Source organism: Odocoileus virginianus, chromosome 20 (assembly GCF_023699985.2).
Source record: "Odocoileus virginianus isolate 20LAN1187 ecotype Illinois chromosome 20, Ovbor_1.2, whole genome shotgun sequence".
Taxonomy (NCBI): Eukaryota; Metazoa; Chordata; class Mammalia; order Artiodactyla; family Cervidae; genus Odocoileus; species Odocoileus virginianus.
The window spans coordinates 24,049,136-24,966,915 of NC_069693.1; the positions used below are offsets into that span (position 1 = coordinate 24,049,136).

Genomic DNA, 917,780 nt, shown 5'->3' on the forward strand with positions numbered 1-917,780 from the left:
TTCCTAAAACCTGTCAACTTGCAGCCTCAGGCTGTTAATGCTCTGGCGCCATGGCAACTGCTCAGAGAAACCCAGGCCAAAGGTGGCCGGGAGGCAAATGAATGAGGGCTGAAGCCCCCGATCCTTGGATGAAGACTGGGCCGCCCATCAGAAGTGTGGCTGTCTTGGTTAATGACACACAATTCTCAAAACCAGCAAGGTCACAGCATTTCCACCCCTGTGTGGACCTGGAGGGTCTGTGGGGCCCAGAGACCTTTTGTCTGGAGGACAGTGACTTTGGACATATCCACGCCAACACCGCCCACAGCTGCTGATTGTTTATTGCACAAGAAACTGGCAATACCAAGGCAAGGGGGTGGGCATTACAAAACAATCTGGTGACCAACTCAGAGCTACCAAAGGGCATTCCGTACAGACACCTCAGTTATATACACGTATGTACACACACACCCACATGAACGCACTCGGCACGCCCATGAGCCTGAGGCTCCCAAACCCTGCATGGCGTGGTGGCTTGCGCCCCAATCCCCAACATGGTGAGACACCGCAGGGAAGCACAGCCAACGATCCAAGGGAAGAAGGAGGTTGGGCTGTGGTGAGCTGAGCCGCTCGAATCAGTACATACAACACAGAGCAGACATGGGCCAGGGTGGCAGGGGCAGGACGAGGACCTGAGGGCACGAGGCTAACTCAGACAACCCTGTGGGTGGTCTGAGGACCTGCAAGGGGACCCAGTGACAATCACTACTCCAGCATCCCAGAGGAGTGTGTTCGCCTGGAAGATCTGAACACACAGCGGGATGCCCACGGCAGAGGTCGGCAGGAGCTCCAGCAATCAAGTCAGACTGCGCACAGCAGCTCAGGGCCCTTCTGCTGGTTTCCAAGAGCATCATCTCTTTTGTGCAGGGAAAGCCACACTTCGAGGCAGAGTGAACACACTCTACAGCGGCGGGAACACACTTCATTCTCCACCCGGATGCATGGGCCGCCTGGAGGTCCAGGGTCTTAGCCCGTCAGCCCCACGCACCCCATCACTCCATCTAGCAAAGGGAGTTCTCCTTTATTGGAGGCAGCGAGGTTGGGGTGACACTCAGGACAATAATCCCCTTCCCCCTCTTCTCTATCAAAGGCTCGGGGACAAGGCTGTTGGGAAGTGGAGCCACTGGGTCAGGCCTGCCCGCGCCCACAGAACTGCAAAGCAGGCTCCCAGGAGGAGCAGCTGTTCGGGAAATTCTTAGACCAACAGTGCTGGGCGCCCCTGGGTCCCAGCCACGCCTGGCGCACCAGCTCCTTGACAGGAAGTGCCAGCAGCACGCCAGCCACAGAATACAAAGCAGTCCTACCCGCAAAATGCTTCAAGTTTATGCAAAAGGGAAAAGAAAATGTGAGGGGGTTTCTATCCCCCTGACATCCAAGCAGCTGGTAACGACCCTTCATCTGCTGGAGGGAACAGACTGGCCAGCACTGAGTGGAGGGCGGAGCCGTGCTGCTCAGCCTCCCTGGCTGGAGCTGGCTAGCCAGGGACAAGAGGTGACCTTGGTCCAGAGCTCCCCTCCCTCAGACCTTCATTTATATAGATCACTGGAAAAGTTCTATACAAAATAGAACCTCTTTTACTGGCAAAGACCCTGGGCTTCCTCAGCCCAGAACAGCTACCCCAAATGGCCAGTCTCCCTCTCACCTAACCAGCCTGTGAGGCCCAGGGCTTCAGCACAGGGCGCCCGCCCTTGCACATGCACACAAACCTAGGGTTGGTCTCAAGGGAGAAGGAGGATGAGCTTTGCAGAGAGGGTCAGCCCTCCAGACTTTGCAATGGCTGATGGGGCCAAGGGTGACACGGGGGCTTTATTCCAGACTGCCACCGGTCGGGAGGAGCGAAGAGCAGGGCAGGGCCTCTTGAGGTCAGGCCCTGCTGCCACCAGCCTGATGACAGTGCGGTCCCATGTGGGACTCCCATCCGCAGGGGCCTCCCGCGGGCTCCGTGGCCAGCGGCCTCTCAGGCAGGGAGGACTCAAGACTACACGTGTGCTGGGGTTTGGGGGTGGGGGACAGCCTCAGTTACTCCTGCCCAAAGCCCTCGGTCTCCTCAACAGCGTACAGCAGCTTCTCCTTCAGCTGTTCGTAGCTCTTGTATGGCGGCAGGTCCAGCCGGTTGAAACTGTCAAGAAAGGAGAACAGGGCAGTCAGCATGGGGCACGGGTCAGAGCTCTAGCAGCCACAGAGATCCCATACTGTGACTCAACCACGATGCCAGCTGGCCACACACCACAACAGGGTCCTCAAGGGCCCTGCTGTGTCCCTGGACCACAGCGGGGTTAGAGGAGGGGACAGGGCTACAGGGGAAATGCGGAACTGCAGAAGAAGACGGGGGACAGCAGCTCTTTGCCGACTGGAATAGGAGTGCCTCAGTACAGCAAGTTCCCTACATACGAAAGAGTTCCATTCCAACAGCATGTCTGTAAGTCCAATTTGTTCTTAAGTCCAATAAAGTTAGCCTAGGTACTCAGCTAACACAGTCAGCCATCCAGTTGTTGTTCTTCAGTCATTAGGTCAGGTCTGACTCTTTGCGAACCCGTGCATAAACTGTAGCATGCTAGCCTTCCCTGTCCTTCACTGTCTCCCAGAGTTTGCTCAAATTCATACTGTAATACGTTTATAATACTTTTCATACAAATAATACATAAAAAACAAAACAATTTTAATCTTACAATACAGAGCTTTGAAAAATATAGTACAATAGCTGGAATACAGAGGCTTGGCATCCAGTGAACAGGCAAGAAGAGTTACTGATTGGAGGAGGAAGACGGTAGAGCTAAAGGATTAGCAGCAATAGGAGACAGCGGGCAAGCTGCACTCCTGACATTGATGTCACAGGTTCTGGTTCCTTGCTGGATTCAACTCTGTCTACCCTCTTGAAAAAAAATGACCTAGTGATGTCTGGGTGGTAGCTCTTTTTTTCCTCATCATAGGTGACATGGCAGCACTGGATTACATTCTGAACGGCTGCTGCAACCTTCACATACCATTCTACATTTGGGTCCTATGCCTCAAAAACTAACGGTGCCTCCTCAGCTAAAGAAATCCCCTTGCCATTTCCTCCACTTGTAAAGGATGTATACACGTGACAATGTACGCCAGATAAGTGAGTGAAGTTACATGACCAGACACACGAACTCATGTTCGCATCTTTGAAAGTTCACAAGTTGAAGGTTCGTATGTAGGGGACTTACTGTATTTCATACCTAGTATGGCTATCAGGGCACACAGATACTGTCACAACTCCCAAAAGATCGGAGGCCCAGGCACACCTCAGCCCTACCTCCCCAAACCTAAGCACCACATAACTACACACAAGTTGCCAGGATCAAGGTGCTGAAGCCGCCTTGCCCACAGGGTTGCTCTTGGGGGCTCATCGGGTCTCGGGTTCCAACCACCTCCCCCAACAACCAGCACACTCACCAGGTGTGGCTCCTGGGCAGCCAGGTCTCCTTGCCAACCTTGTCAATGCAAAACTTCTGTGGGCCGTTGCTACCTGTTATCCAAAGGAACACATGTTGTCTATGACAAGTCAGCCCCTTCCTGAGGCAGGACCCTCCGATGCCACCAAAGACAGCTTCCCACTGACTTGCTTCCAGGAAGACATGAGGTCTTGTCCCTGCTTTGAGCTGTCCTCACCTCCACCCAACGGCACCAGCAGGACAGGGATAACGTACCGATGAGTTCGGTGAATCCCCCAACGGGCAGGCGGCAGGTCCCAGTGACAAACTGTAGCAGCCGGATCCTCTTCTCGTTGTCCATCTCCTTCACCACCTGGAGCCCCGAGAGCCCAGGCAGAGTCAGGGCCACTCGGACCAGCACTTTGCCCTGACCTGTAACTCTGCAATGAGCCAGGGCCCCTCTTTGGGACTGAGAACATGGAGACCCGGTGTGGTGTGTGGGGGTGGGTGACAGTTACTCCCTGGGAAACCCCAAAGCCGCTCTAAGAGGCTGTGTGTGTACATCATTCCCACCAGTCTATGTGACGTCTCTTGGTCTCAGGCCAGAAATTCTCCTCTTCATCCAAGTTCCATTCTTTAAAAAAATATGTATTTATTTAGCTACATCGGGTCTTGGTTGCCTCATGCAGGATCTCGCTGTGGCACGTGGGCTCTCCAGCTGTGGCCGGGGGGCTTAGTTGCCCGGCAGCACACAAGGTCTCAGCGCCCACACCAGGGGTGGAACCAGCGTCCCCCACACCGTAAGGTGGGCGCTCAACCACTGGACCACGAGGGAAGTCCCCCAAGTTCCACCTTTAAAAACATACTAAGGATGAGAGTGACTGCTTTAATAGGTGTGAGATTTCTTTTTGAGGGAAATGAAATGTGCTGGAATTCAACAGTGGTGATGGTGCGTACAACACTGTCAGAAGCCATTGTAAGAGCCACTCCAAACACTTAATATGGCGAATTTTATGGTATGTGAACATCACCTCCACAGAAAACCTACCTCTGCTCGTTCTTTTTTATGTATGCTATACTGCACAATGATAACGACAAGACCCGCACATACAAAGCAACTGATTCCTCATATGCAGGACAAGGAGCTCTTTCAGTCTCTCTGGAGCCGAGCCCACGCTTTCCGTCCCACCTGGCTGGAAGGAGACCACGTGACCTACAAGAACTTCCCTCCCTGCTCACGGCCCCCTCCTCACCAGTCCGCACACCAGCATCTGAGGCTGGCCCACTGCCAAAAACACCTCCTGTCGAATGCAGTGGCCGCAACCCAGCTCCTATCGTCCCAAGGCTGGGTTTCTCATATCCTTTTGGGAGTTGGGGGAAGCGAGGAGAGCGTCAAAGATGAGGAAGGTGATGACACAACAAGTGTCCCGGAGCTTGGGGTTCAATCTGGCCCGCTTCCTGGGGGTACCACCCAAACATGCCTGCCCAGAGCCCCTGCTCTTACTGCGGGGACCAGACCCAGGGCCCACCTGCCAGAACCACTGGATCTGCTTGCTGTTCTTGGTATAGTGCCGGTAGATGGTGTTCTTCTGCCAGTCACTCATGTCTATCTCCTGCATGCCGCACAGCATCAGCTACAGAGGAGAGAGAGGGTGTCAGGCACCCAGCACCAGCCCCGTCCCCATGGCACACAGGGCCGTCTGCTCCCTGGCAGGTGGAAGCACCCCACACATCTCTGTCGGCAGTTTTAACAGTATGGGAAGCAAAAGTCTTGCATGACGACCCCTTGCAAACAAGAGCCCAGGTAAGGGCAGATGCAAGACCCAAATTAACCATATTTGCCTGCTGCTACCCTCCTGGGAGAGCCTGGGGTTTCACTGGTAAGTCGCTGTGGGTGCTCAGCAAGGCTGTCAAAGGGCAGGACAGCCCCAGGGGCTGGGGCTCAGGATCCCCACACCTCAGCTCTCACCTCCAGCTCTTTCTCGTCAAAGTAGCGCAACCACTCCAGGGGGGCCACCTCATTGAAGCCGTCCAGGAAGGCTTTGGTCTGCTCTTCCACACCCCGTGTGAAACGCCAGTCGGTCAGCAGCCTGAAACCAAGACCGACCATCGGTGGAGCCCGAGACCCACTCCTCTGGAGCAGCTCAGGGTCAGCCGGGAGGTGGCCACTGTTGGCAGCAAGGAGGCAGCCGAGAGTCGACCTGGGCAGGCGGGACACCTGGGCAACTTCGGCCCCAGAGCACGGCCTTTAAAACCTCACAGTAACCCACAGACACTTGAATCTTCAAAATCTCCTCCTCCTGCTCCTCCCATCGCCGCTGACTGAAGCTCAGATGAGTGGGGGTTAAAAGACTAGCCCAACGGACCTGAAGTGAACGGGCATGTTCGTGTACAATCCCACGGGTGACAGTGGGTTTAAGCAGGCACAGACATAGATGCCCTTTCAGTTAGGAGAACAAAGAAGGAGTCGTCGAACTTATATGCCTCTTAAAAGAAATTCTGTCCTGCGGTCATGAATCTACAACTTGGGAACAAGGAGCACCCAAGAGGCTGCAACAGAGGGCCTCGGGCTCTGGCCACCCGGCTCTGCCAGCACATGACTGGCTACAGCAGCCATGGAAGGTCAGTGCAAAACGGAAGGCTCTTCCCATCGCTGGAGACCCACGGGCCCCACGAGGGGGCCTGGCTGAAGGCGGTACCCCGGGGTAAGAGGGTGAGCCTCTTTCTCTGCGGCCGGCTGTGTCTCTGCCCCCACTTCCAGGGCCCCCGGCTCCCTAGCGCTTTAGACTCACATGATGTACTCTTCCTTGTTCTCCTCCGTCACTCGGATGCTCTCTCCACCTTCCTTCAGCTCGTGGGTTGTCACTTTGCCCAGGATCTCCATGTCCTGGATGAAGTACAGTTCTAGGCCGCACTCCTCCAGGTTGTTCTCTCTAGGGCACAAGAGACCAACAGGGAAGGTGTCTGCCTTAGAAGCGTCTTCCCTCGGTCCTGCCCCATCACTCACTCTCAGTGTGCGTGGGACACAAGGACTCACAGGTGGCCTAGAGCCCAGAACGGGATCCCAGGACAGGGGGACCCAGAAGCTGGGCCTCTCCACCCGCCTACCACCCACCCAGAGACCCCTCCTCTCCCAGCACAGGGCAACAGAGGGGACCCACTTGATCCAGACGATAGAGTTGTAGAATTCAGGGTCAATGGATTCCAGGTCTTTCAGGGTCGGTCTCTTGTTTAGCATCCGCTTGTAGAAAGGGAGTGTGAAGCCTGTATCAATGAACTTTCCATGGTACAGGGCCTGGGGACAGAAGAGACACGGCAGAGAGGTCTGGTTTTCCTCGGATGCCCCATATCAGAGCCCGGCTACTGCTCCCTGCAGTCCTGAGCATCCAGCTCCCCCAGGGGCCTGAAGGCCAGGTCTGTAGGCCTCTTGGTCCCACCTGCAGACCACAAGGACCCACCCCTGGCCCACTGCGTGCCCACCAGCCCCCCGCTCTAGCAGAAGTCTGCCGCACGCACACAGAGGAGACTCGCTCAGCACAGCCCCAGGTGGCAGCCCTGACTCACTGCTGCTCAGAGCTGGGCAGCAGAGGCAGCCAAAAATAATGCAGACGCCCCTGCTGCTGCTGGCGGGCCAGCGGTGAGTAATAGTCTAGGGTTTTACTGGTCTGTCCTGTCAGCCACAGGCCCAGGCGGGTCTCTAGACCCGAGAAGAATGTGCCCACTTCCTGAGCCCAAGCACCTTGGCCAAGAACCTCCAGACAAAGGGAAGGGACATACTTAGTCATGGGCTCCTGGGTCCTCCTGAGAGGGGAGCAGGGCAGACACTCACTCAGGAAGTCAGGGGAAGAAGCAAAGGCAAATTAGCAGTGAAAGCTCTCCAATGACCAAATGTGGCAGAGGGACCGGGACTTCCATGGGCTCCCCTTTCTCCATCCCGGGTCTCGAGGTACTCAAAAGAATGCACATGAGGTGATGCCCTTTCCAAATTTACACTGTGCTCCCATTTCTACATAAATACAAACGCCCGGCTCCCCATTCCCTGCTCCTCCCTTCTCCTGCCAGATGACTCCAGCGTCTTGCACCAGTCAATCAACCTGAGAACTACCTGTTCTCAGCTAGTGTAGATTCCCCATCCCCTTCCAGAAGGCCCACGTCTCAGTCGGACACTCCCAGACACCGCCACCCAGCTCACAGCAACACCCAGAGATGGGCCCGTCACCCCCACCCTTGACAGCGCATGCAGTGCGTGTTAAGGGAAGACTTTGATCTGGGGACCCTGGGCTTTCTCTTGACAAGTCCTACACAATCAACGTGAAGACCTCCTCAGTGTCCTAGGGTGGGCCCTGAGACAGCTCTGGACTATTTCCAGAACTCTCATATTTTCTGCATCTTTAGTAAGGAGTTCTGTAAGGATGAGGGTAGAGCTCAGAGAGTGGGCACCCAGCCTTCAGAGCTGCTGGTGGTCTACAGGTCTGTGACCACACTCCCTGGAGGTCTGGTGACAGCGAATCTTACCATGGCGATGAATCGGCCGATAAAGCGGAAATAAGTGAGGTGGTCGGGGTTGATGGAGGAGGCAGGGTTGATCTGCAGGCAGTAGTTGTTCTTCCCGGCGTATTCAAATAAACAGTACATGGGGTTGAGCACCTCGTGGGACAGGAGGAAAAACCACTCTCTGTGAGAGAAGAGAGAGGAAAACAGGACTAATGGATCGCACCCTGCTCGCCTGCTCTGTAGGTACGAGTCTCTTCTGCCATCAAACAGTACATAGTCTGGAGACATGCATCCAGAGGGTGCATGGAGGCAGCATGCTGCTGGAGGCAGCCCCACTGGGATCAGCCCTGGGCTAACCTCTGTGAACAGCCGGTCAGTGAACAAGGCAGGGTCAGACCTAGGGTGAATCAGAACAACAACTGCACTTGACAACAGTGCTCAGGCAAACCCGTGTGCATGAGTGTTGGCTCCAGGTGCTGTATTCTGGGGCTTTCCATCTGATATCCGGAGCATCTAACAGCAAACGGGCTCCTTGCATTCTGGGCTGCCATGCACAGTTGTGTAGACTGTGCACTGCACAAGGACATGACGTTAAAATATGGATGTGTACATTTGTCACAACAAATTTCCTGCAAATAGCATCAAGCTGCCTTTTTTTCTTTTTCCTAATAAAACCAGTATATTGTGACCATTTTCCAACACAGAAGTATCTTGAGAAAGGACATTTTTTTCTAAATCTTCCAAAGGGGCTCTATGACCAGCAGTCACCCTTCTTCCACCCTGCCTAAGCAGTCTAATGTGAATACACAGTAATGTGTTGCCAATCCTTGACACAGGACATTTCTGTTCATCAGGCTGTGTCTACACCTCACTCCCACCAGCCCACCAGCCCTTCACCCCAGACCCACCACCATACCCTTCCCAATATGTCCACGAATTCATCTGAACCAACGCCCACACCTTAGCATCTCTTTGCGCCCTAGGTACAAGACTCAAGCCAGAATTCAGAGTCCTTTGAGGCTTGAGCTACACCAGCAGCGGGACGTCCCAATGGGGGCCAGTCCCTGGCTGCTGGGCTGTTTGTGGCCGGGCAGACGAGGAGGCTCTTCGATGCAGAGGGTGCCCCGGTATCCTGTCCGTGGTTCTACCCTGTGGTAGAACAGCATGATGTAACCTACCATAGGGTAAAACCACTGGCAGGACACAGAGAGACAGACACACACGGGGCGGGAGCCACACCACCAAGGAGCGCCTAGAGAGGAGGTCACCACGGGAAAAGAGAGCAGTCGACCCACGGGGGCCAGCAGAGAGGGCAACGCCACCAGCACACACAGGACCAGGAGCAAGTTATCCCAACACCAAGCGAGACGACGTCCCCACACCGAGAGGGGTCAGCAGGCTGAACGGCACTGCAGCCATTCGCTCCTCCTCTCTGCCGGGGCCCCTACGCCCCATCGTCCATGGCAACATTTTTGCCAGAGAATCTATTAACTTTTGTAGCAGGACTGGGGTGAGGGCAGGACAATGCTTTGAGTTCTTTTTAGGAGTATATCGTTTGTTTTCATTTTATTGTCAGTGTGCACATGACAAGCAGCTGACTATTGATCAATACCCTTTGGAATGGGATACAGCTTATATACACCAGATCTGCGCCAAGACCCCCAACTGAACCCGCCCCAGTTGCCCCCAGAGGAAGTGAAGCCCGGGGTTGATTCCAATGGACAACCACTTAATACCGATATCTAACTACTGTCCACTGGTGCAACTAGATGGGGTAAAGAAATAATGACAGGTTGGTTGGTAAAGAGCCACTGTTCTCAACAAGGACCTACTGTACAGCACAGGGAACTCTGCAAATGTTACGTGGCAGCCTGGACGGGAGGGGGGTTTGGGGGAAAATGGATACACGTATATGGACAGCTGAGTCCCTTTACTGTTCACCTAAAACTATCACAACAGTTTGTTAATTGACTATACCCCAATACAAAATTTAAAAATTGTTTTAAAAAAGAGCCATTATCCTGAACCCCTCCCCTAGAAACCACCCCCCGACCTAGCCTCCCCTTGACCCAGCAACTAGAGGGTTGATGCCTAGCCCAGAAGGGGACCCCAGGACCCAGTTCCGGCGCCCCTTCGGACCAGCCACACTCCTGCCCACTCCTGAAGGTGCAGGAGAGCTTTGGCAACTGTCTGAGCAAGAAGGAGGCAGCTTCCTGGCCAGGTGCCCTGCAGCCTGGGGAAGCGGGGTGCAGCACGGCATCCCGGGGCTCCCAGCTCACCTGGCGATGCCCCCATAGTCCAGGCCCTCCTCGCCACGCATGATGATGTAGAGCCGGCGGCGCAGGTCGTAGGGCTTCATATTCATGATCTGGGGAGACAGAGGGTCGTAGCCAGCCTGCCACTCTCCCTCCCATGGCAGGCTGGGGGCAGACGACCGGGGACTCCCAGGCCTGCTCTTTGGCTGATCCCCCATAACCAAGGCCCATGTCTTGAAAACCGTATCATGTGGGCTTAAAGGGCCACACCAGAGAAGACGGAGTGGTAGCAGAGGGCCCTCTCCCTGCCCCGGGTCTTAGACTCGATGATTATTCTCTAACCTGCTGGAAAGAATCCTCAAAAAGTGTCTGCCTGGAAACACTGATCTTCACATGGCTGGGGAGAGCATTTGACTGAAAAGAAAAGGAAAACAGAGACCTCAAATTGGTGCATTGGTGGTAACTATTCAATCTGACCACTTGTCTGTTGAATACGCTTCCCCTACCCCCCACCCCCAAGTTTGGGGGGGAGAACTTGGTCCCCTAGGAATGGAAGACAATGTCACAGTGAGACAAGTGACCTGCTCCCACCTAAGACACAGGCAATCCAATGCCTGCAACTAGGCTAGGAAATTGCTGAAATGACTCTGTAATCCCAATCTCCAGGGGGGAGGCCCCAGTACCAGAACTCACATGGCAGAGGAAACGGAATTGGTGATACTTCCACCGAAAACTTCGGTCGTAGGCGCCAGGGGAACCTTGCTTCGTCCTGGGAAAAGCAAAGATGTTCTGGAATCCACGAGATTTCTCAAAACTTGACAACATATTAGCCCTAAGGAAAGCTACTGCTCTGTTAATTTAGAGATGAGTAAAATGAAGCATAAAAGAAAGGAAGGGACTGCCACTAAGATCTTCTGCAGACTTGAAGGTTAAAAAGAAAATCTAGAAATAAAGCCAGACCTCTTGCTTTTAGGGAAAGACCACCAGTGTTAGTCTCAACAGAGAAGCCCCTTCCCTCCCCATCCCCACTGGCGTGGCATCAAAACTGGCCTATACTAGGCCTGTGCTAACAGTGACGTCACCTGCGCAAAGTCCACTGGTGCTCAGGCGCTCAGTCCTGTGACCCCATGGACTGCAGTCCGCCAGGCTCCTCTGTCCATGGGATTTTACAGGCAAGAATACTGGAGTGGGTTGCCATATCCTTCTCCAGGGGATCTTCCTGACCCAGGGATTGAACCCATGTCTCTTTCATCTCCTATGCTGGTAGACAGACTCTTTACCGCTAGCGCCACCTGGGAAGCCCTACATGCAAAGTCCTTACCCTGACTCAAACCCCGGGCGAGGATCCTTAAAGGTGGTGGTGCGGGTGTTGTGGTCCACGAAGTAGCGCACCCCCTCGCTGGTGTACTTCATTTCCCACCCTGGGGGCAGAGCCGGCTCCTGGATCATCCTGGAAACATGCCAAGAGAGGGGCTGCAGGCTGGCCTCATATCTCACCTTCTGGGCTTCCATGCTAAGGGGGCTGGGGTCCCCAGAAGGCTGGAGCTGCCTTCTCTCTGCTTTTACCCAGACCCCGCAGAGGCCTCAAGGAAATGTACTTGGCAGTACCCAAGGTCTGCAGCAGAGAGGTCATTTACTGTCCCAAGGCCAAAGAATCCCCGCCCTGGGTGGATGACCGTGGCCTGAGTGGCCACCAGCAATCCCAGGACATCAAGTGCCCCATCCCAGACTAGCTTCTGGGGGGTGGGTAGTGAAGGAGTGTCGGGGTCGGTGGGAGTTCTCACGTAACTCTTCTGAAATCACTTCATCAGCGGCTTGTACAACAGAGGCCAGCAACGCCGGCCAGTCAGGCCACGCAGCAGCCACAAGGAAGGCCAACATACAATGCTACCTTCAAGCTCTCACTCTGTCGTGAGGGTCTGGGGGCACTTGTGTGTGCTTAAAGGTCCCAGAACAGTGCGAGGCCACCAGGCCAACAGAGGTGCACAGGGCCCACCCAGAGCCCTCCCGGCCTAAGTCCTCACCCCTGGGTGCGAGGGTCTTCCCACTGGGTCGTGCGTGTGTTGTGGTTCACGTAATACACCCGTCCGTTGTCCTGTCTCTTCTCTGCCAGGGAGGAGAGAGAAAAGTGGACGCTCAGATCGAGACACCCTGAGCCCATGTCCTCTCCCCGCTGGCTCCCACCTCCTGGGTGCTGGTCTGCATCTTTGCCCCTGTCCCCACCCTGTTAGAGAAGTTTAACCAGCGCAAGCCTGGCTCACTCATGTCTGTCACTGGTGAAAAAAAGGACAAAAAGAATCTTTCCCTACTGGGGAGCAGGGGAGGGGTATACACGTTTTCAACTCAAGATGAAGCACCGTCTTCGGTTGGTTGGTCGGTTGGTTTGCTGGAGGGAAGGGGGCGGTGTGGCAACACGGAGGGGGAGCAGGCCAGCTGAAACCAGAGGCATAATTGCATCCAGCTGTGTGCAAAGTGGAGGCACAGCCCAGCCTCCCCTCGACCCTGGTGCCCACCCCAGTCCATCACGGCTGCTCTCCGGTCCTCTGTTCACTGGATGCGGCCAACCTAGGCATCCCTGTCCCACAGGCACGGTCGCTGAGGGGGGCGGGGGGGAGGCTGCCTTTTCCCTCATCCCTCTCTGCTCAGCACCACCGGGCCTCTGTACCTTCCTGCTTAAAGGCAAAGTTTGGTTCTCAAACACATCCCAGCAAAATCTCTATGCTGTGCATACATGCAGACAGACACCTGGGGCTGTGGGCGTCCTGGTATTATTCCTAAGTGTGTGCTTCAAGACGGGCAGTGTCTGGTGAGCTCAGACGTGCTCTCTCCCCTGGACAATATTTACTCTCCGGCCCTTTACCGCTGTACTAACGACGGCTCTGAGTTGCTTGAGGGAGAAAGCATGGACTGCAGGGGCAAGCTCAACTCTAGCTGGTGATTCTGAAAGGGACTGAAGGGGGCACCCACTGGCTCCAGATGGATGGCCGGCAAGATAACGCTCACCTTTTCCAACTTAAAAGTTTCTCGGCTTTCAACACTGTTTCTGTCCTGAAAACAAACAATGTGCATGGCCCTCCCTCTTTACTGATGACAGGGAGAAATTAAAGAAATAAAAATAATCAGTTCCAGAAGCTACAGGTAACCCAAAAGCTGAAAAAGATCCAGAACTAGGGAGCCCAGCCCCCTCCCCTTGAGCAGCAGCCTGCAACGTTCACAGTATCAACCAAGGGTCCTGGTCCCAGACTGCCTTACCTGGTATCCACTACTTGATGGCAATTTGAAAAAAAACAGACAACAGGAAAAGAAAGAAAAGAAGGTGCCTGGGATCATGACAGAGCTCCCATCACCCAGAACAGCCTGTGGGACCGTTCCACAGAGGACTGGCTTCCCGACAAGGTTGTGAAGGGATGGCGGAGCCACTCCCAGCCCAGAAGCTTCTGCTATGAAATAGACTGTCCACGTATTCTTGGTCAAGGACCAAAGCCAAGCCCGGGGATCTGTCCAGCCAGTCAATGCCACTGTCACTACTTGAGGGCCTCCCACGGCCCACGGGAAACACCTTGCTGCATACAACGTGGTAGTTTGAGGGCTGGGAAAGTTGTTAGGTAAAATCTAGCCCAACTTCATCTAGGAAGAAAGGGACTCAGGAGCATTCAGTCACACACAAGGGTCAGAGGAGCTGAGAAGACGTGGATCTAAACCTGAGGTGTCTGGAGCCCTGGGTTATTGCTTGGGGAGAACGTGGAGTCTCTGCTGAAGGAGCAGAAAGGGACCCAGGACTGAGCACTGCAGACTCAACAGCAGGCCTGCCCTAAACGCACCTCTCCTCTGGTGCTGCTATTCCTTCTGCTCACTCTTAACTCTCCCTGGGGAGATGGGCCCTGGGGAAGCCAACACAAAGCCCAGAGGACTCCATCAGGAAGGTTTCTGGGCCCTTGGCCAGATGCTCCTTTTCCTCTCAGTTTCACATCATCATGGGCTTGTGTGTTTTCCTGATCATTCGTAAAACAGCGCTGACTCCAGCCCTGGCTCCTATTCCCATCTCAGCTATTTCACACCTGGCATCTGGGAGCTGTTCGCAAGACCCCACTGCAGCTCCTACTTGGTGACCATCATTCAGCAGAACTGGTAAAGAAACAAACCACTTGACTCTAGAGATCCAGGAACAACTCTGGGATCCCCACTGTAGGTCACAGGGTCTGCCAGATAGCCTTACACAATTCTCATTTCATCTGATGAGTCCTTTCCTGCCCAACCAGGGAACCTATTTGACCTTCTCCTGTTTGACTGGCCGTCAATCTCTGAGACAATGATGAACTATGACCTTTCATCCTTTCAGGGAGTCAGGTGGATCACATGTGTGCCTAAGGGATCCCCGAGCTGAAAATCAAGAACTAAATGGGGGGACCTCACTAACAGATATATCCCACTAGAAGGACTAGAGGGTCTTTGCAGTGCCCTGGAATGCAGTGGTAATTGACTAAGTGATACCCTATGGGTCTATGGGAGTTGATGTAACTCCATAAATTACAACCAGGGAGTAGTTGCGTCTGCATCAACAGGATCCAGCTCACAAGCTGCACTTTTCCAGGTGATGCTCATCCTATCATTGTCAGCTCCTTCATCTTTGTTAGGAAGCACACCCCAGCCCAACTTCACACCATCTGTGAACATCACCAAACCAGCATCTACTGTCTCCTGCAGGCCTAACAAACAAATCAAACCCTACATATGCCAATCTTTGCAAAGTCCGCCCTCTTCAGCTTCCAGGGACTCTCGGCATACATATTGAACAAAACCCTGACCCAGATCAGAGCTGCAGAATGCGCTGAGTCCCACCGTCTCTCATGACTGCTTTTGGCACAGCCACTCCTTCCCAAAATAGTCATAAGGCCCGCCATCTCTCTCAGGTCACGGCTGTCCACCCCTCTAACTCATTACTGGCCAACAGCATGAAGGACTTGGGATTCTCCAGTGACAGGGAGAATCCAGCATGGCATTATAAACTAGCAATGGTACCCTTTCCTCATGTCAGCAGCCCACACTTAACTCTCTCATCTGCTTCCCTCTGGCCCCTTTCACAGCCATTTATCACAAGTAAAAAGACTGCTTCCATGATTCAAAATCGAGCTGAAGTCCTCCATCATCTCAACTGCAAAGAAAGGTGTCATAAGGTGTCTCAGTAGACAGACACAGACCTGACACAAATGCATCTAGGAATCAGCCAGTGTCACAATGCCTTCATCACATAGGATGGATTCTTGAGGAGGCACCCTGAAAGTTAGCACTACAACCCAACAGTCCCATGGCTGCTGGGAGACTTCTCGCATAGGGTCAGGCCCCTGCAGTGATGGCGGAGGAGGTGTTCCAGGGGTGCAGGAGAACTCGGCTATTTTCCCCACCTTCCAGACCCATAGCCTGCAACTGTTCCAGCTAGGCTTCCCTGGAGGGTGTGCTGGAAAGAGTCGAAACAGGGGAACAGAGGCAGGATAATGAGGAAGACGCATGGGGAAAGAGGACAGAGCGCCATGGAACCATCAGCTGACGCCCCGAGAGTCCAGAACAGAGAACTCAATACTTACCCCAGCCAGAAGGGAGCGGGCCCAGGGGGTCATGGTCAGTGGAAGCACTCGAAGACTAAACACAGAAACACAGCAAAACACAGGGGTTAAAAAAAAAGCCGCGGGATAAAAATAAACCAATCGATCAAAATAAAAACTGCCAAGGACTAGTTTCCACATGTCAGCACTTTGCAGAGCAGACAGTGGGGCCTTAGGTGGCATCTGCTCCTCTCCAAAGTCGTCTTCTTCTTCGAAGGAAAAAACCCAAAAAGAACCCCGCACACTGAGGGCCGGGACAGGGAGTGGAGAGGGTGCAGCGAGGGGGAGGGAGAGGAGCGCAGGTGAAGGTGGGCCAGGGCGTGAGGCCCGAGGCGGGAGCCGGCCCCAGGCGCGGCAAGAGGGCCTGCAGCGGGGCTGCCCGGCAAGCTCGGCCTGGTGCCTCCGCTCAGCTCCTGCTCAGGGCGGCCAAGGCGACTGAAATCACCACCACCACCTCCAACTTTCTCCAAGAACCACACACGGGAGGGGAAAAAATATCGCAGGCCTTTCCAATGAAATCATTCCCACAAGCCCTGCCCACGCCCAGAGCTTCCTGGCTGGGGGCTGGGCCCTCCTCCCTCCACCCCACTCCTGGGTGCGCAGGGAGAGGGAGCAGCCGCGTGTGGACCGACTGAGGGCACATTCAGGCCCCGGGCCCCTCACCTCCCCCAGGAGCGCTTGGCTTCCCTTCACAAAGCACCTTTATTCTCCTCCGGCCTGAACCTGAAGTTGCTCAGTGTTCTGTGGGCGCCTGTCTGGGGAGGTGGGGCTGGGGGCGAGGTGGCGAGAGAGAAGGGGAGACAGGAGAAAGAAAGAAAGAAGCAGGGGTTGGGGGGGCTGAGTCCAGGCATGAGGGTTACTGTTTACATTAGAGCCCCCCACCCCCTGCCTAATTCTGCTGTAGGGTCCCTGGGGCCAGGCTGCAGCGGCCCAAGAGTTCTCATATCCTGCGGGGAAGGGGCGGGGGTGGGGGGGTGGTCTGTCAAAGACTCTTCAGAGTGAAATAAAACAAGTATTGTTCCCTGCTTGCTTTCTCTCTTTCTGTTGTTGTTTTTTTCTTCTCTCTCTCTCTTTCTTGCCGAAGCATTTTTATTTCACTTACTAAAATTTAATCGCTATGTTAGGGGGATCAAGTTCTCAGTGCAGACTTCGGGCTGACTGGCTGGCCCTGTCTGGGGCCTATGGAGCCACACACGGGCAGGAGAATGAATGGAGCTCAGTCTCGGCTTGAGAAAACATTGGTAGAACTCAACGGCCAACGAAACCCCTTCCACCCCCAGCTGAAAGGACAGAGCAACTTTCTTTCCGAGGTGTTGGCGGCACAGGCAACTCTTCCAAATCAAGTCGCAACAAAGATGTTTAAGTCTGGAAACCACAGGTCCCTTGATGGGACGGAGTCACCTTTCAGCAGAGGCAGGGTGAGACTGCTCCACAGCGTGGGACGCTAGGCTGTCCTCGATCTGGGGCACGTTGCCCTCAACCTTACGCTTGTCACCACAATTCAGATTTGTCTGACGGTTACTGGGGGAAAAAAAAACACCTCCCAAAATCACAGAGGTTTTTTTTTTGGTGTGTACGTGTGGAGGTGGGGGGTTGAGGGGAGTCAGCATCTCATAAAAATCCAAGCTCCTCTGACTTTTTCGTAGCTATACTCGGGAAGGAAGGAAAGGAACCACCTTGTGAAACACACATGCGCTCCAGATAATGAAGCCAAACAGAAAGCAGTGAGTGAGCAATGAGCTGGAGCAATGAACATCCTTGCAAAAGGGAAGGACTACAGGAAAGATCATTTTAAGAAATTAAAAGCAGCAGCATTTGGTGCAATTTTTTTTGGTTTTTTTTTGTTTGTTTTGCTGATTTGGGTTTTCTGTGTTATTGTTATTGTTATTGTTTTGTTTTGTTTTCAGAGTAAACAAATGATATGCAAAGCATCCAGGAGCTCTGATGGGAAATTAGCTCCCAACTGCTACAAACCAGGCTTCAGTGGGTTTACAGTCATCTCCCTGTCTAACTCTACAAATCAACACACCAAATGGTCTTTCCTCACAGCCTCTGTGACCTGTACTGAACTAGAAATGAAAAATGTTTGGGGCTTCCCTGGTGGTCCGGTGGTTAAGACACCACAATTCCAACGCAGGGGGCATGGGTGTGATCCCCAGTCAGGAAACTAAGACCCTGCATACTGCACACTACAGCATAAATAAGTAAATAAAGTTTAAAAAAATATATTTACAGGCCCCTTTCTTAACCTTTGCCTTCTTTTAATGTCAGAAACGTTACACGATGTCAGCTCTCTCTCATTCAGGTGGTTTTTTTGAAAAATGCCTTTGGTATGCTCTCATTCTCATCCTATTAGATCACCCCCTCCCCAGGAGGGGGAGAGAGACAGAGAGAAAGGTAGAGAAGCCAGAGACTGATATTTGTGAGCAAATATATGAAACGGGTCAGTGGAAGCTGACACTCATGATTTTACCTCTTAACAGTTAAAGCAAAGCACTTGATTATTTCAGATATTTCTTCCCTAATGTATACAGTACAACTTGAAAAATGTTTAGAGGAGATGAAAGGATGCCAAGGAGACATTAAAAAAATTAAAATCTATATTTGCTGGCCAGCAAACCCAAATCCCCAAATCCCATGGCTGCAATAAGCCAATCATCTGCCCCTTCTCGCCTTCTACCACACCTTCCCCTGAAATGAGAGGTCGCAAGTGCTACCTGGGGCACAGAGAGAGGGGTGTGGGGAGACTGCTGGCAGAAGAGGGACCCTGGGGTATGCCGGCGACCCCAAAAGACCAAGACAGTTTCCTTTATTATCAGGAAAAGAAAGGAAGAATGCTGTTGAATGATTTTCCTGGTAACCGTCCCTGGGTGGGGAGAACTGGGGTGCACACAGCGAGCCAGAGGGCCCACGTGAGTTCAAGTCCCACAGGGACTAAGCGATAAGTTCCAGCAATATTTTAAGATACCAACTCAGAAATAAAGAATGTCTAGCAAATACAGCTGAAGGCAAGACAAACTCTGGAGAGGGCACAGAGGTTACACAGTATGGAAGGCAGGCTCCTTTCTTGTTTTTTTAAAGGATGCAACCAGTAGGCACAGAATAAATCCCAGGTGGCTTGAGAATTTGATCCAAGGGACTCTTTACGGAGTAAGAAACACTGTTTCTGGGTAGAGCACTTTGGCGTCCACACGTTAGCAGCCACAGAGTGACGTGCTTCTGTCTTGCAGACACTGGCTGTTCTCTGATTATTAGGGGATGACAGAGGTGGCAGAGGAGGAGTGGCCACAGAAATGGTAGCAGGCTGTGAGCAGGGTCCTTTTGCAATCAGAAGATGCACAGCAACAGGATGGGCTTGCTCTGCGGACGGCAGCAGGACCACGAAAACAGATGGCAAAGCAAGACAGCATGGGTCAAACACAAGTGTGCATGTGATGATCACAAGTAACAAAGGCACGCTGGGGCATCAGGAGAGGGAAACGTGTCAGAAATAAGGGACCGAGGGACTTCTCTGGTGGTCCAGTGGCTAAGACCCCATGCTCCAAAGGCAGGGGGCCCAGGTTCCATGCTTGATCGAGGAACTAGATCTCACATGCCACAACTAAAGAACCCACAAGCTACAACAAAGACTGAAGATCCCGCATGCTGCAACTGAGACCTGGTGCAGCCAAAATAAATAAATTTTTTTTTTAAAAAAAGAATGATCAGGACTTCCCTGGTGATCCAGTGGTTAAGACTCTGTGCTCTCAATGCAGGAGGCCCAGGTTCAACCCCTGGTCAGAGAACTATATCCCATATGCCACAACTAAGACCCAGTGCAGTCAAATAAAGAAATTTATTAAACAAAATTAATTAATTAATTTTTAAAAAGAACTAAAGGAACAATAAGAGAGAGATCAAAAAAGTGTTGAGGCTGGAAGGAATTGCAGCAGGCTGTCATCTGGGATTCCCTAGACTTCCCACGTCAAACTGTATAGTTCATGTTCTCTGCAGGGCAGCAAAGAAGAACTAGGTCTGGTTTTGGCCCAGCAGCAGCAGGGGCAGAGGAAGAGGACGAGGGGAAGCCGCTGCTATAGTATCAGCTCTTTAAGTCTTCCGAGTCAAACCCTGGCCCAAGGCCAAACCCCAAAATAACTCTATGAAAGCGACTCTTCTTACTTGTAACCAGGACATGGCACCACAGCAAACAAGAGGGGTAAACCAATTCCAAAGAGGAGGGAAGTCAACAGAGAGACATTGAGAGCTGAACCAAAAAGAGAGGCCTACCACGTTTTTCAACATGAGTCTTGTTTCAGGGAGAAAAGGGAATCATCACTCCATCTAGAACCCTCCTGGATCCCCAGCCATGCTGAGGAAACCGTATTAGAGGACTCAGAACGAACTTTTTTATTTTAAGCACTGAACTTTTACTTTCAGGGCACGCTCCAAGTCAAAGTTCTACCTCTGCAGGCCCGGAATGGTGTTGCTGAAATGAGAGAGGCAGGCGAAGGGGGATGAGGCCTCCAAAAGTACAAGCAGACATGAGCTCCAGAATCTTCCCTCTCACACACCAAACATCTGGGCCAACTGACAGAACCCACACAGTGTGTAGGAAGGGAAGGGGGAGACGGAGCTCTTCAATGGATTTTTCTTTTTCAATTTGAGAAGGTGGGTAAGCAGGGACACAAAACTATGCAAGGCTCCTAAAATGCGTCCTCGTCTCTAAGTCAAAGGACAAAGCTGCTCAGACCATCCCAGTTTTGCAGCCACGACCACCCAAGGAAACGGCAGGCAAAGTCCTTGGAGCCCAACTCAAGAGGAATAATTTCTGAAATGCAGGGAAGGGCCAGATTCCACCCAGTTTTGAAACATACCAGAATATGATACCCAGCATATATAGAGGGGCTGTGGAGTGGGCAGCCAGATGCCCAGCAGTATAGATGCTGAACTAGGTACACACCATGGGGCACGGATGTAGACAGACATCAAGCTGACCTTGGAGGCAACTCAATGTGACAAACTGCAGACTTTCTGCTCATTCATACTAAGGAAACACTATATGGTGAGCAGTCAGCCCCCACGAACAAAAGAAGTAACAAGCCAGCCAAGGGCAATGCCTTATGGTTGATGGGGTGGCTCATGCTTTGGGTGAACATAGAAAGAGGTGGAAATGATGGCAAAGCTGATGATGAATGCTATTCCATTAACTGGAATTACAGGTTTTCTGAGCACTTAGACATGAGTTGTGGGGTTAAAGTTCATTTCAAATAGAAATAACGTTTGTTAAACATGGTAGTATAATAGACCAGCTCAACAAGTTTCCAACTTCCAATATACCACACCTTGTGCAGGTTCTATACTGCAGATCCCAAGCTTCAAATTCAAGGGGCTCAGAGAAAACGCAGAGTTATAACTTGAGAATCCCACCTCTCTGTCAAAGAGGCTCCCCACCAAGCACTGGGTTTCTGGGAAGGGCTCCAGTGAGACGGAGACCCAGGAAGGAAGGTTCCTAAAGAGACACAGGACCACAAAACTCTGAATCTTGGACTAGAAAATTGAAATGTTATTCTGAAGGTAATGGCCACAGAAGGTTTTGAACCAGTGATCAATTCAGAGCAAAGCCCCCCCTCCCTTAAATCCTCTACATTGATTTTTTTTAAAGTGGCAAAATTAAAGCGATATTTAAAGATAGTTCTGCTCAAAACAGTACAGATCAGAGAAGAGAGAATGCCAGCAAAGAGACAATTCCAAGGCTGCCTTCACCTTAAAGGTGGCAGGAGAAGGAGAAAATCAGGAATCAGATAGAAGAAAGTTGATCTAGACCAGTGGGTCCATACAATTTTTCTGTAAAAGGCCATAAAAAAATAGTTTAGACTTTATGGGCCACCTGGTCTCTGTTGTGGCTACTCAGCTCTGTTACTGTAGCACGAAAGCAGCCACAGTCAAAACCTTGACTACCGAATGTACATGTGTTCCAATAAAACTTTAACTTACAAAACCAGATGGGGGCCAATTTGGACCAGAGGTCAGAGTTTGCCCATCCCAGATCCAGGTGAACATTAAAGTCCCTCCAGCTTTTAGAATCTGTCAGATAATAAAGATCTAAAGAAAACCAGTAGCAGCGATGGAAAGGGAAGGATTTGGGTGACTGCTTTGATTTGAAAGGGTGCGGTATGGGAGAGGTCACAGTGACCTTCAGGTCTCAAGGCAGGATAAATGGATGTGGATAGAAGGACTGGAAGAGAAATCCAGTCTCAGCAGGAAGATGGGAAATTCGGTTTCAGACACAGGTACTGAGTCCATAAACACAGAAGCAGACACGGAGTCACTAAGTTAGAAATGCCGGAGTTTTGAGAAATTTCGCTGTGATGAGTAAAATCTCCAGGGTCAGAGCATTGACATTTCTACCCACCATTTCCCCTACTCAACCGAACAGGTCCGAAGGAGAATGTGTGAGGCTGCCTGTTTCACAGCGCCACCTTGTGGCCGGCCCCCGCGTCTCACCTGGTAGAGGAACCTTTGGCTGAAGTGCTGCATGGCGCCCTGGAGCTGGTTGCGTTGGGACTGCCACTGCTCGTAGTTCCGCACGTACTCGGCCGTGGGGCGCTGCCACGTGGTGGTCCGGGTATTGTGGTCCACATAGTAGAACCTGCCTCGGGGGTCTGTGCGTTTCTCCCAGCTGAAAACATCAAGCTCCGAGTGAACACGGTGACCACCTTACCCCTATGCTCACAAAGAGAAATTTCGGGCAGGCTGGCAAGGAGGATGGCAAATAAAGGTCTGGTGTAGAGTCTGGCCCAGGAACTGGGCTGCTCCAGGGAGGCAGAGCCAGGTGGGGCCCAGTCTTGGAGGCTTTGGGGGCCATGATGATTCTAACAGAATCATCTGTTAGATGTTAGATGATGTTAGAATCATCTGTGGTTGCCCCTGCAGCAACCAATATCTTTTTTTTTTTTTTTACATTTAAAGATAATGTGAACTATTTTTAAAGTCTTTATTGAATTTGATACAAGACTGCTTCTATTGCTTATGTTCTGGGTTTTTGACCACGAGGCCTGTGGGATCTTAGCTTCCTGACCAGGAATCGAACCCACACGCCCTGCACTGGAAGATGAAGTCTTAACCACTGGACCACCAGGGAAGCCCCAACCAACCTCTTCTACCAGCAGCCCCTGAATTCCATTTCAGAGATCCAAGTGGTTGTGGGGCAGCTGACTATACTCCTGACTCTGGAGTTGAATGGCTGACTGGACCGGGAGTGGGCATGTGACCTATGTTGAACCAATCAGGGTGAATCTCATAATTTTTAGTACTTACAGTGGGAAAAATATAGTCTTCCTTGCCAGATGTAATTTAGAAAGCATGTAGTCCTGGGACTGGCTAACATCCTAGACCCAAACCCAATATGAAGTTGACCCAGTGGATGGCAGAGCAGAAAAAATGGGGGAAAAAAGCCAGTCCCCTGGGGATACTGTTTGAATCACTGGATCATGGTTCCCTTGAAACCAGGATCTATGTCTAGAATTCTCAGGATCATGAGGCAGTGAAATCTCTTCATTATTCAAGCCAATTTGGATCCCAATTTTTGTTCCTTGCAACTGAAATTGTCCTGACATAAGATGCCAGCAAAAATATATTGACTGGTCATAGGAAGAGTTGGTGTAAAAGACAGTAGGACTCTCCACATTATCTTTAGTGAGGAAGCGATCTTCCAAAGTTGGCCCTAAAATATCCACAGGCAAGGCAGGGCTAGAACAGGGAGTGAAAATTCTCAGCTGTGCTTGGTAGGTGTAGCTTGATTTCCACGTATATGGTGAAGAAGTGATCAAAAGAAAGTAAGAAAGGGAGTTCTGCAGGGTGACAGAAATGTTTTACATTTTGATGGAGTGTGCGTGACATGAATGTATGCATTTGTCAAAACTCAGTGAACTGCATAACAGAGGTCTGTTTATCTCACTGTGTGTAAATTATATTTCAATTTTTTTTTAATGAATTTGAATCTAATTAAGCCTCCACATCTAATGACCAGTTTGTCAGGAAAGATAAGGAATAAAGGAGCATGTAACACAACACCAGGAATCACAATCAGCCACATTCATTATGTGAGAATTTCTACATGACAGATGTCCAAGATCTTCAACAAACATATAGTCATTAAAAAAAAAAAAAAAAAAAGAAAAGGTTGAAGGAACTTACAGATTAAGAGAGACTTATGAGATTATCAGCCAAAAGCAATGTGCTGATCTTGAGTTTGGATCTGATTCAAACAAATCAAGTGTGAAAATGTTTTTAATACAATTGGGGAAAACGAAACACAGACTGCATGTGACATGCAGTAAGGAAGTCCTGCTAATTATGTTGGGATAATGGCATTCTGATTTTTTTTTTTTAATCTCATCTGTTAGAGACGTATGTGGTGTATTTATAGATCAAAGGATAGGATGACTGGGACTTGCTTGACAATTCATCAGTCGCCTCCCCTGAAGAGTGGGAGGTCAGATGAAACAAAATCTTACTAACTGTCAGAACCAGGCCATGGTTACAAGGGAGTCATTGTACTATTCTCTCAAATTTGGTATATGCCTGAATTTTCCATTATAAGTCTGAAACGAGAAGGGGGAGAAAAGGTGTTTCAAGAAGATAAGATGGAGATACTACTGAAGAAAACAGGATTCACCCCGTGCAAAAGGAACCCACAGTGGATTACACTGGATGATTCCAAAGTGTCAGAGGGTCTCTGTTCCCTGACTACCTTCTCACACCATCGCTGAATTCTGATCTTACTCACAAGACTATCATGCTTTGGGCTGACTGATACTTTCCTCAGCTTTCAGGGTTAGCCTCCTAGCTGACTTTTGCTGCCACCTCTTCAATGATTCTTTCAAACTGAAAACCTCCCCAAAAATGGCTTCTCTTCACCTCCCAAGGCCCGTTCCTGGATTGTGCATGGATTCCGCCTGCTGGACTGCCTTGCTCTCACGACCAGCCATCACCCTGGATTCACCTGAGCGCCATCCTCTCGCCCCACACCTGGATCGTCCACAGTCTTCCTCCCATCAGTCCTCCGCCCAGAAACGCAACCGCACCATCATTCCTGACTTTCCCTTTCCCTCTGATGTCAGTGAGCCGCTCAGCCCCAGGGCTTCTTTTTATTTCGTCTCCCTGTCCTTGACTTTCCATTTCCAAGTCCAAGTATCCTTGAATGAACCTTCCCATGCAATCCAGCCCATAAACTGCCATCAGGGTAACCCCAGCAGACTGACCCTTTATGAAATGCTGGAGTCAAAATGTCAAATTAATATTTAAGGCTCACAATAACCTGGAACCTTCCCACCTTTCTCATAAATACTCCAAACGGGTGATCTTTATCTATTTTTATTTGTTAGCAAAGAACTCATGTATCTATAGTTTGAAACAAACAGTACTATGGGAGAGACAATGAAAACCAGTGTCTCCTGCCCTCCTTCTCCCCACTGCTGAATTCTGCTCCCCGGGGGCACAATTACCTTCAACTCTTGATTGTATCTTCTAAACAAATGCTTACTCCATAATTTCTTGATTTCTGCCAAGTCAGAGATTACTATGGACTTGCCACTATCGAAGCTGAAGAATTAGTTCTTGTACCCTACCGGCTAACACACACAAAGCTCTCTCCTTTCCTGTCCTCCCAATTTAGAAAAGCATCATTAAATCAATATTTGGGGTTTTGATTATAACTTTGTAGAATACTATACATACACATCCTTACTTGTACAACTTTTTCTCTAGAGTTAAGAACTGCATGTTTTATTCGGCTTGGACTTCAAGGACCTGCCACTAATTCAGCCCCAGACTCTGACAGAGCAGGTGCCACCCAAGGTCACTTAACTCTTGGCCTCATCTGTCCAGCACCCTTTGTCTGAGGCAGACAGTTGTTCTCCAGGCCTGCTTTACTTTCCTGTCCTAAGTCATCCTCTTTCATCCTCCTTTTGGCCCCTGAGCTAAGTCAGTCTCCTGTGTCCTGCATCTCATGATTTCTTTCTCTGTTTCCTCTTGTCTGGTGGAAGAAAACAGCTAGGAGTTTCTGAGAGAGGATGGACCAAAGTTAACTTTTTTGAAACCCTGCATATCTGATGATGGCTTTGTATCAATCCTCACACCTGAGTGCTAAAACGTCTAAAAGTTGATTTCTGGATTTGCTCAGCTGTTTCACTAAAAGATCATCAAATATCATGATCTGCCGTTTTCTGCCCTTAGACTGGTCACTGAAAGTGAAAGGGAAAATCGCTCAGTTGTGTCCAACTCTTTGTGACCCCATGGGCTATACAGTCCATAGGATTCTCCAGGCCAGAATACTGGAGTGTGTAGCCGTTCCCCTCTCCAAGGGATCTTCCCAACCCAGGGATCGAACCCAGGTTTCCCTCACTGCAGGCAGATTCTTTACCAACTGAGCTACCTGTCACTACCCCAGCAAAAAAAAAAAAACCAACTTTCCAATCTTTTCCCTGAGGATAGCATTCTCAATCCCTGTTTCCTGAGTTCATCCCTGCCTTCAGCTATGACCATGCTTGCCACACTGGTTCTGTTCCACCAGGAACTTCTTACACTAGCAGCAGCCATGTGGCTGCATGAGTGTAAGTGTGCACACATGCGTGTGGCGGGGGGTTGGGAGTGACGGCTGACAACCTAGGAATCTAGCTGCTTCCTGCACAAGTGTTAAACTTCAGGTTTTTAGTCTCGTTACGCATAACACATTCACACACACATACCCTATATGTCCCTGACGGTTGAGGCTTTCTAGGGCTCCATGGTGCAAACTGGCTGCCTTTTGGGTGGAAACCCCACACTGGAAGCTTGCGTTTCAGTTTTCTCAGCTCGACCATTTATCCATCAGCAACTAAACTTTGATTACAATCTCCCATATGCTTTTTCTCCTCTTCCATGCCTTTATCATTATACTTTTTAAAATAACTTTTACTGCCATTTTAGTGGGTTTTCAAGAAGGAATGGAAATAAACATGTTTGATCCATATGTCCTCTGCACTGGTAAATTTCAGACTGTCAAACAGAATAATCACACCCTTGATAGCTGGTGAAATCTTACGCAGAATTACAATCGATAAAAACATAGCAGCAGTTTGAGGCCCTTTCGTGCTGTTCGATTCCAGGGGGCAACTGCACCAAACCCAAGGGCCTTACTAGACACACTTTGGTCATCTCTGTTTCAAACAAACCCTCCACTCCACCAAAATTGCCCCATGCATCATTCCCTAAATATACCTTTCACATTCACACTGTTCCCCTAACCTGGATCACCTTCCTCTTTTCACTGAAGTCCACCCCCAGCCTTTCCTAAAGACCAAGTTGGAGTCCTCTGTGACAGTGGTCCCCAACACCATGCTCTACAGTGCCTACTCCCCCTGCTCACCTCTGGTCTGAGAACCACCTAAAAGTGTCTGAAGAAAAACCATTGCACTCATCCTGAATTACCAGGTCCAACACTTTTTGCTCCTGGATAAAATGACTGGTTGCTTTTTTTTTTTTAACTGAGACCTAATTGACAGGTAACATTATAATAGGTTTAAGTTTTATCTTTACAACATAAAGATTCAATATTTGTATATATTGCAAAATAATCACTACAGTAAGTGTAGTTAACATTTGTCACTGCACATGGTTACAATTTTTTTTTTTCCTGTGAAGAGAACTTTTAAGATCTACTCTTAGCAACCTTCAAATATGTTATATGGTATTATTAAGTGGCAAGAGCTTTTGTAAGCTATGAACAAGTTAGAACAATATGCATTTCAACCTTTATTCTGACTAGAATGATGACTCTCAAAGTGAGGATAAAACATGTAAACAACTGGCCTTTATACAAGAGTCCCATCGGTGAGACGGGGACGGACAACAATGTGGATCTTCCGGCGCAGTCTTGCTCCTGGGTGACTAGGAGCTCTGACACGACGCAGTGGCTCCATCTGTAGTTTCAAGACTGGTCTCACCATGGTAACACTTCCCTCGAGCAGAACTTCTCCCAGTAATTAGCGATGAAAGCTTGCCCATTCTCTTCTTTCCAGGTTCCCTATCATATCGTAGAACTAAATGCCAGGAGTTCAAAGGGCCTAAAACTCAGGAAGAACTCATGGGCCACAGAGGGCACAGAGCTGAGCCGATAAAACATTACAGGGCTTTCCTGGTGGTCCAGTGGTTAAGAATGCACCTTGCAATGCAGGAGACTCCGATTCGATTCCTGTCTGGGAAGATCCCACGTGCCGCAGAGCAACTAAGCCTTCACATCACAAGCACGGAGCCTCATGCTGCAACTGCTCAAGCCCGAGCGCCCAGGGCCTGTGCCCCACAGCAAGAGCAGCCCACGCCCGTCACAACCAGGGAAAGCCCACACGCAGCAACAAAGACCCAGCACAGCCAAGAATAAATAAATGAATCTTTTTCTAAAAAAAAGTCATTATAACTATCTTGAAAATAAGAAAGCTGGCTCTAGTATCCCACCTCAACACTTAAACAAGAGTAAACCCTCAGCCATTCTTCGAAGACTCCATTAAATATCTTCATTTAGATTTCATCATATGTTCACCAGGTCAAGGCTCCCATAACTTAGAAACCAGAGAGGTTAAGAGGCAAGCAACCAACAGATTTAAAGAGTTATATGTGCTGTAAACACACAAAGTACAAGTGTGTAACACATCCTGTTAAAAGTTGATGATTAATTGATGAGACAACTGGAGAAATCTGACTACTACCCAGAAATCTGACTCGGTATTTGATGGTAGTAGGTAAACACTTAAAAATACAGTGGTTTTACTTTTAAAAGAGAACATCTTTTAGACATGTATACTGAAATTTGGATAAAATAATATGATGTCTGGGATTTGCTTCAGAATAATCTAAGATGGGGTGGGGGAGGGGTGAAAGAGGATGACAGAGCAGGAGTGAGCAAATGTCTTCTACAAAGGGTCCCAAAGTAAATATTTTAGTCTTTACTGGCTATGCAGTCTGTGTCATAATTACTCAGCTCTCCCAATGAGCACAAGAGCAGCCATGGACCACAAGTAAACAAATGAGAGGGGCTATGTCCCAATAAAACTTTATTTATGAAAACAGGTGGCAGGCAGATTTTGCCAACAGGTCCACAGTTTGCCAACTCCTGGTACAAATGAAACAAGGATGGCCTTGAGTTGATAATTATTGAAGCTAGGTGTTGAGAGTGTGGGGATTCTTTGTGCACATTTGAAAACTTCAATATGAACATTTCTAGAATTTCCATAATAAAATGTTTAATTCTTTTTCTAAGAAGTCAACGTTTAACTTTGATAAGTTCCTTGGACTTTAAATCAAAGGAGAAAACAGGGACTTCCCTGGTGGTCCAGTGGTTAAGAAGCCACCTTGCGATGCAAGGGATGCAGGCTTGATCCCTGATTGGGGAACTAAGATCTCACATGCCGTGGAACAACTGAGCCCGGCACTCCAAGTAGGGAGTCTGTGTGCTGCAACGGAAGATCCCGTGTGACACAACTAAGACCTGACACAACCATATAAATAAATATTAGAAAAAATAAAACAAATGAGGTTTCCTTCACTTAAGAAAAGAGAAGGGGGAGCCGTGAGAACTAAGGATGGTGGACCATGAGTGCGATTTCCAGGACAAGAAAGGAAAGGAAAACACAAGCATTCTACTAGGGAAACTGAAACTAGAAGCAGTCCATGCATGGAAACTTGTAGGACTGGGAAACGAGTTGGTTATTTGCCCAGCACATGCCTGACAGGTGAACAAAACGAAGCACAGGGTTCTCCCTGCCCACTCTGACATCCTCTCCCTCCACCAGCTTTGGAGGAGGAAGTCAGCATTCATGTTCTGCGTAGCAGGCCTTCAGGGCTGCTCTACTGGTGATTCTTTCCTGAGAGCAGAATACATTCCCTTTCGAAAGTTCTTAGGACTGGGAGACACATGTGGAAAGAACTTTCTGTCCCTGGCAGACAGGGAACCAAACCCCTTCTCCTTGAACTTGGACAGTCTTCCCTTACTTGGAAGCCTCACTTATCCTTGGGTTTTGGAGAACTTCGCTGCGTTCTCACAAAGCCCAGCCGAATGCAGCAGCACACTGTCTCCAGGGGCTGGCGGGAGGCAGGGCGCTGCGAAACTCATCAACACCCTATCTACGCTTCCTTGTGCACGCTATTCCCCCCATAGATGCTCTAAATATCCTATTATGTCCTAAGAAATGAGAACAGAATTAAAGTGGGTAGGAAAAGCAATTAAGGGACCCAGGATAAATGTCCCTATACTTTGCTATGTCTGCTGAAACTGAAAACTGCACCCTATAGGTTATTTCTGCAGGTGAGATGTCTGAAGCTACAGAGAGACCAAGAGCCTCAGAGGCCTCCCAAGCCTTCCTTCCTCCAGAACCCAACAGTCATGGGGCTCTGAAAATCACGTAAGAAAGCCCAGGGCCAGGGGACTACATTGGTGGTCCAGTTGCTAAGAGTCCATGCTCCCAATGCAGGGGGCCTGAGTTTGATCCCTGGGCATGGAACTAGATCCCACATGATGCACCTAAAAGATCCCACGTGTACCAGAAAGATCGAAGATCCTGCATGTCACAACAAAGACCCAGTGCAGTCAAATAAATAAATAAGAAAAAAAAGAACTCCCATGGCCAAGGCAACGAGTGGAGGGAGAAGGGAAAGTAGAATGAGAGAGCCGAGACCACAGAAGAGGAGGACTATGGGAGGAGGGGAAAAGAGAGAGAAAGGAGAGAGTGGGGGAAATAAAGAGATGATCGTGGCAGAGTGGTGGAGAAGCCAGTGGGGGACTCGGTGTCAGCTCTAGGGGCTCAATGGTCCAAGTCTTACCCTGGAGGAAGAGGCCGCTCCCAGGTGGTGGTCTTGGTGTTATGGTCAACATAATAGACACGCCCGTTGGGGAGCTCTCGCTGTTCCCATCTGCAAAATAAAGTCAAGGGAGGCATGAGACAGGCTGGTGAAAGGCCTAAGTCCTGGTTCAATGGGGTCCTTCACTACTGATGTGACTAATTTGACAGGACACATCAAAGACAACATGCAAGACCAACCTGCTGGTCAGACCAGCTCCACGCCGTCCCTGACAATGGGACCCACGCCTGCTTCTTGAGAAAACTATGAGAGCTCCCCTTTATGGACTCAAGGTTATTAGATATCCCACAGATAGTGCTAAATTCCCCTATATAACCCCTATGAATCTACATTCCCATGGATTTTTCCAAATCACTGTTTACTGGCCATTTTGGGATAAAAGATTCTTTTAGGGAGGTAATAAAAGCTGAAGACTCCTTGCCTGCAAAATGCACTTACCAACAAAAATATGTGCAGTTTTGGGGATTCACAGACGCCCACACCTAAAGTTCACCCGTGGACCCTCCAGCCTTTGTAACCTATTACCTCTCAAAGTCACAAATCATACAATTCCCCTTGTTCTCCTAGCATCATATATATTCAAGATCACATTTCTTTCTAAAATATAGGACTCCTTTACAGAGGGTCTTTAAAAGAGATCTGGATGAACTAAGAAACACAGTAAATTGCTATTTATTGGCTGTTCCACCCGTCTGTGTGTGTGAGTGCTAAGGGTGGCTCATCTGTGCCAGTGGCAGAAAGACAAGGTAGCAGATGATCCAAACAGTGGATCCAAAAGGCAAAATCACCACAAAATACAGACAAAGACCACCCATCCCCATACTCCTGTTATTCCCATATTCAACACAGTCTGACAGTAACTCCACTGACCTAGAATACAGTAACCTACATATAAGGGATGCAAAGACTTATTTTCATTTATAAAATGATTACCATTTTATAAAGGATGCGAATGGCCCCTTAGTCTTTATGTTTCACACTGATTTTATCTACTTCTACTTTTGGGTACTGCCAGGAGGAAGGTGGCACAGTCAGCTCTGCTGAAACGCCTATTTTGAAGACACAGGTCTATGCCAGTGTGATCTGATACTTATGGGAACAACGTGAGTATGATGTGAATTTTGTGCTTGCTGTGCATGTATTTGTCTTCTAAACATACTATATGAACACAGAAGACTTCCCTGGGCTGAACCCAGTAGTGTAGGAACACAAAAAACCACACACATCTACCGGCTACCTCACTTTGGGACACGCTATACATCGCACTCACCCACATCTGGTGTTACAACTCCCGTCTTCCTGTACCACAGCACGACAACACTCAGTAAGTTCTAATCCTCAGGTACCTGCTTCCACAAGCAAACTGCAGTTCTTCTCATGGAATCCTGCATCTTTACTGTGGTATTATGATCTCAACCATTTAACATGTGTAAAACTGTGCTACTATGCTATTACATTCTTGTTTGTGTGTGTGTCACTGACAAATTTTTGTCTGTTATGTCCTTAACCCATTTCTTCCCATAAACCCTGTTTTTTGCTGCATGATTTGGCATAGCATGGTGATTTCTAGGAACACATATGTTATAGCAGAGAGTTGACTGTATACTGAAATAAATGTCCTAACTTCTATCACTAAGCCTGGTGTGTCTACTCAAATAGATATGAGCTTTATTTAATACCGTTTCTCACATCTGATCAGTGGACAGCACTGATGAGCCCCTCTGAGGCTAATTCAGATAGAAATACATGCAAGGTTTTCAAGGCAAAAATGGGAAGGGGTAACCATCACCTGCTGAGCATCCACAATGAGTTGCAGGCTCGTGTTTTACCTCATTCAGTCCTGCCTCCATGCTTTAAGGTGGGACATGCCATCACCATCAAAGAAACCAAGGCTCAGAGGGGCTAAATAACTCAGCTCAGACTCTCTAGCCTATGAGTTTTACCATGGCCCCCTGAAAGGAAGAAAGGAAGGGCAAGTGGAACTTATAAGGAACCCACAACCCAGCAGACAAGGTGCCAGGTGCCTTTCTGCCACCCACCTCAACGTGAACAGTTCTCCCTAGCACAGGAGTCTAGGTAGGGGGCCCTGCAGGATCATGACGACTGGGGAGAAATTACAGTAAATCCACCTCACTCATTTCTAGGCTCCATTTATAATCACAAACCCCTGCTCAGATATCATCTATAGGAAGAGGCTACACACCCTGCACCACTAGGAGGCTTCCCCCAGGGAGCACTGAGGTCTGCTTGTTCCACATTCCCTCCTCTCAAAAGGGATCCACTACTGGTTTGAGGACCAAAGTGCTACAAACACCATTAAAATGTCCTCAAGGACACGTGTTCTCCTGGGTATTCCTGCTCCCTGGGGCTTCCCTGTAGCTCAGATGGTAAAGAATCTGCCTGCAAAGCAGGAGACCCAGGTTTGATCCCCAGGTCAGGAAGATCCCCTCGAGAAGGGAATGGTAACCCACTCCAGAGAAACCCATGGACAGAAGAGCCTGGCGAGCTACAGTCCACGGGGTCGAAAAGAGTTGGACACGACTGAGTGACTAACACTATATTACATGTTCCCACTCCAGCTTCTGGTTGAAGCACCTGTCCCAAGTGCCCTGGCTCCTTCCACTGCAAAAGGAAGATCTATGCACTTTAATTGGTATTTTATTAAAAGGGCATAACTAAAAGATCCCGCATGCCTTAACTATAGACCCCGAGTGCTGCTACTAAGACCTGGCATAGACAAATTTAAGAAAAAAAAAAAAAGGAGCAGGGGGGAGAATCTTCTGGCAAAAGTGATCAGATGAAAAGACACACAGGATGAAGTTAAAGTTCTTCTCCCTCTCGATGCCCTCTTGAATTAAAGATAAAAGAGTAACAGATATTGAAGTTCAAGAGGCTAGTGTCCCATCTCTAGGGATCAAGTAGGGAGTTTCAGCCACAAATGAGGCTAACATAGAGTGACTTCACACCACCTCTCCAAATTCCTCCTGTCTGCTTGGTAATCAAGCAGCAAATCTGATACTCTCTTTATTCATCTGAATTTGGAAATAAAGTAAGTCTTGGGAAAGATACTTGGCTTAAGGATAAGTACTGAAATACGGAAGCTCCTCAAGGCAAGGGTAGCAAACCACTCTTTCGTAACATTTGCTCCTAATAAAGATTTAAGGAGCCGAGAATTCCTCAGCATTTCCTAAGAAATTAGCTCTATCCTTCTGGTCCTTGGCAATTCCGTGGCACAAAAGCCCCAATAAAACAACTTTGCTCATTTTGCAGTCACTGTTTGGAAAACTGACCATAATAGGCGGGTGGGGCTGTCCCTTGAATAAAGACAAAATATGTGTTGTTGTAGTTGGAGAGAAAAGGTGCTAAGACACATTTTTCTTTATTCCAACAATTCTTTTGTTATAACTCTCATCTCATAAGTGGTCTCAACTTCTGGCTTCTTTTCTATTTCATTTGAGGCAAGGAGAGAACTTTGGTTTTATTATACTTTGACTACTATTTTCATTTGAAGAAGGGACAGTTCTTAAAATTCCATGAAGTAAATGCCTTTAGCTGACACAGTGGTCTCCCTGCACTGTCAGGAAGGAGATCGGCGTGAAGTCCTCTTTGCTCATATTCAAGAGTTATGGCGGCGCCTCCCAAGCCTAGACGAGACCTGTCTATCCTGTCTTTGATCCCAGTTGATCCTTAGAAATGAAAGACTCTCTTTTGGGCACTATTATTGTCCAGTGAATCTCAGTGTCCTTCTATGAACCCTCTCAATTGGCTTAGCTAGAAAAATAGTTACCAAGAGGAATAAGACCTTTCTTCCATTACTTTTCCTTTTTTTTTTTTTGATATCTACATTCTTCCTTTTAAAATTGGACTCCTGCTCGGATTAAATGTCCATATGGGCCCTCCCTGATCTGTGACCTGGCCTAGCTGCTTTTCCTAGAGAACTCTCAACTCCTCCCTACCTGCACGGCTCCTCAGAATTCATACAAATCCCTCCCCTCCATTCCTGTGGCAGAGTCGGTCGAATCTATCGTCAATCAAACGAGCCTCCCGATTCTCCTCTCCCCTCTGTAGCTGCTGACCCACATAGATTAAGCCTTCTGACTATCTTGGTTTGGTCTCCCCATGCCAAGAAAGTGATACTGGCAGCGACCTTTCATCAGCGCATCCCTGGCAGGGGTTAGGTTTCTGAACCTTACAAGCATCTTCTTCATGCTGAGATTAAAAGGCTTTTCAATGAAACTACCCATGGGTCTCGATACTGCATCCTGGTCACGTGGGTCACATCCTTTCCCACTGAATAGCTTTCTTTGATGCTCTCAGAAACAGTGTTCAAAAGCCCAAGCTCAATTCAGGTCCCTTCCCAACACATTGCTCCTTGGCCTTCAATGCGTAACATTCAGTTGGACCATGGACTACACAGGGTCTTTCTATTTGAAAGGACTTAAAAAACAGTCTCCAGTTTCAATTAATCTCTGTACTTTTTAAAAAAACCTAAATTCCCTTTGCTCCTATGGATTTTAACTGTCCTTTATTCAGTTTGTGATAGGGAAGAACACATCTGACTCCATACTAGACCTGTTTCTTTTAAACTTTGTGTGCTTAGTCATGTTGGCTCTGCACCTTTTGTAAAAGAATGATACCTGTAGTCTGAAATATACAGGGTAGCTCATTCTCAAGGTTCTAACATTTAAGAGTCCACTCACATAAAAAGGTTCAGAACAGAGAATAGTATTTGTCTTGTTGGAGGTTTATAGGAACATCATGACCTGACCTACGTGGACAGCTGCAAACACAAAGGGTTCCAACACCAAGAAGTCTGCAACAGCTAACCACGTCCTTTCCTCACCTTGCCTTCGAAAGTGCTTGGGGAGTTTGGGACTTTAGGGGGCACAAGTCACCCATCTTCTTGTATGGTTCTGCAATAAACCTTTCTCTGCCCTCCAAACCACAACATTTAGGTATTGTCTGGCCTCACTGTGCATCAAAAACACAACCTTGTGTTTGGTATTAATAACAAAACAAGTTGTATCTCTTCCATGCCCCAGTTCTCCCCCAAACCACCATCATTATTAAAAAGGTAAAGGCAGAAAATTTCAATTTCATTATTAGGATGGCATGCAATCATTTCTATGATTAGAATGTTACCTGAAAGGAAATTGTCTGGTCACCTGAACCACATTTTCTTGTGGAAAGTTTCCTAAAAGGTCTTTAGGAAATCAGTTCTCAGTTACTTGCTGTTACAGTGTATATTCAACCATCCTGATTAACACACATCTTGGTCAGATTCCCGTAAGTTTGGACAGAATCACAGTTTCACCAAGAGTCAAATTAAATTGAGAAGGAATTTAAATTCAACAGTCCAAGGATTTTGGTTTAGGATCAGAGATGAATAACAAATTCTTACTAAGAGCATTATTAATTGTATTATTTATAATTTGTTAATAAATTTTATTAACACAAGCACTGGGCATTAGTGAAGCTGACTCTCATTCAAAATACACTCTCTTCATCAGAAAACAAAGTCCTGCCAGAATACTTAGTTACCAGTAAACAAAAGATGCCTTGCTGGTTACTTAGACACAAACTAAACTTCAGAAAATACACTGAAAGTATTCAGGTATTCTTAAAGCTGCCTATGTAGAGATTCAACTTCCCTCAGGCAAACATTACAGGAAATTCATATTTTCTTACTTTATGATCCTATAATAAATTTTAACTCTGAACCAAATCCCATTTATTCCCCAAGCTCTGGCCACTTCCTGGGTGAACCATAAGATTTATTTCCTCTGTAGGGACATTGTCAGATTGTTTTATGAGTCAAAAATCTGTGTGCAATGGAACACATCTCCTCTTCACTGTTTTCATTGCTTCAGGAGGTCCTCTATAAACTGAGTAAGAAGTATGTTAAACTCAGACCTTCCCTAAGAACCCTTCTTGAAACACTGAGCTTTCCTTTAAATCCAAGCACACTAACCCCCTTTTTAAAACTATCAACAACCAGCACTTTATGCCCCCTAAGCATAGAGCGGCACAGTAGTAGCTACTGAGGATTCTGAATTAAGGTCTGTTTTTCCTTTCCTTTTTCAACCATCCCTTTTTTTTTTTTTTTTTGCCTTGGAAAAGTCCACAGAGCCCTTCAATGGAAGAGGGCAACATTAAAAGATATGCTTTCACAGAGATGCAAGACAAGTCCTAGAGATGGTGTCTACTAAAAAAATAAAAACATTTTTTAAAATCAAATTTGCAGATTTTAAAAATTGTAAATAAGTTTGGTAATGTAGGGAAATAGTCACTCTTAAAAAATAGTTGGAGAGGGCTTCCATGGTAGCTCAGTGGTAAAGAATCCACCTGCCAATGCAGGAGACAAGGGTTCAAGCCCCGATCCGGGAAGATCCCACTTGCCGTGGAGCAACTAAACCCATGTGTCACAACTATTGAGCCTGTGCTCCAAAGCCCAGGAGCCATAACTACTGAAGTCCCCATGCCCGAGAGCCTGTGTTCTGCATCAGGAGAAGCCACTGCAATGAGAAGCCCATGTACTGCAACTAGAAAGTAGCCCCTGTTCACCACAGCTAGAGAAAAGCCCAAACAGCAGTGAAGACCCAGTACAGACAAAAATAAATAAACAAAATTATTTCTAAAAAATAGTTGGAGTGCATAGGACAAATTGAGAAAGTAGCATTGACATATATACACTATTGTGTAAAACAGATAACCCAGTACAGACAAAAATAAATAAACAAAATTATTTCTAAAAAATAGTTGGAGCGCATAGGACAAATTGAGAAAGTAGCATTGACATATATACACTATTGTGTAAAACAGATAACTATCGGGAAGCTGCTATATAACACAGGAAGCCCAGCCTGGTGCTCTGTGATGACCTAGAGGGGTAGAATGGAGGGGGTTGGGGATAGGGAGACTCAAGAGAGAGGAGAGATATATATCATCATAACTGACTCGAGTTTATGTACAGCAGAGACCACCACAACAATGTAAAGCAATTATTCTCCAGTTAAAAAAAAAAAAAGTTGGTGGGGGACTTCCTGGTGGTCCAATGGTTAGGACTCCATGCTTCCAATGCAGGGGGGGCAGGTTCAATTCCTGGCTAAGGAACCAGGATCCTACAGGCTGCAGAGCATGGCCAAAAAAAATTAAATTAAAAAAATTTTTTTAAGTGTTTAAAAGACATAGTTGATAGGAGCAAAAATGGATATATATGCTCCCAAGGGCAATTTTGCAACTTGGTTAAAACTTCTCCTACATGAACATCCTTTAATTCAGCAATTCTACTTCAAAGACATATCCTAAGTAAATAATTATGTGTCAAAGATTTAGCTGTAAGTGTATATGTCACAGTATGTTGTAGCATGTTACAGAAAAACTGGAAAAAACCTAAATGCTTTAAAATGGAAAACTAGTAAATTATGTTAATTCTATAATGAATATTCAGCCATTTAAAATATTATTTACAATATGCTGAGTGGAAAAATAACATGCATAAGATAAACAAAATTTTGTTTAAAAATTATAAAAATACAGTATTGTTCATTAAATCTAAAATGCCACCAATTATAAGATTTTTAATATATCACCAAGAAAGAAAAAAAAAAACTCTGCCAATTAAACTATAACATTCTAATGACTATAAATCACATCTTGATTTTAAAGAAATTAAATGTGAAATAACATGTATATCAGAATCTACAAAACATGAGGATCAGGGGAGTCACATATGCATGTAAAATTTTTACATGATCAGAGTTAGGAAGTATTTCAGACAAGGCCCAAAATGCATGTGAAAAAGATGAACAAATTTGACTACTTAAAATTTGAACTCCTGTACAATAAAAAGCAACATAAAAAGGTTAAAAGAAAGGCCACAGACTAGGAGAAAATATTTGCAATGCACATAACTGAGAGGCAATTGGTACCCAGAACATATTAAGAAATTCTGCAGATTATAACAACAGATAGCCAAACAGAAAAATGGACAGAAATATATCAACAGTCAATTCACAAGAAAAGAAACTCAAAAACCAAATGTTTTTAAAATATAAAAAGCAGTTTAATCTCAAGGATAATGAAGAAAATTCAAAGTAAAACCAGCAAGAGACACCCCATTCACATCCGTCAAACTGGCCAAAGTGAAAATTATCTGACAATTTTGTTTTAGCAGGAATGCTTATGCATGCTCAAAGGAGTGTGAATTGCTGAACTGACTCAAAAGGCAATTTGATAGCATCTATTAAAAGTGAAAACCTTCACCCTCCTACAAAGAAGAAATTCCAGTTTGAGTACTTTGCCCTAAAGAAACAAACATGCACACAAAAAGGCATGCACAGAAAACACTTCATTGTAGCGCTGTTAATGAAGGCAAAGAGGGAATTATAAATACAAACATAAAATGCCATTTTTATATTTATATAGCTATCACATATATGGTAAATATAAATTTTAATTATAACAAATAAAATTTTACCTATTCATACAACAGAATACCACAGAGCAGTTTAAATGAATGTCCCCAGTCCCGTGTATCTCTGTATATAGGGAACGGGATCGAGGAGGCACTCACAGGGACTTTCAACTTCATTTAAAATGTCTTCTTCATCAAGAGGTTAAAAAACAAGGTAAGGAGGGGGAGGTTTATACTAAATGCAGCATAATGCTGAAGTTTGATAGGACTGAGTTGGGGAGCCCTCAGGTATTTCTTATATTACTTTCTATTCTTATTTGCATGCTTAAAACATTTTACAATTAAAAAAATAAAATTTTAAAGCACATGCCCTAAGATTATTAAATTTTGGTAGATGTGTGTTTAATGTTTACATGTACATGTCTGTACATGTGGTCTTGGAAAAACCACTTAAGGTTTCCTCATTTGCAAAATAAGGGTAAAAGCAGCGTAGTAGCTACTACAGAGTGCCATGAAGACTGAAATAACCCACCTATGAAACCTAGCACTCCCAGCACACTGGAAGCGTTTAACATGTGTTCACTATTACTAATGATCAGATGAAAACAGATACAAGGTGCATGAAAAGTGCCAATGGTTATATCTAGGTGGGTGTCTGTTACTGTTGTTGTTCTGTTTCTTCTATTTTTTTCCAACTCCCCCCCCCCCAAAAAAAAAACTATAAAAAATTGTAACAGCTATTGAGAATGAAAACACTTATCTAGTCATTCAACAACCACTTCTCACTCCATCTCTCTGGAAGCCAAGTACTATGCTAGGTGCTGGGAATACAAAGATGGAGGACACAGTAACACCAGCTCCTGAGGAGTTCTCAAGAAAGTGTAGTAAAATGAAAACTCCTATTTACACACGAAAACATACATAGAGCAGGGCAAGAACTTCTCATGAGCCAGCCCTGACACAGTAGAATCTTTGGAAACAAGGATTTCATTCTGAGATGAGGAGGAGGAAGCCAGTAACATGTACTATCTGGCATTACCCAAGCATGTAATAATCCTTGCAGAGTCAAGAACTAAACCATACTACTTAGCACAAAGGGACAGTCTCCCAGTATAATCCTTTAATCCTTTGCTACTCAAAGTATGGTCCATGGCTCACACTGTTACTGTTCAGTGACCAGAAAAGTTCAGAAGTTTGTAGGCTTTTAGAAACTTCTGTACCAATTTGACATTGCCACAACATCCAAATACATAATCTGTAGATCTGTTTCACTAAATAGAGGACCAAAGTAAGAGTTCATAAGAGACTGAAAAAAAAATTAAAACAAACAAAAACAGTAGGGGTAAAAAAGGACTAGTTTTTCACAGACAGTTTGAGAAGCACTGTTTTAAAACTCCTTAGGTAAGGATCTTTGGCTAGTGACAAAATTGAGTTTGGAATGAAATTCAATGGCAGTGGCTGGTTTATAACTTAGCAGAGAAGCTGCAAATTCCAACGTCTCTTAAAGTGTCTCTACGAAGAAAACATCAAAGAACTCTTACCAGGTTGTCATCCTTGATAATGTGTCAAGGACCACCTGGAGAAAGGACCTGTAGGTCTGCAGAATTGGACCTGGGGGTGGGGGGAGATGGCAAATCCAACAGATCCAGAGAACACCCTCCTCAATTAATTCTCCTCTGAGGCAGGAAACAGCCAGGGCAGCCAATGACTGCGGGAGGAGAGGGATGGTGTGAAATGGCAGCGCTGAGGTAAGCCGACAGAGTCCAAACACAACGGCCTCCCTTATGTAAGAAACCACAGCGCGGCGCGGGCTGCCAGGCTGGAATAATGCGCCTCTGTGCACAAGGGCCTGGGCGAGCAGCAGGGCCTGGGACGCGCTTGGAGTTTATCTAAGCCATGTACACACGGTCTGTTAATGAGCATTTGGTCCCCAAAGTGGGCTCCCTGCTGATAAAAACCAGATGCAGGGCCAGCTGATCAAAGCAGGCCTCCCTCCCCACTGCCCTTCGCCCAGGCCACTATCTCACCACGTCTCTCGAGTCTGGCTGGCACCCCTTCCCTTGACAGACGTTCGCAGGCTGAAAGCGCCACGCCCTTCCAATTGGCTTCTTTCTCACTAATTAATTAAAAGGTACAGAAGGCAGGAGGAGGGTTTGGAGGCCAGGAGAGAGGAAAGGGATAAAGGGTGTTCTGTTTGGATTGAGGCAGCCCAGGTTTCGGTGGCCTTCAGTCACTAAAACACAGGCGGATGTGACATCTTTATGACCAGTTGCATCTGCTGCGAGTTTCAGAAAGGCCATGTGGCAACTGGAAAAATAAGCCCTTGGCATCCCCAAGTGAACTGTGCTCGAATGCTCTGTGAACGAGATGAAGGAGTTGAGAAGGTAAGGCTGGAAAGAGACCGAGTCGGCTGGATGTCTCAAAAAAAGCAGTCTAGCGTGGCTCACAAAGGCCACGCAAAGGGGGAGACATGCTCCGCAGTGTTTCCCAGGCATGTAGACCCCTAGTGAGCAGAAAGGAGCAGCCCGACCCTGTGAGAGAGTCCTAACGTGAACCCAAAGCCAGACAACCTAGTGAGGGACCCATTAAGGGCTTGCTCTTAGGAAGAAAATGTAATTCCTGTCATAGGTCCTGTCTATTTGAGCCATCAAAGAAGCAGAAAACATTCATCCAGGTGGAGCGAAAAAAAAAAAAAAATATATATATATATATATATGGCATTTAAATTGAGACATTGCTGCTGCTCAGTCGTTCAGGCATGTCCAACTCTTTCGCAACCCCACAAACTGCAGCCTGCCAGGCTCCTCTGTCCATGGGATTTTCCAGGCAAGAATACTGAAGTGGGTTGTCACTGACTCCTCCAGAGGATCTCCCCAACCCAGAGATGGAACCCATGTCTTCTGTGTCTCTTGCATTGGCAGGCAGATTCTTTACCACCAAGCCATGTGGGAAACCCTCAAAAAACTGGTTCATTAATGCACTACAAGTATGTCTTGGGAGCTGACTTTGTGCCAGGCTCCTTGCCATCTTGGCATTTACAGCCCAACTGGGTAAGAGGGACGCAGAACACGCAATTATGCGTGTGAGAAGAGTTGCAATACACAGAGCGGTGTGACCTTGTCTACCAGGGACTGAGGAAGGATCCCCAGAGCAAGTGCTGATTAATCTGAGACTTGAAGATGGATAGAAATTAATGGAAAAAATGGTGAGGAAGGTTTCAGAGAGCGGTAACCAGCATGACAGACCGTCCCCAACCCAGAGAAAGGGTGCTATACTTGTCAAACTAAAGTAAGTCATTATGGGCAGAGCTTAGAGAGCAAAGCAAAGCATGTCTTCCACGGAAAGTTTGAGGGGTAGATGAGGCCCTGTCCTGCAGAGCTTTTTCAGGTCTTATTAAGCATTTGAGAATTGACTCCTAAAGACAAGAAGAAACCAGTGAGGCACTCTGGGTGATGAAATGTTATGTTCAGAATTTTATTTAAAAGGTTAAAAGTGGTTCCCCTGACTCCTGAATGTAAGATACCAAGAAGGTAGGGATGATCCATCTTGTCTGGATCTCCTAAACTTGTAAGTAAGCGGCTAGGGTGGAGACGGCAGGTCTGTGAATTGGAAGGCTTGGGGTGTAAAGTGTGCACTTTCTGGCTTGCCATCACAGAGCAGAGAACTGAAAGCCTGCCATCTTCACCGCCACGCACTCAGCACTGCCAGTGGCAATCACCAGGCCCCGAGACAGCCCACAAAATACCAGGACTCCCAGTGGGCACCCGGAAGCCCCCTGGGTGGTAAAACTGGGTCTCAATGCCCTTCTCCTGACCATCACTTGTGTTCAAGTGGGAAGCAGCCTCCTCAGACCTACCATCCCATGCTAAATGCTCCAGGGAGAAGATGTTGTTCAAACTCTACCCAAGAGAAGCAGTTCGGCCTCTGGTTGGGGTGGGTTGGGAGGCCAAGTAGGAAAACCAGCTTCTCTGAGCTGCTCTGACCGCCAGACTCAGAATAAAGAGTGTTTTCAGGACGAGCCTGGAGTTTTCCAGCTGCCTGGAAACAGGAAGGGCCCAATCCAGGAGAACAGTAACCCTCACACACGCCCTACATAAAGACGCCTTGAGCCAGTAGCCCTAATTGCGTGTGACTGACACACGGGAGGGAAGCCCGCCTTCCAGGCTTTGCTCAGCGGAAAGTAAACAAGCAGGCTCCTGAGGCACCCAGCCGGCCATCTCCTCTCCCTCTGCCAAAACGATCCCACTCTGCTCCTCCCAGATGATATACAGATTTCAAATTATAAACCAAACAAAGGTCTTTCGAGTATTCCTTACTACATACACAAGAGAAAAAGAAAAAAAAAAAAAAAAAACCTCTGTAGGAAGGAGTTGCACTCAAGCAAGCAGTTATAAATCTTTCCACAAAATGGAAAATTTCACAGAAGACTCTGAAGCCGCCTCTCAGTACCCCCTGATTCTCTATGGGTCTGAGGGATTAAAAACCATTTGTGATATTTTTCATGTGATCATTGCGTTTTGTTAAGAAATGTAAGTTGAGTTGTGTGCCAGATGCTAGGGATGCGAGATGTAAGTGGTAAAAATCCCAAATGCCTTCAGATTTAGGATTTTTTGTTTGTTTGGACGATGGGGTTTTCTAAAGTGGCTGAAGAACAGTATGGTGTGTTTTACATCAGTATACCATGCTTCCCTTTTATCACAAAGGCTTCCCTGGTTCCAAGCTGATAACCAGGATGGGCGGTGGGACCACATGGAATTGGCCCTGACAAGTGATTGGGAGCCCTGAGATAAGACTGTTTCCCAGTTCAGAACCATTCCCTTCTTTTATGATTCTTTCATAATCACTTCAAAAATATCATTCACCAGGTGTAACACTCACTATCGGGTGAGGGCTTCACATACAGTGTCTTATTGGAGCCCCTTAAAGAAATCAATCCTGACTATTCATTAGAAGGACTGATGCTGAAGCTGAAGCTCCAACACCGTGGCCATCTGACACAAAGAGCCAACTTATTGGAAAAGACCCTGATGAAGGGAAAAATTGAGGGCAGGAGGAGATGGGGGCGGCAGAGGATGAGATGGTTGGATAGCATCACTGACTCAACAGACATGAGTTTGAGAAAACTCCAGGAGATGGTGAAGGACAGGAAAGCCTGGCATGCTGCAGTTCACAGGGTCACAAAGAGTCAGACATGACTGCAACAAATTCCTCGGGAGTAGTTACGCATGATTATCACCTCTACCTTACCGAGATGGTAAGTCACTTGGGCAAGGTCATAAAGGGTCAAGTGAGGATTCAAATCCAGATCTATTTGATTCCCAGGTCCCTGAGCTTCATTTCCTCTCGCTTTTGGCCTACTGGGGCCATCTTCCTGTCACCCAAGGCCTTTAGCATCAGATTTCATTCTGAACCAAAAGGTGGCAAGAAAACTATAAGTCCACGTTAACATCAGCTCCAGTCATGGAAAAACATACAGTAATACTCAGGGTCTAAAGTCCTCCATGGACCATTGAGATAAAATGCAAGGGCGAAAGGCTGTTTTCTAGGCAGGATCTGGGCAAACCCAGTGATTTTGGAGGGCAAAATGAGCTCCTTGTTCCATAACAGCCACACTCTTTGAGTTGAGCTGCTCATTTCAAGTCACTGTATAAGGTAGCATTGATTCAGCCCCAGATGATTTAGGTTTTTTTTCAAGATTTATGTAGAACGAGCAGTCCTTCCACACCTTTCTCGCTCTGATGCATGGCAGCCTCCCCAGGGACTGCTAGCCACCAGGTAATAAATAACCACATTGTTTCTGGCCTGGTGAAGGAGCCCCAGTTGGTTTTTTCCTAGGGGGTCGGGGGGGTGCTGTGGTGGGACAGAAGGCTACTCACCCAGCAGGCAGAGCATCGGGGGCCTGGGCGGCTGCAGGGAACTGCTGCGTGCCCGAAGTGCTGGGCTCCTCCCCTTCGGCCGGCGTGGCCGTGGCAGGGGTAGTCGCGGTGGTAGGGTTCGGGGTCACACTGGACACTGCAACAGGTGGGGACGCCACACCAACAACAGAGGGTTCTTCGGGATCAGTGGTTGCAGTGGGTTCATCATTCACTAAAAATACAAAAATGGTATTTTAGAGATCAACTCAGCATTGCGTTCACATTTACCAGGTTTCTCATTTAGTGGTATAACACAGTACCTATGAGGATACCACAAATGTTACATGGTGACAGCAAAAGGTTTTACAGAACATAATACTGGAAAAGACAGCAAGTCAGTAAAAGCCTGCGAGAAAAAAAAAAAAAAAAGGAAGATGGATCTGAAATAGATTATTAAACATTATCTCCTTTATATAACTTTATTAAAATTTTCTAACATATTATGGTTACATTTATTGCAATAAAAGCAGCAGGAAAAGTAAGGCACCAGGGAAGTGTGTTAGTGATACATGGAGCACAGTCAAGGCCAAAGTCAAGTTTACAGGGTTTTTTTTAAACTTGTCACTTGTCTGCTAGGTACAAATAAATATCACCTTCTTTCAAAAAGCTCCATTCACACTAAGAGGTAGTAAACTTTGAGTAACATGCTTGTTCTTTCAAAGAGACATACTCAAAGTGGGGAGCAAAGATTAAGAGCCTACACAGAAAAGATGGCATTCAGAGATAAGGGACTTGTCTCCAAGGGAATAACAGACAAAGATAGAAGTGAAATGAGCTGATTCCTGAGTCTCCTCATTTCTCCATGTCTTTGATGATCACTCATGTTCACAAGGACCCCAAGGCACTGTAATATCCTCTCACTCAGAAAGGAACCAAACATGGTCTCAAACATTTAAAATCTTTGAAATTCTTTGAAAACGGATAAGCCATAAACATACAGAGAATTTTCCATATGTGCAATCTGGGCTTCCCTAGTGGCTCAGATAGTAAAGAATCCACCTGCCAATGCAGGGTTAGGAAGATCCCCTGGAGGTGGGAATGGCTATCCATTCCAATACTCTTGCCAGGAGAATCCCATGGACGAGAGAAGCCTGGCCGGCTACAGTCCATGAGGTCGCATTGAGTTGGACACGACTGAGCGACTAATGTGTACATTTACACAAGAATTCCGTAGGAAAACCCCCTTGGTTTAGCCTCCTCTTCATAATTCAGAAACTCTTTTTGGTGTTTCCTAATGGCCATCCAGATCCTTACTGAACATTTCTTCTAAGAAACAGCTGACTATAGAGCCATTCCATTGTTTTTTTAACTTTTTATTTGTATTGAGGTATAACTGATTAACAATGCTGTGATACGAACCTATGGTCACCTTATCTTCGACAAAGGAGGCAAAGATATACAATGGAAAAAAGATAACCTCTTTAACAAGTGGTGCTGGGAAAACTGGTCAACCACCTGTAAAAGAATGAAACTAGAACACTTTCTAACACCATACACAAAAATAAACTCAAAATGGATTAAAGATCTAAATGTAAGACCAGAAACTATCAAACTCCTAGAGGAGAACATAGGCAAAACACTCTCCGACATAAATCACAGCAGGATCCTCTATGACCCACATCCCAGAATTTTAGAAATAAAAGCAAAAATAAACAAATGGGACCTAATGAAACTTAAAAGCTTTTGCACAACAAAGGAAACTATAAGCAAGGTGAAAAGACAGCCCTCAGATTGGGAGAAAATAATAGCAAACGAAGCAACAGACAAAGGATTAATCTCAAAAATATACAAGCAACTCCTCCAGCTCAACTCCAGAAAAATAAATGACCCAATCAAAAAATGGGCCAAAGAACTCAACAGACATTTCTCCAAGGAAGACATACAGATGGCTAACAAATACATGAAAAGATGCTCAACATCACTCATTATCAGAGAAATGCAAATCAAAACCACAATGAGGTACCATTATACACCAGTCAGGATGGCTGCTATCCAAAAGTCTACAAGCAATAAATGCTGGAGAGGGTGTGGAGAAAAGGGAACCCTCTTACACTGTTGGTGGGAATGCAAACTAGTACAGCCACTATGGAAAACAGTGTGGAGATTTCTTAAAAAGCTGGAAATAGAACTGCCATATGACCCAGCAATCCCACTTCTGGGCATACACACCAAGGAAACCAGATCTGAAAGAGACACATGCACCCCAATGTTCATCGCAGCACTGTTTATAATAGCCAGGACATGGAAGCAATCCAGATGCCCATCAGCAGACGAATGGATGAGGAAGCTGTGGTACATATATACCATGGAATATTACTCAGCCATTAAAAAGAATTCATTTGAATCAGTTCTAATGAGATGGATGAAACTGGAGCCCATTATACAGAGTGAAGTAAGCCAGAAAGATAAAGACCATTACAGTATACTAACACATATATATGGACTTTAGAAAGATGGTAACGATAACCCTATATGCAAAACAGAAAAAGAGACTCAGATGTATAGAACAGACTTGTGGACTCTGGGAGAAGGCGAGGGTGGGATGTTTCAAGAGAACAGCATTGAAACATGTATATCATCTAGGGTGAAACAGATCACCAGCCCAGGTTGGATACATGAGACAAGTGCTCGGGCCTGGTGCACTGGGAAGACCCAGAGGGATCGGGTGGAGAGGGAGGTGGGAGGGGGGACCGGGATGGGGAATACATGTAAATCCATGGCTAATTCATTTCAATGTATGACAAAAACTACTGTAATGATGTAAAGTAATTAGCCTCCAACTAATAAAAATAAATGGAAAAAAAAAAAAAAAAACAATGCTGTGATAGTTTCAGGTATCCGATAGAACAGCAAAAGGACTCAGCCATACATATACATGTGTCCATTCTCCTGCAAACTCCCCTCTCATCCAAAGAGCCATTCCACTGTTGAACAGAAGTAGCTACCAGAAAGACTTTCCTTATGTTAAACTGAATTCCACTAGATGGTTTTAATCCCCATGCTCTCAAGCAATACAGAATGAATATCTAGCCACCCTGTTTCTCATTTACTCTCTCTGTTCCAGTAAAAGGCCTACTATTTCATTAATGTCTCTAGGTCACGCCCTATTCTAACGGCCTGGCTGCCCTTTTCTAGTTTTCTTCTATTGCCTTTATTTCTAAATAATGATATCGCAAACTGAACATAATAAATGAGATAATATCAGACCAGCAGAGTTAGATTTCCAATATAATTGATAACAGCAATGTTTAAAGAACACCAGTATGTACCAGACAAAGTGCAAAGCCTTTCAGATGATCTCATTTAAGCCTCATACACAACCTTATTTTACAGTTGAGGAAACTGAAGCTCAAAGAGGTTAAATAAACTTCCAAGGTCATAGGGCACCTAATTCACACCCCTGCTGTCTGCCTTCAGAGCCTGAACCACTCACTTGCTACATACTACTTTTCCCTCTCTGCACATCCTCTGATGTGACCCAGGATTATAATTACTCAGAAACAACCACATGATCCTGTCGGCTAACGTAAGATTGGATGTCAGCTGAAACTATAATTTCTTCACATGATATGATGCCAAGCTTGATCTTAACAAACAGCAAAGAGCCTAGGAACCACCTACGATTAATTTAAATAATCTGCTTTCTCTCCAATATATGAAATATTGTCTGACATGCAGAGTAAATTAGTTAATAAACAACTGTATTTTGTGCAACTGATGTTTCCCCAACATAAATGCAAGAATTTTTATTTATATTCCCAGTAACTTGGTTGAGTTAGTAAAACACAACAGATGGCAAGTCTCTTTACACATAATCTATAAATTTTACTCAATTCCAATTTAAAAAACCATGACTTTTTTGAGAACCAAATACATTTATTCAATAATTTATAAAGAAAACTAAATACAGAAGAATAGCCATAAACATTCTAGAGATGAAGAGTCTTATGTGTATGAGGAGGGGTAGGGTTATTCTCCAAAGTATTAGCTAACACATACTATAAAGTCACAACAACTAAAACAATGTGGCACTGATACATGAATAGGCAGATGTCGATTAAATAAACAAGAAAGTTCAGAAACAGAATTAAATACACATTGGAATTAAGTAATTCAGTATATGACAAAGCTGACATTTTAAATTGCTACAGAAAAGACAGACTATTCAGCAAACTGTACTATGACAAATGGGTAGTGTCCTAGACAAAAACTGAGTTACATCCCTATTTCACTCCTTACATCAAAATCAACTCCAGATAGATCAGAGATTTTGACATAAAAAGGAAACCATGAAGGAACTAAACAACAGAGAAGAGAATACTTTTATAATCTCAAAGCAGAAAAGATTGTTTAAGGTATCATACAAAATATATCAATAAAAGTCATACTCTGCGCTTCCACTGGTCAGGGAACTTAGATCCCACAAGCCATAATACATGGCCAAAAATAAATTAATTAACAAAATGACCCCCCAAAATCTAAAAGTCATAAAATATTGATGAATTCAACTATATTCATTTTTTAATTGAAATAGCAAAAAAAAAAAAAGCAAAAGCAAAATTAAAAGAGAAAACAACAAACTGGGAAAGATCATTATCAACTCATATTACAGACCATTGGCTAATTTCTTTGAAATGAAAAGAGCTTCTACAAATCAACAAGAAAAAAAAAACTAAAAATACACAGAGACACTTCACAGTGAAGGAAATACAAATTACCCCATACATATGAAATACTCCCATCAGGAGACACAGAATGTCTAGTGTCTCTCCTGTAATGTTAGCAGCCATTGATGATTATTGCCTGAATCCACTAATTGGTGAGGGGCTGCAAAACAGTAAGCATCTATCATGCCTCTAAAGAGGAATTTCCCCTATCAACTACTTGGCGGACTTCCCTGGTGGTTAAGAAATCCACCTTGCTATGTGGTGGACACCAGTTCGATCCCTGGTGATGCCACAGGGCAACAAACCTGCATTCTGCAACTACTGAAGCCTGCCCGCGCTAGAGGCCGTACTCGGCAACAAGAGAAGCCACCGCAATGAGAAGCCCATGCACCACAACGAGAGAGGAGACCCTGCTCTCTGCAGCTAGAGCAGTGAAGACCCAGCACAGCCAAAAATAAACCAATAAATGTATTTTTTAAAAAAACTATTTGGCTACCTCAAGGTTCAGTTTGTGAAGAAAAAGGAGAATAGTTAGTTGGAGTCTTTCCTTTTATTTACCAGTTTTCAGAAAATTGAGATGATACTCTCACATCCTCCCAAAAAAGTGAAATTTTATTCTGTTTAAAAATCATTATGAATTCTTGATTTTAAATATGTTTCAAGTATTTCATTCATGCTGGGAAAGGTTGAAGACAGGAGAAGAAGGGGATGACAGAGGATGAAATGGTTTGATGGTATCACTGACTCAATGGACATGAGTTTGAGCAAGCTCTGGGAGATGGCGATGGACAGGGAAGCCTGGCGTGCTGCAGTTCATGGGGTCACAAAGACTCAGACACAACTGAACAACAAAAAGTATTTCAATCTGCTGTGATTATTGTTCTTATTGGAACTAAAACTGTTTCCTTCTTTGACTGGGGTTAACAGGAGACAGAAGGGGCAAAGATTTTCAAGTCGGTTTCAAGTTTTTCAGAAAAAAATTCTAAGATGATTTAAGTGGGAAAGTGAAGAACAGCAGATATATTGTGCTAACATTTATGTGTAAATGTTCAAATAATATATATGGACATGCTTGTATATTCAAATTGGAAAGAATTATAAGAAACAGAACAGGGACTACCTCTGGGGAGGGAAGGGGAGATTGGAGGACGAGAACAGGAAAGAAACTTTCTTTACACTGTTTAAGCTTTTTTACTTTTGTATAAAGTGTTGACAACATGTATGTACTGCCTATTAAAAAATTATGATGAAATTGTCAACCAGGAAAAGAATAAAACCAGAGCCTTGTGGCATGCCAGTAGAAAAGACTGTCCAGTCAATACTATTTGGATTTGACCATTGATGCAGCTGCAAATCTAGTTACAAGGGTTCCCACCAGGACTGAGTCTGTGCACAGAGCTATCTGAGAGCCAGAACTGAGTCTGTGCACAGAGCTATCTGAGAGCCTGTGATTTACCAGAGTCATTCATCTGTTTAAGAATTTTGTGCTATCTCAAGTTTGGATTGGAGACAAAATAAGAAAGCCAGATATCCAAGCATTGAAACTTTATGCATCCATGCTTATACTCTCTGCTCTTAAAAAACTCTGTGTGTGTGTGTGGGGGGGGGGGTGTTCACAGAGTTGTTGCAGATGTGATTCCAGGCCACCACAATAAAGCAAATATCATGATAAAGCAAGTCACATAATTTTTCTGCTTGCCAAGGGCATATAAGTTATATTTACACTATACTATACTCTATGAAGCATACAATAGTATTATGTCTTAAAATATAATGTATACTTTATTGCTAAAATGCTAACCATCAACTCTTTTGCTGGTAGAGGGTTTGAAATATTGCAAGAATTATCAAAATATGACAGAGACACGATGTGAGCATATGCTGTTGGAAAAATGGTGCTGCAGATTTGCTTGAGGCAACGTTGCCACAAACCTTCAATTTGTTTAAAAAAAAAATTTTTTTTTAATTATCTGTGAAGTACAATGGGCTTCCCTGGTGGCTCAGTAGTAAAGAATCCACCTGCCAAGCAGGAGATGCAGGAGACATGGGTTCCATCCCTGGGTCAGGAAGATCCCCTAGAGAAGGAAATGGCAGCCCATTTCTACTATTCTTGCCTGGGAAATCCCACAGACACAGCCCGGCAGGCTACTGTCCATGGGGTCACACAGATTCGGACACAACTTAGCAACTAAACAACAAATGAAGCATAATGAAGCAAAGAGTGATAAGACAAGGTGTTCCTGTATATAAACACATGTTCTTAGAACATAAGGACTTGAAATTTCAGAAGTAAATCCTCCCCATCGCAGCTTATAGTCAGGAAAAACCAAAGTTCAGACAATTCAGTTACTGCCCCATGGTCACCCTGGTAAAATAGTGACAGAGCACGATCCTTGAGCCACGACTTAAAGTAGAGAGAAAAACTGGATTGTCAAAGACGAGGAGTTATAATTTCACCACCCCTTAGAGAAATGCTGTATGTTACTTTTAAGCTCTATTCAATATAGCCAGTGTTCTCTCTTAATCCTAATTATTTCATGTACACAACTTGTCTGTCCCAAAAGATGGTATCCTTCTTGAGAATGAGGGAAAATTTGTTTTCCTTTGTTTTTTGCTACTTTTACTCTCTAGCTCCTATGTCCTTGCCTCCATCCCTCTGCTACCTCAGCCCCCCTTCTCTACAGGCTCTTCCTACTGCTTCAGCCCCGACGGGTCCCTCAGCAGAGCCAACAAAACCCGTGGTCTCAGATACTCAACCGCACAGCCCCTGTGACATCTACTGCGTTAGCACTTGGCAGACTGTGTCTTTTCAGCTTCTTTCCCTAAAACAGATTATAGAGCAGAGGCTCATTTCATACTTCTTTACACTGTCATAGCACTTGGTAAAATGGCATTTGATAAACATTCATTGGACAAATACTTATTTAATAGGCCTAATAATCTAGCAAAAGATATCTGAAATAAATGTGCCTCACATTTGGATAACACTATCATTGCAAAAGCAGGTTCTTTTTAATTTTTTTAAATTTGAGAATAACTGCAAATTTATAGAAAAGTTGCAAACACAGTACAAAGATAACATGCCCTTCATCCATGCTATATAATATTACTACCTTGCTTAACTATGGCATATTTGTCAAACCTAAAAAAATAAATAATCTTAGAACATTCAGTTCAGTTCAGTCGCTCAGTCGTGTCCGACTCTTTGCGACCCCATGAACTGCAGCACGCCAGGCCTCCCTGTCCATCACCAACTACCAGAGTCTACCCAAAGTCATGTCCATTGAGTCGGTGATACCATCCAGCCATCTCATCCTCTGTCATCCCCTTCTCCTCCTTCCTTCAATCTTTTCCAACATCAGGGTCTTCCTTTCCAATGAGCCAGCTCTTCATATCAGGTGGCCAAAGTATTGGAGTTTCAGCTTCAACATCAGTCCTTCCAATGAACACCCAGGACTGATCTCCTTTAGGATGGACTGGTTGGATCTCCCTGTAGTCCAAGGGACTCTCAAGAGTCTTCTCCAAGACCATAGTTCAAAAGCATCAATTCTTCGGTGCTCGGCTTTCTTTATAGTCCAACTCTCACATCCATACGTGGCTACTGGAAAAACCATAGCCTTGACTAGATGGACCTTTGTTGAAAGTAATGTCTCTGCTTTTTAAAATACTGTATAGGTTGGTCATAACTTTCCTTCCAAGGAGTAAGTGTCTTTTAATTTCATGGCTGTAATCACCATCTGCAGTGATTTTGGAGCCCAGAAAAATAAAGTCAGCCACTGTTTCCACTGTCTCCCCATCAATTTCCCATGAAGAGATGGGACCGGATGCCATGATCTTAGTTTTCTGAATGTTGAGCTTTAAGCCCACTTTTTCACTCTCCTCTTTCACTTTCATCATGAAACTCTTTAGGGCTTCTTCACTTTCTGCCGTAAGGGTGGTGTCATCTGCATATCTGAGGTTATTGATATCTCTCCCGGCAACCTTGATTCCAGCTTGTGCTTCTTCCAGCCCAGCATTTCTCATGATGTACCCTGCATATAAGTTAAATAAGCAGGGTGACAATATACAGCCTTGACAGACTCCTTTTCCTGTTTGGAACCAGTCTGTTGTTCCATGTCCAGTTCTAACTGTTGCTTCCTGACCTGCATACAGGTTTCTCAAGAGGCAGGTCAGGTGGTCTGGTATTTCCATCTCCTTCAGAATTTTCCACAGTTTATTGTGATCCACACAGTCAAAGGCTTTGGCATAGTCAATAAAGCAGAATAGATATTTTTCTGAAACTCTCTTACTTTTTCGATGATCCAGTGGATGTTGGCAATTTGATCTCTGGTTCCTCTGCCTTTTCTAAAACCAGCTTGAACATCTGGAAGCCTGGCTTGGAGAAATTTGAGCATTACTTTACTAGCGTGTGAGATGAGTGCAATTGTGTGGTAGTTTGAACTTTCTTTGGCATTCCCTTTCTTAGGGATTGGAATGAAAACTGACCTTTTCCAGTCCTGTAGCCACTGCTTGAGTTTTCCAAATTTGCTGGCATATTGAGTGCAGCACTTTCACAGCATCATATTTTAGGATTTGAAACAGCTCAACTGGAATTCCATCACCTCCACTACTATTAATTATATCCCAGACTCTATCTGGGTTTCACCAGCTTTTCCACTAATGTCCTTTTACTATTCCAAGATCTAATCCAGGATCCCATGCTGCTTTTCACAAGTTCAGTCTCATAAGCTCACTTATCTTCCTAATAACCCCATAAGGAAAGTGGTATTATCCCCATTTTACTGAAGGTAAAACAGAGGCTCCCAAAAGTAACATTTAGTGATGTGGCAAGCAAGTAGCAGAATCAGCACTCAAATCCAGAAGACCACTAAACAAACACAATGGAAGGGGTTGGGGGAAAGAGAAACAGAGATGGCTTAGATGACGCTCATGTATCAGGAGAAAAGCTGGGTAGCAAGATGAAAGGGTAAATGGGGTAAGGAGGCAAAATGCCTGATTTCTGCAACTGTGGGTATTTCACAAAGTTCCCTCTGTAATGCTGGTTAAACACTGTAACTTTATGAATCAGATATTCATGGAGGGCTCAGACATACTCTAGTCACAGTTAGCCAAAAAGAGATCAGGAATTGGAAATTCTTCTGCTTAATCCTAGACACGCTGCCAGCTCACTGTGTGTTCCAAGATCCTTATGTGTGTGTGGTGCAGCACAGACTCTCACTGTACACACACGTCTTTTCAGCCCCCTCACTCGGGTGTGGAAAAGGTGCCTGCCAACAATGGAAGCTTTTTAAACAGAAGACCGGCTCATAACCTATGACACACGGTAAAGTAGTCAGTATCTCTCACTCATGAAACCCAAGCAATGCCTTCCAATGCAATTATCAACTCAGCTCTTCACGAGACCAACCAAAACTAGAAAAACAGTTCATAACTAGCATGACATGGCGGTGGGTGAGGATTATATAAAGAAAAGCAATTAAATTAGATGGAAAAAAGGAAAACTTGAAAATGGATAAAGTCATACTATGTCACCTGATGGGAAAGTTCCAACTTTCCTTGGTCAGTACATAGATTCAAACAATTTCCATTTACCTTCCACCAAGTTTCTAAAGGCTTCCCTGGCAGGCTACAGTCCCCACGGGGACTGCAAAAGAATCAGACATGACTGAGCGAGTTACACTTTCACTTTTTTTTTCAAGTTCCTAAGTCTGAAATTTGTTTTGAAAATATATAAGCTATCAAAGCATATCATGGAGAAAAAGCAGTAAGATGGGACTAGCCTTTCCAGGCATTAAAAAAACACGTCAATAATCGAAATCACACAAGACTGGTTTAAAACCAGAAATAAACGGGATAAGTAAAGAGTCCAGAAATGAATACTCACTGCATGTAAGAATATAAGAAAGTAAGAATATTAGAATATAGTAAGTGATAAACACAAAGTATCACCACAATTTAAAAAAAGCAACTAATGTTCATAGGATAATAGGATCTCGCTACAAGGAAAAATTAATTGAAACTCAGCCTTCATTATACATATAACATGAATGTATACATATATATATATATACATATACATATATGCTATAATTTCTGGTGGGATAGTTTAACATGAAAAAAAAAGTAAAACAGAAGAAAATATTTATTCCATCTAGAGACAAGAGACAGTCTTTTCACTATGGAAGCAAAAGTTGAAATTACAAACAGTAAAAAAATGCTCAGGCACAATTTTTTTAAGTTTTTAACTACTTTCTAGAAAAACCACAGAAAATGAGATAAAAGGCAAAACAAAAATATAATAAAAACTTATAATCATAAAAATAACCAGTAAAACTTGTGTACCTAGATATTTTATACACATTAGGATGACTAGTATTAAAAAGAAAAAAAACAAGTGTTCACAAAGATGTGGAAAAACTGGAACCCTCATTCATTGCCGGTGGGAAAAGAGTGCAGCTGCTGTGGAAAACAGTTTGAGGGTTCCTCAAAAGCTAAACATAGAATTACCATATGAACCATCAACTCTACTCCAAGGTATACAGCCAAAAGAACCAGAAGCACAGACACAGATACTCAGACATCCACACTTACCACAGCATTAGCACAATAGCCAAGAGGAGGATACAACCTAAATGTCTATCAGCAAATGAATGGATAAATTAAATGTGGTAAACACATACAATGGAATATTATTTAGCGTGGAAAAGGAACAAAACCCTGATGCTTGTTACAACATGGGTTAATCTTGAAAACATTAAGCAAGTGAAATAAGCCAGAGTCAAAAGGACAAATGATTCCACGTGAAACATGAAGCACCTAGAATAAGCAAATTCAGAGAGACACAAAGGAGAACACAGAGGACTTCTCTGGCGGTCCAGTGGTTAAGAATCCACCTGCCAATGCAGGTGGGCTCCATCCTTGATCTGGCAAGATTCCACATGCTGAGGGGAAGCTAAGCCCATGTGCTGCAACTACTGAAGCCCACACACTCAGAGCCTGCGCTCTGCAACAAGAGAAGCCACGGCACAGGAAGCCCACACACCGCACTAGCGTAGACCCTGCTCACAACTAGAGAGGTCCCTGCAGAGCAGCGCAGACCCAGGGCAGTCATCACGAGTAAGCAAAAATGATGTAGGACAGAGGCTGCCAGGGGATAGGGCTGGGGAACAGAAGGGAGGGACAATGCTTTTGTGTGAAGGGTACAGTTTCAGTTTAGGATGATGAAAAGTTCTGGAAAAGGACAGTGATAAAGCTGCACAACAGTAGGATTTCACTCAATGCTACTAAATTATTTACTTAGCAATGGCTTAAATGGTAACTTTTATGAGTATTTTACCACAATTCTACTAAAAAGACTATAATCTCTAAAGTTAACCTCTATAACTCCACAAGTCAAATAACTGAACATTATGAAAGAAGTCACATAAGAGAAAAGCAACTGATAACTGTAGAAACACATGAGCTTAAACGATGAGGTGGGACTCTATACCCGTTAGCAAAATGACAAACTTAGTATTTACAAGGTCAAGGAAAAAATAAGCCTCATATGCCATGAGGAAAATTTTACAATGCCTTGGCGTATATGATTATTATAACACCAGATTCAGGCAATCTGGTAACACACTTCAGATTTTAAAAAGTTCACATCCTTTGATTCAAGAACTTCATTCCAGAAGAAACCAAGTTGTGTGTAAAGATGTTTACATCAGGATTTAGTTTTATGTAAAAGAAATGCACAAGGACTGAGAAATGGTTATATGAGTTATGGCATATTAACTGATAAATAATATGAAACCACTAAAAAAAGGTAAACAGAAAGACCCTAAAACATGGACACGTATATCAAAAATAATGAAGTGAGGACCTCCCTGGAGGTTAAGACTTTGCTTTCCAACACCAAGGTGAGACTGAAGGGGTGAGAGTGAAGGGATACGGGTTCAATCCCTGGTCAGGGTGCTAAGATGCCACATGCCTCTCGGCCAAAAAATCAAAACATGAAACAGAAGCAAGAGTGTAACAAATTCAATAAAGACTTTAAAAATGGTTCACAACAAAAGCATCTTTAAAAAAAATAATGAAATGCAGAAAAGAACATGTATCCATGCTACATAATTATAACCATATGAAATTATTTGCCAAGCTAACTTTGAGAGCTTACTATGTACCTGGCACTGTGCTAGACATGAAATATGTCTTACATAATTTATTCCTTATAACAACCCTAGGAGATATAAACTCTTGTCCTGATTTTATTAATTAGAAAACTAAGGGCCATCAAGTCCCTGGGCATTATATACATGCTACACATGGGGATGTAGAATCTGACCACAGCCTGTGTGACTCCCGACCCTCTATGCATGGAAATCTCATTTAAGGGAGAATTGAGTGAGAGATGTAATTTTTTGAGGGGGATAAAGTTTTTAATAAAAAAAAATTAGAAAGTAAATCATTGCACACAAGTCTCAGTAAAGTGCTATGCCATTATCCTAGACTCTGAGCCCACCACTTCTAAAAACTTAGAAATATTATATTTATACAGACAGGCTGCCATTCACCTTCTTTTTATAAAAAATGGATACTTTACAGTTGTGACAACGTGAAAAAACCACCTGGAACTCGGCTCCCTTTTTGCCCCAGATGTCTTTTTCATGCACAGCTGCAGAACACAGCCAAAAACAGACTGGCTAAATAAATCTGTGGGTCTCTGGAAACCTTCCCTGGAGGCACGGCTCACTACCACCACCATTTTGGAACTGGTCCTCACAGTTCAAACAGAGACATATTGAGGGATGGAGGTGTCCTCAGTCAGAGCTACAACCCCCTTGTCGTTTTGCGCTGCCAAAGAGAGGGGGCTCCTGTCTGCTCCCCAAAGGAAAGCTGAGATCTTTCTGTAACCTTTGGATAGACATTAAAAAGCCTACCAGGTCCAGGCTGGCTGTGAGGCATGGTGAACCATCTTCAGAGCAGAAAATAGAGAGACGAGACAGGGGCCAAAGCCTTGGTGCTTGAACAGGCAGAAATCCCTAACGTGCAACGACTGTCCTTCACAGACGGGCTTGGGAGCGGTTTGGACATTCAGACACAGCACCATAAAACATCTCTAAGGCAGTTTGGGGTTACAGATACTTGGCTTTCAGAAGACGTGGCTGGCACCTGCCTCGTCTGCTGAAATACATAATGTTCCTGAAGATAAGGACAATATGCAAAGGTACCTAAAAATAAGCCAAGGGGAAACACAGACCTGTTTAAACATCCAAGGAGACTGACTCAAAGACCGTAACCATAGAAATGCAATTTACCCATAGTTAGTTTTTTTTAAATGTGGATTTTTTTAAATTATGGTACATTATTGCTTCTGTTTAATGGCTTGGTCTTCTGGCCACAAAGCATAGGTGATCTTAGCTCCCCTACAGGGGATCAAGCCCACACCCTGCAGGGTGCCCATAGCAGGGACCTACTCCTACCCATAGTAGGGAATTGTCTTTCTAAGACAAGTAGAGATGGCTGAGGGAGACCAGCATCACAAGTATGGAGGCCCCTGGGAGGACATAGGCTGGTATCATGGCCGTGGCATCGAGGCAACAACTGATTCCAAAAGCCAGTTCCCCTTGCCCATTTGTGAACACCAGCTCTCTTCTAAGGGTAACTTATTTTTCTAAAAGAAGCATGTTTACTGGTGCTCATGGTGCTCACAAGGTTTCCTCCAGCATGGCCCGTGGCCACCACCTTGCTGTCTCCACCACACAGATGGGAAGCCAGGTCACCCTTGGCTTCTGTGACTGGCAACGCCAGCGCCTGGACACGGTGGCTGGCACAGGAGCGCCAGGTGGGCCGAGACGGCAGCCCAGCCACTCGTCCTCCTCACCTCCAGTGTGGCCTCATCCTCAAGGCTCAGAGCCAGCTGGCCAACTCAGTTCCCGCAGACAGGTCCCAAACTCCAGAGAGAAAGTCAGGCCACCACACAGACAGTGAATCTCGCAGGACCCAGGCCACTCTGTCCTGCAACCCGCCACAGACAATGTCATGGCCAACACCCTAAGCTATCCCAGTGGCTCTGGAGCCCTCAGATGGTGCTGCTGGAGAACCGAAAGTCATTAGAAGGGAGTCCCAAACGATGCCTCCTGCTCAATAAGTTTGTTACGGAAAAGACAGTAACAATACCAGGGTAATGCTTGCATGAAGAAGCTATGCTGCTATGTTCAATCCAATGACACTTAATTTTTAATCTAATACTTCCAGTAAGTAAAAGAAATATTAAATAGTGAATTTGCTAAATAAATATTAGAAATTAAATGTTGTGTTGTAAACATAATAAAAAGAATAAAACAATTTAGTAATTATTAAAAAGAAGAAGTTATGCTGCTCCAAATTTCCTGTCCTTGCCACACTTCTGCTACTACAAGCATCTACAAAATTATTTCAGTGTCACTTTCTGATTTAAACACCTGCATTCCCCTACCTACAGTTTATCAAAGCAAACGGCCATGACCCTTCCCAACTGCCCCAAATTAAGACAAATCACCAAATGACCAGAAATCACAAAAGATTTGACAATCCTCAAGATGTTTAGAAGAATAAACTTTGGGGGGATGGCTTTCCCCTTCTAAATTCAGCACTGTCCCAATGAGATGGAAGGAAAGCGGGACAAAAATGAATTTGTTTTGAAATAGGTCCTTCTCTTCCCACTTATGGGGAAACAGGATCAAGTGCAGAGAAGTTCGGTGTGGATGTGGAAGGGCTCTCCTCTCTCAAATGGGACAAATACTCTCAATGGAACAGCCACAGGAGGCCCCCTGGTGGCACCAGGGCTTTGCCCAGGTTCAGCATCCCAACCCATTCAACAGCGCCACCATCTTCTCTAAGCCAGCTCTTAACAAGAATACTTAGCCTTCTTTCTCCTTAGTCTGATCATTTCATAAATTAGGGAAATGAAAAAAAAAAGTGTCACTTAAAAAAGATATCCCCCTCAAGAAATCCAAGGTTGATAAGAAATGAATTTAAAAATTAATGCTTTTTATTTCTGTGCCAAGGAAGGTTTGAGAAGAGTGCAGTCATGTGGAGAATGACCTTGGCTGTACAGACTACGCCAGAGAGAAAAGAAGATGGGTCATGGAAAGAATGATGAGTGCAAATTCCATCTCAGTTTGGGAGTCTTCTCTCACCCACCCTGCATTCTGACACGGCAGGCAGAGTCCTGGCTCCACGTGAGCACAGCTTTAGTCCGGGCTGGTGCTCTGCGCTGTCACTCACCTGTGCCATTGGCCAAGCCACTGTGGCTCGGGTTCTTGACGGGCTGGTGGTGCCGGCTGCTAGTACCGGGGCTCTGCTCGCCGGCTGCTGTGGCTGGTCTGGCTGAACCACTTGAATGTCTGTGCGTCCTGCAGGTTCAAAATATAAAACAGACATAAGTTACCATGAAGAAGAAAGAACTGTGCCCCCACCTAAGTCACCGTATTTCCTCTCTCACTATTTATGGGAAATAAGCCCTGTAATAGTCCTTCTGGTCTTTGACTTGACAGAAGCTGGCCCCAAACGGAGAAACTCAGGTAAGCTTCCTTCTTGGTAAAAAGTACAGAAGGTAACTTCGGGTAAATTTTTCTACTTGAAGTAAACAAATCCAGAGTGAATTGCCCCTACATCTGAAATAACTGGCAAAATATCCTGTGACCATCACATTATTTTTATTGGGCTTGACCGTAAGAAGTAAACAAGAAAATCACTGGACGGGCTACAGACAACATATTTCTCCCATTAGCCAAAAAAGCAGCCCCAAACTTATCCAAATCCATTTGCTCTATAGCTAGAAACATGCCTGCCTTGGGAATAAATGCTAGGGGCGTTAGACAACTTCAACCAATGTGCATGTTGCCATGTTTTACCTAGAAGAGGTGACTCAACAGTCTATGCAAGTAAATAAGGAACAAAGCAGAGAGGGATCTGTACAGGAAAAGTGGTGGAATTCAGCAACAGAGACTGTCTGACATCTTCAGAGAACACAAGGCAACAGGCAGTATGTGTTTCCACAGTCTTGTCATAGCTTGACTTCCTTCACCCAATGAAAATGACTGAGCTTCCCTGCCCTTCAGTTTCCGTTTTGTCAAAGGAGATTATTCTACTACTCCATCATTACATGCAACTTTTCAACAGTGAGAGGATTTCTATACTGCCCAGGGAAGAAAAGACCATCTCTGTCAAGGCAGAGAAACAGAGGTCCAGGGAACAATTTATAACCACGGGACAAGGGGCAGTGAGAATACCACTTACAAAAAGTGTGGAAGCAAGGATGATGCTGAAGCTGAAGCTCCAATACTTGGGCCACCTGATAGGAAGAACTGACTCATTGGAAAAGACGCTGATGCTGGGAAAGATTGAAGGCAGGAGGAGAAGGGGACGACAGAGGATGAGATGGTTGGATGGCATCACCGACTTGATGGACATGAGTTTGAGCAGGCTCCAGGAGCTGGTGATGGACAAGGAAACCTGGTGTGCTGCAGTTCATGGCGTTGCAAACAGTCGGAAACAACTGAACAACTGAACTGAACTGAAGGATGAAGGATGTATTTAATATGCACTGGGCTGGAATATCAGGTTCCAGGTACCTGTGGTATGCTGTACATTTTGCACACATTATCTCATTCAACATGGCAACCCCAGAGGTCGCCTACTATTATTATGTCCATTTTACAGGTGAGAAAAGAGACACCAAGAAAGTGAGCAATGGAGAAGAGGTTTGAATCTAGGTACTCTAAGATTGAGAACCCACACTCTCTGGTTGGAGGCTGGAGTGGGGGTGGGGGGAAGCCTGAACTTAAGTTGAATCCCTTTCGGGCTATTCATGGGTCACTCGCCCAATGGTGAGATGAAAACCTTGAACAGAAAGCTCACCCATGGGAAGGCTCCACACCCACCAGAACACCTCTGTTGGTGAGACATTCTGGCCCAGGATGTTGGGAAAAACTTGCAGTACAACAAACTCAGAGATTCCCAAGGGAAGGAAGTGGCCCCATGACTACCTTCTCCAACATGATGGGTACACACTCAAATGTTTACAATGATTGTCTTTGGACGCTGGGAATATGGATGTTTCCTTTTGTGCTTTCCTAGGTTTTTCTGATTTTCTTCATTAAACTTGCCTACTTTTGAGGGAGGAAGAAACACAATTATTTAAAAAGTTTTTCTTGGGCCAAAACTACAAAAAAAAAAAAAGAAGAAGAAAAAAGCAACCTAGCAAACCCTGCAGTCCTTGGTACCTAAGACTGCGTGGCAGTTAAAAATGGACAGGAGAGCACAACTGAGCTACGGAAATAAAGATTTAATTTGGACTGTTTTTCCATCTTATTTTTCCCTGAGCTAATTTCATAAATCAAAGCTGTCAGCCACACCTCAGTCAAGAAAAATATTTCAGAGTCCCTACTCCATGGGAAGGAATATTAGCATTGAGCATTTTACCACAAGTCCTCATCGAAAGCAGGAGTGCAGACTAGTTCCAGAGGGGAAGATGGTCGTTAGCTGCTGGTGAATGTGTGTGTATGTGTTGGGGGCTGAGAGCTTGAGAGAGATCAAATTGGTTAATAGAAGGTTTATTTCAGCCAAGAATCCCCTTAAAAGGACAAAAGAAAAAAGCCTCTGTGATTGGGTGCTCAGAGCCCACAGCAGAGGGCTGGACCCTCCAGGCGGGGCAGCCGCGTGGGGCAGCACAGAGAACAAGACACCGGCCGCGTCACACGCACGGCCGCTGGCAGGCCTGTGACTCCTTCCAGCCCCCTGGGCTCCTTGACCCTCTGCAGGGCAGCTGGGCATGACAGCAGGGCGGGTCCTGCTACTCTCCTGGCCCCTCCCTCCCTTCCCCGAAAGGGCGTGTGGTTGGAGTTGAGAGAGAACACTTTCAGAAATGTTCAACCACTAATGACAGCAGCACACCCTGAATGACAGGCTGGAGCAACGCTGGGATTAGCCATAAACCAGGGGCAGCTGGGACCACTTTGCCTGAATTGCTGCCTCCTTGCCCATGGCCCATGGCCACCCCGCTACCCGCCCACCACACACACACACACACATGCACACAAGGCCATCCCACTACCCGCCCACCACACACACATGCACGCATACACACAGACACACACACAGACACACACACACACACACAAGGCCATCCCACTACCCGCCCACCACACACACATGCACGCATACACACAGACACACACACAGACACAGACACACACACAAGGCCATCCCACTACCCGCCCACCATACACATACACACGCATACACACAGACACACACACATACCCTTCCCCCAAACACACACCCTTATACACACACACACACACACACTTCCCCCAGATTCTTCCCTTGCCCTAAGTCTGGAGCTTCCACTTTTCCCCTCTTGAATTATCTTTAAAATAAGACTCTTAGAAAGAAGAGAAGGCCTGAACATTTGAGGAAAATCTTCTCTTTAGCAGTTGCTTCTTTGGGAGGATTCAGTTCAGTTCAGTTCAGTTGCTCAGTCGTGTCTGACTCTTTGTGACCGCATGGACTGCAGCAAACCAGACTTCCCTGTCCATCAGCAACTCCCAGAGCCTGCTCAAACTCATGGGAGGACTCACCCAACCTTTAAAAGATGGGACTGTGTCGTGATTAAAAAGCTGGCCCAAATGCTGAAACCACACACCATAAGCCAAAATAGTACCAGGACGCACGTGGGGTGATGGGGTGGAAATGAGCTGGGCTCCACCACAGGCAGCCTGGCTTCGGCTCTGCCAATGACTTCAACCTTGGCCTGATCCCTCCGCCATTTTGGGGGCGGGAGGGAACAGCTATGCAGACCCTGGGGCAGTCAAAAGGCGGCAGAACAGCAAAACTCCACAAATGGTTTTGAGTCCTCTAGTTACCGAGATTCAGCTCTCACTACAGTATGTGCTTTCTCAGAATGCTGGTGTGAACTTACCTAAGTTCCTCTCTCAGGTCAGAAACTAAGGCCTCCCTAAGGAATACCAGTCAAGGTCCGGGTCGGAGGATTCTCTCTCCATGCTCCAGAAAACGATCTGATGCAAGTGAGGCCCCCAGGAACGGGCTCCTCGCTGTCCCTTGTCATTCAAGCTTTGACGTTCAGTGCTGGCCTCGGTCCTCAGCTAACCCTGAGAGCCACAGCCTCAAATGCTGTGAGATATTTGGCACTGTCCTTCATGAAAGCCAGTAACTTGAATTCAATCATTATTTTCTGACCTATTAGGCTGTGTTCTAGATCTACCAACAAAATTAAGAGTCCCTGACCTCAAGGACCTACATGTTAGGGGAAAGGCAGTGATCGATAATCCTGCTCAGACACAAACTTGCATCACTCTCTATGATGCTGGTGTGTGGGAGTCACTGGCCAGTGAGTGAGCCTGGCGGGTAACTTAGCACTGTCACCCAGGGCAGCTTTGTTGATCCTCATCACATATGCAATAGTTTATGTGGAGCAATTAAACAAAACTTTGTTTAAAAAAAAAAAAAGGCAGCCTTACTATTGGTAATGTAAATTAAAACAAAATGAAGAGTCAAAAGAAGTAACAGCTCACAAGACACAAAAACAAAAGTTTCTGCTAAATTAAAAAATGAAATTCAAAATTTGGTGGTGGCTCAGAACTTGGGATTGGTAAGTCTATCATATCCCTTATGAGGAAATGGATTTAAAAAGCACTCCATTAAAATTCAAAACTTCTGCCCTTCCAAAAACACTATCAGGAAAATGAAAAGCTAATCCCTAAACTGGGAAAAATTATTTCTAAAATATGTATCTGATAAAGGATTTCTATCTAGTATAAGAAAAAACTTTCAAAACTCAATAATAAAAAGAATAAACCAACAAAACTAACCAAAAAGCTTTAAAAGAGAAGATCTACAAACGGCAAATAAACACATGAGAAACGCTCAACATCAATAGTCATTAGGAAAATGCAAATTAAAACCACAGTGAGATACCATCACACAACTATACAAACAGAAAAAGTAAAAACAAAACAAAAAAGCCTCACACACACAAACAAAAACAAAACAAAAAAATCTGACAGTAAACAGTGTTAGTAAGAACACAAAGCAACCAGGTCTCTTAAATACTGCTGAAGGGAATGCAATGTGGTACTATCATTTTGGAAAAGTCTGGCAGTTTCTTATAAAGTTAAACATGCACTTAGTGTACCAACCAGCAATCCTACGCCTAGGTATTTATGCAAGAGAAAAGAAAACATGTTTATACAAAACTTGTAGGCAAACTATTTTGGGTGACGATTCATAATTTTCAAAACCATAAACAACCCAAATCGGTGAATGAACAGACTGAATGTGGTACATCAACACAGTGAAACACTACTCAGCAAACAAAAGGAATGAACTACTGATGATGAAACAACATAGATGAATCACAAATGAATTATTCGAAGCAGAAGGAGACAGACACAAAAGGTTACAGAGTGTATCATTCCATTTTTATGACACTTAAGAAAAGGTAAAACTGCAGGGACAGGAAACAATTAGTATCTGCCAGTATCTGGAGAAAGCAGCAGGGGCTGACTGCAAAGGGACAAGAGGGAACTTTTGGGGGAAATGAAACATTCTGTATCTTGATTTATGGTGGTGGTTACCAGACTCTATGGGCTTCCAGGTGGCAGAGTGGTAAAGAATCCACCTGCCACTGCAGGAGATGCAAGAGACATGGTTTCAATCCCTAGGTGAGGAAGATCTCCTGGAGAAGGAAATGGCAACCCACTCCAGTATTCTCGCGTGGAAAACCCCATGGAGAGAGGAGCCTAGAGGGCTACCGTCCACAGGGTAAGAAGAGTTTCAGGCACAGCTGAGTGACTGAGAACACACCAGACTCTATACTTCTGTCAAAACCCACAGAACTGTACATTGCATAGGGTGTGTGTTACTGTATGCAAATTATACCTCCACAGACCCATCTTCATTTTAAAAAGCAATCTGTGTGTTTCAGTCACTGAGAAAACAACCCATCACATGAGAAAAGTTTTTACAGTAATCGAATAGTTTTAAAAAAAAACTTAGGTATGGTATGAGGATATTTGTGTGTTAGTCACTCAGTCACATCCAACTCTTTGTGATCCCATGGACTATAGCCCGCCATGCTCCTCTGTCCATGGGATTTTCCATGTAAGAATACTGGAGAGAGTCATCATGTCATTTCCTTCTCTAGGGGATCTGCCCCACCCCAAAAAACACCCAGAAAACAAGAACCTTGAAAGGAATATGATTCAGGCAATACTCAGAACTCTACAAACACCCTGTATTAATAAATACGGGGATTCTTCAATGCCCGAGGACATATCTCTTCTAAATGTCAAGAATTCGTGGCAAACCAGATACTGGGTGCCAAGCATATTTTTCTATCTTGGTAAAAAAGGCCAAGAATACTACAGGGAAGTTCTTTGACCTCAGAATTCAAGCCCATTAGCTCAGCAAAAGAGAAGTTTCTGGGTAGAACCACTGATAGTGGGGTTTTTCCTCCCTTTATATTTATTAAAGGAAAAAAAAAAAACCAGACACAGAAGTTAAATTGCCTGAATAACTTAAAACTGTTCTCACATCCCAATCCAGGGAATTGATTTTTGCCTAGATGACTAGAAGCAAAAGGGTGGCCATCCTGCCCCTCTTCCAAGTCCTCTTAACTGGGCATTGTCTTTTAATAGCAGCATGGAAACAAAACTGAGTGAGGCCGGGCCGGTTTCCAGTAAAAGAATCAGCAAAAAAAAAAAAAAAAAAAAACAGTCACTTAAAATAGAATCATGGAGGGAAAAATGGGAAGCAGTGATGGGAAAAGAAATGGTTTCCATCATTCAGAGAGGCGTCACTAAGCGAACCTGCTCCCACCTACATGCAGCCTCCTCAATTCTTCCTGTTCGTTCAAATGTGGACAAGGGTGGGGGGGAATGGGAGGGGGATAAAAAGGGGAGGTGAAAAGGGAAAGGCGCAATTAAGAGTTAAAAATGGGACCACTGGAATCATTCTGAGGGTAATTTACGGCTCCATTCCACACCCTACCTCTGGCTGCCAGCCTCAGAAATGACAGGAAAGGTAAAAATAAAACAACTGCCAAGTCCATTCTACATGACAGAAAGACAAGTGATTTACTTCTGCCCAATCTGGAGAACAGAGAAACATTCTCAATAGTAGCAGCTTTCTGAGACTGAAAAATTCACTTTAAGAGAGATTATATACTACATTTTGACTCATCTCATTCCAGGCTGTATGTTGGGCTTCTAGCGGAAGCAGACAGTGTCTCATTCCATCCCACCCACTTGGGGCAGCAGGGAATGACCTGGGGTCCCCTGAACACAGAAGGCAGCCCCTCACTTATTTGTCCCATGTCCTGAGATGGTACAAGCGCACAGAACGCTCCAGCAGCTCAGCAGACATGCCCAGTGGGCCATCAACCTCCACTGACACACAGCAGGAAGCTGCAGGGAGCTGACCCTGAACACAGGGCTCCAGCTTCTGCTATAGGGGGGCCAGAAAAGGCTCTTCCACCTTCTTCCCCCTGGCATCACCTCTTGCTTGAACCTGGCCCATCCCAGAGCACCCCTGAGCTATAGCCACAGACCTGAAAGGACCACACGGTATCAGAATGACAATGCCCAGGGCGTTATTTCTAAGCATTCTGACACAACAAATCACAAAGGCAGGGATTCAGTAGGAGGGAGGTACACTCCTAAAAGAAAATGTTCATCAGATATTCCTCCAAACCTCCCTCTAAACTCCTCCCAAGGAAAATTTGGAGCTTTTGCTGATCGACGCCCTGGCATCCTCTTCTCTAGACTCTTTGCCCAGCTGGCTTCTCATTCAAATCCTGCTCTAAATGTCCCTCACCTCCCAGGCTGCACTAAACTCCCTGACTTCTCTGGCACAGCATTCTATCCTTTTCCTTAATGGCTTTTTTATTTTAACTTTTTATTTTGTATTGGGGTATAACCAACTAACAAGTTGTGATAGTTTCAGGTGAACAGCTGAAGGGACTCAGCCTTTCTATTTGTAATTTATGTTTATCTGTTTAACGTCTAACTTCAACAAGGCCCATGAAGGCAGAAGCCATGCCTGTTTAGGTGTAACTTTGTATAACCAGCACCTAACATATGCTTGGCCCCACAGCAGGCACAAAGAAACATTTGCTGAATGAATAAAGACACAAGCTCTCAAGTACAAAAGCATTCTTGGGCCTGTAACCTGTAATATTTCCCATGTTCCTGGCAATCCAGTCACTCCTCACCTCCCTGTCTCCAACCACCTCTTTAAAGAATGGAATCTGTGTCAAGAGATGGAATCCACAAGGTAGTAGGTATTGAGAAGTGTCACAGCTAGTGTCTTCCAAAACAGTTAGCTCTCAACATCATTTAAGAACATTTTCTAGTCTACAAACCAAGGTCTACAAATAAAAATCATTTCATTACACTTTTTTCAAGCCGCACATACTAAAATTGCAAGACAATCTCCACATCTAACCAAATTTTATTTATCATGGTTTCTTTGTTGTTGCTGTTCTAGCTATAATTTTCAAGCACTCTCCAACAGGTAAAGACTAGGCAAGGGATTGAGCTGTGGTACATATACACCATGGAATATTACTCAGCCATTAAAAAGAATTCATTTGAATCAGTTCTAATGAGATGGATGAAACTGGAGCCCATTATACAGAGTGAAGTAAGCCAGAAAGATAAACACCAGTATAGTATACTAACACACATATATGGAATTTAGAAAGATGGTAACGATAACCCTATATGCAAAACAGAAAAAGAGACTCAGATGTATAGAACAGACTTGTGGATTCTGTGGGAGAAGGCGAGGGTGGGATGTTTCAAGAGAACAGCATCGAAACATGTATATTATCTAGGGTAAAACAGATCACCAGCCCAGGTTGGATGCATGAGACAAGTGCTTGGGCCTGGTGCACTGGGAAGACCCAGAGGGATCGGGTGGAGAGGGAGGTGGGAGGGGGGACCGGGATGGGGAATACATGTAAATCCATGGCTAATTCATTTCAATGTATGACAAAAACCACTGCAATGTTGTAAAGTAATTAGCCTCCAACTAATAAAAATAAATGGGAAAAATAAATAAATAAATAAATAAATAAATAAAAAAGACTAGGCAAGGGATTGAACATGGGAATTAAGAGAGATACCTTGTGTGGCAGGAATATTTTCTAAAATGCCCCTCCTCCCAAAGACACCCCACCTCAAAGCATAAAACCAGGGAATATGATGACATATCACACAACCCAAATTCCTGCTGAGTACGTGGCCTCACTCAAGTTAGAGGGCTTTATAGAGAGATGGCAATGCCCTGTGGAATCAGTGCTCATCTCACAGGGATGCCATTTCTGTGATTCAAATATCTTTCATGAGACACACACTCCTGACATTCAACCATCATTTGGGGATATGAACAGTTATCTATATGTGGGCCATCACTGTTCTCAGAGGGTGAGTAAGTAACACTCTCTCCTGGTACAGTTCAGGAACATGGACGTTACTACACATGCTTTTTCCAAATAAGATGTATTTACGTGTCAGCTTATCTCTGATTCCAATGCTAACCATCGAAGTTGTAAGGACTTGAACAATCCAAGAAAAGGGTTCAAAGTGGAAGTATCAATCATGAAGAATAAATAAAACAGGAGGAGCAGAGACTTCCCTGGTGGTCCAGTGGTTGGGACTCCATGCTTCTACTGCAGGGTGCGTGGGTTGGATCACTGATTGGAGAACTAGGATCCAGCGAGCCTCGGCCAAAAAAAAAAACAAAACAGGGGAAACCCACCACACTCTTGGTGGTCTCGCTAAGCTTTAGAAAGACAAGGCTGTCCTGATAAAAAGTCTCCCCTGTACCCTGTGCCCCTGAAACCATCACTTCTCAGGGAGTTGAGGTGCCAAGGAATGTAAACCGGTAGCAAGACCCACCCTGAAGTCCTGGCAAGTGAGAAGCAGGAACACAAGACTCTTTCAACTCAACAAGGAGTCACTGAGCTGCTGCTACGTGCAGCAGAACACTATTCGGGGCCCTGGCGGGGACACAAAGATGCATGAGGCCCAGATGAGCTCGGCTGAGAGCTCCCCCGGTACCCCTCCCCACCTTCAAAATAAGAGCGCTGTAGATGGGAGAGAACATAAAACAACTCCTCAGGAGTCCCCATTTCATCACTCTTCTCTACATGTAAAGCGAAACTGTAGGGTGTGATTTCAAATAAAGATTTTGCTTACCTTTTTTGAAGGAAAAAATTTTAAAGAGAAAGAACAAAACCAACCATATCCTCATCTCCCCTTCTCTTTCACCAAACATCAGTGATTCACACCATCTCCTACTCTAGACTTTCACTAATCTCATGTTAAAAAGTGCTGTCAATTTCTCATTTGAAAGTTGTACCTTCAAAGGCCATTTATGAACACACAAAATAGACCCGACACATAGATGTGCCATGAAAGTCCAAGACACATCCCCGTCCAAACAGAAAATCTTCAGACAGGGAGCCAGGGAAGAAATTCTTCTCTCTATGCCGTTAGGTGCAGAATTTCACACTCCATTATCAAATCATCCATGAGCCAAAGATACCTTCAACTCATAAAGACAAAGAAAAGGCAGGCCAAACACTGGCTCAAAGTGGCAAGTTAGCTTAGCAAAGATAGACAAAGAAAGCAGAACAGACAGCACTTAAAAGGCAAGAGGATGAAAAGATATCATGAATCACAAGAAACAAATGGACCAACCATGACAGTTAAAAGATACAAGGTATTATATTGGTTGGGGTTTGTTTTTCAATCTTTTTTTTTTTAATTGAAGTATTGCTGACATACAAACTATATTAGTTTCAGGTATATTACATAGTCATCTGACATTTATATACAGTTTGAACTGATGTAGATAAAGTCTAGCAATCATCTGTCACCAAAGTGATCACAAAATTATTGACCATATTCCCCACGCTGTACATTATATTCTCATGATTTATTTATTCTATAACCAGAAGTCTGCATCTCTTAATCCCCTTCATCTAGTTCTTCCAATTTGCCATCCTCCTTGTATTGTTTGTTAAAAATCCAGTTCAATAATGTTTCGAGCAACACCATCTAATATATAAGCACCAAAAATGTGGAAACTAAATGGATGCAGAAAATATGACAAGAAAATACAAAACAAAAGGAAGCTGGGGAAGTTATGCTAACACCAAACTAAACAAACTTTTTAAATGATTTTTAAAATTCAGGCAGAATTTACCTATAGTAAAATTCACTCCCTTTCAAGGGTACAGTTAAATGAGTTTTACAAGCATATACAATCATGTTATCACCACCATGATCAAGATATAAAACACTTTCACCGCTGCCCAAAATTTCTTGGTGCCCTTGGTAGTCATTCTCTCCTCTCAATTCCCAATAATTGCTAACAGGATTTCTGTCTCAATCATTTTGCCTCTTCCAGAATGTTACATAAATGGAATCACATAAAATGCAGCCTTTTCTGTCTGGCTTTTTTTAATTTACCATATTAACCATTTTATTTTACTTATTTATTTACTTTTGACCCCACCGCCTGGCTTGCAGGATCTTAGTTCCCTGACCAGGAATTGAACCTGGCCCCAAAGGCAGTGAGGCTTCCCTGATAGCTCAGTTGGTAAAGAATTCACCTGCAATGCAGGAGACCCCAGTTAATTCCTGGGTCAGGACGATCCCCTGGAGAAGGGAAAGGCTATCCACTCCGGTATTCCGGGCTGGAGAACTCTGTGGACTGTATAGTCCATGGGGTTGCAAAGAGTCGGACATGACTGAGCAACTTTCACTTTCTCTTTCACTTTCCAGGAAGTGAAAGCATGGACTCCTAACCACTGGACTGCCAAGGAAGTCTTTTGTATATCTGGCTTCCTGCATTTAGCATAATTCTTTTTAGAGTCATCCATGCTGTTTAATGCTGTTCCTTTTTATTGTCCAGAACAAATAAAATTTTAAAGGTGCTAGAAAAAGAAAGGATCACAAGATAAAAATTTCAATTCACCCATAAGACATATTTCAAACTTGCACAGTGGGTCCAAGAATAAAACCTTTAAATACACAAAGCAGAAATTCTTGGATACAACCTAGTCCCACCTATTAACTGCCATCACCTCCTCCTATTTTCCCATCATCCCCTCCACACCAGCCAGACTGGCCTCCTCCAACTCCAAAGGCCCACTCCCAGCTGGGTTCCTTGGCAAAAGCCACTCCTCTGTCAAAAAGTCTTCCCTGACAACAGAGCCTCATGGAGAAATCCCTCACCTTCTTCAAGGCTTTGCTTACAGGTCACCTTCTTAACCATACCTCTCTCAACTGCATTATTTCATAGTGCATCCTGTTGCTATGTAATGAGTCCGCAAGATCAAACCTGCAGACAAGGTCAGCTGGGCCTTTGCGGCTGTAATTTTGGCAGAAATGGTAGGGAGCGGATGCTAGAATGAAGTGAACTAATACATAAATAGGAATAAGGATGGGAGACTCAGAATATTGAGACTAGTATTTTCGCTAGATTTTCAATACGGTTTGGGTGCATAACAACTTCAGGAAATCCTGTGATGTATTCTGTGCTTTAGTCCTGTGACTATTTTTACCTAATGCAAAGTGAAAAACCTAAATTAGAATTGTTCCAGTGTATAAAAAGTCATTCTATTTAGGTTATTGAGTATGCCATCATAAAGACAGTCGCTAAACTAAACCCTAAATCTCCACTTCCACAGACCTTCGCGCTTTTGAAAGGAGACAACCAGGGCCAACAGACTCCTAAAGGAAACGTCTAACCTCATCACACCAAACCACAGCCACAAACACCATGGCTTCGGCAGTCCTTTTCCCCGCCATCCACATCTGTTCAAAGCATTTGCAGTCAGTTCTGTTCCAATCTTCGATCATCACACACCCAAACTGCCCTAGTTCCCATGACTCAAGTCTTTTCTCTGAGATCCATACTCTTTACTGACTTCTCTCTAAACATTTTCCCTTTCGTTGTCTTTTTCTTTTTTTTTTTTAATTATTTATTTATCTGGGTACTCCAGGTCTTAGTTGCAGAATGCAGGTTCTAGTTCCCTGATCAGACTCCTACATCAGGAGTGTGGAGTCTTAGCCATAGGACTACCAGGGAAGTCCCAACTCGTGCCCTTTCAATTACAATTTTCTAGGACTGAGAAGTCCTAGAATCCAGATACAGGTCTCGTTAAAGTAGAAATTTCACCCCTGCCCCCTAAATCATGGAGACCCTTATACTGGTACCATTGTTCAATGTCAGGAATACACTTTGTTGTTCTCTGCATCTCCTCCTACGGATATACTTTGAGAGGAATGACTCTGCCCCAGAGTCACTCAGTACCACTGTTCCACAGGGCCTACTAAGCACCAGTCACGACCATTATGGGGGAAGTCAATTTAAAGTGACAGCTTCAGACTTCCCTGGTGGTCCAGTCACTAAGACTCCACACTCCCAATGCAGGGGCCCCAGGTTTGATCCCTAGTCTGGGAGCTAGATCCCATATGCTGCAACTAAGTGTTTGCATGCTGCAATGGAGCCACTACCTGCAGCCAGTCCTCCACTCCTCTCTCTCCAGTTCCCACATCAATCCTCTTGATCCCTAGGTCCTAGGGACCTGAATCTAGGAATCCTCTAGGTCCCTGAGTCTAACCTCGGCCTCCACTGTGTCAAGACATTCCTACCTTCTTCTGCCTTCTCCTGTGTCCCTTCTCTTACCCCCTCACTACAGGGGCCAGTAGACTCTCCAACAACAAGGTAGTTAGGTTCTGGAAGCAGTTTATTGTTTTAGTTGCTAAGTCATGTCCAACTCTTTTGCAACCCCATGGACGGTAGCCTTCCAGGCTCCTCTGTCCATGAGATTTCCCAGGCAGGAATACTGGAGTGGGTTGCTATTTCTTTCTCCAGGGGATCTTCCCAACCCAGGGACCGAACCTGTGTTTCCTGCATTAGCAGGCGGGTTCTTTACCACTAGTGTCACATGGGAAGCCCAAATGAATGAGTATGTGCTGTATGCAAATAAAATTTTATTTACAAAAAGAAGTGGTCAAGAGGATAAGAAGACAAGACTCAGACTGGAAGAAAATATTTGTAAAAACATATCCTGATAAAAGACTGTTATCCAAAATATACAAAGAATTCTTAAAACTCAACAACAAGAAAAGGAAAAATCTGATTTAAAAAATGGGCAAAAGGCCTGAACAGACACCTCACCAGAAAAGATATATAGATGGCAAACGAGTATATGAAAAGATGCTCTACACTGTATGTCATTAGAGAAATGCAAATAACATGACATGCCTGTTAGAAACACCAAAATCTAGAACACTGACAATACCAAATGCTGGTGAGGATGTGGAGCAACAGGAACTCTCATCCGTTGCTGGTGGGGATATAAAATGGTAGAGCCATTTTGGAAGACAACTTGGCAATTTGTTACAAAACTAAACGTGCTATTTTGCTCTTAACATACAACCTAGCAATTGCTCTCCTTTGTATTTATCCAAAGGAGTGGAAAACATGTCCACAGAAAAATTTGCACAAGGATGTTTACAGTAGCTTTGTTCAAAATTATCAAAACTCTGAAGCAACCAAGATGTCCCTCAGTAGGTGAATGGATAAATAAACTGTGGTATGTCCAGATGATGAAATATTATTTCAGTCAATTCAGTTCAGTCGCTCAGTTGTGTCCAACTCTTTGCGACCCCATGGACTGCAGCATGCCAGGCATCCCTGTCCACCACTAACTTCTGGAGTTTACTCAAACTCATATCCATTGAGTCAGTGATGCCATCCAATCATCTCATCCTCTGCTGTCCCCTTCTCCTCCCGCCTTCAATCTTTCCCAGCATCAGGATCTTTTCAAATGAGTCAGTTTCTCACATCAGGTGGCCAAAGTATTGGAGCTTCAGCTTCAGCATCAGTCCTTCCAATGAATATTTAGGACTGATTTCCTTTAGGAAGAACTGGTTGGATCTCTTTGCAAGAGTCCAAGGGACTCTCAAGAGTTTTCTCCAACACCACAGTTCAAAAGCATCAATTCTTCGGCACTCAGCTTTCTTTAGAGTCCAACTCTCACATCCATACATGACTACTGGAAAAACCAAAGCTTTAACTAGATGGACCTTTGCTGGCAATAATGTCTCTGCTTTTTAATATGCTATCTAGGTTGTTCATAACTTTTTTCCAAGGAGCAAGCATCTTTTAATTTCATGGCAGCAGTCACTATCTGCCATGATTTTGGAACCCCAAAACATAAAGTCTGTCACTGTTTCCACTGTTTCCCCATCTATTTGTCATGAAATGATGGGACCAGAAATATTATTTAGTTCTAAAAAACAAATGAGCTATCAAACCATGAAGGGACACAGAGGAACCTCAGATGCACTAAGTGAAGGGCTACAATCTGAGCTACAAATTTTATTATTTCAGTTAGATGACATTCTAGAAAAGGCAAAACTACATAGACAGTAAAAAAATCAATGGTTAACAGGGAGAGAGGGATGAACAGACAGAAAACAGGAGATCTTTAGAGCACTGAAACTATTTTGTATAATGCTATAATGGTGGATGCATGTCACTATAGTGATAGTGATAGTGATAGTGATAGTGATAGTGATAGTGATAATGATAGTGAAGTTGCTCAGTCGTGTCCGACTCTTTGTGACCCCATGGACTGGGGTCTACCAGGCTCCTCCGTCCACGGGATTCTCCAGGCAAGAATACTGGAGTGGGTTGCCATTTCCTTCTCCAGGGGATCTTCCCGACCCAGGGATCGAACCCAGGTCTCCCGCATTGGAAGCAGAAGCTTTTAACCTCTGAGCCACCAGGGAAGCATGTCACTATACCTGTGTCAAAATCATAAAGTACACAACACCAAGAGCGAACCCTAATATAATCTATGGACACTGGGAGATCAAGTCTCTCATTATCATTTGGGATGATGATGTGTCAGTGTAGGTTCAATGACTGCAGCAACACGAACCACTCTAATGTGGGGTGCTGACGGCATGCTCCCCGCTGTGGGAGGCTGTGTGTATGTGGTAGGCGGGAAATCTCTGTATTTGCTGCTCAGCGTTGCTGTGAACCAAACACTGCTCTAAACAAACAAACAAGTGGCAGCCTGGATTTGACCTGCAGACCATGGCTGCCTTCAGCTATCATCCTGAATATCTTGTGTCAACATTACCAAATGACTAATAAGTCCAAATGTGCCAAGTTCTCTTATTCTCAATTGCCTTTGCCCACACTGTTCCCTCAGCCTGAGCGACGTCCCTTTCCCCCACATCACTGGTCTGCAAACTCTTTAAAAGTACAGATCAAACGTGTGAGGTCTTCCCGTATTATCCCCTGGTGGATTTAGGTAAACTCTCCACTAGCTTTGCTCACCACCACCATGGGGTCCATCACACTGCCCTGGAACTGTCTCTTCTGTCTGTCTCCCACCAGATGCCAGTCCTCAATGTCAAGGGTCATGACTTTTTTATCTTTTTATCTACAACCCAGCTCACAGCCTGGCATTCATGTGTGTGGAACAAATACTGCCTCCAACAAAAACTACCTCCAATAAAAACTACCTCCAATAAAGATCAGTGAGATAATGGATCTGAATAAACAAACCTTCAATAGGGAATTCCCTGCTGGTCTAGTGGTTAAGACTCTGTGCTTCCACTGCCAGAAACCTGAGTTCAACCCTTGGTCAGGGAACTAAGATCCCACAAGCCACATGGCACAGCCAAAAAAAAACAAAAGCAAAACCCCAAAACAAAAAAAAGTACAATAATGCATAATGCATAGTTTTAATCAGTGCAGAATTAATAAATTAACATATAAATAAAAGTGTACTTCATCTCAATGATGACTTTTCAGTGTCTGGCTTTGAGAATGCAGGGTAGCTCTTGCCCACGGTCTCAATCCTATTCCTTATATGCCATCTACTCAGAAGAGAGCCCTGCAAGCCCCTTGTGTGCAGGAACCGGGTCTCAGTTATTACCATACGAGTAAACAGATTACTCTTCCCCAGCAACTGTAATGCGCCTACAGCTAGATTTTAAGTAGAAATTCTTGGGTGGGAGGCCTGAATGGAGACCATAAAGACATTTGGATCAGTGTCACACTGACAGGGTGACATCGCCACATCACTGCAGGTTGAAGGGAATTCCCTGGTGGTCAGTGGTTAGGAATCAGTGCTTTCACTGCTGGGGCCCCAGGTTCAGTCTCTGGTTGGGGAACTAAGGTCCTCAAGTGGCACAGCATGGCCAAAAATAACTAACTACAGTTCCGAATCAAGCACCTTTAGTCATCTCGGTGGAAGGACAGGTGGCAGTGGCCAACAATGACAGAGAGTGACCCAACGCCTGAAGGCTCAGTTCCCATCCACCTCTTGCTCCCATTAGCTTTGCTTCCCGGTCTTCACTGGCCACCCCCCCGCCAAGGACTTCCAGCAGTGTTCCCAGCAGCCTCACACTCGGTGAAGTTTATTTTTCTTTCCTTTCTGGGCTAGGCTGTCTGCAGACACAGCTGATGAGCTATTTAGAGCTCACCAGAGACCTTGGGCCTTTCCATGTCTCCAAGATTAGGGCTTTTAAATCTCCAGAGGTCATTAATGCCAAGGCAAGAGAGTCAATAAATCTGATACGCTTTCATCAAAGCAGGATAAAAAGGGAGAGAGAAAAGGAGGGTGGATGAGAAGTCTATCATAGGAGGGTATGAACTTTCACATGTCAAAAAACTGTGTGGGAGCCTGTTAAAATGCAGATTCTGACCAACACGGCCCAATACTGACGGCTGATGGGGAACGGAGGCCTCCAGCCCTTCACATCAAACACACACACAAACATGCTCATGCACACTCATGTACATTCACACATAATCTTAAAATAAATATATATATATAGTACATAATAAAGAAAAATTAATTACTTAAGCCCCTGTATCTTCTTAACCAAGATCTCTTTCACAGATTTTAGACCTATAAGTGAAAAACTTTATGAACCCAAAAGCAAATTCAATGCATTCTTCCATTTGCTCATACCATTTCCCTGTTTGACAATGGAAAATCTATAGGGATTCTAAACAGAGGAGCTAGTTATTCAAGTTGGAAGAAATCTTTTTTTCTCATCTTTTTTGTTTGTTTATTTTGTTTTGGGCTATAGCCAATTAAGAATTAACAATGTGGTGACAGTTTCAGATGAACAGTGAAGGGAGTCAGCCATACATACACATGTATCCATTCTTCCCCAAACTCCCCTCCCATCCAAGCTGCCACATAACATTCAACTGAGTTCCATGTGCCATCCTGTAGGTCCATCTTGGTTATCCATTTTAAATATAGCAGTATGTCCACACCCATCCCAAACTCCCTAACTGTCTCTTCCCTTCCACCATAAGTTCATTCTCTTTAAGTCTGAATCTCTTTCCGTTCTGTAAGTTTACTTGTATCATTTCTTTTTAGATTCTGCATATAAGAGATGTCAAAGGATATTTATTCTTTTCTGTCTGCAAGTCAGAAGAAATCTTAAGTCTGTGGTTGGAGCTACAGCATAGTTCACAGACAGTCCTATGATGGTTTCACCCATCAGTTGACACCACCTTAACGCCCTGATTTCATATAAGAGCCCAGGAGGAGGGGGTAAAATCACAGGTGATGAAGAATCAGCAAACCACAGAGGGATTCCAACGCCCTGGCTTTCCACCTTTAGTCTGGAATTTCCCAACCATTTCTCACCTGACGGTATCTCTGAAGAGGGCTGCCAGTACCATCGGGCCCCTAATGGGTTCTTTTTCCCTCCACGCTCACCCCACTGTTAGCTTCTCTAGTTACCGGCATTAGCCCCTAAGCCACTGGACTGAACCCCTGGACGGTGCACAAGTCTCTCTGCAAACGTCCACCCTCCCTCTCATCAGTGTCTTCCTCTCCACATACTCATCTCTTCTCTCTCAGCCTCCCATGGCATGAAACCTCACATACACTGCGTATGCCATGAGGACTGCATGTGGAAAGCAGACACCATGCTTCTGGCAAGCCTCGTGAAGGCAATGTGTGCACGACACTGGGCACACAGGAGATCTGCAAAACCTGAATTGACTTAGGCACAGTTCCCAAGTCAGCCCTCATTCCAGCAAAATAAAACAAACACTGGGGGATTACTGGAGGGTGTGGAAGGCCCTGCCCATGCCAACTAGCACACACTCTCCCAGGGGGCTCCGCAACACTGGACCAGGGAACTCGGGCTGAGGATGCAGCCCGGGACGGCACACTCGCAGACAGAGCCCTGGGTACTCCATGTGACAGTCCCCTCTCCAAGCACCAAACAGTACCAGACTGGCCCTCTCAGGCCACCAAGATTACTGCTATTCTGACACATGGTCTGGCAGTGGCCAGCTTTCATCTGGACCCTGTTCCCAAGGCCCAGATGACATTCTCCCACCTGAGATCTCTAAGTGGTGGAAGCGCGACTGACAAGACCAGCGTGGAGCACCGTCTTAGAATCACTAGCTCCACTGCTGTAAAGATGAACAGGGCAGAAGAGAAATGAGTGCTCGTCATCCAACCTGGAGAAACCCTGAAGTTCTGAAACCTGTCTGCCTCAACAGTAGACAACAATCTCTGCAACCGAACACCACCCCTATTCAGCTTACCAAGATTGGTAGATGATAGTTTCTGTATTGTGAAATATATCATGCAAATGAAAGCATATATTAAATATTCAGTTAAAGAAAAAAAACTCTGGGCTAAGAAATAGCATTCCCAGTACCCAGAAGCTTTCATTGTGTTTTTTCTTCATTAAACCCACCAGTGACAACCATTCTCCTGAATTTAGGTAGGGTTAATGATTCCCTTCTGTTTTTTACAGTTTTACCACCTACGAAGGTATCCATAAAAGATACATATATATATATATACATGGTTTCATTTTACATTTTTAAACTTTATATAAATGACATCATACTGTATATTTTTTCTGTCATCTGCAGCTCTTGTTCAACATTATGTTTCTGAGATTCCAACACACTGATATTAACTATCTATTCCCCATTTTTTTGCTACCAGACAGCATTTCATTGCAAGACTATACAACAGTGTGTGATATTAACTCTTTCTTTACTCAACCAGACCCACTGAGTGGATACTAATGTGGTTGGTCTGCTAATAACTTTATGCCATGGGTGGTGATACCATGCTGGCTTCCATGTGGCAGCCCAAATGGCAAAACAACTAGAGATGTTCCACCTGATGACCCATAACGAGTCGGAAAGATCCGACTAGGAGACAGAGCTATGAGGTCCTGTTCTGCAAGCACTTGGGAATGTTGCTGGATGAACTTGGGGAGATGAATCCTTAAGATACAGCTCTTACATGGTTCCAATTCTATAGCTTTATAAAGCAGGGGCAGGAGAGGAAAAGGCTGCTTTCACACTGCAATCTTCACCTTCACAGGCACATCAGAGCACCTTTGATCATGGAGAATAGCACCCAAATCCAAGAAAAACCTACCCTTTCAGACGGCGAAAGCTAAATATTTAGTCTGGGAGGCGGTGGGCCGAAGCCCGTCATTCTCTCTGCCACAGGAAACCAAGGACAGCGGAGGATTGTCCCTGAGTCCTGAAGGTTTGATTCATCACCCTCCTAACTACAGACTCCTGGACAGGAATGCCTCATTATGTGTTACGTCCCAGGTTTGGAGGTGGGGAAGTGGGGCGTGAAAGACAGTCTCCAGATGCAACTCCTGGCCACCTTTACTGTGTGATGCCTGTGTGCAAGGCCCTCAGATGGTATTGTGTGTTAGTCACTCAGTTGAGTCTGGCTCTTTCCGACCCCATGGACTGTAACTCACCAGGCTCCTCTGTCCATGGGATTCTCCAGCAAGAATGCTGAAGTGAGTAGACATTCCCTTCTCCAGGGGATCTTCCCAACCCAGAGATTGAACATGGGTCTCCTGCGTCACAGGCAGGTTCTTTACCATCTGAGCCACCTAACTCATCCCAGTTAATTCCTGCAGTGATCCCGTGAGGCAGGCAATAACCCCCATTTTACACCTGAAAAGACTGAGGCTGAGAAGTTTGATGACTTGCCCAATAATGTATAGCAAGTCAGTGACAGGCCAGGATTCAGTCTACAGCTGCTGCCAGAGCCTCGCACTCATCCAGTATACCACTCTGCCACCCCCTGTGTACACGGTGACTTCACAAAGGCCATACATGCCCAAGTGTCTGCCACCAAATGGCAGCGGATTCCACACCCACACACAATGAATACCTGGATGGCAGAGGCCTGTGAAAATTCACAGACCACACATGGAAAATGCAGCAGTAGCCAGGCAGATGGAGGAGGCTCCCACACGGCTTCAATCGCCTACAAGCACTCTGTCCGCTGACAGTTAACCAGCACTACATGTCCACTGTGTGTTGTGGGCAAAATTGTGACCGATTTTCTACTGAAGTCTGGCTACTGCTCTAACCATCAACAACCCTCAACACAAACAAGAGCACAAAGGGGGGCTAACCAGATATGTGAATTTCAAGGTCTACCCATCAGAGAACTGAAGAGAGCAACAAATAGCTCAAGAACTTAAGTCCGAAACTGTTAAGAGCTGAACGCTGCCTTCCAGCCCCAAATTGAGTGACATCAGCTGTGCTTGACACAAATTTTCCAAGTCAGCTCAAAGACCAAGATGGCAGTGCCGAGCACCAGGGCTCAGAGGCAGCGTTCTCACAGTGGACACCTGAAGTGTTCCTCTCCACCAGCTACTCGCCACTGAAGAGATTCCGTTTTTCTAGCTCTGGGTGCCAATGGTGCCTCTGTTGATACAAGATTTGCCGATTGCATTGTTGTTCCTTAACCTGTGAGACTACAGTAGTCATGTACGGACGTGAGAGTTGGACCATAAAGAAGGCTGAATGCTGAAGAATTGATGCTTTCAAATTGTGGTGCTGGAGAAGATTCTTGAGAGTCTCTTGGGCAGCAAGAACATCAAACCAGTCAATCGTAAAGGAAATCAGTCCTGAATATTCATTGGAAGGACTGATGCTGAAGCTGAAGCACCAATACTTTGGCCACCTGATGCAAAGAACTGACTCATTGGAAAAGACCCTGATGCTGGGAAAGATTGAAGGCAGGAGGAGAAGGGGACGACCGAGGATCAGATGGTTGGATGGCATCACCAACTCAATGGACATGAGTTTGAGCACAGTCTGGGAGATAGTGAAGGACAGGGAAGCCTGGTGTGCTGCAGTCCATGGGGTCACAAAGAGTCAGACACAACTGAGCAACTGAACAACAACAACCCTGTGAGGCTCAGCCACTTTTCCTAACTTAAAGTCTCTCTTCTCCATGATATACTAGGTGACCCATCTTCAGGATATGAGGCCAGAGCTCTGCAGAAGCTTGGAGAAAAGACAACAGGGAAACAGTACCTCTGCTACTAATGATGCTATAGACAGAAGATCCAAACGTCTAACCCTCTCTTATTCCTGATGCCTGCCGGCCATTGAGACCTCACAAACCCTCAAAACCACAAAATCCAGACAGGCTGATCGCTGTCCTCAGAGCAGTCTTCCCAGATGCTGTGGGTATATAGCAGCCCCAGCTCGCTATATACTCTGTTTCTTAAAGCACTATTCCCCCATGCCCCAGGACTTGTTTGGGAAGATTTTGCCAGTTATTCACCTGCTCTCTGGTTTACAAACTACATTCCATATGATTCTTTTCCTTAAAATTTCTTTAAAACATCTAGGAATTTTGTACAGTGTAACAAACAATGAAACAATAAGCAATATATAATAAAAACTCCTCCCCATCTAATATACTTAAAACTAATCCCCTGCCTGGGAATTTAGTGGCCATGGAGATGAATATGCACCATTAACACTGCTATAAGATGGGGATGTCAGTAAATAAAGTCTAATAATAACATTATTTGTGACATGTATACAACAAGTATAATACAGCTCAGACTCTGAGTGCAGAAGGTCTGAATCAGCACTCCAAAGGGAATCATGGATCATCCCCACAAACAAAAATGTACAGACAGAAAATGCCACATACACATACACTGCTCTGGGACCTCCCTGGTGGTCTGCTGGTTAGAAATCTTCCTGCTAATGCAGGTCGCAGGGGTTTGATCCCTGGTCCAGGAGGATCCCACAGGCCTTGGGGCAGCTAGGCCCGTGCACCACAACTACTGAAGCCTGTGTGCCCTAAGGCCCACGCTCTGCAACAAGAGAAACCACTGCAATGAGGCGCCTTCGCACCACAACTAGAGAGCAGCCCCAGATCACCATTAACTAGAGAAAACCTTTGCACAGCAAGCCTAAATAAAAAGGAAAAAAAAAAAGAACCACTGCTCTAAGTGCTCCTTTGTATTTCCTGGAAGGATAACTGTGGCCATGGTACCTGATCATCAAAAAGCAGTTAAGCTCTGCTCAGTAGTTCCTTTTGGCCAAATAAACAACTTGGTCCATCCCCATCTTTGTCAAGGAACCACTGACCCTTCTGAGAATCCTGAGCTGTGTATTCCCCTCTGGGCCATATTAACATACTTATAAGTCTTGCAAGTCAGTTACAACTTCTCTGGAAATTTCTGACAGTTTATAACATAAACTGTTCCTTGTCACTTTCCCACATGTTTTCAGGAGCTCTAAGCAATCCTGGCTCCCCCTCCTTCACAGGGCAGGAGGAGGATGTCTTACCGGGATCTCCCACCAAAGCAGTTTGTGCTCGGGGGCTGGTGGCGGTTCTCTGGAGCAACGGCTGTCCCGCTGGATTCTCTTGAAGGTGGCTGTGAACCTGGAAAAGGGATCCATCATAAGAAATAAACATTGAGAAGCTCACACCTCTGTTCGAGATGTGGGTACAGCAACACCGCTAACTGCGTGTTTCCACCCCTGAGCGAGTGTCCGCTCAGCTGCAGCTGCCAGCCCAACAAGGACAGGGAGGGCCAGGTGAGATCTGACTGGGGCCGAGGAACAGAGGGGCTCAAACCCGGAAACACCTCCTCTTCCTCGAGACCTTCAAGAACGTCTCAGGCACTTACAGGCATGTTGCCTTATACATTAAATGAAACCACACCATGTGAGACAAAGGCCAGATGCTGGCCATGCAAAGTGGGGGCAAGGAATTGGGGCATCTCTCCACATCACAATCAGTGAGCTTTTGAAAAGCTACATCAGGAACATCCCTGGCAGTTCAGGGGTTAAGAATCCACCTTCCAATGCAGGGGACATAGGTTCCAGCCCTGGTCAGGGAACTAAGATCCTACATGCCGCAGGACAAGTAAGCCCACAACTAGAGAGCCCGTGGGCCACAATGAAGACCTGATGCAGACAAAAAAATAAATAAATATTTTTAAAATAAAATAAAAAAACCTAATAAAGTCTGATCAGACCCAATCTAAACCAAATCATGACACTCTCCTGATTAAAAACCCTTCAACAGCTTTCTGCTTCTTACGCTGAGGTTCCAAATCCTTATCAAGGTCTTAGAGGCTATGTGATCCAACTGGCTTCATCTCCCACCACTCTACTTTTCCCACTCCTCACTATCCAACTGGCCATCCCTATGCCTAGAAAGGCCACATTCACTTCCATCTGAGAGCCTTTGTGCCTGAGACCCCTCTACCTCTTACTCAGCCACCCCAACACCTCACATCCCCACCTTGGCCTGTCTAAATTCATGTTCCAGCGGGTCTCAGCATCCTCAAAGAAAACCTTCTCTGGGTCCCTAGTTTAGATGAGATTCCCCCTAAAGTGGAGGAACCTCACACCACCCAGCACTCTTCCTTCATAGTTCAGGTCAGTTATGATTATATAATTATTTGTGCATTTACTCATTTGGTGTCTAACATCCCCTGCCCCCACCGAGTAGATTATAAGCTCTAGGGAGCAGAGACCATGTGAATTTTGCCCCTGCCATCTGACCAGGACCTGGTCCAGGAGCTAGTACACACCCAGTGCTCAATTATGGACATATATGCTGAATGAGTGAATGATGCATGTTCTCTAGATGCACAGAAAGTGCCCCAAGCACCAAGGAGCCCAGCTGAGGGAGGATTTGCAGCGGTCAAGGCCCATCCAGTCACTGAAACTCCGCCCAAATGCCCTTGAAACAGAACTCGAATCTCACCCCCTGCAGCTACGGAAAGCCTGGTTGGGGCCTGGAAAGCACCATAGTTACATCATATTTAATGAGAAAAAATTATGCAGAGAGCCAACCCATTTCAGACCTCAGATGTCATGAAATAATTTCCTGCTAGATCCAAAGGTGACTAATTTCAGCCTAGATGAAAAGAAACAAACCGCCCACATTCAGGACGAGGCAGGAACCACTCTCCGATTTCCCTGCTTCTTGCCTGTATGTTGCTGGTGTGAATCTCTGAGACACACGGTTCCCCTCTCCCAACCAAGACCATCCCATAAAAGACATTCTCAAGTTCCCCAGGGAGTTTAAGTGCATTGGGAAGAAGAAAAACAGGCCCAAGTAACATTTAATAAAGATGTTTTATTTTCCAAAGTCCATATAGGATGAAAGGATGTCTCTCTCTGTTCTCAAACTAAAACAACAACATACTCACAAAGACTTGACATTTATTTTGGTCCTTTATCAGAAAGCAGTCCTTGAAAAATCACGTCATGATTGGAATCCACGATGCTCAGAAGAGTCTGGGCTGGCTGAGCAGTACCTGAACCCAGATATCTGGTAGAGAACCAAGCTCTGGGCACCTCCACAGCTCTGCCCCGCCCCGCCCCACCCTGCCCTGTCCCGGCACAGGCCTTGGGGAGCAGGGCGGCACTCACCATCCGTCACGGCACTGCCATTAGGCACGCTTCCCAGATCAACAGTCGGCCCGTCCAGGAAAATTGTCAGCTCACCACCCGAGACAACACCGCCTTTGTTCTCTGTCTGCAGGTTCAGGGTCAGCTGTGTGTTCTCCACTGTTGGACACAAAAAGCAATGTGGATGGACAAACGCAAACGCACACCAAGATTAAGATTCTGTAAGTTATGAGCTCCCACTTCACCAACTCTGGCTTCCCTGGCAACGTTTTTCACTGCATCTTCAAACGTGTCTTGTGGCACGGAAAAAGGAACGCAGAGGAATATGCCTAACTGTTGTATCAGGCTGGTGGGAAAGGATGTGCTTGTTTTTTCTTCTTAACATTTTAGAGCGTTAGGTTTGCTAGGTAATTTCTATATTACTTATATGTTTGCTTATATCTGCAGGACTGAAAGAAAAGAGTAAGAGATACTGATGGTATGCAGAGGAAGAAAGCAGTTCCAAGCAACATCCCCCGACCAGTATAGAGTGGGAGCGAAAAGAGTCAAAACAGGTCAAGGGCACTAAGGAAAAGTCATCAGGAGTCATCTCTACATAAACAATTGTAGAGACTTATTATTTGGGCTAAAAAGTTGGGTTTTTCCATTAATTTTTTTTTTTTTTTTGACCATGCCTCAAGGCATTCGGGATCTAGTTCCCTGACCAGGGATTGAACCTGCACCCCCACCACCACCCTGCATTGGAAGCACAGAGTCTCAACCACTGGACCACCAGGGAAGCCCTAAAAAAGTTGTTTTTTAATTTTCAATCCTGGAAATGTTTTGCTTTGAAATAAGGGGTTAAAAAAAGTTTACAACAGAAGTTCAGTACGGGCAAGTTAGTCCTGTAGTTACAGGGTCCTGGCTGAGTTCCATAAAGAGAGACTAACGGACACCTGACTCCACGAGCTGAGGTGACAGGGCAGCCCAGGGTCACCCAGCCCCCAGAACACTAGGCAAGTTCAGCCCTAAGGGCAAAGAAGCAGCAGAACGAGCCGACACAAGGCACGGGCACCAAACCCCAGGGGAGCTGGAAACTCCTGCACACGCACACCCGACCCCACCACTGAGACCAGCCACACAGAATGGCCTCCATCCAGTTACTGCTCGGGACCCACAGCCTCCAGCTCAGGGCTGTGCAATAATTACCAAGAAAGGGCGGTGTTTATGAGAACTTCCAAAGAGTATGCAGTCCTTCCACGCCTCCCCACATCTTACAAAGCCAGACCAGGAAAATGCCACATATTCCAACCTCCCTCCTTGCCCACACTACCCATCAAACCACCACTTCATTTTATCTCTTAGTTGCTACTGTATTATTATAAGCTGGTTTTCTAGAACAAGGCAGGGTATGTATAAATAACTATCTCCATGAGCATTTCCTAGAGACAACTGCCCCCCACCAAAAAAAGTCTGCCCTGCATCTCTCTAAGAAACAGATACAGTCCTTTAAGAACTCAGACCCCCAAAAAAGTCTCAATCAATTCGAGGATTTAAGGTAGAAATTAGTTACCCTTCAGGTTTCCAAGCTCTCAAGGCATCTCCCCTCCCTTAACTTTCTTCCCCGTGATGCACTCTGAGTCCTTCTGCCTCTGTTCTCAGTCAGCTTCACTAAGGGGTGTGGTGAGCTCCAAATACTTCCGGAAAAGAACACCTGCAGCCTGAAGACCAGTTCCTTCAAAAGTCCAAGAGAGACTTCCCTGAGGTCCAGTGGCTAAGACTCCATGCTCCCAAAACAGGGGGTCAGCGTTTGATCTCTGGCCAGGGAACTAAATCCCCATGTTGCAACTAAGACCATGTGCCGCCAAATAAATACAGATATTTTTTAATATTTCTATAGGACCTCCCTGGTGGCACAGTGGGTAAGAATCAGCCTGCCGATGCAGGTGACCCCTGCTAAGGGAAGATTCCACATGCTGCAGAGCGAGTAAGCCTGTGTGCCACAACTACCGAAGTCAGAGGACCTAAAGCCTCTGCTCCACAGCAAGAGACGCCACCGCAGTGAGAAGCCCCTGCAATGCAATGAACAGTAGCTCCTGCTTGCTGAAACCAGAGAAAGCCCGCACACCACAATGAAGAGCCCACACACCAAAAATAAACTTTTTAAAATTTCTATAAAAGAACACTTGTAACCTGAAAACTAGTTCCTTCAAAAGTCCAAGAGAAGAGTGGAGATTCCTTCTAAAAAAACTAGGAATAGAACCATATGACCCAACAATTCCACTTACTGGGCATATACCCTGAGAAAACTATAATTGAAAGAGATGCATGTGCTCCAATGTCTGTTCCAGCACTATCTACAATAGCTAGCATATAGAAGCAACCTAGGTATCTATCGACGAATGGATAAAGAAGTTGTGGAGCACATATACAATGGAATATTACTCAGCCATGAAAAGAACACATTTGAGTCAGTCCTAATGAGGTGAACGAACCTAGAGACTATTACACAGAGTGCAGTAAGTCAGAAAGAGAAAAACAAATATATTAACACATGTATATACAGAATCTAGAAAGATGGTACTGATAAGCCTGTTCACAGGGCAGCAAATCGCTCAGCCGGTAAAGAATCTGCCTGCTATACAGGACCTGGGTCGGGAAGCTCCCCTGGAGAAGCGAATGGCTACCCACTCCAGTACTGTCGCCTGGAGAATACCAAGAACAGAGAAGTCTGGTGGGCTACAGTCCATGGGGTTGCAAAGAATCGGACATAATTGCGTGACTAACACTTTTAGTTTCATAATGGAGATGCAGACATAAACAACACATAGAGAGACTTGTGGACACAGTCAGGGAAGGAGAAGGTGCAACGAACTTAGAGAGTAGCATGGAAAACTATAAATTACCTTATGTAAAACAGATAGCCACTGAAAATGTGCTATATGACACAAGGAGCTCAAATCAGGTTCTCTATGACAACCTGAGGCGGGGTGGATGGGATGAGGTGGGAGGGAGCAAGAGGCAGGGGACATATATATATCTACGGCTGGATGGTGCTGATGTATGGCAGAAACCAACACAATGTTGTAAAGCAATTATCCTCCAGTTAAAAAACAAAGTCCAAGAGAGGGGAAAGAGCCGAGGCATTTGAACCAGCAGCATCATCTGCCAGCCATGCAAACGAGCCGCCTTGGAAATGGACCCTTCAGACTCGGTCTAGCTTTCAGATAACTGCAGCCCACCCAGTGTATTGAGTACAACTTCACGGAAGAGCCCAGGCCAGACTGCCCAGCTAAGCTGTTCCCAAAACCTGACCCACTGAAACTATGAGATAATAAATGTTTACTTGTTTTTTTCCATCAAGAAGCATCTCCGTATTCTTCATGCTGAGATCTAGGGCATAAGTCCCTAGCAGGCAATAGAGCTTGAAGTCTAAGACAAGTACCAGTTAGGCAGACTGGATTCAAACACAGTACCAGATGGGCAGACTGGATTACTTACCTTGAGCATTGGTCTCTCTACCTGCAAAACAGGAGGAGTAAGAACACACTTTCCAGAGAATATATGTTAAGAATTAAATAGCATCGAGTAGGTTCCTGGTAAGCTGTCATTTTTATTATGTCCCTGTTGTGTTGTTCCTTTAAAAAATTTTAATTTAGAGGAAAGTTTTTTTCTTTGGTCACATCATGCAGTATGTGGGATCTTAGTTCCCTGACCAGGGATCAAACTCGAGCCCTCTGGAGTGCATGCTTCCATGCACTGGAAGCACGGAGTCTTAACTACTGGACTGCCAGGGAAGTTCCTATTATCGCTCTGCTGATGCTCCTGTTTTTAGGCTGGAGAGCCCAAATTTCTCTTGATCTAACTCATTCATTGTATGTTCACTCTTCTCCTGACCTTTCTAAGCCTTTTTCAAGCTTCGGGAAAAGAGTCAACAAAAGTCTTCCAAGGTCAGTCACATACCCATTACAAGGACAAATGGTCTTCCATCTTATTTCTATGATACTTCCTAAAGATGTTCTGCATGCCACTGTCGGAAATGTGCCGGGATAAGCATTCTAGAAGGGTTCCTCAATTCCCTTCTTAGTATCTCAAAGGCCATCATTTTACAAAGAGAGTGCAGACACCATCCTCCCTCCTTCCTGGAGGGATGATAATATTTGACCGGAAACTAGAGGAGCCTAAGGCCTCTTGCTGCTAATTTCCACCTACTGACAGCCACCTCGCTGTGGTCTTCTGCCAAAGTCAGGGGCACAGACTGCATTTTCCTCTCCATTGGGCTCAAGTCAAGGTGCCAACTCAATTACCTGCTCACCTTGTCCAGCAGTGTCATTATACACACAGGTTCAGAGTTACAAGTCTTGGAGACACATTTGACTTTCACAAAGAGCCAGTGATGGGGGAGGTTTTTCTCTTTAGTATTAGTCGCTCGGTCGTGTCCAATTCTTTGCGACCCCATGGACTACAGCCCACTCAGCTCCTCTATCCATGGAATTCTCCAGACAAGAATTCAGGAGTGGGTAGCCATTCCCTTCTCCAGGGGAACTCCCCAACCCAGGGATCAAACCCGGGACTCTGGCACTGCAGGCAGATTCTCTAATGCTGAGCCCCCAGGGAAGATCCCTTTAAACTAAGAACGTAACCCCCTAGTGTTTTATTTACTAAAAGACAAACAGTTCAGAAACACCTCTGGCCATTACTGTCATAACCAAGTAATTGAATTTAGCATCACTAAGAGCAAGACAACCCAACACCCACATGCTTCCTGATGTATTACAGGATGAAGTACACAACAGCACTTTTAAAGTCTTCTTACAGGACTTCCCTGGTGGTCCAGTGGTTAAGAATTCACCTGCCAAAGCAGGGGACATGGGTTCAATCCCTGGTCCAGGAAGATTCCACATGCTGAGGGGCAACTGGAGAAAGTCCCTGGGCAGCAATGAAGACCCAACGCAGCCAAATAAATAAATAAATACAGTCTTCTTACAAAAGCATTTAACCTGAATCCAATCAGGCCACTAAACCTCCTTCCCAGATTACATGAAATAAGGGGATAGAGGAACAAATTCAGTGATACCACAAGACAGCAATCAGACTAACCCAGAATATGGGACATGTATAGGGATGGGAATACCAGACCACCTGACCTGCCTCTTGAGTAACCTGTATGCAGGTCAGGAGGCAACAGTTAGAACTGGACATGGAACAACAGACTGGTTCCAAATAGGAAAAGGAGTATGTCAAGGCTATATATTGTCACCTTGCTTATTTAACTTATATGCAGAGTACATCATGAGAAACGCTGGGCTGGAAGAACCACAAGCTGGAATCAAGGTTGACGGGAGAAATATCAATAACCTCAGATATGCAGATGACACCACCCTTATGGCAGAGAGTGAAGAGGAACTAAAAAGCCTCTTGATGAAAGTGAAAGAGGAGAGTGAAAAAGTTAGCTTAAATTCAACATTCAGAAAACTAACATCATGGCATCCGGTCCCATCACTTCATGGGAAATAGATGGGGAGACAGTGGAAACATTGAGAGACTTTATTTTTTTGGGCTCCAAAATCACTGCAGATGGTGACTGCAGCCATGAAATTAAAAGGTGCTTACTCCTTGGAAGGAAAGTTATGACCAACCTAGATAGCATATTAAAAAGCAGAGACACTACTTTGCCAACAAAGGTTGGTCTGGTCATGGCTATGGTTTTTCCAGTGTCATGTATCGATGTGAGAGTTGGACTGTGAAGAAAGCTGAGCGCCGAAAAATTGATGCTTTTGAACTGTGGTGTTGGAGAAGACTCTTGAGAGTCCCTTCGACTGTAAGGAGATCCAACCAGTCCATCCTAAAGGAGATCAGTCCTGGGTGTTCATTGGAAGGACTGATGCTGAAGCTGAAACTCCAGTACTTTGGCCACCTGAGACGAAGAATTGACTCATTGGAAAAGACCCTAATGCTGGGAGGGATTGAATGCAGGAGGAGAAGGGGACAACACAGGATGAGATGGCTGGATGGCATCACAGACTCGATGGGCATGAGTTTGAGTAAACTCCGGGAGTTGGTGATGGACAGGGAGGCCTGGCGTGCTGCGATTCATGGGGTCGCAAAAAGTCAGACACGACTGGGCGACTGAACTGAACTGAACTGAACTGATAGGGCAACTATCCCAGGCTCCTTGAAAAGCCAAAGTCATTAAAAACATTTAAAATGGGAGGTAGGACAGGCAGGAAGAAGACTCTTGGATTTAAAGGAACATAACTACCAAATGTCTTGGTAGTCTGACTAAGTCTTAGTTTGAAAAATACATTCTTGAGACGATTGGAGAAATTTGCATCCAGGTTGGATATTGAGTGATGTCTTTAATTACCATTTATTTTCTTAGGTTCAGTAATGGCACTATGTCTGTATTTAGGAATGGTTTCATTCTTGGGAGATCCAAGAGTAAATTAGGATGATATCTGCACTTACTCTCACGGTTTTGTAGGAGAATAGACTGAAGTTTTCTGGAGTGAAGTGTCATGATGTCTGCAGTTTACCTTCAAGTGGTTCAGGGAGAAAAAAAAAATGCACACACTCACAGGCTCACACACAGACATGAAATAAATGCAGCAAATTCTTAACAAGTATTGGCTCTTGGTGGAGGGCATTTGGGTGTTTATTGTGTTATTCTTTCAATTCTTTTGTATGTTGAAAAAAGTGCACGTTAAAAAGTTGGGAAAGGGTTGTTTGTTTTTTTTTAATTGGCAAGGCTATTACAAAATTAAAGCTCAGAGAACAGAACACTCTACTATTCTCTTAAAAAAAAAAAAAAAAAACACCTGAGCCAGGGGAGCCCTACAATGCATAATGGGACTAAAGAAACCATTAGCTAATTGAGTGACAGACTCGAGCATACAGGGGAGGCTGAAAGAAGTAAGTGTGGCTGGAAAACATATACTGGAATCTGGGCTATAAATAGCAGCCTTAGCCACCTCGCCTCTGGGGCCCTCAGGTTTCACTCCAGCCATGCCGTGTACTCCACAAAGGGCCTTTCTCTTGCACCAGGTCTTCCCCAGGCCTTTTCAGGCACTGCTCAAAAATCAAAAAGCTGATGAAAACATGGGTGTTAATAAGTCGAGTTCCAGAAATGGAACAGATTCAGCATCGGAGGCTCACCCGCCTCCCTCCATCTCGTGCGGCCCTGCTCCATCGGTGGTCGTGCCTTTCACACACGTGTAGCGAGCGAGCACTCACTCTTCCAGTCTCTGACATCCAACAGGTACAGAAGAGAGAAAATGCTGTGCCCCTGGGTGTTTATATCCTAGCTGAGGCAAACAGACACTATCCATTTTTTTTGTAGTATATCACATAATCCATTAGATTGCAGCAAATGCAGTAGGAAAAAAAAATGAAAGGAGGGAAAGAGATGGGGAGTGACACAGCCAGGAGGCGGCCCTGGGATGGTGAGAAAGTCTCACCAGGAAGGTGACTGTGAGGCAAAGACTTAAAGAAGAATGAGGCAAGGGAGCCATGTCTCTCTCTGGAGGAAGGATATTCCAGGCAGAGAGTGAGTGAGACACAGGAGCCCCAAACGGGGGCCACACCTGACTGGTCTGAGCAAGGGCACGGAGGCCACTGTGGCTGGAGTGGATGAGGAAAGAGAGAAGCAGGAGATGAGGGCGGTGGGAAACTGGAACTCACAAGGAAGGTCTTGGAGCCCTGGTGAAGAGTCTGGCGTTTACTCTGCGTGAGACTGGGAACCACCAGAGGGTTGTGAACAAGGCAGGGAGGTGGTACCTGTGGCAGCGCTGTCACACTGGTTGCAGGAGGAGCGAGAGAGGAAGCAAATGAGACCAGGGAGGAGGTCATGGCGGGCAGGCAGTCCAAGTGATGGCAGTGTCTCCTGGGTGTGGGGTGCCGAAGTGAAACACCCCTTTCCTCCTTGCCAGCATGTGTTAAGAAAGCCCCGTGGCTGACCACCTAGCACGCCAGCCAAGCTCCACTGGCCCACCAGACTCTTGGAATCAAAGCTCTGGGCACATCACTGGCAGGGGCTGCAAAAAGTGCCCACTTAGAGTATGGCTGGGAGAAGTCAGGTTCAATTACAATCAAGTGGAACACAAATCATGAAAAATTTTCACTGGCAAGAGACTTCAGTTCTTTCAAGAAAGCTAAGGCCTTGAGTGCATGTGAACTTTAGCAGGCCTATTTCTTCTTTTCTGTTCTACAAGAACCTTCTGGTTACCAATACCTTGTGATGCTACTTTCTGGAGGTCAAAGACAGCAGTAGGGTTAGATATTAGAAGCTAGGTGGAAAGAATTAGGAAAATCCTCAAGTACTGTGTCAGGAAATCTCTTTAAAAGCTGGCAAACTGGAAGAGACAAGAAGACATTAGGTACTTCCTAATGGAAGCACACACCACCTCAGCAAGCAGGGATTCATGGACTACTCTTGCCACTTTTGTGGATGCTTGACATTTTCCAGAATAGTTTTTTTTTTTTTTAACGTCAGCATAATAAAGAACAGAGATTGTAAACTAAAAAAAAAAAAAAAATTAACACAAATTTAACATTACCTACACATCTTGAAAACTGAAAAGGAGAAAAATATACAATCAAACTGCTTAAGGAGTAGCTCTTGACTCTTATTTTGAGAAATTGCAAAGCCTCAGATTTGCAAGTGGCTTCAGGTTAATAATTTCCTATTGGGAAGAGTTGTTACGTGCAACGAGGATGAGTAATATTTTTCTAAGAGTTACTTTTTCCCTTTTCTGACTTGGACTTTTTAATATGTTTTTTGCATATGGTACCAATAAGTATAGATAAACAAAGCATGGAAGCTACCTTCCTCATTCCCACAGAGGAAGAAAAAAGAAATTACATACACCAGAACTGCCAAACTATGCCCTTATAATGCAGTTCAGTTAAATCCAGAACCCCTACTTGGACAGTCTCACCACCAAATACAAAAGGACTTTCTACTTTAGAATCATCTTCTGTAATGACTGTCCCTCCCTCCCCTCACACCCCTAAAAATGCATGTGCACATATACACTTCTATCTTATAACAGGAAAAATATTTTCTTCCCTTTTTCTTGCTGACTCAGAATACAAATGGAAGGATCAACCTGGAAATTTGAGAAAAACCAAACAGGACACAAAGTAGAATACTTTTAGGGGAGACCAAGTCCTCTAGGGCCAAGAGTCTCAGAAGAAGCCTGATGAAGATGTGACTAAGTCGGCCTTAACAAAGCTGTTCAGAGGAGCAAACAAACCTCCTTCTTCCTGCCTCCTTCTGCCCTCGATCCCACAGGCCCATCAGAAGAAAGTGAAAATAAGCAGGGCATTCATTAACAGGTCAGTGTTCCTTCTGCACATAGCTGTGAAACACTGGTGCACAGAAGAAACGGAACTGCAGGAAATTCCAGAAGGGCAGAGAGTAAACAGACTCCTTTCCCTTCCCTGGTTCCCTGTTAACTCAGACACACACAGGCTGGAGACTACCCCAGGTTTAAAAAGAACACCCTTTCACGTTCCCTATGCAGTAAAGGAAGCCAAGGGGCTTCCAGGATTTACTGTTAATGATGTCTCTTTGGCTTCCAACCTCAGTTGGAGCCTAACAAGAGAAAGCCTTTTCTACCAAGCTAGCAGCAGGTCATAAACACTGGAATTCTTGCTGGGGTACCAATGTTGACTCTGCTTCACCCCACCTTCCCGCGGCCCCCGTCACTCATGCTCTCTTCCCAGAGCACAGGGTGTAAGAGTCCTACTGTGGCCTGGAAGTCTCTTCTGTAGGCTAATGCTGGGAATCCGTTCTTAATAATCATCTCTAAATTAAAGTCTTGGCTGACAGAGGGTTGCATTAACTCCTCCAGAAATGAGAAGAGCTTCGTTTCACAAAGTGTGTGAACTTTTGTTTTTTTCTTGTGCATTCATTCAAGAAGCATTTTCTGGGCATCCACTATTGACACTGTGCTAGAAGCTGTGTTATCATGAAGAATGGAAATAGACATGGTCTCTGCTTTTAGGAACCTCATCAAGTCAGTGATAAAAACAGAAGTCACTAAATAACCTCACAGAGAAATGTAAAGCTAGAGCTGTGAGACAGATTTCATGCAGGAGACCTTATGGTGACATGAGCGCTGGATACTTGGCCTGGTCAGAGCATCAGGAAAAGGTTCCTGAAGAACTGACAACTCAGCTGTGATCTGAAGTCTCAGGGAGAGAGCGAGCAGGTTTGGGGGGGGTGGGTGTGAAGCAGGCTGGATGGGCACATCTACGGGCAGGGAGATGCATCTGGGAAACTGAACAGAGATGAGTGTGTGTGGGTGGAATGGGATGTGATCTGAATGGCGCAGGAGAGCCAGGTGGTGACCAGATGTGGCAGTGGCTTGTGGGCCCTAGTGGTGAAGTCTTTCTCTATCCTAACAGCAGCAGCATGGTACTTAACAGTTTTTAATTAATCAAGGTGTGACAACATCAGCTTCATGATTTTAAAAATCATTCCACAGCATGGAAAACAGACTGGAGGGGAGTAAGAGTAGATGCAGGCAGAGCAGACAGGAGGCCAGAGGGAAGGACCAGACCAGTAGAGGTGGAGGTTTTAGAAGTGGGCAGACAAAACAGAAAAAGAGACTCAGTTGTATAGAACAGACTTGTGGACTCTGGGAGAAGGCGAGGGTGGGATGTTTCAAGAGAACAGCATTGAAACATGTATATTATCTAGGGTGAAACAGATAACCAGCCCAGGTTGGGTACATGAGACAAGTGCTAGGGCCTGGTGCGCTGGGAAGACCCAGAGGGATCGGGTGGAGAGGGAGGTGGGAGGGGGGACTGGGATGGGGAATACATGTAAATCCATGGCTAATTCATTTCAATGTATAACAAAAACTACTGTAATGATGTAAAGTAATTAGCCTCCAACTAATAAAAATAAATGGAAAAAAAAAAAAAAAAAGAAGTGGGCAGACTTGCAAAGGTAAAAACCAAGAGAACCAGTAAACAGACCAGCAAAGAAGGTGGACAAGAGGAGTGGATTGTAGCTCAGTTGGTAAAGAATCTGCCTGCCATGCAGGAGACCCGGGTTCAATTCCTGGGTCAGGAAGATCCCCTGGAGAAGGAAATGTCAATGCACTCCAGTATTCTTGCCTAAAGAATCCCATGGACAGAGAAGCCTGGTGGGTTACAGTCCATGGGGTTGCAAGAGTCAGACATGACTTAGTGACTAAACCATCAAGAGGAGTGGAGGGATCAAAGACAATTCCTGGATTTCTAACTTACTTAACTGGGCAAATGGAGGATCAATACATTGAAATATGAAACACTAGAAGAGGTCTAGGTCCAAGGAAGAGGGGATAAGTTCAGATTTGAACACATTGAATCTGAGGTGCTTCTGACGTATCCACAAAGAGACAGCAAGACAGTAGTCAGGCACTGGGTACAGAGCTCAGAGGGAAGGTCTAGGCTGGAGATTCAAACCTATGGGTCACCTGCACAGGGTAGTTATGCATAAAGAGGACAGGAATGTGAAAACAGAAGAAGGGGATAGAATGGTAGGAAACTCAGGCCATAGAAACAGATGAAGATGACCTTGCAAAGAAGACAGAGAAGAACAGTCAGAGAAGCAGCAGGAAAGTCAGAAAGGAGTCCTGAGAAGGCAAGAAAGGGTGGGCTCCAAAGCATGGACGGAGAGTCTGCCCTTCAGATGGGAGGAGGAGGGATAGCTCACCTGCAACCACAAGAACTGGCAGGAGGGGTGAGGCACACACACCCTCATTTCGGTTCATGACAGATTCATCAATCATGATTGCTCTAATTTTTTTTTTTTGGTAGCTTTAAACTCTTTATTTTGTACTGGGGTATAGCTGATTAACATTGTTTTATTAGATGCAGGTTCCCAGTGTTCTAAAGTCCAAGCCCCTACAGCTACAAATGTTTTTCTCTACTTGCAAAAAAAAAAAAAAAAAAAAAGCACCCACGTAAACACTCCAGAACCAGCTATTCCGCCAGAGTCATCTATCTAACAAGTACGTTATAGACAAAGAGTCTCTCTTGAATCAACAGAGTGTCCTCTTAACACAGGAAACAAACAAACAAAAAAAATGCCTCATCTGTCTTGGTGAATCTCACTGTTTGTCAAGCTATCGCCTATTTTTAAAGTGATTTAGAGGGAATAAATACAGATCTGGGAAAGGTATGTCTTTAGAATAAAATGTCAGTTTACATGAGTTATTGCTGCCTTGTCACCAGAAGTCCTCTTCCCCAAGCTGGGGAAGTCCTCATCACCCATTAATTCCTAGGATTCCTAGACCAGGCCTGTCTTAGCAGCTCATCCATTCTCTGTGCCTTCAGGGAACCTAGGCAACCACTTCAACCCTCTCCATTGCACAGAATCTAGGCCTTGTGTTTTAAATATAGTAGAGATTGGTTTTCAATGAACAAACCTCCTTTTCAACCGCATCTGAACAGCAAAATGTAGGAGTCCAGCTAAAAGAGAACTTCCATGGCTTAAGTTCTGCTTTTAAAAAAATCAGCAGAGTGAGAACTTCTTGGTGACCCAATGGCTAAGACTCCACCCTCCCAATGCAGGGGGCCCGGGTTTGATCCCTAGTTAGGGAACTAAATCCCACGTACAGTAAGAGTTTGCATGCCGCAACAAAGACTGAAGATCCTGCATGCAGCAACTAAGACCTGGAAAAGCCAAATAAATGAATAAAAAATTTTTTTTAATTAGCATAGAGGAGGAATTGGATGAAGGCAGTCAAAAAGTAACTACCTCTAGTTGTAAGATCAATAAAGACTGTGAGTGCGATGAATAGCATGGTGACTACAGTTGACACTGCTATATGGCCTACTGGAAAGATGCTAAGACAGAGACAGAGACCGCACCATCAGATGCAATGTTTCAGGGCTGTTTTGTTGTTGTTGTTGTTGTTGTTGTTTTCTGGCGAGGAGAAGGAAACAGCTCATATCCAGGCAACAGTCTTGCTTTTCTATCACCCATTCCAGGTTCTCTGCAACGCTACCATTTCACGCCTGAAACAGCAGTCAATTCAGAAGCGGATTGTAATGATCAGAGACAGCATGGGCCCTCTAGGAGACAGCTCAGCACCACAATGTGATAGGCTTCAGAGGACTGGCGGAAGTTTCTAGAACTGCACACACAGTACAAACTAGCAACCTGGTTTAGAAGAAAAGTCTCCCAAATCATCCTTGAGTAACTTAACCTCTAGACATGAGCAACATCCAATATGACAGCCATAAGCCACATGTGGTCACTGAGTGCTAGAAATGTGGCCGGTCCAGACTGAGGTGTGCTGGGGGTATAAACAACACACAGGGTTTCATATATCAAAATGGTAACACTTGGGATATACTGAACTGAAGAAAAGTGTTAGTTGCTCAGTCATATCTGACTCTTTGCAACACCATGGACTGTAGATCACCAGATTCCTATGTCCATGGAATTCTCCAGGCAAGAACACTGGAGTGGGTTGCCATTTCCTTCTCCTGGACTGAAGAAAACAGATCATTAAAACCGATTTGACCCTCTTGTTTCTGTTTTTACTCTCTTTAATGTGGCTACTAGAAAGCTTTCTGTAACATATGTGGCTCACTTCTCATTTCTAATGGACAGTGCTGCTCAGGTGCCCCCTTCCCGCCATTTTTTGGGCCATCATCATGAGTGGCTCTCTCACTGCCCAGGCCCAGTCGGCGTTCTCTGTGTGACCTGACTGAACCAAGTTCGTTCCTGCCTCAAAGCTTCCCTCAGCCTGGAATGCTTTTCTACTGTTGGCTTGGACAATCACTTCTCATTCTTCTACAGTCCTGGTGTCGCCTGCCCCGGGAAGCCTTCCTCAACAGCCCCTGTCCCCAGGCTGAGTTAAGTACCCTGTACTTTTCCTCCACTGTATCTGTCACAACTGCAACAGTCTGTGCTGGTTACCTGTCCAGTCTGTCCACTCTCCTTTCTATATCCTAAATTCCAAGATGTCTGCCTTAGTTCACTGCTGCATCTCCCGCATCCAAGCTGGTGCTCAAAGGGACTTACTGTGTGAACACTGATAAATAAAGAAGGGGGACTTCCCTGGTGATCCACTGGTTAAGACTCCGTGTCTCCCAATGCAGAAGGCGTGGGTTCAACCCCTGGTTGGGGAACTAGGATACCTCATGCCACATGGTACGGGCAAAAAATAAATAAAGAAAAGAAGAAGGAAATTTCCTGTCCCACAAAACTCTGATCCAACACTGACAAATTCGCAAGTCTAAGGAGGGAAAAAAAAGAAGAGAGGGGGAAACTATCTGACCACGTTAAAATGCAAAAGTTCTCAATACATCTCAAGAAAAAGAAAAAAGGGGACCGCCTTGGTAGGCATTCATGCTTCGAGGGGGTGGAATCACTCTTTGCTTAAATATACATTCCCATGAGGCTGACTGCCCTCCAAAGCCGATAAGTTTACAGAACACTCTGGAGGCCGCCTGAAACCCCAGGCTACACTGGGGCGGCCACGTACCACAGGAAAGGCTTTCCTGACAGAAAAAGCTTTTCTTCTTTTCTCAAGTGAAGCTTCACAAGGCAGCCTCTCAGTCAGTGACACAGAGAGCAGGTCTGTTCTCACATGCGTTGCTGGGGCCTGTGTGTTTACTCTTTGAGACTCCTGGCTAAAAGGACCTTTTCTTTCCACCAGCTCTCCACTGACACCGAAACCACGGATGGGCCCGGCTGCAACTCCGAGAAGCCAGTGGGGCGGGGGATGTGGGGGGGGCAGGGGCCTGCAGGAGGGGGAGGGGTGGCTTCTGGCTTCTTCGGGAATTCCTTGAGGTTCTGGCTTGGCCGTATCTGTCCTGAGGTGCACGATGATGGAAAGCAACACACAGGGAGCTTTTCAGAGACTGTTACAGACAGGTTTAAATCCTAGTGCCTGGCAGTTGGTGCCAATCAAGGAAAACAGTAGTCATTGCTGTAACTGTGACTGGAAGGAGGCAAAAATGAAACAAAGGCTTTTGCATTTGGAGGCTGGGGACGGACTCTGACCAACGGCTCCTGAGAGAGGGCACCCAGCACCACCCTGGTCCCACCTCTGCTTCAGCCACAACACAGGCCACAAAGCCTAAGTCACACAAAGAGATGTTCATCCTCACTTAATCTAATTAAGTGTGCCTATTATATATATATATATATATATAATATACTAATACTAAATATTATCAAATTACGTTATATTGTATTGTATTATATTAGTATCTTCTTTGTGCTTTAATGGCATGGGCTAGGGGATAGACAAGAGTTAACAAAAACCACCAGACTTTTCTGGTGGTCCAGTGGTTAAGACTCCACACTTCTACTGCAGGGGACATGGATTCGTATCCTGGGGAAGTTCTGCAAGTCGAAAAGTGTGGTCAAAAATAAAATAAACAAACGTGTTATATGAGGTAATCACTAAGATTTAAAAAAAAATGAAACATAAAAACCAAACAATGACTGCCCTCATGGAGCTAACATTCCAGTTATAGAGGATTGTAAGTCAGATAAATAAATAAAATATATATTATATGGCATGTGCGTGCTCACACACTCAGTCATGTCCAGCTCTTGTGACCCCATGAACTGTAGCCTGCCAGGATCCTCTGTCCATGGGATTTTCCAGACAAGAATACTAGAATGGTTTGCCATTTCCTCCTCCAGAAGATCTTCCTGACCCAGGGACTGAACCCATGTCTCCTACATTGGCAGGCGAATTCTTTACCACTGAGCCACCCAGGAAGTCCAGGAAAGCAGATAGCTCAGCTTTTACCACGTTAATTTGAGGATACTGATTAGACAGCTGGAAACACAGGGCTGCCCAGGGAAAGGCAAAGGGTACCAGTCACAGGTGTACAGACCAAATTTATAGCTATGAGCCTAGATAAGATCGTAAAAGAGGTATAACTTAACAAGTGGATGTAAGACTAGGTCACTTGGAGTATCCCAATGTTTTCAGGCTGGAGAGGAGGAAACTAGCCAAGGAGACTAGAAAAGAGTTACTGGAAAGATAGACAGAACACCATCCAGGCATGGTGTCCTAAAAACCAAGTAACAAGAGTAGGTCAGGGAGAAGTGATGGATTCCAACTCAAGAAATGAGAACTGAGCCACCCGGAGGTGACCGCAAACTTGGTACAATATTTGCAGCAGGGCAGCAAGAGTAAAAGCCTGCCTGAGAGTTCCTCAAGAAGGAAATGAGAGGAGAAAAGAAAAGAGATGCAAATTAAAATAATAAAGAGAAATCACTTGTTGTAGCCGAACAGACTGGCAGAGGTTAAAAGACTGGCACTGCCCATCACCACTGGGGGTAAGGAAAACGAGTACACATGCACACACACAGTGGGTAAATGAATGGGTCCAGTCTTTGCAGCAGACCCAGGCCATGGGTACCATGAAACTTGCAACTCGCCTGCCTTCTGACCCAGCAGCGAATGCCTAGGAATTTACTACCCTAAGAAAAAGGATAGGAGAACAAAGGTATCTTTACAAGAAGTTAGTGAAAAGTCATGCTTATAATAGTAAAGGAGCAGAAATGGCCAACAATAAAAGATCTGTTAAACTATGGTACATTCATAGCAAAAATATGCTATTGGAGCCATTAAAAGGATCTAGTTTCACTGAAGTAGAAAAACTGGGTGGAAAAAAGCAAGTTATAAGGCAATATGTATAGTCAGTTCCCAGTTTGGGAAAGAAGTTATATGTTCACACATACACATACATACATACATACATACATACATGATTGATATACCCAAAAAAGCTGAGTGGATATATAACAAAATATTAACCAGGTTAGCTCTGAATAAAAAAATGTCCATGTACCTTGTCAATTTTGCTGTGAACATAAAATTGCTCTAAAAAATTGTCTTTAAAATGATACTCCAAAGAAGACATATAGATGGCTAACAAACACATGAAAAGATGCTCAACAGTGTCACTCATTATCAGAGGAATGCAAATCAAAACCACAATGAGGTACCATTACACACTGGTCAGAATGGCTGCTATCAAAAAGCCTACAAACAATAAACACTGGAGAGGGTGTGGAGAAAATGGAACCTTTTTTCACTGTTGGTGGGAATGCAAACTAGTACAGCCACTATGGAGAACAGTGTGGAGATTCCTTAAAAAACTGGAAATAGAACTGCCATATGACCCAGCAATCCCACTGCTGAGCACACACACCAAGGAAACTGGAACTGAAAGAGACACTTGTACCCCAATGTTCACTGAAGCATTGTTTATAATAGACAGGACATGGAAGCAACCTAGATGCCCATCAGCAGATGAATGGATAAGAAAGCTGTGGTACATATACACAATGGAATAGTACTCAGCCATTTGAATCAGTTCTAATGAGGTGGATGAAACTGGAGCCTATTATACAGAGTGAAGTAAGTCAGAAAAAAACACCAATACAGTATACTACTAACGCATATATATGGAATTTAGAAAGATGGTAACAATAACCATATATGTGAGACAGCAAAATAAATACAGTAGTATAGAACAGTCTTTGGGACTCTGTGGGAGAAGGCAAGGGTAGAATGATTTGAAAGAATAGCATTGAAACATGTATATTATCATATGTGAAAACTAGATCGCCAGTCCAGGTTCGATGCATGAGACAGGGTGCTCAGGGCTGGTGCACTGGGATGACCCTGAGGGATGGGATGAGGAGGGAGTGGGAGGGGGATTCAGGATGGGGAACACATGTAAATCCATGGCTGATTCATGTCAAGGTATGGCAAAAACCACTACAATATTGTAAAGTAATTAGCCTCAATTAAAATAAATTTAAAAAATAAAATGATACAAATGAACTTACTTACAAAACAGAAAGAGACTCACAGACTTTGAGAATGAACTTACAGTTGCTAGGGGGAAGGATCTGGGGAGGGACAGGTAAAAGAGTTTGGGATGGACATGTACACACTGCTATATTTAAAACAGATAACCAATCAGAATCTACTGTATAGCACATGGAACTCTGTTCAATATTATGTGGCAGCCTGGATGGGAGGAGAGTTGGGGGAGAATGGATACATGTACATGTATGGCCAAGTCCCTTCACTGTTCCCCTGAAATTATCACAACACTATTTGTTAACTGGCTATAAAAAACAAAAATCTAAAAAACACAAACATCCACTGGAATTCATAACAACAGAGCATGATTTGCTAGCTTTGTAGGTAAAAAATAAAATTTCCAGTGATTTTTAACCTTCTCCTTTGGAAAGCTTCCCTGGTGGCTCAGATGGTAAAGAATCTGCCTGCAATGCAGGAGACCCAGGTTTGATCCCTGGGTCAGTCAAGATCCCCTGGAGAAGGAAATGGCAACCCACTCTGGTATTCTTGCTGGAGTATTCCATGCCTTGCAGGCTACAGTCCATGGGGTCACAGAGTCGGACACAACTGAGAGACTGACATTTTCACTTTCTTTGGAAGGCAGTAATTAACAGAGGTTGCAGACAAAGACTCAGAGACCAAAAGGCCCAGGTTAATTCCAGCTCTGCCACTACCTCCTATGTGATCTTGGGCAAGCTACATAATACCTGCCTATACCTACCTATCATCTAAGGGGATGGCAGTACAACCTACCTGATAGGTATACAGGAGGAGTAAATGGAAAGAATACATATAATATTATATTATATTATATTATATTATATTATACTATAGCATAGTATAGTATGTTGTATATGCAATCGTAAGAATTCAGAACAATACCTGGTACATACTTAGCACTCACAAAGTTTTTGTCTTTTTTTTTTCAGTAAGTATGAAAAAAAAAAAAAGTTCCCCATTCGCACATACAACCAAGTGTGGATCAAAAATATTCAGGGAAGGACTTCCTTGGGGTCCACCGGCTAAGTCTCTGCCTTCCCGATGCAGGGGGCCCAGGTCCGATCCCTGGTCAGGGAACTAGATCCCACATGCAGTAACTAAGAGTTCGCATGCCACAACGAAGATCAAAGATCCTGCAAGCTGCAACTAAGACCCAGCACAGCCAGATTAAATAAATAATTAATTAATTTGTAAATAAATATTCAGGGCAAAGAAATTCCAGCAGGTTCCCAGAAGTTAACCTGGAACCTGCTGAGCTCCAGCAACTGTCTACAAAGCTCTCAGGTTGTATTAGGGCTTCCCTGGTGGTTCAGGCGGTGAAGCATCTGCCTACAGTGTGGAAGACCCGGGTTCAGTCACTGGGTCAGGAAGATCCCCTGGAGAAGGAAATGGCATCCTGCCCAGTACTCTTGCCTAGAAAAGTCCATGGATGGAGGAGCCTGCTAGGCTATAGTCCATGGGGTCACAAAGAAAGAGTCAGACACAAGTGAGCGACTTCATTTTCTCTTTCTTTAGGTTGTATTAGGTGTTATAAGTAATCAAGAGATGATTTAAAGTATATGGGGATATGTACACAGGTTATATGCAAATACTATGCCATTTTATAGAAGAGAGCTGAGCATCTGAAGACTGGTGCTGGGGGAAGGGGGTCCCACAGATACCGAGGGACGATTATAATATTTTCAATTTTGGGAGCAAGACTGAATTTCTCAGAAGTCTTCTGTGAGCATCCCATAAGACTGAAATAACTAGGTCTTAGTGGTTTGCCAGGTTCAAAAAAGTAACTACTTGGCTATGCCAGGACTGGTTTGGCTATCTCTCCCATCAGGCCTAATCAAGGCACTGGAGCTTGTAGCCACGTTCTAAATAATAGCTCCCTACCAGTTTACAGGACTGTCACATCCTTCCTTTCACTTTTGTCTCTTGCGCGCCTCCTCCTCATCTGAAGAAATTGTGAATAATTTCTCAAACTTGAAACTGTTTTTAACTGAGGAGCAATTTTTTAAAATTTTCTCTCTTCTCTGACTCCGGTTCCAAGGATCAGTGATTTTATTTATCTTTCAGATGAAAAACTGGGAAAACAGTATGTTTACTTTAAAACAAATGCAAGCACTGTCTGTCAGGCCCACCTCCTTGAGATGCCCACCCACCAGAACACTTTATCCTCATAGAAGAGGGAGGGAGGCAGTGCAGCCCATGTGACTGGCCTATCTGTTCTCAGAACATAAAGTGCAGTAACAGCCCTCTGCTTAAAAGATTTTTAAATAAATAGGGAGCTGTTTGCTTTTTCTCTCTCATTTTTTTTTTTAATCTGGGAGACACACATAGGGTAAGAAAACAGACACACACTGAAAAGGAAGAGCATAAGCAAGGAGCTTTTCGCAGGCACTTCATTTGTCACAGAGGTTTGGGTTCAGCAATTCTCAAACTACCTCCTATGGATATAGAATTGAGGAAGTGAGTAAATACATGGATGATGGTAAGAGCCAGAGTTCTCTATGGAAAGGAGGAAAGTTAGAAAGAACCCTATGAGGTTGAATTACCAATTGCAGCATGAATTCATCATGTAGAATACTGGGTTGGCCAAAAAGTTCATTTGGGTTTTTCCATAAGATGTTACAGTGAAATCTGAAAGAACTTCCTGGCCAATCCAATATATGGGCACAGAAATAGGTGTGTGTGTGTACATAGTCTTTTAGGAAAACTGAAGGCTCAGAAGCCAAGAACATTCTGAAGGAAAAGAGCAGTGTGATGAATTATGTCCAGAGGTTTCCCTGGTGGTCCACTGCTTAGGAATCCGCCTTGCAATGCAGGAGACATGGGTCTGATCCCTGGTGGGGAAACTAAGATCTCACGTGCCGCACAGCAGCTAAGCCCATGCACCACAACTAGAGAGTCCGTGCGCTGCAACAAAAGATCCCACATGATGCAACTAAGACCCGAAGCAGCCAAATAAATGAATGAAGGGAGATGTCCAACCTGAGACTGACACTCCCTCCAGTGAAAAGAGTTTAACACTGTGTAAAACCCAGGGGGAAAAAGTACAACCAGATCCTCAGCTTACACCATCAGTTCAGTTCAGTCTATCAGTCGTGTCCGACTCTCTGCAACCCCATGAATCGCAGCAAACCAGGCCTCCCTATCCATCACCAACTCCCGGAGTCCACCCAAACTCATGTCCATTGAGTCGGTGATGCCATCCAACCATCTCATCCTCTGTAATCCCCTTCTCCTCCTGTTCTCAATCTTTCTCAGCATCAGGGTCATTTCCAATGGGTCAGCTCTTCACATCAGGTGGCCAAAGTACTGGAGCTTCAGCTTCAGCATCAGTCCTTCCAATGAACAAACACCCAGGACTGATGTCTTTTAGGATGGACTGGTTGGATCTCCTTGCAGTTCAAGGGACTCTCAAGAAAGAGGCTTCTCCAACACCAAGTAAACTCCAGATAGGTTAAAGAGTGAAATGTCTTAAAAACTAAATAAAGAAAACCATCACAAGTGTTACGTAAGGAAGGTATCTAAGGAAGGCACTTCTTCCCACCTGGTACCTCAGTGGTTCTCAGACTTGAGCAGGCTTCAAAATCCTCTGGAACGTTTGTTAAAACAGATCACTGGGCCTTGCCTGCAGCGTTTCTGATTCTGTAGGACTGGGATAAAGCTTGAGAATTTACATTTCTAATGTTTCCAGGTGACACTCAGGCAGGTGATCTGAAGACCACACTTTGAAGCCTCTGGGCTAGCTGATGGTCCCAACGCCATTTCTTCACCTTTCTTCACTGATTTTATTTATTTATTTTTGATGGTGTCACATGGCATGTGGGATCTCAGTTTCCCCACCAGGGATAGAACCTGCACCCCCTGCAGTAGAAGCATGTAGTCTCCAACCACTGGACTGCCAGGGAATTCCTTTACTGATTTTAAATGCCACTTTAATCACACAGTAAATTCTATGTATATTAGATGATGTTTGGAAAAGAAAATATGATGGGGACTTATCAAAAGGATACAGGAGCAAGCTTAAAGAAGTACCCACTGGCCAAACCAAGGATAACTTGAGCACCAAAATAATAAATTACAACACATGAATAAAAGAAGAATCCATGAGATAATAATACATACCTATATAATAATCCATGAGACTGATAATACATACCTACATAAAGGAAAAGGAAAAGTTCTTCCTTATAGCAGTATACCAAATACTAAATGTAGAAGGAATGACTAAATTGGAAAAAAAAAAAAGGTTCTGTAACCATCACGGTATTAACTGATTCAGACAAAAATTGTTCCCAAATGCAAAAATCAGTAGGTAAAGGTGCCATGAGGAACCCATATTTACATAGTGTCAAAGTATTGTATCTCCCCAGAAGTAACTTTTCAGTTATAAAGAGAAAAACAGGGCTTCCCTAGTGGTCCAATGGTAAAGAATTCACCTGAAAAAGCAAGGGACACGGGTTGCATCCCTGGTCCAAGATGATTCCACATGCTCAGAGCAACTAAGCCCACGCACCACAACTGCTGAAGCCCACACACCCTGGAGCTTGTGCTTCACAACAAGAGAAGCCACCACAATGAGAAGCCGGAGTACCACAGCTAGAGAGTAGCCCTCGCTCTCTGCAACTAGAGAAAGCCTGTGCACAGCAACAAAGACCAACACAGCCAAAAGTAAAATAATTTTTTTAATTTAAATAAATAAAGAGAAAATAGTCATTTTACAGTGGAGAACCTAGCACACTCCACCTTAGCCCGATGGACAAAGTTCACGTCATCAATAATGAAACAAGCTGAGCCGGGTGTCCTCTGGTCTGACACAGTAACAAGGATGCAACATCACTTCTAGTGTTCCTGCCAAAAATGTGGCCTCTGAATCCAAGCTGAGAGCATTCCACAAAAAGATGGCCTGAACTCCTCAAAAAGGACACTGCTCTCAAAGACAAAAACAGGCTGAGGAACTGACCCCAGATTTAAGGACAACCAAATCCAATGCATAATCTTGCATAGGATCCTGGATGGGGTGGGGGGCAGGGGAAATCATTTGAAGTTCATTTTTGCAACAACTGGAAAACATGAACTATATAACAACATTGTAAAAACGTCAGATTTTTTGATTTGATTAATTTCCTCCAGGGGATCTTCCCAACCCAGGAATCAAACCCGAGTCTCCTGCCCTGCAGGCAGGTTCTTTACCGACTGAGCCACCAGGTAAGCTCAAGAATACTGGAGTGGGTAGCCTACCCCTTTCTCCAGGGGATCTTCCTGACCCAGGAATCAAACCGGGGTCTCCTGCATTGCAGGTGGATTCTTTACCAGCTGAGCCACCGGGGAAGCCCCTCTTAGAAAACATACACTTAGATATTCAGGGATGAAAAAATATAAGGTTTATAATTTGAAGTGATTCAACAAATCATTACACACGTAGATACAGATATACAGATGATGTTTAAGGCAGATGCATCAAAATATTAGCACATGGATGAAGAGTCTAGGAAATTCTTTATCCAAGTCTTGTAACACTTCTCTGAATTTGAAATTACTTTAAAACAAAGAAGTTTGGGTGTTTTTTGTTTGTTTGCTTGTTTTTTTAATCTACTTCAAGCCATTTTCCCTCCTTGAAAGTGGGACAATCTGGTACTGCCAAGTTCTGCAATGCTGATGAGGCCAGGTGCCAGAGAGGTGAGCTACAAGAGAAAAGTGGGTCTCAGATCCTACCTGCTACCAAGCTAGAAAGAAATGAAGATCACCCAGTGGGCAGGTACAGATGAAACATATGCCGATGGTCACTGAAGCTGGGTGGATAGGGATTACGTTTGAAAATACCCCAAACAAAAAGGGTTTTAAAAATCAATATTCAACCTCAGAAGCTGGCTTCTGCACAGAGATGACTAGAACCGTCCTTAAGAGCCATACCAGGACTTTTGGTCAAGTCCTCTATGTGCAGCCGCAGCCAGGTCAACGTCCCCGCTGAGCTGGCCCAGGCTGACCATGACGTAACTGCCAGACTTGAGTAAAACCCCCCACTGTAGCACTGCTGGCCAGCGGGGACACACAGAACATGAGCTGGGTCTCTCAGTCTACCTCCAACCCCAGGGGAAACAAGGGAGAGAATGAAAGGATGAATTATGTCCCCTGGAGCAGAAAAACACCAGGTGAGGCAAGCGCCACCCTCATGCCCTTTCCCAGGAAAAGTGGTTCCAGGAAAACCCAGCCACAGTGAGAGGAGGGTCACCTCACCTACTGGGAGCCACTTCCCTACGAAACCTTAGATGCCACTCTGGAAGCATTTCTGGCCCAGCAGCTCCCAGAAGAGAACAGATGCCAAGACCACAGTCCTGAAACATCCTATGTTCATTCAGCGTTCATACTTGCAAAGACTGCATTTGTCTACCCTTTGCATTATCTCTTGGAACAACCTCAGGGCTGCCTTCCATTTAGGCAAGGAGGTCTCATATCAGCAAACTGGGTCTCTGCCTGTCCATCTCTGGGATGTGAACTTTCTAATCTTTGGAAAGGAAAGTATCAGAGGAGACAGAATAATATTAATAACTACCATTGCTACTATTAATATAGTACCAACATGTGTCAGGTGCTGTTGTTAGCTCACTGAACCTCAAAACAATATTTTACAGACAAGGAAACAGAAGCATGGAGAAGTGAAGTGACTGTCTGATGTACAAAGCTGGGGGAATCAGGAATCAAGCCCAAGGAGTCCGACTCCAGTGTCTACACATTCTTAACCACTTCTCTCTACACAACAGATTGCAATCACCAGAAGCAGCCTTGCTCTGAACAGAAGGCATTATGAAACAGGGCCGGAGTATTATCTGTTATCAGCTATGCCATTGCCAGCTTAGGTTTGTTTTCCTAAGAAAAAGCAGCCCAGTGCCCAAATTTTTCCATCAGATTCGGATCTGATGTGCCTCACAACTCAACCCAGCCACACGCTCCAAGCGCTAAGGCTGGTGTCAGCAAGAGCAGCAGAAGCTGCAGCCACTGCCATAAGCAACACAGCTCCTGGGAGCCACAGAAAACACCCTCCAGAATCGCTCTGGGCTCAAACAGAAAGTCGCAATAGCAATTACAAAAAAAGGAGCAGAACCGGCAAAACACAGGGGATGGCAAACAGTTCACCAGCAGATAGTCTCCACTAAAGCTAAACAGACACCCACCCTATGAACCAAGTCCACAAGCTAGAGACAGACAGGTAGACAGATTTAACAGTGCCTACGCACTCCAAAACACATGTATAAGAATGTCCACAGCAGAGGAATTCCCCGGTGGTCCAGCGGCTAAGACTCCAGACTCCCAATGCAGCGGGCTCGGGTTCAATTCCTGGTCAGAGAACTAGACCCCACATGCCACAATGAAGACTGAAGAGTCCTCGTGCTACAACTAAGACCATGTGCAGCCAAATAAATAAATAAAATTTAAAATAAAAAAAATGAATGTTCACGGCAGTATTGCTCATGATGGCTAAAAACTAGAAGTAACTCAAATGTCTACCAACAGGAGACAAGACAAATAAACTGTAGTATATTCATACAGTAGGTTACCACACCCCAGTAAAGAAAAAAACAATAACAACAACTCTCATTTCACACAAAAGCACAGATGAATTTCACAGATACAATGAAGAGCCAGGCACAAGAAAACATATTAGCTAATTGCAGTGATACCAAATTCAAGAACAGGCAAAACGATTCAATAATGATAAAATTCAGAATAGTGGTTATCTCAGGGCAGGGCAAGGAAGGTACATGGGGAGACTCCTGGAGTCCTAGGAAGGTTCTCTCTCTTGATCTGAGGGGTCATTACACAGATGTGGACATATGTAAATACTCATTGAGCTGTCTCACTTAAGATTCGTGCACGTTTAAAAGAAAAAAACAACTTGAATACCAAAGGAGAAAGAAAATCAAAAGCACGAATAGAGCAAGAATGTTTTCATTATTAAATAAGACAGGACAAAAGTAAAGAAACTAAGCTTTCAACTCAAACAGCTACAAATGATTAACTGAATAAATAAGGCAAATCTAGAGCAAAGGGTTGAATAAAGTTAACATTAAAAATGGAAATTAACATTAGAAAATACAATATAATTGATAAGGCCAAATACAATAGCAGTCTTGTGAAAAAATAAATCAAAAGCCAAAAATTAAAACAAAAATGTTTGTGTCAGGCAAGAGGAAAAAAAATTGAGAAAAAATACACAAATATCATAGCTCAGGTGGTAAAGAATCCGCCTGCAATGCGGGAGACCTGGGTTTGATCCCTGGGTTGGGAAGATTCCCTGGAGAAGGGAAAGGCTACCCAGTCCAGTATTCTGGCTGGAGAATTCCATGGACTGTATAGTCCACATGGGGTCACAAAGAGTCAGACAAAAATGAGCGACTTTCACACAAATATCAACATTTTTAAGTGAGAAAAATTAGAAACATTTTTAAAAATGAGAATGCTATCTAAAATCTTTATATTAATAATTTGAATATCTCATGAAATGGTTTTCTCAGAAAATATGAATTAACAAAATTGACACAAGATAAATCAGAAAAGCTGAACAAACCAATCATTATGGGGGAAAAAGACTGAAAAAGTCATCAAAGAATTATTTCAGAGAAAGTTGCCAGACCTAGTTGGTTTTATGGGTGAGCTCTTTCCTGCACTCATGGAACAGATAATTCCCATGTTATAGAGTCTATTCCCAAAGTTGGAAAGCACTTCAATTTACTTTATAAAATTAGCCTACCCTCAATTCCAAAGCTGACAAAAATAGTACAAAACTACAAACAAATGTCACTCATGAATATAGATAGAAAACTCCCAAATAAAATATGAAAAGGCAATTCTAACAAAATTTTCAAGGAATAATCTACCATGAGCAATTAGGTATATTCTAGAAATTCTAAGGTTGTTACTACATGGAAATTAACATAATACATCGAAAGGAGAAAAATCATGTAATTATCCCAATGGCCACTTAAAAACTATTTGCTAAAAACTATTTGCAAACCCCATCTAGATTTTTTTTTTAAAGACAACAATGATTAATAAACCAAGAAGACAAGTTACCAACTAATCCTCAACCTCATACCTGAAGAAGTCACTATGAGCTTGGTTATTAAACAGGAAAAGATACCTATTCCATCGCCACTAAAGCAGGAAGTTGTATGCAAAGCAATTGACAAGAAAAAGAAGTATAATTAACTCCTAGGAGGAGCAAAATTATCGATCTTAGAAACCATATAAACATCTACCAAAGGACTTCCCTCATGGCCCAGTGGTTAAGACTTTGCCTTCCAATGCAGTGGGTGTGGGTTGATCCCTGGTCAGGGAATTAAGATACCCTATGCTTCATGGCCAAAAAAAACAAAACACAGAAAAACAGAAGCAATATTGTAACAAATTCAATAAAGACTTTAAAAATGGCCCACATTAAAAAAAAAAAAATCTACCAAAAAAAATCCACAAGAAACTGTTGAAAGTCTATGCTAAGAAGTCAGCAACTTACTGACTATAAAAAATACAGACACTGATAGTCAATAGCAATAATAAACATTAAGTCAAAAGACAGTAGGAAATGATCCCACTGAAAATAATATCAAAGCTTCTTTAAAAATTAAAAGAATCTATCTCAAGATAACATCAAAATGATTTGAGTGAATTTAAAGACATTCCATGTTCCTGCATAGGAAGAATCAGTATTAAAATTCCCCATAAAGGAAACTTTACATAATGCAGGATTCCAACAAAATCTCAAGGGACTTGGGGTAGGAGAATAGAAAGAGGGGAGAACCCAATAAAATAAAGTTCATGTGATGGTATCATCCATGCAAAGAAAAAAGGCAGGAAGATTTTGAAAAGAAGAGAAACTTGAACTGTCAGTTATAATAGCTAAGACAAAGTGATTTAAAAAGGCCAATTAAAAAAACAAACAAGGACTTCCCTGGTGGTCCAGTGGCTAAGACTCCAAGCTCCCAGTGCAGGGGACTCGGGTTTGATCTCTGGTCAGGGAACTAGATCCCACGAGCCGAAATTAAAAGATTCCATGCACTGCCACTGAGATCAGAGCAAATACATAAATAGATATTTTAGAAACTAAACAACAAATGAAACATAAAGTCCCCATACAGGCCCAGATATACATATGTTTTTAAAATATGCTTAAGGTAGCAACTCAAGTCACTGGGGATATAGATTCAATAAGCAGTGCTAAAGTAATCAGTTAAATATTTGGAAAAATTAAATTAGATCCTTATCAAGAGGGTGAGGATATATGTATACAAATGGCTGATTCATGTTGTTGTACAGCAGAAATTAACACAACATTGTAAAGCAATTACATTCCAGTTTTTTTAAAAATAGAATAAAAATAAATTATATCCCTACTCACAGTGAACACAAAAATAAATTCATTTGGATGGAGAATTAAGTTAAAAAAACAAAATCACAGTAAACTAGAGGAAAATAGAGGTAATCATTTACCTGTTCTCAGAATAAGGGAAAGTCTTTCAAAACATAAAAGAAAGACTGAAAAGATAAAAGGTGACAGATTTGACTACAAAATGTTTAAAACATCTGTATGGAAAAAATTTTAAGAAAAAAGATTGCAAAATTAAAATGCAAATGATAAACTGGGAAAACAAAAATTATGAGACAAAGAATAACAGCCTTAATATATAAAGAGCTCTTTCGAAATCAAGACAGAAAAATGCAGTATAAATAAATTTAAAATGCAGTATAAATAAAATAAATGCAGTATAAGTAAATTTCAGTACAAAAATGAGCAAAGGACATTAATAAGGCAACAAACACACTTTTAAAAAACATTCTGTCTCCTGGAGTAAATCACAGCCTTAAAAAAGTGGAGTAGCGGCAGAGGGAGTCGGAAAACGTCACAGCCAAAACGAGTGAGGGGACCTTGCCCAAATCCGGTTCAGGGAAACCAACCGTAAAACAACACCTTGAGATAAACGGTGAAATCAAAGGTGCACTGGGTATTAGCTAATAATGAGGAATTTATGTAAATATTGCCAGATGTTGACAATGGTACTTTTGTAAAAAGAAAAAAAGTAATTATGTTTTTTAAAAAAAAAGTCCTTTTTTAATGAGATGCATGCTGAAGAATCTAGGATAAGAGCTTGAAACATCTGTAATTTACTTTAAAATACTGAAGCCAAGGCTAATTTGGTGGTCCAGTGTTTAAGATTCCACCTTGTAATGGAGGGGACATCAGTTCAATCCCTGGTCCAGGAAGATCCCACATGCCAAGGAGCAACTAAACCCGCGTTCCACAACTACTGAAGCCACAACAGAAGCCTCTGCCATGAGAAGCCCACACACTGCAACTAGAAAGTAGCCACTGCTCATCACAACTAGAGCCCCCTGCACAGCAACGAAGACCGAGCACAGCCAAAAATAAAATAAATAATAAACAAAATTATTTTTAAGTAATAAAAATAAAATAAATAAATAATAAAATACTGCAGCCAAAAATAAATAGATGAAGCAAATCTGGCATAATGTTAATTATCAAATACACACACACACACACACACACACACACATATTTTTTCTTCTTACAAACAAATCCAAGAAATGCCAAAGTACAATAGAAAGCAGCCATGTCGGCAACAACTGATGGCAGGATAAACAGGGAGAACTTCTCCGGAGAGTAATCTTGCAATATGTGTCCAAAGCCTTGAAAAATGTTTAAACCCAGCAAGTCAGTGTTCAGTAATTTAACACAAATTTTCAACAACTGGTACAAAACTCTGTAAACTCGTAAGAGTACCATCACAGCATTATCTGTGACTGTGAAAATTATCTGTGACCACTGAAAATTACTCAAGTGTTCAACCTTAAATTTTCACATAGTCATCTGACAGACGACTACCAGACAGACATCAAAAATTGACTTTTGAAAAAAAAAATTGACTTTTGAAGAACAGTTAAAGTTATGTTGATATATTTTATAATACAGCAGTGACAGAAAACAGTATGGTAGTTCCTCAAAAAATTAAGAGAATTACCACATGATCCCGCTATTCTACTTCTGAATATATTTCCAAAAGAACTAAAAGCATGGACTTGAAGAGATATTTGCACACCCATGTTCACAACAGCACTGTTCACTACAGGAAAAAAAGTAGTGGTTCAAGTGTCCTTTAATGGATGGATGGATCAACAAAATGTGGTGTATCCATACAATGGAATATTATTCAACATAAAAAACATGATTCCAGGGACATACCTGATGGTCCAGTGGTTAGGACTGTGCTTTCCTTGCTGAGGGCACAGGTTCAATGCCTGGTTGGGAAGCTAAGACCCTGAAAGCCACACAGCTTGACCAAGATAATTAAAATAAATTTTAAAAAAAGAGAGAAAAGGTGATTCTGATACACGCCACGTGAATAAGCCTTAAGGACATTATGCTGAGTGAAAGAAGAAAGACACAAAAAGGCATGATTCTACTTATAGGCAATGTCTAGATTCAAAGAGACAGAGAGTAGAATGGTGGAGGTTGAGGGAAGCGAGGAAGTTTCTGTTTAATGGGTACAGAGTTCGAGTCTGGCAAGATGAAAAAGCTCTGGAGATGGATGGAGATGATGGCTACAGAATCATGTGAATGAAATTAATGACACTCAACTCGACATTTTTAAATTGTTAAAAAGATGAGTTTTGTGTTATGTGTTTTTTATCACAATTAAAATAAAGATATACTAACACATTCTAATTTTTTTTTTTAATGGCCATACCATTCAGCATGAGGATCTTAGTTCCCCGGCCAGGGACTGAACCCATGCCTCCTACTTAAGACTTCCCTACAATGGAAGCAGAGAGTCTTAAGCACTGAACCATCAAGGAAGTCTCTATATTAATAAATTCTGAAGATAAAAAAAGGCATGTTGCAAAATAATATGATCATGTATGATCTCAATTTTGTTTCACTGACATCTTAAATATTAAGACACTATATACGGGAGAAGAAAAAAACCTCACAATGGTATATATCAAAAAGTTAACAATAATTATCACTAGGTACTGTGCTTCCAGTAGAATTTGTTTTCTTTGTGTGTCTGTGCTGTTGTGTAAGTCCCAATTTTTCTACAGTTACCTTTGCCATTGAAAGCAAAAGGACGCCGACTGGACACAAGAAAAAGAGAAAAAACACACGCATGTCGGCTGAGGATCCTAATGGGAGAATGCCCAGAAGTACATTTCCAAATGACACAGTAAACATAATTACCCTTGAGAATCAAATTATAAAAGGTAGACTAGCGTGTGGGAAAATAAAGAACAACTCAGAAGACAGAGCAGGGGTAGTTCCCTGTAGAATTAGAACAGAAGCAGGCCCTGATTTTAGACGCTTCCTGGACCCACAGTGGATGCACCACGTCACTGTGTGCCCAGCAGAAAGGGAGAGACTGGGGGAGCCTTGCCCAGCACTCAAGAGGCCCATCGGAAAGGACAGGCTCAAAAAGGGGAGACCCTTGAATCTCCACGCTCCCCTCCCCTACCTCTCTCTCAAGCTACATCCACATTCAGAAAATATTTGCTAGACAGCAGACATCAAGAGAAGAAGGAGCCTTTCTTTCTGTGGCATTCCCTCACCACATCTGGTGCTGCTCTGAATAGAGGCTTTATGAGGGAGGGTCCAGATGCCACAACCACGAGCTACTCCACTGACCACAAACAGCAATAAACAGACGTTAGGACTTAGATCTCTGTGTAGCAGAGACACGTTGAATAGTCATGATGGAGCTTCCATCACATTCCAATATCCAGGAAATGTTTATCAAATGCCTGCACAGGGCACCGTTTGTAACACCATCCCATGCAGACACACACGCACACGTGCACACATGCACACACACACAGACACACACACGCGCATGGAGATCCTTTGTTCTGTTTGAGGGATAAGACTGGGAAAATAATGATTTAGGCTGGAGGCATTCAACAGTCTGATTCTACACATCACACATTAGGAAAAGAGGGGCAGGGGCAGGGCAGGGGCAGGTACACACATCCCTGAGGAAAGATCAAGAGGGACGCGTCACTGCACCCCACCATGAAGGGCCCTGGACCAAGGGGACTGAGTCCCGCAGTAGAGGCAGAGGGTAGCCCTCAGCTTTCCGAGAACTCCAGGGAGTTCTAGGGAGCAGAGTCACTGCAGCCCCTGGTCCAGGAGGAAACGGTACCAACCATGTTTATCTGCCATGTGAGAAAGATCCCAGCCTTCATATCCCTTCCCCACACCCACAAATGAATCACGTCAGCCAACCCTGCATCATACATACTTTTGCCCCCATTGTTCTTCAGGACATTGGAGAGGTTGACGGAGGCGGTGCCTAGCAGTTCATTTCTCAAGGTGTGGCAGCTCCAGACCTTCAGGTCTAAATGACTCTGGGCTGTGACATTCCTGGAAAACAAATACTTGATTCATCACATCCAAGCAGACCAGTCATTCCTGTAACTTAGAAGAAGGCAGAGAAATTATACTGCTGTCATCTTAGAGACGAGGAGGGGACCTCAAAGAGGAAGACAGTCACAGATACCCTTCCCCACCCCACCACCACCCAAGCTGACCATGTAACCATCTAGCAAACAATGAATGCTCTGTGAGCTCGACGATGTAAAAACACCTGAAGAGAAGGTGACTTGGGTATCCAAGGCAGAGGACTAGAGGCTGATACACAAAACCTGGATCTCCCACAACCCCCATCTTGACCTTCCCCAGGGGGGGCTGCATTCGGAGAGAAGGGATTTTCTCTTACAAAATGATGATCTCGTTCCACAGAAGCTCGGAGCTCCCAATTCGCTTTCCAGTCTTCTTGGTCTCGCTGGGGAGTCCATCCACGGCCACTTCCACAAACGAGTTAATTCGAGGTTGACGACTATGCACCTTGGGCTTTGCTGACACCACTGGCCGGGAAAGACAGAAAAAGTCAAGGATGAGTCAGAGGGCTCCCAACTGCCCCCCTGTGGCACATGTTCTCCCTCTTTTTTGTTGTTTCCTTTAAAAAAAGAAATTTTGCTTTTTCTTCATTCTAAAAACTTTTTTAAAATGTGAGGATATAAAAATATATATAGCACAAGCAAAGAAGATAAGGAAAAAAAATCACTCCTAACCTGAAAACACTGGGATGATTATCATTAAGTGATATCAGACTTTTTCTGATATCTGGTAAATACAGACTTTTTCTGGATTTTCATCTCCTATGTCCCTAATTCCTTAAAAACTCCTCTCCTCCCAAAATTCATTTCAAAAGCTACAACCTAAGCCCGTTTATAAGGATATGCCATTAGTGAACTATTCTTCCATTTTTGAATAAATTGCCTCCAACTTTTGGCTCAGGGAAAACAACCACAAATGTATAAAGTATCTGCATGCATTTCTGAGTATTCTTCCAAAGGATACGAACATTTTTTAAAGTTCTTAAAACCACTCAATTCCTTTTTAAACCCACGTAGATACCCATCAGTACTATAGGAACACATCTATTTCACCAAACACTGCATAGCACTGAGCACTGTTTTTTTTTCACTCTTCGCAAATCAAAAAAAAATAGCATAAAGATAACAGCTAAGAGTTAATGAGCACTTATTACAGATACTATGCTGTGCACATGTTATCTCACCGAATCCTTACAGTGAGGCAGGAAATAACATCATCACTCCATTTCCCCCATGAGGAAACAGGCTTGGGGAAGCTAGGTCACTTCCCCAGGCTACACATCCAGGAGCTTCGAGCCAGGATGTGCCTCTGGCTGCCTGACTCCACACCATGCCGTAAGTCATGACCGGACTTTGCTTATTTGTTCTCAATTGTTTCTTCAGTCACTAGCCAGATTGATATTTTTCCCATGTACTTGTTAACCATCTGCATCTGTTCATTTCCTTGTGTGGCAGCATTTCTGATACTCACATGGTACTGGTTAGCCAGGGACTCAGTACCACCTAAGCAAGCATATGCCCAGGGCGGGATGCTAGACAAGCTCCTTTTATACTATGCATCAGTCACAGTGGAAACTGCAGGTCACTAGGACAAAACCCATTTACCTGGCTTCTACCCTATGCCCCAAATCAGAAGATATAACTGACGATCCTCACCACTGATGACAAGACTGCCTGAGCCTGAGCTCCCACCAAAAGTTAGCATACTTCTCCCTCCCAGATCCTTCTGAGGGGTGACAATCCTTTAAGGGTCCACAACCTGGGACAGGGCAAAGCCACCTCTGATTCTCTCCTAGCAATCCTTGTCTTCTCCAGGCCCCAGAAAACAGGAGAGAGAAGTCAAGGAACAACAGCAATGAAGCTGTGGTGGAGTTTCAGAAGCAACAACGGATGGTCCTAGGAAAAAAAGTTGTAGTACTGGGAACTGTGGCCCAGAGTAGGAACATGAGACACGCAGAGATCGAGGTTAACTGAGGCCACCTAGCGGGATGAGAGTAGCTCTGCATGCAGACCCTTAAGTCTAAAAAGAAAACAGGGACTACTTACAGAGACCTGTCATTTAGAGCAAGACTGTTTCTTTGAAATCGACAAGTTTAAGCCTTTTATTTAACAGTTGGGCCAACTAAGATCCAGAGAGGTAAGACAATGTAACCAAAATCAGAGAGCTAGTCAGAGCAGTGCTCAACCTTGAACCAAGTCTCCCAGCTCCTGGGCCAGTTCTGTGAACTCTGCCATCATGCTTCCTTTTGGCCCTTCTTTTTTGTTTGTTTAAATATTTATTTATTTGGCTGCTCTAGGTCTTAGGTGCGGCATGTGGGATCCAGTTCCCTGATCAGAGATGGAACCCAGGCTCCCAGCACTGGGAACACGGAGTCTTAGCCACCGGACCACCAGATAAGTTCTGGTCCTTGTTTTTTAGTATTTACTTAAAATATATATATATACATATATATATATATATATATATATAATGTGTGTATATACATATATATATATAATTTCAGATGTTGAGAAAAGTTGTGAGACTAATACAAAGAATTCTTATAAACCCTTCACCCACAATCAGCAAACATTAACTTTTCACTGTATCTGCTTTATCATTTTCTTTTTCTCCCTTGATTTTCTCTCATACACATACTCATTTTTAACTAAAACAACCAATCTATCCTAAAGGAGATCAGTCCTGGGTGTTCATTGGAAGGACTGATGCTGAAGCTGAAACTCCAATACTTTGGCCACCTCATGTGAAGAATTGACTCACTGGAAAAGACCCTGATGCTGCGATGGATTGGGGGCAGGAGAAGGGGACGACAGAGTATGAGATGGTTGGATGGCATCACCGACCCGATGGACATGGGTTTGAGTAAACTCCAGGAGTTGGTGATGGGAGGCCTGGCATGCTGCGACTCATGAGGTGGCAAAGAGTCAGACACGACTGAGCGACTGAACTGAACTGAACGGAAGAGTGAGTTGTAGACACTATGCCCCTTTAGTCCTAAATATCTCAGGCTGTCTTTTCTAATAACTATGACATTTTCTAACAGAACCATAGTACAATTATCAACATTGTACTATTATCTATTATCTAAGGTACAGACATTATTCAAATTTTGCCAATTATCTTATCGATGTCCATTATAGCAAAAGAGAAAAGGAAAGATTTTTTTCTAGTCCCAATGCAAGCTAAGATCACATAGTGTGCTGCTGCTGCTCCTGCTAGGTACCTTCAGTCGTGTCCGACTCTGTGCGACCCCATAGACGGGAGCCCATCAGGCTCCCCCATCCCTGGGATTCTCCAGGCAAGAACACTGGAGTGGGTTGCCGTTTCCTTCTCCAGTGCATGAAAGTGAAAAGTGAAAGGGAAGTCACTCAGTCGTTTTCTCAACTCTTCTCGACCCCATGGACTTCAGCCTACCAGGCTCCTCCATTCATGGGATTTTCCAGGCAAGAGTACTGGAGTGGGGTGCCATTGCCTTCTGCGTCACATACCGTAGTTAGTGTTTTTACCATGAAGTTTCCAATTTACAGAAAAATTGAAGAAAAATAATAGCATACTCTTCACCAATTGTTATTTTGCTACATTCACTTTTTTCCCCCCTCTCTGTGACTATCACCAATGTTACCCAGAGAACCTCTACAATAATGAAAATATCCGCTCCATCACTGTTCAATACACTGCTGCAATATACACATGGCTACAAGGCACTTAAACTATGCTAGTGAGACTGAGGATTTGAGCTTTAATAAATTTTATTTAATTTGAATTTTAATGTAAATAGTTATTTGCGGCTACACTTTCTAACCTGTTGGATAGCACAAGATACAGATGTAAGACATCTATGTCTATATGTGTATGTATATACATATATATCCACACATTTTAATTTTTTGGTAAACTATTTGAAAGTAAGTTGTAGACCTCATGACAGATCAGCCCAAATTACTTTCAGAAAGCAACTGCTAACAATAAGGACATTCTCCCACCCCACCTCTACCCACTGTTATCATACTTAAAAAAAAATGTACAGTCACTCCCTCCTTCATTTGATATCCATTCCATATTCAAATCTCCCCAATTATTCTAAATATATTTTTAAAGCTGTTTCTCCCCCAACCCAGGATCCAATCAAGATGCATAAATTATTTTCGGTTGCTGTCTCCTTAATCTTTTAACACCTAGAATGCACTCCCTTCTTCTTCCATGACAGTGATTTTTAAAGACTTCCACCAGATGTCTCATAGAACCCACTGAATCCTGCATTTTTCTGATTGTTCCCTCATGGTTAGATGCACATTGAACATTTTTGTCAAGAATACTAACCACGCAGGTTCCTGAATTTCCTGAATCCTGAATTAGCAAGTGAGTGAAGTCGCTCAGTCGTGTCCGACTCTGCGACCCCGTGGACTGTAGCCTACCAGGCTCCTCCCTCCATGGGATTCTCCAGGCATGAATACTGGAGTGGGTTGCCATTTACTTCTCCAGGGGATCTTCCCGACCCAGGGACCCAGGGATCGAACCCAGGTCTCCCACATTGCAGGCAAACGCTTTAACCTCTGAGCCACCAGGGAAGCCTTAACCACGCAGGTTAGGATGTAGATTTACTGTATACACCAGGCAATCCCCTTATTGGGGATGCTAATTTTGATCCTGTGGTTAATGTGGGCCCAGTTTACCAGGTCACTTCACTGTAAAGATACATTTCCTTTCAATAATTTATAATTAATTAATTTTGAATGCTTAAAATGGTATTTTGAATGTTTCTTGTTCTTAAAAGATAAGTCAAAATAAAGGTCTCACATTCATCTACAGTTTATTTATTCACTATTTGAGGAAACATAAAATGCCAGTTTCTTATACATGGAGTCAAATCTTCACATAGCATTTAAATTTTAAAGTTAACAAATAAGGTAAAAATCACATATTTCCAAAATGACATCCCTGAAGAGCTCCTAGGAAGGCAACAGAAGAGAGGGTGGCATATTATCCTTCAATAGATTCCAAACAGCTAGACTTTTGCTTTGCTGTGCTGTTTTTGGTGTTCCTTCAGCTAAATATCATAAAATAGTTGGCTTACATTTGAGGGCCTTGGTGTCTTTAAAATTAGATTTTAAAACTCTAGGACTAGGGAAAGGGTAAACTGGGAGACTGGGATTGACATATATACATACTACTATATATAAAAGAGATAACTAATAAGGACCTACTTATAGCACAAGGGATACTACTCAGTACACTCTGTAATGACCTATATAGGAAAACAATCTTTAAAAAGAATGGATAGTGCTCCCATTAGCAGCCCATATACTAAGATTAGCATGGCCCCTGCACAAGGCTGACACGCAAATTCATGAAGCATTCCATATTTTTTAAATCAAAGATGACACAAATAGATGGAGAAATATACCATGTTCATGGATTGGAAGAATCAGTATAGTGAAAATGTGTATACTACCCAAAGCAATCTACAGACTGAATACAATCCCTATCAAGCTACCAACAGTATTTTTCACAGAATTAGAATAAATAATTTCACAATTTGTATGGAAATACAAAAAACCTCGAATAGCCAAAGCGATCTTGAGAAGGAAGAATGGAACTGGAGGAATCAACCTGCCTGACTTCAGACTATACTACAAAGCCACAGTCATCAAGACAGTATGGTACTAGCACAAACACAGACATATAGATCAATGGAACAAAATAAAAAGCCCAGAGATAAATCCATGCACCTATGGACACCATATCTTTGACAAAGGAGGCAAAAAAATACAATGGCAAAAAGACAATCGCTTTAACAAGTGATGCTGGGAAAACTGGTCAACCACCTATAAAAGAATGAAACTAGAACACTTTCTAACACCATACACAAAAATAAACTCAAAATAGATTAAAGATCTAAATGTAAGACCAGAAACTACTATAAAACTCTTAGAGGAAAACATAGGCAGAACACTCTCTGACATAAATGATAGAAAGCTCCTCTATGACCCACCTTCCAGAGTAATGGAAATAAAAACAAAAATAAACAAATGGGACCTAATTAAACTTAAAAGCTTTTGCACAACAAAGGAAACTATAAGCAAGGTGAAAAGGCAGCCTTCAGAATGGGAGAAAATAACAGCAAATGAAACAACTGACAAAGAATTAATCTCCAAAATATATAAGCAGCTCATGCAACTCAATATCAGAAAAATAAATGACCCAATCAAAAAGTAGGCCAAAGAACTAAACAGACATTTCTCCAAAGAAGACACACAGATGGCTAAGAAACACATGAGTGATGTTGACATCATTCATTATCAGAGAAATGCAAATCAAAATCACAATGAGGCACCATCTCATGCTGGTGAGAATGGCTGCCACCAAAAAGTCTACAAACAATAAGTACTGGAGAGGGTATGGAAAAAAGCGAACCCTTTTACACTGCTGGTGGCAATGCAAACTAATACAGCCACTATGGAGAACAGTGTGGAGATTCCTTTAAAAATTGGAAACAGAACTGCCAAACGACCCAGCAATTCCACTGCTGGACATACACCCAAGGAAACCCGAGTTGTAGGAGACACGATGTACCCCAATGTTCACTGTAGCACTGTTTACAATAACTAGGGCATGGAAGCAACCTAGATGCCCATCGGCAGACGAATGGATAAGGAAGCTGTGGTACATATACACCATGGAATATTACTCAGCTATTAAAAAAAAGAATGCATTTGAGTCAGTTCCATTGAGGTGGATGAAACTGGAGCCTATCATACAAAGTAAGTCAGAAAGAGAAACACCAAACAGCATATTAACACATATATATGGAATTTAGAAAGACAGTAACAACGACCCTATATGCAACACAGCAAAAGAGACACAGGTGTAAAGACCAGACTTTTGAACTCTGTGAGAGAAGGCGAGGGTGAGATCATTTGAGAGAACAGCATTGAAGCGCGTGTATTACCATATGTAAAACAGGTGACCAGTGCCAGTTCGATGCATGAAGCAGGGCAGTCAAAGCCAGTGCTCGGGGACAATCCAGAGGGATGGGGTGGGGAGGGAGATGGGAGGGGGGTTCAGGATGGGAGACACATGAACACTTATGGCTGATTCATGTCGATGTATGACAAAAACCACCACAATATTGTAATTAGTCTCCAATTAAAGAAATTAAAAGAAAAAAAAGAGTAGATATATGTTTATGTGTAACTATTATGCTTATGTGTTGGTTTATGAAACCAACACAACATTGTAAATCAACTACACTCCAATAAAATTTCTTAAAAATCTCTAGGACTGCACAATGGAGAGGCACGGAGAATTAAGGCAGATAGAGGGAACAGCAGGCCACAGTTCCCTAATTATACCTGAGGCTCCATCCATGAAATACATGGGAGGAAAGAATCACTAACAATGTTTAAGTGGCTGTTTTTATCCTTCTCTCTTTCCCCCACCATTTTCCTGGTTGGAAATACATGGGAGGAAAGAACCACCGACAATGTTTAAGTGGCTGTTTTTATCCTTCTCTCTTTCCCCCACCATTTTCCTGGTTGGTATTACCAAGTTCCTATAGGTTAAGTGCATGTATGATGAGATGCACCTGTATTATCAAGTTAGTTCTCACCACACTAGTAAGAAAATACACACTGGGGAAAGGCAACAGAGAAACCTTTAGAAGTCAGTGTGTTGTGTTCCTGAATAACATGGCCAAAAGAGGGACCTCAGGATATCACAGGTTTCCATGGGCAGGCTTCCATTTTGACCTAATCCTGCTAATTACCAGATAAGGCAGTACAAGCTGTAATCTCAAATTCAAAACCCTGGCAGTTCACTCTAATCCTTCTCCCAAGTGCCTCAACTAAGACCCTGTGCAGCCAAATAAATGAATAATTGTAAAAAAAATAATAAAATATAGGTAGAATGTTAAATGCTACCAGGGGCTGAGAAGAAAAAGATAAAGTAGCAAAAAGAGGAGAGACATGAAGAAATCAAGGTAGGGGGTCTTCAGATGGGGGGGTCAGGGAAGGCCTAGTTGAACATGGTGACTTTGAGGTAAAGACCTGCAGAAAGTAAGGATGTAGACTAGGTAGATAACTGGGCCAAAATGGTTATTTCACTCAGAGAGGATAGCAAGTGCAAAGGCCTAGGGATGGCAGCATGCCTGGCAGGGGCAATGAATAGCAAGGGAGGTCCACATGGACCTGTGCGTCTAGCCAGAGCAGAGTGAAACGTGGAACAGGAAATGAGGAGTGGCAGGGGTTGTATTTTGTGGGATCTTCAACTTGTACACTGAATGAGGGAAACAGTCCTTGATATGTTTGAGCAGAGGAGTGACAGGAGCTGGCTTCCATTTTAAGGAGATCACGGGTTGTTGTGTGATCAACAGAATGAAGTGGGGCAAGGGGAAGAAGCAGAAAGCCGGGTTGGGAGGCTTCTGCCTTAATCTAAGGTGGAGGTGATGCCAGCTGGTGGGATGGTGGGGGTGGTGAGAAGTGGCTGAACATGGCCCCAGTTTTGAGGATAGACACAAGCAGATTTTCTGAAAACAGGATTTTGAGAAAAAAAAGAAATCAGGAGGTCAGTTCCAGGCATGTCACATTTTAGATGTTTACTAAGCATTCTGGTGGAGATGACAAATGGGCTACTGGATATACAAACCTGGAGGTCAGAAACAAGGCCAGGTTGGAGGTACAAATGTGGCAGTAATCTTATTATTGGTGACATCTTAAAGTGATACGGTTGGATGAACTCACCAAGGGGAAGAGCGTAGATAGAGAAGAGCCCTGGGGAGGGAAGGAACTGCCATTTTGTACAATTCTTCCGAAAATCTCCTTTTTTTCCTTCCTCTGCAAGAAGTCCAACTTTAGGGGACTTCCATGGTAATTCAGTCCTTGAGACTCCACACTTCCAACACAGGGGGTGCACATTCGATCCCTGGTCAGGGAACTAAGACCCTACATGCTGAATGGTACAGCCAAAAAAAATGTTTTAATTCTTAAAAAAATTAAGAATTCCAGCTACAATATGACAACCCTGTAAGAATGAATAGTTTTGCTCATAAGCCAAGATGTGGTATAATTCCACCTCTTTCCCAAAGATGGGGCTGGGCCTTAAATGATAAACTTCATACCGTGCCACTCACCTTTCAGGATAAGCTGAGACTTCTCAAAAGGCAGGGCCACCCCTGCCCAGCTGGAGCTGGCAGATGCCATGTCATCACCAGGACACTGAAAGACACAGCAGCAGATTAGAGGACATCTGATAAGAGACTGAGGAACTGAGCTCAATCTTAATATCTGAGTTTAAAGAGACAGAAGCAAGAAAATAGCAACATCCAAGCAACTGCAGCCATCAGCAGCCATGCTGCTTCCGGCCGAGAGATGTCTGTCTGCCTCCCTCGCAATGACTACTGAATCTGGTAGGATTTGGATGAGCTGAGGACACACTGCTACATCCGAGTCTTAAGGAGGGAGAGCCTAAAATAACATCTCTATAAATAAAGTCACAGTTCAACAATTAAAAAAAAAAGTAGGGGAACTAAGATCCCACATGCTGCAGGGCAACTAAGCCCACACGCCACAGCTACTGAGCCGGTGAGCTCTAGAGTCCGTGGTCCACAAGAAAAACCTGCCTGCCACAACTGGAGAAAGCCCATGACAGAGAAAGCCCACTTCACAACAAAGGCCCAGTGCAGCCAAAAATAAACAAATGGACAGAAGCTTTAATAAACATTTCTCTAAAGAAGATATACCAATAAGTGTGCTTATTGGACAAGGAAATGACAGGCCAGGATTCAATCTACGTCTTCTGATCCCAAAGGCCCACAGTTACTCAGTTGACTACCCTGTGATCACCTGCATGTGCACATGCACCAGGCCAATAAGCACATGAAATAACTCTTGATTGACAACATCAGCCATAAGGTACACCCATCACTCCATCTTGGCTAGAAGCAGAAGTCTATCTTGCCTTCTGAAAGGATCTTTTTACTCATATATAATTGCATAACATGGTCATTTGGAAAATATTGGTCCATTGAGGGCTGTAGATAGTCCAGATGCTGGCATGTTTCATCACATTCTGTCCAAAAAAACTCCATTTGTGAATGTCACCGCTGATCTCACCAGACAAGTTTTTGAGTGCTGGGAAGCTGTCAAGCTCTTTGTGGTAGATGTAAGGGCTCCAAAATTTCTAATTTTCACTTAAAACTCACATTTTATCATTGGCAACAAGTACTGTCAGTTGTTTTCCTTGAAGTGACAGGCTCACTTCATTCATCTTCAAGAAAATGTCTGCCAAACTCCCAAATCTATTAACATTAGTTTGTCTGTTGATTTTTTTATAAAGCAAAAATGGTATTTCATGAGAAAAGCAACTATATAATTCAGCTCTCGATTCAGTCATACAAGTGTTTTTTCTCAACACAGCCATTATACTGTGGTACACAGGAAAAGGTGTTTTAGGCATATTTTCCATTTTCATCACACAGAATATTAGTCATTTTACTGCTTCATCGAGCACATTTTCAAGTGAAACTGGCTTTTTCTTTCCTCTTTACTGAGTGGGTCGTGGTGAGGAACACAGTAGCAGTAGCCTGGGCCGGTCATACTGCCCTGATTCACACTATGGCACCAACATGTTCACTGACCTTTGCTTTCCCACCATGAGTGCCGATGTGTCACAGTGAAAGAAGGCAAAGTTATCAAGAGAACAGCTTTGACCTTGCAAAACCCTAAAAGTCATGAGGGGCCACCAGGGGCCTGAGGACCACACCCAAGAACAGCTACTGTAAAAACACTATGACCAGGGCTTCCCTGGTGGTCCACAAGGAAGAACAGCCCCTGCTCACTCTTGTGCAGCCCGTGTGCAGCAGTGAAGACCCAGTACAGCCAAAAATAAATAGATAAATCTTACTTAAAGACTAAAAATAAAAACGACCCAATTTCATTCCTTTTCCTGGCTGAGTAATATTCTATTTGTAGAGCCATGGATGGACCGAGAGACTGTCATATAGAGTGAAGCAGGGCTAAAAGAGAAAAACAAATACTGTATATTAACGCATATATATGGAATCTAGAAGAAATGGTACAGATGAACCTATTTGTAAGGCAGGAGTAGAGACAAGGACATACAGAACAGATGTGTGGACATGAGGTGGGGGGAGCGGATGAGCTGGGAGACTGGAATTGATACACTGCTACATGTACAACAGATAGCTAGTGGGAACCTGCTATACAGGGAGTTCATCTCAGTGCTCTGTGTTGGCCTACATGGGTGGGATCAGTTCAGTTGCTCAGTCGTGTCCGACTCTGCGACCCAATGTACCCGCACCATGCCAGGCTTCCCTGTCCATCACCAACTCCCGGAGCTTGCTCAAACCCATGTCTGTAGAGTTGGTGATGTCATCCAACCATCCCATCCTCTGTCGTCCCCTTCTCCATCTGCCCTCAATCTTTCCCAGCATCAAGGTCTTATTTTTCTAATGAGTCAGTGTTTTGCATCAGATGGCCAAAGTGCTGGGATAGAGGGGGTCTAAGAGGGAGAGGATATATGTACACATAAAGCTGGTTCACTTCGTTGTACAGCAGAAACTAATACAACATTGTAAAGCAATTATACCCCAGTTTAAAGAAAGAACACTACGAGATTCCTATTCCATTCAACATCATTTGTACTTTCTTTCATTCTATTTGTATCTGATCTCTCCTAACTCCCTCTCCTGAAGAGCTGTTTAGCCTTAAAACGTGGTTGAATGCACCATATTATTCTAAGAATGGAAGTCCTTTGTATGAGAATTAAATGTAGCTACAGCTAAGTCACATTGACTTTGACATTTTCCACAGATGAATTCTATGCTTCAAGATTTCAGCAAAAACAAAACCAAACCATTCGCCTTCTTTATGAGATATATCCAGTCCAAAAAAATTTTTAAGGGGCCAGTTGTTTCTCTAGGCTAGTCTGTAACAGGCATTTTTACTTCGATCTTAAATGTAAAGCAGCAGTGGAAACTTCTGGAATGTTATGGGTAACATACAGGAATACAATACTGCAACTATTCTTATCGAGACTTCTGGAGACCAGACATTCATGGTACTAAACCCAAGAGTGAATTCTCAATCCTTGTCTTAGACGACCTATTGGCAGCTTTGGACACAATGGATGGTTGACTCTTTCTTCCTTTAAATGCTTTCTCCTCTGGACACCACACCTGCTTGATTCTCTTCCTGCCTCTCAGGCTGCTTTTTCTCAGCCTCCTTCACTGGCTTCTTCTCCGCTCCTGAATCTTCAACCACCCGTGTGTCCCATAGCTTAGCCCTTGCATGTCTCCCCTTGGTTATCTCAGCACATCTCATGGTTTCACCTACCATCTCTTTGTGAATGATCCCAAATGGGTGTGTCCAGTATGAATCTCACCTGTGAACCTCAGGTCCTCTTGTCCATTGACAAAATTGAGCTTCTGACATTTGCCCTCAATCCTGTTCAGTGTCTCAGTTAATGACAACTCCTTCCATCTATACTTCTGGAAGCAATGAAAATTCGATGGTATCTGGCAACCTCTGATTGAGTTAAAGATGCATCCTGAATATTCACTGGAAGGACTGATGCTGAAGGTGAAGCTCCAATACTTTGGCCCCTGATGCAAAGAGCCAGTTTATTAGAAAAGACCCTGATGCTGGGAAAGATTGAAGGCAGGAGGAGAAGGGGACGACAGAGGGTGAGATGGATGGATGGCATCACTGACTCAATGGACATGAGTTTGAGCAAGCTCTGAGAGATGGTGAAGGACAGGGAAGCCAGGCATGCTGCAGTCCATGGGGTCGCAGAGAGTCAGACATGACTGAGCGACAACAATAACTGTACCTCCCAGGATTCCACCCCTAGGTATTTGCGGGGGGGGAAATCTTCCAACCAGTGCAGAAGAAACCATGTTTCAAATGTTCAACATGGCAATGTTCATAACAGCAAACATTTGTAAATAACCCAAATGCCCAACAATGAGAGGAACGAATAAATTGTGAAATAGTTATAAAATGTGATGCTATATACTTGCTGAAATGTAGGAATTCAGCCTTCACACACAAACACCAAACTATAATGCTAGAACTAAAAAGAAAAAAAAAAGTATCAGCATACCAATAGGACAATGCCATTGGTATACATTTGAACCTACACAAAACAAGTGTGTCTACTGTTGTGGACACACATAAATGGAATAAAAGTACAGAAGCATGGATGTGAAGGAACCACATCAAGCTGAGGACAGACGTTACCTCTGGGGGAGCAGAGTAGGGAGCAGGGGAACTGGCGCGAACAGAGAGAGACCAAAGGAACTTCAACTGTATCTGCCACATTTCATTCTTTAAAGGAAGAAGTATTGAAGCAAATATGGCAAAATGTTAATATTCATTAAATCCAGATGGTGGCTTTTATGACTGTTATCTTATTCTCTGAACCACTTCATATGTTTGATCTTTTTTCATAATTTAACAGTAATTTTAAAAAAGAAAAAAAAAGAGGATATCTTGAGTAATGAAGGAACGATTAATGATTGTAAACTAAGCCTCAGGGCTTTCAGTAACAGAGGTTCAAGCACTAAAAGTTGGAAATCCATTATTTGTAGACTTTAAAAAAAAAAGAATAATTTAAAAATCTTTACACCTACTGAGACTTGTTTTCTCCTAAAGCAACTCGACTGAGTGTAGTTTTTAAACTAGCTTGTTCTCCCTGAGCTTTAGCTGTTTTTAGCCTTTGGATGGAACTCGAGAGAATTCTGGAGGATGAAGCTCAAAAAGCCCTCTCATGTTCTGTTAAATGGGAGGAAGACCAAACCTCTTTATCTATACCTCATGGTCCGAAAACAAAATCAATCAGATAAATTCCAAAGGCAGCTCAGAGCAAAACCAACAGGGAAAGCAGTAGAAATAGAAAAAACCACCATGTTTTCTTTCTCTAATGCCTTTTATAATTACAGTCCACTGTTTACTAACAATAACTCATGTTATTTATGCAGGGCTTTGTCTGTCTCTCCAGATCCATTAGCAAGATACCACCCTGACACTACAAGGTAGGTCTCAAATTGAACCTTTCCAATCCATGTATAAACACAAACAACCATCACTATTGAAGGAAGTCAGATCCTACCCCAAAGTACCTGCAATTTCTGTCTCAGGGCCCCATGTTGGACATGGTTCCAGTGGGCATGAGGTCCAAACTCCTAACACCCACTTTAGGAAGCTTATGAAACCTGAAATCCAGATTTTACACTTTGCCTGTCTAAGCAACACAACTAAATGACTCTTTACATGCTCAAGTAAATTTTTCCCCTGCTAATAATGATGAAAGTATTTGCATTCAAGTCATTCCCAAGAAAACTGAGTTAGCATAAATGTGGGACAGGCAGAGGGAGGAGGGAGAACATGCTAAAATATGACCAAAGGTTATAAATGCACAAAGAATTTCATTATTCAAGGGAGTGATGGATTTACTGGGAGAAAAAGAGGGGAGCTGGAACTAAGTGTGGTAGATCTACCCACATTTCCTTAAAAAATAAAAAACATTGTCTTCTGAACTTCAGCTCTATGTAAATCTCAACAAGCAGTTTTTAAAATAAAATATAAAATAACAGAGTAGAAAATATAAAAGTATATCATACATAAAGGAAAGTGTTATTTCATAAAAACTGCATTTAGGGACTTCCCTGGGAGTCCAATGGCTTAGACTCCACATTCCCAATGCAGGTAGGTAGGCCTGGGTCCAAAGCCTGGTCAAGGAATTAGACCCCACATGCTGCAACTAAAAATCCTGAGTGCTGCAACTAAGATCAGACATAGCCAAATGAATGAATAATTAATTAATTAATTAAACACTTGTAAAGGTCACAGCCCAGGAACAGAGACCCATTAACAGACTCAGAGTTAAGGAATTCCCCAGTAGTCCAGTGGTTAGGACTCTGCACTCTCACTGCTGAGGGCCCAGGTCAGGGAAGTAAAATCCCACAAGTCATGCAGCCCAACACGAACAAAAAAACGAGATTCAACCATGAAATTATAAAATACTTTCTCTCCCCCACATTCTGCCACTATATCAAGGGTCCAAAATATTAATAGGAACAGTGGATTACAGTTGAAAGAGGTAAAAGGTATACACTCAATTTAAGAAAAAGTTCTTAAGGAGGATCAGAGACACAAGGGAAACAAAAACAAGGATACTAGCATAATACGAGCTTCAGGTATCTTCAATTACTTCAGTCATTAAATATAAGCCAACTCCAAGCCAGATTACACAAAATGCCCAACTAGATAAAAGCCTGTTCACTCACCCCAGGTCTTACTATCATCATGCCTGGCTTTCAACTAGAAATTATAAGCTATACTAAAAGGCAAGGAAAAATAGTGTGAAGAGACAAAGCAAGCATCATAATTAGACTCAGATATGACATAGATTTTTGAATGATCAGACAGGGAATTTAGGATAACTATTATTAATATCTTAAGAGCTCTAAGGGAAAAAGCAGACAACATTTAAAAACAGAGGAGTTAAAAAAAAAAAAGAAAGAAAAACAGAGGGGTAATAGTAAGCAGAGACATGGAAACTCTAAGAAAGAAAACTAAGAAAATGCAGAACACGGTAACAGAAATGAAGAAGGACTTGACAGGCCCATGAGTAGCCTGGACGTGACTGAGGAAAGAAACAGTAAGCTTGGAAAGAAATTAACAGAAACATTCCAAACTAAAATGCAAAGAGAAAAAAAAAAGAAAGAAAAAAGAAAAAACAGAAACTGCCAAGAACTGTGGGACAGTTTTAAAGGGTATAAAATACACATAACTAAAATACCAGAAGAGAGAAAGGGGCAAAAGAAATACCTGGAGTTACGTGGCCAATAACTTCCTAAAATTAATGACATACACCAAACCACAGATCCAGGAAGCTCATAAGAATCAAAAATACCAAAGTCAATTTGACTTTTTAAGACAAAAATCAAAAGATAAACTTAAAGAACAAGAAAGAAGAGAATGCAATGGGATATTTACAGTGTTAAAAGAAAAAAACCCACCAAACTAGAATTTTCCATCCAATGAAGTTACCATTCAAAGTGAAAGAGAAAAAGTGATACTCTCAAACAAAAACCTGCTCTGCAAAAACTGTTGAAAAGAAGTTCCTTAGAAAGAAGGAAAATTATATAGGTCAGAGACTTATATCTACACAGAGGGAAGGGCGTGCGTGCATGTGTGCATGTGTTCACGTGCGCACGGGTGAAATGCCCAGTCATGTCCAACTCTTTGTAACCCCATGGACTGTAGCCAGCCAGGCTCCTCTGTCCATGGAATTTTCCTGGCAAGAATACTGGAGTGGGTTGCCATTTCCTCCTCCAGGGGATCTTCCTGACCCAGAGATCAAACCAAGTCTCCTGTGTCTTCTTCACTGCAGACAGAGTTTTTACCACTGAGCTACCAGGAAAGAGCATGAGCAAAGGAATAAATGAAGCTCCACCCACTGGCTTCTTTATACAGTAAAAGATGGGTACTGAGGGAAATGGCATGTATGGCGAGGCGACGTCAAATAGGAAACAAACAAGAGAACTAGAGAAGGGACGAGAGGTATGGAGGAAAACGAAGCAGTGAAGGAACACAGGGATTTGGTGGTGGGAGCTGGAAATAAAATTTTAAAGGTTGCAGACAAGGCAAGTCTCATTGAGAAGGGGGTGTTCCCTTCCGAGCAAAGATCTGAAGAAGGGAACTGAGGATATCTGCCTTACAACATGCCAAGCAGACAGGGGCTTCCCTAGTGGCCCGGTGGTTAAGAAACTACCTTGTTATGCAGGGATCTCACATGCCATGGAGCAACTAAGCCAGAGTATCACAACTACTGAGCCCAAACACCACAACTAGAGAGTCTATGCGCAGCAACAGAAGATCCTGCATGATGCAACTAAGACCCAAAGCAACTACATAAATAACATCCTAGGCAGATAAAAGGGCAAGAACAAAAGCTCTTGAGATAGTACCCTGTCTTCAGAATGTAAGAAACAAAAGGGAGCCAGTACTGCTGGAGGGTGGAGAAAGAGGAGGATGATAGTGGTAAGAGATGTGAATGGAGAATTCCCTGGCAATCCAGAGGTTAGGACTCCGCACCTTCACTGCTGCGGGCACGGATTCAATTCCTGGTCGGGAAACTAAGATCTCACATGCCTCAAGGCAACTATTGAGCTCATGCTCCACAGCAACAGAAGACCAAGTGCCACACAGAAGAATCAGCACAATCAAAATAGAAAAAAAATTATTGACTTGACCTGGACAGAATACAGAAGTGAAAATGCATGGTTGACTCTTTGTTTTTGTTGAAATATGGTTCAGGTACCATAAGTTCATCCTTTTAAAGCGTACAATTTGGTGAGCTTTAGTATATTCAGAGAGTTGTACAACCATCACCACTATTGAATTCTGGAACATTTCCATCACCCCAAAAGAAACCAATAGTCACTGCTCACTCATCTTTGCCCCCCTGTTCCTATCCACTACCTCTTCTGTCTCTTTGGATCTGCCTATTCTGGATATTTCAAATAAATGAAATCAAACAATATGTAGTCTTTTGCATCTGGTTTCTTTCATTAGCATAATGTTTTCAAGGTTCCCCACACTGTAGCAGGTATCAGTATTTCATTCCTTTTTCTATCTGAGTAACATTCCATTTCTAAGAACAGACCATATTTTGTTCACCCATTCATCAGCCAACGGACAACTCAATGTTTGTGTTATTAGGATGGGTTGATTCTTATGTTGTTGCAGTTGGCTGGGCCACACGACTTGCAGGATCTCACTTCCCTGACCAGGGACTGAACGTGGACTACCACAGTGAAAGTGCCAGTCCTAATCACTGAAATTCCCAGGATAGGTTGATTCTTGAAGCATGGGTTCATAAAGAGTCGGATACAACTGAGAGACTGACACTTCTCACTTAGCACTGGCAGACTTTGGTATCTGCAGGGGCCATGGCAGGGGCTATAACTGTCAAGGGCACCTTCAGCAAGAGGGCATCTGGCCTTCTGACTGTACCTCTTCCAAACCCCTTTGATTCAACCCAACCAGTCCTGAGCCAGAGTCAGTTTTCAACAGATGTTCACAGACACCTGGTGAGCCCTGGGACTGTGCCAGACCCTGGAAATACAGGATGCCAAGAGGCCCCTGCCCTTTGGGACTCAGATATCTTGATCTAAGAGACCCCCATTAAATAAATCCTCAGAGAGCTTTTGGCAGGAGAAAGCAAACACACATCAGATTTAGCAAGTGACAGTTCTTGCAGTGTCTGAAGTACTTGATTATTCTTATCACCCAACTTCAGCAAGAACCTTTTAGACCAGTAAGTAAATCTTTTGGAAACAGACTACTTCATCAGTCACTAGCCACCAAGTGGCACTGAACAAGTTACTTATCCTCTCTAAATTTCAGTTTCCTAGTCTGTGATATGAACCTAATGATAGCATCTAATACTTACCTTGTAAGATGATCATAGGGAATAAACTAGTTCAGGTAAAGCAGCCAGCAAATACTACTAAGTGCTCTTTAAGGATTACTACAAGCTAAACGTGTTCTTGATGTTGAAATTCCAGCTCTGAGATTCCTGAAATTCTTGACCCAGTTTTGACTCAAGGAACCACTGAACACTGATCTTGAGACAGAAGAACCGAACAGCAGATGAGGTAGGGAAGAGCAAAGACAACTCACCAGCACTAAGATTTTATTTTTAATTAAAAAATAGGTAGAAGGGCTTCCCTGGTGCCTCAGTGGTAAAGAATCAGCCTGCCAGTACTGGAAACACAGGTTTGATCCCCCGTCTAGGAAGATGTCACATGCCACAGAGCAACTAAGCCCTTGCGCCACAACTAACTAGTCTGTGCTCCAGAGCCTGCAAGCTGAAGCTATTGAAGCCACACACTCTAGAGTGCATGCCCCACAACAAGAAAAGGCACCACAGTAAGAAGTCCATGCTCACCACAACTAGAGAGTAGCCCCCACTCACCACAACTGAAGAAAACCCCACGCAGCACTGAAGACCCAGCACAGCCAAAAACAAATAAATAAATATTTTTTTAAAAAACAGGTAGAAACAGGCAGAGTTTCTTATTCATAAGTAAAGATCCACTCTATATCCACTTCTTGAAAGATGTGGATGATAGGTCTGTTCAGAAGATTCCTCCTTTCCTCCACCCTCTCATGCTTTTCCAACATTAATGCTTCATTCTTGGCCTCTTTCTTCTGTCCAGCATTGAGTTCCCTTCCATCCTCCAAAGGCTCATCTTGAAAAGCAATCAAATGGGACTGAACTTGGCCAAAGGCCATCCGTACAAAGACCAAGCATATAAAAAGAGAGGGAGGGACAGGGGAGGTCATAGCATTGGAGGCACAGTGGAATTGTAAGTTAGTAATAAAAGAAACAGGGATATTCCCTGGTGGCCTAGTGGTTAGGATTCTAGGTGTTCACTGTTGTGACCCAAGTTCAAACCCTGGCTGGGGAATTGCAAGTTGCACAGCTGGCCAAAATAAAACAGAGAGAGGAGACTGGAAAGCAGTTCCAAGGACAAAACAGAAAGCAAAAGGCATGGGTGACATAGAAAGAGGACCTGCCCTAGGTCAGGACTGCCAAGTCTTGATATCTGGTATTTTCCTGGAAGGAGTGATTAACATGGGGACTGAAAGCACTAAATGTTTGTTTTCAAGCTGCTGGGGGAGAAGCAGGAGCAGGGGACTGCAACCTTCTCAAAAAGATTCAGTTGGTTCTTTTTAAGAGAAACAAGATTTTCCCTTTTGTCCCTACCTCTCAGAAATTCAAGAGTCTAAAATTGTCTAAAGCGACCCAGAGTCAATCAAAAGCAGTTCACTGACTTGATTCAGTGGAAGCTGATGTTCATGCATCCACTACCACAGGTCCTGCTGACAGAAGGGTTCAGAAGGCCAAGATTCAAACACATCTTAAGTTACACCACCTCATGCATGGATCACTTCATCACAGAGAGGTTCTGTTTGTTTTAAATCTATAAAACAGTGGGATGCTTGGCAACAACATGCATTCAATACCTCTTAGGTAGAACCAACATTTCCAACATTAAAAAGCCATTACCCATCCTTGCAGGTTGTCTGTCTCTTTCCCATCCTTCTTGGAGGTCTCTAAATTGGTTGCCAACCCAGAAAGCCCAACTAATTCCAAAAACTGGAACTCAAATTGATTTTCAGCGGCACTACAGAGACACGCGCTTGGAAGAGTAGCCTCCTTAGGAAGAAAAGAAACCCATTAGTTTGTGGTTTTTCAAAAGAGTCTTTAGATGAAAAGTGAAAAGGAGAGAAAACCAAGCTCCCCAAGACACTGCAATGCTTAAAATTACCTGCTAGCATAAACCAAGATTTTTGTTTCAAAATTTTAAGTTCTAGCACTCCTCTTGGCTATGTATCCACATTACACCATAAGTGACCTTGCCCAGTCTCTACCTCCTCACGCTAACCACTTCCACAGGTACATCCCCAGCCCAGCCTGACCCCAGACTTCCCTATTGAACTGCCCATGACACCATCACTGGGCATTTTACAATCAGTGTCAACAAAATTGAGCCCCAGCCTTGTTCCTCCTACAGTCTTCCTGTTTCAGTTAGTGGCAATTCCATCCTTCCAGGTGTTCACACCACGAATTGCATTGCCACGACTCCTTTCTTCCTTTCACATCCCCTCCACACCCCCTGTTGGCGTACTTCAAAGTAAACCCACACCAAACAGCTGCTGGCCACCTCCATCACTGCCACCCACCCATCCTTCACCTGGATCATGGCAGGAGCCTCTAAACTTGTCTACCTGCTTCTACCTCAGTCCTCTTTGCTTTCTCCACAAGGCACCCACAGTGAGTGTGTTAAAAGACAGGATGAAATGTGTCCAATCCACTGCACAAAATCCTCCAGTGGCCCCAACTCACTCTGAGTGAAAATGAACATCCTCACAGTGGTCTGCGAGGTTCTCACAAACTGCCCATCTCTCCCTCTACCCCCAACGCCTCTCTGACCTCATCCTCTTCATTCCTCCCCTTTACCCACCCACTCCAATCACACTGGTCTCCTGGCAAGTCCATCAGCCTGCCAGGGGTGGTCCATCCTTTGGGCTTTCGAGCTTGCTCTTCCCTCGGCCTGGACCACTGTGTCCCCATTTAGCCACTTGGCTCCTCTCACCTCCTTCAGATATTCACTCAACTGTTACCTTCTCAGGAAGACTTCCTAAGCATTCTCTTCAAAATTGCAATGCCAAGATTTTCCCTGGTGGTCCAGTGGCTAAGACTCTTGAGTTCCCAATGCAGCGGGCCCAGGTTCAATCCCTGGCCAGGGAACTATATCCACACGCCCCAACTGAGAGTTCAAATACCACAACTAAAGATCCCATGGGCTGCAACTAAAGATCCTAAGTGCCACAAATAAGACCTGGTACCGCTAATATTTATTACTTTATTAATAAATAAAATTTTAATGACAGGCAACAGTCCACATTCTGACTCCCTCCTTTATTACAATATAATGCGCATTTTACTTGGTTATTTTGTTCATGTGCCTTTCACCACTAAAATTAAAGATCCAAAAGGGCAGGGGTTTTTGCCTTCATTGTGTAACATAGTCCTGGTGCTCAGAATAGCACTGTGCACTATAATTTTTAATTTTTCAGGAAGCATTTTAAAAACTAAAAACAGAAGAAATTTCAACCCTATTGTATTTAACCCAATAAACTTTAAATGCTATCATTTGTAGCACATAGTCATATTATATTTACATTATCATGTATTATAATATTTCTAAAAGTCAATTAAATATTTTGCCTTTTTTCTTCATACTAAGACTTCAAAAATCTAGTGTGTATTTTATATTCATAGCCTAACTCCAGGGCTCAACACCGCAGAATGACCACCATACTGGACAATGTGACTCTAAAACAATGCCTGGCACAGAGTGGGCACTTATAAATATTCACTGAATGAAAAAATGTTTCCCCAGGAAGAGGCAGCTATGGTATAGCACAGGATTTTCTAAACTTCAGTTACACTCCATGTTCACAATTTTTGCTGTAACCTGTACTAGCTTTCCCTTAAAATGTCATCCTTTATACACTTGAAAAAATATTTTAAAATTTTATGTCACTTCTATAAATGGAAAAGAATGCGATTAAGGATAAAATGCCTGGGCCTGAGTCCCTACTCAGTTACTCACTACTTCCAGATTCTAAAGCAAGAACTTCACTAAGCCTCAGTTTCTTCATCTGCAGAATATGGACAATTCCAACCTTCACAGAATCACGATAAAGATCAAATGAGATGCTGTCATAAACTCTTTGCAACTGCGAAAGTAGTCATTAAATGAAGGAGACAGAAGCCAACTCAAGCCTTATCTCACACCCATCATTTTCACATGTACCAATAACAGAACATAGCAAGCACATCTGACAAGAGAAGACCGAGGACTCAGGTTCAAATCTTGTCCTCCACTTACAGGCCTGTGACCTTAAGAAACTCATTTATTTACCAAACACTTACCAAGTGCCCACAATGTGCCAGGAACTAGGTTAGTAAATAAGTCAAATAAGATATGAACTCTACCCCTGAGGAATTTGCAGTCTAGCAGGGAGAAAGAGATCAGTAGATAAGAAAAAGCAAAAAATTGTCCAAAAAAAATCAAGTCATCTCTCTCAGGTCTGTTTGTTCATTGTGAGATGGGAATAACACCTTCCCAGCCTAACTCACGGGGCTACCACAAAAATCAATTTTTAAATGTTTGTCAAGTACTCCAAAAACTTGAACTCATTATTCATTAGAAAAGTATTTTTTTTTCCTACTTGTAATCCAAAACGACTCTGGTTCCTGTTAATGTCCAGTTTACACATTCACTCCAATAATACCACATCTGTGAAATTCATTCCACTTTTGCAAATGTTAGTAAACACAAAGAAAAAGAGGACAAACAGCTTTAGCACAGGTGTTTAATTTCAAAATCATGATCCAGGTCACAGTTCAGTCTTGCTACCTAGTTACAGTCCGTGGAGATAAGCAGTCCCATGGTAAAGCAAACTGAATAATTTAAACTGCAGAAAGAGGAAAAGTCATAAAGTAGTGTAGGTAGACACTGTCCAAGATTACAGCATATCTATATTGGTGAGGTAATGCTGGGATTGGGTCCTGCTCAACACCGGAGGTTAAAAGCCATTTTAAGGCCAGAGCAAAGTGCCCACACTGTTTTTAAGTCTAGAAGTTGATCTGATCTGAGCAAATCTCTAAGAAAGATGATCTGAAGGACTAGGTTCCCAAGAAGTGGAAACCCTACCCAAGCAGGACTAAGTGAGTGTGACGAAAGCAAGATGGTCAAGATTCTGTGATCCCCCCTGAAGTTTAAAAACTGAATGGGAACAAAATCAAAGTCTGAAGTACCAATCATTTCCAAAGAGGAAGAAAGGAAAATACTCTCAGGTGAGGCTCACGCTGCATCTTCTTGCTAATCTCTCCTTTTTTCCCCACCATGTCACTCGCCCATTCTCAGGCGACCTACTGCAACTCAATGCCCCAAGTCGCCCCTTCCCCCTGCCCCGCTTCCTCCACAAAGGTCACTCCTCTTCATGCCTGGCACCTATAATGCTTTCCCTTTCCCGGTCGACTTGTTGGCCGCCGCACCCAGGACGGCCTTCGCACCCACAGCGGAGCAGCCCCCGCGCACGGCCAGCGGCGCGCCCACCCCGCTCGGGCGGGAGTCGGGACACCCCTCCTCGGAGGCCGGAACCGCCGCGCCAGGCCCCTCCCACAGGAAGCCGCCGCCCCCCGGCGCCGGGGCCGCGCCTCCCCCGGCCCACCCCGCGCCGCCCGTCTTCCCCGGAGTTCCCCGCGCCCCGACCCGCCCGCTGCGTCCCCAATACCCGCGCTGGCTACCTGCAGTGGCCACTGAAGCGGCGCCCAACTCCTCTCCCACTTCCGCTTTCCACAGACCGCACTCGGGCCAGGTCACGTGACCACGCGCGGTCACCTGACCCGGAAGAGGCTGGCCGGGCCTCAGGTGTGGGCAACCTAGGCCAGGCCCGAGAACCTCTGGCCAGAAGGCCTTCTTGTCCTTTGTATGTTTAAAAGTGGGAGGATTTTCACTTGCTAGATGGTCTCCCAGCAAACAAATTGAAGTCTCGCAGAGTGCCGGGCGCTTCGTTTACCCCTCCCATCAACAATGAGGGCGGGTCTATCTTAGACCCATTTTACAGGTGAGAGGAGGCGGTCAATCTACTAACTCAGCAGATATTTATTTAACTCCTTAGGGTTAACAGACAAGATAAAATACAGAATGCCGAGTTAAATTGTAATTTTAAACAGCCATTAATACGGAGGTGTGCCCCCAAATATTGTCTGGTACAGTGCATATTTATAGCAAAAAAAAAAAAAAGGAAAATTAAGTTGATACTCATATGTAATGGGCATCCTATGTTTTAATTTGCTATATCTGAGAACCCTAAGCCTACTATGTGCCAGGCAAGTTTCTAGGTTCTAGAAACACAAAAGCTTTTGTAGAGCATCTGTTCTTGTGACATAAAACACAGGTAGAGAAGCTCCGAAACCTTTGCTATTGTCCATAAGATGCCCCAGCACACCAAACTAACCCCATTTCGATAATATATAGACTAGATAGAACTTTATGAATTGGAAAAAAAAAAAAAAAACATTTTAAGTCAGTATTCTTTACCGATAGTCAAGAACTTCAGCTTTGACAAACTGGATGAAGGCTAGTTTTTCACTTTTAATCACCATTAACTAAGATTAGTATTAATCACCTAATTAAACAAGCACAGGGAGGCCTGGCGTGCTGTGGTTCATGAGGTCGCAAAGAGTCAGACACGACTGAGCGACTGAACTGAACTGTGCACTAATTACTCTGTTATTTTTAGGTCTTCCATTTGGAGGAATCAGATATGCATACAAATTAAACTGGTTGAGCATTTAGTCTCTACTTTTCCCATCCCAAATCCATCCAGGAGATGGCCTTTTAAGGAGCTACAGTCCTCTCTTAACATCTTAATTCTTAGAGTAATCCCATCTATAAAACTATTAAAATTTCTCTAGTAACATTCTCTAGATGGGAGTTGTACTAATTCTATTCTAGGGGAAGGCCTCTTTAATTTGGTGGCATTTGAGTAAGTGTTCACCAAAAGGAAAAAAAGGGATTAGGCAAGGCAGTCTCTCACTGTGGGTTAAAGGAGTAAAAGCTTAATATACATTCTGAGTAATGGCAGCCCACTCCGGAACTCTTGCCTGGAAAAATCCCATGGACAGAGGAGCCTAGTAGGCTATAGTCCATGTGGTCACAAAGAGTCGGACAAGACTGAACGACTTCACTTTTCTTTCATAAAGTCCCTACATGGTCCCTTCCACCCCTCACCTTTGTTTCTTTTATCTCATCTCCAACTGCACTTTTGCTCAGTACCCTGCTTCAGCCACTCTAGCCTGAGGGTCTGTGGACTTGCTTTTCCCTCTTCCGGGAAAGTTCTTTTCCTGGGTAGTCAGTTGACTCACCCCCTCATCTCTTTCATATGTTTGCTTAACTGTCCCTTGCAGTGAAGCCTTTCCTGGTCACACTATAAAATCACAACTCATCTCTTCCTTCCCCTCCTACCAGTCCTTTCCTTTGTTTTTTCTCTCCGTATTTCCTCAACTTAGCACTATCTGCCTTTCACATGAATGTGTATATGTATAATCTGTTACCCCCTACAAAAAATTATGAAGACAGGAGCTATAACCTAGCTTCCAAAGCAGTACCTGGCCGATAGGAGGCCTCTTTAAATAACCCATTGAATGAATAGACTTCATCAACTTTTACTGAGCACTGAACTGGCTGCTATAGGTCCTACAATATAGGAGCTATTTTAAGACACATAAAAAATCTGAACTATGTCATCATGAAAGCACCCCCAAAAAATTAAAAAGAAGTTGAAATGTTCATTTAAGGAAAAAGGCTCCTAAAACAGTCCATGACTTCCAACCTACTTAAAGAAGACAACCAAGTAACTGCAATGCAAAGCAGAAGTAATAACTGCTCATTGAGGGCGAGATTTGAAATGTCTTAAGTATGGTGGGAAATAAGGGTCCATATCTGTCCTTGGAGAAAACTCTGATTTGGGTAATCAGGACCAGTTTACAGAAGGAACAACAGAGTGGCTTCTTGGAAACTAAGTAAGTGGGGGTTGGCAAGAAGAATTTTCAGGCAGAAGAGAAAACAAGGTCAAAGGCAGAAACAAGAAAGTCCGGGACACTCCCAGGAAAGTCCAGAGGAATTCTAGATATACTTAACTGAATTCAAGTCATGTTTCTTCTGCATCAAGTTTTTCTCTCTCCTACCCAACTGTTAAGTATAAAGTTTTATATCCTGTAAATTTTCCAGTCCTGGAAGTGAAGTCAGATGTTCACTAGCACACAATCAAGACCTTTTCTCTTTCATAAAGGGTCCCACATGTTAAAGTTGTCATTATCTCCAAATGAGTTATACATGGAGTCCTTCTACATATGTTTGCTGCTGCTGCTAAGTTGCTTCAGTTGTGTCCAACTCTGTGTGACCCCATAGACGGCAGCCTACCAGGCTCCGCCGTCCCTGGGATTCTCTAGGCAAGAACACTGGAGTGGGTTGCCATTTCCTTCTCCAATGCAGGAAAGTGAAGTCGCTCAGTTGTGTCCAACTCTTCCCGATCCATGGACTGCAGCCTACCAGGCTCCTCTGTCCATGGGATTTTCCAGGAAAGAGTACTGGAGTGGTTTGCCATTGCCTTCTCCACTACATATGTTTGAAAGTGTTCATTTATTAAGGTAAACTGTTTCCAGTGACAATAATTTTCATAATAATGTTTGAGATTTCTTCACTTTCTTCATTTTTTAAAAAAACAAGGAGCTTCAAATGTGTTTCAGGGTTCACTTCACTTCTGGGTCCTCTGAGGTTTTTTGTTTTGGGGTTTTTTTTTTTTTGTATTTTGGCAGCATGTGGGATGGTGTCTCAACCAGGGACGAAACTGGGGTCTCCCAGTGAAAACTCCAAATCCTAACCACTAGGCCACCAGGGATTTTCTTCCCTTCACTTCTGAGAGAACCTGTCCCCAGACACCCTCTGCTACCAAAGACATTACCCTCAACTACCTGAACACTCCCTTTGGATTTTTAGACTTCATGAGTCTTTGCCCTCATCATCCTTCAAGATGTGGCTCCAAAGCTTATGCCTCTAAACTCAAACTTGCCCCTTGACACTACACAGGATATCAGTTTGTTTGTAGCTATTACATCACCAAAATTGTGGTGGTGTAAATTAGTTCTCAGTATGTATTTTTTTCACCAAATGACAGTCCCAAGGCTTCAGGGGACTTGGAGACTAACATTACAGGGAAAGAGAAAAGGGATTAAAGTATTACCGAAAAATGACAAAAGCTACAAAGTGTCAAGAAACCTATATTGAACAAGTATTTTTAATGTTTACTAGAAAAAGAATGGCTCAAAGCCTGATCTTTCTTTTCCTGACTATTCTCCTAAATCAGTGTTTCTCAAGTGCGACCCCAGGTCAGCAGCATCAGTGTCACCTGAAAAAGCAGCTTGTCCAGCTCTGCCCAGACCTACTGAATCAGAAACTGAGGACGAAGCCCAGCTATTTGTAGTTTTGCAATCTCTCCAGGTGATTCTGATTTACATTGAAGTTGGAGAACATTGATCTAGGTCATTCTTTTTCACCATAGTGTTCACAGAATTATTGCTAATTTCAATAAACCTCTTTTTATTGTGGGGTCTAGTTTCTATATAATCCCTCCCTTTTCAGGCAGCAGGAGCAGTCAATTAAGGAAGAAATTAGAGACAGGAATATTAGTGTTGAGTGGACTATATTTTCTAGGCATGAAATAAAAAGTTAGAGTAATGAGAATGAATGGAGAAGGGACCCAGGCACCTCAAACTGTTTCAGAAGTGATGTCAATAGGGTTGAGCAAGAGGAGTATGGGTTGAAATAAATATCACTCAGAGATTCTTACACTGAATGCCTTTTTTGGTAATGCCATTAGTGAAAATAGGAACTCAAACAGTGAAGAAATTTTAAGTGGGGGCAGGAGAGAGAATTACCGAGTTTTAACCCTCCTCCTGAGTAACAATACCAAAAATTTTCAGAAAGATGTGGCCAAAAGACTAGGTTAGGGAATAAATGGGGATTGGACCTATAGATTCCAGAGGTAGTCATATAATGTGATCATTGTGACCAGCTTTGAGGATAGATAGTACTGGTGAAGGAGAAAATTCAAGAGACATGGAGGCCAGGACAGTTCTGTGGATGGTGCCCTGTGTGCAAGGCAGAAAAGAGTGCACTAAAGGAGGCTGAAAAATCATCAGAGAGGCAGGGGGACCACAGTGATGCAGCACAAGAGTGAATACAGGAGAGACAGTCCAGAAAAAGGCAATGGTCAGCAATGTAAAATTCTGCAGAGGAACTGAGAATGACAGAAATAAGAACAACAGCAAAAAAAATTGATGATAGGGAATTCCCTGGTAGGTCAGTGGTTAAGACCCCCAGAGATATGAATGATTTTTTTGGAGGTACAAGGGCTAAATTATAATCAAGGGGTGAAAACTGGAGTGAAGACTAAAAAGACAGTTTAGAATTAACTCAATAACACTGAAGATAGATGATTGAAAACTTAAGACATTACTCAAAGTTCACCAGCATGAATTTCTAACAGACCAGATTTCATAATCACAGAATTTCAGCAAGGAATTATGAGCCTTGCTTTAGGTAAGTGGAGTAAGAATATTAAGTTAAAAAATTGAGAGATAGAGATCCCCACCCCAAATTGCTCAAAATGAAGTAGGGGTAAGAAAGCAGCGGTTGGCCTGGCATAAAGGTAAGCAAGTGGCTCTGAGTTGGTTTGTTTCAGTGTTAATCTTAATACACCATTTAGTCAATGTTAGCCTAACCTCCTTTTCTTGAGCAACCACACCTTGCCTATAAAATAGTATTTCATAGACTTGTTTATGACTTAAGTCATGTCCAACACTTTTGCTACCTCATGGGCTGTAACCTGCCAATCCCCTTCTGTCCATGGAATTTCCCAGGCAAGAATATTGGAGAGGATTGCCATTTCCTTCTCCAGGGGCTCTTCCCCACCCAGGTGTCCAACTGGAGTCTCCTGTCTTTAGCACTGAGCCACCAAGGAAGCCCAGTCTTTAAATTAGGTCATCTAAACCGACTGACTCGACAATAAAACCAAATACAGACTCTTTGAATTCAAGTGTACAGAAGATGCTGGGGCATCTCCGGGCAAGAATATGACCCCATGGGGTGCCTCCAGGCAAGAAAGTGCCTTTCTGCAGGGAATCTTCCAGACTCAGGGATCCGAACTTGGGTCTCCTGCATTACAGGCAGATACTTTAACGCTGAACCACTAGGGAAGCCCTAAGGGCCAATCAAAGTGTCTCTAGGGGTCAACGGGGTCGCAAAGAGTCGGACACGACTGAGTGACTGAACCGAACTGAACGGTCAATAGTTGATGGCAAAGCAAGTTTTCTCACGTGACCACCCCACGCCGGGCCCCGCCCAAAATTTGACCCCGCCCACACCTCCCAGGCAAGGAGAGCGGCCATACTGCGCATGCGCGCAGGTGGCCCAGAGCCGGGAAATGCCGGCGCGCCCGCCAGGAGTCGCCGCTTAGTTGCAGTTTCTCTTCTCGGTTCCCAGAGGTCCGGATTGATACGGAGGGACGGGCGGAAGCTCCGCGCGCATGCGCGGTCTGGCCTCGTTGGGCCAACATGGCGCCAGTGGAGCACGTTGTAGCGGATGCCGGGGCGTTTCTACTGGATGCGGCTCTGCAGGTACACGGTGCTCCTGTGGAGAGGAGCGGGGTCTGGGCTGGTGGCCCCTGAAGGAGTTTGGGAAGTCCGGCAGCACGTTGCGTGGTGCGGGCGGGTGTGAGCTGGGCTGGTCTCCCCGCAGGACATCGGGAAGAACATCTACACCATCCGGGATGTGGTCAGCGAGATTCGGGACAAGGCCACGCGCAGGCGGCTCGCCGTTCTGCCCTACGAGCTGCGTTTCAGGGAGCCCCTTCCTGAATACGTGCGACTGGGTGAGTACCTCTGCCCGATGTTGATGGTGAAGCTGGGTCCCAGGTTGCTGACTGAACCTGCTCTGGTGCTAGTTGGAGCCTGGTTACTTTATCAGAGTTGGTTTAGAAACCCCACGGTCAGGATCGTGGTGGGAGAGAGGCTTCCTGGGTCATGAGTCAACCAGGCCTTGCTGCTTACTAGCTATGTGCCCTTGGGTGTATCACTCAGACTCTCCAGGCGTCAGTTTCCTCATCTGTAAAATGGGATTAACAATAGTACCTATCCGCGGAGTTGCTGGGAGCATTAAAGGAAGAATAATGTCACTCAGCACAGTGTCCAGCGTTTTGTAAATATTAAATTTGTTTGGATTAAAAATAGAAGTCCTGCCCTGGAAAGAACCTAGGTGGTTGAAAGTGTTTTAGGGGTTTTAGAATTTAAAGGCTGATAATGGAGATGATGTTACCTACACTAATTGTGACTTCTTTAGCTTTCTCTCACATACTAGCTTTGTGATCTTTGACAAGGTACTTAATCTCTCTGAGGAAATACTAATAGTATTTACTTCACAAGATTTGGCTAAAGCAGTCCCACTCCTAGGGATATATTGGGACAAAGCTATAATAATTCAGAAAGATACATGCACCCCTATATTCATAGCAGCACTATTCACATTTGCCAAGACATGAAAACAACCCAAATGTCTATTGACAGATGAATGGATAAAGAAGATATGGTACAATATGATACAATAAAATACTACTCAGCCATAATAAAGAATAAAATATAATGTCATTTGCAGCAATGTGAATACTAGAGAATATTATACTGATACTATATACTTTATATATTTATAATATTTATAAATATATATTTATATGTAAATATATATAATGTTTATAATATTATATACTAAGATAATATATACTAAGATATACTAAGAAAGACAAATACCATATGATACTACTTATATGTGAAATCTAAAATATGACACAAATGACCTATCAGAAACAGAATCACAGACATAGAGAACAGACTCCTGGTTGTCAAGAGGGAAGGAGTTGGGGGAGGGAGGTTGGGGTTATTAGCAGATGTAAGCTTTTATATATAGACTGGATAAACAACAAGGTTCTACTGTATAGCACAGAGAACTATATTCAGTATCCTATAATAGACCATAATGGGAAAGAACATTTTTAAAAGGAATATAAATGTATAACTGAATCATTTTTTTATACAGTAGCAATGAACACAACATTGTGAATCAGCTCTATTTCAATTTAAAAAATTTTTGTAAAGATTTGACTGAAGGATAAGATGAAAATCTTTTAACATAGCACCTGGTACATAGTACCCAATAAGTTTTAGCTGCTCTTAATTAATAGCTGCATTTTTAGGAAATGTGAGCTGTATACTTATTGTTCCTGGTGTTAATGTAGCACACTAAGATTATGGCATCTGGTCCCATCACTTCATGGGAAATAGATGAGGAAACAGTAGCCAACTATATTTTGGGGGGCTCCAAAATCACTGCAGATGGTGACTGCAGCCATGAAATTAAAAGACGCTTACTCCTTGGAAGGAAAGTTATGACCAACCTAGACAGCGTATTAAAAAGCAGAGACATTACTTTGTCAACAAAGGTCCATCTAGTCAAAGCTTTGGTTTTTCCAGTAGTCATGTATGGATGTGAGAGTTGGACTATAAAGAAAGCTGAGCGCCGAAGAATTGATGCTTTTGAACTGTGGTGTTGGAGAAGACTCTTGAGAGTCCCTTGGACTGCAAGGAGATCCAACCAGTCCATCCTAAAGGAGATCAGTCCTGGGTGTTCATTGGAAGGACTGAAGTTGAAGCTGAAACTCCAGTACTTGGCCACCTGATGTGAAGAGGTGACTCATTAGAAAAGACCCTGATGCTGGGAAAGACTGAGGGCAGGAGGAGAAGGGGACGACAGGGGATGAGATGGTTGGATATCATCACCGACTCAATGCGCATGAGTTTGGGTAAACTCCGGGAGTTGGTGATGGACAGGCAGAAGACATCTTTCTGTTAATATGTCAAAATATTATTATATATGTTTATTATTGATGTCTCAGGAGAATAACAAGAGCTGGAGGGATGTGGGTTTTCTTGTTGGGGTGGGTTTACATACAAAAACTGTTCAATATTTGTTACCTAGTATTTTTGTCTCATTATAGACAATAATTATTGGTTGAATCACCTTTCCATCCCACTTTGAACTGTGATCATCCTTTCTATTAAAAAAGATTGTTAGAATCAGAGAACTTTTTTTACTGCTGAGGGAGAAGAGACTCTGTATTCTAATATAATACCAGAGCCTAGAAAAGGAACTCTCATCATTTGCAGATATTATGCTAACTTTCAATGATTTTCTGTTAACTTTTTTCTGTCCCTTCATCTGCACTCAGTAAGGACCTTACAGTAAACCTAACTGGCATAAATCTTGAGAGATACAAATGTCTCAGTTCTGAGTAGAAAAAGATCAGGAGATGAATGAATGAGGTGTTTTTGGGATACTGATCCAAAGTTCTTTTCATATTTTCATTACAGTTATCCAAAGTCATATGGCTCTTTGCTTTTAACTGAACTTTGGAATCTTTTGTTTACAGTGACTGAGTTTTCAAAGAAAACTGGAGATTATCCTAGCCTCTCTGCTACAGATATCCAAGTACTGGCACTTACTTACCAGCTGGAAGCAGAATTTGTTGGGGTGTCTCACCTAAAACAAGAACCAGAAAAGGTAAATCAGAAGGATTGTTGGTTTCATCCGTTTTTACTTTTTTCTTATGAGACCTCTCAGATGTACAGAAGTAGAGGGAATAGTATAATGGACCCAGTGTCCCCATCATTCTGCCTCCATGGTTATCAATTCATGATCTGTTTTCATCTCTACCCACCCTAGCCATGAGCATTTTTAATTCAGACATCTTATTTCACTGATAGATATTTCTTGGTGTGTCTCAAAAGAGATTAGGTATGTCTTTTTAAAAAATAACCACAAAACCAATATTATACCTAAACAAAATTAATAGTAATTTCCCTGGTATCATCAAATATCCAAATGTGTGTTTGTTCACATTTCTTAATTATTATATAAATTTTTTAATAGTTTATTTGTTTGAATCAGGATCCAGATAAGGTTCATACATTGTAGTTAGCAAATGTGTCTCAGTCTTGACCTCTAAGTTCTTGGTAAGATTGGTTAAATTTAAAAATGCCGAAAGAGGAACTTTCCTGGTGGTCCAGTGGCTAAGACACCAAGTTCCCAATGCAGGGGTCCCAGGATCAATCCTTGGTTAGGGAACTAGATCCCGCATGCTGCACCTAAGCAAGTTTGTATACTGTAACTAAAAGATCTTTCATGCCTCAACTAAGACCTAGCACAGCCAAGTAAATACTTTTTTTAAATTTTAAAAATGTTTAAAGAGAGTAAAAATCAACTATATTCTCACTGCTTTTGAAAAAATAGAATTCTTTTCCAGAAACAAGCAAGAAAGAACACCAAAAATGCTAACCATTTTTTTCAGCTCTTAACTAACCTTCAGAATTCTGGGTTCCTGTTGTGCTTTTACGGATTTGTCCAGCTCGGTTAAGTTGAAGAGATTAATGGTTTTGTGCCTGGGCCCCACTGACTGTTTCCAGGCCAGAGGATTTTGGAAGATAGGTAGTTTATACTGTAGTAAGTAATTTCAACTAGTGTTTACAAAGAAGTACTTGATCTCCACTGTCTAAAGTCATCAAAACTGTAGTGGACTGATGTTCCTGTTCTAGTTGGAACTGCCTTCACTTGTTCTCAGCCAGATTTAGAGTCCTCCAGTCCAAAAAGTCTAAAAGTAATGTCTAAAATACAGACTTCTGTGTGTCACCAGAATGTTTTGGGGGGATGGGAGTCAAGGGAATAGTTTCACATAAAGGCTGACTTTGTGGCTGAGCCGGGTTTCTGTTTTGGCATCTGTCAACTTGAGATTCCTTAAAACCACCCTTTTCTGCAGTCTTTTGGGCAGGAGTTAACCTGTTTTGTATCAGAATCTTTAAAACTGCCTGTCTCTTGATCCAGCAATTCCACTTTTAGGCATTTATCTTAAGGATGTAACCAAAGATACTTCTAGGTTTTATACATAATGATGTTCATTAAAGCTTTATGTCTAGGGCCAAAAAAGAAATGTCCTAAAATGGTTATTTGGTGGTAGTGGAATCCCTGAATAATTCTTCATATATATTTTTATGTTTCCCACTTTTTAAAAAACATTTAATAGATCTTTTAATTTCAGTAACCAGGGGGAAATATTTTGTTTTCTGGGTTTTTTTAATTACTCTTCTATGTTGAATTTTCAACCTGTATTTCTTTGCTTAGTGCTGTCTCTTGTTTCTTTTTCTTTTTAAAGGTTAAAATGAGTTCATCAATTCAGCACCCGGAAACTCCTCTGCACATTTCTGGTTTCCATCTGCCCTCAAAGGTAATTTCTGAGACAGGCCAGGCTCTTCATGCATTTTTCTGCTCCATGTCAGATCTCCAGAAATTGTCTGATTCCAGGGAACCAAATTTATCCTGAGAGATGCTGCAGTATGTCCAGCCCTGTCTGACTTGTACACTGTATATCATTTCATCTATAACTCTCAGTTTGCAGGTTTAAAAATTACTTTTCTTTTAATCTCAGCCTAAACCCCCACGAGGAACAGTAGAACACAGACACCCAGCCAGTGAGCCTGAGGACCTCGAGTTCAGTTCCTTCATGTTCTGGAGAAATCCTTTGCCTAACATTGATTGTGAACTGCAGGAGCTGCTGGTAAGGCCCTGCCTTATGATCTGATGACCACAGACTAGCATCTTCCAGCTGCACCCCTGGGCAGGGAGTTTGAATTCTATTAATGTTTCAGATGGACGGAGGTGAGGATGTTCCAAGTGAGGAGGAGGAGGAAGAGAATGGACTTGAAGAAAGAAAGGACCAAGACAGTGATGATGACGGGGGCGGGTGGATAACCCCCAGCAACATCAAGCAGATCCAGCAGGAGATGAAGCAGTGTGCTGTCCCCAAGGACGTGCGGGTCGGCTGTGTGACTACAGACTTCGCCATGCAGGTGGGTGGAGTGGGTATCTGTCGGCCTGGGTTCAGTGTCATACCTGTTACAGGCAATGGTCCCTCGGAGGTTGAGGATGGGTTTATATAATCCTTCTTTTCCTGGTTCTAGAAACTTTGCCTATGCTCTTTGTTAATTTGCCGTTTTGCTTGGAGGTTGGGGAATCATAATATATTGACAAAATATATGTATGATACATTACATTTCTAATGTCTAACATTCACAGTCTGTTGCTGCTTTTCTTTCAGTGTGTGTAATGTTCTGTGCTGTGTTCAGTATTTGGAGACTGTAGCGGTTTCCAATCCAGAAATAAATAGTTTTGCTCTGACACAGTGAACATCTCCGTTAAGAGAGATTGCTTTAAAAAACAGAGAGATTACTCACGGGAGGTCTTGGCTAATTAATGCTTACAGTCGGTGGCCCTTGACATCAGAAGACTCTGGGTCCTTGTCCTAGTGTACCTGTCTTGAGAGGCATCCTATGCTTGCTTTTCTTGAGCAGAAGCCCTTCATGAGCCAGACCAGGGTTTGTGAAGTTCTCTTAACTGTGATTATGCAGACGTTAAAGATAATGTCGGTTTTGCTCTGAGTTCGGTTCCCCATTAACGTGTTGGTTGCAGAACGTCCTGCTGCAGATGGGGCTGCACGTGCTGGCCGTGAACGGCATGCTGATCCGCGAGGCCCGGAGCTACATCCTGCGCTGCCATGGCTGCTTCAAGTACGTAGTCGGTAGTGTGGGCCCCGGCGCCCCTCTGTCGAGCACCCCTCTCTTCCTAAACCTTCAGTGGGCTTCTCGAAGGGGGCCCTTGCCTTCTGTGCAGGTGTTCCTTCCTCCTCAGATTAGCCCCAGTGACGGGATATTTTCTTGCACAGAATATTTCCTAGCCCCTGTTGAGAGGGCTCTGTTCACTTGCAGACTTCAGGTCAGGGGCCTGGCTTCTCTGGCAGTTGCACGCAGCTCTTGTCTCCTGCCCCTGGGAACTGAGGGAGAATTCCTCAAGGGTAGACACGGGCTCCTGCTTGGTCCTTGAGAGCAGCAGCTTCTCCTGTTCAGTCTACAATTGGGGCTTGAGAGGGTAGGAGAGTGGCAAGGCCTGGGGGTCGGCCTCAATGCCCACACCCATTCAACCATAACAGCTTCGCTAGTGCTTCCTGTATGATTCATTAATAAATTCTCAGCATCTCCAGAGCCACCTCCTGGCATCATGCCCAGTGACACGACATTTGGGGCCAAGGTATTCAGTAATAGTTGTAATAATGTAATAGCATGCCCCTGGAGAAGGGGGGGTGGTAAGAGCACTGACTCTGGAGCCATATTCCTTGGGCGTATGCCTGCCACTTACTGGCTCTGTGACCTTGAGCAGCTTGCTGCCTAGCCGCCATTTCCCCACCTGTGAGATGGAGATGCACCAACCTCATCGGGTTGTTTCCATGGTACCCTTGTAGCATAATGCCTGACAGAATTCGGTAAAGAGTTCACGGTCACTGTAACAACATTCAGCTCAGTTTTCTTACTTACCATCTATGTCGTTTCTTCCCTGGAACCGTGGGGCAGCACTGTGCGTACATCAGCCGCGCCATACAGCCGGGCAGCCCTGGTCCAGGATGGCAGTGCAGTTCAGCTTATCCGCTTCCACTCCTCGCGCCTCCTCCTCCTCCGAGGCCCAAGACTCACCTTGTGCCCCCGGGACTGGGTTCGCTGCCTGAGGCTCCAGTGCAGTGAGGCTCCTTTGTGTCTGTAGGACAACGTCTGACATGAGCCGAGTGTTCTGTGCACACTGTGGAAACAAGACGCTGAAGAAGGTGTCCGTGACCGTCAGTGATGACGGGACCCTGCACATGCACTTCTCCCGCAACCCGAAGGTGCTAAATCCTCGCGGCCTGAGGGTGAGTAGAATGGCTCCCACTCCCCTGACGGCAGGGCCCGGGCTTGGGGAAGCGAGATCTCTTAGCATCAGGAGCAAAATGATCAGAGAGAAGAACAAACCCTCATGGTTTCTACAAGATAGTGCGTGAAAACCTGTGATCCAGATGGGGAAGGCTCACAATTCAGCCTCCCCATGAGCTTTGTGAGGAGTTTGCAGTCTAAGAAGAAATCACTAGTAATTCCACACAGTAAATTACATGTGGGGTCACAGAGAGGTCGTTTGTAGGATGGTGGAGATTGGATGTGTGTGGGAGTTTGAGGATGGGCAGAATTTCCGGAAGCTCCAAGAACCACAAGGGAAGGGGTGTGAAGCGCTCAGCACAAGAGTTCTGACTGGACATGCAGCCGAGTGGATTTGTCTTGAGGAATCAGGAGAGGAGCGTTGAGAGACCAGCGGGTATACCTGTGGCCGGCCCAGCCTGGGTTCTCTAGGCAGATGCCACCAGCATGAGAAGGTTGTTCATTTTTAAACTTTCTGTTCTGAAATAATTTTATAGAAGAGTTGCCAAAAATAGTACAAATTCCCATTTTACCTTTCACTTAAATTTCCCAGTTTAACCGTTTACTACATTTGCTCTGTCATTTATATATATTTTTTCTTTTCCCCTAAAAACCATCTGAGAGTAAAGGCTACCTGATGCCCTTTGGCCTCTAGATACTTTGGTGTGTGTTTCCTGAAACAAGGACTTTATCTTTCATAGCCACTGTACAATTACTAAAATCAAGAAGTTAACATTACTTCAGTACAACTATCCTAGCTTCCCAGATGGCACTAGTGGTAAAGAATCTGTCTGCCAGTGCAGGAGATGTTAAGAGATGCCGGTTCGATCCCTGGGTCGGGAATATCCCCTGGAGTAGGAAGTAGCAACCCACTCCAGTATTCTTGCCTGGAGAATCGCATGGAGAGAGGAGCCTGGCTATAGTCCATGGGGTCGCAAAGAGTCAGACACAACTGAGCAACCTAGCATGCAGTACTACTGTCTATGGGTCATATTCAAACTTTGACACATTTATTTTACAGCAAAAGAAGAAAAGGGTTAGGATCACACATTGTGTTGGTCATGTCTCTTTAAAACTGAAGTAGTTTGTCAAGTCTGTTGTCTTTCACACCTTGACATTTTAAAATGGTTTTAAAGAGTTCAAAGCAGTTCCTTAACATCCCTTAGCTTGGGTTTGTCTGGTGTTCCCTCCCGCTTAGATTCGGGCTGTGCAGTGTTGGCAGGAACACCCAGAAGTGATGCTGAATCTTCCCAGTGCATCCTGTTAGGGGGTAAATGATAACTAGTTGTCCAGTTTACTGCTGATAATGACTTTGATCACTTAGTTAAGGCAGTTTCTTATGTAATGCGAATATAATTAACCAAAACCAAGATGATCAAATTTCCCGTAAGGTTATTATTTGTAATTAATAAGTAACTTAGAGAAAGATAGTCTGAAGTCTTTCTGTCTTTAGCTGAGAGTGTGTAGTCAGAATACCGCTTTGGGTTTTGCATCTGTGAGGTGAGGTGAGGCTCAAGTGGGAAGATGCGTGTCAGGGGCTTAGCGCACAGCAGGCAGTGGTGATAGACTCCACTGGTGTCGTCGGCCCGCGTGCAGAGTTGTCGGGTGAGCTTTACGTTAGCAGGATCTGGTGTGTATGGATGCAAATCCCCGTCCTTCTAACGGCCTTTCCCCTTCTTGTTTGCAGTACTCTCTCCCCACTCCCAAAGGGGGCAAGTACGCCATCAACCCCCACCTGACCGAGGACCAGCGCTTCCCTCAGCTGCGCCTCTCCCGAAAGGCCAGGCAGAAAACCGACGTGTTTGCCCCTGACTACATAGCTGGGGCGTCTCCCTTTGCAGAGAATGACATCTCTAGCCGTTCAGCCACCCTGCAGGTCCGAGACAGCACCCTGGGAGCCGGGAGGAGACGGTTAAACCCCAATGCTTCCAGGAAGAAGTTTGTGAAGAAAAGGTGAAGCAGCAGCTCCACAGGCAAGCTGGACGGCTGCCCAGGAGACCTGTGTCGGCCCCGGTGTGCCGGCCCGGCGGCCCCGGACTCAGGAGGGCCTGACCTCCTCAGCGCCACCTTGGGGCTTGCTGCGGTGCCTCAGGTTGGGTTTGTGGTGGAGCCTGGCTAACCCCTGACCTGTGCGCATCCAGAGAACCGAGTTCCTGCCATGTTGAGGGAGTTTGATGAAAACAGAGCAAACGGTGCCTGGAGCAGATCTTCAACCTTTAAAGACAGGAACTTCTAAGTGGTAATATTTTTCTAATAAATGTGATTATAAGCTTCTGCGCGTTTTGTTTTTTTCTTTAAGGTAATTTGAGAGAAACACTTAAGGTGTGCACTCAAGGATCAAGCATTTAGGTTTTCTTTTTGCCAGAAAGTATACTAGGTACTAATTTTATTATTAAAAAAAATTGTAGCTCTTAATTTTAACTCATTTTGAAAACGTTTCAGTCATCCAGGAAAATACCTAGACTCTCCCAATGTTAACATTTCTTACTTGCTTTTCCCTTTCTTCACATACAAACACACAGTGTCTCCTAGGACGGTGATGTTCTTTTACATAACCACAGCACAGTGATCAAATTCAGGAAATTTAACATGATACATTACTATTACCTAATACATAACACTTCAGATTTTACCAACTCGCCCCAATACTGTCCTTCATAACATGTTCCCCCAGATCTGAACAATCTCTCCACCTTTGTCTTTTGTGAAGTTGACCTTTTTAATAGTATGAGCCAGGTTTTCAACATGGCCCTCTATTTGGACTTGACAGGATGGAGGCGATCCATATGGGACAAGAAAGCTACATGCATGATCACTGGTTCTCAGTGCATCACCCTAAATGATGGTACCAGATTACTTGGTAAATAAACCTGCTGAGTAGAAGATTTCTTAAGTTCTCTACATTAACAGTGTATTCACAGAGTGCCAGCTTCAAAAGTTCCTTATATCAAGTTTTTCCCTGTATGGTTGTCTATTTAGTATAAAGCTAATTGCGGGGAGCTTAAATTCAGTTTAGATATTTCCTATGTATTTTTTAAATATGAAAACTCAGTTCCAAAAGGAAAAACCATATAAACTACACTGTATGAGGCGAGGTGTGTGCAGAACTAGATGGCCTTTCCCTTTCATACCCATTTCCGCTTTCCCCTGGCTAATCCATTTCATTTGTTTCTGACTTATCCTTGTGTTTTCTTTTGCAAAAAAAGTGTGTGGGTATGTGTTACATTTTGGAAGACACGAGGCAATAGTTGGTCCACTGCTCATATGCACACAGAACAGTACCTGGAACATGGTGGGTGCCCAATAAATACTTGTTGCATATATTTGGCATTTAATACTAGCTTTGTAAAAACTGATATATATATAACCAAACTCACCACCTGCTACTCAAAATGTTTTGACTAGCTGGTCATGCATCACAACTTTCTACCAACTGATTTAAGAGTTTCAGTTACAGTTGTTGAAGGCAGAGCCAGAATACTAGCTTGGTTGTGGAGGTCCTTTAGGGTTGTCTTTAAACTAAGTCATACAGTTCCACTCCTGGCCAACAGGAAGTAAAAGGGTTCATACTTACCCTCTCACCTGAAGCAACTTAAAAAAGAGCTAAAACACAGAAAATCACAGTATTCAGCTTCTGGAGGTCAAGCAGGTGATCCCCGAGTGAGGAGGACACAGGTGAGCTCCACAATTGCACCGGTTTGGTATCTAGAGAGAGAATTTCCAGAAGGAAGAGGTGGAGCAACAATGCTGGGAGTCCAGGAGGGCCCAAACAAAGGAAAGGAGCGACCATCACAGCGCTTGAGTGCACCCAAGCATTCCATGTCTGCAGTGGGGCCCCTGCGCATCCTCGGCGAAGTACTGATGAGCACTTACGTGAGGGGTTTCCTGAGGCTGGGAAAAGAAATAGCCCTCCCCACCAAAATGAGATAATCCTCAAAGCTCACCCGAAGCCAGAGACGCTTCAAACTCTCGCTATACAGAATGGAAAACTTCCTAATTCACAGGCATCAGGCAGGTACTCCAGATCAGGAAACAATTATTTCCAGACTAAAGGCTGCTCTAGTCTCACCCAACAAAGCCAACCTTGCAAGAATCCTACTCCTAGTTCGATGCCAGAACCAGTCTTGTGGCCCCACCCAATCCCACTGGAACAAGAAACAATCCTTGGGACTTCCCCACTGGTCTAGTGCACCTGCCAATGCAGAAGACATGGGTTCAATCCCTGGTTCGGGAACTAAGATCCCACAAGCTTTGCGGCAACTGACACTCCATGTCTCAACTAGAGAGCCCAGGCACCCCAACCCACTGAGCCTGCCTGCTGCAACTAAGACCGGACGTGGCCAAAAATAATTTTTTTTTAAGAGAAAGGTCAGTGTTCTCACGTTTTCAAAACACTCTCCGAAGGAAGCAGTATCATCCTAATTCATAGCCAAGCAGCAACAATCTGGGGGATCTAGAAGAATACCCCATATACATTATTAGCAATGACCCGAGTTTGATCCCTGAGTCAGGAAGATGACTTGGAGAAAGAAATAGCAACCAACTCCAGTATTTTTGCCTGGGAAATCTCATGGACAGAAGTACCTGGCAGGCTACAGTCCACGGGGTCACAAGAGTCGGACACAACTGAGCAACTAAACCTACCTATCTACCCCAGTATTTATGGACAGGAGGAAATCTGGAGTGGAAACATTCAACATGTCCACATCACTATGTTTTTGTGTTCATGTATTTGGAGGTAAATTCTTGTAAATGAAACCTTTTGTGTAAGTAAGACAATGATGAAACTGTAGTTCTGTGAAGCACAGTGACATTATGCACGTTTACTAACAGCTGCTTATACCTCTTCAGACATCGGGTGTTCTCTGTCTACACTGTTCACGAAGCCCAGTGCATGGATCTTGAATGATATTCAACAAATGCTTGTGGAGCTGAATGTGTGATTCAGACCACTTTGGAGAATATAATTCAAGAGGCAAGAAATACTTTTTCCAAACTTCTCTTTTAGTTTGCTCATGGAAATAACAAATGAGTTCCCCATCCTGAAGGTGTTTGTGCAAAAGCTGAAGAGTTACCAGTGATGTGAAAAGGATCAAGCATTGAAAACAGGTCCCCAGGACATCCCTGGCAGTCCAGTGGCTAAGACTGCACTCTCAGCGCAGGGGGCCCAGGTTCAAACCCTGGTTAGGGAACTAGCTCCCAGATGCCTCAACTAAGAGCTCACATGCCACAACTAAAGATCTCCCATGCTGCAAGGAAGATTAAAGATTTCATTTGCCGCACCTAAGACCCAGCACAGCAAAATAAACAATTTTTTTAAAAAGGAAAGAAAAAAAGGAAATGGGTGTCTTCTATGCTTTATGTTCTCTGATCTTGGACCAAAACTCAATTTGCTACATCAGATAAAATCTCTTCACAACACATGCATGCCATTGGAAGAGAAATTTCGCTTTAATCAGGGAAGGTCTAAGTCCAACAGGGGATGACCTACTTCACACAATATGTAACAGGTCAAAATTCCAGCAAGACACGCAGGAACAGGGTGTCCAACATAACAGTGTGTGTTCTGTGCAGCGGTGATTGTGTCTGAGACAGGAGGGCAAAAGGGGATGGGACTTAAAGTGGAAGAACAGCCTCTCTCCTAATACCGAGGACCTATTCCCTCCACGGATACTTGGCTGGTAGCCATGGAAACCACTGAGGACCAAGAGATGCCTGGGTCCCCAGACAGGCCCAAACATGGCTCTAAGCGACTGTGTTAAGTCCATCACCTGCAGCTGAAAAAAACCAAGGGGACTTTGGGGACTTCTGGATGCAGGGCCTTGGCAGGTGACTAATGAGGCTGTTTGTGTTCTTTCATCGAGAGGAGGATGGGGGACTCCTGAGGGTTCTGCCCATGCTTCTTATTTCTAGATAACAAAGATGATCAACAAAGCTTCTTACAGCTCCATGGTGCTGGCGTGCTCCCTGGGGAGGCAGGGAAGGCCCTGAGCACACTGTTTTCAGTTGATACACAGTGCCCAGTACATACCTACACCTGGGACAGAGGCCTGCTTGGAGAAGATCATGGGAATTGTACAATCTTAAACTGACAGCAAATTAAAGCTAGAGAGACCTTTAAGACAATGCAGTCCCAACATGTATTTTTACAGATAAGGCAAACAGGGCTCAGACAGACAAGCATTAGCAGCTGACCTGTAACTAGACTCAAGAATTTTGAATCTAACTCTGATAACAAGGAGATAGGAGCTGGCTCTGGAGACCAAGAGCCTGAGTTCAAATTCTGGACTATACCACTGACAAGCTATAGAGCCATGGACAAGCCGGTAATCACTTGGTATCTGTTTCCTCATCTGTAAAATGGGGGGTTTATTCCTGACCTCATGGTTTAGGAGTTTCTCAAATGTTAAACACAGAGTTATTAGTCATTCTACACCTATTCATGCATACTTACCCAAGAGAAATAAAAAACATATGTCCACACAAAGACTTGCGTACAAATGTTTATAGTAGCATTACTTGTAATAGCCAGACGTGGAAACAACACAAATATCCTTCAACTGAATGAAATAAACAATGTTAATGAATGAATAAACAAAATGTGGTTTATTCACACAATGGAGTATCATACAGTCATTAAAAGGAAGGCAGCGCTGACATGGATGTGTTAACAGAGAAAACAAACCTTCAGTATGACTCCACACTGAATCTACTTCTTTATCTCTGATCTTGTGCTCTGTCGCCTGTGCTTAGTCATGCTGGCTCTGCACCTTTATAAATGAATATTGCCTATGGCCTGACATTTATAGGACAGCCCATTCTCAAGGCTCTGACCTTTAACACTTTTCCATTCATATACAAAGAAAAAAAAAAAATCCCTGCAAAACAGAAAATTAAAAATTGCCTTATTGGATGTTTAAGGTCTGTGACCAGACCTCTGTGGACAGCTTCAAGAACAAAGGATTCCAGCACCAAAAGTTCTGCAATGATGAGCCACATCCCCTTCTCCTTTTAGTATAAAAGAAGCCTGAATTCTAACTAGGGTAAGATTGTTCTTTGGGACAGTATTCCACCATCTTCTGGGTCTGCTGGCTTTCTGAATAAAATCACTTTTCCTTGCCCCAACAACTTGTCTCTCAATTTATTGACCTGTTGTGCAGCGAGCAGTACAAACTTGGACTCAGTAGCAGATGAACCTTGAAAACATTATGCTAAGTGAAAGAAGCCAGTCTCAAAAGACCATATAATGTATGGTATCATTTATAAGACGCCTGGAATGGCAATCAGAAAGTAGATTACTGGTTGCCTAGGACCAAAGGTCAGGGACAGCCAGGGAAATGGGAGAGTGATTGCTGCTGTGTACAAGGCTTCTTTTGAAGGTGATAAAATGTTCTAAAATGAGATTAATATCCTCACAGCAAAACTCTAAAAATATACTAGTAGCCATTGTGTTAGCCACTTTAAATTGGCACGTTTTATGGCTTATGCATCTTAATAAAGCTGTTAAAAAATGAGTTATAATAACACTTCTCTCAAAGGGTTTTATTGGGAATTAACATGAGCTAATACATATATAACTATATCTAAAACAGTAAGTCTTCAATGATTGCATGATCATTATTTCCTACTCTACAGAGATGGAGGAATTAAATCTGTTGACTTTTCTTCCATGAAGGATAATGAAATTAGAAGAATTGCTCACTGATAAGCCTAGCATGGTATATTTTGATCATTTAGAAAAGCACAAATTAATACAATATGGTTTTCATAGTAATATATAAATATACATATTATATTTCATAGTAATATACAGAATAAGGGCATATGAGGGGGTTACCCCTATAATGTTCATTTTGGTAAAATTTCAGAACCCTGGGAATAAAAAGATCTCAGGTGCTTACAGAGAAAAATGTAAATGATCTACATCCAAATGATCAGGAAGCAAATTGTTTCAGATTTTCCACAACAACCATAGAATTCTACTCACAACCAAATAGTCTGATATCTAATGTCAGATATGCAATACATCAAAAAATTTACTTTCATTTATCCTTTCTGGGGAAACTACTGGAAAAAGTAATCCAGAGTGAGGTGGGGGAGAGTAAACAAACAAACAAAAAAAAAACAGTTGGGATCTAACACAAGATAGAGGTACAAAGAAGCCCAGTAAGACAGTTATGCAGCAAACCTCAGAGAGTGATCGGCCCAAAGTGGAAGATAGGACATCCAGCATACCCTTCTCCAACAACTAGAACTGACAAAAAATCTGATGAATTTCACCAAGTGAAAAAATCGCATCACGGTATGTACGCTATTTGTTTTTTTACACATTAGATGGCATGGTTGGGAACCATGAGTGTTTCCAGTAGAGAAAAATCATGAAAAAAGAGAGGCAGATATTATTCTAGAAAGAAACGAAGTTGTAGAAGAGAGGAAACATAATCATAATTCATTGCTTGGTCTGTTGTCATCAATAGCATGAACGCTAAGTATTGATTCAGTCAGAGTTTTTGATATCACCACACTGGAAAAATAGAAGGGAGGAGAGGTGGAGTTGGCGGATATTGTCCAAGTACTCATCCTCATCTTTCATAATAGCAAGCCAGTAAGTACTGTCTTAAAACAGGGGTTCCCCACCTCAGACACAGACTGCTCCCATCTGTGGTCTGTTAGGAGCAAAGCAGGTGGGATGCAGCAGGCGAGAGAGTGAAGCTTCATGTGCCTCTCCCCATCGCCAGCATCACTGAATCATCTCTGCCCTGGCCCGAGTCTGTGGAAAAACTGCCTTCCACAAAACCCAGCCCTGCTGCCAGAAACGTTGTGGACCGCCGTCCTAAAATGCAAAGCCACGCACGAGACGTCGCTTGAAAGCGCGGCACGCCGCAGGCAGCAAGAGTTCGGAAAAGGGTGTTCTTCACTGGCGGTCCAGCGGCTAAAACTCTGAGCTCTCAACGCAGAGGGCCTGGGTTCGATCCCTGGGCAGGAACTAGATCCCACCTGCTGCAAAGAAGATCGAAGATCCTGGCCTGTCCAAACTAAGACCCAGCACAGCTAAATAAAATGAACACTTCCTCAGCTGGACTGTCTCCATTTCAAGTGCTCAATAGCCACCTGGGGCATGTCGCTACCTTATTTGGGCAGCCCAGATACAGAAAATTCCACTGAACTGTGTGGTCTAGATCTTTAAAAAACAAAATCCTTTTAAAGCCAGTTTCACACCACTTTAAAAAAGCCCAGATGAAATCCTCATGTCTGCCCCCAAAACACTGAGTAGCAAACTCGCCATTAAACTCCCATACCCCTTAAAAGAGTTTTAATTCTTAACTATAACAAATAACCTTCTGTCACTTTTCATTCCTAGAAGAAATTCTCTGAAACACTGTGTTTAATGGTTCTGGTGGTTAACTCTGATAATGTACTCTATTTCTTGGTTTATCAACTTTAGACAGTATCAATATAAGTCATGCAGTATTTTAAGTTATTTTTATTTATTATTATTATTATTATTATTGGCTGTGCTATGTGGCTTGTGGGATTTTAATTCCCTGACCAAGGATCAAACCAAGGCCCTCAGCAGTGAGAGAGTGGAGTCCTAACATCAGACTGCTAGGGAATTCCCTACGTCATGCAATATTTTATTTACTTATTTATTCATTTATAGCCACACCATAAGGCATACAGGATCTTAGTTCCCTGACCACAGAATCAAACCTGCTCTCCCTCCGGTGGAAGCTCGGAGCCTTAACCACTGTACCATCAGGGAAGTCTCAATCATGCAATATTTAAAAAAAAAAAATCAAAGATAGTGAAGAAGAAAATCCAGGATGAAAAAAATTAATACATTGAATTGTTTAAAATATGACAATAGCTTTTGCTATGCCGCACATCACCAAACCACTGCAGTCTCAGCTCTCCCAGAAACAGCACATTATGGCAGTCAACAGGAATTGCCCGGTTAGCACAGTGAGATAAGCTGCACGGTAGACACGTGCCGTTTCCTGAAGGAAACAGCTAATGAGCATAATTATAATAACAAAAGAAATGGGAAGCAAGTCAAAGAAAGTTTCCAACTTGGAGTCAGAACTGGTTTTTCTCTGCAACAAAATCATTCCACACCAAACAACAGCCCCCATTTCTACCCTTGAAGGAGGCCCATGTGTGGATACCTCCCATGTTGATGGGACTCCAAGAGATTCTCTGGTCAACTTTACCAGTTATTTCTTAAATATCCAGTAGGAAACTAAAATAAAAATTAGTGAAAAACTAGGACTTCCCTGGTGGTCCAGTGGCTAAGACTCCATGTTCCTAATGAAGGGGGCCTGGGTTTGATCCCTGGTCAGGGAACTTGATCACACTCGCCCCAACTAAGAGTTGGCATGCCACAACTAAGACTCAGCACAGCAAAATAAATAAATATTTTAAAAAATCAAACTGTTCTTGTATTGCAAATTGAGTCTTTACAAGAACTGAAATGTACCTTGAGAAGCAATTGAAACCACACCTTTTCTTTCTTCCAATTCCCAAACCTCTCCTATCCATCTTTTTTTTTTTTAGTTCTACCACTTTATTGCTACCAACCCATTTCCCTCCACCCTCGTGCACACACGCTCAGTCATGTAATCCCATGGACTTCAGCCTGCCAGACTCCTCTGTCCATGGACTTTTCCAGGCAAGAATACTGGCGTGGGTTGCCATTTCCTTCTCCATCTCCTATCCATCTTAAAATGCTTGTAGATATTGTAAAACATCTGGACTTGGGGAACAAAATGCTTTCTTGGTGAAACTTAAATTCTTTTTCTGTGCCATGTGAGATGTAAATGTTCTACCTGGTCTCCTCTAAAAACAAAGGTAATTCTTATCAGAAGGAGTGTGGGGGAAGGTGATTTGGAAATTAGTGTGTTAGTTGCTCAGTTGTGTCCAACTTTTTGGAAGCCCATGGACTGTAGCCCACCAGACTCTTCTGTCTATGGGATTCTCCAGGGAAAAATACTCAAGTGGATTGCCATTCTCTTCTCCAGAGGATCTTCCCGACCCAGGGATTAAACCCTGGTTTTCTGCACTGCAGGCAGATTTGGAAATTGGGCCTGTGAAAAAATCTTAAAAATCTTCACCACAAATATTAGTGAAAAGCTTCAGTTACTGAAGAAGGAAAACTTAACTTTAGTCCATCTGCCAGAAATACAATTGGGATCTAACTGTTCTATTTTAAACTAGTGGATTTTGCATCATTGTACTTGTCCCAGATATAAAATTGAAAAACAAAAGCCATAAGATCCTCTTTGCATCTGTCTGCATGTTTATGTATGTCTACATGTTATAAATGAGTCATTCTTTTCTAACTCTAGAAGGTATTATTTATAAAGAGCTCTATTCATATTCATGTGATTGGAATAATCTTTGGTATATAAAAGCTAGTTTGTGTTTTGATGAAAACAGGCATGCCTTTACAGTTATCAAAATTAAATATAACACTTTTGTTCTACCTAAGTTTACTAAAAGTCAAGTTCATGTTAGGGCTTCCCAGGTGGCTCAGTGGTAAAGAATCCACCTGCCAATGCAGGAGACACAAGAGACACAGGTATGATCCCTGGGTCAGAAGATCGCCTGGAGCAGGACATAGCAACCCGCTCTAGTAACCCCACCTGGGAAATCCCAAGGACAGAGGAGCCGTCACGAAGAGTGGGACGTGACTGAGCACAGCACAAAAGAAGACCCCTACGTTCATCACAGCATTATTTAAACAGTCAAAGCTAGGAAACAACCCAGATGCCCATCAACAGATGAGTAGTTAGAGACGACGCAGGGGTCTTCCCGTCTTCCCTGGTGGCTCAGGGGTAAAGAATCTGCCTGCCAATGAAGGAGACCTGGGTTCAATCCCTCTTCTGGGAAGATCCCACGTGATGCAGAGCAACTAAGACTGCGCTCCAGAGCCCGGGAGCTGCAACGCCTGAGCCCACAAGCCACACCATGGGAGCCTGGGCGCCCTAAAGCCTCTGCTCCACAGCGGGCGAAGTCACCGCAGTGAGAAGCCTGCACACCACACCCAGGCAGCAGTCCTGGCTCCCTGCAACGAGAGAAAAGCCAGTGCAGCAATGCAGATGCGGCATAGCCAAAATAAATAAAAAAGATGTGTGTGTATATACACACTCACAATGGAATACTAATCAGCCATAAAAAAGAATGAAATGATGCCATTTGCAGCAATGATTCTTATAAGGAAGGAAGGAAGGAAGACAGCTAAAGACAAATATCACATGATAACACTTATGTAGAATCTAAAAAATCAGTAATACAAATGAACTTATTTACAAAACAGAAATAGACTCACAGATACAGAAAACAAACTTACAGTTACCAAAGAGGAAAAAGGGAAAAACTAGGAGTTTGGGGTTAGCAGATACAAATCACTATGTATAAAACAGATAACCAACCAGGTCATACTGTATAGCACAGGGAACTATATTCAATATCCTGTAATAAACCATAGTGGAAAAGAATTTGAAAAAGGATAGACTGTATACACAAATTACTGAATCACTCTTCTATACGCCAGAAACTAACACAACATTGTAAATCAAGTATGTTTCAATTAAAAAAATTCTAAGTGGAGTCTTTTTAAAAAAATATTTATTAAATAAATAAATAATATTTATTTACTTGGTTGTGCCAGGTCTTAGTTGCAGCATATGGGATCTAGCTCCCTGACCAGGGATCGAACCCAGGCCCCCTGCATTGGGAACAAAGAGTCTCAACCACTGGACCACCAAGGAAGTCCATAAGTGGAGTCTTTTAAGCTCAAACTTACTTTAAGGTTTTCCAAAAGGTCCCTGGAAAATTCAAAGGATTTGTCGTTCACCAGATAAGATGTTGAGCTAATTACATTTATTTGACTCGTTACATTACTTGGGAAGCATTACCAAAAAAAAAAAAAAAAAGAAGTGATGTTAAATCTTCTTAGATTATATTTGTATGATGCATGTTATTAATATAGGTGGTGTTTTAGAAATTCCTAGAAATTTGATATATCCTAGTATAATGTTATCAATCCTAACTCCAGTTTTGATCTTAAAATTTGTATATCACATAAATGACCAAATTTCCTTGTTAATTCCACTGTAAAAAAAACTCTCATCAAATCTTTAATCATGGGCATTTTAAAGTCTTTTGGCTACAGACTACTACTGTTTTATTCTGATGCTTTGCAAAGGTCAGATTCAAGAAAAGGGTGCCACTGATAACCCTGTCAAATTACAAGGTGTCGAACCTTGGGTGCATATTTCACAACTGAAGAAGACTACCTGACATCTGGTCCTGTGCAAGCACTGGAGACCTCAAAATCAAATTGACTAGGAAGAGAAGCAGCCAACTGCAAAGTGGACTGCTTCCTCCAAGATGTCGGATCAAGAATATTTCTACAACAAAAAACCAAATAACCCGATCAAAAAAATGGGCAGAAGTCCTAAATAGTCTGTGTGTGCTCACACTATCTGAAGCAACACAGATGCAATCAGAGATTATCATACTAAGTGAGGTAAGTAAGAAAGAAAGACAAGTACCTTTTGCTGAGCAAGGGGGTAACTGTGCTGTAAGTGGCCCATACCACTTCCTATATTTGGACTGACACGTCTGAGGAAGTTAAGACTCAGGTATGTAAGATCACCGGATAAGTCAGCTGACTTTGAAAAGAGACCCTCCTTCAACAGTCTTTCTTTGACGTACTTGATTCTGATTGGCTTGGGACTTGGGGACTATGGCTCTCAAGTGCACTCCAAACACTCCTCCTTATAAAAATCGTAGTTGTCTCCTTCATATGCTGTATTTTCTCAAAAGTTTTAAAAGCATATTTGCAACTGCTAACCACCAAACCAAGGATTTCCCAAAGAATCTCAGAAGAGAATCAAAGAAAAAACCCAACTTAAAGTGAACCTGACAGGAATTCCCTGGCAGTCCAGTGGTTAAGCCTCAGTGATTTCACTGGCCTCAATTCCCGGTCTGGGAACTAAGATCTCGCCGGGTCCACAGTGCAGCCAAAAAAAGTGAGTCTGATATTGTGAATACAACACAGAGACTCATCAAAAACAGAATTCCAGAGTTTTGCTGGGAGTAGCACTAAAACTTAATTTTTTTTTTTAAGTCACATCTCTCAGGCTGAGACTCTGATCAAAAGGAGGACACTGTTTAAAACAAAACAGGCCCAAAATGGAGTTGCCTAGGCTGTTTCAGGTCACTGCTACTGTTAAGTCACTTCAGTCGTGTCCGACTCTGTGAGATCCCATCCCTGGGACTCTCCAGGCAAGAACACTGGAGTGGGTTGTCATTTCCTTCTCCAGTGCATAAAAGTGAAAAGTCAAAGAGGAGTCGCTCAGTCATGTCTGACTGTCACTGAACCTCAACTTAATTAGTTTTGGTTCTCACAGAAATGGACTCTTAAATTTAGTCAACCTGGAATCTTGGGTAATCTGCCTGAGAGATTCCTGCCAGCCCTTAAAGGAAAGTAACCTTGCAATAATTAACCCACCTGTTGCCTCGTATAACTTCTTGTTCCTGCTTCTTTTCACCTAGAAAATTCTTCAATTTGGACAGCTCCTCAGAACTCCTTTCTGTCTGCTAAGTCTTGAATGCTGCTGGGTTCCTGAATTGTTGAATAAAGCTAGTAAGAGCTTTAAAACTTACTTGACTGAATGTTATTTTTAAACAAAACAATCCGTTTCAACTAACTCTTCCTTTTGCTTTAGGTGCAACATGGCTTGGCTTGGTAAAAGTACTAAGCCCATCTTTATTCAACATTTTAATTTTTCATCTTTTCAAGCTTTTTTCCTTCAAATGCATTTTTAATAAATTGCACTAAAAAGTTATCTTGATTACTTCTTGAGTTTCTCACCCCCTTAAATTTTGCTTCCTCCCCTAGTGCGCTTCCCATCTTTCTTCCCTCTGAGTCTTCTTAGTTTCACCTGTAAATTTTCCGACAGTTACACTTTTTTCTTTCCACCAGCATAGTGCTAACATGTGGGATCCAGTTCCCAGACCAGGGATCCAACCCGTGCATAACGCAATGGATGCAGAGAGTGATCCAACCACTGGATCACCAGGGAAGTCCCTCTGAAGGTTCTGTTAGGTAGTTAGAATAGGGAAAAGGAGTTCAGAATGGCGGTGGCTAAAAGGCCTGGAAGGGAAAAGCCTGTGAAAATAGAACAAAGGAGTGAGAACCTTAGGTAAAACAAACAACACTTCTGACTGGCCCAATTTACATAAGACAGGCCCAGGGACAGAGAAACATAAAAAGAGGAGCCAAAACCCGCTTCTCTCTCTCTTTCCCTTGCGATGGCGTGCTCTTCTCTTCGCGTCTTTGGGTGGACGTGCCCTCACACCTCGAAGATGGATTTTCCTGCTATTTTCTAAATAAATTGAGCTGTAACACTGATTTATTTAAGAGCTATAACACGGTCTGTCCTCCGAGAGCTGTGACCTGCCAAGGGGCTTTAATGTCCGTCACTCCAAATCTTTGTTGTGAAGAGACAAAGAACCGAGGAGCATACACTCGCCTGACATCTATGTTAGTATTTTAAAGTTCTATTTCTTTTTCCTTAGCCTCCTTCCTTCTGTAGGATGAAGACTTTACTGTAACTCTGAGAATCTTAGAAACTCAAAACTTTTGCTCTGTTTCGATCAATTGTCCAAAGTAGTACTTTGGGTACAAAGCACTCCATTTTTATCTGTCTTGGCTAGTCTTTAAAGGCTTCCCCTGACGATGATAACAAGCCTTGGACTAGCTCTTCAGGAAAAAAAGCCCTTCTTCAGATTATGAGAAGGGGTTTGCACCCGGGCAGTGCATTCTAGGGGACCCCCCCCCCCCCCCGCCCCTGGCCCCACCAACTGCAAAATGTGAACCTTGTAAAAGCACGAACAAATTCATTTCTCTAGAAGCAAGTCTCCCAGGTCATCTCAGCCCTCGAAACCTAAGTCTAGTCACAGTGACTCAGCGAATCTGAGTCTAAAGAACTGCACTCCTCTCTCTGACCGGCCCGTTCCAATTCAGAGCCAATTCCCGGAGTCAGGAGAGGCCTGGATAGCGCGCCCAACGGAACCCCGGACTCCATCGGACACTTCCTCCTTTTGTTCAGGTGGTTTCAGAACAGGGTCCAGGGGACATGCCTTCCACACCCACCCAGACCCATGGGTTCCTTACGCCCTATACCCTAGGAACCCTTCTTCCACATGGGTCCTTATACCTGCACTCAAACTGCCAGTTCTTCCTAGAACCTCAGCCAGGGCGTGCTCCGCCCTGCACCCCAGGGCCCGAGCGGCGGCTCCGCCTTTGCTGGCTAGTTTATGGGCCGGGCCGGCCAGACTGGGTATAAAGTAGCAGGCGCTAGGCGGCGGGCAGCACCAGTGACGCGTTCTAGGTGGCAGCTCGCTAAGCAGCCTGAGGACCTCGCCTCCCACCCCTCCCCAGCTTGAGTCACCCGGGCAACCAGCAGACCAGCCAATCGGCGCGCCGCCCGAGCCATGGCTGGTGAGTGTCCGCCCCCGCCCCCCACCCACTCCAGCAGCCGTGCGGTCCCCAGCCCTCGTTCCTCAGCAGGAGCTTGTGGTTTTCCTCCTCGACTCAAGACTGGAAACGGGGAGGCGTTAGGGTAGCTGGATGAGCCCTGGCAGATGCCGGGAGAGGAGGGGCTCCTGTTTCTACCCCGCCCCCAGAAACTACGGTGGGCCGTTAGGAGACAATTGACCTTGGAAGCAAAAGGTTCCTTCCCTCTGGGGTCAGAATCAGCCGTCAGAGACCAAACTGGCCCACTTGCACACCCTGTTTGACTTTAATAGTATTTAAAATCTTTTGGAATAAGTTGCTAACATTTAAAATACATATAGGCAATTTCACTTAAAAATGTGGGTTCCCAACTTTTTTTTTTTTTAGTTTAAATATTTGCTTGCGTGTATTTTGGCTTTTCTAAATAGACATTCACATCTGTAAACAATAGGATTTGGGCTTCAGCCCCAACCCCCAGTTCCTTACAAGTTTTTCTCATACATTGGCTAGAACTGCCATTTATTGTTGTTTAGTCACTAAGCCGTGTCCCGCCCTTTTGTACTCCATGGACCGTTGCACACCAGACTCCCCATGGGATTTCCCGAGCAAGGATACTGGAGTGGGTTGCCATTTCCTTCTCCAGGTTCCCAACTTCTGAAGGAAAATTGGAAGATCTGGCGATGGGGGTGCTTGAGCTAGGGAAGCTGCTCCCTTTTGTTTGATGGACATCAGACCCAGCTCCAGGCTGCTGGGCCAGGAGACTTTTCAGACTGTGACCCGTGGAGTGGGCAAACCTGATCTGGGTGCTCGTTGAGTGAGCCTCCCTTCTCCACCGTCAACCGTAGGGGGATCTTGGAGATCACCACACCTTGAATCTAATGTGTGGATGGCCTCTCATACATACTGGACCAGCTGCAACACCTGCTGGGTCTCGAATCCCTGTTTTCCAGACAGCCTTGCTCTGAGGTTGGGTGATGAACTAAAATCTAGATATCTATTTCCTTCCTAGAAGACAGAATTCTACCTTTTTGTAATTTCCTTCCCTATGAACCTAGTTCTACCTTCTGAAAACACACACACAAACACGCAACCTCATCTTTTTAAAAGTAAGTGGGTGAGGGAAGACATTGCTTTTGGAGTTGAGAGACTAGTTAGTTGCCCAAGAGAAAAGGGCTAAGCTGGGGACTGGAAGCCCACCCAAGGTTTCAGGGCCTAAGGGGTAGGGCTTGGCTGACAAGGCTTCCTGCATGCAGATTAGTGGCTGTTTCCCTCTAGGTTATTTGTTCCTCAGCTGTCTGGAGGACATCAATACCCCTCTTGAAATACTAGGACAAGAAATATTTCCCCATTCTCCAATCCTATAGAATGTTCTGTGTCTATGCGTAACTTAGACCAAAAAAAAAAAAAAAAAAAGGTTGGGGGAGCTAGTGAGGGAAAATGGGAAGATTTAGATCTTGTATAACTAGTATTAAGCTTCCTAGGTGGTGTAGTGCTAAAGAATCCGCCTGCCAATGCAGGAGATACAGCTTCAATCCCTGAGTAGGGAAGATCCTCTGGAGTAGGAAATGGCAAAAATTTGTTTTGTGTTGATATGCTGATGTATCCCAAATGCCTAGAGAGGTGCCAGGTGCATCCTAAGTGCTCAGTAAACCAAGGTGGGGAGGCTGGGTCAGTGAGAACATTAGCATTTCAAGGTGGGGAAAGAAGGCTGGCTGGTGTGAATGTAGAGTGGAAATAGAAGGTGTAGGATGGTGGGGACACAGAAATGAGGATGGACTGGGAGCATATTGCTTAGAGATTGAGACCTGAAAAGCAACTGGTGCAGGGAGAGAGAGGCATTAACAAGATGTGCTTAGCTGTGTTACATAGTCACTTCTAGCAGATGGGTTAATCATGTGCAGGACAAGCAAAACTGAATGGTAAATTAGAGGTACTGATAATAACCCCATTTGTCTTCCAAGACTCAGCTCAAATGCAGCTCTTTCTCAAGGCCTTTCCTGAGGGGCTGGCCCTGAAGTGAACAGTTTTCCTCTGTTAGTTACTTGTGTATGTGCCTTATGCCTTTCTTTGAGTAAATTCTGATAAAGTCAAGCTTGTGTAGCTAGTTAAATGGCAGGAAGGGAAACTGAGCCCTCTAAGTCCAAAAAAACTCAGATTTGGCCATGAAAAATGACCTGAAAATTAGAGAGGTGGGCTTATCTCTTGCTTTACCCTTACCTCCAGCAAATATGCACAACTGTTCTATTGATTGCCCATTTATACCCTCTGACCATTTTTCTACTGGATTGTTTTTAAGAATCTATATATTTTAGATTTTGAACTCTATTGGTTATATTTTTTGTGAATATATTCTTCCTGTTTGAATCTCGTCTTTTTTTTTTTTTAATTTTTGAAGGTAACAGTCATGGCTGTACTGTAGTTAGTAGATGTAAGCTCTTTGAAAGTAAGAGATAGGTGTCTTGACTTTCTCATTTCCTGGGAATCACCTTTATGTTTTACTACTTATAAAATGTTAATGTTGGTAAGAAGTGAAACTACATATATATAAATTTTAAAAATTAAAATATACATATGTAGGTAAGAAGTAAGCCAAGAGAATAAAAACTGACAAAACAGTATTTAGTAAACTGATATGCCTAATGCAAAGACAAATCACAAAGAAAACGCATGTTAGAGTTTAATATACTTACATTGCTCTCAGTAGTGTTCAGTCCATGAGTTGATAAGAAATCGGGTGGGAATTTGTTGAAGCAGCCTCAGGAATTCCTTTTCATTTTCCCGGGCTATATCAGAAGAAACTAAATCACTGCTGTAGCATTTAAATCCTCACCAAATTTATACCCCACGGAATCTGAGTTTATGGAGTCCAAAAGGCCAGGCCAAGCTTGGGAATCCTTCTTTTTTTTTTTTTTTTGACAAGGGGGAACCTAAAGCTTACACATGACTGAGTTTAAGCCAATGGGAGATGCCTATGCCAAGTGTGGTTAATACTGAAATCAGGGAGAGAACTAAAGGCTTACAGGTGCCTTAATTTTCTTCAAACAATACTATAAGAAGTTACAGGTGTACTCTCCTCAGTTCCACCCACAGTCACTGCTTTTAAAGAGTTAGGAAGGTATGAAATTGTAGCTCCAGTTTCGGGAGGATGGTGGTGGTAAACTTCCTTTCTCTGGTACTCTTCCGCATGCCCTGCGTGTTGTTGTGTGGATTTCTCTATATATATTTTCAAGTTATTCCAGCTTCACCATTTAAGAGGTAAATTTGGGTAACTTGCTTAAAGTTTCTGTGCCTCAGTCTTCCCATCCCTAATGATATTAATTCTGTTTACCTCACAGGGTTGCTGTGACAACTGAAAAAGCATACAGAGTACTTAGAACAATGCTCAGCATGTAATAAGCACCCTTTACATGCTCTTGTTGCAGAATAGGGATGTTCTAATGAGTTAATTAACACAAAGGATGTCCAAGAAAAAGCTCATCTTCCCCTCTGCATCTACCCCCTTGCCATCTCTTACTTGCCTAAAAAAACTGTTAACAGTGTCAGGTGATCATGCCACATCTTTTTCTCTTCAGAGCAATAGACTGCAAACTACCTACAAATATGGAGTTTCTTTTTTATAAAAGTAGATTCACATTCACATTATAAAGATTTTTTAAAATGTGGACCATTTTTTGAAGTCTTTATTGAGTTTGTTAGAATATTACTTGTTTTATGTTTTGGTTTTTTTGCCACAAGGCACATGGGATCTTAGCTCCCCCACCAGAGACTGAATCCACACTCCCTGAATTGGAAGGAGGTCTTAACCACTGGACTGCCAGGGAAGTCCCCATTTTATCATTTAATGATATATCCCGGATATCTTTCAGGGTGACAGTATATCAATACATGCAGCAAACTCATTCTTGTTAACAGCATAATATTCTATTCAGTTCAGTCGCTCAGTCGTGTCTGCCTCTTTGCGACCCCATGGACTGCAGCACGCCAGGCTTCCCTGTCCATCACCAGTTCCCGGAGCTTACTCAAACTCATGTCCATTGAGTTGGTGATGCCATCCAACCATCTTATCCTCTGTTGTCCTCTTTTCCTCCCACCTTCAATCTTTCCCAGCATCAGGGTCTTTTCAAATGAGTCAGTTTTCAACATCAGGTGACCAAAGTACTGGAGCTTCAGGATCAGTCCTTCCAACGAATATTCAGGACTCTTTTCCTTTAGGATGGACTGGTTGAATCTCCTTGCAGTCCAAGGGACTCTCAAGAGTCTTCTCCAACACCACAGTTCAAAAGCATCAATTCTTCGGCACTCAGCTTTCTTTATAGTCCAACTCTCATATCCATACATGACTACTGGAAAAACCAAAGCTTTTTTTTCTCCATTTATTTTTGTTAGTTGGAGGCTAATTACTTTACAATATTGTAGTGGTTTTTGCCATACATTGACATGAATCCGTCATGGATTTACATGTATTCCGCATCCCGATCCCCTCTCCTACCTCCCAAAACCAAAGCTTTAACTAGACGGACCTTTGTTGACAAAGTAATGTCTCTGTTTTTTAATATGCTGTCTAGGTTGGTCATAACTTTTCTTCCAAAGAGCAAGTGTCTTTTAATTTCATGGCTGCAGTCACCATCTGCAGTGATTTTGGAGTCCCAAAAAATAAAGTCTCTCACTGTTTCCATTGTTTCCCCATCTATTTGCCATAAAGTGATGGGACCAGATGCCATGATATTAGTTTTCTGAATGTTGAGTTTTAAGCCGACTTTTTCACTCTCCTCTTTCATCAAGAGGCTCCTTAGTTCTTTGCTTTCTGCCATAAGTGTGATGTCATCTGCATATCTGAGGTTATTGATATTTCTCCCAGCAATCTTGATTCCAGCTTGTGCTTCCTCCAGCCCAGCGTTTCTCATGATGTACTATGCATTATAAGTTAAATAAGCAAGGTGACAATATACAGCCTTGACGTACTCCTTTTCCTATTTGGAACCAGTACTGTTGTTCCATGTCCAGTTCTAACTGTTGCTTCTTGACCTGCATACAGATTTCTCAGGAGGCAGGAGGCATGGTCTGGTATTCCCATCTCTTTCAGAATTTTCCACACAGTTTGTGGAAAATTTGTCGTGATCCACACAGTCAAAGGCTTTGGCATAGTCAATAAAGCAGAAGTAGATGTTTTTCTGGAACTCTCTAGCTTTTTCAATGATCCAGTGGATGCTGGCAATTTGATCTCTGGTTCCTCTGCCTTTTCTAAATCCAGCTTGAACATCTGGAAATTCACAGTTCACATACTGTTGAGGCCTTGCTTGTTGAATTTTGAGCATTACTTTGCTAGCATGTGAGATGAGTGCAATTGTGCAGTAGTTTGAGCATTCTTTGGCATTGCCTTTCTCTGGGACTGGAATGAAAACTGACCTTTTCCAGTCCTGTGGTCACTGCTGAGTTTTCCAAATTTGCTAGTATATTGAGTGCAGCACTTTAACAGTATCATCTTTTAGGATTTGAAATAGCTCAACTGGAATTCCATCACCTCCACTAGCTTTGTTCATAGTGATGTTTCCTAAGGCCCACTTGACTTCTCATTCCAGTAGAATATATCATAAAATTTATTCAAATATGCTCCATAAACAGGCAATTGAGGCTATGTTTAATTTTTGCTAATGACTACAAGGGTCCAAGGGTTCAGTACATATCCTTGCTCATCTGTCCTGATGCTTACAGTCTGTAGGACAGATTCCCCAAAGTTGGACAACTAGATCAAAGATTTATGTGTCTTTTTTTTTTTTTGCCCCACCCCCCGATTTATGTGTCTTTAAAACGTCTAAAGATTCAGCTTGATTACTCTCACCAAAGGCTGAGGCAATGCATATTCCCACTGGCAATGTGCCAGTTTTCCTGCACTCTTAATAGCCCTTGATGTAATTTGTCTTAAGTTGTTTTGCCAATCGATCAGTAAATAATGATGTCTCATTTTAATCTGTTCTTCCTCACAGGCCTGCCAGGGCACCTTCTCATTTGTTTATTGTTTTTGCAATTTCCTTCTCTGAATCGTATCCTTACTGCATTGTCTTTTTCTAATTATTTGTAGGCATTTTGGGGGGATTTTAACTCTTTTTGGTAAGAAGAGTTTTGTGAACATCTCCTGGTTGTCAGAGTACCTGTCTGGTACTCTGTTTACGGAACCTTTCATTAAACACAATTTTTAATGTTTCTGGGGCTTTATCTGTCAAGCTTTTCCTTCATGGTTTCTGAAGCTGTACTTTTTTTTTTGTCACTCAGTCATGTCTGACTGTTTGTGACCCCATGGACTGTAGCCTACCAGGCTCCTCCATTCATGGGATTTTCCAGGCAAGAATACTAGGGTGGGTTGCCATTTCCTTCTCCAGGCTGTAGTCTTTCTTAAAAAGTAGCCTCTGTCCAGAGGTTATACAACTTCTCCCTTTCGTCCCATGCTTTTTAAGGTTTTAAAAATAACATTTCTTAAAAGTTAACATGTGCATAATAAGAAACCAAACAACACAAGAAGCAAAAAAAGAAAAAGTTATCCATAATCAGTTTACCTTTTGATGTGTCCTTTCTAAGTCCTATCTGCATATTTAAACAATTAAGCATCCTTTTTTTTATAATTAAGATCATACAGTTATGTGTCATGGTTTTTTCACAAATTGTGAATATTTACCATTTCAAAGTCCCAAAGCTATGAGTATTTTGATAACCAATGATACACTACACGAACTCAATCTAGAAGAGAAAAATGTAATCCTGCCTTTCTTGGCAACAAAAATTTCATAAAAGACACAAAGTGACAACAAGCATCTAGATAAAGGTATTGGCAGAGTTTATAATTTAAATACTGTAGTCCCTTGATGTTCAATTAAAAATGAGACTTAAAGCAACACAGTATATAGAGCATCCCATACTAGTCTGTTTCAGTTTTTAAAATTTAGATCTTTAATCTGCCAGTAAGTTGTTGCTGTATGTGATGTTAGTGGGAAACTTGTATTGAATATAATAGACACACTGGAAAGTGTACAAGTTCTAAGTGAATTTTCACCAACTGAACACATGCTTGTATAACCTGCATCCATTTCAAGAAATAGAACAGGGGACTTCCCTGGTGGTCCAGTGGCTAAGACTCTGTGCTCCCAATGAATGGGGTCCGGGTTCGATACCTGGTCAGGGAACTAGATCCCACAGGCCCCAACAATCCTCCAAGCTGTAATGAAGACCATAGATTCCCAAGTGCTGCAATTAAGACCCAGCGAAGCCATATAAATATTTAAAAAAACAGAACACAGACAGCACCCCAGGTGCTTTGTCTCCTTCCAGTCATTATTCCCTGATGGAGGATAACCACTGTACTGACCTCTAACACCTTAGATTTCTAAGGGGATGATTTTATTTTTATGCAGATGGTTGATTAAGTATGCCAACACCATTTATTAGATTAGCTACTGTTTTTCCAGTGAGTTAAAAATCACTCCTTTGATCAATGGTACTTATAAGGAGAAAATATATTTCTGGATTCAGTGGATGGGTTGCATAACCCAGTGTCTAACGAAATCACATCTTCCATTATGGAGCCCAGCTGGGCTCCCCTGCAGCCTGAGCTTTGCTGGGTGGTGACTGATTTTCTCCATGTGCCTTGTGTGTGTCTAAATAGTCAGAAAAGCACTGATCGTACTGGCCCACTCAGAGAGGACATCCTTCAACTATGCCATGAAGGAGGCCGCCATAGAGGCTTTGAAGAGGAAAGGATGGGAGGTCACTGTGTCGGACCTGTATGCCATGAACTTCAATCCAGTCATCTCCAGAAAGGACATCACAGGTGGGAGCGGCTCTCCCCTTTAATTAGGTCTTTGTGGAACCTCTCCCTTGTGGGCTTTCTGGCCCCGCCTTGGCCCTCTGGCGTCAGCTTCTCTTTTCCTCTCTGCAGGTAAACTGAAGGACCCCGGGAACTTTCAGTATCCTGCCGAGACTGTTTTAGCTTATAAAGAAGGCCGTCTGAGCCCAGATATTGTGGCCGAACAAAAGAAGCTGGAAGCTGCAGACCTTGTGATTTTTCAGGTGTGGTAAGACATCAGAAGGGGTGTTGAGACACTTGCGTTTTTTTGTCCCAGACCTGACACCTAATTAGCTATGTGCTCTTAGGAAAGTCACAGCCCCTTGACCATACTCTCCTTAAAGAAGGATAATTACTTCAAAGGTGCAGTATTACACAGATTTATAGATGTTATGAAGCTGGCTGTATATTCTTTGAAAGTATGACTGTGACTGCAGAGATGACATGTGAACCTTGAACTCTTTCCGAGAGTGTTTAGTCTTTTCTTCAATTAGTAATTTCTCATGGAATCACTCAAGTTTGCAGTTCTCACCCCATCTCCGTAAGCATCCTGAAGACAGTTTTGTAGAGCGAGGCACGAGAGCTTGACTTCTCTGCGATGGGAGCTCCCAGTGCAGTGTGCACTGCCCTGCTCAATGTGTTCTAGCAGCAAAACCATGGCCTTTCTCCTCCTGGAAGCTACCTCACCATTTAGCAGTCAGTACTGAAACTGGGTATGCTTCTTGTAAGTCACCTTTCCTGACAACGCTGGGCTGTACTCAGTGACTTTGCTGCTACCAATCCCAACCAGCTTTTTGGTATTAAACATGGAATGTATGCAACACTGGAAACTTCATAAGAAGTTTGATACTGGCTGTGATTTTTGCAGTTACGCAATCAGCTGCAAAGACTCTAACCTTTGAAGTCTCTTATTCTACCTGTTGCTGTGAATCAGAGCCACATAACATTTAGCCAGTGCCCCAAAGGATCCCTTTTTGGTCTACATTTTCTACTCTCTTATTGCAGTACAGCCAAGGCAGTGAGCAGTAGCAACTGTCAGTTCTGCTTCTAAGAATCACTATATTTTAGAATTGGAAAGGACGGCCTTTCAATTCAGCTTCTATCCAATGCATACATTTTCTTTACTACCAGTACAACTGTATAGGTTGCACACTGCAAAATAGCAACATAATGAAGGGCAATGTAAACTCCACAGATTTGCATATTTATTATATCAGTTTTGCAACAGATGACAGGAAGCGTCTTATTCCAGCAAAAGCAATATGCTAGAAATGATAGTCTGGCAACATTAAAATAAATGTCCTGAGGAAGGACTGCCTTCATTCCTACCAACGTGCCACATGGGCTAGGCCCTGCTCAGTTGTCTCACTTCTCCAAAAGGAACTTGAGAGAGTAAACTTTTAATATCAAGCAAGCCAATCAATTCTATTTTCAGCCCTCACTGTAGAGCATTCACAGGGGACCAGATCTACTTGCTTGAATAACCTACACATCCTAAAAGCAGCAGATATGGCCTGTCACAACCGGAGCATCTTAAATGTGAGAATATGAGAAGCTACTAGAGACCCCTCAAGCCCCTCTTTTTATGGATGAGAAAGGGGCTTGTGTGGCAGAGGTCATGCCTCACATTATTGGCAGATTCAGGGTAAGAATGCAGGTCTCATTCTCAATCATGTCCAAAACTTTACTTCCTTACTCTCTTTCCTATAGGTCTACCACTCTTCAAAGAGAAAACTACCAAGTCCTACAAATTTCTTCTCTGTCCTAGCTTTTTCTTTTAACCTCTGGGCATGTTCCTGTCATCATAGCCTTTAAGTGAGTCAAGAAGAAATACTGGTATGGCCTTGCTCGACTTTTACCAGGACAAGAGCCCAGTAGGTCTTTCTTGTGAGAATTCCCTGACGAACCTTGGTTACGCTGATCATTTGGTAGCATTTGTGAGTGGTTTTGTTTATTCTAAATGATAGGATTTTACATCCGTGAGCACAAGGTACAGGTTTCATATTTGTGATACCACACCCACTGAAGCAAGTTCTTAAGAAAATATTGATTTAGGTGTCACACACTGAGGCCAACTTTGCCTGCAATACTTGCTGTTTAGACTTTGCTGCCAAACGAGATTTCACAGAAACAAGTCTTTATTTCACGTGGCTCTCTTCACACCCACCCGGTATTTGTTATTTGTACGTAGGAACAGGAGTGTCTAGTTGACTGACTAAGGACAATGATTTTCTTTAAAATTTTCTTTTCTTGAATGTTCTACCTTCTCCAAGAGGAATGACAGGGCCTGAAGAAAGTTTGCCCCTCGGTGATGTCATGGACAGCAGCTAAGCACTGAATCTTCTGTGCTGGGGGTGTTCCCGATCTAACCTCTCTGTCCTCTGTCCCTCAGTTCCCCCTGCAGTGGTTTGGAGTCCCTGCCATCCTGAAAGGCTGGTTTGAGCGGGTGCTCATAGGGGAGTTTGCTTACACGTATGCTGCCATGTATGATAAGGGGCCTTTCCGGGTAGGTGGATAATTGTTTTGTTTTTTTTTTTCTAATGCCTGGATTTTAGGAAGATTCTGTCTTGAGACAGGGTTTTGAGTGCAGTTAGATACCACAGTCAGGCTCCAGGTACCGTTGGGAGAGATGTATGGAGATTAGATAAGCCTAGAATGGCAAAATACTGAGAGTTAAAGCAGGATGGTGGATATATCATTATACTGTTTTCTCTTTATGTATTGATATGTTTGAACTTGCCCATTAAAAAAAGGAGTCTGTCTTCATTTTCTAGACACCCAAAACTATACAAGAAGCATTTTTGAGACCTAGATCACAAGCTTGATCAATACACTAGATCAACACATGCCTAGTACTGTGAGGAGACAGATTTAAAACACTCCACCTAGGCACCAGCAGTCAGCACTGATTTTGCATTACCGTGACAGCCTTCACCTGACTTGCCACATGCAAGAGTGTGGAATCCTGGGCCTGCCCCTCTGCGTACCACTTTCCAGGCTGGTACTTTTGCAGAGTCATACTGCATGGCTCAGAAGAGCCAATGTATGAAGTAATACAAGGAGCCGATCTAGGCGGAGGTGGGGGTGGTGGTGGTACTTTTATATTCTTTTCCCTGAGGCTGATTCATTAACTTCTTGTCATCAAAGAGATGTGGATGCTAATGCCTTTTCTTTTACAGAATAAGAAGGCAGTGCTTTCCATCACCACCGGTGGCAGCGGCTCCATGTACTCTCTGCAGGGTATCCATGGGGACATGAACATCATTCTCTGGCCAATTCAGGTATCTAGTTTTCAGTGACCCTTCGGGGGATTAACTGAATTTTCTATTGGGTCCAGATCCTCCAGATAGCATTTCGAAACAGACCTGAGGTATGAAGATGAAAGAACTATAGAAGGGGCTTCCTCTTAGGACTGACCTGTCTTCCCAGGACCCCAGGCTTATAGAATAACTCATGTGTGTACACAATATCACTCTCTCCTGCTAGCCAGAGGATAGCGTGGATGACTCCCCCAGGTTTGCACAGCCACGTGACTGGCATCTCTCACCAATCTCCCTGTCTTCCTCCAAGTTGCTGCTGCAGTCTCACAGACTATCAGAGCCCAAGAAAAGTTAAGAAATTATTTAGTTCAGCTGATAAAACTGAAGTCTGAAGCAGGATTTTTGGTGGTCACTGGACCCTCAGGATAATCTCGTAAGGCTGGCAAGAAGAGCACGTGAGGTGGCCATCTACAGGATGAAGGAATCAATATTAATAATAACATTGGAGAACAAATGGCAAGAACAGTTTATGAAGACTCGTCTGGTAATGTGGAAAGGCAGAGAAACGCACCTCTGCAGGTCTTGGCAACAGTCAGCTGCTGAGAAGCTGAAACTCTCCTTGAGGTAACCGAACTTTCGGTGCTTTTGGCAGATAGTGCCAGGTTGGCACAGTTTCAGAGGCTTTATTCATTAAGAGAAGACTACAGCTGAATAAGCTAAAATAGGTAACAGCTAGGTACAGAGAGCACAAGGTGAGAGGAGGGAGCTATGAACTAACTCTCAAGGCCTTCACATCAGGGTGTCCTACTGGGAAGCCCAGATTAACTTTCGCTGTCTGTGGTACAAGGCGCGTGGCGTTTGACCTGTGACTCACCTCTGTGCTCTGTGTATCCCCAGAGTGGCACTCTGCACTTCTGTGGCTTCCAAGTCTTGGAACCTCAACTGACATACAGCATTGGGCACACTCCCGAGGATGCCCGAGTTCAGATCCTAGAAGGATGGAAGAAACGCCTGGAGAATATTTGGGATGAGATGCCGCTGTATTTTGCTCCAAGTAGCTTCTTTGACCTAAACTTCCAGGCAGGATTCTTAATGAAAAAGGAGGTGCAGGATGAGCAGAAAAGTAAGAAATCTGGCCTTTCTGTGGGCCATCACTTGGGCAAATCCATCCCAATGGACAACCAGATCAAAGCCATAAAATAAGATTCACAAGACTGGACTTCCTTCTAAAAATGTAACCAAATCTTGGTTTCTATTTTGAGCTTCCTTTATTTGCTTTAGTTTTTAAGATCTGTGCTTTTCTTTTTCCACGAGGAATGGATAGTAGAGAACAGACTAAATTCTTATGTTTTCGCATAGCTCTTTTAAACGATATAACCAATTCTTAGGATTGCTGTCATGGCAAAATCCGCTCAGGCTCGAAAGGGCTCTTAGGGTGTAGAGCAGACAGAAGTCAGAGACGCCAGACGGGATTCTTTAGGCCTCTACACAGTTCAATTCCTCTCTCTTTAGGGATGCATCGTTAGGAATAAATCTGGCTAGAGGGCATCCACACTCCTCAATGATCTATTTTTCTTTAATTACCTCCCTGTGGTTTATGGCAGAAGGGAATTGCTCAGAGGAAGAAACGACAGAATCTGTCTGACCTAAGGGACTTAATAATTGCTACTCTCTGCTTGTTTGTGATATATATTAGCTTTATTACTACACAATGACTACCATGCCTATATGAATGTCCTTCTTCCTTCAACTTTGTTGTTGGTTAATACAGATACCTTGAAATGAAAAGTTAATAAAAATCTTTTTCACTTCAATCTTCTGATTTGGTATCTGCAAATAAACCAATACATCTATAACTACATCTGCTATAGTGAATGAATTCACCTAAGGAAAGAGTACGCCTAATACCTAAAAACAGCCTCCCACAAATAGTACTTCATTTTTTGATCCATATAACTAACCTGGAATTTTCCCTGTATCATTTATAAACTGATGACTTTCCTTTCAAGGATGTGTTTTGGTTCCATGAATCTGGGGGCAAAATTGTAAGCCTAGAGTTTCACTAACTTTGGTAAATGATTTTGGCATTCATAGTCTAACTTCCTGTTTAAATGACTGAGGTGCATCTCTACTAAGTGTTGGTATAATCCAAGTTGAAAATGATGAAAGAATGCCCTCTTGTGGTCCAGAGAAAGAAAACACGAGAAACGATGCAAAACAAGGTTGCCTCTTACCTGCCAAGGAAATGATGGCATCAGGCAGGAGAACTTCATGTGCCAGATGCCAGCAAGCACTGGGTATTCTTTCCATAATATCCACAATGGCAGATGGCTGGATGCTTCAGTTTGAAAACATATGAAAATGTTTCCTGTTGCCTTTATCCTCACTGCAGTTTTATGTAAATTTCTAAAAGTTCCAAATGAAATAAAATCCATTTCTATAAAACAAACTCAAATTCACTGGTTTCAGGCAAAAGTGGAATCTACCGGGGAAGGGATCAGAGGATTCAGTGATAAACTGTGGCCAGAAGCCTAAACGGTCACCTGGCTTAAAAGCATGCCCAATAGGGCTGCTTCATTCTGAATGGTAATGGAACCAATTAAGATTCTCTCAGGGGATTTAAAGGACATTTAAGATCAAGGAAGTAGTGCTTAGTTGCTAAGTCATGTCTGACTCTTTGCAACCCCGTGGAATGTAGCTGGCCAGGCTCCTCCGTCAATGGGATTTCCCAGGGAAGAATACTGGAGTGGGTTACTATTTCCTTCTCTAGGAGTCTTCCCAACCCAGGGATCAGGAGAGTGGTATAGAAATCAAGAAAAACACAGAATGTAATAAATAAATGCCAAGGGGCAATATTTATTGTGACTTGCCTGAATTATCTTGATTAATCAATGGGGCAGGCATTCTTCTAGGCACTGGGAATACAGCAGACAAAATACCTATCCTCACAGAGGATTGCATTCCATGATAGAAGAACAAATGTCAGTCAGGTGATAAATGTTAGAAAGGAAGAGCAGGTGAGAAGGTTAGAGATGGGATCCGAGTTTTATACAGGGTGATCAAGAAAGATCTAATAAGGTTATATTTGAGTAAAGACTTTATAATGTTAAGAGACTGAGACATGTGGATCCCTGAAGGAAAGGCATACCGGGAGTGATGTGAGCACAAACCCATGACGTAGCAGCATGATCAGTCTGTTTTAGGGAGCGAAAGGAACTTAGTGTGATCAAAGCAGAGAAAGCAAGAGATGGATGGGTCAGACACACAGCCAGGACAGACCACAAAGGGCCTTACAAGCATTGTGAAATGTAGAAATAGGAAGTCAGTCACTGGATGGTTTTGAGCAAAGGTGTAACATGGGGCTTATGTTTAAATCTGGCTGGTGTGTGAAGACTCAAGTATGAGGAGCAAAGAGAGAAGTAGAATTGTTGGGAAACTGTTATGACAATCAAGGCAACAAATACTTTGGTTCAAAGTGACAGCAATTGCTGTATTGAGAAGTGGCTGGATTCTGGATATATTTCAAAGGTCAGAGTAACATGATGACAGATTGTTATCAAGGTCAAAAAATACAAACCCTCAGAGGTATTTTAGCTTAAATAACTGGAAGAATGGAGATTTCACTTTGCTTAGATGAGGAAGAATCTGGAAAGAGAACTGGGGGCAGAAGATGGGAATGGGAAGGGGAGGATCAAAATTTGACTTCAGACATGTTATGTCTGAGATACCTGTTGTGACTGTCAAGTAGACAGTTGGGTAATAGGAACTTGGAATAAAGTCAACATGTAGAAATATATAAAGCAATGTGACTGGATGGGATCAACTGGAAATTGAGTTACGATAGAGAAGAGATATAATGATTGACTTCTAGAGGTCTCCAACATTAGGTCAAGAAGATGAGAAGAGAAAAGGCCAATGAAGCAAGAGAGATGTGCGTGGTGTCCTGACAGCCGAGGGAAGAAAGTGTTTCAGATTGTCAAATACTGCTGATAAGCTGAGTGAAACAGGCATGGGAATTGACTTTTGAGAGGCCACTGGTGGTGCTGACAAGAGCTATTTCTGGAGAGTAGGGTGATAAACCCTGATTGGAATGGGTTTAAGAGGGAATGGAAGGAGAGGAAGTGGAAATTGTGAATATGTGGGATGTGTGGTCAAAGAAAATTGTTTTTTAAGAGATGAGGAACATTACGGAAAATTCATATTCTAGTGGGTATGAGAAAAGGTTTTGATGCTGGAGAAAGAGGGTAATTATATCTATAAAACTGAATCCCTTTGCTGTTTACCTGAAACTAACCCGACACTGTAAGTCAATTACAACAGAAAATAAAAATCAAAAATAAGAATTAAATTAAAATTTAAAATTAAATTACAAATAAAAAAAGAAAGAGGATAATTAAAGGACCATGTATTTGAAAAAGCAAAAGGATATGGATCCAGTTAACCAGAGGCAGAAGAACAAAGCAGTATCAGGACTAGTATGACTAATACAGGGTTAACACGAGGCACTTGGTTCATGTGTGCCAGGAACTAAGTAGTTTTATGCTGATTAACTTACATAATTTTTATAACAACCCTTAGGGGATCATTCTAGTTTTCTTTCCACTTTATAAAGAAACTGAGGAATGGAGAAGTTAAACATTTGGTATAGGAGCCAGAACTTCACCCAGGAAGCAAACTCAAGAGCCTATGCTTTTAAATGCTCCTGTGCCTCAGCACAGGCAGGGGCAATGACCACGAAACAGAGCGTAAGAGCGGTCATCAGCTGTCTTCCTGAAAGACCGTAAGTGCTGCTACTGAGAAACTATAGCTATTTTTTAATTGGAAGATAATTGTTTTACAATGTTGTGGTGGCTTCTGCCGTATAACATGAGTCAGCCATAAGAGAGTGTGTGTGTATGTGTGTGTGTCCCCTCTCTCTTGAGCCACCCTCTCCCTGTCCCCATGCCACCTAAGTTGTCACAGAGCACCAGGCCAGGCTCCTTGTGTTATATACAGCAGCTTCCCACTAGCCATCTAATTTACACATGGTAGTACGTATTTGTCAGTAGCTGCTTTTACACTTCTAAAGTCCCCCTGTGTCCCTAAGCAGGGATAAATGATGTTCAGTTCTCTGACAGGCCTAATTATATGGCTGCTGAGAACTGTTTGCTCCTTATGAGATGACAAAGCAGGACTCTTATCAGCTTGAAGTAGAGCAGGAAAACTGTCTCCCTTGTTCTGGACACTGTAACTTAGACTATGTAACCCAGGACCACATCAGCCTTTCTGGCAGCCATCTTCAGATTAAAAATACCCAAATATTTTTGATATTTATACTTACTAATTGCATTTGGTTATTACTCCTTTCCAATGCTGCTGAAGTCCATAAATGCTAAGAGACAACTTTTAAACATATTTAGAACAATGGCAGCAGTGCTATTACTTTAGACCCCTAAAGTGAAAACTCATTTAGATGGATTATATACATTTGGATGTTAAAAAATTCAGTCACTTTCACAGAATCAACAGATACCATCTATATGTGATAAGAAAGTATAAGAAATTGTTTAAAGCAGCACTACTGAAGCTTCAGTTATTTATACATCACATATACAATATTCATGTATCACCTTTATTAGTATTTATTTAGAATTTTGGCTTTGACTCACATTTCCCCATAGTCGAGTAAGGAGACACATTATATATTTTTCTAATGTACATCCAAACACACACACATATATGTTTAAAAATAATGTTTACCCATGTAAATCACCTAAAATCATTCTGAATGATTAACTTATAAAAAGAGACTTCCTCTGGATGTGGGACTGAGGGCTGGGGAGACTTTGTTTTCATCAAAAGCACCTCCATAATTCATAACTTGTCACCACATGTATGTATTATTTTACTAAACATGAAACACTTTAAGTAAAACAAATAAAAATTCTATCACACTAAGTCACTTTTGTACACTACCCGGTAAAACAGTAGGTACAATGTCACTATTAAAAATATTTCTGTATTTCATACCTTTTCCTAATGACTTTTTTTTAAGTTCAGTCACATACTCATGTTGTTCAAAATTGACATTCTTAGATATGACTTCATTTGCAAAGTCTGAGGAAAAAAGACAGTTAACCACTACAAAATGAAAACTTTCAATGTTTTATTTTTGACTGCAGCTGTTTACAGAAATATAGTTGCGAGTATACAAATGTTCCAATAGAAGCAAAATATCTTTTTAATATTTAACAAGTTATCACAGATAGCTAAAAACATAGATGCAAATTAAATTCCCCCAGAGAATAAACTGAAGTATCTGGTGTCAGTGCTCTGAAATACCAACTATGAAAGCCATATACACAAAAATGTAACCCTTATATCATTGCAGGACAATGGAAGAAGGCAGTTCAGTGGTTGATCAGTGTACTCAAGCAAATAAAATTAAATAAAAAACTTAAATGGCAGAATGGTAGCTAAACCACTTGAGAACAGGTTAATGAAATTACTGTAGTATACTGATTAAAAGACTAAGTAAAACAAATGAATGAACTCAGTAAAAAGTATCCCAAAAAAGTAATAAATACTTGGAGCTTATCAATTCAAAGTAAGGGAACAAGGTGAAGCAGATACATTCATCAGATCAAAAGAAATTAGCTTAATGTCACTGGAATCAGTTTATCACTGAAAGTCATAAACACTTCTGTGCAGGACAGTTCTTTAATCTGATTCCAAAGTCACTCTCAAACATCTGAGATGGCATGTGTGTGTGTGTGTGTGTGTGTGTGTGTGTGCGCGCGTGCGCATGCGCACGCGTGTACTGAGGCTCATTAGCTAAAATAATAATAGTTATACAAACTATCTCAAATTAGGCAAATTACTTCTGGGAAAAGAAAGCATGGTGATATGGTTAAACACAGAACTTTTAAAGAAAATATTACAAGTTGGAGTTGAATAATATTGTGGTATGGTAGAATGCCTTACATAATAAGAATATAATATGCCATAAGGTGGTAAAGATGGTAACAGGAACAAGAAAGCAGGAATGTAGCTAGAGCATCTCCCAACAGTTTGCCTATATATTTCCAGCACCAAAGTTTATAGAGTAAGCCACATACATTTCCACTGCTACTATTAAGCAAAGACAGCAGTGGTGATTTTTATTTTGAAATGTGCACTTTTCTTTCATGAATTTATTAACTGGTGATTTGTAAACACCAGCAATTATGGAGGTACTGAATTATAGAGGGAGATTAAAATGAATAAATAAAGCTATTTATCTTATGGTTAGTTGCAAATAATAGGAAAGGGAGAAATGCCTAAACTAAATAATACACTGTCTTGTTTAACATCTCATCTGAAGCATAAGTTCCAACCAAGGGTAGTTATATTTCCAGTGCATCAGTTTTCATATAAAGCAAGCTATTTTAAAAGAAGATTTATCTATTAAAAAAAACAAATCAAATAAGGTGCTTTGTTGACCTGGCTAGCCATGTTGTTTAACAGCTCAGATACAAATGTAAATATAAGGAATGACAAATAATTTTGTTCTGAGAGTTGGTCTAGCCAGGACAAAACTGTTGTCTGCTGGTAAGGTAGGAGGCAATGAAAATGAAGCTTGTATTATCACTGCCCACAATGTACCCATTTTATGGATAAACAGGAGACTTTAGCACCCGTCAATTATGTTAGCTACTTAAACGTCACCATAGTTAAAATAAAAATATAGACCATTGCACCTATATATTTAAATCAGTCATTTAATGTAAACTTTTTAGTATGTGGTAGGAATACACCAAACTAAGTTAACTGAATTATCGATAACTGGACTAATTGTGTATGTACATAAAATATATTTCTATAGGTAGTACTGAGAATAAATTATCATTACCAGTAAATGATTATGGATAACCAGGTTAAACTGATTTTACATTTAGAACAATGTATAACTGTCTGTGTGGGTGGGAAAAAAGCCCTTTCTATTAATACATTTTACTGTATACACTATAAACCAGTGGTTCTCAAACTTTGGCATGCATCAGAATCACCTTTAACAGAAGGCTTGCTAAAAACAGAGACTGCTGAGTCCCACTCCAGAGTTTCTGATTCACTGTGTCTGGAATAAGGCCCAAGATTTTGTATTTTTAACTAGTTTCCAGGTGATACAGACATTGGCTGGTGGGCTGAGGACCACATTTTGAGAACCACTGGTTTATACATATATGTAGAAAACTATATACTATGTTATTAATATGAAACAAAAAATATAGGAAGAAAGCTGGTTAATTAACTCTCAAACATAGAGATTAGCAAGCTGAACATTTTAATGTTTCTAAAATGATTTTCTGAAGTGTAATCATTTCCCCTTATAGTCAGTTATGTCTCAAAGCCTTAGTAAGTCCTACTATACAGTCATTTTAGAAAATATTCCCATAATATTCCAAGTTGGCTATCCAAAATAAAAAGGGACATAAATATTTGAAACAGTTAAAATGTATTCATCAAAAGGAATCATCACTATACAGCATTTTTTACTTCTTTGGAATGATTAAAGTGCATAATATCATTAGGGTATTGAGAATATTGCATAAAGATCTGCAGTCTTTAGAGTCACCAGCAGTCATGAAAATACTCACATAGGGAAAGCAGCTCTATCTCTAAGTCACTACTATCCTGACCTGTTTGCTGCTGATGGCCCTTTCTTTAGGCACCACCACTATGGTGAGGAGCTGGAACATAGGCAAAATTAACAACAACAACAAAAAAACCAGAGGGACACCCGATCCAACTGTATCTGGCTGCAAGGAATTATTTTAGTTCTGGAGGACTCAGATATAGCTTCATTTCTTTGGCAACTATTTTTCATGGGCAGATTACTAAGGTTCTGATGGGCAAGAGGCACAAAACAATGAACTATTTGACTCTCTATCCTACGAAAAATTGACATTACCAAGCTTTACCTAAACTATGTGTTATCGATTTTTCATCCATCTTATAATTAAGAGCAGAGCAGGTGCTTCAAACACTTCCTTTCTGAAAGTTAACCATACACATTTGAGCCATAGTCTCATATATACTAAAATTTTTGACAGCATTCAGATTAAGACTTACTATTGGTTGGTCAGGATGAAGACAAATTTAGCTAATTTATATAGAGTCTAAAAGAGGATCTTTCACTTATCCTCTTCCAAAGAAACGATCCTAGCTATATATCTTTTCTGTTCCTCTTCTGCCAATGGGTGTTAGGAAGGTTTGAAACTTTTCTATGGTGATCAAGAAATGGAGAAAAGAATTACTAAAAAGAAAAAATTAAAGCCGAGACTATTAAAGTCATTTGCCTATGTGTTTTTGGCAACAATGAAAAAAAAATTATAAGAAAGGGGCACTATCATGGTAAAAAGGCACTTTTCCATAAGCATTTAATCTAGATATAAAATATTAATTTAAAAAATTTCCTGAAAGTGGAGTAAAAATAGATTTATATTAATAAATGAGGCTAGAATGACACAAAAACAAAGGAGGATTAAAGAAGTAATTAGAATGCTGGGACAAGTCAAAAATGATATTCTAGGTATTATTCTGGTATTTACTACATTATGAACATCGTCTTCATTATTTAGCTCTAGTGACACAAATAAGCAGACAGGAAAACCTCTTTTTAATACATGTTATGAGATTATACTACCCCATTCACTGGGGTATACATATTCCAAGTCATTTTTCTAATAAAGCCACTGAACTATACACTCTCTCTTTTATTAAGTCCCTCCACAAAACAAAGGCATGCAGATATAATATAGCTGTCTTGCTAAGGGAAGAAGCCTGTGGTCATGAAACAGAATGGTCAGAAGCTAATAGGTTTAATATAATTTTCAATTAATTAGAAAATAATCAACTAGAAAACAAATACTAAAACAGAATTTCTCACCAGAAAGATGAAAAAATTCTCAAGTACTCCCAGTGAGTATTTATAAAACCATGTTGAGTTTTGAGGCTTTGATTAATTTTAATTTAAGCATTTAATTTCTGGTCTATAATTGCTGATACATCTAAAAAGGTTATACTTTTCCAAAATAAGCATCTATAATGGCTTATATGGTCAAAAGGAATTATTCTCTTAGATCTAAGGGGGACTTAGATATAGTCTCCTTCTCATTCCCTTTGACACAGTTTTTCCTAGGTGGATTAACTGAGGTTCTGATGGGCAAGAAATGCACTGTAATGAAATTCCCAACTACAGCATAAACAATATTACAAAAAAGAAAGGAAGGAAGGTCCCTCACTAATACTGCTTCTACGATAAACAAAGCCCTTTAAAAATCTGTTCTAGGGAGACTGGCGAAAACAGATTTGCATTGGTTAAATAACAACATGATACTCTAATTACAAAGGTAACAAGATAAAGCTAAGAATCAAAATACAACTTCTAATTGTTGTATATAACTTCTCCCATGTTGGTGTGGATATATAATGGAATGACAATAAGGAATAAAGGACAAACACACACATACACACACACACTCATGCAGACATACAGATAAGCTCCAAGCATTCATGTGAGTTCCTAAAGGCAAGAACAATTGAATGGAACAATATAAAGGAATAAAATGTGGTTTATAGTTCACTTAAATCCTTCTGCCATAAGTAAATTTAATAAATTGTTGTTTCCAAGAACTCTGCTGGCTCTTGGAATCTCTCCCATATATAGATGTAACTTGTAACAGTAATCTTGAATCTGTATTATGAGCACAAGTATCAACCACTGACTACTAAGCTTGCTCTTCAATTCGAAGACAAATACTTTTTGTAACCAAATAACGTTCTGAATGCTATACTTAACATTGACCTTTTAGCAGTAAGGAACATTTAACAATGTTAAAAAAAAAATCACTACTGAATTAAGAATATGGTATCTTAGCACAGCCCTTGTACAAATAACCACAAAATTTATGAAAATAAAAGTTGGGTTTTCTGCCTCCATCCAATCAAACCACTACAGTTCAGGTGTATGTTCTGTTCTAAACTGAGATATTACAAAACAGAAAATTGGTCCCTGGTGACTTGGCATTGGCAATCAGCATTTTACAATGATAAACTTCTTGCTAAATAACAGAAATCAGCACACAAGCCAGTCTTCTTGCCACCACTTCATCCATAGAGCAGTGTTAACAGTGGAACTTGATGAACAAATAGATTTTCCTGAGTCTCCTGTGTAATCTCTTGGGAAAAAAATTCAGAAAACTCAGAAATAAACTTACAGCATTTTATTTCTATTTATTTTTATACCACTGGATAAGCTTTCTAACATCAGTCAACCCTCTGTAACTAGTTATCCATTTTAAAACTGAAGCACTGGATTGTGTGGCTGGTCCTTCTCATAACCTGAACTATACTGGGTAATTTTTCCTGATGGGGTGGGGAGATATATATATATGTGTGTGTATATATATGTATATACACACACATACATATATATATATAGATAGGAAAATGCATTTGGTTTAGAGAATTTATAAAGTAGCTCTGGATATTACAAGATGGGGAAAATGTTATTAAAATTACAAACATTTTTTTAGTGTCTTTATAAATAAAAGGCATAGAATACAGAAAGCCAATTAATAATAACAATAACAACGATAATAAAATATTAAATATATAGTGAGCAAAGACTGGATGGCTCATTCTTGCGAAACACCATTTGACACAACTGCCTAGATGGGTTTCCTTACTTTAACATTTTGCTGAGTGTAAGATCCAGCAAACACACAGTAAGCTGACTTTAGCCCACTAATCACATCAAGGAACTGCCTGATGGAATGGCCACAGATGAACAGGTCATTTGTTTCAAAAGATACTTAAATACTCAACAAAGACATAACAAACCCCCCCCCCTCACTTTTATCAGACGCCACGTTGTGGTAGAACATCAGACAAACTCACAAATTTACCACAAAAATGTGTGGCAAAAAAAGAATAGTTTATATATATGTATATATATAAATTTCTATATTTATGCCAATGTACTCACTCAGTACAAATAGCAAAATAGTATACCATTTCCTAAATACAAAATATAGCTTTCCAAAAAAATGAAACACACATTAGATATAAACCATCCAAAACTTGAACGATTGAAAACTGTATTCAAAATTAAATGACCCAGAGTAGGTCTCTTTCTGAAAAGTTCCCTTCATATCGGCAAGAAGCCTGTACTACTGAAAACATAATTCAATGCCTCTCAATCAGAGAGAGAAAGAAAGAAAGGGTTGGGGGTGGAGGGAAGAGTAAATGAGACCAAAGAGAATAAAACAAATTAAAGAAGAGTACATTCAAAGAACCAAGGAAGACCATCACAAAAAGGGGGGAAATTCCGGCTGTATAAACAAAACCAACACCACAATTCCACAAAGTTCAACTAAGTGTATAGGATAGAAAAGACAAAAACAAAAACCAGAAATGTAGCCTTCTACAAACAATTAACAGGCTATTTTTTGTACATTTAAAAAAATAAATGAAACGGACAAGAATGCCAAAACATCTTATCTACATATAGAAGCCACACACAATTTGGCCTTAAACTGTATTAACAGCTTTCTACATGCCAAAAGGAGAATAAGACGTAAGCATATGTCCAGACAACAGGTTGTAGTGAGAAGCAGGCATCCCATGGGTGGTGAGAACACCCAAATCTGTATAACTAATACTACAACTGCAAGTTCTGGAGTGTGTTATTTTGCTCTCTATTGATGTAACACAAATGAATTCTTCACTTTAAGTCAATGATATGACCCTGTAAAGCCCAAGGCTTGTGGGAACCATCAGGTAAATGACCACTTCAAACTGTAAAGCACTGAGGTGACAAGTGAATTACACTCACTACAGCTCAGGGAGAAGTGATGTTTCAAGAAATTTTAGTTTGTCTCTCTGTGTTTAATTAACATTTACACTGCTTCCTGTAAGAGGGAAAAATTTGAAGACTTCAGAACAGCACCGTTCATGGGGGAAAATGCATTGTTTCTTATCTCTCAGGAGTCAGTTCCCCTCATTCCTGAAAGGGTAGCCCCCTGCCTGTGCTGCAGGAGTTGCTGGGTTACCCTAGATCAACATGGTCTTTTCATTTAAGTTACTGCAGGGTCACAAAGCTAGTAGCATATTACTAACTGTCTAAAATAAAGTGAAGAGGGGAAGAATAACATAGATGAACATAAAAAGGGAATACCAGTCCAAGACTGGGATAAGAAGAAAACAGACTCAAATTACTGTCAGCTTTAACTAATGTAGGAGACTATCAGAACATAATTTACCATACATCATCCTCTTCATTTTTTTAATAAAGCAAGATATTTCTTTTTCTATGCACAGTTATGGCTAAAACCCTTAACAGAAACAGAGAATTAATGACTCTCTGAAAAATAAAATCAATAGCATTCCAGCTGTTCCCTGGTTGTAAATGTGTTGTCTGTGATAAATAGAGGCCTCTTATCCATGCAGACCTCTTAATACAGCTTACTTGTCAGAATGTTATCCCTTTAGTTTCTCCATAAAAACTGAGAAAAGATTCCTTCACTATAGCCAATAGCTGTGCTTTTTATACTGAAAAATCACAGCCTTAGTTATTATTTGAACTCTTTTTCATAAGCCACTACTTGACTAAACAATGCAGAAAACACAAATGAACAAAAGTAAACATGAAACATGAATTATTTTCTAATAGCAATAATAACTGAGTGATCCAGCTTGTCAATTTAAACTGTACTTTTAAAGAAAGAGTGCCTACGAAAATAGTAATAATTAATTCTGTCAGCTGGAAACAAACAGATTCTCAGTCATCACTGTTATTAGGAACATAAAATATAAAGATGTTAACAAGGGTGGTTAATCACTGCAATAGGTAGCCAAGGTGTGCTCTTTTGCAGCCAGAGTAAAATCTATCCATTTGCTCAATCACAGTTTTTCATATTTTGTTTTCTTTTTAAAGTGACAGTTCAATAATCCTCATGGAATCACAAGATCTCAGGATATCTTGAAATCAGGATTTTCTTCATGGAATTTCTAAAAAAAGAAGACGTTTAACGTAACTCACTAGGGAGGAAAAGCATTTACAAAGTTCCTGTTGCCTGAATGATCCCAAAGCACATCACAGTACTATAAATGATGCTTGACCACACTTACACTGGCATACTTTTTCAGATTCAAGGTTTACTTAAGGAAGTGAAATATGAGATGTAATTATATCCAATATATAGTACATTCATCAGATGTTCTATCATTTCAAGGGCAAAGAAACTTAAGAACCAGAAGGAATGCCCAGTATTAACAATATGACTATAAGTTATCATTCAGAGCAATCAATTCAGGGTAAAAAAGGTACCATTTTGTGAGAAAGCCATATTTTTCTTTTTTTTGAGAAAGCCATATTTTAAAAGATCAGAGTCTAAACAGTGTTATTACTTAACCCAAATATGCTAAGAATAATAAAATTTATTGATGCTTTTCAATAAGAAAGAAGCCAAAATGCATTACTTACATATCCAGTTAAAAGGAGCCAGTTAAGTTGTTCCCTTGGTTTTGCAATGAAACAAGCAAATCAATCTTTTCAATGTTCTGGTTGGTGTTTATAGAGGATGCCATTGGAGAATTCTCTGGCATTTGCTGAGAAAGAAGTGTTGTCACAGGTGGTTGGCCCTCGTTTTGTGGCTGGCCTGGTGGACTTATGGCCATCAACTGATCTGGCAATGTACCTGGTCCAGAAGTTAAAAGCTGACTACAGTCTGCAGAGACATTGAAAACAGAGAAGCTACCTGATTAGTTATTTTCTGTTAAGATTCATAAGAAGGTATTTACTAGTGGCTGAGGTATATAAATGCATTATTTTGTTCACTCAATAGAGACTTAAAAGCGAGGAACCTGACAGCCTCCAAAAACGTTTTCATCAAACAGTGGTAGAATTCATCCTTGGTTTTCTCTAAGCAGTATAAAAATACAACATTGTTTAGTTATCAACGTAAGTCCTATATAATTTCCTTGGTACATAAACATTAAAGAAACATGGGTTTCTACCTCCTTGGAAACTACTTGCTTTAACTGGCTGAAAAATTTTCTGTCATTTGTACTTCATCTTCCTTTCTAGGTCATATCTCAAAATGGCAGACACATAACGTTTATATATATCACCACCTTTAATCCTCTCAATATCCTTGTCAAGTATGTAGTATTACCACCATTTTAGATGTGGAAATTGAGGCTCATGCATGTTAAATAACCTGTCCAAGGTCTCAGTCTATAAGTGGTACAGCTGGGACTTGAACTCAATTCTGTCCAACTACAATCTATGCTCTTAAAACCACTATGTTGTGCTTCCTTCTGGTAACAATAATGTTACCATTTCAACCAATAACATTTAAGAAATGGGAAATTAGAAAGAGTTTCTTACTATTTTGAATGCCAAATAAGAACATTCCAGATGTCTGTTGAGAAGATCCAGGAGAATTCTGTAGCTGGTTCATTGTACCTCCTGTAGTGTTGTGAAATAAAGTAGCCTGTGGTTGAGGTGAAGATGTGGCTCCCTGGATTCCAGGCATGTTGTTCTGAGGGGAATAAAGGGGAGACTGTTGCATGTCTTGTTGGTTTATACCGGTCTGCAATGCAGACATGGATGCTGGAGAGAGGAAGAGTGTTACTTGCTGCTCTTGAGAACTGGGTGATCCTTGGACCAACTGAATCTGAGGTGAGCTATGGAACAAGGAGGTCTGTGATGATTCGGACTGGGCAGGGCCTGGGTTCTGAAGTGAGGAAACTGTGGTCTGGTTCTGAAACTGCATGGGCTGTTGCTCTTGATTCATTGGTGCCATATTATTTTGTTGATGGAAAATTGATTGGTTCTGTTGCTCCTGATTAGCCACTGGATTTTGACTTGGATTGAATATCATGTTTGGTGGTGGCTGCTTTTGAGACGCCATCGGTGCCATGGCATTCTGGTTGCTGAATAAAATGCTCTGCTGCTGCTGCTGCTGCTGCTGCTGCTGCTGCTGCTGCTGCTCCTGGGATGGAGAGTTACTCTGGATGGCAACCATTGAGTGCTGTGACTGAAAGATTGTTCCTTGTTGGTTTTGAGGCATTGGGTTAGGAGGAAGGGAGCCCAGGGAAACCTGAGGCTGAAACAGACCTTGCTGGGAGGGTTGTGCCTGTTCCTGGGAAAGCATAGGGGTCTGAATGTGTGATATTGGAGCCTGCTGCTGGAAAGCAGCTTGCTGCTCAGTGTTTGATGTTGACTGAAGCGGAGAAATTGAATTCTGAGCTGCAAAAAATGAAATCTGTTCTTCTTGGGCCACTGTGTTGGTTTGAAGATTATTCATTGGACTTTGGGAAAGAAATATATTGGCTGACTGTTGGTCTTGAGGAACAGAAGAGCCCTGCAGCACAGCCATGGTATTCTGAGAGTGAAACATTGGAGGCTGCATTTGTTCAGAGGAGGCTGTAGAAGTCTGACTGTGGACAATAGGACTTGGACTGTGAAAAATAGAACCTTGAGTTTCCTGGGAAATGTTCTGGGCATCAGCAATAGGATTCTGAGGATGAAAAAGCTGAGCCTGTGAATGAGAAGACTGCTGCAAAAAATTCCCTGATTGAAGTGACATCATCTCATTACCTTGCTGGAATAAACCATTGCCTTGCTGCTGGGTACCACTATTTTGAACACTTATCATACTTTTTGTAGATGAAAAAAGGCCAACTTGAGGCTGAGTGTCCCCACTATGTTGCATTTGGACCATGGTCTGAAAGACACTGTTCTGAATCTGTTTTGCTTGTGCTCCAGTCTCTTCTCCATCTCCTGAATTTGATGTCTGAAACAGGGTAGTGCCAGAAGTTGCAACCTGCTGTGTGGTAGTTGTAGCAGTTTCATTTCCAGAAACTGCCGGAGGAGAAGAAAACAATTCACATTGCATTTGCATGTCCTCATTGGCTGATAATGCGCTCATCATATGAGAAGTCTGCTGGTAAACCGGAGACTGCTGAAGGTTTCCATTTGCTGAAGCAGATGAAGGAAACAGCTCTGACTGAATCTGGGCAGCTGCCTGGCAGATACTCTGTTGCATCTCTATCACCATTGCAGCTGAGGATTCCATCACTTGCTGTTGCTGCTGCTGCTGTTGCTGATTAGACAATGTGTTTTCATTCTGTGGGTGAACACTTTCAGCTCTTCCAGCTATTAAATTATCTGGTCTGGTATGGACTGCTGGTTCTGTTGAGGAAAACATTCCAGGGCTTACGCTATTTTGAATTTGACTGACTTGTTGAAAAATGTCTGCACTAAGCTGTTCTTGAACATTCTCATTACCATCTGGAGCAGAAAATAAAACTGAAGATAACTGTTGTTGTGCCTCTAAAACTTGTTGGACCAAGTCAACATTTCCATTGCTGCCGCTGGCAGTACTGCCTGTAAAACTCCCTGCCTGCAAGTGTTGTATTGTATTTTGTAGTTGCTGACTCACACTATTTGGTGATGGGAAAATATTCGATGAAATCTGCTGCTGTAAAGTCTGTGCTTGTTCTTGCAGTGGAGACTGCTGCTGTTGCTGTGATGTCTCAGTCAGGTGTGACAAGTTAACCACCGTACCATCTGACTGTAACACCTCTCTCGACTGAGTTTCTCTTGTTTGAAACTGTGTAGCCTGCTGTAGTAGTGCGTCGCTGCTGGGCAGCTGACTAGACACAGAAACCGCTGGAAAAGTACCAGGCTGTGAAATGTCCTGTGTTTGGATAGTTGTCAGGGTCTCTGGGTTGTATGCCTTGGGCTGAATCTGTTGTTGCTTTTCATTTTCAGAAGTTAAGTGGGAAGATGATGATGAAAAAGACCCATTTCCTGCTATGTGAGATATATTCTCTAATGTTTGTTGAGTTGATCCAACTGTCTTCGTAGTCTAAAAAATAAAAGCCAAATAATATGTATATGTATAAATGAGCTCATATGATTCTTCAAAAATTATTATTATAAAAACATATGCAGGACCAATTTCCCAGTCTATATTATTATTTGGAAAGCAAGTGTAAGACTATGATTACCAGTGATAACATTATGTCTTACTGTCATCAGGATTTTTAAAGAAGCATGTAAGCAAAGACAGTCAAACAATAGAAGTAGACATAGAAGAATAATCAGCTATGATATGCTTAGGACAGTAAGTACACATTAATTCTATGGTTCATGAATTACTAGCAAATTTTAAAATATCTTTTTTTTAAAGCTGTTTCCACAAACTTATACTACTTTTTAAATTTCATTAGTTCTTAATTTTGCAATCCAATCAGTATTCCATCTGATAATAGTACATTTTTAACTCAGTGTAAGTCATTCACATTTTAAAAATTCATCTCACAATTCCAGAATTTTTATGACCCATAATATATAAATTCTAAAAATTACATATGGAACATTACACTATAACATTACACTATAATTTTTGCCTTTTCTGAAAGTAAGATTAATAATTTGAGTTCTTTTCTACTTTATTTTATTTTTTTCCCCCCAATTATTTTTATTAGTTGGAGGCTAATTACTTTACAATATTGTAGTGGTTTTTGCCATATATTGACATGAATGAGCCATGGATTTACATGTGAAATATCTCCATTTGTGCATCACTTATAACATTATTGGGAGGGGGAAATAAGAGAAAAATGGAAAAGGAAAGAGAATCTTTCTTGGAAAAAGGAAAAAAGAAATAAGAGAAAAAGGAAAAAAGGAAAGAAGAAAAAGGAAATAAAATGTCTCTAGTTTTGAAAATGTTAAGCTTGTACTTTCATTATACCAAACATCACAAAGGTCCAGCTAATGCATTAATTCCTCTCTTGCCAAAAATGTATATTGGAAGTTCGCTGTAGGCTATTTTATTTGAGTATAACATCATTTATTCTACAGAGCAAAATTCATAAGTGCATCCAAAGAGAAACAGCTATAAAAGAAATAGAAAAAGTAAAAAGCATTATCAGGGAAAAGAAATCAAACTACTCAAAATATAACTATTTTTATATTTGAGGTTAACGTGACAGGGCACTAGTCAATGTAGCTCACCTTAAAAATAGAAGGCGATCTTTTCTCTGCTGTTACTTCCATTGGAGTAATGTCTTCACTTTTAATCATAGTGCTTGATATGAGCGGAGTGATCAGAGCATTAGGAAGCATATTTACCTTATCTAAGTTACATCCAGTAGTTTTCATTGCTGCACACACACCAAAAAAAAAAAAAGTTGAAAATCACTGAAATCAACTATTATCATTCTACTGTGAAATATCTTAGTCATGAATCAAAACATTAATTTTTTGATGCTCTGATAGTAGCATGAGATACAAAATGTGCCCAAAGTGTGTCCTCCCTCTTTTTAAGTAGTAGAACCTTGAGGACTCCTGGTAGTAGCCTGAGACTACGAGTTAAATATCAATAAGCTTGAGCACTCAGTTATCAAGTTATACCCCCCAGCACTCTTAAAAGGCCCTGAATTACAATGCTTAACATGACCATGCAGCTGGAAATCTCCAGGGGGCTAAAGCTACTCAGTTACAACTGTTACATTCTCCTTTTAGTATCTGACTGCCGGGAAATTACAAAGTCAAACTTTGGGGGGTTACAGGATTGCTTGAACATTTCTCTCCTCAACAAAACTCAAGCTTCTCATTAGAAGATGCCATCAACTGATCAAACAGATTCACTCTTCTAAATTAATGTCTTAGAAAACTTGAATTTACCAAGTTAACATATAAACACATTTCTCAAGACAGGACTTAATTTTTTTCTTTTCAGAAATTTAAGTACAACTGATATTTTAGGTTTACCAATTAAATTTCCAAAGCAAAACCAGCAAGTATTTTTCTACTTCCATCTACTTCCATTTTCAGAAGTAGTTACAGACTAGAAACCAAGGAGAGGCAATATGTAGCACATAGGTTAGGTTCTAGCACTTCATTCTATCTACTTTTCCCCCTTGACTCTCTTTCTTCTTTTTTGTCTATTTAAGCCTGCCACTGGCACTTAGTGGAGCATACTGATGAAGCATCACTGATGGCAGGCTTCTGAATTGAACACATAGCCAAATTCTGAGCTAAGGTTTACCACTACTTTGAGACCCTATGTAAAGAAATACAGATTCCTTAGAAAGCTTAGCTGTTAAACTTTTTTTTTAGTTGAAAAACTAACATAATATTATATTAGCTTCAGGTGTACAACAAGGTGATTCAATATTTGAATACATAGATTTCTTAATTTGATACTGGAAAAGAAATCCTGGCTACAAAGAGGGTTTTTAAATGGAATATGGTATATAAGCAGGATAGTTATTTTTCTAAATATTTTGACTTAAATCTTCTGGTCTTTATTCAGTCTTTCTCACAGCCAATTGACCAGAAACAATCACTATGGAAACTGATTATACTAGGGGAGGAAAAAGTGCCCACTTTTGATATTCTGCTTTCATTACTCTAAGAAATCAATCATTTACGCATGAGTTCTCTGGATCTATTTTCACCTAGATCCTATCAATACCAACACAATTCAACTTACAACTCAATTTTCTCTGAGTCAAAGCTTCAGATATAGGCAGGCATTTAAAGGTATTACAGGCCCACCTCACAGGATCATTTGAAAGACAATTAGTATTGTCTTATGTTGATCCTGTAACATCAGCTGCTATTCTTGCTTTTGGATTCTATTAGAATGTAAGTTTCATGAAGATAAGAGATCTTGTTTTGTTGTTTCTGGTGCATACTAGGGAATAAATAAATATCTGCTGAATGAATGAAGAAACGAATGCTTTCCATGTCTTGACATAATGTCACATGTGTGTATCAAGTTCTAAATCTTATTGTAATTGATGGCTATTTTAAAGGATGTTATATGGAGGATTATGCCACAACACAAATTTAAGTCATTTATGTTGCTAAGACTTCATCATTAAAGCATAACTAATTAAATCTCTCAGAAGGACACCTGGGTGTTATACTAAAGCTCTGATTTCAAGGAACCACAAAAATAAGCCATTGTCAAGGGAAATTCCTACTTGAAAGTGACTATCTTTTTTAAACTTATCAGGAATCTCCAATTAATGATGTTGTATTTAAAAATGACAAATGAAAAATTTAAACTGATAAAATAGTTTGAAAGTGAAAGTTGCTCAGTTGTGTCTGACTCTTTGTGACCCCATGGACTATACAGTCCATGGAATTCTCCAGGCCAGAATACTGGAGTGGGTAGCCTTTCCCTTCTCCAGGGAATGTTCCCAATCCAGGGATCGAACCCAGGTCTCCCACATTGCAGGTGGATTCTTTACCAACTGAGCTACCAGGGAAGCCTGATAACACAGTTTAATATTCAATTTAATTTTATATCTCCATAAAATTATTTTACATGATTTCAGCTGATAAAATTATCAAAATAAGATCTGAATTGTGAAAAAGAATAATATGTGTGTGTCTGTTTCTTATTCATTTTTTAATCTTGTAAGATTTTGATTAAATGACTATATCATTTTATTACCAAAAATTAAACATAGTGTTTAACACCTTTTAACCTTCAATCTGTAATCTTGTATGAGAAATTTCACACTGGATGAGGTTAGCGTCCCTGATACTCTAGAAAAAAAGCATTTAGGAGTTTTTGGAGAAAAGCATGAACCCATCAAAGTTGGCAAAGGAAAGACCAAACACTGTCCCTAACTTTAATGATTGATTAATTATGCTATTATTAACCTAATGAACATGGTTTGAATTATTATTGCTTAGATGTTACCTTACACACTACAACTTGATCTATCTTTTTAAATCCTAGCTAAATGACCTTCAGCAAATTATAGAACCTCTCTGCAATCTTGATTTCCTCATCTGTGAAATGAGAATCATAAACTACCTACCTCAGAGTTTGGCTAAATGAGATAATGCTGGTAAAGAGTGTGGCATGCTGACTAGCACTTAATATATGTTCAAGAAACATTAGCCATGGTTATCCATAGCAGAGACTTGTAAATTGTCCTGTAGTTAAATCAGATAATTATGCACTTAAGTTCAGTCGCTGAGTTGTGTCAGACTCTTTGCAACCCCATGAACAGCAGCATGCCAGGCCTCCCTGTCCATCACCAACTCCCAGAGTTTACCCAAACTCCTGCTCATTGAGTCGGTGATGCCATCCAACCATCTCATCCTCTGTCATCCCCTTCTCCTCCTGCATTCAATCTTTCCCAGCATCAGGGTCTTTTCAAATGAGTCAGTTCTTTGCATCAAGTGGCCAAAGTATTGGAGTTTCAGCTTCAACATCAGTCCTTCCAATGAACACCCAGGACTGATCTCCTTTAGGATGGACTGGTTGAATCTCCTTGCAGTCCAAGGGACTCTCAAGAGTCTTCTCCAACACCACAGTTCAAAAGCATCAATTCTTCAGCACTCAGCTTTCTTTATAGTCCAACTCTCATATCCATACATGACTACTGGAAAAACCATAGCTTTGACTAGACGGACCTTTGTTGACAAAGTAATGTCTCTGCTTCATAATATGCCATCTAGGTTGGTCATAACTTTCCTTCCAAGGAGTAAGCGTCTTTTAATTTCATGGCTGCAGTCACCATCTGCAGTGATTTTGGAGCCCCAAAATAAAGTCTCTCACTGTTTCCATTGCTTCCCCATCTATTTGCCATGAAGTGATGGGATCAGATGCCATGATCTTAGTTTTCTGAATGTTGAGCTTTAAACCAACTTTTTCACTCTCCTCTTTCACTTTCATCAAGAGGCTGCTTAGTTCCTCTTCACTTTCTGCCATAAGGGTGGTGTCATCTGCGTATCTGAGGTTATTGATATTTCTCCCAGCAATCTTGATTCCAGCTTGTGCTTCATCCAGCCCAGCGTTTCTCATGATGTACTCTGCATATAAGTTAAATAAGCAGGGTGACAATATAAAGCCTTGACACACTCCTTTTCCTATTTGGAACCAGTCTGTCGTTCCATGTCCCAGTTCTAACTGTTGCTTCCTGACCTGCATACAGATTTCTCAAGAGACAAGTCAAATGGTCTGGTATTCCCATCTCTTTCAGAATTTTCCACAGTTTGTTGTGATCCACACAGTCAGAGACATTGGCACAGTCAGTAAAACAGAAGTACATGTTTTTCTGGAAATCTGTCCCCTTTTCGATGATCCAGTAGATGTTGGGAATTGGATCTCTGGTTCCTCTCCCTTTTCTAAAACCAGCTTGAACATCTAGAAGTTCATGGTTCACGTATTGCTGAAGCCCAGCTTGGAGAATTTTGCGTATTACTTTGCTAGTGTGTGAGATGAGTGCAACTGTGCAGTAGTTTGAGCATTCTTTGGCTTTGCCTTTCTCTGGGATTGGAATGAAAACTGACCTTTTCCAGTCCTGTGGCCACTACTGAGTTTTCCTAATTTGCTGGCATATTGAATGCAGCACTTTCACAGAATCATCTTTTAGGATGTGAAATATCTCAACTTGAATTCTATCACCTCCACTAGCTTTGTTTGTAGTGATGCTTCCTAAGACCCACTTGACTTCACATTCCAGGATGTCTGGCTTTAGGTGAATGATCACACCATCGTGATTATCTTGGTCGTGAAGATCTTTTTTGTAGAGCTCTTCTGTGTATACTTGCCACCTCTTCTTAATATCTTTTGCTTCTGTTAGGTCCATACCATTTCTGTCCTTTATTGAGCCCATCTTTGCATGAAATGTTCCCTTGGTATTTCTAATTTTCTTGAAGAGATCTCTAGTCTTTCCCATTCTATTGTTTTCCTCTATTTCTTTGCACTGATCACTGAGGAAAGCTTTCTTATCTCTCCTTGCTATTCTTTGGAATTCTGCATTTAAATGGGTATATCTTTCCTTTTCTCCTTTGCTTTTCACTTCTCTGCTTTTCACACTAGTGCATAATTCCTAATTAATCTATTTCGGAAGTGTTGATGGTCAGAAATTATAATGGCAAGCCATACTGAACTGTATATGTGAATGCTGAATTTTACTATGACACAGGGGGAAATTCCATGGTATTTGATAAAATGTATTAAGGATATTATGCCCCTTAAAAATGTAAGTATATAAAATTTTAAAATTTGACTCATGAATTTAATGGCAAAAGTGTAAGAAAAAGATAGAATTATGGAATAAATCAATGACCATTATGTAATTGACATCTTAACATATAATGGCACAAAAGCATCACAATTGAGCAGCACAGATGTATTAGAAATCTGCTAAGAAAACCGTCTATTCTAACACATTATAACATCCTGAAGATATCGTCATTGTCTGCTTAGAAATAATGATATCAAAAGAAAGAATGGTACCTAAAGCAACTTTTTCAAATGCCAATAGTTCTTATTTTGGTGCTTCAGCCTCAATGTCAAGTCCTACTTACTGGCAGCAAGAAGCTTTATATAGCTATTTTGCATACCTTATCGTACTTTATACTTTTAAGATTTTTAGTATTAGGGAATAAAAAACAAAACAAAAACTCCTTAACTGTAACATGTTTTTTAAAAAGTTATTTATATGGCAAATGAAGGGAAATATCAAGTTAGGAAGCAAGTCTCTGCATTCAGTAAAGTTAAACAAGTATTTATTTTACAATATCAAAGATAATCTGCTAACTGTTTCAAGTATACAACAGTAAATAAAATAGTAAGGTTTGCTAGAGAAAATATATAGCATCACTGATTTACAATTTTTGAGCAGAATTAACTTGGTACCTTTCATGGCTTCTTCGAAAGAGCAAGGTCTTGCTGGACTAGATATTTCCTTCTTTACATTCACATTCAAAGCAACAGCTGCTGTTATTAAACAAAAAAGATTAATGTATTTATTTAGACTTATCCTGAAAAATGTATATCTTAAAATTCTTTAACAGGAGTATTTTCTCATAAAGCATTATTAAATTATTTGTTCAGCAGAAATTCTAGATTCGGATGAGTTTTTATAATCTATACTCACCAGTTTACCCTCTAAAATGCACCAGTCTCCAAGTGGGCAGAAGCATATGCTTATTATTAAAACAAAATAAAAATAACAGCAACTTTAAAAAATCTTTCTTGTAACAGTACAAATGAATAGAAGATTGACATGAGATCGTTAAAAACGTATCAATACCAAATATACTGTAACACTAGCATGAAAAAAATTCACCATTCACCTACGTAAATTATTTTAAAAAATGCTGATTCAGAAACATAATTGAGATAATTTTTTAAAAAAACTGCTGAATATACAAAATATATAGTATCATTACTTTTTAATAAAGCCTTAGAAATAATAATCTTTCCTATTATTAATGAAGAATTGCTACATTATTATATCTACACATATCAAGTACACCTACTATGAAAATTTTAAATTTAATGAGCATAAGAGTAGAGATCAGTTCTGAATGGTAAAGTTAAATTCCAAATAAAAAGGTTTTCTTAAAATGACTGTATAATAATATTTAAATAGATGCTAATTTTTATTTTTCAATGTATTTATATTCCCTAACTTATTCCAAATAAGATCTGAGTCAATTTATTATCAACTTATTCTTGACATCATAATGCAAAATGATGGTTACAGAGAATATAAAGATAATTAACTGTGAATAAAGAGACAAAATGTACATGTCTCCTAAGAATGAGGTTAAAAAATTTATCTAAGCATGCTGTATGTAAGGGCCAACAAATGATAATCTGAACGAACTGTTAATTGAATGAAATTATCAAACTGAATAGAATTGACTGGAAAATAAATTCTTAGGCAATTTTAAAGCATAACATTTATTCTAACAATTACAGAATGGAAACTAATCTTCGAAAAAATTTTAAATTTCTACTTTTAACACAAGTTTTAGTCATTTGTTTTTAAAGCAACAAAAAAATATGAATAAGTATTTTATCCTCCATTTCTTATAGCAATTACCACTGCAGAGTCACTGCAAAAAACAACTAATATGATTTCTGTGTCTTAAAAGAGGGAAGTAAAACAAGTCAATGGTCAAGCATGGTTCAGTGACTAGCAATGAAACAAAGGTTTTTTAAGTCTTCAAAGTAACAATCTAAAAGAATATACATGTGATGTGTTTTTGGCAGTACAGGCTCAGAAGGCTTTAGAGGGGCTTGTGTCTGGCAAAGCATGCAGAGCCAGTTTATGTTCACTTGAGCCCCTGTTCCAATCCTACTTTTAGACTATGTACCAAGTATATAAGATACCAAAATTTTCTGCACAACTACTCTATAGACTATGTGTGCCATCTTAAGCCTATAGGGTGAACAGAGCTTAGGGGCATCAGCTGGTGCATCAAGGCCCTCCAGGTGAAGGATGGCGCCAGGAGAGGGAAGTGGGTCTTGTTTTAGCTGTTATAATTACTATGTGCTAAGTCTCATCAGTTGTGTCCAACTCTGTGTGACCCCATGGACTGTAGCCCACCAGGCTCCTCTGTCCATGGAATTCTCCGGGCGAGAATCCTGGAGTGGATTGCCATTCTCTTCTCCAGGGTATCTTCCTGACCCAGGGATTGAACCCGCCATCTCTCACATCTCTTGCATTGGCAGGCAGGTTCTTTACCACTAGAGCCATCTGGGAAGCCCTATAATTATAATCACTATACGCCACTGAATATGCAAATCTTTAACCACAGTCCCCAGCTGAGTCAAAACAGCAACTAGTTTATCATAATGAGACAGTGCGAATTATCATAACCAAGTTTTCCTGAAATATTCTCTCATGTGCACACCTAAAAAGACATTCACAGTTTATAAAACAAAAAAAGTGAAATTATGGGAAGATTCTTTAATTAGCTATATCATAAAGGCAGAAACTGAAGCATTAGATCTCACTATAAAATTTGCACAAAATATATATTCAAATAAGAGTTTCTGAGAGCGACTGCTATCTAGTACATATAAAATACAAGGGGGAAAAACATAAAAGGATAAACATTATGTCAGTGATGGTCTAAATGTGGCCAAATATAGCCAATTAGTGTAGGCTTTATATTTGGCAATTTATCAAAGAAAAATTTTTAATAATGAGCATTCATCACTAAGAAATGAAGATTCATAGTGCTGATGCTAAGCACTTTTCAAAGTCCTGAAGTTCTTTATTACTGATCAATAAAAAGAAACAAAGACAACAAAATCTCAGTAAGTATTTTAAGGATGGTAAAACTTTAAAAGCTATTCACCCTCCCCCCCCACACACTTCCTTCTCCCCTTCCCATACGAATGTATTAACTACTGTATGCCATTTTTCTCCCTCTATGAGCAAGCTTCTCTTCACGTAAAATACTAAATATTCTAGCAATTACTAAAATGCTTTAACTACCATTAGTTTTAAATCAAATTTTCTTGGATTTTTGAGACTTTCATAGAAAGAAAACAATCAACTGTTTGATTTTTAAGTATAAACCAGTATCCTCTTTCCTAGTTTTGTTGAAGCCAGTATATTATTTCTAAACTTTGTCTTTTTCTGTCTAAAATCTCTACAGGTGATCTTTTATTCTGAGACAAACACTAAAAGAATTTCATAAGGGCTATATTATGGCACACTTTTGTAACAAACTGGTGGGAAATAACCAACGTTGTGAAAGTTGGACATGATTTACAAAAGAAAAAGGGAACAGATTAACATTAAGTGATAGAGAATAATTATCAAGACTAATTATAACTCTGTCCTAGCTACTGTGTTCATCACTTCTGTTACCAGGGCTTTCTTTCCTTCCTACCATTTTTCACTTTGCACTTCACTGATTTCTGAATAATTTGGGAAAAATGTTATCAGTAAACTTGGAGATACGGAAGAACTTCTAATTCTGGAGCAAGACTGAGATACGAACGGAGTAAATAAATGGCAGTGTGGCAGCAACCAAGTCTAGGTCAACAAAACATGTGAAGCGTTTCCATTTCCAAAATGTTTTCTCTACTTTTCCAGGAAAAGGCTTCTCCAGGCAACTAAATGGATGTAGGTAAAAATCTCATAAGATACTTCTTACCCAGAGATATAAAATTTTAAACAACTGCTCTAGTTTCTAAAGCACCTGTTTTACCTAAATGCTTAAAATTATTTTTAAAATACTTATTCACCAGAAGTCTGATATTTTTGACTACATAAATTAGAAAATGATACAGGCATATGACTCTATTTGTGATATTATCACTTATCTCTCTGAGATTATCTCTCACCTCTCCCAAAATGCATCCTGTAAGACAGCCAGACTGAAAACTACTAGCAGTTTTCCTAAAGTAGTACATAAGAGGTATTCAATAAATGGTAATTCTTACCTTATCATACAAGGAGTACTTGTATGATAACTCTGTAAGGCAGAAACGGTTCTCTTAACTAAGAGTAAAAGCAGAGTTTGGTGGCCATCTTATTGGGAAATAATGCCATCTCTAAAAAATACTGGTATCAATTTACCTTTGCACACTACTTCCTCTTTTAAGTTGGCTGGTCTTCATATTCTTCTGAAGAAGCAGAAATGGATTACTCCTTTTGATTCAGAACTTTTAATATTTTGACATACCTGGGTCTGGAGTGTAAGTGAATGGCTGAACATCATGAGATCTTCCAGCATTGGTTACTACATATATTCCCACTGCTACTGGCAAAGTTATATGTTGATCATGATATGGGGGAACCTTCACAATAAGATGATTCTAATTGAAAGAAAATTATAAGAGGCAGAAATAAAGCAATATATAAATTAAAAATTTGAAATAAAATATTATAATTAAGTACTTTCCTGTTAGCTGTAAAGTTTAAAAAGTTTGACTAGGTGGAAAAAAGTATTATTTAAAAGTTCGGGTCCATGGGCATCAAGACATTAATCTTAAAGTTGCTTTTAAGGTAAAGTACCAATGTTTTGCAATGGCATAAAAGGTCCCTGGTCCTGTCAACTTTATCTCATTCCCATTCTCCTCTAGCTTGTTACACTCCAGGTACACTGACCTTCTTACACTAACACACTAAATTCATTTTTACCTCAGAGCCTTTACAACTTGCTATTCTCTTTCACTGGAATACTCTTCTCCTTTATCTCTTTAAATATCCAGTTCCTTACCCATTTCCAGATCTCATTCAAATGTCATCTCCTCAGAGAAGCCTTCTCTGACCATCCTCTTTTGGCAGCCCTCTCCAATCTGATCACAGAATCCTGTTTATTTCTTATCACCACCTGAAATTACTGTGATTATCTGCTTATTTTTTGTCCCCTCTACAACCACAAGAATCCAAATTCCAAGAGAAGCTAGGATGTTCTGTTCATCCTATCTCCACTGTTAAGCACCTCACACAGAATATACTCAAATAGATTTGTTGAAAAAAAGAATGAATATATTTCCAAGAAAAAAAATTGCCCACCAAGCAATATCAGTTACTATATGTTTTGTAAACCTTAACAGTGAGATGTACTTTGCAGTGCAGTTCACTGTTTTCTAACCACTAACAACTAATTCTCATTTAGTCTATTTAAATTTAAAATGTTTCAATTTGTATTTAAAACTAGTAACTAATTCTCATTTAAAGTCAACAGAGTTCAGTTTACCCAAAACCCAGTAAATCACCGTCATTTTTGTGTGTGTGAAAATAGTGGTAGAAGCATCCTTTTAAGAGAAAAAGGAAGAGTTCCATAAATGCTTCAGCAGCACTTATTCAAGGGGACTACATCTTAGAAGATATCATGAACTGCATATGACTTATTCTCTTCTTCCCTGCTATGTTACACTATTGGAAAAGAACAGCAAAAGGTAGTGACTGTGCTTTTGTACTACTCGATATGCAGGAGGCCAATGGTGACAGCTGAGGATGAAATGAGTTTAATGTCATTTTTTACTTAGTCAGACTCTGGAAGCTGGCTGACTCAGTTGAACAGAACATGACAAATGAGGCCAAGATTTCAATTTTTGAGTACTTAATTTGTTTCTAAGCCATCTTAAAAGATGCTCCGAAATAGTCATATTGTAAATTTTAAAATAGCTTCTTATTTATGGTAATAGTAGAATGCTTTCTGAGTCCAGTTAGCTATCTCAAAAAAATCACACTTCTAATTCAGGTGGAAAAACATATAAATGTATACATCCACAGGAATTAGGGGGCAAAAATCTGAAAGCACATACTTAATTGTATATGAAGTCATCAAAAAATGTATCTGCATTGACTCAAATTCTTAGAATAAGAGTTTTAAAATCTTGCCCACCTTCATTTTTCCTCCTTTGTTTAAAAACTGCAACTACATCACAAAGCAGTTCTACCTACATTTAAGGAGATGGCTGAATGGATGGACTTCGAAGTATCTTCCCAGTCTTAAGATTATTTGACCAACTCAATAACTGAAATTATTTTTCCAAATAAAAATTTGTTCTTGGTAATTAGTAACAGAATTAGTATCTAAAAGTCAGAAGAATATATACACACACACATATATTTATTTATTTACATGTATATTTATCTTTATATATATATATGTATTTTAATCTTTTACTCCACTTGTTTTAGAGTGTAGTTAAACAAACCTAATTTGAAACTTCTTAAAAATCAAATGAACAAATTATTCACATGTCCTCAATCTGAAATCAAGAAATTCTACAAATGATTTGAATTAAAAACTAAGTAAACTGTGAGTACTGACAGTAAATTTTAAAAAAAACAACCTAATCTCAAAAATTAAGAGCAATTAACTACCACTGAACTAGGAGTACAATACACGCAAAACATACAAAGGGCTGGGAGACCTGTGGAGCAGGTAGAGTGTTTTCTGAGGTAAAAAGGGAAGAATATCTAAATTTTAATTTCTTAGAAAAATCTGGTTGGATTCAAAATAATGATCTTCTTTATCCCAGCAGATAATCTTTTTTCAGGGTTTATAAGCAATGGTGCTAGATATTTTTCACGTTCCTAAGGAATAATTTATCATTATCAAAACTGTCATTTTGCAGTTGGGGGTATATACATAAAAATAATGTATGGAGACACAAAACAAATTACTAATAAGACCAATTTGAAAACATGTAACCTCGAAACTCTCAAGTCTTTGTTTAGCCTAGTTGTTTCCCAAAATTCTGAGGATCTTCTGGGCATTTCTTCCGAGAATTTTCTTTACATAGTTCTACTAAAAATTCCATCTTCTTCAAAGCTCCATCTTATTGTTTTTTTTTTATTCTTACTCTCTAAAAAATACAATGTAAAGAACCCAGAAGACTAGAAGTTTATGAATTATAATCCATACATTTTTCTATTTTTAATAGGCTCATGTCTATTTCATGTTCTGTAAAACAAGTTATACTTATATCAAATTATAGACCTCTGATACAAATGAACTTATTCACAAAATATAAACAGATTCACAGACTTTGAAAATAAACTTATGCTTACCAAAGGGGAAAGGTGGGAGGGAGGGATAAATTAGAAGTTTGGGAACTTACATATAGGCATTACTATATATAAAACAGATAATCAATAAGAACCTACTGTACATCACAGGGAACTCTACTCAATACTCTATAATAACATGCTGCTGCTGCTAAGTCACTTCAGTCGTGTCCAACTCTGTGCGACCCCAAAGACGGCAGCCCACCAGGCTCCCCCATCCCTGGGATTCTTCAGGCAAGAACACTGGAGTGGGCTGCCATTTCCTTCTCCAATGCATGAAAGTGAAAAGTGAAAGTGAAGTCGCTCAGTCATGTCCGACTCTCAGCAACCCCATGGACTGTAGCCTATCAGGCTCCTCCGTCCATGGGATTTTCCAGGCAAGAGCACTGGAGTGGGGTGCCATTGTCTTCTCCCTATAATAACATATACCCATATAATTACCTATATGGGAAAAGAATCTGAAAAAAGAATGAATATATGTATAACTAAATCACTTTGCTGTACACTGGAAACTAACATAACATTGTAAATCAACTATACTTCAATATAAAGTAAATAATTAAATGAAAAAAACAAAAGAAGCTAAAAAAAAAGATAGAGCTCTCCGAGGCTCTAAAATACTTGCTTCTAATTTCCTTTTAAAATCACCTTCATACTCAAGCTGCTAAACTCTTCTTTCTTTTAAAACCAATTTATCTTCAAAAACAAATATATATATATATATATATATATATATATGTAGAGAGAGATCTGTTTTTAAGATATGTATCTTATATATACATTGAATAGGCAATTAAGGCCCTACAGAATTCATCTAAAGTTGTTAAAATGGGAGTAGATATAATAACCATGTGCCTATTGCTTTTGGTATACATGAGTATGAGATATGTTATGGCACTGACTGAAAGAGCCAAATATTTTTTTTTTTAGAAGAGCCAAATATTAACAAAGAATTATTTTCCCAGACTTTGTTAGCCTCAATTTTCAAGTAATAAAAAAGTTTAATACCTGATGAGTTGACTTTGGAGTTTCAAATGAATAGCTATCACAATTATATTTGCAATTTGCAAAGCCATTATTAAGTGGTCTTTTCTACTGTACCATCCTCTAGTTATTTTTTATTATTATAGAGGGCCTTTTAACTTTTCATTATAGGCCTGTTATTTTTTTATTGACCACACTCAAAGTCTCTTTACTTTTAATGTATTTTCTGATCATACTTTTTCTAAGTGTTTAATTTTTGTGTTTTTTTCTTTAATATAAGTATAATCTTTAGGATTTATTTTGTATATCTCAGCTCTGATTCCACTCTAACATACTTCCCAGAAAGCCCTTTAGAAAGAAAGAAAAAAAGAAAGTTTTCTCTGAAAAAGATCAAAAAATTTTTAATAAATAGCAGAATCACAGAATTAATGAAAGATCATATTATGATTTAGCCTGTTTACATACTTGCTTACAAAAACCCCAGGGTCTCTATATATAGCCACCAAATGAGGATATAATTCCTTTCCATTCCACCAAATTTTTATGATTATTCTGCATTAATCCACCGTATAACTTGTTTTACAGAACATGAAATAGACATTAGCCTATTAAAAACAGAAAATTCCATCTTCTTCAAAGCTCCACCTTATTTTTTTTTATTGTCTAAAAAATATAATATAAAGAACCCAGAAGACTAGAAGTTGAGAAATTATAATCTGATTTGTGTTCTTTTCTATAATAAAACTGAAATTGTTACGTACAGTGCTTTCCTGAGTTCTGTGAGTTCTACTATCAAATCTTTGGCGGAAGTGGAAACCCTTGAATTTGAAGCCAACTGTTCACAAGTAAGACCTGTTCAGGGGACCCCTGAACTTGCAGCTGGTGTCTGAAGTGAGGGCACTCTTAGGCAGCACTGTACGTTTAGTTTTGAGTTTGGCAATATATTGGATATAATATATTGGATATATAATGTTAAATTTCTTTATTTTTTTCAGAACACAAAGGGAATTTTAAAAAATTTTAAACCAAAAATGAATATACACCAAGGTCCTACAAATACAGACTCTAAGTGTAACAAGTAGTGCTTCTGAGTGCAAAAGGTAATGAACAAATATAAAACACCTGGCACATAGCAGGTACTCAATAAATACGTTTCTCTTATTAAAAAGTAGGTGAAGATAATCCAAAGATAATCCAAAGTAGGTAAAGATAGCAAATAAAAATTATGAAAGATATTTCATTTATTAATAATGGTGATTTTCTCATGCTCTTAACTTTTCAAATACAGAACTGTCATTTCCAGCATCAGTGGAATAAATCTATTTCAGTTAAACTCAAGAAACTTTAAATGATTTACATCAATTCCATATAAATAAGAAATTTAATCTGTTGATCTAGGAAAATCTTGGAGCAAAACTCAGTTTCTCAGAGAATAAACAATCAAACTATAAAAAGTTTAAATTATACCTGATGAAATAATTCCATATCGATTTCAGCTTCTGACTTCCAAGAGTTTTCATCTGATTGAAATAAAAAATATTGACTTACTAAAATTATGAAACATTTTTTACTTTGTTGCTACAACTGTATCTTTGTAACCAAGTGAAACATCTAACAATTTCTAAGGCAGTGTTATGCCTACTTACCAGAAACATTTTCTTGGAAAATAACTTTAGTTCCTTTCAGAAAGTTCTTGCCAATTAAAAATACTTCTTCCTCTCCTTTCACTGAACAGCTATGCAAGCTCTTCTTTAAGATTTCTGGCACTCCTGCCGGTTGAGCTGTAGGTATATATAAGCATCCCATAAGAAGAACCACCAACACATTTCTTATCTAAAATCAACTCTCAATTATTCAGTTCTATAAGTTGTCTTTGTTGACCCCTGAATTTGCCTTCTTTTATTCTACAATGCAGGAGACTCCAGTTCGATTCCTGGGTTGGGAAGATCCGCTGGAGAAGGGATAGCCTACCCACTCTAGTATTCTTGGGCCTTCCTGGTGGGTCAGAGGGTATAAGAAAACATCTGCAATGTGGGAGACCTGGGTTCAATTCCTGGGTAAAGATCCCCTGGAAAAGGAACGGCTACCCACTCCGATATTCTGGCCTGGAGAATTCCATGGACAGAGCAGCCTGGCAGGCTACACAGTTCTTGGGGTTGCAAAGAGTTGGACACCACTGAGCAACTTTCACTTTCATTCTGCAAATCAAAATTTACCATAACAGAAAGCAAAGTTACATGTCATCTTTGTTTTCTCATTACATGGGAAAAAAAAGGGGGTGTAAAAATGAACTTGGTCATGTTTTTGTCTTAACGTTAAAAAAAAAAATCAATTTAATAACAAATATCTCACAATCCTAACTAACCATAAAAATGTTATCTGTGCTACACCTTCACAAGACTTCTGAGGCAAAGTGAGCCTCTGGGCGGTATTAAGAGTATCTTTAAGGATCCAAATCTAGAATTTAGAGACTCTAAATGAAAAGAAACCTGAAAACAGACTGAATCCATTTCAGAATAATTCTTTCTACCAGAGGATCTCCCTGAATTAGGATACCTTGAGAATAAAAATAAAACACACTCATTTTTCAATTATAAAGACTAACTAACCACTAGTAAATTAACAAAGAGGTAGAGAAGTACTGAGGAGGAGCCGGATCTAATAAACTATAATTGGCTTACTAATCTTCCTGATTTTCTTAAGAAAATTTAATATGTACCGTTTAGTAAAATAGATTCCAAAATTTCCCCAAACATTTCACATTCTGATGTACACTATAAATATCCAAGAAATGGGTGTAGTACAGTTTTCTCAATATATCTGACCCCAGAAACATTCTTCCATATTGACACCTAAGGACTAGGTTTCCACCAGAATATTCCCTGGAATACTGGTTAATGCAAATACATACCTTTTAGGTACTCAGAAAACTGGTCCCTTAAGATTAAGCACTTTGAAAGAGATTACACCGTTTGCTGTTTTAGTAAATCCTAATAATATATATACTGAAAAAGTAATTTTAACATGGCTGTATAACTCATCAAATTCTAAATTTGAGATAGTCTAATACATGTTGAATGTTACAAATCTCTGTCCACAGTTCTTCAGGCATTCTGTCTACCAGATCTAATCCCTTGAATCTATTTGTCACCTCCACTGTATAATCATAAGGGATTTGATTTAGGTCATACCTGAATGGCCTAGTGGTTTTCCCTACTTTTTTCAATTTAAGCCTGAATTTTACAATAAGGAGCTCATGATCTGAGCCACAGTCAGCCCAAGGCAGGTCTTGTTTTTGCTCACTGTATAGAGCTTCTCCATCTTTGGCTGTAAGAATATAATCAAGGTGATTTCGGTTTTGATCATCTGGTGATGTCCACGTGTAGAGTCATCTCTTGAGTTGCAGAAGAGGGTGTTTGCTATGACAAAACTCTGTTAGCCTTTGCCCTGCTTCATTTTGTACTCCAAGGCCAAACCTGCCTGTTAGTCCGGGTATCTCGTGACTTCCTACTTTTGCATTACAATCCCCTATGATGAAAAGGAAATCTTTTTTAGGTGTTAGTTCTAGAAGTCTTGTAGGTCTACATAGAACTCGTCCACTCCAGCTTCTTTGGCATCAGTGGCTGGGGCACAGATTTGGATTACTGTGATGTTGAATGGTTTGCCTTGGAAACAAACTGAGATCATTCTTGTTTCTGAGATTGTACCCAAGTACTGTATTTTGGACTCTCTTGTTGATTATGAGGGCTATTCCACTTCTTGTAAGGGATTCTCGCCCACAATAATCGACATAATGGTCACCTGAATTAAATTCGCCCATTCCCATCAATTTTAGTTCACTGATTCTTAAAACACCAATGTTCACTCTTGCCATCTCCTGCTTGACCATATCCAATTTACCTTGATTCATGAACCTAACATTCCAGGTTCTTTTACAGAATCGGATTTTACTTTCACCACCAGACACATCTACAACTCAGCAATGTTACTGCTTTGGCCCAGCCTCTTCATTCTTTCTGGAGCTATTTTTCTTCTATTCCCCAGCAGCATGTCAGACAGCTACTGACCTGGGGGACTCATCTTCTGGTGTCATATCATCTTGCCTTTTCATACTGTTCATGAGGTTCTTGAGCAAGAATACTGGAGGGGTTTGCCATTTCCTTCTCCAGTGGACCACATTTTGTCAGAACTCTCCACCATGACCCATCCATCTTGAGTGGCCCTCCACAGCATAGCTCATAGCTTCATTGAGTTACACAAAGCTCTGATTCATGTGATCATTTTGGTTACCTTTCTGGGATTGTGGTTTTCATTCTGGAGGTTGTGGGACTGTAGTTCTTGCTTCTTCTGTTTGCCCTTTGATGGATGAGGCTAAGAGGCCAGTGTAAGCTTCCTGATGGGAGAGACTGGCTGTGGGGAAAGCTGGGTCTTACTTTGGTGGGCAGGGCCATGCTCAGTAAATCAAATCCCTTATGATTATACAGTAGAGGTGACAAATAGAGTCAAGGGATTAGGTCTGATAGACAGAGTGCCTGAAGAACTATGTATGGAGTTTTCTAACACTATAGAAAGCAGTGACTAAAACCATCTCAAAGAAAAAGAAATGCTAGAAGGCAAAGTGGTTGTCTGAGGAGGCCTTACAAGCTGAGAAAGAAAGAGAAGTTAAAGGTGAAAGGGAAAGATATAATCAACTAAATGCAAAGCTCCAGAGAATAGTGAGGAGAGATGAGAAAGCCTTCTTAAGTGAACAATGCAAAGAAATAGAGGAAAAACAACAGAATGTGAAAGACTAAAGACCTCTTCAAAAAAACTGGAGATACCAAGGGAACATTTCATGCAAAGATGGGCACAAAAAAGAACAGAAATGGCAAGGACCTAACAAAAGCAGAAGAGTTTAAGAAGAAGCGGCAAAAATACACCAAAGAGCTATACAAAAAAGGTCTTAATGATCCAGATAACCATGATGGTGTGGACACTCACCTAGAGCAGGACATTCTGCAGTGTGAAGTCAAGTCACCATTAGGAAGCATTACTATGAACAAAGCTAGTGGAGGTGATAGAATTCCAGCTGAGCTATTTAAAATTCTAAAAGATGATGCTGTTAAAGTGCTGTACTCAATATGTCAGCATATTTGGAACACTCAGCAGTGGTCACAGTACTGGAAAAGGTCAGTTTTCATCCAATCTCAAATAAAGGCAATGCCAAAGATAAAGTTCAAACTACTGTACAATTTCACAGGCTAGCAATACTCAAAATCCTTCAAGCTAGGCTTCAGTAGTATGTGAACTGAGAACTTCCAGATACACAAACTGGATTTAAAAAAGGCAGAAGAAGCAGAGATCAAATTGCCAACATCTGTTGGATAATCAAAAAAGCAAGAGAGTTCCAGAAAAACATCTACTTCTGCTTCACTGACTATATACTAAAGCCTTTGACTGTGTGGATTACAACTGTGGGAAGTTCTTAAAGAGATGGGAGTACCAGACTACTTTACTTTACCACCTTCTGAGAAACGTGCATGTGTGTTAAGAAGCAACAGTTAGAACCAGACATGGAACAATGGACTGGTTCAAAATTGGGAAAGGAGTACGACAAGGCTGTATGTTGTCACCCTGCTTATTTAACTTCTATGCAGAGTACATCATGCGAAATGCCAGGCTGGATGAATCACAAGCTGGAATCAAGAATGCCAGGAGAATTAAACAACAACTTCAGGTTTGCAGATGATTCTATTTTAATGGAAGAAAACAAGAGGAACTAAAGAGACTCTTGATGAGGGTAAAAGAAGAGAGTGAAAAAGCTGGCTTAAAACACAACATTCAAAAAACTAAGATCATAGCATCTGGTCCCACTGCTTCATGGCAAATAGAGGAGGAAAAGTGGAAACAGTGACAGATTGTATTTTCTTGGGCTCCAAAATCACTATGGACAGAGACTGAAGCCACAAAATTAAGACACTTGCTCCTTGGAAGAAAAGCTATGACAAACCTAGACAGCATATTAAAAAGAAGGGATATCACTTTGCCAGCAAAGATCTGTATAGTCAAAGCTATAGTTTTTCCAGTAGTCATGTACGGATTTAAGAGTTGGACCATAAAGAAGAATGAGCACCAAAGAATGAATGCTTTTGAAATGTTTTGCTGGAGAAGACTCCTGAGAGTTCCCTGGACAGCAAGCAGAGTGAATCAGTCAACCCTAAAGGAAATTAACCCTGAATACTCATTGGACAGCCTGAGGCTGAAGCTGAAGCTCCAATACTTTGGCCACCTGATGCAAAGAGCCGAGTCATTAGAAAAGACACTGATGCTGGGAAAGACTGAGGGAAGGAGGAGAAGGGGGCAAAAGAGGATGAGATGATTGGATGGCACCACTGACTAAATGGATAAGAGTTTGAGCAAACTTTGGGAGAAAGTTAAGGACAGAGAAGCCTGGCATGCTTCAGTCCACGGGATCACAAAAAGTCGGAAACAACTTAGCAACTGAACAACAATAACTAAACTTTAACCAAAGTTTTAAAGTTTTTTTCTCCTTAGGCACTTATATATTTGATAATCAATTTTATCTTTACAAGAAAGTAATGTGGCAAATTATTGTTGTCAAAGTATTATTGCCCCGTTTTCCCTAGGCCTGCCCTTTCTGTCAGAAGACTCTTGCTCCACACAAGGTCATTCCTGCCCCATTCATGTAAGGATTAGCCACGTGACTTGTTTAAATAATGAAATGTGAACTGAAGTCATGTGCCACTTCCAGGCTTTACCATATCCATGTGGTTCCACCATCTTTTTTTTCCTCCACTAAAAAATAGCAATATCCCAGAAAAAGGCAGCTTCTAAAGCCTGGTTCCCACAGTGAAGAAAATGGAGCTGCTCCTCAATTGCAGCCAATATTATCATAAAATGAGGGAGAAGTAAAACTGTGTTGTATAACCACTTAGATTTTTTTGGTTGTTTATTACTGTAGCATCATTTAGTTTCACTTATTGATACAAACAAGTATCTTATCCTAATTAAATGCCAAATAATATTTTCAGCAATGCCTAAGAGTTTCAAAAAATTGTGATTGTATATACATATATACTGTCTAGAACCTAGAACAGATGGAAACAGTTATCAGTCATACACTGGTAATCATACACCCTTTTAAAACAAAGAACCAACTGAACTAATTTATAACTTTTGGGAGTAACACTGGAACTAGATACTCATTTTTAAATGACATTCAAGAAGAATATGATAAATATTATTTTGATTAGAAAACAGTAAGAGGTACAAAATTATATGAATGTATTATAGTAACAAAATGAATGGAAAGTCTATAATATCACCCCCACCCACTTATAAAATACTATATGGAAACTCCACTTTGTTCATGATTATCAAAACTTTTCCCTATTTCCTTTTTCCTTTTTATGCATTAAAAGGCATAAGACAGCCAAATGAGGCCCCTCTGAAGGTACAATGTATATTTATCTTTTATATATTTATATTTACGTTACACAAAGAACTAGTCTGTTCAAGATAATTTAACTTTTGACCTTAAAAGGTCTTATCTGTTAAAAAGTTTGGTGGTTACCTAACAGGACATACTCTATACCAAATAGAACTGAAGTCAGGATTATTAAAGCATTAGCTGTTTTATTTTTACCATTAATTAGTAAGCTGCCCCTTGAAAGGGATCACATTGCTTTAAAAATTTATAACAGAAAAAAGCAGCTACTTTTCTGCTACTATAAAATACAATGTGCTTTTAGATGCTGTTCAAATAGGAGCCTCAAAAATAAAGCTGAAGAAAATGAACATCTGAATACTGAAAAATAACAAAGCAAATATTTCAACCTGTCAAAAGAATTAGAAAGCCTTTTTAATGTCTGTGAATAGAACAAAAGTTAACTGAATGGTATTACTCGTTACCTAAAGCTGTGGAAGAGCCATAAGTAAAGGAAGAACTTGTTAATTTCAGTAAGACTTAATACAGTAAGTATTAGTAAGATAAAGCCTAATATACATTATGTTGAAGAAAGCTATGATTAATTTTGCCACATTAATTTAGGGCAGATACTAAAAAAGTATGAAAATTGATATTTTTACTTTGATCTAGTATATATATATTTTCTGGAGAAATCTAAAGGTGTGAAAGGAGAGGATTCTTCTATCCCCTTAAAAATAAACGAACTAAAAGAAAATGGATCCAATGGCCACTGTTAAACCAACAAGAAGAAGCAGGATTGTTTTTCTAAGGTCACAAGGCACAGCATGAATTCTGGCATTAGGCCTTCTTTCCACTGAGTGCCTCTAGAGGGAAGATCAAGTATCTGTTTCCTCTCCTCCCTTCCACCTGTAGCACCTTTTGGCCCCTCTTCCTTTCTGCTTACCTCTCATCTTCCTGTTTCCTTCTACCTCCCACTCCAATTCTAACAAATTATTATAGCAAAGGTACCTCTTTCTTTAAAAGAAAGTATTGCTCAAGTTTATCTAATTCAATTTCACCAAGCAGATGGCAATATAAATGCCAAGCAGTCAACTAAAGGAGTAAAAATATATATCCTACACCTCCATAATAAATGACATTTACAAAAGGAAATGGAAAAGATAATATAGGTATTCAAGCAAAATCCCCTAATATAAATTGAGATCTACTTTCTAAATTCATAAAAAATCTAAGTTACATAACACAAATATCATAGGTAGAGGAAATAGTTTGTCTAACATAATTTCATACTGTAACTATAGTCCTAACCATCTGGACGCTATAGCTGGGATAAAATGAGTCGTTCAAATTTTGTTTTTAGCACTGCTAAATTTTAAGTGACTGTGGTGGCAACACAGCACAATGGCTAAAAAGGAGGCTTTTAATCCTGTCTTACTATTTACTAGCTACGTGACCTTGAGGAAGTTATTTAAGTCTCAGTTTCAACAACTGTAGAACAGAAACAACAAACGGCAATGGTGAGGGTAAATGACATAATGCTTATAAAATTGTTAATAAAATCTCTGGCATACTGTGAAGAGTTCAAAATATGGCAATTTTTATTATTAGCTCTACATGCCGCTGCTTCTTAGGACTATCAAATTCACCCAGACACAGCTTCTAAGGGAGATAACACTTTTTGCAACGTGAACATATTAATATGTTACCATTAATGGTGATGATTAACAAATGAAAATTATAACTATAGATGAAAAATTTATGAAAATCATGTTTTCTGTTTCTATTTTCTATCTTTGGCTGGATACATTTATACTTATATTTTAACAATACTTCAATTAAATAGGAAATAAAGAAATGAACTACTGAAAGAAGAAATAAACAATTATTAATAAAATAAAACTGAGGGGGGTTCAGGACAGGGGGAACACATATACACCCATGGCTGATTCATGTTGATGTATGGCAAAAACCACCATAGTGTTTATTGTAAAGTAATTAGCCTCCAATTAAAATAAATAAATGAATTAAAAAATAAAATAAGATAAAGTTGACAACCATCCCCCAGTTCCTGCTAAGGCAGTATGATCTGAATTATCTAGCATCTCCTGGATCTGGTCTTCAGAGAGTGGCTATGGTCATGCTCAAAGTATTAGATCACATAAAAGAAGAACTGCATGTACCCAACTAAAATTGAATTTCCACCCTTATAATATTCAAGTTGAGACATATTGTGATTTATAGTAAACTAGCACCCAAATTAGAAAAACTTTAGAATTCAATAAACCATCTACAGATTACTTATTCTGTCTCTATCTAAACACAACAGAATGGACGTGGAATCTACACAAACTTTAAAAGGAGTATATTTATAAGTGAACATTATCCAGAAATAGTCCAAGGAAACACTTAATACCATAACAAATTTTTCATAATAATGAAAAATAGAAGTCTACTGAGTTCTCTTGAGATCACAAATATATTTACTACTACCCTTTTAAAACAAGGGTGTTTGCCAAGCTAACGTATAGGTATTCACATCTGAAATGAATTAAAAGGAAGGGAAAAATAAGATTTACTAAGGGTGAATAAGTTGACAAAACTAAGCTACAATTAAATAAAAAAAGGCTTTGTAAGTGTATGGGGGTACCAAGGTCACAATACCCATAACCCATCCAATAGGAAATTCAAGTGAATGAAACTCAGTTTCTTCTGCTCTTTTGAATTCAGAAGCAAGGCCAAAGAAAATAATAATTAATGAAAATCTTCTTAAGGGATGTACAAAGGAAAAAATTTTCCTATGTATTACTTGTACTAATACTCATTACAGAGAAACCAGACTATATAGTAAGGCACATTGATAACATGACTGAATTTAAATACACACATATACACATCATTTATTTTCTATGCCAAGGTCAGCAAAGCAAGAATTTAATTTCCCATTATACTACAGCACTTTAATTTGTAATCTGAACTCTCACTGCTATTTATTTACAAAGTTCTGCTTACCTTTTTGTTTCCTTACGTTCTAACACAAAACACTTAGGATCACAGCAATTTACCACAAAATGAAGATGCTGTGAAAATCCTTCAGATTTGTAATTTACTTAGGCAAACTATTCAAATTACTTTTTAAATCAGTATAAGATTAACAGGAAACCACAAAATGCTATATAACTTCTGAGTCTTATTAGAAATTACCCACCTTTAGTTTAGTCTAGAAAACCTGACCAAAGCTTTTAAAATGTTGCAAAGTTTGCATGACTATAAATAAGCTTAAGCATGTAATACAACTGAAATTTAGAGATATCTGAATGCTAAACAGAAAATGGAAAAAAAAAGCACCTCTATATATTTAATATCTTCATATTTTCTTACTTACTACATAAAATTGGAGAAGAGGGTGTTTGCAGTGTCAAAGTGGAGCCATCTTTCCTTGTGATATTAACTCGAAAAACCAATCTGGCACGAGTGCTCTTTTTCTTGGAACCAGCAATTCCTATCCTGGCTTCAACATCAGCATTCCTCAATTTCAATATCCCTACGCAGTCAACCCTGATACAGAAAAAATATATTAATTGATATATAAATAGTAATATATTCTTAAACATTTTCTTTTTAAGAATAATTTGCTTATTTATTTACTTTTGAATATGTAATATATGGTTCCAAATTTTAAAAAATAGAGAAGTGCAAATTCTAAACATTCATAACTTCTCTGGTCAACTTTTTATTTATAATAATAATGGAAAAATAGTATAGAAATCACTATTTCAAAATCTGAACATAAGTTATGGTTTACAAGAGATACTTTTGCTTTAAAAAATTAAATTTATCCTCTTCCTTTTTGTACCTAATTCAGATACTAAAATAAGGGACAAATTTTACTTGGAAAAAAACTAGCAACTGTCTCCCTCCAAAATGGAACACTGTACAGCCACTAAGATGCATGCTTTAAATAATATGTGATGTTTATATGGGAAAATGCTCACAGTAAGTGAAGAGTAGGTTACAGAGCAGTGAGTACAGTATCATCTCATTTTATCAGAAAAAAGGATGGAAAAATAAATGTCAAAATAGTAATAAGTTCTATTAAGTTGGAAGTTGGCGTTTGAGGAGTATGTTTTTAGCTTTCTATTACTACTAATTTTTAGTAATTTAAAAAATTTATTGTTTTCAACTTATAAGGAGTAAGTACTATTTTTATAATCAGTAACTCTATCTTCCACCATATACATTTACTTTTATAATTTTGAAAGTTAAAAAAAAACCTTTATTAAATATGTTTCAAAATTTCTCTTTTCCAACTTATTTCCCTCTTACTTATTTAAAAAAAGCTTTAAAAAAAAAACAAAAAAAACCACCAAGTAAAGAAAAGTCTTCAGCTATCCAATACAAATAATTACAAAAATGTCTATCCCATATCAATATTTGCTGCTGTTAAGTTTATCTTTCTGATTAAAGGTCCTCAACAAAAGGGTTAAGGAAAAAAGAAATTTAATTTAAATCCTTAACACTTGTAATATATTTCAGGAAATGAAAATGCATAACATGAAAAATAGGTAATCCTGGGACATAATTTTTTTTTAACACAGGAAAGCAGAAATAGAAGGTAAATTTAGACTAACAATATGCCTTTTCATTCCAAGACTGGTTAAAGACACCATGAATGATGTCTGTCAGTTTCTACTGCAAACACTACAAAAGTGGAATTTAGGAAAGTAAATCAAATTGGTTGTAATTTTAGTTTTTAATGTTAATATTATAAAACTAACATATAAGTCTATATTATTTTCCAAAAGGCCAGCATTCCACCTTGCTTTTATATCCTTGCCTTTCACTATGGGAATTCTCTAGCAAAGGGCAAGAATTCATTTCCCCCATTACAATTCTGCCATAATCTATTCTTTTTATTTGCAATGCTTAAAACTTAAAATCTTTTATATTTACATGAGAAACTAAAAACTTTTCCTCCTATTGCAAAAGTGTAATGAACTAACAAAAAAATTTTAAGTAAGTACTCACGCCAGTGTCATATTGTTGCTTGGATCAAGGCCAACTTCTATAACAGTAGTGCCTTCGATATCCACTTCTTTGCAGGGAGTTGTATTTCGCCCAGTTACCCTGCAGGCCTGATAAAATCCATGTGGTTTCACTCGACCAGAGTCATTGCCCACAAACACCTGCAACACCACTGGCTCATTATGCCCTTCCAGCTGGAATGAGATAACATGGAGCATAAACACTAATTAGCATTTCAAATAATCGAACTGTAAAAATCAAACACTTAAGGTCAAGTCTTTTTTTTTTTTCCATTTATTTTTATTAGTTGGAGGCTAATTACTTTACATCATTGCAGTGGTTTTTGTCATACATTGGGATGAATTAGCCATGGATTTACATGTATTCCCCATCCCGGTCCCCCCTCCCACCTCCCTCTCCACCCGATCCCTCTGGGTCTTCCCAGTGCACCAGGCCCGATCACTTGTCTCATGCACCCAACCTGGGCTGGTGATCTGTTTCACCCTAGATGATATACATGTTTCAATGCTGTTCTCTTGAAACATCCCACCCTCTCCTTCTCCCAGAGTCCACAAGTCTGTTCTATACATCTGAGTCTCTTTTTCTGTTTTGCATATAGGGTTATCATTACCATCTTTTTAAATTCCATATATATGTGTTAGTATACTGTATTGGTCTTTATCTTTCTGGCTTACTTTGCTCTGTATAATGGGCTCCAGTTTCATCCATCTCATTAGAACTGATTCAAATGAATTCTTTTTAATGGCTGAGTAATATTCCATGGTGTATATGTACCACGGCTTCCTCATCCATTCGTCTGCTGATGGGCATCTAGGTTGCTTCCATGTCCTGGCTATTATAAACAGTGCTGCGATGAACACTGGGGTGCACGTGTCTCTTTCAGATCTGGTTTCCTTGGTGTGTATGCCCAGAAGTAGGATTGCTGGGTCATATGGCAGTTCTATTTCCAGCTTTTTAAGAAATCTCCACACTGTTTTCCATAGTGGCTGTACTAATTTGCATTCCCACCAACAGTGCAAGAGGGTTCCCTTTTCTCCACACCCTCTCCAGCATTTATTGCTTGTAGACTTTTGGATAGCAGCCATCCTGATTGGCATATAATGGTACCTCATTGTGGTTTTGATTTGCATTTCTCTGATAATGAGTGATGTTGAGCATCTTTTCATGTGTCTGTTAGCCATCTGTATGTCTTCCTTGGAGAAATGTCTGTTGAGTTCTTTGGCCCATTTTTTGATTGGGTCATTTATTTTTCTGGAGTTGAGCTGGAGGAGTTACTTGTATATTTTTGAGATTAATCCTTTGTCTGTTGCTTCACTTGCTATTATTTTCTCCCAATCTGAGGGCTGTCTTTTCACCTTGCTTATGAGTTTCCTTTGTTGTGCAAAAGCTTTTAAGTTTCATTAGGTCCCATTTGTTTATTTTTGCTTTTATTTCTAAAATTCTGGGATGTGGGTCATAGAGGATCCTGCTGTGATTTATGTCAGAGAGTGTTTTGCCTATGTTCTCCTCTAGGAGTTTTATAGTTTCTGGTCTTACATTTAGATCTTTAATCCATTTTGAGTTTATTTTTGTGTATGGTGTTAGAAAGTGTTCTAGTTTCATTCTTTTACAGGTGGTTGACCAGTTTTCCCAGCACCACTTGTTAAAGAGGTTGTCTTTTTTCCATTGTATATCCTTGCCTCCTTTGTTGAAGATAAGGTGACCATAGGTTCGTGGACTTATCTCTGGGCTTTCTATTCTGTTCCATTGATCTATATTTCTGTCTTTGTGCCAGTACCATGCTGTCTTGATGACTGTGGCTTTGTAGTAGTCTGAAGTCAGGCAGATTGATTCCTCCAGTTCCATTCTTCTTTCTCAGGATTACTTTGGCTATTCGAGGTTTTTTGTATTTCCATACAAATTGTGAAATTATTTGTTCTAGTTCTGTGAAAAATACCGTTGGTAGTTTGATAGGGATTGCATTGAATCTATAGATTGCTTTGGGTAGTATAGCCATTTAAAGCAGACAAAGATGCCACAAAAAAAGAAAACTACAGGCCAATATCACTGATGAACATAGATGCAAAAATCCTTAACAAAATTCTAGCAAACAGAATCCAACAACATATTAAAAAAATCATACATCATGACCAAGTGGGCTTTATCCCAGGAATGCAAGGATTCTTTAATATCCACAAATCAATCAATGTAATACACCACATTAACAAATTGAAAGATAAAAACCATAAGATTATCTCAATAGATGCAGAAAAGGCCTTTGACAAAATTCAACATCCATTTATGATTAAAACTCTCCATAAAGCAGGAACAGAAGGAACATACCTCAACATAATAAAAGCTATATATGACAAACCCACAGCAAGCATCACCCTCAATGGTGAAAAATTGAAAGCATTTTCCCTGAAATCAGGAACAAGACAAGGGTGCCTACTCTCATCACTACTATTCAACATAGTTTTGGAAGTTTTGGCCACAGCAATCAGGGCAGAAAAAGAAGTAAAAGGAATCCAGATAGGAAAAGAAGAAGTGAAACTCTCTCTGTTTGCAGATGACATGATCCTCTACATAGAAAACCCTAAAGACTCTACCAGAAAATTACTAGAGCTAATCAACGAATACAGTAAAGTTGCAGGATATAAAATTAACACACAGAAATCTCTTGCATTCCTATACACTAACAATGAGAAAACAGAAAGAGAAATTAAGGAAACAATACCATTCACCATTGCAACAAAAAGAATAAAATACTTAGAAGTATATCTACCTAAAGAAACAAAAGACCTATACATAGAAAACTATAAAACACTGGTGAAAGAAATCAAAGAGGACACAAACAGATGGAGAAATATACCGTGTTCATGGATTGGAAGAATCAATATTGTCAAAATGGCTATAAGGTCAAGTCTTATATTATTATATTTATAACTGGATTACAATAAAGAAATAAGTCCTCCAGAAAAACAGAGGAAAAATGTTTTCATAAAGGAGAATTAGCTAAATTTTTGAAGAAAACTTTAAGTTTTAGTTCGGCAACAATCACATTAATTAAAATTTTAGATGTGTAATGAAAAATTATCATCTGTAATTAATTTTTACAACCAGAGGAGAATGAATACACAATCCTTTGAGGTATTTATAAATTTATGGACTGCCAAAGCATGTGGGCTACTCAGGATTTACCACCACCACTAACGGAAAATTCACTAAACTGTATTAGTGACATCATCATCAAGTAAGAGTACATCTACTAAATTTTTATTCTGTGAAAGTTATTGGGTAGGAAAGCATTTGACCTTCAGCTATATAAATAATAGGGGAATGGGGCTCATTTTCATAGACTAGATGCATATATGCAACATCATAAAATCATGGGCCGGAACATTATGATCTGAAAAACTGCTGGTTCAAACCAGGACCTATGGGTCATTTACAGGTCTCTAACAAGCCTTCATAAATTAAATTACAGTTTGTATGCTGACAAACAAATAAATTGGGTTCTTGATTAGGTTTATAGTTAAACACTGAAGCTGCTAATATAGAACATAGAAAATCACACAATAACTTGTACAATGCACATCAAAGTGCTTAAAAATAACTCATAAATGTTTTTTATTCAAGAATAGCTATATCTTAGTATCTATGGTATCATAATGAGTCAAATAAGCAGGCAAATAAGCAGTCTACCCAAACTGTTAGTCAGCAGTACCACAGAACAGTGTCTGGCACATAGAAGGGTACCATATCTGTTGAATGAGTGAATAAATAAACTTTTAAGATCAGGCAATTCATCCCCTATTACAGGCAATTAATCTAACAATACTTCTATAGACAAGTACTTAGACAAAACTTAATTAAAGCCAGAGAAATTAGGTTAGAAAATTCAAACTATCAAAATGTCTGGTTAAACAAATATTTACACAAAGCATAACTTAAATGTCTCACTTGCCTGTTACTTGTCCTAAGTTCGGGGGACTAAAGGAGGACTGGTGTGGTGAGCAGTAGAGGGGTAGAAATGATATTGTACATGTAACTACTAACCAACCTTATAATGGTCATCAGTAAGTTTCTTGATTTCAAGTTTCTGCCATTATTTCTTTCATGTATAAAAAGAAAGGCAGTTCAATGAAATGATGTTCAACTAAAACATTTACACAAGCTGTATTTACAAGAATCTACCCTGTGACTAGCCAAAATTCCTCCCTGTTTAGTATTTTGCAAGGGGTAGGAACACTTGTTAAATATCCCCTACTCCACTTTTATTTTGGTTTGTCTTCAAAGAGAAAAAGTCTTTATAATAAGGTAGGCCAGGTGCTGAAATTTAACTGCTCCCTCTTTTTCTTTTTAGTCTAAGTTCTGAAATGCTAAAGACTCAACTGATATCCTGTTTCCTAAACTGAAGACTTCAGTTACCTATCAACCAACTCTTTTCAGAGTTGAGTAGACCTGATTGCTTTCGACACCTCAAAAACCTTATTTTCAAGTCCACGATAATTTCTACAATATTTCTTTGGATTCACTTTAAAACATTTTTAAAATATAGGTTTGGAAGGAATGTAAAAGAGTTGCTACCAATGTCAAACATAAAGGGAAGATAGTTTGTGATTGTCATATATTTTACTTGTTAGAACACATTCTGTTTCCATTTAAACTAAAATTCAAATGACATCCGAGTAACAATATTTGGCTTATGATTCAGTCAGACTTTTACCTTAATTTCTAATATATACAGTGATTAGCTTTATTTTAAACAGCTTTTATTGATTAAAAACAAAATAATAAACAAAAGTGGATAAAATTCTTCATTTACTGCTAAATAAAATCAGTACCTTCACTGTAGGAAAGCCTTGCTGTGTTCTGTCCTTTACTGAGCCACGGCTACCCTCAGTCAGGTACCGAGCTCTGTGCTGGGTCTCAGGTTGTACAACTATCTTCAGCTCCTTTCCCTCACTTTTAACAGGATACTGTCCACATAACATAGGGCTCTTCTTTACTCCAGTTCCTTTTTGGTTTTCCAATGTTCTGAGAAATCAAAGCACAAAGTGGAAAAAGTATCAAAAAGAGTTTTCTACAAAAGTCATCCAAGATAAAGGAAGAAAGAGAACAGGCAAAAACATTAAAAACAACTGATTACCTTACTGACAAAATAAATACAGCCTAAGGAATGATACATTCCATAAGCAAAGTATCTTTTAAAACTTTGTAATTAAAAAGAATGTGTGTGTGTGTGTACATATATATACACACACTAAGTCACTTTGCTGCACAGCAGAGATAGGCACAACATTATAAAGCAACTAAATACTTCAATTAAAAAAACTGAAAATTGAATTTTGTAATAAAGTTGGATAGGGAAGACAAAGAATGCATATGCGTGGCAAGAGGAAGGAAGACTGAATGCAATAAACCAAGCATAACAGGAAAGAGAATAGCTAATGTCACTGTAACCTTTCACATTGTACTTCAGTCAAAATAAAGTTTAAAAATTATATATATGTGTGAATGTTACATAAAGTTACAAGATTATCATTATCTTCTAATAGGTCTTGCAGTGCAAAAGTAGGGGTAGCAAAAAGAAAAACAAAAAAAACATAAAAGGCCTTACAAAAAAACCAAAGGTACAGGTGCATATTCTTTTGGATATCTTCCTCAGTATATCAAACTGAGAAAGTTATACTAAAAAAAAAAAGTGAGTTAATTTTTATTTGGAAATTAGCTTGATTCTAAATAATTTTTCCCAGAATTTTAATATTTCAGAGTATTTTCATTTGTGATTAAGTAAATAAAGCCTTTAGCATATAAAAAATGTATAATCTGGGCTTTAGAGATAGTCAATTTAACTTATTTAAGTTGGGTTTCCAGTGTTTACTGATGTATCATGCATTTGCTATGCAGAATGTATGTTTGAAGAAATATTTCAAGTGGTGGTTAGGACTTCAGGTCAACACATTTAATCTGAAGTACTGTAACTATGTGATAAAAATAAATAGAAAACAATACTATTAGTTTAAAATTTATCTATATTTAAAAACAGAGTCAGGGCCTATAATGCTTTTGGCATGATTTTCCCAGTCCTAAAGTTTACACTCATATTGAAGATACAGGATCCAAGAGGTGACTGTGGCCAAAATCCTGTCCAAAAGCAAACAGGTCCCAGGAGAAATATTATGAGTTCAAACAGAGGTGGCTAAGCAGCCGAAAACCTAGCTCCAATGTTTACCTCTCTCCATTTTCTTTCTTTTTTTTTAAATAAAGTTTGTTTTTTTTTTTTAATATGTGGACTATTTTAAAACTCTACTGAATTTACTACAATATTGGTTCTGTTTTATATTTTGGGTTTTTATTTTTTTGGCCTTGAGGCATGTGGGATCTTAGTTCCCTGACCAGGGATCAAATCTGCATCGCCTGCATTGGAAGGTGAAGTCTTAACCACTGGACTGTCAGGGAAGTCCCTACCTCTCCATTTCTAATCAAATTGTTGCCTCAGTAGTCAATAATAAAGAGGGAAAGGCTACATTCTCAATGGAATTTGGGACTGGGGTGAACACATGGCTAGGAAAGGGACAGAAGAATGGAGGGAAGAAGGGATGCAAAGGAATGAAGTCAGACTGACTTGAGAAAAAGGGTTCTGAGGGGGAAATAACATTGTTCAATTATCTTCATATTCCTTAAACCTTGCACAATTCCCAAAAGATGCTGAAAAAGTATTTGCTGATGAAGGCAAACTTGTTGATGAAGTCTGACATAATTAAGTCAAAGATTACCTGTGTAAGAAATTTAAAAGGCCTTGGAAGAAAAAATTCTATGAACCAAAGTATGGAGTCAAAGTCAAAACAAAAACAACAACAACAACAACAAAGTCAAAACAAAGGGCAATAAATTCTATTTTTTCATCATTCTGGGTAGAAACTCAAATCTTTGCAGTGAATACAGTATTTTTGCATATGAAATTCTATAGTGATACTGTTTTTTAATCATTTGAAAAATCGAAGCAGGGACTCCTCTTGAAGTCCAGTGGTTAAGACTGCTCCCAATGCAGGGAGTGAGGGTTTGATCCCTGGTTGAGGAACAAAGATCCCATATGCTGCACAATGTGGTCAAAAAAATTTTTTTAATTTAAAAATTAAAGCAAAAATATTCACTCAAACCATATAAAAACATCCCCAAATATGCACTGAAAGGGACTAGAAGAAAATACAACCAAATTCTAGTATTAGTTGTATCGATTTACTAGATTGTAGATTATTTCTTGTCTTCTATTTTTCTGCATTTTTCAAATGTTTGTAACTAATATCTATTAACTTTACAATGAAAAATGGAAGACTTTAGTCTGAAATATAAGAAAACTGTAGCACATCATTAATTTGGCAAGATATGGCTTTTGTATTCACTTATGCTAGCCAAAGCAATATTTATGAGAATAAATAAGATACTAAGCTTGATTATTTCAATAAAAAACATTTCATTTGGGATGAAAACTATTAAGTTAATGAAGTATACACATTATGGTTTAAAGAACACATGTAATCAGTTTCTGAAATGATACTTTTAAAAGCCCTTAAAACTAACTTTATTCTCTAGGTTTAAATGTAAAAATGGAAAACACACATATTTAGATCTCAAGCTGTGTAAAATAGAACATCAACTACTTATTAGAAAAGTATTCATTCAAATTACTAATTTTTAATGCATTATGGCTTAAGGAAAAAATAAAATAGCAGCCATTTGTATGGGATTTTACTTTCAAACTGACTAAAAAGAAAATCCACTATCTTGCCATATTCTATTCAGAAGCCTTAAAATGACACTTTAATTCCTTTGTGCTACACATCCTTCTGGTTGCCTGTCACAAAAATAATTTTTACCACAAAATGCCTATAACAGTTTAACATATATCATATCTTAATTTCTAGGAATATCTAGAAGAGACACTGGGCTACTGATTCTCAGGATATTTAGGTGAAGAATTTAAGAAAAATACATAATGCTTAAATAACTGAGTAGTTTTTTAAAAATTGTTTTGTTTTCTTAGCAATTCTTTCCTTTAACATTTTAATTATACAAAATGCTATTTCCATCTTGAAGATAAATAAAAACTGCTGTACCAAAATATTTGAGAGTTTATTTTCTATAATGTAGCTTTGTATAAATTGAAATTTTATGGCAAAATTTCTTTCATTTTCTAACATCTATGAATTTGTTTTTGAGATCCTCTTAACAATTGTTTCCAAAGACCTATTTTTTTTATATTTACATATGGTTTTATCCTTTCCTCAATAGAGTTCTTATAAATTCAAAGTTTAAATTTCTTCCATCATTTTCATAGGCTAGTGTCAAATGTTTTTCCATTACCTAAGAAGCTGGACATTTCTTCTGCTGCTTGATGAGTTTCTGTTCCATGAATTATTTCATGAGAGATTTTGTCTTGACAAAGTTATTATACTTTCCCTGGGTAACCTCAAATCATTTCTAAGATATATCTATCATACAAAAGCAGAAGCAGAAAAGATGTATGTCAAGATATCTTTTTAACAGCAACTGCAAATCATGTGTGTTGACTAACTGTTAAGTCAAAATTTTATTTGTTCTTCATCAGAACTTTAACATTTATTTCAGTATAAAAATGAAAATCTCTCTTATGGAACTTAAAAAAAAAAAAAACACTTTCTCCACAGAAGTCCAAATAAACACATACCTGTATTTAATGACAGACACATATGAACCTTTTATATCTATGCTACTATGTTTCAGAGCATTATTCTACAGGTAACAGTTCTACAAAATGTCCTACAATTGTTGACTCTGCTAACAGCAATACTTTTGGAAAGGGTATATAAATATCTTTTAGATAATTTCCTAACTTGGACTTTCTAAAAATGAAAAATATTTAAATGGGCATTTTTATTTAACTACATCACCCCAAAGGAGTAACAGGCATTTTTGATTAACTATATCACCCCAAAGGAATAATGGGCATTTTTTATTTAACTTCATCACCCCAAAGGAGTTTTAGATGAGAGTAGAGAAGAGAGTAGTATAGAATAATCTTTGCTTAAACGGTAGACATTACTTTTAAAATATACTGAGAAAATATTTAAGGACAAGTTTAAGAAACAATAAAGGTATTCTCTGTAACTCTCAATCAGATTTTTAACTAAAAATCCACCAATGATGTAACCAAATAATGAACCAATCAAAAGCATCTCGATCATATTCTGTGACAACCTAAAATTGTAGGAGATCCTGGTCAACTAAAGGACCATTCAAAAAAAGTAATCTCTCAAGATCCAGTAAGTTAAACTTTATCAAACTACGTTGAATATACTGTAGGAAAATGTAATCAGAAGTCTAGCAACTAAATGTTACAATGAAAGTATCAAAGGAATTAGAAAGTTAAGTCATGGTATTCTGTATTTTAGAAGTGAACGTTCTATATAACATAGCTACTGAAATATATTTAGTATGTGTTGTAAACTGGCAGAAATGAATGAAAACTCAAAATAGGTACCATGATTCTGTTCTATTATCCTTTATACATAACCCAGAATCACAGAAAAAAAAGGGATTATATTTATTTTTAAAGAAATCCTAAACTTGCAAAATATATTAAACAAAAAGCTTAAAATAAATACATGAGTCTAAATCGAGACTCAAACTATCAATTTAGTTTTTTGTTTTCATCAAATAAAAGGAAAATAAGGTCTTCACAAAAATGGAAATAAACTGAATCATATGGGGGAGACAATGTGAAAGAGAAAACAAATTAGCCCTCTGTAAAAGTCTGTTTTAGCTAGAGCCATTACATTACTATCTATCTCAATGAGTAAAAATATTTTAAAAATATTTTAAAGTATAAATTCATCTGAAATTTAAGTTATTTCTTAAACAGATTATTTTCATTTTATACTACTTAATCATACCCTAACTAAGATACCTACTGGCAAAATCTGCTGGTATTTTATTATCTTCTCTTGTGAAACCTGATCATTTTAAGTTAAAATTTTCTGTGATATCAATGATAAAATTAGTATCTTTGCTTTAGATGCAAACTTGAGCTGAGCAATTAAGAAAAATAAGGAATGACTTATTTTTTTGTTTTGCATAATGGTGAGAGAACTTTAAAAAAAATGTGAATACCAACCCATTTCCTGCTTTTGAGTTGCCTTTGTTGTCCGTGGTAAGCTGAGAAAGCACATAGTGAGGTGCTTTGGCACTGTCGGCATCAAATATATCCATATTAGATTCTTCACAATCTCGTCGTTTGACCCCCGGCCTCTGCTTTGGATTTCGTTTTCGTGATTTACGAGGTACCTCAGTGTTATCATTGTAGGAACTGGTGCTCATGTTACTGAAGTTGGAGGGGGAATCCTCCATCCACATACTGCAGCTCTGCTCAGATTCCAATCCACACCCCTCATCCTGGCAGGACATCCGACTGTTATCCAGCAAGTCCTCAGGTGGTGGTGAGATGTACAAGACTGTGTGCCTCTTCGGTGTTGATGGATGCTGCTGAACTGTGTTACTGGTTAACTGCTTTTCACTTACCCCTCGGTTACTTACCCCCAAGGCTGAGGAGCAGCTCTCGACTTGCATAGCCTTGCTGTCGGTGACTGAGGTAGAATAAATGGTAGGGCTGGAAGAGGTGGTAAAGGAGCTGCAAGCACCGCCCATGGAGGAAGAGGAGGGAGCTGAAGAAGCATCTGCAGTGTACAATTTAAGAGTAAATACACTATACATGTTTTCACCTATGCTGGCTAGCAGTCCCATTGAAAAGTGATTTGTGAACTGATTGTTTTTCCCCATAATGAATAGTTGGAATTTGGTTAAGTTTTAGAATATAAATGCTTCAAGCAATATAAGGCCTAAAAAAGCACAATTTTTAAAAAATGCCAAAATAGCATTATTTAACTTGTTATAATTGATAGATTTTTAAAAATCTAATTTAATGTTTTAAGCTGTAAAGCAAGAATAAAGCTTTTATTGCCTCAGCTGGATATTTCTATTGAATTTTAATCATTAAAAAAAAAAAACCCCAATATGAAATATATGCTTGTGGTCCACATTCAATGCCAATTAAATAATTCATTATAGAATTTGAAAAGTGGGACTGTGCTTAGCCACAAAATATTAAAATAAGTTTCTAACCTATGAAGCAGAGAACTACAGGTCATTTTTAATGCAGACACTCCCTGCTTCAGAGGCAAATCCTGGAATAAAAATATGAGAAAATAAATGAGAAAAGAGCTGCTGATTATTCCAGATATCAATTATAAAATGAGAAATAAATAGAAAAAATATATAATCAACTGAATTGGAGGCAAAATGGAACTGGTACCGTCACTATGATTATTTTAAAATCTAGAAGAATAAAAATGAAAAAGGCTTGATTTGGTACAGGGTGGGCTACAGAAGATAAGCAAGTTAACTACTGAGGGTTTCCAGAAGTTGGAAGTGGCAGTTCAAAACCATGATCTCTAGTAAATCCATCCTTTATGGCAGAATGAAAAACAGAGGAAGGACTTATTAATGGATGGATTTTTCTTGTAAAGTACTTGATGATACATTCAGCACTTGGTTACCACTGTCCATTTACTCTCTCTTTAAAAGGTCTATTTGATTTTAACTATTAAGGGAATTTCTTCAGGTGAGTAAACAGTAAATTTTATTGACTGAAGTCTAATGAAAAAGAGTTAACAGAAAAAAAAAATCTCTGGAGAGAATCAAATCTATCAATAGTTCTTATAAAAAGGTTTTTCATAAAATCACTTCCCTTGCCTATGCCTAACCGAAAAAGTCAAAAGTAGATCTTTTCAAAATGTGTGACCACTGACAGATCAGTTCATTGAAAAATACGACTACTAAACCCTTTAACAGCGTAATCTATGGAAGCACACTAATGTTACAGTTGGAAGTTATCAGTCCTACATAATTTTATCTTGTATAAGATACAGAGAGTTTATAATCATAAACATATACAAAAATGAAAATAGGCAACATGTGACAACTAAAAATATGTTTAAATTGAAATTAATTTTTATCTATAGCATGTATGCTACTGTTTTAAAGTGGCATGATAAAATTTAAAACTGTGATGTGCAGTTACTAGAACTGCAACATCCACATAATTATGTAAAGAGTGAAATGTAAGCAAGCCAATGTTTAGATAATCAAAAGCCAAGTGCCAAAGATCTATTTTTAAATTGAAAAAATGCACCAAAACACTCAAATCATTGAAAGAACTAAATTCACCCACAATTTTTCACTGTTGTCAAGGCTGAAGAATACTGTTATTAATATTAGCCATAAATAATGTAATCTACATAATGCCACGTGGAAAGATTTTTCTCAACTACCATGAGTTAAGGCACTTAATGCAATTAGATGATACCAGTTCCATTTTCCAGTTTGTATCCTTGTCAAATGCAGTAGTTGAAATTGGAAAAATTCAGTCACTTTAAACTGCATTCCAATTTAAAGAAAAATTTTATCAATTTTGTATCATGCATTAATGCAATGTTTTCTTAGTAAATAAATATTTTAAAAGATTTGTAAAAACTACAAAATTCTAAATACTAATGTCAGTGACAGTTTAGGAGCTGATTTGTAGCCACTTTGGGTTTAAATAACAAGGTTTTTCCTTATTTTTTTGAAAAATATGACAGAATTCATTTTAGAAAAGATGAAAAAGGTATTATGTCCAACATTCCTCCATCTGTTCCAACTATTGGAAAAAAAGAAACTACATGTGTATGAGCCTATGTTCATCATTTTCAGAGAAATACAAGTATGCAGCATGCAGTATTTGCGGTGGAACACACAAAGCATGCAACATGAATGCTGTGAACTTGTATTTCTAGAAGGACGTTTTCTCCCAACCACTCTTTGAATCTAGGTACCATGCACATGAGAATGCAGAATATGAACATCTCAGGGATCCCTGTCCATGAAAGACGGAAAGTCAGGTAAAATGTAATCAAGAACTCAAAAGTAAGTTATGTGATACTTATGAATTTAATATGCAAGATATAATCTAGAATTGCTCTTTAAAAGTATGCATGATTAAATCTTGCAAGTCCTATTTAAAAATCATGGTTATAAAACCCAATTGATATAATTGTACATAAATATCTGTTCTGGGACAGGTATGCCAAACTGTGATATCATACCCTACATAAGTTATTCTCTACATTTTCCATGGACATCTAACATACATTTTGAATATTATACCTGCAGTTTCCTGGATATATTTATTAAATGAAAAAGTTTATGAGCACAAAACTATTAAAGCTGAAAACATAAACTGTCAAAAGACAGTAGCAAGCATCTTTTTTTTAAAATTACTTTTTAAAGGTCACCTCAGTTCAATCCTAAATTACTAAAGTTCTACTTATTTTAAGAACATAATGAATATAAGACAATTTTTTGAACTATAAAACTCTTTACAATAGTATCATTGTTCCTCTGATGCTGATGAATATGGTGTATAAAACCCTTCACAAAAGCATGTTACATTTCGGTTAGGAAAACATCACCTAAGTGCATTAATAATGCCAGGTGAGGTGGTAAAGTAAGGGATAAGAACTATGGGCCCCTAGAAAGCACGGACAACATCTGTCTCATCTTAGACTCCCCAGACACGTAACATACTATGATTTTCATGTAGTGAAGATTCTACTTTTTAATTAAATTGATTTATGGGAAGGTCAGTATTTCCTATGTATGCTGAGTTACATTAAACTGGTAAATAAATGTACCGATGTGTTCATAATAGACACATATCAGGGTTTTTTTTTTAAAGATTTACTACTCAAAATGCTTAGACTATATCTTACTATAACAACATTATCTGCTACAGGGAAAGTTTGGAAGTAACTTAAAAGAGTTTAGAGGTAACTTACTTATTTCTACAAAAATGTGCTAAGAACCTTGTTTCTTAAAACTCAGATATAAGTCAAGTGACCTACTTGTGTGCATGCATGCTCAGTCGTGTATGACTCTTTGCAACCCTATGGACTGTAGCCTGTCAGGGTCTCTGTCTATGGGATTTCCCAGGCAAGAGTACTGGAGTGGGTTGCCATTTCCTCCTCCAGCGGCTCTTCCCAACCCAGGGATATCTCCTGCATTGGCAGGTGGATTCTTTACCACTGAGCCACCTGGGAAGCCCCGACATACTTGTATATTAATCCACAAATTTACTAAAAAATATAGAAAATTCTTAATATATTTATTAAAAATAAATGCATAAAATAATAGCAAGAACATTTTAGATTTCAAATCTTTGGATGAAGAGCCAAGGATACAGAACGCCAACTGTGAGGTAATACATGGATTTTTGACTGTGCTAAGAGACAGCACCCCTACCCACTCCACCCTCCATCGTTAAAGGGTCAACTGTATTATTAATTTGTGTGGAAAGATGAAATGGAGTTTTAAATGACACTACATAGAGAAACCCATGTATATTTTACACAGTTTGCTTAAATTACATTTTAAAATTAAGAACTATTAGTTCTAGATTTTTAAACAAGAAATTAAATTATCACATCATTTTAGTGCTTTAAAAACCATAAAAAAGAGATGATACTTTGTGGACCTAACTAAACTTTTTACAGAAAGCTATGAGATTAGAAATATTCTTTAAAGTCCTCAAAAGAAGCAAATACCTTTCACTGATTTTAAAAAATATAACAGAAATGACATTTAACTAAGCTTCCAAGATAAAAAATGTGGTCCCTAGTATTTAAATATGCACTTATATTTTATAACTTTTCAACATCAGTGCAAAATCAGTTGAGTTTTTTTTTTAAAACAAGCCATAAAAATTTACAAGTGTGCTAAGTGAACCAATAGTGGAACGGAGAAGGAGTAAACAAGACTGTTCAGAAAATAGTAATAAAAAACAACACAGGTGATCTGGAAACCATTTCTGGTCTAAAACACTTACTGTTCAGCCTAAGTTATTCTTTTTTAAGTATTTCATTTTTCTTACTGGCAACAATGACTTCAAATCTAAGCATTTTGTTTGATAAAAGTCACCAGATATAAGAACATATTTTCAGATCAAAGAAGAAAGATATTGACAGAAAAAATTTTATGAGGCCAACATTCATATTGCCAAGGGATTGAAAAATCTAGAACACACAAAGTGGCTGCAAACCTGCTTTGTCAACACCTTACATGCCAACCTTCGTTTTCTACTTTTCTTCTTCTTCTTCTTAAAATATTAACGTAAAGTTTAAAACTTTACATAAAGCTTTAGTTTCAATCAGTATCAATTCACTATTTAGAAACAAAAAAAGAAAGGAAGGAAGGAAGAAAGAAAGAAAGAAAAAAAGACTTATGAAGAAGTCTGAAAACGAGACCGACCTATACCCTGGGTGAGATTGGATGGGTTAAGTGTCTCTGGCACTATTTGTCTTCACTATTGACAGACACTGTCACACAACCCACCACACGATGCCTGTCTCTGAATGGCGAAGCTAGAATGCAAGTTAAGTGTATTAATAGAAAAAACAACTAGCATCCCAGCATATAAAATAAGCAATCCAGATTACTTTACCAAAAAACAAAAATAAAAACAAAACAGAAAAAAAAACCAAAACCCAAAAATTGTAGTGTATATCATTTAATTTACATGTTTAAAACAGTTTTAATTTCTCATTTGTACTTTTCCCACCCAACATAAGTTTATATGTTACAATAAGCAATGTTTTAAAACAAACTTTAAAAATTTAAATTAGTAACACCCAAATAAATGCATATGGGGAAATTTCTTATTCAAAATGTTTGTTAACTCATATTCACCAATTTGCTCTTTTGTTTACTAATGCAATCTAATCCATAAGCCAGAATGCTCTGTTTTTAAACTGTTCCCCTCACCCAAATTTCCTTAAAGAACAGAAAATGTTATGTTCTGACAAATACACAAAAGCAGAAAAAAAAAAATCTGCATTTTATAGCAAAAGAGTATTTTCATTTCTCAGGCCAGCTTCCAAACACTTCTTCATACCCCTCCCCCCAAAAGTTACTAATGTACACTTAAAAAAAACTTATTTTTAATTTTAAAAAAATTTTGCCCGTGCCACACAGCATGTGGAATCTTAGTTCCAAACTAGGGATCGAATCATGTCTCTGCATTGGAAGCTTGGCGTCTTACCACTGAACTGCCAGAGAAGTTCTAATTTACACTTTTAAATTAGATATGCTACTGTGCATAAAATGCTTGATCCCAGTGGCTCTATTTTGTAAAAAATTAGCTCTACTGATGAAACTGAAAGGTTTGTACTGATTTACTACAGACCACCCTTTTCTCCTCCAGTTCATCAAACTGCCAGTCAGAATTCTAATACTATATAATAACTACTCTCTCACTTTTAATCTAAAGTCTCCTAAAGTAATTATTTTTACCTTGTCTGAGTGCCATTAATAAATATATTCACAGAATATTTATTAAATAATGTTTACTGAAAAATAAAATGCTTACAACATTTGCAAGTGTCCTGACACTTAGAGCAATGTTTTTAAAATATGTATTTTGTCCTATTCAACCCTAAGTATATAAGCACAGGTTTAAAACAGGTACTACGTACACATTGTACAATTTGTTTTTTAAATCTTCTCGGAAGAGAAAGATGCCTTCTATCATTCAGGGATTTAAATACTACTAGGTAGCATCAGTTGTTGATATTATCCTCACCCTCAAATAACTTAAACACAATAGGGAATAACTACACTAGCTGACAACTGTATTTGTTGTTGTCAAAGATCCCAGGAAGAACGAGGTTTAAAAAAAATAGACAGCAATTATACTACCTGAAAAGTAATGTTTACTTGAAGACAAAAAGAGAGATTACCACCACATTAACTTAAGGACTGGTGAGAAAAAGCAGTTCTGAGGGATGCTATTTGAAGGTCACGTCAAAGCTTTATCATACAATACATTTTAAAAATAGTTTAGAGTAAATAATAAAGGCACCCCTGCCAACACCAGTCCAATGTCTTTACATTTCTTTTTCTAGACGTGACCAAAAAAAGGAAAAGAAAATAGTTTTTGTTATCACCAAAATCTTCTAATTTAATTATTCAGAATGGTTTTACAACTGGATCTGGATTAGAGTGTATATTAGATCCAACTGTAGATAAAATAAAACATCTAGACAAAAACCAAAAGCAATAAATTGCTCTACTAAAAAGTTTTGATAATCGATCATCCAACTTTATCATTTAATGTTGTAAAAAGTGGGAAGAGCATTCTAGGAAGAATACTTAGTCAAATTTGTGGAATCATCTCACTGGGAAATGTCTGTTCTCCCTATGATTCATCATCCTCCATCCATGTTTTTTTTTATTTACAAAGGTTCCCAGTGAGAGAGGTCAACATTAAAGACTAACTCAGAGAGGAAACCCCACGGCCCATGTGTTGTCTGATACACAAAACTTCAAAACAATGTAAAAAACAGAGTGAGACTGGAAAGAAAGAAGCAAAACAAAGCTTAAAAGCTTATTTTTATAAAAATAAGATCTATTTTTAAAAACCTTACTAACAAATGAAAGGAGAAATCCATGTGGGAGGGAGGTCAATGTTCATCTAAACATTATTAATCATCAAGCTATATTAAGTATCTATCTTCATAATAGCCTTAAGAAAGCTGTCATTACTGTCCAGTTACAGGGGTAATATGAAAAATTTACTGAATTTCCACAAGATTCTGTCTATATGATAGAAATGATAAGATAGCGATCAATTCATATTAGTTCTTTATGATTCCAAAAGCTCAAGCTAATTTTATTGTATTTCACATATAGGAAAAGAAAACCAATGTCTCAGAAACAGGTGGAGTCTCTTGTTATATCCTACCCGTATCAATCCCCTCACTCTAGGACAGCTGGAGTGTCTTCATATATAATTCGGCCCCCATTATCTATACAACTAATTATTACAAAACGGTTATGGTAATACCTTTTGCTTATTATCAATCTTATTGGTAACATAAAAAAGTAAGCCCACTTCTGTACATTAACTTATTAATGTGAAATTCTACAAAACACAGGGAAAAAAGAAACTGTGTCTATTTGATATACATATTTTGTCTATGAATGGTTGAGAATCTGTGTAGTTTCAGAATGCTATTCTAAAATTCGGGTGACACAAAAATGTGCTTATTCTATAAGAAAATGAATAAATCACAATGTATTTTATAAAAGTTGCTAAAAATTAAGAGGACAAAAAAGGTAAACATTTAGGGAATAAATTATTAATAGGCCATGTGTACTTTTTGTCAATGAAAATTTACAATATGGACAGTCTCCCAAATTGGTAATTGTTTCTGAATTAACCATTACGGTCCAAGACTGCTGATGCTTTTTTTCACTCTAATAATGCAGATGTTAGTAAACATCTATACATAGGTCCATACACACATATTTCTGTATGTATAAATGTATGTATTTATATATAATTTTATTTTTTTTTAATTTTATTTTTATATGTAATTTTAAAAGACAGAATGAGGGGTAGTTTTAAAACCTACTTGGTAACATGTTTGAAACTAACTTACTTTTGGAAGTGGTCCAGTTTTCTAGGAAAAGTAGGAATTTGATCATATGGAATAACCAAGATCAATTCACCTTTCAGTTTACAACAATATCTCAATAAAGCTGTTATTTAAGAAAAATATCTGCCATATCTCTTTAAAACCCCTAAGTTCTAATGTGACTGTTTTAATTCTTAGTAATTCTTACTAATATATTTTAGTGTCTTATAACCTACACTATATAGTATTAAAGAAACAACAAAAAGAATCCTTTCACAACTTGCATTTTTTATCTACTCCTTGAACAACTCTTTATTTTGCCAAAAAATATATTAAGTTCATGTGGATAACTTTATGTTAGAAAAATGGCCTCTATCTTAATTACCAAAAACCTACAATATTCTTCAGGAAGTCTGTACTTTAAAACTTTTATACATTCACATATTGAATCTCAAACTACTAAGAAACTTTCTAGTGGGATAAAAACAGATGTTTTTAAAAAATGATTTAAAACACAAATTCCAGACTGCTGACTTTCAACTACACCTTCAGACTGTGACAGCTGGCCCTCTGGAGAGGGGAGACATTGTGAAGAAGGAAGCCCTCTTTCCCCTACTGCCAATCCAGGGTCTTACAAGACTAAAGATATTATAAATGACAGTATTAAAAGTGTGTATAGTGTAGAGACAGGAAAGGAGGTTTAAGAGACATTCTTTTACCCAATATTCTGGATTGTGGATTAGCAGCATCATGTTTACTCAATCCTTCGGTAATAAGTAAAGGGGAAAAAAATAGATTGGCGAATCTGAGAAACACATTTTTAATAATTAAATAATTTAAAATGTACATAAATATCTATATGCCCAGTCTCTAAATTTTAAAATTTAAATTGATTCAGAATTTGTGAAACACAAACCTTTATGGCAGAACTAGAAGTCTGTTCCCACCAGGCCCTCATACCTGATAGCAGCCAATCCAGCTCCTTCAAAACTCTGAAGAATTAACTACATCAAGAGTCATCATTTTTATGCATTTCATATTAAAACAGCAAATGCTATAGATTAAAAAAAAAAATCACAAAAGTCTAAATTAATGTATCTTTCCCTAAATATCTAGTCTTTTGGCCAGGAAACACTGAGTAACTGGTAATTTACTCCAAAACTCTTTTTGACATTTATGTCACTAAGGATGTTAATATGCCAAATTTTAAAAAGGCAACTCTAAATATACATACTAACTGAACTCCCTACAATAATTATTCTGCAATTTAAACTCTTACCTATAATGTTATATGATGAAGGCTCTATCAATAAGACACTAGAATTCTAGAATAAGTCTATGTTGCTTAAAAGTAAATATGTAAAAAAAAATTACAAATGGGTTTTAGATCACAGAAACTTTCTGTGTGTGAATATATGAAAATTGTCAAGGTCACCTCCTTACTCTTTTCACAATCTTACAATGTCAATAACTGCTTGATCTAATAAAAGACCTCATTACTTCAGAATACTTCCTTTAGTTAATTCTTACTTTCATGATTTTTCAACTCAAAGCCTTCATTCTAATTTATCTGGAGAGGATTATGGAGGGAGGGAGGGAGAGGAAGGAAGAACCAACATTCCATCAGTGACTCAAATTAAAAAACTTTCAATATTTATATATAAAAACTTCTAAAACTGAGTTTGGTATTATTTAAAAGGAAGTGTTGTTCTTTTTCCAAACCTAGCTAACATTTTTCAGCTTTTAAAAGGAACTGGATCTACTGTCAACAGATGTTAAAAAGCACAGAAGAAACAGACTTTTAGTTCTATACAGATTCAACATGGCTTTAAAAAAAAAAAAATCTCAAAAGATACAAAAGAAATCAGTTAGTCAATTTCTACCTGTGGATTTAAAGTGAAATATTTCATTTAAAATTTTTTAAAAATATTTTATCTGATACTATTTTAAAACTAAATACTTAAATTCCAGGAAAAAAATATTCAGTGCATATAAAATAAAACCAGGTCATCTTTACAATTCAATTACTAAAAAGTTCACAATTAAATCCACAGAATCTGTTAGAAAATGTCTGGCAACACATGAACAGTGAGCAGGGCTGGTATGTTTCTTGGCCATGGTTAAAGTTTTCCTGCCCTCAACCAGGAAGGCTGCAGATTGCACTGTACGGCTCAGGCGAAATATTGGTACACAAAATTGATTGGACTTAAGTTAATACAAATAAGAAAAATACCCAAAGTTCTACTTGAGTACCAATATCCTCATTTAAACCACAACCTTCCACTTCACTGTTCTCTTTGAAACAAAAAAGAATTTACTGAAAACAATCCTCTGATGGATTTTTAAGTACCATTTTAAAAGATGAGAGGTATCATATTGGGCAAGAAACCTCTAATTAGTAAGAGACAGATAAAGCTTCAGAGTATATACATATAATTTTTTAACTTTTTTAAAAAAACCAAACACACTTAGTAATCTGTAAACCCAACTAAAAAAAGAATTACAGTTGGGCAATCTAGTATTATTGAAAGCATTCTTATTATTTATCATAATCAAGACATTTTCTTATTAGTTTATCTGTCAATTTTTTCTTTTAATTCAGTAAAAATTTGAACCAATTTTATATAATTATAAAGTGTATGATTTGAGAGCTGATTAAAAATAAACTTGATAAATTTCAAACATTTTCATACTTTTTCACTGATATAAAAAAAGTATCTTTATATGAACATTACATTCAGATCTTCCATTACTTTTGATTGAATTTGAAGTAAGTGTAAGGTCACACATGTTTTTAAACGTACAGAAAAGGTTATAGTAACACGCTACAAACAAAAAAAAAACTTGAGTGCTTGAGTCCTTTTTCAGATTACACGAAATAAAACATTTTCCCCTTTGAGCAAACTTTCAAAAATAACTGTTTTATAGACTCAAATGTAATTTTCTACCCACAGCTTGGTATTTAATAACTTTATTATGTGCAGTCAACCAAAGAGCTTTAAACTCACTCCCATAGTTGAAGATAAGATCCATTCTGGGAGATGGCACTAACAAATATGCCAATGTGAAATTTTAAGAAATAATAAATGTATAAGACCATTTTATAGAAAATTTTAAATGTTAAAAGTATGTATTTTAAAACCTCCTGAAACAAACCCTCAAATCACACTCTTTAATACAAATTTTGCCAGCACTGTTCATGTTGACCAGATAATGCTTTAGTTTTCTTTAAAAAATAAAATGATATGCATACCAGCAGCAACTACAGCTGGAGGAGGCGAGCCTGCCTCACCACCACTTGTCTGACTCATTGATGCTACAGATGTTTCTCTAGATGGAGGTAACTGTAACTCCTTTGGGAGAAGATCATAGACAGATTCTGTTGGGAGAAAGAGAAAAATTTTTATGAGCACAAAATTAATGTCTTTCCACTCACAAGAATTATATTATTCATACACACACACACTAAACTTCATGTAATTACTGTTGTAAAAATTATTAGCAGACATTTTTCTTTTATTATAATTTTAGTGAACTGCACAAAGGATTTTCCATTCATTCTGACTCCCATTTTATTCTTGGCTTTTCTTTTCATGCTGATGATATACTGAAAAAGTTACTAAAATTTTTAAACCATATAAAACTAGACAGTCAAGATGTCAAATAACCCAAGATGCTCCAACACCTTTCTTTGTATTAAAAAAATAAGTATTATATATTATCCTTAACATTTAAGAAGGCATATACTAGTGTATATCAGCTATAAATTGGCTTCTTCAAACAGACCACTAGTCTACTCCTGCTCTTTCATCCAGCACTTTCATCAAATATTTTAATTTGCTATCACATTGAATTTTTCCCTCCTAAAGAAGCTAAAAAGAGGAATGTTATGACTCAAGGAACTACTTCTTACTCTGAGGTATCTCCAACTCAAGAAAGGCACAAGCATAGAATTCTCTGAAATGAAAAAGCATAAATGCCTTTATTAGACTATGATTACTTTTGTATCCCAGATTAAAGAATACTGTATCTTTTAAATATATTTTATAATATTATAATTGTCCATAAATTTTATATCTACTATTCAAAATTTATTTTATAATTATTATTGCATGCATTTTGGACAGAAATAATAATAAAGATATCCTCTAAAGATAGTAGAATCAATGTTGGAAAAAACTTCAGAAGACCAATTAGAATCCTATGTTCATTTTCTAAAGAATCAAGGCACAGAGTTTAAGGGACTTGCCTAGTATTCCAAGAAAAGCAACATTTCAACAGTTAAGGAAGATTATTATTTGTACTAAGTGATTAAAAAAAAATAAAAGTGGCATTAGAAGACATTTTATCCTTGGTAGCAAACAATATTGCTAGTTAACTGTTTACTGAATTCAAAAATACTTTGATCCTCCCAGTTAAAATATGTATCCTGAATTTCATGCAGATAAGAATAAGAAAGAATATCATGAAGGAAAGCTAAAATTAGAAGTTGTAGTATTAAATGATCTTTGTTCACAATAAAGAGTCAACTCAAAATCTTCTTTTGAAAACTATTACCTAACACTTGAAATTTTCATCTTCAAAGCATTTGGCAAATCTTATATCTTTCTGAATGTAATAAAAATTTTCAGCTTGTTAAACCATTGCTAAAAGCCTTAAGTGTTAGTTCTACAAGGTCTTGTAGGTCTTCATAGAACCGTTCGACTTCAGCTTTTTCAGCATTACTGGTCGGGGCATAGTTTTGGATTACTATGATATTGAATGGTTTGCCTTGGCAATGAACAGAGATCATTCTGTCATTTTTGAGATCGTACCCAAGTACTGCATTTTGGACTCTTTTGTTGACTATGATGGCTACTCCACTTCTTCTAAGGGATTCTTGCCCACAGTAGTAGATATAATGGTCATCTGATGTCCAAAAAAGATGTCCTTTTCATTATAGGGGACTGGAATGCAAAAGTAGGAAATCAAGAAACACCTAGAGTAACAGGCAAATTTGGTCTTGACATACAGAATGAAGCAGAGCAAAAGCTAAAAGAGTTTTGCCAAGAGAACGCACTGGTCACAACAAACACCCTCTTCCAACAACACAAGAGAAGACTCTACACATGGACATCACCAGACGGTCAATACCGAAATCAGACTGATTATATTCTTTGCAGCCAAAGATGGAGAAGTTCTATACAGACAGCAAAAACAAAACCGGGAGCTGACTGTGGCTCAGATCATGAACTCCTTATTGCCAAATTTAGACTTAAATTGAAGAAAACAGGGAAAACCCCTAGACCATTCAGGTATGACCTAAATCAAATCCCTTATGATTATACGGTGGAAGTGACAAATAGATTCAAGGGATTAGATCTGACAGACAGAGTGCCTGAAGAATTATGGACGTAGGTTTGTGACACTGAACAGGAGGCAATGATCAAGACCATCCCCAAGAAAAAGAAATGCAAAAAGGCAAAATGGTTATCTGAGGAGGCCTTACAAATAGCTGAGAAAAGAAGAGAAGCAAACAGCAAAGGAGCAAAGGAAAGATATACCCGTTTGGCTGCAGAGTTCCAAAGAATAGCAAGGAGAGATAAGAAAGCCTTCCTCAGTGATCAATGCAAAGAAATAGAGGAAAACAATAGAATGGGAAAGACTAGAGATCTCTTCAAGAAAATCAGAAATACCAAAGGAACATTCCATGCAAAGATGGGCACAATAAAGGACAGAAATGATATGGACATAACAGAAGCAGAAAAGATTAAGAGGAGGTGGCAAGAATACACAGAAGAACTATACAAAAAAGATCTTCATGAGCTAGATAATCACAATGGTGTGATCACTCACCTAGAGCCATACATCCTGGAATGAGAAGTCAAGCGGGCCTTAGAAGGCATCACTATGAACAAAGCTAGTGGAGGTGATGGAATTCCAGTTGAGCTATATTTCAAATCCTAAAAGATGATGCTGTGAAAGGGCTGCACTCAATATGCCAGCAAATTAGGGAAACTCAGTAGTGGCCACAGGACTGGAAAAGGTCAGTTTTCATTCCAATCCCAGAGAAAGGCAAAGCCAAAGAATGCTCAAAGTACCGCACAATTGCACTCATCTCACACGCTAGTAAAGTAATGTGCAAAATTCTCCAGGCCAGGCTTCAGCAATACGTGAACCATGAACTTCCAGATGTTCAAGCTGGTTTTAGAAAAGGCAGAGGAACCAGAGATCAAATTGCCAACATCCACTGGATCACTGAAAAAGCGATAGAGTTCCAGAAAAACATCTACTTCTGGTTTACTGACTGTGCCAATGTCTCTGACTGTGTGGATCACAACAAACTGTGGAAAATTCTGAAAGAGATGGGAATACCAGACCACCTGACCTGCCTCTTGAGAAACCTGTATGCAGGTCAGGAAGCCAACAGTTAGAACTGGGACATGGAACAACAGTACTGGTTCCAAATAGGAAAAAGAGTACGTCAAGGTTGTATATTGTCACCCTGCTTATTTAACTTATATGAAGAGTACATCATGAGAAACGCTGGTCTGGAAGAAGCACAAGCTGGAATCAAGATTGCCGGGAGAAATATCAAAAACCTCAGGTATGTAGATGACACCACCCTTATGGCAGAAAGCGAAGAAGAACTAAGGAGCCTCTTGATGAAAGTGAAAGAGGAGAGTGAAAAAGTTGGCTTAAAGCTCAACATTCAGAAAACTAACATCATGGCATCTGGTGCCGTCACTTCATAGCTAATAGATGGGGAAGCAATGAAAACAGTGAAGACTTTATTTTTGGGGGCTTCAAAATCACTGCAGATGGTGACTGCAGCCATGAAATTAAAAGATGCTTGCTCCTTGGAAGAAAAGTTATGACCAACCTAGACAGCATATTAAAAAGCAGAGGCATTACTTTGCCAACAAAAGTCCATCTAGTCCAAGTTTGATTTTTCCAGTAGTCATGTATGGATGTGAGAGTTGGACTATAAAAAAAGCTAAGCTCCGAAGAATTGATGCTTTTGAACTGTGGTGTTGGAGAAGACTCTTAAGAGTCCCTTGGACTGCAAGGAGATCCTATCAGTCAATCCTACAGGAAATCAGTACTGAATATTCATTGGAAGAACTGATGCTGAAGGTGAAACTCCAATACTCTGGCCACCTGATGAGAAGAACTGACTCATTTGAAAAGACCCTGATACTGGGAAAGACTGAAGGTGGGAGGAGAAAGGAACGACAGAGGATGAGATGCTTGGATGGCATCACCAACTCAATGGACATGAGTTTGAGTAAACTCCAGGAGTTGGTGATGGACAGGTAGGCCTGGCATGCTGCAGTCCATGGGGTCGCAAAGTCGGACACAACTGAGTGATTGAACTGAACTGAACTGAGAAGGCTTAAGTAAATTATTTCCATCTTTCAAATAATATAAAGGGAAAGAGTAGGGAGAAACTAATTAAAACAGAAATGCCACATCATCAAACATTGATTTTAATACAATTATTTTTCTCAATCCATGCTGAAAACAAGCGTTTCTTATATATAAAATAAAAGCATACTCAAGACCTTTTTTGGGGGGAGGAGATAAACAGAAAGAAATATGAAAACATAATTCACTTAAAGAGAAAGGATCTACCAAAATGCATTTATGTCAAGGGAAAAAAAAAATACAACAAACCTTAGAAACAGCCCAGTCACCAACCACATTTCACTTTCGCAAAGAGGAATACAAAGTTGAGTCTAAATTAGAAGTATAAAAGCAGTGCTAGTAAAAATACACTGGAAAGTAACTAAATATAGAACTTCTTATATCTCAGTCTTCTCCACAGCCTACCCTCCAAATCAAATAAGTCAAGTAGAAGGTGTAGGACACATGGATTCATTCCTTCACCAAAGGTACTTTCTGATTAACTGACTCAAGTGTTTGAAAATTAGAGAATTCAGAAGTTTTATCCTATCTTTCCAAGGAAAACAGCAGTTAATAACAGTCCCTACCATCACAGGCTCTGACTTTAGACAGAACTCTGTTGGCTCCGCTACTTTAAGCAACTTAAATCCTCAATGAAACTTTTATTTTAGCCTATTACCTCAAAGAGATTCCCTCCAAGATAAAACTATACAACCTGACCACATACATTGGTCTTACTCTCAGGCCTGTGTGTGTGCTAAGGTGCTTCAGTTGTGTCCTACTCTTTGCAAACCTATGGACTCAGGCCAACCTGGTTCCTCTCTCCATGGGGATTCTCCAGGCAAGAATACTGGAGTGGGTTGGCATGCCCTCTTCCAGGGGCTCTTCCCAACCCAGGGATCGAACCCAGGTCTCCCACACTGCAGGCAGATTCTGTACTGTCTGAGTCACCAGGGGAGCCGGAAGCAGAGCACAGGTCCTTTAAGTACATGAAAACAACAAACAGTCCTGCCTCGTGTTAAGCAGCCATATCTGTTTTCCTTGCATTATCTGTTAAATCAGCTAAATAAATATGGGAGGAATGCCATTCTAGATTTATAAGCATAGGATATGAAGAAACAGAATGGGAAACCTATAATGGAAAAGCAGTTTGCCGAGAAAAGACTTCCTTAGAAAACAAAAGTATAATCTGTACTACATTTTTTTAAAAGAACCTACTAGATTTTAAAAGAATTTTCAAGATTTTTCTTTTAGAGAGAGAAAATTGTTACAAGGTTTTTTTGGGGGGTAGTAAGAATTCCAAAATTAGATTATGGTAATGGCTATACAATTCTATAAAATATACCAACCACCACTGATTCTGTACACTTTAAATGGGTGAATCTTATGATATGCAAATTATACATGGGTAAAAGCTATTTTTAAAAAAGAGAGAAACAGGAATAGAATAAAGATAACTGAGAACTGCACAGGAATGAGCTAGGTCTCTCAATGTTCCTAATAAACTTCATGGACAAAACACCTCTTCACATAGTTTCTGTTTGTAAAAAGTGAAACTGTGAAGGCTAAACTGCAAACTAATTTAATTTGCTTTTTAAGGCTCCTCTATGAGATCAGGAAAATTTGACAGCCATAGGTATCCTACTTTCAATAAAATAACCTGATGAAAATCTTTAAAAGTTCTTATGAATAAGATGAATTAATGTAGACTTCATAAAAGAGATGCCTCTAAGCAACAGCACTCAAAGATGTGTGGGCTCCCCGCCTTGAGGAGCGTGGTTAGTTGTTACATCAACAACCTGAAAAAAGATAAGGAATTGGCAAATGACACAGGCCTAAGAGGAATACATCATATGTCATAATTCATCACAGATAATGAAAAGCTGGAATATCTGCCCAAAAGAATAAAGTGAACTTTGATACAGATCAATGCAACAGCTGGTAAAAAAACTGCTCTTGTGCAGTGTACTCAAATGCACTCACTCTCTTTCTCATTCTTTTTTTCAAAATCTAGAAATGATTTTACTTCTGTTTTTTAAAGAATTCTTTCCTTGGTCTGTCAGAATTGGGGTGATCATATTTTTTCCATTAATGTGCTAATAATTTGTGCAATAATAATGTTAATTCATTTAATGGTTTATTATGAATTTTAGTTGACCAAAATTCCAATATAAGTGGGATTAAGTATCCATGTAACAGACTTAGATCAAGTACATTACAATAGTTACCATAAATTATTAACATAAGTGTACGAAAAAAAAGAAATTAGGCAGAAAAGGGAGCAACCTCAGAAGGTCAAGAATTTGTTTTACATTAGTGCAACAGTGCAGAGTCTAAAGCGATTAGAGGAATGAAACCATTTTCAGATATTAAAAGCAAACTAATGCTTCCCAATGTTTGGTGGGAAGGCAAACAATGTAAAACCTGGCTGACTGGTTGGTGTGTGTGTTCAGTCAGCCATTCAGTAAATTCTAATTGATCCTTTTATATCACTAGTTATTTCTGGGCAATTTGGTCTTTAACTCTGCAACACTGGCTATACGGGGAGTCCCATCACACTGCATCAGACTCAAGGAGACAGAAATCCTACCCTGAGGGCACAAGGCAGTGAAAGAGAAGAAAAAACTGGTAACTTAATAGTGAAGCAATTTTTTTACTCTTCTTAATCAGAAACTCCGTTTCCTAACCGCTGATCAACCAAATCCCATTGTACTATTTTATATGTTGCCCAGTTTCAAAAAGATGAAAGACTTCAAATCCTTATACTTCTCACTTTCCCACAGAAGAGTCCAGGGAGACAAAAACAAATGAAACAGCTGAGAAAAGACATGCTTTTCTAGTTTTTTCCCTTTGCAAAATAATGCAATTCTTGCAATTGCAATTACAGCTACCATTTATTGAGCACTTGGCTGTTGGCACAGACACTGTTCAAAGGTCTTTTATATACATACTCACTTAATTTCAAAATAGTTATGTGAGGTCAGTTTTACCAAAGAATGTGAAACTTGTTTAACAGTAAAAAAAAAAAAAAAAAAAGGAAAAGAGGAAACGAAAAATACATGTGATAAAACAACAAAAGAAGGTAATGATAAAGTTTAGGACAGCAATTTCCTTTGATGAGGAGACAAGAATATAGGACAAAGGAGTAGCAGAAATAAGTTGGTCTGCATAGCAGGTTCAAGAATGTTCTTTTTACTAAAATATATAATCTATTCAATAAATACAATAAAAATTAAAGCTATGCATGGACAGTGCATAGCCTTCAGAGTTGCTATAAGGCTTAACTAAGACGATCTGTTAAAAAGAACTCTGTAAATTATTCTTGGGGCTTCCCTGGTGGCTCAGTGGTTAAGAAGCCGCCTGCCAATGCAGGAAACAAGGGTTCAATCCCTGGGCTGGGAAGAGCTCCTGGAGAAGAAAATGGCAACTCACTGTAGTATTCTTGCTTGGTAATTCCCATGAATAGAGGAAACTGGCAGGCTACAGTTCATGGGGTCACAGAGTCAAACATGACTTAGGGACTAAACAACAACAACATCGCCATTTTGCCTTTGTTGACCCGATAGCTAGCATTCAATATTCAGCTGCTTCAGAGTCAGAAAGTAAAGATCAGAATTTTCAGAGTCCACCTACTCGTGAACTTTTCTGAAGACACTTATTAACTTTCAGGTAACCAAACAAATCATAGTTGTACACAACTAATACCAGAGACTTATCTTCATACAGAGATGAACAATATAAAAGGTGGTAGTGGTGGAGTAAATGAATGAATGTTTCTATTCCACTGTCAAGCAATCAGCTAAATGGAAGTATTTGTGGTAAAAAAAAAAATACTTTGTGTTGGAAATGCTTTTAAAAATTAATGAAAAGTAAATTAATGCTCAGCACAGATATTAGTTATTCAAATGAGTGCTCCCTGATACTAGATGCAAACACTCTAATAATACTGGAAATGTATTTATAAAAGTTTGTATCTTGTTTCTAAAATGGGATTTCACTTTGTTTTTTAACTCTATATACAAAGCTACTTTAGCATCAAGAAGAGTTGAAAAAGACTTAACAAAGAGTTCTTGTAAATGGTTTGGCAAACTAATTGCCTTACTCTTCCATGTCTTTATTAACTACCTCAATAAGCTGATGGTTTCACATCAGACATTCTAAAACAAAATGCCTGGCACCTCCACTGTGCCAACATACTTCTGCATTGAAGAGAGACAGCATTCACTCTGTTAAAAACACTTTGGGCTTGACAGTCATCACACTTGGCATCTCCACTGGAAAATGTACTGGCTGCAGGTCTACTGGATATTTGGTTTCTAAAAGATTATTAAGTCCAAGAATAACTTGTATGTGATCTCTGTTTTAATAAATTTTTCTCATTTAAATTTAAATCCATTTATTAGTTTGCTGTTACTTATTTAATTGTATCACCTCTTTTTGAATATATTTTATTACTGTTTTCCTCAAGCTAGTGGTCTACAATAATTTTAAACAATATGCAGCAGCACAGACTGCAACAATTTGGGAAATAAGAATAACTTCAGATCTATTTTTTCTAATAGGTATTATTTTTCACTTTAAAATTTCACAATTATTTTCTACATAACTTAGTAACACTTATGAGATACAGAATGGAGTATTCTATTTAACCATTTTTGTTATATATTATTCTTTCTTAATTTATTTATATTATTTTCAGAAGAAGCTATTTAAGTCTGTTCTAGAATAAACACTTTCAAAGTCCTACCTATGACCTGAGTATGACTGGGTTAAAAACCTTTATTGATTTATAAGTTCCAAACATCTTATAAGAATATTTTTTCAATACAGCTCTAAAGAACTGTAGAGTTCAGAGCTGAAGAAGGGTAAGGAGGACTTGGGCTGAGTGTCTGAAGTAAAGAATGAGGAGGGAACCCGTGGTGCGGGTGGGGGAGGTGGAGGACCAGCAGTGGTTTCAGAGCCCAAACAGGGTGAGGAAGCATTAACAGGGAGAGGGAGGGAGGGGGGAAGAGTACCAGGTGCAGAGTCCAAGCAACGTAAATAAAATATCTGCAGCCTAGTATGTGGTGTCAGAACCCAAGCATAATGAATAACTTATCTAGGGGTGGGGTAGGGAAACGTGGGAAAGAGTGGAAGGGTGGGATGGAACCCAAGAAAGCAGGATGAGAAGAGCAGATTTCACCTGACACACAGAAGGACAACCTATTGGGTTAGAGTCCAAGCAAAGTCAAAGTCTCCTGGGATGGGCAGCCCGAACAGAATGAGGACGCTATGTAGAGGAGGGAAGGCAGACAGTCTAGCATGGGTGTCGGAGTCAGAGCATGATGAGAAATGTACCTTTAAGGGGATGGCACAGGACATCACAGTTGAAGCCAGTGAGGTGACAGAGGATAGCCAACACCGGGGAACAAAGCTTGAGCAGGGTACAGGGTACTCATGCAAGGGCGGCCAGCTCTGGGTGTGAGAACACAGGCAGTAAGAAGGATGCCCATACAGTAGGGCTGCCTGGGCAGGGTATCAAAGATTAAGCAGGAAACAGAGTGTGCCCATGAGGGGAGTGTGGAAGACCAGCATGGGAATTAGAAATTTAAGCAGGGTGTCAAGGGCATTCATGTGAGGCCTTCAAGTCTGAGTGGGATGAAGAGGACATTCCCATGGATGGGCAGCCCAGCATAAGATGTTGGAGTCCCAGTGGGGTAAACAAGATATTCATGAGGTTGAGGGAGCAGGAGCATAGGGCATCTTTTAAGTAGAATATCAAAATCTTAGTAAGGTGAAGGCTATCTGCCTAGCTGGGCTGCCCAAAATCGGGAGTCAGAACCCAAGGAGGGTGAGGAGGGTGAGGAGGGTGTCAACAGATAGGCAAGAGGGCAGCTCTGGGTGTCACAGCATACATAGGACGAAGGAGGAAAGCAGTCACAGTCTAGAGGCAAGCTATGTATGTCCAAGTTGGATAATTAGGTATCAATGTGTAGGAAAGGGGGAAGCAAAGGCAAAAGAAGCTCAATTACACAGAGGGAGATTGCTCAAGTAAGTATATATATTAAAATTAAAGGGAATAAAGTTTTGCAGTGTTGAACAAAGGAGTTACAAACACAGGGAGAAAAACAAGAAGGAACCGTATAGTACTAAACTGCAACTGGAGGTATCAGCATGAACTTATAAGAGAAAGAAAAATAAAAATATAAATGTATACAGGTATATAAGGACTTGCCTCATAGCTCAGTCGATAAAGAATCTTTCTGCAATGCAGGAGACCCGGGTTCGATTCCTGGGTCGGGAAGATCCTTTTGAGAAGGAAATAGCAACCCATTCCAGTCTTCTCACCTGGAGAATCCCATGGACAGAGGAGCCTGGCAGGCTACAGTTCATGGGATCACAAGAGTTGGACATGACTTAGCAACTAAACCACCAGTGTTTGTAACTTCCTGAGTTGGGAGACAGATTGGTGGATGACCAATGACAAATATATGTATATAGTTCAGTTCAGTTCTCAGTCGTGTCTGACTCTTTGTGATCCCAGGGACTACAGCACATCAGGCCTACCTGTCCATCACCAACTTCCGGAGTTTACTCAAACTCATGTCTGTTGAGTCGGTGATGCCATCCAACCATCTCATCTTCTGTCATCCCCTTCTCTTCCCACCTTCAATCTTTCCCAGCATCAGGGTCTATAAGCATACCTATATTCCCTAGCTCTGTCTTCTGAAAGATTCTATAAGAAGCATGACCCCAAAAGTACCCCAAAAGCATACCCATGGAAAATAAGCATACCTAGTATCCAGATCCTGGTTTCTAAATACTCTTTTCTACTGAAAATAGTTAGGGCTTCTTTGAGAAATAGCTGTTATCAGGATTTAGATACAAAAAGTACAAGATTAGCCTGATAAATATATTGTTTTGCTAAAGTAAGGAAGTACTCAAAGAATTAAGGAGACATGTCAAAAGGATACAGAAACTATCTTGACCAGGCTGTCACTAACCAACATAAGCATGAAAACAAGCATGGAAGTTCCCTGGCAGTCCAATGGTTAGTACTCAGTGCTTTCACTGCCATGTCCTGGGTTCAGTTCCTGGTTGGGAAACTAATCCCGCAAGCCGTACAGCATGACCAAAAAAGAGAGTAATAACAGTAACAGATTAAAATTGAATGAAAATATAAAAGCTGATACTGACATAAAATAGTAATGAATAAACCGGAAGTATGATGAGGAATGAGATATTTATACAGTTTCAAAGTACTTTACAAAATATTTACTGATTACAAAGGAGAAATAGGGTAACTTTAGAGAAGACTGACAGATACCATCTTAATCAAGTGATCAAAGTGAGTAACATCAGTAATGATACAAATCAAAACTGTATGCCACCCTAGGATGCAGAAAGAATACATCATTATTTCTGTGGTATCTGTACCAAAGATGCATAATTTGAATGCAATCATCAGGAACATTCCACAAATAAGTGACCTGTAATCTTCTAAAGTATCAGAACTGTGAAAAGTCCAGGAAGGACCAAAGAAGTTGTTTGACACCTTATATTTCACACTCATTGGCTTAGTATTTTTAGCTATGCCATCTTCACTAACACCCTCAACCTGACAGAACAATGAAACATGCATTCATCATATATTTAGCTCCTGTACTGGACTAAGGACACAACGTAAGAGGAAATCACTCTTAAGAAATTCACAGTTGAAAGAAAATAAAGTTAGTCAAGTTTAAAATAATGCAATATGCTACAAATGGGAGAAAATATTTGCAAATGATGTGACAGTCAAGGGCTTACCCTCCAACATATATAAACAGCTCATACAACTTAACAACAAAAAAACAAACAACCCAACTGAAAAATGGGCAGAAGACTTTAACAGACATTTCTCCAAAGAAGATATACAGATGGCAATAGGCACATGAAAAGATGCTCAACGTCGCTAATTATTACATAAGTGTAAATCAAAACTACAATGAGGTACAACCTCACACTGGTCATAATGGCCATCATTAAAAAGTCTACAAATAACAAATGCTGGAGAAAGTGTGTAGAAAGGGGAACCCTCTGACACTGTTGGTGGGAATGTAAATTGGTATAGTGGCTATAGAAAACAGTATGGAGGTGTCTCAGAAAACGAAAATCAGAATTACCATATGATCTAGCAATTCTACTCCTCTGACAAAACTGTAATTCAGAAAGACAGATGCATTCCTATCTTCAGAGCAGCACTATTCACAATAGTCAAAACAGGGAAACAAACTAAATGTTCATCAACAAATGGATAAAAAAAAAGATGTAGCCCATACATACAATGGAATATTATTGAGTCATAAAAAAAGAATGGAATAATGCCATTTGCAGCAACATGAATGCAACTAGATATTATCATACTAAGTGAAGTCAAAATGAGAAAGTCAAATACCATACAGTATCACTTATATGTGGAATCTATCTAAAACATGCAACAAATGAAACTACCTATAAAACAGAAACAGACTTATAGAGAACAGATTTGTGTTTGCCAAGTTGGGGGTAGGGAGAGGAATGGACTGGGAGCTTGGGGTTGGTTGATGCAAAATTACATTCAGAATGGCTAAACAACAAGGCCCTAAAGCAAACTATATTCAGTAAGTATTAGTGTTGGTTGCTCAGTCGTGTCCAACTCTTTGCCACCCCATGAACTGTAGCCCTAAAGGTTTCTCTGTCTATGGAACTCTCCAAACAAGAATACTGGAGAGGATTGCCATTCCTTACTATATTCAATATCCTGTAATAAACCATAATGGAAAAGAATATACAAAATAATGTATATATGTGTATGACTGAGTCACTGCTACACAGTATAGGTTGGCACAACACTGTAAATCAATTATACTTCAATAAAAAATGCAATATGTGCTTTATTTTTTTTTAAACATTTATTTATTTATTTGGCTCTGCCAGGTCTTAACTGCGGCATGTGGAAACTATTCCCTGACCAGGGATCAAACCCAGGACTCCTGAACTGAGAGCATGGAGTCTTTGCCACTGGGCCACCAGGGAAATCCCGCAATATGGGCTTTAACAGAAATATGGACTGTTACGCAACTGGAGAAGAGGGAATCCTAAACACTGTCTGTAAAGGTCAGAGAAGGGTGCATGGGGTATGTGACACCTGAGGTCAACCTTGAACACTGAATTGGGTATTTGACAAATATATTTGTGAAGAAGGAGGAGAAACTGTAAAAAAAAATCTGAACAGGAGAGTGTTTACATTTTGCTTGTTTCAGGTTTTTGGGTTTTTTTTTTTTTTTTTTTTCAGTTTTCCAAGTTATTCAGTTAAATTAGAATACAGGAGTTACATGGAGAAGTAGCAAGAGATGAGTCTACTGAAGACATGGAGGGGTAAGATCATGAAAGGCCCTGTATAATCATTCTAAGCAATAAAGATTTTATCCCTCAGCACACAGGGAGCTTTTGAGTGTTTCAAGAAAAGACATGATAAGCTCAGATTTTTATTTGAGGATAGTCACCTGCCCAAGTATATGCAAAATAGACTACATCCTAGAGGTGGCAAAGAGTTAAGTTTTTTACAATCCTCTAAGTAAGAAATAATGAGGTCCTGAACCAAGGCAGTGAGAATGGCAAATAGAACACAAATTTAAACATTTTCAGGAAACTGATGAACTAATTGAATTGGATGACTGGAGAGGGAGAGACACAAATAGTTCCAGGCAGCACAGAGAAACTCTGGCACAAAAAATAATGTAAGGTGGTACAATGTCCCATGATAGAGAGTTTAGGAGTAAGAGTAAAATTGGAAAGGCAACAAATTTAGTTTTAAATGGTGAGGCTGAGTACCTAGTGAATGTATAAACAGAAGAGGAATCTACAATTGATAATATTGGGTATATGATCACTTCATTTTTCGCTTTAATACAAATCTTGTGCTAGAACTGGGGCAGAAAATGGTTAATTTAAAGTTTTTGCTTGCTTTTGAAAATACAGATGTGTATGAAAGTAAATTTGCCCATGAACTCACCATCCAAAACATAGTATATTTATGTTTTCTTTCCCTATTTTTCTATACATATTTTGTAAAAGTTGAATAATGTACATAAACTTAGTATCAAACTTTTCAATGAACATAACATTAATTTCTCATGTGTACTGCAACTGACACCCTCATATTGCTATGTATCATCCTTATGTCTACTTTCTCTCTCTCCAACTAGCTGAAAACTCTTTAAGGGCAGAAACTATGGTATATCTTCTTTGAATGACTAAAGTTTAGCGGTACTATACTCACAATGGGGGTTCAATGTTTGCTGATGAGGTTATCAAAATACTAAAGAAAGTTACTGGGTAATTAATAATTTTTAGTTATGAAATAAACTTCATGAAAATTTCTAATTTTCATATTATTTCAAAAACATTGCTAATATATAAAAGTAATAAATGACATATCAGCGGTGACAACATTGTACCTGCTATAGAATGAAGCACAGTTGAATAAATATTCTCATTCATTTACTCATTCACTCAACAAATATCTACTGAATGCCTAATGTAAGCCAAGCACTCTCTTGGTTCCTGGAGATACACCAGTTATAAACCAGACAATCTGTGTCACGAACCTTTCACTCAAGTTTAAATTTTGGTGATGGCTTGCTTGCTAAAAAGAGGAGGCTTCATTGTCCCGTAATTTTCTGTCCTTAATAAACTCACATGTAACTGTGTGTGAAAGTCACTCAGTTGTGCCCAACTCTTTGTGACCCCATGGACTATACAGTTCATGGAATTCTCCAGACCAGAATACTGGAGTGGGTAGCCTATTCCTTCTCCAGGGGATCTTCCCAACCCAGGAACTGAACCAGGGTCTTCTATACTGCAGGCAGATTCTTCACCAACTGAGCTACCAGGGAAGCAAAATAAGTTCATTTCTGGAATACAAGCAGTAGAAGCATCTCAACCAAGAGTCAGACAGGACTGAGTGACTAAACACAGTGCATAGAATATGTATACACACTTGCAATTTAGCTTACTGTTTCTAAACCAACACTGAATAGAAATCTGTTTCATTGCTTAACAGTCAACCATTTTAAATAGTCATATATTTAATAAACTAAAATAACCATGTACTTATCAATGTATATAATAATCAATGAAAATGAAATTTTTATGCATATTTGGTTTTGAAGTTGAAAAGACAGTTAATAAATGATAATCTGCTCATTCATTCATAAAGCACATTATTTTACTGTCCATTATGTGCTAGGCACAATAATAAAATAAATAAAATAGAGTTCTTAACTTCAATGTTATTTCTAATTGAATGGACTTTAGATTACAAGGTACCTCAGAAGATTATTTTCTAAAAGAAGAAAAACATAATTTTATCACCACTAATTTGTTTTGTGTATGTAAGTGTAGACACTAAAGTAACCTGTATCTGTTTTCAAACATTTACAGTCCAGTGAGGTAAACTGCATGGAATAGTTAGTAATTAAATCCATTCTGCTGTTAAATAATTAATGTTTATAGTTTTTACCTTTTACAAAAATAATGCCATAAACATTCTTATATGTGCATATATATATACTTCCATTGGATATATATATATATATATATATATATATATATGTTGAAAACGCTGAGTCAGAAGGTATGGTTTGTCAAGTCTTTAATCCATTTTTATATTTGGTTGCTGTTTTTTAAAAATATTAATTTGTAGGAGTTCACTATATATTATAGATGCAAACCCTATGTTAAATGTACATATTGTAAATATCTTCTCCCACATATGGTTTGCCTTTCCACCTCCATAAAGTTACCTTTAATAAATAAGAGTTCTTAATTTTAATCAAGTTTAGTATATGAATCTTTTCATTTATGATTAGTGACTTTTACATACTGTTTAAGAAACATTTGCATACCCCAAGAACATGAAGATATTCTGTTTTCCTCTGGAAGTCTTTGTGCTTTATCTTCCATATTTATGCCTATGATCCATCTGGAATTGGTTTTATTATATTATTGAACTCAAAGTTCATTGTTTTTCACGTTGATATTCAATTGATTCATCAAAGAACATTTGTTTATAATCCAGAAAGAAATGTCTTGGAGGCATTCATTTTCAGAAAGATGGAACAGACACACTTTTCACTATTCCTTCCAAAAAGTTCAGCTAAAAACCTTGAACACTACATACATTTAAAAGGAAAAAGAAACAAAACTAAGAAGATTGAAAGGTGAGATAAAAAGAAAGTAGGCCAGCCACGAATTTTCTTTCTGCCTCATATATAACAGACTGGGTACTGGGGAGGCTGATAATCTGATAATGCCAATGGGCACAGGCTAAAAAAGTCACAAGTTATTTTAAAATCAGTTTCAATTTATTGACATTTCTTGTTACATTTTATAATTTTCTGCCTCTTTCCATGACTGGTGGTTTTCGATAAAAATAAAACTTTTAGAATCATGGTAATGATTTTTGACTTGATGCCAAACATTGAGAATTTCACTTTGTGTCCTTATATTTTCATATTCCTATAAATATTCTTGAGCTTTATTTTGGGTTATAGTTAAGTTACTAGGGAACAGTTTGATCCTTTTAGTTCTTGCTCTTAAACCTTTGTTAGCTGTGATCAGAGCATGTTTGGTCCAGTATTACTACCGAGGCAAGATCCTTCTTAACACTGCTCATGTGTAAAAAAGGTATTCTATGGATTCCCTGCTTGTCTGGTGGTTAAGAATCTACCTGCCAACGCTGGAGACACAGGTTTGATCCCTGATCAGGAAAGATTCCAAACGCCAAGGGACAACTAAGCCCTTGCGCAGCAACTACTGAGCCTGCATGCTGCAACTAATGAGCCCACACTCTGCAATGAGAAGTGCCCGTGGACCACAACTAGAGAGAAGCCCCTGCCTGCTCCGACTAGGAAAAAACCCTCATGCAGCAATGAAGATCCAGTGCAGCCATAAATAAATAAATAAAACTTAAAGAAAGTATTCTACTCTTGCTGCTGCAAACAGGCATCATATCCAGCCCTTAGTGAGATCTGAGCACTGTTTCCTCTCATCTTTTTAGGCAGTTCTTTCCTCAGTTGTGGATGGTTTTCCACCTGCATGTAATGATCACCACTTAGCTAAACATTCAAAGGACACCCTCTGCAGATCTCTAGAATTCTCTGTCTCCATTTCCCTCCTTTCTAATATTCTGTCCCTGAGAACTCTAGCTATCTTGGCTTTCCCAGACTCCTAGTTCTACCTCCTCAACTCAGAGACTACTGGACTATTTGTACTTCCCCTTTCACACCAAAGCTTGGAACTTTCTCCAAGGAGTAAAGCACTTGCAGGGCTCTTCTTGTGTTTGTTTGTTTCTTCAAGGATCACTTTCCTTCACTGCCTGATGTTAAATGTGAAGAGAACCATTGTCTCATGTATTTATCTGGCTTTTTAGTTGCTTCAGGAAAGAGGGTAAGTAAGTAAATCTGGTCCCTGTGTTTAGCCTCATCTTGGCTAAACACAGAAGCCATTATAATTTTAACCCATATTAGTATGTTCTTTACTCAGAAAGAACTTAGAACTAATATCATCATGTTTTACTTGTGACAGTGAAGTGTAAGTGACAGTCGCTCAGTCGTGTCCGACTCTTTGCAACCCCATGGACTATACAGTCCATGGAATTCTCCAGGCCAGAATACTGGAGTGGGTAGCCTTTCCCTTCTCCAGGGGATCTTCCCAATCCAGGGATCAAACCCATGTCTCCCGCATTGCAGGCGGATTCTTTACCAGCTGAACCACCAGGGATTTAAAGAACTTTTTTAGGTTATTCAATTAAATATCTGATAAATACTATAATGTGCCACATGTAAAAAATACTGGGTTAAGTCTTTCAAGGTTTTTAAAAAATGAGAATCTTGTAAAATTACAAAAATACTCTGTACATAAAGACCCATACAAATGTACCCTTTGTGTTCTATGTACAAAGGAATATGTAAAAGAAAATAAAGACACAGTAGGCTCTGCCCCCCAAAAACTGAATATCTGAACTTCCCTGGTGGTCCAGTGGTTAAGAATCCACCTGCCAATGCAGGAGACATGGTTCAATCCCTGATTTGGGAAGATTCCACATGCCATGGGGCAACTAAGCTCGTGCACCACAACTACTGAGGTCCAAGCATCCTAGAGCCCATGCTCCACAAGAGAAGTCACTGCAATGAGAAGCCCAAGCACAACTAGAGAATAGGCCCCACTCACTGCAACTAGAGAAGGCCTGTGCATAGCAACTAAGACCCTGGTGAGGAGCCATAAACAGATCGTAGGCCAAGGTCTTGAATAATCAATAAAATAGACTTTCAAGTCAGATATAGTAAAATAGGCAACACAAACCTATCATAAGACCAGTCTATAGCAATAAGCAATTATCAGACTCAGGTATCTTCTAAAACCTAGTTGTGATTGTTCATAGCAGCAAGAGTGAAAACTAGGCTATTAAAATGTATAATTATGTGACACTATAACTATAAAATAATAGCACCGATACTTGCTGAATGAGTATTTATGAGTGTCTAATTTATGACCATGCACCCTTATCCCTTCTCCATTCTCTTTTCCTCCACACCCTCAAGATACAATGATTTTCAATACTTTAGCCAAGCACTCCCTTAATTTATTTCTTTGCAAATGCTATTGTTTCTCCCTGAAATACTGATTTTCCCATAGCCCCTTTCAACAGTTATTTCTTCCTCAAAAGCTTTTCCTAACCACTCTAGTCTTAGTTAGGCATCCTTTCTCTATATTTCCTCTACCAGAACACTTATCACCCACTGTTTCACAATTATCAGTTTACCTCTGTGTACTTCTTATTAAACTACATATGTCATGAGGACAGTGGACATGACCATCTCATTCATACTGTTTTCTCAGCAACAGCACAGTGCCTGGCACAAACAGGCATTTATTTGATGAATGAACAAGAAAACAGAAGCAGTGGGAATACATAAGAATGCTGATAAACCATATAATGAATGAAGAGGCAGAAGGGTCAGAGTGAGGGGGAAGAAAAGCTAGGAAAAAAACATATAGAAAGAGTCAGAGGATAGCTTGGAGAAAGTGTCAAAAAGAACAGTCTTGGAAGCAGATGCCCCAAAATGAAAGTGCCTCATTTAGTTCGAATAAGAAAAACTGGAAAGAATGTATTTATTTGATGTGGCAAAAGATATTTCTTGATACCTTTGCCAAGGAAGTATTAAGGAAGTGATGGGGATAGAAGCCAGAAGGAAAAGAGTTGACAACCAAATGGAAGTGAGGAAATAAATGCAGTGTAACCACAAATACAGATTACTATTTCACAAAGTCCTTGCAAGGAGATAAAAAAGAATACTTAAGGAGACAGGGCCAAATAATGGGTTTATGTTATTTTACTGTGTGGAAGAAGAAATATGTATGCTTGACAGTATAAGGAAAACAGCCAGTAACAAAGAAAAGTTTGAAGATCCAAGAGAGAACATACAGAAGAGATTTAATTAAAACACCACCACCATATCTGACAACTGTGAAGTCACAACTGAATTTCCAAAAGAATGCTTGCGTGCTAATACAGGGTTATGGGACAATTACATGGTAAAGTTGAAATTAGTGTTGCAATGAAGATAACAAAACAGTTTTCGAGGGCATTGTTATCGAATTATACTACTATAAGGAGTCTGCTTTCTAACTTTTTTAAAGTACAATTTCTTTCAGAATTGTATTATCATGTGCCACAGCAATTCCAGAGAAATTGCAGTTAAACAGTTTGACAACTGCTACTATGAAGAAACAAAAAACATAATAGAAAATAATGAAAAACAAGAGATTGCCATGCCCTCCTCCAGGGGACCTTCCCAACCCAGGGATCGAACCCAGGTCTCCCACATTGCAGGCGATCCTTCACCATCTCAGTCACCAGGGAAGCCCATGAATATTGGAGTGGGTAGCCTATCCCTTCTCCAGGGGATCTTCCCTATTCAGGAATCAAACCAGGGCCTCCTGCACTGCAGGCAGATTCTTTACCAGCTGAGTTACTAGGGAAGCCCATGAAGAAAAAAATCATAATAGTAAATAATGAAAAACAAGAGTTGAAAACTATTAAAGCAAAGTAGTATGTCAAAGAGTCAAGTCCAGGAGATTTGAGGGTGCCTTAGCATTTCTTCTACTAACATGAAAGAAAAAGAAAAGAGAAAAATAAGAAGACCCAAACAAATTTTTGAGATAAAGAAGCAAAAAGTTGCTTTTTCATGAAGATGACACTGAAAGTGAAGAAGGAAGCCTTTGCTCCTCCCTGCCAAAGCCAAAGCAAACATTTTGAAGGCAAAGAAAGCAATAGTGAAAGGCATCAACAGCCACACACACACACACACACACACAGATCCAGATGTCACCCACCTTCCAGCAACCCAAAACACTGTGGCTCAGGAGGCACCCCAAATATCCTCAGAAGAGCAACCCTAGGAGAAACAAACTTGACCACTAGGCTATCATCAAATTCCCTCTCCTCACTGAGTCAGCTATGAAGAAACAGAAGACAACACGAAGGTACTCATCGTGGATGTCAAGGCCAAAAAGCACCAAACCAAACAGGCTGTGATGAAGCTCTATGACACTGTTGTAGCAAAGGTCAACACCTTGATTAAGCTTGATGGAGAGAAGAAGGCCTATGTTTGAATGGCTCCTGACTATGATGCTTTGGGTGTTGCCAACAAAATTGAGATCATCTAAACTGAGTCCAGCTGGTTAATTCCAAATATAAAAGTTCTCACTATTTGCTATTTTTAAAAAAAAGAGAAAGATAAAAAGTGAGGGACTTTGGAGGGAGCACTTCAAAGTGCTCAAAGATAATTCAATTATTTCTTTTGGGCAGTGGCTGTGCTCTAGAAGTAGATGCTTAAGAGGCATGTAAGAAATCCTTCTATATGTATTAATGTTTAAAGGGCCAATTATATAGAGGAATTAGGGATTAAGACTCAGGGTACGAAACTTCTAATACTAGAGGTTGTCAATATTATTACTAAACAAAAATATATGAATTTTCATTTGACTTCAATCAGAAAGTCAGTATCAAGAGACACTATACATAGCAGATGGTTATTAGGTATTTCAAATATTATTGTAATCATTTTTGCATGAGGTGGGGTAGGGAGGAAGGAGAAAACCACAAGGTTACATAGAAATGTATAAAAGCAGTATGATCTTTGTGTCAGGATACCAATATTGTTTACAATAAATAAGAGGTAAGCAGCATGTCATAACGAAAGAGCAAAGGTAGTGAGAACTGGGCTTTCATTACAGCTCTATCTACTTTGACTTTAGCCAAGTTACTCATCATAGTAAGCCTTGACTGCCTCATTTATAATATGACACAGTAAGCTTATAATATGACATCTATTTATCTTGTAGAGTTCTGAGCACTAGCAATAATGTATACAACACACCTAAAACAAACTGTCCAGCATAATGTAGGCATACAATGATTATTAAGCTGACAAGTAATTAATTCAACCAGAAATAATTTACTGTGAGCCAAGGATACAAAAATTAAATAGGACAAAAAGCTCCCTGTCCGTAAGGAACTTTTCTGTAATGAGAGAAACAGGAAAACAAGAAATCATTTTTAACAATTCAAAGTGGGACAAATGCTATGAAGAAGACAAATAAGAAACTGTAATAAAGAACAAAGTGGAAACTACTATAAGAGAAGATAGTCAGGGAAGGCCTCTCTGAAAGGTTCCTGGGTATAAGTGAATCAGCAACTCAAAAAGAGCAAAAAGAGAAGTAAAATCATCTGAGGAAACAACATGTACAGAAGTCCACAGGCAGGAAAAGCCGTGGCTAGTTCGAGTAACCGAAAGGTGCACAGCAAAAGCAAAAGGTGCACAGCAAAAGCAGAGTAACCAAGAGAATGTGCTTCCTAGCAGGAGATAAGGTAGGGATGGTAGAGGGCAGCTCTTGCAGGACCTTGGCATCTTTGATAAGGTCAATATAGTGTTTACTAAATGGATGGATAAATGAACAGAAGTATGAAACAGACTTCAAACTTCAAACAAAGGACACAAGGCAGAAATACCTAATGATGTAGCCAGCACCTTTAAAAAAACAAAAATAAAAACAACGAAGTACTACTTATTCAAATCAGTTCATTTTTTAGGGAAGCGAAACAAAGTAAAAATACAGAAATAATTACTATCGTCCTAGTAAAGCTAAAAATACAAATGTGACGGTAAACAATAGCTAAACACACACTAACAACACAGTACTACAGCTCTTTCCTCAACCTAAAATCTCCCAACCTAAAATGTGCCAGAAGTTTACATGTGAACTGGTTATAAGCTATGGCTATCTCTACTATAAGTCTATAAACTCTGTTATAAAGGGAGCCACAGCTGCTAAAATTACATGCATTCACTGAGGGATTACCAGGAAACACTGAGTTATGGAGACATTAACTGGAGCTAATAACACAAATAAAAGTCACAATTTCTCCCCTCAAATGGGTATGCAACGAGGAGGTTGTTATGGATATGAGACATTCCCTCAAACACATACTATGATTTTCCATTGACTTCACAAGGCCGAGTATCAGACACAACATGAGATGGTTATAGTTTCAAATGATTATTGTATCATTGTTTCAATGAGTGGGTAGTACGGGAGAAAACCACACGGCTCCTTACTAGAAGTCACAAAGCGTATGTCTTCTTGAGTCCAATTTGTTTTACATATAAGAGGTTAAGCGTCATGTCTAAGAAGTCCAATAGTAGTGAGAACTGTATTAGGCTCTTTATCTTTGCTAGCATTACTTCATCTTATAAGCTCGTTACTCTCCATTTCATTATGAACATGATCTAAATATGAATCTTTTATCTTGTAGAGTATCTGAGCACTGCAATAATGTATACAACACACCTATCAAACTGTCAGCATAATGTAGGCATCTGGTTGTTCAGCTGACAATTAATTAACAGTTCAACAGATACATTGGTGCATGTGGCTCTGTTCAATCTGGATTCACTCCGTGTCCGAAGGAATTCTGGTAATGAGAAACAAATCAGACTTTTTAAAATTCACAATGGTACATGTGGAGCAAATAAACTTAATTAAAACAAAGGGGTATAAAGAAATAGAGGTAGGCCCTTTTCCTATATGATCACACCTCAAAGACAAATAGTAGTAAACATCTTGGAAACAGCAGCCATCCACTGGCGGTAAGAGCCATTGTGTTTGATTTAGCCAAGGTGCTCTGCAAAAGCATGTTGAGCAAAAGCATGAGTCAAGGAATGTTGTTAGCAGCGTAGGTATGTTGGAGTAAGGGGCTCGTTGTCAGGACCGCATTTTTTGATAATGGGTCATTTATTTTCTAAATGGATGATAATGACAGGAAGTATGACTTAGACTTCAAATATGGAGAGAAATCCTTTCGTTGTTGCCAGCATCCTTTCACAACGAGTAGCTACTTTTCAATCTTCATTTTTTAGGAGCAAAAAGTTATTAAGTTTACATCAGTCCCTATTTGTTTAATTTTGCGTATAGTTTACATTATTTCTTTCATTCCAAAGGCAATCCAGTGAATATTCATGACCATTTTAAAATGACTAATTTCACTTTGAAATGCACAGCTTTTCTTTTTGCAGGTCTTGCACTTTCTACAGCACATATCTGGAGGGCAAAAGTGTTCTGTCTGGCCTGCACAGTGTTCTAAAACATTCTGAATTAGTAGTCAACATTTAATAATGGGATTTTACATAATCCAGATTTCTGCCTTCTCTTGACAAATCACAAGACTTGGCAACATTAAGTATATATTCCCACAAGGAAAACTCTTTTAGTGTGATTTCCAGTTACTGAAAGTACCACCCAGCCAATTTCACTGTTTTACATTACACCGAGTCCTGTAGGCATCTGAGTTTTCAATCTCTACACTAGGAGTTTTATGACAGATTTTCTTGTGAAATGAGAGGAGGAAAAAACAAAAGATGAATCTTTCCTGAAGAAACTTTTCAAGAGCTTAAAGACTAAAACGGTGATCTCAACTTTCTTGATCATATGGATGATCTTCTTGATCATCTTGATTCCTCTCTCCAGAGGCAAATTTAATGAGAAGGAAACGGTATATGACAGTCAAGAGCTGGGAAGTACCTGATCTTCCAGAGTTAAAGATGCAATACCAAAACACTTCACATTTTTTTTTTAAAGGTATAGACTTTTACAGAACTTAATAATCTGACTTTCAGAGTTTATTTAGTCTACTTTCTTATTTTATAGATATAGAAACTATCTATATAGGTCATAGATACCTAAACATCATCTATATAGGGCCAAAGGTTAAGAATTTGCCCCAAATCAGAGAGCTGACAGCTAAATCAGAATTAGAAATCAGTCTCAAAACTTATAGTTCATTTTTAACATTTACCAAACATCTAATACTTATAAGGTTCCATGCAAGATAATAAAGGCATAAACATGTACAACAGTACTTTTTAATATATTGCTTTTCACTTTCTTTTTTGTTAATATTTTTATAGAATTTTAAATAACCCCTAAAGGCTACTTTTAAAAAAACAACAAAAAAAAACTATTTCCTATACCCTGAAGAATAGAAAACTGGTACTCAAACAAACATATGTATGTGCATTCATAGCATGTGACCACCAGCACTACTCACAAGAGATAAAAGGTAGAAACAACCTACATGTCCATCAGAAAATAAATGGATAGGACTTCCCTGATGGCTCAGTGCTAAAGAATCCACCTGCCAATTCAGGAGGAGACAAGGGCTCAATCCCTGATCCCGGAAGACCTCACATGCCTCAGAGGAACTAAGCCCATGAACCACTATTTGGAGTCTGTCCTCTAGAGCCCAGAAGCTGCAACTACTGAGCCTACATGCTGCAACTGCTGAAGTCCACCTGCACCAGAGCCCAGGCTCTGCAACGAGAAGCCACTGACGTCAGAAGCCCATGTACTGCCACTAGAGAGTAGCCCCTACTTGCCACAACTAGAGAAAAGTCTGCTCAGCAATGAAGACCCACCACAGCCAAAAATAAATAAATAAAAACAAAATTTTTTAAATATGTGAATGGACAAAATACATTGTGCTATCCATACAATGGAATAGTATTCATCCATAAAAAAGAATGAAGTACTAATAGATGCTACAAGGTGGATATATCTTGAAAACACTCTAAGTGAAAGAAATCATACACAAAAGGTCACATGTTATATGCTTCCACTTATGTAAAGTAACCAGAAGGATAAATCCATACAGAAAGAATCTAGACTGGTGGTTACCAGGGGATAGGGAGAGGGAGAGGTAGGGAACAACTGTTTAATATGAGTACAAGATTTCTTCTAGGGGTGGTAAAAATATTTTTGAGCTAGATACAGAGAGAGTGGTTGCATAATACTGTGAACTACTCACTTTAAAATGGTTAATTCAAAAAATAAAATGGTTAATTCATGTGAATTTCATATCAATAAAGACATTTTAAAGAACAATTCCTTATCTGACCACCTAATACAAAGTAATTGCTCTTCCTATTAGACAAAACAAAAACAAAACAAAAAGTCCCACATCCATGTAACCACCTATTAGGTACCCAAAGTTACTTTTAGTCTGTTTTCTGAACTGTAAAATAGATGAGTTACAATGTTACCTATACTTCACATGTTACCTATACTTCAGAGGGTCGTTCTAAGGATTAAATGAGATAATTCAAGAATTTAATGACCCAGCTTCTTTGAAAGAATTAATTTTAGCTATTGTTATTATATAATTAAATAATCATTAATATAGCTAATTTCATTAATTATATTAATATTATTGGAAATCTATAACTGGCAGGTCTCTCAATCACCAAAAACTGCTCGTATATAATAGTACTGACAAGTAAACTGTTCAAAACTCAAGTTCTTTGATTTAGAATGTATATGAAAGAAAAGACAATCCTGAAATTTTCCACATCACAGAAGCAGACCTTAATAGAGAAATAGGTTCTAAGCTCTGTATAAATGAAAAACATGAAGAGGACTTAGAGGGCTGAAATAAATGCAAACACTGAAAATTAAACTCTGTGAGGAAAAATTTAAAAGATGGTATCATAAAAGTTTCGTTTAGTTACAATGTTCTAATACATGAAGCTTCCTAACATTTTGTTAAATTATAAAAGTGACAAAAGATATATAAAAGATACATCATTATAGAAAACTGGGATTATTTTTTAAGTATGAAGGAGAAAATAAAGCCACTTCAAATCCCAGTTCTCAGAGATAACCATTCTAACATTTTAATCTATTTCCTACTAGACTTTCTTTAATAAAATTGGGATCGTAATTTTATATTTTCCTTAACATCCATCACGGACATTTTCTTTGATCAATAAGTATTCTTTGAATACATGATTTATAGTAATAGATTTCGTTTTATGCACATTTACTAGACAAAAGATAATGAAGATTTCTTTACCTTTCCTAACATAGAAAAGGAAATCTAACATTAAATTGCATCCTGAAGGATTTTAATTAGCTAAATTTAAAAAAAATAATTATTTCTTCTTAGTTATAAAATTTTCACAAGAAAAAAAGGTTTTATGCTTTAAATGTCTTTCATTCAACAAACTGGAAAGCTAAAGTTTAGAGTTCTACAACTACAGTTAGTAGCAGAACAAGGAATTGAATCCAAAGCCTAATAAGCATTTAACCAAAACATTATAGGATGACCTGGTGTGGTTTTATCTAATTACAAGTGGGCAGTCTCCTTTAGTTACTCCATTTTCAAGATAAAGCTAAAAGATGCACCTCTGAAGGAAACCCCTTGAAATTTAACAACAGAACAAATTTAAAAATAAAAGACAAATTAAGTGGGTAGACTAGAGCTCACCATAGAGAAAACACTACATAAGTATTAGCTATTATCACTCACAGAAGATAATCACACTAGTGCAAAAAAAAAATTGCATGGTGCGTTTAAAACAGTTAAAAAAAATAAAACATGGTGATGTTTGTAACAGTTAAAAAATAAAATAAAAGCGCATCAAAGATTAGTTGATTTAAGTATATTTTGTTATTACTTTATGGAATACAGTCAGCCCTCTGTATCACCAGGTTCTATATCCTTGAATTCAACCAACAGCTACAGGCTGGCAACTATTTACATAGCACTGACATTGTATTGGATATTATTAAGTAAACCTAGAGATGATTTCAAGTATATGGGAGGATGTGCATAGGTTATATGCAAATACTAGCCATTTTACACAAGGGCTCCAAATTTTGGTATCCCCGGAGGTCCAATCCAGGACTGAACCAATCCCTGGTGGATACTAAGGAACTACTGCACTTTGAAGCTATTTTAAGAGTTATAATAGATCAATACATAACAATATCAGGAAGCAGATAAGAAGACAGGATGTACTGCATCTCATTTATGCAGAAATGTACAATAAGAACAAATAATATAAAGTAGATGGGGCTTCCCTGGTAGCTCAGTGGTATTAAAGAATCCACCAGCCAATGCAGGAGATGCAGGTTCAATCCTTGGTTCAGGAAGATCCCCTGAAGAAGGAAAGGGCAACCCACTCTAGTATTCCTGCCTGAAATATCCCATGAAGAGAGGAGCCTGACAGGCTACAGTCCATGAGATCACGAAGAGTCAGGCATAACTTAGCAACTAAACAACAATACATACATAGAGTACAGACAGAGATGGCTGAAAGAATAATTAACATATTAATGGTGGTCATACAGAGATACAATAGACTTTCCTTTTAATTTGTTATTTTGTATCTTTCTACATTTAAAAAATTCAAGATAAATAAATATGTAAATATTCATTATATACATTAAATATAAGGCGGTATCAACAGGGAAAAGAAACAAAATGAAAAAGACCAATGGAGAATAACTTCAAGGAATAGATGGCTGTAGGTTATGTCTTGAGAATTTCTTTATCCAGCCCTTATTGCTTTTCTAACATATTCATTCTATTAATCTTGTACAATCCTCAATAACCCAAACCATTCATCTTCCTGAACCAAAAACAAACAGATTAGTACCACTATGAATTCATGATCTTCAAAGTAGCTCAGAAGTCTTTTTTGTTTGTTTTTTGTTTTATTTTTTGGCCAAGCCACATGACTTGCAGGATCTTAGTTCCCCAACCAGGGATCAAAGCTACACCCTTGGCAGTGAAAGCATGGAGTTCTAACCACTGGGCCACCAGAGTTCCCTCAGCTCTCCCATCCTAAAGCTCATATCTATCATTCTTGGTAAACGAGTGTTCGTTGCTCCACAAAGGAAACAGGCAGGCTATAAGACACGAATTCCCTGTTCTTCCTTTCCCAGATACAAATTATCCTTACCTTTGTCCCTTTAGGTCCAAGAGAAGAAGCAATCCTAGATCCCTTTTTCCTTCCTTACTCCTTCAAAAGCTTCTTCTATTAATAAATTCCTATTCTTTATCTTCGACTCCCTCATTCCACAAAATTCCTATTTCTATTTTATCTCTTTCTAGTTTCCAGCTTCCCTTCCCTCCACAACCACACTTAGTACAAAAGTGGTCTTCACTAGCTGCCTCCACTTCCTCTACTTATGTTTATTACTCAACCTACTACTACTTGGCTTCTGCTCCCACCAGTCCCTCAAAATTCCTGTCATCAATAAACTCCTAACTGACTTATTTCCAACTTCTGACTCTATTAGTGGTAATGCCTCTCTCCATCATCTTTTGTTTCTCTTCTTCCCTCTCTGATTCCTCTTTAGTCCACTACTTTTTCCATTCCTCTTAAATATTTTGAGTGCTTTGCCCTGGGAAATGAATTTTCAACCTTCTTCTTTATTATTTTCCTTTCTTGATTGTTAATTTCAACTTCAACCATAACTTTAATGATATTCATAAATTGATGACTATCAATGTTTGCCTCCAGTTCCAGATTGTTAGAGATAAATACTGACCAGTATCTTCATTTGGACACTTACATAGACATTTCATCTTCAGTATGTCTAAACCAAATCTCTTTATTTACCTCATCCTCCCATCAGTCTTTTACCATCTTGTTAGAAGAGAACTCCATTTCTGCAGTCTGCTCAGTTCAAAAAACATGGTCATCATCTTTCACTTATCTTCTCTCACACCCTACACCTAATCTTTAAGCAATTCCTGTCCACTTTTCCTACAAAATATTATCGAGAACTCTTACATTTCTGGCTACCTCCACTACTACCATAGTGGTCTTAATTGTCTCACCTGAACTGTTATCTACATTGTAGCCTGAATAATCCTTTTAAAACCTAATTCAAAGAAATAACTGGAAAATAAACACACACACAAAACCTAATTTACATCACTCCTTACCTCCCATGTCAAAGTAAAACCTAAAGTCCTTAGATGATCTCAGCACCCTAACATCTCTCTCACTTAATCTCCTACAACTCTTCTCCTTATCCACTCTGCTCCAGCACACTAGCCTCCTTACTAGTAGTTTCTTGAACATGCCAAGCACCTTCCCAATCTCAAATCCTCTGAACCTAACCATTCCTCCATCTGGAAAATTCTTTCCCTAGGTATTACCATAGCTTACTCCCTCGGTTCCTTCAGGTCCATGTACAAATGAAGCACAACTTCTTTGAGGCACTCCTACCACCTTATATAAAATAGCAGCCACTAGCACTTTATTATCTTTCGTAATGCTACTTAGTTTTTTCACTCCCCGTTATTTTTTAATCGATGTAATTTACGTAACAAAAGTGTTCCCTTTTAAACTGTGCAGTTCAGTGGTTTGAATTATATTCAGAAAGTTTTAAAGTCATCAGCTCAGTTTAGTTCAGTCGCTCAGTCATGTCCGACTCCTTGCGACCCCATGAATCGCAGCACGCCAGGCCTCCCTGTCCATCAACTCCCGGAGTTTACTCAAACTCATGTCCATTGAGTTGGTGATGCCATCCAGCCATCTCATCCTCTGTCGTCCCCTTCTCCCCCTGCCCCCAATCCCTCCCAGCATCAGGGTTTTTTCCAATGAGTCAACTCTTCGCATGAGGTGGCCAAAGTATTGGAGTTTCAGCTTCAGCATCAGTCCTTCCAATGAACACCAAGGACTGATCTCCTTTAGGATGGACTGGTTGGATCTCCTTGCAGTCCAAGGGACTCTCAAGAGTCTTCTCCAACACCACAGTTCAAAAGCATCAACTCTTTGGTGCTCAGCTTTCTTCATAGTCCAACTCTCACATCCATACATGACTACTGGAAAAACCATAGCCTTGACTAGATGGACCTTTGTTGGCAAAGTAATGTCTCTGCTTTTTAATATGCTGTCTAGGTTGGTCATAACTTTCCTTCCAAGGAGTAAGCGTCTTTTAATTTCATGGCTGCAATAACCATCTGCAGTGATTTTGGAGCCCAAAAAAATAAAGTCTGACACTGTTTCCACTGTCTCCCCATCTATTTCCCATGAAGTGATGGGACCAGATGTCATGATCTTAGTTTTCTGAATGTTGAGCTTTAAGCCAACTTTTTCACTCTCCTCTTTCACTTTCATCAAGAGGCTGCTTAGTTCCTCTTCACTTTCTGCCATAAGGGCATAAGGGTGGTGTCATCTGCATATCTGAGGTTATTGATATTTCTCCCAGCAATTCTGATTGCAGCTTGTGCTTCATCCAGCCCAGCGTTTCTCATGATGTACTCTGCATATTAGTTAAATAAGCAGGGTGACAATATACAGCCTTGACGTACTCCTTTTCCTATTTGGAACCAGTCTGTTGTTCCATGTCCCAGTTCTAACTGTTGCTTCCTGTCCTGCATACAGGTTTCTCAAGAGGCAGGTCAGGTGGTCTGGTATTCCCATCTCTTTCAGAATTTTCCACAGTTTATTGTGATCCACACAGTCGAAGGCTTTGGCATAGTCAATAAAGCAGAAATAGATGTTTTTCTGGAACTCTGTCACTTCTTCAATGATCAAGCGGATGTTGGCAATTTGATCTCTGGTTCCTCTGCCTTTTCTAAAACCAGCTTGAACATCTGGAAGTTCACAGTTAACGTATTGCTGAAGTCTGGCTTGGAGAATTTTGAACACTGCTTTACTAGCATGTGAGATGAGTGCAATTGTGCAGTAGTTTGAGCATTCTTTGGCATTGCCTTTCTTTGGGATTGAAATCAAAACTGATCTTTCCACTCCTGTGGCCACTGCTGAGTTTTCCAAATTTAAAGTCATCACCACTACCTAATTCCAAAACACTTTCATAACACAAAAAGAAATGCCATATCCATTAGCAAGTCATTCCCCACTCCCTCATGCCACAAATCTCTGGCAACCACTAATTTACTTTCTGTCTCTATGGATTTGTCTGATTTTACCCTCTAACATTTGATAATCATTTGTTCACTGTCTCTTTCCAACTACCAGCATATAAACTGGTGAGGGCAGGAACTTTGTTTTCTTTAATTCTGTGGCCCCAGCATCTAGATTAGTGCTTGGTATATAGGAGGTGCTCAATATCCCACAAGCATCTTAATTTCAACATACTCAAAATGAAACTCATCATCTTCTGCTTGGCTTTCCAGGTCATGCTAGTGGTAAAGAATTCACCCGCCAAAGCAGGAGATATAAGAGATCCCTGGGTTTGATCCTCGGGTCAGGAAGATCCCCTGGAGGAGGGCACGGCAACCCACTCCAGTATTCTCGCCTGAAGAATCCCATGGATAGAGAAGCCTGCCAGGCTACAGTCCACAGGGTCACAAAGAATCAGACACAACTGAAGTGACTTAGCCTTTCTTTTAGCATGAAATAATTATTTCAAAGCAGCGCTTACCAAACTACGCTAAAATTGTGTCTGCTCTATTATTAACAATGGTGAGTCTCTTTAAAGCACTGAGCACAAAATACATTAAATAAACGAATAAATGGCCACTTTCCTAAACACCTTAATATTCAGTGTATTAAAGACTAACATTTGCTTAAAAATTAATAACTAAATACCATTATGGCAACAAGTCATAATCTCCACCCCTCCATTCCTACTTTCTCCCTAACATCTCTCCAGACAACAGAGACTATTAATATCTATCAAGGGTAACGCTCATTTATTTATTCATCCTCAATTAACTTTGGGTCTAAAACCTAGTTTAGAACACACAAGAGGAAGATTAACCTACACATGCCAGAGTAGGGAAGCCAAAGTAGAAATGGCTGTAGCCAGAGCTATTCACCATGGTGAATAGTGCAGTTACCTGTTTTCAACTATCAGGATACTGTGACTTTTACTGTACAAAAAAACACAAGACATATGTAATACTGTATAAAACGTCACTAGTTGACTATGATACTTCTATCACATTTATTAAGCTTTCTATGATACTTGAGGGTCTCTTCACTTCATCTGTGCTGCACCAATTCAGGTTCTTAGCATATCCAGCCTTGGTTTACCACATCTTGCACTGTTATACCTTTTCTCTCACTTATTCGCCCCTTCCCCAATCTCTAGCTCTATGATCCAGCTGTACCGAATTTCGTTCAATTCTCCAACACACTCATCTCAATATTTTCCAATATGATATTCTCCCCTTTGCCTAAAACACACTTCCTCCAACAAAGTCCCTTCACCTTTACCTGATGAATTTTTATCATTTCAGAACTGAGTCTGGATTTCACCTTTTATCAAAAGCCCCTCTCTGATTCTCTGGCACCTTCTCATGTCCTACCTCATCAATCTGTATTTCCCTTTTCAGAGCACTTAAACATACTATTTTTAATGGATTATTTATTAGTCTGTTCCCCCAACCAGAAGGCAAGCTAAGTTAGGGTAGGAAACACATTTTTTCTTTTACTATTACATCCACAGTCAGTTGGTAAACACATGATATTAGCCAAGATTACAGGGGGAAAAAAAAGAACTGATCAGAAGTCAGAATATCTCTCAAAATCTAGCTCTTCTACTGATTAACAGTGCAAACTTAGGCAAGTCTCTCAATCACTTGGGGTTTTGCTTTTATTATCTATAAGATGTGGATGATAACTATACCTCCCAGGTGCAAAAAGATTAAATGAAGTAATGTATATCAAAGTGCTCTACAAAGCTGTGGGCAAAGTGTAATACGAGTGTAAGCTGTCTACTTGTCCACTCTCCAACAACAGAAATAATCCTACTTGTTTATCATTACATTTTACATTGGTCTATTAAAGTTAAAAGGAATTTTTCTTTAAAAGAAACCAGATTTGGAAGATATACTAGAAGCAGAATGGTTTCTATTCCATCTCTTAGCAGTTTCAACTAACAAGCAGTAGATTTTTCTGAACCTGTTAGTCAAGTGCTAATAGGTTAATGAACAACTAGGTAGAAAAGGATAAATTCAGCCCACTAACAGTTACAGCTGGGGGGGGAAGTTCTAATATAAAAACAGGTTAAAATACAAGTTTTTCTTTATTAAAAAATGCTGATAATCTTGTATTCTTACACTGTACCAAAAATGGCATAGTTTCACATAATAATAAACTCAATTCATTTCCTCCTGTTTCCTTTTTCTCATCCTATTCTACACACCTACCAGTTTTAGAATTACAACATTTATATCTGTATTCTCAAAATTACTTCGTTAAAAATGTAACTGTGCTGCAATATTAGAGGTGAATTAAAGTTATTCTGATGGCAAATGCCATTTCAGTCTCCTCCATAGATATTTCACTATAACATCTTCCAGAGACAAAGAGTAGCAACCCACTCCAGTACTCTTGCCTGGCAAATCCCATGGATGGAGGAGGCTGCAGTCCATGGGGTCACTAACAGTCGGACACAACTGAGTGACTTCACTTTCACTTTTCACTTTCATGCACTGGAGAAGGAAATGGCAACCCACTCCAGTGTTCTTGCCTGAAGAATTCCACAGACGGGGGAGCCTGGTGGGCTGCCGTCTATAGGGTCGCACAGAGTCAGACACGACTGAAGCGACTTAGCAGAAGCAGCAGCAGCAGCAGCAGCAGAGGCACAGAGAGATACAGAAACTTAGTAAAAAAAAAAAATTTTTTTTAACTTGACCAATTAAAATAAAATTCTGGCTATGATTTGTTGTTTAAGGACTTCCTTGGCGGTCCAGTGGTTAAGACTCCACACTTTTACTACAGGTGGCATGACTTGGATCCCTGGTGAGGGAACTGAGATACTGCACACTGCAGAAAGATTTGTTTAATGCATTTATTCATATTTAGTAAAGGTATACACATAATCTATAATATAACACATAATCTATAATAAAACACACTGGTAATCTAAACCTAGTTTATTCATTTTGGACACTAATATAAGTAAAAAATGTAGTTAAATCTGACATTTTCTCAACTCTCCACAAAAAAATAAAATAATTTTTAATTTTAAAAATGTCTGCTAAATGCCGATTTCAGTGTTCAAGACTGACATCTGGAGTCACATATCCTGTGCAGCCTTCACTGACCCTTTATAAACAGTGTTAAAGACTCCCTCTTCTCTACTTGCATAACACCCTTTATTTCTAGTAAAGCACATAGTGCATTATTTTAAAGTTTGCTGATTTTATTTTCTCTCAACTGTGAACTCTGTAAGAGTGGTTCCCTCTTATATTGTGTCCTTAGTCCAATACAAGAGCTATAGATGGCAAATATATGGGGAAAAAATGGAAATAGTGACAGACTTTATTTTCTTGGGCTCCAAAATCACTGCAGACGGTGACTGCAGCCATGAAATTAAAAGACACTTGCTCCTTGGAAGGAAAGCTATGACAAATATAGACAGAGTATTAAAAGGCAGAGACATCACCTTGCTGACAAAGGCCTGTATAGTAAAATACTGTATTTCCAGTAGTCATGTATGGATGTGAGAATTGGACCATAAAGAAGTCTGAGCGCCAAAGAACTGATACATTTGAATTGTGGTGCTAGACAAGACTCTTGAGAGTCCCTTGGCTTGCAAGGACATCAAAAGGAAATCCATCCAGTCCATCCTAAAGGAGATCAATCCTGAATATTCACTGGAAGCACTGATGGTGAAGCTGAAGCTCCAATTCTTTGGCCACCTGATTAGAAGAGCCAACTCTTTGGAAAAGACCTTGAAGCTGGGAAAGATTGATGGCAAAAGGAGAAAGAGGGCAACAGAGGATGAGATGGTTAGATAACATCACTGACTCAATGGACATAAATTTGAGCAAACTCCAGGAGATGGTGAAGGACAGGGGAGCATGCTACATACAGTCCATGAGGTCACAGAGAGTCAGATACAACTGAGCAGTTGAACAACAACTAAGGGGAGGAAAGGCTAGAAAAAGATAGAGAACACAACTTGAAATTTATAGAATATTAAACATAAAATATGACTGTCTAAACCACTTTAGAAGTTATTTTCCCCATATAACCTGAGACAAAGTAACTGTAAACAACAATTTTCTAATATTTACAAGCTGAAATTCAAGTGAGTTTTATTTTAATGATACAAAGAAGAAATAATACTGTTCTGAATTATCAAACACCTCTCCTGAAAAATTCTGAGTTTCAGCTAATATGGTTTTTGTTTTTAAATAAATGCTCAAACCTAAAAATTATCAGGAAACCATTGTTATATATCATTGCCAATCATCTAAAGCAAGATTTGTCAATTTATTGGTTCATTCAGAATTATTTATTAATACTTAATCAGTATTAAGTCAGTTGGTATTTCAGTTCAGTTCAGTTGCTCAGTCATGTTGGTATTTAGCACTCATTTAAATCTGTACTGAGAAGACTTACAAATGTCAAAGTGAGGAAGGCTCTTTAGATACCCAGGGTGTCAAAGAACCACCTATGATGATAGATAAAATATACGGAAAAAGAATAGTGAAAAATAAAGTAACAAAGTATCAAAAAAGAAAACTTCCTGATGAAGATAAGATAAGAAAGATCTGGAATTCAAGAGTCTTACCCTGAACATTCAAAGAAGTTATCTGAATCATCCTGAAGTTTCTATTCAATTGTAGTTGAATACTAAAATTAGAGATACTGCTTTTTACTGTCTATTCCTAGCTGCTGCTGCTGCTGCTGCTGCTGCTAAGTCACTTCAGTCGTGTCCGACTCTGTGTGACCCCATAGACGGCAGCCCACCAGGGCCCCCGTCCCTGGGATTCCCCAGGCAAGAACAGTGGAGTGGGTTGCCATTTCCTTCTCCAGTATTCCTAGCTATTTTAACTCAAAAAACTTCTTTACTCTCTTATTTTTACCAAATATTATCCTTTGAATTTTCACGTTGAAGTTTTATCTACATTTAAGGATTTTTAGCAATCCAAATGTGGATTTGCTTATCCATCCTAATACAGCACATCCACATCTGAACTGCTTAAATGGTACTTTTCTCACAGTATACCCCAACCGTCCCTTTATGAAGAGTTAAGTTTACTACAATCCACGGTCTCTTCCCTATGCAATTAACACACGAGTAGATGAACAATGTCCTGCTAAAGAGGAAGCAGGAAATCAAAGATGGAGCAGAGCATTACAAGGACGGTCCTTCCCAGAGTATTGAAGGATCCTCCCTGTAACTCTCTGCTCCATCTTTGGTTCCAGAACTAGACAGTGGTGAATATTCAAACAGTTCTTAATGGAAAGCCTAGAACCTTGCTTTCCACCAAAATCTAATTTGACCTATCTAACAAATGGTTTCTCTCTCCTGGGCAACATTATAGGTTCCAATTTACAGTGATTTTTTCCAAAAGATCTTACTTTTCACAGTTCACTTTTTCTGTTTTATTCATAAAGTTTTGCTAAATTTCACTTTTAAATCTATTTGACTTAGAAGATTCCAACATACAGTTTATTTCTATATTGGCTGATAATTGATGTTCTAAAAAGGCCTAACAGTTAGTTCAAGAAATACTAGTATAAATGTATAGGAGAACAAAGCACATCTAAATTTAAGAGAAAATGTACTTTGGATTTAGACATAAATAAGCAAGTATGATGAGAACACAATTACTCACTAGCTATCTTTCAGCTTTAAGTTACCTTTCTAATTTTAGAATTAGTGGCCATCTCCCTTCTGAAGTTTGCCACCTCAAGTAGCCCATCATAATTTCACCAAATGAGTAAAGCCAGGTCTGATTACAGACCTAATCTTACATATTCTTAGGAGTAGGTTGGTTTCTGTAATTAGGGGCAATATTAAGTTGGGGAATCTGTGATGAAATCAGTACTCAATAAAAGCACTAGTCATTCTACAAAAATTACTGTAAATTATTTACACCTAAAATATTATTTATTCATAAACCATACTTGTACACAGATTAACAAGCATTTACCAGTAAACTTACAAGTACTAGTCAAGATCAATTTAACTTCATTAAACTGAATCATATTTAAATTCTCTCATTTATTCTCAAACTTAAACTTGAGCTGTGGCAATAACTTAAGAGAACATCCTTTTAAATAGAGAACATTTTAGTAGTCTGAGGACCAAAAGAAAATAAATTAAGCACTTTAATGCTTACACAAAACAAATACTGAACTACCCAACAATGCATTTTACCCAGGTCCTCTGATGAATACAATTATACCTTTATTAATATACCAGTATTTGAAAAAGAATAGGTACATGTAAATGAATAACTGAGTCACTTTGCTGCACATCTGAAACTAACACATTGTTAATCAACTATACTCCAATATAAAAGTTAAAAAGTAATAAAAAGATAAAAGATATCATTAAGAAAATGAACAAAAACTAATAATCTAGCAGTACAGGGTCCTCATTATCCTCTACTAATGATCAATATAAATACAAAAAGAACACTTTTATAAGACTTAATAGGGTTTACAATTTCCATAAACAGTACAAAAAGGCCAGAAGATGAGGCCCCCGCACCCAGGCCAGAAGGTGTCCAGTATGCTACTGGGGAAGAGTAGAAGGTAATTACTAACAGATCCAGAATTACTAATAGCTCAAAGAATGAAGTGGCTGGGCCAAAGCGGAAACAACCCTCAGCTGTGGATGTGTCTGGTGGTTAAAATAAAGTTTGATGCTGTAAAGAACAATTTTGCATAGGAACCTGGAATGTTAGGTACATGAACCAAGATAGTGTAAAGTCAAGTGGGCCTTAGGAAGCATTACTACAAACAAAGCTAGTGGAGGTGACGGAATTCCAGCTGAGCTATTTCAAATCCTAAAAGATGATGCTACTAAAGTGCTGCATTCAATATGTCAACAAATTTGGAAAATTCAGCCGTGGCTGCAGGACTAGAAAAGGTCAGTTTTCACTCTAATTCTAAAGAAGGGTAGTGCCAAAGAAAGTTCAAACAACAGGACAGTTGTGCTCATTCTTCATGCTAGCAAGGTTATGCTCAAAATCCTTTAAACTAGTCTTCAGCAGTATGTGAACCAAGAACTTTCAGATGTACAAGCTGAGTTTAGAAAAGGCAGAGGAAACACATCAAATTGCTAACATTCATTCGTTGGATCACAGAGAAAGTAGGGAATTCCAGAAAAGCATCTAATCCTGCTTCATTGTCTATGTGAAAGACTTTGACTGTATGGATCACAACAAACTGTGGAAAATTCTTCAAGAGATGGGAATACCAGACCATCTTACCTGTCTCCTGAGAAACCTGAATGCGGGTCAAGAAGCAATAGTTAGAACCAGACATGGAACAACTGAATGACTCAAAACTGTGAAGCAGTACAACAGGCTGTATATTATCACCCTGCTTATTTAACTTATATGCAGAGTTTATCATGCAAAATGCTGGGATGGATGAATCACAAGCTGGAATCAAGGTTGCTGGGAGAAATATTAAAAAAAAAAAAAAAAAGGTTGCTGGGAGAAATATCAACAACCTCAGATATGCAGATGATACCACTCTAGTGGCAGAAAGTGAAGAGGAACTGAAGAGCCTTTTGAGGAGGGTGAAAGAGGAAAGTGAAAAAGCTGGCTTAAAACTCAATGTTCAGAAACTTATGATGATAGCATCTGGTCACATCACTTCATGACAAATACATGGGGAAAAAGTGGAAACAGTGACAGAAATAAACAGACTTTATTTTCTTGGGCTCCAAAATCACCGTTTGGCCACAAAATTAAAAGATACTTGCTCCTTGGAAGGAAAGCTATGACAAATCTAGACAGAGTATTAAAAAGCAGAGACATCACTTTGCTGACAAAGGCCTGTATAGTCAAAGCTATGGTATTTCCAGTAGTCATGTACAGATGTGAGAACTGGACCATAAAGAAGGCTGAGCACCAAAGAATTGAAGCATTTGAAATGTGGTGCTGGACAAGACTCTTGAGTCCCTTGGACTTCAAGAAGATCAAATCAATCCATCCTAAAGGAAATTAACCCCGAATATTCACTGGAAGGACTGATGCTGAAGCTCCAATACTTTGACCACCTGATGGGAAGAGCTGACTCTTTATTTTTTTGTAATATTTATTTATTTTTTCCCCATTTATTTTTATTTGTTGGAGGCTAATTACTTTACAATATTGCAGTGGTTTTTGCCATACACTGACATGAATCAGCCATAGATTTACATGTGTTTCCCATCCCAATCCCCCCTCCCGCCTCCCTCTCCATCCCATCCCTCTGGGTCTTCCCAGTGCACCAGCCCTGAGCACCCGTCTCATGCATCCAACCTGGGCTGGTGATCTGTTTCACCCTTGACAGTATACTTGTTTCAATGCTGTTCTCTCTGAACATCCCACCCTCGCCTTCTCCCACAGAGTCTAAAAGTCTGTTCTGTGCATCTGTGTCTCTTTTTCTATTTTGCATCTAGGGTTATCATTACCATCTTTTTAAATTCCATATATATGTGTTAGTATACTGTATTGGTCTTTATCTTTCTGGCTTACTTCACTTTGTATAATGGGCTCCAGTTTCATCCATCTCATTAGAACTGATTCAAATGAATTCTTTTTAATGGCTGAGTAATATTCCATAGTGTATATGTACCACAGCTTCCTTATCCATTCATTCTGCTGATGGGCATCTAGGTTGCTTCCATGTCCTGGCTATTATAAACAGTGCTGTGATGAACACTGGGGTGCACGTGTCTCTTTCAGATCTGGTTTCCTTGGTGTGTATGCCCAAAAGTGGGATTGCTGGGTCGTATGGCAGTTCTATTTCCAGTTTTTTAAGGAATCTCCACACTGTTCTCCATAGTGGCTATACTAGTTTGCATTCCCACCAACAGTGTAAGAGGGTTCCCTTTTCTCCACACCCTCTCCAGCATTTATTGCTTGTAGACTTTTGGATAGCAGCCATCCTGACTGGCGTGTAATGGTACCTCATTGAAGTTTTGATTTGCATTTCTCTAATAATGAGTGATGTTAAGCATCTTTTCATGTGTTTGTTAGCCATCTGTATGTCTTCTTTGGAGAAATGTCTGTTTAGATCTTTGGCCCATTTTTTGATTGGGTCATTTATTTTTCTGGAATTGAGCTGGAGGAGTTGCTTGTATATTTTTGAGATTAATCCTTTGTTTCTTCATTTGCTATTATTTTCTTCGATTCTGAAGGCTGTCTTTTCACCTTGCTTAGTTTCCTTTACTGTGCAAAAACTTTTAAGTTTAATTAGGTCCCATTTGTTTATTTTCGCTTTTATTTCCAATATTCTGGGATGTGGGTCATAGAGGATCCTGCTGTGATTTATGTTGGAGAGTGTTTTGCCTATGTTCTCCTCCAAGAGTTTTATAGTTTCTGGTCTTACATTTAGATCTTTAATCCATTTTGAGTTTATTTTTGTGTATGGTGTTAGAAAGTGTTCTAGTTTCATTCTTTTACAAGTGGTTGACCAGTTTTCCCAGCACCACTTGTTAAAGAGGTTGTCTTTTTTCTGTTGTATATCCTTGCCTCCTTTGTTGAAGATAAGGTGTCCGTAGGTACGTGGATTTCTCTGGGCTTTCTATTTTGTTCCATTGATCTATATTTCTGTCTTTGTGCCAGTACCATACTGTCCTGATGACTGTGAGCCGACTCTTTAGAAAAGACCTTGACATTGGGAAAGATTGACGGCAAAGAAGAGGGCAGCAGAGGATGAGATGGTTAGACAGCATCACTGGCTGAATGGACATGAGTTTAAGCAAACTCCAGGAGATGGTGAAGGACAGGGAAGTCTGGGGTGCTGCAGTCCATGGGGTCACAAAGAGTAGGACACACTTAGTGACTGAACAACAACCAAATAGCTTCCATAGTTATAGAAGCATATCTCACTTCATTTATGCAGTTTTTCTTCCTCCTAGCTCACTGTCACTATTGTGTGACATTTATTGGAAAACTGCAATCCTCATGCTACTATTAAATATAAACATTTGCTTTCGAGAAATTACCAAAATGATTCAACCATGCATATTAATAGTCAAAAAAATTTCCAATCTAAATGAGGTTAATCTACTTCATGAATTTTTCAACAATTCATCTGTAGTCTAATTGTGCTCATCAAAATTTTGTTTTTGATTATTGTAAAATGTAGCACACTCAGTATTATCCCATTTACATTTAAAGCACATTTAAATTATTCAGTCAGCTAATGTACACTGTGTTACATGGGAAAATGAAACAGTCTCCCTTCCATGTGCCACCACACAATTACCTGTTTCATTAACTTTACCAAAAAAAAAGTTACTATATCTCATTTTTTTTGTCTTAAGAAAAGAGATTTATTATTTACACCACTGAAACAGTCCCCCATAAGAACAATATATACCATGCTTATTTGAAAGAATCAGATTCCTTTCAAGTAGAAGAACTGTATAAAGCAATACTGTCAACACAAAACAGTGGTCACATTACATCTGCAGGCACAAGCATTGCAAATAAATTTTTTTTCATCTTATGGCTAGGTATTTTCACTGAAATACAGTGTCTGCACTTCTACAAGACAGAGCTGGAACTGAACAAAAACTTTTGTTCATGCTTTTCAGGGCTGAACCAGTGATATGTCCCATTTGAAAATGTACTGCTTTTAACTGCTTTTAAGACAGTGGTTTGAGGCAGGAGTGCTTCTACTTGGCCACCACAAAGAAACACACTCTAGTTCTGTACTTTCATTCCTCAATCTTATGTTTACTATTTGTCATATTATGACATATGTGTATCACAGCAGACACTTTCTAGTTTTACTCAAAGAACACTGACACACATACAGACCAAACTGAGACAGGTCAGAATTTAGAAATGTAAGTAGTGGAGTAAGAAGAGAAACTGTGTTTATGACAAAGGAATAAAAAAAAAATCTTGGTGATTTTAAACAAACCAAATTAGGTTTCTTACTAAAAACATTTCTTTTTTTGGTTTTAAAGAGAAAAACAGTAGTTTCAAGATGGGTTTGGGCTTAGACAACACATTGAGACAAAAACACAACACATACTTGTTTCCAAAGTCACAAAATGACATTGTTAAGTATACATTTCTGCCACTCTGTGTGGGGGGGGGTGGGGCGGGGGGGGGTGCTCACTACTCTATGCTGGAGAAAATATTTTTTAAGAGTTATAGTATATTCATATGGGGGGAGTTTTTTCTTCTTTTTTGGCATATTGCTATGATCTTCAAAAAATATAAAATTAAATTTACAAAAAAAAACTGGAAGACCAAGTATAAGCAGTCGGTATATGCTGCAGTGTCCAGCACCATCATAATGATCTTTAGCATAAAAGCGAGAAGTTGTTCCTGGATATCAAGTATCTTCAATAACTGCCAGTACAGTTTGTAACTACTGTCCTTCCTTCTTTGAGAGATACCTTTCCCAATATTTGTGATTCAGGTCCAAAACATCATCTAGTTTTGCTATTTCCTTGAGGTACTGGGTTAATTTTAAAAGCTCTTTGTCTTTATCTCGATTTAGGTGTGCTTTCATAAAAGGTCTTATCTTTAGTCCATTCTGTGGGTTCATTAGAAAATTTCTTCCTATGTCATCAAACATGATGGTGTTTTTCTTGCTGTAAAACTCCGAAAACTTTCCCCATATAACACCAAGAGGCTTTACATCTATTAATCCTCTCCTTCGAGTATGCACTGTTATCATAGCAGCACTGTCCAACATGAAGGTAATCTTGTAATTTGCATTTGTACTCACTCCCAGCTCTTTCATTTTAGCTTCAATCCACTTCATATTTGTTGCAGACCAAATAACAATGTCATAATCCTCATATGCAGATGTTAGGAATTCATGAAGATATGGCCGCATTAATTCTACCCGTCTCTGCACAAGACCTATGGTCAAATAACGTATAATCAACATCTAGTACCAAAAGTTTTTTCCCTTCCCTGGGAGGATTCAAAATTTCCACTTTGTACTCTTTTACTCTGAGGGAAATTTTCAGTAGGTTTTCCTCCCTATTTTCTACTTCAACTACTTCATCTTCAATATCAAAGTCGTTAACAACATCATCATTGTCAGGAGGTGGACCTAAGACATCTTCCAAGCTCTCCTCACGAGTTCCCATCATCATGATTTTAGTATTTGGTTTCAGTTTGAGAGCTCCAAGTTTAACATCATTTTCTGCAGGTTTGCCTTTAACTTTCAGCCCAAGTAACTTCTGGCGTTCTGGTAGCACTCCTGTAAGGGTCTTGAGAAACTGTTTGAGATCCAGCACAGTATCATCTTCCGAAAGTGTGGTCACTGAATATTCCTGTCCACCCCATTTTACAATGATAGGAAGAGCCATCCTTGAAACATATGATAAGGCGGTTTTCGTTCTGAAAAAGATACCTGGAATACAGCGGAACCGACAACAGCGGATGCAGGAACCGACCGCCTATATCTCAGTCTTAAAATTACTTTTTTAAACATTTCATGTGTGGGGTAAAATATACATAAAATGTACCTTTGTAACCATTTTTTAAGTCAACAATTCAATGGCATTAAGTTCATTCACAATGTTGTACAATAATCATCACTACTATTCATTTCTAGGACTTATCACCCCAAACATAAACTCTATATAAACCCATTAAAAAATAACTCATTGCCCTCTCCCCATAGTCCCTGGTGACCACTATCCTACCTTTTGTCTTTATTCTAGATACTCCAAGGAAACTTGACAATATTTGTCCTTCTGTGTCTGGCTTATATCACTTAGCATACGTTTTCAAGGTTAATCCATGTGTTAAGATGATATCAGAATTTCATTCCTTTGTAAGAATGAATAATATTCCACTGTTACATTTTAGTTATCCTTTCACCTGTTAATGGAAACTTAGCTTTCAGTACAGGGTTGTGCATCCATCATCACAATAAGTTTTAAAATATTTTTATCATTCTCCAAAGAAACTCCAAATGGTTTAACTATAATTCTCCATACCACTGTCCATCCCTAGGAGCTACTAATCTACTTTCTGCCTCTCAAGATTTGCTTAGTCTGTAGATTTTATATAAATGGAATCATACAGTATGTGGTCCTTCGTGACTGACTTCTTCCACTAAGCATATTTTCAAGACTCATCCATGTTGCAGCATGTATCAGTAATTGATTCCTTTGGCCAAATACTATTCTATTAAATTGACATACTACATTTTGTTTATCCGTCTATTCATTAGTTAATGGACATCTGGGTTGTTTCCATACTTTGTCTATTATGAACAATGCTGCTAAGAGCATATATATACAAGATTTTATGTGTACAGATGTTTTCATTTCTCTTGGGTATGTATCTAGAAATGAGATTGCTGGATATGGTAACTCTGTGTTTAACTTTTTGAGGAACTATCAGATTATTTTCCAAAGTGGCTATACTGTTTTATACTACACCAGCAATATGTGAGCTTATTTCTCTACACACTTATCAACACTAATTTTACCTGACTTTTTGATTACAGCCATCTTAGTAGATCTGAAGTGGTATCTTACCGTGGTTTTGTTCTGCATTTCTGTAATGACTAATGATGTTGAAAATCTTTTCATGTGCTTATCAATTTAATATATTTATTAAATCAGTGCCTTCATTTTAAAACACTTATGTTTATCAATACTCATGAAAAATATATTAAAGCCAATATGCTCTTAAATATAACTTAAATATGTTTAATAGCACGAGCAGTATTTTGCTATTAAACTAAATACACAGGAACAGTTAACCTAATCAATAAAATGAAGTACAGTTAGACTCTTCATACTGTGTTTCTTTATAGCCAATCACCTATGTATTTCTTTCATTTAACTAATATGTTTTTATTTAAATACCATCAATTCTTGTGTTCAAGAATGTCAGTCAGATGCAGCCACTAGGAAAACAGTACAAAGGTTCCCCCCAAAACTAAAAGTAGAATCATATGATCCAACAATCCACTTCTGAGTATTTACCTGAAGAAAACAAAACAACTATCTTGAAAAGGTATCTGCACCCTCATTTTCACTGCAGCGTTATTTACAACAGTCAAGACAAGGAAACAACCAAAGGGTCCATCGATAAATGAATGGATAAACAGGATGTGATATATATACACACATACACAGAGAAATGTTATTCAGCCGTAAAAGGAGGAAATCTTGCCATTTAACAACGTGAATGGACCTTGAGGGCATTATGCTAAGTGAAATAAGTCAGACAGAAAGACAAGTATTGTATGATCTCACTTATATGAGCAATCAGAATTTTTTCTTAAAGACTGAACTCAAAGATATAGACTGGTGGTTTTGGGGGTGGGGGAGGGTGGGTGTTGTAAATGAAATGGGTGAAGGTGGTCAAGCTTCAAGAGAACCTTCTTATTTGAGTATCCTGGATTTAGTGATCAAATCTACCTCCATTTTCATCTTAATTACCTAAACCTTTATCTTAACAGATTAAATAGCTCCAATTCTTTAAAGGCCTAGGCATCCTTTCACCTGTAATAATTTTAATTTAATTATTATTCCAATCAATGCTTTCTACATGGTTTATATAACTAGAGCACAATCCTCAGACTTCCAAGACCATTCCTTCCTTCTTTTTTGGATGTGGTATTCATTCATTCATTCATTCATTCAAGCACCTTTCAGATATAAGGCACTTGTACCACATAAGAGAATGAATGTGAAGTGTAGTCCTGTCCTTGAGAAACAAGGTATCAGTATAACTTCTTAAACAAAACTGGACTTTACTAAAAGCTCTTTATGGTTTATTGCAGCTTTAATTTCCATGGTTGGTTCTAATATTGTACAGTCAGTTACCTTATTGTGGTTTGGGTTTCATTTCCTGATCACATGCATAAACTATCACTTTAGTACTAAAGCTCTCCTATGTTTTGAGAGGTCTTCAAATTAGTTTCATAATTTTATTAAAAACAATGATTAAAAAGAATAAAATACTTAAAAATACATGTTTAAAAGATGTAAAATTTATATTCTGAAAACTACAAAACATTGTTGAAAGAAATGAAAGAAAACCTAAATAAAGGAAAACATATCCCATGTTCATAAAGACTGAAGACTATTAATATGGTAATGCTCCTCAAACTGGCCTACAGATTCAGTGCAACCCCTATTAATATCGCAGCTCACTTTTTTGCATAAATTGAGAAGTTGATTCTAAAATTCAAATGGAAATTCAAGGGACCCTGAATAGCCAAAATAATTTCATAAAAGAACAAAATTTGAAGACTCATTCTTCCTAATTTCAAAGCTACAGTAATCAAGACAGTGTGAGACTGACATAAGAATAAACATACAGATGAATAGAAAAGAACTGAGAATCCATATGCCTACAGTCAACTGATTTTCAACAAGGGTGCCAAGGCCATTCAATGGGAAACAGCAGCCTTTTCAACAAATAGTACTGGGGGCAACTGGATATCCACATGCAAAAGCATGAAGCTGGATCCTTACTTCACACCATAGACAAAAACTAACTCAAAATGGATTGAAGACCTAAAGGTAAGAGCCAAAACTACAAAACTCTCAGAAGAAAACATAGGTGTAAATCTTTCTGACCTTGTATTAGGCAACAGTTTCATAAATATGACACAAAGCATAAGCAACAACAACAAAAACAGATAAAGTAGATGTCAACAAAATTAAAAAGATTTGTGCATCAAAAGCCTAGCAAGAAAGTGAAAAGACAATTCACAGAACAGGAGAAAATTTTGGTAAATCGTTTATCCAATAAGGGACTTGTAAAAAGAATATAACAAGAGCTCCTACAATTAAATGACAAAAAGACAAATAGTTTAGTTTTAAATGAGCAAAGCCTTGAATCAATATTTCTCCAAAGATATTAATGGCAAATAAACACATGAAAAGATAGTCAACATCATTAGTCATCAGGTAAATATAAATCAAAACCCCAGGAGATTGCTTCCTACCCACCAGAGATAGCTATAATCAAAAAGACAACAGTAAGAATGACAACAATGTGGAGAAATCAGAACCCTCCTATACTGCTGCTGAAAATGTAAAAAGGTACAGCTATTGTAGAAAGCAGTTTGGCAGTTCCTCAAAAAGATAAAAGAATTACTATATGACCCGCCATTTGCACTCGCCTAACCCAAGAGAGAAGGAAATGGCAATCCACTCCAGTTTTCTTGCCTGGAGAATCCCAGGGAGGGGGGAGCCTGGTGGGCTGCCGTCTCTGGGGTCGCACAGAGTTAGACACGACTGAAGCGACTTAGTAGCAGCAGCAGCAGCAACCCAAGAGAAATGAAAGCATCCACACACACAAAAACTTATACATAAACATTCATAATAGCCAAAACAACCCAAATATCCATCAACTAATAAATGAATGGATAAACAAAAAGTATGTATCCATTTAATGGATATTATCCATCCATAAAAAGAAATGAATTACTGATACATGCTACAACATGAATGAACCTTGAAAACATTATAAGTGAAACAAGGAAGTCACAAAAGACCACATGATTTGTTTTATATGAAATGTCTAGAATAGGCAAATTCAGAGAGACAAAAAAGCAGATGAGTGGCTACCAGGGGCTGGGGGTGGGGAAGGGAATGGTGAATGACTGCTAAATGAGTAAGGGGTTTCTGCTTGGGTGATGAAAATGTTCTGGAATTATATAATGGTGCTGGTTGCACAACACTATGAATGGACTAAAACTCACTGAATTATACATTTAAAAACTATTAAAATGATAAACTTTATGCTCTATGAATTTCATCACAATTAAAACAAAAAGATAATCAGGAACCAGGGAGGTCTTTAAGAATTTGGATTCATCCTAAAGCCCATGGGCACCATTACAGGATTTTTTTAAGCAAACAATATGATTAAATTTATATTTTAGGAAGATAAATCCTGCAAGACATACTGCTGTCTGCTGTGCATATCTAAGCTTTAGCATATAAATTTAACAACATCTGATTGGGGTGTTCAGAAGCTTACGCATCATAATAAAACCCTGTTTCCTTATTGTATCTTGAGTAAGTATGTTTGCCAAATAACTTATCTCTACATATGAATTTTATTTAATAAATATTTATATAGTGCTTACTACATAGCAATCACTATTTCAAGCTCTTTAGAAATACTAACAAATATCCAATCCAATCCTCATAACAAATATATGAATCTACTAGCTCCACTTTATAGAAAAACTAACTAGAAAGGTTAAATAACTTGCCTAAAATTACACAGCTATTAAGTAATATGTTTTTGAAATTGTGTTTTTATTCACAATTCAGTTAAGTAAGTAGGACTTTGATTTACTTATTATCATCCCACCACTTTTAATTTATCATGAATTTATTAGAAAATCACTTCATATTCTTCAATTTCAACTTTTCTTTTTATTTGTTTTCAATTCAGGATGCAGTAATTTTTTTTTTTCCTATTTAGAATTTACAGTGTTATCCACTCTTGTGAAATTTGGGAAACATTCTAAAAAAAGTCACTTTTTAGTTTTTATTTACTATATTTTACACTATAAACATGTTATTTATGCTTACTATAACAGAGAAGTAATTTGATTAACTAATGTTCTTCAATAACTTCATTATCCAGGTTTTTTTTTTAAAGCAATAAAGTTTTTAAAGGAATTAAGTGGTGATTTTATCCAAGGCTTATTATTCAATTATTATATATAAATTTTCACTCTATACGCAACATCATAAGCAAAAGTAAACTAAGAAAACGAAAAGTTCTTCAAAAAGAATTATAAAATTATATTTCCCATTCAATGACTTTACATTACCTAAAGTCTAGACTAGAATATAACCTAGCAATAAAAATGAAAAAGAATATAGGAAATAGTTTTGGAGTTCACAATACAATTTTATAAAACCTTATTGAGGTAAACTTTTAATTTACAGTGTTTCTCAAGTACTTATAACTGCCCATCATCTAGGTACTTATAAATTGAGCATTTACACTTGTGAACATTCATTTATTATCATTAGTTACAATTTACAGGAGTATTTTTTTAAGTAGAAATCTTCCTTTCAGAATTTAAACCCAACAAGCAAGTTGTTACTTAAAAACTGGAAAAAAACAGTAACAAACTCTCTAAGACTTTAAACTACAAATCAACAGCGAAGGATAGCTGCTTGTTAAGACTATGTTTGGATTTTTTACTGCTATCAGACACTTTTAAATACAAGATTTTAATTGACTCCCCTAGAAAATTGTAATGAATACTTTATTTTTATTTTTAATTTATTTTTAATTGAAGGATAACTGCTTTACAGTATTGCTGTAATGAAAACTTTAATTCAAGCAAATAGTTAAGGTTAATCACACCTTCATCAACAAACATTTAATTGTTCTGTTACACTGTTTAACAAAATTATTTTAATGTCTAATGTTCAAACTAGTAGTATAATATGATTACTGGGCAAACATGAATTTTACTCAAAATTAGTATTTATAATACACAATCAAGCACAAGATAGTACTCACATGGGACAGAAAACTCAGTTTATGATCAGTATAAATAAGTACATACCCTCTACATATTCTTCAACTCTATAACCTTCTGAAGACTTAAATGGTTTCAAAAAGAAAGTTTAAAGTTTTAAACCTCAATTTACAGTTATTAAGTAGGGGGACAAATAACACTCAGATACTCTACACAAAAGCTTTTTCCTATTAACAAACAGGAACTTCATATTAACTTCATCCTCCACTCTAGATTGAATTATAAAACCCTTTAAAGCTCTGTGTTATCACTGTTTATTTACATAGAATCTGTTACTAAACTATAAGCAATATGTGGCCAGGATATATGGGAATAAATTCACTTTGAGTGAATGAATAATAATGATATTACTATAATAATATAACAATAATATGACTACATAACCTATAACCCTGCACCTAGGCATAAAAAAATTATCTCTAAAATAAACTACACTTGGCTACATTCAGAATACAGAAATAAAAAATGCCTTACTAACTTTATGTCCTTTAAAAAACTAGTTTCCTTTTTAGAAGGTTACGGCGGTCGAACAACAAAATTAAAGAGAAGAGGACACACTGTGTACTGTAAATAGAGGGTATACTGTATAAATCCATTCATACGAAATTGTAAAAAAGGCAAAACTAATCTATGGTAAGGAAAAAGAGATCAGTAGTTGCCTGAGGGGCTGGAGTGGGCAGAATCGACTGCAAAGAGTAGAGGTAGCTTTATGGGATGACTACAGCCTGTTAGGATGTTCTATAGCCTGTCTATAGTGGTTACACAATGTATATACTTGTTAAAAACTCAAGGAACACTTAAAATGGGTGTACCTGTGTATCTCTATAAAGATGGTCTGTTTTTGTTAAAAGAGAGGAAAGAAAGGATACAAACAGTAACAGCAGAACCAACAAGCAAAATGTAGAGAGAACCATGAGAAAATGGGGATATGGGTAAAATGGGAAGACTAGGGGGAAAGAGAGCAAGACAGTGGAAAGAAGAACCAAACTAAATTTAATAGGGCCTTTTGCAAAATATCACTATTTTTTTCAAAATCCTCTAACATTATTTCAGTTATTCTTCCTCACAACTCGTAGGTAAGCAAGTCTGATGATAATGTCCCTGCTGAAGAAAAGGACCACTTATATAATTTTCCACGTGGTCTAAAGGCTTCATCAAAATTAATATACAGATTTTCTACTGCCTAACAATTTTCAGCAAGCTCAGAAACTAACACCAACCACAGCAAGAAACAGAACTCCCTCCCAATACTCTATGAGTACCGCTTTTTCTATTGCTCATTTCTTCTTGGGTTTAGTTAGGCTCTGAAACATACCAGCAGAAATAGGGTGCAGGGACTTCTAAGCTTCTATAAAACTACTGCCAAAGAAATGCAGAGACCAATGGCATCCTCCATTTTTTTAAAGCAGTTCTCCTTAGGTGGTGGCTTGCTTACCCCTCCCCTTTCTTTTCACTTTTGAGCACCAAGAGTCAAAACAAAGGTTCAAACAGCAGTGTGCTTCAGATAAATCTTAGACACCCACCACAGTCACGCATTGATTTGCTAATTTTGAGTGTTAAAATATTCCTTAAAAGGGTCATCATCATAATCTTTACTGATTTTTATGTGTGGCTTATAGAATTTCTCCCATTATTTTATGGGAACTGTTAAGCTAAAGAAATCTACACAAAGTATTCTTTTTACACCACTTGAACAGTGGTATAATCTTATTAGGGCCTGAAGTATAAATGCCAATTACCAAATACTTGTACTGTTAAGAGAGTAAGTAAAAACTCAAAACTCTGGAGTAAAAATAGTCAAGTTTCAAATTCCAGCCTCCTCCACTAGCTAGCAATGTGACGTTAGAAAATCAGTGAATCCGTCTAACAGTTTCCTCATTGATGAAAAGGGATACTCTCAGGATTTTTCTGAGGATTAAATGTGGAAAATATCTGTAAAAGCTGATAAACACAAATTGCTCAAAAAATGTTTTCAATTATTACTAACATTGAATTTATTACTCTTTCTTCTCTTTACCAACATTGTTTCTTCTAACATGTCCTACAAAGATGGCTTTACGTAGATTTTTCTTAAACTAAAACTAAATTTGTAAAGAGTAATCAACAACTTGGCTCACTATTTATTAGTAACTTTTCTGTTCTTGTCTCATTTTAAAAACCAAGTACCAAATTTACTAAAGGACTAATAACATTTCTGAATGGGAAAGACAGGATAAGGATTCATGGCTGGCCTGCAGTAATAATCATTACCGACTTGAGCAACTAAACAACTTTTCAAGCAAATATTAAAAATAAAAGAGGAAAAAAATCTATTTTAGTAGTTATTAAGAATAAATATAAGTAACTGAAAAATCTCATGCATTGCATCTTTAGTTTAAACCAAAAATATAGATTCTTCATTACAACATCAGGTTTTATTTATACTTGGAAGCTGAAATCATTATCTATAGTTTATCCATAAAGATGATTTCTACCTTTTCATTCAAGTACATGTTTATAATTAGTGTATTATACTTCATTAGTTTTTTTAATCTTGATTTTTATTAAGACAACAGGAAATAAAAGACACATGAATCTCTTTCACGTAACTTGAAATAAAATCTTAATAACAAGAAAAGAGTATAATAAGCAACATTACTATTGAAGAACATCTTTTACCTCTCCTAAAGTTAACAGAATTATCCTCTATCACTATATAATCAGGCCCAATTGATGGCTCAGATTAATTTGATCTTTATTTTTTCTAATTACATGTTATCCTTAATAGAAAACAATCTAATGAGTCAACTTTTTCAAATAAAAAGTGGCTATTTATATAGTTATCGATCATGAAAAGAAATGTCTTTCTGTACTTTCATTTTCAAGTTTTAGGGGACTCCTGGAATAAATACAGTAGAGTCAAGAGTGAATTAAGAGCAGACCAAGAACCATCTGATTAAATATGTATTTCTATCCTTTCACTGTAATAAGCAACCGAATTCAAGTACTGAATAAAAATAAAAATTTAAAAAAATGAGAAACAAAATTTAGGTAGAGACAAAAAACAAATGAAAGGAAATCAGAGAGATGGATCCTAGAAACAAAAAGTTGGCATGAACTAGGTATAATTTTGTTATGTTTAAAATTCATTTCTATAATTATTTCCATAATAATATTTTTAGTTTGTTAGGTATAAAAAATAGAGATTAATAGATTCTAAACCAGAAAAGGATTCAATAGAGTACTTTCAACATTAAATATTTCCAAAAAGTCCTTTCCAGTAAGTTATCTTAATACATATCACCATGTATGGCCTAACTATCTTATGAACACAAGCCCTAGGAAAAAAATAAACCAGATTTAAAGGTAATTAAATATCCCAGTAATATTCCATTAAAATCTGTTTAAAAAAAAAAACCTGCTACTATTTTTAGGATTTTCAATTTTGAACTATAAAGTAAAATTACTGCATGGTACAATATCTAATAGATTTAGAGTAATGGTTTTTTTTTTAAGTAGTTTATTTTTCCCTAACTCATTACAATATTTCATCTTTTCTTTTAAAAATCTTCCAGTTTTAAATGTTTAAGTCGTATCAGGGTTACATCATATTGGTGTTTAGCTCTTATCTAACCAGTTCTTTAATCTGATTCATATGTAATTTCTTGACTCATACTTTTAAAAGTATTTTAATGTAATCTCTTAACTCTTACTTTTTGAAGAATTTTAAAATTTTAATCCCCTGTTTTTATTACTCTATTTTTTCTAATTTGCTTATATTATTTTCCCTGTTTTATCTGAGTTTCTACCATCTTATATTACATCTCTATAGGTATTTCTAGAATGACCTCTTATTGCTTATTTAACTTTGTATGTCAGTTTTTACATAGCAAACTATATATGCCAAAATCAACATTTTTTAACATAGAAAGTGTTAAGAAATGGTACCTTTTTTCGAACATTTTTTTCCAGGCACAACAGAGAAGAATCCTAGCCTTAAAGTCTGAATGCTGTTAAGTGTAAACCACTTTATTTTTTAAAAAATATATACAAACTACCTTCTTTAAAGAAGGTAGGGAAAATGCAAAAATAGAATCGAAAGGTAAAAATCTGCAGAATATACTTTTGTCCAGGACTTTTTTTATGCAAGCTACTTTTTATATAATTACAACAATGTCTTTTATTTACTTATTTTATTAAGAGTTTCACATGTAACTATGGGGTCATCAGAAACATTATTTTAATGGCTATGAATCATTATATTAACTAGCTAGACGGTTTTCCTACTGTTGGGTAACCACTACATTAAAACAGCAGTAGCAGAACTATGTTGGGTGACAGATGTTAACCAGACTTATGGCGATCACCTCCCAATATATATAAATATCAAATCTTTGTTGTCAACTTGAAACTAATATATGTCAACTATATCTCAAGTAAAAAAAGCAAAACCTAATTTCCTGTTCTTAAAAAGGAGGAGACAGAGTAGAAAGGTCCACCACTGATATGTAAGATAAATGCAAACCAACTGAATAGTAAAGAGATTTTGAAACTATTTTTAAAGCTAAAAACTCAACTGTAGGTTTTCCAACTTTTGTTTCAAATCCCCCACACCCCACAAAAAACTTTAATTTGTAAAACCTACGTTCTTTAAAAAGCTTAACAAATTGTATGATAACAACTAAATTCCCTAACTTTGGGCTGTGCATACATGTTTAGTTGCTAAGACATGTCAAGATTCTTGAGATCCAGTGGACTGTAGCCCACCAGGTTCCTCTATCCATGGGATTTTCCAGGCAAGAATGCTGGAGTGGTTGCCATCTTCTCCTCCAGGGGATCTTTCTGCATCTCCTACGTCTCCTGCACTGGCAAGCGGATTCTTTACCACTGAGCCACCTGGGAAACTCCACTCAGGACTGATTTTTTAGTTATCAAATGGAAATCTGGACTACTGACTTAAGCATACAATAAACATTACTAGACAATACTTCATATTATATATCATAGCAAGTCAGTACAGTACAGACTCTAAAGTGAGACTACTTGGTTTGGAATCCTGTCTCTACAACTTATCAGCTGTGTGACTCTCTATATAAGTTACTGAAACTCCCTATGCCTCCTTAGCTTCCTCATCTGTGAAATGGTGTAATAATAATGATCTCAAATAGTTGTTATGAGAATTGAGTTATTTGTAAAGTTCCTGGCACACAGTAAAAACTATGCAGATGACTTAAAATTTTTAAAATTTAAGTAACATTTACTGTGTTTACTATGTGCCAGGTTAAATGCTTTACATGAATTTGCCTCAAATAATCTTAACAACACCTATGAAGATACTGTTATTGTCCCCATTTAAAAAACAGAGAAAACTGAAGCACAGAAAGACTAAATGACTAGGCTGAGATCTACACAAATGTCGAACAAGGATCTGAACCTAAGTCTGACCACATAACCTACAAATCTAGCATAGATTTTCTTATACACTTGAAGCAGTAGCCTCCTGCTATATTATATCTTGTTGAAATAAATTAGATTATGTATTTCATGGAATAAAAGAGTATTTTAAAAAGTAATATAAGAAATATCACTCTAATACAGAGGTATTTATACATGAAATGATTATGATGGCTGATACTTTAATACAGCTTGAGGGAGGAGAGAGGATTAAGAAGAGTAGACATACTTTGATTAAGGTTAAAGTCTGGTCATGGGTCTATGTGGCTTCATCATTTTATTCTCTCTACTTTTGTACATTCTTTAAAACTTCCATAATAAAAGGTTGAAAATAGAATAGGGTGCATAGATTAAACTCTTTTATCACACAAGCAAACAACTTTCTTTTGATACTTTGTATCAAAGATATAAAAGGATATGACAAATTTGATACTTAACACATTTTACAATTTATATATAATTGGTAAAGGGTGATCTTACTTTAAATAAGTGAATATCCTCTCAACCAAAATGAAAAATCAGTAAAAGCATTTTGGTTAAACATATAAATATACATATTAAATTGCTGTTTGCATTTCAAAACATTTGCTTAAGTAATTAACACTTTTTTTTTCTTTTCTTTCTCCTGCCTGATATCTCCACAATTATAACATTCTAATTTGCTGCCCATATTTATACAGGCAAATGTGACTTCACAACATGGTCACAAATTGAACATTACAAATAAAAACAACAAATATGCTTCACTAAGAGACACTTCAGAAATTCCTTGCCTCAAATTGTAGTTGATTTTTATACTAATATATATCTATGGACTTTTTATAAGTATAAATAATAACTAATTCATTTGGGAACATCTTATATGTTTTAAATTAGTTAAGGCAATTTGGCTGATACCTAAGGAACAAATATACAACATTAAGCCAGACACTATATTAAGCACTTTCATACACATCAGCTCACTAAATTTAAGAGATTATATACATTTAATAAAGGAATATTAAGATTTAGAGAAATAAAATCACTTGCCCAAGGCCACAACGCTAATAAGTAGCTAAATGGTATTCAAATTGAAGCTTACATTCAAAACCCACTTTTCCCTTGCTATATATACCAGGCTACCATATGGGAGGCAAAAACCTACACTCAAGTCAAACTTAAATATTTAGGGCTTTTTTTAAGTGGACCATAACATGCTTAAGTTATGGGTTACATATATATTACAGTGGCAGCTTGGTTTTGGGTAAAAAGTACCAACTACAACACAAAAGCACTGTTTACTTTGCTACTGTATGACTCTCTCCCCTCCCCAAGTCTCTTAACTTCAACCTCAGGTTACTCATCATAAGGAAGTTAATGTCCTTGCAGTCCAATTCCCAGGATTATAAAATTCAAAAATGACATATGTGAAATCACTTCAAAAACTACAAAAACAAAACAAGTAGTCCTTTTTTTTGGTCTTAGAACACTGAAGGCAACACAGAACAAAGTTTTCTAAAGTAATTGTCAGCCATTTGTTCTACAGTCAATTAACATTTCCAGAACTTTCTAAAACCCTTTTTCCTAAGCATAACTCAATCATTATCTCTATTACTTGGCTTTTCTCATCCTTAAAAATGATGCAACAGTAATGACATCAATGCTTTTGTAATAAATAATATGCCATTCTGAAATGCTCAGCCTATAGAAGTTCTAAATTTTGACTTTTCAAACTAAACATGTGTTCGGTGTCACTCTTAGTTACATTCATTATCTTACTTAATGTTAGAGCCTTTTCACATTCAGTTTGCTTTGTAAAAAACTTGAATCAAGATACAGAATTCTAAAGTAGAACACCCAACACATAATTTTTAAGTTTTGTGGGTTTTTTCCCCAAAGCTTCTCAAAACAGATACAATAGCTAAGGACATCAAACACAGCAATAAAATTCACTAAAACATTAAGCTGCTCTAAAAGAAGGATCAGGCTCCTCAGGAGTAAACTACATTGTATGAGTTTGCAAAGTTTCTCATTTAAATTCCGTTTTAGAGAAAGCCTTTGCATACTCACACAATATGCTTTAAAATGGCACTTTGCTGACCTTCCAATAGTCCAGCTCTATGAAAATTCTGTGATGGGTGTAACTTCAGAGAATCTGAAAAACACAAAAAGCATTAAGTACTTTTTATGCTGAATGACTAAAAAAAAAAGCCAAGGACAGCATACATCTCTTATATAATTGTCACGTATTTTTAAGAGCTAAAGTCTGTATTTATGAATGTATTCTCTGCACAGGAAGGCTGGATTGTCTCTACACTGGTCTTCACGCTAAACTTAGATTATCATAAAGCATTTGTTTCATGGAAAATTATCTGATGATTACTGCACAAATGGTGTTAATGTCTTGACTATTTTTAACACCCAATTGTATCACATTAGCCCTCCTCTAAGGATCACCTCTAGATACCGTCTCTTATGACACTCAAAATTACAATATTTTCAAGCTACTTCAGGTAATGTTGCCCGAAAAACATCCTACAGGATGGTGATTGCCAACTAAAGTCATCAGAGCAACAAGACGACAATGGCTACAGTCACTCAGTAGGACTCCACAGCGTCAGTCTATAAAGCTCAGTACCTTTCAGAGTAAATCCTCGCACTCGGATTCACTTAAGCGATTTAGATACAAGAAGGTGAAGCTGAAGCCGCCCTTTTTGGAGGAGGTGGGATCAGCGGGTGGATACATCAAACCCAAAACTGAAGAAACCCTGAATTTCTCAGTGAAGAGGTCCACACTGGTAAACATTTTTTTTAAATACATCAAAATAAACAGCTAATAGCCCGATAATATCTTTTAGCTCTTCTCAATGTTTTTTAAAAGGGGTGAAGAGTGCAGTGAGAGAATTTTGGTTTGATGGCCCTTGTACAAGGAACCTGTTCTAACACATTCTTGTGTCCAGTATAGGAATTTAACCTCAGTAGAGATCAGCTCAAATGTTAATATTTTATATCCCGGGAATCCCCTCCAAGCCTTAGCCAACAGAGTTTTAAAACTGGAAACTCTGTCCAATGCCCCCTCCCTGCAACAAGCCTCAGAACGTTAACGAAAGAGAAAATTCTCAAAGGTCAGCGTCTGTGCCCTGAGCTGGTACCCCCTGGGACAGGAGAGGAATAAAACTAATGCAGAGAGAGCACCCATTTCTTTGTAAAACAGAGGGAGAAGTAAGTAATTAGAATGCCACAGAGGTGGAAAGGGAGAAGAAAAGAAAAGAAAATTCGGGCTCTTTCCAGCAATAAGATGACGAGGAAAGAAGGACGCCTGGGCGAGGGGGGCCGTCCCAACAAGGGGAGGGAGTGGACTAGGCCGGAGAGAGCGGGGGGAGAACCACGGCGCACAAACAACCTGGAGAGGGAGAAAAATGGTGATCCTGCACCCAGAACCAGCTCCAGGCTACACTCCCCCTTTGGGGGCAACTTTGCTGGGGAGGGTGGTCCTGCTAAGAAGAGCCACGGCGCCCGGATCGCGGCGGCTCCAGCGCGGGGCCCAGTCCTGGGTGATCCCCAAGCCGGGGAGGCCGGGGCCGCCCGCTCGGGGAGAGGGGAGAGGCCCGTCACCGAGGGGCGCTCAGAGCCACCGGGGGCCGCAGAGGCCCGGGGGCCAACGGCATTTGGGCCCCGGGCGGCGGGCGGCTCCGCGGGGGAGGGGCCGCCACTCCTCTCGGGCCCCTTCCACACCACCCCCAGCCCCTCGGCCTCCCCTCACCACGCACCCCAAGACAGGCCATCCCGGCGCAGACTCGGCCGCCCCCCGACCGGGCCCCCTTCGGCTCCCCCTGGGTCGGGCCTCCCCGCTCCCCCCGCACCCCAGCCCCCAGCCTGACTCACCTCGTGAGTAGAGGGACTTGGGCGACTCCAGGTCTAGATCCGCGCTGAGCAATGAGATGAAGTCCGAGGGCATCGCAACTCGACCCAGCCCGGCCCGAGGGCAGCGGGAGGGGGGGAGCGGCGGTGGCGGCGGCACCTCCTCCCCGGGACCGCGGGCACCGAACCGGGGGCGGCAGGCGAGGGCGGCTGCCGCTGCCTCCCCCTCGAGGGCAGTGACTTCCACCGAGCCGACAAACCGAGGAAACAGCGGCCGGGAGGAGGGGGCACTCCACGGGGACTAGTTCCCGGCGAGCCAGGAGAGGGGTTCAGGACCGGGGAAAGGGAGGGGGAGAGCCAACGGGTCCGCTTCGTGCTTCTCCTCAGCGAAAACTGACGGTCGCCGCCGCCGCTGCCGCCGCTGACAGGAATCTGAGCCCCGCCTCCCGCGAGGCACTGCGCAGGCGCGGAGGGGGCGCGCCCCAGAGCTGGGAATAGCCCAGGCGACTAGCGGAGGGCGGGTAGGCGCGCCACGGAACAGCATCAACAAGGGCTCCGCTTCCTGCTGCCGCGGCCCCGGGCTGCCGTTCCCGAGCTGGGAAACGGCCCCGCCTGGCGAGAGGGAGGGAGGCTGGGAGGTGTCCGCGCCTGGGGCCCCGGGGAGGGAAAAGGTATTTGCACCGACCTGGTGGCGGCAAGCCGGAGGCGGCTGGCCCAACTCCGAGCTGAGCGCAGAAGGACACAGACCTAGGGGAGCCGAGGTGTCTGCGGGAAGAGGGGAGAGACCCCCCTCCCCCAGAGCCGGGACATCCCGAGCGGGCAGGCGTGGGGTTTCAGAGGGGAATGGAGTTTCGTCCCTTGGAGTTACCACTCCTTTGGGGTTTTCATAGCAATGTCTGAATTGAGTTGGCCAAAGGACTATCAAACTCATTTCTTAATTAGGAAATGGCAGACCATATCCTGAAAACCTCGAGTTATTGGTTGTTTTTAAATTAAAGTACCTTCTCTGCCATCTTTACCCTTCCCCTTCTTTCTCCCCCCCCCACCCCCAACTTTTAGAGGCTGAAAAAAAAAAAAATTTAAGTCTCTCATTGTGCTGGGATGGCCGGATGTTTTCAGAGTGGGAGATAAAAGTCAATTTAAAAACTGAGTCCTATGAATCCACATGACTATTGTAGAGGGGAAAAAGCAAACTTAAAAACCATTCTTACAGTTTTTCTTTTTCTTTTTTTTAACCTGTGGACTAGACGAGAATGGAGGAAGGACACATTTAATTGAGTTTTTGCTGTTCTATTCATGAGACCAAAAGTTTCCGTTGCAAAAACTGAAAATTCTCACATACACCGCAGACCGTTTCCTGACTGTAATAGACTTCTGAGAAATTTTTAATCAAGTTATTAAAAATCAATCAAATCATATCAATTGGAGTGCAGGGTATGCTACATAGGAAATAATTTTACTCTTGTGTGTAATAGTAATGCCAGCAGCCACTGAGGCAATATTTTTAAGCTATTGGAGTTGGTTTAGTTTCTATTATTTACAAAGATAGTTACAAATCATTAAAAAATTGGCCTGTTATTTATATATGTGTATACACACATACACGCACACACGATTTGTAGAACCTTTCCTCTAAGAATTTGAGCAATTCGTCTGGACTTGGAGTCATGGGGATAAGGGAGAAGCCCTAAGGAGACCCCTGTGCAACTCTCTCTGGGGTAGGGCCCTCTGCAAAGCTTTACCTGCAGACCTGGAATTTAAATTTGTGTCACCAGAGTCTACCTATCTTTCCATCTTTACATCTGAGTCACGTTGCCCAATTCTCTTCACTGCCTTCTGTGTAGTAACCAACCCTGTGAACATTCTCTTCATGTCAGAGGTAGGAAAGCTTTTCAGAGCCACCCCAAGATGGCAAAGCAGAACCAGATATTATTCTCAAACGTACATCTCCGCTGTACGCTGTTGTAACAAGTCCCAGCGGAAGTCCCTTCAAAACGGGCCAAAGTCCCATTCATTTGCGAGAGGAAAGATTCAAACCCCACATTGCCCAACAGGCCAAGGCTTAGGCCAAAGCTTTTGAATCTAAGTGGGTGTGAACACCTGTTGGAGACCTCCCCACTCCATTAGTCCATACATAATGTTAATAAAGGAAATTGCAAGGTACCAGGCAGAACCCCAATACTAAAAAAAAAAGTTGAGTGAGTCACTCTGAGCTTATCCCTCTCCCCCAGACCTATGTAATCATTCAACAAACCTAGGGTAGAGGAAATCCCCATCGCTGTCCTGACCCTAATTAATAAGTCAAGAATTGGCAAGGCCTCTTCCTTCCCCTTTCCCTTAACACTTCTCTGCCCTTTTATGACTTTTTTCCTAGTACCGTGCTAAGCTTTGTTGTTTATGTTAATCAGATTTTCCCTAATTGAGTAAAAGCAAAGTGAATAAGTGTCCCCCAAAGAGTAACTTGACCTCAACTGAATTCCAGGGATTCTTTGGGCTCAGGATCCACTCCATCAAGCCCTGCATCAAACAGTGATTGTATCTAAACAAACATTTGAAAACTCAGTGGTTAACTCCACCTCCCGTCCTTTCACAGAGATACTTAAAAAAAAAAAAAAAACACTTAAATGGATAGTTTTCATGGTCATGCTTTGCAATACCATAGAGACACAGATTTTCAGTGACTAAAAATACAGATTCACTAGTAAACAGTGTTTGCTCTGCTCTGATCACAAAAATACAGTATGACCTTCCTAATATTCAGGGTAACCAAAAATAATTACCTGATCATTGTGTTTTTAGTAAATTACATGCACCATCAAGTTCCGATGGTATTTCCTTTTCTGGTCATTAATATCTCATTTGCTTTCCCTTTTATCTGATATTTGAAATAGTCTCATTTTATATTTTAAAAACCACTCTATTACTAGAACATAATAGTACCCCCTTGGTGGTTCAGACTATAAAGAATATGCCTGCAATGCAGGAGACCCGGCTTTGATCCCTGGGTCAGAAGATCCCCTGGAGAAGGAAATGGCGACCCACTCCAGTATTCTTGCCTGGAGAATTCCATGGACATCGGAGCCTGGTGGGCTACAGTCTATGGGGTCGCAAAGAGTTGGACACAACTGAGTGACTAAGACTTTCACCTGAACATACACCTTCATAAAACTTTTTCTATGCACAACATGAAGTAAAACTTTAAGTATATAAAATTTGGAAATTTCCTCTCACTGGAAATTACAATAGAATCATGGAACAAAACATAAAGAAGAATTAATAGTTTGTAGAATTTCTTTACATTACTTCCCAATTGTTATATCATATTCCCTAGTTATTTGATTAAGATGTTCCCAGAAGCCCAGATTCAACTACAAGGTTGTGTAGATTATGCAACAGAGTGGCAGTTCTTACACTGGCGGTGCGTTCTTTAACCCCTCCTGGACCTGTTTAGGCACCTTAGTGAATAGCTGGATCTGCTCTCACTGAAAGAGGTTCAAATATCAACCACTGAAAAGGAATTAAATAAACTCGTACAGAATAGAGGCATGTGTTGTTACAAGATCTTCAGAATTTTCGTCATTCTAATACAATTAAGGCTTTTAAAATAATTTTAGTCACACGTATATTGTAGTGAACCTGCTAAACAAACACAAAACCTGAATGGAAAATTTCCAGAGCAATTCAAGAAACAGACCAAAAAAAAAAGTTTAGACCGCAAATTATCTTTGCCCCACCTTGGGAGCACTCCTTCATACTAATGGAGAATTGATAGTGGTGGGAAAAAGCAGTGACAGTATTTGTGCAGAAACTGTAACTGAATTATTATTTGATGATTTTTATGCATCAATTTTCACCCCTAGAACATGTTCTAGCAAATATTTCTGAAGGCAAAATTTGTTTCGATAGTTTTGCCATGGAGTTTAGAACATTCTCACTTCTGACATCTTTCAAAGTGCACCTAAATCTGATAATCAGGCATCTCATTCACTTTGATGAAGTACTTTGGCATTTTATGAGTTGCTTGGTCTGGGTCAGAGTTTTCATTTGAAGACCCATGCAGACAAGTCTCTCAAGATTTAGAATGATTGCAAGTCCTGAGATACAGTGCAATCAGTTTGAATCCAGAGGATTTAGCAGTGAGGAAAGAGGTAAATGCCAGAGGAATTCAAAGGGTGGATAAGGGAGGAGTAACTTAAATGGGAAAAAAGAAATCCTTGAGCCCTTTAAACCAAGAAAGGAAGAAAGACATCTCTAAGTCATCCCATTCCAAGAGTAGGCAGGTTAGACTTAGGCAAACTGCTCAAGTCCTTATTCACACTGGCCTTGATACCACCGCCTATCTTTGCCATGGTACTCTTTCCACATCTAATTATAATATATATTGAGTCTAGTAGCCCCACCTTGGCTGTGATATTAGTTTGACCAAGAGTACAAATTAGAAGTGGTTTTACAATCTCCTATTACCCTCTCTCAATTCATTGAGTTTTAACCTGAAGTCCCTAGGTTTTCTTCAAGACATCTGTGATCTCCTTAAACTTGTATACAAATTTTTCTAAGTGTGTACCTACATATCTCTCTTTCTTTAGGATGAAAGTCTCTAAACTTTCTACTTTTTCAGAAAAAGAAATACACTTAACCTGGAAAAAAATGAAAAACCATTCCTCTGTATGAATGCTATCTATTCTTATGTCTTCCCACAAACGGGCTCTGGGAACTATGCTAGGTACAAGAAACATGAAGATTTTTACAAAGATGAATATGAGAAGTGTGTGTGTGTGTGTGTGTGTGTGTGTGTGTATGCACGCACGTGCGCACTTAGTGGCTCACTCATATCCGACTCTTTGCAACCCCATGGACTGTAGCCCACCAGACTCCTCTGTCCATGGGGATTCTCCAGGCAAGAATACTGGAGTGGGTTGCCCTCCTCCAGGGAATCTTCCCAATTTAGGGATCGAACCCAGGTCTCCCTCATTGCAGGTGGATTCTTTACTCTCTGAGCCACCAGGGAAACCCTATGAGAAATTTACTCTGTGTAATAGAGGAGCTGACCTGTAAACAAGCTCACACTGTGACAGGTGCTAAGCTAGAACTCTGTACAGGTATCTAGAAATGATTTATCATTTTGCTTTCTTAGCTGATAGAGGGGAAGAGGAAGGAATGCCACCTGTCACTCTTTCTCCTCCCCCTGCTATCCTCCATGGCTGATATCTCTTCACTACAACCCTAATTTTGTAAAGTGGTTAAAAGAGGCTAGATCATTGCTGAGCAAAGTCCTAACATACCAATGTTTATATTGTGATGCATCACAGCTATTTTGTGTTGATACAAGTATTCTAAGAAATACCTGGGTTTCACTGGACTTTGTCAGTAGATGGTCAAAGAAGCAGAGTGTCTTTTTCTCAGCTTTGCTGAGGATTATGGCTAAATACTTAGGTTAAGGATGCACTGACAAAATAGTTGAATTGGTCATCCACATCTAAGCTCCAGAATTGAAGGGCTAAGCTGAAGTTATAGGATAAACTAGACTGCTTTGGAAATAACATATTCCACCTGAGAAACATGTCTTTCAGCTGAATAAAGAAATGTGGACTGCTCCAGACATGGGGAAGTGACACAAAAGGATCTACCCACAGGTGTTAGGATCTAATTATAAAATATGAGGCTTAGAGAGAATATTCGTTTATTTATTCAGTTTCTCTCATTGCACAAATCCTACTTATCCTTCAAAGTCCAGCTCGGATATTAGTTCATCTGTGAATCCATCCTGAACCATTCCAACCAATATTAATTTTTCTCCCCTCTGGGTTCCCATAGCATTTTGTTCAAACTGTTAGTACAGAAGTTAACACAGTGAACTACATTTCATGGGTCTCTCTCTAGTATATTGTGAACACTGCTTGTACATTCTCTAAGAATATCAAAATAGATAAAACACACCCTTGCCTTAAGTAACTTATAATTGACTGCGAGTACATAATTTAGCACCAAGACAAAATGAAACAAACTCTCTAACAAGCCACTTACAGATATTTTAATAGGAATTTGATGCTGAGTACATAGATGGATAGAATGAAAGGAGAAACAAAAGGAGAAAGAAAAGGACAGAGGTGAAAGGCCTTAAACGTTATGCCAAACATTTTGTTCTTTATCCTATAGGTACTGGGGAACCACTGAAGGTTTTTTGATGAGGGAGATGACCTGCCCAGAGTTGTATTTTAAGAAAGTAATAGAGGCAGCAGTGTAGAGAGTAAATTGGCAGCTGAGAAGCTGGAAAGAGAACCCAGCCAAGATGAATAAGGCCTGAAAAAGAAGAGCCTGAAAAAATGGAAGGAAGGCTTTGTGTATGTAGTATGAAAAGTAGAATCAGAAGAACTCAAAAATACTTAAAGGATGAGTGAGGGAGACAGAAGAGTCTGAGGAAATTCAAGAAAAGAAGATAATGGGACAAAGGTTTGAAATATTCACCAACAGTTTCTTCATCATTGCAGCCCAAGAGCTTAAGGTATCAAAAAAATAATATTTAACGGAGATACAAACACCACTAAATATGAACTACCCTCAAGAGATTTTACACTTTGTTATCCGGAGTAGCAAAAATTCTAACTAGAAAAAAAAATTATCCTATATTTACTTCTTACCAATAGGAAATCCAAGTAAACACAATTTGCTGAAACTCAGTAAAGCAGTAAATTGGTAAGAAACAAATCTATATGAACTTGCATTCCCAATTTTCAGTCTAAATATACATCAGCCTTAACTGAAGCCTTTAAATGCTCACCTTCAGAGTAGCTATGTTTGAAAGAATTTCAAGAATCCTAGGGCTTCCCTGGTGGCTTAGTGGTAAAGAATCCACCTCCCAGTGTGGAAGATCCGGGTTCAGTCTCTGATCTGGGAGGATCCCACATGCTGTGGAGCAACTAAGCCCTTGTGCCACAGCTACTGAAGCCTGTGCTCCACAAGAGAAGCCACTGCAATGACAAGCTCTTGCACCAAAACTAGACAGCAGAGAAAAAGAAGACCCAGCGTGGTCATAAAGGAAGAAATAAAATTATTCCTTAAAAAAAGAATCCCAAAGGCCAACAATTTTGAGGGGAAAAAAAGGAAATAAACAAAAAGGCTTGTAGAAATAAAAAGCAGCCACGATGTTTTTAAAGATCAGTTTGCAAACATTCCATTCATGGAAGAGCTGGGTAATAATGGACTTAAGGTTTACTCTGTAAGGTCTGGACCAAGACAAAAGCATTTAAAAGTCAGGTACAAAAGAAGGTGTGGGAACTCTGAACTGAGCCCTGACTGCCTGAACTGGAGCCCTAAGGAACAAATAGATCGTCTGCCCTTCATAATTATCAAGTAAGTATCCTTTTGGGAGTGCAAGAGATAGGAAAAGTGGGGAAATTCAGGAAGAGAAAAACATGAAAGGAAAACGCATGGAGAGGTGATCCAGTAGATATCCCTCCAGAATGAAAAAGGAAGATGTAATTTTTACTACTCCTCTTGAGCAGATTCACCCTAAGGTCCAAATCTGACTTTGTCTTCAGAGCTGGGGGCAATCTTTAGAGTTCTAATTGCTTCTAGATAGACTTGGTATTTTCTCTTCAGGGTTCACAGATACATCAGTGGCCAAAAACTACCTAAGGAGCATGTGATCACATGATCCAACGGAATATGGGACAGATCTGTATTTCTCATGGATGTCACATATGCCTACGTAAGTCCAACAGAAGGTATTTGATGAAGTGGCAAGTAAACTGGATTGGAACCAGGGGTCCTCTAAGTTCTAGTTCTCAGCACATACTAAGCAGAGGATGTGCCCTTTTGGAATGCCTAGCAGGCAGTCACACTTCTCCTGAGTGGGGTGACTTCCCTCCATGGAGTTTTGGCTTGCCCTCTGGACTTCATCGTGGGTGGGGTCAGGCTGGAGCAGCTGGCATCACCTTGCCACACAGAGGAGAGAGCCTGTCTGAGATGGAGGGAACAGGGAAAGCATTGCCAGGAAGTGGAGAGAGAGGGAACGAAACACAACCCAAAAAACTCATCTGAGTTTCTGAAGGAAGCCATGTCTGACTTGAGTGATTTGAACTGATGAATCCATTTTTAAAATTTTTTTCCATGGTAGGTATGGCATTGGGTATTCAATCACTTCAAAGAGAGAAAGTCTTAACTTGATACACTCTGTCCAGGATTATGGAACTTTCTTGGGCCTTTGTCTCCCCTCTGTGAAATAAATGGGCCACATTATTTATCAGGCAGGCGTTGTGTTTAGATGCTAGAACCATGTTGTTGCAGGGCCACTCAAGACAGATGTGTCATGGTGGAGAGTTCTGACAAAACATGGTCCACTGGAGAAGGGAATGGCAAACCACTCCAGTATCCTTGCCTCCAAAATCCCATGAACAGTGTGAAGAGGCAAAAAGATAAGATACTGGAAGATGAGTCCCCCCAGGTCAATAAGTGTCCAATATGCTTCTGGGGAAGAGCAGAGAAATTGCTCCACAAAGAATGAAGAGATCAGGCCAAAGCGAAAACAACACTTAGTTGTGGATGTATCTGGCGGTGAAAGTAAAGTCAGATGCTGTAAAGAACAATATTGCAACAAAACAAAACAAAACAAAAGAACAATATTGCATAGGAACCTGGAATGTCAGGTCCATGAATCAAGGGAAATTGGACATGGTCAAGTAGGAGATGGCAAGAGTAAACATCAACCTCTTAGGAATTAATGAACTAAAATGGATAGGAACAGGAAAATTTAATTCAGATGACCATTATATCTACTGCTGTGGGCAAGGGTACCTTAGAAGAAATGGAGTAGCCCTTATAGTCAACAAAAGAGTCTAAAATGCCGTACCTGGATGCAATCTCAAAAACGACAGAATTATCTCAGTTCACTTCCAAGGCAAACCATTCAATATCACAGTAATCCAAATCTATGCCCCAAGCATTGATGCCAAAGAAGCTGAAGTTGAACAGTTCTATGAAGACCTACAAGACCTAGAACTAACACCCAAAAAAGATATCCTTTTCATCACAGGGGGCTGGAATGCAAAAGGAAGTCAAGAGATACCTGGAGTGACAGGCAAGTTTGGCCCTGGAGTATAAAAGGAAGCAGGGCAAAGGTAAACAGAGTTCTGCCAAGGGAACTCACTGATCATAGCAAACACTCTCTTCCAAAAACACAAGAGATGACTTCTACACGTGGACATCACAAAGTGTCAATTCTGAAATCAGACTGAATATACTCTTTGTAGCCAAAGATGGAGAAGTTCTACACAGTCAGCAAAAACAAGACCTGGAGCTGACTGTGGCTCAGATCATGAGCTCCTTATTGCAAAATTCAGACTTACACTGAAGAAAGTAGGGAAAACCACTAGGTCATTCAGGTATGACTTATATATCAAATCCCTTATGATTATACAGTGGAAGTGACAAATAGATTCAAGGGATCAGATCTGGTAGACAGAGTCCCTGAAGAACTATGGATGGAGGTTTGTAACACTGTACAAGAGGCAGTGACTAAAACCATCCCAAAGAAAAAGAAATGCAAGAAGGCAAAGTGGTTGTCTGAGGAGGCCTTACAAATAGCTGAGAAAAGAAGTGAAGTGAGAGGCAAAGGAGAAAAGGTAAGAGATATCCAACTGAACGCAGTGCCACAGAGAATAGCAAGGAGATAAGAAAGCCTTTTTAAGTGAAGAATGCAAAGAAAGAGAGGAAAACAATTGAATGGGAAAGTCTAAAGATCTCTTCAACAAAATTGGAGATACCAAGGGGACATTTCATGCAAAGATGGGCACAAAAAAGAACAAAAATATCAAGAACCTAACAGAAGCAGAAGAGATTAAAAAGAGGTGACAAGAGTACACAGAAGAACTATACAAAAAAGGCCTTAATGGCCCAGATAACCATGATGGTGTGGCCACTCACCTAGAACCAGACATGTTGGAGTGTGAAGTCAAGTGGGCCTTAGGAAGCATTACTACAAACAAAGTTAGTGGAGGTGATAGAATTCCAGTTGAGCTATTCCAAATCCTAAAAGATGATTCTGTTAAAGCACTGCACTCAATATGCCAGCAAATTTGGAAAACTCAGCAGTGGCCACAGAACTGGAAAAGGTCAGTTTCATTCCAATTCCAAAGAAAGGCAATGACAAAGAATGTTCACACTATCATACAATTGTGCTCATTTCACATGCTATCAAGGTAATGCTCAAAATCCTTCAAACTAGGCTTCAGTAGAACGTGAACCGAGAACTTCCAAATATAAAAGCTGAATTTAGAAAAGGCAGAGGAAACAGAGGTCAAATTGCCAACATTCATTGGATCATAGAGAAATCAAGGCCATTCCAGAAAAACATCTACTTCTGGTTCATTGACTACACAAAAGCCTTTGACTGTGTTTGGAAAATTCTTCAAGAGAATTTGGTTCTCCAAACCACCTTACCTTTCTCCTGAGAAACTGTATGCAGGTCAAGAAGCTAAAGGCAGAACTCGACATGGAACAATGGACTGGTTCAAAACTAGGAAAATGGTACATCAGGGCTGTATACTGTTACCCTGCTTATTTAACTTCTATGTAGAGTACATCATGCAAAATGCCAGGCTGGATGAATCACAAGCTGGAATCAAGATTGCCAGGAAAATATCAACAACCTCAGATATGCAGATGATACCATTCTAAGAGCCTCTTGAGGAGGGTGAAAGAGGAGGGTGAAAAAGCTGGCTTAAAACTCAGCATTCATTAAACAAAGATTATGGCAGCTGGTCCCATCACTTCATGGCAAATAGATGGGGAAAAGTAGAAACAGTGACAGATTTTTTCTTGGGCTCCAAAATCACTGCAGACAGTGACTGCAGCCATGAAATTAAAAGATGCTTGCTTCTTGGAAGAAAAGCTATGATAAACCTAGACAGCAGATTTAGCAAAGACCTGACTTTGCCAACAACTGTCCATATAGTCAAAGCTATGGTTTTTCCAGTAGTCATGTATGGATGTGAGAGTTGTACCATAAAGAAGGCTGAGCACCAAAGAACTGATGCTTTTGAATTGTGGTGCTGGAGAAGACTCTTGAGAGTCCTTTGGACAGCAAGGAGATCAAACCAATCAATCCTAATGGAAATACCATGCATATTCATTGGAAGGACTGATGCTGAAGCTGAAGCTCCAATACTTTGGTCACCTGATATGAAAAGCTGACTCGTTGGGAGAATCCCTGATGCTGGGAAAGATTGAAGTCAGGAGAAGAGGGCAACAGAGGATGAGATGATTGGATGGCATTACCAACTCAATGGACATGAGTTTGAGCTAACTCCAAGAGACAGTGAAGAACAGGGAAGCCTGGTGTGCTGCAGTCCATGGGGTTGCAAAGATTCAGACATGACTCAGTGACTGAACAACAACATACCCAGTGGCTTACAGACTTTATTTTTCCCATGCAATGAGTTTGGATTACGCAATCCAGGACGTCTTGAAGTCCTGCAATGCACATAGGCTTTCCCCTCTGCCAGAGTTTAAGATATGGGCCATCATTCATATGTTTGCAAGATGACTGTCACCTCTAGGCATCCTGTCTGCATTCTAGGTGAAAGGCAAATGGAAAGATGAAGGGTAAAAAGAGCAACTCTGATCCCTGGAACACCCACACAGTGGCTTCTACTTACATATCATTGGCCAGGATGGTGTCACATGATCATCTCAGCTCAAAGAAACCTGGGAACTGTGTAGGTACACTAGATGGCTACACTGATGCTCTGAATTCAACTGCGGGTCAGCTGGCAAGGAAGAGGGGGAGAACAGATGTTGGGTAGACAATTACAAATGACCACAGCACCTTCCACAGACTTTATAATAACAAAGGTAACCTCCTTCTCTGAAATTCTGTAATTCTAATCTTCTATTTCATTTTGCCTACTTCTTTCCTTTTTCTTTTCTGGCTGTGCCTCGAAGCGTGTGCAATCTTAGTTCCCATCAACCAGATATGGAACCCACAGGCTTGGCAGTGAACGTGCAGAGTTCTAACCATTGGACCACCAGGGGATCCCCCTAAGCTTTTCTTAATGAAAAAGAAGTAAATATTTTGTGGAAAGGGAGCACATTTTTAAAATCTCAAATTTTGGAGAAGTAGCAGTACATCTCATAAATGAAAAAACCCATAGGTCCATGTGAGCTATCAGATTATTAGTCAGAAACCCTTTGCGTTTACTTTCTCTTTTGTGAAACTTCCTTCAACTTTTTAATTTCAGTCTTTAGGAAGCCTGTTCCCACTCATCTCCACTATTTTGATGTCTCCTTTAATTGGACTAAGTTCTCTAGTTTTTCCTCCTAGTTTCCAGTATGTACTTCTCAAATGACTTAGAGCCTCATCTCTTATCTCTCCAACTAAATTGTAAACTTATAAAGAACAGAGCCCCACACTTAGCACAATGCAGGATGTGTAGAGAGCAATCGATAATAGCTGAGCAACGGCTGGATAAATGAATAATTGAAATCTGAATTTCTATTTCTTTTCTCTCCTCAGAACTCCTGTCGTCAATGCATGCTTGTTAACTGACTATATCTCAGAGTCATTACCAAGGCAATTTGTATCCTGAGAAGCCAGCTTTAGAAAGTCTTTGGTTTTCTACCTTTAGATGTCTCTGGCACTGTACATTCAGGTCAGCCCCAGGAGTCAGCAATCTGATCACCTCCCTTCACTTAAGTGTTTCACCTGTTTCTTTACCTTCGCCTCCTCCCACGACCCTTGCAACTTACAGGATCTTTGTTCCCTGACCAGGGATCAAATCTCGGCCCATGCAGTAAAAGCAGAGAGTCGTAATCACTACAGCACCAGGAAATTCCCTAGACTCTACCATTTTAACAGATTTGAAGGTCTTACCTTGAAGTAATCCTTATCTCTAAACTAAATTCTGTACATAGCCATCTCCTCCCCCTTTACTCTTAAAATTGAGAGAATGTAGCAGTAAATTACATGTTCACTAATGCCTTATAAAGGCCTGAGTAGGTGTTTTCTTTTTCATTTAAAAAAAGTTATGTGGAGGTTTTATACTGCAAAAATAGTATGTGTTCATTGTAAAAAAAAAATAGCAGAAAACATAAATAAGAAGATAATAATTAACAGTCAAAAACTAAACCACAACCTAGAGAAGATCAAATTTTTTCTGTATGTTTGCATTATATATACAAGAATTGGCTGCACCATGTATATTATTATCCTCCCTTCTTGACATAACTGTGGACATCAGTACACATCAATAAATATTGTTAATAATGTGTGATGGCAGAGAAGTACTTAACTGTAGAATCTATCTTAATTAACCAATCATCTACCTCAGTCATTTAGTTTACTTCCTTTTTTTGAAAACCTTTGTAAATATGGAACACTTATTCTATGAATTTTATTGTTATTGTTCAGTAAAAGTGTCTCTATACTATAATCTTAAGTGCAAAAAACAAGAGTATATGGACAAAGGCTGAAAGATAGTAGGCAACAATAAGGATGAACTGAGATGAACATCCTTGTAGCTAATCTGTGTTTATAGCCTTATCTTAACTATTTTCCTTGGATATATATCCCTCCATAAGCTTTACTTTGATGAGCAGTAAGGAAAAAAATGTATGAAATGAGAGAATGAAGCAAGTCCATAGTAGTTTTTCACCATTATTTGGGGACCTAAAATGCGTTTGGCTTGCAGGTTCCAGGGCTTACTCAGCATAACATAATGCAATGATTTTAAAATATTTTCCTGTGGCTCAACACCTGGAAATCTGAGCTCTCTGCAAAACACTGCAGAAATGCTGATGGGGAAACTTAAAATCACAAGACACATAACTTCATGCTACATCAGAAACCATCTACTCCAGCATCTTGTATAGACAAGCAAGAGGTATCCATTTAAGAAAAACACATAAGAGAAAAATTTATAACAGAAAGTTTGGCCCATTAATTAATTATTGTTCTACTCTAAACTGAAAAATGGCTGACATTATCTGATTTGGTGGAGCTCAAAAACTATTAGTGCAGATGGAAAAGCAGAATAGTTTGTTTTGAGTCTCTACTCTGCCACTTAGTAAATATATAAATCTCTTAATCACTCTGAAGCCTCAATCTTTTCTTCTGCAAAATGGGCTTATAATAGTACCTTTGCAATTCTCAGAGTTATTTTAGGGGAGAAAATGAGCTAAGTTGTGAGAAACTGCTTTGTGAAGTATAATACTGTAACACAAATGTTACTGGTAATGGTTATTACAATTAATGAAGTGTTGAAAAATTCAGACATTCTTAGAACTGAGTTTGTCACTTAAAAAACTGAGTTTGTCACATGATAGCATAAATACAATTAAATATAAGAATTTAATGATTTGAGAGTACTCTATATCAAAACTGTCATCAAATAAATATAGAAACAAATACTTAAATCAGCCTTTAAATGATGAGGTAAAAAAATTCCCTTCAGTTCTAAAAGTTCTTTTATTCTGTGACTCCAGTGGGAAGGAACATTTATTCTGTGAACTTTTATTGTTATTGTTCAGTAAAAGTGTCTCTATACTATAATCATAAGTGCAAAAAAACAAGAGTATATGGACAAGGGCTGGAAGATAGTAAGCAACAATAAGAATATTTGCACCTAGATGGCAGCTTTACAGATTTTTCTTTTTAAAATTCCCCTTGATCATATTACATAATTTCAAATAAAATTTTAAATGTATAAAGTCTTTCCTCTTTGTCTTACCTTTTCTTTTCTATTTCTTAAAGTTTATAATCACATGGGCAAGTTGATTTAAAGAAATGTATCTCAAGTTAACAGTTCTTAGAGTTCTATGTCCCTTAATTAGTTTATTCTTATCCAACTTACAAAATATTTATAATTAGGCAGAAAACATATTTCTAATCAATGTTCTAGAATAATAAAATCAGTTTTCCTACCCTGGTTTGAAACAAGTCACAAGATAAATAAATGTTATAGGTGAGATTGGAAAGAATATTTTAAAGGAGACAAACTTATGGTCATCTCAATCAATGTAGGAAAAAACAATGTGTAATATTTATTACTCAGTCATGATGCAAAAAAGAAAAAAGCAACAAACAATAACAATAAAAACTCCAAGCAAACTAGGAATAAAAAGGAATTTCTTTTATCCAATAAATGTTTAATTAAGATAAGTTTACCTGCAAATGACAAAACAAAATCAGTGGGTAAAACAAGAATTTATTTCTTACTCATGTGAATATGGGCAATTCTGGCTAGCATGACAGCTCCATGATCATCAAAAGATCAGCTGTCAAGAAGGTAAACCTGGGAATTCCCTGGTGGCCCAGTGTCTAAGACTCCGAGTTTCTACTGCGGAGGGTGTAGGTTTGACCCCTTGTTGGGGAGCTAAGATCTTGCATGCCTCACAGCCAAAAATTTAGTTACTTAATTTTAAAAGCTCGCATACTTTAAGAAAGAGGAAGAGGTAAAGCTGTCAACAGAAAGGAGGAGGAAAAGGAAAGGAGAGGATATTCCCCCTTCCCTATAAGAATATGGAACCACCTCGATCATACATTCTTGGCCGAAGCTTAGAGAGGACCATATCTTCTAACTGCAAGGGAGACTGAGTAATATAGTATGCATTTTGTGTAGCTATTTGATCAGCTAAAAATCTGGGGTCCTATCACTGTAGGAAGAATAAAACACACAATGAGAGATAACTATATACCAAAAATCTACAGCAAATTTACAGCAAACCCCATGGTTAGTGCTGAAAAATTACAAACATTTCATTAAAATAAGAAATAAGACAGGCTTTCCTCTCTGTGCTACTGTTCAACATTGTTCTAGAAGTCCTAACCAATGCAATAAGAAAAAAATAAATAAGAATAAAGATTCAAAAATAATACAGAAAAATCTTTGCTATTTGCAGTTGAAATGGTTGTCTATGTAGGAAGTCCAAGAAAAACATTCAAACAGTTCAGCAACTTGCTAGTAAAAACAACATCCAAGAATCAAAAACTTTGGTAATGACAAAAAAATACAATAAGAGCAACGAAAACTATGAGATATCCATGAAAAAACAAAAGATGGACAAGACCTTTAAGGAGAAATTTACAAAATATTATTGAAGGATATAAAAAATTACTTAGGCAAACAGAGACTATACTTCGTTAGTGAATAGAAGGGCTCAAAATTAGCCTGTAAATTCATTAGTTTATAATGTCAGTCTACAAATTCATCATAATAGTCAAAATTCCAAAAGGACATTTTATGGCTCTTGATAAACTGATCTTAAATTTCACATGAAAGAACATAATGCCCAAAATAGCCAAGATAATTTTGAAGGGAAAAAATATGGAGGAGGGAACTTGACTTAACAGATAAAAAAATTTTATCATAAAGCCATATTTTAAAAAAACAATTTGAGACTAGTTTAAGGATAGACAAACAGATTAAAGGGACAAAGGCCCAGAAACAGCTGAAATACATATGGAAACTTGGCATAAAATAGAAATCACATTATAAATCAGTGGTAAAAGATTAAAAACTCAATAAATTATGCTGGAACAATTAGCTACTTACACAAAAAACAAAATAAACTTGTTTCCTACCTTACACTAGATAAAAAGAAATTCCAAGGGAATTTAAAAGCTTTAAGGTAAAAAAGTAACTTGCAAAAATTTAGAAGAGAACAAGTAATATCTTTGTGACATCAAAATAGGGAAAGATTTTCTACACAAGACTCAAAAGTACAAAAATAAACAAAAGCATCTGATGCTATTAACATTTTAAATATCTGCCCAGACCATAATATACTATAGAAAGTATCAAAGGATGTTTACCAACTGAAGATATTTACAACTCAACACAACAAAAAATTAATAGATGACCCAATAAAAGATTAATACACTGAATACATATAAATTCCAACAAATCATTTAAAGAAAACAAATGTGTGTGTGTTACTCAGTGTCACACGCTCAGTCGTGTCCAACTCTTTGCAACCCCACCAACTGTAGCTCACCAGGGTTCTCTGTCCATGGAATAGCACATTTAAAAAAATAGCCAAAGGTTGTAAACAAGAAATTCATCAAAGAGAATCCTGGATAGTCAATAAATATATGAGAAGATGCTCAACCTTACCAGTAACTAGAGGAATGAAAATTAAAATAACAATTAAATACCTTTAGGAGTACAAAAAATTAATAGACAGTACATTCTGAAATGGCTTTAGATTTCCAGAAAATCTGAGAAAACAGTTTCCATGTTCCTCATGACCAGGTTCACTGTACGTTGATATATGTGCTACATTTGTTACAATTAATGACACATCATTATTCATTAAAGTCCCAGATTTCCTTAGCTTACCTAACACCCTTTTTGTATTCCAGGATCTCTTATCCAGGACCTTTACATGTGGTCCTCATGTCTCCTTAGAATTCTCTTGGCTGTGACATTTTCTCAGACTTTCCTTGTTTTTGATGACCTTGACAGTTTTGAGGAATGCTGCACAGATACAGTGTTGGATACTCCTTTATTCGAATTCGTCTGATATCATCCGTGTGGTTATATTGAAGCAATGAATTTCTTAAAGGAAGATCACAGAATTAAAATGCCACTTTCATCACATCATATCAAGCCTACATACAATCAACATGATTTATGATGTTGATCTTATATACCTGGCTAAAGAGTAGAAACATTTAGGGACCTTAAAATTCAAAATATAATCAGACAAAAAGTAAATGAGAACTTTCATACACTGTGGATCTTAGTGGAAATATAAACTGACAAAACAAAAAATAAATAAATGAACAAATTCCTAACTGTGCAGAAATTTGGCAACAATGTTTGGAAAGTAGGACATCTCTATACTCTTGACTTAGCAATTCCCCCTCTAGATCTGATAAACTTTCACTCATGTAGTAAGCAATAACATGCTTACTATAATATAATTTGTAATATTGAAAAAATGAGAAAGTGAGAATAGATGTCATCATTTAAGAGCCTGGATCCAGGCTGAAGCTTGAAGCCTGACCAGCTCTCCTGCAACCCAGAGTTCTTCACTTATGCAGCCAAACAAAAGTCCATCTTAAGCCTGTTTGAAGTGATTTTTCTGTCACTTGCAAGCTTGTTGAGACCTAACTGATACACCTAAATATTATTGTCAAGTACATCTAAATCCATGCCTAGTTTTTTTTTAAAAAAAGGAAAAAGGCAACAGCTATTAAGCCAAGCCTAAATGCCTAGACTTTAGACCCTAGGAGGATAATTAAACCACAATAACCAACATCTCTGGGGTTTACAGTGTATAAACTATTCCAGACAGGTCTTGCTCAAAGTGCACAATCAATAAATGAAAGACATGAAAAATGATACTTGAAATTGAAGAAAATATTTTTATGAAGTGATGTCTTACAAAGTTTGACATTCATGTAATCAAAGTGAAGTCTTTCCTTTTGTTTATTTTAAAATAGGAAATATTTCAAATGTGCAGGAAATAGATGCCCTATATCCATCACCCAGATTTAATAAATTCAACTTTTCCCTATATTTCTTCATAATATTTAGAAAGAAAGAAGACATTATATATAAAATGTAGCAGTCTTTCTCACCCTTTTTTACCTTTTTCTACCCTTACAGTAACCACTGTTCTAAAGTTGGAGTGTGTCATCCCGTGCTTGGTTACGTACTTTTACTACATATATTTATCTCATTGTTCGAATTTGTATTTTCTTATTATTAATGAGTTTGAGTATCTTTCCAGATATTTACTGACTAATAAATGTCCTCTTCTGTTTATTTCCTTTGTCACTTTTTTTTCATTCGGGTGGCATGCCTTTTATTAGAGTCTTCCGTATATTCTGGATACAAACTTGTTGGTTATGTGTGTTGCAGATATCTCCTCCTCCCTATCCACAGCTGGTCTTTGCCTTGGTTTATGGTGTCTCAAGAACATCTGAATGACCTCAGACTTGAAAGCCAAGTCTTGGGTAAGGTGGGTCTCCATCCGTTAGTGATTTGCTCCTAGGTCACAAAACTCTGTCCAATATCTGAATGGACAACTGCCTCTAAAATAACTAAAGAAAGCTCTTTGTTACAGGATCAATAATCTGTAAGGCTCTCAGAACTTTCTGAGAATCTGAGAATTAGTACATGGTTGTCAACACATATTCTAATTTATGCCAGTATTCTTTTATCACAGATTTTTTGGCGTAGTCAACTAAACTTCCTTGAGTGAATTAAGTTTTCTTGAGTGGACACAAAAAGAAGGTCCCCAGATCAGATGCTTCTATGTAATATGAGGGAGTCATATCTTAAACTAATACTCAAAGTGTGTTCCCCACAGGACATTACTTTTGGGGGATGTTTATAGATGTAAATGGAACAAGAGAGTTTTGTGATCAAATATGTGGGAAATGTTGGGTTAAAATTCTTTTTACTTTGGACTTTTTTTTTTAACTTCTTCACTTTTGATATCTTACTGTGCACTGTGAATCAAGGGCTAGTTAGAATAGACAGGGTTTCCCAAACTCAGCTGACCACAGAACATTTTTTCCATGGATTTATTTTCAGCCATTAAGATCGATTAAGCAGGATCAAGCTTTTGTTTTAAAGGATAAGGAGATAGCAATAATAATGACAGAATGAAGTAATGCCATTTGCAGCAACGTGGATGGACCTGGAGATTGTCATACTGAATGAACTAAACTCAGATAAAGACAAATATTGTATGATATTGCTTATATGTAGAATCTTTAAAAAAGGTACAAATGAACTTACATGCAAAAGAGAAACAGTTACGGCTATAGAAAACAAGCTTATGGTTACCACGGAGCAAGAAGGAAAGAGGGATAAACTGGAAGGTTGGAATTAATGTACACACTACAATGTATAAAACAGGTAGTTTTCTCACTAGTAAGTCAGAAACTACTATATAGCATAGGAAACTCTACTCAAATACTCCATAATGCTTATATGGGAAAAGAATCCAAAAAAGAGTGGATATCTGCATATGTATAACTGATTCACTATGCTGTACTTCTGAAACTAATGCAACATTGTAAATCAATCATATTCCAACTTTAAAACATTTTCATTTTAAAGGATCAAGAGATAATAATAATAACAACAGCTGTCAGTTCCTCAGTGTTTGCAACATTGGAGGTCCCACGCAAGGCACATTATTATCTCATGTCCTTGTCACAACAACCTAGAGATACATATTATTATGGTCTGTGTTACATGAGAAAAGTGAGGTTCAAAGGGGTCAGGTATGTGGCTGAAGGTCACACAGTAGTTGGAATGGAACCTCATTCAATAGCTGGAGGGCTCTCAGTGCTGCGGAAAAACGGCAGGGAGCACATGTGTCAGGCACAGGGTGAGTTTTTTATATTCCTATTATTGTTAACTCTCATCAGTCACCCACTCTGAGGCAGGTACAATTATTGTGTCCATTTTGCAGATGAGGGAACTAAGGTTTTAGTCTCCTATCCTGCTCAGGATTCCCACGCCTCAAGGTGGATGTTAAGATGCAGAACAATGGTTATAGTACCAGTACTGATACCTCAAAACAACACTGTGTCACCAGACAATTTTTATAACCTATAACTAGGAATACATTAAAAAAAAACTACTCAAAAGAATACCACATATTGTTCATATAAAATTTATGTATATATTTCCATATGTATACACACACATATTCAAAAATAAACTGGAAGGGAAAAATCCCAACCTCATGATATGAAATGGTGGTTACATCAGCCTTTAGCTTTATCTTCAGTGTTTCTTTTTTCTTTAAACAAACAAAACAAAGATTGGTAGCAAACATTAAAAAATGTTAATTTTTTTTCCTGAGTCAGTGGTGAGAACATAGGTCTGGCTTTTATTTTGTTACTCTGCATTTTTCCATATTTTTTAAACATCTCAAAATATAAAAGAATTTCTAAAGAAAAATGGGAAGGAACTACACCAAAATAGTAATAGTGATCATCTTTTCATTCTTCCTTCTGCTTTTCTATCATAATTTCCAAACTTTTGTAATAAGCACATCTATACTGGGAGGAAAATTACCACATCATTTTTGTCTTGTTCTAAAGTTTTGTTTCTAGCAGACATGATCCTAATATCTAGAGATAATTTCAGTATAAAATCAACACCAAGCTATCATCTTATGCATTTTTATATACATTCTTATTAATATAATCCCAAGGACTGAGTAGCTACAATTATACAGGAAAAGCCCATACTGTGTTAATACTATTCCTAACTCAGATCAGTAGGTGAAAGCCCTCTCGACGAGTTTGGAGTCATGAGGACATGAGTCATGGACATGATGTCAATGTCTATTGAATCTTTAATTTCTAAGGAATATAATATATATTTGCCTGCACATGTGGGTATTCTGATATCCTGAATTGTGGTTACTGCCCGGAGACAATGGACACATTCAAGATAAATAGAAGTGAGGTATTTATTGGAATTAGATAGGGTTCCCCTTACAAACTGTTTTATCATTCACTGCACTGATATTAACAGTTGGGTAACAAGAGGTGTAAGCGGGTAAAATGACCCTAAATCACAATCACGTGGCGGAAGTTAGGAAAACTTCATGGCATGGAAACCTTTTTACTTTTGTAACGATCTGAGCAAGCAGAGCTTGCGTTTCCAAGTCTACTGACAGATTTATTTTAATGTAATTGAATAATTGGAGTTTTCCACTGTCAGAAACTTTTATCCACTTCATTACTTAGAGGATTAAAAGAAAATCTGATCTGGTGTTTTATGGAGCTTTCACTTCCCAGGGACCTAGAGAGGGAACAACGGGGAGCACATGACCCTGGATATTATCTGTTTCCACTGCATCTGACTGAGCACAGTATATTATGAGAGCACTGCCAAGAATTTAAAGTCAGCCTCTCCCCTCTATTGTCTCAGGATGATTGTGTTTTACGAGCTGGCGGAAAGAAACCTTAGAAATCACTGAAACCCTCTCATTTTGCAGATGAAGAAATTAGGGCATAATTTTGGCAGGAACTAGTGAAATTAAACTTAGGTATTTTCCGTATCAGGCTTCCCTGGTGGCTCAGCGGTAAAGAATCTGCCTGCAATGCAGGAGATCTGGGTTCAACCCCTGGGTCGGGAAGATCCCAGGGAGGAGAGCAAAGCAACCCACTTCAGTATTCTTGCCTAGAGAACCCTATGGACAGAGGAGACTGGCGGGCTGCAGTCCATAGCGTAGCACAGAGTCGGCCATGACTGAAGTGACCAAGCAGCAGCATTAGCATTTTCTATACCCCAGCAATTCCACTCTCGAGAGCAACCAAGGAGATGTTGATTGCAGTATTGTTTGTGACAAAACGAAAATAAAAAGCTAGAAACAATTAAAATATTCATCAGTAGGAGAATGGCTGATAAAACATAAAATGGTCATACCATGAAGCATTATGCAGCAGATAAAAGGAGGGCACTAGATCTAAGTAGACAGATGTCAAAACCAGACTGAATCCAAGAGCTAAGTTGCAGAAAACTGTGGGAAATACACTTATATAAAAATTCATAAAACAAATGCTTTGAATGTACTTACCAGGGGCCTGACCTCATTTTTAAGAGTAGATGAGGAAAGCTTCCCTGATCATGTGACTATATGGCCTGGTCTTTTCACCAAACACGGACAGCACCTGTCTGCCATGGGCACAATTCTGAATAAATAAGTTCATGCCAGTGATCTGTGGTGAGGACATCAGATGTGACTTCTATTATCTAAAGCTTGCTGCACTGGCTTATCTTGGGCAGACTGCCATGAACCTAAGACTAAATCAGCTAGGGGACTTCCCTAGTAGTCCAGTGGTTAGGACTTCACGTTCCAATACATGGGGTGCAGGTTTGATCCCTGGTTGGGGAGCTAAGATCCCATAGGTTTCGTGGCCAGAAAACCAAAATGTAACACACAAGCAATATTGTAATAAATTCAATACAGACTTGAAAAATTGTCCACATCAAAAAAAAAAAAAAAACCACTTAAAAAAAAAAAAAAAGACTAAACCAGCTGGTAAAAAAAAAAAAAAAAAAAGAATGGAGCCCGGCTATAGGCACTGTCCTCCTCACAAGAGGTCTGGAGGTCATAAATAATAAAGCAAAAAGAGAATTCAGGATTTACCATGTTTTATATTTCTCTAAGAATTTGAACAGAATCTCTCTCTCCCTCAGAATGTGAACAACGCTCCCTCCATTAGAGCCTTGACAACAAAAGTACAACCGAGTGGAGAGAAATGGAAAAGACCTGTTAGATTACCAAATACCTCCATCCCCAGTGACTACAGGAGTCAGGAGTCCCTGGTCGGAAGACGTGATCAGATCTTTGTTCGTTTTCTTAATGAGGCCAAAAGGGACTTCTTGGAGCTGAGGCATCTATTTTAACATGTTGACAATTGTGTTTTCAAAGCACCTTTGCATCTCACTTAAACTTCCTAATTTTTTCCTCCCCTGAAAAAGAGTGGTACCTTGGACTTAAGAGAGGGAGCTTAGCGATCTTTTGCCCTACCCATTGATACTATACATGAGAAAACTAAGGCCCAGAGAAGGGAAGCATCTGACTCACAGTTGCACAGCTGTTTATGACAGAGGCATTCTTGATCCTCTTGATCTCTTCATGAGAAAACTAAGGCCCAGAGAAGGGAAGCATCTGACTCAGTTGCACAGCTGTTTATGACAGAGGCATTCTTGATCCTCTTGATCTCTTCTTTCACCTATATTTGGGTGAAATATATATATATTATATATACACAAGAGAATGTATGGAAATATATATATACATTCCCAAATATAGGGGAACAGATAGATACATAAATTCAAAAGTGACACAGTTAAATGCAATGTGGGTCTGAGAGATGCTGGAAAAGGAAAGGGACGCTAGAGGAGAACCAGTGAAGTCCAAATAAAGCCTGAAGATTAATAGTAGTAATTTACCAATATTGGTTTCTTGGTTTTGACAAATATTCCATGATTATATAAGATGTTTACAGTAGGGGAAAGCAGATAAGGAGGATAAAGAATCTCAGCACTATTTTTGCATGTTTTCTGTAAATCTTAAATAATTCCCCAATAATATTATTTTTAAAGGTGCATTAAAACAAGTTCAAACAAAACAGAAATGTTCAAATACAAACCAAAAGGAGACCTTGTAGAGTCTTCTATACTGTTGGTGGGAATGTTAAGTTGGTGTAGCCACTATGAAAAACAGTATGGAGTTTCCTCAGGGAAAAAATAGAATTACCATAGAATCTAGCAATCTCATTGTAGGAAAATACCCAGACAAAACCACCATTCAAAGATACATGCACTCCTCTGTTCATAGCAGCGCCATTCGCAATAGCCAAGACATGGAAATAACCTAAATGTCCTTTGACAGATGAATGGATTAAGAAGATGTGGTACATTTATACAAAGGAATACTACTCAGTCATAAAAAAGAATTAAATCATGCCATTTGCAGCAACATGGATGTAATTAGGTATTATATTAAATGAAGTCAGTCAGACAGAAAAAGACTAATACCATATGATATCACTTATATGGGGAATCCAAAATATAACACAAATGAATACTTGTGAAACAAATAATCATGAACATAGAGAACAGACTTGGGTTGCCAAGGGGGAGAGGTTTGGGGGAGGGATGGAGTGGGAAGTTGGGGTAAGCTTTTATATACAGAATGGATAAACAATAAGGTCCTACTGTACAGCACAGAGAACTATATTCAATATCCTATGATAAGCCATAATGGAAGAGAATATTTTTCAAAACAGACTGTGTGTGTGTGTGTATATATATATATATATATGTATAACTGAATCACTTTGCTATACAGTGGAAATTAACATTGTAGATCAACTATACTTCAATTAAATAAAAATAAAATATATACACGTACCAAAAGAGGCCTTGTAATTCTGCCCTAAATTCTAACCACTTTTAATAGCTCCTTGTGTCTCTTTCCAGGCATTTTCTTTTATGTTTATTCAAAGAGTCGGACATGACTAAGTGACTGAACTGAACTGAAACACACACAAACAGTATTTAAATAGTCTATCTCATTTAAGCCTTCAAACAATCGTATGAAATCACAATCAAATGAGGAAACTGAGGCTTAGAAGGTTAAGTAACTGCATCAGGGTCACAATCAGACAGTTCAGTTGCTCAGTCATGTCCAACTCTTTGTGATCCCATGGACTGCAGCACACTAGGCTTCCGTGTCCATCACCAACTCCTGGGGCTTGCTCAAACCCATGTCCCTTGAGTCAGTGATGCCATTCAACCATCTCATTCTTTGCCACCCCTTTCTCCAACCTTCAATATTTCCCAGCATCAGGGTCTTTTCCAATCAAGTCAGTTCCTTGCATCAGGTGGCCAAAGAATTGGAGCTTCCGCATCAGCCCTTCCAATGAATATTCAGGACTGATTTCCTCTAGGATTGACTAGTCTGATCTCCTCACAGTCCAAGGGGCTCTCAAGAGTCTTCTCAAACAGCTAGTAAATATCTGGGACTAGATTCAAAGCAGATTCTACCTAAATCCAAACCCATGCTGTTCCCAGGGTCCACGAGGCTGTGCACTGCATAAGGGGAGCCCCACTATATGCTCCGTCAGTCACGCACTCTGCCAAGGGCTGTATCTGCCTGTGGGGCGGAGGCCTCGTTTCCTTGACATGAAGGCTTATCTTCCTCTCTCCTATGCCAAGAGGATAGTGATGCTGGCCATGGCCATGATTTTTATAGAAAATAATGAGTGTAACTTTCAGTGTGTTTTGCGTTGCCAGTGGTGAAGTGTACAGAGAGGGGCGTATCCTGTAAATATCAGGAAACACAGGGGCATGGCATTTCATAACAGGTTAATAGCCAGCCCATATTCTGCCCATCATGGGCTCACGTTTTGGGTCCTCCGATGTTAACCAATAGCAAAAGATTCAAAACACAAAATAGGTTCAGCTCTCTTCTCCAAAGCAGTGTGCTCTGCCTGCCAGGAATGGAATTTTCACACATTTAAGGTCAAAGTGAAATTTCTGGGAGGGATCTCAGTGAATCATAAAGCTAGTCACCACGTGGAGGGCCTCTGAATAGGAGGAAATCGGAACAACAATATGCTGAGTTTTTCAACACTCGCCTGAGCCCTGTGTGACCTTCCCAACAGCAAAATCACCTTTGGTTACATTATCAGAGTAGCATTCTGTAAAATTCACTGCTAAAACAATGTATAAATGTTGACCCTTAGAACAGAAGAAACTACACTGGTATTAACCTTCACTCTGTGCTGAGTCCAGCATCACACAGTTTTATGTGCTCTTATTTCATCCTCCCGTCTCTCTGTGATGAATATACTATTATCATCTCCATTTCACAGGGGAGGAAACTGAGACATAAGGAGGAGAGGTGACTCCACTAAATGTCATACAACTACTAAGCAACTTAAAAAGGACTGCAATTCAAATGCGTTCGACTGGGAAGCAGGTATTTTTTCTAAATGTTTTAAAGTAACTTTGCAAACAAACTATATATATATATATATTTTTTTTAATCTCCTAAATTAAAAAAAAAAACTAAACCATTTCTACAGCATATGCTATTCCCACACTATGGTTTATATTCTGAGACCAGATGGTAAAATAACCAACAGTCCTTTCCAGTACTCACACAAGCTCTGCTCACACTTTTCTACTCAAGGAAGATCTAAATACATTGGGTATGATACCCAAGGAACAGATTACACATTTCAAATTTGGCATAACGTGCTTATCTTGTGCCTGACTTCTTCTAAGATTTGCCCCACTCTCTTTTTAGTAAACAATCCTGTGATCAACTAATATTAATCTACGAAGTTGTCCCTTCTCAATATTTTACTATGAAAACTTTCAAACACATAGACAAGTTGAAATCATTATTAATATATAGGGAACATATATATCCACCACCTAGATTCTACTATTAACATTTTAATACTTAACATATTAAAAACTGGTTTCAATAGGTGCCAAGAACTTTGCACACCTCACCTCAGCTACGCCATGAAGTTGTTACTATTACTCCCACTTAATGGATGAGGACGCTGAAGCTCAAAGAATCGGAGTGACAGACAATGAGGTTGTCTCCAAAGCCATGACTCTAGTTATATCATAAAAGGGAAGCCAACTTGAGCTGAATTTAATGGAATCTTACTAGTTCAGTTCATTTTGGAGGTTTGTTTCCTGAATCGGGGAAGGAGTTTCCAGGTATAAAATTCAGCAAAGGAGACTATATGTTGAGCAGAAAGAGGTTTGTTCTTTTGAATTCTTTATTTTAAAAGTGTACAGCAGAGATATATACACAAATATGTTCACTGCAGTGTTATTTAAAACAGGAAAAAATCCGAAGCAATCTAAATACCCTGAATTAGAAAAACAGTTGATCACAGTATGCTCAAAAGATGGCAGATGATGCAAATGCTAAAATTCATCTTTCCTTTGCCTCATAGAAATATTTGTCAGTCTAGCATAGGACATACGTGCACAGTCCAAACGTAATGTGATAGTCAGAAATGTAAATGCTAAGACTGCATATTATTCTCTTTGGCATAGGAAAATAACAGATTGAGTATCAGAATCTGAAAGGCATAGAACTCCAGGAGAAATGGATCTGTAAAAAGGACTGTCACCGAGGACATGTATTGGGTGCATTTAGTTCAATCTTGAAAAACCTAATATAAAGTACAACAACAAGAACAAATCACCAGCATCTTTCATTGTGCACACATTTATCAAGTGCTTACTAGATGCAGATACTGGAGACTCACTAGCGTAGGAAAAAGGTTCCTATCTTAGTGAGGACAACAGTCTTTATAGGAAGTAATCGTCCTACCTCATCTCAGGGCCACATCAAATGACTTGGTTAGCAAAGACTCCTCCATCTAATAATACTTAGAGCAGTGGTTCTCAATCAGAGGCAGTATTTCCCCTGCTCCCTCACCCCAACGGCATCTGGAAGAAGTGGTTTGTCACAGTTTGGAGGGAAGTGCCACTGGCGTCCAGTGGGCAGAGGTCAGGGATGCCCTAAACAACACAAAATGCACAGGACAGCTGCACATTTCCCTCCCTCCCTCAGCGAAGAATTATCTGACCCGAATGTCAACAGTGATGAGGTTGAGAAACTCTGACTTAGAGAGACTCTTAGGATTCTTACTTGAAAGCCATAGAGGAGGAGAAACATGGAAGCCGAAGTGTATCCCACAAGTAGATGACAGCCCAGGGAGGCGGGGGTGGGGGGGAGTGCGGGGGGACAGAGATGATTTACCTGGGTGATTTCAGAGGTCATTAGGCAAACCCAAGGGTAGAGACAGCTCCAATTTGTTGAGAATCCTACTGCAAAAGTTAATTTGTAAATATTTCTTTGGCATATCTTGGATCCCCTGCCTGCCTCCCTACAGAAGACCATATGGTCCAAATGAAAGGTCCAAATAAAATCAGATGATCTGGGTGGAATCCCAACTTTGCAGTAATGAAAATCACTTTTGAGAAATGGGAATGCAAGTGATCCCCCTCCCACTGAGGAGATGAGCACAGGTGTTTGAACTTGCCTGGCTCTCTTCAGAGGCTCAAAGGTGACACTGTCATCATTATTGTTTGTATGTTCCCAATATATCCTTGAGTGAAAAGAACAGTTATAAAATAGAACATATCATATGTGTCCAATTTCTGCTCAATATGACTACCTAGGAGAAAAGAGTCTGGAGATAATTGTATCAAATGGCTAACACACATTGTGTCTGAGTGAAGAGAAACAAAGCAAAAACAAAATAAAAAGCAAGCTATTGCAAATATACTTTGCTTAAAGTCTTAAAAGTTTTCTTTTCCTTCAAAAAGATATTTTATGATATGAAGAAACACTTAGGATACAATTTAAGCAATAACCAGGACAAGATAGAAATTGTATAGAGCTGGGCTGATCAACAGCGCTGCCACTAGCCCCTTGTGTCCACTGAATGCTTGAAACCTGGCTAGCCTGAATTGAGATGTGCTATAGTGTAGGAGAAAAATAAAGGTTTCTTTTTTTTTGCCATGCCACTCAGCATGCAGAAACTTCCCCAACCAGAGATTGAATCCATGTTCCCTGCAGTAGAAGTGCTGAGTCCTAACCACTGGACTGCTGAGGAATTCCCCCAAAAAAGATTCCAAAGAGTTAAAAAGAATATAAAATCTTTCATTAAGAATTTAATGAAATTATTAAATTTTTCAGAATTTATATATTGATTTTATATTGCAAAGGTAGATCTGCTGGGTTAATTATTAAAATTAATTTTACCTGTTTATTCACATTTTTCTTTAATGAGGTTACCAAAACAGTCACATATCTTTTGAATAGTGCTGTCTCAAATATAAACAGCATAAACTTGACTGTAGAATCTGAGAAAAAAAAATTGAATGGAAAAATACCAAATTCACCATCATGACTGGATCTAAATGATAGGACTATGGGTGCTTTTTTTTTTTTTTTTTCAGCTTCTTTACACTCTTCTGAGCTTTCCAAGTATCTGCAGGGTGCAGATACCCCTGTGATAATCTAGAAACGGGCACAAAGAATTGAGAATCTCTCACACATTCCAACACAAAAACTGTCCTTTCTTCAAATGATTGCATCATGTGGGGACTATTGCTTTGCGGACTGGAAAATGACCTGGTAGCTAGCTAGCTGACCTCTCCCCTGGTCCTGGTTATGACATAGAAGGTCCAGTACTCTGTTCCTGCTCTCCAGAGCCAGGCAGGACGATCCTCCCGGGGTCTTCCCCACAAAAAGGGAACAGAGGGTGTGAGGATGAGAGGAGCAGCTCGGTAGAGGCTCACATCATCCCTGGGCAAGGAAATGAGTCAGCCAGTGAGTCAGCCCCACAGCTCGGCTTTCATTCTTGGTATTGTTCCACCTCACTGCTCCTGTCTGTCTGTCACCCTTTCCCCCTAAACCACACGCGCGGCCTCGGGGCGGCCCAGGCAGAGCTGGCTGAGAAGGGCATCTGGGTGAGGGCACCTAAGGTGCCTCCTTCGTCCCTTCCTTCATCCTTCACCTGTGGTCCCCACTTCATCTCGCCCCCATGGCTACCCCTTCGACAAAGGTGTTGTTAGCATTCTTACCTCAAAAATGAGGAAACTGAAGGACACAGATCCTGAGTCAAGGGCTCACCCACAGGAAGAGGCCAAAGTGAGATTCAAAGTCAGACCTGACTCCAACCCAAGCCAAACATGACAGACCCCATGGCTTGGCCCTTCCTAGAACTCTCAGCCAGGTCTACCCCTCTCCACCCCCGAAACGACTGAGAAGCAATCAACGTGTGTCTTTCCATTGCCCTGTATTTCAGGTGTCCTGAAATGGCCCAGGCACCTGAAATATAGGTGGTCTGCTTGCTCTCTCCCAAAATATGTCTTTGGGAAAGCATCTAAGAGTCTGATACCAGACATGTAGGCGAAAGCATGACTTCAGGCCTATAATTTACTCCTTCAGGGAGAATCTGTGAGGTGAAGTTCTACTGCAGTTGTGGGGTGAGAGAGAAAAAAAGAGATTTCTGCCATTGGGAGACATGTGGGAGAGAGGCCTGAGGGAGAACAAGGGTGTTCTCAGTTCTATCCCCTCTTGAGAACCCCATCGACCCAAGGAGCCAAGGCCCATCTTCAGTCTATTAGCAGGGTGGGCGGGGCAGAGGCCGAGGAAGCAGATGCTCATGTGATGTGACTGCCACAGAATGCCACCCCCTCACAGATTCCACTGGGGGAGAGTCATGCCTGGGGATTAATGACTTCCCCTTCCTTTAAACATTTTTATTTTTCTGTAATTTAATGTTTATATGGGTAATACTTCCACATAATTCAAAAACTACATACCATTTATATAAATGCATACAAAATGACATACTTTTTTTTTTTGGTGTCATTATTTTACATTTACAAAAAAATCTCTTTACTGTCTAGTTTAATAGAAGATAACTTGATTATAATATATGATTTTCTAGTCAATCTTTTGCAATATGGTGGTTTTTTTTTTTTATCTGTTAATTTTTTTTTTTTTTTTTTTGGAGGCTAATTACTTTACATCATTACAGTAGTTTTTGTTATACATTGAAATGAATTAGCCATGGATTTACATGTATTCCCCATCCCAGTCCCCCCTCCCCCCTCCCTCTCCACCTCATCCCTCTGGGTCTTCCCAGTGCACCAGGCCCGAGCACTTGTCTCATGTACCCAACCTGGGCTGGTTATCTGTTTCACCCTAGATAATATACATGTTTCAATGCTGTTCTCTTGAAACATCCCACCCTCGCCTTCTCCCAGAGTCCACAAGTCTGTTCTATACATCTGAGTCTCTTTTTCTGTTTACTCTGTATAATGGGCTCCAGTTTCATCCATCTCATTAGAACTGATTCAAATGAATTCTTTTTAATGGCTGAGTAATATTCCATGGTGTATATGTACCACAGCTTCCTCATCCATTCGTCTGCTGATGGGCATCTGGGTTGCTTCCATGTCCTGGCTATTATAAACAGTGCTGCGATGAACATTGGGGTGCACGTAAAATGACATACATTTTTAACCATGTGAATGTCTTACACACACACGCACACACAGTTACACTTAAAAGTCTTTCTCCTATTGGGTCCCCTACCTACCCAGTTCCTATCTCACTCCCAAGGTCACCTCACTGCTGTTACTAGTTTCTTATATATCTTTTCACACATACAAATAAATATAAATACACATGCACAGACTGCCACCTTTTTTTTTTTTCTACAAAAGTTGCAGGCTCTTTTTACAAAAGTAAAAATGCTGGAGAGAAGAACGCATTGTTACTAACACTTTTGTGCAAAGGAGTCTGTAGCTATTTTCTTCCTGGGGAGCATTGAGCCAGGCCCTCTTCCTTTGTTTGGACATTTTTTTTTTTTTTCTTTCAAAGTCTTTATTGAATTTGTTACAGTATTGCCTCTGTTTTATGTTTTGGTTTTTTGGTGAGGAGACTCTAGGATCTTAGCTTCCTAAGGAGGATCCAACCCACACCCCCTGAATTGGAAGGACTGCTAGGGAAGTCCCTGTTTTGCCATTTCAAAAGTCGGGTCTAAGGAGGCATCACTTACAGGAGAATTTGCCCGTTTCAGTGGACAGTCCTGTGAGCTTTGACTGTCAATGTATATGGTCATGTAACCACTACTGCCATCAGGCTATTTAAAAATTTTATCACCACCCCCCTTCAAAAATTCTTGCCCGACCCTTTGTAGTCACTCACTACCCACCCTCTCTGCCACTCGATTTACTCTCCCATCTCTGGCCCGGGAGCCACAATGGGCTTTCCCTGTGGCTCAGCAGGTAAAGAATCCACCTGCCATGCGGGAGACCTGGGTTTGACTCCTGGGTTGGGAAGATTCCCTGGAGAAGGGGAAGGCTACCCAGTCCAGTATTCTGGCCTGGAGAATTCCATGGACTGTACAGTCCCTGGGGATCATGGTGTCGCAAAGAGCTGGACACGACTGAATGATTTTCACTTCTCCAGCCCCTAGCAACCACTCATATGTTTTTTGTCCTTATAGTTGTTCCTTATCCAGAATGTCATATAAATGGAATAATCCAATACTGTAACCATTTATATCTGCTTTTTGCACTTAGAATACATTTAAGATTCATCCCCACTATTATTGTATATGTTGTGTGTATCAATACATTTGACTCTTGAACAACACAGGGGTCAGAGGCACCAACTCTCTGCTCACCTGAAAATTCATGTATAACTTACAGTTCACCCCATGTGTTTGAGTTTCTTCTGTATCCATGATTCTACACCCTCAGATTCAACCAATGGCAGACCGTGTAATACTGTATTTATTAATGGAAAAAACTGGCATGCAAGTAAACCAGTACAGTTCAAACCCATGCTGATCAAGGGCCCATTGTAGTTTATTCCTTGTTTTCAGGGAGTTCTGTCCCATTGTATGGATGTACCAGCTTGCTTATGCATTCATCAATTGAAGGACATTTGGGTTGTTTGCAGCTTGGGGCAGTTATGAATAAAACTGCTCTAAACATTCAAATACAATTGTGTGTATATGTGTGTGTGTGAGAGAGAGAGAGCATGTGGGAACATGCATTATCATTTTCTCTTGGGTGAATATATAGGAATGGGATGTCTGGGTTATATGGAAAGTGTGTATCATCTTGTTTTAATCCTTCCGATAGCCCCACGTTCTGGTCTTGTTAATCCTCATTCTCAGAGGGGAAATCTGAGGGCCAGAAAGGTTTAGCAGCCTGTGACCCACATCACCCATCAGGTTAGGTGAAAGAGCTGCAACTTGAACTCAGATCTGACAGAAAAAACCTCCTCTGGTATCTGTGATATAGTACAGTTGCTCCTCTTGTTAAAAGAGGTCAGAGACACATATAAGATATAAGGGCTCCAGGTATTAATGAGACATAAACTGTAATTTCGGCTCCTTTACAAGAATTCAGACTTCCAGCTAAGAGGAAATCCTAATGGGGGCCCCCCCCGCTTGGCTGGTATACGCTCTGTTGCCTCAAGAACACCAGCTTTCCCGAAGGGAATGATTCCTAATGCTTATGAGTGGGCCTGGAATGTTCTTTAAAGGTTATAGGTCACTTAACATGCATCATCTCATCAGAGAACAATTTCATGACGAGTGGATCTGTCTCTCCCTGTAACCGACCCGGAGCCACCGACAGCTGGTGAGCCTTGTGCAGAGGGATGCTCCTTTCACCCTAATTTCACTCTACCCTGAGTTGCACATCCCTCCCTTTGTGCAGTGACAACCTGGCAATCCCAAACACTCTCCCCGCACACCTGGATTGGCAGCCTGGTGGCCTGGAAAGGGTGCGGGTCTGGGACTCCAGTTCTTCTCTCAGGAATCTGTTGGGAATTAGGAGGGCTAATATGGGTACCCAGCATGGGACCTGGCACCCAGAAGACTGTCAGCAAATGCTGGCCTCCTTCCCTTTCCCTTATAGAGAAGATAGGCACTGAGCCAGCAAATAAGACACTCAGGGTTAATTTCTGCCACCAACATACTGTTCGGTTCGAGCAAGGCACCTCCCAATCCTGCGCCTTCAGTCTCCACATTCATACAAGTGGACCACGTCCAAGTTCACTATATAGAATGTAATTATAAATGGAACCTTTCTTTAAACCTAAAGAAGAGGGATTAAGGAGAAAACTCCTTAATCTCCTGGCTGCCCAGAGGCCCTGTCCTCTCCAAGCTGAGAGGAGATTTTAGAGCCATGGAGGGAAAGGTGTAGGGAGCAGCCTTAATCTTACTGATCACACATTACTTCACTAGATCGTTTTGGGGTGAAATGAGACCATTTCATTTCACACTATGAAATGTGAGCCAGAGGCCCCACAAGAGTTCTGTGGGGCCTGCACGTAAGGTAACCAACCTGTCCCAGTTCACATGCAACTTCCACACCCCAGGAAATCCCTGAGTCCTAGCAAACTGGGATAGTTGGTCATTCTACCTACACACTCACTTTTTAAAGTTGAACTCACAGCCAAATTCAAAATTTAGAAGCTCACATTAAACATCCCAGATGTTCAGAATCTCTTAAAAACTAGAGGCTCTGTCAACTCTTTGCCCATATTTATACATGGAAACAATGGGCTGGGGCCGAGTGGTAGCAGCTTTTTTAAGACAGACCAAGCACTCACCACTTTGCCACAGTCCCCATGACTCCCTTGTGCCTTTTACCATCCGTGCACCTCACTTACTGACACTACCTGCCTGGCTCCTGTAGCACTAAGGTTTGCAATCCTTGGTGTAAATTCACTCTAACTTCAGAAGAACTCAAAAACTTAATAGATAGAACTTGTAAACGTTGCCCTTAGGTTGCTCCTTTTCAAATGGTCCAAGATAGTATTACACCCAAATCCCAACATTTTGGTGGCTACAAATCACCATCGATTTTTTTCACTAGTGTTCTTTACTTAAAAACAAAGTAATATAAACTGTAATAACCTATATTGTTTTGCCATGAAACTTAATATATTGTCATTTTCTAATGTAGAAGAAAATGCAAACTCAAATGTTCTCCTGAACTGACCCTCAAGCACAAATTCTAGTTGCAAGTAACAGAAATGTAATCTCAAACAGTTTAAGAAGGAAAAGAGAATGGATGAGCAGAGAGCAAGAAAGCAAAATAAGGCAGGAAAGATAGATGATTAATTTAATGGCTACTGTAATCAGACTGCAGACAAGTGGGACTAGGGGTTTGGATCTAGGGTCAATAGGATTCAGAAACTTGGGCTCTGCCCAGCTAGGAGACTCTGGCCTAGGTGCTCTCTGCAAATCAGCTTTAGTCTTTCAGGCCAGCTTCTGTACACAAAGGAGGAAAGGAAGAAATGGCGCTCTGGGCTCACATCTTTACGGTTAAGAAGGGAAAGGGGGAGTGGTGAAGTATGATGATATTTGCTTTTCTATCATTGAAAGATCCAACTGGAAAAATCCTAGGGAAGAATTCTGATCGGTCTTGCTTGGTTGCTATGGCTGTTCCTGGACCAATCATTCATCTAGCCCAGAAAAAAAGAGGGATGAGTACTATACCCAAATCACAGCCAGCAACAGGTTTCTCTCTGCGGGTTTACATGATCTCCGGAGCCCTCCAGCTTGGGACGCTCTTCTCTGCAGTCTAGTTTTTTGGTAGCAATTATGGTGATGATGATTGTGCCAGGTACTGACTTAACTGCTTTGCCTATATTCTCTCATTTAGTCTCCTCATTGACCTTCATTAAGGATTTAATCATTCCTGGTTTTACAAACAGGAGAAACTGAGATGCCAAGCAGTTAAGCAACCTGTTCGAGTGTGCTGTGAACCTGGGGAGTCAGGCCAGAAATCACATGACCTGCTTGTATCGCAGCCACCTATCTGGAAAGCTCTACCTGCTAGACTTTAAAATTTTTGTCACAAATGCCCATGTGTTGGCAGTGTTCAAAGGTGTGACCACTAATGGGGTGGCTTTCCATCTGTGAGCACGGGTGGGGGTCTGGGTGAGAGGTCCGGATTCCTGCCACGCTTACTGCCTGTGCTAGGAAAGCCAGCTTTGATCTGCCTCCGAGCCATTGGGCACAGGCTATCTGTTCATCTAGCCCTCTGCCAGGCACCTTGGCCCAGACTTTCCTTCTGCTGCATTTTTGTTCCTCATCAAGTCTTTCTCCAGTGACCCAAGCCCTGAATCAGGAGTCAGAAAAATCGTATTTTGATTTTTGTTTTGCGTTCCTGGTCCTGGCTTTGACTCAAACAGAATACAAATAACAATGTGTTCCTTGTTTGGGTTTTAGGGGAGTTCGATTCAGTCCAACAAATGCGTAGTTTCTTACCCTGAGCCTAACTATGAGGCCAGGGTTAGAGCAATGAAATGAGAAGCAGACTCTGCCCTTAAAAAATTTTTCAGGCTACATTTTTGTTTTTTAATCCCCATTCCTAAATGGCTCCATTCTGGACTAGGCAAAAGCTTTCTTGACTCTCTGGGTCCCTTCAGTTTCTTGATTTTTGGAAAAGTCCTATGGACCACAGCCAGGCTAAATGCTTTAAAATGCTGCTTTCATCCACAACTGGGGTGTTATTTTTTCCCCAACACTCAGTCAGACCTTTAACTCAGGCCTTGCTTAGAAGTGTGATAGCCTTCTCTCTTTTCCACTCCTACCAAGTGAATTGATTTGCTCCCACAAAGATACCACAAATAGGTATCTTTAACCTATTATTGTCTCCTGGTTCACACTTCTTTGGAATTCACCTTCAACTGCAGGTCTTAGTAGGCTTGTTTGAATCCCGAGCTTTGCCTCCTGACTGCAGCTGATTGGTTCTGAGGGGTCACCCGACCCAGGGTACCCATCTGGAGGCTGAGCTGAGCCAATCGCTTTTCTTCCCTTGATGGTCTGACCTAAAAGGCGGATGGGGATGGCTGGTCCTGGAGCAGGAGGGTATTGTGGTGTTAAGGTGTGAAGCTTGCACCGAGTAAAATCCTAGCAAGAGAATCAGAGGAAGGAGCTGCGTGTGAAGGAAGTGGTAGAGGTCAGAGACAATCCAGGAGGCGTTGCAAGGGGAAAGAGAGGGAGAAGAACCAGCCCGATGTACCAGATCGAGCCTTCTGTTTTCCCTTTTGAAAGAACTCTATTTTCTAGCCTTGGATATCTGGTACACTTCCCACAGACTCAAAACTAATTGAGCAAGTTGGACATGACCTCAGTTCCTTGCATCCAAACAAACTGTGATTAGAGCCTCAAAAGGTTTCTTCCCTACTATCATGTGCAAAATTATTACAATAAAGTGCAGCCGTTCTGTCCATCCCCAGCAAATGCTGATGCCTTTTAATTCATCTTTAGATCTCTACCACTTTCTTTGGCCTCAGCACCTGGCAAATGGTCCGCGTTCAATAAAAGCTTGATGGAGGAAGGTTGATGGCCTCTACATTTTTTTTGCCTGGCTTTCCAGCCTCCCCCTGTCTGGCCCCATATCTAACCTCATTCCCCACTACTCCTCACTACACACCCTTCACTGTGGTTAAACCAGTCTCACCAAGACATCCGACTCATTTCTCAGGGCCTTTCCTCATGCTGGAATGCCCTCCTCCCTCTTCCTCACCTATTTATCCTCCTAATATCAGCCCCCTCCTTCTACATTCCTTCCTTTAATATTTACTGAATCCCCACTCTGTATCAGGCATTACACTAAGTATCAGACCACAGCAGGGAACAGAAGACAGAGGCTTTCTGTCACCATGGTGCATCTGGCCTCTCTCTGAAGCCTCCTCCTACCTTCTCCCTCTTCTCATACTTCCTGTAAGATTAATTCTTAGTACCTCGAAACTGCTGTCAGTTCAGTTTCTTGGAGTCAGTTTTGCCCACCACGCCTCCTCCCGCTCACTGGATTTTATGTGCCTTGAGGGCTGGAGCCTAAATTCTGTACTTTTTCTATTTATATTTACGAGGCTCAGCGTTGGGGACACCGCGGGCACCTCGAAAATAATTCTTCACTGCCTGGCTGCTTGATTGAAAGTGTCTCCTGCCCTCTTGGCCTGGAAAATGGAAGGACAGAGAGGCATCTGTCTCTGCAATCCCAGGAATAAACACCAGCCTGGGTTTTGGTTGATCCCCATAACCCTGGCCATAAAGCACCATCTAAATCCAGGGGCGAGAGGAACAAATAGAGGTTTCATTTGTTCTGTTTAGTGCCAGGTCCTCTGGGGAGGGCTTCACCGACCTCCTTACCACAAACCCACGCTGACAAACAAGAAGCCACTTCTCTCTGGCAGCCTCCTGAACGGGCACCCTTTTTACCTACGAGTCAACTCTCTAGTCTCCAGGTTTTCTGAAAGACATCTTTCAGCTCTGCATGTCTACAGGGTGGGAGGGGAAAAGGAAAAAAAAAAAAAAAAAACCAACCAGGGGCACTAGATTTCATTCTCTCCCCAGACATAAGCAAAAGTGGTTCATCCCCAAACCAAGCCCAGCAAGCCCTCACCACAGAATTTCTCTGTATAAAGAAAGTACCTTTTGGAAACACAAAGTTACTCTTTCAACTCAGGAAGGGGGGAAAAAATTAATCCTCTGAGCAACCCCTAAACCTGCACTTGGCTGGAATCCTGAGGTTTACGGCGGGATCGAAGTGAATCATTTCTCTCCGCTCTGACTGCATCAGCGACAGAGCGACAGGCAGACGTGTCTGGGAGCTGTTCGGACCCCAGCAGAGACCTCACACCACACTTGGGCCTCACCCTGATTGCCTTTTTGTTTGGAAGCAGGGCCGTCTTAGCCAACGCAGGACAGGAGTTAGGCTCAACCCAACCAGCTGAGGCCAGGGACTGAGAGTTCGGAGGAAGAATCTGTTGTGTGCTCATGAGGGATTACTCAAAAGTCAAGCCCAACTAGCTCCATCCTCTGTTCCCTTTGAGCACTCATCAGTGCCTGCAACAGGTATCTCTTCACAATAACAGTAACTACAAATTTTGGAGCCAAGTCTTCCTAAGTACCCTGCCCTTGCTAAATATTGTGTGTATGCCATTTCATTAGTTCCTAAAAACAAAAACAAGCAAAAAAACACACCCATTAAAACATCAACAACAAACCTATGAGGTCAGTGCTATGGTTATCTCCGTTTTATAGACATGCAAACTTGAGATCCAGAGAATTGAGGTGGCTTGTCCACATCTAGTAACTGACCAAGGCAGGATTTGAGCCCACAGCAGCCGACTCCACAAGGTCTTACTCACTATGCTAAAAGTTCTCTTTCACCTCACTTTTCCAAGGACTCCCCATTCTCAAAGACTGAAGAAAATTCCATCCCCTCACAGGTAACTGTAGGCCCCTCTGGCCTTCTCCCATCTGACTGACTTCCTCTTACCTGTTAGCATCTCTCAGGCCCTTCTGAAGAAACCATTCACTCATGCAACAAAGACTGAGGGGAGCTTCCCTGATAGTCCAGTGGCTAAGACTCTGCACTCCCAATGCAGGGGCCCGGATTCCATTCCTGGTCAGGGAAAGATCCCACATGACACAGCAAGATTTCTGCAACCAAGAGTTAACATGCCACAACTTGGGTGGGGGGGTGGGGAAGGAAGGGGTACATTTCCCTGGTGGTCCCACCTTCCAACGCAGAGGGCATGGGTTCAATTCCTGGTAGGAGAACTAAGATCCCTCATGCCACAATGAAGTTTTGGCATGCAGCTAAATAAATAAATGAATAAATATTTCAACAAACAAAAACCCCCAAATACTGAACACTCACACATGACAAGCACTGTTCTAGAAGGCTTGGCAGTGAACCAAACATATAAAAATCCCTGCCTTTGTGGACTTGACATTCTAGTAGGGGGGAGATAGATTTTTAAAATATAAATACATGAAAATACACGTGGCTAAGATGGCAAGGCGTACCGCCAAGAGAAATGAGGCAGACAAAGGAGAGAGAGAAGACATAAGAAAATGTACAATTTTAGGCAGGGGGGGTAGGGCCTCACTGAGAAAGTGATACCAGGCTTAAGCTCTCATAGACAAGAGAAGAAATTGAGCCGTGGAGGGGGAAGGGCGTTTAAAACAGAGTGAAGGGGATGTGCAAAGGCACACAGAGGCGGGAGGGTGTCCAAGGAATGCCCAGTGCGGCTGCAGTAAGACCAGTGAGGACGGAGAAGCAAGGAGACGCGGCCAGGCCGTGCGGAGCCTAGCAGGCCATGGTAGGCATGCTGGCGTTCACTCTGAGTGAGTCAGGAGGCTGACGGAGTGTTTCAAGCAGACGTGCACTTTAACAGAATCACCCTGTGTTGAGATCAGGCTGCTGTGTTGAGATCGGGCTGAAGGGGGACGGGGTTGGGAGGCTGTTGATGGTGCAGGTGAGGAATGCTGGAGGCTCGAAAGGAACGAAGGTGGTGAGAGCAGTCAGAGACTGGGTGTCTTCTGCAATGAAGTCAGCAGGACTTCCTGACAGATTGGAGGTGGGAGGTGAGAGAAAGGGAGGAGTCGGGAATGACACCCAAGTTTCTGGCCCAAGCATCTGGAAGAACGGAGGTGCCATTTACTGAGCTCTCTGTGGGAGGAACAGGTTTGGAGGAGGGAACGCAGGAGCTCAGTTCTGGGTATGATAAATGTCAGATGCCTATTAGAGATCCAGGTGAACAGGCAGTTAAATAAACAGTTCTGGCATTCAGGGGAGCGATCTGGCGAGGCACACAAATGTGGAAGTCATTAGGGTGTGGATAGTATTTTTTTAAGCCACGAAATTGAGTGGAGTCACAGAGAGTGAAAGTAACTGAAGAGGTAGGGTGGAAGGACCATGCCCTGGGGTGCTCAAACATTTAGAGGTCAAAGAGATGAAGAAAGTTGGCAGGAGACCAAGAAGGAACAGACAGGGAGATAAGATGCCACCTGGAGGAGTCTTTCAAGGAAGAGGGAAAGATCAACTGGCAAAGCCTTCTGATCTGTCAAGTGATGAGAGAAATTCACCCATCCGAGCAAAAGAAGAAATGTTTAATTGAATAGTTTTCTTGTTTTGTTTAGATGTGCATTCATCTAGACTTCTCAACCAGTCACAAGGGTGAGAAGAGCAGAGTTGGATCCTCGCCCCACTGTGCTTCTGTCCCCTACTTTTCTCCCCATCTCCCTCTTCTCCTCCCCTCCCCCCTGTCATCCCTCAACCCCTTCCCCCCCACCTCTAACCTCACCTCCAACTTTTGGTGGGGGTTGACTTACCTAAGCCAGGGCAATCTTGGGCCTGAGCTGAAACTCCGGAACAGCCTCTGAGGCAAGTCACTGCTTTCACAGATTTGGTGAAAGGAGTCAGCTACTATCTCACTTTAAAAGGGCTTCCCAGATAGCACTAGCAGTGAAGAATCAGTCTGCCAATGCAGGAGGCATAAGAGACGTGAGCTTGATCCCTGATTTGGAAAGTTCCCCTGGAGGAGGGCATGGCAACCCACTCCAGTATTCTTACCTGGAGACTCCCATGGACAGAGGAGCCTGGTGGGCTACAGTCCAAAGGGTCACAAAGATTCCAACACGAATGAAGCGAAAGAAAGGGTGTGGGACTTCCTTGGAGGTCCAATGGTTAAGACTTTGCCTTCGAATGCAGGGGGTGTGGGTTTGATCCCTGGTTGGAGAGCTAAGATCCCACATGCCTTGTGGCCAAAAAATCAAAACACTAAAAAAAAAAAAAAGGAAGTAATATTGTAACAAATTCAAAAAAGACTTTAAAATGGTCCACATAAAAAAAGAAATCTCTAAAAATACAGGGGGCAGTAAGAGGGATAAACTGAAGGTGGCAGAAAGGGAAGACACAGACACCCACGTGAAGGGAAGACAATTTTGTTTTTAAAGAATGCCTGCAGCAATTTTGTTGTTGCCATCAGGAAGCAAAGGACTTTATCTTGGAGCTGCATAGCTCTTCAGTTTAGGTAAAGTCTTTAGTGAGCCTTTCCTAGCTGGCTCCATCCTGGAACCTAGAATAGGGTAGAGGTTGAGAACTAAATTCCTCTGCACTGAGTTTTCCCCTAGCAGGTGAGGGAGACAGGCGTGTCAGAGGCCGGGAACCGGGAGAAGAGAGACGGGAGAGAAATGGCTGGCAAAGAATTCCCAGGGGTGGGGTGGGGCTGAGGAACCTGTTTTAAGAGCAGTGAGGTCTAACATTATTTTTTTTTTTCTGGAACGCTTTTATTGAAGTAATAATAGATGTAGAGATATATGTCTACTAGTCGCTAACTTTTCACGCACACCCACGTAACCAGCACTCAAGTCAGGCAGTTTAGCAGCTGCCCTTCTGTTCTTCTCAGTCGTGACTCCACCCCAGGGCAGTCACTATCCTGACTTTGAACAGCATGGACTAGTTTTGCCTGTTTTTGTATATTATCAAGATGGGCATGCCCTTTAGTATCTGCCTTCTTTCACTTGACATTGTATTTGTGAGGTTCAACCATACTGGTGCATATAGTTACATATCTTTCATTTTTCATTGCTATAGACTGTTCCATTTTAATGATTATAATGCAATTGATTTATCCTCTCTATTGCTGATGGACAGAGATGTTATTTCCACTTGGGGGCCACTGCAAACACTGCTACTACAAATGTACTTGGACATTATCTAGTATTCACTTTCCCCCCCCAACTGTTTATTTTCAAATACTACAAACATAGGAAACTGCAATTATTATATAGTGAACATCTATATACATACGACTTTGGATGCATTTCAAAGCAAGTTGCACTTTCCCTAGCATTTCAGAATATGTATCATCGACAAAAGTTTATTTATGGGGTTTCCTTTGAGGGAAGACTTACATGAAGAGAAATGCATTCACAGTAACAGTATATAATTCATTGAGTTTGAGAAATGCTTTCACCCGTGTAATCAAAATCTCTAACAAAATCTAAAATGTTATTATCATCCAGAAATTTCCCTTGTGCCTCTTCCCAACTCCCCACTACAGTCATTGTATTCTCCTTTTTCTTCCATCAAAGATTAGTCTTGCCTGCTTTAGAACTTCATATAAATGAAACCATACAGTATGGACTCTTCTGTCTAAGGCTTCTTTCATTCGCATAATGTTTCTGAAATTCATTCATGGTATTTCATGAATAAGTAGTTTGTTCCTTTTCATCGCATGAATGTACCACAATTTGTTTATCCATGCTCCTGTTGATTGACATCTGGGATGCTTCCAGTTTGGGGCTTAATAAAGAAAAATGCTATTACCATTCTCATACTACTCTTTCTGTTGGACATATGCTTTTATTTCTCTTGAGTAAATAACCTAAAACCAAAATTGCTGGGTTGTAGGGGTATGTTTAGCTTCATGTGAAACTGCCATACCTTCATTTCAAAGTGGCTGTATGACTTTAAACTCCCAGCAACAAGACAGGAAAGTTAATACTGGTTCAGTACCTTTGCTAATATTTGATGGTTTTTGTCTTTTTCATTTAAGCTGTTATAGTGGGTGTGTAGTGATACCTCACTGTGGTGGTGTTTTTTTTTTTTCTTAAAGTTTTTTTTTTTTAATGTGGATAATTTTTAAAGTCTTTATTGAATTTGCTCCTGGACCAGGGATCAAACCTGAACCCCCTGCACTGGAAGGTGAAGTCTTAACCACTGGACCACCAGGAATTCCCCTCACTGTAGATTTAATTTGCATTTCTCTGATAACTAAGCCACCCTTGTTAGTATAGTGGTGATTATCCCCGCCTGTCATGCAGGAGACCGGGGTCTGATTCTCTGATGGGGAGGCAACACACCGTTTTAGGGCTTCCTAAATTCATGTTATCAAGTGCTTATTGGCCATTCATCTAGCATCCTTTGTGAAGTGTCTCTTCAAATTTTGCCATTTTTAGTGGGTTGTTTGTCTTCTGTACTCTTGACTTAGAGGAGTCCTTTCTAAATCCCAAATACCAATCCTTTGTTAGATAAATGCTTTCTTTACAAAGAATATCTCCTGGTCTATGGCCTACATTTTCCTGTCTAAAAAAAAAAAAAAATCTTTGCTTATCAACCAGTCATAAAGATATTCTCCTAGAGAAGTTTTATAGTTTTAGTTTCTACATATAGTTCTATGCTCCACCTCAAAATAATTTTTGTATATAAGCTAATGCTTGATTTTTTTAAAATTACACATATCTAGCTGTTCCAGCATATTTCAATGAAGAGTCTCCTTGCTCTGTTAGACTGCTTTAATACGTCTGTCAAAAATTAAATCATATTATATTTCTGAACTTCCTATTCTGTTCCATTAACCTATTTGTTGATCCTTATAATAGAATCTTGATATAGAGTCTTGACTACTATAACTTTACAGTAGGTCTTGAAATCAAGAAACATGAGTCCTTCTTATCTTGTCCTTCAGCTCCTTTTTCTTTCAGTTTGGGTATTCTATCAATAGGTCCTCCATATAAATTTTAGGTTGTCATTTTTAAAAAGTTGCTAAGATTATGAAAAAGACTTGCTGAATTTCAACATTTGTAGTGATATCTTTTATTTCTAATGTTGGTGTTTGTCTTCTCTTCTTGCAGGGGGTGGAGGGGGGAAGTAGTACAGCTGGGGGTTATTTCTGTTTATCTTTTCAAATAACCAATTTTGGCTTTGTTAAATTTGTTTATCTGCTCTTTCTTTTATAACTTCTGTCCTTCTCTTTCTTACTGCCTTCCCATCATTTACTTTAGGTTTATTTTGCTCTTCTTTTTCTAGCTTCTGAAAGTGAAACCTAAGTCTTTTTTCTGCCATTTGGTTTTAAAGCTGTAAATATATCTCTAAGAACTGTTTTGTCTGATCTCACAAAGCTTGTATATTTTATTTTTATAACCAATCAGTTAAAATACTTTCTAATATTTGCTGAGACTTTTTGTATTAATTATTTGTGTGCATGCTAAGTTACTTCAGTCATGCACGACTCTTTGTGCCCCTATGAACCTGCCCCTATGAGCCTGCCGGCTCCTCTGTCTATGGGGATTTTCCAAGCAAGAATACTCACTGGAGTGAGTTGAAATGCCCTCCTCCAGGGGATCTTTCTTTACCACTAGCGCCACATGGGAAGCCCACTAATTATTTAGATCTGTGCTATTTAAGTTCCAAGTATTTGGCATTTTTCTACATACATTGTTATTACTGACTCATGATTTCACTGTGGTCAGGTAACATTCTCTATATGATTTTAGCCACTTTATTTCATTTTATTTTTTATTTTGGCTGCACCACACAGTTTTCAGGATCTTAGTTCCCCCAGTAGGGTTGGAATCTGTGCCCCCTACAGTGGAAGCATTGTCTTAACCACTGAACCACCAGGGAGGTCCCAGTTTTAGCCACTTTAAATTTACTGGGAATCATTTTATGGCTTAGCATATGATCATCGGTGAATACATCAGGGGCACTTGAACATGAAGATGATGTGCATTTTGTTGAGTATCAATTAGATCAAGGTAGTTGATGTGTGTGTCTGTGTGTGTGTGCACATGCTCAGTTGTGTCCGACTCTTTGCAACCCCATGGACTGTAGCCCACCAGGCTCCTCTGTCCATGGGATTTTCCCGGCAAGAGTACTGGAGTGGGTTGCCATTTCCTTCTCCAGGCAATTCTTCTGACCCAAGGATTGAACTTGAGTCTTTTCCATCTCCTACATTGGCAGGAGAATTCTCTACCACTGCACCACCTGGGAAGACAGAGATAGTTGATGAAAAGTGAAAGTGAAGTCGCTCAGTCGTGTCCGACTCTTTGCAACCCCATGGACTATAGCCCACCAGGTTCCACCGTCCATGGGATTTTCCAGGCAAGAGTACTGGAGTGGGTTGCCATTTCCTTCTCCAGAGAATCTTCCCAACCCAGGGATCGAACCTGGGTCTCCTGAATTGTAGGCAGATGCTTTACAAGATAGTTGATAGTAGTGTTCAAATCTTCTATATCTTTTATGATTATTTTGTCTTGGCTGAAAAGGTGTTAAGATATCTAATTATGATAGCAGATTTCTGTATTTCTTTGAATTCTGTCACTCTGTTTTTCCTTCGTGAAAACTCTTTGAAACTCTGTTCTGTATGATTGCTATACCTTCCTGGTGATACTTATAACGCTTTTTATCTCTGATAGTCGTCACCGTCCTCGTGTGTCTTGTAGACAGGGTACAGTTGGAACAGGCATTTTTATCTGTTCTGACAATTTCCACTTTTAACTGAAGTGTTATAGACTATTAACTTTTAATGTAATTGTTGATTCAGTTGGAATAGGTCCACCATTTTATTATTTGTTTTTTCTTTGTCCTCTGGTACGTGTTTGCTTCTCTCTTCTTCCTATCTTGTCTTCTTTTGGATTAAATATTTCTTCAGAAATCTACTTTGTCTATCAGCTTTTTTGTTATGCTTCTTTGCACTTTCAAAGTGGTCACTGTACCCTTCTACACTGTTGGTGGGAATGTAAGTTGGTGTAGCCACTACGGATAACTCAAAAAAACTTTTATGGAGATTCTTTAAAAAACTTGAAAACAAACAAACTAAAAATAGAACTACCATATGATCCAGCATCCTACTTCTGGCATATATTCAGAGAAAGCCATGGTTTGAAAAGCTGCGCGTACCCCAGTGTTCACAGCAGCACTGCTTACAAGCTGAGACATGGAGACGACCTAAATGTTCATGGACAGAGGGATGGATGAAGAAGCTGCGGTACACAGACACAGTGAAATATCACCGCCATAAAAATAATGAAGTAATGTCATTCATAGCAACATGGATGGACCTAGACATGATCACACTAAGTGAAGTAAGTCAGATAAAGAAAAAGTCATATCATACGATATCACCTATCTGTGGAATCTAAAAAAAAAAAAGTTACAAATGAACTTATTTACAAAACAAAAACAGACTCGAAGACCTCAAAAACACATTTATGGTCACCAAAGAGGAAAGGTGTGTGGGGGGATAAGTTAGCAAGTTTGGGATTAACATATACACACCACAATATAAAAAAATAGACAATCAATAAGGATCTCCTGAATAAGCGCCGGGAACTCAATTCAATATTCTATGGCAATTTATATAGGAAAAAATCTGAAAAAAGAATAGATATATGTATATGTATAACTGAATCATTTTGCCATATAGCATTGCAGATCATCTATACTCCAATATAAGATAAAAATTAGATTAAAAATTTTAAAATGAGGTAGTCAATGTAGAAATTAAAATACATATCCTTGGGAATTCCCCAGTGGTCCAGTGGTAAGGACTTGGCACTATCACCCTAGCCCCTGTGTTCAATTCCTGGTCAGGAAACTAAGATCCTCAAAGCCATGTGGTGCAGCCAGAAAAAATACATACATATATTTCAGGATCTTAGTTTATATATATATATATATCATATATATATCCTTAGTTTATATACATATCCTTAGATATAGATTATATATATATCCTAACATTTCACGGTCTATTTAAAATATTGTGCCATTTAATGTAAAATACTTATTATTTCATAAGTATTTTAAAGAAATGAAGTATTTTCAAATGGTTCTTAATATTACTCTTTTTATTTTGCCCTTCATTCTTCCCAAAGATCAAGTTTCTATCAGAGACCATTTCATTTCACTCTGAGAAACACCCCTTTAGTGTTTCTTACAGTGCAAATTTGCTGGCAGTGAATGATCTTAGACTTTACTCATCCAAACATCTCTTTTTAAAAAATTTAAATAGTTTCCTGTCCTGAACTGTGCTGTAGTCTCTTTGTTCCCCACAAACCTTCAGGAAAAGTCTCTTACACAAAAAGCCTTGTTGCTGATACCTTGGGGACGTGGGGAAAAAAGTGTCTGCATGGAGCGAAAACCATTACCCAGAGAGGATCACAGCTGCATGGGGGAGAACTTTTTGAGTGTTAGAGAGTCAGGGTAGCAGAAACTGAAAGCAGGAGCAGACAGAGGCAGTACAAACCCTTCTCCCTTTCCCTTGGGAGCATCCCAAACTCTATGCAATGATGCCCAAGCCTCTTGTTTGATTGTTAGAGAAAAAATAACTTCAGATTTTGTTGTTATTCAGTCACTAAGTCACATTCCAACCCCATGAACTGCAGCATGCCAGGTTCCTCTGTCCTCCAATGTCAGAAACATGGAGCATTTGAGAGCATTCAGGTGACACCAAAGAGAAGCTGAATTCAATTTGACAGGTATTACTAAGTGTGTAATGTGTACCTTTGTGCCTCTGTTAGGACATTCAGAAGTTTTACTTTTCATCCAGGGAATGTGGAGACTCAGCAGGAAGACACCCTCCGTCACTGTCTGTCGGGTCAGCTGACCCCATGACATCACCTGGCAGCAGGACGTGCCCTGTGAACAGATAAATGTGTCCGAATGGAAAAAGTTGAAAAAAAGTTTTCTCCTGCCATCAGTGATGCCAGGGAGAGAAATTTCAGCTCACAAGTCAGGCACACACGGGGTGGGTGGTGTGGGAGCTTCTTGCCAGCTTTCCCTGGCAAAGATGTTCAGGGCTGGGGTGAGGCAAGAGAGATATTTGTCTCAACTGCAAGAAATTTAAGGGGGTGCCAAAAATTCAGCAATCAAGATAAATAATATTTTAGTGCAATGTTTTCTTTTCCAAAAAAGAAATATCCGTGATGAATATCAAAATTCTAAATAAGACAGAATCTGACTCTGCACTTGTAGAACTCACGTCATTCATCACTTTCTGATTCCAACCCTGCCGGGTCTTGCCTTTACTTAAAATACTAGCCTTTTGTTCATCATGGATTCTTCGATTCTTTGGATTAAAGAATCAAAATTCTTTAATTTTGATTTTAAGAAAATATACCATTACAATGGCATTTATCCTGATAGCTGTGGGTTTTGGCAAGCCCTTAAATTTTGCATCTGCCTCACCCTTGTACCAGCATTGTGAATCAGCGAGAACCTCTTTAAGATCCCTCCTTCTATACCCCCATACCCCCGAAAGAAACCCGCCAGCATATCATGAGGATAAGAAGGCACTGTTTTTCATATATAAAAATAAAACACTTACTGGTGACACTAATAACAGCCAAATGAGGAATTTGGGCAAGTTGTTGGCACAGTTCGTTTAGCAGTTTTATAACTGGGAACTCTAAAATACTTCTGGATCTCAGAGTAAAAACTCACAACTAAAATGATCCTAAATTTTCTCATTTCAACATAAAAGACTAAGAGTTGAGGCTGAGAAATTCAAGAAATTTGTTATATTTCATTACGTTTCTTACTGTGCACATTAGTGTATTTGTTATATATTCGGGAATGGCTTCAGCTGGATAGAAAAATTAAAACTCAGGTTAGATACTTGGTGGTTGAGAATGGTCATCATGAGTACCATTCATAAGATACTGAATCCCTTTTATTCAGTGCCACTGCATGTGGGTAGAGGTAACACAGAATAAAAGTAAAATTTGAGATTGAGAATCCCAAATGTATTTACCTGTATCAATTTGAGCAAGTCATTAAATGTTCCTTGGTCTCGCTTTCCTCATCTGTTAAAGACTGCTACAATTTACTTTAAATATCACTTAAAAAATATCACTGTAAAAGATTGCGACAATTTACTTTAAATGTCACTTAAAAACAACAACAACAAAAAGGAATTCCCTGGTGGTCCAGTGGTTAAGAATCCACCTGCCCATGTAGAGAACACGGGTCCCATCTCTGATCCAGGAAGACCCCACATGCCAAGGAGCAACTAAGCCCTGGAATCACAACTGCTGAATTCATGCACCGGATCTTGCACACTGCAATGAAGAGTAGACCTTGCTCGCTGCAACTAGAGAAAGTTCATGTGAAGCAACAAGGACCCAGTGCAGCCAAAAATAAACAGATAAATAAATAAATATTTTTTAAAAAGTGGACTTTGAGTTCATGGAGTTTATAAAACACACACACACAAAACATAATACAACAATGATACTTATCTATATGAGATGATGAACATTAATTTGTAATTATTTCACAAAATGTGCAAGTCAAATCGTTCTGCTGAACACTTTAAACTTATATAGTGCTGTATGTTAATTACATCTCAATAAACCAGAAAAAAATTATCATCTGAATGCTAATGGCATCTAAACAAAAAAAATCTCTACAAGAGTGTGAAAAAAGAAACTAACTGCCCTGTTCTTTAGTTATGCTAAATAACTACAGGCCATCTTAATTATGTTTGATCTCAAAAATTATAATTTCATAAAAATTATAAAAGAGATCTCAAAATTTTACAAAAATTCTAAAGCTCTGAAAAACAAAGAATTATTTCTAAAAGAACATTTTGAAAAAGGAAACAGGATTAAGCAGAGTCAGATATTGTTTTAAAAGTAAGAAGAAGGACTTCCCTGGTGGCTCAGTGGTAAAGAATTTGCCTGCCAATGCAGGAGACACAGGTTCCATCACTAGGTCAGGAAGATCCCACATGCTGTGGAGCAACTAAGCCCACGGGTCACAACTACTGAAGCCCGCATGCTCCAGAGCCCATGCTCTGCAACAAGAGAAGCCACCACAATAAGAAGCCCTCACACCACAGCTAGAGAGTAGCCCCTGTTTGCCACAGCTAGAGAAAAGCCTGCTCAGCAATGAAGATACAGTAAACCAAAAATAAATAAATAAAATCATAAAAAAATAAATGTAATGAGAGTTCCTTGGTGGTTCAGTGGCTAGGACTCTGCGTTCTCACTGCCAAGGGCCCAGGTTTAATCCCTGGTGGGGGAATTCAGATCCTGAAAGTCATGAGACATGGCCAAAAATAAACATATACAAATAAATAAAAGTAATAATTTCAATGGTTTTTCCAGCTATGGTTTTTCCAGTAGTCATACATGGATGTGAGAGTTGAACCACAAAGCTGAATGCCAAAGAATTGACGCTTTTGAACTGTGGTGTTGGAGAAGACTCTTGAGAGTCCCTTGGACTGCAAGGAGATCAAACCAGTCCATTCTAAAGGAGGTCAGTCCTGGATGTTCATTGGAAGGGCTGATGCTGAAGCTCCAATATTTTGGACACCTGATGTGAAGAACTGACTCACTGGAAAAGACGCTGATGCTGGGAAAGATTGAAGGCAGGAGAAGGGAACAACAGAGGATGAGATGACTGGATGACATCACTGACTTGATGGACATGAGTTTGAGCAAGCTCTAGGAGTTGGTGATGGATAGGGAAGCCTGGCGTGCTGCAGTCCATGGGGTCGCAAAGAGTTTGACACGATTGAGTGACTGAATAATTTCAAAACTTTTGGGGACCTAACATATTGGTCTGCATTTGCCAGATGCAAAGCAGAGATCACTATTTTTTTTTTTTGCCATGGGGCATGCGGGATCTTGGTTCCCAGACCAGGGATGGAACCTTTGTCCCCTACATTGGAAGCTCAGAGTCTTAACCACTGGACCCACCAGGGAAGTCCCATGACTACTTCTAATCTGAAACTTCAGAGAGTTGAGAGTAGACACTCTGGGCTAAAATATCAGTGATCTGATGTTTTTTAAAAAAAAAAAAATGGGATGGGCACTTAACATCTGGGCTAACGATCCAGCAGACAGAGTAAGAAAACTGCTCTTGACAGTGGCTGAGTGTCATAGAGGGTGGAAACCACAGTCTCAGCAGGACTTAATTAGGAACCCAGGTTCTATTATTAATTTCCTCCCCAAAGTCTAATCTTGTCAGGGTTACAGTTCATGATTCTGATTGTACAGCATTTGGTAGGTTAGATTTACTCTTCAACGATTTTAGCAGAATATATATCTGCTCCTTGCTTCCAATTCCAGCAGTTCTTTTCTACCATGTAGCCAGGTAAATCTCTTAGGACCTTTTCCATGCACCTGGGATGAGAGACATTAACACCGACATAGAAAAGAACAGGAACTAAACCCCTATGAGGTTTCTAGGATAACTTGTCTCTTTATAATTTTTTTTTTACAACAGCCTTATTGAGATGTAATTCACATATACAAGTAACCTTTTTGAAGTATACAATTCAATGGCTCTTCCTAAATTCATAGAGTTCTGCAACCATCACCACAATCAAATGTAGAACTCCAAAAAAAACCCTGTATCCACAGGGACTCACCACTCCTTCTCCCATGCCCCATAGCACTAGACAACCACTGGGCAACCACTAATCCACTTCCTGTCTCTATGGATTTGCCTGTTCTGGATGTGGCATATAAGTGAATCTTACAATATGTGGTCTTTCATGACTGGCTTCTTTCACTTTAGCCAAGGTTCATCCATGTTACAGTATGTGTCAGTACTTCATTCCATTTTATGGCCAAATAGTATTCCACAGAATAAATATACCACATTTCATGTATCTATCGATCAGTGAACATTTGGGTTGTTTCCACTTTTTTTTGGCTGTTGTAATACTGCAATGAACATGTTGGAATATGTTTCCAATTCTCTTGGGTATATATCTAGGAATGGAATTGCTGGATCGTGTGCTTCTCTATACTTTTCAATGGAATAATGTATCAATTATGTATTCCTGCACAGGAAATAACCCGCAAAGCTTCATGCATTAAAATAATAGTAATTTCTTGTCTCTCAGTTTATGCGAGTCTGGAATTTGGGAACACCTGGAATAGAGGTTTTGCCTCCAGGTCTCTCATAAGGTTGCAGTTAGATGCTGGTCAACGTGGCAGTCATCTGAAGGCTTGGCTGGAGCCAGAAGATCCACTGAGATGACACTCACGTAACTGGCAAGTTAGTGCTAGTTCTTGACTGGAGGAGGGGGAGGTGCTTAGTTCCTCTCTATCTGGGCTTCCCCACCAGGATGACTGAGTGTCCTCAAAATATTAATAGCTGGCTTCCTCTAAAACAAGCTAGCCAGGAGACCAAGGTAGAAGCTGCCCTATCTTTTACGACTTAGCCTATTAAGTTAGACTGTGTTGCTTTCACCATATTCTACATAGGCCAGCCCAAATCCATGTGGAAGGGGACTAGTTCCATAAAAGGGGATACCAGAGGAGGCAAGGTTGGAGACCGTCTTGGAAGTTGGCTACCATCTTGGACAGGATGACTTTGAAGATCTGTTCTCTGTTGCTCCTAAGAAGATGATCCAAATTTACAGACTCCAGGCAGGAGGTCAAAAAAGTACACATCAAAATCTGTAGGACCCTAACAGTTCTGCGGTTCACTCCTTCTATGTGATGCTTTAACCTTCAGTGGAACTTCCTGACTCCCCTGCAGGGGAATTTGAGGAGGAGAAACTTAGTATACCCAGTTCCTGGTGGAAATAAGATAAAGAACTCCAAGCCTGCTGCTGACCTTGGGTTTATGCCCAAGGTATTCACCTCTGGAAGTGCCAACACTTTGTCTCTCTATCCACACCAGCAAAACCTTCCTGGAATGTCATTTGGGTTATTTAATCCAGAAGTCAAATCCACTTTCTTTCCTGGCAAATCAACAAGTACTTATTAGCATCTATGGTGTACCCAAGAGCAAACTCCAGGATCATTTGAGACCAGTGTAGATGGAGAAGCCAAAAAAATGCCCAGGCATGACCAAAATAGATTGTTGTCAAACCCACCTGTCTTGAGGCTTCAGAGGCAAGGAATTGAAAAGGTCTTTCTTTTTTTTTTTTTTCTTTGAGTTAGCATTTAGAGAAGTCACAGTCATGAAAATACTTTTAGATTTAAATTTGCTTAGAAAACTCCCAAGGACATGAAAAAGAAAGAAAGATTAGGGAAGGATTCTAGAGTAAAGAAGTTAAAGACACCTATCTCCAAAATGAAGTGCTTATCCTGGATGAGATACCGGACAAAGGGAAAATAGCTATAATATACATAATCGGAAATCGGTGCAACTGGAAATCAAACTGGAGAGTAAATAACAGTGTTAGGTCAATGCTCTCTTTTCTGAATTTTATGATCATATTGTGGTTATGTAATAAAATACATTTGCCCTTAGGAAACACAAACTTAAGTATTAAGGGGCAAGTATGTCTACAATATACTTTCAAGTGGTTCTGAAAAAAAATTCTGTATACACACACATATACATACAAAAACACACACACATATAAGTCTCCCCTGATGTCTCAGAGGGTAAAGCATCTGCCTGCCAATGCAGGAGACCCACGTTTGATCCCTGGGGTGGAAAGATCCCCTGGAAAAGGAAATGACAACCCACTCCAGTATTCTTGTCTGGGTAATCCCATGGACAGAGGAGCCTGGTGGGCTACTGTCCATGGGGTCACAAAGAGTCAGACATGACTGAGCAGCTAACAGACATGGAAAGAGACAGAATATATGCAGCAAACAGACTGAAAGAGATGTAGGAATTCTTTGTAGTATGTTTGGAACTTTTTTCTAAGTTTGAAATTATTTCAAAATAAAAAGTTTTTTAAAAGGAAAGGAAGCTGCTGAGAGTCTTCTGTGAAGACCAGGATTACTGGGGTGCCCCTGCTTCTTCGAGGAATATACAAAGACAAATCGAGGTCGGATGGGTGTCAACTCCCCACATGACCCAGCCAACATTGTGGCTAGGGTGCTGGAGGTGACTTCTGTCTGAGTCGACATCTTCTGGCAGTTATTAGGAACCTGAGCATTACCACAACTTTGCACGGTGTTTGTGACCCCGTGGTTTCGGCTCACTCCATCCCTGACCTCTGGTCTGACAACCATCTGTATGGCTTCTCCATCATGTCCCAGGTTGGCCAGTAGCACCACCGGACCCCTTGCTCCCCAAGAATCAGTGTATTGAGCCCTGAGATGGAAGACAGAAATCTCTCCCATTCCCTCCAAATCAGAGGCAGCCTAGCCAGAAAGCCATAGTGCAGAATCCCCCAAGTTTCCAAAAACATCTCAGAGCCACAGAGTTAGCCAAACATCTCTGAACTGGCCCCAGAAATGCTCAGTCTCAGATGTAGGGCGCACACTCTGATTCCCATTCTACGAGGTGGGTAGGAGGCAGCCGGGAGCACCACTGACTTAGAAGAAACAGATTCAGTCAAGGTCCAGAGGATGCCCAAGTGAAACAGACTGGCCCTCTGGCCTGGCAAACTCACTAAATCCTAATGTTACCGAATACTCTCAATACCAGCCATATGCAAGTATCACCATCTACCTGCCAAAGCCAACCCACTGACTTCCAGTGAGCAGTGAGAGGAAGTAGAAAGCTCATCAGTCCCACAGGGTTTCAGAGAGGAGGTGGTCAGGGAGCTCCCTGACAAGACTCAGTCACAGCACCCACCATGTGGACAAGACAATATGGCATTTCCTAGGAAAGTGGCTACTAGGACTTCCCTGGCAGTCCAGTGGTCAAGTTTCCATGCTTCCAATGCAGGGGACTCAGGTTCAATCCTTGGTCAGGGAATTAAAATCCCACATGCTACACAGTGTGGCTAAAAAGAGGTTAAAAACTTAAAAAAAATTGTTTTAATTAAAAATAAAAGTGGTTACTAGACTGTGATGGTCCCCGGTGAGCCCACAGCCCAGTGGCCACCTGCTGGGGACAAAGACCTGTCACCTCCAGCTTGAATTCTCTGCTGTGTGTGTAGAAAAGATCAGCCTCTGTCTATTCACCAGTCTCCAGGATGTTCTCAGCCTTCCTGACCACCTGAGATGTGGCAAATGAATCATAGGTCCAACACACAATTTCTCAGCAATGGCAAACGCTGTCATAGCGCTTACCAAGTGCCACGCGCTGTCCAAGTAGCTTTACAGATAACACCTCGTGTAACCTCCCAGTAACCCTATGAACATGGTACTTTCCTATTACCCCCATTTGGCAGCTGTGGAAACTGAGGCACAGAGAGGTAAAGCAACATGCCCCAAGTCACTGACCTAGTAAATAATGAAGCCAAGATTTGAACTCAGGTGTCTGGCTTGCATATGTGCTTCTAGCCACTTTCTTACATGAGGCCTCCTGGCTTGTTCTGCAAGCTGTTTCTAAAGAACCCATAAGTGAGGAAATATACACTCATATTTCAAAAATCATATACAGACAGGAAGAGAGGGATAAGGGGTCTGCAAAGCAAGTTGACAGGTGATGGGAAAAGGGAATGGGTCTCACCATTCTCCAGTACATTCATTATCTGTACTGAACCATCCATCTGCCAATTCATTACTCACTTACCCCCTCATATTTAAGATTCAGGACCTACTAGATGTTAGGGTGGGAGGAAACAAGAGGAGTCCACTTTAGTTAATGTAATGAAACCTGAGCACACAAATAGTGAAATAATCAGGGAAGGAGGATTTGAGGCAGAGTGAGTGGTGCTGACGTCAGGAGCAGGGTGGGATTGGGAAAGGAAATTTGGGCCAATTGCAGGGGTACAAGTCTTGGAAGTGCTACCCTGACCACTACCACCGCCCCCACTGGTTGAGGGGGGCCCCTTCTTTAGTCCGTCCATCTGTATCCACCCACACTCAGTATCCTGATTTTAGCATTTCTCAAACTGAGTTGAAGTTGCCTATCTGCTTTCCAGCCCACTATTAATTTCTGTATCCCTTGTGCGAGGCTTGGGATTAGTTACCCGGTATTTGTTGAATGACTTTCTGAATGAAGGCTGCACAAACGTACTTGTGAGGGCGAAAAAGAGGGAAAATGAGCAAGCAGGCTCATCTGAGCAGGGTGGGTTCAAGCAGTGGTTCTCAACATGTGGGCACATGAGACTCACCTAGGGATCTTGTGAAAATGCAAATCCTGACTCAGCAGGTATGGGGGGGCAACCTGAGAGTCTTCCTTTCCTACAGTCTTGCTGGTGGTGTGGATAATCTGGATGCTGCTGGTCCCTGGGCCTCACTTTGAGTTATGGGGCCCTCGATGATCTCTGGCCCCTCCCAGCTCCAAGAGAGCCTCATTCCACCCTAGGACTCCTTTCCTCTGCCCTTGTGCTTCTCCTAAGGCCCTTCACACTGCCTCAGCCCCTCAGCCTGTGGTTTCCATTTGGTTTTGGCCAATGCGGTCACTGCTAGGAGACCTGAGAGCAAGAAAAGAACATGGAGGAACTTCCCTGATAATCCAGTGACTCCATGCTCCCAATGGAGGGGGCCGGGGTTCAATCCCTCGTGAGGGGACTGAGATCCTGCATGCCTCAAATGAAAACATCCCACGTGCTGCAACTAAGATCTCAGTTGCTCAGTCGTGTCTGACTATTGTTACTCCATGGACTGCAGCACACCAGGTCTCCCTGTCCATCATCAACTCCTGGAGCTTTCTCAAACTCATGTCCATCGAGTCGGTGATGCCATCCAACCATCTCATTCTCTGTCATCCCCTTCTCCTCCTAAGAGCTGGTGTAGTCAAAAAAAGAAATATTTTTTAAAAAGAGAGAGAGAAACATGGAGATAATTTCATCCTCACTGCAGACTCACACACCTGGGCAGTGTTGTATCTTTACAGCCTCATCCCCCTCAAGGCGACCCCTCCACAGTTCAGCTTTCACTGGGCTCCCTTCGGCTTCGCCACCCCAGGATGCTAACAGCTGTCTGCTGTCACAAGTCCCAAGGCACCTCGCCATTCCTATTGTTTATTTCTGTCCTCCCCACTTCACTGGATGGAGTCCTGTCACCAATTACCTTACTTGATTTTATTTTTCAGTTAAACCCTTTGAGTGAACTATCTGTTCCCTGCTAGGACAGAATGTTGCATTTTTTTATCAGGTACAAGGTCCTAACTTGGCTTAAGCCAAAGCAACAGAGTTCTGATCATGGAACCTGGGGCCAGAGGGAGTCCAGAGACAGAACGTGCTTTGTGACGGGGGAAGTGTGCTGGTGCATCTCAGTGGCCTTGAAATCCAACTACATCAAGACCCAAAAGTTGGCATCAAGATAATTTTATTCTCTTCCACTGCTGTGTTCCAGACACAGTCAGTGCTCAGGCTTGTGGGAGCCAAGGGCGATGGAGCCCAGGCCCTGCGTCCCAGAGCCTCACACTCGGAGCCAAGGCAGAATGAAAGCCCTGGAGTGGAATTGAATGTGACAGGCAGCCAAGCAGGGCAAAGCTGGCTGAGATAAGGACCTAATCAGAGTTCAGACAGAGAACAGTAGCGGAACAGCAGGCCGAGGCTTTGTTCCAAAGCTCAGGACCTGGGAGGACCTCACGGGGTGGAGGAGGAGGTCACACAGGACCTTGGAGGATCATGAAGCCAGCCAATCAGCTGCCTCAGTGCAGAAGCCAGATCAGGGCCCCTTTCTGCAGCCTCCTGGGGAAGACTTCTTGGACGCTCAGGCAGTTTCACTTGCTCTGAATTCTTCCCGCACATCTAAATACTTTCCTCCTGCAGCTCACACTGATGCAGGGCCTACTCTGTGCACAGAGCTGGGGCTTTGCACCCACACGTGCCCAGTCAATCCTCCAATCCCCACTTTCGGTGGATGCTATCTACCCCATTTTATGGCTAAGGAAACTGAGGCTCAGTCCAAGTGACAGGCCCACAGTTTTATGAACAGGCCCTGGAGGAACCAGGCTTTGAATCCAGACTGCCTGTACCAGAAATGCACTCTCTCTCAATCACTTTTATCTGCCTTGATTTCTAACTGGAGGCAGCGGTGGCGCTGAGCACTTTGTATCAAGTATCTCATTTGCTCCTCACAGTGCCCCCAAGAGGTAGGTCTGAGTATTGTAACCACTTTTCGGAAGCCGGAAACTGGCCTCCAAAAGGGCTCTTTCAAGGTCATAGTGGAGTCAAGGTTTGGACCCAGGAGATCAACTAGGAATTCATGCCCCCAGCCACTACATTCCTTGAGAGCACAGCCTAGGTTATTAACATTTTAATACATCTTGTTTTGTAGAATGGTTTTAGATATACAGAAAAACTATGAACATAATACAGAGTTTCCTAACTGTTCCTGCTAGGACTCTCCATACCATGTTGAATAAAAGTTGCAAGAGTGGGCATCCTTGTCTTGTTCCTGATCTTAGAGGAAAAATTTTCAGCTTTTCACCATTGAAGGCAAAGTTAGTGGTGGGCTTGTCATCTATGGCCTTATTAAGTTGAAGTACATTCCCTTTATAATTTTGTTATAAACTTTGTTGAGAGTTTTCATCCATAAATGGATGCTGAATTTTGTCAAATGTTTATCCTGCATCTATTGAGATGATCATATGGCTTTTATCCTTCATTTTGCATCCCTAGAATAAATCTCACTTGATCATGGTGTTCAATTCTTTTAATGTGTTGTTGAACTTGGTCTGTTAATATTCTGCTGAGGATTTCTGCATCTACGTTCAACAGGGATACTGACCTATATTACAATTATCAACATTCATTCCTTCTTGTTTCACCTGTATCTCTACCGACTTCTACTCTATTCATTGCTATTTTCTTACAGCCCACACCTCCCCTTTTTTTTTCATCCCCACTGTTCAGGCTTCTTTCACTGAGTATAGTGTCTCTGAGGTTTCCCCACACTGTTGTGTGTGTGTCGGAATTGTATCCCTTTCTGTTTCAGTGGCATTGCACTGAATGCATTTGCTGCAAATTGTTTATCTGTTCCCCTGTTAATGGGCATTTGGATGGTTAACAGCTTGGGCTACTGTGAATAAAGCTGCTGTGAACGTATTTCTACATTTTGGGGTGTATGTTCTCATTTCTCATGGATAAATATCTTTTTGTATGTTTCCGTAGCCACCAATGTTTATGAGCTAATCACTACTCGAAAAAAAAGTGTGATAAAACAAACTGAGTGGTGGAACCAAGAGCTGCTAGGTGGCAATAATCGTTTCATATAGTAAAGTGCATTCCATTAAATTCCAAAGTTGAGTACAAATGCCAACAGCAAAGTCTGGATAAAAAGAAAGGACATCTGAGGTAGGGACTGAGTGATTCAGTCAAGAATTTTGAAAAAGAACAGGCTGTGAAGAAGAGCCAATATGTAAAGACAACCAGAAGACTTCCTCCTGCAAGGGACAGAGACTCCTCTTCAAAACATAGGCTGGACTGGGAGACCAGCAGGGTGTCCCAAAGCAGGACAGTTTGGGTGGGGCAGACGCAGCTGGAGCAAAAATCAATGCCCAGAGTTTGTTAGTGAGGTTTTTCATGATGTTTTATTATGTCTTGTTGAAGATCATTGTTACCCTTTGTTTTTCCCTTTCTAAATCCACTCCTGAACTGTCACACTAAAACAGGAGACCATCCAGCAATCTTTCCTCCTTGGCGTGGGGAGATGTTTGTGTATAGTTGGGAAACCTGGGCTCCTGCCATTAACTAGCCATGTGTGCCTTTGTCTCCAAAGCTCCTTCCAGCTCTGAAATACTATGACCCGGTGACTATACTTCTTTTTTCAATCCATGCTGCTTCTTATTACAAAGGTACATGCACTCACCATAAATAGTTAGAAAATGTAAATAATGGAGTCAAAGAAAATATAAAATCACTCATTGGACTCCCCTGGTAATCCAGTGGTTAAGAATCCACCTGCCAGTGCAGGGGATGTGGGTTTGATCCCCGGTCCAGGAAGAGTCCATACGCCGTGGGGCAACTAGTTCTGTGAGCCACGACTACTGAGCTCACACTCTAGAGCCCATGCGCTGCAACAAGTGAAGCCACCGTAATGAGAAGCCCTCATACCACAGCTGCAGAGTAGCCCTGTTCTTCACAACTAGAGAAAACCTATGGGCAGCAACGAAGACCCAGCACAGCCAAAAATACATAAATAAATAAAAATAAAATCACTCATCATTTTGTCACCCAGTGCTAACCCTTATTAACCTCCACTCATGCATTAACACGTATTTACTGAGTGTTTGCCATGTACCGAGCAGCATATGAAATGTATCTTTCTAGGAGATTCATATTTTAATGAAATCGTCCTGCTTTGTAACCTGCCTTTCACTTAATAGACAGCTGTGAACATAGTCTCAACGTCAGTAAATATTTTCCTACAACGTTCCAGTTTCTCACATTAATGAACACTCTGAGAGCTAAGATTTTGAGCAAATTCATAGCCGTTACTTTAAGATAATTCCCACACGTAGAAATCCTAGATTAATTAGTAATCACCCTTATAAAGCCTCTGGCAGGAAAAGCCAAAACAGTCAGCCTTCCTAGCCTCTCTTCACATCCTTCCACTCAAACGTCTGCATTTAAAGGGTCTATGACCCCTGCTACCCATTACAGCAAACATTTGACACACAAGGCTGTGGATAGTTAAGTTAAAACTAATTAAAATAAAGAATTCAGGTTCTCAGTTATACTAGCCACATTCCAAGCACTCCATGGGCATATGTAGTGTTACTGTGACAGCACAGAAAACATTTCCATTATTGCAGAAAGTTACTGGACATCACTGGTCCAGATGAGAGGTTTTATTGATGTCAATTATTGTTAGTTTGGGGTACAGAGATTTGGGGGATTTTCTGGAGATTTTCCTTTTTATTGCATCTCTTGGTCCTTTTCTTTTAAATTTGGCCATGAGGCTTGTGGGATCTTAGTTCCCCAACCAGGGATTGAACCTGAGCCGTGACAGTGAAAGCACCAAGTCCTAATCACTGGACCAACCAGGGAACTCCCTCGTGAGCCCTTTGTAACAAGCATTTACCAATGATTGTTTTACATCTATCATGTTTAAAAGCTTTCTCCTCTTTGGAAAGGTGTACCTTTTGCTCACTGGTCCCCTGTAATGCCTGACTAGGGGAAAACCTCAGAGCCCTTACGTCCAGTCACTGGGTTTAGATTCTGATTTCCTTCCTAGGGACAGAGCTCCAAAAGAGCTGCATTAATCATCTCTGTCCAGGGACTTCCCTGGTGGTCCACTGGTAAATAATCCACCTGCCGATGCAGGGGACACGGTTCCACCCTTGATCCGGGAAGATCCCACGAGCAGCAGAGTAACTAAGCCCGTGCACCACAGCTACGGAGCTGGCACTCCAGAGCCCGAGAGCCGCGACCACAGTGCAAAGCCCACGCGCAGCAGTGAAAACCCAGGAAGCCAAAAATAAACACAAAGAATCTCTATACAAATTTACTTACATATACATAAGGAAATTCTGGAAGGATACCAAAAAAAAACCTTAGGAATGTAACTTACATTCTCTATGGCATGCAGAGCACCTGTCTTTGCAGATGAAGACAAGAATGGGAAGGAGATTTTCCATGTGAATGTATCGCCAGTTTAAAAATAGATCAAAAATAAATTTTAATGTTTAATTAAATTACACAAATAGCATACAATTGTAAAAAAAAATTAATAGTAGACAGCGAAATTCCTTTCACTGAAGTTATTAATGGGAGGTTGGTGAGACTCCTTTCAGATTTGGGTCTATTATGAACAATCATACATAATACCCTTTTTTTTATATAAATAGGGTCATGGGCAATTATGCTCTTCAGCATGCCTAACACATCTCTAAAATTTTATGTTGTCGGTGTGATTTTACTCCTTAGACATCACCAGAGGCTTCCTTTTCCTTCCTGACAGCTGGAGAAAGTGGGCTTTTAGAGCTCTAGGAATTTTTTCCCTTACGTCTCCAGGTGGCCCTTGATAACACCTCCGCGTTTCTCTCTGGAAAGCCCGTCTGTCAGACCCGTATCTAGATGACGGCAGAACTGGCATCAGTTGGTCCAGGTCAGTCCCACCCTCACTGGCGTTGCAGAGTCAGGTCCCCCTCACATCCCTCTCCCTCGCTCAGGGGTCTCCTGGTCCACACCTCTCCCAGGCAGCGGGAGTGAAGGGGCCAAGAGCACTTCAAGATGGAGTGTCAGGGCAGGAAAGAGGCGGGGACACGGGGGTGTGAGTCACCGCCAGGTGCCCCCTCTCCTCCTCCAGGCAGCAAATAACAGCCCCATTTCGGATCCACTTCCAGACGCTGTCTTGATGGACATGTGCCTGAACATGCATCTTTTTCTGCGTTTCTGGGACGGGTTTCCCACACTGACCTTGGAGAATCCCTCCCCTAACACTGCTTGGGTGCATCCTTGTTCGTCATCTTCCACAGGAGAGAAAGGGGCATTTCCAGAGGACTGGATAGGCCTGGGGGGCGGGGCCACAGAGAAAGATCCCAGGTGCCACAACAAAGACTTGGTGCAGCCAAATAAATAAAAATATTTTTAAAGAAAGAAGTAGAGGCAAAGAGTGACTCACCTACAGGTGTTGCTTATGCCTTGGAAGTCACCCAAAACCTGGGCCAAAAAGAAAAATACCAGTTCTGGGGGGTAAGTGTGCCCCTTCCCCAGGGGGCCCAGTAACCGGCCCAGCTTCAAAGACTCTGATCCTGGCCCTGCAGGCCAGGAACCAGCAAGTCCACAGAGACAGAAAGTAGATTAATAGTTGCCAGAAGCTAGAATTGGGGGAATGAGAAGTGACTGTCAGTGGGTACAGGGTTACTTTTCACGGTGATGAAAATGTTCTGGCTAGTGGTGATGATTGCTCTGTGAATATGCTAAAAATCACTGAATTGTACACTTTAAAAGGATGAATTTTATGGGATGTGAGTTGTGTCTCAATAAAAAAGTAACTTGGATGGTTTCCAATCTATTGAGATATAATTGACAAGCACTAAAATGCTTAATGTAGAGTTCAATGATTTTTGACAAAGACATCCATGCCACAACCACCCTAATCAAAATATAGGACATGTCCATCACCCCAAAGTTCTCCTGTGCCCCTTTAGCATTCTTTTTTCCCACAAAATTGAATAGAGTAGAAACTATCAGAATCCATCACACATAGTAAGGGGTGTTAATTCATAAAATTTACATTTTACTTATATTTAAAGGTATATATATACATACACACACATTATAGGGTTGTAATGTGAATCACAGCAAAAAGATCTGAAGGTTCCTATTGAAACAGAAGTACCATGGAAGGTGTAGGGGGTTGTGGCAGAAATGTTATGCACAGAAATGTGATGCTCTGAGGTTGCTATGAGTTGAGCTCTCTGCTCAGCACATAAATGCATGACTTCATTAAATACTTACAGCCACTTTCTATGATGTGCCTCATCACCTCTTTCTGCAGATGAGGAAACCAAGACTTTATGATCTTTGCTGGAAGCTAGATCTGATTTCAAAACGTACTACCCCTAATGCCTCAGTTTTCTCATTTGTTTTTCAGTCGCTAAGTTGTGTCAGACTTTTATGACCGGACAGACTGTAGCTTGCCAGATTCCTCTGTCCATGGCATTCTCCAGGCAAGAACACTGGAGTGGGTAGCCATTTCCTTTCCCAGGGAACCTTCCGGACCTAGGGATCGAACCTGTATATCCTGCATTGCAGGCAGTTTCTTTACCAATGAGCCACCAGGGAAGCCTCAGTTTTCTCTTTGTGGGCTTATAATTCCAGCTGAAATGTCAAATCCTAGAGGATGAAGACAGTATCTGTCAACCTCTGTCCATCCATTCAAGTACAGCAAAAACAATAAAAAGATGACAGTCCTCCCTCGACGGAGCTTGCAGTCTAGTCACAGGTGGGCACACCCACCAGAGAGCCTGAAATACCAAAGACAGGAACACCTTGTCATGTTTCTCTTTGTGACCCTGGGTGTAACCCTGGGTGTGATGGGCTGGCTTTTCCTGTGTCCAGTTGCTGGGAATGCTGCCCCAGTCTTCCTCTGAGCCAATCCCAGGCAGTCAGACAAGGTGAACCCTGCGAGGCCCACTCCCTTCTAGGTTGTTCTGCAAGGACAAAAGGAGTCCTCATGATACACAGAGTCCTGAGGCTCCAAGGACCCCGGGCCAGGGGTCCTGCTGGAAACACTGGAGTCCTCCAGAACCCTCCAGAGTCCTCCTGCCATGCAACTGGCGGCAGAGCAGCAGGGGAAGGATCTAAAAGAGAATTTCTCAGTAGAGTCTCCGTCCCTGAGTTACACCTCCATGGTAAACTGGCAGCCACCACCAGTCTCTCATTTCAAGAGTCAAGCCAGGTGGCATAAATTCTACCTTCCAGTAAGCCCTAACTGAGTTCACCCTTACCGAGTTGTTGCTAGTTAACGAGCCTGTTTATCTGAAGTCTCAAATCCTTCTCTCTCCCTTAGATTCTCTGGCATCATTAAATCTTCTAAACATTAGGGAATGTCTCTAAATGCAAGTCTTGGACATCACCGCGCTCAGCACACCCCATGTTCTGAAACAGTCAGGGGACTCCCCAACAGAGGCCAGTTTTCATCCAAGGAGTAGCTAAAACCCTGCGAGCTTTGAGGTTACTAAGTCCTCCTCAATGTGCTTACCTGGGATGGTGTGGAAAGCTTTGGAACCACACTGGCCTGGGTTTGGGTCCCAGCTCTATCACTTGTTCTCTTTGTGACCTTGGGCAATTTACCTAACCTCTCTGAACTTGTTTCCTCATCTCAAAAAAAAGAAAGAAAAAAAGAAAACACCAAAGCAAAACAAAACAAAAAACCATGAGCCTTGTAGGGTTACTGTGGGATTAGATGAAATCAAGGTATGCAGTTGGTGCCTAATGCATACCAGCTCTCCTCCCCCTCCTCCTGCCTGCCAAGGTGATTAATATTCTGCAGAGACAAGAACAGCCAAGCAACTTACTCTAAAAGAGGATTCGTTTCTCTGTTCACATTTTTCTTGGAAGGGCGCTAATAGGAAACCTTAGACTGGCAAGAGCACCTTAACTTTGGTCCTTCTGCGCAGTAATAAAAGGTTCCCACAGAGTCTCACCCGCCTGGAGTTGTCATATATTACATGATATGAACCACGTGTGTCCATTGGAAAATGGTTCTGTCTTGCCATCTGTACGGCCACCAAGAGGTCAGAGCCCCCATCTCCCACTCACCTGGGTCAATCGTCAGCCTTGCTACGGTCCGTCTTCCACTCTTTCTCTCCCTGAAGACACTTCTTCCACGGAGGCCAAATCTCAAAATGCAAATCTGCAAATCCAGTCACAGACGCCTGCTCTGCCCCCTCCATCACCTTTCCTGCAAACCCCAACATGGCCCACCGGCCACCTACCACTCCTGTCCCCTTCCCGGCCTCCTCTCTCCCGGAAGCTGGACCTTTCTTCTCCTGGAAGCTGCACCAGCCACAGGTGTTTTTCCTTTTCCTTAAGCAGCCCAATTTGTTTCAGCCTCAGGGTCTTTTCAGCAGCTGCTCTCTCCACCTGGAGCTCTTCTCCTCCAGATGGAAGCTTCTTTTGCAATATGTAGGTTTTGGCTCCAATGCACCTTCTCAGTTCACATCTATCACTTCACCGTATTTTATTTTTGTCCTTGCCCTTGTCACTACCTTTAAAACTCTCTGGTTTGTTGTCTGTCTGATTCACAGTGCACCCCAGGGACGCAAACCATGCCTGTTAAATAAACGAACCCAGGGAATTCCCTGGTGGTCCAGAGATTAGCAGCTCTCACTGTCGATGGCCTGGGGTTCAATCCTTGGTCAGGGAATTAAGATCCCACAAGATGCACGGTGTGGCCAAAAATAAATAAATAAACAAACCCTCTAGTCTCACCATTTAAGTATAAATCAATGACCTTCAGGAAGGTCTCTCTTCATAGGAGAGCTTCTAGTGTGTGTCTAGACGGTCCTTTTATTTTTGGCATTTTTGGCAAAATGACTTGCTTCTGGAATTTAACAAAACCAGACAACGCCTGTCTCCCTAGTCTCACCCAAAGCTGTGCCACCTCTCCTAGAATCTCCGAGACTCTGGCTGCCCAGCTTCTCCATAATAACCAGGCATGGATGAGACAGAGATTTTACAAACCCCACTGGAATATCCTGCTGCCTGAAAAACCGAAGCACCACGGACCTGGAGTCTTGAAACCAGAGGCAGCCCGAACCCAGCCAGTGCCCTGCTTCTCAGCAGGGGTGATTCATTCAGGCAGCAGCCAGGCAAGAAGTGCTGGGGGTTTAAGATCCAGATGGGGAAGAAAAGCCAGGGGTGGGGGCGGGGGTGAGGGGTAGGAAGAACAACACTCTTCTTCACCCAGGGGATTTTAACCTGCTAAGATTGGTATTAAATGTGAAATTGGGGGTATCTGTGTGTATGTACATTTCGGGGACAGGGTCCATAGTTCTTATCAGAGTTGCAATAGAGTCTCTACCATAAAAGGTTAAGAACTCTGGATCTGGAAGGCAGGCAATTAGGTTAGCAAATCATCATCCTAAACATGACCTGAACTGAGACAATCACGAGAAAGGAAAAGTGCTTCATGCTCCAAAGAAAACAAAAGCTATTTCCAACAGGAATTGGCTGTCACATTCTCTGCACTTGGAAAAAAAAAAAAAATCAACAGAGCATCCGCCCAGCCTGCCCAAGGCCCATCCCTTAAGCCTAGGTCTCCAGGGAAGGCTTCGAGCCTTTGTTTTCCAGTCTGTGGGCAACTGGTTGGGCAGAGAGCCAGAGGGCAGAGACCTTGATAGAAGAAAATATAGAGATGTGCCAAATTGTGAGGGCTAGAAGCACCCGAAGGTGGGCTCTGGCTGCTGCTAAGAGACCACCAGGTAAGGTAAAAGGTGCCAGTTCAGACTCAGTTCTCTTCTGATGCCTTGCTTTGGCTCCAGTCATGATGTCAGGCCTGCTGTTTCCTCCAGGTGCTCTGGGCATCATGGTACTCATCAGGGGCCTGGGTGCCTATTTCTAAGCAAACTTTGGACCCTTCATAGTTAGCAAGCCCACTTTTCTCCCTGTGGCCACTGCCTATTTAAGGCTATGTGTCCCATCTGGTGTTGAGAAGGGACACTCCCTTTCCCTGCCCTTCTTGCCTTTGTAAGGGGAGGACCTCAGACGTGGCAGAAGGCCCAGTAAACACTGTAAGGAGCCCCACGAGCAGGCGGGCGGGCCGGGAGCCAGAGTGCTGTGCCAGCGCTGGTGAAACCTCCAGGGAGGGCGCAGTCCACACACGTCCTGGCTTCCGAGGCAGGCGCTGGGCGTCAGCCCTCAGCCATCGCCTCTCCTCCTTTGCCTCTCTGGGCACCCCACGGACTCTTGCTTGGCCTTGATTTGTTATTCTTCTGCGTTTTATAGGTTCTATCTTTAATATGTCCTTGTGCCGAAGTTTCTGAATTTCCTCCCCTAAACCTGACTTTCCTCTGATCTTCCCCATCTTGGCCAGCGGCGCTTTCGTCACCTTGGGGCTCTACCCTTCAGGTCCCAGCTCAACTGCGTCTCCTACCTGGAAAGACCTTACCAAACAGCCACCCATACCCCAGGATGCCCTCCTTCATGTCATCCTGTGTGTTGATCACGTTCTGTAATTGTTTTATTTTTCTCTGTCTCTCCACTCGAAACCTAAAGTTTATGACAACAGGGGCTCCCAGGCAGTTCCCCATTTGCCTCTGCAGGGCCACTGTCCAGCCTCCTCCCTCGGGTCTTGCTGGGTTCTCCTAACCGTGTTGTCTCCCCAGGCCCAGGTGGCATCGGCTGCCAGCTGTTGCCACCCCAAGGTGCCTCAGCACCATTCCTTCACCAGGGATCTCTTAGCCCTGCCCGCACTTCTACAAACTGTCCCTGCATTAAAGTCTCCCTGGTGACCCCGCCTGAATGCGCACTGGCTACGCAGCGGTGGTTCTGACCAACAGAGGGTTCGTATCTAACTCCTTGGCCACAGCTCTGCCAACAATGTGCTAAGGAACATCTGGCATGTCCTAGGTATTCAATACAGGTGTTTTGAATAAATTAATGAACAATAAGGAAACTGTGTTTGTATTGACGTTTCTGTTCAGATATAATTTACATACCATTGGTTAACTGGAACAGCTTGTAATACTTAGCGTGCCATAGAAAGTGTAGGAATCAAAGAATGATGGCGGGCCTGAAAAAGTGAAAGTGAAGTTGCTCAGTCGTGTCCGACTCTGTGACCCCATGGACAGTAGCCTGCAGCAGGCTCCTCCATCCATGGGATTTTCCAGGCAAGAGTACTGGAGTGGGTTGCCATTGCCTTCTCCAGGGAATCTTCCCAACCCAGGGATCGAACCCAGGTCTCCCGCACTGTAGACAGACGCTTTACAGTCTGAGCCCCCGGGGAAGTCCGGAGGGCCTGAGGGAGATACTAAATAAATCTCTGATGAGTAAAGAAACGTTAAGGAGAATTAGAAAAGTTGGTGGTCGCAGTTAAGTAAAACACAAATGCTTCCCCTTAGGATTTGCCTGATGGTCCAGCAGATAAGAATCTGGCTGTCAACACAAGGGACTGGGTTTGACCCCTGGTCAGAGAAGACTCCACAGGCCTCAGGACAACTAAGCCCCTGCGCCCCAGAGCCCAAGCTCGACAAGAGAAGCCAAAGCAATGATAAGCCTGTGTGACGCTCTGGAGTGGAGCCTGCCTGCAGCAAAGAAGACCCATCACAGCCAAAAATAAACAAGAACGTTGTTTTAAAAAAAAATGCTTCCACTCTCATGACCATTGTCTGAGGTTCAACAAAGAGTTTATCAAAGAGGGGGAACATCCAGCTAAGACTAGAACCTCAGAAGGTTTAACAGAAGGTTAGAAACACACCTATTTTAAGGTTTGCAGCCTAAACGTCAGATAGGAGGAATAGGGAACCCCAATGAAGGACTCCTCACATAGAATTCCATCACAAATTAATAACAGGTTATCCTAAGTGAGGGAAATGGCAGTATAGCAGAAAGAATTTATTTTAATTTATACCTCTAATTAAGCAACATTTGAAACTTTTTTGTTTAGTGGAAAGTCTTTGTTTATCTACTGCTGAATAATAAAATACCCCCAAACACACACATATGTATATATATGTAAAACTCACATACCATTAAATTCCCCCTAAGGCATAAAATTCAGTGTTTTTTTCAGTATATTCACAAATTGGTCAGACCATCACCACTAATTTCAGAACATACAGTGTCAAGTGTAAACTGTTGGTCGATCAGCAGTGTCCAACTCTTTGCGACTCCATGACTGTAGCCTCCCAAGCTCCTTTGTCCATGGGATTCTCTAGGCAAGAATACTGGAGTGGGTTGCCATTTCCTTCTCCAGGGATCGAACCCTGGCTTCCTGCACTGCAGGCAGATTCTTTACCATCTGAGCCACCAGGAAAACCAATTCCAGAACATATTCATCACCTCAAAAAAGAACCCTGTACCCATCAATGTCACTCTCCGTTTTCCCTGCCCCCTTGCTCCTGGCAACCAGTAATCTACTTCTGCTTCTATGAATTTGCCTATTCTGGACATTTCATATAAGTAGAATGATATGTGACTTTCTGTGTCTGGACTTCTTTCACTTACCACAAAGTTGAAGTATAATCAGCGTTTCATTTCTTTTAATGCTGAATAATATTCCATCGGTACAGACCACATTTCGCTGATCAGTTGATGGACACTTGGCCTATTTCCACATTTTGGCTATTATGAATAATGCTGCTACAAAAATTCATGCCCAACTTTTGTGTGAACAAGTTTTCAGTTCTCTTGGGTATATACCTAGATGTGGAATTGCTAGGTCACATGGTAATTCTATGTGTAACTTTTTGAGGAAGGATTCTGTTTTATTCTTTTTTTTTTTTTTTTGCCTGCACATGGGAATGTAGTTTCCCCACCAGGGACTGCACCCACGCCTCCTGCATTGGAAGCTTGGAGTCTTAATGATGGGACCACTGGGAAGTCCCAGGATTCTGTGTTTTAAATCTGTGTGTCCCACAGCACTACGCAGTAATTGCCTTGTCCTGTGGCCCCAGGTACAGGCATCTGCATGAAAGAGAACCCAAACTGACAAGGACATGGAGCAAAGCAAGTCACACACAGCAGTCTGTCTCCTACTTACACACCCACGAGACAGCCTTGCACATGTGCACCAGCATACAAACAAGGATGCTTCCAGTCATACTGTTGGCCAAAAATCAGAAATAATCCAGTGCCCATTCACAGTACCTTGCATAAACACATTGTGGACTATACATCAAAGAACTTCAGCTACACATCACAGCATGGACGAGCCTTACAAACACGGTGTTGAAAGAAACAAGTCACAGAGAGTATGTATAGTACAGTTTCATTTATATAAAGTTCCAAAACAAAGAAAGTGAAATCATGTGGTTCAGGGATGCAAATACGGGTGGAAAAACTATTAAAAATTATTTCAACCAAAAAACAGGATACTGGTTACCTCTGGCAGGGAGAACAGGAGACGACGTGTCAGGGAGGGACGGAGGAAGCTCCTCTGAGTGGCAGCCAATTTTTGAGTCTTGTCCTGGGTGATGGATACACCAGGGTTCACTGTGAATTATTTTTAACTGTACATAGGTACTTACTTACTCATGCACTATTCTTAAAAGTTTTATTTCACAATTCAAAGGAGAGATGGAACAGAACCCATGTCGTGTGGTCAGGAGATCTGGATTCTAGATCGGGTTACCCCTATAAGAGCCGAGTGATATGGGCCTGATGCACTGGGAAGACCCAGAGGGATCGGGTGGAGAGGGAGGTGGGAGGGGGGACTGGGATGGGGAATACATGTAAATCCATGGCTAATTCATTTCAATGTATGACAAAAACTACTGTAATGATGTAAAGTAATTAGCCTCCAACTAATAAAAATAAATGGAAAAAAAAAAAAAAGAGCCAAGTGATAGAAGACCAATTATTTAATCTCTCTGCCTTGACTTCCTCATCTTTAAAATGGGAACAATGATAATAATTGCATTTACTTAGGAATATTCCCAGGCACCATGCTAAACGTTTTTACATATGTCATTGGTAATATGTCCCAAAAGCACAACAAACGTAACTGAAGCTAGCTCAAGCAAGAAGTATGACATGGTTGCAGAAATGGCCTCAATCACCTAAGGGCAGGGTGCAGCAGGGAATAGAATCTCTCACTGGAGCTCTTCTCTCTGGAACTGTTGCATTCTTCTCTTTTGCTGTGAACTGGTTGTTTTTGCACTCTACTCATATGTGAGAGGAGAAGGCAATGGCACCACACTCCAGTGCTCTTGCCTGGAAAATCCCATGGACGGAGGAGCCTGGTAGGCTGCAGTCCATGGGGTCGCTAAGAGTCGGATACAACTGAGTGACTTCACTTTCACTTTTCACTTTCATGCATTGGAGAAGGAAATGGCAACCCACTCCAGTGTTCTTGCCTGGAGAATCCCAGGGACGGGGGAGCCTGGTGGGCTCCATCTACGGGGTCACACAGAGTCGGACACGACTGAAGTGACTTGGCAGCAGCAGCAGATGCGAGAAAATGACCACCCACAGCTGCCCGGTTTATAACTTCTCCATAGAGTGAGAGACTTTATTTCTGGGGACTCCAAAATCACTGCAGATGGTGACGGCAGCCATGAAATTAAAAGATGCTTGCCCCTTAGGAGAAAAGTTATGGCCAACCTAGACATTATATTAAAAAGCAGAGATATTACTTAGCCAACAAATTTCTGTCTATTCAAAGCTATGGTTTTTCCAGTAGTCAAGTATGGGTGTGAGAGTTGAAATATAAAGAAAGCTAAGTGCCGAAGAATTGATGCTTTTGAACTGTGGTGTTAGAGAAGACTCTTGGGAGTCTCTTGGACTGCAAGGAGATCCAACCAGTCCATCCTAAAGGAGATCAGTCCTGGGTGTTCATTGGAAGGTGGGAAAGATAGAAGGTGGGAGAAGGGGATGACAGAGGATGAGATGGTTGGATGGCATCACCGACTCAATGGACATGAGTTTGGGTAAATTCTGGGAGTTGGTGATGGACAGGGAGACCTGGTGTGCTGCAGTCCATGGGGTCGCAAAGAGTTGGACATGACTGAGCAACTGAACTGAATTGGACTGAACTGATTCAAGACACCAGCCAGACAGAGCCTCAACATCTCTCAGTACAGATTACACAGTTCCTTGAGGACAGAACTCTTACTGCTCTAGTTTGGATCTGGCCTCAGCCCTGATCCAATCAACTGTGGCACGGGGCAGAGACACACCATGCAAAATGCCTGCCAGGTACAAACATCATGAAACCAAATGGGAACTATGGACAGTCGGCAGTTCAGCCCATGGAAATCTAACTCCGGAGAGATGTCTATTCCAAAGAGGGCGGCTCTGAGAATGGCAGGGAGAATGAAAGAACAGACAATCCGACATCAACTATTATTTCATCTACTCTTCCTAACAACCCAACTAGGTACTGTCAGTATCCCCACTGTATGGATGAAGAGACTAAAAATCAGATTAGAGTCAGGGGTTTCCTGACATTTCAGGCTGCACAGTCCTTTACAGTAGGGAGCTGTCCCATGTGCCACGGGATGTTCAACAGCGTCCGTGGGATGCTAAGGGCACTCCTCTAGTTGCAATGATCAAAAATGTCTCCACAGGTTGCCATATGGTGTTCAAGAACAACTGACCACTCAGCTTGAATACATTTCACAACACAGTTCCACTAGTAAGGCAAACAGGATTCAAACACAGGTCTGAGACTCTAAGGTCTGTTCTCTTAGTCACTGTCTCTTTTATGATCATATCTAAATTACCTACCTCACAAGGCTCAGCGAGGATATTATACTGGCTGTGTAAGTGCCTTGATGAGTTAGGTGGGACAGAAATTATGTTTCCACATTCTGATGAGCTTCCAGTTCTGCAGGTCAGCGTAACTCCTCAATCAGGACAGGGCTATAAGGAGCTAAGGAATTTGAATTCCATGGGTCTGACCACCAACCAGATTCCCCACTTAGTATCATGATGTAATCACTCTCCAAATCCACTCCCTCAGGAGGATTTATATTACAGCAACTTGCTACCCCAGGTCCAATTCCACTCTCCAAACTACAATTTATGGTAACTTTTATCTTTAAAAAAAAAATTTTTTTTTTAAAAATGTGAACCATTTTTAAAGTCTTTATTGAACTTTTAACTATGGTTTCCGTTCATCATGTTTTTGTTTTTTCGGTTGAGAGGCATGTTGGATCTTAGCTCCTTCACCAGGGATTGAAGCTGCACCCCCTGCATTGAAAGGCAAAGCCTTAACCACTGGACTGCCAGGGAAGTCCCTATGGTCACTTTTCTTACCAGGTTTTCTTATCTGGTTTTCCTCTGGTGGTGCCAAGTCTTTTTCCAGATAATTTGGTCCCCAAAGCCTATATATTCTTCTTCCACAAACAGCTAACTCAACATCTTCCATCCCTTCCTCCATGAACCAGAGGCCTCAACCTAGACTGCATGAGGTGGCTGGCTGCAGTCTTCAAACTCTGTGGTTTCTCTGGAGTGGACCCTCCTGTAACTAGAAAGCCTCTCTGAGAAAGACCAAGCCTTATGTGGACAGGCGCTAGCCTGTTAGCTTTCATTTTGGTTTTAATAGTCATTGTGACTGAACTCTAAAAATGATCAAGTACTTCACCTGCAAGGATGTGACACCCTCCCATCCGAACCCTACAGGAAAGTGTTCTGGCTGAGATTAGAGAAGGTTGGCCACACACTAGTGACAAAGGGTCTTCACAATGAGATTCTGGAAGCCTATCAAAGAAAGCCCATCGCTGCAGCTGAGTTTGGCTGCCTAATAAAATGACCACAATATGGCATTCATATCCTTCCACTCAATATATAAACAGTTTGTGTGGAGGTCTGGTTACAAGGTAATATCTCTACTAAAAGTTTGCTAAAACTTGCTTTTAAAAATTGAAGTATAACCACCATGCAGAAAAGTACACAAACCATAAGTCTACAGTCCAATGAATTTATTCCAAAGTAAACACACTCACCAAACCACCACCCAGATCAAGAAATTACCAACATTCCAGAAGCCCCTCTGAGGTCCCCTCCCAGCCACTGCTTTCACCCTCTCCTTAAATGTAACCACTCTCCTTTTAGTCTTATGACCTCCATACCTTTTGTGTATCTGATGGCCCAGATAATTATCTCTGGAGGCCAGAGTTAATCAGAAGCTGGGAGGACTGTTTCCCCATGAGTCATTCCTCTTAGGGATGGTTTATCAGTGAGGATGCTTCCAGCTTCAAGTAATAGAAACCCCAACTTAAATGGCTTAAACAATAAGGAATTTACAATCTCCACCTAAATGGAAGTCAGGGTGTGCTGCAGGGTTCACTGTGTCAGCAGCTGGCAAGTCTCCCGTTCTTTCCTTCTCCACTCAGCCATCTTGTGTGTCCCTTTCTTCTCAAGACGGTGGCAAAACAGCCATAGCAGTTCTTTCTGTGACCCTTGCGTTTGGAGAGAAAATTTCTTCCACAAGCTTCATCCCACCGGTGAGGATTGGGCCACACGTAGAACCATGTGGGACAGAAGTCAGGCCCAACTGTCCTAGGCTCATCAGCTCGGGTGCGATGGATGGTGAGAGGCCCATGCCAGTGCTCCCTACAGCAAGCCACAGAACGAAGGCGGAAAATGCCTGCCTCTGCTCATGTATACACACGCTTTATATTGGTCAGTGGTAGCAAGGGTCATAAACAGGGGAGATTTGTGGCTGAATCTAATGTTAAAAGAGATTGAAGGTTAGAGGCAAGTAACTCTCTGGGAGGAGAGAATAAATTGACTGTGGCAAAATAAACACAGCGGCCTTCTGCCCTCTCTTCCTCTGCTCTGAATTCAATGATCCTTCCTCTCGGAACTGCCCATTTGGGCACTGAGTCATAAACATTTTTTGAAGTTACTCAGGTGGTGTCTGTTACCAGTTATGTTGTGCACAGAACATAATGCTTCAGTATACTCTTAGGACAAATCCTACCCCTTTACAGACCCCATGATGGCAGGAAGGACTTATATAGGTAATCAAGGCTGACCTGCTGATCAAGGACAACCTCATCAATCATACATCATATTGATAGCATATACCCTTGACATGACATGATAACAAATTACATCTAGAGCTTCCCTGGGCCCCAACCAGACCTATAACCTCAGTCTAATTATAAGAAAAACATCAAGTTCCAATTCAGGGCATCCTTCAGTATACCTAGCCAACACTCCGCAAAACTTTTTTTTTTTTCCGCAAAACTTTTAAGGTCATCAAAAACAAGAGTCTGAGAAATTGTCACAGTCAAGCAGAGGCAAAGAAGAAATGACTAAATTTAACAATGGAACAAAAAAAAAAAAAAAAGTAAAAATAGGAAGTATGAATAAATTGCAGATTTTGATAATGATGTATTGATAGTGGTTTATTAACTGTAACCAATGTACCATATTAATATTTAAGATGCTAGTAATCGGGGAAACTGGGTGCTGAGTTTATGTCAACTCTTTGTATTATCTTTGCAATTTTTCTAAATTTAAAACTGCTCTAAAAAATAGTTGTTAAAATATGTCTATGAAACCAATAAATGTTGGCAGCTGAATTTATTTACAGAGAAGACAGAATGGATTTGTAGGGACACAGGAGTGAATGGGGTTCTTGATTGTTAGTGATGTGGGAAGAATTAAGAATTCATCTCAAAATTCTACTTCGGAGTCCTAGATACTTCTGCAACAAATTTGGATAGGTTGCTCATTTAGACACAGCATGATAAACCATACGGAATCTATTTAGTCCTTCTTATGGTCCAGTATAAAGCAGGGCAACTTGAAGGATGCAGAAGATGCTTCCTTCAGGGAGCATATAGTCTATTAATGAAGGCACTCAGACAAAATACACAAAGTATATGATAACAGTACCTGCCTTGGCTATCTGCTTCCCCCGATCCTTCTCCCATTCAAACCTAAGGAATGTGTCCTGTTCTCTTTGATGGGACCAGAAATGGACACTCTGATGCTATCTGGCTAATTACATTCTCACTTCTAAGAGTTAGTATTCCTCACAGGTTTGAACTAGAAACCAATGTAGTCACCTTGATTTCTACTGTTCTAGTGCACATGAGTTTCAGTTGTGCTCCTTATCCCTAGGTCCCATCAGATGCCCATTCATAACTGATTGATAACAAGTTCCCTTTGCAACTGTTATGTTAAATAAATTTATTTGTTAAATATAATGTTAAATATATTTAAATATATTTATTAAATATCTTATTCTATGACAAAAATAAACATATATATATTTGAGTGTGTATCTTTTTAAAGTAATGAATAGTTCTCTGCAAAGATACTCAGGATTTGGCACAGAATAAGAAAAGACTCTCTGCCCCACAGGAGCCGGGCGTACCTGGAGGGGCCGAGCCTTCCCAAAGGCGCTACCGAGGCAGGCATTTCAAGGTCAGGTAAGCTGCAGAGGCCATTGTATTTAGGATACATTTTAGAAACCAAGTTTGCACTAGCTTGAGACAAAAACCAAACGTATTGACTCATACATGAGAGGTCCAGAGGTAGAATTTAGCCCTGAGTGAGGTCAATAAAGATGTTCCAACAGGACTGCACTAGTTTACATGGATGGCCCAGCTTATAAACAAATCAGCTTTATTTCTTCCAAACGTTTTCTAAGACAGGCCAGGGGGGTGTATTTTTGGACCATAATACTTAAAAATGAAGAAACAAGTAGCTGAGGTGTAACCTTGTCACTTATTAGTAAAACATGAGCCAGAGTAATGCAGTCTAAGGGGGCCAGATGGAGCAGAATGAAGTGTAGAAAAAGTCTAAAAACTGAAAAGCCTTAAAAACAAACAAACAAAAAAAAGATTCAGGGGAAAAAAACCCAGGGGTGGGGGTGGTGGTACCAGATTTGGGAGTCTTGGAAAACTCACTTTCCTGGACTGCTCTTGATTAGATTTCTTGGGTAATTAAATCAGAGTGGACAGGTGTGTGAGAAGATTTCTTTTTATTGTGGACATCTCCCTATTATTCTGTAAGGTAATGCCACCTTTCTTCCTGAAAAACTTCAATGAGGAAACTGGGGGGGGGGGGGGGGGGGGGAGATCCCCGAAGTAAGTTTCTCGAAGGAGAAATGAAATTCAGGCTCCTGGGTTCTTAAATTTTTCTCTTACCAGGTCCATGTGGTTCTGAAGTTAACATGACATTGATGTTTCAGGCACAGAACTTAGGACCAGGAGCAAACAATAGGAAGCTGCTCTGAGACTGGCACTGATGGGTCAAAACCCCACTTGTCACACTTGTGACAAACAGCATCTGTATTTGCATTATTATGTCGTGCCCTCCAATGACCGTGAATCATCTTCTGCAACGATATAACAAAAAAAGCTAGAAATGACAGTTTCCAAGTCTTGTGTGCTTCATGGCATGAAGTGGAAGACTTTCATTTTTCAGATTTCCTCTTGATTTATAGAGATAGGCTCAGAAAAGGCAAAGGTCAAGCCAAATTAACAATTACTCATCATTAATAACTGTAAGTTTACACATACATGTATTTCCTAGTTAAATCTCATTCAGAATCCTAGACTGGATTATAGGATGGAAGAAGTTATATAAGAATGTCTCATCTCTGCTGCCTAAAGATTTCATCAATAGTCTTTTAACTGTTTTACAGGCTACCTTTTCTCCAAAGTTGACTCTAATAATACAGTTCAAATCTAAATTCTCATTAACTGGCATCAAGAAACTGTTTCGCAAGGAAGGGAGTGAGGGTCATTTTAAATTGTTCACACTGAACCAATATGATTCTCTTTAACAATGAAGACTTTGGGGGTGGATTCCTAAGATAGCACCTATTTTCTGGTATCTACTGATTAAGAAAAATGATTGTATTATTCATGATTCTATTTTATTGACCATAGAAATATCTATATATATAAAAGATAATCAATAGTAGAATACCAGGCATATTATTTTGGTACAGCGAGCGCTCAGTTTTGGGGTCTTTTTGGCCATACTGCATGGCCTGTGGAATCTTAAGTTCCCTCACCTGGGAATGAACTTGTGCCCCCTGCAGTGGAAAGCACAGAGTCTGAACCACTGAACCTACACGGAAGACTCTAGAGCTTAGTTTTCATATGAGAACAACCAACAGTAGAAATTGAGAGCTGTAGGGCTAGGTTTGGGTTTAAAGTCTAGCTCACCCCTTAGCTGTGTGGCCTCAAGTCACTGGTAAAATTTGGATGTCCTCGATTTCCATGTAAAGACCTTGCAGAATCAGAAGTGTGTGGAAGTCGTCTAAGATACTGCATGGCAGAACAGGTGGCACATAAACGAGTGTTACAACTGTGTCCTCACGTTTTGCCTGAAATCCAACCCTAGTCTCTCCTGAATGCTTCATACAAGAATTGTTTTCTAAAATGTTAAGTTTGTGATTAAGCTGACGGGCCCTGAAAGGCTTAGTGTGGTTTAACTTATAATTTCTCTACTTTACGATAGTGGAAGTGATATACATTCAGTAAAACTCATACTTTTGAATTTTTATCTTTACCTGGGCCAACGACATTCGATGCTCACTACTGGGACGTAACCATCTCATAAATGTGTGAAAACCTGCAGGGTATACAGATATCTATTAAGCTAATTAGTTAGCTTACCTACGTTACCTGCAATTACCAATCACTTAGCAGACTGTGTGGGTGCTTGGTCCCTTAAATTAACACAGCAGAAATCACATTAACACAGCAGAAATCACAATCTTCCATCCCAGGTTTTCAGGAATCGACCAGGATCTGTCAAATACCTGCCAAACACTCAGCATCAGGAACAGTGAATTATTAGGACAGAAGATTAAACATTAGACTCAAACACTAGCAACAAGAATGGGACTTTTCTATTTGTAGTCCTCAATTCATATGACAGTGAAATAACTACACCCTAAAGAACAATGTCTCATCGGTAATGTTAGAAAGCTATCAGTGTGTTTCAAAGGTTAATTGTAAAAATGGCTTATTTACCTTGTTTTATTAACAGTCACTAGAACTTCAATCTCAATGCTTAATTTCCCCCAACAGTTTAGCTATTTCCAAGAAAAACAACCATTTGAAGACTGGCATTATAGATAACAAATATTATTACCTTGAACTGGTTTCTCTTTATCAGATGGGTTCAGTAAAAACCTGTCTACCTTGTTGCCATATCACATCTGTTAATACAACAAAAGTCCTGGTTTGTGCCTCTGGTGATTATCAAATGAGCAACACACATCAGGGAAAGAGCAACAGCAGCAAAAATCCTGAAGAACCGCAGAACTCTCTCCAGTTACACTAAACTCAATATTAGCACAGATACAGGTGGCTTTTATGCTTCCCAATTCTTTTCTTAACACCTGAGAACTACAGAACCAAAATTTCTACTAAAAAAAGAAAAAAAAAAAAATAACTATAGTCAGGGCAAGAAAAGGAAAACAGTATCTTTATTGTGTGTAGTTCTAAACAAACATTCACTGTGCGCACATTCCAGCAGACAAAGATCTTTGTTCAAAATATGCTGAAATAAAATAGGTAAACAAACTCCATTTATTGAATACACAAAAGGAATGTTAATATCACTTGCTCAGAGTGGAGGGTAAAATCAAAAGAAAGAAATGAAATCATCATGCTTTGCCTAAACAGCAAATGGAGAATATAGGTGCAGGTACAAATTGGCCCCTCAAGTTCATGAGTGAGAAGCTGGGTGTGGAGTAGGTAACCTGAAAAATACCTCTGCTTCTTGGAACCTCCCCTCTGAGATCACCCCCAACAAATTACAAACCCAGCTCTCGCAGAGCACAACCGCCAGATGGGACTAAACTCCTCATTACTTTCATGATATTTGGCAAAAGAACAAGATGGTTCAAAGAAAGAAAAAAAAACAACAGTCTCTGTTGACACAAGGCACATCTGAATCCATTTCTCCTGGGGAAGGAAGTAACCAACATTACTGTTCTATGTTTCTAAAATGGAATTTAATCAGATGGGTATCACTTGAGATTTTAAACATGAGATACTCTGTAAGTAATGATACATCTGGCCTGAAAAGCATTTTTCATTGCTCCACATGGGAACTGAGTGAGTGTAAACACAACAATATTCTTATTTCACAACATGTGCATCTACGACAACTGCTGAAAGAACTTTACAGGGTCAAATTACAGGTTCCAATGGATTTTTGTTGCAGCTTAAGTGGTCACATGAGAACTAAACACAGTATAAACTCGGTCCCCATTACTTTCCTGTCTTTACAAAACGTAAGTCATTTGGAAACCAAAACCAACTCCTGAGAGACAGAGGCAGGAAATCTTGGGACCCGGCACTAACATCCTTATTTGGGGGCACTAATTTCCCCTCATCTCCTCTCCTGTGATTTCCAGCCATTATGTTGACAGTATGGTGGGCGCCAGCGGTTAAGTCTTCCTTGGGAATAAACAACCCAATACTCCAGAGACACCCCAGGAGGCTCCGGACAACAGGGACTGGCTCCACTGGCTCTGCAGAGGGGTTTTTCACAACCCATCAATGTCGAGGCTGTTTCGAGAATTCCCATCTATGTCTTAAAACAAAAGTCCTTTTTCATAGATTTGGCTAATATACTGTATTACATTATTGTTTAAAAAAAAAACAAAACCTCCGCAAGCTCTCACACAAGCTCTACCGTTCACCTGGCTGTTTATGTAGGCAGCAGAATAATAATAAGTGGACCCAAAAGTGGTTTTTATAACACAAAGTGACATCACATTAGCAGATCAAAAGAGAGCCCTGGGTATTGGATGGATTTCATGGCTGGCAGAGACAAAGTCTGAAAATCTTTTCCTCTGGCTCTGAATAAAAACAAGTCCAGATGTAAACAGGAAACGACAACCAATATGAAGCAGAAAAACATACCTTTTGCAGTGGTTTTTACCTTAAAAAATACCAAAAAACACAAATTTTACTTAAGAATATTGTTCTTTAACATTTCTTCTAAGCCAGATGTTTTCCATTCAATTTGGGGGACTGCCAACACATTTTTAATTAATCCAAGTTATCTTCTGGCTTAGTCTTAGCTCGAGTGTTCCCTTTTCCAGCTCCTCAATACTCCTTTGTTCTTCATTTCTACCCCAGTGTGGGCCCATCTCATCAGGTGACTTAAAGGATTACAGCAATTAAGTATCAATTCTTAGTCAAGGCGACCCTTCTTTGCCTCCAAATTGAGGAGGAATCAAGTCACAACCACCTCTGTTACATAATCATCAAAGATTTTTCTTTCAGTAAATTGTCTTAAAGTGGCATCTTATAATGCATACAAAATACTTTCTAAAGATAAAAATTTTAAAGTTAACCCACATCCCTGACATATAAAAGCTGGCCAGAAATCCCCTAAAATTACTCCATAATGTCATAATCAAGTGCACAATTACCAGGTTAATGTTATTTTTATGAATTCTGAATTTGCTCAACGGCTAAATCACAGGATACAAGACCTGGGTTGAACTTTTTCGTGAGGAGTTTGCATGGGCAGACACAGGTTTGCTGTGCAGGGTCCTGTCCTGTCAGTCTCTGGCAAGCAGGCAGAGGGGAGGAGACGCTGGGCAGTGACCATGGTCCTTCCCGAACCACGCGGCTCCCTGCTGTACGTGACAAGGGCGCAGAGCACACTGGTCATCCTCAAAGGACACGGAGGAAGAACCACCACAGTTGTCAGCAGAAAACTGCCAGTGGACGGTCTCCTCAGGTGCTTCCACAGAGAGGAAGAAAGCAGTCAAATACGCCAGAGAAACGCCTGAACTGAGGAGAAACAGTAATATAATTCTGAATAATAACCTACTCCTCACGGAAACAGTTATCCAAGGGAAAAAAAAAGTAACTACCAGTTTTTTTTCCCCCCCTCTCAATGGAAAAACAACAAAACCACAAATTGGAGCCATGGAGGTAAAATAAGATGAAGTGGAAAACACTCTGGCCCCGCTCTCCTGCTTCCAAATGCCGCTTTACCATGGGAGTTACTTTACTGGGGCAAACAGAAGATCAAATACTGTATCTCTGATCAATTTGGAGCCTCTTCTATAAAATGGTAAATAAAAAATTGCCAATTGATTAAAAAAACAGCAAAATCCTTTACAAAACTGTAAAGCCCTAAAGATATACTTACTTGCATTTTACCAATAAAAGATGGTAACTTTAAAAGAAAAAAGATGGTTAGGAACTGGTGCCAAATCAAAATAAAGGATGAAGTTTTAGTGGTTCTGAACTCTTGCCCTTAAAGTTGTGTTTTTCAATATTTTTCAAAAGAAAGATTACTATGAATTCACTCTATCATCCTAATTCATCTCTCCCTCTCCCTGTTTCTCTCCACTCCCAATGAACAAAAGGGAAGCAGAGTTCTATCCAGCACCACTATCTGATGCCTTAGAGGGTGGCAAGGGCTCCTGGCTACACTTGGTCAGTTTTAACAATTACAAACAAGGAAAAGGATAATTTTGCAGTTGTGTTTTAAGTCACAGATGTGCAATCTGATGCCATGAATTAAAACCTCTTATGATAAATAATAAAATTAAGTCATAATTTAAAAAATAGGAACATTTACTTGAAAAGGGGAAAAAGAAATGCTTCCAAACCAGAATGTGACACGCTGTTAAATATGTCTAACGTGCATTCGAAGTACTGGAAAGCAGGCAATTTTACCAAAGGGAATGCCACAATGACATGTGGACTGTAATCATAGAAGACAGTTCTGAAACATAAAGGCGCTCATGAAAAAGAGTAAAGAGAGGAAACAAAGGCAAGAATACAGAAAAATGAGCAGGTGCTTTGAGAGTAAGGCTCTTGAGAAATGACTTGGACACGGCCGTGGAGCTGAGGTGGATGTCTGGCCAACCATCTGGGTTCCAAGGGGTAAGAATACAAATGGCAGGACTCAAGAAGAGGGCACTGCTGCAGGCTCCAAGTAAGTCTCTAGTTCTTGCTCCCAAGTGGAAATGCTTTCCAGACTTCAACAAGGTCTTCTCAGGAGGACTTGTTCTCTGCCATGTAGTAACGATACAGAAAACCTAAGAGAATAGCACCCACGATGGGGAAGATCCAATACGACCAGTAGCTAGATGTTCAAGGGGGAAAAAAAACAATAAAATTGTGAACATTTCATACCAAACGTTCCCTATCATTCAACATTCATATTTTAATACTAAAGTATTTAAATACTTTCACATTTAATATTCTCCAAATTAAAGAATTTTGATTTGGAGAAATAAAAAAAAAAACCAACAAAGATTTTAATTAAAGTGAGAGTTCAACAATAATTTTAAAAGGACTAAAAATGGAACATATAGCATGATACAAAAAAAAGATAATACACACACACACACACCTCAATATGTGTTTTCACAAAGACATAAATGGTTATTTCTGGTTTATGGGATTAGATATAGCCTAAATTTTTCTTCAAGACTTTTCACATATTCAACAATTAACATCCTTAAACAGGAAAAGGCCACCATTTTATGTGTATAATTATCAGTGCAGAACCAATGATACCTAATACAATTGCTGATGATATTGTATCTGCCCCAAATTATTTTTAAAATTTAATCCTCACAACAATCCTATGAAATGAGTACTATTATTATTCTCATTTTACACATAGAAAACACAAGCTCTGCACCCAAAATCACAAAGGGAAGCTAGTCAAGCAGCTTGATTCCTATCCTTGTTTGGATACTAATAAGGACACATACACAAACACACACAGACCATACTGATAGTGCTAATAAAATTAGGCAAATGGTTTAAGAAGGCTGGCTTAAGAAGCCCTACAAAGAAACTTTCCTCAGTTTCAGGACAGTCATTATTCTCCTCAAAATAAAGAGTTCCCTGGTGGCCTAGGGGTTAAGATGACTCACTTTCACTGCAGTGGCCCTGGGTTCAATCACTGGCTGGGGAACTAAGATCCTGCAAGTCACATGGGGCAGTCAAAAAAAAAAAAAAAAAGAAAAAAAAATCCTTCTTCTCTATTAGAACTTATTAACACTGCTAGTTTTAATCCAAATGACCTGGCTGCCCCTCCACTTAAGACATATGCAGTCTTAGTACTAAAAGGCTTTGAAGTCCACAAAAACCAGCTGTGGTTCAATAATAAAAATGATTCTTTTTGCCTGAACACGCCAAGCACTTTGTACATTAAATTATGGCAGAAAGCTGTTCTGGACAAGTTTAGAGTGTCAGCCAGGTAGCTTTGCTTAAAGACACAAGCAAGTTGGTCAGTATGTACAACAGCTATATGGCACAGGGAAACATAAAAGTAATCTCCCCAAAAGAGGAATGATTTCAGGCACCTTCCAGGGCAGCCCAAGAGGCAAAAGAGATCAGAAGCAGGACCCAAGCCTTCAGTGCAAAAGACTAAGGATGGTGGACCATCAGTCCTCAGATGCCCCTCTGTCACTGTGACCACGGGGCAGAGAAGCAGAGGAAACGCACCTATACCACAGCAGAGGCACAGGTTCAGCAAAGCCTCCTGCCCGAAGACAGAGCTCGATCCACTCAGATTGATCCAGCTTACTGCCTGTAGCTGTGACTGTTATTTTTATTGGTTTGTAGTATTCCACTGTGTGAATATCCCAGAATGAATTCATTCATCTTACTACTGAATGGTTATTTGGGTTGTTTCCAATATTTTAGTATCTTGACTAATGTTGCTATGAGCATTCCTGTAATGTGTTCACTGGTATATATGTATACACATTTTTCTTGAGTGTATATATACATATATATATCCCTAGAAATGGAATTGCTGGATCAAAAGTTACTATATCATCAAATTTACTTGATAATGCATAAACTGTTTTCCACAGTGACTGTACCCATTTACATTTCCTCAAGATCCTAACAGGGCCTAAGAATATTGGTAATTCACTTCCTAAATAACTCCTCTTATTTTTAGAATTTTTAATTTTGGCCAATCTGATAGGTGTGAAATATACCCTATGATTTTAATTTGCATCTCTCTGATGACAACTGAAATCAAACCTTTTTTTTTAATATGCTCATATTTGTGCTTCCTCTTCTATAAGGTGCTTAAATCTTTTTCTCATATTCTACAAAGTTATTTTTTAATTGATTTGTAAAAATTCTTTATGTATTCCACAGAATAATTCTTAATCAATTTTTAGTGTTGTAGAAGTCTACAGCAAGTTTATGACCTGTATTTTCAAATTCTTTATGGGACTTTGGGCTGAGTATATAAATCAGCTGAATTTACTAACAGTTTCCTTTAATTTCCACTTTTTTAAAATATTCTGACTATCATCTCAAACAAAAAAGACACGTTAGTTTTATAGGGGCGGGGTGGGGGAAGACATATTTTCTCTATGAAATGCCTTAAGTGCGATCTCAGAAAGATGAAACAGCTCTATATAATCTCTATACATTTTTACAAGCCAAGGATTCTACAATTATCTTAAGTAGAGACACTATTTAAGGGATGCCAAATGTATACTTTTCAGGGCTACTACTACTGTATTAGCAACATTACTGCAAGGGATATAAGGTAAACCTTTGAGAAAACTCAAACTCCTGAATATGACTGCACTACACAATTTTTTTCTTTTGTAAAATATAATAACAGCACCCACATTATAGGTGTGTTGTGAGGATTAAAAGAGAATAAGTTTTTAGTGGAAACTGCATAGCTGGGCTGAGCTGCAGAGACTGTGGGTCTGACTTAGGAGTAATACTTGTCCATGCACTCTTGCCTCTTACTACATATAACTTTGATTTATGTCACAACGAGATTTAAAAGTTACTCAAGACAAGAACTTTTTTGAGATTATTCAAGATTACTGAAACTGGAAAAATTAATTTTGCTAAAGCTAAGAGACTACTGATTTGCAATAATTTTGACCAAAAAAAGAGAATGAGCTGTCAAACTATACTCTTAAGTTATGTCACACATGTATACTTATGGAAGGAACCTCTTTGCCACACAGTATTTTGGAGCATAAGAAAGTCTATTAAGGAGATACCAACCTTTTGCATGTATTGCTTTTCGGAGGTTCCTGAAGAAGACGCATATTTAAAAACAAACAAAACAAAAAAAGATTAACACAGAGTATATAAAACTTCTCATGAATATTCATGTAAACTATGAAACTAAATAACAACATCTTTCATGTAATTTGATATTTGCAAGTATCCATATGTATAGGAAGATGTGCAATTCTTTTTCTGATAATATACTGACATTCTCTAGTAAAGAACCATTATGAAAGCACACAGAAATGACCTGAACTCTTTATTTATTGGAAAAAAAAATGCCATTGATACAAACTATATTACAATAAACTAATGAACTCATTTGAAGTCACAATGATATGCCTAGTTTAGCTGGGCTTGCCAGTGACAGTAGTTAAAATCACATTTCCTGAAACTTATTTAAAATATAAAAACTCCTCTCTTGTAACATAGAGATCAATTGGGAAATGCTCAAAAGCATGCAGATGACTGCTCTGTGACTTAGAGAAGCAAACTGGTTTACTCTCTGAAATCATAATAATTAAGATTAGAGATCTTAGGGCTTACAGGAAAAATGGGGTTAGGGTTAAGAAAATATCAAAATAAATTTTTTTTTAAATGTGGCAGTAACTAATCAAGAGGTACTGATACATCAGTGACACTGATGAACCCTGAATATGTTACTTGACAAAACCAGACAAAAAGACCATGTATTACATAAGATTATTTACATGAAATGTTCAGAACAGGCAACCAAGAGGCAAGAAAGTAGATCAGTGGTTTCCTAGAGCAGGGAGAAGAGGATCTGGAGGGACAAGGAAAATGACTGCTGAAGGTTATGGGGCTTCTTTTTAAGAGTGATGAAAATGCTCAAAAACTGATTTGTGATTATGGTTGCACAACTCTAAATATACTAAAAACCCTTGACCTGTACATCTTAAATAGGTGAACTGGATGAAACGTGAATTACATCTTAATAAAGCTGATCCCAAAATTTTAAATTCAATTTATGTAAACATCAAATGAACTTATGGATTTCATTAATTAGTTGTAGAGTACAAAAAAGCACGCTAACTTACCGCCAGAGGACAGTAACCCATTAGCACGGGTTACTGCTGCCCTGAAAGATCATCTCTGCCAATAGTCAGCAGTATGCCAGGGTGTGAACACATAATTACAGTTCTCAGTAACTTCCAAGAATTCCAACAACCCTACATACATACTGGCCTAGATACTTTAGAGCAGACCATGAGGTGAGTTTTAGCTTCCTATATTCAGAACATTGTAATGCAAATGAGACCATGCCTGAAACCTGAAAGAAATTCACCTACAGCCAAGTAAAACCTCTAGGAAGTTTTAGATAAATCTTATTACTTCACTACTATATTTCTTTGAGACCCTGATGATAACAATCTGGGACATTTCTCCTTGAGTAGAATGAGTCAGGCTAGTTAAAACATGTTACTGTCAATCTTTGAGAAATACAGCAAATGTTTTGCAGAGTTGAAAGGTGGGAATGGTACTGACGGCTGTGTCTGCATCTCATTTATAACACTGCCTTTCAAAATATTCCACTACAGTAACCAAAAAATGATTGAATTCTATGAAGAAAATGTCCACGGTCTTTTATGCTTTCATTATCCACAAATATACCAATGATTTATAAAACAAAAAATGCAGAATTAGCATTTTTTTTAAAAAAAGAAGGTAATCTGAAAGGCTTACATGAGAGCATAATGAATAATAAATGTATCACTTTGCTTAACCTATAAAAACATTAAAAGCCATTAGTTCATATAAAGGAATTCTCTAGAAGTTTTTAGCCTCTTTTACAACCACAAGCACTGGGTGTGTGCTAACTCGAGTGAACCTCAGACAATGCAGTAAGCAACCCAGAGAAGAAAGAGGGGGGAAAGAGAGGAGACATACCAAGACCATAATATATTGAAATGGTAATAGTTCCTAACAAGCAATTTTTAAAAATTTAAATATATATGGTTTGCATCCTTCCTTCCTACCGCTCATTCCTCCTTTTAACCAAGTACCTCAACCCGTTTTAAGATCAAGGCAAAAAGAACTACCCTAACACTGGAGGAAAGAGAAGAGAAAGCAGCATATCCTCTTTAGAATACTGACAGCCAAATAAATGCCAAAGCACAGTTACTCTGCTTTTAATCAACTATAAATGAAAGAGTTGTTTAAGGCACTGCTCATGGTAGCCAAAAGTGCCTCAACCAACTTAGGAAAGAAGCCAAAAAAGTTATTTTTAATTTAACAAAATTAAAAAGAAAAAAGTTCTATTAACACAAAACCTTTTTTCGAGTCTACCTTTCTGTTCTCACCATGCATAGTTCTCATTTCCACTCCAGAGCTCTGTGCTGAGTCTAACAGATGCTTAGGTAAAATTCCTACAGTTTATGATTGACTTTAATTTACCCCTGTGGGTGTTCAGGCATATCTTGGCTGCTTATGTTCTTGCCCACATGTTAATTTACATGCAAGATTGGTCAGGAGAAGGCACTGGTCTCCATCTTTGGCACAGACAGTAGTAACTACAATACCCTATGATTTTAGTTACAAAAGAGCAGTTCAAATCCAGTTCTTCTACCAAAAGCTTTCCCAAGTAATTAACATCCATGTTTCTTTCTCCTTCAACAAGTCCAGAATACACTTCCAAACAACCACCTCGAGGTCTACTCTTAACTTTAATTCAAAATGAACAGAAATTAACTGTTTAAACAAGGTGGTTCCTCAAGTTCAAGATTCACTAAGGCTTTAATTCCCTCCTGAAATACATAAATAAATACATGCACATACATATAAATACTAAACAAAGGAAATACTTCATAATTTTTGAGTAACCTTTTTATTAATGCTGATTGTAACTGAAATTACATCTGGTATCTTCAGGCTCCATGCTAAATCAGTTTCCTCACTTGTGAATTGAAAAGTTCAGATCAGATGAACCTGAATTCTAAAGTCATACTCAATTAACACATTTCTCTGACCCAAGAGCATTGTAGTAGCAAAACCTATAAGAGCAGACTTCTAAAGATGAGAGAGATGTTGACATCATGCTCCCACGTCCAGGAAGACTGAAGAAGCACCACAAAGAGATGCTTCTATCTCACAGTAGAACACAAGATGTGTTCTTCCAGATGCTCTTCTGATATGCTTTCATGTGGTTAAAAGAATGATAAAGAAATCTCATAACTGGCAAACATACGGGAAAGGATTTAGGGATCAGTGGGGGGTGATTTCACTATGAACCCTGTTTAGGGAAAAAAACAGAGGAGAACACATTCTTAAGGAATGGTGTATTTTGTCACCAGAACATAAACATAGGAAGCAATGAGTCAAAATTATGGTTATGAGGCATTCAAATATAAATACAGGGCATTATACATATACTTTCAAGCCTAAATAGCTTATATTTAGACTTTCAGAGATTTAAATAAAAGGGAAACATAAGGTATATAAGAAGCTTATATGTTAATTCCTAAATTGAATATTAGCCATTCCTAGAGGATTCCAAGTATTTAAAATTGGAAGAAGTGGATTTTAAGCCACAGGACACCTTCAACAAATTTAATGAGTATCTGGGTGGCCTGGTAGTTTTTGTAGCTTTTTATTTAGAATAGTTTGGTTTGTATGTGGCCAGAAACATGAAAAACAACTTGGGAACTTTGTGCTTCAAACTACTGCAAAGGATTCTACCCTCAGAATACAAAAGACTGTATGTAACATTAACTATCACTATATGAATTCTAATGTGAGGTTCATCATACAATCTAGAAAATCTGAGTTTTGAAAGTACATGATGTCAATATATTCATGGCCACGTGGTGTGGATCTTGAGGACAGCCTTCTCATGAAGCTCCAATGCACTAAGATTTCTTTCTAGATGAGAATACAGTTTTAACAACTACTGTCTTGTAAGGCATAAACGCCTGGTCAGCCCAGTCATACAAAAAATAGTTCCCTGTACATAAGGGCAAATTCAAACATGGAAAACACCTGCTGAGACAAATTTCTACACGACTTTCTCAAGAACTCATTGTGACAAGATATAGAAGATAACACAGAAGGAAAAAATTAACATACTCAGAGACTATTCTACTTATCACCACACTGGAGGGCTGATTTGAAAAAGATGTTACCCTGGTCTTTCTGACATCTTGTTTCGCAAAACTACCCGTCATTCCTAAATAAAGCATTACAAGGAGACACACTAACCCTTGAGATTTCTCAAGAAGGGTATTTTGTCTTTCAAGAGTGACCTTGCCATTATAGTCTGCTTTATTTCAAAAGATTATGGTACAAAATACAAACATTAGGTAAACAAACAAACAGTCAACAATGAAACAACCACACAAAATTCTTTGGTAAATAGCAAGCACTACTCATCCAAAGGCATATCCATTTCAAATATTAATAAATTGGGTTGTAGGTATGATAGGAATAATTAACAATTCTTAAAAGGAAATTTTTAGTATGCTGCAACCAACTACATAACAAAACTATAAAGTGCGTGTTCTTTTTAGTTTCCCTCTCAGAAAAGAGAAGGTAAATGGAACATTAAGTATGTTCTGGACGCGCCTATAATAGAAAACTCTGTATAACAAAAGTTTGTAGAGACATCTGGGAGAGAAAAACGTACCTGCCTTTAAATGCAATTTACCAACTGCTTCTAACATAGATGGAACTGACTCGATTTCAAAAGTTAAATTTCTTAAGTTGAAAAATGAAGTTTAAGAAACATGCTAAGCTTTTATAGAGACAACCTTACTTGCTTAAAAAGATGTTTATAAATTGATAGGAAACAGTCACTAAGGTAAAATGCTTTAGGAGAAAGAAGCAAGGGTCAGAACAGTATGTGCAAGATTTTTAAAGGATGGGGTAGTTGGTCTGTTGGTCAATCCATCTGCCTTCCACCCATCCATTTACATTTACATATGCATAGAATCTCTTCAGAAGAGTAAACGAGAAAATGGCAGCTGGCTACCTCAGGAGAAGGGGACCTGGGAGACAGAGCTGGCGATGGGAGTCATTTTCATAGTACACTTTTTTGTACTATTTGAATTTTTAGCCATGTACGCCACAAACTTCCCATTCAAAAAACTTAAATGGAAAAATGGTCAAGTTATTGGGTCTATTCACTGCAATGAGACTTGACTAGTGAAGCAGTTGGGAACTGTAACCTAGAATATACCTGCTGAATAAATGAATGAAACAGTACCCCGTTTTTTGGTCAGGTTGCATCTGTATGTTACCTTATCTCCTGAACTGAAAGTAGACTCATGACAGATAAAGATTCTAACCAAGAATTAAATGCATAATCAAGAGACATCACTGACCACAAATGTATCTTGGTTACTTGCAGCACAGTAGACAGGCAAATGGGCACAGAAAAGTTTCTAAGGTGAGTTTCCATAACTCAAAAGCAGCCCAGAAAAATGTTAACTCAAGTGTGAATAGAAGACTGATAGCTCTCCGCAGGGGGACTAATTCAGCTGAGAAGAGATTTAAGAAATAAAAATGTTTTTAATTCTAGTTATCTTCAACTGAAGCAGCTAAGAAAAACATCCATAGTCTCTAAGCTTTTAAGCTTTGGTATTTCTTTTTTTTTCTACAAATAAGGCTTTATTGGAACAGAGCCATACTCATTTAGATATTGTTTATGACTGCTCTTTTTTTTTTTTTACTCTTTTTTTTTTTTTTTAATTAGTTGGAGGCTAATTACTTTACATCATTACAGTAGTTTTTGTTATACATTGAAATGAATTAGCCATGGATTTACATGCATTCCCCATCCCAGTCCCCCCTCCCACCTCCCTCTCCACCCGATCCCTCTGGGTCTTCCCAGTGCACCAGGCCCGAGCACTTGTCTCATGCACCCAACCTGGGCTGGTGATCTGTTTCACCCTAGATAATATACATGTTTCAATGCTGTTCTCTTGAAACATCCCACCCTCACCTTCTCCCAGAGTCTACAAGTCTGTTCTATGCATCTGAGTCTCTTTTTCTGTTTTGCATATAGGGTTATCGTTACCATCTTTCTAAAGTCCATATATATGTGTTAGTATACTGTAATGGTCTTTATCTTTCTGGCTTACTTCACTCTGTATAATGGGCTCCAGTTTCATCCATCTCATTAGAACTGATTCAAATGAATTCTTTTTAATGGCTGAGTAATATTCCATGGTGTATATGTACCACAGCTTCCTCATCCATTCGTCTTAAGCTTTGGTATTGTAACAAACACTTCAGGGTCTTGAACCTCAAGCATTACAAGGAAACAAAGGTGACCATCCGTGTCAAAGCAAAAGTAGTATGAAAAGCAGTTTCTAAAAAACTGGGGAAAAGTTCCTGATTTGCACTCTGGAAGAGCATGTTTTAGATGCTTTTAAAAAAGTTTTTTTTTTTTTTTGCAGGGGTGCGGAGGTAGTTTCAGACGGGGAAGAGATATGGAGTTGTGGAGGGAAGAGAGAAGAAGGAATAAAGGAAGAAGGGAAATGAAAACTCTGTCCATAAGGCGGAAGAAACCTCTAAATGAGGCATTGTTAAAAAAAAAAAAATTCAATTCTTTACAGAGGTTCTGAAACCTTAACCGAAAGAATAGTAATGAAATGAACTTGACATTTATTTCTTCATGGTAAATGTAAAAAAAATTATGAAAAGAGATACCTGCAGACTAGATGCAAAAAGGCTTATTTAAAACCCATGTAAGAAATAAATCTGAAGGTGCAAGAATTTTTTCCTGGAACTAAAATCAGGCTGGACTATATAAGCTCTATGACAACCTATGTAGGTGGTCTTGAAAACTTTCCCAAAGGTCTCCCTTGGCTGGTCTGCCTGAAGTACAGCAGTGTGACTGGAAACACTCAATAATCAGACTCTCTATTTAAAGGAGACTGTCCTTTGAGTACAGCAGACATGAGGAAAACAGGGTCTTGAAAACACTGCCCTTAATCACTGTTTAACTTAAGCCGGGCTGGGGCCAAACTACATTTGGAGACTTCTAAATTCTTGACAAATTTCATCAAATCTCACCAGCTGAAAGGGTTTCTTTTTCTTTATTTCTTATAAAAAGTTCAAGGCTCAACAGTTTTAATTTATCTGAGACATCTCGAGTTACTTCTTCGGTCTACAAGAAGGCAGACAGTGCTTTCCATAGAAGAGAATTAAAAGCTCCCTAAAAGTTTTCACATGAGAAGATTGGCATGTCATTCAGCCAAATGTCTGGTACTTGGCTACCTGGGTTACTTAAATGCAAACTCCCACCTCCAGAGAGCATGAATCAGTAGTAGTAATGGAGCCCAGGGAATACGCACTTCGGAAAACATGCCAAGAGATGCCAATACAGGCGGTACAAGGAACAGAACTGTAAAAACACTGCTCTCCATTCCTAAGAATGGTCCTAACTACATACTATACCACCAAGGAAGAAAAATGGCAACAAGAAGCAATTTGTAAGACTTCTGGACACTGGAACTCCCCCCCCACAACAGATTTTGTTTTAATATAAAAAGTGCTCTTAGGGTGCTGTGAACAAGTGGGTTATGGTTCCTGAATTAAGGTACATCTCCTGTACAAACAGGTACATCCCTCAAATCAGATGTTGACCTCTGAGAGCAATGGTTTCTGGACATGTTCAATATACCAAACAAGCTATGCTTAGTTCAAATTTTACCTTAATTACACAAGTGAAGATTCAAGAATGGATAGTACACATGTTAGGAGGGAGGACAAACAACTACCAACGCTCACAAAGCATTTAAGGAACCACTTCACATCCCCTTCATAAACAATTCAACAGTTCAGAGTAGCAGAGTGCAACAAGATGGAAGAGTTAATTTACACAAACACTCTGGATGGTTGGGGAACAGGTGGCAGAATCGGTCAAGCAACCTCTTGAGTTGAAAGAATCCGTGTGTCTTGGCCAACTTTGCTGTCGCACAGGTTCAGTAATTCCAGCTCAATGCAGAAAGGGAAGCCAGAAGGAGGAAAAGGGGAAGGAGCATCGTCTCCATGAAGTTCTGGTGACAACTAACTGCTGCGTCTTTATAATAAGAGAGTAGAAGAGTCGAGGAAAACAGAAAAAAATGAGGGAATAAGGGAAGTGAGGCATCCAGCTTGTGGGAAACAAAAAGGCATTCAAATTTTCTTCCTGCTACATTATGCAGCACACATTAAAGTTTTCAAATATTTCATCTTTTACTTTTGTGGTATCACCGAGTGAATGGGATGGGTGTGTAGACCTATTTGAGCCCAGACAACAGGGTAATGGGGACAGAAAGGTCTGTTCCAGTCAATTACTCAATTATTCCAGTCTACAACTTGTTCTAAGACTTGCAAGAATAAATCAACTTTCCAATTCTTTTTCCAACACAGAAGCAATTATTATCACCTATACTATTGAATGTAAGAACACGGGTCATAGCTTTAGTTTCAATTTTTAAAAAAAATGAACAGAGGCCTGAACAAAATGTTCCTATTGTTTAAGACTCCGCTACTTTTTTCTGAGATGGTACTGGACGCAAATTCCTGAAAAATGGGATTTTTGCTTGGAGAGAAAAGTAAACATTTCTTGTTAAAATACTTCAAAAAAAACCCAAAAAACCAGCAATTCCATTTGAGTAAATAGAAATATAAACACTTGAAACACACAAGAGAAATAGAGGACTTCTTACCTTGCTCCCACCTCCAGGTTTAAGGTCATTCTGTTTAAAGAGGAAAATAAATATTTTAAGACACATCCAAACAAACTCATTATGTGCTTATTTCTAACTTTGGGACATGAGACTACCTTCTGGTAGCAATTCCCGAGGAGATGTCAGCGTCTATAGAAGGTCCTGACTACTACCCCCCACCTCACCCCCGCATCCCTGACTCTGAGCACATTATAGTCCCTTGTTAGAATGGCATGGTCCACAGTTACCACTTTTAGCAAAGAATTTACAAGAACAATCAAAGCACTATTTTAGATCATGACATTAACCTCATTACAAAGAAATTAATCAACTAAAAACCCATTTCCAAAATCAGTTCCTTTTCAGAAATACTCTATGTGCTGATTTACAAATAAGAAGCTCCAGCTTGGAGAGGGTGTGGAGAAAAGGGAACCCTCTTACACTGTTGGTGGGAATGCAAATTAGTACAGCCACTATGGAAAACAGTGTGGAGATTTCTTAAAAAGCTGGAAATAGAACTGCCGTATGACCCAGCAATCCCACTTCTGGGCATACACACCAAGGAAACCAGATCTGAAAGAGACACATGCACCCCAATGTTCATCGCAGCACTGTTTATAATAGCCAGGACATGGAAGCAACCCAGATGCCCATCAGCAGACGAATGGATGAGGAAGCTGTGGTACATATACACCATGGAATATTACTCAGCCATTAAAAATAATTCATTTGAATCAGTTCTAATGAGATGGATGAAACTGGAGCCCATTATACAGAGCGAAGTAAGCCAGAAAGATAAAGACCATTACAGTATACTAACACATATATATGGACTTTAGAAAGATGGTAACGATAACCCTATATGCAAAACAGAAAAAGAGACTCAGATGTATGGAACAGACTTGTGGACTCTGGGAGAAGGCGAGGGTGGGATGTTTCAGGAGAACAGCATTGAAACATGTATATTATCTAGGGTGAAACAGATCACCAGCCTAGGTTGGGTGCATGAGACAAGTGCTCGGGCCTGGTGCACTGGGAAGACCCAGAGGGATCGGGTGGAGAGGGAGGTGGGAGGGGGGACTGGGATGGGGAGTACATGTAAATCCATGGCTAATTCATATCAATGTATAACAAAAACTACTGTAATGATGTAAAGTAATTAGCCTCCAACTAATAAAAAAAAAAAAGCAAAAAAAAAAAAAAAAAAAAAGAAGCTCCAGCTTAGCACAGTAAGGCTGGATGATTTTGGAGAAAATTTAGCCTGATGGCTGGGCTGAATGAATTTTAGTCATTCACTCCTCATCATGACCTGTGGCTGCTAGATAGCTTCTTCTCTCTACAGGCACTCCTAGCTCAGCTAGTTCTTACCGGGTGAACATCACCAATATAGTACTGCTTGAGCATTTCTCTGGCATCAGAGGAGTGGCCTACATCTTCAAAGCTTTCAGTTGCATCTCCTCCAGCTTGTTCCATCAGAACCTCTTCTCCACCAGGATGCTACAAGAAAAAGATATTTATTAAAGTAAGGGCTCTCTGAAAAGCTAACTGAGAATAGCTCCTCCCCCGCTGCTCTCCTCTTTTCCCTCTTCTCCTTTAAATGGCAGCAATGGGATGAACCAGCATGTATACCTGTGACAGGAGCAAAGGGGAGAACACTACATCATTCCTGTGTCTTCTGGCCAAAAATGCATACTGTGGGTTTAATTATGAGGAAACCTGGGAAAATCGTAAACTGAGAGACATTCTACAAAGTGATCTGCCTGTGATCTCCAAAAACATCAAAGTCTAGAAAGCCAAGGAAAGACGATTACCCTGTTCCTGGTCCGGGATGACCCCACATGCTGCGGGGCAACTAAGCGCGTGCGCCACAGCTGCTGAGCCACGGGCTCCAGGCCCACAGGTTCGGGAGGTGAGTTACTGCCTAATGGTGATGAAGTTTGTTCGGGGTAATGAAAAAGCTTTAGAAATGGATAGCAGTGTTAGCTGTACAAACTGTGAGTGCAATTAAAGTCACCTAATGGTACAGTTAAAAATGGTTACAATGGCAAATTTTATGTGTACTTTACCACACACACATTAAAAAGCTTGGTTTACATACCTATAATTAACATAACCCCAAAATTTACTTCTGTCTGAATCATAGCAAAATAAAACAAGTAAGACCAAAAGAGTCTGGAGGTTAGTGAACTAGACTGGTTACGAGTGCTATTCAAATCTATCACACAATCATAAATTTCTCCCTGTTTTTATTAAGCAGACCTAACATAAGTCTGCTTATAACATAAGTGGGTACACATTTCCCACTTTCTTCTGCTTTGCTTTTAAATCTCATATGAATCTGCAAAAAAAGATTCTTCTGAATTTGACAGCCTTTATGTTTTAAGACTAATGGATCTTGTCTTAGCTTTTATTGTATAAGCAATTAAATAACATTACAAATATTTCAAATAAACTATATGGCAGTCAAGATCATAAACTTTCAATTGATGAAACAATGCCTGTGATGGATTAATTTCTATTTCATTCCAGCAATAATCAAGTGAAATACTTTATACAGATACAAAGGAAACTTTGTGATGTTCTGTGAAGGGCTTCAGTAAATTCACAAAGTATGTGGCAGGGAGCAGGGAAGTCTTTCAGCTTTTCATTAAGTTCACGTACTAAGTATTTATTGAAAGGAGGACAGAAAATTCATATTTTAATACAGAAAAGAAAGAAGACAAATTGCTAACACAAAATAATAATATTTCTAGATTGCTAATTCTATGGAATGGATAAGGAACAGATGGACAGAAAAGAGAATGTGAAGAATGACAGTTACAGAATAAAAATCTTGTTGGGAAAAAAAATTACACAAATTCTCTGTGAATGGAAATTCCATGGTGATGTAATAAAAATGTAACAATAGGATATGCTAAAGACCACCTGACTTGGAAAATGAAATCTAGAAACATTAAGATTACAGAAGCTGCAAAATTAGGCCAGGCTAGCCAAACAGGATTAGCAAAATACTAATCATCAAAATAAAATACGGAGGTTAAAGTTTTGGAGAGGATTAAAAACTACTTCCTAAAAAATAGTCTGACAACTCAAAGAAAGATAAGAGACCTGGGTGGTGAACAGCAGGAAATGGTGCAGGTCCATAGGTATTTGCGTTTGGATTAGAAAGAACCTAGCAAGGCAGGGGTGTCACCTAGGAGAGGTTAACTGCCAGAAAGAGTGTAACTTTGGCAGTTCCAACTGCTCAGGGTCTAAATATCAGGTCTGCAGATCCAAACATAACTCATCCCCACCAGATGATATACCCTTATTCCCCACCATGTTAGGTCCTACTGCTACAGACTCTCACAATTCCTTAGGCATCTTCATGGTGTTTATCACAACTACAATTGTTTATTTAATGTCTTCTTCCTCAACAAGACTATAAGCTCCCTAAGAACAGGAACCATGGCTGTCTTACTTCTGGCTATATTCCTGAATATAGCACAGAACCTGGAACACAGTGAGATCTAGGGGGCGCTCACAGTGCCCTCCTCCACTCCCACCTGCCCTCTCTCCCTCTCTGGCATGTAAGCCGCACAAATACACACAGCAAAGTCAAAGTGTCGATCGGGGCAGCTCACCTGGACAATGCTGGAGGTTAAATTTTGCCTCATGTTATTTCTAGTTTTCCCTAGGACTAGCCACATGGACCTGTTTGAGGAAAGAAAGCATACTTTCTATAGATTTGTTAATTCCACAAGCTAGATAATGACAGAATTGCACTTTCATTTGACCAGCCTTGGAGAAAGACAGTAGGAATTGTGCTTCGTCAAACTCTGAAGCTTTCAGGGGGTACCCTAGGGTGGCACCAAGCAGAGCCCACATTCTGTCTTTCCTAAGGCAAGACTACTCTACCATGCACAACATTGCTTGTGCACAGATCTCATCTTCCCGGCAAGTCCAAAACATCGAATTCACCTTTACATCTTCAGGGCATGTGCTAGTTACTATGCACTCAAAAGAAGCTATAGGAAACAACATAATTTTTAATTATTAATAAAAACAGCCACTAAACACTTACTGAGCTCTTTATATCAGGTACCATGATAAGTCTTTGTATGAATTACCTAAATTAACTGTCTCAACAACTCTGTGGAGTAGGTACTATAATCTCCCTTGAACAGATGGGAAAAGGTCTTCACAGAGCACATTTTCCTAAGGTTACAGTAAAGTAGGAAACTGAACAAGACTCTTTAACCCCGCAGCCCACATCCAGTCATTAGAATGTTTTATATACCAAATGTGTGTGTATATATACATACGTGTACATGTATATATATATACATCTCACCAAAATTCTCTTCAAAAGACACCTAAGAAAACGAAAAGGCAAAATACAGACTGTGAGAAAACAGTCACTATACGTATTTCTGAAAGGACTTGCATCCAGAATATATAAAGACTGCCTTCAAGTCAGTAATAAGAAAACAATAAAATTAAAAATGAGCAAGACTGAACATACACTTTACAAGACACACACAAGGCCAATCAGCCCTTGAAGATGCTCAAAATCATTAGTCATCAGGGAAAAGCAAGTTAAAACCATTACTATATACCGGCACACATCTATCAGAATGGTTAAAAGTGAAAGCACTCACAATACATCATGTGTCAGTGAGGATGTAGAGAAACTGGAAGACTGACACATTGCTGGTGTGACTATAAAATGATGGGGCCACTATGGAGAAAAAGTCTGCCAATTGCTTCAAATATAAAACAAAAACAAAAGAAAACAAAAAAATATGACCTATGGGAATTCCCTGGCATCCAATCGTTAGGACTCAGAGCTTTTACTGCCAAGGGATCCCTGGTTGGGGAAATAAGATCCCACAAGCCACAAGGGAAAAAAAAAAAAGCAATCTCTCTTGCAGGTATTTCCCCAAGAGGAATGAAAATGTGTCTACACACAGATTTGTATATGGAAAGTTCACAACAGCTTTATTCATAATAGCCAAAAAAAAAAAAAGAGGAAACAAGCCAGTGTCAATCAACAGGTGAACAGCTAAGTTTTAGTATAGTTACAGTGAATAAGCACTAAACAGGAACACGCTGCTGACACACAGAAAAAATATAGATGAATCTCACAGATACGTTAAGTAAAAGATGTCAGACACAGAACAAAGCATATTGTTTTGCAATGTGAGAAATTAATCACTGGTTGCCCAAGAACACAGATGGTAGAAATGTTCGAAACAGTGATGGTGATGGGGACTATACAGGTGAGACCTTTGTCAAAGCTCATGGAACTCCACATATAAAATCTCTACATTCTCTTGTATGGACATTAGATCTCAAGAGAGTTGACTTAGATGGGGGAAAAATCTACACAGCAAAATATTACTAACAACCCAAATGCTTATAAATAGAAGACTGCTTGAATAAATCAGAATCAGTTCAACAATTTCTATGAATAATAAGGAAGTGTTCCAGATGTGGATATGGAAAGACTCCTGAGATATACAGTTATGTGAAAAAGGCAAGGCATGTTATCAGTTACCTTATGGGTGGGGGGTCGGGGTGGGGAAGAATAAGAGGAACTACATTCACTTTTGCTTGCAGGCACAAAATAAAACTGGAAAGATTCTCAAATAGTAGTAGTTAATTTTAGGAGATGGTGATAGTGGGCAGATGGGAAGAAAGCTTTGCACAGTATACCTATATGACCTACTCAAAAAATTAAGAACTTACCTGGGTTCCAGAAAAAAGGTGCTAGTTCTAACTTCCCTCTATCACATTCCCACCCTTCCAAATTACGTCTAAGATGTGGAAGAAAGTGGCTGTAAAACAGACCTAATTCCATATTCTATAGCCACGAAAAAAAACAAAAAAACAGAGGCAAATCCTAATGTCATGGGCACAGGCTATCCGGTCAGACTGCTTGTACCACTTAGCATTATGACTTTGTGAAAGTTATTTCTCTGCTCCTCAGTTTTCTCATCTCTAAAATGGGCTATTAAGTGGATTAAAAAGCACCTAAGTTAGGTGCTTAGGATAATAAGCACCTAACACATACTATTACTATTACACTGAATCAATTAATAGACACTATAACTTGATTAAAGAATACTATGATTCTATTTCTGTTTATCAGTCAGTTCAGTCGCTCAGTCATGTCTGACTCTGCAACCCCGTGGACTGCAGCACTCCATGGAAGATGGAGGATTCAAACTCTTGGGATTTAAAGAGTTCCTTTCTTCCCTTCTGTATTGTTTTTCCCTTCAATTTATTCTCAAAACCTCAGCAAAAATAATATATTTGAAATAAATTCCTTCAATGTCACCCCCATCTTAAAACACAGCAGTGGTTTTCCATTAACTTATGGTATGGTTCACAAATCCATACCACCTACCCAGCCTTGCCTGTCCTGGCTCCTGCCAAGTTCTCTGGCCATTCTTGACCTTTACTGTATACACTAAAGCCACAGCTGTTTTCAGTCCCACCAACATGCCAAACTCTTGCTTGACTCCGCAAATGCCGTAGGAATGCTCTTTTCTTTCATCTTCCCAAAGCTAGTTCCCTCTCATCAATGAAAAGTCATCTTCACAGAAGCTTTCCCAGATCACTCTTATTAAAGTATATTTCCCCACCATGGCCATTTTACTTTCTCAACTCCTTGCCTGGCTGTTTTTGCTTTGTCTCCCTTAGAAGGGTAGCTTCAAAAGGGCAGATCTATGTCTACTTTTATACTACCAGGACCTAGTACCACAACACTTGAGAAGAGTCAGCATTCAACAAATGTTTGCTGAATGAATAAAATGCTATCCCATCTGTGAAGCAGATCCTAAAGCAGTATACCCACTCATCCCAACAGTCACTAAAAAAGTACATAGAAAGCTTTAAAACAGCATAACAGGTTATTTTAGGTTACTGTTGTCAGAAATGGTTAATTATACATAAGACAATGGTTTCCCAACTTTTCCCACTTGTGATACAGTAGTAAGAATATAAACTGAAACAAAGTTCACAAAATCATATTTACCCTTGCTAAGATAGATGCACTTTGATATTTTGTAGTCAATGGCATAAGATATTATAACCATTTCTTCTTCTTTTTTTTTTTAATATTTATTCATTTATTTGGCTGCACCAGGTCTTAGTTGCAGCATGTGGGATCTAGTTCCCTGACCAGGGATCGAACCTGGGCCCCCTGCATTGGGAGCTCAGAGTCTTAACCACTGGGCCAGCAGGGAAGTCCATATTGTAACCATTTCTACGTCATTTTTTTCAAAACCACTAAGTAACAGAAATATGATGTGTATGATTGCAATGTTTTGGTTTTTCATTTGTGATTTCAATAAATTAAATCAATACCACTGACTGAAACCTATGAAATTAATCTACTAGATGATAATTCAATTATATTATCAATCCAAAATTATCACATTCAAAGCCCAGAGTAACACTCTAACCATATTCATTAATCAAAAAAGAAAGCAATCTATAAATGCTAGATATTCAAATGAGGAACCTCTTTCTAAGGAGGAGCCCCAAAGTGAATTCAGGTTGGAAAGAAAAGGATGAAAATTGATGTTTCTTCCTGATCTAACAACAACCCAATTCCTCCAGACATACCAGGCAAAAACCTCAGTCACCCTTGACTCTCAAGTTCAAGGCATCATCAAAAAAAAAAAAAAAGGCATCATTAAATTTATTGGCTCTACCGTCACAGCACATCCAAAATCTGACACTTCTCACTACCCCCACTACCACCACCACTAAGCCACTGTCTCCAGCCCGGGTTACCGTCAAAGCCTCCTAACTGGATTCGAGTGTTCTTCAGGCTCTTCTCAACAGGGCAGTCAGTAATGCTTGAATAGTAAGCCAGTAAGCCACATATTACTTACTGGTCCTCTGCTCCACCATGCTTACCCATCTCAGAACAAAAGTCAAAATCCTTTCTAAAACCAGCAAAACTGTACATGACCTGCTCCTCACCTTGATCATGCTGACCTCATCTACTACTCTCCCGCCACCATAACCTCCCTCACTGTTCCTCAAAAACACTGGACATAGTTGCACCTCAAGGCCTTTGAACTTGCTTTGAACAAGCTCTTCCTGCTGATGTCCACAAGGCCAGCTCTCTTAACTTCTCTCTGGCCTTGACTTTAGTCATCTTAATAAAGCCATTTCTGGCCACCATATCTAAAATTTCAACCCTTCATCTTCATGCTGTCACTCCATACATGTCCACAGTCCTCTTCTCTGCTTCACTTTTCTCCTTAGCACATGACTTGGAATGAAAAAGAACAGAGGGACAGACTCTGGAACATGATAAGTGAGAATGGCGAACTGCAGGTAAAGATCTGCAAGTCAAGCTTGAAAGGCCATGCTGGCACACCTATGTCATCTCCGGCTCCATCAGCATGTGGTGAACCAAGCGAGTAACTGTTCAAGATTAAACTAATGTCCACTACGTGCACTGAGTGTTCCTTCCAAGTTCACTATCTATTCTGAATTAATTAACAAGAAACGGGGGGGGGGGGGGGGGGGGGGAACGAAACCACAAAAGAACCCATCCTGGCTTACCCATTTTGAACTATGCTTTACTCTGCTACAAGCCACACTGGAAACTTATGAGGCACACACCAAAGTACAGCTAAGACTAGAATTCCAAAGGATTGCTATGTAGGCAAGAGAAACCAAGGAATTTATCTAATACACCCTGCCACTAATCAGTTGCCTGACCAAAATCTTTCTGAACCTGTTTCTTATACCCCTGCTAAAATAAGGATCAATACTATCCAACTCACTCTCAGTTAGTTACTTTGAGGCTGAAGTAACGGGAAAGCACTTTTAAAAGCGTTTAACTGCCATAAACCCCACAAATACAAGAAGTTACTAAATGCTAAGACATTAACTTCTTGGCCACTAGAAAGATTTATTAAAATCAATGTTATTTGGGGGGGAACTTTAAGTTTAAAAATTTTTTTTAGAGATTTATGAATCAGGATGTAGAGCTTTGTGCCCTAGGCCCCAAATTAATAGAAAAAAAATTTTTTTTACTAGTATATTTGTTTCGTAAAGAGAACTAAGAGAAATAAAACTTTTTCTCAGTGTTAGTAGATTTATATTATACAAATGTGCCCAAGAAATTAACCATTAGATTATTAATCTACTGCTCAAAATAAAAATATACACATCAAAAATAAACCACCAAACACATTTACATTAAAAAAAAAAAAAAATCCCAAACCCTCAGGGATTGGGAGTGAGAGGAATGACTACAAAAAAGCACGAGGGAAATTTTTACTGTAATAAAAATGTTCTAACTGGAGTTGTGATTACATGGGTGAATACATTTGTCAAAACTCATCAAACTGTACATTTTAAACATGCATGATTTGTTGTATGTAAATTACACCTCAGTAGAGTTAAACACATTAAAAGTATATTTCTTTAAAAAAAATAAATCACTTGCACCAGTCTCAAGGAGAACTTGTAAAACGTTAATACACATGCTTTATTAACAAAAGAGATAACAGAGTCTGAGTCAGAAGGTAAAAAAAAAAAAAACAACTCATAACCTCCAGGCTCAAGGTCTGCTCAAAATAGGCAAAAGAAAGGCAGCATGATGGTAGGATGGGAGAAGGCATCTCAGCTTCTTCTCAAGAAAATTAAAACCAAACACTGGTATTACTTCAGAAGTGAAGTGAAGTCGCTCAGTCGTGTCCGACTATTTGCGACCCCATGGACTGTAGCCTACCAGGATCCTCAGTCCATGGGATTTTCCAGGCAAAAGTATTGCTTCAGAAGGCACAATTTAAAAAATGAGTAGAGATCTGGCGCTTTCAGACATAGGTTAGAATGACTCTAAGCAGTTAGGTGAGAAACTCTGAGGCTCGGGATTTCTTTCTGTAAAATGGTGATACCGGTGACTCGAAAGTTTAGCCAAGCAAACAGTAAACGCTCAACATGTGACAGAAGCATGTTATCAAAGGTACCAGAACTTAGTGCCGGAAGAAATGCACGCAGACCTAACGTTCCCCCCCAACCCTACCAAACTCCGTCTCGAAGGGTCGCGGTCCCTTTCGGCACGCCTCTTCGTCCTCAGCCAGGCCTCACTTCCCTCCCACACACAGCCTACCATCGTTTCTGGGCCCGTGCCCCCTCAGCGCAGTCCACCTCCTGGGCCCCACCTCGTTAAGAAAGCGGCTGACATCGTAGACTCGCCCGTGGATCACCAGCCATATGTCCTTCGGGGAGTTGCGCTTCGCCACCTCCTCCAGTCGGTAATAGGTGACGGAAGTCTCGACTCCTTGCTCTTTCCCATCGCTGCCGCTTGCTACCACAGTCGCCATTGGGCCTGAGATAACCTCTTTTCCACCGCTATTCCGGTTTCCACTACCAACTTCCTGGAAGTCGACCTCCCGCTCCGTCCTCACCGGCTTCCGTAACCGGGGCAAACCTGTCAACAGCCAATCACGCTTACGAATAGTTTCTGGTTCGTTTTCTTTTCACCAATGAAACGAGGAATTCTATTTCAAATCCCACACACTCCTCGCCAGACCCTAGGGGCGTAGGCCTGGTTCGAGGTCCAACTAACCAATCAGGCTCACCCAGCCCCTCCAATCTCATCAATCAGATACCGTGATTTTGGAAAGGCGCCGAAGAGACACGTCGGTCTGAGAAAGAGGTTTCCTCTTCAGTCGGCTTATGTGCTGCGCTTAGTCGCTCAGTCGTGTCCGACTCTTTGCGACCCCATGGGCCATAGCCCGCCGGCCTCATCTGTCCATGGGGATTCTCCAGGCGAGAACAGTGGAGTGGGTTGCCATGCCGCCTCCTCCAGGGGATCTTACTAACCCGGGGATGGAACCCAGGTCTCTCGCATTGCGGGCACATTCTTTACCGTCTGAGCCACCAAGGAAGCGGCTTCCAGACCTGCAGAATTCTGGAAGACGGGGCAAAGTCACCTTTCCCCTGTTTTCCTTCCCCTTGTAGAGGATCCGTCTTGAGTCGAGAGCAACTTGTTCCGCCCCCCCCCACCACCCCGACTCCTGCGAGCTTCTGTTCCAGCCCCATATGTACATTTTTATTTTGCACTCTCCGGCTGTGACCTGGCGAATCCAGTCTCTTTAAGGCTCAATTTCCTCTTCACCAGTAAAACGGGCATGATAATCTCTACTTTATAGAGAAGTTTGGCCGATTGAGAGAGAGAATGTACCTGCAGAGCGCTTGGTGCCTAGTAATCAGTGTATAAATGACAGGCGGTGAACCGGCACCTTGAGACAGTGTTTGAGGGTACGATATGGAGAATCCCAAATTTGTGCCACTACTGAGAATCTGATTTTCTTGTATGTCAGTTATCTCTAAATAAGGTTTAGGGCGGGGTGGGGGAAGGGATCTGTTTTTAAGTGAATTCTTAAGAGACCAGGACAACTACACTGTTTCTATGTGTTCTAAAATAGAATTTCGCCTTAACTGTGGCTGGTTAGAGGTCCCAGCATTTTGGAATTATAAGTTTGGCTAATATGCAATATTGTGAGCTACGCATTCTTAACTGCCATTACAACTGACAAACTGGTCATGGTGAGATGTTATTTTCATCATGTCTCCCATATTCTCCATGCATGCTAAGTCACTTCAGTCATGTCATTACTCTCCATAATCCATCCCCAACCATTCCCTTTTACAAGCCTTGTGGACCAGTCACTGACTCCTAAACCTACTGGTGTTATAAGCTCACATCTGTGGTCATATCAGGTCCACCCACTTATGATACCCTCTTCCTTCTGATGTCTACTCACCTTTCAAGCGCCTCGAATTCCTTCTTTTTCACAAACTCTGCTACCATTCTGAGCTCCAGTGATCCCGTCTCCATGTGGTACTTCAGCACATTATTATTTCAGAAATTTCTGAAAGGAACTAAAATGTTTACATATATATAAATTAAAGTGCTAGCAATAGAGATTTGTTGCAAATGCAAAAGGACACAGCTCTGTAAACATTTATTAAATGATAATTCATACTTAACCCTGGTGTGCATGCGTCAACTAGAAGGCTATGTTAAAGATGCAAATTCCCAGGAATTCCCTGGCAGTCCAGTGGTTAGGACTCTGAGCTCTCACTGCAGTGGCCCAAGTTTGATCCCTGGTTGGGGGAGCTAACATCCTACAAGTCACGCAGCTCAACAACAACAAAAAAGCAGATTCCCTCCAGTCCAGACATACGAGACTTTCAGTTCAGTCGCTCAGTCGTGTCTGACTCTGCAGCCCCATGGACTGCAGCACGCCAGGCCTCCCTGTCCATCACCAAATCCCGGAGTTTACTCAAACTCATGTCCCTTGAGTTGGTAATGCCATCCAACCATCCTCTGTCGTCCCCTTCTTCTCCCACCTTCAATCCTGAAGGTGAGACTTTTTCTCACCTTAAATCTTGGCTTCCCTTGTTACTTACTTTGGCCAATAGACTGTGACAGAAATGGTACTATGCAAGGTACAACATCTAGACTTCAAGAGACCTTGAAATTTCTATCTTCACCCCCTTAGAACACTTCATGATGCTGTGAAGAAGTCTGGGATTAAAGATGTTACCTATACATTGGCACTTGCCACCTGCCTCTGCTGCTGCTGCTGCTAAGTCCCTTCAGTCATGTCCAACTCTGTGTGACCCCACAGACGGCAGCCCACCAGGCTCCACCATCCCTGGGATTCTCCAGGCAAGAACACTGGAGTGGGTTGCCATTTCCTTCTTCAATGCATGAAAGTGAAAAGTGAAAGTGAAGTCGCTCAGTCGTTTCCGACTCCCAGCGACCCCATGCACTGCAGCCTATCAGGTTCCTCTGTCCCTGGGATTTTCCAGGCAAGTGTACTGGAGTGGGTTGCCATTGCCTTCTCCGGCCACCTACCTCTACAAGGATCAAATTATAAGCCACTGCAGCTGCAGACCTTCAACACCCCATGAAAGGAATTAAGGTGGAGATCAGGAATGAGGCACTCTGTGCTCTGGGAAAAACTGGCAGAACAAGTCTTCAGATAATTTGGGATTTTCAGATGAGGTTTTATGAGCCCAATTTTTGCATCTCCTTGAATCTAGAAATGCACTAAAATCCTTCATGGTGACATATGCTCCTCGTGAATAGCAGTAATCTACAAAAATTATGTGTTTCATTGTATGTATTCTCCCTTCACCAAAATCACATATATATATATATATATATATATATATATATTGCCATTCCCCCCTACCTCTTTGTTGCAGTTTCTCAGAGCTATATGAAATTCTATCTCTTGGGCTACAGAAATGCTGTCTCTTTGGGCCTATTTTCCCCCAAATGAGGCAAAACACAGCTCACACACTGTGCTTTGTTTTTGCCCCCCGTCCCCCACCAGTTGACAAAGATCAGCTACTAAAGGTGTCTCAGTTGAGACTGCCCCTTAATCAACTTAATGCAAACCATGACTGTGTTCAGGCTGTATCATCAGGTCAGCCCCATCAACCCCAGAATTATAAGATAATAAAACATTGTTTTAAAACACAAAAAAATTTTAAAAAGCAGATTCCCAGCCCCATTTTCAGTGATTCAGGTCCAGCAAGTCTGGATATAGAATTAGAAATTAACATTCTTAGCAAGTATTTTGAATGACTCTGATGCACATGATCTATGGGTAACTTTGGGAAACACTGAACAATTTTTAAAGGCTTCACTCATTTACAGTTATTACAAAATATTGACTATATTCTCTGTGGTATACAATACGTCTTTGTAACCTACCTTACACTCAATTATTTGTCCTGCCACTCCCCCCAATACTGCCCCTCTCCCACCCACCCGCACCCACTGTTAATCACTAATCTGTTCTCTATTATCTGTGAGTCTGTTGTTGTTGTTTTAAGCCATTCTATTTTGTTTTTGTTTTGGCCACACCTTGAGGTTTGCTGGATCTTTGATCTCCAACCAGGGATTGAACCCTGGCCCTTGGCAGTGAAAGCACAGGGTCTTAATCACTGGACCACCAGGGAATTCCCTGTGAGTCTGTTTTGAAGCATATTTAATATGTGTTTATCTTTCATACAGTGAATTAGCAAAATCACACAGCATTTCCTTTACTACCTCCACCTCTAGGAAATTGAGTCCAATAGTGTTTTTGAAGACCCTAAGAAACTAGCATGGAAGAAACTCTCCACAAAGGGAGGAGTTGGACAAATATATTTGGAGTACCACAAAAGCCCAATTTAGGGCTTCCTGAGTTCGGGAAGAAGAAAGCAGTTTGGGATTCCTCCAGTAGCAAGAACTCTATAAGCTTTGCCAAAGGGACCCAGGTTAGTGACAGGATTTTGAAGTGGAAGGGTTACATGATGCGTGCAGAAAGACTGGACCCTTGTTGCCAACGCTCCCAGCTAGCAGACATATTTGAGCATCAGTGCAGAGGTTGTCAGTTCTGCCTGATCTTCAGGAAGTGACCAGTGTGGACTGAAGACTAGAGGGCCCTTCCTGAATGTTCTGCACTATGTAAAACCCCTGAGACAGAGGAGAGAAATGCTCATAAATGACTGAGATTCAATTTGCCACCATCATGGCAATTGGAATTAGAATCAGATTAAAGTGGTTTTTTAAAAATTACTATTTAAATTTCTTTTTTAGAATTTCAAATGGTTTTTCCAGTAGTCATGTATGGATGTCAGAATTGGACCATAAAGAAAGCTGAGCACTGAAGAATTGATGCTTTTGAACTGTGGAGTTGGAGAAGACTCTTGAGAGTCTCTTGGACTTCAAGGCGATCAAACCCAGTCAATCCTAAAGGAAATCAGTCCTGAATATTCATTGGAAGGACTGATGCTGAAGCTGAAACTCCAATACTTTGGGCACCTGATACGAAGAACTGACTTATTGGAAAAGACCGTGATCCTGGGAAAGATTGAAGGCAAAAGGAGAAGGGGACGACAGAGGATGAGATGGTTGGATGGCATCACCGACTCAATGGACATGAGTCTGAGCAAGCTCCAGGAGTTGGTGATGGACAGGGAAGCCTGGGATGCTGCAGTCCATGGGGCTGCAAAGAGTCAGACACGACTGAGAGACTGAAATGAAGTTGAAAGAATAATACAATGAATTCCCACTTTAACTTGGATTCATCAATGGTTATTATTTTTCCATATTTTATTTCATTTATATTTATTTTTATTATTGTTGTTAATATTGTTAAACCAAACCATCTCAGAGTAAGTTACAGACCTCATGACACTTTCAGTTCAGTCAGTTCAGTCGCTCAGTTGTGTCCGACTCTTTGCGACCCCATGAATCGCAGCACGCCAGGCCTCCCTGTCCATCACCAACTCCTGGAGTTTACTCAAACTCATGTTCATCGAGTCAGCGATGCCATCCAGCCATCTCATCCTCTGTCATCCGCTTCTCCTCCTGCCCCCAATCCCTCCCAGCATCAGGGTCTTTTCCAATGAGTCAGCTCTTCACATGAGGTGGCCAAAGTATTGGAGTTTCAGCTTCAACATCAGTCCTTCCAATGAACACCCAGGACTGATCTCCTTTAGGATGGACTGGAGTTGGATCTCTTTGTAGTCCAAGGGACTCTCAAGAGTCTTCTCCAACACCACAGTGCAAAAGCATCAATTTTTTGGCGCTCAGCTTTCTTCACAGTCCAACTCTTACATCCATACATGACCACTGTAAAGTCAGCCACTGTTTCCACTGTTTCCCCATCTATTTCCCATGAAGTGATGGGACCAGATCCCATGATCTTAGTTTTCTGAATGTTGAGCTTTAAGCCAACTTTTTCACTCTCCTTTCACTTTCGTCAAGAGACGCTTCAGTTCTTCTTCACTTTCTGCCATAAGGGTGGTGTCATCTGCATATCTGAGGTTATTGATATTTCTCCCGGCAATCTCGATTCCAGCTTGTGCTTCTTCCAGCCCAGCGTTTCTCATGATGTACTCTGCATATTAGTTAAATAAGCAGGGTGACAATATACAGCCTTGACGTACTCCTTTTCCTATTTGGAACCAGTCTGTTGTTCCATGTCCAGTTCTAACTGTTACTTCCTGACCTTGCATGTAGGTTTCTCAAGAGGCAGGTCAGGTGGTCTGGTATTCCCATCTCTTTCAGAATTTTCCACAGTTTATTGTGATCCACATAGTCGAAGGCTTTGGCATAGTCAATAAAGCAGAAATAGATGTTTTTCTGGAGCTCTCTTGCTTTTTCGATGATCCAGTAGATGTTGGCAATTTGATCTCTGGTTCCTCTGCCTTTTCTAAAACCAGCTTGAACATCTGGAAGTTCACGGTTCACATATTGCTGAAGCCTGACTTGGAGAATTTTGAGAATTACTTTACTAGCGTGTGAGATGAGTGCAATTGTGTGGTAGTTTGAGCATTCTTTGGCATTGCCTTTCTCTGGGATTGGAATGAACACTGACCTTTTCCAGTCCTGTGGCCACTGCTGAGTTTTCCAAATTTGCTGGCATATTGAGTACAGCACTTTCACAGCATCATCTCTCAGGATTTGAAATAGCTCAACTGGAATTCCATCACCTCCACTAGCTTTATTCGTAGTGATGCTTTCTAAGGCCCACTTGACTTCATATTCCAGGATGTCTGGCTCTAGGTGAGTGATCACATCATTGTGATCATCTGGGTCATGAAGGTCTTTTTTGTACAGTGCTTCTGTGAATTCTTGCCACCTATTAATATCTTCTGTTTCTGTTAGGTCCATGCCATTTCGGTCCTTTATCGAACCCATCTTTGCATGAAATGTTCCCTTGGTATCTCATTTTCTTGAAGAGATCTCTAGTCTTTCCCTTTCTGTTGTTTTCCTCTGTTTCTTTGCATTGATCGCTGTGGAAGGCTTTCTTATCTCTCCTTGCTATTCTTTGGAACTCTGCATTCAAATGGGAATATCTTTCTTTTCCTCCTTTGCTTTTCACTTCTCTTCTTTTCACAGCTATTTGTAAGGCCTCCCCAGACAACCATTTTGCCTTTTTGCATTTCTTTTCCATGGGGATGATCTTGATCCCTGTCTCCTGTACAATGTCACAAACCTCCGTCCATAGTTCATCAGGCACTCTGTCTATCAGATCTAGTCCCTTAAATCTATTTCTCACTTCCACTGTATAGTCATAAGGGATTTGATTTAGGTCATACATGAATGGTCTAGTGCTTTTCCCTACTTTCTTCAATTTAAGTCTGAATTTGGCAATAAGGAGTTCATGATCTGAGCCACAGTCAGCTCCCAGTCTTGTTTTTGCTGACTGTATAGAGCTTCTCCATCTTTGGCTGCAAAGAATATAATCAATCTGATTTTGGTGTTGACCATCTGGTGATGTCCCATCTGGTGGGACATCTGGTGTTGTTGGAAGAGGGTGTTTGCTATGACCAGTGTGTGCTCTTGGCAAAACTCTATTAGCCTTTGCCCTGCTTCATTCTGTACCCCAAGGCCAAATTTGCCTGTTACTCCAGGTGTTTCTTGACTTCCTACTTTTGCATTCCAGTCCCCTATAATGAAAAGGACATCTTTTTTTGGTGTTAGTTCTAAAAGGTCTTGTAGGTCTTCATAGAACCGTTCAACTTCAGCTTATTCAGCGTTACTAGTTGGGGCATAGGCTTGGATTACCATGATCTTGAATGGTTTGCCTTGGAAACAGAGATCATTCTGTCATTTTTGAGATTGCATCCAAGTACTGCATTTCAGGCTCTTTTGTTGACCATGATGGCTACTCCATTTCTTCTAAGGGATTCCTGCCCACAGTAGTAGATATAATGGTCATCTGAGTTAAATTCACCCATTCCAGTCCATTTTAGTTCGCTGATTCCTAGAATGTCGACATTCACTTTTGCCATCTCCTGTTTAACCACTTCCAATTTGCCTTGATTCATGGACCTAATATTCCAGGTTCCTATGCAATATTGCTCTTTACAGCATCGGACCTTGCTTCTATCACCAGTCACATCGACAACTGGGTATTGTTTTTGCTTTGGCTCCATCCCTTCATTCTTTCTGGAGTTATTTCTCCACTGATCTCCAGTAGCATAATGGGCACCTACCGACCTGGGGAGTTCCTCTTTCAGTGTCCTATCATCTTGCCTTTTCATACTGTTCATGACACTTTACTGCCAAATAATTCTGTGTCTTCTATGAAAAGCCCCTATATGATTTTCAAGTTCAGAGAATTTAACATGCTATCCACATTATTTTCCAATCATTATAATACTGGTCTTTGTGAAATTGTGGTATGTCTATGTGATCAAAGATCCAAGTCAGGATAATGTATTGCATTTATGTATGTCTCCTTGGTTTCCTTTAATCAGGCATGTATTCTTGAGCCTCTGCTTTTTTTTTTCCATGACGTAGGCATTTTTTTTTTAAAGAATATGGCTTCAAATTGAATTTGATTCAGGAAAATACTATGGCTTAAATAAATTCATATTCACAATGATAGCCCATGATAGCCAGAAAGTCTAACTTGAAACCTGTGTCCCTGCTACTCACAAACTTGGTGACCTCAGCTGGCTTTCTCAATCTTTTTTCCAAGTGGATACTTAGGGTTTCAACACTATTTGATGAAAACAGTTCCCCACTGAATTGTTTTCACGTTTGTTGAAAACTGACTGACCATGTAAGTATAGGTCTTTTTCTCAACTTGCTATTCTGTTCCAATTATTTGTCTAGGCTTACGCCAGTCCCACACTATCTTGGTTATGATCGCTTTGTAAGGCTTAGAGTCAAGTGATGAAAGTACTTCAGGTTTTCTGAGTTTTCAAAATTGTTTCTGCTATTCTAGACCCTTTATGTTTTCACCAAAGTTTTAAAATCAGCTTGTTGAGCCACACGATCAAGGTTAACATCACCAGTGACAAATCATGTTAATAGCATGTACTCCCTGGTACGTGCTACAAAAGCACTTCCCCACTGTGGCATTCTTCCCCCAAAACCATAATTCAGTTTAAAGAGGAGAAAAACATTAGGCAAACCCAAATTGAAGAACATTCTACAAAATACCTGACCAATAGCAATCAAAACCATCACACTTATTTAAAAAATAAAAACAAGGAAACAAGGAGAAATTGTCACAGACCCACTTTGACTAAGGAGACAGAACAACTCAAATGCAAAGTGGCAACCTGGATTGGATCCTAGAACAAAACAAAAAGGATATCAGAGGAAAAAACAGTAAAATTTGGATTAAAGTAACAGTAATGCACCAGTGTTGACTTCTTCGTTTTGACAAATGTACTATGGTATATTCAAGATGTTAACATTTTTGGAAGTGGGGTGAGAGGTATATAACAACTCTGTACTATGTTGCAACTTTTCTGTAAATCTGAATGTATCCCAAAATAATATGGTTACTTTAAAAAATGAGCCTGTTAATTTCTGTAAAAGCACGTGTAGATGAATTTATAAAGAATGAACACCTTAACAATCCCGAGGCTCACAATCCACCAACATGGTACACTGCTCCATTTATTTGAATGTTTTTTCAATTTGTGGTTTACAGCATAAGAGGTCTTCTACATCTTTTGTCAAAATTATTTCTAAATATTTTACGGTTTTCTGCTATTACAAATGGAATTATTTCATTTTCAATTGTTTGCTGCTATAATAGAGAAATATAATTGATTTTTTACATTGAATTAGTATCTTATAACCTTGCTAAACTCACTTATAGTTCTAGTGATTGTAGGTTTCTTAGAAAACTCTACATGGCAATCATGTCATCTCCTAATAGAGACGGTTTCACTTGTTCCTTTCCAATCTATATGCCTTTTTCCTTGCCTTATTCCACTGGCAAGGAGTATTTCACACTAGCATTTCTAGTAGAACACTGAATAAAAATGGTAAGATGAGCATCTCTGGCTTGTTCCTAATCTTAATAGGAAAGCATTCTGTCTCTGACAATTAAATATGATGTTTGTAGATTTTTCAGTAGATACTCTTCATCTGATAGCATTCCCCTACCTACCTTGTTTCCTGAGGTGTCTTTTTTTTCTCTTTAAATCATAAAAGGAGACTAAAGCCTGTCAAATATTTTGTCTGAATCTATTAGGATGATGATTATATGATCATCTAGATATGCTATGCTAAATTGCTTCAGTCGTGCCCAACTCTTTGCGACCATATGGACTGTAGCCCACCAAGCTCCTCTGTTCATGGGATTCCATATGCACATAAATAAATGTGTATGTGCCCTTACAATGAAATATATTTCATCAGTAAAAAAAAAAAATAGCATGCTAAAACATGAATGTACCTTGAAAGCATCGTGCTAAGTGAAAGAAGCCCATCACAACAGACCACATACAGTATGACTTCATATATATATACTTTCAAGAAAAGGCACATCTAGAGACCTCCCTGGTGGTCCGGTGGTTAAGACTCTGCATCTCCACTGCAGGAGGTGAGGGTTCGATCCCTGGTCAGGAAACTTAAGATCCCACATGCCGCAGCGCAACTAAGCCCGCCTGCCACAACTAAGACCCCACACAGCCTACTTAATTATTTTTTAAAAAGGCACATCTATAGAGACAGAAAGTACATTTAGTGGTTGTACATGGCTGAAAGGGTTGGGAAAAAAGGTGAATGACCACTAATGGGGATGAAGCTTCTTTTGTGTATGGTAACAATGTTATAAAATTAGATTGAAATGATGCCTGCACAACTCTGTAACTACACTAAAAGATACTGAATTGTATACTTTTAATAGATAATTTGTATAGTCTGTGAGTTACAAAGCTGTTAAGGAAAAAACAGACAAAGTTAATTTAGTGGTTAGGGGAAGGGCACAAGGAGGGAATCAAAAAACATTAAAGGGCTACAATACTTTCCAGACGCGGAGCCAATGAAAAAATGGATGCAAAAAGATGTTAACACTTGGAAATTCTTTACCCTGTAAAGGATTCTTTTTGATAAAGATGATCCAGTTCAGAGACTGGATGATGTCATTGTTTTTTACTACAATCTACTGAGCCAAAGGTCACTTTGAAAAATCATAATGTTTCCATAAACACAAAGTTTCCTTTAGGCTGGTTTTGCCCTCAGAATGTTCCAAATGTCTTTGGTCAATGACCTTTATTTAATCTGTGGAGGATGAGGGGTAAAGCACAGAAATCTCCCTCATGACTAGATTAATCTCTAATGTGTTTTTTAAGTCAGCTTTTAAAAAATATAATATATACACACTAATGTACTTTTTATAACCATCATCCACATTCATTTAAGTAAACACTTCCTTAGGCTGGAGGAGTAAACAATGGTTACGGATTAAGTGATAAATTAATAAATTAAGATAAGAGGTAGTAAAGGGAACAAGTTTTAAATTTAATTTTTAAGTCTTAATATATTCACATGGCTCCAAACTAAAAAAAAAAAAAAAAAATTAAACATCTCAATAAAAAGTGTCTTGCCCACCACCTTTCTACCTACTTTCCATTCCCTTCCACTCACCCACCACAGAAACCATTTAACAGTTTTTTTGTGTGTATCCTTCCTGAGTTTCTCCATGCAAAATGCAAGTAAATACACATATTTATACTTAGTTTTAAGGGCTTCCCTGGTGGTTCACACAGTAAAGAATCTGCCTGCTATGTGGGTTCAATCCCTGGGTCAAGAAGATCCCTTTAAGAAGGGAATGGCTACCCACTCCAGTATTCCTGGAAGAGCCTGGCAGGCTACAGTTCATGCGGTCACAAAGAGTCAGACACAACTGAGCAACTAACATTTTTATACTTAAGTTTTCTTTACATATAAAAGGTAGTGAACATCACCCTTCTGCATCTTGCCTTTTTTACTTAATGACATCTTAGAAGTGTTTAGATAATGATACATAAAGTACCTCCTTATTTATTTTTACATAGTTTTTACAGTTGCATAGTTTTTTATAGTTCAGTATTCACAGTTTAGTGTGAATATATCATAATTTAACTAGTCTCCCACTGATGGAGATTTGGGTTCCAATGTTTTGGAGCTGCAAATAATGCTGCAATTAATACAACTTTGATCTTTCATCACTGTACACATGTATAAGAAGAAATGGGAATTCTAAGTCAAAAGCACATGTAATTGTAATGTCAGCAATTGCACCAATTTATCTTCTCACTGGCGATGTACATGAGTGCCGGTTTCCTCACAGTCCCAGGGTGTGTATCAAAGTTTTTGGATTATAACAGCGAGACACTTTTAGGACATCCCTGGTGGACTCTGGTAGAGAATCTGCCTGCCAATGCAGGAGACACAGGTTCAATCCCTGGTCTGGGGAATTTCCACATGCCACCACCACTATTGAGCCTGTGGCTCTAAAGCCTGGGAGCAGCAGCTACTGAAGCCCGCGAGCCCACGAGCTCGGGCTCTGCAACAAGCCTGTGCACCGCTCGCCGCAGCTAAAGAGAAGCCAGCGCAGCGACGAAGACCCAGCACAGCCAGCAAAGCAAAACGATGAGACATTTTAAAAATTATATCACACTGTGGTTTTGACTTGCATTTCTCTTCTTACGAGTGAGGTCAAACATCTTTTTTCTATAGTTGAGAGAGAGAGGAATTTATCAACCTTCCATCTAGATCCATATCTGAAAAAAAAAACAAACAAACACCCTAATGGCCAAAAAGTTCTTTTTTGAGTCAAGATGGTTTGATTTCTATATGCCAAGCACAAGCCTACTTTGGGGATATTCTCTCTGCCCAACTTCACATTTAGATTTATCAGCCTAACCTCCGGTTAAATGTCAACCCCTGGGTGAGGCCTTGGTGAGCCACCACATCCTGAGAGGCTGCTCTGTCCAAAACATCATTGTGTTTTCTTTCTATAGAGCTCATGGCTACATGATATTTTTCTTTCCTTCTTCTCTCCCAAAGTCAACTTTATTGGCATTCTGGAAACTAAGCAAAAAATTACAACAACCAGCTGAATGCTTAATCAAGGAAAAAAAAAAACAACAGATCAATCTCAGAGAACTCTGTGATGTTTTAACTTGCCCTGTCTCCATCCCCTGCTCTCCAGTTCGGCAGAAAGCTTTGAGCATGGCAGTCACCATTCCTAGCACAAGTTCCCAGTCCTGGAGGTAGTAGCAGTGATCTCATTCTTCAAAAATCGTGGTTGTTCATTTCAACCAGTCTGGTGGCTCTCTGAAGGGCCAGCTCAAAAACTTTACCTTCATTTTGCTTAACTCAGAACTCCTTCAAGTACCAGGAAGCTACAGGGGGCAGGGGGTGCATTTGATAGATTTAAAGGCAATGTATTAGTCGCTGCCTCCCAGAACAAGAAATAATGGTTGGGCAAACAACAAACCAACCAAAAATAATAATATTTAGGTATAAGGCATTTCTTTGAGACCCCGATTTTAATTCTTTTGAGTACTGGAAATGAAATTGCTGGATCATATGGTAATTCTATTTTTAAGTTTTTGAGGAACTGCTATACTATTTTCCATATAGCAGCTATACCATTTTACATTCCTATCCCTATCAACAGTGCACAAGGGCTCCATTTCCCCACATTCTCACCAATACTTAGTATTTTTAAATTCTTCATAGTACTCATCTGAATTGGGGCGATGGGAAAGGAATCTGGCTTTGCTACTGGGCTGTTCAGGCAGCCTCAAACCCTGAGGCTTTATTCTTAAAGCATTTTAACTTCGTGCTAACTTTGAGCAGTGGACGTGAGATCCACCCCGGTTAAGTTCAGGTTAGCTTTGGGACACTGGCATATTTTCTTTCATCCATAATCATTGGATCTGGGCCTATAAATCAAATAGTTAAGAAACAAAACACAAACAAGGTCATAATTTGTTTCTTCCTGCCCTCTGTTTTTCTTGGCATGGAAAAACTCAAGCCTTTCCTGACTGGGGATGGGTAATGACATTGGTTGGGCGGTGGGGGGGGGGGGGGTGGGGGGGGGTGGGGGGGGGTGATTCATTATAAGTAGCCTGAATAACTAGCCTTTTATTTCTTCTCATTCTTTTCCCTTATTGTCCCAATTCATGTAAGGAAACACATAGAATCAAATAATTCTCCTGCTGATAAAGAACTTTTCCTCAGCTCTTTGTTCATTTGCACCTATATGCTCCCAGAATCAAAATCCTGGGGCTCTGGAGGCAACTATGGTAGATGTGATAGGTATTTCTGAATAGAGAAGGAAGGTCAAGAACCCTGGCTTATGGAAGCCACCTTCCTCACTTGCTTTTCTCAACAAAGGTATCTATTACGTTAGGAAATGGTTTGTGTCCCCTGGGATCCTGGCCACACGGCAGGAGTTGGGTGTGGCTGTGGTTAAGTCACAGTTCCCTGTCTCTAAAGTGGGTGTGATGACACTAGTGCTTTCCTCTCAGATGAGTGCCTCAGTGTCAAGCATTGCTGAGGCCAGGAGAGGGAAAAGGAAGCAGCGAACAATAGAAAATATTCACTTAATAGTGTACATAGATCATAATACGAAGAGAAATAGCATTGTAAGAAATAGCATAATATTTTCCTCTTTTACACTACATGCTGCTATTTTATTTGAAATATTTTTATAATTTTTTTTTAAAGAAATGAAGAATACATTAAAAAAATATGTGTAGAAAGAAGGCTGGGTAGTAACAGACCAAAATCCTAATGATAGCTATCTCATTTTAGTTTTCATGTTTATACTTTTCTGTATCTTTTTCCATTCTTTTCACAGATTGCATATTACTTCTGTAATCAAAAAGAAATTATAGTGTTATTTTTTAAGTTGATTTGTGTGCCCCAACTTCCCGCTCCTCTGTGGAAGTGGAACAATTTATTTTCAAAGAGGTGCGCTTGGAAGGACCCGAGTGGGATGGGAGAGGTGAGACACACACATGTGACTATACTCAGGGTCAGGGTGAGGTTGTGGAAAAATACCAGCGATGACACACCCTTAGCACGGTTTTGGTCAAGGCTACAGTTTTTACTACTTTTTTTTAATCCGTGTTTTTTATTTTTAAAATTTTTGCTTTTCGGCCACATTATGCAGCATGCAGGATCCTAGTTCCCTGACCAGGGATCTGACCCACACCCCCTGCACTGGAAGCATGGAGTCTTAACCACTGGACTGCCTGGGAAGGTCCAAGTCACTCCTGAATCACCCCTCTGCTGGCTTTCCCCCCCACCCACCCATGTGAAATAATCCCAGTTTCTCTCACCTGCTGTTGTATATCTAGCTTCCTTGCCTCTTATCATTTTTGTGGCCACTCTCTGAGCCCGCTGCCAGAACTCCACTGTCTCCGTGGACAGCTTCCCCTGTGGGGGACCCGGCCAGGAAGGGGAGCATGAAAGGATGAAATCTGTGGGTCCCTAATAACCGAAGTGGATGGTTCTTGTGGACTTTTGAGAAGGGGCTCAATAAAAAGGACACCTCCTCCATATTCAGGCTCTGAATCAGTTGGGGGTCTGGGTGGTCAGGAGATGAATTATCTTCTGATAAGGCTATATGTTAAGAGATGTGGCTGAGCATGTGTGCCCAATAGGCTTTCTTGAATCCTAACTAAACAGACTTTCCCACAGTCCCAGGAAACATTGGACCAGGGTGCCCTCCCTGGGTGGAGGAATGCTGCTTCCCAGCATCTCAACCCTGAGAGCCCAGGAAGAAGACGACATTGGGAGACTCTTGTCCAGCTTCTCCTAATACTCCTTCTTCCCTAAGCGCATGAGAAGGAAGGCATGGAGAGGAGCTGGGAGCGTTAATGCTAACTGATGACCCTCTACAGGAAGGAAATATTTGGAGTGGGGAAAAAGCATTTTCCTCTCCCAAAGTTTTACTATTTCTTGGACTATAGAACATTGGGAAGATATGAAGCAAGCTATAAACCACCCCCTCAGAAAAGTGAACAAAAGTGCCCATGGCTTTGGTATTAATGGTTTCTATCTGCCTTTCCCTTTCTTCTGGTCTCTGAACCCCATCTTCCCAGGAGAAACTGTTCCTGCTGTAGTGTATGCAAAGCGAGCAGGGCTGCCAATCAGATGCTGTTGGGGCATGTGATCCAATCTGTCCAATCAGAGAAGCTCATTTCCCTGGCCCTGCTGTTTCAGGAAGAGACACTTGATCTAAGGCACCCAATCAGGAAACAGGACTAAAGGCAGGAAGACTGCTTAATATGAATACCAGAGTTGGAAAAAGAGAAAAGCTCAGAGCTCTCCACAGCTATTTTGTCTGCATAAGTAGCAAGAATCTAAAGAATAGAGCCCAACAAAGCAGAAAGGGGCCCTAGGGGTGTTGTTGACCCTTGAATCTAGTCAGAAATGAAATCTATCTAGTCTTGCGGTTACATGAGCCACTAAACTTGCCCATTTCTGGCTCAAGCTAGAGTCAGGTAGGTTGTCCGTTTGCTTGCAATGTATGCACACACACAGAACTTGGCCTCCACTCTACAAGGGTGCTTAGGCTGTGAAGCCAAAACATCCATTCAGAGACCCTTCATGGTGCCCTTTATAAACCTGAAAACTGATCAAGTGTTCTAAAAGATTCAGATAGCTCTGGTTACTGCATTTGGGGCAGCAATACTTGCTTCTTCATGTTGGTGCCATTTCTTCTTGCCAGCAACCTGGAAGTACAGACTGGAGGGCCGATAGCTTGAGAGAAGGCAAGTAATATGGGTGTGTTGGAATGCACAAAATGCTAGGAGAAAGTTACTGATCCTCTTTTCCTTTATATGTAATGAATGAGAGCTGGAGGTAGAAAGAAGTTGGGGTAGAACCCCAACCAAAAAGAAGAGGATGTGTGGGCAAGTTAACTTGCAAGATGGTGCTAGGATGCAGGGCAGTGTGGAAAAAACCATGGAAAAATAACAGCTAACACTTTATTTAGCATTTAATCAAGAGAGACATTAGGCACTTCACATGCATTGTAACAATTCTGGGTGGTAGGTACTACTGTTATTTCTACTCTACACACTGAAACTGAGATGAGAGGGGTTAGGCACTTGTGAGAGGGTTCCACAGCCCCTGGAGCCAGGAATCTACGTCATGGTCATATGAACCCTGCACTTCCTAACCACCATGTCCTCCTCTCATGTTACACACCTGAATCAGAACCTAGCTTCTGTCTCTCACTTGTTGAGTGACTGTGGGCAAATCAGCCTCTCTGAGCATGTTGCCTGACCTGGAAAACTCATACCAGATAGATAACCGTCTTCTTAAAGCTCTTTTGGGACTTCCCTGGTGGTCCAGCAGGGGGCGTGGGTTCGCTCCCCGGTCAGGGAACTAAGATCCCACATACCACAGAGGGCAGCCAAAAAGTGAAAACAAACAAAAAAAGCTCTTTCAACTCAAAATTTCAGGAAAACAAAAACTTTCAAAACACAACTCCCCAATCTAGGATTTATATTCTTGGCCTGAGCTTTGCCTGTCAAGATCATATAGATTGGTTTTTCCCATGGATTTAGGATCAAAGGGCTTCGGGTTACGTGTTCCTTTGAAATGGATTCAAAGGCACGCGTTTTCAAAGTGCAGGGGAAACTGGAAAGCCTTCATCCTTGCTGAGTGAATCACCATCCCAGAGCACAGGTGACGAGTCCTGACCCATCCCTACACTGTCTGATAAACCCACAGGTCACAGGTCTAAAATCAACCCCACTTTTCCTTCTTCCTGGCTCCTTTGTGGGCTTTCTGATGAGACGCCCTAAGTCAGCTGTGACAGTGTTTTCTCTCTCTGCAAACAACAGTCCCCAGGGCGTGCACTCTGCCTGCAAGCTCCCCAGCTGCTTCCAGCTCTGGCTCTGCCCAGAGCCCTTTAATTGCTGCATTCCAACAAATTAGCCATGTGACAGAAGATTATTTTTAACTTCAATAGAGCAGCTCCCTTTCTTTTAATATATCATGCTTGGCCCACATTCCCTCGGTGAAAAGGGCACCATCGGCTACTTCTGAGAACTTTTAATTACTTCAATTGTTTGCAAAATCCTTAGAAGCTTAAAAAAAAAAGTTCCTTCTCCTTTTCCAGTTTTCCCATTTGCTGTTTAATGAAAGCTGAGGCTGACTCCAACAGGGGGATTTACCAGCCTTAAGGGGTCTCCCCAAAGCCACTCTATCTGCTGCCATTCTCTGCAGGATAGTTTTCTGAAGTGCAAACCCATTGGGGGTTGAAAGAAAGGCAAGCTCCAGAACAACTGAGGCTCCTTCCTCAGCCCCACATGGAACCCCAGAAGGTGGCAGGATGAGGGTGGCTGGTGGCCTTAGGAAGATTGAGTGCTAAACACTTCCTAGGTCTTGGGACCCTCCAAGAGGCTCCTGATGATTGAGCTTGCCACTGTGCCGAGCCTTTCGCCTTCAAGTAAACCACAGAGAACAATGAGCATCTCAGGGACCACCAAGTGGACCAAAGACCCTTTAATTTTTCTGAATTTCCTAAACTCCAGATATTTCTTGGCTCAGGAGGCCAAGTTGGCAGCGTGGCCAAAAAGAGCAACATTGTGTCACCCACCATGACCTTGGAAGGTGGAGATAGTGTTGCATTTAAGTTCGAATCTCCCCGAAATTGAGAAATGTACATTTTCTTATGCCTGAGTTTTACGAAGCAATTCATACAGGTTAGAAAGTAATTCATACAGTAAATGTATCATTCCAGCCATTTTCTATCTAATCCCACCCCTTCCCCACGGTTTTGCTTTCTACCATTTCTGTCACCCACAGTCAACCAAGGTTCAATAATATTAAGTGGAAAATTCCAGAAATAAGCAACTTGTAAGTTTTAAATTGTGCACCATTCTGAGCAGCTTGATGATATCTCATGCCATCCTGCTTCATCCCACCAGGGCTGTGACAAGTATCCACAACATATACGCTAACGCGTTAGTCGGTCACTCAGCAGTCTACTGGGTTATCAGACTGTCATCATATCACAGCATTCAGGTACATCTTATTTCACTTGGTAGTGTCCCCAGGGCTCAAGAGTAGTGATGCTGGCAATTTGCATATTCTCTTACTGTGCCTAATTTAGAAATTGAACTTTATCACCCTGAATATTCACTGGAAGGACTGATGCTGAAGCTCCAATACTTTAGACACCTGATGGGAAGGGCCAACTCATTTGAAAAGACCCTAATGCTGGGAAAGATTGAAGGCGGGAGGAGAAGGGGACGACAGAGGCTGAGATGGTTGGATGGCATCACCAACTCAATGGATGAGCAAACTCTGGGAGGTGGTGAAGGACAGGGAAGCCCGGCATGCTGCAGCTCTTGGCAGGGGGTGGAGGGGTCACAAAAAATCAGACATGACTTAGCGACTGAACAACAAATGTGTATATAGGGGAAAACATAGTATATATGGAGTTTGGTACTCTCCGAGGTTACAGGCATCCACTGAGGGTCTTGGAACATACACCCCATGTATAAGAGGGAACTAATATATATATGTGTATATGTATATATATATATATTTATACTTTATATTTTTGATGCACTGTGAATTATAAAAAGACAGATGTGCGTGCGCATGTGTGTGTGTATGGGTGAATGGGTGTAGTGTTGGTAAAAAGGAAGGAGTGTTTCAGGCAGTGGGAATAGCATACATGCATGCTGACAAGTGAGAAAAAGCACAGTGTACTTGGGGAACTGAAAACAGGCCAGCATGACTGGAATCTGCAGGCAGTAACATGGTATACCCTCAAAGTCCAGTTCTTTCAAGTTTTTACTTGTTTTCAAGTTTTTAAAATTGAGGCATATTTTACAAAAATCATATATCTACATTGTAACGTAGGTCAATGAGTTTTGACAACTGCAAACACTCAGGTAAACCACCACCAAATCGAGATATAATGTTTCCTTCTCTTCAAGAAGTTGCCTAATATCCCTTTTCCAAAGTTTCTGTCCCCCAAACCTTGGGCGGCCGCTGTTCTGATTCCTGTTACCTAGATTTGTCTCCTTTGTTCTTGGAATCATGCAGTGTGCACCTGTCTTTCTACGTTGTGTTTTTCAGATACATCTGTGTTGTTCCAACAGCTCCCATCTGGGTGATGGTTTTCTGTTGGGTTTGCAGGAGTAAGTGGAAGTCATAAATTCGGGCCTAACCAGAACAATTTCATTAATGATGGATTTTCTTAGAACAGGCTTACATCAACTGCCATGGACCACAGTAGCACTATTTAGACGTGGCAAGGTGCTTCTGATTAAAAAGAAGGTGGCAAAATGTAACTCAAAGCTTATTCTTGACCCAGTTCTTTTACATTAGGAGTTTCTCTTACATTTAAATATACTCAAGCATGTACAACATGATGCCTGTACAAGAATATGAATGCCAGGACTATTTTTCATAGCTGAGGATTAGAAACAAACTAATATCCATCAGTAGGGATCTGATTAAATAAATAATAATGAGTCCGGAAATGGAACCCTATCCAGTCATGAAAATAAGTGAGAAGGTTCCTTGTAGACAGAAATGAGATGATTTCCTAAGGGCAAGAAGTGGAATAGTGTGTTCATTCACTTTATTCAATGAATATTTATGAAGAAACTACTGTATGCCAGGTGCCATTCTACACGCTGAGGATATAACATTATACCATTAAAGTCCCTCTCCTTGTGCTGCATCCATTCTAGTGGCAGGAGTAGAAGGAAAATAAACAGATGAAAAATATATTTGTAGGGTGTGCTATCATTAATATAAAATAAAAGAATAAAAGGGGAGAAGAGAAACTTAACCCTGGTGGTCCAGTGATTAAGCCTCCATGCTTCCCCTTGTAGGGGGCGTGGGTTTGATTGCTTGGGTAACTAAGATCCCGCATGCTGCAAGGCACAGCCGAAAGGTAGGAAAAAAAAAAGGAAAAGAAAACATAAACACATTCTTTTATTTTTTTATTTTTAGCCATGATCTTAGTTCCCTGACCAGAGAGTGAACCTGGGGCCGGGCAGTGAGGGCTCTGAGCCCTAACCACTGGACCACTAGGGGATTCCCAATGTGTTTTTTAAAAATATGCATAAAATCTCTGTCTTGAAGAAGATACTCCAACTGGTAGCACTGGGGAAGAGAACTGCAAAGGTGGGGGACACGGACATAGGAACAAATACCATTTTGTGTTCTTCGTACCCTCTGAATTTTAAAATTTTGAATGTTACCTAACCCAGAACTAATGGATATAATTATAATTTTTTTTTTAAGTTGGAAGAAGTACTTGGCAGTATTTCCAAGCACCTGGGCCCTCAAGTTGTGGGAAACACCCAACTGCTTTTGAATCAGGGCTGGAGGAAAGGGCTAGCTCCAGGCTGTCACTCACTGCTGTCATGAACCGAAGTTATAGCATCATTCCAGGAAGATTAAAGAGGCATCAGGGGGACAGAAGGAAATAAAATCAATCTTGAGTCACTTATGTTTCACGGGTATTTATAAACGGCTTAGGCAGCTCCTTCCTAAATATGAATTAATGTGAAGAGCAAGTCATCTCAGGAAATGCAAGTTCCTCTCTTTAAACTTTCTGGGACCATCCCATTCTGGAATGAATTGCATAGAGCCAAGTTCTTTCACAGGGAACATCTGTGTGTGGGCAAGTGGAGGGATGGGAGCATAATAAAAGGACCATCTTTTAAAAATAAATAAATAAATAAATAAAGTTTTAAAAAAAAAAAAGGACCATCTGAAAAAAAAAAAAAGAGTGAGCAAGACCTCATCTTTTTTCTCAGCTTCCTTTGAGTTGCCCATATGTTTGGTTGTATGGGAAGGAAGGTCTATAAGGATTATTGTTTGGGTTTATTCATGTGAAAGTAGCAATCTGAAAGAGGAGCCTGACTGAACTCTGTTATCTTTTTTTTTTTTTTTAATTTACTTGGCTGTGGCAGGCCTCAGTTACAGCATGTAGGATCTAGTTCCCTGATCAGGGATCAAACCCAGGCCCCTGCATTGGGAATGTGGAGTCTTAGCCACTGGACCATCAGGGAAGTAACTGAAATCTGTAGTCTTTGTGAATGTTTGTATTCCAGAAGCTTCCCAGAATTACTGGATAATGGCTCTATGACTACTGTCTCCGTGTGGCCTCCAGTCAACCAAAATGGGAAAAAAAAGTTTGGCTTTGAATAACAGGTCTATAATTATCTTATCTCACAATAAATTACCCCTTTAAAAAATCCTATCATTATTTTTCTTATATTTTTATTAACTTTTAATAACTAGTTAACATAGGAATCTAATTTTGAAAAAATTAGATTGTTGCAGATAAAATTTTGGTTCTCTTTAATCATTTCCTACAATGCTAATTTAATTGGTCTGGAGTGTGGCTGGCAAGTATTAACAGTTACTTTCTTACAATGATTCTAATACTCAGCAAAGTACGAGAACCACTTGTTTAACTGATAAAGGACTCCAATATTTTTGAAAACTCAATACCTAGATGTTATGGAAAATATATACATATTTAACATAATAAATGGTTTTCTTTCTCTAAGTGAAAGGTGAAATTTCTCTTTCAATACAGACTGCATTTTAGCAAAAGCACTTCCATAAACTTTTGGGTTTTGCAAATAAAAAGCCAATTTGTGGGACTTCCCTGGTGGCTCAGTGGCTAAGACTCTGCACTCCCAATGCAGGAGGCCTGGGTTCGATCCCTGTTTGGGGAACTAGGTCCCACATACTGCAACTAAAGACCCAGCGTGGTCAAATAAATAAATGTTAAAAAATTAAAAAGCCAATTTGCAATCCTGGAATGAAACCTGAGGACGAGACCCTAAACTTGTATCAGAGTTGTCACTGTTGGGGAATGTTGCACCTCTGTAGATCATCAACACGTGGCTTGAGACTGGGGACTGAGGAAGAACCAACGAAGAAGTTTCTTGGCTAGAGACAGAGAAGGTTGTCCAGACCCTTCTGGAAGGTGAGGCTGAGACACTTGAGGACTGTGCTGTCCAACACAGTAGCCACCATCTGCATGCCCTTATTTGGCTTTAAAGATAAGTGAATTAAAAATTAAATCAAATTAAAAATTCAGTTTCTCAGTCACAGTAGCCACATTTCAAGTGTTCAATAGCCACGTATAACTAGCGGCTACCATACCGGGTGCAAACATAGAACATCCCCATCGTCAAAGATAGCTCTTTGGGACAGCACTACTGCAGAAATCATTTTACATGGTCTTATCCAGTTGGTAGTTTAAAATTTCCTTTCCTGAAATGTAATTACATGCTCTTATTACCAAGCTTTCGACACAGTCTTAAAATGATAATAATAGCTAACATTTATTGAACACTTACATAACCATCACTTCTCTTGGTTGCAGACAACAGGTTTCTCTCTTGCTAATTTAAGCATGAAGGGACTTATTAAAGGGTATGACTTTAGCTCACAGAACCAGTAGGAAAGTCAAGAAACAGACTCTAGGCTACACATCCAGGAACCACCCCCAAAATGATACTGTGGAACTCGTTGACAAGCAAGCCACAGCCACAGCCACCATCCGGAAGCCTCAGAACTGCTAAGCGGCCACCACAGCTACTAGTTCTAGAATCACGAGGCCTTGGCCATGAACGGCCTCAGCAAAGTGGATGCTTCACACCTGCCTCTTCCTCCACGTAGCTCCTAGTTCTAAAGACTCACACAAATGGAATCTAAGTCATAAAGAGAACTGGAGCTGCAAGGGAGTTTGTGACATGTTATGCACGTTTATCCCTCCAGCCTCCTGAAGTTCAGAAAGTGAGCTAAGACGGGGCAGGAATGGGTTTGGAGCAAACCAGTCAGTCTAAAGTAACTGCCACGACCTGCTGTTTGCCAAGTCCTGTGAACAAGCCTGATGGCACTGCTTTCTTATGAGATTTCAGGGAGGAAGGGCCTGTAATCAGCCGCCTTTGACAGAGGACACTACAGGAAATGGTGGGGCACACAGTCAGTCTCAGCTGTGCTTTGTGAAGTTAGAAGAGGGCCCTCTGCCCACTGGGGAGAGAAGAAAGTGGAGCGAGGAGGGGACAGCTGCCTGGAGAAGCAGGGATGGAAGATGACCACACAGGAGAAAAAAAGCAGCAGTTCCAAGGTGACAAAGGACAGCCAGAACGAATTTGAGAACTCACGAGTGCTGCTGCTGTATAAATTCATGCCAGATTCCAGAGTCCCTGCCCTCTCCACAAACCCATGCTGCCCTCAGTGGGAAGAACCGTAACTTACGCACTATTGAGACACAAGGACGCTTGTCTGTCTACATCCCAACAACCCCAGTTGCACCTGTGGCAAAGGACAGTAGTACACAAGTAAAGAACTCAAGCAGGGAAGGCTTCCAGAAGGAGATGAGTTTTTAGTGGGTTTGAGAGGAGATGTGTTAGCTTATGCACAGCTGTCAGAAGGCAGAGGGTTTCAGATGAAAGAGCGCATCCATCCACATGCCAAGACTCATGCCAAGGCTGAAAGGGGGCAGCCACTGTAGCATATTAAAGCAGTGCCCTTGACTGAGGATGAAGGAGGTGAGTCAGTGTTTGGGAGAAAACAATAAATAAGCAGGGTTGGGAAGGGAGTTGATCTGCAGGATAAAAATCATGTGAAACCTTTCCTATGATAATAATTAAATTCAAATATTAGTAAAGTATTTATTGAAACTGGATTTGAAGCAGAACGAAAATCTCAGTGAGTGGGTCCTCGACATTTCCTAACAAACACTCCTGGGTTGATTCTCCTGATCTGCCTGTCCTGAGGACTATTCCCAGTCTTAGCTTTCCTTCTCTGCGATGCAGCTCAAGTTTTGGTGAGCAGGGGTTGGGGTCCCTTTGCCACATCATTCTTTCCTGGAGACATTCTAGTAGGATCAAAAGATAACTACATCAGGGAAAAGAATACAGCTCAAGAAAATGGGACTCTTGGAGTTGGGCAACTCAGAAAAATTTAAGAGAGGGGTGTCAACACCCCAGACGTATGGTGGCATGTATGATTCTCACTGTGCTTAAGCTTTACCAAACAAAACATTTTCACAAGTGTTTCCACCTGCCAGGTTCAATATTAAGCCATTTAATAATATATTAAATAATTTAACCCTCACAGCAATTACCAACACTAAGCTATCCTCATTTTACAAATGAGAAAAATGAGGCTTAGAGGGTCTCACAGCTGAGAACTGGACTTCACAGCCCATGGATTTAACTATCCTGCTATGCTGCCTTGACTTCTTCCTCATTTGTGTTTTCTTATTATTTTTCACGTGTTATGTTCATATACTTGTCAGCTTCAAAAACTAGAAGTTTCTTAGAGAGTAATGATCAAGTCTAATAATTCATCCTTTGACACCCTTACCCCCAGCACTTGCCGGAGACGAGCACACAGTGAGTGCTTAATATACATAAGCGAGACAGCTTTGTGACACAGTGATCATTCACCTCAACTCATCAATTCTTGCAGATATTCACAGCTTCCAGAGAACAAGTAGAAGGAGTGAATCCTCATTCATAGAGGACCACAGTCCTCTTGGATCCTGACAGTCACAGGCTTAAATCCTGACTCAGACATTTTAGTGGTGTAATCTCAGGCAAATGTTAAAAGGAAAAATAAATTAAAATTACAATTTATAGGCACTTCCCTGGTGGTCCAGTGGCTAAGACTCTACGCTCCCAGGGCAGGGAGACCAGGTTCAAACCCTGGTCGGGGAACTAGATCTCACCTTCCATTGCAACAGTTTGCATGCCACAATGAAGATGGAAGATCCCGCATGCTGCAGCTAAGATCCGGCACAGCCAAAAAACTAAATAAAACTAATTTAAAAAATTATAAAGGATTATTCTTAAAAAAAAAAAAAGGCACTGCTGTTGGAGCATGAAAAATAGCTAGGAAACTTTATGATTCAGGATTTAAATACATATAAGTATGTGTTTTATAAAAGTGGTAGGTGGCTGTGTTCCCAGAAGAGCTCAGTGTCTTGCTAGCGGGCCTATTGACTCTCCTGGGCCCCACCTATTGAGAAAGACCCAGCAGCAAGAACAGGGACTCATGGTTAAATGTTAACTTGTGTTTATTTCTCTACAACTGCCTGCTGTTTAATTTGGCCAACCCAGTGAAGATTCTTTCGTAAGCTTGTGTGTAATTTCTAAACACCAGACCTACGACCTTTACACACATGCTAAACATTTATAGAGTGGGAGAGTTCTCCTTTTTTCTCCATCAGTTGGAGTGAGTAAATACCAACATCCTCCCCTCCCGAAAAGTATTCTTTGATCTCCAGATAAACCAGTAATAATTCATCCTGATCAGCTAAGAGCTATAAAGCAGATTCTTTGATAAGCCAATTAATTTCAGAGGGCACTGGGGCTTGTTTCTTCCTGATGCCAATTTAGATTCTTAAAGTCATAGAGTTTTAGAGCTGGAAAGAGATCTTTGAAGATTAGCTCGTCAAACTGTCTGATGTTAACCAACGGTTAAAATCTGTTAAAATGAGATGAGAAAACTGAGCTTCAGAGAGGAAAAAGGCAGTATAGACTCATGCACAGATGTTAAGGAAGAAAGAGCCCTACAGGAATTATTTGTCACAAATTTCTACAGAATTTTAAGATTTCTGTGATATTGCTTTTGGTTTCCTTTGTAATCTGGTAATTCAAGTATAGTGTTCGGGCCTGGAATTGGACATCTGTGGACACTGATCCTGTTTTACGCTGACATCAGAAATATGTGAGAATCACTGCTGCCCCCTGCTGGAAGTTTAAAATCTCATAGTTTCCCAAGTTACAGGGAATTCTTTTTTTTAATCAAAAAAAAATTATAAAAGTCATGTTTCTTTAGGTTAATAAGTTTAAACAGTATGAAAGGCCGCGGGGAAGGGACAGTTAGAGAGTTTGTGATGGACATGTACACACTGCTGTATTTAAAGTGGATAACCAACAAGGACCGACAGTATAGCACATGGAAGACTGTCTGCTCAATGTTATGCGGCAGCAGGATGGGAGGGGAGTCCGGGGGAGGCTGGATATTCACCTGAAACTATCACCACATTGTTAATCAGTTGAACCCCAATACAAAATAAAAAGTTAAATACAAAGCAGGAAAGGGTGTAAGGAGAAATAAGAAATTTGCTTCCCTTCAATCATACTTCCCAATGATAACTGTCATTAACAATTTTTTGGGAACATTCTTCCACATGTTTTCTACTTATGTATATACATATATGCATATGGGTATGTATGCATTACACACAAATAGGACAATACTTACTATGTGCACTGTTTTGCAACACGTTTTTCTTTTTTCCTTAATTTACTGATTTTTGAATAATACATTCAAACTAATCTAATGTTATTTCAATTATATCTCAATTTTTTAAAAAAAGAACTGTCTTGAACACCTTCCAAAGTCATATATATTGACAAATCTTGTTCCTTTCCATGGCACAATAATATTTATTTCACTGCTTGGGTGTATCATAAATTATTCATTCAGTACTTCTTTGATGGAATAAAACATAAATCTCTATAAAAGTAAGGACTTTATTATTTTCTTGTTAGTGCTGTCTCTTATAATGAGAATAAGACTCAATAAAAGTTGTTCAATGAATGATTTGACATTTTCCTAGTTTCAAGTATTTTTCTGTTTCAAAAATGCTGCCCTGAATATGTTTGTGTCTATATTTTGGGGCACAGGAAAAAATCTAGAAGGACGTACAGGTTGAAAGGCATGCAAATTTTAAATTTTGTTTGATGGCCAATTTGGTACTTTTAATGAACAATGCATTCAGGAGTTTAATAATCCTATCATTCCCACCCCTTACTGGGCATCAAAATTCAGATTCTCCCAGAGAATTTAAAATAACTCCTTTCTGCACATACCTTTTCGGTTCTAATTCAGGTGTGTGTGTGTGTGTGTGTGTAGGGAATATATATATTGAACAGCCCCTCCAACACCTTACTTCTTGCTACACTGCAGCAGATGGAAATGTGCTCTCCCGTATCCTGATTGTAACGTGTTTACTCATTTGTTATGCACCTGATGCTTATCGAGTGCCTACTGTATGCAGGACCCTGTGTTCTCTCTCCCAGAGGCAAGACTGCACAGGGGGTGTGCTATGGATTGCGCCACTCCCATGGGTGGTGGTGCTGGGCTAAGTGGGTGAGTCTGTTGGCTGTACTTGTGCTGGCCAGTGGCTGGGGTTCGGGGAGGGAGCAGCATGTGGGTGAAACTCAGGAATCCTGCAGCACTGCAGTGCCAAGAATTTTTAAAAGGCCTCGATGACATGTCTGTGTGTCTGACAAACACGGAGCCAGTCCAACTCTAGGTCCTCTTAGGCGACTGCTACTGGGGTTCCCTACAAGTGATGCGTGGGGTGGGGCACAGTCCTTTTCCTCTGGGCCCTTCTAAGGCAGATAAAATAGAATGCAGATGACATACACATGGGAAATGCACCATGGCCAGCCAACAGATTGGGGTCATAAAAAAGGATGACAGATTCCACGTCATTCGTGACCCACCCAAATGTCACATCCTTCGGCAGTTCCTGCCACAAGCAGGTTTGTTTCCACATACTTCATAGCACTGGAAATATAATGGAAAAAATATATATTGCTACTACTGCCACTTGAGGTTTATTATGTCAAAACTTCTAGTTGCTTTACTGAGCGACCTCATCATATTCTCCCAATAGTGCAGGAAACTCAGGGAAGTTAAATGACTAGATAAAAGCCATACAATTTGTTTAACAGAGTAGTCTTCACAATTTTTCTGCTTGTACATGCCATCACATGGGCTTCCCTGGTGCATCAGTAGTAAAGAATCTGCCTGCCAATGCAGGAGACTTCGGTTTGATTCCTGAGTCAGGAAGGTCCCTTGGAGAAGGAAATGACAAACCAATCCAGTATTCTTGCTTGGGAAATCCCATAGATGGAGGAGCCTGGCTGGCCACAGTCCATGGGGTCACAAAAGAGTCAAACACAACCTACTGACTAAACAACAAATGCCATCAAATAATTTTGAAAAATGGTGTATCCCTAGAAACAGACACACTTCTATGAACATGTAACTTAAAACAAAGGAGGCACTACAAAGAGTGGGAAAAGATCTTTTTAAAAAATACTGCTAGGATCCCTGGCTACCTATTGGAAAAAAATGAAACTGGACCCTTCTTCATTTCATATACAAACATAAAATCCAGGTGGATAAAGACTTAAATGTGAAAGGCAAAAATCTACAGATTTTTAAAAGATGACATATATATATATATATATCTTTATGACCTGTGAATGAAAGGATTTCTTTAACAAGCCCTGTCAGCTCTCAGGATATAAGAATGATAAATTAAATTATACTTAATAAGTAAATTAAGATACCCAGTGGTTCTTAAGTATACTCTCTAAAGAGTATAGTAATAGATAAAGCAGAGAGTGAGAGAAGGTATTTGCAATAAATAACTCAACAGACTGTTGAATTATTAAGCTTAGGCAGCAAGGTTAAATGGATTTACTGGAAAACACGCATTCTTTGAATGTATGTTATATTTCACAAGAAAAAAAGAAAAGAAACTACTGCCTAAGAATATGTATCCCCTTGTCAATTTTAAAGTTGATATCTGGGAGGGAGGCTCATGAGGTGGGGATATATGTATACTTAGAGCTGATTCACGTTGTAGTACAGCAGAAAGGAACATAATATTATAAAGCAATTTTACTCCAATTAAAAGATAAATTAAGCTGACATCTAGAAGTTTTTCATCTTATTTACATTTTTAAAACTTGTACAATAATGCTCATAGCAGCCTTATTTGTAACTCCCAAATTGGAAACAGCCCAAGTATCTATGGAGAATGGATAAACAAATTGTGGATTTTTGTACAACGGAACATTACTCAGCAATAAAAAGGAACAGGGACGAATCTCAAAAACATGGTGATACAAAAGAAGTCCAGCACAGAGCATCTATTATACTACGTGATTCTGTTTATACGAAATTCAAAAACAGACAAAACTAAGGCGTTGAAACCCAAAGAGCAGTTGGGGATGGGCATTGGCTTGAAAGGGGCATAATGGAATTTTCTGGAGTGGTTCATCACGTGTTAAATAGATACAAAAGATGTAACTTCTGCACATCACAGATCTTAACATTTAAAAATAAAACTATTATATCACTGTCATAAATACATCCAATGAAATATAAATAAAATAGTGATTTGATATCTACCATCATCCATTTAAAAATAAGATATGGGGATTTCCCTGGTGGTCCATTGGCTAAGACTTGGCACTACTAATGCAGAGGGCCTGGGTTCGATCTCTGGTCAGGGAACTAGATCCTGCATGCCACAACTGAACATTCCCTAGGTTGTGTCTGAATCTTTGAGACCTCATGGACTGTAGCCCAGCAGGCTCTTCTGCCCATGGAATTTTCCAGACAAGAATACTGGGAACAGGTTGCCATTTCTTCCTCCAGGGGATCCTCCCAACTCAGGGATCGAACCCGCGTCTCTTACATCTCCTGTGTTGGCAGGAGACGGCACCACCTGGGAGGCCCCAAAGATCCTTCATGTGGTAACTAAAGATTCCTGCAACTAGAAATCCCACATGCCACAGTAGAGATCCCTTGTTCCTCAATTAAGGCTTGGCACAGCCATATCAATAAATATTTTTAAAAATTCAAACATATCTGATCTAACTCAAACATATTCATTATGGTATGTTGGGCAAGTCAACCTCCTGGAGACTTGGTTCACTCAATAGTAACACTGGCAAAACGAGACCTTTTCTGCAAGATTTTGGTTAAGATTAAATGAAATGGCAGATCTAAGTCACCTTAGCATAGGAAGTGATAAACAGTAAACATGCGAAAAAATTTTTATGAGTATTATTTCTATAAATTCATTATGTTTCTATCCTTTTTCTCTTATTACATCTTGAGCATAAAATAATCTTTGGGTCCATAATGATTGGTTTATTTTATGGTGAGGTACAACTTTTATTACCAATAAAAATTCCTTACTATGAACACACAATGACTTAGTTAACAATTTTATTATCAGACCTTTTCAGTTCTAATTTTTTTTTACATAACAAGTAATGCTGTGATGAAAATCCTTGTACTTAAATCTTGGTGCTCTCATTCATGATTATTTCCATAGAGTAAATTTCTCAACAATGGAATTTGTATGGCTTTCTTTTTTTCCTTTTTCTTTTTCTGAGTTGCTCTCTGGAAAAGCTGTACTGATTTACTCTCACCAGCACTGGCTGACACAGCACCCAAGGTATTATTATTTGTTAAAACTTTACTGTTACTATAATAATTTACCTGGAGTGCATCAAGTATTGTTCACAGGTCTGATCTCATTTCCTCTTCACTACGACCCTCTGAAGGGTCCATTTGGTAGTCTGGTGTCTTTAGAAGATTGGGAAACCAAGGGGTCACAGATGTTGAGGTTTTTTTTCTTTAAACAAATTGAAGGTAATCCGTGTGACTCATTTTATTGCAGTGGCCGGGAACCAAACTTGCAGTATCTCTGAGGTATGCCTATAATGTCACTGGGCCAGGATAAGCCTATTTGGTCCTTAACACGCTAACTATGGGGCTTCCCTGGTGGCTCCGCTGGTGAAGAATCTACAATGTGGGAGACCTAGGCTAAACCCCCGCGTTGGGAAGATCCTCTGGAGAAGGGAATGGCTACCCTTCCATGGACTATATAGTTCATGAAGTCTCAAAGAGTTGACCACAACTGAGTGACTTTCACATGCTGACCATGGCTTCTCCCCTGTATCACACCGCCCCCTGCTGGTGTCCACTGAGAGGGCAAGAAGTCCTGAGACTCCTCAAACCAGGTTCCTTAGATGATATTTGGGTATTTGTGGTCAGGAAGAGAGTGACGCTGGAACAACCACATAAGAGTAGGACTTCGAAAAATGAGAAAGCTCATCAAGCTTTTCCCTTAATATTTATGCAATTTATGTGTTATACATTAACTTAAAAAAAAGAAAACAAAAAATGAGAAGATTTTTTTTCCATTTATTTTTATTAGTTGGAGGCTAATTACTTTACATCATTGCAATGGTTTTTGTAATACATTGAAATGAATTAGCCATGGATTTACATGTATTCCCCATCCCGGTCCCCCCCTCCCACCTCCCTCTCCACCCGATCCCTCTGGGTCTTCCCAGTGCACCAGGCCCGAGCACTTGTCTCATGCACCCAACCTGGGCTGGTGATCTGTTTCACCCTAGATAATATACATGTTTCAATGCTGTTCTCTTGAAACATCCCACCCTCGCCTTCTCCCAGAGTCCACAAGTCTGTTCTATACATCTGGGTCTCTTTTTCTGTTTTGCATATAGGGTTATCGTTACCATCTTTCTAAATTCCATATATATGTGTTAGTATACTGTAATGGTCTTTATCTTTCTGGCTTACTTCGCTCTGTATAATGGGCTCCAGTTTCATCCATCTCATTAGAACTGATTCAAATGAATTCTTTTTAATGGCTGAGTAATATTCCATGGTGTATATGTACCACAGCTTCCTCATCCATTCGTCTGCTGATGGGCATCTGGGTTGCTTCCATGTCCTGGCTATTATAAACAGTGCTGCGATGAACATTGGGGTGCACGTGTCTCTTTCAGATCTGGTTTCCTTGGTGTGTATGCCCAGAAGTGGGATTGCTGGGTCATATGGTAGTTCTATTTCCAGCTTTTTAAGAAATCTCCACACTGTTTTCCATAGTGGCTGTACTAATTTGCATTCCCACCAACAGTGTAAGAGTGTTCCCTTTTCTCCACACCCTCTCCAGCATTTATTGCTTGTAGACATTTGGATAGCAGCCATCCTGACTGGAGTATAATGGTACCTCATTGTGGTTTTGATTTGCATTTCTCTGATAATGAGTGATGTTGAACATCTTTTCATGTGTTTGTTAGCCATCTGTATGTCTTCCTTGGAGAAATGTCTGTTGAGTTCTTTGGCCCATTTTTTGATTGGGTCATTTATTTTTCTGGAGTTGAGCTGGAGGAGTTGCTTGTATATTTTTGAGATTAATCCTTTGTCTGTTGCTTCATTTGCTATTATTTTCTCCCAATCTGAGGGCTGTCTTTTCACCTTGCTTATAGTTTCCTTTGTTGTGCAAAAGCTCTTAAGTTTCATTAGGTCCCATTTGTTTATTTTTGCTTTTATTTCTAAAATTCTGGGATGTGGGTCATAGAGGATCCTGCTGTGATTTATGTCGGAGAGTGTTTTGCCTATGTTCTCCTCTAGGAGTTTTATAGTTTCTGGTCTTACATTTAGATCTTTAATCCATTTTGAGTTTATTTTTGTGTATGGTGTTAGAAAGTGTTCTAGTTTCATTCTTTTACAGGTGGTTGACCAGTTTTCCCAGCACCACTTGTTAAAGAGGTTGTCTTTTTTCCATTGTATATCCTTGCCCCCTTTGTCGAAGATAAGGTGACCATAGGTTCGTGGATTTATCTCTGGGCTTTCTATTCTGTTCCACTGATCTATATTTCTGTCTTTGTGCCAGTACCATACTTTCTTGATGACTGTGGCTTTGTAGTATAGTCTGAAGTCAGGCAGATTGATTCCTCCAGTTCCATTCTTCTTTCTCAGGATTACTTTGGCTATTTGAGGTTTACTGAGTCCTCACTACAAGCCAGACCCCTCACCAAGGGCACTGGAAATACTAATTCATTTAATTTTTATACAACTCCCATGCGGTACCTCTGTTATTTGTGCTTGACAGATGAGGAAACAGAAGCACAGAGATGGTTAAGTAACTTGCTCAAGGTTACACGTCTAGCAAATTGGACAGCCAGGATTTGAGGCAGGTAGTTTGGCTCCTGCTTAGAAGCAGGTAGGCTGGAGCTTCCCTGGTGGTCCGGTGGTTAAGAATCTGCTCTGCGATGCAGGGGATTCCAGTCTGACCCCTGGCCTGGGGAGATCCCACACGCTGTGGGGCTACTAAGCCCATGAGCTGAAACTATGGAAGCCTGCGTACCTAGAGCCTGAGTTCCGTTACAAGAGAGAAGCCACCGTAATAGGAAGCCTGTGTACTGCAACCAGAAAGCAGCCCCCACTTGTTGCAACTAGAGAAAGCCCGCGCAGCAGTGCAGACCCAACTCAGCCAAAAATAAATAAAGCAGGCAGGCTGGGGTCACAAAGCAGCCACAGGCACCAAAGATCTGACAGAATGAGAGGCCTCTTCCCCTATTCTGGAATGTTCACCATAAGGAGATTTTGTCAGACCAGGATACTGGACAGTTTAAGGTCCAAGTCTAATTCATTCAAGGATCCAGCATGTCATGTCACATCCTCCATGATGCTGCCACTTGCCCTCCTGAGTTCTCCTTTAGTGGCCCCAAAATAGATCTCTGCTGATTCTGGTCCAGTGGTGTTAGCAGAAAAATGTCTGAAGCTAGACTAGTTACTGGGCCTCCCAGAGAAGGGGCACATGCACCCACCAGAACTGGGATTTCTCTATTTAGTCCCGATGATGCACGAGGAATTCCAAGCGCATCAGAGACACCTATAGGTAGCTCACATTCTACGTCTCCACTTGCTACCTACATCCACAGCCCACCTAGTCCTTTGCAAATGCCCCCTATTCACTAACTCTCCTGCCTGTGGAAGATGGTGATATACGCAATGAAGAAGGCTCTCCTAGGTCAATGTGGCAAACCCAACACAGAAATGCAAAGAAGTAAGTAAGGCTCAGGAACCCAGCTTGTGTAACCTCAAGCTGGCAGTGGATTTGGAACTGGGGTTGGACAAGAAAAGATTTGGAAAAGGAGAGATGGACCTCTCCAGGCCTGTCTACAAGGATAGAAAAGGAGAAAATAACTCAGGGTATGTATCCTGTAAAGTCATAAGATTATGCAGTCAGCGACTTTGTAGCTAGAAAATCATAACACAAATATTTAAGAAATGGGAGGCAGTTACAAGAATGTCCCTATTTGAGTAAATATAGTTTCCTGGTGGATACACAGAATTAAATTTCAGTAAAAATAATACACTGGGGGTACAGTTTTCCAACATGCATCAAAAGCCTTACTCATGTTCCTACTCAATTCTATCCAACCTCATGTGGCAGGCCCTGGGCTAGGCTCTTGGATACACACTAAACAAGAAGACAAGAGTGCCAGCCCGCAGAAGAGCTAACTGTGGAGAACGTATTTCAGGAAGGGTGAAGTATGGGGTGCCCAGGACACAGCATAAACGGGATTTAACCTAACCCAGAAAACCAAGAAGGGGTGAAATGTCTTTTAAGTGACACTTGAAGGACAGGAAGGATTTACTAAGGCTGGAATGGACAAGTGAAATGAAAGTCGCTCAGTCATGTCTGACTCTTTGCAACCCCATGGACTATACACAGTCCACAGAATTCTCCAGGCCAGAATACTGGAGTGGGTAGCCTTTCCCTTCTCCAGGGGATCTTCCCAACCCAGGGATCAAACTCAGGTTTCCCGCATTGCAGGCAGATTCTTCAGTGAGCCACAGGGAAGCCCAGGTGAAGGCTCTGAGCAAACTGAGCAGTAGGTAAAAAGGAAATGATAGAAGTTGTGCGCGCGCGCGTGCACACACACACACATACACACACACACGCCCAAAATGAAGTTGGCAAATAGGCTACTTCCTCAGGCTTTAAAAGTCATTTTAAGGAGTCTGCATCATGTTCAAAAGTAAAAGAGAAGAGTGATGAGTGAAATTCTGATCAGTGTTCTACTGTATATTCTTTGACTCAATAATTCTACTTTAAGGAAATTCTCCTAAGGAAATAATTATGAATTCGTGCAATGATACATTTAAAAGGATATTTCTAATATTTAGATAGTCTAGAATTACAAAATCTTGAAATAAACTGAGTAACTTATGGTGGTGAAAGTGATAGTCTCTCAGTTGTGTCCGATTCTTTGTGACCCCAGGGACTGTAGCCTTCCAGGCTCCTCTGTCCAAGGGATTTCTCAGGCATTGCAAGCAGATTCTTTACCATCTGAACCACCAGGTAAGCCCCCTTACAGTAATTGTTTAGATAAATGAGACTGTGGTTCATCTGTAAAATGTTATGTAACTGCTAAAGATAACATAGGAAAAAAACCAATGACATGCAAAGATGTTCATTACATGTTGGATGCAAATTGAAGATTATATAAAATATATAGTATAATCTCTATTTTGTATGTACGCACACACATACATACATACACACACAGCGAAATAGGTATACAAGACATTAGAAAGCTATAAACCTAAATGTCAACTTCTCTTTTCATGTGGGATAATGTTAATATTAACAGCTGATTTAAACTTTCACCTTTTATTTTTTTCTAATTGTTCTAAATGTGCTACTTTTGTGATTTTAAAAAATGATGTCTTGGAAAAAAATTTAAAAAGAAAAAAAACAAAAAAATTTAAACAGAAAATTTTAAGAAAGAAAAAAATTTTAAAGATTATATATCTTACATGCTTAGAGATTTCTGGGGTGCAGACCATATTCTATTTCTTGACCCTTGCTGGGTTAACACTGGCCTTTTGCTTTACTTGTTAAAACGTAAACTTTAGAATAAAGTTTCCTCCCCGCACATTACATTTCACGATTTATAAAATGCTTAATAAGATGCACGTATTTTTCAACCGTTTACACATAGCAGTGCGTCTCTAAGGTTCCGTAATTCCGGACTTGACAACCTCAAACAGTGGTTAGTGTATCCGTCTTGGCAACGTAGACTTCAAGTCCCAGCAGGCATTGCGGCCAGCACACTGGGATCTACGGGGTCCGAGAGGGAGTCTGGGAGCCTCCGGTCCTTTTCCTCCCAGAAGCCCGCGGGCGGCTCGGAACGCCGTCCGTATCATGGCCGCGGGAGCCGGGACGGCGGGCTCCGCTTCCGGCCCGGGCGTCGTGCGTGACCCAGGGGCGTCACAGTCGAGGAAGCGTCCCGGCAGGGAGGGCGGGGAGGGCGTGCGGCGATCAGACGCGATGGCGGGAGGAGGCGGGAGCAGCGACAGCAGCGGGCGGGCGGGAGGCAGGCGGGCGTCCCGTAGCGGCGGGCGGGCTCGGCGGGGGCGCCACGCGCCCGGGCTTGGGGGCGCCGCGGAGCGCGGCGCGGGGGAGGCGCGGCTGGAGGAGGCGGTCAACCGCTGGGTGCTCAAGTTCTACTTCCACGAGGCGCTGCGGGCCTTTCGGGGTAGCCGGTACGGGGACTTCAGGCAGATCCGGGACATCATGCAGGGTGAGGGCCGGCCCAGGGGAAGGAGGCTGGGGGCCCCTGGGACGGGGATCTGTGCACCCCCCCGCCCCCACGTGTCGCGGCTGGGGGTCGCCGAGTCAATGATGTCTTGTTTCCCAGCTTTGCTTGTCAGGCCCTTGGGGAAGGAGCATACCGTGTCTCGGCTGCTGCGGGTTATGCAGTGTCTGTCGCGCATTGAAGAAGGGGAAAATTTAGGTATGGCTATTTTTTTATGTTCTTCTCTTAGCTTACTTATTTATGGTTACATTGTTTTCAAACTTACATCCTGGACTGAAGGATTCAGGGTTAAGGTGGGCTATTATGTTTCAGTCACAGTGGTCTTTTTCCTTCTAGGACGAGTTTATTCTCTGGCTCTACTTTTCTCCACTTAGTATTCTCTTGGCTACTTTTCTGTGTTTATTTCCTCCCACCTGTTTCTTGCTCGCCCCAACTTTTTGCTATCTAAATCGAATTATGTGAAGATGGACATTTTTCCTCCATAGTAGAGTGTTTTTTAAGTATGAGCACCTTTTTTTTTCTTTGCCTAAATTGATCTTGACAGCTGTTTAGCAAAATGATCTATAGTTTCTGACTGTATCTGATTCTAACATTTAAGATGCATATGCATGTGTTAAAAAAACAAGTTTTTACCTGTCCTGAAAATTACTGAAGGTCGCTTGAAATTCAAGGGTTTGAATTTGGACCCTTAACATGTTTGTAAGCCTGTAGCCAGTATATCAACAAATTAAATACAAGTCTTACTATATTTGCATGTTTTCTTATATATATACACATACAGAGAGACATAATTCTTCTGCTCTTTAGAAAATAGGTTAAAGTGAAAACTGTGCTTTTTGTCCTAGACTGTTCCTTTGATATGGAAGCTGAGCTCACACCACTGGAATCAGCTATCAATGTGCTGGAGATGATTAAAACGGAATTTACACTGACAGAGGCAGTGATCGAATCCAGTAGAAAACTGGTCAAGGAGGCTGTAAGGCTCTATTTTTAATTTCTTTTTTCTTTTAACAAAGATCAGAGTTCTTTGAGGAATCAGTGCTCTTTCCTGTGTGGGGTGGAGGACAGACAGGGATGGAGAGAGAGCAAGTGAGCACACTGAAAACACATTAACTCACACACATAGGTGTTACTTCATCAGGTGACCCTTCTTCCTAGCCCAGTCTTGGAAAGGACTGTTGAGGCACATGCTCAGCTTTTGTGATTTTTGATGGTCTTCCTTGTGGCCCTGACAGGAGGGGCCACAGTACACAGGAAGTGAGTTGGCATTGAAGAATGACATTTTGGAGGTTGTACCATTCAGAGCAGCATATTGAAAGGCTAAAAGTAACTGGCCTAGGATTTGGTCACCCTTGTTTATTATAGACCAAGGAGAAGAGCTGGTGCCTTGGAAAATGTGGGACCGCGTTGCACTCTTTCATGCAATTACTGAGAGGCTTAGGGAACATTCCCTTTGAGCAGACAGAATCAGAGATGCTGAGATAATCAGCCAGTTAGGAAAACAGTAATGGTAGGAGGCTGGTGCAGGGAGCGTTCTTGACAAGAAAAAAGCTTGTAGAGTGTCTAGGAATTTGGGACTGGAACTATGTCATGGTTCAGGTAGCTTTAAGTAGTGGAACTTATCTATATTTAAAACATTGAAGTGGCCATGGAAACCAGTCAGAAAAAGCTTTTTCTTCTCCAATAACCAAGGCTGGGGGTGTGGAAGCAGATGCAGAGATGGGGACTGAACAACAATAGCTCAGCATTGTCTTGGTGGTGATAGTAAGGAAATTGGTAAGAAAAGATAAGAGCACCTCCTAAAAGGATGAGATCTCAAGAGCAGAGAGGTAGGAGATAAAACCTTGCTTAGCAAAGAAGACTTTCGGTCCCTTGACTGTGTGCTGGGTACTCAGACACCCTGTTGAAAAAAAACCAAACCACACAGTTAAAAAAACTGTGTGGGATGCCGATATTTTATTTATTCAGTTAAGGACCTTGGGGCAGGATCTACTTTTGGTCTTGCAAGGAATGCTGAGAAAATTCCCATTCCAAGGAGGAATGATTACAAGAATAGATTTTTAGTACCCGTGAGTCAGGTTTGTGTCGGAGATAAAATGCCAGAAAAGACATTAGCAAAAGAGGAGAAATCCATGCCTACTTGGAAAATAGCTTAAGGATCTTTTGAATGGGAAGAAATGGTGCCAGTTCAGGGTAATTCATGTAACTATTCTTAAGTGGCCAGCTAATTCAGAAATGCAATTCTTGCAGAACCCAAGGGTTATAGTTCTGTCTTCTAGAAGAGCCTGTGGGCTTTCATCTTCACCTGCATGTTTATTATTTAAGTTCATAGATCTCTTGTTTGGACACTTCATTAGGAAAAATTTGTTAGCAAAATCTAGATTTCCTTAAAACAGTCAACCATTTTCTTATGTTGACTCCCTTCTGCTTTTTCATTTTCCACCAGGTGCCAGATCTCTTGTTACTATATTACTGTTTACTGCTGTGTAACAAAGTAAGCCAAAATTTTAGCAGCTTAAAAAAATAAATACTATCTCTCAGTTTCCAAGGGTCAGGAATCTGGTAGTGATTTAGCTGTGTTTCTAACTGGAGGTCTCTCGTGAGATCATAGTCAGGCTGCCTGCTACGGCTGCAGTTATCGGAGTTTTCCTGGGCTGATGAGCCTGCTTCTGTGCTGACTCCACTGGCTGGTTATTAGCAGGACTCACCTTCTTGCTGGCTGTTGGCTCGAAGACTTCAGGTCCTTGTCTCTCCTTAGGACTACTTAAGAGCACAGTAGCTTGCTGCCCCTAGAGCAGTAGTGATCAAAGAGAAGAGAAAGCTGTAGTCTTTTATAAACTAATCTCAGAAGTGACTTACCACTTCTGCCATATGCTCTTGTTCACATAGACCTGACCAGCTGGATTAGTGTATGGAATGGGACTATGCAGGAGGTGGGGAATCACTGGGAACCATCTTAGAGGCTGGCTACCATAGTAATATCCAAGTTGTTAATTGATATTGTATCACTTGTCTCTTTATTTATTTTTTTTATATTTCTTATTTAGTCATAGAATCTGTTAATGGTCATCTTTAGGAAAATATCTTGGAATACCTAGGCTCAGTGAGGCTTTTTGTTGCATTTTTAAGCTTTGTAAAGTGTCACAGCAATTTATCTTAAAGTTTATTAAATTTATTTTTTAAAGTTTATCAAATAAGTTATTTGTTAAGTTTGAACTTCTCCATGAGTGGTCCGGGGATTTTTGCAGGTCTTTGGGACCCTTTCAGGGTTCAAAACTATCTTCATAATAATGCCAAAATGTTAATTGATGTTTTCAGTGCACTGACATTACTGACATTTACATTGATAATGCAAAAGCAGTGATGGGTAAAATTTCTGGTGTCATAGCATGACCAAAGCAATAATAAAATGTATTAGTAGTCATTGTATTCTTCATTGGCACATGCGTACAGTTTAAAAAAAAAAGCCAGTTTCAGTTAATGTCTTTGATGAAGCAGTAAAAATTATTTTTATTAAGCCTAATTAATTTTATTAATACACCTAAGAATGTCTCATGAAGCAGTAAAAATTACAATTTTATTAAGCCTTGAACAAAATGTTTTTTCAATATTTCATCTGACAAAATAGGAAATTTTCCTGTAGCATTTCTATTGCATACCAAAACATGATGGTTTTCTTCAGGAAAAGTACTTGTGTGATTGGGCTGCATGCTGACCTAGCTGCTTTTGTAATGGAACACCGTTTTTATTTGAAATAATTGACAAATTTTGGTTTTTTGGATGTGGTAATCTGGTAGTCATTTTCTTGAGAGAGCAGAGTGAACTTGTCATGTCAGTGAAAACAGTTGGTAGCATGTGTTGCCAGAGATAAAATTCAAGCTTTTCAGGTGAAAATTAGAATTTTGGAAAACCTACATTCATGTGCTGGGTATCTTTCCAATACTTAATTCTGATATGATTGATAGTAATATTAATAACTGTAATTTTGAAAAGATTTGTAATGAATGTATCAAACACGTGGAAGATCATAGCTCAGTAAACCAATATTTTCCAAATGATCAATGAATTGTATTGCAAAATCATTCAAGGGTAACAGATCCATTAAAAGTGCAAGCTAGACTATGACATTTTAATATAATAATGATAATGATAATATAATAATGATAAAAAGTTCACTTGACAAAGTTTGGTGTAGAGTCAAAGAAGAGTATCCACATTTTCTAAAAGAGCTCTTAAAATAATCCTCCCTTTTTCAACTTTGTGTGAGGCTGGAATTTTTTAATATCCTTCAACCAAAACAACATATCACAACAGAATGAATATAGAAGCAGAATACTATCTTTCTTCTATTAAGCCAGATATTAAGGAGATTTGCAAAAATGTAAAACAATGCCACCCTTCTCATTAAACTTTTGTCTTAGAAAATAAGTAGTTGTCATAAAGATATGTTATTTAAATTAACCTATAATAAGTTTATTGTTATTTTTCAGTGAATAAATATCTTGAATTTTTATGTTTTATATTTCTAATAACAGTAAGTATCAGTGGATATAACCCATGTAAACAAAAGTTCTTTGGGGTCCTCATTAACATTGAACAGTATAAAGAATCCTGAGACCAGAAGTTTGAGAACTGCTTCTGTAAGCTGATAATGATATTGAGACTATGTTGGTTTTCTTTTTATAACTAAAAGAGAGAGGCCTCAGGTTTTTGTGAACACGGGAGAATAATATATATGGCATGTCCTTGGGGAAGCATTTATGTGTTGCTTTTGCTGTGCACCTTTGGTAATAGCACCTTGATTTTCTTTGAGGGGGGAACTTACCCCATTTGAGGGACTGTTGCATCTCACATTGTCTTACAATTTAAATTTCTTGAAACAGAAAGCTTTGCCAAGGGTTTTTGAGCATTTGTGCTTCCTTAACATCCAGGTTTCTTTCCAAGGTTGCTTCTTTAGCCTTTCTTCACTTCTGTGAGTTTGGCTTTCTCTTCTTAGGTCCTTTCTGGCATTTCCTCCAACATAAACCCATCTCGGCTATATTGAAAATCTGTGCTTGGAATTTTGCTTTAGTTTAAGTTAGCCAGAGACCATTGCTGTTGCTTACATGATAAGAACCTTAACAGATACATAGGAGCAGAAATTATCCTTATCTCTGAAAACTTCCAAGTTTTCAAAAAGCAAAGTTTCATCTCCTAAAAAAAGAAAAAACAACAACAAACAAAAACTTACCGGGAATCAAATTAATGTATAGCTTTTTTAAAAGCTCATAGTACAAACTTTGGAGGCAGGCTTTCAGTTTAGATTTTGAAAGCATTCACATTTCCTTTCTTGTTTCACAAATTAAACATAGTTGGGCCTGTATTCTAGTTCTAGGAAAGATAAGCATACTCTTCTATCTTTCTTAATGCAAGTATAAATCTTGGACAGAATGTATGGAGCAGCTGTCTGAGAACACAGAAATGTAAAGGGCAGTAAGCAGATGGAGAAGACCAGAGTATGAAGGTCTCCCAAACTGCTGATGGTAGATGACCATTTTTCCCCTTTCTAGTATCACCAGGCCTGGACTTGAAGGATTCTGAAACTGGAAGTACACTCCAGTTGTGAACAGAAATAACGCCAAGAGAGGCTCTCTTTGGTCTGAAGGGTGGGAAAGGGGATTGGCTAAGGGTCAGAGAGGGTGGAAGAAATCTCAGGGGGCTTTTTTTTTTTCCTTTTTCCCTCCTTCTCTATCCTAGCACCCAGGCAGTATTACACTGGTGGCAGCAGTGACATAGTAATGATTACAGTGACAGGAGAGCAGGCACCTAAAACCAAAGGAAGAGAACCTTTTTTCTTTAGCAGTGGAGCTGTGATTCCCAGAACTTGAAATGGATTCCACTTTTTTTTTCTCTATTCTGATGCTTAGTCCTGGATGCAGATACAGTTAGTATGTGGCAGAATGGGGAAACTAAAGCCCAGGAATGCAAGGCTGGTTCAATATTTGAAAATCAGTGAATGTACTTTACCCTGCTAGTCCAAAGAAAGAATCATATGATTATATCAATTGAAGCAGAAAAAGCATTTGACAAGATTCAACGTTAGTTCATGGTAAAAACACAGACAAAACTAGGAACAGAAGGAAACTTACTCAACCTGACAAAAGGCATCTACAAAAAACCTACAGGGAACATCATACTTAATGGTGAAGAATGGAATGCTTTGACCCTAAGATCCAAAATGAGGGAAAGCTGTCTGTTCTCACTTACATTCTACATCATACTGGAAGACCTAGCCACTGCAGTAAGTCAAGAAAAATAACAGATTGGAAAAGAAGGAATAAAACTGTCCCTTTTTTCAGATCACATGGCTATCCATATAGAAAATTCCATGGAATATATCAAAAAGCTATATAATAAATAGTTTAGCCAGACTGCAGGATATAAGATCAACACACAAAATTAGTGAAATGCTAGCAGTGAAATGAAATGATCAAAACAGTATCATTTATAATAGTTCCAAAGAAGAAGAGAAAAATACTTAGGTATAAATCTAATAATAAAACATGTAGGTGGGACTTCCCTTGTGTTCACTGGTTAAGAATCTGCCTGCCAATGCAGGAGACATGGTTTGATCTGGGACCAGGAAGATCCCACATGCCGCATGCCAACTAAACCCGTGTGCCACAACTGCTGAAGCCTGTGCGCCCCAGAGCCCGTGCTCTGCAACCCGAGAAGCCACCGCAAGGAGAAGACTGAACACTGCAACCAGACAGTAGTCCCCACTTACTACAGCTAAAGAAAGCCCAGGCACAGCAACGAAGACTCAGCCAGCCAAAAACAAATAAATTTTTTTAAAAATGTAGGATCTGTATGTGGAAAAATTACAAAATGCTAATGAAGAAATAACAACCTAGTAAATGGAAAGAAATACCCTGTTTGTGGATTAGAAGACCTAATATAGTTAAGATGTCAATTCTCTCCAACAGATCTATGGATTTACTAGAATTCTAATCACAGCCTCCGCAGGATCTTCTGTTAGATACAGACTGATTCTAGAAGACATATGGTAAGGTAAAAAAAAACACTAAACACGACAGTTCTGTAAAAGAAGAACAAAGCTGGAGGACTCGCACCCGATTTTAAGAATTACTATAAAGCTACAGTATTCATGACTATAGACAGATGAGTGGAACAGAAGATAGAGTCCAGAAATAGACCCATACAAACATGACTCATCAATTTTTAACAAAAAAATGTGAAGGTGAACTTCCCTGGTGGTCCAGTGGCTGGGACTCTGTGCTCACATTGCAGGGGGCCTGAGTTCGATCCCTGGTCGGGGAACTGGATCCCACATTCTGCAACTGAAAGATCCTGCATGCCATAGCTAAGACCTGATGCAGCCTATATATATATATATATATATATATATATATATATATATATTTAATGTGAAGGTATTTCAGTGGAAAAAGGATAGTCTTCAATAAATGGAATTAAAACAACTGGATGTCCATATGCAAAAATAAATGAACTTGACCTAAAACTCATTAAAAAATCGATTTAAAGTGGATCATAATCTAAATGTAAAGCAGTAAAACTGTTAGAAGAAAACATGGGGGAAAAAAACCCCAAAAACTATGTCCTGGACTTAAGGCAAAAAGCTTCTAGATGTGACAGTAAAAGCATGCTCCACAAGAGCATGAAGTAGACTTCATCAAAACTTGAGAAAAACACTGTTCAGAGAATGAGAAGACAAGCTATGGAGTGGGAGAAAATATTTGCAAATCACGTATCTGACAAAGAATTTGTATCCAGGATATCTAAAGACCTCTCAAAATGAACAAGAAAACAAACACCCCAAACAATTAAAGAGAATATACTGTTGGCAAATAACATGAAAAAAGGTTCACCATTTAGTCAGTGGGGAAATTCTGGCACATACCTATTAGAATGGCTAAACTTTAAAACTCCTCTAACACTAATAAGTGTGAGTGTGAATATGGAGCAACTGGAATCTTCATACATTGCTGATGGGGATGTAGAAAGGCATCTCAAGGGCATGATTATACTAAGGGAAAGACACAGGTCTCAAGGGCATTACACTAAGGGGAAGAAGCCAGACTCAAGGCTATGTCCTTTAAAAATTAAGGTGAGTGACTCCGTTTATATGATGCCGTTTACATGACTCTGAAGAGATGAAACGGTGAAAAGATGAGGGGTTAGGGGCGGGAAAGAGGTGACAGCAGAGTGCAGCACAAGGGAGGTTTATTGGATCCTTGGCTCTCTGGCATCACTGTGGTGGCCGCAGGAGTCGACACGTGTTCAGAACAGTACACCCAAAAAGAGTTAAAACATAATAGGACCTAAATGATTTATAAAAGGTAAAACCTTTGTATTCTCCAAAAAAGTATAGTCTTAGTATAGTTTTTCTGCTGATAATGATGTAAAAGTGAATATGATGATCTGATTAAAATGAAAAGACTTACTTCATCCCCTCCCTGGAAGCAGGAACTTAAGTGTTGTAACTGCTATTCAGATGCGTGTGACACCAGTTTCCTTTGCCCTGTATGGTTGTGCTCAGCCTGTTGAGGACAGAAGCACCAGAAATTTGTATTTTCTGAATTCCCTTCCCTTGGACTGTATGTATCTCCTTAAACTCTTCCCTGTGAAGAACTGAAAATATCTGTGGACCAGTTTTCCTTCCCTTTTTTGTGTGTGTGAGGTATGTTTCTTTGACACTGTATTTAAATTCACTGCTTTATCCTATTAGATAACTCCAGGTGGTACAGATTTTTTCATGGCTTTCCTCATTAAAAAAAAATGTGCACATGTTTTTAAATATCCTTTTTAATTTTCAATCACTGTTATTTTCCCTGTGTGTGTGTGCTCTAGGAATATAGAACATAGGTTTCTTGACTGAAGGACTCTCCTTTTTCTCTGTGGCTGGGGAGACCTTCTCATCCTATGTGGAACTTTGTCCTGTTTTCTTTGCTGCTTGTGGAGTTAGCCCCCTGGGGTTTATAGTATGAGAGGCTGTGCTGGTTCTACTGAACTGGCCCGAGTTCCACTAGTAGAACTCTGATCAGCAAGTCCCTCCCCCACCCTCCGCCCCCAAGTATATCCTCCTTTCATTCCCCCATTACATCAAAGCTTGTGCATACCAAAAAAACAAAACCAACTGTTCTGGGGGTCTGGAATGACTCTTGTCCATTTTGCCTTTCCATAGGAGGCCCTATTCTGATTGAGTAAATGGTCTGTAATCCAGTAGATCAGATTCTGCTGTATCGGCTTTTTTTAAAATTCCAATGTAATATTGAATTAGTGAAGGTGATGGAATTCCAGTTGAGCTAGTTCAAATCCTAAAAGATGATGCTGTGAAAGTGCTGTACTCAATATGCCAGCAAATTTGGAAAACTCAGCAGTGGCCATAGGACTGGAAGAGGTCAGTTTTCATTCCAATCCCAAAGAAAGGCAATGCCAAAGAATGCTCAAACTACTGCACAATTGCACTTATCTCACACGCTAGTAAAGTAATGCTCAAAATTCTCCAAGCCAGGCTTCAGCAATATGTGAACTATGAACTTCCAGATGTTCAAGCTGGTTTTAGGAAAGGCAGAGGAACCAGAGATCAAATTGCCAACATCGCTGGATCATTGAAAAAGCAAGAGAGTTCCAGAAAAACATCTATTTCTGCTTTGTTGATTATACCAAAGCCTTTGACTGTGTGGATCACAATAAATTGTGGAAAATTCTGAAAGAGATGGGAATACCAGACCACCTGACCTGCCTCTTGAGAAATCTGTATGCAGGTCAGGAAGCAACAGTTAGAACTGGATATGGAACAACAGACTGGTTCCATATTAGGAAAGGAGTACATCAAGGCTGTATATTGTCACCCTGCTTATTTAACTTATATGCAGAGTACATCATGAGAAATACTGAGCTGGATGAAGCACAAGCTGGAATTAAGATTGCCGGGAGAAATATCAATAGCCTCAGATATGCAGACGACAGCACTCTTATGGCAGAAAGTGAAGAAGAACTAAAGAGCCTCTTGATGAAAGTGAAAGAGGATAGTGAAAAAGTTGGCTTAAAGCTCAACATTCAGAAAACTAAGCTCATGGCATCCAGTCCCATCACTTTATGGCAATATATAGGGAAACAGTGCAAACAGTGGCTGACTTTATTTTTTTGGGCTCCAAAATCACTGCAGATGGTGATTGCAGCCATGAAATTAAAAGACACTCCTTGGAAGAAAAGTTATGACCAACCTCAATAGCATATTAAAAAGCAGAGACATTACTTTGCCAATAAAGGTTCGTCTAGTCAAGGCTATGGTTTTTCCATTAGTTATGTATGGATGTGAGAGTTGGACTATAAAGAAAGCTGAGTGCTGAAGAATTGATGCTTTTGATCTGTGGTGGTGGAGAAGAAGACTCTTGAGAGTTCCTTGGACTGCAAGGAGGTCCAACCAGTCCATCATAAAGGAGATCAGCCCTGAGTGTTCATTGGAAGGACAGATGTTGAAGCTGAAACTTCCGTACTTTGGCCACCTGATGTGAAGAGCTGACTCATTTGAAAAGACCCTGATGCTAGGAAAGATTGAGGGCAGGAGGAGAAGGGGACGACAGAGGATGAGATGGCTGGATGGCATCACCGACTTGATGGACATGAGTCTGGGTAAACTCCGGGAGTTGGTGATGGACAGGGAGGCTTGGCGTGCTGTGGTCCATGGGGTTACAAAGAGTCGGACACGACTGAGTGACTGAACTGAACTGAATATTGAAAATCCTAGTACCTTACATGCTGAAGGAGAGTGTATGATTGTTCATATGGTTGAACAATAATTGTTAGCTTTTAAACAGGAATTTGATAGAATGCGAAAAAGTTCTTGGGTATATAAGACTCAGTTTTACTTTTCAGTGGAGCTTATTTTGATATGTGATATTCTGATTATATCTTTCATTATTACAACAGTTAAAAAAAATTTTCCCCCTTTTTTAGGCAGTCATTATTTGTATCAAAAACAAAGAATTTGAAAAGGCTTCAAAAATTTTGAAAAAACATATGTCCAAGGACCCTACAACTCAGGTAAATTTGATATACTTTTGCTTACATTACCTATATCCAGCTCATTGCTTTTTGTGGGGAAACAGGGAGGGGGTTCTCTGTCAGGAATATTAATATTCAGTACCATGAACATGTCTTTTATATCTAGGATAACTTACTGTTAGAATGGCTTTTCAAAAATGTGAAAAACTTACAGAAATCATTTACTTGCCCATTTCTGCCAGGTGTGTGACAAAACTCTAGTGCTCAGTACCGGTACTAACACATCTGACTTTATTTATATAAATGCTGATCCTGCAGACTTGAGAATCTGCCTTACTGAGGACTCAACGCCTCTGTTTTCTGGTGTCAAAAACTCTGCTGGTACCCTGCTGTTTTTTATATATATAAATTAAATTTTATTTTTGAAAAGCTAATATATGTATATAATACAACATTCATAAATACAACAAAATAGCTTAGTGAAAATTCTATCAACTCTGACTTGGCTATCTCATTCCTCTCCTTAGAGGCAACGAATGCTTTTTTCTCCTTAAGAGATTCTGTGCATATGCAGGCAAATAAGTGTGCATGTGTGTATGTACAGACACACACATGTATCCAGTCTTCTGTTCTTCCAGTATACATATGTGAGCATATTCTACATACTTAACTTGACCATTAAATTGCTACTTTCACTTAATGTTATCTTGGAGATCTTTTTATATTAGTACATAGGGAGCTTTTCATCTGTTTCGGTTTTCTTTTTTGAAAGTTTAAAAATCTTTATATGTAAAAGTAGAAAAATACTTTGGATCCTAAGTTCATTATCTTTTTCACCACCACCCCCTTTTGTATAGCTACATAGTAACCAACTGTGACTGGTCAGTAATTTTTGACCTGTTCTACACTGTGGTATGCTTCCTTTTCCCCCAGTGCTATTCATTGATGGTACTGAGAAAGTTCTGATAGTGTTGTCTTAACTCATCATCACTGAATCTTTACTGGAGTTTTCCTTTCTCATATTTCAACTTTTGGTCCTTTGTGTAGAAGCTGAGAAATGACCTCCTAAACATTATCCGTGAAAAGAACCTGGCCCACCCTGTGATCCAGAACTTCTCCTATGAGACCTTCCAGCAGAAGATGCTGCGCTTCCTGGAGAGTCACCTGGATGACGCAGAGCCCTACCTCCTCACGGTGGGGCTTGGAAACATTGGTCATCCTAAGTTTCAAAGGAAACCAAAAGTCTGGCTTTTGCATGTGACCCCAAAGGTCTATGTGGGATTCAGAAACTAGATTAGGGATGAGGCTGAAAGGATAGAAGAGGAGACACAAAGTAAAATCACTTAATTTGTTGTCCAAAATAACTGTCTGGAATTCTTGCAACATCAAGATCCTTTTAGCACCACTCAGATTGAGTTCTCCTTTAGTATAGAAAACTATGAGCCATTGTGTGGGGAAGGAACAAATAAAGAAATCTGAGACAATTCTTTTAAGTTCTCTCCCTTTTAATGTCCTCCTATAGTCTATGCCTAAACTGGGTTTGTAAGTGAAAGTGCTTGCATATTGAATGTGTTCATGGTAAAAGAAGCAGAGAGTTAATGAAATTCTGTGACTTCCTCTTATTGACGGTATTTTTCCTTTCTCAGATGGCCAAAAAGGCTTTGAAATCTGAGTCCTCCACCTCAGCCACAGTGAAAGAACCACAACCTCAGCCAGCACCAGAGCCTGTGGAAAAGCCACTCAGAGAACCTGCCAGGTAAGAGACATGCACTTTTGTGATGTTGGGATGAAACACAGAGGTACTTGGAAGCATAGTCATCATCTTAGAGCAGAGTCAGTCAGTTCTTCCTGGTGATTTGACCTCCTAACATGTTACTGGGTTACTCAAGGAAGGCACTGTGGGTTTCACAGAGCACACCCTGGGAAAATGGGAATATTGGAAACAGGATGTTAGGTCTTTGGCAGAAGTTCCTGACTGGCTATTTATTCCTCAGAGGCTCCTTCCTTCTGTTTCTCTGTCTTTGCCTCAGTACTTCCCTGTTGATATGTTATCTCTTAACACAGTGTTCAGACTTGTGACTCAGATTCCCGAGACCACCTAACAGAGCAGAGATCTCTGAGGGCGCTGTAGGAGACGTAAAGGAGCACAGTGGGTCCAGGACAACACAGCTGAGAGCGCAGGACTGGGGCCCGGCTCTGTGTGCTTGTTGCTGTGTTCACGGTCCAGGCCTCAGTTCAAAATTTTATGTGAGATGTCCAAAAAATATTTTTTGAGATTTCTCACATAAAAATTTGAACTGAAGTTTTTGAATGTTGGTGGTTAGTCCAATTAAGGGGGCAAAAAAAAAAAGGTTAAACAAGACACATATGCCAGCTAGGATTGGCATGCAGGCCGCCAGTTTGCCTTCTCTTTAGAGTGTTTACTTAAAACATATGAGCTATTCCAAATGCTCGATGAACTTTATTTTGAAAAGGCAGTTTCTCATTGTTCCAAGACTGGCATGCTTCTCACTGAGAATTCTCAAGATCCCATTTATAAGTGTACTGTAGGAGAAAGAGGGCGGAATTGAGACCACTCTTACTAGTCTTACATGAGGGTTGGACTGGGACAGCTGTAAGAGTTTACACTTGAAGGTGAGATTGCTGGATTATCAGTTGGTCGTCTAGATGGACTTGTACCTGTTAGACATTCTGCAGAGCTCTTGCATTAAAGGAAAGCATTGCTTTAGTCCATACAGAGTAATGAATTAGCACATCCGCTGAAGAGGCCTCTCGGAGGGATTATCATTGGCCCTGGTTCCTTTTAGGTTCTCTTGAAGTTTAAGCTCCATAATTCAATTTACATATCATATTTAAAACCTCTGCTTAACACTTAGAAATGGAAGTTCTTATAAATAAAGGCTGTATCATGCACTTTCTCTTTTTTTAAATGAAGAGTTCTCAACCTGAGTCTATAATTTGAAGCTTCACAGTTTGAAAAAGTTGTGGCTGCTTAGATGGGCCTCAGCAGTGGTCAAACTGATTTCTCTGTGTTTGCATTGTTTGTAGGCAGCTACAGAGCACACCAACCACCATTGGGATTAGGACTCTGAAAGCAGCTTTCAAGACTCTGTCCAGTGCACAAGATTCTGAGGCAGCCTTCTCAAAACTGGACCAGAAGGATATGGTCTTTCCTAATAAAGTGTGCCCGCCATCACCAGCCCTCAAAAACAAGAGAACAAGAAAAGATGATAACGAAAGTTCTGCCCCCGCTGAGGGTGAGGGTGGCTCTGAACTGCAGCCCAAGACCAAGCGCATGACAATAAGCAGACTGGTTTTAGAGGAGGACAGCCAGAGTACTGAGCCGAGTCCAGGCCTCGACTCTTCCCAGGAGGTCACACCGGCATCACCATCCAAGCCCACTGTCCTCAACCAACCCCTCCCTGGGGAGAAGAATCCCAAGTATGAAGACCTTCTTTGTAGAAGTTTGGGGGCTGGTTGGTGGTCCTGGTTAGGCCTGGTATTGCTTCCATGAATGAAGTAACTTTCAGCTACGTTATTCACCACCAAGGCTTGCTCAGACTGCTAGAGTGTGACTCAGGGTGGGGAGGGACGTCGTAGCCATTCTGCCAGTTCTGAAGGCCTGTGCTGGGCTTCCAGGCATTGCACTAGGTGGGAGTGGAAGGGTGTCAGAGCCTCCTGCTCACCACTGCTTCCATTTTTAGCGAACTGCTGAGTGCCTTGACTACTAAATAGTAGTCTTCTTACAAGAAGTTTGTTTGAATTGGGCCACATTATACTCTGATCCTTAAAAGAGATTTATGAATATTTATAGTTTTGCATGTTTAATGGACATTTGAAACTTGGCAAATTCAGTAAATACTAATCTCTCACATTCTGCTAGGCTTTGTGGGGCAGTGGTTAGAGTGCTTTCATTTTGCTCCACTTCATGACCCCAAGCTGGCTTCCAGTTTTGCTACCTTTGTGCCCTCTCATGGATCCTTCCTTTAGGCTGACTGGTCTGCTCGCTTCTTTAGCCCTCTTTCTGTCACTGTGCTCTTCTTGCCGCCTCTCATTCCCCACGTGTGGACCTTCATTCCTCCACCATCGCCTGTCAGAATCCCATCTGTCTTTCAAAGGGAAGAGAAGCTGATGTTAACTGAATACTTTCTGTGGGCCAAGCACTTTCAATTATTATCTTAATATCTACACTCTTCACTCTGAGTGATTTATTAGCTCCATTTTATAGGTGAGGAAGTTTCAGAAACATTACTAACTTAACTGAAGTCATATAGCTAAAAAGTGGCAAAACTGGGCTTTGGGATTTTTAAATCCTAGTTAGTCTTGACACAAAAACCCATGTACACCAAGCTGCCTCGCCTCCATAAATTTCCCCTGGTCACCCTGCTATAAGTGATCACCTCACTGATCCCCCAAGGTCATTGCCATCTCTACTTGCGCACTCTGTTGTAGCTGTTTGGGGACCTATGCCCTAGCTTGCTTGTGCTAGGTAGTCTGTGGGGCTGTGGCATCTGATAAGTGATTTATACTCGGGCACAGATCTGCACTATATACCACTATCTGCATTTGAAAGTGAGTTAGTCATTGGCTGGGCAAGCTAAATAACACACAATTATTCTCATTTTGTACCTGATCTCAGCCTCTCACAGCAATTCTATGAAGTATAGGTGTTGCTCCCATGAACAGATGAGGAAACTGGAAAGAGTATGATTACAGTGGCTTTATAAATGGAAGGATGTGTCAAGGGTATGAGGTATGGGTACTCTAAAGCAGAGGTTGGCAAATTATGGCCTCTTGGCTAAAGTCCACCTGTTGCCTGTTTTTGTAAATAAAGTTTTATTGGAACAGCCACACTTATGAATTATGTATTGTCTGTGGCTGCTACCTTGAGTTGAGCAGTTGCAACAAAGACAGTAAGGCCTGCAAGGCTTAAGATACTATATACATTTTATAGAAAAAAGGGATTCCCTGACTCTGGTTCTAGAAGAAGCTTATGTGAGGTGCCCTGGGAGCTGCAGGGAAGAAGAGCTGACCTGGGCAGCAGAGTTGTGGGTGGGGCAACCTTGCAGAGGGGCTAGCCTTGGAGAATGAGTAGGAAGTCATCCAGCATATTGGGAGGTGTGGGGTTCTGGGCAGTGGGAACCTCTTACAGCTCAAGAAAGCCTGGTATGCTCTGGAAACTGTCGTGCAGTCTGTATGGCAGGAGAATGCAGTGCACAGAGAGAAGGGAGAAAGGCCTGGAAGGTAGATGGGCCGGATTTTGAGCTCCTATTACGTTCTATCAGGCAGAGGTTTTCAGGCGGGGCTTCACATCAATTACCTGCAGTGTTGGGCTCCTGACTACGGAATGAGAAGGCATGGGGAGTGCTCTAATCTGCTTTGCTAACTGTGCCCCAGATAAACCTAATACACCTAAATCTGAAAGCCTGAGCAGACATCACTGACAGCTTTTGTACTGACACTGAGGGAAAGGAGAGGAGGGTGGTGGGGCCTGCTGCCTGGTGAGCAGTCAGGACCCAGGGGAAGCTGGGCCAGTGGAATTAGAAGCAGAGAAGGCAGGCTTAGGGTCTGTCACCTTGATGGGGCCACGACTACTAGGCTTTCATATCCCTCATGGCACTTGGCACAGAACTAGTGCTTAAGAGGTATTTTATTAACCAAACAAAGTAACAGTTCTTGGTTCTTGGAATTTAAGGGGCCACCAGCAAAACTTCTATAAAAGGGTAGGAAAGGAAACAATTTAGCCTTTGTGGGCCACTTGTGTCTCTGTTACATGTTCTGTTTTGTTTTTTTACCACCCTTTGAAAAATATAAAAACCATTCTTAGTTCAAGGGCTATACAAAAACCAGCAGCCACAGGCTGTAGTCTGCCAACCCCTCTAAGACCATTAAGTTGTTCTAACTTCACCACTTAGGAGCACAGTGAGCCAGGAGTCTGCACAGCCAGCTAGCAGTCAAGATGAGAACCAGGTCTGAGCCCCTTCTACAACATGAGAAGTTAGGAAATACTGAAACGTTTGTACATGTAATAAATGCTGAGTTCAGAGGAGGCGCAGAAAGTTACCAAAGTGATCTGCAAAGACAGTCTACAGGAAGAGTGACCAGCCACTTAGGTGAAAATGACGGACCCAGAGGTAAAAACCAGTTTTATCCCAGGACTTGGATAAATTGATGAAAAACTTAAACTCTGATCCTGACTTTTATTTAGCTAACATCCTGAAATGGGTAAACCTCATATAATTGTTACTTTGTCTCAAATCAGTTATTCTTAGAAATATCCTTTCGGAGGTTATGACCTAATTTAAAAACAAAAGAGTCCACTATTTGTCTCAGTCAGTTAAGTAACTATAGAAAACTTATGAAATTTTTTTTCAAGTGTAGGCATTTATTAAGTAAATTGTTTTAACTACTCATTTGAAAAATACTGACAGCCTTTGCAACAAAATTTCATAGTGGGAAAGAAGACAGCAGTTTGTACTCTCGTCAGGTTTTTCAGATGATTTTGATCTATATAAATTCTTCAAAACTCAGTTCAGCTACTTTCCATGTTTGTTTTGTAAAGGATGTTATAATTCTGAGGTCGGATTTGTGCTATGTTTGGTAAGACTGAATATAATTTTCATTTATTTAGCAACTTGGATTATTTTTTAGTTTTGGAACTGTTTTTGGTTGCACCTAGGTACTAAAAATTTCATGTTCACAGGGAGGGTTCTTGTTTGCTTACTATTGTAATTTTTGATAGTATAATTCCTTTATGGCTCTTTGATAATCCAACTGTTAGCTTAGTTAATCTCTCTCCAGCTTCTGTTAGGGTATGTGTTACGGTGCAAGGTGTTTGGGGTAGACAGATGAGGATAATGGCCTCTGATGTCAAGGTGCTTATGGTTGCGGGTATGTCGTGAAACGGTTGTACAATACAGTGGAAGCAGAGGAGCCGGGGATTTGTGTGTGTCGGGAAGTCTTCATTGAGAATGACGGCCTTGAGAGACTTCACTTGGAAGGGAAGGGAATCCCAAGCAGAGAGAACAGTAAATAGAGAGGCAGGAAAGCAGAGCTCATAGGAGGAAGGAGGGTGAGGCTGTCCTGTTTGTGTGGGTGTGTGGCAGGAGTAGTTGGTGGGGAGAGGAGGAACTGATGAGAAATTGATGGGCCAGACTGGATGATCTTGGCTCCCCTCTATGGGCATTTAGTCTTAACTGTTTACACAGTGAGAAGCCATCACTGAATAGAGGAGGGATCTGTAAGTTTAGGATGACTGTTCAGGTGGGTTTGGAAGGAGAAGGGGCTGGAGGGGAGAGATTCCAATTAAGAGGCTAGTGTGATACTGATGCAAGGTACTGGACGATGGGCTTGGGCTTGAGGAATGGGGAGGAAAAGGAGAACACTCCAGAGATAGGAACAAAGCGTCTCTATGACAGAGGGGAAGGAATTTGCAGCTTCTAGGTTAGAATAACGCTGAAATCTTTATGAGTCCAAACCAACCAAACAAAAAGCCCCAGGAAAATGAACAGGTTGTTGAAAGGGGATGGTGATGTATTCAGAGCTGAGTTTGGGATGACTTTGTTTTACACTTTGTCCTCTCACTGATCTTCCCTCAGAGTACCCAAAGGCAAGTGGAACAGCTCTAATGGGGTTGAAGAAAAAGAGACTTGGGTGGAAGAGGACGAACTGTTTCAAGTTCAGGGTAAGCCAGAAGATTCTCACTGGTTTCTCTCCTTGACACTTGCTTAAGTATAGATGCATGCTACTGTCACATCAATGTTCCAGAAACTGCTTGTCTCCAAAATAGAAAAAAGTTTAAAAGTTCCACATTGTGATTCATGAGGAATCCATTTTATGTCTTTTTTTTCCATTAAACAATGGAGACTATCAAAGCAACACTTAACAGGTAAAGAAAATTCTTGGTTTGGTTTAATAAATCCTGTATTTAATGGTAGTTGATATTCTTCCCAAAGTATTTTAATTAGAAAAGGTAGAAGTGGTCATTCCCTACATTTCTTATTTAACTAAATGGTCTCTTACCAGTTTCTGTATAGTAAATGTTTTTTTTCCAAGATGAGAAATGTTACTTTCCTTTAATGAATACTAAGTTTCATTGCTTTTGCATTAGGATCCCCCCGCCACATCCTTTGCACTCTAATGAAAATATCTACATGCTAAACCTTAGTCTTGCAGATGCTGAAGACTTCTGTAACACAGCAGCAACCAGTAATCTTTTGCCAGTCTCAAAGATTTTGTCCTTAAGAATTACCTTTTGTTGGCAAAAACATAGTTGGCAAAATCAAGGTTATACAGAAGATGGGAGAAATAATGATGAATAAAAGTGGCATTAAATATGTTTAAAACAGGATATAAAAGTTCTAGAAAACATCCACTTCTGATGCAGTCCAGATTTGTCAGTTTCAGAAATCTGCTTCTACTATATATAGTAGGAAATACTTCATAATTTAAAAATAAATAATCTGCTCCTGTAAGTACCCCTTCTCCTGTGTCACCCTCCCTCATTCTTTAGGAAGCATTCCTGGGACAGTGATGTCTGCTAAGGCAGACACTGCAGCAGGTTCCACGTTTATGCAGCTTTGCCTTACCCAGCTTTGTAACTGGCTCTTGTTGGCCTGAGATGGCATGTTCATTACACTGTATAGCCTCCTGTAGCCCTCTGGTCCTTTAAAAAATTATCTTGGACCTTGTTTTATGAAGCCTGACCTATATCCATAATGATGAAAAGGTAGAATCTGAATAGATCTCACATGGTCTGTTGGAGTGGGAAGCAATAATTATTACCCCATTCCTTTTGTTTGAGGAATTGAGCCAAATTTTACTTACATCTAGTATTTTGGAAATTCAAAAACAATAAAACTGGGTTATTTCAAAGCAGTGGTTAACAAGGAGTTAATAGAAATTATATATATATATACACACACACATACACTCATATATAGGTATATGTATATACACAAAAAGTTAAGTTTAGAAAATTATATTGGTTTTACTAAAGAGCCTGAAATCCTGATCAACATTTACTGAATGCCTGTTTGTTAAGTATTTGCTTTGTACAGATTCTCATGGACTGAAATGATTGGTATCTTGCAAGCAGAGGACAAAAACAAATTATCCTTTAGTGATATCCTTTATTCTCTCAGAGTTTGTAAAATCTGAATCAAGTTTTCCCTTTGGGGCTGTTCTGTGTCTTTTTCTTGTGGGTTGTCCTGAGAAAGGTAAGCTCTGACATGAGTCTGCTTCTAATGTTTTCCAGCAGCACCAGATGAAGAGAGTGCAACCAATACAACAAAAAAGCAGGTAATTTTTTAAACTGTCTTTTCTAATCTTTTCTGGTTGTACGGGTAGAAGAGGGGTAAAATAAGTACCCACATTTCACAGGCATAGACTACCCATGCATCTGGTAAAAAATTTTATTTGTAATTTTCAGATAATCCAAACTCAGTAATAGTTACCCTTTGGAAGAAAAATTTAGGTCAGAATGCTGACACATTTCCCAACCATGAATACATGTTTAAAGTTCTGAATGCAGAAATGATTATTAGTTGAGGACAAAACAGTAAGACACTGAAAATTAGTAAATGTTCAAATCCATGGTGTTAACTTATAATCTGTATCATGTTTTAAGAGTATAAATCCTTCCTTTGGTTCAGATTATTCTCTTAGACCGCTTCACTATATGAAAATGTAAGTGGAGAGAACAGGTGGTGATAAATCCTTTGCTTTTCTTTTCTTGCAGAAGTGGACTGTAGAGGAAAGCGAGTGGGTCAAGGCTGGAGTGCAGAAGTATGGAGAAGGAAACTGGGCTGCCATTTCTAAAAACTACCCGTTTGTTAACCGAACAGCTGTGATGATTAAGGATCGCTGGCGGACCATGAAAAGACTTGGCATGAACTGAAACAGGCTTTCATTTCCACAGAATTCACAGGAGCATGGTTCCTAATAATAGCCCCTGGTAGTCTGCTGTTTCTTTCAAAAGCTGGGCTGGGATGAGAATTTTGGGCATCCTCCTCTCATGTGGGGGAGGTCCCGGTTCCACTTCATCACAGTTGGAGATCATGGAGCTGAGAAACAAAGCCAAGTCCACCCCATGTCCTTGGCAGAGATGACAGGCACATAGCTTGTACAGTGCCAGAATACCATTAGTATTTCCCTTCTTTAGTGGTTTGCTTGAATTTAAATCCCTGGTAATCAGTAGAACCTTCTCCTAGGAAATGGTGGAGTCTGTTAGGAGCCACTTTTGACTCCACGTACCTGTTAAAACCAGCAACATGAGCATTATTTGGAGTGAACTTCCAGGTAAAGCTTTGGCCTTCTGATGCAAATGCAAAGGAACTTCAGCTGTTGTGAGCCCAGGTTGATAAGAGACCAGTCCTGGTGGAGTCAGAGTCCCTTTAAACATTGTTCAGCCGACTGTGATGTCGACATCTAGAAATGTGACTGCCTTGGCATTTGCTCTATTTGCTGGCCTCCGTAGGCAGGTGTAACCTCCACTTCTCACGTGGTGGAACCAGTGTGTTTTTTGGTAAAATGGTGATTGTAGATAAGCTTAGCCCCTGGCCCCATCCACTCTTCCCAATTCTTTATGCTGGACTTTTAAAGCTTAAGAAAATCCTGATTAAGTATAAATGCCTAATTCCATTCTTTGTGAAATGGTTGCTTCCGCCTGGTTCCCTAATTGTGCTGTGTTAGTGTCTTGCACTGGAATTCAACATTCCCTTCTCCTTTTGTACTGTGTTGTGCTTGCTGTCTCTCAGATCCTTAAAGACTGTCTTTTTAGCAAAAAAAAGAATTTCAGTAAAGTGTTTTCTGTAATCTTTTTTTAAAATGAGAACTAATTATTGTCCATAACTTGTAGCATTCTTCATTAAAGTCTTGCTTCTCTCAAATTTAAGTAGCTGTTTAATTGCAGCTGAAAAAGCGGAAGTAGCAAAATGCTGAACAAGCTTTGGTAAACCCTGCTATCTGTGTTAAGAAACTAATGTCAAACTGTATTGAATGTTCTAATCCTTAGAAGCTATGCCGTATAGACATGTGGAAGTTCCTTCTTAATCTGTCTCATTTCTTCATATACTATACCTCTGAAGACAAAAGAATTCCCTTTTGTCCATTTCTCTTCACAAATGTTAAAGTTTAAAAATTCATCCTGTAGTTAAAATTTGGAAACTTTGTACAGCTTTATTACCTATTAACTACATGTTCGGGGGTTTGGTACTGCTGTTTTTCTAAGTTAACCCCAAATTAAACTAGTGAGAAGGTGAGAACTTGATCTCCACTTGATGTGGTGGTAGCTAGTTGTGGTCTCCCTCCAGACCAAGTTTTAGGATCCAGTAGCCTCTTTATTTTCAACGCACGTTGTTAGATGGCACACTCTAAGTAAAAGAGTGACACTGGGATATACTTAAGGAAGCAAAATATTCCAGTAAGTGTCTCTCCAATTTGAGAAAGGCATAGATCCACTAGCCCCCTCCCCCTTTTTAATATAACTTCAGTGTTATTTTTTATTATTATGTTATGGAATGTGTACGGAAAAACCTCTGCCTATAGTTTCTATGGAACTAGACAACTTACCATGAACTGATGGCTGTTTTGGTGAATGTCACTGCTTACCACATATTGGTGAGCAGTGTTAGGACTGGGGCAGTGGTGGGACTCCAGTGGAGGTGCCGGTGTCACTGTGTCACTGGGAAACGATCCCACTGTCTCCTACCTTCACCTTAGCGACACTGCAGCCACTGTGCCTCCAGATTGCTGTGATGTCATCTGGCCTTTGCTGGAACTGAACATAATTATGAAGTACATTCTTCATAACAGCACATACTTGGTGACTGTTAAAAGTATTACCACTTGGAGTCATTGTGATGCATTCTGAGGCAATACTTGGTTAGAAGGTACTCATGCTTAAGATGATGGCGGAGATAAAAACATGTACACTCTGTCAGAACTCAAAGACTGACAGACACACTGTCCTGAGGGGTAAGAATGTGAGGCCCACTCAGGGCCCCAGCTGTGCCTATAGATGGTGAGTTAAGACATTGGATTCTTCAAATGAAATGGATGTCCATTTCATTTCTAATGTAGTAGATAATGGTACTTCCCTTGTAGGCTGATGTGAGAATAAGATGCAGGTAAATCTCTCCTCCATGAAGACAGTGGGTGTTCAGTAAGCCTTTTTCCCCCTGTGGGTGCTAAAGAAGCCACAGATAAAAGAAGACATATCAAGTGTCTGAACAACGTTAACAGTCTTTCAGTGGGTTTTGGATAGCTTTAGGTGACTGTTATCATTCAAGTGGATGGTAGCAGAATGAGGAGGGCTATCTGTGGAGGAGTTTGACCACTGTCTCTCGCTCACTCTTCATCCATTTAAATGTTTCTACACACTTCCATGCTGTGCTTTGCTCTCCTGTGCTGTAGCACTGGGCAGAAAGAAGTCCAAAGAAACAGGTTTTGCCCCTTCTATCTTACAGGAGCAATAGGTATCATCTAGCAATTTGATTGGAGAAGGAAATGGCAACCCACTCCAGGATTCTTGCCTGGAGAATCCCAGGGACAGAGGAGCCTGGTGGGCTGCTGTCTATGGGGTCACACAGTCGGACACGACTGAAGTGACTTAGCAGCAGCAATTTGATATGAATGAAAAAAAATCTCCCAGTGACTGTGCACTAAGAAATAAGTCCATACATTCAAATAGTTGGAAATAAACCTGCTTAATGTTTATTCCCAACAGGTAAAAACTGAAAAATGACAGCCCAAAGGAAGGGTGGAAATTGCTCTTCTGAAGTAATAGATTCTATGTAGAAACCTGTTAAATAGATTTGGTAAGCCACTGAGTTTTTGAAGTTAAAGCAAAAATTCTTCCTGTGAGACAAACGTGGGGTCTCATGCCAATTCTATTCTGGAATATCTTATGTGTGGCCCTGAGACTGTCCTAAGTGTTACTTGTGAAGTTAATCATTACCCCAGCAGTTGTCTAAATTGCTTGATTCCGTGCTTGGTTCGACAGCACATATACTAAATTGCTTGATTCCACTGGGCTGCACACACAGGAGTCTCCAGAGAGCAGCATGTTCCCTTTGCTTTTTGGGGCTGGACTGGTGGTTCTGAACCTAGTGAGCTCTGCTACGAGCCGGAAGACAGAACCCCTTAGTAGCAATGGGGACCAGCCCCTCTTCCGTGGAGCAGATCGACACGACTTTTCCATTGTGATCCCTCCAGGAGGCACAGAATGCTTCTGGCAATTTGCCCACCAGACTGGCTACTTCTATTTCAGTTACGAGGTAGGTACGTGGCGATACTGGGGACTTGTTTTTCTTGTTTGTTCATTTCCTTTTATAAAGGGGGTCAAGTTTCAAATAAACACAAGGTTCTAGTCGTCTTTATTATGCTGTGACTCCCCACCTGTTAATGAAATGGGTCTGCAGTTAAATGGAAACTCTTGATAGATGAATAATCACTAAAACATATGGCTTGGCTTCTCAAATTGGGGGCTGTGGCAGTGTGCTCGAAATCATGGGACAAACTGGGTGCCTCTTCCTGGAGAGGTGATCATCACATTTACTTGAATTTGATGAGAGGGGAAAGAAAGAGTCCATTTTTTAAATATTATAATAATATGGATATGGTACCAAGCTGAATGAAAAAAATCCCATGGACTTTGGAGACAGACCCAGAGATTTCAAAGACGCTTCAGTTTATGAAGTTGGGGGAACAATATTACTCTCTTGCCTTTAGGGGTAATTCCAGCAAATTGAAGAATCACTGACTCAAGGTTTCTCTATGTAGTCAGTCCTGTTGCTTAAATACTTTAAGCTAAGTACTTTAATCCATGCTGTGCCCAAGGATGGTCTGCTCAACCGCAACTTAGAAGCTGTTCATTTCCTTTGTTCTTTATCTTGGAAACCTATTAACTTTCTAAATTTTGTCTACATATTAAAAAACGATATTGATCTTATTCCAATGTAACTTAAAATTCATTTTATACTAATTCATCAGAGGTTTTCCTTATCTCTCAATTGGTAATAGAATAGTAGCTACCACACAGCTCACAGCCTGGGCTTCTCAAGACCCAGCAGGGAGACAAGTACCTATTGAATGCCTTACTTGCTGTCAAGTATCAAATAAGCCCAAGTCTGGTATACCACTGGGGAGGTCAAAACCAAGTGAGTTCAGCCAAGAACTACATGGCCAGATTCAAGGTCTGAGACATGTTTTCTCACCAGGGGTGCTATTGGCATTTTGGACAATTCTCTGTCTTGCTTACTGCTTCTAACATAGCAGGATGTTTAGCATTGCTGCCTCCCTGCCCTCCCCTACTCGCACACATCATTGCAAAACCTCGACCCAAATGCAAGGTGGGGGTTGGGCAGTACCATCCCTGACTCAGAACCACTATGCTGATGGTCACTGGATGTCAAATCTTACCATTCAGTTAGCTTCCTGACGATGTAGCAAGCGCTTTTCTCCCTCTTTAATGTGTCTCGGCAGGTTCAGCGGACACTAGGAATGTCACATGACCGGCATGTTGCTGCCACTGCACATACCCCACAGGGTTTCCTTATACAGACCTCTAAGAATGTTCGGGGCCAGATTAACTTCTCTACCCACGAGACAGGTCTGTTTTCATTCTCACAGCTATTGTAATAATCATGTATTTCTTTGAAATTGGAAAATAATGAGGAAATATTGAAATTAGTAAGTACTGAGATGCAAAAGCCCTGACTTTTCCACATATGGATGGTGAAACCGTAGGGAAAAAAAATTAACCTTGAACACCAGAAACCAGATTTCCTGTAGACTGCCAGTGGTCAAGGACATTAATCAGATGTCCTTGATTAGGCTCCAGAAGCTTGATTTTATCTCTTCATCTCCAGTGAACCAGATTATGGGAAAGTGATCAAAACAGGCAGACCCATTTATGATACAGAATTACAATTAATAAATTTATTATGGGATAGTACTCCAGTCATCAGAACAACTTGAGCCAGTTACCAAAAAGCAGACTCAGAATATAAGGAAATGCACGGCCATGACAAATATCCACATTCTACAGCAAAGCACTTCTCCAGTCACCAGAAAATTCCCACAGCCAGATTGAGCCTGTCCTCACTCCGGACAGCACTAGTCAGTTTGAACTGTTCTCTGTATCAGCCAGGTGCACAAAACAAGACAGTATTTCTCAACAGGTACATAAGACAATCCTTCAGTTCATAGCACAGGATATCAGCATTATTATTTAACATCTTTGGCCCCGATATGCCAGTAACACCTTCCAGTCACTTAGACAATCAAATACACTGACACATCTTTCGAACCCTGCTCCTCCCCACTGCTCCCCCACTGCCACGTGCAGGAGGTGACCCCAGTTGAGAATAAGCATCAGTACATACCCCAAACCAGCAGCCCCCATACAGACCACCTTGCAGGAAGTCACTCCTGGATAGTTTCTTTCATTCACACAGCATCCATCTCTCCTTTTCAAGATCAAGATGATATCCCAGCTCTAATGGTGTACAAGCAGGCAAACAATATGCTCTTAATATGCCTGTGGTTAGAAATTGCTTAGAAGATGTAGAATTAGAGGTTGAAAAAGATGAAAACGTTTTCCATCCAATACAGAGCTCAAGTTACTAAAATCTGGCAAAACAACATTATGGTATTTAGTAAAATACATTTCAAGTAAGATCAGGATCTTCCACATCAAAATCTGAATCTTTGCAGTTTTGTCTATAGGAGAAGGCAACGGCAACCCACTCCAGTACTCTTGCCTGGAAAATGCCATGGACGGAGGAGCCTGGTAGGCTGCAGTCCGTGGGGTCGCGAAGAGTCGGACAGCGACTTCACTCTCACTTTTCTCCTTCATGCATTGGAGAAGGAAATGGCAAACCACTCGTGTTCTTGCCTGGAGAATCCCAGGGACGGCAGAGCCTGGTGGGCTGCTGTCTATGGGGTCGCACAGAGTCGGACACGACTGAAGCGACTTCACAGCAGCAGCACACTTAACTTTGGAGAACAGTTATCTCCAGGGAAATTTAGAGGATGGGAGGGTAGGAGATCAAGAACTTGGTAATGATCTCAGAATCTGTACAGGTTTTTATCAGCTTTGTCTAGCAAACCAGCAAAACCGCTTTGGTTCCGTGCAAGTATACCTCAATTTTGGAGTCTTCTATGAGGGGCCTGAGATGGACCACAAGGAGAATGAAAGAAAACAACTGAATGATACTCTGGATGCAATTGAGGTAATTGTTCTGTGGGAGAGAAACATCCATGGAAACTAAGCTTAAATTTGGAAGAAAGATTAGAATTAGTGGGAATAATATCATACTAGTGAAAGCTCGTTTCGGTAGAAAGCAAGCAGGCTGAAGCCTGTAATTAATTTTGTGACTTAGAGCTCTTGAAATTCCTCACTTGTTTTCTACCAGGCATCAGCAAATAATGGCTCACAGGCCAAATTTGGCTCACAGCCTTTTAATTTAGATATAGCACACCACTTTTAGTGTACAGTTTAGTGGTTTACAAGGTCCTGCAACCATTACCAGCATCTAATTCCAGAAGTTTCATCACTCCAAAAAAAACTGCATGCCTGTTATTCACTCTCTGTTCCCCATGCCCCCCTAGTCCTGGGTAATCCCTCACTAATCTACTTTCTGTTTCTATAGATTTGCCTGTTCTGTACATTTCACATGAGCGGACTCATACAATGTGGCCTTTTGTGTTTGGCTTCTTTCATTGAGCATGTTTTCAAGGTTCAGCCACATTGTAGCATGTGTTAGTACTTCATTCCTTTTTCTGGATGAATAATATTCTATTGTAAATATGCATCCTATTTTGTTTCTTTTTTTTTCCCTTCCTATTTTGTTTCTCATCAGCTGGTAGACATCTGGGTTACTTCCACTTCTTGGCTATCATAAATAATGATGCTGTGAGCACCTGCATATAGATTTTTGTGTGAACATACTTCTATTTCTGTACACACAAAAGTGGATACTCTGCTAGTATAACTTTTTAACTTCAATGAGGTACTGCTCTTTTCCACTGTGGGTAACACATTTTACATACCACCAGCAGCGTTTGTTGAGAGCTGCAATTTCTCTATATTCTTGCCAATGTGTTATTGTCTTTGTTATAGCAATCTTAGTGGGTCTAAGTGTTATCTTCTGGTTTTTAAGTTGTGTCTCCAATGATTAATGACACTGAACATTTTTCCATGTTTTTTTGCCTTTTGTATATCTACTTCAGAGAAATGTCTATTCAAATCCTTTGCCCATCTTAAAATCATTTTTTTTCAAATGGTGGAGTTCTAAGAGTCCTTTATATATTCTAAATAGTCCTTTATCAGATATATGGTTTGCAAATATTGAGTTGGCCAAAAAAGCTTGTTCAGGATTTTCTAGCATATCTTCCAGAAAAACTTTTCAGCCAATACAGTATTTTATCCCACTGTTTGGGATCTCTCTCCACTTTCCTGACAGTCTCCTTGATGCACAAAAGCCCAGTTTTTCTAAGTGAAGTTTTACTGGAACAAAACAATGCTCATTTGACAATTACAGTTGGTCCCCCTCTGTATCTGCAGGTGGAGAATCTGAAGATATAGAGGGCCGGCAATGGGACCAGAGCATCCTCTGCAGGTCCTGGGACCAATTTCCCCGCAGATACTGGGGGACAGCTCACTGGACACATGTCCGTGGCTGATTTTGTGCCTCAGGTGGCAGAGTTTAGTAACTGCAACAGAGACTGTATGGCTTGCAAAGCCTAGAGTATTTACTGTCCGGCCCTTCAGTAAAAATTTGCAGGCTCTTATCTTTAACCATATACAAAGAACAGAAGACACTGCCCAGGATGGCAATGATGTGCTGAGTATATGTCTACATCTAGACATACACTGGAACAGCTTTCTGGTTTCAGCACTGAAATTTTTCATTGTAAAAATTTTTTTAAAACTGAAGTCCAGGTAATTTTTTCATATACAACAAAACTAGCCATTTACCAACAACTCCAATAGGCCATTTTTTTTGTTCTGCACCCTCAACAGCCAACTTTTACACATCACAAAATCATGTGACTACAGGAGGTTAGTGCTCGTGGGTACCCAGGTGAGGCTAGATGAGAGGCAGAGAGGAACCTTTTCTGTATTTCATTTTCTGTCCCGCAGGAGAGCACACGAAAGGTGCATTACAATATCTTTCACATGTGGCGACACTACAACTTTGCTCGCATGAGAAAAACAGCTGACTTTTTCCTTCTCCAATCAAACTATAACTATGTGAATTGGTGGTCAACAGCCCAGAGCCTTGTCATTGTTCTTTCTGGGATCCTGCAGCTGTATTTCTTGAAGCGTCTCTTCAATATCCCAATGACTACAGAAACACAAAAGCCAAGATGCTAAGCTCAAATGACTACAGTGCCCTAGCTCTTTCCTTCTGGGACACAAGCTTTGTCAAATCTTTATAAAGTTGTTGGGAAAAAAATCAATTTTAGAAAGTTGTACTCCATGGCTCTCATCTACACAGGCAAAACAGCAATAAAATAATAAAATGTGTAAGTTCTGACACTGATTATTTCTAAAGTATGCACTAAATGCTACCATCAAAATACTGCCCATCATATTGCAACCTCTTAACCTTTACTATATCTATTTAGAAATTAACAGAGAACCTTGGAAGGGAGAAGAGTTGAAACAAATGGGACAAAAATATATAAACTGGGTTTTATATGTTGCATACTGAAACAGGAGTGCTTTGCTATAACTGAAAAATGCTTTCTTTTTAGAGATGTCATCTTTGGAATTTAAATAAGCAGTATATACACTAAAGAAACTACAATACAGGAAATTAAATTTTTTCTATGATACACTTTTTTGCTAAAAAGTACTTTAATAATTCTAAAAGTAATTTTGGAAGGCATGGGGGAGGATGGAAGAGCTGAATTATTATTGCAGGGTCTCTGATTAGTGCTTTTTGTCCAATCCAGTGAGTTAATTAAAGACTTATAAGAATATACATGTAAATGAGTCACTCTGCTGTACACCTGAAACTAACACAATATTTTATATCAACTATACGTCAAGAAAAAAAAATTAATTAAAAAAACCGAAAGGTTTATAATAGAAATCAAGGTGATAAAAATAACATTCAGCCTGGGATCATACCATTCAAGAAAAAGATCAAGAAAACCACTTGTTAAAGCCAAGGTAATACGATCAAATTATATTCATAATATCCTATTCTTAGTAACAGAAATACTCAGTATAAGTGTTACAAAAACAAATCTTAGTATGTATTTAACACCATCATTTGCCAAGCGCTGTGTTAGCTTCTTTACAATCATGATTCTGAATTCTAAAAACTATTCTGAGGAAGATGGCTAAGGTATTTCGAAAGAAGAAAGAAATGAAGCTTATTGAAGTTTAATGACTCATCTAAGGCCATATAGCTAGTAAATGTGAGAAACAGTGTTTGAATCAAGAGTTTTTTCTTCCACACCACACAGCACCTATCATACAGAAAAGCCACAGAATAAACCGCTCTTACTATTTTATCTATATTTCATTTGTAAAATCCCAAACCTGACCTACTTCTGATATGGCAATATCTGTTTTTCATAATATTAATAAATATTTAAGAAAATTCATTATGTTCTTATTATGTGTTTGGAAAACAGTGTTATCATAGATAACAATAACAAGCTATTCTTGTCCTCAGTTCCAACAATTTAGAACCTGTTACTCAAAACAAGAAGCCCTCTGATTCAAATATAAAACACAGTAATCTAGTCAGTCACAATCACAAAGATCTGAAACCTCATTTTTGAGTCATTTCTGCACAGTAAGAATCCAGCCTGTATTTGTCCGTGATAGAGAGAATATTAAACTAAGAAGTCCCTGAAGAGGTCACAAAAATTCAACATGACGGTGGCGCCTACAGAGACACAGGAAACAAAACTAGGCCCTTCCACACAGCCACAAGTCCTTGCGACGATTGTGCTTTAAGTCAATGTCTCTTCGTGCCGCACATATTCCCCAATGTCTGCTTGATGAAATACCACAATCGCCATGGGGTCTACTTTCCTGCAGTCTTGTGTGGACTTTGCTGCCACCCCAAAACCCTGGGATTCAAAAGAAGAGACACTGATTCACTCAAGTCATTCAATAAATACGCACTGAGGTCTGGAAACAACAAAGATGAAAAAATACAGTTCTTTGAAAAATTCAAAAGGTGCCAAGAATTTAGCCTCTCAAGAGCAGACTGAAAACACATCCTTCTTGAAAGAAAAGATACTTGATTTTTTAACAGCCACTATCTCTACTCACCAGAGGGACATCTGCCATGGAGTATACCACGACTCCCTGGTACTGAGAAGTGTTTTCAGTGATTCGCCCAAGTCCAGATTTCAGCACATGGTTCCCATACAGGAAGGACTGCTCTGCTCCAGGTTTTATCCACACTTTATACTAGAAGAAAAAGAATTAAACCCAAAAGACATAAAAATGCTAACAGTTACACCCTTGTAGATTAGCTAACTACTATGTCTGTGGTTAATTTCTTTTTTTCTTATGAACTAAGCTCTTTTACTTTTACACTGAATTATGTGCATGCATGTGTATGTTCAGTTGCTCAGTCGTGCCCGACTCTTTGTGACCTCAAAACTGAAGTACTGTGACCTACAATACTATGTCAGTTGCAGGTACAAAACATAGTGATTGTTATTTCTACACATCATTTATTTTGTAATATGAATTTTCAAGGAAAGAGGGCTGTTTCCCTTAAACCGTTCACTCCATGAGAGAACTACCATGAGATTCTTTCCTCAACTCTTCAATTTCTCCCATGGGTTTAAAGTTTAACAGCTCTTTTTCTGTAGCCCACTGTGCTCCTCTTCATAGCCACCTATTTCCTTTTTGGTCTCGAGCTGCGTTTGCATAGGCTTTTCAATTTTTGCTGGAGATAAGGACCACTACGCAGCCCACAGGGTGAGCTCCTACCCCCCAGCACCAACGACGCCCAGGTAGCAAATGTATGGCTACAGGTGCTGGCACTGACCCTAAGCATGGTCAGGGACTCCGTTGCATAGCAGATGTGCCTTATTCTGCGTTCTGATGTGGCCCTCGGCCTAGACTGCCTCCATCCCTAGTGGCGAGCTGAAACCACCTTACAAACCTTGGCATAGGGTGCTAGGTAATCCAGAGCCGTGATGTGCAACCGAAACTTATGGGTCTTGGTGAATTTTCCGAAGCACGTCCCCAACGACACCAGCTTGTCACCGGAGATATTGGCGGCCAACTTCAAAATCTTCTCACTGAAGGGATAGGGAAGGAGGAGGTGAGGGAGTACGGTGGGATCCAGGCCCGCACCCGCTCCACGCTGCCTACCTGGCCCCGCGCCGCCTCACCTCACGTAGTACACCCGGTCGTTGTGCAGCCTGAAACAGTAGGTGCCGTCGGGCCTGTCGACCAGCAGCTGAAGATTCTCCCCGATGCTGAGAGCAAAATGAGGACTGGAGACGGCGCCCGGACTCGTCCACACACCGCGCCCCACTCCCTACCCACGCTCCTCCCCGCCAACCACACACTCCCTCTTCTGCTCCAGCGCTCTTACTATTTTGCTATCTTCTCAAACATTACTCGGGTCTCCTCTTCAGTCAGCGGCCGCATTTTCCCGCTGGGTTGGAACGCCGGATCCTCGTGCCTCAGTTAGCGGAAACGGAAGCCCAGCCGCCGGCCGCTCCTTGGCAACCCCAAAGCCGGCCTCTCTAGCTGCTTTCTAATAGTTCCCCACGCTAGCGCCCCGTAATCTGGAGGACTCTCGGGAAAAGAAAGCCGGCCTGACGAGAAACCATAGAGACTGGAAGTGAGCCCCAGTCGCTTCCGGTTCTAGATTAGAAAGTCAGCGCCCTCCCTGGATGGGAGAGGAAGTGACGCTGTTGCCGAAAAGATGGCGGCGACGGCAACGATCCCATCTTCAACTACGGCCTCGGCCACGACGACAGCCACCGCGGCTGCTCTCGGGGAGGTGGAGGATGAAGGGCTCCTGGCGTCGCTGTTCCGGGACCGCTTTCCGGAGGCCCAGTGGCGGGAGCGGCCTGACGTGGGACGCTATCTCAGGGAGTTGAGTGGCTCAGGACTGGAGCGGCTACGGCGGGAGCCCGAGCGCCTGGCCGAGGAGCGAGCGCAGCTGCTGCAGCAGACGCGCGACTTGGCCTTCGCCAACTACAAGACCTTCATCCGCGGCGCCGAGTGCACCGAGCGCATCCACCGCCTCTTTGGGGATGTGGAGGAGTCGCTCGGCCGCCTGCTCGACCGCTTGCCCAGCTTCCAACAGAGCTGCAGGTGCGGCGGGCCCGGAGCTAGAGGGGCTTTTAATAACTGTAATAGTTGTCTTTGTGATGATAGGAATACTTAACACTTAGAGCTTACTATATGCCAGCTTCTCCTCTGAGCATTTTATTAATCCTTTTAAGCATCACAACAGCCTTCGAGGTACGCATGCCATTCCCATTTTGTGTATAAGGAAATTGAGACCGCCCCAGGATGTTTCTAAGTCAGAACTGGAACCCAGCAGCACGTCCCTCTTAGGGCTGCTGTGAGCACTAAATGGAATGCATACAAAGCACTTATCATTGGGTCTGACATATCATAATTAACACCCTACAACTGTCAGCTTAATATATGTGCATATTTAGGTAAACATACACACAACACACACGTACTTACGACAGCTTGGATCAGAGATATCTGATCCAAAACTTTCACTGACAGGAGACTGACAAGAAAATCCCATTTGGGAGCAGTAATAATCCTCAAAAAACCCCACAAAAACTCCACCAAACTTCCTTTTTGAACCATATTCTGTCTCTATCATTATCCCTAATTCTGCCTTCCAGCCTTTCATGAGAAAAGTGTTTTCTTTAGAGTCTTTCAATATTTGAGAATAGCTTTCACATTCTTCCAGTCCTCTAGAATAGAGAAGGGGCTTCACAAAGCAGGCCTCTGCAGTTACAAAGAAGAAAGGGGGACTGTAGCAGGAACTAAGGTTGGACAATAGCAGAGATTAAGAGGCTGAGGGAACTTGGGGGTTAGGTTGTAGTTCAAAGCTACTTGGGGCAAATAAGAACAGCCATTATTAAAGGAACATTTACTCCATATCAGATTCTGTGTTAAATGGTTTATACCTATCAGCTCATTTAATCCTCACATCCTTATGAGGTGGGTCGTAGTACTATTTTACCAATGAAGAAACAGTTCAGAGAGACTAAGTACCTTGCCATGGCTTGTTAAGTGGCATGCTGCTACTGCTGCTGCTAAGTCGCTTCAGTCGTGTCCGACTCTGTGTGACCCCATAGACGGCAGCCCACCAAGGCTCCCCTGTCCCTGGGGTTCTCCAGGCAAGAACACTGGAGTGGGTTGCCATTTCCTTCTCCAATGCATGAAAGTGGAAAGTGAAAGTGAAGTTGCTTAGTTGAGTCCGACTCTTAGCGACCCCATGGACTGCAGCCTACCAGGCTCCTCAGTCCGTGGGATTTTTCAGGCAAGAGTAGTTAAGTGGCATATCTGGATTCAAATCTTTTTTTTTTAATCACTTATTAGTTGTGTGATCTTAGACAAGTTGCTTAAAATCTTTGGGATAAAAGTACCTGATGAGTTTGGTGTAAAGATTAAATCAGATTAATCATCTAGCCTGGTGTCAGTTCATAGTAAGTGCTTGGTAACTGGATGCAGAGCGGTGAACCACCAAATGTTCTCCTGACTGTTACTAGGAATTTTGTGAAAGAGGCTGAGGAGATCAGTTCCAATCGCCGGATGAACACCCTGACTCTAAACCGGCACACGGAAATTCTGGAGATCCTGGAGATCCCTCAGCTCATGGATACCTGTGTCCGGAACAGCTATTATGAAGAGGCCCTGGAGCTGGCAGCCTACGTACGCCGACTAGAAAGGAAATACTCCTCCATTCCTGTCATCCAGGTAGCCAACTTGCCCAGAGAAGACTCAAACTTATGTTCTTATGGTCAGTAATTCTGTGGTCATCACTGACCCTTTAGGCAGAAACCTTGGAGAAACTCCTTGCATGTTTCACATCAGTTACTGCAAAGCAGGCAGGCTTATTCATAAAACATACATTCATTACTCAGTCAGCTGATAAATATTACCCATGTGCCAGGCAGTGATCTAGGTGCCTGGGAAGTAGTGTGAACTACTAGGGAAGTAGTGTGAACAAAGACAAGGCTGTGGCTCTTGTGACTATAAGCTGTTAACTGGCAAATAGATAATATCCTTTCAGATAGTGAAATACACCAGGGAGCGGGGTAGAAGACTAGGTGGGGTGCTCCAGGAAGAGTGGTCAGAAAAGGCTTTTCTGGAGAAGTAACATTTAAGCTGAGATCCAGATGATGAGAATCCAGCCACATGAAGATGTGGGGAGAGACCAAACCAGAAAGTGTCTGACCAAGTATAGCAGGCTAAGGAGCGAAGAAGTTGGAGTGTTTAGAAGTAAAAAAGACAGCCATTCTGGCTGGTCTGCAGTGAGCAAGGGGAGAGCATTAGGATGCAGGTGAGGGCAGGAGAACCAGGCAGGGCCGGTAGGCCACAGTGAACCGAATCTTTGTTGGTAAGCCTGGATGCATCAGTTTCAGGAGGTCTATCTCATACGTCAGGACAGCAGTGGGAATGTTGGTTGGCAATATTCAGGGCTAGTGGAATGGGTTCCGGGGAGTGTCTTCCCTAGCGTACTGACTCACCCCGTGTTGTCAGGGCATTGTGAATGAAGTGCGCCAGTCCATGCAGCTGATGCTGAGCCAGCTGATCCAACAACTGAGGACCAACATCCAGCTCCCTGCCTGCCTCCGTGTCATTGGCTTTCTACGGCAAATGGATGTCTTCACTGAGGCTGAGCTGAGGGTCAAGTTTCTTCAGGCCCGAGATGCTTGGCTCCGTTCCATCCTGACTGCCATCCCCAATGATGATCCCTATTTCCACATCACAAAAACCATCGAGGCCTGCCGTGTCCATCTGTTCGATATTATCACCCAGTACCGTGCCATCTTCTCAGACGAGGACCCTCTGCTGCCTCCTGCCATGGGTGAGCACATGGTGAATGAGAGTGCCATCTTCCACGGCTGGGTGCTGCAGAAAGTCTCACAGTTCCTGCAGGTGCTGGAGACCGACCTTAACCGAGGGATTGGCAGCCGTCTGGACTCTCTGCTGGGCCAGTGCATGTACTTTGGGCTGTCCTTCAGTCGAGTAGGGGCTGATTTCCGGGGTCAGTTGGCACCTGTTTTCCAGCAGGTGGCTATCAGCACTTTCAGAAAGCAATTCAGGAGGCTGTCGAGAAGTTTCAGGATGAAATGAACTCTTATACGCTCATCTCGACTCCAGCCGTCCTGGGCAGCAGTACCCTGCCGGCTGCTGCTCCAGTCACTCAGCCGGGGACCCTGCAGCCGCCCATGGTGCTCTTAGATTTCCCGCCCCTTGCCTGCTTCCTCAACAACATTCTGGTCGCCTTCAATGATCTACGCCTCTGCTGCCCCGTGGCCCTGGCGCAGGATGTGACCAGGGCCCTGGACGACGCCCTTGACAAGGTGAGCGCAGACTGTTGGCTCTCTACTGGGGCCTCCTTTCTTTTTGCGGGGGGCGGTAGCAGGGTGCTCCTTTTGTTACAGGTGGCGAGACTTTTGTAATACACCAGTCTGTGTGACAGGGTGCCTGCTGACTTAGGTTTAGTGTGGTTTTAGAGGTTTTTCTAGTTGAAAAGGTCTGGTTAGTCCTCCTTCATGAAGTGGCTCACCTGTAGTAATTTTTCAGTGATGTATTGGTTTTCTGTTGCTGCATGACAAACTCACACAAACATAGCAGCTTAAAACAACACATATTTATCATGTCTCAGTTTCTGTGGGTCAGGAGTCCAGGCACAGTATAACTGGGTTGAGCTTCTGCTCACAAGGTTGTAATCGAGGTGTTGGCCCGACTGTGGGCTCATCTGGGGCTCGGGATCCCCTCCTTTCAGGTTCATTCACAGTGGCATATTCCTGTTCCTTACAGTGTAGGACTGAGGCCCTCAACTCCTGGAGACCACCCCACTCCATGAGCAGCTCACAGCTTTGATTCTTCAGGGCCAGTGGGAGAGCATCTCTCCTCCTTGAGTCTCTTCCTCAGCCCTCTTTTTAAGAGATTCATCTAATTAAGTCAGGCCCACCCAGGATAACTTCCTTTTTCATTAATTCACAGTCAGCCGATTTGGGATGTTAATGAAAACTGCAGAATCCTTCACCTTTGCCATATCCTTTTGGTTCTGCCTGCGCTCAAGGAGGAGGAGGAAACACAAAGGAGTGGGTACCAGGAGGTGGGGATCACAAGAGCCATCTTAGAATTCTATCTAATATAAGGAACACTACTGATCCTACTAATTTCTGAGTATGGTGCATGTTTTTAAACATTACATCTTTAGATTCTTACAATTGATGGCATCCTATAGTCCCTGTCAACCAGGCGGCAGTTGTGACGTGCTTGTATCGAGTCTTTCTGTTGATGTCCTCCTGTAAGAAACAGCAAGAAAGCATGAGCAATGAGGCTTTTTAGGGTCAGTGAAATTCATATAATAGTAATTAGCTAGTATCCATCTAGAGCTTACCTCATGTCACATAGTTCATCACACTTTATACATATTCAGCCTTTATCCTCACAATTCTATGAGGTTAGGTCCTTCTGCTGGCTCTGCTTTATAGATGAGTGAACTGTCAGACACAGAGGGCTAAGTAATCACTTAGAGGCCACAGAAGCACTGAGTGCACAGCTTGAACTAGAGCCCAGAACATTTAGCACCAGAGGCTCTTTGTTATTTACTTGTTTGTTTGGCGGTACATTGCAGCTTGTGACCAGGGATTGAACCCAGGCCCTCGGCAATGAAAGCACAGATTTCTAACCACTGAACCACCAGGCAGTTTCCCAGAGTCTCTGTTCTTATCCCTGTCACCGTGACACCTGTCTGTAATGTTAGCTAGGCTTGCCCTGTTATTTGTATGTGGAAATAATGTATGTTCTTTTCCAGCTCTGTTTTCCTCCTCCTTTACAATTTTCTAGTGGTTCTAGCATTTTGGAACTTCAGAGGCCTTACTCAGTAAAACCTTTTATGGTATTGCTGGTATTTTCCTGGATCCATCAGAGTTCTAGTCCATCTCCCATGGGAGCCAAAAATGATGTATTCTGTGTATTTCATGATGCTCCTGCACTGGAATTGGAAACTGCGCCAATAATAAAACTAGTTGAGTAAGGAATATATCATTGAAGTGACAGAATTGTGAAGACTGACCACAGTTGTGAATTTAAACAAGATAATGATGTACTGTTTGGAAGGACTGTTCTTTTGGAAAACTTGAGGGCTGCACATGTTTGTCACTGCTGATGGGGATAGATTAACAGGTAATTGGCAGTGCCCTTTTCTCCTAGGTAACTAAAGTAATCCTGGCCTTCCATCGTGCAGAAGAGGCTGCCTTCAGCAGTGGGGAGCAAGAGCTCTTTATCCAGTTTTGCACTGTCTTCCTGGAAGACCTTGTTCCTTATTTAAATCGCTGTCTCCAAGTCCTTTTTCCTCCAGCTCAGATCGCACAGACCTTAGGTAAGAGAAGGGAGAAGAAAAGATTTTTAAAACTATTTTATTGACATAATTCACATACTAAGTAATTCACCTATTTTTTTAAAATTAAGAGTTTTTAGTAAAAATGTACAGAGGTGTGCAACCATTGTTACCATCTAATTTTAGAACATTTCCATCACCCCAAAGATCCCTGGTGTTCATTTGTGGTCATTCCCCAATCTCACCCTTAGCCCCTGGCAGCTACTAACCTACTTTCTGTTGCAGTAGATTTTCCCTTTCTGGATATTTCTTTTTCTTTTTTTTGGACATTTCTTATCAATAGACTCATTCAATATGTTTATATCTGGCTAAGTGAAAGAAGCCAATCACAAGAAACCACAATGTATGATTCCATTGCCATGAAATGTTTATAGACGGTGTTTATGAAGTATTTTTTTGTAATTTGCCTTCGTGTCCCTTTGCCCACTGTCTCTGTGTGGTGAAGGGCATGCGGGAGGGCAGTGGGCAGTGGTCCCACCAGCAGAGTGGCTGCTCTTGGCTTCCCCAGCTTCTCCCTAGCCCTGTCCGGGGAAGCCAGTGCCTGCCCAGGCTCTCCTTTCTCCATCTGCCCTGCACTGTGCTGTTCCGCTTACCTTCACAGTCTGGCTTTACGGCACAGCTCCCTGTCCCCTATCACAAAGGTGATTTTTACAGTACTGAAATGTGGTAACTGTGTTCGTTACTCCCAGTAAGTGTTTTGGGATTTTTTCCCTTGTGACACATCAATATTTAAACTTATTAAAAGTTTTTTTCACTTATGTTCTTTACCTTCTGGGTCAGGCATTCCACCCACTCAGCTCTCCAAGTACGGAAACCTGGGGCACGTGAACGTCAGCGTAGTCCAGGAGCCTCTGGCCTTTATCCTGCCCAAGAGAGAGCCGGTCTTCTGTCTGGACAAGGAGCTAGTCCCCGAGCTCCCGGCTCCAGCGCCAGCACTGTCCCCCGAGGCGCCGAGCCCGGAGCGCGTCCGCCCAGCTGTCCCTGACGCGAGGCAAGAGGAGGTGGAGTCCGCGGGGCCCCCGCAGCCCGACGAGCCCAGTGCGGGTATCTGACAGGCGCTGCCTGCCCCCAAGGCCGATGCGGCGGGTCCCCGGGCGCGGGGTGGGGGAACGTTACGCCGCCCCGGTGGGAACGGGTGTTGCCGCGCGTGGGAGAGGCTGCAAAACGCGTAATTCAAGAGAGAACCCTCAAAGCAACCATATTCCAATTAAATTTAAAAAATAGTGAACCTCTTGGCTATTCTTGTAAATGCTTGGTTAAACTATCAGAAACGGGGGTGGGGGGGAGGGGGACTATCAGAAACGGGACTTAATAAGGCTGAAAGACGCCGCGGAGAGGCAGGCTGTGTACTGGGAGCGGCGCCGGCGCTCCCGGAAGGCGCACGGAAACTTCACTTCCCGGCGTCCCTGGCGGCGGAGCCTCGGTTACGGGGGCCGACGAGGGACGCGTCCGGGCGGGTGACTCTGCTCCACGCGCCATGGGTCACCTGGGAGTTGGGCTGCTGCTGCTTTGGCTGCGGGCGCCGCGCTGCGTTGGGTCGGCCCTGCTGTGGGGAGAGCGGGTAGCGGTCGGCGGCGCCCGGGCCTACAGCTCCACGCCCGCCTGGGATGGACTCGAGGGGCCGGCGCGCCAGCGCTCCTACTGGCGCTACGTGCGGCGTCTGGTGCAGGGAACGCCGGAGCCGCCGTACCCGCATGTGTGCCAGGTCGGGGATCCGGCGCTGCGGGCCGTGGCGGCCCCGGTAGAGCCGGCGCAGGTGGCGGGACCCGAGCTGCAGCGGCTGGTGGAGCGGCTAGTGCAAGTGATGCGGCGCCGGCACTGCGTGGGCTTGAGCGCACCGCAGCTCGGGGTGCCGCTGCAGGTACTGGCGCTGGAGTTCCCCGAGGCGCTCTTCCGCGCTTGCGCGCCGCGTGTGCGCGAGGCCCGTCAGATGGAGCCCTTCCCCCTGCGCGTGTTCGTGAACCCCAGCCTGCGGGTGCTGGACAGCCGCCTGGTCACGTTCCCTGAGGGCTGCGAGAGTGTCGCTGGCTTCCTTGCTTGCGTGCCCCGCTTCCAGGCGGTGCAGATCTCAGGTGCGGAAAGGTGGGGTCCCTGAGGCGGCTACTGGGTGCCTGTGTGCTTCCATTCAACCTGTGTAGGCGGCAGGTTCGGATCCCACGAAACAGTTTACACCAAGTTGCAGTTAAAATGTATACACGTTGATGGCTGATTTGAGGAGCCTACCGACAGGAACAAAGAGCAGACCCTAGAGTGGACGAAATTCAGGACTGATGGGACGGGGCAGGAGGTGCTGTGGGAGCAGAGCCAGCTCAACTGGGGCACAGGGGTGGGGACTGGAAGGGGGGGCCTGGCTCCGCTGTGAGCGCTCACCCCGTCCTCTACCCTGTCGCTCACTCTGTGTCTCTTTTTTCTCTCTCACACACACACACATCTCTGCTGCTATTAGATCTGTCGTGGTGGCTTGGGAGAAGTGGAACCCAGCTTTGCCTAGCTCAGGGTGATAAGCCAGTACCTGTCGGTCATACCTCAGGATATTCTGCAGAATGTGATTCTTTGCTGGAGGGTTGGGATGGTGGTTCTTCTTGAGCAAGCCACTTGGGAAGATCATTTCTCATTTTAGCCCCATAGTGAGCCTAGCAACCCACCTGTCAGGATTGGGAACCTGGTTGAATACTTGGTAGAGTCAGAGTTCAGACTTCGTTTTTAGGATGGAGAGGGGCTGCCGTCTGCATTCCCTTCTGATGTTGCCTCTTGTAAACACAGCCAGGGACAGGGAAAGTCTCAGTAGGTTGAGAATGATGGAGTTCCAGCATGTCCTCACGCAGGCTGTACCTTCCTTTGCAGGGTTGGACCCTAGAGGAGAGCAGGTGGTGTGGCAGGCAAGTGGGTGGGCAGCCCGCATCATCCAGCACGAGATGGACCACTTGCAGGGCTGCCTGTTCATTGACAAAATGGACAGCAAGACGTTTACAAACATCCACTGGATGGAGGTGAATGACTAACCAAGACACACACACTCTGGCTTTGAGCTGGGCACATCTTCCTTGCTGGACTTGGTGTTGGCTCTGCTCTGACAGAAAACAACGGACTGCCAGAGCTACCAAACTGAGTTGGAGGAAGATGCTAAAAATGTGTACTCTGAAATGAGCTATGGACAATATATTGCTTTCAACTTGAGAAGAAAAATATCCCCCCTAAAAGAGTGGACATTTCCTGGCAATTTTGTATAGAGATGGGAGGTGAGGGGTGCAAATAAATAGCCACTCTCAGTAGATGTGATTTCAGAGGCGTGTAGCCATCTATTCCCCAAGCCAAGATTAGATAATGATGTAACCCCCAAACATCTGAAAGCTGTATTTAAAATGCAGATTAAGGTTGTGGTTGATCGTCTTCACCAATTTCTTATGTTACAGAGGGTCTATGAGTGTTACTCGCATAGTCTCTGTTTTGGAATCCAGTCTGCCTGTGGAAGTAAAACACAGGACAGAATATCTCCAGTTCAATGACACTATTAACGTAACTGAGTAGTCATACATTTTTCAAGGTTCAGATATAGTTTAGGTCTCGGGCTTTTGCTTTCCACCTTTAACAGGCCTGGGGAAGATTCTTCTGCTGAGATCTCTTAGGTTGCTGGTACGTGGCTCGTTTTTTGGGTGGAGGCCATGGAGCAGGGCTGGGAAGGGGGCAGTACAGGTTTCCCTATGATCTGAAAGAACATTCTGATGAAGCCTTTCCTAAGCTGAAATAGCATACATGGAAGAAGCAGTTACCTTAGGACACATCATGCTAACAGATGCACAAAATAAATCGAGAAACAGCACAGATGCCCACAGACACAGTTCAAAGCGATGGCGACTTGACGCTGAGAGGCTGAGTGTAGCTCCTGGGGAAGGAGCTTGGTGGTGCCCCGCTGGCTGCTCTGAGTGCTTGTTGCTTCTGTAAGAGCTTGCTGCAAAACAGAAGCTGAATGCTGTTTTAGCTTTTGCCTTTTTTTGTAAAAGTGAAAGTCCTCTTCAAGTTTCTTTCCATTTGAAAACAGGTACTAATGTAGGTCTTTCATAAAAGTGAAGCAGTGCAAAGTGGTTTCAACAAGTGGGGACTGCCTGTAGTTGAGAAGAAGCAATGAGCCTCCTGTCACAGTCAGGGCAGAAACAGAAAGCAGAACTTCTGCTTCCTCGTCACCACACTTACTCTGAAAAAATAAACCAGCATCATGGTGACCTCAGTTTTAGCTTTAAGATTCTGTCAGAGCTTTGTCAAGAGGTGAAAGAACCCATTTTTATGTTGAGTTTTGCCATGCAGGTACTTTTACCGAAGTCCTCCAAATTCCAAGCACAGGTATAGTAAGAAGTCCAGTAAGCTGTTTATAGAGAAAATGTATCTTAAATGGCAGTTAATGAAACGACCCAGGAAAGACCCACTCTCCCCAGGTGCTTTCTCTAAACAGCCAAGTCTGGGGGTGTGTGAGGCCAAGCAAGCCAGCCGAGTCTGGCTTTGTGTCCATCACGCTTCAGGGAGGAGCAGGGCCTAGCAGCTGCCCTGAGGTGAGGACAGACTCAGCCCTGGCGGAATCTGTAGTAAGCTCTCATTTATACTGAAAACATGGCTCCTTAGGAAAATTAGGATTCAGTGAGCTTCCTTTCCCTTGCAGGATCGGATTAAAACATTCTGAAGGTTCCTTACTGGCCCTGAGGTTAACAGTCCTTAATCATGCCTTTGTTGTACAGATTGGTAGTATCTGCTGGACGCTTCCTGACTTAAGGTCCAAAAGTCAATGACTGCTCAATGGGGAAAGCCTGAGATTCTGTTGCTGACAATAGATTAGATTTATGGTTGTAATAAACAAGGATGGATTTGATCAATTAACCCTAGACAGTACAACCCAAAGACAACAAATCCCTGCCTCTACGAGGAAGAAACTCTCTTCCACCTTGGGCAGATACATCAGCTGCAAGACCACACACATGATTCAGCACCTTGGGCTAATGAAAGTCTTAGAAGTCAACTTCCAGAGAGTAAATCAATGTAGGCAGAGGGTTAAGAATGGAATCGCCAGGTAGGGAGGAAGTGAATTTCAGAGTAAGTGCTTAGGGAAGGAAGTTCCTCTGCACTTATTAGCCATGTTGAGCATCACCACTGTGCCAGCCTCAGCAGCGAACAAGACATGTGTCTGCCCTGTCACTCAGGGTAGAGAGAGAAGTGGGAAGGCAGAACAGCTGTGATGAGAACTGTGACGATGAACCCCAGCAGCCCTCTGGTAGCCCCTGTGACTTGCCAATGCATTCAAGCAGCAGCAAGAAGGAACCAGGTTGAAAGTTGAAAAAAAAAAAGGCAAGGGCCTTCTGATTTAAATAAAGGTAACGAAATACAACTGACTACAATGAAGCAGTACAGGGAGGGGGTGGCCAGTTGGTTTTTGAATGGTATTTTCAAATGGTAACTGGTGGCCGAGGGTCCATAACTAACTAATCAGGAGCATGATGTGGAAACTCTCCAGCAAGTGACACAGCTCCCCCGACCCAGCACAGCACCATCTGGAGGTCAGGCCTGCTGATGCTCCAGGTAACAGGAGCAGGGCTGACCCACTGCACTGGAAAGGAAGGAGCACTGCGCCTAAGCCTTCATTCAGCAGAAACCCCTACCCATATCAAAGAAACCCCACAGTGCAATGCTAACAACATCAAGAGGCGGCCACGTCTCATCAGTCGTGGGCCATCCTGGTTGGAGATACTGAGGACTGGGAGGGGAGGAGAGCTAGAGCAACCGGATGCCAGGCTGCTCCTGCCGCCCCTCAGACAGTACCCCCAGGCCTGCCACCAGCTCTGGAGCCGTGGCTGCCCCACTACCAGGAATCACAAACTCAAAAGGCCACCGGGGCTGGACAGGAAATGCCACGGAGTGAGGCAGTCCGGGTGGGGAGGGTGAGCCGGAGGGCACAGTCCCCTGACGCAGAAGGCAGATCCTGGACGCAGGGCCAGGGTTTCCCTAACCTGCTTCAGAAGCCAGAGATCTCAATTTTTGTCAGCTCTTGACTTTTAAATGTTGGCAGCAGACCAAACCAAAGCACAACCGCAGCCCGTGTCTAGACCACAGGCCTCTCTGCTTGCAGCCTCTCATCTGGAAGTTGAACAAGAACTGCCCAGGTCCCTGAAACACACCCACCACTTCCAAGGCTTTGGGGGAAGAAAGGTCTTGTGAAAGCGATGGGAGAATGGGAACTGCAGCTGCTGGTGACATTCCTGTTTACTTGCAGCTCCGCTGAAGAGAGCAGAGACCAGAGGGTCTTTCTAGGGGAAGCAAGTGTGGCCTTCAAGGAGCCCAACAGGAGTCAAAGATGAGATCGCTCTCAGGCGGCTCAAGAAACGAAAAGGGTTTATTAGCCCGCTTCCAGGACAGGGATCCAGCGCAGAGGCTGGGATCAGCGTTCTCACATTCAGAGGGATTAGAAAAAGGCAGCAGTGACACTTGCCTGACTGCCTTCCCTCGGTCTGATCTACAAGCTTTGTGCTCACAAAAACCATCCTCTCCTCCTGCAGGGAGGACACAGGGCCCGGAGGGAGTGAATGGCTTGGCTCTACTTGTGGCCCTTTCAGGCAGAGTCTGGGTTGGGGACTCCAGGCAACAGCCATTCCCTTCACATGGAGCAATACTTGGATCCGGACAGGAGGGGCAGCGGGGGGCACTGGGCAGCTGTTCTGAAGGGCCACTGCGCCAACCCCAAGGCTGGGGGCTGCTCCCACTCCTGACACCTTGGGCAGGTTTTGAATTTATAAACAAGTCAAAAATCCAAGCAGCATTAATTTAGGGGAACAAAGAGTGGTTTAAAAAAAAAACCATGGGAGCGGGGCAGGACAAGGAGATGGTGAGCATCCAGAGGAGGAGGAGGAGGAAGCAGGAAGAGCCAGTACCCCCAGGCACCGAACGTGCTTCTGCGACTCCGTGGCGGGGAGGCCCTTCCTTCCTGCTCCCACTGACGGCCGGTCAGCAGGGGGATGCCGCAGTGGCCTTGGGACGAGCGCGGGAGCTCTGTGTGGCCACTGACCTGGGGAGTACTGTGGATTGACCCCAATCAACCTCCCACCTTCACCATCAGGCAAGTGAAGAAGCTTTTAACTCTCCTGTCCAAAGTCCTCTGAGAATTTCTTCACTTTCAGGAGGTCTTCTGCATTCACAGTGGGCCGAGTGGTGGCCAAAGACCGGAGCATGTCCGACTGCAAAAAGAAGTGCGGGCAGGTGAGGGGGGCTGGGCTCCAAGCCCAGCTGAGTCTCAGCCACACGCAGTCCAGGGTGGGAAGAGCCCTGCCTTGAAGGTCACCTCCAAGCCCCAAATGCAGAACCTGGCTTCTGCCCGAAGGCCTCCTGGGGCAACCCATGACATTTCTGGTTGAGGGAATCTTAAGTCCCTGTTATCTCCTAACTCCTGTGAGAAGCTCTTTGTAAGTGCACGCCCACCACACCAGGCCCAGTGATCTTGCCTGACACCACCTCACAGCAGAGCCAAGACCACTGGCAAGGCTGAGATAAGGAGAGGCCAGGAACAGTGAGCAGAGTGGCTGCCTGTCCAACTGCACCAAATCAACAGTGCTGAAGACAGCTACCAGTTCCTTCTGGGTTAGGAGGCCAACCCCAGAGGTACCAAAGAAGCAGTCCTCACCTGGCCTTTACTCTTCCTGTTGAAGAAGATACAATTCTAACACTACGGCCTCCAGCCTGGGTCCCTACTGAGTCTGGTATAAGGAGCGCCAGCTCCTCAGAGCCCCAGAGACCATTCTTTCTAGGAGGAGCCACAATAGCCCAGAACATGGAAGGGGAGGAGCAGATTTTATTTTTGGATCCAAACCCCCAGGTTCCTGGGCTCTCTATAGTCCTCTCTCCCAGCCAGCAACTTACCATGCAAACTACAGGCTCTAGCAGTTTGTCACCAGGGACATCCATCCAAGTCATCTCCATGGCCCCTGGGTCCCCCGGCGAGCATGGGGTCAGGAGGTCATCGATCATAATGCTAGGGTTGGTGCGGGAAGGGCCACAGACCTGAAACCAAACAGGAGCCTGACTGGCTGGCGGGGCTGCCCCTTGGCATCCGGGGAAGGGGCAGGACACCTCGGGTTTCTGAGCCCTGAGGAGAAGGTGACAGCGTGATGTGGACGAAGGCCTGGGTTTCTAGATCAGCATTCTGATCTGAGTGATGGGCTCCTTCAAACTCTTGGGCCCTGGGAGTCTGGGTGGCTCCAAATCTGATTTCAGAGGTTTGCAATCAGCATGCTGTTCCAGTTGTTGTTCTCCAGAACCGCAATCTGTGACCCAAAGGTCTAGAAAGCTTCCTTTCCTCATCAACTCCATCAAATCTCACCATGAACGCAGTGACGTCAAGTGCTTTTCCAACCGAAGCCTGCCTGCTCCGTTGGCAACATTTCCCAAGTATCCAGGGCTCAACGCTTACGTCCTTCAACTCCTGACTCGGTTCACCCAGGGCGCCCCATCCATTAAGAGCGCAACCTACCCATACCCCCTCCAAATTGCAGAACACCAGCCCTCCCTCCCTTGCCCTGTTTCCCCCATCACCCTCTAAGAAAGGAGTCTTTGCTGTCTGTCTCCCCACTAGAAACGAGGCTCCTGTAAGGGTTTCCATCTGCTGTGGTCACAGGTGTCGCCCCAACACCCAGAGCGGAGCCAGCAGTGCCCGCAGTGACCCTGACAGACATCTACCGTGTAAATGCAGTTCCTCTTCGTGGTGTGCCGTTTTTGCGGCCCTTGCTTTCACACACGCAGCAGGGTCCACCACATGCATCAGCACAGAGCTGACGCAGGGGGCGGAGGTGGTGGTCACGGCGCCCTGTCGTCTGGCATCACCCGATTTGAGGTGGTCACCCTCAAGCCAGCACTGCAGGGTTGATGGGAGCAGGTACAGCCCAGGCCCCTGAAGGCCAAGAACTCACCACGCACTTAACCTCAGCTTAACCCAGATGAGTGGTCACCCAAGCAGCCAGAGAGCCAACATCCCCTTTCCTGTGACACTCTCTAAGCGGCTCCTTGTGGGCCCGCTCACCTTTTTGAAGTGTGTTGCCGACTGCACTTTCCTCACGGGCTGCATGAGGGAGTCCCGCACAATGACGCTGATGTCTGCGCCTGAGTAGCCCTCCGTCTTCCGGGCCAGCTCGTGGATGTTGGCGTCTGTGAGGTTGTGAGGAGTGCTTCCCAGATGCAATCGGAACATCTGGGCGCGGGCAGCCTCCTCCGGCAATGGGATATAAATTCGCTTTTCAAACCTAGAGAGCCAAGCACACAGCAGGACTTGAAAGCGGAAGGCGGGACGGTCTCAATGGAGGGCTCGGGGGCCCTCCAGAAGCCGGCCTCACTAAGGGCTCTGCAGACTCGGAGAAGCCGCCAGAGAAACAGGGTCCAGCTACATGCCTGCTGCCAGCTGTAGGCTGACCACAGCTGGAGACAGACCTCGGCCCTGGGCTCCTCCAGGGAAGACTCACCTCCTTCTAATGGCCGAGTCCAACACCCATGGGATGTTTGTGGCACCTAGCACCAGAGTCCCATCATTGTTGTTCCCCACCCCTGTGGACAAAGGGAAACACAGACACTGACTCAGCACCTGCCAGGCTCATTCAGGACCTGGGGGGGAGGACCTCGGGAGCTCTGTCCTGAACTGGAGCTGTCTCCTGATCCCCCCGGCAGGGCCCTGGCAAGCCTTACTGGGGTACAAGCCCCACAGCCCTGCCCGCCTCGGGAAGGGTGGAGAGGCGGCCGGCCAAGGCCTCAATGAGAAGGAGCTAAGAACTGCTTCTCTGCTAGTCCCTCCACTGTAAGGGCAGTCAGATTCAGCCACAGCTAAATCAAAGTCCGGGGCTGGCTTCAGGTGGGGCGAGGAGTGGGGAGGAGACCGGGGACTGGCACACACCCTGCATCTGGACTAGGAACTCCGTTTTGATCCTGCGGGCAGCCTCGCTCTCATTCTCGTTGCGGGATCCGCAGAGCGAATCCACCTCGTCGATGAAGATGATGGAGGGCTTGTGCTGCCGGGCCAGCTCGAACAGGTTCTTGACCAGCCTGTGAGGGGAGACACGGGTGGTATCCCGGCCCAGCCCGGGTCCCTGGCACCACCCTCCTCTTGCCCTTCCCTCGGAGAGGCTGAGTCGACAGAAAAACAGTGGTGACAAGTCCTCGGGCAGCCCTGCACTGGGAGGATGAGCAAGCCTCAGCATCAGTCTCAAATCCGGCAGCCCCGTTCATTAGCTCTGGATGGAGGACAAGTCCCTTCCCTTCCTCTCAGCCTCAGTCTCCTCATCTGCAAAATGGGAGCCAGTGTGGGGAATGAGTTAACTGTATGAAGTCCCCAGTGGAGGACACTTAGCTGAAGCCCAGTTACTGTCAGTGCCTCTCCTTTCCCCTCATGTGGATTCATGGCTCCCAAGTGGCCTTCCAGTCTCGGCTGGCTCTGTCAGGACAGCGTCCCACCTGACAAGCTAGCAAGATACCCCTCTCCCGGCGCCTCTGGGAGGCGAGTCCAAGAGCCGGGAAGCCGGACCACAGGCAGCCACTGCAGCTGCCGTGGGAGCGGAGCCTGGCGGTGGACTCACTTCTCGCTCTCCCCCAGCCACTTAGACATCAAGTCTGAGGAGGACACAGAGAAGAAGGTGGAGTTGTTGGCCTCCGTCGCCACTGCTTTGGCCAGGTAGGATTTCCCGGTGCCGGGAGGTCCGAAGAGCAGTATCCCCCGCCAAGGAGTGCGCTTGCCTATGAGAAAGAATGAACTCGTGTGAGCTTCTTCCTGACTGGGGAAAGGGAGAGAAAAAAGCAGAGGGACCGGAGTCACGGTAAATACGGCCAAGAATAAACAGCTCTACAAGACGACTTTGCTGTAGGAGCAGAGGGGTCAAGGCAACTAGATCACCTGCCAAGAGCTTGGTCCTGGCCTGGGCTCCTGACCCCCAAGACCGGCAAAGTGACGCTGGCTGGCGCAGGACGCCCTGCCTACCACTGGAACGACTCGAAGTTCTAGTCACGAAAGTGTCTCTGACATGGAGAGAAGCCAAGGAGTAGGTGACCTCAGTGAGCTGGCCCTGGACCCTCCCTTGACGGAGAGCGCTCAGGAGGGCCAGGGCCTCGCCTGCCAGGGGCGAAGGGAGCCGAGCTGCCACCCACCCCTTGGATGCCTACATCAGGGGGGCCCTGAGCTGGCGCTCTCAGAAGCCTGACTTTTGTGCACTGGGGCCTAACGTGGCTTAACTCTTACCTGTGAACAAGTGCGGGAATTTAATTGGCAAAATGACAGCTTCTTTGAGGGCCTCCTTGGCTCCCTCCAGCCCGGCCACGTCATTCCACCGGATGTTGGGCTTCTCCATCACGACGGCACCTGCAGGACCAAGACGGAGCCTTCGACCTGGAGCCTGACCTATCTGGGGGGTCCCTGCCACACCCACCTCCCACCACCATGGCCTCAAGCTGCTTACCCATCAGCTGCTCTTGCAATTTCTTTTTCTCTGGATTATCTCCTTCACTGTCACTATCGCTGCTGGGAAAGGAGACAAAAGACAACAGGCTGGAGTGAGAGGCAGCTAGCAAGGCGGCTCAGAGAGCGAGGCCAGGCTCTGACGGCCAGCCCGGTGCTGAGCAGACACTTTCCCTGCTCGACAGTGGTTGAGAGGTCCACACGCAAGGCACCCCAAGGATGTCGGGGCTGCACATTGTCAGCAATCCTCTCTGGACCCTCCAGGAAACACTCTCCTCACGCACCCTCACTTCTTCACGAAGGGCAGAGAACTGAGATGTGTGCGCTCTCATGAAGGTCAGTGAGGGCCCTGTGCGCTGGCTGGACCTCAAGAGCAGCCGGCAAACACTGGGAGCTGCTCCTGGCCTTTCACAGGGGCTCGCAGCAGGACAGTACGTGGCTGTGCCTCCAGGGCCAAGCCCGACCCGGACACGTCATGTGTCATCCTTAGAACTCTTCCAGGCCCCTGGGTGGGTCCTTTCAACCCAGGGGCAGAGCTGACACATCACCTTTCTGTCTCCTACTCCACCACCTCTGGGCTGCACACCCTCCCTTCACCTCCAGGACATCACTGGCCTTTCTGCTCAAACCACAGATGTGAGGTGAAAGGCTGTGGAGGGAACGCTGGCTTTAGAGCCCAAAACAGAGCCCCCAGGTCTGGGTCCAGACCCCATCAAGTAACAGCTCTGTGACCGTGGCCATCCCTGAACCTGTCTGAGCCTGCTGCTGTCCATCACGTGACGATGAGACCCTCTGATAACACAGCAGGCACTTATTTGATCCTTACTGCGCTCCAATCTCTCTTCTCCGGGCTTTTCCTGCATCATCTCATTTGCTCCTTAGGGCAACACTGGGAGGGAAGTCCCACTACCTTCCTCCTACAGATGAGGAACCTGCAGGCCCAGCAGGGTCATGGCGCTTGTCCAGGGTCACATGACTAGGAAGTGGCAGCGCCAGGCTAGATCCTGACAGTCTGGCTGCGGAGTCCAGGGCTGACTCCCCGCCCTGCCCACAGCTTTTCCATCCAGATCTACTGAGACAACGGATGTATGTTTCCTGTAAAGGGCTCGGTGAAGGCAGCTGCAGGCATCGTCTCTATTACAAGTAGAATTCCCCAAAGGACAGCACCAAGATGACGGCGACACAGGAAACGGACCCTGCTGGAGGGGGTGCTGGCCCCACCGGGGTCTGCACCCCTCGGTACTCACCCCTTGCTCTCGTTTTGGGTTTCTCTGACTGGCTTCTTGCCATGCTTCTCTTTGTTTCGTAAGTAATCCTTCAGTTTCTCCGCCCGGTCCAGGTACTGCATGCACTTGGCTCGAATGCTCTCCTTGGCCTTGTCGCTGTGTGCCTCATCTGCAGAAGGGGAACCGCGGAGGGGCCCCTGTGAGCGCGCGTGCCCGCCTCCTCTCGCGGAGGCTCTGAGGCTAGGCAGGGCCCTGCGGGGACTCACATTTGATAGCATGCAAGAAGTACTCCACGGCATGCTGGTAGAGCCGGAGCGCCTCCTCGTAATTCTTGGCTTTATCCTCTTCTGTGGCTTTTGTCACCAGATCAATGGCTTTCTGGGAAGGCAAAACACACAACCCAGTGCTTCCCACGAGATCCAGAAAGCCCCTGGGTTCCGGGCAGCAGGAGTACACTGATAAGAGATATTGCCAGGCCCGGGAATCCATCAGCTGCAGACCTTTATGTTGGCCTACTTGTCCAACAACTAGAAAGGCCTTGAAAGGAAGCTTTAAAAGACAGCTGTCCCGCTTCACAATATACTCATACAGTTAAAAGCAACTGCCTTCTCAGTCAAGCGGAAGCCTGATCAAGTATCTCAGGTTAGGGCTCAAAAGGAGAGTTCACTTTCTATTTCGCAATTTCAGGGGAAAGAGACATAGAGCTGGACTGGGAGCCTGCAACAGGGCAAACAGCAAAACCAACTGATTGCTGCGCTGTTCAGATGGAGGCCAGAAACTGCCCTTGACCCTGTGGGCCAGAAAGGACCCAGCCAGCTAGGAAAGTCCTTCATCAACCTGAGAGTTTTATGATATGGACTTAAAGGGATCTCTACTTTTTTGTATTAGCTCAACTCACTTCTCTAGGCTGAAAAGAGAAGACAGTTTTCCTAAAGTTGATTCCTAGGGAAGGGATGCTTAGCCATGTGACTCAATACACGGATTGAGGACCTCTTCCTGGAGGTCCAGGAAGAAAAGTGCCTGCTTACTTCAAAGGCATCTATGTGCTGCCAGTGGTGGGGAGCTTCCAGACCCTACTAAGAACTCTGCAAGAGTGTCTTTGTGAACCTCCTAAATCCTGTAGGCCTGTGCTCTGGACTGAACTGAAAGCCTGCTGGATCTCAGGCAGCTGCCCTACACCTACACATCCAGTTTTAGAAACCATGGCTTCACCAAGCTGGGAAGCACTACCAGAATTATCCTCCTCAAACAGATAGCACTAGACAGCAGGCCGGCAGAAACCACTGGCCACACAGTGAACAATAAGCCTCCTGACTAGCTCTTGGCAGGGCCCAGGGCCTCTGTGCAGCCCTTTCTCATCTGAAAGTAAGAAGTCTCAGAAAAACACAGAGAGCTCTACAGAACTAACAGACTGGGAGAGGTCAGGCCAGGTTGATGTTATACAAGCTCACCAGCTTGAAGAGATGAGGAAAGGCTACTGTTTTCTAGCCTCAGTGCCCTACACTCCTTACAAACAGATAATGGCTGGGAGCCCTGAACCTTCCTGGATGATCAGCTTAGACACAGACTTCATGTGTTTACTGTCCTCCACGAGGCTGCCCTTCAGACAGACATGAAACGGGGTGCTCCTGTCACCAGGGGCTTTGCATCTCCAGAACACACCCCCAGGTCCTTGGACTTTTCCACTCTACACACTTTGCTTGGGTCTTTTTTGAAAGGTGGGGGGGGGGGGGGGGTTCAGAGCGATACTCTAGGAATGCTCTGCTTTTCAGGTGGCAAAGCAGGCCCACCCCCTCCCTCCTTCTAGATCCTCAGTGCACCTCAGAGCACAGTCACTGCTTCTGGCAACCATACATAGTTTTTCACATACAAGAGGCCTGAGCTGCAATTTAGAGTCAAACAGTTTTGCTTAACAGGAGGCAAAGGTGACAAAACTGTCAGCTCTGTGGAATCTCTAGTAACAGGTGTGGCAGAGGATAAGGATGAAAGAAAAGGGTAACAAAGACATGCTAACAGGTGGCAAATTTTCCATAAAGGACCAGAATGTAAATATTTTAGATTCTCCTGCAGTATAATCTCCTTGCAACTACTCAACCCTGCCTTTGTAGCCCCAAGGCAACCAGAGATAATACGTAAATGAAATGAGCAGGGATGGGTTCCAATAAAACTTTACAGACACTGGAATTTCAATTTCATGACTGTCACATATCATGAAATATCCCTTTTTCCATACACTTAAAAATGTAAAAACCGGGGCTTCCATGGTGGCTGAGTGGTCAAGGAAGCCACCTGCCAATGCAGGACACACGGGGTTTGAGCCCTGATCCAGGCAGATCTCGAATGCGATGGGCACCACAGCTACCGAGCCAGTGCCCTAGAGCCTGGGAGCCACAACCACTGCAGCCCTCGCAGCCTAGAGCCTGTGCTCTGCGACAGTGGAAGCCGCCACAATGAGAAAGCCTGGGCCCTGAGACCAGAGTAGCACCTGCTCTCTGCGGCTAGAGAAAAACCCACACAGCAATCAAGACCCAGGAGAGCCAAAAAATGAAATAAATTTTTTTTTAAATGAAAGAACCCATCACACAGGATCACATATTATTGATATATAATTCCATTTATATGAAATGCTCAGATCAGACAAAGGCTTAGGGACAGAGAACGGATTAGTGGTTGCCTAGGGTTGGGAGAAATAGACATTTGGGGGGTGGAGAATTGTGACTGCTAAAGGAGGCAGCATTTCCTTCTGGAGTGATGAAAGTGTTCTAAAAGTGATTGTGACGATGACTGTACAACTCTGAATATACTGTGAAAGTCACTCAGTCGTGTCCAACTTTGTGACTCCATGGACTATATGGTCCATGGAATTCTCCAGGCCAGAATACTGGAGTGGGTAGCCTTTTCCTTCTCCAGGGGATCTTCCCAACCCAGGGATCAAACCCAGGTCTCCCACATTGCAGGCGGATTCTTTACTAGCTGAGCCATAAGGGAAGCCCAAGAATACTGGAGTGGGTAGCCTTTCCCTTCTCCAGCAGATGTTCCTGACCCAGGAATTGAACTGGGGTCTCCTGCATTGCAGGGGGATTCTTTACCAGCTGAGCTATCAGGGAAGCCTCTGAAAATATTAAAAGCAGTGAACACTTTAAATGGGTGAATTGTATGGCATGTGAGTTATATCTTAATAAATGTTTCCTTTAAAAAAAAAAAAAAGGAAAAGGCATTCTTAGCTCACAAGCCCTGGGAAGGTGAGTTCTGCAAGCCATGTTGGTCCACCCCTGTGATAACAGCTTCCATTGGTGGCTGTTAAGGTTTGACTCTGGACACCAGCAAATTCCTGGCCTAGAACCCACTGTATTCCATGCCTCTGTTTCCCTCTTTCTCTCCACCTGGAGTAACTATCCCTCCTTCTGCTGCTGGTATCTGCCATCCCCCCATTCTTTGATTACCGACCCAAATGCCTCTTCTTCCTCGACCTCATGCCCAACTCCCCCAAGCACTGCACCTGTCACCACTTAATGAGCACTTAATACGTAGCTGACACTGTGTTAAGAACACTTCACCTGAATCACTCGATCTAGAGCCACTACCACGACAACGCTACAGGGCATTACCCCATTTCACTGACAGGGAACCCGAGGCTCCAGGATCAGCTAACGAGCCCAAGGTCACATGCTAGTGAGTGGCAGAACCAAGATTCAAACTCAGGTCTGAGACAAGGAGAGCGCGTTCCTGTTTTCCGGTCGACCTAGGGCCAGCAGCACCTGGAGGATGGGTCAGTCATGCATCCAGGTGGCGCCACCCCAGCACCACCCGACGCGATCCAAGGAATGAATGAAGGGTCTTAGGCCGAGAAGAGGAAATTGGAGACCGGGGAAGGAACGGGGGTCTGTTCGAAGAGAGGCAGGAGGAAAAGGAGGGAGATCCAGCAGCCTGACCGCGGACCCGAGCTTCCCGGGCGTCGCTTGTGAGGCCCGGGTGAGGCTGATCCCCAAGGCAGCTCCGGGTCGCCAGCTACACACAGCGACCTCGGGGCTTGGCCCGGTCTAGCGGGCCGGGCATTCTAAACGCGAAGCGACCCACGGTTCAGAGCGCGAGAAAAGAGAAACGGGCACAGAACGACGGGGCGGGGGCGCGAGGCCGAGGCTAGGAGGAGGCCGCCAGCTCGCCCGCAGGCCCCGCCGCGCCTCCTTCGGCCTCCGTAAGCCGGGCTGGGCCGCGCCGAGGTACCTGGAGGGTTGGCGTTGTCATTTCATCTCCTGGGTCTGCCCCACACCCCGCGGCGCTGCTTGCGGCCTCGGTCCTGCCCCGGGAGCCGAGGAGCTGGTCCGGCGCGGAGAGCACCAAGGGTCGGCGCTGGGCGCGGGCAGGGCGGCCGCTCGCAGCCGGAGCGGAGTCCGAGGGCGAGCGAGGAGGGCGGCCCAGAGCGGCCGGGCCAGAGCCGCGCGGCTGCCCCCGGCGGCCACGGCCGGCACTGCAGGCCGCCGCTCTCACCCGAGGCTGTGGGACCAGGGCGTGAGCCAAGGGGCGTGTCGGGGGCGGGGCGAGACTGGGGGCCCCCGAGGGGGCGGGGCCAGAAAGGACCGGAATGAAATCATCAAGTCCAGAATCCCACTTGGAATAAAACATCTATTGGGCAGGTTTTTCCTCTCACAATAAGCCTGCCTTCTCAGAGCTTTGGGTTTCCGATGTTTAATAAGTTATACTACTACTAATAATTAGTATCTGCCTTGTCTGCCTTTTGGAGGAAATGAATGAGCGAGCTAACGTAAACAGTGTACCCCAACACTGGGTCTTGGTTACTGTTATTAAGATGCCAGTGGCTCTGTCTAAAGCCAGTTCTGTTTTCCTTTATATCCCTTTTCCTCCCCAGGAAAGTTATTTTCTTAGGTCTCCAGAACTGGGGGCTCTACCCAGGAGATCTTAAGCATACCAGATTGGTTATTAACAGACGCGCTGCGTGTTTAAAAACCAATAGGAAGAATCCACTAAAGAAAGCTGGCCGATGGGAATGGGACCAAAGCCTAGGTGGGTGGATTGGCTGCAGACAGTAAAGTGGGAGGGAGAAGATAGATGCCTACCTAGGCTGGGCAGAAGGTAACAACAAGTTAGGGGAGTACCTTTGGATGGCTTCTGTTTTCTTGGTGAATTAGAAGAGAAGAGAATCTGCTGTTAGAGGGAGAGAAGGTGGAAGGCTTGGGGTTTGAGGAGAGTAAGGATGGTTTGAAATCATTTCAAGTGAACAAAGCTGGTTAAGGGTGGCAACTCTATAAATGTATAGAGGTGACAATTTGTGTATCTGTTAATCCCAAACTCCTAATTTATCATTCCCCTTTCCTGCTTTAGTAACTGTCACTTGTACCATTTTTTAAGATTCCACATATAAGTAGTGTATCTTTCTCTTTCTGATTTCACTTTGTATGATCATCTCCGTTGTTGTTGTTGTATAGTCTATAAATTGTGTTTGACTCTTTTGTGGCCCCATGGACTGTGGCCCTCCAGGCTTCTCTGTCCGTGGGATTTTCCTGGCAAGAATACTGGAGTGGGTTGCTATTTCCTCCTTCAGGGGATCTTCCTGACCCAGAGATCAAACCCTCGTTTTCAGCATTGCAGGTGGATTCTTTACCACTGAGTCATCTGGAAGGTACATGATCATCTCTAGGCCCATCAGGTTCATCCATTTTACTGCGAATGACATTATGTCATTCTTTTTTATGGCTGAGCAGTATTCTGTTGTATATATGTACCACATCTTCTTTATCCATTCCTCTGTCACCAGCCATTTAGGTTGATTCCATGACTTGGTTATTGTGAATAGTGCTGCTATGAATATTGGGGTGCATGTACCTTTTCAAATTAGAGTTTTCATCTTTTCTGGATATATGCCCAGGAGTGGGATTGCTGGATCATATGGTAAATCTATAATTTTTTTTTAATCTATAATTTTTAAGGAACCTTCACACTGTCCTCTACAGTGGTTGCCTAGTTTGTTGTTTCTCACACAGTACTTTACTATATTGGGTTCTGATGTTGAGAATGTGTCACTTGTTGTAAACCCAAGCTTGGACCAGTAAGTCAACTCTGCTTAGCCCATACAACTTCATAAAATCAGACTGGTTCATGCCAAAAATGGGTCCTGAGCAATTTGTTAAGGAGCTACTTGGTTGAGAGCAAGAACAGTGTGGGGGAGGAGGAATAAAAACAAGGTTTAGGATTGTAACATTTTGGGTAGGGCCAGGGCAAAATTATGCTGAGATATCACACAAAGTGAATGATACCAAAATAAATGGAGCACTGATCTCCTAGCAAGATTCCTGAGAAACTCTCACCTCACTTTCCTCTGTGCGACTGAATGTATGATAAAGCTCAGATTGATCCAGTGATTAAGCTCCCATCACACAGATGGTCAGTGGTAGAACTAGAACAAAACTAATTTTTAAGAGTTTTGAGTTGCCCTAAATCTGTTTAAAAATGGCATCAGAAGAAGCTAAGATGTGACAACCAAACACACGTGATACTGGATAGGATCCTGTGCCAGGAAGGGAACGGAAACATTCATTGTTGGGAAGACTGGCACCATTAAGTGGGGTCTTTGGATGGGTGGTAGTGCTGAACCAAAGTTGACTTCCTGATTGGGAGGGCTGTAGGGTGGCTGTACAGGAGAGAGTCCTTGTGCCTGCAAAGTACACTCTAGAGAATTTAAGGGTGATGAGCACCATGTCAGAGAAAGACGACAGGGTAATGGAACAAATGCGGCAAAATGTTAACAATCGGGAAATTTGGGTGATGAGGATGCAGGAGTTCTCTGTATTTTTTTTTTTAAGATTTACTTATTTTTGGCTGCGCTGGGACGTCATTGCTACACTTGGGCTTTCTCATGTTGTGGTGTGCAGGCTTCTCATTGCAGTGGCTTCTCTTGTTGCAGAACAAGGCTCTAGGCACACGGGCTTCAGTTGTTGCGGTGCATGGGCTCAGCAATTCCGGCTCATGGGCTCAAGAGCACATGATCAGTAGTTGTGGTGCACTGGCATGTGGGATCTTCCTGGATCAGGGATTGAACCTGTGTCTCCTGCATTGGCGGGTGGATTCTTTATCACTGAGCCACCAGGGAAGCCCCTTTGTACTGTTCTTAAAACTTTTCTGTAAGTTTGAAACTATTTTAATATTAAAAAGTGAAAAAACAAGTCTAAAAGCAACTCTTTTATTTACAGTATAAAGGTTACAAAGGTATATATGTACTTATATATATAATACCCTTAAGTTACAAACTTCATTGTAATGTACAATGCTCTATGTTGATGTGCAACTCAAGGGAAAGTGTTGTCTATGCATTATACTTACAGAGTACACATAAAGCTTTCTCATTATTAAGAACACAAATACTGCCCTGTTTTACACCATGGGTTTTGATTTGGTAGTCTGGTAATGCCAGAAGACTTGAGACCTAAATTTTAAACAATACTTAAAAAGAAGTCTTGTTTAAATACAGGATTCCAAAAGGAAGGAAAAAAACAGAATATCACATACTTTTAACTCCTTGTAGAAGTGTTATCCTAGCTTTCTAGGTCTTAATACTTGAAAAAATGAGAGTTGTGTGGGACAGAATACATACAAGAGGGTATAATCAGAGTTTGCACAGATCAGCCAAAACAGGCCTTTACAGGTGGTGTTTTGCCACATTAGTTTCTAAAAGACCTTGGGTCTGGTACCACAAAAGAAACAGATTCTTTGGGTACCCAGGTCTTATCACGCTGAACCCATCAGTGTTACAGTGTTACCCAGACTGTAAAACATAACACTGGAGTCCAAACTAGAGAAAAACAGTTGGAAATTGGTTCTTATGATAGAGAAGATTTGGTTTAAAGTATGAAGAGTGTCATCAAGACTGATGACTGTGCCAAACCCCAAACTTGTAGCTTAAATCATTTCTTTTCCTCCAAATTCTATTAATTCACAAAACAAGAGGTGACAAAATGTAACTGACACCCACCTGAACAGGACTGATAGAAGGAAAGCACTTCTTCCAGCCTAGGCAGAACAGACACTCACACAATACAGGCTGGTTCCAACAGAATCATTAGCACCTGATTGTCAAAGGGGGCGGTTTAAAGTAAAGACCATTAAAGGCATGACCTAAATTCTGTGCACAACTACAGGACACTGAAAACCGTGGAGAAGGAGCCCAGGAGATTGTGTTCCCCATGCCATTCCAGTCACAAACGTTTCAGCGCCTTTCTGGGCATGACAAAGGCTGTGGCCGAAAGGCTGCCTCTAGTGATAGATGGGAGGCAGGCTGGATAGAAAGGGACTGATATTGAAGGAAAAAATGGAAAAACTCATGCAACCTCCCTTCTTTTTGTAAGGTGCCCTTTTTACTGAGTTTGAATGCCCAAGAGTTCTAGAGTAAGTGAAATTTTGCTAAGTTTTAAATATCTTCATTATTTTGATTTCTCAGATGAAGCAACAGTCTATCTACCACATGTAAGGAGTTTGAGAAAATGAGATGTTTAAAAGCCGTAAGTGAAAAAAAATAAAATAAAAGCTGTAAGTGTGGAAATGATTGGATCAGCAGAATCTACAAAGGGGGGCGGGTAGATAAAATATACACTGATCTCTTCTGTTGATGGATAAGTATTTCTTTAAAAAGATTTCCTCATTGATCCACTTAGGGCAATAGAGCTTACTTTTAGTTGTGATTTGCCTTACTAAGAATATTCTACACTATTCTCCTTCCCAAACTTAAGTCTGATTTTGCATTAAAAAAAAAAAGATGCATGATGAAAAGACCAACCTTCTTAAACGTGCTTGGAGTTCTTTCATGCTGGCATAGACCAATGACTGAGCATCCTTTTAAACACTTTCCAGTTTGCCAGGTGAGCAGAACTGGAGGTTTACTTTGGTAAAAATATGAGGTGGTTAATGACTTAACCTCTGACTGATAAATAGATGGCATGGTATGACTGAGAAATAATGGATGAGGTGTTGCTTGAGGGCAGGAATTTTCTTTTGGACCCTTCAGAATGCCTGTGAAGAACTGCACATGAATAAATGCTTATTAGATGAAAGAATTCATGAATTAATATATAATTAACTAGATTTGACATTTCAAAAATTTCTCTAGGGCCCCAAAGAACTTTTTGTCTATTCATTAGGGACTTATGTCACCTTGGAAGAGGTGATAATTAGGATCCAAGGGTTATATGGGACTAGGATAAAGAGGGACTCAAAAAATTTTGCATTTGTGTCAATGGCATGGAGGTAGGATTATTATTAAACTGAGCAAAGTACTTCCAGGACTCAGAAGTTAGAAATCTACCAGAATACCTAATTTTACAATAAAATGAAGTATCATTTCTCTGTTACATCTTTTTAGTTTCAACCAATCTATTTTGTAGCAATTCAAAGATTACAGGTCATATGGTAGACTTTTGTTGAATACAATAAAATGTTCATTGGAGAGCAAGCAATAAATGCCATATGCATTACATCAAGGATACATTTATTTTAAAACCAGAATAAGCTTTGGTTCAGTCAGCTAAAGTGGAAAGTAAGAATAGAGGTGACAAGAAATTCAGCTCAAGTTTATAAAAGAAGAAATCTTGTTAAGATATTTGTTAAAGTTAATACCTAACAACCATTCTTCCAGTTGGCAGTTTAGCTAGTGTTGAAGAGACAGATGTGTTCTATGTGTCTATTAATTGTACCTTACCTTAACTGGAAATTACTAATCTGCTAGAAGTATGCTTGTGTATGTGTGTGCTTTAGGGAAAGGGTTTCAAATCAACCACCTATGTAGTCTATTACTAGTGTAAAATAAACTTCACTTAATATCATTATACCATAGAAGTAGCTATATTGCTCAAAAACACATAATCCTGATATACAGCATAATTATTTTAGAATTGTCCATCATCACACAGTTAAGGAGTGCCTCCATGCCCAGCACAATGAAACATATAGCTTAAAAAGGTGAGTGGGGGTGGGAGGACTGCTGCTGTCCATTTTCAAAGACAGTGTGCATAACAAAATAATTCTAGACCACCAGGCAAATAAAATAGGGACATAGAATGGTAGAAAATGGCAGATTCTTCTACTTTGATCTGATGGAGGGAAAAAAAAGCCATGATAAGAATTCAAATTTAAATGAAACATATTTCCAATAGGATGTAGTACCACTTGGCATGTAATATATCTGATAGACATCGGTAAAACAAATGAATATGACTATAATCAAATTCAACTTAAAGTTTAAGCAGAATCCCAAATCAGTCTCTCTTCCTTACACAGATATACAGATCTCAGTATGCTTTGAGACAAAAGAGATCTGGCATTTTACTTCTTCATTGGATATTGGGGGAAAAAAAAGACCTTTGGCTTTCTAACCAGCCATTTCATTCACGGCATCAATAGTGAATGGCAGTGACATGGAAATGTATGCTGGATATTTGGATGGTTTAAATATTATATACAATCAATAGCTTATAACCAGTGAAAATAATAAGAACATAATTCAGCGTGTCTAAGATATAAGAAAAAAAAAGAGCAGAGAAAGTGCTTAAGTCTACAGGTCTTCCCTGAAAACTTCAAAAATGTTTAACTTTTTAAGTAGGTAGGGCTTTTAATAGATTTTGCATAGCAGCTTACAAGATAATTTGTATTTTAAAATATGGATATAAATTAAAGAAGACTGGAGGTTCTCTCAAAATTAAAAACAATCCATTATAACCTTTTCTCAAAAGTGGACACACTTTTGTCCATCAAAACCATTTACAGTGAAATGTAGTCTTGTCCAGATTCCACACAGCTTAAATTTTTTTTAAAGAGTAAATTTTGGTTTATTAGCTAAGTGCATGTAACCGGCTGAAAAAAGCTTTGTTACCATTCTGTTAGGATGATAAATTAAGAGAATAATCAGTAACAACTTTAATGACTTGTTGGTCAGAGAGATTTTTCCACTTATAAAAATATAGGAAATAAACAGTTTGATCTCTCCTGCATGCAATAATTTTCAATAACTTTGTGAGAGTACAGATGACAGGAACAGGCACTATCAGACTTCACCTAGCCTAAAAGGTGCTAAAACATGGCTTTAAAATAGGCAAATGACCTTCAAAGTAATATTTTTGATTCCTGTACATGTCCCAATATTTAATCTGAAACTTTTCTAGGTAGGTGAGTTTACAGTTACGACTACCTAATAAATACTGTATAACATACATTAAAGTATTTCTTCATATAAAATATTAGATATAATTTCCAGGTAAGGTTTGTTTGAAGACTTGAGGAAAGGACTCACATTTTCCAACAAAAGTATAATTGAGCCTTTTCTTCCTTTCCCTTTGTTTTTTTGGAGAGGGAGGGGGGAAGTTTTAGGGAATGAGGAGGAGGAAATCTCACACCCCAGCTGGCTGCTTGTAGGCATCCGTGTGGAATGTGGAGAAGACATCTACATCCTCAGGTGGGTCTCGAGGACACAGGATGGGTCCATTGGAATGAGGGGATGCTACTCTGTGGGAGGGCTCCCTTCCACTTGACACAGGGAAGCCCAGCACATCCTCAACAGTCTTCCTAATTCAAAATCAAAGAGAAATGAAAAGTCAGCTGTTCTACAAAAGAGGTGAAATATCAAAACTGCCCATCTGTAGTTACCACTTGAAGATAATTTGCCACATTTTGGCATCTTGATACAAAATAGCTATTTACCAAGGCTGTCTCATTCATAAAAAGCACCTGATTTGTGGTATGAGAGTCCCACAAACACACTTACTTGAAGAACAACCTGGTCACCCATGATTGGAAAGCTGCTGACATTTGTTAAACAAGCTGAAGGGCTCTTGTTCTTGGGGGTGCTTGTGGTCAAAGGAAACCCCCCCATACACTTCCATTTTGCATCAAGACTCAAAAGATGCTAAGAAACCTAGGGATCTTGGTGCTATGACAGTTAAAGCTTGAGCAAAATGAGCCAAAATGCACACAATGCTTACCTCTCCTGTACACATTTAAATCACACCTCTTTAACAGATCTTTTCCATAAAAGAAATGAGAGGGGTGGCTCAGAAGTTCCCCCAGAAAAAAATTCTCAGTGGCTTATTAGCCTTTCGTACTAACACAGAAAACCTCACCAAATGGCTTTGCTGTAAGTCTATGACTGTATTGTTCAACTTCTCAGATTAATATTACTCTCACTGCAAAAAGTGTCTAAGCTCACTTATCTGAGGGTATTGTGTGTTGATATTCTTCTTCTGGAAATTTTAGCTGGATCTTCAAGATATTTTCTTTCTTTTCTGACTTGCAACATATCCCAGATGGAACCAAACTTAGATTTATGAAATTTCAAAACATTAAGAAAAGCTCTTAGAAGTTATATTCTAGCCTAGATTTCAATTTCCAGTTTTAAGTAGAACATTTTGGGGACTGGAGCTGGGAGAAGAACTGACTTATGGGGCGGAGGGAGGACAATGAGTTTACAAAGTCTAATTTGAACCGTCTATGCTCATTGGTCTGCTCTTTTATATGTCCTGCCTATAGGTCTGTCTGCACTCAAACCAAATAGCTCTTTGAAATGTACATTTGGTGGGTGGTTTTTTTTTTCTTAAAAAAAAAAAAAAACTATGCTCCAACACCCTCCATAGTACACACATCCTCTATGGCATTCCTGATAACTAGTAAATGAGAACTATTCCTAGACCCTTCCCCAGAGAGCACAGAGAACAGCCAAGTCAGTGTTATCTTTTCTTTTGGATCTGGGGACTGTACTAACCTTGACATTTTATATAGCTACTATACTGTTGTAAATGGTTTCAGATATATACCTCTTTCATAATTAGGAAAAGGAAGCTGAATGTAATTCTCCAGTACCGCAGAACCAGCCCTTTTGCTGCTGCTGTGGTCTCCTGATGACACATCAGGCGAGGCTGAGCGAAGCCCAGGTAGCTGTTCCATGGTCTCGGTGCCCTGCCCACTGCAGGAGGCATGACGGAGCCAGCACTGAGTGAGCAGTGCTGATGGATGCCGCTCTCTGCCCTGGAGGGAGAGGGCCTGGGCTTGGATCCTGCCTGGGCTCACACAGCCCAAAGCGATGCGACACGGTGTTTGTGCTGAAGGTGTGCTGGCTTCACTGATGTGTACTCTAAAACAATCTGGCTCTACAGGATTTATCTTGCTTCAAAAGATTTACCAGCTGGAAAAGATACCACACTAAGGAAAACCACCTCAAAGACTGTTCCTCAAAATTAGGATAGATGACTTCCCTGGAATGGCAGTGATATCCAGTTATTCAAACAGTGACTAATAAAGCTCCATTAACCCTCACCAAAGGCACATTTGGTCGGCAATAAAAAATGGCTTCAGCTAATGAGGACTTTCTTTTAAAAGAAATCTTACCCCTGGCTCCTACCAAAGAGAAAAATCAGAAAATCCTAAAACAAGCAAAACTTTGCTTTCAGAGCAGTGGTTACCAACTTGCTCTTCAAGTTGGTCACTACCAGAAAGAGAGTGGAAAGCAAGGCAAATCAAATCTCTGAAGTTCTAAGTCCTAAAGTGAGCACTTAGGCGTGGCAAAGCCAGTGACGTGGCGGGACGTGATGGTCAGGGTAGGATACAGGGAGAGCCAGGACATGTGAAGAACCCTTTGGTGATGCAATTCAAGGACTTCCGAGGGTAGGAGGAGTAAATGAGGACAGTAAATTCCAACCAAATGTCTAACCTACACGGAGTGACCAAGAAGCCCAGGCTGCTGCAAACTAGCACCTGTGAAGGGATGGTTGTTCTAAGTAAGTGGTCAAGGTTAAGCCTGAAACAAATTCTATTGGAAGGAAGAGAAGAAGAAAACGCTCAGATGTTTGATTATGCCCAAAATGAAAAAGAATGAGCCACCCTTCTTAACAAGGGATATAAACCTAATTACTTAGAAATCACATTAGGAGACGAGACAATAAATTAACAGATTCATTTTGGAGCTTATTAGAGTCCTAGAATTTCTGGCCAAGGTAGCTTGTAAACAGCAAGCTCTTCTTCAAACACGGTAAGTTCAGCAGTGATCTGCAGGTCCTTGTCAAGGCACTGTGCTGGGGGAGGGAGCAAAGAGCTTTCTGTTTGTGCTTTGTTTTTTTTGAGGTGGAAATACTTCTTATGACATTCAAGGCTCTTTAACTGATTTTTTTTTTGCTGCTCATACAAGCAGTCCCATGCGAGTGACTTTGGCCGACAAGAATGTGTGCAACACAAATACAATCGGCTTCGGACAGGAGTGCAGGTCCATGGTCTGTGGAGAAAGGACATTGACTGTCACTACTATACAGAGATGCTTTAATACACAAATGTGCAAAGTAAACAAATTTGAACATGATATTCTACTTAAAAAAAAAAAGATTTACTCATTAATTTTTTGGCTGCACTGGGTCTTCGCTTCTTTGAGAAGGAAAACTTTCTCTGGTTGTGGCAAGTGAGGGCTACCCATCCTTGTGGTCGGGCTTCTCATTTCGGGGGCTTCTCTTATTGCAGAGCATGGGCGAAGGAGAGCTCGGGCTTCAGCAGTCATAGCTTGCAGGCTCTAGAGTGCTGGCTCAGTAACTGTGGCACACAGGCTTAGGTGGTCCCTGGCATGTGGGATCTTCCTGGACCAGGAATTGAATCTATGTCCCTTGCATTGCAAGGCGGATTCTTAACCACTGGATCACCAGGGAAACACTTTTTTGTGTTCTACTTTTTAAAAAGAACTTGAATAAAGGATGTGCCAGATTTATGGCCACACTTGGGCAATTAGAGCTGCAAATGGAAGTATATTCAGAAGTAAGGCTATTCCATGGCATAATTAAACACTAGCGTGAAAGTTCACATCCACAATTAGGACACTCTTAGTGGTGTACTAGATTCCACCATGCCAGGTAGGAAGAACTTAAAAGTAGAAGAGGTAAAGAAAAGAGGAATATCCTATATGGAAACCACTAACTGTAAGTATATTTCCCACAGGGAATCATAGTGAATTCAGCTGAAGTATGATAATCTATTAAGATTTTTGACACCCCTTATCAGTTTGTGGTGGGAATGGGAAATCTTGAAGCTAGTTGGGTGAGCTAGTTATACCTTCCTAAGCACAGGCCTCTAATTTGGACAGCTGATACCCGATGAACAGGCTTCAACAGGCTTTTGAAGTCCATGGTTATCCATAGTTTTCTAAAGGTTCATCATTTAAAAGAAGATTTCTAGTCACAGTTTTCTCATTTGGAGTTTGGACTATATTATCCCTAAGATCTCTGTTAGTTCTAAAATTTCAAGTTTCTGTTTTCCAAATTTATACCTGTTGTGACTGTATCAATAGACATAAGATTACACATATAAGATAAGACTTGAACTACTGGCTCAATACCGTAAGACACAGAGGCATGACTTTTTGAATCCTTTATCTTAATTTCTGATTTCTGAAGTACCCTAGACACACTTCTCTAGTTCTCCAAGGGGACTCAAGAATTCCTGTGGGTATTTCCTTTAAAGGACAAGGAAGTCAAAACAGATGATGGGTGTATGGACATATCTTTGCATTTTTTTTTTCTGACCAGCAGAATTTCTATAGCAACTAAGTCACTATTACTTTTAACTCTTATCCCAACAAACTGTTGACAACAGCAATGGATAGAACTCATTTATTAAAGTTTGCCTGTTTTTTACAAGGTTATCTAATTTTTCCTGCTGATACTAAAACAAAACTTTAAATAGGCAATGATTTCCTAATGTGGGGAAAACACAAAACAAAATCCCAAAGCCAAACCCATGCATCTTTGAAACCTGAAGAATTTTCTTGGCTCCAAATGGAATATTAGATGTTAAGTCCATAATTTTCTATAACAAGAGGTAAAAAATGATAAGAAAGAGAATACCTATTAGAATAAACATGTTTTTCAGAAACATGCTTACCAGTTCTCCTTCGGGTCCACCAAAATCCAGATACAGATTTCTGATGCCATCATCAGCAGACATTTTCAGCCTTTCAAAGGGGTAGCGGTACAAGACGCTACTGGAACCTCCATTTTCCCTGGAGATAGTGAACCCACTTTCATAGTGGACGGTGAGTCTCACCTCTTGGCCATTTAATGTGCAGCCTATTGAAGACAAGCAACAGACATCACTTAATGAAGTTCCTACTTCAGTTAGAGAGTGACAAACGCTTCTTCTGACTTCAAAAAAGGGAAAAGAATCTTCCTGAGAATGTGTGATACCTAACCTATTTGGAATGTTCTGAAGTGAGTTCTGTTTTGGTCACTCAAGTCAATATCTTGATTGAGATGAGGAAGAAATTACTATAACTTTACTTGACATCTGATCTGATTCAGTTCAATTCAGTGAGTATCAACACAACACTGTGCAGACAGTAGGCTGTGTGTGGTGCTGGAGAAGTAAGAGGCATGGTCTCTGCTCTCAAGACCTCTTAAGTGACAGGTGTAGACATGAAATCCCTAACTGCTTAAGGTAAAGGGTATAGAATATGACTAAATACCAAACTCAATAAGGCCCAAGTTGAGGAATGGTTTCCTGGAGAAATGGGACTTGAGAAAGGCCTGAAAACGTGGTCAAACCTGATAGGAAGTGAGGAGTAGGAAGGTTTCGAGTAGGCAAGAAGGAGGAACAATCAAATGAGAAAAGGCAGAGACACCTTTCAGGGGCAGTAACATGGTTGGTAGTTGGGAAGTCACGCTGTCAGTCCTACCAAAGATAAAATTCAAAAAGATACATCTGAATTGATGGGACCAAAAGAACTGATCATCAAGACTGGCAAATGTCTCCTGTCAAGACTGGTGAAGTCCCTGTTTCACCAACATTTAAGCTGTTTTATTGTTAGTACAGAGGCTACTGGTGAGAGGCCTTCTGCCCCATGGGAATTAATACAGTCCTCTGAGAGCTGAGCTTATCATCACTCAAAGGGCCAGAGCCGAGAGAGGGAGAATGGCTGTAAGGAGGAAGAATGGTTCCCAAACAAGCAAGTCCTCATACCCAGAACCAATGTATCCTTTCACTGGACATGAAAAATACTCAGTCAAGGCAGCTGGCATGTTCAAGAAATAAGGAAAAGGAATAACTCACAGAGGAGAGTTTTGAACAATGAACTCTGAATATTAATAACCTCAGAAAAGAAACCAACAATTTAACAGATGAAGGTGGTAATGCGCGTCTGAAGGACATGCCGGCTTCTTTATGCACATGTGTATATGTGCATGTGCACACCAAGCACGCACGTCCTATTAGAGATGTGACAGACTAAGCGCCCGCCCCACGCGTGAGTACGTGCACACACACACATTTCAAAGATGTCCTGGTTCTTGTCAGAGTGATTTACTTTCAGCCAGTTTAGCATGTCGGGAAAGCTCTAAATACAGAATAAGTGATTAATAAGTACTTGACTTGAACTGTGGAAATGAAAGTATTACCAAGGTAAAATATTGAAATAGAGTTGTCAATGAGAACAGAAAAATTCAAAATTACCAAAAAATAAGTTTCTTTTGTCCATTTAAAAATATAAGGAACCAGGTGGTCCTTATTTTCTCTCTAGTCAAGCCATTTGTATTTAAACAATTGTGAGCCAAAGACTAAATAGATTTTGGCTTCCTGTATTATGAAATTTACAGACACCAAAGGAACAACACGAAACTAAAAAATGTTCAAAAGCCACACTGTACTCTTTGTTTTGGAAAGCATATCTCTCCAGATACTTGAAGATATGGTGACCCCCATGTGCCAGTGATAAGTGTGCTAGCCAGACCCCTGGGACTCCACACAAGGACACAGAGCATCCAGCCTGTCTAACTGAAGACTTCTCCATCCCAGAAATCACATTCTGTGGCCAGGACAAAAACCAGAGCCCACAGTCCTTAATGTGGTGACCAATCACAATGGGTGGGAGACAGGCAAGTGAGAAAGACAGTGTGGTGTGGTGACTTTGGTCAAAATCCAAGGCGGGATCTAGTCATTGGTGTCACTGCTTGAACCATCATTGTGGTTGTAAGGAAAATACAGAGCACATCCTAAACAGCTGAAGAATTGTGACAACACTGAAAAAGCTGTCTGGTGTCACTGTTAGAAGATAACCCATGGAAATGCTGCTCATGCAGTTCTAAGCCATAGAGACCCCTCACTTTCCAAAATCAATGGAAAGGAATATAAATCACAAGATTTTCTGCTCTCAAAACATTTTCTCTTTTTATATAAATCCTGTAAAACTAGGTTTAGGAAACTACTTAGAAAACAGGAGCAAAAATAAACCAACTTCTAGCCAAGATGTTCAAAGTAATTAAAACCATATTAGAAACTGCAATTGTGTCTTAATTTTGACAACTCTCTGTTCTCCTTAAAATGAAAAGCAATCCAGAAATACCTATACATACCATATACACAGATACACACATATGAACCCATCCTTTTAAATTCATACAGACAAGCCACAAGAGGGCGCTTCAACAATGGAAAGAGACCACCAGGGTGATTTCCTTTAGATGCTCATTTCAGTACTCACTGGCACACCTCTTCCAACTTTGCAACAGAAACCCCTATTCCAGATTCTTCGCTTTTCTACAGCTATAAGCTCTTGCAGATGGTCACACTTTTAAGGGTGTCTGTCCATGTTCCAAATCTTAAGAGGGTCAATACACCTAGTATTTAGTGAGTCCTCACATTATTAAATATTTAAATAATGAGGAGTAAAACTGCCATTTTATGTTGTACAGAAACTGTTGTGAATGTGTTCAGAGTCACATAAAAAACTTACAAAAACTTTGCTACTGAAATAGAGAAACTCAGTTTCTTTTCATCATGATCACCTTCAGGTGTCTTATTTCAGAACATTTTTAAGTCTGGCACACAGGATAATGATTTTTACTTTAAAATAAAGAATGACAGTTCCATTTAATTACTGTTAGGAATGAAATGCCAGGATCTATACCTAGAGAGACTTCCTTGATCAACTCAGCAGCTGCATGGCAGCCCTGAACGAGCATCCGGGTCCAGGTGGACAGATCCCGATGTGTCTCCACCCTGAAGAGATGCATCTCGATGCCCTGCCGAGAGCCTGTCCTGGTGGCGAACGTCAGGTCAGATCCAAGGGAGGGTGAGCGACACCCAGAGCCAGAATGAACCAGCCTAGGACCACAAGCACAGCGAAGTTCAGAAGTCATTAATGCACTGTCAGAGGACAATCTCAACAATTTATGCTGATAAAAATGCAGAAAATTATAAATGTCATCAGCAGTTTTTAGGTAAGTATATCTCAAAACAAGAGTATAGTCTTTGACATAGATACTATTTTGTTTTCCCATAAAAATGACTCCTGGTGTCACAAGCAGAACACTAGGCCAGATGGCCCAAGAACCTCAATTTCCCATTAGCTTTTTCATGCTCCCATGAAAGGCTGTACTGTGCTTAGTCACTCGGTCGTGTCCGCCTCTTTGCAATGCCACCAGGGAAACCCTCCCAAGAGGCTAGGCATGTCAAAAAAAAAAAAAAAAAGAAAGACTCAATTTTGATTAAGAAATAAGCCACAAACATGCATATCCTCCCCCACTGTCAGTATCACCAGAATGGTAATTTTTTTTACCAAGGATAAATGTATACCAATACATCATAATCAGTCAAAATCCAGGTTTGGACAAACATATCAATATAAAGACATATAGCCATCATTATAATATACAGAGAATTTTCATTGCTCTGAAAATCCTCAGTATACTGCCTACTTATCCTCTCTCTTCCCAGGCAACACCTGATCTTTTTATTGTCTCTTGAAGAGTGTTAGATTTAGAGCAGAAAATATACAAGTCCAAAATGTTCTATCATAATAGCTAATATGACAATTCTCAATTTTTTTTTTTTTGGGCCACACAATGCAGAACTTCCCCAACCAGGGATTGAACCCATGTCCTCTACAGTGGAAACATGGAGTCGTAAGCACTAGACCACTGGGGAAGTCCTCAAATACTTTTACATAAAAGCCCTATCAAAAAGGCTCAGAAGTCCAGCTGAGAGGCTACTATTGGCCAAAGATAGACCATGATTTTTCCTTTTTTCTTCTTTTAACTGACTGGTGCTTCAAAAAGTTAAACAGAGGTACCATATGATCCAACAATTCCATTCCCAGGTATGTACCCAAGAGAAATAAAAACATGTATTAGAATAAAAATTTGTTCACAAATGTACATATCAGCATTATTCTTAATAGCCTAAAAGTGGCAATAGCTCAAATATCCATCAATTGATAAGTAGATAAAATGTGGTATGTATATACAATGGACCATTATTCAATCATAAAAAAGAAACTTTAGAACTACTTGGCTATAGCTCTTGACTCTCATTCACTTAAAATATGATACTACTCTACTACAAAAAAAAAAAAATGACGTGCCATCTTTTTACTTGAAAAAATGAGTTCCAGGAATTTCCTGGCAGTCCAATGGGTAGGATTCGGCACTTTCACTGCTGTGGCCTGGGTTCAAACCCTGGCCAGGAAACTAAGATCCCATAGGCTGTGCAGCATGGCCCAAAAAAATCATTCTGGGGAGAACAGTCAAATCAAGAATGGGACAACAATGAAACAAAACAGAGAAGAGAAAAAACATGAGAAACATAAGCAAGAAAGAACCTTAGTTTCTACAATGTGTCCTACATATTCCGTCCCATGAGATGCTCATAAGAATAGGGTTTCAAGGTCAAAGATAAGAAATGTGACATTCATGAACTAAAAAATATTTTCAGATAAAAGGGAAAGAGCAGAACATTGTTTAAGAAAGTATAACTGTTAAAGCACTTAAAAAATCCCTTCAACTAATAGTGAAAAGCTTCCCACAAAGAAAAGCTTAATCCCAGATGGCTTTGCTGATGAATTCTACCAAAGATTTAAAGAATCAGTACCAATTCTTTATAAAGTCTTCCAAAACACAGAAGAGGAGGGAATACCTTCCAACTCTTTCTATGAGGCCAATAACACCCTAATACCCAGGCCGAAGACATCTCAAGAAAAGAAAAACTACAGACCAAGATAATTTATAAATATAAGACACAAAAATTCTCATCAAATTATTAGCAAATTGAATCTAGCAAGACCAGTAAGGTTTATCTCAGAAGTACAAGGTTGGTTTAATATTCAAAATCAATATAGTAATTTATTTATAAATTGATTCAATTTGAAAATTATTTTAAAATTTATTTATAAATTGATAAGTAAAACCATGTAAGTAGAATAAAGGACAGAACCTTCAAGATCACTGTAATAGACGTGGAAAAAACATTTTAACAAATCCAAAGTTATTTAATCAAATCAAAAATTGAAACCACTCAACAAATGTGGAATAGAAGGGAACTTCCTCACTCAGATGAAGTGTACCTAAAAGAGAAACCATAGCCAACTTTGGGTTGTTTAGGGCTGGGCAAGAGAGAAATGAAGAGTGAATGCTAGTGGGTAAGACTTTCTTTTTGGGGTGATTCAAGTGTCCTAATATTGACTGTGGTAGCTGTATAACTCTGTGAAAATATCAAAAAGCATTAAACTTCATACTTTAGGGATTCCTTGGTGGCTCAGTGGTAAAGAATCTGCCGCCAATGCAGGAGATGCAGGCTTGATCCCTGGTCTAGGAAGAGCCCACATGCTGCAGAGCAACTAAACCCATGTGCCCCAACTGCTGAGCCTGTGTCTTAGAGCCCAGAAGCTGCAGCTAGCGAGCCCATGTGCCGCAACTGCTGAGCCTGTGTCTTAGAGCCCAGAAGCTGCAGCTAGCGAGTCCATGTGCCGCAGCTGCTGAGCCTGTGTCTTAGAGCCCAGAAGCTGCAGCTAGCGAGCCCATGTGCCCCAACTGCTGAGCCTGTGTCTTAGAGCCCAGAAGCTGCAGCTAGCGAGTCCATGTGCCGCAGCTGCTGAGCCTGTGTCTTAGAGCCCAGAAGCTGCAGCTAGCGAGTCCATGTGCCGCAGCTGCTGAGCCTGTGTCTTAGAGCCCAGAAGCTGCAGCTAGCGAGTCCATGTGCCGCAGCTGCTGAGCCTGTGTCTTAGAGCCCAGAAGCTGCAGCTAGCGAGTCCATGTGCCGCAGCTGCTGAGCCTGTGTCTTAGAGCCCAGAAGCTGCAGCTAGCGAGTCCATGTGCCGCAACTACAGAAGCCCACACACCTAGAGCCCGTGCTCTACATCTGGAGAAGCCGTGGCAACGAGCAGCCCCGTGCACCACCTGCTCTTCGCACTACATTTACTATATTAAGAAATACAGTATATTTACTATAATGAGAAATTAAAACTGATAAATCTTTAAAATATTAATTCATTTAAAAAGAAAAATAACAAACTTATTAGGTGCTAATATAAATAACATACTTTTATTAAAAATAATATTTTTCAAAACGAAATGAATGTGAAGACTGGCACTGTTTTAATTTTCTTCAAGCCTCTTTCATATACAGCTTAATAAAAGAGCTGAATTCACAGCTGAATTCTCTTACGTGTATCTGCATTCTGCCACAGTATATAGCTGAAGTATACCCAGCCTCACACAGGTATGCAGTTGGACAAGGAAGGAGTCTTTTAATAGCTATTTCAGATAATTGTGGCTATCTTTCTGTCCACCAAACCATTTAAGGATTCACATTTACTGGTTCAAATACAGTACCTAACATTTGCTAAACATGCATTTCACACTTGTCCACCAAACCAAAAATCAACAAGTAGTTTCTTAAAGGTTAGTTGCAAGGTAGGATCTGAAACCTTACCAATAAGCTTTTATATGTGCTAAGTTGCTCCAGTTGTGTCAGACTCTGGGACCCCATGGACTGCAGACCTCCAGGCTCTTTTATCCATGGGACTTTCCAGGCAAGAATACTGGAGCGGGTTGCCATGCCCTTCTCCAGGGGATCTTTCCAAGCCAGGGATCAAACCTGCTTCTCCCTGCAGCTCTTGCACTGCAGGCAAATTCTTTACCACAGAGCCACCAGGAAACTCTCAATTATCTTGTTACATTAAAAAATCCAATGGTCTCTCTTGCAGCATGAATAGATCTTTTTTATCCTTGCATGATTTTGCAGCATCATGTATTGGTCATTTGGAATATATTTTTTCATTGGGTTATGCACATTTTCCAAATGTTAAAAGCATTTTATTACACAAAAAAAGTCACATTTGTTAATATCGCTACTGATCTCATCAGATAAGTCTTTAAGTACTAGGCAGCTGTCAAAATTCATAGTGAGAGATGCAAGTTTTCCATAATTCTAATTTTTTGTTTGGAAGATAGAAAGTTATAATTGTTAACAAATACCATCAATGCTTTCTTTAAACGACAAATTCATTTTGAATTTTATTTTAGAAAAAATAAAAAGTCTGACAAATATCCAAGTCTGAGTAGCCATAGTCTGTCAGCCAGTTGTTTTTTTTTTTTTGAAGGGAAAGTGGTGTTCCATTAAAAAAAAAACAACAACAAACCAGTGAGTTCAGCTCACAAAACCACACATGCTTTTCTTTGCAACAAACCATCACACGTTCATATGCAGCAGAAGTGGACTCTAAGCACTTCCTACTTCATCTCACAGATTATCAACAAGATGAATACTCAAGGACTGAGATTAAATAAAACTAGCAATTTTCTGCCTCAACAAAGGCATTTAGAGGTTAAATTGGCATGTCTTCTCTCTGCAAGGCCATACAGTTCAGTGCCAACAGCCTTGATTCATAAGGTACAAGCAATTTTACCACACTTAGTGCAAATGTCAACAGTAAGAAAAGCAAACAACATGTTACTATTACTGTGAAAACAGTTTTGAACTTATAGACCCCCTGAAGAGGGTATCCCCAGAGATCCACGAAAGTATTATTTGAGAACCACCTCCCTGAGCTGACCCCTGGAGAACCAACATGCCAATTACACATTAGCTACATCAGCAAGAGTTAGATGAGTTTCAAAGCTACTCCACATACAAGCCAAGTAATACAGAGTGTGAGCAAAGTGTCAGGGTGTACTCCCCCATATTCAGTTTGATTGCTAATCTCAAATCAGACCTTAAAAACTATAAAGTCCAGAAGAACTTTTCCTACAGATTTGATTATGAAATATTTGGAAGAGGGAATCTAATTCAAGCCAGCTGCTGGACTCTTGCTGCACAGCAGTTGGTTAGAACACACTGCCAAAAGGCCCCCGTAGCGGGGAGGCCTGATGAGCTCATGCAAAGGCGGTACAGCGGCTTTGGCCCCACAAATCCCATGAGCACACCACCACTCAATCTTCCACATTGTCAAGTAGCCACGCTTTCTCTGAATCTTTTTCTTTTCCAGTCAAAGAAGGCATATAGGAAAAGACTACAAAATGCACATCCTGCAAAATCTACAGCACCTGTATCTAATTCTCTACCTGTATCGGGCACTTGGCTTTAACCTCAGGAAATGTGGCAAATGAAATAAAAAGAATAAAATAAAAATCCTCTTCATTTATCACTTTCATGTTTTACTTAATTCCACAACCATCCCAAAATACCAACTATTAAGTAAACACACACATAGAGCTTTGGTTTCCAAGAATCTGTAAATTTGCAAGCCAATGTAAATAGTAACTCATGTTAATTTATATCACCCTAACAGTGTTCTTTGATTTTTGAACTATAATTAATTAATTTATTTATCAGAGACTATCTACCTTTGCTATTGAATCAACAAGGTCCTTTCTGCAGGACTTTTATGTCCTGAAGGAATTAATCAGGGCACACCTCTCTAATTCTGAAGCTCAATAAATCCTTCATCTCTATTCTGTGATCTAAGGGCTACAGCTCTAAATTACAGAGAAACTCCTGAAAACCTAAGTGAAAATTAGATTTTTATAAAAATAATGATATATGTGAGGGAACTTGGCAAATTGAAGGAAATCCTATATAACGTAAAAGTCTTCCTGTAATTTAAGAATTCTCTTCCTCACATGAATCTTTGTCTCCTGAAAGCAGGAATGCCCACACTGTTTCCCGCGGGACATACCAGATGACTCCATCATTTAGCCTTTTTGACTACCAAGTACTTTTTTGTGGGACTCCTTTTTAATGTGTAGTTTTTGAGTTGTATCAAAACCTGATTCTATTTAAAGCCCAAATTAACACTGAATGTGAATATGTTTCCTAGTTTCACACTAGATTACTAGTTTCTGGTTATTTCTTAAGACATATTGGCCTCCAAATCTACATTTCTCCATTCTTTTCCCTTCCAGCTCCCCACATCTGGCATACCAGAAACATCCTATTGCTTCAGGTCAAATAAATGTTTATTTGATGGAATCAAATGTACTCTTATACTAGAAAGAGAAGCTGAAGAATATTTTGGCTGAGTTGTGTAGTTTATCCACAGTACCACATTCTGGTTTAACTGATTTCATCACTCAGTCAAAATGCTGCCACAATTTCAGTGGTTTTCTAGTCACAGTCAATAAGGAAAAAAAAACAAAGCACAATTACTTATCTTCATGAGTAAGCAAGTCTTAAAAAGAGCAGTTAGGGAGCTGCTTTGACAACTTAAAAAATACACACAAAAACACTAGTGACAGAAACCATATATTCTGAGCTAGGAGCTGCAAAAATGATCAGTAGGGTTGTGAAAGAAAAGTTTTTGTCTAAATCATCTACATCAGCTGCTTGAATGCTATTTTAGGCACCTAAAAGATAACAGAAGTTGTTTTAAAATTCCTTCGTCGACTCAGAGTAGGACAGATATTTTGTCGTCTTTAGTCTTACCTTGTGGCAACAAGAGGGTAGCTATGACATGGTGATGCCCAGGCATCCCTGGTCCATGGCATACAGTCATAAAGCAGCAGGTCCTTCTCAGTCACGGCCATGAGGACAGGTCTCCACTGCTGCCTTCCACCATCTAGCTTTGCCTGTTACAGAGGTGAGATCCAGAAAGTAGAGCTAACTATAATGATATGTAACTGTGAAAGTTCCTTCAGTGACCACCTAAGACAGTGGGTCTCCATTCTGTCTCCCCATCCTAACCCATGTGAGACAAAGGATACGACCCACAGGTTCCTTCAACTGGCACGGCCTCTCCACTGGGAGGTGTGAAGTAGATTGTGCAGCTGGAGAAAGTGCTCCCTGAGTGAATTACACACATTTTCTAATGATATGACACAGTTTCCTCCCCCTACTCCACAATAACTAATTATCACCAATTCTAATTAAATACACAGCACTCAGTTCAAATGATAATAGTTTTAGTATGTCTGATGTGGGAGTAACATCTTCTAAGTGCAAGATAGAAACTGTTACCAAGTAAGTCTGTAGAATCTAAAGATCAAAAATATTTTTGATCAAGACCTGCTATAAGAAATACATTTTATATTGCAACTCAACACATATATATATAAATACTGAATTAAAAAATTTCCTAAACAACCATACTTCCTATCCTTTGTACAATGCACTCTGAAAATTTCTATTTTATCTTTTTAAAATGGCAAAATGACCAACTATGTTCTATTTTGGAAAACACTGATATAAACTATTGTCAAAGAGATCCCCATTACAGTTCAGGAAGTTTATGCTTCAGTTTCAAATGTACCACTGCATTTAATTGCATAAAGCTCAGTTATCTCTGTGATAGTTGAAAAACGTAGGAAAACAACCACTATTTATATATATTGTCAAGGATCCAAGGCCAAAAAGCAAAAGACTATGTTCAAGTAAACCCCTGGTATCATCAAAATGTTTGCCTTCCTAAGATGAGACCTTTGAGCAGGGAGCGCTTAACAACAGAGTATTTCAACCCTCAACTTTTCAGCTCACCATCACTGACAGCTTCAAGGTAAATTTAAACTGACGAATCACTTTTCTCCCTCTTGTCTTCAGCTCCACCTTCTATCTTCTCTTCCTTAATGGCTTCTGAAGGTAATGCGAACATGTCAGAGCGCTTGGAGAATACATCCATAATCTGAAAAGCGGCCTGAGTGGCTCATTTCTGTGTTGTAACATCTACACTGAGCCTCTGTTCCTGCTAGAGCTATGACTGGATTCCACGAGTGGAAAGGGAATTCCAGCCAGTGAAGCTACCCATGTTTAACCATGTGCTGAAAGCCCAAAATATATGACCCAACCCTGAGAATTCTAGCAAAATACAGGAGAAATAATTAACTATTTCCTTACTGGTGAACCTGAGTTTTCTAAGACTTTATAGGTCTAGGGGTAAAGACTGTGATATCTTTCTAAGATTTTATACATCTAGGGGGAAAGACTAAGACTGTGATGTCTGGAGGGAAAGTATCAGCTGTAAAGAGGCTCTCTTGGATTCTTCAATGTTGGGGTCACAGATACTCCAAAGGGATTTCTAGCTTATATGCACTACTAAGTCTTTGCCTCTGAGATTGTTATGGGCAATGTTTCATAGGGAAAATAATATAAAAATCTGTCTTCCCAAAGGGATAAAATGATAACCTGATTTTTTAAATGAACTTTTTTTGCTAAGTTATAAGACAGATTGTGAACGCTAGGTCACAGTATATGCATTTAGAAAACCTAAATTAAATGTATTTCTTTCCAAAGAAGAGAAAGGAAAACTGCTAATGTCAATAGAGACAATATCCAAATTAAAGACAGAGAACTTCTGTTTTCAATAAACAATTTTTAAAAAGTGTTTATTCTTTAGCTCTTTCAAGTCCTTCGCTTTTGGAGAATATCTTTTCCCTCTTCTACTTAATCACTGGAGAAAAATGAAACCTCAGTTTCAGTCATTCTGTTTGTCTGTCTGCCTTAACTTACAAGGGTACTGTTTGCCTTCACTGGAATCAGAATGCCGCTGGCTATATATAGCATGTGTTTTTGGTTGTGGTATCAGTAAAAGCAGCCTTGGGGCTCAACTGCTGAGGTGTTTTTTTTTCCCCTGCTATCGAATTTTTGGCCAGAGGAAAAAAGGATACTAATGTTAGGGTTCTGCTTTGCTTGTGTTTCAACACCCACACATGTGTACACCTGGCCAAACAATGGTCCTCTCCAAATTTTATTTTTTAACAACTAGAGTTGAATAGCACTAGAGATGAAAAAATTAATGATAGTTATTATTCATTCCCTAAATCTCTTCATCCTACAAATCTTTTTAAGAGGTGATATACTTCTGTTCTTTATGCATTTTAGTATTATAATAGAAAACATAGAGCAAAAATAAACTGTGCCATTAATCCTGATTTAGTGTATATGTTTCTAATTTGAATCTTGACACATTTTGAGAATAATGAGGGACAAAGTAGAAACTGTGAAAACAAAGCTTTCTTTGGCTATCTTGGCTTTTCCATCAATACTCAAATGCCTAAAATACTTATTTTGTAGATAACATATGTCTCCCCATTTGGTAGACTTAAAGAAAATTCCCTCTTAAGAATATAAGAGGTATAGTTAGAATATAAGAATATAAACAATAAGAATATAAAAATTATAGTTATCAGTCACATAAAAATCATCATCAATAAAGAGATAAGCCCCTTGCACAGAAATTATTTATTAGTTACCGAACATTATAGCCTAGGTTTTCCCTATTTTAGGCAAACTCAATTTATGACAATGTGAAATAACTAACAGATAAATTAAAGAAAGATCATTTAAAGTTAAATAAATAATCCTTCCTTAAGTTATCTGCCCCAAATGCCTATCTTTTCTAGGTACGAGTGAAACAGTTTCAATTATGTGTATGCTTTTCAGGAAATATATCTATTGCTAAAAGAAATGCTTACCTATTTTAAAAAGATTATATGATCTAAAAATATATTGGTCATTTTCACACTCATAGAATTAAATAATATTACAATTAAAGAAGGCTTTGGCATTTACCTAGTTCAACTTTTATCAGATATGTAAGTTCATTATAAAATTCCTCTGAGAAACGATATCCAATCTTGCTTGAACACCTTATTCTGAGTGTATTTGATTTGGGCGACCCAAACAACTACTTGGAAAAAGTAAAAATCATGAATAGTTTAAAAACAGCACTTTGGATTAGTTCTGTAGTAGTATTTTTTAAAGAACTTGAAACTATTCAACTTAGTATTGTTTCCCAACCCTGAGCTTGTGTTCCTGGATAGTGTTTTATAATTAATGACTTGTCTACTTGCCTTTTGCATGTATATATGTAGACAAAGGAAAAAATTACTGAATATCTACTATATACAAAGCATTAGGCTAAGTTCTTTGGGGTGAAAGATTTGAGAGAAATGTGCTCCTGTCTTTGAAGAGCTCATAACTGAGTGGAGAAAACACACACATAAAATATAGTCCATCAAGGGTAGACTGTGATGGATTTATGGCTTTATTTTTCTCCTTTCTTCTGGTCTGTATGTAGCATAAACCAAATTAATTCCACTTTAAAAGTCTGGCAACTCTCATACATTGCTGGTGGGAATTTAAAGTAGTTCAGTCTTGATGGAAGGCAATTTGACAATATCTATCAAAATTACTGATACAAAGTGTTAGTCCCAGTGTTTGTGGTTGTGTGTGTCAGTTGCTTGGTCCTGTCTGATTCTTGGTGACCCCCATGAACTGCAGCCTACCAGGCTCCTGTCTATGGAATTCTCCAGGTAAGAATACTGAAGTGGGTTGCCATTTCCTGCTCCAGGGGATCTTCCCAACCCAGGGACTGAACCTGGGTCTCTTGCACTGCAGGCAGATTTGTTACCATCTGAACCACCAGGGAAGCACACTAATGCAAATGCCTCTATCTTTTGTGGTAGTTTAAAAAGATGTCCACACGTTCTTTACCATTCTTCCCTTTAAGAGCTGGAGCCCTGGGGTGTAGACAGGACTTAGTAATAACTCACTTTAATGAAAAGAAGAGAGAAGAAGAGCCTAGGTCATAGCCACATCGGTACTGTAGTGTCTATCTTGTTCTCTCTCTCAGATCACTTGCTCTGAGGGAAACCCACAGCTGTATCTTGAGGACACTCAGGCAATTTTGTGGAAAGGCCTGCATGGCAAGGAGCTGAAGACTTCTGCCTACAAGCAGCAAGGAACTGAGACTTCCTGCCAACAGCGTTATAAATGAGTCACGCTGGCCCTCCGGTGACTGCCACCCTGGCTGACAGCTTGACTGAAGCTTCCTGAAGGGTCCTGGGCCAGGACCACCCCGCTAAATGGCTACCAGATTCGCAGTCCTTAGAAACTGTGGGACATAAGTGTTATTCCAAAGACACAAGTCTTGGGGGTAAGTTGCCTCATAGAGATAGGTTATTAATAAACCCTTTGAAACTGCACTTCTGAGATGTATCCCACAGATATACAAATATTCAGTTCTATGAACTCTAATGATCAAAGCTCAGGAAATGATGCTGAAATTTTGGATAAATCCTTTTCTAACCAAAGTTTTACAACTTACTACCAGAAATTTAAGAACCAAATACATTCAGATAATGTGTGTTCTCCTGTTATCTGCTCTATCTGGACTCTGGAACCAAAGAGTTTGGACAGCACAGCACATGTGTGAAGGGACAAACTACAAGGTGATTCATTATAGCAAGGTTATTCATTCTTTGTAAGGGCACAAGATTATGACGACAACACTGGAAGAAATGCTTATTTAACTACAGCCACACAATGAAAATCTATACAGTTGTAAAAAAGAATGCTCCATATGTTTTGATATAAAAAGATCTCCAGGATATACTGTTTCACGAAAAAAACCAGCAAAGTATTGATATAAAGTAGTGTGCATGATATGCTTTCTTCTTGTATAAAAGAGAAAAACAACATATTTCATATTTGCTTTTACCTGCATAAGAAACTCTCAAGAGAGTCACTATAAAGGAATCAAAGTGATTACCTTTCTGGGGGCTGAGGGGTGGGAATTAGGTGGATGGGGAACCAGAAGGAGGGTAAGACTTTACCTATTAACTTCTAATTTTAATCTTAGAACCTTGCAGAAGTATTTTTTTAAATCATGAAGATTTCTAACATTGCCAAAAGCACAGAACTACCACTCCATTGAGTTTTTCAACCAGCATATAAAAACATAGAAACAATGATAAAATACTAAAACTTTCAAAGTCATAAGTACTTATACCATGATTTTCATTAGTTTCTTCTGCTTATTCTAGTCAGGCCTCCTAGAAATCATCACAGTACTAATTCTGTGTTCTAATTTATTAGAATCATTATTTGAAGTGTGCATAAAATTTCACAGCTGAAAATAAATAGTTCAGTGGAGTCCAAAACTGATTCACCACACTGTCACCTGAGGGAGTGAATGAAATTGCCAGGCCCCACCATCAGTCTACCCAATGGGGACTCCTGAGGGGGACCACAGGGAGCCAGACTCTGAAACTGTATTTAAAATAAAACAAAACAACAACACAAAAGAACAAAACCTTTCTGGGCTGATACTGATGCAATATCCCCCCCCCCGCCCCCCGCCCCAGCACACACAAGGAACTAGGGTGCAAAGATATAAAGGAACTTTTAAAAAGAAAACCAATGAAGAACAGTTAGCACTTGAATGAACACTCATCTTTGACTCCCTAATCCTGTTTGTTTTCAGCTCCCTCTGGCCCAGCTGACGGTGAAGGCCCCGAAAGAAAAAGGATGTGTTGTAACATCATGTAGAACTTTTAGTCTCCCTTTTGTCAAACTTTGGATCTAAACTAACTAGGGTTATGTTCTTCCTTTCCTTTCATCCAACCTCTAAGTTTTCTGGTTTCTTTCCATTTGTCACTTGTAGAAGACAACTGCACAGGTGTTTAATAGCTTGTAAAATATTTTGTATATTTAAAATTTTTCCCAGATCAGGATAGTAAGCCTGTTGTCTCTGAAACTCTGTCAGTAGACTAGAGCAAGAATTGGGAAACTATGACCTGTGGGCCAAATACAGCCCACTATCTGTTTTTGTAAATAAAGTTTTATTAAAGCACAGCCATATCTATTAATGTTCATGCTGTCTATGACTGTTTTGCTACTATCATGGCTGACTTAAGTAGTTGTGGCACTAATAGCCCTTTGCAAAATAAGTTGCTGATTCCATTCTAAAATCATGAAAATTATCTCCAGTCACTAAGGCTAGAAATGATAAGAATCTCTTCATAGTTATGTTATGATGATGACTATCATGATAGTCAATTCTTCTGGTGGAAGTGATAATTAGCAATAAAGAGCTAAAGACTAGGGGAGGAGAAACAAAAGATCTACAAGTTAGACATTGGAGACCTGACTGTGTGATAAATATTCCAGACATACGAAATGGGGGAACCATCCTGGCTCTGAACGGTGACCCGGTGAGACCTTGCCCTGCCTCCCAGCCTACCTGTTCTGCCAGCCAGGCAATGTGCTTAACCTCCTTGCTGCCTCCCGCTGTACTGGTTGCACCAAGCATGGCATTGAGTTCAGCCAACACCTGTGGGAGGAGAGCCATTATGTTGGTGTGGATAGCTACGAACCAGGAGTGTGCTGTCGCTGTATCCTTGCAACGGAGGATCAACGTGTTCCTGCTATCAGGAGAATGGAGCTCTATCAATCTGTGTGGAAAAAGAAAAAAGAAAATGAGCTAGATCAGAAGCCATCAAAACTGCCATGGTTTAACATACATAACTGAAAATCAACTTTAATTTTACATTCCAGAATATAAATGCTTTTTCTTAATTCCTCAGAGTCCAATCCCAGAGAAATCCACATGTGGAAAGATCATCACCAGAAAGACTAACTGCTGGGCCTGCTGTTTCAGTATTCATGAAATGAGAGAACCTAGTGTAGAATCCGTAGTAAGAACACTTCGCTCCGCCTTCATTTCCAAGTCAAAGAAATGGAAAGCCTGCTTGTTGAATCTCATGGGCACATTGTAATGAAAGAATTTTTTTTTAAATACTTAGAAAATTCTGGTATATAGAATTGCTAGGTAAGTAAAACTTATTGCCAAAAATTGAACTGAAATTTCCACTGTGTGAAATAAAATAGCTGAAGAATATGACTCTCTATGAAAATTTGGAATTGTTTTCTAGGATCTGGGTAATGTCGAATGATTAAATCATCCTCCAAGTAGTGGAGGAAAAATAGTTAAGAAATCTTCAACTCTATGACTATTATTTATTAATGCTCAACTGAGAACAATCTCTACTTCAAAAGTAACCTTTAGGACTTATTTAAATTTTTTTAAAGATACATGCAACCAATTCCTTATAAAGCAATTTGCTGGGTACTATCTTGTGTTTTGATCAAAGCTTTTGCCAAGATGAATTTTAAAAATCAATCAATAAATGACTAACATATGTTCACCGCTGTGCTCTAACAGTGAACATTTATATCTTTTAAAAGGGAAAAAATAAAAAGCTCTTAGGAGTGTTTTTCATGGTAGGCTGAAAACTGACAAACTGCCACTGACCAAGGAGAGAACTTTTTATTCTTTCATCTTTCTGAAGACAGTCTTTGCTTCCTTGCAGCCCTGTCACGAGATCCCACAATACCAGACAAACATGACTGGTTTACAGGTACACCAACCAGCATGTCTGCCTTGAAGCCTGCATCCCTCTCTCTGGTCATACTTAGAAATTCCTTTATAATTCCACATATTAAAAAAAAAATTCCACATATTTTAACTTGCCATACTTAACGTGGCAAATATTCATTCTCATTTGAGCTCTGGTCAGTCCATCCTTTCTTAAATAAACATTTAATGAAAGCCTACTGTTTTCTAGATTTTATGCTTGACACTCTCTTAGAGATACAATAGTGAAAAAAATAGAGAAAAACTATTCTTTCCTCTCACTGGGCCTATCTTCTAATGGGGAAGGCAGAAAGTTTATATTTAACTAATATACAAGTTACAAAAACTACTTCTATAAAGAACTGTGATGACTACCACAAAATTCTTGGCTCAAAAAGGCACTCCTGAGATGTTAGCAGCAAAGCAGGACTGCAATGGGGGTCTCTTCACCACCAGGGCACACTTACTAAACTAGTATACAGCTTATAAACACATCTATCCATGCTACCTACCTACTTAGCCACTGACATGCCCTCCCACTAGACTTACCCTGCTAGCTACCTGAAGGTCTACCCACCAGTCTATCCATGTTTCTTATGACTTCACAGTTTTACAGCAACAGCCAAATAGGCCAGAGAGTTCTAGAAAATGGCCAAAACATAAGATCTGTGACCAGTCGAAACCCTTCACAAAGCCCATATCTGAAGCATCTTTAGATTGCAAGTCACAAGCTATTTTGCTTCTGTTTTAGTTATAGTTCTGATGAGTTTATTTGATTTCCTATCCTATAGCTAAATACAGCAAGAAGTAGTTTGAGATTAAAACTTTGGGGGTTTTGAATAGCAGGTTAAGTCTGGATATTAATTGGTAAGCAACGTGGAATCACTGAGGATTCTGAACAAGGGAACAATATGATCAAGACAATGAATTAAAAAATTAACTTTATGAGATATGTGTACACCTAGGTTCAGAGGAGCATCATTCACAACAGCCAAAAGGTGGGAATAACCCAAATGTCCATCAATGGGAAGGATAAACAAAATGGGATGCACACACACACATAATATTCAGCTTTAAAAAGGGAAGAAACTCTGACACATGCTACAGTATGAGTGAACCTTGAGAGGATTATTCTAAATGAAACAAACCTATCACAAGAGGGCAAATATTATATGAGTCCACTTATATGAGGTACCTAGAGTAGTCAAAGTCACAGAAACAAAAACTAGGATGGTAGTGGCTGGGGGTGGGAGGAGAGGGAAATGGAGAGCTGTTGAATGGGTACAATTTTTGTTATACAAGAGGAAAAAGTTTTGAAGATTGGTATTATAGTAATATGAATATAATTAATACCACTGAACTACACATTTAAAAATAGTTAAGATGGTAAATTTTATGTTGTGTGTGTGTGCGCGCTCAGTTGCTCAGTCATGAGATTGAATCTTTGCAACCCCATAGACTACAGCCAACCAGGCTCCTCTGTCCATGGGATTTCCCAGGCAAGAATACAGGAATGAACTGCCATTTGCTCCTCCAGAAAAATACTTATGATGGTAAATCTTATGTCAGTGTATTTTATCACAATTAAAAATAATAAGCTAAAAAATAATTTTATGGTGTGATGTAAGATGGATTACAATAGAGAAATGGCCTCGGGAGATTTAATTGGACCCAAAAAGGATGAAACTATCTGCTGAGTCACCAGCAGGACACACACTCCTAGGCAGGAGGAACTCTTCCATCCAAAAAGCCCAGAATAAGTAGAGAGAAGAAAAGAGATTTCTGACAAATAGCTTAATATTCACATTGACCTTTATTTAGTTTTCTATACTATTTTATAATATTTTTCTCTTTTTAATGTTATTTTTCACTATATCAATTGTTGCTGACATAGTCCTTAACATAAATATTGATATTTGTTGGCTAAAAAATGATTATATTCTCTAAAAAAAATTATACACTTGTTATGGAAGATTTAAAACAGTACATTACCCCGACTCCCTGGCCCTGAACTCCTGGCAACTGTTGATCTGTTTCCAAGAAATCTGTAGTATGTAACTTTCTCACTTAGCAATATGCATTTAACGTTCCTCCATGTCTTTTGTGGCTTGAGAGCTTACTTTTTTCTGGCTGAATAATATTCCACTGTCTGGAGGAACCATAGTTTGTTTATCCATTCACCATGGAAGGTCCTTTTGGTTGTTTTCAAATTTTGGCAATTATGATTAAAGCATCCATGTGTAGGTTTCTATGTGGACCTAAGTTTTTGACTCCTTTGGGTAAATACTAAGGAGCACAGTTGTGGGGTCACATGATAAGACTACTATGTTTACCTTTGTAAGAAACTGCCAAACTGTCTTCCAAAGTAGCTGTATCATTCTGCATTCCCCTCACTGGTGACTAAGCCTTCCTGGTATGGTACATCTTTACCAGCATGTGGTACTATTGGCTGGATTCTGGCCATTCTAGTATGTGTACAGTGACATCTTATTGTTTTAATTCACAATTCCTTAATGGAATATAATTTCAGCACCTTTCATTTGCCTATTTGTCATCTCTATTTCTTCTTTGGTGAAGTGTCTGTTGCACATTTTAAAACTGGGTTGTCTTCTTATTACTGAGTTTTAGAATTCTTTGTATATTTCAGTTGTCAGTCCTTTACTTCATATGTATTTTACAAAGATTTTTCTCCCAGTCCTCAGCTTATCTCTTCGTTCTCTTAACAGTGTGTGATGGTTAATTTTATGTGTCAACTTGACTGGGCTAAGTAAGGTATGTCCAGGTAGCTGGTAAAACATTGTTTCCAGGTGTGTCTGTGAAGGTGTTTCTGCAATAGATTAGCATCACCAGTAGAATGAGTAAAGGAGACGGCCCTTGCCAGTGCGGCTGGGCATCATCCAATTCACCGAGGGCATAAATAGAATAAAAAAAGCAGAGGAGAGGCAAATTCGTTCTGTTCTTAAGTTGGGACATTCATCTTCTCCAGCCCTCAAACACTGGTGCTCCTAGTTCTCGGGCCTTTGAACTTGGGGTGAACTTTAAGACTGGCTTTTCTATTTCTCCAGCTTGCAGACCATGGGACTTCGTCCCCACAACTGCAGGAGTTAATTCCTATAATAAGTAAATAAACCTATCTATCCATCCTATTGTTTGTTTCTCTGGAGAACCCTAGTACACAGTGTCTGTTACACAGCAGAAGCTTTCATTGTTAATAAAGTTCAACTTGTAAAGTTTTCTTTAATGTACTGTGCTTCTGGTATTTTATCTAAGGAGTCATTTACAAATTTAAAGGGAATTTTTAAAAAGCATAATCCTACAAACTCAGGAAGAAGATGAGAGGAGCGACTACAACAAAATTTTGGAACCTGGCAAGCAGACAGAGAAGTTAAATGATTTAGCAAACCTAAGAAAAGTAGGGGAGAGTCAAACCCGAGCCAGTCCATGTTGCAGAATCCTGAAGAGACCGAGGAATTGGAGGCACCAGTTACCTCTGGAAGTGGGCGTAAAGCACGCAGCTAAAATAGAGAGTCCAGCTGACTGGTTCAGCATTCCCCACACCCAGCAGCTAGTGACTGCCCCACCCTCAATCCAGCAGAAGCCTGACCTCCACCCTCATCCCACCAAACTGAATGCAAGAGCCAGGGGTGTCCTTAGTTTAGACCCTTTACTGGGCTGACCATCTTCTACAGAGGCTGTTCATTTCTACCTGGTTGCTTTGGCACTGTGACCAGCTTAACATACTTAATCACATGCTAAAAGTTCAGTCGCAAAACCATGACAAAAAAATTTCTTTCACTCCTCCTACTGACCTACTTAACACTAAAGGCAGGAATCAGCTCTTCCTTCTCAGGGCACAAAATGTTCACTTTCTGAAAAAGCCTTCAGACCTCATACAGTTCCTGGGAGAGTCCCTCAGACACAGGTCCTTGGCCATAGTTAAAACTCTGAAAATCCTGATGTTAAAGTTCCTACTTATTAATAAGTGAAAGAAAGGAAAATAAGTCTGTTATAAAATAAACTTAACCAGATTAAGCAGAAGATCATGGGACCACTAGGCTAAAAAAGGGGAAAACAGGAAGTAAACAGTTCCCTAGGACAGAATCACCAACTTTTCATCAAAAGAGAAAATCTGCAGTGTTTCTTAAAATATGATTGTAAAATAGGAAATTAAATTAGAAGAAACAGAACATAAACTCCACAACAGGACTAATGATTCTAGGATCCAGAAGTCTGCCTTTGAAGAAGCAGCCCCTGGAGCTGATAAAGGGAACAAAGTGTTTCCTAATGTTGACTGCTGTCTTAAAAGACAAATTCAAATGAAAACGACTAAGAGTTTGGAGGCAGTCTGCCAGTCATTGTTTGGGCCCACAGGAGAGAGGAGGAGACAGCTACAGTGTGAAGAGGTCTGGCCTCCAGTCAAACCACTGAGGATTTCCTGAGAAAAGCAATTACATTCTGACCAGATGAATCAGATCATGGTTAGGTCCACAGGGTATAAGATTCTGTAAGTCTAGCCTGCTTTATTTCTTCTGTTCAGAAAAGTCTTTGTCATAAAGTATGAGTTCAATTTATAATAATGTTCAATTAATAATCATGTTGTGTATGTTATAAAGCAAAATTTACCTTTTACATGGAAAACGGCCAAAGCGATGACGACCCAGACCTTGTGAACCTCTTCAACGATAACAGTTACATTTCTGAAAAGCAGTGTTTAAGAACACCTTTTTCTCGATAAACTCTACACTGCCCATAATGCTGTTTGCTAAGGAACAGGCTCATGTTCTCTCCCTGGAGTTTGTCATTATTTATTTAGCTTTCAGTTTCCACAATGAACTGCTTATAACGATCAGAAGCATCTAGTGAGGTCTTGAAAGAGGAGAGGTGGAAAAAGCAAATAAATTTCTTCCCCCCCCTCCTCACTTACACATTCTGATAGTCAGCACTTTTTTCCAGCTCTAGATAGTCAAACTAAATCAATGTAGTGAAACAGAGGGAAAAAAAAGGTTGCTTTACTCTCCTGTCAAAGAAGTCTTTACATAAACACAAAGGATGAACCACAAAGAGATTCCACTACACATTCATCAGAACAGTTAATGTTAAAAAGACTGACACTATCAGTGTTGGTATGGATGTGGCTGGTAGGAATGTAAGACGGCACAATCACTTTGGAAAAAAGTCTCGCAGGTTTTTGAAAAAAACTAAACATACACCTATCCTTTGAGTCAGCAGTTTCACTCCTAAGAACTTACCCACAAGAACTAAAAATATATGCTCGTAAGAATTGGAACCATCAATAGGAAAATTGATAAAGAAACTATGAAACTGTGGTATATCCGTAAAATATGCTACTACTTAGCAATAAAAGAGAAAGAACTATTATTACACATAACAGGAAGGATGAAGCTCAAGAATCTTACACTGGAAACCAACACAACACTGTAAAGCAATCTTACTTCAATTAAAAAATAAATTAAAAAAAATCTTACACTGAGTAAAATAATTCTATCACAAAAAGTACACATGACATGACTATAATTTTATGAAGTTTTAGAATAGTTGAAACCAATATATGACAGGAAGTCAGAACAAGAGTAGCCTTGGACGGTGGGAGAGGGAATTGACCAGGGAGGGCAAAAGAAAACATCCCAGGGTTAAGAGTAATGTTCTGTATCTTGAGAGGCTTGGGTTACACAATTGAATGCATCTGTTAAAACTTATGGTTTGTGTATTTTATTGTATGTAGATAGTATCTCAAAAGAAAAAAAGTTATAACAAAAACATTGAACTCTATATGCGTGCTTGAGTAGATGTAAGCATAGTAATATATGCAATTCACTTTGAAATGAATCAAAAATATAAGATGGACTGATGGATGGCTAAATGGGCCTATTTGTGATAAAGCAAACATAGTAAAATGTTAATGGTAGAATCTAGGTGGTAGAAAAATGAGTGTTGACTGTAAAATTATTTTGACTTTGCTATAAGTCGGAAGATTTTCACAATAAAACATGAGGGAAAAAATTAGGGCTACAGTGTGATAAATATCTTGGTGACAGATGTCCTGATAAAATTTATTTTTACTGTTCCTAAATGAACTATTTCTCTCCATGGCTTTAAATACTGCAGTTGTGTTACCTGTAATGACATTCCCTTTGACAGAGCTGAGATAAATTTTAGGATGAATGAGCTCGAAGTGATTTTATAGATACTATCTTATTTACTCTTGAAGTAGTTCTAAAAAACAGAGTTGAACATGTATTTTTATGTTCATTTTATGGAAGGAAAAAAATAGGAGGACAGAAAACTTAAGGGACTTATTTAAGGTTATAAGGACACCAGCAGCAGGTATAATAATAATATACTGGGAGCATTCTATGCCAATTTTATAATTTTCTTATTTAAGCTTTCTTATATTTTCTTATTTAAGCTTTTTATATAAGCTTTCATTTTCTACAGGAGGAAACCATGGCTTATGGAAAACAAATAGCTTGGCTTAAGTGTCAAAGTCCACCACCCTAACTTCAATCTAATGAGTCAATGGTTCTTAACTTTTTTTTTTTAACCAAGACACATAGGATAAATATCCACACTCCTGTGGGGATAACCAAAGTCACACGTAATTTTTCCAGGTACATGCAATTCTACGGTTTTTCTTTTTCTCTAGAAAGCACGCTTGGAATGCAAGTAAGAGTGATATAAGAATAACTTTGAATCTCTTTCGTTTTATATTTTACAAAAAGCAGATCATATGCAAATTTGGTATTTCTTTTTTTGGCTGCATTGTGGGGCATATTGGATCTTAGTTCCCCGATCAAAGATTGAAACTGTGCCCCCTGCAGTGGGAGCATGGAGTCAACCTCAGGACTGCCAGGGAAGTCCTCAGATTTGGTATTTCAAGCAACATGAGAAATGAATTACTTTACAGAATTAAGCCTGAGAATCTGCAACAGCCTGACTCTTCTAAGAATTTCCCTTGCACAGTACACTCTGGTCAAGTAGACCAATCAATGGTCTTACTAAAGAGCATGGTGCGATACACTCTTGTAGCCCAAACTGCCCTCTCCATTTGGTTCTAAAAATCTATTTCAAATTTGACCACTGATCAAATGTCTTTAGCATATGTGCTAAAGAGAATGCAGCCCCAAGTTTCAATAAAGGTCAAGATTATTGAGCTCTGAAAGACGTCTTCATGGATGATAAACTAGCAGAGCTTTCAGCAATATAGCCAAGTCATTTCATCTTCTTCCTTCCTTCTTTCCTCACTCCCACAACTCCAGTATCCTAGAGAAACTGTGTAATACTTTTTCTTTTCTGGCAATACTCAGATATAGCAGCAGCACTCCAAGTGCTATAGACTAAATGTTTGTGTCTCCGCCTCAAATCCGTATGTTAAAATTCTAACCCAAATATGACAAGATTAGCAAATGGGGCCTCTGTCAGGCAATTAGATCATGAGGGCAGAGCCCTCACAGATGGGACTAGTACTCTCCTGTGAGAGAGACCCCAGAGAGCTCTCTAGACTTCTCTGCCATTGTAGACATGGCAAGGAAATGACCATTGGAAGCGGGCCTTCACCAGACACTAAGTCTGCCAGTGCCTTGATCCTAGACTTCCCTTCTATCCCCTAACCATAAAAAATAAACTTCTGTTGTTTATAAGCCACCCAGTTTATTTATTTATTTATTTTTAACAGCAGCTTGGATGGACTAAGACATCAATCTACTCTCATTCTCAGAAATGATTTATAATGGAGGGACATAGCCTGAATACTTTCCTCAGCCTGACAGTCAGTTGACAAATTTAGTGGCTATTTGTTCTTCTTTAGTCACATTACAACTCTACTCTAGTCCTTACTATTTTTTTTTAAGTCCATGATTAACAGATCAAAGTTTCTACATAAACCTATCTCATTTGAGGAAAAAAATTTAATTTGGATTTAAGAGGTGATTATTCACTTTACAAATTAGATTCTTACTGTATAAAAAAAAACATAGCATTTCTTCAAAGATCAAGCTGTTTTGTATTTACATATGATCCAATATATATATAATCTTTCACAAATAAACCTGTATGCCTGTATATAACACAAAGTAATTTCTATGTCTTGAACTTTTAAAAGAAAGCAAATAAAAACAATACAAACATATCAGAATGTAATTTTCAAAATATGTATATATGAGAATTCACTGGTGGTCCAGTGGTTAGGCGGAGAAGGCAATGGCACCCCACTCCAGTACTCTTGCCTGGAAAATCCCATGGATGAGGGATCCATGGTAAATCCGTGGTAAATCCCTCACAGGCTGCAGTCCATGGGGTCACTAAGAGTCAGACACGACTGAGCGACTTCACTTTCACTTTTCACTTTCACGCATTAGAGAAGGAAATGGCAACCTACTCCAGTGTTCTTGCCTGGAGAATCCCAGGGACGAGGGAGCCTGGTGGGCTGCCGTCTATGGGGTCGCACAGAGTCGGACACGACTGAAGCGACTTAGCAGCAGCAGCAGCCAGTGCTGTTAGGACTCCACACTTTTACCTCTGTAGACTCAGGAACTAAGATCCCACAAGCCACATAGCAAAGCCAAACAAAACATGTGTGTGTGTATGTCTGTATACGTATGTGTGTGTATGTGTGTGTGTGTATATATATATATAGGATTCCCTGGTGGCTCAGACATAAAGAATTAGCTTGCAATGCACACACAAAGTTAAAGTTAGCAGTTAAGACTTTTTAAGCTACTATTTCTTATGATCCTGCTGTGTTTGACTCTATGCAAAGGGCTGCATGTGGTTATCTCATTTAATCTGCACAATTAAGCCTTTTTTCTTTTTTTTTTTTCTTGCACCGTGATAAAGCCAAGCTTTAGCCGGTGCGGGCGTGTTGCATAGGCGTTAGCAGTACTGCCCTCGCTAAGCGCTCATCGGACAGTAGTGCAACCCCAAGAAAAGGATGGTTTAAGCCTTTTTTCTTAACCAGTGAGAATATGAAGGTTTATAGAGGTGTAGGAACTTGCTCAGAGCCCTCCTTGGAGCAAGTGACCTAGCTGGGACTCAAACCAAGCCTGTGTGACTGCAGCACTCAGCTGTGTGATTGCAGAACTCAGAACAATATACTACAGAGGAGGAGCTTCTATGTCCCTACGGGTTAAGATGCTCAAGAAGGTCATTCACTTTCTTGTTGTCTTCTGTGAACCATCCCATCCTGATTAGGCACCTGACTATGCACTCAGATCAGAGGAGACCATAAAAGTCAAAGTAGATTATAAAAAGTTTGTCCTTGTGAAAGTGAAAGTTAGTCACTCAGTTGTGTCCGACTCTTTGTGACCCCATGGACTGTAGCCCACCAGGCTCCTCTGTCCATGGAATTCTCCAGGCAAGAGCTCAGGAGTGGGTTGCCATTTCCTTCTCCAGGGGATCTTCCCAACTATCATTATCTTTCTTTTTTCCCTTAATGTCTATTCTAATACTAAGTTTAATGGTACCACTTCATGGCATTAATGAAGACAAAGTCATAGAAACCAAATGGTGATATAACTAGGAGGGACATTAGAAATTATTCAATCTAATGCTCTCATTTTATAAATGAGGAAACTGAGGTCAAGAGAAGCTAACTTGCAAGGGTGACATTAGTAGTTGATGCAATCTCATCTATAATGAAGATCTCTGATTCTTTTCACTATGCATAGAATAAGGAATTTCCTTCTATGGAGATATTTTTAGAAGTTTCTTGAACAAGATTTTTTTCAGTTATTAAATCATAATCACAATGAAGGAGTATTATTAACACTCCATGAAGGCATAAAATGAAAAGTAAAGGCCTCTTCTTTCCTTCTACCTTCTAATCCCACTTCACTCCCTAGAGATGACCATCATTTAGTTTCTTGTGTGTTCGTCCAAAACTGTTTGGCCACCTGATGCAAAAAGCTGACTCACTGGAAAAGACCCTGATGCTGGGAAAGATTGAAGGCAGGAGGAGAAGGGGACGACAGAGGACGAGATGGTAGGATGACATCACCGACTCAATGGACATGGGTTTAAGCAAACTCCAGGAGATAGCAAAGGACTGGGAAGCCTGGTGTGCTGCAGTCCAGAGCGCCACAAAGAGTCAGACAAGACAGAGAGACTGAACAACAACAATACACATATGTGTGAAGTAATTTAAATATGGAAGTCCAGAAATGATTCTCTCATCTCAGATTGATGCTTTTCTTTACCTAATTTAGTCAACAGTCATAATATTGCATAACATATGCAAAAGCAGTATTATAATATATCCATTTAAGTTTGCAAAGCTGTGAGTAGGATGTTCTCCTTAGGTACAGCTCACCTGTTCTCCAGGTCCGGCATGCTTAGGTTTCTAGCAGCAAAGCACATTTTGAGCGGGATGACCTTCCTGTCCTTGGTGCTGTTCTGGTGTTTTGGAGAACCAGAGTCCTCACTGCCACTAAAGCTGGGTGACTGGGGAGCGGCACTTTCCCAGGGCAGATCTGACACCAACGATGGCTTCTTGATATATGGTGTTACTTCTCGTATGAATTTAACTACGAACAAAAGTCAAAGGAGAAGGTCAGTATTTTTACTTCCTATGAAAAATAGCAACTGAAATATATACATACAGGAACCATCTGGCATGAAATGAAAAAAAAAAAATACACAAAGTTAAAGAGCCCGCCCACAGAATTTTAGGATTGGAGGGTGCTTTAAGAGCACAGGTAATCCAAATGACACACCACTACTCGATCCTAAAAACTGACTTCTGAGTCTTCGCACACTGTTTCTTCTCAGGACTCCCTTCTCCCTTTGCCTGCCTGGTCAACTCACCTCCTCAGCAGCCTATCCTGTTCACTCTCTCCAGGGTGTTGCCATTACTCACTCCCCTCTAATAACTTCTAAGTACCCTGGGTTGTAATCCTTTGTTAATAATACTTCAGTTCCCCTGCTGGCTGCAAGTTCCCCAAAGGCAGGGTTTATGGTTTAGTCAATCTTGATGTCCAACATTCAGACCAGTGCCTGTTCAGTAAATGTTTGAATACACGAGTAAAGGGAAAGAATGAACAATTAAATGCTTGAATTATCTCAGCAGTTGGACAACAATGAATCTGGAGATAGATTCATTACCTCCTGAGAGAGCCCCATCTAGCTTTAAACAACTCTTAGCATTTAGAAACTTGAAACTTTCACTCACTGGTTTGCTGTCTACAGAGGACATACAGAACAAACTTAATCTCTTTCACATGAGGGCCCTTCAAACATCTGAAGTTCGAGATTATCTCTCTCCAGGCTAGGTATCTCTACTTCAATTAGATTCAACTCAATCAACATTTGTAGCTACCTTCCAAATATCAGGCATTAGGCTAGCCAGTGAGAATACAAGAGCAGCTTAGGCATGGACACTGCACTCAGGAATGCCCAGTCTAGTAAGGGAGACAGTTATGAAAATAAACCATCATAGCTTTGAAAAACAAGTACAAAGACATTGTACTTGTTTTTCTATTAATGGTAGCTTTCTATTAATGGTATTAAAGGGTTTTTCTATCAATGGTAGTCCCAACTTAAGATATAGCTTTTAATCAATAGAAAACGTTTTTCTTTTTAAGTTCACTTTTAAGATGTATACTTCTTTTACCTCCTTTATGACTGGCAACTACTGTCATTTGAGGCATGGTGTTCTTATGTCAAAAACTAGATAAACTGAACATTATTAAAATCTTAAAAAGCATTAAAATTTCAATAAATAGTTGAATATAGATAAATCAGTTGCCATTTCCCCTGCTAACATCAATATATGTTACTTCAGGCATCTGCCTCCTCTCAAATTACACTGTGATAGGTCATTAGAGTAGTATCAAGGGAACTGAAAAACTAGAAAGATATGATTATTATCAATGCTTATCAATGTCATAATAGCTAGTATTAATATTTTATAGCCTTAGAAGCTTTACAAGCCTCCGAAACTTTACTAATAAATAGATTGTACGTATGTGTGTTAGTCAGTTGCAAGCAAGTAAAAATTCTAGGCATATATTAAACATTCAATAAATAGTAGATGCCTTTCTTCTCTAAATTAAAAAGCTAGAAAAGTTAAAAAAATTTAACAGCCATCAGTAGAAGAGGCAAAATTATTTTCTTATAAGTTATTGAACAAGATCTGCTAAAGTTAAATGTAATTCTAGAAGATACAATAATACTAATGTCAACATTTAGAAAGATTTATGTGTGTTTATGTGGGTGCTTTCTATGTCTAGTTATAATACATGTATTTTCTAGGCGGAGACAGTACGAGTTAACTGCTTCAGGTTACCAAGGAGACTTTATCATCCTAGAAAAATGAGCAGGGGTGCACCTAGCATAGGCCTTGAGCAGCTGACTCAGGCATTTGAACACAAGTTTAGTTTAGCTCTGTGCTTTCAAGAGAGAATAAGATCACAACTTTGGCAGAAATTCTTATAGTTTCCAGACATTGCTAATGGCAGAGACTTACTTTTTAAACATTTAAAGCAGTATATTAACTTTTGGGCTCACAACTGGGAGAAATTAAAGACATTCTAAATGACTATTCTTTTTTTAAATTATTTATTTATTTTTTCTAAATGACTATTCTTAAATACTATAGTGTTAGAAAAGCCCCCTTTACAACATACTCAGAAGATCACAGAGTAGCATCAATGAGCTTATTACTATACATATTTAAATGAAACAGACATAAACACACAGCCTGGTGCATGGCCTTATTAAAGGAGCAATGAGTTTTTCTTGAGTTGATAACAATGGCACCCATACCCCCGTCTAACTGGCCATCCACAATGGTTGGAGAACCATAAACAGATATCTAATTTACCTGGGAAGCAGGCTTATGTGATTTCAGTGTTCTGCTTTAAAACAAAGTAACTATCGCTTGTGTTTGTCCGGAGATTTTCAATTAACTTCATTACCCATCTTCCTGGGCTTCCCTGGTGGCTCAGAGAGTAAACAATCTGCCTGCAATGCAGGAGACCCGAGTTCTATAACCTGAGTTGGGACGATTCCCTGGAGAAGGAAATGGCAACCCACTCCAGTATTCTTGCCTGGAGAATCCGGTGGACAGAGGAGCCTGGCAAGCTACAGCCCATGGGGTCACAGAGTCGGACACGACTGAGCACCTAAGCAGAGCACCCATCTTCCTACTCCATTTCACTTCAAGGCCTGTCCAAGTCCATAGAAGTAGGAGATACCTCCTTTCTGAGGATCTCAAATTACTACTGAGATGGAAAGGAGAACTCAAATTTCCTTTTAAACCTCTAAGCTACAGTGGAATAAATCCAAACAAACCAGAAATAAGGCAGCTCTGAAATCTGTCCCCAACAATTAAAATTTTAGGATTTTAAAATTATGGCCTTTTATAATAAATTTATGCAAACTGGCAAAAAAGGATATTTTTTAGGCCTCAATTAAATTCTAACATGGCTATCTATTACTTTTATTCAAAAGTATTAGCTTTCATGCTTTTATATATATGCACATAAAACAAACAGTTGAAATAATTTGGGTATTTGGACTGTTTACTGTATAATTTCTCCTTGGTAGTCTTCTTCAACTACTAATCTTATATGGTAAAACCAACTGTGGGTCATTTATAAAGTAAATATTTAAAAAATGAATTTAAAAAGTGATTTTCTTTGGAATGTTTCTTCAAACTGCAAAAGAATATGCAAGCTTTTCAATTTTTCGCAAAAAAATGTTTTAAACATCTTAGGTTTGCATTTTTAAATGTTTTTGTAAGGAAGACAGCTACCAGCAAATTTCCTTGTGGAAACTGCTAAACAGTAAGTAGATATGTGTTGAAAATCCTTTATATAATTCATCCACAATCAGAAAACACTGTGCATTTGAAAACTTACTTCAAATTACATATTTTTCTTTTCTTTTTGGTGTTGACATTTATGTTTATTTTCTGTGACACATCTCTGTTTTTATAAGTCAATTCTACTCTTAATGCTTCTCCCTTCCCTAAAAAGAAGTACTGCTTTATGTGAAATAATGCTATCTGTGTCATCCCTTTTTGCTTACTTCAAAACATACGAAAGCAGGGACTTCCTTTTGGTCCAGTGGCTAGGACTCCATACTCCCCCATGCAGGGGCCCAGGTTCCATCCCTAGTTGGGAAACTAGATCACACAGGCCGCAACTAAAGATCCTGCATGCTGCAACTAAGACCTGGCACAGTCAAATAAATAAAATAAAAAAATATTAAAACAAAAAATACAAAGCAGAAGACTGTTGACAACTGTAAGAAAGTCTTGACCACCTATATTATTAGAAAAAATGGAAAGATAAAGACTTTTATTTTCACTATAAAGCAGAGGCAACAAGAAAGGCACTTTGCATAAGGCTGATTAGGAATAATTTATATTGCTTCTTAATCTCCTGCTAAGTAGAGGCTGGTTTTGTTTTGTTTTTTACTTAACCTTATCAGATTTTTTAAAATGGTGTAAAATGACTCAAACACTATAAAACCAAAGGCTAAACTCAGGGTATATCAGACTTACTAGGTGAAAAAAGTAAGTTCTCAAAAAAAAAAAAAAGCTTTCATGTTTTAAAAAATTATATATAATTAGTATGTTCATAAAGTGTTCAAGAAAATATGCCCATTTGCTAATAATGGTTATATCTGTATTGTAATTACAGTGATTTCTTCTTTTGAAAGTTATTTCTACAATGCTTGAACTTTTAAATAAGCATGTGTTCTATTAAATAAATTAAATACTAAAGTTAATTCTGGGCTTCCCTTGTGGTTCAGCTGAAACCCCAGAGACCTGGGTTCGATCCCTGGGATGGGAAGATCCCTTGGAGAAGGGAAAGGCTACCCACTCCAGTATTCTGGTCTAGAGGATTCCATGGACTGTATAGTCCACGGGGTTGCAAAGAGTCGGACACAGCTGAGCAACTTACTACATGCCCTCAAATAACAAAGAAAAACATGGATTAGAAGGCAATTTCAGAAAAAGATTCAAGAGCGGAGACAATAACAGTGGGGAAAGGACTGTTCCATAAATGTGGAGAGGACAACGGAGTTATCAGCGTGTAGTTGTCATCTGTCTGTATCTCACGTCCTCCAATGCATTTGCTAACCTACAGTTGATGTTCTTTGGATAATTTTTGTTAAGTCACTGAAGTATAAAAACAGAGCAACAAATTTTAAAGTCAAATGAAATTCAGTACAGGCCTTGATATTACCATTTACCTTTTGAGAGGTTTGAAGCACATAATTTTCTTGTCTAAGCCTCAGTTTCCACATTGGTAAAACATTAAATACCAACTTCAAATGGCTATGGCAGCTGAATGAGAAATGTAATAAAAGTGTCAATGCCTGTGCTTGAACACACAATAAACATCAGTGTATATTTGGGTGTTCAATTAATATAATATACTCTGGACAAAGTAGGTAGAGGTTAAGATATGAAATTGAACAGACCATATTTGAATTTCAGTTCTGTCAATTATAAACTTCATGATTTGGACAAATAACTCAACTTTCCAATCTCAATTTCTAGTCCACAAAACTCTAATATTAACCTTAATACCAACTATCCTGAGAGGATTAAATAAGATTAACTACTTTCCTAGGTTCTAAAATTGCTGTGGATGGTGACTGCACCCATGAAATTAAAAGCTGCTTGCTCCTTGGAAGGAAAGCTATGACAAACCTGGACAACATATTAAAAAGCAGAGGCATCACTTTGGTGACAAAGGTCCATATAGTCAAAGCTGGTTTTTCCAGTAGTCATGTATGGATGTGAGAGTGAGACCATAAAGAAGGCTAAACCCCAAAGTCTCAGGGGCTCAGAAGATCCTACAAAATCTTGCTGGACTGCAAGATCAAACCAATCAATCCTAAAGGAAATCGACCCTGAGTATTCATTGGAAGGACTGATGCTGAAGCTCAAATTCTCTGGCCACCTGACATGAAAAGTTGATTCACTGGAATAGACCCTAATGCTGGGAAAGACTGAAGGCAAAAGGAGAAGGCGGCAGCAGAGGATGAGATGGTTGGATGACATCACCGACTCAGTGGAGATGAATCTGAGCAAATTCCAGGAGATAGTGAAGGACAGGGAAGCCTGGCATGTTGCAGTCCATGGGGTCACAAAGAGTTGGACACAATTTAGCAAATGAACAACAATAACATATGTCACAGTTTCTGTTTTGCTCATCTTTTCCATTTGACCAAGGGTCACTGAAGGGATTAAAAGCCAAGACTACAAAAGTCAACAATAATTACAACACATTGCGTCTATAGTGTTTATCTGTCCATGGTTCTTCACTCTTTTTAGTCACTCCTCAGAATTGTGTTGCTGTCTGTGCAGGACTACTTAAGGTCCTGAATACATTCTCTTGAACATTCAAGAGACAAAATTCATGTACTTTTGTAACACATACACAATCTTTTTGTGACTCTGGCTTGACATCACACTTGCTTCCAACCTTTCAGGACAAGTTTTACCCCAATCCATATGACATCACTGTAACAATGTGTGTACTTAGTTTTAGTACAAATGCATGTAATACACTGTTCAAAATTTGGCAGTATGTTGATAAAGTGTTCACAACAGGGATCATGAACATATAGATGAACCATAAATATTGGCTGGATGAACTATGAAAAATTCTTTTTTTTTTGAACTATGAAAAATTCTGTCACAAATATAGATATATTTTATAGTCCTGATTTCCCTATCCTGGGGAAAACATGAGAAATATTTGTGGCATGGGTGGTAAAATCCAGTTAAAAACTGCTGTAATAGCTCTAGATTAAGGATTTTTGCAAATATTTGAATAAAGTGTTCATATTCAACACCATCATCTTTTTGATTATGTGGAAACTGGTCACTCCACAGACTGAAGGTTATCAAATAAAATGCATATGAATGATCTTTGTTGAGGTTCTCATCAACTAAATTTGTATTAGAAAACACTAGCTATTAGAACAAAATTCTACTTAATAAACTATTATCTACTTAAACACATGGTTTACAGATGAGCAGTTTGTTCTTGAAGTGACATAAAAATATAATATTATAGGGAGTCAATAATGGATTAAAACATACTTCTATAAGAAAGCCCTTGTCTCACAAATCCAAGACATATGCTTTTATCTAACTCCTAACATAAATGAGCTTCCCTCATAGCTCAGTTGGTAAAGAATCCGCCTGCAATGCAGGAGACCCTGGGTTGATTCCCAGGTAGGGAAGGTCCGCTGGAGAAGGGATAGGCTACCCACTCCAGTATTCTTGGGCTTCCCCTGTGGCTCAGCCAGTAAAGAATCCGCCTGCAATGTGGGAGACCTGAGTTCGATCCCTGGGTTGGGAAGATCCCCTGGTGAAGGGAAAGGCTACCCACTCCAGTATTCTGGCCTGAAAAATTCCATGGACTATGGGGTCGAAAAGAGTAGGACAAGACTGAGCAACTTTCACTTTCACTAACATAAATGATAGGATTTTCCTCATAGTTCAGTTGGTAAAGAATCTGCCTGCGGAGAAGGAAACAGCAACCCACTCCAGTATTCTTGCCTGGAAAAGTCCATGGACAGAGGACCCTGGCAGGCTGCAGTCTATGGGGTTGCATGACTGAGCATGTGTGCATGAGGGTGGAGGGAGATGGGTTGGTGGCAATAAACTGGTAGAACTAAAAAAAAAAAAAAAAAAGAATCTGCCTGCAACTCAGGAGATGGGTTTGATTCCTGGGTCGGGAAGATTCTCTGGAGAAGGAAATGGCAACCCACTCCAGTGTTCTTGTCTGGAGAATCCCATGGACAGAGGAGCCTGGCAGGCTACTGACCATGGGATTGCAAGAGTTGGACACAACATAGTGACTAAACCACCAACATAAATGATAGAAGACAATTTTTACTCTTTAAAAAAAAGATTGCAACGTTTCCCCCTTTTCAACATCAATGAACCCTATGTGCACAGCATGTAGGTTATTTAAAATGTTTAATATACACTCTGACCTCAAGTTGTTTAGTTGAAAAGGAAAAGAAAGATATATAACCCGCCCCCAAAAAGACCAATTAATAAAGCAGAAATGAGAAAAAAAAATTAAAAATTAAAGGAGAAATGAGAAAAGGCACTATATGATGAAAGCTGTTAAAGAAGTAGAAATAAAATGTAACACAAAATTAGATGTAACAACAGCAAACAAAATTAAATAACTGAAAAATATTTAATAAAAACACTAATAAAGTAATGTTTTTCCACTAGATCAGAAAAAAAAAGACCTCGCAGTTTAAGCACAAGGAAATCCTTATCCGTTGCAAAGTGGATGTCCTGGACTAGCTGGATACACCGGATGGTTTGTTTTAGATAGGCACTCCAAGTGATAAACTATAGACGGAAACCCAGTATTAACCCAGCACAATAGCTGTGCTCAAGGGGTCAGCAAGCATTCCATCCTGAACATCCAGTCAGTTACCACTGGGGAACAAGAATGCCATCCAAGTTTCCATCTCTTTAAACAATTCACAATTTTTTAATTGTACAAAAGAACTGCTATTAGTAACTGCCAAGCTTTTGTTGTCATGAGGGATTGGCAGAATTAACTGAGTTCAGGAAGAGGAAAAAAGACAAAGATGTGTTCATTTTCTTTTCCTCCTCCTCCTTTTTTCCCCCTCATTCTTATATAACACATGACTGAGGAGTTCAGTTGTGGTAGACCGAGAATTGTCAGAATGCACAGACATCAACTACTCTAGTGAATTTATGCTACAATGCAATGTACTGGTCAACCCACAACAAATAACGGCTTTCACTCATAATTCATTTTATTAACTTTTTAAATTAAAGGGTAATTTTCAAAAAGCTGGAACAATTTAAGCATCAAAATAAATAATAGTGGTATGGGATTATCATGAGTTCACACAGATATAAATAATTGAATAAATAAATAAATGAGGGATAAGGGATAACTCTTAAAGAAGAATTTCAATTAGAGAATTCCCTGGTGGTCCATCCACTGCTTAGGTCCATTCTTACGGCAGAGGGCTCAGATTCAATTCCTGGTCAAAAAATACACAAGGTCCATTTGTTCATGATAAAATGTGACACAAATCCAAAGTGGTAGATATTTTACAAAAGGATTCAAATGGTTCAAAATCAATTCCCACAATAAGGTTAGTTAACACATCTATTACTTTACATAATTATAATTTTTAAGTGTGGTGAGAACATTCAGATCTATTCTCTTTGCAATTTCCAAGGATATAAGACAGTTTTGTTAACTATAGTCACCAGGTTGAACATCAGATCCCCAGAACTTATTCATCTTATAATCAGAAGTTCGTACTCTTTGACCAAATACCACTTTGCATTTCCCTCCACTCACTTTTCGTTTTACTTATTCTTAACGAGTCAGAGTAAATTTGAGAGGTCAGAATAATGACAAAACCAAAGAACAGTGTCATTCTAGAGGCCATTTCCTTCTCCAGGGATTGAACCCAGGTCTCCTGCACTGTAGCCAGATTCTTTACCAGCTGAGCCACCAGGAAAGCCCTTTTCATTCTAAAGTCATCTACATGTAATTCCAAAATTTCATGCCAAGCGTTCCTGTCAAATAATACTAAGTAATATTATAGCGCAGCTTTGGATATGTGAGAGTTTGCCCTTGCAACTGACAGTCAATTTATGTTAATATTAGCTTCCTATAATCAGTAAGAGTGCTTATCTTGAGATTATGTTTATCTTCATGCATTCTAAATCCACCTCTCTCCCAGAGATTATTCTAGGAAAGGAGAAAGATCCACAAGTGTAGAGTGTAGTATGTACCCTTGAATTATAGAGCTACAGTCAATATAGCCTAAATAAATGATCATATTTAGAGGTGAATGAAATAGCTATCAATTTCATGTGTATTATGTTTTGACTCCTTACACACATACACACACACAGCCGTCCAGAGTTTCCTGTGGACAAATACTAATCTAAATAATTTACGAAACTGCAGAGCTAGAGGAGACTTCAGTGATCATTTGTACAAACTGTTCATTTTTAAGGATGCTAAACTGAAACTCTAAAAAAAAGGAGGCTCAAAGAATTCAGAAAACTTCTTCCAAGCTGCAGTCTGTGGCAAAGTCACGGCTAAAAACCCATGTCATCTTTTCCTGAATATGTCCTCAACTTTCAGTTTGGCTTTTGAGATAGTGGAGTCATAAAACACTGTTTGTATAGATCCCTCAGCCACCAGTACAAATGAGTCAGCACTCAAACTTGCTCACTGGGTCTATACAGTTAAAAAGTGGAGTAACCAGGTCTTATCTAAGATTAACAGGATAATCTCACCGTGTGTGCAAGCAAGTAAGCATTTCAATTTATGTTTCAAGAATGGGGAGAAAAAAAAAAAGAAAAAAGGGCTGGCTTGCAGAAGGATGGTGTATTTTACGATGACCTTTCATTAGCATATTTAAAAACTCAGGTCAGAGTCCTTTCACCCTGTGGTATTCACTTTTTCTGTATCAGACACAAGACTTTAATAATAACAACCAGGGATCAATATTTAACTCACTAGCCTGCCCACACTGCCGGCTCACGGTGCTCTGAGCCGCCAGCAGCACAGAGGCGCCAGAACCGTCAGAGCCGCTGTCTCCGTCCCCGCCGTGGGTGGGGCAGCGACAGGGTTGGGGCGGGGCGGGGTGGGGGGCGGAAAAGCGGCTGGAAAGCCCCAGCCAAGACAAAACTAAACAAAAAGCATGAGTCAAGAATGCTATTTTTCAAAAGAAAATGATTACTTTTTGGAAAAGAGTGTGCTTCTGTGTGTCCATCCTTCAGAAGAATTTAGATCCACGCTCCTGGCTTAATTCCATTTTTTTTGGAGTTCAGCTTCCTTATATGTAAAAATCATAAAGTCTATCCTTAGGGGGTTATTGTGAAGATTAAATAAAGCATGGACTGGAAAAGGATTTTATGAATTATAACAGCCATACAAATTTGAAATATTACTATTATGACCTAGTGCAGAACCTGACTGTCATTTTCACCAGTTTCAGAAACGAGCACAGCACATGGTAAAAAGCATCTGTTAAATGAATGAGTGTACAAACTGGTTTAGACCTCCTCCCCAGGAGCATTACCGTAGAACATAAAGGATTACATGTGGTGTGAACTCAGAAAAATGGCCACTGTGCCTTTCTGCGTCTGCCCTAATCACGGCAGAGAACCACCGTGAGGGTTAATGAATAAAGCTCACAAAGCAGACCTGCTCTTGAGGAAACATGCCCCTCTCAGCCCCGCCATCCCTGAATGATGAATAAAACACATCCCATGTCTCTACAAGTCTCAAGATATAATAGATGACACAAATATTCAATCACCGACCTCAATACTCAATTAATGTTCAAAAACAGAGTTAAGTGTTTTATGTGAATAATTTCACTGAATCTCTCGATAACCCTAGGAGGTAGGGATATTTATTACTCCCATTTTACAAATGAGGATATTGAGACCTTAGAGAAAAAAAAAAATTTGGCATGTGCCACTCTACCAGTAAATAACAAAGACAGAAAGAAAGACCAAACATGTAAATACTACTATATTTTACCAATGAATAAATAATAACAACTCAATATATTAAGCTCCATTACAGAACTATGTACAGAACGTATTACACAAAGGAATAGGAGACTTGACCACTGAAAGATAGCAGAAGTACCCCAGGCAGACAAGGTGAAGTGAGTGGGCCTGGCTGAGGTTACAGCATCCAGTCAAGGACATGGAACATTCAGAGAAATGTAAGCGGTTAGGAAAGGCCAGAATCGGGGTCAAGGTAAAATGCTGTGATCTGTTCTTGAAAGGTTGTTGATATTTAGTTAAGGGTGATCAGATACTGTGAAAGGTAGCCCTGGCTGTCATGGATCATTCCTTCTTACGGAACTACCAGGGTGAATATTCAAAAAGAAAAAAGTGAGATCACTACTGAAACACAGATCACAAACTTCATAATAAAATGGATAAATACGTATTTTTAAAGAACTGAGTTAAAGAAAGGATACAACCTACATGTCACTCAACACATCACTTGAGTTGTGAGCAGGATTAGTATAAACTGTATGCTCTGGAGCTCCTGCCCTCAGGTGGCAAAATGTAATCAAGTCAAAGGGTTGTTTGTCTGCACTCCAAAGATAGCTGCACAGAATATCTTAAATTTGTCCCTAGCCTAATCTACACACCTATGTGTGCAAAATCTGAAAGAAGTAGGCTGGAAGTGCCAGATACTGGGAAGAAGAAATGGGAAGGAAAATATTATCCAATTAAAAGAAAAAGCCATTATGTTACACCCAACAAACAAGACACCAGAACCACCCCTCCACACACCCCAAGGATCAGTAGGCAAGAGAAGGAAGGAAAAAGGAAAGATAAAACTGGAGATCTCTCTCCCTGCCTTACTAGGAGCCTGTGAAATATCAATTCTGTTAACAACCTCTTCCCTGGGATGGACCTGAGGGCACATGTAGAGAAATTGTTTTATATAACTTCCCTTAAGCTCTAAGAAAGTAAATTAGGCCATGCATATGAGAATTCTCCTTTTGCTAAGATTTCCCTGGTGGCTCAGATGGCAAAGCATCCACCTACAATGCGGGAGACCCGGGTTCAATCCCTGGGTCGGGAAGATACCCTGGAGAAGGAAACGGCTACCCACTCCAATATTCTTGCCTGGAAAATCCCATGGACAGAGAAGCCTGGTAGGCTATAGTCCATGGGGTCACAGAGTCAGACATAACTGAGCAACTTCACTTCACTTCACTTCACAATTCTGTAAACAGGCAATTAAAAATATAACTTCAGGAAAACAAACTATATACATACCATGACCATATGTGGCCAATGCAGCAGTAACATCACAAGTAATTTTCATTTCCACTTCCATAAAGGAATTCGACCCAACAGTCAAACTAAGGATCTGAACTAAGTAAAAATGTAATTTGATGCCAAGAAAGATGTGGTAAACTGAAGAGCAGAAAAATACTTGTTTAAGCCACAAGCTATTCAATTGAGATAGACTATTGAAGGGGCTGAAGTTGCCAGTTTCCATATGTTGGTAGAGTACTGAAAATATCTTGCTTCTGTTTAAGACTGGATGCTCTTAAATATGTTTTAGGTTTCCCAAAGCTTAAATCTGTAGTCAGTTCATTTAGGTGTGGGTGGTGTATTTAACCTGAGATCCTTTCTTTCCATAGAGCAAAATTAATGAATCATCTGTCCCTGTGAAAAATCTGTGCTTCTGAAAGAATTTAAGCTAGGAAAGGCCTGAGGTGTTACATCTAAAAGGAACTGTGGCAAAGCCTGACTTCTTAGAAACTACTGTCTCAACATGTTTTTCTTTTGAGGAGCAATAAAATTCCATATTTGGAATAATACTTGATGGTACGAATATAACCAGTGAATCTGGTGCTAGGTGGGAGATTTCTGGTGCTCCTAGTGCTCCTATGGAAGCGAAAGCCCTGACCAGCAATGCTATCCACTGTTGCTTCCGCACACTCTGAGCCAGGGAGGAGAGTCCTCACCAGTCTCTAGCTTATAAGACAACACTAAGAAAAGAATCTCAATAATAACAGATTACTAATGGAGATTAAAAAAAAAAAAGCAGGAGGAAAGGGTTTGAGGAACTGTTTTAAATGGAAAAGGCAAAAATCCAAAGGTTAATATTTTTAGAAATTCCAATAGTGCATAAAATTCACAACCTACATGTTGTATGAATAGGAACCATCACACTATAAGCTCTTTAAAGGTAGACATTTTTCTTTGTTCAAAATAATTCCTACTAACCAGGGAGGTTCAAGGACTTACTCCTGCTCTTCAGAAGCCTTAGGGTAAAAACTGGGAAGGACAAACACAAGGAGAAAGCCTCTAAGCCAATGAGGAGAGGAAGGAGACAGGGCCAGAGCCTGTACACCCTTAAACAAATAATCACTGACTGCAAAGTTTGCCTAGGTCAGGGTTAAATCTGATATGCTGGTAAGGGATCACAGAAAGGCTGGGAACAAACAGCTGTAGCTAAACATTATAGATATTCAGGTAATTGCTGAAATTACATGAGCAGATGACCTAAACACTGGGTGTATACAAGGGAGATAAATAAGGCCCTGCTCCTAAACTAGCTAGCACCAGTTTCTCCAGACAGGCAGAATGAGATCCTAAAAGAATTTTCCATCCAGGTATAAGGCATAGAAGGGAAGGAAAATTAACATTGTCTGAACACCTGTTATGTATTTCATATAAATGGACATAAATCTGAGCAAACTCCAGGAGACAGTGAAGGAAATGAGAGGCTGGTGTGCTATAGTCCATGGGGTCACAAAGAGTTGGACATGACTTAGTGACTGAACAACAACAACTTCATATAAAATAGTTTATGTAACCTTCGGAATCATTTGACTGAGAAGGAAACAGAGGCTTAAAGAGAATAAACTGTTTTCCCCACAACATGCAGAGCTCTAGGTCTGCTAGGTACCAAAGTCAATGCTATTTTTACAACACAATCATCTGCATGGATTCAGTCGGGTATATTCTGCTCAACAGTGAAACTGGTGGCCTTCTGATCACCTCATTTTGTGGACCTACAGGTTTCTAGACTATAGTAAGCCACTAATTCACTAGCTCTTGCCTTGATGAAAGCTCCTGGGCTGTGTCTATACTGACTGACAGCTGTATAGGTTACTCCAGCTGCTGAGGAGACACTGCTGGGACAGGGTCATGAAAAGGCATGTACGAACAGCCACGAAGCTAAAAACATGTGAAAGCAGGATTCTATGGGAGTCAGGACCTCCAATTCCACCATTCTCACTAGTTGAAGAGATAAGGAAAGAGTTCACAATAGTGGATACTCCCAAAATAATTTAAATTTATGGGATTTTTTTTTTTGTTATTTTGTAGCAGCAGCTTTATCTCCAATTACATTTTGCTGAAGCAAATACTGGCCTTCCCTTGTGACTCAGCTGGTAAAGAATATGCCTGGAGATCCTAAAGATCTGCCTGAAGATCCCCTGGAGAAGGGAAAGGCTACCTACTCCAGTATTCTGGCCTACAGAATTCCAAGGACTGTACAGTCATGGGGTTGCAAAGAGTCAGACACGACTGAGCGACTTTCACTTTCACTTTCTTTCACTTTCAAGCAAATATTAAAATTCATCTTCCATCTCATAGTAAATGCTACAGATTATGGTAATTCACTCTTCACCCAGAGCCAAACAGGACAAGAGAAACTCGATTGAGATGAAATATATTAGGAAAATAATAGTAAAACTGATTAATCTCACATGAATAATTAAAAGTTGATTATGCAAAGAAATGTTTTAAGACAAACTCAAGATTATTACCCTTCAAATAAGAAATCTAAAATAACCTGCTCAAAATTTTTCCTGAAAATCTGAGAATAATTTCAGGTTGGTATTTTTTTTGGTAGTGTTGTTGACAATAAATATAATCTAACAGGATTAACATTCTTCTAGCTGTAATCTGTATCCTTATCTGGTTAATATCCAATGATTTAGCAACCGTTCCCCACCCCCAACTTAAAAATATACTCCTTTTTAAAGAATTTCAGATTTCTACAAATGGATAAAATGAATATCTTACTAAGCAGTATTAAAGGATTTTGTGTCCTTGCCTCCTTAATCCTTTCTATTTTGCCACAGCTCCCTCCCCTATTCAGTATATCAACATTACAAAAATTAGTTAGTTGCTGCTTTAAGTACAGATATGCATTTAAGAAAGCCTTAGGTTCTGAAACTGCTACTTTTGGTTCAGAGCATTCTCTCCCATTTACTACTGTTAATGAATGGTCCTTCTAGCTCTGTGACATTAATACCGTCACAATGCTAATACTGCACAAGATGCTTAAATAAATGGTAAGCATCGAAATCCTTAAATAATCATGCAGTCACATGTAATACTTCATTATCTCAATAGCAACCCTTAGGCCAGCATGCTGTTTTCCTATGGCTTTCCTGAATACACTGCTATAAGATCAGGCCCTTGGAGGCCCTGAAGGTGTAATGGGGTGTAATTACAAAAAAGAAAACAGAGAGAGGTGCCTCAATTTGTCTGAGATTTCAGTGAGACACCACTGAAGAGGGAAAATACAGAAATAAACAGGCGGCAGCAGTGTTTAAAGGGTTTGGTAAAAGTTATATAGAGAGTCCCCTGCCATTACCCCCAAAGAGAAATAGTGAGAATATTAAAGGTAGATGAACCTTTACCAGTCAGGCTGAGGGCTACCTATAGCAAAGAAAAGTAGTCAATATACAAAAGATTACCTCAAGATGGACTGTAGCTCTAAACTTGAAACACAGTCACAGAGGTTCTGGAAGAAAACATGTGCCCTCGAAGTGGGCAAAGATTTCTTGGACAGGAAACATAATGCTACCATGAAAGAGAAAATTTCAGATCATCTAAATCCACCATTAAAAAACTGAGTGGTCTTACAGTTTAGGGCCTATTGACTTGTGGCAGCTCCCTATGCTGGAGAAGGAAAGAAGGGTCTCAGATCCTTTCAGGACTCTTGGTCTTTCACAAGGGACACAAAAGGGTTGAAGGGAAGAGGGAGGAAAAAAAATCCCTTAGATCTCAGCACAATTAATTTACCCAAAAAGAAAATGAGAGAAAAATACTCAACATGAAAAAGTCTTGTGAAGAAAAAAGAGGAAAACCACAGAACATGCCAAAGGCCGAGGAAGACAGCCCTTGGGACGGTGTACCACAGGAGGCAGAAGGAAATCCTCAACTCTCCAAAGGTGCAAGCCAGGAAGCAGAAGGAAACCTGAGAGGAGGGCTGACTCTGCCTGGTCACGGACACACCCATTGGGCATCTGGACCATGAAGAAATGATAAGAGGAGCAGATGAGTTGGAAAGGCTTAGAGAAGAGATAAGAAAAGTAAGAAACAAATTTGTGATGATGGATTAGAAACTGGAAACATATGAACAGTAAGAAAAGGCAAAAAGATAGGACACTGAAAGAGGAACCCTCCAGGTTAGTAGGTGCCCAATATGCCACTGAAGAAGAGCGGAGAAATAACTCCAGAAAGAAGAGATGGAACCAAAGCAAAAACAACACCCAGCTGTGGATGTGACTGGTAATGGAAGTAAAGTCCGATGCTGTAAAGAACAACATTGCATAGGAACCTGGAATGTTAGGTACATGAATCAAGGTAAATTGGAAGTGGTCAAACAGGAGATGACAAAGAGTGAACATCGACATTCTAGGAATCAGTGAAGTAAAATGGACTGGAATGAGTGAATTCAGCTCAGATGACCATTATATCTATTACTGTGGGCAAGAATCCCTTAGAAGAAATGGAATAGCCCTCATAGTCCACAAAAGAGTCCAAAATGCAGTACTTGGATGCAATCTCAAAAATGACAGGATAATCTCTGTTCGTTTCCAAGGCAAACCATTCAATATCACAGTAACCCAAGTCTATGCCCCGACCAATAATGTTGAAGAAGCTGAAGTTGAATGGTTCTATGAAGATCTACAAGACCTTCTAGAACACCAAAAAAAGATCCTTTTCATTATAGGGGACTGGAACACAAAAGTAAGAAGTCAAGAGATACCTGGAGTAACAGGCAAATTTGGCCTTGGAATACAAAATGAAGCAGGGCAAAGGCTAACAGAGTTCTGCCAAGAGAATGCACTGGTCATAACAAATACCCTCTTCCAACAACACAAGAGAAGGTTCTACACATGGACATTACCAGATGGTCAATATCAAAATCAGACTTAATCAGTCTTTGCAGCCAAAAATGCAGAAGCTCTATACAGTCAGCAAAAATAAGACTGGGAGCTGACTATGGCTCAAATCATGAACTCCTTATTGCAAAATTCAGATTTAAATTAAAGAAAGTATGGAAAACACTAGACCATTCATGTATGACCTAAATCAAATCCCTTATGATTATACAGTGGAAGTGACAAATAGATTCAAGGGATTAGATCTGACAGAGTGCCTAAAGAACTATGGACGGAGGTTCATGACATTGTACAGGAGGCAGTGATCAAGACCATCTACAAGAAAAAGAAATGCAAAAAAGGCAGAATGGTTGAGGAGGCCTTACAAATAGCTGAGAAAAGAAGAGAAGCTAAAGGCAAAGGAGAAAAGGAAAGATATACTCATTTGAATGCAGAGTTCAAAGAATAGCAAGGAGAGATAAGAAAGCCTTCCTCAGTGATCAATGCAAAGAAATAGAGGAAAACAATAGAATGGGAAAGACTAGCGATCTCTTCAAGAAAATTAGAGATAGCAAGGGAACATTTCAGGCAAAGATGGGCACAATAAAGGACAGAAATGGTATAGACCTAATAGAAGCAGAAGACATTAAGAAGAGGTGGCAAGAATCATGAACTATATAAAAAAGATCTTCATGACCCAGATAACCATGATGGTGTGATCACTCATCTAGAGCCAGACATCCTGGCATGCAAAGTCAAGTGGGCCTTAGGAAACATCACTATGAACAAAGCTAGTGGAAGTGATGGAATTCCAGTGGAGCTATTTCAAATCCTAAAAGATGATGCTGTGAAAGTGCTGCACTCAATATGCCAGCAAATTTGGAAAACTCAGTAGTGGCCACAGGACTGGAAAAGGTCAGTTTTCATTCCAGTCCCAAAGAAGGGCAATGCCATTGTTCAAACTACCGCACAATTGCACTCATCTCACACGCTAGCAAGGTAATGCTCAAAATTCTCCAAGCCAGGCTTCAACAGTATGTGAACTATGAACTTCCAGATGTTCACGCTGGAAATGGTGGATTTAGAAAAGCCAGAGGAACCAGAGATCAAATTGCCAGTATCTGCTGGATCATCAAAAAAGCAAGAGAGTTCCAGAACATCTACTTCTGCTTTATTGACTATGCGAAAGCCTTTGACTCTGTGGATCACCACAAACTGTGGAACATTCCTCAAGAGATGGGAATACCAGACTAGCTTACCTGCCTTCTGATAAATCTGTGTGCAGGTCAAGGAGAAACACTTAGAACTGGACAGGGAACAACATACTGCCTCGAAACTGGGAAAGGAGTATGTGAAGGCTGTATACTGTCACTCTGCTTATTTAACTTATATGAGAAATATGAGAAATTTCATGAGAAATGCTGAGCTGGATGAAGCAGAATCTGGAATCAAGATTGCTGGGAGAAATATCAATATTTCACATCTCAGACATGCAGATGACATCACCCTTATGGCAGAAAGCGAAGAAGAACTAAAGAGCCTCTTGATGAAAGTGAAAGAGGAGAGTGGAAAAGTTGGCTTAAAACTCAACATTCAGAAAACTAACATCATGGCATCTGGTCCAATCACTTCATGGCAAATAGATGGGGGAACAATGGAAACAGTGAAAGACTTTATTTTGGGGGGCTCCAAAGTCACTGCAGATAGTGACTGCAGCCATGAAATTAAAAGATGCTTGCTCCTTGGAAGAAAAGCTATGACAAACCTAGACAGCATATTAAAAAGCAGAGACATTACTTTGCCAACATAGATCTGTCTAGTCAAAGCTATGGTTTTTCCAGTAGTCATGTATGGATGTGAGAGTTGGACTATAAAGAAAGCTAAGCACCAAAGAATTGATGCTTTTGAACTGTGGTGTTGAAGAAGGCTCTTTAGAGTCCCCTGGACTGTGAGGAGATCCCACCAGTCCATCCTAAAGGAAATCAGTCCTGAATATTCATTGGAAGGACTGATGCTGAAGCTGAAACTCCAGTACTTTGGCCACCTGATGCAAAGAACTGACTCATTGGAAAAGACCCTATGCTGGGAAAGATTGAAGGCAGGAGGAGAAGGGGATGACAGAGGATGAGATGGTTGGATGGCATCACTGACTCAATGGACATGAGTTTGAGTAAGCTCCGGGAGTTGGTGATGGACAGGGAAGCATGGTGTGCTGCAATCCACGGGGTCTCAAAGAGTCGGACGTGACCGAGTGACAGAAATGAACTGGAAACAAAGACATTCACACTGCCCTCCTCATCCTCTTTGCTTTAGGCCTTGAATTCTTTTTGGTCTAATATTAAAAACTGGCCCCTGCTTTTTTTCTGTTAGCATTTTCTGGTGTGTCTCTGATTTTTGTTTTATTTTTAATCACCTGGTGGAGTTTTGTTTTAGGTAGTTTCCTTGTTACCAGCATCTGGATTTTCTATTTTGACACATTCTCCAGGTCTATTTTTCAATTGGGAAGTTTCACACATATGCATGAAAATATGTTCACCCCATATCATAAAGTAAAATTTAACAGGCTACAAGGCAGTATTATTCAGTATCAGTTTACATATGTTGAAGAAAATCTCAAATTGTGTGTGTGTGTGCGTGCATGCGCGCATGCATGTGTGTATAGATACATACATATATCAAAAATTTAACTGTGCCTATTTCTGTGTGGTATTTTTTTCCTTTTGCTTATATGTATTTCTTAAAGAACACATCAAACACACAAAAATAATTAAAGGTTTTTCCATAATTAAGAGTCAATCAAAGAATTTGCAATCAGTTTATGTAAGGGCAACTGGAGCACCTAAACACTTGATGAAAGAATTGTTTAAAAAAAATGTAAACCTCAAATTACCTCTTGATCTATAAGCCAGAGGAATAAAACTGGCAATTTTACAGCTTAAAAAAAAAGAAATTGAGTAGACAAGATACAGGATTGAAAAAATAGTTACAACATAGACATCCGACAACAGACTTGTGTCCAGAATATATAAAGAGTTCTACAAACCAACAACAAAGAGATAAACAACCCAGTAAAAATTTATAAAAAGACTTCGACACTTTTGATTCCACTGCAATAAATTTCAAGAACAGACAAAACTGGGACTCACCTCATGGCACAGTGGATAGGAATCCACTTGCCAATGCAGGCAACAAGAGTTCCATCCATGATCCAGAAAGAGTCCACACGCCTCAGAGCAACTGAGTCCATGTACCGCAACTATTGAGCTCTCTCCCTAGAGGCTATGAGCCTGTGTGCCCTAGAGTCTGTGCTCCACAAGAAAAGCCACTGCAATGAGAAACCCTCACTTGCTGCAACTAGAGAAAGCCTGCACACACGCACACACACACACACGCACACAGCAATGAAGATCCAGCATAGCCAAAAACAGATAAATAAATATTTAGAAAAAAAAGAATAGACAAAATTATTTGTGGTGAAAGAAATTAAAAAATGGTTACCTAGGGGTGGGGGGGGGGGGGGAGGAATTGACTGGAAACGGCCATGAGGGAACTTTCTGGAGGTGAGAGAAATGTTCTAAAGCTTATGTAGTGGTTACACAGGTATATACAATGGTAAAAACTCATTGACATGAACAACTAACAGCACATTATTGTATGTTAATTATACTTCAAGTTTTTTTTTTTTAACATTAAGAAGTCAGAATTAAAAAAAAAAAAAGTCGTCAGAATCAAAGCGGTAGTTAAGTGATCCAGCATAAAGCAAAACTGGGCAGTTTTCTAAATTTTATCTGAATTTTAAAAACTGTGAAATATTTAAAATACGCTTAAATACATAGAATACAGCATAATGAACATTCACATAACTCAACTTTATCAATCTTAAAATTCTGTCCTATTTGTTTAGTTTTATTTCCTAACAAAAAGCCCCATGAATTTCTCCCCAATTCCAGTCATCTTCCTTGTCTTTATTGTTGTTCAGTCAGCTGTGTTCTACTCTTTGACATCTAGATTCCTAAATTTATTCCATGAATAAATTTGCTGGACAATAATGGTCAACACAAACAAATAAAATACATGTGTAAATAATTTACCCCTTTCTCTAAAAGGGCATACTAAAAAGGGCAAAGAAGAAGGAATTATTTGGCATCTAAGTCCCAGGTTTTGGTTTTTCTTTGCAATATACATTAAGATAGTCTTGCCCTTGCTCACTAAAGAACAATGAACAAACCTCAGGTTACACAGTAATCAGTGGCAAAAATTAATCGTAATCTATTTCGCTCAGTTTTCCTTCTTCCTTAAGTGAATCTCCTCTGCTTGGAGTAAAAGATAGCTTAATAAATGCTACCTATGTTGTTCTAAAGGAGATTAGTTACTAGTTATAATGAAAGGTAGACACAACTAAACAACAACAGAACAGCAAATGCTGATTTTTCTGCAAATCTCTTATCTGGCACTTCTGTGTATCTCTCTCAACAATAAAGTTGAGGGAATTCCCTGATGGTCCAGTGGTTAGGGCTCCATACTTCCACTGCAGGGGACAGAGATTCCATCCCTGGTCAGGGGAACTAAAGAATCTTGCCATGCCCTCAGTTACAGTCAAATAAATAAAGTCCAGAATGAAGTATTATAAATGCTGAGGTTCCATTTGAATGATCAGGGACCTTCACTATGTTTAGAATATCTTTACTATTAAAATTAATTGGATTATACCCTCTCTGACAATTCATCTATTTATATAGTCAGTTTATAACTATAACTGTGCGTTCTCTATCTCATATTAGAACTATAAAATATGAGAACTAAAAGGCATTTTATCTTTTAATAGATAAGAAATGTGAGGCTTGTAATGCTAATATTTTTTCCAAGGTCGCACAGAGGGCTGATGGCCACTGGAAACGCTTTGCTGTATTTTTTTATTTTTCCTAAGTATCTTGTCCTCTCATGCTTTAGTTTGGGACCTAAGCATTTTTGGTACAAGACTCAGTTTCTGTGACTATATCGCTAAGGGTGGAGATGCTTAAAGATCCCAAAGACTTCTCTTGAGTCCCAAGCACAGAGGAAGTAGGATGGAATATAAGAAATAAATGGAGACTAGTGGGAGGAAACTGGTAGGTGGTAGAGAAATAAGAGCAAATTGAGATCTTTCTCCAACCACAATCTCCTTAGAGACAGAGCAGAGGGAAAATATTCAAGGAAAACATGTTTCTTATCAAAATATATTGTGAGAAAAAAACCTACAAATTTGGCTTTCTGAGAATACCTGCCAGATCTGGCTGCTACCAACCAGCTTGCTAGCATTTAAAACTATTACACTTCTTTATTCTCCAGTATAAATACTTTACACTCATCTTGTGAGGACTGTCATTATTCTGCACCCTAAGATGAAATTAACAAGTGTAAAAATCAACTCTATTGTACTGTAAGTGGACAAAGTAGATCAATATTAAAACATCTGTTGTGAGCAATGATTTTTAGAATTTCACTTTAGTCTTTTTTGTTGCTGTTTTGGCTTATGATGGGAAAGACTGAAGACAGGAGAAGGGGATGACAGAGGACAAGATGGTTGGATGGCATCACCAATTCAATGGACATGAGTTTGAGCAAGCCCCAGGAGATGGTGAAGGACAGGGAAGCCTGGCGTGCTGCAGTCCATGGGGTCGCAAAGAGTCAGACATGACTGAGCGACTGAACAACAAACAGTCAGCTTAATTTTTTCAGCTACTTTTACTTTATGTTCACTGTAAAAATAAATGCAGTTCACAGAATTCCTTGGTGATCCAGTGGTTAGGACTCTGTGCTTTCACTGCCCGGAGCCTGGGTTCAACCCTGGTCAGGAAATTAAGATCCCACAAGCCCGACATTGTGGCCAAAATAAATAAATAAATAAAAATAAATGCAGTTTTATTCTAGCATGTAATCAATAGTCTTTGAAGAAATTAGTAATACTTTCATCCTGCAGACCTCCCACACCCATTCCACAGCCTGCCCCCCTCACACCTGAGAGAAACACATTTCTAACGTCATTCCTGTACTGCAAGTTCTCTCAGCATTTGTCTATCACTTGTATAACATGTATGAGACAATCTAGATTAACTTAGGTCAATTTATTAGCATTTATAAAGCCACTTGGAGGTAAGGGTGGTGGGGCTCATGTTTTCTTTCTACTTCTCCAAGTGTCCAGCAGAAACGTGTGTATTCAATGAACTGACTAATCACATACAGCTATCTATTTGTGCCTGGCATGGAAAATCAAAGATTGGGAGGCACTAACAATAATAACCTTCAGAGGACTGATGCAACAACCCAGAATCCAAAGCATGACTTCCTGCACATGAAGCCAATCATAGTGATAAATTCTACTGGTCTAAGGCTTGCTAGCTTCTTAAACTGATTCACTGGAGAAGCAATCTATTAAAACAGTAAATAGCAGCAGCTGTGGAGTCTGATAAATCTGTGCCTCTACCATCCAACCTTGGGCAAATTATTTAATTTCTGCAGGCTTCAATTTCTTCATATTTAAGATGGGCATGATGATACCTGCCTCACAGGGCTGTTAAAAGAAACTGTGACAATGCATGTAAACAGCGTAGCAGAGTAAAGGTTTCAATAATGTCATTATTACTTATTTCTATTGTTTTAACTTTTAAAAACTTTACAATTTAGCTACAAAAATATTTCAAGCACTCTAGCTTCAAAGTCTGCATTATTATCATGGACATAAGTTTGCTTAGCATCCACTCCATTCCACATTTCATAGTTTGGTGATGCTGCCGATCTCAATACACCAAGGATGGGTACATGAGGCAAGCCGAGATTATAGTCTCCACCATTGTGGAAACAGAGATACAGCCTAAGGGTAGACAAAGTAGAATTAATCCGAGTCCTTCCCAGAAACTGCAGGTGCTAGAATAAAAACTTTCCTTTTTTAAAGGGGTTATTAAGTTAGGGCAATACATTCCTACAACTGCTGGCGCCATCTTAGCTGACTACACAGAATTAGATTCTCCACAGCAGATGTTGCAGGCAAGATAATTTGAGCCTTTGGATCCCTCCGGACCTAAACCTAGATCCACCCCCAGTCTTAGCAGTTATATGAGGCAATACATTCCACTTCTGCTCCATTTGGTTTGGGTTTCTGCAAACTAAAATAATTCTTACTAAAAAAACTGTCTATGTCTGTTCTGATAGACAAAGATTTTTCTCCATCCCAGTCTACCTCTAATGTCAGGGCCTGTCTGTAAGCTCTAGATAGTTTTCTTGCCCTAGTTATAAAACGATAATCATAAAACAATCTTGAGAAGTTGCTTGAAACGTATATAAAATTGATGTTCAAAAGAGGATGCTGAGACTAATAATTTATTATGCACTTTGGAGTTTCAAGAATCTTTGAAATGCTCCAACTAGCTTGCCTGTACCCAAGCAAAGGTATTCTTCTTGCTTTCCTTTTACAGCTGTTTATAAAGTTTCTAAATCTCCTAACTAATATGGTAGTTTCTCATTTAATCTCTAATAAGAACCTCTGGTGGTTTTAGAACATTGGAGTGGGTGTCAGTTGTTTTTGTCTGTCTACCATCCACTCCCCCTTCTTTGGAACATCGGCTTGATTATCTTTTGAGAAACTCCCATGTGATTTAGGCCTGGCCAACTGGAACATCCCGTTATCTCCTGCCACATGCCTGGAATATATATGTATGAGTGAGGTCTAGTACTTCTGGCAAAATGACTGGGAAAGAGATATTACAAAGATCTCAGTTCTCTTAAAAATTAATTTATGGATTTAATACAATTTTAATCAAAATCCCAAAGGATTTTCTTAAGAAATGATAAAATCACTCCAAAATTTATCTGGATAAATAAGTAATTACACCAGCCTCTAATTATTCATTGTTATTTTTCCAAATTCTTCTTGACTGGTGTAATCCACTTGAATGATCACTTATTAACTGTTAAAGTTACAACATACAGTGTGGCTACAAAACACTCAAATAAAAAGTCCAGAATCAGATTGCAGAATATAAAGATAAAATATATAAGCAATGGTGCAATTCAAATCAGTGAGGGAAGAATGGGTCATTCCTATGGTGACAGGTATGTAGCATATGTATTGTACACCTCAACGCAGCACACTCATTGCAGACGTCCCTAGTTAAGCATAGACTGTTTTCCTGCTGCACCCAGATATGACTTTGGAATCTTTCCCCACATGGCACTCTAGGCAGCCCATCAATCTAGCAGACAGTGCCTACAAGAGGTTTATTTGACAAATGCTGAGACAATCGTTAACTATTTGGAAAAGCATAAAAAGTGGACTCTCTTGCATACCTGTGTCGATGTAGATTAAATAAACAAACTCGATGTAGACTAAAGAGTTAAACATAAAAAGTGAAACCGTAAAAGGACTAGAACAAAGCTGTTGCAAAAGAATGTTCTCAGAGAGAAGCAGAGAAGCTCTGAGATGAGGAGACGTGAGCAAGAGTGGAAAGCGTAGTCCTCAGCACTGCCTGGGTCCTTGACGTTTCTGAGGCCTGGCTGCTCAGCTTTTCCTGGAGTCCTGAGACCTGTCTATATCTTTCCAATACTTTCACCCTTCAACTTGAACTGGTGGTGAAACCAAAAAAGCCTTGAATAACACACGTGCATTATATTTTCTTAAAAAAAAAAACAAAAACACTCGTTATCAACTAATTTTACCAAAAATAAACCTTTGTCTCTTTCAATGAAAAATCAAAACTTCCCAATTTCCAAGTGTGAGGTGTAAATATTTTATGTATATGACAGTTTAATTAAATTTGAAAGATAAAGATTCAACTTTCTCATCTCTCTATCCCATCAACTTTACTTTCATAAAGCATTCTGAAATACTTGCAAAATTAAAAACAAGAGTAGAACACGGTAGAAAGAAAAAAATGTTGCAGAAAGTCAAAGTAATTTTTGTAAAAAGCTGCACTTTGGGAATTCCCTGGCGGTCTAGTGGTTAGGGCTTGCACTTTCACTCATGGGGTAGCTAAGATCGGCAAGTCATGAGGTTTGGCCAAAAGAAAAGGTTGCACTTCACATATTTTTCACTAGTTACATGTCGAATCATTCTAGCAATGTCATGGGAGCCGGATGACAGAAACCAAACCAAATTTGAGTTTTGTAACTCTACTCTTTTTAAATCTACTGATATCATAATCACTGGCACTCTGTTTATATTCAGAATTATTTCATGAATTTTTGTTTTCACACTGAAGTAAAACACACATTTTATGAAGGACTCGGTGCATATTCCTTAGAATGGCACTTAAGTAACTAAATCAACTGCTACTTCTCCAGATACAAAATATTAAACTCACCCAAATATACCATGATTTCTCCAGAAGGAGCCCCAAACTCCTTTTACTAATCTAGGGGCATAAAACCTTTAAAGGAAGAATATGCTCTTATACCATGTGATTGATGTGATGTTTTATAAACTAAAATTTTTCTTCTCAATCCCCACAGCCAGCTGACAAGAGCTACGCTGCCTAAGGGCTTTATAACATGGCTGAGTGCTTCTGCGGTCCCTGTCCCAGAGTTAATTCACTATATCCAATCTACCCCCACATCCTGTCATTTCTTCCTTCAAAACTGGCTCTCTAGTTTGCACTCCAATGACTCTGAGGGATCAAATTCCTGTACTAATAACAGAGGCCAGAGATTCTCGACAAGTGTCCAAACTTTGGGAGTCCCAGGCAGTCAGAAGGAGGCTATCTGGGCAGGAAAAGGTCCCCAGTGGATTCTGCTGTTCCCTGGCAAGAAATCACCTGCTTTAAAATGTTTCTTGAATTGAACCTGCCCCCGTCCCCAGGGCCACCACTGCCAGCCCCCCAGTGGCTGCCATCTTTGCTCTGGACTCCTCTTCTCTGCAACAGCTGTATTTTTCCTACCTCCGCTCTTTCCTCTTGCATTGCATCCAGTGCATGCACTGCTGCCAACCCCAAATTCTGTTCCCATCATGTCACTTCCTGGCTCGAGAATGGATTGCATCAGTTCCCCATCCTTTCTATCTCTTCAACCTCTCCCTTCTCGGCCGCCCTTTTCTCCTTACTGTACAAATAGGTGGCAATTCTTTCCCTTACAACAAAATAAAATCCAAAAGCTACGAAAGTAGGATCCTTCTTGGATACTTTATTCAACACTAGTTACCACCTTTGTGGCGTTTATTTTTCTGAGAAGCTTTAGACGCTGAGAAGTATGGTCTAGTCACTGCTCTCTGCTCCTGTCAGTCAGCTGAAACTGCTCGAGAGAACTCCCATGACCTTGTTCTCTGATCACCAAATCCAATGGACTTCTGTTTCCTTGACTTCTCCAGCATCTCAAGATGCTGATCACCTCCGCCTTTTTGAAACCACTTCTTTCCAGATTTCTGTTCCTCCACTCTTGCTTTTAAATAGAGCAGTTCTGCAGGGTTCCATCCTGTCCCTACTTCTCTTTTTAATTTGCACTCTCCTAATGATTACATCGACACTTATGGCATCAATCACCACTCCCACACTAACATCTCATGAATCTGCAGCTCATTTCTGACATTTCTCTTGACTACAGACCTGTACCAGCCTTCTGCACCAGGATGTCACACAGGTGACTCAAATTCTACATGTCCAAAATCAAACTTCTCTTCCCCACAAAAAAACTAGTTCCTCCCCGATTCATTGATTTCACAGTTACCCACTTTCCCAGGCCAGACATCTAGGAGTTATCCTCCCTCTCTTTTCCTCTCCCCCTCAGTCTCCAAACATCATTTAGTACCACCACTTCTATCTACTTAGTATCTTTCAGCTTCATACTGTCCTATCCAGTCTCACTAGCCTTATGGTGTCGCAACAGGCTCCTAAGTGCTTTCCCTGACCTCAAAGTCTTGGGTTCCTACACTCCGCATCTGCCAAGCTTTCGGACAGATTGCTCCTTTGTTTAAAGCACTCCTTATTTAAAGCACTCCTTATTTAAAGCACCTGGGTGGCTTGCCAGGTCTAAAACTCTTGATAGTACACACCCATCAGTAAACATGTGAGTCTACGTGCTCATCCTATGAATATTCATTAAAGTATACGTATTATAAAACATATACAAGACATAAACATCAAGAATGAATGAGATAGATGAAATAAATACACTAAATATATCCCTGATGAAGTCATGCCATCATTAGCTGCTGTATGATTCAAAACACAATACAGCCTTATATAGTTCATTATTAAGGTTCATTATTAATGGTAATGTGTCAATCCACATTTCAAATACTCTTCTTGATGATTTCATTTTTTAGGCTGACGTCTTAACAGACAGGATTACCCTGAAATGTGACAAAGAGCTCCTACTAGGAGAAACGTAAAGCTCTACTGTTTTGTTATTATTTGTATTGCTAGAATTATCATGAATCCAAGGTTTCTCTGTGCAAATCTTTAAGTCACTTGTTCACTTGGTAAAGATAAACGCAGTTAAAAGCAGATAATGTATTATAAATCCACTCAACCAGGCTCAAGTAGTAAGTTGCAATGACAGGAGCAGAAAAATGAGTAAAGTCGCCACTCTCAAGTCCTGCGCTCTGCGAAGCTTTCACTCTCCCCTGGAGACATCGCCCTGTGTGTCAAGTGTGAAATGTCACTGTCTTCTAAGACTGAGGAAGGGAACCAGGGTTATCTGTGCATTAAATACTAACACAACTAAAGTTCTTCTTTTAGGTTTTAGGCTGCAAATATAAACCTCACTTAGAAACCACTGCTTGCCACTGCCTATGAGACCCTTACCGATCTGGTCTCTGCCCACGTTTCCAGCCCTCTCTGCCACTACACCCTTCCCACACCTTCCCACGCTTCACTTCTCTCAACACACCAGCTACCCATCACTTCCTTGCCTTTGAGAGGCCGTCTCCTTTGCACTGCCACCTCTGCTTCCAGGGCACCACGTTCTCATCTCTTCTACAGCATTTATCACAGCCTGCTGTAACTGCTTCCCTACAAGCCTTAAGGGCAGAGATTACTCCCAATTTTGAGTTCCCAGCATCTACCACAACACCTCATTTGCAGTAGGTACTTAAGGTTGACAGAATGAAAAAGGTCCAAATTCCTTGGCCTGCTTTCAAGGCCTTGCATAATCTGGCTTCAATTTATCTATTCGGCTTAATTTTCTTCCCCCAAATCCATTCCTATTCTCACTCCCTATCACAAGTCATGCTTGTTTTGGCTTCTGCGCATGTTACGTCCTCACGTTGAACTGCCTTCCAACTAGAGAGAAGCGACTCATCCTTCAAGCTCAGACAAAATTATTCTTTCCCCATGAGGTCACACTCTTCCATCCCCCAGTGGATCACCTCTTCAGAGAATTCTTGAAGCGTGAGTATTATACATTGCAGCAATTACTCTCTATTGGGTGCTTTTCTCTCCCCAGTTTCAGTCTAAGTTCTCTGATGCCAGGGACCAGCCACCTTCAACTTCTTTTGCACACTGATCTCTCACAACACACTGCAACATGATGATGCACATGAGATGCCAGAAGTTCTGACTGACTGGTTGGAGATATCATGGTACAAGGGAGACAGCAGTGAACTAACTGGGTCTTAGTCCAAGTTCCATAACTGGTTAGTCAGATGACCTTAAACATGCTTATTTGACCTCTTTGGCCATTAAGTCTTCATCTGCAAGATGAGACTTTTTTTTTTTTTTACAATTTTTAAAATTCCAGTAAGACTTTTCTTCATGCTCACAAGAAACATGAACATTTTCCCCCTAAAAATAAAGAGAAATTCTGAGACATTCAGTAACTCACTTAACATGAATGAACTTCAGTGCAATCAACATCAGCCTCAAAGGACGGTGTAAAGGTCAAATGAGAAAATACTCAGGAAAATGCACATATAATGATACACATCTGACCACAAAGTAAAGTAACCTCTATCCTTGAAGGACTATAGGCCAGGGAATACATCAGGTGAAGTTCTGAGTTACAGTTGAGATCCAAATTAAAGCCCGGGTATGGTTTCCAAAAATGCTCTTAGAATTTTCATAACCACTCTGTATTAGAACCAATAAATTTCTCATATTTTTCTAATAATTTAGAGAGCATATTTTAGTAAGAAGGGGACTCTATAAGAAATAATCTGGTTACAAAGATATGGCTGCTTATATAAACATGCTTAATCACTCAAATGAAACACAGTGAGGCTAGTCAAAAAAAAAAAACAAAACAGAAACATAAAATGTCCTGACAATTTAGTGGTTCTTTAAGACACAGACTGATGAATATACAGTGCAAAGTCCAAAGAAAATGTAAAATGTTTTCTCCAGAAGACTTTCAAACTTTCCAACATACAGTGAAGAAAACAGCAGTGTAAGAACCCAAACTAGCTTCTTCAAATGAGCAGCCTAATAACATCAGTAGTTAAATGTCCTTTAACATACACAAAGAATCAGCCATATATGACACTCAAAATCTCAAACTATTCTAGATATAAAAATTATTTTCAACTCTGAAATTAAATTTCACATCAGTCTACTTCCTCTATATACTTAACTATTTTCTTTTCCATAGATTTGATAACAATAATTTTAGAATCATATTTACACAATAGAAGATGATTTCCCAGCAATATTCCAACGAGGATTGCTTCAAAAATTTACTGATTCTTTTCTCAAATTTCAGATCTTACGCTGAACACCATTCTGTCTTTCCTAACCTCCTCTGGAACACTTTTCGATGTGTAGTCTAATTCAAATATAAATTCTAGAAGCTTTCTGGATAGACTATCTCTAACACACAGATATAGTTAAACTCATACAATATGATGGAAGAGTAGGCACCCCTTTATGCTGAGAATCAGTGTATCTCTGCATATCTTAACATCAGACATTAGTCAAAACTACAAGTACAAGGTTATTAGCAAGTTTTAAGGTTCTGAGCAGCAAGTGTGAAGGAATAGGAACAATCAGAGGGATGAAAAAGTGCAAAATTTAAGGATAAAAAAGTTGGCCTACACAAGGGATGACAGGAAAACAAGATTAAAAAAGGGGTTTGCATACAAGAAATGCAAAATCATTCTTAACCTGTTCACCTAAAATAACTTACTCTTAACATGTATTTCTTTTCAAGGAAAATGGAGCCCTGGATTTTAACAACTTGATATTCTGGCTATTCTGAGTGTCTTTGTTAACTCGTAGCATTCCTTCATGATCCAGTCCTACCTTCCTTATTCATTATTCAGACTTTGTTTTCGTTACTGTTGCTTACTGCTTCAACTCCCAGTTCCCCAAAAGGCTCCGGCACATAAACTGTGAAATGAACAACGGCCCTGTGAAGAGGTGTTATCATCATCCTGGTTTTACAGATGAGGAGACTAAGGCACAGCAAGGTTGAGTTAAGTTGCCTAGGCATTACAAACCACTAGCCAGAAACATACCCCGGTCTAGCGCACCACACAGCCCTCATTTGTGCCCTAACCTTCCTGGGCAAAATGACTTCTTCAGGTCTCTCTCTTGTCTTTACTGGTGGTAGCTCTCTCCTTGATTCAAACTTGAACTTCTCCAACAACCTTTTCTTGGGCATCCTCAACCTCTGATGCCCACAAGGGTCTCTGTGCTGCACCCTTTTCAGAGTTGTAGTCTCACACTGTTTTAGCCCTTAGCTGCACTATTTCTTAACTCTCTCTTATCTCAACTCCAAACTTGCTGAGGGCAGAAATCAGACTATCTTTAAGCGCCTCTGGCAAGTGGAAGAGCTGAATAAATTTTTGTTTGATGTATGCATGAATAATCCCTACAAATCCATGAGATTTTTTTAAAAAAACCTTCAGTTCACTGGGTTCCCTAACCACAGGCAACCAGAGACTACAGCTTTCCTTTGCCTGGGGGTGATAAAGGCATGCCTAAAATTCCCTGCACGCACCACAAAAGAGCATCACTATGCTATGTTAAGGCAGTTTTTCAAGTTTTGAGACATCAAATGGAAGGATCATTCAGTTCTAAAACTCTAAAAGTAGCCTTCCTGGATGGGTTACTAGCTCTCAATTTTAAATGTCTGACTGATCCTAGGAAATCACTGTTTTCAGTGGTTCTGCATATTATAAGCAATTTTATTTTTATATCCTTTGATTTTTAAAGTTCAGTTTCATACCTCTCCACACATATAAGAACAAAAATGTCCTCTTTTAGAAAATGGGAAAATAAGGTAGAACCTGTGTTAGGTAAACAGACATTCATTAAATGTTACGCTGCCATTTGTAAAGCGTCCTTCTAAAAGCACATGCGGCCTATTTTAGGTTAAGGAATACTATGAAGTGTTTACTAGATGATTTTTATTTAAGTGGTATGAATACCAGGTTCAAATTATATCTAAACAAAAACTGGATTTAAAAAATATAGATATGGGGTTAACAGCTGAAACATCTGCCCATCACCACTGACCACCACATAAATAGTACTATAGTCAGTATTCTGGCTCTAACAATTTATAACCAAATTCTTAGCTAGCACAATTTCAAGATACACATTTATGGTAACTTTTCCTTTTTTTACACACATACCACTCACACTGCCACAATTTATAGTTTTACTCCTTTTATTAACACTAATTTCTGAGTAGTGCCTAGCCCCACCTAAATGAAATATAAATAAGACTTATAAATAGGATATTATAAGGTGGGACACTGGAATTTCACAATTAGAGCACATTAAAATATTTACTTGGAAACTAACACTTTCCCAAATGTCTACTAGCAGATTTAGAAAAAAGTGAAAATCACTTTGCCAAGTTGGAATTCTGGCCCCTCAGTTTGATGACTGGCCCCTTCCTACCTCCACTCCCCACCCCTTCCCTTCTGTTCTTCCTCTGCCAGGAACACGCTCTTGACTCATCCCTGCCTGTGTCCATCACTTCCTTGGAGACCTGGCTCAAGATTCAGCTTCTTGAAAAACTCCTCCCTGATCAACCTGATTTCCACTACTTCCTAACTTTGCACTCCCTTGGTATTCATATAGTTTGCACTCCACAATCTATAAATTGTAAGTTGTTTTGCATTTTTCTATCATTTTCCCAACTAGATACCAAATACAGACACGTCATCTTTTACATTCTCTTCTATATAGCCAGCAGTAAATGCCTCTTAAATGACTGAATGGGTGAAAGAAGGCTGATTGCTCAAAAATTTCTGAAGTAATATTCCCTCCAACATCATGAGTCCTTCAAGAAGATAAAATTTATTTTGCCTTAGTTCCATAAAAGACCCAGGTAACAGATCACATTCAAACTTAAAATAATTCTGGCTACTCAAACATAACTTGAGATTTAACACTTCAGGCTTCTGAATAAGCTTAAAGCCTTGATGCCTGTGAATGGTAGGAAGCTGGCACCCAGTCTCCTGCAAAAAGGGGCAAAACTCTAGTTGGCAGTAAATGTTCAAACACGTGAGCCTCCACTGTTAAACAAGGCTCATTAACCACACAAATTTGCTGTTTCAGCTTTCTGGCTTCGATAAAATGCTATGATCTCCTTTGGTTATTGTTGAGAGCCGATGATGGGTTAAATTCCCATAAATTAACCAGAGTTTTGGTGGTTTGCCCAAGCATACCGCTGGCATCGGTGTGGATGAGTTTTGTTTTGTTTTGTTTAAAAAAAAACCCGACCTGCCCGCCCTGAGAAGCCAGAGGTGAGTTAAGAAAGCGCCACTCAGGAGGCAAACGGAGACCTTCAAAAGTCCTGCTCTAGTTCTAAGTGTCAGCTTAGCGTGCAGAGGCGGGGTTTCGAGCACGGCTGCTCCAAACTAAAACCTTCCTAGGGGACTGCAAGCCACACTTCGGCGGCTGCCCAACTTTTCCTGCAGGGAGCATCAGTTTTTCCATCCTCAAAGCTCAGGCAACGGGGTTGTGGGGAAGCCGGCCGCCAGCAGAGGGGAAGGTGAGGTCTCCGGGTGGGAGGGAAGGGGCTGGCCCCGCAAAGGGGGCAGGGTGGCAGAACAAAGTGAGCGCCGGCCAGCCCAGCCCAGCGCCGCCCGCCCGCCGGCCCCGCTCACCCTCCAGCAGCACCTCCTTGCCCGCGCGCTTCAGCGCCTGCACGGCCTGGTCGTGGGTGGCCTGGCGCAGGTCGGTGCCGTTCACCGACAGGATGGCGTCGCCCAGCCGCAGCGCCCGGCTCTGGTCGGCCGCCAGTCCCGGGAAGATCTTGGAGATGAGGATCGGCATCCGGTTCTCGCGGCCGCCCTTGATGCTGATGCCCAGGCCGCCCGCCTCCTGCTTCACCACACGGACCCGGCGCACCGGCGGTGACGCGCCCGCCTCGCCCGCCGGGCTCCCCGGAGGCGCGGGTGGACTCGGGGGGCCCAGGCCGCGGCTCGGGCTCCCGGGCAGCGAGTCGCCGGCGCCGCCGCCGTTCGGGAGGCCGTTGAAGGCGGCCGCCGCGGGCCCGAGAGCGGGCTCGGACTCAGCCACCGCGGCGTCGCCCGTCAGGCTCAGGCTCTCCCCGCTCAGCTCGGCCACCACTCGAACCCAGCGCTCCCTCAGGAGCAGCTCCACCAACCCAGCTTTGGTGGCCCGCGTCCACACCGCCATGGCCGGCCCCGCTCCCGCCGCCGCAGTCGCTGCAGCTACCCTCATTCCAGTCAGGCAGCCTCGGCGCTTCCCCCTTCCCGCCCGTGGGGGCGGGCCCGGCCCCGCCCCCGGCGGTGATTCATTATTAATGAGGCCACGCCCACCTTCCGGAGGTGCGAGGAGAGGACAGCCTAGCCGCTTCCGGGAGGTTAAGGAGTTGCCCGCAGTCCAGTGGGTTACAGTTCACCGGACGTGGGCTGCTCGCGTGGTTTGGGCTGTCTCACGTTCTCCCTCGTACGCCTCCGATCTTCCCACCCCCAGCTCCTGACCTCTACCGTGCAACTCGCCAGAGCTGCCTGGGCGCGGAGTAAAATCAGCTTCGAGAGGCACTTTGCAAGCCTGCAAGACACAGTTGCAGGTACACTTTTGCATTGATTGGTTTACAGAACGCTCCGCGAAGTGTGCTCCTTTTTGAGGTCTAGAGATGAGATGAATAAAATGCACCACAGCTGAGAGCTGAGAGTCTAGTTGGGGAGGAAAACAAGACAATCAGCTAACCTGATGTTATAGTATGTGGTTAAGTGTCAGGTAGAAAATGCCCTGTGAGCAGAAGAGAACATTTAGTTGGGCCTGGGGTCATCTTTACAGAGGTGACAATGGAAACTCAAAAGTCCAACCATCTGTCACTCTGCTTTATAATCCCCCATTTACTTGCCAGTAATGTCAGAGGAAAGGTATTTTTAGCCCTGCAGTCACAATAGGTAGGTCTCAAAGATATCTGTAAAATGATGGTTACTTAGGGAGATACCAGAATCCAGTGTCAACGGAGAATAGGGTCAGTGGCAACGACAGGATACTAGTGTAAAAAGCCGCATATAACCACATATTTGGAAGTATTTGAACTTGAATTTGTAGATCTGACTTTCTCACCCTGGAGGCCATGGCCTTATGTTGGGCAAGTGCACATGGGCCTCCCCAGAAACACTGCACAATGTACGGCCTGCAGCAGCTTTTACCCAAAGACATAGGTGATACAATTCACTTGCTTCTTCCAGTTTCATGGGCTTGAAGAGCAGAAAGTAACACAACATTGTAAAGCAATTATACTCAAAGAAAAAAAGACATTGATTTAGTAGAATGGGGAGAATAAATCAGCTATCTCACCTTAAAATTACAAAACAAAAAAAGAGCTGAGGAAACTGAGGCCTAGAAAGTCAAAGATTCTGGCCCAAAGCCCACAGTGAAGAAACAGACAACTAACGTTTCCCACCCTCCTGGTCCAGTGTTTTTTGTTTTTGTTTTTTTTTTAAAGAAAATCACGCTGGAAAGATGGATCTCAAAAACATAGATTACCATGCCCTCTAACTTTCCTTTTTTTTTTTTTTGGCAGGAAAAGCAAAATTCCCCTATTTTCATTTGGGTAGGAGGGGAGTTGGGGGGCGGGGAGGGAGAAGGGGGACGCCAGCAGAGGGAGAGTACACCAATTCCTGTGAAAGGGGTTTGTACACCTGCTTGCTCAGGAAGTTCATGTTGAAGCTCGTAAGCTGTGTCCATGCACCACTCTGAATGCACATTCAAGTATGGGCAGAAACTTTCAAAGAGCCTCCTATACCAGAAGTGAAAACAGTAAAAAGAGAGACTAGAAATCACCCAGAGCCCAAGTGAAGAAAGAATTCACAATGAGAAGAGGATCTTACCCCTAAAAAATCATTACAGCAGAATCCTCTTTGCAATTAGCAGAACAGGATTTTCCAAGCTGCAAGTGTCAGCAGAAGCTCAACCCTCCAGCCTCTCCTAAATCAACTGCAGTGAGGCCAGCTCACTGTTCCGGCAGGTCCCGGTGTGCCCACGTGCACCTGCACTCACAGACAGTTCTGGCTTTGCTCCAGCTGAGGGGTGAGCCCCCAGAGACCTGAGTTATGTGAAATTTGTGCTTATTAGAGAGCACTTGGCAGCTGATTCCTTAGAGTATGAGCACAATTTTGAACCTTTTACATACATAATCACCCAGAGGTTGGGCACTTGAAGACACCCTGAAGAGCAAAAGGGAAGGGCTGGAAATTCTTTCCAAAAATGTCATGACCTTTTTGTCAACAGAATTGAAGGAAGTCACAGATCTTACAACTAAATAGTAGTTGAGGGCACTTACATAAGTTATATAACAAAATAACCCTAGGAAGAGAAGGTAATAGAGATTGATACTGGGATTCCAAACTATTGAACTGGTTTTATAAGCTCTTCCATCAGAACTTAAATTAACTTTCCATATTCTCTTTCATCACTATTTTCAGATTGGCCAAACTCACCCAGTCTCCCAACTACACACCACACATTTCTGCTGGAGGCCATCCTTCTAAACGCTTCCTGCCCCTTTTAACCACTTAACAACCTTGCAAGATCTCATCCCAGTTTTCCCGTCTTCCCAATTTGTTGGGAATTTTTTTTTTCCTTTGAACAACTTTATTTCTATTCCTTGCTTGTTTGTCCAAGTAGGTTACAGAATACAGGAGGGCAGGAACCACCCATCGACTTCATTTTGTTCCCCACTCTTCCAAAAATACCACCTTGCAGAGAAGGAACTCATTAAACATGTGATTGACTGAAATTCAGTGCCTCCTGCGCTGCAGTCATTTCAAATAATCCCTCTGAAGGTTATTGGTTCCTTGCAGAGTGAAAATTGCCATCTAGGAAATCTCAAGTAGTCAGTGGAAATCTACTTACTGTGGATAATGAAATCTGAATTAAAAAGCGTACACATCTGTTCCCATAGTTTCTTAGGGATGGCAAGACAAGCACACGTAATTCTTTGAACAAGCAGGCTATTTTATCTGCCTCTAAAAAAGGGAATGGCTGTGATAATTCCTAATCACCTTTCATTCCTGTCACCTATCAGTAGGTATTCTCTGCTCAAGCTGTTATCTTACCGTTTTCTCAGAACAAGGCAGGCATCGTTGCTCTAATACTTTAAAGTGAGGCGGTTGGGTTAGCTCTCAGTTCCATAATTTCCCACAATTTCGACTCAGGCTTTGATTCTGCGCTGCTGCTGCTAAGTTGCTTCATTTGTGTCTGACTCTGTGCAACCCCACAGATGGCAGCCCGCCAGGCTCCCCCATCCCTGGGATTCTCCAGGCAAGAACACTGGAGTGGGGTGCCATTTCCTTCTCCAACGCATGAAATGAAAAGTGAAAGTGAAGTCGCTCAGTCGTGTCCGACTCTTCGAGACCCCATGGACTGCAGCCTGCCAGGCTCCTCCGTCCATGGGATTTTCCAGGCAAGAGTACTGGAGTGGGTTGCCATTGCCTTCTTTGCAGGCTTTGATTCTAGGCTCTCTCAAAAGCCAATGGCCTTTTTTCCCCCTTTCTTCTTTTCTCTCATACTAGATGTGTGAGATAGCATGGTAATTAAGGGCACAAGGTTCAGCTCTGTGATGACTTAGAGGGGTGGGAGGAAGACTCGAGAGGGAGGGGATATCTGTATACATGTGGCTGACTCACATCGTTGTACAGCAGAAACTAACAATGTTGGAAAGCAATTAATACTCCAATTTAAAAAAATTAAAAAATAAACCTCTATCAGGTGCTTGCCTCAAAACAAACAAAAATAAAAGCACAAGGTTCAAATCATAGTCTGGCCACTTACTAGTTATATGACAATGGTCAAGGGACTGAGGTCACAGCCTTCAGTGTCTTTTTTGAAACACTTCAGACATCTTCTACCTCAAAGGGTGGCTGGGACAGTTGACTGGGATGATGGCTGCAAAGTGCGTAGCAGCACTGTACCTGATGCAAGAGTTGCATGAAAACTGCCACTGCTGTTCTCATTACCTGTTGACCTTTAGCAGCAGCCACAATAAAACCTTTGGAAGAAATTCTCCAGCTGAGAGTCTATACTTTATCGAGGAATGAGTCCACCATCATATTATTTGATTCCAGGCTTAAAGGGCAAATGGCCAAATTAATTTCGGTGAGAAACAGATCTCATGTAAAGTTACACTTCGGCTAAAAGGGAGTACAGAGTGCCAAAAGTCCGCCAAAGGAAAGAATTAGTGGATCTGGGGCTGCTTCCAAGGTTTGAGTGTTGTGTAATTTCATGAGGAAGGAGGGCCTCAGGCAAAACTGCAGCCCTTAGCAAGCCTGAAGGTTACACCACAAAGGCGGCCTGATGCCAGAGGAACAAAAGCAAGAGCTGCTCTGTCACTACTAACGAAGAGGCCAGAGGGAGAAAGCAGCTTGGAAGATAACCAATCCAACATCCAGCTCTGAAAAAGTATCCACCCCCGTTAGGGAACAGTGAGATCAACTGTCCCTCTCGACAGTATGACTTTGTCTTCCAGGAGAAACATCCTAGAGTGTGTTTTTCTCTCCAGCACAAACATGAAGTGCAAGAGGAAAAGGTGCCTACACCCCTTAGGTGATGCAAGTGCATTTTAAAACTCATGCCACCAAGATAAATCACTATCCATCTGAAACCCACAAAAATGGATTAACTATCTCAAGCGTTATAACTATGAAAACCCACATCTGTTAACCACATTCCTAATGAGAAGCAGCTGGTGACAGTTTTGTAGTTCTGCGACTTTCTTTTTAGGAAAATATTAGTGAGGACATTAACAGGCAGAAGGTTAGTTCATTGAATCCATTTAAGTTACGGAAAATCACCAGTGTTTTTTATTGACAATCATGGTAATTGTATCATTTCCCATGAAATTCAAATAAGGTCCAAAAATAAAAATCCACTTTCCTTCCATACTAGTTCTAATGGAATTTCCAGTGCCTCGCAGTTAACACCTACAGTCCTCTAGTCAGCTTAAACTCTTTCTTCATATACAAGTGAACAAATCATGTTTATCGATGCCTGTGGTGTTTCCAATAAGGCCTTCGTCTCACATCTCATAAATAGCCAACTGAGGAGGGATCACGGATCCTTTGAGCTTCCCAAGTGTCACTAGTGGTAAAGAACCCGCCTGCCAATGCAGGAGACAAAAGAGATGCAGTTTCAATCCCTGGGTCAGGAAGATCCCCTGGAGGAGGGCATGGCAACCCACTCCAGTATTCATTCTTGCCTGAAGAATCCCATAGAGAGAGGAGCCTGGTGGGCTATAGTCCACATCCACAGGGTTGCAAAGAGTCGGACATGACTGAAGTGACTTATCACACACATATGGATCCTTGGGAATCAGTTGCCTGCTGGGGACCCACCTCAGACAAATGCACATTTGTGTAAAACTCAGCATTCAAACCTGGGGGCTCACAAAGCCGCTGAAGCCCTTCCACACACTGTCATAGACTGAATCGTTGTTTCCTCAAAATTTATAGGCTGAAGTCCAGGTCCACAGGACCTCAAGAGTGAGACTGTGTTTGGAGACAGGGTCTTTAATGAGGTAATTAAATTAAAATAAGGTCATTAGGGTGGGCCCTGATCCAGTGTAGCTGTCCTTATAAACAGATTAAGACAGGCAGCAGGTAAGACTCAAGGAGAAAAGGGCCCTCTACAAACCAAGGGAAGAGGCCTCAGAAGAAATTGACCCTGTTGTTTCCTTGATCTTGGATTTCTGGCCTCCAGAATTGAGAGGATGAACTTCTGTTGTTTAAGTGACCCAGTGACTGTGATGCATTATGGCAACCCTAGCAAACTGATACAAACCCCCGAGTTAAGAACCTATACGAGAGCCTGTTATTTGCCTCCCTAATGCCAGTCTCTTCTGCCCTTTACTTACACAAGTGGACATTTTTACTGTGCCATCCCTTTGAATCTGAGTGGTTCATAACTGTGTCCTCCACTGAATGGTAATTCTTAACTGCAGACTTCAAGGTCCACTCCTATCTGGCCCTATTTTTCACTACACGTGGGCTTAAGGGCTCTTGACCCAAATCTACTTACCTAAGCTGCTTAGCTCTCCTCCGCACTGGCTCCTCTTACCTTTCCTAGGTACTTCATCTGCTTGTTACCATCAGCTGGGCAAGCGGTCACCCTCCAGCGTGCGCCCAGTACTACGGTACCTTTCAGCCTCATTTTCCTCCATTCCTGATCTATGCTGTTTCAACCACATGGAACTTTGGTGAACCCTTGGATAGGCTATGCCCTCACTTCAGACCTTTGCATGGAGAATGCTGCAGGAAGGCCTCTTTTCTTCTCTTTTCCACCTTGCTAATTCCTACCCAATTCTCAAGGACTGTCCCCTTCCTTTAACCTTGTTAGGTGCCCCTTCTTTGTGCTCATCTCTAATGTTGATGGGCTTCTCTCAACTAGGCAGTGAAGTTCTTGAGGGCTAACACCATCTTCTGTCTGTTGGCTGATACAAAGCATATAGTGGACACTCAATAATTCTATGTTAAATAGATATTAAGTTCTAAAGACAGAACTGACACAAGCTAAGCCTTAATATCTACAATTGTGTTGTCCACTAAAAAACCCACTTGCTACACATAGCTATTTAATTTTTTTTTCTGGTTGCACTATGTGGCTTATGAAATTTTAGTTCCCTGACCAGGGACTGAACCTGGGCCCTCAGCAGTGAGAGTGCAGAGTCCTACCCACTAAATAGCTAGGGAATTCCCAGATTAAAGTCAATTAAAATTTTAAAATTCAGTTCTTTTGTCATACCAGCCACATTTCAAGTGCTCAACAGCCATATATGGCTACGGTACAGCACAGATACAGAACATTTCCACCACCATGGAGAGTTTATTAGATACTACATCATAAAATGCCTTGAAATATGAAAGAAAAAGACAACACATTAGGAGGAAAAGGAGAAGAGGTCATGCCATTTACACAATTAGCCAAATAGCCAAAATACACTAAAAAGTGAGCCAACTCATGAGTAAACAGGGAAAGGCAAAATACTATTTTTCACCCACTGGACAGGCTAAAACTAAAGTCTATCACTACAGTGTCAAAGTTTTAAGGAAATAAGTGCTTTCAAACCCTTCTGATGGACATATATTCAACTCCAAAGGGCAACTGAAAGTGAAAGAAAATGAGCACCATGTGAGTTAGCAAGTCCAGTCCTAAAAATGAACCTTAGAGTAACATTCCCATGAGAGCACGAGCAGACAGCATGCTAGTTTGTTCATTACAACACTCTCTGGTTTACACACAAGACTGCCCACAGAAGTCACTCTAATAGCGAAATCAAGTGCTCATCAAGAGCAAGAAATGCTTAAAAACCTTCTCCGCAGCCTGTGGAATGGAAAATTCTTTGCAGACCATGCCTACTAATCCTATTTATGAGTGCATCCCTCCTGCTAAGAGACAGTAGAGGAATAATTATTAAGGATGCTACCTTGGCTTCTAATGAACCATTGTGTAACCATGGGAAAAATCACCTTCTCTTGTTCTCCATTTCCATGAGTCTGAGTACAAAAATGAGGCCAAGAGCCACACAGATTTCTTTCAGAAAATCTTGGGCATCGCTCCCCCACCCCCACAAGCCTAAACAGCTCCACTTTTATCTATAGCATATATTTCAGTTCAGAACAAAGTTCCATTTGAAGAAAGTTTTGATACTTAAAAAAATCAAACTTTAAAACCCTCAAAGTACATGATCTCTAACTTTCTTCCAATATTCCAAGATTTCAGTTTCTCTCCATCTAAACTGGTGTAATCTCCCTGGTAAAGGTTTCATTATCCATTCAGAGATCCAATTACTAGTTACTGCATGAGAAAAGTGAATTTTTAAAGCAATTGAATCAGGTTAGCAAATATGACCTTTCTCAGGTTGGTCTTAGCTCAAAATTTTTCTGTGGCACTCGAGTATGAGCAGCAGTCTGCAAAATGCCTGAGACAGAAACATAATGCGTCTAGGTTACACAAACTCCTAAAGTAAAATCACCCTAAAACGCAGGCCCCAAAGTGTCCCTTCCATACACTGTTTCCCTTTCCCTTCCCCCAATTTCTCTAACTTTCTGCCCCAATCACTTTCTGCTTCATTTGTAATTCAGAAACTCTCCGCTTAAGAAGAATTTCAAGGCCCAAAGCTTTTACTTCCCATACCATTTATGGAAGTCCAAGTCATTGGCTAGACATGTTGCAAAGGAATGCTTTCTACTTTCAGAAAAGTTTTACTTCTTCACTCAGATGATCTGTGAGCCCTCTCTGTCAGAATTACACCCGCCAACATCAACGGATTTCAGAAGATGTTTAAAGTTAAGTAAATCAAGTCTTAAACTAGATTCCAGTTAATTAAGAGTCTCTGAATTTATAGCTCTACAGTCAGGGAAAAGCGAGTGAGTTAATATTTAAGGCATCCTAGCCTCCTTCTGGTCATAGTCACTGTAGCTCAGTGACTTGAATTTTGATTTCAATCACACATAAAAGACCTCAAAGATTTCTTAGGAAGGGTGGGATATTCCAGTCTACTGGAAGCCTGGGCTAGTCCAGTCAAATGCAGACTGGAAGAGTATGTCTCACTAAGAAGACGTACTTAAGAGAGAGGAAAGTTATTTTACACAAATGACCTGAAAAGTTGCATCTATGTGTTTACTCTTCTCACTGGAAAGAAAACATAAAAAGATGGGGCATAAAGGCCATTATACACCTTGTTATATCTGTTCACTCTTAGCAAACCCAAAATAGGCTTTCCTTCATATTATAAATTATATGGCTCTGTTTATCTTATTACCTCTGTTAATTCTCCTACTATAAATTTTCATTTTTCCCCCCTTTCCAAGCTGGAGGGCAATACCAATGAAAGCTCAAACTACTGCACAACTGCACTCATCTCACACGCTGGTAAAGTAATGCTCAAAATTCTCCAAGCCAGGCTTCAACAGTATGTGAACCGTGAACTTCCAGATGTTCATGCTGGTTTTAGAAAAGGCAGAGGAACCAGAGATCAAATTGCCAACATCCACTGGCTTATTGAAAAAGCAAGAGTTCCAGAAAACTTCTATTTCTGCTTTATTGACTACGCCAAAGCCTTTGACTATGTGGATCACTGCAAAATGTGGAAAATTCTTCAAGAGATGGGAATACCAGACCACCTGAGCTGCTTCTTGAGAAATCTGTATGCAGATCAAGAAGCAACAATTAGAACTGGACAGGGAACATACTGCCCTCGAAACTGGGAAAGGAGTACGTCAAGGCTGTATGCTGTCATCCTGCTTATTTAACTTATATGCAGAGTACATCATGAGAAACACTGGGCTGGATGAAGCACAAGCTGGAATCAAGATTGCTGGGAGAAATATCAATATTTCACATCTCAGACATGCAGATGACATCACCCTTATGGCAGAAAGCGAAGAAGAACTAAAGAGCCTCTTGATGAAAGTGAAAGAGGAGAGTGAAAAAGTTGGCTTAAAACTCAACATTCAGAAAACTAACAACATGGCATCCAGTCCCATCACTTCATGGCAAATAGATGGGGAAACAATGGAAACAGTGACAGACTTTAATTTTTGGGCTCCAAAGTCACTGCAGATAGTGACTGCAGCCATGAAATTAAAAGATGCTTGCTCCTTAGAAGAAAAGCTATGACAAACCTAGACAGCATATTAAAAAGCAGAAACATAAATAAATGGAAGAAAAAAAAAGCAGAGACATTACTTTGCCAACAAAGATCTGTCTAGTCAAAGCTATGGTTTTTCCAGTAGTCATGTATGGATGTGAGAGTTGGACTATAAAGAAAGTTGAGCGCCAAAGAATTGATGCTTTTGAACTGTGGTGTTGGGAGAAGAATCTTAAGAGCCCCTTGGACTGCACGAAGATACCACCAGTCAATCCTAAAGGAAATCAGTCCTGAATATTCATTGGAAGGACTGATGTTGAAGCTGAAACTCCAATACTTCAGCCACCTGATGCGAAGAACTGACTCACTGGAAAAGACCCTGACGCTGGGAAAGATTGAAGGTGGGAGGAGAAGGGGATGACAGGATGAGACAGTTGGCTGGCATCACTGACTCAATGGACATGAGTTTGAGTAAGCTCCAGGAGTTGGTGATGGACCAGGGAGGACTGGCATGCTGCAGTCCACGGGGTCGCAAAAAGTTGGACACGACTGAGTGACTGAACTGAAGCTGGACGGTGGGGTTCATCTCAGTAAAAATGTTTCTCATCAGCACTTTACTCATGATGTCATCAGAGCCCTCATATTCCTCTGTCTGTACCACAGCCTTTCACCTTCCCCAAACAAATAAAACCACACGTACTAGGTTTCCACAGGCATGTAACAGATGAGAAAGAAATCTGTCTGCTTCATCCAGGTCAACTTTAGTTCTTCATGTTCTAATTTAGAAGATCACATTAAAACTCATCAACTGATGACACCTATAAGAATAACAATGTCAAAGCAAGCAGAAGAGAACAGAAAGGGTGAAATATTATACAGCAGGCTATTGGGTCCCCACCTCCACTCCTGCTCTGTAAAAAAATGCCCAATGTTTTCCCTAACCTTTGGAATGGGACTTAGGACATAAAAACATGTGTTACTGAGACTGATATCCCCAAACCTGATTCTTTCCTTTCAAATAAAATGTAATAGTTCACTACCAAAGGCCAAGGGCATCTATTTTTCAGATGGAGCATTGCAGTTAAAATTCACTTTTGAAACATAACCCTGATTATGGCTTTTGGTAGTGAGGCTGGCCTGAATAAGCAACCATAGTTTCCCTATCCTTGAAGGCAACTTGGGCCAAGTTCCCACACCTCTGACGGGCTGTGGGCTGCAGGCTGGTAGACAATGAAAGTTGTTCGCCTTTGGAAGCCTCAAACACGTGTTAGGGAATAGATGGCAACTATTGCCTTCCCCCACCCCTGACAGTAACGTCTGAAGAACAGGATACTAGAAAAAGTTGGATGAATTTGCGGTTAACTGGAACATTATCCAAATGACAAATACCTGGCAGTTTCTGTTTACTTTTGGTCGATGAAGGCAAATTACTGTCCAGTATTTGAGAGACTAACATTCATAATGACTAGTCCTAAAGAATAACTTTGTTTTATTATCATGATTTGTGAAAACAGGGTAGACAGTTCAAGGAAGGACACAGACGGTGCCCTTTTTAGGTTCCAAATTTCTTCTTTTTGATGGGTGGTGGGAGCTGAGCAACGATGTCATCCAAAGGCCGTTCTACCGCCACCAGGGTCTTTTCATCCAGGAGATCCACAAAGAGCAGAGGCTGGAGAGAGATGGTAAGGTTCTCACCAGGAGTTAGACTCCAGGGCTCGTTCCCAACTGACTACTAGGGCCAAAAGGCTAGCCTCCTGTGAGCTGGAGGGGAGTAAATCTCTGATGAGCCTTCCTGCCCTAGAACTCCAAAGGTTGGGAGCTTTTATAACTGAATCCAGTCATTTAAGATTTTAGCAGGATTCTTCATGTTTCTCTGTAAAGAAGGTCTGTGAGCTTCTAATTTCTTAGGAATTTATGTCTGGAGCCTAAGCTGACAAATGGCAAGTTACAAATTACTTTAATTTAAAACACCTCCTCCCCTAAGAAATTCTGCATACCCCCAAGAAAATGTTCTAGGATTCAATGAATACCTGTTCTATCACAATGGAAAGCCTAGCCCAGAAAGGGGATCATAAATTCAATGACTTCCATTTGCTTGAAACTTATCTTGTGGAAGAACTATTCTCCACTGGAAATCAAATTTAAAAGCCCAGCTTTAACCCAAACAGAGACCCAACTAAGCTCCACCATCACTTCTCACAACCGACGTATTTCATTTTTGTAAAGTATGATGTGCCTGACTCTAATATACTGAGGCAAGAACAATTAGCTACAAACCTAAGGGACAAACAGCCTCAGAAAGGCAGCTTATTTCCCCAAACCAGGTTCCTGGCATGTACAATGAAGGCACTCTTGTCTTCCTCTTGTGGGACTTACTATATTTTGATAATATCACAGGGAACCAACCACTCAGAATATGATGGAAGACGTATTACCTTATATTTCTTAGAAATTTTAAAGGCATGAGCTGTGCGCCTCCTGATGACATCAGATTCGTTTGTGGGAGGCAGTGGGTTGTACAGTAAGGTTTTGTCATTTGGAAGAGGCTAGAAAGACAAAAATATATTGTTTAATCATTATTATTTTTTAAATTGGGCCTCTACAGACCAAAGGAGTCTAGTGATTTTTCAGGAAAACCCCATCTTCTAAACATCATATTATACACTTATTACCTCTGATTCTTCTTTTTTTAAATTAAAATATTTTTGACTGTGCTGCATGGCATGTGGGACCCTAGCTCCCTGACCAGGGACTGAACTCACATTCCCTGTGTTGGGAGTACAGCCTGGATCACCAGGGAAGCCCCCAACCTGACTTTTCTTACTTCAGGGAGAAAGCTGGAGCCACACCCCCAGCTCTACTGTGTTTTTATTTTATTTATTTATTTTTTGCTTTTAATTTTTTTTTCCCATTTATTTTTATTAGTTGGAGGCTAATTACTTTACACCAGCTCTACTGTGTAACCGGGGGAATATGTGGCAAAGAGAGCTCGGTACCCTATTCCAGCAAGATCCAAGGGCTGGCCTGGGGCTCCTGGCCAGTCTCGTTAGTAACACTTTGTGAGCCAGAAACAAACGGGCATGCAGGAGCGCAGCCTGTGCGGGCTCTGCTTTCCAGACTCTCTCCCAGACAGACAATGGGCTGGCCAAGTGACACAAGCCACCCCCACTGATGTCACGGACACTGGGAGAGATGACGACCCCTGGCCAAGCGAGGAATTATTTCACTTCTGACTTCCTTGGGAAATAGTTCTGCCCTTCATGAGGAAGTGGCGGACTTATCACCAATACTGGGAGAACAAAACAACTTGGGCTGATCTGGGTTGAGTTATAAAGACGCAGCTGAGTGGGAGGGGCCCTTCCTGTATCATCATCTCACAGGAGCCACTTGTCAGCCAGCTCTGCTTCCCACACCCAGAGCACGCGGGGCCCACGAGATGAGTGCCAGTGACACATCACGCACACCTCCTTTAGAGCCATCTGCTGCTTTCCCCGTGCTGCTCCCACCCCACCTTCACAATACACCAAACACTGTGTGCTGGCTGTGCTCTAAGCCCAAACTGCATTACAGGCACGGCCACAGCTCACACGGCTGCTGGGAAGAAAGTGCCTGCCCAGAGAAAGACATGAAATTTAGGGTGAATCAAAAGAGCAGCTGGCAGAGGCTGGAATCTGGAACAGAGAAGGAAAAAACGTTCACATCCCACCTAAACCACCGCCACGAAGGATGGAATTTTCCTAACTGGAGTTTTCTTGAGATGCTAACAACAGCTCCTCAAACTGGCAGATAGCGTGTCAGTAAACTCAACCCAGGGGGGGCACAAGCGGTCAAAACCCTAGCCTGTATGTATATCCTTCAATGATATCATGTCAGTCACCCCAGGGTACAAAAGAGGAAGTGACTGAGAGCCTGATTATGGCTACTTTCTGAATATGGACTTCATCTTTTTCCTACTTAATTTTATGTGCTCAGAGGCAGAGCAGGCAAATAGTCAAATCAGCAAAAACCAGCACACCAGGGCCTGCCCCTTCCCTCAGAGCCTCCGGAGACTGGGAAGAAAAATGAGGAAATCTGCAAAACAAAAAGCTCCTTCCCTCCAAAGAAGGTACCAGCAACCTTTACTCTGATTCTCCTTCCTCTAACTAATGGTCCTCCTTTGCTTTCAGAGCAAAGATTGCTAAGGAAAGCAGAACCCAGTGAGAACAGGAGGCAGTGGTGAAGGACTCACCAATGACTTGTCGATGAGGCAGAACATGTAGGTGTCGTGGAGAAGGATGTGCATTGGTCTCTTGGGATGAAAACTGATGTGTGTGATGGGAGTGTCCCTTTGGAGCCAAAGATGATGAAACCCCTGCTTCTGGACGGCCCGGCTCCATTCTGTGTACTGCTTGTCTGGGATGCTGTACTCAAATACCTGAGAAAGGATGTGACACAGAGGAGATGCAGGCTGGCACCCAGAAAACCAGAAGGTCAGCCCTGACCGGAAAAATAGCTATGTAAACCCTGCCTGGATCATATTCAGGATACGCATTTTCACTTTCTTTTTTTTTTGGTCACACCTCACAGCATGCGGGATCTTAGTTCCCCACCTGGGGATCAAACCCATGACCCCTGCAGTAGAAACACACAGTCTTAACCATTGGACCATCAAGGAAGTCTCAACTACTGTTTTTTGAAATAAAAACAATTTAAGGTAAATTAAAGAACAATAAACAATTCAAACAGCCCAGAAAAGTTTATATAGTGAAAAATCACCCTGCAATTTTAATATCTCTTTTCCCCAAGACAAAAGTAGCCTGTTGCTTATTTACATCTTTTCAGAGATATTTTATGCATAGAGTACACAATGTTCTGCGTGTTGCATTTTTCACTGAGCATTGTATCATGGAGACTGACTCCTATCAACATCCACACACGTCACTTATGCTCCCTTTGAAGAACACATAATAATAATCTATTCACTTCCTGGATGTAGCAGGATTTTTCTATCTGTTTAATGAGCACTGAGGTATTTCCAGTCTTTGGCTACTACACATGAGGCTGTAATGATTCTCTCTGTATCGGTGTCTTTTTTGTACAACCGAAAGCAAACACCTGCCGAGAACTTCTAGAGCTGGAACTTCTGAATCAAAGATGATGTGGATTAAAATTTTTTTTTATGTTTCTCCAAATGCTCTCTAAGGGGGTCATACTAATTTATGCAATATATGAAGTGCTGTCTCCTGGTACCCTCACTGCAGTGTGTGAGTAACCCTATTAATCTCTAATTAAACAGGTACAAAAAATTTCCCTCTAGTTTTAACAATAGAAGAAGTTAAAATGAGAGATTCCATTTTCTTCCTGTAATGGATATGTTTGTGTAAAAACTGCTAATCAAAGTAGCCAGCATCATCTGCCTAGTGATCTACTCAAGCGTGCTTCTTGGAGCCCTGCACTGAGATGGTTCAGCTTTTTAAAATGTTTCTGAATTTTATGATAATTTATAAAGTTCTATGTATATCTGTATATAATATTTATAAACTTAATAAAATTTATAATAATTTGGTTTTTAAAAACAGTGCTTCTTGGATCACATTTAATCTTTTGTATAATAGCTCAGTGAGGCAGGTATTATCAAGCCTATTTGACCAGTGAGGATTTATAAGTATTGATAATTCATGCATAATGTGTTCTGTAGCTCAGATATTCTACAGCTCTTATAATTATATTCTCATTACAACTTGGTATGGAAAAGAGTGGTAGATAAAGCACTAATTTTGTCCATTGTGTATTCTTGTCTCCTTTGTTGAAGATAAACTAACCCATTGGTGAGTGGGTTTATTTCTGGGCTCTCTAGTCTGTTCCATTGATCCATATGTCTGTTTTTGTGTCACTACCAAACTGTTTTGATTACTGTGGCTTTGTAGTAATGTCTGAAGTCTAGAAGGGTTATGCCTCCTACTTTTTTTCTTTTTCCTCAGGACTGCTTCAGCAATTCTGGGTCTTTTATGAATTCCATATAAACTTTAGGATTATTTGTTCTGGTCCTGTGAAAAATGTTGCAAGTAATTTGATAAGAATCACATTAAATCTACAGACTACTTTCAGTAGTATGGTCATTTTAACAATATTAATTTTTCCCATCCAAGAGCAGGGGATATCTTTCTATTTCTCTGAATCATCTTTGATTTCCTCTATTAATGTTTTATAGCTCTCAGCATAGAAGTCTTTCACTTCCTTGGTGATGCTTATTCCTAAGTATTTTATGCTTTTTTATGCTTTTTATGTGATTTTAAAAGGAATTGTTTTATGTGAAAGCTTTACTACACACAAGAGGAAACTACTTTTATATCATTCGGTATTTGCAAAGAAAAGCTCCTCCAAAATTGTCATTATCTCAGCTTTTTAGTTCCCATCCATTTGGAGGGAATTAGAAAGCACTGGGATCTCTTACCTGCTGGTCAGAATGAGCAATGACAAGGTTGTTGGTATTGGGTGCGATGCCCAGAGCAGTCACAGGGAAGTTGTAAGCAGGTACTGTGCAGTGAAGCTGGGGACAAATCAAAGACACAGGAAACTCTAAAATGGGATTCCATGCCACAGGAAAGACCGGATGGTCTAGGTCAGTAGTTTTAAAATAGTGTTCCTTGGAACTCAAAACGTTCTATTCTACGGAAGTTCCTGTAAACATCAGGTATTTTCCCAAATAATAAACTTTAATTCCATTTTTTTTAAAAGTGCAAGTTTAACTGCCAAGAAAAATGACAGCGTTCACAGAGGACTTGGAGGTAAAGCCTTCCCTGCTGTCTCTACACAGGTATGAACTGCTCATAAATACATCATTGAACAGGGGATCTACAGCTCTACACTGAACTTAAAAGAAATTAATGCCTGTACAGCAACCACATGCCAATAAAAATTAATTAAAAAAAAAGAATGCCTAGGCATTAATGGACATATATGTCCATCACAAGGCATGCGCACTGTTACACAGGAACACTTTTAAATGCCAGGCAAGGCTCGAAGAGCAGTACATGCTCTTGCCACAATGCAATGAAGATTAAGTTTAGGGTAATTCTTTTTCTTCTTTTGCATTTTCTTTTTTTACTGAAGGAGAAGTGCTTTACAAAGTTTTGCTGTTTTCTGTCAAACAACAACAGGAATCAGCCACAGGTATACACATGTCCCCTCCCTCCCGTCTCCCCCGCCATCTCAGCCCTCTAGGCTGATACAGGGCCTCTGCTTGAGTTCCCTGAATCACAGAGCAAATTCCCGCTGCTACCCGCTGCTACCCGTTTTACATTTGGTAATGGAACTTTCCATGCTACTCTCTCCATACATCTCAACCTCTCCTCCCCACCCCCACCCCCACCCCCCTTACGTTTAGGGTACTTCTTATCTGACTTTCAGATGAAGAAGACAACCTGTAAGGGAACATTAGTAATTCAATCTGGGGATGACAATATCATTGCTAATTAGTGAAAAATGTTTTCCTGCCATTCCTAGTTCTGTTTAATTTGAAAATATCTTGAGATTACAAGGCAAGTTATTGAAGGAAACTGTTTCTATCTACATCAATTCCTCTGTAGATCAGAGTTTTCCTCCTCAAAATACAGACAAAACCTGGATGTAGATTTTCATTACTCATAAATCCTTAACTTCAAAGTTCTGAGCACGAGTGGCTTCACTGTTTCTATTGACTGATTTTTAATTTAAGATTATACCTTTGGGGTTTCAAACAAGTAAAACAGGAAAAATTTTTTGTTTAAAACAAACAAACAAACAAACAAAAAGGCCAGTAAGTTTCCAGGTGCTCTCCGTCTTCCCTGAGCCTTGTAAGTGCAGGGCGAACTTCCCCTGCTCGCTGTGACCGAGGCCCACGCTCACCTTCAGCCGCCTCACGCTGTACACGAGGACACCGGCAGCGGCGCCCGAGGCAGCGAGCCAGGCGCCGTCAGGACTGACCGCCAGCAAACACGCCGACTGCACGGGGCCTGCGAGGACGCAAGAGCGGCTCAGTCTCCGGACTCAGCGCCACAGCCCACCCGCCCGCCCGCCCCGAGCATGACGGCCAGAGCCGCCTCAGTTTTCAGTCACACACAGCACAATTTCTTGACAGTTTTACAAATCAGTTCTAGGTGCTAATTTGTCTACTACTGTCATTTAAGTAGCCATCCTTCATGTAAAGAGGAGCCAGAGAGAGAGAGACCGGAAAGCAGCGCCTGCTCGGGAAGGAGCTGAGCTCTCAACTATGAGAGTGAAGCAGAGTAAGAGCTATCACCAGAATCTATACCTCTGAAGTCCTTTCCTATCAGATGTTTTTAATCAAAGTTACAAGCAGCAAATTCAATAGGTCTGGGGCAGATCTTTAACTTACAAGTGCCTGCTACATATTTAGCACTAAGGGAGCATGGGCACAGATGAGCCATCTCTGGCATTAAGAGAATTTTAAACCAATGTGGCAACATGAAGATTCTTGTGGGATAAAAATCAGACAGTGATGCAATATGCCAAAGTAAGTGCTGCCTATAAAACATCCCCAAACAATGAAAAAGTTTTACAACTAGACATAAACTGGATGCTAAAGGATAAGTGAGGTGGGTAGAAAAGGGTGGCTAACACTGTGAGCCAAGTGACAAGGACAGGAAAACAGAGGTTTGAGGGCTGTGAAGAAACCAGCCTGACCATCAGAGGAAGATGAGAACGGAGGACAAAATAAAGTCACATGCATAATGCAGACCACAATTTTAAATGAGTGCTAAAGGCAAAGAATCTAAGGTAAAGTGCTAAAGGTAAAGAATCTAAGTTTCCTAATAAAACCACATACAGGTACTCAATAAATACTGTCAGTTTACTTCATCTGACTCCTGATTTGTATGTTTCTTTTCCTGTTTGCTTCTGGGGCAGCTTATGAGCAGTGAGACTTTAAGTTGATTTTAAAAAGTTGATTTTCCAGGGACTTCCCTGGTGGTTCAGTGGTTGAGATTTCACCTTCAATACAGGGGGTGTGGGTCTGATCCTTGGTCAGGGAACTAGGATCCCGTATGCTTGGTGGCCAGAAAAGGCAAAGCATAAAACAGAGACAATACTGTGGCAAATTTCAGGGGACTTTGAAAATGGTCCACATTAAAAAAAAAAAAATCTTAAAAGCTGGTTATCCATACAGATGGAGTCTAAATAACGGTGAAGTCATTACAATCCTGGATAAGGGAGAAAAGAAAAAAGACCCATGGGAAGTACTAAGTTCTTAACAGTCAACTCACTAAAAGTTATCTACCCATAGTCACACATTCACGCACACTGATGTTCTCAAAACATACAGAAACATAGTCAAAAACATTCAGGTACTGAAACTGTATGCACAAGTTCATCTTTAAAAAAAAAATTAACAAACCCAAAATTAACATGTCCAGAAAATACCTACGTACAAGCACCTCCTAGAAATATACACAGATAATAATGGTGGTTATCAGGATCACAAATGATTTTAAATTTCTTCTTGCTCTACTAACAAAACTCCAAGAAGCATGATGAAACTTCTCTGGCCCTAAATAAGGAATCAAAAACCCAGCAAGAAAAGAGTAGGTGTGAGCAACACTTCATATCTCATCAAGCGGTTTCACTTGCCAGGTATCTCCTCCTGCTTTAAATCGCAGATACATGAGTGAGTGTGTAGTTTTTGCAGGGCTGAGAGGAGCATTAGTGAACCCCCAACAATTGAGATTTAAGTGGAAAAATAGAAACATCGGAGACCGGCAACTCTCTCCCGAGGTCAGGTCCTAACTTCTCACCTGACTGGGGCTGGAAAGTATGCAGGTGCTTGAAGCCTCCTTCCAGCAGCCGAATGACATGAAGAGACCTTTGATTTGATGCCACAAAGAGTTTTGTTGAATCCTCAGAAAACAAAATCTGGAGGGCAGAGCGAAGGAACACTGGCATTTTGGAAACCTTGGGGGAAATATTGGTAAAGGTCAAAAGGAGAGAAGTTAGATCCGAAGCCCATAAAAAATTACCAGCGCCAAGCTCACATCACATGAGTACTTCCTATCTCCAAGGAGGCCCACTGGCCAAGGGCCTGGAACACTGACGTGCCTACTGTAACTCCTCCACTCCCCCCGTTATCTCCTCAAAAGCCTAACCTTTTACTGCCATTTTGTGACATTTACCTACTCCTCCAAAAACGTAATTTTAAATTTGGCAATAAGAGACCATTCTGTAATAGTCTTCTCACTGAACAAGGATTCACATCCAGAAAATTTCCACTTCACACAAAAATCACCCACTTATAAGGTTTCTTCTTATTCAACTAGACCCTGGGTTATCACTTACCCTTTGCAGGCTTATGTTGTCATGTTCGTAATTCAGTCGATAGAGAAAAAACCGAGAAGCTGTAGAACAGGCTATCCAACCACCACATGGGGAGATAGAGCTGCAGATAATGTTCTCAGGACCCTGGCAGAGTGAGGAAGCAGGACAAACGGTCATGTAAAACTTCATACAAGGTTCACTGTGACATGGATCCTCAAGCTACTGCTACCTTGAACCCACAAATACCTACACGTAATCCCGACAGTCATGTGCTGTGCATCACTATGATTATTTCACAGGCGGAGCATCTGAGGGGTGCAGCTTTGATTCCCAGAACAGAGGTCTCTGAATAATGTCAGCTTATCACAGCCCTTCGCATACTTCATAGGTAGCTTCCTACTAAACCTAACTCTAAAAACCTTACCAGGCAGGCGTTGAATGCAGGGGAGCTTTGGAAGCCTGGTGACTTGGGGGCTGGTTTTCTGTTTTGTTAATGACAACCTGATTTAAAGACCTCTAAGAAATATTAAGTGAAAAAAAATTTGCACAACACAGGAAAAGTTTAACAGTTGTTAGGATTCAAAAACTCAAAGAACATCTAAATGTAGGTAAGGGGACTTCCCTGGGGATCCAGTGGTTAAGACTCCATGCTCCCAAATCAGGAAGCACAGGTTTAATCCCTGCTCAGGGTACTAAGATACCCCATGCTGCTCAGCATGGCCAAAAAAGGGAAAAAAACATGTAAGTATGTATGTACACACACATACATATTCTCATACGCAGAACAAGGTCGGGGAGGATATATAGCTAATCAATTAACAGCAATCACTTCAGGAAGGGTGACCAGAATTAAAGAGCTGGACAGAGATATGAACTATCACTGTTGTCTGAATTCTTTATAGGAAGACTGTAATTCACAAGTATTTGTGCAACTGAAGATGTTTTAAAAGGAAGATACCAAAGCTGTTTGTATGGCATAGTCTCATTAGTATTGAAAGAAAGGATATATACACATACACACAGGTGAACATTTTTTCTAAAAGAAACCATTGGCAGCCATCATCTCTGGGGGGTTGGGGGTTAGAAGGAGGTTCATTTTTCACTGCATACTCTTTTTGCATTATTTGAATTTTTTAAGAAGATGCATATTATCTTCATAATAATACCAAAACAAGAAATATCAACTTCTTATATTCATTCATCTAATAAATTCTGAATGCCTGACTTATAATCACAGGAAACCCAATTCTGTTGATATAGTACTTCATTTAAATAATTTTAGATTTTACAGTTTAGGATGTCAGCTAAGGACCCCCACCCAAATTTAGAATGGGAAATATGTTCTGGATTTCAGAGTCTGAACACCCAGTTCAACTTCCTTACCTTTGTCTTGAGGTGAAGTAAATGATCTGCATTTTTAGAGAGTGGAAGGGTATCCCCATTCTTTCCTGGAACAAGAAATATCTCTGATATTTTCCTTCCCAAACGAAGGCTATACAAATGTGTTTTTCTTTTAAAAAGTCATTCCTGGGTAGAATGGAATCTCTACTACTGGGAAATCAGAAACATGTCTGACAGAGTGAGCTCAGAGTTTTCTGGGAGTATGTATATGAAAAGAAGAATGAGCACTTTCGTAGCCTCTCTGTGGGGCCCCTGAATATGGCCACGGCACACACTCTTCTCTGAAGCTGCTCCCCACAGCCAGGCATGCAGGTGGGTGGAAGTGAAGTTTCAACTTCTTTTGCTCGTTGTGGAGCCTAAAGCCAAAGCCTCTATTATAAAACAACAGCACCCACACACGTGTGTCATATCTAAGGCCATGAGGCTGTCACCCTGTAAGATCTGCATGACCTTCTTTTTCATGAAGGCCTGTCACAACTCAACATGCAAGTCTGTCATTTTTCAACAGCCTGTTCTGATCCCAGTCCAGCCAGGGTGAACTATTCCACTACCCTGGCCTCCCCTATACCCTGCGGTGCACTGTACAGAACTGCAAACTTTCCAAAGATGATTTGGTGTCCAGCTTATGATTTTAACACTCTGAGGAACTCCTCTGCTGTGTGGATGGGAAACCGTAAGGATGTCAAACAGACAGAAAAATAATCGACTTCTGTTTTTCCATAAGCAGAATTTCAACTGCAATTTCTGGCTTCTCTCTCCCAGTTTTCTTGTTGCGAAAAAACCTTCTCCCAGTTTACCTGTTGCAACTGTGGATCCCAATCGCCAGAGTTCCAAGTGATGAGCAAACTGGAAGAGGAGAAGCTGCTTCTTTTTTGCACAGGAAACGAGCCGTCGCTGTACCCATCCAAGAATCAAAAAGACAGAAACAAGCTGGGGTCATCTAGTGCAGCAACACCTCAGAACACTTTTACTGTTGAAATCCACTGACTTGACAAGTACTTCCTGAGTACTACCACACACCAGGCACTGTCACAGTGGCAAATAAAAACCTAGCTACTGGGACTTCCCTGGTGGTCCAGTGGTTAAGAATCCACTTTTCAATGTAGGGGATGTGGGTTCAATCCCCGGTCAAGGAACTAAGATCCCACATGCCAGGGGGGCAACTACTGAGACCCCGCTCTGCAGCCTGTGTGCTGAAACGGGGAGGCCCGTGAGCCACAACAAGGATCCAGCGCAACCAGACGGACAAACGAAAAACCTAGCAGCTGCTCTCAAGCTTAGTTTAAAGGGTTGATGTAAAATTAAACAGGCAATTACACTAAAGGTGCAAAGAATTTTAACACGGCTAAGCACAATATGTGATGAAAAAAAGGAGAAAGGATATTTAGTTTAACCCCATGGCAGTACAGACAGGAGCCCAGACGAGGTTCACTGGTAAAGATCACTCAGGAAAGAAAGCGGGGCAGGACGTTCCAGGCAAACACGTGGCTCAGGAAACATCTCAAAGGTAAGAGAGCATTGCGGGGAGTAAGGAGGAGTCCTTCAGAACTGCCATCCTGGGTGGGGGTGGGTGTGCAGGTGCTGCAAGGGTGTGAGAGCAGAGGTGCGCTCTCTCGTCCGCATCAAGACCGGTGTCATGAGCCACCCTAAGGAAGCAGGTCGTCATGAAGGCAACGAGGGCCAACCAAAGGTGTTTAAGCATGGAGCGATGAATATAAGTTGCTTTCTGAACAAATCTTTGCCAGAGACTTGTCTGAGAAACATATGGAAGAAAGAAGAAGGCAGGTAACTATAGAAGACCTACAGATTCGCCTAAGAGTGAGTGGTGCTGTCTGTGGGACAGATGGACGGGGAGGTGAGAAGGCGGTGGGGGTTAGAGGATGATACTCACGTGGGGAAAAGTGATTTTTCGGAGAGCAGCATCGTAATTCTTTACCTCCACCTTCTCCATCAGAGGACGAATAACTAAGTGGGTGTCGGTGCCTGCAGTGAGAAGGACAGGGGAAAAAGCAAAGGAATTAGAAAAAGCTCCGCATGAACATAACTGGAGATAGGCAGAGTAAAGAAGCAGCCAAGCGGAGCGCAAAACCCACCTCCAGATATCAGTGCGGTGGGGCTGTGAGCCACGGCTCGCACGTCGTGGGTGTGATGCTGAAATGGCTTCGTCCGCACCCACTGCTTCTCGCTGCTGCTAGAAGTCACAGAGACCAGCTGAAAATGGAACACTGTCCCCTCGGCTGTGCCCACCACGAAACTGTCTTCTTGCTGAGAAAGGAAATCATCAAGGAGGTACATTTGAGCAAAACAAGGCCCAGTGTTAAAATAAGGTTTTCTACCTGGAAAGCTTACGGGTGAAAATGCCCAGTATGGGGGAAAACGCCCAGAACTGGGGACGGGAGGTTGCAGGGGTCTTTTTTCCTCCAGGAGCTAACAATTCCATGAATAGGTAACAACACGCCCCCTACTGACAAAATTAATACGAAGTACTTTAAATTTAATAATGCTTTCATATAATGCAAACTGGACCTCAACAGAATAGCAATAATATTGGGCAAAAGAGGAAGGGCCTCAAAAGAGGCAGCCAGAAGACAGAAGTTCAGAAAACCCTAAAATTCACTGTTCTTTTTAGAGAAGCAAGGGCAGGCTGAGGAAGGGAAGTGGCCTGATCAATATCACAAAGATGAAGGTTCCCTGGTTCCCCAGTTTAAGGCTCTTTCTGGTCAGTATGTTTAACACAGGGATTCCCGTTAAGTTTTAAAAGGTCTTGCTGTGTCTACAACCACTTTTTAAAATTTCTCTAAAATCATTTTCATTGTAACTTTTTTTTTTTGCACATAATTCTGAGTAAGAAAAAAACAAAACAGGATACTTAATAGGGTAGTGAGAAAAAAATCAGGAACCTGGATCAGTAGTTAAACCAGTCAAATAGTGTAAAGAGTAGGTGAACTGGTCAAGAACAGTGAGATGTCTGAACACATAAGAATGGAGTTGCTGTCAACTACACACTGTGCTAGGAACTTAAGTCATATCATCTCTAATCTTTCAACAGCCTGAACGCTAAGTATCATTTGCCCCATTGGGAGCAACTGTAAAGGACTGCAATGAGCATAGCAAGTCCTCGTCAAGGGAGCCCTTTGATTGTTCAAGAGCGGTTTCACAACTCTACAAACTGTGAAAGGCTGAGAGTGATGCAAAAGGTTCTCTTGCATAGAGATGCAAAGGGATTCTGCTGGGTAGAAGGCAGTGGATGACTGCCCTGTGGACAATGAGTTTGCAACAAAATCGTAAAACATTTCACCTTCCTGACGGCCTGACATACCTGTGTTCTCTGACTTCTCCCTTTGAGCTGCTTGTGACATCTTACTGGCTCCCTCATTAATTCATGCATTACAGAAAATCTTGGACATACGGTCATTCCATGTTTGTATGAATCATGATTTTACCTTTCTTTTCCCCTGCCTAATCATCATTTAATAGGCCTCTACCCTGATAAGGAAACTGGAACTTCAAGAGTTTACCTGCTTGTCCGTTGACAGACTTGACAAAGCTACACGCTCTCTGCCGCCAAAGCCTTTGCTCTGGGCACAGGCCTCTCCTTCACCTCCTCTAAGGGTACAGTTGGAAAGTCATCAGCCCACAGCAAAGTGGAAAATAGAGTTGCTTAGGAACTCACGCGCTCTTTGCCTCTACTTTCACTCAACAGATCAAGCGGCCACCTGCTCAAAGTCCTACCTACAGAGAAGAACTGGGAAGGCAAGTTTCTCACTCCACATTCTCTTTCCTTGAGGTCGAATCATAAAAGCGCTGAGAAGGAAACAAAAGCTCTCGTGGGGGCTTCCCTGGTGGTCCAGGGTTAAGAATCTGCCTGTCAGTGCAGGGTTCAATCCTTGGTGCTGGAACTAAGTCCAAGGGCCATGACTAGAGAAGCCCAAATACCACAACTACTGAGCCCAAGCTCCACACGAAGACGTGCTCGCTGGACCCACAGAAGCCCTCGCGCCACAACTAGAGAAAGCCCACGCGCTGCAACGAAAAGCAGTGCAGCCAGAACAAAAGTTAAACGGAAAAAAGCAATTTTTTTTTTTAAAAGGCTTTCTTGGAGTGCAGCAGGAACCAAGCAAGGGAAAAGCCAACTTGGAAGAGGCGTGTATGTGATTATGGACACACACAAGGCCTCCGAGAAGATCAAAGGTCTGGATGTTTGCCAAAATTCACTCTTAAATCAATGAAAAACCATTAAAAAGAAACCTACAAATAACTATCTGTTCTGGCAAAAGAGTGTGGAGAAAAGCCTTGAAATTAGGATTGGTTTCAAAAGAGATGTAAAAATGGTAATAGCACACTCACTGTTCCAGACACTGTACCTAGCACTTCACAAATGCAACCCATTTAATCTTTCCTCAGACAGCTATGAGGCATGTATTATGAACATCCCTGTTTTCACAGAGGAAGAAACTGAGGCGTAGAAAGCAGCAACCTGCCCAAGGAAGATATGGAGCTATATTAAGTAGGAGAACTGGGATTCAAACGCAAGTCTGCCCAGTTCCAGAGTTTGTGATAAGCATTTCTGAGGACTAGAATTTGTATCACTGCATTTTTTTCGGTTAAAAAAAAAAAAGTACCACAATCCCTTGATTCTCAGGCACACACTTACCCACATTTTAACATCTCCAAAATAAAAATATCTTATATCTGTCAACCTTTGTATGTGTGACACCTTCAGATAAAGAACGAATATCAAAACTTGTAGAAGAGTTGTCAAAAGCCTAAAAGAAAACTTTGTAACCACAGTGGGGCATCTTCTATGAACACTGTGGATGGCAGAGAGGCACATGTGGGAACCATGGACCCTGAGAACTGAGTCCAAGTAATTCAGAGTTCAACTGGGAACGTGAAGAAGTTCTAGGAATACCCTCACTGCTTTATTTCACACACTTTCCATTTTATATATGAATAAGAGTAATATGACAAAAATTTATGTCGAGGTCACGGGATTTTCCAGGCAAGAGTACTGGAGTGGGGTGCCACTGCCTTCTCCAAGTTTTCCAATGAGAAAACATAAATTCTACATTTAAAAAAGCATTGTAGTCAGAATGGCCATCACTAAAAAAATCTACAAACATTAAATGCTGGACAGGATGTGGAGAAGAGGGAACCCTCTTGCACTGTTAGTGGGAATGTAAATTGACACAGACCCTATGGAGAACAGTATGGAGATCCTTTAGAAAACTAGGAATAAAACCACCATATGACCTAACAATCATACTACTGGGCATATACTCTAAGAACATCGTAATTTTTAAAAAAACACATGTACCCCAATGTTCATCGCAGCACTATTTACAACAGCCAGGACACGGAAGCAACCTAGATGTCCATCCACAGATGAATGGATAAAGGAGTTGTGGTACACAGATACAAGGAATATTACTCAGCCATAAAAAGGAATGAATTTGAGTCGGTTCTAGTGCGGTGAATGAACCTAGAGCCTGTAACACAGAGTGAAGTCAGTCAGAAAAACAAACACTGCAATCTAAACGCATATATATGGAATTTAGAAAAACGGTACTGATAAACCTATTTGCAGGGCAGGAATAGAGATGCAGACAGAGAGAACAGACTTGCAGACACAGGGTGGGGGGGGAAGAGGACGGTGGGACAAATAGAGTGGCACTGAAACATATACGTATGTAAAACAGCTAGTGGGAAGTTTGCTATATAACCCAGGGAGCTCAAATCTGTGACAATCTAGAGGGGTGGGGTGGGGTGGGAGGTGGAAGGGAGTTTCAAAAGGGAGGGAACATATGGATACTTATGGCTGATTCATGTCATTGTATGGCAGAAACCAAGACAACAGAGTAAAGCAATTGTCTTCCAATTAAGAATTTTAAAAAGCCTTGTATCAGTTTATATTGTAAAAGCTTATATGTTTATAAAATACAAATTTTACATTAAAAAACCCTGCTCTGTCAAAAGTGGCTTAATCCCTGGGTTAACCAGGGATGAGGAGAGTCTGAAGAAAACCTCTCAGCTAACTAACCTTTTAGGGACTATTCTCTTAACTGTTGGAGAATAAGAGTTCAGGCAAATTCTGTGGGTTTTGAGACACACTGTCCTAAGCTCATCTTCCTCCACTACAACACTCAGAATTAGGGAACAGTGTTGGCGGCATATCACGGACACAGCCTTCTCCCCTCCCTGCCCAGGGTATACAGGAACTGCTCCAATAGGGGCCATACTCACATCGGATACAGCAATGGACTGCACATCAGCATTTGAGACCAGATGGTTCTTCACGAGGGTCCCGGTAGCTGAGTCCCAGATCTGCACCTTCCCAGCAGAGTCCACGCTTATGACAGTGCCATCCGACAGGAAGGCCACACCCCAGATGATGCACTTCCGCTTAGACACGCCCATGTACTGCCTATCCACCAGCATCTTACCAATAGCGCTCCCTGGTAAAACAAGCAAAGCCCACGTTTGAACAACACTCTTTTCTCCTTAGTCTTGAAAAGCTGCCTGTGTTGGCATCTGGTTAAGTTCAGCTGCTTGAGCTCAGACCACAGAGAGCCTGTAAACAGTGGTTATGGTGAACTCAGGTATGGAACACCAAAATGTTACCTAAAGAAGGAGGGTGGGGCGGGGGCACGTTGACAGAAGAAATTTGTGGTGAGGAGATGAGATGGAAAGGAGACATTTGAGACTTCACTTAAAAATGGCCAGCTGTGCATGCATATGTTACTCTGTTCTTTTCCAAATCTCCCTAAGAATGGGACAGAAGACAACAGTGTCAAAATTTGGGGACTGGAAAGCAGACACAGAGTAGTAACTGACTTAGTAGAACCTGAAACTAAGTTCCAAATTAGCAGTAGGAAGAGCCAAGAAACCACCTGATTTCTACCATGGAATCCTCGGAAGACCCAGCAACTGGTGACTCCAGACACACTGGAAATAGAGGTGAAAGTGGGGTTAAAAGGAGGGACTGGTTGAAAAAAAGTTTAAGAAACCTGAGATGCTAAAGGCAAAGGAGAAAAAGAAAGATATATCCATCTGAATGCAGAGTTCCAAAGAATAGCAAGGAGAGATGCGAAAGCTTTCCTCAGTGATCACTGCAAAGAAATAGAGGAAAACAAGAGAATGGGAAAGTCTAGAGATCTCTTCAAGAAAATTAGAGCTATCAAGAGAACATTTCATGCAAAGATGGGCACTATAAAGGACAGAAGTGGTATGGACCTAACAGAAGCAGAAGAGATTAAGAGGAGGTGGCAAGAATCACAGAACTATACAAAAAAGATCTTCATGACCCAGATAACCACGATGGTGTTATCACTCAGCTAGAGCCAGACATCCTGGCATGTAAAGTCAAGTGGGCCTTCGGAAACATCACTATGAACAAAGCTAGTGGAAGTGATGGAATTTCAGTGTAGCTATTTCAAATTCTAAAAGATGATGCTGTGGAAGTGCTGCACTCAATATGCCAGCAAATTCGGAAAACTCAGCAGTAGCCACAGGACTGGAAAAGGTCAGTTTTCATTCCAATCCCAGAGAAGGGCAATGCCAAAGAATGTTCAAACTACCGCACAATTGCACTCATCTCACACGCTAGCAAGGTAATGCTCAAAATTCTCCAAGCCAGGCTTTAACAGTGCATGAACCGTGAACTTCCAAATGTTTAAGCTGGATTTAGAAGAGCCAGAGGAACCAGACATCAAATTGCCAACATCCACTGGGTCATTGAAAAAGCAAGAGAATTCCAGAAAAACATCTACTTCTGCTTTATTGACTATGCCAAAGCCTTTGACTGTGTGGATCACAACAAACCGTGGAATATTCTTCAAGAGATGGGAATACCAGACCAGCTTACTTGCCTCCTGAGAAATCTGTATGCAGGTCAAGAAGCAACACTTAGAACTGGACATGGAACAACAGACTGGTTCCAATCGGGAAAGAAGGCTGCATATTGTCACCCTGCTTATTTAACTTATATGCAGAGTACATCACGCAAAATGCTGAGCTAGATGAAGCACAAGCTGGGATCAAGATTGCCAAGAGAAATATCAATAACCTCAGGTATGAAGATGACACCACCCTTATGGCAGAAAGTGAAGAACTCAAGAGCCTCTTGATGAAAGTGTAAGAGGAGACTGAAAAAATTGGCTTAAAATTCAACATTTAGAAAACTAAGATCATGGTATCCGCTCCCATCACTTCATGGTAAATAAATGGGGAAACAATGGAAACAGTGACAGATTTTCTTTTCTTAGGTTCCAAAATCACTGCAGATGCTGATTGCAGCCATGAAATTAAAAGATGCCTACTCCTTGGAAGAAAAGTTATGACCAACCTAGACAGCATATTAAAAAGCAGAGACATTACTTTGCCAACAAAGATCTGTCTAGTCAAAGCTATAGTTTTTCCAGTAGTCATGTATGGATGTGAGAGTTGGACTAAAAAGAAAGCTGAGCGCCGAAGAATTGATGCTTTTGAACTGTGGTGTTGGAGAAGACTCTTGAGAGTCCCTTGGACTGCAGGGAGATCCAACCAGTCCATCCTAAAGGAAATCAGTCCTGAATATTCATCGGAAGGACTGATGCTGAAGCTGAAACTCCAATACTTTGGCCACCTGATGTAAAGAACTGACTCAAAGGGAACTTCCAGAATGGTTGAAAAACCAGAATTCAAGATCTCAGAGTTGTGCAGCAGGCCCAGAAACTGGCTTCACTCGACTGAGGTAGGGCAGAAGGCTCTGGGAGAGAATCCTTCAAGGCGATAGAAGTGGTAGAAAGAAAACCAGAAGTGGGAATTACCTAGTGGTCCGTGGTTAGTGGCGGTCTGGTGCTTTCACTGCAGGGGCCCAGGTTCAATCCCTGCCCAGGGAACTAAGATCCTGCAAACCATGCAGTGCACCCCACCCCACCCCAACCAAAACAACAAAGAAAACCAGATGTAGCTGAACCTACGTTATACAACTAGAAGAATGTAAAGATGAATTACTGATACATGTATCAATCACACACAGGAGAGAGAGAGACAGACACACAATATTAACGGTAAGTATATAGGGTACTTTCCAATCAAAAATAAAATAAAAAAAAAAAGCATACAGGAAAGGAAAAAACATTTACTCTGCAAGTAGTCTGAGAATAAAATCAACTGCTAATCTGAACAAAATTACAATATAACCGTACTGGGAGGATCAAGAAGAAATATGAGTACATGTGGCAAAGGGCAAAAAAAGAAGGTTAATAGAGCAGAAGTCAATAAACAATGGGCTAAAACTGAAGAAAATAAAATACAGTATTTTAAGCATACTATGTATAGCACAGAGACAAATACCAAAAGAAACAGCTAAGAGTTACAGGTTATCGCCTTTGAGGAGCAGGAGAGGGGATACCGGGGGAGTCCTGCTTTTTTGTAAAAAGCCTTAAGGAATTCTTTGACTATACGCACATATGACTGATAACAATAAAAAACTTGCTTAAGCAGTACAGAGAAAAAGGCTACATCCCTGCCCTGTGTATCCTCTCATCTTAGAGGGGAGTACAGACGGCCACCTAACAGGTTGAAGTCAGTCTCATCACTGAAGGAATCCATCAGCCAATCCTCCAGGCCAAGAGCAGAGGAAGTATGTTACTGTATTACCAAGAACTTAGGTTCCTCAAAGACAGACACCTTCTTTTATGAAGAACTGGTATATATAAATAGGTTTCTACTGATTATTAACAGTAAGTGGCTTACTGGTTAAAGGCAAATTTTAGTGTGAATTCTTATGATGAAAAATACTGTATTCCATTGAAGAATCAAGATTCTCCTAAAAGCAGCAGTAGGAATCCAAGAAAGATACAAAATTCATGGTGACATCTCAGAAGGTTGGTGAAAGCACAAGGTCACAAGCTTTCGGAAACAGAGAAATGTGAATCTGACAAATAAGACCCACATCCCAAATGAGCTGAGAAAAACAGTCACCTGATTTGGCGTCAAACACGCTAATATAGTCTATGCAGCCAGCCGCAACGTGAGTACCAGCAGGATGCCAGCTGAGACTCAGGATTCGACCTAGGGAGTTTTACAACCAAAGAGAAAGTGACATACACGTAAACATACAGCCAACGGTAACCGAGTTCTCTTTCCACAGCGATCTACAGGGCTAGTGTTCTATAGACTTAGTGCTCATCTACTGCATTTTTGTGAAGGTGAGGAACAACTTTTTCCTGGGACCCACATGACGTATTTGATGCTTGCTTTTAATGATGGATAAACGGCTGATAGGAGTATAAACGCACAAGCTTCTGAGGTTGATCTGGCAGTAACCAAACAAAATTTAAATGTGTGTTATCTGTCACAGCAACTGCACTGGCAATTTCACCACAGAGAAATATCACCGGAGTGCCCAAGTGAAGAAAAGAATGTTCGTTACAGCACTGGCTTGAGTAATAAAAAATAATAATATCTATCAATAGGAGTTTGGTCAAATAAATTATGGAATACCATAAAATGGAATGCCACTCACATGGGCACAACTCAACTCACACAGGAAGATGTCTGTGATATAGCAAATGAAAAAAACAAAAAAGCTGAAAAACAAGTGCAAGCACTCTTGGAAATGTGTCTGTCCGTTTGAAGACACGAAAAGGTCTAGGTTCATTTAAAAATGTTGCCTACAGACTGAAATGAGCCACATGTGGCACAGAACAACTTCTTGTTAACACTATTCACTGCCCTGATGACAAATAACCCTTACTTTTCTGACGATCAAAATTTCTTTCAAACTGGATTCTGTCTGGGGTGATCTGAAATAATTTCACAGATCCATCTTCACAGCCAACCTATCATGGAAAAGGGGGTGGAAAACAGAGAAAGCATTTTAGAGAACTAAATATACTCATTTAAAATACACACATTTCTTCCCTCAAGCCAACACTTGCTCTGAAAGAGGAAAAACAGTTTGTTAAAGGGGAAAAGTACTGGTATCAAGAAATTTGGTTCCTGGCAGCCTTCATATCCCAACCAGAAAGCAGGCCAATGAGTGGCCTAATTCCTGCACAGGACATGGAGGACAAATAGGATTTCACAGCATGTCTGTGCTAGATACAACGGCCTAAATTAAAGACCCAGTAACTGTGTCACCTTCATGGAGATATGTCAAGATACTGTAAAATAGTACCAAAAAAAAAAAAAATCAGAAACTCATTACAGAAAACTAATGGTAAGGATGCGCGAGGAGGGAAATCTTGTCTATGCTCAAAAAATTTTTGAGAAACATGGTTCCACAAGTTGACTTGTAAAAAGACCTATCAGAACTCTTAATATACTAACGTGTGTTGTGAATCTACAGAAGGATTTAATACCTGGTAATTCTGAAACAAAATGTATCATAGGACACAAAGCACAGCAAAACAAAAGACAGTGTCTGTATCTCCCAATTCCAAAGGACACAGTTTGGGAGATGCTGAACCAAACTGAAACCTCTGGTGTCATAAATGAACAAACAAGATCCAAAGTAGAAGCAGAAAGGGTGCAAAAGGACAAGGGATTTTTACATTTTCAATAACAATCCTTATCGTGTAGCTCCTACTGGAATTCAGGTACAATTGGTTGCTTGGTTGCTGGAATTCAGCTCACACTGGAATTGCGACTGGCCATAATATAACTTCACCTTCCTATGAACATAGGGAAGCAAGTGTAAATGGGCACAAGAGGAAATCTCGGTTTGGATTACCAATAGTTGTGTACTGACCAAAAGTTGAGAGCCACTGGGGCTGGCGGCCATGCTCCAGATGGGCCCTCCAAAGGCATCCACAGCGTACTTGATGGTCAATTCCTGTAAATCATACTCGATAATTTCTCCATTGAGTCCAGCACTGAACAGTCGCTGTCCTTTCGCCCAGCACAGAGCTTCTGTGGCCCGAGACTCATGACCTGGGAAAAACTACAGAAACACCATAACTTCTCAACCCACCGTGAATTCACCAGCTACCAGCACTGAATGGTCACAGGCAGAAGGGGAAAATTAAAACACCTCTCTAGAAATAACTTAGTGTGGAGTTTCACACTATCTGAAGATCATGATACTGATATTTTCATTTTTTTTCAGGCTCACATTTTAGTTATACGGTTGGTTTTGTTTTTTTTTCTAGGACTTGTTCTGCAGAATGTTTTCAGACAATAAAGTCTGCAAGTAATTGTATTTGATGTTATCTGATTTTTAAAAGTCATTGCAATGATCTTGGTTGATGATTTCAAAGGTGTATAGTGTCAAAGATTATCAATATGTATACTTTGAAAACATGTTGCTTATTGTGGGACAATTTCACCAATAAACATTGTCTAAAAAATGAAAATAAAAGAAATGAATGCAGCTCACTCCAGCTTTTCATTCAAGTCTCAGATTTCTAAGTGTTTTCTTCTTGCTCAAAAAGCATTCATACAATCAAGGAATTTTATTCTTATAGCTTCCTGCTACCAAAGGGAACGAACAGATACAATTTTTCCTATCTGAACTTAAAAAAGCATCTGTAAATGAAGTGATCTGCCCAAATTGCCAAAGTCAATGACAGGAATAGAAAACAGCTCTCCTTACTACTAGTCCCTACTCTTCACTCTCACAGATACAATGTTTTCATGATCTGAGAGTGATCAGCCTAATCAATCTTCAATAGCCAGGAAGGGAACAAGGAAATAAAGTGAAAGACCAGACTGAATTACTTGTTCAAGAAAAAAGAAAACCAACGGGAGTGGAAAATACGATGTACTAGGTAAAGACCAGTCGAACATATATTAACTCAGTGATGTCTTCATATTAAGCACTTCCTAAATGCTGGGAATAGAGCCATATCACTGACAAGATCCCTTTTTCATAAAATTTGAAGTTCAACAGCGAAGAAGACATTAAACAAATATACAATTATATAGTTGCAATGATAATAACAAGAAAAATCACATGATGCAACAAGTGTGCATCACAGCATGTTTTTCACGCTATAGAATGTGACTCATTTTTGGTGATCAGTGATTTCTTAACTCCTGTTAGTGTTTCAGGGGTCAGCTCAGGTAAGTCATCCCTTTCCAGGAATCCTAAACCCACCTCATCAGAGGAAGGCACCTCTCCACTAAGATTCTATGCCCGTGCTTAGGTCTATCATAAAACATTATACTATTTCAAAACTGTATACTCATCTTTCCCCCACTGGATTTTGAACTCCTTGAAGGTAGGGCCTCTGACTTTCATCTTAATGCCTAATGCTTACAGTCATTTAGAAACAGTTACAGAGTACCTAAACTCCAAGTACTAAGCTGCTAGACACTGCACTGATTTTTCCTTCTACTCATTCGTATCATGGTGTTGAGGGCATGCAAGGCACTCAATAAATGTGAACTGAATTATTTTGCTGCACCTGAAATCTGTAATCAGAGACTTTGAAAAATATGATGCTGTAACAGCCCTTTGCGTACACCCAAATGATATTTTACCTAATTTAAAATCTTCTTTACTTCCAAACATTAGGTATATAAATCTACCTTCTCTCAAATAGATAACTTAGGAATTCATCTTCTTGCTATCACATCACCAAAAAGTTTGATATTAAAATGTCTCATCATTTTTTTCTGAATTAACAGTGAAATGGGTACTAACACAGCAGGAAATGCCACTTTACTAAAGTTACAATGATGCAGAGACTGATAGGAAGCAATGATCTTGACAACAAGAACACTGTGCCCAACAGATCTAGTAAACATCAGTTTCCAAATAGCAGTGAGCACCACAATTCCTAGGTAGGATCTTTCTTTTTTTTTTTAAGGTAGGATCTTTCTAACCCACATTACATAGATTGAAGTTCTAAGCTCATCAGTCAGACAAGAGATTGTATATTTGTTCTGTGTTTCTAAACAACAGGGAGAGTAGGGGAGAGTCACTGTCTTCTATCTCTCTGAATACAAAAAAGACATAGAAAATTTTGCAGAACTGAACTTAAGAGAAAAAATTAACATCAACACCACCAAATCAGGCTCCCAAATGACTTACTTTCTCCTGAAAGTAGTTTGCTGACAAATTATAAATTTCCACAGTGCCATCTGTTCGTGAAACAGCCAATCTGTTTGACTGGTTATTGTAAGCCACACAGCGGATCCCTGATGGAACATAATTAAAGAAACGCACTCGATGGACATTAAATTCACCCATTCCTAGGAGGGGAGAAAAGAATCACTGTTAAACAGCGGTATGTCACATCTGTTGTTTATTACTACCACTGTTCTGGACTTCCCTGGTGGCTCAGATGGTAAAGAATCAGCCTGCAATGAGGGAGACCTGGGTTCCATCTCTGAGTTGGGAATATCCCCTGGAGGAGAGCATGGCAACCCACTCCAGTATTCTTGCCTGGAGAAGCCCCATGGATAGAGGAGCCTGGCGGGCTACAGTCCATAGGGCCGCAAAGAGTCAGAAACGACTGATTGACTAAGCACAGCACAGTACCACTGTTCTACGTGGCAGACTCCAAATGTATCTCACTGAAATTCGTTTCTATTCCCTCCACCTTTTTTGGGGTGGAGAGAAGGCCAGGCAGGAACTGGGGGTGGGGAGGATGTGGGATCTTAGCTCCCTTGCCCCCTTCACTAGAAGTTCCCAGTCTTAAGCCCTGGACCTCCTGGGAAGTCTGACTGAGGTTCATTTTAAAATATTCAGCTAAAAATGCTTTCATGGTCCACACAGAATCTATCAAATGGTCTCTAGAAGTTCAGGATTCTTCCACACAAAAAAATTTAAAGATCAACACACAGAGCATCACCCAGCCTCCTGGCAAACCTGCCAACTGCCAGAAGGAAGTGCTCCAGGAAGAGAGGTGAGAATCTAAAACTTGATCTTAGAGCAAAAGACTGAACATAACCTCCTTTTTTAAAAATCGGGAGTGCGTGCTTGAATGAAGCCACAAGGAACTGACCAATTGTATTCGAAAAGAAAGTGAAGTCGCTCAGTCCTGTCCAACTCTTTGCGACCCCATGGACTGTATGTAGCCTACCAGGTTCCTCCATCCATGGGATTTTCCAGGCAAGAATACAAGACTGGGTTGCCATTTCCTTCTCCAGGAATTGTATTCGAGGCAGAACTAAAGTCTCCTTAGTATTTGGTGCGTGAGATTTCTGGGGTTGGGGGTGGTGAAGATCGGAGGATCAATACCTCGACCATTCTAAGAAAGCAAGAAATGTTGACAGTCTAAAGGAGTCTCTCAAAGTCAGGTCCGCAGAACTCCTAAACAAAAACGATCTTTAACAAGGCAGGATTCCGGGTACTAATCCATAGCTCCAGAATCCCAGTCTTTTGGGGCGAGAGGAGGTCAAGGAAACTGCATTTTGGCAAACATCTCCATCTCCACTGCATGCTGCTTGCAAATCACAGACTCAACTTCGGTGGTGACGGCGGGGCTGATGGACAGGAAGAACCAAGAGCTTCTCAGCGGGAAGAGGCGACAGAACTGATCTGGCATCTGTCAATTACTTTCTCTATCCCCAGCTCCGCCGCCGCCAACAGACGCACTCGGGTCAGGTTCGCCCCTTACTCATCTCCCTTCAAGGTGAAGCATCTTTCAGGAGAGAAGGCACGTTCGGCCCAGCGAGGCTATGCGTGCTTCCGAGGCGAGCGAGGGCTCCGCCGCCCCTTCCCTCTCCCGGGATCTCTGGAGTAGCCCCCATCCAGCCTCGGCACAGGGGAATCGGCGAGTTTCCTGGGGGGCCGACCTAGAGCAGGCCGCACTCGCTAGATACACCCCCATTTCATCCCCGCTCCCTACGCCCCTTCCCCAACTCACCGGTGGAAGGGCTCGCCACTCGAGGAGCTCGCCTCTCTCCGCCCCGGCCCCACGTGCGCGCGCTCCCGTGTTCTGCCCCGGAAGTGCTCGCGGCGCAAGGCCGGAAGTGCGCAGGCAGTGCTCGCGGCGGCGGCGACGGCGGCGGGAGGTTCGGTTGTCGCCCGTTGGCCGCGCGGCGCCGCGATCGGCGGCCGCCATTGCAGGTCAGGCCGCGGGCAGGGAGCGCGGGAGGCCGCGGGGAGCGAGGGCTGAGCCGGGGATTGGTGGGGGGCGAGGGTGCGAGGGAGCGGGAAGCTAGGAAGCTGGGGCCGGGCGGGGCGCGGGGCTCGAGGAGAAGAATGGCGAGCTGAGGGGCGGGGAGCGGCGGGCGGGGGAGGGGAGGCCGGGAAGGGGGAGGGGAGCGGGGAGGGCCGCGCAGAGGTGGGGGCGACCCAGAGGCGCCCCCGGGGTAGGAGAGCCGGGAATTGCGGAGAAGGGAGCGGTGCGGAGTCGGAAGGCGGAGGAAAGGGAGCGAGCAGGGCGGAGCGGGAGAAGGGCGGAAAGAGTGGCCGAGCGCGGGCGGAGGACGGAGAAGGGGGCGGCGCGGGCCGGAACCTCGAGGTATGTGCGGGAAGGGGCTCTTCCCTGGGTGGGGAGGGAGCCCAGCACGCGATGCTTGCGAGAGAGGGGGAGATCTGGAACCCAGGAAGTAGCGGGAACATCAGAAAGGGTCTAAGCGGGGGGTAGGACTGTTGAGTTCTTTGGAGGGGACATTTTTAAATCTTGGGGGGAAGAGGCTATTGGGAGCGGTAGTTGGGAGAGTGACTGGAAGGAAGAGACTGGAGAGTGATCCAGCTTCTTTTGTGGGTTGAGTGAGAGACCGGAGAAGAGTGGGGTGGAGTCGGGTCCTGGAGGAGCGAAGTACTTAAGAATTGGGGGACATAGGGAACGATTTGAAAGATGAGGGTGGTAGAGGAATAACATTTAGAGCGATCTTTAGGAGGGTGAACGGTTTGGAAAGACCATTCTGGGGTTGGAGGATGGATTTTAAAATAGTTTCCTTGGGAGGTAGAAGAAGGGGTTAAACAGCTTGGTAAGAGGTCCTAGAAAAAGACGGGGGGGTCATGGGGGGTGGGCAAGAGAGGGGAAGCGGACCGAGAAGTCCCAGAAAGTGGGAGGGGCTAGAAATAGGAAGTGCTTGTAGCTCAATTTCAAGGGAGAGGAGGAGGGGGTCAGGGGAGATGGTGAAGATGGGGCTGGTGGGAGGGAAATCCAGTATAAAGGGAGACCTCAAGCAGAACTAGACTGGAAGGGACTTTGGGCAAGAGAGGGGCTCAGGGCAGTAAGAGGAGGAAGGGCAGATGGGGCCGCAGAGTAGCAGAAGATGGAGAAAACTGGAGTAACTCAGAACGACTGAAGCCATCTTTTCTACCTATTGTCTACGAATACCAGTAATTGATTCCCTCCATCATGGGGATCTTAAAACGTGATGGGAAAGTCCCACATGTATGCATAGTGTCCACACACGTTTTTGAACACACTGTTCACTAATGAAAAGTTCGGAAGCATTCAGTTCCACCTACCCTCCATTGCCCCTTTTCGGAGGAGAGCAGGCTTTTCATTTAGACACTGGATTTTAGCACTTAATAAGTCTGTCAAGAGACAAGGTCTTCCATTGAAACTTTGACTATCCCCATCAGTCACAAAACCACAATAACACTGCTAATAAAAATAATCTGTATCCAATTGTATATAAAAGTTCATGAATTGTTCATTTGCTGGAAAGGCACACAGAGAAATAGTTACCACGCTTAGAGAAGAAAACCTTCCAGAACTTAATCCCTGAAGCAGCTTGATAAACCCTGACTGCCATGTTTGAATTGTTCTCCCATTGTGTAAACTTGATATTATTCTTACAACATGCTGCTTTTATAGGATGTTTTAGTCCACTATAAAGATTAAAATAATAATTAAACAGAGTAGTGTAAAGTCATTCTATTGGACATGTACTAAGAAAATGCCATGTTCTTCCAGATAATCAATAGCTTGACCTTAAGTTTTACCATATGTTAGGCACGTGCTAAGGACTTTACATTCACAACTTCATTTAATAAAACAACCTTTTTGAGGTGGGTTCTTTTTTATGCTCAGTTTATTGGTGGAGAAACTGTGACAGATTATGTTACTTCCATCATACATAGGCTAGAAAGATGGTAGAATCACAGAAGGCAGGTCTGACACTGAATTCTCACTAAATCCCTGAACACAGAATAGTCCTTGAGACCGAATAAGGACTCAATAAAAGCTAATTGTTGGCCCAGCAATTCTGCAAATATTTTGTCATATTTAATTTTTTTAAATAAAAACGAATTTAAAAAAAATAAAGTGGAAGTCTTTATTCCCCTTTTTTTAAAAAGAAAAATTGAAAGGGCCTAATGAAAACAATTTTTAAAAGACTGTTTAGCTCTAATAAAATTAATACCATACATAGCACACTTTCTGTTACATCTTATTTTGGGAGGGTGTTACCATTATTAAGGATCCTTGCTCATGCTGTTCTCTGTTAAGCGCTTAGTAATATTAACAATTCAGAAACCAATGGATAAAAAATTTTGTAGATTAGATGAATCAGTGACAAAGAATGCTCTGTTCTTTTGACTTATTTTGTCTAACATTAAGGAAACTGGTTTGGGCTATAGTTTTGAATCCTGGAGCTGACCTTGAGTACATCTCTAGGGATTTCAGAAACTTAAGCCTCATCAGTTGGATATGATGAAAAGCATGCTTACTTGATTTCAACTGCCTACCCCACAGATGTCATAGTGGCAGTATGTAAGATTTTCCTCATAGGTGGTTAATTTGCCATCCTGTGGTAGATGCTGTGAGAAAGGCAGTGTTTATAAAGCAGGTTCCTCTATATACATCAGGCATGGCAGAGGTGGGTTGCTATATGAGAAGACCGCAGGAAAGGATGGATTGTGGGGGAGTTAAGGTCATATTCCGCACCAGCCACTCTCAGGTGTTTGACCAGTTACTTAACCTTTAACTTCTCTAAGCATTGTTTCCTCACTGTGAAAAGGGAGTGACAGACAGTGCCTGTATCATAGGATTGCTTTCAGGATGAAAAAAAATCCAGGTAAATGTTCAGAAAGGTTTAGCTATGTAAGAAGAAGCTTTCTGTATTATAAAGATAATGCTTCGCCTGAACTTTTTTTCCTAATTAGGAAATTGGTGGCACTTCGATTCGGGTTTTTAACAACTTTAATAGTAACTGACTTCAAAATGACAGTTAAGATATATCCCAGATTTGGTCTGATTTCAGACAAACCTTTTGAGTTTTGATTAGGGCTCCCATTGTGAGTATGGGTTTGTTTTGAGAAGAAGGGATTCCTTTGCTACTCTGTAGTTTGTTCAGGCCTCTTGAAGTCATCTGGACTACTGTCTTGAGAAACAGTTTCAGCTTTACTTGCAACCTCCAAAATAACTCCAGGTCTTAAGATTGGGAATGATCTGGGATAACCTCAGATATTTCTAAAAAAATTTTAGATAGTATTTCTAGAAATCTTGAAGCCCCCCCCCCCCCCAAAGACATTTTGTTTTTGTCTTTCCATAAGGGAAAAAAATAGTTAAAATGTACACAATGCTTTTTAAAAAGTTTCTTTTACATAGCTAAAGTCATTTGACTAATGAGTACAAAACATATGTATTTATTTAGCCATGTAATAGCCTCAAAAACTTAGGTAGAAAAAAATTTCCCCTTCTATAAGAGGGGATAGGGAGTCAAAATAATTCATTGCAGGGAAAAGGTGTTTGGTTTTTTCCATACCTTCCATCTCCAAGTCCATACTGTAGTCGTGGCTTTTGAGACTCCACTCTGAAATACATTGAATTTAAACATCTTTTTGAAAAGTGAGATCATAAAATTCTTCCTGGCTCTACAGGAACTTGGAATTATTATTCTTAACCAAAAACAGTTGATCCTATCTAAATCTGGGATTAAACTCAGGCTGTTGAGAGAGAGAGGTGCTGGGCAATCTTTTCCATTGACTTTTAGTTTCGTGATTTGATATGGTACATTGGTCAAACTGTGCCTTCAGATATTGCTCTTGATAACAGCTGCAGTTTCTACACAAGCAGTACCTTAGAACAGACTCTTAAAAATTGCTTTGGTTATTTGTAAATGTTGGAATGAGTTGAGACTGAAGACTTAGAAATCTCTTTGTTTTACAGAAATTTTTCATTATAATGTTACTTGTTACCAACAGGATTTGACTTGTATTTTACTTCTTCACCTCTTTGTTTTCCTAACTTGCTCTGCCTGCTCTCAAGGGGATGGGGACAGATTGGGCTGCATGTTCTCATGTTTTTTTTTTAGCTATCTCCACACTGGGTGAAATGACCTCTGTTAGGTGTGTTATTAGTGAAGTGCCCAGGTAAACACACCTAGTTTTAAGAACAGCTGTTTAGAGCATGGAGCAAGAAAAAAGAGTAATCTCATTCAGCCAATAGGATATTTTAAGGTCCTAAGGGAGAATTTTAAAATTCAAAGGGATGCATTCCCCTGCATTATTTATTAATACTAACTTGCTAAATACACCCCTATGTACATAAATACAGCCATTATCAGTCCACGGCTTCCTGTGAGCTAGACTCTTGCAAGCTGGATGTGAACTTCATTTGTCGTCACATCTCCAGCCTCATTAGGTCTAGCACAAGTGTTTAGGCCACAGGATTCTTATTTTTAGGAGAATTGCTAGCTGTCTGCCTGTATCAATAGGTGTAGTCAGGCAGGGCATCCTACATAAGTGGATAGAGAGCTGTGTGGGCTTGCTGAAGCATTAGCAACAAGTATGGAGGTGCAGCTACTCTGACCCAGCTTTCAGGCATCTGTTTTCCTTTATCCACTTCGACCACTTTTTCTTCTTTTTATTTATTTAGCTTTTTTGGCCACACCTCGCAACTTGTGGGATCTTAGTTCTCTGACCCAGGCCCATGGCAGTGAAAGCCCTAAGCAGGCCACTATTTTGAATTCTTGTTCTGGCAGGAGACTGTCCAGGAAATAGGGAATGCACCGAAAATATTTCTATTAATACATACCCTTTTTCTAAACAGTCCGTACATTCCTACCTCAGAGTCAGAGGTCTTAAAGATTAATCTCCTTCCTTATCATGATTTTCCTAAAATGTGTATCTATGTGAACACTTTATTGCTTCTCTGAAACTACCTGTATTTTACTGTCACTTACACTTACCAAGGAAAATACACTGTATCATCAGTCACCAAAAGTTTATTTAAATTAAACAAATATTGTAAAGCAGTTATCAGTCAAAAAATAAATACAATTTTAAAAACTCATTTACAAGAACTCTTTCTTGATCTACATGGATTTATTAACCCTTAGAAACTTCACAACTTCAGTTTAATTTATTGAACCTTTTTTGATTTATGGCTAAAATGGACCTACCTCTTTAAGTTTTATAGTTATAATGTGGAAATGCTGATTTACTTATCCTTTGAAAAATTAGCTGTATGTTAGTCTTCTAAAGCAGTTCCACGTCTTATAATATTTGGTTTTCATAATAGTTAAATGAAGCCGACAATCTAGGTTTTAGCCCCACAGTGACTTGTGTGTGATGATGGGTGTCCACACTTGAGGCTGGAACCTGAACTTAGGGCTTATAATTTTAAATTGTTAGTCTTTCTTCTTCAAGAGACCTTGGAAGAATATTAAAAGTGCTTTGGTTGGTCTGTTGATGGTGGCGGTACGGCCTTCTCACCTGTCAGACCTTTACTCACCTGAGCCAGTGTATTACCTGTGTTCAAGGGGTACCACACTAGGCAGTGCTGCAGAAGGTCTGACTTACTCAAGCATGCCTTCTTGATTTAGCTCTTGCTAAATGCATGTAAGCAGTGCCTGCCTGATGCCTTCATGCCTTTTTGTTCTCATTTGGTTTTCTCCTTGGTTGGGAGGTATTAATTACAAATGTGAAGTCAGATGGCCTAGGTTTTTACACTGGCTCTGCCACCTGCTAGCTGTGTTTGTACCACATATAAGCAAGAGTATATCCCTCAGTAACTTTTATCTGCAAAATATGGGTAAGTCCCTGTCTAACAGTGGTTGAATGAGATACCACCTATAATATATATGCACAGCATCTGATTCATAGTAAACATTGAATAAATACTAGCTGCTATTTATATTTAAAGTCCAGTTATTGACCAGCCTCATGATTCCAAAGTGTGTCTGGTGCTCAAGAGTAAGGTTCTGTTGTCATACAGGGCTGCTGGCAGTATATTGATACTTTTCTGTGAAGATTCAAAACAGATTGACATGTCAATAAGGAAACCTGTTTAAGCAGGTGTTTGCTAATTGTGAGCACAATTATAAATACCTATTAACTTGTTCTACAGTTTGTAAACACTGATCTGATAACCTTGCACTAGCCTTCATCTATTCATTGGAAAGATTTGTACAGAAGTCATAGTTTAGATCCCGCATCCCTTCAAGTCCCCCCATCAATCTACCTTTCTTAGGAAGACAAGTATAAGAAGCCAGTTTCAGTCAAAAATGTCCCATTTTAACTCATTCTTGTAGAGTACTGCAAACTTGCCACCAGATGGGGCCATTGTATAAAATGAAAGATTAAGCGTCAGGGTCGTTTGAGTGTCTAAATGAAAGATGGGCAATGTGTTTGATGAAAATCACGTTAGAAATAAGCTTACCATTCACTAAAGTCTGAAGGACCTTTTCCGTTCTCTCAGCCTTTAGTTCAGAGGGATCCTTTAAATCTTGAAATATAACCAAAGTGGCAGACATCCATTTACACCATCACCAAAGGAAAAAGTAAAATCTAAAAGAATTCCTTAGTTTTTTAGACATACACAGAATGGAAAATATAATGCCCCTAAAGGAAAGGCAAGTTAGCATACTGACGAGAGGGTGGGCTCTGCAGTATATGTCTTGGGTTCAAATCTTGGCTGGTTGACTAGTAGCTATGTGACCTTGAACACAACTGTGGTACCTATTAACTTTCCACACTGTAGTTGACCCTTGGTGATCTGAAGCAATTCTCTATGTGTCTAAAGCATTTAGAAAGTGCCTGGCACACAGTATTAGTTATGATTATTGTAAAAAATATATTTTTCCTTTACAGCTTCTTTTCCGTTGCTTTTTAAAGACGTAAAGCTCATGGTGCAGATTGTTATTTCCAGGTGAGTAAATTTTGAGAGCTTTAATTTAGCTTTAATGATCAAGTCTACATAGGTTTGAAATTTCCCTGGAAGAATTGGGGTCCTCAGATGCATCCGGCACAAATTCCAGCCTTTCAGTTTTGAGTTCAGTGCTTGGCACTGCCCAATTTCCCAAGAACTTGTGCTCAACAAGGTGTTCCCTTGGGCCTTGAATGGTGGTGTAGGACACTATGATTCATCCTTCACCCTCCAAAATAGTGTAACCGCCAGCCCTTTGCTTGCAGTGCTGGGGCTGGAGGCCTGGCAGAATGGGTGCTGATGGAGCTACAGGGGGAGATCGAGGCTCGCCACAGCACTGGATTAGCTGGAAACCTCCTGGGAGACCTACATTACACCACTGAGGTGAGGGGACTTTTCTTTCCCTGCCTAATGCCTCAGGAAAGCAAGCTACACCAAGGTGGTGCTCCCAGGACCCACAGTGAGGACTGCCCTCAGGTTTGTTATTCAGGGTCTAGCCAAGCTCCACTTGTTCTCCCCTCTACCCCTGACCTCTGCAGTAGCAGGGTAATTTAGCTTTGGGGAATCTGGAAAGGTCATGGTTCTGAAAGTAGAAATTCTCTTACCTGGGGCTGGAAAGAGTAAAAAGGATATGAGGGTGGGTTGTCCGTTGTGGCTTCTCAGCAGTGGTAGAGGGAGTGGAGGTGCCAGCATCATCTCCTAAGAGCATCTCTGGAAGGCGCCTGAATTTTATGACTTCTCCCTGAACCTCAGGTGTCTCCTTCTTGTTCTGCTGAAGGGAACCCCTGTGCTGATCGTGGGGCATCACATCCTGTACGGGAAGATCATCCACCTGGAGAGACCTTTTGCCGTCCTTGTTAAACACACTCCTGGGCAGCAGGACTGTGATGCACTTGGCTGTGAGAGTGGCACCCGGTACCTGGTGACAGCACTCATCAAAAACAAGATCCTTTTTAAAACTCGCCCCAAGCCCATCATCACCAACGTCCCCAGGAAAGTATGAAAGAGCCTCGGATTTTCCCTCGAGAGCGGCCAACTCCTTGGACTCGTGCCCCCCTGCCACCTCGAGGACGGCTGGACGGTTCCCTAGGACCCCAGGGGGGTCCTGTTCTAAACACAGGCCACCCACTGGGTATGAACTCGGATCCCTTCCTTATGGCAGGCAGTTCTCTTGGTGGAAATTTGGCCCCATTTCCAAGGAACCCCACTCCTTTTCCCACTTCATCAGGCTCACTGGCTTCAAATCCAGCACCTTTCCCTGCTGGTGCTCGTGACCCAGGCCTGGCTTCTTTCCCGAGAGGGATGAACCCCACTGGCACAGGTGCAGTTTCTTTCCCAAGGCCAGGTGGTCTCTTGGGCCCAAGCCCAGGGTCAACTCTGAATCCTAGGGCAGGGGCTCTTCCAGGCCCAGGGCCTCTGTCTAACCCAAGGCTAGGGGGTCTCCCAGGGCCAGGTCCAGTGTCCAACCCAAGGCCAAGCGGTCTTCTGGGAACAGGTCCTGACCTCAGAAGTGGTGGCCCCATGGGCCCTGGATCTGGACCCAGCCTGAGAGCAGGTGTCCTGTTGACTTCTGGGAATGGTCCTCCTAATCCTAGACCTGTTGGCCTGGGCCCTGGACCGAGTCCCAATCTGAGGTCAGGCTTTGTAGGTACAAACCCTGCCCCGAGGTCAAGTATGTTTCCAGGTCCCGGCCTTGGGCCCAACCCAAGATCAAGTGGCCTGGGCCCAGGCCTTGGGCCTAATCCAAGGGCAGGTGGCCTGGGCCCAGGCCCTAATCTGGATGCCAGAGCAGGTGGCCTCTTGGGCACAGGATCTGGTCTTAACTTAAGAATGGCTGGGCCTCAAGGCCTAGATCTTGCTCCCATTCTAAGAGCAGCAGGTCTTTTAGGAGCAAATTCAGCTTCTTTCTCACAGGCTTCTGGAAACATGGGCACAAGCCCATCTTCCATGGCCAGACTTCCTGGCCCCATAGGCCCAAATTCAGGGCCTGGCTCTCGGGGAATTAGCCTTCCAGGGCCAAATCCATCTCCCCTGTCAAGGGCTCCTGGCCCCATTGGCCCTAATTCAGCTCATTTTGCAAGGCCTGCTGGCCCTATGGGAGTAAATGCTAATCCCTTTCCAAGGGGGACAGGTTCAGGGGGGTTGAACCCAGCTGCCTTCTCTCAGTCTTCTAACACATTGGCTTCAAACCCAATTAACTTCCAGAGGTCTGCTGGCCTCCAGGGTTCAAGTCCAGCAGTTTTCCCAAGAGCCTCTGGGCCACTAGGCCCCAACCCAGCTAACTTCCCAAGGGCCACTGGCTTACAGGGTCCAAGTCCAGCTACCTTCCCCAGGTCTACTGGCCCGTTAGGCCCTGGTCCGGTTACCTTCCCCAGGCCAGCTCCAGGGCCCCTAGGCTCTTCGCCAGCAGGCCCCGTGGGTATCAACCCAGCTCCTTTTGCAAGGCCAACTGGGACCCTGGGTGTAAACCCAGCTTCCTTTCCAAGAATGAATGGCCCTGTGAGCAAGACTTTGGTTCCATTTCCTAGAGTGGGGAGCCTCCCTGGCACAAACCCAGCTGCTTTCCCCAGACCAGGGGGTCCAATGGCTGCAATGTACCCAAATGGAATGTTACCCCCTTAAACACCATTTTCTCACCAGGACCACCTTGGTTTCTAGTCACTGTGGTTCTGGGCAGGTGAAGGAGTAGATATGGAACTACAGTCTGAAGTACATACCTGGGGCTCAAGTTCAAATGAGCCTTTTCCCCACTCTGCGTCTTTCTTGACTGAAGGAAACGTTACCTGTGGGATGTGGACTCTGGCATGTGGGAATGAACCCACCTTGAGAGAAGGAATCTCCAGCCTTCAGGAGCCTGCTGTGCTTTTGTCCCACAGCTTTCTGCCCCTTGTTTCTTACTAGTTTCTTGAATTGTTCTTGTGGACCTTTCCTCAGGGATACATTGGCCTGCAGGTCCCAATTCATACATAGTCCCCTAATCACCACTGGAGAATGAGCTCACTGCTCTCTAGAAATGTTGCGTTGGTGAAAGGACCATGCTTCTGCAACACTGACCTGGTCATCCTCTCCTGCCATACCTTCTTCCCTCGGGGGCTTGAACACAGAACAGGGAAGTGCAGCTACTTCAGAGAGCCACCAAATACAGCATCCGCTGTGTCCCCAGACGGACTGCAGCTTCCCTCTCCTGGGACTTGGAGGAAGCCAGAACCAAGGCCCCACTGCTCATCCAGCTCCCTCTCCACTGGTCCTCCCAATCAAAGAACCTCAAGGTTAAACTGATGTGGATGGGATTATGGGAATTGGGGTGGGGTGGGGGGATAAAGGGGAGAAATCACTGTGCTCTGTTCAGCCTGATGTGAAAGGATGGTTGGTGTTTTTCCTGCATTGTATCTTTTCTTACTGTTTCTTTAATAAATGAGAGGAGAGGCCTGTTGATTTCACTCCCTTTTTACTACCTGTTCCACAGGGAAGGAAGTTTACCCACTGCTTTTCGTTGTTTCAACTTGGCCAGAATCCTCCATGACCTCTCAAGATAATATACTTTCACTCACGGAGGAAGCAAGCTTTGATTTTTAGCCTTAACTGGTTAGCTAGGGCTAACTCATTGGCTCAGTAATATTTCTCCACAGACCCTATGCATCCTCTGCAGTAAAAACCAAGCCACCACAGGTGTGCAGTTACTAGGCAGGCCTACTGTATCCCCAGGTCCAGAGGCAGCTTTGACAACTTACCTGCTTCTGAGTTCCATGGGAATTACCTTGCCGAAACTAGTTCTGCCTCAAATACCCATCTTGGAACTGAATTAAAGAGCTTTCATTAGTTCAAAGAGGAAAGGAGGAGTTCAGAGATACCAGCCTTAATGAGATTCTTTATTTTGACAAATAAGTGCAGTATAAAAAATTTCACCAGAAAGTAAAAAAAAAAAAAGTAAAAATAAATATGTTTACAAATTGTAGAAATAATACAAAAGAGGATTAAAATTCTCATTGAGGAAAAAACAAAACATGTCCAATTGTATAAAGGCTCTTCCCTTGCAAGAAACGGGAATAAAGCTGAAGACCCAGTTTGGTTTCGCTGCTGAAAAATGTACAAAATAACTTAGAAAAACCAGTCGAGGTCAAATGTTGTGAGCCCACTAACTTGTACCTGCCTGCTCGACCTGGGGAAAGTTGATAATCTCTTAAGTGCAAGGCAGAGCTGAGAGTAGGACTGCCGAGTGTTCTCCATCTGGGAGTCCATTCCACGTTAACCTTCAAGTAAAAGCTGAAGAAAAACAAGCCCTTAGTGAAGTCTGAGCTCTGCAGTTGGCTGACCGGATTTCCTCCATTGTAGTGCTCAAAATAGTTTACTTCTTGGCCAGCAAAAACACGGAAGAGCCCGGAACAACTGCCTTTAGCAAATGCCTGCTGCCTCTTCCTAGCCTTCATGGATTAGGCCTGATGTCAACCAGCAGTCTTCTTAGAAACTCGAGGCCTGTGCAATGCAGCAGTGTTGGCGCACCTGGAAGACCCATGAGTTGGCGGGCGATGAAGGGAAGCACCAAGGTTTGCCAGTCGCTCAGAGTGCATCTAGTTCCTTTATGGGCAGCACCTGGGCACACTAGAGGCTTGACCCCAACTACTCTCCACCTTGGTGCTGGTTCTGACAGGTCAGCAGGCCCTCTGGAGTGGACATTTGGAGAGAGAGCACACTGGAGCAAGCAACCCCTAAGTCAAAGGCTAAGTCAGTATCCCAGGTTTTAAACCCAAGAGCTCAGAGCAGTCTTGTGGATTGCAAATCTGTAGAAAACAGCCTTCCCTCACACCCTCTCCAAAAAAGCAGAGGAAAATCAAACATCCTCAAGAGGCGTGAGAGAAGACAAGAACCTTAGAATTTAGATACCAGTTCCATCCCTTTGTTTGGTTTCTGGACAGGAGCAAGCAGGTGCAGTAGTTACTCTCCACAACTTGGCTGTAAGAACTCCCTGGAGGAGCCACTGAGGAGGATGGGCAGTCTCACCGATGACCGGCGTGGACTGCGGGCTCACTTAGGGGATGCTGAAAAGCTTTCCATTAGGGGTGATTGTCAAGAGCTACAGCCTGAGTGTCATGTGTGCTGTCCAGCTGCCAAGGAACCTGTCCAGGCTGCTCCAGGCTGCAGCCAGTTTGGTCAGAGACTCCTGATCTCCCCCCACATGCTGATGGCAGGCTGGCCGACCGCAGAGGGGCCGAGGAGAGCCCTAGGCTCTGTCTCACTCGCCACCTTGAAAAACTTGGTTAGGAGGAGGGTGGGAGAGGTAACTATCACCGTGAAGGGAAGCCAAGTAAGGAGGCTGGCTTAGACTCAGAGCTGAATTTGAGAGAGGAATTCAGGAGTATACAGCTTGTAATACCCAAGTCCTCACTTCCTTTCTTATCACATTAGGGTTTGATCTTCTTGGTAGATGACCAAAACATTTCACCTCCTCAGAAGAGATCACAGACAAGCTAATCTAGATGTTTGGGCAATTTCCAGGTAGAATACAGTCAGCTCCCAGCCTCCATGTAACTCATGGCTTTTAGCACCACCATCAATGTTTGTTCCTCCTGGCCAGCTTTCCTTTTTAACATATACACACACACACACACACACACACACACTTAAAAACAGTACAGTGCTAACTCCCTGCTAGTCTGGCTCATCCTTGGGATGCTGAGATGTGGAATGAGGTACTTCACATAAGAAAGCACCATTCCTGGACCCTGTTTTCTGATGCCCAAAGATCAGGCTTCTGGGCCTTGTATTTCAGGCACAATCTTATTGCATTGATAACTAGATTGAGGTGGGGACATGTTACTAGCTGGCCCAGATCACTCAGAAGTACTCCCACCACCTCTGATTGTGTTCAGGTGGACTAAGAGAACCCCCTCCCATGGGCCCTCGTTGCTCACTCACCTGTGAGAAGCTGCCACTGAATGGAACTTACTGTTTGCTTTAGCACACTTCTGAGTTTCCTCTGGATTTCAGGGGAGGAAGTGGAATCTTGCCCAGAGGCCTCCTGTATGTGCGGAGGCAGCAGACAAGCGGCCTGAAAACAGTGCCTCCTCTGCCTCCTCCGCTGCACTGGACTTGCCTCCTCGAAGCAGAGCTTGTCCCAGGCCATACGACAGTCACCATTCTTTGCACTTTGGACCATTAAGAAACTAAAACAGCACTCCCTCTCCCTCCCACCCTGTCTTCTCTTCCGTTCCCCTTCCCTCCCTTACCCATTGCACTCTTCCCGCTCTGCTTGGGGGCTGCATCACACCTCAGCAAAGGCTAAGCTATACTGTTCTGGCTTCTTCCCACATCGCCGGGCGATGATGGCCAGGTACAGCATGAGGAGGGCCACCCAGTAGCAGCCATACAGGATGGCCCCAGAGACCAGGAAGGCCAGCTCTGTCTCACTGAACAGATCCTGGCAGTAAGCTGTGTAGGCCAGCCCCCCAAGGAGGACTGCCACCCAGATGGACACAGGGATGAGGCCAATGAAGTTCACCACAATGGTTTTTCGGCCAGAGGTGCCCCAGCCAGACTTGTTGATGGTAGCAATGGCAAAGATCTTGGCCGGCAGGAGGCTGGACATATAGAGAAGGGAGTAGAGCGACATGAAGATCATCTCTGCGTTGCCTCGCAGGAAGCAGGCGTAGGTGGCCTTGATAATGCCCACTAGCTGCACTGTCAGCAGAAAGAGGAGAATGTTCCAGATGCGGCCCCGGTAGAAGAGCTGTATGACCGTGGCAATGAGGAAGAAGGGGAAGAAACCCGTGACCACTGACTCGTAGGTCATCCAGAGGTGGTGCTTGTGGAACCACAGAGAGTTGTAGAGCCACTCCCGGAAGTAAGACTTGCTCCAGCGGGTCTGCTGGTTGAGCCACCGGAGGTACTTGGTGGGGGTCTCCGTGAGGCATTTAGAGCGAGCTGTATACTTAGTCCTGTAGCCGAGACTCAGGACTCGGTTGGTGAGGTGCCGGTCATCCCCAAAGCTGCATTTGCTGCCCAGAAACTTCTGGTGGTACCAGTCCTCCAGGAATTGCTGAAGGAGGCTGTTACGGTACATGCCCAAGGGCCCGCTGATGCACTGCACACAGCCAAAGTAGGACTGGCAAGCCCGCTCCACGTTGAAGGCCATCCAGTACCGCACACTGCTCAGGAAGGAGATCCATGAATCGTACTTGTTGAGGATCTGCAAGGGAACCAGAGATTCTGGGCCTCCTTGCCTGAGGACGAGAGCCCCAGGAGACAGACACCAGAGACCAGGAGGCCTACCTACACTCTGAGATCCCTAGCCCTTTGCTCTAGTTCCTGGCCACGAGTCCCAGCTCACTCAGAGCTGGGAAACCAGAGGCTGAGAGGAGGCAACCACATCCAGTCAACTCTTCTCAGCACCAGCCCCACCTCTCCTCTGTCATAGGCACGGACTGTCCCAGTGAAGTTGCTCTAGCAGCCAAAGCCACCTTCAATCTCAGGAGGCAGCCTGTGGTGGTGGCTGAGAGAAAGGCTTGATAAAGAAGCAAAGCAACACCACAGCCCCCTATCTTGACCCTCTCTGCAGTTTGAAAGCTTGGGAAGACATGATATGTTGCCAGCAGTTCCCCTGGAAGAAGATCTGGCCCTTTATTCATACCACACTGCACAGAGCTCTTCAGTGTCATGTCCCCACCAGGAAGCATTTTTCAGGGGGTCTAACTTTGGAGGTACTTGCTGCACCACCAGCCAAAAAGGAAGCACCCTCTAGGATGGATGGCCTCAGAACACTGTGCCCCTCCCAACAGCACAGGCTCTCCTCATACCAGTTATTTTCTGCCCTTCCTCCCTCCAGTGGAAATAGAACAGGAAAGGGGGTAGTAGCAGATGAGCCCTTCCATACCAATGAAACTGTCAAAGAGGAAACCCCCTTCCAAAACAAAATGCATACTTCCCCAGTATATCCAATTAGATGAAGAAGCAGAATCCAGACCCTCCACCCCCAGGAATCGTTGATTACTTCTTACTTGGACATCTCCCCCGACTCCCCCTACTTGAGGGTCCTCCTCCAGGACTCGAAGCATCTCAATGGTGCAGGCTGGATCCAGCACAGTGTCAGAGTCACATACCTGCAGAAGGAAGGCACCGTCAGTCCATCTGACACAGACACACCCACCCACCCACCGCTGGTGGCTCACTGCCTGAGGGACATAACCCCTTCACCAGACACACTTCAGACCCCTAACAAAGAGACCTATGCCAAATAGAAGGGGTGAAAAGAAACAGGAGAGTTCAGGTACCAACTTGAAAGCTGCTTGGCTGAGAGAGGAACCCAGGGGACTTTCAGTGGTGGGCACAGAAAGGGAGAAGTGTCTGGTACTGGACAGATCTTTAGCCCTGATTGAGCCAGGCTCCTCAGAAGTGGTCTTAATGTATTTCTCTGAGGTCCTTGGGAAGAAAGGAAAGCGTCACTGAAATCAGACTGACAGGCACCGTGACTCGAGCAAGGCCAGCAGACATTGCTCAGAGGCTTGAGAAATGGCTCCTGCCAGAGGCTACCACCAAAGCTTGCTCACAGGACCATCACGAACGGGGCTGCCCTGTTTCAGCCTCTTAGCCAGCTATCCGGCCCAGCCGCAGCCCCACCAGCGTGGCTGCCAGGCCATTTGTGCCCTGCGGGCTGGGACTCCCAGACTAGGGCCCAACAGAGCCAAGGGCTGTTCTCGCCCAGGTTCCAGCCCCGGGTGGGCCTAGAAGCTGGCAGCAGCTCCTCCGCTCAGAACCTGGATCAAATCCTGCCCATCCACCCTCCACTCCATGGGAGACTCCTGGTTTGATTCTGTTGGGTTACCCATTATTGTTAATAGTTGAACCTTGTACTACAAACACTTACCCTATTGCCTGACTCTTTGTCTACGTTTTAGAAAGTTATTGAGATGGTGTAAAAATCCCAGATAACCACTGGGTAGGGGAACTGGTTTCCTGACCCCTGACAGAGCAAGAAACAGTACCCACAGATGAGCCCAGAACCTATTCTACAAAAGCCTCAAGTTCTGCTACTGAAGTTGCTGAGTGAGAGCCCGCCAGCCTGCAGGAAGGGGGCTGCACCCCAACGCCCTGCTTCTCTCTCCACGCTGGAGCCTCAGTGCTGCAGACAAGCAGCGGAGGGCAGAGGGCAACCAGGCAGTCATCGCAGCCACTCCCTCCTGCCTCCCCACTGACACATCCTTACAGTGCTGGCCCAGACTGGGGAGGTCGCAGGAGCCTCAGGCCACACTCCCAGAACCTCCTCAGCTTACAGGCCAAGCTTCCCAGCACTGCTGGTCACACAACGACTCCAGCCCTGACTCTGATTCCTCACACTGTGGCACGTCCTTCACCCCAGGGAGGTCTTTCCAACTGAGTAAGATTAGGAAAGGCTATCGCTCTTGGCTGCCTGGGCTTCCCCACTGGCTGAAGCAGGCTTATCTCCTGAAGAGGGAAAGACACCTTCAGTGGGGCTCATGAAGACAGACTGAAATCCAGAGTGTTCACTGACAGGCAGGCCCAGGGCTGCCCCAGGCAGTGAGCCCATGTGAACACACTGAAAGGAAGGTGGGTTCCGACCCACGGAACACACAGGAAAGGAAGAGGTGTGGGAGGGCAGGGTTGGGGGGGATCCTGTGCTTCAAGGGAAGAGACAGCAGTCACTATGGCTTGAGCCTGTGCCAGGGCTCAAGGGCTTTTTCTAAGTCATCTGAGTCCACAGGCAAGTCTCAGAGGCCCCTTGACCCTAAACGGACTGCAGAGTCAAGACCTGTCTCACAGCCCTCCCTCTCTGGTGTTGAGGAGGCCCTTGGCCCTAGGAAGGCAGGAAGAGGCAGGTGTACCAACTCTTACGCGAGGGTGCAACTTTCCAAACAGCCAAGACAAAAAAACCTGCAGCAAGCTAATTTTGGGTGGGTACCGTATAGAAAATTTAAATACTGGAGCACACAACATGCTGTCAGCAAGACTGTGCCGGTACGTAGGTGGGCGACCACAGCAGCTGCTATTCATTCAAGCGATGGGCATATGTGGAGAAGGGCAGGAACAGAGATGGAGGAACAGATGCTGGACCACAAATCTGGGTCCTGGGTGTCAGTTTCCACTTGGTACTGAGATGCATAATCTTTGATCAGTTTTCTCTAGGTTTTGTTATATGAAAACTGGAGCCATGTTACCTTGTCAACATAATAAAATTTCGAAGGAGGTGTCAATGCCCGCTTCAGCTGGAAGCAAGGCAGGGTCTGTTGGGGTCCTGGCCCTGCCAAGATGGCTGCAGCACTGAGCCGGGGGCAGGGGCGGGGGAGGGAGGGATTCGCACCTGTGTCCCTCCGCCTTACAGACAAGAACTTGATACCAGAAAGAGTGAGACTTTTCATCAACCTATAACTAAAACTATCTGAGTGCTTTGGAGCATGATTCTTTTCTGCTCTTCCCCATACTGTATGAAGAGGCTCATCCCCACTCTGCCAATGGTGAGGCAGTATTGCACAAGGACAAACAGCCTGGGCTCAACTCCTAGCTCTGCTCATTACTGCTGTGTGATATTAGGCAAGTTAGGCATTAGGCAACTGCACTTCAGGCCCAGTTTCTGTAAGTAGAAATAAGCGTGGTACCTATTCCCTAGGAATATTATGAGGATTAAAAGAACTAAAACATACGAAGTACCTACAACAGTGTCTGGTATAAGGTAAATGCTATACATACTTGTTTGCCACTCTGGGGATACCTATCCACAGACCTGCCCAGATTCCAGAGATCTGCCCAGATTCACAGAGCTAAGTACCAGCAGATCCAAGATTCCCGCCTAGGTCTTCTTGACCCCAGGACAGCTATTGAAAATTACTGTGTTTACTGCCTTCTGAAGTGCAGGGGAGGAAAGTACACAACACAAGGGACCTTGACTGGACCTATAATTCCCCAGGAGAGTATGCCTCGCTGGCTGGACACATTCACACGTCCACACACACCTAGGGAGGCAACCTCACCTGGATGTAGTCCACCGAATCACCAAGGGCCTTGAAGGCTGTGTACATGACCTCTCGCTTGCCTCCCCACTTCTGCATGATGCATGAGAAGGTGCTGGCCCGCACCACATCCCGAACGCGGTCCATGCCCTCCTGAAGGCTGGCCTCCGTCTCGCCCTCACCCGCCTCATGGAAGTTGCTGCGCCACACAAAGAAGCCGGCTTGCTCAGTGGCCCCGAGCACCTCATGGAAGATGTCCAGCATGTAGGCATCCTCCTGGCGATTGCCGTCCACCACCAGGACCACTTTGAGGTCGGGGAAGGCGATGCGCTGGGCTGAGCGCAGGCACTTGCGCAAGTAGTCGGGGTCCTCCTGGTACGCAGCGATGCAGAGCGCCACCGAGCGCCGCAGTGGGGAGGGCAGCTTCAGGGTCCGGCCCGCCCGTCGCATGCGCCGGTGCTCCAGGAAGGCAAATAGGCTCTGGATGAGCAGGTGCAGGCCCAGGATGGCACCGTACAGCCCGAAGGACAGATAGTGTTTTTCTGTATGGATGAACTGGTAGCCTGTCACATAAGCTGCCAGGATCCCACCCAGCACTGCCAAGGCAAACAGGCTGGTGCCCACCACGCGCAGGGCTGTTGTCAGCTGCACCGGCATCTGGTGGGAGAAGGTGCGAGAGGTGGGTCAGCGAGAGGCAGCCTCTCTGGTCAATGGCCATGGGGGCATTTTCTCTGGGCCTGGTCTAGACCCAGGGAAATGATCCACTAATAACAACCATCACCATTTACTGAGCATGACTAAGACTGGAGACTCGAAAGCCAGACTAGTAGTAGTTGAGTTTTGCGGTTTAGTAGTAGACAGAGCACAGGCTCCTCTGTCCACGGGATTCCCCAGGCAAGAATACTCAGTTCTGCCACCTGCTGTGTGCCTATTCTACCCCTTAGATTATTCACCTGTAAAATGTGTGTTGCAGCACTAGCCTCCTAACATCTTTGAGGATTAAATGGGTTATACACATAAAGCACTCAAAGCAGCATTTATTATCATTAGCTAAACCCAAGCCAGAGAGATCTGAGAGAGACCTAGCTGGTGGCAGAACTGGGATCTACCTGACCCAACGCTCTCACAGGCAAGCTTCGGTAGGGTGAGCCTGAGACCAGTGGAAGCTCTGAGCATCTGAGAAGCCAAGAAGAGGGAGGAAGTGGAGGGGCAAGGGCAGGTAGACAGACTTTATGCCCTACACCCACCAGGGGATCACACCATGAAGAAAGTGGGGAAGGAAAAGATGAGAAAGAGCAGGAAACATAGAGGTGCCTGAGGGAAAAAAAGGAGAAAACAGCTTCCCTTTCTCAAAACAACTAAATCTGTAAGAGAAAGTTTACCAACGTTCTCTGCTTTCTCACTTTTTTCTCTTTGACTTGAGAGGCAGCAAAGAAAGGGAAAGTGACCAGGAAAAGCAGACAAGGGAAAGAAAAGGAAATGAGAGCTGGGGTGTGGACAGCCCTCCTGGAAGCCCAGCACTGGGGCACCAGGGGGAACTGCAGCTACCACTTCAGCAGCCCAGCGGCCGGGAGGGATGCCTGCCAGGGAAGCCCCATCCACTTGGTCCTAGTGCCCGCATGGAATCTCTGTCCATGTACCCCTGCCCCGCTACTCCAGGAAACGCTGGCAGGTTTTGTTAGGAAAACTCAGGACTTCTAGCATCTGCCCATCTGGAAAGAGCTGTGTTTTAGTGAGCCGAGTCTAGCACTTGGTACTTGAAGCCTTGTGCTGGAGACACAGCCCTACTATCGCCCTGGCTGCCTGATCTTGCCCAAATTCTCTGGGACTTCGCAACTCCTCTGGGGAGGGATTCCAATGGTTTCTTGTTCCATAGGTCCCAGGTAAGTCATTATACTGATTAGTAGCCCTGAAGGACTGAGTGGGAGAGGGGAGGGGTTGGGGGAAGGCTGATGAGGACAGCTCCCCATCTCCTCTCCTTGCCACCTGCCTGATCTGGAGAATCCTGTTACCACCACCGCCCACCCTTTACAGACAAAGGGGTCTCACTTCCAAGCTTGCTCCAAGTCTGGGTCTCACTCAAACTGACTCCAGACTGCCACATCAACACAAACACACTTTCTTGCTAGGGGGCTGGTTCCCCTGCCACCCTTCACACAGCAGGGGTGAAGAACACGCAGTCGGTGCCTAAATCAACCGGAGACTCAGGCCTCAGCAGCATTCCAGCAGCTTCGGTCCGGAAAGTGCTGTTGGCAGCCTCACCTCTCCGGGAAGCTCGGCCTCCGGGCGCTCTGCCCCGCTGTCCCCGGGAGCCTGCCGTGTGCTTCCTCTGCAGGATTCCCAGCCGTCCTTGTCTCCCCCTCCCCGCCACCCCCGCCGAGGGGGGCCTCGTACGCGCTTGCAGCCCACGGGTCCCTAAGCCCTGCATCCACCACCCAGGAGCGCCCCCACCCCCCTCTAGAGCTTATATGCCATGGGGGCGCTGCGGGCACTGCTGCCTGCCTGCGCGCTGGTAAAGAGCAGGGGGCGCCGAGACCAACCCAGCAACCTGCCCGGCGCTGGCGCCCCGCCTCGGTGCAGTGCCAGAGGCGGTGCCCACCAGGGTAACGCAGCCCGGAAGGCACTAGCCATGCTTCTCACCCCCACCAGACCTTGGCTTTCTAACGAAGGCGGTCCGGGCCACACCCACGTGCCCGTTTCCCACGACCCAGCTGGGAAGAAACGGAAAATGCAAGGAATCAGTCGGACCAGGCCCCACTCACCTCCTGGGGGGCGGGGGGGGGGGCGCGGGCGCTACCTTGGCAAAGTGTGCCTGCAGACAAAGGCGGCATCCTCAGTGTCGCCGGCCCCCTCCTTTCCCGGGGCAGGACCCCTCCTCCCCCGCTCAGGAACTAGAGGCTTTATCCTGGCACCCCTACATCACAGAGGCCCCAAGAAGGTCCCGCAGCCAGAAACCCCATGTGCAATCAGGCTCTGGTACCAGCTCCGCCTCAAGTGGCCCTGCCCAGACAAGGGGCCGTGTCACCCCTCAAGCCGGCGGAGAGGAGCCTCTTGTCCCCCTACACCCCCTTTGCTCAGAGGAGATCCAGGAGAGCTCGGCCCCTGTAGGTTAATGCGCACCCGGCTTCAAGGGCAAGAGATTGGGGACGCTCTCCAAGCCCTCCCCCTACACCGAGAGACGTGGGAAAGAGAAAACCTCCAGCCGAAGACGAACGCCGCCGATCTGCTCCCGACGCCGCGCGGGGCTGCCCAGTCTGTAGCCTCTCCAGCTGACAGGTGTGCCCTTCTGCGGGGCCCACACGCGCGGCAGGACGGAAACTTGTGCGCGGGGCAGGGGCTCTTTCCTTTGCGCCTGGCCGCCCTTCCAGCCCCTCCGAGGCCGCAAGGGAAGGGGAGCCCAGGCCGCCGGTACTTGCGGCCATGGCCCGGCTGACCCGCAGTAACCGGGGCGCCGAAAATCTTGGTGCCTGCACAGGTGCGCACACCCGGGCGGGCCTGGGGCAGCGAGAAACTCCAGCCAGCCTCGTGCCCCTCACCGTCGTCCACCTCCTAATCCATTCACAAAACAGGAGCCGCAAGGGAGGAAGGGAGGAGAGGCTGGAGCAGGAGAGGATGGAGGAAGAAAGGGAGGAGGGGTCAGTGGGGAGGGGGCTACAGGAACGGCCGCCGGGAAGCCTGGAGATGCCGCAGCCCTCAGCCCGCCTCGCGGCGCTGCACGCAGCACCCACACGGCTGGGGAAGCCGGCGGGGTCCGCGGGGCTCAGCAAGCGGCACCGCTGGAGTCCGGCGCGCCCGGGTTCCTCGGGCAGCCCGCCCCTCCGAGAGGGCTGGCCGGTCGGCCAGGCCCGCGCTCACCGTGCCGCCGGCTGCCCGCGCTCCGGTGCTCAGCAGGCCCGCGGCGGCTCCATGCCCCTCCTCCCGCTCCTCGCCGCCGCGCCTCTCTTCACGGTGCGCCGCTGCTGCCGCGCGCTCCGACTGACGAGCGCTGGCCCCGCCGAGCAGCCTTTAAGTACCGAGCGCGCCCCCGCCGGGAGAAGCGCCCTCCTCCGGCCCTGGGGCCGGGAAAGTTGGGAAGAGTGGGAGGGCTCCCCCGAGGGCTGCGAGGAGCATCCCCTTCCCGGCTCGGCCGGGGGTAGCCCCACGCGGCCGGCGCGCGGCGGGACGCAGGGTCCCGAGTGGACGTGGCTCCTCCTGTTCTGAAAGACTCGCAGCCTCTGCACACTCCGAAATTGCAGTTCCCCAACCGAAGCCAAAAGCCGAGTTCCGTCGCGCTCGGCCCGGGACCAACTGCCCAGGGAAGAGGTGGTCATTGTGCTCAACCTGGAACCTGAAGCGCAGTTAACTTCAGTATAACCCATAGGGGCTTCCAAAATTGTGACTCTCAGTTGCCCTCTGCCCCGCGCCCCGTCTTCTAAGCCTCGAACTCTACTCACCCTGCAAACCAAGCAGGTAGAAATCCCCCGACTGCAGCAAGCGAAGGGGCTGTGCTTTGTGTAGAACACTCCCTAAAGCCAAAACAGCAGAACCTTCCTGCTGGGGGTAAAGAAGGCTCAGAAGACAATACTCGTTAAATATAAAAAAAACTGGTCAAAGGTGTTAACAATTGTGACAAGCTCTGAATTCCGCAGTGGGGCGCTGATGACATTAAGGCTTTCAAGAGCTGCAACGGTTTTGCAAGAACCTTGAAAGTTCCCTGTGTCCTAGAGCCAAAACCAATTCCTCCTCCCCGTTTTTTTACACCTTTACTTCCGACACCCACGACTTCCTAAATTCCCAACTGACCTTATCACCAGAGGTTTCCAAGTTCCCCAAAGCTGACGCTAGACCTGGGTGAGGTGAGGTAGGGTGGGGTAGGGTTAGGGAGAGATGGGGAGTTCTTAGCATTCAAGGAAGTAAGTTTACAATCAGCTGAACACAATGGTTTCTAAATCTCGGAAAATCTTGGATGTATTATAATTGAAGACTAGTAAAAAATGAATTTACATATCTCCTGGGACAATTGCTACAAAAATTTATAGGAATGTGAATTGCAGTCTCCAAGCTGCTCCTCTCAGAACTCTTAGGGGCTCACCGTGACTCAGCTGGGCCACAGAGCTCACCCTTCAGTCCCCCAGGTAAACAGACCCTTGATACATCACCCACTCCTATATTGCAGTATTTAAACCAAATCATTTTGGACTCTTGCTTGAGAAAATCAAGTTGAAACATTCTTTTTGTGTGTGTGCTTTTTATAACAAGTGTTCAGGGACTTCCCTGATGGTCCAGTGGTTAAGAATCTGGCTGCCAATGTAGGGGACATTGGTTTGATCCCTGATCCAGGAAGATCCCACATGCCAAGGTGCAACTAAGCCTATGCACCACAGCTACTGAAGCTCAAGTGGAGAGAGAGAAGACCTTGGTTAAGCCCTTGGAGTAAGTTCTGTCACTAGCCATGTGGCACTAACCTCAGTGTCTTCATCCCAGAGATGGGACTACTTGACAGGACTGTCATAAAGCTTGAAAAGACCGACTGAGAGTAAGTGCCCAGTAAAGGTTAACTCCAGCCAACTTCAGAGAATGGCATCTGCTTGCCAATGCTATGGATTCTACATACCTATCCCTCCAGGGTGTGACACTTGGTGGCAGGAAGTTCAGTGTTCATGAAAAATGCCTTGTCTCAATTGCATTAAGGACTCCATGAGCTCTAACTACTGCCTCTACACCCAGGGGCTTGCCAGACTGGAGGAGCTATCTAATTCTACCTCCCACCCAAATTTGCAATCTACGTATTTTTAGAGCAGGGGAAACAAGCAGAGGCTGGGCGGCTATGAGTGACCAGCTTGGTGAGAAGTGAACGCCCCATTTAAAGATGTCCCTTTGAGAGGGATGGCCCAGCGTGGCCAGGTGCTCTGTTGTTAGGAGAAGCCAGAAATTCAGATTCTTATGTGAAGTCTTCTCCTATTGAAGTGTTAGCTACTAATTCAAACGTTAAAAGACACTCCACAGGTCAGGCCAAGTGTGTCTGAGTCAGATCCAGCCAACTGGCTGCTTGCAAGTGACCTGTTTAGACGATTAAGGAACAGAGCAGCCAGTTTGGAAAGATCCCTTCTGCCCTCAGCAATGCAGCAGCATGACTTCTCCGTGTGCAAGTTTCCTGGGGCTGCTCCTCGATCATCTCATGCCTAGTTAATTTCCAAGACTCTAAATTTGTCCCACAGGCTTAGTGCCTAACTCACTCAGCTGGTTCCAGGGAGGTTTATAGGTGGTGAGCTGGTATAGCACCAGCTCACTAGTCAATTAAAACCTCTGAAATAAACAGCAGGCCCAGGGCACCATTATGAAAACAGTAAACACTCTTCCCATATCCACTGGCTTGGCCCCCTAAATGGCTTCCCCTGGGGAACAGATTCTCTTTTTCTGGTCTTCAGGGCCAGGTGACCTAGTGTGATCAGACAGCTAGGAGAGCTTTACCCTTGTGGCCAGGCAGAATTTGCTTGTAATTAACATCCACTTTGCTGGGCCCTATTTGCATTAGTCTCTTCAGGGGGAGGTGGGTCGGGGAATCTTTAAGGGGCTGATATAACAAAGCTCACATTTATCTCTGCTTACCACTGGGGATTTAGAAATAGGAATAATTCCATATCCAATTACTTAAAAACGTGATTTCAGAGGGTGCTGAACTGGCTTGTTACCCAGGTTCCAGAGGGCAAGCCTCCTATTCAGTTCTGTGGCAGAAGGTTCATGCAGTATTTCAACATTCATGTATGACCTGCTCTGAGCCGAGAAGAATGCTTTGGCACTGCAAAGTCTCAGGCTGGTCTGTGCTGTCTAAATGGTTATCCATTTTGAAGACAAATACACTTGAAAACTTAAGTTACCACAGAAGAAAGTTTATAATTAAATGTTGCTGAGAGACTCCAATTAGAAGAATTTGAAGATTTTTTTCAGGAAAGAGATCTCTGAGCTGGTATGGGCTGGGCAGAGTTCCACAGAAAGCAACAGGAGCACTCTAGACAGAAGGCATCATTTACAAATAAGAGTGTATAGAGGAGGAACTTCCCTGGTGGTTCAGTGGTTAAGAATCCATTGGCCTTCCAAAGCAGGGGACATGGGTTCCATCCCTGGTTGGGGAACTAGGATCCCACATGTGTGCTAAGTCACCAGTCGTGTCTGACTCTCTGTGATCCCATGGACTGTAGCCTGCCAGGTTCCTCTGTCCGTGCGGATTCCCCAGGCAAGAATACTGGAGTGGGTTCCCATGCCCTCCTCCAGGGGATCTTCCCAACCCAGGGATCAAACCCAGATCTCCCACGTTGCAGCCAGATTCTTTACCATCTGAGCCACCAGGGAAGCCCAGGATCCCATGTGGTGCAGGGCACCGAAGCCCTCGTGGCAGCACAGCTACTGAGCCTGTGCACTGCAACTAGAGAAGCCAGTGAGCCACAACGAAGACCCCGCATGCCACAAACTGATAACCTGAAGCAGCCAAACAAACATTCTAAAAAAGAGCAGGTAGAGGAATGCATCTGGACAAGGCAATGGCAACCCACTCCAGTATTCTTGCCTGGAAAATCCCATGGATGGAGGAGCCTGGTAGGCTGCAGTCTATGCAGTCGCACAAAGTCAGACAGGGCTGAAGCGACTTAGCAGCAGCAGAGGAATGTGTGAGGTGTGTTCGAAGTCCAGCAAAGACCAGTCACGATGAAACAAAAAATTTACACTGAAGAACCTGCAGCGCTGCCTGCCATGTAGAAAGTGCCTGATACTGTCTACCTGCAGAGGAGGAAGCTGGGGGTGGATTCCAGAGGGCCTTGGGTGACACAATGGTCTGGGTTTTATCCAGTAGGTAACAGAGAACTACTGAAGATGTCAGAGCAAAGCAGTAAGAGGTTACAAGTCTTGTTTGGTACTTTGGGTAAAGACTAGGAGTGGGGTAGGAGACCGGTTAGGAGGCAGAAGGGATCTCTCATGTCTCCAGCACTGGCGGGTGGGTTCTTTACCTCTGGCGCCACCTGGGAAGCCCTAGGAGGCAGATAAATCACAACAAAGGGGCGAGAAAAGGCTCTTGCGAGAATTGTTGGTGCTGCCTTCAGGAAGCAGAGGTAAGGGCTGGCAGTGTCAACTACTGGGGCACAAGTGAGACTACAGGTGGTGGAGTAACCAAGGGAAAGAGACTTCTAGAGTTTGGAGGGCTGAAGAGGCCATTCTCAAAGCTCTGGTGGGTCTGAGGTGACTGAATCCGACACCACTACTAACCAATCTCACCTTTCAACTAATTTTCAAATCCAAACCCATGAAATATTCAAATACCTGTGTCAATAGGAGCCCTCTGTGCGACAGCCCTGCGAGGTGCTGCTCTGCCCCACTGGCGGCCTACTGAGTCACTGGCAGGGGGGGGTAGAGGGATGTTCTAGCTCCACAGCTCCCCCGTGCCCTCTGACCTCACGCTTCAGGGCGCCACCCTGGCAGCCAGCCCACAGCTTCTAGCAAAGCAAAGCAGGATGGAGGATGGCAACCAAGCCAGGAGGTCTCCTCCAATGGCTGCAGGCTTCATCCCATCAGCTTCCCCTGGGCTGACCACAATCAAAACCTCTCAAAGCTAATGAAGGTGAAATTTAAATTGGCCCCCAAAGAGCAGCAGGCTATGTCTCCCAGGTGACTAAATAGGGCCTTCTCCTCAAGGCAGCTTCATCTGCAATACTAGTTAATACATAATTCAAAGTGGAAGGTGCGTGCCTTGACAGCAGCCAGGCAGCTACCATCAAACAAAGTTATCCTTTCATAGCTCTCCCCTCTTACCGACAAGTAGTCTGTAATCAGTACCATTTCTAGGTGCTACGTTTGAAGAAGGAGGGTTAAGGACTTCTCTGTCCTGCAGTTACAGTGGTTAGATTTTAACTCTAGTCTTTCTCTCCGTGGATGGAAGGGTCATTTTCATTTCAAGTTAAGGGGCCTCTGCTCGACTGGAGGCAGGGCTGCCAGGTCCTACTAAGGGGCCAGGTTCTTTTATGCTGGCTTGAAGGTCAGGATTAGAAGGGCACACGATAACGAAGAATCAAGCCAGACTTGGAGATGCTTTTCTTGGAATCCTGAACAGGAAAAGCTCTTCCTGGCCATCTTTCCTTCCTCTCCCTCCCCCAGGTGAATGCAGAAAGAAATCCAGAAGGCGATTTTAAAGAATAATCTACCTTCTTGGTGGAATATTGTGCAGCTACTAAATATGATGTTCAGGAATAGAATGTAAGAATATGCAAAAAATACTCATAATGCAAATGTTAAATGAAAAGGCAGGATACAAAAACCATCATGTATGAATGACTGCATTTAACGTTGCTGTTTCCTTTTGAATCCTATGAATTAAAAGGCAGGAGAGAAATTCACCCAGATATTAACATCAGGTTTGGGTGGTAGATCAATGAATTTTTCTCTTTGCTTTTTTTCTCTGTACTCTCCAAATATTCTATTAATGGTACAGTGCATAGGAATCTGCTTGCCAATGCAGGGGACACAGGTTCGATCCCTGGTCTGGGAAGATTCCATATGCCTCGGAGCAACTAAGCCCATGAGCCACAACAACTGAAGCCCGCGTGCCCTAGAGTCCATGCTCTGCAATAAGAGAAACCACTGCAACACGAAGCCATCTCATTGCAACTAGAGAGTGGCCCCAGCGCTCTGCAACTAGAGAAAGCCCATGCAACAGTGGAGACCCAGCACACCCAAAAAATTAAGTAAATAAATAAAAATAATAATATAAAATAAAATTATATAAATTGTAAATTCACAGAAACTGGTGCTGGGTGGGATATAGCATCATATATGGGTTCACATTCAAAAGGTCTGGCAACCTCAGTATAATGAAAAAGCAGGGAAGTTGGGAGGGCCAGGATACAGGATTAGTGGTCGCCAAAACTCCAGTAACTTGCTTTATTTAAATCCCTGGTACTGTTCAAGAGATTTTTTTGCAGGGAAGAAGGGAGTATGTAGATCTGGGCCTTCTCATCCAGCAACTCTGAGTGAATTCCAAAAACACTCTTTCCTCTTGGCAACACAACCCTGAGCCAGGGCACAGGATTTGCCTGGCACAACCCAGCTGGTGTCAACCTCCACTCAGCCCCTCATCCAGGGTCATGGTGATCCTGGGGAGAAGAGGCAGGCACTCTAAATGTGGGCTCTAGGAGCATCCTAAGAGGATGCTCTTCCTGAAAAAAACCAATTTCCAGGAATGGTGATGTCAACAGCATCTCACTCCTGCCCAGGGAGAGGCTGTCTTCTCTGAGTGCTATAAACCGACTCCCATGCTGGTACCCATGGGCATGTCCACACCCACACGTGCACATAACATACTGTATACAGAACCAACACGTGCACACTCGTTCATCACACAAGCACACACTCACTTTTCCCAGACCTGATCAGGACACACTCCTAGCCTAGAGCCTCAGTTGCAGGATCAAGGATCAACAGGAGGGGAACAAACTGCTTAAGGGTAACCTCATTCCATATTTACCTGGGCTTTGTTACAGTATTGTCAACCACAGTTCTTAAATGTGCTGGTACTTCTGCTTCATGTCCTCTTTCTTGATTAAAGACACAGTCACTGTCACAGAGGAGGTCCAAAGCTCCATCATCCATAAAAGCAACTGGAGAAGAGCCAATGGTAGGGGCAGTTCCCATCAGTCCTCTGTGAAGAGAGACCCCCCCCCAATATGTCCCACACTCATATTTTTTGTTAGGACACCTCCTTAACACACACACTGTTTCTTTCTCTCTTCCTGCCCCCTGCCACCCTTTTCTCACCAGATAAGTTAATGCACGGGTTCTCACGTCTGGCTACTGCACATTAGACTTTTAAAACTCCAGGAGGTTTTTTAAAAACACGAATGTCTGGACCCTATCCCGGATCGATTTAGTCACAATCACTGGGGGTGAGCTCCAGGCTTGCATTTTTATTGAATTCCCTAGGAGATTCTATTATGCATCTAGCATTGAGCACACATCCCATGGATTCTCCTCACATGGGTTTGCAAGCACATCTCTGGCACCCGGAGGACAGCAACCAACCAGCCAGTCCTGGAGCTGAGCTCCAGAGCAGACAAATATCTACCCAGCACCCTGCTTGCCACACTGGTCTGAATGAAGTGACCTTAAAGACTTAACAATGAACCAATGAACCACTGAGCCACGAGGTAAAAAGGAAAAAGAGAAAAGACATCAATTTGAGGTAGAAATTAGCAGGGAGCGCCAAGGAGATAAACAGAGGTGGATGGGACCACCTAGGCGTGTCAGTCCCCAGATCTCTGAATCTACCTGGAATGGGGTTGATACAACCTTTCCATTGGCAAAAGTGTCGCCTGCTTTTTCCAGGATAACCAGGGCAAAGCCAGGGAGGAGAGAGTTGCCAAAAAGCAATCAGGATTCGTTTGCTTCACAAATGACAGGATTTCTGAGCATGGAGGGCTTTTCCTCCCTGAAGGATGGGTTAGGGTGGTGGATCTGGGCTGCTCTCTTTTGGGGCACAGAGTCCCCATGACTCTCTCTCACATGGTCCTGGCCCTGGCCACAGAGAACCTCCCACAAGGCAGATGCTGGAGCCTTGTTCTTTGCAATCTCTGAACAACACTGATATAGTTTCTTTGGGAAGTGGTGGTGGGAGGGTGGAGACTCACCCCAGGCCCAGCTCTCTGAAGCATCGGTACCACATTTCTTTTAGTACAGACAGCCTAATTTCAGGCTGGTCCTTCCCTAGGATTAATATGGTCACCACAGGTTTTAAAGTGTGGAAAGTGGCTGTGTGGTCTAATTAAGGTGTGCGTGAATGTGGGGGGTGGGGCGGGGTGGGGGTGGGGGAGCCTGTTCAGGCTCTAGAGACTCTGGAAGCTTGGAGCAGGCAGCTTTGTTCTCCCCAGCGCCCGGCTACCTATGCGTGTGATGACTAGGGCTGTACCTCTGAAAAGCCCCACCCAGGCACTGTTCCAAGCAGGCTTTAGCTCTTAAGGCAGACAATGAAGATTAAATCTTACATCATTTAATAAACCACTTAAAGGCCCAGTAGCTGTCCCCAGGCCCCCAGCAGAGAGGATGCTCCTGCAGCACCGAAGCGGTTCCTCACAAGGAGCCCACCCTCTGCGCCCCTGCATCTCCGTGATGGAGTTAGGCGCTGGCTACCTGGTTCCTATAAGAACCAGTGAATAGGGACTTCCCCAGAGTCCAGTGGCTAAGACTTCTCGCTTTCAAATGCAGCAGGCCCAGGGTTCCATCCAGATCAGGGAACTGAGATCCTGTGTGCTGCAACTAAGACCCGGCAGAGCAAAAAAAAAAAAAAAAACAAAAACACAAAACTAGCAAATAATATCAGAAGCTTCTCTGCTCTAGTGCACTCACTCATTTCTCCCTGTTTCTCTTTCCATTTTAAAGAACTTATCTCTCTGAACTCTATTTTCCCCTTCTGCAAAATAAGAACATGAATTCCAGTCTCATTTTCTTTTCTCTGAAGGAATGGTACAGAATAGAGGTTATCAGTGTATATATGCAGGAAATATATACCCAAGAATTAAAACCATCCATTGTTATTATTCTGAGATAGTGAAATCTGAGAACTTTTCATAGGAGGTGAAAAGTTAAAACAAACAAACAAACAAAAAAAAAACAACAAACCTTTAAGGAGACATTTCTGGGTTCTGATTAGAGTTCATGGGAAGACTTGCTACATTTTCTATGCCCCTACACACAGCTCTGCAGTGTCAAAGGTCTACTGCCTTAGCCACCCCAGAAAGAAGAACAGGTCCTTCAGTGGGTAATTTACAAAAGCTGTCTAAGTACAGCAGCAGACAGGCTAAGGGGCCTGAGCAAATCTCACGTCTGGCTGCTGGACAAAGGACAAGGTCAAATACAGTATGTGTAACAAGTTCTGGTGTTTGAAGTTGGGTTTTGATGTACAAGGACACTATCTGGAGGGAGTCTGGACTGAGGTTTACCTTGAAACACATGCTCCATCTGACGAGCCAGGGAACCATACATAGTCTTTATCCTCACTGATATTAAGGACAGTTTTTTGGATTTCTCTGATGGTCCAGTGGCTGAGTCTCCATGCTCCCAATGCAAGGGGCCCAGGTTAAATCCCTGGACAGCAAACTAGATCCCACATGCCGCAAGTAAGGATTCACATTCCGCAACAGAGAATGAAGATCCACAAGCAGCAACTAAGACTAGCACAGCCAAATAAAAAAAATAAATATTAAAAAAGGAAAGGGAAAAAAAGTGTGTGTGTGTGTGTTTTACCACTTGGAAACATAGTGTCTGTCTATTGGGTAGCAAAGCACAGTGGCTAAAAGCCCAGCCTTGGGAGTCAGACTGACTTGAGTCCAAATACTGGTTTGGCTCTTTTTCACTAACTACGTAATCTGGAGCAAGTAATTAGCCTCTTATGTGTCTCAGTTTTCCCATCTATAAAACAGGGATAATAATAATACCTCCCTCCTAGGCCTAGTGTGAGGATTTAGTGGATTAATAAATGCCAGGTATACAGAAGAGCATAATAAGCTCTTTATAGTGTTAAGGTGATGTGGCGCTCCAGCAGTCATTTCACTTGGGTTTTACAGGATGAACCTGATACTCTGAGGCGCCGTCAGACCCTAGGTCCTGAGTCTGCTTTGGGAACCACGGTCATTATCAAGGGGGCACTTCTAACTCCGTGAGAAGGCACTCCCTGAACACATAGGACTGAGTCTCCGAGTGGAGAGCCTCGTCCAAGCACTTCTGAACAGACCTGCGGGGGCTCAGGCTCTCTCCAGGATGAGTACTCGTAGCTGGCTGCCAGTGAGCACAGCTGCAGAGAGTGTCACTGTGCCCCTATTAGTGGCTTTGATCCACAGAAAACTCCACCCTCTGAAGACTCCTTGGGCTGGAATTTTTTAGAGAGTGGTGTTAACACTGTGTTATGGTGACTGAACCTGTATGGCATAGATATTAACACAGTCAGCTGAGGATGGAGGAACAGAGATCAGCAAAAGCAGGTTGATAGACGTTGTGGTACAAACACTGAAAAGATTTGTATCTTTTGAATCTGGTCTTCCAACCTCTTAGGACTTATAGAAACACTTCAGGATGCAAAGAGTTATGTCTGAGAAGCACTGGAAATTAGAGATAATTCAGTTGACCATCAAGAGGCAAATGCTTAAACCAGCTGTGGGTCATCTATACAATGGAAGACACACCACATCACAGGGCAGAGTCTAAGATATGTGACTAAGAAAATGTCTCCAAGATATGTGACTAAGAAACAAATATACAGGACAGTCTTTATGGTGACAATCCCATTTTTCCTTTTGAAAGCAGTAATGTACATTTGAGTGTTCATTTGGGGAAAGGGTGAAAGGAAGGAAAGATCTGGGGATATACACCCAACTGCTGATCAGTGGTAACCTTGGGTAGGAGTGGGGGTGAGTATATCTTTGTCACATATACTTTACGTCTGTTATAATTCATAAAATATATGTAACACACATGTGCGTGCACAGACAGACAGATGCAGCCAGGGCGTTTGTACCTAGGAGCTGGCTTTGCTGCTCGTCAGCACTCTGAGGGCAGGGGACAGGACAGGGCCAGCATCCCTCAGCACAGGTCTTCGGAGATTCAACCACTGCTTCGTGGGACTCACATGCCGGGGTTTCTGTGTGTACATGAGCCCCTGAGTTTTTCCCAAACTGAGCTCTAGTTGGAAGTGTTTTCCTTCTGTACTAATTTTGTGGGGAGAGGCTCCCTAGGATTCAACATATGTTCAAAAGAGTCTGCTTCAACCCCCCAGGAGACTTTGGCCAAATTCCACCAAAAAGGAATAACAATAATTTGCCTCTTCGCTCCACGATGCTGTCCTGAGAATTAAACAACCTCATGGATAAAAAATGACCTTCAAACTAAAGGAAACCCAGAGGGATTGGCCTTGCTCTTCTATGCCCACGGATGCAGAGTGTCCTGGGGGTGGGAACAGGTAACACCTGAGTCCTCCTGGGAGCACGGACCCCCTGAGTCAGCATGAAGGACATGTGGGGAGGGACCACAGGGAGGACCCTTTGAGTAAGTGGAAACAACCCCTCTCAGGGCTGATGGTGCGGGTCTGCGCTCCCTCTTCACGGCTGGCAGGCATGGGTACCCTGAGCGCAGCCCTGAGCCCTGGCAGCAGCTGGTGTTCTAAGAAGACAACTCCCCAACCCCCAAACGGCCAGGCAGCTCGGAGCAAGTGGTGCATGGAAGGGAGAGGAGCGCGCACTGCAGTGAGGCTGCCGCGTGTGACTGCAGAAGCTCTGTGGCTGCAGAACTCGCTAGAGGACACAGCTGAGCCCTTAGAGGTCATGCCTGCTCCTGTCCAGGGTGCAGGGGAAGAAGCCCATGCCTACCCTTCTTCCACGGTCAGGCAGAGTGGCTGCCTCCCACAGCCCACCCTGAAACTCAGTTCCCGTTTTCTGCCGCCCCCCGCCTTGCACTGAAATCCCAGCTGAGCCTTTGATTCTGTGCAGACTGCAGAGGCCAGTCTGACTGTGCCCAGGTCGGATGAGCCACCCTCCCACCCACGGATCAGCTTTCACTCGCCCTGGCTGCCCCTTCATGCAGGGACTGCCCGTGAGTCACAGGCAGGTGGCAGGCAAGGCTCCATTCACTCACAGCCTCACAGACAAAGAGCTGGAGCAGGGCGGGGACGGAGGCCAGACCCACAGGGCTGCTGTCCTCTTTCTTCTGCTGCCAAAGAAGGAGGGTGGTGAAAGGGGACAGGGCTCACTGCTTCCATAGGACGGAGGGGGAAAAAAAACCGTGGTTGGGTATGAATTCCCTCTGCCTCAATGTATTTCCCATTTTACAGCTTTCGTCACCTTGGGCTCAAAGTACTTTCCAAAAACAAGCTGAAAGAGACTTCGCCTTCCAATGCAGGGGGTGCGGGTTTGATCCCTGGTCAGGGAACTAAGATCCCGCATGCCTTCTGGCCAAAAAACCAAAACATAAAGCAGAAGTAATATTGAACAAATTCAATAAACACTTTCAAATGGCCCACATTTAAAGGAAAAAAAAAGAATCTTAAAAAACACCAAAAACATGCTGAAGGGGCTTCAGGTGGAAATAGGTCTGTGGCTGCCCCTACCTCACTCAAAGTGGTCCACAGGCTATGTGTCCCACATCCTTTCCCTCCATTTCCAGTGGGCTCACACCATCCCTCCTCTTTCACCTCTCTTCTCTCCCACCTTGGACCCTGGCAGTCGCCACTTCCTCTGCCTGGACTGCTCTTCCCCCAAGTATCTTTATGTCTGCTCCTTCACCTCCTTCTGATCTTTACTCAAATATCAGCTTCTCAGGGAGGCCTTCTCTGGACAACTTCTCCAAACTTACAGCTCTCAGCCAATACGCAGCTCAATTCCTGACCTCATTTTTCCCTATAGCACTTATCGCTATTTGATGTTCTATTCTTTATCTTATTTCTTGTCTGGCTCCTTCTGCTATAGTGTCAGCTCTCCCTGAAGGTCAGGGTTTTGTTTGCTGCTGTGTTCTCAGTGCCTGGTACAGCATCTGGCACATAGTAGGTGCTCAACAAACTGTTGTCATTGTGATTTGCTTTCCTACCCAGCATCCCTGGTTGGCCGTTATCCGGGGATGGATTGGCAGAGCCATAGGAAAGTGAAGGAATGGAGAAGAGAGGTAAAGAAAGAACAAGAACATGAAAATATGGAAAAGTATGTGTTTGGAGAGATGACAGGGAGCAAAGTGCAAGTTAGGAGATTTCTGATTAAATAACAAGAGGGTGGGGATGTCCCTGGTGGTCTAGCAGTAAGACTCCACACTCCCAATGCAGGGTGTGATCCTTGGTTGGGGAACTAAAGATCCCCCATGCCACACAGTGCAGCATAAATGAATGAATGAATAGATAAATAAATAAATAACAGAGGGTGTGTAAAAGGGCAGGTATGTGCTAAGGAGGAAGGACAGCATACCAGAGAGGGAAGCCATCCAGAATGGCCAAGAAGTCTAACCTGATGAAGCAATTGACGCTTGGGCAGAGTGCCTGGGTTTGGCTGCAGCCACAGCTTTCGGCCCCTTGCTAGTCTTTTGCCACAGTCCCATCCTCTGGAGATCAAGGGGGCTGTGCCAGTGGGCCTGGAAGTGGAAGAGGCAGCAAGGAAGGGAAGAGGGCGCAAGTAAAAGACCCATGAGTGACACAGGGGAGCTTGGGGCAGACCACTATGCAGTGGAGGAAGTGGAGGTGAAAGGCCAGGGGAGTGTCAGTGGCAGAGACGGAGGGAGGAGCCTGGAGGAGCAGCAGGAGAAGATGGCCCCAGAAGGAGGAGAGATGGGCAGAGGTGGAGGCAAGCGGAGGGGCACAGCTGTGACACAGAGGCAGACACACCTTACAGGCCTATGCAGGAAACTGTCACCACTGCTCCTGCCATCTGCCCCTGGAGTTCCGCACCTTTTTCTTTTTTAAGTTTTGTGTTTTTATTATCCTAAAGCTCTAAATTCTCATGCTCTTTCTCAAGGATGGAGATGTATATAGATATACATATCTATATAATATCTACGTAGATAAACATGGGAGATTATAATTTGGAAACTTTTAATGTTTTAGTCGTATTTGGTGTTTAGGAGGGTGACATTAAGGTATCCCTCCCCTTGAGTTTGGGATTCCCAGGTGGTGCTAATGGTAAAGAATCCACCTGCTAATGCAGAGATGCAAGAGACATGGGTTCGATCCTCGGGCTGGGAAGATCCCCTGAAGTAGGAAATAGCACCCCACTGCATTTTCTTTCCTAGAAAATTCCATGGGCAGAGGAGCCTGGCAGGCTCTAGTCCAGGGGGCCACAAATAGTCAGACATGACTGAGCAACTAGGCATACACAATGACCCTTTGAGTTTGGTAACAAGGACAGAAAAAGTCACTTTCTGAAACTGAATCCACCAAAATCAATAAAGAACAGATGCTTTTAGCCAGTTGCCAAATAATTCAAATTAAGAGGCAACTTCTAAATGGAGACAAAGGGACGAGGATGCTCTGTGAGGCACTCCCTATATGGGTGTTTAGACTGGAGTTTCTCATTCTAATCAAGTTGATCCAAGAGGGTATGTCCTAAGAATTGCAATGCAGTTAAAACAAAGTTGTAAATTAAACCAACGGTCTGACACATCTGATTGTCTTAAGAGGGTGGTATGGAGTTTAGTTAGAAGAAGGCCAAGAAATGAAAACTTCCAGTGTCTATCCAACTGGTCCACAGGAGATTCTTCTCTGATCTGAAAGTCAGATCCTAATGTTCTAGACATCGTTGATCTGGAGAATGGAATAATCTCGATACCCTAGCTGAATGGAAATATTCCTTAAAAACACCTGATTGCCTATGTTCTAATTCACTGCTCACCAAAAAGGTTCTAAGCTAAGGACCATGTCTGTAACTTGGCCAGATGGAAATAGTCTGAGGTAAACCAGCAAATGGACCTGCTTGCAGACAGATCCTTTAGTCACTTGAGAGTTTTGGGAAACTGTTTTGCTTCTGTTGGGCCTGGTCACCAGAGAGCTGGGATAAAACTCCAACAAAATTCATCCCTGAGGACTGGTTAAAGACTCTGGGTTAGCCTCACCAAGGTGTTGATGACAGAGAGGGCTTGTCTGAAGCAGTCATCCAGTTTCTCCTTTTTGTCTTCTCTTTTAGCTGTAATCAAAATTCAGAGGTCGAAATATGTAAATTGGTAAAAAGACATCTATAGCACTACATGTGAAATTACTTCAGCAAACATGGCATCAGGTCACCAATAAACAGTACACTTCCAACAGGCATTTAGTATGAACACGCTGTCTAAACATTCCTTAATCTAAAGGAGCATAGACTGAAGGCAGGATATAAACTTCCATCTGAGATGTTCATGACTCTTTTCTCCTATTATCAGGGCAACTCAATGCAAACATTAGCAGAGGAAGTGAAAGAAAATGGTCTGGGAGGGCAAACACAGCGCTTACCCTTCTTCTCTGGAAGATTCAACCAGTTTGATTCTTTTTTCTGGAGATCGAATCCTCAATGCTACAGCTTTTCATCTCAATAGCAGAGGACCAGATTCAGACCTGTTATTCTTTCCAGCTGAGATTATTTTATTCCATTTCTGCACATTTTGATAACAAATTCCTTTCCCTCCCTACCACCAGCTGTATCTCCATCCTCTGAAATGCCACCTGAGCAGCTAAGGGTGACTAGCCCTGGCTGGCTGCTCCTCATTACAAAAGGACCATCACCAGGGAAGAATATCAGATATGTGATAGGTGAGTGGTCAACCTCTTCTATACTCAAGTCGTAAAAGAATGGTTAATTAACTAAATTCCATCGGTTGTGTTAAAAATATACTTCCATCAGGTAGATGTCCTTCTCTGAATGCTACGGGACAGTGAAAAATGTTCAGATCAATGAGACCTGTAGTATCTTCTATTGGTACACACTTTAGACTGGATGCAGTATGACTAAACAGATGATACAGGAAGGTCCGCATGAAGACACACGTGACCAGAGACAGAAAGACACCTCCAGGGGCAGCCATGTTGCCAGCTCCAAAGGGGCAGTGGGGCCACCTGCTGGAAGGCCTGGACACTGCTCAGGCTGTTTGGTCCCTCTGCCTCCTCCGAGTCCTTTGAGGCTGGTCTATGGCAAGACCGTGATCTTTTTCTCCAGCTTCTGTGGCGGAAACAGGAAGTTTCTCATGATCTCATCCAGCTCTTCCAGGGCCAGCTGGGCATGAAGCCTGGCCACGTCATCGGGCTCCAAACACAGCACGTGCTTCAGCAGGTGGTAGAGATCCTTGAGGACATCCCTCAGCACCTGGACGAGAAAGAGAGAGTCAAGGCCATCTGTCTACTGTGCCAAATTTTCTCTGAGTGACCTAACTGCCTTCTCCTATCTGAGGCGTTCTGGGAGGAAACCCACAGGCTCCTTTAAGATAAAAAGTGGTCCTCTCAGGTGGGAGGTGGGAGTGGGGCAGCTGTAATGAGAGAGGCTTCCCTTTGGGTTTCTCACACACTCTTGACCCCTTACCACGCTGGCCTTTGTGGTTGCTACTCCCTTTTAGCCCCTGACCCAAGTAGAGATCCCAGACCCCTTCCTTCAGTCCCAAAGCATGGCACCAACCTCAGGACCACAGGCAGGCAGTACTGCCCGATGCAGGTGTTGTTAGCATCCTCCCCCACCAACTCCCACAAAGCCCTCTGTGACACCCACAGAACTGGCATCTAGCTTATGAAACCCAGGGGGCGATTCTTTGGCAACCATGCTTTTCCTTGCCACTCCTTTAAAAGTTTTCCACTAGTTTCATTCTGGTGCAGTTCTCTCAGCCACTCTGTAACTTTTTTTCAACTCCAACTCTGCAACATGAAACAAGATAGGACTCCATAAACACAGACCCATTTCTTCTTGTCCAATACTCTGACCTACCTGATGGTCTCATATGGAACTGGGAAGGTGCCAAAGAACAAAGCACCTCCTCCTAGGAGCTTCTAATTTTGTGCCAAATCCTCCTAGCTCGGAAGCCAGAACTTCTAGCAAGAAATGGGTTCTTCTAGCAAGACAGCAGGGAAACTCAGTATAAGGGGACTTAGGGATCATTTGGTCAGACGAAAGACTGAAGAGTCCAGGTCACAGTGGATCACATATCTTGTCTGCAGCTACTTGCAAAGTAACTTCTGGTATAGGACTCTTTGCCTCAAATGCTACATTTTTTGGTTCAGGTACTGTACTAGATATTTTCTTTATATTATCTAATTTTTATGCCAGTTGTATAAAGGGAAGTTATTAACCCCACTTTACAGATAAACAGAGTTGATTAGAGAGTTAAGTAAACTCCCAACGTCATTTGGCTAAAGAAAGGAGAAGCTAGTTTTTAAACTTTCAGAGTCTGTGTTTCTTACCTGTTTATTTTTATTGAAGAGATAATAGAGTATAAAGAAGACCATATTAAAAAATAAGTCTCTCTTCTACCAAGACTCCTAATTTCTCTTCTCAGAGGATATCATTCTTAACTGTGTGAAATATTCCAGGTGTTTATAAGCATATATATATATATGTGTGTGTGTGGATATATATATATATCTATCTGCCTTTTTTTCCCTTCCCCTTTTTAAAGCACAGAATTATATGCTACACTGCTAAGTACCAGGATTCCACTCCACTGAACGTATTTTGAAGATCTTTTCCTATTACAAAAATTATTGCAATAAACATTCTGATACATAATCTTTGCAGACATGAACAAGTGTATCTGCAGGACAAGTATCCAGAAATGGAATTCCAAGGTCAAAGGGTAATGTGCAGTAAAAATCTTGATAGCTGGCCAGAGAGGTTATAATAATTTATATTTTTACCTATCACTTTGAAAACTCCTATTTCCCCATATTCTCATAAGTACTGCAAACTCTTTGCTAATTAAATTAATGGAAAAATAGGACCTTGCTGTTTTAAATTTGCATCTTTCTAATACATAAAAAAAGAAATAGGAGAATGGAGAAATTCTTTCATTCTTTCACTTCTATGGCTTTTCATAAAAAATCATGTAATAAATATATATATATATATATATATATATATATAATAGCTTATATACAACAGACACAGATTATCTCTGCAAAATACTGGTTGCCTCCAGCAAGGGAAACTGGAGAGAGATGGGGGGGGATTATATACCCTTTTGTGCCAGTTTAATATTGTATTTTATGAATATATAATCTATTAAAGATAAATATGCCTTTTTTGAACTGAATTAACTACTAGACAAAGATTTTCCTAAGGCCACTTAATAGGTAAAGGAGACACAGAACCTGCTTTTAAAAGCTTACCCTCTGGTGGTAAACGAAGGCAATACAGAACAGAACATGGAAAGTTCCTGAGAGCAGGAAATATATGAGAAGAGGTTCGAGGAAACAGAGGTCACATTTTAGGAACAGGAAGTGAATTGGAAATGGTGAACAAAAATGATGGGAAATGGTTAATTCAGTGGGGAGCGAGTACATTTATATCTATGATGTAGTTAAATTTATCAATTTTGGGGGTAGATCTGGCCCCCATGACCCCCTAAACATTCTACACAAGTACACTAAGCACGTAGCATCACACATCTTGAACTTGCTAAAGAACAGAAGATGAGAGACTTCCCTGGTGGTCCAATGGTAAGACTCCATGCTTCCAACGCAGGGGGCCTGAGTTCAATCCCTGGTCAGGGGATTATGCTCCAACTAAGCTCCCTTATGCTCCAAATAAGCTCCCTTATGCTCCAATTAAGAGTTCGCATGCCTCAACTAAAGATCCCACATACTGCAACTAAAAAAAAAAGATTCTTACGCTGCAACTGAGGATCTGGGGCAGTCAAATAAATAAATTAATAGAAAAAAAAAAAAAGAATAGAGACAGAGCCCCTCCCATCATTTGATATTCTCGAACAGCATGAACAGCATGGAAGGAGTTAGGTAGGGGGGTGGGGGACACAAAACCAGCTCCCCAGGCCACCTGCTGGTCTCCCTCTTGTCCCTGGGCTCCAGCTGTGTAGGCCTTCTTCTTTCCTTGTCTGAGCAAAGCCCCTCCCCAGCTCAAGGCCTTTGCTTATGTTGTTCCCTCAGCCTGGGAGACCACTTTTGCTCTTTTTTCACCTACAAGTCCTCCTCACCCTCAGCCTGAAATGCCACATCCTAGCTCCCACCTAGCTAAGCCTTTTAGAGTTGCGTCTGTAGCCTCTCTCACAATTGCAATTTAAATACTCACTGTGTAACTAAAAATATATTTTCCTCACTAGCTCACACTACTGATGCTGATGCCATGTCTTGCCTTGTACACTCTGGTGTAGTCTCAATGCCTCATAGAGTGACTGGCACATGGCAAGTATCTAAAAAATATTTATAAGTGAGAGAAGGCACACATGCATGCTATTCCTGGCTAGTCTGTCACTTGGTAAAAGCTAAAAATTCTAAGAACATTCACTGAAACAGTGTCATGAAACCAGGCCTGACTCACAGGTGTGTGACCTGTGCAGCCACACAGGGTCCCATGATCAAGAGGGCCCCATGCTTGGTTTAATGGTCTGCTGCTGCAACGTGACACTTAATAACTGCATCTGTGAGCTTGTATTTTATAAGTGAAGTTCAAAAGGACACAGGAATCTGACAGTGAGCAGAGGAGACCTGCCCCATACGTGTTTCCCCCATTCCTGCCAGTGCCCCATGAGCTCTGCTCTGATGCACCTACATGTGGGAGTTCAGCTAGTCCTGAAGCCTCTACCAGGGAGGGTCTCTGTTACATTCATGACTGAAAAGTAAAGGCACTGAAAGCCTGGAGAGGCCACACTTCTGTCGAAACCACCACTTGCTTCAAACATAGTAAGCAGGCGATGACTTTCCAAGAAACATGGATGAGGAAGGAACCCATCATATCCTCTGCATGGATTCTCCGTGTTAGCCAGCCATTTATGCTGAAAATGATGACAGAGAAGGAAACAGGACAGCCCACAGTTCTTGTTCTTTCACCTTTTCCTTATCCATCAGTAAACTGAAGATAAAGGGTGTTGGTAAGATGAGCATGTATCAAGATGTGAAATAAAAACAGTTAATTTTGTGCAGATTTTCCACTGTTCTGCTCGGAAGGAAATACATATGCATGTACCAGCTACAGAATACAAATTGTATAATTTTGGTGATCCCACATATAAGTTAAACATGTGTGGGTTTAAATGAGTTAAACATCTGAAATTGGCATCATACAATATAAAGATGATCAGTAAAATCAATGCTAATGGTCTAACACACGAAAGGTTCTCAACTTAGAACAGTGTTAACAGCAAATAATAAACCCCTTGACAAGTCATAGGACAGAGACTGTGAAAGAAAGGAAAACAACTTGATATTTAAAAACCCTGAACAGTACTTTCTCCTTGTTTTTTTTTTTTTTTTTAAACAAGTGACCCTGCATTTTCATTTTGCACTGGGCCCCACATATTATGCACTTGGCCCTACAGACAACTCTCTCTGCTCCTTGCCCGATGTCTCAGCATTAAATGCCTGAATCCTACAGGCAAAGTCCACAAAGATGCCACACCACCTCTGCTGTGCAGTTGTCTCCTGACGTTCTCCAGAGCTGCTGGGTCATGACGCGCAGGTGTCTGACTCTGGAACTATCACCTGCTGCCCTTTCATAACCTAGTTTTCTCCTTCCCCAAGGCTGCCAGTGTGAAAAGGAGAAACGATTCTGGAAAGAGGATGACTCCCCACAGTGACTGCCTCATGCTTACTCACTCATTCAATAATCGTTGTTGAGGGCCTACTTCGTGTCCAGGCAGTGTGCTGGTGATAAAAGGTGAATAATGTACAAGCCCTACCCTCCGGCAGCTAAAGCCCAGCAGGGAGGCAGACACGAACACCAGTATGATCCTCAATCTAAGAGATAAGTGTACGTGACTCCACGGAAGCAAAGGAAGTTATTTCTGCCTATGGAGGTGAGGAGGAACATCTCCCTGCCATGTGAAAAGGCCTTCGCTCTGACTTTTATTTGTAGCCAATGGGTGGCACCACAGAGTGGCCAGGGGAAGTTTTACTGTCTGTCCCCCCTCACCCTCAAACCACCTCAAATAAATGCAAAGTCTAAGCAAACTAACATGCCTGTCTCCCAACACTCTCTTCAATGGATTATAGCCCAGTGTCTCTTACACAGAGATTCTAGTGCTCCCATTGTTTATTGTAAGGTAATCTCTTTTTCTTCTTCTTTCACCTAGCCAGAAACAACCTTAGAGACTTTTTGCTAGAGCCTCCTAACGGGAGATTTGGATTGACATATATACACCACCATGTGTAAAACAGATAGCTAGTGGGAAGCTGTGGTATACAGCACAGGGAGCTCAGCTCATTGCTGTGTCATGACCTAGAGGGGTGGGATGGGGAGAGTGGGAGGGAAGTCCAAGAGGGAGGGCATATATGTATGCACATGGATGATTTACTTCACTATACAGCAGAAAACTAAAACAACACTGTAAAGCAATTGTATTCCAATTTTAAAAAAAGAAGACAAGAACAAAGTAAGATGAGCTTTTCTTTGTTAAAAAGGAGAGTTCTAAGGCATTCTGGTTGATAAGGTGCTTTTTCTTTCCCGGTGTGGGTAGGAATTTTCTCTTGGCACTGCTGTGTCCTTAAAACAACAATAATGCTTGTGCAAACACCACTTCATACTTCAGGGGTGCTGAGTCCCTTGTTATCAGTTACCGGATCTCCTTTTTTAGGTAACTGAGTGTTAGGAAAAAGACTCCTTAATTAATGGGTCTGTCTTAGCAACCCGCCCTGAGACTTCTCCCCAGTCCCTATAGAGCTGAGGATCCCACACATTACAGGACTTCCTCTGGACTCCCCGAGGATCAAAGCTTTCCGCCAGCCAGGGATTGTCACCAAATCCCATGGATCAGGGGCTGAATACAAGGAGAGTTCAAAGGTAAAGTTACTCACAGGAGCCTCTGTGGTGGGCAGGATATAGGCAATCCCACAGAGGAAACCTCTCATTAAGAGTTCAACACACCTGCTCTTCATCCCCCCACGCAGCAAGGCCCTAGGACTTTAGGGAGAGGTGGTGGAGGGTGCGAGTGGGGTGGGCCAGGGATGGCTTCAAGAAGTACCCAGATTCCTAGTCTAAAAGCTCTTTGGAAACGGATGGGGTTCAGGTGCTTTTAAGAAAAGAATTTAGAGTGTGGGTGCTACACACACACTTCCTCTCCTCCCCCTCCACCCTTGCCTTCCAGGGGCCAGTTCCCTGGAGTGCACAAAGCGGACGCTTCAGGGACACAGGCAGCTTTCAGGTTAGACAGGGCTTAGAAAAGCCAGATGAGGCATGACCCACCGAAAAGGGGCTGTGTGAGCAAAAGACTGCCTTGGGCGCACAGGTGCCTTTTCAATGGAAAACCAGGGAAACTGCTTGACTCTTTCAATGAGCTTGACCCCAAACACGCCCAGAGTGGTGGTTGTATCTCTGTGTTAAGATCAAAAGAAGAAATACATGGCGAATAGCTCTCTGCAGTGTAATTCCTAAGCTTATTTATATATTTGATTATAAAGACAATATAAACACAACCCAGAATATCTGGGAAACAGAGGAAGGAAAAAAACGTCTCTAGTCAAACTACCTCTCTAACATAAACTCCATGAGTAAATACATTTAGCAATTAGTATTCATTTACATTTTAAAATTATTTTCAAAGTCACCTTTCTAGGTGATTTTACAAATGAAACTAAAGGAAGTGAAATTGCTATTCTTTTGTATTATTATGTGAGATCAGTAAGACATACAAATGGTCATAGATGAGACATTTACAGAAATAAGAATTCCAGAAAGCGTGATCTAGAGGACTTTCCACCTACATTTTTGTAATACTTAAGGCAAAAATGGATTACTAAATATGAAAGGATTAAAAAGTTAAATGCTAGCACACACTAACTGTATTTAGAAATTCAGTCTTCTATAGAGCTAGAAGAATTGTGATTCCTTTTGTGGTTAAGAAATAAGTGCTGGGCACAAAGACAAAGGCAGAGAAAGAACAGGGAATTCAGATATTGAAATAAAAGGAAGGAGCTGACATGAGAAACAAGTGAACTGGAGTTGGTGGCTGGATACTGACCTGGCAAACAAAAAAATTCTCTGACTGGGGCCCAGAAGAGGAGGAGACCCCAGGATCCAACTAGTTCTGTTTAAAGACAGACTGAAATAAGCATCAGGTGTGGCATGAGGAAGTCTGGCCAACCTTTGAGAATCCTCATCTTGACCCCTTGCTTCCACGTTAAAACCGACGCATGGGGACTTCCTTGCTGTCCAGTGACTAAGACTGCACGCTCCCAATGCAGGGGGCCCAGGGTCGACCGCTGGTGAAGGAACTAGAACCCACTTGCCACAATTAAGGGTTTGAATGCCACAACTAAAGATTCTGCATGCCAAAACTAAGATTAAAGATCCCACATGATGCAACTAAGACCTGGTGCGGCCAAATAAATTAAAACCAAAAACCAATGTCAGCCCAGTGTCACTCCCCTCACTACGGGAAGTGAGTGAGATCAGAAGAGACTAGTTAAGGGACATAGTCAAGCATCAACAACAGAGCACAAGCTGGCCAAGATTTCCCGAACTGTGTGCAGGAGACTGAGGTCAGCGAGCTGTGTGCTGAGGGCCGGCTCCAACCCTCAGGAGCTCACCACTGTTTGGGGGAGACAGATGTGCAGAGTCGAACCTAATGGTCTGCTGGCAGGTGGACTGGGTGAAGTGAATCCTGGCACCCCAATTACCAGCTGGGGAATCCTGCAAACCACTTGGGCTTCTGGAACATCAAAGATTTCCTCTCGGGATGGGAATAACACTGCCTCCTTTTAAAGCTGCTGCGAGAATGACTATCTGTAATGATCCAAGCGCAAGGATTTGCAGGTGGAGGCGGCTGCACAGGTGGCGCTAACGCTGTGATCTCGGGACTTCCCTGGTGATCCAGTGACTAAGACTCTGAGCTCCCAATGCAGGCAGCCCAGGTTCCATCCACAGTCAGGGAACTAGAGTCCACTTGCCGCAACTAAAGTTTCTGCATGTTGCAACGAAGACTGAAGATCCTACGTGCTATCCAACTAAGACCAAGCTCAGCCAAATAAAATTTTAAAAACTACTGCGACCTCTCTGAGGCCAGACTGTGTCCACCTTACTGCTCTTGCATCACTGAGACCTCAAGCAGAGCCTGGCAGGTAATAATTTTTAACGAACGTAAGAATGAATGAACATGTGATAACAACAACTAATCTCCACATAGTATCTATTATGTGCCAAATGTGGTTCCAGGCAATTTATCTCTAGTAACTCATTGAATCCTCACAACACCACGAGAGAGGTACTATCATCTCCAATTTGTCCACACAGCTGGTGATAGCAGGAGTCAAGATTCACACCCCGGCTGTCTGGATCTGAGTCAATGTTCTTTATTAACCACTAGATTATCCTGCCGCTCCAAGTGGTTATTACTTTCACTACTACAGAGTGGGGAACATAAGTACATATATTGCCTACCTTACAAGTTTACTGTGAGAGCAAAAGAGATAATGCAGCTGAGGGTACTTTGCTATCACAGTGTGGTGATCAATAATTCAAAATATCAGTGGTACTATTACTCTGACATTGAGGTAATTGGATTTACCACCCAGGGGCTAAGAAAATAAGGGGAAAGGCTCAGCTCTGAAGATGAAAAATAGAGAGCAGGAGCCAAAGAAGCAGCTGAATAAATGGAGGAGAGTCCGGAAACAAGGGGAGGGCGGTAAGAGGGGGGAACGGGTCTGACGCAGCCTGAGCACGGGATCGGGGCCAGCCTCAGGCTCTGGTGGTCGGGAACACAGTACGTACCCTGCACAGAGCTTAGAGTACCAGCAAGGGCTCTTCTGGTCAAGCAGAGAGCAGCCCAGCTCCGAGGCCTCCCTCAGATAATGGGCAGGAAACAAAATAAAGTGGGGAAGCAGGACAGAGGCAGACAACCTGAACCTCACTGAGGAAGTTCGGTCCAAAGAAGGATAAATGCTTTACTGATAAAACCTAAAACTTCACTTTGATGGCTCTATGAAAAAGAAATCAGGCCCAATTCAAACAGAAAGACCTGGCTTTTGAGACACTTCATTGAAAAGCGCTGGGTGGGTCAGCAGAGAAAGACAAGATTACTAATGGCTGAGAGATTCTATTTGTGCCTGACAGATCATCTCAAACATGCTGAAGTTCAGGGCGGCATTCTTATTAATGCTGGAGGTTACTGAGTTTTTCAAAACCTTTTATTCTTAAAGTATTTTTCTCTGCTAGGCCTAGAGATAAATGGCATTTTTATCCTTTCTGGGTTGTGTCTGGCTATTAAATAAGAAGGGAATCTCAAGTGCAAGGTGGAGATGGTGGGAAGGGGGTGAGGGGGTATCAGGTGTGATTTTCATTGAAAAATAAGGGGAAATTTGTAACTAGTGATGTGCTCAAAATGCTACAGGGATACAGACAGGCTGGGCAGTTGAGGGGCAAAGACTAAAATGGGCTTTATGGTGAATCCCTGGGAGAGGTAACAGTTCAGGGATCCTAAACAAAAAGTAGGCACTGGGGCTGTTCACTCGCTGTGGCAGGGACTGGAGCAGCCGCTGACGTGGCGCTAGGACCAGCGGTGGCAGCATCTCTCAGAATGTCTTTAAATAGCAACCTGAGGAAGGCAGCAGTTTTCCTACATCCCCACAGGCACGGAAATAGAACAAAGAAGGCAGGAAAAAATGGCCGGAGGATGCGCAGAGGCAGCAGGCTGCTGCTCACAGGAGAGGAGATAGGGCGCTTTGTCTGTGGAAGGGGATTACAATCCCATCTTTCAAACTGTACTCAATTACTGCATCTGGGGGAAAGGGGCTTCATTTTCCTTGGCCCTCGAAGCTTCCCATGCAGACACCCTGCCGAGGGAGCACCAGCCTGCTCCCTTTCTACACTCATGCCTCCCACGTGGGATTAGACAGCGCCTGTGAAGGCTCACTACTACCATTCACTGAGTGTTTACTAGCCTCAGTCACTGTTAAGCCATTCATGCGCATTATCTCATTTAATCCTATGAGGTAGGTGTTATGAGGCCCAGTTGACAAAATAGGGAAAGGGGATGTAAAGAGGTTTAGTGATTTGCTCAAGGACACAGCTAGAATTCAAACCTGCATCCATCAGGTCTCACTACAAACCCTGCTCTTACTAGAAAATCCAACACACAGGCGGATGCCCTGGAGAGAATCTGACCTTTTCCTGCACTTTCACAGTAGCTGATTTGGATGAGGTCTGGCTAGGGTGGAGGAGGAACGGCAGCTGGGTTCCTGGCTGACTGCAGGCGGCAGGCTTCCTCTGGGGCACGGCTTAGCTTAGGGCATCGCACAGCACCCCAGGCTCCTGTGGCTCACACAGCCTCCTGTCCAGCATGACTGGCCGTCAGGGAAGCGCAGGCCACTCTCCTTAAGGTAGCAGTCCTCAACCGTCTTGGCACCAGGGACCAGCTTCGTGGAAGACAGTTTTTCCATGGACTGGGGTGTTGGGGGACGGTTTCAGGATGATTCAAGTGCACTATGTTTATTGTGCATTTTACCTCTATTATTACTACAGCAGCTCCACCTCAGGTCATCAGGCATTAGATTCTGGAGGTTGGGAACCCCTACCTAGAGGGTCTGCCTAGTGGAATTCAGGCTTCCTAGATGGCTCAGAGGTAAAGAATCCATCTGTCAACGCAGAAGACATGGGTTCAATCCCCGGGTTGGGAAATCCCTTGGAGGAGGAAATGGCAACCCACTCCAGTATTCTTGCCTGGAAAATTCCAAGGATAGAGGAGCCTGGTGGGCTACAGTCCATGGGGTAGCAAGAGTCAGACACGACTGGGCGACTGAGCACGCATGCACACACACTAGTGGAATTCAGTGCTCTGTGCAAGATGCCTCAGGAAGAAAAGGTTAGAGAGTTACACCAAAAGGCCAGAGAAAACCACAGTCACTGAAGTCCTGGCGGGGTTGGTAGTATGTGTTCATATATACATGGCATAGACTAGAGAAGAAAAAGCAACCTGCCCACAAAAGCTTAAGTATTGCTACACAGCCCAGACTCTGCCTCTGAGCAACACCACCATTCTAACAGTGATTCTCTACCTCTGCTGCACATTACAATCCCCTGGAGAACTATTAAAATGTGTGGGCCCCCACTTCACACCTAAGAATCAGAATATTAGGGGTATGAGGTTAAAGGCTTAAAAGAATTTTTTTTTAAAATTTCTTTTTATGCTCTCCAGGTGACTCTAATGAGCAGCCAGGATATAGCGATGCAACATGTTAGGCAAAAATACTGGGTGTTGCTGTTGTTGTTTAGTCACTAAGTCAGTCCAACTTCTTTGTAACTCCAAGGAGCAGGCTGCCAGGTTCCTTTGTCCACGGGATTTCCCAGGCACCCCATGAAATTTTCCCAGGCAATCCATTTCCCAGGAGTGGGTTGCTATTTCCGTAAGAGACATGTCATGGTTTCCAAAGAAGGCTCACTATGACAACTTTGGCCATGAAAAATCTAAGTGCCAAGAGCAAGGGTGATGTGATCAAGACATAACCTGTTGCACTTTATAGAATTTTCTTAACTATCAACTACTAGATTTTGCATTTTCTAGCGAGGGGACTGGGTCAAAAACATTTTGATCCACAAATTAATACTGCATCTTTTTTCCCTGAAATATTTTAAAAATTTGTTCTTAAACATGTACATTGGAATACAATTCTTTTTTATTCTTTGAGTGCAACTCTGAAGACAGAGAAAGTTATAGGCTCCCCAAAAATGCATGCAGCTGCCTCCATTACTAGATTAGCTGTAATTATGGCAAAAAACCTCTGCTCAGATGGGAGAAATTAAGGAAAATACATATGCTACAATTTTGACAGCAACGTACACACACATACACACACTCACACACACTTGTGTGTGTGTGAGTGTGTGAAGCCAAGTTTTGAAATGCAGCCAGTTCTGGTTGCTTGTCGGTATTCTGTCACCGTGCCTCAGGACTCCTCCCAGCTGATCTGGGGACAGCATGTCTACAACCCAACTGCAATGAAAACTGTAGGCGTTTCTGAGTAAGGAAGGCAAAGCTCCCTCCTAACGAGTACACCTATTTGGGCAGCTTCTGATCTGGGGAAAGGTGAACACTGGAAAAGTTAGGAAGCCCCAGAATTTCCAGTTTAAGACCTAAGCAGTATATTTGTTGCAAAGGCGGGTTCAAAGAAATTTAAGACATGTATTGCTCCATGCATCTTAGACAAAAGATTTCATGCACTCTCTCAACAGACATTTATTAAGTGCTATTCTGTGCAAAGCAATGTGCCAGATTTGGGGAATATAAGAGTGAGTGGAAAAGTAGTCAGAGTCACAAAGACAGAGATTGCTTGGGGCTGAAGGGTGGGCTTCCCTGGTAGTTCAGTTGGTAAAGAATCCGCCTGCAATGCAGGAGACCCCGGTTCGATCTTCCCTGGTGCTGGGAAGATCTCCTGCAGAAGGGACAGGCTCCCCACTCCAGTATTCTTGGGCTTCCCTGGTGGCTCAGCTGGTAAAGAATCTGCCCGCAATGCAGGAGATCTTGGTTTGATCCCTGGGTTGGGAAGATCCTGGGTTCGATCCCTGGGTTGGGAGGGGCTGAAGGAGTGGGAGAGTTAGTATTTAACAGGTACAGGGTTTACGTTTTATGAGACGAAGAGTCCTGCAGAGGGATGCCAGTGGTTGTAGCACAAAAACGTGAACGTACTTAATGCTACTGATGTGCTATGTGTGTCATGTATATTTATTACATTTTTAAAATTACTTATTTATTTGTTGCACTGGGTCTCAGTTGTGGCATTTTCGATCTTTGCTGCGACATGTGGGATCTTTAGTCTTTAGTTGTGGCATGTGAGATCTAGTTCCCTGACCAGGACCCTGCATTTGAAGCACAGACTCTTAGCCCCTGGGCCACCAGAGAAGAGCCTTTACCGCATTTTCATTAAAAAAAAAAAAAAAAAAAAAAAAATATATATATATATATATATATATGATCGGTGTGTTCAGGGGCTGCGTCCTGTTGACAACAGAGGTGAACAAAGAAGTGCAATATCTACGGTGGTCCTGAGCTGATACATAAACTACTATAGAGCCTGGAGAAAGGAGGACTAAATTTGCCTGAGAAATCAGGATAGGCATTTTACAAAGACCAGAACATTTAACATTTAGAGTTCTAAAGGATGAATACAAGTTTATCAGATGGACAGGTTGGGGCAGGAGAAGGCATCTGAGGCACAAGAAACAGTATGGACCAATACGCTGGAGGCAAGAAATAGTACGCTGACTATGTGGGGCTGGTGCAAAGTTCTCAGGGCTCCTGGTTGGGGTGGGGGGGAGTATAGGAGAGAATTATAAAGCCCAGAGGGGGTCCAGATTATAAAGGACCTGCCCATCATGCTAATAAGCCTGGCATTTATCTTAGGGACCACAGGGAACCTTTGAAAAAATGTTAGTTGAGGACAGGTCTTTAGATTTGCATTTCAGAAAGATCTCTTTGGCTGCTCTCTTACCACACTGAGTAACTGAACATCTACTAATCAGGAGAATTAAAACAGTAGAAGTCCCGTGGTGAAGGAAAGAAGTCCTAGGAATCCAGGTCTGTCCCAGTACACTTGTAACAGTTTACCTCTTCCTCAAGTATAATCCCAGGCCTATTCTTCTTAGTTCCTTCAGAACAAACAAGCTGGCAATGAAGCATCCTGGGTTTGACTCAGCTCTCTTCTGTCTGACCTGGGCACCTAAATGTAAACTTTCCTGACTTCAATTTTCTTACCTATAAATAGGGTTATGAGTGTAATTATCTCACAAGGTTGTCAGGGTTCAATGAGATAAAGCATGTGAAGAACTCAGTGCTTGGGATTCCCCTGGTGGTCCAGTGATTAAGAATCACCTTCCAATCCAGGGAATGCAGGTTCAATCCCTGGTCAGGGAACTAAGATCCCACATGCCACAGAGCAACTAAGCCCACATTTCACAACTAAGACCTGACACAGTCACAAAAAAAAAAAAAAAAAAAAAAAGAGCTCAGTGCTTTGCCTGGCATATAGTAGACCCTTAGTACACGTTAGTTACATCATTAAATACTAAACCTCAGAGAACACACAATTTGTTTGGAGCAGATTTGCTAAGAGCAAACACACTGTGGGGTGATGAGCAATGAGCTGGAACAGACCCCAGAGCATTAATCCAAACTGTTATTTTAAGTTACTCCAAAGAGACTACCCTTAGTCAGAACCTCGCCCTTTCAGAGGATGGAGCAAAGATAAGTGGGTTTTGCAACCCAGAGGCCTATCTGATTATTAGCACAATCACTCTTAGAGGAAGAGCAGATTCTCAATCAGGCTGCAGGGCAGGAGGGAAGTCCCAAGCCTCTCATTTCCCAGCCTGCAGCCCCAGAGGTACTGTACCTCTTTCAGTTTTTTTCAGCTCCCTTCCTTTTCAGTTCTGGGTCCATTATGAGAAGTTGCTAGATGGCATAGTCCATGGCTGGCCTATGCTTTTGGCAAGGGCTACAGGAACATGAGGAAGAATAAAAATGAAGCCTGGGCTGTTTCCTGTCTCTGCTCTCTGAACAGTTCACTCTGGCAGGTCCCAGGAGTAGGGCATCTGGGTCCGAGGCTGGTCCCAACACTCTGCTCTCTCTCTCTGTCATTCTCCACGGTAGACAGTAAACCAACACTAAAGAGAGACTCTGGTCTGTTTTCCTTTTGGTTTCCAGGATCCGAAGCTGCCTTCCATTAGCTGTATTCTGTGTAGAAAATGCCCAAGTGACTCAGTTTCTGAGTCCTTCAGATGACAGTCACAGAACCTGTGAGGACAAGTTCGGGAGCTGCACTGCCTGGGTTCATTGACTGGGCTGTAACTTACTATTAAATAGTTGCTGAACAAGTTACTTATCTTCCCTGTCTTAGTTTCCCCATGTATAAAATGGGGATATTAATCATACCTAAGTGGGATCATTATGAAAATTAAATGAATGAATTTAAAGCACTTAAATGTATGTGCTCCCATATAATAAATGCCCAATAAAAATATTTTCACTAGGTTGTATGATACACTGAATTTTTTAAGAATGCAAGTACTATACAAATTGAGAGAAGCTAATATTTTTATTTGTTTGGAATTTTACAGAGAGCAGTTTACCAGTTTGGAAAATCAGGCTACTCAACTTACTTCTCAGTAGCTGGTATAAGAAATTTATTATTGATTTGTATTTGTAGCTCTTACATTCATGATGGTTCTACATAGAAGAGGAACTGAACAGTTCATTGTATCTTTAGAGTTGGCCTAGATATTTCTATATTAAAATATGTTATTATAAAATACTATTCTTTTATTCCTTCTTTATATTATAGTTGAATATTACATTGATTTTTAAATATAGATAGGTTAAGGAGCTATACATTTCATTTCAGGAGGATAAAAAGGGGAACTCTAAAATATTTGTTAAAATAATTTGTTGTAATCAAAGTATGTTGGTTCTGATCTAGAGAAAGGGAACTGACATTGATGTTTCCACATATGATGGTTATCTTGTACTCCAATTCACTTTCATGACATGACCTAAGACACTGTGGATAAAAAGGTGAACCTTGTTCAAGTGGGTGAGAGAATTACACAAGAGGAAGAGGGGGAGATACTATATTCTCACAAGCCCTTGACCAACATAAGCCCCCAAGAATAACTGGAAACAGTGCTAATCCTTCCTGGCATTACCTTTGGAAAATCGTAACCACAGTCTCTTCATGAACTTCATTTCTTCATTCATAAAACAGGATGGTTGGATTATTTTCCAAAGTATGTCCCATGGAACATTACTACTTGGCATGCTTATAATGAAAACAGGGTTCCTTGGTAAATGGCTGAGGAGCTGAGGAAGCTGGTAGTTTTATTTGTCGCAGGACTTCTCAAACCCCTTAACAGGCAAATGTACACAGAATCTCCAGGAGGGGAGTATACAGCAGTACACAGCATTTTCCAAAGTTATTTGACCATGGACACCTCATGTTGAAGGAGCAACTCATGGAGTTAATAAGCAAAGTGAAATTTTTTGTGAATTGTAAATGAAATAGTCTCTAAGGACTTTTCTACCACGAAGATTTCAAAATTCTGTGCTTAAATGACTATCTTCTTAGTGATTTTAGATCAGATTAGGAAGGGTAGGGATAAAGCTATCCTACAGAAAATAAAACAGCTTAAGTCTGATGTAGAAGAGGAAGACAACTCAGGTTCTAACATATGTAAATCTATGTAAATGAGTATGCAGAAGAGGCAGAAAGGGAGCAGTCTTTAAATGTTAGGTCTTCCAAACTGTCACTTATGTTATCACTAGAAAAAGTTGTACACTTATATTTTAGCAGAAACAGTACGGTACTGAGTCCCAATTTTTTCAGTTTTACTTCTTAAATCCATCACTTATGTCATATTGATTTGGCCAAGTTACTGTTGAGGAAATCTACGGGACTATCCCCTACTCCCAGGCACTGGCTCCAGCCTCTTCTCTCACAAATGGCTATGGGGGAGGCTGAACCTCATTTTATACAAATCAGCAACCCCACACGTCCCACTTGGCCCAGGCACGCTGGCTGACCTGGGATGGGTGTCCGGTCTTGGCGGGCACATTATGTTTCTCCCCTGAAATTTTTGCCTTTGAGGCCAGAGAGAGAATATCTCAGTGTTAGATGTAAGATGCCACACTGGGCTACCATCAGTGGTCATGCTGCTGTCAGAACAAAAAGAACTAACAAGGCCACGGCAACAAAAGTTCAGATGCTCGAAAGCAACTGGATGAATCCTAGGGTCATGGTCCTGATTTGCCCAGGTTAGTACAGATTACATCTACTGTGATGCTATAATTATTAATAGTGTCCTCTCAGAAGTGTCCTGGTTTGGATGGCAAATTGATTCTTAAATCTAAGAAGCCCAGAAGCAAGTCTAATGTACCACAGAAACGCAAAAAACTTCAGGAGTTGATGCACTATACTTCTTAACATGGAGATGAACAGAAGCCCTGGTCAGAAGTGTGTATGAGTAGGACTAGGTCCCCTATGCCTCCCACTCTGCACCCAGGTGACTGCCCTCCCCAGCCACAGCAGAAATCTGGAGTGTTATCCTCCTGAGGTCCAATTAGAGAGACTCTGGATAGATGGACGTCAGATAAAGATAAGGATGAGGTTGCTATGCTGAAAACAACAATAATGTGAAAGTCCGCACGCTGAATGGTGAGACTGCCATCCTCTTCCCTCCACCTGTCTTTCAGAACCCTGGCAGCCAGGCTCACATCCTCTAGGAAGGAGACAAGACAGTTCTTCTCTAACCAGACTCAAAGATAAGACTTCAAAATAAGTCGGAATCTCCCAATGAATTGGCCAGATCACCCTCCTATAAAGTCCACCTGTTCATAAGTATTGCCCATGCACACAGAGCATCATGAGCTTTTAAGTGTTCTATTCTTAAATCTTGCAACAGGTTGAGAAAGTAATGGGTCCGGAGAAGAGCAAGAGGATGAAGGGTTGTAGGAGTCATGTGAAGACATTAGAGTACTTGATGTATTTGAAACTTTTAAGAGATTTATAAACGTTTAGCAGAGATTGGGGATGAACTGATCATAGATTTATAGAAAAGGAACAACTATAAACCTGAGACATTTATCAACCTCAGAGAAAGCTGAAACTCATATAAGAAAGGAAATATAATCATATTACATGGCTCAGCTATGGATAACGGTTATAGTCAGAATAATATAAACATTAAATGCTGTACAGTAAAAGTTGTATAGGGAGAATGGGGAAGAGGAATGCATATATTTGTGGGGGGCACACTAACAATAACTAATACATATTGGCTTTTTAGAGCCTATACATTCTAAATACTTTATATAAAGAAGTTCATTTAATTCTCACAGCAACCCTATAAAATGGTACTATTATTATCCCCATTTTATAGATGAGGAAACCAAGGGGACTCAATCTTAGACATTCTAGTCTTAGAGTTCATGCTCTAAGTCTAAGCCACATATACTCTGCTGTTTCATTCCTTCTCACTGCAGGCCAGCTTTTTTATACCTGAGGAACATAATGACTACATCTCACTTGTACATATTAGATCTAGTCAGAAGTCATTAAATGAACTGAAAAAAATCAAGAAATAAGAGTATAAGCATGCTACTTAGAAATGTAAGAGTAAACATTTTAAAAAGCATCTCATTAGTAGGATCTCTGGTTCCTCTGCCTTTTCTAAAACCAACTTGAACATCTGAAGTTCACGGTTCACGTGTTGCTGAAGCCTGGCTTGGAGAATTTTGAGCATTACTTTACCAGCATGTGAGATGAGTGCAATTGTGCGGTAGTTTGAGCATTCTTTGGCATTGCCTTTCTTTGGGATTGGAATGAAAACTGACCTTTTCCAGTCCTGTGGCCACTGCTGAGTTTTCGAAATTTGCTGGCATATTGAGTGCAGCACTTTCACAGCATCATCTTTTAGGATTTGAAATAGCTCAACTGGAATTCCATCACCTCCACTAGCTTTGTTCATAGTGATGCTTCCTAAGGCCCACTTGACTTCACATTCCAGGATGTCTGGCTCTAGGTGAGTGATCACACCATCATAATTATCTGGGTCATGAAGACCTTTTTTGTACAGTTCTTCTGTGATTCTTGCCACCTCTTCTTAATATCCTCTGCTTTTGTTAGGTCCATACCATTTCTGTACTTTATCGAACCCATCTGTGCATGAAATATTCCCTTGGTATCTCTAATTTTCTTGAAGAGATCTCTAGTCTTTCCCATTCTGTTGTTTCCCTCTATTGCCAACATCAGCTGGATCATTGAAAAAGCAAGAGAGTTCCAGAAAAACATCTATTTCTGCTTTATTGACTATGCCAAAGCCTTCGACTGTGTGGATCACAATAAACTGTGGAAAATTCTGAAGGAGATGGGAATACCAGATCACCTGACCTGACTCTTGAGAAACCTGTATGCAGGTCAGGAAGCAACAGTTAGAACTGGACATGGAACAGACTGGTTCCAAACAGGAAAAGGAGTATGTCAAGGCTGTATATTGTCACCCTGCTTATTTAACTTCTTATATGCAGAGTACATCATGAGAAATGCTGGGCTGGAGGAAGCACAAGCTGGAATCAAGATTGCCGGGAGAAATATCAATAACCTCAGATATGCAGATGATACCACCCTTATGGCAAAAAGTGAAGAGGAACTAAAAAACCTCTTGATGAAAGTGAAAGCGGAGAGTGAAAAGGTTGGCTTAAAGCTCAACATTCAGAAAACTAAGATCATGGCATCTGGTCCCATCACTTCATGGCAAATAGACGGGGAAACAGTGGAAACAGTGTCAGACTTTATTTTTTTGAGCTCCAAAATCACTGCAGATGGTGATTACAGCCATGAAATTAAAAGATGCTTACTCCTTGGAAAGAAAGTTATGACCAACCCAGACAGCATATTAAAAAGCAGAGACATTACTTTGCCAACAAAGGTCCATCTAGTCAAGGCTGTGGTTTTTCCAGTGGTCATGTATGGATGTGAGAGTTAGACTGTGAAGAAGGCTGAGCGCCGAAGAATTGATGCTCTTGAACTGTGGTGTAATGGAGAAGACTCGAGAGTCCCTTGGACTGCAAGGAGATTCAACCAGTCCATCCTAAAGGAGATCAGTCCTGGGTGTTCACTGGAAGGACTGATGCTGAAGCTGAAACTCCAATACTTTGGCCACCTCATGCGAAGACTTGACTCATTGGAAAAGACCCTGATGCTGGGAGGGATTGGGGGCAGGAGGAGAAGGGGACAACAGATGGCTGGATGGCATCACCGACTTGATGGACATGAGTTTGCGTAAACTCTGGGAGTTTGTGATGGACAGGGAGGCCTGGCATGCTGCCATTCATGGGGTCGGCAAGAGTTGGACACGACTGAGCGACTGAACTGAACTAATCAGCAGGATACAAGATTAATATACAGAAACCTGTTGCATTTCATTATACTAATAGTGAAATATCAGAAAAGGAAAGTAAAAATCACTCCCCTCTAATATAGTATTGAAAAAAAAATACTTGGGAATAAACCAGACAAAGGAGGTGAAAGACTTATATGCTGAGAACTTTGTAAAACACTGAAAAAGGAAACTGAAAATGATTCAGAAAGATAATCCCTGCTCTTGGATTCTAAATGTTAATATTGTTAAAATGATCATAATACCCAAAGCAATCTACAGATTTAATGTGATCCATATCAAATTACCCACATTTTTCGTAGAACTAGAATAAATAACCTTAAAATTTATATGGAATCCTAGAGACCCAGAATTGCCAAAGCAATTCTAAGGAAAAAGAACAAAGATGGAGGCAAAATCCTTCCAGACTTCAGACATTACTGCAAAGCTACAGTAATCAAAACAGCATGGTATTGGCATAAAAACAGACATATGGATCAATGGAATATAATACAGCCTAGAAATAAACCCAAATCCTATGGTCAATTAATCTTTGACAAGGAGGCAGGGTATACAGTGGAGAAAAGACAGTCTCCTTGACAAGTAATGCTGGGAAAGCAGGATAGTGGCATGCAAGTCAGAACACTTCTTAACACCAACACAAAAATAAATTCAAAATGACTTAACGGCAAATATAAGACATGACACCACAAAACCCTTGAAAGAGAATATAAATAATAAATCTGACATAAATCACATAATCATATTACATGGCTGAGCTACAGATAATAGTTATAGTCATAATAATATAAACACTAAATGCTATACAGTAAAAACTGTATTGTGGTTGTATAAGGAGAATGGGGAAGAGCAATGCATATATTTCTTATGTCAGTCTTCTAAGGCAATAGAAAAAAAAGCAAAAAACTTAAACAACAACAAATGAGCACTAATCAAACTAATAAGCTTTTGAATAGCAAAGGAAACCATAAACAAAAAGAAAACAACCTACAGAAAGGGAGAAAATATTTGCAAACAATGGAACCAACAAGAGCTTTATTTCCCAAATATACAAATAGCTCATGCAACTCAATAACAAAAAGACAAATAACCCACTCAAAAAATAGGGAGAAAATGTAAATAGATATTTCTTCAAAGAAGACACACAGATGGCCAATAGGAATAGGAAAAGATGCTCGACAATGTTAATTATCAGAGGAATCAAATAAAAATTACTAAGTTAAAAAAATACATACCAGTCAGAATGGCCATCATTAAAAACTCCACAAACAATAAATGCTAGAAAGGGTGTGGAGAAAAGGGAACCCTCCTAAACTGCTGATGGGAATGTAAACTGGTACAGCCACTGTGGATAACAGTATGGAAGTTCCTGAAAAACTAAAAATAAAGTTGCCATATGATCCAGTAATCCCATTTATGGGCATATACCTGGGCAAAACCATAATTCGAAAAGATGTATGTTCATTGCAGCACTATTTACAATAGCCAAGACACAGAAGCAATCTAAATGTCCATCAACAGATAAATGAATAAAGAAGATACGGTCACATATATACAATGGAATACTACACAACTATAAAAAGAATGAAGTAATGCCACTTGCAGCAACACAGATAGACCCAGAGATTATATTAAGTGCAATAAGCCAGACAGAGAAAGACAAGTATCATATGATACCACTTAACATGTGGGATCTAAAATACAAGTGAACTTAAACACTCACAGATACAGAAAACAAACATATGGTTGCCAAAATGGACAAAGGGGATGAAGGATAAATGAGGAGTTTGGGATTTGCAAATACAAACTACTCTATACAAAACAGATAAACAATAAGGTCCTACTGTATAGCACAGGGAACTAATATTCAGTATCATGTAATAACCTACAATGAAAAAGAATACATGTAACTGAATCACTGTGCTGTATATCAGAAACTAACTTAACATTGTAAATCAACTACAATAAAATCTAAAATAAATAAAGTACACCACTTTACACCCAGCAGGATGGCTATAAATCTGGTAAATGACAGACAAGAGCTAATGAGAATGTGGAACATTTGAGAATTGTGGAGCAGCACACCTCGTGCTGCTGGTAGAAATAAAAAACGGTGCAGCTGGAGAGCAGTCTGGCAGTTCCTCAGAAAGCTGAACACAGAGCACCACACAACCCAGCAACTCCACTCCTAGGTGTACACCCAAGAAAACTGAAAACACATGTTGCACAAAATCCTGTACACAAATGCTCATAGCAACATTATTTAAAATAGCCGAAAAGTGGAAATAACCCAAATGTCCATCAATGAATGAATGAATGGGTAAACAGATATGCTAGATCCACAGAGTGGAATATTATTCAGCAATAAAAAGTAATGAAATCCGGATACATGATCATCATATGGGTACAAGATCATCATATGGATGATCTTGACCACATTATTCTAAGTGAAAGGAGCAACACAAGGTTGCATATTATGGTTCTTTTTTATATGAAGTATCTAGAAAAGGCAAATCCATAGGCAGAAAGTAGGCTATCCATAGTAGAAATCCATAGGCAGTAGTGGTTGCCATGGGTTGGAGGGGGTCATGGGGGAATAACTGCTAATGAGTACAAAGCTTCTTTTTGGGAGTAATGAAATGCTCTGGATTAAATGGTGGTGATGTTTGCACAACTTAATGAATATACTAAAAACCTTGAACTGTAGACTTTAATTTTACAGATATGAGTTACATCAGTTATATCTCAATTTTAGAAATTATGTCAGAAAAACCTACAAGGTGAGGGGAGACAGGGCTACTGTGCTATTGATGGACAGAGCATGGTCATTTTACCTTCCTTTGGGTCAGCAGCAGTGGCCTTGCATAAGTGTCTTTGTCTGCCTGGACCTGGCCTTGCCTCTCTTCTATTCACCAGCTTCCCTCTGGCTGGGTCTGTCTCCAGCCTGGTCCTACTCTCCTGACAACTTTCCAGCGGCTCTCTCGGACCCTGGCTCAGAGCCTGGGACAAATACACCACTGAAAAATGCCCCTGACAATCTCCAGGGTTATCTAGCTGCAAACCCTTTCTTTAACTCAGGGGTTTCGAGGCATGACTTCTGAATCACTATCCTATGTAGAAATCTTGAGAGATGGTAGAGATCCTTGGAAAAACAAGCATTCATTACTGACTAAACATTTAATTTTTAATGTGTGGGAATGAACATTTGAAAAGTTGTGCTTCTGGTCTGACTGGGTCTTAGGAAGTAAAGAAAGTCATCACAGTTTCTTGGCAACACCTTGCTAGAGGGAAGGGATGAGAACTTGCTATTTACAGAGAAAGTATATGGCTAAACAGGAAATGAAACTTGGTACCAAGTCTCCACTCAATAAACCGCAACATTGCTTTAAACATTCTCAGCATGGGAAATTAAATCAGTGACTGCTTATTGTATATTTTCACATATTACTGGTGTAATTCTTTGCATTAAAAAATAATCTTTATCCACTCTTTGTTTTTAAAAAAGTAAGCAGCATAAGGTTCAGAACAGTAAAGCAGGCTAGAGCACGGGCCTTACAGAAAAGCAGCCAGGGCTTAAACCTCTACCACTCAATACTAGCTGTGTGAGCTTGAGTGGCTTGTTTAACCTCTGAAGGGCTTCCTTTAGCTATCTGTAAAATGGGGGTAACAACACCTACCCCTCAGAGGTCCTGAGGGAATCAAGTGAGACAATACAGCAATGTACTAGCTCAGTGCCTGCTTTATGAGAGCAGACAGCATGATTCTTATTTTGTGGTGCTATATCCACTGCTTCCTTGTGGTAGGCAAGAAAGGGGGAAAACAACAGTGTTGGAGGTTAAATCAAATCCAAACATATAAGTCCTTTCAGTTCAATAACTACAAAGCTTCTAGGCTCTTGTGCATTTTCCCAGTCAAGTTGGTACTAATTACGAGGAGGAATGAGGTGATATATGCAATTATGAGATGCGTGCAGAGTTGAAAGGCTCAACTGCAAAATCTGAGATGACTGAGGGTGAGGGGCTGACATGATAGAAGGTATAAGGTTCTAAAGTTCCAGCCATGAAAGAAATTTCCTATTCATTTGGATTGAATATAAAATTATCTTTGGTGGGTTTTCACTAGTCATTCAACAACCCAGCAAATCTATGGATCAGACATTAGTGGTGGTTATGGTGGTAATGATAATAACAACATCATCCCCACTATAATCCTCACCATTGTTGTCTTTGATATTGAGACACTCCACACAGAACAGGCTTTACTCAAGATGCAACAATAATGAACAAGTGGAGAAGCATGAGCACAAGACAGAAAGGACTATGGGGTCCTGAGGGCCTCTGATGAGTCAGACTTTGTCTTCCAGTCCCCCTGTGTTTGGGTCCTGACGCCCAGTACCTCAGAATGTGACCCCACATTATTTGGAAACAGACTGGGAGTGATACGATTAGTTAAGATAAGGTCATACTGGAGCAGGGTGGGCTTCTGACCCAAAAATGACTGGTGTCCTTATAAGAAGAAAGCCATGTAATGACATAGAGGGAGCATGTAGACCACCACAGAGGCAGAGACTGGAATAAAGCAGTGTCAAGCCAGTAAACACGCAGGATTGCTGGCAAACCACTGGAGGCTGAGGAGAAGCAAGGAAGAATTTCCCAATTGACCTCGGAGAGAGCACAGTCCACCTTGATTTTACACTTCTGGCCTCCAGAACTACAGGACAGTAAGTATTTTACTTCATTATATTATTTTAAAATAATTTCATTTTATATTTTTTTGGCTGTGTCATGTGGCATGTGGGATTCTAGTTTTCTCACTAGGGATCAAACCCATGACCCCCTGCAGTGGAAGCACAGAGTCCCGACCACTGCACCACCCTGGGGAGTCTCAAGGCAGTAAAGTTTTGTTGTTTTAAGCCACCCCATTTGAGGTACTTGTTATGGTTGCCCTAAGAAACTGATACAGGGCCTCAGAGGATTTTTTCTCTAAGATTGAAATGGGGCAACATCAAGAAGAATGTCTAAGAGTGAGTCAGAGGGAAGTGTCTGTGGGGGATACAACATACTTTAAAACCCCTCTATGCCTCTGTCTCCAGGACATCATAAACAATGTCCCAAAATGCTGAATTCCTATTAAATGCCTTTTATTAATATTATCAATAGGTAAACACCTAAGCCCAGGCCAGTAGTGGATGACTGACAGAACTCCTGCCTTGTTCAACTGGCAGTGGCGTTATGCTCCCAGGAAGGGGTGATACTCCTTAATTTCAGTCTTCAAAGGGCTCTCCCCAGCTCTTTTTCAAAGTTTACAAAGGAATAATTATTACCTGGATCTAAGTCATTTTTATATAAATGTTCTTTTCATTTGCTCCTCATATGGAACCTCTGATTTGTTAAAAGGAGTAGTGTCTGTGGAACCAGCTCTGGGAAGGAAACTGGGCTCGTTTAACTGCACCCATAGCACCAAAAAACCCCACAACAACTGTCAAGATAATTTTGGGGATAAAGCAAAGCCAATAAAATGCAGAAAAGATTCCATGTAGTCTGTCAGTTCACTTATAACCTGCTGCGTCAGAGACTGTCACATCCCCCTTGGGTTCTACTTCTCAGTCTGGACAGACAGGCACAAGGTGAACCCAAGACACATTTGCTAATCTTTTGGATGAACCATGTATGACTGCTGTCATTAAAAAAAAAAATAACATCATACACAAATCTTTTCTAAGCCTTGGTTTTTGCCTTCTCTCTCACAAAAAAGTAGGAGAGCAACTTCCAACTGCACAAAAGTGAGTGAACCCACTATTCCTAATGTGACTGGGAACAGACTGCTAGTATCAGAGTCCAACACTGGACTCAAAAGAAGAAATTAAAAACCATTCCTGGGACTTCTCTGGTGGTCTGCTGGCTAAGACTCTGTGCTCCCAATGCAGGGGGCCTGGGTTTAATCCCTGGTTGGGGAACTAGGTCCCACAAGCTGCAACTAAGACCCGGCACAACCAAACAAATAAATAAATATTTAAAAAAAATTCCTGGGTGGAGGCCTGGATTTGGCTCTGAACCTGACTCAACCATCAATTAACAATTAATCTCCAACTCTTCTCCCTGAAGATGCTTCCAGATTTTGCTTATTTCTGAAGACACAAGATGGTGTTGAGGGTTGGTTGTCATCTTGAAGGAATAAATTCTAAAGCTGACTTACTTATCTCCCATTAGAGTATAGATTATTCTTTTGTCACTTAAAATTAGGGGCTAGAAGGAAGAAATGGTATGTGCTATAATTACTTTTTAATGTTAAAAAACAAGGGAGAAAGTTTCAATATTAAAATGTCACCATACTTAGTCACTACAAACCTGTGTGCAAAGTTCTAAAGTATTTCATAGTTGTTTTGTTTTTTTTTTTTTTTTTCTTTTTTCTGACCACAACACGCAGGATCTTAGTTTCCTGACCAGGGATCAAACCCATGCGGCTCGAACTCGTGCCCCCTGAAGTGGAAGTGCACTGTCTTAACTACTGGACTGCCAGGGAAGGCCCTCACAGTTCTTCTAAGTCAACTTTCAGTGAACTATGCAGAGGACTGTGGTATCAGTTACCTACATAAATCTAGAACTATGGTCAACCCCAAATCATTCATTCTTAAGATACTCAACCTCTTCCCCAGTGTATATATAGTTGATTCTTGTTATTCGTAATATTAATAATTATGTTCTATAGAATTGTGTGAACACTGAATTAACAGATCCTGAATACTGAACTATTGCTCCTAAGGGAAATACACATTCAGGATTCTGAGAGCCTCTGGTCACACCAAATCACTCATTCAAAAATCTTTAAAAGGGCTTTCCTAGTGGCTCAGTGGTAAAGAAGCCAACTGCCAATGCAGGAGACGAGGCTATGACCCTTGAGGGAAGATCCCCTGGGGAAGGAAATGGCAACCCACTCCAGTATTCTTGCCTGGAAAATTCCATGGACAGAGGGCTTCAGTACGTGGGGTCACAAAAGAACTGAACATGACTTAGCAATTGAGCACATATGCACCCCTAATGCACTGCATGCCTCCCACATACAACTGGTAGGCTGTTGCTTAGCCATTACTGTTCCAATTATTCATTACTGTCTTTGGAATGAATGAATGTCCTAATAATATGGATGTGCTAAACATCTACAATTCTCAGAATAAACAAGTCACCTTGCAAAGACTTAACTTGGGGAGAGTTGGAGAATTAGGCACAATTTTCCCATGCTGTCTCTCGTCTCATAATTTCCATGATAAGGAGGGCTGTTCTTAACCCTGAGGCCAACAGAAAGCACAGGTATAAACATATCTCTTCTCCTTGGTATTCCTTGTAAATTCAATTTTCAGCAAAGGTAAGGCAGAATTAGCTTATAAAGGGGGTTCCCTTCTGGCTGCAGGTTATACTTGAGAATGAGTAAATAAATAGATATGATCATAAGGCCAAAACAAGGCTAAGCAGAGAAAGTGTTTCATTAAGAAAGAGAAGGCTATATTTCCCTCCAAAGTGGCTATTCTAGCTACGTATAAATGGGAAAAAGGTAAAAGCTACCCCATCGGTGGGGGTGGTAATGTCTTCCTTCTCTGATTCCAGTCTATCTCCTGATCTTCTGGACCTCCACTTCTTACTGGACTCTGCTTTCTATTCAAGCTGCCAGGACCACAGTTTGTAGGCCGGCACATCCACGAGAAACAGAGAATTCACTGAAACCTAGGATTATCTTTTGGCACTCTGCAGCTTGAGAGACAGTGATTAAGAGGAAACAAAACAAAACAAAACTTCACCAACAAAGTGGCATTTTCATTTCAGCTGTTCCTGGGGGCAAAACAGAGCAGTGAAGAAAATCTTAGATTGAAAGCTCTGCGGTTATCTCCGCTTCTCATTAAAGTGTCCCTGATGATAATCACACCTACGATTACAAGACTTAACACACCTGGTCTCAAGGGCGCACCAGGAAGAGAAATTGTACACTCATCTCATCTCATCTCGTTTACTTTATTCACTGAGTAAGCACAATTTATAAATTTCAGTGAGTACAGACTGGAGACAGTTTGGAGAACAGAAGTTTTTCATTCACATGGCTTTTTGAAAGTGACACAAACCTTCCATGGCTACAAATTATTTCCGTGCTGGTGAGACAAGCAGTGTTGCTTTCAGTGGCTACATACAGATGTGAAAAAATCTGGACAGCGTTTCTATTTCTTCTTGCACTTAACTAACCAGACATTTGCCATGCTACACACATACACACACACTTTCTCTCTCTCTCTCACTGAGTAAGGATGTGCGCACTTACAGAGTTTTTAAGATTTAGTTTAATAGTGTTGTGACTCAATTTTTAAAATAAATTTTTATTTTGACATAATTTTAGATTTACAGAAAAGCTGCAAAGACAATACAGAGGATTCCTGTATACTCCTTACCCAGTTTCCTCTGTTGTTAACAACTTACATAACAATGCTATATTTGTCAAGAGTTTCGTAGATTTTGACAGTGGGTAAAAAAAATACTGACTTTTTAAATTCCATTTTGTACAGCAGATTCTCAACAAGAACAGTGAGTACCCTAAAACCATTATCTGAAATGTCAAGTTATGATCTCTCCGTCCCCCACTCCAATCAAGGTCCTAGATAAAATAACTGGGGGATAACTAATGCTTGTACAAAAATGGTGTCAGGAACTCGATTTGGCAAAATTCTAGCATGAACAAAGCCAAGTGTCTGACAAAACACTTTCCTAATGGCTTCACTGACACTTGGTTAAATACTGATGTGTCGGCCATAGACAAGCATTGTGGATGCCAGGAAGTGAATTATTAATGCACACTCTCTTTATAAAGTCAACTGGGAATGTGTTTCCAATAAAATCAAGCAGAAAATTAATTTAGAGGTCATTCATTCTCAGCACACACGTGAACAGATATACTTTCTTCCAAGACTGGCCACACACTGGGGAGAAATCCAGCCAAACCCATTTGGAGGAATAAAAGTTTAATTTATGCAACGACTAAAATCTCATGGATTGCACTCACAGCTAGAAAGGAGACATTTGAAATGAAGCCCTTTAGTGATTCCATATGAACAATGAAATGAGTCAGGAAGACAAATCACTCAAGTTCACACTATAAAAAGCAGGCTTGGTGCGGTCCACAGCTCACCCTGGAACCTGTCCCTCTGATGGGAATGCTGGGGCCCAGGACCTCAACCTATAAATTTGCGTCCTGGTTTTTCTGGAGGTTAGGATGCAGTTTGCCTAATGTGATACAGAGAAAACGAGACTCTTACTGAAGATGCAAACAACAGAATTTTCCTGCTATAAAAGTCCCTGCTGACTTGATTCATCTGTATGAATTCGCCCAGGAAAAAGGTTGCAGGCCTGTCCTGGTGAAAGGAAGACTGATGAACAGATAAAGAACAAAGAGGGAGGGGATTTGCAAATGGTGAGAGACTGATTTACCTCAGTGGCCTTCTGGCTGAGTCCCCGAAGCAGCAGCACAATCACGTGGATGGCAGCTCTCCGCACCTGGACTTCACGGTCTGTTTTCGCCACAGCAATCAGACAAGCTGTTACCTAAGAGGGTGAGGGAAGAAGAAGTCAATAAAAATCAGAGTTGCACAATTACCTAAAGGCCTTCAACTGTGTTCCACTTTCTATACATTCATTGCAAAAATCTGGCTTAGCCAGGGGTGGACTGCGTCCTCATTCTCCATGAAAAGGGAGAGATGTAGTGATGGAGACCTTGATTTAGTCTGGCTTTTCTGGAAAGGGGCAAAATCTGGTTTGGAATTCAGGAGGGAGATTTGGGAGTGGGAAGGAAATATATGTGCATATAATAAAGGCATGGTCAGAGGTAAATTTCTCCTCCAAAGTGGGAGGAACTGTTACCTGCCCCACTTTGGGGACATCAAGTCGAAGAAAGAAAAACTGATCTGAAACACAGTGGTGTATAGGGATGTGAGGACCTTGAAGACTGACTCAAGCAGGCTTTCGAGTTCAAGGCCTGGCATGAGGATCAATGTGCCAACTGATGAAATTTTCAGTCCAGGGATAGAGAAATACATAAATATTCAAACTGATATTCTAGCGTGTCCAGATACCCCATCCTACAAGTCCAGTGTATGGCCCATGGGCGTTACAAGGGGTCAGTTTCTGAGACTCCCTGCCTGGGCATCTTCACTTGTGGAATGGGTCTTTTAGTGTTTATTTACTTTAAAAGACAGTTCTATAACAGAAAAGACTTGGGAATTATTTGCAAAACATGGTATAAGATATATAGTAATAATTATACGTCATAAAATGAAAAATTTCTATACCTTGTACCAGCCATCCTGCTCCCACCCTGCTCCCGGTAGGCACAACAAAAATATTCTAAAACCTCTGTAAAAAGATACCACTAGAAACAGCAGGAATGATCCTTTATGAGGTATCTGTGCAAGATCGAGAAAGAAAAAACAAACATTTTGGAGTGTAACCAATGACAGCAAAAATCTGAAGGTAAGTCTAAATTATTCACTTGGTTTCTTACATACTTTGTTATGTGATTTACTGTGTGAGTGTATATCTTGGCCAACTGGTAGGATTACTAACCATGATAAGAAAATAGCCAGATTGTGTGCTTGGGAACATGTATAAATACATATTACATTTAAAGAATGGTTTTTTAAAAAGGTTTAAAAAAAGCATGTAGGCACAAATGAGGAAATAGCTTGTGCAGAAATTTTAACTATGCAGGTTGTATTTTTCACAGCTTTCAAACAGTTGGGCATAGTTCAAAGTGTCTAATTAATCAGCGATGGCAAAGGGATTAGAAGAAGTAGCTTGTTCTTAAATATAATTGCATCTGTGATGTACTGGCATTTAATCAAGTTGTACATCTATTAGACAAGCCTGACGCTTACAAGTGAAGGGAAATCCCAGAAAAACTCAACTCTTTGGGGACTGTTTCTCAATAAGACTCAGCAAACTGCTTTTGCTTTTCACCTGGGACCCCAACCCAATGCCATCAGTGGCTTCCATGCCTCTGGCATTAACGGTAGAAGCAATTCAGTCCTCGGAGGAGTCCCTTGGGTGACCTCCAAAAAGGCAACAGTATAATAGGTACCTCCACTTGCAGGCTTAGTATTTATGAGGTAAGAGCTGAAATCAGAGAACAAGTTGGAGCTAGGTCTGAGGCCTTCCTGACACATAAAAGTTTAGCTTATTCAGTCTGATAACTGAAGTATGAAAGCCAGCCCAGGCCCACGTAATACACAGACTCTCCAAAGCCTTTTGCCTGCTTCCTTCAAGGTTTGGTTCTGGCCCACATTTGGAGGACAAAAGCCTCCTGGCCTGGAACCCCGCCTGGTCCAACACTTCTGCCGCAAGGCTCAGTGTAGAATCAGCTCTGACTGTCAGGCATTTAGTCCACAGTCAGGACAGGCAAAAGCATCTTGACTGGAAAAGGGCTTCTGCTGTAAGGCCAGCCCTTGAATCCCTGTGCCACCTTAAAGACGTGACTGGGAGGAGGCGGTTACTTTTCACAACTTGCTGAGATCAGCCGTAATGGCCTCCTGCTCTTGGTGACTTATGACCAGACTGCACCAAGCCCATCTGCAATTAGCCACTCAGGACAGTCAGGCAGAGGTCTGTGACCAGAAGTATTTCTGGACCTTCCTCAACACCTTCATCACAGTACCAAATCCCATGACATGTATACAATGTTCGGTTGTGCAAAATGTCTTTTTAAGGCATCAGAATTTTAATACGGTCTTGCACATACCATCAAAAGATACAAACAGCTTCTTCCGTTCAGGTCAAGCTCCTATAACCAACTCGGAATGCTGTCCTTCAGCAGGCCAGTGGGGCAGACTCCTCGTCAAACACTACAAGCAGGGAAGATGCCTGGCCGCTCTCTTCCATCTGGCCAGTCTGAACAAGTCACTCTCATGGCTGGTCGCTCTCACCTCCAGCCCCAAGGACATATTTAACACTGCCTTCCACCCCACTAAAAGCTTTGGAGAACAGATAGATGATGTAAGGTCTTTACTAATTTATGAATTGGGATAGTATTTCTCTTCTAAGTCTTTCCAAAGGGCAGAAACCCATTCCATGGTATCTTCATGTCACCTGCCCTAAGGGCCAATACACCTATTCTAATAAACCAAACTATGGAAGGATTTTTTTTTTTTTTATTGGCTAAACTATGTAAATCATCTCCACTTCTGAAAGCCAAGCAGAGAGAAAAACAACAATCGCTTTGGAAATGTTAAAGGTCAGTTTAACCAATTTGACACCTGTTAGGAGCCAACAGAAATATGGAAAAATATCACTCCCCAAATAGCTGGCACACACCAGGCATAATCAGAACTATATAAATAAAGATAAAACAAATGGCAAGAGGGCCAAAAATCAACTTTTGAAAATTTCAGAAGAGAGGTAGCAGGGTTCAGGTATCAAGAAAGCATGATTTCAACTTTCCAACAGCACCTTCCTCCCCTTTCCCAAAACTTCCTCTGTTAAAACCCAGTCAGTCTGCTAACTTGTTCAATACTAAATCATTTGTCTTTCTGTCAACTAAGAAGCTTTAAGGTGGGACAGAGTGAGAGAGTAGCACTGACATAAATATACTATCATATGTAAAACAGCTAACAGGGAGCTACTGTCTAGTACAGGGATCTCAACTCGGTGCTCTATGATGACCAAGAGGGATGGGTGGGATGGAGGCGAATGTGGGAGGAGGCTCAAGAGGGAGGAGACACATGCGTGCATACAGCTGATGCACGTGCTATGGCAGAAGCCAACACAACACTGTAAAGCAATTATTCCCTAATTAAGAATAAATAAAAATAATCTTGCAATTGAAAAAAAAAAAGAAACTTTAATAGCCAGGCAGGATGCCTCTAATTCCCACATGTTCTGCTTGCTCACTTAATCTGATGAGAAACAGAACCGTGGTGGCTCTGTTCGCTTCCTTGAGGTTTCCCAGGACATCTACATGAGCCCTCATCTCAGTGCTTATGCTATTATCAAGGAAACAGCACTGATGGTGACAAATCTGGTCATCAAATCAAATCATTCAGTGGAATCAGAGGTGACAGCTCTGTATCACCCTTCAAAGCCCGAGTTTGTGGAATTCTGGGCACCACCTTACAAGTGGCTTGCTCCTGTACTTGTCACCTGGGGCACATCTTATTTGCTGTTCTGAGGATGGGCCTCTCACTGCAGTTCGCTTAAATCATATTTACTTTTCATGGAGAATGATAAAGATGAAAGAGACTATCAAGATTTGGTTTCAAGCAACACAGTTTTTGACAAGAACAAGGAGAAATTGGGGAAAAAATAATAATGGTTTCCAGACAGGTTAAATCTTGACATCAACAGAGAGGAAAAACCTGAATTCCCAGTAGAGGCTGTGAAAGGGCTGGTCCTTTCAAATCCTTTTATGTTCCTTCCCTACTTGTAAGCAGTGTCATGGCATAGACAGTACCCAAGTCTGGACTACCCAACGGGTTGGACAACTTTGTTCAGAAGCCCGAGATCCATAGCTATGACCCCTGGATCAGATCACGTTAGAAGTGCCTATGAAGGCTGGTTTGTTCAATTTTATATCAAAACAGGTTATACTTCCCCTTTCCTCTGCCTGCCTAACGCTTGATCAATGTGACTTCCTTGCTGCCCCGACAGGCCTACCTGAGGGTCCCAGCTCGGTGTTCCCTCAAGACCTTGGGCTTGTCACAGGATATCACTCTATTCCACTATTTATTCCCGTGTGCCACAGTCTACTGAGATTTCCTTGGGGGAAGAGATTGGGTCCTTTGTCTCCTTTCATATACCTGACACACGACAAACACCCATGAAGAAGAATTCCTTCAGTCTGCAGCCAAAGACACATTTCCCCAGAGTTAAAAGTTCCTTCTCCACTAGTACATGCTGAGGTCAAGCATTTCTGAGACTACAAAAGACTTCAAGAGCTTTCATGAGACAGTGAAAAAACTGTTGGAGAAGACACAACAAACTTTTAAAATAAATTAGATAGGACTTCCCTGGTGGTCCAGTGGATAAAAATCTGTCTGCCAACAAAGGGGAGGCTGGCTCAATCCCTGGCTGGGAAGATCCGACATGCCGCAAGGCGACTGAAGCCTGTGTGCCACAGCCACACTCTAGAGCCTGTGGCTGCAAGAAGAGAAGTCACTGCAATGAGAACCCTGTGCACTGCAACGGAGAGCAGCCCCTGCTTACCGCAACTAGAGACATAGGCAGCAATGAAGACTTAGCACAGCCAAAAATAAATAAATAATTAAAAAAAATAAGTTAGACAATTTCATTCCTCTGCTCTGGTTACCCATCTCACTCACAGTAAAAGTCAAACCCAGAAGGCCCTCTCCCCATGTATCTGCCAGGATCTGCTCCTGCTCCTGCTTCTTCACATGTGCTTAAGTCACTCATCACTGAAGCTTTCCTTATTCATCCTGGTTCACAGATTCACATATAATAGCAAAGTCCCTCCATCCCCTTGCCTGACTAGATTCATCTCCACTTACTCCATCTGACACAGTACATATTTGTTTGTTCACTTGCTTGTCACCCAACTGTCCTCTTTAGAATGTCAGCTTCATGAGGACAGAAACTCCGTTCTGTTCAGAGATGGATCCCAAGCATGTGGCTTGGCTCCAGTCTCATAACTGGCACAAAGTAAGTGCTCAGAAAGTATTTATCAAATGAAAAACAAATGAATGAACAACTACAAAAAAACCCAGGCCAAATCTCCCACTTATTTGATGTGAATGGACAAGAGTAACCTGACTACAGGAGGACCCAGTGGCTGAAATACGAAGACTGTCAGGTGTCCAAGCATGTTCAAACTTGCAGTCCACCCAAAGCAGCTGGTTTGGCACTGATGACACAGCAGGCATGGGGCACTACATAAGAAGGAGCATCTAAAAACAGACAGGAATTATGTGGGATGGAAACACCTGGTTTTTCAAATCAGAGGGAATACATTGTCTTCTGAAGTTTCATTGCCAAAAGCAAGTGCTGTTAAAACAAAACTGCATGACCCTTCCTGTCAGGAGCTTTTCTCATATGGCAACTCTCCTTCTTTTTCAAGGGCACAAAGCAATCTTATAAACAAAATGAAAACATTCATTGAGAGACAATACAGAGGAGTCGTTAAGAGCGCAGGTTCAGGAACCGAATGCCTGCATTCAAATCCCAGCCTGGCATGACCTTGGCAACGAATTTAATCTCTCTAATTTTATTTATTTACTTAGGCTGTGTCGGGTCTTAGCTGCAAGTGCATGGGCTGTTCGTTGTGGCATGCTGGCTCAGCTGCCCCGCAGCACATGGGGTCTTAGTTCTCCAATCAGGGATTGAAACTGCATCCCCTGCATTGAAAGGTGGATTCTTAACCACTAGACCACCAGGGAAGTCCCTAACATACTATATATTTTAACAAGTATATCATTTATTGTCTGTCTCCTCTCACTAGAACATCCCATCCAAGATGATGGGAGTCAATGTCTATTTCAAAGAATGATAGATATCCAGAATGTTATTTAGCATATATGCTGTTTGGCTCTCAATAGCAATTGCTGAATGAATCACTGTATACTGTATCTAAGCATATACATTATCCCTAGATCCTTGTAACAATCCTGCATTATAGATATTTTAATCCCATTTTCTAGGTCAGGAAACCAAGCTCAGAATCTAAGTCATCTGACCAAGTGAACACACAGGTAAGTGGGTGGTAGGGTGGGGCCTCATTTATTCCCATCCCCAAGTATGCTTGGAAATTTGGTTCTCTTCCAACAGGTCAGGGGGCTCTCCAGAAAGATGACACTATTTTTTCTTTGACACTTCTTAAATGTTGCAAACCCCGCTTTGGCACAATCTTTCTAATTAACCAAACCAAGAAATTTCTCTAACACTTTCAACAGGAAAAGATACGCCATCAGCATGTTACAGTTTCCTTAAGAGAAGAAAGGAAAGATGAAACTAGGAACTCAAAAAGAAGTATGGTCTCAGTTTCTGGGTTCAGAGAAGATCATGATGTCAAGCTTAGTTTGAGTTCATTGGTTTTAGAAAATGTATGGGATATGGTCAAATCTGAACTGATTCACTTGGAGATCTGGATGAAATTTTTATTCAGGTCATATATTGTACTGTTAGTCGTTCAGTCATGCCCAACTCTTTGCAACTCCATAGACTGTAGCTCACCAGGCTCCTGTGGGCTTCTCTGTTCATGGGATTCTCCAGGTAAGAATGGGAATACTCCATTCCCCATGGAATTGGTTGCCATGCCCTGCTCCAGAGGATCTTCCCGACCCAGCGATCAAACCTGGTTCTCCTGCACTGCAGGCAGATTCTTTACTGTGAGCTACAGGGAAGTACCTATTCAGCTCATGGCTATGTTCAAGAAAATTGGGGGATGCTCCCACAACTCTAAATATACTAAAAACCATTGAATTGTACTCTTTAAGTAGGTGGATTAGGTACAGTATGTGAACTCTATCTCTGTTATTAGGAATAATAGTATTTGGGTTTGGTTCAGATCATGGTCCAGGAGTTTTTTTTCAGTTCAGGGTTTATGGTTCAGTTTGGATTGAGTCACATGATCAGATCAAATAAACGGAGTAAAAAATACGGGAGCCATTTCAATACTGCACCCAGAATATTTATAACAGACTGAAATCTTTAGCTGATATAACAAAACAGAGCTGCAAAGTCCTTAACTGTTACAAGTTAATAGACTAAACAGTAAGAGAGTGCAAAGTGCCATCTATAAATAGTAAAAATCAGATGCCCAATGGTTCATGTGTATTAGCATACTGAAAGATTTTAAGTTGGTAAAAATCATTGTTTTTAAGTTATTAAAAACTTAAATACAAAGGGGCTTCCCTGGTGATCCAGTAATTAAGAATCCGCCTGGCAACGCAGGATATCTTCGACCAGTGAGGGCCAATTAGAATATGTATTTGCCTGAGATGTTTCTGTGAACAAAGATGACACTCATAGGTAGCCCAGAGATCTAGGGCAAAGTTCTTTTTGCCCTTCCTCAAAGTTTCTTCTGTTCTGTTTCCTTGGAATATTTACAGTATATCCCCTTTTATGGCTTAAAGTAGGTTAAGATGACATCCTGTCACTTGCAATTAAAAAACTCTTACTAATACAACTTTCAACATACATACGAGACTATCAAGGCTGAGGGAGGTTAAATGACTTTCTAGATCTAGAAAAAGAACACATGTCTCCTAACTCCCGGGGCCAAGCTACATTATAGGTCCAAGTGAAAACAAGCTATAGAGAAAGGAATCAATCTGCAATACCTCATGAACCACGGAGCCCAGCATAAAGTCCAGCCTCTGGCACAGCTCTCCAAGGTTGGACAGGCTGCTGGCCCTGTGAGCACTATCCGGATCTCTTGCTCCTCTGAGGAAGGTGTGGATTAAAGGTTCTCGGTACTTTGAGACCATGTCCCCTGTAGCAAAAGGGAAGAAATCACAGTCTTGTAAAACAAACTTTCAGCTACTTAAAGAAGGAATAATACATCACCATTGAACAGTGTATGGTGTTTTATGCTTTTCAAATTACTTGTATAACCATTAAAGAATCATATCTGGAAGAATAACGCTAGGGAAAACATGCATGATGAATTATTTTGTGAAAAAGCAATTTATATATATATATGAAAGAAAAATGTATATATCATAAGTATACAGCTTAATACACTCTCACAAATTCAATACAACTCTCGCAGTTAAACAAATAGCAAGTTTGGTCCTAGGCTAGACCCCGGTCATCAGCCTAGTACTTTTCTTACATTATCACCCTACCTACTCAAGCAAAGTGAGTGAAAGACAATCAAGGCATTTTGGATCCTTGTCAAGGAAAGCTCGATGATTTATTTATTGAGAGACCTACTATGTGCTAAGCACAGTTGCTAATAGTTGGGATACACCTGTGAACAAAAGAAAGAGTTTCCATTGCAGTAAACTATACAGTAGGTTAGAAGGTAATAAATGCCATGAGGGGCAGCAGGAGAAAAGCAGGGTAAAAATATCAGAAGGAACGAGGATGATGGCAGATTTGTTTTTATTTTATTATTACTATTTTTTTGCATGCAGTATCTTAGTTCCCCAAGCAAGGATTGAACCTCTGCCTCCTGTGGTGGAAGCACAAAGTCTTAACCACTGCACCACCAGGGAAGTCCCAGACTTCGTTGAGTTGGTTGAGACATTTAGTCAAAGGCTAGAAGGTGAGGCTGTCTCCATGTGGATATGGTGGGGAGCAGCACATCAGGAAGAGGGAACAGCCAGTGTAAAACCCCTGCGGAGGAGCATCAAGAAGGCCCAAGATGGGACTTCCCTGGAAATCCTGGCTAAAACTGTGCGCTTCTAATGCAAGGGGCCTGGTCAGGAAACTAGATCCTGCATGCTGCAACCAGCCAAATAAATAAATTAAATATTTTTTTTTTTAAAAAAAGAGAAAGCCCAAGAGGAGACTAGAGGGGAGATGGTAAGGGCAGGTGGTGGTGCAAATCTTGCAAGGCTTTATAGACCTCTGTAAGGACTTGGACTTTTTCAGAGTAAAATGAGAGGCCTTTGGAGGATTTTGAGCAAAAAAGTACAAAAAGATCACTCTGGCTGCAGTGCTAAGAACGCACCTTAGTGTATGTGAGTGTGTATGTCTTGTGGAAACAGGGTACAAATCAGGAAGCTGCTTGAGAGAGAATGGTAACTTGAGGAGAGGGGGTGAGAAAGATTCTGCTTATTTTCTAAAGATTGTACCATGACTTTCGGATGACTCCAATGATGACTCCTAGGATTTTTGCTTTTGCATGGTAGAATGAAGTTACTACCAACTAAGATGGGAAAGGCTCCAAGTAAATCAAGTTTGGGGCAGAAGGAAAAGTCAGAATTCAGTTTTAATATGTTGAGCAAGTAGTAGAAGATATACAGAGTGTTCAGAAAAGAGAAGTCTGGGTTGAAGATATACATTTTTGAGTCAAGGGAATGTAGATGATACTTAAAACCTTGAAACTAGATATATTATCAAGGGAGTGAGTTTAGGTAGGGAAGAGAAGTAGACCAAGGACCAAATCTGTATGCTTCCTTCAACCCTAAGTCTGGGATGAGTCTGGGAAGGGAAGAACCAGCAAAGGAGATTAAAAAGAAATAACCAGCCACATAGGAGGAAAATTAGCCTGGTATCCTAGAAATTAAGAGAAGAAAGTCTATCAGAGAGGAAAGAATGGTCTGCATTAAATGCTGCTAATAAGTAAGGTAAAAGAAGACTAAAACTGATGATGAGATTGAGCAACAATGAGGTCACTGTTGACCTTGACAAGAACAGTTCTGATGGGCTGGTAGGGGTGAGTACATGACAGGAGTGGGTTAAAGATAGAAAAGGAGAAAAAGAATTGGATCATTTAAGGAGTTTTTCTGCAAAGCAGATCAAAGAAATGGGTGATAGCTGGTTAAGGAAGTAGGGTCAAGAAAAGTTTGGGGGTCTCCCCTGGCAGTCCAGTGGTTGAGACTCTGTGCTTCCAGTGCAGTGGGTGTGAGTTCAATCCCTACTCAGGGAACTAAGATCCCACATGCCATGCAGTCAAAACAAAGGAAGAAAAATTTGTGTTTCATTTTTAAAGAGAGGAGAAATAAAATGCTAAAGCACTCTGAATTGACTTTAAAAACAAAACAGAAGCAACTTCTTCCTCAGTGGACATGCTGAGAACTGAAGATGTTTTGGCTTGATCTTGGGTCTGAGGCCCTAGTTCCAGAGCCCAAGTGTAACACTTCACTTCCAGCCTATTTGTAGCCCGAAGGTTACATGACATCTAAACAGTGACAATGGTTTCTGAAACATATGTTTAAAGTCACCAAAATGGTAATTACACAGAAAAATCAACAACCTGCTCTATCAGGCCCAGCTCTGTGCTGCCCTGTGCTTAGTCGCTCAGTCGTGTCCGACTCTTTGCGACCTCATGGACTGTAGCCCACCAAGCTCCTCTGTCCGTGGAATTCTCCAGGCAACAATACTGGACTGGGTAGCCACTCCCTTCTCCAGGGGATCTTCCCAATCCAGGGACTGAGCCCAGATCTCCCACATTGCGGGCAGATTCTTTACCATCTGAGCCACCAGGGAAGCTCCAGGCCCAACTCAAATGTCTCAAATTTTACTTCCTTTGTGAAAACCTTCCTTAATATTCTCTTAGCCTTAATTAGTTCTCCTTGGAAGCCCCACAATACTTTGGTTTAAATCACATTTGTTACTAACACCTTGATTCCTAGATGTTTTCAGCCTATATCTATTTCTCACATTAGACTCTAAATTCCTTGAGGGAGAACTTTGACTGCTTCATCTCTGTTGTTATCAGTTCTTAGTAATCTCTGCATATCCTAGACACTTAACAAACGCCAATGTTGACTTGAATTCACTCATTTCTTCAACAAAATATAATTATGCGCTGGTATTATGCTCATGTTTGAGGGATACAAAAATTGATAAAACATAATCCTTACCCTTTAAAAAACCCAAAGTTTAGGGGGTGGGTATAAACAGATAAGTACCAACAATTATAGTCCTGTGTGGTTAATGCCGTCATCGAGTCAAGCAGAGGTTGCTTAGTATAATTTCACTAATTTTAGTCACTTGGAAGGGGGAAGAGGAGAAAGTTTATTTTTTGCTTTCCCTCAAAGTCAGGAACACAATGTACTTTCCTTACAATGTAAGAAAAAGATGAGGGGTAATTTTTCTAAAATGCTCCCAGTTCCTAATATAATACATGCAGCATGAGACTCACCCCCCTGCCCAGTTAACATCAACATATAATGCAGAAATTGAACCAGTGATGACTTAGTCATACCCTGTTTTCAGAACCCTGTGCCTACTTAGACCTAATATCTGCACTTCTGAATACCAGTCCTAGTGAATGCAGTCACATGTTATTCACAAGAATTTGCATAAAGGCTTCTCTGCAGAGCTGTAATAGTGAAAAATGAGAAGATACAAATTAAAATGAATTAGCGTGAAAGTGGTTAAATAACCATACACATTGTGGAATACTACATGGTCATTAAAAGGAATAAGACAGAACTGGAAAGGTATCCCTGGGACTGTCCTGGTGATCCAGTGATTAAGACTCTGCTTCCACTGCAGGCGGTGTGATTTTCACAGGCCTCTTGGTCAAAAAAAGAAAGAGAAAAACCACTAAAGAAATATTTTCTTAAGACCATATTAAGTGAAAGAAACTAATAGAACCAGTATCATTCCATGTACGTACATAAAAATGCACACACATAATTTCTCTCAATATTAACAAACCCCATCTACAGATTTAAATATGTATATTAAGCATACAAATGCATAGAAAGAAGAGAAAAAGGATATACTGAAATAGAAAGGTTAGATAACTTGTCCAAAACAACCAAGATCAAATGGAGGCAGTCTTACACTTAACTCCTATGATACAATGCATTTAAGATATTTCCAACTAAAAGAAAAACATATTTCTCTACTTTTGGTATAACACTGTCCTTTTCTGGAGTCAGAAAGGGGCTTGCTTGTTCTGCAGTGAGATGTGCATCTAGAGTAAAGAGCTCTATGTTCTAATTTTGCTTAACTTTTATTTTTTCACAGCATGCAGGATCTTAGTTCACCCAACCAGGGATCGAATAGGTATCTCCTTGCAGGAGAAACGTGGAGTCTTAACCACTGGACTGCTGTGTTCTAATTTCTTCCCTGAAGTCAACTAGCAGTGACTTAGGGCAAATCCCTTCACCTCCTCAGACCAACTGGAGATGAGTCAATTAGACGAGACAGTCTCTCTGGCCCCTTCCAGTTGGAAGTCTATGATGTGATGAGTCACCTTTGGCTTAGCCATCAGGGGAATGAGATTCAGGAGAGCAGGAAGGGAAGAAAAAGCATCTATTCATGAACCCTAGAGTGGGAGGCTGCTGTGGTTAAAGGAATGAAGGTCTCTGTTGGGAAGGAAGTCATTGAGAAATGACAGAAGTCTGGAATCCATAAAGGAGGGGAAATTGCAGGTTGAAAAGGTAAGAGCAGATGACAAACTAGTTATTATTTATTAATGTAGGGATTTAAAGTTAAAAATAAGTGGTAAACTGTAAAGCAACTATATACCTCAATTAAAAAAATAATAAGTGGAAAACTAACACAGCACTGTAAATTGGTTATATTTCAATTTAAAAATGGATTAAAAAATAAGTGGTAAAGAAAAGGTACTATATGTTAGGTACAGAGTCCCTCCTCTCATGGTATTCAAAGCATACTGAGGAAGAGGAAAAATACTGACCAAGCAACAACACTGGAGTGAGATGTCCCCAAAATGGTGACAGAGAAGATACTTTTATGAGTAATGTTTTGATCTGGTTCCAATTTCCATTAACAACAGCTCCAGTATTCTTATTCATCCAGACTCAAAAGCCTGGTGTTCTTTTTTGACTTCTCCCTGTCACCCTTCAGTCAGTCAGGCAGTTCATTTATTATTCTTCAACCCTCATTTACTTCCCTATGGGAATTGAGGCAACTTTCAATAAATAATACTGAAACTGAAATGAATATTTTTTACAAGCTCTATAGTGAGGAAGTACCGACTAACCCATGCTAAGAATGGTTATTGCAAACGAACCCCAAATTTAGTTTAGCAATTCTAATAGCTAAGGCAAAAAAAGAACAGAAAACATATTTCACATTAGTCATTAAAAGAAGGTACATCTATTTCCTTCTTTAGGAAGAATACCAAAAGGTATCTCACTCATTCATTCAGCAAATCTTAACTGAGTGCCTAAAACGTTCCCAGTATGATCTCAGTACTGGAGATAATATATAGCATGAACAAGAAAGTAAAGTTCCCAACTTTATGAAGCCTACTTCTATTGGAGGAGAAAGACAATAAATAGTAAATAAACTTTCCAGCAGCAATAAGAGCTATGAAGAAAAATAAGCAAGGGGGAGCAGTTAAAAGTCAGGGGTGAGGGCTCAGGGAAAAGGTATCAGAGGAGCAGAGCTGAAGGAAAAAGTCATGTGACCTGGGGGAAACTGAAGAACAGAACGGACAACAGAAGTTTTATATTCAATGTAGAAATCATATGGCTGCTTCTTACACTTTCTCACCATAAAAGTTAAGGGCATACCATTACATTAACAAAATCAAAATTTAACAATCCATTTATATAAATTCCTGCCTTGCCTGAGCTTCATTACAACTTTCCAAATGAGCATCCATTTAACTGCATGCTCTACCAACCCCACTCCCAAGCATACCTAAGAACCAAGAGGAGCTAGTGGAGATTCGGAATCTTGAGAGCCCCACACTGAATCCAGTCAGCTGGCTCTGGGCCCACCTGCTCCCTAGTTTTCCAGGTATTGGACTGGATGAGCTGGAACACTCCCTGCACCCACTGTGCATTTCTCAAAGTGCCACGCTGTCATGTTTTCTGCAACCTGACCTCCCTGAGACCTCATATACACAGCCAGGACATGTCACACCTTGCTCAAACCTGGTCTTCTTTGGGGATTTACAGCTCTGCCCCCATTTCCTGAAGGCTCTGTTAACCTCTAACGGTCTTCGCTCTCCCTTGCTCCTATCGTGCTGTGTGGTTGGTTTCTTAAGATTATACTGGATCCCAGTTGCCAGTTAGCCCTGACCAGGTTTCTATGCAGAACAAAATGAAGGTATGTGAACAGAGAACACAGCTTCCAGGGCTACATGTGACACCATCACAGAATTCAAAGATCCTACAAGAAGGGTTCTTAATTTTAGCTTAAGGGATCCCTATGTGTCAAATTTTCTTGTGTATGTCTCACTGGCATTCTCCCATTCTTCCTCGTAAAACCACTCTAATTTTGCCCAAATATCCATCTTCTCCCTGTCCAGACACCACTTATCTGATTCAGGCTAAGGTCTTTATTGCTCTAAATGAATCATGGTGGATATATCCTCTTAATTGCTCTGGGCATGTGATCCAGTGTGAACAAAGAGATGTGAAGGAAAATCTGATGGAAGACCCTAAGAAAATACTTTGGCTCTGGTTATGTGTAGCCTGGTGGGCAACAGTCCATGGGGTTGCAAAGAGTTGGACATAACTTAGTGACTAAACAACAAATGATTTTAAAAACATAACACCTCAGAGTTGCTGCAGCCAATGGAAACTATGAGGGACTAGGAGATGAGGTTGGCAGAATAGAAAGATGAAGAGATTTGGGGTTCTGAATGATGTAATGGAGGCAAAGAATTAACCAATTCAGGGCTTTTTGTCATGTATAATGATTTATTCCTTATTGTTTAAGCCAGTTGAGTTGAGAATTTGTTAACTGTAGCCAAAAGTATTCTAACTGATTTGACATATGAAAATTTAATGGTATAGAGGTCTTCTATATCAGCTCTATGTCTATCAACACAAAGTCTAAAAAGTTAGATTTGCCAATACAAAGAAACTTAAGACAGTGTATGTTTTTAAAAGGATTCAGAAGTCAATTTTATAACATATAAAAGAAAAAAATAAGCCTGGTAATTTTCTTTCTTCTAATTACAATTTTAATTGGGACAATAGCCTAGTACACAGCATGACTCAAAATATCAATGTGTATATATTCTGGGTTGACCAAAAGGTTCATCTGGGCTTTTTTCCATAACATCTTTTTTTGTTAATTTATTTTTTAATTGGGGGAAAGTTGCTTTAACCATGTTGTGTTGGTTTCTGCCGTACAACGACGTGAATCAGTCTTAATATATATTTATCCGCTCCTTCGTGAGCATCCCTCCTCTCCCCCTCATCCCATCCCTCTAGGTCATCACAGAGAGCCAGGCCGCACCCCGCTGTGTTGTATGGAAGCTTCCCACTAGCCCTTTCACACATGATAGTGTATATATGTCAATGCCACTCTCCCAATTCCTCTCACGCTCTCCTTCCCCCGCTGTGTCCACAAGTCCATAAACTTGATTAAACCTTCTGGCCAACCCAATACATACAGCTTTACCAAAGAGCAGAGTCATCTTTATACATCTGCCAACTTATTAAATAAAGAAAAGTGAGTAACTATTTACAGTAGGACCTCATGTAAGGGGGTTACATGCTGAGTGTATTTCACAATTACTGACTAACCACCCATTTCATTATGAACTAAAACCTCAGGCTCTGGGACATTCACTGCTATTCCCTAGTTTCTGATTAAGCAACAAAACCTCAATTATCCCATCTGGGAGGGTGTTCGTTAATATATATTTTTGGCTTCTTTTTCTGCTCTTCTTTATAGAGATGAGATGTTTGTATTTCTTCAGTTTGAACTTACCTGAACCACAAGGTTCTAAGATCCTAATTCACCTTTCGTTAGAAAAGGTGGCATATACTTGCCCCTTGACAAGGGCAAGTATTTGTTACCATCCTGCTGTCTCCTTCAAACTATGCATACTGTACGGCTTTTACAAAAAATAGTATTGATTTCTGAACTCCCTAATCCCCATTTTCAGAAAGTATTTCCCGTAGACTACAATATTTAGACTAAGATATACCCATGGAACTGAAGTTGGAGAGACTACCATCTTTTCCTTAAGCATTTAGCAACAGCTTTAGGGAAATGAACAGAGTAAACTCAAGACCAACTTTCAGAAACTTTCACACGTTGATTTTAGTTGAGTTTTTCCTAGTTCAGCTCTAATGGATTTTACTTTGTGCAATGACAATGATAGCACCTGGCTATTTGCATCTCTGTATTCTCAGGAAGTCAGCAATAATCAACCCCATTTTAAAGCAAACAGCTGTGCATTCAAGGGAGCAAATGAAGGATCTAGATTTGTTTGAACAAATGATTAAAAAACGAGTTTCTTTGGAAGGTAAAAAATCAAGTGCATAGTGAAAAGAGAGAGTTGAAAGAATTTTCACCTGCCTATGACTTGTGTGTATCAATTATCATCTATATGAAAAGATTCCTTCAACAAATTAGGATTTAGAAGTTTTGCTTTTTTTTAATCAAGTTTTGCTATGGTACTTTGAAGTCTAGATTGATAGATTCATTTATGCCTATCAGATCCTCCCTTCTCTCATAAAGGATCTGAGATGACCATCTGCAACAAGAGACACTTACACCCTCAAAGAGCACTGTCAGATCTGAACTGACACAGTGAACTTCTGTAGTCGGGGGATCTGCTGACTTCAAGGGCTCACCTATTCTTCTAGTTCACTGAAACATGTCATAAAGGTGATATTGAGACGAATTAAGTGAGAAAGAAGATCTCATCCTTGGTCAGATCTTTACAACATCCTTTCAAAACTCTATTATTAAAATGTCTGTGTGTTTGTGCTCAGTCATGTCTGACTCTTTGTGACCCCATGGACTGTAGCCTGCCAGGCTCCTCTGTCCATGGGATTTTCCAGGCAAGAATACTGAAGCCATTCAGAATACTGAATACCATTTCCTACTCCAAGGGATCTTCTTAACCCAGGGATCGAGCCTGTGTCTCCCAAGTCTCCTACACTGGAAGGCAGATTCTTTAACACTGCGCCACCTGGAAAGGTCTGGAGGGCCTCTATTCCTTCCTTCTTGCCTCTCTCTCTCATTTTTTTTTTTTTGGAAACACAGAAGTGAGTACAGATAAAATTATTCCTAACTAATCTCTTCTATCTACCAACAGGAAGTAACTAAGAAATACCATATCCTGCTAGTGAAGGTGCTGCTGGGTAAAAGCAATTATATTTTCCACAGATTGAATGATCACGTACAGCCAGCACTCCTCTGTAATCAGTTTACATACACTCTGAGTAATGTTTTAGATCAATGTTTGTCAAACACAAACATGGGTGCTGAAATTGCGCAGTGCAACTTGATTATAATGTGTATCCAGGTGATTCAGAATTATCATTAAAATGAAAACACAGCATTTAAAAAAATATCTTAAAGAATCCACAGATCCCTGAACTCTATCAGAATTTAATCTCCATACTCCGGCCCATCCATATAGCCAGTTCAGTGAAAACGTTTGATGTGTGCTACTACACAGGAGGGACTCTGCAGGGCACTAGAGGTTTAGTGAAAGCGAAAGTCGCTCAGTTGTGTCTGACTCTTTGTGACACCATGGACTATACAGCCCATGGAATTCTCCAGGCCAGAATACTGGAGTGGGTAGCTGTTCTCTTCTCCAGGGGATCTTCCCAATCTAGGGATGGAACCCAGGTCTCCCACATTGCAGGCGGACTCTACCAGCTGAGTCACCAGGGAAGAAATTTAAGGGTGAAGGAAATTTTGCATATACACTTCCAGTTGTTCCAGTACCATTTGTTGAAAAGACTGATAATGCTTTTTTGAGGAAAGGAATGGTTTAACTGGAGACTGAGTTTGGAGAATCTGATTGTATACATGTGTTCACAAAGAACAAAAGTTTTTGTTCTATGATGGAGAGTGAGGTTTGCATTGCAATAACTTATATTCAGAGTACATCATGAGAAACGCAGGGCTGGAAGAAGCACAAGCTGGAATCAAGATTGCCGGGAAAAATATCAATAACATCAGAAATGCAGATGATACCACCCTTATGGCAGAAAGTGAAGAAGAACTAAAGAGCCTCTTGATGAAAGTGAAAGAGGAAAATGAAAAAGTTGGCTTAAAACTCAACATTCAGAAAACTAAGATCATGGCATCTGGTCCCATCACTTCATGGCAAATAGATGGGTAAACAGTGGAAACAGTGTCAGACTTTATTTTTCTGGGCTCCAAAATCACTGCAGATGGTGATTACAGCCATGAAATTAAAAGACGCTTACTCCTTGGAAGGAAAGTTATGACCAACCTAGACAGCATATTAAAAAGCAGAGATATTACTTTGTCAACAAAGGTCCATCTACTCAAGGCTATGGTTTTTACAATAGTCATGTATGGATGTGAGAGTTGGACTTATAAAGAAAGCTGAGCGCCAAAGAATTGATGCTTTTGAACTGTGGTGTTGGAGAAGACTCTTGAGAGTCCCTTGGAATACAAGGAGATCCAATCAGTCCATCCTAAAGGGGAGCAGTCCTGGGTATTTATTGGAAGGACTGATGTTGAAGCTGAAACTCCAATATTTTGGCCACCTGATGCGAAGAGCTGACTCATTTGAAAAGACCTTGATGCTGGGAAAGATTGAGGGCAGGAGGAGAAGGGGATGACAGAGGATGAGATGGCTGGATGGCATCACCGACTCAATGGACATGGGTTTGGGTGAACTCCAGGATTTGGTGATGGACAGGGAGGCCTGGTGCACTGCGGTTCATGGGGTTGCAAAGAGTTGGACACGACTGAGCAACTGAACTGAACTGAAATGCCTTCAGTGTCCTCTTACTCTGTTAACTGGTTGTAAAGTCAGTCAGACAAAGGATATGATAATCTTTTAGGGATCAACTTTTTTTTCTCCCCCAAATGATCAATGATTCAAATATTAAGGGGTTTCTCTACATAATAAGGGTAGTAAATAAAATATCAAGATGTGTGCAATGATTGAAAACTTTTACATTCTTTAGCAAGAGAAAGTCTTTCTATGATAGTCACAGAAGAATCAGGTCATTAACACAATCACTGCATGGTGTGGCCTCATCAGCTCAGAAGCGCTAATACCTCCTTCACTCTCAATGGAGGATGGGTGTGTGTGTGTGTGTGTGTGTGCACGTGTGTGTTTTTCTGTGTCTGTGTCTGTGTGTGTTTTCCAGTCATGTCCGACTCTGCGACCTCACAGACCATAGCCTGCCAGACTCCTCTGTCCATGGGATTTCCCAGGCAAGAATACTGGAGTGGGTTGCCTTGTCCTCTTCTAGGGGATCTTCTTGACCCAGGGATCAAATCCAGGTCTCCTGCACTGCAGCCAGAGTCTTTACCATTTGAGCCACCAGGGAAAGAGACAAAGAACTCTGACAACACAATTAAAAAAGACATAAATAAGTCAGATCCACATGCACATAGCTGATTCACTGTTGTACAGCGGAAACTAACACATTATACTCAAATAATAAAATAAGAAATAACCCCCCCCCCCAAAAAAAAAGCCAGTTTAAAAAAAAGGCACATGTTTTATGACTTTATTTATAGGAAATATCCACAATAAGAAAATCCTCAGAGAAAGTAGGTTAGTGACTGTGTGACTGGTAACGGGTATAGGTTTTTCTAGGGGTAGTGAAATGTTCCAAAATTGATTGTGGTGGTGATGGTTGTACACCCTTCTGAACATACAAAAAAATTGTAAGGATGAAGTATATCTCAACAAAGCTTTTTTTTAAAGTAAGTTTTTGAATAAGAGGGGTAAAAGTAGGGCTGCAGAATCCAGTTTATGTTGAAGCTGGAAAAATATATAACAAAAAATCTTTACATATTAGAAGAGAAGAGGTGCATGTGTATAAGCAGAATCTGATATGAAACATAACTCTGCCTTTCAAAAGATCAGAGATCAAAGGCTTGAGGCAAATCTCACAGGCAACTCACAATACTGGCTCCTTTCAAACATGAAGCGGGAGATCTGGATTCTTTGATGGTATGCCCACTACAAGAACCAGGTCCTGCCCTTGACCGCCAGTCAAGCAGAACCCAGAGATTTCCTACTGCTTTACGAATGGCATTGCTTCTGCTAGCTCTATGCTTCCTTATTTGTCAGTTAAAGATGGTGCCAATACAGTTTCAGTCTTTACTGCTTCATAGCTGGCAGTTTAACAGGTAACATTTTTTTAAACCTTTTAATTTTCACTGCATCAGTTTCTTAAAAAAATTAGTATAATATAAAAGTCTCTTAAAAGAGGCAAGGAAAATATTGAAGGGACAGACTCAGAGGTTCTTACATACTGTTATAGCCATTTGGACCAATACTCCATCTCTGGGTATGCCAAACCACATACGACAAACATTAACCCAGGGACAGTGAAGACCTCCTGCCAGTGTTTTAAAGCTTTTGTGCTCCAGCCTTTTTATTAAGTCTGTCCCAGTTGCTTCTTTTTATTTCATTTCCTCGTAGGGACCAGACTCAAGTGGAGATGGAGAACTGGGGTCTTTGTGTGCATATCTTTGAATCTTATCTTTCCAGGTTCCAGGATCTCAATTACATTGTTTGAATCCCCTTTGTAATCTAACCAGTTCAAGTAGTCTCTTCCTTTTCCAAGACAGTACTTTTAGATTTGATATTAGATATTCTGGGGAGAAAATAAGAATAAAGGCATAAAGAGGTCAAATGTCACAACACACACTTGACTTCACTAAATCTCTTACTGGAAAAAGGGATCCAGAAAAACTACTTTTTCTCCCATTTATTTGGGAACTAAAGTGACTAGATCGTTGGGGTAAGTACATGGTGGAGAGCCACATGTGCTCACAGAAATATTCCTGCTGACCCAGTCAGTGAGGAAATAGGAGACAAAATACAGATCTGACTCTTTTCATGGACCCTTTTATGTCCTTCATAACATCTATTAATTTTTCCTGCATTTCAGGGTCTAGAATTCTATTTCACTACTGAAAGAAACGTAGTAGAATTATTACTGGTTTAACATTTCATGATTACAAATTATTGCCACATGTGGACCAGAGTCAACAGAGACAATAATTTCAATCAAGGTCAGAAAGAAATTAGATTGACACAGCAGATCCTAAAGCTGTTTAGAGAATTAAATAATTTAAATGCAATTAATTTTTTATGAAAGTCATCATTTAAAAAATTCACAGGTAAATTCTGATCTATTAACAACAATTACTTTTCAGCCATGAATTTTCCCTACCGCTCTGGGGAAATCACTTCTTTTCTGATTTTAGTTTCCCTTCTCCACACAGCCCTTTACAAACACAGAAGAGATTTTAGTTATGATAAGATGTGCAGCTATAGTACAGTGGGAGAAAAAAATGGTGTGTGCATTTGTAAGCCTCTTTATCTGCAAAACACCTGTGTGCCTATAAGTGCATAAGAATTTGACATTGGTAGAAAAAAAAATGTTCTTAACTCTGTACTAAGGAAAGAAAGAATTTTAACAGGCTGATCCCAGGTCACACAACTACAGAAAGACAGACACATTCTCTAGTCTCCCGGGCAGAGGGCTCTTTCTACTGCCATCAGGACATTTACTTGGCTCACTAACAACAGCAGGAACTTCCGCTCTAAAACAAAGGATATCAGTGTGGCCCGTTGATTCCCTGACACCTCTGACATTTCACGGTCATCACCAATTTTCATTCTTGTTTAACCTCATAAGGCATGAGTGGAAGAGAAGCCAGGGATTTATGTCTTATAAAAGGGCATAAGCAACGAGGCATAATGGGAATAATTTCCTAATTCTAGCCCGAAGAGGAAAACAAAACAAAAAAAAAACTCCCCTCTTCTTTACTATCTTCAAAGTGGTAACACTTCCGGTTTCCTAACGGTAGGAGATGACTGGTAAATGGCCTTGTGAAAGCTGCTAAAGCCCTATGCTTGATGCACATATTAGGGCATTAGAGGGCTGGAGCCAAAGCCATCTTCTGGTCTTGATGGGGCTTGCCAGGGAGGCAGGTCGCAGGAGTCACTGGGCAAGAATGCTGGGTAGTCCCTGGATAGAGTCTCCCTTATTGGTGTCTACATGTCAGGACCCTTTTTCTCCCTCAGGCGAATTGTTGATTTGCTGTTTTTTGTTTTTTCCATTCATACTGTGATCCTTTTTAAGGAAATGTAACCAAAAGGTGACCCTGAGCTAGGAACAGATTAGCACAGATCTGAGAGGCTAGTTTCATTGTACCTCATCACACAGACTACACAGGACTGGATGATCTGGATCTAAGTTGTAGGGAGACAGACTTTGACAGGCTTAGATGTAACCAAGGGAAGACTTCTGTGGGACAAGTTATTTAAAACAAACTTCTTAGTAGGACTATTGTTGGTGCCAGTGACTTACCAAGTGTGCTTTAAAGAGATACAGAGACCGTCTTGTCTCCAAATATCTCTGTTTGCAAACTGTATTGCGTCAGAGGCTGTTTAATCATTAGAACTATGTTTCTTTAGCCTAAAACACCTCCTTATTCAAAATGCAAACCATTTTCCAAGGAGGCAGCAACACAGGAGGTTATCATTCACACCTTAGTAAATATTAATATACCTGCTACCTCCTTTTAACAAGTTGGGAAAAACAAGAATGATTTGAAATGATTTCTGAAATTTAATGACTTTCTGGTGATGGTCAAGAAGAAAGTTTTAAGTGCGCGGGGAGAAGAAAAAGGTGAACGATGGGCACTGAAAGGAGAGGGCAAGATTGTACTTTACACTCTGACTCTTCCCATGTATTCCAATAAGAGCAATGTGCAAGTAAGAACCATAGATAAACATCTTTTGGACAATGTAAAACAATAGACAGGAAATGCTTTGTACCACTGGATTTTTGGCAACCGAATGAACTAAGGTAATATAGACAGAAAGACAGTTTGAAACAGTGGATGCCAAGATTTCTGTAGCTGTGTATTAACTAGGTTACTCATTCCATCTCAACAGGTCATTGAATTCCAAGATTGGTTTAACCAGTGTATAAACTTTCAGTTTACACAGTTACCCTACAAGGAAAATCTACAACAAATGACTCTACCCCAGGTTACTGACAAGACAGAGATTAATTCTTCTGAAAACTGTGCTGAGACAGTAACAAACTTCAGAAACATGGTGGAATTTTCTTGAAGGGCGGAATTAATAAAGTAAAGCCAGAAATGTGATCACAAGGGAGGAAAAGTTCCAGGTTTATGGTAAGTTATTTCAAAAGATGAAAGAAGAAAAAAAAAACTAGGTATTTTAAGTGAAGTAAACTCTCTTTATGATTTTGTAATGATGAAAGTATTAAAACCATTCCAGTGACTTAATTAATTTAATTTGCTACCTAAATGTTCGAACTCGTTAAAGCATGCCCAAGAGTTAGTGAGCCTCATAATATTGACAAACAGAAATCAGGAAGCCTGTGGCCTGAGAATAAAACTTCATGCATAAATTCTTAACAGAAAATCCCTCAAGTTCTATGAAATCAGTCTTTACCACATCAGGTCCAGGTCCAGCGAAAAGAAAACTAAGTTACAACTTCTTTCTAAAGGGAATATTATATTCCAATCAGATTGCTAGCTTACTCTCTTGCAGGTCCGTAAGTAAAAGTGAATGCAAGAATCTATTTTGAATTCAAGAACCTATTTTAAAACTTGTAAATAAAAGATATTTCACTGTCCTATGTTGTTTCATAGCCATAAGAAACCAAATTAATGCTTTAATTTACTCTAAAGTGGAATTGGGGCTTCCCTGTTGGCTCAGTAGGAAAGAATCTGCCTGCTAAGCAGGAGAAGGGTTCAATCTCTAGGTCGGAAAGATCCCCTGGAGAAAGAAATGGCAACCCAATCCAGTATTCTTGCCTGGGAAATACCATGGACAGAGGAGCCTGGTGGGCTACAGTCCATGGGGTCACAAACAGTTGGACATGACTTAGCAGCTAAACAACAACAACAACAAAATTGGAATTAGGGGTATGAGATGAGAAAACCAAAGTATGAAGACAGGGAAAATAAAAATAACAGCGGAATAAAAAACTGAAACATTCGAGTATACAGTGTCCTTCAATATCTGTGGGGATACTGAAGTTTGTTCCAGGACTCCCTGAGAAAATAAAAATCCACGGATGCTCAGGTTTCTTAGCTGGCCCTTCGTACCTGGAGGTTTACAGAAGCAGGGCCAGCTGGAACTGTGTCATCTTTAAAGCAAGGACTTTTTGCCAATGATATCGTCTATCTCCTGAACTAATAACTGCAGCTTGTGATTTTAGAAAAGAAACGTAATATCTACCCAAATCTATTTAAAGAGCTCTAATTATAAAGGGTAAGGTTTCTGCTGTTTAAAGTAAGACACAAAGTTTGATGTAGCAGGAATAAAAATTTAAGAATGATTTTGAAAGATGAGTTATACTTCCAAAGAAACTTCACTGATAAGCAAGCAATGAAGGATTGCCAAAGAAATATATACATATGCATTTACTTGAATAATGGTTACCTTAGAAAAGTGTCAGCAGACTTTTTCTATAAAGAGCCAGACAGTAAATAAATACTTTTGGCTTCAAGGACCAATTTATGTTTGTCATTGTAACTACTGAGTTTTGCCAATGGAGTGCAAAAACAGCCATAGCCAATACATAAATAAGCATGACTGTTTTAATAAAACTTTCAATGGACATTAAAATTTGCATTTCACATGTCACAAAACATTATTATTCTTTTACCTTCCCCTCCTCCAAACCATGTAAAAAATGTGAAAACCATTAGCAGCTCATGGGCTATATAAAACAGGTAGCAGGTAAGATTTGACTCAAGGGCAGGGGTTTGTCAACCCCTACAATTCCCTAACACAGAAGTCCCATGGAATGTAAACTGGTGTAGCCACTATGGAGAACAGTATGGAGGTTCCTTAAAAAACTAAAAATAGAGCTACCATATGATCCTGCAATAATTTGAAAAGATACATGTACTTCTATGTTCACAGTAGCACTATTTACAACAGCCAAGACATGAAAGCAATCTAAATGTCTATCAACAGAGGAATAGATTAAGAAGATATGGCATGTTCTGTGTGATATATACACACATACACATATGTTATGTTTATACATATACACACATACAATGGAATAGTACTCAGTCATAAAAAGAATGAAATAATACCATTTGGACCTAGAGATTATCATGGGCTTCCCAGGTGACTCAGTGGTAAAGAATTCACCAATGCAGAAAACGTAGGTTTGATCCTTTAAGAAGGAAATGGCAACCTATTCCAGTATTCTTGCCTGAGAAATCCCAGGGACAGAGAAGCCTGGCGCACGACAGTCCATGGAGTTGCAAAAGAATCTGACTTAGTGATTGAACAACAGATATTATCATAATAAATGAAATCAGAAAGCAAAAGACAAATATTATATGATATCACTTATATGTGGAATCCAAAAAAAATGATACAAATGAACTTATTTACAGAACAGAAAGAGACTCACAGACATAGAAAACAGACTTGTAGGTAGTTATCAATGTAGACAGTAAAGGAAGTGGGAAAGATAAATTATGAGTTTAAGATTAACACATACACACTACTAAAAAGCAGAAAGGGAAAGATATACCCAACTGAATGCCGAGCTCCAAAGAATAGAGAGATAAGAAAGCCTTCTTAAGTGAACAAAGAAAAGAAATACAGGAAAACAATAGAATGGGAAAGACAAGAGATCTCTTCAAGAAAATTAGAGATATCAAGGGAACAATTCATGCAAAGATGCACACAATAAAAGGACAGAAATGGTAAGGACTTAACAGAAGCAGAAGAGATTAAGAAAAATGGCAAGAATACACAGAAGAACTGCACAAAAAAAGGTTTTAATGACTCAGATAACCATGATGCTGTGATCACTCACCTAGAGCCAGACATTCTGGAATGTAAAGTCAAGTGGGGCCTTAGGAAGCATTACTGTGAACAAAGCTAGTAGAGGTGATGGAATTCCAGCTGAGCTATTTCAAATCCTAAAAGATGATACTGTTAAAGTACTACACTCAATATGCCAGCAAATTTGGAAAACTCAGTAGTGGCCACAGGACTGGAAAAGGTCAGTTTTCATTCCAATTCCAAAGAAGGGCAATGCCTAAGAATGTTCAAGCTACTGTACAATTGTGTTCATTCCACATGCTTATAAGGTTATGCTCAAAATCCTTCAAGCTAGCCTTCAGTAGTACAGGAACCAAGAACTTTCAGATGTACAAAATGGATTTAGAAAAGGTAGAGGACCCAGAGATCAAATTGCCAACATCTGCTGGATCACAGAAAAAGCAAGAGAATTCCAGAAAAACATCTACCTCTGCTTCACTGACTGCACTAAAGCCAATGTGTGAATCACAATGAATTGTGGAACACTGCTAAAGAGATGGGAATACCAGACCACCTTACTGCCTCCTGAGAAACCTGTATGCAGGCCAAGAAGCAACAGTTAGAACTGGACATGGAACAATGGACTGGTTCAAAATTGGGAAAGGAGTATATCAACGCTGTATATTGTCACCTGGCTTATTTAATTTATATGCAGAGTATATCATGTGAAATTCCAGGCTAGATGAAGCACAAGCCGGAATCAAGATTGCTGGGAGAAATATCAATAACCTCAGATATGCAGATGACACCAACTTAATGGCAGAAAGTGAAGAGGAACTAAAGAGCCTCTTGATGAAGGTGAAAGAGGAGAGTAAAAAAGCTGGCTTAAAACTCAACATTCAAAAAATGAAGATTATGGCATCTGGTCCCATCACTTCATGGTAAATAGATGGGGAAACAATGGAAACAGTGACAGACTTTATTTCCTTGGGCTTCAAAATCACTGAGATGGTGACTGCAGCCATAAAATTAAAAGATGCTTGCTCCTTGGAAGGAAGGCTACGACAAACTTAGTGTATTAAAAAAGCACAGATATCACTTTGCCAACAAAGGTCCATATAGTCAAAACTATGCTTTTTCCAGTAGACATGTACATATGTGAGAGCTGAACCATAAAGAAGGCTGTTCAGTTCAGTTGCTCAGTCATGTCCCACTCTGTGTGAAATAACTCCAAAGAGTTATTGGAGAAATAACTCCAGAACGAATGAAGGGATGGAGCCAAAGCAAAAACAACACCCAGTTGTGAATGGGACTGATGATAGAAGAAAGGTTCGATGCTGTAAAGAGCAATATTGCAGGGGAACCTGGAATGTTAGGTCCATGAATCAAGGCAAATTAGAAGTGGTCAAACAGGAGATGGTAAGAGTGAACATCAACGTTCTAGGAATCAGCGAACTAAGATGGACTGGAATGGGTGAATTTAACTCAGATGCCCATTATATCTACTACTGTGGGCAGGAATCCCTTAGAAGAAATGGAGTAGCCATCATAGTCCACAAAGAGTCCAAAGTGCAGTACTTGGATGCAATCTCAAAAATAACAGAATGATCTCTGTTCATTTCCAAGGCAAACCATTCAATATCACGGTAATCCAAGTCTATGCCTCGACCAGTAATGCTGAAGAAGCTGAAGTTGAACGATTCTATGAAGACCTACAAGACCTTCTAGAACTAATACCCAAAAAAGATGTCCTTTTCATTATAGGGGACTGGAATGCAAAAGTAGGAAGTCAAGAAACACCTGGAGCAACAGGCAAATTTGGCCTTGGAGTATGGAATGAAGCAGGGCAAAGGCTAATAGAGTTCTGCCAAGAGAATGCACTGGTAATAGCAAACACCCTCCTCCAACAACACAACAGAAGACTCTACACATGGACATCATCAGATGGTCAACACCGATATCAGACTGATTATATTCTTTGCAGCCACAGATGGAGAAGCTATATATAGTCAGCAAAAATAAGACTGGGAGCTGACTGTGGCTCAGAGCATGAACTCCTTATTGCCAATTTCAGACTTAAATTGAAGGAAGTGGGGAAAACCACTAGACCATTCAGGTATGACCTAAATCAAATCCCTTATGATTATACAGTGGAAGTGAGAAATAGATTTAAAGGACTAGATCTGATAGACAGAGTGCCTGAAGAACTATGGATGGAGGTTCGTGACATTGTACAGGAGATAGGAATCAAGACCATCCCCAAGCAAAAAGCAAAATGGCTGTCTGAGGAGGCCTTACAAATAGATGTGAAAAAAAGAGAAGCAAAAAGCATTGGAGAAAAGGAAAGATATTCCCATTTGAATGCAGAGTTCTAAAGAATAGCAAGGAGAGATAAGAAAGCCTTCCTCAGCAATTAATGCAAAGAAATAGAGGAAAACAATAGAATGGGAAAGACTAGAGATCTCTTCAAGAAAATTAGAGATACCAAGGGAACACTTCATGCAAAGATAGGCTCATTAAAGGACAGAAATGGTGAGGACCTAACAGAAGCAGAAGATATTAAGAGGTGGCAAGAATACACAGAACTGTATAAAAAAGATCTTCATGACCCAGATAATTACAACGGTCTGATCACTCACACTCACCAAGAGCCAGACATCCTGGAATGTGAAGTCAAGTGGGCCTCAGGAAGCATCACTATGAACAAAGCTAGTGGAGGTGATGGAATTCCTGTTGAGTTATTTCAAATCCTAAAAGGTGATGCTGTGAAAGTGCTGCACTCAATATGCCAGCAAATTTCGAAAACTCAGCAGTGGCCACAGGACTGGAAAAGGTCAGTTTTCATTCCAATCCCAAAGAAAGGCAATGCCAAAGAATGCTCAAACTACCGCACAATTGCACTCATCTCACATGCTGGTAAAGTAATGCTCAAAATTCTCCAAGCCAGGCTTCAGCAATATGTGAACTGTGAACGTCCAGATGTTCAAGCTGGTTTTAGAAAAGGCAGAGGAACCAGATATCAAATTGCCAATAACCGCTGGATCATCGAAAAAGCAAGAGAGTTCCAGAAAAACATCTATTTCTGTTTTATTGACTATGCCAAAGCCTTTGTGTGGATCACAATAAACTGTGGAAAATTCTGAAAGAGATGGGAATACCAGACCACCTGACTTGCCTCTTGAGAAATCTGTATGACGGTCAGGAAGCAATAGTTAGAACTGGACATGGAACAACAAACTAGTTGCAAATCAGGAAAGGAGTACATCAAGGCTGTATATTGTCACCCTGCTTATTTAACTTCTATGCAGAGCACGTCATGAGAAACACTGGGCTGGAGGAAGCACAAGCTGGAATCAAGATTGCCGGGAGAAATGTCAATAACATCAGATATGCAGATGACACCACCCTTATGGCAGAAAGCAAAGAAGAACTAAAGAGCCTCTTGATGAAAGCGAAAGAGGAGAGTGAAAAAGTTAGACTTAAAATTCAACATTCAGAAAACTAAGATCATGGCATCTGGTCCCATCACTTCATGGCAAATAGATGGGGAAACAGTGGAAACAGTGCCAGACTTTATTTTTTTGAGCTCCAAAATCACTGCAGATGGTGATTACAGCCATGAAATTAAAAGACGCTTACTCCTTGGAAGGAAAGTTATGACCAACCTAGACAGCATATTAAAAAGCAGAGATATTACTTTGTCAACAAAGGTCCATCTACTCAAGGCTATGGTTTTTACAATAGTCATGTATGGATGTGAGAGTTGGACTTATAAAGAAAGCTGAGTGCCAAAGAATTGATGCTTTTGAACTATGGTGTTGGAGAAGACTCTTGAGAGTCCCTTGGACTGCAAGGAGATTCAACCAGTCCATCCTAAAGGGGAGCAGTCCTGGGTGTTCATTGGAAGGAAGCTGAAACTCCAACACTTTGGCCACCTGTTGTGAAGAGCTGACTCATTTGAAAAGACCCTGATGCTGGGAAAGATTGAGGGCAGGAGGAGAAGGGGATGACAGGATGAGGTGGTTGGATGGCATCACCGACACGATGGACATGGGTTTGGGTGGACTCCGGGAGTTGGTGATGGACAGGGAGGCCTGGTGTGCTGCGGTTCATGGGGTCACAAAGAAAAAAAAAATTAAAAAATGGAAAAAATAAAGAAGGCTGAGCACCAAAGAATTGGTGCTCTCAAACTGTGGTGCTGGAGAAGACTCTTGAGAGTCCCTTGGACAGCAAGGAGAACAAACTAGTCAGTCCTAAAGGAAATCATCCCTGAATGTTCATTGGCAGAACTGATTCTGAAGGTGATGCTCCAATACTTTGCCCATCTGATGCAAAAAGCTGACTCACTGGAAAAGATTCTGATGTTGGGGAAGATCAAAGGCAAGAGAAGGGGACAAGAGCAGACGAGATGGTTGGATGGCATTACTGACTCAATAGACATGAGTTTAAGCATACTCTTGGAGATGGTGAAGGACAGGTAAGCCTGGCATGCTGCATGGAGTCCATGGAGTCGCAAAGTGTCAGACACAACTTAGCAACTGAACAACTTTTACTACTATATGTAAAACAGGTGAACAACAAGGACCTACTGCATAACACAAGAAAGTATATTCAATATCTTGTACTAATCTAGGATGGAAAAGAATTTGAAAAAGAATGTACATATATATATATATATTTTAATATATTTATATATATAAAACTGAATCACTTTTCTGTATACTTGAAAATAACATAACATTGTAAGTTAACTATAATTCAATTTTTTAAAGTCCCCATAAGTTTTTTATTACAGAAATTCTGTGTTGCTACTGCAGTCGCCAAGGTATATTTTACCTCTAAGAATTCATGCCGATATCAGACAGCTGATTTTGTAATTTCACACTAAAATTTGGCTTTTACAATCTTCACATTAATTCAAACAAAAATTTGGGTTAAAGCAAACAACTGTTTATTACAGTTGTGATTAAGGGCATGATCTTTGCAATCAGTAAAATCAGGCTTTGAGTCCCTGATTGAGCACCAACTAGCTATGATCCTGGGCAAGCACTAAGTACTCTGAACATGCTACCCTCTCTATAAAATGGTAATGAGAATGCAGGAGCCAAGATGGCGGAGGAATAGGATGGGGAGACCACTTTCTCTCCTACAAATTCATCAAAAGAACAATTGAACGCAGAGCAAACTTCACAAAACAACTTCTGATCACTAGCTGAGGTCATCAGGCGCCCAGAAAAGCAGCCCATTGTCTTCGAAAGGAGGTAGGACAAAATATAAAAGATAAAAAGAGAGACAAAAGAGCTAAGGACAGAGATCCGTCCTGGGAAGGGAGTCTTAATAGAGGAAGTTTCCAAACACCAGGAAACCCTCGCACTGGCGGGTCTGGGGGAAGTTTTTGAATCTCGGAGGGCAACCTTCCTGGGAGGGGAAGAATAAATAAAACCCACAGATTACATGCCTAAAAGCAACTCCCAGCAAAAAAGTACCCCAGACGCCCGCATCTGCCACCAGCAAGTGTGGGCGGAACTGAGAGGGGCGGGCAGCATTGCTTAGGGTAAGGACCGGGCCTGAGTGACCTGAGGACAGTGGGAGGGAGCTTTTGTGAGTTAACCAACTTAAACTGTGGGATAGCAAGAAAGACAGAGAAAATTATCCGGCCCGAACACACTGCCGGCCGTTCGCAGAACAAAGGCTCTGAGCAAGTCCAGAGAAGAGCTCGCAGGCTGCGGATTGGCCCAGCCCTGCCGGAGGAAGGAGGCAGGGGAGAGGGGAAAGGGGCAGGCTCGGCCCCAAGGACCGCATCCCCTACCGCACTGCAAACAGGCCTCCAGTTTCTAACCAAAGACTTCCTGAGATTCTGGATGGTCGACATCTGCCGGAAGGGTCGTGGCGAGACACAGGGCGCAGGCACCCGACCAGCGTGGGCAGGGACTGGGGCTGGGGACAAGGAGGGGAGAAGGCACACACACCCGACTGGCGCGGACGGATACTGAGGCTGGGACCGTGGAGGGGAGAAGGCGCGCCAAACCCGGGGAGAGTGCGCCTGTCAAGCTCCTGGCTGCCTGAGTCGCTGGGACCGGGAAGGCACAAAACGCAGGCGCAGCTTTTTGTTCCGCGCTTTTCTGGAACACCGGAGGGCTGGAACTGTGGGCAGGGCAGGGCACGCTCCATATAGAACAGCCCGGAGCCTGAGCAGTGTAGACGGGGAAAGCAGCACCAGTCCCTTCCCGCAGCGCGACGGAACTAGCAACCTGAATAAGAGACCACCTCCGCCCGCGTGTGTCAGGGAGGAAATTAGGCACTGAAGAGACCGGCAAACAGAAGCCAAATAAACAAAGGGAACCGCTTCAGAAGGGACCGGTGCAACAGATTAAAATCCCTGTAGAGAACACCGACTACACGGTAAGGGGCCTGTAGATATCAAGAAGTGTAAGCTGGAACGAGGAGCTATCTGAAACTGAACTGAACCCACACTGACCGCAACAGCTCCAGAGAAATTCCTAGATATATTTTTACTTTTTTTTTTTAATTAAAAAAATTTTTTTTTAATTTTTTCTTTTATTTTCTTTTAAAATTTCCTATTACTCCCCCATTACTCCCTAACTTTCATTTTCATAGATTTTTACGATTTTTTTTAATTAGGAAAAAATTTTTTTTTTCCTTTTTTTTTTTTTCTATTTTTCTTTTTCTCTTATTTCCTTTTAAAGTCCTCTATTACTCCTCTACTACTCCTTAATTTTCATTTTCATTACACTATAACCTTGCCAAAAAAAAAGAGAGAAGCCCTATTTTTAAACTGAACTTCATATATATATTTCTAAAATTTTTTTGTGTTTTGGTTTTGGTTTTTAATATTGTATTTTTAAGTCTAACGTCTACTCTAGATTTTTAATCTTTGTTTTTCAGTATATGATATAAATTGTGGACATTTAAGAATCCAATATTCAGTTCCCATTTTTATTCAGGAGTGTGTTGATTACTCTCTCCCAATCTTGACTCTCCATTTTCTACCTCAGAACACCTCTATTTCCTCCTTTCCCCTTCTCTTCCCAATCCAATTCTGTGAATCTTTGTGGGTGTCTGGGCTACGGAGAACACTTTGGGAACAGACAACTGTGTAGATCTGTCTCTCTCCTTTTGAGTGCCCCCTTTTCTCCTCCTGCTCATCTCTTCCCCCTCCTCCCTCTCTTCTTCATGTAACTCTGTGAACCTCTCTGGGTGTCCCTCACAGGGGAGAATCTTTTCACCATTAACCTATAAGTTTTATTATCAGTGCTGTATAGTTGGAGAAGTCTTGAGACTACTGGAAGAATAAAACTGAAATCCAGAGGCAGGAGACTTAAGCCCAAAACCTGAGAACACCAGAAAACTCCTGACTACACGGAACATTAAGTAATAAGAGACCGTCCAAAAGCCTCCATACCTACACTGCAACCAACCACCACCCAAGAGCCAATAAGTTTTAGAGCAAGACATACCACACAAATTCTCCAGCAACGCAGGAACATAGCCCTGAACATCAACATACAGGCTGCCCAAGGTCACACCTAACACATAGACCCATCTCAAAACTCATTACTGGGCACTCCATTGCACTCCAGAGAGAAGAAATCCAGTTCCATGCACCAGAACACCGACGCAAGCTTCCCTAACCAGGAAACCTTGACAAGCCAATCGTCCAACCCCACCCACTGGGTAAAACCTCCACAATAAAAAGGAACCACAGACCACCAGAATACAGAAAGCCCACTCCAGACACAGCAATCTAAACAAGATGAAAAGGCAGAGAAATACCCAACAGGTAAAGGAACATGAAAAATGCCCACCAAGTCAAACAAAAGAGGAGGAGATAGAGAATCTACCTGAAAAAGAATTTAGAATAATGATAATAAAAATGATCCAAAATCTTGAAAATAAAATGGAGTTACAGATAAATAGCCTGGAGACAAAGATTGAGAAGATGCAAGAAATGTTTAATAAAGACCTAGAAGAAATAAAAAAGAGTCAATTAAAAATGAATAATGCAATAAATGAGATCAAAAACACTCTGGAGGGAACCAAGAGTAGAATAATGGAGACAGAAGATAGGATAAGTGAGGTAGAAGATAAAATGGTGGAAATAAATGAAGCAGAGAGGAAAAAAGAAAAAAGGATCAAAAGAAATGAGGACAACCTCAGGGACCTCTGGGACAATGTGAAACGCCCCAACATTCGAATCATAGGAGTCCCAGAAGAAGACAGAAAGAAAGGCCATGAGAAAATACTCGAGGAGATAATAGATGAAAACTTCCCTAAAATGGGGAAGGAAATAGCCACCTAAGTCCAAGAAACCCAGAGAGTCCCAAACAGGATAAACCCAAGGTGAAACATCCCAAGACACATATTAATCAAATTAACAAAGATCAAACACAAAGAACAAATATTAAAAGCAGCAAGGGAGAAACAACAAATAACACACAAAGGGATTCCCATAAGGATAACAGCTGATCTATCAATAGAAGCCCTCCAGGCCAGAAGGGAATGGCAGGACATACTTAAAGTAATGAAAGAGAATAACCTACAACCTAGATTACTGTACCCAGCAAGGATCTCATTCAGATATGAAGGAGAATTCAAAAGCTTTACAGACAAGCAAAAGCTGACAGAATTCAGCACCACCAAACCAGCTCTTCAACAAATGCTAAAGGATCTTCTCTAGGCAGGAAATGCAGAAAGGTTGTATAAACGTGAACCCAAAACAACAAAGTAAATGGCAACAGGACCACACTTATCAATAATTACCTTAAATGTAAATGGGTTGAACCAAAAGACAAAAACTGGCTGAATGGATACAAAAACATGACCCCTATATATGCTGTCTACAAGAGACCCACCTCAAAACAAGAGACACATACAGACTAAAAGTGAAGGGCTGGAAAAAAATATTTCACGCAAACGGAGAACAAAAGAAAGCAGGAGTCGCAATACTCATATCAGATAAAATAGACTTTCAAATAAAGGATGTGAAAAGAGACAAAGAAGGACACTACATAATAATCAAAGGATCAATCCAAGAAGATATAACAATCATAAATATATATGCACCCAACATAGAAGCACTGCAATATGTACGGCAAACGCTAACGAGTATGAAAGAGGAAATTAATAGTAACACAATAATAGTGGGAGACTTTAATACCCCACTCACAACTATGGACAGATCAACTAAACAGAAAATTAACAAGGAAACACAAACGTAAATGACACAATGGACCAGCTAGACCTAACTGATATCTATAGGACATTTCACCCCGAAACAATCAACTTCACCTTTTTCTCAAGTGTACACAGAACCTTCTCCAGAATAGATCACATCCTGGGCCATAAATCTAGTCTTGGAAAATTCAAAAAAAATTGAAATCATCCCAGTCATCTTTTCTGACCACAGTGCAGTAAGATTAGATCTCAATTACAGGAAAAAAAATTGTTAAAAATTCAAACATATGGAGGCTAAATAACACGCTTCTGAATAACCAACAAATCATAGAAGAAATCAAAAAAGAAACTATGCATAGAAATGAATGAAAATGAAAACACAACAACCCAAAACCTATGGGACACTGTAAAAGCAGTGCTAAGGGGAAGGTTCATAGCATTACAGGCTTACCTTAAGAAACAAGAAAAAAGTCAAATAAATAACCTAACTCTACACCTAAAGCAACTAGAGAAGAAATGAAGAACCCCAGGGTTAGTAGAAGGAAAGAAATCTTAAAAATTAGGGCAGAAATAAATGCAAAAGAAACTAAAGAGACCATAGCAAAAATCAACAAAGCTAAAAGCTGGTTTTTTGAAAAAATAAACAAAATTGACAAACCATTAGCAAGACTCATTAAGAAACAAAGAGAGAAGAACCAAATTAACAAAATTAGAAATGAAAATGGAGAGATCACAACAGACAACACTGAAATACAAAGGATCATAAGAGATACTACCAGCAGCTCTATGCCAATAAAATGGACAACTTGGAAGAAATGGGAAAAAAAAGTATAACTTTCCAAAACTGAACCAGGAAGAAATAAAAGATCTTAACAGAGCCATCACAAGCAAGGAAAGCGAAACTGTAATCAGAAATCTTCCAGCAAACAAAAGTCCAGGACCAGATGGCTTCACAGCTGAATTCTACCAAAAATTTAGAGAAGAGCTAACACCTATCTTACTCAAACTCTTCCAGAAAACTGCAGAAGAAGGTAAACTTCCAAACTCATTCTATGAGGCCACCATCACCCTAATTCCAAAACCAGACAAAGATGCCACAAAAAAAGAAAACTACAGACCAATATCACTGATGAACACAGATGCAAAAATCCTTAACAAAATTCTAGCAAACAGAATCCAACAACATATTAAAAAAATCATACACCATGACCAAGTGGGCTTTATCCCAGGAATGCAAGGATTCTTTAATATCTGCAAATCAATCAATGTAATATACCACATTAACAAATTGAAAGATAAAAACCATATGATTATCTCAATAGATGCAGAAGCCTTTGACAAAATTCAACACCCATTTATGATTAAAACTCTCCAGAAAGCAGGAATAGAAGGAACATACCTCAACATAATAAAAGCTATATATGACAAACCCACAGCAAGCATCACCCTCAATGGTGAAAAATTGAAAGCATTTCCCCTGAAATCAGGAACAAGACAAGGGTGCCCACTCTCACCACTACTATTCAACATAGTTTTGGAGGTTTTGGCCACAGCAATCAGAGCAGAAAAAGAAGTAAAAGGAATCCAGATAGGAAAAGAAGAAGTGAAACTCTCGCTGTTTGCAGATGACATGATCCTCTACATAGAAAACTCTAAAGACTCTACCAGAAAATTACTAGAGCTAATCAACAAATATAGTAAAGTAGCAGGATATAAAATTAACACACAGAAATCCCTTGCATTCCTATACACTAACAATGAGAAAACAGAAAGAGAAATGAAGGAAACAATACCATTCACCATTGCAACAAAAAGAATAAAATACTTAGGAGTATATCTACCTAAAGAAACAAAAGACCTATACATAGAAAACTATAAAACACTGATGAAAGAAATCAAAGAGGACACAAACAGATGGAGAAATATACCGTGTTCATGGATTGGAAGAATCAATATTGTCAAAATGGCTATACTACCCAAAGCAATCTATAGATTCAATGCAATTCCTATTAAGCTACCAACGGTATTTTTCACAGAACTAGAACAAATAATTTCACAATTTGTATGGAAATACAAAAAACCTCAAATAGCCAAAGTATTCTTGAGAAAGAAGAATGGAACTGGAGGAATCAACCTGCCTGACTTCAGACTCTACTACAAAGCCACAGTCATCAAGACAGTATGGTACTGGCACAAAGACAGAAATATAGATCAATGGAACAGAATAGAAAGCCCAGAGATAAATCCACGAACCTATGGACACCTTATCTTCGACAAAGGAGGCAAGGATATACAATGGAAAAATGACAACCTCTTTAACAAATGGTGCTGGGAAAACTGGTCAACCATTTGTAAAAGAATGAAACTAGAACACTTTCTAACACCATACACAAAAATAAACTCAAAATGGATTAAAGATCTAAATGTAAGACCAGAAACTATAAAACTCCTAGAGGAGAACATAGGCAAAACACTCTCTGACATGAATCAAGCAGGATCCTCTATGACCCACCTCCCAGAATATTGGAAATAAAAGCAAAAATAAACAGATGGGACCTAATGAAACTTAAAAGCTTTTGCACAACAAAGGAAACTATAACTAAGGTGAAAAGACAGCCCTCAGATTGGGAGAAAATAATAGCAAATGAAGCAACAGACAAAGGATTAATCTCAAAAATATACAAGCAACTCCTGCAGCTCAATTCCAGAAAAATAAATGACCCAATCAAAAAATGGGCCAAAGAACTAAACAGACATTTCTCCAAGGAAGACACACAGATGGCTAAAAAACACATGAAAAGATGTTCAACATCACTCATTATCAGAGAAATGCAAATCAAAACCACAATGAGGTACCATTACACGCCAGTCAGGATGGCTGCTATCCAAAAGTCTACAAGCAATAAATGCTGGAGAGGGTGTGGAGAAAAGGGAAGCCTCTTACACTGTTGGTGGGAATGCAAACTAGTACAGACACTATGGAGAACAGTGGAGATTTCTTAAAAAACTGGAAATAGAACTGCCATATGACCCAGCAATCCCACTCCTGGGCATACACACCGAGGAAACCAGATCTGAAAGAGACACGTGCACCCCAATGTTCATCACAGCACTGTTTATAATAGCCAGGACATGGAAGCAACCTAGATGCCCATCAGCAGACGAATGGATAAGGAAGCTGTGGTACATATACACCATGGAATATTACTCAGCCGTTAAAAAGAATTCATTTGAATCAGTTCTAATGAGATGGATGAAACTGGAGCCCATTATACAGAGTGAAGTAAGCCAGAAAGATAAAGAACATTACAGCATACTAACACATATATATGGAATTTAGAAAGATGGTAATGATAACCCTATATGCAAAACAGAAAAAGAGACACAGATGTACAGAACAGACTTTTGGACTCTGCGGGAGAAGGCGAGGGTGGGATGTTTCGAGAGAACAGCATGTATATTATCTATAGTGAAACAGATCACCAGCCCAGGTGGGATGCATGAGACAAGTGCTCAGGCCTGGTGCACTGGGAAGACCCAGAGGAATCGGGTGGAGAGGGAGGTGGGAGGGGGGGATCGGGATGGGGAATACATGTAACTCCATGGCTGATTCATGTCAATGTATGACAAAAGCCACTGCAATGTTGTGAAGTAATTAGCCTCCAACTAATAAAAATAAATGAAAAATAAATTCAAAAAATGGTAATGATAATGAAAGGAATCACCTTGTAGGGTCATTTCAAGGATTATGTGAGAACATGTACATAAAGTGATTAATGGAGAGCCTGGAATAAAATAAGTATTCAACTATGATTTGTATTCTTGAATAGGACAGGATGATCATACATTTTACTTGTCTGAAGGGCTGTTTGTTCAGGGTTGGCTTTGGCCGTGGGAGAATGGAGGAATACACTGTACTAACTCAAAGATAACAAAAGGAAAATAATAGCAGTCAACATTTATTCACCCCTTACCATGAAAGATGCTTGTTGTGAACACTTTACATATATTATCTTTTTAATTTCATAACCATGCTATCAGGAAGCTACCATAATTATCCCCATCTTACAGAAAAGGAATAGAGAAGTTATGGAACTTGTTCATAGCTATTAAATGTTAAGAGTTAAAATCAAAAGTGAGGAAGTTATGACTCTGGGGCTTGCAGTGCATACTCCTGACAGAGAGAGGTTAAATCTATACATCAAATTCCTATTTCCCTACCCAATGGCTGCCATTGTAGATAGTCCTACCTCTCTTCATTGGTCTCTGGCAACCTCAGTACAGGAATTAATATAGCCATAAATATATCTCTATAATGATACTCAAATATTTGTAAGTGATTTTATATGTGTGTATGTGTGTGTGTTTTATTTCATTTGAGCCTCTCAACATTTCTATGAGAATAACTGGGTGGACTACACTAGGTAGAATTGCTGGGTGGATTATAACTTCATCTCCACTAAATGTTAAAAAAGATGACAGTCTCTCATTTCTTCCTCTGAATTGCCTATAATATCTACTTTTTCTCACCATTCTCACAGACATCCCTCTAATCAAAGTCTTCATCTCTTTATGCCAGAGAATACCACAACAGCCTCTTAGCTATCTCTCTGGCTCCAGCCTCTCCTTTCTTCACTCATGTTTCATGCCCCTGCCAACCACACCTATGTATCTCTCATCACATTGCTTCCTTTCTTAAGAGTCCACAGTGATTCCCAAATGCCCCTCACATCAAGTCGTAACTCCTGGGCCCAGTCTTCAGGGCTCTTTGTGGTCTGCCCCACTCTATCTAGCCTCACTTCCCCAAGGAACCCAACACAATCTGCTGTACAGTGACACATCATCTCTATTCTCCATATGCAATGGAGGCATCCCACTTTTGTTCTGTTCTCACACTTTCTTCCCTATCTGGGGACATCATTTTCTCTCTTTATTACTAAACCCTCACTCAACATCCATCACCATCTCTAACAGACTGTCCAACAGCATCCTATCAGTCTCTGTTCTAGTCTTGTCTCATTCTCATCCTTCACATAGCAGCCAAACGATTTTGCTAAAAAGTAATTACGATCAATTCTTCCTTCCTTAAAATCTCTCACTGACTTCCATTTAAAGTCAACATAAATCCAAATCCCTTAACACAGCACATATAGCTCTTTATGATTTTGGTTTCCTGAGCTAAGCCAGGCCATAGCAACCTGGCCTGGGTTTAAAAAAGGATGAGAATGATGGCTTCTTCTTTTTTAATGTTATTTTCTCCCAAAGCAACAAAAAAGAAGGACAAAGATTATGAGGGAGATAAGTATTCAGGTAGCTGAATATAGTCTCCCATTGTCTCTCTTGGATCTCAGGGAAATGTGCTGAAATTAAGTATGTGTAGATGAGACACAAAGCAGCTTGCGGCTAAGACTAGAACAAATGAAGTGAGATTTGAACTACTGCCCGCTTCAGGAAAGACAAAAATCTGAAGTTTGAGTCTAATTTAATTGCCTGCTAAAACAAAAAATTTAACACTTTGAAGGACTACAACAGAATCCACAGCCTTCTCAACATAATTTAATAATGTCCAGGACATAATCCAAAATGACTTGTAATATGGCCCATTCTCAAGGAAAAAGATACTCAACAGAAGACGGGATTGAATGATATAGACATTTCAATGATCAGAGACAGATTTTAAAGCAGCAACTATAGCTGTGCTCAGTGAGGTGAAGAAAAATACAATGAATGAAAAGATAGGAAAAATACCTGAAGTTTAAACAAAAAACACCACATTTCTTTTCTTTTTTTTTTTTTTTTTTTTAGCAGCCTGGGTGACCCTATTAAAAACTAACCAGGCCACATCATTCCTCTGCTCGAAGCCTTGCAGAGGTTCCCCTTTCAGAGTAAAGCCCAAGTCTTTACAGCCCTTTAAGGTCCAACCTGATCGATGCCTGCTACTCAACGCCTTGACCTCGTGTCTTACCATTCTCCCCTGCTCAGTTCCTTCCACCACGCCGGCCTCCCCAGCTCCAGCTTTTCCCCTCCGGTCTCTGGACATCTCTCCTAACTTTTCCACATGCTAGAAATAATCTACCTCCAGATAGCCACGTGGCTCACTCCCTTGCCTCTTTCATGACTTTGTTCAATTTCAGCGCCCGATCTGTTCCAGTGGCATTTTTATCTAATGTCACCGCCCCGTGCCCCCAATCTACTTTTTCCTCAAGGCATTCACCACCCTCCAACATTAACTGTTAAGTTCGTTTGTTCTTTATTTCAATTTCCCTCCTCAGCCCTACTAGAATATACGCTCCAAAAGAAACGGGGTTTTCCGTCGTGTTCTCTGTTGTCTCCCAAAAACCTAAAGCAATACATCGCATAGGCAGGCATTCAATATATAATTTTGAGACGAAATCAGTTATTTTAAAAAGAGAGAGAGAGAGCTCTCGATTCCCTACTGTTGGGCAGGTGAAGTAGTTTTCAACTCTTTGACTAACTTCCGCCACTGATTTCGCGCCCGCCTGAGGCCAGGCGCATGCGCTCTGCACACGTGGTCGCGCTCAGTCCTCTCAGCCTTCCTGTGCGTCTGAGACCGCGTTGCAGAGAAGCCAGGGATGGTCCGCGGCCCGGCCTCGCCTTAGCCCGTGGCATCCGCGGCCGTAGCGGGAGGTACCCCAAGCCGCTTCTCACTGCCCGCCTTCCCTCCGCCTTACGCACGCTCCCCTGGCGCGCACCAAAACACCACATTTCTAAGTAAGACATGGTAGGAAAAGAGATCACAAGCAAAGCTAGAAAATATTTTGAAATGAAAACATATCAAAATTATGGCATTCAACTAAAGAAATTCTTATAGGATAATTTACTAATGGGATTTTCCTGGTGGCTCAGATGGTCAAGAATCTGCCTAAAAGGCGGGAGATCCACTCTATGAAATAGGTCTTATTACAGTGATCATTGTACAAATGAAGAAACAGACAGAGAGATGTTAGGTAACTGGCCTATGGTCACATATTCAAGACTTAAGAAGTGGCAGCTTTCAGATTTGAATGTAGGCAGCCTAACTTCAAAACAAGGGTTTTGTAATAGTTCATACAGAAGAAAAATACAGGAGTAAGGCTTCATCATACAACATATAAAAATTTGGGCATGCTGATGTAAAAAAAAAAATTCTTCACCAAAACATCAGAACCATATTTACACTGTGAGCATTGACTTCATCTCATTTCTCATTTTAGCAACACATGATGTATCATATCAAAATGTCATCAATTTGATTTTTTTGTTGACATTAAAATTTTAAATTTGTTCTTAAGCTGTAAATGAGCTAAAATATATCACTAATTTTGTTTTTTCATATTAATTAATATCATCATTAATATTATGATAAATATTTTCACCAGAAAAAGTATCTCCTCAAAAGACACCATTAAAGAAAACACTGGTAGAAACTACTAGCAATACATATATATGACAAAGGACTTGTATTTACTCCATACAAAGGACACTTACAACCCAATAAATACTTGGAGAAATAAAGAGAAACAATCCAGTTAAATGGAAAAAGATCTTAACAGTTCCTTCAAGAAAGAGATACAGGAGTAGAAAATAAGCACACGAAAAGACAAGAGCTTAACATAATTAGTCATCAGGGAAATATAAATTAAAACCATAATGACATGACACCACACATTTTTTAAAACGGCAAAAAACTTTAAAGAATGATATTAAGTGTTGGTAAAGCTATGGAGCAGCTGGAACTCTCATATCTTGCTGGTCATAATGTAAAATTACTTCGGAAAACATTCAGGTAGATTTTTATACAACTATTATATGATCCAGCAATTCCACTCCGAGTACTTACCCAAGACAGACAGACAGACAGACACAGACACACACACACACACACACACACACACACACGGCTTCCCACGTGATAAAGAATCTGCCTGCAATGTTGGAGGCTTAGTAGATGCAGGTTTGATTCCTGGGTTAGGAAGATCTCCTGGAGAAGGATATGGCAACCCACTCTAGTATTCCTGCCTGGAAAATTATATGGAGAAGCCTGGCTGGCTACAGTCCAGAGTAGAGTTGGACACAACTGAGCATGCGCCACCACCACATATCTTCACTCTAAGACTTGTACGAGAATATTCCCAGCAACTACACTCAGAATAGCTCAAAACCGGAAACAATTTGAATGTCCATCAACAGGTAAATGTATGATCGCCTGTGGTACATTCAAATGTAGTACTACTACTTAGTAATAAAAAGTAGTGAACTACTAATATACACAACAAGGATGAATCGCAAAAACTTTTGCTGAGCAAAAGAATTCAGACACAAAAGGATATACACTTTATGATTCCATTTACATAAAACTCTAAGAAACAAATCGAATCTACGGTAGCAGAATGCATATCAGTGGTTGTCTGAGTTGGTGTGTGACATGGGAGATGATGTGGGAACAAAGGAACTTTCTAAGGTGACAAAATGTTCTATATTTTGACTGTAGTGATGGTTACATCAGTTTACAGCAAACCTCATTGAAATTTACATTTGAAATGGGGCATTTATTGGATGTACATTACAACTTGGTAAAGCTGATTTCAAAGAAAGCAAACTGCAGACTAATAATATGTAATAGTATATAATTATAGTAAAAATAATAGTATGTTAACATTCTGTTTTTTGTAAAAGAAAGCCCATATAAAAAGCCCACATATGTTTGTGTATATCTGTAGGAACATAGGAAGAGGTGTGAAAGAATGCATACCAAACTATTATCATTGTTTACTTTGGGAGGTAAGAATATTAACTATAATATTTGGCAGAGACTGGGTTTTTCTTTATATACCCATATAGATCCATGTATTGTTAACAGACACAATGTATCTGTCAACAAACACAATAAGCATGCACTAGTATGCAGATATGTTTACCAATGCGCCATCCCTGAACGTGGTTTCTCTCATCAAGAATCAGAGGTTACTTCCCTTCCCCTTGAACCTGGGCTGGTTTGGGGACTCACTCTGACAGCAGACTGTGGCAGAAGTTATACTAAGCCAATTCTAGCTTTAGCTCTTAAGAGGCCTGGCAGTTTCTGTTTCTGTTTTCTGGGAAACCATTCACCATACTGAAAAGAAGTTTGGCTTAGACTGCTGAATGATGACCATCCACACGCAAGAACAGACTGAAGCCATATGGAGGAGCACTAGGGTGCCCCAGTCAAGGTCCCAACTGAATGCAATCTCCTGGGTGAGCCTAGCCGACTCCGCAGGCAGTAAAAGAGCCACCAGCTGAGCCCAGACAACACCATGTGGAGCAGAGATGAGATGTCCCTGCCAAGCATTATGTGGTTCACAGGATTCTGAACAAATAAATGGTGGTAGTTTTTTGTTTTGTTCTTAAATTTGGCCATACCCTGCGGCAAGTGGGACACTAGCTCCCCAACCAGGGACTGAACCTGCACCCCTCGCATTGGAAAGCAGAGTCTCAACCACTGGACCTCCAGGGAAGTCCCTAAATGGTGGCTGTTTTAAGCCATTATGTTCTGAGCTCTTTTACTACATATAAGAGAACCACAACATATGCGATGAAGCAAAAAGCCCTTAAACTATCATTTTAAAATTAGTAAATTAAAAGTTTAAATATTTCTGGAAACTACTTAATTAGAAAGCCCTTAAGGTGATTGATTATAATGCTGCACCTTTAAACAAGTTTCGCTGAGCAAGATATTTCTAAAAGCGATTTGTCATTCCTTGACTAGTATTATATGTTATTTAATAGCAAAATGCATTAATAATTTATTACTTTTTTTAGGCTGCTGCTGTACAGCTTGCAAGACATTAGTTCCCCAAGCAGGAATTGAACCCACGCCCTTGGCAATGAAACCGTGGAGTCCTAACCACTGGACAGCCAGGGAATTCCCAGGAATTTATTACTTAAAATGCCTTTCTTCCCACTGCAATCAAGACAAACGACAAAATAGCACAAAAGAGGACATTTTTAGTCCACTCTCTTTGAAAAACAATTTTCAAAAGATATTTTTCTCTATTTGACAACAGACATAGCAGGGGGTTCAAAGAAGCCCTGTCTCACCTACAATTTCAGGAAGTAATCTGCTAGTACATAAACAATTTAAAATAAAAACAGCCAGTGACTGAGTGAATCCACTTTGGCAAGTATCAATCTCACAGAAATAAAGGTCCAGTACTTTAGTATTTACATATATATGAACTTTGCACATATACATATCTAATAAATATTTCCATTGGCCCACATATATGAGAATTTATATTGCAGCACTGCATGTCATAGGAAAAAAATGGGAAAAAAATGAAGTTTCAGCCACAGACAAATGACTGAAATAAAATTCTATGCAGCTATTTAAAAGCTTCTCTTTGGACTTCCCTCGTGGCACAGTGGGTAGGAATCTGCCTGCCAATGCAGGGGACACGTGATTTGTTCTGTGGTCCAGGAGGATTCCACATGCCACAGAGCAACTAAGCCTATGCGCCTCAACTGCTGAAGTCTGAGCGCCCAGAGCCCGTGCTCCGCAAGGAGAAGCCACCAGAATGAGAATTCCTCCAACACAACGAAGAGCAGCCACCGCTCACCCAACTAGAGAAAGCCCTCACACAGCAGGCAAGACCCAGCCCAGCCATAAATAAATAAATAAAGTTAAAAAAATAAAAACTGACTCAAATTTTAAAAAAAAGTTTTCTTTTAAAAAAGCTCCTCTCCTCATCTTAAATCCCAGGCTAACCCAACTGGGTTAACTCACAGTAGCCTGCTGGACAAATCCAGTTATTCCATTTTCCTTTGTTTTCTACCACAGGCTAGAAGGTGTTTGTCAGAGCAGAGCCTGGTGCTGAATCTGCTCCTCTATGGGCAGGGATCGTCAGGTTTTCTAGAATCAGACTATGGGCTTCATCCTGCAGTTGGAGGGGATCATGGGCTACTTATCACGTAGATGAATTGTAAAGTGGCAACACTGAACTAAAACAAAAGCAGATGATACAGAAAGAGTTGACAAAACACATTAAATGAATGTTACGCAGGCTCTAAGAGAGATATATATATAATACACACATATATACATCTCTTAAAGGCCCAGGACCCACCCTTCTCGGGGCACAGAGAGTAATTTGAGAAAAGGTGCTTTCTAACAGAAGTATAAGCTGCTGTGCCCCAGTATTCTCAGTGTCACTAGCTGCCATGGGGCAGTCTTAACAGAGACCTGAAATTTAGTTCTCTCCTCTCATTCCTCATTTCAAATATTCTTTCTTCTTTCTTACAGTGTTCCCTGAAGGTAAACTTCAGATGAAACAACGTGAATTTGACTTTCTATTTCTGCTCTCAATTTTCGACGTCTCTGACCTAGAGTAAACTAGAACTTGTCTAAGCTTGCTGATTAGAAGACTACATTCTGCCTCTAAAAATAAAATGCTGTTCTTTGTATGTCATGATGACACTATCAGATCTGAGCTGCTCTTCCAGGGCAGCTCTGAGTCATGCATCCACCCTTCCATCCATCAGTCCCTCCCTGACCTTCCCTTCATCCACCCCCTCTCCCTCCAACATTCTCTGACAGATTCCTCCATTCATTCAGGGAGCAAAGGTACACATTTCAGAGATGGCTGGTCAGAGTTAGCGGAGAAGACAATGGCGCCCCACTCCAGTACTTTTGCCTGGAAAATTCCAAGGATGGAGGAGCCTGGTAGGCTGCATTCCATGGGCTAGCAAAGAGTTGGACACGACTGAGCAACTTCACCTTCACTTTTCACTTTCATGCGTTGGAGAAGGAAATGGCAGCCCTCTCCAGTGTTCTTGCCTGGAGAATCCCAGGGACAAGGGAGCCTGGTGGGCTGCCGTCTATGGGGTCGCACAGAGTTGGACACGACTGAAGTGACGCAGCAGCAGCAGGTCAGGGTTAGAGGACAGGTATGAAGCCATGGAATAATTTTTCTCTGTGAGATATTGGCAGTCTCTTTCACTGCTGACAAGAGAGTACATATCTGAAGGGTAACTTAACACTAAATATCAAGAGCCTTAAAGTATAAGCATGCACATACTTTGACTAAGTAATTTCCCTGAAGGAACCAATCCTAAGGAAAGACTCAAAGATTCACCAAAGGATTTATGTATAAGAATAATCAATAGTACACTTTTCATAATCCTCATAAAGTTCCTCATAAAGTAAGAAACCAGAACGACCTAATTAAATACTAATATCTTTTGAGAAGATAATTAAATAAAATTATGATAAATTCAGGTGATTAATTATAATAACCAATAAATCTTATATTTTCAAGAAGTATTTAATGACATGGAAAAGTGATTATAAATAATGTTAAATGGAAAAAAGGAAGCATATATACAGTATAATTACAAGTCTGAGAAAGAAAAACAAACTAAAGGAAACATCAAAATATAAACAAAGAATGGCTACTTCTGAATGGTGAAACTATCAGTGATTACTTTTTTATACTTTTTAATATTTTCCAAATTGTCCAAAATTATTACATATTACTAATACAATTAGGAAAGGAAAGGTCTATAAGTAACTTTTAAAGTTATAACTCTAAAAAAAAATTGACATGAGGAAAAGAAAACAGAAAGAAGTGAAGATAAAAATTATTCAGCCTGAGCTACAACTTTTACTTTTGGCCAGATTAATATTTTTAATTCACATTAATGTAAGTATTTGTTGAACTATACTGATGCTAACCTAGGCAAACTTGGCAAGAAGCATTTCATCTGATTTGCTGAATTTTGCTGAAAAATTCTCCTTTCAAAGTATGTAAACTCTAATACTTGACAGTCATTCATTGCTGCTGAAATCTATGAATACTGAACTCCCAGACTGGTATCCAATTATTCACACATTCAACATACTTTTTCACTTTAGATCAGGCTTTGCCATTAGTTGAAAATCTCTGAAAGCTGACATACAAAAGCTGTTCTTCAAAAACTGACCTGCTGTGTTTGATAATGATGAGGAACTGATGTAACCCCACAGCATTCTGCCACATTTAACTGCAGGGTCTAAGCAGAAAAAGGACAGATGAGACTGTTTCCTCTGAGCTCCCACAACACTACACACAGGCCTCACCATAAATTAGCAGGTCACCTCACAACGATGTGTGTATGAGCTGACCTCTCTGACTAAACTATAAGCTCCTTGAAGGACGAGACTGTGGATTTTCCCTGTTTCTATCTCCAGCCTCAGGTACAGAACCCACCATTCAGTGCATACTCAAAAAATATTTTTAAACAGGACTACACTGATGACTCTATGCCCCAAATTAAGGGAAAAAAAATAAACCATATTCAAGATAAATAAAACCAACTTCGAGCATTAGGAAGAGTTACCAAATAACTCAGGAATGTATATGATTTAGAATTTGACAAAAGCAGGAAATTAAACAAGCATTCAGAGAATGTTCGGGCATTACTACGGGCAGAGGTGGAAACTATTCTTCCACCAAAGACTTCTGATCCAAGCTCGAGATTGAAATGAGAGCCACAAATGAGTAAAAAGCAGTTCCATTTATATCTCCCCCTTTTTCCTTAGAATGAGAAATAAATATTAACAAAGGATATAAAATATTCCCTAAATACAAGAGATAATTTTAAATTACACTTTAGTTCTTATTATAGTTCATTAAATGTAAGCAGAAGGCAAAAAAAGAGACATATGTAATTGCTTCAAAGGTGGTCACAAGCTCTAACAAGGACACGCTCCTATAGTTAGCAAAAATCAGAAAAGGCTATCCACTAAAAAGTATGCTTGTAAGATTCATATAAAATACATAATATTAGCCATGTGCAGAACCTCCCACATGCAAAAGGATTTGTAAATACATTACAAAAATGAATGAATAACTTTTTCCAACTCTCTCCAGGGAGAGGGCAATCTAAGTTGCAACTGAGATGGGGGATAGGCTGGAATTCAGCTAAGGCCATGAGGATGACTGCACAGCTGAGTATGGGGACAGCTCCAGAGCATGCCATTCATACAGTGATGTCTCTCAGACTTTCTGAATCTGTGAACAACCTGCACAATTTTATGTGGCAGTCCTGGATTTAATTAACGCATCTGTGATGTTATGAAGCAGGAACAGGAGCTCTACAACAGGGCACATCAACAGAAGGCCTACTGACATTCTCAGCCAGGTCATTTTTGGTTGCAGCGGGCTGTCCTGGGCACTGCAGGATGTTAAAAACCTTCCCTAGTGTCCACCCACTTAATGCCAGTAACATCCTCCCTGCCCCCAACTATAACAACTAAACATGTCTCCAAACATTGCCAGTGTCCCTTGGGGGGCAAAATTCTTCCCTCCACTCCCACATTTGAGATTCACTGGTCTAGAGGAACAAAGAATTGGGTAGTGTTGGTCCAGCTCTGCTGAAGAGACAGAATACACTGTATCTGCCATATGTGAGCAAGGAGTGTAGTCTACAACAGATCAGGAATAACACTAGGCAATCTCAGAAGGAAATATCCTCATAGATGAACTCAATACCTTTTGCTTTAATTACACTTGCCAGGTGTTGTCCCAATTATCAATTCAATATCTTGAGCACAGTTACTTAATTCTATACATTTAAAAGAAGTTTTAAAAAATGCAATGACATATAACAACCCACAGGTTATTGCTGACACTGGGCCATATAAGAGGAAACAGATGGGGAAACATTTGGAGTGACTAGTAATTTAGCAATGTGTTAAGATTAAATTTCTAAAAGTACAATAAAAAAACTAAATAGTTCTTTAAATAAAAGAAGTGAAACTAAAAAAGAAGAAATGGAGAAAAAAGGAAATGAAACTAAAATTCTTCCACCATATTTTCTACGTTAAGGAATAGAGATTAAAACATTGGTTTGCCAAAAACTTCATTTGTGGTTTTCTATAAGATTGTACAGAAAACCCCAAACCAACTTTTTGGCCAACACAATATATAGATTCATACTTATACGATGTTGCTTTAAGAAAGCCTTTCTCTATAAGAGAGAAACATAAAGGAAAAGATAGATTTGCCTACATCAAAATAAAAAGCTTCTGCAATTCAAAACAAGTTAGAAAATGTAAACAAAACTAAAATGTAAACCCAAAGAAAATATTTACAACATAAATGTTAGTGGTTCAAGATCTATAAGTATATAAAGCTTTACAAATTAAATAACAAAATCAACACCACAATGGAAAAATGAAGAAAGGATAGGAAGAAACAATTCATATGCACACACACATACACACACAAATTTAGCCTATGAAAACTATTTAACCCTATCAATTGAATAAATGGAAATAAAAACACAATAGCATTTCTTTATATGTCTGATAAAAATAACACACAGCGTAATAGTGCTGATGAAGGTACAAATATTCTCAAACATTAAGATATAAACCAGCACAATTTCTTGGGAAGACAATTTAGCAATAAATACATTTAAAAATATGCATATGCTTCTAAGAAATTCTACTTATAGAAAATTTTCCTAGGAAATTGTCATGGGTCTGCACAAAGATTTAGCTATAAGAATATTCATCTTAATATAATTCATAATAGTGAAAAATCCGAACTGTAAGCTGATCAGTTGAAAAAAATTATGATACATTCAAATGATGTATTATCATGCAATCATTAAAAATTATAGAGGATGTGGAAAATGTGCATGTTAATGACAGGAAAAAGATGCTTACTGACATGGGAAAATTTTCAGGATGCAGTGTCGTCCAGTGGGTAAGAAACTGGGTCTGGAGTCAGACTGTCTGGGTTGAAATTTTGGATCCATCACTAATTAGCTGTGTAACATTAGGCAAGGTAGTAACCCTCTCTGAAGCTGTTTCCTCATGTGTAAAAAAAAGTAACTTCTATGAAATAACACCAACAATCAAGGCAACAATCACCAGTGGTTACTTAAAACCAACAGAGGGAAAGTTGATGGGGAAATTTACTACGGATTTATCCTACGGGAAACATCCTTGATCAATCTTCACATCACTAAAAGAGGACACCAGACATCATACACCTCGAAATGTGAGACAACAGGAAACAGAAGGCACAACATAGCCTGTGATATACTCTTGCCCCTTAAAATCTGACCCAAATTTTACCCAAGAGCCTATATCTATCAACTTACTGGAAATATGGGGATTTAATTCCATTAAAATGAGATTCACAAGACAATCAAAGTAAACTAATGCTGATAAAATGTCAGAAGGGTGCTTCCCTCTGGGGCAGGTATAGACTAGGAAGGGAAAAAAGGAAACTTCATGACTTATTAGAAGTTTCTCTGTACTGATCTGGGTGGTGGCAAATATGTAAAGAATAATAAAACTACACTATTAAAATTAGTGTGCTTTATATACTTTTTTATATGCATATAATACTTCAATTGTTTTAATGGAAGGTAAAAAAAAAAAAGCTCTAGCTGTCTTTCACCATTGTCTAGCAGTAGAAAGAAAAGTAGGGGTGGTTAGAGAATTGAAGCCAAGAGGAAGTGGCAGTGGACAGCACCTGGCTGCTACCTGTGGGTCTCATGCTCCCATGGAACTCCCCCTGCTGCAAAGAAGAGCTGGAGGGTAGGGGCAGCACAAGGCTTGGACCACTGGGAAATTAGGGTACTTATTAAACAAATCTTATAAAGTGGCTGTCACGAGGATTTCCACACCAATAGGAAACTAAGGATATTGGCTACGTTGTAAAAATGGGTTTTAATTTCACTTAAAGGATTTCAATAAGCCATCTCATCTATGCACCTGGACAAGTTGGTAAAGTGAATTAGAAAGTAGCAGTTAAAGCTAAGGCAATGTTTATGGCTGGGTACTTGTTGGAATAGACATCAGGAAGATTAGAACTTTGAGCATTGATGGAATATGCTTTGAAATGCCAGAAGGCGGTTTTGGAAATTGTGCTAATTATAAGAATATGTAAGGAGGAGGAAAACCTGTCTCCCACTCAACCTAGTCCTTCATTCCCACTTTCACTCTCACCACAGGAAGTGATCTGGACTGGCCCATGGAGACAGAGAAGTGGGCATTTTCAGTGTTTATCTTCCCAATGGTAGAGGTCTACCAGAAGTTTCAGAGAAAAGATATGTTCTTCTGATGCCACCTATGTATCAGACACATTCTTCCTGAGATCGACAGTCACAATGTTACAAAGAAATGGAAGTTGGAAGTTGCATTTGATCCTGCAATACATTAAACTTAATACTCAAACCTACTGTGAGAGAATCATCGTTCACAATGGTTCACTTGCCTGGTATGTTTCAGACCCATATTTAAGACAAAGGCAAATATACAAAGTTGGCCGTTCTTCAGAGGAGAGAAAAAAATAATCTTTTTAATTTCACTCTCATGAGATTTCCCTTTCAGTTATGAACGAATTTAAGTGTTTGGAGATCTAAGTTCTATCTTCTTTAGCCAGAAGGGTCACCCAGAAATTAGGAAAATTAATGGCTATATCCATAGACATGATACATGACTATGTGAAATCTTTTGAAATCCTTGGACGTACTGGTGAAGGAAGAATTCAATGAGATTTCGTGATACCAGAGGCAAAAAAGCTAGTTAGTTTTCCAAAATCTTCCCCTAGTGAGTGAAGAGTAAAATTTAACCCTTACAATAGGCATATGAGGTTAAGTGTTATTAATATCGTCTTTTTATATATCAGGACACTGAGGCATCACGAGGTCAAGAACCATTCCTATAATCAAAAGCCACTAGCAAGCAGCTTGGGATCTGATCCCAGGCAATGCGACTGGGAGCCCACAGTCTTAATACTCTCAGCTCATGGTTGTGGTTTTGAGCAACTTCCTTTGAGTTGGCAGGTTCACTTCTTATCTTTTTTTTAGTATTTGTTTATTCGGCTGCACTGGGTCTTTGTTGTGGCGTGCAGGATCTTTAGTTCGGCATGTGAACTCTTAGTTGGGGCATGGAGGATCTAGTTCCCTGACCAGGAATGGAACCCAGGCCCTCTGCATTGCCAATGTGGAGTCTTAGCCATTGGAGCACCAGGGAAGGGCCAGCAGATTTAATTCTTAGCACTACTATTTACCAGCTGAATGAGTCTTGAACAAATTGCTGAAGTTCTTTGTGCCACAGTTTCCTCATCTATGAAATGGACCTAACAACAGCCTCTTTAGAGAATGTCTTGGGAAAATTAGATGAGATCATGAATGTAGATAACCAGGTACACAGGAGCCATTTAACCAGAGTTAGCACCCCTCCTTCTCTGTCTGACATTCCCCTTCTTTTCATGCTCACTGCTGCTCAGCAAGTGGGAAACCTCTCATCCCAGCTCTGAGGAAAATCAGGCCCAGACATAGCTCAGGGGAGGAGACTAAGCAGTTGCAGGAGCATGCGCACTACTGGGCCAATCTCGGTGTGCACTGAACATTTGCTAAATCCTTGAGCATAAAATAGTTCACCCCAGCTCCCAGACTGTCCTCCCCTTGTTAGCATAACAAGCCTCCAAGGTGCACAGACTTTGTTTCCACAGCCACACCACTCCCTGAACCCATTTCAGAGGCTGGAACAGGAAAACTCACCTAATGCCCTGACGATTCGCATCAGGATTTCCCCCACTTTCATCCTGGTCTCCGGTGTGTGCCTGTCTTTACTGCTGTCATACTGAGCCAGCAGGCCAGGCAAGATTTTCTCAGGGTACACGTCTGAGAGGAGGGCAACCCCTAGGGTTAAAAATGGAAAGAAAGGATTCATTACTGTTCAGCACTGAAAGGAAAATAAGCCCAGACAGCTTGTGATGGGATGAACACAGAGACATTTAAATCCACCTCTGTAATTCCACCAGCAAGGGCTGCCCTTCATTTGGAATGACAGCATTGGCAGTGGAAAAAACATGGGTCTTAAGAGTTCACACTCCTGGATTCTTCTGGTCTCAGCCCTATATGATCTCTAAGATCACATTCAGCACTGACATTCCATGACCTATGGATTCTAGACTCTGGAAGCTGAGGCTAGATGATTACATAACATAGCAAGGATTCACACAGCAGGGAAGCAGACTCGATCAAATGCGCTGGAGGGAGTCTTTGGGGTCTGAGTCAGTAAGGTTCTAAGTCTAGTATCACTCTTTGCTGCAGTTCTTTACCCTAGAATGAGTTTTCTCTGTAAAACTGACAATGATGAGAGCAATTTCCGTAAGGAAATAAGGAATGCAAATTCTGGGCATGATGAGGAGTAGAGACCCAGCTGAGTTTCCTGATCAGGAGAGAAGATTCTGCTCCGGATTCCTCCTTCCTAGTACTTGCCGACACCCTTTCTTCACACAGCACACCTAGAGGTGGAATCTGTAGTAGAGGCAACATTATTGGGCCCAGACCCATAGCAAGCAAACTTCACAAAGGTTGAGAGAAGAAGGGAGATAAGACTAAGACAGGACCAGAAATAAAAACCCTAGTCTCAAAGCTATACAAACACAAATTCCATTACTTTGGGGTAAGGGAAGGTTTGGGGAGAGGTTATGTACTTCTAAAAAATAGTGAGGAAAAAGAAACATCTGCAGGTGTTCTATCACTGATGTCATCACAAAGCCTAGTACATATTACAGATCGGTAGCAACCATAACTCCTATTTCATCAGAAGTTCCCAACTCAGCAATACCATGGAATATAGTTATACCTTTATAATGGAAATCGGTGGGGAAAGGGGATTTGCTCTAAAAAACTTTGATCTGTATCTAGCTTCTCTGAAAAATATATATTACCAGAATCCCTTTTACTGTCATTTATGCCTAATTTTCTCTCACTAATCTTTAGCAGAGAAGTTATTTACTTCTGTGGGCGTATCCTGCTGTATACTTAAAAACCAAATGAACTGGGACATCCCTGGTAGTCTAGTGGTTAAGAATCTGCCTTCCAATGCAAGAGGTGCAGGTACGATCCCTAGTCAGGGAACTAAGATCCCACATGCCACAGAGCAACTAAGCCCACACACCACAACTAGAGAAGTTAGTGCACTGCAACGAAGACCCAGTGCAGCCAAAATTAAAAAACAAAACAAAACCCAAAGGAGTTCTTGATTTTCTCTCTGTAGCAAACAGACTCTGGTTGCACATAGCATCTGTTCTCTCTTCTGGTAACACCTGTTGTTCCTTTAGGAAATATTCCTTCCCTATTCTAGTCTACGTTGTTTGAGTGGGGTTAATGACCCACTTTCTCTCTCTTCATATGTGAACTAACTCATATCAAAGGTGCCTTGGGATAGTCCATCCCATCACCACCACAATGTATGGTTCAGGAATGAGGAAAGAAACTCAATCCTAGAACCAATTTTGGAACTACTAGGGAAGATGAGCTCCTGGAGTTTGTGTGTTTGTGTGGATGGTTATTTTGGCTCTTTGTTTTCGCCTGTTGAAGTGATTAACCTGGAGCTCCCAGTGACCATCATTGGTAGAAAGTCTGCCCCACAATGGTGCCAATACAGAGGAGGGTCAAACCAAGAGACGAAGGAGGAAAAGAGAACTGCATCACGCTTTGAGCCCCTGGATCCAATTATACTTCTACTCATTAGAACCTTAGGGTACATAAGCCAATAAATATCCTTTTACGTTTATACCAATTTGATTTTTTTTCACCCAAAGGAATACTAATATATCTTTCTTAAGATTAAAGAAACAATCCAGGTTAAAAAATAAAGTTTCCCATAATGCTAGTCCTGTAGTTCTACCAGGGAGCTTTAATTCTTCCAATCTTTCATAAAAAGGTTGCCAACAGCACAGTACAGTTTCCTTGCTTCCCACAGTTCCAGGTTAGCAATTGTTTATCTTCCTGCTGGCCTGCTCCACTAAGGGTTGCCAAATAGCTCTCTGTTTGAATTTACCTTCTAGGATACAGTTGCTACCTATGAATTTATAAATCCCTTGAGAACATTGGTTCCTTCCTTACTCTTACACAAAGCAGTGAAGAGAAGCACATATGATGGTTAAGACTACAGAACAATTTTTAAAAAAAAAAAAGATAAGATTTTAAAAATCTTGACAACTGAGGAAACCTGGCCTTAACCTTCCGATAACCCTTGGCCCCTCCTTTGTAATCTGAAAAATGGGGTAATTTCTGGGTCAGTCCAGGCTTTGAGGAAACATGACACATCAATCCCTTTGGCAATAAGGACCAAATGATTGTGTGAGAGATACCTGCTCCTGCTCTGATCACAGGAAAATGACTAGACATTTTGAGATGTGGTGGAACAGATAAGATACACAGAAGGCAAAGGTGAACCAGATCTGGCAAGAGTTCATAAAAATGTTCTGATCTGTGTTTGAAGGCAAAGCATAGGATAAGGCAAATTAACCAACTGAAAAAATATTACTGAAAGTAATTGTGCAACAAAATAGAGATAGTCAATTTTGTAAGACAACTGTTTTTTCCCCCAAAGACTTTCATTACAAAGCCAGAACTGTATTCTGATCCAGTGTTGACTTCAAGATGATCCCTTAGCATACTGCTCAGTGATCTGCAGACCTTGGAAAGTCACGGTAGTTTAGGTCTCACTTTACACAAGGGTTTTACATTGTAGGAAAGATAGTCTAATCCCAAATATCTTTGCTGACTAACTCTCTCCTGGAAATTTGCTAAATCATCCCCACTTTAAAACTAATCTGACTTACTCTCCTAAGTAGGTAACAACTTACCTCCCAAAATACCCACATCAACTTGGAAAACCACCTACTCACTTGAATTTCTGCTGAAAACTGTAAGAAACAGAAATGCCTGCATACAGTATGACTCTATTTACATAAAAATGTCCAAAATAGGCAAATCTGCAGACAGAAAGTAGATTTCGTGGTTGCTTAAGGCTGTGGGAGTTGGGTAAGAAATAGAGACTGACTGCTAATGATATGGAATTTCATTATGGAAAGATAAAAACATTCTAAAATTAATTACGGTGATGGTTACACACACTCTGAGTATAATAAAAAGCACTGAATTGTACCCTTTAAATGGGTGAATTGTATGAAATATGAATTATATCTCAAAGACCTGTTATTTAAAAACTGTAAGATTCATAAAACTCAATAGCAGAAAAAAAAAAAAAAAAAAAAACTGACTAAAAACTGAGCAGATGATCTGAATAGGCATTCTTCTAATGAAGACAGACAGATGGCTAAGAGATGCATGAAAAGATATTTAACATCACTAATCACCAGGGAAATATAAAACAAAACCACAATGAGATGCCATCTCACATCTGTCAGAAAGCTATTATCAAAAAGATAAGAAATAACAAGTGTTGGAGAAGATGTGGCAAAAATGGGATTCTCATGTACTGCTGGTGGGAAGGTAAATTGGTATGACTACTATGGAAAACAGTATGGAGGTTCATGAAAAAATTAAAAATAGAGCTACCATAAGACCTAGCAATTCTACCACTAGGCATTTATCTAAAGAATACAAAAATACAAACTCAAAAAGATACATGCACTCCTATGTTCATTACAACATTGTTTACAATAGCCAAGACACAGAAACAATCTAAATGTCCATCAATGGGTAAATGGACAAAGAACACATTGGTAAATAAATACAATGCAATGCTAATCATCCATAAAAAGGAAAGCTCTTAAATTTTCAACATGGATGGACCTTGAGAGAACTATGTTAAGTAAAATAAATCAGACACAGAAAGATATTCACAAGAAAATGAGAAGCTTTTAAAGAACTTTTATGGAATAAATTCTAAGATCCATTGTTAAGTGAAATGCAAGGTGCAAAACAATGCGTATAAAAATTCAAGAACTTGTGTACAAAGGGGAAATACTCATGAATAGTTCTGTACAGATACACAAGAAACGAATGATAATGGTTCTTTCTAGGGAGGGAAAAGGAGTAACTAGGGGATAGATAAAAGGGATTTTTAAACTCTGTATCTTTGTATTCTTTTTTAATTTTGAACCATGTAACGTATCAAACATAAATAAATAAAATATAAGTTAAAAATCTGTGCTAAGGGGCAAGGTCTTTTAAAATGGAACAACCTCTTTTAGAGGTGAAAATGCAAAAGTAATTTTCAATCAGATGTAACAGAATGACCACAAGCATCGTCCCCCTGAAATCTCTCTACAGTTAATAGCCAAGGAGTAAAAAAGGAATAAACTGATCAACAAGAATGAAAAAAATATAGATATCAAAGGCTGAAGTATGTATGGGTAAAGAGAACAAAGATGGGACAAAATAATGACATGCATTTGATAGAGCTGTTGGATCATTTGGGGAAAAACAGCAATTATCTGATAGAAAACTAAGCAAATACACAAGAAAGGACAACTGAACTAGGCGTAGCCACAAATAATATTCACAGAGTCAGCAGCAAACACTGTCCAGTGATTTAGCCAAAAACTGTGAAAGGGAAATGGTAGGAAGAGAAGGAGTGCAGGCATGTGTGTACAGGCATGCATGTGCATGTGGATGTTAACCCTCCATCCAATCTACAGGAAATGAGTAGATAATGTGCAGAAATTTTAACAGCGAGATCTGTGAAAGCATTTTTCGAATAAATATACAAGAACAAACTACTTAAGGTGGGTGGAGGGGATGATTATCACTGAGGACTAACTGTGAGGCGTAAGCTGGGAAGGAGACAAGCTTCTTGATTCTTCACAAAGGATGTTCAAAGAAATTAACAGATACATATTAATTTTAAAAACTAGAAAAAAGGTAAAATGTATATTAACCTGGGAAGAAGCTCTAGTTTGAAAGAACAATGATGGTGAAGAGGTAAGGCACAAGGAACTTTTCCTTCCAATTCCAAAAAGATAATCACCAGCCTGTGACTGTCCTCTCCTGCTGCAGCTCAAGGACACAAAGAGAAGAAAGATTGACCCTGGAGAGAAGGAGACTGCTACCCTCTAGCAGATACTTCAGTTGTTACATTAGAGACTGCTCATTATAATGGAAATTAACAATCATTTCAGCTCCAAGAATCCAGGAAGCTGCACAAACTGGGGAAGTTGGTTATTAAATCAAGGAAGTATGGCGAATGCAACTGAATAGCCAGGTTGTCTTTGTAATTAGAGTAAATGATAATGTCTAGCATGCCAACATAATGTTCAGTTTCTCTAAAGCTCCAAAGTTGTGCTAAGTATGGACAAGCACCAACACATTTATAAAGATTTAAGGTGAGTGAGTGTTACTCAGGCCTGAGGAAAAAAGAAGGTTAGACTAATAGGTTGAAGATTTGTAAGAATGGCGGTATGGTACCTACAGTCTGCCTCTTTAAACCAAGATCTAAATAATATACTCAAACACTAAAATCAGGCAAATATATTTACTTACATTGTTCTCTAATTCTCATTTTGGAAGGAAAAAAGCTATAATCTATACTTAGTGACAGTTAACTGTACATTCCAGAAGCCATCTGGATTATGAAATATTTACCTATCATAATAAATGAAAATCTTGTAGCAAAGATAGTAAAAATTCTTAACGTTTAATGAGTGTTTTCAATATGTCAGGCATGGTCCTAAGCACTTTATATGCATTCATCTGTTTAATGCTTCCAACAATCCTTTGCAGTAGATGCTATTAATACTATCATTCCTAATTTTACTGAGGGAGAAGCTGAGGAACAGAAGGGTAAAAAATATGGTCCCAGATCACAGAGCTGCCATGTGACAAGAGCACGACTGCAAACCCGCATCTGCTATCCCACCAAAAAAGTACCAGCTTTGCAAATCCTAACCCTAAAGACAGCAAATCTTACATTTTCAAGTGTTTCTCAGCCATAAGATTTACTTTCTATTAGACTCCAAGGTCAGAGGAAGGAGAGGCAGTCTGCACACTGCATCCTGTATGAACATGCAGAATCCTCGTGGGTTCCAGCTGGGCTTCATAGGGACTGCTTTGTTCTTAATCGATATATTTATTTATTTATATTTACCTCCATGTGGGAAAGGGAAGTACCAATGTTAAAGAAATTCACAAATGACTTTGACTTGAGAAGCTGCTGACATTAGCGATGACAGAGGAGACCTACAGGGAAACTTGGATTTTAGTGAGTTTCTGTTTTTAATCATTGATTTTCAAATATCTCCATGTCACTTCTTTATGGGCTATTGCAATTCCCCTAAATCTCTTATTCTACTACCCACCCCCCAAATAAATAAAACCCAAGTCAGCACCAAAAAGCTTACAATCTACCTTGTTAGGACTGCCTCTATCAATTACTTCTGGGAGATACAGAACACAGCTGAGAAAAGTGAGCCTTAAGAACACGATGATCAAGGGCTCTATTGTAAGTACAGAAATACAAACAAAGCTGCCCTAATACTGACTGAAGGCATAAGTGAGGAAGGAAGGAAGAGAAAACAGCAATTAGTGCTGCTTTGAGAGTAATCATTGCCCTGTGCATTCAGAGAAACTTGCATTTCAGCTGATCCTGGGTGAGAAAGAAGCAGGATGTTATTTATTGAGTTCTCTTTACAGTAGCTTTCAAACATTAACATTCTCTTTATGCCATCAAAAGAAACAATTGCTGATAATATGAAGAGAAGGCCTTCTGATTTTCCAGAAAACTGTCTGTAGCTATCTTTTAGCTGTATCTAGGTAAGAAACAGTCTTGGAAGACCCCCAAGCTAGGTGGTCCCAGTAGAGGGAGTACTACCTGAACTCCAGATTCATTTCTTTCTAAGTTTTCTACTGACATTTCACCTCAAACTTAGGCAAAGAGAAGCTGCAGAATCAGCAAAGCTGACTGATGCGTCGGGTTCTCACTAGTTTTGAGAGAGTCGAAGCCTCCCAGGGGAGTGATCACCTGGCCTGAATCTCTAACAAGACATGGCTGATCTTTCTCATGATCCAGTGTCTTAAGGCTCAGAAATCTGCTCTGTGCTTTGGATACCAAGCAGTGATAGAGGCAAGATAGAAACTCCAGAGTTCTCCCTTTTTTCCTTCAGTTGAAGGTAGCAGATATCCTGATAAGATAAAATGATTAGGTAAGTCTTTAGGTGCTCTGGGCCAAGACTGGCTTAGAAAAAGTGACTGTTGTGAAATCAGTAACCATGACATGTAGGATATAAATGGTAGTTTCATTTGGAAACCAGGCAGCGCTGCTATAAATCTGCCCTGATAAAATGCATATATATACTTAAATACCCTGCCTACAATCCTGGCAAGTGACCACACCTCTAGTCAGGGCCCTCAGGTTTAAATCACTCTGCTAAGCAGGACATCTATAAACAGAGGAGAAAAGGAGAAGCCTTGAAAAACTATTTCCACAATCAAAAGAACGTTACTTTTCCCCCCCGATCACACATAAAAAATACATGGTCACTATAAAAGATTCAAATACTAGAGAAAAACATAAGAAAAAAGTCACACATGGATGTATGGGAGGACTGAGGAATAAAGGCTATGGGGAACCAGTCTCTATTTAGAGTAATGAAAATATTCTAAGATGGATTGTGGTGATAGATGTGCAACTCCGAATACACTCAAAGCTATTATATTATACACCTAAAAAAAGCAAATGGTATGGTATGTGAATTATAACTCAATAAAGCTGTCTTTAAACAAAAAACTTGAAACCTGAAGTCAACATAAGCATTTTAATGCCCACTCATCCATACCTCACTCTTGTTAATAAATACACACATGCGTGCACACACAGACACACACATATATACACACACATTTTTTATAGTGAAAAATTTTGCTTTATTTAACAGTCTTTTTTTTATTCTGGGAAGATTGGGGGGGGGGATGTTTATTCCCCCAGATGGCTTGGCTTTCACACTAGGTCATTTGGAGTGGTCTAACAACAATAATGAAAACTTTAATAGCAATACTATTATTTAGCATGGAGAAGTAGTAAGGATTCTTTTCAATTTTACTTTCTTTAAAAAGAGGGGGAAAGGGGTCAATTAAAAAAATACAAATTGGTTACATAGGAGCATATAGAAGTAATCTGCAGCTATGGCATAAATCCTAAAGCTTGGAAAGCAGCTTTAGAATAAAGGCAATGGAAATCATTCTTTCACACATTCACACATTAACAGAGTTCTACCATGTGCCAGGTACTAAGTGTTACAAATGTAATACGACAGTGCCTATCTGAGAGAGACAAATCAGACAATGATTACAAGACAGTGTGGCTAGTACAGCATTCTGGGGTGTAATGAGAACACAGGGAGAGAAAAGTGAAAAAAGGGCTTAGGAAGGGCTGGGGCTTCCTGGAGAAGGGGACAAACAAGCTATGAAAGCACAAGGTTCTTCAACTGGGTTTTTTAATTGAGAGCCGTCCCTGACACCAAGAGCCATTTGCAAAATTATTCATCGATGGAAAACATTTCATAGACCTTTTTAGACAGAATTAGTGTAAGCACCTAACTCCCATTTATATTCTTAGGGCAGATTTCCCCAAAGATAAAGAACTGGCTCCAAGGGTATAAAAACATTTTCAAAGCTGCATTCCTAAAATGTTCCAATTACTTTTCCTACCAATAGAGTTCAAGGGTGCCCTAGTCAAATAGGCACCCTACAACTGGCCAGCACTGAATATTCTTCCCATCTTAAAAAAAAAAATCTGTTTTTTGAAATGGTGTTAAAAATTGTATTTCATTATTATCTTAATCTACATTTCTTTGTCTATTAGAAAAGTTCCTTAAATCTTTATTTCCTGGAGAAGGGAATGGCAACCCATTCCAGTGTTCTTGCCTGGAGAATCCCAAGGACAGGGGAGCCTGAAATGCTATAGTCCATGGGGTATCAAAGAGTGGGACACAATTGAGCAACTTCCACACTCCTCTACCATGAATTGCTTATGTTTTTTTAATTATTTTTTTTATTGAAGGATAATTGCTTTACAGAATTTTGCTGTTTTCTGTCAAACCTCAACATGAATCAGCCATAGGGATACATATATCCCCTCCCTTTTGAAACTCCCTCTCATCTCCTGCCCCATCCCACCCTTCTAGGTTGATACAGAGCCCCTGTTAGAGTTTCCTGAGCCATGCAGGAAATTCCCGTTGGCTATTTATTTTACATATGGTAATATAAGTTTCCATGTTACTCTTTCCATACATCTCACCCTCTCCTCCACTCTCCCCATGTCCATAAGTCTATTCTCTATGTCTGCTTCTCCACTGCTGCCCTGTAAATAAATTCTCCAGTACCATTTTTCTAGATTCTGTATATATGCATTAGAATACAATATTAATCTTTCTCTTTCTGACTTCACTCTATATAATAGGTTCTAGGTTCATCCACCTCATTAGAACTGACACAAATGCATTCCTTTTTATGGCTGAGTAATATTCCACTATGTCTATGTACCACAACTTCTTTATCCATTCATCTGTTGATGGACATCTAGGTTGCTTCCATGTTCTAGCTATTGCAAATAGCGCTGCAAAGACAATGGGATACATGCATCTTTTTCAATTTCGGTTTCCTCAGAGTATATGCCTAGGGGTGGGGTTGCTGGGTCACATGGTGGTTTTATTCCTAGTTTTCTAAGGAATCTCCATACTGTCTTTCATAGTGGCTGTATCAATTTACAGTCCCACCAACAGTGCAAAAGCATTCCTTTTTCTCCACACCCTCTCCAGCATTTACTGTTTGTAGCTTTTTGATGATGGGCATTCTGACCAGTGTGAGGTGGCATCTCACTGTGGTTTTGATTTGCATTTCTCTAATAATGAGCAATGCTGAGCATCTTTTCATGTGTTTGTCAGCCATCTGTATGTCTTCTTTGGAGAAATATCTGTTTAGGTCTTTTTTCCACTTTTTGATTGGGTTGTTTGTTTTTCTGATATTGAGTTGTATGAGCTGCTTGTATAATTGGGAAATTAATTCTTTGTCAGTTGTTTCATTGCCATTATTTTCTCTGATTCTGAAGGCTGTCTTTTCACCTTGTTTATAGTTTCCTTTGCTGTGCAAAAGCTTTTAAGTTTAATCAGGTCCCACTTGTTTACTTTTGTTTTTATTTCCATTACTCTAGGAGGTGGGTCATAGATGATCTTGCTTTAATTTATGTCACTGAATGTTCTGCCTATGTTTTCCTCTAAGAGTTTTATAGTTTCTGATCTTACCTTTAGGTCTCTATTCTATTTTGAGTTTATCTTTGGTATGGTGTTAGGAAGTGTTTAATTTCATTCTTTTACATGTAGCTGTCCAGTTTTCCCAGCACCATTTATTGAAGAGGCTGTCTTTGCCCCATTGTATGTTCTTGCCTCCTTTGTCAAAAATAAGGTACCCATAGGTGCATGGGTTTATTTCTGGGCTTTCTATCTTCTCCCATTGGTCTGTGTTTCTGTTTTTGTGCCAACACCACACTGTTTTGATGACTGTAGCTTTGTAGTATAATCTGAGGTCAGGAAGGTTGATTCCTCCAGCTCCATTCTTCCTTCTCAACACTGCTTTGGCTATTCAGGTCTTTTGTGTTTCCATATGAATTGTGAAATTTTTTGTTCTAGTTTTGTGAAAAATGCCATTAGTAATTTGATAGGGATTGCACTGAATCTGTAGATTGAGTTTGGTAGTATAATCATTTTCACAATAGTGATTCTTCCTACCCAGGAACATGGAATATCTCTCCATCCGTTTATATCATCTTTGATTTCTTTCATTACTGTCTTCTAATTTTCTGTGTACAGTTTCTTTGTCTCCTTAGGTAAGCTTATTCCTAGATACTGAATTTTTTTTTGCTGCAATGGTGAATGGGATTGATTCCTTAATTTCTCTTTCTGAATTTTCACTGTTAGTATATAGAAATTCAAGTGTTTCTGTGTATTGATTTTCTATCCTGCAACTTTGCTAAATTCAGTAATTAGCTCTAGTAATTTTCTGATACTATCTTTAGGGGTTTCTATGTGCAGTATCATATCATCTGCAAACAGTGAGAGCTTTACTTCTTTTCTGATCTGGATTTCTTTTATTTCTCTTTCTTCTCTGATTGCTGTAGCTAGGACTTCTAAAACTATGTTGAATAGTGGTGAAAGTGAACACCCTTGTCTTGTTCCTGATCTTAGGAGGAATGCTTTCAGTTTTCACCATTGAGAATAATGTTTGCTGTAACCTCTCTTGGAGAATTTTGAGCATTACTTTACTAGCATGTGAGATGAGTACAAATGTGCAGTAGTTTGAACATTCTTTGGCATTGCCTTTCTTCAGGATTGGAATGAAAACTGACCTTTTCCAGTCCTGTGGCCACTGCTGAGTTTTTGAAATTTGCTGGCATATTGAGTGCAGCACTTTCACAGCATAATCTTTTAGGATTTGAAATAGCTCAACTGGAATTCCATCACCTCCACTAGCTTTGTTTACAGTGATGCGTCCTATGAACAAAGGGTGGACTTTTGTGTGTGTTACGATGTTGGATGTAACACACACAAATTATTAAGTAACAAGGCTTCCTATGCTCAAAGAAAAATACGACGAGCTTGAAAATATCTTCAGGGATAGAAAACAACCAAATCTGATGTAGCACATTTGAAAAATAAATCAAAGAAAATGTTCAAAGAGTAGGATAAAATTAAAAGTTCAATGAATGAGTTTTATAGTAGACAAAGCTAAGAGAGAGTTAATGAATCAGAAGATAGAAAGGAAGACATTATGCAGAATGCAGCAGAGAGAGGCAGTATTTAATCTCTGGATGAAGAAATCAAAAAGAAAAAATTAATAGATGTCATCTCTTAAAAGTTTAAAGCTCATTAATGTCAAAATAATTTAACCTTAATTGAAATGCAAAGTATAATTAAAGAAAAAAGATTTGCAACGAGAAGGACAAACATAACTCAGCAGAGACAGAAAATAGATTTTCTGTGACCTAGAGCAGGGACTCTGGACAGAAAAGGAAGGTAACTACACAAATGAAGGAACAAACTAGAAACACAGAAGTCCAAACAAATGAAGAGGAAGTAGGCAAACTACCTGAAAAAGAATTCATAATAATGATAGTAAAGATGATCAAAAACCTTGAAAACAAAATGGAGGAAATGCAAGAATCAATTAACAAAGACATAGAAGAATTAAAGAATAAACATACAAACAACACAATTACTGAAATTAAAAATACTCAAGAAGGAATCAACAGCAGAGTATCTGAAGCAGAAGAATGAATCAGTGAGCTGGAAGATAAAACGGTGGAAATAACTTCTGAAGAGCAGAACAAAGTAAAAAGAAGGGAAAGAATTGAGGACAGCCTCAGAGACCTCTGGGACAATATCAAACGTACCAACATTCGAACGATAGGGGTCCCAGAAGAAGAAGAGAAAAAGAAAGGGTATGAGAAAATTTTTGAAGAGATTATAGTTGAAAATTTCCCCAGCATGGAAAAGGAAATAGTCAATGAAGTCCAAGAGGCACAAAGAGTCCCGTACAGGATAAACCCAAGGAGAAACATGCCAAGACACATACTAATCAAACTAACAAAGACTAAAGAATGTTAAAAGCAGCAAGGGAGAAGCAACAAGTAACATACAAGGGAAACCCCATATGCTTAACAGCTGATCTTTCAGCAGAAACTCTGCAGGCCAGAAGCGAATGGCAGGATATATTTAAAGTATTGAAAGGGAAAAATCTACAACCAAGAATACTATACCCAGTAAGGATCTCACTCAAAATTGACGGAGAAATAAAAAGCTTTTCAGATAAGCGAAAGTTAAGAGAATCCAGTACCACCAAATTAGCTTTACAACAAATGTTAAAGGGACTTATATAGTCAAGAAATATAAGAGAAGAGAAAAGATTTAAAAAATCAACCCCAAATAATTAAGAAAATGGAAACAGGAACATATATATCAATAATTACTTTAAATGTAAATGGACTAAATGCTCCAACCAAAAGACACAGACTGCTGAATGGATACAAAAACAAGACCCAAATACATGCTATCTACAGAAACCCACTTCAGACCTCAAGACACATATAGACTGAAAGCGACAGGATGGAAAAATAAATTCCATGCAAATGGGAGGCAAAAGAGAGCTGGAGGAGCAATCCTCATATCAGACAAAATAGACCTTAAAATAAAGAAGATTACAAGAGATAAGGAAGGACACTACATAATGATCAAGGGATCAATCCAAGAGAAAGGCATAAGAGTTGTAAATATCTATGCATCCAATGTAGGAGCAACTCAGTACTCACAAACAAACATAAAAGGAGAAATTGACAGTAACACAATAGTAGTAGGAGACTTTAACACCCCACTCACACCAATGAACAGATCATCAAAACAGAAAATTAATAAGGAAACACGTCTTAAATGATACATTAGATGAGATGGATATCATTGATATCTTCAGGACATTCCATCCAAATGCAGAAGAATACACTTTCTTCTCAAGTGCACATGGAACATTCTCCAGGATAGACTACATCTTGGGTCACAAATCAAACCTCAGTAAATTTACAAAAATTGAAATTGTATCAACCATCTTCTCCAACCACAACGCTATGACACTAGATATCAATTACAATGAAAAAACTGTAAGAAACACAAACACATGGAGATTAAATAACATGTTTCTAAATAACAGGTTACTGATGAAATCAAAAGGGAAATAAAAAGATTTCTAGAAACAGATCACAATGAGAACACAACAACTCAAAACCTATGGGGTAGAGCAAAAGCAGTTCTAAGAGAGAAGTTTATAGCAATACAATTCCACCTCAAGAAACAAGAAAAACATCGAACAGACAACCTAACTTTACACCTAAAACAACTGGAAAAAGAAGAAAAAAAAAAAACCCAAAATTAGCAAAAGGAAAGAAATCATAAAGATCTGAGCAGAAATACATGAAAAAGAAATGAAAGAAACAACAGTAAAGATTAATAAAACTAAAAGCTGGTTCTTTGAGAAGATAAACAAAATTGACAATCCTTTAGCCAGACTCATCAAGAAAAAAAGAGAATCAAATCAACAAAATTAGAAATGAAAAAGGAGAGGTTACAACAGACAATGCAGAAATACAAAGGATTATGACAGACTATTATAAACAACTATATGGCAATAAAATGGATAACCTGGAAGAAATGACAGATTCTTAGACAAGTTCAACCTTCCAAGACTGAACCAAGAAGAAACAGAAATTATGAACAACCCAATTACAAGCACTGAAACTGAAGATGTGATAAAAAAAAAATCTCCCCCCAAAACAAAAACCCAGGACCAGATGGCTTCACAGGAGAGTTCTATCAAACATTTAGAGAAGAGCTAATGCCTATCCTTTTAAAACTCTTTCAAAAAACTGCAGAGGAGAGAACACTTACAAACTCATTCTATGAGCCACCATCACCCTGATACCAAAAACAGACAGAGACAACACAAAAAAAGAAAACTACAGGCCAATATCACTGATGAACATAGATGCAAAAATCCTCAACAAAATTTTAGCAAATAGAATTCAGCAACACATCTAAAAGCTCATACACCATGATCAAGTTGGGTTTATTCCAGGAATGCAAGGTTTCTTCAACGTATGCAAATGAATCAATATGATACGCCATATTAACAAAGTGAAACATAAAAACCATATGATAATCTCAATAGATGCAGAAAAAGCCTTTGACAAAATTCAGCACCCATTTATGATTAAAACTTTTCAAAAAATGGGCATAGAAGGAACCTACCTCAACATAGTAAAGGCCATACACGATAAGCCTATAGCAAACATTACTCTCAATGGTGAAAAACTGAAAGCATTTGAAAGCATTCTCTCTTAAGATCAGGAACAAAACAAGGGTGTCCACTTTCACCACTATTACTCAACATAGTTTTAGAAGTCCTAACCACAGCAATCAGAGAAGAAAAAGAAATAAAAGGAATCCAGATTGGAAAAGAAGAAGTAAGGCTCTCACAGTTTGCAGACAATATGATACTGTACATAGAAACCCCTAAAGATATTATCAGAAAATTACTAGAGCTAATCAGTGAATTTGCTTTTGAACTGTGCTGTTGGAGAAGACTCTTGAGAGTCCCTTGGACTGCAAGGAGATCAAACCAGTCAATCCTAAAAGAAATCAGTCCTGAATATTCATTGGAAGGACTGATGTTGAAGCTCAAACTCCCAATACTTTGGCCACCCGATGCGAAGAACTGACTCCTTGGAAAAGACCCTGATGCTGGGAAAGATTGAAGGCAGGAGGAGAAGGGGATTACAGAGGATGAGATGGTTGAATGGCATCAGTGACTTCACAGACATGGGTTTGAGCAAGCTCCAGGAGCTGGAGATGGACAGGGAAGCCTGGTGTGCTGCAGTCCACGGGGTTGAAAAGAGTTGGACAGGACAGAGTAACTGAACTGAGCTGAACTGAAGTCCAACATCCAAAGTCTTCTGGGACATTGTTTCCTTGTGCTTGGCTATTTTGTGACTATGTTATAATTACTATACATAACTAAATATACAATAATTATTTTAAAAGAAGGAATGGGTAGTTATTGCTTAATGGTTAAGAGTTTCTGGGTGGGCTGTTGAAAAAGTTTTGGAAATAGAAGTGACACAACATTATAGATATATTTAATGCCACTAGATTGTACATTTAAAGATGGTTAGAATAGAAAATTTTATAATAAATTTACCATAATAAAATTTTTAATCATTAAAAATTTAAAAAATATTATGAGGATTCTTTTGGGTCTAGGGTGACAGTCCCTTCTTCTATAGAGATATGCCTTTTTGTAAGACATCCACAGACACCACGAGTATATACATATTTAAAACTCTAATTCCCAGTTTGAACTTTCCTGAATCCCAGTAATACAAATATGCAAGAGAGGTGGACCACTCTGGGATTACACTCTCTCCAGTGACAAGACAATGCCCTTTCCAGTCCCTGGGGATAAGATGAAGGAATACCATTTTCACTTTTTATTCACCTGAAGGTGTATTCCTTTGGGATCTAAGCTTAACGTTAGAGGTCTTCTATTAGACTCCCCATTTCAAGTTGGGACTAGGGCTTCCCTTGTGGCTCAGACGGTAAAGTGTCTGCCTACACTGTGGGAGAGCCGAGTTCGATCCCTGGGTCGGGAAGATCATCTGGAGAAGGAAACGGCAACCCACTGCAGTACTCTTGCCTGGAAAATCCCATGGACGGAGGAGCCCGATAGGCTACAGTCCATGGGGTCGCTAAGGGTCGAACATGACTGAACGACTTCACTACACTTCACATCAAGTTGGGACTAGCCAGGCTATCACTTCTACAGGTCTGACCTTCAAGAGCAGGAAACTAAAACTTAATTTCAGAAAATTTCCTGAGGGCAAATGCAGGTTCTTAAGCTCCATTTACCTTTTAGGATCTGGTTTTCTCTTAAGAACCCACTCCAGTATTCTGGCCTGGAGGATTCCATGGACTGTAGAGAGTCCATGGGGCTGCAAAGAGTCGGACATGACTGAGCCACTTTCACTTTCTCTTCAGATGTTGGCTCGGTAATTCACTATTTTCTTGTTAGCTCTTTTATGCTTTTAAAGTGTCTTAAATATGTTAACCTGCATAAAATTGTTTCAGCTGAGGTATCTCCTCGTGGGACATCGACTCAACAGACTTAAGTTTGAGCAAACTCCAGAAGGTAGTGAAGGACAGAGAAGTCTGGCGCACTGCAGTTCATGGGGTCCCAGAGTTGGACATGACTGAGCGACTAAACAACAATATCTCATCATTGGCTTCCCTGGTGGTTCATTGGTAAAGAATCTATCTGCTAATGCAGAAGACACAAGAGATGTGGGTTTGACCCCTGGGTCAGGAAGATCCCCTAGAGAAGGAAATGGCAACCCGCTCTGGTCTTCTTGCCTAGAAAATTCTTTAGATAGGAGCCTGGTGGGCTATACTACAGGAGGTCACAAAGAGTCTGAGCACATGTTGAGCATACATCTCACCATTATTGGAAATGGAAGAGAGAAATGTATTTTCTTCTAGAGTTTTGTCTAGTCTGAATAGAAGATGTATTAACACACCTGACAAACATGGTACATGCTGAGGTTTCATTGTTGTTGGTAATAGTCAGCATGTAAGATTTTCCATCTACCAAATCTGTCATCCTAAACAAATGACAGTGCCTTTCCTTTACACTGCCGTCTCACTGAGCTCAACCTGAAGCTACTTTCACATTTTTCACACACAATTTTTGACCCACTCAACAACCTAACAAGGGTCACATACAAAAACGTCTAATACAAACTGATGAAAGACCAAACACATGGTGCCACCAGAGAATCATATTTAAGAGCAGAGCAGGGTGGCTTTATGAGCTATAGTTTTCCTTTTATGTCCTTGTTATGAATATAGCATCTAGACAGACATATCTGGACAAAATTTCACTTCTATTTTAACCATTTGGTCGCTCAACTGCAAGACAAGAAATAATGGATAGATTCAATTTTATCTAATTAGTATTCCTCGACTTAGTAATTCTGAAAACTGAATCACTTTGCAACCTAAATATAGAAAAGTTATTATTATGGTCTGGTTCCTAAGCAACCATTTCATTAAGAAAAGCTCCACTTGGGAAAAACATCTGTTTGTCAGTAAGGTTTCTGCTGTTATCATATAATTTCACAGTGGAAAAGCCATGGTCGCCCTGTGCCTTAGTAATCCCTAGTTGTGAAAAGGTCAACAGAGGGTACTACAACAGAGAGCCATCTGTTTCAATCTGGGATAGTCCCTGAAACTTGTTACCAGCCTTCCTAAACAGCCACATAATTTAAAGGCCACTATCTTCTGGTTATAAAAGCAATAAATGTTCATGCTAGAGAACATGAAACCTCTAAGAAAAAAGGCACAAAGAAAATAAAAGTCATTTGAGTTTTTGATGCCTTCATATTAGATCTCACTTGAAAAGTGTATTCTGCTGCTATAAAAAAAAAAAATTGAAAACCACTGACCTAAAATAACTCCATATGTTTCTGCCTTTGTCATCTGCAATGAGAGTATTTTTTCGTAATGGTTAGGGGCTGTGTGTTGGACAACTGAACTGAGAGATTTCTATAGACAGTCAAACATTCAGTGACAATCTCTAAATGGGGTGAGAAGGTGATGAAAGGTATGTGTCACATGACATATCATATGTGACATGGATTATAAAACTTCCTTGTCAGGTCATGTAGATGGCCCAGGACAGTGATTTTTCTAATCTTTTGTTGTTTTTAAAGCAGCAGAATTTTGTTTTCCCCTGATGTTTTTTAGAGGAGGCTCAATGAAAGAGATAAAAAGTAAAGAGCCTATCCAGCCCACTCCTTCTTCACTGATCTTTGGGGTCCTTCCAGTCTGCAGGCTCCTCCCCTGGGCAACACTGCTACTTCATCGTGCCCTCGGTCTGGATCACTCGTCCCTCCCTTCTTCACTATGCACCAGATCTCACCTTAAGTCACTTCCTCCTACCCCTGTCTGTCAGGTAAAATGTCTCTAACACAAGCTCTAGTATGACTGTGTACCTTTCTTCCCATCATCTGTCAAAGCCACATTTCACATCTGTGTGACTTTTCTAACTTTTAAAGACTTTTTTTTTTTTTTTTGGATGTGAACCATTTTTAAAGTCTTTACTGAATTTGTTACAATACTGCTTCTGTTTTATGTTTTGGTTTTTTGGCCCCGAGGCATGTGGGATCTTAGCTCCCCAACGAAGGATCGAACTCATGCCCCATGCGTTAAAAGGTGAAGTCTCAACCACCGGACTGCAAGGAAGTCCCGTTTGCGTGATTTTGATTAGCATTTGTCCCCTCCACCTCCTCCCTGCCTCAAACTATATATTCCATGAAGGCAGGGCAGGACTGTTTTTCCTCAGCAATATACTGAGTGCAGCACCCTTACACAGAGTAGGTGGTCAATGAATATTTGTTGAGTGAATGACCATTTAAAACTATTAAGGAAAAAACCAACAGCCAAAGATATTTTACAGTCTTTCTGTCACTGTCTAAAGTCAGGTTATCAATAATGGAAAACAGATGCTGAACATAAAATACAAAAGTGCTTCAGAGGGGCTTCCCTGGTGGCTCAGTGGTAGAGAATCTGCCTGCAACCAAGCTTGTGCACCACAACTACTGAGCCCACGTGCAGCAACGACTGAAGCCTGAGCACCCCAGAACCCGCGCTCTGCAACGAGAGAGTAGTTCCTGCTTGCCACAGCCAGAGAAAAGTCCTCATAGCAACAAAGACCCAGCACAGGCAAAATTAAATTTAAGAAAAAGAAAAGAAAAAGAAGTGCTTCAGAAACTGCCTTCTCCTAAGAAAGAAAACTTTAGCAATCGTGCTTTGGCAGGTGGACGGAAGGATGACCTAATTAAGTCTTTGGTAGTGCAGAGTCTGTGATCTGCCCTGAGGCTCAGTTCATTCCCTATCTTCCAGCCTCCTCCAGGAGAGTAGAGATGCCACCAGATCAGAAAAAAAAATTAAGTGTAAAAGTCTAATGCAAAAATCTAAAAGTGAGTTGCTCCAAACTACACTGTTTAAGTGCATTTTTCCACCACTGCCCAAGATCTTGACGTGACTACAGAGGGGGAAATTGATATTTCAATCAGTTAAAAATGTTAAACCTATGATTCAGCAACACAAGTAACTATGTCAAGGTGAATAAAAAATATAATTGGGCTTATTAAGTGTGTGAATAACTTCAAGAATCATCTTAATCACACTGGGTGTGATTAGGAATTTTAATTTGTATTTGAAATGAAGGGTGAGATAAACACTTTAGTTTGGGAGGGAAGAGCAAGGGAGGGTGACCCTACAGCAGTTGCCTCAAAGAAGTTCCAGTAAAATATGGGACAGACATAGAAAACGGACTTGTGGACACAGGATGGGAAGGGAAGGAGAGGGTGGGACGAATTCAGAGTAGCACTCACATATATACACTACCACGTGTAAAACAAGGGCTTCCCTGATAGTTCAATTGGTAAAGAATCCATCTGCAATGCAGGAGATCCCAGTTCGATTCCCGGATTGGGAAGATCCACTGGACAAGGGATAGGCTACCCATTCCAGTATTCTTGGGCTTCCCTTGTGGTTCTGCTGGTAAAGAATCCACCCACAATGCGGGAGACCTGGGTTGGGAAGATCCTCTGGAGAAGGGAAAGGCTACTCACTCCAGTATTCTGGCCTGGAAAATTCCATGGACTGTATAGTCCATGGGATTGCAAAGAGTAGGACACAACTGAGTGACTTTCACGTCATGTGTACAACAGGTAGCTAGTAGGAAACTGCAGTGTAGTGCACGGAGCTGACCCCGGTGCTCTGTGATGACCTGGAAGGGTGGGATGGGGGGTGGGAGGGAGGGTCAAGAGAGAGTGGAAATATGTATACTTACGACTGCTTCACATTGCTGTACAGCAGAAACTCATACAACACTGTAAAGCAATTATACTCCAATTAAAAATATTAATGTAAAAAAAGATTAATTCCTTAGAGATTAAAGGAATACTGTACTTAAAAATAAGTCTTGAGAGTAACTTGCTATTTTAGTTGTGTGCTCTCTTTTATCCTTCTTGTCTTCAAATATCAACTTGACTAAAGAAAGGATGGCTCCAGGGCAAAATTTAAATAGCTGTTCTGCAGGGAAGGTATTTACAACCTTCTTAATAGCTTGTAGACACTGAAGCAACTGAGTTTTTATCCCCAGGTGTCTCATAAGTGCCTTATTTGTAATAAATTCTGCCTCTGTGACAGCTAGTTTACACGAATAGGAGGTGAAGGATTTGAAATGAGCCCTGGAAACCAAGAAATTAAGATGTATGTAATTGCTTAGCAGAAAATGTCAAGATCCACTGGTTCCAAGGCTTAATTCTACTGTCTGTAAGAGCAGAGGCCATGGTGATTGGAGATGGTGAGAAAAAGGAATGGAGAGAGAGGAGGGAAGGACAGGGAGGTCTATGGCCTTGACTTTGGAGTTGATGCTAGACTTCATCACTCACTGGTTAGCCTTTTACTTGCAACAATCTTTGAGCTTTGGTTTCTTTGTCTGAAAAATGAATAGATAAAGATATTGACTCTTTAAGGGTTTTTATGGGGAGTAAATCAATTAATGCAAGTTATATCTGATATGTGGTTGGTGCTCAGTAAATCATGAGTGAGTATATACTGGGTTGGCCCAAAAGTTCGTTTGAGGTTTTTCCAATATCTTAACCTGAACGAACTTACTGGCCAATCCAATACAAACAAGGAGATAAAATAACAATCATCAACAAGCATGATGCTTTCAAATCGAGGCATGCCATCACCAAGACATTACTGGTGGACTGGCAACAACAAAAAGCTTGTAAGGCCCTCCTAGAGCCCACATGGAAAGTTCAGCTGCCTTGTCTTGGCATTCTGACAGCTAATGGATTCCAGCCTAGTCCCACTTCTCCCCATCCTGCCCACTTTGCTCCACTAACAATCTGAACTGTTTACAGTACTATCTGCCTTTATACTTGCCCTGCTCTTGACTACCTTCCTACCTCTGCTTTTCTTTCAACCTCAGTTCCCTCGTTCCACCTCCACACTCTAAATCCTGCTCATCCCTATTAACAGTCCTAAGAACTCCATGAAAAACTGCTTTGAATTTTACTAAGCTTATTTTTTCAAGTATATATAATGCTATTAAACTGATAACAAAAAATAAAAGTATGTAACTCAGTGATTTTTTAGTATATTACAAGGTTGTGCAATGATCATCACTATCTAAGTCCAAAACATTTCATCATCTCCCCAAAGAAACCTCATATCCATTATCAGTTCAGTACAGTTCAGTCACTCAGTCGTGTCTGACTCTTTGCGACCCCATGAATCGCAGCACGCCAGGCCTCCCTGTCCATTACAAACTCCGAGAGTTTACTCAGACTCAAGCCCATTGAGTTGGTGATGCCATCCAGCCATCTCACCCTCTGTCATCCCCTACTCCTCCTGCCCCCAATCCCTCCCAGCATCAGGGTCTTTTCCAATGAGTCAACTCTTCACATGAGGTGGCCAAAGTACTGGAGTTTCAGCTTCAGCATCAGTCCTTCCAATGAACACCCAGGACTGATCTCCTTTAGAATGGACTGGTTGGATCTCCTTGCAGTCCAAGGGACTCTCAAGAGTCTTCTCCAATTCCACAGTTCAAAAGCATCAATTTTTCGGCGCTCAGCTTTCTTCACAGTCCAACTCTCACATCCATACATGACCACTGGAAAAACCATAGCCTTGACTAGACGGACCTTTGTTGGCAAAGTAATATCTCTGCTTCTTAATATGCTATCTAGGTTGGTCATAACTTTCCTTCCAAGGAGTAAGCGTCTTTTAATTTCATGGCTGTAATCACCATCTGCAGTGATTTTGGAGTTCAAAAAAATTAAGTCTGACACTGTTTCCATTGTCTCCCCATGAGGTGATGGGACCAGATGCCATGATCTTAGTTTTCTGAATGTTAAGCTTTAAGCCAACCTTTTCATTCTCTGCTTTCACTTTCATCAAGAGGTTTTTTAGTTCCTCTTCATTTTCTGCCATAAGGGTGGTGTCATCTGCATATCTGAGGTTATTAATATTTCTCCCGGCAATCCTGATTCCAGCTTGTGCTTCTTCCAGCCCAGCGTTTCTCATGATGTACTCTGCATAGAAGTTAAATAAGCAGGGTGACAATATACAGCCTTGACGTACTCCTTTTCCTATTTGGAACCAGTCTGTTGTTCCATGTCCAGTTCTAACTGTTGCTTCCTGACCTGCATACAGGTTTCTCAAGAGGCAGGTCAGGTGGCCTGGTATTCCCATCTCCTTCAGAATTTTCCACAGTTTATTGTGATCCACACAGTCAAAGGCTTTGGCGTAGTCAATAAAGCAGAAATAGATGTCATTCCCTATTCCCCTCTCTTCCCATTCTTGGGCAACCACGAAACTGCCTTCTATATCTATGGATTTGCCTACTCTGGACATTTCATACAAAATGTGGCCTTTTGTGTGTGGTTCCTTTCATTTACCAAGTTTTGAAGGTTCACTCACTTTGTAGTATGAATCAGTACTTTGTTCTTTTTTGTTGCTAAATAATACTCCACTATTTAGATATACCATCTTTAATTTATCCATTCATCAGGTGATAGAAGTTTAGGTTGCTTCTACTGTGAATGAAAAATATTGCCTGCCCTACCAGTAAATAAAAGATGTTACAGCCTTTAAGCCATTACATTACAGTCTCTCTGACGGTGAGCTCTGGGGGAACTCAGGATGAAATATGATGCCCGTCATCTAGCAGTCAGCCACCCGCTGACTGCAGCCACCCTGACAATGCGCCCCGGGGAGACTCAGAATGAGAAGGCACAGGATGCAGGCCCCAGACAGCTGAGGTGCCTAACAAAGGAATCACTTCAGTGAGCCCAGACTCTTGCATCTTCCCATACACAGAAAAGCACTAAATTCCTTAACTTGACGTATCTGGTTTCTTTAACAGTAATCTTTTGATATTCTGACTATCTGGTCTTTGTGACAGAAACTCCTATATATCCTGGTTCCTCCCTTACCTCTTCAGAGTTATCTAAGATGTTGTATCCCAGGCTTGAAGTCCTGAAAGTCTGCCAAATAAAACATAATTCTTAACTTGTAGGTTGTGCATTTTTTCAGTCGACACTATTTTTTTTGGCTATTACAAATAATGCTGCTATAAGTATTCACATGTAAGCTTTTGTGGGGACATATGTTTTCATTTCTCTTGGGTGTATATCTAGGAGTGGAACTGGTGGATCATATGGTAACTTTGTTTAACCTTTTGAGAACTGCCAGACTGTTCTTCAGAGGAACTGCACCATTTTATGTTTTCACCAGCAGTGTATGGGCATTGCTTTCATAAACTGTATTATTTTAAAGTAAGTAATTTTAAAACGCAATTTATTGGCATCAGAAATGTAACAAACATCAAAAGTCCTATACAGAAAGCTACCTGTTTTTCCAATCCACAATCTCAGTAAACTATATATATCCCAGGATTGTTCTGAAGGCTCTCTCCTGACATTCCTAAAATGAGGCTGGTGTCTCCAGTGCTGAAACAGTAATGACCAACAATGGGAAGAAGGACTGGCAGTGGGAGGTAACATACATATGCCACTAACGGAAGATGAGTTTCAAAGATACACATAGAGATTGCTTAGAAAATAACACAGTACTGGGCTTCCCCAGTGGTCCAGCGGTTAAGAATCCGCCTGCCAATACAGGGGACATAGTTTCGATCCCTGCTCTTAGAAGATCCCACATGCCACAGAGCAACTAAGCCCATGCGCTGCAACTGCTGAGCCCAGGCCCCACAACTACTGAAGCCCCCACGCCCTAGAATCCATGCTCCACAACGAGGGAAGCCACAGCAAGAAGCCCACGCTTGGCTCCCAGAGAGCAGTCCCTGCTTGCCACTACTAGAGAAGTCCCTGTGCAGCAATGAAGACCCAGCCCCAACAAAAATAAATAAATAAATCTAAAAAACAACAACAAAAAACAGTACTCACTGACAAATGAGTAAAACCACATACATACACACAAAATCAAACAAACATGAGATCAGCGTATTATTAAGCTACAGGAAGAGTTCATTTGTAGTGAAACCATGTCTCATACACAGGCCTGGTTCTCCCATACCTTCAACCATCTGAGGACTCAGCCCTTGTGCCTTGGAAACAGGAAAAACTATTTTAGGGTTAATTATTTTTCCCTGTGGCAAGAGCAGTCTTTGGAGATGGAGAGATTTAAGATTCAAATCATGGTATTAACATTTGGTATCTGTGTCACTCTGGGCCAGTTGCTTAACCTCTTTGAGCCTCAGTTCCCTCATCTATAAAACAGGGATAAAAATTTCTAACTCACAGAGTTACTGTGACAGGCAAATAATAATAAGTGGTGACTTCTATAATGCTTATTTCCATCTCTCTTATATGGCAGCTATCCTGGGAAATCTTAGAAGGTGAAAATAACTAAACTTGAAGAAGCCAATTATCTTTTACTTATAGGTAAAAGTACTAAATTGCTAAATGTGTGCATGCATGCTAAGTCACTTCAGTCGTGTTCGACTCTTTGTGACCCTATGGTTTGTAACCTGCCAGGCTCCTCTGGCCATGGGATGCTCCAGGCAAGAACACTAGAATAGGTTGTCATGCCCTCCTCCAGGGGATCTCCCTGACCCAGGGATGGTACCCACATATTTTATGTCTCCTACACTGGTAGGTGGGTTCTTTACCACTAGTGCCACCTGAGAAGCCCAAATTGCTAAATATTCTGATGCAAATATGAGTGAATCAATCTTCAATTGATAGAGGAAATCACTGGACAGGTATATAGTCTCGGAGTTGGAGAAGACATATTTTATCTGCACTGCAGTAAAATCAGGTACAGTGGACTAGGAATCCCTGAAACATGGGTCTGGTGTTCTACTACTCTCCCAACCTTTATGACTGTAGGCAAGTCAATTCTTCATTTATAAAAAAATTTTAATATGTTTTTATTGTATTTCAAGACTGTTGAAAGAATCAAAGCTTTCTAGATGATTAAGTGAAAATGAAAGTGAAGTCACTCAGTCGTGTCCGACTCTTTGCGACCCCGTGGACTGTAGCCTACCAGGCTCCTCCATCCACGGGATTTTCCAGGCAAGGGTACTGGAGTGGGTGGCCATCTCCTTCTCCAGGGGATCGTCCCGACCCAGGGATTGAACCCGCGTCTCCTGCCCTGCAGGCGGGCACTTTACCGCCTGAGCCACCAGGGAAGCTAGACCATCAAGCATTATTCAATTTTAATAAATACGGACAATCACACTCATATCTGTCTTCCATCTTTAAAAGCACAACAATAGAGCAAATTCTGCCATTATTGGAAAGTTCTAGAGTAACCAAGTGTATTGGGGAAGCAGGGACAAGATTTGAAGGTCAACAACAAGGTCCAAATTATTACTTGCTATGTAATCTTCGAAACAGGACTTAACCTGTGTAAGTCTCAGGATCTTTAGCTATAAAAAGAGGATCTCTCTCATCACACCTAAAAATTAACTCAAAATGGATCACAGACTTAAACATTAAGAGCTAATAAAACCACTGAAAGAAAACACAGAAGTAAATCTCAATTATCTTGGAGTAAGCAATGATTTCTTAGAAATGACACACAAGTGCAAATAATAAGATAGGAAATTGATAGTCAGACTTCATCAACAGTAAGAAGTTTAGTGCTTCAAATGACACTAGGTATTTTTCCAAAGAAGATTATAAATGCACAATAAGTTCATGAAAAGATGCTCAGCATCATTAGTCACTAGAGAAATGCAAATCAAAATCACAACGATACCAGCTTCACACTCTAATATGGCTATATAAAAGGATAGACAGTAACAAGTATTGGTCAGGATGCAGAGAAACTGAAGCCCTCATACACTGCCCCTAGGAAAGTAAATTGGTGTGGCCCCTCTGGAAAACAGTTTGACAGCTCCTCAAAGGGTTAAACATAGAATTACTATAGGACCCAGTAATTCTGCTCCAATGTGTATACCCATAAGCAATGAAAACGTATGTCCACACAAAAACCTGTACATGAATATTTATTACAGTGTTACCCATAATAGCTTAAAAGTGAAAACAATGCAAATGACCATCAACTGAGGAATGGATAAACAAAATGTGGTTAATTAATAGTACAATGTAATATTATTCAGCCATAAAAAAAGAATGAGGCCCTGTACATGCTACAACAGAGATGAATCTCACAAATGTTATGCTAATTGAAAAGAACCAGACACAAAAGTCCACACATTGTATGATTCTATATTATGAAACATCCAGAATAGGCAAATCCATAGAGACAAAAAGGAGATTAGTGGTTCCCAGGGGAAAGGGGGGAGTAAAGAATGGGAACCAACTGATAATGGATATAAGGTTTCTTTTTGAAATGATGAAAAGTTCTGAAATTAGTGGTGATGACTATATAAATACTAGAAGCCACTGAATTGCACATTGTAAGGTGAATTTCAGCTGTGTAAATTAAATCTCAAGAAGTTTAAAAAATGGGGATAATGCCTATTTCCAGAACTTCAAGAATTTACTGAGCTAGCATATATGAGAGACGTTCACTAAATGCCCATTTGTTAATTAGGTGGTACAGAACACAAAAGGAATCTTCCCATTTCAAGGAAATAAGTGGAGATGATAAACTTCCCAGGACCACATTCCACATTTCAATGCCCAACTCAATTAGGTGGTCCTTCAAGGGGTAGAATTATTTTCAGTTAATGGTTGCCTAACTTACTTTACTTGAAGTAGAAATCTGAGAATGAGATAGGGAGTTTAGTCTCTGACAAGTTAAGACATGTAATCCTGCTCAGTTTGAAACTCTGTAAAAACAATTTCACTTTGTATCTACTTTCCTGCCTTCCAGGCTTTTTGCCTTTCCCTCCTCTTAGCTCTTCTGCCAGAAATGAAAACTCTTCTGTGAAAGGAAAAGGGTGGAAGAGTCAGTGCAATTTGTTCAGGCATGTTATGTTGAGATGACTAGATTCTCTTCACGACACTCACTGGCATACTTTCACCTCTCATGCTTGGCTCAGAGCCTACAGTTTCTTTCTTTTTTTCAATGAGCCAAGAAGTTTCGCCCAAAGATTCTTTTGACACGGATGGGGATCACTTGGAGCTGTGAAATGCATCTATCACTGGTGTTGTTTTCAAAATGTTCTTTAAATAACTAAAAGTGACCATGAGGACCCATGAGTAGATCCATACTAAGATAGATAACTGGGCCATAATATCTTATTTGAAGACTATCACATGTTTATCACATTCATTACGGAACGTCTATTTCAAGACTGAAATGTGAAAAGTGCTCAAAACATCAAATATACATTATGGGACTCTTAAGGACATATTTCATCTCCTATTTTTGAAAAGAGGAAGACTTTTACTTTTTATCTTAAACACCTTCTTGCCATTTAAATGTTTTTAAAAACAATAAGAATGTATTAACTTACACTATAATGATGATAAAACAATGAGAAAAAGAATATACAAGGAAGTCTGAAAAGGAGAGACACTTAAAGGACACAGTCTAAGATTAAGTGTTCTATTTATAAACTCTGGATTGTAACTGGAACTCACTAACTTGTATAGAATTCTCTGCCTGAAGAAGCTGCTACTGAGTGTCTGGGAGCAGCTGCTATGAGAATTAAATCAACCATCACTTTCTCAGTAGAAATAAAAAGAGATGTGGTCTTTCATAAAATTAAATTTTAACTCAGAGGGAATTTAGTTCTCAGTCTGTTTTGATGTACAGATAATATGTACATCAGAAATTTCTGGGATCCCTGGTGGTTCAGTGGTTAAGCACTCGCCTTCTAATGCAGTCCCCTTGCACTACAGGATATCTACATGCGGGCTGGTCTTGTCTGCATGCCTCACTGGAGTCCAGAATGGCTTGGCTCTGGAGTGTTAGGCCTAGGCAAATAACACTGACATGCAGGTGGGAAAATTCAGCTCTTTCCTTTCTTAATGGGAAATTCACCTAAGGCCTTGGCCTTGAAGTGCATGGTACAAACACCAAAAACATCAATTAATTCAAACTTGTCTGCTGCGGGGAACTGAGAACAGAAATTAGACCTCTACCTCCCACATTCCTTCATCTCCAAATTAGCTACTAACTGATTAGCACACCAATTAAAAGTACTATAAACAAACACAAAACCAGCAGTTGTGATTTTTATAGCAGACCCTAGAGGCTAATGAGCTCAGTGGGTTAAACAGCTAAGAGGCTTACACAGCAGCGTTGCTATATGAGAATGACACATCGCTACTTCCCGAAAACCCTGTCCAAAAAAAAATCAATGAGAAACATCTCCTGGACAGTATTACAGCTTCCTGGAAAAAGTACAGGATGACTGTTTCTGAGACTTACTAATTATCAGCATTTCAGGTCCTTGCTTCATTGATTTATTTGATTTCCATAAGTGCCATTCACTGTCATGTGGAATCCTGAGCCCCATCAAGTCCTCAGGCTTATCTCAATTCTTGGCTTCTGTGACCTCTCGGCTGCCAATAATTACTTTCTCTCTCAACACACTCCACTCTTCTGCTCTCTCAGAGCTGTCCTTTTTCCTTGATGAGTGGTTATTTTTGTCTCCTCTGAAGAATGGCCTCTTGAGTTTATTCTTGCTCTTGTGTATTTCGGCCCTCACCATGTGAATGTACCTGGGAGGCCCTGGACCAGGAAGGATCAGGAACAAGTACAGCAGAGAGATGTACAGGGAACAGCAGGACTGCCCAGCCCAGCCCAGGTCAGCCGAACCCCACCGGTCTACAGGTGTGTGAGTGATCACAGATGAGTGACAATGAATACATAATACTGAACGTTGAGGTAACCTGTCACGTAGCAGAAGCTACCTGATCGAATACACCTACTCAAGCTTTAGCTCTGAGAAATTACACATATCACCACGTTATTACCTAGCAATCTGACATGCACTGCTATATTAAAATGGATAACCAACAAGGTCCTACGGTACAGCACAGGAAACTCTGCTCAATGCTACGTGGCAGTCTGGAGAGGAGGGGAGTTGTGGGGAGAATGGATACACGTATGTGTATGGCTGAGTCCCTCTGCTGTCCACCTGAAACTATCACAACATTGTTAATCAGCTGTTAATAAGCTATACTCCAGTATAAAATAAAAGTTTAAATCTAAAGAAAAGAAATAGTAGTGATATGATGACAATAATGATAACATTAAAATCATAATTAGCTAACACATACTGAACACTTAATATGCACTAAGCACTTTATAAATAAACTTTTACTGATAGAACAGTATTAGATTTACAGATTTATTGGGAAGATGCACACATAGTTCCTGTATACTGCATACCCAGCTGTCTCCTATTACTGACTTTTACTTTAGCATGGTACATTATCACAATTAATGAACTAGTACTGGCATTTCATTATCAACTAAAGTCCATAATTTACTCAGATTCTTTAAGTTTTTCCCTAATGTCCTTTTTTTGTTCCAGGATCCTATCCACCACATTACATTTAATCTCCTTTAGCTTTGATGGTTTAATCCCTCTCCTCCTCATTAAATTTTATTTTATTTTTTTTTGGCAACAGCTTTATTGACACAATTCACATACTGTAAAATTCACAATCTAAAATATACAATTCAATAGTTTCTACCATACTGACAGAGTTGTGCAACAAGCACCAGTCAATTTTAGAATTGTGTGAGTTTTCATCACTCCCCCAAGGAAATCCTATACCCTTTGGCCATCACCTCCCAAACCTTTCCCCTTTCTCCCCAGCCCTAGACAACTACTAATCTACTCTCTGTCTCTGTAAATTTACCTATATTGGACATTTCATATGAAGGAACCATACAAAAATGTGGTTTTCTGGGAATGGTTTCTTTCATCTATGTTTTCAAGGTTTACCCACATGTTTCAATGCTTCATTTTCATTGGCTGAATAATATTCCACTGTATATACATACCACATTTTGTCTATCTGTTCATCAAATGGTAGACATCTGGGTTCTACCTTTTGACTACTATGAACATTAATGAACAAGTTTTTGTATGAGCATATGCTTTCATTTTTCTTGGGTGAATACTCAGAATTGCTGGGTCAAGTGACAACTCTGCATTTATTTTTTTCAAAGAACTGCCAGACTATGTTCTAAAGCAGCTGTAGGGACTTCCCTGGTAGTCCAGTGGCTAAGACTCCACTCATCTAATACAGAGGGTCTGGGTTCAATCCCTAGTCAGGGAACTAGGTCCCACATAATGGCAAAACTATGACCTGGCATAGTCAAATAAATAAAGCAAGCAACTGTACCATTTTACATCCCTACTTAGCTCCCTTTTTTACAGGTAAGAAATTGAAGCCTAGAGGGATTAAGTAATTTGTCAAAGTTCATATAGCTGAAAAGCAGGAGAGGTGGGGGAGGGTTGGTGCATCCTGGTGATCAATCTCCAGACCCAAGCTCCTGAGGACTATGGCACACCACGGAGCCCAGACACTGTGAGTTAATTCTGCCTTCTTATCAGGTCTGCCCCTCACCCTTCTGGGGAAAGGTGCTTAATTCTCCACACCCCTTTTCATAAAGCCCCTCTCTAGACTTAAAATTCACAAATTAACAGGAGATGGAATCACAACAAAGAATCATAAATGAGAAATAAAATGACTGCAAAAAATGTTTTGATAATGAAATATATTCCGAGATTCTTTTAGTTTAACAGGAGAGCAAAGGTGCACAATGACAGTAGCCATGTACCTAAAAGGTCAATGTAATAGGAGCTCACACGTGAGGCATTCTTTACCTCCTTAAATTTGAGGAAACGGGATTTAATCTACAGAATGATAAGTAAACATAAATAAAGACTTCCCCATCATTATGAGATACTGAACTTTTCAGGGTCCCTTTAGGAACCCTCCAGAAATATTACTATCATGAATGAAATTAAGTCCTGCTAGGAGGCAGGAAGTTGGACAAAATGACCAGCAGGTTATGATTCTATGACTTTAGAGATTTTGTGAAAACCCATGATTTGATTTTTGATCCACCGACTTAAAGTCCTTTAACCAGGACTAACTTACCCTGAATAGCAGACAGATATACAAAGGTGTCTTCATGCTCCAAGTTCTCCAAGAATATCTGAAACCACAAAATATAGCAGTGCCATGATTCACAAAGAGTAAGCGAGATTTAAGACACCTTTAGAGCAGACTCAAAAGAATAAATGCTTGTACTCCTCTTTGCTGTAGCTAGATACTGGTCTGACTGTGAATCTTGTGAGGAAAATAGTATATATGTTTCAAGTTCCATTTTTATAATGGTTAAAAAAGGATAGCGATCAGGGGGAGATACTTCTTGAAGTTGTCTAGTATACATTAAAGTAGGCATGGAAACCAAAATCTGGAAGAACAATTCTCAACATTTTTTTCCACTACAGCCCACAGTAGATAACCCGTTCTTAGAAAAGACATGACAGACTACAGGCCCTGACACACAAGACGCCAGGTTTGGGGCTACGTTCACTGAATGGCACATCTGCTATAACTTGATCTTTTTCTCTTACACTCAAGAAAGCATATGGAAATACAAGGGCAAGACAGAGACGTTATTACTGGCATAACCTTGAATCTATTCTAATTTATTAAAAAAAATCTTTTGCAAACTTCAGCTCTTCAACTGACATTAGTAACAGCCTGTAAAAACTCTGGCCTTCTGCTCATGTTCAACTGAGTCTTGCTTCTGTAGGAAAATTACAATTTCCCCAAGGGTGGCCCAGGACAGGGCTTGATACACAGTCAAGGCTCCTGGACAGTGGGCCTCACCGTGTGTGTGTGTGCGTGTTGAGTGTGTTCTCCTCACCATGTGTATGTGTCTGAGTGTGTTCTACTCACCTTGAGAAGCTTCTCCTGCATATCAAGGACTTTTGCTTCTCTCTGCTCTATCCAGCGAGAAAGAGTTCGCAGGGCAGCAGCCCGTGTTGGAATTTGAGGATCATAAGCTGACAGAAGAGCTTCCTGGAGCTCTTCTGTGGTTTCACCTCCTGATTTTTGGTTTGCAGTGGTGCTGGGCTTGCGGACTTCATGAGAAGCAACATGGCTTTGCTGTGGTTCAAGGTGGCCATGAGACACATCGCTGTATCTTTCATAACTGGTTTGTTGCTGCTCTTCCCTTTTACCTTCTGGATCCCTTTTGTTTAGGGTACTCTGGGCAGCCACACTGACAGCCTCAGTGGAAAAGGCCCCATGAGTAGAGATGGTAATGCGGAGATCAGCAGCAAGTTCCTGGATGACAGGGTCAGGGTATGTGCTGGAGACCTTCTCCAACAGAGGCAGCAATTGCTTCAGGACAGCAAAATCACTTGACTTCAACTACAAAATGAAATTTTAAAAATGCAAACTCAAATTAACATAGCACAAGGCAAGAGACGCTAAGAAAAAGGGGCTGGAAGCAAATCTTGTTCGTGGTGTAATTCGCACATAGCCTGAATCTGGCACTCTAACACTATGGTCTTATAATTAACATTTACTGAATACTTACTGTGTACAGGTACTTTTCTAAGTAATAAAGTACATTAGGAACAAATATTATTACTCTTTTTTCCCACTCCCTTGCATATTATTACTCTTAATATTTATAATCTGATGGGCAAACACGACTGTTATTATTTTAATTTGCATTAATCAGACTAACACCACTGTTAAGCATCCTTCCATGTTTATTAACTGTCTACATTTCTTCTGGGAACAGCCTGTTTTCATCCTTTGTATCCCACTTACCTCTTAGATCTGTTTGTCTCTACAGTCGGTTTTTTTTTAAATTAATTTATTTTTTAATCGAAGGATAATTGCTATACAGAATTTTGTTGTTTTCTGTCAAACATCTAGAGCTATTCTTACCATGACATATTTTAATACCCAGTTCACATGGTGAAATTCTTTTATATTTTGATCTGTATTGTATTATTATACTTTTTACTAGGATGTACCTTTTGCCATAAAAAGATGAGTTCACATTAGCAAAGTACTTAGTGCCTGAAACACAGTAAGTACTATGTGAATGGTTTAAATATAAATACAATAAAAAAACAAATCACACACACACATATTCACAGCCCTATAAAACAGTTACTGTTACTATCTACATGTTAAACAGAGGAGGGACTTCATGAGTGGTCCAGGGGTTAAGATTTCACACTTCCAATGCAGGGGATACAGGCTCAATCCTTGGTCAGGAAACTAAGATTCTACATCAGGGTGATGCAGCCAAAAAATTTTTTTAATTAAATTTAAAAATAAAAATAAATAAACAAGCAGGGGAAACTGAGGCACAGAACAGTTAGGTAACGTGTGTAAAGTCACACAGCTGAAAGATGGTAAGATGTGAACCTAATAAGTCTGGCTCCAGAGTCCACACTCTTAACTGAACCCTACACAGTCTCATTTGAATGAATAAAGCTATTCTTAACTGCAAGATCTAAAGTGGCTGGTCAGCATACAAGGGCACCTCAGGCCTGGAAGGGACTGTGATGGTAACTGGCAGAAGGGAAGTTCCCCTAGAAAATAAGAGTGAAAACTACTTAAGATTTTATTCTCTCTGGAAGCTTTGTTCTAATAAAGCCTTACTAGGAAAGGTGCATAGGCAATCAGTGAAGAAAAATCAGTGGTGATACTTTTCAAAGGAGCAAAGGCACTACAATGGAGAAAAGATAAACTTTTTCACAAATGGTGCTAAAACAACCGGACATCCACAGGCAGAGAAATAAATCTAGACACAGATCTTACACTGTCACAAAAATCAACTAAAAATGGACCATGGACCCAAATGTAAAATGCAAAACTATAAATTCCTATAAAATAACCTAAGAGATATCTAGCTGACCTCAGGTATGCTGATGGCCTTTGTAGGTGAAATACCAAAGAAATCCATTAAAGAAATAACTGATAAGCTGGACTACATTAAAATTTAAAATTTCTGCTCTGCAAAAGACAATGTCAAGAGAAAAGAAAAACCACAGACTAGGAGAAAGTATTTGCAAAAGATACATTTGATAATGGACAGTAACCTAAAATACACAAAGAACCCTTAAAACTCAACAATAAGAAAACAAACAACTCAATTTAAAAAATGGGAGAAAGACCTGAACAGACACCTTACCAAAGAGGATAGCAATCGAAGATATGCTCGACATCATATGTCACCAAGGAATTGAAAATTAAAACAACAATGTGATAACATGACACAACCATTAAAATAACTAGAATCTAACACTAACAACACCGAACACTGATGAGGATGCAGAACAAAAGAAACTCATTCAGTGCTGGTAGGAACAAAACAGTAGAGCCGCTTTTGCAAGACAGTCTGGTGGCTTCTTACAAAACTGAACATATTCGTGCTATACACTTGAACAACTGAACTCCTTGGTATTTACCCAAATAAGCTGAAAACTTATGTCGACACAAAAACCTACACACAGATGCTTATAGCAGCTTTACACATAACTTCTAAAACCTGGCAGCAACCGGATGTCCTTCAGTAGGTGAATGGATAAACAGATTGTGATATATGCAGACAATGGAATATTATTCAGATCTAAAAAGAAATGAGCTATCAAACCACACAAGATATTGAGGAAACTTAAATGTGTATTTCTAAGTGAAGGAAGCCAATCTGGGAAGGCTACAGAGTATACGATTTCAACCACATAATGTTCTGGAAAACGCAAAACTAGGGAGACAGTAAAAGATCAGGAGTTAGGGGGAGGAAGGGATGAATAAGCAGAGGATTTGGGGGTTAGACCAGCTATTAGGTATAACACTATAATGGTGGATATTATACATTTGTCAAAACCCATAGTGTACAACACTAAAAGGGAACCCTAATGGAAACCACAGACCACAGGTGATAATGATGTGTCACTGTGTGTTCATGGATTGTACCAAGGTACCATTCTGGAGCCAGATGTTGATACAGCAGGAGAGGCTTGTCCTGTGTGGGGGCAGGGGGTGTAGAAGAAATCTCTGTACCTCCTGCTCAATTTTGCTCTGCACCTAAAACTGCTCTAAAATATAAAATCTATTTTTTAAAAATAACTATGTTTTCTCCCTATTTTCAAACTTGGTCACTGTGCAATTCATCTTATTCCACTAGGTAACTTCTCTAATCACCATGGACAGGTAGGTGGATTCTGAACCAAATAGTTTCTAAGGAAATGAAAGTTATGTATTCGCTCAGCTTCACAAGGCTACAGATTTCTCACTATGAGAATAACCAGGGAAATCGAAGACTATGAGTGCCAACTATTTGTTTATAAATGTTCAAAAAAGTTTTTGAGGTATAAAGTAATAATTAATTGATAAATGAGAAAACTGAAGCACTAAGTAATTATCAATTATTTTTCAAGGGTCACCAAGGGCCGCTACCAAAATTGAGAAGTAACTGTAGTCCTCATTTTTCCTCCTGCCATTGCTTCTCAGCATAGATCTCACATCTAGATCTCAGAACTCTGTGGAAAAGCCCTGAGGCTTGAAAGAGCATCCCACAAGTGAGTGACAGACTCCCTCATCTGGCTGCCTCTTTCCCAGTTTCTGGAATGTTTCAGGAACAGAACAAGCAGTGCTATGTCAGCCCACTTCTACAATCTCCTTTAGGAATGGAAGTTAGGTAATGACTTGAAGTAGAAGTTAGATTAATGATTTGTTCTACATTTCTGCAAATTTTCAAATTTAGAAACTGGTGGTTAGATCAGTAGGGGTGGGATTAAGGGTGGTGGGTGGTGGGAGAGGGCATGTCCTTTAAGACCATGGTCCCCAGTCTTTTTAGCACCAGGGACCGGTTTTTTCCAGAAGGCAATTTTTCCGTGGACTTGGTGGGAGGGATGGTTTCGGGATGATTCAAGTGCATTACATTTATTGTGCACTTTATTTCTAATCTAATGCCACTGATGAACTGATGGGAGATACTGGTTCTTTGGCCTGGAGGCTGGGGACCCCTGCAACAGAGGAGAACCTGGGTGGTCAGCCAGAGGAGGGCATGTACCTGAAAACCCCTCAAAGGAGACTTTACAAAGCTCCCCTAGAGGACAAACACACTCTCACTCTGCCTTACCTGCTGCAGTGAGAATTATTATTTTGGAAGAATCCAAAAGTCTCTTCCAGAAATAAAATGCTGACCGAAAAATTCCTAATTCTGAAAAAAATTTACATTTATCTTGTGTTCTCATTTCTGTATATCACCTATGTTTCTTCAGATATTTAGCTAAGCAGTTTATATGTCTAGGTCCTTATTTATAATGTTGCTGAATTTACTTATAAGTGGAACTTGAAGGCAAACTCCATGAGGGATCAGACACTTGATAAACATTTCCTGAATGAGTTCATCCCATGATACTCTTGAAAAAGTATTAATAGCATGAAATCTCAAGGTTTGGCTTCAAGTCCCAACCCCCCAAGACCATGTCTGCTTCACGTGGCAGGGCTTCAGAGGACTCTGTGGGCCCTGGAACATCATGCATAAACTGCTTCCTGGGGGGACAGGGAAGTCATCAACACCATACTTTTACTGACGATCAATCTTGACATTTAGAAAATACATTTGGAATTACAGCTGTCTAGCTAGCAGCCTTAAACATATACTTTCTCTTCTTAGACACTATGTTCTAATAATCATCTTACTTACATAAATTAGAAAGGAAAGAAAGGTTCAAAAGCTGTTAGATTTTGTTTCATTAGCTAAAATAATGAATCATGATCAGGGATAGGTATAATGCAACCTTCTAGACTTTGAAGCAAAAACCTAGCCTAGCATGACAATGAACATCTGAAAACATAATTCAGGATCATGACTTTTTTTTCTAATACAAAGACAGAAAACCTAGCATTACTATGGAAGCCCTTATAAATCCTTCAATCAAACAGAAAAAAAAATTAATAGATGTAGGGTAAAGGTATGGGGTGACGTGTTTATGTTCACTTTAACTGCAAAGTCAGAGGAACTCAGGATATAGTCGGTGAGTCAGGATGGCTCATGGAAGGGTAGGGTCACAGTAAAGGCTATGCTGCATCTGCATCAGTCAGGTGAATATCTGTTAGAACAGGACTAATCTGCATAGCCAGCCCCACAATGATGGACTTCAATAAGGAATTGGAGATTTCTGTGTTCTGTTTTCCATTTGCAACATGGTTTGAAATTCTAAGTGTTAAATAAGCAAAAAAAACACTCTCAACTATGGAAACAAAGACTAATCAAATCAATACTCAACCAGAAAAACACAGATCAACCAGGTCAGCTAAATCCATTAACAGTACAACTTCAGAAAAACTATTCCAGGGACTTCCCTGGTGGTCCAGTGATAAAGACTCCATGCTCCAAAGGCAGGGAAGGGAGGCCGAGTTTGATCCCTGTCAGGAAAACTAAGATTCCCGCATGCTGCTTAGTGCACCCAAAGAGAAAAACAATTTCATTGGTGAATTCCTCCTTGACAGTTCTAACAGGAGGAATATAATACAGCAACTGAACCAAAAGTGCTTTTTTCCAAAACAATAAAAAATTAGGAGTGCTAAGTAAATCTACCAACAGGCCCAAATAAAATTTCTTTTCTCCTAAAGGACAAGCTAGAGAGAGAGAGAGGCAAGTTCTAATAGATCAAGAATCAGTACCAGAATTTAATCCTTAAACTCAAAAATCCATTCCCAGAGGAGTTCCCTACTCATTGCTAAGAGTTCTGTCCAGTTTGATTTCTGGGCAGATTTCATAATACTTGCACTAATCCTATTCCACTTTCTCGCAGTCTTCTAACCTAATGTGGTATGTCACACACACAGATGCTTACCTATCCACCTTGTTCTGACCCCTGGTCTCTACAGCTCAGCTACACAGCCTTCTATCAGTGTCTTAAGTGTACAGAGCTCCGTCCTGCTTCCAGTCCTCATACATGATGCACTGTCACTGAAAGAGGCCCCTCCATCTGCCCTACACACACTCCCCAATTCTTATGCATCAAGTCTTAGCTTAAACTTATAGATAGTCCTTATGGAAATCTCCCCAGCCTCGGTTAGATGTTATGTTCTCTTGGTACCCTCTACTTCTTGTTTGAGGTACATCACTCAATTCTATTTTTTGACACAATTATTTAATGCCTGACTCCCTCATAGGTTCTAAGTTTCATGGCAGGAGGGACCAATAACTACCCCATTTCTAGCACCTTGGCTCAGCGTTTGGCACATAACAAGTAGGCAATACATATTTTTTGAGTAAATGAAGTTAAAAAATTATAAATTAAGTATGTAAAAGATACATGTACTGGAAACAAAACTTTTAACATGCCGCATGATATGAGTTGAACAATGGATCCTGTGCCAAAATAGAACTATTGAAAACATGGAATCCTATGCAGCCAGTAGGTTACAAAGATTCTTCCCTGACAACAGCAACAGTGACAAGGGCTGAGCTTCAGAGAACCACTACAGCGAAGGCCAGAGAATCCAGTATTCACCACAGATGCAAAACAGGTATTTCCAAATCCAGCTTGTGCCAGGTCAGAAAGGGCCCTGCCGTTTTGATGGGCAAGTCTATCCAGGTAACAAAGAGGAAGTGGTACCATTTTCTTGTCTTCTACTTGGAGAGAATTCTTATCAGCAACCTGACTTGTTTATCCCAGTTCTCCTGTGTGCAGTAGCCATTCTGACTTCTCACAAGGGTATGGATGAGAAGCAACACGTTTTTCTCTTCTCCCTCCTTTCAAGTTTGTCTCACTTCTCCAACTCACCTGAACGGCTCCTCCCAGCATGACGGCCACCAGCCCCATGGACATGCTCAGTGTCTGTGACTCCACAGTGCTCTCCGCCTGGTGGGCCAAGCTTGCACATGCTCGCTGCAGGGTTGCTGCTACAAAGTCCACAACCTACCGCAGAAATGAAATTTAGAACCAGCAAGGAGCAAGGAAAAAAAGAAAAACAATCCAAAATTCTCTTTACATCTGATGTCTACGTCTTCATCTCCTCCCTCATCAATGTCACCATAGCAAGAAGCTTCAAGAACAACTGCTACCGTGTAGCAGGCATGGTGCTCAGTGTTCTACATGCACAAGTTCACTAGGTGTCATATCAACTCTAGGATGTACTCTTGTCCTCATTTTCAGATGAAGAATCTCAGACTTAAAGAGGCAATTTGGGGGGCTTCCCTGATAGTTCAATGGTTGAGAATCCACCTGCCAGTGAAGGGGACATGAGTTCAAACCCTGGTCCGGGAAGATTCCACATGCCACGGGGCATAAGCCCAGCTCCTAAGCCTGGGCTCTAGAGCCCAAGCTCTGGAACAAGAGAATCCACCCCAGTAAGAAGCCCGTGTACCACAACCAGACAGTAGCCCCGGCTCGCCGGAACTACAGAAAGCCCCTGAGCAGCAACGAAGGCCCAGCACGGCCAAAAATAAGTAAACAAATAAAATTTTTAAAGAGGTGATCTGCTCAAAGCCACACAGTCAATAAATGAGAAAGTCCACATACACTTCCTCAAATCTTTTAATACACCAATCTCACCTTCCTTGACTTTTCGTGAATTTTGCTGGGAAATTTAAATGAAAGATGATTTGTTAAATTTCTGACCATCTCCGAGTGTCTTAGATCCGCTTCTCCTAATGAGGATTCCTCCTCAAATATTCCTTACTCCCATTTCGATAGTCTAGTTTTAGTAGGCAAAGAATATGCAAAAAGGCATTCTTTTAGAATTCAATGTCCCCAAATGATCTGCATGACCAATCCAGTCATTTTTTAAAGTACTGAATGGTTTTAAAGGATTAAGATTATTCATATATAAGAGTTTACACAGCATCTGGATAATAACTAAGCCTTAAATGGAATTAATTTGGTCAGCATTATTTTAACTGTGCTTTGATTAATCATCTTAAGTAGAAACACATTTGAATAAAAGACGCCTACACATACCCATATATGTGCACACACACACACATACATGTGCACACACTCACACTTACATTTAGGATTAATGGCTCAAAAGGGAAAAATCAACTTGAAAATGGGATGGCTGAGATAGGTCATAATAAGCCTCTAAATAACATGCAAGTTTATATGTTCAACTCTCTAGGCAAATCACATGCTATGCTAGAATCTTTATTGCAGACATAAAGTCAGGAGAATGGCTTGTTAACACTTGTCTTTTGGAGCTAAGGCAGGAAACGAGAAAGGTTATTAAAGTTCCACGTACTGGAATAAACAACATGGGTTATGGCAATTTTCATCACCCTCTCAAGCCTGAGAATTTATTGATTACTAGAAGTTAAGGACGTTGGCTTTTCCCAGAGAAACTGGTGCATCTACCAACTTGGGTTCCACCTATTTTGCCTTCAAAGAGTCTTCTAAAGCACTCCTTGATTATAGGAAGCTTCTATTTCAGCACAAAGACACTGTTAAATGCTGGAACAGAATTATCTAGCCTTCCAACTTTTTCTAAATTCCTCTCCTCTATCTCTCTGCCTACCTACCTACTGATCTATCTGTCTACCCCCCATAGATTGATCTATCTACTATGCTTAATATTGCTAAACAAGTAGTATGATCCTAATTTTGTTAAGAAAGAAACTTTCAGTTTGTATGTGTATTAAAGGGAAAAAAAAAAACAAAACCCTGGGCACTGTTAACTGGTGTGAGAGCCAACTGCTATTGTTATTTATGAAGTACCTTTCCCCCTAAACTTTCCTGTAACAACAAAACCTCTATACCCATTTTGACAACACCTCCTCCCCCACTAATCATTTTTATGAACTGTCAGCCATGAGAATAGGTAGGTATGTGACTCTGTTGGTTCTAGAATTTATGTATATTGAGCAGACAATGGAAGACACCTTTATTTTTTACTTAAACATTTTTGTAAAGCTATATAATTCTAAAAACCAAATGCTCGTGAAAGTTTACAAAGTAAAAATGGCAGTTCCCTACCCTATTCCTCCCCATCTGATTCTACAGAGGCAACTGGTTTTACTTAGCTATTTTACTGATAATAGTAAGCATTTACAATTTACCAGGTACTGTTCTGAATGTATTATAGGTATTTACTCACTTAAATCGTCAAAATGATCCTTTGGGGATATGTAAACCTGTTGCCAACATTGCCCTTACAGATGACTCTAAGGGAGCTGAGGCCTCACTGTTGAGCCTACAGACTTCAACTGAATCCTCCCATTCTGCAGCGTGCTGCATCAAAGTTCAAAGTCTTTGGGTTCAACCTCTCTCAAGAATAAACCTCTAGTCTGCTGGGGAGGGGAGGTGGCTGTACAAAGTTAAAGAAGGAACCAAATAGTTTACTGACTCTTGTGGAGCTTGTCAACATGGTCCAAATTCAGCTCCATCATTAGGGCTTGTCTGGTGCCCTGAGTCCTTCCAGGCTTCTGCAGGGAGAAGTGGTTTGCTTTTTTTTTCTTTTTTCAAAAAACTTCTAACAGCTCTTTAGAGGCACATGGCTTTGCTTCCTGACTTCTCTCATGCAAGCACTTAGCTTTCCATTTTCTGAAGTTGCTACTATCTTCTAGTTTCCAAATTTTGTTACTCTCTTTGATCCACTGTATCTCCTCTCTGGCTCTGCTGGTCACTGTGGTTTCCAGAGGGAACAGATAAACACCATCTTTTGTTCAATATAGCATCTTTAATCAGAAGTCTCTACTTTTTAAAAAATTTGTACTTCTATGTGGCTTAGATATTTTTACAGTGAGCAGGTGCAGGTGTTACTTATGTTAAAAAATGTAACATATGAAAATAAAACCCCTTTTACTCTGCCAATTACAGTGATCCAGTTACAGAATTTGCAGAGGCTGGCAGTTTACTGGAAGGGCAGGAAAAAGGGAATCTTGTTCATTCCACTCCATATACACTGGCCCCCTTGCTGATCCTGCCACACACGAGGCATACTTCCTCTCATCTGGAACACTCTTCCCTTAGGTATATCAATGGCTCCCTCCTTCCCTGCTTCAGATCTTTGCTCAAAAGTTACTTTTCTCAGTGAGATTCTCCAGGACCACCCTGTTTACCTTACCACACTCCCTTCACCATCCCTTTCCTTGTTGGATTTTTTTCTCTCTAGTGCTTATCACCGTCTAACATGCTGTGTCTTTCTGCTTGTTTACCGTCTCTCTCTATATATATATATGAATCTAAGTTCCATGAGAGCACAGATATGTCTGTTTTGTTCACTGATATGTCTCTGATACCCAGAAGAGTAGGTGGCACATAGGAGGCCCTCAATACATATTTATGGAATAAAAGAACCTGGGAGTTGGAACAGGGCTCTGAATCAGTAAAGACCATTCCATGCCTCATTCTTCTCTGCATTATCTCACATACTAATATGCCATTTGCAACATAGTTTAAAAAATTTTTCATCTTTCATCCAGGAATCCTTCAATATGCATTTGTAACAAATAGAAAGATGTGTCTTTTTACATAACTATGCTGTGTTTAGACGCTCAGTCGTGTCTGACTCTGCGACCCCATGGACTGTAGCCCGCCAGGCTCCTCTGTCCGTGGGGATTCCCCAGGCAAGAATACTAGAGTGGCTTGCCATGCCCTCCTCCAGGGGATCTTCCCAACCCAGGGATCGAACACAGGTCTCCGACATTGCAGGCAGACTCTTCTTTACTGTCTGAGTCACAGGGAAGCCAAGTGTACTGGAGTGGGTAGCCGATGCCTTCTCCAGGGGATCTTCCGACCCAGGAATCTTCCTGACCCAGGAATCCAACTGGGGTCTTCTGCATTGCAGGCGGATTCTTTACAACTGAGCTACCCGGGAAGCCCCTTTTACATAACTACCACACTACAAATACACAAAATACAAATTCCTTATATCTTCTAATAATGGGTCCATGACGTTTACAAAAATGTCTTGATACAATTGGTTTGTTTGAATCAAGAACTATTCATTATACTTCCCTGATAGGACTCAAGTCCCTTTTAAGCTTCAACAGCCCTGTCCCTCCTTAATGCCATTTATCTGATGAAGAAACTGGGTCATTTGTACTATGTAATTTCCTGCATCATGGATTTGGCTAATTGTTTCTTCATGGCACTTAATTTGCTCCTTTATCCTGTGGGGTGGGGGGGGGTTGTTTTATATTGTTTGGGGGTTTGGAGAGGAAGGATAGTTCCTGGTGGTAAGGCATATGTCGTGCTGCATTACATGAGAGGCACAGAATAATGTCTGCGTCTCTTCTTACAGTGATGTTAAGATTACTCAGCCCAGTGAATTCCCTGGCAGTCCAGTGGTTGGGACTACTTGCTTTCACTGCTGAGGGTGCAGGTTCAATCCCTGGTTGGGGAACTAAGATTCCACAAGCCGCGCAGTGCAACCAAAAAAAAAAAAAAAAAATTAATCAGAGTAAGCTGAAATATATAGGGAAACACATACTGACACTCTTTCTTTGACTCTCTGGAATGAGTCAAAGAGTCGGACATGACTGGGCAACTGAACAACAACATACTGATATTAGCATTAACTGTGAAATTCATAAAAAATAAAATGAACAGGCAGATGGAGATATAGACAAAAATATGATAAAGCAAGTACAGTAAAAGATTAAGGACAGAATCTAGGTGGTGGATATCCAGATAATCACTATAAAATTCTTAGAAATTTGAAAGTTTTTATAATTAAATGCTGGGAGAAGAAAGGATCAGATGGCTTGGGTCTATTTGGCCTAATACATTCATTATAAAGGATCCTTAATGGTTTTTGCAGACATTGATGATTTCTATCTCAATCGATTATTTCATTAGGGGATTGCAAAATATTGATATAATTTTCTAGTTCTCATTTTGAATTTTCCAGCTGTGGCTCTTACACAAAGAAAAAAATGTCTTCATTGACTAATTACATAGAAACATAGTTGCCACAGTAAAGGTAAATGTCTTATTCTTTCCCTGCATTTATCAATTTACAAAGTAGTGAACTGATCACCTAGGAACCTCTAAAGATGTCCTATGAGATACCTTTTGGGGGGCAACTTGATACATTTCAACCCACTGCACGCATTATTCTTTTCCACGCTCAAACTGTCCTACCTGTGGTCAGTGGGAGCCCCTCCAAGGTAACTTCTGAACGCTACTGACATGAGCCTGTTAATCTCAGACTGCTTCCTCGTTTTCAGGCACAAGATGCCCTGAGGCTTACACTATACAATTACTGCCCTGGACCTGAATGAACCTTTAATCCAGTGAGCTTTGTGTTCTTTTGGTAGGAAGTGGTGATTAGAAACTATAATCTGGTACTAGTGATGCTTAGGGCTACTGGACTGTCATTGCTTCTTAGCACTGACAATGGACTGAGCTAGGAAATATCTGTTTTTAAAAGTGAGAAAAATAAACTATGAGTTCATACAAACACTTTGAGGTAAAATTTAATATGATAGGGGTTCTACTTAATTTTAAATTCATTAAACTGTTTTATTTCTTATACTGAAAGTCTTCATTCCTAATGATATTAACAAAATTACTTATAACTTATTACTTATAATTTATCCATATGCATGTATGTATTTCAAAATAATATACCAAAATTATCACCATCAGTAAGTCTACTAGATTCAGTTCAGTGGGGTTTTCTGTGGTCCTTTTTGTCCTGCTACAGTTCAACCTCAAATGAAAGAAAATTTAATGGGACAAATCACTTTTGTATCAGTCTAATGCCATTGTTCCTTAATTAGGTGTAAAGGGAGATAAGTGGGAAAGTTTACGTCATATCAGTTTTTAAAACATTTCCCTTTGCAACGAGCATTCTGAGACAAAAACAAGGTCTGGGTGAAAAATTCTTTAGCGAATTGATACAAACACAGGAGAAACAAATCACCCTACTGAGTAATACAGGGTCAGTGAACTGAAGGAGTAAGAGGCCAGAAAAGAAATCATGAGCATAAATCTCATTAAACAGGCACGATAAGTCAGAGCTGACAGGCAGCTGCAAATTTTCTCAGCAGGAGCTGTAGTGAAATGCTGCTTAGCAACACCCGAAGGCAGAGGACAATGACGATGATACAAAGAGCTGGAGTGTCAGATTTAAGTGTGACAATCAGACCATCTTACAGCTGATTATTCACCAACCAAACCACAACCAACTGTGGTAAAAGGGTAAAATATGACTACACTGCCTATGCTTTAGTACTTTTATTTCCTACTTTTAAAAAATGCTGGCAAAGGGTTTCCCTAGTGGCTCAGAAGTAAGGAATCTGCTTGGCAATGCAGGAGACACAGGTTCGTTCCCTGGTCCAGGAAGACCCCTCATGCTGTGGAGTAGCTAAGCCCATGCACCACAACTATTAAGCCATGCTCTAGAACCCCTGAGCTCAACCACTGAGTCCATGTGCCACAACTATTGAAGCCTGCAGGCCCCAGAGACCATGTCTATAACAAGAGAAGCCACTGCAATGAGAAGCCCGTGCACTGCAGTGAAGAGTAGCCCTCGCTCACTGCAACTAGAGAAAACCCTTTCAGTAGTAAAAATCCAGCACAGTCAAAAATAAATAAATAAATAAATATATATATATTTTTAAAATGCTGGCTAAAAAAAAAGGCTGAGCCATTAAATCAAGCACTGATTGGATCCACAGTTACTTGACCCTGAAAGCACTAAATAAAATCTGTAAACTTCACAGGCAAAATAAAAAGGCAACAAAAACATTTCATATGTTGTGATAAGCTATAAGTTAGAGGACCTATAAAATTCAATGTGATCTTATCATTAGTGATTTTTTTTTTTTAATTTGAGTTTTAATCATTCTCAAATTTTTTTTTTTCTGCCACGACATACAGCTTACAGGATCTTAGTTCCCAGACCAGGGGTTGAACCCGTGCACTCTGCATTGAAAGGCCAGAGTCCTAACCACTGAACTGCCAGAGAAGTCCCTCATTCTCAACTTTTAGTGTATATTAAAATCATCTATGGAGCTTAAAAAAAAATACATATGTCCAGACTCTTAATGTAGACATGCTGAATCAGAATCTCTAAAAGTGGGCTGGGCATCAATATTAGGAAAAAGATCCCAGGCAATTTATTTGCACCAGAAGTTGAAAACCACTGAGATATGTAAATATTTAAAACAGTTCTGTTTTATTTGCACAAGAACCACTTCAGGAGCTTGTTAAACATGCCGATTCCCAGGACCTATGAAAGTACTGATTCTCTTAGCCTGGTGTGGGCTCAGTAATTTACTTTTAACCAGAATTCCAGGTAGCACTGATACAAGTGTCATCAAAACACACTCTGAGTGACATTTTAAAAAATATCATTGGGAAAGAATGAAAGAGACCAAAACAGACAAATACCACCAGGCTGGGATCCGTTATGTGGCAGCCACTGACCTGAGTGATGTTGGTGAATATCTGCTCAGACATTCTCTCACACAGAAGAGCCACCAGTTGGAGAACCAGCAGCTTCCGCTCCTGACCTTCCACCAGAAGAGTCTGGTGCTGCTCTAATTCCAAAAGGCTTTTGTTGGAGAAAGACTTCATTTTTAACTCTGTTTCATCTTCCACAGCCACGTGAGTCAACTCCTATCAGTGTGGGAGAAAAGAAAAAGTACAGAAAAATCCTACAGAACCAAGGACTTTAAAAGCAGACAGAAAACTCATTTGAAATGTGTATATGGAACCAGTTTGTGTTCATTACAGCACTAGTTATAATAGCCAAAAACTGAAAACAAATATCCTTCGATAAGAGAACGAATAAGCTGTGATGTATTTACTATATTGTAGCAGTTGAAATAAATGAACTAGATCTACACAGATATCAATATAATCTTAAAAACACAACTGAATGGAAGAGGTAAGTTGCAGAGTAATACATATATCATGATGCCAAGTATATGAAAATGTTAAACTTTACAATAAAAATCATAAACACACACAAAGAACTAGTCTGACAAACTACTTACTTTATCACTATTTTTATGATCTCTACCACTAGCCTCCCTTGAACTGAGGTCATATAACATTTCCAAACTCTTTTTTAGTGACCATTAAATGCTTTCACCACCAGAGGTCTTTTTCCCTAGGATATTCAGAACTGAACTTTCACTAATAGGTAATTCATTACTGTGGGTTTTGTAAGATTTTCCCTAGCTTTCATCTGTAAATTTCCTTGAGAAGGGAAAACCTTAAGCTCCATAACAATGAATACTTTACCACAGATTAATAACTGACAGTTCAGAGCAGTGGTGCTCAACTGTTTCTGGGCAATTTTGCTCTCCAGTGGGCACTTAGCAATGTTGAGGGGCATTTTTGGTTGTCATAACTGGGAGATGACACAGACATCTATAAGTAGAAGTCAGGGATGCTGCTAAACATCCTACGATGGACAGGAAGCCCCCACTCAAAGAAACAAATAGCTAGCCCAACATGTCAATAGCACCAAGGTAGAGGAACCCTGGTTTAGAGCAAAGCCCTTTGACTTTTTGAAACAAATGTTAAAGAAATCATCCAATTAGGGGAGTATTTTCTTGGGATGTTATTTACAATGAGGGGGGTATGAATGTGAATAGGAGAGGTGAGAAACCTCAAAAAAGTATCCCCCACTTCAATTCTATGAACATTAGCCCTGATTTCCTCCTTGCATTCTCCCAACCCACACCAACCTTAAACTCCATAGACATTCTCTTAGAGTGGACATTTTCTTTAGGGAAAATATCAAAGCAGAGATCAATGATAGAGAATCAGAGACACTGGCTCATGGTCTCTAACAATGCAAATAAGGAGAATCGGGGTGCAGGTTACTGACATCAGAGCAAAAGAAAACAAAGCCACCAGACTAAGAAATAAACCCGGAAAAGGTTTCAAGTGGCTACAAAATGTAATGAGAGAGGCAGAACTGCTAAATCTCCTTTGCAAATACCTGACAAAACAACAGTCAGAAAGGATGAGGGATTATTCCACAGCTGTAAAACCTGCTATTAACTTCAAAAGAGTTCTTACTGTCAACATAGAGCAAAGATTAACCCTTTCGTAGATCAATCACTTTACTTAGGTCATCTCTAAAAATTCAGTGGAGATTACCTAGCAAAGGAGTTCAATCCTATGTGTACTGCTGAAGGCAAATTTCTTTTTGACTGAACCAAACACTACTAAAAAATAAATTACCCTATGGACTTTATTTCTCCTAAATTAAGACCTAATTTTAGAACCTAAAATTATGACTGCCTGGCAAATTCAAAGGAGTTCCTGATACTACCCTAGAATAAAAATGACTGTGAGCTATACACAATTCTTACCTTCAAGCAGAAGATGAAGAAGTCACCGGCTAAACCGCATTCCTGGCAATGGGACAGCAAGCCCCCAAGGTGCTCCACTCGACACTGCTCTGAGGACACCTTCTGGTATAGGGCTTCATCTTCATCTTCATCACTGCAGTGCAGGGGGAGATTTATCACCCAGAGGTTTTTTTTTTTTTGGAGACCCCATTAATAATCTTCTAAAGTAACATGTTAATTTCATAGAGTAAATCATTATAAAAGCTCAAAAGATGTTTAAATTATTTTCCTGTTTCTCCATGCTGAAAAAGTTATTTATTCTCAGCAGTTAGGCTATCATGTCCTGTATAGTCATTTGCTCAAATGAGGAAAAGATTCATTTGAAGGTGGATATTGAAAGATCACTATTGATATTATTTCAATAAGCTTCAAACGCAAGGAGGAATTAAAGTACAGGTTTACGCATATATTCTGGCTCCTGAAGAAGAGACAAGAGAAGGCTGAAAAGCGAGGCCAGACCACAGAGAATGTTGGATGTCATTCAAAGGAGCTTGGATTTTTTTTCAGTGAGCTGCTAAGGGTTATGAGCAGTGGAAAAAAGACATAATCTTCATAGGAAGAGATTCAGTCAATCTCAGTGAGCCAACTGTTGACTTGTAAAAATCCATAGATTCAGAAAACTGAGGCTGAATTTCCAAGTAATAAAATGTGGCTAAATGGTCAAAAACAGTGCTGTGACTTCTGCAAAAAGTTTAAAGAAAATTCTCACAAGGTACTACAGCTTCTAGTTTTCATTCATCAGGTAAGTGTGAAAAAGCCAACACATAATATTCTTATACTATATCATGTAAATAAATACAAAGGTACAAAGATACACTAAAAACAAGACACTAAAATCATGTAAACTGTGATTAGGATAGTTGGTAATTTTTGTTTCCTCTTTATGCTTTTTTATGTTATACAAAGGACATTTATAACTTTTGTGATGAAAGAACAAAACTTCTTTCAGATTAAAGTGAGGGAAAAAATGACAGGTGTTGCTTCATTTCAGTGAAAACTACAATTATTAAAGTTAATTTAGCAAACTATCTCACTGGGCAGTATGTCCCAATCTGCTGGTTCACTAGTAACATAGTATTTATACTCCTTTAGTAGAATGAATCACCTAGAAGTTAAGTTTAGGATTACTTCCTATATTATCCTAGAATCTTCTAGAGGTCAGTCATGTTATCTCCAACACATTTTAAGTTAGAAGAAAAGCTAAAATTGTGTCTAAGCTTCTGTGAACCATCCTATCAAAATGAAATACCATATTCAAATATTCTTTAAAAAATAAAAAATGACATGCTAACAATGACCTTAAGAAGCATTGTTTTATTCATTCTTAAAACTGCAATGGAAGAATCAATTTCAAACAGTCATTCATATTTAGCTCCGGAAAAGTAAAAATTCTGGATCCAAAGATGACAATATCTAAGCTGCTCTTCTAGAGTTTCTTTAATCAGACTTCTTATTGATAACTAGCGCTGCTGGGCAGAATGGTGGCATGAAAGGTAAGTGATGATAAAGACCACGGGCTTGGGGGATGAACACCATAAGCAGTTTTAGAAGAAATCGTAAACACACACACACACCTTATACCACCACCACCCCACCCCCGGTCTGGTACAGTGTCAACTTACTGGAGAAATGGAGTGTCTTCAATATGTAATGAAAGCTATGGACCCTAGTTTCAGCAAAGAATCTGTAGCTGCATATAAAAAATCTCTTGTGTATAATTTAAAGGGGATCACAGAGTCCCAGAAGTCCAGGTAGAGACCCCTGGTTAAGGATCTATCGCTTCTGGCAGTGAATGGAAATTCATTCAATCACTGCCAATTCACTTTTTTTCCTGCCAAGGAGAGAAACTGTAGTTTCAGTAGAAACTATTGACTTTGACATACTTGCACTAAAGACTTGTTAAGATACCAATGAGTTTTAACTACTGATAAGTCAAATACTATGAAATTCTCTATGCAGTCACTAAATTGATTTCAGGATAAATTGTTCCAAAGTGGTTTTAAATAAACATGACAAAAAATATTAAGCTCCCTTCGTTCAGGGGCATAGTTATAACTGCAAAACCTACACTGATGGTTCTATTTGCAATCAGTATTTTTTTTCTATTTTTCTTAAGTCCTTCTGATTAAATAAGTGTTTTAAAACTTAACCAAAGGAAAAAAAAAACAAACACCACTTAATCAAGCTAACCATGAATAAAAATATTAGACTTAAACACTTTAATAAATAGCAACACTTTGAATGTGATATGACATTTGAGTAGAGCAGCTGTCACCAGTTAAATATTACATGGACTCTGATGAACAAGAACTTATGTTCTGAGGTGGTAATATATACATATATCACCCAGAAAATGGAAATAATGTAAAATACATTTGTGAGACATCAGTTCAGTTCAGTTGCTCAGTAGTCTCCGAGTCTTTGCAACCCCATGAATCTCAGCACGCCAGGCCTCCCTGTCCACCACCAACTCCCGGAGTTTACTCAAATTCATGCCCATCGAGTCGGTGATGCCATCCAGCCATCTCATCCTCTGTTGTCCCCTTCTCCTCCTGCCCCCAATCCCTCCCAGCATCAGGGTCTTTTCCAATGAGTCAACCAACTCTTCACATGAGGTGGCCAAAGTACTGGAGTTTCAGCTTCAGCATCAGTCCTTCCAATGAACACCCAGGACTGGTCTCCTTTAGAATGGACTGGTTGGATCTCCTTGCAGTCCAAGGGACTCTCAAGAGTCTTCTCCAACACCACAGTTCAAAAAGCATCAATTTTTTCGGCACTCAGCTTTCTTCACAGTCCAACTCTCACATCCATACATGACCACTGGAAAAACCATAGCCTTGACCAGACGGACCTTTGTTGGCAAAGTAATGTCTCTGCTTTTTAATATGCTATCTAGGTTGGTCATAACTTTCCTTCCAAGGAGTAAGCGTCTTTTAATTTCATGGCTGCAGTCACCATCTGCAGTCATTTTGGCTTCCCATGTGGCTCAGCTGGTAAAGAATCTGCCTGCAATGCTGGAGACCTGGGTTTGATCCCTGGTTTGGGAAGATCTCCTGGAGAAGGGAAAGGCTACCCACTCCAGTATTCTGGCCTGGAGAATTCCATGGACCATCACACAGAGTTGGACATGACTGAGTGACTTGTGAGATATAGAAGAAATAAATTACCATTCCACTAATATCAGTTAGCTGTTTTCTAAACAATCCCTAAGAGAAACAAACCTCTATCACAAAATTACCATAAGAGTGCTCTGAGAGAATTTCCCATAGGAGTAAGTCCGACTCTGAACACACATATACCATTTTGAATGTCAGAAAGAGAACTGGATTGTTATAGGGTTGAGGGTGAAAGTTGTCTGCCAATTACCCTGATTCACTGGCAAAGACTCTGCGAAGTAAGTGGGCTTGTTATGACACAGAGCTGTGAGATTGCAGTAAACTGCACCTATTAGCATCTAGCAAAAACCTGCAGGATCATTTAAGGCTCACCTTTCACTTAGAGATTATAAATAGCACCTCAGCTGCTAATTTCTGGTTTCCTTTCGATCAGCGCCTCTTAGTGGACAAGTCATAGAACAGCCTCTTGGGTACAATTAAATCTGAAGAGACAGCAAAGAATGGGTAGACTCACCAAACCGCCTCTTTGATGGCGATCATAATGCCGCCCTGAGTGGCAGCTCTAAAGTGGCACAGAGAATGGAGAGGGGGCACAGATCTGTCCAACCCTGCAAATCCTTTTAGGCTAGCAATTGCCTTCTTTCTCTCCAGTCTCCCCAGAATCCATAATAAGATCTCTTGGCAAAGTGACCTGGCAGAAAAAAGCAGTTATAAATGAGCTTGTCATCTTATTCTACATGTCTAACAAGTTAACACAGAAAAAGAAAGAATGACTGTCAGGTTCCATGCATTCTAAACGCTGGCACAATCACCTAGTATTACTGACGTGTGGGAGAGGAAACTATGTTTAAGAATTTCAGAAAGCAAACATCCTGAAATTTGATGAGTGACTGACTAATCTCTGGCTGTAGAAGCAGCTCTGATATGACACATGAGCCCCACATGATTTTTTTTTTTTTTTAATTCCAAGTGTACTCACTGCCTTTGCATCAGGCACTGTGAAAGAAAGTTGGCACGGATCAAACTACCTACCGTCAATGGGACCTATAACTGGTGACCAAGAAATAGTACACCAGCAAATTCTTGCTGATTCCTTATCCCCCTTATCTGTGCCAATCAACTAGGATAGAAGTGGAAAAAACATTTGCTTCTTCCTTCTCAGTCTGATGAGGACATGATAGTGCTGTGAGGACTTCAATTTCAAAACTAGAACAAGAATTATCATAGGAATGGTCTTCAGAAGCCAAATTCACACAATTATACCCTCCATCTTCCAATGCACTTTCTCTTGTCACTTCCCTCATGGTTGTAGGCTTCAGTGACACCCTAACCAAAAGGCAATATGTAAGCTGTGAATAATCTGCCAGACTGAGTACTTCCCTTTATCAACTAACAATGATGATGATAATGACTATTTACTGAGCCTACAATTTTCCAAGGACAGTGCTATACACCTACTTCAATACAGTTAGTCTTCATAATAACCCCATGAAGAAGATAATATTACTGTATACGAGATTACATATGGGGGGATTTCCAAACAACAAAAATCAGAATTCTGTAGGACTTCGGAAAGGACAGAAATTTTTAAAATTTTTATTGGAGTATAGTTGATTTGCAATGTTGTGTTAGTTCCAGGTGTATGGCTAACTGAATTAGTTATACATATACATATATCCACCCTTTTTTAAGGTTCTTTTCCCATATAGGCCATTATCAAGTATTGAGTAGAGTTCCCTGTGCTATACAGTAGGTCCTTATTATTATTTTATACCTAGTAGTGTGTATGTGTCAATCCCAATACTCCAATTTAAGTCTAAGAAGGAGGGAGAAACAACACAAATCACTTGAGAATAGAGTTGATACAAAAATGAGTCCTACTTAAATTCCAATACAGAAGATTATTTTCTGGATGACTGAGGAACTCCTTCATTCTCATTAACACTGTGCACAAACACCAAATCCAGGCCTAAATTACAGAGTACTAAATTCAGATTCAGGTTTCCCAAACTTGATTTCTAACTGCTCACAAGGTATTTATGGTCCAACCTCTATTTCCTCCTCCCCAGACATACAGTTCCAGTATTGTTCACTGGTCAAACAGGGGCATGCTCATACTGTAAACAGAGGTTTTCTCTCTGCTGTCTAAAACAGAGGCTGGGGAAAGTCATTCTAGAAACTAGATCCAATTCCCCTGCAATCTGCAAAGCACTCTTTTCTAGACGACTGTCAGAAGTTTTTCTGACTTTGAAAGAAAAAAAAAAAAAACTACAAAGGGGCATAAGTCATACTCAAAATAAGAACAACATGCAGGAAAGACTTCACTGTTTACAAACAAGAAGGTTCTCTAGGTTGTTTACCTTATGTGAGACACGCTCTGCTTGGTAAAACAGTAGAGAGAGAAGAGGACTCCCAGGACAGGAAGCAGAGAATCCACCAAAACTGATAAAGGTTCATTCCCGACCACGTAGACCTAGGGGAAAGGACACAGTGGTACAGTGAGTGCAAGGCCTGAGGAATGGGAGTCAAACACTGCGCACGTATCAACAGGGCCTGAAGGCTTACCTCAAGCAACACTCTAGCCCTAAGGTGAACACTTTTAAGGCCAAGGCTAAGGCAAACACCTGAGACTGGCAGACAGGCTGGAACACAGAGAGACTGAAATGAAGCATCACCCTTCACGCGTGCAGCCTGAAGAACTGCTGGGGAACCAGGCAGGTGGACCCATTTTCTGACCTCTTCCTTTCCTACTTCTGACTAGCTCAGAGCCTCCTCAGCTACTGTTCATCTATACAATAATTATCTTACTGCTAAAGGCCCTGCTACTAGGACTAACAAGCAAACAGAAAAGTTTAAGACTAGATTTGAAAGAAAAAAGCAAAACAAAATTTGCTCTAGATTTGTCCTTTTTTAGAAACATTTGTTTTTATTTATTTATTTGGCTGTGCTGGGTCTTAGTTGCAGCACACAGAATCTTCTACCTGTGGCATGTGGGATCTAGTTCCCTGACCAGGGATTGAACCTGGGCCCCCTGCACTGGGAGCACAGAGTCTCAGCAACTGGACTACAAGGGAAGTCCCTAGATTTGTCATTCTCCCGATGTGACTGCCACATGGACAAATCCTATTCTCTCCAGTTCAATCAATGTGCACCTAGATCTGCACTGGCTTTATAGGGTTAAGCGTGTGAGGATGCTGAGGCTGATTAACAATAACTATGTTAAATATTTTATTTGTACCTTTCAAAAAGGATTCAACAAACTTTTCTGAATACATACTGGAATCAAAGTACTGTTCTAGGCACTGCACTACTCTGAATATCAAAGTGAAGAATTGTTCTCTTTCATTGCTTGTGATCTAACAAGAAGAATAAAATGAGTTAAACCAATAATATTGTTATTATTATTCAAAGTGGATAATTTAAAATACCTTACGAAGTGCTAAAATGCTATTCAAAACTCCAATCAAGCATAATAGGATTTTAAAATATACTTAATTCTGCTCTAATACATTAACTAAAACCTGATGGTGTCAACGGTGATAATAATAAAAGAAGAAAAAAGAGGCTCTGACAATGATTACACACTTGATATGTATTCCAGGAACTATGCTAGGATTTCTATCTTCCAGGTACCAGGTTATTCTTTTAAAGAGTTGGCTCACTGAAATTATAAAAATCTCACAAATTCTGTATTAGCAGACCTATTTTTTTTTAGTGTAATTGTTTTACAATATTGTGCTAGTTTCTGCTGTACAAGTGAATCAACTATATGTTCACATACATCCCCTTCCTCTTGAGAATCTCCCTCTGACAACTTCCCCATCCCACCCCTCTAGGCCATCACCGGGCACCAAGCTGAGCCTCCCGGTGCTACACAGCAGCTTCCCACCAGCTATCTTACACACGGTAGTACATATATGTCAATCCTACAATCCCAGTTTGTCCCACCCTCCCCTTCCTCCAAGGTGTCCACATGTTTGTTCTCTATAAGCAGACCTATTTTAAAGGATGAAAAAGGAAAACTTAAAAGAGGCCCTAACTAACACAAAGAGGAGTGAGGTGGAAATCAATGATGTTTATGGGAAACTGAAGGTCAAGGAGGCACAAGCTGGAAAAATCTGTGCTTTTTCAGAGAACCCTGTCCCTTTAAATCAACCCTAATTTTTCATACTCCTTAAGCCTCCCAACTCCTCTGCGGAGCCTGATAACGAAGGAGCCAGCTTCCTGTGCATGATCTAATCTCCATAAGCCCAGCTAAATGAGGTACATTGTATGGCAGTGTTCAGAAATAATATGCAGGCCTAATTATGATATCACAAATTACAGGAGGTAAAAAAGGAGATCCCCCAGATAACGTAAGGGCCTATTGTTTGGCTCTGGATTGTGTGTTCCCAGAGGTAATCCCTGTGGAGCCATCCTTCCTTACCAGCATCTTCAATACAAAAAACTAAAAAACAAATGAAGCTAAATCTGTATTATTTACTGGGCCAAAGCACTTCAAACTTTAACATGAATTCGTATCAAGCACATCTCTCACAGGGTATGCTATTGTTGATAAATTCCTCCAATGCTTAAATTCTCTTCTAATACTTTTCTGTATTTTCTTAGAAGGAAGATAAAAAACTATAGTTACTTATACATACAAAAACGTTATCCATTTTTACATAAAGGTGCAGCATATGTTTACTGAGTGCCAATCTGTGAGACATATTTGTGGTTCTGAGGATATAGCGGGAAACAAATTATCTGCTTCGTTCTAGTGACAGGACGGAAACTAAATAAATATAGAATATCAGGTAGTGAAAATGCTAGGAAGAAAAACAAGTTTAAAAGGACAGAGAGTGATGAGGGGAAGACCATGTGAAAAGAGGGAGAAATTAAGAGCAACTCTCATCAAGTCACCAACTAATAAACCAATAAGTTCACAGATAAGAACAGAGAAAAAAATTTTTTCAAAGTAGAAAGATTTAAAGTCTCCTTTGGCTCAAACTGATCAATTAGCTTTTTCTATGAGAGCTCAGAGAACTTGAATGACTTCTGCTTGACACAAACAGGATTGTCACCTCCCTTCCAACATTAATAGTTAAAATTCTTCCTTGGACTGAGCTCCAATCTACTTCTCTTTAAATGTACTTACTGGAAGTATATCTATTTTCCAAAAGTTTTGGACTGACCATCTAAAAACAATCATCAAAATCTGTTTTTATAAAATCCAGCCTACGATTGCTCTGCATCCTAATGACCAGACAGCATTTTACAGATGAAAGACAGGCAGTGGTACTTATGCAATTGATCCAGCTTAAGTTCTACCTCTTCCATAGGTCTGCTATATTATTTCACTGTTCAACAGTTCATTCATTCATTCTCTAATTCAAATAACCATTAAGTATCTAACCACCATCAATGACTTTTCTTCTATCAATTCCAAAAGCACTTTAGAGCTTGTATCTCTACCTCTTCAACTAGCCTGGAAGGCAGAAGTCAAGTTTCCTACTTTAGCACCTGTAAGAATAGATGATTAAGTTGTGTTACCTGAATTTTTGGTGAATAAGCAGTTGAAACACAGCAGTATACAATTTAAAGGCACTCCACAGTTACCTCTTTTATTAAGCAATCAATAACAACCACTTATTGCATGTCTCCTCAAGAATGAACCAGGTATTCAGCTAAACATTTAACATATAATCAATCCTCACAAGAGTCTTGCAAGTTAAGCATTTTATTCTCATTCTAAAACCGTGGAAAACTGAAGCTCAGAGAAGCGAAGTTAGTTGGGCAAAGGTAGACTGTTAGGAAATGGCAGGGCCAGGATGAACCCAGATGAGTCTAACATAAAAGCCATGCACAACCCAGAGACAGCAGCTCCCAGGGTTGAAGGGAGGAAGAAGTGGGAACCGAATGCTTAATGGGTATGGGGTTTACATTTGGGATGATGAAAAAGTTCTGGAACTAGCCAGTGGTGCTGATGGCTGTGCAACACTGTGAATGCCACTGAATTACACATTTTAATATGTAAAATGTATTATTTTATGTTATGTGTATTTTATCAGTAAAAAAAACAGCAAAGCATATACCCCATGGCCTCCCAATACTGATCTCCTCTTGTGAATAATATTTTTCTTTCTTCAATCCCTAACCCATACCAACTTTATCCCTGCTGGAGCCCCTCAGAATCAGCGGATCCGGCTTGTGAGGCTATTAATGGCCTGTTTCTGCAACCTCTGCCAAGTAGGGCTGAAGCTCCCAGGGACACCATGGACAGCACCTCAGCGTGGCTGCCTCTTCCTTCTACTGAGAATCTTAAATAGCCCCTTTCTATCAAGGTTTCCATAAATCTCCAGGGCCACAGTGTAGCCAGTCTCTTCAAAGGACAGCCCCCTCCTTCCAATCTCTTGCCTCACATGCAGGTTAACAGTGTGGTCTGCACCTGACATCTAACATTACCTTCCACTTACACTCCCAAAGTGAAATCTGGTCACTTTCCCCTTAATGTGGCTTGTATCCAGAATTCAATGACCCACAAAGGGACATGAAGGCTGGACTAATTCAGCCAATGCTGCAAAGCGATCTCTTGGTGCCAGCACTGACAAGGACCAAATGCACTAGGGGAAAAAAACCCTTGCAATGAAGTCACACCACAGATGGAAAAAACCGTTGGGGCCAGTTTTCCTCCTAATTGCCTGCACACTAGGCTGGTGACAATACCAACTGAAGAAGCAACAAAGACACAAACGTAAGTTGTTCCTGCCCAACCAAGAGGAGGATCTGACTGCCTACCTCTGCGCTCTAATACCCAAATGTTGTGGAATTTCCTTGGACTATGCTTATGTGCAGTCTCTTTCTAGTGGACAGTCTTCCCTGCTCACTAGGAGGCAAAGTGGGATGGGGATTCAAGTTCTGAAACACAATCTAATACTTGTTATCTTATTTCTCTTCCTGTGATAAAGATGCTCCACATCATTTGGAAGTTTCCTTTTTTTAGCAGTAAAACTATCAGGTGTGTTACACATAGGATTGCTTATAAATACTTCCACTGACCTGTTGAGAGATTTAGCATGAATCAATTGACTTCTCTGAATCTTAGTTTCCTTATCTGAAAAATAAAATAGTAGTAGTAGTAGTGTTAGTCGCTCAGTCACGTCCGACTCTTTGCGACTCCACAGACTGTAGCATGTCACGCTCCTCTGTCCATGGGATTCTCTAGACAAGAATACCAAGTGGACTGCCATCCCTTCTCCAGAGGATCTTTCTGACCCAGGGATTAAACACGGTCTCCTGCACTGCAGGCAGATTCAGAAAAATAAAGAGGTTGATTTAATCACGCTTTAAAACTCTTTCCTATCTCATCTAGTATTCTCTGACTGGACTGCAAGTTTGCTCATGGTGGTTTATACTTTTCTGGTCAGCCATTGAGCAGTAAGACTAGTTGAAAAAAATTAACCATTCCTCCCTACCCCCAAATATTTGAAACACTGACTCTTCAACTTGACTAAGACATAAAAAATTTCTAACCTTTCCTCACATGCTCTCTGTTCCATCAGTTCTGAAGTTAATACTCTAAAGATGAAATCCTGTTTAGCTGAAAGGTTTCCTGGTACCTCAAGGGTACTTAAGGTATCTGTATAACTAGGGATCACCACACAAAATACCAAGAAATGGGAAAGCTAAAGCAGGGATGGGAGAGACAGACTCTCAAGGTATCTTTTTAATTCTTCGGTGTGAAAAAGCCTCTCTGAGAATAAGTGAAATGGTGCTTTGAAGAAAAGTGGAATTTCTACAACAACTTGTGACTTTTTCAGTATAAATGCATAGGACAAGACACAGGGGCAAAATAAGAGACCAGTGTGTACTCTGTAAAACCAAAACAGCTCAGAAAAGATTAGACAAGGAGACAGATGGGTACCAGTGACCCCACTGGCAGCCTCGGGATTTCCTCGTTCCTTTTTGAGGATTTCCACATCCATTTAGGAATGCATCTTGGCCTACTATTACAGATCCAGCCCTGGGAAGAGGCGTCTGTGGTTAAGCCTCACAATCCTTCATCTAAATCTAGAGGACTGCTGCTCTGACAAGTAAGAGAGGCATGTTTCTGGGTGCTCTTACCTATAAATCACACTCTACTGTAACTCTTTCTTTGCTTGATTGGGAGCTCCCTGAAGGTAGCGGCTGATTCGTAATCATTTCCCTACTTGTAAAGTGAGCAGAGTGGCATTCAGTAGGTACTTGGTAAATTTTTTGGCATCTGATTGACTGAATCAAATGAACAAAGTAGACTGGATGCTGTTTACTTTCTCAAAAGTTCTGTTTTTGTGGGGAAGTTACAATGCCCTCTTTATTTTCATTTTTTCTTTAAACAAAAGCTGCAGCATCTAGAAATTATCAATCAATGCCAATTAACTAAACAGAATCACAGAACTTCAGCCATGGAAGGAAGAGCAGACTGAATAGGAAGTTTGATTTTATTCTATTGACTTGTTCAGCATCTAGCTTCATGTCTGGAGGACTGAGTTTCTCTGGGAAGACTGACTGGAATTTTGAATTTTAAAATAAAGGAAAAACTAGGAGGAAACAAAACAGTCAAAAGTATTAAGAATAAACATCTGTTTCTGTTTCAAAGCAAAACAAAACAGAAAGCAGCCCTCATGTGCTCATTTCATAGACTTCCATCACATTGTTAAAGACATCCCTTAGACACCCCTGCAGAGTAGCTGCAAAAGCGCTGGGAAGCACTGAAAGAGCACCTGGTGGTCCATCGGTTTAGATTCCGAGCTTCCAATGCAGGGGGTGTGGGTTCAATCCCTGGTTGGAGAACTAAGATCCTACATGTCTCATGGCCCACCCCCACCCCCCAAAAAAAAAACAGAAGCAATATTGTAACAAATTCAGTAAAAACTTTAATTGAAAAAAAAAAAAGGAAACATGGGTGTGAACTTTGTTTCGGCCACCTATATGGTTGCTCAAATCTACACAGTAAGTGAACACATTTAAACCTCTCCAGGTCCCAGTTTCCTTATGTATAATGTAGGCATCAAGCTTTTATCATAAGCACTGATTAAGATAATTCATGTTAAAATATTTTGTAAAATTTACAGCCACATGCACATGTTAAATTTAGTCCTAAATATTTTATTCTTGTTGCTGCTACTGTAAATGGAACAGTTTTCTTAATTTATGGCCTTATCTTCTGCAGAGATGTACATGTATGGAAATACAAATATGATGAGGCTATTCAGATTCAAGCTGACTAAATCCTAACAGTGAAATTCAATACAGGCTGGAACTTGATTCTACCCCTGTTAAAGATTAAACTAGTCAAATGCTGGCTTCTAAAATATCCCAGTGATCCTTTTGATTAGAAGTGTTCCAGAATTTCTAATGCACTTACTGAGTTTAATTAAGACTTGTAAGAAGCAGAAGAACCAAGCAAGTTACTTAATATAGTACTTTGCACTGTTCATGCTTTCAGAGCATAATGCATAAAATAGTCTTTTAAAAAAAGTGTTTCCCTGAACCAAAAAGGAACTGATGTTTTTTGAGCACCTATTATAGAATATAATGAGCCTACCAAAAGTTACTTTATTCATCCAGTAGGCAACTCAAGTGTCAAATTTAAGTGACCAAACATCACCTGGATAGTCAACCCTGGAGCCAAATTCCAATCTTAAGTCCATTTGACTCAAAAAGCCAAGTGCTTTTCACTACATTATACCACAGAATCTGAACTGCAGCATTTAAAAAATTTACTGCTTGAATTTCCCACATCCTTGAAGGATTTTTTTTTTTTTTTCAGTCCTTTGCATGTTATTCAAGGTTATAGTTCAATAGGAGACGGAAACATCCAGAAAGAATGACTGCCTTTAGGGAGCGTCCACAGGTGAAAGGGAGACTAATGTCTCACTGCAGAGCCTTTGGCACTTATTAAATTTGTACCTTGTGCAAATATTATCTTTCTAAACAAAGAAAGAGAGTAAGAGAGAAAGAGAGAAGGAAACATTGGTCCTGGGACCAGCTCTGCCCCTCACTCGTATGGTTTGGGACAAGTCACTTCACAATCTTTTGGATTTTGTTACCTTTACTGTAAAAGGAGGGATTAATTTGTCAAAACCCAAAGAATGTACCACATCAAAGGTGAACCTTAATGTAAACTATGGACTTAGGGTGATATTGACATGTCAATGTCAGTTCATCCACCGTGACAAATACACCATCCGGTGAAGGATGTTGACAGTGGGGGCAGCTTTGCACATGTGGGGGCAGGGGATACATGAGAACTCTGTACTTTTCACTCAGTCTTTCTGTGAACCTAAAACTGCTCTACAACATAAAGTCTATTAAGAAAAAAAAAGGATTACACTAAATAATTTCTAAAATTCCTTCCAGCTCTAAGATTGCAATATTCTAATTTACTCCACACAAATCATTAAACATTCAGAAGGAGGAATAAACTGGTCAATCTTTCATTAGAAATGCATTAAGATTAGATGCAGGGGTCGGGTGAGAGAAAGACTTGGATAATTAAAGTCAAGATTTCCTAAGCCTGGAAACAGAGAGATAAAATGGAAATGAGAATGTAGAAAATAAACTAGGTTCTTTCCAGCCTTTCCAATCCTAAAACTTATTCTGTCATTAGGGAGTCTTGGGCAAGCACAGTGAGGAATACAGAGAGGCAACATCCCTCCACCTCCAGTATTGGATTCTGGCCAGTTCTCTTAAAAGCAAGAAATGTGCTAATCAGAAAGAACTGGAATTCTTTTTTTGGCTGTGTCACACAGCATGTGAGATCTTAGTTCCCCTATCAGGTATCAAACCAGGCCCCCTGCATTGAGAGTGAAGAGTTTTAACCACTGGAATGACAGGGAGTTCCAAGAACTGGAATTCTTCCATCCTGTCCTACCCAGAACCAATCTCCATGCCATCTGGGCCTCTCTTCACCTCTGTAGGTAAAGAAAACTACATGAACCCCTTTCATACCAGGGAGGACAAAAGAATATAAACATTCTAGAGATCAGGCTCCAGACACTCAGAGGCAGGAGACAGAAAGGGATGCCACTGAACTAAAAGCTATTTGAGAGGCATATACCTTTTTTAGCTTAATTTTACCAGAAATAAAGCACACACATAGAAATGACAAGAATTATTTATGCAGATTAAGTACAAGTGGCTACGCCAAGTTTTCACTTCAGTTCGACCAGCACCTGTATATATGCTACCTGTACTGCTAAGAACTTTCCACCTGGCCCACAAGGGTCAGCCAGCTCCAGCCCGTGCCGTATGTGAAGGATACAAGTGTAAGAAGGCGTTCCCTTGTCACTGTTCCCGCCATAAAATTTTCATTCAAAGAGCTGGTAGCTGATTCCTTTAAATACCAAAATATATTTCAGTTCAGTTCAGTCCCTCAATCGTGTCCGACTATTTGTGACCACATGAACTGCCAGCAGGCCAGGCCTCCCTGTCCATCACCAACTCCCGGAGTCTACCTAAACTCATGTCCATTGAGTCAGTGATGCCATCCAACCATCTCACCCTCTGTCGTTCCCTTCTCCTCCTGCCCTCAATCCTTCCCAGCATCAGGGTCTTTTCCAATGAGTCAGCTCTTCGCATCAAGTGGCCAAAGTACTGGAGTTTCAGCTTCAGCATCAGTCCTTCCAATGAACACCCAGGACTGATCTCCTTTAGGTTGGACTGGTTGGATCTCCTTGCAGTCCAAGGGACTCTCAAGAGTCTTCTCCAACACCACAGTTCAAAAGCATCAATTCTCCGGTGCTCAGCTTCCTTTATAGTTCAACTCTCACATCCACACATGACCACTGGAAAAACCATAGCCTTGACTAGATGGACCTTTGTTGGCAAAGTAATGTCTTTGCTTTTTAATATGCTGTCTAGGCTGGTCATACCTTTCCTTCCAAGGAGTAAGCGTCTTTTAATTTCATGGCTGCAATCACCATCTGCAGCAATCTTGGAGCCCAGAAAAATAAAGTCAGCCACTGTTTCCCAACTATTTCCCATGAAGTGATGGGACCAGATGCCATGATCTTAGTTTTCTGAATGTTGAGCTTTAAGCCAACTTTTTCACTCTCCTTTCACTTTCATCAAGAGGCTCTTTAGTTCTTCTTCACTTTCTGCCATAAGGGTGGTGTCATCTGCATATCTGAGGTTATTGATATTTCTCCTGGCAATCTTGATTCCAGTTTGTGATTCCTCCAGCCCTGTGTTTCTCATGATGTACTCTGCATAGAAGTTAAATAAGCAGGGTGACAATATACAGCCTTGACATACTCTTTTTCCTATTTGGAACCAGTCTGTTGTTCCATGTCCAGTTCTAACTGTTGCTTCCTGACCTGCATACAGGTTTCTCAAAAGGCAGGTCAGGTGATCTGGTATTCCCATCTCTTTCAGAATTTTCCACAGTTTATTGTGATTCACACAGTCAAAGGCTTTGGCATAGTCAATAAAGCAGAAATCAATGTTTTTCTGGAACTCTCTTGCTTTTTCGATGATCCAGCCATTGTTGGCAATTTGATCTCTGCTTTCTCTGACTTTTCTAAAACCAGCTTGAACATCTGGACGTTCACAGTTCACGTATTGCTGAAGCCTGGCTTGGAGAATTTTAAGCATTACTATACTAGTGTGTGAGATGAGTGCAATTGTGCGGCAGTTTGAGCATTCTTTGGGATTGCCTTTCTTTGGGACTGGAATGAAAACTGACCTTTTCCAGTCCTGTGGCCACTGCTGAGTTTTTCAAATTTGCTGGCATATTGAGTGCAGCACTTTCACAGCATCATCTTTCAGGATTTGAAATAGCTCAACTGGAATTCCATCACCTCTACTAGCTTTGTTTGTAGTGATGCTTCTTAAGGCCCACTTGACTTCACATTCCAGGATGTCTTATATTCTAACAATTTTGGAAGGAATTATATCTAAGATGAATTGTGTGTAACCCTTGCTTTCTTAAAGTACACTGAACACAAAACACTTTGTTTTTCAACTAATTATATACCCTTTGGGGGTATATTTTTGTGTCTCCTTTCTTGTCACAGTGCTCTTGTCACCGTGCCTTAGTCAGTCTAACTTCTGTTACTTCTAATTCTGCTGTGGTCTTTAAAAGATAACCAGTCTGATCAGGACTGCGTATAAAGCAGAGATGAAACTGGCTCTGAGGACTAAGGGACTTTGAGTAAGACTAAGAGGGCGGCCAGTTGGACATCTGTCATAACACTGGTGACATGGGATGTTACATTGGAAATGTCAAGTAAAGCAACAAGATAAAATGGACTTAAAACTCCAAAGTAAGACGCCAGACTATGATGCGATCGAGACTACAAAAACTCCTCATTTGGAAAGAAGGAAAGATCAAAGGTGTGGAGACCAAGAAGTGACTGATGAGGAGGATTTCTTCAGAGAAAGCTGCTGGTGAGAGTGAGTCCCACTCCATAATCCACCAATAACAAAAAGATAATAACCCAATATAAAAATAGGCAAAGGCTCTTAAAAGAAATTTCTCCAGGGAAGACGTGCAAATGGCCAGTAAGCACATGACACGCTGTTCAACATCATTAGCCATATTGTTGTTATTTAGTTGCTAAGCTGGGTCTGACTCTTTTTGCAACCCCATGGACTATAACTTCCCAGGCTCCTCTGTCCAAGGGATCTCCCAGGCAAGAATACTGGAATGGGTAGCCATTTCCTTCTCCAGGGGATCTTTCCGACCTGGGGATTGAACCTGTGTCTCCTACATTGCAGGCAGATTCTTTACCACTGAGCCACCAGGGAAGTATGCCTCATTAGCCATGAGGGAAACATAAATCAAAGTCAAATAAGTATTTCTTAAAAACCATCAAACACTGAAGAGTCAACTACAAAGGACCACGTATTATATAACTTAATTTACATAAAATATCCAGAATAGGCAAATCTATAGAAATAGAAAGTAGATTAGTGGTCGCCTAGGGTTAGGGGCGAAGTCAGAAGAATGGGAGGTAGCAGCTAAAAGATATAGAATTCTTTAGGGGCATAAAAATATTCTAAACTTAGATTGTGGTGATGGCTGCACAACACTGTGAATATACCAAAAAAACTGAACTGAGCATGTAAATGGGTAAATTGTGTGGTATGTGAGTGCCATCGCAATTAGTCTGTTAAAAAGACACGAAAAGAAAGAGAGCGAACACCAGAGCTGGAAATGTTCCCAAGCGCCTCTCTAAAGTTAAAACACCCTCTTGTACCCTCTCTTGTTTCTGAGTGAGTTGCTGGATCAATTCAACCACCCCAGATGTTTTCCTTATTTCCTGCCTTTGAGCTGTGCTCTATAATTTAGTATTAGCAGAAAGTTAATAAAGACAACACACTCTTTGTTGCTCAATTTTACACCATGTTTACCATTTTCCTCCAACATACACATTTCCTCTGTTTTCCCTTCGCAGCTGAGCTGCCAAAACCTTGCAGAGGGAATAATTACCCTTTTGTACCCCTTCCTGCTTTCAAGACGGTCCCAGTCCTTGTGCATAATCAAGTGTCTACAACAAACTAATATTTTGCCTGTCTCTTCAGGAAGTTTTTGCTTCACTCAACTGTTCACTGAGCTATGAGGGGATTTTTCCCCCTCATGGTGGGCAAGAACAGGAGAAATGGACAGGACTCACTATTTCTCCATCTCTTTGATTTTTAGAGGCTATTTCACTTGCCAGAAAGAAGTTGTCTTGCTTTCTTTTTCTTCTAAAAGCAATTTGTTGACTTCCACTGAACACTACGAGGAGTTTGTACCAAAGTTTAGTCAAAGTTAGTCCTATCCCTACCAGCACTTTCAAGTCTTTCTAACATTCCACACCAGGCTATTTTACTATTTTTCATCATAGTATTTCTTAGCTGGAATATGACTGAAGATAATCTTTCTAAAAGCTATTTGGGCCTTATTCTCTAATTCAGAACGTTTGCTTTCTAGACTGTTCTGTATAATTTCTTGTCTTCATGTTATCTGAAAAGTACTTGCCTACTAACAAGTATAACAGGATATAAGAACTTCCTTTTCATAAGTCTCTAATGAGGCATTAAATGAAAACAAACAGCATTATAGCCACTAAATCACCATGTCTTGTTTTATCCATGAACAATTCAATTCTGTACTTGTGTGTAGGTCAATGCTATGAAAGTTATACTCTATTTTTTTCAACAGCAAAATTTAATAAAAGGGTGGTAAACATCAAACTTTAGTAAAAAGTGACTGTTACAGAGAATGAGTTTTGAATTTTTAAGCAGCATGCATTTATATCTACCAATTTATTAGCATCATACATAAAGCATAAACCAAACCAAACCAAACCAAAAGCATCTGCCTTCCTTTTGGGTTTTCTTTTGGCCATGCCACGTGGCATTTGGGACCATAGCTCCCTGACCAGGGATTTAACCTGAGCTCCCTACATTGGAAGTACAAAGTCCTAACCACTGGACCACCAGGGAAGTCCACATCTGCCTTCTTATCTGAAAGAACATGACCTAAGATCAACTTTATACCCTTATACACTGCTGGGAACAATGTAAAATGGTAGACACTTTGGAAAATGATCTGACAGTACCGCAAATGATTAAAACACAAGATTACCATACAATATAGCAATTCCAACTCCAGGGATGAGAAATGAAAACATATGGACACACAATCACTTATACATGAATGTCCAGAGCAGCATTATTCATAATAGCCAAAATGTAGAAACAACCCAAATGTTCACCAAATGATGAATAGATAAACAAAATAAGGTACAATCTACAACAGAATACTATTCAACAATGAAAAGGAGTGAAATGCTGCTTTATGCTATAATAAAGATGAACCTTTAAAGCATCATTTTAAGTGAAAGTGAAAGTCACTGAGTTGTGTCCAACTCTTTGTGACCCTATGGACTATACAGTCCATGAAATTCTCCAGGCCAGCATACTGGAGCGGGCAGCCTTTCCCTTCTCCAGCAGATCTTCCCAACCCAGGAATGGAACCAGGGTCTCCTGAATTGCAGGTGGATTCTTTACCAACTAGGCTATGAGGGAAGCAAGAAGGTAATCACAAAAGACTATATACTGTATGATTCCATTTATATGCAGTGTTCAAAACAGGTTAATCTCTATAGACACAAAGCAGATTAGTGGCTGCCTAGGGCTGGGATGTGGGGAGTGGTGTGGATTTCTTATGAGGTAACAAATATCCTAAAGTTGACTGTGATGACAGCAGCACATATCTGTGAATATTCTAAAAGGCCATTGATTCGCATACTGTAAATGGGTAAATGTATATTATGTAAAATATATCTCATAAAGTTGTCTAAAAAAAAGATTTACTCTAATGCAAAAGACCATCAACTGATGACAAATAGAGTATATTAAATACTCATAAGATTAAATATTTTACTTATAATAAAAAGGGCCAAAAAAAAAAAAAGGGCAAAAATGCCAACTCATATAACAACCTGGATGGACCACAGAAACACGATGCTAAGAGAGAAAAAGCAGCCAGTCACAAAAAAACACATGTAGCATGATTCCCTCATATAAAATATTCACAAAAGGCAAATCCACAGAGATATAGAGCAGATTAGCAGTTGTTGGGGATTAGAGGTGGGAACAAAAAGTGACTATATATAGGCACAAAGGATCTTCCTGGGGTGATAGAAATGTTAAAACTGCACTGTGATGAGAGACTCACAACTCTGAAAAATAACTGAATCATATACTTAAAACATTATTTTTTGATCTGTAAAGTATATTTCAATAAGGCTGTTTTATAAAAAAAGTTTATTATAAAAATATTTTAAAGAGACAAATAACTGAATTATAGGAAAAGGAGTACATCAAGGCTGTATATTGTCACCCTCCTTATTTAATTTATATGAAGATTACATCAAGAGAAATGCTGGGCTGGAGGAAGCACAAGCTGGAATCAAGACAGCCGAGAGGAAAAAAAAAAAAGATTGCCGAGAGAAATATCAATAACCTCAGATACGCAGATGACACCACCCTTATGGCAGAAAGTGAAGAAGAACTGAAGAGTCTCTTGATGACAGTGAAAGAAGAGAGTGAAAAGTTGGCTTAAAGCTCAACATCCAGAAAACTAAGATCATGGCATCTGGTCCCATCACTTCATGGCAGATAGATGGGGAAACAGGAGAAACAGTGGTTGACTTTATTTTTTGGAGCTCCATAATCACTGCAGATGGTGACTGCAGCCATGAAATTCAAAGACACTTACTCCTTAGAAGGAAAGTTATGACCAAACTAGATAGCATATTAAAAAGCAGAGACATTACTTTGCCAACAAAGGTCCATCTAGTCAAGGCTATGGTTTTTCCAGTAGTCATGTATGGATGTGAGAGTTAGACTTTAAAGAAAGCTGAGCACCGAAGAATTGATGCTTTTGAACTGTGGCGTTGGAAAAGACTCTTGAGAGTCCCTTGGACTGCAAGGAGATCCAACCAGTCCATTCTAAAGGAGATCAGTCCTGGGTGTTCATTGGAAGGACTGATGCTGAAGCTGAAACTCCAATACTTTGGCCACCTCATGTGAAGAGCTGATTCACAGGAAAAGACCCTGATGCTGGGAGGGATTGGGGGCAGGCAGGAGGAGAAGGGGACGACAGAGGATGAGATGGCTGGATGGCATCACCAACTCAATGGACATGAGTTTGAGTAAACTCCGGGAGTTGGTGATGGACAGGGAGGCCTGGCGTCCTGTGATTCATGGGGTTGCAAATAGTCGGACACGACTGAGTGACTGAACTGAACTGATGATAACTCCATGTTTACCTTTTTAGTGAAGTGAAATTGCCCAGTCGTGTCCGACTCTTTGCCACCCCATGGACTGTAGCCCACCAGTCTCCTCCATCCATGGAGTTTTCCAGGCAAGAGTACTGGAGTGGGAACTGCCAAATGATATTCCCAATGCAGCTGTACCTTTTAACATGAAATATAATTCTGAAAGCTATTTACTCTTGTAAATGTTTTTAACAGTATGATATCAGTATAAATGTATTGAAATAAATTTTAAAGAAGAGTATTTACCCCAATGACATCTGGGCCTAACAGTAATGGATTTCATTTTTGTCCAAAAGATGTATTTCATATATATTTAAGATTATAATCATAGAGAACAAATAATTTGTATAAATATTTTTTCACTTTTACTGTATATTTAGGAAGTCATTTCCATAACTCACTTACTCAAACTTACTTCTTCATGATGATGATTCGATCAAAAACTATGAAGTAGATTCAATATTATCATACATGTTTAGGAAGCCTACAGTATTGCAAATGCTTTTATCAATTTCTCCTAAGGATATGCTTTCAGCAGTGGCATATGCACTTAAGAGAATCTGAACTGCTTAAGATTCAAAGTAAATGATAAAATTAACAGCTTATACTTTCCAATTTTCAAAGAAAAAAGATTTTGATGGTTTAGAATTTAAGATTAGTAATCCCAATCTTGAAGTATCAGTTTAAAAGACAAAATTATTTTAAAAGACTAAGTACAAATATTAACTAAAATATTAGTGACTTAAATTACCAACCTTATATATATCCTCAATACATCTACTAAGTTGTTCTTCTGTCACCAAAATGGTCCCTGGCACCACATCACTCTCTGTAATCTCTAAAGGACAAAAACCAAAATTACTTATGTTTAGCATCTCCATGGGCCTAAGGAAAAATGCTTTACTAGAAAGTCTGGGAAGTAACAGCTAAAATTAGAAAATCAACATGGTTACAATATAGCACCATTCAAATACAATATTTCACAAGAATGTTTCACTGATTACAAACATGCATTGTTATTTTATGTATCAATAAGAAAGGGGAAAAAAAGCACTTCCAAGTAACTTATGAAACATTATCACTTAGAATTCTAATTTTAAATTAATGAGTGGGAAGTTGCAGATTAAATTAAATGAAAATGGCAGAATCAATAGTTCTATCAGGGTTACTGGTACACAGATGTTCATTACACTATTCTCTGTACATGTATTTGAAAATTTCCCTATAAAATTAAAAATTTTTTTAATTTAAATTAAAACGATTTTTTAATTTGAATTTTAAAAATATAAAAATTTAAAATTTAAAAGCTGAACTTTTAAAACAGAGCTTTATAAAAAAAATTATTGAGAACTTAGATTTATTTTACACAGTTTTGTTATATATCATTCTTTTTTTTTTTTTTTTTTTTTGCTATTCTGCATGGCATACAGGATCTCAGCTCCCTGACCAGGGATTGAACCTGTGCCCCCTACAATGGAGGCATGGAGCTCTAGCCACTGGACCGCCAGGGGAAGTCCCTATCATTCCTGATAAAAGCTAAATAATTGGAATAAACAGGATAAAGAATTAAAACTTCCCATTAATTAGTGTCCAACTCTTCTGAAACATTTTTGGTATCTGTGTTGTGCCATAATATATTGACCTCTGAGCACAGAGTGCAGTGATGTGATATCCTCAAGAGCCCTTGGCTTTACTACTATCGTCATAATTTTCTTCAAAGTCACTGACATCCATTTCACAAGTTTTAACTTGCAGGCATAGACAATATCACAGTTGCTACCTGGCCAACAATGATAGTGAGACGCAGCTAGATATTAAGAGTTGCTACAATGTGAAAGAGATTTCCAAAATAAAGTTTTTTTAATGTGAAAAAAAAGTGCATCTTGGAATTGATAAAATATGGTAATTCATCATATTTGCTACATATCCCTAAAAAATGTGCTATAATATGAAAAACAAATAAGAAAGCGTGTACGTTAGATTGTTTTTCCAGTGGCAATGATGGGGTTTACGTATAAGATCAGTCATATTCTAACTCAGTCCTTTTGTTATCGACAGATGTTATATGCAAAACATGTAGCTGGCATTACAGATGTAACTTAACGCGTGAGAATGCCTGGTAAAGAGATGCTCAATAAATATTCTTTGAATGAATGAACAAGCAACAGGACAAAAATAACTGACCCACAACTGGAATGAATCTAGGCCTGCCAAGCATAGTGCTCTAGCAGTAGTGTCAGTCACTCAGTCATGTCTGACTCTTGCGACCCCATGGACTATAGCCTGCCAGGCTCCTCTGTCCATGGAATTTTCCAGGCAAAGAATACTGGAGTGGGTTGCCATTCCCTTCCCCAGGGGATCTTTCCAACCCAGGGATTGAACCCAGGTCTCCTGCACTCCAGGCAGATTCTTTACCACTGCGCTACCTGGGAAGCCCTAATGTTTTAGATCAGAGTTCAAACTGGAACACACACTTGAATTACCTACTGGGCCAGTCAAACCAGTCCTGGGCCCAACATCAGAGTTTCTAACTCTGTAGGTCTGAGGCAGAGCCCAAAAAGTTGTATTTCTAATAAATTCCCAGGTGATGCTGATGCTTCTGGTCTTGGGACCACACACTGAGAACAACGGCTCCAGACTAAAGGAAATACCTGGTCAGTCACTGGCAAGAAGATAAACAGACTAGAAATGAGGTATGGTCTCACATGAAATTAGATATAAATGAAGTCCTAGGCCTTGTTGACGAGTGCCAATAGAAATAACACTTCATTTCTTGAGTCATTTTTTGAGGAATACACTAATCCCAGACTAGATTTCTATTAAATACATAAAGGAATTTTAATTATTTATCCAAATATCATGTTTATCATGTTTGATTAATCATAAGTTTCACTTCACCAAAGCTCAATTTGGTGAAGCTTTACTAGCACAAGAATTAGGCTTTCTTTATTCTCACCCACTGAATATTCACTGGAAGGACTGATGCTGAAGCTGAAACTCCAATACTTCCGCCACCTGATGCAAAGAACTGACTCATTTGAAAAGACCCTGATGCTGGGAAAGATTCAGGGCAGGAGGAGGAGGAGAGGATAGAGGATGAGATGGTTGGATGGCATCACTGACTCAACGGACATGAGTGAGTGAACTCCAGGAGTTGGTGATGGACAGGGATGCCTGGCGTGCTGAACAAAGAGTCGGACACGACTGAGCGACTGAACTGAACTGAACTTAAACCCCTCTACACACATTCAGAAACATTTATACTATAAATGACTTCTATACAAAGTCTACACAGAACTAAACTGGGCTTAACCACACATCAATTTTTCTCTTTATTTTGAACCTCAGAAAATACTATTATGGAAAGGTTTTGTTTTTTTTTAAAAAAAAACTCACTAAAAATGCTGAAATAATACTCTGTATCCTAGTACTAACCTCAATAAAGCATGGAAATATACAGAGGGAAATGGTTAAAAGACATTAAAACACAAGCTCAAGAGGGAAGGGATGTATATGTACAATTATGACTGATTCCTGTTGTTGTAGGGTAGAAACCAACACAACACTGTAAAGTAATTATCTTCCAATTAAAAATAAAAAACACACACACACAAACTCTCTGGCCAAATCTGGGAAAATCTGAGCATCAAAATGAATATAGGAATATTCAGTCATCCACTGAATTAAAGAAGAATCTGAATCTGTATGGGTATTTAAATAAAAATTTTTTTAAAGAGATGAGGCAAGGAGGAAATAAAAGCTCTTCCTTACAGAAGAGTATCAACTAACAAAATAGAAACAATTTTAAAAAAAAAGAATGTCACCATTTTATTGGCAAAAATTATCAGGGGATACCAAACCACAGTATGAAGGACTGTTCAGAAACAGGATATTCACACTGTCTCATATGTCGACCATCCCATAGAATATTATTAATTAAAAAGGGAGGAAGGTATTTTTACAGTTGATAAATCTGGTTGCTACCACCTTAATCAAATAATCACATTTAACTTCACTAATGGAATAAACTGATGACATGTGTCCATAACCTGATGGACTGAAAAATAAAATCAGATACAGTACTCCTGCCAAAATGTTTAACCTAGATCTAATCACAAGCAAACAATTAGACAAATACAAACTGAAAAAGAGTCTATAACCTGGGCTTCAAAAGTGTCAGAGTGAAAGACCATCAGGGAAGTATTCTACATTAAAGAATTAATGTAATAAGTAAATGCAATATAATTTTAAAAAAACAGATATAAAAGAAATTCTTCAGACAAATAAGAGATCTGAATAAAGTCTATATATTAGAGGATGTCTGGAACTAACTCTCAAATGCTTCAGGAAAAAACATGTATGTTATGTAGGAAGAGGGAAAGAGAAAGTGAAAGTGCCAAAGTGTTAATTATGTGACATATACAGGGGTGAGACGATGCATCCTTCTTAGAACTTCCATGAAGTGGATTTTTCAAAATAAAAAGTTGAGGAAAAAACAAAACTAAAGACACTGAACTACATAGACTTTAGTCATTTAAATCCAAAACACAGAAGAAGGTCCTTTAGAGGGTCCTCAAACTACCAAACTTCCTTGTTTACCTGCTGTATTTAAACATCGATGAAGAGGCGCTAACACGGGCTGAAGTAAGTACTTGGCTGCCAGTTGTGGCTGTTCTCTTGACATAGTTACAAAGGTTGTGGTGGCAACTCTCTGAAACTGTCGTGCTGCCAATTTATCTTGAAAGTGAAATAAATCCAAAATCTAAAAGGAAAATTCCATAAGGTAAATACCAGGCTCTTTGTAAGAAGCACTACAACAACTAAGAAAAGAACACATTTCACATTAATTTCTTTACACCAAAAAATAAACTCACTGCAGTAACACATATCCAACAGAACTGTTTTTTTTTTTTAATTAATTTAACAAGCCAGCACCAAAGGGTATGAGAACTGAAGGAGCTACGTTTTATTAAACAATTTTATCAGATTTATAAAATATGTGTTATTTGTAGAAAATCTGGAGAATAATTTTTAAGAAAAAAAATTAAATTCCAAATTACTATAAACACTTTGGGTGTATTTTTTCCAATATGTTCCCTGTATAATTCTTTCCTCTTTTCAGTTGAGACCATACTTAATATTCAATTTTGTGTACTGCTGAAACCTTCTCATATTGTTAAAAATATTATTTCCAGATATTCAGCTTTTCCCCCAAATTTTGCTATGATAAACAGCAATTATGGGGTCAAAGCATATAAATATATTCAGAATCTGAAGAGCCTGTCAGATCTGACCAAGGGTCTACTTTATTCTCAAAAAATAAACATTAGAAAACAAAAACCAAACAAACCAACTACTGATCTCTCATGTTTGAATCTAAGCACCCAACAGAAAAGTGCATTCTGTTCCTGGCTTAAAAGTGACTCAAATGTTTTGTAGACAGGAGAATCCGCTGTCCCAAAACTGTATGTGACCTGTGATGCTGCCAAAAACAGGCTCAGCAAGACTAAAACCTATGACTTGATTATCTCATGTCCTTAAGTGCCAAAATTATAGCTACTAGTTTTAGAAAATGTTTAGTCATCATTGTAAATAGCTTTATCCTATAAGATAATTTCTACTTAATATCTTCCAGTGTAAGATTTTACATCATGATATTTGTTCCCATGCATGCTTCCCCATGAGAACCTGAAGACCAGCATAACAGCTGAATGACTTTCTTTACACTGTACTCCAAAGGCATATCTTACATCTAAAAGCATGTGGAGTGGTGACACATTTTCACCTATCAGATTAACAAAGAAAAGTTTTAACAAAGAAAAGTGTGCCTAACACACTGTGTAGGCAAAGGTGTGGGAAAACAAATACATATATAATATCAACCAAAAATTTAAATACATATACTCTTTAAGCAAATCATTTCGATTCTAAAAATTTTCCCTATTAACTGGAGCATTGTAACAGCAAAACAATGGAAACAATTTAAATGTCCATTAACAGGAAGCTGGTTAAATAAAATATGGTACATAATATGATGAAATACTATGCACCCAAGAAAAAGAATGAGACAGCTTAATATGACATGGTCTCCAAGGTACATTGTTAAGTGAAAAAAGCAAAACTGAAAAATAGTGTGTGCAACATATTATCATTTGGGTAAAAATTAGAATATAAAAACAAATACATACACATATAATTGTATACACATGATTCACAGATTGTCTCTGCAAAATAAATAAGAAATTGGTACAGAGACAGGAGAGAGACTTATTTTTCCGCTTACTCTTTTGTGCTTTTTAAAATTGTATACCATGTTAATTTACCTTTTTTATTTACTACATATTTTTAAAAAATAATTAAAAACACAGAAAAGACGGGATGGGGAACATATGTAAATCCATGGCTGATGTCAATGTACGACAAAAACCACTACAATATTGTAAAGTAATTAGCTTCCAACTAATAAAAATAAATGGAAAAAAAATTTTTAAATATAAAAAAACCTTTGGGAAAAAAAAACACAGAAAAGATAATAAATACAACAAAACTATAGTTTCATATTCCAGTTTTGAGGGCAAGCTAGTCAGTTACTAATGATGGAAGTGAAAGTCACTCAGTCATGTCTCACTGTTTGCAACCCGATTGATACAGTCCATGGAATTCTCTAGGCCAGGATACTGGAGTGGGTAGCCTTTCCCTTCTCCAGGGGATCTTCCCGACCCAAGGATCAAACCCAGGTCTCCCACACTGCAGGCAGATTCTTTACCAGCTGAGCCACAAGGGAAGCCCAAGATTACTGGACTGGGTAGCCTATCCCTTCTCCAGGGGATCTTCCCGAACCAGGAATTGAACCGGGGTCTCTTGCAGTGCAGGTGAATTCTTTACCAACTGAGCTATGAGGGAAGCCGAACAGATCAGTCTCTCCCACAGGTTTTTAATGTTATTAAGAAAGTCCTTCACTGAATAATAAACATTATATTAACTCAATACTGCTGTTGTTTAGTCACTGAGTCATATCCAACTCTTTGCAACACCTTGGACAGACAAGATTTTCCAGGCAAGAATACTAGAGTGGGCTGCCATTTTCTTCTCCAAGAAGATCTTCCCCACCCAAGGATCAAACCCGCGTCTCCAGCACTGCAGGCATATTCTTTACCACTGAGCCACTGGGAAAGCCCCTAACGCAATATTAGGTGAACATTAAAAGTCCTCTTTCTATAAGTAAGCAGATAATCCTCAAACAGACAAAAGAAACATGATTTACCTGGGGGCAGATATCTCTATAATAATCCTCTGGTGAAAGAGACTGCTGGGGACAAGAGGCTAAAATCTTTGCAATCAGGTCACACTTCTTCCAGTCGGCAGCTGTGGCCTCAGCATCACTCCCTCCAGCTGCCCCGGCTGTCAGCAATGGATACAGACATCAAAAATTCATAGCACCTCACCACATAAGGTCCTTAAATTAGAGGAGAAACAGTTTTCTTCCCTATTGAAAGTCGCTGATTTCTTCTGTAAGATAAACTACCTCTTTGTACTTTCCTTTTGATGTTGGTCTCTGGCAAGTTCAGAGGAAAAAATAGCACTTAACCATTGTAATAAGAGTATTCATATTATCTGAACACTAGTTTTTTCATTGTGCTTATTACTGACATGTTTTAAATGATTAGTATTTCTATTATTCTGTCTCTTTATATGCATCATGTCATTCAAATTGCCTTAAACTAGAGTTAGGGACTAACAGGTATCAGATTTACCTTACCCCCTTAGAAAAAATATGTAAACGGTGGCTTTCAGACACTGGACAAAAGCAGCCCAACACACTGGTCCCTAAGAGAAGGGAAGCAAACAAGGTGAGCCCCATGAACACCCTAGCCTACTACCTTCAGAGAGGATTTTTTTTTTTTTTAATTTTTTTTATTATGAGGCATGTTAGGAACTCAGTTCCCTGACCAGGGATTGAACCAGTGCCCCTGCACTGGGAGCATGGAGTCTTAACCACTGGACCGCCAAGGCAAGTCCCTAGAGAGTTTTGAGGCCACACCACAGGTAAAGGAGAATCCAGTGAAGCCTGCTATGTTGCTGAATTAAAGAAACACAGTTCAGAATTCAGGGACGTCAACACAGCTAGAGCTTTCAGGGTAAAACAGCAGAGAGGAGAAAGCTACACCAAGAGGGAACTCCAGAGATGAGCAGAGGAGTCCTCTCTCAAGTCTTCTCCAGAGTATGGTGTGTGTGTGTGCTGAGAGAGAGGGAGAGCGAGAAAGAGAGAGAAACTCAAGGCAAGAAACACCAGACAGCAGTAGGGAGAACAATCCCCAGAGTTCATGCAGGGCTTGGAATAGTCAGTGTTCCTACTAGTGAGCATGGAAAAGCCTCTTAATATACACAGAATCAAGTCAAATCCCAAAAAGGTATCGCCTTAGTATTGGTGACAAATTACCTTAGGTTAAAGGCTATTATCCACCCACAGTAAAAAGGTTTAAGAGCCAGAATTGAAGGACTCAAACTGATACCAAGAAAATTAACCACATCCTAGCACAAAGCCCAACAAAGGAACACAACAAAATATAGCATCTGGCAGTGTTAAATTAAAATGCCCGCTCTCCATTCAAAAATTACCAGGCACATCCACTCCAGTGAAATATTTTTTAATATAAGGATTATGGTTAGAAAAAAGAGGTAAATATCAGAAGAAACCTGCTCAAAATGTGCCAAGTGGTTGTTTCTGGGGATGGGAAATGGAGTGGAAAGCTGCTAAGGGCTGCTATTTTTCTCTAAAAGCATTATAGACCTATTGATTCTTTAAATTATGTTCATATGTAATTTTGTTTAAAAGTCAAAAAATATAAATTAAAACTTAGTATGATAATTAACATTTCTTCTCTTAATGAGGACTAAGAGACTATAACTGGAAACGAATCTAAAATTTCATTCCAAAGCTTGTATCTCTTGGGTATCTCCAGCTTAAGGAGAATACTTTTGTATTTTAAGTCCTGAGGTGAAGTATTCTGAGGACCTCTGGCCTTTTCCACAGAGAATTTCATGGTTTCTACAGGGTTAACTTAAACTTTCTGTACAATGTTTTCCTCTGACATTATAACTTATTTGAAACAGTTGACAATATTATGCAAAGAGAGCAGTGTATCACAACTATTTTGGGGGAAAATAGCAAGAAAATGAGTTTTTTGAGAAAAGGAGTTCATTAAAGTTTAACTTCCTTACGCCCCACAAAGGCACAAAGTCTAGTCTCCATCAGGTGCAACAGTCAAAGGCTAGAGACCAATAAAGAAAAGTGGATGCTGAAGTAACAAACATCTATTTCTTACCACCTGCTCCTTCCAAAATGCCCCGGACTACTGCCTGAACACCGCTGGGTCTCATTAACCTTTCAGAGAGGAGCTGCCCACACAGACGCCGGAGCCAAGCTGGGGCCCGGCACCTAACTTGCATCTTCCCTTCTGAGCAGGACTGAAAAAAGAAAGGAAATGTGTGAATGAATGTCAGCACAATGGATAGGATTTTTTTTTCAGATAGGAGTTACAGAAATTAAAAAAATACAAATATATTGAGTCACACTGATAATTAACAGTACGCTATACAGACTTCAAAAGGGCAAATTTTTTTCTTTAAAAAAAAAGGGGAGGGAGGAGTTCCCTGGTGGCCCAGTTGTTAGGATTCTTTCAACTAGGATTTCTTCGACTTTTGCTGCCATGGCCTGGGTTCAATCCCAGGTTGGGGAACTGAGACCTTGCAAAGCCATCATGGCAAAAAAAAAAATCTTTATAAAGAAAAAAAAAATCTTTGTAAACATTTATAAAATCTTCTTCAGCCTCACTTTTAATTTTAAGGAAATAAAAACACAGTGAAATTTCTTCAAGTAAAGTGTCAAGTGAAATTTCAAACCCAGAAATATACAAATATGCTTGTGAATAAAATACAGATTTGCGGGACACAAGATCCATGTAACAAATCTGAATGCAGGCCTTACGATCAAATGCAGCTTCCAAAGGAGACTCACCACCAAGAGGAGAGGCCACAACAGTGAGCAGGCACTCCTGTCCTGGCCTCTGAGGTCACAGCTACTGTGATTCCTTTTGACACAGCAGCTTTAAGAAGAGTTAGATTTCCTCAAGAACTCCTTTTTGAGAGTTCTGTGGCACCACCATGAACAAAACAGACTTGCTGTCCCTTATTTTGGGCTGGAGTGCAAATTATAGTGTGGTCATTCATTGTGTTTAACTGTGTGAGCATAAAACGTAAGTGAAGGAAACATTTAACCCCAACTAGTTTCTAATTATTAATAATTAAGAGAAATTTGAGGGGGTTGATGTGCTGTGCACTGTGTTAAGTACCCCCCCACAATCGCAAAAGGGACTTTATGAGGAAGGTACTGTTGTCACCCCCATTTTACGGGTAAGGAAAGTGAGGGATGGAAAGGCTTACTAATTCCAGCAACTGCACACTGGGGTTGAATTCCAGTGTGCCTAACTCCTGAGTCTCTGCTTTCCACCATGTCCTTATAAGGTATTTTGTTTCATCTGGCAAACTGTGGACTCACTCAGAGAAGCAGAGCATGAGCAAGAGGGTCCCAATATGAGGCTCTAATAATATTCTAGGGATGAGATGAAAATGACTTCAACAAGGAGATGTCTTTGTAGTCAGCTTCAGCTGGTCCTACAGTTAACTGTTTTGACCCTTCATGCTTTTTTTTTTTTTCCCTTCATGTTTTTAAAAAAATACATATTTATTTATTTGGCTGAACCAGGCCTTAGTTGCAGCATGTGGGATCTAGTTCCCTGCCCAGGGATCGAACCCAGATCCTCTGCATTCAGAGCACAGAGTCTTAACTCATGGACCACCAGGGACGTCCCATCCTTTGGACCTTCATAGTTTACTAACCTAAACTCATAATAAATTTTAGGTACTAAAAGAAAATAGATAATTCCAGCTACATCACCAAATTGAATCATTTTGGATAAATAATTAGTTTTAAGGAAAAAAGAAACTATATTATGCTGAGCAGAATATATACTATTACATTTTTCAAAAAAAAAGATCTAAGAATTAATAACTCTAGTTTTAACTTTCGTTGACTTCAAATACTCCACTCAAAGAATAAGATATCCAAATCCTTCTGCCAGAAGAATACTGTCAAACAGCCAAATTTTAGTTTAAAAAAAAAATACTCAGTTTGAGAATGAATAAAATATATTTTTGTCATAAGCCCTAAAAATTATCACAATATTATTGGGAAAAGTGTCCATTTTTCATTAGAAGAAAAATCCTTTAAAATTATTCCAGAGGTTGGTATAATTTAGTTTGGCAAATACCATTTAACAATCTAAAAGACGAAACAGGATTCTATTAGACTAATTTCCAGGAGAAGACAGTTGTTTAGTCACTCAGTTATGTCCACCTCTTTGCAACCCCATGGACTGTAGCCAGCCAGGCTCCTCTGTCCATGGGATTTCCCAGGCACGAATACTGCAGTGGATTGCCATTTCCTTCTCCAGGGGATATTCCCCACCCAGGGATCAAACCTGGGTCTCCTGCATTGCAGGCAAATTCTTTACTGCTGAACTACCATGGAAGAAGACAGTACGCTACACTCTATCATTAAAGCTTCACCCACAAGAGTGCCCAGGCATGCATACCTGGGGCGGTCCTCCCTGGAGCATAAGTAATTCTCGGACTGCTAATGGCTGATATACTTGATCCAAGATGTCTCTTAGGGCCTTCCTCGATAGGGCTCTCTCTTCTTCAGTTAACACCTAAAAGAAACATGTCCTTGGCTTCTGTGAGACACAAAACAGGCAAGCAATAGAAGGTAATGCTCTGCAACAGTGAACAAAGATGCTTGTGAGGGGAGCAGAGGCTGACTTCTTTGCCTCTTTTTTTGTTTTTTTTTTAACTTTTTATTTTGTATTGGGGTATAGTCGATTAACAACACAATGATATGTGAGGTGGATAGCAAAGGGACTCAGCCATTTATATACACGCATCCATTCTCTCTCAAACTCCCCTCCCATCCAAGTTGCCATATAACACTTAGAAGAGTTCTGTGTGCTATATAGTAGGTCCTTGTTGGTTATTCATTTTAATTCTTTTGCCTCTTGGTTTCCTTCCATTCAGAGGAAGCTATAGTAAGGAAACACCCCGGCCCCCTCTCCATTCCCTCACCCACTCTGGGCAGGAGATTGCATCCACTCATCCAATTGCTGAGTTCTGGCACACACAGAGGAGCTTGCCCCTCTTCAGTCTCTTGGGCGTGAGCGCAGTCTGTTCTGCTCTTCTGTGCCACAGATTTTTCAGGGGCATGTCCTCTGCATTGGGGCAGAAGGAGCTGCAATTTTCTACCATCCTTTAAAACTGGGTGAGAAGTGCATCTCATTGTGGAATGCACTGTTAGGAGATCCATGGGTCGGTCTCTATAGACCTTCCAGCTCTGCCTTGATGAGTAATAAAGGTGACATTCTGACTTGTCATCTCTTACTCTGTTAATGGTCTTTTCATTCACTCAGAATTTGGGCAGCAAAGAGGGTGCTGTTTAATTGGGTCCCTGCTCCAAGCCACAAGAGACTGACCCCCTTTGGGGGCTTCACAGTTAAGACTTAGAATCCTGCTCGTTGTGACAGTAAATTGTGCTGCAGATGCTGATCAGAGCAGGAGCTGTTGCAGAACCTGTCCAGCTTCATATCGTCCACCCACCATGTTTCCCTTTCTCCTTCCAGCCCATTACTTGGTGCTTTCTGTGTTTCCCATTTCTCTTCTCTCTTCTGCCTGAGTCCTCTGGGTACCTCTTAGCTCAAACAATAGTCATAAGACCTGCTCCAGACCCCGCATCTCAAGGAAGTGCAAGCAGCAGGCACTGATGGAGCTGTCAAGACGCACACCCTGTTGTAAAGAGCACAGAGCTCTCCTCCGCAAAACATAAGGGCACTGGAGGAGACCATGATTTCATGTGACTACTCAGGTGACCGTGGCTTTTAAATGTCTTCTGTTTTATTTTCTTTTGTTAGCACAGGGAGAACAAACAGAAAAGGAACAAGTTGGAGGGTGACAGAGAAAGGTTGACAGAAAGATGAGGTGAGCGGACGTGATAAAATCTGGATGCAGACACTAGTTACATTTACACCTTCACAGCGTCCTCTGTTTAGGTTCCTGTGCCAAGGCTGGCAGTGCTCTCATGGGGAAGCAGTGGTCCCTGTTATGTTACACTTGTGAGTCTTGTCTCCCCAGCGACTGTGTGAGCTGTTTGAGAAAATGGCCACGTCTAATGCTTTTTTATCCTTCACATCACTTTATTGTCTAGATGCTCAAATCCTTACTGACTGTCAACAAAACATTTGACTGTACCTTTAACACCTAATGGTAACAACCAACACTGACTGGATTGTGCAGGGTACCCAGTGCTTGCATACTTCATCTCACTTAATCTTCCCAAGAACTTAATGAAGGAGGCGTAAACAGTTTAATATTAATATTAACAGTAGTAACTTTTTGGTGAGCACTGCTGCGTATTTGGCCAGGTAACTTACACACATTATCCTTATTCCTCACAGCCATCTTCCAAGGTAGGTATTGTTTTTTTCCTCAAGGCAGGCATTAATAAACACATTTTACAAAGGAGGAAAGAAACAGAGATTCAAAGAAATAGCTTGCGACAGCTGTTTCAAAAAGAAGGGAACAGGTGAAATGGACTCTCCAGGAGTGAAAGGACTCATACTTAATAAATGAAAGGTCCAACCCCCTAAAAAGATTCGTCTATCCACCAGAGATGCCTAGGCATTTAACAAAAATTCTAGGTCTTTCCATCAGCACTTTTCCAAAGAACTGAGATGATCTCTTACAGCAACCACACACAAGTACACACACAGATTCTCACACACTCTCTCTCCATGGATGCTTACCTCTTCCTCAGGACTCAGCGGTGATCTCTTGCTTGGGCAGAACCCCAGCTGGCACAGACCTGCTGCAATATCCCCAAAATGGCGGCAGAAAACCAGGCTCCCCAGAGACGCGTGCTGAGCGACACTGAGGAGGACCCTGCAGCTCGTGTACAGCCTCCGGGCCGCGCTGGGAGCGGCACTGAGACACACCACGTCCTGAACGACGGCCCCAAACTCAGTCCTGTATCTCAGAGGGACTCCAACACCAGGCACGAGATAGGGGCAGACACCCAAGGTCACTACAAACTGCAAAGCTGACTGGACAGTCTTTTGCTGGGAGACGCTAAGCGTGTCCGGGCTGAGGGCAGGAGCAGTTTCTGGAGTCTTCGGGTTGGGTTTACCTGGATTGAAATCAGCTGCCAGGCGGAGCATGGTTTCCTTCAAGCACAGCAGCAGCAGTAAGGCCTGGGAGGTAAAATGCCAGGTGACGTCCACAGAGTCTTGCGGCCATTCTGCCTTATTAGCAATTTCATCCCGTAGGAGTTTCAATATCTTCCAGTGAGGATCTTTCAGAAACTTGTCCTCCAAAGCAGACAGGTTAGATTTTAAAGTAGCCAACAGGACGTCATGTTTCGTGATCTGCAGAGAATTTGAGCCTGATCCTTCTGAAGAAAAATCAATCAAATTACATATATGGAAAACAAACTGTGCTTGCCTCCATGAGGAATGCCTTGCCCACTCCAGTTCATCTTCTGAAACCTAACTCAGATGTCGTTACTTCTAGAAAGAGGCCCCCAACTGTGCCTCCCCAGCCAAGGCAGAATTCAAGACCACATTTCCTATCCTACCACAGCACTTTGCATGTAGTTAGAATTATGTTCATAACACATTATATTGGGTTAGACAAAAATTCATTTGGGTTTTGATAGCATTCTATGGAAAGACCTGAACAAACTTTTTGGCCAACCTAATACTTCATGGAGTTTGTTTCCATTCCCCACACGTTCTGAGGGGACAGGGTGCTTGCTGCCCCAGAACCAAGAGGCCAGATCTTAATCAACTTACTGGGCTGAAACTATAGCCAGAACAGAAAACTAAAAAGGTAAACATTTACCACAGAAGGCTCATTCAAACTGTTCTAGATCCCAGGGATAAGGCATTGAAGAAAACAAAGTCCTTTCCGTCATAAAATCAGAACCAGTGAAGCAGATCACAGAATATGGACACAGGATGCAAAGAAATTAATTCAATCACATACGGTCCCTAATATCTAGTCTCAATTTTTCCTGAACTCTCCCAATATGGTCTTTCCTGCCCTCTGCTGGTGAAGGAGCTCACGCACACTCTCAGCAGCTGACATCCTTGCTGACTCCCTCCTTGAAACGCTCCTCTTAGGTTCTAGGGCAGCAAGCACCCTGTCCTGGTTTTTCCCTCCTAGCTCAACGGCCATCTCGAAATGTCTCCTCTACTGGTTCTTTTCCTCTCCCAGATATCAAAGTGCTCCAGGGCTTGTCCTAAACTCTGGATTATCTTCCTCGACAGTTTTATTACCTGCCTGGCCCATGACTACCCTCTAAGTTTCAGAGACATATTTCCAACTGCTGAAAGAAATCTCCACTTAGATATTTCTTAGGCTTTTCAAATTCAACAAATTACTGATTCTCCCAAGTACCTTACACTCCCAAGTACAATCTAACCTGGTTACTAACTGGTTATATCTCCACCTTTTTCTTTTCTACAACCCATCACCAAGTCTTTCCTGTTCTGCTTACTAAATCACTCTCAAGTTTATTCATTTTTCTCCATTTCATGACTACAACCTTTGTCAAAGCCATGAACATCTTTAACGTGAAGTACAGCAGCACCTTCTTGACTGGCTTCCCTACTTTCATGCTTCCAAAAATTTACTTTTCACACATCAGATCTTCTTAATATTTAAAATAGATTTCTCTTCAGGATTCCCGGGCAGTGTAGTGGTTAAGACTCTGCCTTCCAATATTGGAGCACAGGTTCAATCCCTGGTTGGGGAACAACCTAAGATTCCCACATGCCACAAGGTATGGTCAAAAATTAAACATAAATAAATAATAAAACAGATTTCTCTTGGTGGAAGCACACACACACATTCCTGATGTGTGCACACCTAAAAGCGGAAATGCTGAGACACAGGTATCCGGAATCTCAATCCAAATATTATCTCCTCAGAGGTGGCCTTCCTTGACCACTCTAAAAGCCATGCCCCACACTATCAACTCTGTGATAACACCCAATTTATTTCCTCTATAGTACTTATCATAGTCAGTAATTATTTTATTGGTATTTTCTTTCTTCTCTATTAGAACTCAAACTTAATGAGGGTGGGTACCACGTCTCTCTCATTTGGTCAGTGCCTTGCACAGCTTACATAAAGTAAGCCCCAAACAAGTATCTGTTAGTTGATTGAATAAAAGAATGAATGAAGAGTGATAATAAAGATCTCCTAAGAACTCCTATAAGACCAAGCCTCTCACAGATAACTATCAACTCTGAACAAAGAGTAAAAAGCAAATATCTGAAGGTGACTGAAGGTGATGAAAGTGAACAAAAACTAGAGAAGGCACCCGAAAGGAAAAAAAAACAGCACTGAATAAGTTTCCTGCTCTTCAGTCTGGGGTTAGGTCTTTGCATACCAAAAACACTAGAAGAAACTCATCTTACTGACTTGAGAATCAAAGCACAGAATTCAGGGCAACTACAGCAGGTGGAAAATAAGAAATCTCAGAAAGTACAGAACCAGAGAGGAAGAGCTCCCAGTTCTGCACAGTCACTTCAGTTCAGTCGCTCAGTCGTGTACGACTCTTTGCAACCCCATGGACTGCAGCATGCCAGGTTTCCCTGTCCGTCACCAACTCCCGGAGCTTGCTCAAACTCATGTCCATCAAGTCGGTGATGCCATCCAACCATCTAATAAAAACTGTGCTTAAATCTGTGGCTAATCTCTGAACTAAGCATCTATGGGAAGAACTTTAAATACCTCAGCTAAAATGGAAAGAACTGAAAAGAGCTGCTGCCCATCGCAGGAGAGACAAAGCTTAGAGTATGGATCAGTCAAATGAACTGCCTACTTCAGGGAACTCCCTGGCAATCCAGTGGTTAGGACTCAGCACTTTCACTGCCATGTGCCCAGGTTTGATCCCGAGTCAGGGAACTATGATCCCACATGTCCCATGGCATCGCAAAAAAAAAAAAAAAAAGCCTAATTAAAAACCAAACCAAACCAAAAAAGATCAATCCTCTCTGGAGGACTATAATAGAATCTAGAGTTTCACCAGCATATCCATCATGATGTCAGTTATACAATCCAAAAGTCCTAGACCTGATGAAGAAACATGAAAGTGATCCACCTCAAGAGAAAGACATTCAAATAGAGACTGATCCAAGATGACTCAGGTGTCAGACTGAGCAGACAAAGATTTTCAAGCAACTCTTACAACTGTGTTCAAACATATGATGGAAAGTACTCACTATGAATGAACAAAATGCAGACATTCAGCAAAAAAAAAACCCAAATGGAAATACTACAATTTAAAAACAAAATATCTGAAATTTTTTAAAACATCAATGGATGGATTTAACAGCTTTGAGATGACCACCCCAAAAAAGTGAACTTGAAGATATACCCCTAGAAATTACCAGTCTGAACAAAGACAAAAAAGATTTTATAGAAAAAGAGCCTTAATATCTGTGAACACTATCAAATGATGTATTTGTAATAAAATAGAGAGTAACTAGAATAAAAGGAGAGGAGAGAAAATGGAGCACAAAAGGATGTGAAGAAATATGATCAAAATTTTCCAAAATTTAGTGAAAAAGCATAACATTTACAGATTCAGTAAGCTCAGTGATGCCCAATCAGGATAAGTAGAGAGAAAATCACATCTAGGCATATGATAGTCAATCATTAAAATCAGATAAAGATCACACTGATATAGGGCAGAAACCAACACAATACTGTACAGCAATCATCCTCCAATTAAAAATAAATAAGTAAAAATTAAAAATTAGACAAAGAGAAAATCTTGAAAGTAGTCAGAAAAAAAGTCAGCATAGGAGACCAATGCTATGAATGAACTTATCATCATAAGCAATGACTGTTAAAAGATAATGGAAAAACATTAAAGTGGTAACAGGGTAAAAAACAAACAAAAAACCACCACCACCCCCTGATGTGATGACAGGAGGGGGAAAAAAAAACCGCCTATCAAGTTACAGTTCTATATCCAATACAGTTCTATATCCAATAAAAAGTAACCTTCAAAAATGAAAGGAAAAGGAAGACATTTTCAGATCAATGAAAGCTAAGATAACTGTCTGCCAGCAGATCTGGAATACAAACAAATGCTAAAGGAAGTTCTTCAAGCTGAAGGAAAACAGTACCAGATGGAAACTTGGATCTTCAGGAAGGAAGGAAAAAGCATCAGAAATAGTAAATATGTGGGTAAATATAAAAAATTCATTTGTTTCCTCTTTATTTGTTTAAATACATATAACTGTCTAAAGTAAAATCTATAAATCTGTATTATGGGGTTTATATCTTATAAAGACATAATAAACATGAAAACTATTAACATAAAACCCAAAAGGGGTGGAAAGCTATAAAAGAACCCTTACATAAGGTTTTCATGTGTCCTGTGAAGTGGTACAAGATAAATTCTAAGTAGATTGTGAAAAATTATGATGTATATTGTAATTCTAGTATGACTACTAAAAAATGTAATGCAAAAAGGTGGATTATGGTTATAAAACTATAATAAAATGCTGAAAACATAAATGAAATCAAACAACAGACTTCAAAAATAAAGTTAATATATCTTCTAAGAAAGATGCAACTGATTACTTAAAAAAAAAAAAAGATGCAACTGATGATAACTAAAAGGGTGTTCAACAATACATTATTTATACTAGTGTAAAATTAGAAATACACCTTGAGTAAATTATAGTCTACCTGCATCTAACATACTATATTTTATATGCAACATTTGTTTCGCTTGTTATCCTCTCTCCACCAACGAGAACAAAAACTCCTTGAGGACAAGGATATTGCTGTTTTGTTCACTGCTATGTTCTCCTTGCCTGGAACAAGGTCTGTCTGACACAGTAGCTGTTCAAAATAAGTAGTTATTTATTGAATGAATGAATGATGTATGAATTATTTGAAGCCATTATACTATGATGAACATTATTCAATGACATGTTCACTAAAAATATTCTAAAGTGAACAGAGCATGAAATACTACATGGGGAAAAGATATGAACAGTTTACAGAAAAAGAAATGCAAATTGCTCTTAAACATGAACATATGATCAACCTTGCTCCTAAGAGAAAAGTAAATTAAAACTATACCGAAATATCACTTCCCATCTATCAAGTGGCTAAAATCCAAATGTTTTTATAACACATTGTGTGTTTCATGGAAACACACACTTTCATACATGGCTGGTAAAAGACTAAAATGGTACATTCCCTAAGAAGAGAAATTTGGCAATATCTAACAAAATTATATAGGCATTTAACCATTGGCCCAACAATCCCTCTTTTAAGAATCTATCCTATAGACAGATGCACAGGCAAAAACGCAAAGTGGCACACACACAAAGCTTACTCTTGGCCGTATTGTTAGACAGGCAGCAGCAGGGGAGGGATGGGGCTGAATCAAAGTGCGCTTTGTCTTATAGAAGCTAACCCTTAAATTACACCACTGTCTCCAAAAGGTTACAAAACATCCAACAAGACACTGTAGTACAAGCAAACACTCAAGCACCTGTTTGCTTTCAGTTCTGGGCAACCTAGAGTAACCGCCGCCTCTTCACAATGCTTATGGATGATCATGCCTGCCCTTTCATGAATATGCATGCCTCCCAGGCTTAAAACCACCCTGGTCCAATGGTTAGGGGAGATAGTGCTTTTAGGCCTATTTAACACAGAACAAACCTGACTCCATATTGGGTCTATTCCTTTAGCTCTAATCTTTGTGCCCTAGCGTCTGAAATATACACTATAGCCTTTTCTCTACCTCCTAGGTTTGACCTTTAAAGGTATAACGCTTTTCCACTTATACAGAGATTAAAAGGTGCTGAAAAGAAAATAACATTTTTCTCCATTGAACATTTTTCTCAGTTGGAGGTTTATAGGAACATCATGGCTAGATCAACAACTGTGCCCAGTCTGCAAAAAGCCACACCTTATCCCCTTTGAGTATAAAAGAAGCCTGAATTCTAACTAGGTTAAGATGGTTTTCTTGTACCACCATCTTCTCAGTCTGCTGGCTTTCCAAATAAAGTCATTATTTCTTGCCCAAACACCTGTCCCCCAATTTACTGTCCTGTCATGGTAGAGCAGTGAGCAGTAGTAGCTTGAACTTGGTAACACTATCCCCCTGATTCCTTACTTGTCACATGTAATAAACGCTTCTACTTTAAGAAAGTACTTGGTGTGCTCACTAAGGACCCCAAACCCACCGAGTCTGGTAAAAGTTTTTTTTTACATTAACAAAAGGTTTAAAACAACTCAAATTTACTTTACGATACTGTAGTGGTTTAAAAATTTGTTTTAAGAGGTTAAACATTTCTAAAAAAAAAAGAAAAAACCCCAAATATCCATTCATAGAAAACTGATGAATAAACAGTGGCATATTCACATAATGGAATACTATGCAGCTGTAAAAGGGAAAGAGGAAGATTTCCATGTACCACTATGCAGCTATCTCTAACACACATTGAATTTTAAAAGGTATAGAAGAATGTATATAGTATGCTAACTTTTGTGTTAGAATGGGAAGGTACACAGATTATTTTTATTTTTTAAAAGCAGTGGAAGAACAAATTAAAAATTCACTACAATGAACTGTCTATAGAGAAATGGAAAAAAATCTGTGGGAGCAGACATGGATAAATGTATCCAGTTTTAGAGTTTTCCTCTTAAAGCACTGTATGTTTCTCAGGGGCTTCAAAGGCAGTGCTTCTAGTAAAGAATCTGCCTGCCAATGCAGGAGATGCAAGAGACACAGGTTCAATCCCTAGGTTGGGAAGATCCTCTGGAGAAGAAAATAGTAACCCACTCCAGTACTCTCGCCTGGAAAATTCCATGGACAGAGAAACCTGGTGGGCTACAGTCCATGGGGTCACAAAGAGCTAGACACGACTGAGCACACACACGTTTTTCATAGTTTTAAAAAAACAAATCAAAAAGAAAATTCAAAATATTCCTAAAGATAAAAGATTTTAAAAAATGAACATAAAATTCTATACTTTATGCCCAAGGTTGCTAAAATACAAGCTACAGGTCAAATCTGGCCCTTTACCTATTTCCACAAATAAAGCTTTACTAGAACATAGTCATGCTCATTTATTTACATATTACATATGGCTGCTTTCGAGCTATGATGGCAGATGTGAAAAGCTGTAACAGAGACAGTATGGATCACAAAGCCCAAAATATTTACTGCTTGCTTTTTACAGAAAAAATGTTCCAGCTCTTTCTCTAAACCAAATTAGTAGCATAACCACACATAATTATTTCAAATGACTTGAAATATAGAACTCTGTACATCCTGAGGACAAAAACAAACAAACAAAATCTCTTAGAAACAGTACAATTGTTGATGATAGTAATATTGGACTTGTTATTTTAAACATTATATGCATGTGTGAGTATATATGAATATGTGACAATATATTTGCATACATATATATATAAGTAAATAACTATTAATTTTATTAGGAATCAATATCTACAGGTAAGAGAAAAGAAATACAAAGATAAAAATGTAAAATATAGTAAAGAAGAATGGCTAGGTGGACAAACACATGTTAAAGAGTCTAGGTCATGGTAGTTGAGTTTTCATAGTAAAATTTCTTCAACTTTTCTATAAGCTTAAAATTTTTCTTAATGAAATGTTAGGAAAAATTTAAACTCTGTAACATTTCATTTTAATTAGGACTATCAGTAAGAACTTTCAATTTGTTTTCTGAAAATCCAAATATTTCCTGGCTCTAATCATTGAAAAAGTCTGGAAGCAATGACATCTCAGTGGCAATAAATATTACTAGTGTCCATCTTGTGGTCCCTAAATATCACTTATTTTTAAAAAGAATTGCTTTCAAGCATAGAGCAAGAAATGTATAAGATGAATTTGAATATCTTATGTCTTAAAGCAAAGAAGCAATCAAAGACTACTAGGTCACATCAAAGAGTCCAACAGTTCATTTGAATGACTCCCACAGGCCACAGATGGCACAATTAAGAGTATCAAGAATAATCACTGCAATAAATTGAAACATATATATACAAAAACATGACTACATAATAAAACAAAACCAAAAAATATCACTCCGTTGGCTACCTTTGGAGACTAAGACACTAATGTATTTTTCTGAAAACTGATCGATAAAAAAACAGGATGAACCCAACTGTATGAAAACTCATATGTGTGTGTGCCTCAGTACATACACAGAAGATCTCAAAAGCTATACTTCAAAGTGTTAACAGTGATGATCTCTGGATGGTAGGGCTTTGGGTGATTTTTCTTTTTTGCTTCATTAAAATTTTTTTCACAGTAAATATGTGTTGTTTCTGTACTAAAAATATATTTTAAGGTTAGAAAACAGTATGTAGTATATAATATCATTTTTATAAACAAATTATACATATATATATATGTCCAAAATGTAATCTCTGGATTGTGGGATTAAGGTCATTTTAATTTTCTTCTTTAAGCTTCTCTAACTTTTTTTTTTAAAGCTTTACTATAAGGAATATTAGCTACTTCTATGAAAAGAAAAAGGAACAATAACATTTTAAAATGTTATTCAATTTAGTGAGCATCACTAAAATAGTGAGAATCAGAAGAGTAAGATTTTTCAGTATTTCTCTAAGATTGTTCAGGCCAAGTGTTCTGACCCACTGGCATGAATATCTGTTGCCTTTGAGTGATATACACCTAAACAGGAAATGAGTGCTTTCATAGCTTGTTGCCACTAATGACTAAGATCAATAAACAATCTCGAAGTAACTTCCTGTGACTTTATAAGATCTTGGAACTCAAACGGCACACAAAGAAAGTGATTAACAAAAGCTACTAGCCCCTTTTTCTTAAGAGCCCCTTATAAAGTGGTCTCCTCTGCCCTCTCTGGTGATAAAAATAAAAGCTACTTGAAAATAAACATGGCTTTCTCTGAGAGCAGCAGTCTCCAAAGTGCGCTACAAGGTCTCAGGTTTTGAGGGCCTTCCCAAGATTCTCTCAGAAAGTCAGAAAGGCCAAAACTATTTTCATATTAATACTAAGACAGTGCCTTTTATGTTCTCATTCTTTCTTGAGTGTACCAAGTATGAAAATTCATTAATATGAGTTCATATTCTATATTAAAATCAACTTTTAAGAAATTACTTCTTGTTGAGTTTTAAAGAGGAATACACAGTTATCTGAAAAGATGATGGAAATTTCCTCCCTTTTCACTTACATATATAGATGTGTAAGTCTAGATATCCATCTGTTTCAATAAAAAAAACCTGTCATGATAGATTAAACACAGAAGCAAATATGAAAACCCAGCTCTCTCCTAGTAAGTCAGACACTTAAGATTTGCAAAAGTGTAATAAAACAATGCCATTCAAAAGTAAAACAATGTTACTCTTCCAACTGTTATTTCGGTAAAATGTATTTTTTTATGTGAACATGTAACAGGTTTGTTACTGTTGTATTTAAATAAATTTAAAAGGGTTCTCTTAAAGTCTTAATTTGTAATACAGTAAATATTGATACACATAACCCACATAAAAGCTCTTTTAAGTCAACAATTTTTAAGAGTGTAGGAGTACTGAAACCAAAAAGTTTGAGACCTGCAGCCTTAAAACAGTGTTTTTCAAACTAGAGACATATAGTGCTTCCATAACTTTTTGGCCATTTATTTTGAGCACCAGCTGTATTGTTATTTGCTTTATTCATTTATTTCTTCAAGTTAAATCTTTTTAAACTTAAATTAGTAATAGTTAATATACTATCCTAAGGGCTTTATGTATTTAATTCAATCCTTGCACCAACTCTGTGAGATACGTGTGCGTGTATTAGTCGCTGGTCATGTCCGACTCTTTGCGACCCCATGGACTGTAGCTTGCCAGGCTCTGCTGTCTGTGGGATTCTCCAGGCAAGAATACTGGAGTGGGTTGCCACTGCCTTCTCCTCTGTGAGGTATAGAGTATTATATTAATATCCTTATTTCCAGATAAGAAGACTAAGGTTAAGGCATTTGCCAGAGAGCATATTCAACTCTGGCAACCCAGTTCCAGAACCCAAGCTCTTAATCACTATTTGAAGCTTTTCAGCCTCAAAATGTTTCTCTACATACTGCCTACAACCATCCCCATCATGCTTTGGGAAATGCTGCCCTCATAAACAAAGTTATTTATTCTTCCCACCACCAATTCAAAAGTCTATGCTTTGTGACATTTAAAAGCAGACTTCATAATTTGTGTGGTACTTTCTAGTAAATTTAAACTGTAAAATAAGGGACTTTACTGGTGGTCCAGTGGCTAAGATGCTGCACTCCCAATGCAGGGGGCCCAGGTTCGACCCCTGGTCAGGGAACTAGATCCCCATGCCACAAGAAAGATCAAAGATTCTGCAAGACACAACTAAGACCTGGTGCAGCCAAATATATATGTGTGTGTGTGTGTGTGTGTGTGTGTGTGTGTGTGTGTGTGTGTGTGTGTGTGTGTGAGATACAGCTTCATTATATACAAATCACCAAAATTTACAGCCCCCCAAGCACCACATAATTCAATTTTAATGGCTGAATTCACTGAACATATATTTAGTCTGGCAAGTTATTTTTTTTAGGAAAACTACTGCTGAAATGCTGGGAAAGACCAATGGTGAGAAGCAGGGAACAGAGGATGAGATGGTTGGATGGCATTACCAACTCAATGGACATGAGTGTGAGCAAATTCTGGGAGGTAGTGAAGGACAGAGAAGCCTGGCATGCTGCAGTTCACAGCATCACAGAGTCAGACACAACTTAGTGACTGAACAACTGCTGAGATGACCTCAAGCAAAACTTCACTGAAACTGACAAAGCCCTTTCCAATTCTGCTTAACACACTTCCTAATAAGGGAAGTGGAGCTATTACTCTTACTTGCCCCACAACTGAGAACAGAAATGGAAGGCAGGTGAAGAGAAAATAATGCTGTAGACCTTTAATAGCTCAAAAGGGAAAGACTCGGTATCTTCCTTCCTTTCTGTCTATTCAAATTTCTCTAGGCTGAATTCTCCTTCCTCTTGTATCCTTCCACAGCCCCATCCTCAGATAACTCCTTCACTAACTAACCAACTGCTACCTGTACCCTCATTCACCACTAGTATTATCTGCTATGTTGAATATCTTTGGCCTATATGTGGAGTGGGGCTTCCTCATGGGCTCAGCAGTAAAAAATTCTCTCTTGCAGGGCAGGAGACACAGGAGACCCTGGTTCGATCCCTGGGTCGGGAAGATCTCCTAGAGGAGGAAATGGCAACCCACTCCAGTATTCTTGCCTTGGAAATACCACTGACAGAGGAGCCTGGCAGGCTACAATCCAAAGGATTGCAAAGAATTGGACACAACTGAGCGACTGAGCACACTATATTTGGAGTACCATCTCCCCCAACAAGATACTTGATAGCACAAGTTGTTAAATAATATTTCTATCTCCAAAATTACTGAGGACAGAATATTACATACAGTTGACACTCAGTAAATATTACCTCAAAAGTAGTCAATTGAAAGAAAAAGAAGTTGAACTAGCTGGAGGTACTTTTAGCAAATACTTTCATCTTGTCTCAACACCCTCTGTCCATCAGGAACATATGAATACTTATTATGCACAGGTATTTTTGTAATTCCTTCAGCAGTTGATATGATAAAAGAAAACAGCAGAAAGATTCACACAATATAACCTATTTGTAAAAATAATATCATTTTACCAAATTATTCTTTTTTAGATAACAATGCTTGATTTCTCTTAAGCTAAAGGAGTACATGCAGTAACTCCACCAAATACTGAGAGTTAGAGAGGGTCTTCCAAAAACGAAGTGTATGTGCTTTGCAACAGATGACTACTTCCAGACTATTTAACTTATTTAATCCCTGTTCTCAGTAATGTTCTAGATTGTTGACGTTGCTAGACAAGCAACCTCTCCACTAACAAGTCAAAAACATATTTTGCTGTTTAATTCTTCACTGTGGCAAAGTAGTACATATAGTTCCATACTACAGTTGAAGGCATCTGAAATTCAAATCCTAACTCTACCACTTAGGAGACTGGCATTGGGCAATTTCCAATGTACCTGAGCCTTGGTTCCTTCATCTGTAAAATGGAATACAAGTAATATCTATATCATGGAATTGTTGTGAGGATAAAAAGATCCATACTTAAATAGCACACTATAGGGGCTGACATTTAGCAGGCACTCAATGACTTTTTTTTTCTCCTTTTTGCTCATACTTCTCGGCTTGTGGGATCTTAGTTCCCCCACCAGGGATTGACTCAGGCCCTCCATAGTGAAACCAGGGAGTCCTAACCACTAGACTGGCAAGGAATTACCCCTACTAGCTTTCACTTACCCCTAGTATGATATACTTACTGTTTCCTGACTTTTCTCAGTTTGGGGTGGAGGTGGGGGAATCTCAAAATCTAAGACTGGGAACATAACCTTCATGTACCTTACCTTCCTCACCCTACAAACCTCTTCCTCCAAATTATACTCTCTAATTTAAAGTAGGACCCTATTTCTTGTGTATCTTCCCCAAAGCTCCACATAACATCAGAGGCTCCATACTGAATAATCTGCCTTGGTCTGACAAGAGGGTTCGGTAGACTTTGGTTCCAAGTTCGTGTTCCGCCTCTAATCTGACCATCTGATCTTGGTCACGTTATTTACTCTCTTTGATGAGTCGGAGGTGTCCTCGGGAGTAAAAGGAGAGCGCCAGGCTACACCACTCCCAAGGTCCCTTCTGATTCTAAACTGGGAAAGATTAAGAGTGACTGTAAATCCCTACCACAGACTGTAAATTTCTAAATCCTCTCCCCAAAACGCAACGCAAACGTCACTGCTTCCTTTCTCTGGACTCCTTGGCACTCTGTACAAATGTCCAGTGTCCACATCAGACCCTGCGCTCTCAAGAAGCTGGGACCTCTCCGAGGAAGCTCTGGGAGACTCTCTGAGGCTGTGGTTGCAGTCCTCGCAGAGCTGCAGTGAGGACGGGTGAAAACACGTACCCACGGTGCTTAACACAGTGCCTGGCCCAAGGTAACCGCTCGAGATACTTAGGCTAGTCTCAATATTCAACGGTTCCCATCCCTCCTTGAACTTCGGTTTCCTCAAGGGTAAAATGACGCTGGACAGACCCTGCCCAAAGGCCCCAGATGCAGCCCGGCGCCGAATTTCGTCCTCTCACCTCCCGGGCTCAGCAGCAGCTTCAACGCCTCCAAAATCTGCTCCAGACCACACTTTTCCAGAACCCTGCTGCAAGCGGCCTGACTGATCGCCGCCATGACTGAAGCGCAAAGCGCTACTGGCGACCTGCGCATGCGCCTCAGCGGACCGGCGCCGCCGCCGGGTGGCGTGTGGCAGACGCACTAGGGGCGGGATCGACTTGTCTAGGAACGCCCCCTTTGGGAAAAAATGTTTTTCTCTCGCCACCTGTATTTCCCTGGGGTTCAGTTCAGTTCAGTCGCTCAGTCGTGTCCGATTCTTTGCGACCCCATGAATCGCAGCACGCCAGGCCTCCCTGTCCACCACCAACTCCTGGAGTTTACTCAAACTCATGTTCATCGAGTCGGTGATGCCATCCAGCCATCCCATCCTCTGTCGTCCCCTTCTCCTGCCCCCAATCCCTCCCTGCATCAGGGTCTTTTCCAATGAGTCAACTCTTCGCATGAGGTGGCCATAGTATTGGAGTTTCAGCTCCAGCATCAGTCCTTCCAATGAACACCCAGGACTGATCTCCCCAGGATGGAATGGTTGGATCTCCATGAAGTCCAAGGGACTCTCAAGAGTCTTCTCCAACACCACAGTTCAAAATCATCAATTTTTCGGCGCTCACAGTCCAACTCTCACATCCATACGTGACCACTGGAAAAACCATAGCCTTGACCAGACGGACCTTTGTTGGCAAAGTAATGTCTCTGCTTTCTAATATGTTCTCTAGGTTGGTCATAACTTTCCTTCCAAGGAGTAAGCACCTTTTAATCTCATGTAGGGGAAGTAAAAATAGTGAACACAAACTGTCAACGAGCACGATTTGAGAAACAAAACGTGATTAACTTCTGTATAAAGGGTGAGTAGTTTATAAAATAATGAATTTTAATAAGTATGAAAACATTTCGTCACCGAAACACTGAAGTAGTGAAGTAATCAGATGCTGCACCTTCTTATATTGAAGTTTGGTATGTAAAATAATATTCAATTGTTGAATTTCTTCACTAGTGATATTTAAAAACAACTACTAAACACACACACCAATTGGTAATAGCTGCAAATATTGTTCTTGATGATATTATTTCTTAAATGGACTAAGTACAGCTCCCAATAAAAGCTCTATCTTTGCTCTATTCACAGACAGTCCTGGAAAATTCAGTGTTTGTTAAAATTGTGCCACATCAAAATTGTGTTAATATGTAAAACAGAATGGATTGGAGATATATCATCAGTAACAGCTTTTCACTTACAGGAATCCTGGCGGGACATTCAAAACTCATGTTGTCTGAAACGCATGCTACAAATCCAGGACAATGTTTCTGAGGGCAAGACTAGCATGCCTGCCTCTCCTTTCGTTAAAAATCAGTAACCTCGCCTACCATTGTCACAACCGGCTCCAACACCCACTCTGTGAGACTGCTCCCAAGAGGCTGTCCTGCTTCTCTCCGAGATCTCTTGAGTTGATGACTCCTCTTTAGTATTTGGCTGCTGAAAGCCTTGGGAAATGGGATGTGCTCCCTATACAAGACCATGCCACTGGGGGAAGAAATGGTTCATTTAACTCTCTCCTCAGTGAGTCAGGCCCCTTCCTAGTCACTCCCATTTCTCTGGACTCCAGCCCTAGGCCATCAGCCATTTCCTACTCTCAAAGGTAACAGAATCATTTTCACGAGGCTATCTTGGGGAGTCAAAGTGATACTGTTCTCAAGTATTTAGCAATGTCTGCCACAGAGGGGATGATTAATAAATTGCACCTGAATCTTCCTCATCTCTTTCTTAAATAAAACCTACTAAAACATCTTTCAATTGGAAACCACATTTTTCAAAAAATATTTATTTGGCTGCACCAGGTCTTATTTGTGGCAGGTGGGATCTTTAGTTGCAGCATGTGGGATCTAGTTTCCTGACCAGGGGTCAAACTCAAGCCTCCTGCATTGGCAGCACAGAGTGTTAACCACTGGAGCACTAGGGAAACCCCAGCCTTGCTTCTTTCTACCCCTCCATACAACCCACAATAGCTTCCCCCTGACAAAGAGATTTTATTGGTTTCACCACATGCCACATCACATGCCACATGGATGGATAGCCTTCCAATAAATTGACCTTAGAAACACAGCTTCCCCTTCCCCCTATTCAGTCCCAACAGAATGACACAAAGTTCAGGAGTAGACATTTTAATATGAAGCTTCTCTCTCCGTGTTTCGAATGAGCTTACCTACCATTTGTCTAACCTGGAATTGTGCGATCAAATAAAAGAAGTTTGACAATGGTGTAACAAAATTCTTTAATAAAATTTATAAAAAAACAAATATTTAAGAATAATTTTTGCAGCTTGAATTGCTTTCCTTTTCCACTCCCAAAGAAAATACAAAATTATCTGCACCCACACACATATACACTCAAAACTATAGTGACATTCTCTACGTAGAACTACATTAGAGTTTAAATTGCTGAAAAATCAAGACAGTTTCTAAGAAGTGGTTGAGAGATGTTCCTTTTCTTCTAAAAACAGTTGATAGGTAGGGAAGTAATTTAGATAAAATTCTTGTCTATGGTTGTCAAAAGTTTCTTAAAAGATGCATTTCAACTAAAGGAAGATCCAGATTAATGTACTCCCTACCCTCACCTTCCTTTGCTAACACCCTTTCAGCGGGTGTTTTCTTCCTCTGCAAAGGAAAACCAAATTGGATATGAAAAATATTCTCAAGTTTCATAGCTGGAATGTGGGGCAAATGTGTCCAGACCAGCTAGCATTTTCTATAAATATCAACAAAAGCAGGCTTGGGGATTCTGTGCTTTGGGTCCAAGGATCCTGGCAAGAAACAGATGTTGAGGTTCCTCTAGTTCAGAGTTTCCAGGGGTGGCAGGAGAGCCACCTCGACTGTTCCAGCCTCCGTTGGCTCGATGACGACCGCCCCTGCCATCTCCAAGCCCACTTTTCACTTTTGCTCTCTGCGGTGCCCTCTTGCAGCTTCTGTCTTTGGCTACAGACTTTAGGCACAATTCCAAGTCCTGGAATATATCACTCTTCTGTTTTAGAGAGAAATAAACATTAGAAGTCTAGTAGTGGGACTTCCCTGGTGGTCCAGTGGTTAAGAATCCTCAATTCCCCTGTTAAGGGATGCAGGTCTGATCCCTAGTCAGGGAACTAAGATTCCCCATGTCCTGCAGAGCGGTCAAAAAAAAAAAAAAAGGTTCAGTGGCACCTGAAACTCACCATCTTTTCTGGCCCAGCCTCCCTATTTAGAACCAAAGTACCTTGTGATGATATTCACATGACCAACATCCTTACTCAGAACAAGTTAACTGAATAGATGCCCATTACAAGTTACGTACTCAGAAGACAAAAATGAAAAACCGTTAAGCCATTAAGGTCTTAAGAGTACACAATACCCACTCAGTACATGGCCAACCTAAGACATAATCCTCTTTCCCTAAAAGGGCCCAATAATGTCTGCACCAGAGAAATGTAATAGAATTCAGAAGGAGTAAGAGTGGATCTCAGAACACAGGACATCAGTGCAGTGATGGGAGGAACAAAAACACAATTTTTTTATATATATATATACACACAATAGGGAAATTGACCCCTCCCCTTCCTTTTAAAAATGAGACAAAGCCCTTAAGGAAATCTTCAAGTTCCTAGCAGAATCTTCTGAGGCTGAAACCATTCTTTTGAAGTATTAAAATTTAGGGGTCTTTTGGATATCATCACCATGTCAAGAGCGATGAAAGGAAAAAGATTCAAGGAATAAGTCTAAATCATTCTAATACACAGATTAGATCTATAAAGTGGAAATCAGGACTATGCTATCACTGATCAGTCTCTTCTCCAGAAATGTATCCCAAGTGAAGGGAGCTGGCAAAAAACCAGGAGTATGATTCCCGAATTTTCCATCACACGAGTGTAGGGACCCATCTCTCTTCCCATCAGTCTTGAGTCCCTTAGTCATCCTCGCCACCTCCATACATGTCCGCCAGCTTCTTGAAGCGATTGCCCCATTCATTCAGGTAGTCATAGTCCTGGTCTTGGTCTGACTCTGAGGAGTTCAGGGAGCTCAGAGTAGCAGCTTCAGAACCACTTCCTTCATAATCAAACACCAGCAGAGAGTCATAGGGTGGGGCAGTGGGGTCAGTATCAGCTGCCTTCAGGTTCTAAAGAAGGAAGACAATAGGATCTTTTATTGAGAGGAATTGCACACCTGTCATCTTAAGCAAAATACCTTCTCTTGGTGAATAAAGCAAAATGCACACAACACACAGCAATGCAGCCATCCTGCAGAACGCCAGGGCAATGAACGCCAACAAGGTAAACTTAATACCGACGGGAAGAGAAGAGGGTCATTATATATTTCTAATGAAAGGAGAAAGTATGTAGCAGAATGTTTAAAGTGGCAAATTATAGGTAGGCAGGGGAGATGAGCACCAGCCAATCCAAATGGACAGAGACCAAGAACAGTTATACCAGGATAGTCTGGTGTGCGTGCTAAGTCGCTTCAGTCGTGTCCGACTCTTTGCGACCCACTGGGCTCCTCTGTCCATGAGATTCTCTGTTCATAGGATTTGCATTCTTTTCTTTATATACATTTTCATAATTTATATTTATAATTTATATTTTTAAAATAGCAAACATTTCATTTTTGTAATTAACAAACAGGTACAAGCACAAATAAACATAAATGGAGGAAAAGACCTGATCCAGATGTATCTAAAGGGATGGTTTAAACTGGCCCTTCCTGTTCTCAGTTTTTCTAAGACCCAGTGCTAGAATGGATCTGGCTTGGTCATGTCCAACACAGCTGTGCTTTTCGAGTCCCTGGTGATGACAACTCCTCTAGAAAGCTAAAAACCATGAAGACTCATTTACGGCCAATGAACTGTCAGACCAGCCCTGAAAATCATTCCAGTGACCGAGCAAGTAATCAGGTAACATAGTTTAAGGAAACAGATCCCACTGGACTATTATTTTCCCTGGTTCTTTGCTTAATCCCACCATTTCTTCTTAATCCTACCTGAAGCTAATTAACTTCAAGTCCTGACCAATAACCTGTAGGATGAATTTCTTTCTTGCCTAACAGTTTGCTAGAAAGATTTTGGTCCTCTGTTCTGCCCTTCCTACTTCTTGAATGAAAAACAGACCCAAGGCCTGGAGGCGTGGCAGCCATCTTGTGGTCATGAGGCAACAAGCATGAGAACAAGGATCTACATACATGCTTAGATCATGCAGCAGAAAGATAGAAAAGGCTGATGCTCCATCCTAAACTACTTTACCTCAGTCTTCGATTTGCACACAGTATCATATTTATTTAAGCTTTTGGTATTTATAGCTGAATGCATTTCTGACCTATACAGAATGGAAGCTATTTTTCTGGCCCTCGAGTAGCCTTGTGATTACACATTTAATATTACATCCCAGTGCAATGCAGGGAAAGAGACCCATTAGTGAAACCAAACTGAATCTACTTTGAATCTCTTTTTCCTTCCTAATTCTATTAAATCCTTTCAAACAATTCTCAGTTTTTCAGCATGGGCTTTGCAAACTCCCAAAGACTAATTCAAAGTGCTATTAGTTCTGAAATTTAGATGAGGCACAAATTTTAAAAAAAAAAAGGTGGGAAGAAGGGAGGTAGCTCAGGGATCACGCAAGATGAAAACATGGTGAAGGAAAGAACCAAAAGACTTTTCACTTTTGACACAATTGCTCCTCTCCAAGTTTACAGATGAGCTTGTTGTGCCTTGACTTTTGACTGTGCTTCCTTACTTCATCAATAAAGTTTCCAATTTCATCAGGATTGGCAGGGCGGGGTCGGTACTGGGGCACACTCATGAGGGTTGGTGCCACGTCATTGCGAGTCACTTCAGGCCGAGCATCCAGGCCCCTATGTAATTGGCTCAAGTCAAAGTCCTTTAGAGAAAAAGGTAAAAACAGGGCAAAGAGTAAAATAGAAACAATCATAAACACAGGGTCATATATGGTTTACATATTACAGTACTGAATGAGGCCTAACTATCAGCTGTATGATGTCTACAACCATGTACTAATGTAATCTGAAATGCCAGTTAGTTTTCTTTTTTTTTTTTTTCCTGAAATGGTAGTTCTCAACCTATGAGTCTCCAAAACAGCACTGGAAGGAAATATAGCATAGAAGCCTTGTGAGGAACACTTGTGGGAAGAGATGGAGATTGTTTTAAGAACTTTTCAAAGGGTATGATTATTAGATTATTATTCAACAAATATTCACTCCTTTCCCATCATATCCTCTGTGAAAAGAACAGAAATTCATTTCTGTGGGGCTTTATCCTTTGACTTGCTTTGACCAATGGGACATTAAAACATGTGACAGAGGCAAAGGATTTACTTGTACTTTGCTGGGACAAAAAAGGCAGGAATTACATGGAACTTATCTGAGTGCAAGAACATAAATGTTAACAATGTTTATTAATGATGATGGTTAATGACCACATCTATTTTCTTGGGTAAGGTCTTTAAAAAAAAATACACAAAGTGACACAGAACTATTTTACATGTCTGCCTTCTCCTAATCATTGCTTCCTCCAAATAAAGAGATTGCCATTAAGCTTTGTCCCATGGTTTTCAACACCCACCTGGTCTTCTTCTCCACCTCCTTCTTCATCATAGTAATACACATTGTCCCGGGTGTCATCTTCTGGGGGCAGTAAGGGTTCTTTGACCACCCTTCTCCTCCGAACAAGCAGCAGAAGCAGCAGGATAAGGACTGGAGTAGGGAAGAGAGAGATGAGAGCCACAAATCAGCAAGGCTGTAAGCAGCAGCCGGCACAGACCGGATAGACAGCTGTTAGGCAACTTACATGTCTTCACAGCCCTGAGGCTAATATATGCAGCACAACACAGTAGACAATTACACGTGACCTCAAGTGTGGTCTTTAACTGGATCTTAAACCCATCGGTCATTTCTCGAAATCTGGGGCAAAGTACTCCAGGAGCAGAAACGGTCCAGGTAAAGGCCTTGCAGCAGGAGCAAATTGGTGTGATTAAGGAAAGGCCAGGTCAGCGTGGTTGTAGCAGGGTCATGGGGGGAGAAAGAAGTTGGGGGGTGGGTGGTCAGCAGAGGGACCTCGTGCAGATCTCTGGAGGGACTATGGCTTTGATTCTGAGTGAGTTAGAGCCATTGCTGGTTTGTGACCAGGGCTGTGTCAGCCTCAAGGTGATCGATACATACATATTATTCTTATTCAGTTATGTGGGTGGGGCACAGACTATAAAATCACATAACACACAATAAAAAAAAAAAAAAGAATCAAAAAATTTAAAAATTAAAAATAAATGACAGCAAAAAAAATTACTTGGCATACTCTTTATCTTAAGATAAGCTTTAAAATATATTAATTAATTTTCAAAGTTTTCATCTGCTCTTGGGCTATATACAGTTAACATTGTAGAAGTAAAAGGCTGGAGCACTCGCCAGCAGTACTTACTCAGAAAAGCAAGGATGCCTCCGAGGATTCCCAGGATGGCGGGAACTTGCATTCCTGCTTCGGTATAACCTGTGGCCTTCCTGCAGTTGCTGACGATCCCATCACAGTCACACACGTGCACGTCAAGTGTGGTCACCTGGTCTTTGTTCTGGTTGTCTATGAGCTTGAGATTGATTTTGTGGTCACCCACCTCTAAGGTTTTCTTTGGCTTCAAAATCAGAGATTCACGTTCTGGAGGAAGCAACAAAAATGAGGGGACTGAGAGAGGAAAAAGTTCATTCCAGACTAAAATGATTAAGGAACTAGAGCCATTCCAAAACCGAGTGAAGATGACAACTATTTGAGCTGCAGCTTAATGGGCAGCATGTCACAGACTCAGGTGGGAGAAACACAAAAGGACCTTTGGTTCAATGTCACAAATGTAGAAGGGACCAGGAAACATGCCTTAAAAGGGGTGACAAGTGGATACTGAGAAGGGAAATTCAGAAGGGTGGGGGAGAAAGGAAGCAGAGAGTCAGAGCAAAGCTTCCAACATAAGAAAGACTCCGGTGCCCACCTTGGTCATTGTACTCAATGGTCCAGTTGACACTCGCCCCGTGTGTCAGTTCTGCTGTGAAGGGGGAGGTGTTCGGGGGGAGATCGGGATCAATGATGTTGATGATGTGAGGCTCGGGATTCCTCTGGCAGAAGTCCATGACCCGGGGTTCTGGTACAGGGCCATTGTCATTCACATCATCGAGGAACAGGAGCAGGGTGCCTGTCCCAGTGGCAGGCGGAGAACCTAGTACAGTGGAAAGGTCACAGATCAGGACCACCAATGAATCCCTACTGCCTCCCATCAGACCAAATCCAAATCTTTTCCTGGCTCTCCAGGGCTACAGCACCAAACCCCAAGCTGCCCTCCAGAGCCACCCATCCTGCCGGCCCCCGGTCATCCCCAGCTCCTGGATGGGCAGACCTCTGACTTCCTTATTCTCACTTTGATAATAGTTACTCAAGTTATTCCTCACACCCAGGACTCCCCGTCTTCATACATAACTTTATCCATCCATTAAATTTATCCTCTCTGTGCCAGGGTGGGAGGCGGGTAGGGAAGGGAAGGAATGAGATGAGCTTGGGATTAGCAGAGGCAAACTATTACATAGAGGATGGGTAAATAACAAGGTCCTACAGTATAGCACAGGGAGCTGTATTCAATATCCTACGGCAAATCATAATGGAAAAGAATATGAAAAGGAATATATATGTGTATGACTAAGTCACTCAGCTGTACAGAAGAAATTAATACATTATATGTCAATTATACCTCAATGAAACTTAAAAAATTATGTATTTTAAGCCACTCTAAAAAATTCCTCATCACGGGACTTCCCCAGGTGGTCCAGTGGCAAAGAATCTGCGCTCCCGATGCCGGGTTCACGGGTTCAATCCCTGGTCAGGGCACTAGATCCTGCATGCCACAATTAAAAAACAGCATGCCACAAGGAAGATTGAAGTGCCTACATGCAGAAACTAAGATCTGATGCAGCCAAATAAATTAAAGAAAAAAAAAAATCCTCATCGCCCCCTACTCATTCACTTCCTCTGAACTTCTAAGGCTTTAGGGACATTATCACAGAGTTGAGCCTTTTAAAATCACTGCAAATCTTTTCAAATAAAATTTGGAGATTTGTACATATTTTTGTTTGTATTTCTTTCACATCCTGACATAGCATTTGGTAATACAAAAGGAAGGTCCTCAAGGAATTATAGGAGAAAAAAGCCCAGAGGAATATATCTCAAATCCATAAATATCTATACCTGGGTGGCTGTAGTGATTTTTTTTTTAACCTCTTTAAAAAATTGTGCATTAAAGAAACTTACCATTTTAACCATTTTTAAAATGTACAGTTCAATAGTGTTGGTATAATCACATGTTGTGAAACAGCTCTCCATAACTTTATCTCACAAAACTGGGAACCATCATTCTACTTTGTTTCTATGAATCTGACCACATTAATCTCTCATCTAAGTGGAATCACACAGTATTTGTCACTTTGTGACTGGTTTATTTCATTAAGCACAATGTCCATTGGGGAGAGAGAGAGAAAGAGACTTAACCAGAGGAACTAGCAGTTCTCTTTAACAGTAATTCTGCTTCTGAATATCTATCTGAGGGAAACACTTGCCTCCCAGAGGCATGTACAAGGATGTTTACTATCATTCACAGAAATAATGGAGAACTGGAAACAACCCTGGTGTTTTTTAATGTGTGAATGGTTAAATTATGCTATATCCACATAGGGTTTCCCTGGTAGCTCAGCTGGTAAAGAATCATCCACATAACGTTTTACTGAAAAGAGACAGATTTACAATGTGCCAAAATAGAGCTCTGTGTCTTCAAGGCATATGTTCAAGGGAAAAAATTAAACATGCATATGATAATGGGTTTTTTGTAATAAAAACAAAAATAGGCTATAAACCTGACAGTAGCTTTATAATAAACCATATTTCCATAAGTATATAAATGTATTTGAATACAGAGAGTCTGGAAGGAGCCACATTTCACTAATGGTGATGATAATACAAATAAATGACAGTCCTTACAGGGCACAGAATAGGTTAGCAGGCACTCTTCCAAACACTTCTACGTAAATTTAACCTAGATAGGGCATCATCATTTTGTCAGATAAAAGAAGTAAGAGACATAAAAATTAGGTAATAAGTTCAAGTTCACACAGGTATTAAACTTTGGTCCTAGGATCTAAGCCCAGGCCGTCTGGCTTCCATGGGGTTACAGAGCGAGTGGTAAAAAGGAACTTCTGCTTGACCTAAATTCTGTGCACTTTGGACAATTATTTTGAGAATGCTTTAAGAATGAAAGAAAAAGAAAGAACTCATGCCTCCAAAAGGACGGGGGCAAGGAGGTAAGCTATTTAGGAGCGGGAGTCGGCAAACTCTCGGTGGTAGGGGCATCCTCACCATTGTCAGTGGCTATAATGAGGGCCGTGTACGTGCTGTTCTTCACATGCTCGACATTCTCTCTGTCCAACTCAGCCCGAGTGGAAATAGCACCTGTGTCCGGATTAATCTCCAGCCAGTTGGCAGCGTCCCTCCAAATCCGATACCTGGAAAGACACAAGCTCTGGTTTAGAACAGGAACAGCAAACAGCAGATAGCTGAAGAAGGTGAAGGTTCCTGTTTGTTGACATATACTTTGCTTCCCTATTTCATTAAAAAAAAAAAAAAAAATCACATCTATAGAAATTCTACCAGAAAGGTTTGAGGACCATCCATGTACCCTTCACCCAGATTCGCTCATTGTCAGTATTTTGCCGTATACATAAGTGGATGCACATATAGACATAAATCCCTGTTTTGCTAAACCATTTGAGAATAAGTTGCAGACACCATGTTCCTTTACTGATGAATACTTCAGTTTGTTTTCTCCTAATAACAAAGGCATTCTCTTATATAATTTGATTTTCAATTTCAGGAAAATATCACTTCATACATGGTACATATTCAAACTGTCAGCTTCCTCGGAACTGTCCTTCACAGCATCCCCACTCACCCTTGCCCAATTCAGAATCTAATCCAGGATCAGACACGGCATTTAAATGTCAGATTTCTTTCTTTTCTTTTTAAACACTTTGCGGCCATGTTTTTTGTTTTGTTTTTAATTTATTTACTTGGCTTCTCCAGGTCTTAGTTGTGGCACTCAGGATCTTTCATTGCCGTGCGTGGACTCTCTAGTTGTGGTGTGCAGGCTTAGTTGTGGCATTTGGGCTTAGCCGTTCTGCATGTGCCAAGTAGGATCTTAGTTTCCCAACCTGGAATTGAACTCATGTTTCCTGCATTGCAAGGCTTGATTCTTAACCACTGGACCACCAGGGAAGTCCCAGACATCATATTTCTTTAGTTTTTCTCAGACCAGCCCCCAAACGGTACAGTAGTTCTCAACTGGTCACAATATGGCACCGAGCATCTCTGCCATGAACATTTGGAGATCTGTGTGGACACAGTGTGTGGCACTATTGGCATTTAATGGGAGGTGCCAGGGAGCGTAAAGTTCCTTCTGGTATTACACAGTGAAAAATAAATAAATAAATAAAAATGTCAAAAAAATATTGTTAAGCAGCATCTTATTAAGAAAACCAGAATCAGAAGAAACATAAGCACTAGAAACAGATACACTGCCTAGTTACCTATCAGGGTCATGAAAAGGCTCAGAAAGAGAAATAAAGAAATTGAAGGAGGGAAGGGTCCTGGATAATCGTGGACTTATCCTCAGGACCTAAGAAGTGCACAGCAATGGACTACATATACAGAGTGGTCTTTATTCCAGGAGTAAGGCTCTCTGCAAACATTATTAAAATTTGGTCCTTGAACTTCCCCCAAAAAGATGCTTTGAACATCTGTTTCGCTACCACAAGCTAAAATATCGACATAGCCTGGAGAACATAGAATCCCACGCTTTACTAGCAAAACAAAAATCCTACAATATCACAATGTCACTAACACACCTAGCAAAAATGATAATTACTTAATAATGTCTATTCTATGTGCAAGTTTCTCTATTTGCCTCAAGGCTGCTTTTTATAGTTGGATTGTTTGAATCTCTCTTTAAGCATAGTCTACACATTACAGTTGGTTGATCTGTCTCTTAATTAATATCCTTAATCTATGGAAGATTAACAACCTTACTCTTCTGTCATTATTTGTTAAAGAAACTGGGTCCTTGGACATAGAGCTCCCATATTCTGTATTTGACTGACTGCTTCCTTGTGGCATTTAACTTGTTCATTCTCTGCGCTGCATCTAAACCAGATCCTAAGGCTTGATTAGATTCTGTTTCAGCCTTTCTTGTCTCTCTCAAATATTTAAGTTGTACATGCTGTTGAATCACACTGAGTGGCACGTCATATTGGGCTGTCCTTGCTTTTTCAGTAGATGTTGAAATCTATCAGGAGGTTTGGATGATCCCAGCTGAGTTCCTCCATTAAAAACTTCTCATTATCCTTAATCCCATTGCTTCTAGCAGCCATGAGGATCACTACCTGGAACCTTTACCTGGTCCATCCTGTACCGTGCACACTCACAGTTTAAAGGTATTTATGAGTCATTCCAATCAGGGTGCCAGGATAACCTCACTTTCCAGGATAACCTCAACAGTTGAGGTTGCACTTAAACTCTTCTTGTTCAGTTTATATATAATAAGCTACAAGCAATGATACTAGAACAGAAACACCCCTCCCCTAAACATGAATATGCTCAGTTAATCACTACACCTGGCTCTACTCTGGATTTGCATAACTCTTTCTTAGTAGTTCAGAGCATTCTGACAGTTTCCTCTGAAGTAAACATTAACTGACAGGAATCTCTCTCTGAGAAGAGGAAGTGGACATACTGATCAAGGTCTTTGTTATCCCTGGAAAACACGCCCTTGCTAACAAGACCCAGATGTGCCACGCCTGGATTTGTGCTTATAGTCTTCCCTTTGTGCTTCCACCATTGTCACACTGCAGCACCAAGCATGCAATCAGACCCAGCCCTCAAAAGAAGAAAAAGGTTCTTTTTCATACATGGCCACAAGGGTATCGTCGTAGGTTGATTTGTCTGTGTATTTTCAGCATCTGTGACTGGGATTTACATTACAGAGGTATCTTCCAAGTTAGAGGTAAAAAAGAAACAGTAAGCTACTTTCAACACAATGCCATGTGTGTAACTGAAAACCACATTCCTGTTATACTTTGTGAGAGAAACACAGTAAATCTACAATGGCTGACTATGGAGGAAATGGAAAAGGTGTGGGAAATGGGGGCAAAAGGCGGGAAAAAAAAAAGTCAGGGACTTCTCCTTGGTGGTTCAGTGGTTAAGAATCCGCCTTCCAATGCAAGTGACACAGTTCGATCCCTGGTTGGGGAACTAATATCCCACAGGCTGTGGGGCAACTAAGTCCATGCACCCCGGCTAGAGAAGCCCACACAATGCAGTGAAAGATTCCACATATGACGTATAGGTATGACTGAGTCCCTTCACTATTCACCTGAAACTATCATGACACTGTTAATCAGCTATACCCCAAACAAAATAAAAAGTTAAAAAAAAAAAAAGGTTCCACGTGTGCAACAAAGATCCTGTGCATTGCAACTAAGACCTGATGCAGCCAAATAAATATTTAATAAATAAGCAAGCAAGTCAAACAAGATAAAGGTCTTACCCAGCCCAACAATGATAAAATGTCATGAACAAAATAGTTTATACACATACATACACACACACCCAGTTACTCCAAGTCCATGGAAAGCCCCTCACACTTACGTGATCTTCTGTTCCATAAATGTGTCTGGCTCCCGGGCGGTATAGGATGTGATCTCCAGGCCCACGCCAAAGTCCTCGGGCACTTCCACTCTCTTTTGAGGAGGTACAAAGATGGGGGCTTCATTCACATCTATCACGTCCACGGTGACGGTGGCCGTGGAAGTGGGGAGAGTGACTTCAAAGGGGGCCACATTTGTCACTGCCACATACAGGATGTACTGCTGCTTGGCCTCAAAATCCAAGCCCTAAGGAACAGAAAAACCAAGTTTAAAAAATACATTCTATGTTAAAAAAAAAAAAACACATACACATTAAATCCTTTTTGATAATCAATATATCAGTGGTTCTGAAATCTGGCTGTAGTAAGAATTAACTTGAGGGACTTCCCTGCTGATTCAGTGGCAGAGGCTCTCTCTGAGCGTCCAGTGTAGGGGGCCTCGGTTCAATCCCTGATTAGAGAATCAGATCCCACATGCCACAGCTAAGACCCAGCACAGCCAAATAAATAAAAAAATTTTTATAAAGGAAAAGAATTAACTTGAAAACTTAAACAGATGCCTGGGTCCTAACCCCAGAGCCAGTGAATAGGAATCTCTGAGGCTGGGGTCTGGATGCTGGTATTCTTAAAAAGCTCCCAATGACTAATATGCAACTGGATTCACAGTGAGGTCCCCAGGAAGAGAATAAAGATGAATCACATGAAATCTCAAGTGGGAAGCCTCTGCTAATAAACATAGCCCACTAAGTCATTTATTAACCTGAGACTAGTAAGAACGTTCACATCCTATGCTGACAAGCTGTTTGTGTGGCAGCAGATAGATAGACAACCCAGCCTGGCCATGTCTCTAACCCCAGCAAGTTTAGTGGCAAGAACATGAAGTTCAGAAGCAGTCAGCAGTGAGCTCAAATTCTGGCCAGGACATTTTCTACCTGTGTGTTTTAAGCAATTTAACCTCAGGGTCTGTTTCCACATATAAATAGGTAGGAAAAGAAACTATCTCGCAGAGGCAATGTAAGGAATAAACTGGAACTTTTATGAAGGACCTTGTACATGAAGGGAACTCAAAAATACTACCATCTTTCTTTTTTTGACAGAATAACATGAGAAAACCTTGACATGAAATGTTTAGTGGGAGAAAAGACTATGTACTAAGTGATTCAGAAATGAAGTGGCTCCTCATTTGCTCAAGGGGAGGTCAAACCTCTGGGGCTAATCTTGGGATTCGCTAACTCTTTGACTAACTTCAAGAAGGAAATCACTCCGGTTCTCAGGGTTTGAGTTTCCTAGACATTTTTCACAGGCATATCTGTCCCACTTCTAAAGTCATCTAGCAAAATAGCAGTAACCATAAACCATTTTTCTTCTCATCTGCAAAACAGTTGTGGGAGATGGGCAAATGATTCAGAGAAAGAGGGTATTAAAAGAGACGGATATGTATGGCTAAGTCTCTTCGCTGTTCGCCTAAAGCTACCAAATACTGTTGATTGGCTATACCCCAATACAAAATAAACAGCTTTAAAAAAAATTGTATTTTTTAAAATGGTATTTCCTGGGGAATTTCCTGGTAGTCCAGTGGTTAGGACCCTAGGCTCTCACTGCCAAGGGCTCAGGTTCAATTCCTGGTCAAGGAACTAAAATCCCACAAGTCATGAGGCGTAGGGAAAAAAAAAGCAAAAACATTTAGGGTGCTATGTGGGAGCTTCCTGACTTCCCACATGAGCCTGAAGAGTCCCTGCAAACCCCAAATGGCCCACTGGAAACTGGGAGAGCCATCTTCCCCCACTCCACCCCGGCCACACCAGACTACACTAGAGATGGCATCAGGGACAAGGGTCATTGGCCGGGTGGTCAATTTCTGCATCTTGCAGGAACCATACAAACCTTAGCTGTTTTCAGAGTGCCTTCATTGGTGACTGGGTCCGTGACAACGATGAATTGCTTCTCATTATCATTTAATACTGTGTAAACAGCCTCCCATGCTGGGGTGCTGGGGACGTCGGCATCGGTCACTGTGAGTGTGGTGATGGCCACGTTAGCCTCGTTCTCAGGCACCGACCCCACGTACTGAGGAGCAAAGGAAAAGATGGGTCACTTAGGACGTACTCAGACCCAGCAGTGGAGCCAGGACTCAGGGGGCTAGAGGAGTCCTTTCTTGAGCCCAAGCTTTGAGAAGAGCCTTGGAAGAAGTGCCCGCTCTATCAGTACGACCCTTATTTCCTGTCAGTGGAGCAGCTGGCACTTAGGTGCCCTGTGGGTATGTGAAAGAGCCAAGGCCCTGCCTGCCCACACCGCTCAGCACACACTGGCCCAATCGCTGACTCCGTCACTTATCCCCTACTCCCCTCTGCTCCCATCGCTCTCAGTGGTGCCAGTAATTTTCATAAAAGTCTGGCCATTATAGCCTCCTGCCCTTTGATAACATCCCACTGCACTTAGGATACACCCTGAAGTTTTAAATTCAGTTCACAAGGTTCTGTAGGAGGCAGCTTCATTTGGCTCACTACACTATTTTTCAGTTCTTGCTATGCAGCAAGCTTTCTCTTGATTCAGGGCATCAAACTGTCTCTCTGAAGCTTCTCTTGAACTCATAAAGCCTAGGCTAGGGTGGCAGACACTGCTGTCTACTGAATATCCATTCTCCTCTTCTTCTCGAACATTAATACATGGTTGATGGCAGCAACATGACCAGGTAAAATACTGTATTTCCAGTGTTCCTTTGCGGACAGCAGCAGCTAATGAGAGGTAAATGAAATTTATGGGATGGGTCTTCACAGAAATAATAAAACTTGACTTAGCATCAAAGTCATAGGCACCTCTCACCTTTGCCTTCTTTCTGAACAAACCACAGGCACAGCTGGAGCTCCATGCACCATCCTGGGCCACAAAGTGACATTGGGGATAGAATCCATGCACCAAGGATGGAGGGAGACTGGATAAAGGAGGCTTGCTTTCTATTGACAGAGTGGACTACGTACCTCTGAGTCTTTTAAAGTGTAGAAAAAGGCAACCCTATTTGTTTAAACCATTAAGAGTCCAATCCCTGTTACTAACCATTAAGCTGATTTCTAAGGAACACAAGGTTTCAGTTCCCCAGTACTTTCTCCCTGACTGCATTTAATAAAATTACACACAATAATTAGCTGTCTAATGTCTCCCTAGCTAGACTGTTCCATGAGAACAGTATCATCGTCTGCTGTGTTTGTGATGATATGCCCAGTGTCTAAGACAGTGCCTGGTATAAACCCAGAGGATATTTATTCAATAGATAAAACCTGGTAAGATCTGCTACCAAGATGCCCAATATGAGGACATGGATTCAGGAGGTGCATTTTGCAACTTCAGAAACCTAGGCCAACAGGCACCAGGCTGAGCATGGCAGACAACTGGCACCTCGACCTGCTTGCTCTTTAGCTTGAAGTTGACTAGTCTGGGAAGAGTTACCCAAGGGTTCACCCCTGAGATACTGGGAAACAACCAAGGCCCTTTCTTTGGAGACTGTCTAAGAAGGGACAGGGTTACCGTGGTCGGGTCAAATCTGGGAGCATTATCGTTGGTGTCCAGGACCGTGATCACGGCCGTTGCAGTTGTGCTCAAGCCTTCGCCGTTAAGGTCTGCTGCTTGGACCGCCAGGGTGTATGTGGGAAAACTCTGCAGAGATCAAACAAAGCTGAGTCAGGACCCACAGCTACATCAGGTCCCACCTGGCTCCCAGCAGAGAAACAGAGTATTTTTTCATCTGTTTAAATGCCAATAACCCCACCTGCCTGCCTTGCCCCAAATATCTAGACAAACACTGAGATGCAAAGCTCTGATCATCACCATGCTAAGTGGCGACCAGCCTTGGCAGAGTTTTGCGTCATCCAGGAAATTGAGTTAATGTGTATTTGCCCTCCCCACCCTCTGGATCCTTCTGACCCCTGACCTCCCGGTCCAGCCCGGTGGTGAGCACACTGATGACGCCCGTTTCCCTGTTGATGGTAAACATTTGGTCGTGCGGCAGCGTGGGCTCTTGGGTGAGGATTTTGTAAGCAATGGCAGCATTGTGGGTGTTCACATCGTCATCTGCATCTGTGGCTGTGACCTGCATCACAGAGGTTCCTAGAAGCAAAGAAGATTCAGTCAAGCTACACTTGATAGTTTCCAAAATTCTGACCAAAGTGCTAGTGAAGGAAGAAAGCATTCTACCAAACGAATGAATGGTGTTCCCAGAACCCAGCTGGTTCAACTGAAACATTTTGGTTCAACTGAAACATTTTTTGCTCTCATACACTAAGTGAATAGTGCCTAAGAGAGGAAAAACTCCAGAAATTTCCACAATTCGCTTCTAAGCCACATTTCCACCTGAGAGAATGGTCATCTGAGATCACTGCCTTCAAGGTGGAAGCAAATATTTATAACATTTGTGACAAAGCACTAGTTCTCAGGATACTGAAATAACTCTTTAAGAATCAATAGGCAGGGAACTCCCTAGTTGTCTAGTGGTTAGGACTCTGTGTTCTCACTGCCAAGGGCCTAGGTTGAATCTCTGGTTGGGGAACTAAAATTCCCCAAACCAAACAGTGGGGTGGGGAGGGATGGTGGGGTGTGGGGAGGAGAAAACCAATAGATGAAAGACAAAAAGCCCAAGAGAAAAAAAAGGACAAAAGACTTGAACAGACAAGTTGTAAAGAAATCCACATGGTCACCAAACATATGATGCTTCTTTGGCCCATTAATAATCATAGAAACACCATTTTACATTACCCTGAGATATAATCACATACTCAACAGACTGGCCAAAAAGAAGTCTAACAATTCCATGATGTATATTGCTGGTAGGAGTATAAATTGGTTCAACCACCTTAGAAAACTGTTTGTCACCATGTAGAAAAGTAAGCAAAACTAACAAGATGTTACCCAGTGTTAAGTACACACATCAGAAAAGATGAATGATAATAAGGGAATGATTATCACAAAAGTCGGGGTGAAAGTTGTTCAGTTATGTCCAACTCTTTGTGACCCCATGGACTATACAGTCTATGGAATTCTCCAGGCCAGAATACTGGAGTGGGTAGCCTTTCCCTTCTCCAGGGGATCTTCCCAACCCAGGTCTCCCGCGTTGCAGGCAGATTCTTTACCAACTAAGTCACAAGAGAAGCCCATAAAAGTCAGGGTAGTGGCTGCCTTTAGGGGACAGAGGAAAATGTGATCAGGAAGGTCTGTATAGGGGCCGTAAACTACTAACAAGATCTGTTACCTTTTCTTGGCTGCACAGCATGGGGAAATCTTTAGTTCCCCAACCAAGGTTTGAACTCACATTCCCTATATTGGAAGTGTGGAGTCTAAACCACTGGACCACCAGGGAGGTCCCCAAGGATCCATTTCTTAAGAAGGGAAAGTTGTTCTTAAACTGCTCTATAGTTGTTTATGTAGCTGCCCCAGGTCTTAGCTGTGGCCTGTGGGATATCTGGAGTATGGAGTCTTAGCGACTGGACCACCAGGGAAGTCCAAATTGCTCCTTTCTTAAACTGGGCTTGAACATTTTCTACATGTTTCCATCCGGAGGATATTTTACACACACATTATCTTCCAAAGAGGTTCTGTGCCTATGAAGGGCCTGACCCCAAATGCCACCCCCAACACTTAGAGCAGGGGGGGTTCCAAAGAATCCAAATTGTCTTGGTGGGTGTTGAGCTCCTCGTGGCTGGACATACCTGGAAGAGCGCCTTCCAGGACAGACCCCTTGAAGACCTCCTGGGTGAACTGGGGCTTGTTGTCATTCTGGTCGGTCACGGTGATCACAATCTCCATAGGCTCCTCAATAGCTTGTCCGTTTGAAGACACAGCATGAGAGAAGAGCTGCAAGAACCAAGTGAGGGTTACTCGAGAAGAGGACGTGGGAGAAGTTGTCCGACCAGAGCAGCGTGGGCTCCACTGGGCCCCACTCCCTTCCACTCAAATAAGGACTCGCCAGCACATGCGCTGCTGCTTCAGTGAGGTCACAGCACTGCTTAAGACCATGACATGGGAAGACCCATGAGCTGGAGAACAGAGGCACCACTGCCCACATGGGGCTGAAGACCAGGCCGAGGAGATAACCGGAAGCCTGAGACTCTCTGACTTACTCCAAGCAGGGTCAGATCTGCTCTGGACACTTGAGTCTAGGGTTTTCCCAAGACCTTTCTGCATTTGGCATCAAGGCGTTACCTCCCAACTTCCCTGAGCTCACACTGCTCTCAAGGCACAGAAATGATTTTTGTTCTCCAACATCATCACCAGCCTGTGCCTTCATGTCATCGTCGTTGTTTAGTAGCTAAGTTGTGTCTGACTCTTTATGACCCCATGGACTGTAGCCCACCAGGTTCCTCTGTCCATGGGATTTCCCAGACAAGAATACTGGACTGCGTTGTCATTTCCTCTGCCAGGCGATCTTCCTGACCCAGAGATTGAATCCACGTCTCCTGCATTGGCAGGCGGATCCTTTACCATCGAGTCAGCAGGGAAGCCTGTCTGCCTTTATGTCAAGGACTTTCAGTCCCAAGAACAGGTTGACATCTTGGGTCTAAGATCATGTCTGATACCTCGAGACTTTCTCCAACTTTATTCCTAACAAAAACCGCCCCTAGTTTTTCCCAGGTCCTCCTGTCATTTCTCCTTATTGACAGGTCTAGAGGAGTCAAGCTCTTCAAATGTCCAGAGCATCTGATCTACAATCAACATGAGTTGACCAAAATATTTTGGAAATATGTAACCCCATCATTAACAAGCTTCCAAGAGACACTCACGATGTACTTGGCAATGTGTTCTCTATCCAGAGGCTGTGTCACTTTTAACCATCCTGTTTCTCTCTCAATAATAAAAACACCGACAGGGGGTGTGTCAGCTCCTTGGCCAGTGATGCTGTAGAAAACTTGGGTTTCTTTATCCCTGTTAGATTTGATCTGGAGACAAAGCAGAAAGAGATGAATGAGCATGAAAGGATCCTGACATTGGTTGTTTCCCCTTTCACTCCTCGGCCAAATTCTCTCCCAGAGAAATAGGGGAACTTCCTTCTGTACCTGGACCAGTGCCTTAGGAAATGGGCCTTTCTCATTTTCTGGGCAGCTGATAGGAGGAATAACCCAGTCTCTCTTCCGTCTCCTGAGACCATGGTGGGGGCTGGGAAATGTGAGTACTTCCATCTGGGTTCCAGAAGGAGAGTCCTGAAAGGAAAGAAGTTGAGGGAAAAAATGGGATAATTTAGGCGAGATGATACAAGTTGAACAGTTCAACCTATCCAATAAGAATCCCCTGTCTTCTGAGAGAAGGACATGGTTTCCATTTAGTAACAAAAGAAACAGCCAAAACAAAACCCAATGAACCCTTTACCATATCACCAGGTTGGTTTCCTCTTTGGATCTTTCTTGGTGTCCAGAGTTCAGGCAATCATTATGCATACAAGATTACAGGGTTTGAGGGTTTGACATTATTTTACAAGTTATATCAAGTCCACATCTCACACCTGTGTTGTTTTGGGGTTGTTTTTTGCTTTTTGGCTGCATAGCATGCAGGATTTTAGTTCCCTGACCAGGAATTAAAGCCTCACCCCCTGCAGTGGAAGCACAGACTCTTAAACTCTGGACCACCAGAGAAGTCCCAACACTTGTCATTTTTAAAGGACATTATGCCCCCAATGACTTAATATCAGAGCTTATGCAACAATTTGATATTTCAGTGTTTTAAATTTTTTCTCTCATATTTTTCCTAGGGATATAGGTCTCCAAAGTGGAGTTAGCCTAAAGAGTAAGTTTTGGGAACTGATACTAAGGATTACTTTGTGATCAATACTAATCCCTTAATCTCACTGTGTTATTTAATCGGTTTGGTTGCATTTGTTCTAACAGAAGTTGTTGGGATGGGAACCAAAAACGCCCTTTGAGACTCAAATTGAACGGTTTTCGTGTGCGATAAAGATAGCTTTATGCACACACAGCGAAATAAGATAGCTGAAGATGAAAGGAAAGATCTTCCGAATTGTTTAAATGTTAAAGTGATTGGCGGTAACACAGTAAAGGCTCCAGAGGACAATTCCACCTTGCCATCTTCCACGCTGTCACTGATGCCTGTCTATGAAGTGTGTGTCAAACCTTATTTCTTACCTTTTAAAAATGTGATTCAAAATGCACAGGACAGACATGAAACATGACCAGATAGCATCACAAATCCTTCTCATTCCTTTGTACTAGCCACTCACACACTCCTTAACACACACACACACACACACACATGCGCGCGCGCGCCCTCTCCATTCATCTTCTAGAGAAGCAGTCCCACCCTGGCCATGGGCAGGCTCTGGAGCCAGGCTGATTGGCTTTGCATCCTCACTGTGACACCTTGGGCTGGTTATTTAACTTCTGTGGCCCACACTTTCCTAATGTCTAAAATGAAGATTATATCAGTACCTCATAGGGTCCTTAAAAAGTGAAAGTCGCACAGTCGTGTCCGACTCTTTCTGATTCCATGGGCTGTAGTCTGTCTCTTTCCTCTGTCCATCGAATTCTCCAGGTTGTCATTTCCTTCTCCAGGGGATTTTCCCAACCTGGGGATCGAACCCAGGTCTCCTGCACTGCAGGTGGATTCTTTACCAGCTGAGCCACAAGGGAAGTAGGGTCCTTAGAAGGATTAAACGTGATACTAGTGTTGCAACAAAGCACTTAGGATAGTGCCTGAGGACTTCGCTGGTGGTCTAGTGGTTAAGAATCTGCTTGTCAAGGCAGAGGACACAGCTTCAATCCCTGATCCAGGAAGATTTCACATACTGCGGGGCAACTAAGCCCAAACCCCACAACTAATGAAGCCCAAGTGCCTAAATCCCGTGCTCCATAACAAGAGAAATCACTGCAGTGAGATAGCCCTGCTCCTTCAACAAGAGAAAGCCCGCAAGCAGCAAATGAAAACCCAGTGCAAAAAAAAAAAAAGAATAGTGCTTGAAACAGTACATGCTTGACAAATGCCAACAAAGATGATGGTTGGACTGGTTGGAAAACAGAGTTATGGTCTGTTTGGACCATAACACCTGGAATTTGAGGTGTGACCTGAACACAGGAACAAATATTAAACTGATTCTCGATACTATATCTTAAGACTAAAAATGACCATCTTGCACAGCTGTGGTGAGCAAACAGACCTTGATGTATGAATGCAAATTCATTTGCCATGCTGAAGAGAAAGGCAAAGAGCATACTTTGCTGACATCAAGATTACAGAACATTTTCAGAGAATGATAATAAATAATGATGAACACTATGCTGGCAAAACATAACATTAACATCTTTATGTGTGAAATTTTTTTTTACTATTTATTTATTTATTTAGCTCTGCCATGCAGCTTACAGGATCTTAGTTCCATGACCAGGGATTGAACCTGGGATCTTGCCAATGAAAACCCAGAATCCTAACCACTAGGCCACCAGGGAACTCCCATCACGTGTGTAACTGAACATGGGATTCATCCCTCAGGAAAAAAGGATACCAGACTGGAAAATGTATCTAACCTAAGAGAAAGAACTGGAAAGTTAGATCTATTTATAGTCTTTCTCCCCCCCCACCTCCCCACCCCCGCTTTCTTGAGGTATAACTGACAAAATAAAAAACTGTTTCTATTTAAGGTATACCATGTGATGTTTTGATACAAATACATAGGACCTATTCTTATATGAATGAAAAGAGAGGTAAGATTATCATCCCTTCCAATGTAGGGCCACCTGGCACCACAAGAGTGGTTTGAACTAGAGACAAACTAAAGTCAACCTCAAACCAGTTGTGGCAAACTTGCCACCTTACCGTCCAGGCTTCCCTGGTGGCTCAGCTGGTAAAGAATCCACCTGCAATGTGGGAGACCTGGGTTCGATGCCTGGGTTGGGAAGATCCCCCTGGAGAAGGGAATGGCTACCCATTCCAGTATTCTTGCCTGAAGAATTCCATGGACTGAGGAGTCTGGCAGGTTACAGTCCATGCGGTCACAAAGAGTCGGACACAACAGAGAGACTTTCACTTTCACTCAGTATCTTCTTTTTTAAAAACAAAAATCTCTTTCTTTCCCTTTCTCCCACGCTCTCTCTCAAGATTATATATGTAATCCAACAATGTATCCAAGTAGAACTACATTTCCTGTATTACACCTGTTGCTAGGTATGACCATGAAGCAAAGTTCTGACTAATGAGATGTAAGAGGAAATACTGCTCCAAAATGCCACAAAGCCTTCTTTAAAAGGTGGACAACTAAGTGATACATTTTGGGGCTTCATCCTGTTCAACTTCCTACTGTCCAGAGGAAAGGTGTGATGACTGGAGCTCTAGCAGCCATTTTGGACCATGAGGTATCACTGAGGACAAAAGCCATATATGTGCTAAGGATGACAGAATGAAAAAGAAAGAAAGAACCTAGCCTCCTGATGACTGTAAGAATCTCAGTAATGGTCACAAGTTACAACTGAATTGCCTAAACTTGAAAGACAAATACTGTTTCACATAAACCACTGCAATGTGTGCTTTTCTATAAGATGTATTTGAACCTAATCATGAAGGCAGGTGGCAAAGGTGAAGAAGTAAAGTTGAAAGACCAACTTTAGCTCATAAGAGGCCTCCATGCACCACTATCTAGCAAGAACTTATCAGATAGGACTAACATGAATGATGGCATCAGTTGGAGACTTGAGTCAGGAAGCTATGTTAATTTAGTTCTACTAAGTTCCCCATTTTTCTGGTCTGTCCAATTACACCAGGGAGAAAAACAAGATCTCCCAGGAGTATTAAATTCCTAGAATCTCAGCAGTCTTCAGGGAGAAAAACTAGAGCCAGCCTGAAAGGCCTTGGCACTTACAACGCTTCCACACTCCCAGGATACTACTAGAACAGCCCCCTAGAGAGATGTTCAATAGGAAGCGCCACAGGAGCAGTTTAGAAACTGGCGAAGGCATCTGGCTTTGGGTAACAATTTCAGAAACATTCTTGCCAAGAATCTGGGCAGACTTATATCCTTTTCTCTGTAGCCAACTCACCCATCTGTCCACTCTGGGCTCTTGGTATGTGCCAGACCCAAGGGCCAGGCATTGCAAATTCAGTGGAGAAGGAGCTCATGGAGATTGCAATCCAGTCAGGCCAAAGATTCGTGGTGATTCCTCCCCTTCTTTGTCAAGACCCTCCCCATTAGAGACATGAAGAGCAAAATGACTAGAAAGCTGACTTCGTGTAAATTCTTCCTCCAGGTAGAGACTGGGCAGAAAAGTTATAAATGACTGACTACTTGTTATGACTTCCATAGTTCCAGCATCTTACAAGTATTAATTTATGTAGTCAGTAGCATTTCCATTTTACAGATAAATTCAAGCACAGACAGAGTAAATAACTCCCCCATGGGACTTCCTGGTGGTCCAGTGGCTAAGACTGTGTTCCCAATGCAGGACGCCCAGGTCAGGGAACTAGGGAACTAGATCCCACATGCAGCAACTAAGAGTTCATATGCTGCATGCAACTAAACATCTCAAGTGCCACAATTAAGACCTGACACAGTCAATAAATAAATATTTTAAAAATAAATAACTCCCCAGTGGAAGGGCTGTCAATTCCAGACAGAATCCATGCCCTTACCCTTATTCTACACTATCTGCAGAAATAAGGTAGTGTATCTTGCCATCAGCCCAACAACAACAAATCAACAGCAAGAATTATGTGGCTATTTTGCATCCCATCCCTCTACCCCCAGGGGGCACTGGCAGTGTCTGGAGGCAATTTTGGTTGTCACATCTGGCAGTGTTACTAGCTTCTAGCAGTTAAGACCAGGGATGCTGCTAAACCTCATAGAGCACAGAGGACATCCCCATAATCCCCATAGAAATTATCCAGCCCCAAATGTAAATAGTGCCAAGGCTAAGAAACCTGGATTAAGCAGCAGACTAAAACAATAGTGAACTTCCAAGACACTCCAACTTACATGATGATGGTGGTGGTGATGGTGGTGCGCTGACACCTTCAGTGTCACTTTGGTGGAGAGCTTCCTGTGGGTGGAGTCCCAGGCATGGATAAGAAAACTTAGCTCTGGACGATGAAGGTGCACAGGCCGCTTGACTGTAACCACGCCATCTGTGTGCACTTTGAATCGGGTGTCGTCAGAAACATAGACTGTCCTTGGTAGGCCAGCACATCCTTCAAAACTCACTGCAGGGCATAAATGACAGTGATTAGAAAACTGGGGAGATGAAACAGCATTCCTTTTCTAGAAACTGAACTTCCTTCACCCACTAAAAGTCTAACTCACACAAAACAGGCACAAGGAAAACAGACCACAGTCTGGTGACAAATGGCAAAGGTAATAAAGTAGCAGGTGCCATCTTCACAAGTCCAGGGCAGCTTAACTGTGGTGGTTCTTTTCTCATCTACTTGGAGACTGAGGACAAACCTGCCTAGAAAGTAACTTCTCCTTTTCAGTAACAAAAAAGGGCCTCTCCTTCAGATGACTCTTGATAATGTGAAAAATAACTGAGACAGAATACCTATTGAGTCTAAAAGTTAGAGACTGAGGTTCAGTGAGATACTATGGATTAACTACATTTAAATAAACAGTGTAGGGACTTCCCTGGCAGTCCCGTGGTTAAACAATGCAGGTTCAGTCCCTGGTTGGGAAGCTAAAATCCCACATGCCGCAGGGTAACTAAGCCCGCAGTTACTGAGCCCACATGCCTCAACAAAGAGCCCATGCAGCCAAAATTAAAAATAAATAGATAAATAAGCAAACAGTTTACATTTCAATAAACAGTGGCAGATAATAAGAGAAAGCCAGCAGGACATAATGGTTAAGAGTAAGGGCTTGGGCAAAATTTTAACCTCAGTCTCTTCATCGGGCTTCCCTGTGGCTCAGCTGGTAAAGAATGCACCTGCAATGCGGGAGACCTGGGTTTGATCCCTGGGTTGGAAAGATCCCCTGGAGAAGGAAATGGCTACCCACTCAAGTGTTCTGACCTGGAGAATTCCATGGACAGAGGAACCTGGCAGACTACAGTCCAAGGGGTCACAAAGAGCCAGACACGATTGAGTGACTTTCACTTTATTTTCTTCATCATCAAAATGAGGATAATCATAGTGCTCACTCTTCAAACATGGTCTTATTTACTGTCAACGGTAGGGCTCAAGTCCCAGCTCTGCTTATTAGCTCTGAGACCTTGGGCACATCACTGAATCTCTCGGTGCTCCAGTTTACCCATCTGTAGAATGAAGGTATTTGACAACTACTTCCTAGGGTTGTTTTAAGATACACAGAACAGTGCCTGGCACATATTAGACACTTCATCTATTCAGTATTCCACAAAAGACATTGATAACGGCAGATATTCATTTAGAACTGATTATATGCTTATTTTCTGAGGCATTGAGAGGTAATGCCTGCTTGCAATCTGAGGCCACCCAGTGGAGAAGCTCATCACTATCAGGGGAGACAGTGAAGATTTCACAGGAAAATCTTCAACCTGATCATACAGTGCAGTGAGACAAATGCAAAAGACAGAAGAGGACTACTTGGATGAGGGGACTTAGGATCAGTGGCTTAGAGACAAAGCTACTTAAAACTTTACAGTCATTACAGTATCAAAACTTTAAAAGTATTAATACCCAAAGCTGGAGAAGCTGTGGTGAAAAGCATCTGCATTAAACATCAGAGTCCCAAAGGACTCATTTAACAAGTTTCCATCAAATAATCTGTCAGACATTGTGCTTGGCAGTAAGGACAAAATTGTGAATAGACAGGCAAGGCACCTGCTTGCATTGAACTTATACTAAATTATGAAAGAGATGGACACATAACAAAACTGAATCTCAGGTAGTGACAAATGCTAGACATAAAGGAATTTAAAAAGAGGATAATGTAAGAGTGATGGGGGGGGTGAGTGATGGAGAAGTATGGGGAGTGTATAACTTTTACTGGATGGTGAAAGCTGGTCTCTCTGAAGTTGTAGGTGTCCGAGCTGAAACCTGAAGGAGTCAGCCTTATAGAAATCTTGGCTCAAGGGCCTTCCAGGTAGAAGAAACAGTCGATAAAAGTTCCTTTTGGCAAACTCAAATTGGTCTGTTCTCCCTTTCAAAGAATTGTCTCTCATTCCTCCAGTGCAATTTTTAGTTTTTCCAAGAGATATCTTATTAAAAAAAAAGAAAAAAACTCCTGCTCTTTGCCTATTTTACATGGCTAGACTAAGCACAGCATAGACACTTCTACATGGACATGGATCTCTGCCAGAAAACCCTCAAGTGGGTTATGGTGTCTGGGCTGCAGTTTTCATTTGTTCCACTAGGGGCCACCATTGCCAACTTTTCTGACACCAACAGCCCCACCCTGGCTAGAGAAAATAAGACCTTGTTAGAGGGCAGGAGGATAAGCAACATGATTATTCCCATTTTGTAGATGAAGAAGCTGAGATTCACAGAGGTTAAGACATTTGTTTGATCCCTATAACTAGTGAACAGCAGAGTCGGGATGGCCCTTAATATGAGTAACCTAGTCTCAATCACTCCCTGAACCCTCCTTTGCCGGTTTGTTTAAAAAAAAAAAATCAAAACCATGCCACATGCCTACCCTCACCTTTTAGTCTGGTTCTACAACTGATTTCCCAAATTTGAAGGGTTGGGGAGGGGTGAGCATGGCATTTTTAAAAATGACAGGAAGAGGTTGGCAGAGTCGTCTCAGTCTGTGACTGGAATGATTATATAAACCCAGACTCTGCCGCGTTCTTGCAGAGTGACCTCACACAAAATGCTTAACCTCTCTGGGCTTCAGTTTCTTCTACTGGCACCTGAAGGTAGAAGCTGACTGAGCCCTCCTCTCCAGGGTTTTGTGAGATTAACCGAGACAGTGGATGTGATCACAGCCTTGTCCCAACCACACCCCAGCAGAAACAATGGGGCCACTGGGTTGTGTTTGGGGGGCTTGCCATATAATCGGGGAACAAGAGCCGCCCTCATTTTCCACACTGAATTCTGTGCCCCAGCCGGCCCAGATCTGGGCAGTGAGAGCTGGGATGAGCATGACTGGACTTGCCAAGGGTGGCAGCCTGGAAAAATGAAAATGGTTTTGCAAATAACTTAATGCAAAGCTCTTAACCTGCTGTGGGGCATCTTGTCTTAATGGTAGCTAAGTCCTGCCCTGTGAGAAGTGACAGAAGTAGCATACGCGCCACAGGCAGGCCCAACCTGAATTTCCAGGTACTCATTAAGGCCCATTATCTTTCTGTGCAACCTGAGCCTCTGGGCTGATTAGCCAGAAATTACAGAAAGACTGAGGGGATCTCCAGTTCTGAGAAGGCTTTGGGAAGCTGGCTTCAACCCTGGCAAGGGGTGGACAGTGTCTCAGAGCCACAGGGAACACTAACGCCAGCATGTATGGGGAAACAAGACTGGCAAACTGGAGAAACCAGAAGATCAGTATATGAGGATTAGCTATATTTGAACATTTCTTAAAAAAAAAAAAAAAAAGTGTTGTTTTTTTTTCTGTCTGCACTGCACGGCATGTCTTAGTTCCCTGACCAGGGATTGAACTCTCGCCCCTTGCAGTGGAAGAGTCTCAACCACTGGACTGCCAGGGAAGTCCTACTTGAACATTTCTAAAATAAAAAGTTAAATAAAAAAGACAGCAAGGGACTAAGTATTAAATCAGCATGTTGTCCTTTCTTAAACCAGTCATTTGGTCACTTGGTTTCGAAACTAGATCCTAATGACAAGAGCCAAGAACCCATTGGCCATCTCTAGATGGGAAGATCTTTTCACCACAATAACATTATCATCACCATCAAAAACTAGATTCAACAGCTTCAACTATCTTTTATTCACTATTTTCTTAATATTTAAACATGTGAGAACATTGTGTCTCAGGTTCTAGTCTAAGCACTTCACAAATACTAACTCAATTAATCCCAGAACTCTGTGAGTTTGCTGTCATCAGCGTCCCCTTTTTATAGACGGGGAATCTGAGGCGGTTATTAAGTGGCAGAGCCTGGACTGGGACTTAGGTACGTCTGAGAGTCCACGCTCCTCTCCACCCTGCCTCTCTACAGGTCAGACTCTTGTCCTGTGCACTCTTGGTGTCCAGTTTTCAGATTGAGGCCATCCTGGGGTATAGGCATCACCAGTCCCATTTTCTTTGCCCTGAATTAAAGGCTGGTGGGAGGAGGGGCCAGGCTGTCTGATCCCAGAGTGCGTGTTCTTCACTACTATTCCCATTTGCATAATGGGGATGGAATACTTCTTATGTGGGGAAAAAAAAATGAAAAAAAAAGACATTCCAGAGCAGTTGAAATTCCACACAGCAGAAGGTTGACAGTAATTTGAGTGGAGGTGGAGGGAAGGTTAAAAGAGGTACAGTTGGAGGCAGTTTTTAAAAACTTAACTTCCTGAAACATTTTTGTATTGTATGGTATGTTACAATTACAATGAGACACTTTTTAAAAGGACAAAATGACGAGTGATTTAACAAGGGTCTTTAGGGATTTCCCTCATCATCCAGTGGCTAAAGACTCTGTGCTTCCAACCAAGAATTTGCATGCCGCAACAAAAGATCCCACAACTAAGACCCAGTGCAGCCACGCAGCCAAACAAATAAAATATATATATTGTATATTCTAAAAAGCATCTCCAGCACACTGTGACTCCTGTAAGTTGCCATTCATCCTACAAGTGCCCCATTTTCTTGCGTATTTGGCAGAAGCAGTAGCTTAATCTGAGAACCCCCGGAAGAGATGCCTGAAGTCCAAATACAAATGAAACCCAAGTCCAAGAAAAGCTTTGTAGTCCCAGGGCGGCAACATTCTTTGCTTGGAATTGCGTTGTGCCACAAACAGTCCTGCCTGAAGGCTCCTGTTTCTTCTCTCATCCCTGCCCAACTGGAATGTCAGTGGGTAGGAACAAGACAGTCTCCAAAGCCTCCATATATTTTAGGGAGATGTAAGGACAGGGCCTGCCATCAGATTCAGCTACCCGTAGTTATTTGGTAAGGAGCAGGATCTCCCGGTCTCTCAGAAGCAACTACCTGCAAGTGAAGTCTTCCCCACAACACACACAAAGAGATGCCTCTCCGCAGGAGGCATTTTCCATGGCTAACACCAAAGAACACTGCATTTGTTTTTATTCCAAGGACCACTGGAACAAAGCATCAGATGAGAAAATTTTGCACGCGATCTCAAGGGCAAGATCACAAGCCTTCTGAGGCCCTTGGAGACCCCGGGGGCCACACTGCCGTTGTGCATCCCCAAACCAAGGGCTTTGGTTTCGAACTTAAATACTCAAAATAAGGAATAAGAAGTCTTACTTGATGGATGAAAGGAACCCTGGGAGACAGATGTGTACCGTCTGGCTGGGCAGGCGTTTGCTTTGCTAAAGAGCCACAGTGTTTCTAACTAACTCCAACCACAAAGCTCTAAATCTCCATGGGTACCACCACCTAGAAAGTTTCTTTCTAGGTTCCATTTTCTTTGATGGCACTGGGTGACCAGAATGTCTTCCTTTGGTGGGTGTTCATGAAATTACCAGCCATTCCAGGTTTAATAGCCACCCGTGCTCAGCAGAAAATGTAATTCAGTGTTTAAAAAATGCGAGAGAAAGGATGGCGAGGCCTCCAGTTTGTCCACACTCGGACAATATCTCCAGTTATGTGTGCCCACTTGTTACTGAGAACTACGGGCAGTAACACCACCTAACAGCCTGACAAGACATAGCAGCCCTGGTGGGTAGAGTCCAGCAGCCCTGGCTTCTAAATGAGGAACTGGGCTCAGAAGTCTCAGTGAAGAGACTTGGCCAAGCCACCTAGCTATGAAGTGGCAGGGCCTGTAGTCTGACACCCCATCAGGACTTAATCACCAGGCAGCCTACCACCTGCTTCGTTGAGCCATTTGTGAGACTGGTTGCTAGCTGAATGGCCAGGTGGAGGGGAACAGAATAAAAATAGCCAAGTTTCCCTGTCTCTATCTCCACAAGACACACACACTCACCCCCCTCTCTCCTCGAATGAAAGATGAAAGTGACACCTTGGACATCCAGTGCTGGGGCCTCAGAAAAACATAAGGACAACCAGACAGCCAAGCAAAGGAGGAAGTTTTAAAGATTCAAGAATGTTAGGTCACTGCGTTACATAAGTTGAAATAAGTCAGAGTTCCTTTGATTGGCCAACTTAACATCCAGAGCTTTTTTCCTGGCTAAGATAAGCAGCTTGGAATACCACGTTGCAAAAGCACAACTCGCAGGTGTGTCCACAAGAGCCTGTGTATTGTGCTCCCCCGGGACGTTCTCGGCTGGGGCACCAGCAGCCCATCAAATCGCCCTTGTCGACAGGCAGCTCCTGTGGGATCCTAGGGATGGGAAATTTTATTTTATTTTTAATACTTATTTGTTCGACTGTGCTAGATCTGGGGTGTTCGGGATCTTCAAGGGAAGTTTATTTTCATGAAGCTTATCGAGTTCTTTCTCCTGGCCTCCCAGCATATTGTTGCCCAGAACAAATTATAAGTGGTCTCTGTCTTCATTTAACTCACACCCTAAAAACAGATGTCAACAACAGGTGCCGCCCAGGTGGGAGGCAAGGAACAAAGTCTCCTCCTCTCTGTTTCCATCCAAACAGACTGGGGTGGAGGGGGCAACAGTGTACAGAGATAATGGTGAGGCTGCGGTGGAAGGACCAGTTATCCCAGAGCCCTGTGAAGAGGCGTCCACAGGATAAAGGGGCGATCTTCACCCTGGATCTCCCCCTCTTTTTTTAAAGATGTATGGATTTATTTCTTTATCTTTGGCTGCGCTGGGTCTTCATGGCTGCATGTGGGTTTTCTCTAGCTGCAATGAGTGGAGACTGCTCTCCAGCTGGGATGTGTGGGCTTCTTACTGTGGTGGCTTCTCCTGTTGCAGAATGTTTGAGCTTTTGGAGTTGCAGCATGGGACTTCAGTAGTTCCGGCACATGGGTTTAGTTGCTCTGTGGCATGGGGGATCTTCCCAGACCAGGGATTGAACCCGTGTTCCCTGCATTGGCAGGTGGATTCTTAACCACTGGACCACCAGGGAAGTCCTCCACCTTTGTTTTAAGGTTACACTCCTGCCGCCTGGGTCACTCCAGCAGGCATATGTGCCTGTTTTGTGTTTCTGCTTGGGCTAACGCAGAACATTCTCAGACAGCAAACACCATGGATGCTGATCGCAATCAGAACAGTGAAAAATGTCACAAACAGCACTTCCACAGTTGGGTACAAGCCAGTGCAAATACTTTTATGGTTTTACATTTGTGTAAACGGGGTCAACCATGGTAGGGTCAAACCCCAGCTTTGCTTTTTTAGGTGCCACTGTAGACAAGTCACTTTGACCTCCCTCCTTAAGTATCATTTTCCCCTTTCTGTAGAAGGAAGCAGCTTCACTTCCTTCGAGGGATAGCTTCAAGGATTCTTTCTTCAACAAATATTTACAGAGCCTTGACTTGGTGCCAAGCATCATTCTAAGGCCCGAGAAATACAGCAGTGAACAAAGCATGCATCCTGTCCTCATAGGGCTTTCATTCCAGTGGGGAAGAGATAATTAACAAATAGAATGAAAAGTGTTAACAGAGAAAAACAAACAGGTAAGGGGGTTCCAAGCTTCTTTGCAGCAGCAGGGCCGGAGGGGACAATTAAAATGCATTTAGGGAAGGCTCAAAAAGAGGCATTTGAGGGACTTTGCCTGGCAGTCCAGTGGGTAAGATTTTGTGCATCCACTGAAGAGGGCATGGGCTGATCCCTGGTTGGGGAACTAAGATCTCACATGCCACAGAGGCATGGCCAAAAAATAAACTATATAACAATTAACACACACACAACATTCCACTGTATGGATACAGAACATGAATAATCTTCCCTGCTGGTTCAAACGGTAAAGAATCTGCCTGCAATGCAGGAGACCAGGGTTTGATCCCTGGATCAGGAAGATCCCCTGGAGAAGGAAATGGCAACCTACTCCAGTATTCTTGCCTGGGAAATTCCATGGACAGAGGAGCCTGGTGGGCTATAGTCCATGAAGTCGCAAAGAGTTGGACACAACTGAGCAGCTAATACACACACAACAATAGGAATAATAAAATAATTTAGAAAACAAAGGAGGGGGGCATTTGAAGAGATGGCCCCACCCAGCTTCTGGCTGTGCCAGACCAAGGGATGAGCCACAGGGCAGCAAGGGGCAGTCGGGGGCCTGCTCAGCACTGCATACCCACTTTCGCTGGGCTCGGTTCCAGGGCTGAAGACCCAGGTGTGAAACAAGTAGTGATCCCTGCCCTCCCAGGGCTCACGTCCTAGTGGGATGAGAGTAACACTAGCAGGCTGGTCCCACACAGGCCTGGGAGGGGCGTTGGCTCCCGTCCCTCCAGTCTAGAAGGACCAGGGGGCCTCCTCAGACCACCTGCCCTCAAGATCAGGGCCAGAAAAGAGTTCCGTTTGAAATCCTTTGCCTTTCTGGGCCTGTCCTGGACAGTTCAGCAATGAACCTATTGGTAAAAACCTCACCCTGTTCAATCACCATCTTCCTGCCTAGATGGGGGGAGGGGCTCTGGCGTCTCAGCTGGAGATACAGGGCTTCCTTCTCTGCTCAAGTCTGAGACCGAGGCCTTGGCTTCAGTTTCCAGAGTGGACACTAACTGCCAAGGAATCTCACTGCCATTCATTTTAAAAAGGGAGGCAGGTGAACCCCACTGTTAAGAAGGAGCTGGCCGCCTGCCCACTGCAGAGGTGCACAGGGACCTCTTTGCTGTCACAGGGAGGAGGGAAGCTGGTTTGGTTTCATCCAAGAGAACAAGAACCCTCTGGCTTACTCACTTAAATTGGAGGAGTTTTATTATCCAGCTCCTGGCTGCCAGTTAAATACACAAACACCCGACCCGCCTGCCTGAATAGAGGTGCTAATTGATTATTCCCACCGGCTGCAACCCAGGAAACATTCCTGTGGCCAGGTTGGGCAACTCCAGGAACTGTCTGCTTATTGATTAGAAAGAAAAGACTTCCACCCACACCACGGAATCTGCCCACTTTTCCTTTCTGTTGGGCTCCCAGAGGCCAGGGAGCGCCCTTCTTCCTCCACCTCCTGCTGACTCCTCAGGGCAAGGGGCGACTGGCATTCCTGGGCTGGGGGACTGGCTCCTAGGTCCCCATGCACCAGGAAGGGGTCTCCAGTTCTTGGCTGCCCACTTATGAAATAAAGCACTTTGACCAAAATATCCCAACCTCATCTCCGTCTGGGGCCTAGTGTAATGTGCCCTGCACAGAGACTATCCTCATCAGTTCAGTTGCTCAGTAGTGTCTGACCTCTTTGCAACCCCATGGACTGCAGCACGCCAGGCTTCTCTGTCCTTCACTATCTCCCAGAGCTTGCTCAAACTCACATCCATTGAGTCAATGATGCCATCCAACCATCTTACCCTCTGTTGCCCTCTTCTCCTTCTGCCTTCAATCTTTCCCAGCATCAGGGTCTTTTCCAATGAGTCAGCGCTTAGCATCAGGTGGCCTATCCTAGAGACTACCCCAGGATGCTTCTTAAAAATACCCAGGCTTGGGCTATGCCACAGGCAAACTGATCTCTGAGGCTAGAGGATATTGAATTTTAAACCTTTCCCCCAGGCACTTGGAGCAGGGCCTGGAGGAGAATGGTCCTACAAAGGCTTCCCCAGGGAGAGACAAAAGGCAAAAATAACACAACAACCAATGAGGGAAGTTATCACTCAGGTTTTAATTATAAAGACTCAGAGATGTTAAGTGACTCTCCCAAGGTCACACAGCAATGAGCAGCAGAGCTGGGATTCAAATACAGGTCTGGCTGGCCCCAAGACCCATAGTAGGGACCTGGCACTGTTCTGCTTCTCCAGCCTGAGTCTCCTTCAGTCCCCACCACTGTCTCTCTGATGGTAAGATGTGAGCCCACCTGGTGATCTCCCTTCTATTTACTCTGGGTTGTTGGATGTTAACCTGGTAGGCTAGCACACAGCTCACATTCCTCAGTCACTTCTTATCAAAGTCTTTGTCACCCACAACTATTTTTTCCCCAAATTTTAGTTTTTTTGTTTTTAACTTCAGAAACAATACTTGTGTATATTAGAGAAAAGAAAGTGACAAAGCAGAGAGGAGGTAGTATTATTTATGACAACCAAAAAGTGGAGACAAATCAAATGTCCCACTGAAGAATAAACAAAGTGTAGCATATCCATCTACCCAATAGAAATCACTCTGCAATTTAGAAAAAGATGAATTAATTACTTTCTGTCAATAATTAATTAATTAATTACTGCTCATAATTAAGTCATTACTACTACAAGCTGCACCATGGGTAAATATTGAAAACATTATGCTAAAAGAAGCCAGTCACACAAGACCATGTACTGTATGGCTCAATTTATATGAAATATCTAAAACAGGCAAATCTATAAGGAGTAAGTAGTTGCTTAGGTCTTAGGTTTGTTTTTTTTTTTTTTTTTAAAAAACAAACTAAAATTGTCTATGGTAGCAAAACTCTGTGAATATATGGAAAAGCCATTGTATCCTACACTTTAAAAGGGGGGAATGTTAAGATGTGTGAATTATATCTCAGAGCTATTATCAAAAAACTAAAAAGGAGAGGGGAAAAAAAAGAGAGAGCCAAAAGCACTCATGGACCCAACCACATGCAGGGAGCCCAGATTTGATCACTGGCCAGAGAACTAGATCCCATGTGCCGCAACTAAGAAGTTGCACATCACAGCTAGAGATTCTGCATGCTGCAACTGGAGGAGCTCACACGCAGCAACTAAGACCCAGTGCAGCCAAATAAATAAATATTTTTAAAAGATTTAATAGCATAGATAAACTTTAAAGACGTTATGCTAAATTAAAGAAAATGACAAAAGACTACCAGTCATGGAGATAGGATTCAGTTAGTCTGGAGCAGGGTTCTAGAAATTCTAGGAAACCAGAGATTCATTGGAAAAGACCCTGATGCTGGGAAAGACAGAAGGCAGGAGGAGAAGGGGATGACAGAAGGGGACAAGTTGGCATCACCAACTCGATAGACATGAGTTTGAGCAAGCTCTGGGAGTTGGTGATGGACAGGGAAGCCTGGCATGCAGCAGTCCATGGGGTCACAAAGAGTCTGACGCAAGTGGCAATTTAGCATGCATGCATGCGAGAGTATTCTAAAACCAGGCAGTGCAGCTACCACACAGCTGCGTACATCTATAAATATGACCTGGCTGTATGCAGTGGGTAAACTTTATGGTATGTAAATTACATCTCAATGAACCTGTAAAACTATAGTTATTACTAGGATTTCCTTTGAGGAGGACCCCATGAGTTCAAGTTCCAGGGTTCAAAAAAGACACAAACCCATTCATCTAAAAACACAAGGTCAGAGTGACGAAAAAGTGGGGAAAGAAAAGAGGCCATAAATCATTCTTAATGAATAATAATTAGAAGAGTAAATATTCCATATAATGACAGTCATTATGTGCGGGCACTGCACTGAGGGCTTCACAAACACTGACTCCTAAACTGCTAGGAAGCAGGTGGGGTTTTTTAATCCCCTTCATCCTGATGAGCCCCTGAGGCCCAGAAAGGCTTGAGTCACCTGTTCAAGGTCGGAGAGCCAGCCAGTCTATGAAGTGAGAGTCACACACCCAGGACCAGCCAAGGCTGGTTGAACCACTGGGCTAAAACTGCTCTGCCTTGAAGAAGGAGAGAAGCTCCAGGGGAAGGTAACTGCCAGATGAGATGGGTCCAAACCCACGCTGGGCACAAAGGCAGGTTGCTAAAACCAGAGACTGACTCTCTGTACATGGATATAACCCAGATAGAAATATTCCAGTCTGGGGGCAGCATTTCCCCAGCACTAGTGGATGTGGAAAAATGCTGACACTAGCACGGAGCTCCAGATTTTGAATCATTCAGTAAGTCATGGACAAGGTCCGGAAACCTCTTCTCCAACACAAAGAATGAATATGAGGCTTGCGCCATTTCCAGCTGTGCGCTGTGCTGGAAAAGCTTTGGGCCCTCTGCCTCTGACATTTGGAGCAGAACTCCCCAAGCACAGATGGACGCCAAAGCTGCACAAGTCAGGCATTTCCCACAGAGTCTCCAGGTCACATGCACTTGCAGATGACTCCGAAACAAGTGCTCACTTGTCCAAGAGTGCTTACAAGAGGAGGCTTTCTCTTTTTCAATGGAGGCCAGCATCGTTTTTCCTCATCAAGAACAAATAAGCATTGATGGGAAAGGCCGTTGCTTCCAAGAGCGTTTGCCTGATCTGCTCAGCTGGCTCTGGAGGTGAATGCTCAGCCCCCACGTGCGCAGGCTCCTGGGAAAGAAGCCCCACAACCATTCCCTCCTTTGAGTCCTGGGGAAAAGCAGAAATGTCTCAGGCCAGGGAGCTCACCCCAAGACTTCCAAGTAGGCAAGACAACGAAAAGAAGAAAATTACACGAAGACTCCCCAGGCCACAGGTCCCACATGCAAGCATGTTGGGCACAGCCGGGGTCCCGGGGCTAATTCTCTGGGTACACTTGCTGCCACAAGGCCCTGTGGCACCTGCCCCAGCAGTGCTTCTCACACTTTACTTATCTGGTTGCAGTTCTTACAAGACTCAGTGGTTTCTCTACCTGGCTCCTTCCCATTTTCCAATCAACAATTGGAAACTTGCACACATGCAGAATGACGTATGTACAAGGTTATTCACTAAGGCATTGTTTGTACTAGCAAAACATGGCAGAGAACTCAAGCATCCATCAAGAGAGAGTTAGTTTAAACTGCAGAATTTTCTTACAATAAAATCTGATGTGGAAAAAAAAAAATCCAATGTGGCTCTAAAACAAATGAGAAGGCTCCTGATGCACTGCTGTGAATGTACTTTAAGACATTAATGTGATAAAAGCAAGGTGCAAAGCAGTGCAGGGAGATTAAGAACACAGGTTCACTTTCCCTTGTATTTGCATCTCAGAAAAATAACTGAGGTTACAAGTCTGGGGGAGGGGCTGTTGTTGGACCCAAAGAGGACCGAGTGGGGGTAGAAATTTTTCCTGTATAATTTTTTATATTGGTTGACTTTCCATTCAAAAGGTTAAAAAATAAAACCAAAAACCTCACAGGGAGCACAGGCAAATTGCTCACTATTTACTTTGTAGGAAAACATTAATTTTTGCAATTGTTTGGAGGCCCTCCATCCCTCAGAATCTCAGCAACCCAAGATGCAGGAGACTATAGGAAGGGCTCGGTGGGAGTGGTGAGAAAGAGCAGGGATGACCCACACATGACTGGAGAAGGAAGAGCTGCTGCGGGGGAAATGGTCAGCTGGTCTAGGAAGAACTAAATCAGGTGATGGATTCTCTCTGGGGTTTGTCAGGAAGGCGAGTGCTCAGGCAAGTCCCTTTCATTCATTCATTCAGGGTTAATTTACTCACTGGTGACACAGAGGCTGAAGTGTAAGAAGTGGTGCTAAAAGGCTGTGAACAGCGTGGCTGGTAGAATCAGTATGACTTTTTTCAGAGGGCATCCAGACCACATGTATACATGTCACATGCTCACATCCTCTCATCCAGCAGAGCCCACACGCAGGACCTCATCCCACAGAGGGACCCATACATGTGCACAAGACAGATACACAAGGAAACTCACCACGGCAGCAAAATGTGGAAACAGCATCAATAGCGGACTGATGAAATAAATGATGGCCATCACTCAATCTGTTCCAATCCCAAAAGCAATTCCAAAGAATGCTCAAACTACGGCACAATTGTACTCATCTCACATGCTACTCATAGCTCAGTTGGTAAAGAATCCACCTGCAATGCAGGAGACTCCGGTTCAATTCCTAGGTTGGGAAAATCTGCTGGAGAAGAGGTAGGCTACCCACTCCAGTATTCTTGGGCTTCCCTTGTGGCTCAGCTGGTAAAGAATCTGCCTGCAATGCGAGAGACCTGGGTTCAATCCCTGGGTCGGGAAGATCCCCTGGAGAAGGGAAAGGTTGCCCACTCTAGTATTCTGGCCTGGAGAATTCCATGGACTGTATAGTCCATGGGGTCACAAAGAGTCAGACACGACTGAGTGGGCTTCACTTTCACTTTCACATGCTAGTAAAGTAATGCTCAAAATTCTTCAAGACAGGCTTCAACAGTATGTGAACCATGAACTTCCAGATGTTTAAGCTGGATTTAGAAAAGGCAGAGAAACCAAAGCTCAAATTGCCAACATCCATTGGATCATCGAAAAAGCAACAGAGTTCCAGAAAAATATCTACTTCTGCTTTACTGACTATACCAAAGCCTTTGACTGTGTGGACCACAACAAACTCTGGAAAATTCTTCAAGAGATGGGAATACCCGACCACCTGACCTGCCTCCTAAGAAATTTGTATGCAGGTCAGGAAGCAACAGTTAGAACTGGACATGGAACAACAAACTAGTTGCAAATCAGGAAAGGAGTACATCAAGGCTGTATAATGTCACTCTGCTTATTTAACTTCTATGCTGAGTACATTATGAGAAACGCAGGGCTGGATGAAGCACAAGCTGGAATCAAGGTTGCCGGGAGAAATATCAATAACCTCAGATATGCAGATGACACCACCCTTATGGCAGAAAGCAATGAGGAACTCAAGAGCCTCTTGATTAAAGTGAAAGAGGAGAGTGAAAAAAGTTGGCTTAAAGCTCAACATTCAGAAAACTAAGATCATGGCATCTGGTCCCATCACTTCATGGCAAATAGATGGGGAAAGAGTGGAAACAGTAACAGACTTTATTTTGGGGGGCTCCAAAATCACTGCAGATGGTGATTGCAGCCATGAAATTAAAAGACGCTTGCTCCTTGGAAGAAAAGCTATGACCAACCTAGACAGCATATTAAAAAGCAGAGACAATACTTTGCCAATAAAGGTCTGTGTAGTTGAAGCTATGGTTTTTCAAAGTCATGTATGCATGTGAGAGTTGGACTATAAGGAAAGCTGAGCACAGAAGAATTGATGGTTTTGAACTGTGGTGTTGGAGAAGACCCTTGAGAGTCCCTTGGACTAAAAGGAGATCCAACCAGTCCATCCTAAATATTCATTGGAAGGACTGATGGTGAAGCTGAAACTCCAATACTTTGGCCACCTGATGAGAAGAACTGACTCATTGGAAAAGGCTCTGACGCTCGGAAAGACTGAAGGCAGGAGGAGAAGGGGACAACAGAGGATGAGATTGTTGGATGCATCACCAACTCAATGGACATGAGTTTGAGTAAGCTCTGGGAGTTGGTGATGGACAGGGAGGCCTGGCGTGCTACAGTCCATGGGGTTGCAAGAGTCAGACACTACTGAGTGACTGAACTGAACTGACCCACTCAATAGGAAACACCGCAGCAATTTAAAAGAACAAGGCAGCCACTAAAAAGAATCAAGTAAATCTACACATAATAACATGAGAGGAATCTGTCTCTAAAGAAACGTCAAGAAGCAAAATAACACGGTAGAGAAAATGTTTAGAACATCTTCCAAAGGATACACTGGTACCACTGGAGAAGGGAGCAACAGCGGACGAGATGGTTGGCTGGTATCACTGACTCAATGGACATGAGTTTGAGCAAACTCGGGCAGAGAGTGAAAGACAGGGAATCCTGGAGTGCTACAGTTCATGGGGTTGCAGAGAGTCAGATATAACTTGGTGACTAAACAACCACCACCACTGGTTGTCTCGGGGGATGAACTGCTGGTGGAGGTAGTAAAAGATGGGAGGGTTGCTAGCCTTTATATTCTTCTGTACCACTGGAATTGCTTCATGTTTGCTTCCCCATCGACTTCACTGGTAGCTCAGATGGTAAAGCGTCTGCCTACAATGCAGGAGACAGGGTTCAATCCCTGGGAGAGGGAAGATCTCCTGGAGAAGGAAATGGCAACCCACTCCAGCATTCTTGCCTGGAAAACCCCATGGACAGAGAAGCCTGGTAGGGTACAGTCTGTGGGGTCACAGAGTCGGACATGACTGACTTCAACGGGAAAGTCCTGCACTCAGGCTCCCCAAACCCCTAATGCTGACTTCAGTTGCATTATCCGAAACAAGACACCCAGGATAGGGGAAGCCATCTGGTCCCACTCTGGTCGATTCTATTTGCGGTTTGCTAAGTACACTTCTCTGGGTTACAATCTAATGGTCTAAATGACGAATGCTGTTTTCTCCCCCAAGAGTCATGCTTTAAGAGGGACATTGACCCGTGGAACTGGTCCAGAGGAAAGGGGGCATAGAGGGTAAGTGGCAGAGTGACGGACAGACTTGTCCTCAAGATCCACAGGGCAGAGTCCTTCTAGAAGGGTCGGTGATGGTGGCACCAGAGGGCAAGATAAGGGCCAGAGTAGAGCAGAATTAGTGAGGCCACCTGAGAAGAAAAGGAAATGTTTTTGCTAAGAGCTGACCCCAAACACAGAAGGGGGCTGCCAGCCTCCCATAGCCTGATGGCTTCCTCGGGTGCAGCCTCTATATGGACTGAGGTTCTGTGTATAAGCTTGAAGTCTTCATAGGAGAAGGAAATGGCAACCAGTCCAGTACCCTTGCCTGGAAAATCCCAAGGACGGAGGAGCCTGGTAGGCTGCAGTCCATGGGGTCACAGAGTCGGACACGACTTGACTTCCCCTCATAGACCTGGATTTTAAACCTCATCTATGCCTTGAGCCATGTGACTTCAGCTTCCTCTTTCTGAAGAATGGTCCCTACGCATGGGATCTTTGGACAAGATAAGAGTTCTTATCAAGAGCCCAGCAGAGCCTTCTTTGTGGTCATTCATGTTATATCAATAGATTTATGGAACTAGAAACTTCTGCAACTGTCTGAGGTCATCCTGCCAGAGAGACAGGGCCACCAAGGAGGTAGAGTCTGGGATGCTCTCATGAAACCAAAACCCTATCAGCGCCTCCCTTGGCCCATCCACAGCCCTGAGGATCTGCCGCTCCTGCTGTGGGGTATGGTGGTCCCTTGCCTGTGGGCAGGCTCTAAACCAGGTTGATGGGAGGTCAATCTGCTCCCATCCTTCTTTCCAGCCTTTCAGGCCCAGAGGGAGCAGTATCATATCTGAAAGTTAAAGTGAAAGTCGCTCCATCAGGTCCTACTCTTTGCAACCCAGGTCAGAATACTGGAGTGGGTAGCCTTTCCCTTCTCCAGGGAATCTTCCCAACCCAGGGATCAAACCCAGGTCTCCCACACTGCAGGTGGATTCTTTACTAACTGAGCTATTGGAGAAACCATCTTATCTGAGGTTACTGATATTTCAGTATATCTGAGGTTACTAATATTTCAGTAACCTGAAATATTAGTAACCTCAGATATACAGATGACACCACCCTTATGGCAGAAAGTGAAGAGGAACTCAAGAGCCTCTTGATGAAAGTGAAAGAGGAGAGTGAATAAGCTGGCTTAAAACTCATCTTTCAAAAAACAAAGATCATGGCATCCAGTCCCATCACTTCATGGCAAATAGATGGGGAAACAATGGAACCTGTGAGAGACTTTATTTTCTTGGGCTCCAAGATCACTGCAGAGGGTGACTGAAGCCATGAAATTTAAAGACCCTTGCTCCTTGGAAGAAGCTATAACCAACCTAGACAGCATATTAAAAAGCAGAGACATTACTTTGTCAACAAAGGTCCGTGTAGTCAAAGCTATGGTTTTTCCAATAGTCTTGTTTGGATGTGAGAGTTGGACTATAAAGAAAGCTGAGCACAAAGAATTAATGCTTTTGAACTGTGGTGTTGGAGAAGACTATTGAGAGCCCCTCAGACTGGAAGGAAATCAAAACAGTCAATCCCAAAGGAAATCAGTCCTGAATATTCTTTGGAAGGACTGATGTTGAAGCTCCAATAGTTTGACTACCTGATGTGAAGAATTGATTCACTGGAAAAGATCCTGATGCTGGGAAAGATTAAATGTGGGAGAAGAAGGGGATTACAGAGGATGAGATGGTTGGATGGCATCACCGACTCGAAAGACATGAGTTTTAGCAAGCTCCGGAAGTTGGTGATGGACAGGGAAGCCTAGCGTGCTGCAAACCATGGGGTCACAAAGAGTCAAACACAACTGAGCAACTGACCTGAACTGGAGCAACATCCACCCCTTTGCAGGCCACCTGGAAACCTCTCTGTGGCCATGAAAAGAAGTTTCCCACATGACTGTTCTGCTCAGTCTGACGCCCTCCCTGAGGACTTAGCAGTGAGCACCTGTGACTTGAGCCAAGGTTCCAGGTCTGTGAATGGGCGTCAGAGAAAATGGGAGCCCCTGGAATTACAGTGGAGACCTACAGAATGCTCCATGGTCTTCGATAAAGGGGCCTGAGATCCCCAAAGAGGAGCTTAACATCGTGGGTGCTGGGAGGGAGGAGGAGAGAACGAAGGGCTCAACCAAAGCCACAATGACTGGCTGCTTCCAATGCCTCCCAACCCCAATTGGTCTGAGCACCAGGTGATAAATTCACTTCAAACCTCCAAACCTTGAGTCCTGTGAATAATAAAAACAAAGCACATGTGACGGGCAGGGGGGTTAAAATGGGGCTTGAGAGACACATCAAACACCCAACTCTCTGCTTCCCATAGACCCACTTCATTTCTTGACACCTGGACTACTGCTTGGATAAGTGCTCTGTCGTGTCCGACTCTTTGTGATCCTATGGACTATAGCCCGCCAGGCTCCTCTGTCCACGGGATTTTCCAAGATATGGAAGTGGGTTGCCATTTCCTTCTCCAGGGGACCTTCCCAACCCAGCAGCTGAACCCGTCTCCTGCATTGCAGGCAGAGTCTTTACCACTGAGCCCTGGACAATTGCAGTAGCCTCCAAATTGTCTTCCCAGTTCTTGCCCATGTCCCCAGAGCCTCTTCTCTGCACAGAAGTCCCAGTGAGCTTGTTAAAAACCTCAGGTAGATCCTGACATGCCTCTGCTCTCCTCACAGCCCTGAAGAGATGACCCTCTCTCTTTTCCTTCCCTCACAGGTCACCCCCCTCTCCAGCACTCCCTCCTCATCCTTCTTCACTGCTTCACTCGTTTGGTATATCCTCCCAGTAGAATGTAAGTTCCATGAGGGCAGGGGTTTTGCCTGCCTCTAAAATGTCATCTTATCACTGTATGCGTGCATGCTAAGTTGCTTAGTCATATCCAACTCTTTCTGACCCTATGGACTGTAGCCTGCTGACTGAGGGACCTGCAGTCAGTCCCAAGAGAAGAAAGGATGCTCATTGAGCCAGAAATAACCCACACAACTTCAGAAGTCTTTGCAGGCAGATTAGGACTCTAATGAATCCATGCTATAGTTACCAGCAAGTGATCAGTTACCAGCAAGGCACGAGAAGCACCATGGAGACTCTCAGTCAATCCTCACACCCTGGCAGGCAGGTACTATGGCCCCATTTTACAGGTGAATAAACCAAGACAAGATTTACACAGGTGAAGTGACTTGCCCAAGGTCACAGAGCCAGCAGACAGGCAGAGCTGGAAACTGAACTCCAAGCTTACCCTAAAGCTGTCACCTTCACCTCCACCTTGCCCTGTCCCTCTGATGTGTTCGGTTGGTATGTCTCCTCCCTGGCTGTCTCTGCCTTTTCTCTCCATGCACAAAGTCACCAAAAGGCAGTGTTGTGTTCCAGATGGGAGCGCTTTGTTCCTGAGACAGCCATTGGGCATCTCATTAAGCCCGCAGTGCAGGTGGAAGGCTAAAGTGCTGACAGGCAGGCAGTGTGCAGACATTTGAAAAGACCCTTTTAGATGAGTTCTTTGGGGAATTTCCATGGCACAGGAACTGGCTCTGAGAGCTGCAAATAAAGCTGGCTCAACACCCTGGCTGGTAATGGGGCTCGTTGGCCCCAGCAAAACCTGAGCATCCACCTGGCCATCCCCAAAGGCCTTAATTTGCTTAAATGAGAGCATCACCTTTGGGTGTCAATTCCAGAGAACTTCCTGCTTTCTAACATAAAGGAGTTAGAGCTAGCATGCCAGGACTGGGGGGGGGGGAAAGCCCTCCCTCAGTTAGTCAAGCCCACGGGAGGACTGGGCATTTACTAAACCCCATACCACAGGGCCAAGGGGTATCACTCATGCCAGCTTTCATACTTCCCCTCTCATTCTTAATGCGCCATTTCTGCTGACTGGGCATGAGGTTGGAGAACCGGTCCAGCTACAGCTTTCTCTTCTAAACACCCTTTTAAGCCATTAGCTTAAGCTCATCTGGAAAGTCTGCCTGCCTGCCTGCCTGCCTTTTGATTACACAATATGTCAAACTTATCTGAGCATCCATTTTCCTGGGCAGGTAGGTGGCTGTGGCTTCCTGGAATTCCTTCTGTTTATGTGAAGCCTGCAAACCAAGGTTCTTCAGATAGCGTGGTGGTGCAGACCCACCCAGCAGCTGAGGCTGGTGACTAACAGCTCGGAGCAGAAGCTCTCCTCCCGCCAAGAGCTTTCTGTTTCACCAGCGATCTTATTTTCTCCCCCTGGGCATTTTATTTTCAAACTGAGATATTAATTCACATAAAGTTTCACCAATTCAAAGTGTACAATTTCAGTGGTTCTTAGTTATTCCCTATGTTGTACAACCAGGACCACTGTTTAATTTCCGGGACATTTGCATCACCCCAAAAGGAAGCCATGTACCCCATCAGCAGTTAGCCCCAATTCTTCTCTTCCCCTGGCCCCTCGTAACCACTCATCTGTTTTCTGTCCCTGTGGATTTGCCTCTTCTGGACATTTCATATGAATGGAATCATACAATATGTGGCCTTTTGTATCTGGCTTCTTTCACTTGTTTTTTAAAGTCATTCATGTCACAGTATGTATTAATATTTCATTCCTTTTTTGTGGCTGAATAGTATACTCTTGTATGGATATACCACATTTTGTTTACCCACTTACTGGCAGATGAACATTTGGGTTGTCTTCACTTTTTGGCTACTCCAAATAATGCAATGAACAGTTTTGTGTAGACATATGTTTTTAAGGCTCTTGAGTATATACCAAGGAGTGGAGTTGCTGGATTAAATGGTATAAGTTCATCTTTTTGAGGAAATGTCAGACAGTTTTCCACAGTGGCTGCACAATTTTACATTCCCACCAGCAGTATATGAGGGTCCTAATTCCTCCATATTCTCAAAAACACCTGTCATTTTCTGTTTGCTTTTCAATTATAGACATCCTAATGAGTGTGGAGTGTTATCTCACTGTGACTTTGCTAATGACCTTTTTTTTTAATTTATTTTTTATTGAAGTACAGTTGAATAAAATGCCTTTTTTTTTTTTTTTTTGACTAGGGATGGAACACACGCCCTCATCAGTAAAAGCATAGCGTCCTAACCACTTGACCACCAAGGAATTCCCACTAATAACCTTTTAACGGAACATCTTACTTCCTAACAAATACTTCTTTGAGTATTATCACCTAACAAAACTATTTTGAAGGCAATCCTGGCTAAAGCCTTTGGTGGTCATCAGAGTAATCGTAATAATACTAACAATAGCTACTACTACCATTAACACCACTGACACTTTCTATAGCACATACTATGTGGCCAGGCTCATTATACTAGACATTTTATCCTCACAATAACTGTGTGAACTGGGTGGTATTATTCTCCATTTGACAGATGGAAAAACCGAGGCACAGAGGGGTTAAGCAATTTGCTCAGGGTCACACTGCTTACAAGTTACTGGTATGAACCTGGAATCTGACCATAAGCAGTCTGGCCCCAGAGCCCTGGAGCAGTGCTTTCATGCATGACTTTCTGGCACAAAGTTTGCTGGGAAAGCCTGGAAAGCACAGGAAGCACAACATATCTGAGCACCACCCAAAACAAGCCCAGGATGATTCTGCAGCTCAAGGCACAAAGCCTGTACACACCAACATTCCATCTGTGACAGGCAGGACTATCAACAAAGGACGTAGGGCCGCATGGTGTGTCTGCTCAGAAGGCAGATGCACCTGGGCTGAGGGGGCAGCTCGACCACCCAGACCTCCAGCTAGAGCGAAGTCATCTGCCCTCCCCCAGTTCATCATCCATCAGTTCAGTTCAGTTCAGTTCCTCAGTCGTGTCCGACTCTTTGCAACCCCATGAACCGCAGCATGCCAGGCAGGCTTCCCTGTCGATCAACTCCCGCAGTTCACCCAAAGCCACGTCCATTGAGTCGGTGATGCCATAAAAGGGGTCTAATAGTGACCTCAGAGGACAGTAGAAGACATTCTGACAGAACACATCAGAGTAAGTATAAGAAAGAGACCAACAGCCTTGCTGATATTCAAGCCTGGCAGACTCAGATTCTACCCACATGTTTTTTGCAAAAAACCATGCATCACTCAAAAAGCACTAAGTTTTCCCTTAAAAGTAGATGTGAAGGATTCCCATTCTTTAAAAGTTGCACATAAAATGACACTTTACCATGCGAGGAATTTCCCGGCTGTCCAGTGGTTAGGACTCGGTGCTTCCACTTTCAGGGGCCCGAGTTCCATCCCTGCTTGAAGAAATGGGATCCCACTTTTTTGGTACCAAAAATAAAATGAGACTTTCCTATGCAAACCCTTATAGTGCAGGTTCAAGTTTGACTGATTCAAATTCATAGAATACGAGTGCCGTGTTCAAGAGTTAACGCCTAACTCTGTGTATCAGGCATCACATAAGCACTGAGTCATTCATGTTTAGGAAATGGAGATCGCAATTAGGCAAAATAGCAGAATTATATCAACTGCACTTGTTACCTGCCATTGTATTAAAAGGAATGTAATAAGATAGCTCTATTGGGGGACTTTTTTACTTTCACTGCTAAAGTACCCCACCTTTGTGGTCTGTGGAAGACACAGGAAGAGTGGAAAGGGGGATGTTTAGCTAAAGAGAAAGGCCAAGTATCAGAAGCGAGACCTCTGGAAAATGCTCACATCTGAGCTTATACGGTCTTGAACTTGAGGTCTAATTTCAGGGTCTATTAAATCATAACCCTTTGTTCCTTTTGAAAGCAACATGCTGACACTGTCAGCTCTGTTCACCCTTAGAAACCTCAGATCTGGAAATGCCAGCTAAGCTATATTACAGGGGAGGGAAATATAGTAAGTCTTTTAAAATTACAAATTACAAGTTTGTAAAATTAAAATTACAAACTTGAATTCCATATATGGCTGTGTGTACGTGGGTAGAGCTTACATGAAACTCGTGTGCTTATAAACACAAAACAGAAACTTCCAACCCACCCTTCCTAGCATCCAACAGATGCTTCAAGTTCTGCCCCAAAGTGGGGGAATCAGAGGAGGCCAGCAGGCTCTGGTCGGAAGGCAAGAAGCCATCTTTCTTCTCTCATTGCCTGCTGTGTACACAGGCGTGGCTATGATCACTGAAGCCAATGCTTTAAATGGCTAGAGTGTAAGATTCTATAATAAATAAGAGACATTCTTGAGATTCTTGGGGATATTTGAATCTGAGGCAGATGGTTAGATGATATTGTAAATTTTCTTTGTTGTGATAATGGTTCAAAATGAGAGTGCCCTTACTCTTGGACAATGCAGGCTGAAGTATTTAGTGGTGAAATGTCTGTAATATATTTTCAAGTGGCTCACAAAGCAACCATTTGCAGATAGAGCCAACAAGACAGTGATGGTTATAAAATGAGGGTATTCGGGTGTTCACGGTACTATTTTTCAACTTTTATGTATTTTTAATGTTTTTAATAATTAAAAGTTCCAGGGGTGGGGGAAGATGCTAAAATAAGAATTAACCAAATTAACTGAAAATATATTCAGGACTGACTGCTATTCAGCTAGTTTTCACACAGATACACCAATGGTCCAAATATCGAAAGAGCCCCCTTTCAGCTGGTGAGGAGCCTCTGCCCTGAGCCTCCTGGGGGTTGCCCCCATCCCCAGGGAGTGGGCTGCCCACCCTCCAGCTGATGCTCTGGACCATGGCACCTGCTCGACTACCAAACTGCAGGCGTTCCCTTTGATCAAAGGGTCCGTGCTGCATGGGTCAACATTAAACATTTCAAAACATCAGTTCTGCATCATCTCAACTACTGGCCATTCATCACGGACCATGCTCTCCTTGGGGTTCCAGAATCTCTCCTCCTGGCCAACCCTGTCCCCAGGGTTCCCGACTTGGTTCCCGGGAATGCGAATGGGAGAGCCCTGTGCACAGAGGTTAAAGGGTAGGATGGACCACAGTGTAAGTCCCAGCCCTGCCACCTCTCAGATACACAACCCTGTGGCCAGTCACTTTAATTTGCCAAAAAACTCAGTTTACCTCACTGCAAAAAAGAACTCACTAACAGTCAGTTATTCTCTAATGCTGGTTTTTAAAATGAGATCTTTTTGTCAGCATGAATGATAGGGAACAATTTGAGCATATCTCAAAGTTTCAAACTTGCTCAGGTTGTGTGATTTTGTCTGAGAGAAGCACTAGGTGAACATCGAAAAGTATACTCGGTGCAAGTGTAGGAATGTACAAAACACGCATCTTTCCGTTACCTTGGTTCCTAGCGTGATATGTGCCACAGCCATTCCATCTGGGCTTACAACTTTCCACTTCCTTCCAGACTATCCACCTTCCACAGTAACTCACAAGCTACAACCCTTCAGACTTACTCCCATAAGCAAACTGTTCTTTAAGTATCACAATGAAGTTTCTGAGCGTCATGCCCCTAGCCATTTTATTTCCCCATAAACCTTGGTTTTTATTGGGCAGTTCTGCAAAGCATGGTGATTAGGAAGGCCTCCATCACCTTACCGCAGAGCTGACTTGGGGTTTCCACCTCCCAGAGCATGGTGAGGTGTATACGAGACTTACACAGGCAGAGGTTAGCCCAGTGCTGGGCATGCTGTAAGCACTTAGTCAATGCTGGTGTCTTGCTCTGAATGCAGACAGAGCCTGGTGTATAAAATGTGCTCAGTAAACCTTTCCTTGAAAGGTCTGTGGCTCACCAATCTTAGTGGATGAATTAAAAAGGTTTATCCTTCTCCCCCAAGAGGTTGGGAGGGGCGGTAGTTGTCAAACTGTAAATTTGAGCTGGGGCTTCAAAGAGCCGATGGAGTCCCTGACCTTCACGACTGGCCTGAGGAGAGTTGTGACTGTGTGTCTCTTTTGTGCAAAGAGTCCAGGACTGTTGACCACAGGGCTGCTGCTGCTAAGTCGCTTCAGTCGTGTCCGACTCTGTGCGACCCCATAGACGGCAGCCCACCAGGCTCCGCCATCCCTGGGATTCTCCAAGCAAGAACACTGGAGTGGGTTGCCATTTCCTTCTCCAATGCAAGAAAGTGAAAAGTGAAGTCGCTCAGTCGTGTCCGATTTTTCACGACCCCAGGGACTGCAGCCTGCCAGGCTCCTCTGTCCATGGGACTTTCCAAGCAAGAGTACTGGAGTGGGTTGCCACTGCCTTCTCCATAGGGCTATATGGGGCCAATTTTGAGACAAGGAGCCTAGACTCTGAGTACTTAATTCAGGGCCCCGGTAGAGTTATTAAGTGGTTAAGAGCCCAGGTGAGAGGTCATATGACCTGAGTTCAATCTGAACTTTACCCTTATCAACTATGCCACCTCAGGCCCGTAATGTCACCTCCTGCCTCCCACTCTCCCAAGTACAGCAGAGAGGTTGATGGCTCCTATTTCCTAAGGGGGTGAGATGTCAAGTCCTTAGCACAGTGACAGACCCAGCAGGAAAGTTCACTGCACATTAGCTACTACTTTAGAGCCAGGAAAAAAAATTAGAGGCTACCAGAAGCAGAGTTGGGGCAGGAAACAAGCAGCAAGGGGAGGTCTGATTTAGCTGGAATTGCAAAGGCAGGATACTGTGGGCAGGAACTCATTTCTATCAGCCATCCAGCCCTAAATCCCTTCTGACACGGAGCCCACACTCAGCTAAGCCACGTTCACTGAACAAACTTAATGGTCTGGTCTCCAGATGGTAATTTCCAAAAGAAACAGACAGAGAGCCTCCTCCAGCTGAGGGCAAAGGTTCCCTGATTAGCCAGAAGGATGCATCAGCCGCATGGACTGGTTGGCGGCACTTCATCTGGGTGGAAGCTGATGCAGAGACATTCCTCTGCCCTTCAGAAGAGACCGTCCGGACCAGAGACAAGCTCTGGCCGCCTCCTGCCCCTCCAGTGTCATCGTCACCTGTGACCCCATCGTGTCCACCAGGCCCTCGCCCCCTCCAGCTCACTGAACCCTCTGGCCTCAGAAGCCTGGTCCTTGGGGCTTCCTTTTCTGGGGATTTTCTTCCTACAGTTCTTTTCACAGGGTCCTCCTTCCCAACATTACAAACCTGTGACCACTTGCCTGACCCACTCAGCTACAGTGGACCCCTCCCCACCCAGGTTCTCCCCTCCCCATTTTTCCACTTTATTTCTTCATAGACAGATGAAAATTGGCTATGGAAACCCACTCGCTGAAATCCTATTTATTTACATGCTAACGTCTACTTAGACACTAGAACTGAACTTCCTGAAGGCAGAGGTCTGGTGTGTCCCCTCTGCAGTAGCTGTGTACCTTGACCAGTACCTGGCACACACAGGCCCTGAATACGCACGGACTGAGGCGGGTGTGGAGCTAGTTATTTACCCATAAATAGTAGAGGGCTGGGGACTATGCATGGGGCGGTGGGGGGAGAGGGGGATAAAGAGAGGCCCAAGCCCTGACCTCAAGCCCCACGAGAAGGACGCAGTCAGAAGGGGCCTAGCCAGGAGTGATGTCACGGGAAGCAGGTCCTTTGTAGAGTGGGAGGAAGAGGCAGTGCTTCCCTGGGGCATATACCTGGTGGTGACAGGCAAGGCTCTCAGGCCAGCAGGTAGGAAGCTTGACCACCTAGGCCAGAGAAAGGGCTGGACCACTTGGCTCCCAAGAGCCTTTCCACCTCTGAAACTGTGATTCTTGGGCAGAGTTGAAGAAAACCAAATAGTGATCAAGACAGAACTGATCGGGAGGAAAGGTTTCCAAGATGGACTATTACCTAAAAAGGGCAGGTGCACAAAGGACTCCTGACAGGAACCCAGAAGCAGCCAACAGGGGTCCAGCAGGTACAGCATTGCAAGATCACGGTTTTGAATTACCCACATGTACACACATCTGTCTACAAAACACTTACATAGGCCTTTATCTGTAGTTACTGATAGAGATCATATCTGTAATAAATACAGAAATAAGAGATCTATAAGACCTACTATGTGGACTTCCTTGGTAGCTCAGTCAGTAAAGAATCTGCCTGCAATGGCAGGAGACCCAGGTTCGATCCCTGGGTCAGGAATCCCCTGGAGAAGGAAATGGCAACCCACTCCCAGTATTCTTGCCTGAAAAATCCCACAGACAGAGGAGCCTGGTGGGCTAGTCCATGGGGTTGCAAGAGTCAGAAATGACCAAGTGACTAAACCACCACCACCACTGTGTGTGTGGTAGCATTCTGAGCCTTAGAAGTACAAGAAAGGATAAAACAGACTAAGTCTCAGGACTTCCCTGGTGGGCCAGTGGCTAAGACTCTGCACTCCCAACGCAGGGGGCCTGGGATCCCTGGTTGGGGAATAAGATCCCACACGCCACAACTAAGAGTTAGTATGCTGCAACTGAAAGATCTTGTGTGCCACAGTAATACCAGATGCAGCCTGGTAAATTAATTAATTAAAAAAGAAACACCAGATTAAGTCTCATCCTTAAGGGACTCACATACTAAGAAAAGGAGACCGGGAAATGATGTACAAAATTAAGTTGAACAGTAACCAAGACCATGGGGGAAAACACACACACAGGGAAAGATGGTACAGTGATAGGGTATGATGCACACTCCTACACAAGACGGGCTCTGGTGAGGGTGAACATGGAACAGAGACCTGAATGACCTGAATGAAGTAGGAAGAGAGCCCCAGGGGCACCTGGGGGAAGGAGGGGTGTCCCAGACTCAGGAAACAGCAGGCACCCTGGCCAGAGGCAGCAGAGTGCTGGGGAATGATACCCATTGGTAAAGTCTGCACCACTACACATTACTGCTTTAACAGGCATTTGTATCACCACCTATAAGGTACAGTAACAGAAACCTCCAAAATGTTTCCTGCAGTGTTATCTAGGTAGTGATGCTGTGCACACTTTTTCCCTTCTTAGCTATCTACATTGTCTAATGTTTCCCCACAACAAACACGTACTAGTTGTATAATGAAGACAACTATAATATAGGAGGTATAGGGAAGATAAGGGAAGTGGAAGAGGTACTGCCAGGATTTCAGGCAGGCTCAAGCTCTTTGCAACAGCTAGATTCCCAGCTAAAGCACTGATTTGTGCTTAACGCACAGAAACCCAATCATGCAGCTAATCTTATTTCGCTCTGTGTTTTGACTGGTAGGAAGCTCAGAGTCAAATTAGTGTTCTGGTTTTAGCAGGGACAGAGGCTTTGTGGCAAGCATCTGGCTACTCAACTCTCCTCACTTTTATCTTTATTTTTCCTTAATCCATTTCTGATTCCTATCTGAGACACATGCATTATATATCTAGGTACATGCCCCACATCTTTATTAATTCTTCATTGTAATGAGATGAGAATGAACAAAGCGAAGAGACCAACAGAGGCTAGAGGTTCTTAAAGAAGTCTTGAAAGGGAATTCCCTGACAGTCCAGTAGTTAGGGCTGCACTTTCACTGCCAAGGGCTGGGATTCAATTCCTGGTCAGGGAATTAAGATCCTACAAGGGGACTTCCCTAGTGGCCCAGTGGCTTAGACTTTGCGCTCCCAATGTAGGGGACCCGGGTTCAATTCCTGGTCACAGGACTAGATCCCACATGCCTCAACTAAAGAGCCAGCATGTGCAACTAAGACCCAAAACACTCAAATAAATATTAAAAAAAAAAAAAAAAGATCCTGCAAGCCTCAGCATGGTCAAAACATTAAAAAATGATAATAAAATGATTCTTCTAAAGCAGAAGAAGTAGTCTTGAAAAAGGAATTGTTTCAGGAAAATTTAGCATCATGGGAAAGAGAAGCCCCCCTTTTCTGGGGGATCCTAACTTGACCATCATTGACCATTGCCTAAAACGGAAGAGATGATCCAGTTCACCAGCTTCTATCATTAAGAGGATAAGATTGCCTTGAAAAGTGAAAGTGAAAGTCACTCAGTCGTGTCCAACTCTTTGTGACCCCATGGACTATGCAGTCCATGGAATTCTCCAGGCCAGAATCCTGGAGTGGGCAGCCTATACCTTCTCCAGTGGATCTTCCTGACCCAGGAATTAAACCAGGGTGTCCTGCATTGCAGGTGGATTCTTTACCAGCTGAGACTTAAGGCATTCTAAGTAGCAGATCTGTGTCTAGGTGGACCCCAAGCTAAATGAACCTCACTGAGTCTCATTTCCTCACCCACAAATGAAGTCTAGAACCTACTACTCCCTCAAGAGTAGTAGGCACTGCCCAGCAAATAGTAAGAGCTCTATCAATTCTAATAATAAAAATAGATATTATATTTTACAATTATCAATAACAGTAAAAAACCAGTACTATTTCTGAATGCCCAGTGAATGCCAGACACTTTATAGTCCCATTTTGCAGAGCATCAGTCTGCTCATCCACCAAATGGGAATAATTATAATAGGGTTGGTATGAAAAATACATAATACCAAGTTTGTATCCAGAACTGAAGGGTTCTTGATAATGCCCTTTAATTATGTGATTCATACACTGAGGTAGATTAGCTGAGAAAAGGCCCAGGATATAAGGAAAAACCAGATCCAATTACAACAGGGAACTTTCCCATGAGAGAAAAATCAGTCTTTAAAAAGTGTTCAATATTTAAAAGTCATGACATGTCCAGAAATATTGGGCTGGTCAAAAAGTTCATTCCGTAACATCTTACTTATTAAAAAAAGAAAGACAGAAAAGGAGATGAATCACATATTTTAGGGAAAGTCTGTTCAACAGCAAGCAAACGCAACCCAGTAGTCCTCAGGTTCATGATCAATTGCCCTCTCAAACAAAACAAAAATATCTGAACCGTCTTACATAATCTCTGGATCTGTTATCAAATTCCACATGGATTAATCATAAACCACTCCTTCCTCCCCACCAAAAAACATAGAAAAGCAACCTTACTCCCTGTCCACAGTAAGGAAAGTCCCTAAAACTATTTCTTGGCCCAACCTAAACCTGAAACTTCAGCTGCCTTATCTGCGTGTTGGATCTGTTTTCTGCTCCATTTGAGTTTCATGCCAGGATAGCAGCAGGGTTTGCGAGGCATTTTAATATTGGGCTGGGCAACTCATAAATTAAGGAGCTGTGTTTGTAGGCTAGTAAGTGACACCTTGGTCCAAAGCTAAGTGAGTTAACTTGTCAAGTCATCCGTCAGCCTGAGCTATCCCGGCTGCCCTCCTTGCTCCTGCAGCCTGGATGGCGAAGATCTTGGGTAAAGCAGATGCCCAGTGACTATCTGAATGGAAGAATGAATAATGGGTGGATGGCAGGATGGCTGGACGGATAGGTGATAAGGAGGGAGGGCGGAGCCCCTTGGTCATCCAAGCTCTCCTCTCCAAATACACTGAAATTCTTCCTCCAATGATTTTGCTGTTTGTTAGACATCTTACATATTTTGTTCATATTTGCTTCTCGAAGAACACTTGGGGAGTTTGTAGCCCTCAACCTTAACTTCCCTTCACCCCTGCCTCAATGGACCCGGAAGTGGTTCCCACTTTAGACTGATTCTTCCAAGGACAGCCAAGGCTTGACCACCTGTTTTGGGGAAACCTGAATGCCTCGGAACATGATAAAAGTTATGGACCCTGTGAGCCAAAAACTGCACGCACACACACTCATCTTGTCTACAGCTTTGAGTGGATTCATAGACCCTGCCCCCTTCGCCACCACCACCACCACCAAGAATCATTTGGAGAGTGTGTTAAAGGGGAAAAAAATCGCCTCAGCCCTCTTGACTCCATCTCTGGAGGGAAGGACCCACTGAGTCTATACTTCTAAGTCTTCCCGCAGAACCTGACTCTAGTCCAAGTCTGAAGTGCCATCCCGGGCTGCCAAGAGCAAGCACAGAATGGGGCTTATTTAACAATACAGATTCCTAGATCCCACCCAGATTTATAAACTGGCATCTCTGGGGGGGGTGAGACCCAGCAGCCCGCATTCTTAATTAGTTCCACAGGTGGCTCTGAAGCAGGTTAAAGACTGAGACCTGTTTCCCAGAATAAAGGGTTTCACACTTTTGGGCTGAAAGTCTGTAAACAATTGTTAATTAGTGCATCAGCATTTCAAACGGCACAGCCTGGGTGACCACATTCCAAGGAGTGGGGAAGGGGAGCGAGAGACACCCGCCTCGAAAGACCACATCAGCCCACCCCTCCCCCGCCCACCCATTCCCAGTCCCCCTGCACCCCTCCCACACAGTCACCCACAACCCTCTTCCAGTTCCGTCTCCCCTCCTCCATTTCCCTCGCCCTCCCAGCCACTTCCTCAACTGCCTAGACACCCCAAGTAATGCCCACCATCCCTTCTCTCACCCCCACCTCTGAGCTGTGCAACAGGAAGGGGCCTGGGACCCACAGCAAAATTACAGGTGCAACCCCCCCATCAAGACTCCTCTCCCACCCACCCTGCTCACTCAGGGTGGTTGGTGTGTACCAACCACCTTGTAACACTCTACTTTCTCTGTTTGTTGTCCCTCCTCCTTCACTTCTAGAATGGACAAACTGCACACTGGGTGGATTTTTCACCTGTGACCTCGTCTTCCCAAGGCCTGGTCTGAATGCCCAGCACAGGGCAGGCGCAACAGATTGTAAACTTGAGTTGAAGTTTTGGGTTCAGTCCCTGGCTGATGCTAAGCAAACACTCAAAAAAGCAGTAGCAATCAGATCACCCTAACTTCTCTTCCATGTAAAAAGCAGGAATTGAACACTTTCAATCGAGCTGCTTTTAACAATTGATTTATCTTTAGGAAGCAAACAGCCATGGAGGGAGAGGAGGACAAGACTTTTAAAAATTCCGTTATTGTTTAAAAGGACGACCACAGGGGTTGCATCTAAGCTCAGCTGAAAGTGGGGTTTTTTAGTTGGTTTTTCAGAAGAGGAAGACCAAAAGTCCAATGGAAAAGATAAGAGACCTAGGAACCTGGCTTCCTCATCCACATTGTAATTCACTACCACCATCCCCAGGGACCCTACACCCTCATTCTCCACAGCAAATGGGCCCCTCAGAGGACTACTTATTGTCGACTACATTCTAGGCGCCACGCTGAGGACCTGTCTCAAGGCACAGCCTGGTGGGTGAGGAGAAAGGAGAACTCGGGGGATCTGAACCTGAGAAGGTGTTGGGGAGAAAGGGGGATGTCCTGACTCATGTCAGAAGATCAGGGATGGCTTCCTGGAGGAAGTAACCACTGAGCTGGCCCTGAGAGAGGAGTTAGTTGGGCAGGGAGCACAGGAAAAGTAGGCCAGTGGAGGCAGGGAGAGCCCAGATACCCTGGGGAGGGACCCATGGGCCACATCAATGAGAGGCCCCGGGAGCCTCTCTGAGCCCAGAGCCTGGACGGTCAGAGGGCAAGGTCCAAGCTACAACCACCAGCCTAGTCCTCCCGAGGAAGGAGTCCCTCAACCTACCTGCAGACTGTCCCAGGGCCCAGAATAGAGCTCCGGGGGTAGGGGGTTAGGGGTGGGGGGGTGGTGAGAAGACAGAGCTGGCAGGATATGGGGACTGGATCTGGACTGCACTGGAGAGACACAAGGGCCCCTCCCATCACCTCTGCCCCATCCCTGGAATCCTCACTCACAGGGCTCTGGACTCTCCCGCTCTGCCCCAGGCCTCCACTTGCCACTCCCAGGGTCTGGAACACACCCACATATCCTGATCCTTCACTTCTCTGGATCTTTGCTCAAAGGACCCCTTCCATGAGGCCCTTCTCAGACCACCCACTACTTCTCAGCAACTGCTCACTCATTCTTAAACACCCTAAACATTTCACATATTTATTATGTTTCTTGCCTGTTCCCATCAAGGCACTAGGATACAAACTCCACACAGAAAGAGATTCCTGCCTCTGGTTCTCTGCTGTATCCTCAGTCCTAGATCAGTGCTTAGTACATAAGAGCTACCATTATTTATTCAACGAATGAATGAACGAAATGAATGAATGAATGAATCAATCAATAGGACAGGTGTGCCATTTGAATGAATGATGAATAGAACAGGTATTGCCATTTGCTGAGAAGGGAAGCAAGGTTGGGGACAGTAGTGGATTTTGGATAAGCATTTGGAGTGGTTGAGGGACAGACAGACTTGAGGGCCACATGGATGGTGGGGCTCATTTCTGGCTCTTGGAGGCCACTCCAGATGGCCTCAGAGGAGCCTGGGACTGAGTCAGTCCAGTGGCCCCAGGGCAGACAGAGGGAGAACCTGCTGCTCCTGTTCCCCGAGTTCACCCAGCCTGCCCAGGTCTCTGCCCACGGGGCCCCACCCAACCAGCCAGCAGCAGCCTTGTCATATAGTCCTTTTATGGCCTTTGTCAGCCAGAGGCCAGGCCGGAAGAGCCTTGGGGGACAGGGTGGTCCTGGTAGCCCCCCACCCTCCTGGTGAGGCTCCAGGACAGGAAACTCAGTTTCACCTCGACTACCTGAGTCACCACCCAAACACCCCCTGTGTCATATTCCTGGCCCCCATGAGTCTGCATGAGAGGTCCCTCCCCTCCACCTAGGCTAAAGGCACCCCCTCCCTTGGCCAACAACAGACATGCCACCGTCTCCTCCCCCCCTCGCCTTCCTGCTCACATGCCACCCAGCACCCCAGACCCGCCTCCTCCTGCAGAAGCTCCGCCAGCTGCTCCAGCCCACACAGGTCTTCCCCCACCTGAGTTGTGAATGCTCCCATTGTCTGATAACTTGGCATCTCAGCATTCTGATGCTCTTCACCTCATTTCCACAGCCCTCTCTCACTGCCTGCCTCCAAACCCCCAGGGACAGAAGAAACTGTGACTAACACAGAGCACATAGTAGGCAGTCAAACACTGTACTGAGGGGACTTGGTTGGCTTCTGTGATGCTAAAAACACCTTCCTGAGGTTGGACAGAATGAGAGGAAAAAACTCCACAGACTGATTGTCACACTGTACCTTTCCATTTGCAGGAAACTTCAGCTTTTTAAAAACCCACAAATACGGGCACATGTGTCCTGTAAGTGATTAGAAAAATGTCTGGGAGGACGCATGCCAAATCTCTAATGTCAGCCACTTGAGAAGGGGAGGGTATTTGAATTTTCTCACACAGATAATTTAGGTTTTCCTTGAATGGTTTGTTTAAGCTTTATAGTGGAGAATTTCAAACATATCCCAAAGCAGAGAAAATAGAATGACGAGCCCCATGTATTGAGTACCCAGCACCAACAACTAACTGCACGGTGGTCTTATTACATCCACACTCCATCTCAGACCCCTTATCTTTCCAACCATAAATAATACATCCCTGGTTATCTCCAAGGGATCAAGAACTGTAGACAGACAACTAGCCCTTGAACAGGCACTGGGTCAAGAGTGTTTTAGATCTGGGGAGTCAGGAAGCCAAGTGACAAAGCAACGTAGCTCTCCTCATCCTCAGTTCTTCTATCTGGCTCCTTCACTCTTTACATTTCCTTTTTTTTTTTTTTACCCCCTTGACACAAGTCTAAAGTGGAAACATCTAATAATAAAAACTCAGTGCTTGAAAAGAGTGTTTGCGGTGTGCCAGGCACTGAAACCACTTTATGTCCGTTAACTCATTGAATCTTTGTAGCAACCCCATGAGGTAGGAACAACAATTTTATCCCCTTTTTACAGGTGAGGGAACTGAGGCACAAAAAGGTTAAGTAACTTGCCAAGGACATGAGGCAAGAGTTGAATTAGGATTTGAACCCAGGCAAACCTGTTTCTCATTCCACCCTCCCCAATTCATCATCACTCTCAGAGGCTCAGGGAGGCTGACTCCTTCATTTCACAGGTTAAAAGAGAAATAAATGCTGAAGATGAAAGCCACAACCTTGATATCAAAACTCTGTTGAAACTAAGAGTCAAGCCTCACACCTGCTAAGTGATGTAAGTTTTCTAGGCTGAACAGCATCCTCGGGTATTTAATTCCCAAAGTCTTAAATACTCCCATGGCTTAGGCGAGAAGATTAGCAGAGGGGAGAGAAAAGAGAAGAAACCATAACTGAATTCCAAAGTCCAAAGAAAAATCAGCACAATTTACACAGAAGTTTCAAAACCAAAGATCTGACAAGCTCTGAAATATCCATCTGCGAGGCACAGACGAGCATTTCTTTAGAAAGGCAGACTTGAGAAGGCAAAAGGTACAGGAAGCACACCCACAAATTCTCATTTCTCTATAAAGTTTAGTCATGATGACAGGCCCAGGAGGTGGGGTGGGAATGAAATCAACCACGTGACACTCCCCAGCAGCTGTTGAACCCAGTCATTCCCACAAGGCCACGGGCTCCTTGTTAAGAATGCAGATATCTAGGGCCAGTATCTCCCAGGACTTATGAGTAAGAGCTGGCACCAAGAGTACCTGTGACCATGAGAGGTTATGTCAGGGAGCTGATTCAATCTCTGATACAATAGCCTCACCAGGAGCGGCCTCTCGATGGCCGTGATTCAGGGCTCTGCCCCACCTGTCGATAGGGCTCAGGTTCTTAGACCAAGCTGACTCAAGGGGTGACGTTCTCTATGGAAAAGCCACAGCTTTTCCACAAACAAGTTGGTCAACTCATTCCCTTTTCAAAGACTCCCACACAGTTGTGATGAAGAATTTGTGGGGGAGGAAGTTTGCTGTCTGAAAACCCTCATATGAATCCAGGCTTCATTCTATCAGGTCCTGGGACCCTGGTAGACATGTAACCCTCCTCCGGCCCCCTCTGCCATGAGGAGGAAACTATATGTGGAGCCGCATTCCTCTTGGGCCACACACCAACATGGGGAGAGGGGTGGGGAGCAAGGAAAGAGAACCGGATCCTGGTTTGTGTGGTGACAATTAGTTCTCGGGATTATTCCTCTAGAAAAATGCCTGCCCAGAGTATGGTCATTACCTGGCACCAATGTGGCCTTAAAGAATGGAGGGAGGGACTTTCCTTGTGGTCCAGTGGTTGACTCCCCATTTCCACTGCAAGGGGCGAGGGTTTTATTCAGGGAACTAAGTTCTCTCATGCTGCCCAGCCCAAAAAAAAAAAAAAAGAAAGAATGTGGGAAGTTCCGCTCTCTCAAGAAACAATCCAATTCTAATTACATATTCAGCATCTCACTTCTTCAGGTCTTTACACTAATGTCTTTCTTCTTAGTGAAGACCTCCCTCAAATCCCCCCACCCCAGCACACGCAATTCTTACCACCCTTCCTGCAGTATTTTCTTTCCCTTCCATAGGTCACGATCCAACTGCCTCCCCCAGTCTCTTCCAATGAGAAGGAAATCCACGAGGACAAGGACTGTCTTTTGTCCTCTGCTAGATCCCCAAGAATAGGACACGACTGAGCAACTGAACAACAAGATCCCCAACGTGTAGCACAGTGCTAGGTAAGTGCCCAACGTGAACTTGTTCCGTGGACAAAGGAATGCCTCAGTCATCCCGAGGGATGTCCCTCCAAGTCGTTAGAGCAGGAACTCCATCGCCTTCACTTGGCTGCTCACAGACCGTCTGCTTAGTTGGCGTCTCCTGCTGCAAAGAGTGCGGACTTTGGAGTCTAATAGCCGCTGAACAAGCAGCCAGGCTCTCCCACTTCTGGTCTGTGTGAACTGCAGCTGCTCGGAGTCTGTCACCACTGGCTTTGTGAGGTGTAAGGGAGAGACAGCATTGGGAAAGACTTTGGGAGACATAGCACGTACTACCCGTACAGTGTTATGATAACAACTCTTATGTCATAAGAGAGGATTATTGTCTTTGAGTATTTTGCATCCTCCAGTTCTCTACCAGCTCCCTCCAGGCTCCTATGCACTGCCAAGAACTGGAAGAACAGAAACTGAGTCTCGAACAATTAACGGGCATGAAGGATACCTGGGAAGGTGTTGGGTGTATCTGGAAGCCCTGCTCAAGGAAGGTGTCACCCAGACAATAGGAAACCAAACAGATGGCTCTGGCGGACTCAGATCTCTTGTTTAGATTTTGATCAGGTGCTTCTTTACACCAAGAAGTGTGGGGAAGAAATGGCTCATCTGACCTTTTCACTCTAGTCGGCAAGCTGTTTTGTGACAAGACAATGAGGTAAGGTTACACCAGGGATGCGCAGGGCTCGGAGAAACTGGGGAGTGCCAAGCTGAGACACAGGCCCTGAGAACATCCTCTTCTCCTGGTGTCCCTTCTGTGACCGATACTGAGAAAATTTCCTCTTTTCTTTAAAATAAAAAGCACAATAATACCTGAAACTAATATATGTCAATTGTGTCTCAATTTGTTTGGAAAAAAAGGCACCACAGTGGAATAACTTCTAAAAGCAAAAGATATGTACAGACCTATATGTACACTCTGAAACCTCATTCATTCATTCAACAAATAGTTATTGATACCAAATATGTGCCAGGAACAATTCCAGGTGCAATACCAATACAGCCTGTGAACTCAACAAGACAAAAAGCCCCTGGCCTCAGGGAGCTCTTGTTCTAGCGGGAGGAGACTGGCGGTAGACAGGAGAAAAAAGTGAAATATACGTTAGATGGTGAAAAGCAATACAGAGGAAAATGAAGCAAAGGGAGAAAGGGTTACCGCCTCCAACACGGGGTTCAAGAAAGGCCTCGTTGAGAGGGTGACATTTGAGCAGAGACTTGAAGACATAAAGGAGTGAGCCATGCAGTTGGCAGGGGGAAACTACTGTTGATGATAGACAGTGCAAAGGCCCTGAGGCAGAAGTGTGCCTGATGTGTTCTAAGTACAGTCAGGGCAAGAGGTAAGGGGTGGGGCAGGGGGTGGTGGTAAGGGAGGCAGATTGTGGAAGGCTTATAAGTTGAGAAAAGACTGGCTTTCACCCTGTGTAAAAATGGGAAACCACTGGCAGATATTGAATAGGAGTGATGGTCTCTAACTTAAATTTTAAAAGCCATCACTCTGACTTCTGAGTAGAGAAAAGACTGTGTTGGGGGGAAAAAAAGAGATAAGACTGTTGGGGGTGGGGCAGAGGAAGCAGGGAGACCAGAGGGGAGCCTGTTGCAATATCGGTGTGAAGACACTGGGGAAAAAAAGTCTTTTGGGAAAACTCTCCTGGGAACAGAGGAGGTGCATTGGTGTGTCTGAGTGCCAAACCACAGAAACAGGTGTTCCTCTTAGCCTTCAACTTGCCTAGGTATCATAAATCTGAAGGGCTTTCGGCCTGTTACATGCTCCTCTAATTACAAAGCCCACTAATGATTATCTAGACCTTGGCCAATTATCCCACAGGATCCTGTGCTGGCCACCATTTATGATTTTCCTCAGGGGGAGCAGGTTCAACTCTTCAGGCAGGTCCCAGGCGGTCCCAGCAGTGACACCCGAGCTCACAGGGACCCAGGTACGTGTTCTCTCTTCCTGGTGTGGACAGATTCACACCCAGACCTCTGCCTGGCTCTCACACCTTGAGCTGGTCCTGGGTTAGAACATGAGTTTGTTTAGGACACTTTCCCTCCCAACCCGCCTGGAATGCCAGTATAATTGTGCACGTTCAGAGACCCAGAAAGTCGAAAAGACAGAAAGGTAAAAAAAAAGTGCAGTTCACCTAGTATTTTTCTGAATTGAAAGTCAAAAGGGACAGAGGCTGAAAATGGCTCAGAGGTGAAAGACAAAAGAGGTCCTCAAAAACACAGGCTGAATTCTAGCATCACAACTAAAAGTAGCGAAATGCAAAAGGTGTGAAGACCTGTTTTTCAAAGGGGAGAAGGAATTCGCCTCAAAAAGGTGAATTAGCAGGCTTCCCTGGTGGTCCAGTGGTTAAGAGTCTCTCTTGCAATGCAGGATTCGAAAGCTGAAACTACTACAGCCCAGGCACCTAAAACCCAAGCTCAACAAGAGCAGTCACTGCAAGGAGAAGCCGGAGCATCACAACGAAAAGCAGCCACCACTTTCTGAAACTAGACAAACCCTGCACACAGCAGCACAGACCCACGGCAACCAAAAAACACTAAAATGATTTTTTTTAAAGGTGAGTCAGTTTCACGGGAGATGCAGTGTGGCGACTGGGTGGTGGAGGGGCGTGGGAAAGAGCAGTTTTCCAAAGATAAAAGTCCAGCCCTGCCACTACCTGGCTGGGTGAGCCCAGACAAGCTGTCCAACTTCTGAGTCTGTAGGAGATAACACCACTTCCTGCCTTGGGCCACTGGGAGGATTATCTCAGCTGTCAGGTCTGTGAGGACCCCACTTTTGCAGGTCTCACTCCTAATACTGGTTAGAAACAGAACACTTGTATTTTTATTTGTTGGTCGTCTCCAGATAAATACCCTCAGCAGAGCCCTTCCATCATGTTCTCCTCCAGTGCGTGGGGTCCCTGTAACACCTCTGCATCTACTGACTGAGATTAAGGGAAAAGGAGCACTGCCCTATACAAATTCCCATTTATACCGGTGCCTGCTGTCTCTCGGCCTCCAGACCTTAAATTCCCAAACGCCTCCAAGATGATGCCGCTTCTGGGTCTTTAGAAACTAACACTCTCCTAACCAAGAATTAATTTTCCTTCTCCACTGGCTGCTCTTTCCCCTATCTTCCCAGCAAAGGGCCGCCATCTCATTCACCAAGGTCCAGGGGTATAACTGACTGCCGCTCCAATCCTCTGAATATTTCCCCACACCAATGACTTTCTCCAGTAAATGGGAATAGCCACTGGTGGGGGGTGGGGAGTCTCAGAGAATTTCTAGAATCTCCCGGAAGACCCCCAGCACTGGGTGCACAGTGAGGAGAGGTTTGTGTACTGGCTACTTCCCAGCACCACCCCCATCTCCATCCCATGGGCTCTACATATCACCCCTAGAGGTCTCCTTCACTAGCATGGCGGAAAGATCAGTCTTATCCTTCTGGATCAAGGGTGCCCTTGGATCCCTGGACAACAGATGTCCACACCCTGGCTGCCACTGGGTATTTACTCATCAAACATCCGGGAATCAAGCCACTGGAGTCGTCTGGGGTGATGAATCAGGTAGACTTCTTGGGAGCTTTTTAAAATGCCCTGTCAGAAGTTCCCCTTTCAGAGACTGTAGCTCAGTGAACCTGCAGGGGATTTTTGAGGTAATCTGACGCTTAGCCAGGGTATCAGGGGCTAGGGCACAGCATTTTATGAAACTGAAGAATAGACGGGCATCCTTAAGCCACGTGTATTATGAAATATGTTTCAAAACCAAGCAAAGGCTGCCAGGTTCAAGGTTACCCTCATTTTCTGGCCCCTGTCCTAACCCAGTTGTTCCTTGCCCACTAACCTCTCCCACCCCAATTCTGAACAATATTTATGGGCAGGTCCACAGGCAAGACCACCCCAGCCTCCCCTCCCATCCCCCAGCACACTGCACAGTGGCAAGCTAGAAAACACTGTAGCATTTCCTTTCCTAGCAAAGGGCACTTTGGTCTAGTCACTATTTGCTGTTTGCAGAGCAGTGTTTACTTTAACACAGAAACGGGGAGAGTGAGGAAACTGGTTTGGCTGGTTTGCTGCATGGGAGAGCACACGGGGAAACGTTTGAACCAAAGGTAAGACAAGGGAGAGTCTCACACACAAGGCACCTAGGGGCTTTAATGTGTCACCTTCATTGGGCACCTGATACACAAGGTGACACGCGTACTATTACGCCCATTTAACAGAAAGGCAGTCTAAGGTTTAGAAAGTCCTGGGCCAACGTCCCTCAGCTGGCAAGGAATTCCTGATTCCAATCTAGGCAGTCTGACTCAAGAACCTTCTGAATCTTCTTGGGCCTTGAGAGGTGGGGGAGTGGAGGATTGAGGTTGATAAGAGGAAGGAAAGGGAAGAGGAAAAATAACAGAAAGAGGGGGCATAAAATGCTCCCAACAGTAACAAGCAAAAGCTGAAGTATATAAAAGGAAAACTTCAATTAGTAACAGAGAAAAGGAGAGGTGGGGAGGGAGAAGGAGAGAGACACCACAGTTTTCTTTTTTTTTTAAATGACCAAAGACAAAAAAAAAAATTAAAATGACTAATAACTGCCCTTCCATTTCCAGAATCAGGTTTGAGGTCTGCCCTCTGTGCTCTCCCTGGCTTTCAGAGGGAAGCACTCAGTACCCTATATCCGTAGACACACTTATCAATATACCCCAGCCTCAAGAGCCACTGGCTGGGCATGAAGCCCTGACGAGCATCTAGAAAGTTCTAACAGACCCCACTCTCCCTGACAATTACAATCAATACCAGAGGGTAGCCCCAGGCCACAGTTTGAGATGAGAAAAATAAACCAAGGAGTGAGAGGTAGTGAATATTCATTCATTCATTTGTTCAAAATAATATGAGTACAAACTCTGTCCTTAAGAAATATGAGCCATTTAATGACTCTTCCCTGTTTCCTTACATCCTTCTCACTTTCTGTTCAACGCACATCAGCTTTATTCATGACTGTAATCCCATATCCAGCCCAATGCTGACACTCAATCTGTGCTCAACTCACAGTTGTTGACCAAAGAATCCAAGTGAAGAAACGAATATTCAAATTTAATCCTCACAACAATTCTGTTTAAGTATTATTGCCCTCCTGCCCCCCAGTTTTATAGATGAGGAAACAGGGTCATAGAAGTAACATGATTTACCCAAGGTCACACAGCTAGACTAGTCAAAGCTATGGTCTTTCCAGCAGTCATGTATGGATGTGAGAGTTGGACCATAAAGAAAGCTGAGCCCTGAAGAATTGATGCTTTTGAACTGTGGTGTTGGAGAAGACTCTTCAGAGTCCTTTGGACTGCAAGGAGATCCAACCAGTCCATCCTAAAGGAAATCAGTACTGAATATTCATTGGAAGGACTGAAGCTGAAGCTGAAACTCCAATACTTTGGCCACCTGATGCGAAGAACTGACTCACTGGAAAAGACCCTGATGCTGGGAAAGATTGAAGGCAGGAGAAGGGGACAACAGAGGATGAGATGGTTGGATGGCACCACCCACTCGATGGCATGAGTTTGAGTAAGCTCTGAGAGTTGGTGATGGACAGGGAAGCCTGGCGTGCTACAGTCCATGGGGTTGCAAAGAGTTGGACATGACTGAGCAACTGAACTGAACACAGCTAGTAGTGGAAATTCAAGTCTGGACTTTCAACTCCTGGAACTCCTATCCTAATCAGCCCCAGCCCAACTGCCTCCTTGAAAGCCTACAGCCCTAAATGGAGATGCGGGTGGAGGCAGAGTGGAAACCCAGGAAGTCTGACTGTGATGGTTGCCTTTAAGGGATTTTGGGGTTTTGGCAGCTTCTGGGAGATGTGAGAGCTGATTATTTCAGCATCTGGCATATCTGAGGCTGGAAGGAGCATTCCGGAAAAAGGTTCACTCAATAAAAAGCCCCAAAAAGCAGACAGGGATTTCCCTAGCAGAGGGGAAAGGCAGTTCTAGTGGTCAGTAGAGAAGCAGCAGCCACCAGTCTTCCTTTGGTGGCCTTCCTCGGGTCTTTTCTGCCACTTCTCGTGAGACACAAAGGCAAGGGCAGGACGATGGGCCATTAATCTCCTTCCCCAGGGTCTGGGCACCAACCCTTGTCAGTAAAGGGAAGTAAGAGCCAGTAAGGGAAATGACATCTGGGAGTTTGAGGGGCAGGAAGTGGGGATCTTATGATGTAAGGTAACCCCAACCAGGCTTCCATATTTGTTTTCTAAAGCCTGGTTTAATTAGGGGGCCTGCATACTGTTTCCATCACCTTTCAGCACATCTTTTAGAAGGAGGGGGAAATGGGTGTATTTAACCCACACAGGTGGGTGCCTGTGAGCACGGGCCATCCATCAAGCAGTCAGAGCTCAAACGCAAAATATAAGCCCTGTTTGCCTAAAGCCAGGTGGTGGAGGAAGCGAAGCAAAGAAACCATCAGTTTGAAAGCCTGCCTGGCTTTTTTTTCTTTTTTTTTAACACCACCCCTCAATCAACTCAAAGCTGAATGCGCTAGGATAATACTCCTGAGACCCGAAACTAACGCCTGGGTTTCGCAAACAAGTTTGTATTTTTTAAAAAAAAGGGAAAATAATCAGAAACTCTAAAGACCAATTTACAGTTGTACTTTTGGTGTTTTTTGTTTGTTTATTTGAACATTCTCCATTCTAAAACCTGGAGAGAAACCAAAGTAATAAATACAAAGCTGAGTGAGATGGTGGGGTTCAGCCATTTCACAGGACACAGGAATGACCCAGAAAACTACATCCCAAGACCCCCTGAGTTTGGTCAAAACCCTATTCCTGACATTCTTCAGCCACCTGTGGACATAACATCACAGTCTCCTCATTCTCATGCTCCCATGCAGCAAATTCCCCATGGGGCCAATGTTTAAACCTGGCACTAATATCCCAAGCCTCCATCTTCCTGGACTGTCCAAAGGGAATGAGGCTGCCTCCCTAAATCCTGGTTGCCTTTTTAAAATCACAAAGCCAGTTCCCTGAAGTTGCATGTTTTTACCAGAAGGGCACTTTCATCCTGGGGCAAGTCCACAATGTGTTGGAAAGAGACCTTATGGTCCAAAAAGGCCAAAAAAATTAAATGTCAGGAAACCCATTGAGTGGGGCTAGGTGTGTGTGTTTCTCTGTGTGTGCTCAGCCCACGAGGCTCCTCTGTCCATGGGATTTTTCAGGCAAGAATACTGGAACAGGTTGCCATTTCCCTCTCCAGGGGACCTTCCCCAGCCAGGGATTGAACTCAGGTCCTCTACATTGGCACATGGATGCCTTACTGCTGAGCCACCAGGTGTGGAGACAGAAAGGGGACTGGAACCAACATCATGAGCACCAGGATTCCAGAGGCTGCTTTTCTCATCACCACCACCAGATACAGGCTCCTTCCACCTGCCACCAGGTCTGGGCCACCTCCATCACCACCAGCCCCCCTCGGGGTCCAGTTCTATCACCACCTCTGCTCTCCAGGGCACACTGGGAGGAGGACTTCACAATGCGCATGAGTTCCTCAAATACACTTTTTTTTTTTTTTTTTTGAGATTGAGAGGAGAAAGGAATGGGAGAAAGACCAGCTGTTGATCCCTGAGCAGAGTATGGAATTGCCTTATGCATCAGTTTCCTCATCTCAAAACAGAAATGACAATGGTGCAGCGTCATAAGGTTCAATGAGGTGAAATATGTGAACCAGAGTTTGAACCAGAGTCTGGTTCAAAAGTGAATAAGTGTGATTATTAATAATAATTATAATATAATATTATTATCATGTAACAATAATAATATCATGTCAGATACAAGAACTTGGTGGTGGGGGATAAAAACTAGACCAGCCCACCTTTGGTGTTACCAGAGGTCTTGGTGAAAGAAAACCAAGAAAGTGATCAATACTTGTGTCGCAACACCTCGCACACAGATGTACGCTCAGTTTCTAAACTCTGCCCTAAATTCAAGGTTCAGTCAACTTTGCCTCCTCCCAGAAGCCAGTCTTTGCTCCCCACTGATACCCATCGCCAGCCACCCACACTGCCACCTAAGTGCCCATAGACCACAGTGTCCTCTAAGCAGGTCCTGAGACATTTCGGGACATTTCTCATCAACCTGCTGGAATGAGAAATACCAAGGGCAAGGGTAGGGTATTCCTTTAAGTCCTCAATCACTCCTGGGGTCCAGCACAGGGCCCAGCAGAACATCAAGCTGAGATGGGCCAAGTAATGGGGGACCCACTGCAAAATCAAGCAGACAACACCCTATTTTTTTCCTTTTTGACCCAATAGAAAGTTACACATACACAGATGGGCCTCAGAAAAACAAATACGTTTAATCAATCAAGCTGCAGTTTCTCTGTTAAAAAAAAAAAGTCGCCTACTGTTGGAACAACTTCTATAGTTGAAAAAAATTTTATAGCATGATTGCTGCATTTTTCACGTGGCCAAAGACTGGAAGAATAAACAGTGCACTCCCTTAGGGGTATTGTGGGAGAGTCCTCCTTTCAAAAAATGTTCCTTTTATTGTTATGATACTCGTCCAGTCAACTAAATCAAGAGGGAGGAGAAAGTCCTTTGATAGGAAATAAGCACCTGGAGATCAGTGAAACCAGAAGAGAAACCAACCTTTCCTGGCTCTCACTCCCGGGCAATAACGAAGTGAAACAAAGCAAAATCTAGAATCCTGATTATCACAGTGATAAGACCCAGAAGTACACTGTGTCTGTTTTTCATTCCCTGAGTCTGGACCACCAGGCTTTTAAAAAAAAGAAAAGAAAAAAAAAAAAAAACCACACCAAAAAAAACACACACACACACACACACCACTATTCCTTGGGGGAAATAGTACCTGTATAAAAATATTTTCATCTCTATGAGCAAAAGTCACAGCCTAGTAACCAAGATAGAACTCCTCAGTCATCCCAAAGCTGCTGAATGGGGCCTGGAGGTCAGAACCTGGATCAGATTCCCACTTTGACCCTGGGGTCAGTGGACTCCACCCCTCCTGCGCCTCCCATTAGCTCATCAGTTAAAAAACGGGAATTACCACCTCCCCCACCTCCCCCACCTCCCTCTTCCCACACATCAAGTGTTAGACGTTGGAAAGGACTGTCTTAAAGCGGTCAGGATAATATGGGACACACCGAAGGGCCCCATAACTAAGTCAATCATACAAGACAGCCTCTCAAACCCAACGCTCTATCCTGGCAAAAGTTTAGATGCCCGCATCTGCGTAATCTACAAAGGGTGTCACCTGAGCCAGGAAAGACGGGGCTCGCCCAGGCCAGCCCGTGGGCGTAGGAGCGCCATTTCTCCGACCCTGCCCGCTCCCACCCCACCCGGCTCAGGGACACTGGCGGCGCGCCCTCACCTCTGCCCAGGAATCGCCCTCTCTCCAAGTTCCGCCGGGGCACTGTGAACGTGTAACTCGCAGCGCCAAAGCCAGGAATGCAGGGCTCCGGCTCCTGGCAGAGCCACGATGAGACCTGGGGTAGGGGAAAGGTATGAAACCGGGGTGACTTGGCGGGACCCCTCCTACCCACACCGAAACCAACAGCGCCTCCCTCCCCTCTCGGCTGGCCCCAAGACTGTGCGAGGGGTGGGCCCACCCCACCCCCATTCTCCCACATTTCCCCCACCCCCATCCCCCCACACCCATCTCCCCCCATTCCTCCCCACAGGGCAGCCAGCCAGCCAAGTCAAAGTCTTTCATTCGGAAACCTGTGGCCGCCAAGCCTCCAGGACTTCTCAGGAGGGAAGGCTGCTGGCTCACCTTCTCCCGCCTCAGCACCCCTTTCCTTTCAGTCTCCTTTCCAATTTCATTGGAGGCATCTTCCCAATTCCACTCTCCTTATACCGGGACCGCTCGCACTCCTAAGTCCCGTTCCTCAGACCGCGGGCGCTCCGACCTCTTTTCATCCTTTCTTATCCCGGGTGGTGGGGGGCATACCTATTCACTCACTACCCGTTACAGGGCAGGTGCCTTTACCTATTGGTTCCGCTTTCCCTTCCTCGTTCCCGGTTCCGCCCGGACTTAGACCAGGGCTCCCCGTCCCATACCGACGCCCACCCCGCTGCCTGCCCGCTACTCCCCGCCCGTCGCCCACCCGAGTACCCGGAGGCTGCAGCGAGGCGCGCCCCCACTTCTGGCATTTGCGGGAGGCCGTCCGCAAAGCCGCGCTCGCCCTTCGCTATCACTGGCTCCCTCTCCCACTCCCTTCCCCATGGAGTTCTGAGCGCGGCGCAGTTTCCGGGTCATTCAGGCCCTTTGGACCCAAACTTTTTTGGAATAAGAGGGAGCAGGGGACGAGAGAAGAGTTTGGGGGCTGGGGCGCGGCTTATGGGGCCGCAAGGCCTCCCGCGCAGTCAGGGGACCCAACGTACCTGCAGCAGCAGCAGGAGCGCAGAGAGGTTGCGGCACCGAGGGCCCATGGTGGGCCGGGCGGGGGTTGAGTAGGATCTAGCTGAGTTGGGCCGGGCTAGAGTCTGGCAGAACTTCCGCGGACTCACAGGTGCTTTGAGGCTCCGGACGGCACTGAGCTGCCGGGCGCCGCGGGAGCCAGGTGAGCCTCGACGGCCCCGCCCCCGGCACCAGGATTGGCTGAGGATGCACCTGCCGGCCGCAGCCAATGAGCGGCGCGGCAAGGCCTCCGCTTCCTCCGCGGACAGGGGCGGACGCTCCGCCCCCGATCCCGCCCCGGAGCCGCGAGCCGACCGGGTGACCTGAGAGTAGTCGTCACGTAATGGTAGGGGCTCCACGATCCCTGTTACCATTAGGTTTGAATACCAGCCTCGCGGTGGCTCACTAACCTCTGGGGCCAGAGAGGATTTTACCCTTTCACTACTGCTGTCTTTTAAACTTCAGATCTCCATCGGTTCTTGAATCGACAAATCAATTCACTGGGCAGAATCCTCCCTTTCAAAGCCTCAGTTTCCTTCACCTACTAAATGGTAAAATAATCACAAACGCCTTCCTGTGTTGTTGTGAAGTTGTCATGCAATTAATTAAAACCAATGTTTTGTGCACCACAAAAGCTCTGTACAGATGTGAGGGACAATAAGAAGTAACAATCGATACTGGGCGATAAAAGTTACTGTGCCACAGGCTCTGTGCTAAGCATTTGACATTAACCATCGTATTTCCTTCCATCTCAAAACAACACAAGAATTGTGCTATTATTCCCATTTAATAGAGGGACAACCCAGGCATAAAGAATTTGAGGCCAGTAGGAAGTAGTAGGGGGCTTCCCTGGTAGCTCAGATGGTAAAGAATCTGTCTGCAAGAATAACTTGCTTCAATGTCCCATGCAAGGGACATTGTCTTTCCTTTTACCCTGGGTTCGATCCCCCGATCGGGAAGATCTCCTGGAGAAGGGAATGTCAACCCACTCCAGTATTCTTGCCAACAGAACTCCATGGATAGAGGAGCCTCGTGCACTACAGTCTATGGGGTCGCAAACAGTGGGACACAACTGAGCGACTTTGAAAGATAGAATAGAAGACTAGAACCCACCTCCACTGCCTGTTCTTCTATTGCCTTCACCTCATGTGGCCCCACATAATCTTCCGGCTGGAGCTGCAGGTTTCAATCTATCCTTTAATGTTGACAGGAAGAGATCCATCAGAGATCAGCCAAACCTGTCATTTGTGAATAACTCACTTCAATGTCTCATGTAAGGGACATTATCTTTCCTTTTACCCTTGAAGCATGATCAGAACTACAGTGTGTTTAAAAAGAAATGGTAATTATGTGATATGATAGGGGTATTAGCAATGAGTTAGGTATGTGTTAGCTAAGTGTTAGTTATTATGGTAGCAATCATTTTGCAATATATGTATCAAATCAACATTTTATACCCGATAAATTTATACAATGTTATATGTCAATTATATCACAGTAAAGCTGGAAATGTTGGAGAAGGGACAGGCTACCCACTCCAGTATTCTTGGGCTTCCCTTGTAACTCAGCTGGTTAAGAATCTGCCTGCAATGCAGGAGACCTGGGTTTAATTCCTGAGTTGGGAAGATCCCCTGGAGAAGGGAAAGGCTACTTACTCCAGTATTCTGGTCTGGAGAATTCCATGGACTGTATAGTTCATGGGGTGCAAAGAATCAGACACAACTGAGTGACTTTCACTCACTTACTTGAAGCTGGAAATGGGTTTCCCTGGAGGCTCAGGTGGTAAAGAATCTGCCTGCAACGCTGGAGGGGACCTGGGTTCAATCCCTGGGTCGGGAAGATACCCTGGAGAAGAGAATGGCAACCCACTCCAGTATTCTTGCCTGGGAAATCCCATGGACAGAGGAGCCTGGTGGGCTACAGTCCATGAGGTCACAAAATTTTGGACACGATTGAGCATCTAACACACGAACACACAAAGCCGGAAAAATACAGTAACAACCAGAATAGCAAAAACTACAGTGTGTAGCTATGTGACTTTGGGCAAGTCAGTATTTTCATCTGTAGAAATAGGTCCTTAGGAGCTAATATAAGAAAATCACAAAAAAAATAAAAAAGAAAAGAAAATCACTGGGGCTCTCCTGGTGACTCAGTGCTAAAGAATCTGCCTGCCATCACAGGAGACAAAGGTTTGATCCTTGATATGGGAAGATCCCACATGCTTCAGAGCAACTAAGCCCGGTGGGCCACAACTACTGAGCCTATGCTCTAGAGCCGTGGAGCGGCAGCTGCCGAAGCCTAGCACCCTAGAGCCTGTGCTCTGCAATAAGAGAAGCCACTGCCAGGAGAAGTCCGGGCCCCACAGCTAGAGAGTAGCCCCCATTCAGCACATTGGAGAAGAGCAACAAAGACCCGCACAGCCAAAATAATAACAGTAAAATAAAATTATAAAAAATACAATAGACGGCTGAATAATATTTTTTTAAGAAAGAAAATCACTAAGCAGAGTACTTAGCACTTAGAGTACCTGGTAGCAACTGCTCAGTCAGTGCTGAGTGTGGAGGTTGTTCTCCAGAAATAACCAGCCCCTATCCCCTATGCTCATGGGGAAGACCATGTTTAGAATATTTCACCCAGAGTCGAAGCTGAATCTGAGCCCACTGCGGCTACTTTCTCAACCCCAGAGAAGGGGCAGTGTCTCAAATCAAGACACTGTTTCAGGTCAGTACAGCTCCCTGGCCCCCACCTGTCCCCTCCATTTTAATGGGCTTCTGAGCACACGCCCAGGCCATTTGGATTTCTGCCTCCTAACCCACCAAGAGGTTTGAAGGATAAAGGCTCCAGTATTTCCTTTCCCACTGGGGCTCCAGCAGGACTGCACATTAACCAAGATAATGGAAATACAGAGAGGCGTTTCCCCCATGGGGTGGCTCATCCGTTTATTTTTTTTTCCCTCAGTTATGTAAAAATTCATATTTTATACCATCACTTGGCCCAGGGAGCCTTTAGGGCTTTGCTTTCCTCCTCTCAGCAAGCCCTGGCCTTGCAACTCCACAGTGGCTCTCATCGACTCCTCCATTAAACTCTGATAATTCAATATAAAGGATTTTAGAGAACAATTAGAGGCAGTGAGGACAGGTTGGGCATGAGCTTGCTTCAGGCTTCTCGGCAAGCCCTTCTCCAAGCTCCAGGGAGTGGGCTGCCTGCCCTCAGCTGTCCCGGATAAGCCAGGGTGGACAGGGGACCCAAAGGGGGTCCCTGTGGAGACAGGGCATTGTGTGGCCCTCCGTGAACTGCCTCAATGTCTTCTTCCATCAAAAAAGGATACCTCATTGTGAAGCTCAAATGAGCAAGTGAAGGTGAGCTTCTGCTGCCTGATCTCAGGCTGATGGAGGGTTCAGATTCCTGCTCTACCACTAGCTGGGTAATAAGTCCAGTCTCAGTTTCCCTCATCCATAAAATGGGGATGTTGGTAGCACTTAATTCACAAGGTGCTTGGAAGTGCTAGTGAAGTCAGCTATTAGCTCTGTCTGCTCAAGGCATTTCCCTCCAGGTTCCAGGAAAAACTGTAAGCCCCTATGGAGACGCCTTACCCCCAGGCTGTTAGTCTCTTAGGTAACCCTGACCTCTCCTGGGAAAAGCTCTTTCATGGGGGCTGTTGAGTTATTTAGACCTTCCCAGAGTCATTCGCATTTTAAAGAAAGCTCTGGGATATAATTCTTTCAAAGGCAGGAAAACTTTGAAACTAGTTAGTAAACTCCACCCCGTGTTCTTTACCTGGTGTCTGTGGGTAGGTGTAGTGGGGTGAGTGGTCCTGAAACCCCTGAGATTGTTAGCAAATCTTTTGGTGCAGGAGGCTTGGTCCATGACGTTCATTAGCTTCTCAACTTGGGGGAAGAAAAATCGAAATCTTGGCATCAAGGTCTCTCTGAAGGCCGGTCCAATGTAAATAGTAGAATTTCAGGCATTAACCGGGAAAACAAATGTTGACCAGCGGCCGTGCAGGTACCCTCCAGGCGGACAACAGACCCTACTATACTGCTGGTGCTAACCAGGCTTTCATGGTTGGCATGACCAACATCAGATTTCCTTAGTGCCTGCAGGGTGTGTCTTGGAGGACCTTCAGTTCCTGGGTGTCCTGGCAACTGATCAGTCTGGAGGCTAAAGATTAACTCCCCAGGCAGTCCTGCCCCTTTCATCTTCTGGCAAAGGGGTGGTGATAATGGCACTCAAATTGGGAGGGGCACCTCTCCCCTGGCCTCTGCCAAGAGGAGCCCGACCCCTTAGCCCACTGGGGAGGAACCCCCGGGACGATGGAATTGCTGGGGACTGCAGCTGGATCAGGCTCCCCATTGAGTGGGGAGAGGAGGCTCCACACCAGCTGCTCCTGGGTCTCCTGACACCTCTGCTGGCCTGTCTGCTGGCACAAAGGGGAAAAAACTGGATATCCCACGTCAGTCTCCTGTTAAAATGTGGTAACTGATAGGGGTGCCACCCCTTCCAGCTCAGTCTACAAAAAAACATTTTTATTTCAAACACAAGGAAAATAGTATAATGCACATCAGCATATAGTATAATAAAACACCATGTATCCATCATCCAGCTCCAAAAGTTATTTTTTTGCAATTTGTATAATTTTGTAACATGTGAACATTGTATCAAATCTCATTTCATAATTTCATCCTTGAGTTTAAAAAGAAACTTAAAAGACTATTTCTTATGGGAATTTGCTGTTTGACTCAGGGAACTCAAACCAGGGCTCTGTGACAACCAAGAGGGTGGGATGGGGAGGAAGGTGGGAGGGAGGGAGGTTCAAGACGGAGGAGACATATGTATACCTATGGCTGATTCATGTTGATATTTGGCAGAAACCAAGGCAGTTCTGTAAAGCAATTATTCTTCAATTTAAAAAAAGAAATACATCTAAAATTGAAAAAAAATTAAGACTATTTTTTAAAAAGTAGTTTTAGGTTCATAGCAAATTTGAGTAGAAGATACAGAGATTTCCCAAGTACCTCCTCCCCACATGCATAGCCTCCCCATCAACAACCCCTACTATAACAGTGCATTTATTAAAACTGATGTGTGTGTGAAAGTCATTCAGTCATGTCCGACTCTTTGTGACCCCATGGACTGTATAGTCCATGGAATTCTCCAGGCCAGAATACTGGAGTGGGTAGCCTTTCCCTTCTCCAGGGAATCTTTCCCAACTCAAGGATCGAACCCAGGTCTCCTGCATTGCAGGCAGATTTTACCAGCTGATGAACTGCCCTAAAAATCCACTGCGCCCTGCCTGCCTGCTCATCCCTCCCTCCTCACAACTCCGGTCAACCAAAGTTTTGCCTTTTCCAGATGTCATATAGTGGGAATCACAAAGTATACAGACCTTCAGACTGGCTTCTTTTACTGAGTGATATGTATTCAAGGTTATTTCATGGCTTTTCCTGGCTTGATAGCTAATTTCTTTTTTTAGCACTGAATAATATTCCATTGTCTCGATGTACCACAATTTTCTTATCCATTCACTTACTGAAGGGGATCTTGCTTGCTTCCAAGTTTTGGCAATTATGAATAAAGCTGCTACAGACATCTATGTGCAGTTTTCTGTGTGGATGTAAGTTTTCAACTCCTTTGGATAAATACCAAGAAGCATGGCTACTGGTTATATGATAAATGTTGAGTTTTGAAAAAAAAAAAAAAAAAGGCCAAACTGGCTTCCAAAGTGGCTGCATCATTTTGTATTCCCACTGGCAGTGAATGAGGGTTCCTACTGCGCCACATCCTCACCAGCACTTGGTGGTGTTAGTGTTCCAGACATTTTGGGCATTTCAATATGAATGTACCCCTGCATTTTTATTTTTGCAGAATATTTTAAAGCAAATCCCAGGTAACATAATTTCCCCTGTAAATATTTCAGTCTTCATCTCTGAGAACATGACCATCATCCAATTAAGTCGTAATGCCTGATAAAATTCCCAGTAATTCCTCAATATTGTCCAAAAGCTAAAAAACGTGTTTTTTTTAACAACTTAAAAAATATATTTACTTATTTATTTGGCTACACCAGGTCTTAATTGTGGCACTCAAGACCTTTATTTGTGGCATTGCTGTTTAGTTGTTAAGTCGTGTCCAACTCTTTTGTGACCCTGTGGGCTATATCACACCAGGCTCCTCTGTCCATAACATTTCCCAGGCAAGAATACTTGAGTGGGTTGCCATTTCCTTCTCCAGGGGATCTTTCCAACCCAGGGATCGAACCAACATCTCCTGCCTTGCAGGTGAGTTCTTTAGCACCGAGCCACCAAGGAGTTCAGTTCAGTCACTCAGTCGTGTCCGACTCTTTGTAACCTCATGGACTGCAGCACACCAGGCCTCCCTGTCCATCACCGACTCCTGGAGTTTACTCAAACTCATGTCCATTGAGTTGGTGATGCCATCCAACCATCTCATTCTATGTCGTCCCCTTCTCATCTTAGCTTCAATCATTCCTAGCATCAGGGTCTTTTCAAATGAGTCAGCTCTTCGCATCAGGTGGCCAAATACTGGAGTTTCAGCTTTCAGCATCAGTCCTTCCAATGAATATTCAGGACTAATTTCCTTTAGGATGGACTGGTTGGATCTCCTTGCTGTCCAAGGGGCTCTCAAGAGTCTTCTCCAACACCACAGTTCAAAAGCACCAATTTTTTGAGCCACCAGGGAAGCCCCATGCAAACTCTTAATTGCAGCAGGTGGGATCCAGTTCCCTGACCTGAGATCAAACTCCAAGCGCTCTGCATTGGGAGCATGGAGTCTTAGTCACTGGACCGCTAGAGAAGTTCCTACAGTATTTTTGTATCAGAATTCAAGCAAGAGTCACACTTTACATTGGGCTGTATGTCCCTTGCATCTCTTTATCTTTGTAAAAGTCTCCCCATCCTTTTTAGTCCAGCTTTTTAAAGTATAATTGACTGCATGTATTTCAGTAGATGATTTGACATTTTGGCATATACACACACTCTGAAACCATAAGCACAATCAAGAAAATGAACAGATCCTTTTTTGTTTGTTTGCTTATTTCTGTTTTGATGGAATTCCAGATTTACAGGGGGTTTTGTTTTGTTTTTTTTTTTAGTTTGTTTGTTTTTAAGTGGCATTTATTTTTTAAGATACCAGGTCATTTGTCCTGTTAGAGGTCTTGCACTTCTTTATTTGGCTGAATGCATCCTCATGATGTCACTTACCATGTCCCTCTCTCCCATGTGTCATGGAAACTGGTACTCAGATCTGGAGCTTTGATTTAAGTCAGATTCAATTTTTTTTTAGGCAAAAATATTTCATGACTGGTATGGAGTCCTCCCTATAGAATCATATCAGGAAGCAAGAAATTGGCTGATTCACTTTTAGGATACCAAGATTCAGCTGGTGTCAACTGATCCTTGTATTATCACATTCTCCATCAGCCTTTCACCTTGCGGTTTTAGCACCATGGATGATGGCTGCCCACATCTATTATATCATTAGGGAAAACAACAAACATTTATTAAGTACTCTCATGTGCCAGGTAGTCTGCTCAACAATGAGGACACAGAAATAAACAACAACAACAAAAAAGAAATAAACAAAATATGATTCCTGCCCTTAAGAAACTCATAAGGTGAGAGATGCAGACAGGTAAACATTCACTTAATTATTAAATATTATTTGAATGCTAACTAGGTACCGGTATCATGCTAAATGCCAGTAATTATAATATAGTGTGTAAGAAAGGTGACAGCTACCATTCATCAGAACTTACGATACTCTAAGTAGCATCAGTCAACATATAGCACTTTGGGGGCTCTCACTACACCCATTTTATACATTCGGAAGCAGAGGCTCAAGAGGTAAAGAGGTCTGCCCAAGGTGACATGTTAACTGACAGAGTTGGAATTTGATGGGTTCAAAGCCTTTTCATCTCCATGCTGTCCTGCTGAGATCAGGGCAGCTTTTTATTTCCAGGTGCCATTTGAGATGAGAGGTAAACCTTGCTTAATTTAGCAAGAAATGGTCTGTCGAGTTGACCTGACATTCCAGACTCTGGGGTGGTAAATATTGGTTTTTTGGGCTTCCCTGGTGCTCAGACAGTCAAGAATCTGCCTGCAATGTAGGAGACTGGGGTTTGATCCCTGGGTCAGGAATCTGAAGAAGGGCATGGCAACCCACTCTAGTATTCTTGCCTGGAGAATTCCATGGACACAGGATCCTGGCAGGCTACAGTCCTTGGGGTTGCAAAGAGACAGACATGACTGAGCAACTAACAGTTTCACTTTTACTGGTTTTTGAGCCAGGCTGGAGCTTCCAGTACGTGAGGGGTGGGGTAGGGGTAATAATGAGAGCTGGGTCCTGGATGGAACCATATGGTCCTCCAACTTGCCCATAGAGCAAAAGGTATTCTCCCCATTTTGCAGAGGAGGCAACTGATGCTCAGAAAGATGAACAGTGAGGTCATGGCAGAAACAGGCCTCAGGTGGGTGG

The 917,780-nt window shown here is 41.5% G+C and overlaps 18 protein-coding genes, 4 long non-coding RNA genes, 2 other non-coding genes and 3 pseudogenes across 43 annotated transcripts; 12 read left to right on the forward strand and 15 right to left on the reverse strand.

The window, feature by feature from the left end:
* Nucleotides 1-304: 304 nt before the first annotated feature.
* Nucleotides 305-142,795, reverse strand: WWP2 (WW domain containing E3 ubiquitin protein ligase 2). The gene is made up of 24 exons (XM_020870212.2): nucleotides 142,659-142,795; nucleotides 127,870-127,954; nucleotides 119,062-119,209; nucleotides 118,585-118,706; nucleotides 86,481-86,618; nucleotides 84,378-84,474; nucleotides 60,906-61,033; nucleotides 44,950-45,160; nucleotides 30,619-30,708; nucleotides 22,270-22,444; nucleotides 15,769-15,823; nucleotides 12,211-12,292; nucleotides 11,508-11,636; nucleotides 10,880-10,955; nucleotides 10,529-10,600; nucleotides 10,211-10,299; nucleotides 7,953-8,112; nucleotides 6,599-6,732; nucleotides 6,230-6,370; nucleotides 5,407-5,527; nucleotides 4,967-5,071; nucleotides 3,714-3,810; nucleotides 3,460-3,532; nucleotides 305-2,158 (listed from the first exon to the last, which is right to left on the reverse strand). Exons 2-24 carry the CDS (start codon nucleotides 127,937-127,939, stop codon nucleotides 2,059-2,061), a joined length of 2,613 nt encoding a protein of 870 aa, XP_020725871.2. The 5' UTR covers nucleotides 127,940-127,954; nucleotides 142,659-142,795; the 3' UTR covers nucleotides 305-2,058.
* Nucleotides 124,048-124,109, forward strand: LOC139030080 (U6 spliceosomal RNA; annotated as a pseudogene).
* A 94-nt stretch (nucleotides 142,796-142,889) lies between the features above and the next one.
* Nucleotides 142,890-146,527, forward strand: LOC139029894 (uncharacterized). The gene is made up of 2 exons (XR_011482177.1): nucleotides 142,890-142,978; nucleotides 146,282-146,527. It is a non-coding gene; the product is annotated as an uncharacterized lncRNA (long non-coding RNA).
* A 1,913-nt stretch (nucleotides 146,528-148,440) lies between these two features.
* Nucleotides 148,441-158,123, forward strand: NOB1 (NIN1 (RPN12) binding protein 1 homolog). Its single transcript, XM_070451085.1, has 9 exons — nucleotides 148,441-148,592; nucleotides 148,714-148,846; nucleotides 151,454-151,584; nucleotides 153,230-153,301; nucleotides 153,503-153,631; nucleotides 153,723-153,923; nucleotides 154,543-154,640; nucleotides 155,665-155,809; nucleotides 157,537-158,123. Exons 1-9 carry the CDS (start codon nucleotides 148,530-148,532, stop codon nucleotides 157,804-157,806), a joined length of 1,242 nt encoding a protein of 413 aa, XP_070307186.1. The 5' UTR covers nucleotides 148,441-148,529; the 3' UTR covers nucleotides 157,807-158,123.
* An 8,515-nt stretch (nucleotides 158,124-166,638) lies between these two features.
* Nucleotides 166,639-171,681, reverse strand: LOC139029895 (uncharacterized). The gene is made up of 2 exons (XR_011482178.1): nucleotides 170,731-171,681; nucleotides 166,639-170,481 (listed from the first exon to the last, which is right to left on the reverse strand). It is a non-coding gene; the product is annotated as an uncharacterized lncRNA (long non-coding RNA).
* Nucleotides 171,682-172,220: 539 nt separating this feature from the next.
* On the forward strand, nucleotides 172,221-185,285 carry NQO1 (NAD(P)H quinone dehydrogenase 1). Its single transcript, XM_020870215.2, has 6 exons — nucleotides 172,221-172,362; nucleotides 180,032-180,196; nucleotides 180,305-180,435; nucleotides 182,604-182,717; nucleotides 183,391-183,492; nucleotides 184,369-185,285. Exons 1-6 carry the CDS (start codon nucleotides 172,356-172,358, stop codon nucleotides 184,672-184,674), a joined length of 825 nt encoding a protein of 274 aa, XP_020725874.1. The 5' UTR covers nucleotides 172,221-172,355; the 3' UTR covers nucleotides 184,675-185,285.
* Nucleotides 185,286-189,667: 4,382 nt separating this feature from the next.
* On the reverse strand, nucleotides 189,668-309,725 carry NFAT5 (nuclear factor of activated T cells 5). 9 transcript variants are annotated; one of them, XM_020870197.2, is made up of 15 exons: nucleotides 309,318-309,725; nucleotides 307,534-307,587; nucleotides 250,064-250,189; nucleotides 238,419-238,977; nucleotides 233,107-233,299; nucleotides 228,263-228,453; nucleotides 226,620-226,792; nucleotides 217,455-217,589; nucleotides 217,276-217,328; nucleotides 211,982-212,114; nucleotides 208,185-208,262; nucleotides 202,523-202,671; nucleotides 198,884-201,371; nucleotides 197,978-198,221; nucleotides 189,668-197,502 (listed from the first exon to the last, which is right to left on the reverse strand). In XM_020870197.2, the coding sequence occupies exons 1-14, from the start codon at nucleotides 309,388-309,390 to the stop codon at nucleotides 197,986-197,988; spliced, it is 4,641 nt and encodes a 1,546-aa protein (XP_020725856.2). In that variant the 5' UTR covers nucleotides 309,391-309,725; the 3' UTR covers nucleotides 189,668-197,502; nucleotides 197,978-197,985. The 9 variants fall into 9 exon arrangements, with proteins under 9 accessions (XP_020725856.2, XP_020725855.2, XP_070307183.1 ...); XM_020870196.2 differs by having other exon boundaries at nucleotides 208,185-208,265; XM_070451082.1 differs by lacking the exons at nucleotides 307,534-307,587; nucleotides 309,318-309,725 and adding exons at nucleotides 239,423-239,484; nucleotides 243,644-243,756 and having other exon boundaries at nucleotides 208,185-208,265; nucleotides 238,838-238,977; nucleotides 250,064-250,121.
* Nucleotides 292,605-293,947, reverse strand: LOC110122671 (ubiquitin-like domain-containing CTD phosphatase 1 pseudogene; annotated as a pseudogene).
* A 10,981-nt stretch (nucleotides 309,726-320,706) lies between the features above and the next one.
* On the reverse strand, nucleotides 320,707-366,671 carry LOC139030047 (uncharacterized). The gene is made up of 3 exons (XR_011482362.1): nucleotides 366,590-366,671; nucleotides 326,627-326,845; nucleotides 320,707-321,058 (listed from the first exon to the last, which is right to left on the reverse strand). It is a non-coding gene; the product is annotated as an uncharacterized lncRNA (long non-coding RNA).
* Nucleotides 366,672-389,232: 22,561 nt separating this feature from the next.
* CYB5B (cytochrome b5 type B) lies at nucleotides 389,233-414,911 on the reverse strand. The gene is made up of 5 exons (XM_020912791.2): nucleotides 414,669-414,911; nucleotides 405,859-405,987; nucleotides 404,491-404,520; nucleotides 395,813-395,841; nucleotides 389,233-392,888 (listed from the first exon to the last, which is right to left on the reverse strand). The coding sequence occupies exons 1-5, from the start codon at nucleotides 414,828-414,830 to the stop codon at nucleotides 392,798-392,800; spliced, it is 441 nt and encodes a 146-aa protein (XP_020768450.1). The 5' UTR covers nucleotides 414,831-414,911; the 3' UTR covers nucleotides 389,233-392,797.
* A 1,407-nt stretch (nucleotides 414,912-416,318) lies between these two features.
* NIP7 (nucleolar pre-rRNA processing protein NIP7) lies at nucleotides 416,319-484,342 on the reverse strand. Of its 5 annotated transcripts, none has more exons than XM_070451094.1 (5): nucleotides 484,164-484,342; nucleotides 483,958-484,044; nucleotides 483,726-483,864; nucleotides 482,879-483,019; nucleotides 416,319-416,394 (listed from the first exon to the last, which is right to left on the reverse strand). In XM_070451094.1, exons 1-5 carry the CDS (start codon nucleotides 484,217-484,219, stop codon nucleotides 416,359-416,361), a joined length of 459 nt encoding a protein of 152 aa, XP_070307195.1. In that variant the 5' UTR covers nucleotides 484,220-484,342; the 3' UTR covers nucleotides 416,319-416,358. The 5 variants fall into 5 exon arrangements, with proteins under 5 accessions (XP_070307195.1, XP_070307193.1, XP_070307194.1 ...); XM_070451092.1 differs by lacking the exon at nucleotides 416,319-416,394 and adding an exon at nucleotides 452,652-456,735; XM_070451093.1 differs by lacking the exon at nucleotides 416,319-416,394 and adding an exon at nucleotides 463,330-466,682.
* TERF2 (telomeric repeat binding factor 2) lies at nucleotides 451,123-473,365 on the forward strand. Of its 2 annotated transcripts, none has more exons than XM_020912789.2 (10): nucleotides 451,123-451,527; nucleotides 451,645-451,740; nucleotides 452,388-452,518; nucleotides 462,526-462,612; nucleotides 463,621-463,767; nucleotides 464,220-464,329; nucleotides 465,622-466,014; nucleotides 470,172-470,257; nucleotides 471,833-471,873; nucleotides 472,313-473,365. In XM_020912789.2, exons 1-10 carry the CDS (start codon nucleotides 451,149-451,151, stop codon nucleotides 472,469-472,471), a joined length of 1,629 nt encoding a protein of 542 aa, XP_020768448.2. In that variant the 5' UTR covers nucleotides 451,123-451,148; the 3' UTR covers nucleotides 472,472-473,365. The 2 variants fall into 2 exon arrangements, with proteins under 2 accessions (XP_020768448.2, XP_020768447.2); XM_020912788.2 differs by having other exon boundaries at nucleotides 451,125-451,527; nucleotides 471,830-471,873.
* On the forward strand, nucleotides 474,507-481,041 carry TMED6 (transmembrane p24 trafficking protein 6). The gene is made up of 5 exons (XM_070451095.1): nucleotides 474,507-474,595; nucleotides 475,620-475,850; nucleotides 477,058-477,184; nucleotides 478,660-478,808; nucleotides 480,722-481,041. The coding sequence occupies exons 1-5, from the start codon at nucleotides 474,593-474,595 to the stop codon at nucleotides 480,953-480,955; spliced, it is 744 nt and encodes a 247-aa protein (XP_070307196.1). The 5' UTR covers nucleotides 474,507-474,592; the 3' UTR covers nucleotides 480,956-481,041.
* A 53-nt stretch (nucleotides 484,343-484,395) lies between the features above and the next one.
* Nucleotides 484,396-491,421, forward strand: COG8 (component of oligomeric golgi complex 8). Its single transcript, XM_020881113.2, is given in 6 exon segments — nucleotides 484,396-484,894; nucleotides 486,322-486,529; nucleotides 487,316-487,859; nucleotides 487,862-488,142; nucleotides 490,007-490,175; nucleotides 490,974-491,421. Coding segments are annotated over 6 exon segments (1,869 nt in total). The 5' UTR covers nucleotides 484,396-484,499; the 3' UTR covers nucleotides 491,246-491,421.
* Nucleotides 491,422-491,548: 127 nt separating this feature from the next.
* Nucleotides 491,549-493,576, forward strand: PDF (peptide deformylase, mitochondrial). Its single transcript, XM_020881125.2, has 2 exons — nucleotides 491,549-492,265; nucleotides 493,038-493,576. The coding sequence occupies exons 1-2, from the start codon at nucleotides 491,671-491,673 to the stop codon at nucleotides 493,193-493,195; spliced, it is 753 nt and encodes a 250-aa protein (XP_020736784.2). The 5' UTR covers nucleotides 491,549-491,670; the 3' UTR covers nucleotides 493,196-493,576.
* VPS4A (vacuolar protein sorting 4 homolog A) lies at nucleotides 493,468-507,339 on the reverse strand. Of its 2 annotated transcripts, XM_020881121.2 has the most exons (12): nucleotides 507,102-507,338; nucleotides 503,144-503,255; nucleotides 502,899-503,046; nucleotides 501,653-501,714; nucleotides 501,436-501,555; nucleotides 500,780-500,936; nucleotides 500,101-500,249; nucleotides 499,676-499,757; nucleotides 499,240-499,459; nucleotides 498,084-498,224; nucleotides 497,275-497,404; nucleotides 493,468-494,553 (listed from the first exon to the last, which is right to left on the reverse strand). In XM_020881121.2, the coding sequence occupies exons 1-11, from the start codon at nucleotides 507,120-507,122 to the stop codon at nucleotides 497,303-497,305; spliced, it is 1,314 nt and encodes a 437-aa protein (XP_020736780.1). In that variant the 5' UTR covers nucleotides 507,123-507,338; the 3' UTR covers nucleotides 493,468-494,553; nucleotides 497,275-497,302. The 2 variants fall into 2 exon arrangements, with proteins under 2 accessions (XP_020736780.1, XP_070307192.1); XM_070451091.1 differs by lacking the exon at nucleotides 493,468-494,553 and having other exon boundaries at nucleotides 496,549-497,404; nucleotides 501,653-501,711; nucleotides 507,102-507,339.
* Nucleotides 507,340-510,058: 2,719 nt separating this feature from the next.
* Nucleotides 510,059-581,604, reverse strand: SNTB2 (syntrophin beta 2). Its single transcript, XM_020881133.2, has 7 exons — nucleotides 581,003-581,604; nucleotides 546,620-546,833; nucleotides 535,123-535,333; nucleotides 528,591-528,733; nucleotides 521,800-521,996; nucleotides 518,784-518,968; nucleotides 510,059-517,134 (listed from the first exon to the last, which is right to left on the reverse strand). The coding sequence occupies exons 1-7, from the start codon at nucleotides 581,580-581,582 to the stop codon at nucleotides 517,042-517,044; spliced, it is 1,623 nt and encodes a 540-aa protein (XP_020736792.2). The 5' UTR covers nucleotides 581,583-581,604; the 3' UTR covers nucleotides 510,059-517,041.
* Nucleotides 545,127-545,247, reverse strand: LOC139030110 (U4atac minor spliceosomal RNA). The gene has a single exon (XR_011482423.1). It is a non-coding gene; the product is annotated as a U4atac minor spliceosomal RNA (small nuclear RNA).
* LOC110129654 (transcription elongation factor A protein-like 8) lies at nucleotides 562,929-566,302 on the forward strand (annotated as a pseudogene).
* Nucleotides 581,527-591,576, forward strand: LOC139029896 (uncharacterized). The gene is made up of 2 exons (XR_011482179.1): nucleotides 581,527-581,934; nucleotides 590,189-591,576. It is a non-coding gene; the product is annotated as an uncharacterized lncRNA (long non-coding RNA).
* Nucleotides 591,577-592,439: 863 nt separating this feature from the next.
* UTP4 (UTP4 small subunit processome component) lies at nucleotides 592,440-618,557 on the reverse strand. Its single transcript, XM_020881127.2, has 17 exons — nucleotides 618,459-618,557; nucleotides 616,679-616,839; nucleotides 614,393-614,584; nucleotides 613,397-613,481; nucleotides 612,622-612,711; nucleotides 608,899-609,110; nucleotides 604,749-604,920; nucleotides 604,547-604,638; nucleotides 603,453-603,549; nucleotides 602,638-602,702; nucleotides 601,276-601,398; nucleotides 600,738-600,894; nucleotides 598,834-598,940; nucleotides 597,401-597,496; nucleotides 595,196-595,381; nucleotides 593,403-593,513; nucleotides 592,440-592,636 (listed from the first exon to the last, which is right to left on the reverse strand). The coding sequence occupies exons 2-17, from the start codon at nucleotides 616,835-616,837 to the stop codon at nucleotides 592,520-592,522; spliced, it is 2,061 nt and encodes a 686-aa protein (XP_020736786.2). The 5' UTR covers nucleotides 616,838-616,839; nucleotides 618,459-618,557; the 3' UTR covers nucleotides 592,440-592,519.
* Nucleotides 618,554-626,649, forward strand: CHTF8 (chromosome transmission fidelity factor 8). Of its 3 annotated transcripts, none has more exons than XM_020881134.2 (4): nucleotides 618,554-618,661; nucleotides 625,592-625,649; nucleotides 625,913-626,030; nucleotides 626,425-626,649. In XM_020881134.2, the coding sequence occupies exons 2-4, from the start codon at nucleotides 625,627-625,629 to the stop codon at nucleotides 626,647-626,649; spliced, it is 366 nt and encodes a 121-aa protein (XP_020736793.1). In that variant the 5' UTR covers nucleotides 618,554-618,661; nucleotides 625,592-625,626. The 3 variants fall into 3 exon arrangements, with proteins under 3 accessions (XP_020736793.1, XP_020736795.1, XP_020736794.1); XM_020881136.2 differs by lacking the exon at nucleotides 618,554-618,661 and adding an exon at nucleotides 619,035-619,058; XM_020881135.2 differs by lacking the exon at nucleotides 618,554-618,661 and adding an exon at nucleotides 619,716-621,375.
* On the forward strand, nucleotides 626,646-629,075 carry DERPC (DERPC proline and glycine rich nuclear protein). The gene has a single exon (XM_020881132.2). The coding sequence runs from the start codon at nucleotides 626,646-626,648 to the stop codon at nucleotides 628,266-628,268; it is 1,623 nt and encodes a 540-aa protein (XP_020736791.2). The 3' UTR covers nucleotides 628,269-629,075.
* On the reverse strand, nucleotides 629,049-655,654 carry HAS3 (hyaluronan synthase 3). Of its 3 annotated transcripts, XM_070451090.1 has the most exons (5): nucleotides 655,566-655,654; nucleotides 655,190-655,260; nucleotides 636,623-637,258; nucleotides 633,638-633,739; nucleotides 629,049-632,829 (listed from the first exon to the last, which is right to left on the reverse strand). In XM_070451090.1, the coding sequence occupies exons 3-5, from the start codon at nucleotides 637,256-637,258 to the stop codon at nucleotides 631,906-631,908; spliced, it is 1,662 nt and encodes a 553-aa protein (XP_070307191.1). In that variant the 5' UTR covers nucleotides 655,190-655,260; nucleotides 655,566-655,654; the 3' UTR covers nucleotides 629,049-631,905. The 3 variants fall into 3 exon arrangements, with proteins under 3 accessions (XP_070307191.1, XP_070307190.1, XP_070307189.1); XM_070451089.1 differs by having other exon boundaries at nucleotides 655,190-655,576; XM_070451088.1 differs by having other exon boundaries at nucleotides 647,088-655,576.
* A 16-nt stretch (nucleotides 655,655-655,670) lies between these two features.
* Nucleotides 655,671-836,738, reverse strand: TANGO6 (transport and golgi organization 6 homolog). Of its 2 annotated transcripts, none has more exons than XM_070451087.1 (18): nucleotides 836,635-836,738; nucleotides 823,185-823,825; nucleotides 820,929-821,045; nucleotides 818,601-818,742; nucleotides 816,539-816,675; nucleotides 813,874-814,036; nucleotides 810,030-810,112; nucleotides 793,840-793,952; nucleotides 791,994-792,170; nucleotides 788,325-788,457; nucleotides 786,421-786,612; nucleotides 778,831-778,965; nucleotides 771,956-772,432; nucleotides 771,146-771,203; nucleotides 739,207-739,347; nucleotides 693,449-693,600; nucleotides 685,599-685,712; nucleotides 655,671-656,412 (listed from the first exon to the last, which is right to left on the reverse strand). In XM_070451087.1, exons 1-18 carry the CDS (start codon nucleotides 836,729-836,731, stop codon nucleotides 656,236-656,238), a joined length of 3,249 nt encoding a protein of 1,082 aa, XP_070307188.1. In that variant the 5' UTR covers nucleotides 836,732-836,738; the 3' UTR covers nucleotides 655,671-656,235. The 2 variants fall into 2 exon arrangements, with proteins under 2 accessions (XP_070307188.1, XP_070307187.1); XM_070451086.1 differs by having other exon boundaries at nucleotides 823,185-823,828.
* TRNAG-UCC (transfer RNA glycine (anticodon UCC)) lies at nucleotides 806,860-806,932 on the reverse strand. Its single transcript has one exon. It is a non-coding gene; the product is annotated as a tRNA-Gly (tRNA).
* Nucleotides 836,739-838,922: 2,184 nt separating the features above from the next.
* Nucleotides 838,923-909,440, reverse strand: CDH1 (cadherin 1). The gene is made up of 16 exons (XM_020893384.2): nucleotides 909,272-909,440; nucleotides 908,259-908,373; nucleotides 862,370-862,593; nucleotides 857,457-857,600; nucleotides 857,184-857,339; nucleotides 856,113-856,257; nucleotides 854,342-854,517; nucleotides 853,939-854,067; nucleotides 852,301-852,483; nucleotides 850,419-850,663; nucleotides 847,077-847,222; nucleotides 844,672-844,896; nucleotides 844,116-844,346; nucleotides 843,264-843,394; nucleotides 842,419-842,562; nucleotides 838,923-840,812 (listed from the first exon to the last, which is right to left on the reverse strand). The coding sequence occupies exons 1-16, from the start codon at nucleotides 909,317-909,319 to the stop codon at nucleotides 840,603-840,605; spliced, it is 2,652 nt and encodes an 883-aa protein (XP_020749043.2). The 5' UTR covers nucleotides 909,320-909,440; the 3' UTR covers nucleotides 838,923-840,602.
* Between the last annotated feature and the right edge of the window lie 8,340 nt (nucleotides 909,441-917,780).

What these genes read in the sequence shown, in the direction of transcription:
- CDH1 (XM_020893384.2), bottom strand. Translation starts at nt 909,319, where the DNA reads ATGGGCCCTCGGTGCCGCAACCTCTCTGCGCTCCTGCTGCTGCTGCAG. An exon ending in TTCCTAAGGCACTGGTCCAG is followed by an intron (nt 857,340 to 857,456) that starts GTACAGAAGGAA and finishes CTTTGTCTCCAG; the next exon opens with ATCAAATCTAACAGGGATAA. An exon ending in CCACCGGGCTGGACCGGGAG is followed by an intron (nt 854,068 to 854,341) that starts GTCAGGGGTCAG and finishes TGATCTCTGCAG; the next exon opens with AGTTTTCCCACATACACCCT.
- WWP2 (XM_020870212.2), bottom strand. Translation starts at nt 127,939, where the DNA reads ATGGCATCTGCCAGCTCCAGCTGGGCAGGGGTGGCCCTGCCTTTTGAG. An exon ending in CCCGATGCTCTGCCTGCTGG is followed by an intron (nt 30,709 to 44,949) that starts GTGAGTAGCCTT and finishes TTTATTTTGCAG; the next exon opens with ATGGGAACAGCGAGAGCTCC. An exon ending in AATTCCGTTTCCTCTGCCAT is followed by an intron (nt 10,601 to 10,879) that starts GTGAGTTCTGGT and finishes TTTTCTTTTCAG; the next exon opens with TCAAATGCTCTCCCCAGCCA.
- VPS4A (XM_020881121.2), bottom strand. Translation starts at nt 507,122, where the DNA reads ATGACAACGCCAACCCTCCAG. An exon ending in ACCCAAAACGAGAGCAAGGG is followed by an intron (nt 501,715 to 502,898) that starts GTGAGTACCGAG and finishes CTCCTTTCCCAG; the next exon opens with CAGCGATAGTGACAGTGAAG. An exon ending in ATTCCCGCACTTGTTCACAG is followed by an intron (nt 500,937 to 501,435) that starts GTAAGAGTTAAG and finishes TCTTTCTCATAG; the next exon opens with GCAAGCGCACTCCTTGGCGG.
- TERF2 (XM_020912788.2), top strand. Translation starts at nt 451,149, where the DNA reads ATGGCCGCGGGAGCCGGGACGGCGGGCTCCGCTTCCGGCCCGGGCGTC. An exon ending in TGAAGAAGGGGAAAATTTAG is followed by an intron (nt 451,741 to 452,387) that starts GTATGGCTATTT and finishes TTTTTGTCCTAG; the next exon opens with ACTGTTCCTTTGATATGGAA. An exon ending in GAAAACTGGTCAAGGAGGCT is followed by an intron (nt 452,519 to 462,525) that starts GTAAGGCTCTAT and finishes CCCCTTTTTTAG; the next exon opens with GCAGTCATTATTTGTATCAA.
- SNTB2 (XM_020881133.2), bottom strand. Translation starts at nt 581,582, where the DNA reads ATGAGGGTAGCTGCAGCGACTGCGGCGGCGGGAGCGGGGCCGGCCATG. An exon ending in CAAGGAGGTGCTGCTGGAGG is followed by an intron (nt 546,834 to 581,002) that starts GTGAGCGGGGCC and finishes TTTTGTTCGTAG; the next exon opens with TTAAATTCATACGAGAAGTA. An exon ending in ATGCCGGACCTGGAGAACAG is followed by an intron (nt 535,334 to 546,619) that starts GTGAGCTGTACC and finishes TTTTCCACACAG; the next exon opens with ATTGATAGAGCTCCATTCTC.
- NQO1 (XM_020870215.2), top strand. An exon ending in CAGACCTTGTGATTTTTCAG is followed by an intron (nt 180,436 to 182,603) that starts GTGTGGTAAGAC and finishes TCTGTCCCTCAG; the next exon opens with TTCCCCCTGCAGTGGTTTGG. An exon ending in ATGATAAGGGGCCTTTCCGG is followed by an intron (nt 182,718 to 183,390) that starts GTAGGTGGATAA and finishes TTTCTTTTACAG; the next exon opens with AATAAGAAGGCAGTGCTTTC.
- NFAT5 (XM_020870196.2), bottom strand. Translation starts at nt 309,390, where the DNA reads ATGCCCTCGGACTTCATCTCATTGCTCAGCGCGGATCTAGACCTGGAG. An exon ending in CAAGTCCCTCTACTCACGAG is followed by an intron (nt 307,588 to 309,317) that starts GTGAGTCAGGCT and finishes TGTGTTTTTCAG; the next exon opens with ATTCTCTGAAGTTACACCCA. An exon ending in CACTTACACTCCAGACCCAG is followed by an intron (nt 208,266 to 211,981) that starts GTATGTCAAAAT and finishes GTTTAATAACAG; the next exon opens with CAGCTGTTGCTTTGAATGTG.
- NOB1 (XM_070451085.1), top strand. Translation starts at nt 148,530, where the DNA reads ATGGCGCCAGTGGAGCACGTTGTAGCGGATGCCGGGGCGTTTCTACTG. An exon ending in TACTGGATGCGGCTCTGCAG is followed by an intron (nt 148,593 to 148,713) that starts GTACACGGTGCT and finishes GTCTCCCCGCAG; the next exon opens with GACATCGGGAAGAACATCTA. An exon ending in TAAATCCTCGCGGCCTGAGG is followed by an intron (nt 155,810 to 157,536) that starts GTGAGTAGAATG and finishes TCTTGTTTGCAG; the next exon opens with TACTCTCTCCCCACTCCCAA.
- DERPC (XM_020881132.2), top strand. Translation starts at nt 626,646, where the DNA reads ATGAAAGAGCCTCGGATTTTCCCTCGAGAGCGGCCAACTCCTTGGACT.
- CHTF8 (XM_020881134.2), top strand. Translation starts at nt 625,627, where the DNA reads ATGGTGCAGATTGTTATTTCCAG. An exon ending in GTGCAGATTGTTATTTCCAG is followed by an intron (nt 625,650 to 625,912) that starts GTGAGTAAATTT and finishes CTTTGCTTGCAG; the next exon opens with TGCTGGGGCTGGAGGCCTGG. An exon ending in ACCTACATTACACCACTGAG is followed by an intron (nt 626,031 to 626,424) that starts GTGAGGGGACTT and finishes GTTCTGCTGAAG; the next exon opens with GGAACCCCTGTGCTGATCGT.
- CYB5B (XM_020912791.2), bottom strand. Translation starts at nt 414,830, where the DNA reads ATGGCGACTGTGGTAGCAAGCGGCAGCGATGGGAAAGAGCAAGGAGTC. An exon ending in TCAGCCGCTTTCTTAACGAG is followed by an intron (nt 405,988 to 414,668) that starts GTGGGGCCCAGG and finishes TTTTTCTTGTAG; the next exon opens with CATCCTGGTGGAGAAGAGGT. An exon ending in AACCTGGAGGTGGGAGCAAG is followed by an intron (nt 395,842 to 404,490) that starts GTAAGAAGTCCT and finishes CGTCTTCTTCAG; the next exon opens with GAACCTCCGAAAAGCAATAC.
- HAS3 (XM_070451090.1), bottom strand. Translation starts at nt 637,258, where the DNA reads ATGCCGGTGCAGCTGACAACAGCCCTGCGCGTGGTGGGCACCAGCCTG. An exon ending in ATTCGGTGGACTACATCCAG is followed by an intron (nt 633,740 to 636,622) that starts GTGAGGTTGCCT and finishes TTCCTTCTGCAG; the next exon opens with GTATGTGACTCTGACACTGT. An exon ending in GAGTCGGGGGAGATGTCCAA is followed by an intron (nt 632,830 to 633,637) that starts GTAAGAAGTAAT and finishes GTTCCCTTGCAG; the next exon opens with ATCCTCAACAAGTACGATTC.
- TANGO6 (XM_070451086.1), bottom strand. Translation starts at nt 836,731, where the DNA reads ATGGCGGCGATCAGTCAGGCCGCTTGCAGCAGGGTTCTGGAAAAGTGT. An exon ending in GCTGCTGCTGAGCCCGGGAG is followed by an intron (nt 823,829 to 836,634) that starts GTGAGAGGACGA and finishes ATTTTTCTTCAG; the next exon opens with AAGGATCAGGCTCAAATTCT. An exon ending in TGCAGGAGAAGCTTCTCAAG is followed by an intron (nt 771,204 to 771,955) that starts GTGAGTAGAACA and finishes TTGTGGTTTCAG; the next exon opens with ATATTCTTGGAGAACTTGGA.
- TMED6 (XM_070451095.1), top strand. An exon ending in CTTCTCTACCCACGAGACAG is followed by an intron (nt 477,185 to 478,659) that starts GTCTGTTTTCAT and finishes GAATCTGTACAG; the next exon opens with GTTTTTATCAGCTTTGTCTA. An exon ending in ATACTCTGGATGCAATTGAG is followed by an intron (nt 478,809 to 480,721) that starts GTAATTGTTCTG and finishes TCTGTCCCGCAG; the next exon opens with GAGAGCACACGAAAGGTGCA.
- UTP4 (XM_020881127.2), bottom strand. Translation starts at nt 616,837, where the DNA reads ATGGGTGAATTTAATGTCCATCGAGTGCGTTTCTTTAATTATGTTCCA. An exon ending in AGTCCATTGCTGTATCCGAT is followed by an intron (nt 604,921 to 608,898) that starts GTGAGTATGGCC and finishes TTCCTTTCTCAG; the next exon opens with CAAGAAGACAGTTTCGTGGT. An exon ending in TTGCTCATTCTGACCAGCAG is followed by an intron (nt 595,382 to 597,400) that starts GTAAGAGATCCC and finishes ATCCTTTCTCAG; the next exon opens with GTATTTGAGTACAGCATCCC.
- NIP7 (XM_070451092.1), bottom strand. Translation starts at nt 484,219, where the DNA reads ATGCGGCCGCTGACTGAAGAGGAGACCCGAGTAATGTTTGAGAAGATA. An exon ending in TTTGAGAAGATAGCAAAATA is followed by an intron (nt 484,045 to 484,163) that starts GTAAGAGCGCTG and finishes TTTTGCTCTCAG; the next exon opens with CATCGGGGAGAATCTTCAGC. An exon ending in ACCTAGCACCCTATGCCAAG is followed by an intron (nt 483,020 to 483,725) that starts GTTTGTAAGGTG and finishes TTTTTCTTCTAG; the next exon opens with TATAAAGTGTGGATAAAACC.
- PDF (XM_020881125.2), top strand. Translation starts at nt 491,671, where the DNA reads ATGGGTCACCTGGGAGTTGGGCTGCTGCTGCTTTGGCTGCGGGCGCCG. An exon ending in CCAGGCGGTGCAGATCTCAG is followed by an intron (nt 492,266 to 493,037) that starts GTGCGGAAAGGT and finishes CTTCCTTTGCAG; the next exon opens with GGTTGGACCCTAGAGGAGAG.